The sequence below is a fragment of the Phyllobates terribilis genome, unplaced genomic scaffold (assembly GCF_046119375.1).
Source record: "Phyllobates terribilis strain yellow unplaced genomic scaffold, ASM4611937v1 Scaffold_3__8_contigs__length_932513732, whole genome shotgun sequence".
NCBI lineage: Eukaryota > Metazoa > Chordata > Amphibia > Anura > Dendrobatidae > Phyllobates > Phyllobates terribilis.
The window spans coordinates 383,924,468-385,066,284 of record NW_027362763.1 but is presented as its reverse complement, the minus strand read 5'-3'; the positions used below and the strand labels follow the sequence as shown (position 1 = coordinate 385,066,284).

The window sequence follows — 1,141,817 nt, the reverse complement described above, 5'->3', positions numbered from 1 at the left end:
CTATTAGTCCATCTATACTAACCTCCACCAAGTTGCAAATTCAAAATAATTTTTATCTGCATCTAGCTCTGAAAAAATATTTGGGCTTGGGCTTGTAGCAGTGTGTGGGACTTGTTCTATTAGTCCATCTATACTAACCTCCACCAGGTTGCAAATTCAAAATAAATTTTATCTGCATCTAGCTCTGAAAAAATATTTGGGCTTGGGCTTGTAGCAGTGTGTGGGACTTGTTCTATTAGTCCATCTATACTAACCTCCGCCAGGTTGCAAATTCAAAATAATTTTTATCTGCATCTAGCTCTGAAAAAATATTTGGGCTTGGGCTTGTAGCAGTGTGTGGGACTTGTTCTATTAGTCCATCTATACTAACCTCCGCCAGGTTGCAAATTCAAAATAATTTTTATCTGCATCTAGCTCTGAAAAAATATTTGGGCTTGGGCTTGTAGCAGTGTGTGGGACTTGTTCTATTAGTGCATCTATACTAACCTCCACCAGGTTGCAAATTCAAAATAATTTTTATCTGCATCTAGCTCTGAAAAAATATTAGGGCTTGGGCTTGTAGCAGTGTGTGGGACTTGTTCTATTAGTCCATCTATACTAACCTCCACCAGGTTGCAAATTCAAAATAATTTTCTTATGCATCTAGCTCTGAAAAAATATTTGGGCTTGGGCTTGTAGCAGTGTGTGGGACTTGTTCTATTAGTCCATCTATACTAACCTCCACCAGGTTGCAAATTCAAAATAATTTTTATCTGCATCTAGCTCTGAAAAAATATTTGGGCTTGGGCTTGTGGCAGTGTGTGGGACTTGTTCTATTAGTCCATCTATACTAACCTCCACCACCTGTGTATGTAATAAAATTGTTTTACTGCATCTAACCCAGCCAATACTTTTGGGCTAATACCACAGTTTGGCCACTCAGCTCTGCTCGGTTCCCATCCATTGTTTTTTGGGGGAATAGGCGTGTTGGGAAGGGAAAAAAAGGTTGTGTCCATGGGGTAGGTGTTAAAGCAACAGTAACATCTGCAGAAGAAAGACCATCTTCCAGCCAAACTAAGATGTCTACTTCTTTTAGCGGACAATGTGATAAGATCCCTTTCTTACGGCCACGCCAATCGCTACAAATTCCAGATGAGGCACAAAAACAGCAGGTGCTTCAACGGATATCAAGTGCTCCTTTAAGTGGGCTCTCCTCCACCTCAACTTAAACATCACAAATACTCCAGTCCTCAGAGGTGTCACCCCAATCGCACTTGCTTCCTCACAGCTCACAAGTCTCCAGCTGCCCGTCTGAGTATGGGGTAGAACAGATGGTTGAGTCTGCAGAGCTGTTTACTCATACTATAGCCTGGGAATCAGAGGTCGGCTCCAGAGCTTCTGTGAATCCAGGCGAGGAAATGATCTGCACTGATGCCCAGAATCTTTATGAGTCAGATCCAGGACCAGACGCAGAAGGTTCTGACCATAATGTAGACCCTCGTTCCCAAACTGTAACTCCTGTTGGTGGAGACAATGAGGAAGACGATGATGAGACTCAAATACCTGATTGGAGCGACAACTTTAGTTTTTTGTCAGGGCAGGAAGAGGTTGGCTCTGAGGACGACGGGTGTGATAACACACAGGGTGATGATGACGAGGTTGGAGATCCCACTTACTGTCAACCCACAGTCAGCCAGTCGATGAGGTCAGCAGAGGAGGTGGAGGAGGATGCTAGTGACGACGAGGTCAGGTTGCGCCTTCCTGGACAGAGACGTAGTACTGGAAGCACGTCAACAACTGCATCCTCAAACACAACTCTGCCTCTGACCACAAGTCGTGGTGGCTCTTCAGGTCGCATGGGTGCTAAGCCTTGCATAGCCTGGGCATTTTTTCAGATCGATAAGGATGACCCAACTCGTGTTATCTGTAACATTTGTCAGCAAAAGCTAAGTAGAGGCCAAAAAATACATAGTTTGAGTACTTCATGCATGAACCGGCACATGGATATGAAGCATAAGTTGCAGTGGGAAGCTCACTGTGCTACAATGCGGCCTAGCCGGCCGGGCCAGCCACCGTCTGCCACATCTTGTGCATCCTCGGCCTCTTCATCCTCTGTGACTGGGGGGACAGCAGTCACACCTGTTTTGGGACGCAGACCTGCCACCTCTTTACCCGCAACAGCCAGCGTGATTGGCAGGTCATCATTTTCTTTGAACGTGGAAACACCAGCTGGTGTTCAGCGCTGTCCGACATCGATAGCACCACCTTTGGATCAAGGCAACCTAACATGTCCGCCTGCATCTTCCTCACAGACCGGCAGTTTGCCGGGGACACCCTTCTCAACCCCGTCTAAGCACAACAGCCAGCCCTCGGTCCCTCAGATGTGGACAAGTAAAAGACCATTTCCTCCTAGCCATGAGAAAGCTAAGAGGTTGAATTTCACCATCTGCAAGCTCTTGGCTACAGAAATGCTGCCTTTCCGCCTGGTGTACACAGAGGATTTTCGAGACCTTATGTCCGTCGCAGTGCCCCAGTACCAGATGCCCAGTTGGCACTACTTCTCAAAGAAAGGTGTGCCTGCGCTCCACCAGCATGTCGCACACAACATCACCGCTTCTTTGAGAAACTCTGTGTGAGACAGGGTGCATTTCACCACAGACACTTGGATGAGTAGGCATGGACAGGGGCGTTACATGTCGCTGACTGGGCACTGGGTAACTATGGTGACAGCAGGACAAGGGGCTGCTGTCCAAGTCTTGCCGTCCCCACGAGTTGTGCGTCAATCCTCTTTATCTCGAAGTTCCTCCACTGCTTCTGCCTCTTCAATCTCCTCTCGGTCCTCCACCTGCACCCAAAGCCTGTCTGGTCATGCCACAAGCTTTCTAATTGCACAGAAGGGATCCTGCACACCTCCTTACTATGCTGGCAGCAGGGCTCAAAGTCATCAGGCGGTTTTTACTTTGAAATGTCTGGGAAATGTGAGTCACACAGCTGAGGAGTTGTGGTCAGCTCTGGAGAACCAGTTTCATGAATGGTTGTCTCCACTGGACCTGAAACCAGGGAAGGCCGTGTGCAACAATGCTGCAAACCTGGGTGCGGCCCTTCGCCGGGGCAATGTCACACACATGCCTTGTATGGCTCACGTGTTGAACCTGGTTGTCCAGCAATTTTTAGCCCACTATCCCGGACTAGATGGCCTTCTGCAGAGGGCACGGTCGCTGTGTGCTCACTTCCGCCGTTCGCATCCCGCAGCTCAGCGGCTTACATCTCTACAGAAGTCGTTGGGCCTGCCACTTCACCAGCTAAAATGCGATGTGCCTACCCGGTGGAATTCAACTCTGCACATGTTGCAGCGACTGTGGCAGCACCGACAAGCCCTGGTGCAATACGTTCTGACGTAGCCTGGGCCAACGAGATACAGAGGTGGGGCAAATCACGCTGGAGGAGTGATCTCAGATCAGGGACCTATGTACCCTTCTGCACAGTTTTGAAATGGTGACGAAGATGTTTAGTGCTGACGATGCCATTATCAGCATGACTATTCCGGTGATTTACATGCTGGAGCACATGTTAAACAGAATTCGGAGTCAGGTGGTGGCACAAGAGGAGGTGGAGGAAGTAGAGGAGGAGGAGTTGTATGCGGAAGGGCTAACATCTGCAAGGTCCAGACGGTCGGCAGCACCAAGGCGGCAGGCATGTGAGGGTGGGGGAGATGGTTTTACCAGGGCGCATGGTAGCAGCCAAACTAGTGAGGAAGGTGCAGGAGCCCAGGAAGAAGTGGAGGACTAACTGATGGAAGACTCATCAGATGAGGGAGACCTTGATCACATTTCTGTTGTGCGAGGTTGGGGGGAGAGGGCAGAGGAAGGAAGCATGATTGTTACCTCGCCACCAACACAACAGGGACTTGGTGCTCCTGGATGCGCAAGACACATGAGTGCCTTCTTGCTGCACTACCTGCAACATGACCCTCAAATTATGAGAATTAGAAATAATCCTGACTGCTGGGTTGCCACACTGTTAGATCCCCGGTACAAAAGTAAATTTGCAGAAATTATTCCTGCCATAGAAAGAGATGCACGCATGCAGGAGTATCAGCAGAGACTGTTGCAGAATCTTACATGTGCTTTTCCACAAAACACTAGTGGTGCACGTAGTGAATCTCACAGTTCCAACTTGCCAACCGTGGGACCGTCGAGTGTTCAGCACTCAAAATGTAACAGAAACACAGTATCTGCTGGTAACATCAATTTTTCGGAATCATTTCACCACTTTTTTAGCCCATTCTTTGCAAGGCCACAGGAGACAAGAAGTCTGACACATAGTCAACTCCTAGAGACGATGGTACAGGAGTATCTCCAAGTAAACATTGAAGCCATGACTGTGTCACTGGACCCTTGCTCTTTTTGGGCTTCCAATCTGGATAAATGGCCGGAGCTCGCCACTTACGCCTTGGAGATCTTGTCATGCCCCGCAGCCAGCGTTCTGTCTGAACGTGTGTTCAGCGCTGCTGGTGGTGTGCTGACAGATAAGCGCATGCGGCTCTCCACTGATAATGTAGACAGACTCACGTTCATAAAGATGAACAAATCATGGATCTGAAACGACTTTTCTACCCCTGTGTCATCCTGGGGAGAGTAAAAGCTTGATGATTTGTTAAAATCACCTCACCAACCGTTTTACGCTTTCAAATTTCTATTCATGCTTATCTGTATCTTGGCTGGAAAATAATTTGGGCCTTGTAGCAGTGTGCAGTACTGATTCTATTAGGCCATCTATACTAAACTCCACCAGATTTAAAATTACTAATCATGTTTATCTGTATCTTGGCTGGAAAATAATTTGGGCCTTGTAGCAGTTTGCAGTACTGATTCTATTAGACTATCTATACTAAACGCCACCAGATTTAAAATTACTAATCATGTTTATCTGTATCTTGGCTGGAAAATAATTTGGGTCTTGTAGCAGTGTGCAGTACTGATTCTATTAGGCCATCTATAGTAAACTCCACCAGATTTAAAATTACTAATCATGTTTATCTGTATCTTGGCTGGAAAATAATTTTTTGCCTTGTAGCAGTGTGCAGTACTGATTCTATTAGGCCATCTATACTAAGCTCCACCAGCTTTCAAATTAATAATAATTTGTAGCTGCATCTAGCCCGGAAAATAATTTTGGGGCTCCTAGATGCGCAAGACACATGAGTGCCTTCTTGCTGCACTACCTGCAACATGACCCTCATATTGTCAGAATTCGAAATAATCCTGACTACTGGGTTGCCACTCTCTTAGATCCCCCACACTCGTCGATCAACCTTTTCATTTTAATAAAGAACAAAAAAATGGTCATTTTTGAAATTATAAGCATTAGCAGGTTATTAGAAACTGAAATCAAACAGTTTTCAACTCAAAACTTTATTCTAGGTGATGTTACATTTGCACATAGGACCCCTTGTTCGAAAGGAGCTTCTGAACTCTCTTGTCCATTGAATGTCAGGTTTTGGATGGTTTTTGCTTCAATTGTTTTGCATGAGGACAGAATACCCTCCCAGAGCTGTTGCTTAGATGTGATCTGCCTCCCGCTATCATAGACACTCCTTTTGATGATGCTCCAGAGGTTCTCAATGGGGTTGAGGTCAGGGTAGCATGGGGGTCACACCATAAGTTTGTCCCCTTTTATGCCCATATCAGCCAGAGATGCAGATGTGTTATGTGCAGCATGAGACGGTGCATTATCATGCATGAAAATGATCTTGCTGCGGAATACACGGTTCTTCTTCTTGAACCATGGCAGGAAGTGCTGTTTGAGAAACTCCACATACATTATGGAGTTCATCTTTACCCCTTCAGGGATCCTAAAGGGGCAGAAAATCTCTCTCCCCATGATTCCAGCCCAAAACATTACTCCACCTCCTCCTTGTTGGCGCCATAGCCGTGTTTGCATGGGGTGTCCATCAACCAGCCATCCTCCACTCCATCCATCTCTGGACCATCGAGCGTTGCACCGCACTCTTCGGTGAACAAAACAGTTTTGAAGTCAGTCTTCATGTATTGTTTGGCCCACTGTAGCCATTTCTGCTTGTGTACAGTCGATAGAGGAGGTCGACAGGATGGCTCACGCACAGCTGCAGACCTCTGAAGGACCCTGCATCTTGTTGTTCGGAGGACGTTGGAGGCACCAGCAGCTTCAAAAATTGGCCTGCTGCTATGACAAGGCTTTTTTGCCGCTGCTCTTTTAACCTGACGTAATTGCCTGTAGGAAAGAGTCCTCAATTTTCCCTTATCAGCACGCACACGTGTGTACTGTGAATCAGCTACATACTTCTTGATTGTGCGATGATCAGGATGAAGTGTCTTGGCAATGTTGATTGTAGTCATGCCTTGACCTAAGCACTCCACAATTTGTTGCTTCTAAGCAGCTGACACATCCTTTTTCTTTCCCATTTTGGCAGAAAATGTAGGCTGCTTAATAATGTGGGACAGCCTTCTTAAGTAGTCTTGCATTTCATTGGACACACCTGCCAAACTAATTAGCACAGGAGTCTGCATTTGCTTACAGTGATATAAAGAGCCCTGACACACATCACCATCAATGAGTTTAACTGACAAACAAACAAATTCTTCCCTTATCACTCCTAAACACTTTTTGCATAATAATTTGGAACACAGTGTACATGTGCCTTTCCACAAAACACCAGTGGTTCACGTAGTGAATCTTACAGTTCTAACTTGCCAACCGTGGTCTGTATGGAGTTGTTCAATAAAGGGCCCAAAATTAAGATAACATAGACGGGAGAGGTCTCTATGAATATGAATTCCTAAGTATTTGATACCCTGTGAGGGCCAGGCAAAGGGAAAGTTGGACTGGATGGAATCCTGTATGGATTTGGGGAGGGAGACATCGAGGGCCTCAGACTTCGCTGCATTGATTTTAAAATTTGACCATGTAACAAAGTGATCTATTTCAGCCATAACAGCAGGGATGGATATATGTGATTGAGTGATATATACTAGGACATCATCAGCAAATGCAGAGCACTTGTAATCAGTGCCTCCCACCTCAATCCACGTAATATTGGGGTTATGGCGAATTGATGAGAGCAGGTGCTCCGTCACTAGGATGTATAAGAGAGGGGACAGAGGACATCCCTGCCTTGTCCCATTGGTGATTATGAAAGGTGATGAAAATGTTCCATTTATCTTCAGCCTAGGTGACGTATTGCGATACAGGGCCGTGATTTTGGCTATAAAAGGGTCCCCTAGACCCCTACCCCAAGCTTTTTAAGAGAATAATATATGGCGTGCCAGGAGACTCTATGGAATGCTTTCTCAGCATCCAACGAGAGTATCTAATTACAAATTTTTAACTTCATCTAGCCCAGGAAATACTTTGTGCCTAGTAGCAGTGTCTGCTAGTCAGTGGATTATCCCAGCTGTTAAGCAAGCTACACCACCTGTAGTTTGGACACTTAATTTTTTCAAAGGAAATGGTTCGGGCCCCCGGGACACTGAGTGAAGAGCATCGGGGAGGCACCCCAAGGCACAGGGCCTGTGACTGGCAGTAGGACGCCTTGCGGTGGACCACCAAGCTCGATCCTTATAAAAGATTTTTAACTGCAGCAGCTTTAGTGGACGCTACTGGAGCTGGAATTATCGCGGCTGCTGGCATGAGACTTGCCCTCCAATAGATCCTTGTAAAAGGATTTAAAGTGTACTCATTCAAATTAGAGAGACAATTTAAATTAAAAAGATTAGACCTGCCTCCACCGCAGGGGGGCTCGCTCAACCCACCAGCGGACAGGCACCAGTATTGGGAGAGGAGGGCTGGCCGTCAGGGTCCACCGTGGCTCTGATACAAACCCGGCGACACGGAGGTCGCACAGGCAGGAACGGACTGGCCGTGTCAGCTTCGCACTTTTTTGGTTTTAGAAGGGCATGACATGCCTATATCTGTGTCTCCCCCTCCTTTTACTCCTCCACCTCTTTTCTTTTCGCATGACTATATGTACTTGTCACTTTTCCATGTGTTAGTTGTGTCTTCTGAGCAGTTTGTCAGCTTTTGGACACCTTTGAAGTGTTTTCTATGTGTTTTCTATGTGTTTCTATGTGTTTTTGTTTGCCTGCCATTGGTTTTAACGGTGTTCGAAGGTGTTCGACGAACAGTTCGACGGACATACGGGTGTTCAACGAACCGAACCGAACTCGAACACTACGGGGGTGGCTCAACACTACTCCTGAATTGAAATCTGACAATGAAAATTTTAGTTAACTCTTATATCTATGATATCAAAGAGTTTTCCTTTTATGACTACATATAATTAATGTATTCAAGTTTCAGCACTTTGAAACAATATTATTTTTGCAAATATAAAGATGCAGAATATTTTTTATGCCAATTTTCTGATTATTTTTACAGATATAAAGATGCAGAATATTTTTTATGCCAATTTTCTGATATTAAACTTAGCAATAATTAAAATTATAATAATTCAAACTAAAACACGTCTAAACACTATTGCGATTTATAAACAGTTACAGAAATTGCTTTACAAATCTGGTTCTTATTCAGTGACAATTCTTTTTTGCTTGTCTCTTGTACTCCTGCATTGGATCATCTCTTGTGACAATTGTCAAACAGTAATCTGAGTAATCTGCAAGCATTAATGGATTCCATTTTCCTTGATATCTTTTCTCCATAGCCGCAATATCTTGGTGAAATTTCACACCGTACTCGTTTCTCACTGCTCCACAGTTTGGGGGAAAAAAGTCTAGATGCGAATGTAAGAAATGAATCTTTAAGGACATATTACAGCCAAGATCCTCATATGTTTTGAGTAGTTTTTCCACCAACTCTTCATAGCTATCTGTTCTTGGGTTTCCCAAAAAAATAGTTACCTTACCACTAATGTGAATGGTATTCATGCAGCCTTTTCCTTGCCCTGCAACAAACGGAGAAGCTCCTCATCTTGAAGAAGCTTACAAATCTGAGGTTCAATGAAGACTCCCTCCTTTACCTTTGCTTCACTCATTCTTGGAAATTTATTAATGAGATATTTGAATGTTTTTTTTTGCATTTTTATCCATTGCCTTTACAAAGTTCTTCATTAGGCCCAACCTGATATGCAAAGCTGGTAACAAAATCTTATGTGGGATGCTGGATGCAGGACATTTTTACTCCCTGACTTAAGTGAATGCTGGAGGTTCCAGTCTCTTTTATTGTAGTGATATTCTCTTGCATGACTATCCAATTCACACAGAAAGCAGCAGTACTTTGTGTATCCATCCTGGAGATCAAGTAAGAGGGCAACCACCTCTAAGTCACCATAGAGGGGCCACAAATGTTGCTCATAGTTCAGGTACCTCACCAGCTGTTTCATGTTGTCATAGGTTTATTTCATGTGGACTGCACAACCAACTGGAATTGAAGGTAGCGCATTGCCATTAAGCTGCAAGACGGCTTTTAAGCTTGTTTTGGACGAATTGATGAAGAGCCTCCATTCCTCTGTGTTATGACTTATCTTCAGAGCTTCTATTAAAATGTTGATAGTGTTGCATGATACAACATGGCCCTCCATGAAAAAAATGTTGGATAAGATCTTTATCATCCGCTCAGACTTACTCTTGGGCAGATCCAAATCTATAACAAGATCATTCAGTTCACTTCGTGTTATAAGATGTGGTTCAGTAGAGGTTGCTGACAGAAAGTCAGGGTCATGTGAGGAAGTTGCTTCATGACACCCAGCACCCTCTTCTTCCACACTTGACTCGATAGAAAATGTTTCTGATGCTCTTGGAACCAGTAGTTCTTCTGTATGTGGTACTGGGCATATTGCAGATGGATTTTTTGGATCCTGTAAAGTCCACTTCTTCTTCCTTGAAACTCCTTTCTTAATGGGGGCAGCATGCAGAAATAGCAAATGGTAGTGTGATCTGTTGGCTTTCTCCTGATCTTTGGGACTGCAAAAGGCATAGATTGCCTCTTCCCATGCAACCACTGGGTAAGATGTGACCCACATCTATTGCAGTATATGTGTGGAGTCCAACTCTTGCCCTGATCTCCTATGCTGCAGCCAAAATACAGGTTGTAGGCTCTCCTTATCATGGTAGTCAAGTTTCACCTTTGTGACGTAAAATTGACTTCTACGCATATGTATCAAAAACTAGCAAACTAGCAAACAATTGTTAATGCAAGAATGAGGCATATATAAAAATTTTTATAGAAAAATGACAATATGCTAAGAAACTAAGCTAAGAAATCCCAAAACTGTATAACTTACTCAGAGAGCCTTTATAAAATTAGATGATGAAACTGTAATTAGGATTACATCAACATAGCTGAGTTGGCGTAGTTTGATTGGTCACCCTAAGATGATAGAATACTGAAAGCTCAATAAACTAAATAGATGATGTAATAGACTAGCTACTAACAATGCAATAATCATGATGAAATAATAAAGATGCAATTTTTCTATAAGTCTGCATGAAAGGTGTTAAAAGTAATTAAAACTTCCTCTGGATCTTGAAAATTAGAGCCAACCAGCAAATTTCAGCATCATATTCATTTTCAGCACCACAAAATTAGTTATGTTCAACAGTTTTCGTCTTTGAGCCAATTTGGATGTAGAACAGTGTAATTTGTTCTCTAAGAGTCATATATTGCTCCTTTCCTCCCGAGTCTCGCCGTGCAGCTAAGCAGTACTGTAGAGTCACATATAGGGTATTGCCAAGTTCAGCAGAAGTTGTGACAAATTTGGTACCATTTTACCCATTTCCGTGTGAAAATGTAAAATATGGGGCTAAAGCAAAAGTTTTGTGGTAAAATGTAATTATTTTTTCTTCACTGCCCAATGGTATAAAATTCTGTGCCACACTCGGCGTGTTAATATAATCACTTCACCCTTAGATGAATTCATTGAGAGTTGTAGTTTGTAAAATGGGGTCACTGTTGTTCTGGCACCTCAAGGGCTCTCCCAGTGGGTAATGGCACCCACAAACTATAACAAAATTTACACTATAATATGGTGCTCCTTCCCTTCTGAGCTTTCTACTGTGCCTGAAAAGTGTTTCCCAATTACATGTAGGGTATTGGTGCACTCAGGAGAAATTGCAAAACAAACTGTGAGGTCCATTTTTTCTTATTAGCCCTTAGAAAAAATAAAAACTTGGGGCTAAAACAACATTTTAGTGGTAAAAATGTAATTATTATGTGGGTTCAAGGCACTCACCACATCTCTAGATAAGTTCTTCGAGGGGAGTAGTTTCCAAAATGAGGTCACTTGTGGGGGTTTTCCATTGTTTAGGCACATCCTTGGCTCTGCAAACGTGACATGTCGTCTGCTATCTATTCCACCCAATTTTGCACTCCAAAAGTCATATGGTGCTCCTTCCCTTCCAAGCCCTTCCATGGGCCCAAACAGTAGTTTTCCACCACATACGAAGTATCGGTGGAGAAATTGTATGGTCTATTTTCTCCTGTATTTTTTCATTTTCACGGCTCAACATTATAAATTTCTGTGAAGCACCTGTGGGTTTAAAGTGCTTGCCACACTTCTAGATAAGTTTCTTGAGTGGTGAAGTTTTCAAAATGTGGTCATTTGTGGGGGGTTCCACTGTTTATGCACATCAGGGGTGCTTCAAACACGACATTGCATCCGCTATCGATTCCAACCAATTTTGCTTTCCAAAAGTGAAATGGTGCTTCCTCCCTTCCAAGCCATGCCATGTGCCCAAATACTAGTTTTTCCCCTACATAAGGGGTATCGGCGTGCTCAGGAAAATTTGAACAACACATTATACAGTCCAGTTTCTCCTGTTACCCTTTTGAAAATGCAAAATCAACATTTTTGTGGGAAAAAGTAAAATTATTATTTTTTCCTTCTACATTGCTTTAATTCATGTGAAGCACCTGAAGGGTTAATAAACTTATTGAATGTGGTTTTGAGCACTGTGAGGGGTGCAGTTTTTAAAACAGTGTCACTTTTGGGTATTTCTGTCATATAGGCCCCTCAAAGTCTCTTCAAATGTGATGTGGTCCTAAAAAATTGGTTTTGTAAATTTTGTTGGAACATTGAGAAATTGCTGATAAACTTTTAACTTTCTAACAAAAAAAATATGTTTTCAAAATGATGCTGATGTAAAGTAGACATGTCGTAAATGTTATTTATTAACTATTTTGTGTGATAAAACTATCTGGTTTAAGGGCATAAAGATGAAAATTGCAAAATCTTTTACATTTTTGCCAAAATTCTGATATTTTCAAAAATAAACACAAAAAATTATTGGCCTACATTTATCGCTATCATGAAGTACAATGTGTCTCGAAAAAATATGCTCAGAATCACTGAGATATGTTGAATCGTTCCAGAGTTATTACCACATAAAGTGACACTGGTCAGAATTGAAAAACCTGGCCTGGTCAGGAATGTGAAAACGGGCTCAGGTGTGAAGGGATTAACGTCAGTAACCTGTGACCACTGGACAAGAGCCCTGTGTACTGCCTCCCACCTGCCAGCAGTTGCCGGTCTTCTATTGATTTGCCGGCATGATGTCACTTGTGCGTCACGCTACAATGTCAACTAATTAAAAAAGGAGTCATGAATGCCATCAGGTAAGAGGCAGTTTGCAGGAGTTCCATCAGGCAGCAAACAATTATTGACGTAGCCGCTGGACCTGGTTTTGCAATTCAGTTTGCACATTCTCTACTACCAACCAATAATTGCCCCTCCATTTTCCTTCCTCAGTGTCTATTTTCAAGAGAACCAGCTATTGGACAACAAACATGACCTGAAGTTCTGAGCTCAACGAAGTAAGAGAGCCCTAAAAACAGTTGCAGATTAATGGGTTACTTTATGTAAAATATACAGTCCAGATTAGCTCCCTATTTGGGTAACTTAGAACCTGATCCATAGCATTTAATTATTAATAAGTACAATTTTGTTCACAAGTCCTAATGGACTTATTTCAGCTGAGTATGTGCTAGAAAATATTAGTAAATCAAATGTTAAAACTGGAGAGACAAAAAGCGCAAATAGAGTCTTATCTGATAACCAAGTGATATAAAATATTATAGGTATGCTCACCTGATAGAGCTGTGACAGTCACAACTCCTATAGAAGCATGTAATGGCTGCAGCAGGACCACCAAGGAGATATGTTGCAATAAATGAGGAATACAGTAGAGATGAGCGGTGTTCGACTAGAACTGTTCGCCAATCTCAAATTTGAGCTGTTTTGGGCGGTGTTCGAGTTGTTCGGCGAACCAGAACGATTTGCAAAAAATTCAGCTGTTCGAGGTTATGTTCGATAACTGTTCGTGCACCAAAAGCGTGTCCTGCATGTCTGGCGCTATTTAGAGCACCAATCATGCAGGGATTGTCTGCCACTCACTGTAATGCCACAGCCATGGTGGTTGTGGCATTACAGTGATTGCCCAAATCGATGGGAACAGTGCCAACAGTGAAACATGAAAAGCTGGCAATTCAGCAGCGGCATACACCGGTACCCGACAATTTAGAACCGAAAGAATAGAGCTTCACACATAGATTAGATAGATAGAAACATGTCAGCCACATATATATGAAGTACAGTGACAGTGTTGCTTACTGTACTTGTCATTTAGTGTAAAGGATTTATCAAAAAAAATAATAGTGTTTTCATGCACTGTCTCTTTAAAAAAGCCGGCCGGCAATTCAGCAGTGGTACCCGACAATTTGGAATAGAAAGAATAGAGAATCACACATAGATTAGATAGATAGAAACATGTCAGTCACATATATATGAAGTACAGTGACAGTGTTGCTTACTGTACTTGTCATTTAGTGTAAAGGATTTATTAAAAAAAATAATAGTGTTTTCATGCACTGTCTCTTTAAAAAAGCCGGCCGGCATTTCAGCAGCGGTACCCGACAATTTAGAATAGAAGGAATAGAGCATCACACATAGATTAGATAGAGAGAAACATGTCAGTCACATATATAAGAAGTACAGTGATAGTGTTGATTACTGTACTTGTCATTTAGTGTTAAAATAAAGGATTTATTTAAAAAAAAATTGGCGTGGGGTTCCCCGTAATTTTAGGCTCTAGCGGAGGTTAAGCAGACGGCTGGGGCAGATGTCTGAAGCCTGGGAAGGGGGTAATACCCACGGAGCTTCCCAGGCTACTAATATCAGCCCCCAGCTGAATACCTAGCCTTTACTAGCTATTAAAATGGGGGACCCCCCCAAAAAAATGACGTTGGGTCCCCCCTATTTTAATAGCTAGCAAAGGCTAGGCAGACAGCTGGGGGCTGATATTAATAGCCCAGGAAGGGTGCCATGAATATTGGCCCCCTCCCAGGCTAGAAACACCAGCCGTCAGCCGCCCCAGAAATGGCGCATCCATAGGATACGCCAATTCTGGCACTTAGCCTCGCTCTTCCCACTGCCCTGTAGCGGTGGCAATGGGGTAATAGGGCTGGGGTTGATGTCAGCTTATAATGCCAGCTGACATCAAGCCCAGGTTAGTAATGGAGAGGCGTCTATAAAACACCCCCATTACTAACCCCATAGTCAAAGTTAAAAGAAAACACAAACACCCAGAATAAAGTCCTTTAATTGAAATAAAGACACAATCCTTTATTGTTCTAAATTAAACCATACTTACCACCACGCCCATTCCAGCTGAAGCCAACGATCTCCTGCAATAAAAGTAAAATAATAAAGCAACATCATCCTTACCTTTCCATGGTTCCCACGACAGCTTCAGCTCTGTTACATCGAGATGACAGGCTGGACCGCAGCAGAACGCTGCCATCCAGCCTGTCATCCCGCAGACACTGAGAAGCGCAGGCATGCTTGCGCTCCTCAGTGTCTCGCTGTGACGGCATCCAGATCAGCCGACAATGAACTCGGCTCACCTCATGCACGTCACTGACAGCGTGGGAGAATTCTCCTGCACTCAGCGCTTCAGCGTGAGAATTCTCCCACGCTGTCAGTGACGTACATGAGGTCAGCTGAGTTCAATGGACATGAATGAGCTCACCTCATGCACGTCACTGACAGCGTGGGAAAATTCTCACGCTGAAGCGCTGAGTGCAGGAGAATTTTCCCACGCTGTCAGTGACGTGCATGAGGTGAGCTCATTCATGTCCATTGAACTCAGCTGACCTCATGTACGTCACTGACAGCGTGGGAGAATTCTCACGCTGAAGCGCTGAGTGCAGGAGAATTCTTCCACACTGTCAGAGACGTGCATGAGGTGAGCTGAGTTCATTGGACATGACCTCGGCTCATCTGGATGCCGTGACAGCCAGACACTGAGGAGCGCAAGCATGCCTGCGATTCTCAGTGTCTGCGGGATGACAGGCTGGATGGCAGCGTTCTGCTGCGGTCCAGCCTGTCATCTCGATGTAGCAGAGCTGAAGCTGTCGTGGGAACCATGGAAAGGTAAGGATGAGGTTGCTTTATTATTTTTCTTTTATTGCAGGAGATCGTTGGCTTCAGCTGGAATGGGCGTGACGGTAAGTATGGTTTAATTTAGAACAATAAAGAATTGTGTGTTTATTTCAATTAAAGGACTTTTTTCTGGGTGTTGTGTTTCTTTTAAATACTTTACTAGAAATTCATAGTGGTCATGTCTAATATTGGCGTGACCCCATGAATTTCGGGCTTAGGGCCAGCTGATAATGCCAAGCTGGCCCTAACCCCTTTATTACCCAGTGAGCCACCGCACCAGGGCCCTGGATGAGTTGGGTACAGCGCCAGAAGATGGCGCTTCTATGAATGCGCCATTTTCCGGGGCGGCTGCGGACTGCAATTTGCAGCGGGTGGGGCCCAGAAAGCTTGGGCCTCCCTGCGCTGCAGATTCCAGCCCCCAGCTGCCTAGTTGTACCTGGCTGGACACAAAAATAGGGCGAAGCCCCACGTATTTTTTTTTTTAATTATTTCATGAAATTCATGAAATAATTAAGGAAAAAAGGGCTTCCCTATATTGTTGTGTCCGGCCAGGTACAAATAGGCAGCTGGTGGTTGGGGGCAGCCCGTTCCTGCCTGCTGTACCTGGCTGGACACAAATATAGTGCGAAGCCCCACGTCAATTTTTTTTAAAATTATTTCATGAAACTAGATGGTGGCCCGATTCTAACGCATCGGGTATTCTAGAACAGGGTTACCCAACTCCAGTCCTCAAGGCCCACCAACAGGTCATGTTTTCAGGATTTCCTTAGTATTGCACAGGTGATGGAATTATTGCCTGTGTAATACTAAGGAAATCCTGAAAACATGACCTGTTGGTGGGCCTTGAGGACTGGAGTTGGGGAACCCTGTTCTAGAATATGTATGCGGCAGACCCGGCGCAATCAGCAGAGCAGTGTTTAAATTTGGCGCCAAAATCGCTGACTGGTTGCGGCCAGCAACCGCGACCAATCAGCAAAGCGGTGTTGAAATTTGGCGACTATATCACTGATTGGTCACGGCCGGCGGTCGCGACTAATCAGCAGAGCGGGGTTTAAATTTTGCGCCAATAATGCTGATAGGTTGTGGTCGCGACCAATCAGCAAAGCGGTGTTTAAATTTGGCGCCAATAATGGTGATTAGTCACGACCTCGACCATTCAGCAGAGCGGTGTTTAAATTTGGCGGCAACAATGTTGATTAGTCGCGGCCGGCGGTCGCGACCAATCAGCAGAGCGGGGTTTAACTTTAGCGCCAAGATCACTGATTGGTCGCGTGCGGAGAGCGCGACCAATCAGCTAATCGTATTGGTGAGGACCGGGGAGCGCCGCTGCCTGGTCGGATACTTCCGTTGCGAGAAGGCGGGAGATGAGCGACTGCTCGCAGCAGAAGTATCCCGACCCGCAGCGCCGCTCCCCAGTCCTCCCTTGACACCCTAGCCGCTGATGTCCCCACAGTATCCGCATGGTGTTACAAAGATCCGGACATTTGTGTTAAAAATCGCTGATTGGTCGCTGGCGCTGCCCGCGACCAATCACCGATTTGGGCGCCAAATTTAAATATCGGCCGCAACCAATCATCAATCTTGGCTCCACATTTAAACACCGCTGTGCTGATTGGTCGCCGACGCTGGGCGCGACCAATCACCGATTTTGGCGCCACATTTAAATAGCGTCCGCGACCAATCAGTACAGCGGTGTTTAAATGTGGAGCTAAGATGAGTGATTGGTCGCGGAGGATATTTAAATTTGGCGCCCAAATCGGTGATTGGTCGCGGGCAGCGCCAGCGACCAATCAGCGATTTATAACACAAATGTCCGTACCTTTGTAACACCATGCGGATACTGTGGGGACATCAGCGGCTAGGGTGTGAAGGGAGGACCGGGGAGCGGCGCTGCGGGTCGGGATACTTCTGCTGCGAGCGCCCGCTCATGTCCCGGGTTCTCGCAGCGGAAGTAGCCGCACAGGCAGCGCCGCTGACATTCATGCGGCTAGGGTGTCAAGGGAGGATCGGGGAGCGGCGCTGACATCCAATTGGTCGCGGCCGCTATTTAAATGTGCCGCACAAATCGGTGATTGGTCGCCGTCTTGACCGCGACCAATCACTGATCTTGCCGCCAAAGTTAAACACTACTGTGCTGATTGGTCGCGGACGCTGCCCGCGACCAATCACAGATTTGTGCGCCAAATTTAAATATCGGCCGCGACCAATCACCGATCTTGGATCCACATTTAAACAACGCTGTGCTGATTGGTCGCGGCCGATATTTAAATGTGGCGCCCAAATCGGTGATTGGTCGCGGACGCTGCCCGCGACCAATCACCGATTTGTGCGCCAAATTTAAATATCAGCCTCATGCACGTCACTGACAGCGTGGGAAAATTCTCCTGCACTCAGCGCTTCAGCGTGAGAATTCTCCCACGCTGTCAGTGACGTACATGAGGTGAGCTGAGTTCATTGGACATGACCTCACCTCATGCACGTCATTGACAGCGTGGGAAAATTCTCACGCTGAAGCGCTGAGCGCAGGAGAATTCTCCCACACTGTCAGTGACGTGCATGAGGTGAGCCGAGTTCATTGGACATGACCTCGGCTCATCTGGATGCCGTCACAGAGAGACACTGAGGAGCGCAAGCATGCCTGCGCTTCTCAGTGTCTGCGGGATGACAGGCTGGATGGCAGCGTTCTGCTGCGGTCCAGCCTGTCATCTCGATGTAGCAGAGCTGAAGCTGTCCTGGGAACCATGGAAAGGTAAGGATGAGGTTGCTTTATTATTTTATTTTTATTGCAGGAGATCGTTGGCTTCAGCTGGAATGGGCGTGGTGGTAAGTATGGTTTAATTTAGAACAATAAGGGATTGTGTCTTTATTTCAATTAAAGGACTTTATTCTGGGTGTTTTTGTTTTCTTTTAACTTTGACTATGGGGTTAGTAATGGGGGTGTCTTATAGACGCCTCTCCATTACTAACCTGGGCTTGATGTCAGCTGGCATTATAAGCTGACATCAACCCCAGCCCTATTACCCCATTGCCACCGCTACAGGGCAGTGGGAAGAGCGAGGCTAAGTGCCAGAATTGGCACATCCTACGGATGCGCCATTTCTGGGGCGGCTGACGGCTGGTGTTTCTAGCCTGGGAGGGGGCCAATATTCATGGTACCCTTCCTGGGCTATTAATATCAGCCCCCAGCTGTCTGCCTAGCCTTTGCTAGCTATTAAAATAGGGGGGACCCCACGTCATTTTTTGGGGGGGGTCCCCCATTTTAATAGCCAGTAAAGGCTAGGTATTCCGCTGGGGGCTGATATTAGTAGCCTGGGAAGCTCCGTGGGTATTACCCCCTTCCCAGGCTTCAAACATCTGCCCCAGCTGTCTGCTTAACCTCCGCTAGAGCCTAAAATTACGGGGAACCCCACGCCAATTTTTTTTTCAATAAATCCTTTATTTTAACACTAAATGACAAGTACAGTAACCAACACTGTCACTGTACTTCTTATATATGTGACTGACATGTTTCTATCTATCTAATCTATGTGTGATGCTCTATCTTTCTGTTCTAAATTGTCGGGTACAGATGCTGAATTGCCGCCGGCTTTTTTAAAGAGACGGTGCATGAAAACACTATTATTTTTTTTAATAAATCCTTTACACTAAATGACAAGTACAGTAAGCAACACTGTCACTGTACTTCATATATATGTGACTGACATGTTTCTATCTATCTAATCTATGTGTGATTCTTTATTCTTTCTATTCTAAATTGTCGGGTACCGCTGCTGAATTGCCGGCCGGCTTTTTTAAAGAGATGGTGCATGAAAACACTATTATTTTTTTTAATAAATCCTTTACACTAAATGACAAGTACAGTAACCAACACTATCACTGTACTTATTATATATGTGATTGGCATGTTTATATCTATCTATGTGTGAAGCTCTATTCTTTCTGTTATAAATTGTCGGGTACCGCTGCTGAATTGCCGGCCGGCTTTTTTAAAGAGACGGTGCACGAAAACACTATTATTTTTTTAAATAAATCCTTTACACTAAATGACAAGTACAGTAAGCAACACTGTCACTGTGCTTCTTATATGTGTGACTGACATGTTTCTATCTATCTAATCTATGTGTGATGCTCTATTCCTTCTTGTCTAAATTGTCGGGTACCGGTGTATGCCGCTGCTGAATTGCCGGCTGGCTTTTTTAAAGAGAGCGTCTTCTGAGCAGTTTGTCAGCTTTTGGACACCTTTGAAGGTGTTTTCTATGTGTTTCTATGTGTTTTTGTTTGCCTGCCATTGGTTTTAACGGTGTTCGACGGTGTTCTAAGGTGTTCGACGAACAGTTCGACGAACAGTTCCTCGAACATCCCGGTGTTCGACGAACCGAACCGAACCCGAACACTACGGGGGTGGCTCAACACTAGAATACAGTGGTTTAGAGTCCGCGCTGCCCAAGGTTCAAAGATACGATCACACATGAAGGTGAAGCATGAATGTGGTTTATTTTGTCAACGCGTTTCAAGGTTTTTAAACCTCTTCATTGTGGTTTGGTCCTGATGAAGAGGTTTGAAAACACTGAAACGTGTTGACAAAATAAACCACATTCATGCTGCACCTTCGCGTGTGATGATATCTTTGAACCTTGGCAGCTCGGACTCTGAACCACCGTATTCCTCATTTATTGCTAGAAAATATTAGCTTATTTTTAATAAAGATATGCAATTACTTCGAGGAATAGAGGATGGAGGAAAGTAGCCTGCTCCACATTGCACCAAAACCATTGTCCACATATTCTGGCAAGCTCGTCTGTCTGAGCATGCTTAGTAATAGTTTATCCAGAAGTAAATGTCAAACAGTTGCATGTGTTAACCATAGACTATAAAGGCATCCATTTAACACATACATTCAAAAATAGTTCACATTGTGTTACACATCTGTCCCCACAGGAATGGGTTTTGCATTCTTCTCTGTTGATTGACGCCCTTTGCTGTGCTCCACATCAGGTTTCCCAGCTTGTTCCTGGAATATCATCTCCCTACTCCTTATGAGGCTCATATAGAGACACACCTGTGTCTTGGTATTGAAACTCTAGAGTTCAATTGTTTTTTTTAGGTGCTTCACATTGTATACATTGTGTATTCATCTTGTACAACCTCTGTGATCCTGCATACTCTCAGTCTTGCCGATTAATCCTTTGCAAGCCATCTCCTGAATTAACCCATCGGTTACAATATGCTAGCAAACGGTTATTATAATTATTATAATTTTTATAGCGCCAACATATTCCGCAGCACTTTACAATTTTAGAGTGGACTTGTACAGACAATAAAGACATTACAGAATAAACATAACTTAGATACCCGAAGAAGTGAGGACCCTGTTCGCAAGCTTATAATCTGGATGAATCGGGGATAGTTAGATAGGTGAGGTTGGGCGATAGGCCAGTCTAAAGAAATGTGTTTTTAGGCCACGTTTAAAACTGTAGGTATTGGTAATTAATCAATTTCTCTTGGGTAATGCATTCCAAAGTATTCGCGCAGCACACGAGAAGTCTTGGAGACAGAAATGGGACTATTGAGGATTTTAGTTCTAAGTCATTAGTAGAACGGAGGGCACTGGTAGAGTGGTAGACCGAGACGAGGGAGGAGATGTAGGGTGGTGCTGAATCGGGAAGTGCTTTGTGGGTGAGAGTGATAAGTTTATATTGAACTCTGTATCAGGTGGCAACCAGTGCAATGACTGGCACAGGGTAGAGGCATCGGTGTAGTGGTTGGAAAGGAATATGATCCTGGCTGCTGCATTCAAGATGGTTTGGAAAGGGGAAAGTTTAGTAAGAAGGAGACCGATTAGTAGATTAGTAGAGAGTTGCAATAGTCCGGACAAGAATGAATAAGAGCTACAGTAAGAGTTTTTGCCGAGTCAAAGGTAAAAAAAAGGTTGAATTCTAGAAATGTTTTTGTGGTGTAGGTGACATGAGTCGGCGAGTGATCGGCTGTGGGGAGTGAAGGAAAGATCTGAATCAAATATTGCGCATTCATCCTTGCACATATGTCTGTGGTTCCTCTGCCCTCCTCTGTGTGCTGCTTTAGACTTGCTGTTTGCTCCTTGATCTGCCTTCCTGGTATTGTGATTCCAGAGTGTCCAAATCCTCATATTTCTATCTGCCTCCCAGCAGCTTGCACCAATGCCCCGGGTTCATGTGTCCACTTTGACCTCTGGCTTTTTAGATCCACCTAATTAAGTGAGTCTAATACAACGTAATTCACTCACTACTTTACCCGGAAAAATTGCTGCAACTTCTAAAAGAGACAATCTATCGTACTGAAATTTGAACTGTACAAAGCTTGGTTCATGAGAAAGTCATATTTTAAAGCAGGTGTTGAAAATGTCCACTGTTTGCATCCAAGCATTCCTGCACTTGCCGTTCCATATTGTTTAATGTTTTCCGCAAGACGTCCGGGGTCATACCCTTAACTTTTCACTGTATGTTCGATTGGAGTGCCCGTAATGTTTGTGGCTGGTGTGAGGTTATGAGGGGAATTATATGCGAGGGACGGTGTGTATCCCCCAGAATGCTCATAGAAGCATATTGAACCCGCTGGAGTGCATTGCAATCACAGACATAGCTGTAGTTGCAGTGCAGAATAAAAGTAAGTTTGGACTTGGTCAAGCTATTTGACCAAGGCAGATTTAGTAAAACCCGGCATGGGATTTTATTATTGAGTGGACTACAGGATGGCAGTGGCTCATGTCCACAGATTTCATTTAAAAACCTGCAGCAAAGGTTTGGGTGTGTCAGTTTTGTGTTTGCAAGCTGCAGAGCTGAAGGCTCTGCAATACTGGCCTGTGTAACAGGAACACAGAGCCCAAGAAGGCAAAACTCGACGCACCACAGAGTGATACGGCGGTGCAGTCGCCCATGGCAACAGGTCTGGAAACGGACTGTACTTTGACGGGCCAGCTGCGATCCAGGGGATACCATTTGATTTGAACTTTTCCTGGGTCACTGCCACATTACCGCACAGTGTGAACACCGCCGCACTACAATATGGTGGAGAATGCAGGCAGTGTGAACTGAGGCATACCCCAATGCTAGCTGCATGTCTGTCATTAGGCCTGCCACCCTACAGCCCAGGCCCACTGACAAGATGGAGGAAATCCTGAGACAGTTGGTCCTCACACAGCAACAGCAACAACAGATGAATAACCTGTTACTGCATCAGATTGCGGCTCTACCAGAGACGCCACCATCACCAACCCCGGAACGTCGTGAGACCCAGGACAAGGTCCGTTCCACATTGAAGCTGAGTCCGGGGGAAACCTTCCTCACCGTCTATGAGCGCACAGCGGAGCTGGAGAACTTACCAGCTGACCAGTGGGCTGAAGTGGTGGCTCCCCTCCTGATGGGCGACGCTTAGAAGGCCTACTTTGACCTCAGTCGGGAGGATGCCCAGGACTATGGGAATCTGCAAGGTGAGATCCTTGCCCGACTGGGGGTTAATCTGTATGTGAGAGCCCAACGGATGTTTTCATGGACCTTTGTGGAGGCCCGACCCTCCAGGTCTCAGGCATATGACTTGCTGCAGCTAGTAAAAAGGTGGCTCCTGCCTGAGACCTTGACTCCGGCCCAGATGGTGGAGAGGGTGGTTGTCGACCAACTGGTGAAAACTATGCCAGTCACTATACAGCGTTGGTGGGGCAAGGGGATCCGGGCACTCTAGACCAAGTGGTTGGCCTGATCGAGCGGTACGCGGCCACGCAGGACTTTATACGGGACGCTGCCAAAATGCGGTTGTCACACTGGACCCTGCAAGCCCAGGAGCCTGGGAAAGGATTGTGTACCTCTGCTGGGAATAGTTAGCACCCAGCCCATAATATGGAGCTGGTACACCGGAGTGAGGGTGGCAGGAGACCTGTTTCCCCTAAAACGGTCTCAAGGAATAACAGTTCCTTCACTATTAGGTGCTGGTGATACCAAGGGCCCCGACATGTGGCTGCTAACTGCCCCCTGACTGTAGAATCCATGGACTGCCGGTTTACTCGCCGGATGTCCATGAATGCCCAGACAGTCTGCACCGCAAATGGGTACCCGACGAATGCCCTCTTGGACTCAGGGAGCCAGGTGACACTTGCCCATGCGTCGTTGGTTGCCGAGGACAGCCCCAATGGTCAGAAAGTCGGGGTTGTTTGCATACATGGGGACCGCCGAGAATGCCCGACAGCAGGGGTTACTTTTTCCACCCCGTGTAAAGACCCTTCATTTTGGGACTCTGTTGGGAAGAGACTTGCCCCTGTTCTGGTCCCTGTGGAAGAACAAAATTAACCCTTCCAGGGTAAATGTCATTCCGGGCGCAGAACCCGAAGATCCCGAGTCAGGGATACCTGCCATAGGAGTCGCCAACCTAGGGACAGGGTGTAACCCCGATAGGTTTCCCCTAGAGGTGTTAGCAAGAGAGGTCGAGGAGACACCATTGGAAGTGTCCCCTGGTATGTTTGGGACAGCTCAACTCCAGGATCCCACTCTAGCCCGGGCACGAGAAAGGGTGGTAGAAATAAATGGGGTGACTCAGCAACCGGGTGCAGAGGTGGTTTTCCCCCGCATGGCTGTCAACCAGGATTTGTTATATAGGGTTGATAAAATCCGGGATGAAGTAGTGGAACAGCTGGTAGTGCCCCAGTCGTACCATCGGGCGATGCTTGAGATGGCCCACACACACCTGCTGGGTGGGCACCTAGGGGTTAAAAAAACGCAAGAGCGCATCTTGCAGCAGTTCTTGTGGCCTGGGATTTACGCTGAGGTACAGAGGTATTGTGAGCCTTGCCCGGAATGTCAGCTGACCACACCCACCACAAGCTTCCGTAGCCCATTGGTACCTCTGCCGGTTATAGCGGTACCTTTTGAACAGATTGCGATGGATTTGGTGGGACCCACTGTAAAGTCAGCTCGTGGCCACCAACATATACTGGTGGTCATAGATTATGCCACCCGTTACCCAGAGGCAATACCACTTCGCCACACTTCGGCAAAACTTATCGCCCGTGAGCTGTTTGCCATGTTCTGCTGCCTTTGACTACCTAAGGAGATCCTTACAGATCTGGGGCCTTCTTTTATGTCCAAGGTGACAAGGGAACTATGTAAGCTGCTTTGGATTAACCAGTTTCTCACATTGGTGTACCACCCACAGACCGATGGGTTAGTGGAAAGATTTAACAAGACAATTAAATCTATGTTAAAAAAGGTGGTCTCCAAGGACAGGAGAGATTGGGACATGTTACTGCTCTATCTGATGTTTGCTGTCCGTGAGGTACCACAGACTTCCACAGGCTTCTCACTCTTTGAGCTGTTGTACAGCAGGCATCCTAGGGGGTTCCTGGACGTAGCCAAGGAGACGTGGGAACAGGAGCCGACTCCGCATAAGAGTGTAATTGAGCACATGTATAGTATGCATGATTGGATCACGGCGGTCATGCCTATATTAAAAGAGCGTCTAATGGATGCCCAGGTATCGCAGAGTCGCACGTATAATAAAAGAGCCAAGGTCAGGTCCTTTAAAGTAGGGGATCAGGTGCTAGTGCAAAAACAGAGAGCAAACTCATGGCCAAGTAGTAAGGGCCATATGAAGTAGAGGAAAAGGTAGGGGAAGTGAATTACAGAGTGTACCAGCCCTGAAAGAGAAAACCAGTTCAACTGTTTCATGTGAAGCTGCTAAAAGCCTGGAGGCACCGGGAATGTTTGATTACAGATGCGACTCTGGTCGTACCGTCAGGGAACCCTATGTCACCAGTCAGGGACGCAGCCAGGGGTGAGGTTAAAATAAATGACGCTCTCACGAAACAGCAGCAGCAGGAGGCTCAGAATTTGGTGCAGCAGAATACAGACGTATTCTTAGAGCTGCCCCGCCGGACCTCTGTGATCCAACATAACATTATCACCGAGCCTCAGGTAAGGGTACGAATGAAATCGTACCATGTGCCAGAGGCCCGGAGGCAAGCCATTGCGGCTGAAGTAAAACAAATGCTCCAGTTAGGAGTCATCGAGGAATCTGGGAGTGAGTGGGCTAGCCCCATTGTGCTAATTCCAAAGCCAGACGGGTCATTAGGATTCTGTAATGACTTTCGGAAATTGAATGAGGTGTCAAAATTTGACCTTTATCCAATGCCTCGGGTAGATGAGCTATTTGACAGACTGGAGCAGGCCCAGTACTTCACCACACTCAATCTCACCAAGGGTTACTGCCAGGTGCCGCTGACAGAATCTGCGAACTAGAAGACCGCCTTTGTAACACCAGAGGACCTCTATCACTATGTCGTCTTGCCTTTTGGATTACATGAGGATCCGGCCACATTTCAGAGGTTGATGGACATAGTGTCAGAGCCTCATCAGAACTACGCGTCATCATATTTAGATGATATCATTATCTTTAGTACCGACTGGCATACCCACCTGTGCGAGGTACAAGTGGTGCTGGATTCACTCAGAATCACAGGATTAACAGCGAACTCAAAAAAATCTGCGATAGGACTCAAGGAAGTCCGGTACTTAGGGTACGTGATTTGCCGCGGGGTTATCAAATCCCAAGTAACAAGATTAAGGCCATTCAAAACTGGCCCAGGCCTTTGAGTACAAAACAGGTGAGAGCGTTCCTCTGCATCATTGGGTACTACCGCCGGTTTACACCAAATTTTGCTGGGAGATCAGCACCCCTAACCGATCTGTTAAAGGGTAAGAAATCGGTTACAGTGGAACCCTCAAGCGGAGGAAGCGTTCCAGTCCATGAAGTCGGCGTTGTGTGGGCAGACGGTCCTCATCAGCCCCAACTTCAAGAAAAACGTTGTCGTACAAACGGATGCCTCAGGGGTAGGCCTAGGTGCGGTACTGTCGCAAGAGGTGAATGGAGATGAACATCCAGTCACCTACTTGAGCAGGAAACTTACCCTGGTAGAGAAAAATTATAGCGTAGTGGAGAAGGAGTGCTTGGCTATTAAGTGGGCCTTGGAGTCCCTACGCTATTGTTTGCTTTGGCGACAGTTTCATTTTGTAACGGACCATTCGCCCCTCGTCTGGATGAGAAATGCAAAGGAGAGGAATGCTCGGGTCACCAGATGGTTCCTGTTCCTACAAAATTTTAGTTTTTCGGTGGAACATCGGGCTGGGAAGTCACAGGGAAATGTGGATGCCCTGTCACAGGCACCCTGTATGGTGACACAAGTTTGAACAGAGGGGGGGATATGTGAAGCATTGAAGGGAATTATATGCGAGGGACAGTATGTATCCCCCAGAATGCGCATAGAAGCATATTGAACCCCCTGGAGTGCATTGCAATCACAGACATAGCTGTGGTTGCAGTTTAGAATAAAAGTAAGTTTGGGCTTGGTCAGGCTATTTGACCAAGGCAGATTTAGTAAAACACAGCATGGGCTATTATTCTTGGAGTGGACTACAGGATGGCAGTGGGGCGGTCCACTCCCTCCAGCCCACAGTTTTCATTTAAAAACCTGCAGCAAAAGTTTGGGTGTGTCAGTTTTGTGTTTGCAAGCTGCAGAACTGGAGGCTCTGCAATACTGGCCTGTGTGACAGGAACACAGAGCCCAAGAAGGCAAAACTCTGACGCACCTCAGAGTGATACGACGGAGCAGTCTCCCACGGCATTGGGTCTGGAAACAGACTGTACTTTGACGGTCCGACTGCGATTTGGAGGATACCAATTACCATTACGTTGTGAGTTTTCTGGAGAATAAAGACATTTGATTTGAACTTTTCCTGGGCCTCATTACCGCACAGTGTGAACAACGCCGCACTACACTTGTTACTGTACACTTGACCCTTCAAATGGCCCCAAAGGAAAAAATCCGGCAACAACTAATTCTTTTCTCTTTATCGGGCCCTTTCAATTTCTGAATGACAGTGACTCTGTACGGGCGAACACGACCTTTCTGGGCTGCTCGTTGACATGTGGAATATGACATGCCTATCTGCTGGGAAAGCCTGTACAAAAATTTAGGTGCACATGCCAAAAGTCGCTGTTTCTCATTTTGAATTGTTTCCTCAGACACTTTCCGACGTCCTCCATCATGCCCATCCAGTAATGTTTCTGTACTTACAGCGTGTTCACCAATGACAGAATACACTGTTTGGACGGCGGATTTTGACCTCTAAACTTCCTTAGAAACTCACTTTAAGGAATCAGTTTCTCAATAAGTTTTCACAATTCAAACACGCTCCTCCAAACTGTATCTGTACATTGTTAACAAATGTAGAAGGAATTCGGAGGGAGTGAAATGCAAGCACTAGTGATGAGCGAGCACTAAAATGCTCGGGTACTCGTTGTTCGAGTCGAACAAATTGGAATGCTCGAGTGCTTGGACCGAGTAACGAGGCCAATGTAAGTCTATGGGAAACTCGAGCATTTTTCCAGCGGCTCCCTCCTGCCGTCTGCAGAGGGCCTAAAAATTGCCCAAATCGATGGGAACCGTGCTCAAATGACATGGGAACAGCATGGAGAAGACCCCTGAAAGCACTTCTGACTCCCAGGTCACTGCTGTCAAGTTGTCAGAGGTATTATGCCACTTTTACGGACTCACAATAAATCATACAAAAACGAAACCAAAATGTATTTTCCTGGGAAATATGTGAAGAAACATCCTTTCCAGGGAAATGACTTGTATATGAGGCAAAATAAATATACAAAAACAAAAATGCTCCTCCACACCGTGGGCTATGTTCACACGTAGCATTTTTGATGTGTTTTTGCACTTTTGCAATGCTTTCAGCCAAGACAAATACATTCACCATGAAATGTCATTTTAACATTTTACAACCTTATCTGGCCATATGGTGTGTGACACATCATCAGACACATCCTGTTTCATTTATGATGGAGTGACTCTGAAAGTCACAAAGCCTATTTACTATTACTATTCTTAAAGGGCCAGCAGTCAGCTCTCGCTATTGTTAGAGAGCCATCAGCCAGCTATGCTTTGTTGTTCCCATTATTAATGAGTGGGTCTCCTATACTGTTATTGCCTATGCAGTGTAGCAACGGCTGCCAAAAATTTGGAGGCACTCCAATGCCCCTTGCAAGAGACATAGAGGTCGGAGGGCTTCCTGCAAAAAATGCTCCCATTATTAGGAAGTGTGTCTCCCATACTGTTTGCCTATGCAGTGAAGCAACGGCTGCCAAAAATTTGGAGGAACTCCAATGCCCCTTGCAAGAGAAGTAGAGGTCGGAGGGCCTCATGCAAATATGCTCCCATTATTAGAAAGTGTGTCTCCCATACTGTTTGTCTATGCAGTGAAGCAACAGCTGCCAAAAATTTGGAGGAACTCCAATGCCCCTTGCAAGAGTCGTAGAGGTCGGAGGGCTTCCTGCAAAAAATGCTCCCATTATTAGGAAGTGTGTCTCCCATACTGTTTGCCTATGCAGTGAAGCAACGGCTGCCAAAAATTTGGAGGAACTCCAATGCCCCTTGCAAGAGACGTAGAGGTCGGAGGGCCTCATGCAAAAATGCTCCCATTATTAGAAAGTGTGTCTCCCATACTGTTTGTCTATGCAGTGAAGCAACAGCTGCCAAAAATTTGGAGGAACTCCAATGCCCCTTGCAAGAGACGTAGAGGTCGGAGGGCTTCCTGCAGAAAATGCTCCCATTATTAGGAAGTGTGTCTCCCATACTGTTTGCCTATGCAGTGTAGCAACGGCTGCCAAAAATTTGGAGGCACTCCAATGCCCCTTGCAAGAGACATAGAGGTCGGAGGGCTTCCTGCAAAAAATGCTCCCATTATTAGGAAGTGTGTCTCCCATACTGTTTGCCTATGCAGTGAAGCAACGGCTGCCAAAAATTTGGAGGAACTTCAATGCCCCTTTCAAGAGACGTAGATATGTTGATATGGTACATCTGGTGGTGATATGGTGGAGGAGGATGAGGATGCGGAGAAGGAGGAGGACAAGAGCAAATGGACAAAATCAGGAAGCGTATACCCATGTCTGGGTGTGAAGACAGAGGTGCATGGGAATAGAGTTAGACCTCCCAAAAAAAAGACACTGTGTTTGAGTTTATGTTACGCTGCCATCATTCGATGGTGTTGAGAAGTCTGGCCCAATCCGGCCCTTGTTCATTTTTATAACAGTCAGCCTGTCAGCAGTTGACAGTCCAAAGGTCTGACTGGGTGCCGGCTTCCACTATATTAACTCAGTGTGCCGTCAGCGAGATGTACGGTCCCTGCCCACAAGCACTTGTCCACGTGTCCGTGGTTAGGTGGACTTTCCTGGTAACTGCATTGTTGAGGGCACATCTAATGTTGTGGGACACGTGCTCGTGTAATGTGGGGATTGCACACCGGGAGAAATAGTGGCGGCTGGGGACCAAGTACCGAGGGAATGGCCGCCGCCATAAGGTTTCGGAAAGCTTCCATCTCAACGAGCCTAAAAGGCAACATTTAGGGCGCAATCATTCGAGAAATGTGTCAATTTAGTACTGTGGTCTGTGGGGTGTTGGCTGCGTATTTGAGCTTGCCTTCCAAGGACTGGGATAGGGACAACTGAACGCTGCGCTGGGACAAGGACGTGGATGTGCTTGCTGATGGTGGTAGTTGCGAGTGTGCAATGACAGGTGCAGGGCGGGAGGCATCTTGGCATGCGCCATGGACAGGGGATTGATGTGCACGCACAAAAACGGAACAAGAAGTGGTGTCACCCGCAGACACTGTTGCTGGTCCCTGGGGTTCGGCCCACTTAGTCGGGTGCTTTGCTGCCATGTGCCTGATCATGCTGGTGTTGGTCAAGCTGCTAGTTTTGCTACCCCTTCTGATGCTGGCCTAGCAGGTGGTGCAAATGGCCTTTTGGGGTAGTCTGCAGAGTCTTTAAAAAATAACCAGACTCAGGAAGACCTAACAGTTGTACTGGCAACTTCCGTCGTGTTGGCGTTATGAGGAAAGCTTTCGCGCCTTGTGTCTGCGGCCATCACGCTGCTTCTTCCTGCCTTTTGTGGCTCTTCGCCTCCCTCCCCCTGTGTGCTACTGTCCTTGCTCTGTATGTCCCCCTGCCAGGTTTGGTCAGTTACTATATCATCCACCACCTCGTCTTCCACTTCCGCACCCTGGTCCTCCTCCTGACTTTCTGGCAATTGTGTCTCATCATCATCATCCACCTCTTGTGACAGTAATTGCACTTTCCCATCGTCGCCTTTGTGTGACCGTGGCTGCTCCAATATTTGGGCATCGCTGCACGCTTTCTCCTCTTGACTCTCTTGAAGCTGGCCAGGCGAGAGGACTGAATCTACAAATGGAAAACTGAACAGTCCTTCTGAGTGTCCAAGTGTGGGATCAGTCATCTTCGGGCACTCGGCATGGTGGGAGGAAGGAGGATCAGGGTGAGGAATATGCGGTCCAGACTCACGGCTACTGAGACTTGACCGTGTGGAAGACAGGGTGGTGGTGGTGGCTAAGTGACTAGAAGCATTATCTGCTATAAAATCAATAACCTTTTGACACTGCTCTGTGTTCTGCAGTCCCCTATTATTTGAGACAGGAAGGTCGAGCGACAAGATGTGGGTGTTTGTTGTGGCACAATTTCAGCTTGCCCATGGTAACGTCCTCGGCCTCGACCTCTGCATGCACCATCACCATCACGTCCACTTCCCTGTCCCTTGCCACGCACCTTGCCCATTTTTAATGGAGGACAACATTTTCCACGTTCATGAGAAATTGCTGTTTTTGCAAGGAAGTTATATGTGACATGTCTAACAGAGAACCACAATTTTCAATAGCAGGCCTGTAATTTGCTAATACTATCCTTCACAGACACCTGGTTTGAATAGCTTGACCGACACACTGCAACGGAATGAAAATGGAAGAAATGTCTGATTTTAGAACACTCTTATAGGTGTTATATCTGACAAAGAATCACGGTTTTAAATAGCAGGCTTTAGTTTGCTAATACTATCCTTCACAGACATTTAGTATGAATAGCTTGACCGACACACTGCAACAGAATGAAAATGGAAGAAATGTCAGATTGTGGGACACTCTTATAGGTGTTATGTCTGAGAGAGAACCACGGTTTTAAATAGCAGGCCTGTAATTTGCTAATACTATCCTTCACAGACACCTAGTGTGAATAGCTTGACCGACACACTGCAACAAAATGAAAAAGGAGGCCAATATTTTCCACATTCAGTTTAAATTTCTGGATTTTTGTTGCTGAAATATGGAACAGATTAGGCTTTATTCTGCAATGAGAACAAGCAAATGGAACAGAGAAATGATGTACTCTGCATTGCTTTTTAAGCAAATAACCAGGATTAAGATAAAAAAAAAGTTCCCTGGCCCCTGATATCTGGGGCTATGTCTACAAATATCTGCAAGAACAGCAGCAGCAGGAACGTTCAATGGACCCTCTTGCACTATATGCACTGCAGTCTGCCACATACACTGCCTGACTGTCTAATTCCTGCTATCACCACTGAATATATGCAGCTGGTTTAGTCCTCAGAAGGACTGTTAGTTCAGATGGATATATATATATATATATATATATATATATATATATATATATATACAGTACAGACCAAAAGTTTGGACACACCTTCTCATTTAAAGATTGTTCTGTATTTTCATAACTATGACAATTGTACATTCAAACTGAAGGCATCAAAACTATGAATTAACACATGTGGAATTATATACTTAACAAAAAAGTGTGAAACAACTGAAAATATGTCTTATATTCTAGGTTCTTCAAAGTAGCCACCTTTTGCTTTGATGACTGCTTTGCACACTCTTGGCATTCTCTTGATGAGCTTCAAGAGGTAGTCACCAGAAATGTCTTTCACTTCACAGGTGTGCCCTGTCAGGTTTAATAAGTGGGATTTCTTGCCTTATAAATGGGGTTGGGACCATCAGTTGTGTTGTGCAGAAGTCTGGTGGATACACAGCTGATAATCCTACTGAATAGACTGTTAGAATTTGTATTATGGCAAGAAAAAAGCAGCTAAGTAAAGAAAAACGAGTGGCCATCATTATTTTAAGAAATGAAGGTCAGTCAGTCCGAAAAATTGGGCAAACTTTGAATGTGTCCCCAAGTGCAGTTGCAAAAACCATCAAGCGCTACAAAGAAACTGGCTCACATGAGGACCGCCCCAGGAAAGGAAGACCAAGAGTCACCTCTGCTTCTGAGGATAAGTTTATCCGAGTCACCAGCCTCAGAAATCGCAGGTAACAGCAGCTCAGATTAGAGACCAGGTCAACGCCACACAGAGTTCTAGCAGCAGACACATCTCTTCAACAACTGTTAAGAGGAGACTTTGTGCAGCAGGCCTTCATGGTAAAATAACTGCTAGGAAACCACTGCTAAGGACAGGCAACAAGCAGAAGAGACTTGTTTGGGCTAAAGAACACAAAGAATGGACATTAGACCAGTGGAAATCTGTGCTTTGGTCTGATGAGTTCAAATTTGAGATCTTTGGTTCCAACCACCGTCTTTGTGTGACACAGAAAAGGTGAACGGATGGACTCTACATGCCTGGTTCCCACCGTGAAGCATGGAGGAGGAGGTGTGATGATGTGGGGGTGCTTTGCTGGTGACACTGTTCGGGATTTATTCAAAATTGAAGGCATAATGAACCAGTATGGCTACCACAGCATCTTGCAGCGGCATGCTATTCCATCTGGTTTGAGTTTAGTTGGACCATCATTTATTTTTCAACAGGACAATGACCCCAAACACACCTCCAGGCTGTGTAAGGGCTATTTGACCAAGATGGAGAGTGATGGGGTGATACGCCAGATGACCTGGTCTCCACAGTCACCAGACCTGAACCCAATCGAGATGGTTTGGGGTGAGCTGGACCGCAGAGTGAAGGCAAAAGGGCCAACAAGTGCTAAGCATCTCTGGGAACTCCTTCAAGATTGTTGGAAGACCATTTCCGGTGACTACCTCTTGAAGCTCATCAAGAGAATGCCAAGAGTGTGCAAAGCAGTCATCAAAGCAAAAGGTGGCTACTTTGAAGAACCTAGAATATAAGACATATTTTCAGTTGTTTCACACTTTTTTTTGTTAAGTATATAATTCCACACGTGTTAATTCATAGTTTTGAAGCCTGCAATGTGAATGCACAATTTTCATAGTCATGAAAATACAGAAAATCTTTAAATGAGAAGGTGTGTCCAAACTTTTGGTCTGTACTGTATATGTTGTGGAATACCTATACTAACAGGACATTCAATGGACCCTCTTGTGCTGTATCATGCACTACAGTCTGCCACATACACTGCCTGCCTGCCTAATTCCTGCTATCACCACTGAATATATGCAGCTGGATTAGTCCTCAGAAGGACTGTTAGTTCAGTTGGATTTATATATATATGTTGTGGAATACCTATACTATCTATGAAGAAGCAAATCTCTCCCTGACGCAGCAGCTTTTTCTACTCTGCCTGATTCCGGGATAGACTGTGACGAGTATAGCGGCGCCCAGTCTTATATACACCTGATGATGCTGTGCAGACCACCAATCACTGTAATGCCCACAACCAACATGGCTACGGCATTACAGTGCATGGCAGGCAATCCCTGCATGTTCATTGGCTCTCTAAAGAGCGCCAAACATGCCAAACAGCGCCAAGTTCCTGCCCGAGCAACCCAGAAATACTCGCCGAGCGCCTAGCTCGTTGAGTACAGCGATGCTCGGGCGAGTACTGAGCAGTGGCGAGCACGTTCGCTCATCACTAGCAAGCACCCCACATAAACTACCGATGCGCAGAAAGGCATGCAGCAAGTCTATCTCATAGTGGGGCAACAAGTTGATGAGACCATTTGGCACGAGGAGGTTTCTTGTCCCTGTCACTGAGGTTCATTGCACTCCCACTTCTCATGAACCAACATATGTACAGACCAAATTTCAGTACTGTCAACTTTCTATTTTAGAAGTTACAGCAATTTTTCCGGGTAAAGTAGTGAGTGAATCAACCTGTATAATGTATCTGTAAGGAGATGGGCACAGTGACCCCGTTTCCCCTTGTAGACACTTGTGTTGTTGCAATGTATTTTAATATGTAATGTGCATTGTGACATGCGTTATTGGTGATATTGCTGTGTTCCCAGAGTGGGAGGGACTAAGGTGAAGGAACTGAGACAAAACATCAGATAGGACCCAGCGTGCAGTAAAGGCAGACCTAAGTTCTGGACAGTGAGCAGAGCCGCATGATATGGGTGCCCCTGAAGTGAGAGGAGACAGAGGCAGTGGATAGCATGATCCTGAGTAAAGAGGAAGGTAAACTGACAAAAGGACAGAATGATCAACTGTAGACAGGTCCTGGGACAGGACGCCTAGCAGTATGGCCCTGAGTTTATAACTCAGAGAGGTAACAGGCCCAGAATGGAACAGGGAACGTGAGACAAAGAGAGTGTCCCAGGCTGAATTTCACAGGTGTCAGCAAGCTGAGAAGCTAAGTACCAGCCATATTGGCAAACTAGCTCCCCTAAGAGGAAAAGAGGACATGGAACCACAGGTCCAGAATAGGACTCTCACTAACAAGTACCTCGTCCATGGCTACCACCCAGCACCACATTATATATCTGTCTATTTAACATTTGTTAGGCGTTTCCCCAGTGTACCTGTTAAACAGAGACCGAAAGCAAAAAGTGAACCCAACTTGAGACAAAAGGTGCATCGATGTTCTGCACACAAGAGTGGAGGTGTAGTACTGACAACAGCATAGTGTATGTCAAATCTATATTGTGTTTTCAAAGTGAAGTATATAGCATTTAAAATGTAGCAAATGTGTTGTAGTGAAATGCTCTTATCACTGTCTTATAATCAAGGTAATAATAAAGGTTATATCAGAGAATGAGAAAACATCTAACATATAAGACACGTGTGGTAAGTATTCTGTACAATTTTTGCTATTAATTCTTGATAGAATCTATAGATCTATCTATTATTGACAATTAGACTACTCTTTGGCTTAAATATGTTGCTTTTATGCAGTTTTCAATATGACCACTAGATGGTAGTCTTGTGTAACTAGTTATTATCCTGAAACTTGTTTGAAAATATTGCTGATAACTGATGAAGGTGTCAGTCCAATGCTGTAGTATCTATTCAAGAAATAAAGTATACACTTATGATACTGCTATATCCAGCAGCCCCCTTTCACTCTCCAATTTTATATATTTTTAATATAGCTTTCTATTGCAACATTTATTAAAATTAAATGTTCAAAATCAGTTGATGATTTTTTTAAAGGGGTTGTCAACTACTCGGACAACCCCTTCTCAATCTGTATGTTTCTCCTTGTAAAATATTAAGACTTAGGCCATTTTCACACGTTCAGTACTTGGTCTGTATTTTACATCAGTATTTGTAAGAGTTCGCTCACACTGGTGTATAATATGGAGGAGTGCAATCTGAAAAAATATCGCATTGAACTCTGACCAATGCTATTAAATAAGTCAGTGCTCATTGGCGAGTTTTTTCTAAGATCGTATAGGACTGAGAAAAAAATCGCAGCATGCTGCAATTGACTGCAAGAATCATGTCACCCTAGCCAATGCAATTCACTGGGTGCGAGAAAAAAATCACATGACACATGGACCATGCATGTGCTGTCCGATTTTTTTGCTCACATCTCAAAAGAAACCTGACATTTCATCAGCCAAGCACAGAAATTCATAGCCTGAACCGTCAGAATAGAGAGATAGAGTAGATATATAGATAGATGGGATAGATGTAGTGTTGCAATTTAATGTCACAAGCCCCCTATGTATAATAAACTAACACCCTTTAGTGCATTTCAAGTGGCACTAAAGGATGTTTAGGCTTATTTCACGTATTAAATGAATAATTTCTCAAAAATGGCGTAGGGTTCCCCCTATTTTTCATTACCAGCTAAGGGAAAGCAGACAGCTGAGGGCTGATGTTATTGGACTGGGAAGGGCCAGGTAACCATGGACCTTGCCAGCCTATTCATATCAGCCCACAGCTGTCTGCATTGCCTTTGCTGTTTATCAAAAATAGGGGCAATGCTAATAGGAGTCCCACCCATTTTTGATAACCAGCAAAGGCAACGCAGACAGCTGTGGACTGATATTAATAGGCTGGGAAGGTCCATGTGTAGGTTGCCCTTCCCAGTCTAAAAGAAAACAGCCCACAGCCCCCCAGAATTGGCACATCAATTAGATGCGCCAATTTTGGTGCTTTGCCTCGACTCTTCCTGATTGCCCTGGTGTGTTGGCAATCGGCATAGAGGGTTTGTGGGGTTGATGTCAGCAGCCGTCGCTGAAATTAAGTCCTGGGGTTAGTAATGGAGAAGTGTCTGTCAGACATCTTCATTACTAACCCCTTAGTCAAAAGAAACACACACAGAAAAGTCCTTTATTTGTAAAAATCCCTCCCCAACAATTTACCTCTGTTACATATTTATTAGAAATAAAATCCACACCAGTCTGCCGCAATCCAAAAAATGAAGATCCCACAACGATCCCCGTCTTCTTCGTCCAGTGTATGGAGCCCTGTTCAGAGAACAAAGCTTCATAGACTGGAGCAGCAGCCAATGTCAGTTCTCACGCTGCACTCCATGAGAACCAGCTGCTGTGATGAGTGGTGATGTCAGTAAGGTTACCGCAGTTCACAGCCACCGGGTCTCACATAGGGCAGCACAAGAGCCAGAATGATGAGCGATAACATTACCACTCATCATTCTGGCTCTCGCGCTGCGGAGTATGAGACCTGACAGCTGTGAACTGCGGTAACCTTACTGATGTCATTGCTTGTCATAGATCAGATAGAGGGTCCGCGCTATTTTTCATAACCAGCCAAGGTAAAGCAGACAGCTTCGAGCTTATATTATCAGGCTGGGAACGTCCATGGTTATCTGGCCCTTCCCAGACTGATAATATAAGCCAGTGGCAGTCTGCTTTCCCTTTTCTGGTTATTAAAAATAGGGGGGACCCCAGGTCATTTGTTTTTAATTATTTATTTATTTAATTGGTTTTAATAAGGTTAAACACCCTTTAGTGTCACATGAAATGCACTTAAGGGTGCTAGTTTATTATATGTAAGGGGCTTGTGACATTAAATTTCTATATGTCATCTATCTATCAATCTATCTATTCATCTGCCTATCTATCCTATATTCTCTATTCTATCTATTCTATTTTGACGGTTCTGGCTATGAATTTACCGTATTTGGCTGATGAAATTTCGGGTTTCATTTGAGATATATGTGTAAAAATCAGACGGCACATGCATGGTCTGTGTGTCGTGCGATTTTTAGCTCGCACCGATTAACTTGCATTGGTGAATGTCTTCCGATTCTCGCAGTCCGATTAGAGCTGAGAAAAAACTAACAGATGAGTAGTGACTCATTGAATAACATTGGTCAGAGTGCAATGCAATGTTGTCTCACTGAGTAGGGCAGGAGGACAAGATAAACTTAAAAGGGTGTTCCATATGCTTGCAGGCATATACGATATCAAACCAGAGCTGAAGTGGGTGACTGTGAATATCATTTGACTTTGTTTTTTTGCATGGATGCAAGCATTTGGGTCCACTTTGCTGAAAATAGAAAAGCCCTTTAAGGTATAATGTTGAAAAAATATATATTTTTAACAAATGGATTTTTGGTGAATTTTCATAAAATGTATGCAGTTGTATGATTACTCCACCAGATGCCGCTGCAGTGTTACAGTTGTCTAAAATGACAAGACGAGAAATAGTTTCTGTTATTTTTATCAAATTTTCTAACCAAGAGAAACTTTCTAGGATTTATGGTAGGAACAAGTCATGCAAGTTCATACCAGCTCTTCTTTAAAAAAAATAAGGCCAGCTTCTTACAGCCTTAGCAAAAGAATAAATTTATTACAAAAAAAAATGTACTCTTCTGTCAATATTATTTTTTTGCCACATGCTCCTGGATGTCATCTACTCCTGTTGTTGTTCCGTTCAAATCGCCCATCTTGCTTGGCATCAGCTTGAATGGATCATCATTAGTGTTGAGCGAGCACTAAAATGCTCGGGTGCTCGAAGGGAGACTCGAGCATTTTTGCGGTGGCACCCCCGGCAGTCTTTTAAAAGCCTAACAAGTGCCCAAAACGATAGTGACAGTGCTCAAATGACAAGGGGACAGCATGGGGATCGCCCCAGGAAGCATTTTTGACTCCCAGGTCACTGCTGTCAACAACATGGTCAGAGGTATTAAGCCACTTTTACAGGCTCACAATAAAACGTTCAAAAACGAAAGTGAAACTTTTTTCCTGTGAAATATGTTAAGGAACATCCTTTCCAGGGTAAAGACTTGTGTATAAGTTAAAATAAATGACCAAAAACAAAAATACTCCTCCACACCTTCGGCTATGTTCACAAGTAGCATTTTTTAATGCGTTTTTGCACTTTTGTATTGCTTTCAACTATGACAAATGCATTCATCGTGAAATGTCATTTTAACATTTTACAACCTTATCTGGCCATGTGCTGTGTGACACATGCATAAAGTGCTGAAAAGACAAGGGAACAGCATGGGGAAGACCCCTGTAAGCATCTCTGACTCCCAGGTCACTGTCTAAAAGTGTTCCCATCATAAGTGATCCTTACCGCATCAGAAGATGCAGACTTGCAACTATCCCCATGCAAGTTCTAGTCCCAGGGCAGTGTTCAATTGTACCTCCCCCATTCCTTGCAATACAAGCTCAAGTATGCAGCCTGCCACCCACCCACCCCCAGGCTGCAATACTATACTGCTTGCTTGCTTGAACTTGAAATTGGGCCTTTTTGGCATGTGGAGGCGGAATCTGGCCACCACGTCATGGCTGTGTTGGCGGCCTGGAATCCATACTCAGTCCCCAGCCGCCCGGCGGCCGGGTGTCCATACTCGGTCCCCAGCCGCCACGCTGCCGGGTGTCCACACACGGTCACCAGCTGCCTGGGGGCATCCGGGTGTCCATAAACGGTCCCCAGCCGCCCCTATTTCTCCTTGGAACATCCCCCCACACACTTTTCTTAGCCCGGCCTGCTTTAGGCAGCATTGGACGAGCCCACCAGAGAACCAGACTCCTCCGGTGGGCCCTGACTTCTCCATCGGTGGAGTTGAGAGTGCCAAGGTGAGGAGCATGATGATGATGACAGAAGTTAGCATCTGCTATGTTTTCTTTTAATGCAAGTGTAAGTGTGCAGCCTGCCACCCACCCACCCCCAGACTGCAATTCCATACTGCTAGCTTGCACTTAAAATGGGGCCTTTTAGTTTGGAGGAGGCCGAAGCTGGCCACTACCTCATGGCTGCTTCGGCAGCGAGGTATCCATACTCAGTCCCCAGCCGCCCCTATTTGTCCTGGTGTGCCTTATACATAAGATTAAGCGCGTATACCAAAACATTACCTGTGCCCTCCCCAGTGCATTTAGTGGGAAGGAGAGCCTATTCCACTGTAGTGTGTGCATGCCAAACCCCTGTTCATGGTACATGCGAAGATGCCTCCCACCTTGCACCTGTCGTTGCAGACTTGCAACTATCCCCATTCAAGTCCTTGTCCCAGGGCAGTGTTCAATTGTACCTCTCCCATTCCTTGCAATGCAAGCGCAAGTATGCAGCCTGCCACCCACCCACCCCCAGGCTGCAATACTATACTGCTTGCTTGCACTTTAAATTGGGCCTTTTAGGCATGTGGAGGCGGAATCTGGCCACTACGCCATGGCTGTGTCGGCGGCCTGGTATCCATACTCAGTCCCCAGCCGCCTGGTGGCCGGGTGTCCCCGCTTGCTCCCCAGCCTCCAGGGGGTGGCCAGGTGTCCATACTCGGTCCCCAGCCACCCCTATTTTTCCCGGTAACCTTTCCCACACTTTTCTTAGCCTGGCCTGCTTTAGGGCAGCATTGGCCGAGCCCACCGGACTATCAGACTCCTCCGGTGGGCCCTGGCTTCTCCATCAGGGGAGTTGAGAGTGCCAAGGTGAGGAGCATGATGAGGATGATAGAAGTTAGCATCTGCTTTGTTTTGTTGTAATGCAAGCGCATGTATGTAGTAGCGGCTAGGCCTGAGGTGGTCAGCGTTTTGGCGCATATCCTACCTCCTCCGAGAATTGCTGGATGTTTTCCTGCTACTATCCAAGTTCTATGACTCCCGTTAAAACAAAGCTTCAGGTGATAAATGATGGATGAGGTAGTGGCAAAGGAGAAAGAGCAGGAGGAACAGGGACCATTCACATCAATATCAGGCCAGTCAACCAGATATGTCTTGTAGGATATGTTTCTGTAACAAAAGGAGCGGTTCAGCTACACAGTTATAGGACATACAGTGAGTGCAATGCCTACCAAAAATTTTGAGCCACTCCAATGCCCCTTGGAAATGACATGGAGGTCAGAGGGCGTTAACTAAACCTTTTTTTCCATTCATAGCAACTGGGTCTCCCGTGCACTGTTGGCCTAAGCAGTGAATGGAAGGCTTTCCAAAAATTATAAGGAACTGCAATGCCCCTTACAAGAGCCATGTGTGGCACCCCAGGGGTTTGGTCACCACAGTAATAGAGATATTACGTCGGAGAGCAAGTGGGAGGTTTCATGGTCAGGATCCCTTAAACATGCAACATCCTCCTGCCCTAATCCTGGGAGGGGAGAATTCTGCCCTTATAAACTGGATCTGGGGCGGGGTTGAGTGAGTCAGAGAACAGTCAGAGTCAGAGTGAGAGCAAGGGAAAGTAACAGCAAGGAGCTCTGTAGGAGCTAGGAGCTAAAGACCAGGGGCTGGAAGCTGAGCAGAGCTCGCCCTGGCAGAAGACAATAGGAACCGGACACAGGAGTCCGAAGCTGTGAGGACTTATATATCCAGCAGCAGAAACCAGCCGGCAGGGGATTTCAGGTCCTCTGGCCATAGAAGCCCGGAGGCTCAGTCACAAGCAAGGGACCAGCACCGCCGTCGTGGAGCGGAGGCTAACAGAAGGCCCCAAGTCACCAGCCATACGGGTGAGCACTACACGGTACACTCAGGGACGTGGGCTACTTCTACCCGCTTACAGCAAGGTAGCCAGGAAGAGTGCAGACAGATGGGGAGGCCTACAACTCCACCTGGCCAGGGGAACTCCTGCTTGCTCACAGACTGACCAGGCCTCTTATGCTAGCCAGTACTGCCGGGAGGGTCTACCTTATAATCATCAGTAAAGACCCTGAACTGCACTGCAAAGACTCTGAGTCATTCCTGCTGCGCTCGTGCACCATCACCCCCATCATCCACACTCACTGCCCTGAGGCTATACTCCTCCCGAGGTGAGTTATCACATTCTATGCTGCGCACACAACACCAGCCTCAGCGGTCTGCATCGCAGCGGTGGTATTCCCTGACCGCAATCCACGGGTGGCGCAGTCGGACAATTAACCTCAAAACCTAAGAAAGACTGCCACTGGTTTGACCAGCCTGAGCCACGGGACCGGGTCACCGCCACGGAGACTACAGACCCCAGAGACCCGGCACCGGGTATCCCACACATGTGTACACACGGCCCAGGGGGCACGTCACATGCAGTACAGCATATTACAAACATAAGTCCCATTATTGGGGAGTGGGTGTCCCATGGTATTTGCTTATGCTTTCCAAGCAAAAGCTGCCAAAAATTAGGATGGGGCAACTTGCAATGCCCCTTACAAGAGCCATGCAGTACAGCATATTACAAACATAAGTCCCATTATTGGGGAGTGGGTGTCCCATAGTATTTGCTTATGCTTTCCCAGCAAAAGCTGCCAAAAATTAGGACGGAGCAACTTGCAATGCCCCTTACAAGAGCCATGCAGTACAGCATATTACAAACATAAGTCCCATTATTGGGGAGTGGGTGTCCCATGGTATTTGCTTATGCTTTCCCAGCAAAAGCTGCCAAAAATTAGGACGGAGCAACTTGCAATGCCCCTTACAAGAGCCATGCAGTACAGCATATTACAAACATAAGTCCCATTATTGGGGAGTGGGTGTCCCATAGTATTTGCTTATGCTTTCCCAGCAAAAGCTGCCAAAAATTAGGACAGAGCAACTTGCAATGCCCCTTACAAGAGCCATGCAGTACAGCATATTACAAACATAAGTCCCATTATTGGGGAGTGGGTGTCCCATGGAATTTTTTTATGGTTTCCCAGCAAAAGCTGCCAAAAATTAGGACGGAGCAACTTGCAATGCCCCTTACAAGAGCCATGCAGTACAGCATATTACAAACATAAGTCCCATTATTGGGGAGTGGGTGTCCCATATTATTTGCTTATGCTTTCCCAGCAAAAGCTGCCAAAAATTAGGACGGAGCAACTTGCAATGCCCCTTACAAGAGCCATGCAGTACAGCATATTACAAACATAAGTCCCATTATTGGGGAGCGGGTGTCCCATAGTATTTGCTCATGCTTTCCCAACAAAAGCTGCCAAAAATTAGGACGGAGCAACTTGCAATGCCCCTTACAAGAGCCATGCAGTACAGCATATTACAAACATAAGTCCCATTATTGGGGAGTGGGTGTCCCATAGTATTTGCTTATGCCTCGCAAGCAAAAGCTGCCAAAAATAAGGATGGAGGAACATGCAATGCTGGCACCCTGGTGGTATAGTGGTGGTGGAGGCTGAGGATAAGGAGAAGAAGATTAAACAGCCAAAACCAGGAAGCGTATACCCATGTGTGGGTGTGAAGCGGTGCATGTGAATACACCTCCCGAAATAACACAGTGGATTTGACTTTATGTTACTCTGCTGTCATTTGGTGGTGATGAGAAGTCTGGCCCAATCCAGCCCTTGTTCATTTTGATAAGGGTCAGCTTGTCAGCATTGTCAGTTGACAGGCGAGTGCGCTTATCAGTTATAATTCCCCCAGTGGCACTAAAAACACGCTCCGATAACACGCTAGCGGCAGGGCAGGCCAGGACCTCCAAGGCGTACAGAGCGAGTTCATTCCAAGTGTCCAGCTTGGATACCCAATAATTAAAAGGCACAGAGGAATCACGTAGGACGCTGGTACGATCGGCAAGGTACTCCCTCACCATCTTTTGAAACTTTCCACTCCTTGTGAGAGTACCCTGCGCCTCAGGGCCTGTAAGCTGGGCGGGTGTCAGAAAACTGTCCCAGAACGTTGACAGTGTTCCCCTGCCTCTGCTGGATTGGAGTTGCATCTCTCTCGCCTGTACGCCTTGGTTGGGCAACGAACTGTGACCTCTGCCGCTAGCGTGTTCAGATGGGAATTTTTTTAAGAGTTCTGCAGCAAGGGCCTTCTGGTATTGCCCCATTTTTGTAGACCTCTCCACCTCTGGAATAAGAGAGTGAAAGTTCTCCTTGTAGCGGGGGTCTACAAGTGTCACCAACCAGTAATGACTGTCACCCAACATTTTGACAACGCGAGGGTCACGGTTAAGGCAGCGTAACATAAAGTCAGCCATGCGTGCCAGACTGGTAACGGGCAAGATTTCCGTGTCCTCACCAAGATGACGACTGACCATGCTCTCCTTCTCCTCCTCCTCTTCCTCCTCCCCCCTGTCCTCAGGCCACCCATGCTGAACCGACGATATGACACTTGTACAGGTACTACCATCTACAACGCATGATAGCAGCTCCTGTTCTTCCTCCTCCTCCTCCTCTCCCTCATTGTCCCCAATGCACGTTGGGATGAGATGAGGCTGGGCTGTGTGTAATCGCCCGCTACGGCTTCTTGATCCATCTCATCATACTCTGGCTGCAATGCCTCCTCTTTAATTCTCTGCAGAGAGCGTTGCAAAAGACAGACAAGTGGGATGCTGACACTAATGATGGCGTCATCGCCACTCACCATCTTGGTGGCCTCCTCAAAGTTTGTCAGGATGGTACATATGTCAGACATCCAGGTCCACTCCTGAGGTCTTATGTGTGGAGTCTGACCTGAATATCGACGGCCTTGTTGCAGCTGGTACTCCACAAGTGCTCTCTTCTGCTCACAAATCCTTTGCAACATGTGGAGGGCAGAGTTCCAACGTGTGGGGACATCACACACCAGTCGGTGTGCCGGAAGCTGCAAACGCTGCTGCAACACAGCAAGGGCGGCGGAAGCTGTAGCCGACTTGCGAAAATGAGCTGACAGGCGACGTACTTTCACGAGCAGATCTGGCAACTCAGGGTACGATTTAAGAAACCACTGAACCACGAGGTTAAGCACATGAGCCAGGCATGGTACGTGTGTGATCTCACCTCGCCTCAGAGCCGCCACCAGGTTACGGCCATTGTCACACACGACCATGCCGGGATGTAGGTTCAGCGGTCTCAGCCACAGATCTGCCTGCTCTTTCACAGCTGTCCACAACTCACAAGCAGTGTGAGGTTTATCACCTAAGCTTATGAGTTTCAGCACAGCCTGTTGCCGCTTGGCGGAGGCAGTACTGCAATGCTTCCAGCTTGTAACTGATGTGGTGATATCTGAGATGGAGGCTGAACATGAGGAGGAGGAGGAGGAGGATGCGCAGGAGCTGTACACTGTGGGGGCAACTCTGACTGACATAGGGCCCGCAATCCTCGGTGTGGGGAGGATGTGTTCCGTCCCAAGGTCCGACTGGGTCCCGGCTTCCACTATGTTTACCCAGTGTGCGGTCAGAGAGATGTACCGTCCCTGGCCACAAGCACTTGTCCACGTGTCCGTTGTCAGGTGGACTCTCCCAGTAACTGCGTTGTTGAGGGCACGACAGATGCTTTGGGACACGTGCTTGTGTAGTGCGGGGATGGCACACCGGGCAAAATAGTGTCGGCTGGGGACCGAGTACCGAGGGACGGCCACCGCCATAAGATTGCGGAAGGATTCCGTCTCCACCAGCCTAAAAGGCAGCATTTCCAATGCAAGCAGTCGTGAAATGTGCGAATTTAGGACTGTGGCCTGTGGGGCGTTAGCTGCGAATTTACGCTTTCGTTCAAAGGTCTGGGATATGGACAATTGAACGCTGCGGTGGGACGTGGACGTGGACGTTGATGCTATTTCTTGAGAAACTGCCATAACAAGTGAAGACTGAGAGGAGGGGGCATCTTTACATGCAGTATGGACAGGGGATTGCCTTGCACACACAACAGGGGGTTCTATTGCACGCACAACAGTGGAAGAAGCAGTGGTGACACCCGCTGACACTGGTCGTGGACCCTGGGTTTCGCCCCACAAAGTCGGGTGCTTTGCTGCCATGTGCCTGATCATGCTGGTGGTGGTCAGGCTGGTAGTTTTGTCACCCCTGCTGATGCTGGCATGGCAGGTGGAACATATGGCATTTTTGGGGTTATCAGCAGAGTCTTTAAAAACATTCCAGACTCTGGAAGACCTACCGCTTGTACTGGCAACGTCCCTCGTGTTGGTGTTACTGGGAACGGTTGTCTGCCTTCTGTCTGCGGCCACCACACTGCTTCTTCCTGCCTGTTGGGGTACTCTGCCTCCCTCCCCCTGTGTGCTGCTGGCCTCACTCTGCATGTCCTCCTTCCACGTTGGGTCAGTTACTAGATCATCCACCACCTCCTCCTCTTCCACTTGCGCACCACGATCCTCCTCCTCACTTCCTGGCAATTGTGTCTCGTCATCGTCCACCTCTTGTGACAGATTGCCAACGTCGACTTCCTGTGGCCGTGGCTGTTCAAATATTTGGGCATCGCAACATGGGATGTCCTCTTCCACCACTTCAAGCGTATCAGGCGAGGGGCCCAAATATGGAAATGGACCAGTGAACAGCTCTTCAGAGTGTCCAAGTGTGGGATCACTTGCTGTCTGACGACACTCGGCATGGTGGGAGGAAGGAGCATCAGGGTGAGGAGGAGTATGCGGTCGAGACTCACGGCTACTAAGAGTTGACCGTGTGGAAGACAGACCGGAGGTGGTGGTGCCCAGGTAACTGGAAGTATTATCTGCTATCCAATTAATAACCTGTTCACACTGATCAGTTCTCAATGCTGGTGTTGTTCTGTGCTTCCCTAGTAATTCGGTCAAGAAGTGGGAGCGAGAAGATGTGGCTGTTGGTTGTGGCACATTTTCAACTTGGCTACGGCCCCGTCCTCTTCACGAACCATCACCAGAATGTCCACTTCCACATCCCTTGCCACGCGCCTTGCCCATTGTAAATGAAGTAAAATAGCTTACACTTGCACTATCAATGGAAAAAGGGTAATAAAGAGTAGATTAGAACCGTGGAAGAGGAAAACCACAGTTATTGTTTACTGGGGTATACCACACTTTTTTAAATAGAGATATTTGCGGCTGAACAGTGAGCGACACACTCAAACTGCTTTTTTTTTAGATACCAAAGGCCCAAAACTGGATAGTACAGCGATTTGACCCGTGGAACTGCGAAACCACACTGGGATGTCGGGCCTACACAAGACTATTTTCAACAGATATATTTTTGTGTCACAACAGTCAGGAGACACTACTGTTTTTCTTTACGGAAAAAAATACCAAAAGCTGAATAATAGAGATTTTTTACCGTGGGATGGCAAAACCACAGTTATTGTTTACTGGGGTATACCACACGTTTTTAAATAGAGATATTTGCGGCTGAACAATGAGCGACACACTCAAACTGCTTTTTTTTTAGATACCAAAGGCCCAAAACTGGATAGTACAGCGATTTGACCCTTGGAACTGCGAAACCACACTGGGATGTCGGGCTTACACAAGACTATTTTCAACAGATATATTTTTGTGCCACAACAGTCAGGAGACACTACTGTTTTTCTTTACGGAAAAAACTACCAAAAGCTGAATAATAGAGATTTTTTACCGTGGGATGGCAAAACCACAGTTATTGTTTACTGGGGTATACCACACTTTTTTAAATAGAGATATTTGCGGCTGAACAGTGAGCGACACACTCAAACTGCTTTTTTTTTTAGATACCAAAGGCCCAAAACTGGATAGTACAGCGATTTGACCCGTGGAACTGCGAAACCACACTGGGATGTCGGGCCTACACAAGACTATTTTCAACAGATATATTTTTGTGTCACAACAGTTAGGAGACACTACTGTTTTTCTTTACGGAAAAAACTACCAAAAGCTGAATAATAGAGATTTTTTACCGTGGGATTGCAAAACCACAGTTATTGTTTACTGGGGTATACCACACTTTTTTAAATAGAGATATTTGCGGCTGAACACTGAGCGACACACTCAAACTGCTTTTTTTTTAGATACCAAAGGCCCAAAACTGGATAGTACAGCGATTTGACCCGTGGAACTGCGAAACCACACTGGGATGTCGGGCCTACACAAGACTATTTTCAACAGATATATTTTTGTGTCACAACAGTCAGGAGACACTACTGTTTTTCTTTACGGAAAAAACTACAAAAGCTGAATAATAGAGATTTTTTACCATGGGATGGCAAAACCACAGTTATTGTTTACTGGGGTATACCACACTTTTTTAAATAGAGATATTTGCGGCTGAACAGTGAGCGACACACTCAAACTGTTTTTTTTTTTAGATACAAATGGCCTAAAATGGATAATACAGAGGTTTGAACCGTGGAAGTGCAAAACAACACTTCTGTTTCTCTAGCCTACACCAGACTATTTTCAACAGTTATATTTGTGTCTGAAAAATCAGAGACACGCTTTTTTTTTGGGGGGGGGGGGGGACACACCAAAAGGTTAATAAGACGGGTATTTGTACAGTGTGAAGGAGGAAAAAAAAAGGAGGATTTAGATGAAAAAAAAAGGATTTTTCCTGGCCCCCGACACCTGGTGCTAAGTCCAGCAATTTCAGCAACAGGAGCACACAGGACTGTAAAGAAGCGTTTGCTGGTATAACCACTGTGTCTCCTATACAGCCTGCCTGCCTGGTATCTGGGATGGATATTAGTCCTGAAAAGGACTGTTTGTTTGTTCTGGCAGCCTTTATAGACCCTACACTAACTATTTTGCAGTTTATATCTCTCCCTAAATCAGCAGCGCAGTCCCTACACTCTCTAATCCGGAGCGACTGTGTCCAAGATGGCGGCGCCCGGTTTTAAATACTCGAGGTGACGCTGTGCGGCCAGCCAATCACTGTAATGCCCACAACCAACATGGCTGCAGCATTACAGTGACTGGCTGGCAATCTCTGCATGTTCATTGGCTCTGTAAAGAGCGCCAAACATGCAGGGCGGAGACCCGAGCTCCCGCCCGAGTAACCCGGAAATGCTCGGTGCTCGCTGAACATCCCGAGTAGCGTGATGCTACTCGGGATGTTCGCTCAACACTAATGTTGAGCATGTTCGCTCAACACTAATCATCATCACTAAAGTCACATGACCCGAATTCTAGTTTTAGAAACAGATGGACTGAGCATGTACTGATCGGTGAATGATCAATGCAACTGTAGTTCAGACCAATCCCTAAACAGGACCTCATTTTAATTATCAAGTAAAAAAAAAAAAAAATATATATATATATATATATATATATATATATATATATATATATATATATATATATATATCACTTAGGAAGCAACACTGATTGACAATCAATTTCACATGCTGTTGTGCAAATGGAATAGACAATAGATGGAAATTATTGGCAATTATCAAGACACACTCAATAAAGGAGTGGTTCTGCAGGTGGAACCACAGACCACATCTAAGTACCAATGCTTTCTGGCTGATGTTTTGAATGTTTTGAAACTTTTGAATGTTGGTTGTGCTTTCACACTCGTGGTAGCATGATACGGATTCTACAACCCACAGAAGTTGCTCAGGTGGTGCAGCTCATCCAGGATGGGACATCAATGCGAGCTGTGGCAAGATGGTTTGCTGTGTCTGTCAGCATAGTGTCCAGAGGCTGGAGGCGCTACCAGGAGACAGGCCAGTACACCAGGAGACGTGAAGGGGTCCGTAGGAGGGCAACAACCCACCAGCAGGACCGCTACCTCCGCCTTTGTGCAAGGAGGAACAGGAGGAGCACTGCCAGAGCCCTGCAAAATGACCTCCAGCAGGCCACAAATGTGCATGTGTCTGCACAAACGGTTAGAAACTGACTCCATGAGGGTGGTTTGAGGGCCTGATGTGTACAGATGGGGGTTGTGCTCACAGCCCAACACCGTGCAGGACGCTTGGCATTTGCCACAGAACACCAGGATTGGCAAAGTCGCCACTGGCACCCTGTGCTCTTCACAGATGAAAGCTGGTTCACACTGAGCACATGTGACAGACATGACAGAGTCTGGAGACACCGTGGAGAGCGATCTGCTGCCTGCAACATCCTTCAGCATGACCGGTTTGGCAGTGGGTCAGTAATGGTGTGCGGTGGCATTTCTTTGGAGGGCCACACAGCCCTCCATGTGCTCTCCAGAGGTAGCCTGACTGCCATTAGGTCCCGAGATGAGATCCTCAGACCCCTCATGAGACCATATTCTGGTGCAGTTTGCCCTGGGTTCCTCCTAATGCAGGAAAATGCCAGACCTCATGTGGCTGGAGTGTGTCAGCAGTTCCTGCAAGATGAAGGCATTGAAGCTATGGACTATCTCGCCCGGTCCCCAGATCTGAATCCGATTGAGCACATCTGGGACATCATGTCTCGCTCCATCCACCAACGTCACTTTGCACCACAGACTGTCCAGGAGTTGGCGGATGCTTTAGTCCAGGTCTGGGAGGGGATCCCACAGGATCCCACAGGGGATCCCACAGGAGGTCCTACAATGCCTGCACATTAGGTAAGAGAGATAGCGAATCAACAATACTATACTGCATTTCTAATTGGAGGTATTTGCTAATATTACTATTATTACACCTACTACATATTGGGATAGGATCTTGGAGATGGGAATACCCCTTTAAACAATGGTTGCCGTGGGTAGCGACGGCACCGGGCCGCTCAGAGGCTGACAGGTGCAGAGCCTTCCCAGGCATGAGTTCAGCCACACTCAATCCTGCTGAGCTTTCCTGCTAAGCTCCTAGCAGGTTCCAATACAGAACAACACTAATCCTTAGTAACATAGTAACATAGTAACATAGTTTTTAAGGTTGAAGGAAGACTAAGTCCATCTAGTTCAACCCATAGCCTAACATGTTGATCCAGAGGAAGGCAAAAAAAAAACCATGTGGCAAACACCAAGCTCCACATTGGGGAAAAAAATTCCTTCCTGACTCCATAGTGCAGGGGTTTTAAAGAACCTGTGGCAAGAGCCACTGGAAAACCCGGGTTGGAGGGAGGAGGCCACCACACTGCCTTCCTGTAGCCTCCCCCAAGAAATGAAGGCCCTGCCGGGTTTTACTTAATCTGCCTTAGCCAGATAGCCTGACCAGGTCAATGCTCACCTTCATTCCTGCATTGCAGCTGCAGGTTAGTTTGTGACTGCAATGCACTCCAATGGATTTAATAGGTCTCTGTACACATTCTGGGGGATATATAACATCCCTCGTATACAATCCCGGTCACTGCCTCACAATATATGTATATATACAGTGGGGGAAATAAGTATTTGATCCTTTGCTGTTTTTGTAAATTTGCCCACTGACAAAGACATGTACAGTCTATAATTTTAAGGGTAGGTTAATTTTAGCACTGAGAGATAGAACATCCAGAAAAAAATCAAGAAAATCACATTGTATAAATTAGATACATTTTTTTGCATTTTGCAGTGAGAAATATGTATTTGATCCCTCTGGCAAACAACACTTAACATTTGGTGGCAAAACCCTTGTTGGCAAGCACAACATTCAGATGTTTTTTGTAGTTGACGATGAGGTTTGCGCACATGTCAGGAGGAATTTTGGTCCACTCCTCTTTGCAGATCATCTCTAAATCATTAAGATTTTGAGGCTGTCGCTTGGCAATGCGGAGCTTCAACTCCCTCCATAAGTTTTCTATGGGATTAAAGTCTGGAGACTGGCGAGGCCACACCATGACCTTACTGTGATTCTTTTTGAGCCACTCCTTTGTTGCCTTGGCTGTATGTTTTGGGTCATTGTCTTGCTGGAAGACCCAGCCACAACCCATCTTCAATGCTGTCAATGAGGGAAGGAGGTTGTTGGCCAAAATCTCGCGATACATGACCCCATCCATCTTCCCTTCAGTATGGTGCAGTCGTCATGTCCCCTTTGCAGAAAAGCACCCCCAAAGTATAATGTTTTCCCCACCATGCTTCACGGTTGGGACGATGTTCTTAGAGTTGTACTCATCCTTCTTCTTCCTCCAAACACGGTTAGTTGAGTTAATGCCAAAGAGCTCCATTTTTGTCTCATCTGAGCTGAGCACCTTCTCCCAATAACTCACAGAATCATCCAGGTGTTCATTGGCAAACTTCACACAGGACTGCACATGTGCCTTCATGAGCAGGGGGACCTTGCAGGCACTGCAGGATTTTACACCTTTAAGGCGTAATGTGTTACCAATGGTTTTCTTGGTGACTGTGGTCCCAGCTGCCTTGAGATCATTAACAAGTTCCCCCTGTGTAGTTTTAGGCTGATCTCTCACCTTCCTCATGATCAAGGATACCCCACGAGGTGAGATTTTGCATGGTGCCCCAGATCGATGTCGATTGACAGTCATTTTGTATTTCTTCCATTTTCTTACTATTGCACCAACAGTTGTCTCCTTTTCACCCAGCGTCTTACTTATGGTTTTGCAGCCCATTCCAGATTTGTGCAGGTCTATGATCTTGTCCCTGACATCCATGGAAAGCTCTTTGGTCTTGCCCATGTTGTAGAGGTTAGAGTCTGACTGATTAATTGAGTATGTGGACAGAAGTCTTTTATACAGGTGATTATGTAATACAGCTGTCTAACTGGTCTGTAGGAGCCAGAACCCATAATGGTTTTTAGGGGATCAAATACTTATTTCTCACTGCAAAATTCAAAAAAATTATATAATTTATACACTATGATATTTTTTTTGGATACATTGGCCCTCATCCCCATCCTGGCATACGTGGCCCTGATCCCCATCCTGCTATACATGGCCCTCATCCCCATTCTGGTATGCATGGCACTCCAATCCCCCATCCTGGTATACATGGCACCCCTTGATCCTGGTATACTTGGCACCCCTTGATCCTGGTATGCATGGAACCCCTTGATCCTGGTATGCATGGCACCACTTGATCCTGGTATGCATGGCCCCCTTGATCCTGTTATGCTTGGCACCCCTTGATCCTGGTATGCATGGCACCCTTTGATTCCCCCATCCTGGTATGCATGGTACCCCTCCATCCTAGTATGCATGACACCCCTCTATCCTGGAATGCTTGGCACCCTCTGATCCCCATCACGCTGCCCACAAAAAAATAAACAATCATACTCACCTCCTCTCTCCTCCAGCGCTGCGTCCTGCTCTGCTGCCCTGCCATGCACTCTCACACAGTGAAGTGCTGTGCCAGAATAGTCACTGCTCCCCACGCCAGGACTGTGTGCATGGGGAGCAGTGACCATTCACTCTCTTCAATAGCGCGCACACTGTAGCTGCAGCGCGGCTCCTGCTGCCGCTCGGCTGTCTGTGTGTCCGCTATTAAAGACCATGAATATTCACTACAACCCAGCGCTGTGGCCACAGTGTGTGTGCTATTAAGGAAAATGAATATTCATTGCTTTCCACGTCCATGGGCATGGGGAGCAGGGAATACTAATTTTCTTTAGCAGGGGGCACAGCGTAGCCTGCAGAAGGCGGCTGCCGTCTCCTGTGCTCCGCTCATCCCCCGCTGCCGCTCCCCACCACCCACAGTACATATGTATATATGTTCGGACGATAAGACTCAACCCCCAATTTCCACCGAAAAATACAGTATATGGGCATGTAGCTCATAAGGAGCTGAATAAAATGATACTTTGATATCTGCGATCTTATTCCAGAGAAATCCACATTATACTTAATATGTAAATGAGCTGTTAAAATCTATGTGGCGTTCACTGATATGTATGATAATCTGCCTCCAGAGATTATTTTACATGAAGGGGGCATTATCAGTGTGAGACATATAATGACTGACAGTCTGCTCTCCTGATCTTACTGCAGAGCTGTGTGTGATTATACCTGACATACAGTACAGACCAAAAGTTTGGACACACCTTATCATTTAAAGTTTTTTCTGTATTTTCATGACTATGAAAATTGTACATTCACACTGAAGGCATCAAAACTATGAATTAACACATGTGGAATTGTATACTTAACAAAAAAGTGTGAAACAACTGAAAATATGTCTTATATTCTAGGTTCTTCAAAGTAGACACCTTTTGCTTTGATGACTCCTTTGCACACTCTTGGCATTCTCTTGATGAGCTTCAAGAGGTAGTCACTGGAAATGGTCTTCTATAATCTTGAAGGAGTTCCCAGAGATGCTTAGCACTTGTTGGCCCTTTTGCATTCACTCTGCGGTCCAGCTCACCCCAAACCATCTCGATTGGGATCAGGTCTGGTGACTGTGGAGGCCAGGTCATCTGGCGTAGGACCCCATCACTCTCCTTCTTGGTCAAATAGCCCTTACACAGCCTAGAGGTGTGTTTGGGGTCATTGTCCTGTTGAAAAATAAATGATGGTCCAACTAAACACAAACCAGATGGAATAGCATGCCGCTGCAAGATGCTGTGGTAGCCATGCTGGTTCAGTATGCCTTCAATTTTGAATAAATCCCCAACAGTGTCACCAGCAAAGCACCCCCACACCATCACACCTCCTCCTCCAAGCCTCATGGTGGGAACCAGGCATGTAGAGTCCATCGGTTCACCTTTTCTGCGTCGCACAAAGACACGGTGGTTGGAACCAAAGATCTCAAATTTGGACTCATCAGACCAAAGCACAGATTTCCACTGGTTTAATGTCCATTCCTTGTGTTCTTTAGCCCAAACAAGTCTCTTCTGTTTGTTGCCTGTCCTTAGCAGTGGTTTCCTAGCAGCTATTTTAACATGAAGGCCTGCTGCACAAAGTCTCCTCTTAACAGTTGTTGAAGAGATGTGTCTGCTTCTAGAACTCTGTGTGGCATTGACCTGGTCTCTAAACTGAGCTGCTGTTAACCTGTGATTTCTGAGGCTGGTGACTCGGATAAACTTATCCTCAGAAGCAGAGGTGACTCTTGGTCTTCCTTTCCTGGGGCGGTCCTCATGTGAGCCAGTTTCTTTGTAGCGCTTGATGGTTTTTGCAACTGCACTTGGGTACACTTTCAAAGTTTTCCCAATTTTTCAGACTGACTGACCTTCATTTCTTAAAGTAATGATGGCCACCAATTTTTCTTTACTTAGCTGCTTTTTTCTTGCCATAATACAAATTCTAACAGTCTATTCAGTAGGACTATCAGCTGTGTATCCACCAGACTTCTGCACAACACAACTGATGGTCCCAACCCCATTTATAAGGCAAGAAATCCCACTTATTAAACCTGACAGGGCACACCTGTGAAGTGAAAACCATTTCCGGTGACTACCTCTTGAAGCTCATCAAGAGAATGCCAAGAGTGTGCAAAGCAGTCATCAAAGCAAAAGGTGGCTACTTTGAAGAACCTAGAATATAAGACATATTTTCAGTTGTTTCACACTTGTTTAAGTATATAATTCCACATGTGTTAATTCATAGTTTTGATGCCTTCAGTGTGAATGTACAATTTTCAAAGTCATGAAAATACAGAAAAATCTTTAAATGAGAAGGTGCGTCCAAACTTTTGGTCTGTACTGTATCTGCAGGTTCCTCTCAGCTTCAGCTACCAACTCACAGGCAGTCAGTGTTGGTTGCAATACAGCAGAGCTCAGAGAGCTGCAAAAAATGTGTTTGTAAGGAGACAAAGTTCAGTTCTGCTGTTCTGTGTTAGTTACATGTATCATACTGGTAACTCCACTTCATGTAAAATAAGTTTTGGAGGCAGATTCTCAGGCAGATCAGTGTCCGGCCCTTAGCTTTGAAAAGCTCATTCACATATAAGAAAAGTGTGGCTTTCTTTGGAATAAAACATCAGATCGCAGATATCAAGGTATCATTTTATTCAGCTTCCTATGACCTATATTCCCATATAGATGGCTTAGGAGGGTTGATCATACTGACAGATTGTCTTTAAGTTGACTCATTGACAAGCAGTAGTAGATTGTCTTTAAGTTGGCTCATTGACAAGCAGTAGTTTTGAATAACACCATCCATTTCACCAATTACTCAATACACCATTCTGTTCCATATATAACCATACTCCGCCTCCCCTTATAAAGATTGACAGTGCTCCAAGGAACGCTGCCTGTATTGATTCCTCAGGTCAGCACAAGTTGACATTGAAGGGCCAAGCAACTTACACAATGTCAGTGTGTACGTGTGCCCACTGATCCTTCTGTCTTGTTTCCAGAGGCCGCTCAGTGCACATGGGTTCACACAGCAATGGATGGCCAATGCTCACAGAAGAGAGGGACGAAAGTGCGGCATCAGCCATCCGCTGCTATGCGATCTTGTGTGCAGTGAGCAGCCTTTGTAGCCAGAACACATACTGACATTGTGTAAGCTGTCAAGTGCAGGACTGAGGATTCAATACAGGCAACACTTCTTGGAGCGTTATCAATCATCATATGGAAGGTGGAGGATGGTAATTGAGGTGGTGAAATGGTGCACCGAACACTTGGCCATGCCAAAGGTGAACTGAAGCAGCCCTCACTTACATAATAAAATAATTTTTCAGAAAATAAGTCTGTACCACTGACAAGGACATGAACAGTCTATAATTTTAAGGGTAGGTTAATTTTAACATTGAGAGATGGGGATGATGGGGATGATGCCAGGAAGGAGAGGCCATACATACCACGATTGAGGATATTAACAGAATTGGGGGACATTACCCCAATACCAGTGTCAGCAGCAGACTCCCTCCCCCATAACAGGACATCATGAGCACATTTTTTGCTTAAATTTTTTTTTCTATTTTCTTCCTCTAAAACCTAGGTGCGTCTTATGGTCCGGTGCTTTTTATAGTCCGAAAAATATGGAAGATAGCTCAAGAGGGTTGCAAACATTTAAAGGATGCCTAGTCCAAAGGCAATAACTAAAATACATATTAGTGCAACCTTCTTAAAAACAATTAAATGAGTTGTCCAGCCTTTGCAAATCATAGCCGATTTCTTCCAAAATCACTGCCACACGCGTCCACTAGTTGTGCTTGGTATGAGTGAGAGGGGTTAATGTGTACTACCACGCATGACGTATGGTCATGCCAACATGCTAAACATGTCAACAGTCCAAATTTTGCTGGACGCTAACATTTTTTTTACAATGACAAAATCAAAAAAAGGATGGTCATTCTGTGACATAGCTTAATAATTATATGAAAAATACTGAGTTAAATGTAGCAAAATTGTGTAAATGCGCTGCTGTTGGCCATAGCAATTAATTAAAGCTCAACTATTTCTTAAATTACTGGAAAAGTGAGAGCTTCACTGTTATTGGTTTCTATCGACAGCAAGACCAGTTTCCAAGCCAGTTTTACTAAATCAGGTCAACAAATATTATGGAAAGAGTAATTTTTTTTCAGGAACCTAAATTTAATATTCATGAGTATAATAACATTTGGAGAAATTTACATAGCTTTCATCCGGAGCTTCATTTCATATACATTATGCCAAAAGTCTTAGTGCGAGTCAGACATTTTATGTTTTGCAGTATAAAGGAGCCGTGTAAAACACTGAGTAGATTTCTGAGAGGCGATAATGTATGGCATTGGATTATATTTGTATTTTTACAGGGCAAAGCACAAATCATAATAATTATGCATTGCTCCGTAAGAAACCCAGCGCGTATTTATTGATTCAATTAGTCTGTGTTTAGGGACCCATAAACATATGAAGTTTTAGATCGAGTGACCGTATACATCTCTGTCAGCGATGCTGCCGCAGCATTCCTGTCTTTGCATTCATTGCATATTTAACTCTCTGTTAATTGCTCACAACGTGGCATTATTTATGTCCTAAACTGGACTGTCATAGTCATATGTGTAGGTTTAGGAGGTTGGTGTAGACAGAGCCTAAATGCAAACTGTACTTTTATACACCTTCACCTCATTTAATACATTTTGTGATTAGATAATCTGTAAATCAACTTATTCAAGAAATTTTTGTCTTGGCCCTGAAAAATCACTCCAAAGTGCGGCCACTAAGTAGATGTCTTTTGTCTAAATGTTTTTTTTTTTAAAATGTACAGTGTCATTCACCTAAGAAATGAGGGTGCCTCTTCATCTCTTTGCTTTTAACTTCTTTTCCAATTAGAGACGTAACAGATAGGCGAGCTTTCAGGTTGGGCCAGATGTAAAACTGAACAGTGGCAGGCACATTACATGATGGGAAGTTAGAGAAAGGATCAGGGCCGGCTCCAGGTTTTTGTGGGCCCTGGGCAAAAGAGTCTCAGTGGGCCCCTTTAACTCATACCACGATTCATGATGCACAGATACCGTAGAAAAAAAAAAAATATATATATATAGTACAATGCCAAAAATTTCACTTCTTACATTACATGAGCAATATCTATTGTAAATTCTACAATAGCTGAGAAACCGGCGAATTTCTCAACGCACAGTGCAGACCAGACAGTATAGTCCTCCATACAGTATTATGGGCCCCATATATTGCTCCATGCAGAATACTGGTCCCCATATAACGCTCCATACAAGATACTGGTCCTCATATAACGCTCCTTACAGGATCCTGGTCTCCATATAACGCTCCATACAGGATACTGGTCCCCATATAAAGCTCCATACAGGATACTGGCCCCCTTATAATGCTCCATACAGAATACTTGCCCCAACATGATGCCCCATGCAGGATGTCACCCCCCTCCTTATAATGCCCCATGCAGGATGTCACCTCTCCCCCCCATATAATGCCCCATGCAGGATGTCACCTCTCCCCCCATATAATGCCCCATGCAGGATGTCACATCCCCCATATAATGCCCCATGCAGGATGTCACCTCTCCCCCCATATAATGCCCCATGCAGGATGTTCCCTCTCCCCCCATATAATACCCCATGCAGGATGTCACCTCTCCCCCCATATAATGCCCCATCCAGGATGTCACCTCTCCCCACCATATAATGCCCCAAGCAGGATGTCACCTCTCCCCCCCCATATAATGCCCCATGCAGGATGTCCCCCCCCATATAATGCCCCATGCAGGATGTCACCTCTCTCCCCATATAATGCCCCATGCAGGATGTCACCTCTCCCCACCATATAATGCCCCATGCAGGATGTCACCTCTCCCCCCCATATAATGTACCAGGCAGGATGTCACTCCCCCTCATATAATGCCCCATGCAGGATGTCACCTCTCTCCCCATATAATGCCCCATGCAAGATGTCACCTCTCCCCACCATATAATGCCCCATGCAGGATGTCACCTCTCCCCCCCATATAATGTACCAAGCAGGATGTCACCTCTCCCCTCCATATAATGCCACATGCAGGATGTCACTCCTTCCCCATATAATGCCCCATGCAGGGTGTCACTCCTTCCCCATATAATGTACCAAGCAGGATGTCACCTCTACCCTCCATATAATGCCCCATGCAGGATGTCACCCCCCCCCATATAATGCCCCAATGCAGGATGTCACCTCTCCCCCCCATATAATGCCCCATGCAGGATGTCACCTCTCCCCCCATATAATGCCCCATGCAGGATGTCACCTCTCCCCCCATATAATGCACCATGCAGGATGTCACCTCTCCCCCGCATATAATTCCCCATGCAGGATGTCACCTCTCCCCTCCATATAACACCCCATGCAGGATGTCACCCCCCATAATAATGCCCCATGCAGGATGTCACCTCTTCCCCCATATAATTCCCCATGCCTCCATACATATAAAAAAAAAAATCAAATACTCACCTCACTTCTCACCTGCTGCCGCTGCTCCGGACTCCTCACATGCACCTGCGTCTCCCCGCTCTGTGCTGCCTGTGACGACGTGAAGCGTGGTGTAAAGACGTCACCGCGTCCTCTGACCTGAGACGTCACAGGGCAGCAGCCGCGGAAGAGACCGGAGCTGCTGCAGAGGCACGGGGAGAGGTAAGTATTGTGCCAGGGCCCTGAGCAAGCGGGAGGGGGGGGAGCGGGCGCTGACACCGGCACCACACCGCTCACGGGTCCCATAGCATGCCGGGTTCCCGACGGTGAGTGGGCCTCCCCGCCTGCTCAGTGCTGACGCCGGCCCTGGAAAGGATGTTCCAGCGTCTAAAGCAAATCTGTTCAAGACAAATAAAATGCCACCCAAATTTTTTTTTTTAATTCAGATTCGGCCAAATCAGGTTGAATAGAAAAAAATTATGCTTGTTTATTTACCTAATTGTACTGACCTGGAGAATCCTATTGTCAGGTCAATTTTAGCGTAAAGGGAACATGGTAAATAAAAAACCCAAAGAACAATTGTAGAATTGTAGAATTTTTTTCCTATTTCGCCACACTTGAAATCTTTTTCCATTTTCCAGTACATCACATGATAAAATGAATGGTGTCATTCAAAAGTACAGTTCATCTCACAAAAATCAAGCCCTATAAAGTTATGGCTCTTGGAATAAGGGGAGGAAAAAATGAAAGGCAAAAAGAGAAAATCGCCTGGTCAGGAAGGGGTAAAAATGTTGCGAACAGAGCTTGCTCTAGTCACTGTCGTTATAGGCAAATGTTGGCTAAGTAACACAGTGAACATGTGCTGCGTATAAACCAGGCTCAGCTACTCAGCTGGCTTCATACAGCCCTTAGTGAGCTATGATGAAAATGTATGCTAAAGGACTATGGAGAGTATTGCTATTAGGCTGGAATCACACCAGCGTATGGCATCCGATGCGGAGGAGACGGAGAAATTAATTTTCCCATCTCCTTCATGGCCTGACGTATATTGGACTGCATTGGGATGACATCCGAGTGCAGTCCAATTTTTCACGCACCCACATCCGAAGAATTTGCCAGCATGCAGTTGCTAACTCCCTGCCTGTTCTGGTTTCTGATCTCTCCTGACTCAATTGCCGATTCTCTGGCATCCTTTGTCGTCACGTCAACAGAACAGTTGCTTCTCTTCTGCTCTGTCAACGCCATGCTGATTGACAACTAGCTCCCCGCAGTTAGGCAGCAGGGAGATGGCTGTCAATCATGACATGTGGTGACAGTGTCAGAGTCAATGATGGAGAAAGGGAAGAGGTGGGTGGGCCCAGCCAGTGGTGAGGAAAGGGGAGACATATGTCACCAATGAGCAGATGAGAGTGGAATAACATTACTGAGGAGAGGGGAGAAACATTACAGGCCTTTCCATACATTTTTAATAAACATTTTTAATAAAAAGCAATAAAAAATTTTTATGCATCTCAAAATGGTAGAAATAAAAATTCCGCAAAAAATAAGCCCTCAAGCAGCTATGTTAGCTAGCAAATAAAAAAAATCATAGCCCTCACTGACCTGAAGAATAAGGCTATGTTCATCATGGTCTTTTCAGTGTTGATTTTCTGCAGTACAACCTGATCTCTTGCCAGGAAGTTGTTCAGGATTTTTGTTGCTGTTTTCTTGCTTTTTTTGGTGCAGCGTTGAAAAAACTCTGAAAACTTGATACCTGCGTTTTTGGTGCATTTTTGTGCCTTTTTTTCACCACCCATTACTTCCAATTGGTGAAAAAACACTGAAAAAATGCTGAAAGAAGTGACATGCTCTATTTTGCAAAAAAATATACAAAGCACAAAATCCTGAACAAAAAAAACAAACATGATGTGTGAACATGGTAAAACTGTCTAATTACGTATACTACACAGTGAATGACATAAAAAAATAAAAATAAAAACCATTTGTGAACTGCTGTTTATTTGTTCATTCTGCCTCCCAACTGTCAAAGGAAGACTTGATTCACATTTATCTTGTGTTCTACACCGAGCACTAACCTTGGAGTTTGCGTGTGAATCCCCAAAAAATGTGATTCAGACAAAACCCTCAATGGAACCAGTCACTATAATGTGGCAGGTTGAGTCACTTTGGACTTCATTTGGCCTCTGTTCTGGCAGTGTCCAGTCATTTTAGGCATCTTTTAAGCACACAAAAGTTTGGTCGACCACAGTTGTGCACCTGCAGAGGTGCAGCTAGGGGTTCAGCTCAGGGGGGGGGCGAAACATCTGTGTGGGCCCCTAACTGGTAAAACTGATTATAACTATGGTGATGCACTGATCTTACCGCCATATGGTGAAATATAGTGGTAGATTCCAGTCCTAAGAAGGCAAAAGTAGATAGGATATAAGAATGTCTAACAGAAAAAAAAAACAAGTTAAAATTATTCTTTATTAATAATAATTAAAAGTTCTCTTTTAATCATTATTAATAAAGAATAATTTTAACTTGTTTTTTTTTCTTTGTTAGATACCAGTCCTGCTGAACATATAAGTGATTACAGTACACAGTGGCGTACCGCCAATGGCGGCAGGTCATGCCACTGCTTTGGGGCCCGTCAGCTGAGGGGGATCCCGTGAGCCAAGAGGGCCTGAAGCAACGGGGGAACGGAGGATAGGTGAGTATTGGGGGGAAGGGAGATGGCAGTGGATGAGCGGGGCACACGCAGTAGCGGGGCACACTGCTGCAGCTACCGTGTGTTCCTGCTGCTAAAGGGACATGAATATTCCCTCTTCTCCACTCCCATGAGCGTGGAGAAGAGGGAATATTCATTCTCTTTAGTAGCGGGCACGGAGGAGCGCTGAGCCGCGGCTCCTGCTGTCAGTGCCTGCTACTAAATAGAATGCATATTCATGCTGCTCCACTCCCATAGTCCCGGCATGGAGAGGAGTGAATATGCCGACAGCAGCTCACCTCGGCATCTGAGAGCTCAGATGCTGACATAAGCTGCTGGCAGACAGGACACAACGGCGCTGGAGCAGAGGTGAGGAAGGAAGAAAGGTGAGTATAAGTGTTTATTTGTTTTTATGTGTAAAGTGATTGGGACACACATACCAGGATTGGGGGATGAGGAGGCCATAAATACCAGGATTGGGGGATGAGGGGGCCATGCATACCGGAATTGAGGTATGAGGAGGCCATGCATACCAGGATTGGGGGATGAGGGGGCCCACACATACCAGGATTGTGGGATGAGGGGGCCCACACATACCAGGATGGGGGATGAGGGGGACCACACATACCAGGATTGGGGGATGAGGGGGCCCACACATACCAGGAGGGGGATGAGGGGACCCACACATACCAGGATTGGGCGATGATGGGCCCACACATACCAGAATTGAGGGATCAGAGGGCCATGCATACCAGGATTGGGGGATGAGGGGGCCCACATATACCAGGATTGTGGGATGAGGGAGCCCACACATACCAGGATTGGGGGATGAGGGCGCCCACACATACCAGGATTGGGGGATGAGGAGGCCCACACATACCAGGATTGGAGGATGAGGAGGCCCACACATACCAGGATTAGGGGATGAGGAGGCCCACACATATCAGGATTGGGGGTGAGGAGGCCATACGTACCAGGATTGGGGGATGAGGAGGTCCACACAAACCAGGATTAGGGGATGAGTAGGCCCACACATACCAGGATTGGGGGATGATGAGGCCCACACATACCAGGATTGGGGGATGAGGAGGCCCACATATACCAGGATTGGGGGACAAGGAGGGAATGCGTACCAGGATTGGGGGGATGAGGAGGCCATAAGTACCAGGATTGGGGGATGAGGAGGTCATGCATACCAGGATTGGGGATGAGGTGTGCCATGCATACCAGGATTGGAGGATCAGGAGGCTATGCATACCAGGATTGGGGGATGAGAAGGCCATGCATACCAGGATTGGGGGTGAGGTGTGCCATGCATACCAGGATTGGAGGATGAGGAGGCCATGCGTACCAGGATTGGGGGATGAGGGGTGTCATGCGTACCAGGATTGGGGGATGAGAGGTGCCATGCGTACCAGGATTTGGGGATGAGGGGTGTCATGCGTACCAGGATTGGAGGATGAGAGGTGCCATGCGTACCAGGATTGGGGGATGAGGGGTGCCATGCGTACCACGATTGGGGGATGAGGGGTGTCATACGTACCAGGATTGGGGGATGAAGGGTGCCATACATACCAGGATTGGGGGATGAGGGGTGCCATACGTACCAGGATGGGGAAATTTACCAGTAGCTGCTTCATTTCCCACCCTAGGCTTCTACTCGAGTCAATACTTTTTCCCAGTTTTTTGTGGTAAAACTAGGGGCCTCGGTTTATACTCGGGTTGGCTTATTTAAAATATACAGTATTTTTAAATCAGTGAGTACGTGGTGCCCATAATACTGCAGGACTGTGGGGTGCATTATACTATATGGGGGCTGCATTTTACCCTATGAGGTGTGTAATATACTGTATGGAGGACTATGCATTATATTCTATGGAGGACCATGGGAAGTTCATTATACTATATGGAGGGCGCATTATACTATATGGAGGATTATGGGGGGCATATTATACTATATGGAAGGCTATGTGGGGCCATTATATTTTGAGGGCTATGTGGGGGGCCACTATACTATATGAAAGCAATTATACAGTGTGAAGGTTTTTGCGGGGGCCATTATACTGTTTGGAGGGCTAGTGCGGGCCATTATACTGTATGGAGGGCTGTGTGGGGGTCACAGTTGGGGGATTATACTTTGTTAGGGTCACCATACTTTGCCTTGGGAGTTGAAGTGGAGTACAATAGGATCATTATACTGTGCATGTGGAGGCTAATGTGGAGGAATGCACCATAGGGGTATCATACTGTGTTTGGGGGGCACTTTTATTGGCATCATACTTTATGGGGGCAATGAAAGAGGAATCTAGGACTTCAGCAGGAGGAAAATTGCTATGCAAAGGCTGGAAAGTTCTGAGATCTGTTCTTCTGTGACACAGATAAATATTTGTTTATTTTATTTTGGGGGGGGGCAATTAGAGCTCCTGCTATGGGGCCAAATGATTTCTATGTACGCACCTGACAGTACACCTATATATAGTAACTTAACAGATGATGTTCTTTATGATGGAGTCATTCATTTTTCCATCTGGCCCATACCAACATGACAACTTCTCCAGCCACAACTCATCTGCAGAGATTACAACAAAAACACATTTGACTTCTCACATTTCCAGCACAGTCCCAATCTATCCCCAACCTGCACAAACTCTTTATATTGCTTATACCCCAATGCTAATCTGCTGCTGTTGTATGTGTCCCTAATACTGCACCTGCTGTGTGATATAATAACGTTTGCTCTTACTGTCCCACATAGTAATGTCCACCACTGTGCCCCTTACATAATAATAATGCCTCTTTTGTGCCCTCTAGATAGTAAAATTGCCCTTAGAAAATATTAATGCCCTGTGCAAATGCCATAGAGAACAGTGTCCATCTTTTGCTCCATTGATGGCCACAAAGTGTGCCCCTATAACAATAATTCTTCTTAAGTGCCCACTTAACATTTAATAATGTCCACTGAGTCCCCCAATGTACAGCTCCTCTATACACAGTATGATGGGCCCATAGCTCCCCTATACAAAGTATGATGGGCCCACAGCTCCACTATACACATTATGATTGGCAAACAGCTCTGCTATACACAGTATGATGGGCCAACAGCTCCCTATGCACAGTTTGATGGGCCCACAGCTCCCCTATACACAGTTTGATGGTCCCACAGTTCCCCTATACACAGCATGATGGGCCCACAGCTCCACTATACACAGTATGATGGGCCCACATCTCCTCTATACACAGTATGATGGGCCCACAGCTCCCCTATACACAGTTTGATGGGCCCACAGCTCCACTATACACAGTATTATGGGCCCACAGCTCCCTTATACACAGTTTGATGGGTCCACACCTCCCCTATACACAGTTTGATGGGCCTACAGCTCCACTACACACAGTATGAATAAATATAGAAGTGGGAAACAGAGAGCACAACAGGGTGATACCCTATGGAGGGAGAGTAGGAGAGCTCTGGTCAAGCTCACCTGATGAAATTGTGACAGGCACAACTCCTAAGTCGGCATGAACAAAAACAGCTGCTGCTGCCCCGTGGTTGGTGGATAAATCCTTCAGGAAATATTGGATCCAGTGGAATGAACATGTAGGAAGGATGCGCTGCTGGAGTAAATCAATTCTTCAGAAATGATGAGAATAAGGTTTTTTATTCACAGCGAGTTTCAACGTCGTACCGGCATCTCTATCAAGTGAAAAAAACAAATGTCTATACACAGTATGATACCCCCACAGCTCCTCTATACATAAAAATCCAAGAAAATAGAACTTCTCAATGTATCGAGTGTAAGAACAAAAAATCTTTATTGAATAAATACATACAATGATTAAAAACATAAAAGAGAGATTCTGCAGAGAAAAATAAGTTTTTTTTTTACATGCTCAGCACATATTCAAAATGAAATATTTATGGCGCAATGCTATTAAGTAGTACATACTGTGCAACCACAGAAAACATGTAGCATCTATCATAGGAACAAATGTGACTCAGATGGAGAAATATAAGGATGTCAATTCCTATAATAGGATGAAATCAAATCATACATGGACTGTATATATATATAAACACATGGATGTGTATACACATATATACAGATCTATCTCCAAAAAGCACAATTCTACATCTGTTTTAAATGAAATTAGATATTTCAAAAACAAGGTAAGTGACAGCAATAGTATATGCACACTGTCCACAGAGTAATCTGTAAATAGACATAAACAGCTCCCTTTGCAGGTAAGTATGATACAAATCTGACAGATAAGGAATAATAGTTATATATTTCCTTATCCAAAAGCAAAAAATATAAGGAAATATGTTACGCTATAGTAAAAGGTTCCCCCCTAGTGGTCAATGGAAAAAATACTGATGTAAAAATAAGTAAGGATATACTAGTGCTTCTCACTAAATTAGAATATCATCAAAAAGTTAATTTATTTCAGTTCTTCAATACAAAAAGTGAAACTCGTATATTATATAGAGTCATTACAAACAGAGTGATCTATTTCAAGTGTTTATTTCTGTTAATGTTGATGATTATGGCTTACAGCCAATGGAAACACAAATTTCATTATCTCAGTAAATTAGAATACTTTATAACACCAGCTTGAAAAATTATTTTAAAATCCGAAATGTTGGCCTACTGAAATGTATGTTCAGTAAATGCACTCAATACTTGGTAGGGGCTCCCTTTGCATCAATTACTGCATCAATGTGGCGTGGCATGGAAGCGATCAGCCTGTGGCACTGCTGAGGTGTTATGGAAGCCCAGGTTGCTTTGATAGCAGCCTTCAGCTCGTCTACATTGTTGGGTCTGGTGTCTCTCATCTTCCTCTTGACAATACCTCATAAATTCTCTATGGATTAAGGTCAGGTGAGTTTGCTTCCTAATCAAGCTCAGTGATACTGTTGTTTTTATACCAGGTATTGGTACTTTTGGCTGTGTGGACAGGTGCCAAGTCCTGCTGGAGAATGAAATTTCCATCTCCAGAAAGCTTGTCAGCAGAGGGAAGCATGAAGTGCTCTAAAATTTCCTGGTAGACGACTGCGCTGACTTTGGTCTTGATAAAACACAGTGAACCTACACCAGCAGATGACATGGCTCCCCAAACCATCACTGTTTTTGTAAACTTCACACTAGACCTCAAGCAGCTTGGATTATGTGCCTCTCCATTCTTCCTCCAGACTCTGGGACCTTGATTTCCAAATGAAAATTGGAACTCTGGGACCTTGTGGAGTGTGTCAATGACTGCCTTCTGGACATCTGTCAAGTCAGCAGTCTTCCCCATGATTGTGGAGCCTACTGAAACAGATTAAGAGAGCTTTTTAAAAACTTAGGAAGCCTATGCAGGTGTTTTTTGTTAATTATTTTAATTTACTGAGATAATGACTTTTGTGTTTTCATTGGCTGTAAGCCATAATCATCAGCATTAACAGAAATAAACGCTTGAAATAGATCACTGGTTTGCAATGACTCTAAATAATATATGAGTTTCACTTTTTGCATTGAAGAACTGAAATAAATTAACTTTTTGATGATATTCTAATTTAGTGAGATGCACCTGTATATAAGTATATATACAACATATACAACTGACCTATTTTCTTCTAGGAAATGTCTATTCATGCCAGTGGGCATGGATATATGTATTGAGTGGGTCAGGAAATATAAGACATGAATCGACCTGCAGGGGTCATTAAATCATTGCTACAGAGGATTTAAATAAGTGCAAGTAAACCTGAAGAAAATGAAAAATTAATATACTGTATTTAAATATAGCAATTACCACCAGTTCCCTGTTTGGGATTTTTCTGCTGTGTAGAACTCCTATGACTGTGGCCGTTTTTTGGCTATCTACTCTATACATAGCATGATGTCCCCATTGCTCCCCCAAAACACAGTATAATGACCTCCAGAGAAGCCCACAAACTGTATAATGGCCCCCATGTTCTGCCTTCCTCCATGTATGATGCTGTGGGGGATTTAGCATGCTGCTTAACCCTCATTCATACTCAATTAAATAGACTGTAGCGTTCTGTAATCTTGATTTAATGGTGATGGTATGAACTTGATAATGTGGTAAAAACTATAACACAATACAGAATGATGACAGTCAGTACTGGGTACATTAAAGAAACTAGCACTAACATAGTGATAATACAGGTTACAGTAAACATGAGTAACTGAGGTAGATCACTGCCACAGGCTCTATTCTATACAGAATGCATCAACCTGAGTACAGTGCAAGAGGCATTAACTGAATGGTGTATCTCAGAGCACAATACACTTCACTTTACAGTATTTCACACAAAACATGTAACTGTATTTGCTCTTACCGGAATCATCTGACAAGGGAAAAGTTGTAGAAAGTGTAGAGCCAGACACACTTCTTATCTGCTCCCTGAAAGCCTGGGAAAACTGATTACAGGAACTCTTTCTCCCTAAGGAAAGAGGGGGGCGGTCCCTCTGCACACATTCTTAAAGGGGACAGACTCTTGTGACTATAAGTGTATTACTAGATGATGTGTAGCTTCTAAACAACATAAACAGACAACTGGTGACCTCTACAGGTCGTAACTAGAATAACTCTATGAACATTTCCTTAGTTGCTCATGAGTTGACAGAACACTCCCCGCTTGGCATCAACGGATGCCACCATTTGACTCTTTTGGGGAAAGCAGCAACACAAGTTCGGTAACTGGCCTGAGGAGCAGTTTGTTCTCCCCAAGCTTACCCACTCTAACCTCCACTTTGTGTACTTTGCCATCCTTGCTAGGAAAGGATTTGGTGACTAGGCCGAACAGCCACTTGTTCCGATGCGATTGACTGTCTTTCAAGAGTACAACATCGCCGGGTTTGATGTTAGGATGGTCTTTCTGCCTCTTCGTCCTGGTTTGTAGAGTGGAGAGATACTGTTTTCTCCATCTGTCCCAAAAGGCATTAGACATGCTTTGTACTTGCCTCCATTGTCTTCTGTAGAGGTCTTTGTCATTGAACTCTCCAAGTTGAGCACTTGCGACACAGGTTTTCTGTGTAAGCAATACTGCAGGAGTTAGGACTATCAGGTCTCCGGAATCGCTGGAAAGTGCTGTCAGTGGCCTGGCATTTATGATAGCTGAGACCTCAGCCAAGAATCAAACTCTCATGTGTGAGTCTGGTGTTTGCTTGCAAGAAGATAGAGTCTAGTATTTTGCGTGCTATCCCTTTAATCCTTTCCCAGGCACCTCCCATGTGTGAAGAATGTCGTAGGTTGAAAGTCCAAGTACATCCTTGCTCACCTAAGTACCTTTCTACATTAGCAACGTGTAGATTGGAAGGGATTTGGAGTTCTCTGGCTGCTCCGATGAAGTTCGTGCCTCTGTCAGAGCAAATATGCTTCACAGGGCCTCTGATCGCGATGAAGCGTCAAAGTGCATTTATGCAGCTCGATGTTTCCATAGATTCGATTACTTCAAAATGGACAGCTCTGATGGACAGACATGTGAATAAAACTGCCCAACATTTTGCTTCGGAATGGACTTTCCTAGTGCGCCGTGTAGCCACGGACCAAGGGCTGAGCATGTCTAGTCCGACGTTGGTGAAGGGGGGTTCAGTATTAAGTCTGTCGGGTGGAAGATTGGCCATCTTCTGCTTTTGAAACATGCCACGAAGTTTGCGGCACGTAATGCAGTTAAAGATGAGTTTGCTTACTCTTCTCTTCGCTCCAATTATCCATAGTCCGGCTGTGCGTAGGTTCCCTTCGGTAAACAAACGATTGTGGTGAGTAGACATGTAGTGCCACTGATTAGGGCAAGTGGACCTTCTTATCCTCAGTACCCGATTGCTAACGTAGACGTGTAAGCGTCGCGTCTTGTTGCAGATGTATCCCAGTACCACCTTACTATCCGTGTAGAATTCGGCATTTTTGATCTGCAGATTTAACCCATCCGCGATAACTTCGGCCAACTCAACTGCAAGGATGGCAGCACAGAGTTCCAGTCTGGGCATCGTGTGTTCACGGAGTGGCGCCAGCTTTGTCCGACTCATGACGAACCCGATATGGCTTTGTTCGTTCACGTCTGTGGTCTTGAGATACGCTACTGTTGCGATTGCTTTGACTGATGCGTCACAGAAGATACAAAGACTTTGAGTCTTGACTTCTGTGGACGGCACGAGAGCATAGGGCTGTTTCACACGAAGGTCGGTCAAGGCTTCAAGAGACTTCCTCCACTCTGTCCACAAGTCTGCCTTTTCTGCTGGGAGTGATCATCCCAATCAAACTTCCCTTGGGTGAAGTCTCTCAGCATCATTTTGCCTTGGATGATTACTGGAGTTACGAACCCCAAGAAGTCGTACAGGCTATTCACGAAGGAAAGAACTCCTCTGCACGTGAAGGGTTTCTCGTCTTTGTTGATCTGAAAGGTGAAGGCATCCGTCTTCAAATCCCAAAGCAATCCTAGGCTCCGCTGCATGGGAAGGGAGTCGATGCTTAGGTCTAAGTCCTTCAGATCACTGGAATAGTCTTGAGAAGGAAAGGCTTCCATCATTTCTCTGCTGTTGGAGGCGATCTTATGTAGCCTCAGGTTAGACAGAGCGAACATTTCTTTAGCCCTCTTCAGGAGGCTGATTGCAACCCCATTTGTTGGTGTGGACTTCAGACAGTTGTCAACGTAGAAGTCCTTTTCTACGAAAGATCTGACATCTGATCCGTACCTTTCTTCGCCTGCTTTGGCAGAATTTCGGAGGCCGTAGATAGTGGCTGCTGGGGAGAGACTGTTACCGAAGATGTCGACCCTCATGCGGTACTCTGTGATGTCCTTATCGGGGTCGTTATCGCGGTACCAGAAGAACCTCAAGTAGTTTCTGTGTTCCTCCTTGACGAGGAAACAGTGGAACATCTGTTGTATGTCAGCCATAAATGCCACCGTATCTCTGCGGAAACAGAGTAACACCTCTAGAAGCCTGTTGTTGAGGTCCGGACCTGACAATAGGACATCGTTCAACGAGACGTCTTCATATTTGGCGCTTGAGTCGAATACCACTCTTATCTGACCTGGCTTCTTAGGATGGTACACTCCGAAGATGGATAAGTACCAACACTCCTCTGAATGCCGAAGTGCAGGTGCAATCTCCGTGTGGATGTTCTGGAATATCTTCCCCATGAAGGTAAAGAAATGTTCCTTCGTCTCAGGCGACTTCCGAAGCTTGTGTCCGAGGGAGATGAATCAACTGTAGACCAGTTCCCTATTTGGGTAGACGTCTTCTCTGGGGTCGGAATGGTAGAGGTGTGACCCAACTGTTTGACTTGTCTTTGACTATCTCTCGATCCATGGCGTCCAAGAACATCCTGTCTTCTATGGACATTGCTGTCTTGTTGTCTTCCTTCGTCCTGCGGAAAACTGCACATCCTATGTAGTCTTGTTCACCTTCACAGGCGTGGTCTTCGTTGGAAGGAGATGAGAAAGGGCAAGGCAGGTGAGTGCTGCTCGGTAACTCCTTTACCAGCAGACTATTTGGACATGATTGAAGAGAGATGGACGTCCATTTTCTAGCACGCTGGTGAGCATACTGTTGACTGAGGTCGGCTTGTGTGCTCCTCCTAGACAGACGTCTCCTATTATGACCCAACCAAGGTCGAGCCTCTATGCGTATGGAGCATTCTGGAAGCCATTGATAGACTCTCTAGACTTGTGGACTCTTAGTATATCTCTCCCCAGGAGTAAAGCTATTGGAGCTTCTGGGTCCAACTCAGGTAACAGGTGAGCTATACGGTTCAGATGGGGGTGATGTATCGCCACCTCCGGTGAAGGGATCTCGGACCTGTTATCAGGAATTTGGTTGCACTCCAGGATGGTCGGTAGCGATAGGCAGGTCTGGCCATCTATGGATTCCACTTTGTATCCAGTAGCTTTCCTCCCCGCCGTCTCAATGGTACCTGAGCACGTCTTCAGGGAATAGGGAGAACTGGCGCCTACAACGCTGAAGTTGTCAAAGAAGATGGACTTGGCTAAAGACCTGTTACTTTGGTCATCCAGGATCGCGTATATCTTGATCGCTTTGTCCCTGCGGCCTGCTGGGTAGATTCAGACAAGGCAGATTTTTTAACAGGATCTTCCTCCCACAAGCCCTCCACAGATCTCTGTACATTTAGAGGTGACCTCGGGGGTGCCTTCGTCAGTGTTCTTCTGTCTCCCATCATGCTCCTCTGTCTGCGACAACACTCGAGGGGGTGGTCCAGGGTACAAGGCTGTATTGTGGTCCATGCTGCTGCATTCTGCACATTTCACGCTAGCTTCACAGTTCCTGGCAAGGTGAGAGGTTGTGGCACAACATTTGAAGCAGATGTTATTTTCTTTGAGGAACTCTTTGCGATCCTCTAAAGACTTCTCCCTGAAGGCTCTGCATTTTGGGAGAGGATGCGGTTTCCTGTGTAGAGGATACAGCTTACTGACGTCTTGAGGTTTATTCTCTTCTGGAGGGGACCTATTCGCCTTTTGAGGAGGACCTGTGGAAGTAATGTTAGTTTTGTGGACTGCCACTGGTGTTCTACTAGCTTTGACACCGGGGGTAGTGGGACATGACAAAGTGAAGTCGAAGCTAGGGTCATTTCTGATTTTAGCTTGTTGGGCGACAAAATCTACAAACACTGTAAAAGGGGGGAACGGTAAGTTATGAGTCTGTTTATAACACGAACCATATGTGACCCACTTATCTACTAGGTTGTCAGGAAGTTTTTGAGCGATTGGATTGACACCCCTGGTGGTGTCCAGGAATGCCAATACAGGTAAATCTCCCTCCGCCTGAGCCACCTGTAGCTCCGCTAACAAATCGCTTAGTTCCCTGAGCTTTTCGTAACCCTTAGACACTATTTTGGGAAAATCATCAATTCTCTTATGTAAAGCATTTTCTATTGCTTCTATTGACCCATAACACTCATCAAGTCTTTCCCACACCTTGCGTAGACCTGTGTGTGGATGCTTTATAGTAATGTCTCTGATTCTTTAGGCGTGTTCAACGGACTTTGTAAGAAAGGTCCAAACCTCTGATGGCATTCTGGAATGAGGCTCGCCATGACCTATAGTTCTCAGCTCTATCAGTGAACTTTACAAGTCCCTGTGTGATCAGCTCCCGGCGAGCATGGAGCTTTACAAAGTCCATGGTGGCTTGGTTATCGCTGATACGAGCTGGTGTGTTATAGTCACGTCTAGTGTGTGGTGCATCACCATACCTGTCGGACGTTTCTGGCTTCAGATAGTCTGTATGATACCTCTCTGGAGAGGAAGGTGTCTCTTTGAGGCGGGACAGGGGCTGTACCTTCTGCTCGGCGGAACTGTGGCTGTGGCCGACATCTCCATGCTGGATGTCTTCTCGTATGTAGTAGCGAAGTTCTGGGTTGGATCGTTGATAATCGGCGTAGGCTGGTCGATGTAATGCGTGAGGGCTGTCATCTCTTCCGTGATGTCGGTTGACGTACTCTGAGACGTGCAAACTGGGTCCTGCTGATCTAGATCTGGTCCCAGAACATTGCTGCGTTTCTCATAATCAGGATACTCTATTGCTTCCAAGTACTCTGCCTTTGCTATACCAGCCGCTGCCTCTCTGTCGGTGGCAAGTCTTTCCAGAGACACTCGCAGACACGCACTCACTGCTTCTTGCTCTGCTTGTCTCAACTTTAATTGCATCTCATGCGCGGCGAAGGAGGATCTCGCTTTGGCCGCCTCGACTTTGGCGCGACTGACTGCAGCAAGCTCTGCAATTGATGACTTGCTAGAGCCTGCTCGTGACCTCGTTTTCAGTGAGGATGTAGCGCTTCGAGACATGCCACGCTTAGCTGTAGACTGCTGAATACTTTGGCGGGAAACTGAGTCTATATGCGGATGGACTTCCGCGTGGCGGGAATGGCGTCATGCTTTCTGGGGGGGGGGGCTGGGCTCTTGTTCTCTGTGGCTGTATGGCGACTGCTGTAATGCCCGTATGCGGTGCAGCGTGGGCATTAGCGGTCCCGTACAGTCTGTTCAACCGCCGCCTGCGGCCAGGGTCCGTTTTTACTGTTCTGCCTTCCTCCACGTATGATGCTGTGGGGGATTTAGCATACAGCTTAACCCTCATTCACACGCAATTAAATAGACTAGCGTTCTGTAATCTTGATTTAATGGTGATGGTATGAACTTGATAATGTGGTAAAAACTATAACACAATACAGAATGATGACAGTTAGTACTGGGCACATTAAAGAAACTAGCACTAACATAGTGATAATACAGGTTACAGTAAACATGAGTAACTGAGGTAGATCACTGCCACAGGCTCTATTCTATACAGAATGCATCAACCTGAGTACAGTGCAAGAGGCATTAACTGAATGGTGTATCTCAGAGCACAATACACTTCACTTTACAGTATTTCACACAAGACATGTAACTGTATTTGCTCTTACCGGAATCACCTGACGAGGGAAAAGTTGTCGAAAGTGTAGAGCCAGACACACTTCTTATCTGCTCCCTGAAAGCCTGGGAAAACTGATTACAGGAACTCTTTCTCCCTAAGGAAAGAGGGGGGCGGTCCCTCTGCACACATTCTTAAAGTGGACAGACTCTTGTGACTATAAGAGTATTACTAGATAATGTGTAGCTTCTAAGCAACATAAACAGACAATTGGTGACCTCTACAAGTCATAACTAGAATAACTCTATGAACATTCCCTTAGCTGCTCATGAGTAGACAGAACACCCCACATTAGCTCAATGCTGTACAATAGCTTCCACACTGTGTGAGGGCCATCCACAATGGTCCACACAATGTATGATTACCCCCACTGTCCACCCTTTGCTTCCATGCTGTATAATGGCCCCCCCATTAGCCCCAAACTATATAATGGCCCTCACATAAGCCCACAAACTGTGCAATGGCCCCCACATTAGCCCTCAAACTGTATAATGGGTGTCACACCAGATGTGAATGCAATACAGGGGGGAAAGGTAAAGAGAGCCCAGACACTAGGGAAAGTGGAAGTGGTGACCTCCTAAACTCACCCTGTCTTCCCCTACCATCCCTATACAGCCTCCACAGCTGTCGCCGATCACATACCTCGCCCTACTATCCCTGGCGTAAGGCTACAACAGGGGGTGGAAGGATATGAGCACTAGTCAACCTCCGCTAGCACTCTAAAGACAAAAGGGAAAGACAACACAGGGGAATTACAACTTAGCTTTAGAAGAAACTTCAACAGGGCACACGGCCTCAAAACTCCAAAGAGGACGTGATGCTACTTCAGCCAAGCTCCAAGAAGGAATGAGTATAACCGGCGACACCCACCTAGAGAGACCAGGTATATATACACGCAGGCCAGAGGGAGGTAATCACTGAGTCCTGAAGACAACCTCCTATATAGGAAGCTGTCTGCAATGCCAAACGTGGAGATCTCCTACAGGCCACTGAAGGGCGACTGTCTGTCACCACCGATACACCGTGACATTGGGCCCCACATTAGCCCCTAAACTGTATAATGGGCCCCTTATTAGCCCCAAACTGTAAAATGGCCCCACATTAGCTCCTACACTGTATAATGGCCCCTTCATTAGCCCCCATTCTGTATAATGGCCCCTGCATTAGCCATCATACTGTATAATGGTCCCTGCATTAGGCCCCAAACTGTATAATAAGCCCCACATTAGCTCCTAAACTGTATAATGGACCCCACATTATTCTTCATGCAGTATAATGGCCCCTGCAGTAGCCCCAAACTGTATAATGGCCCTCATAGTTTATAAGGGCCCCTACAGTAGTCCCTATAATGTATGAGGGGCACCCCACAGTTTCAGGGCCCCCATTGTTTATGAAGCCTACACAAATTTTAATCAAATTAAAAAAGATCATATACTCACCTGATTCAGGATCTTTATGACTCCACCAGCAAAGCCTGGGCAGTCCAACGTACTGTGACTGTGACGTCCTTTGCATGCATCGGTGCCTCAGTAGTTCTGTAGACTGCAGGCTTAATGTGACCTATAATCTGCAGAACAAATAGTGGTAGGGCAGGGAGATTGTGTTTCCTACTTCTACCACAGAGCTTAAATGTATCGGTGCTCTGTGCACGCCGATACAGTTAAGGGTAGCTTAGCTCCAAGTGGGCCCCTCTGAGCATGGGGTAGCTATGCTACTCTATGCGTGCCTAAGAAGGTGGATATCACCAAATGGAATTCAAAGTTACTCCATCTGTCTCACTATAGTGAGTGGTTCCTTCAGGGGTTTCATCTGAATCATATTTGTTGGGGATTTAGATGGAAACCCCAACATAGAGCATAGGATAAATCTGAACCAAGCTGTGAAGAAACAGCATCAGGGAGACCCCACAGAATCTCGCTATTGAAACCAATTGTGATGGATCCACACCCCGCCGCCCACCTACTGTCACATTTACATCAGACAGAGCATGTGTTACGGACTGTTACGCGTGAGCGTGATTAGTGATCCCACTGTACCATGAACCGAGGAGTGCCTGGAGGGGCGTAACTAAGTATCAACCCGATCCGACCAAGGTCGAATGGCGGCTTAGTCGACTCCGTGAACCAAGGAGGAACCGAGCAGAGAGACCAGGTGCTACTCCAGGTTAGACCCTGGTCTCAGTTGTTGACCCACACCGGTGAATGCAGGAACAGGCAGGTTAGACTGGCATACAGGCAGGTGGGTATTGGCAGGCACGGCTGATATGCAGACAGGTGGATACTGGAAAGCATGGCCGGTATGCAGACAGGTGGGTACTGGCAAGTACGGCTCGTATGCAGACAGGTGGGTACTGGCAAGTACGGCTGGTATGCAGACAGGTGGACACTGGCAAGCACGGCTGGTATGCAGACAGGTGGGCACTGGCAAGCACGGCTGGTATGCAGACAGGTGGACACTGGCAAGCATGGCTGGAGTGCAGACAGGTGAGCACTGGCAAGCACGGCTGGAGTGCAGACAGGGAGGTACTATCAGGTTGGAGCGCAGGCTGGATAGGGTCCAGTACAGACTGGGAGACAGGTACAGAGCCGCAGATGCAGTAGACAAGCAGAGTAAAGCAAAACCGCCGGAGCGGAGGACAAGGCAGAGCAGAGAGGAACTGCTGGTGCGGTGAGCAAGCAGAGAGGAGCGAAAGCCGCAGGTGCGGTGGGCAAGGCAGAGCAGAGTGGAACCGCCGGAGCGGTGGACAAGGCAGAGCAGAGAGGAACCGCCGGAGCGGTGGACAAGGCAGAGCAGAGCGAAACCGCAGGTGCGGTGGACAAGGCAGAGCAGAGCGATACCGCAGGTGCGGTGGACAAGGCAGAGCAGTGCAGAACCACAGGTGCGGTGGACAAGGCAGAGCAGAACGGAACTGCCGGAGTGGTGGGCAAGGCAGAGCAGAGAGAAGCCGCCGGAGCGGTGGGTAAGGCAGAGCAGAGGGAAGCCGCCGGAGCGGTGGGCAAGTCAGAGCAGAGAGAAACCACTGGCGCGGTGAGCAAACAGAGCCAAACAGGACTGACGGTGCAGGCAGAGAGGACAGGGCTCTGTTCACATGGAACAGACTGGAAAATACAGGAGGATGGCTAGAACACAGGAGAAAGATACGGAGGAAGGGAAAAGGAACCAGCAGAACCAGATACACACAAGGTACTTACTATGAAGTAGCGAGTGGACACAAAACTCACAAACAGAAGTACAGAGACAACGAGTTGGAGTTAGGTGCAGGTTCAGATACTGCAGAAAAAGGGAAGGTACGGACATAGAGACAAACAGGTAACAGGCTAGGATACAGTTCAGACAGGAACTGCTACTGCAAAGAGATACAAGAACGAGCCTGGGTATACAGCCCCCAGAGTGGTGGAAACAGACTAGAAGTCAGAGATAACAGGCCTGGGTATACAGCCCCCAGAGTGGCGGAAACAGACAAGATAACAGGCCTGGGCATGCAGCCCCCAGGGTGGCAGAAACAGACAAGATACAAGACAAGACCTGGCAACTCAGAGGCAAGGAGCACACTGATAGGTAGTGTTGCTCAGGCCCCTTCTTCTGGGTGGAGGGGGTTTAAATATCCAGTGACTCACAGCAATAGGCTGGGGACGCATTAGGAGTGCACCCACAGCAGCTATAAGAATCAGGAAGTAACCGGGCCGCCGCCCTAAGCAATCAGAGAGGAGACATGCACAAAGCATGAACTGGAGCAAGGTTTGCAGGCTGGACTGACAGGTAAAATTACGGTCTTGCATAGTGGGAGGTGTGCACTATGCAATCACGTGCCCAGGGATGTTACAGTACCCCCCCTTTACACCCCCTCTTCTTCAAGCCTGCAAGGGTCTTCTGCAGAGAATTTGCAGGCCAACCCTTCTCTTCAAGAGGATTACCTCTTCTGTCCACTATAGAAAACGAAACTGGTCTCATCATCTTGGTGACTAGGATGCTTCCTCCTATCAAGCCATCCTCAGCAACAGATGAAGTGGGGGAAGTACCAGGAACAGCACACAGAAAAGTTTCTCTCCGTTTGTTATCAGGTAGCACCCTGGTGGATTCAGGAGACAACTGGAGGTCCTCCACCTGGTTGGAGGGGTGCAGAGACTCGGGGGTAAGCACCGCCTTGACGTACACTTTGCCAAGCTTACTGGATGAAGTGGGCGGCGTACCAGGTACCGGGTGTAGGAAAGTCTCTCTCCGTTTATCAGGTAGCACCCCGTGGAATTCAGGAGACAACTGGAGGTCCTCCGCCTGGTTGGAGGGGTGCAGAGACTCAGGGGTAATCACTGCTTTGAAGTACACTTTGCCAGGCTTACTGGATGAAGTGGGCAAAGTACCAGGTACAGGGTCTCTCTCCATTTGTTATCAGGTAGCACCCCGGAGGATTCAGGAGACAACAGGAGGTCCTCCACCTGGTTGGAGGGGTGCAGAGACTCGGGGGTAATCACTGCTTTGAAGTACACTTTGCCAGGCTTATTGGATGAAGTGGGCGAAGTACCAGGTACAGGGTGTAGGAAAGTCTCTCTCCATTTGTTAACAGGTAGCACCCCGGAGGATTCAGGAGACAACAGGAGGTCCTCCACCTGGTTGGAGGGGTGCAGAGACTCGGGGGTAATCACTGCTTTGAAGTACACTTTGCCAGGCTTACTGGATGAAGTGGGCGAAGTACCAGGTACAGGGTGTAGGAAAATATCTCTCCATTTGTTATCAGGTAGCACCCCGGAGGATTCAGGAGACAACAGGAGGTCCTCCGCCTGGTTGGAGGGGTGCAGAGACTCGGGGGTAATCACTGCTTCGAAGTATACTTTGCCAAGCTTACTGGATGAAGTGGGTGAAGTAACAGGTACAGGGTGTAGGAAAATCTCTCTCCCTTTGTTATCAGATAGCACCCCGGAGGATTCAGGAGACAACTGGAGGTCCTCCACCTGGTTGGAGGGGTGCAGAGACTCGGGGGTCCTTGCTTTAGGACCATCTTCAGCCTGGTTTCAGAGATGACATGTCTGTAAAGCGGGACGGTCCCTGAAGCCAGATCATTGGTACAATAGTTGAGACTGTGTGGGAACATCGGCTCCGCTTCTCTTCCTTCGGAGACTTCAGCACACAGCGAGTCAGTGACTAGCAGATCTGGTGAAGAAGAAGAAGAAACTGCTGATTGTCCTGAAGATATGGGGACTGGACACCCCTTGTACCTTAGCAGTCCCCTGAGATACACCATGCAGGATCTCCAGACCTGAGCGGGCACTAGATCTCTCGGCTCTGGATGACCTGTGGGTAAGCCAGTCAACACCTGGAATGTGAACTTCTTCATATGTAATGCTCCAATCTGGAGCTTAATTTGTACAGACATCTTTTGACTGTTTCTGAGTAGGGCTTGTCCTTCTGCTGACAATGCCCAAACCGGCTTCTGGAGTTGTCGGACGGGAATCAGACACTGACTCTTCAAGGCTTTAAGCCCGAAACTTCCGGTTAATCCGAGGCCTTCACTTGCCACGGAGACAGTCATGGTCATCTGTGGAGAGGAATCACTAACGCCAAGGGCAGCCTCTCCTACAGGCCTAATGTCTTGGGATTCTCCAACCTTCACTGGACAAAGACTGTCAGGGGGTCCCAAACCACCGCAGCTTGACCGCAATCTGATTTTGTGACTGAGTTCTGGCTTCTGCTTTGCCTGACCAACATAGTCATCCTTCATGGATTCTGTGCGGAAAGCTGCCTCTACAGGCTGGGGAGCAGGAGGTCTTTGGGAGGACAGAACCTGGCGTGACGGTTTACCTCTACGCCTTGCACGTCTGGACTGCCTCTTGAGGTTGGGAAGAGAAGTATTCTGTGGAGCATAGTCATCCTGTGTGGATTCTGGGTGGGCTGTAGTCTCTTCGGGCTGGAGGACTGGTAGGCTACCTACACACATTACCCTTCAGGGCTGCTCCGGGATATTGGGAAGGGAAGCTTTAGCAGAGGCTTCAGGATTAGGGTTATTGAAGACCATTAGAAAGGCCACCAGGAAGGCCTGCAGGTCAAAGACGATAGGATCCCATGCTTCCCATAGGGGGTGATCCATTTCAAGGCATCACCCGCTAGGTAGGACATCATAAATGCCACTTTAACCCGATCGGTAGGAAAATAGTGAGCATAGAACTTGAAATGCAGCATGCATTGCTCCACAAATGCACAGCTTCATTTTGGATCCCCATAGTACCGTGGTGGATCCACAGGAACGAGTGCTGATAGATCCCTTTGGGCTGGTGCGTAAATCACCTGGGCCATAGCTTGAGAAAAATTTTTTTTCTTGGTGCACGTATTCGCCAGACAAGGATTCAAAATGTCTCTGAGAGCGAAAGGCCGTGGGGCTCAACGGGAACCATGGCCTGAGCAAATTGTTACGCTCGCACCCCGACTGACTGGCGTGAGCATGATTAGTGATCCCACTGTACCATGAACTGAGGAGTGCCTGGAGGGGCGTAACTAAGTATCAACCCGATCCGACCAAGGTCGCACGGTGTCTTAGTCGACTCCGTGAACCAAGGAGGAACCGAGCAGAGGGACCAGGTGCTACTCCAGGTCAGACCCCAGTCACAGTTGTTGACCCACACCGGGGAATGCAGGAACAGGCAGGTTAGACTGGCATACAGGCAGGTGGGTATTGGCAGGCACGGCTGGTATGCAGACAGGTGGATACTGGTAAGCATGGCCGGTATGCAGACAGGTGGGTACTGGCAAGTACAGCTCGTATGCAGACAGGTGGGTACTGGCAAGTACGGATGGTATGCAGACAGGTGGACACTGGCAAGCACGGCTGATATGCAGACAGGTGGGCACTGGCAAGCACGGCTGGTATGCAGACAGGTGGGCACTGGCAAGCACGGCTGGAGTGCAGACAGGTGGGCACTGGCAAGCACGGCTGGAGTGCAGACAGGGAGGTACGAGCAGGTTGGAGCGCAGGCTGGATATGGTCCAGTACAGACTGGGAGACAGGTACAGAGCCGCAGATGCAGTAGACAAGCAGAGTAAAGCAAAACCGCCAGAGCGGAGGACAAGGCAGAGCAGAGAGGAACTGCTGGTGCGGTGAGCAAGCAGAGCGGAGCGAAAACCGCTGGTGTGGTGGGCAAGGCAGAGCAGATCAGAACCGCCAGGGCGATGGACAAGGCAGAGGAGAGAGAAGCCGCCGGAGCGGTGGACAAGGCAGAGCAGAGGGAAGCCGCCGGAGCGGTGGGCAAGTCAGAGCAGAGAGAAACCGCTGGCGCGGTGAGCAAGCAGAGCCGAACAGGGCTGAAGGTGCAGGCAGAGAGGACAGGGCTCTGTTCACATGGAACAGACTGGAAAATACAGGAAGATGACTAGAACACAAGAGGAAGATACGGAGGAAGGGAAAAGGAACAAGCAGAACCAGATACACACAAGGTACTTACTATGAAGTAGCGAGTGGACACAAAACTCAAAAACAGAAGTACAGAGACAACGAGTTGGAGTTAGGTGCAGGTTCAGATACTGCAGAAAAAGGGAAGGTGCGGACATAGAGACAAACAGGTAACAGGCTAGGATACAGTTCAGACAGGAACTGCTACTGCAATGAGATACAAGAACGAGCCTGGGTATACAGCCCCCAGAGTGGCGGAAACAGACTAGAAGTCCTAGATAACTGGCCTAGTTATACAGCCCCCAGGGTGGCAGAAATAGACAAGATAACAGGCCTGGGTATGCAGCCCCCAGGGTGGCAGAAACAGACAAGATACAAGACAAGACCTGGAAACTCAGAGGCAAGGAACACACTGATAGGTAGTGTTGCTCAGGCCCCTCCTTCTGGGTGGTGGGGGTTTAAATATTCAGTGACTCACAGCAATAGGCTGGGGACGCATTAGGAGTGTGCCCACAGCAGCTATAAGAATCAGAAAGTAACCGGGCCGCCGCCCTAAGCAATCAGACAAGAGACATGCACAAAGCATGAACTGGAGCAAGGTTTGCAGGCTGGACTGACAGGTAAGATTGCGGTCTTGCATAGTGGGAGGTGGTGCACTATGCAAGCACGCCGCCAGGGATGTTACACGGACCTGCCCTCTGCACCTACATGACATTCCGCACCCCCAAGAGGACAAGCAAGCTCAGATTGGTACAGTTCTGCACAGACACCCCCTGTCAACACGGGTACAGGAAAGCACCAGGGAGTGAAGAGAGGAAGCCCACTCAGTCACTGACGTGGCACCACATTCATCCACAACCCTGACAGGCTGAGAGACTCTGTTCACTAGCTCCAGTGAAGCAAAGCCTGGTCGGCCTGGGAGAGCTGCCACCAGTTTCTATTTGATATAACAAACTTATGTCGGGCTAGAAACCCACCCGGTAGCATGTTTGTTGGACCAAACAACAGACCTAAGGTTCGTGGATCGAGATAAAAGAACAGCCCAAGGTTAAATTATTTATTTAATCGCCTTAAGGGCACTCTACACAATACACTATATACATACGGGTTACACATACACAGTGGTCAAAGTTACAAACCCAAAAGCATGGGTACAAAATATATAAAGCAGTTGTTACAAGTCAGTTACCGGTTTAGATGGAAAGGCCTGGCTTTCGGGGGATGGGCTGCCACATAGGAGTTGTGCGGGCCCTCTGGTTGTTGCAGGACTTTTCCCACACGACTTGTCGTCCCGACCTCCCCAGGAAAAGATGATAGGCTCTACCTACAGAGACCATTCAACTCTCTGGGTCACTCTCCCTACTGCCCCCTGCTCAAGCCCAAGTCTCCACCCCGGTTCTCTTCCAGCTACAGATTCCCAAACACTAAGATGGGCTATACCTCCTTATTGGACGATCCTAGGGAGCCGGTTCTGGTGTCATCGGATCTAGCCGGGCCACTGCTAAGCGTGGAGACCAAACACAGTGGCCCTAGGGGCTTTTGAAAGGCTGTGCCCATATCTCCCTATCCTTGCTTGCTGGGCAGTGAAGAAAGGAATGGTGAAATTCTCCATTCTTTTAGGTTTCCAAAAATCTATTTTGTGTATCGCTCGGATGTATTGTTTTCCCATAACTCGCTGTTGAATTATAGTTTCTTAAACAAAGGGAGCTCATGGCCGGGGGATGGGCCATCCTGTGCCACTAACAGCTGCTGTGAGGGATCTCACTCCCTGCTTCGCAACTCCCCTCCCTGCTTCGCAGTCCCCCTCCCTTCTGCTTGCTGCAAGAGGTGTCAGATTTACATATGAAGAGCTCTGTAAATCCCGCCTGCCAGTGTACAGTGAACAATAGGGGATTACCTTGAATATCTTCACACCTCCCCCCTTTAGAGGGCGCTTGGGGGCAGCACCACTTGGTGTTCCCCCATGCGCCCATCCACAACTTACCCTTGTCGGATAAGCCATCAGCATTGCCATGTTAGCGGCCCTTTTTGTGGTGAATGGTGAAGTGGTACTGCTAGAGAGCGAGGCTCTAATGAAGCAGCCTCCCATTCATCCCAGATACAGTGTGTAACCAGCTGAGGAGATTGTGGTCTGTTTCCATGGTGAATTGGCGTCTGTACAAATATGGCTGCAGACGCTGCAGGGCCCACACAATTGCCAAACATTCCTTCTCCATCGTGGAATAGGCCACCTCCCTTGGCAGGAGCTTCCGGCTCAGGTACAAAACGAGGTGTTCCTGGCCCGTAGTGTCGACCTGGCTGAGCACAGCACGGAGGCCAAAGTCACTGGGGTCAGTCTGCACTGCAAACGACCACGTGAAGTTGGCTGCCTGTAGTACCGGGGAGTTATAAAGGGCAGTTTTCAGCACCCAGAAGGCCATCTCACAGTCGTTTGTCCAATCAACTGTGGGGGACAGCTTCTTCTTGCTCAGTGGTATGAGCAGAGCAGTATGGGCAGGCAGAGCAGAACGGCATGAGTAGGCAGAACGCGGCAGAGCGCGACATGAGCAGGCAGCATGCGACATGAGTAGGCAGAGTACGGCATGAGCAGGCAGAGCGCGGCATGAGTAGGCAGAGTGCGGCATGAGCAGGCAGAGCGGGGCAGAGCATGGCATGAGCAGGCAGAACGTGGCATGAGCAGGCAGAGCACGGCGTGAGCAGGCAGAGCGCGGCAGAGCATGGCGTGAGCAGGCAGAGTGCGGCAGAGCGCGGCGTGAGCAGGCAGAGCGTGGCAAAGCACAGCAGAGCACGGTATGAGCAGGAAGAGTGCAGCAGCACGGCATGAGCAGGCAGAGTGCAGCAGCACGGCGTGAGCATGCAGAGCGCAGCAGCGCGGCGTGACATTACCGCCCCCCCGATGCGATAGCATCGGGTTTCCATCTAGTGTTTTAATAAGCCAGCTGAAGATTTAAACGAAAAGCATTCTTTTGACTACCTCATTAAGCAGCCAAGTGAGCCGATCTACTACACTGTCAATAGAAATATAGGGGGATTCAATGTTACTGATAGGATATAGGCTTTGGAAAAATGACATGCACCCCAAATCAAATGAAATCTGCAATCCCAAATCTAAATGACCCCTTTCCATTCTGAGCCTCACAATATGCCTAAACTGCAGTACCATTCACATGTATGGCATTGCTTTAATGAGGAGAGCGCACTTAACAATTGAATGGGTGCATGTCTCCAGAAGCACAATGCAGTTTTACAGAAAAAGCATGGAGTGTCTGCTGCAGAGTGAAAACATCTGTTGGGCCAAAATAGGAAGTGTAGCCAAAGATTAATTAAAGGGAATCTGTCACCCCCTGGGAGATTTGAGACCTCTAATATGAGCATGCAGGTTATAGAAAAGTAAATCTATACATACCTGTATGTCCCACAGTAGAGGTCTGCCATAGTCTCACTGCTCTTACAGTAAAGAATCTGCATCTGTGATTATGATTAAAGCTTCTTTCCTCCAGACGTAGAAGATGCCCCCTTGTCTCCGTCTCAGGCCTCAGAGTAAAAAGATCAGTAGAAAGGTCTTTGAACTGTCCCCTCATATATTTGTACATAGTAATAATATCACCCCTAAGCCTTCGTTTTTCCAAGCGAAATAACCTCAAGTGTAATAACCTGTTTTGGTATTGCCGACCCCCCAGTCCTCTAATAACCTTGGTCGCTCTTCTCTGCACCCGCTCTAGTTCAGCTATGTCTTTCTTATAGACCGGAGACCACAACTATACACAGTATTCTAAGTGTGGTCGCACTAGTGACTTGTATAGAGGTAAAATTATGTTCTCCTCATGAGCATCTATGCCTCTTTTAATGTATCCCATCATTTTATTTGCCTTTGCAGCAGCTGCCTGACACTGGCCACCAAACGGGAGCTTGTCGTCCACCATTACACCCAGGTCTTTTTCAGTGACAGTTTTGCCCAGTGTTTTACAATTAAGCATATAATTATACATTTTATTTCCTCTGCCCAAGTGCATTACTTTACATTTATCCCCATTAAAGCTCATTTTCAATTTATCAGCCCAAGCTTCTAGTTTACATAGATCCTCCTGTAATATAAAATTGTCCTCCTCTCTATTGATTACCCTGCAGAGTTTAGTGTCATCTGCAAATATCGAAATACTATTCTGTTTGCCCCCTACATGGTCATTAATAAATATGTTGAAAAGAAGCGGGCCCAATACTGACCCCTGTGGTACCCCACTGCTAACTGAGACCCAGTCTGAGTGTGTTCCATTAATAACCACCCTTTGTTTCCTATCACTGAGCCAGTTCTTAACCCACTTACATATAGTTTCCCCTATCCACATTGTTCTCATTTTATGTATCAACCTTTTGTGTGGAACCGTATCAAAAGCTTTTGAAAAGTCCATATACACAACATCCACTGCATTTCCTTGGTCTAGTCCGGAACTTACATCTTCATAAAAGCTGATCAGATTAGTTTGACAGGAACGGTCCCTCATAAACCCATGTTGATATTGGGTCATGAGGTTATTCTTCTTCAGATACTCTAGTATAGCATCTCTTAGAAAACCCTCCGGGATTTTACCCACAGTAGAGGTTAAGCTTATTGGCCTATAATTTCCAAGTTCGGTTTTTGTCCCCTTTTTGAATATTGGCACCACATTTGTTATACGCCAGTCCTGCGGTACAGATCCTGTTATTATGGAATTTTTAAAGATTAAAAATAATGGTCTATCTATGACTTTACTTAATTCCTGCAGTACTCGCGGGTGTATCCCATCCGGGTCCGGGGATTTGTCAACTTTTGTGATTTTTAGCCACCGCTGTACTTCCTGCTGGGTTAAACAAGTGACATTTAATGGAGAATTTTTGTTATCGCTGATCATGTTTTCTGTCATGCGATTTTCTTGTGTAAATACTGTTGAAAAAAAAATAATTTAGCATATTGGCTTTTTCCTCATCCTCATCTACCATTTCACTCAGACTATTTTTAAGGGGGCCAACACTGTCATTTTTTTAGTTTCTTACTATTTATGTAGTTAAAGAATATTTTGGGATTATTTTTACTTTCTCTGGCAATGAGTCTCTCTGTCTGAATCTTTGCTGCCTTGATTTGGTTTTTACAGAATTTATTTAATTTTCTGTATTTATTTAATGCCTCATCACTACCTACTTGCTTTAGTTCTCTAAATGCTTTCTTTTTGTCACTTATTGCGCCCCTTACAGCTCTATTTAGCCATAGTGGTTTCCTCCTATTTCTAGCATGTTTATTCCCATAGGGTATATATTGTGCACAGGTCCTATTCAGGATGCTAATAAATGTCTCCCATTTGCTTTGTATAGTTTTATGTCTCAGGATATCGTCCCAGTTTATTGCACTAAGATCATCTCTCAGCTGTTGGAAATTTGCCTTCCTGAAGTTTAGTGTCCTTGTAACCCCTCTACTACACATCTTATTAAAGGATACATGAAAACTCATTATTTTGTGATCACTATTACCCAAGTGACCCCCAACTCGTATATTTGATATGCAGTCTGGCTTGTTGGTTAATATTAGGCTAAGCAGTGCCCCCCTTCTTGTTGGGTCATGAACCAGTTGTGAAAGGTAATTGTCTCTCATAGTTGTCAAAAACCTATTACCTTTCCTGGAACTACAGGTTTCGGTTCCCCAATGTATTTCAGGGTAGTTAAAGTCCCCCATAATAATGACTTCTCCTTGAGTCACTGCTTCATCTATTTGCTTTATGAGGATATTCTCCGCTGCTTCCATTATTTTTGGAGACTTACAACAATCCCCTATCAGTAATTTATTATTTTTTCCCCCGCCCCTTATCTCCACCCACAGGGACTCTACATTTTCATTAGATTCACATATATTCTCACGCAAGATGGGTTTTTAGGATAATTTTACATATAAACACCCCCCCCCTCGCTTGTTTGTACGGTCATTTCTGAACAGACTATAGCCCTGTAAATTAACTACCCAGTCATGTCTCTCGTCCAGCCATGTCTCAGATATCTCCACCATGTCATAATTATTTTCCAACAAAATTAATTCTAATTCTTCTATTTTGTTGGTGACGCTTCTGGCATTAGTGTACATGAATTTTATGTATCTGTTTGTACCTCTATTCCTTCTTACTATATTGATTGTTCTAACCCCACTCCCAATTTCTTTATTTGTGCCCAGGTCACTATCTGCACTATCTTCCCCACCTATAAAATGAACACCCTCCCCCCCAATCCCTAGTTTAAACACCCCTCTAACCCTCTGGCCTTTTTCTCCCCCAGCACAGCTGTACCCTCCCCATTGAGGTGCAGCCCATCCCTAGCTAGAACCTGTATCCAACTGAGAAGTCAGCCCAGTTCTCCATGAACCCAAACTCCTCCTTCCTACACCAATTCCTGAGCCACTTATTTATCTCCCTAATCTCCCATTGCCTCTCTGGCGTGGCACGTGTTACAGACAGTATTTCAGAGAATACCACCTTGGAGGTCCTTGCTTTCAGCTTGAAATCATCTTTAAGGACCTTCCACCTACCTCTAACTTTGTCATTTGTGCCAATGTGCACCATGACCGCTGAGTCCTCACCAGCCCCTCCCAGTAATCTGTCAACCCGATCAGCGATATCCTGGACTCAAGCTCCAGGTAGGCAGCACACTGTTCAACGATCCCTGTCTTTGTGACAGATTGCCCTATCTGTTTGCCTAATAATTGAGTCCCCCACTACCAGCACCTGCCTGGCCTGCCCTGCTCTCCTATTTCCCCCCTTACTGGAGCTGACACTCCTCCGGCTTTCAGAGGTCATGCCTTGCTGCAACAGTGCTACCGCTGTACTGACACCCCCCTCATCTGCCAATTAAGGGGTTCATTTTCTCCTATTACCCCTTCTGAAAATTATAAAGTTGGAACTAAAAGGATATTTTTGTGAAAAAAACATTATTTTTAGTTTTCACATGCAAATGCTATAAAGTTCTTTGAAGCCCTTGTGAGTTCAAAATGTTCAACAGACCCCTAAGTGAATTCCTTGAAGGAACAGTTTCCAAAATGCAGGGGGGTTCTGTTGGCATCTTAGGAGCTCTGCAAATATGACATGATGTCCACTATCTATTCCAATTGAAAAAATAAAATTGTGTTTTTTTCTTTCCGAGCCTTGCCATATGTCTAAACATTATTTTGGACAACATATGGGGTATAATTGCTTCAGGAAAAATTACTTAGCAAATTACTGTATCCATTTTTTTCTTTTACCCCTTGTGAAAATTAGAAATTTGGGGTTAAAACATTTCACTGAAAAACACATAATTTTACTTTTTACTTTTTCTTGTCCAAATGTTATAAAGTTCTTTGAAGCACATACGAGTACAAAATGGTGATCATCCACTTAGATTAATTACTTGAGGGGTCCAATTTTCAAAATGGGCTTACTTGTGGATGTTTCCGCTGTTTTGGTACCTCAGGGGCTCTGCAAATGCGAAATGGTGTCTGCAATCCATTCCTGCCAAATTTACACTCCAAAAACCCATTGGAACTTCTTCCCTTCCGAGTCTTGCTAGTTATTGACCACATATAGGATGCGGCCACATTTGGGAGAAATTGCTTAATACATTTTTGGGGTCCATTTATTCCATTACTTCTTGTAAAAATGCAAAATTTGCAGCTGAAGATTTTTTATTTCTGGAAAATTTTAAATTTTAAATTTAGAATAATTCAAAGAGTGCCATTTTTAAAATGGTACCACTTCTGTTTTTTTTTCAATATATAGACTCCTCAAAGTCACATCAAAACTGAATGAAAAATAAGAAAAATTGTTGCTATAGTCTAACCTCGCTAACACCATAACGAAATAAAAAGACATTTGAAAAATGATGCTGAAATATAAGAAATATACATAGAAATATAGGAAATGTTATTTATTAACTATTTTGTAGTATGACTGTCTGGAATCAGGATATAAGCGTTAACATTTTGAGAATCACTAATTTCTCAAAATTTTTATGAAATATCAGATATTTTCATGTCTCTAAACATATCGACCTAAATTTACCACAAACAAAAGGACAATGGTTCACGAAAAACTGTCTCAGAATCTATGGAATATTTTGAAGCATTCCAGAGTTATTAGGACATAAAGTTACACATGTCTGATTTGGAAAATGGGGTTTGGTCAAAATTGGCTTTTCACTAAGAGCTTAAAACTTAGTGGCAGATTTTATTTTTGTTTGTTTCCTGCAGAAATTTGGGCTGATTCATTAAGACTAGTGTTGCTCATGCCTGTCTCAATGAAGGGCTTGCTGGAATACGATTTGCTGAATTTACTAAAAAGCGCATGTTACTTAATAAATTTGGCTCATCTTCTCCGTAGTGTGCACCTCTGTGTGTTTCACCAGAAATGCTACTCCAGTCAGAGTAACATTTCTGACATAAGAAACTTTAGCATTTTTTGCTGAATTTGATTGGTGGGTGTCGCTATCCCAGACTGTTCTGTTTTTGGTGGGGCTGCTTCAAACTGGCATGAAAACTCCAAAAATCTACAAATTTTCAAAGTGTTTTATAACAGTTTTCTGGCAAAAACACTTTTATGAATCACCCCCATTTTGTTTTCTTTGCGTTACAAGAGTCAAAAAAACATGTAAGTTAACAAAGTGTGCTCAAACTTTTGCATAAAACTGTATTTATTATTAACATTCCAGCTACCTATTGTTTCAATGTAGATCCCATTCTGTAATTATGCAGAGGGATTACAAACATTTTGTAATGTACTATAAGGGAGCAAATACAAAATCTACAATGTAGAGTTTTCATTGTTGACTTGAGTTTTAGACATCATTTCAAAAAGCATCACAGTAAAAGATAATACCTTACCAACACGAGGCCAGATTAACAATGCACTGCAGGATGCAGCAAGCCTCCATGATAGAGGCGGGGGCAGCACATGTGCAGGATACTGATGCGAACAGCCACTCACTAACCTACCAATTCATGGAGGGGGTGGCTGTGTAGTATTATAATGCACACAGCCACCCCCTCCATGAATTGGTAGGTTAGTGAGTTGCTGTTTGCATCAGTATCCTGCACATGTGCTGCACCCGCCTTTATCATGGAGGCTTGCTGCATCCTGCAGTGCATTGTTAATCTGACCTGGTGTTGGTGTAATGCAGGTGCCGGAATGCAACGCACAGAGACACAAGGCGAGAACAGTCAGAGATGTTTGTAAACAGATTTATACAACAGGTATACTGAAACAAGGGATTAGCAACAAGGGTAATGAACAGTGGTTTGAAATATCAGAAAAAATACAAAATTTCTCAAAGTAAGGCACAGTCTCTTAAAATAAGGCGCAGTCTCTTAAAGTAAGGTGATGCCCTCAAGCATGAGAGACACCACACAAATTCTTTAACCGTGAATTTGGCCCTAGCGGGGGTCACCGGTTATTCCCGCTAGGCCGTGAGTCTCTTTCCGGATAAATTCAATTAAATCACGTTGTGCTACTTTAGCTCCAACCGTTCCCCTCCCAACCTGAGTACTTAAACCCAATTGTCCCCGGGTACCGTGGGTGAGCAGTGGAAGTGACGGCCCTGCTCACGTATGCAGCTCCTCTCTGCTTGGCCGTTTGAGGCAGTCTCTCGAGCCTTGGATAGGGGGGTCCAGGCCTCGTCTGTCGGCGGCCGACGTCGGGTTCCGCGATCTCACTCAGCACCGCGATCAGGTTCCTAGTATCCTCAGCAGGCACAGCACTCGGGTCACAACTGTGAGGGATCCGGAGCTCTTTTACCGGTGCCCGGCTGGAGCACCTCTCAAGCCTCTGGATTTGGCCTGTCACGCGGGGTTTCTCAGGACGCACGTCTGCTCCTCTCTGCTGCTTGGCGCCAAAGACCCCTCAGGTTTGGCGTGCTGGCCTCTTATCTCTCTGAACTCCTTCCTGGAAGTCACCTGATCGGGTCCAGCATCTGAATCTGCCCTCTCTGCAACTTCCCTTGTATATTTTGGTTCCGCTTGACTGTCTCTGGCCAGTAGATGGCAGTCTCGCTCCATCCTTGAAACGTCATGTTGTAGTTCTTTTACAAGCTTTCTTGCTCGTTCTACATTCCTCCCTCCTTTTTGCTCGCCAGTCCTCGGGCGATTGGAATCCTCGCAGAATTGATGTCTCCTTCCAGGCAGTGCAAGCTCAGACAGGAGTTGGGCACACTCCTGCGTTTTCTGTTGGATTGGAGACCAGATAAACTCTTCCTGAGCATACCAGTTAGGAGGAATTCCGGCATTAGCCCGCTCAGTTCTGCGGGGCTCTTCTTGCGGAGGAGACTCCGGGAGTAGAGATGAGCGTTGTTCTACTCGAACTGTTCGCCAATCTCAAATTCGAGCTGTTTTGGGCGGTGTTCGAGCCGGTCGGCGAACACGAACAATTTGAGAAAAATTCGGCTGTTCGAGGTTATGTTCGATAACTGTTCGTGCACCAAAATCATAACTGGATTTTTTCTCAGTAATGATGAAAATTAATGTTAATACGCAGTTTGAGTGTACAGCGGGGCGGGAGGAGGGGCAGGGGATGGATCTCTGCAGGAACAATGAAGATCTCCATTTTTTTTTCTCTTTCCCGCATTTGCAGTGGGGAGGTGCAATCTGTCAGCCTATCAGCAGCGCACACACGGAGCGAAGTGCTTTTTTTCACACAAGCAAGGGCATGTGTGATTGGCAGTGTATGTCACATGTCCTTGCCCTATAAGACCAAGCCATTTTCCCCGTCGCCACCATTTTCTCACTGCTGCAGCTGCGTGTTAGACGGCACCGCTGTTGCTGTGTGCGCTATACCTTGTTAATTTCAAGCCAATTTTCGCACAAATATACAGATAGCTTGGGAGTAGGGAATAGTTGTGATTGCAGTCCTTTTAAGGACTAGGTTACAGCATTTCCTACAACTTTTATCAGGCAGGTCTGTGCTCTTAAATAGATAGATTGTGGGAGTAAAGACTAATTGTAATTGGAGTCCTTTTCAGGACTAGGTTACATCAGTTCCTATCAGTTTTTGCCAGGCAGGTCTGTGCCAGTGCTGTGCAAGTTTTTTTCACAGCATTTGGCTGAATCTAGCAAAGCTAATCCTTTTTGGCCTATTGCAGAGTGTGTTAGTCAGTGGAGTAGCCTATCTGTGTTGCAAGATATACCACCTGTGTATAGAATACCAATTTTTTTACTGCACCTAGTGAAGTAAAATCTTTTGGGCATAGCATCATTCTATTAGTCCATCTATACTGACCTCCATCAGGTTGCAAACTGAATATAATTTTTTTCTGCATCTAGCTCTGAAAAAATATTTGGGCTTCTAGCGGTGTGTGGGACTTGGTCTATTAGTCCATCTATACTGACCTCCATCAGGTTGCAAATTAAAAATAATTTTTTTCTGCATCTAGCTCTGAAAAAATATTTGGGCTTCTAGCAGTGTGTGGGACTTGGTCTATTAGTCCATCTATACTGACCTCCATCAGGTTGCAAATTAAAAATAATTTTTTTCTGCATCTAGCTCTGAAAAAATATTTGGGCTTCTAGCAGTGTGTGGGACTTGGTCTATTAGTCCATCTATACTGACCTCCATCAGGTTGCAAATTAAAAATAATTTTTTTCTTCATTTATCTCTGAAAAAATATTTGGGCTTCTAGCAGCATGTGGGACTTGTTCTATTAGTCCATCTATACTGACCTCCATCAGGTTGCAAATTAAAAATAATTTTTTTCTGCATCTAGCTCTGAAAAAATATTTGGGCTTCTAGCAGTGTGTGGGACTTGGTCTATTAGTCCATCTATACTGACCTCCATCAGGTTGCAAATTAAAAATAATTTTTTTCTGCATCTAGCTCTGAAAAAATATTTGGGCTTCTAGCAGTGTGTGGGACTTGGTCTATTAGTCCATCTATACTGACCTCCATCAGGTTGCAAATTAAAAATAATTTTTTTCTTCATTTATCTCTGAAAAAATATTTGGGCTTCTAGCAGCGTGTGGGACTTGTTCTATTAGTCCATCTATACTGACCTCCATCAGGTTGCAAATTAAAAATAATTTTTTTCTGCATGTAGCTCTGAAAAAATATTTGGGCTTCTAGCAGTGTGTGGGACTTGGTCTATTAGTCCATCTATACTGACCTCCATCAGGTTGCAAATTAAAAATAATTTTTTTCTGCATCTAGCTCTGAAAAAATATTTGGGCTTCTAGCAGTGTGTGGGACTTGGTCTATTAGTCCATCTATACTGACCTCCATCAGGTTGCAAATTGAATAAAAAAATTTTCTGCATCTAGCTCTGAAAAAATATTTGGGCTTCTAGCAGTGTGTGGGACTTGGTCTATTAGTCCATCTATACTGACCTCCATCAGGTTGCAAATTGAATAAAAAAATTTTCTGCATCTAGCTCTGAAAAAATATTTGGGCTTCTAGCGGTGTGTGGGACTTGGTCTATTAGTCCATCTATACTGACCTCCATCAGGTTGCAAATTAAAAATAATTTTTTTCTGCATCTAGCTCTGAAAAAATATTTGGGCTTCTAGCAGTGTGTGGGACTTGGTCTATTAGTCCATCTATACTGACCTCCATCAGGTTGCAAATTAAAAATAATTTTTTTCTGCATCTAGCTCTGAAAAAATATTTGGGCTTCTAGCAGTGTGTGGGACTTGGTCTATTAGTCCATCTATACTGACCTCCATCAGGTTGCAAATTAAAAATAATTTTTTTCTTCATTTATCTCTGAAAAAATATTTGGGCTTCTAGCAGCGTGTGGGACTTGTTCTATTAGTCCATCTATACTGACCTCCATCAGGTTGCAAATTAAAAATAATTTTTTTCTGCATCTAGCTCTGAAAAAATATTTGGGCTTCTAGCAGTGTGTGGGACTTGGTCTATTAGTCCATCTATACTGACCTCCATCAGGTTGCAAATTAAAAATAATTTTTTTCTGCATCTAGCTCTGAAAAAATATTTGGGCTTCTAGCGGTGTGTGGGACTTGGTCTATTAGTCCATCTATACTGACCTCCATCAGGTTGCAAATTAAAAATAATTTTTTTCTGCATCTAGCTCTGAAAAAATATTTGGGCTTCTAGCAGTGTGTGGGACTTGGTCTATTAGTCCATCTATACTGACCTCCATCAGGTTGCAAATTAAAAATATTTTTTTTCTGCATCTAGCTCTGAAAAAATATTTGGGCTTCTAGCAGTGTGTGGGACTTGGTCTATTAGTCCATCTATACTGACCTCCATCAGGTTGCAAATTAAAAATAATTTTTTTCTGCATCTAGCTCTGAAAAAATATTTGGGCTTCTAGCAGTGTGTGGGACTTGGTCTATTAGTCCATCTATACTGACCTCCATCAGGTTGCAAATTAAAAATAATTTTTTTCTTCATTTATCTCTGAAAAAATATTTGGGCTTCTAGCAGCGTGTGGGACTTGTTCTATTAGTCCATCTATACTGACCTCCATCAGGTTGCAAATTAAAAATAATTTTTTTCTGCATCTAGCCCAGCCAATAGTTTTGGCCTAATACCACAGTTTGGCCACTCAGCTCTGCTCGGTTACCATCCATTGTTTTTTTGTGCAAACAACTCCAGAGTTGTGAATTAGTTAACCACCAAAATGAGTGGAAAGAGGCCTGCTGCTGGTGGAAAGGGGAATAGGCGTGTTGGGAAGGGGAAAAAAGGTTGTGTCCGTGGGGTAGGTGCAGAAGAAAGACCATCTTCCAGCCAAACTAAAATGTCTACTTCTTTTAGCGGACAATGTGATAAGATCCCTTTCTTACGGCCACGCCAATCGCTACAAATTCCAGATGAGGCACAAAAACAGCAGGTGCTTCAACGGATATCAAGTGCTCCTTTAAGTGGGCTCTCCTCCACATCAACTTCAACATCACAAATACTCCAGTCCTCAAAGGTGTCACCCAAATCGCACTTGCTTCCTCACAGCTCCCAAATCTCCAGCTGCCCGTCTGAGTATGAGGTAGAACAGATGGTTGAGTCTGCAGAGCTGTTTACTCATACTATAGCCTGGGAATCAGAGGTCGACTCCAGCGCTTCTGTGAATCCAGACGAGGAAATGATCTGCACTGATGCCCAGAATCTTTATGAGTCGGATCCAGGACCAAACGCAGAAGGTTCTGACCATAATGTAGACCCTCATTCCCAAACTGTAACTCCTGTTGGTGGAGACAATGAGGAAGACGATGATAAGACTCAAATACCTGATTGGAGCGACAACTTTAGTTTTTTGTCAGGGCAGGAACAGGTTGGCTCTGAGGACGACGGGTGTGATAACGCACAGGGTGATGATGATGAGGTCGGAGATCCCACTTAATGTCAACCCACAGTCAGCCAAGAGATGAGGTCAGCAGAGGAGGTGGAGGAAGATGCTAGTGACGACGAGGTCAGGTTGCGCCTTCCTGGACAGAGACGTAGTACTGGAAGCACGTCAACAACTGCATCCTCAAACACAACTCTGCCTCTCACCACAAGTCGTGGTGGCTCTTCAGGTCGCATGGGTGCTAAGCCTTGCATAGCCTGGGCATTTTTTCAGATCGAGAAAGATGACCCAACTCGTGTTATCTGTAACATTTGTCAGCAAAAGCTAAGTAGAGGCCAAAAAATACATAGTTTGAGTACTTCATGCATGAACCGGCACATGGACATGAAGCATAAATTGCAGTGGGAAGCTCAGTGTGCTACAATGCGGCCTAGCCGGCCGGGCCAATCACCGTCTGCCATATCTTGTGCATCCGCGGCCTCTTCATCCTCTGTAACTGGGGGGACAGCAGTCACACCTGTTTTGGGGCGCAGACCTGCCACCTCTTTACCCGCAACAGCCAGCGTGATTGGCAGGTCATCATTTTCTTTGGAGGTGGTAACACCAGCTGGTGTTGAGCGCTGTCCGACATCGATAGCACCACCTTTGGATCAAGGCAACCTAACATGTCCGCCTGCATCTTCCTCACAGACCGGCAGTTTGCCGGGGACACCCTTATCAACCCCGTCTAAGCACAATAGCCAGCCCTCGGTCCCTCAGATGTGGACAAGTAAAAGACCATTTCCTCCTAGCCATGAGAAAGCTAAGAGGTTGAATTTCACCATCTGCAAGCTCTTGGCTACAGAAATGCTGCCTTTCCGCCTGGTGGACACAGAGGATTTTCGAGACCTTATGTCCGTCGCAGTGCCCCAGTACCAGATGCCCAGTCGGCACTACTTCTCAAAGAAATGTGTGCCTGCGCTCCACCAGCATGTCGCACACAACATCACCGCTTCTTTGAGAAACTCTGTGTGTGACAGGGTGCATTTCACCACAGACACTTGGACGAGTAGGCATGGACAGGGGCGTTACATGTCGCTGACTGGGCACTGGGTAACTATGGTGACAGCAGGACAAGGGGCTGCTGTCCAAGTCTTGCCGTCCCCACGAGTTGTGCGTCAATCCTCTTTATGTCAAAGTTCCTCCACTGCTTCTGCCTCCTCAACCTCCTCTCGGTCTTCCACCTGCACCCAAAGCCTGTCTGGTCATGCCACAAGCTTTCTAACTGCGCAGAAGGGATCCTGCACACCTCCTTACTATGCTGGCAGTAGGGCTCAACGTCATCAGGCGGTTTTTACATTGAAATGTCTGGGAAATGTGAGTCACACAGCTGAGGAGTTGTGGTCAGCTCTGGAGAACCAATTTCATGAATGGTTGTCTCCACTGGACCTGAAACCAGGGAAGGCCGTGTGCGACAATGCTGCAAACCTGGGTGCGGCCCTTCGCCGGGGCAATGTCACACACGTGCCTTGTATGGCTCACGTGTTGAACCTGGTTCTCCAGCAATTTTTAGCCCACTATCCCAGACTAGATGGCCTTCTGCAGAGGGCACGGTCGCTGTGTGCTCACTTCCGCCGTTCGCATCCCGCAGCTCAGCGACTTACATCTCTACAGAAGTCGTTGGGCCTGCCACTTCACCGGCTAAAATGCGATGTGCCTACCCGGTGGAATTCAACTCTGCACATGTTGCAGCGACTGTGGCAGCACCGACAAGCCCTGGTGCAATACGTTCTGACGTATAGCCTGGGCCAACGAGATTCAGAGGTGGGGCAAATCACGCTGGAGGAGTGGTCTCAGATCAGGAACCTATGCACCCTTCTGCACAGTTTTGAAATGGCGACGAAGATGTTTAGTGCTGACGATGCCATTATCAGCATGACTATTCCGGTGATTTACATGCTGGAGCACATGTTAAACAGAATTCGGAGTCAGGTGGTGGCACAAGAGGAGGTGGAGTAAGTAGAGGAGGAGTAGTTGTATGCGGAAGGGCTAACATCTGCAAGGTCCAGACGGTCGGCAGCACCAAGGCGGCAGGCATGTGAGGGTGGGGGAGATGGTTTTACCAGGGCGCATGGTAGCAGCCAAACTAGTGAGGAAGGTGCAGGAGCCCAGGAAGAAGTGGAGGACGAACTGATGGAAGACTCATCAGATGAGGGAGACCTTGATCACATTTCTGTTGTGCGAGGTTGGGGGGAGAGGACAGAGGAAGGAAGCATGATTGTTACCTCGCCACCAACACAACAGGGACTTGGTGCTCCTGGATGCGCAACACACATGAGTGCCTTCTTGCTGCACTACCTGCAACATGACCCTCGAATTGTGAGAATTAGAAATAATCCTGACTACTGGGTTGCCACACTGTTAGATCCCCGGTACAAAAGTAAATTTGCAGAAATTATTCCTGCCATAGAAAGGGATGCACGCATGCAGGAGTATCAGCAGAGACTGTTGCAGAATCTTACATGTGCTTTTCCACAAAATACCAGTGGTGCACGTAGTGAATCTCACAGTTCCAACTTGCCAACCGTGGGACCGTCAAGTGTTCAGCACTCAAACCGTAACAGAACCACAGTATCTGCTGGTAACATCAATTTTGCGGAATCATTTCACCACTTTTTTAGCCCATCCTTTGCAAGGCCACAGGAGACAAGAAGTCTGACACATAGTCAACGCCTAGAGACGATGGTACAGGAGTATCTCCAAGTAAACATTGAAGCCACGACTGTGTCACTGGACCCTTGCTCTTTTTGGGCTTCCAATCTGGATAAATGGCCGGAGCTAGCCACTTACGCCTTGGAGATCTTGTCATGCCCCGCAGCCAGCGTTCTGTCTGAACGTGTGTTCAGCGCTGCTGGTGGTGTGCTGACAGATAAGCGCACGCGGCTCTCCACTGATAATGTAGACAGACTCACGTTCATAAAGATGAACAAATCATGGATCCGAAACGACTTTTCTACCCCTGTGTCATCCTGGGGAGAGTAAAAGCTTGATGATTGGTTAAAATCACCCTACCAACCGTTTTAAGCTTTCAAATTACTAATCATGTTTATCTGTATCTTGACTGGAAAATAATTTGGGCTTTGTAGCAGTGTGCAGCACTGATCCTATTAGGCCATCTATAATAAGCTTCACCAGATTTAAAATTAAAAATAATTTTTAGCTGCATCTAGCCCAGAAAATAATTTTGGGGCTCCGAGATGCGCAAGACACATAAGTGCCTTCTTGCTGCACTACCTGCAGCATGACCCTCATATTGTCAGAATTCGAAGTAATCATGACTACTGGGTTGCCACACTCTTAGATCCCCCAAACTTTTCGATCAACCTTTTCATTTTAATAAAGACCAAAAAAATGGTCATTTTTGAAATTATAAGCATTAGCAGGTTGTTAGAAACTGAAATCAAACAGTTTTCAACTCAAAACTTTATTCTAGGTGATGTTACATTTTCACATAGGACCCCTTGTTCGAAAGGAGCTTCTGAACTCTCTCGTCCATTGAATTTGTCAGGTTTTGGATGGTTTCTGCTTCAATTGTTTTGCATGAGGACAGAATACCCTCCCAGAGCTGTTGCTTAGATGTGAACTGCCTCCCGCCATCATAGACACTCCTTTTAATGATGCTCCAAAGGTTCTGAATGGGGTAGAGGTCAGGGGAGCATGGGGGTCACACCATAAGTTTGTCCCCTTTTATGCCCATATCAGCCAGAGATGCAGATGTTTTATGTGCAGCATGAGATGGTGCATTATCATGCAGAAAAATGATCTTGCTGTGAAATACACGGTTCTTCTTCTTGAACCATGGCAGGAAGTGCTGTTTGAGAAAATCCACATACATTATGGAGTTCATCTTTAGCGCCTTCAGGGATCCTAAAGGGGCCGACAATCTCTCTCCCCATGATTCCAGCCCAAAACATTACTCCACCTCCTCCTTGTTGGCGCTGTAGCCGTGTTTGCGTGGGGTGTCCATCAACCAGCCATCCTCCACTCCATTCATCTGGACCATCGAGCGCTGCACGGCACTCATCCGTGAACAAAACAGTTTTGAAATCAGTCTTCATGTAATGTTTGGCCCACTGGAGCCGTTTCTGCTTGTGTGAAGTGGATAGAGGAGGTCGACAGGATGGCATATGCACAGCTGCAAACCTCTGAAGGACCCTGCATCTTGTTGTTCGGGGGACGTTGGAGGCACAAGCAGCTTCAAAAACTTGTCTGCTGCTATGACAAGGCTTTTTTGCCGCTGCTGTTTCAACCTGACGTAATTGCCTGTAGGAAAGAGTCCTCAATTTGCCCTTATCAGCACGCACACGTGTGTACTGTGAATCAGCTACATACTTCTTGATTGCCAAGACACTTCATCCTGATCATCGCACAATGTTGATTGTAGTCATGCCTTGACCTAAACACTCCACAATTTGTTGCTTCTCAGCAGCCGACACATCCTTTTTCTTTCCCATTTTGGCAGAAAATGTAGGCTGCTTAATAATGTGAGAGAGCCTTCTTAAGTAGTCTTGCCTTTCATTGGACACACCTGCCAAACTAATTAGCACAGGTGTCTGCAATTGCTTACAGTGATATAAAGAGCCCTGACACACATCACCATCAATGAGTTTAACTGACAAACAAACAAATTCTTCCCTTATCACTCCTAAACACTTTTTGCATAATAATTTGGAACGCGGTGTACATGTGCTTTTCCACAAAACACCAGTGGTTCACGTAGTGAATCTTACAGTTCTAACTTGCCAACCGTGGTCTGTATGGAATTGTTCAATAAAGGGCCCAAAATTAAGATAACATAGATGGGAGAGGTCTCTATGAATAGGAATTCCTAAGTATTTGATACCCTGTGAGGGCCAGGCAAAGGGAAAGTTGGACTGGATGGAATCCTATATGGATTTAGGGAGGGAGACATCGAGGGCCTCAGACTTCGCTGCATTGATTTTAAAATTTTACCATGTAACAAAGTGATCTATTTCAGCCATAACAGCAGGGATGGATATATGTGATTGAGTGATATATACTAGGACATCATCAGCAAATAGAGAGCACTTGTACTCGGTGCCTCCCACCTCAATCCACCTAATATTGGGGTTATGGCGAATTGATGAGAGCAGGTGCTCCGTCACTAGGATGTATAAGAGAGGGGACAGAGGACATCCCTGCCTTGTCCCATTGGTGATTGTGAAAGGTGATGAAAATGTTCTGACGCACCCCCTGGGCCTTGGGACACCCGGAGCCGGACCCTTTTTGGTGGATGCTGGTGGTTGTAGTCTTCGTGGCGGCGATCCGGTTCCGTGGCTCAGGGCGGTCAAACCAGTGGCGGAACTATTTATGTGGTTTTGATGTTTAAATGTCCGACTACGCCACCCGTGGATTGCGGTCAGAGTGAACCGCCGCTACAGGGCAGACCGCTAAGGCTGGTGTTGTGGGTGCAGCAGAGCGTAGCATAACTCCCCACGGGAGGAGTATAGCCTCAGGGCAGTGTATGCGGAGGATGGGGGTGATGGTGCAGGGCAGCAGCAGTAACGACACGGAGTCAGTGATGCAGTTCAGGGCCTTTACTCACAGTTCTTATTATCCAGACCACGTCTGCAGGTAACGGCTGCCCACGTCGTACTGTGCTCACCAGGTGAGGGGCTCAGACAACTCCCAGATAACTTTGGAGCGCTTCACAGGACCCCCTTTGTGTGTCCTTTGTCTGGCCTTTCTTACCAACACTTCTGTCCGGCTGCCTCGGGCCTCCTCTTGGTAAACTTGGCGCCAGTTTCCCTGACCCTATGTGGTGCCTTCCTAGCGGGTGGAGCAAGGGGCTGCGCCACATAAAATGTCAGAGCCTCCGGTTTCTAGCTGAGGGTCGTTTCCTGCCTCCACTAGTTCGGGGACCGGTCTCCCCCTTTGGCCTGACCCCTCCACGCAGGTGGATTCGGGCGTGCGGTGGCGACTCGCCCGTCCGCACCCCTGGGATCCCTTCATTCCTCGTTCCTGGAGCCTTCTCCGCTCCTCTTCCTTCCTTCTCCCTCTTGCAGGCCTGGGCCTCTGTTACTAGGCCCGCCTCCGGAGCAGAGCTCATGCAGAGCCCCTGCTCCCTGCCACTTCTGCTCAGACTTCTCTGCACTGAACTAAGATGGTGCCCACCTTTTATACTCCCTTCTCAATGCACCCAGGAACTGCTTCCTCCCTGCTCCTGCACTGCAGGGTTCCCCTTCCTCAGTGTTCCCTCCCCCCACTCCAGCCAGGGACAGGGACTGTCGTGCCCATCTCAGGGGCATATTGGTCGCCCTGCCCCACGGCAATGTGGTGTAATGCATGCAGGTGTCGGGTCCTGATCCACACTCCATCCTTATCTGAGAGTGAGATATCACACCTCTGGGTGAGGTGCAATACGTCTGTAGCAACCGAGCCCTCGGTGCTACAGTTCCATTTATCTTCAGCCTAGGTGACGTATTGTGATACAGGGCCGTGATTTTGGCTATAAAAGGGTCCCCTAGACCCCTACCCCAAGCTTTTTAAGAGAATCATATATGGCGTGCCAGGAGACTCTATGGAATGCTTTCTCAGCATCCAACGAGAGTATCTACTTACAAATTTTTAACTGCATCTAGCCCAGGAAATACTTTGTGCCTAGTAGCAGTGTCTGCTAGTCAGCGGATTATCCCGGCTGTTAAGCAAGCTACACCACCTGTAGTTTGGACACTTAATTTTTTCAAAGGAAATGCTTCGGGACCACGGGATACTTAGTGAAGAGCATCAGGAGGCACCCCAAGGCATAGGGGCTGGGACTGGCACTAGGATGCCTTGCGGTGGACAGCCGAGCTCGATCCTTATAAAAGCTTTTTAACTGCAGCAGCTTTAGTGGACGCTACTGGAGCTGGAATTACGCGGCTGCTGGCATGAGACTTGCCCTCCAATAGATCCTTGTAAATGGATTTAAAGTGTATTCATTCAAATTAGAGGGACAATTTAAATTAAAAAGCTTAGAGCTGCCTCCACCACAGGGGGGCTCTCTCGACCCACCAGCGGACAGGCACCAGTATTGGGAGAGGGGGGCTGGCCGTCAGGGTTCACCGCGGCTCTGGCACAAACCCGGCGACACGGAGGTGGCACGGGCAGGAGCGGACTGGCCGTCTCGGCTTCTCACTTTTTGGATTTTAGAAGGGCATGACATGCCTATATCTGTGTCTCCCCCTCCTTTTACTCCTCCACCTCTTTTCTTTTCGCATGACTATATGTACTTGTCATTTTTCCATGTGTTAGTTGTGTCTTCTGAGCAGTTTGTCAGCTTTTGGACACCTTTGAAGGTGTTTTCTATGTGTTTCTATGTGTTTTTGTTTGCCTGCCATTGGTTTTAACGGTGTTCGAAGGTGTTCGACGAACAGTTCGACGAACAGTTCGGCGAACACACGGGTGTTCGACGAACCGAACCGAACTCGAACACTACGGGGGTGGCTCAACACTATCCGGGAGATCCGAGGAATCAACTACTGGGGATTGCAAATCATTTCCTGACTCATTCTGACTTCCACTCGGGAGTGGCACCAACGGTTCTGACGGGCCCAACTGCATTGTGGCCCACCCTTCTTCATCCCCCAAAGTTCCTGTATGTGGCACATCAGCCAACACGTCTGAGGGCCCAGCCCAGTTACAGACTTCTGCTTCAGAGGAGCAAGGTCGCAACATATTACGGTGCAACACCCTGGATGTCACGGCGTCATCCCCTTCGGGCCTAACCTCGTAGATGGGGTTGTCTGGGTGGACCTTCTTCACCACCCGATATGGTATTGCCTCCCAACGATGGTCCAGCTTACTCCCAAATCGTTTAGCCCTCACCAGCACTCGGTCTCCTGGCTGAAGCGATCCACCTGTGGTCGGGGGCCGAACTGCATGCTCTACTTCCTGAAACTTCTGAGCAACCAGTTTTCTCACGGTATGGAGTCGACGCTGGTGTTCTCGAATCCAGGTACTTGGGCTACTGCCCGGACCGGGGTCTTCTGAGTCTAGCTCCAGCTCGGTGATTTCCCGGCCACTTCTTCCAAACAGCAACATGTAGGGGGTGTAGCTGGTGGTTGCATGAACTCGATTATTATACACCCACACCAGCTCGGACACGAATTCGGGCCACTTCATCTTTTTGTCCGCTTCCAGTGTTCGCAACATTTGCAACAGGGTTCGGTTAAAGCGCTCGCATGCACCGTTCCCTTGCGGGTGGTAGGGCGTTGTCCGGGAACGGTCGATCCCATAGATGCGGTATAGCTCATCCATCACTCGTCCTTGGAAGCAGGCCCCCTGGTCAGAATGTATTCGCTTCGGGCACCCATAAATCCAGATGAAATCTTGACAGATGGCCTTGGCTGCGGCTTCTGCCGTCTGATCTTTAGTGGGCGTCACTACTGCAAACTTGGTGAAGTGATCAGTCATGACTAAACAGTGTCCATAACTGTTGTTTGAAGTTCCTACCATCAAGTAGTCAATCATCAAGACTTCCAAGGGGGCAGAAGTTCGGATGGTCTGAATGGGAGCTCTTTGCTCCGGGGGCTTGTTCAACTCACACTGGCGACATGTTCGGCAGACCCCCTCGACTTCTTGTCGCAGTTGAGGCCAATACACCAGCCGTTGCAACCACCGGAAGGTCTTTTCTACTCCGAAGTGAGCACCTCTTCTATGAGCTTCTTGGGCTAGCTGTGTTACTAGCGCTCCTGGAACTACCACTTGCCAGGTAACATCAAACTCTCGAGGCAGCTGGATTCTTCGGCATAGCAAGCCGTCCTTCAGGAGGAGCCTCTCCCACTGGCCTAGGATTTGTAGGGTAGTTGGAAGTGAAGCGGCTCTGGTTTCCTGGTCGGGTCTCTGATTAAGGGCGACCCATTCTCTCAACTTTGCTAGCTCCGGGTCGGATTGCTGCAGATGTATCCATTCGTCTCTTGAACGGCCCAGAATCTGAGTGGGCCTTGGCTCCTCTCTGGTCTCTTGGGCGTCGACCACAGCAGCGGAAAACTGGCTGAAATCCGGGATCTCGTCGCCTTCGAGCTCCTCATCTCTGTCCTTCTTCGGCCCCGCCTGAGTGACCCAGGACAGGGCATCTGCATGTGTGTTCAGGGCCTTGGACCGATAGGCGATTTTATACTGGAATTTGGACATCCTTGCGACCCACCGCTGTTCTAACGCGCCCAGTTTGGCGTTCTCCAAGTGGGCCAAAGGGTTGTTATCTGTCCGCACTTGCACTTCTGACCCTGACAGGTACTCAGCAAATTTCTCGGTCATGGCCCACACCAGTGCCAGTAGCTCCAGCTTAAACGAACTGTAGTTGTCCGGATTCTTCTCCGTATCTCGGAGTGACCTGCTGGCATACGCGATCACTCGCTCTTTCCCTCCTTGTACTTGAGCCAGCACTGCTCCCAGCCCATGCAAGCTTCCATCAGTGTACAACATGAAAGGCTGCGAAAAGTCAGCGTAGGCCAGAATCGGGGCATCTGTTAGCGCCATTTTAAATGCTCGGAATGCCTCTTCTTGTCGTGGGCCCCACTGAATGGGCTGCCGCTTGGCTCCCCCGGCTGTTCCTCTCAGCAATTCATTGAGAGGGATCGCAATCTTAGCAAAGTCTTTAATGAATCTGCGGTAGTATCCAGCAAGCCCCAGGAATGCCCTTAGTTCTCTTAGATTGGCGGGCGTGGGCCACTTCTGCACGGCAGCTACTTTCTCCGCAGTGGGGTGCACCCCTGCACTGGACACAGTGTGCCCCAGATATTCAATTTCTCGTTTGAAGAGACGACACTTACGAGGCTTAATTTTCAGGCCGTGCCTTTGTAGCCATTCTAACACTTGTTCCAATCGGCGGAGATGATCCTCAAACGTTGCGGAATAGATAATTATATCGTCCAGATATATTAAAGTGGCTTCAAAGTTGAGGTCCCCCAAGCATCTCTCCATCAGCCATTGGAAGGTTCCTGGCGCGTTTGTTAGTCCGAACGGCATTCGATTGAACTCAAACAGGCCCATAGGGAGAACAAAAGCTGTCTTCGGACGATCCTTCTCAGCTACTGGGACCTGCCAATAGCCACTGGCCAGGTCAAGGGAGGAGAAGAATTTGGCGCTTCCTAGTGCAGATAGAGACTCTTCGATTCGGGGGAGTCGATAGGAGTCCCGTACTGTACAGGCATTCAGCTTTCGATAGTCTACGCAGAATCTCAGGGTACCGTCCTTCTTTCGGACCAGCACGATCGGAGCTGCCCAGGGGCTCTGGCTTTCACGGATCACACCATTCCGCAACATGTGGGCCAACAGCTCTTTCACCTCCTGGTACATTTGAGGCGGGATCTGCCGATATCTCTCTCGGATGGGAGCAGTATTTCCGGTGGGTATTTCATGCTGAATGTCCCGAGTGCACCCGAAATCATCTTCATGCTGTGCAAACACTCCCTGATATCGCTGTAGAAGTTGTTCGATCTGCCTTACTTGTCCAGCAGAAAACTCAGTCAGGTTAGCTTCCATTTCTTCCAGGAGGTGGCGTCCAGCCAACGGTTCTCTTCCATGTTCCTGGCTATTGAGGGACATCTCTAGGGTCCATGGTTTTCCTTCCACAGGTGCCAGCCCTATAGCGTCAGCTCTAGTAAGGGCCTCCGGCATTACGCACAATCGCGCCACCTCTTGTCGGGGCAACAACTGTAAACTGGTGCCACTTAAATTGATGCAGCGCACGGGTACTCGACCGTGCCGCACGGTGGCCAGAGTTTGAGCAATCAGGAGTCCAGAGGGCGCTTCTTCTCCCTCCATTGGTTCAACTTGAATGTCCACGCCCTCTAAGGACACATGTGCCAGCACCGGCTAAGTGAGTACAGTCTGTCCCACCGGCAGTGTCATTGTGGCTTCGGGCGGTATCGATACCTTACCAAGGTACTGGGAGGTAGTGGGCAACTTTTGAATCTGACTGACCCGCACGAGGTGCTGGAACACTCTCTTGTTAGCTGGGTCTCGAGTGGCACGGGTCCAGTTGTTTTTGCTACAGCCCTCAGCCAGGAAGTGTCTGACATCTTTCAGCACATTCATGCCCAGGGTTACAATGGGCCCATCGCCTCCGGGCCCGGTGGTCAGTACGATCCCTTTTCGACCGAGGTCCTTTCCACATGCCCGCATGGACATCCATACTACTCCCGCTACTGGGATAGGTAGTTGATTAGCCGCCACCAGTTTGACAGTGGGTTCCCGGCAGGAATGAGCGACTTCAGGAAAGAGACTTTGGAAGTACGTCTCAGGCATAGTGGTCACTTGAGACCCGGTGTCCATCAAACAGCGGATCCGCTGCCCATTGAATTCAGCCCAGATAATGGGCCTCTCGGAGACAATGTCTTCAGAGCTCCCTCTTCTACTCTCTGAAGCTCGAGACCCCACGGTATGCTCCACAACCGTGGGCCATTTTAGTTTAATGGCTGTCCCCTCCTCCTCCTTTCTCGGTTGGGACAGTCTTTGGAGATATGCCCCCTACCTCCACAGGTCCAGCACTCCGGGCCTCGTTCTGCAAATAGGTCAGGTACATGTTGTGCTGGGGCCGGATAGGAACGTCTTTCTCGTTCTGGTCTCCGTCCGCGTTGAGCAGTACGGTCCATTGGCAAGGGGGCAGTAGGAGTCTTCCTGATAGAATTCAGCTCACCCCGAATGTTTCGAATTTCCTGACGTATTTCCCATACCCAAACAGGCTCTTGGTTGGTGAATCCAGGAGCAATTGCCTCATGACTTCTAACTGTGGCTTTGAGAACAGGAACTTCTCTCTCCAGGACTCTAGCTTCAGCCCCTACCTCCAGGAAGCCCATATCAGGGCTCAATCGCAGCCACTCCTTCAGGATCGGCCTCAGGGAAGGGTCTTTCAAGCCAGCAATCAGTTGGTCACGCAACACCTCATCCAATGGTCCCAGTCCTCGGTTCCCATCTCGAGTTTTCTTAGTGATATGGGCCGTCACTTCCTGTATGCATTAACATACTGATTTACTGTCTCATTTTTCCCTTGGACCCGCTGAAACAACCGTAAGCGCAAGTGTCCCAAATCTGTAGTGTCACCGTGCATGTCCTCTAGAATTTTTATCACTTTATCCACGGTGTCACGGTCCCCAGGTGGGCGGTACATCACAGTTTGTCGGGCCTCTCCATCAAGGGTTAGGAGGGCTAGCTCCGCCTGGGCTAGAGGGTCAAGGGGATACATACGTAGCATACTTCTCAGCCTTTCTGCCCAGTCCCACAGTGACATACCATCCCCTGTAAACTTGGGAAGATGGCTGAGCATAGCCCCCAGGGGTATATGGCTCCGGCCGGACCCAGCCACAGACTGATCTGCCATCTCTGCGTCTGAATGTTGCATCCTGCCGACTGCGCCAAATGTAATGCAGGTGCCGGAATGCAACGCACAGAGACACAAGGTGAGAACAGTCAGAGATGTTTGTAAACAGTTTTATACAACAGGTATACTGAAACAAGGGATTAGCAACAAGGGTAATGAACAGTGGTTTGAAATATCAGAAAAAATACAAAATTTCTCAAAGTAAGGCGCAGTCTCTTAAAATAAGGCGCAGTCTCTTAAAGTAAGGTGATGCCCTCAAGCATGAGAGACACCACACAAGTTCTTTAACCGTGAATTTGGCCCTAGCGGGGGTCACCGGTTATTCCCGCTAGGCCGTGAGTCTCTTTCCGGATAAATTCAATTAAATCACGTTGTGCTACTTTAGCCCCAACCGTTCCCCTCCCAACCTGAGTACTTAAACCCAATTGTCCCCGGTACCGTGGGTGAGCAGTGGAAGTGACGGCCCTGCTCACGTATGCAGCTCCTCGCTGCTTGGCCGTTGGAGGCAGTCTCTCGAGCCTTGGATAGGGGGGTCCAGGCCTCGTCTGTCGGCGGCCGACGTCGGGTTCCGCGATCTCACTCAGCACTGCGATCAGGTTCCTAGTATCCTCAGCAGGCACAGCACTCGGGTCACAACTGTGAGGGATCCGGAGCTCTTTTACCGGTGCCCGGCTGGAGCACCTCTCAGGCCTCTGGATTTGGCCTGTCACGCGGGGTTTCTCAGGATGCAGGGAGCACGTCTGCTCCTCTCTGCTGCTTGGCGCCAAAGACTCCTCAGGTTTGGCGCGCTGGCCTCTTATCTCTCTGAACTCCTTCCTGGAAGTCACCTGATCGGGTCCAGCATCTGAATCTGCCCTCTGCAACTTCCCTTGTATATTTTGGTTCCGCTTGACTGTCTCTGGCCAGTAGATGGCAGTCTCGCTCCATCCTTGAAACGTCATGTTGTAGTTCTTTTACAAGCTTTCTTGCTCGTTCTACATTGGTAAGGTATTATCTTTTACTGTGATGCTTTTTGACTTGAGTTTTCCCATAGAACTTAACTTTACCAAAGTGTTCAAGAGTGCTTGTTAAATGGTGAAGCTGTTAATTAGTGCTAGGCAGTATTTGCCAAAAAAGAGTGAAATTAGAGTATTTTCTATATTAATGGTCTATAAAGAATTTGAACGAAAAGGTTTCACTTGGTTTGTCACATTTTCAGTGTGGGCTATAAGCGGACACCCACCTTTATATTAACAATTCTTCTGTATTTAAGTCACTGCACCAGCTTGGTTCGGGCCGCATATAAACTTTACAGGCACGTTCACTCCACCATGCAAATGGGTGGTAGGTGATGGGAAGCCACAGGCCGAAGATTAGTTCATACATTGTTTCCCATTCTCTCTGTACAAGGCCATGTGACTTTGGTACATTACTTCTAACAGTAGCAGATATGACACTCTTATGAAAACAGTTATTGGATTGCACCATTTGATAAGGTGCCATCACGGGCATAAGGATCACAGTTGCAAGGGAAGCAACAGCGACTGAGTCTGCAGGAAAAGTGAGCCCGCCCAGAATCCCGGAGAGTCTCTGCTTTTAACTGTATTTATGTTTTCATGACGTAGATACAATTAAACACTGGTGGTGCAGAGAACCTTTGACTCCCTTCACCGCTGCTAGCTCTGATAAATGACATATTGCTCAAGTTCTGAGCCCTACCAGAGCTCAGGAACGCACTGAGGAAGATAGGCAGTGCAATGACATTATCGTGTCCTTTGCACCTGTTTGAGGGATACAGTAAGAAGGAGGATTGTGCTGCTCATCTTGGGAGCAGTGTGAGTGAGATGAGTTAGAAATTTTTTTTTTAATACAGAATTGAAGGATCAGAGGGCACAAAGGAAGACATCATTAGCATGACAAACCAGTCTGTTAAGACAGAAAGGGCATATTACTTTTGAACGGTGCCAAAAGCAGCATGATTATTGTATGTGGTGAAAGAGGGGGACATTATTATTGCATGGGGCTGCAGAGAAGAACAAAATTATTATTTGAGGCCACAAAGAGGAACATAATTATTGTATAGGGGCCCACAGTGGGACATCATTATTGTATGGGAGCACAAAGAAGGACATTATTATTGTATGGAGCACAAAGAAGGATATAATTATTGTGTGGGGGCACAAAAGGCAGAATATTTTTTGTATAGTGGCTGAAAAGAAGGACATAATTATTACATGGGTCACAAAAAAAGGACATACCGCATTTTTCGGATTATAAAATGCACCTTCCCCCCAAAAAGGGAGAAAAATGGGGTGTGGCTTACAATGCTAAGGTATGTTCACACTAGCAAAAAGAAGCAAAACCTACAAAAGACAAAAATATATCTCATACCCTACCATCATTATATATAAATGTAAAGCAAAGTTGCATAATAAATATAGGGTACTTAGTGAACTATTTTTGATCAAAAAAAGTATACAAGCCGTCCCACCAGTGGCAAGGTGACCCTAAATTGGGACGGTACCTATACTGCCTATATTAAAAACCTTACTGTATATCAAAGTTGAAGTAATGCATATAAAAGGGTAGACAAATAGGACCGGGTCCCAACTCCAGACCACCTAGGCCCGTGGTAAGCTACATATATACCAATCAGCTCAACAAAGGGGATGCCACACCCTTAAATTGCACAGAATGCAAACAAGACAAAAAACCAAGCAATGTGAACTGAGCTGATTGGTATATATGTAGCTTACCACGGGCCTAGGTGGTCTGGAGTTGGGACCCGGTCCTATTTGTCTACCCTTTTATATGCATTACTTCAACTTTGATATACAGTAAGGTTTTTAATATAGGCAGTATAGGTACCGTCCCAATTTAGGGTCACCTTGCCGCTGGTGGGACGGCTTGTATACTTTTTTTGATCAAAAATAGTTCACTAAGTACCCTATATTTATTATGCAACTTTGCTTTACATTTATATATAATGATGGTAGGGTATGAGATATATTTTTGTCTTTTGTAGGTTTTGCTTCTTTTTGCTAGTGTGAACATGCTCCTATTTCTTGCATGTCTACCATCTTAGACCTCAGTTCACATTGCTTGTTTTTTTTGTCTTGTTTGCATTCTGTGCAATTTAAGGGTGTGGCATCCCCTTTGTTGAGCTGATTGGTATATATGTAGCTTACCACGGGCCTAGGTGGTCTGGAGTTGGGACCCGGTCCTATTTGTCTACCCTTTTATATGCATTACTTCAACTTTGATATACAGTAAGGTTTTTAATATAGGCAGTATAGGTACCGTCCCAATTTAGGGTCACCTTGCCGCTGGTGGGACGGCTTGTATACTTTTTTTGATCAAAAATAGTTCACTAAGTACCCTATATTTATTATGCAACTTTGCTTTACATTTATATATAATGATGGTAGGGTATGAGATATATTTTTGTCTTTTGTAGGTTTTGCTTCTTTTTGCTAGTGTGAACATGCTCCTATTTCTTGCATGTCTACCATCTTAGACCTCAGTTCACATTGCTTGGTTTTTTTGTCTTGTTTGCATTCTGTGCAATTTAAGGGTGTGGCATCCCCTTTGTTGAGCTGATTGGTATATATGTAGCTTACCACGGGCCTAGGTGGTCTGGAGTTGGGACCCGGTCCTATTTGTCTACCCTTTTATATGCATTACTTCAACTTTGATATACAGTAAGGTTTTTAATATAGGCAGTATAGGTACCGTCCCAATTTAGGGTCACCTTGCCGCTGGTGGGACGGCTTGTATACTTTTTTTGATCAAAAATAGTTCACTAAGTACCCTATATTTATTATGCAACTTTGCTTTACATTTATATATAATGATGGTAGGGTATGAGATATATTTTGGTCTTTTGTAGGTTTTGCTTCTTTTTGCTAGTGTGAACATGCTCCTATTTCTTGCATGTCTACCATCTTAGACCTCAGTTCACATTGCTTGTTTTTTTGTCTTGTTTGCATTCAATGCTAAGGTATGGTATATTACCTGGGAGGGAGGTGTCAGTGGAGCGGAGTCAAAGATACAGGAGGTTGGCGGCGACTGTGGCAGGAGTGGGACGATGCTGCGGGCCTCATCTGTTCAAAACAATTAGGCGGTGAGCAGAGTTACCTCTCCCATACATAGCCCTGCTATGGGCTTCGGGAAAATGACTGCCAGCCAATGCGCAGATTGAGATCTCGGGAGGCGAAATCTCGGGAAATGAGATCTCATCTCTCGAGATCTCGATCTGCGCATGCTCTGATGGCCATTTTCCCCAAGTCCACCGCAGGGCTACTGTATGTATAAGAGAGGGAATGTCCACTCACAACCGACTTCTCCTGAGGACAGGGCCCACATCATCGCCCCACTCCCGCCAATGCCCCAGTCCTCCTGAATCAGTGACTCTTCTGAGAAGATGGGGCAGCCCGAAGCATCCCCCCACTCCTGCTGCAGTCGCCATCAACCTCTTGAAGCATTGAACCTGGCTCCTGTGACACCCGCTCCACTGCCACCGCCCCCCAGGTAAAACGGATTATAAGGTGCACCAATTTATTTAAAATTTTTTTTCCCTATTTTCCACCCCAAATTTTGGGGTGCTGCTTATAATCCGTTGCGTTTTATAATCCACAAAATATGGTGATTATTATTTCGGGACGGAAAAAGGGACATAATTATTTTATGGTGCATAAATGAGGACATACAGTAATTATTGTATGGGTTACAAAGTGCTACATAATCATTGAATGGCGCTGCAAAGTGCTACATAATTATTGAATGGGGCTGCAAAGTGGGACATAATTATTTTATGGGGGAGCAAAGAGGGTCATAACCATTATATGGAGGTAAAAAGGGGAACATAATTATTTAGGCATTATTACTTGTGTAGAGACATGGAAAGGGCACTATAACTTTGTGGAGGTAGAAGGAGTGTAGTGTTAGATGTGGGAGGCACAAAACTGATGCATGGCATTGGAGGATGGAACTATTACTGTATGGGGCACTATTTAGCTTATTTAGAGTTATGTAATAGTGATAAGCCAAAAATGTCTGTGTGTTCTGTTTCGAAGAAATGAGATGTGGATGGTATGAAGTGGTTATGGCATTTGGATAAAGAACAGGGCAAATGAATGGCTTCAATCACAGACAATGTCTTGGTTGAGTTACTGAATTTATCTGTACATAATACACATATATACAGAGAAGCTGTGTACAACTGGTAGCTACCATTTTATGATCACTGTATTGCGGTAATATTGGTTTTAGTACAGTTATTTTAGTTAATGATCAATATGGTGGTATTATTTGGTTCCTATGAGGTAATATAATGTGGTCATTGCTCCTTCTATAGTGTTAATGTTGGTAGTATTGGTGTTAATATAGGGTTGGGGTATATTTACTTTTATAGTGGTAATATTTTCTAAGGTAAGACTATTCTTATATATATATATTCTTTTGTTTGTTTATTTTGTGATTTCTGAGGAAGGGGAAAGGTAAATTCTTATAGATGTTAGCAGACTCAAAAAGGCCTACTTATCAATCCAACAATCTAGCAGTTGTGGGGAGGCCCAGGTCCAAAACTTGCCTCCAGGCTCATAGGACTCTTTTCATGCCCCCGTGTGCCATGACAGTTGTGGCTTGTAAATTAGAGAATACATTGGCTGATATTTTAATTCATGGTCATTATGGCCAACACCAAAATATATTAAACTTTTAAAAGTATAAACATAAATGAGAAACTTTTTATCATTCAGTTATATAAATTTTTGGGGAGACTTCCTACTGATAAATTGCTGTTGAGGTTCGCTAATTTTATGAGACACACTATCCACAGAATAGATAAATGTCTAGTTTGTAGTTGTTTTCCTGTTGTGTTATGGCTTTAGTCCTCTGTTATCTAAAGCAACTCTAGTTTGTTCATTTTTTTATCTCTTGGGTATGTATAGCTAACACATCAAAAGAACTTGTGCAACTTAATGGGGTCAGATTTTTACACCCATGGCTTCCCCCTGGGGTTCATTGCTGTTTTGTTTCTGTTTTTGTCCTCTGCATTGTCATTTTATGATACACATACTGTCAAAAGCAATTTCACTCTCAGGTTCATGTTATTACTAATTATCTTATGAAACCGCACATTCACTGTCAGCTACAGGACCTGACTTGAAATAAAAGTTGAAGCTTTTTGCACAACTGGAAGAGTCTAATTATTCATGTCCCTGGCATTGTTCTGCTAAACTGACATTGTTCAAATCACATACAGAAATACAGTGTTGTAATGTGGAAGCAATCATTGTGACTGCTGAATAAATATGTCAGTTTTCTTTAAATTCAATTTTTATCACACTACTTGTCATGGTCAACTGAGCACAAACTAGACTGGTACAACACATATTGTTATTTATCCATAGCACAGTTCTTTCCTCTGAGTGGATTTTACAACCCTCAATAAAACATGCTTTCTGAAAATATAAAAACCAAAAGCGAGGAGTTATTATTATTGATTGTTTCAGTAATTGTATTTATTAGAATTATATTAATTGCATCACGATTAGTTGCTGATAAATGATACCTGGGGCGAGCTAGTAATGTATTCTACTTTGATAATCTGCGATGTGCTTGTCTGATGCATTATACATTTTTATTGCAGTTCCCTGTGTAGTAAATGACATTCCAAATATATATAACTAGAACCACTGTAGTGAGATAATGATAAAATAAAAACTGGTAAAATATAATAGACAGTCTTTATATGGAGATCTTTTCCTTCTTGTATCTAGGCAATTCATGATTCTTCTGTACCAAGTCATATAGGTTATGTTTCCTACAGGCATGACTGCACTCTTTACCTAACACCAGCCTAAGTCTACCAGTGAAATGATAGAATATATTTAGTATGCTTGTGATAAATTCAAGCATTGCCTGAAAACAAGCTATTATTTTTACAGTAAAATTAAAATCTCTCCAATAGTTTAGTCAGTAAAATGGATGTGACAACAGCTCGTATTCAACTTAATAATGTATAGCGGAATATAAAAATTGCAATTTTGTTGCATTTCACGATCTAAATAGCACTAGGGGCAAGATAACACAATATTCCTCATGTAAAATGTGCCAACTAGCCTAGTATTTCAGATGATGTGTTTAGTATATTTTATATTTAATGTATTTTTTGTATTTGTACAAAATCTATATTATACATTTATAATAAAAGAAAATGAATGGGCAGTAATCCACCTGTAACTTGCTAACTTTTGAAAATATTTGGTGTAAGGATTAGACATGAGCGAACATGTTCGAAAAACGTTTGCCAATTTCAAATTCGACACAAACATTGTGCATTCGGATTCTCAAAATCGGCAAAAGTCGAGCACGAACCCAAAGATCAGTAGTTTCCCTCGCTGTCATCTGCATGACAGTACGGGAGACAGGGGCTTTGATCTGCGGTAACATAGTTAACGCCGGTCACAGTGCTGCGGGATCACGCTATCAAATGTCAGTGTGATTCCGCAGCTGTCACGGTGACCCGCGGTAAAAAGCTTACTTCAATCATCAGCCGGCGCACACTCTCACTGTTAACAGCGAGCACAAGCACCACTGATGAGAAGAGCAATCTCATCAGCCGGCGCTTGTGCAGTGAAAGTAAAAAAAGTTAAAACTAATAAATAATTATTTAAAGAAAAATAAAAAACACATTATACTCACCAACACCTTATCACCAATTGTCTTTTCCCCTGTAAAAAAGAAGAAATAAAAAAACACCATATATTCACCATAACGCCTAATGGCACCTCACCTGTAATAAAGAAAAAATAATAAACCAGCATAATCCTCACCTATCCGCCATAATCCAGATTGTCCCATGCAGATCTGATCATTGATAGAACAGCCACATCTGGAGATGTGACTATGCTATCTGGCAGCTGGCAATACACTGACAGGAGCGTTATCGCTTCTGCCGTGTATTGCGATGAGCTGCCGTGAGAGAGGTTACACGAGATCATCAGCTGATGAACTCCTGTGACCTCACTTACGGGACCAGTGCTGCGTGAGAAAATTCTCACGCAGCGCTGGTGCCGTATGTGAGGTCACAGGAGTTCAACAGCTGATGAACTCTAGTGACTTCTCTCACGGCAGCTCAGCGCTATACACTGCAGGAGCGATGATGCCACTGTCAGTGTATAGCTGGCTGCAGGATATAGCAGTCACATGAGTGACTGCTGATGTGACTGTTTATCCGATCACCGTGGAACAATCTGGATTATTTCATCACGTCGGACAGATGAGTATTATGTTTTTTTATTATTTTCTTTCTTTTAAAGGAGACATGGGCTTCAGTGGATTAGGTGTTAGTTAAGTATGATTGTTTTTGATCAATTAAGAATCTTAAATAAAGGACTGTGTCATTATTTCAAATAAATTACTTTATTCTGGGTGTTTGGTGTTTTTTCTTACAATTTTACTATGGTGTTAGTAACGTGGGGTGTCTTATAAACACCACTCCATTACTAACCTGAGCTTCATGTCAGCTGCCAATACCAGGCTGACATGTACCCCAATCCTATTACCTCACTTGCCACTGCACCAGGGCAAGTGGGAAGAGCAGAGGCCAAGAGCCAGAATTGGCGCATCTTATGGATGCACCATTTCTGGGGAAGCTGAAAGCTGATGTTTGTAGCCTCGGAGGGGGCCAATATCCATGGCCCCTTCCTAGGCTATTAATATCAGTCCGCAGCACAGGACATGCACAGCCAAGAACAATGGATGTTTTTTTTCCGGCAGACCCTACAAGGAGGTCTTGGGGTCAGTGAAAATATTGAAATGGATGGAAATACACATTCTGTTCAAATTGTCATGTAGTGTTACTCCAAGACTCATAAAGGCTATGCACTAAGTGCAAAGCCTGCCAAAAATTACAAAGAGAGCCATCCATACACCCTTAAAGGCACCAACTGGAGTGCCTCATAAAAAAAATTAAGAAAGTGTAGTTGTACCACTTGCACACTCATAAAGGCTTTGCACACAGTGCAAAGCCAGGAAAAATATTATAAGGACGTTCACCCATAAATATTGGAAGTTAATAACTCAGTTAAATATTTTGAAAGTGTAGTTGATGTACTCGTACATTCATAAAGGCTTTGCACAAAGTGCAAAGCCAGGAAAAAATTATAAGTAGGGTCATCCAGTCATCCATAGACCCTTAAAGACAACAACTGGCGGGCCTCATTAAAATATTGAAGATTAAAAACACTTTATGTGCTGCTGTCATCTGGTGGTATGGAAAAGTTGGGGCTAATCCAGGCTTTGTTCATTTTTATCAGAGTGAGCCTGTCAGTATTTTTTGTTGACAGACGAAAGCACCTGTCTGTTATGACTAGTGTTGAGCCACCCCCGTAGTGTTCGGGTTCGGTTCGGTTCGTCGAACACCGGGATGTTCGAGGAACTGTTCGTCGAACTGTTCGTCGAACACCTTAGAACACCGTCGAACACCGTTAAAACCAATGGCAGGCAAACAAAAACACATAGAAACACATAGAAAACACCTGCAAAGGTGTCCAAAAGCTGACAAACTGCTCAGAAGACACTCTCTTTAAAAAAGCCGGCCGGCAAATTCAGCAGCGGCATACACCGGTACCCGACAATTTAGACAAGAAGGAATAGAGCATCACACATAGATTAGATAGATAGAAACATGTCAGTCACACATATAAGAAGCACAGTGACAGTGTTGGTTACTGCACTAGTCATTTAGTGTAAAGGATTTATTAAAAAAAATATTAGTGTTTTCATGCACTGTCTCTTTAAAAAAGCCGGCCGGCAATTCAGCATCTGTACCCGACAATTTAGAACAGAAAGAATAGAGCTTCACACATAGATTAGATAGATAGAAACATGTCAGTCACATATATAATAAGTACAATGATAGTGTTGCTTACTGTACTTGTCATTTAGTGTAAAGGATTTATTTAAAAAAATAATAGTGTTTTCATGCACTGTCTCTTTAAAAAAGCCGGCCGGCAATTCAGCAGCGGTACCCGACAATTTAGAACAGAAAGATAGAGCATCACACATAGATTAGATAGATAGAAACATGTCAGTCACATATATATGAAGTACAGTGATAGTGTTGGTTACTGTACTTGTCATTTAGTATTAAAATAAAGGATTTATTATTAAAAAAATTGGCGTGGGGTTCCCCTTAATTTTAGGCTCTAGCGGAGGTTAAGCAGACGGCTGGGGCAGATGTTTGAAGCCTGGGAAGGGGGTAATACCCACGGAGCTTCCCAGGCTACTAATATCAGCCCCCAGCTGAATACATAGCCTTTACTAGCTATTAAAATGGGGGACCCCCCAAAAAAAATGACGTGGGGTCCCCCCTAATTTAATAGCTAGCAAAGGCTAGGCAGACAGCTGGGGGCTGATATTAATAGCCCAGGAAGGGAGCCATGAATATTGGCCCCCTCCCAGGCTAGAAACACCAGCCGTCAGCCGCCCCAGAAATGGCGCATTCATAGGATGCGCCAATTCTGGCACTTAGCCTCGCTCTTCCACGCTGCCCTGGTGCGGTGGCAGGGGGTAATAGGGTTGGGGTTGATGTCAGCTTATAATGCCAGCTGACATCAAGCCCAGGTTAGTAATGGAGAGGCGTCTATAAGACACCCCCATTACTAACCCCATAGTCAAAGTTAAAAAAAACACAAACACCCAGAATAAAGTCCTTTAATTGAAATAAAGACACAATCCTTTATTGTTCTAAATTAAACCATACTTACCATCACGCCCATTCCAGCTGAAGCCAACGATCTCCTGCAATAAAAGAAAAATAATAAAGCAACCTCATCCTTACCTTTCCATGGTTCCCACGACAGCTTCAGCTCTGCTACATCGAGATGACAGGCTGGACCGCAGCAGAACGCTGCCATCCAGCCTGTCATCCCGCAGACACTGAGAAGCGCAGGCTTGCTTGCGCTGCTCAGCGTCTCTCTGTGACGACATCCAGATGAGCCGAGTTCATGTCCAATGAACTCGGCTCACCTCATGCACGTCACTGACAGCGTGGGAAAATTCTCACGCTGAAGCGCTGATTGCAGGAGAATTTTCCCACGCTGTCAGTGACGTGCAGGAGGTGAGCTGAGTTCATTGGACATGAGCTCACCTCATGCACATCACTGACAGCGTGGGAGAATTCTCCTGCACTCAGCACTTCAGCGTGAGAATTTTCCCACGCTGTCAGTGACGTGCATGAGGTGAGCCGAGTTCATTGGACATGACCTCGGCTCATCTGGATGCCGTCACAGCGAGACAGTGAGGAGCGCAAGCATGCCTGCGCTTCTCAGTGTCTGCGGGATGACAGACTAGATGGCAGCGTTCTGCTGCGGTCCAGCCAGTCATCTCGATGTAGCAGAGCTGAAGCTGTCGTGGGAACCATGGAAAGGTAAGGATGAGGTTGGTTTATTATTTTTCTTTTATTGCAGGAGATCGTTGGCTTCAGCTGGAATGGGTGTGATGGTAAGTATGGTTTAATTTAGAACAATAAAGAATTGTGTCTTTATTTCAATTAAAGGACTTTATTCTGGGTGTTGTGTTTTTTTTAAATACTTTACTAGAAATTCATGGCGGTCATGTCTAATACTGGCGTGACCCCATGAATTTTGGGCTTGGGGCCAGCTGATAATACCAAGCTGGCCCTAACCCCTTTATTACCCAGTGAGCCACCGCACCAGGGCCCTGGATGAGTTGGGTACAGCGCCAGAAGATGGCGCTTCTATGAACGCGCCATTTTCCGGGGTGGCTGCGGACTGCAATTTGTAGCGGGGGGGGGCCCAGAAAGCTTGGGCCTCCCTGCGCTGCAGATTCCAGCCCCCAGCTGCCTAGTTGTACCTGGCTGGACACAAAAATAGGGCGAAGCCCCACGTACTTTTTTTTTAATTATTTCATGAAATTCATGAAATAATTAAGAAAAAAAGGCCTTCCCTATATTGTTGTGTCCGGCCAGGTACAAATAGGCAGCTGGTGGTTGGGGGCAGCCCGTTCCTGCCTGCTGTACCTGGCTGGACACAAATATAGTGCGAAGCCCCACTTCAATTTTTTTTAATTATTTCATGAAATTCATGAAATAATTAAGAAAAAAAGGGCTTCCCTATATTGTTGTGTCCGGCCAGGTACAAATAGGCAGCTGGTGGATGGGGGCAGCCCGTTCCTGCCTGCTGTACCTGGCTGGACACAAATATAGTGCGAAGCCCCACTTCAATTTTTTTAAATTATTTCAGGAAATTCATGAAATAATTAAAAAAAAATTGACGTGGGGCTTCGCACTATATTTGTGTCCAGCCAGGTACAGCAGGCAGGAACGGGCTGCCCCCAACCACCAGCTGCCTATTTGTACCTGGCCGGACACAACAATATAGGGAAGCATTTTTTTTTCTTAATTATTTCATGAAATAATTTAAAGAAAATTGACGTGGGGCTTCGCCCTGTTTTTGTGTCCAGCCAGGTACAACTAGGCAGCTGGGGGCTGGAATCCGCAGCGCAGGGAGGCCCAAGCTTTCTGGGCCACCCCCGCTGCAAATTGCAGTCCGCAGCCACCCCGGAAAATGGCGCGTTCATAGAAGCGCCATCTTCTGGCGCTGTACCCAACTCATCCAGGGCCCTGATGCGGTGGCTCACTGGGTAATAAAAGGGTTAGGGCCAGCTTGGCATTATCAGCTGGCCCTAAGCCCGAAATTCATGGGGTCACGCCAATATTAGACATGACCACCATGAATTTCTAGTAAAGTATTTAAAAAAAACACAACACCCAGAATAAAGTCCTTTAATTGAAATAAACACACAATTCTTTATTGTTCTAAATTAAACCATACTTACCATCACGCCCATTCCAGCTGAAGCCAACGATCTCCTGAAATAAAAGAAAAATAATAAAGCAACATCATCCTTACCTTTCCATGGTTCCCATGACAGCTTCAGCTCTGCTACATCGAGATGACAGGCTGGACCGCAGCAGAACGCTGCCATCCAGCCTCTCATCCCGCAGACACTGAGAAGCGCAGGCTTGCTTGCGCTCCACAGTGTCTCTCTGTGAGGGCATCCAGATGAGCCGAGTTAATGTCCAATGAACTCGGCTCACCTCATGCACGTCACTGACAGCGTGGGAAAATTCTCCTGCACTCAGCGCTTCAGCGTGGGAGAATTCTCACACTGAAGCGCTGAGTGCAGGAGAATTCTCCCACGCTGTCAGTGACGTGCAGGAGGTGAGCTGAGTTCATTGGACATGAGCTCACCTTATGCACGTCACTGACAGCGTGGGAAAATTCTCCTGCACTCAGCGCTTCAGCGTGGGAGAATTCTCACGCTGAAGCGCTGAGTGCAGGAGAATTCTCCCACGCTGTCAGTGACGTGCAGGAGGTGAGCTGAGTTCATTGGACATGAGCTCACCTTATGCACGTCACTGACAGCGTGGGAAAATTCTCCTGCACTCAGCGCTTCAGCGTGGGAGAATTCTCACGCTGAAGCGCTGAGTGCAGGAGAATTCTCCCACGCTGTCAGTGACGTGCAGGAGGTGAGCTGAGTTCATTGGACATGAGCTCACCTTATGCACGTCACTGACAGCGTGGGAGAATTCTCCTGCACTCACCGCTTCAGCGTGAGAATTTTCCCACGCTGTCAGTGACGTGCATGAGGTGAGCCGAGTTCATTGGACATGAACTCGGCTCATCTGGATGTCGTCACAGAGAGACGCTGAGCAGCGCAAGCAAGCCTGCGCTTCTCAGTGTCTGCGGGATGAGAGGCTGGATGGCAGCGTTCTGCTGCGGTCCAGCCTGTCATCTCGATGTAGCAGAGCTGAAGCTGTCGTGGGAACCATGGAAAGGTAAGGATGAGGTTGCTTTATTATTTTTCTTTTATTGCACGAGATCGTTGGCTTCAGCTGGAATGGGCGTGACGGTAAGTATGGTTTAATTTAGAACAATAAAGGATTGTGTCTTTATTTCAATTAAAGGACTTTATTCTGGGTGTTTGTGTTTTTTTTAACTTTGACTATGGGGTTAGTAATGGGGGTGTCTTATAGACGCCTCTCCATTACTAACCTGGGCTTGATGTCAGCTGGCATTATAAGCTGACATCAACCCCAACCCTATTACCCCCTGCCACCGCACCAGGGCAGCGTGGAAGAGCGAGGCTAAGTGCCAGAATTGGCGCATCCTATGAATGCGCCATTTCTGGGGCGGCTGACGGCTGGTGTTTCTAGCCTGGGAGGGGGCCAATATTCATGACTCCCTTCCTGGGCTATTAATATCAGCCCCCAGCTGTCTGCCTAGCCTTTGCTAGCTATTAAATTAGGGGGGACCCCACGTCATTTTTTTTGGGGTGTCCCCCATTTTAATAGCTAGTAAAGGCTATGTATTCAGCTGGGGGCTGATATTAGTAGCCTGGGAAGCTCCGTGGGTATTACCCCCTTCCCAGGCTTCAAACATCTGCCCCAGCCGTCTGCTTAACCTCCGCTAGAGCCTAAAATTAAGGGGAACCCCACGCCAATTTTTTTAATAATAAATCCTTTATTTTAATACTAAATGACAAGTACAGTAACCAACACTATCACTGTACTTCATATATATGTGACTGACATGTTTCTATCTATCTAATCTATGTGTGAAGCTCTATTCTGTCTGTTATAAATTGTCGGGTACCGCTGCTGAATTGCCGGCCGGCTTTTTTAAAGAGACGGTGCATGAAAACACTAATATTTTTTTTGATAAATCCTTTACGCTAAATGACAAGTACAGTAAGCAACACTGTCACTGTACTTCGTATATATGTGGCTGACATGTTTCTATCTATCTAATCTATGTGTGAAGCTCTATTCTGTCTGTTATAAATTGTCGGGTACAGATGCTGAATTGCCGGCCGGCTTTTTTAAAGAGACGGTGCATGAAAACACTATTATTTTTTTTGATAAATCCTTTACGCTAAATGACAAGTACAGTAAGCAGCACTTTCACTGTACTTCGTATATATGTGGCTGACATGTTTATATCTATCTAATCTATGTGTGAAGCTCTATTCTTTCGGTTCTAAATTGTCGGGTACAGGTGTATGCCGCTGCTGAATTGCCGGCTTTTCATGTTTCACTGTTGGCACTGTTCCCATCGATTTGGGCAATCACTGTAATGCCACAACCACCATGGCTGTGGCATTACAGTGAGTGGCAGACAATCCCTGCATGATTCGTGCTCTAAATAGCGCCAGACATGCAGGACACGCTTTTGGTGCACGAACAGTTATCGAACATAACCTCGAACAGCCGAATTTTTTGCAAATCGTTCGGGTTCGTCGAACAACTCGAACACCGCCCAAAACAGCTCGAATTTGAGATTGGCGAACAGTTCTAGTCGAACACCGCTCATCTCTAGTTATGACCCCCTTGGCGGCACTAAAACCCCACTCAGACAAGACGCTAGTGGGAGAGCAGCACAATACTTCTGTGGCATAGAGGGACAGCTCATGCCAGGTATTGCTTGATCATCTTTAAAAACGTTTCCCTCCTTGTCAATAATACCCAGCCATCCGGGCCTGGACACTGGGAGGGTGTTATGAAATTGACCCAGGCCTTTGACAGCATACCCCAGTCTCTCCTGTACCTGATGTGTGTCTCCCACGCCTTTCCTCCTTGGTTGGGAAAGGAAGCTTGCCCCCTGCCACTAGCGTCTGATGGGAATTATTTTCAACATATTTTCTACAATGGCCTTCTGGTATAGCACCATTTTAGTAGACCTCTCCACTTCAGGAAGGAGAGATGCAAGGTTTTCCTTGTAGCGTAGATCTAGCCAGTGGAACAACCTGTACTTTTTTTTGGCCAAGATAAATGTAACGTGAGGGTCATGGGAAAGGCAGCGGTACATAAAGTCGGTCATATGTTCCAAGCTCCCTACAGCCAACACTTCCATCATCTCCACCATGATGACTCATCTCCATCTCCTCCTCCATCTCTTCCTCCTCATTCCCCTCCTCAGCCCATCCATGTAGGAGAGACTGGGCGAAGCTTGTGTGGCTAATAGCCTCTGTTGTGCTAGCAAGCGGCTCCTCTTCCTCCTCCTCAGCCTCCACCTCCTCATTGTAACCCAATCCACACTGAGCAGATAAGATTAGGCTTGGCTGGGTAGTATCTCCCTGTCTCATGTCTTCCACCATCTCCACCTGGAGCTTTAGCTTTAGTTGTGAGCAGCGACTGTTTAAGTAGGCTCAGAAGTGGGATCATTGTGCTGACTATTGCGTCCTCGTCGCTCACCATCTTTGTGGAGTCCTCAAAGTCTTGGATAACCGCATAGATATCAGACAACCATGCCCATTCTTCAGTTATGTGCAGATGCTCACCAGAATACTGATTGGGGTGTTGAAGCTGGTATTCGACAACTGGCCTCTTCTGATCACACAGCCTTACCAGCATGTGCAGTGTGGAGTTCCAGCACATGGTGATGTTGCACACCAGTGGATGACAGAGCAGTGGCAGCTGTAACCGACTTGCAGAAATGGGCACTGATGTGGTGTATCTCGACCTGAAGCTCTGACAAATCTGTGATGGTTTTCAGAAACCGCTGAACCACCAAGTTTATCACTTGTGCCAAGCATGTGTGAGCTTGCCAAGCTTTACAGCCGCCACCATGTTACGGCCATTGTCACACATGACCATACTGGTTGTATGTTCAGCAGTGAGAGCCACAGATCTATCTGGTCTATCATTCCTTTAAATAACTCTGCCGCAGTGTGCAGTTTGTCTCCTATGCAAATTAGCTTCAGCAGAGCCTGTTGCCTCTTCGCTGAGGCAGTGCTGCAGAGCTTCCAGTTTCCGTCTGATATGGACGATGTGCTCTGAGATAACAAATTGGAGCTGGAGGATGAGGAGGAGCAGTAGGGGTACAGGAACTTGTGTAAGACATGGAGGAAGCCCTGATAGAAGTATGGTCAGCAATCCTCAGCGTCAGTAGCACATGTGCCGTGCCAGGGTGGGACTCAACCCCAGCCTCAACAATGTTCGCCCAGTGTGCAGTCAGGGAAATGTAGCGTCCCTGGCCACAAGCTCTTGTCCACAAGTAGGTTGTTAAGTGTACAATACCAGTAACTGCTTTGGTAAGGGCATGGGTGATGTTTCTGGACACGTGCTGGTACAAGGCAAGGACGCCACACCGGGAGAAATAATGGTGGCTGAAGGACGGCTGCCGCCAAGAGTTGGCGGAAATCCTCCTAGTCTATAAGCCTAAATGGCAACATTTCAATGGCAAGCAGCCTGGAAATGTGCCGTTTAGCATTTGGGCCTGTGGATGGGTTTGCGTTTTAAGGCCTGGGGTAGGGACAGCTGAACACTGTGATGGGACAAGTTTTTGAAAGTGCCTGATAATGATGCCTCAGAATGTGCAAGAACAGGTGCAGGGCGGGAGGCATCTGCACCAGTGTCATGGATGGGTGATTGGGAAGCACCTAACATAGAGGAGGAGGCAGTGGTGTCATCCACTAGCACCAATTGTGGACCCAGGCATTCGGTCCACCAAGTAAGATGCTTAGATGACATGTGCATGATCATGCTGGTGGTAGTTAGGCTCTTACTGGTCAGGCCCCTGTTGATCTTGGCATGGCACAGGTTGCAAATGACCATTTTTTTGTCTCAGAACTCTCTTTAAAAAAGTCCCACACTGGGGAACAGCTAACTCTTGGAACATGCAGGGTGAGAGGACACAATCAAGAAATTATGTTGTAAAGAGCTCCTCGGAGTGTCCTGGTGTGGGATCACTGGTCTCCTTGGGCTTAACATGGTGGGAGGAAGGAGAATCAGGGTAAGGATTAAGTGATCCAGACTGTTGGCTGGTGAGACTGGACCGTGTGGAAGACTGAGTGGCAAACATGCTGGAAGCATTGTCTGCAAAGTGGGACAGGTAGCTATGTGTCGTGGATAGGCATGTTTCTTGTGCTCCAGCAGCAGGAGTAGTCGCACCTGCCCCACATCCTCGGCATCTGCGTGCACCATCATCAGCACTTCCCCATCCCGCACAGCATGCCTTACATATTTTCTAATTGCTAGGTCTCTAGAAACCAAGTTTATTTTTTTTAAAAAATAAGTTGGTCAACTGCAGCAGGCAAAGTGTTTTTTTTTTAGTTTAATACCACCGTAACGTAACAAAAAGCATGTAAAATTGTATGGATGTCGATAGTCAATTTTTTCACCCCCAAAAAAATGTTGAACTTTTTTTGGGAGTTTTATATACCACCGTAATGTAACACTAAGCACGTTAAACTGTATGGATGACAATAGTCAATTTTTTTAACCCCCAAAAAAAGAATGTGGTCACGTGCAGCATCTATATATTTAGCAATGGACGGCTAAGCTCTTCCCAGAGGTTGTATTCTGCCACTCTCTGATCCTGCAACTGTCCCTAGGCTAAATGCAGTATGTATTTGATACAAACAGCAAAGCACAGAATTAGCCCTTAGAAGGACGGTTAGTATGATTGTTCAGCATCAGCACCAGTATCAACACTAGAGGACTCTGATAAGTTAAACTATGCACACATGGGCATGGATAACTGCTCTCTCCCTCCAATCACAACTGTTCCTGAGCTGTGCAATGGTGTCATTGTGCCGAGTTTGGCGGCGCCGGTCCTTTATAACCTCTGATGAGGTAATGCGACCAGTTGATCACATTAATGCCACTACCAAGATGGCTATGGTATTACAGTGACTGCCAGGCAATCCCTGCATATTTATTGACTGTGTAACAGGCGCCAAACATGCGGGGCAGTGATTAGAGCTTTAAATCTGAGCACCAGCCAATGCTTCTCGAGTGTTGAGCACATCCGAGCAACCAGATACTCGAGTGATATCCGAGTATCACCGAACACGTTCGCTCATCCCTATTGCCTATGCACATTGAATGATCTACTACAGAACGTTCAATGCACATCATTTAGCGCAGTCTGCCAGTGCAGACAGACCTTCACACAACTGCCGATCTGTAAATATTTACCGATCGGCAGTCATTTAGTGCCGTCAGTCTGTCCATGTGAATAGTCCCTAATGCACGTAACTAATGTAAATAAACAAAATAAATGCCTACCTATAAATGGGAATAAACAGGTTTCATCACCTATACCAAAAGAAAGGTCCTATACTATGGTATACAGTGAGTCAGGCTCGTGTATTCCCAGGACCTCACATTGTTTGCAGACCTTTTATGGCCCTGGAACAAGGTTAGTGGCTTCACCATAAGAATCCAGGCCCAGAAAAGAAGCTAAACAAAAGTTCAATGAACCAGCTTTACTGGACATTTTATTTTTCTGTCTCGCTTATTTTTGGTTGAACTAAATGAACTATTGTACAACATACTAACTCTACAATGATGTAGATGAGATATACTGTGCCTTGAAAAAGTGTTCAAACCCCATTAACTTTTCCACAAGTTTTCACATTGTGACCACAAACTTAAATATATTTTATTGGGATTTTATGTGATATATAAGTGAGTAAAATAAATAAGTGAGTAAGATAATTAAATATACCAACACAAAATATAAAATATTTGTTAAGTGGAAAGGAAATGATACATGGTTTTGTAATTATTTTAAAAATATAAATCTCAAAACTGTGACGTGCATTTGTATTCAGCCCCCTGTAGTTTGGTAATGACATGGGTGTGTCAGATGTAACAGAAAGTCGCTCTGGATCTGGCTGCAGAAGGTAACTGCGTTTGGCATTGCAGACGCCTTCTTGATCCTTCTGACTTTTGGACCCAGCGGCAACCTCCCTGCTGCTCTGATTGACACACCCTGGTCTGGGTGTTTATAAACTCTGCTTCAGGGAGTTGCCGGTGATATTCTCATTTTCCCTTGTGAAGGCTTGGAGCAGTAGCAGTTGGCTTGCTTCCTCTCTGGTGCCCTTGGAGGATGTTTGGTGTTATCTCTCTGGTGTCTGCTCAAGCTAAGTTTTCCCCTCTTTGTTTGTCTCCCTTGTTGTCTTTAGTTTATAGTGGGGACTGACCAGTGCTCGCCCCCTCCCTATCTAGGGCCTAGCTCTAGGGATATACAGGGATTAGGTTTTCTGCTTGGCGATAAGTGCAGAACCTATATAGGGACAGTAGGACAGGTAGGGTAATATTAGATCTGACTAGGGGTCTCCACTCCCCCTTTCCCTATCATTTGGGCTACCTTCCCTTCATCCCTTTGTGTTGCACTTAGTCTTTCCCATGCTCTGCGTGACAGGTAACCCTAAATAAAATCTTGAGTGACCAATTGCCTCCATATTAGGGATAAAACAGGATCATGAAGACCAAGAAACACATCAGACTGGTCAGGGACAAAGTTTGGGAAAAGAGAAAAGCTGGGTTAGGTTATAAAAAAATAGCCCAACTCTGAACATCTCACAGAGCACTGTTCAATCCATCATCCAAAAATAGAAGGAGTATGGCACAGCTGCAAACCTACCAAGACCTAGCTGTCCACCTAAACTGACATCCCAAGGAATGGAAGCACTAATTAGAGATGCAGCCAAGAAGCCCATTGTCACTCAGGAGGAGCTGCAGAGATCTACAGCACCAATTTACTGAAGCCCACCGCAAGATCAATGTGCGCAAGTGCCACCCACGGTTAGGACGGCGCTGGCACAACATTTTAACAGTAATAAGATACAGACACCAGAGGCAGTGGAGAGATCGTGGCAGAGCCGAATACCCTACTCACAGTTCTGCCACACAGTCCCGCCCCAATGCACGAAGAGCTTATTGCAACCATACTTCTAATTAAACAACTACAAGGCTGTGTATTTCTACACTACACTGAAGATACCTATTAAATCAGTGTAACAGTGTCTTTAATCTCATATTTTTAGTTTAACATGTGTGACCCTGTTGACAGGTTCTCTTTAAATTTGTGGATGTAATGTGAAAGAAATTGAAAAAGTTCATGGCTTCTAAATACTTTTTCAAGGAAGTGTAGATGGGTTTACTCACAATCACTCAGCAGGAACTCAATATATAAAAAGGCATATTCATGAGGTCTATTGGTTATAACTAAACATAAGATAAGGTGCTTTGAGTATCATAAAAATATGTGAGGGGTTTAGGGATTTTCATGCAGTAAAGTTACTAGAGTTTATTCACATCTCTGATGCAGCAACCTACAAAAGAAAACTTTTGTAACAAATCAAGAGACCTCCAAGCCCAATCTGACGACATGATGAATATTATTGTAATTGAAATAATGAATAAGGACATTTAACATAATTACTTTGCAGTGGGTGATGGTGCAAAGGTATGGGAAGCCTCAGACAGGTCTTTATAGGAGACATGACAGTACATCACGATGCAGAAGTACTATGTATCACACAAGAGGACTAAAAAAATGAATTAAAATGAAATAAAAAAACGAAAAAAGAAATTCAAAATTGAAATCTCCTATAGGGATGGGCGAACACAAACGGAAAAGTTTGGGGTCCGTACCGGACATTTAGTGTCCGTGCACGGACCCTGAACACGGACTTCTTCAGGAAGAACGTGTTACTGTTCAGATTCGGCAGCCCAAACAAAGCTTGTTGAAAGGCTGCAGCTCAGCCAATCAACAAGCTTTCCAGTGTGGGCACTTCCGGCTTAATCATAGCCATGTCAAGTATTGACATAGCTGTGATTGGCAGGAGCAGTGTGTAAAAAATAAATAAATAAATAAAATAATAATAATAATAATGAAAAAAAAGACAGTCCCCTCTATTCTTGATAACCAGAGCAGGTAAAGCTGATACCTGTGGGCTGCCATCCAGCAGTCAGCTTTATCTTGACTGGTTATCAAAAATATAGAGGGGTCCCACTCCACTTTTTTAAATGAGCTAAAAAAATAATTAAGAAATATGGCATGGGGTCACCCCCATAATTGATAGCCAGCCAAGCTGACGCAGACAGTTAGGGCTGGTATTCTCAGACTGGGAAGGGGCCATGGATATTGGCCCTCCCCAGCCTAAAATTAGCAGCCTGCAGCCGCCCCCCTGGCACTTTGCCTGACTTTCCACTTGTCCTGAAACAGTGGCAAGTGGACTAAGGCTGTGTGCCCACTATGCGTTTTTTAAGCATTTCCGCAGCAGCAATTCCGTTGCAGAAACGCTTAAAAAATGCTTGGTAGAAGGTCTGCCATGTTCCCCAATGATAATCCGCATGTGCTATGCACATGCTGCGGAAATTTCCTCTGCGGATTATCATTGCGGAAAAATCCACAGCACTACCAATTATTTTGCGTAAATGCTGCATTTTTGCCGCCATTGACTTGCATTGGAACGCATGGATTCCGCATCATTGCATCTGCAGATGCGGAATCCAAGCGTTTCAATGTTCGGATGGTACCCGGGTCTGGAGAAGAGGAGACTTTCCTCCGGACCCGGGTACCATAGTACCTGTAAAAAAAAGAATAAAATAAAAAATAAATATTATACTTAGCTTCTGATGGCCCCCGGTCTCCATAGCGATGTGTCCTGGCTTGCTGGCAACTCGCGATGGTCTGAAAAGGACCTGCCGTGACGTCATTTAGTCATGTGATGAATCACACGACCGCTGACGTCTGCAGGTCCTTTAGTCCACAGCAAGCTGCCAGCAAGCCGAGACGCATCGGATAAAGACTCCGGGGGCCATCAGAAGGTGAGTATAGATTTATTTTTTTATTTTTTACCATTCTTTACGGTCACACTATATAAATTCATGCCGTTTGCATGGATTTATATAGTGTGACCAAGTTGTCAAGCACTTTCCAAGTGATGCTAAAATCGCTTGGCAAGCGCTTGACAACCCGCATGCGGAAATGCATGTGAAGAACGCTTCACTTCCGCTTGTCCCTGGCAGGAAAAACGCATGTACAATCCGCATGCGTTTTTTCTGCCAGGGAGATGCGGAAACGCTCAGAAAAAATCTGGAGCATTTCTGCAACATGGGCACATAGCCTAATAGTTTTGGGTTGATGTCAGCTGCTTTATGTCCTCTGATATCAAGCCCAGGGGTTAGTAATGGAGAGGTGTCTATCAGACACCGCCATTACTAACCCCGTAATAAAGATAGACACTAGTGATGAGCGAGCACTAAAATGCTCTGGTACTCGTTGTTCAAGTCGAGCAAATTGGAATGCTCGAGTGCTCAGACCGAGTAATGAGTCAAATGTAAGTCTATGGGAAACTCGAGCATTTTTGCGGCGGCCTGCAGAGGGCTTAAAAATTGCCCAAATTGATGGGAACAGTGCTCAAGTGACATGGGAACAGCATGGGGAAGACCCCTGGAAGCATTTCTGACTCCCAGGTCACTGCTGTCAACAACGTTGTTAGAGGTATTACGCCACTTTTACGGACTCACAATAAAACATACAAAAACGAAACCAAAATGGATTTTCCTGGGAAATATGTTAAGGAACATCCTTTCCAGGTAATGACTTGTATATAAGTCAAAATAAATAACAAAAAACAAAAATGCTCCTCCACACCTTGGGCTATGTTCACACGTAGCATTTTTGATGCGTTTTTGCACTTTTGCGTTGCTTACAACCAAGAGAAATGCATTCACTGGGAAATGTAATTTTAACATTTTACCTTATCTGGCTATGTGGTGTCTGACACATCATCAGACACGTGCTGTTTCATTTATGATGGAGGGACTCTGAAAGTAACGAAGACTATTTTTATAGGGCCATCAGGCGGCCCTTACTATTATTAAAGGGCAAGCTGTCGGCTATGCTTTGTTGTTCCCATTATTAACCAGTGGGTCTCCTATACTGTTATTGCGAATGCAGTGACTGCAAGGGCTGCCAAAAATTTTGACGCAACCCAATACCCCTTTGAAGAGACATAGAGAAGGGTCTCAGTAAAAAAAAATGTTCCCATTATAAAGGTTTCATATAGTGGTAATGCCCATGCTGTGACTGCAAGGGCTGCCAAAATTTGGGAAAAAAAACACTAAAAATTTAAAGAAACATACAGCTGGGCCACAGTAACAACATGCTCCCATTAGAAAGGAAAGGGTCTGTTATTCAGTTATAGGGTATGCAGTGAGTGCAACGGCTGCCAAAGTTTAGGAAAAACCCTACTAACAATTTAAAGACACATAGTGCTGGGCCACAGTAACAACATGTTTCCATTAGAAAGGAGAGGGTCTGCTATACAGGTATAGGGTATGCAGTGAGTCCAATGGCTGACAAAATTTAGGAAAAACCCCGCTAACAATTTAAAGACACATACAACTGGGCCAAAGTAATGAGTACGACATGTTCCCATTAGAAAGGAGAGGGTCTGCTATTTAGATATAGGGTATGAAGTGAGTCTAACGGCTGCCAAAATTTAGGAAAAACCCTACTAACAATCTAAAGACACATAGAGCTGGGCCACAGTAACAAAATGTCCAATGGCTGCCAAACGTTAGGAAAAATCCCACTAACAATTTAAAGACACATAGAGGTGGGCCTCAGTAACGACATATTGCCATAAGAAAGGAGAGGGTCTCCCATACTGTTTGCCTATGCAGTGAAGCAACGGCTGCCAAAAATTTGGAGGAACTCCAATGCCCCTTGCAACAGACGTAGAGGTCGGAGGGCCTCCTGTAAAATTGCTCCCATTATTAGAAAGTGGGTCTCCCATACAGAGAGGTCAGAGGGCCTCCTGAAAACAATGTTCCCATTATTAGGAAGTGTGTTTCCCATACTGTTTGCCTATGCAGTGAAGCAATGGCTTCCAAAAATTTGGAGGAACTCCAATGCCCCTTGCAAGACACGTAGAGGTCGGAGGGCCTCCTGAAAACAATGCTCCCATTATTAGGAAGTGTGTCTCCCATACTGTTTGCCTATGCAGTGAAGCAACGGCTTCCAAAAATTTGGAGGAACTCCAATGCCCCTTGCAAGACACGTAGAGGTCGGAGGGCCTCCTGAAAACAATGTTCCCATTATTAGGAAGTGTGTCTCCCATACTGTTTGCCTATGCAATGAAGCAACGGCTTCCAAAAATTTGGAGGAACTCCAATGCCCATTGCAAGAGACGTAGAGGTCAGAGGGCCTCCTGAAAACAATGTTCCCATTATTAGGAAGTGTGTCTCCCATAGTGTTGCCTATGCAGTGAAGCAACGGCTGCCAAAAATTTGGAGGAACTCCAATGCCCCTTGCAAGAGATGTAGATATGTTGATATGGTGCATATGGTGGTGATCTTGTGGTGGAGGATGAGGATGCGGAGAAGTAGGAGGACAAGAGCAAACAGACAAAATCAGGAAGCATAAACCCATGTCTGGGTGTGAAGACAGAGGTGCATGGGAATAGAGTTAGACCTCCCAAAAGAAAGACACTGTATTTGAGTTTATATTACGCTGCTATCATTCGGTGGTGTTGAGAAGTCTGGCTCAATCCAGCCCTTGTTCATTTTTATAAGAGTCAGCCTGTCAGCATTTTCAGTTGACAGGCGGATGTGCCTATCGGTTATAATTTCACCAGCTGCACTAAAAACTTGCTCTGACAAAACGCTAGCGGCAGGGCAGGCCAGGACCTCCAAGGCATAGAGAGCCAGTTCATGGCACGTGTCCAGCTTGGATACCCAATAATTATAAGGCACAGAGGAATCATGGAGGACATTGGTACGGTCAGCAAGGTACTCCCTCACCATCTTCCAAAACTTTTCCTTCCTTGGGGGAATACCCCTGCGCCTCAGGGCCTGTGCGATGGGAGGGTCTGAGAAAACTGTCCCAGATCTTTGACAGTGTTCCCCTGCCTCTGCTGGATTGCATTTGAGTCTCTCTTGCCTGTACTCCTTGGTTGTCCAACGAACAAAGACCTCTGCCGCCAGCGTTTTCAGATTGGAATTTTTTAAATAATTCAACAAGGGCCTTCTCGTACTGCCCCATTTTATTAGGCCTGTCCTGCAATGGAATAAGAGACAGAAAGTTCTCCTTGTAGTGTGGGTCTAGAAGTGTTACCAACCAGTAATGACTGTCACCCAAAATTTGGACAACGTGAGGGTCACGGGAAAGGCAGCGTAACATAAACTCAGCCATGTGTGCCAGACTGCAAAGAGGCAAGACTTCCATGTCCTCACCAAGAGGATGACTGACCATGCTCTCCTCCTCCTCCTCCTCTTCCTACTCCTCTCTGTCCTCAGTCCATCCACGCTGAACAGACGGTATGACAGTTGTTCAGGTAGTACCATCTATAGCGAAGGAAACTAGCTCCTGTTCTTCCTCCTCCTCCTCCTCCTCTTCCTCATTGTCACCCAATCCACATTGGGATGAGATGAGGCTGGGCTGTGTGTAATCACCCTGTATGGTTCCTTGCTCCATCTTATCGTGCTCTGCCTGCAATGCATCCTCTTTAATTGTGAGCACAGAGTGTTTCAGAAGACAGAGAAGCGGAATGGTGATGCTAATTATGGCATCATCGCCACTCACCATCTTGGTGGAGTCCTCAAAGTTTTGGAGGATGGTACAAATGTCTGACATCCATGTCCACTCCTGAAGTTTTATGTGTGGAGTCTGACCTGAATACCGACGGCCTTGTTGATGCTTGTACTCAACAAATGCCCTCTTCTGCTCACAAATCCTTCCCAACATCTGCAGTGTAGAGTTCGAATGCGTGGGGACATCACACACCAGTCTGCAAACGCTGCTGAAGCACGGAAAGGGTGGCAGAAGCTGTAGCTGACTTTCTAAAATGGGCACACAGGTGGCGTACTTTGACAAGCAGATCTGATAGATCCGGGTAGGTTTTGAGAAACCGCTGAACCATAAGGTTAAGCACATGGGCCAGGTATGGTACGCGTGTGTGAGCTCGCCTCGCCTCAAAGCCGCCACCAGGTTCCAGCCCTTGTCACACATGACTGGTTGTAGGGTCAGCGGTTTCAGCTACAGATCTGCATGCTGTTTCAGAGCTGTCCACAACTCTTCAGCATTGTGCGGTTTGTCTCCTAAGCATATTTGCTTCAGCACAGCCTGTTGCCGCTCGGCCGAGGCAGTGCTCCAGTGCTTCCAGCTTTCGACTGTTGTGGTCATTTCGGAGATGGAGGCTGAAGAGGAGGAGTAGGTGCAGGAACTTTAGAATGTGGGGGCAACCCTGTTTGACCCAGGACCCGCAATCCTCAGCATCAGGAGAATGTGTTCTGTCCCAAGGTCCGACTGGGTCCCGGTTTCCACTATATTAACCCAGTGTACCGTCAGCGAGATGTACCGTCCCTGCCCACAAGCACTTGTCCACGTGTCCGTGGTTAGGTGGACTTTCCCAGTAACTGCATTGTTGAGAGCACGTCTAATGTTGTGGGACACGTGCTCATGTAATGCGGGCGCAGCACACCGGGAGAAATAGTGGCGGCTGGGGACCGAGTACAGAGGGACGGTCGCCACCATCAGGTTGCAAAAAGCTTCCATCTCCGCGAGCCTAAAAGGCAACATTTCTAGCGCAAGCATTCGTGAAATGTGTGAATTTAGTAGCGTGGCCTGTGGGGCATTGGCTGCGTATTTGAACTTGCGTTCCAAGGACTGGGGTAGGGACAACTGAATGCTGCGCTGGGACAAGGACGGTGCTAGTTGAGAGTGTTCAACGGCACGTGCAGGGCAGGAGGCATCTTGGCATGTGCCATGGACAGGGGATTGGCGTGCCCCCACAATAGCAGAACAAACAATGGTGTCACCCGCAGACACTGTTGCTGGACCCTGGGGTTTGGCCCACTTAGTCGGGTGCTTTGCTGCCATGTGCCTGATCTTGCTGGTGGTGGTTAGGCTGCTAGTTTTGCTACCCCTGCTGATGCTGGCCTGGCAGGTGGTGCAAATGGCTTTTTTTGGGTTATCTGCAGAGTCTTTAAAAAATATCCAGACTCGGAAAGACCTAACAGTAGTACTGGCAACTTTCATCGTGTTGGCATTACGAGGAACGCTTTCCCACCTTGTGTCTGCTGCCACCACACTGCTTCTTCCTGCCTGTTGTGGTGCTATGCCTCCCTCCCCCTGTGTGCTGCTGTCTTCGCTCTGTATGTCCTCCTGCAAGGTTGGGTTAGTTACTATATCATCCACCACCTCGTCTCCCACTTCTGCACCCTGGCCCTCCTCCTGACTTTCTGGCAATTGTGTCTCATCATCATCCACCTCTTGTGACAGTAATTGCACATTCCCACTGTCGCCTTCATGTGACCGTGGCTGCTCCAATATTTGCGCATCGCTACACGCGTTCTCCTCTTGACTCACTTGAAGCTGGCTGGTAAGAGGCCCGAATCTACAAATGGGAAAGTGAACAGCTCTTCTGAGTGTCCAAGTGTGGGATCAGTTGTCTCTGGGCACTCGGCATGGTAGGAGGAAGGAGGATCAGGGTGAGGAATATGTGGTCCAGACTCACGGCTACTGAGACCTGACCGTGTGGAAGACATGGTGGTGGTGGCTAAGTGACTGGAAGCATTTTCTGCTATCTAACCAACAACCTTTTGACACTGCTCTGTGTTCAATGGTGGTGTTCTGCATTCCCCTAGTAATTGGGACCGGAAGGTCGAGCGACAAGATGTGGGTGTTTGTTGTGGCACAATTTCAGCTTGCCCATGGCCACGTTCTCGGCTTCTGCATGCACCATTACCATCACGTCCACTTCCCCGTCCCTTGCCATGCACCCTTCCCATTTTTAATGGAAGACAATATTTTCAATGTTCCTGAGAAATGGCTGATTTTGGAACGCAGTTATATGTGATACGTCTGACAGAGAACAAGAATTTTAAATAGCAGGCCTGTAATTTGCTAATACTATTCTTCACAGACACCTAGTGTGAATAGCTTGACTGACACACTGCAACGGAATGAAAATGGAAGAAATGGCTGATTTTGGAACACTCTTATAGGTGTTATGTCTGACAGAGAACCACGGTTTTAATAGCAGGCCTTTAATTTACTAATACTATCCTTCACAGACACCTAGTGTGAATAGCTTGACCGACACACTGCAACGGAATGAAAATGGAAGAAATGGCTGATTTTGGAACACTCTTATAGGTGTTATGTCTGACAGAGAACCACGGTTTTAAATAGCAGGCCTGTAATTTGCTAATACTATCCTTCACAGACGCCTAATGTGAATAGCTTGACCGACACACTGCAACGGAATGAAAATGGAAGAAATGGCTGATTTTGGAACACTCTTATAGGTGTTATGTCTGACAAAGAACCACGGTCTTAAATAGCAGGCCTGTAATTTACTAATACTATTCTTCATAGACACCTAGTGTGAATAGCTTGACCGACACACTGCAACAGAATGGAAAAGGAGGCCAATATTTTCCATGTTCAGTTTAAATTTCTGGATTTTTATCCCTGAAATATGGAAGAGATCTGGCTTTATTCTGCAGTATGAACAAGCAAATGGAGCAAAAAAATGATGCACTCTTGATTTCTTTTTAAACAAATAACCAGGATTAAGATAAAAAAAAAAATTTCCCTGGCCCCTGATACCTGGAGCTATGTCTACAAATATCTGTAATTATTACAGCAGCAGACAGGACGTTCAATGGACCCTCTTGTGCTGTATCATACACTGCAGTTTGCCACATACACTGCCTGCCTAACTCCTGCTATCACCACTGAATATATGCAGCTGGATTAGTCCTCAGAAGGACTGTTAGTTCAGTTGGATATATATATATGTTGTGGAATACCTATACTAACTATGAAGAAACAATTCTCTACCTGACGCAGCAGCACCTCTCCCTACTCTGCCTGATTCCGGGGTACACTGTGACGAGCATCGCATTGCCAGGTCTTATATAGACCTGATGACGCTGTGCGGCCAGCCAATCACTTTAATGCCCACAACCAACATGGCTACGGTATTACAGTGCATGTCAGACAATCCCTGCATGTTCATTGGCTCTCTAAAGAGCGCCAAACATGCAGGAAGGGAACCCAAGTTCCCGCACGAGCAACCCGGAAATTCTCGGCGAGCTCATTGAGCACAGTGATGCTCGGCCGGGTGCCGAGCAGTGGCGAGCAAGTTCACTCATCACTAATAGACACAGGAAAAAAGTATTTTAATTGAAATAAACACAAAGAAAAAAAGTCATTTTATTGAAATAAATACACCCGTCCCTCTTTTACCCATTTACTAATGTAAAAATAAAAATAAAAAATCACAGTATTCCTCGCCTGTCCGCCGATAATCCATATATCCCACAACGTGTTCCAACTCTGCTACATCTGGATGCATTGCTGAGCGGTGGCATGATGTGCAGGACAGCCGGATCACAATGAGTTGAGCGTGAGAGCGCGGCTGCGTGTGACTGGCGGTGACGTCATTAAAGTTACTGCTGGTCACACAGCCGCGTTCTCACGCTAGCCCCAGTGTGATCTGGCTGTCTTGCTGAGCGGTAACATTACTGATGTCATCGCTCAGCAATGCAACCAGATGTAGCAGAGCTGGAGAACATCGTGGGACATATGGATTATTGACAGACAGGTGAGGAATACTGTGATTTTTTTTACTTTTATTTTTACATTAATTAAAGGGCGAAGGTGGATTGGGTAGTGTTTATTTCAATTTAATGACTTTTTTCTGTGTTTTGTTCAATTAAAGGACTTTTTTCTCTGTGTGTCTTTATTACTTTTGACTATGGGGTTAGCAATGGGGGTGTCTTATATATGCCTCTCCATTACTAACCCCTGAGCCTGATGTCAGCTGACATTGCAAAGCTGACATCAACTCCAATACTATTACCCCACTTGCCACTGCACCAGAGCAAGTGGGAATGGCCAAGGCTATGCGCCAGATCTGGCCCATCTATTGGATGCGCCATTTTTGGGGCAGCTGAGGGATGGTGTTTTTAGTTTGGAAGGGGGCCAATATTCATGGTCCCTTCCCAGCCTATTAGTATCAGCCTGCAGCTGTCTGTTTAGCCTTTGAGTAATTTTTTTGGGACGGAAAAGGCTACATAGTAAAGGCTACATAGACAGCTGTGAGATGATGTTAATAGCCTGGGGAGCTTCATAGATATTGGCCCCTTTGCAGAATAATAACACCAGCCCCCAGCTGTCGGCTTTCCCTCAGCTAGTTAGGAAAATTAAAGGGGACCCCACGCCATTTTTTCAATTATTTATTTATTCATTGAAAAAATAAATGTACAGTAAGTTCTGGATATCAAGAAAAAAGGGGACCACACGCCATGTTTTTCTTATTTAATAGCTAAATACATGTACAGTAAAATACACATGCACTGCACTAATTATCTCACTGACATCATTATTACAATGCACAGGTGTCGACTGGTGAATACGCTCATCAGCGTACGCCTGCTCTCGCTGCTATCAGCGAGACCAGGCATATATGATGATGAGAGTAGTACTTTCCTCTTTACCGCCAGTTACAGTAGCTGGCTCACAGGCTGTCATCTGCGTGATAGCGTAGAAACCGCAGTGATCTGATCTAACGAATTTACTGCCGATCAGAGCCGGTATTTCTTGTGCTGTCACACAGATGACGGCGCGGGAAACGCCGGATGTTCAGGCCTCCTATTCATTTAAATGGGGTCTAGATTCTGGTTCGAGTTCGGGTATCGTTCTGGTACCTGAACCAAACTTTTTTTTAAAGTTCACCCGAACCTGACGGACCTGAACATCCACCGGTCTGTCCATCACTAATTACCTACCTTTTCCAATCTAATAAAATATTTATCGCATTCAGTGTTTCTGTGTTTTTTGTTAATATTTCAACATCCAAAAAATGAATAGAATGTGTACAAAAAGTTGCATGTACCCCCAAATGTATCAATAGAAATTACATCTCGTTCTGCAATATAAAAGCCCTCAAATAATTAATTCAACCAAAAAATAAATATCAAAACAATCCATCATTTTTTAATGTCTTTTTTTAAAGTATCACAGAAGCATTTTTTAATTTCACCGCTGGAGTGATGTCACTAATGTAAGTCCTCTCACCCTAGCTATATACTTACCAGCCGCCGTCTTCATCTTTTATCCGTACCGCTCCGGTCTACTTCTGCAGTTTGTGACCAGCCTGATGGCTCTAGTGTTTGCTGGGTGATCGGGAAGTCACTTTCCAATGTAAATCTATTAGAGGCAGAACGAGGGTCTCATAAACTTACATTTGAGAGCTTGTGACAATGAGCTCTGACTTCCGCTGAGTCAGAAGTTGTGGTCTCGAGATGGTGCATTGGGATCGGAGTGGAGCTGGGAAGAGCAAAAGACAGTGGTTCGTGAGTACATTACTAGGGGAAGGGAATGTGCATTATCATTACCATTCCGGAGGTGAAATAAAAAACAAAATGTGGAGGGGAGCTTAAAGCATAGAAAATTATAAAAAGCCCACGATATTTGGTATTGACATGATCATAGGGATTTCTATAACAACGTTATCAGGTTATCTTTCTCTTATTTTTTTAGACATACAGTATGCTAAATTTCTGTAAAACAGAATTCTGTCATTAGATATTCATGAATATGGCTCAGAAATGCAACTATCAAATTATTACCTCTTGTCATCTCATGCAAAGTCCATGAATGTCAAAATTGTAAAAAAAAAAGTGTTTTCTATGTGAGACAAGTGCAAATTCTTAAATATAAAGCAAGTATAGGGGTGCAGGGAGCTGTCAAAATGGCTGCAGGTTTGTCCTTGTAAGCTGCTGCATGGCGAGCTGTCTCCAATAGATTTCAGGGGATGTAGTCTGTGTGTCAGCTTGTAGGGACAAACCTGCACAGGCTGTGACAGCTCCCTGCTCCCCTGTGCTTGCTCTAGCTGCAGAATTGTAATACAATGGATATTAGAATGCCTCTGTATATATCAGAGACAGAATTTTAACACAATATTAGTAGTTGATGTGCTGACATAATGCAAAATATATTTACACGAGTACATAACTCTTTTTAGAATTTCTTAACTTTCTAACTATAAACTTATCAACTTTGGTCATATAATTCCATTATAAAGAACAAACCGACTGCTTATTTTGTTTATAAGTTCAATTATGTGAGCTGATTTACTGTGAATGTACGATATCTATGTATTCTTGTCTTTTCTTGTCCTGTTTGTTATTCCAGCTTATCTTCTAAGTCTCTCTTTTCTATCTAACTCTCTCCAGGGAGAATTTCCTCAGTAAGCTTTGCATTATGAACAGTGACAGCGAGGATGAGAACAACAAACATATCCTTTCCTATTCTCTTCTGAAAAGTTCCATTGGCTAAGTAATTGGTGCGGATACATTTTAAGTGGTTATTACACTAGTTAAGCAGACTATACATACTAGCACATGCAAGTTCATAGGTGCTGCTACATATTGAAAGCTTTGATTTGGAATGGCTGATGCGCTTTAGAATAGTCCTGTAATGACTTATAGCAGGCACCATTTTTAAAGGAAATGTTTTTACTGGTAAAAGTATTAACCTTTTTTTTAATAAAATATTGAATAGAAAGAAAAATAATATTTATTTTGGTCCAAATCTGAAATGGAGCGAAATACAAAAATTACAACTATCAGTTCTCCAGGGCTAACTGAAAGTGTTAATAACAGAGATTTGCGGCTCTAATAAAATTTGAATCCAATAAATTGTGCGGATTATTCTGGAAATTTAATTTGCTGGAAATTTATTATCAGTGAATTTAATTTTTCTTATTAGGTTCTGAGGTCAGGAGAGACCCCAGAGCTTAATAGATATAAATGTGAACAACTGCAAAAAAACTAATACCCCACCACTCGCCTGTCCCAGCACCCGCACATCCTCTACCGCCTGCCATCAGGTTTTCAGTGCATCTTCTTTCCACAGTTGCACGCTGATGTCTTCACTATAGAATAGGACTTACAGCCGTAACCAGGATTTAGAGGTCGCAGCGCACGTCATGATGTTAGGACACTCTGTGACCACCGAGGCCTAGTATCTTCATACTAGAACAGGACTTCTGGGTGTGACCAGGCCTCAGAGGTTACAGAACATCATAGCATCTCAGCACATGTCACAAATAGTCGTGACTTCGGGGCCTGGTCATGTCCAGAAGTCCTGTTCTAGAGTGAAGAAAATGGAACGCAACTTCAGAAAGAAGTGGCCAAGAGGAACTGAGAAGACAGTAGGGTTGCAGAGACAGGTGAGCAGTGAAGTACTTAGTATTAGATTTTTTTTTAACCTTTTGCCAGCCCTCTACAGTTCAACAAAATGACAGCTGCAGCAGGCTGCCATTTTGCCGAAATCACTCTTAGGAAATTACAAAAAAAAATCTGTTTTCTGAAAAGTAAAATTTTTTGTAAAATTCAAGTAGAATTCATTCCCACTGGAATAAATTTACCCATCTTCAGTTAATAAGTTTACACCTCACAATGCATTCCTTTATATGTGCACATCCATAAAATGATGCAAAGCAATTTTTGTCAGACCAATTAATAACCTGGGCAAACTAAGGGCAATATAGGATTACTACTCTGTCTGATAGACAACCATTAGAGCACGTAGCTCCAGAGCACCCTTCATGCTCCAAGCCAAATACTAGACCTAAATAGACTCTCACCAATCCTATTAAAAAAGTCTTTCCTATACTGCAGATAAGTCCAGACATTATAAATTTATATGTATTAAATGCTGACTAGATAGAATAGTGGATAGAGGCAAAAAAGAGTTTGAAACAGTTTACATTCTGCAACAGGTCTAAAGCACTACTTCAGAAATCATCACTTCATTGTAAAGCTTTGTCTAACTATATACCATTAAATCCTGGTAACCCCTGGGCAACATACTGTATAAATTTTTTAACACACACAAAAATATTCTGCTTATCAGGGAACTGGTTGCATTAGTCAGTTATTATTTGCTGCTTTAACTGAGCTCCTCAGACAACCCTTCTGGAAATTCACTTTGTGACTGCCAAGGCAGAAACAAAGAAATGTAATGTTGTATCCTCTTTTCTAATAAAAAACAATTTAGCTTAAAGCCCATTACCAGCAAAGTGTACTCCTGATTACTACACAAATATGCATTCTCCCAGACTTTTCCCATCATTTGTTGGACCAAAGGGTCACATTGCACAACCTTTCAGATGATAGTTCTAAAAAGTCCTACAAATTTGCTGGGGCTTCTCATTTGCCCTAATTTTTCATGCTATTGAGGGATTACACACTTTCATCTTCTGCAGACCTACCAGACTTTACAACACTTGAGACTACCCTCAACGATGCTCCCAGAATGCTTGCTCCTCTATCATATCCCATTAAAAAGCAATAATAGGTATAATATTTGCACTAATGTTCTCACCAGTTTTTGCTTTGTTTTAGGTTTCTGATTTCCCTTTCTCATGTTGAGTATACAGCTGCTCTAAAAAAATTGCTAGGAAGACACATATCCAGGCAATACTGTAAAGACTGTGCTCCAAACAAAAAAACTCACAATTTAACCTTCTCTGAGGTGCCCTTGGCTGTCTGACAGACCTCACTCCACGCCTACTGTAGGTTTCTCTTTGAAGCAAATTCACACGCTGAGGCTGACTTTTTTTAAAAAAAATGAGCGTGTATTTGTCACTAAGTCCACGTAAGGAGGAAGTTTGGGGACCACAGGTTTAAATATAAGATAGATTTATAGTGGAATACCCCTATGTGGATTTTGCCACAAATATACACCAAATTCCACATGTGATGTATGACTATATTTTGTGTCAAGTCCTTGGCAAAAAGTCCTTTGCAAAAATCCCTTAAAGTGCACCACATTCAGAGCATTAAAGCACATGCCCTAATCTAAGCACTGAGGTTTTTTTTCCACTGTATTGGAATGTTTTTTTTAAACATACTGAAAATTTGTAACAATTATATCACATGTGAAACGTACCTAAATGTATAATATGATCTCTACTAATCCTATCTTTCATCAAGCTTAAGATTTTTTACCTTAACTCTAAAAAACTATTGCCCACCACGGGTCAATGATGCTCAGGTTCATGCCCTTCCTAAGCCAGGCAAAGATCATAAAATCTTGGTCAGCTATGAAGCCATTTACATGTTAAATGTGGATCTACAAATCAACAGGGTCACTTGGTCGCACCTTCAAAGAACCTTGAAAGAAATGGCCTTAAAGGCCCCGTCACACTTAGCGACGCTGCAACGATCCCGACAACAATACGACCTGTCAGGGATCATTGCTGCGTCGCTATGTGGTCGCTGGTGAGCTGTCAAACAGGCAGGCTCACCAACGATCAAGGGAGCAGCGACATCGTGGAAAGAATCTGAAGCAGGAGCAGGCTGGTAACTATGGTAAACATCGGGTTACTATGGGCACACGCGCTCCTAGTAACCCGTTGTTTATCATGGTTACCACTCTGCTACAGTGAGCGGGAGGTTACCGCTCACTTTAGCAGGCTCGTAACCATGATAAACAGCGGGTTACTAAGTGCGCGTGTGCCCCTAGTAACCCGATGTTTATCATGGTTACCAGCCTGATCGCTGCTCCCGCTGGTCACACACAGCGATGTGTGCTGACCAGCGGGAGGGCAATAACCAAAAAATGGTCCAGGACACTTTGCAGCAATCAGCGACCTCACAGCAGGGGTCTGATCGCTGCAAAGTGTGACACATAGCGACATCGTTGGTGAGGTCGCTGTTGCGTCACCAAAACCGTGACACAGCAGCGATCTCGCTAGCGTTCTCGCTAGCGATCTCGCTATGTGAGACGGGGGCTTAAGATCTACCTTCGTTGTGAGGATTTTAACCCTTTATCATCTTAGGGAATTACCAACTATACCCTCCTTGAAAGCTTTTATAAAACCAAAGAACCAAATATGTCTTCATATTTTCTCAAATTATAGGCATCCTCCTTCCCTTGCTTTGAAAGAGCTTGACTTATATTTTTTTATTAATTAATGATGTGGCTGCTATATCATATTCCTAGACAAACCCTTTAAGGGGAATCACTCTGCAGGATTTCACAACCCAAAATATTTATATGTTCATGTAGCTCTTTCAAAGACAAGTCCATCAATACCTTTACATGGCCAGCTAGTTCCTCCATTACTGAGAAATCAGTGTTTGAATTGATATGCAATTGAGTCTGTAGATCTGAAGCCTCCATCACTCCAGGTCTATTTCCCGCCCAGCGATGCCTCCTCCTGCTTCACTGACAGCCTCTATGTTTTGTGACTTGAGGCAAAAGAGCCTTCAGACATACAGGAGGAGGCGGAGCTAGGCGGGCAATAGAGCTGAAGTGACAGAGGATTAGGATCAACCATAGTTCTTTAGCCTTATTTGCATACCAATACAAATTCTGATTTCTCAGTAACAGAGGCACAGACTGGCCATGGAAAGGTATTGCTGGACTTGTCTTTGAAAGGGCTATGTGCACATATGAATAGTTTGGGGGGTGAAATTCTGTTGACAGATTCCCTTTAATTAGCGTTTAATAAAAACATGTGCATGTTTCCAATATACATTGTGATTCAATTCTTAACAGTTTTCAGAAAATCTGCTTCATGTCAGTAGACTTATTGAGCCATGCACCTTAGTGAGCAGCACATGATCAAACTAGCTCTTCAGCCACTGAATTTCACAAAGAATCTTTCATTATGTAATGAATGAGGTATAATAACATTTGGAAAGCCCCTTTAAATAAATATAGTATCTTTTTGTTTGTGCTAGTCAAAGATCAATTAGTAATATCACCCATCAAGTCATACCGATCAAAATAATACAGACAAAACCTTGAAATCTGGTGAAAATATAGAAATTTTATATCCTTCAAAGAAAGATATCTTTACTACTCCTGCTACTCTGTGACTTGCGTGTATGCAGAATAATCTTTTATGCTGTTTAATAAAGTGCTTTACAGAATAGATAAGAGTTCATGTCTCTGGAGGGAAAGCTTATCAACTTTAGAAGCTTCTGCATTATGATATCTTTGTATTTTACTAGAGCTGTTCAAATGAGACTTTATTAGAGCAAGATTATATCATTTAGCATACTTGGTTTTCAATGAGTAAATTAAAATGTTACATACAGACAGTTAAGAAGGTTGAAAATAGACACACGTCCGTCATGTACAAGCCTACTCAGACCTGGGGATTTAATCAAGAGAAAATCAAAACTGAATCCCCTGGGGAATGTGGCCAATTTTGTATCACAGGGATAAAAATTACTTTCTGAGAACATACAAGAAGTGGAATGATTTCACTCGGTCAATTTAACACCTTATGTCCCTGTCATAAATTATTGTTCTTAATATTACTAGACATAAGATATATGACTACACTTTTCTGATGATACTTTTCTTGAGTTTTACATTATTATTTTTTGTGGTATGGCATTAAAAGCCATATGCAGTATAACCATGTGTATACCTGCATAGGGGTAACGTAGGCAAAGAAATATTGTTTCATATTGTCTAGCTGATGACATGTAAAAAGCAGTTAAAGGGGTTGTCCACTATTAGGACAACCACTTCACAATCGGAATGTTTTCCCCCGTTAATATAAAACACTGACAAAGTCACTGGCAAAGTATTGGTGGCAAAATATGTTTCACTGAGGATATTAGCTTCAATGTTTTCAAACCTAGAAGTTTGCTCCAGCACACTAAGTGCTAAGAGGGGTTTATCGGACATTTTTAATGGGCTAGGCTTTATGTGAACAGCTGTAGAGCAGGGGGAGGCTGTTCACCATATCTCAACCTCAGGGTGGGGACTAGAGGATCAATAACCATCCTCTTGAGTCATTAGTTGTTCAGTGGGTCTGAAGGCAACACCTCAAGAGAAGTAACATAGTAACACAGTAAGAAAGTTTTTAAGGTTGAAGGAAGACTAAGTCCATCTAGTTCAACCCATAGCCTAAAATGTTGATTCAGAGGAAGCCTAAAAAAAAACATGTGGCAAACACCACATTGGGGAAAAAAATTCCTTCCTGCCTGACTCCACATATGGCAATCAGACTAGTTCCCTGGATCAACGCCTTATCAAGGAATCTAGTATATATGACGTCACGGTTTTGGGATCGCTGGAGAGTCGTTTCGTGATCGCTGGGGAGCTGTCAAACATGCAGAACGATTTCGGCCGCCCCAGCGATCTAACTAATGATCTCGGCGGTCGTTGGGACGCTTTCACACGGCAGCTATTTCAACGATCCACACCTTGATAGGGACTGTACTGTGTCACAAAGGCGTGCATAAAATTACTTTTCCGCGCCCCCTCGTCTCCGATTGGTGGACGCTACTGCGTCAGGAACAAGACCAGATGTACGGTCAGTCACAGCCGGAGAACGCTACAACGATCCTCAAAATCAGGACTCAGTCGAATGAACGGATATCAACAGACTGGAGAATTCTGCTAGGATCTGCAATCCAGCACGAGGTCAGAAACAAAGGATGGAATCGCTATTCTGTTGCCTTCTTTATGCACGGCGGAAAATGAGAATGCTGTAGCGACCACCAATCGGGGACGAGGGGCGCGGAAAAGTCCAATTAATACACGCCTACGTGTCTCAGTTCTGAATCGCTAACGAGGTTGTTGATAAGGTGTCAAATACACCGATGCACACTGCCCAGCAGGAGCGCAATGAACCAGGAATGGTCCAGGAAGCTTTGAAACGATCAGCGATCTCACAGCAGGGGCCTGATCGTTGCTACCTGTCAGACATAGCGAGATCACTAGCAAGATCGCTATTGCGTCACAAAAACCGTGACGTATCAACGATCTCGCTAGCAATCTCATTATGTGTGATGGGGCCTTTACAGTAAAGAATCCGTGTCTGTGATTATGATTAAACCTTCTTTCTTCCAGATGTAGAAGATGCCCCCTTGTCCCCGTCTCAGGCCTCAGAGTAAAAAGATCAGTAGAAAGGTCTTTGTACTGTCCCATCATATACTTGTACATAGTAATAAGATCACCCCAAAGCCTTCATTTTTCCAAACTAAATAACCCCAAGTGTAATAACCTGTCTTGGTACTGCAGACCCCCCAGACCTGATTAAGCACCTTGTGAAAGCCCAACAGCAGCAACAGCTGCCACATAGGAGACAAATAAACTGCTAATGCAACAGATCCAACAACAGCAGCAGCAAGGCCAGTACCGACACTAGCAGCGGCAGATAGAGTTGACAACAGCCCCTTCCCAAAGTCCAGGTGACGACACATATGTTCGGAAGGCGGTAAGACGAGCTAGACAAAAATGACCCCGGGGGATGATGTGGAAGCTTTTTCGACTGTGTTTAAAAGGGTAGCAGAGTGGGAGAAGCTGCCGCCGGAGCAGTGGGCAGAGGTCCTGGCCCCTTATTTAACTGGTGAACCCCAGAAGACTTATTATAATCTGGCCTTACAGGATGTCTGGGAATATACCAAATTAAAAACTGAGATACTTGCACACTCAGGGGTGACTCTGTCTGTCTGAGTTCAAAGAGTCCACCACTGGGTGTATTGTAGTGATAAACCCCCTCGCTCCCAAATGTTCGATCTGCTTCATGTTGTACATAAGTGGTTGCAGCTGGAGTCCTCCACCCCCAGCCCAGTTGGAAGACAGATTTAACCACTCCCTTCCCAGGTGTGTGCAGACCTGGGTTTCCCAAGGGGACCCCATGAAATGCAGACAACCTAGTTGGCCTAGTGGAAAGATACCAGGTTGACGAGAGGGCCCTAAGGCAGCGGGGCATTGTTGCATCCCCTTACTGGCGTACCCAGTAGGAGTCTGACTCTCAAGAGGGGTAGTAGAGCCACAACTGGGGGAGTTTGAGGTCCCAATGGGTTGCTGAGAGGTTGCCAAAAGCCGCTGGTAAAGCTTTGACCTGCTGGAGATGTCACAGTCCTGGACACATAGCCGCCCGTTGTCCTATTTCCTCTGAGCAAATGGACTGCAGCCTAGGGAGACTCTGTTCGCACTATGCCTATCCCGCCTGCAATGTGAACTATCAGCCTGGTGAGGGGCCGCAGGCATGTAAAAGACAATAAATGGGGCACTGGTGTCAGGACTCTTGGACTTAGGGAGTTTGGTGACCTTGGTCAGGGCCACACTAACCCATTTGTTGATCCCTGGAAAACACGTGGGCGTGACTATAAAAACGAACTGTGGCACTGAGTCTCATGTGGTTAGAGTGGTTAAAGAAGTGCTACTCTCAATGATAATAGGGTTGGACTTTAGCTTATTCTGGGACTTATGGCAGAAGGCAGGGGTGCCAGGTGACTCAGACAAGAGCCGATTCAACCATGATGAATCCCCATTGCAGTTGGAGGTGGATGAGTTCCCCCTGCGTGTTGTTGCTGTTGACGAGGATGAGACAGTGACCAATCAGGCCAAGATTCCTGAATTGGGGGATTCTGGGGGGAATTTTGAGTCTGCTCAAATGCGGGATCTTACTTTAAAAGGGGCATTTGACAATGTGACTGTGATAAATGGGGTCGCTCAAAGCCAAGGGCTGACACCAGGCTTCCACATTTCGATTTAAATGAGGAGCTGCTAAATCGGGTCACTAAACTAAGAGAAGTTAGAGAGCAGTTGTTAGTACCGGGTCCCTATATGTGTAGGATACTAGACCTGGCCCATTCTCATGTCTTGGGCGGGCATCTGGGAATAGACAAAAGAGTGGGTCCTTCAGAAGTTCTACTGACCTGGGTGTCATAGAAAGGTTGTTAACTACTGTCCTACCTGTCAGTTAACTGCTCCCGTATCCCACTTCCGGAGTCCACTAGTGCCATAGCAGTCCCATTTGGCCGGATTGCCATGGACCTTGTCGCGCCCATAGTTAAGTCCGCCAGGGGGCACCAATACACCCTAATTGTGATGGACTATGCAACACCGTACCCGGAGGCAGTACTATTGAGAAACTCCTCCACCAGGAGTATAGCCCAAGAGCTAGTTCACATTTTCTCCCGGACGGGCCTGCCAAAGGAGATCCTAACTAGAGATGAGCGTTGTTCGACTCGAACTGTTCGCCAATCTCAAATTCAAGCTGTTTTGGGCGGTGTTCGAGCCGTTCGGCGAACACGAACGATTTGAGAAAAATTCGGCTGTTCGAGGTTATGTTCGATAAGTGTTCGTGCACCAAAATCATAACTGGATTTTTTCTCAGTAATGATGAAAATTAATGTTAATACGCAGTTTGAGTGTACAGCGGGGTGGGGGGAGGGGCAGGGGATGGATCTCTGCAGGAATAATGAAGATCTCCATTTTTTTTTCTCTTTCCCGCATTTACAGTGGGGAGGTGCAATCTGTCAGCCTATCAGCAGCGCACACACGGAGCGAAGTGCTTTTTTTCACACAAGCAAGGGCATGTGTCATTGGCAGTGTATGTCACATGTCCTTGCCCTATAAGACCAAGCCATTTTCCCCATCGCCACCATTTTCTCACTGCTGCAGCTGCGTGTTAGACGGCACCGCTGTTGCTGTGTGCGCTATACCTTGTTAATTTCAAGCCAATTTTCGCACAAATCTACAGATAGCTTGGGAGTAGGGAATAGTTGTGATTGCAGTCCTTTTAAGGACTAGGTTACAGCATTTCCTACGACTCTTATCAGGCAGGTCTGTGCTCTTAAATAGATAGATTGTGGGAGTAAAGACTAATTGTAATTGCAGTCCTTTTCAGGACTAGGTTACATCAGTTCCTATCAGTTTTTGCCAGGCAGGTCTGTGCCAGTGCTGTGCAAGTTTTTTTCACAGCATTTGGCTGAATCTAGCAAAGCTAACCCTTTTTGGCCTATTGCAGAGTGTGTTAGTCAGTGGAGTAGCCTATCTGTGTTGCAAGATCTACCACCTGTGTATAGAATACCAATTTTTTTACTGCACCTAGTGAAGTAAAATCTTTTGGGCATAGCATCATTCTATTAGTCCATCTATACTAACCTCCATCAGGTTGCAAATTGAATATAATTTTTTTCTGCATCTAGCTCTGAAAAAATATTTGGGCTTCTAGCAGTGTGTGGGACTTGTTCTATTAGTCCATCTATACTGACCTCCATCAGGTTGCAAACTGAATATAATTTTTTTCTGCATCTAGCTCTGAAAAAATATTTGGCCTTCTAGCAGTGTGTGGGACTTGTTCTATTAGTCCATCTATACTGACCTCCATCACGCTGCAAATTCAAAATAATTTTTTGTCTGCATCTAGCTCTGAAAAAATATTTGGCCTTCTAGCAGTGTGTGGGACTTTCTCTATTAGTCCATCTATACTGACCTCCATCAGGTTGCAAATTAAAAATAATTTTTATCTGCATCTACCTCTGAAAAAATATTTGGGCTTCTAGCTGTGTGTGGGACTTGTTCTATTAGTCCATCTATACTGACCTCCATCAGGTTGCAAACTGAATATAATTTTTTTCTGCATCTAGCTCTGAAAAAATATTTGGCCTTCTAGCAGTGTGTGGGACTTTCTCTATTAGTCCATCTATACTGACCTCCATCAGGTTGCAAATTAAAAATAATTTTTATCTGTATCTAGCTCTGAAAAAATATTTGGCCTTATAGCAGTGTGTGGGACTTTCTCTATTAGTCCATCTATACTGACCTCCATCAGGTTGCAAATTAAAAATAATTTTTATCTGCATCTACCTCTGAAAAAATATTTGGGCTTCTAGCTGTGTGTGGGACTTGTTCTATTAGTCCATCTATACTGACCTCCATCAGGTTGCAAACTGAATATAATTTTTTTCTGCATCTAGCTCTGAAAAAATATTTGGCCTTCTAGCAGTGTGTGGGACTTTCTCTATTAGTCCATCTATACTGACCTCCATCAGGTTGCAAATTAAAAATAATTTTTATCTGTATCTAGCTCTGAAAAAATATTTGGCCTTCTAGCAGTGTGTGGGACTTTCTCTATTAGTCCATCTATACTGACCTCCATCAGGTTGAAAATTAAAAATAATTTTTTGTCTGCATCTAGCTCTGAAAAAATATTTGGCCTTCTAGCAGTGTGTGGGACTTTCTCTATTAGTCCATCTATACTGACCTCCATCAGGTTGCAAATTCAAAATAATTTTTTGTCTGCATCTAGCTCTGAAAAAATATTTGGCCTTCTAGCAGTGTGTGGGACTTTCTCTATTAGTCCATCTATACTGACCTCCATCAGGTTGCAAATTAAAAATAATTTTTATCTGCATCTACCTCTGAAAAAATATTTGGCCTTCTAGCTATGTGTGGGACTTGTTCTATTAGTCCATCTATACTGACCTCCATCAGGTTGCAAACTGAATATAATTTTTTTCTGCATCTAGCTCTGAAAAAATATTTGGCCTTCTAGCAGTGTGTGGGACTTTCTCTATTAGTCCATCTATACTGACCTCCATCAGGTTGCAAATTAAAAAAAATTTAGATCTGCATATAGCTCTGAAAAAATATTTGGCCTTCTAGCAGTGTGTGGGACTTTTTTCTATTAGTCCATCTATACTGACCTCCATCAGGTTGCAAATTAAAAATAATTTTTTGTCTGCATCTAGCTCTGAAAAAATATTTGGCCTTCTAGCAGTGTGTGGGACTTTCTCTATTAGTCCATCTATACTGACCTCAATCAGGTTGCAAACTGAATATAATTTTTTTCTGCATCTACCTCTGAAAAAAAATTTGGGCTTCTAGCTGTGTGTGGGACTTGTTCTATTAATCCATCTATACAGACCTCCATCAGGTTGCAAACTAAATATAATTTTTTTCTGCATCTACCTCTGAAAAAATATTTGGGCTTCTAGCTGTGTGTGGGACTTGTTCTATTAGTCCATCTATACTGACCTCCATCAGGTTGCAAACTGAATATAATTTTTTTCTGCATCTAGCTCTGAAAAAATATTTGGCCTTCTAGCAGTGTGTGGGACTTTCTCTATTAGTCCATCTATACTGACCTCCATCAGGTTGCAAATTAAAAATAATTTTTATCTGCATCTAGCTCTGAAAAAATATTTGGCCTTCTAGCAGTGTGTGGGACTTTCTCTATTAGTCCATCTATACTGACCTCCATCAGGTTGCAAATTAAAAATAATTTTTATCTGCATCTAGCTCTGAAAAAATATTTGGCCTTCTAGCAGTGTGTGGGACTTTCTCTATTAGTCCATCTATACTGACCTCCATCAGGTTGCAAATTCAAAATAATTTTTTGTCTGCATCTAGCTCTGAAAAAATATTTGGCCTTCTAGCAGTGTGTGGGACTTTCTCTATTAGTCCATCTATACTGACCTCCATCAGGTTGCAAATTCAAAATAATTTTTTGTCTGCATCTAGCTCTGAAAAAATATTTGGCCTTCTAGCAGTGTGTGGGACTTTCTCTATTAGTCCATCTATACTGACCTCCATCAGGCTGCAAATTAAAAATAATTTTTATCGGCATCTACCTCTGAAAAAATATTTGGCCTTCTAGCTATGTGTGGGACTTGTTCTATTAGTCCTTCTATACTGACCTCCATCAGGTTGCAAACTGAATATAATTTTTTTTCTGCATCTAGCTCTGAAAAAATATTTGGCATTCTAGCAGTGTGTGGGACTTTCTCTATTAGTCCATCTATACTGACCTCCATCAGATTGCAAATTAAAAATAATTTATATCTGCATCTAGCTCTGAAAAAATATTTGGCCTTCTAGCAGTGTGTGGGACTTTCTCTATTAGTCCATCTATACTGACCTCCATCAGGTTGCAAATTAAAAATAATTTTTTGTCTGCATCTAGCTCTGAAAAAATATTTGGCCTTCTAGCAGTGTGTGGGACTTTCTCTATTAGTCCATCTATACTGACCTCTATCAGGTTGCAAACTGAATATAATTTTTTTCTGCATCTACCTCTGAAAAAATATTTGGGCTTCTAGCTGTGTGTGGGACTTGTTCTATTAATCCATCTATACAGACCTCCATCAGGTTGCAAACTAAATATAATTTTTTTCTGCATCTACCTCTGAAAAAATATTTGGGTTTCTAGCTGTGTGTGGGACTTGTTCTATTAGTCCATCTATACTGACCTCCATCAGGTTGCAAACTGAATATAATTTTTTTCTGCATCTAGCTCTGAAAAAATATTTGGCCTTCTAGCAGTGTGTGGGACTTTCTCTATTAGTCCATCTATACTGACCTCCATCAGGTTGCAAATTAAAAATAATTTTTATCTGCATCTAGCTCTGAAAAAATATTTGGCCTTCTAGCTATGTGTGGGACTTGTTCTATTAGTCCATCTATACTGACCTCCATCAGGTTGCAAACTGAATATAATTTTTTTCTGCATCTAGCTCTGAAAAAATATTTGGCCTTCTAGCAGTGTGTGGGACTTTCTCTATTAGTCCATCTATACTGACCTCCATCAGGTTGCAAATTAAAAAAAATTTAGATCTGCATATAGCTCTGAAAAAATATTTGGCCTTCTAGCAGTGTGTGGGACTTTTTTCTATTAGTCCATCTATACTGACCTCCATCAGGTTGCAAATTAAAAATAATTTTTTGTCTGCATCTAGCTCTGAAAAAATATTTGGCCTTCTAGCAGTGTGTGGGACTTTCTCTATTAGTCCATCTATACTGACCTCAATCAGGTTGCAAACTGAATATAATTTTTTTCTGCATCTACCTCTGAAAAAAAATTTGGGCTTCTAGCTGTGTGTGGGACTTGTTCTATTAATCCATCTATACAGACCTCCATCAGGTTGCAAACTAAATATAATTTTTTTCTGCATCTACCTCTGAAAAAATATTTGGGCTTCTAGCTGTGTGTGGGACTTGTTCTATTAGTCCATCTATACTGACCTCCATCAGGTTGCAAACTGAATATAATTTTTTTCTGCATCTAGCTCTGAAAAAATATTTGGCCTTCTAGCAGTGTGTGGGACTTTCTCTATTAGTCCATCTATACTGACCTCCATCAGGTTGCAAATTAAAAATAATTTTTATCTGCATCTAGCTCTGAAAAAATATTTGGCCTTCTAGCAGTGTGTGGGACTTTCTCTATTAGTCCATCTATACTGACCTCCATCAGGTTGCAAATTAAAAATAATTTTTATCTGCATCTAGCTCTGAAAAAATATTTGGCCTTCTAGCAGTGTGTGGGACTTTCTCTATTAGTCCATCTATACTGACCTCCATCAGGTTGCAAATTCAAAATAATTTTTTGTCTGCATCTAGCTCTGAAAAAATATTTGGCCTTCTAGCAGTGTGTGGGACTTTCTCTATTAGTCCATCTATACTGACCTCCATCAGGTTGCAAATTCAAAATAATTTTTTGTCTGCATCTAGCTCTGAAAAAATATTTGGCCTTCTAGCAGTGTGTGGGACTTTCTCTATTAGTCCATCTATACTGACCTCCATCAGGCTGCAAATTAAAAATAATTTTTATCGGCATCTACCTCTGAAAAAATATTTGGCCTTCTAGCTATGTGTGGGACTTGTTCTATTAGTCCTTCTATACTGACCTCCATCAGGTTGCAAACTGAATATAATTTTTTTTCTGCATCTAGCTCTGAAAAAATATTTGGCATTCTAGCAGTGTGTGGGACTTTCTCTATTAGTCCATCTATACTGACCTCCATCAGATTGCAAATTAAAAATAATTTATATCTGCATCTAGCTCTGAAAAAATATTTGGCCTTCTAGCAGTGTGTGGGACTTTCTCTATTAGTCCATCTATACTGACCTCCATCAGGTTGCAAATTAAAAATAATTTTTTGTCTGCATCTAGCTCTGAAAAAATATTTGGCCTTCTAGCAGTGTGTGGGACTTTCTCTATTAGTCCATCTATACTGACCTCTATCAGGTTGCAAACTGAATATAATTTTTTTCTGCATCTACCTCTGAAAAAATATTTGGGCTTCTAGCTGTGTGTGGGACTTGTTCTATTAATCCATCTATACAGACCTCCATCAGGTTGCAAACTAAATATAATTTTTTTCTGCATCTACCTCTGAAAAAATATTTGGGTTTCTAGCTGTGTGTGGGACTTGTTCTATTAGTCCATCTATACTGACCTCCATCAGGTTGCAAACTGAATATAATTTTTTTCTGCATCTAGCTCTGAAAAAATATTTGGCCTTCTAGCAGTGTGTGGGACTTTCTCTATTAGTCCATCTATACTGACCTCCATCAGGTTGCAAATTAAAAATAATTTTTATCTGCATCTAGCTCTGAAAAAATATTTGGCCTTCTAGCAGTGTGTGGGACTTTCTCTATTAGTCCATCTATACTGACCTCCATCAGGTTGCAAACTGAATATATTTTTTTTGAAAAAATATTTGGGCTTCTAGCTGTGTGTAGGACTTGTTCTATTAGTCCATCTATACTGACCTCCATCAGGTTGAAAACTGAATACAATTTTTCTCTGCATCTACCTCTGAAAAAATATTTGGGCTTCTAGCTGTGTGTGGGACTTGTTCTATTAGTCCATCTATACTGACCTCCATCAGGTTGCAAATTGAATATAATTTTTTTCTGCATCTAACCCAGCCAATAGTTTTGGCCTAATACCACAGTTTGGCCACTCAGCTCTGCTCGGTTCCCATCCATTGTTTTTTTGTGCAAACAACTCCAGAGTTGTGAATTAGTTAACCACCAAAATGAGTGGAAAAAGGCCTGCTGCTGGTGGAAAGGGGAATAGGCGTGTTGGGAAGGTGAAAAAAGGTTGTGTCCGTGGGGTAGGTGTTAAAGCAACAGTAACATCTGCAGAAGAAAGACCATCTTCCAGCCAAACTAAAATGTCTACTTCTTTTAGCGGACAATGTGATAAGATCCCTTTCTTACAGCCACGCCAATCGCTACAAATTCCAGATGAGGCACAAAAACAGCAGGTGCTTCAATGGATATCAAGTGCTCCTTTAAGTGGGCTCTCCTCCACATCAACTTCAACATCACAAATACTCCAGTCCTCAAAGGTGTCACCCCAATCGCACTTGCTTCCTCACAGCTCCCAAATCTCCAGCTGCCCGTCTGAGTATGAGGTAGAACAGATGGTTGAGTCTGCAGAGCTGTTTACTCATACTATAGCCTGGGAATCAGAGGTCGACTCCAGCGCTTCTGTGAATCCAGACGAGGAAATGATCTGCACTGATGCCCAGAATCTTTATGAGTCGAATCCAGGACCAGACGCAGAAGGTTCTGACCATAATGTAGACCCTCATTCCCAAACTGTAACTCCTGTTGGTGGAGACAATGAGGAAGACGATGATGAGACTCAAATACCTGATTGGAGCGACAACTTTAGTTTTTTGTCAGGGCAGGAACAGGTTGGCTCTGCGGACGATGGGTGTGATAACGCATAGGGTGATGATGATGAGGTTGGAGATCCCACTTACTGTCAACCCACAGTCAGCCAAGAGATGAGGTCAGCAGAGGAGGTGGAGGAAGATGCTAGTGACGACGAGGTCAGGTTGCGCCTTCCTGGACAGAGACGTAGTACTGGAAGCACGTCAACAACTGCATCCTCAAACACAACTCTGCCTCTCACCACAAGTCGTGGTGGCTCTTCAGGTCGCATGGGTGCTAAGCCTTGCATAGCCTGGGCATTTTTCAGATCGATAAAGATGACCCAACTCGTGTTATCTGTAACCTTTGTCAGCAAAAGCTAAGTAGAGGCCAAAAAATACATAGTTTGAGTACTTCATGCATGAACCGGCACATGGACATGAAGCATAAGTTGCAGTGGGAAGCTCAGTGTGCTACAATGCGGCCTAGCCGGCCGGGCCAACCACCGTCTGCCATATCTTGTGCATCCGCGGCCTCTTCATCCTCTGTGACTGGGGGGACAGCAGTCACACCTGTTTTGGGGCGCAGACCTGCCACCTCTTTACCCGCAACAGCCAGCGTGATTGGCAGGTCATCATTTTCTTTGGAGGTGGTAACACCAGCTGGTGTTGAGCGCTGTCCGACATCGATAGCACCACCTTTGGATCAAGGCAACTTAACATGTCCGCCTGCATCTTCCTCACAGACCGGCAGTTTGCCGGGGACACCCTTATCAACCCCGTCTAAGCACAATAGCCAGCCCTCGGTCCCTCAGATGTGGACAAGTAAAAGACCATTTCCTTCTAGCCATGAGAAAGCTAAGAGGTTGTATTTCACCATCTGCAAGCTCTTGGCTACAGAAATGCTGCCTTTCCGCCTGGTGGACACAGAGGATTTTCGAGACCTTATGTCCGTCGCAGTGCCCCAGTACCAGATGCCCAGTCGGCACTACTTCTCAAAGAAAGGTGTGCCTGCGCTCCACCAGCATGTCGCACACAACATCACCGCTTCTTTGAGAAACTCTGTGTGTGACAGGGTGCATTTCACCATAGACACTTGGACGAGTAGGCATGGACAGGGGCGTTACATGTCGCTGACTGGGCACTGGGTAACTATGGTGACAGCAGGACAAGGGGCTGCTGTCCAAGTCTTGCCGTCCCCACGAGTTGTGCGTCAATCCTCTTTATGTCAAAGTTCCTCCACTGCTTCTGCCTCCTCAACCTCCTCTCGGTCTTCCACCTGCACCCAAAGCCTGTCTGGTCATGCCACAAGCTTTCTAACTGCGCAGAAGGGATCCTGCACACCTCCTTACTATGCTGGCAGTAGGGCTCAACGTCATCAGGCGGTTTTTACTTTGAAATGTCTGGGAAATGTGAGTCACACAGCTGAGGAGTTGTGGTCAGCTCTGGAGAACCAATTTCATGAATGGTTGTCTCCACTGGACCTGAAACCAGGGAAGGCCGTGTGCGACAATGCTGCAAACCTGGGTGCGGCCCTTCGCCGGGGCAATGTCACACACGTGCCTTGTATGGCTCACGTGCTGAACCTGGTTGTCCAGCAATTTTTAGCCCACTATCCCAGACTAGATGGCCTTCTGCAGAGGGCACGGTCGCTGTGTGCTCACTTCCGCCGTTCGCATCCCGCAGCTCAGCGACTTACATCTCTACAGAAGTCGTTGAGCCTGCCACTTCACTGGCTAAAATGCAATGTGCCTACCCGGTGGAATTCAACTCTGCACATGTTGCATCGACTGTGGCAGCACCGACAAGCCCTGGTGCAATACGTTCTGACGTATAGCCTGAGCCAACGAGATCCAGAGGTGGGGCAAATCACGCTGGAGGAGTGGTCTCAGATCAGGAACCTATGCACCCTTCTGCACAGTTTTGAAATGACGACGAAGATGTTTAGTGCTGACGATGCCATTATCAGCATGACTATTCCGGTGATTTACATGCTGGAGCACATGTTAAACAGAATTCGGAGTCAGGTGGTGGCACAAGAGGAGGTGGAGGAAGTAGAGGAGGAGGAGTTGTATGCGGAAGGGCTAACATCTGCAAGGTCCAGACGGTCGGCAGCACCAAGGCGGCAGGCATGTGAGGGTGGGGGAGATGGTTTTACCAGGGCGCATGGTAGCAGCCAAACTAGTGAGGAAGGTGCAGGAGCCCAGGAAGAAGTGGAGGACGAACTGATGGAAGACTCATCAGATGAGGGAGACCTTGATCACATTTCTGTTGTGCGAGGTTGGGGGGAGAGGACAGAGGAAGGAAGCATGATTGTTACCTCGCCACCAACACAACAGGGACTTGGTGCTCCTGGATGCGCAACACACATGAGTGCCTTCTTGCTGCACTACCTGCAACATGACCCTCGAATTGTGAGAATTAGAAATAATCCTGACTACTGGGTTTTCACACTGTTAGATCCCCGGTACAAAAGTAAATTTGCAGAAATTATTCCTGCCATAGAAAGGGATGCACGCATGCAGGAGTATCAGCAGAGACTGTTGCAGAATCTTACATGTGATTTTCCACAAAACACCAGTGGTGCACGTAGTGAATCTCACAGTTCCAACTTGCCAACCGTGGGACCGTCAAGTGTTCAGCACTCAAACCGTAACAGAACCACAGTATCTGCTGGTAACATCAATTTTGCGGAATCATTTCACCACTTTTTTAGCCCATCCTTTGCAAGGCCACAGGAGACAAGAAGTCTGACACATAGTCAACGCCTAGAGACGATGGTACAGGAGTATCTCCAAGTAAACATTGAAGCCATGACTGTGTCACTGGACCCTTGCTCTTTTTGGGCTTCCAATCTGGATAAATGGCCGGAGCTAGCCACTTACGCCTTGGAGATCTTGTCATGCCCCGCAGCCAGCGTTCTGTCTGAACGTGTGTTCAGCGCTGCTGGTGGTGTGCTGACAGATAAGCGCACGCGGCTCTCCACTGATAATGTAGACAGACTCACGTTCATAAAGATGAACAAATCATGGATCCGAAACGACTTTTCTACCCCTGTGTCATCCTGGGGAGAGTAAAAGCTTGATGATTGGTTAAAATCACCCTACCAACCGTTTTAAGCTTTCAAATTACTAATCATGTTTATCTGTATCTTGGCTGGAAAATAATTTGGGCTTTGTAGCAGTGTGCAGCACTGATTCTATTAGGCCATCTATAATAAGCTCCACCAGATTTAAAATTACTAATCATGTTTATCTGTATCTTGACTGGAAAATAATTTGGGCTTTGTAGCAGTGTGCAGCACTGATCCTATTAGGCCATCTATACTAAGCTCCACCAGATTTAAAATTAATAATAATTTTTAGCTGCATCTAGCCCGGAAAATAATTTTGGGGCTCCGAGATGCGCAAGACACATAAGTGCCTTCTTGCTGCACTACCTGCAACATGACCCTCATATTGTCAGAATTCGAAGTAATCATGACTACTGGGTTGCCACACTCTTAGATCCCCCAAACTTTTCGATCAACCTTTTCATTTTAATAAAGACCAAAAAAATGGTCATTTTTGAAATTATAAGCATTAGCAGGTTATTAGAAACTGAAATCAAACAGTTTTCAACTCAAAACTTTATTCTAGGTGATGTTACATTTTCACATAGGACCCCTTGTTCGAAAGGAGCTTCTGAACTCTCTCGTCCATTGAATTTGTCAGGTTTTGGATGGTTTCTGCTTCAATTGTTTTGCATGAGGACAGAATACCCTCCCAGAGCTGTTGCTTAGATGTGAACTGCCTCCCGCCATCATAGACACTCCTTTTGATGATGCTCCAGAGGTTCTGAATGGGGTAGAGGTCAAGGGAGCATGGGGGTCACACCATAAGTTTGTCCCCTTTTATGCCCATATCAGCCAGAGATGCAGATGTTTTATGTGCAGCATGAGATGGTGCATTATCATGCAAAAAAATGATCTTGCTGTGAAATACACGGTTCTTCTTCTTGAACCATGGCAGGAAGTGCTGTTTGAGAAAATCCACATACATTATGGAGTTCATCTTTAGTGCCTTCAGGGATCCTAAAGGGGCCGACAATCTCTCTCCCCATGATTCCAGCCCAAAACATTACTCCACCTCCTCCTTGTTGGCGCTGTAGCCGTGTTTGCGTGGGGTGTCCATCAACCAGCCATCCTCCACTCCATCCATCTGGACCATCGAGCGCTGCACGGCACTCATCTGTGAACAAAACTGTTTTGAAATCAGTCTTCATGTAATGTTTGGCCCACTGGAGCCGTTTCTGCTTGTGTGAAGTGGATAGAGGAGGTCGACAGGATGGCGTATGCACAGCTGCAAACCTCTGAAGGACCCTGCATCTTGTTGTTCGGGGGACGTTGGAGGCACCAGCAGCTTCAAAAACTTGTCAGCTGCTATGTCAAGGCTTTTTTGCCGCTGCTCTTTTAACCTGACGTAATTGCCTGTTGGAAAGAGTCCTCAATTTGCCCTTATCAGCACGCACACGTGTGTACTGTGATTCAGCTACATACTTCTTGATTGCCAAGACACTTCATCCTGATCATCGCACAATGTTGATTGTAGTCATGCCTTGACCTAAACACTCCACAATTTGTTGCTTCTCAGCAGCCGACACATCCTTTTTCTTTCCCATTTTGGCAGAAAATGTAGGCTGCTTAATAATGTGAGACAGCCTTCTTAAGTAGTCTTGCCTTTCATTGGACACACCTGCCAAACTAATTAGCACAGGTGTCTGCAATTGCTTACAGTGATATAAAGAGCCCTGACACACATCACCATCAATGAGTTTAACTGACAAACAAACAAATTCTTCCCTTATCACTCCTAAACACTTTTTGCATAATAATTTGGAACACAGTGTACATGTGCTTTTCCACAAAACACCAGTGGTTCACGTAGTGAATCTTACAGTTCTAACTTGCCAACCGTGGTCTGTATGGAGTTGTTCAATAAAGGGCCCAAAATTAAGATAACATAGATGGGAGAGGTCTCTATGAATAGGAATTCCTAAGTATTTGATAACCTGTGAGGGCCAGGCAAAGGGAAAGTTGGACTGGATGGAATCCTATATGGATTTGGGGAGGGAGACATCGAGGGCCTCAGACTTCGCTGCATTGATTTTAAAATTTGACCATGTAACAAAGTCATCTATTTCAGCCATAACAGCATGGATGGATATATGTGATTGAGTGATATATACTAGGACATCATCAGCAAATAGAGAGCACTTGTACTCGGTGCCTCCCACCTCAATCCACCTAATATTGGGGTTATGGCGAATTGATGAGAGCAGGTGCTCCGTCACTAGGATGTATAAGAGAGGGGACAGAGGACATCCCTGCCTTGTCCCATTGGTGATTGTGAAAGGTGATGAAAATGTTCTGATGCACCCCCTGGGCCTTGGGACACCCGGAGCCGGACCCTTTTTGGTGGATGCTGGTGGTTGTAGTCTTCGTGACGGCGACCCGGTTCCGTGGCTCAGGGTGGTCAAACCAGTGGCGGAACTATTTATGTGGTTTTGATGTTTAAATGTCCGATTACGCCACCCGTGGATTGCGGTCAGAGTGAACCGCCGCTGCAGGGCAGACCGCTGAGGCTGGTGTTCTGGGTGCAGCAGAGCGTAGCATAACTCCCCACGGGAGGAGTATAGCCTCAGGGCAGTGTATGCGGTGGATGGGGGTGATGGTGCAGGGCAGCAGCAGTAACGACACGGAGTCAGTGATGCAGTCCAGGGCCTTTACTCACAGTTCTTATTATCCAGACCACGTCTGCAGGTAACGGCTGCCCACGTCGTACTGTGCTCACCAGGTGAGGGGCTCAGACAACTCCCAGATAACTTTGGAGCGCTTCACAGGACCCCCTTTGTGTGTCCTTTGTCTGGCCTTTCTTACCAACCCTTCTGTCCGGCTGCCTCGGGCCTCCTCTTGGTAAACTTGGCGCCAGTTTCCCTGACCCTATAGGGTGCCTTCCTAGCGGGTGTAGCGAGGGGCTGCGCCACATAAAATGTCACAGCCTCCGGTTTCTAGCTGAGGGTCGTTTCCTGCCTCCACTAGTTTCGGGGACCGGTCTCCCCCTTTGGCCTGACCCCTCCACGCAGGTGGATTCGGGCGTGCGGTGGCGACTCGCCCGTCCGCACCCCTGGGATCCCTTCATTCCTCGTTCCTGGAGCCTTCTCCGCTCCTCTTCCTTCCTTCTCCCTCTTCCAGGCCTGGGCCTCTGTTACTAGGCCTGCCTCCGGAGCAGAGCTCATGCAGAGCCCCTGCTCCCTGCCACTTCTGCTCAGACTTCTCTGCACTGAACTAAGATGGTGCCCACCTTTTATACTCCCTTCTCAATGCACCCAGGAACTGCTTCCTCCCTGCTCCTGCACTACAGGGTTCCCCTTCCTCAGTGTTCCCTCCCCCCACTCCAGCCAGGGACAGGGACTGTCGTGCCCATCTCAGAGGCATATTGGTCGCCCTGCCCCATGGCAATGTGGTGTAATGCATGCAGGTGTCGGGTCCTGATCCACACTCCATCCTTACCTGAGAGTGAGATATCACACCTCTGGGTGAGGTGCAATACCTCTGTAGCAACCGAGCCCTCAGGGTGCTACAGTTCCATTTATCTTCAGCCTAGGTGACGTATTGTGATACAGGGCCGTGATTTTGGCTATAAAAGGGTCCCCTAGACCCCTACCCCAAGCTTTTTAAGAGAATCATATATGGCGTGCCAGGAGACTCTATGGAATGCTTTCTCAGCATCCAACGAGAGTATCTAATTACAAATTTTTAACTGCATCTAGCCCAGGAAATACTTTGTGCCTAGTAGCAGTGTCTGCTAGTCAGCGGATTATCCCGGCTGTTAAGCAAGCTACACCACCTGTAGTTTGGACACTTAATTTTTTCAAAGGAAATGCTTCGGGACCACGGGATACTCAGTGAAGAGCATCAGGAGGCACCCCAAGGCATAGGGGCTGGGACTGGCAGTAGGATGCCTTGTGGTGGACAGCCGAGCTCGATCCTTATAAAAGCTTTTTAACTGCAGCAGCTTTAGTGGACGCTACTGGAGCTGGAATTACGCGGCTGCTGGCATGAGACTTGCCCTCCAATAGATCCTTGTAAATGGATTTAAAGTGTATTCATTCAAATTAGAGAGACAATTTAAATTAAAAAGCTTAGAGCTGCCTCCACCACAGGGGGGCTCGCTCGACCCACCAGCAGACAGGCACCAGTATTGGGAGAGGGGGGCTGGCTGTCAGGGTTCACCGCGGCTCTGGCACAAACCCGGCGACACGGAGGTGGCACGGGCAGGAGCGGACTGAACGTGTCGGCTTCTCACTTTTTGGATTTTAGAAGGGCATGACATGCCTATATCTGTGTCTCCCCCTCCTTTTACTCCTCCACCTCTTTTCTTTTCGCATGACTATATGTACTTGTCACTTTTCCATGTGTTAGTTGTGTCTTCTGAGCAGTTTGTCAGCTTTTGGACACCTTTGAAGGTGTTTTCTATGTGTTTCTATGTGTTTTTGTTTGCCTGCCATTGGTTTTAACGGTGTTCGAAGGAGTTCGACGAACAGTTCGACGAACAGTTCGGCGAACACACGGGTGTTCGACGAACCGAACCGAACTCGAACACTACGGGGGTGGCTCAACACTAATCCTGACAGACCAAGGAACTCCTTTTATGTCCAAAGTGATGAGGTATTTGTGTAAGGCTCTCCATATTACACAACTTCAGTCATCTGCGTGTACCAGACAAACGGCCTGGTGGAGAGTTTCAACAAGACCTTTATATCCATGCTTAAAGAGGTAGTGGAGAAGGATGGCTGTGTCTGGGATTGATTACTGCCGTACCTGCTGTTCTCCATTAGGGAAATACCACAGGCCTCTGCAGGGTACTCACCGTTCAAGCTGCTATGCGGACGGCATCCTTGGGAACTTCTGGATATTGTGAAGGAGACTTGGGAAGCAGAGGTTACACCCCACCGGAGCATCATAGAACATGTGGCCCAGATACAGTACCGGATCGCAAAGGTGATGCCAATTGTGAAGGAGAGCCTCCTTCAAGCACAAGAGGCCCAGGCAAGGGTCTACAATCAGGCAACAAGCCTGAGACAGTTCAGCCCTGGAGACCAGGTATTGGTGTTGGTACCCATGGTCGAAAGTAAATTTCTGGCCAAGTGGCAAGGGCCATACGAGGTTGTAGAAAAATTGAGTGACAAACTACAAGATCCACCAGCCAGGGAGAAGAAAGCCGTACTAAGTATTCCACATCAATCTGCTCAAACCATGGCGAGACAGGGAACTGCTGGAAGCTGTGAGCCTGGGGGCTAATCCTGAGGCCAGGGTCAAGGATTTCACAGTGGCAAAGACACTGTGACCGGCCCAGAAGCAACAGTGCTGAGAACTGCTTCATCGGAACCGGGAACTGTTTTCAGAGTTGCCGGGATGTACACAGGTTGTGAAGCATGAAACCCTGACAGAACCGCATGTGCAGGTGAACCAAAAGCTGAAGCCCGCCGTGAGGTGATCTCAAAAGAGGTGAGGAGAATGTTGAGCATGGGTGTCATTGAGGAATTAAAGAGCGGCTGGTCAAGCACCATTGTCCTGGTGCCGAAGCCTGATGGAGAATGGCATTTTTGTAATGATTATAGAAAGCCAAATCAGGTGTCCAAGTTCGACACATATCCGATGCCCCGTGTTGATGAACTTGATACATCACCACCCTGGAGTTAATGAAAGGGTACTGGCAAATTCTCCTGCCGAAAAGGAGAAGACAGCCTTCTCTACACCTGATGGGTGCTTTCAATATACCAGGACGCCATTCGGTCTGCAGGGAGCCCCAGCTACCTTCCAGAGGGCCACGGCATGGATCCTAGTCTCTCACCAAAAGTACTCCGCAGTTTACCTGAACGACATTGTGATCTTCAGCCCGCATTGGGGACGTCACTTGCAAAAGGTGCAGACGGTACTGGATGCACTGAGGAAGGCGGGGTTTACCATAAACCCAAAGAAGTGCTCCATGAGGAAAGAGAGGCAAAATACTTGGCTATATCGTGGGAAGGGGCGAAATAAAACCGCAAGTGAATAAGGAAGAGGCAATCCAAAACAGGTTTGGGCGTTTCTAGGAATTGAGGGTTTCTATAGGTGATTTATCCTGAATTTTGCCAAGATAGCCGCACCCCTAACCGACCTTCTTAAAGGCACAAAGACCTCGATGATCAAATGGTCTTCTGAAGCAGAAATAGCATTCCAGGACTTGAAGCTCAACCTTTGTAAACATCTGGTCTTAATCGCACCTGATTTCAGTAAGGAGTTTGTAGTCCAGATAGATGCCTCAGAGGTTAGGTTGGGACCCGTGTTATCCCAAGAAGTAAACTGGGAGGAACATCTCATCCTGTGTCTAAGCAAAAAGCTCTCTGCCTGTGAGAACAACTCTGCTATTGTGGAAAAAAGTAATTCTCCATCAAATGGGCAATTGGCGCCCTGAGGTACTATCTGTTAGGCCTCAAGTTTAGGCTAGTGTCAGATCATGCACTTCTGAGATGGATGATTGAAAGGAAGGTGAAGAATGCCCGGTTAAGTAATTGGTTTCTAGCCCTCCAGGACTTTAGTTTTCAAGTAGCGTGCAGGCCCGGGAAGTTACACGTTAATGCAGATGCCCTGTCTAGATTTCCCTGATTGATGACTGAGGTGCCAAGAATCCCCTGGCTTTGGGCAGAGGTGGGGGATATGTGACAAAGTCACTGGCAAAGTACTGGAGGGAAGATATGTTTCACTCAGGCTATTAGCTTCAGTGATTTGAAACCTAGAAGTTTGCTCCAGCACACTAAGAGCAGGTGGGAGGCTATTCACCATATCTCAACCCCAGGGTGGGGTCTAGAGGATAACTAACCAGCCTCTTGAGTCATTAGTTGTTCAGTGGGCCTGGATACAACACCTCCAGAGAAGTGTACTGTTATACTGTGCTGAACCCAGTCGTATCATGAACGGGCGGATCCCCGCACACGTATGAGCTGTGCTATACATTTTCTTTTGCTTTCCCGTTATGCCAGAAATGCCGTGTTTGTTTGATTGAATGGTTTATGCCGTACTTTAATAAACCAGTGAGAAGAATTAAAGTGACAGCTTTCCTGAGCCTTCCTCCGTGTGCACACGGAGCTGATCTATCACAACACTTATACTCACCTCCGGTGCCAGCGCCTTTCCAGCAGTGTCGGCACTTCCGTTCCTGAGGTTCATGTGAGGTTATTATGTCATGCGAGCCCTGAACCCATTCAGTGCCGGTTTCACTGGCAACACCTTCGTACGTATCGAATATTAACAGGACGTCAGGGATGTGGCTGCTCTCTGATTTCCTCTTGATGTTTGATTTGTCTAAAAGTGGGCCAGTGAAGCCAGCACTGACTGGGTGCAGGGTTTATGTGACATGAGTCCCGGGAACGCGAGTGCTGACACTGTTGGAATGGCACCCGTACCGGAGGAGAGTATAAGTGTTTTTATTTTGACGGGGGCAAACTTTCAGATTGAGAAGGGGTTGTCCGAGTAGTGGACAACCCCTTTAATTATAGCCGTGGCTTATAATTAGTAGTCGATTGTACTCTTATGAGGGACTTGCTAGAAAGAGCTCCTTGTCTAGCAAACAAGGGGCCACATACTTTTCTTGCTCAAGGAACTTATGTGTTCTAGGCCTAAGTCAACTTTTTTTTAAATTAGATCATTTTTATTCAAATCTTAGATTTTCCATTTTCACAAAACAAATAAAAACAGAACTAAAACCCCACCCACATTTAATATAAATTTATTTTCAGCTTTTATTCCCCCTCCTCCAATAGATTCCATGTCCATCAAAGTAGTACAGGACACATATAGATTATATAAATTAGTCATACATTTCTTAAAGATCTACACGTATAGAGCCTGTGATATGTTATATCAGGGATAAACAATTTCCATCGAATCAAAAATCTTTTCAAATGTAAGTATTCTAGAATTCTAGATGGCATACCAGGGCAGTGAGGCATGGGCCTCATATCATTACGCATTTTTGAAGTGCATTACATTTTTATATACCCCCTTTTTCAATCTAAAAATTATATTAAGTTGTTTGTTTTTTTTCAATTGGAGGATGGTGATGTACAGGTCTGGTCACATGCTCCTCCATCAGAAGCCATTTTGAGAACATGAGCGCTGTGCAGTCTAAGAGTCTGCACTAAAAAGACTGCCATCATGTCCCCAAAACTTTAATAATATTTGTTTGTCAACTTTAGCATGTAATGTACCCTAGCTTGTTTTTCAATTCCATTATTTTTTTCATAGGAATATAGGCATAACATTAATGAAACCAATTTCTATTGCTTTATCAAATATGGAATATGGTAATAAAACAATATAATTTAATGAAATCCTTTATGGTACAATGATACACGTTTAATCATAGAACGATTATAAGTAACTATATCCACGACTAAATTATTCATATATATGACATATCTGTATTTTATCCTAAACCATAAAATAGAGAATTGCTTTCTATATTTTGAATGTATCCTTTCATTTTCATATTTTTGTTTTTATTTCTATCAATTACGTCTCCAATATACAGTCATGACCAAAAGTATTGGCAACCTTGAATTTGGTCCAGAAAATGAAGTATTTCTCGCAGAAAATGATTGCAATTACACATATTTTGTTATACACATGTTTATTTCCTTTGCATTGCATGTCTCTGTGTGTCACACTAAGCTTGGAGAACAGAGAAGAGAACTGTCTGAGGACTTGAAAAACAAAATTGTTTAAAAATATCAATGATCTCAAGGTTACAAGTTTATCTCCAGAGATCTTGATGTTCCTTTATCCACAGTGCGCAACAAGGGTGCCAACACTTTCGGCCATGACTGTAAAATCTCCATTTCCTGTGAGAATACAGACAAACGGCAACAAAATAAGCAAAAAAAACAAACATTTGTCCAGGTTGATGTTAGAAGCAAGTTTAATGGTGTTGGTAGAATACATCTTCTTAACACAAATAAAAGATGCTAGAATATGAAAATTAAACTGATCTAACCTTGTAACTATATTTTGCCATGTAAAGGCAGCATATAATGTTTACACATAAAGTATTTTTTGAGTGTTTTTTTTTGTTATTACATGGTTAGTAATGGGATGTCTGATAGACACCTCTCTATTACTAACACCAGGGCTTCATGCCAGAGGTGATTTTTGACAAATCAAAGCTGACATCAAGCCCAAGCCCCATTAACCCAATTTCCAATGCACCAGGGCAATCGGGCAGGTATTTTTAGGCTAGGAAAAGACCATTAACCAGGGACCTTCCCAGCCTTATAATATCAGCTCTCAGCTGCCTGCTTTACCTTTACTGGTTATCAAAAATGAAGGGGGGGGATCTACGTAATTTTTTTCCATTTATTTATTTACTAGTTCAATCCATTAAACTATACACGCATGGCACTAATTATATATTTCAGGAATATCTATCTATCTGTCTATCCCATATCTATCCATCCCGTATATCTTTGCACATGTTTAACACCTAAATATCTGTAATCTCTTTTCCGCATTCTATTCTGGTACATGTCACACGGACGACACATGGAAAGTCACATATTATGTCATCTGTGTGCACGTGTGAGGTATGTATTGTCATCCGTGCTGCTGGAACAAACGGACATGTCTATGTGTGGGTCACACACACACGTGTGGTTCACATGGTCCATATGAAAACACAGAGGTGTGAGGATTAACATAGATTTTAATGTGTTTGTGTGTGTACGTGTCTTCGGTACTTTTGGAAACAGATGCCACATGTACCGGAAACACGCATATGTGAAAGGGGCCATAAAGAGCTTAAATGGGTTGAATACAGAAACTACAAGGGTCAGTCAATAAGTAATGCCTCCTATTTTTTTTCTCCTTTTAATTGGCAAGAAATTCAAATGCAATTACATAGGTTGAAAAGCACAACATTAACGATTAATTTGTCACTTTTCAATATAATCTCCATCCATTTCCACAGTCTTGGTCCACCGTTTAACAAGGGCATGTATTCCAGCATGGTAAAAAGCATTCTTGGGACCCACCGTGCACAAACTTTTCTGTATCCCAGTTGTCCAATAATTTTCATCACACTGCCTTTACTGAGGCAGATAATGCCACACAATTCATCTGCAGTCACCCGGCGGTCACCACGAATGATGTCATCGACTCGCTGAATGTTGCTTGTAGTCACTGCGGTTACTGGCCTGCCACTCCGCATTTTGTCAGCCAACGGTGATGGCCCTTCAGCTGTGTTACAGCGACGAACCCATCGTCTAACAGTACTGACATCCACTGTTGCATCACCGTACACATTTTTCAGTCTCTCATGAATTTGAATGGGCGTTTCACCTTCTGCATGCAAGAATTCAATCACAGAACGTTGTCTAATATGAATATCGATGTCAGCCATTTTGCAAACGGATACAGTCCTGCCACCTGTTGGTGCAGGAAGTTGCAATTGCTGTGGATTGGAGAAGGTTTGAGGAATTGTGCCAAATTCGAATATTTAACATAACTACCTTATTTAAGGAGAAAAAAAATAGGAGGCATTACTTATTGACTGACCCTCGTATGAATGTTAAATGTATCTTTTCAGGGCAGTTAGAGGCTATGCAATACTTGCGATCAACAGCAAATCACATTTTTAGGATGAATTCAGTGAAATTGGTGAATTGGAATTTCAAAAGATTGGCTCATCTCAACTAAACACAATTCTCGTTGTGCCATTTTGGCAAATAGGATAATGGGAAGACAACAGATCCACTTTAACAAATTTGATTAAAACCATGTTATATTGCTGTAACATTCTATCAACCACTTAACCATTCTGAAAAAGTTTCAGGAGCCTACTATATAGAGAATAAAACAACACAAATGTAATTCAACAATACATTACATATAAAGTTATTAGGACACTTGGAAAGATCACGATCTTTTTGTAACGTACTTGTTACTTAATATGTTTTCAATTTGTATGGTAATAACTGACATGTACTATAAACATTATTAGTAGTAGTAGCATTTTCTCATAACATACTTTTACAGGTGTATGTTTTCTTGGAAATTTTCCCCAGGATTGAGCCCATAGGTTAATATATTGTTTTCAATACTAGCCCATGCCATTCTTTTTGTAGTAAATCTTGCCGCCCATTCCCCTGATTTGCTAACAACGATTAAGCCTCCACCGCCATGTACTTTGTTTTTCATATATTCCAGAGCATGGTCTGCAGCACTCTGTGGAGGCTCTCCTAATTAAAAAAAATACTGCATATTAGATTATTTTTAGTAGATACTGTATATAGACAATTTTTGGCTATATTCGGCATTATTTGAGTAAAGTATTAAATTAACTGTGCTGGGGACCCTGAAAACAATGGAACTTGAAATGCCAAACAAACTACAATTTTATATGAAAACATGATGTCTCACAGAATTTGATCAAACTGCATACATATTAAATAGATCTCGTAGACTTGATGAGGGTATTGAACATACTTTGAAAATATCCTTCAGAATGTAGAATCCTGGCATTAAAATATGTATTTTCTGAGTCCAGTGTGTTTATTCTCTACCCACCCACCCAGCACGTGGACACACAAATATTTAATATCTGCTGCTGGCAGCTCCCTTTGCAATTGCTGACCAATGACGTCCCAGATGTACTTGACAGGACACAAGTCCAGAAATGCTGCAGGCCATGATAGCACATCATTTAGGACATGCAGGCTACTTTCAGTAGCAGGAGCAACATGCAGCCTGGCGTTGCCATGTTGAAAAACGGCTTTTGGTACACTACAGAGAAATAGCCAGACCACTAGTTACATGACCAAATCAATGTAACCCCAAGCTGTTAATGTACCTGAAGTGAAGAGACTAGAGGGGTCCAGCTACTGTACATTATGCCACTCTACATCTTAATCCTAGCAGTAGTACCGGTGTCACATACCCTCATGACGGACTCTTTATGTTGTTGCCCTTGTGTTCTTCAGACCAATCCATCATTGTGTTAAAGACAAATGCTGGACTCATTGGTGAAGAGGATAGACTTGTATTCCATCCTCCATTGACGTCTTGCTCTGCACCATGATAGTCTTTGAGAACGATGGCATGAGACCAATGATGAGACCTTCACAAGGGTACATCCTTAACGAGGGATTATGGTGTGGGGAATAATAGTGAATGGTTGCTGTCCCCTTCTGGCCTTCATTCCAGATACACTAACAGGTCAGCGTTACATTGATTTCGTCATGGAATTAGTGGTACGATCATTTCTCCAAAATATCTCAGAAGCTGTTGTTCAACTCAAGAACACAAAGCCACATGTTGCTTATGCTACTGTGAGCAGCCTGTGTGGCTTAAACGTGCTGCCATGGACTGCAGCGTCACCTTACTTTTCTCCCATCAAGCACATCTGGAACGTCATTGGGCAGCAAATGTAAAGAATGCTGTCAGCAGTGGATCGTGATGATTTGTCCAAGTGCATTCAGAATTTCAGAACATTAGTCAGTCAATTAATAACCTCATTTATAGCATACCAAGGCACGTAAGTGCATGTATTTCTTAACGTCGCACTCGTTATCAATACTGAATAAATCGAGATGTCTTGAAAATTTTGTTTCTATTTTTTCATCATTTGCATGTCATTAACATGTTCATCTGTTCTTTGAATCTCATAATTTCACAACTTTTCCTTCTTGGTGATCTTACTTATTTATTTTTACGTGCACATATGGGTTCTAAAAATGCTAGATAAATGCATAGTGACACACAGTATTTACATAGTATTGCTATGGCCAGACTAGACTTTTTGTAGAGCAGAAAAATTGGCAATAATAGTCAGAACAAAATGATTAGATCAACATACAGGGAAATACATTTATTTTAATATCCCATTTACTGTGTCTATTGTCAGAAATATCAATGTCATCTCATCACAGCAAAAAAGGGCAACAGTATTTACCTGCCCAGGTCACAGAAACTCATGCACTATCAGGATGCAGCAAACTCCCTTAATAAAGATGGAGGTAACACAAGTGCAAAATACTGATGAGATAACCACTCACAACCTACCAATTCATGGAGGGTGTGATTTCTCAGTATTAAAATTGCACACAAAAAAAGGCTTGTATAGGGCTCTGGTCACACACAGATAGTGCACAGTGTCTGGCTTATCGCCTGTGAAGGATGGTGGGATGTAATGGCAACTTACAATCATAGTGTAAGCATGTGTAGTTGTAACGAGACACCTGGCCAGCTTCAAAGAAAGGAGTTACACCCTCACCAGCTAGCTGGTAAGCTACTACAGGAAGACCCCTGAAGACCACCAAAGGATCCAAGCCATAACTAGCGAGTTATGGAAATACTATACATTCTAGCCATACATCACGTATATTTCCAAGATCCCCAGGACATGGCAAATGTCATCCTGAGTCTCGACCCATCCTAGAGCACTGGGTTAGGGAGATGCATAGAACAGCTATTAGGAAATGGATAGCACAGCTGTGTTTAGTCTCCACATGTAGCAGGGGCCCGGCTGTATCCGATGACACTAGAACCGCCTCCCTAGGACCATCCATTAAGGAGTTATGACCCATCTGAAGTTTTGGAGTTATCTGCCGAAGACATGGGGAGGGGACTCAAGTTCAGCCCAGGGGGCAGGAGGGGAATGACTCAGCCTGTCAGGGGTGTGCGCGAGTGTGGTGCCACGTCAGTGACTGAGTGGGTCACCCCTTTTCACTCCAGTACCTTCCTGAACCCATGTGAACAGGGGGTGTCTGTGTTAAACTGTTCCAATCTGACCTTACGTGTCCCTGAGGGGTGCAGAATGTCACGTTGGTGTAAAGTGCGGATCCGTATCACGTGATCCGTCTGGCGTAATAGTGACGTCAGGCGAGTGGCAAAGTATGGATCCTTCACAGAGCCTATTAGTGAAGCCCATACTATTAGATTAGGCAGGCTGCCCAGCACTATATAAGTGCACCCCACCAGGACAGACACACTAGTTTACAAGGCCATTGATGGGCTTGGCTGCACCCTGAATAAAAATATTACGTGCAAAAAAAAAAAATGCTCACAAGTATGAGGACCCTTGATGTGGGTTGCAAACTTGTGTATTTTGACAAAAATATCGACCATCACCATATACAGTACAGACCAAAAGTTTGGACACACCTTCTCATTTAAAGATTTTTCTGTATTTTCATGACTATGAAAATTGTACATTCACACTGAAGGCATCAAAGCTATGAATTAACAAATGTGGAATTATATACTTAACAAAAAAGTGTGAAACAGCTGAAAATATGTCTTATATTCTAGATTCTTCAAAGTAGCCACCTTTTGCTTTGATGACTGCTTTGCACACTCTTGGCATTCTCTTGATGAGCTTCAAGAGGTAGTCACCGAAAATGGTTTTCACTTCACAGGTGTGCCCTGTCAGGTTTAATAAGTGGGATTTCTTGCCTTATAAATGGGGTTGGGACCATCAGTTGTGTTGTGCAGAAGTCTGGTGGATACACAGCTGATAGTCCTAGTGAATAGACTGTTAGAATTTGTATTATGGCAAGAAAAAAGCAGCTAAGTAAAGAAAAACGAGTGGCCATCATTACTTTAAGAAATGAAGGTCAGTCAGTGCGAAAAATTGGGAAAACTTTGAAAGTGTCCCCAAGTGCAGTTGCAAAAACCATCAAGCGCTACAAAGAAACTGGCTCACATGAGGACCGCCCCAGGAAAGGAAGACCAAGAGTCACCTCTGCTTCTGAGGATAAGTTTATCCGAGTCACCAGCCTCAGAAGTCGCAGGTTAACAGCAGCTCAGATTAGAGACCAGGTCAATGCCACACAGAGTTCTAGCAGCAGACACATCTCTTCAACAACTGTTAAGAGGAGACTTTGTGCAGCAGGCCTTCATGGTAAAATAGCTGCTAGGAAACCACTGCTAATGACAGGCAACAAGCAGAAGAGACTTGTTTGGGCTAAAGATCACAAGGAATAGACATTAGACCAGTGGAAATCTGTGCTTTGGTCTGATGAGTCCAAATTTGAGATCTTTGGTTCCAACCACCGTGTCTTTGTGCGACGCAGAAAAGGTGAACGGATGGACTCTACATGCCTGGTTCCCACCGTGAAGCATGGAGGAGGAGGTGTGATGGTGTGGGGGTGCTTTGCTGGTGACACTGTTGGGGATTTATTCAAAATTGAAGGCATACTGAACCAGCATGGCTACGACAGCATCTTGCAGCGGCATGCTATTCCATCCGGTTTTCGTTTAGTTGGACCATAATTTATTTTTCAACAGGACGATGACCCCAAACACACCTCCAGGCTGTGTAAAGGCTATTTGACCAAGACGGAGAGTGATGGGGTGCTACGACCTGGCCTCCACAGTCACCAGACCTGAACCCAATCGAGATGGTTTGGGGTGAGCTGGACCGCAGAGTGAAGGCAAGAGGGCCAACAAGTGCTAAGCATCTCTGGGAACTCCTTCAAGATTGTTGGATGACCATTTCCGGTGACTACCTCTTGAAGCTCATCAAGAGAATGCCAAGAGTGTGCAAAGCAGTCATCAAAGCAAAAGGTGGCTACTTTGAAGAACCTAGAATATAAGACATATTTTAAGTTGTTTCACACTTTTTTGTTAAGTATATAATTCCACATGTGTTAATTCATAGTTTTGATGCCTTCAGTGTGAATGTACAATTTTCATAGTCAAGAAAATACAGAAAAATCTTTAAATGAGAAGGTGTGTCCAAACTTTTGGTCTGTACTGTACATACTGTGTATACATATATATATATACTGTATATATATGTTTATTATGTGTGTGTTTTATTTATTTGCTTGTGAGCATTTTTTTTTTCTGAAATATTTTATGCAGGGTGCAGCCAAGCCTATCAATGTTGGCCTTGTAAACAAGGATGTCTGTCCCTGGTGAGTGCACTTATATAGTGCTGGGCAGCCTGCCTAATCTAATAGTATGCGCATCACTAATATGACACTGTGCACTACCTGTGTGTGACCAGTGCCCTATACAAGCCCTTTTTGTGTGCAATTTTAACACTAAGCAATCACCCCCTCTATAAATTGGTAGGTTGTGAGTGGTTGTCTCATCATATTTTGCACCTGTTACCTAATTCTGCTTTGTTTTTAATTTTTTCAATTTTATCAATGTGTAATATTTGTCTTGGCATATTATCAATATGAAGGAATTTTCTGTTTTTGTACCGGTGAACATGTACTGATTTGGAATAATAATGTTCATTAAAATGCAATGCCTTATTACCTGTGTTCCAAAAAAAGTTACATCAATCCCATGCAAATGGAACAGTATTTTTGGGGGTAAAGAACAAATATTAGACAGCTAATTTACAAATTTTTATGTATGCCTATAGTTCTAGAAAAAAATGGAGGCAGCACACCAACATGTAAAGGTGAAAAAAGTCCTTTTTAATAGCCCATAACAGCGAGGTTTTGGTTAAAAAAAGAACCTTTCTCAAGGAAGATGCTTGGAGAAAGGTTCTTGTTTTTGAACCGAAACGTCACCATTGAGTATTGAATAGCACTTTTTTCACATTTAGAAATTGCTGTGCTGCCTCCAATTTTTTCTACTATATCGAAGGTTTGGTATTTGCCTTAGAGGCACAGCACCCAGATCCATTGCTGGTGCTTTTGTTACTCTTTTGTCCATAGTTCTATACATGAATTACTCTAATAGCAATGGCTTTCATGCCCACTATGGTGTGACCCTAGAGGATATTTGATAATAATAACCTACCTTATAATCCCACCATTATCAAAAGTTGAGTGTATAATTTGTAGCAGAGGATAGAGGGTGTGACTTTAAGCTACTGGGGCCAAAAAAATGTAAAAAAAAATTAAATACCAATAAAAGCTATAAATCTGGGCAGAGGAGTTGCAGTAAATTAAGGCTGTGCGCAAGTTACTTCAAATCACACCTAATATATGGAGTTAGCCTATGGATGTAACACTAATGAATGAATTCCAGCAGCTGTGTTAATAGATTTGTAAGTCTGATCTAATTCATTGAATAACTGTCTCTGTCTCATTCCTGAATCTGTTCCAAAGTCGATGTAATGTAAATAACACCAACAAACCTTTTCTGCCCTTAATTTAACAATTAGGGCAATATGGGGATATGTATGAGCTGCAAAGTACATTACTGGAATTATGCATAATGGATGAGTTTCAAGTGGTGCATGTGTCTGGAATCACCTTCTGAGGAGTATATCATAATTGATTTGTATATTTTATGACAACTCAGATTCAAACAGTCTCTAAAGGCAGGAAAATGGGATTCGTTGAAGACCATTTTAGGGCCAACTTACTGATCTTGTTGACTATCATAAACAACATACATTTGAGGATGTAAAATGCACACACACACCTCATCACAATCAACTTATAATGTCAATACAATTTATTATATCTCTTACATTATGTACACAAACACGCAATAGAGATTTTTATCATTTTTTATGTAGCTTAGTTATTTCATGCAGTACTTTACATTAGTTCCCCTCCCATGGAGCTTACAATATTATTTCAATATGTCCTATGTACCAGGAAAGATAGCACCAATTTTTCCTAACATCAAAATCAAAATTAGAATACATGTATAGATTGAATTATATATGCTCATCACTGGCAAGGGATAGAAAAACAAGGCTAGTATTGTAAATTTCAATACTAACGAAATATATGTGCGAAAAAGTAAAAATAATTTGTAGATTTATTAAAAAAATATGGTGAATTTGACACATAACTAATTGTAGACACGTGCCTGGAAGTAACTAACTAACTAACTAACTAACTACCTTTTTTACTCTTAATTATTACCTTTTTCCATATTAAAAAGTACTTGTCTTGCAAGAGTAACTTTCATAATAGCCTCTCCATGGCCAGTTGAAGACACTGCCCCAATAAAATTGTCTGCATATGCTCCAGATCCTAGAAAATAAAGACATAAATATATACATTTTTTTGTACACCTACCTAAAACCTTTGCACAGCATTGTGTATATACTGTATATTTACTTATTTGTGTTATTTTGTTTTTAGAAACATTTTTGTGTATATACAGAGTATGTATATTTATATTTTAATGTGTGTGTGTGTATATATATGTGTGTGTGTGTGTGTATATATATATATATATATATATATATATATATATATATATATATATACAGTACAGACCAAAAGTTTGGGCACACCTTCTCATTTAAAGATTTTTCTCTATTTTCATGACTATGAAAATTGTACATTCACACTGAAGGCATCAAAACTATGAATTGGCACATGTGGAATTATATACTTAACAAAAAAGTGTGAAACAACTGCAAATATGTCTTATATTCTAGGTTCTTCAAAGTAGCCACCTTTTGCTTTGATGACTGCTTTGCACACTCTTGGCATTCTCTTGATGAGCTTCAAGAGGTAGTCACCGGAAATGGTCTTCCAACAATCTCTTGAAGGAGTTCCCAGAGATGCTTAGCACTTGTTGGCCCTTTTGCCTTCACTCTGTGGTCCATCTCATCCCAAAGCATCTTGATTGAGTTCAGGTCTGGTGACTGTGGAGGCCAGGCCATCTGGCGTAGCACCCCATCACTCTCCTTCTTGGTCAAATAGCCCTCACACAGCCTGGAGGTGTGTTTAGGGTCATTGTCCTGTTGAAAAATAAATGATGGTCCAACTAAATGCAAACCGGATGGAATAGCATGCCGCTGCAAGATGCTGTGGTAGCCATGCTGGTTCAGTATGCCTTCAATTTTGAATAAATCCCCAACAGTGTCACCAGCAAAGCACCCCCACACCATCACACCTCCTCCTCCATGCTTTACGGTGGGAACCAGGCATGTAGAGTCCATCCGTTCACCTTTTCTGCGTCGCACAAAGACATGGTGGTTGGAACCAAAGATCTCAAATTTGGACTCATCAGACCAAAGCACAGATTTCCACTGGTCTAATGTCCATTCCTTGTGTTCTTTAGCCCAAACAAGTCTCTTCTGCTTGTTGCCTGTCCATAGCAGTGGTTTCCTAGCAGCTATTTTACCATGAAGGCCTGCTGCACAAAGTCTCCTCTTAACAGTTGTTGTAGAGTTGTGTCTGCTGCTAGAACTCTGTGTGGCATTGACCTGGTCTCTAATCTGAGCTGCTCTTAACCTGCGATTTCTGAGGCTGATGACTCGGATAAACTTATCCTCAGAAGCAGAGGTGACTCTTGGTCTTCCTTTCCTGGGGCGGTCCTCATGTGAGCCAGTTTCTTTGTTGTGCTTGACGGTTTTTGCAACTGCACTTGGGGACACTTTAAAAGTTTTCCCAATTTTTCGGACTAACTGACCTTCATTTCTTAAAGTAATGATGGCCACTCGTTTTTCTTTACTTAGCAGCTTTTTACTTGCCATAATACAAATTCTAACAGTCTATTCAGTAGGACTATCAGCTGTGTATCCACCTGACTTCTGCACAACACAACTGATGGTCCCAACCCCATTTATAAGGCAAGAAATCCCACTTATTAAACCTGACAGGGCACACCTGTGAAGTGAAAACCATTTGCGGTGACTACCTCTTGAAGCTCATCAAGAGAATGCCAAGAGTGTGCAAAGCAGTCATCAAAGCAAAAGGTGACTACTTTGAAGAACCTAGAATATAAGACATATTTTCAGTTGTTTCACACTTTTTTGCTAAGTATGTAATTCCACATGTGTTAATTCATAGTTTTGACGCCTTCAGTGTGAATGTACAATTTTCAAAGTCATGAAAATACAGAAAAATCTTTAAATGAGAAGGTGTGTCCAAACTTTTGGTCTGTATTTTATATATATATACACACACACATACATATATTTATTCATATATAATGTGGTTGTGTGTATATATGTATATGGTATATATATATATATATACAGTATATATGTATATATATATACATGTATATATACAGTATATGTATATATATATTTATGCACACACACATTACACTACTGTGCAAATGTTTAGGCTTGTGTCCAAAAAAAGTGCTTCAAAGTAAGAATGCTTTTAAAAATAGAAATGTTAATAGTTTACTTTTAGCAATTAACAATATGAAAGAAACTGAACAAAAAGAGAAATCTAAATCAGATCAATATTTGGTGTGACTTCCCTTTGCCTTCAAAGCAGCTTTTGAATATCAATCCTTCTATGGACAGTTAAACAAAGTTTTGATGGAACTTGGCAGAGAAGTTGTTCTAAACATCTTGGAGAACTAACCACAGATCTTCCATGGATGCAGGCTCACTCAAATCCTTTAGTTTCTTTATGTATTCTCACACAGACTCAATTATGTTGAGTTATGAATTATATTGAATTATGCCGTTTGCATGGATTTATATAGTGTGACCAAGTTGACAAGCTCTTTCCAAGTGATGCTAAAATCACTTGGAAAGCGCTTGTCAACCCGCATGCGGAAATAAAAGTGAAGAACGCTTCACATCCGCATGTCCCTGGCAGGAAAAACGCATGTACAATCCGCATGTACAATCCGCATGCGTTTTTTTGTGCCAGGGAGATGCAGAAACGCTCAGGAAAAAATCCTGAGCATTTCTGCATCGTGGGCACATAGCCTTACTCACTGTCTTCACATGTGATATTCCTATTTAAAGCCACATGACTCCTGCTCAGTAAGCAACATGTCCCAGGCACTGATGTGATTATCTCTGGAGCGCCATTAGCATCTGTTTGCTTGCTTGCCTTTACCACATTGTTGAAATATGGTGAGTCATTTAACCTGAATGTTGTTAGTGGAAGGCATGTTTTCCTTTATCACTGCCTTTTCTAGGTATTTGTCCATTTCTATCCCACTTACACTATGTGCCAGGAGATCAGAGTGTGGAACCAGCCTTTGCTGCTATATAGGTTTATAAAGGTCCTCATGCCCAGATATATTGGATATGCCATGATTCCTAAAGTTTCAGGATGTTATATAAGTTATCACCTGTCTACAGTAATATTTCTTTATGATATACTACCCAGAAAAAAATATAGTTCATTTGCTCTCTGGCCTTTAAAGTACTTTTTTTTTTGTCACCGAGGAGGAGGACATTGAACTATTCTAAGATCAAGTTCAAGAAGAAATCGACAAGACATCAAAACAAGATTTACTCATTATCATGGGTGACTTGAATGACAATAAACTAGAGACAGAAGACACCCCTGCAGCCATGGTTAACAGAAGAGACCCTAAAGATCATCGAAGAAAGACTAATAGCAAAACGTAACAAGCAGGACGCAAATAGCATCAGTAAAATACTAAAGAGAGATATTTAAGCAGACTAAGAACTTTATTACCGAAAGATATGTACAGAAATAGAAAGCAAACATATGAAGGGCAAGACCAGGAAGGCATACCTAAATATCAAAGAGATACAACAAAAGTTTCAACCAAGAGTGGGAATGTTGAGAGAAGCCAACAAGAACAAACTAACTGAGCCTGAACAGATCAAGGAAAGATGGAAAGAGTACATGGAGCACCTCTATAAGAAGGACTCAGTGATATGGGAAGAAACTGAGACTGGAAATGATAGAGACCAAACATCCTGCAAGACAAAGTCCTGGATGTGACAATATTTCAATAGAGCTAATAGTCTTCTGAAGCAGCAGTTGATGTCATCACACGTCTGTGTCAACAAAAATGGACAACTGGTAAATGACCCAAGGACTAGACAAGATCATTGTTTATTCCTATTCCAAAGAAGGGAGATGGTACAGACTGTGCAAACTATTGGATTATTGCGCTCATACCTCATGCCAGCAAAATACTACTGAAGATCCTACAAAGACTGTTACAGCCTTACCTTGAAAAAGAGCTGTCAGAGGAACAAGCAAAATTCAGAAAAGGAAGAGGAACAAGAGATGTAATTGCTAACATTAAATGGATAATGGAAAAGGTCAAAGAACACAACGAGTTCTTTTATTGTTTCATTGACTACAGCCAAGCCTTCGACTGTGTTGATCACCAGAAACTTTGCAATAGAATGAAGGATGTGGGTGTGCAGAATCATCTGATCAGTCTCATTAGGAATCTTTATATCGACCAAGAAGCAACAGTCTGAACGGAACATGGCGACACGGCATGGTTCAAAGTAGAGCGAGTAGTCACACAATGCTGAATTCTGTAATCATTTCTCTTCAAATTATGTGCAGAATATATTCTTAGGAAGACCGGACTTGCTGAAAAAGAAGGAATCAAAATTGCTGGACACAGCATCAACAATCCTAATATGCAGATGATACAACATTGATAGCTACAAACGTAAATGGAATGAAGGACTTATTACAGAGTGTCAAGATGGAAAGTTCGAACATGGGACTGCTACTCTATACAAAGAAGACAAAGATCTTGACTACTGCCAGGTACGATCGGGACTCATTTTGCATGGACAGCAACAAACTGGAAGTGCTAAAGGACTTCAACCTACTCAGATCAATGATCACTAAAGAAGCAGAGACGATATTGGAAGTCAATAGAATAGCTAAGGGAAAATCAACATTGAATTACAGGACAAGGTCTCCAAATCAAGGAACAATTCACTGATGAAGAAGACATGGCTCTTACATAGTTTGGTATTTTCTGAAATAACATATGGATGCGAAATCTGGATGATGAAGAAACAAGACAGAAGAAGAATTGACTCCTTCAAAATGTGGTGCTTGAGAAGAATGTTATCAATACTATGGATGGCAAAAAAGAGCAAACAAATCAATCTTGGAACAAATCAAGCAAGACCTATCACTTGAAGCAAGGATCACCAAGCTACGACTTGCCTACTTTGGACACATCATACGAAGAGAGCAATCCCTTGAGAAGGACATCATGGACGGAAGGAACATGGCTTGTTACAATCAAAATATCGGCTGAGAAGACACTGGTGGACCTATCTATGATTGCGCAAGACCGATCTTCCTACAGATCGTTCATCCATCAAGTAGCCATGGCTCAAGATCAAGCCAAAGGGCGTTGAATAATAATAATAATTGATAAAAATGATCTATTAACATAACACCTCTATTTTAGGATATTCTTACTTTACAGCATTTTGCACAGCTATCTAAAAGTATTGCACAGTACTGTATATATAGTTATGTTTTACTTATTCTACAAATTTTTACTATAATATATAATATACATTTTGGCAAACATTTTAATCACCAAGTACAAACTGCTAAAAATTTTGATCCTTCTAATAAGTCGCTAATCAGTTGATTAATGGAACACTAAAAACAGGAGGTTGCCGAGTCCTATTAGTGTAATTTTTTTTCTTTCGTTAATTAGTCTAACATTTGAATAATTGGCTACTAAATATATATATATATTGTGACAGAGTCACTGGTATTATATGCAAGGGGAGGTATGTGTCACTCAGGATGCTCTCCTGTGTGAATTAAGACCTACTGAATTTCTGCCAGCATGTTATGTGCTGGGAGTTTGCTCTTTTAAAGGGTGTGGTTTTATGGGAATGACATAGAGAGGGAGGGAAGTCATTCCCCATACCTCCCCCTCAGGGTGTGGCTGAGAAAACTTTAAATGTTCAGTCTTGTTTTTCTCCTCTGTGTTGTGTTTGGAGAGGCAAGGTCTCCAGACTGGACCGCCATAGCTCAGGATGAAGCTGAAGGCTAGACATAACCGGTGTGGGTGAACCGCACACACACACACACACACATATGGACTGGACTACCATTTACCATTTGTTTTGTTGTTTTGCCAGTAAGGCAGTGTTTATTTTGGCTGGAGTTGCAGAGCTTTATGCCATATAATAAAGCCTGCAGAGAAAACCTAATTCCTGAGTCTACTTCCAGAAGCGGCCGAGCGAGTCGTCCCACCACAATATATATAAAAAACTAGTACAGTAGCATAACAATAAACAGACATAAAAAAATATTACATTCATTTTCCTATACAGTGGCTAGCGGAAGTAATCACCCCCTTGGCTTTTTACTTATTTTGTTACATTACGATCTGTGTTTAAATATTCTTGTAATCTGATTAATGTGTGATGCGTCAGCACTAAATAGTCTAAGCTGGTGAAGTGAGAAAAAAAATAGTCATAAATTAAATTTATGGGATTAAATAAATAAAAATTGGCATGTGCATATGTATTCACTCTTTTGCGATGAAGCCCCTAAAAATTTCTGGTGCAAACAATTACCTTCACAAGTCATATGCTTAGTGAAAATTTGCACTCAGATGGACTTCCTAAGTGTCACATGGTCTGTCAGTATATGCACACCTTTTCTGAAAGGCCACAGAGGCTGCAACACCATTAAATAAGAGGCACCTTTAACCAAACAATACTATGAAGACCAAGGAGATCTCCAAACAAGTCAGGGACAAATATGAGAAGTATAAGTCAGGATGGGGTTATAAAAAAATATCCCAGTCTCTGATGACCCCCGGAGCACCTTCAAATCCATTATCATCAAATGGAAAGAACATGGTACCACAGCAAACCTGCCAAGAGAGGGATTAAGGGAAAATGTGTAAGTGCTTTGGAGTGGCCTAGTCAAAGCCTAGACCTTAATCCAATTGAGAATCTATGATCAGACTTGAAGATTGCTGTTCACCAGAGGAAACCGTCTAATTTGAAAGAGCTGGAGCAGTTTTGCCTTGAGGAATGGGCAAAAATCCCAGTGGCAAGATGTGAAAAACTCAGAAACTTTAGGGGGGTGATAAGTTTAGCAAAAAACAAATAAAACAAAAAACAAATGTTCACAGTTGTAGGCATGTCCTTTACATGAACTGATGCAAACCATCAAAAAAACTGTGAAATTCCAGGTTGTGAGGTAGCAAAACACAAAAATGGCAAGGGGATGAATACTTTCGCAAACCACTGTACATACAATGGAGATGGTGTTTTAATAACCATACTGAAAGCAGTTCATTGTTAACTTCCCAAAACATCCAAATTAGATAAAAGTGTCAACAAATTGCCATGTAAATATATTTTATCATATTGGTATTTTATATCTTTAAAAGATTAAAAATTATGTTTCCCATTTCCTTGCCATGTCATTATTGCTTAAGATTTTTAAGCATAAACTATTTCTTATAGAAATTTTTATAAAATCACCTGTGCAAGAGAATCTACATGTGGGACAGATATACACTGCTCAAAAAAATAAAGGGAACACTTAAACAACAGAATATAACTCCAAGTGGATCAAACTTCTGTGAAATCAAACTGTCCACTTAGGATGCAACACTGATGGACAATCAATTTCACATGCTGCTGTGCAAATGGAATAGACAATAGATGGAAATTATTGTCAATTATCAAGACACACTCAATAAAGGTCAATAAAGGAGTGGTTCTGCAGGTGGGGACCACAGACCACATCTCAGTACCAATGCTTTCTGGCTGATGTTTTTGTCACGTTTGAATGTTGGTTGCGCTTTCACACTTGTGGTAGCATGAGATGGACTCTACAACCCACAGAAGTTGCTCAGGTAGTGCAGCTCATCCAGGATGGCACATCAATGCGAGCTGTGGCAAGAAGGTTTGCTGTGTCTGTCAGTGTAGTGTCCAGAGGCTGGAGGCGCTACGAGGAGACAGGTCAGTACATCAGGAGACGTGGAGGGGGCCGCAGGATGGAAACAACCCAGCTTCAGGACCGCTACCTCTGCCTTTGTGCAAGGAGGAACAGGAGGAGCACTAGCAGTGCCCTGCAAAATGACCTCCAGCAGGCCACAAATGTGCATGTGTCTGCACAAATGGTTAGAAACTGACTCCATGAGGGTGGTATGAGCGCCCGACGTCCACAAATGGGGGTTGTGCTCACAGCCCAACACCATGCAGGACCCTTGGCTTTTGCCACAGAACATCAGGTTTGGCAAAGTCGCCACTGGCGCCCTGTGTTCTTCACAGATGAAAGCAGGTTCACACTGAGCACATGTGACAGATGTGACAGAGTCTGGAGACGTCATGGAGAGCGATCTGCTGTCTGAAACATCCTTCAGCATGACCGGTTTGGCAGTGGGTCAGTAATGGTGTGGGGTGGCATTTCTTTGGAGGGTCGCACAGCCCTCCATGTGCTCACCAGAGGTAGCCTGACTGCCATTAGGTACCGAGATGAGATCCTCAGACCCCTTGTGAGACCATATGCTGGTGCAGTTGGCCCTGGGTTCCTCCTAATGCAGGACAATGCCAGACCTCATGTGGCTGGCGTGTGTCAGCAGTTCCTGCAAGATAAAGGAATTGAAGCTATGGACTGGCCCGCCCATTTCCCAGACCTGAATCCAATTGAGCACATCTGGGATATCATATCTCGCTCCATCCACTAATGTCACGTCACGTTGCACCACAGAGTGTCCAGGAGTTGGCGGATGCTTTAGTCCAGGTCTGGGAGGAGATTCCAAAGGAGACCATCCGCAACCTCATAAGGAGCATGCCCATGCGTTGCAGGGAGGTCATACAGGCACGTGGAGGCCACACACAATACTGAGCCTCATTTTGACTTGTTTTAAGGACATTACATCAAAGTTGTATCAGCCTGTAGTGTGTTTTTCCACTTTACTTTTGGGGGTGACTCCAAATCCAGGCCTCTATTGGTTAATAAATTTGATTTCCATTTATGATTTTTGTGTGATTTTGTTGTCAGCAAATTCAACTTTGTACAGAACAAAGTATTCAACGAGAATATTTCATTCATTCAGATCCAGGATGTGTTATTTGAGTGTTCCCTTTATTTTTTTGAGCAGTGTATTTAGTATGTGTGTCCACCAGCACTGGGCACATAAAGTGATTGTTCTCAGAGTGAAAAAGAAGATTAACTGGGGTGCCATACCATTTTTTTATGATTCCAATTAAAAATTATTATGTTTTGTGTGCTCATGTTATTGTGGGTCAACTGTAGCATAATTTGGCCACACCTTCCATGTGTCAACAATATTAATAGTGGCACATGGAAGGTGGGGGCCAAATTATGCTTCTTAAAGCAACATTATTTTCAATAGTTGTATTGTCTGTAAAAGACACTGTGAGAAATGCAAGCCAAATTATAATAAAAAGATACAAAATGTGTGAACATTTACAAGTAGTTCTCCTCCTGATATACATTGGCATCTGTCAAGAGAACATATTTTGAGGTAGCAGTAAGCAATGAAATTAAAACAAACTACTTGTGGACATTTTTCTTTTGATCCACTTCCAAATCCCTTCTACTCTTGGCAGAGCTGACGCGATAGTCAAATCATTTTGGCAGTTATCAACTTTTTAAATATGGAGATTTAAATGAAGTATTTACAAGGTATTGGTGGTCAGTGCCAAATCCTCACACAAATGGGACATCTCCTTTTAAAGAGAGAACTAAAATGAAGCAATTTACAATCTTGAAATAGCTACAACCTGTCAAATCTTGTACATTCTTTTTAAAAACAACAATAGATAAATACTATGTGTAGTGGCTGGAAAAAGCAATGGCCTCCAATGATGATTTTATATATTTTGTTGTGTAACAACATTGGATTTAATTATGCTTTATTTGACCTCAATCAAAAGATTATTTATTTCTTTATGCTTTCAGTTATTAAAAACAAGATAATTGAATGCACAAACATGTTCTTCTGTTACTCTGACACTCCTAAATTATCAATTACACTGCTAATTGTTTTTGAGTCAGAAAGGGTATGTTTCAAATATTTAATCTCAGCTTCATTAACAAGTTATACACTATATGGATGGGATTCACATCTTCATTATTAAATTTAGGTTTTTCATTCAGTCCCGTCAACAAAGTTATTTTTAATCAAGCCCCTAGCCATACAGTCTGCCTTTACAAACATTTGTGAATGAATGGATCATTCTCTCTTAAAGTGAACCCAACAGTTAATCCATTTTCAGTATGTATCAGATACTGGCTGTATGATTCCTATGATTCCAGCCAGGTATGTTTGCTCTGAAATGCTACGACATTTCAGAGAAAAACATACTTTAAAAGATGCTTAGGACAGAACAGCATGTGAGACTTATCAGAAAACCTGCCCACTGCCCTAAACTGACAGGTTTTTTAGGAACCACAGCAACTGAAGCACAAAATGGAGACTAAATGTAAAGCTACAGAACAGGGTTGCTGACTGCTGAGATATAATATTGCATCTATGTATATACTATACAGTATAATGTTGGTAATATGTATTGTATTGGCCTTTATTTGTACAAAACAGTTGTTATTTAATTTTCCACACATCATGTCTCAGGCTATACAGTAAAGCTTACTAGTGTTTATTGAGTGTCTGTTACTGTTTGTTTATTGAGTGTACTCAGTTAGTCAGAATGTGAAAACTTCAATATTTAAAGATACAAAAAGTTCAAAAAGAATGACTACAAAGTAGTGTTGAGCGAATTTGTTCGACATTTCGAATTCGTGTTCGTGTTCGGGGTTCCGGCTTCTTCGCGCCAAAAAAATCGTCTCCGCCCGTGAATATCTCTGATTTGCCACGCTGTCACGCAGATGTTATCTGTGTGACAACATGTCAAATCAGGGATGTTCATGGGCAGAGCTGATTTTTTGGCGCAAAGAAGCCGGAACCCCGAACACAAACCCGAATTTGAAATGTCAAACAAATTCGCTCAACACTACTACAAAGCCATTATTACACATCATGGTCTCCATTGTAAGGCTGCGTGTAAAGTGGAAGCCATATACAATTTTTCAGCAATATATTGCACTTCAAAGCACTATTTGCATTCTAAAATGTCATTACAATCTGGAGATTTTATTAACTTGCACTAAATAATTCATTTTAATGCACAGTATATACAAAGTGCTGGTGTCTGTATCTTTCACAATTTCACTGAACTCATAGAAAACTCATTGTCTTGTATAGCTTGCAGCTTTAATATTTACAACTATACAAGATTCCTATTTCCAGGAAGTGATGTGAGCAGATTCATCAGGCATTTTCCCTATACAGTGATTCTACTTGCTTAAGGCATAATTTATTCATTAGACAATTAAGTCTATAACATGAACGAGTCCTCTTCCTGATACGAAGTGAACATTAGTGAAGACCGCTGCGGTCATTATTTGTCGCTGTATGTTACCCCCTTAACCCTCGAGGGTGGTTTGCACGTTAATGACAAGGCCAATTTTTACAATTCTGACCACTGTCACTTTATGAGGTAATTACTCTGGAACGCTTCAACAGATCCCCCTGATTCTGAGATTGTTTTTTCGTGACATATTGTACTTCATGATTTTGATTAAATTTCTTCGATATCACTTGTGTTTATTTGTGAAAAAAAATGGAAATTTGGTGAAAATTTTGAAAATTTAGCAATTTTCAAAATTAGAATTTTTATGCCCTTAAATCAGAGAGATAACATTTCCCACATGTGTACTTTACATCAGCACAATTTTGGAACCCAAATTTATTTTTGTTAGGGAGCTATAAGGGTTAAAAGTTGACCAGTGATTTCTCATTTTTCCAACAAAATTTACAAAACCATTTTTTTAGGGACCACATCACATTTGAAGTCACTTTGAGAGGTCTTTATGACAGAAAATACCCCAAAGTGACACCATTCTAAAAACTGCACCCCTCAAGGTGCTCAAAACCACATTCAAGAACTTTATTAACCCTTCAGATGCTTCACAGGAATTTTTCGAATGTGTAAGAAAAAAATGAACATTTAACTTTTTTCACAAAAATGTTACTTTAGACCCAATTTTTTTTATTTTCACAGGGGTAACAAGAAAAAATGGACCCCAAAATTTGTTGTGCAATTTCCCCTGGGCACGCAGATACCCCATATGTGGGGAAAAAACACTGTTTGGGCGCACGGCAGAGCTCAGAAGGGAAGGAGCGCCATTTGACTTTTTTATTGTAAAATTTGCTTGAATAATTAGCGGACGCCAGGTTGCGTTTGGAGAGCCCCTGATGTGCCTAAACATTGGAGCTCCCCCACAAGTGACCCCATTTTGCAAACTAGACCCCCCAAGGCACCTATCTAGATGCATAGTGAGCACTTGGAACCCCCAGGTGCTTCACAAATTGATTCATAAAAATGAAAAAGTATTTTTCTTTTCACTTTTTCATTTTTACGAATCAATTTGAGATGCACCTGGGGGTTCCAAGTGCTCACTATGCATCTAGATAGGTGCCTTGGGGGGTCTAGTTTCCAAAATGGGGTCACTTGTGGGGGAGCTCCAATGTTTAGACACACAGGGGTTCTCCAAATGCAACATGGTGTCCGCTAGCAAATTGAATGGAAAATCGGCTCAAATTGTTAGCGGACGCCATGTTGCATTTGGAGAGCCCTAACCCTAACCCCAAACCCAGCCCTAACCTTAGCCCAACCCTAACCCGAGAGTTCATTTTTTACGCCGTTCCTCGTGCGGTATAAGTGATTAGACGACCTTATTCTTCGGGTCGGTGAGACTACAGCGATACCAGAATCATATGGGGTTTTTATGACTGACAGCTGTCACACACTAAAAGACGCATTTTTTCTAAAATCTAGTTTTTGCATCGCCATATTTTGAGAGCTATAATTTTTCCAGATTCTGGCAGACAGTTATGTGACGGCTTGTTTTTTGCGGATGAGTTAACGTTGTTATTGGTGCCATTTTCAGGCACGTGACATTTTTTGATCGCTTTCTATTCCGATTTTTGGGAGGCAGAATAAACAAAAACCAACAATTCAGGAATTGTTTTCTTTGTTTTTTTTATTCTGTTCCACGTGTGGTAAAATTGATAAGGCAGCATTATTCTTCGGGTCAGTACGTTTACATTGGTACCACATTTATATAGTTTTTCTATGTTTTGCACTTTTACGTAATAAAAGCAATTTTCTAGAAAAAATTATTTTTTAGCATAGCTTTATTCTGAGAGCTATAACTTTTTTATTTTTCAGCTGATGGAGCTGTATGGGGGCTTGTTTTTTGTGGGACGAGATGACGTTTTCAGCGGTACCATTTTCATTTATATTCGTCTTTTTGATTGCGTGTTATTCCATTTTATGTTTGGTGGTATGATGATAAAGCATTGTTTTTTGCTTCGTTTTTTATTTTTATTTTTTACCGTGCTCACTGAAGGGGTTAACTAGTGGGACAGTTTTATAGATCAGGTTGTTCCGGACGCGGCGATACCAAATATGTGTACTTTTATTGTTTTTTTTTTTTTTTTTTTATAATAATATTTATTGATGGGTATATTATATTTTTATTTTTGGTGGATTATTTTTTTTATTTTTTTTTAAAATATTTTTATAATTTTTATTTTTTTTTTCACTTTCTGACAGTTTTTATACTTTTTTACTTTGTCCCACTCTGGGACTTTCACTTTTTTTTCTCTGATCGCCTGCATGGCACAGGAATGCAGCAACATCCCTGTGCCATGCAGGCTGTCAGCGCTGGACAGGGAGAAGATAGTTTGGAGATGCACTGCGCATGTCCAAAAAATCTTCCTGCTGTCTGGTGACCCGGATGTTGTCATGACTACATCAGGTCGTCATGGCAACATCCTGGAAGCCGCGGCAGACAGTGCTGGAGGCCGGAAGAGGAGGTGAGTGTCTGCGATCACCTCACCTTGCCACCGCAATGCTGCGATCGACTTCGATTGCAGCATTGCGGGGTTAACGTGCGGGGAGCGGTGCGGGGAGCGGTGCGGAACCGTTCCCTGCACATAGGCGATCGCGCCCGCACAGCCTGTGTGCGCGCGCGATCGCGATGACGTACTAATACGGGTCTGGCTCTTAAGTCCCAGGGCACAGACGCGTATTAGTACGTCTAATGTTGTTAAGGGGTTAATCACCTGATTATAATAAAGTATTTGATACTTGTATATGATGTACTGACGTTCTAATTGGCTAAAGTGCAAGGCAGATCACATAGAACACAACTCATTCAGTGTAAGTTTTTTTTTTAAATAGATATTTGCTTTTAATAGGATACTGCAAAATGCCACATCCTTAGTAAACAGTTGTGGTCGGTGAAGCTGAAGGTAGACAAATTTGAACCCTTTGCAAGAATTCCAATGTCTGAAAGTTCTTTCAGGCTCTCTAATTTTTTAAGATTTTCCTTCTGAAATGTAAAGTGCTGTGGAATATGTTGACGATATAGAAATTAAAAATGATTAAAAATGATATTATTTAATTTGTGTGCAGCATGCCTAATTTTTTGTCCACTGTGTGCAGAACAAAGTACCATACAGTAGGGTCAGATGAAAGCATTTTATAAAACTTATTTGAAAACTGGGCATATGAAATCTACCAAATCTTACCATAGGCACCTTTCCAACACCTTTAATAACTATCTTTGGAACTGCAAGGTAAGAAATGTCCTGAAATCTTAGCAAAGACCGTGGTAATTCACTATAAGTTATTTACTCATCCCAAATATTCTCTAGTCAATCTATGGTTTTCCACTATGTAGGGAAAAATTCCATAGATTTCAAAAATAGTTCTATAACATACCTATAATTGGGCTATCACCAATCCGTCCAACCATTTTATTTGGTATCCCGCCAGTTGATGTAGCACAGGATAAGTTGCCCTTTGAATCAATTGCTACAGCACCAACAGTGTCATGCATCCTAGGAAAAATGGTAAAATGCAGTATTTAATACAACATATTAAATAATTGTATTTTAAATCATTCGGTGCATACAATATACTTAAAATGCTAAATATTCTGTATAATACAATAATGAAGACTATGATGTCACAGTGTCTTCATATGCATAATTAAAGTGAAATATAGTAGGAACTATCCTACTTTCCTAGCACCCACAGAATCTCTGAAACCACTACTGATAAAGCCTCAATGATTAGAAAACCGTAATGATCCCTGCTTGAGATTGACCTTTTCTAAAAGAAATAAAGATAATGTTTTACGTTTAAATAATGTTAAGTCCTTCTTTAATGTATGTGCAAAAAAAAATTTTTTTCAATTTTTAAATTGTCCCTTAGGGCTATTTTAGGCTATTTTAGGTTTGTATTTCCAATTTTATTTTCAGGAGGAGATTGCAGATGTGTCATTATCATAAGAGCATTATGGGTGAAGTGCTGCTTGAGTCCAATAGTTAGAAAATAATAAGTAGAACACCGCAAATAGATAACATGCTCAAGAATAGTAGCTTAAAATAATACGAGTAATCATATGAGGAGTACAAACAGCTTGGGAAAGAGTTTATAGTAGTTGGAGACTGGAGCTAGGCAGAAGGCTAGACACAATTCTCAAGTAATGCCCTAGAGTTTCATGTGCTCTGAAGTAGACCGAAAGAGGAAACAAAATGGCAACCACAGGAACAAATGGGCCATCTTAGTAAAGGACATATTCAGATGCAATATAGCAGCCTCCAGTGGTAAGGAGTGAACATGCAACACAATTTTCAATGTGTACAATAGCAGCTACTAGAGGTCAATAAGCAGACAGCAGCAGCCTGACACGAAGGATTATAACGATTGATAGCATCTCTATTCACAGCTGATTACACATGATCTACCATTCACAATAGGTGATGTCACAAGGCCCCGTCACACTAAGCGACGCTACAGCGATCCCGACAACGATACGACCTGACAGGGATCGTTGCTGCGTCGCTATGTGGTCGCTGGTGAGATGTCAAACAGTCAGATCTTCCCAACGACGAAGCAACGATCCTGCGACCCGTAACGTTCTGTATAACGATGCAAGCCTATGTGTTTCTGTGTCTGAGTCGTCAACAAGGTCGTTGGTAAAGTGTCAAACATACCGATGCATGCTACCCAGCGGGGCTTCAACGATCAAAGAAATGTCCAGACTATTCCGACACGACCAGCAATCTCACAGCAGGGGCCTGGTCGCTGCTAAGTGTCAAACGTAGTGAGATAGCTACTGAGGTCGCTGTTGCGTCACAAAACTTGTGACTCAGCAGCGATCTCGCTAGCGATCTCGCTTAGTGTGACGGGGGCTTCATCTCACCTCCTCCCATCCCTTCACAATGACCTTTGCACAAGCTCATTAGATGCTTCAATACAAAAGCTGAGTCACTCTATTGCTGTTAATGTTCACTACATACTTATTTCATGAAACAACAAACAGTTTGAGTGTAGAATATCACAAGTGGCCTGTATGAAAACAGAGTTCTAATTTTTTTTTTACAGATTCTGCTAATGGGAACCTGTCATCAGGTTTTTCCCATATAAAGTAGAGCCAGCACTTTCAAGTCCTCTGCTATAGTATTCTAGTAGGCTGTATGTATGTCCCCAGTCCACTCTGCAAGGCACAAAAACGACCTTTTATTATACTCACAGACAGCGAGGTCTGGTCTGATGGGTGTCTCTGGTCTTGATCCACTGATAAGCACTGAAAGCTCTGTAGGGCGCATACACTGGCTTTACCTACAGGTCATGCACACCATACTACTTTGTTTTGCCCTCGGCAGGGCAGAGAGAAGTGCACCTCCGCAGGATGAGGGACACTATGTGGATGACGTAGGATGCGTCATCCACATGAAGCACGGGAGGAAGATAACGGTCTTAAGAAAAGAGGAGGCACTAGATCAAGACCATGGATGCCCATCAGAACAGACCGCGCCATCTATGAGTATAATGAAAGGTCTTTTTTGTGCCTTGCAGAGCGGATTGAGAACATACATGCAGCATACTACAATGCTATAACAGAGGGCTGAAGATGCTTGTCATACGCTACATGGGAAAAATCTAATGACAGGTTCCATTTAAGGAAAAAAAATACCAACATTTTTTGAAAAATACATTTAACAGAAAAATCTGATGTAAACAATAGGTTACTTTCTGATGAAACATTCTCTTTAAAAATGAATTAGTATTAGCTCTCATTCCAAGGACTAAGTAATATTAGATTATTGCCAGTCATCAAGGATTCCAAATTGTTGGTAAGTGGTAGGACCCCTAATACAGTGACAGTCCAGAGATTGAGATGTTTGTGATCCTCTTTGTATTCCAGCATCAAATACTTTCTTTTCCTAGGTTGATTACCTTAAAATAGAGAAATTCTAATTATCATTTTCTTGCTGAATTTTTATTATGTCTCCCCGCTCTTATATTAATTTATGTTTTTTTTTTTTACATTTTTATCTCCAGGTACTACTTTTGTATTTGCAGATCTGAGCCTCATTACTTCACAATATTTCTGACATGGTTGCCAGAACTCACATTACCATTGATTGTAATTTGTGGACCATGTTGAGCAAAGCAGTGATTGGGACCAGCACACTATGATAATCCAACAAACTTTGTAAGTAATTGAAATATTTTAAAGGTAAGTTTCCCACTTCGTCAGAAAAGACCATTCTATTTTGCAGTTTAATAATCTCCAATGTGCTAACAGTAATTGAGCTCTAAATGTTCTGTGATCAGAGGAAGACAGTCCTTATAGAGGGAACATTATTCACACAAGTGTCATCAGTAATAAAATTTAGACATAAGATGAATGGCATCAAATTAGCACATTGCCATTTAGGAGAGATACCTGGCTATTTTTATTGTTACCCGGTAGGAAATCATGTTATTTTATGCTATCAGTTGAGGAGCTGTTCACATGTTTTCTGGCTAGCTCCTATCACGGTAAATTCAAGGTGACAATGAAAGCATACTTCTATAAAACTCTTTTGGCAGGCTTCCCAGAGCACCTGCTGGTCTACTTTAATCCCATTCCATATGTCTGGTGTATGAATGGCATTGCTATGTTCTTATAGAAGGAAAGTGTACTCTACACATGGTGCTGTTTTTCTCTCATCGTATCTGAATTAAATTCACTGGCATACACATTTTGTATATCCATAATAAAAAAATGGGGTATTGCACAAAATGTCTTAAGAAAACAAGTATGAATCATTCTTCATTGTGTCATTAATTAAAAAAAAAGACAACAAATTAGCCTTAAATGAGATTTTCAAAGATTAAAACACTAAAGCGACGAAATACGACTGGTGGTAGACTGACCCTCTGAATCAAAATGAAGAATTTAGAGGCTGCGCACATATCCATTGGATCGAGCTTAGCTGCAGAACTGGTCATTACCCAACAATGCGCTACTCTGTCTGGGTAAACATTGTAGTGTCCGACTGTTGACTGGAAAGTGATATACAATTTATTATATTTTAGTAATATTATGTGCTTCATATCTAAGAGTCAGTTTCAGACAGGAATTTTATTTTATTCTCAATTCTTTTCTCAATTTCATGAGTAACTTAAAGGGGTTTTCCCAAGGAAAAAATGTCACTTTAATCAATAGATCTTGGAATGATAATAAGTTCCCCAATTGGATGTGTTTAAATAAAATGTTCCTGTTCTGAGATAATCTTATAAATGTGCCCCTGCTATGTACTGTGTAATGGCTGTGTCTGACCGTACAGGGACATGGTCTGATCATTCCACATCTCCTGGGCAGGGGAGGGGAGGAGTATACAGACAGGACAGCACGGGATTGCAAATTATTCTTTTCTTGAAGTAAAACATTGTTTAAAAACAGGCAGTGAAATATTTTACCTTACAAAAAGAATCATCTGTGATCCCCTGCTGTAATGTCTGTATACTCTTTTGCGCCCTCCTCTGCCCAGGAGATGTGGTATGATCAGACCATGTTCCTGTATGGTCAGACACAGCTATTACACAGCACACAGCAGGGGCACATTTATAAGATTATCTCAGCACAGGAACATTTTATTTAAACACATCCAATTGTGGAACTTATTATTATTCCAAGATCTATTGATTAAAATGAACTTTTGATCCTTGGAAAACCCCTTCAAGACCCATATAGACAGGCCAAAAATGGAAGTATGAGAGTTCCTAAGAATGCATATTCCCCATTATTGGCCTTTCTAAATAGACCAGCAAATGTTCAAATGAGATGAATTTTTATATGATTTTTTAACCTCTTCCCCACTGAGCAATTTTCCATTTTTGAGCTTTCATTTTTTTCCTCCCCTTCTTCCAAGAGCCATAACTGTTTTATTTTTCCATTGATATAGATGTGTAGGGGCTTGATTTTTATAGGACAAGTTTTACATTTGAATGACACCATCCATTTTATTTTGTGATGTACTGGAAAGCAGGAAAAAAAATTCTAAGTGCAGTAGAAATGCTAAAAAAGTGTAATCATCATGTCATTGTGTTTTGGATTTTGCTTTTACAGTGTTCATTATATGGTGAAAATGACCAGGTAATATGATTATCCAGATCAGTTTGATAACAGTGATGCCAAACGTTTTTATTAATACCATTTTGGGGTAGATATGATGTTTTGATCACCCCTTATTTCATTTGTTTTTGTGGTGTTGCAGCGGCCAAAAAACTTCAATATTGGCTATTATATTTTCTTTCTCATTACACCATTTAATGATTGGGTTAAATAATTTCATATTTTCAGACATCAGACTTTTATGGATGTGGCGATATCATGTATAGTATGTGTATTTTTTTCTTTTTTAAATCATTATTTTTAATGGAGGTTAAAGGGGAGTGATTCAAACGTTTATGTTTTTTATATTTTCAGATTTTTAAAAGCATTTTGTTTACTTTTTATTGTATTTTGTAGTCCCATCAGGGGACTTGCAGTCATCCGGTCACTTATATATAAATACTGCAATGTTGTTGAATATGGGAAAAATCATTGTCTCCTACGCCATCCATAAGCTTGCTTTCATCCGAGCACCATCATGAAGGGTGCGGGGGTCTTCAGCAGTACCTGGCAATCAGGGCAACCCATCGGTGCACCGCAATCGCATCAGTGGGAAACTGATGGGTGGTAAGAACAGTAAGGTACCCAGGATGCGCGATGTAAATGTGTCTTACAGATTAACAGCGGGATTTAGCAGGTTAACGGATGCTGGCTCCGCTCCACTTGCGGCTGTTAAACACTGATGATGGCTGAATAATAGAGCCATTATCTGCTGGCAAAGATGTGGCCTCAGTTCATAAGCCTGGATCAAAGACAAGGAGCAGACATTGGAAGTACAAGTACCTACAACATTGGTAAGGGGTAAAGCAAGTGTAAAAATCATTGTTCTTGGCACCGCATCGCCCAGTAAACAGGACATTTGCTACTGCGAAAATGATGTTCTACATTCACAGAATGATCATATTACAATCACTCTGTGTGCATGGAAGTGCAGTCGGCCTATGCAAACAGGTTATTAAATGACCACTGATCGGCTTATATATAACCAATTGGCAATCGTTTAAAAAAAAAATTGTGATTTTGGTTACAGTAAAACATGCTGGAAGACATGCCTGTAATAGCAGTATATGGCAAAGTCAATCTTTCAGCATACTTCTGACAAAAATAAATAGCAATAGTGTTTTTTGAGCCATATCTGTTTTTTTTAAGTGGGAGGAGAACACAGAGGAGAAGAAGGGAACAAAAGAAAAGTTTTATCTCTCCACCTTTGGAATGTGTTCCAATATTTTTTAACCTATTATTCCATTCTTTTGCAGCATAAATCTAAATCCACTGTTGAACTTTACACAGCAAGAGTTAAATGATAAAATTTAGGCTGCCTACAACGACGAATGGGGTCACCTTATGAATTATGCATGATGCCTCCATATTTGGCTGAGCCTCCTCCCATCAGGCTAAAGCTGTTTTTAATTAGAGCAGGATCCTACCTGCCCTTTAAATTTGTAGGCTTTTAGCCCAGGAGAGGCATGTTTGATAAATGTTAGTTTAGGGTCCCACCAAAGAAAAGGTATGCCTTGTCATGGCTGGTGGGCTCTCATGCGTTGGCCAATATATGCGCTAAGTGCCTTCATTTTTATAAGTATATTCAATATATTGCAGAATTAATGTATTCAATGTTTCCATACATCTTAGTGATTACAACGTGCTGCTGTATTCTCTTGTTTGTATATTATGCATTCATAGCAGCTTGCACCTGTTCACACTTACTTTATGTTGTTCAGTGGTGCTAATTAACATATCAGTTATTATTTATAAGAAAAATAAACTGGAAAAATATAGACAGTTTATCTGCAAAGACAACAGAAACAACATACTGTAAAGTAAATATCTGATGTACAGTAAATAGAGGTATCTATATAAATATGGTTTAGAGTTAACCCCTTAGTGACCACCAATACGTCTTTTTACTGAGCTGAGATATAAGAGCATAGCTTCCCTAAACGGGTGAAAATGCAGCAGCTGTCCACTATAGCTGACATCCTGCTGCATCAGCCACAATCAGCGTTGGCACTGACCAAGGCCGTTTAATCCCTTAGATGCTGCTGTTAATGATGACTACAGCATCTACGTGGTTCACAGCGTGTAAGGGCTCCCTATTTAACCCCATCGGCACACTGAGATAATGATTGTCTGATCCTGATGGTTGCTATCGTAATTCACAGCCAAATAATGGCCTCAGAGTCTGCCAGCTACAGTGGCCTGTTGAGATATGAGCAACATTTACAGTGCTGCTCACCATTATTGGCACACCTTCATTTTTTTATAAACAATATCATCAGAAATAAATGGAAATGTACCAAAGTTATATCCTCAGAATTTTTAATTAGTGGTCCAAAGTAATACAACAATAAAACATTGTTTTTCAACTTCCATGTTGCAATTTCAAAGAAGAAACAGAATAGACAGCATGTGCAGCAGTAAAGGCACCCCTAATTAATACTTGGTTGCACACCCTTTGGCATTGCTGACAGCCCCCACACGTTTCTTGTAGCCATCTATAAGCTTCTTGCTCTTCTCAGCTGGAATTTTCTCCCACTCTTCCTTTGCAGTTTATTTAAGCTCTTGAACGTTTACAGGGTTCTTTTTCCCAATAGCAGATTTCAGCTCAGACCAAAGATTTTCAATGTGATTGAGGTCAGAACTCATTGCTGGCCATTTTAAAACAGTCCATTGTTTCTTTTTCAACCATTCCTTTGTACTTTAAATGTGTGCTTTGGGTCATTGTCTTGCTGGAGGACCCATGATCTTCGACTCAGACCAAGTTTTGTTACACTGGGTAGGACATTTTGCTCTAAAATATATTGATTATTCTCTGATTTCATAATTGCTGTGATACGGTCAAGGTCTCCAGTACCGGATGCAGCAAAGCCACACCACAGCATTATGGATCCTCCACCATACTTAACTGTTGGTAAGGTGTTCTTTTCCTTAGACCTGGCCTTCAGGTCTTTGGATGTTTGACGTGGTGTTTTTTTCACCATTCGCACCAACCTTCGAAGACATCTCTTGTCAATTTTCCTCTTTCCCCCATGTCCAGGGAGGTTCTTGACGGTTCCATGCTTGGCAAACTTCTTAATAACATTGCACACTGTTGAAACTGGGATACCAAGTTCTTTGGAGATGGCCTTATACCCTTTGGAAGTCTTGTGTTTGATAATAATAGGAGTTCTGATGTCCTCAGACAGCTCCTTTGTCTTTACCATTGTGACAAAGGAACAGGACCATGTGGCTTTTTAAAACAGTGAAGTCATCAATCATTGGTTAATTCATGTCACATGGGCACCGACAATTAATCACAGGTGAATCTCTTTTGTGATTTTACCACAGGCGAGTCAAAATGTGTTTTCATACTAAACTAATGCAAAGGGTGCCAATACCAGTGACACAGCAAGCTTTAGGTTTTTCTATTTTTCCCTTTCATTTGTTTTTGGTTTTAAATTATTGTTTATCATTTTCTCTTTTGTATTTAACACGAGTGCTCTATACAAAAAAACTGTTTCACTTGATTCATTTTTTTCAGGAGATATTCCACATTATGTACTTAAACTTCATGGGTTCCAATAACGATGAGCAGGACTGTAGGTGGTAAAAATAACATTTTTCATTCCTGGCATGCATTAATTCCTGAAAAGTATATCTGAAGGGTTAATAAACTACCTAACAGCAGTTTTGAACACGTTGAGCGGTGCGGTTTTTAAAATGGTATCACTTTTGGGGGTTTTCCAATTTATTAAAAACTGAATAGATCCCTAAAAATAAGTTTTGTAAATTTCATCAAAACAAATGAAAAATTGATGCTACATTTTAAAGCCTTTTAACATCCTAACAAAGTAAAAAAAAACATTTTATAAATGGTGCTGATGTAAAGCAAACAATGTTATTTATTTACTTTTTTTGTGTGGTAGACTATCTGTATTAAAGAGATAATTCAAATTTTGAAAATTATGTCAAATGTCTGATATTTTTATACATCAATGCAAAGCATATTGACCTAAATTTACCATTAACATAAAGTATAATGTGTCACAAAGAATCAATGTCAAAATCATTGGGATATGTTGAAAGTTATTGCTACATAAAGTGACACTTGTCAGATTTCAAAAATTTGACCAGGTCACTAAGTCATTAAAAAGAAAATTCTTATAATGGTCTTCTGTCCCTTTTCTGACAATCACAATATTTTCATCAAAGAAGAACAAAGATCAATGCATATACCCCGGCAGAATTTTTCCTTTCTTGGCCTTGTTTCAGAGAATATGAATGATAACAAAAAACTTTTTCTCCACTCATGGTTATTGGTTGGGTGAAGCCATTTATTGTCAAACTACTGTGTTTTCTCTTTTTAAATCTTAATGACAACCAAAAACATCCAAATGACCCTGATCAAAAGTTCACTATGTATTGCCCCCTCTAACATCAATGACAGCTTGAAGTCTTTTGTGATAGCTGTGGATGAGGTTCTTTAATTTATCAGATGGTAAAGCTGCCAATTCTTCTTGGCAAAAAGCCTCCAGTTCCTGTAAATTCCTGGGCTGTATAGCATGAACTGCGCACTTCAGATCTCCCCAGAGTGGCTCAATGATATTGAAGTCAGGAGACTGAGATGGTCACTCCAGAATAATAGAATCATAGAATCATAGAATGGTAGAGTTGGAGGGGACCTCCTGGGTCATCTGGTCCAACCCCCTGCTCAAAGCAGGATTCACTAAATCATCTCAGACAGATATCTGTCCAGCCTCTGTTTGAAGACGTCCATTGAAGGGGAACTCACCACCTCTCGTGGCAGCCTGTTCCACTCATTGATCACCCTAACTGTCAAAAAGTTTTTTCTAATATCTAATCTGTGTCTCCTCCCATTCAGTTTCATCCCATTGCTTCTAGTCTTTCCTTGTGCAAATGAGAATAAAGATGATCCTTCTACAATGTGACAGCCCTTGAGATATATGTAGACAGCTATTAAGTCTCCTCTCAATCTTCTTTTTTGCAAGCTAAACATTCCCAAATCCTGTAACTGTTCCTCATAGGACATGGTTTGCAGACCGGTCACCATTCTGGTCGCTCTTCTCTGAACTTGCTCCAGTTTGTTGATGTCTTTTTTAAAATGTGGTGCCCAAACCTTCAGTTTGTTCTGCTGTAGCCAATGACAGGTCCACTTGGCCTTGTGTTTTGGATCGTTGTCATGTTGGAACGTCCAAGTAAGTCCCATTCACAACTTCCGAGCTGATGAGTGCAAATTTGCCTCCAGTGTTTGCTGATAACATGCTGCATTCATCTTTCCTTCAACTTTTACCAAGTTTCATGTGCCTTTGTAGCTCACACATCCCCAAAACATCAGCGATCCACCTCTGTGCTTTTACTGTAGGAATGGTGTTCCTTTCATCATAGGCCTTGTTGACCTCTTTTCAAATGTAAACGTTTATGGTTGTGGCCAAAAAGTTCAATTTTTTGTCTCATCACTCCAAATTACCTTGTTCCAGAAGTTTTGAGGCTTGTCTCTGTGCTGTTTGGCGTACTGCAGGTGAGATACTTTGCGGCATTTGGGCAGTAACGGCTTTCTTCTGGTGAATCGACCATGCAGCCCATTTTTCTTCAAGTGCCTCCTTATTGTGCATCTTGAAACAGCCACAACGCTAGTTTTCAGAAATCTGAATTTCAGCCAATGTTATTTGTGGGTTTTTCTTTGTATCCCGAACAATTTTCCTAGCAGTTGTGGCCAACATTTTTGTTGTTCTACCTGACCGTGGTTTGTTTTTTACAGAGCTCCTGATTTTCCATTTGTTAATCACAGTTTGAATGCTGCTGACTGGCATTATCAATTCCTTGGATATTTTTTGTGTTATACAGTTCAACTATCTTTTCCTGTAGATCCGTTGACAATTCTTTTGCTTTCCCCATGACTCACAATCCAGAAACGTCAGTGGCTGGATGACAGATGCAAGAGTCTGTCTGGATCCCAGAAATTCACTCAGCTTTTATGCACTGATTACAAACAAACAGGTCACAGGTGAGAGTGTTACCTTTAGTAGTCATTCAAACCCATTTGTGTCAAATTCTGTGCACGTTATCAGGCCAAATCAGGAGGGTAGGTGAACTTTTGATCAGGGTCCTTTGCATGTTTTTGGTTGTCATTAAGATTTGAAAAGAGAAAACACAGTAGTTTGACAATAAATGGCTTCACCCAACCAATAACCATGAGTGGAGAAAAAGTTTTTTTTGTTATTATTCATGTTCTCTGAAACAAGGCCAAGAAAGGAAAGATTCTGCCAGGGTATGTAAACTTTTGAGCACAACTGTATATATGGAAAGATAACGGCATAAGATTACATGTCTTCTGGAGGCAATTGGTCACTTACGATTTTATTCAGGGGTATCAGACTACAGGGGGCTGAATACATGTATATCACATATAATCCCAATAAAAACATAAAAACATTAAAGCTTGTGGAACCAAACCACCTTAAAAGGTTAAAAGGAACCTGTCAGGTCCCCCATGCTCTCCAACTCAGCAGCTTCACGACCTTAGAGGCGCATTGCGCATGACTGAAAGTGCAGAAGATGTACGTGAGCTGTCTTCCGCACTTCCGGTAATGCACAGACCACATCTAAAGCTGGGAAAAAATACACCCGCCTTCAGAAGCTCAATGATGCTGCAGAGTAGAGCCGTGGCCATGTGTGAGATTTGCAGGGAGCTGGTGATGACACTCGCTCTTGCAAATCATGTTATCACACCCACAGGGTTGTGATAACATGCAAAGAAGTCCAACTAGTCTTGGAAAACTAATGCCCCATAGACTTGTCAAAGGCCTAATTAGTATAGGAAAAGCAGAGGTTATAAATTCTTTTTTAGACATGGATGTAAGTGAATAACATTATAAAAGGCTGGTTAGGCAGGGAATTTAGTCATACATGTGTGAATTCTGCTGGGCTGGAGGGCATGGGGGCCTGACAAGTTTCCTTTAAACCACCTTAAATCAAGATAACAGATATTATATGTGGTGGAAGTTTAACATTGAAAGCATGAAGGGTCTTGTGCCGCATCTCAGCTCAGCAGGATCTACTGTCTGGAATAGAACAGTTTTGTGAAATGAAACTAAGAGATAGTTTTCATTTTCATCCATTCATCTTCTATGTTTCTACTCTAGGCAATCAGGTTCTTTAACCCAGCAATAAGACGGCTAAATCTGACCGTACAAAGTAACTGCCTGACATAGTCCACCAAATAATATCAGCATCCTCTATATAACAAATATGCTGAGCGACCTAATTTTCCACCATAACTTTTTTCCCAGTAATACCCATGTAAGTGGACTGTACACTCAGCAGTATAGGGCTAATTTAGTGAAAATAATAATAGCCATAATAGACACTAAATAAATGTTGGTACATTATTGAAAGGCACTACAGAGAGATGTAATGTGCTTCAAGTGATAAAACAGAATAGCGGTTTGAGATAAAGCATTGTATATAGCAAGAGCGCATAGAATGGCCCATTGCAGAGAATGGGAAGCTGCATTATGATTTGATGCCATTATCCGAGTCCTGTACAAATATATTGATTTTTATGGACCCATTACGAAGTTTGTACATCAGAATGGCATCTCATTTTATGCCCACATACAAAAATGACATTTTGTTTTGTCCGATGAAATTGTAGAGAAAATGCAGTTGCTGAGGATATGGGTTTTATTCATCTATTGTCTGTTCTGGTGGAAAAAGGCCTTATTACAGACTTTCCAGACTTCCTTTGTCATAAGATGTTGACTGGGGTGATGCAGACATCCTTAAACTTAGGATCAGTACTGTTGAATTTTATGGTAACTATAGAGGGAATGTGATAAATACATTTAAATATGACAAAGGGATGTATTTATTTATTTATTTAGTACACAGATCCTTTATCTTACTTACATTTCAGGGCTAAAAAGATTTGTTACACTTTGATGATATTTTTGGTTTTTTTCTTTAACAGCATTCGCAGTTACCAGTTCCTCTGTTGGGATTTTTTCAATTTTTAACTTTTCAGCAAATTTATTGGCTCCACTTCCAGTTAACATAATGTGGGGAGTCTACAAAACACAATTAAAATAATAGATCTGTAAAATACCAAAATACAGCGGATACAAAAGGTGTAATGACAAAAATATGCCTTGATGCCCACACAATAAAAACTAATAAAACATATTCCCTTGTATATTATTAAAGATAAGAGGCAAGCCTGTGGCCAGTATCACACGTCTGAGAGTCACGGTCCAAGTACAGACCTCGATGTCCAGAAAGACCACTAGTATCCTGATCCAAACGCAATAGCCTCATAGCTGTTGAGTTTGCGTCAGAAAACCTTGAAACCAGCCTCAGACTATGTGCACACAAAGTGTTTTTACTGCATTTCCACCACGGATGCGCTGCGAAAACGCTTGTTAATAGGTCTGCCAGCTATAGCAATGGTAATCCTGATGTGCTGCACATGATGCGGAAATTTCCGCTCAGGATTACCATTGCGGTAAAAACCACAGCATGACCATTGGGCGGGTGTTTCTGCTGCAAATTTGCGCCCATTGACTTGAATTGAACTGCAGCAAATCTGTAGGTATAATATTTATACCTGCGGATTTTCTGAGTTTCAATTAAAGCCAATAGCTGCAAATTTGCAGCGGAAACGAGGTGTGGGTGGTATCCGGGTCGGGAGAGGAGGACTACTACTCCTCTCATCTGACCCCTGCTCCCACTGATAAAAGCGAGAGCAGCGCGGCTGGGGGGAGCAGTAGTCTGCTCTTCCAAGCTGGCGTGCCCGCGGTAAAAAAAAGAAAAAAAAAGTAAAAATTAAAAAAAAACACTTTACTCAACTGTCCGGTGCCCCCGGTGTCCTCCTGGTCCTCGGTCCCCAGTGATGCTCTCCTCACGGTGGCCGGCGGTACACTGCAGGGAGCGCGCGCGCTCCCAGCAGTGTACTGTGCTGTCATGTGAGCGATCAACAGATTGCTCACATGACCTCACCATGGGAACATTCTGAAGAATGATTCTAAGTAGAAAAGTATTTGGGTGCTTGAATTCTTATAGAGGAATCCTGGGACCATGAAAAAAAACTAACACAATGCTCAGTTAAAAAATCAAAGAATTAAAAGATTTGTTCAATGAAGATTGGTGATAAGAAAGGATAAGTAATAACTTATAGATCGGTGGGGATCCAACCGCTGGGCCGTGCACTGATCGGCAAAATGAGGTACTTTTATCCCTGTAAGAATGGAGCGTTAGTACTTATACCTGACTTTTGCATTTATTTCCTATGGAGCTGTTGAGCGCAGTGCTTATCTTTTCCATGCAGCCCCATAGAGAATGAATGGAGTGGTGGTCCATCATGCTCACTGCCACTTTATTCTGAAAGAAATAAAGGTACTCTTTTCTGCCTTTTGATGCGGATATTAGCAATAATTAGCGGTTAGACTCCATGACCTATAACTTATCACCTACCCTACATAAATGTATATTTAAAATAAGAAATATACTATTGTTTCTTAACTAGGTGAGAATTTTGATGTTTTATCTTAAACATTTGCCTTTTTAAGTGCTAATTCAGTTTTTTATTTCAGGAATCTGCTATCTCCCAAGACTATTCCATAGAATGTAACTTGCCCAGTCCAAGACGATTGTCAAAATTATTCAATCAAAATAATCTACTAAAAATTTGTGAACATATATTTGATTATAATTGATATTCCATAAAAACAGTTTTGTTTATTTGGTAAAAATGTGCACTGCTTAAAGAAGACCTCCCATGACCCCCCCACTAAACCTGTGTAACGTTTAATAGTGTATTGTCTAGAGATGGGCAAACACAAACAGTAAAGTTTGGGGTCCGTACCAAACACCTAGTGTTCGGGCACATATTCATGTTACTGTTTGGGTTTGGCATCCCCAACACTGGCTGTTTCTCACGCTGCGTGACAGCGCGGGAAACAGTGGCTCTGATCGGAGGTAACATTGTTACTGCGGTCAGAGCACTGCGAGATCACGCTATCAGATGTCAGCATGAGTCTGCTGCTGTGACTGTGATAAAAAGCTTACCGTCACAGGTGTCAGCTGATGAGAGTACTACTTCTAAAGCCTACATCTACTGTCACTTATAACACCGAGAGCAGGTGCCGCTGATGGGAGTATTCATCAGCTGGCACCTGTGCGCAAAGTAAAAAAAAAAAGTTAAAATAAATAAATACATATTGAAATAAAAAAAAAACACAGTTATACTGACCTAACACCTAATCCCTGAGGCCCTTGTCCCCTATAAAAATAAAAAAACACCATAATTCTCACATTAACACCTAATCCCTGATGTCTATGTCACCTGTAAAAGAGAAAAAATAACAAACCACCAAAAAACTCACCTATCCGCCATAATCCATGTAATCCATACCGTCCCATGACGATCTCACTTGTAGAACAGTCACATCAGCAGCTACACACTGACAGGAGCATATTACAGTGCTGAGCTGCCGTGAGAGAGGTCACAGGAGTTCATAAGCTGATGATCTCACTTACTGCACTGCCGTATGAGAAAGTTCTCAGCTGATGAACTCCTGTGAACTCTCTCACGGCAGCTCAGCGCTACACACTGCCTGTGTCAGTGTGTAGCCTGCTGTCCTGTATTGAAGTTGCGTGAGTGCTGCTGTACAACTGATCCAGATCATCATGGAACAGTATGGATTATTTCATCACATCGGACAGGTGAGGGATATGTTTGCTTTTTTATTTTTGCCTTTTTACAGAGGACAATGGATCCTGAGATTAGGTGTTAGGTTAGTATAACTGTGCTTTTTATTCTTAAATAAATGTGTAAAACCGTGTGGACTTTTTTTTCAAATAAAGGAATTTATACATGCCATGTCTTTATTTACAACCTTTTGCTATTGGGTTAGTAATGGAGGGTGTCTTATAGACACCCTCCATTACTAACCTGGGCTTCATGTTTGGTGCTAATATGAGGCTGACATGAACCCTAACCCTATTACCCCACTTGCCACTGCACCAGGGCAAATGGGAAGAGCAAGGCTTACCACCAGATTTGGCGCATCTTATTGATGCACCATTTCTGGGACGTCTGAGGGCTGATGTTATTAGCCTTGGAGGGGGGTTATTATCCATTGCCCCTTACCTGGCTGACTACTCCCATCAGCCATGCCTGCTCTCGCTGTTATCATTGACATCAGGCGTTGACTGATTGGAGTAGTAGTACTCTCATCAGCCGATGCCTGTGACCTGTGGTAAGATTTTTACCGTGGGTCACAGTTACAGCTGCGGGCCCACGTTGACATAACAGCATGATCACACAGCACTTGTTTCCCATGCTGTCACGCAGATGACAGCGCAGGAAACCACAGATGTTCGGGCCCTCCCTTCATGTGAATGGGATCCGAGTTCTGGTACCCGATCCCAAATTTTTAATAGATGTTCGACTGAACCCGCCAGACCCGAACATCCAGGGTTCCGCCCATCACTAGTACTGTCTGCTGCTCCCTCCGATGTCCATCACCGTTCTCCGCTTCTCAGTGACGTCACGCTCTCCAGACTCTTTGGGTCACAATGCACTCTGTGTGAACCCAGAAGTGACTTTTACAATGTTAGGTTATGGAGCGTCAGAACAAGGCTTCATGGGCTTAAATTGTAAAAGAGACTTTTGGCTCAAGCATAGAGCATAGAGTAACCCGGAGTCTCTGAAGAACTGTGCAACAGAAAAAATGGAGCAGAATGGCACGTCATACCGAAGAAGATGGCAGTAGATTAATATATTAACATACTCACAATACAGTACCTTGACATACACACAGATTTGGTAAAAAAAAAAGTTCATGGGAAGGCTCCTTTAATGAATGCATTATTTATTTGGGAGTGAAGAAAAAAGAACGTCCTCAGATAAAAAATCTAATTACCAGTGAGAAAGAACACCAAAGTGGATGATACACGGAAAAGCCTCAAGCTGTGCAACTTACCTCAACTCACTTTATAGAGAGAAGGAAAAAGAATGAACTGATTTAGAAATCTAAAAAATGGTCTGTTATATTTGGCCACCCCACAGTTCTGTCGCAAAATAGGAACACCAGCTTCAGTGCTCAGAAAAGAAAATACACTGGATTATAGACTTTTTACAAATCATGCATAATCAAATAATTCTCAGACAGATAAAACAATCTTGGAAAATGCAACAACCCCACCATGGATGCTTTTAGAAATCTTATCCAAAATTGAAAAGGTTAAAGTTATATGTAGTATAAAATGTAATAGAATAGAAAATACTTTAGCACATTTTAACCCCTTCACACCCGGGCCATTTTCCATTTTTCGTTTTTGTTTTTTCCTCCCCATAACTTTTTTATTTTTAAGTCCACACTGTGGGATGAGTTGTAATTTAGAATTACATCATTATTTTATCATGTGAGGCACTGGAACATGAGAAAAAAATTTCAAGGGCGTTGAAATTGCAAAAAAAAAGTGCAATTCCACAATTGTTTTTTTTTATTTACCATGTCCACTATATGGTAAAGCTGAACTGGAAATATGATTCTCTAGGACAATACGAGTATGCACATACCAAACATGTATAGTATTTTTTATTTAAGTGGTGAAAAAAATTTGTAAGAAAAAAAAGTTTACATTGGTCTTCAGATGCTTTTCATTTTTCGGCATCTGAAGCTGGGTGAGGTCTTATTTTTAGCTTCCTGAGCTGATGTTTTTTCTGATACAATTTTGGGGTAGCTAGAATGCTTTGATCGCCTCTTTTTGCATTTTATTGCTATGTTGCGGTGGCCAAAAAAATGTAATTCTGCAGTTTTGATTTTATTTTGTTACACCGTTTACCGGATTACATTACTTTATATTTTGATAGATCAGACTTTTACAAATGCATCAAAATTGTTTTTAATGGGGCAATGATTTGAATTTTTGTGTTTTTTTAATTTTCTTTTTATATTTTTAACAACTTTTTTTCACTTTTTACTGTATTTAATAGTGGGACTTGAAACAGTGAACATCTTATCGCTTGTGCTGTACATAGCAGTGCATAAGCACTGCTATGTATAGACAAAATCACTATCTCCTATGAACGCCAGCGACAGGCTGACATTCACAGGAGGTTCGTAATGGCAGGCACGGGGGTCAACAGCAGACCTCTGGCTATCATGGCAACCTATCGGTGTCCCAAGATCATGTCACAGGCATGCCAGTGGATGGGTGGAATGACGCCCTTCCTGCTGGTGAGTGTTAAATGTCGCTGTCAGAGAATGGGCCATGGGCAGATGCACCCCCTGCATCTATTTAAGGCACATGATAGCTAATTGAATCAGCCATCATGTGTGGGGAAAGGTGTGGACTTGGGGTGCAAGCCCGCATCAAAATCAGGAACACGGCTTTTGACATATAGTGGGTGAAATAAGTATTGAACATGTCAGCTAACCAAAAATAGGGGTCATATACCAAGGATTACAAAAAATACCTGCTAAAATATAACTTTTAATAATCTTATTTAAAATGTATATAGTAAAAAGAAGACCACCTCAATAACGAGGTAATTGATCATTAGAAAAAGTTGGTTTGATATAAAAAAACACATATATAACAATTAAATATTATTATTATTTATTATTATAGCGCCATTTATTCCATGAATTTACATTTGAAAGGGGTATACATAGCAAAAACAATTACAATAATCATGAACAATACAAGTCAGCGACTGGTGCAGGAGGAGAGAGGACCTTGCCCGCGAGGGCTCACAATCTACAAGGGATGGGTGAGGATACAATAGGTGAGGGTAGAGCTGGTCGTGCAGCAGTTTGGTGGAGCAAGGGTTACTGCAGGTTGTACGCTTGTCATAAGAGGTGGGTCTTCAGATTACTTTTGAAGGTTTCCATGGTAGGCAGATTATAATGAGGGCAATCTGGGCTACCGCCCGGGGCTCTGGTGGGCCCTTGGCCAGATTGCCCTCATTATAATATGTGCGGCGTGGCGGCGCCAATGCGGCAGACACCGGCAGGCAGAGGCTGGGGGTCCCCGGACCGCTCCCCCAGAAGCGGCGCAGGGCCGCTGCTTCTTCTTCGGCCGGGCCAGCACTGCACCTGTTAACTTCCTTGTGTCCTGGCCCGGCCGCGTCACAGCTAGGAGACACGGCCCTGTGCATGGCCGTGTCTGCTAGTGTGACGTCACAATATGTACGCCCTGCACTGCTGCACCGGAGAGGAGTTGGACGACATCTGGAGCCGAGCCGGGGGATGGTGAGTGACGTGTGTGTGTGTCACAGTGTGTGTGTGCAGGCAGATATCAGTGTGTGATGTCTGTTTATATGTATTTTTGTGTTTCAAATGTGTTTATGCATATGTCTGTATATGTTTATATGTGCGTGCGTGACTGCGTGTGGCCTCCTCCTGTTGTATCTGGGGGCGCCGTGCGGCCTCCTCCTGCTGTATCTGGGGGGCGCCGTGCGGCCTCCTCCCGCTGTATCTGGGGGGCTCTGTGCAGCCTCCTCCCACTGTATCTGGTGCGCTCCATGCGGCCTTCTCCTGCTGTATCTGCGGGGCTCCGTGCGGCCTCCTCCCGCTGTGTATAGATGGCTACGTGCGGCCTCCTCCTGCTGTGTATAGATGGCTACGTGCAGCCTCCCGCTGTGTATAGATGGCTACATGCGGCCACCCGCTGTGTATAGATTGCTACGTGCGGCCCCCTGCTGTGTATAGATGGCAACGTGTGGCCTCTCGCTGTGTATAGATGGCTACGTGCGACCTCCCGCTGTGCATAAATGGCTACGTGCTGCCTCCCGCTGTGTATACATGGCTACGTGCGGCCTCCCGCTGTGTATAGGAGGATTATGTGGCAGCTCATATTGTGTGTAGGGTCTCATAGTGTTTATAGGGGGTGTCAGCATACTTAATTGTGCTCAATATTAAGTCATACAATTAATGTAAAAAAATGATTATAATATATTAATATTGTGCAAAATTAATTTCATGTGAATTATCTCATGATCTATCACAGGGGATCATGTGACATGTCACATGATACATCAGGTGTGTGTATGTGGGGGGGGGGCACGCCTTCTAAACTGCCCAGAGCCCTTGCTACTGTTAATCCACCCCTGGTCTGATGTGTTGGGGTAGAGAGTTCCAGAGTAGGAGGGGATGCACGGGAGAAATCTTGTATGCGATTGTGGGAAGAGGAGATAAGAGGGGAGTAGAGAAGGAGATCTTGTGAGGATTGGAGGTTGCATGCAGGTAAGTACCGGGAGACTAGGTCACAGATTTATGGAGGAGATAGGTTGTGAATGGTTTTGTATGCCAAGGTTAGGATTTTGAACTGGAGTCTCTAGGCAATGGGGAGCGAGTGAATGGATTGACAGAGAGGAGAGGCCGGGGAATAGTGGGGGGTCTGGTGGATTAGTCTGACAGCAGAGTTTAGTATAGATTGGAGGGGTGCGAGAGTGTTAGAGCGGAGGTCACAGAGTAGAAGGTTGCAGTAGTCGAGGCAGGAGATAGTGAGGGCATACACTAGTGTTTTTGCAGTTTTTTGGTTGAGAAATGTGCGGATCCGGGAGATACTTTTGAGTTGAAGTCGTCAGGAAGTGGATAGGGCTTGGATATGGTTTAAAGGAGAGATCAGAGTCTGGGGTTACTCCAAGGCAACGATCTTGCGGGACTGGGGAGAGTGGGCAGCCATTGACTATGATGGATAGGTCAGTTGGGGGGGCTGAGTGAGATGGGGGAAAGATGATGAATTCTGTTTTATCCATGTTAAGTTTTAGAAATCTATCAGAGAAGAAGGATGAAATAGCCGACAGACATTGTGGGATACTGGTTAGTAAGGAGGTGATACAGTTATATGAAAAAGTTTGGGCACCCCTATTAATCTTAAGCTTAATGTTTTATAAAAATTGGTGTTTTTGCAACAGCTATTTCAGTTTGATATATGTAATAACTGTTGGACACAGTAATGTTTCTGCCTTGAAATGAGGTTTATTATACTAACAGAAAATGTGCAATCTGCATTCAAACAAAATTTGACAGGTGCACAAGTATGGGCACCTCACCAGAAAAGTGACATTAATATTTAGTAGATCCTCCTTTTGCAAAAATAACAGCCTCTAGTCGCTTCCTGTAGCTTTTAATGAGTTCCTTTATCCTGGATGAAGGTATTTTTGACCATTCCTCTTTACAAAACAATTCCAGTTCAGTAAAGTTTGATGGTCGCCGAGCATGGACAGCCCTCTTCAAATGATCCCACAGATGTTCAATGATATTCAGGTCTGGGGACTGGGATGGCCATTTCAGAACATTGTAATTGTTCCTCTGCATGAATGCCTGAGTAAATTTGGATCATTGTCTTGCTGAAAGATCCATCCCCTGCGAAACTTCAACTTTATCACTGATTCTTGAACATTATTGTCAAGAATCTGCTGATACTGAGTGGAATCCATGCGTCCCTCAACTTTAACAAGATTCCCTGTGCCGGCATTGGCCACACAGCCCCAAAGCATGATGGAACCTCCACCAAATTTTACTGTGGGTAGCAAGTGTTTTTCTTGGAATGCTGTGTTTTTTTGCCGCCATGCATAACGCCTTTTTGTATGACCAAACAACTCAATCTTGGTTTCATCAGTCCACATGACCTTCTTCCAAAAAGAAATTGGCTTCTCCAAATGTGCTTTTGCATACCTCAGCCGACTCTGTTTGTGGCGTGCTTGCAGAAACGGCTTCTTTCGCATCACTCTCCCATACAGCTTCTCCTTGTGCAAAGTGCGTTGTATAGTTGACCGATGCACAGTGACACCATCTGCAGCAAGTTGATGCTGCAGCTCTCTGGAGGTGGTCTGAGGATTGTCCTTGACTGATCTCACCATTCTTCTTCTCTGCCTTTCTGATGTTTTTCTTGGCCTGCCACTTCTGACCTTAACAAGAACTGTCCCTGTGTTCTTCCATTTCCTTACTATGTTCCTCACAGTGGAAACTGACAGGTTAAATCTCTGAGACAGCTTTTTGTATCCTTCCCCTGAACAACTATGTTGAATAATCTTTGTTTTCAGATCATTTGACAGTTGTTTTGAGGAGCCCATGATGCCACTCTTCAGAGGAGATTCAAACAGGAGAACAACTTGCAAGTGGCCACTTTAAGTAGCTTTTCTCCTGATTGCATACACCTGGCTATGAAGTTCAAAGCTCAGTGAGGTTACAAAACCAAAAAAAGTGCTTTAGTAAGTCAGTAAAAAGTAGGTAGGAGTATTTAAAGCAAGAAAATGATAAGGGTGCCCATACTTATGCACCTGTCAAATTTTGTTTGAATGCAGATTGCACATTTTCTGTTAATACAATAAACCTCATTTCAAGGCAGAAACATTACTGTGTCCAACAGTTATTACATATATCAAACTGAAATAGCTGTTGCAAAAACACCAATTTTTATAAAACATTAAGCTTAAGATTAATAGGGGTGCCCAAACTTTTTCATATAACTGTATCAGGTCCAGAGAGGTAGATCTGTGTGTCGTCAGCATAGAGATGATACTGAAATCCATGAGACTGTTTGAGCTGTCTGAGGCCGAAGGAGTATATGGAGAAGAGCAGGGACCCTAGAACTGAACCTTGGGGGACACTGACAGATAGGGGGAGAGATGAGGAGGTAGTGTGTGAGTGGGAGACGCTGAATGTCCGGAATGTTAGGTATGAGGCGATTCAAGATAGGGCCAAGTCTGTGATGCCAAGAGATGAGAGAATCTGTAGTAACAGGGAATGGTCCACTGTGTCAAAGGCAGATGACAGGTCCAAGAGGAGGAGGACAGAGTAGTGTTCCTTGGATTTGGCAGTTAGTACAGTAGGTCGTTGGTAACTTTAGTCAGGGCAGTTTCAATAGAGTGATGTGTTCGGAAGCCAGGCCAGATTCAAAGAGGGAGCAGGAGGAGAGGTAGGAGGACAGTTCAGAATGGACGTGTTGTTCCAGTAGTTTTGAGGCATAGGGGAGCAGTAATAAGGGGTGATAGCTAGTCAGAGAGGATGGGTGTCAGGACTTTGAATATTTTTGATTACATTTTGGCCATTTTTGCCCTCTTTCAAGATGGCGTCTTTTGTCTCATGTGCACCTTGTCTTCCTGCTTTATAACTCCACCCCAGCCTCTAGTCTGTGCTAAAGTATTCTGCCTGTGACCTGTTCCTGGTGGTTTCCTAGTTTCCTGCTTTCCCCTGCAAACCTGTGTTGATCTCCTGTCACCTGCTCTCAGAGATTCTGCTGCATTCACTTGTTACCAGCATTCCTCCTTCTCCTGGCTGCTCGTGCTGCTTCCTCTGAGCCTCAGTCCTCACCTGCATTTTGCTAACAAGCAAGCTGGTTTCTGCTCTGACTCACCTTCATTAGATAGTTGCAGAGCCGGGGTCTGTGCTGCACTATCAGGGACTTCCTACCCAGGCCTCCCTGGATTATCTAATATACAGTACAGACCAAAAGTTTGGACACACCTTCTCATTTAAAGATATTTTTGTGACTAGGAAAATTGTACATTCACACTGAAGACATCAAAACTATGAATTAACACATGTGGAATTATATACTTAACAAAAAAGTGTGAAACAACTGAAAATATGTCTTATATTCTAGGTTCTTCAAAGTAGCCACCTTTTGCTTTCATGACTGCTTTGCACACTCTTTGAATTCTCTTGATGAGCTTCAAGAGGTAGTCACCGGAAATGGTCTTCCAACAAGCTTGAAGGAGTTCCCAGAGATGCTTAGCACTTGTTGGCCCTTTTGCCTTCACTTTGCGCTCCAGTTCACCCCAAACCATCTCAATTGGGTTCAGGTCTGGTGACTGTGGAGGCCAGGTCATCTGGCGTAGCACCCCATCACTCTCCTTCTTGGTCAAATAGCCCTTACACAGCCTGGAGGTGTGTTTGAGGTCATTGTCCTGTTGAAAAATAAATGATGGTCCAACTAAACGCAAACTGGATGGAATAGCATGCCGCTGCAAGATGCTGTGGTAGCCATGCTGGTTCAGTATGCCTTTAATTGTGAATAAATCCCCAACAGTGTCACCAGCAAAGCACCCCCACACCATTACACCTCCTCCTCCATGCTTCACGGTGGGAACCAGGCATGTAGAGTCCATCCATTCACCTTTTCTGCATCGCACAAAGACACGGTGGTTGGAACCAAAGATCTCAAATTTGGACTCATCAGAACAAAGCACAGATTTCCACTGGTCTAATGTCCATTCCTTGTGTTCTTTAGCTCAAAAATGTCTCTTCTGCTTGTTGCCTGTCCTTAGCAGTGGTTTCCTAGCAGCTATTTTACCATGAAGGCCTGCTGCACAAAGTCTTCTCTTTACAGTTGTTGAAGAGATGTGTCTGCTGCTAGAACTCTGTGTGGCATTGACCTGGTCTCTAGTCTGAGCTGCTGTTAACCTGCGATTTCTGAGGCTGGTGACTCGGATAAACTTATCCTCAGAAGCAGAGGTGACTCTTGGTCTTCCTTTCCTGGGGCGGTCCTCATGTGAGCCAGTTTCTTTGTAGCGCTTGATGGTTTTTGCAACTGCACTTGAGGACACTTTCAAAGTTTTCCCAATTTTTCGGACTGACTGACCTTCATTTCTTAAAGTAATGATAGCCACTCGTTTTTATTTACTTAGCTGCTTTTTTCTTGCCATAATACAAATTCTAACAGTCTATTCAGTAGGACTATCAGCTGTGTTTCCACCAGACTTCTGCACAACACAACTGATGGTCCCAACGCCATTTATAAGGCAAGAAATCCAACTTATTAAACCTGACAGGGCACACCTGTGAAGTTAAAACCATTTCCAGTGACTACCACTTGAAGCTCATCAAGAGAATGCCAAGAGTGTGCAAAGCAGTCATCAAAGCAAAAGGTGGCTACTTTGAAGAACCTAGAATATAAGACATATTTTCAGTTGTTTCACACTTTTTTGTTAATTATATTATTCCACATGTGTTAATTCATAGTTTTGATGCCTTCAGTGTGAATGTACAATTTTCATAGTCATGAAAATACAGAAAAATCTTTAAATGAGAAGGTGTGTCCAAACTTTTGGTCTGTACTGTATATTGTATGGACTTACTTGCATCTATATATATATTAGTGTATGGACTTGATAAAGACTTACTAGTTTTCTAGCATCCTCTAGTGTGAACTGCGCTTTACGGACTGCTCTGCTGATTGCATTTTCCCCTGAGTGTTTACGGACTTTGAGTTTTCGTCTACACTTGTTTGAAACACCGTGTGTTTATAATATAAACTTTGACACCTGTAAACTGTGTTCTGTACTATCTTGTTCCACGCAAAGAGACTCCTGTGGTATCCATTATAATTATTGCAATGGGTCAAGGGATGGCTTTTTGAGGATGGGTGTGATCGAGGCATGTTTGAAGCATGAGGGGAAGACACCAGTTGTTACTGACAGATTGAAAAGGTGGGTTAGGGTTGGGATGGGGATTGTGGTAAGGTTAGGGATTATTGATGAGAGAACGTGTTCGCCATTGCTCGGTACTCGCCCGATCATCTCGGTGTTCGACAAGCTCTGCGCTCAGGGAGTATTTCCATGTTGCTCAGATGGGAACTCGGGTTCCCGCCCTGCATGTTTAGTGCTCTTTAGAGAGACAATGAACATGCAGGGATTGCTTGCCACGCTCTGTAATGCCATACCCATGTTGGTTGTTTGCATTATAGTGATTGGCTAGCCGCACAGCGTCATCAGGTCTATATAAGACCTGGGGTCGCTATGCTCGTCAAAGTCTACCCTGGAACCAGGCAGAGTAGGGAGAGCTGCTACTGAGGTCAGGGAGAGATTTGCTTGTTTATAGTTACTCTAGGTATTCTACAACATATATACATATATATATATATATATATATATATATTCTATCCATCTGAACTAACAATACTTCTGAGGACTAATCCAGATGCATATATTCAGCGGTGATAGCAGGAGTTAGGCAAGCAGGCAGTGTATGTGGCAGACCGCAGTGCAAGATACAGCACAAGAGGGTCCATTGAACGTTCTGTCTGCTGCTGTTCTTACAGATGTTTGTTTACATAGCCCCAGGTATCAGAGGCCAGAGCAATTTTTTTTTATCTTAATCCTGGTTATTTGCTTAAAAAGCAAACCAGAGTACACAAGTTTTCTGCTCCATTTGCTTGTTAGCACTGCAGAATACAGCCAAATCTTTTCCATATTGCAGTGATAAAAATCCAGAAATTTGAACTGAACGTGGACAAAAATTGGCCTCCTTTTCCATTTTGTTGCAGTGTGTCGGTCAAGCTATTCACACTAGGTCTCTGTGAAGAATAGTATTAGTAAACTACAGGCCTGCTATTTAGAACCGCGGTTCTCTGTCAGACGTATCACATAACACTGCGTTCCAAAATCAACCATTTCTCGTGAACATGGTAAATATTGTCCTCCATTTAAAATGGGCAAGGTGCGTGGCAAGGGACGGGGAAGTGGACATGAAAGTGATGGTGTATGCAGAGGCCGAGGACGTGGCCGTGGGCAAGCTGAAATTGTGCCACAACAAAAACCCACATCTTGTCGCTCGACCTTCCTGTCCCAATTACTAGGGGACCGCAGCACACCACTATTGAACCCAGAGCAGTGTGTAAAGGTGGTTGGTTGGATAGCAGATAATGAGAAAGAAGCAAGTAGATGGTGAGAGAGGTTAAAACGTAACCTTTAATAAATAAATATATTAAAAAGATATAAAAGATCAAATATCACTAGGACCCAATATGCAATAGAATGTCCGCCTAGGATGTATTTAGGTTTCCTAAACCAAATGTGTACCTGTTATAAACAGGAATAAAAGGGCAAATACCTCGGGTATATCCCACCTATCCAGTAAACAAGACAGTGGCAGAACATATAACAGAGCCGTCAAAAAATCATAATGGAGGTATGCAATCAGGCCGATAGCCAGTGATTCTTGGTGAGAGTTCTAATTTACTAAAATACTAGGAACAATCTCACCATGCACGTTGTTGGTTCATGGATGCTCCTCAAGACAGCTCACTATGTGGTGCATCGGCACCTCTTTGTCCACCATCCACATGTAGAAACACCGCTCCCAACGCGTTTCTTTGCTTTATTCCCTCATCAGGGGAGAAGGGGGTGTCTGTTGCCAACCTCACAATATGGGTGGCACGTTTTGCAGATGATCCTGTCATCTTTTTATATCTGAGCGCGCTATGGGCATGCGAGCTCGTCACTTCCGGTTCCGGGTTCCTCACTTCCTGTGTGTGGAACGCAGGTGACACGCAAACAACATCCGGTGCATGCGTCGCCAAATGCGTGCATGCACCAGACATGGAGTGGAGACATCACGTGAGGTAAACAATATTCACGTGATCGCGGGGATGGGAGAACACACACATTCTGCCTACGAAACCCATCCGCACTCCAACATAGGAGGTGTGTCTATGCAAGCGCGCATACCAGGACACAGCCCCAGATATACACCCTATGCAGTGCCATGCTGCACTGCATGGTCCCCAGGGGGTAAATGGCTTAAAGAAAAAAGAGGCAACATTAAATCAGTAGTCACTGGCCAAATAAGGCCCAAAGCGTACACTCAACCCAAAAAGAAGACATCAGATAGGTGGGACATGAGGCCGAGGGAGACAAAAGCAAGGACCACACCAATGACAGAGGGGTAGGGGAGGAATGGGGACCTGCTTCCAGGTCGCTTTGCCACCACCACCCCCACCCTGTCTTCCACACGGTCAAGTCTCAGTAGCCGTGAGTCTGGACTGCATATTCCTCACACTGATCCTCCTTCTTCCCACCATGCCGAATGCCCGGAGACAACTGATCCCACACTTGGACACTCAGAAGAGCTGTTCTCTTTTCCATTTATAGATTTGGGCCTCTCGCCCGGCCATCTTCAAGCGAGTCAAGAGGAGAACGCGTGTAGCGATGCCCAAATATTTGAGCAGTCATGGTCACATGAAGGCAGCGGTGGGAAAATGCAATTACTGTCACAAGAGGTAGATGATGATGATGAGTCACAATTGCCAGAAAGTCAGGAGGAGGACCAGGGTGCAAAAGTGGAAGACGAGGTGATGGATGATATAGTAACTGACCCAACCTGGCAGGGGGACATTCAGAGTGAGGACAGCAGCACACAGGGGGAGGGAGGCGTAGCACCACAAAAGGCAGAAAGAAGCAGTGTGGTGGCCACAGACACAAGGCGCGAAAGCATTCCCCATAACACCAACATGACGGAAGTTTCCAGTACAGCTGTTAGGTCTTCCCGAGTCAGGTTGATTTTTTTAAAGACTCTGCAGATACCCGCAAAAAGGCCATTTGCACCACCTGCCAGGTCAGCATGAGCAGGGGTAGCAAAACTAGCATCCTGACCACCACTAGCATGATCAGGCACATGGCAGCAAAGCACCCAACTAAGTAGGCTGAACCCCAGGGTCTAGAAACAGTGTCTGTGGGTGACACCACTGCTTCTTGCTGTGTGCCCATGCCAGTCCCCTGTACATGGCGCCTGCAAAGTTGCCTCCCGCCCTGCACGTGTAGTTGCACACTCTCAACTAGCACCATCAGCAAGCACGTCCACATCCTTGTCCCAGCAAGGCATTCAGTTGTCCCTACCCCAGTCTTTGGAACGCAAGCGCAAATATGCAGCCAATGCCCCAGACGCCACACTACTAAATTCACACATTTCGCGAATGTTTGCGCTCGAAATGTTGCCTTTTAGGCTCGTGGAGACAGAAGCTTTCCACAACCTGATGGTGGCGGCTGTCCCTCGGTACTCGGTCCACAGCCACCACTATTTCTCCCAGTGTGCCGTCCCCACATTACACGAGCACGTGTCTAACAACATTAGCTGTGTCCTCAACGCAGCTACTGGGAAAGTCCACCTAACCACGGACACGTTGTCAAGTGCTTGTGGGCAGGGACGGTACATCTCGCTGATGGCACACTGGGTTAATATAGTGGAAGCCGGGACCCAGTCAGGTTTTGGGACAGAACACGTCCTCCCGACCTTGAGGATTGCGGGCCCTGAGTCAATCGGGGTTACCCCCACATTCTACAGCTCCTGCACCTCCTACTACTCCTCTTCAGCCTACATCTCTGAAATGACCACATCAGTCACAAGCTGGAAGCACTGCAGCACTGCCTCGGCAAAACTGGAACAGGCGGTGCTGAAGCTAATATGATTAGGTGACAAACCGCACAATGCTGAAGAGTTGTGGACAGCTCTGAAAGAGCAGGCAGATCTGTGGCTGACACCGCTGACCCTACAGCCAGGCATGGTCATGTGTGACAATGGCCGGAACCTGGTGGCGGCTCTGAATTGAGGTGAGCTCACACATGTACCATGCCTGGCCCATGTGCTTAACTTCGTGGTTCAGCAGTTTATTAAAACCTACCAAGATCTGCCTGATCTGCTTGTCAAAGTGCGCCGCGTGTCTGCCCATTTTAGAAAGTCATCTACAGCTTCTGCCGTCCTTGCCGTGCTTCAGCAGCATTTGCAGTTTCCATTTCCCTGACTGGTGTGCGATGTCCTCACTCATTGGAACTCTACATTGCAGATGTTGGGAAGGATTTGTGAGCAGAAGAGGGCAGTTGTTGACTATCAGCATCAACAAGGCCATTGGTATTCAGGTCAGACTCCATATACAGTGTAGACCAAAAGTTTGGACACACCTTCTCATTTAAAGATTTTTCTGTATTTTCATGACTATGAAAATTGTACATTCACACTGAAGGCATCAAAACTATGAATTACCACATGTGGAATTATATACTTAACAAAAAAGTGTGAAACCACTGAAAATATGTCTTATATTCTAGGTTCTTCAAAGGAGCCACCTTTTGCTTTGATGACTGATTTGCACACACTTGGCATTCTCTTGATGAGCTTCAAGAGGTCGTCACCGGAAATGGTTTTCACTTCACAGGTGTGCCCTGTCAGGTTTAATAAGTGGGATTTCTTGCCTTATAAATGGGGTTGGGACCATCAGTTGTGTTGTGCAGAAGTCAGGTGGATACACAGCTGATAGTCCTACTGAATAGACTGTTAGAATATGTATTATGGCAAGAAAAAAACAGCAAAGTAAAGAAAAACAAGTGGCCATCATTACTTTAAGAAATGAAGGTCAGTCAGTGCGAAAAATTGGGAAAACTTTGAAAGTGTCCCCAAGTGCAGTTGCAAAAACCATCAAGCGCTACAAAGAAACTGGCTCACATGAGGACCGCCCCAGGAAAGGAAGACCAAGAGTCACCTCTGCTTCTGAGGATAAGTTTATCCAAGTCATCAGCCTCAGAAATCGCAGGTTAACAGCAGCTCAGATTAGAGACCAGATCAATGCCACACAGAGTTCTAGCAGCAGACACATCTCTACAACAACTGTTAAGAGGAGACTTTGTGCAGCAGGTCTTCATGGTAAAATATCTACTAGGAAACCACTGCTAAGGACAGGCAACAAGCAGAAGAGACTTGTTTGAGCTAAAGAACACAAGGAATGGACATTAGACCAGTGGAAATCTGTGCTTTGGTCTGATGAGTCCAAACTTGAGATCTTTGGTTCCAACGACCGTGTCTTTGTGCGACGCAGAAAAGGTGAACGGATGGACTCTACATGCCAGGTTCCCACCGTGAAGCATGGAGGAGGAAGTGTGATGGTGTGGGGGTGCTTTGCTGGTGACACTGTTGGGGATTTATTCAAAATTGAAGTCATACTGAACCAGCATGGCTACCACAGCATCTTGCAGCGGCATGCTATTCCATCCGGTTTACGTTTAGTTGGACCATCATTTATTTTTCAACAGGACAATGACCCCAAACTAGTGTTGAGCCACCCCCGTAGTGTTCGGGTTCGGTTCGTCGAACACCGGGATGTTCGAGGAACTGTTCGTCGAACTGTTCGTCGAACACCTTAGAACACCATCGAACACCGTTAAAACCAATGGCAGGCAAACAAAAACACATAGAAACACATAGAAAACACCTGCAAAGGTGTCCAAAAGCTGACAAACTGCTCAGAAGACACTCTCTTTAAAAAAGCCGGCCGGCAAATTCAGCAGCGGCATACACCGGTACCCGACAATTTAGACAAGAAGGAATAGAGCATCACACATAGATTAGATAGATAGAAACATGTCAGTCACACATATAAGAAGCACAGTGACAGTGTTGGTTACTGCACTTGTCATTTAGTGTAAAGGATTTATTAAAAAAAATATTAGTGTTTTCATGCACCGTCTCTTTAAAAAAGCCGGCCGGCAATTCAGCATCTGTACCCGACCATTTAGAACAGAAAGAATAGAGCTTCACACATAGATTAGATAGATAGAAACATGTCAGTCACATATATAATAAGTACAGTGATAGTGTTGCTTACTGTACTTGTCATTTAGTGTAAAGGATTTATTTAAAAAAATAATAGTGTTTTCATGCACTGTCTCTTTAAAAAAGCCGGCCGGCAATTCAGCAGCGGTACCCGACAATTTAGAACAGAAAGATAGAGCATCACACATAGATTAGATAGATAGAAACATGTCAGTCACATATATATGAAGTACAGTGATAGTGTTGGTTACTGTACTTGTCATTTAGTATTAAAATAAAGGATTTATTATTAAAAAAATTGGCGTGGGGTTCCCCTTAATTTTAGGCTCTAGCGGAGGTTAAGCAGACGGCTGGGGCAGATGTTTGAAGCCTGGGAAGGGGCTAATACCCACGGAGCTTCCCAGGCTACTAATATCAGCCCCCAGCTGAATACATAGCCTTTACTAGCTATTAAAATGGGGGACCCCCCAAAAAAAATGACGTGGGGTCCCCCCTAATTTAATAGCTAGCAAAGGCTAGGCAGACAGCTGGGGGCTGATATTAATAGCCCAGGAAGGGAGCCATGAATATTGGCCCCCTCCCAGGCTAGAAACACCAGCCGTCAGCCGCCCCAGAAATGGCGCATTCATAGGATGCGCCAATTCTGGCACTTAGCCTCGCTCTTCCACGCTGCCCTGGTGCGGTGGCAGGGGGTAATAGGGTTGGGGTTGATGTCAGCTTATAATGCCAGCTGACATCAAGCCCAGGTTAGTAATGGAGAGGCGTCTATAAGACACCCCCATTACTAACCCCATAGTCAAAGTTAAAAAAAACACAAACACCCAGAATAAAGTCCTTTAATTGAAATAAAGACACAATCCTTTATTGTTCTAAATTAAACCATACTTACCATCACGCCCATTCCAGCTGAAGCCAACGATCTCCTGCAATAAAAGAAAAATAATAAAGCAACCTCATCCTTACCTTTCCATGGTTCCCACGACAGCTTCAGCTCTGCTACATCGAGATGACAGGCTGGACCGCAGCAGAACGCTGCCATCCAGCCTGTCATCCCGCAGACACTGAGAAGCGCAGGATTGCTTGCGCTGCTCAGCGTCTCTCTGTGACGACATCCAGAGGAGCCGAGTTCATGTCCAATGAACTCGGCTCACCTCATGCACGTCACTGACAGCGTGGGAAAATTCTCACGCTGAAGCGCTGATTGCAGGAGAATTTTCCCACGCTGTCAGTGACGTGCAGGAGGTGAGCTGAGTTCATTGGACATGAGCTCACCTCATGCACATCACTGACAGCGTGGGAGAATTCTCCTGCACTCAGCACTTCAGCGTGAGAATTTTCCCACGCTGTCAGTGACGTGCATGAGGTGAGCCGAGTTCATTGGACATGACCTCGGCTCATCTGGATGCCGTCACAGCGAGACAGTGAGGAGCGCAAGCATGCCTGCGCTTCTCAGTGTCTGCGGGATGACAGACTGGATGGCAGCGTTCTGCTGCGGTCCAGCCAGTCATCTCGATGTAGCAGAGCTGAAGCTGTCGTGGGAACCATGGAAAGGTAAGGATGAGGTTGGTTTATTATTTTTCTTTTATTGCAGGAGATCGTTGGCTTCAGCTGGAATGGGTGTGATGGTAAGTATGGTTTAATTTAGAACAATAAAGAATTGTGTCTTTATTTCAATTAAAGGACTTTATTCTGGGTGTTGTGTTTTTTTTAAATACTTTACTAGAAATTCATGGCGGTCATGTCTAATACTGGCGTGACCCCATGAATTTTGGGCTTGGGGCCAGCTGATAATACCAAGCTGACCCTAACCCCTTTATTACCCAGTGAGCCACCGCACCAGGGCCCTGGATGAGTTGGGTACAGCGCCAGAAGATGGCGCTTCTATGAACGCGCCATTTTCCGGGGTGGCTGCGGACTGCAATTTGTAGCGGGGGGGGCCCCAGAAAGCTTGGGCCTCCCTGCGCTGCAGATTCCAGCCCCCAGCTGCCTAGTTGTACCTGGCTGGACACAAAAATTGGGCGAAGCCCCACGTACTTTTTTTTTAATTATTTCATGAAATTCATGAAATAATTAAGAAAAAAAGGCCTTCCCTATATTGTTGTGTCCGGCCAGGTACAAATAGGCAGCTGGTGGATGGGGGCAGCCCGTTCCTGCCTGCTGTACCTGGCTGGACACAAAAACAGGGCGAAGCCCCACGTCAATTTTCTTTAAATTATTTCATGAAATAATTAAGAAAAAAAGGGCTTCCCTATATTGTTGTGTCCGGCCAGGTACAAATAGGCAGCTGGTGGTTGGGGGCAGCCCGTTCCTGCCTGCTGTACCTGGCTGGACACAAATATAGTGCGAAGCCCCACGTCAATTTTTTTTAAATTATTTCATGAATTTCCTGAAATAATTTAAAAAAATTGAAGTGGGGCTTCGCACTATATTTGTGTCCAGCCAGGTACAGCAGGCAGGAACGGGCTGCCCCCATCCACCAGCTGCCTATTTGTACCTGGCTGGACACAACAATATAGGGAAGGCCTTTTTTTCTTAATTATTTCAGGAAATTCATGAAATAATTTAAAAAAAATTGACGTGGGGCTTCGCACTATATTTGTGTCCAGCCAGGTACAGCAGGCAGGAACGGGCTGCCCCCAACCACCAGCTGCCTATTTGTACCTGGCCGGACACAACAATATAGGGAAGCCCTTTTTTTCTTAATTATTTCATGAAATAATTTAAAGAAAATTGACGTGGGGCTTCGCCCTGTTTTTGTGTCCAGCAAGGTACAACTAGGCAGCTGGGGGCTGGAATCCACAGCGCAGGGAGGCCCAAGCTTTCTGGGCCACCCCCGCTGCCAATTGCAGTCCGCAGCCACCCCGGAAAATGGCGCGTTCATAGAAGCGCCATCTTCTGGCGCTGTACCCAACTCATCCAGGGCCCTGATGCGGTGGCTCACTGGGTAATAAAGGGGTTAGGGCCAGCTTGGCATTATCAGCTGGCCCTAAGCCCGAAATTCATGGGGTCACGCCAATATTAGACATGACCACCATGAATTTCTAGTAAAGTATTTAAAAAAAACACAACACCCAGAAAAAAGTCCTTTAATTGAAATAAACACACAATTCTTTATTGTTCTAAATTAAACCATACTTACCATCACGCCCATTCCAGCTGAAGCCAACGATCTCCTGAAATAAAAGAAAAATAATAAAGCAACATCATCCTTACCTTTCCATGGTTCCCATGACAGCTTCAGCTCTGCTACATCGAGATGACAGGCTGGACCGCAGCAGAACGCTGCCATCCAGCCTGTCATCCCGCAGACACTGAGAAGCGCAGGCTTGCTTGCGCTCCACAGTGTCTCTCTGTGAGGGCATCCAGATGAGCCGAGTTAATGTCCAATGAACTCGGCTCACCTCATGCACGTCACTGACAGCGTGGGAAAATTCTCCTGCACTCAGCGCTTCAGCGTGGGAGAATTCTCACGCTGAAGCGCTGAGTGCAGGAGAATTCTCCCACGCTGTCAGTGACGTGCAGGAGGTGAGCTGAGTTCATTGGACATGAGCTCACCTTATGCACGTCACTGACAGCGTGGGAGAATTCTCCTGCACTCACCGCTTCAGCGTGAGAATTTTCCCACGCTGTCAGTGACGTGCATGAGGTGAGCCGAGTTCATTGGACATGAACTCGGCTCATCTGGATGTCGTCACAGAGAGACGCTGAGCAGCGCAAGCAAGCCTGCGCTTCTCAGTGTCTGCGGGATGACAGGCTGGATGGCAGCGTTCTGCTGCGGTCCAGCCTGTCATCTCGATGTAGCAGAGCTGAAGCTGTCGTGGGAACCATGGAAAGGTAAGGATGAGGTTGCTTTATTATTTTTCTTTTATTGCAGGAGATCGTTGGCTTCAGCTGGAATGGGCGTGACGGTAAGTATGGTTTAATTTAGAACAATAAAGGATTGTGTCTTTATTTCAATTAAAGGACTTTATTCTGGGTGTTTGTGTTTTTTTTAACTTTGACTATGGGGTTAGTAATGGGGGTGTCTTATAGACGCCTCTCCATTACTAACCTGGGCTTGATGTGAGCTGGCATTATAAGCTGACATCAACCCCAACCCTATTACCCCCTGCCACCGCACCAGGGCAGCGTGGAAGAGCGAGGCTAAGTGCCAGAATTGGCGCATCCTATGAATGCGCCATTTCTGGGGCGGCTGACGGCTGGTGTTTCTAGCCTGGGAGGGGGCCAATATTCATGGCTCCCTTCCTGGGCCATTAATATCAGCCCCCAGCTGTCTGCCTAGCCTTTGCTAGCTATTAAATTAAGGGGGACCCCACGTCATTTTTTTTGGGGGGTCCCCATTTTAATAGCTAGTAAAGGCTATGTATTCAGCTGGGGGCTGATATTAGTAGCCTGGGAAGCTCCGTGGGTATTACCCCCTTCCCAGGCTTCAAACATCTGCCCCAGCCGTCTGCTTAACCTCCGCTAGAGCCTAAAATTAAGGGGAACCCCACGCCAATTTTTTTAATAATAAATCCTTTATTTTAATACTAAATGACAAGTACAGTAACCAACACTATCACTGTACTTCATATATATGTGACTGACATGTTTCTATCTATCTAATCTATGTGTGAAGCTCTATTCTGTCTGTTATAAATTGTCGGGTACCGCTGCTGAATTGCCGGCCGGCTTTTTTAAAGAGACGGTGCATGAAAACACTATTATTTTTTTTGATAAATCCTTTACGCTAAATGACAAGTACAGTAAGCAGCACTGTCACTGTACTTCATATATATGTGACTGACATGTTTCTATCTATCTAATCTATGTGTGATTCTCTATTCTTTCTATTCTAAATTGTCGGGTACCGCTGCTGAATTGCCGGCCGGCTTTTTTAAAGAGACGGTGCATGAAAACACTATTATTTTTTTTGATAAATCCTTTACGCTAAATGACAAGTACAGTAAGCAGCACTTTCACTGTACTTCGTATATATGTGGCTGACATGTTTATATCTATCTAATCTATGTGTGAAGCTCTATTCTTTCGGTTCTAAATTGTCGGGTACAGGTGTATGCCGCTGCTGAATTGCCGGCTTTTCATGTTTCACTGTTGGCACTGTTCCCATCGATTTGGGCAATCACTGTAATGCCACAACCACCATGGCTGTGGCATTACAGTGAGTGGCAGACAATCCCTGCATGATTGGTGCTCTAAATAGCGCCAGACATGCAGGACACGCTTTTGGTGCACGAACAGTTATCGAACATAACCTCGAACAGTCGAATTTTTTGCAAATCGTTCGGGTTCGTCGAACAACTCGAACACCGCCCAAAACAGCTCGAATTTGAGATTGGCGAACAGTTCTAGTCGAACACCGCTCATCTCTACCCCAAACACACCTCCAGGCTGTGTAAGGGCTATTTGACCAAGAAGGAGAGTGATGGGGTGCTACGCCAGATGACCTGGCCTCCACAGTCACCAGAGCTGAACCCAATCGAGATGGTTTGGGGTGAGCTGGACCACAGAGTGAAGGCAAAAGGGCCAACAAGTGCTAAGCATCTCTGGGAACTCCTTCAAGATTGTTGGAAGACCATTTCCGGTGACTACCTCTTGAAGCTCATCAAGAGAATGCCAAGAGTGTGCAAAGCAGTCATCAAAGCAAAAGGTGGCTACTCTGAAGAACCTAGAACATAAGACATATTTTCAGTTGTTTCACACTTTTTTGTTAAGTATATAATTCCACATGTGTTAATTCATAGTTTTGATGCCTTCAGTGTGAATGTACAATTTTCATAGTCATGAAAATACAGAAAAATCTTTAAATGAGAAGGTGTGTCCAAACTTTTGGTCTGTACTGTATAAGGCCTCAGGAGTGGACATGGATGTCAGACATCTGTACAATCCTCCAAAACTTTGAGAACTCCACCAAGATGGTGAGCGGCGAAGATGTCATAATTAGCGTCACCATCCCACTTCTCTGTCTTCTCAAAGGCTCTCTGATCACAATGAAAGAGGATGAATTGCAGATGGAGCACGATTAGATGGAGCAAGGAAACATACAGGGTGATTCCACACAGCTCAGCCTCATCTCATCCCCTCGTGGATTGGGTGACAATGAGGAAGAGGAGGAGGAAGAACAGGAGCTCGTTTCCTGCGCTATAGACCGTACTACCTGCACAACTGTCATACCATCTGTTCAGCGTAGATGGGCTGAGGACAGGGAGGAGGAGGAGAGCATGGTCAGTCGTCCTCTTGGTGAGGACATGGAAGTCTTGCCTGTTAGCAGTCTGGCACACATGGCTGAGTTTATGTTACGCTGCCTTTCCCGTGACCCTCGCGTTATCCAAATTTTGGGTGACAGTCATTACTGGTTGATGACACTTCTAGACCCATGCTACAAGGAGAACTTTCTGTCTCTTATTCCGACGCAGGACAGGCCTAATAAAATTGGGCAGTACGAGAAGGCCCTTGTTGCGGAATTATTTAAAAAATTCCCACCTGAAAAAGGGGGCGGCAGAGGTCACAGTTCGTTGGACAACCAAGGAGTACAGGCGAGAGAGACACAAATGCAATCCAGCAGAGGCAGGGGAACACTGTCAAAGTTCTGGAACAGTTTTCTCAGACCCTCCCATCACACAGGCTCTGAGGTGCGGGGTACTCTCACAAGGAGGGAAAAGTTTCGGAAGATGGTGAGGGAGTACCTTGCCGACTGTAGCATACCTGACGGCTTTCTTGCATAGGGCACCATCTCCCACTATGCAAGATCGCAAACTTGTTCATCAGTCCAGTCTGCTAGCCTGGCTTCTTTCCATGCTGTCTGTTTGTCTCTGTTTTGACTGCTTACGGCGGTGGCCCGGTCACTTCCTGTTTCTTGTAGCTGCTGTGGGAACACCCCTAATTCGTCCTCAGCCTATTGCTGTCAGTCACTGGATATTTAAACCAGCTTCACCTGGTAGCTGATGCCTGAGCAATGCTATCATTCAGTGTGCTGCCTTACTCTGAATGTGCCAGGTCCTGTTCTGTTCTTGTCTGTTTCCACCACTCTGGGGACTGTATTTCCAGACTGACTCCTGTATCTCTTTCAGTAGCAGTTCCTGTCTAAACTGTATCCTAGCCTGTTCGTCTCGCCTTCTAGGGGCTGCATACCTAAACCTATTGTCTGTGTTTTCTTGCCTGTCTGTCCGCCTTCCTGGAGGCTGTATTTCCAGGCCAGTCTGAACACGCTCCTAGCCTGTTCGTTCTGCCTTTTCTAGGGGCCTCATACCCAGACTCGCTCCTGTATCTCGCTGCAGTGTCAGTTTCTGTCTGAACACTCAGTTCCTGTCTGAACACTCTCCTAGCCTGTTTCCTGTTTTTCTCTATGTCCGTACCTTCCCATTTTCTGCAGAGTCTGAACCTGCACCTAACTCCTACTCGTTGTCGCTGTACTTCTGTTTGTGAGTTTAGAGTCCACTCGCTAATTCATTGCAAGTATCTTGTGTGTTTCTGGTTCTGCCTTTCCCTTCCAGTCTGTTCCGTGTGAACAGAGCCCTGTCCCCTCTGCTCTGCCTTGCTCACCGCTCTGGCGGTTCTTGCCTGCTCTGCCTTGCTCACCGCTCCGGCGGTTCTTGCCTGCTCTGCCTTGCTCACCGCTCCGGCGGTTCTTGCCTGCTCTGCCTTGCTCACCGCTCCAGGCGGTCTCGCTATTCTCTGCCTTTGCTCACCGCTCCAGGCGGTCTCGCTCTGCTCTGCCTTTGCTCACCGCTCCAAGCGGTCTCGCTCTGCTCTGCCTTTGCTCACCGCTCCAGGCGGTCTCGCTCTGCTCTGCCTTTGCTCACCGCTCCAGGCGGTCTCGCTCTGCTCTGCCTTTGCTCACCGCTCCAGGCGGTCTCGCTCTGCTCTGCCTTTGCTTACCGCTCCAGGCGGTCTTGCTCTGCTCTGCCTTTGGTCACCGCTCCAGGCGGTCTTGCTCTGCTCTGCCTTTGCTCATCGCTCCAGGCGGTCTCGATCTGCTCTGCCTTTGCTCACCACTCCAGGCGGTCTCACTCTGCTCTGCCTTTGCTCACCGCTCCAGGCGGTCTCGCTCTGCTCTGCCTTTGCTCACCGCTCCAAGCGGTCTTGCTCTGCCCTGCCTTTGCTCACTGCTCCAGGCGGTCTCACTCTGCCCTGCCTTTGCTCACCGCCCCAGGCGGTCTCGCTCTGCTCGGCCTTTGCTCACCGCTCCAGGCAGTCTCGCTCTGCTCTGCCTTTGCTCACCGCTCCATGCGGTCTTGCTCTGCTCTTGTTCACCGCTCCGGCGGTCTCGCTCTGCTCTGCTTCTCTACCGCATCTGTGATTCTGTTCCTGAGTCCCATTCTATACTGGGCCTTATCCAGCCTGTGCTCCAACCTGATAGTGTCTCCCTGTCGGCACCCCAGCCGTGCATGCCAGTACTCACTGCCTGCATTCCTGTCGTGCTTACTAGTGCCCGCCGGTCTGCATATCTTCCGTGCCTGCCTATACCCACCAGTCAGTGTGCTAGCCTAACCTGCCTGTTCCAGTATTCTCCGATGTGGGTCAACAGCCGTGTCCGGGGTCTGACCTGGAGTAGCACCTGGTCCCTCTTCTCGGTTCCTCCCTGGTGCACTGGCGTCGTTAGCCGTCGTGCGACCTTGGTCGGATCGGGTAGATACTTAGTTACGCCCCTCCAGGCACTCTCCGGTTCATGGTCCAGTGGGATCACTAAACACGCACACGCCTGTCAGTCCGGGCGTGTGCATAACACCGACCATACCAACATCCTCCGTGATTCTTCTGTGCCTTATAATTATTGGGTATCCAAGCTGGACACATGGCATGAACTGGCTCTCTACGCCTTAGAGGTCCTGGCCTGCCCTGCCGCTAGCATTTTGTCAGAGCGGGATTTTAGTGCCGCTGGTGGAATTATAACCAGTAGACAAATCCGCCTGTCAACTGAAAATGCTGACAGGCTGACTCTTATAAAAATGAACAAGGGATGGATTGGGCCAGACATCTCAACACCACCAAATGATAGCAGCTTAACATAAACTCAAATACAGTGTCTTTTTTGGGAGGTCTAACTCTATTCCCATGCACCTTTATCTTCACACCCAGACATGGGTATACGCTTCCTGATTTTGTCTATTTGCTCTTGTCCTCCTCCTTCTCCTCATCCTCATCCTCATCCTCCACCACCATATCACCACCATATCTACCATATTACCATATCTATGTCTCTTGCAAAGGACATTGGAGTTCCTCCAAATTTTTGGCAGCCGTAGCATTCAGTGCATAGGTAAACAGTATGGGAGACCCACTTCCTAATAATGGGAGCATTGTTTTCAGGAGGCCTTCTGACCTATACATCTCTTGCAAGGGATATTGGAGTGCCTCAAAATTTTTGGCAGTCGTTGGACTCACTGCATACCCTATAACTGTATAGCAGACCCTCTGCTTTCTAATAGGAATACGTCATTTCTGTGGCCCAGCTCTATATGTCTTTAAATTGTTATTGAGGTTTTTCCCACATTTTCACAGCCCTTGCAGTCACTGGGCATTACCACAATAGGAGACCCACTCCTTTTTAATAGGAACATTTTTTTTTACTGAGACCCTCCTCTATGTCTCTTCAAAGGGGTATTGACGTGCGTCCAAACTTTTGGCAGCCTTTGCAGTCACTGCATATGCAATAACAGTTTAGGAGACCCACTCTTTAATAATGGGAACAACAAAGCATAGCTGACTGCTGGCCCTTTAAGAATAGTAAGGGCCGCCTGATGGCCCTATAAAAATAGGCTTTGTGACTTTCAGAGTCCTTTTTTTATAAATGAAACAGAATGTGTTTGGTGATGTCTCACACCACATGGCCAGATAAGGTAGTAAAATGTTAAAATGACATTTCCCGGTGAATGCATTTTTCACCGTTAAAAGCAATCCAAAAGTGCAAAAACGCATCAAAAAACACAGCCCAAGGTGTTGAGGAGCATTTTTGTTTTTGTATATTTATTTTGCCTTATATACAAGTCATTACCCTGGAAAGGATGTTCCTTAACATTTTTCCCAGGAAAATCCATTTTGGTTTAGTTTTTGTATGTTTCATTGTGGGTCGGTAAAAGTGGCGCAATACCTCTGACAACATTGTTGATAGCAGTGACCTGGGAGTCAGAGATGCTTCCAGGGGTCTTCCCATGCTGTTCACATGTCATTTGAGCACTGTTCCCATCGATTTGGGCAATTTTTAGGCCCTCTGCAGATCGCCGAGGGGGGGGGGGGAGTGCCGGAAAAATGCTTGAGTTTCCCATAGACCTACATTGGGCTCGTTGCTCGGACCAACCACTCGAGCTTTTTAATTTGCTCGACCCGAGCAACGAGTACCTGAGCATTTTAGTGCTCGGTCATCACTATTAGGGATGAGGAGGGACGGGATTGGGTCAAGTTTGCAGATGGTGAGGTGTGATTTGGAGAGTAAAGAGGAAACTTGTTCGTCCATAATGGTGGAGAAGCTGGTTTTGGAGAAGGAAGATTCAGTAGATATGAGGAGGAGCTGTGGGGACTTTAGGCAAAAGCTTTGTCAGATGGTGTCAATCTTCTGCTTGAAGAATGAGGCAAAGTCTTCGGCTGAGATGAGAAGAGAAGGAGGAGGCGCTGGGGGACAGAGGAGAGAATTGAAAGTGTTGAATAGCTGTTTAGGGTTGTGAGACAGGGAGGATATGAGAGATGAGAAGTAGGTTTGTTTGACCTAGTTGAGAGCTGCAGCTGTTGTGGTGTTATATATAGCGGCAGCAGCATCTGCATCGTGTAATGTACTAATGTCTGTAAGATGGAGAAGGGATTCAGAGAGTGAGTGTAGGCCAAGGTGTTTGAGATTTCTGCAAGGGTGTGCAAGTTTGTGAAGTGGGGATTGTGGACCTGGAGAGGAGAAGGAAGAGAATGTAAGTAGGTTGTGGTCAGAAAGAGGGAGAGGCGAGTTAGAGAGGTTAGATAGGGAACAAAGGTGGGTGAAGATGAGGTCCAGTGTGTGGCCATTTTTGTGAGTTGGGTTGGAAGACCATTGAGTGATGCTGAAGGAGGAAGTGAGAAATAGAAGCTTAGAGGCAGCTGAGAGGGAAGTGTCAATGGGGATGTTGAAGTCACCCATGATGATAGTGGGGATGTCAGCGGAAAGGAAGTGAAGTAGCCAGGTGGTGTAGTGGACAAAGAACGTGGTGACTGGTCCTGGGGGGTGGTAAATGACAGCCAGTTTGAGGTTGGAGGGGGAGTAGATGCGCACACAGTACACCTCAAAAGAGGGGAGTGTAACGGAGGGCAGCAGTGGGATTTGGGTGAATGAACAGTTATCTGACAGGAGAAAACCTACTCCTCCACCATGTTTGCTGAGGGGAGCAGGGTGTGTGGGAAAGGTTAAATCCACTGTATGAAAGTGCAGCTGGAGACGCTGTGTCAGAGGGGATGATGCCGAGGAAGGAAAATTTGTTTGTAATGAAAAGGTCATGGATGTAGGAAAGTTTGTTGCAGACGGAGCGAGCGTTCCATAGAGCTCCTGTTAGTAGGACTAGGGAAGCGGGGACTGGGCAGATGGATATAAGGTTTGAAAGGTTGCAAGAATTTGTGACAGATTGTGGATGGGAGGCGGAAGTGACTGTGGGGATGTGCTGAGGAAGACCAGGATTTGGAGAGATATCGCCTGCTGTCAGAAGGAGCAGAGAAAGTGTTAGTAGGTGGGAGCAGGAGAGGGCATGAGGTGGCTCTCTGTGTTTGGAGAGGAGACACAGGATTGAATGTTGAGGAATAGTTCTGAGGAGGAGGTGAGATGAATGGGGGGGATTGAGGGAGAGATGAAGAGTTCATTGCTAGGTGTAGGGATTAGAGGGGTTAGTAGAAAGTGGAGGACTATAGAGGAAAAAGTGAAAACAAACAGAAACATTGTTTACTTTTCCTGGGTATCCAGTTTTCTTCAGTTCCCTTCAGGTTCAATTCAGGTCTAATTCAATGTCACACTTGTATGATCCACACTTGGTGATACACACTAGCAGACTATGTCATCAGACTTATTCTTCGCAATATATATGCTAGCAAATGAATTCAGGTGTTAAGGAGAGGGGAGAGGCCTCTGACCCATTTTATCAGATAATTACAAATTGGGCCAGATGCAAGATATAACACAAGCAAAGTAAAACAGGCTGGTCTTAAAGAAAAGTGTTGATCAGGGGTTGTGCAGTGGTCAGCTTACAAACATACCGGGTTGTTAGTGAGAGCTGGAGAAGCAAGGTATATCACACACATGGAAAGTTGGGTGCCGTACCGGGTTATTAGTGAGAGCTGGAGAAGCAAGGTATATCGCACACATGGAAAGTTGGTTGCCGCACCGGGTTGTTAGTGAGAGCAGGAGAAGCAAGGTATATCACACATACTGTTATGTGACTGTCTCTCCCTATGTACTGTATCCCCAACAAATTGTACACTGCCTAACAGCGGATGTTGGTACCCTTCTGATGAACGCAATTGGCGCCCCCTGCTCCACGGTGGCTGACCCTGCCTTTTGATCCCTTATCTAATGCGATAACACATACAATCAAAACTGGACCAATCCAAAATTTGTCCTTACAATGCCAGAGTCAACAAAGCAAATAAATCATATAGGAATAAACAAAAAGAGGCACATAAAGATGCAGTCCTCCCCTCAAGCGGTTGGATAAGTGTTGCGTGGCTGCCTCTCCCTGCTAATCCCTTCCAAGCTGAACGCTACCTGACAGCGGAGGTTGGCACCCTACAGATGAACACAACTGGCGCCCCTACTCCTCGGCGGCTAGCCCTATCTGGACTTGTTAATCCTTAGTTCAGTGTGATAATCCAAACACAATCCACAGTCTAAACCAATCCAAGTCTGGGTCTTTCAGTTGTCAGAGGCAACAGGGTCATTCAATAAAGGGAAGAAAATGTACATAAGGTGTGTATGTCTATTTTGGACTAGCAATACTGCTTTACCAATCACCCACTGTTAGTAATACAAAGGGCAAGAAACAAACCTAATCATAGATGAATGTGCACATATTGTACCCAAGATACATTGCTATACCAAATGGTTGGTAAGTACAACAGGTAAATAACTCGCTTCTACTCGATAAAGGCTCAAAAAGAGGAAAAATGGGAGAACAATAAAAATGAATTCCACAATCTCTTCCCTAGTGAAGATGTCACCAATTTTCTAAGTAAATATATTTCTAAAGGTGCTATTGACATGCAATTCTCACCAGATGCCAGTAACAATCCACCCAATTCACACAGGCAAAGAAATCAAACCATATATGTCTATAATTTATGCTGTGAGCAATAATGAGAAATGGCACAGGGAAAAAGTATTAAACACGCTTACTGAAATTTAATTAATACTTTGTTGGTGAAGACAGCGTTAATACACCTGCTGTATAAAAAAAAAACTAGTTGCATGCATTGCTCAGGTGTGATTTTGGCCCATTCTTCACACACAAACACACTTCAAATCCTAAAGGTTCTGTGGGCTCCTTCTATGAATTCTGAGCTTTAGTTCCTTCCATAAATTTTCTGTTGAACTTTTGTCAGATGATTGGCTGGGCCATTCTAGCAGCTTTATTTTCTTTCTCTGAAACTAATTGAGAGTTTCCTTGGCTGTGTGTTTGGGAATCCCAGTGACGCTGGCACTGGTGTCAAGGCGTAATCTTTCATTGCACGCACCTCAGCATTCAGTAGTGAACACTGCGTGCATGTGCTCACAGAGCAAGAAGAAATTAATGGGATGGCGGCCGTCAAAATACAGCTGCCGGCCAATGCACTGTAGTCCCCGGGAATCTGCCTGGGGGCCAGATAAAAGGTCATCAAGGGCCGTAAATGGCCCCCTTGTCTAAGGTTCCCCATTCCTGGCGTAATAGCTCTGTGTGCTATTAGGTTGATTCCCAAGCAAAAGGTCACAAGTTCAAATCGAGGAGCAGCCATAAAGAATATTTCCCAAGAAAAGAGAAACAGCATCATCGATAGCGGTCTCTCAGCCAAGAAAATTGCCAAACTGCTGGATAGTTGCAAGTCAAATTTATGAATGAGATAGCCAAGATGATTATCTATAAAATGATGGTAGTCTCATGTTCTAAGCTGTAGTGGATGGTGAGATATGGAGCCTGAAAGTCAAAAGTTCAAAACATTGTTACTCTTTTGCTCATCATTGTATAAGAGGTAAGCCATCAGTATCAGGGGTCTTACTTGTAGGGGAATTCTTAACCGCCACCTTAAGCTTCGACTCAGATATTGGACACTCCAGGGAAGTGATATCCTCACTCTTCAGTAATGGGAGACCCGAGTTCTTAATATATTATTGAACACTGTTTCAGAAGTCAGTATGAGCAGAATGAGGGTTTGTATTATCAATAGAATACAGAGAGGAATAATATTCCTTAAAGGTGGAGGCTATGTTTCTGGGTACGTCTACCTCCAGTAGAGGCGCAGATCGATAATATGAAACCTGTGGACCTTTGAATTGTCAGTGCTCTTGCCAAGGTTCTGCTACTTTTATTTATAAATTTATAAAAATATATTCTGCATTTGGTCAGGGAACCCTTAGCTTTATGAGATAGAAGGGCTTTCAACTCATCTCTTTTCTGGATGAGAGATATTTTAGTGTTGTAGTCAGGAAGGCCCTTATGACGAGTTTCAAGCAGCCGAATATCAGCCAACAAATCATTAATAACTTAAGCCCGTTCTTGATTTATGCGATATCCATGTTTAAAATGAACTTTAAGGTCCCCGACTACATATTTGTTAGCCTTCTAGATTATATTGGGGGAGATGCCCACTGTGGAGTTAGTGGTGAAATGCTCTGATAAGGTGTTTTGGATCTCTTGGACTACAATCAGATCATTTAGTAGGGACGTGTTTAGTGTCCATTGCCATTGTTTGGGAATGAGGTTGGAGAGAGATAGGGATAAAATCACCAAAGCATGGTCTGAAAAAGAGATATTGTCAGTGGAGACATCTAGAAGTGAGTGTAGGGGTCCCTGTGCCTAATGAAAAAATAGTCTAAGTGGGAATAAGTATCATAGAACAGGGAATAGTATGTATAATCTCTATATTGAGGAATGCAAAAGTCGCAAAATATATATTAATTGCTGCTTATACAGTCCCTGTCTAATGCTCTGTAAGACCACCTGGGACATACATGAGGCCCCCTTAGACATATCAATGGTAAGATCCAGTGACACATTAGTCACAGCTACCACCAGCGTGCCTTCATAAAAATCTTCCAATAACTCAAGGTATCACAGGAAAATGGACCATTTACCAGAGTTAGGCAGATAAAGAGATGCAAATGTGTAAATTTGAGAGGCAAATCGACCCTTAAGTAACAGAACCTGCCCTCTTCATCGGTACGAGACTCCCAGGATTAGTGAACATGGCGCTGATTGGGCGCAGGGCTCAAATGACATAACAACTGCATGAGAGCACCAGTAATGCAAGTGCCGACACCACTGGAACAGTGCCGGCACGGGAGGTGAGCATAAGTGTTTTTATTTTAATTGGGCCAAACATATCGAATGAGAAGGGAATGTCTAAGTAGTGGACAACCCCGTTAAGTTTCTAATGCAGTTTAGAAATTGATAAAAAATATATATTTGTTTGCTTTGTGTAAATGCCTTACTTTTACTCTTATCTTTTACTTTTTTTTGCTGTTGTGAAAGAGGACCTTTCACCAAATTTTACATATCGAGCTGGATACATGATCTAATAGTGTCAGCAGAGTGGAATAAAATCCTTTTTTTTTTTTCAATTTCGCCTCTTGCAATCAAAGTATTGGCACCTAATGAGTTAACTTTTGTTAAGTCGAAGTGAGTGGTATCAGATTGCAAGTCACACAGGGAGAAGTTTTTACTTTTTACTATCAAATAGCACCCACTTGGAGTGACTAAAGTTAACTCATTAGGTTTCTAATACTTTGATTGTAAATATCTCCGTAGCAGAGAGGTAAAATGAAAAAAATAAATAAATAAAACAAAACTGTTATGTAGCTTCTATTACATTTTGCGGCCAATTCAACTTGAAATTTGGAAATTTGGTGAAAGGTCCTCTTTAAATTTGGAAGATAGAGGAAGATGAACAATCCTGATAACAACTTTTTTGCACTTTGGGAACCCAACATTGACTTGAATTACTGTGTTTATGATTCTCTTGCTTAGTGTAGATATGTTAAGAAAGTTTTTTGTGTCATCTTATTGTCAAGGAACCTATGGATATTTGGGGTTTATCTTTGCATCTTAACATTAATTTTTGGTCCAAATTCATCACAGGTCTGGGTTATTGTTTTTTCAGTGCATCAGATATGATATTTGAAGGGCAACAGGGGAGTTTGCAAGCAAATTGTGATGATCGCTGGACATCCGGAAAGATAAACTAAAGGGCTATTTCAGCTCCCCTCACTTCTGCATCTGGAGTTGAGTAGGATCAGTGACATCATGTCTACTGATAGCTGCCGGGATGCATGCATGATCTGCAGTTATCATGCACCTGTGTTATCCTAAAGAATAGGAAAGGTGCTCGATAATTGTTAAAGAGCTTGTCCAGAACTTTTATATGGATGGCTTATCCTTACAATAGATCATCGATATCTGATCAGTGTGGGTGCGACACTCGGCACCCCTACTGTTCAGCTGTTCCTGGTTCCAGCAGAAGTACTCAGTCAGCTCCGTCAACTATATAGTGTCCTCGGCCAGGTGCTACACCTCCACCTTCTACTCAAATCAATAGGGGTTGGATGTGAAGTAATTGGCTGCAACCCAGGGGTGGACATACCATTGGTGCAACCTGTGCAGCATCACAAAGCCACAAGAAGTAAGGGGGCCCATTTACACCTCCGAAACAGGAAGAATTGTGCATTATGATGAGCTTTTGGAATGCAAAGTGCCCATATACTGCTCTGGGGTAGGGCCCCTTTTTTGCCTGTGTCCGCCAGTGCCACGGTCACTATACAGTTGCTGGAGCTGTGCTGTGTAGCTCCGCGACTGAGCACTTGCACCTGCCGATGCAGGAACAGCAGGTTGGCAGGGGTTCCAGGTTTTGCACCTCCATTGACCAGTCATTGATGACCTATCCTAAGGATACGCCATCAATGAAGAAGTCCCAGGCAGCCCCTCTAATTAAAGATATCAGCATAAATACCTTTCTTATTGGGTAGTTGGGGAAGAAAAAAAACCAGAAATATTCAGGAAAGTAAAATTTTGATCTATGAAGTGGGAATAATATTTCTAAGCAGTTGATGGCCATTTTTTTAACTAAAGGCTAGAGCAACAATGCGTTTATTGGTTGCCCATGAGTCTCAGTAAAATCGGGAACTTCAATGTGAGACACAGTAGCAAGCAACCCTCAGATCATCATTAAAAAATAAAATGGACCTGAATACATTCTATGGATTTCCCAATTTTATTTCAACTGTTCTAGCGGAAAATTAAAGTGCAAAGTGTACTTCTAATGTAAACAGGTTCAGAATTATATAGATTATCACTATTTATCCACATTACATCCATGTATTTAGAACCACATTTCAGGTATTGTATGTTGTATTTGGATACTTCTGTTTGCATGCAATTTGCAATCTAAATGAAGAGAAAAAGAAAATTATTTTACCTGTTCCATGATTTTGCGTGCAAACATGACAGGATTCGCAATATTTTTGATGCAAGAGACTGCACCTACAGCAAGATTTTTGCCATCCATAATAATTGCATCAAGTTCCACATCACCATTCGCATTCAACACAGCCCCATGACCTGTAGAATGCAATTCAGTTTCAAACACAGAAAACATTATTGCCCTAAAGCTTTGGAAAAATATTAGAAAAACCATTTCAGAGCTATTTACTACAACTATCCTGGCAGCTATTAGACTTGATTACAGTGAAAAATATTTGCTTTTATTGTCACAAGCTTTTAAGTAAATACTGTGCTGTTGGCAATTTAATAATATCATTGCACTGTTTTAGTCATAAAAATTTCTGTCTTGCTTTTTTTTTAATCATAAAGTCTGCAGGGCACTGGTGTCATTCATTTTGCAGATAAATACTTTGGGTAGTTGGTGCTTTTCTCACCAGATGAGATCACACATAATATTAAAACAGCAGATACATAAAAGCAGGATAGAAAGAGTTTCTAAACATAACACATAATTTAGGACGGACAATAAATATAACTTGTTTTCTTGTACTTAGCAAAATTCATCATTTTTAATTGTTATTATTACCGCATATATTGGAAATTACAGTAAGTTAATCATTTGGGTAACATTTGCTTGGGTTCCTTCACCAGCACCTACACTAGGTCATAACATTACAACAACTGACAGATGAACCAATAACACTGACTATGTCATCACAATGGTATCTTTCAAGGTTGGGGTGTATCAGGTAGTAAGTGAACATTCAGTTCATAAAAATTAATGTTTTTTAAATGGAACTTGTCACCATAAATAATGCTATTAACCTGGAGATATGCAGTTGATCTACAGGTTTACAGTGTTACTGTGCTGCCCGGCGTCTGCATGCAGCCGAACGCAACAGGGAGAAAATAAACATTTTTCTTCCCGGCAGATTCGGTTTCATTTAGGGGGTGCGGGGCAAGCGTGGGTTCTGTCAGCGCTCTAAGAATACAGAGCGGCGGTTGTAACCGCACCCGGGCCCTGACTGGCCGCCAGCCCTAATGAAGAGCTAGTATCAGTCAGGGCTGTGGGGGGCGGTTACAGTGGCTGCTCTGTATACTCAGAATGTTGACTGAACCAGCGCCGGCCCCACCCCCATGACTGAAACAGAATGCTGCTGAGGAGAATAAAGTTAATTTTCTCTGCGCTGTATTCGACTATGTGCAGGCGCCGGGCAGCATAATAACGCTGTGAGCCTGCAGATTAACTGCACATCTGCAAGTTAATTGCATTATTTCTGGTGACAGGATCCCTTTAAGCAGAAAAAATGGGGCAGATTTTTATGGCTAGACACTTGAGGCAGAACATCTCTAAAACAGCAGATCTTTTGGAGTATTCCTGATATGCAGTGGTTAGTACTTAGCCAAATTGGTCCAAGGCAGGGCAACCTTTGAGATCATTAACAAGGAAAGGAAGTCAGCTCACCTGGGGAAAGGGGTCCACATTGCATGGAGACTTATTAGCATATCTAGTCCAGTAATGCAAAAGGAATGTAAAATCCGGCAAAATGGATTCTTATAAAATACAGATTTTTCATGAAAAGCCATAAAAATCCAATCCAACACCATGTAAAACCACAGATGTGTTTCAGATGCAGTCTGAAACATGTCTGCTGTTTTACATGGAGTTAGTTTGAATTTTTAAGGTTTTTCAATAAAATCTCTAGTTTTTATGGATCCATTTTGCTAGCTTTTACAATCCTTTTGAACCTTTATGCTAGTTACAAAGTCATGGATGCCCAAGTTTCAATGATGACCACTCAAAGTGCTACTGTAGAACAAATTGCTGAAAATGCGTATGGGCTGTGAAGTTGCCGACCAATGTTTGTACTGATGATGCCCACTGCCACAATAGTGAATATTAGAACTTGACCATTGAGCAATGGAAGAATGTAGCCAGCTCTGAAAAACTAAGTTTTGTTTTACATCATGTGGATGGCCAGGTGCAGGTATATGTTGCTTACCTGGAAAAGACATGGTACAAGATTGCACTACAGGAAAAAAGGCAAGCAATAAGAGGCAGTGAAGTATGCCTGTCAACCTTCTGCTGGCAAACAATGGCTCCAACAAGATGTGACTGTGACTTCAGTCAACTACCAAAACATTGTTGCCGACCAATAATACCCTTTCCTAACAACATTATTTCTCAATGGCAGTAACCTCTTTCAGCAAGATAATGTGCAGTGCCGCAAAAATAGTTCAGGAATGGTTTGTGAAGCATGAAAAAGAATAAAAGGTGTTGACTTGTCTTCCAAATTCCCCAGATTTGAAAATCTATTGGACATTTGGGATATTCTGGAAGAACAAGTCCAAATCCATGGAAGTTTAACATCGCACCATAGAGGACTTAGAGAAAAATTTGTTGTCATGAGCTCATTGTAATCTGAAGAACTGGTGTATTCAGTTTCATAACATGAAAGAGGCTCACACAAAGTTTACAAAAGATGAATCTATACTTTCAATTAGGACTGCACTATTTTTGTTATTTTTCACTGTTATTTTAAGAGAAATAGTACAAAGGTATGAAATAATTTTCATTGGAAGTATTGATGTCAATGTAAGCAACACAAATAGAATTTAATTCTTAATAAAAAAATTAAATACATAAATAAAACAAATATACATCATAATAATACCTGCATCGAATGCTTTATCATCTTCTAGGCTCTTCACAGCAGCCTCTACAGCTTCCAAAGAACTTCCACCTTTAGCAAGTATGGAAAACCCACAAGTTGCTGCATTTTTAACACCAATTTTGCTGCACTCCGCAAGCTCATCTGGTATTGCCCACGCACCTCCATGGACTACAATTACTGGCTTCATATCCATTTTTTTTCTGTTGGAAAACATAGGGAGTTATAAGCAAGCTTCAGGAACAATTCTCAATGCAGTGTAATACATTATGCAGGTTGTATAGGATTAGTAAAAACACTTGTCCATAGACTGACTCTGTCCTAAATCAAAGCCCCTTTCTTCTGCATGGGCCAGATCCAGCACAATGACAAGACTGGAGCTGGACAGGCTGTAAAATATCACTGTGTATTACAATCTTGCAAATCAATTCTATCAGGCCCTGGCATATAGTCCACAGAACAGTATTCAGGTTTTTTTTTCTTTTTTTCTACATGGGAAAACTAAATTATTTTTCAAATTTTTTTTTACCAACCTGTATTATGAACCAACAAATCTCCCAAGATAAAAAAAACATTAAGGATGTAATTTCAGAGTGTAGACTCATTGCTTTTTTCTGCAGTGAAATTGGTAGAAATGCAATGTTTTTGCCCCAAATTTTGAAAATCCTGTTTAAAGGGTAGTAGAAGATGCTATGTTGGAAGCATACTAGCAGAGCAAATACTAACATAATTGTGCAATAGCATATATGACAAAATTTATCAAAGTGCCATTGTTGCAACCAATCCATTACATATTTAATTTTTCCAGGGCAATTTACAAAATTAATTTCAAAGGATTATTACTATCTGTACCATTCCTACTTTTGTTTTGATCCTCTTATTTAGATTTGGGCAGTTTTACTCCAGTTGAATTGAATTCTACTCAAATTTTACAAAAATCAATATTCCATAGAATGATGATTTTTTTTTTTGTAACTCGCTCCATGCAAATTCAGCAAGAGGAAAACCGTCTGGACGCCATTTCACTTAACCATAGTGGGCCAACAAAAGTTTAAATAAAAAATTCTAATACTCACCTCACCGCTCAACTCCTAGCCACCTCCACTACACACATTCCCGAACGGTCCTTACTGCCTTTTTTTACTGTCACCTCATGCTGAAACTCTGGGTCTCTTCATGCTAAGCTTGGATTTGCACCGCAACTTTACAATACGTACTCTAGACCAGAACTTCCGGCCACGACTATATTCTGTAAATGCATGTCATAAGGTCACAGTGACGTTGTAATGTCAGGATCTGCACCGCAACTTTATGATGCTCACTCAAGGTTGGGAAATCCTGGGCTTTGCTGCAGCTGGAAGTCCTGACCTGGCATGAGTATGCCTGGAGTTTTAGCTTGCAGTGGCGATAAGAAGTAGCACCGAGGACTGAATAAGGGACAGTGAGGTGAGCGGTGAGTATTGGCTTTTTTTTTTCTACATCTTACGTTTATTATGCTCTGAGGTTTCAGTAAACTCAAGAGCATAATAAAGGCCATTCAATTTGTGCAGAATAATTTCTCACTGAATAAACTATCCTGGTAAAATCCAACATATTTAGCGTATTCGATTATCGCTAGATCCATTCATGTTTAGTTGTAATGGAAAACTCCTACAGTACTTGTCTGCTCTAGTTTACATACATCAGTGTTTCCCAAACTCCAGTCCTCACGGCCCCCAACACGTCATGGTGTCAGGATTGCCTTAGTATTACACAGGTGACAGAATTATTATTAAGGCATCAGAAACTGCCACAGATTCTCTCACCTGTGCAATACTAAGGAGATCCTGAAAACATGATGTGTTGGGGGACCGTGAGGACGGGGTTTGGGAAACACTGACATACATGATGCTCATTCCTCATAAAAATTTCATTTGCAATAATAGAAACAAATTACAGGAATTTACTATGCACTTACTGTATTTCATCCATGATATGCCATAAAAAGTAGCAATTTCTATGATTAATTGTATCACTAATATCCTGGATATGGGTTATCATTTAAATGCAAATCTCCATTAGTTTATCAATCATATGCAGCTTTCATGCTTTATCGATTAGTCCCTACAAAGTCTGCTAATTCCTATAAATTCTGACATTTATTGAAGAAATTTGGTTTTAGAGTTCTCAAATTTCTAAGACTAACTCAGTTGTCCGACCATTATATCTTATATGCAAAATGTAAAAGGTGATTTTTTTTTAGTCTTTATTTCTACATTTATCCAAATTACTTGAATGCCCAATGAATGTACAATCTATGACCATATCACATGCATCTGACTAACCTTTTCTTTAAGTAAAAAATTGAGTTATACTTTCTCTGCAATAACTAAATTTACAGAACAGGAAAGGATGTGTTTCAATGGTAATTAAAATAGAGTTATAATTTTGGCATCAGTGCTGCATACCGTAAACCAGCTCAGTCTATCATTATATTAAAGGTGTGAATGTTATATATAGGCCATCAGGCATAAACTCAGCAGCTGGTGAGAACATTTCCCAAAATACTCTTGTTCCAATGAAAGATAGGATGCACAAAAACCACTTGTCTGTTTTAGGTTATGATGAGAATTTAAAGAGCCTTAATAGCTTGCATTGCCAGCATCAGCACTGATCTATAATATATCTTATGGTTTGAAACAAATATTTAAGTTACTGTGTCAGCTGTCTGTTTTTTGCTTTTCCACAATTTTTTATACAGCAACAATCACCTTTTTTAGATCAGGACCTATAAGCTCTTTGCCCATTCATGCGTAGTGTACGGACTAGTTGTTGGCGGGTTTCTCTTTATAGAAAAGATCATTGAATATTACAGTTGAACACAACATGATCGCATACAGTGACTCTTTCTTTTTGTACCTGGGTTCTCTATCAATCCCATACAGGATTGGGTTGCACTCAGGCCACTTTACAGGCCAGTCTACAATGATGCAATCATCTATGGACCACTTACACCCATTTAGATGTAAAGGGCTCACTTGCGTCACACAGGCCTTCTTATAGCTCACAACAAGTTTGAAAGTCTCACATAGTGTCTCACCAACTCAGTTCCTCCCAAGAATGAAGGTATGCAGTCTCCTCTCAGGGCTGGTCTTTAATGAGACTAAAGGCTTCACACCACCCGGCAGTAAACAGGTATTACAAAGACAGGTACCCAGATTTGTAAGTATCTTAAGTCAGCCTCATGCTCCTCCTTCACCTACAATGACACCTCCTCCTGCATGCTTGTAGAAAGGGAAACTACCATCCCTGCTGGCCACGTCCTCTTTTGGGGAATGGTGAAACCACTGCATATTGTAGTCCTGCCCATTACGACTTGCCACACCAGGTACTTAAACAGAGCAGAGGCAAATCATAAAAAAACTTGCATACAACATACACAGCATATGCACAAGATAGCAACATCACAACAAAAACAAACATGTTCCCAAAGTGAGACACAGGCAGCCCTCTCTACTTCATCTAATCAAGACCATACGTCTGTCTCTGAATTTTCAGTATCCTGTCCTTAACATTGTTTCCTGCCACACTATAATTCCCATTCTTCTACCTTTATTTTTCTGTCTTCAGGGGACCTCTCCCTCCATGGTGGCATCAGTCAGCCTCACACTAACTCATTTCCTAGCAGCTTTTTACTATAACCTCTTCTATAACCTTTTCTATAACCTCACCTTCGTGTGGTTACAGTTAATATTTTAGCATAAACGCCATGCAAAGGATTTCATATATATATATATATATATATATATACGTATATATATATATATATATATATATATATATATATATATATATACAGTACAGACCAAATGTTTGGACACACCTTCTCATTTAAAGATGTTTCTGTATTATCATGACTATGAAAATTGTACATTCACACTGAAGGCATCAAAACTATGAATTAACACATGTGGAATTATATACTTAACAAAAAAGTGTGAAACAACTGAAAATATGTCTTATATTCTAGGTTCTTCAAAGTAGCCACCTTTTGCTTTGATGACTGCTTTGCACACTCTTGGCATTCTCTTGATGAGCTTCAAGAGGTAGTCACCGGAAATGGTTTTAACTTCACAGGTGTGCCCTGTCAGGTTTAATAAGTGGGATTTCTTGCCTTATAAATGGGGTTGGGACCATCAGTTGTGTTGTGCAGAAGTCAGGTGGATACACAGCTGCTAGTCCTACTGAATAGACTGTTAGAATTTGTATTATGGCAAGTAAAAAGCTGCTAAGTAAAGAAAAACGAGTGGCCATCATTACTTTAAGAAATGAAGGTCAGTCAGTCCGAAAAACTGGGCAAACTTTGAAAGTGTCCCCAAGTGCAGTTGCAAAAACCATCAAGTGCTACAAAGAAACTGGTTCACACGAGGACCGCCCCAGGAAAGGAAGACCAAGAGTCACCTCTGCTTCTGAGGATAAGTTTATCCGAGTCACCAGCCTCAGAAATCGCAGGTTAACAGCAGCTCAGATTAGAGACCAGGTCAATGTCATACAGAGTTCTAGCAGCAGACACATATCTACAACAACTGTTAAGAGGAGACTTTGTGCAGCAGGCCTTCATGGTAAAATAGCTGCTAGGAAACCACTGCTAAGGACAGGCAACAAGCAGAAGAGACTTGTTTGGGCTAAAGAACTCAAGGAATGGACATTAGACCAGTGGAAATCTGTGCTTTGGTCTGATGAGTCCAAATTTGAAATCTTTAGCTCCAACCATTGTGTCTTTGTGCGACGCAGAAAAGGTGAACGGATGGACTCTACATGCCTGGTTCCCACCGTGAAGTATGGACGAGGAGGTGTGATGGTGTGGGGATGCTTTTCTGGTGACACTGTTGGGGTTTTATTCAAAATTGAAGGCATACTGAACCAGCATGGCTACCACAGCATCTTACAGCGGCATGCTATTCCATCCGGTTTGCGTTTAGTTGGACCATCATTTATTTTTCAACAGGACAATGACCTCCAGGCTGTGTAAGGGCTATTTGACCAAGGAGGAGAGTGATGGGGTGCTACACCAGATGACCTGGCCTCCACAGTCACCAGACCTCAACCCAATCGAGATGGTTTGGGGTGAGCTGGACCACAGAGTGAAGGGAAAAGGGCCAACAAGTGCTAAGCATCTCTGGGAACTCCTTCAAGATTGTTTGAAGACCATTTCCGGTGACTACCTCTTGAAGCTCATCAAGAGAATGCCAAGAGTGTGCAAAGCAGTCATCAAAGCAAAAGGTTGCTACTTTGAAGAACCTAGAATATAAGACATATTTTCAGTTGTTTCACACTTTTTTGTTAAGCATATAATTCCACATGTGTTAATTCATAGTTTTGATGCCTTCAGTGTGAATGTACAATTTTCATGAAAATACAGAAAAATCTTTAAATGAGGTGTGTCCAAACTTTTGGTCTGTACTGTATATTTATTATTTTTTTTCAGTATAGCACAGGACAGTGCAATAAAGTATATACATGACAATAACAGAGGAACACCATCTTCTAAAAGTGATCTAATTGTGGTAATGTACAAGGATTACCCCTAACAAATGCAAGTACTGTAAGGATGCCAGAAATCTTGAGATAAAGATATACATTCACAAGTAAGACAAATCCTATTGTAACAAGTGACATTAGTTGGTGCCACCTCTTATAGTATTAACATTTTTCACACTTAGGGAATTATGGTTACAGGCATTTTATTTAAAGTGGTTGTCCAGGACTTATACATTGATGACCTACCCCCTTCACACAGACCAATCAGCTGTTTGGCGCTCCTGCTGCAGCTGGATTTACACAGTTTACAAAGCCAGAAGAGCACAAATCCGCAGTGGTAGTGGCTATTCTCGGATACTAAGGCTCAACTCCAATTAACTTCAATATGAGCTGAGCTGCAGCACCCATGAACGGCCAAATGATGATGTCTTCTAAGGATAGGTCATCCACATAGAAGTTATGGACAACTTCTTTCAAGATCAGTTGCAAACACTCTAATAAAAGAGGTCCATGTTTCTCAATATGCGCTTTGTCATTGCCAGGATTGTATAACTTTCTGAAATACATAAAAATATAATAATCGCTTGAGGATTTTTCATTCTGTTTGTTTTTCCCTGTGGCAGGGAGTGTCATCTGGTTTCTTTGTCTGTTTCTAACCCATACAAGCTGAAATAGAATCATCAACAACACTTCTTCACTCAAACCCTACCATTGTCCCCTCTCGTTGATACAGTTTTAGAAGTCAGAAATGTATTCTCTATATTTTGGGTGAATAAAGCCCTACCTAGGCAAAACATAACATGGGACCTTTTTATCTTATCCTTGCTTCGCATCAGGAAAAACTGTGTATATGAGAAAGAAGGATTAAAAACGTTCTGCACAGTGCATACAAATGAGGAGCACAACCAAGTATGCATTTAAAGAAAATGGTGTTTCAAAATAGTTATATTTAAGAGCAAATGTATGATTCATGATGTCTAAATTTAATTGCAATATTTTTTTTTACGTGATAAGGAAGAATAAGTCAAATTCTAAAAACTGCTATACATATACAGTCACATCAATGAAAGCTATTCGCAAGGTAGAACAGTGAACTTACTATAATAAATACCTAAAGGATCAGATATTACCTTATGAAATCTAACCTTTGAACTGCTATGCTTTTTATATATGTTCTTAGAAGTCAGTTTGAATAAAGTTGAACCATTTTATTTTACTTTTTGTAAAAAAAAAAAGTGTAGCATAATAACAAAAAAAATTTTCAGCTACATTATAGCACTTTAGACTAAAGTTACAGTTCATGTTTTACAATGAAATCAGTCCATGTATTCCTCCTTTACTACACAATACAGACTGTTGAGTTTTATCACTTGACTAATACGAAGTTACTTACCCAATGTGCACCTTCTCTTCTTTATTTAAAGTGATTAAGAAAACAAATTGTGCAAGCAAAGCAAGCTCTGACACTGTGTGGGCAGCTGACACTTGTACATTGGAGATAGAACAAAATATATCTAAAGCATTGAAATCTGTTAATTATTGACAAAAGGTTCTATATTAATCTGCCACTCTTAAACTGGCTTACTCATTTAGAGGAGAATGAAAAAATAAAAATGCAAGAAAAAATTAAGAAGAAAAATTAACAAATCCAATATTCTAATGGGGTACCAGTGAGTTTCTCTCCTATTAATAAAACAAAGTAAATGGTTGCATACATTTCAAGTAAATGCCATTTATGTCGGCACCGCGATTCAATGTACTTTCATCTGACCCGGTTTAGTTTGTGTTAGCTAGGTCCTACACCAAAATAGAAAGGAATTTGGTGCATGCATAGCTATAGATATATTGCGACGTATATAATACAGTGATGATCAATAGGGTAGCAATGTTTTCTGCTTTTAACTTTTCAGGCTCCATATCTCACCATCCACTACTGCTTCTAATGTAAGACGTCCATAATTTTATAGACAATCGTCTTGGCTATCTCATACATAAGTTTGACTCACAACTATTTAGCATATGATTAGTTATGCAGATTCTTGTCATGTCACTGCATTGTTACTGTTTTGCTTCTGGTGGAGGAAAAATATTTTTCTTCCTGTATACTACAAATTACAACCTATTCTCACATTCTCTAATAGCTCAGAAAGCTATTAGGTTGATTTCCAAGCGAAAGGTCACTGATTTGAATCGATAGCAGCCATAAAAAAGATTTTTCAAGAAAAGATCAACAGAATCACCAAGCTCATCGATAGTGATCTCTCGGCCAAGAAAATGCCAAACTGCATCATGTGAGTTACAGGACAGCTGGAAGAATATGAAATGAAGTCCGTCCATCCATTCAAAAAGCCAAGAGGTGGACATCCAGGCAAACTATCGGAGTCAACAAGTTGGCTCATCTCAAGGTCTATCAGTTCTGGAGCGACAAACATGGCAGTGGAGGTGGCTCGTATGGTTTGTAATAGTGAGATCACAGACATCCATGCAATGACTGCGCAATGCACATTACACAAGTCTGGAATGGTGGTCCGAAAAAAAGTGGAAAAGCCTGGACTTCAATATCGTCATAAGAAGCGTCAGCTCAAGCTTTCAAGAAAGTACAAAAAGTGGACAGTATAAGATTGGAAACAGGTGATTTAAAGCAACGAGACTAGGTTCTAAAGGGTGCAAATGGGTCTGGAAGAAATAGGGGAAAAAGGGGCTAATGGATCGAGAAATTGAAGGAACTGTCAAGATCCGTGGAGGAAGCCTGATGATATGGGGTTGTTTCACAGCCAAAGGCGTTGGATACTTAGCAAGGATCAATGGTGGTCTCAATGTTGAGCTATATCTGAGTATCCTACAAGACGAGTTACTTTGTACACTCGAGTATTATGGGAATGAAAAGGATGACATAGTGTTCCTGCAGGATAACAACCCAAAGCATACGTTGAGATTGGCGAAGAAATTATTTGATGACAATGAAGTAGAGGTGCTGGATTGGCCCCCACAGTCCCCAGACCTTAACCCAATCGACCACTTGTGGGTAGAGTTCAAGAAAAAGCTGTATACATACCTAAGTGAGTCGACCAGTATGCACAAAGTTTAGGAACGTGTAGAAGAGACCTGTGATCAGATTTCGGTCTAGATACAGTATGTTTGAATCTGATCAAGAGCATGTGACGCGCCCCCTGGGCCTGTGCTGTGTAGGGGGATACCCGGAGCCGGATCGCTGGGGGTTGTAGTCCTCTGTGGCGGTGACCCAGTCCGTGCCCAGGGTGGTCAAACCAGTGGCAGTCTATTGGTGTTATAATAAGTGTCCGACTACGCCACCCGTGGATTGCGGTCAGTGGGGACCGCCGCTGCGCTGCAGACCGCTGAGGCTGATGTAGTTTGCGCAGCCGAGTATGGGATAACTCCCCACGGGAGAAGTATTGCCTCAGGGCAGCTAGTGTGGAGGATGGTAGTGATGGTGTGAGCGTCCCAGTACTAATGGTGCTGGTGCGGCGATGAAACACAGAGACGTGTGGTTGCAGTTTCCAATGCTTTACTCACAGTTCTTTACTGGTCCTAGTCACCTCGGTACCGGCGGTGACGGCCCAAGCCGTGCTGCGTCCACCAGGCAAGGGGCTTGACCAACTCCCAGGCAATTCCACAGCGTGGCACAGGACTCCCTTCCTTTCCTTTCTCTGGCCGTCCCCACCAGTGACCCACCTTTGTCCAGCTTCCTCGGGCCTTCTGTTGGCGAAACCTCTCTCCGGTTTCCCTGACCCTATGTGGTATGCTTTCCTGGTGGATGTAGTGAGGGGTCGCACCAAGATGTGGCCACAACCTCCGGTTTTGGCTGAGGATTAGTCGCCTCCACCAATTTGGGTTCCGGTACCCTGCTCTGCCAACCCTTCACCCTGTATCTCCAGGGCATATGGGGTTCCTTCTGTCCTCGTGTCTCTGGGCCTTTCTCTGTGTTCCTGTTCCTTGCTTCCTTTCTTACTGTCCATTCTCCTTTCTCTCTCTCTCAGGCTCCAGCCTCCTGACAAGGCCTGCCTGCGGAGCAGAGCCCATGCAGGGGCTCTGCTTCCTGTCTTCTCCTCTCACTCTTAGCTTCTTCTCTGCACTGCACTGACTACTGTCCTAAGATGGTGCCCACCTTTTATACCTCCTTCTAACACCCAAGCCCAGGTGACTAGCAACCAATGGGCTCCCACCTATGCCCAGAGACCCACCCCTATCTGCTCCTACACCACTGGGTTTTCCTCCCCCTCCCCACTCCAGCCAGGAACAGATGCTGTCATGCCTGCACTTCTGTCTAGTGGGAGCACCGTTGAGCTGTCCCTCGGAAATGGGGTGTGTGTGGTGCATGCAGCTTACTGAGTCCTGGTCCACACTCCATCCTTACCCGGGAGTGGAATATCACACCTCTGGTCTGAGGTGCAATACCCCTGTAGCAGCCGAGCTCTCGGGGTGCTACACATGCCCAGAAGGATTCACACAGGACTGAAAGCCAAAGGTGGATTTACAAAATAATACAAATTAAAATTTATATTTTTAGGAACAAAACAGTAACATTGCAGTGACATGACAAGAATCTGCATAACTAATCATATGTTAAATAGTTACAAGTCAAATATATGTATGAGATAGCCAAAATCATTGTCTATAAAATGATGGTAGTCTCACGTTCAAAGCAGTAGTGGATGGTGAGATATGGAGCCTGAAAGTCAAAAGTTCAAAACATTGTTACTAGTGATGAGCGAGCATACTCGCAAGCACTCGGTACTCGCCCGAGCATCTCAGTACTCGAGATGCTCGGAGCTCGCCGACTACTTCCGAGATGCTCGGGCGGATGCTCGGGTCCCCTCCCTGCATGTTTGGCGCTTTTTAGAGTGTCAATCAACATGCAGGGATTGTCTGCCACAAACTGCAATGCCGCAGCCATGTTGGTTGTGGCATTACAGTGATTGGCTGGCCGCACAGCGTCATCAGGTCAATATCAGACCTGGCTCCGCCATGCTCGTCAGTCTACTCCGCAATCAGGCAGTGTAGGGAGAGGTGCTGCTGAGCTAGAGAGAGATTTGGTTGTTTATTAGTTAGTGTAGGTATTCCACAAGATTCTCTACATATCCATCTCAACTAACAGTTGTTCTGAGGACTAATCCAGCTGTAGAGATGTCAGTGCTAGGCAGGCAGGGTATATAGCAGACTGCAGTGCACATAGCAAGAGGGTCCATTCCAGTTCTGTCTGCTGGTGCTTTTACAGATATTATATTTGTAGAAATAGCCCCAGGTATCAGGGGCCAGGAATATATTTTTTTATTTTAATCCTGATTATTTGCTTAAAAAGCAATCCATAGAACATCGTTTTTCTGTGCCATTTGCTTGTTGGCACTGCAGAATACAGCCAGGTCCTTTCCATATTACAAAGTTAAAAATCCAGCTATTTAAAACTGTGGTTTGTCCGTCACACGGATCACATATAATTGCGCTGAAAATTCTGCCATTTCTTGCCTCCATTGAAATTTTGTTTCAGTGTGTCAGTGAAGTTATTGACACCAGTTTGCTGTTAAAAATAGTTACCTACAGGCCAGCTATTTAAAACTGTGGTTTGTCCATCACACAGATCACATATAAGTTCACTCTAAATTCAGCACTATTCCCATTGATTTGGGCAATTTTTAGGCCCTCTGCAGATTGCCGGGGGGAGCCGCCTGAAAAATGCAAGCGTTTCCCATAGACTTACATTGAGCATTCCAATTTGCCCAACCCGAGCATCGAGCACCCGAACATTTTAGTGCTCACCCATCACTAATTGTTACCCTTTTGCTTGCCACTGTACATATTCTCTGCCTGACAAGGGCAACTTTATAGGGTTATAAACATATCAATGTAAGAAGCAATTATTAATAATGTAGAAAACAAAACTTGCAGCAATTAGGCAATTTAAATATTAAATATTTCCATTTAAGAAATTTACCTTACACATAGATTATTGATTTAAAAATCATTTGCATGTATTAAATATTAATCTTTTAACTAAAAATATATGAATGAAAACAGTGTTATAAATCAATGTTTATACAGTCGGTGAAGGAAGCAGTTTTTACCTCCCAAAAGATGTAACTTCTTTTTTGTTATATTGTACAACTACTACGTGAATAAAGGCTGCTGTTGCCAGAATACAAGTATTACTAGTATATCCTACAAATGGTTCTGAAACTTGTTGCATGGTAGGTCAGTGATTTTCACTTGTATCACTAAACACTTGCAAAAGAGAATTTTCCATTATTATATATATGTTTTCTTATTAATCTGGATCTCTGTGTATGTTTAAGACAGACTCCCTCTAGGCATAAGAATCCATGTGATAGAGTAAGTCAATGGAATATTTTTCTATTTCCAACTGTTAAATTGTACACATAATAAATACCGACTTGATTAAAATGTTCCTGGATTATAATGTTTTTACAATGGATCTATCACAAGAGAAGTGGTAAATACAAATATTTCACCTAATATCTGTGTCAGTGCATAATTGTTCTATTTGTGCTTCTGTTGCTGGTCAAACCTATGCCTTTATTATTGGTGATAAGGGGTGAGAACACAGTGGTCCTGTGTTAGTTTCTGGAATTTGTTGTGCTATCTATTCTGGGAGCTTGAGAGTTGCGGTAACTTCTGGTTTCTATTGTCTCCCTGTTCTTTGTAATGGCCAGGTCTGCTGGCTATTTAAGCTCCTGAATTCCTGACAGTCATAAACTTAGCCTGTCCTCGTTCACATGTCTATTTCCCATGGCCCTGCTAACTGATTCCCATTATTGAATATGGAACATATTTTGACCACTCTTCTGCCTGATGTTTCTGCTCTAGTTCCAGACCCCCTATATTGGTGCAGCAGCCTAACCATTCTCTGCCAGACCATTCCACCAGCCAAATTCCTACTCAACCCAACCCAGGAGCCCCTGTGTAAGGCTGCGTGCCCACTATGCGTTTTTCAAGCGTTTTTGCTGTGGAATTTCCACAGCAAAAACGCTTAAAAAAACACTTGGCAATACGTGCCCCATGGTCCCCAATGATAATCCGCATGTGTTGTGCACATGCTGTGGAAATTTCCACTGCGGATTATCATTGCGGAAAAATACGCAGCATGTCCATTAATTTTGCGGACACGCAGCGTAATTGCCGCCATTGACTTGCATTGAATCGCATAATATCCGCATGAGCACATGTGCACAGGCGGATATTAAGCGATTCAATGTGCGGATGGTACCTGGGTCTGGAGAAGAGGAGACTCTCCTCCAGACTCGAGTACCATAGAACCTGTTAAAAAAAGAATTTAAAATAAAAAATAAAGATTATACTTACCTTCTGATGGCCCCCGGTGTTTTCCCCGCTGCGTCTGGTCTGTTGTACGGCTCGCGATGGTCTAAAAGGACCTTTCATGACGTCATTTAGTCATGTGACAGGTCACTCGACTGCTGACGTCAGCGGTCGCGTGACCTGTCACATGACTAAATGACGTCATGAAAGGTCCTTTCACATCACCGCAAGCCGTACAACAGACCGGGCACAGCAGAGAAAACACTGAGGGCCATCGGAAGGTAAGTATAATCTTTATTTTTTATTTTTTACCATTTTTATTCTTTTTTTTTAACTATTAACTTGGTCACACTATATAAATCCATGCTGGTTGCATGGATTTATACAGTGTGACCAAGTTGTCAAGAACTTTTCCAAGTGATGCTAAAATCGCTTGGAAAAGCGCTTGATAACCCGCATACAGTAATGCATGCAAACACGCTTCTACCTGGCAGGAAAAACGCATGTAAAATCTGCATGCGTTTTTCCTGCCAGGGAGATGTGGAAAAAATTTGCAGCATTTCTGCATTGTGGGCACTTAGCCTGAGCACAGATCCCTGTACATATACTAGAGGGTGAACGCCAGGTCATCACCTGGGATCTGGTAGACAGAGTGGCTAGTGCAAAGACTGCCCATGGAAGCCTTAGTAAGAGCGGCTAGACTACCACAAACAGAGCCCTAGTGACACCTACTGCATAGAGAAGATAATGAAGTACTGATTAATTTCTGTCAATGAAGGTGTACAATAAAATGCAACACCTAATCTAAGAAAAAGTTTTGGTCTGCTGCTCTCTCATTCTGGAAATTTGACTGAATTTACATTTACAGGGTGTGGGCAGCACTTTCAAAGTAGCTAACTATGCGAGGCACTAGGGAGACAGTTTTCCTCCTTCTACAGAGGAGCTAATGTATATATAGACATAAATACAATGAGGGTCCCCAGCCTCAATATTATTTATTGCAGGATTTATATTCTGAGGAGCCCATAGACAAATGTTTACGCATATATTCTCATTTTTTTAAATCATGGACCAAAAGGCCTCCTTCTCAGACACTTTATTGTATTTTTCTATGTGTGTTTTTTATATTTTTCTTTGTTCATTGTCATTTTCTACATACGTTTATTTGGTGATAATAAAGATCTGAACCCAACCAAATACAGTGGCCTGTTGCAGGTGCTTGCTTTTTGTCGCATACATCTGGTAGAGGCCCAGGAGGGTTACTTTATTTTATTTTTTTTTTTTTTATATCTTTAAAAGAAAAGAACACATTAGTTTTTGCATGTCCGCTTTACTAGTTTAATTTGCAACAATATGGAACACAATAATTTAGCTGACTAGCAATGTAGTTTTTGAGTGATATGTAAATTTTGTCAAGGGGGAGAATTAAAAAAAAAATTAAATATATACACTACCGTTCAAAAGTTTGGGGTCACCCAGACAATTTTGTGTTTTCCATGAAAAATCATATTTGCAAAATGAATCGAAAATATAGTCCAGATATTGACAAGGTTAGAAATAATGATTTTTATTAGAAAGAATAATGTTCTCCTTCAAACTTTGCTTTCGTCAAAGAATGCTCCCTTTGCAGCAATTACAGCATTGCAGACCTTTGGCATTCTAGCTGTTAATTTGCTGAGGTAATCTTGAGAAATTTCCCCCCATGCTTCCTGAAGCCCCTCCAACAAGTTGGATTGGCTTGATGGACACTTTTTTGCGTACCATACGGTCAAGCTGCTCCCACAACAGCTCAATGGTGTTCAGATCTGGTGATTGCACTGGCCACTCCATTACAGATAGAATACCAGCTGCCTGCTTCTTCCCTAAATAGTTCATGCATAATTTGGAGGTGTGCTTTGGGTCATTGTCCTGTTGTAGGATGAAATTGGCTCCAATCAAGCGCTGTCCACAGGGTATGGCATGGCGTTGCAAAATGGAGTGATAGCCTTCCTTATTCAAAATCCCATTTACCTTGTACAAATCTCCCACTTTACCAGCACCAAAGCAACCCCATACCATCACATTACCTCCACCATGCTTGACAGATGGCGTCAGGCACTCTTCCAGCATCTTTTCAGCTGTTCTGCGTCTCACAAATGTTCTTCTGTGTGATCCAAATGCCTCAAACTTTGATTCGTCTGTCCATAAAACTTTTTTCCAATCTTCCTCTGTCCAATCTCTGTGTTCTTTTGCCCATATTAATCTTTTCCTTTCAGTAGCCAGTCTCAGATATGGCTTTTCCTTTGCTACTTTGCCCTGAAGGCCAGCATCCCGGAGTTGCCTCTTCACTGTAGACGTTGACACTGGCGTTTTGCGTGTACTATTTAACAAAGCTGCCGGTTGAGGAGCTGTGAGGCGTCGATTTCTCAAACTAGAGACTCTAATTTTCTTGTCTTGTTGCTCAGCTGTGCAGCGGGACCTCCCACTTCTCTTTCTACTCTGGTTAGAGCCTGTTTGTGCTCTCCTCTGAAGGGAGTACTACACACCGTTGTAAGAAATCTTCAGTTTCTTGGCAATTTCTCGCATGGAATAGCCTTCATTTCATAGAACAAGAATAGACTGTCAAGTTTCCCATGAAAGTTCTCTTTTTCTGGCCATTTTGAGAGTTTCATAGAACAAATAAATGTAATGCTCCAGATTCTCAACTAGCTCAAAGGAAGGTCAATTTTATAGCTTCTCAAATCAGCCAAACCGTTTTCAGCTGGGCTAACATACTTGTGCAAGGGTTTTCTAGGGTTTTCTAAACATCCACTAGCCTTCTTTCACAGTTAACAAACACAATGTACCATTAAAACACTTGAGTGGTGGTTGTTGGAAATGGGGCTTTATACACCTATGTAGATATTGCAATAAAAATAAGATGTTTGCAGTTAGAATAGTCATTTACCACATTAACAATGTATAGAGTGCATTTCTGATTCATTTAATGTTAGCTTCATTGAAAAAAAAAGTGCTTTTCTTTAAAAAATAATGACATTTCTAAATGACCCCAAACTTTTGAACGGTAATGTATATATATGTGTACATATATATATATATATATATATAATATTATTATTATAGCGCCATTTATTCCATGGCGCTTTACGTGTGAAAAAGCGGTATACATAGCAAAAACAATTACAATAATCTTGAACAAAATGTGACGGCGACTGGTACAAGAGGAGCGAGGACCGTGCCCGCGAGGGCTCACAATCTGCAAGGCATGGGTGAGGATACAGTAGGTGAGGGTAGGGCTGGTCATGGAGCGGTATGGTGGAGCGATGGTTAATGCAGGTTGTAGGCTTTTAAGGAAGAGGTGAGTCTTCAGGTTACTTTTGAAGGTTTCCACGGTCGGCGAGAGTCTGATATGTTGGGGTAGAGAGTTCCAGAGTAGGGGGGATGCACGGAAGAAATCTTGTTTGCGATTGTGGGAGGAGGAGATAAGAGGGGAGTAGAGAAGGAGATCTTGTGAGGATCGGAGGTTATATGCGGGTATGTACTGGGAGACTAGGTCAGAGATATATGAAGGAGACAGATTGTGAATGGCTTTGTATGCCATGGTTAGGGTTTTGAACTGGAGTCTCTGAGCAATGGGGAGCCAGTGAAGAGATTGACAGAGAAGAGAGGCCGGGGAATAGCGGGGGGGACAGGTGGATTAGTCGGGCAGCAGAGTTTAGGATAGATTGGAGGGAGGCCACAGAGCAGGAGGTTGCAGTAGTCGAGGCAGGAGATGATGAGAGCGTGCATTAGTGTTTTTGCAGATTCATGGTATATACACTGCTCAAAAAAATAAAGGGAACACTTAAACAACACAATGTAACTCCAAGTCAATAATACTTCTGTGAAATCTACCTGTCCACTTATGAAGCAACACTGATTGTGAATCAATTTCTCCTGCTGTTGTGCAAATGGAACAGACAACTGGTAGAAATGATAGGCAATTAGCAAGATACCCCCTATAAAGGAGTAGTTCAACAGGTGGTGACCACAGACCATTTCTCTGTTTTCATCCTTTTTGGCTGTTGTTTTGGTCACTTTTTCATTTTGCCATTGCTCTCACCTCTAGAGGTACAGTAGCATGAGGCGGTGTCTATAGTACAACCCACAGAAGTTGCTCAGGTAGTGCAGTTCATCCAGGATGGCACATCAGTGCGAGCTGTGGCAAGAAGGGTAGCTGTGTCTGTCAGCACAGTGTCCAGAGCATGGAGAAGATACCAGGAGATGTGGAGGGAGCCATAGGAGGGCAACAAGTCAGCAGCAGGACCGTTACCTCCTCCTTTGGGCAAGGAGGAACAGGAGGAGCACTGCCAGAGCCCTGCAAAATGACCTCCATTAGGCCACAAATGTGCATGTGTCTGCACAAACGGTTAGAAACTGACTCCATGAGGGTGGTATGAGGGCCTGACGTCCACAGATGAGGGTTGTGCTCACAGCCCAACACCGTGCAGGACGCTTAGCATTTGCCACAGAACACCAGGATTGGCAAAGTCGCCACTGGCACCCTGTGCTCTTCACAGATGAAAGCAGGTTCACGCTGAGCCCATGTGACAGACGTGACAGAGTCTGGATATGCTGTGGAGAGCAATCTGCTGCCTGCAACATCTTTTAGCATGACTAGTTTGGCAGTGGATCAGTAATGGTGTGGGATGGCATTTCTTTGGAGGGCCGCACAGCCCTCCATGTGCTCGCCAGAGGTAGCCTGACTGCCATTAGGTACCGAGACGAGATCCTCAGACCCCTTGTGAGACCATATGCTGGTGCGGTTGGACCTGGCTTCCTCCTAATGCAGGATAATGCCAGACCTCATGTGGATGGAGTGTGTCAGCAATTCCTGCAAGATGAGGGCATTGAAGCTATGGACTGGCCCACCCGTTCCCCAGACCTGAATCCGATTGAGCTCATCTGGGACATCATGTCTCGCTCCATCCACCAATGTCACGTTGCACCACAGACTGTCCAGGAGTTGGCAGATGCTTTAGTCCAGGTCTGGGAGGAGATCCCACAGGAGACCATCTGCAACCTCATCAGGAGCATGCCCAGGCATTGTAGGGAGGTCATACAGGCATGTGGAGGTCACACATAATAGTGAGTCTCATTTTGACTTGTTTTAAGGACATTACATCAAAGTTGGATAAGCCTGTAGTGTGTTTTTCCACTTTAATTTTGGAGGTGACTCCAAATCCAGGCCTCCATTTGTTAATAAATTTGATTTCCATTGATGATTTTTGTGTGATTTTGTTGTCAGCACATTCAACTTTGTACAGAACAAAGTATTCAATGAGAATATTTCATTCATTCAGATCTAGGATGTGTTGCCACATTTCTGGCTTCAAACATAAAGATATAAAATTCTAATTTTTTGGTGAAGAATCAACAACAAGTGGGACACAATCGTGAAGTGGAACAAAATTTATTGGATATTTTAAACTTTTTTAACAAATTAAAAACTGAAACGTGGGGCTTGCAATATTATTCGGCCCCTTTACTTTCAGTGCAGCAAACTCACTCCAGAAGTTCAGTGAGGATCTCTGAATGATCCAATGTTGTCCTAAATGACTGGAAATGATAAATAGAATCCACCTGTGTGTAATCATGTCTCCATATAGATGTACCTGCTCTGTGATAGTCTCAGGGTTCTGTTTCAAGTGCAGAGAGCATCATGAAGACCAAGGAACACACCAGGCAGGTCCGAGATAGTGTTGTAGCGAAATTTAAAGCTGGATTTGGATACAAAAAGATTTCCCAAGTTTTAAACATCTCAAGGAGCACTGTGCAAGTGATCATATTGAAATGAAAGGAGTATCAGACCACTGCAAATCTACCAAGACCCGGCCGTCCCTCTAAACTTTCATCTCGATCAAGGAGAAGACTGATCAAAGATGCAGCCAAAAGGCCCATGATCACTCTGGATGAACTGCAGAGATCTACAGCTGAGGTGGGAGAGTCTGTCCATAGGACAACAATCAGTCATACACTGCACAAATCTGGCCTTTATGGAAGAGTCGCAAGAAGAAAGCCATTTCTCAAAGATATCCATAAAAAGTCTTGTTTGAAGTTTGCCATAAGCCACCTGGGAGACATACCAAACATGTGCAATAAGGTGCTCTGGTCAGATGAAACCAAAATCGAACTTTTTGGCCACGATGCAAAACAATATGTTTGGCGTAAAAGCAACACAGCTCATCACCCTCAAAACACCATCCCCACTGTCAAACATGGTGGTGGCAGCATCATGGTTTGGGCCTGCTTTTCTTCAGCAGAGACAGGGAAGATGGTTAAAATTGATGGGAAGATGGACGGAGCCAAATACAGGACCATTCTGGAAGAAAACCTGTTGGAGTCTGCAAAAGACCTGAGACTGGGACGGAGATTTTTCTTCCAACAAGACAATGATCCCAAACATAAAGCAAAATCTATAATGGAATGGTTCAAAAATAAACACATCCAGGTGTTAGAATGGCCAAGTCAAAGTCCAGACCTGAATCCAATCGAGAATCTGTGGAAAGAGCTGAAAACTGCTGTTCACAAACTCCCTCCATCCAACATCAATGAGCTCGAGCTGTTTTGCAAGGAAGAATGGGCAAGAATTTCAGCCTCTCAATGTGCAAACTGATAGAGACATACCCCAAGCGTCTTGCAGCTGTAATTGCAGCAAAAGGTGGGGCTACAAAGTATTAACTGAAAGGGGCCGAATAATATTGCACTCCCCACTTTTCAGTTTTTAATTTGTTAAAAAAGTTTAAAATATCCAATAAATTTTGTTTCACTTCATGATTGCATCCCACTTGTTGTTGATTCTTCCCCAAAAAATTAGAATTTTATATCTTTATGTTTGAAGCCAGAAATGTGGCAAAAGGTAGAAAAGTTCAAGGGGGCCCAATACTTTCACAATGCACTGTATATATATATATATATATATATATATATATATATATATATATATATATATATTGCAAAAATATATATTTCAATTTATTTTTTAATAATAAATGGGTAAACCAGGGAATGTGTGAAGGAGTCTTTATTCAAATAAACTTTTTTTTCCTCTATGTGTTTTTTAATTTCTAAATACAGGGTTAGTAATGGTGGTGTCTTATAGACGCCTCTCCATTACTAACCCCTGGGCTTGATGCCAGCTGATATTACACAGCTGACATCAATCCCAAAAACTATTACCCCGATTGCCACCGCACCAGGGCAGGCTAAGCGTCAGAATTGGCACATCTAATGAATGCGCCATTTCTGGGGCAACATTGTATTGGTCTTATTAGGCTGGGAAGGGGGCAATAGCCATGGACCTTCACAGTCTATTACTATCAGCTCCCAGCTGTCTTCTTTGCCTTAGCTGGTTATTAAAAATAGGAGGACCCTAAAAAAATGATGTGGGGTCTGATATGAATAAGTTGGGAAGGTCCATGGATATTGGCTCCTTTCCAGCATAATAGGACCAGCTAACAGCTGTCTGCTTTCCCTTGGCTGGTTATTAAAAATAGGGGGGGGTGGCACATAATTTTTTTAATTATTCATTTATTTTACACTGTTCCAACGCTAGTCAGAGCACCATGGAGGCGCCACCCTTGATCTGGTGGTTATACAGGCCCGGGTCACGGGTGCCACCAGCCAATTACAGTCATGCCAAGTAGCATGGCTGTGATGGCTATGGAAGTGCCCACAGCCTAAAAGCTTGTTGATTTGCTGGGATACAGCCTTTCAACAAACTTTATTTGGCACCAAACCCAAACAGTAAAACAAGCTTCTGGAAAAAAATCAGTGTTCAGAGTTCAACACTGGACATCAGTTCGAGTTCGCTCATCCCTATACCTAGCATAGGATCTAAAGCCTCATTTGCATATCTATTAAAATGCTGATTTCTCAGTAACAGAGGAACCTACTGGTAATGTAAAGGTATTGCTGTACTTGTGTCACGATTCCTCCGCTCAGTGTGTCTTGGACGTGACAGCTCAGTCGTCCAATCTAGTGCAGGGGCGTGCTGAGTTATTGGTATTTTGATAGGACAGCTCAGGCATCCATTCTGAGGCTGGATGGTTCTGAGTAGTGTTGAGCGATACCTTCCGATATCAGGAAATATCGTATCGGATTGGATCGGGCCGATACCCAAAAAGTATCGGATATCGCCGATTCCGATACCGGAAACCAATGCAAGTCTATGGGACACAAATATCGGAATGAAAATAAACCCTTTCTTTCCTTGTAGGTTAATTCTACATGAAGGAAAACAACTAAGAATAATGTAGAATGACATGAAAAGCCGGCAATTCATCAGCGGCATACACCGGTACCCGACAATTTACAACAGAAAGAATAGAGCTTCACACATAGATTAGATAGATAGAAACATGTCAGTCACATATATATGAAGCACAGTGACAGTGTTGCTTACTGTACTTGTCATTTAGTGTAAAGGATTTATTAAAAAAAATATTAGTGTTTTCGTGCACTGTCTCTTTAAAAAAGCCGGCCGGCAATTCAGCAGCGGTACCCGACAATTTATAACAGACAGAATAGAGCTTCACACATAGATTAGATAGATAGAAACATGTCAGCCACATATATAAGAAGTACAGTGACAGTGTTGCTTACTGTACTTGTCATTTAGTGTAAAGGATTTATTTAAAAAAATAATAGTGTTTTCATGCAGCGTCTCTTTAAAAAAGCCGGCCGGCAATTCAGCATCTGTACCCGACAATTTAGAATAGAAGGAATAGAGAATCACACATAGATTAGATAGATAGAAACATGTCAGTCACATATATATGAAGTACAGTGACAGTGTTGCTTACTGTACTTGTCATTTAGTGTAAAGGATTTATTAAAAAAAATATTAGTGTTTTCATGCACCGTCTCTTTAAAAAAGCCGGCCGGCAATTCAGCATCTGTACCCGACAATTTATAACAGACAGAATAGAGCTTCACACATAGATTAGATAGATAGAAACATGTCAGTCACATATATATGAAGTACAGTGACAGTGTTGCTTACTGTACTTGTCATTTAGTGTAAAGGATTTATTTAAAAAAATAATAGTGTTTTCATGCACCGTCTCTTTAAGAAAGCCGGCCGGCAATTCAGCATCTGTACCCGACAATTTATAACAGAAAGAATAGAGGATCACACATAGATTAGATAGATAGAAACATGTCAGTCACATATATATGAAGTACAGTGACAGTGTTGATTACTGTACTTGTCATTTAGTGTTAAAATAAAGGATTTATTTTAAAAAAAATTGGCGTGGGGTTCCCCTTAATTTTAGGCTCTAGCGGAGGTTAAGCAGACAGCTGGGGCAAATGTTTGAAGCCTGGGAAGGGGGTAATACCCACGGAGCTTCCCAGGCTACTAATATCAGCCCCCAGCTGAATACCTAGCCTTTACTAGCTATTAAAATGGGGGACCCCCCCAAAAAAAATAACGTGGGGTCCCCCCTAATTTAATAGCTAGCACAGGCTAGGCAGACAGCTGGGGGCTGATATTAATAGCCCAGGAAGGGTGCCATGAATATTGGCCCCCTCCCAGGCTAGAAACACCAGCCGTCAGCCGCCCCAGAAATGGCGCATCCATAGGATGCGCCAATTCTGGCACTTAGCCTCGCTCTTCCACGCTGCCCTGGTGCGGTGGCAGGGGGTAATAGGGTTGGGGTTGATGTCAGCTTATAATGCCAGCTGACATCAAGCCCAGGTTAGTAATGGAGAGGCGTCTATAAGACACCCCCATTACTAACCCCATAGTCAAAGTTAAAAGAAAACACAAACACCCAGAATAAAGTCCTTTAATTGAAATAAAGACACAATTCTTTATTGTTCTAAATTAAACCATACTTACCATCACGCCCATTCAAGCTGAAGCCAACGATCTCCTGCAATAAAAGTAAAATAATAAAGCAACCTCATCCTTACCTTTCCATGGTTCCCACGACAGCTTCAGCTCTGCTACATCGAGATGACAGGCTGGACCGCAGCAGAACGCTGCCATCCAGCCTGTCATCCCGCAGACACTGAGAAGCGCAGGCATGCTTGCGCTCCTCAGTGTCTCTCTGTGACGTCATCCAGATGAGCCGAGTTCATGTCCAATGAACTCAGCTCACCTCATGCACGTCACTGACAGCGTGGGAAAATTCTCCTGCACTCAGCGCTTCAGCGTGAGAATTCTCCCACGCTGTCAGTGACATACATGAGGTGAGGTCATGTCCAATGAACTCAGCTCACCTCATGCACGTCACTGACAGCGTGGGAAAATTCTCACGCTGAAGCGCTGAGTGCAGGAGAATTTTCCCACGCTGTCAGTGACGTACATGAGGTGAGCTGAGTTCATTGGACATGACCTCGGCTCATCTGGATGCCGTCACAGCCAGACACTGAGGAGTGGAAGTATGCCTGCGCTTCTCAGTGTCTGCGGGATGACAGGATGGATGGCAGCGTTCTGCTGTGGTCCAGCCTGTCATCTCGATGTAGCAGAGCTGAAGCTGTCGTGGGAGCCATGGAAAGGTAAGGATGATGTTGCTTTATTATTTTACTTTTATTGCAGGAGATCGTTGGCTTCAGCTGGAATGGGCGTGATGGTAAGTATGGTTTAATTTAGAACAATAAAGAATTGTGTGTTTATTTCAATTAAAGGACTTTTTTCTGGGTGTTGTGTTTTTTTAAATACTTTACTAGAAATTCATGGTGGTCATGTCTAATATTGGCGTGACCCCATGAATTTCGGGCTTAGGGCCAGCTGATAATGCCAAGCTGGCCTTAACCCCTTTATTAACCAGTGAGCCACCGCACCAGGGCCCTGGATGAGTTGGGTACAGCGCCAGAAGATGGCGCTTCTATGAATGCGCCATTTTCTGGGGCGACTGCGGACTGCAATTTGCAGCGGGGGTGGCCCAGAAAGCTTGGGTCTCCCTGCGCTGCGGATTCCAGCCCCCAGCTGCCTAGTTGTATCTGGCTGGGCACAAAAATAGGGCGAAGCCCCACGCATTTTTTTTTTAAATTATTTCATGAAATTCATGGAATAATTAAGAAAAAAAGGGCTTCCCTATATTGTTGTGTCCAACCAGGTACAAATAGGCAGCTGGTGGTTGGGGGCAGCCCATTCCTGCCTGCTGTACCTGGCTGGACACAAATATAGTGCGAAGCCCCACGTCAATTTTTTTTTAATTATTTCATGAAATAATTTTTTTAAAAAAGGGCTTCCCTATATTGTTGTGTCCGGCCAGGTACAAATAGGCAGCTGGTGGTTGGGGGCAGCCTGTTCCTGCCTGCTGTACCTGGCTGGACACAAATATAGGGCGAAGCCCCACGTCAATTTTTTTTAAAATAAATCCTTTATTTTAACACTAAATGACATTTGAGGAGTTAATAAAGATGCAGTCCCTAAATTATTATTTATTTTTTAATTAATTTTTCCCAAAACTTTTGACGTGGGCTTCGCCATACTTTTGTATGCCAGCCAGGTACAGCATCCAGCTTCTATGAACGCGCCATTTTCCGGGGCGGCTGCGGACTGCAATTTTCAGCGGGGGGGGGGCAGAAAGCTTGGGCCTCCCTGCGCTGCAGATTCCATCCCCCAGCTGCCTAGTTGTACCTGGCTGGACACAAAAATAGGGAGAAGCTTCACGTATTTTTTTTTTTAATTATTTCATGAAATTCATGAAATAATTAAGAAAAAAAGGGCTTCCCTATATTGCCTTTACGGCAGTGCTGTACCGTGGGAATTTCTCACGATACAGCAGTGCCGTAAAGGAGCTAAGCGGAGCAGCGCTGCCTGAACTCCGGTGAACCCTTACGGCCCCGTCATTCTAGCGGCGGCAGCGGTTCAGAGCGGTCACATTCTATGTGGCTGCTCTGAACTGGAGATCTTCGTGGGACACTCGTGGACTGCTACGGAGGGGTAAGGATAAGGTTGTGGTTTATTATTTTATATTTTATTACAGGAGATCGATGGCTTCGGGGAATTAGGTGTCTAGGTGAGTATAGGTGTAGTTTTTTATTTTTTACTTTATTTTAGGTGGCGATCGGCAGGGACAGGTAATGTATGAACTAATTTCTTTTAGGTAACCACTGGCCACCAATGACATGTATTTAACATTTATTGGGGACACAGTAGGGCAATTTAAATAGCAGGATCAGGCTGATGGGAACTACTGCTCCCATCGAGCTGATCCTGCTGGCAGGAGTGGACGGGGGACAGACATAGGCCGATGAGAGTAGTAGTGTCACATCGGCCTATGTCTGCCTGCACGCACACACACCGCACACACCCGCACAGACATCGCGCACACACCCCGCACACACATCCCGCACACACACACACACCCCGCACACACACACACACCCCGCACACACACACACCCCGCACACACACACACCCCGCACACACACACACCCCGCACACACACACACCCCGCACACACACACACCCCGCACACACACACACCCCGCACACACACACCCCGCACACACACACCCCGCACACACACACACCGCACACACACACACCCCGCACACACACCCCGCACACACTAATCATGACGGGTCTGGGAGGTGAGGCTGACCTGTGCGGCCGTGGGAAAGTTGATGTGAGTTCATGCAGTCAAGCATGAACTCACATGAACCCTCTGAGGGCACCGCGGCTACTTCAAATGAACAGCTGATCGGCATCACCTGATACCTCAGCTGTTCATTTGAAATAACCGGCGGGAAAGCGCAGCACAGAACGGGAAAGCCGGCGGTGAAGTCTTTTCACTGCCGGCTTCCCCGCCCGGGTCCTTCGCTCCTTGGTGCTGCGCTCCCCGCCAGGTCCTAATTTACGATTGGGATTGGAGGTGGCGAGGGGAGCGGAGGATCGGGGTGGGAGGCTGCGGGGAAGCAGTATGGGGCTGCGTGATTGTTTAAAAGCCGGCGGCTTTTTACCGCGCGCCGGCTTTTAAACAATCAGGAGAATTCTCCCACGCTGGGATGGCATTCTGATGACAAGCTGGATCGCAGCTGAGCGCTGCCATCCAGCTTGTCATCCTTCACAGACACTGCAGAGCGCAGGCATTATGGGAACTTCCGATTCCGGTATTCGATATTATAAAAGTATCGGAATTAAGTATCGGAATTCCGATACAGTGAATATCGGCCGATACCCGATATTTCAGTATCGGAATGCTCAACACTAGTTCTGAGCTTTCTTCAGGTGTTCCTTGTTCTAAGTGATTATCTAGATACTAGATACTTACCTAAGCTGTCAGCCCCAGATCTCTGCCAATTTAATCACTTGCTCGGTGGATATTTGCCTTGTATTCTTGTGCTCTGTTTGTCGATCTATTGCTGCCTGACCTTGGACCTCATTCTGACTATCCATTTGCCTAGCCCCTTTGCTCTGATCCGCTATCTTCCTGGTATTCTGACCTTGGACCGTGACCCGAATATGTCTTTGTCTTTCCCCTTTACTTTATAACGTGCTCTTTTGGTATCTGACCCCGGAACATTTGACTAAACTGCCTTATGGCTGGTCCGTGAGTAGTGACTAACCTGACACTTGCTTTTTGAAAGAGTTGCATGTACATATAAATATTTTGGGTATGAATTGCTGCTGACAGACTCCCTTTAAACAAAAAATAGCACTGGAAAAACACTTGGCAGTGTGAGAGTTTTGCTGTATGCTATTAAACAGGCTGTTGGTTACTACTGGTTACCAACTCTTCACCCATCGCCAGATATGTTGACTGTGTTTACATTAAAGAGCTAAAAAGAGGTTAAATGCAGTGCTATGTCAGTTCTAAGCCTCAGAGTGTTATAGAAATTTTCTGGGCAATTATAGACTTTGCAGCATAGGAGATTTATGGCAAATCGTCTCTCCGCAAATCAAAATTTTGGGAAATATTAGTTGAAGCTGGCAAATTCTAATTCTAAAAGATTCAATCATCTCTATTATAGACAAAGTATGTTTTAAAAATAATTTGGGGCAAAAAAAATGCATAAAAATATGAACATGAAAAAATGTTTGGAAAACTTGGCCAAGAGTGTGGCGAAGTTACTGATATCACAACTGATAATTCTAGGTGTGAAAAAATTGCTTATTTTCATTCTTGTTTGTAGAAGTGCTTCATTTCTATGCTTTTTTAGCATTTTGTGCAACTGATAAGCTAATTGAATAAAAATTTGTGCCTTAACTGTATGTTTTTTGTGAATATAACCTTAAATGGAACCTGTCATAGGGTGTGGCGCTGGCACTTTTCCAGTCATCGCTCAGTGCATAGAAAGTGGTGACTGTAACTAGCATCAGCATTAGAGCCGACTGTCAATCAGTGCAGGGGGCGCGGTTACAGCAACCGCTTTCTTTCCACTGAGTGGTGACTGAAACCGTGCCAGCGCCACCTCTATGATTAAAGAGCGAATGCAGTGCGGGAGGAAATAAAGTTCCCTTTCTCCCGGCAGTGGGGCTCTCAGTGTGAGCGTTGCACTGTGTCAGAATGCTCTTAACCTGCAGATTAACCCCATATCTGCAGGTTAATAGCGTTATCTTATATGATAGGTTCCCGTTAACACTTCACAATCTGTGCTCTTATTACGGCTATATTACTTATAGCATGAATCTACTTTCAGTAAAATATTTCATATAGTGACAGTTGCTTCTCAGAATCTGACAGCAAACTGTCACCTTAAAGAGGGATTCCCATCTCCAAGATCCTATCCTAATATGCAGTAGGTGTAATAATAATTCTAGCAAATACCTCCAATTAGAAATGTAGTATAGTTCTTCTGATTCACTATGTTACTTACCCCATGTGCAGGGCATTGCAGAAGCTTAGGTATATATTATTCTTATTATTATAACACCTACTACATATTGGGATAGGATCTTAGAGCTGGAAGCACCGCTTTAATCACTTACTGAGAAATCACTTACTGAGAAAATGAAACTATCAGATGTTAAGGGCTTACTGTAAAAATTTAAAATGTATTCTGCTGATGTCAGTAAATTGGAGCTATTCCTTTAATAAAAACATATATTTTGAGTTATAGCCATCAATATATGCTGAAAGCTGTGATTTGGCATTAATTGACTCCCTTCTTTCCAAAGAGAAAGTTGGCTACACAATTTAAAGACAGCATTTAAATGATTCACAGATATTCAATACAATGATTGCTACATTGATTAAGTATCTCACTTGAAAGCATAAAGGTTATCTGTCACTTATATCTGCATATACACAGTAAAAAAGAAATGTAAAGCAATACACAATCAATACATTTCTTAAATATGGCTGATTTCCAACATTGATTTTGGGAAAGGCCAGTATATTCACATGAATAATTGAACACCAAACTCCCAATATACATATAGCGTGTGTCTGATGTGTCTAAGACTACATAGACTGAGAAATAAAAACATTTCTTCCCATCCTTTTTCTACTCTTCCAAGTTCTCCTTTACTTTCTCCTACTCAGAATGTGTGCATTTCTGCACCCCGCGCCCTGCATGTTTGGCGCTCTTTAGACAGCCAATTAACATGCAGGGATTGCTTGCCATGCACTGTAATGCCGTAGCCATGTTGTTTGTGTCATTACAGTGATTGGCTGGCCGCATAGCGTCATCGGGTCTATATAAGACCTGGTGACCCTATGCTCGTGACAGTCTAACCCGGAAATAGGCAGAGTAGGGAGAGGTGTTGCTGAGCTAGGGAGAGAATGGGCGTTTTATTAGTTAGGTATAGGTATTCCACAGCAAGATATATATCCATCTGAACTAACAGTCCTTCTGAGGACTAATCGAGCTGCATATATTGATCCAGATAGCAGGAGTTAGGCAGGCAGGGTTTGTGTCAGTGTATACAGCACAATTGGGTCCATTGCACGTTCTGTCAGCTGCTGCTGTTACAGATATCCATATAGCTCTACATATCCGGGCTATTTTTTTTTTGTTCTTAATCCTGATTATTTGCTTAAAAAAAAGCAATCCAGGGTACACCATATTACTGCTCCATTTGCTTGTCTTTGCTTGCAGAATACAGCCAGATTTTTTTTCATTATATTCGCATTACTGTATTGTGGAAGCAGAGAAACTTTTCCATGATCAGACGTGATCCCATATTACAGCCATAATAATACAGACATTTTGTGGAGCGTGCCAAATATTGCACTCCATTTAAATTATGGCAGTTGTGTGTTCAAACCTATTCCCGGTTCGTCACTGACAAATACCATACTATTAGGCTCCTGCCTGAAACCGTGGCCATCACACGTGATCCCATATTACTGCCGTAATGATACAGAAATTTTTGGGAATGTATCAGTTATTGCACTGCATTTAAAGTTTACCAGGTGTATGTTGTTCCAAACTATTGACACTTGGTCTCTGACAAATACAATACTATTAGGTGACTGACTGAAACCGTGGCCATCAGACGTGATCCCTTATTACTGCCGTAATAATACAAAAATGTGTGGGAACATGTCAAATATTACACTGCATTTAAAGTGTGCCAGGTGTATGTTGTTCCAAACTATTGAAACTTGGTCGCTGACAAATACCATACTATTAGGCGACTGACTGAAACTGTGGCCATCAGAAGTGATCCCATATTATTACTGTAATAATACAGAAATTTTTGGAAACGTGTCAGATATTACACTTCATTTAAAGTATGGCAGCTGTGTGTTAAACCCTATACACAGTTGGTCGCTGACAAATAGCATGTCTGTGAACAATATTATCAGAGTATTACGCCACTTTTATGGACTAACAATAAAACATACAAAAACCAAGCTAAAATGCATTATCCTGGAAAAAATGCTAAGAAACATTCTTTCCAGGGAAATGACTTGTATATAAGGCCAAAGAAATAATAATATAAAAAAGTTATGGAGTGTGGAAGAGATTTATGCGACCAGAATGAATACTTATCTGGAGCTGATGATACCACCTAGCACACGTCCCTATTGTAAATGCATCTAACAGCGTTATGGATAGGGAATACAATAGATTTGTAATATTTTTCGGCAGCATCAGCAGCACGCAGTATAAGGCAATAATACCTGGCTGGATTGGTGTAATACGCTATACATACTGCAGTATCACACCCATAAACGAATTTCAGATAAGACAGGTAATATTCTAGAATATAGAATCTCTTTGAATTGTCCTTCCCATTATTAAGGAGTGGGTCTCCTATACTGTTATTGCATATATGCAGCAATTAGAAAGGCTGATAAAAATTAGGACGCACTCCAATATACATTTGAAGAGACTAGTGATGAGCGAGCATGTTCGCTACTGCTCGGTGCTTGCCCGAGCATCTCACTGCTCTAGATGCTCGGCGCTCGCCGAGAATTTCCAGAGTTGCTCGGAGGGAGCTCGGGTCCCCTCCCTGCATGTTTGGCGCTCTTTAGAGTGCCAATCAACATGCAGGGATTGTCTGCCACACACAATGCCACAGCCATGTTGGTTGTGGCATTACAGTGATTGGCTGGCCGCACAGCGTCATCAGGTCTATATCAGACCTGGCACCGCCGTGCTATTCACAGTCTACTCCACAATCAGGCAGTGTAGGGAGAGGTGCTGCTGAGCTAGGAAGAGATTTGGTTGTTTATTAGTTAGTGTAGGTATTCTACAAGATTCTCTACATATCCATCTCAACTAACAGTCCTTCTGAGGACTAATCCAGCTGCAGAGATATCAGTGATAGGCAGGCAGGCAAGGTATATAGCAGACTGCAGTGCATATAGCAAGAGAGTCCATTCCAGTTCTGTCTGCTGGTGCTTTTACAGATATTTGTAGAAATAGCCCCAGGTATCAGGGACCAGGAATAATTTTTTTTTATCTTAATCCTGATTATTTGCTTAAAAAGCAATCCAGAGAACACTTTTTTTCTGTGCCATTTGCTTGTTGGCACTGCAGAATACAGCCAGGTCCTTTCCATATTACAGCGCTAAAAATCCAGCTATTTAAAACTGTTTTTTCCGTCACACATATCACATATAATTGCGCTGAAAATATTGCCATTTCTGGCCTCCATTGAAATTTTGTTGCAGTGAACTTATTGACATGAGGTCAGCGCTGTTAAAAATAGTTACCTACAGGCCAGCTATTTAAAACTGTGGTTTGTCCATCACACGGATCACATATAATTGCGCTGAAAATATAGCCATTTCTGGATTCCATTGAAATTTTGTTGCAGCGTGTCAGTGAACTTATTGACACGAGGTCGGCGCTGTTAAAATAGTTACTTACAGCCCAGCTATTTAAAACTGTAGTTTGTCCATCACACGGATCACATATAATTGTGCTGAAAATTCTGCCATTTCTGGCCTCCACTTTGTTGCAGTGTGTCAGTGAACTTATTGAAATGAGGTCGGCGCTGTTAAAAATAGTTACCTACAGGCCAGCTATTTAAAACTGTGATTTGTCCGTCATACGGATGACATAAAATAGTGCTGAAAATATTGCCATTTCTGGCCTCCATTGAAATTTTGTTGCACTGTGTTAGTGAACTTATTGACACGAGGTCGGCGCTGTTAAAAATAGTTACTTACAGGCCAGCTATTTAAAACTGTGGTTTGTCCGTCACACGGATCAAATATAAGTTCGTTCCAAATTCAGCCATTGGTAGTGAGCGTGGAAGATATTGTCCTCCATTTAAAATGGGCAATTCACGTGGCAAGGGACAGGAAACTGGACGTGATGGTAATGGTGCATGCAGAGGCCGAGGCCGTGGGCAAGCTGAAATTGTGCCACAACAAACACCCACATCTTCTCGCTCGACCTTCCTGTCCCAATTAATAGGGGACCGCAGAACACCACTATTGAACACAGAGCAGTGTGAAAAGGTTATTGGTAGGATAGCAGATAATGCTTCCAGTCACTTAGCCACCACTACCACCACCACCATATCTTCCACATGGTCAAGTCTCAGTAGCCGTGAGTCTGGACTGCATATTCCTTACCCTGATCCTCCTGTCTCCCACCATGCCGAGTGCCCAGAGACAACTGATCCCACACTTGGACACTCCGAAGAGCTGTTCACTTTTCCATTTATAGATTCGGGCCTCTCGCCTGGTCCACTTGAAGTGGGGCAAGAGGAGATCGAATGTAGCGATGCCCAAATATTTGAGCAGCCACAGTCATACGAAGGCGACGGTCGGAAAGTATCACAAGAGGCGGACGATGATGAGACACAATTGCCAGAAAGTCAGGAGGAGGACCAGGGTGTGCAAGTGGAAGACGAGGTGGTGGATGATATAGTAACTGACCCAGCCTGGCAGGAGGACATGCAGAGCGAGGACAGCAGCACACGGGGGGGGGGTGGCAGAGCACCCCAACATGCAGGAAGAAGCAGTGTGGTGGCCACAGACAGAAGGCGGGCAACCGTTCCCCGTAACACCAACACGACGGAAGTTGCCAGTGCAACTGTTAGGTCTTCCCGAGTCTGGTTGTTTTTTAAAGACTATGCGTGCGGTCCCCGCATTACACAAGCACGTGTCCCACAACATTAGCCATGCCCTCAACAATGCAGTTACTGGAAAAGTCCACCTAACCACGGACATATGGACAAGTGCTTGTGGGCAGGGACGGTACATCTCGCTGACGGCACACTGGGTTAACATTGTGGAAGCTGGGACCCAGTCGGGCCTTGGGACGGAACACATCCTCCCGACGCCGAGGATTGTGGGCCCTAGGTCAATCAGGGTTGGCCCCACAGTCTACAGCTCCTGCACCTCATCCTCCTCTGCCTCCCCCTCCTCTTCAGCCTCCATCTCCGAAATGACCACATCAGTCACAAGCTGGAAGCAGTGCAGCACTGCCAAGCTGCAACAAGCTGTGCTGAAGCTAATATGCTTAGGTGACAAACCGCACAATGCTGAAGAGTGGTGGACAGCTCTGAAAGAGCAGGCAGATCTGTGGCTGACAACGCTGACGTACAAAATGAAGTTAGTGTATCAGCTCACCAGTCCTTGTATAAAGGTTTTTCCGGCCATGCACGGATCATGAAGCTTGGGTCAACGAACAAAGTAGAAATCCCAACAGAAAAAAAAGGATCCAGCATCTTCACTCCGGAAATTTTTTTTTTGTAAAAACAACAACATTTATTGAAAAACTTGATTTAAAAATTCATGATAAAAAGCACTATTTGTCAGGAGCATGCAACTGACGCGTTTCGAACTCTAGGTTCTTAGTCCTAGTAATGTATGATGTTAGCGCCATTAGCGTTGTTTAAATAATGTGTAAGGAAGGAGAGGTGAGGGGGGAAAAAGGGAAGGAGGAAGGAAATGACATAGGGAAGTTTTCTAAGGTGAATATCATAATAGCCATTCATCAAATCTTAATAAATATGCATCAAATCTGTCTTAATATTCATACCACTTGGTCTCCTGCTATTTAATTTTAATATCCATGCAGCTTCCTTAAGTTGCAATTTCCTAAGTCTGTCTCCTCCTCTCTTTGAAGAAAAAACCTGTTCTATTCCATTTACTGTCAGTGAGCTCACATCTCCACCAGGACCATCACCAAAGTGCTGAGAAGCACCTGATAGACTTCGTGTGCTGCTATTTTGTGAATCATATATATGTTCAGAGATTCGCTTCCTAAGTGTTCTTGTAGTACATCCAACACACTGCAATTCACATTTGTCACAAATGATAGAATTTGCAATATAAGTACTGCTGCAGTTTATAATATAAAGCTTTTTATGCAATACTCTTTTTTATCTTTCATTGAGACAAATTGCCAGCATTGTGCATATAAGCACATAGACCGCAATTCTTTTTTCCACACCGATATGAACCTTTGAGGCTGCGTACACACGATGTGTTTTTTATGCGTTTCCGCTGTGAAATTTCCGCAGCGGAAACGCTTCAAAAACGCATAGTAATCCGCACCCCATGGTCCCCAATGGCATTCCGCAATGTCAATGCACATGCTGCGGATTTTTCCGCAGCGTTTCTGCAGCACTCATAAATCCGCAGCATGTTCATTAATTTTGCGGAAGCGCAGCGGAAGCGCCGCCATTGACTTGCATTGAGACGCATAATATCCGCGTCTGTACATTTGTACAAGCGGAAAACATGCGTCTCAATGTGCGGATGGTACCCAGTTCTGGAGGAGAGAAGACTCTCATCCAGACCTGGGTACCATTGTACCTGTAAAAAAAAGAATAAAATAAAAAATAAAGTTTATATTCACCTGTCCAGCGGTTTCTCTCTGCTTGCCGGCAGCGCTTCTCCTTCCAGGACCTGTGATGACGTCGCGGTCATGTGACCGCAGGCTGTCTCGCGATGAGCCGGCAACCCGGAAGAAGCCAGGACGAGCGCTGCAGCACACGCCGGGGCATCGGGGGTGAGTATAGATTTATTTTTTTTATATTTACGGTCACACTGTATAAATCCATGCCATTTGCATGAATTTACACAGTGTGACCTAGTTGTCAAGCACTTTCCAAGTGATGCTATCGCCTGGAAAGTGCTTGTCAGTCCGCATGCGGAAACACATGCGTTAACGCATGTGGATACGCATGTGAATCCGCATCTATTCCGCATGTATTCTGCAGGAAAAACGCATGCACAATCTGCATGCGTTTTTTCTGCCAGGGAGATACAGAAATTTTCTGCTTCATTTCTGCATCGTGGGCACATAGCCTGAATGAAGCCAATTTTGTGTATTGGTATTACTTTCCAAATTTGTGTGGTCGCTTGGGGAAACCCTGTTTCTAATGGTCAATCCTCTCTTAGGTATAAAGCGACAGCCCCATCAAGGATTTTATTTAGAGTGTTATCAGTACACAAGATTGGTAGATTCTTTTTGATGATGTTAATTATCTGACAATAATTTTTGCTACAGTTCGTGGAAAAAGCTATGGGTTGGTTCTCTGAAACCTTCCTAGCATTTTATTTTACCGTGCCAAATACTCTTTTGGAGTCCGCTTTGCTTTTAGCTGACTCTAATATTTTTTTGGAATAACCTCTTTTAGAAAAACGCTGATCAATATTTGCACATTCTTTTTCATATTCTTCACTAAAAGTGCATCACCGTTTGGCACGAACATATTCACTTGTAGGTAGATTGTGAACTATATGTCCTGGGTGACAACTTGTTGCATACAGCAAGGAATTTCCAGCAGTAGGTATTCTGTACAAACTGCAAATTACCGATTCAGTCCAAGTATTTCCACTCATATGTATATCCAAAAAATCAACTTCAGAAGGATTAAAATGAAAAGTGAAATGAACAATACAACTGTTGTTATTAATGTATTCTATAAACTCCGGTATGGACGCTTCATCGCCACACCAGATAATAAGTGTATTGTCTATGAAGCATCCATACCAGAAAATATTAGACAGAAAGGGATTAGAAACATGATGAATATAGTGATCTTCCCACCAGCTCATAAATATATTAGCCAGAGCTGGAGAGAATTTCGCTCCCATCGCACAACCTTGGAAAGGGATTAGAAACATGATGAATATAGCGATCTTCCCACTAGCTCATAAATATATTAGCCAGAGCTGGAGAGAATTTCGCTCCCATCGCACAACTGCAGATGGGAAAGATTTGTGAGCAGAAGAGGGCAATTGTTGAGTAACAGCATTAACAAGGCTGTTAGCATTCAGTTCAGACTCCACACATAAGACCTCAGGAGTAGAGATGAGCGTTGTTCTACTCGAACTGTTCGCCAATCTCAAATTCGAGCTGTTTTGGGCGGTGTTCGAGCCGGTCGGCGAACACGAACAATTTGAGAAAAATTCGGCTGTTCGAGGTTATGTCGATAACTGTTCGTGCACCAAAATCATAACTAGATTTTTTCTCAGTAATGATGAAAATTAATGTTAATACGCAGTTTGAGTGTACAGCGGGGCGGGGGGAGGGGCAGGGGATGGATCTCTGCAGGAACAATGAAGATCTCCATTTTTTTTTCTCTTTCCCGCATTTGCAGTGGGGAGGTGCAATCTGTCAGCCTATCAGCAGCGCACACACGAAGCGAAGTGCTTTTATTCACACAAGCAAGGGCATGTGTGATTGGCAGTGTATGTCACATGTCCTTGCCCTATAAGACCAAGCCATTTTCCCCGTCGCCACCATTTTCTCACTGCTGCAGCTGCGTGTTAGACGGCACTGCTGTTGCTGTGTGCGCTATACCTTGTTAATTTCAAGCCAATTTTCGCACAAATATACAGATAGCTTGGGAGTAGGGAATAGTTGTGATTGCAGTCCTTTTAAGGACTAGGTTACAGCATTTCCTACGACTTTTATCAGGCAGGTCTGTGCTCTTAAATAGATAGATTGTGGGAGTAAAGACTAATTGTAATTGGAGTCCTTTTCAGGACTAGGTTACATCAGTTCCTATCAGTTTTTGCCAGGCAGGTCTGTGCCAGTGCTGTGCAAGTTTTTTTCACAGCATTTGGCTGAATCTAGCAAAGCTAATCCTTTTTGGCCTATTGCAGAGTGTGTTAGTCAGTGGAGTAGCCTATCTGTGTTGCAAGATATACCACCTGTGTATAGAATACCAATTTTTTTACTGCACCTAGTGAAGTAAAATCTTTTGGGCATAGCATCATTCTATTAGTCCATCTATACTGACCTCCATCAGGTTGCAAACTGAATATAATTTTTTTCTGCATCTAGCTCTGAAAAAATATTTGGGCTTCTAGCAGTGTGTGGGACTTGGTCTATTAGTCCATCTATACTGACCTCCATCAGGTTGCAAATTAAAAATAATTTTTTTCTTCATTTAGCTCTGAAAAAATATTTGGGCTTCTAGCAGTGTGTGGGACTTGTTCTATTAGTCCTTCTATACTGACCTCCAGCAAGTTGCAAATTAAATATAATTTTTTTCTGCATCTAGCTCTGAAAAAATATTTGGGCTTCTAGCGGTGTGTGGAACTTGGTCTATTAGTCCATCTATACTGACCTCCATCAGGTTGCAAATTAAAAATAATTTTTTTCTGCATCTAGCTCTGAAAAAATATTTGGGCTTCTAGCAGTGTGTGGGACTTGGTCTATTAGTCCATCTATACTGACCTCCATCAGGTTGCAAATTAAAAATAATTTTTTTCTTCATTTATCTCTGAAAAAATATTTGGGCTTCTAGCAGCGTGTGGGACTTGTTCTATTAGTCCATCTATACTGACCTCCATCAGGTTGCAAATTAAAAATAATTTTTTTCTGCATCTAGCTCTGAAAAAATATTTGGGCTTCTAGCAGTGTGTGGGACTTGGTCTATTAGTCCATCTATACTGACCTCCATCAGGTTGCAAATTAAAAATAATTTTTTTCTGCATCTAGCTCTGAAAAAATATTTGGGCTTCTAGCAGTGTGTGGGACTTGGTCTATTAGTCCATCTATACTGACCTCCATCAGGTTGCAAATTGAATAAAAATATTTTCTGCATCTAGCTCTGAAAAAATATTTGGGCTTCTAGCGGTGTGTGGGACTTGGTCTATTAGTCCATCTATACTGACCTCCATCAGGTTGCAAATTAAAAATAATTTTTTTCTGCATCTAGCTCTGAAAAAATATTTGGGCTTCTAGCAGTGTGTGGGACTTGGTCTATTAGTCCATCTATACTGACCTCCATCAGGTTGCAAATTAAAAATAATTTTTTTCTTCATTTAGCTCTGAAAAAATATTTGGGCTTCTAGCAGTGTGTGGGACTTGTTCTATTAGTCCTTCTATACTGACCTCCAGCAGGTTGCAAATTGAATATAATTTTTTTCTGCATCTAGCTCTGAAAAAATATTTGGGCTTCTAGCGGTGTGTGGGACTTGGTCTATTAGTCCATCTATACTGACCTCCATCAGGTTGCAAATTAAAAATAATTTTTTTCTGCATCTAGCTCTGAAAAAATATTTGGGCTTCTAGCGGTGTGTGGGACTTGGTCTATTAGTCCATCTATACTGACCTCCATCAGGTTGCAAATTAAAAATAATTTTTTTCTGCATCTAGCTCTGAAAAAATATTTGGGCTTCTAGCAGTGTGTGGGACTTGGTCTATTAGTCCATCTATACTGACCTCCATCAGGTTGCAAATTGAATAAAAAAATTTTCTGCATCTAGCTCTGAAAAAATATTTGGGCTTCTAGCGGTGTGTGGGACTTGGTCTATTAGTCCATCTATACTGACCTCCATCAGGTTGCAAATTAAAAATAATTTTTTTCTGCATCTAACCCAGCCAATAGTTTTGGCCTAATACCACAGTTTGGCCACTCAGCTCTGCTCGGTTACCATCCATTGTTTTTTTGTGCAAACAACTCCAGAGTTGTGAATTAGTTAACCACCAAAATGAGTGGAAAAAGGCCTGCTGCTGGTGGAAAGGGGAATAGGCGTGTTGGGAAGGGGAAAAAAGGTTGTGTCCGTGGGGTAGGTGCAGAAGAAAGACCATCTTCCAGCCAAACTAAAATGTCTACTTCTTTTAGCGGACAATGTGATAAGATCCCTTTCTTACGGCCACGCCAATCGCTACAAATTCCAGATGAGGCACAAAAACAGCAGGTGCTTCAACGGATATCAAGTGCTCCTTTAAGTGGGCTCTCCTCCACATCAACTTCAACATCACAAATACTCCAGTCCTCAAAGGTGTCACCCAAATCGCACTTGCTTCCTCACAGCTCCCAAATCTCCAGCTGCCCGTCTGAGTATGAGGTAGAACAGATGGTTGAGTCTGCAGAGCTGTTTACTCATACTATAGCCTGGGAATCAGAGGTCGACTCCAGCGCTTCTGTGAATCCAGACGAGGAAATGATCTGCACTGATGCCCAGAATCTTTATGAGTCGGATCCAGGACCAGACGCAGAAGGTTCTGACCATAATGTAGACCCTCATTCCCAAACTGTAACTCCTGTTGGTGGAGACAATGAGGAAGACGATGATAAGACTCAAATACCTGATTGGAGCGACAACTTTAGTTTTTTGTCAGGGCAGGAACAGGTTGGCTCTGAGGACGACGGGTGTGATAACGCACAGGGTGATGATGATGAGGTCGGAGATCCCACTTACTGTCAACCCACAGTCAGCCAAGAGATGAGGTCAGCAGAGGAGGTGGAGGAAGATGCTAGTGACGACGAGGTCAGGTTGCGCCTTCCTGGACAGAGACGTAGTACTGGAAGCACGTCAACAACTGCATCCTCAAACACAACTCTGCCTCTCACCACAAGTCGTGGTGGCTCTTCAGGTCGCATGGGTGCTAAGCCTTGCATAGCCTGGGCATTTTTTCAGATCGATAAAGATGACCCAACTCGTGTTATCTGTAACATTTGTCAGCAAAAGCTAAGTAGAGGCCAAAAAATACATAGTTTGAGTACTTCATGCATGAACCGGCACATGGACATGAAGCATAAGTTGCAGTGGGAAGCTCAGTGTGCTACAATGCGGTCTAGCCGGCCGGGCCAACCACCGTCTGCCATATCTTGTGCATCCGCGGCCTCTTCATCCTCTGTGACTGGGGGGACAGCAGTCACACCTGTTTTGGGGCGCAGACCTGCCACCTCTTTACCCGCAACAGCCAGCGTGATTGGCAGGTCATCATTTTCTTTGGAGGTGGTAACACCAGCTGGTCTTGAGCGCTGTCCGACATCGATAGCACCACCTTTGGATCAAGGCAACCTAACATGTCCGCCTGCATCTTCCTCACAGACCGGCAGTTTGCCGGGGACACCCTTATCAACCCCGTCTAAGCACAATAGCCAGCCCTCGGTCCCTCAGATGTGGACAAGTAAAAGACCATTTCCTCCTAGCCATGAGAAAGCTAAGAGGTTGAATTTCACCATCTGCAAGCTCTTGGCTACAGAAATGCTGCCTTTCCGCCTGGTGGACACAGAGGATTTTCGAGACCTTATGTCCGTCGCAGTGCCCCAGTACCAGATGCCCAGTCGGCACTACTTCTCAAAGAAAGGTGTGCCTGCGCTCCACCAGCATGTCGCACACAACATCACCGCTTCTTTGAGAAACTCTGTGTGTGACAGGGTGCATTTCACCACAGACACTTGGACGAGTAGGCATGGACAGGGGCGTTACATGTCGCTGACTGGGCACTGGGTAACTATGGTGACAGCAGGACAAGGGGCTGCTGTCCAAGTCTTGCCGTCCCCACGAGTTGTGCGTCAATCCTCTTTATGTCATTTTTCCTCCACTGCTTCTGCCTCCTCAGCCTCCTCTCGGTCTTCCACCTGCACCCAAAGCCTGTCTGGTCATGCCACAAGCTTTCTAACTGCGCAGAAGGGATCCTGCACACCTCCTTACTATGCTGGCAGTAGGGCTCAATGTCATCAGGCGGTTTTTACATTGAAATGTCTGGGAAATGTGAGTCACACAGCTGAGGAGTTGTGGTCAGCTCTGGAGAACCAATTTCATGAATGGTTGTCTCCACTGGACCTGAAACCAGGGAAGGCCGTGTGCGACAATGCTGCAAACCTGGGTGCGGCCCTTCGCCGGGGCAATGTCACACACGTGCCTTGTATGGCTCACGTGTTGAACCTGGTTGTCCAGCAATTTTTAGCCCACTATCCCAGACTAGATGGCCTTCTGCAGAGGGCACGGTCGCTGTGTGCTCACTTCCGCCGTTCGCATCCCGCAGCTCAGCGACTTACATCTCTACAGAAGTCGTTGGGCCTGCCACTTCACCGGCTAAAATGCGATGTGCCTACCCGGTGGAATTCAACTCTGCACATGTTGCAGCAACTGTGGCAGCACCGACAAGCCCTGGTGCAATACGTTCTGACGTATAGCCTGGGCCAACGAGATTCAGAGGTGGGGCAAATCACGCTGGAGGAGTGGTCTCAGATCAGGGACCTATGCACCCTTCTGCACAGTTTTGAAATGGCGACGAAGATGTTTAGTGCTGACGATGCCATTATCAGCATGACTATTCCGGTGATTTACATGCTGGAGCACATGTTAAACAGAATTCGGAGTCAGGTGGTGGCACAAGAGGAGGTGGAGGAAGTAGAGGAGGAGGAGTTGTATGCGGAAGGGCTAACATCTGCAAGGTCCAGACGGTCGGCAGCACCAGGGCGGCAGGCATGTGAGGGTGGGGGAGATGATTTTACCAGGGCGCATGGTAGCAGCCAAACTAGTGAGGAAGGTGCAGGAGCCCAGGAAGAAGTGGAGGACGAACTGATGGAAGACTCATCAGATGAGGGAGACCTTGATCACATTTCTGTTGTGCGAGGTTGGGGGGAGAGGACAGAGGAAGGAAGCATGATTGTTACCTCGCCACCAACACAACAGGGACTTGGTGCTCCTGGATGCGCAACACACATGAGTGCCTTCTTGCTGCACTACCTGCAACATGACCCTCGAATTGTGAGAATTAGAAATAATCCTGACTACTGGGTTGCCACACTGTTAGATCCCCGGTACAAAAGTAAATTTGCAGAAATTATTCCTGCCATAGAAAGGGATGCACGCATGCAGGAGTATCAGCAGAGACTGTTGCAGAATCTTACATGTGCTTTTCCACAAAATACCAGTGGTGCACGTAGTGAATCTCACAGTTCCAACTTGCCAACCGTGGGACCGTCAAGTGTTCAGCACTCAAACCGTAACAGAACCACAGTATCTGCTGGTAACATCAATTTTGCGGAATCATTTCACCACTTTTTTAGCCCATCCTTTGCAAGGCCACAGGAGACAAGAAGTCTGACACATAGTCAACGCCTAGAGACGATGGTACAGGAGTATCTCCAAGTAAACATTGAAGCCACGACTGTGTCACTGGACCCTTGCTCTTTTTGGGCTTCCAATCTGGATAAATGGCCGGAGCTAGCCACTTACTCCTTGGAGATCTTGTCATGCCCCGCAGCCAGCGTTCTGTCTGAACGTGTGTTCAGCGCTGCTGGTGGTGTGCTGACAGATAAGCGCACGCGGCTCTCCACTGATAATGTAGACAGACTCACGTTCATAAAGATGAACAAATCATGGATCCGAAACGACTTTTCTACCCCTGTGTCATCCTGGGGAGAGTAAAAGCTTGATGATTGGTTAAAATCACCCTACCAACCGTTTTAAGCTTTCAAATTACTAATCATGTTTATCTGTATCTTGACTGGAAAATAATTTGGGCTTTGTAGCAGTGTGCAGCACTGATCCTATTAGGCCATCTATAATAAGCTTCACCAGATTTAAAATTAAAAATAATTTTTAGCTGCATCTAGCCCGGAAAATAATTTTGGGGCTCCGAGATGCGCAAGACACATAAGTGCCTTCTTGCTGCACTACCTGCAGCATGACCCTCATATTGTCAGAATTCGAAGTAATCATGACTACTGGGTTGCCACACTCTTAGATCCCCCAAACTTTTCGATCAACCTTTTCATTTTAATAAAGACCAAAAAAATGGTCATTTTTGAAATTATAAGCATTAGCAGGTTGTTAGAAACTGAAATCAAACAGTTTTCAACTCAAAACTTTATTCTAGGTGATGTTACATTTTCACATAGGACCCCTTGTTCGAAAGGAGCTTCTGAACTCTCTCGTCCATTGAATTTGTCAGGTTTTGGATGGTTTCTGCTTCAATTGTTTTGCATGAGGACAGAATACCCTCCCAGAGCTGTTGCTTAGATGTGAACTGCCTCCCGCCATCATAGACACTCCTTTTAATGATGCTCCAAAGGTTCTGAATGGGGTAGAGGTCAGGGGAGCATGGGGGTCACACCATAAGTTTGTTCCCTTTTATGCCCATATCAGCCAGAGATGCAGATGTTTTATGTGCAGCATGAGATGGTGCATTATCATGCAGAAAAATGATCTTGCTGTGAAATACACGGTTCTTCTTCTTGAACCATGGCAGGAAGTGTTGTTTGAGAAAATCCACATACATTATGGAGTTCATCTTTAGCGCCTTCAGGGATCCTAAAGGGGCCGACAATCTCTCTCCCCATGATTCCAGCCCAAAACATTACTCCACCTCCTCCTTGTTGGCGCTGTAGCCGTGTTTGCGTGGGGTGTCCATCAACCAGCCATCCTCCACTCCATTCATCTGGACCATCGAGCGCTGCACGGCACTCATCCGTGAACAAAACAGTTTTGAAATCAGTCTTCATGTAATGTTTGGCCCACTGGAGCCGTTTCTGCTTGTGTGAAGTGGATAGAGGAGGTCGACAGGATGGCGTATGCACAGCTGCAAACCTCTGAAGGACCCTGCATCTTGTTGTTCGGGGGACGTTGGAGGCACAAGCAGCTTCAAAAACTTGTCTGCTGCTATGACAAGGCTTTTTTGCCGCTGCTCTTTCAACCTGACGTAATTGCCTGTAGGAAAGAGTCCTCAATTTGCCCTTATCAGCACGCACACGTGTGTACTGTGAATCAGCTACATACTTCTTGATTGCCAAGACACTTCATCCTGATCATCGCACAATGTTGATTGTAGTCATGCCTTGACCTAAACACTCCACAATTTGTTGCTTCTCAGCAGCCGACACATCCTTTTTCTTTCCCATTTTGGCAGAAAATGTAGGCTGCTTAATAATGTGAGAGAGCCTTCTTAAGTAGTCTTGCCTTTCATTGGACACACCTGCCAAACTAATTAGCACAGGTGTCTGCAATTGCTTACAGTGATATAAAGAGCCCTGACACACATCACCATCAATGAGTTTAACTGACAAACAAACAAATTCTTCCCTTATCACTCCTAAACACTTTTTGCATAATAATTTGGAACGCGGTGTAAATGTGCTTTTCCACAAAACACCAGTGGTTCACGTAGTGAATCTTACAGTTCTAACTTGCCAACCGTGGTCTGTATGGAATTGTTCAATAAAGGGCCCAAAATTAAGATAACATAGATGGGAGAGGTCTCTATGAATAGGAATTCCTAAGTATTTGATACCCTGTGAGGGCCAGGCAAAGGGAAAGTTGGACTGGATGGAATCCTATATGGATTTAGGGAGGGAGACATCGAGGGCCTCAGACTTCGCTGCATTGATTTTAAAATTTTACCATGTAACAAAGTGATCTATTTCAGCCATAACAGCAGGGATGGATATATGTGATTGAGTGATATATACTAGGACATCATCAGCAAATAGAGAGCACTTGTACTCGGTGCCTCCCACCTCAATCCACCTAATATTGGGGTTATGGCGAATTGATGAGAGCAGGTGCTCCGTCACTAGGATGTATAAGAGAGGGGACAGAGGACATCCCTGCCTTGTCCCATTGGTGATTGTGAAAGGTGATGAAAATGTTCTGACGCACCCCCTGGGCCTTGGGACACCCGGAGCCGGACCCTTTTTGGTGGATGCTGGTGGTTGTAGTCTTCGTGGCGGCGATCCGGTTCCGTGGCTCAGGGCGGTCAAACCAGTGGCGGAACTATTTATGTGGTTTTGATGTTTAAATGTCCGACTACGCCACCCGTGGATTGCGGTCAGAGTGAACCGCCGCTACAGGGCAGACCGCTAAGGCTGGTGTTGTGGGTGCAGCAGAGCGTAGCATAACTCCCCACGGGAGGAGTATAGCCTCAGGGCAGTGTATGCGGAGGATGGGGGTGATGGTGCAGGGCAGCAGCAGTAACGACACGGAGTCAGTGATGCAGTTCAGGGCCTTTACTCACAGTTCTTATTATCCAGACCACGTCTGCAGGTAACGGCTGCCCACGTCGTACTGTGCTCACCAGGTGAGGGGCTCAGACAACTCCCAGATAACTTTGGAGCGCTTCACAGGACCCCCTTTGTGTGTCCTTTGTCTGGCCTTTCTTACCAACACTTCTGTCCGGCTGCCTCGGGCCTCCTCTTGGTAAACTTGGCGCCAGTTTCCCTGACCCTATGTGGTGCCTTCCTAGCGGGTGGAGCAAGGGGCTGCGCCACATAAAATGTCAGAGCCTCCGGTTTCTAGCTGAGGGTCGTTTCCTGCCTCCACTAGTTCGGGGACCGGTCTCCCCCTTTGGCCTGACCCCTCCACGCAGGTGGATTCGGGCGTGCGGTGGCGACTCGCCCGTCCGCACCCCTGGGATCCCTTCATTCCTCGTTCCTGGAGCCTTCTCCACTCCTCTTCCTTCCTTCTCCCTCTTGCAGGCCTGGGCCTCTGTTACTAGGCCCGCCTCCGGAGCAGAGCTCATGCAGAGCCCCTGCTCCCTGCCACTTCTGCTCAGACTTCTCTGCACTGAACTAAGATGGTGCCCACCTTTTATACTCCCTTCTCAATGCACCCAGGAACTGCTTCCTCCCTGCTCCTGCACTGCAGGGTTCCCCTTCCTCAGTGTTCCCTCCCCCCACTCCAGCCAGGGACAGGGACTGTCGTGCCCATCTCAGGGGCATATTGGTCGCCCTGCCCCACGGCAATGTGGTGTAATGCATGCAGGTGTCGGGTCCTGATCCACACTCCATCCTTATCTGAGAGTGAGATATCACACCTCTGGGTGAGGTGCAATACGTCTGTAGCAACCGAGCCCTCGGTGCTACAGTTCCATTTATCTTCAGCCTAGGTGACGTATTGTGATACAGGGCCGTGATTTTGGCTATAAAAGGGTCCCCTAGACCCCTACCCCAAGCTTTTTAAGAGAATCATATATGGCGTGCCAGGAGACTCTATGGAATGCTTTCTCAGCATCCAACGAGAGTATCTACTTACAAATTTTTAACTGCATCTAGCCCAGGAAATACTTTGTGCCTAGTAGCAGTGTCTGCTAGTCAGCGGATTATCCCGGCTGTTAAGCAAGCTACACCACCTGTAGTTTGGACACTTAATTTTTTCAAAGGAAATGCTTCGGGACCACGGGATACTTAGTGAAGAGCATCAGGAGGCACCCCAAGGCATAGGGGCTGGGACTGGCACTAGGATGCCTTGCGGTGGACAGCCGAGCTCGATCCTTATAAAAGCTTTTTAACTGCAGCAGCTTTAGTGGACGCTACTGGAGCTGGAATTACGCGGCTGCTGGCATGAGACTTGCCCTCCAATAGATCCTTGTAAATGGATTTAAAGTGTATTCATTCAAATTAGAGGGACAATTTAAATTAAAAAGCTTAGAGCTGCCTCCACCACAGGGGGGCTCTCTCGACCCACCAGCGGACAGGCACCAGTATTGGGAGAGGGGGGCTGGCCGTCAGGGTTCACCGCGGCTCTGGCACAAACCCGGCGACACGGAGGTGGCACGGGCAGGAGCGGACTGGCCGTCTCGGCTTCTCACTTTTTGGATTTTAGAAGGGCATGACATGCCTATATCTGTGTCTCCCCCTCCTTTTACTCCTCCACCTCTTTTCTTTTCGCATGACTATATGTACTTGTCACTTTTCCATGTGTTAGTTGTGTCTTCTGAGCAGTTTGTCAGCTTTTGGACACCTTTGAAGGTGTTTTCTATGTGTTTCTATGTGTTTTTGTTTGCCTGCCATTGGTTTTAACGGTGTTCGAAGGTGTTCGACGAACAGTTCGACGAACAGTTCGGCGAACACACGGGTGTTCGACGAACCGAACCGAACTCGAACACTACGCTGGTGGCTCAACACTACTCAGGAGTGGACATGAATGTCAGACATATGTACCATCCTCCAAAACTTTGAGGATTCCAGCAAGATGGTGAGTGGCGAGGAGGCATAATTAATGTCACCATCCAGCTTCTCTGTCTTCTGAAATTAATTGCAGACGAAGCACGATGAGATGGAGCAAGGAACCATACAGGGTGATTACACACAGCCCAGCCTCATCTCATCCCAACGTGGATTGGGTGACAATGAGGAAGAGGAGGAGGAGGAAGAACAGGAGCTAGTTTCATGTGCTATAGTTGGTACTACCTGCACAACTGTCATACCATCTGTTCAGCATGGATAGCCTGAGGACGGGTAGAAGGAGAGCATAGTCAGTCGTCCTCTTGGTGAGGACACGGAAATCTTGCCTGTTAGCAGTCTGGCATGCTTGGCTGAGTTTATGTTATGCTGCCTTTCCCGTGACCCTCACGTTGTCCAAATTTTGGGTGACAGTCTTTACTGGTTGGTAACACTTCTAGTCCCACGCTACAAGGAGAACTTTATATCTCTTATTCCTGAGCCGGACAGGTCTACAAAAAAGGGGCAGTACCAGAAGGCCCTTGTTGCGGAACTATTAAAAAAAATTCCCTTCTGAAAATTCTGAGGTCACACTTCGTTGGACAACCAAGGAGTACAGGCAAGAGAGACACAACTCCAATTCAGCAGAGGCAGGGGAACACTGTCAAAGTTCTGGGAGAGTTTTCTCAGCCCTCCCATCACACAGGCCCTGAGGCGCAGGATACTCTCACTAGGAGTGCAAAGTTTGGGAAGATGCTGAGGGAGTACCTTGCTGACCATACCAACTTCCTCCGTGATTCCTCTGTGCCTTATAATTATTGGGTATCCAAGCTGGACACATGGAATGAACTGGTTCTCTGCGCCTTGGAGGTCCTGGCCTGCCCAGCCGCTAGCGTTTTATCAGAGCAGGTTTTTAGTGCCACTGGTGGAATTATAACTGATAAGCGCATTCGCCTGTCAACTGAAAATGCTGACAGGCTAAAAATGAAGAAGGACTGGATTGGGCCAGACTTCTCAACACCACCGAATCATAGCAGCGCAACATAAACTCAAATCCAGTGTCTTTTTTTGGGAGGTGCATTCCCATGCACCTTTTCACACCTACACATGGGTATACGCTTCCTGATTTTGGCTATTTTCTCTTGCTCTCCTCCTTCTTCTCATCCTCATGCTCCACCACCATATCACCAGGGTGACCGTGGTCCGTGATACAACACCCACATAATTTTTTTAAAGGGTGTTTATGATGCCCTTAAAAAAAAACCATACAATATGTTCATGTATACCTCCCAGGGGTAAATGTTTGTCAGTTCATACGCTTAGTGCATGGGCATTACAAGTATAGGAGACCCACTCCTTTCTAATAGGAACATTTTTTATGAGGCCCTCCTCCACGTCTTTTCCAAGGTGCATTGGAGTGCCTTCAAATTTTTGGTAACCCTTGCATTCACAGAATAGGCAAACACATGGGAGACCCACTACCTAATAATGGGAACATTGTTTTCAGGAGGCCCTCTGACCTCCACATCTCTTCCAAGGGGTATTGGAGTGCCTCCAAATTGTTGGCAACCCTTGCATTCACTGCATAGGCAAAAACAATGGGAGACCCACTTCCTAACAATGGGAATATTGTTTTCAGGAGGCCCTCTGACCTTCATGTCTCTTCCAAGTGGTATTGGAGTGCCTCCAAATTTTTGGCAACCCTTGCATTGACTGCATAGGCAAACACAATAGGAGACCCACTTCCTAATAATGGGAACATTGTTTGTTTTCAAGGAGGCCCTCTGACCTCCACATCTCTTCCAAGGGGCATTGGAGTGCCTCCAAATTTTTGGCAACCCTTGCATTCACTGCATAGGCAAGCACAATTGAAGACCCTCTTCCTAATAATGGGAACATTGTTTTCAGGAGGCCCTCTGACCTCCACCTCTCTTCCAAGGGGCATTGGAGTACCTCCCAATTTTTGGCTACCATTGAATTCACTGCATAGGTCAACACTATGGGAGACCCATTTCCTAATATTGGGAAAAAAATTTCATGAGGCCCTCCACGTCTCTTCGAAGGGGCATTGGATTGCCTCCAAATTTTTGGCAACCCTTGCATTCACTTCATAGAAAAACACAATGGGAGACCGACTACCTAATAATGGGAACATTGCTTTCAGAAGGCCCTCTGACCTCCAAGTCTCTTCCAAGGGGCATTGGAGAGCCTCCAAATTTTTGGCAACCCTTGCATTCACTGCATAGGCAAACACAATGGGAGACCCACTTCCTAATAATGGGAACATTTTTTCATGAGGTCCTCTACGTCTCTTCCAAGGGGCATTGGAGTGCCTCCAAATTTTTGGCAACCCTGGCATTCATTGCATAGGCAAACACAATGGGAGACCCATTTCCTAATAATGGGAACATTGTTTTCAGGAAGCCCTCTGACCCCCACATCTCTTCCAAGGGGCATTGGAGTGGTCCACATTTTTGGCAGCCCTTGCATTCACTGCATAGGCAAACAGTATGGCAGACCCACTTCCTAATAATGGGAACATTGTTTTCAGGAAACCCTCCTCTAAGTCTCTTCAAAGGGGCATTGGAGTGCATCCAAATTTTGAGCAGACCTGCCACTCACTGCATACGCAATAACAGTATAGGACACCCACTCTTTAGTAATGGGAACAACAAAGCATAGTCGGCTGATGGCTCTCTAAGAATAGCGAGGCCTGACTGCTGGCCTTTTAAGAATATTAAAGGCCGCCTGATGGCCCTAGGTTTTGTGACTTTCAGAGTCCCTCCTTCATAAATGAAACAAGGTGTGTCTGATCATGTCTCACACACTACATTGCCAGATAAGGTTGAAAAATGTTAAAATGACATTTGCCGGTGCATGCATTTGTCACGTTTAAAAGCAATTCAAAAGTGCAAAAACGCATCAAAAACACTACGTGTGAACATAGCCCAAGATGTGGAGGAGTATTTTTGGTTTTGGTTATTTATTTTGCCTTATATACAAGTCATTACCCTGGAAAGGATGTTCCTTAACATATTTCCCAGGAAAATCCATTTTGGTTTCGTTTTTGTATGTTTTATTGTGAGTCCGTAAAAGTGGCGTATAACCTCTGACAACGTTGTTGACAGCAGTGACCTGGCAGTCAGAAATGCTTCCAGGGGTCTTCCCCATGCTGTTCCCATGTCATTTAAGCACTGTTCTCATCGATTTGGGCAATTTTTAGGCCCTCTGCAGACCGCCGGGGGGAGCCCCCTGAAAAATGCTCGAGTTTCCTATATACTTACATTGGGCTCGTTGCTCGGGTCGAGCACCCGAGCATTCCAATTTGCTCGACCGGAGCATAGAGCACCCGAGCAATTTGGTGCTCACTCATCACTAGAAGAGACGTAAAAAACAAAAACAAAAAAATCTAAAAACACATCAGGATCTTTAGTATAAAAATCAGACTCGCCAATGTAACTTCAATGTAATCACATTGTACAGCTCCTGCACCTCATCCTCCTCCTCTTCGGCAAGCTGGAAGCACTGCAGCACTGCCTCTATTAAGCGGCAACAGGCTGTGCTGAAGATAAAATGATTATGCTTAGGTGACAAACCGCACATCGCTGCAGACTTGTTGAATGCGGTAACACAGCAGGCAGATCTGTGGCTCTCACCGCTGAACATACAACCAGGCATGGTCATGTGTGACAATGTCCAGAACCTGGTGGTGGAGAAATGACAGCCAGAGTAAATACGGTTTACCTCTATGCCAGTCCTTTCATCCGACCTAAAGAATATGGCTGTGGTGAAATGTGAAATACAACTCTCACCGAGAAGCAGCCCTGGCTAAGAAAAGTCTGTGTGAAGGTTCCCAGACACTCTATGGCTGCTGTTTTACTGTGGATTGGACATGCTTATGCACGTTATTTCTCAAAACGCTTTGCAGATCAGGCCATTGCCCAACTTTGTAGTCATGAAATTCTAGGCGTAAACATAGATCTTTGTGTGTCGAAGCACCACCGAGAAGTGTGAGCTGATGTTGGAAGGGCTGCCATTGCTTATGCAACAAGCTGCATTAGAGGACTTCCTGGGAGAAATAACAGCCAGAGTAGATACATTTTCCCTCTATGCCTGTCCTTTCACCGAGCTAAAGAATATGGCTGTGATGAAATGCAAATCTCACCGAGAAGCAGTGTCAGACTGAAGAACATTAGACCCACCAGAGGATTTGATTCTGAGTGCCTACCTTTCTCCCCACTCAAGAGTCCCATAGCAGCAGCAAGGTTTGCACTATGAACTCTCTTGAAGGAGAAGCCAGGGCCCACCAGAGGATCCTCCGGTTCTCTGGTGGGCCCGTCCAACCATGCCGAGAAGCAGCCGTGGCTAAGAAAAGTCTTTGTAAGGGTTCATGGACACTATATGGCTGCTTTTTTACTGTGTAGTGGCTCCAGCAATCTATAAGATTGCAATCTATAAGATCCCTTCACTGGCTCCCAATTGCCCATCGTATCCAGTTCAAACTACTAACACTGATCTATAAAGCCATCCATAACCTTTCTCCTCCGTACATCTCTGAACTAATCTCCAAGACCTCCTTCTCTCTTCCACACTTAATCACCTCCAAGACTTCACCCGAATATCCCCCATCCTCTGGAATTCGGTGCCTCAACACGTCCGATTAGCCACCACATTCGGATCCTTTAGACGGAACCTGAAAACCCATCTCTTCAAGACAGCCTACAGCCTGCCATTACCTTGCTGCCACCTCAACACCACCAGAGCTACTGCAACCCCCCCAACCTACTGTCTCTTTCCCCACCATCCTGTAGAATGTAAGACTGCAAGGGCAGGGTCTATAAGACTTAAGATGCAATCTGGCACCTTGGCAAAGCCCAATTCTGTTCTCCCTCTGATGTCTAACAATAACAAACAGGTCATGCTGGAGAAGCTTGCACCTACTGCCACTCAGTGTCTTCAGCTCCTTTGTGATAAACTAATGTTTGGGCAGTCACTCTGTCTACCAAATAAAATTCCTGAGAAGGAAATTGTGGATGGCTTTGCTTCTGGTACTGGGTGCACTGCTGATACCATGGCGTGCCATAATTCACTGGAAATATTTCTTCCTGGTTGGAGACAAGCTCATTCCCAGAGAAAAGTACCAGAAAGCTAAGGAGACGGTGGCCTCTATCATCATGAATAATTTGCTCATTGTCTAGGAGACCGACCACTGCTGCTGTCTACCTTGTGAACATTGTGTTGAAGCTTGCTTGACCCAGGGCCCGCAATCCTCTGCGTCGGGAAGATGTGTTCCATCCCAGGGTCCAACTGGGTCCTGGCTTCCACAATATTAACCCAGTGATGCTTCAGTGGGATGTACCGTCCCTGGTCACAAGCACTTGTCCACCTGTCTGTGGTTAGGCAGTCCTTCCCACTAACAGCGCTAGTGAGGGTACAGGTAATTTTCTGGGACCCATGCTTGTATAAGGTGGGGATAACACCGGAAGAAATAGTGGCAGCTGGAGACCGAGTACCGAGGGCCAGCAGCGGCCATGAGGTTGCAGAAAGCTTCCGTCTCCATGAGCCTAAAAGGCAAAATTTCTAGTGCAAGCAGTTGAGAAATGTGGCAGTTTAGTACTGTGGCCTGTGGGTGGCTGGCAGCTTATTTGCGCTTCCATTCAAAGGACTGGGGTAGGGACAACTGAACGCTGCACTGGGACAAGGACGTGGACGTGGTTGCTGATGGTGATAGTTGCAAGTGTGCAACGACAGGTGCAGGGTGGGAGGCATTTTCGCCTGCATCATGGACGGAGACTTGGTGTGCATGTACAACAGGGGAAGAGGCAGTGGTGTCACCCGAAGACACTGTTTCTGGATCTTGGCGTTCAGCCGATCGACTTCATCGTCCACCACCTCGTCTTACACTTTCACATCCTGGTCTTCCTCCTGCATTTCAGTCCATTGTGTCTCATCACCATCCACCTCTTGCGACAGTAATTGCACTTTCCCACCGTCACCTTCGGGTGACCATGGCTGCTCAAATATTTGGGTATCGCTACATGTGATCTTCTGTTACCCTGCTTGAAGCGGGCCGGGCGAGAGGCCCGAATCTATAAATGGAAAAGTGAACAGCTCTTCGGAGTGTCCAAGTGTGGGATGAGCTGTCTCCAGGCATTCGGCATGGTGGGAGGAAGGAGGATCAGGTACTAACCAAAATCCCACAATGTCTATCCGCTATTTCATCCTCCTTCTCTGCTAGATTTCTAAAACTTGACATGGATAAAACAGAATTCCTCATTAGAGATGAGCGGTGTTCGACTTGAACTGTTCGCCAATCTCAAATTCGAGCTGTTTTGGGCGGTGTTCGAGCCGTTCGGCGAACACGAACGATTTGAAAAAAATTCGGCTGTTCGAGGTTATGTTCGATAACTGTTCGTGCACCAAAATCATAACTGGATTTTTTCTCAGTAATGATGAAAATTAATGTTAATACGCAGTTTGAGTGTACAGCGGGGCGGGGGGAGGGGCAGGGGCTGGATCTCTGCAGGAATAATGAATATCTCCATTTTTTTTTCTCTTTCCCGCATTTACAGTGGGGAGGTGCAATCTGTCAGCCTATCAGCAGCGCACACACGGAGGGCATGTGTCATTGGCAGTGTATGTCACATGTCCTTGCCTTATAAGACCCAGCCATTTTAACCGTCGCCACCATTTTCTCACTGCTGCAGCTGCGTGTTAGACGGCACCGCTGTTGCTGTGTGCGCTATACCTTGTTAATTTCAAGCCAATTTTCGCACAAATCTACAGATAGCTTGGGAGTAGGGAATAGTTGTGATTGCAGTCCTTTTAAGGACTAGGTTACAGCATTTCCTACCACTTTTATCAGGCAGGTCTGTGCTCTTAAATAGATAGGTTGGGAGTAAAGACTAATTGTAATTGCAGTCCTTTTCAGGACTAAGTTAGATCAGTTCCTATCAGTTTTTGCCAGGCAGGTCTGTGCCAGTGCTGTGCAAGTTTTTTTCACAGCATTTGGCGAAATCTAGCAAAGCTAATCCTTTTTGGCCTATTGCAGAGAGTGTTAGTCAGTGGAGTAGCCTATCTGTGTTGCAAGCTACACCGCCTGTGTATAGAATACCAATTTTTTTACTGCACCTAGTGAAGTAAAACCTTTTGGGCATAGCATCATTCTATTAGTCCATCTATACTGACCTCCATAAGGTTGCAAATTGAATATAATTTTTTTCTGCATCTACCTCTGAAAAAATATTTGGGCTTCTAGCTGTGTGTGTGGGACTTGTTCTATTAGTCCATCTATACTGACCTCCATCAGGTTGCAAATTGAATATAATTTTTTTCTGCATCTAGCTCTGAAAAAATATTTGGCCTTCTAGCAGTGTGTGGGACTTGTTCTATTAGTCCATCTATACTGACCTCCATCAGGTTGCAAATTGAATATAATATTTTTCTGCATCTAGCTCTGAAAAAATATTTGGGCTTCTAGCATTGTGTGGGACTTGTTCTATTAGTCCATCTATACTGACCTCCATCACGTTGCAAATTGAATATAATTTTTTTCTGCATCTAGCTCTGAAAAAATATTTGGGCTTCTAGCTGTGTGTGGGACTTGTTCTATTAGTCCATCTATACTGACCTCCATCAGGTTGCAAACTGAATATAATTTTTTTCTGCATCTACCTCTGAAAAAATATTTGGGCTTCTAGCTGTGTGTGGGACTTGTTCTATTAGTCCATCTATACTGACCTCCATCAGGTTGCAAATTGAATATAATATTTTTCTGCACCTAGCTCTGAACAAAAATTTGGCCTTCTAGCAGTGCGTGGGACTTGTTCTATTAGTCCATCTATACTGACCCCCATCAGGTTGCAAATTGAATATAATATTTTTCTGCATCTAGCTCTGAAAAAATATTTGGCCTTCTAGCAGTGTGTGGGATTTGTTCTATTAGTCCATCTATACTGACCTCCATCAGGTTGCAAATTGAATATAATTTTTTTCTGCATCTACCTCTGAAAAAATATTTGGGCGTCTAGCTGTGTGTGGGACTTGTTCTATTAGTCCATCTATACTGACCTCCATCAGGTTGCAAATTGAATATAATATTTTTCTGCATCTAGCTCTGAAAAAATATTTCGCCTTCTAGCAGTGTGTGGGACTTGATCTATTAGTCCATCTATACTGACCTCCATCAGGTTGCAAATTGAATATAATATTTTTCTGCATCTAGCTCTGAAAAAATATTTGGGCTTCTAGCAGTGTGTGGGACTTGTTCTATTAGTCCATCTATACTGACCTCCATCAGGTTGCAAATTGAAAATAATATTTTTCTGCATCTAGCTCTGAAAAAATATTTGGCCTTCTAGCAGTGTGTGGGACTTTTTCAATTAGTCCATCTATACTGACCTCCATCAGGTTGCAAATTGAATATAATATTTTTCTGCATCTAGCTCTGAAAAAATATTTGGGCTTCTAGCAGTGTGTGGGACTAGTTCTATTAGTCCATCTATACTGACCTCCATCAGGTTGCAAATTGAATATAATTTTTTTCTGCATCTAGCTCTGAAAAAATATTTGGCCTTCTAGCAGTGTGTGGGACTTGTTCTATTAGTCCATCCATACTGAGCTCCATCAGGTTGCAAATTGAATATATTTTTTTTCTGCATCTAGCTCTGAAAAAATATTTGGCCTTCTAGCAGTGTGTGGGACTTGCTCTATTAGGCCATCTATACTGATCTCCATCAGGTTGCAAATTGAATATAAATTTTTTCTGCATCTACCTCTGAAAAAATATTTGGGCTTCTAGCTGTCTGTGGGACTTGTTCTATTACTCCATCTATACTGACCTCCATCAGGTGGCAAATTGAATATAATATTTTTCTGCATCTAGCTCTGAAAAAATATTTGGCCTTCTAGCAGTGTGTGGGACTTGTTCTATTAGTCCATCTATACTGACCTCCATCAGGTTGCAAACTGAATATAATTTTTTTCTGCATCTACCTCTGAAAAAATATTTGGGCTTCTAGCTGTGTGTGGGACTTGTTCTATTAGTCCATCTATACTGACCTCCATCAGGTTGCAAATTGAATATAATATTTTTCTGCACCTAGCTCTGAACAAAAATTTGGCCTTCTAGCAGTGCGTGGGACTTGTTCTATTAGTCCATCTATACTGACCCCCATCAGGTTGCAAATTGAATATAATATTTTTCTGCATCTAGCTCTGAAAAAATATTTGGCCTTCTAGCAGTGTGTGGGATTTGTTCTATTAGTCCATCTATACTGACCTCCATCAGGTTGCAAATTGAATATAATTTTTTTCTGCATCTACCTCTGAAAAAATATTTGGGCGTCTAGCTGTGTGTGGGACTTGTTCTATTAGTCCATCTATACTGACCTCCATCAGGTTGCAAATTGAATATAATATTTTTCTGCATCTAGCTCTGAAAAAATATTTGGCCTTCTAGAAGTGTGTGGGACTTGATCGATTAGTCCATCTATACTGACCTCCATCAGGTTGCAAATTGAATATAATATTTTTCTGCATCTAGCTCTGAAAAAATATTTGGGCTTCTAGCAGTGTGTGGGACTTGTTCTATTAGTCCATCTATACTGACCTCCATCAGGTTGCAAATTGAATATAATATTTTTCTGCATCTAGCTCTGAAAAAATATTTGGCCTTCTAGCAGTGTGTGGGACTTGTTCAATTAGTCCATCTATACTGACCTCCATCAGGTTGCAAATTGAATATAATATTTTTCTGCATCTAGCTCTGAAAAAATATTTGGGCTTATAGCAGTGTGTGGGACTAGTTCTATTAGTCCATCTATACTGACCTCCATCAGGTTGCAAATTGAATATAATTTTTTTCTGCATCTAGCTCTGAAAAAATATTTGGCCTTCTAGCAGTGTGTGGGACTTGTTCTATTAGTCCATCCATACTGAGCTCCATCAGATTGCAAATTGAATATAATTTTTTTCTGCATCTAGCTCTGAAAAAATATTTGGCCTTCTAGCAGTGTGTGGGACTTGCTCTATTAGGCCATCTATACTGACCTCCATCAGGTTGCAAATTGAATATAATTTTTTTCTGCATCTACCTCTGAAAAAATATTTGGGCTTCTAGCTGTCTGTGGGACTTGTTCTATTAGTCCATCTATACTGACCTCCATCAGGTGGCAAATTGAATATAATATTTTTCTGCATTTAGCTCTGAAAAAATATTTGGCCTTCTAGCAGTGTGTGGGACTTGTTCTATTAGTCCATCTATACTGACCTCCATCAGGTTGCAAATTGAATATAATTTTATTCCGCATCTAGCACTGAAAAAATATTTGGCCTTCTAGCAGTGTGTGGGACTTGTTCTGTTAGTCCATCTATACTGACCTCCATCAGGTTGCAAATTGAATATAATTTTTTTCCGTATCTAGCTCTGAAAAAATATTTGGGCTTCTAGCTGTGTGTGGGACTTGTTCTATTAGTCCATCTATACTGACCTCCATCAGGTTGCAAATTGAATATAATTTTTTTCTGCATCTAGCTCTGAAAAAATATTTGGCCTTCTAGCAGTGTGTGAGACTTGATCTATTAGTCCATCTATACTGACCTCCATCAGGTTGCAAATTGAATACAATTTTTTTCTGCATCTACCTCTGAAAAAATATTTGGGCTTCTAGCTGTGTGTGTGTGGGACTTGTTCCATTAGTCCATCTATACTGACCTCCATCAGGTTGCAAATTGAATATAATATTTTTCTGTATCTAGCTCTGAAAAAATATTTGGCCTTCTAGCAGTGTGTGGGACTTGTTCTATTAGTCCATCTATACTGACCTCCATCAGGTTGCAAATTGAATATAATATTTTTCTGCATCTAGCTCTGAAAAAATATTTGGGCTTCTAGCAGTGTGTGGGACTTGTTCTATTAGTCCATCTATACTGACATCCATCAGGTTGCAAACTGAATAAAATATTTTTCTGCATCTAGCTCTGAAAAAATATTTGGCCTTCTAGCATTGTGTGGGAATTGTTCTATTAGTCCATCTATGCTGACCTCCATCAGGTTGCAAATTGAATATAATATTTTTCTGCATCTAGCTCTGAAAAAAATATTTGGCCTTCTAGCAGTGTGTGGGACTTGTTATATTAGTCCATCTATACTGACCTCCATCAGGTTGCAAATTGAATATAATATTTTTCTGCATCTAGCTCTGAAAAAATATTTGGCCTTCTAGCAGTGTGTAGGACTTGTTCTATTAGTCCATCTATACATACCTCCATCAGGTTGCAAATTGAATATAATTTTTTTCTGCATCTAGCTCTGAAAAAATATTTGGCCTTCTAGCAGTGTGTGGGACTTGTTCTATTAGTCCATCTTTACTGACCTCCATCAGGTTGCAAATTGAATATAATATTTTTCTGCATCTAGCTCTGAAAAAATATTTGGCCTTCTAGCAGTGCGTGGGACTTGTTCTATTAGTCCATCTTTACTGACTTCCATCAGGTTGCAAATTGAATATAATTTTTTTCTGCATCTAGCTCTGAAAAAATGTTTGGCCTTCTAGCAGTGTGTGGGACTTGTTCTATTAGTCCATCTTTACTGACCTCCATCAGGTTGCAAATTGAATATAATATTTTTCTGCATCTAGCTCTGAAAAAATATTTGGCCTTCTAGCAGTGTGTGGGACTTGATCTATTAGTCCATCTATACTGACCTCCATCAGGTTGCAAATTGAATATAATATTTTTCTGCATCTAGCTCTGAAAAAATATTTGGGCTTCTAGCAGTGTGTGGGACTTGTTCTATTAGTCCATCTATACTGACCTCCATTAGGTTGCAAATTGAATATAATATTTTTCTGCATCTAGCTCTGAAAAAATATTTGGCCTTCTAGCAGTGTGTGGGACTTTTTCAATTAGTCCATCTATACTGACCTCCATCAGGTTGCAAATTGAATATAATATTTTTCTGCATCTAGCACTGAAAAAATATTTGGGCTTCTAGCAGTGTGTGGGACTTGTTCTATTAGTCCATCTATACTGACCTCCATCAGGTTGCAAATTGAATATAATTTTTTTCTGCATCTAGCTCTGAAAAAATATTTGGCCTTCTAGCAGTGTGTGGGACTTGTTATATTAGTCCATCTATACTGACCTCCATCAGGTTGCAAATTGAATATAATTGTTTTCTGCATCTTGCTCTGAAAAAATATTTGGCCTTCTAGCAGTGTGTGGGACTTGTTCCATTAGTCCATCTATACTGACCTCCATCAGGTTGCAAATTGAATATAATTTTTTTCTGCATCTACCTCTAAAAAAATATTTGGGCTTCTAGCTGTGTGTGGGACTTGTTCTATTAGTCCATCTATACTGACCTCCATCAGGTTGCAAATTGAATATAATATTTTTCTGCATCTAGCTCTGAAAAAATATTTGACCTTCTAGCAGTGTGCGCGACTTGTTCTATTAGTCCATCTATACTGACCTCCATCAGGTTGCAAATTGAAAATAATTTTTTTCTGTCTGCATCTACCTCTGAAAAAATATTTGGGCTTCTAGCTGTGTCTGGGACTTGTTCTTTTAGTCCATCTATACTGACCTCCATCAGGTTGCAAATTGAATATAATATTTTTCTGCATCTAGCTCTGAAAAAATATTTGGGCTTCTAGCAGTGTGTGGGACTAGTTCTATTAGTCCATCTATACTGACCTCCATCAGGTTGCAAATTAAATATAATTTTTTTCTGCATCTAGCTCTGAAAAAATATTTGGCCTTCTAGCAGTGTGTGGGACTTGTTCTATTAGTCCATCCATACTGACCTCCATCAGGTTGCAAATTGAATATAATTTTTTTCTGCATCTAGCTCTTAAAAAATATTTGGCCTTCTAGCAGTGTGTGGGACTTGCTCTATTAGGCCATCTATACTGACCTCCATCAGGTTGCAAATTGAATATAATTTTTTTCTGCATCTACCTCTGAAAAAATATTTCGGCTTCTAGCTGTCTGTGGGACTTGTTCTATTAGTCCATCTATACTGACCTCCATCAGGTTGCAAATTGAATATAATTTTATTCCGCATCTAGCACTGAAAAAATATTTGGCCTTCTAGCAGTGTGTGGGACTTGTTCTATTAGTCCATCTATACTGACCTCCATCAGGTTGCAAATTGAATATAATATTTTTCTGCATCTAGCTCTGAAAAAATATTTGGCCTTCTAGCAGTGTGTGGGACTTTTTCAATTAGTCCATCTATACTGACCTCCATCAGGTTGCAAATTGAATATAATATTTTTCTGCATCTAGCACTGAAAAAATATTTGGGCTTCTAGCAGTGTGTGGGACTTGTTCTATTAGTCCATCTATACTGACCTCCATCAGGTTGCAAATTGAATATAATTTTTTTCTGCATCTAGCTCTGAAAAAATATTTGGTCTTCTAGCAGTGTGTGGGACTTGTTATATTAGTCCATCTATACTGACCTCCATCAGGTTGCAAATTGAATATAATTGTTTTCTGCATCTTGCTCTGAAAAAATATTTGGCCTTCTAGCAGTGTGTGGGACTTGTTCCATTAGTCCATCTATACTGACCTCCATCAGGTTGCAAATTGAATATAATTTTTTTCTGCATCTACCTCTAAAAAAATATTTGGGCTTCTAGCTGTGTGTGGGACTTGTTCTATTAGTCCATCTATACTGACCTCCATCAGGTTGCAAATTGAATATAATATTTTTCTGCATCTAGCTCTGAAAAAATATTTGACCTTCTAGCAGTGTGCGCGACTTGTTCTATTAGTCCATCTATACTGACCTCCATCAGGTTGCAAATTGAAAATAATTTTTTTCTGTCTGCATCTACCTCTGAAAAAATATTTGGGCTTCTAGCTGTGTCTGGGACTTGTTCTTTTAGTCCATCTATACTGACCTCCATCAGGTTGCAAATTGAATATAATATTTTTCTGCATCTAGCTCTGAAAAAATATTTGGGCTTCTAGCAGTGTGTGGGACTAGTTCTATTAGTCCATCTATACTGACCTCCATCAGGTTGCAAATTAAATATAATTTTTTTCTGCATCTAGCTCTGAAAAAATATTTGGCCTTCTAGCAGTGTGTGGGACTTGTTCTATTAGTCCATCCATACTGACCTCCATCAGGTTGCAAATTGAATATAATTTTTTTCTGCATCTAGCTCTTAAAAAATATTTGGCCTTCTAGCAGTGTGTGGGACTTGCTCTATTAGGCCATCTATACTGACCTCCATCAGGTTGCAAATTGAATATAATTTTTTTCTGCATCTACCTCTGAAAAAATATTTCGGCTTCTAGCTGTCTGTGGGACTTGTTCTATTAGTCCATCTATACTGACCTCCATCAGGTTGCAAATTGAATATAATTTTATTCCGCATCTAGCACTGAAAAAATATTTGGCCTTCTAGCAGTGTGTGGGACTTGTTCTGTTAGTCCATCTATACTGACCTCCATCAGGTTGCAAATTGAATATAATTTTTTTCTGTATCTAGCTCTGAAAAAATATTTGGGCTTCTAGCTGTGTGTGGGACTTGTTCCATTAGTCCATCTATACTGACCTCCATCAGGTTGCAAATTGAATATAATTTTTTTCTGCATCTAGCTCTGAAAAAATATTTGGCCTTCTAGCAGTGTGTGAGACTTGTTCTATTAGTCCATCTATACTGACCTCCATCAGGTTGCAAATTGAATATAATTGTTTTCTGCATCTACCTCTGAAAAAATATTTGGGCTTCTAGCTGTGTGTGTGTGGGACTTGTTCCATTAGTCCATCTATACTGACCTCCATCAGGTTGCAAATTGATTATAATATTTTTCTGTATCTAGCTCTGAAAAAATATTTGGCCTTCTAGCAGTGTGTGGGACTTGTTCTATTAGTCCATCTATACTGACCTCCATCAGGTTGCAAATTGAATATAATATTTTTCTGCATCTAGCTCTGAAAAAATATTTGGGCTTCTAGCAGTGTGTGGGACTTGTTCTATTAGTCCATCTATACTGACATCCATCAGGTTGCAAATTGAATATAATATTTTTCTGCATCTAGCTCTGAAAAAATATTTGGCCTTCTAGCAGTGTGTGGGAATTGTTCTATTAGTCCATCTATGCTGACCTCCATCAGGTTGCAAATTGAATATAATATTTTTCTGCATCTAGCTCTGAAAAAAATTTTTGGGCTTCTAGCAGTGTGTGGGACTTGTTCTATTAGTCCATCTATACTGACCTCCATCAGGTTGCAAATTGAATATAATTTTTTTCTGCATCTAGCTCTGAAAAAATATTTGGCCTTCTAGCAGTGTGTGGGACTTGTTCTATTAGTCCATCTATACTGACCTCCATCAGGTTGCAAATTGAATATAATATTTTTCTGCATCTAGCTCTGAAAAAATATTTGGCCTTCTAGCAGTGTGTAGGACTTGTTCTATTAGTCCATCTATACTGACCTCCATCAGGTTGCAAATTGAATATAATTGTTTTCTGCTTCTAGCTCTGAAAAAATATTTGGCCTTCTAGCAGTGTGTGGGACTTGTTCTATTAGTCCATCTTTACTGAACTCCATCAGGTTGCAAATTGAATATAATATTTTTCTGCATCTAGCTCTGAAAAAATATTTGGCCTTCTAGCAGTGCGCGGGACTTGTTCTATTAGTCCATCTATACTGACCTCCATCAGGTTGCAAATTGAATATAATTTTTTTCTGCATCTACCTCTGAAAAAATATTTGGGCGTCTAGCTGTGTGTGGGACTTGTTATATTAGTCCATCTATACTGACCTCCATCAGGTTGCAAATTGAATATAATTTTTTTCTGCATCTACCTCTGAAAAAATATTTGGGCGTCTAGCTGTGTGTGGGACTTGTTCTATGAGTCCATCTATACTGACCTCCATCAGGTTGCAAATTGAATATAATATTTTTCTGCATCTAGCTCTGAAAAAATATTTGGCCTTCTAGAAGTGTGTGGGACTTGATCTATTAGTCCATCTATACTGACCTCCATCAGGTTGCAAATTGAATATAATATTTTTCTGCATCTAGCTCTGAAAAAATATTTGGGCTTCTAGCAGTGTGTGGGACTTGTTCTATTAGTCCATCTATACTGACCTCCATCAGGTTGCAAATTGAATATAATATTTTTCTGCATCTAGCTCTGAAAAAATATTTGGCCTTCTAGCAGTGTGTGGGACTTTTTCAATTAGTCCATCTATACTGACCTCCATCAGGTTGCAAATTGAATATAATATTTTTCTGCATCTAGCTCTGAAAAAATATTTGGGCTTCTAGCAGTGTGTGGGACTTGTTCTATTAGTCCATCTATACTGACCTCCATCAGGTTGCAAATTGAATATAATATTTTTCTGCATCTAGCTCTGAAAAAATATTTGGCCTTCTAGCAGTGCGTGGGACTTGTTCTATTAGTCCATCTATACTGACCCCCATCAGGTTGCAAATTGAATATAATATTTTTCTGCATATAGCTCTGAAAAAATATTTGGCCTTCTAGCAGTGTGTGGGACTTGTTCTATTAGTCCATCTATACTGACCTCCATCAGGTTGCAAATTGAATATAATTTTTTTCTGCATCTACCTCTGAAAAAATATTTGGGCGTCTAGCTGTGTGTGGGACTTGTTCTATGAGTCCATCTATACTGACCTCCATCAGGTTGCAAATTGAATATAATATTTTTCTGCATCTAGCTCTGAAAAAATATTTGGCCTTCTAGAAGTGTGTGGGACCTGATCTATTAGTCCATCTATACTGACCTCCATCAGGTTGCAAATTGAATATAATATTTTTCTGCATCTAGCTCTGAAAAAATATTTGGGCTTCTAGCAGTGTGTGGGACTTTTTCAATTAGTCCATCTATACTGACCTCCATCAGGTTGCAAATTGAATATAATATTTTTCTGCATCTAGCTCTGAAAAAATATTTGGGCTTCTAGCAGTGTGTGGGACTTGTTCTATTAGTCCATCTATACTGACCTCCATCAGGTTGCAAATTGAATATAATTTTTTTCTTCATCTAGCTCTGAAAAAATATTTGGCCTTCTAGCAGTGTGTGGGACTTGTTATATTAGTCCATCTATACTGACCTCCATCAGGTTGCAAATTGAATATAATTGTTTTCTGCATCTTGCTCTGAAAAAATATTTGGCCTTCTAGCAGTGTGTGGGACTTGTTCCATTAGTCCATCTATACTGACCTCCATCAGGTTGCAAATTGAATATAGTTTTTTTCTGCATCTACCTCTGAAAAAATATTTGGGCTTCTAGATGTGTGTGGGACTTGTTCTATTAGTCCATCTATACTGACCTCCATCAGGTTGCAAATTGAATATAATATTTTTCTGCATCTAGCTCTGAAAAAATATTTGGCCTTCTAGCAGTGTGTGGGACTTGCTCTATTAGTCCATCTATACTGACCTCCATCAGGTTGCAAATTGAGTATAATATTTTTCTGCATCTAGCTCTGAAAAAATATTTGGCCTTCTAGCAGTGTGTAGGACTTGTTCTATTAGTCCATCTATACTAACCTCCATCAGGTTGCAAATTGAATATAATTTTTTTCTGCATCTAGCTCTGAAAAAATATTTGGCCTTCTAGCAGTGTGTGGGACTTGTTCTATTAGTCCATCTTTACTGACCTCCATCAGGTTGCAAATTGAATATAATATTTTTCTGCATCTAGCTCTGAAAAAATATTTGGCCTTCTAGCAGTGCGTGGGACTTGTTCTATTAGTCCATCTATACTGACCCCCATCAGGTTGCAAATTGAATTTAATATTTTTCTGCATCTAGCTCTGAAAAAATATTTGGCCTTCTAGCAGTGTGTGGGACTTGTTCTATTAGTCCATCTATACTGACCTCCATCAGGTTGCAAATTGAATATAATTTTTTTCTGCATCTACCTCTGAAAAAATATTTGGGCGTCTAGCTGTGTGTGGGACTTGTTCTATGAGTCCATCTATACTGACCTCCATCAGGTTGCAAATTGAATATAATTTTTTTCTGCATCTACCTCTGAAAAAATATTTGGGCGTCTAGCTGTGTGTGGGACTTGTTCTATGAGTCCATCTATACTGACCTCCATCAGGTTGCAAATTGAATATAATATTTTTCGGCATCTAGCTCTGAAAAAATATTTGGCCTTCTAGCAGTGTGTGGGACTTGATCTATTAGTCCATCTATACTGACCTCCATCAGGTTGCAAATTGAATATAATATTTTTCTGCATCTAGCTCTGAAAAAATATTTGGGCTTCTAGCAGTGTGTGGGACTTGTTCTATTAGTCCATCTATACTGACCTCCATCAGGTTGCAAATTGAATATAATTGTTTTCTGCATCTAGCTCTGAAAAAATATATGGCCTCCTAGCAGTGTGTGGGACTTTTTCAATTAGTCCATCTATAATGACCTCCATCAGGTTGCAAATTGAATATAATATTTTTCTGCATCTAGCTATGAAAAAATATTTGGGCTTCTAGCAGTGTGTGGGACTTGTTCTATTAGTCCATCTATACTGACCTCCATCAGGTTGCAAATTGAATATAATTTTTTTCTGCATCTAGCTCTTAAAAAATATTTGGCCTTCTAGCAGTGTGTGGGACTTGTTATATTAGTCCATCTATACTGACCTCCATCAGGTTGCAAATTGAATATAATTGTTTTCTGCATCTTGCTCTGAAAAAATATTTGGCCATCTAGCAGTGTGTGGGACTTGTTCCATTAGTCCATCTATACTGACCTCCATCAGGTTGCAAATTGAATATAATTTTTTTCTGCATCTACCTCTGAAAAAATATTTGGGCTTCTAGCTGTGTGTGGGACTTGTTCTATTAGTCCATCTATACTGACCTCCATCAGGTTGCAAATTGAATATAATATTTTTCTGCATCTAGCTCTGAAAAAATATTTGGCCTTCTAGCAGTGTGTGGGACTTGTTCTATTAGTCCATCTATACTGACCTCCATCAGGTTGCAAATTGAATATAATATTTTTCTGCATCTAGCTCTGAAAAAATATTTGGCCTTCTAGCAGTGTGTAGGACTTGTTCTATTAGTCCATCTATACTGACCTCCATCAGGTTGCAAATTGAATATAATTTTTTTCTGCATCTAGCTCTGAAAAAATATTTGGCCTTCTAGCAGTGTGTGGGTCTTGTTCTATTAGTCCATCTTTACTGACCTCCATCAGGTTGCAAATTGAATATAATATTTTTCTGCATCTAGCTCTGAAAAAATATTTGGCCTTCTAGCAGTGCGTGGGACTTGTTCTATTAGTCCATCTATACTGACCCCCATCAGGTTGCAAATTGAATATAATATTTTTCTGCATCTAGCTGTGAAAAAATATTTGGCCTTCTAGCAGTGTGTGGGACTTGTTCTATTAGTCCATCTATACTGACCTCCATCAGGTTGCAAATTGAATATAATTTTTTTCTGCATCTACCTCTGAAAAAATATTTGGGCGTCTAGCTGTGTGTGGGACTTGTTCTATGAGTCCATCTATACTGACCTCCATCAGGTTGCAAATTGAATATAATATTTTTCTGCATCTAGCTCTGAAAAAATATTTGGCCTTCTAGCAGTGTGTGGGACTTGATCTATTAGTCCATCTATACTGACCTCCATCAGGTTGCAAATTGAATATAATATTTTTCTGCATCTAGCTCTGAAAAAATATTTGGGCTTCTAGCAGTCTGTGGGACTTGTTCTATTAGTCCATCTATACTGACCTCCATCAGGTTGCAAATTGAATATAATATTTTTCTGCTTCTAGCTCTGAAAAAATATTTGGCCTTCTAGCAGTGTGTGGGACTTTTTCAATTAGTCCATCTATACTGACCTGCATCAGGTTGCAAATTGAATATAATATTTTTCTGCATCTAGCTCTGAAAAAATATTTGGGCTTCTAGCAGTGTGTGGGACTTGTTCTATTAGTCCATCTATACTGACCTCCATCAGGTTGCAAATTGAATATAATTTTTTTCTGCATCTAGCTCTGAAAAAATATTTGCCTTCTAGCAGTGTGTGGGACTGGTTCTATTAGTGCATCCATACTGACCTCCATCAGGTTGCAAATTGAATATAATTTTTTTCTGCATCTAGCTCTGAAAAAAATATTTGGCCTTCTAGCAGTGTGTGGGACTTGCTCTATTAGGCCATCTATACTGACCTCCATCAGGTTGCAAATTGAATATAATTTTTTTCTGCATCTACCCCTGAAAAAATATTTGGGCTTCTAGCTGTCTGTGGGACTTGTTCTATTAGTCCATCTATACTGACCTCCATCAGGTTGCAAATTGAATATAATATTTTTCTGCATCTACCCCTGAAAAAATATTTGGCCTTCTAGCAGTGCGTGGGACTTGTTCTATTAGTCCATCTATACTGACCCCCATCAGGTTGCAAATTGAATATAATATTTTTCTGCATCTAGCTCTGAAAAAATATTTGGCCTTCTAGCAGTGTGTGGGACTTGTTCTATTAGTCCATCTATACTGACCTCCATCAGGTTGCAAATTGAATATAATTTTTTTCTGCATCTACCTCTGAAAAAATATTTGGGCGTCTAGCTGTGTGTGGGACTTGTTCTATGAGTCCATCTATACTGACCTCCATCAGGTTGCAAATTGAATATAATTTTTTTCTTCATCTAGCTCTGAAAAAATATTTGGCCTTCTAGCAGTGTGTGGGACTTGTTATATTAGTCCATCTATACTGACCTCCATCAGGTTGCAAATTGAATATAATTGTTTTCTGCATCTTGCTCTGAAAAAATATTTGGCCTTCTAGCAGTGTGTGGGACTTGTTCCATTAGTCCATCTATACTGACCTCCATCAGGTTGCAAATTGAATATAATTTTTTTCTGCATCTACCTCTGAAAAAATATTTGGGCTTCTAGATGTGTGTGGGACTTGTTCTATTAGTCCATCTATACTGACCTCCATCAGGTTGCAAATTGAATATAATATTTTTCTGCATCTAGCTCTGAAAAAATATTTGGCCTTCTAGCAGTGTGTGGGACTTGCTCTATTAGTCCATCTATACTGACCTCCATCAGGTTGCAAATTGAGTATAATATTTTTCTGCATCTAGCTCTGAAAAAATATTTGGCCTTCTAGCAGTGTGTAGGACTTGTTCTATTAGTCCATCTATACTGACCTCCATCAGGTTGCAAATTGAATATAATTTTTTTCTGCATCTAGCTCTGAAAAAATATTTGGCCTTCTAGCAGTGTGTGGGACTTGTTCTATTAGTCCATCTTTACTGACCTCCATCAGGTTGCAAATTGAATATAATATTTTTCTGCATCTAGCTCTGAAAAAATATTTGGCCTTCTAGCAGTGCGTGGGACTTGTTCTATTAGTCCATCTATACTGACCCCCATCAGGTTGCAAATTGAATATAATATTTTTCTGCATCTAGCTCTGAAAAAATATTTGGCCTTCTAGCAGTGTGTGGGACTTGTTCTATTAGTCCATCTATACTGACCTCCATCAGGTTGCAAATTGAATATAATTTTTTTCTGCATCTACCTCTGAAAAAATATTTGGGCGTCTAGCTGTGTGTGGGACTTGTTCTATGAGTCCATCTATACTGATCTCCATCAGGTTGCAAATTGAATATAATATTTTTCTGCATCTAGCTCTGAAAAAATATTTGGCCTTCTAGCAGTGTGTGGGACTTGATCTATTAGTCCATCTATACTGACCTCCATCAGGTTGCAAATTGAATATAATATTTTTCTGCATCTAGCTCTGAAAAAATATTTGGGCTTCTAGCAGTGTGTGGGACTTGTTCTATTAGTCCATCTATACTGACCTCCATCAGGTTGCAAATTGAATATAATTGTTTTCTGCATCTAGCTCTGAAAAAATATTTGGCCTCCTAGCAGTGTGTGGGACTTTTTCAATTAGTCCATCTATACTGACCTCCATCAGGTTGCAAATTGAATATAATATTTTTCTGCATCTAGCTATGAAAAAATATTTGGGCTTCTAGCAGTGTGTGGGACTTGTTCTATTAGTCCATCTATACTGACCTCCATCAGGTTGCAAATTGAATATAATTTTTTTCTGCATCTAGCTCTTAAAAAATATTTGGCCTTCTAGCAGTGTGTGGGACTTGTTATATTAGTCCATCTATACTGACCTCCATCAGGTTGCAAATTGAATATAATTGTTTTCTGCATCTTGCTCTGAAAAAATATTTGGCCATCTAGCAGTGTGTGGGACTTGTTCCATTAGTCCATCTATACTGACCTCCATCAGGTTGCAAATTGAATATAATTTTTTTCTGCATCTACCTCTGAAAAAATATTTGGGCTTCTAGCTGTGTGTGGGACTTGTTCTATTAGTCCATCTATACTGACCTCCATCAGGTTGCAAATTGAATATAATATTTTTCTGCATCTAGCTCTGAAAAAATATTTGGCCTTCTAGCAGTGTGTGGGACTTGTTCTATTAGTCCATCTATACTGACCTCCATCAGGTTGCAAATTGAATATAATTTTTTTCTGCATCTACCTCTGAAAAAATATTTGGGCTTCTAGCTGTCTGTGGGACTTGTTCTATTAGTCCATCTATACTGACCTCCATCAGGTTGCAAATTGAATATAATATTTTTCTGCATCTACCTCTGAAAAAATATTTGGCCTTCTAGCAGTGCGTGGGACTTGTTCTATTAGTCCATCTATACTGACCCCCATCAGGTTGCAAATTGAATATAATATTTTTCTGCATCTAGCTCTGAAAAAATATTTGGCCTTCTAGCAGTGTGTGGGACTTGTTCTATTAGTCCATCTATACTGACCTCCATCAGGTTGCAAATTGAATATAATTTTTTTCTGCATCTACCTCTGAAAAAATATTTGGGCGTCTAGCTGTGTGTGGGACTTGTTCTATGAGTCCATCTATACTGACCTCCATCAGGTTGCAAATTGAATATAATATTTTTCTGCATCTAGCTCTGAAAAAATATTTGGCCTTCTAGAAGTGTGTGGGACTTGATCTATTAGTCCATCTATACTGACCTCCATCAGGTTGCAAATTGAATATAATATTTTTCTGCATCTAGCTCTGAAAAAATATTTGGGCTTCTAGCAGTGTGTGGGACTTTTTCAATTAGTCCATCTATACTGACCTCCATCAGGTTGCAAATTGAATATAATATTTTTCTGCATCTAGCTCTGAAAAAATATTTGGGCTTCTAGCAGTGTGTGGGACTTGTTCTATTAGTCCATCTATACTGACCTCCATCAGGTTGCAAATTGAATATAATTTTTTTCTTCATCTAGCTCTGAAAAAATATTTGGCCTTCTAGCAGTGTGTGGGACTTGTTATATTAGTCCATCTATACTGACCTCCATCAGGTTGCAAATTGAATATAATTGTTTTCTGCATCTTGCTCTGAAAAAATATTTGGCCTTCTAGCAGTGTGTGGGACTTGTTCCATTAGTCCATCTATACTGACCTCCATCAGGTTGCAAATTGAATATAGTTTTTTTCTGCATCTACCTCTGAAAAAATATTTGGGCTTCTAGATGTGTGTGGGACTTGTTCTATTAGTCCATCTATACTGACCTCCATCAGGTTGCAAATTGAATATAATATTTTTCTGCATCTAGCTCTGAAAAAATATTTGGCCTTCTAGCAGTGTGTGGGACTTGCTCTATTAGTCCATCTATACTGACCTCCATCAGGTTGCAAATTGAGTATAATATTTTTCTGCATCTAGCTCTGAAAAAATATTTGGCCTTCTAGCAGTGTGTAGGACTTGTTCTATTAGTCCATCTATACTGACCTCCATCAGGTTGCAAATTGAATATAATTTTTTTCTGCATCTAGCTCTGAAAAAATATTTGGCCTTCTAGCAGTGTGTGGGACTTGTTCTATTAGTCCATCTTTACTGACCTCCATCAGGTTGCAAATTGAATATAATATTTTTCTGCATCTAGCTCTGAAAAAATATTTGGCCTTCTAGCAGTGCGTGGGACTTGTTCTATTAGTCCATCTATACTGACCCCCATCAGGTTGCAAATTGAATATAATATTTTTCTGCATCTAGCTCTGAAAAAATATTTGGCCTTCTAGCAGTGTGTGGGACTTGTTCTATTAGTCCATCTATACTGACCTCCATCAGGTTGCAAATTGAATATAATTTTTTTCTGCATCTACCTCTGAAAAAATATTTGGGCGTCTAGCTGTGTGTGGGACTTGTTCTATGAGTCCATCTATACTGATCTCCATCAGGTTGCAAATTGAATATAATATTTTTCTGCATCTAGCTCTGAAAAAATATTTGGCCTTCTAGCAGTGTGTGGGACTTGATCTATTAGTCCATCTATACTGACCTCCATCAGGTTGCAAATTGAATATAATATTTTTCTGCATCTAGCTCTGAAAAAATATTTGGGCTTCTAGCAGTGTGTGGGACTTGTTCTATTAGTCCATCTATACTGACCTCCATCAGGTTGCAAATTGAATATAATTGTTTTCTGCATCTAGCTCTGAAAAAATATTTGGCCTCCTAGCAGTGTGTGGGACTTTTTCAATTAGTCCATCTATACTGACCTCCATCAGGTTGCAAATTGAATATAATATTTTTCTGCATCTAGCTATGAAAAAATATTTGGGCTTCTAGCAGTGTGTGGGACTTGTTCTATTAGTCCATCTATACTGACCTCCATCAGGTTGCAAATTGAATATAATTTTTTTCTGCATCTAGCTCTTAAAAAATATTTGGCCTTCTAGCAGTGTGTGGGACTTGTTATATTAGTCCATCTATACTGACCTCCATCAGGTTGCAAATTGAATATAATTGTTTTCTGCATCTTCCTCTGAAAAAATATTTGGCCATCTAGCAGTGTGTGGGACTTGTTCCATTAGTCCATCTATACTGACCTCCATCAGGTTGCAAATTGAATATAATTTTTTTCTGCATCTACCTCTGAAAAAATATTTGGGCTTCTAGCTGTGTGTGGGACTTGTTCTATTAGTCCATCTATACTGACCTCCATCAGGTTGCAAATTGAATATAATATTTTTCTGCATCTAGCTCTGAAAAAATATTTGGCCTTCTAGCAGTGTGTGGGACTTGTTCTATTAGTCCATCTATACTGACCTCCATCAGGTTGCAAATTGAATATAATATTTTTCTGCATCTAGCTCTGAAAAAATATTTGGCCTTCTAGCAGTGTGTAGGACTTGTTCTATTAGTCCATCTATACTGACCTCCATCAGGTTGCAAATTGAATATAATTTTTTTCTGCATCTAGCTCTGAAAAAATATTTGGCCTTCTAGCAGTGTGTGGGTCTTGTTCTATTAGTCCATCTTTACTGACCTCCATCAGGTTGCAAATTGAATATAATATTTTTCTGCATCTAGCTCTGAAAAAATATTTGGCCTTCTAGCAGTGCGTGGGACTTGTTCTATTAGTCCATCTATACTGACCCCCATCAGGTTGCAAATTGAATATAATATTTTTCTGCATCTAGCTGTGAAAAAATATTTGGCCTTCTAGCAGTGTGTGGGACTTGTTCTATTAGTCCATCTATACTGACCTCCATCAGATTGCAAATTGAATATAATTTTTTTCTGCATCTACCTCTGAAAAAATATTTGGGCGTCTAGCTGTGTGTGGGACTTGTTCTATGAGTCCATCTATACTGACCTCCATCAGGTTGCAAATTGAATATAATATTTTTCTGCATCTAGCTCTGAAAAAATATTTGGCCTTCTAGCAGTGTGTGGGACTTGATCTATTAGTCCATCTATACTGACCTCCATCAGGTTGCAAATTGAATATAATATTTTTCTGCATCTAGCTATGAAAAAATATTTGGGCTTCTAGCAGTCTGTGGGACTTGTTCTATTAGTCCATCTATACTGACCTCCATCAGGTTGCAAATTGAATATAATATTTTTCTGCTTCTAGCTCTGAAAAAATATTTGGCCTTCTAGCAGTGTGTGGGACTTTTTCAATTAGTCCATCTATACTGACCTGCATCAGGTTGCAAATTGAATATAATATTTTTCTGCATCTAGCTCTGAAAAAATATTTGGGCTTCTAGCAGTGTGTGGGACTTGTTCTATTAGTCCATCTATACTGACCTCCATCAGGTTGCAAATTGAATATAATTTTTTTCTGCATCTAGCTCTGAAAAAATATTTGCCTTCTAGCAGTGTGTGGGACTGGTTCTATTAGTGCATCCATACTGACCTCCATCAGGTTGCAAATTGAATATAATTTTTTTCTGCATCTAGCTCTGAAAAAAATATTTGGCCTTCTAGCAGTGTGTGGGACTTGCTCTATTAGGCCATCTATACTGACCTCCATCAGGTTGCAAATTGAATATAATTTTTTTCTGCATCTACCTCTGAAAAAATATTTGGGCTTCTAGCTGTCTGTGGGACTTGTTCTATTAGTCCATCTATACTGACCTCCATCAGGTTGCAAATTGAATATAATATTTTTCTGCATGTACCTCTGAAAAAATATTTGGCCTTCTAGCAGTGTGTGGGACTTGTTCTATTAGTCCATCTATACTGACCTCCATCAGGTTGCAAATTGAATATAATATTTTTCTGCATCTAGCTCTGAAAAAATATTTGACCTTCTAGCAGTGTGCGGGACTTGTTCTATTAGTCCATCTATACTGACCTCCATCAGGTTGCAAATTGAATATAATTTTTTTCTGTCTGCATCTACCTCTGAAAAAATATTTGGGCTTCTAGCTGTGTCTGGGACTTGTTCTATTAGTCAATCTATACTGACCTCCATCAGGTTGCAAATTGAATATAATATTTTTCTGCATCTAGCTCTGAACAAATATTTGGCCTTCTAGCAGTGTGTGGGACTTGTTTTATTAGTCCATCTATACTGACCTCCACCAGGTTGCAAATTGAATATAATTTTATTCCGCATCTAGCACTGAAAAATATTTGGCCTTCTAGCAGTGTGTGGGACTTGTTCTGTTAGTCCATCTATACTGACCTCCATCAGGTTGCAAATTGAATATAATTTTTTTCTGCATCTAGCTCTGAAAAAATATTTGGCCTTCTAGCAGTGTGTGGGACTTGTTCTATTAGTCCATCTTTACTGACCTCCATCAGGTTGCAAATTGAATATAATATTTTTCTGCATCTAGCTCTGAAAAAATATTTGGCCTTCTAGCAGTGTGTGGGAATTGTTCTATTAGTCCATCTATGCTGACCTCCATCAGGTTGCAAATTGAATATAATATTTTTCTGCATCTAGCTCTGAAAAAAATATTTGGGCTTCTAGCAGTGTGTGGGACTTGTTCTATTAGTCCATCTATACTGGCCTCCATCAGGTTGCAAATTGAATATAATTTTTTTCTGCATCTAGCTCTGAAAAAATATTTGGCCTTCCAGCAGTGTGTGGGACTTGTTATATTAGTCCATCTATACTGACCTCCATCAGGTTGCAAATTGAATATAATATTTTTCTGCATCTAGCTCTGAAAAAATATTTGGCCTTCTAGCAGTGTGTGGGTCTTGACCTATTAGTCCATCTATACTGACCTCCATCAGGTTGCAAATTGAATATAATATTTTTCTGCATCTAGCTCTGAAAAAATATTTGGGCTTCTAGCAGTGTGTGGGACTTGTTCTATTAGTCCATCTATACTGACCTCCATCAGGTTGCAAATTGAATATAATTTTTTTCTGCATCTACCTCTGAAAAAATATTTGGGCGTATAGCTGTGTGTGGGACTTGTTCTATGAGTCCATCTATACTGACCTCCATCAGGTTGCAAATTGAATATAATATTTTTCTGCATCTAGCTCTGAAAAAATATTTGGCCTTCTAGCAGTGTGTGGGACTTGATCTATTAGTCCATCTATACTGACCTCCATCAGGTTGCAAATTGAATATAATATTTTTCTGCATCTAGCTCTGAAAAAATATTTGGGCTTCTAGCAGTCTGTGGGACTTGTTCTATTAGTCCATCTATACTGACCTCCATCAGGTTGCAAATTGAATATAATATTTTTCTGCTTCTAGCTCTGAAAAAATATTTGGCCTTCTAGCAGTGTGTGGGACTTTTTCAATTAGTCCATCTATACTGACCTGCATCAGGTTGCAAATTGAATACAATATTTTTCTGCATCTAGCTCTGAAAAAATATTTGGGCTTCTAGCAGTGTGTGGGACTTGTTCTATTAGTCCATCTATACTGACCTCCATCAGGTTGCAAATTGAATATAATTTTTTTCTGCATCTAGCTCTGAAAAAATATTTGCCTTCTAGCAGTGTGTAGGACTGGTTCTATTAGTGCATCCATACTGACCTCCATTAGGTTGCAAATTGAATATAATTTTTTTCTGCATCTAGCTCTGAAAAAAATATTTGGCCTTCTAGCAGTGTGTGGGACTTGCTCTATTAGGCCATCTATACTGACCTCCATCAGGTTGCAAATTGAATATAATTTTTTTCTGCATCTACCTCTGAAAAAATATTTGGGCTTCTAGCTGTCTGTGGGACTTGTTCTATTAGTCCATCTATACTGACCTCCATCAGGTTGCAAATTGAATATAATATTTTTCTGCATCTACCTCTGAAAAAATATTTGGCCTTCTAGCAGTGTGTGGGACTTGTTCTATTAGTCCATCTATACTGACCTCCATCAGGTTGCAAATTGAATATAATATTTTTCTGCATCTAGCTCTGAAAAAATATTTGACCTTCTAGCAGTGTGCGGGACTTGTTCTATTAGTCCATCTATACTGACCTCCATCAGGTTGCAAATTGAATATAATTTTTTTCTGTCTGCATCTACCTCTGAAAAAATATTTGGGCTTCTAGCTGTGTCTGGGACTTGTTCTATTAGTCAATCTATACTGACCTCCATCAGGTTGCAAATTGAATATAATATTTTTCTGCATCTAGCTCTGAACAAATATTTGGCCTTCTAGCAGTGTGTGGGACTTGTTTTATTAGTCCATCTATACTGACCTCCACCAGGTTGCAAATTGAATATAATTTTATTCCGCATCTAGCACTGAAAAATATTTGGCCTTCTAGCAGTGTGTGGGACTTGTTCTGTTAGTCCATCTATACTGACCTCCATCAGGTTGCAAATTGAATATAATTTTTTTCTGCATCTAGCTCTGAAAAAATATTTGGCCTTCTAGCAGTGTGTGGGACTTGTTCTATTAGTCCATCTTTACTGACCTCCATCAGGTTGCAAATTGAATATAATATTTTTCTGCATCTAGCTCTGAAAAAAATATTTGGGCTTCTAGCAGTGTGTGGGACTTGTTCTATTAGTCCATCTATACTGGCCTCCATCAGGTTGCAAATTGAATATAATTTTTTTCTGCATCTAGCTCTGAAAAAATATTTGGCCTTCCAGCAGTGTGTGGGACTTGTTATATTAGTCCATCTATACTGACCTCCATCAGGTTGCAAATTGAATATAATATTTTTCTGCATCTAGCTCTGAAAAAATATTTGGCCTTCTAGCAGTGTGTGGGACTTGACCTATTAGTCCATCTATACTGACCTCCATCAGGTTGCAAATTGAATGTAATATTTTTCTGCATCTAGCTCTGAAAAAATATTTGGGCTTCTAGCAGTGTGTGGGACTTGTTCTATTAGTCCATCTATACTGACCTCCATCAGGTTGCAAATTGAATATAATATTTTTCTGCATCTAGCTCTGAAAAAATATTTGGCCTTCTAGCAGTGTGTGGGACTTGTTCTATTAGTCCATCTATACTGACCTCCATCAGGTTGCAAATTGAATATAATATTTTTCTGCATCTAGCTCTGAAAAAATATTTGGCCTTCTAGCAGTGTGTGGGACTTGATCTATTAGTCCATCTATACTGACCTCCATCAGGTTGCAAATTGAATATAATATTTTTCTGCATCTAGCTTTGAAAAAATATTTGGGCTTCTAGTAGTGTGTGGGACTTGTTCTACTAGTCCATCTATACTGACCTCCATCAGGTTGCAAATTGAATATAATATTTTTCTGCATCTAGCTCTGAAAAAATATTTGGCCTTCTAGCAGTGTGTGGGACTTTTTCAATTAGTCCATCTATACTGACCTCCATCAGGTTACAAATTGAATATAATTGTTTTCTGCATCTTGCTCTGAAAAAATATTTGGCCTTCTAGCAGTGTGTGGGACTTGTTCCATTAGTCCATCTATACTGACCTCCATCAGGTTGCAAATTGAATATAATTTTTTTCTGCATCTACCTCTGAAAAAATATTTGGGCTTCTAGCTGTGTGTGGGACTTGTTCTATTTGTCCATCTATACTGACCTCCATCAGGTTGCAAATTGAATATAATATTTTTCTGCATCTAGCTCTGAAAAAATATTTGGCCTTCTAGCAGTGTGTAGGACTTGTTCTATTAGTCCATCTATACTGACCTCCATCAGGTTGCAAATTGAATATAATTTTTTTCTGCATCTAGCTCTGAAAAAATATTTGGCCTTCTAGCAGTGTGTGGGACTTGTTCTATTAGTCCATCTTTACTGACCTCCATCAGGTTGCAAATTGAATATAATATTTTTCTGCATCTAGCTCTGAAAAAATATTTGGCCTTCTAGCAGTGCGTGGGACTTGTTCTATTAGTCCATCTAAACTGACCCCCATCAGGTTGCAAATTGAATATAATATTTTTCTGCATCTAGCTCTGAAAAAATATTTGGCCTTCTAGCAGTGTGTGGGACTTGTTCTATTAGTCCATCTATACTGACCTCCATCAGGTTGCAAATTGAATATAATTTTTTTCTGCATCTACCTCTGAAAAAATATTTGGGTGTCTAGCTGTGTGTGGGACTTGTTCTATGAGTCCATATATACTGACCTCCATCAGGTTGCAAATTGAATATAATATTTTTCTGCATCTAGCTCTGAAAAAATATTTGGCCTTCTAGCAGTGTGTGGGACTTGATCTATTAGTCCATCTATACTGACCTCCATCAGGTTGCAAATTGAATATAATATTTTTCTGCATCTAGCTCTGAAAAATTATTTGGGCTTCTAGCAGTGTGTGGGACTTGTTCTATTATTCCATCTATACTGACCTCCATCAGGTTGCAAATTGAATATAATATTTTTTTGCATCTAGCTCTGAAAAAATATTTGGCCTTCTAGCAGTGTGTGGGACTTTTTCAATTAGTCCATCTATACTGACCTCCATCAGGTTGCAAATTGAATATAATATTTTTCTGCATCTAGCTCTGAAAAAATATTTGGGCTGCTAGCAGTGTGTGGGACTTGTTCTATTAGTCCATCTATACTGACCTCCATCAGGTTGCAAATTGAATATAATTTTTTTCTGCATCTAGCTCTGAAAAAATATTTGGCCTTCTAGCAGTGTGTGGGACTTGTTATATTAGTCCATCTATACTGACCTCCATCAGGTTGCAAATTGAATATAATTGTTTTCTGCATCTTGCTCTGAAAAAATATTTGGCCTTCTAGCAGTGTGTGGGACTTGTTCCATTAGTCCATCTATACTGACCTCCATCAGGTTGCAAATTGAATATAATTTTTTTCTGCATCTACCTCTGAAAAAATATTTGGGCTTCTAGCTGTGTGTGGGACTTGTTCTATTAGTCCATCTATACTGACCTCCATCAGGTTGCAAATTGAATATAATTTTTTTCTGCATCTAGCTCTGAAAAAATATTTGGCCTTCTAGCAGTGTGTGGGACTTGATCTATTAGTCCATCTATACTGACCTCCATCAGGTTGCAAATTGAATATAATATTTTTCTGCATCTAGCTCTGAAAAAATATTTGGGCTTCTAGCAGTGTGTGGGACTTGTTCTATTAGTCCATCTATACTGACCTCCATCAGGTTGCAAATTGAATATAATATTTTTCTGCATCTAGCTCTGAAAAAATATTTGGGCTTCTAGCTGTGTGTGTGTGGGACTTGTTCCATTAGTCCATCTATACTGACCTCCATCAGGTTGCAAATTGAATATAATATTTTTCTGTATCTAGCTCTGAAAAAATATTTGGCCTTCTAGCAGTGTGTGGGACTTGTTCTATTAGTCCATCTATACTGACCTCCATCAGGTTGCAAATTGAATATAATATTTTTCTGCATCTAGCTCTGAAAAAATATTTGGGCTTCTAGCAGTGCGTGGGACTTGTTCTATTAGTCCATTTATACTGACATCCATCAGGTTGCAAACTGAATATAATATTTTTCTGCATCTAGCTCTGAAAAAATATTTGGCCTTCTAGCATTGTGTGGGAATTGTTCTATTAGTCCATCTATGCTGACCTCCATCAGGTTGCAAATTGAATATAATATTTTTCTGCATCTAGCTCTGAAAAAAATATTTGGCCTTCTAGCAGTGTGTGGGACATGTTATATTAGTCCATCTATACTGACCTCCATCAGGTTGCAAATTGAATATAATATTTTTCTGCATCTAGCTCTGAAAAAATATTTGGCCTTCTAGCAGTGTGTAGGACTTGTTCTATTAGTCCATCTATACTGACCTCCATCAGGTTGCAAATTGAATATAATTTTTTCTGCATCTAGCTCTGAAAAAATATTTGGCCTTCTAGCAGTGTGTGGGACTTGTTCTATTAGTCCATCTTTACTGACCTCCATCAGGTTGCAAATTGAATATAATATTTTTCTGCATCTAGCTCTGAAAAAATATTTGGCCTTCTAGCAGTGCGTGGGACTTGTTCTATTAGTCCATCTTTACTGACTTCCATCAGGTTGCAAATTGAATATAATTTTTTTCTGCATCTAGCTCTGAAAAAATGTTTGGCCTTCTAGCAGTGTGTGGGACTTGTTCTATTAGTCCATCTTTACTGACCTCCATCAGGTTGCAAATTGAATATAATATTTTTCTGCATCTAGCTCTGAAAAAATATTTGGCCTTCTAGCAGTGTGTGGGACTTGTTCTATTAGTCCATCTATACTGACCCCCATCAGGTTGCAAATTGAATATAATATTTTTCTGCATCTAGCTCTGAAAAAATATTTGGCCTTCTAGCAGTGTGTGGGACTTGTTCTATTAGTCCATCTATACTGACCTCCATCAGGTTGCAAATTGAATATAATTTTTTTCTGCATCTACCTCTGAAAAAATATTTGGGCGTCTAGCTGTGTGTGGGACTTGTTCTATGAGTCCATCTATACTGACCTCCATCAGGTTGCAAATTGAATATAATATTTTTCTGCATCTAGCTCTGAAAAAATATTTGGCCTTCTAGCAGTGTGTGGGACTTGATCTATTAGTCCATCTATACTGACCTCCATCAGGTTGCAAATTGAATATAATATTTTTCTGCATCTAGCTCTGAAAAAATATTTGGGCTTCTAGCAGTGTGTGGGACTTGTTTTATTAGTCCATCTATACTGACCTCCATCAGGTTGCAAATTGAATATAATATTTTTCTGCATCTAGCTCTGAAAAAATATTTGGCCTTCTAGCAGTGTGTGGGACTTTTTCAATTAGTCCATCTATACTGACCTCCATCAGGTTGCAAATTGAATATAATATTTTTCTGCATCTAGCACTGAAAAAATATTTGGGCTTCTAGCAGTGTGTGGGACTTGTTCTATTAGTCCATCTATACTGACCTCCATCAGGTTGCAAATTGAATATAATTTTTTTCTGCATCTAGCTCTGAAAAAATATTTGGCCTTCTAGCAGTGTGTGGGACTTGTTATATTAGTCCATCTATACTGACCTCCATCAGGTTGCAAATTGAATATAATTGTTTTCTGCATCTAGCTCTGAAAAAATATTTGGCCTTCTAGCAGTGTGTGGGACTTGTTCCATTAGTCCATCTATACTGACCTCCATCAGGTTGCAAATTGAATATAATTTTTTTCTGCATCTACCTCTGAAAAAATATTTGGGCTTCTAGCTGTGTGTGGGACTTGTTCTATTAGTCCATCTATACTGACCTCCATCAGGTTGCAAATTGAATATAATATTTTTCTGCATCTAGCTCTGAAAAAATATTTGACCTTCTAGCAGTGTGCGGGACTTGTTCTATTAGTCCATCTATACTGACCTCCATCAGGTTGCAAATTGAATATAATTTTTTTCTGTCTGCATCTACCTCTGAAAAAATATTTGGGCTTCTAGCTGTGTCTGGGACTTGTTCTATTAGTCCATCTATACTGACCTCCATCAGGTTGCAAATTGAATATAATATTTTTCTGCATCTAGCTCTGAAAAAATATTTGGGCTTCTAGCAGTGTGTGGGACTTGTTTTATTAGTCCATCTATACTGACCTCCATCAGGTTGCAAATTGAATATAATATTTTTCTGCATCTAGCTCTGAAAAAATATTTGGCCTTCTAGCAGTGTGTGGGACTTTTTCAATTAGTCCATCTATACTGACCTCCATCAGGTTGCAAATTGAATATAATATTTTTCTGCATCTAGCACTGAAAAAATATTTGGGCTTCTAGCAGTGTGTGGGACTTGTTCTATTAGTCCATTTATACTGACCTCCATCAGGTTGCAAATTGAATATAATTTTTTTCTGCATCTAGCTCTGAAAAAATATTTGGCCTTCTAGCAGTGTGTGGGACTTGTTATATTAGTCCATCTATACTGACCTCCATCAGGTTGCAAATTGAATATAATTGTTTTCTGCATCTAGCTCTGAAAAAATATTTGGCCTTCTAGCAGTGTGTGGGACTTGTTCCATTAGTCCATCTATACTGACCTCCATCAGGTTGCAAATTGAATATAATTTTTTTCTGCATCTACCTCTGAAAAAATATTTGGGCTTCTAGCTGTGTGTGGGACTTGTTCTATTAGTCCATCTATACTGACCTCCATCAGGTTGCAAATTGAATATAATATTTTTCTGCATCTAGCTCTGAAAAAATATTTGACCTTCTAGCAGTGTGCGGGACTTGTTCTATTAGTCCATCTATACTGACCTCCATCAGGTTGCAAATTGAATATAATTTTTTTCTGTCTGCATCTACCTCTGAAAAAATATTTGGGCTTCTAGCTGTGTCTGGGACTTGTTCTATTAGTCCATCTATACTGACCTCCATCAGGTTGCAAATTGAATATAATATTTTTCTGCATCTAGCTCTGAAAAAATATTTGGGCTTCTAGCAGTGTGTGGGACTAGTTCTATTAGTCCATCTATACTGACCTCCATCAGGTTGCAAATTGAATATAATTTTTTTCTGCATCTAGCTCTGAAAAAATATTTGGCCTTCTAGCAGTGTGTGGGACTTGTTCTATTAGTCCATCCATACTGACCTCCATCAGGTTGCAAATTGAATATAATTTTTTTCTGCATCTAGCTCTGAAAAAATATTTGGCCTTCTAGCAGTGTGTGGGACTTGCTCTATTAGGCCATCTATACTGACCTCCATCAGGTTGCAAATTGAATATAATTTTTTTCTGCATCTACCTCTGAAAAAATATTTCGGCTTCTAGCTGTCTGTGGAACTTGTTCTATTAGTCCATGTATACTGACCTCCATCAGGTTGCAAATTGAATATAATTTTATTCCGCATCTAGCACTGAAAAAATATTTGGCCTTCTAGCAGTGTGTGGGACTTGTTCTGTTAGTCCATCTATACTGACCTCCATCAGGTTGCAAATTGAATATAATTTTTTTCTGCATCTAGCTCTGAAAAAATATTTGGCCTTCTAGCAGTGCGTGGGACTTGTTCTATTAGTCCATCTATACTGACCTCCATCAGGTTGCAAATTGAATATAATATTTTTCTGCATCTAGCTCTGAAAAAATATTTGGCCTTCTAGCAGTGTGTGGGACTTGTTCTATTAGTCCATCTATACTGACCTCCATCAGGTTGCAAATTGAATATAATATTTTTCTGCATCTAGCTCTGAAAAAATATTTGGCCTTCTAGCAGTGTGTGGGACTTTTTCAATTAGTCCATCTATACTGACCTCCATCAGGTTGCAAATTGAATATAATATTTTTCTGCATCTAGCACTGAAAAAATATTTGGGCTTCTAGCAGTGTGTGGGACTTGTTCTATTAGTCCATCTATACTGACCTCCATCAGGTTGCAAATTGAATATAATTTTTTTCTGCATCTAGCTCTGAAAAAATATTTGGCCTTCTAGCAGTGTGTTGGACTTGTTATATTAGTCCATCTATACTGACCTCCATCAGGTTGCAAATTGAATATAATTGTTTTCTGCATCTTGCTCTGAAAAAATATTTGGCCTTCTAGCAGTGTGTGGGACTTGTTCCATTAGTCCATCTATACTGACCTCCATCAGGTTGCAAATTGAATATAATTTTTTTCTGCATCTACCTCTGAAAAAATATTTGGGCTTCTAGCTGTGTGTGGGACTTGTTCTATTAGTCCATCTATACTGACCTCCATCAGGTTGCAAATTGAATATAATATTTTTCTGCATCTAGCTCTGAAAAAATATTTGACCTTCTAGCAGTGTGCGGGACTTGTTCTATTAGTCCATCTATACTGACCTCCATCAGGTTGCAAATTGAATATAATTTTTTTCTGTCTGCATCTACCTCTGAAAAAATATTTGGGCTTCTAGCTGTGTCTGGGACTTGTTCTATTAGTCCATCTATACTGACCTCCATCAGGTTGCAAATTGAAGATAATATTTTTCTGCATCTAGCTCTGAAAAAATATTTGGGCTTCTAGCAGTGTGTGGGACTAGTTCTATTAGTCCATCTATACTGACCTCCATCAGGTTGCAAATTGAACATAATTTTTTTCTGCATCTAGCTCTGAAAAAATATTTGGCCTTCTAGCAGTGTGTGGGACTTGTTCTATTAGTTCATCCATACTGACCTCCATCAGGTTGCAAATTGAATATAATTTTTTTCTGCATCTAGCTCTGAAAAAATATTTGGCCTTCTAGCAGTGTGTGGGACTTGCTCTATTAGGCCATCTATACTGACCTCCATCAGGTTGCAAATTGAATATAATTTTTTTCTGCATCTACCTCTGAAAAAATATTTCGGCTTCTAGCTGTCTGTGGGACTTGTTCTATTAGTCCATCTATACTGACCTCCATCAGGTTGCAAATTGAATATAATTTTATTCCGCATCTAGCACTGAAAAAATATTTGGCCTTCTAGCAGTGTGTGGGACTTGTTCTGTTAGTCCATCTATACTGACCTCCATCAGGTTGCAAATTGAATATAATTTTTTTCTGTATCTAGCTCTGAAAAAATATTTGGGCTTCTAGCTGTGTGTGGGACTTGTTCTATTAGTCCATCTATACTGACCTCCATCAGGTTGCAAATTGAATATAATTTTTTTCTGCATCTAGCTCTGAAAAAATATTTGGCCTTCTAGCAGTGTGTGAGACTTGTTCTATTAGTCCATCTATACTGACCTCCATCAGGTTGCAAATTGAATATAATTTTTTTCTGCATCTACCTCTGAAAAAATATTTGGGCTTCTAGCTGTGTGTGTGTGTGGGACTTGTTCCATTAGTCCATCTATACTGACCTCCATCAGGTTGCAAATTGAATATAATATTTTTCTGTATCTAGCTCTGAAAAAATATTTGGCCTTCTAGCAGTGTGTGGGACTTGTTCTATTAGTCCATCTATACTGACCTCCATCAGGTTGAAAATTGAATATAATATTTTTCTGCATCTAGCTCTGAAAAAATATTTGGGCTTCTAGCAGTGTGTGGGACTTGTTCTATTAGTCCATCTATACTGACATCCATCAGGTTGCAAATTGAATATAATATTTTTCTGCATCTAGCTCTGAAAAAATATTTGGCCTTCTAGCAATGTGTGGGAATTGTTCTATTAGTCCATCTATGCTGACCTCCATCAGGTTGCAAATTGAATATAATATTTTTCTGCATCTAGCTCTGAAAAAAATATTTGGGCTTCTAGCAGTGTGTGGGACTTGTTCTATTAGTCCATCTATACTGACCTCCATCAGGTTGCAAATTGAATATAATTTTTTTCTGCATCTAGCTCTGAAAAAATATTTGGCCTTCTAGCAGTGTGTGGGACTTGTTCTATTAGTCCATCTATACTGACCTCCATCAGGTTGCAAATTGAATATAATTTTTTTCTGCATCTAGCTCTGAAAAAATATTTGGCCTTCTAGCAGTGTGTGGGACTTGTTCTCTTAGTCCATCTTTACTGACCTCCATCAGGTTGCAAATTGAATATATTATTTTTCTGCATCTAGCTCTGAAAAAATATTTGGCCTTCTAGCAGTGCGTGGGACTTGTTCTATTAGTCCATCTTTACTGACCTCCATCAGGTTGCAAATTGAATATAATTTTTTTCTGCATCTAGCTCTGAAAAAATATTTGGCCTTCTAGCAGTGTGTGGGACTTTTTCTATTAGTCCATCTTTACTGACCTCCATCAGGTTGCAAATTGAATATAATATTTTTCTGCATCTAGCTCTGAAAAAATATTTGGCCTTCTAGCAGTGCGTGGGACTTGTTCTATTAGTCCATCTATACTGACCCCCATCAGGTTGCAAATTGAATATAATATTTTTCTGCATCTAGCTCTGAAAAAATATTTGGCCTACTAGCAGTGTGTGGGACTTGTTCTATTAGTCCATCTATACTGACCTCCATCAGGTTGCAAATTGAATATAATTTTTTTCTGCATCTACCTCTGAAAAAATATTTGGGCGTCTAGCTGTGTGTGGGACGTGTTCTATGAGTCCATCTATACTGACCTCCATCAGGTTGCAAATTGAATATAATATTTTTCTGCATCTAGCTCTGAAAAAATATTTGGGCTTCTAGCAGTGTGTGGGACTTGTTCTATTAGTCCATCTATACTGACGTCCATCAGGTTGCAAATTGAATATAATTTTTTTCTGCATCTAGCTCTGAAAAAATATTTGGCCTTCTAGCAGTGTGTGGGACTTGTTATATTAGTCCATCTATACTGACCTCCATCAGGTTGCAAATTGAATATAATTGTTTTCTGAATCTTGCTCTGAAAAAATATTTGGCCTTCTAGCAGTGTGTGGGACTTGTTCCATTAGTCCATCTATACTGACCTCCATCAGGTTGCAAATTGAATATAATTTTTTTCTGCATCTACCTCTGAAAAAATATTTGGGCTTCTAGCTGTGTGTGGGACTTGTTCTATTAGTCCATCTATACTGACCTCCATCAGGTTGCAAATTGAATATAATATTTTTCTGCATCTAGCTCTGAAAAAATATTTGGCCTTCTAGCAGTGTGTGGGACTTGTTCTATTAGTCCATCTATACTGACCTCCATCAGGTTGCAAATTGAATATAATATTTTTCTGCATCTAGCTCTGAAAAAATATTTGGCCTTCTAGCAGTGTGTAGGACTTGTTCTATTAGTCCATCTATACTGACCTCCATCAGGTTGCAAATTGAATATAATTTTTTTCTGCATCTAGCTCTGAAAAAATATTTGGCCTTCTAGCAGTGTGTGGGACTTGTTCTATTAGACCATCTTTACTGAACTCCATCAGGTTGCAAATTGAATATAATATTTTTCTGCATCTAGCTCTGAAAAAATATTTGGCCTTCTAGCAGTGCGTGGGACTTGTTCTATTAGTCCATCTATACTGACCCCCATCAGGTTGCAAATTGAATATAATATTTTTCTGCATCTAGCTCTGAAAAAATATTTGGCCTTCTAGCAGTGTGTGGGACTTGTTCTATTAGTCCATCTATACTGACCTCCATCAGGTTGCAAATTGAATATAATTTTTTTCTGCATCTACCTCTGAAAAAATATTTGGGCGTCTAGCTGTGTGTGGGACTTGTTCTATGAGTCCATCTATACTGACCTCCATCAGGTTGCAAATTGAATATAATAATTTTCTGCATCTAGCTCTGAAAAAATATTTGGGCTTCTAGCAGTGTGTGGGACTTGTTTTATTAGTCCATCTATACTGACCTCCATCAGGTTGCAAATTGAATATAATATTTTTCTGCATCTAGCTCTGAAAAAATATTTGGCCTTCTAGCAGTGTGTGGGACTTTTTCAATTAGTCCATCTATACTGACCTCCATCAGGTTGCAAATTGAATATAATATTTTTCTGCATCTAGCACTGAAAAAATATTTGGGCTTCTAGCAGTGTGTGGGACTTGTTCTATTAGTCCATCTATACTGACCTCCATCAGGTTGCAAATTGAATATAATTTTTTTCTGCATCTAGCTCTGAAAAAATATTTGGCCTTCTAGCAGTGTGTGGGACTTGTTATATTAGTCCATCTATACTGACCTCCATCAGGTTGCAAATTGAATATAATTGTTTTCTGCATCTAGCTCTGAAAAAATATTTGGCCTTCTAGCAGTGTGTGGGACTTGTTCCATTAGTCCATCTATACTGACCTCCATCAGGTTGCAAATTGAATATAATTTTTTTCTGCATCTACCTCTGAAAAAATATTTGGGCTTCTAGCTGTGTGTGGGACTTGTTCTATTAGTCCATCTATACTGACCTCCATCAGGTTGCAAATTGAATATAATATTTTTCTGCATCTAGCTCTGAAAAAATATTTGACCTTCTAGCAGTGTGCGGGACTTGTTCTATTAGTCCATCTATACTGACCTCCATCAGGTTGCAAATTGAATATAATTTTTTTCTGTCTGCATCTACCTCTGAAAAAATATTTGGGCTTCTAGCTGTGTCTGGGACTTGTTCTATTAGTCCATCTATACTGACCTCCATCAGGTTGCAAATTGAATATAATATTTTTCTGCATCTAGCTCTGAAAAAATATTTGGGCTTCTAGCAGTGTGTGGGACTAGTTCTATTAGTCCATCTATACTGACCTCCATCAGGTTGCAAATTGAATATAATTTTTTTCTGCATCTAGCTCTGAAAAAATATTTGGCCTTCTAGCAGTGTGTGGGACTTGTTCTATTAGTCCATCCATACTGACCTCCATCAGGTTGCAAATTGAATATAATTTTTTTCTGCATCTAGCTCTGAAAAAATATTTGGCCTTCTAGCAGTGTGTGGGACTTGCTCTATTAGGCCATCTATACTGACCTCCATCAGGTTGCAAATTGAATATAATTTTTTTCTGCATCTACCTCTGAAAAAATATTTCGGCTTCTAGCTGTCTGTGGAACTTGTTCTATTAGTCCATGTATACTGACCTCCATCAGGTTGCAAATTGAATATAATTTTATTCCGCATCTAGCACTGAAAAAATATTTGGCCTTCTAGCAGTGTGTGGGACTTGTTCTGTTAGTCCATCTATACTGACCTCCATCAGGTTGCAAATTGAATATAATTTTTTTCTGCATCTAGCTCTGAAAAAATATTTGGCCTTCTAGCAGTGCGTGGGACTTGTTCTATTAGTCCATCTATACTGACCTCCATCAGGTTGCAAATTGAATATAATATTTTTCTGCATCTAGCTCTGAAAAAATATTTGGCCTTCTAGCAGTGTGTGGGACTTGTTCTATTAGTCCATCTATACTGACCTCCATCAGGTTGCAAATTGAATATAATATTTTTCTGCATCTAGCTCTGAAAAAATATTTGGCCTTCTAGCAGTGTGTGGGACTTTTTCAATTAGTCCATCTATACTGACCTCCATCAGGTTGCAAATTGAATATAATATTTTTCTGCATCTAGCACTGAAAAAATATTTGGGCTTCTAGCAGTGTGTGGGACTTGTTCTATTAGTCCATCTATACTGACCTCCATCAGGTTGCAAATTGAATATAATTTTTTTCTGCATCTAGCTCTGAAAAAATATTTGGCCTTCTAGCAGTGTGTTGGACTTGTTATATTAGTCCATCTATACTGACCTCCATCAGGTTGCAAATTGAATATAATTGTTTTCTGCATCTTGCTCTGAAAAAATATTTGGCCTTCTAGCAGTGTGTGGGACTTGTTCCATTAGTCCATCTATACTGACCTCCATCAGGTTGCAAATTGAATATAATTTTTTTCTGCATCTACCTCTGAAAAAATATTTGGGCTTCTAGCTGTGTGTGGGACTTGTTCTATTAGTCCATCTATACTGACCTCCATCAGGTTGCAAATTGAATATAATATTTTTCTGCATCTAGCTCTGAAAAAATATTTGACCTTCTAGCAGTGTGCGGGACTTGTTCTATTAGTCCATCTATACTGACCTCCATCAGGTTGCAAATTGAATATAATTTTTTTCTGTCTGCATCTACCTCTGAAAAAATATTTGGGCTTCTAGCTGTGTCTGGGACTTGTTCTATTAGTCCATCTATACTGACCTCCATCAGGTTGCAAATTGAATATAATATTTTTCTGCATCTAGCTCTGAAAAAATATTTGGGCTTCTAGCAGTGTGTGGGACTAGTTCTATTAGTCCATCTATACTGACCTCCATCAGGTTGCAAATTGAATATAATTTTTTTCTGCATCTAGCTCTGAAAAAATATTTGGCCTTCTAGCAGTGTGTGGGACTTGTTCTATTAGTCCATCCATACTGACCTCCATCAGGTTGCAAATTGAATATAATTTTTTTCTGCATCTAGCTCTGAAAAAATATTTGGCCTTCTAGCAGTGTGTGGGACTTGCTCTATTAGGCCATCTATACTGACCTCCATCAGGTTGCAAATTGAATATAATTTTTTTCTGCATCTACCTCTGAAAAAATATTTCGGCTTCTAGCTGTCTGTGGGACTTGTTCTATTAGTCCATCTATACTGACCTCCATCAGGTTGCAAATTGAATATAATTTTATTCCGCATCTAGCACTGAAAAAATATTTGGCCTTCTAGCAGTGTGTGGGACTTGTTCTGTTAGTCCATCTATACTGACCTCCATCAGGTTGCAAATTGAATATAATTTTTTTCTGTATCTAGCTCTGAAAAAATATTTGGGCTTCTAGCTGTGTGTGGGACTTGTTCTATTAGTCCATCTATACTGACCTCCATCAGGTTGCAAATTGAATATAATTTTTTTCTGCATCTAGCTCTGAAAAAATATTTGGCCTTCTAGCAGTGTGTGAGACTTGTTCTATTAGTCCATCTATACTGACCTCCATCAGGTTGCAAATTGAATATAATTTTTTTCTGCATCTACCTCTGAAAAAATATTTGGGCTTCTAGCTGTGTGTGTGTGTGGGACTTGTTCCATTAGTCCATCTATACTGACCTCCATCAGGTTGCAAATTGAATATAATATTTTTCTGTATCTAGCTCTGAAAAAATATTTGGCCTTCTAGCAGTGTGTGGGACTTGTTCTATTAGTCCATCTATACTGACCTCCATCAGGTTGAAAATTGAATATAATATTTTTCTGCATCTAGCTCTGAAAAAATATTTGGGCTTCTAGCAGTGTGTGGGACTTGTTCTATTAGTCCATCTATACTGACATCCATCAGGTTGCAAACTGAATATAATATTTTTCTGCATCTAGCTCTGAAAAAATATTTGGCCTTCTAGCAATGTGTGGGAATTGTTCTATTAGTCCATCTATGCTGACCTCCATCAGGTTGCAAATTGAATATAATATTTTTCTGCATCTAGCTCTGAAAAAAATATTTGGGCTTCTAGCAGTGTGTGGGACTTGTTCTATTAGTCCATCTATACTGACCTCCATCAGGTTGCAAATTGAATATAATTTTTTTCTGCATCTAGCTCTGAAAAAATATTTGGCCTTCTAGCAGTGTGTGGGACTTGTTCTATTAGTCCATCTATACTGACCTCCATCAGGTTGCAAATTGAATATAATTTTTTTCTGCATCTAGCTCTGAAAAAATATTTGGCCTTCTAGCAGTGTGTGGGACTTGTTCTCTTAGTCCATCTTTACTGACCTCCATCAGGTTGCAAATTGAATATATTATTTTTCTGCATCTAGCTCTGAAAAAATATTTGGCCTTCTAGCAGTGCGTGGGACTTGTTCTATTAGTCCATCTTTACTGACCTCCATCAGGTTGCAAATTGAATATAATTTTTTTCTGCATCTAGCTCTGAAAAAATATTTGGCCTTCTAGCAGTGTGTGGGACTTTTTCTATTAGTCCATCTTTACTGACCTCCATCAGGTTGCAAATTGAATATAATATTTTTCTGCATCTAGCTCTGAAAAAATATTTGGCCTTCTAGCAGTGCGTGGGACTTGTTCTATTAGTCCATCTATACTGACCCCCATCAGGTTGCAAATTGAATATAATATTTTTCTGCATCTAGCTCTGAAAAAATATTTGGCCTACTAGCAGTGTGTGGGACTTGTTCTATTAGTCCATCTATACTGACCTCCATCAGGTTGCAAATTGAATATAATTTTTTTCTGCATCTACCTCTGAAAAAATATTTGGGCGTCTAGCTGTGTGTGGGACTTGTTCTATGAGTCCATCTATACTGACCTCCATCAGGTTGCAAATTGAATATAATATTTTTCTGCATCTAGCTCTGAAAAAATATTTGGGCTTCTAGCAGTGTGTGGGACTTGTTCTATTAGTCCATCTATACTGACGTCCATCAGGTTGCAAATTGAATATAATTTTTTTCTGCATCTAGCTCTGAAAAAATATTTGGCCTTCTAGCAGTGTGTGGGACTTGTTATATTAGTCCATCTATACTGACCTCCATCAGGTTGCAAATTGAATATAATTGTTTTCTGAATCTTGCTCTGAAAAAATATTTGGCCTTCTAGCAGTGTGTGGGACTTGTTCCATTAGTCCATCTATACTGACCTCCATCAGGTTGCAAATTGAATATAATTTTTTTCTGCATCTAGCTCTGAAAAAATATTTGGCCTTCTAGCAGTGTGTGGGACTTGTTCTATTAGACCATCTTTACTGAACTCCATCAGGTTGCAAATTGAATATAATATTTTTCTGCATCTAGCTCTGAAAAAATATTTGGCCTTCTAGCAGTGCGTGGGACTTGTTCTATTAGTCCATCTATACTGACCCCCATCAGGTTGCAAATTGAATATAATATTTTTCTGCATCTAGCTCTGAAAAAATATTTGGCCTTCTAGCAGTGTGTGGGACTTGTTCTATTAGTCCATCTATACTGACCTCCATCAGGTTGCAAATTGAATATAATTTTTTTCTGCATCTACCTCTGAAAAAATATTTGGGCGTCTAGCTGTGTGTGGGACTTGTTCTATTAGTCCATCTATACTGACCTCCATCAGGTTGCAAATTGAATATAATATTTTTCTGCATCTAGCTCTGAAAAAATATTTGGCCTTTTAGAAGTGTGTGGGACTTGATCTATTAGTCCATCTATACTGACCTCCATCAGGTTGCAAATTGAATATAATATTTTTCTGCATCTAGCTCTGAAAAAATATTTGGGCTTCTAGCAGTGTGTGGGACTTGTTCTATTAGTCCATCTATACTGACCTCCATCAGGTTGCAAATTGAATATAATATTTTTCTGCATCTAGCTCTGAAAAAATATTTGGCCTTCTAGCAGTGTGTGGGACTTGTTCTATTAGTCCATCTATACTGACCTCCATCAGGTTGCAAATTGAATATAATTTTTTTCTGCATCTAGCTCTGAAAAAATATTTGGCCTTCTAGCAGTGTGTGGGACTTGTTATATTAGTCCATCTATACTGACCTCCATCAGGTTGCAAATTGAATATAATATTTTTCTGCATCTAGCTCTGGAAAAATATTTGGCCTTCTAGCAGTGCGTGGGACTTGTTCTATTAGTCCATCTATACTGACCCCCATCAGGTTGCAAATTGAATATAATATTTTTCTGCATCTAGCTCTGAAAAAATATTTGGCCTTCTAGCAGTGTGTGGGACTTGTTCTATTAGTCCATCTATACTGACCTCCATCAGGTTGCAAATTGAATATAATTTTTTTCTGCATCTACCTCTGAAAAAATATTTGGGCGTCTAGCTGTGTGTGGGACTTGTTCTATGAGTCCATCTATACTGACCTCCATCAGGTTGCAAATTGAATATAATATTTTTCTGCATCTAGCTCTGAAAAAATATTTGGCCTTCTAGAAGTGTGTGGGACTTGATCTATTAGTCCATCTATACTGACCTCCATCAGGTTGCAAATTGAATATAATATTTTTCTGCATCTAGCTCTGAAAAAATATTTGGGCTTCTAGCAGTGTGTGGGACTTTTTCAATTAGTCCATCTATACTGACCTCCATCAGGTTGCAAATTGAATACAATATTTTTCTGCATCTAGCTCTGAAAAAATATTTGGGCTTCTAGCAGTGTGTGGGACTTGTTCTATTAGTCCATCTATACTGACCTCCATCAGGTTGCAAATTGAATATAATTTTTTTCTGCATCTAGCTCTGAAAAAATATTTGGGCTTCTAGCAGTGTGTGGGACTTGTTCTATTAGTCCATCTATACTGACCTCCATCAGGTTGCAAATTGAATATAATATTTTTCTGCATCTAGCTCTGAAAAAATATTTGGCCTTCTAGCAGTGTGTGGGACTTTTTCAATTAGTCCATCTATACTGACCTCCATCAGGTTGCAAATTGAATATAATATTTTTCTGCATCTAGCTCTGAAAAAATATTTGGCCTTCTAGCAGTGTGTGGGACTTGTTCTATTAGTCCATCTATACTGACCTCCATCAGGTTGCAAATTGAATATAATATTTTTCTGCATCTAGCTCTGGAAAAATATTTGGCCTTCTAGCAGTGCGTGGGACTTGTTCTATTAGTCCATCTATACTGACCCCCATCAGGTTGCAAATTGAATATAATATTTTTCTGCATCTAGCTCTGAAAAAATATTTGGCCTTCTAGCAGTGTGTGGGACTTGTTCTATTAGTCCATCTATACTGACCTCCATCAGGTTGCAAATTGAATATAATTTTTTTCTGCATCTACCTCTGAAAAAATATTTGGGCGTCTAGCTGTGTGTGGGACTTGTTCTATGAGTCCATCTATACTGACCTCCATCAGGTTGCAAATTGAATATAATATTTTTCTGCATCTAGCTCTGAAAAAATATTTGGCCTTCTAGAAGTGTGTGGGACTTGATCTATTAGTCCATCTATACTGACCTCCATCAGGTTGCAAATTGAATATAATATTTTTCTGCATCTAGCTCTGAAAAAATATTTGGGCTTCTAGCAGTGTGTGGGACTTTTTCAATTAGTCCATCTATACTGACCTCCATCAGGTTGCAAATTGAATACAATATTTTTCTGCATCTAGCTCTGAAAAAATATTTGGGCTTCTAGCAGTGTGTGGGACTTGTTCTATTAGTCCATCTATACTGACCTCCATCAGGTTGCAAATTGAATATAATTTTTTTCTTCATCTAGCTCTGAAAAAATATTTGGCCTTCTAGCAGTGTGTGGGACTTGTTATATTAGTCCATCTATACTGACCTCCATCAGGTTGCAAATTGAATATAATTGTTTTCTGCATCTTGCTCTGAAAAAATATTTGGCCTTCTAGCAGTGTGTGGGACTTGTTCCATTAGTTCATCTATACTGACCTCCATCAGGTTGCAAATTGAATATAATTTTTTTCTGCATCTACCTCTGAAAAAATATTTGGGCTTCTAGATGTGTGTGGGACTTGTTCTATTAGTCCATCTATACTGACCTCCATCAGGTTGCAAATTGAATATAATATTTTTCTGCATCTAGCGCTGAAAAAATATTTGGCCTTCTACCAGTGTGTGGGACTTGCTCTATTAGTCCATCTATACTGACCTCCATCAGGTTGCAAATTGAATATAATATTTTTCTGCATCTAGCTCTGAAAAAATATTTGGCCTTCTAGCAGTGTGTAGGACTTGTTCTATTAGTCCATCTATACTGACCTCCATCAGGTTGCAAATTGAATATAATTTTTTTCTGCATCTAGCTCTGAAAAAATATTTGGCCTTCTAGCAGTGTGTGGGACTTGTTCTATTAGTCCATCTTTACTGACCTCCATCAGGTTGCAAATTGAATATAATATTTTTCTGCATCTAGCTCTGAAAAAATATTTGGCCTTCTAGCAGTGCGTGGGACTTGTTCTATTAGTCCATCTATACTGACCCCCATCAGGTTGCAAATTGAATATAATATTTTTCTGCATCTAGCTCTGAAAAAATATTTGGCCTTCTAGCAGTGTGTGGGACTTGTTCTATTAGTCCATCTATACTGACCTCCATCAGGTTGCAAATTGAATATAATTTTTTTCTGCATCTACCTCTGAAAAATTATTTGGGCGTCTAGCTGTGTGTGGGACTTGTTCTATGAGTCCATCTATACTGACCTCCATCAGGTTGCAAATTGAATATAATATTTTTCTGCATCTAGCTCTGAAAAAATATTTGGCCTTCTAGCAGTGTGTGGGACTTGATCTATTAGTCCATCTATACTGACCTCCATCAGGTTGCAAATTGAATATAATATTTTTCTGCATCTAGCTCTGAAAAAATATTTGGGCTTCTAGCAGTGTGTGGGACTTGTTCTATTAGTCCATCTATACTGACCTCCATCAGGTTGCAAATTGAATATAATTGTTTTCTGCATCTAGCTCTGAAAAAATATTTGGCCTCCTAGCAGTGTGTGGGACTTTTTCAATTAGTCCATCTATACTGACCTCCATCAGGTTGCAAATTGAATATAATATGTTTCTGCATCTAGCTCTGAAAAAATATTTGGGCTTCTAGCAGTGTGTGGGACTTGTTCTATTAGTCCATCTATACTGACCTCCATCAGGTTGCAAATTGAATATAATTTTTTTCTGCATCTAGCTCTTAAAAAATATTTGGCCTTCTAGCAGTGTGTGGGACTTGTTATATTAGTCCATCTATACTGACCTCCATCAGGTTGCAAATTGAATATAATTGTTTTCTGCATCTTGCTCTGAAAAAATATTTGGCCATCTAGCAGTGTGTGGGACTTGTTCCATTAGTCCATCTATAATAACCTCCATCAGGTTGAAAATTGAATATAATATTTTTCTGCATCTAGCTCTGAAAAAATATTTGGCCTTCTAGCAGTGTGTGGGACTTGTTCTATTAGTCCATCTATACTGACCTCCATCAGGTTGCAAATTGAATATAATATTTTTCTGCATCTAGCTCTGAAAAAATATTTGGCCTTCTAGCAGTGTGTAGGACTTGTTCTATTAGTCCATCTATACTGACCTCCATCAGGTTGCAAATTGAATATAATTTTTTTCTGCATCTAGCTCTGAAAAAATATTTGGCCTTCTAGCAGTGTGTGGGTCTTGTTCTATTAGTCCATCTTTACTGACCTCCATCAGGTTGCAAATTGAATATAATATTTTTCTGCATCTAGCTCTGAAAAAATATTTGGCCTTCTAGCAGTGCGTGGGACTTGTTCTACTAGTCCATCTATACTGACCCCCATCAGGTTGCAAATTGAATATAATATTTTTCTGCATCTAGCTGTGAAAAAATATTTGGCCTTCTAGCAGTGTGTGGGACTTGTTCTATTAGTCCATCTATACTGACCTCCATCAGGTTGCAAATTGAATATAATTTTTTTCTGCGTCTACCTCTGAAAAAATATTTGGGCGTCTAGCTGTGTGTGGGACTTGTTCTATGAGTCCTTCTATACTGACCTCCATCAGGTTGCAAATTGAATATAATATTTTTCTGCATCTAGCTCTGAAAAAATATTTGGCCTTCTAGCAGTGTGTGGGACTTGATCTATTAGTCCATCTATACTGACCTCCTTCAGGTTGCAAATTGAATATAATATTTTTCTGCATCTAGCTCTGAAAAAATATTTGGGCTTCTAGCAGTGTGTGGGACTTGTTCTATTAGTCCATCTATACTGACCTCCATCAGGTTGCAAATTGAATATAATATTTTTCTGCTTCTAGCTCTGAAAAAATATTTGGCCTTCTAGCAGTGTTTGGGACTTTTTCAATTAGTCCATCTATACTGACCTGCATCAGGTTGCAAATTGAATATAATATTTTTCTGCATCTAGCTCTGAAAAAATATTTGGGCTTCTAGCAATGTGTGGGACTTGTTCTATTAGTCCATCTATACTGACCTCCATCAGGTTGCAAATTGAATATAATTTTTTTCTGCATCTAGCTCTGAAAAAATATTTGCCTTCTAGCAGTGTGTGGGACTGGTTCTATTAGTCCATCCATACTGACCTACATCAGGTTGCAAATTGAATATAATTTTTTTCTGCATCTAGCTCTGAAAAAAATATTTGGCCTTCTAGCAGTGTGTGGGACTTGCTCTATTAGGCCATCTATACTGACCTCCATCAGGTTGCAAATTGAATATAATTTTTTTCTGCATCTACCTCTGAAAAAATATTTGGGCTTCTAGCTGTCTGTGGGACTTGTTCTATTAGTCCATCTATACTGACCTCCATCAGGTTGCAAATTGAATATAATATTTTTCTGCATCTACCTCTGAAAAAATATTTGGCCTTCTAGCAGTGTGTGGGACTTGTTCTATTAGTCCATCTATACTGACCTCCATCAGGTTGCAAATTGAATATAATATTTTTCTGCATCTAGCTCTGAACAAATATTTGGCCTTCTAGCAGTGTGTGGGACTTGTTTTATTAGTCCATCTATACTGACCTCCACCAGGTTGCAAATTGAATATAATTTTATTCCGCATCTAGCACTGAAAAATATTTGGCCTTCTAGCAGTGTGTGGGACTTGTTCTGTTAGTCCATCTATACTGACCTCCATCAGGTTGCAAATTGAATATAATTTTTTTCTGCATCTAGCTCTGAAAAAATATTTGGCCTTCTAGCAGTGTGTGGGACTTGTTCTATTAGTCCATCTTTACTGACCTCCATCAGGTTGCAAATTGAATATAATATTTTTCTGCATCTAGCTCTGAAAAAATATTTGGCCTTCCAGCAGTGTGTGGGAATTGTTCTATTAGTCCATCTATGCTGACCTCCATCAGGTTGCAAATTGAATATAATATTTTTCTGCATCTAGCTCTGAAAAAAATATTTGGGCTTCTAGCAGTGTGTGGGACTTGTTCTATTAGTCCATCTATACTGGCCTCCATCAGGTTGCAAATTGAATATAATTTTTTTCTGCATCTAGCTCTGAAAAAATATTTGGCCTTCCAGCAGTGTGTGGGACTTGTTATATTAGTCCATCTATACTGACCTCCATCAGGTTGCAAATTGAATATAATATTTTTCTGCATCTAGCTCTGAAAAAATATTTGGCCTTCTAGCAGTGTGTGGGACTTGATCTATTAGTCCATCTATACTGACCTCCATCAGGTTGCAAATTGAATATAATATTTTTCTGCATCTAGCTCTGAAAAAATATTTGGCCTTCTAGCAGTGTGTGGGACTTGTTCTATTAGTCCATCTATACTGACCTCCATCAGGTTGCAAATTGAATATAATATTTTTCTGCATCTAGCTCTGAAAAAATATTTGGCCTTCTAGCAGTGTGTGGGACTTGATCTATTAGTCCATCTATACTGACCTCCATCAGGTTGCAAATTGAATATAATATTTTTCTGCATCTAGCTTTGAAAAAATATTTGGGCTTCTAGTAGTGTGTGGGACTTGTTCTATTAGTCCATCTATACTGACCTCCATCAGGTTGCAAATTGAATATAATATTTTTCTGCATCTAGCTCTGAAAAAATATTTGGCCTTCTAGCAGTGTGTGGGACTTTTTCAATTAGTCCATCTATACTGACCTCCATCAGGTTGCAAATTGAATATAATATTTTTCTGCATCTATCTCTGAAAAAATATTTGGGCTTCTAGCAGTGTGTGGAACTTGTTCTATTAGTCCATCTATACTGACCTCCATCAGGTTGCAAATTGAATATAATTTTTTCTGCATCTAGCTCTGAAAAAATATTTGGCCTTCTAGCAGTGTGTGGGACTTGTTATATTAGTCCATCTATACTGACCTCCATCAGGTTGCAAATTGAATATAATTGTTTTCTGCATCTTGCTCTGAAAAAATATTTGGCATTCTAGCAGTGTGTGGGACTTGTTCCATTAGTCCATCTATACTGACCTCCATCAGGTTGCAAATTGAATATAATTTTTTTCTGCATCTACCTCTGAAAAAATATTTGGGCTTCTAGCTGTGTGTGGGACTTGTTCTATTAGTCCATCTATACTGACCTCCATCAGGTTGCAAATTGAATATAATATTTTTCTGCATCTAGCTCTGAAAAAATATTTGGCCTTCTAGCAGTGTGTAGGACTTGTTCTATTAGTCCATCTATACTGATCTCCATCAGGTTGCAAATTTAATATAATATTTTTCTGCATCTAGCTCTGAAAAAATATTTGGCCTTCTAGCAGTGTGTGGGACTTGTTCTATTAGTCCATCTTTACTGACCTCCATCAGGTTGCAAATTGAATATAATATTTTTCTGCATCTAGCTCTGAAAAAATATTTGGCCTTCTAGCAGTGCGTGGGACTTGTTCTATTAGTCCATCTATACTGACCCCCATCAGGTTGCAAATTGAATATAAAATTTTTCTGCATCTAGCTCTGAAAAAATATTTGGCCTTCTAGCAGTGTGTGGGACTTGTTCTATTAGTCCATCTATACTGACCTCCATTAAGGTTGCAAATTGAATATAATTTTTTTCTGCATCTACCTCTGAAAAAATATTTGGGCGTCTAGCTGTGTGTGGGACTTGTTCTATGAGTCCATATATACTGACCTCCATCAGGTTGCAAATTGAATATAATATTTTTCTGCATCTAGCTCTGAAAAAATATTTGGCCTTCTAGCAGTGTGTGGGACTTGATCTATTAGTCCATCTATACTGACCTCCATCAGGTTGCAAATTGAATATAATATTTTTCTGCATCTAGCTCTGAAAAATTATTTGGGCTTCTAGCAGTGTGTGGGACTTGTTCTATTATTCCATCTATACTGACCTCCATCAGGTTGCAAATTGAATATAATATTTTTTTGCATCTAGCTCTGAAAAAATATTTGGCCTTCTAGCAGTGTGTGGGACTTTTTCAATTAGTCCATCTATACTGACCTCCATTAGGTTGCAAATTGAATATAATATTTTTCTGCATCTAGCTCTGAAAAAATATTTGGGCTTCTAGCAGTGTGTGGGACTTGTTCTATTAGTCCATCTATACTGACCTCCATCAGGTTGCAAATTGAATATAACTTTTTTTCTGCATCTAGCTCTGAAAAAATATTTGGCCTTCTAGCAGTGTGTGGGACTTGTTATATTAGTCCATCTATACTGACCTCCATCAGGTTGCAAATTGAATATAATTGTTTTCTGCATCTTGCTCTGAAAAAATATTTGGCCTTCTAGCAGTGTGTGGGACTTGTTCCATTAGTCCATCTATACTGACCTCCATCAGGTTGCAAATTGAATATAATTTTTTTCTGCATCTACCTCTGAAAAAATATTTGGGCTTCTAGCTGTGTGTGGGACTTGTTCTATTAGTCCATCTATACTGACCTCCATCAGGTTGCAAATTGAATATAATTTTTTTCTGCATCTAGCTCTGAAAAAATATTTGGCCTTCTAGCAGTGTGTGGGACTTGATCTATTAGTCCATCTATACTGACCTCCATCAGGTTGCAAATTGAATATAATATTTTTCTGCATCTAGCTCTGAAAAAATATTTGGGCTTCTAGCAGTGTGTGGGACTTGTTCTATTAGTCCATCTATACTGACCTCCATCAGGTTGCAAATTGAATATAATATTTTTCTGCATCTAGCTCTGAAAAAATATTTGGCCTTCTAGCAGTGTGTGGGCCTTTTTCAATTAGTCCATCTATACTGACCTCCATCAGGTTGCAAATTAAATATAATATTTTTCTGCATCTAGCTCTGAAAAAATATTTGGGCTTCTAGCAGTGTGTGGAACTTTTTCTATTAGTCCATCTATACTGACCTCCATCAGGTTGCAAATTGAATATAATTTTTTTCTGCATCTAGCTCTGAAAAAATATTTAGCCTTCTAGCAGTGTGTGGGACTTGTTCTATTAGTCCATCTTTACTGACCTCCATCAGGTTGCAAATTGAATATAATATTTTTCTGCATCTAGCTCTGAAAAAATATTTGGCCTTCTAGCAGTGCGTGGGACTTGTTCTATTAGTCCATCTATACTGACCCCCATCAGGTTGCAAATTGAATATAATATTTTTCTGCATCTAGCTCTGAAAAAATATTTGGCCTTCTAGCAGTGTGTGGGACTTGTTCTATTAGTCCATCTATACTGACCTCCATCAGGTTGCAAATTGAATATAATTTTTTTCTGCATCTACCTCTGAAAAAATATTTGGGCGTCTAGCTGTGTGTGGGACTTGTTCTATGAGTCCATCTATACTGAACTCCATCAGGTTGCAAATTGAATATAATATTTTTCTGCATCTAGCTCTGAAAAAATATTTGGCCTTCTAGCAGTGTGTGGGACTTGATCTATTAGTCCATCTATACTGACCTCCATCAGGTTGCAAATTGAATATAATATTTTTCTGCATCTAGCTCTGAAAAATTATTTGGGCTTCTAGCAGTGTGTGGGACTTGTTCTATTAGTCCATCTATACTGACCTCCATCAGGTTGCAAATTGAATATAATATTTTTTTGCATCTAGCTCTGAAAAAATATTTGGCCTTCTAGCAGTGTGTGGGACTTTTTCAATTAGTCCATCTATACTGACCTCCATCAGGTTGCAAATTGAATATAATATTTTTCTGCATCTAGCTCTGAAAAAATATTTGGGCTTCTAGCAGTGTGTGGGACTTGTTCTATTAGTCCATCTATACTGACCTCCATCAGGTTGCAAATTGAAAATAATTTTTTTCTGCATCTAGCTCTGAAAAAATATTTGGCCTTCTAGCAGTGTGTGGGACTTTTTATATTAGTCCATCTATACTGACCTCCATCAGGTTGCAAATTGAATATAATTGTTTTCTGCATCTTGCTCTGAAAAAATATTTGGCCTTCTAGCAGTGTGTGGGACTTGTTCCATTAGTCCATCTATACTGACCTCCATCAGGTTGCAAATTGAATATAATTTTTTTCTGCATCTACCTCTGAAAAAATATTTGGGCTTCTAGCTGTGTGTGGGACTTGTTCTATTAGTCCATCTATACTGACCTCCATCAGGTTGCAAATTGAATATAATTTTTTTCTGCATCTAGCTCTGAAAAAATATTTGGCCTTCTAGCAGTGTGTGGGACTTGTTCTATTAGTCCATCCATACTGACCTCCATCAGGTTGCAAATTGAATATAATTTTTTTCTGCATCTAGCTCTGAAAAAAATATTTGGCCTTCTAGCAGTGTGTGGGACTTGCTCTATTAGGCCATCTATACTGACCTCCATCAGGTTGCAAATTGAATATAATTTTTTTCTGCATCTACCTCTGAAAAAATATTTGGGCTTCTAGCTGTCTGTGGGACTTGTTCTATTAGTCCATCTATACTGACCTCCATCAGGTTGCAAATTGAATATAATATTTTTCTGCATCTAGCTATGAAAAAATATTTGGCCTTCTAGCAGTGTGCGGGACTTGTTCTATTAGTCCATCTATACTGACCTCCATCAGGTTGCAAATTGAATATAATTTTTTTCTGTCTGCATCTACCTCTGAAAAAATATTTGGGCTTCTAGCTGTGTCTGGGACTTGTTCTATTAGTCCATCTATACTGACCTCCATCAGGTTGCAAATTGAATATAATATTTTTCTGCATCTAGCTCTGAAAAAATATTTGGCCTTCTAGCAGTGTGTGGGACTTGTTATATTAGTCCATCTATACTGACCTCCATCAGGTTGCAAATTGAATATAATTGTTTTCTGCATCTTGCTCTGAAAAAATATTTGGCCTTCTACCAGTGTGTGGGACTTGTTCCATTAGTCCATCTATACTGACCTCCATCAGGTTGCAAATTGAATTTAATTTTTTTCTGCATCTACCTCTGAAAAAATATTTGGGCTTCTAGCTGTGTCTGGGACTTGTTCTATTAGTCCATCTATACTGACCTCCATCAGGTTGCAAATTGAATATAATATTTTTCTGCATCTAGCTCTGAAAAAATATTTGGCCTTCTAGCAGTGTGTGGGACTTGTTATATTAGTCCATCTATACTGACCTCCATCAGGTTGCAAATTGAATATAATTGTTTTCTGCATCTTGCTCTGAAAAAATATTTGGCCTTCTACCAGTGTGTGGGACTTGTTCCATTAGTCCATCTATACTGACCTCCATCAGGTTGCAAATTGAATTTAATTTTTTTCTGCATCTACCTCTGAAAAAATATTTGGCCTTCTAGCAGTGTGTGGGACTTGTTCTATTAGTCCATCTATACTGACCTCCATCAGGTTGCAAATTGAATATAATATTTTTCTGCATCTAGCTCTGAAAAAATATTTGACCTTCTAGCAGTGTGCGGGACTTGTTCTATTAGTCCATCTATACTGACCTCCATCAGGTTGCAAATTGAATATAATTTTTTTCTGCATCTACCTCTGAAAAAATATTTGGGCTTCTAGCTGTGTGTGGGACTTGTTCTATTAGTCCATCTATACTGACCTCCATCAGGTTGCAAATTGAATATAATATTTTTCTGCATCTAGCTCTGAAAAAATATTTGGCCTTCTAGCAGTGTGTGGGACTTGTTCTATTAGTCCATCTATACTGACCTCCATCAGGTTGCAAATTGAATATAATATTTTTCTGCATCTAGCTCTGAAAAAATATTTGGCCTTCTAGCAGTGTGTAGGACTTGTTCTATTAGTCCATCTATACTGACCTCCATCAGGTTGCAAATTGAATATAATTTTTTTCTGCATCTAGCTCTGAAAAAATATTTGGCCTTCTAGCAGTGCGTGGGACTTGTTCTATTAGTCCATCTATACTGACCTCCATCAGGTTGCAAATTGAATATAATTTTTTTCTGCATCTACCTCTGAAAAAATATTTGGCCTTCTAGCAGTGTGTAGGACTTGTTCTATTAGTCCATCTATACTGACCTCCATCAGGTTGCAAATTGAATATAATTTTTTTCTGCATCTAGCTCTGAAAAAATATTTGGCCTTCTAGCAGTGTGTGGGACTTGTTCTATTAGTCCATCTATACTGACCTCCATCAGGTTGCAAATTGAATATAATTTTTTTCTGCATCTAGCTCTGAAAAAATATTTGGCCTTCTAGCAGTGTGTGGGACTTGTTCTATTAGTCCATCTTTACTGACCCCCATCAGGTTGCAAATTGAAAATAAAATTTTTCTGCATCTAGCTCTGAAAAAATATTTGGCCTTCTAGCAGTGCGTGGGACTTGTTCTATTAGTCCATCTATACTGACCCCCATCAGGTTGAAAATTGAATATAATATTTTTCTGCATCTAGCTCTGAAAAAATATTTGGCCTTCTAGCAGTGTGTGGGACTTGTTCTATTAGTCCATCTATACTGACCTCCATCAGGTTGCAAATTGAATATAATTTTTTTCTGCATCTAGCGCTGAAAAAATATTTGGCCTTCTAGCAGTGTGTGGGACTTGTTCTATTAGTCCATCTATACTGACCTCCATCAGGTTGCAAATTGAATATAATATTTTTCTGCATCTAGCTCTGAAAAAATATTTGGCCTTCTAGCAGTGTGTAGGACTTGTTCTATTAGTCCATCTATACTGACCTCCATCAGGTTGCAAATTGAATATAATTTTTTTCTGCATCTAGCTCTGAAAAAATATTTGGCCTTCTAGCAGTGTGTGGGACTTGTTCTCTTAGTCCATCTTTACTGACCTCCATCAGGTTGCAAATTGAATATAATATTTTTCTGCATCTAGCTCTGAAAAAATATTTGGCCTTCTAGCAGTGCGTGGGACTTGTTCTATTAGTCCATCTTTACTGACCTCCATCAGGTTGCAAATTGAATATAATTTTTTTCTGCATCTAGCTCTGAAAAAATATTTGGCCTTCTAGCAGTGTGTGGGACTTGTTCTATTAGACCATCTTTACTGAACTCCATCAGGTTGCAAATTGAATATAATATTTTTCTGCATCTAGCTCTGAAAAAATATTTGGCCTTCTAGCAGTGCGTGGGACTTGTTCTATTAGTCCATCTATACTGACCCCCATCAGGTTGCAAATTGAATATAATATTTTTCTGCATCCAGCTCTGAAAAAATATTTGGCCTTCTAGCAGTGTGTGGGACTTGTTCTATTAGTCCATCTATACTGACCTCCATCAGGTTGCAAATTGAATATAATTTTTTTCTGCATCTACCTCTGAAAAAATATTTGGGCGTCTATCTGTGTGTGGGACTTGTTCTATGAGTCCATCTATACTGACCTCCATCAGGTTGCAAATTGAATATAATATTTTTCTGCATCTAGCTCTGAAAAAATATTTGGCCTTTTAGAAGTGTGTGGGACTTGATCTATTAGTCCATCTATACTGACCTCCATCAGGTTGCAAATTGAATATAATATTTTTCTGCATCTAGCTCTGAAAAAATATTTGGGCTTCTAGCAGTGTGTGGGACTTGTTCTATTAGTCCATCTATACTGACCTCCATCAGGTTGCAAATTGAATATAATATTTTTCTGCATCTAGCTCTGAAAAAATATTTGGCCTTCTAGCAGTGTGTGGGACTTGTTCTATTAGTCCATCTATACTGACCTCCATCAGGTTGCAATTTGAATATAATTTTTTTCTGCATCTAGCTCTGAAAAAATATTTGGCCTTCTAGCAGTGTGTGGGACTTGTTATATTAGTCCATCTATACTGAACTCCATCAGGTTGCAAATTGAATATAATTTTTTTCTGCATCTACCTCTGAAAAAATATTTGGGCGTCTAGCTTTGTGTGGGACTTGTTCTATGAGTCCATCTATACTGACCTCCATCAGGTTGCAAATTGAATATAATATTTTTCTGCATCTAGCTCTGAAAAAATATTTGGCCTTCTAGAAGTGTGTGGGACTTGATCTATTAGTCCATCTATACTGACCTCCATCAGGTTGCAAATTGAATATAATATTTTTCTGCATCTAGCTCTGAAAAAATATTTGGGCTTCTAGCAGTGTGTGGGACTTGTTCTATTAGTCCATCTATACTGACCTCCATCAGGTTGCAAATTGAATATAATATTTTTCTGCATCTAGCTCTGAAAAAATATTTGGCCTTCTAGCAGTGTGTGGGACTTTTTCAATTAGTCCATCTATACTGACCTCCATCAGGTTGCAAATTGAATATAATATTTTTCTGCATCTAGCTCTGAAAAAATATTTGGGCTTCTAGCAGTGTGTGGGACTTGTTCTATTAGTCCATCTATACTGACCTCCATCAGGTTGCAAATTGAATATAATATTTTTCTGCATCTAGCTCTGAAAAAATATTTGGCCTTCTAGCAGTGCGTGGGACTTGTTCTATTAGTCCATCTATACTGACCCCCATCAGGTTGCAAATTCAATATAATATTTTTCTGCATCTAGCTCTGAAAAAATATTTGGCCTTCTAGCAGTGTGTGGGACTTGTTCTATTAGTCCATCTATACTGACCTCCATCAGGTTGCAAATTGAATATAATTTTTTTCTGCATCTACCTCTGAAAAAATATTTGGGCGTCTAGCTGTGTGTGGGACTTGTTCTATGAGTCCATCTATACTGACCTCCATCAGGTTGCAAATTGAATATAATATTTTTCTGCATCTAGCTCTGAAAAAATATTTGGCCTGCTAGAAGTGTGTGGGACTTGATCTATTAGTCCATCTATACTGACCTCCACCAGGTTGCAAATTGAATATAATATTTTTCTGCATCTAGCTCTGAAAAAATATTTGGGCTTCTAGCAGTGTGTGGGACTTTTTCAATTAGTCCATCTATACTGACCTCCATCAGGTTGCAAATTGAATATAATATTTTTCTGCATCTAGCTCTGAAAAAATATTTGGGCTTCTAGCAGTGTGTGGGACTTGTTCTATTAGTCCATCTATACTGACCTCCATCAGGTTGCAAATTGAATATAATTTTTTTCTTCATCTAGCTCTGAAAAAATATTTGGCCTTCTAGCAGTGTGTGGGACTTGTTATATTAGTCCATCTATACTGACCTCCATCAGGTTGCAAATTGAATATAATTGTTTTCTGCATCTTGCTCTGAAAAAATATTTGGCCTTCTAGCAGTGTGTGGGACTTGTTCTATTAGTCCATCTATACTGACCTCCATCAGGTTGCAAATTGAATATAATTTTTTTCTGCATCTACCTCTGAAAAAATATTTGGGCTTCTAGCTGTGTGTGGGACTTGTTCTATTAGTCCATCTATACTGACCTCCATCAGGTTGCAAATTGAATATAATATTTTTGCTGCATCTAGCTCTGAAAAAATATTTGGCCTTCTAGCAGTGTGTGGGACTTGTTCTATTAGTCCATCTATACTGACCTCCATCAGGTTGCAAATTGAATATAATATTTTTCTGCATCTAGCTCTGAAAAAATATTTGGCCTTCTAGCAGTGTGTAGGACTTGTTCTATTAGTCCATCTATACTGACCTCCATCAGGTTGCAAATTGAATATAATTTTTTTCTGCATCTAGCTCTGAAAAAATATTTGGCCTTCTAGCAGTGTGTGGGTCTTGTTCTATTAGTCCATCTTTACTGACCTCCATCAGGTTGCAAATTGAATATAATATTTTTCTGCATCTAGCTCTGAAAAAATATTTGGCCTTCTAGCAGTGCGTGGGACTTGTTCTATTAGTCCATCTATACTGACCCCCATCAGGTTGCAAATTGAATATAATATTTTTCTGCATCTAGCTGTGAAAAAATATTTGGCCTTCTAGCAGTGTGTGGGACTTGTTCTATTAGTCCATCTATACTGACCTCCATCAGGTTGCAAATTGAATATAATTTTTTTCTGCATCTACCTCTGAAAAAATATTTGGGCGTCTATCTGTGTGTGGGACTTGTTCTATGAGTCCATCTATACTGACCTCCATCAGGTTGCAAATTGAATATAATATTTTTCTGCATCTAGCTCTGAAAAAATATTTGGCCTTCTAGCAGTGTGTGGGACTTGATCTATTAGTCCATCTATACTGACCTCCTTCAGGTTGCAAATTGAATATAATATTTTTCTGCATCTAGCTCTGAAAAAATATTTGGGCTTCTAGCAGTGTGTGGGACTTGTTCTATTAGTCCATCTATACTGACCTCCATCAGGTTGCAAATTGAATATAATATTTTTCTGCTTCTAGCTCTGAAAAAATATTTGGCCTTCTAGCAGTGTGTGGGACTTTTTCAATTAGTCCATCTATACTGACCTGCATCAGGTTGCAAATTGAATATAATATTTTTCTGCATCTAGCTCTCAAAAAATATTTGGGCTTCTAGCAGTGTGTGGGACTTGTTCTATTATTCCATCTATACTGACCTCCATCAGGTTGCAAATTGAATATAATTTTTTTCTGCATCTAGCTCTGAAAAAATATTTGCCTTCTAGCAGTGTGTGGGACTGGTTCTATTAGTCCATCCATACTGACCTCCATCAGGTTGCAAATTGAATATAATTTTTTTCTGCATCTAGCTCTGAAAAAAATATTTGGCCTTCTAGCAGTGTGTGGGACTTGCTCTATTAGGCCATCTATACTGACCTCCATCAGGTTGCAAATTGAATATAATTTTTTTCTGCATCTACCTCTGAAAAAATATTTGGGCTTCTAGCTGTCTGTGGGACTTGTTCTATTAGTCCATCTATACTGACCTCCATCAGGTTGCAAATTGAATATAATATTTTTCTGCATCTACCTCTGAAAAAATATTTGGCCTTCTAGCAGTGTGTGGGACTTGTTCTATTAGTCCATCTATACTGACCTCCATCAGGTTGCAAATTGAATATAATATTTTTCTGCATCTAGCTCTGAAAAAATATTTGACCTTCTAGCAGTGTGCGGGACTTGTTCTATTAGTCCATCTATACTGACCTCCATCAGGTTGCAAATTGAATATAATTTTTTTCTGCATCTACCTCTGAAAAAATATTTGGGCTTCTAGCTGTGTGTGGGACTTGTTCTATTAGTCCATCTATACTGACCTCCATCAGGTTGCAAATTGAATATAATATTTTTCTGCATCTAGCTCTGAAAAAATATTTGGCCTTCTAGCAGTGTGTGGGACTTGTTCTATTAGTCCATCTATACTGACCTCCATCAGGTTGCAAATTGAATATAATATTTTTCTGCATCTAGCTCTGAAAAAATATTTGGCCTTCTAGCAGTGTGTAGGACTTGTTCTATTAGTCCATCTATACTGACCTCCATCAGGTTGCAAATTGAATATAATTTTTTTCTGCATCTAGCTCTGAAAAAATATTTGGCCTTCTAGCAGTGTGTGGGTCTTGTTCTATTAGTCCATCTTTACTGACCTCCATCAGGTTGCAAATTGAATATAATATTTTTCTGCATCTAGCTCTGAAAAAATATTTGGCCTTCTAGCAGTGTGTGGGACTTGTTCTATTAGTCCATCTATACTGACCTCCATCAGGTTGAAAATTGAATATAATATTTTTCTGCATCTAGCTCTGAAAAAATATTTGGCCTTCTAGCAGTGTGTAGGACTTGTTCTATTAGTCCGTCTATACTGACCTCCATCAGGTTGCAAATTGAATATAATTTTTTTCTGCATCTAGCTCTGAAAAAATATTTGGCCTTCTAGCAGTGTGTGGGACTTGTTCTATTAGTCCATCTTTACTGACCCCCATCAGGTTGCAAATTGAATATAATATTTTTCTGCATCTAGCTCTGAAAAAATATTTGGCCTTCTAGCAGTGCGTGGGACTTGTTCTATTAGTCCATCTATACTGACCTCCATCAGGTTGCAAATTGAATATAATATTTTCCTGCATCTAGCTCTGAAAAAATATTTGGCCTTCTAGCAGTGTGTGGGACTTGTTCTATTAGTCCATCTATACTGACCTCCATCAGGTTGCAAATTGAATATAATATTTTTCTGCATCTAGCTCTGAAAAAATATTTGGCCTTCTAGCAGTGTGTGGGACTTGATCTATTAGTCCATCTATACTGACCTCCATCAGGTTGCAAATTGAATATAATATTTTTCTGCATCTAGCTCTGAAAAAATATTTGGGCTTCTAGCAGTGTGTGGGACTTGTTCTATTATTCCATCTATACTGACCTCCATCAGGTTGCAAATTGAATATAATTTTTTTCTGCATCTACCTCTGAAAAAATATTTGGGCTTCTAGCTGTGTGTGTGTGGGACTTGTTCTATTAGTCCATCTATACTGACCACCATCAGTTTGCAAATTGAATATAATATTTTTCTGTATCTAGCTCTGAAAAAATATTTGGCCTTCTAGCAGTGCGTGGGACTTGTTCTATTAGTCCATCTTTACTGACCTCCATCAGGTTGCAAATTGAATATAATTTTTTTCTGCATCTAGCTCTGAAAAAATATTTGGCCTTCTAGCAGTGTGTGGGACTTGTTCTATTAGTCCATCTTTACTGACCCCCATCAGGTTGCAAATTGAATATAATATTTTTCTGCATCTAGCTCTGAAAAAATATTTGGCCTTCTAGCAGTGCGTGGGACTTGTTCTATTAGTCCATCTATACTGACCCCCATCAGGTTGCAAATTGAATATAATATTTTTCTGCATCTAGCTCTGAAAAAATATTTGGCCTTCTAGCAGTGTGTGGGACTTGTTCTATTAGTCCATCTATACTGACCTCCATCAGGTTGCAAATTGAATATAATTTTTTTCTGCATCTACCTCTGAAAAAATATTTGGGCATCTAGCTGTGTGTGGGACTTGTTCTATGAGTCCATCTATACTGACCTCCATCAGGTTGCAAATTGAATATAATATTTTTCTGCATCTAGCTCTGAAAAAATATTTGGCCTTCTAGCAGTGTGTGGGACTTGATCTATTAGTCCATCTATACTGACCTCCATCAGGTTGCAAATTGAATATAATATTTTTCTGCATCTAGCTCTGAAAAAATATTTGGGCTTCTAGCAGTGTGTGGGACTTGTTCTATTAATCCATCTATACTGACCTCCATCAGGTTGCAAATTGAATATAATATTTTTCTGCATCTAGCTCTGAAAAAATATTTGGCCTTCTAGCAGTGTGTGGGACTTTTTCAATTAGTCCATCTATACTGACCTCCATCAGGTTGCAAATTGAATATAATATTTTTCTGCATCTAGCTCTGAAAAAATATTTGGGCTTCTAGCAGTGTGTGGGACTTGTTCTATTAGTCCATCTATACTGACCTCCATCAGGTTGCAAATTGAATATAATTTTTTTCTGCATCTAGCTCTGAAAAAATATTTGGCCTTCTAGCAGTGTGTGGGACTTGTTATATTAGTCCATCTATACTGACCTCCATCAGGTTGCAAATTGAATATAATTGTTTTCTGCATCTTGCTCTGAAAAAATATTTGGCCTTCTAGCAGTGTGTGGGACTTGTTCCATTAGTCCATCTATACTGACCTCCATCAGGTTGCAAATTGAATATAATTTTTTTCTGCATCTACCTCTGAAAAAATATTTGGGCTTCTAGCTGTGTGTGGGAATTGTTCTATTAGTCCATCTATACTGACCTCCATCAGGTTGCAAATTGAATATAATATTTTTCTGCATCTAGCTCTGAAAAAATATTTGGCCTTCTAGCAGTGTGTGGGACTTGTTCTATTAGTCCATCTATACTGACCTCCATCAGGTTGCAAATTGAATATAATATTTTTCTGCATCTAGCTCTGAAAAAATATTTGGCCTTCTAGCAGTGTGAAGGACTTGTTCTATTAGTCCATCTATACTGACCTCCATCAGGTTGCAAATTGAATATAATTTTTTTCTGCATCTAGCTCTGAAAAAAATATTTGGCCTTCTAGCAGTGTGTGGGACTTGCTCTATTAGGCCATCTATACTGACCTCCATCAGGTTGCAAATTGAATATAATTTTTTTCTGCATCTACCTCTGAAAAAATATTTGGGCTTCTAGCTGTCTGTGGGACTTGTTCTATTAGTCCATCTATACTGACCTCCATCAGGTTGCAAATTGAATATAATATTTTTCTGCATCTACCTCTGAAAAAATATTTGGCCTTCTAGCAGTGTGTGGGACTTGTTCTATTAGTCCATCTATACTGACCTCCATCAGGTTGCAAATTGAATATAATATTTTTCTGCATCTAGCTCTGAAAAAATATTTGACCTTCTAGCAGTGTGCGGGACTTGTTCTATTAGTCCATCTATACTGACCTCCATCAGGTTGCAAATTGAATATAATTTTTTTCTGCATCTACCTCTGAAAAAATATTTGGGCTTCTAGCTGTGTGTGGGACTTGTTCTATTAGTCCATCTATACTGACCTCCATCAGGTTGCAAATTGAATATAATATTTTTCTGCATCTAGCTCTGAAAAAATATTTGGCCTTCTAGCAGTGTGTGGGACTTGTTCTATTAGTCCATCTATACTGACCTCCATCAGGTTGCAAATTGAATATAATATTTTTCTGCATCTAGCTCTGAAAAAATATTTGGCCTTCTAGCAGTGTGTAGGACTTGTTCTATTAGTCCATCTATACTGACCTCCATCAGGTTGCAAATTGAATATAATTTTTTTCTGCATCTAGCTCTGAAAAAATATTTGGCCTTCTAGCAGTGTGTGGGTCTTGTTCTATTAGTCCATCTTTACTGACCTCCATCAGGTTGCAAATTGAATATAATATTTTTCTGCATCTAGCTCTGAAAAAATATTTGGCCTTCTAGCAGTGTGTGGGACTTGTTCTATTAGTCCATCTATACTGACCTCCATCAGGTTGAAAATTGAATATAATATTTTTCTGCATCTAGCTCTGAAAAAATATTTGGCCTTCTAGCAGTGTGTAGGACTTGTTCTATTAGTCCGTCTATACTGACCTCCATCAGGTTGCAAATTGAATATAATTTTTTTCTGCATCTAGCTCTGAAAAAATATTTGGCCTTCTAGCAGTGTGTGGGACTTGTTCTATTAGTCCATCTTTACTGACCCCCATCAGGTTGCAAATTGAATATAATATTTTTCTGCATCTAGCTCTGAAAAAATATTTGGCCTTCTAGCAGTGCGTGGGACTTGTTCTATTAGTCCATCTATACTGACCTCCATCAGGTTGCAAATTGAATATAATATTTTCCTGCATCTAGCTCTGAAAAAATATTTGGCCTTCTAGCAGTGTGTGGGACTTGTTCTATTAGTCCATCTATACTGACCTCCATCAGGTTGCAAATTGAATATAATATTTTTCTGCATCTAGCTCTGAAAAAATATTTGGCCTTCTAGCAGTGTGTGGGACTTGATCTATTAGTCCATCTATACTGACCTCCATCAGGTTGCAAATTGAATATAATATTTTTCTGCATCTAGCTCTGAAAAAATATTTGGGCTTCTAGCAGTGTGTGGGACTTGTTCTATTAGTCCATCTATACTGACCTCCATCAGGTTGCAAATTGAATATAATTTTTTTCTGCATCTACCTCTGAAAAAATATTTGGGCTTCTAGCTGTGTGTGTGTGGGACTTGTTCTATTAGTCCATCTATACTGACCACCATCAGTTTGCAAATTGAATATAATATTTTTCTGTATCTAGCTCTGAAAAAATATTTGGCCTTCTAGCAGTGCGTGGGACTTGTTCTATTAGTCCATCTTTACTGACCTCCATCAGGTTGCAAATTGAATATAATTTTTTTCTGCATCTAGCTCTGAAAAAATATTTGGCCTTCTAGCAGTGTGTGGGACTTGTTCTATTAGTCCATCTTTACTGACCCCCATCAGGTTGCAAATTGAATATAATATTTTTCTGCATCTAGCTCTGAAAAAATATTTGGCCTTCTAGCAGTGCGTGGGACTTGTTCTATTAGTCCATCTATACTGACCCCCATCAGGTTGCAAATTGAATATAATATTTTTCTGCATCTAGCTCTGAAAAAATATTTGGCCTTCTAGCAGTGTGTGGGACTTGTTCTATTAGTCCATCTATACTGACCTCCATCAGGTTGCAAATTGAATATAATTTTTTTCTGCATCTACCTCTGAAAAAATATTTGGGCGTCTAGCTGTGTGTGGGACTTGTTTTATGAGTCCATCTATACTGACCTCCATCAGGTTGCAAATTGAATATAATATTTTTCTGCATCTAGCTCTGAAAAAATATTTGGCCTTCTAGCAGTGTGTGGGACTTGATCTATTAGTCCATCGATACTGACCTCCATCAGGTTGCAAATTGAATATAATATTTTTCTGCATCTAGCTCTGAAAAAATATTTGGGCTTCTAGCAGTGTGTGGGACTTGTTCTATTAGTCCATCTATACTGACCTCCATCAGGTTGCAAATTGAATATAATATTTTTCTGCATCTAGCTCTGAAAAAATATTTGGCCTTCTAGCAGTGTGTGGGACTTTTTCAATTAGTCCATCTATACTGACCTCCATCAGGTTGCAAATTGAATATAATATTTTTCTGCATCTAGCTCTGAAAAAATATTTGGGATTCTAGCAGTGTGTGGGACTTGTTCTATTAGTCCATCTATACTGACCTCCATCAGGTTGCAAATTGAATATAATTTTTTTCTGCATCTTGCTCTGAAAAAATATTTGGCCTTCTAGCAGTGTGTGGGACTTGTTATATTAGTCCATCTATACTGACCTCCATCAGGTTGCAAATTGAATATAATTGTTTTCTGCATCTTGCTCTGAAAAAATATTTGGCCTTCTAGCAGTGTGTGGGACTTGTTCTATTAGTCCATCTATACTGACCTCCATCAGGTTGCAAATTGAATATAAATTTTTTCTGCATCTACGTCTGAAAAAATATTTGGGCTTCTAGCTGTGTGTGGGACTTGTTCTATTAGTCCATCTATACTGACCTCCATCAGGTTGCAAATTGAATATAATATTTTTCTGCATCTAGCTCTGAAAAAATATTTGGCCTTCTAGCAGTGTGTGGGACTTGTTCTATTAGTCCATCTATACTGACCTCCATCAGGTTGCAAATTGAATATAATATTTTTCTGCATCTAGCTCTGAAAAAATATTTGGCCTTCTAGCAGTGTGTAGGACTTGTTCTATTAGTCCATCTATACTGACCTCCATCAGGTTGAAAATTGAATATAATATTTTTCTGCATCTAGCTCTGAAAAAATATTTGGCCTTCTAGCAGTGCGTGGGACTTGTTCTATTAGTCCATCTATACTGACACCCATCAGATTGCAAATTGAATATAATATTTTTCTGCATCTAGCTCTGAAAAAATATTTGGCCTTCTAGCAGTGTGTGGGACTTGTTCTATTAGTCCATCTATACTGACCTCCATCAGGTTGCAAATTGAATACAATTTTTTTCTGCATCTACCTCTGAAAAAATATTTGGGCGTCCAGCTGTGTGTGGGACTTGTTCTCTGAGTCCATCTATACTGACCTCCATCAGATTGCAAATTGAATATAATATTTTTCTACATCTAGCTCTGAAAAAATATTTGGCCTTCTAGCAGTGTGTGGGACTTGATCTATTAGTCCATCTATACTGACCTCCATCAGGTTGCAAATTGAATATAATATTTTTCTGCATCTAGCTCTGAAAAAATATTCGGCCTTCTAGCAGTGTGTGGGACTTTTTCAATTAGTCCATCTATACTGACCTCCATCAGATTGCAAATTGAATATAATATTTTTCTGCATCTAGCTCCGAAAAAATATTTGGGCTTCTAGCAGTGTGTGGGACTTGTTCTATTAGTCCATCTATACTGACCTCCATCAGGTTGCAAATTGAATATAATTTTTTTCTCCATCTAGCTCTGAAAAAATATTTGGCCTTCTAGCAGTGTGTGGGACTTGTTATATTAGTCCATCTATACTGACCTCCATCAGGTTGCAAATTGAATATAATTGTTTTCTGCATCTTGCTCTGAAAAAATATTTGGCCTTCTACCAGTGTGTGGGACTTGTTCCATTACTCCATCTATACTGACCTCCATCAGGTTGCAAATTGAATATAATTTTTTTCTGCATCTACCTCTGAAAAAATATTTGGGCTTCTAGCTGTGTGTGGGACTTGTTCTATTAGTCCATCTATACTGACCTCCATCAGGTTGCAAATTGAATATAATATTTTTCTGCATCTAGCTCTGAAAAAATATTTGGCCTTCTAGCAGTGTGTGGGACTTGTTCTATTAGTCCATCTATACTGACCTCCATCAGGTTGCAAATTGAATATAATATTTTTCTGCATCTAGCTCTGAAAAAATATTTGGCCTTCTAGCAGTTTGTAGGACTTGTTCTATTAGTCCATCTATACTGACCTCCATCAGGTTGCAAATTGAATATAATTTTTATCTGCATCTAGCTCTGAAAAAATATTTGGCCTTCTAACAGTGTGTGGGACTTGTTCTATTAGTCCATCTTTACTGACCCCCATCAGGTTGCAAATTGAATATAATATTTTTCTGCATCTAGCTCTGAAAAAATATTTGGGATTCTAGCAGTGTGTGGGACTTGTTCTATTAGTCCATCTATACTGACCTCCATCAGGTTGCAAATTGAATATAATTTTTTTCTGCATCTGGCTCTGAAAAAATATTTGGCCTTCTAGCAGTGTGTGGGACTTGTTATATTAGTCCATCTATACTGACCTCCATCAGGTTGCAAATTGAATATAATTGTTTTCTGCATCTTGCTCTGAAAAAATATTTGGCCTTCTAGCAGTGTGTGGGACTTGTTCTATTAGTCCATCTATACTGACCTCCATCAGGTTGCAAATTGAATATAAATTTTTTCTGCATCTACCTCTGAAAAAATATTTGGGCTTCTAGCTGTGTGTGGGACTTGTTCTATTAGTCCATCTATACTGACCTCCATCAGGTTGCAAATTGAATATAATATTTTTCTGCATCTAGCTCTGAAAAAATATTTGGCCTTCTAGCAGTGTGTGGGACTTGTTCTATTAGTCCAGCTATACTGACCTCCATCCGGTTGCAAATTGAATATAATATTTTTCTGCATCTAGCTCTGAAAAAATATTTGGCCTTCTAGCAGTGTGTAGGACTTGTTCTATTAGTCCATCTATACTGACCTCCATCAGGTTGCAAATTGAATATAATATTTTTCTGCATCTAGCTCTGAAAAAATATTTGGCCTTCTAGCAGTGCGTGGGACTTGTTCTATTAGTCCATCTATACTGACCCCCATCAGATTGCAAATTGAATATAATATTTTTCTGCATCTAGCTCTGAAAAAATATTTGGCCTTCTAGCAGTGTGTGGGACTTGTTCTATTAGTCCATCTATACTGACCTCCATCAGGTTGCAAATTGAATATAATTTTTTTCTGCATCTACCTCTGAAAAAATATTTGGGCGTCCAGCTGTGTGTGGGACTTGTTCTCTGAGTCCATCTATACTGACCTCCATCAGGTTGCAAATTGAATATAATATTTTTCTACATCTAGCTCTGAAAAAATATTTGGCCTTCTAGCAGTGTGTGGGACTTGATCTATTAGTCCATCTATACTGACCTCCATCAGGTTGCAAATTGAATATAATATTTTTCTGCATCTAGCTCTGAAAAAATATTCGGCCTTCTAGCAGTGTGTGGGACTTTTTCAATTAGTCCATCTATACTGACCTCCATCAGGTTGCAAATTGAATATAATATTTTTCTGCATCTAGCTCCGAAAAAATATTTGGGCTTCTAGCAGTGTGTGGGACTTGTTCTATTAGTCCATCTATACTGACCTCCATCAGGTTGCAAATTGAATATAATTTTTTTCTGCATCTAGCTCTGAAAAAATATTTGGCCTTCTAGCAGTGTGTGGGACTTGTTATATTAGTCCATCTATACTGACCTCCATCAGGTTGCAAATTGAATATAATTGTTTTCTGCATCTTGCTCTGAAAAAATATTTGGCCTTCTAGCAGTGTGTGGGACTTGTTCCATTACTCCATCTATACTGACCTCCATCAGGTTGCAAATTGAATATAATTTTTTTCTGCATCTACCTCTGAAAAAATATTTGGGCTTCTAGCTGTGTGTGGGACTTGTTCTATTAGTCCATCTATACTGACCTCCATCAGGTTGCAAATTGAATATAATATTTTTCTGCATCTAGCTCTGAAAAAATATTTGGCCTTCTAGCAGTGTGTGGGACTAGTTCTATTAGTCCATCTATACTGACCTCCATCAGGTTGCAAATTGAATATAATATTTTTCTGCATCTAGCTCTGAAAAAATATTTGGCCTTCTAGCAGTGTGTAGGACTTGTTCTATTAGTCCATCTATACTGACCTCCATCAGGTTGCAAATTGAATATAATTTTTATCTGCATCTAGCTCTGAAAAAATATTTGGCCTTCTAACAGTGTGTGGGACTTGTTCTATTAGTCCATCTTTACTGACCCCCATCAGGTTGCAAATTGAATATAATATTTTTCTGCATCTAGCTCTGAAAAAATATTTGGCCTTCTAGCAGTGCGTGGGACTTGTTCTATTAGTCCATCTATACTGACCCCCATCAGGTTGCAAATTGAATATAATATTTTTCTGCATCTAGCTCTGAAAAAATATTTGGCCTTCTAGCAGTGTGGGACTTGTTCTATTAGTCCATCTATACTGACCTCCATCAGGTTGCAAATTGAATATAATTTTTTTCTGCATCTACCTCTGAAAAAATATTTGGGCGTCTAGCTGTGTGTGGGACTTGTTCTATGAGTCCATCTATACTGACCTCCATCAGGTTGCAAATTGAATATAATATTTTTCTGCATCTAGCTCTGAAAAAATATTTGGCCTTCTAGCAGTGTGTGGGACTTGATCTATTAGTCCATCTATACTGACCTCCATCAGGTTGCAAATTGAATATAATATTTTTCTGCATCTAGCTCTGAAAAAATATTTGGGCTTCTAGCAGTGTGTGGGACTTGTTATATTAGTCCATCTATACTGACCTCCATCAGGTTGCAAATTGAATATAATATTTTTCTGCATCTAGCTCTGAAAAAATATTTGGCCTTCTAGCAGTGAGTGGGACTTTTTCAATTAGTCCATCTATACTGACCTCCATCAGGTTGCAAATTGAATATAATATTTTTCTGCATCTAGCTCTGAAAAAATATTTGGGATTCTAGCAGTGTGTGGGACTTGTTCTATTAGTCCATCTATACTGACCTCCATCAGGTTGCAAATTGAATATAATTTTTTTCTGCATCTGGCTCTGAAAAAATATTTGGCCTTCTAGCAGTGTGTGGGACTTGTTATATTAGTCCATCTATACTGACCTCCATCAGGTTGCAAATTGAATATAATTGTTTTCTGCATCTTGCTCTGAAAAAATATTTGGCCTTCTAGCAGTGTGTGGGACTTGTTCTATTAGTCCATCTATACTGACCTCCATCAGGTTGCAAATTGAATATAAATTTTTTCTGCATCTACCTCTGAAAAAATATTTGGGCTTCTAGCTGTGTGTGGGACTTGTTCTATTAGTCCATCTATACTGACCTCCATCAGGTTGCAAATTGAATATAATATTTTTCTGCATCTAGCTCTGAAAAAATATTTGGCCTTCTAGCAGTGTGTGGGACTTGTTCTATTAGTCCATCTATACTGACCTCCATCAGGTTGCAAATTGAATATAATATTTTTCTGCATCTAGCTCTGAAAAAATATTTGGCCTTCTAGCAGTGTGTAGGACTTGTTCTATTAGTCCATCTATACTGACCTCCATCAGGTTGCAAATTGAATATAATATTTTTCTGCATCTAGCTCTGAAAAAATATTTGGCCTTCTAGCAGTGCGTGGGACTTGTTCTATTAGTCCATCTATACTGACCCCCATCAGATTGCAAATTGAATATAATATTTTTCTGCATCTAGCTCTGAAAAAATATTTGGCCTTCTAGCAGTGTGTGGGACTTGTTCTATTAGTCCATCTATACTGACCTCCATCAGGTTGCAAATTGAATATAATTTTTTTCTGCATCTACCTCTGAAAAAATATTTGGGCGTCCAGCTGTGTGTGGGACTTGTTCTCTGAGTCCATCTATACTGACCTCCATCAGGTTGCAAATTGAATATAATATTTTTCTACATCTAGCTCTGAAAAAATATTTGGCCTTCTAGCAGTGTGTGGGACTTGATCTATTAGTCCATCTATACTGACCTCCATCAGGTTGCAAATTGAATATAATATTTTTCTGCATCTAGCTCTGAAAAAATATTCGGCCTTCTAGCAGTGTGTGGGACTTTTTCAATTAGTCCATCTATACTGACCTCCATCAGGTTGCAAATTGAATATAATATTTTTCTGCATCTAGCTCCGAAAAAATATTTGGGCTTCTAGCAGTGTGTGGGACTTGTTCTATTAGTCCATCTATACTGACCTCCATCAGGTTGCAAATTGAATATAATTTTTTTCTCCATCTAGCTCTGAAAAAATATTTGGCCTTCTAGCAGTGTGTGGGACTTGTTATATTAGTCCATCTATACTGACCTCCATCAGGTTGCAAATTGAATATAATTGTTTTCTGCATCTTGCTCTGAAAAAATATTTGGCCTTCTACCAGTGTGTGGGACTTGTTCCATTACTCCATCTATACTGACCTCCATCAGGTTGCAAATTGAATATAATTTTTTTCTGCATCTACCTCTGAAAAAATATTTGGTCTTCTAGCTGTGTGTGGGACTTGTTCTATTAGTCCATCTATACTGACCTCCATCAGGTTGCAAATTGAATATAATATTTTTCTGCATCTAGCTCTGAAAAAATATTTGGCCTTCTAGCAGTGTGTGGGACTTGTTCTATTAGTCCATCTATACTGACCTCCATCAGGTTGCAAATTGAATATAATATTTTTCTGCATCTAGCTCTGAAAAAATATTTGGCCTTCTAGCAGTTTGTAGGACTTGTTCTATTAGTCCATCTATACTGACCTCCATCAGGTTGCAAATTGAATATAATTTTTATCTGCATCTAGCTCTGAAAAAATATTTGGCCTTCTAACAGTGTGTGGGACTTGTTCTATTAGTCCATCTTTACTGACCCCCATCAGGTTGCAAATTGAATATAATATTTTTCTGCATCTAGCTCTGAAAAAATATTTGGGATTCTAGCAGTGTGTGGGACTTGTTCTATTAGTCCATCTATACTGACCTCCATCAGGTTGCAAATTGAATATAATTTTTTTCTGCATCTGGCTCTGAAAAAATATTTGGCCTTCTAGCAGTGTGTGGGACTTGTTATATTAGTCCATCTATACTGACCTCCATCAGGTTGCAAATTGAATATAATTGTTTTCTGCATCTTGCTCTGAAAAAATATTTGGCCTTCTAGCAGTGTGTGGGACTTGTTCTATTAGTCCATCTATACTGACCTCCATCAGGTTGCAAATTGAATATAAATTTTTTCTGCATCTACCTCTGAAAAAAAATTTGGGCTTCTAGCTGTGTGTGGGACTTGTTCTATTAGTCCATCTATACTGACCTCCATCAGGTTGCAAATTGAATATAATATTTTTCTGCATCTAGCTCTGAAAAAATATTTGGCCTTCTAGCAGTGTGTGGGACTTGTTCTATTAGTCCATCTATACTGACCTCCATCAGGTTGCAAATTGAATATAATATTTTTCTGCATCTAGCTCTGAAAAAATATTTGGCCTTCTAGCAGTGTGTAGGACTTGTTCTATTAGTCCATCTATACTGACCTCCATCAGGTTGCAAATTGAATATAATATTTTTCTGCATCTAGCTCTGAAAAAATATTTGGCCTTCTAGCAGTGCGTGGGACTTGTTCTATTAGTCCATCTATACTGACCCCCATCAGATTGCAAATTGAATATAATATTTTTCTGCATCTAGCTCTGAAAAAATATTTGGCCTTCTAGCAGTGTGTGGGACTTGTTCTATTAGTCCATCTATACTGACCTCCATCAGGTTGCAAATTGAATATAATTTTTTTCTGCATCTACCTCTGAAAAAATATTTGGGCGTCCAGCTGTGTGTGGGACTTGTTCTCTGAGTCCATCTATACTGACCTCCATCAGGTTGCAAATTGAATATAATATTTTTCTACATCTAGCTCTGAAAAAATATTTGGCCTTCTAGCAGTGTGTGGGACTTGATCTATTAGTCCATCTATACTGACCTCCATCAGGTTGCAAATTGAATATAATATTTTTATGCATCTAGCTCTGAAAAAATATTCGGCCTTCTAGCAGTGTGTGGGACTTTTTCAATTAGTCCATCTATACTGACCTCCATCAGGTTGCAAATTGAATATAATATTTTTCTGCATCTAGCTCCGAAAAAATATTTGGGCTTCTAGCAGTGTGTGGGACTTGTTCTATTAGTCCATCTATACTGACCTCCATCAGGTTGCAAATTGAATATAATTTTTTTCTGCATCTAGCTCTGAAAAAATATTTGGCCTTCTAGCAGTGTGTGGGACTTGTTATATTAGTCCATCTATACTGACCTCCATCAGGTTGCAAATTGAATATAATTGTTTTCTGCATCTTGCTCTGAAAAAATATTTGGCCTTCTAGCAGTGTGTGGGACTTGTTCCATTACTCCATCTATACTGACCTCCATCAGGTTGCAAATTGAATATAATTTTTTTCTGCATCTACCTCTGAAAAAATATTTGGGCTTCTAGCTGTGTGTGGGACTTGTTCTATTAGTCCATCTATACTGACCTCCATCAGGTTGCAAATTGAATATAATATTTTTCTGCATCTAGCTCTGAAAAAATATTTGGCCTTCTAGCAGTGTGTGGGACTTGTTCTATTAGTCCATCTATACTGACCTCCATCAGGTTGCAAATTGAATATAATATTTTTCTGCATCTAGCTCTGAAAAAATATTTGGCCTTCTAGCAGTGTGTAGGACTTGTTCTATTAGTCCATCTATACTGACCTCCATCAGGTTGCAAATTGAATATAATTTTTATCTGCATCTAGCTCTGAAAAAATATTTGGCCTTCTAACAGTGTGTGGGACTTGTTCTATTAGTCCATCTTTACTGACCCCCATCAGGTTGCAAATTGAATATAATATTTTTCTGCATCTAGCTCTGAAAAAATATTTGGCCTTCTAGCAGTGCGTGGGACTTGTTCTATTAGTCCATCTATACTGACCCCCATCAGGTTGCAAATTGAATATAATATTTTTCTGCATCTAGCTCTGAAAAAATATTTGGCCTTCTAGCAGTGTGGGACTTGTTCTATTAGTCCATCTATACTGACCTCCATCAGGTTGCAAATTGAATATAATTTTTTTCTGCATCTACCTCTGAAAAAATATTTGGGCGTCTAGCTGTGTGTGGGACTTGTTCTATGAGTCCATCTATACTGACCTCCATCAGGTTGCAAATTGAATATAATATTTTTCTGCATCTAGCTCTGAAAAAATATTTGGCCTTCTAGCAGTGTGTGGGACTTGATCTATTAGTCCATCTATACTGACCTCCATCAGGTTGCAAATTGAATATAATATTTTTCTGCATCTAGCTCTGAAAAAATATTTGGGCTTCTAGCAGTTTGTGGGACTTGTTATATTAGTCCATCTATACTGACCTCCATCAGGTTGCAAATTGAATATAATATTTTTCTGCATCTAGCTCTGAAAAAATATTTGGCCTTCTAGCAGTGTGTGGGACTTTTTCAATTAGTCCATCTATACTGACCTCCATCAGGTTGCAAATTGAATATAATATTTTTCTGCATCTAGCTCTGAAAAAATATTTGGGATTCTAGCAGTGTGTGGGACTTGTTCTATTAGTCCATCTATACTGACCTCCATCAGGTTGCAAATTGAATATAATTTTTTTCTGCATCTGGCTCTGAAAAAATATTTGGCCTTCTAGCAGTGTGTGGGACTTGTTATATTAGTCCATCTATACTGACCTCCATCAGGTTGCAAATTGAATATAATTGTTTTCTGCATCTTGCTCTGAAAAAATATTTGGCCTTCTAGCAGTGTGTGGGACTTGTTCCATTAGTCCATCTATACTGACCTCCATCAGGTTGCAAATTGAATATAATTTTTTTCTGCATCTACCTCTGAAAAAATATTTGGGCTTCTAGCTGTGTGTGGGACTTGTTCTATTAGTCCATCTATACTGACCTCCATCAGGTTGCAAATTGAATATAATATTTTTCTGCATCTAGCTCTGAAAAAATATTTGGCCTTCTAGCAGTGTGTGGGACTTGTTCTATTAGTCCATCTATACTGACCTCCATCAGGTTGCAAATTGAATATAATATTTTTCTGCATCTAGCTCTGAAAAAATATTTGGCCTTCTAGCAGTGTGTAGGACTTGTTCTATTAGTCCATCTATACTGACCTCCATCAGGTTGCAAATTGAATATAATTTTTTTCTGCATCTAGCTCTGAAAAATTATTTGGCCTTCTAGCAGTGTGTGGGTCTTGTTCTATTAGTCCATCTTTCCTGACCTCCATCAGGTTGCAAATTGAATATAATATTTTTCTGCATCTAGCTCTGAAAAAATATTTGGCCTTCTAGCAGTGCGTGGGACTTGTTCTATTAGTCCATCTATACTGACCCCCATCAGGTTGCAAATTGAATATAATATTTTTCTGCATCTAGCTGTGAAAAAATATTTGGCCTTCTAGCAGTGTGTGGGACTTGTTCTATTAGTCCATCTATACTGACCTCCATCAGGTTGCAAATTGAATATAATTTTTTTCTGCATCTACCCCTGAAAAAATATTTGGGCGTCTAGCTGTGTGTGGGACTTGTTCTATGAGTTCATCTATACTGACCTCCATCAGGTTGCAAATTGAATATAATATTCTTCTGCATCTAGCTCTGAAAAAATATTTGGCCTTCTAGCAGTGTGTGGGACTTGATCTATTAGTGCATCTATACTGACCTCCATCAGGTTGCAAATTGAATATAATATTTTTCTGCATCTAGCTCTGAAAAAATATTTGGGCTTCTAGCAGTTTGTGGGACTTGTTCTATTCGTCCATCTATACTGACCTCCATCAGGTTGCAAATTGAATATAATATTTTTCTGCATCTAGCTCTGAAAAAATATTTGGCCTTCTAGCAGTGTGTGGGACTTTTTCAATTAGTCCATCTATACTGACCTCCATCAGGTTGCAAATTGAATATAATATTTTTCTGCATCTAGCTCTGAAAAAATATTTGGGCTTCTAGCAGTGTGTGGGACTTGTTCTATTAGTCCATCTATACTGACCTCCATCAGGTTGCAAATTGAATATAATTTTTTTCTGCATCTAGCTCTGAAAAAATATTTGGCCTTCTAGCAGTGTGTGGGACTTGTTCTATTAGTCCATCCATACTGACCTCCATCAGGTTGCAAATTGAATATAATTTTTTTCTGCATCTAGCTCTGAAAAAAATATTTGGCCTTCTAGCAGTGTGTGGGACTTGCTCTATTAGGCCATCTATACTGACCTCCATCAGGTTGCAAATTGAATATAATTTTTTTCTGCATATACCTCTGAAAAAATATTTGGGCTTCTAGCTGTCTGTGGGACTTGTTCTATTAGTCCATCTATACTGACCTCCATCAGGTTGCAAATTGAATATAATATTTTTCTGCATCTAGCTCTGAAAAAATTTTTGGCCTTCTAGCAGTGTGTGGGACTTGTTCTATTAGTCCATCTATACTGACCTCCATCAGGTTGCAAATTGAATATAATATTTTTCTGCATCTAGCTCTGAAAAAATATTTGACCTTCTAGCAGTGTGCGGGACTTGTTCTATTAGTCCATCTATACTGACCTCCATCAGGTTGCAAATTGAATATAATTTTTTTCTATCTGCATCTACCTCTGAAAAAATATTTGGGCTTCTAGCTGTGTGTGTGTGGGACTTGTTCTATTAGTCCATATATACTGACCTCCATCAGGTTGCAAATTGAATACAATATTTTTCTGCATCTAGCTCTGAAAAAATATTTGGGCTTCTAGCTGTGTGTGGGACTTGTTCTATTAGTCCATCTATACTGACCTCCATCAGGTTGCAATCTGAATATAATTTTTTTCTGCATCTAACCCAGACAATAGTTTTGGCCTAATACCACAGTTGGGCCACTCAGCTCTGCTCGGTTCCCATCCATTGCTTTTTTGTGCAAACAACTCCAGAGTTGTGAATTAGTTAACCACCAAAATGAGTGGAAAAAGGCCTGCTGCTGGTGGAAAGGGGAATAGGCGTGTTGGGAAGGGGAAAAATGGTTGTGTCCGTGGAGTAGGTGTTAAAGCAACAGTAACATCTGCAGAATGTCTCCTTCTTTTAGCGGACAATGTGATAAGATCCCTTTCTTACTGCCACGCCAATCGCTACAAATTCCAGATGAGGCACAAAAACAGCAGGTGCTTCAACTTATATCAAGTGCTCTAAGTGGGCTCTCCTCCACATCAACTTCAACATCAGTCCTCAGAGGTGTCACCCCAATCGCACTTGCTTCCTCACAGCTCCCAAATCTCCAGCTGCCTGTCTGAGTATGAGGTAGAACAGATGGTTGAGTCTGCAGAGCTGTTTACTCATACTATAGCCTGGGAATCAGAGGTCGGCTCCAGCGCTTCTGTGAATCCAGACAAGGAAATGATCTGCACTGATGCCCAGAATCTTTATGAGTCAGATCCAGGACCAGACGCAGAAGGTTCTGACCATAATGTAGACCCTCATTCCCAAACTGTAACTCCTGTTGGTGGAGACAATGAGGAAGACGATGATGAGACTCAAATACCTGATTGGAGCGACAACTTTAGTTTTTTGTCAGGGCAGGAACAGGTTGGCTCTGAGGACGACGGGTGTGATAACACACAGGGTGATGATGATGAGGTTGGAGATCCCACTTACTGTCAACCCACAGTCAGCCAAGAGATGAGGTAAGCAGAGGAGGTGGAGGAGGATGCTAGTGATGACGAGGTCAGGTTGCGCCTTACTGGACAGAGACGTACTACTGGAAGCACGTCAACAACTGCATCCTCAAAGACAACTCTGCCTCTGACCACAAGTCGTGATGTCTCTTCAGGTCGCATGGGTGCTAAGCCTTGCATAGCCTGGGCATTTTTTCAGATCGATAAAGATGACCCAACTCGTGTTATCTGTAACATTTGTCAACAAAAGCTAAGTAGAGGCCAAAAAATACATAGTTTGAGTACTTCATGCATGAACCGGCACATGGACATGAAGCATAAGTTGCAGTGGGAAGCTCACTGTGCTACAATGCGGCCTAGCCGGCCGGGCCAACCACCGTCTGCCCCATCTTGTGCATCTGCAGCCTCTTCATCCTCTGTGACTGGGGGGACAGCAGTCACACCTGTTTTGGGACGCAGACCTGACACCTCTTTACCCGCAACAGCCAGCGTGATTAGGGGGTCATCATTTTCTTTGGAGGTGGTAACACCAGCTGGTGTTGAGCGCTGTCCGACATCGATAGCACCACCTTTGGATCAAGGCAACCTAACATGTCCGCCTGCATCTTCCTCACAGACCGGCAGTTTGCCGGGGACACCCTTATCAACCCCATCTAAGTACAACAGCCAGCCCTCAGTCCCTCAGATGTGGACAAGTAAAAGACCATTTCCTCCTAGCCATGAGAAAGCTAAGAGGTTGAATTTCACCATCTGCAAGCTCTTGGCTACAGAAATGCTGCCTTTCCGCCTGGTGAACACAGAGGATTTTCGAGACCTTATGTCCGTCGCATTGCCCCAGTACCAGATGCCCAGTCGGCACTACTTCTCAAAGAAAGGTGTGCCTGCGCTCCACCAGCATGTCGCACACAATATCACCGCTTCTTTGAGAAACTCTGTGTGTGACAGGGTGCATTTCACCACAGACACTTGGACGAGTAGGCATGGACAGGGGCGTTACATGTTGCTGACTGGGCACTGGGTAACTATGGTGACAGCAGGACAAGGGGCTGCAGTCCAAGTCTTGCCGTTCCCACGAGTTGTGCGTCAATCCTCTTTATGTCAAAGTTCCTCCACTGCTTCTGCCTCCTCAACCTCCTCTCGGTCCTCCACCTGCACCCAAAGCCTGTCTGGTCATGCCACAAGCTTTCGAACTGCGCAGAAGGGATCCTGCACACCTCCTTACTATGCTGGCAGTAGGGCTCAACGTCATCAGGCGGTTTTTACTTTGAAATGTCTGGGAAATGTTAGTCACACAGATGAGGAGTTGTGGTCAGCTCTGGAGAACCAATTTCATGAATGGTTGTCTCCACTGGACCTGAAACCAGGGAAGGCCGTGTGCGACAATGCTGCAAACCTGGGTGCGGCCCTTCGCCGGTGCAATGTCACACACGTGCCTTGTATGGCTCACGTGTTGAACCTGGTTGTCCAGCAATTTTTAGCCCACTATCCCGGACTAGATGGCCTTCTGCAGAGGGCATGGTTGCTGTGTGCTCACTTCCGCCGTTCGCATCCCGCAGCTCAGCGACTTACATCTCTACAGAAATCGTTGGGCCTGCCACTTCACCGGCTAAAATGCGATGTGCCTACCCGGTGGAATTCAACTCTGCACATGTTGCAGCGACTGTGGCAGCACCGACAAGCCCTGGTGCAATACGTTCTGACGTATAGCCTGGGCCAACGGGATCCAGAGGTGGGGCAAATCACACTGGAGGAGTGGTCTCAGATCAGGGACCTATGCACCCTTCAGCACAGTTTTGAAATGGCGACGAAGATGTTTAGTGGTGACCATGCCATTATCAGCATGACTATTCCGGTGATTTACATGCTGGAGCACATGTTAAACAGAATTCGGAGTCAGGTGGTGGCACAAGAGGAGGTGGAGGAAGTAGAGGAGGAGGAGTTGTATGCGGAAGGGCTAACATCTGCAAGGTCCAGACGGTCGGCAGCACCAAGGCGGCAGGCATGTGAGGGTGGGGGAGATGGTTTTACCAGGGCGCATGGTAGCAGCCAAACTAGTGAGGAAGGTGCAGGAGCCCAGGAAGAAGTGGAGGACGAACTAATGGAAGACTCATCAGATGAGGGAGACCTTGATCACATTTCTGTTGTGCGAGGTTGGGGGGAGAGGACAGAGGAAGAAAGCATGATTGTTACCTCGCCACCAACACAATAGGGACTTGGTGCTCCTGGATGCGCAAGACACATGAGTGCCTTCTTGCTGCACTACCTGCAACATGACCCTCGAATTGTGAGAATTAGAAATAATCCTGACTACTGGGTTGCCACACTGTTAGATCCCCGGTACAAAAGTAAATTTGCAGAAATAATTCCTGCCATAGAAAGGGATGCACGCATGCAGGAGTATCAGAAGAGACTGTTGCAGAATCTTACATGTGCTTTTCCACAAAACACCAGTGGTGCAAGTGGTGAATCTCACAGTTCCAACTTGCCAACCGTGAGACCGTCGAGTGTTCAGCACTCAAACCGTAGCAGAAACACAGTATCTGCTGGTAACATCAATTTTGCGGAATCATTTCACCACTTTTTTAGCTCATCCTTTGCAAGGCCACAGGAGACAAGAAGTCTGACACATAGTCAACGCCTAGAGACGATGGTACAGGAGTATCTCCAAGTAAACATTGAAGCCATGACTGTGTCACTGGACCCTTGCTCTTTTTCGGCTTCGAATCTGGATAAATGGCCGGAGCTAGCCACTTACGCCTTGGAGATCTTGTCATGCCCCGCAGCCAGCGTTCTGTCTGAACGTGTGTTCAGCGCTGCTTGTGGTGTGCTGACAGATAAGCGCACGCATCTCTCCACTGATAATGTAGACAGACTCACGTTCATAAAGATGAACAAATCATGGATCCGAAACAACTTTTCTACCCCTGTGTCATCCTGGGGAGAGTAAAAGCTTGATGATTGGTTAAAATCACCTCACCAACCGTTTTAAGCTTTCAAATTACTAATCATGTTTATCTGTATCTTGGCTGGAAAATAATTTGGGCTTTGTAGCAGTGTGCAGTACTGATTCTATTAGGCCATCTATACTAAGCTCCACCAGATTTAAAATTAATAATAATTTTTAGCTGCATCTAGCCCGGAAAATAATTTTGGGGCTCCGAGATGCGCAAGACACATAAGTGCCTTCTTGCTGCACTACCTGCAACATGACCCTCAGATTGTCAGAATTCGAAGTAATCCTGACTACTGGGTTGCCACACTCTTAGATCCCCCACACTCTTCGATCAACCTTTTCATTTTAATAAAGACCAAAAAAATGGTCATTTTTGAAATTCTAAGCATTAGCAGGTTATTAGAAACTGAAATCAAACAGTTTTCAACTCAAAACTTTATTATAGGTGATGTTACATTTTCACATAGGACCCCTTGTTCGAAAGGAGCTTCTGAACTCTCTCGTCCATTGAATTTGTCAGGTTTTGGATGGTTTCTGCTTCAATTGTTTTGCATGAGGACAGAATACCCCCCCAGAGCTGTTGCTTAGATGTGAACTGCCTCCCGCCATCATAGACACTCCTTTTGATGATGCTCCAGAGGTTCTGAATGGGGTAGAGGTCAGGGGAGCATGGGGGTCACACCATAAGTTTGTCCCCTTTTATGCCCATATCAGCCAGAGATGCAGATGTGTTATGTGCAGCATGAGACGGTGCATTATCATGCATGAAAATGATCTTGCTGTGGAATACACGGTTCTTCTTCTTGAACCATGGCAGGAAGTGCTGTTTGAGAAACTCCACATACATTATGGAGTTCATCTTTACCCCTTCAGGGATCCTAAAGGGGCTGACAATCTCTCTCCCCATGATTCCAGCCCAAAACATTACTCCACCTCCTCCTTGTTGGCACTGTAGCCGTGTTTGCGTGGGGTGTCCATCAACCAGCCATCCTCCACTCCATCCATCTGGACCATCGAGCGTTGCACGGCACTCATCCGTGAACAAAACAGTTTTGAAATCAGTCTTCATGTAATGTTTGGCCCACTGGAGCCGTTTCTGCTTGTGTGCAGTGGATAGAGGAGGTCGACAGGATGGCGTACGCACAGCTGCAAACCTCTGAAGGACCCTTCATCTTGTTGTTCGGGGGACGTTGGAGGCACCAGCAGCTTCAAAAACTTGTCTGCTGCTATGACAAGGCTTTTTTGCCGCTGCTCTTTTAACCTGACATAATTGCCTGTAGGAAAGAGTCTTCAATTTGCCCTTATCAGCACGCACACGTGTGTACTGTGAGTCAGCTACATACTTCTTGATTGCCAAGACACTTCATCCTGATCATCGCACAATGTTGATTGTAGTCATGCCTTGACCTAAACACTCCACAATTTGTTGCTTCTCAGCAGCCGACACATCGTTTTTCTTTCCCATTTTGGCAGAAAATGTAGGCTGCTTAATAATGTGGGACAGCCTTCTTAAGTAGTCTTGCCGTTCATTGGACACACCTGCGAAACTAATTAGCACAGGTGTCTGCAATTGCTTACAGTGATATAAAGAGCCCTGACACACATCACCATCAATGAGTTTAACTGACAAACAAACAAATTCTTCCCTTATCACTCCTAAACACTTTTTGCATAATAATTTGGAACACAGTGTACATGTGCTTTTCCACAAAACACCAGTGGTTCACGTAGTGAATCTTACAGTTCTAACTTGCCAAACGTGGTCTGTATGGAGTTGTTCAATAAAGGGCCCAAAATTAAGATAACATAGACGGGAGAGGTCTCTATGAATAGGAATTCCTAAGAATTTTATACCCTGTGAGGGCCAGGCAAAGGGAAAGTTGGACTGGATGGAATCCTGTATGGATTTGGGGAGGGAGACATCGAGGGCCTCAGACTTCGCTGTATTGATTTTAAAATTTGACCATGTAACAAAGTGATCTATTTCAGCCATAACAGCAGGGATGGATATATGTGATTGAGTGATATATACTAGGACATCATCAGCAAATAGAGAGCACTTGTACTCGGTGCCTCCCACCTCAATCCACCTAATATTGGGGTTATGGCGAATTGATGAGAGCAGGTGCTCCGTCACTAGGATGTATAAGAGAGGGGACAGAGGACATCCCTGCCTTGTCCCATTGGTGATTATGAAAGGTGATGAAAATGTTCTGACGTGCCCCCTGGGCCTTGGGACATCTGGAGCCGGACCCTTTTTGGTGGATGCTGGTGGTTGTAGTCTCCGTGGCGGCGACCCGGTTCCGTGGCTCAGGGACGGTCAAACCAGTGGCGGAACTATTTATGTGGTTTTGATGTTTAAATGTCCGACTACGCCACCCGTGGATTGCGGTCAGAGTGAACCGCCGCTGCAGGACAGACCGCTGAGGCTGGTGTTGTGGGTGCAGCAAAGCATAGCATAACTCCCCACGGTAGAAGTATAGCCTCAGGGCAGTGTATGCGGAGGATGGGGGTGATGGTGCAGGGCAGCAGCAGTAACGACATGGAGTCAGTGATGCAGTCCAGGGCCTTTACTCACAGTTCTTATTATCCAGACCACTTCTGCAGGTAACGGCTGCCCACGTTGTACTGTGCTCACCAGGTGAGGGGCTCAGACAACTCCCAGATAACTTTGGAGCACTTCACAGGACCCCCTTTGTGTGTCCTTTGTCTGGCCTTTCTTACCAACCCTTCTGTCTGGCTGCCTCGGGCCTCCTCTTGGTAAACTTGGCGCCAGTTTCCCTGACCCTATGTGCTGCCCTCCTAGCGGGTGTAGCGAGGGGCTGCGCCACATAAAATGTCACAACCTCCGGTTTCAACTGAGGGTCGTTTCCCGCCTCCACTAGTTTCGGGGACCGGTCTCCCCCTTTGGCCTGACCCCTCCACGCTGCTGGCATGAGACTTGCCCTTCAATAGATCCATGTAAAAGGATTTAAAGTGTATTCATTCAAATTAGAGAGACAATTTAAATTAAAAAGCTTAGAGCTGCCTCCACCACAGGGGGGCTCGCTCGACCCACCAGCGGACAGGCACCAGTATTGGGAGAGGGAGGCTGGCCGTCAGGGTCCACCGCGGCTCTGGCACAAATGGAGGTGGCACGGGCAGGAGCGGACTGGCCGTGTCGGCTTCTCACTTTTTGGATTTTAGAAGGGCATGACATGCCTATATCTGTGTCTCCCCCTCCTTTTACTCCTCCACCTCTTTCTTTTCGCATGACTATATGTACTTGTCACTTTTCCATGTGTTAGTTATGTCTTCTGAGCAGTTTGTCAGCTTTTGGACACCTTTGAAGGTGTTTTCTATGTGTTTCTATGTGTTTTTGTTTGCCTGCCATTGGTTTTAACGGTGTTCGAAGGTGTTCGACGAACAGTTCGACGAACAGTTCGGCGAACACAGGGGTGTTCGACGATTCCTCATCTTTCCACCTTCTCATTCAACCCCACAATAAGACCTATCGGTCAATGGCTGTCCACTCTCCCCTGTCCCGCAAGCTCGCTGCTTTGGGGTAACCCTGGACTCTAATCTCTCCTGCAAACCACATATCCAAGCCCTTTCCACTTCCTGCTGACTCCAACTCAAAAATATCTCCCCAATCCGCACATTCCTCAACCACGAATCTGAAAAAACACTAGTGTACGCCCTCATCATCTCCTGCCTCGATTACTGTAACCTCCTGCTCTGTGGCCTCCCTTCTAAGACTCTTGCACCCCTCCAGTATATCCTAAACTCTGCCATCTGACTAATCCACCTGTCCCCCCACTATCCCCCCGCCTCTCCTCCCTGTCAATCCCTTCACTGGCTCACCATTGCCCAGACTCCGGTTCAAAACCCTAATCTTGGCATGCAAAGCGATCCACAACCTGTCTCTTCTATATATCTGTGACCTAGTCTCTTACCTGCACGCAACCTCCGATCCTAACAATATCTCCTTCTCTACTCCCCTCTTATACCCTTCTCCCACTATCGCATAAAAGATTTCTCCCGTGCATCCCCCCTACTCTGGAACTCTGTACCCCAACACATCAGACTATCGCCTACTGTTGAAACCTTCAAAAAGAAGCTGAAGACCCACCTCTTCCAACAAGCATACAACCTGCAGTAACCCTCGCTCCATTATACCGCTGCACGACCAGCTCTACCCTCCCCTACTGTATCTTCACCCATCCCTTGTAGACTGTGAGCCCTCGCAGACAGGGTCCTCCTCTCGCTGTCACATTTTTGTTCAAGATTATCGTAATTGGTTTTGCAATGTATACCCCTTTCTCACATGTAAAGCTCCATGGAATAAATATCGCTATAGTAATAATAATAATGTGGTCCAGACTCACAGCTGCTGAGACTGGACCGTTTGAAAGTAAGGGTGGTGGTGGTGGTGGCAAACTGACTGGAAGCATTATCTGCTATCCAACCAACAACTTTTCACACTGCTCTGACTTCAAGAGTGGTGTTCTGCGGCCCCCTAGAAAACAGGAAGGTAATTCGACATGATGTGGGTGTTTGTTGTACTCCCTCAGGAGGCACAGTTTCATCTTGACCACGGCCTTGGCCTCTGCATGCGCTATCACCATTACTTCCACTTCCCCATACATTGCCACCAGCCTTGCTCATTTTAAATGGAGTTTAATATTTGTGACGTTGCCAAAATATCAGTATTATTACTGCAGTAATATAGGATCATGTCTGATGACCATGGTTTTAGGCAGTGACCTGGGAGTCAGAGATGCTTTCAGGGGTCTTCCTATGGATGTGTCTGATCATGTCTCCCACATCATATGGCTACGTAAGGTAGTAAAATGTTAAAATTACATTTACCAGTGAATGTATTTTTCACCGTTGAAAGCAATGCAAAAGTGCAAAAACCCATCAAAAACACTACTCCTGAACATAGCCCAAGGTGTGGAGGAGCTTTTTTTTTGGGTGGGGGGGGGGCATTTATTTTGCCTTATATGCATGTCATTACCCTGAAAAAAATGTTAATTAACGTTTTCCCCAGGAAAATCCTTTAGTTTTTGTATGTTTTATTGTGAGCCCATAAAAACGGTGTAATATTGTGACAACATTGTTTATAGCAGTGACCTGGGAGTCAGAGATGCTTACAGGGGTCTTCCCCATGCTGTTCCCATGCCATTTGAGCACTGTTCCCATCGATTAGGGTAATTTTTAGGCCCCCTGCAGGGGGGCTGCCGGAAAAATGCTCGAGTTTCCCATAGATTTACATTGGGCTAATTGCTCTGGTTGAGCACCCGAGCTTTCCAATTTGCTCGACCGGAGCAGCGAGCACCCGAGCATTTTAGTGCTCGCTCATCACTAATTAGGACTCCCAATGATCATAAAATCATCTCTGGAACCCTGAAAGCAAGGATCTGCATGTCCATCTTGAATGAATCAGAGGTGTGTATGCTCTTCCTTCGAGTGTTATACTCAGCTATATCCGCCAGTCCTGTTGACAATTAATGGAACAGAACTCAAGCATGCCCACCTAAGCTCCATTTAAGACATGGAATTCCATATCCCTAATCTCGGGATTGCTGGGGATCCCAGCTAAGTCAGCCCCTTGTGCGAAGAGAGCTAAATTTCTTCCCCCTCCCATCTCTTTGAGTTTTTTAGCAGCCTATAAATTATCAATACTGCCCTGCTCAGTATTGCACTTTACTTTACAGTAAAGTGCAATCCAATCCAAGGTTGCATCGTGCGGGGTCCTTGCTGTTTGGGACTCTTACCCATTAACTGCAATCTGTTGCAGAACTGGATAATTCTAAATCCCATGCAATGCAACAACCAAAGGCAAAAAAAGGAAAGCATAATAAAAAAAAAGATGTGATAGATCCTTTAGGTCAATAAATGCTCTTCACGACCTCTTGCGCTCAGGTTAAAAGATGAGGTTCCCTAAAGTCAGTTCCTACCTATTATCTCAGAGTTCCTTAGTATGGAATTAAGAGATGAACGTTTTTAAACTAGTCAACTGATTAAATAATAGAAATACAAAAAAATTCAACTGTTCTAATCTGTAAAGATTGTGTTTTTCTTTCTGTAAAATATTTATGATTTAATTTGCGTACTTTGTACAAATGTATTTATTATTTATTAGTGTACTATATATTTTCATTCTTGTGTGTATGTGTTTTTATGCAAACCATATCTTTAATCATGAAAAATATCTTCACTTATTTGCAGTGTAAGATGTTCTTTCTTTTTGTTAAATTATTTGTAATCCACCATGTACTACAATAGACTTCGATTCCATTATTTCCCGTGCTTCGCTATGTTTGTATAGTACAACTAAACAGAATGGAAAGCATTTTCCAGATTACATTAACAAAAGCAGTCAGCCTTGAAACCTAAAATATTTTTCAAAAGTAGCCAATTACTCAATTAAATATTCAGCAATGCTTAAGAACTGCATGTATTTCTAAAGTTTTATTAAACAATGATCAAGTCAATTATTATTATAAAGTGTTTGCATTACATCTTTGGCAAAAGGGATAGATTCGCAGTAACTCATATGTGAAATATTCAGTCTTTAATCATAATTAATAAAAGCCAAAGGCAAGAAATATTCATCAGCAATGTCATAATACAGATGAAAACTAAAAGCTTCCTTTGGGGTCTTACTAAATAGAAATTGTAGCAACGCTATAGAAAGATATCACTTGGCCACCATGGGAGGAAGGAACAGTGTAACATTTTTAATAGAGAAAATTTTACAGATATTTTCATTTTTGCACTTTGAAAAAAATCCTTAACTAAGTGAAGGGCATTGCAAAGTGTACATTACACAATTTTCCATGAATAACTCCAATTTGACCATTTCATTATAGAATCCCTATAACAATAATTACCAAATTGTGCACATATAATATAGCCATCTTCTTAAGGAAAAGTCTACCTCTGTATACTATCTCAGAAAGCCTTAAATAAATAAAATAATAATCTAATCAATAAAATCATAAAATACATTACTCTAGTAAAACCCATGTATCTGTTATCTAATAACATTGCATACACTATTCAATGTTTGAGTGTTTTCAATGCATATTCTGATTGCCCTATTTATTACAGCTATCAGTGACTCCCTCTATCGGTGATCACACTGTACATGAAAAACACTATATCTGTGTTCACAAGTAGAAATGAGCAGATCATTTGACATTTGTTTTTGACGACTTTACCGAATTTTGTCAAAAATACATTTGCAGCGAGGATTTTGTTTTAGTTACAAAAATAGCACTGAGGAGTTTAATACTGTCCTCCTTGTTTACAGCTTGTGAAGAATAAAAAATGCTGACGATATATGTACTAAACTTAACTTTATATCACTTGAATCTTTGGATTAGTATTCACAGACTGAGAATAACACTCCCATTTTCAATTTGCTTGAGCACTGAGAGTAGTATATTACAATCAGATTAGGCTTTTTTCTATCCCTAGGAAACATAAGCTGTGCACTTTGACCTCCTACCCCTACACTGTATAAGCATAAAATGGCTCCCATCTTTATCTTTCATACTGCCTGTGATAGCCCCCCCGACTGGCTGCACTAGACAGTGTGGTGTGATAGCTGCAGGGCATTATGTGAAAGCATGCACGGCAAAATCAATTGCAGAGTGTTCGAATTCACAATGACCTGCAAATTATAAGAAATTCGACTTGATGTCAATCCTCTGTAAATCACTTCTCACCAGTAGTTGCTATTTAAAATATTTTCCATATAAACCATACTTGCAATTCTACTGGAATGTCCAGGAAGTTCCTGGACAAAGATGAGAAATCCCAAATAATTGACAAGTTTCCTTAGTAAGGATACAGCTTTATTAAGCAATTGTGAGCAAGAATTGCCTTTTAAATGAAAAATGAACTTTTTCCAAGTGAATTTCCCGATATTTTGGGGACCTTTTGAAGACTAAATTTGTTATGTACATTTTTGTTACTTGGGAAAAAAATGTTTGATTCAATTCAAAGTAGTCATATTTAACAAACCTTGCAAAAAGTTCTGTGTTCTTGGCAGGTCAAGCTGTAAAACCATTATTATATAGCAATGAATTATTTTATAGATATAGATGACTCGCCCCCTGGGCCGTGGGGCACTCGGATCCGGGCAATTAGGGAAACGGTGGGAGTAGTAGTGGCAACCCGGTTCCGTGGCTCAGCGTGGTCAGGCCAGTGGTAGTCCGTTATGTACTGATGTTTATGTCCGACTACGCCACCCGTGGATTGCGGTTATTAGGAACCGCCGCTGCATGCAGACCGCTGGGGCTGATGAGGTGTGCAGCTAGGGTAGTGTGACTCCCCACGGGAAGAGTGCGGCCCCAGGGCAGTATAGTGGATGGTGGGAGTGATGGTAGTGAGAGTCCCAGTGCGGGTAGTGCTCGAGGAGCAAGGAGCACACAGACAACAGGTTGCAGTCCAAGGTGTTTACTAAAACAGGTAAATTGACCCACAAACAGTCCCGGCTAGGAGGCGACCTGGATGTCTGAGAGCAACGGGGAAATTGGCCCTGGTCAGGGTGAGGGTGTAGGCCTACCGTGCTTTCTGCGCTCCTTCTGGCTATCTCCTCCTGATAGGATAACAGCCCACGTTTCCGAGCTCTCCGTGTATTCTCGCCTGTATGGCCTGCGACGTGGGTTCCTTTCTGCTCCCAGCCTTGTACGGCTTTACTGGTCCCTTCGGTTGTGGCAGGGCCTCCGGGCTTCTTAGGCCAAGGAATGTACCGTCCCTTGCGAACTGGTTCTCTGCTGGGGGATGTGGAATCCTTCCAGCCTCAGACACCAAAGTCTGGTAAAGTAAAGTCTTTTCTCTGCCAAGACAGGCTCTCTTCGCCTCTTGTCTCTGGCTTGTGGCTCTTCTCCTGCCACACTTCCTCTTAGGTTACAATGCAACTTTCTGTCCCTGCTCCACTCTGGGACACGTCTCAGTGCTGAGACAGGCTTTCCAGTTCTCTCTAACCCTGCCCTCAGTACCAGCTTTTATAGGGGCAGCCAGCTCCCCCTACTGGCCTGAGACAGGAGGCATTGCATGCTAATGTTCCCCTGACTAGAGAACCTCCCCCTTGCTTTCAGACACAGCTTTATTACACTTGTGGCATCCAGGTCAGGGTGACACATTCCCCCCTAGTGAAATTTAGTACTCCGGGACTAAACGATAAACAAAGACAATATGCATGACAATAAAACATTAATGGACAAACGACGCACAAATTGAGTTCTTAAGGTCACAGTGTGGCCTGTGACCGGGTGTCCATATCACCAACACAACGGAAGCCTTAACCAGGTGGGGGTCTGTCCTACCCCAAGTCCTTTACAGTCTTAGTTCATTCCTGGGTTAGGCTCCGAAAGCAGTCCATACCATGTCCCGGTTATAAAAGTCCATAACCTTTGAGTCCTTACGGTGGCTGCAAGAAACTGAAACACGCTGTTAGAACCTTGCTCTTAGTTTTTTTTCCTTTGCTGGTCACATGACCTTGTTGGCCTATTTAATCCTGCTCCGCCCTTCTGGCTTTGCTGGACTTCATTGTATATCTACTTTCTAGCTAGCCTGTGCTCTGTGTCTTGCTCTGTTAGTTTGCTTGGTCTACTGACCTCTATGTTCTATATATTTTGTTTGTTTGTCTGTCTGCTACTATTTCTGTTAGGAGGTGTCCCATATTCCTCCCAGTCCTTAGTACTTGTAGGGATTCCTTCCTCACATCTATAGGTCTCCATACAGACTAGCTTAGGACTTTAGCAGGTCTGATCGCAGGATCAGGTTCCCTGTTACATCGTAGGGATTAAGCTGAGTTCTATTGTAGGGACAGATCTCCTCTCTTTCCTTAGCTCTGGTAGCAGAACATAACAGTAAGTCCAGCCAGCAAATTCTCTAAGGAAAGATTTTTCTGTTCCATCATGGTGTCGGTTCAGGATTTGGTTCATCGCCTGCAGGGACTCTCTCTGGAGGTGGCCGAGCTCCGTCAGCACGTGAGTAACTGTCCTGGAGCACATTTCTTGGAGCCTAAGGTATGTTTGCCGGATTTATTTTTTGGTGAACACCGAGAATTTTTTTCATTCAAAAATGCTTGCTTATTGTATTTTCGTTTGAGACCTAAGTCCTCTGGGGATGAATCCCAGCGCGTAGGGTTCATAATGTCACTTTTGCGCAAAGAGCCTCAGGAGTGGGCCTTTTCTTTGCAACCTAGTGATACATGCTTCAGATCAGTGGATAGTTTTTTTTCTGCTTTGGGACTATTATATGATGATCCTGACCGTGTCGCATCAGCTGAGACTGAGTTGAGACGTTTAAAACAAGGATCAGGTAATGTGGAAAAATATTGTACTCATTTCCGTCGTTGGTCTACTCAAACAGGGTGGAACGATTCTGCTCTGAAAAGTCTATTTCTTGCTGGGCTCAGTGAAAGGGTTAAAGACCTGCTAATTGCTTATCCTACACCTGAAGATTTGCAACAGGCTATGCAATTAGCTATACGGGTGGATAGAAGACTGTGTGCAAGGGTTAATGAGAGCAAATCCTCTGCTATGTCAGTTTCTGGTTATGAGAATGTGTGTACTAACAGTGGTGAACCGATGGAGATTGGATCGGTGGCACCTCGCTCTCAAGAAAAAGACCGTCGATTTTTTGAAGGCTTGTGTTTCTATTGCGGAAAATCTGGTCATTTGATTAAAGGCTGTGAGCTTCGTATGAAGAAAGAAAAAAAAATGGTCAGTCATGCCCGTATTGCCTGTTTAACCCCTTAAGCCCCGCGGGTGGTTTGCACGTTAATGACCGGGCCAATTTTTACAATTCTGACCACTGTCACTTTATGAGGTAATTACTCTCGAACGCTTCAACGGATCCCCCTGATTCTGAGATTGTTTTTTCGTGACATATTGTACTTCATGATTGTGGAAAAATTTCTTCGATATCACTTGCGTTTATTTGTGAAAAAAACGGAAATTTGGCGAAAATTTTGAAAATTTTGCAATTTTCAAAATTTGAATTTTTAAGCCCTGAAATCAGAGCGATATGTCACACAAAAGAGTTAATAAATAACATTTCCCACATGTCTACTTTACATCAGCACAATTTTGGAACCAAAATTTTTTTTTGTTAGGGAGCTATAAGGGTTAAAAGTTGACCAGCGATTTCTCATTTTTCCAACAAAATTTACAAAACCATTTTTTTAGGGACCACATCACATTTGAAGTCACTTTGAGAGGTCTTTATGACAGAAAATACCCAAAAGTGACACCATTCTAAAAACTGCACCCCTCAAGGTGCTCAAAACCACATTCAAGAACTTTATTAACCCTTCAGGTGCTTCACAGGAATTTTTTGAATGTGGAAGAAAAAAATGAACATTTAACTTTTATCACAAAAATGTTAATTTAGACCCAATTTTTTTTATTTTCACAGGGGTAACAAGAAAAAATGGACCCCAAAATTTGTTGTGCAATTTCCCCTGGGCACGCAGATACCCAATATTTGGGGAAAAAATACTGTTTGGGCGCACGGCAGGGCTCGGAAGGGAAGGAGCGCTATTTGACTTTTTGATTGTAAAATTTGCTTGAATAATTAGCGGACGCCATGTTGTGTTTGGAGAGCCCATGTGTGCCCAAACTTTGGAGCTCCCCCACAAGTGACCCCATTTTGGAAACTAGACCCCCCAAGGCACCTTTCTAGATGCATAGTGAGCACTTGGAACCCCCAGGTGCTTCACAAATTGATTCGTAACAATGAAAAAGTGAAAAAAAAAACACTTTCATTTTTATAAATCAATTTGTGAAGCACCTGAGTGTTCCAAGTGCTCACAATGCATCTAGATAGGTGCCTTGGGGGGTCTAGTTTCCAAAATGGGGTCACTTGTGGGGGAGCTCCAATGTTTGGGCACACAGCGGCTCTCCAAACGCAACATGGTGTCGCTAACAATTTGAGCCGATTTTCCGTTAAATTTGTTAGAGGACACCATGTTGCATTTAGAGAGTCCCTGTGTGCCCAAACATTGGAGCTCCCCCACAAGTGACCCCATTTTGGAAACTAGACCCCCCAAGGCACCTATCTAGATGCATAGTGAGCACTTGGAACCCCCAGGTGCTTCACAAATTGATTCGTAACAATGAAAAAGTGAAAAAAAAAACACTTTTTCATTTGTATGAATCAATTTGTGAAGCACCTGAGGGTTCCAAGTGCTCACTATGCATCTAGATAGGTGCCTTGGGTGGTCTAGTTTCCAAAATGGGGTCACTTGTGGGGGAGCTCCAATATTTGGGCACACAGCGGCTCTCTAAATGCAACATGGTGTCCGCTAACAAATTTAACGCAAAATTGGCTCAAATTGTTAGCGACACCATGTTGCGTTTGGAGAGCTGCTGTGTGCCCAAACATTGGAGCTCCCCCACAAGTGACCCCATTTTGGAAACTAGACCCCCCAAGGCACCTATCTAGATGCATAGTGAGCACTTGGAACCCCCAGGTGCTTCACAAATTGATTCGTAACAATGAAAAAGTGAAAAAAAAAACACTTTTTCATTTGTATGAATCAATTTGTGAAGCACCTGAGGGTTCCAAGTGCTCACTATGCATCTAGATAGGTGCCTTGGGTGGTCTAGTTTCCAAAATGGGGTCACTTGTGGGGGAGCTCCAATATTTGGGCACACAGCGGCTCTCTAAATGCAACATGGTGTCCGCTAACAAATTTAACGCAAAATTGGCTCAAATTGTTAGCGACACCATGTTGCGTTTGGAGAGCTGCTGTGTGCCCAAACATTGGAGCTCCCCCACAAGTGACCCCATTTTGGAAACTAGACCCCCCAAGGCACCTATCTAGATGCATAGTGAGCACTTGGAACCCCCAGGTGCTTCACAAATTGATTCGTAACAATGAAAAAGTGAAAAAAAAAACACTTTTTCATTTGTATGAATCAATTTGTGAAGCACCTGAGGGTTCCAAGTGCTCACTATGCATCTAGATAGGTGCCTTGGGTGGTCTAGTTTCCAAAATGGGGTCACTTGTGGGGGAGCTCCAATATTTGGGCACACAGCGGCTCTCTAAATGCAACATGGTGTCCGCTAACAAATTTAACGCAAAATTGGCTCAAATTGTTAGCGACACCATGTTGCGTTTGGAGAGCTGCTGTGTGCCCAAACATTGGAGCTCCCCCACAAGTGACCCCATTTTGGAAACTAGACCCCCCAAGGCACCTATCTAGATGCATAGTGAACACTTGGAACCCCCAGGTGCTTCACAAATTGATTCGTAACAATGAAAAAGTGAAAAAAAAAACACTTTTTCATTTTTATGAATCAATTTGTGAAGCACCTGGGGGTTCCAACTGCTCACTATGCATCTAGATAGGTGCCTTGGCGGGTCTAGTTTCCAAAATGGGGTCACTTGTGGGAGAGCTCCAATGTTTGGGCACACAGGGACTCTCTAAATGCAACATGGTATCCGCTAACAAATTGAATGGAAAATCGGCTCAAATTGTTAGCGGACACCACATTGCGTTTGGAGATCTTCTCTGTGCCCAAACTTTGGAGCTCCCCCACAAGTGACCCCATTTTGGAAACTAGACCCCCCAAGGCACCTTTCTAGATGCATAGTGAGCACTTGGAACCCCCAGGTGCTTCACAAATTGATTCGTAATAATGAAAAAGTGAAAAAAAAAAACACTTTTTCATTTTTACGAATTAATTTGTGAAGCACCTAGGGGTTCCAAGTGCTCACTATGCATCTAGATAGGTGCCTTGGGGGGTCTAGTTTCCAAAATGGGGTCACTTGTGGAGGAGCTCCAATGTTTGGGCACACAGGGACTCTCCAAATGCAACATGATATCCGCTAACAATTTGAGCCGACAATTTGTTAGCGGATATCATGTTGCATTTGGAGAGTCCCTGTGTGCCCAAACATTGGAGCTCCCCCACAAGTGACCCCATTTTGGAAACTAGACCCCCCAAGGCACCTATCTAGATTCATAGTGAGCACTTGGAACCCCAGGTTCTTCACAAATTGATTCATAAAAATGAAAAAGTGTTTTTTTTTTCACTTTTTCATTTTTACGAATCAATTTGTGAAGCACCTGGGGGTTCCAAGTGCTCACTATGCATCTAGAAAGGTGCCTTGGGGGGTCTAGTTTCCAAAATGGGGTCACTTGTGGGGGAGCTCCAAAGTTTGGGCACAGAGGGGCTCTCCAAACGCAATGTGGTGTCCGCTAACAATTTGAGCCGATTTTCCATTCAATTTGTTAGCGGATACCATGTTGCATTTAGAGAGTCCCTGTGTGCCCAAACATTGGAGCTCCCCCACAAGTGACCCCATTTTGGAAACTAGACCCCCCAAGGCACCTATCTAGATTCATAGTGAGCACTTGGAACCCCAGGTGCTTCACAAATTGATTCATAAAAATGAAAAAGTGTTTTTTTTTTCACTTTTTCATTTTTACGAATCAATTTGTGAAGCACCTGGGGGTTCCAAGTGCTCACTATGCATGTAGAAAGGTGCCTTGGGGGGTCTAGTTTCCAAAATGGGGTCACTTGTGGGGGAGCTCCAAAGTTTGGGCACAGAGGGGCTCTCCAAACGCAATGTGGTGTCCGCTAACAATTTGAGCCGATTTTCCATTCAATTTGTTAGCGGATACCATGTTGCATTTAGAGAGTCCCTGTGTGCCCAAACATTGGAGCTCCCCCACAAGTGACCCCATTTTGGAAACTAGACCCCCCAAGGCACCTATCTAGATTCATAGTGAGCACTTGGAACCCCAGGTGCTTCACAAATTGATTCATAAAAATGAAAAAGTGTTTTATTTTCACTTTTTCATTTTTACGAATCAATTTGTGAAGCACCTGGGGGTTCTAAGTGCTCACTATGCATCTAGATAGGTGCCTTGGGGGGTCTAGTTTCCAAAATGGGGTCACTTGTGGGGGAGCTCCAATGTTTGGACACACAGGGGCTCTCCAAACGCAACATGGCGTCCGCTAACAATTTGAGCCGATTTTCCATTCAATTTGTTAGCGGACACCATGTCGCGTTTGGAGAGCCCGTGATGTGCCTAAACAGTGGAGCTCCCCCACAAGTGTCCCCATTTTGGAAACTATACCCCTCAAAGATTTTATTAAGGTGTATAGTGAACATTTTGAACCCAGAGGTACGGCACATTATTTGTTTACATTAGGTCATCATATTGAATAAGTTTTCATTATTCTTGAGCGCAAGTGCTCGCTACTTGAGTTTGCATCGGGTACTCAGGTATGCACCATGTACAGCGTGTGCTCGAGTGACATGCTCGAGTCCCTGCTCCGCATGTTTCACGGTTATTAGACACCCAAAAAAAAACATGCGGGGATCGCTCGTGCATGGCAGGCAATCCCCATAAAGTTTTTTGGCCGCGAAGCATATGGGGCAGAGACTCGAGCATGTCACTCAAATACCCACGATACTAAATGCATACCAGAGCACCCGATGCAAACTCAAGTAGCGAGCACTTGCTCTCAACACTAGTCGCCATATCGTCATCTTTTTTTCTTACTTTTGAAAAAAATCCCAACCCCAGCCCTAGCCCCAGCACAACCCTAGCCCCAGCACAACCCTAGCCCCAGCACAACCCTAGCCCCAGCACAACCCTAGCCCCAGCACAGCCCTAGCCCCAACCCAATCCTAACTCAAGAGTTTATTTTTGACGCCGTTCCTTGTGCGGTATAAGTGATTAGACGACTTTATTCTTCGGGTCGGTGTGATTACAGCAATGCCAGAATCATATGGGGTTTTTATGACTGACAGCTGTCACACACTAAAAGACGCATTTTTTGTAAAATCTAGTTTTTGCATCGCCATATTTTGAGAGCTATAATTTTTCCAGATTTTGGCAGACAGTCATGTGACGGCTCGTTTTTTGCGGGATGACTTGACGTTGTTATTGGTGCCATTTTCAGGCACGTGACATTTTTTGATCGCTTTCTATTCCGATTTTTGGGAGGCAGAATAAACAAAAACCAACAATTCAGGAATTGTTTTTTTTTTTTTTTTTTTATTCTGTTCCGCGTGTGGTAAAATTGATGAGGCAGCTTTACTCTTCGGGTCAGTACGTTTACAGCGGTACCACATTTGTATCATTTTTCTATGTTTTGGCGCTTATACACAATAAAAGCTATTTTATAGAAAAAAATATTTTTTAGTATCGCTTTATTCTGAGAGCTATAACTTTTTTACTTTTCGGCTGATGGAGCTATATGGCGGCTTGTTTTTTGCGGGACGAGATGACGTTTTCAGCGGTATCATTTTTATTTATATGCGTCTTTTTGATCGCGTGTTATTCCACTTTTTGTTTGGCGGTATGGTGATAAAGCATTGTTTTTTGCTTGTTTTTTTTTTTTTTTTTTTTACCGTGTTCACTGAAGGGGTTAACTAGTGGGACAGTTTTATAGGTCAGGTTGTTCCGGACGCGGCGATACCAAATATGTGTACTTTTATTGTTTTTTTTTTATTTTTTTTATAATAATATTTATTGATGGGTACATTATATTTTTATTTTTGGTGTATTATTTTTTTTATTTTTTTATAATATTTTTGCACATTTTTTTTTTTTTTTTTTTCCACTTTCACACAGTTTATACACTTTATTACTTTGTCCCACTCTGGGACTTTCACTTTTTTTTTCTGATCGCCTGCATGGCACAGGAATGGAGCACCATCCCTATGCCATGCAAGCTGTCAGAAATGCACAGTGTGAAGATTGCTTGGAGATGCACTGCGCATGTCCAAGCAATCTTCCTGCTCTCTGGTGACCCGGATGTTGTCATGACGACATCGGGTCGTCATGGCAACACCCGGGAAGCCTTTGCAGACTACGCTGGAAGCCGGAAGAGGAGGTGAGTATCGCCGATCACCTCCCCTTGCCCCCGCAATGCCGCGATCGACTTCGATCGACTTCGATCGCAGCATCGCGGGGGTTAATGTGCTGGGAGCGGTGCGTGACCGCTCCCTGCACATAGTACCGGGTGTCAGCTGTGACAATCAGCTGACACCCGGCGGCGATCGCGCCCGCACAGCCTGTGTGCAGGCGCGATCGCGATGACGTACTAATACGGGTCTGGCTCTTAAGTCCCAGGGCACAGACGCGTATTAGTACGTCAGATGTTATTAAGGGGTTAAATTCCAAGGGTGTATTTTTAGCTGCTTCCACGATTGCTCAGGAAAAATTAATGGAATTTCGGGTGTTTGTCGATTGTGGGTCTACTCTGAATGTTATTGATGGGGGATTCGTGGAAAGACTCAATTTAAAACCTGAACCTTTATCATCCCCCATTGCTGTGGTTTCTGTGGATGGTTCCCCTTTGAAGAATATTACTCTCAAGGTCTGTGAATTTCCTCTCACTATTAATGGTGTTCACCATGAGAAATTGGATTTGGTAGTGTTGAATAACTTGCCTTCTCCAGTAATATTGGGATTGCCCTGGTTAAAATTTCACAATCCTGTACTGGATTGGTCTACCAGTGAAATTAAATCCTGGAGCCCTAAATGTTATGACAAGTGTTGTAACGGACGTATTGCAGCTTTGGATAGGGGAGAATTGCCTGTTCCTATTCAGGATTTTTGGAGAGTTTTTTCTGAGAAGGAATCGCAGGTTTTGCCTCCCCATAGAGACTATGATTGTTCTATTGAATTTGTCCCTGGAGCGACTCTTCCTAAAAGTCGTTTATTTAACCTTACTATTCCTGAGAGGAAGGCTTTGGAGGAATACATACAGACAAGTTTGGCCGCCGGTCACATTAGGCCCTCTAAGTCTCCTGTGGCGGTTGGATTTTTTTTTGTAAAAAAAAAGGACGGCGGTTTACGTCCTTGTCTGGATTTTCGTGAGATTAACAAAATTACTGTACGCAATCCTTACCCACTGCCATTGATTCCTGATCTGTTTAACCAGTTAATGGGGGCCAAGTGGTTCCCTAAAATTGACCTTAAGGGGGCATACAATCTGTTGCGCATGAAGGAGGGTGACGAATGGAAGACTGCTTTTAACACTCCTGTGGGTCATTTTGAGAATCTGGTTATGCCTTTTGGTCTTACTAATGCTCCTGCATTTTTTCAGAATCTGATTAATGACATCCTTAGACCTTTGATCGGTAAAAATGTGGTTGTGTATTTGGATGACATTTTGATTTATTCGCCGGATCTGGAGTCTCATTGGCGGAGCGTGCGTGAGGTATTACAGTTATTAATGGACAATTCGCTTTTTGCTAAGCTGGAGAAATGTGAGTTCGCTGTACAGAGAATTAGTTTTTTGGGCTACATTATCTCCAGCAAAGGTTTTGAGATGGATCCGGTTAAGGTTCAGGCTGTGCAGGAATGGCCTAGGCCTATTGGTTTGAAATCGATACAGAGGTTTTTGGGTTTCGCCAATTACTATAGAAAATTCATAAAAAATTTTTCTAGTATTGTCAAACCTCTGACTGATCTCACCAGGAAAGGTGCTGATGCGGTTCAGTGGTCTTCTGAGGCCATTGAAGCTTTTGTGTATCTCAAGGAGAGGTTCACCTCTGCTCCCATCCTTATGCAGCCTGATGTTACTAGGCCGTTTTTGGTTGAGGTTGATGCTTCCTCTGTGGGGGTTGGCGCAGTATTGTCTCAGGATAACGGGGATGGATTACATCCCTGTGCCTTTTTTTCAAAAAAATTTTCGGAGACTGAACTGAATTATGATATTGGTAATCGGGAATTATTGGCTATTAAACTCGCATTTGAACACTGGCGCCACTTCTTGGAAGGTGCGGAATTTCCCGTTCAGGTTCTTACGGATCATAAAAATCTGATATATCTTGATGCTGCCAAGCGCCTGAATGCCCGTCAGGCTAGGTGGGCACTGTTTTTCTCGCGGTTTAATTTCTCCGTTACTTACATCCCTGGTACTAAGAATGTTAAGGCGGATGCCTTGTCTCGCAGTTTTTCTCCCATAGTCGGTGCTGAGAAAGAGGAGAACATTTTACAAGAAGGTGTTGTGATAGCTGCTTTGGACTCCGTTTTGGAAAATGAGATTCTTAAAGCACAGGAGAATGCCCCTTCTAACACTCCTCATGGGAGGTTGTTTGTGCCTGGGACCTTTAGGAGAGATTTGTTTTTGAGTGTCACGAATCTCGGTTGGCAGGTCATCCCGGAATCTCTGAGACCAAGAGACTGGTGGGTCGCAGTTTTTGGTGGCCTGGATGGCAGAAGGAAGTCATTAAGTGGGTGCGTCAATGTACTATATGTGCTAGATCTAAGTCCTCACATACTCCTGCTTCGGGGTTGCTTTGTCCTTTGGAGGTTCCCAGTGCTCCTTGGACACATTTGGCTATGGACTTTATAACTGACCTTCCCCCCTCTGAGGGTTTTACTGTCTTCTGGGTGGTCGTGGACCGTTTTAGCAAGATGTGTCACTTGGTTCCTTTCGTCAAACTGCCCTGCGCTAAAACTCTCGCTAAGGCCTTTGTCAAGGAAATTGTCAGACTTCATGGCGTTCCTACTGACATTGTTTCTGATAGGGGTCCTCAGTTCGTGGCTCGTTTTTGGCGTGCCTTTTGTGATAGGTTGGGAGTTCATTTGTCGTTCTCGTCCGGATATCATCCTGAATCTAATGGCCAGACAGAAAGGAAAAACCAGGATGTTGAGCAGTTCTTGCGTTGTTTTGTGGCAGACAATCAAGAGGGGTGGTCTGAGTTTCTGCCACTTGCTGAATTTGCTCTGAACAATCATACATCTTCTTCTGCTGGTTGTTCACCTTTTTTTTGTTGTTCTGGGAGACATCCGTCGTTTGGGTCGTTCTCCAAGTTGGGATCTGCCGTGCCTGAGGAGGAGAATTTTTCCGGTGATTTGGAGAGAGTTTGGACGGATGTGCGTGGTAATCTTCAGGAGGCCAACAGAAAATCTAAAGACTACTTTGATAGGAAACGACAGGAGGTTTTGTTCGCTGTTGGTGACATGGTTTGGTTGTCCTCTAGGAATCTGCGATTGAGGATTCCTTCAAAGAAATTGGGTCCCAAGTTTGTAGGGCCCTTTAAGGTGCTTCAGATTGTCAACCAATCTGCTGTTAGGTTGGAGGTTCCTACCTCCTGGAGAATTAATCCGGTATTTCATGTCTCTCTGTTGAAAAAAGCTGTTGTATCAGATTGTGACGCCTCTGCCTCTGTTCCTCCGGTGGTGGAGGACGGGGAATATGAAATTTCTCGCATCCTTAACTCTAGACGGTATAGAGGTAGTTTGCAGTATCTTGTGGCCTGGAAAGGTTTCGGTCCCGAGGATAGCTCTTGGGTGAGGTCGGATGATGTTTCCGCGTCCAGACTTATCAGAGCGTTTCACAGGAGATTTCCTGATAAGCCTGGTCCTAGGGGATCCGGAGGATCCTCTTAGAAGGGGGGTACTGTTAGAACCTTGCTCTTAGTTTTTTTTCCTTTGCTGGTCACATGACCTTGTTGGCCTATTTAATCCTGCTCCGCCCTTCTGGCTTTGCTGGACTTCATTGTATATCTACTTTCTAGCTAGCCTGTGCTCTGTGTCTTGCTCTGTTAGTTTGCTTGGTCTACTGACCTCTATGTTCTATATATTTTGTTTGTTCGTCTGTCTGCTACTATTTCTGTTAGGAGGTGTCCCATATTCCTCCCAGTCCTTAGTACTTGTAGGGATTCCTTCCTCACATCTATAGGTCTCCGTACAGACTAGCTTAGGACTTTAGCAGGTCTGATCGCAGGATCAGGTTCCCTGTTACATCGTAGGGATTAAGCTGAGTTCTATCGTAGGGACAGATCTCCTCTCTTTCCTTAGCTCTGGTAGCAGAACATAACACACGCTATTAATAATCACGCAGGTAACTTGGCAAACGATTCAACATTTGGCAACAGGGTTATTTACAATTTTAGTACACTCTATATTCTCCAGCGAGCGGGTATCTGCCCTTTTGTGCTCCTGGTTGATCTACGTAGCCCACTGTCTGGTGGTGGACTGACTTGGCTTTCCCCACTAGCATTAGGGGTACAGCTACCAGCTGGGTGTACAGGTAGGGCAGGCAGCTGTCTGCGGGTCCTTTGGCTTACCGCAGGCATGGCAGGCTCACTGTCAGCAGAGGGTTGACTCTCCTGGGCTGCTGATACAGGCTCTTCTGCATCTGGGACCGCTTGCTCCTCTTCACCTTCCGGCTCTGGTGTTGGTTGTTGCTGTGCCGGTTGCAGGAAATGCAGGACAGGTACCACTATGGCATCATTTATGCGAGTCCAGGACTGAGGGAACTCTCCGAGAACGGTGCTGATCATTTCTTCCTTGTCCTCTGTGGGTTCAAGGTCACTTTGATCCTCTTCTGCACTACGGAGTTGCTCGGGGCATCTTTTGAGGTGGTCTCTGGAGACGACACTAGTGGTTTCTCCTCCATCCTTGGTGATTACGCACACCTTTGGGTTGTCGTGGTCAGACTGCAGTACGGTGTAGGGTTCCCTTTCCCACTGGTCGTCCACCTTATGTAGCCTTCTTTTTCGCTTTAGGACTTGCTCACCAGGTTCTATTGGACCAGCAGGGGCGTGTTGATTGAAGAGTCTTTCTTGCTTCTCTCTCACCTGGGCCAGGCTCTTCTCCACACTCTCCTGTACCTTCTTGTACTGCAGTTGCCTTTCCGTATCCCAGTCCGCATCCGGGGAGGTGTCCTCAGGTATTAGGACTCCCATCTCCAGGTCTACGGGCAGCTTACCTGGTCTAGCTCGCATCAGGTAAGCCGGGGTGCAGTTTGTAGCATTCACCGGTATGTTGTTGTACATGTCTACCAGGTCCGGCAATTTTTCTGGCCACAGGCTGCGTTCCTCCAGGGGCAACGTCTTCAGGAGATCAATGACTATATTGTTCATCTTCTCACACATCCCGTTGGTTTGGGGGTGGTAAGGCGTTGTCCGTATTTTCTTACAGCCATAGAGGTTGCAGAACTCCTGGAAGATTTCAGCCTCGAACGCTGGACCCTGGTCTGTCAGGACCTGTTCCGGATACCCGTGTGGACGGCAGAAGTATTGCTGGAAGGCTCTGGCCGCTGTTTGGGCTGTCAAGTCCTTTACCGGGACCACCACTAGAAAACGGGAATAGTGGTCCACGATTGTCAGGGCATAGATGTATCCAGACCGGCTTGGAGCCAATTTGACGTGGTCCAGAGCTACCAGCTCAAGAGGCTGTGTGGTGACGATGGGCCTCAAGGGTGTCTTCTGGCTGGTGCGGTCCTTCCTCCTCAGGTGACAAGGGCCACAGTCTCTGCACCACTTTTCTACTGCTCCTCTCATGCCGACCCATATGAACCTTCCTGTTAGTAGGAACTCCAGTTTCTTCCAACCGAAGTGTCCCGCTCTGTCATGGTAAGCCCCCAGGACCATAGCTGCATCTCGCCTTGGGACCACGACTTGCCAGGTCAGCTCGTGCGTCCGGTGGTTAACAATCCTTCTGCACAACTTGCCTTCGTAGAGGAACAGCTTGCTCTTCTCCTTCCATAGCTGCTTGGCTTCCTCTGGGGCATCTGGATCTAGGCGGGCGTCTTCCCGGGTCAGCAGATCTTTCACCAGGCGGATTGCAGGGTCACTATCTTGGGTCTCGGCCCAGCTGTGGTGAGGTGGGGGATTCATCATCACAGTTGTTAGATCCTCCTCCTTCACGCGGTGAGAGTGTTGAGCGGCTCCATACCGGTGAAACGCGGGGAGTTCTACCTCCTCCAGCTCTTCTGGGTCTTCGTCACCTTCAGGTAAGTGAGGCATCCTTGATAGGGCGTCCGCGTTGGCGTTGGTTTTGCCTGCCCGGTACTTGATCACAAAGTCATAGTTGGAGAGACGGGCCATCCACCGCTGTTCCAGGGCACCCAGTCTTGCATTGTCCAGGTGTGTCAACGGGTTGTTGTCCGTGTACACGGTGAACTTTGCTCTGAACAAGGCCAGGTAATGCTTGAAGTGTTCCGTCACGGCCCACACCACCGCCAAGAATTCTAGCTTGAAGGAGCTGTAATTCTCCGGGTTCCTCTCGGTGGGCCTCAGCTTCCGGCTGGCGTATGCGATCACCCGTTCTCTGCCCTGTTGGTTTTGGGACAGTACGGCTCCCAGTCCCACATTACTGGCATCTGTGTGGAGAATGAAAGGCTGGCCGTAATCAGGGTAGGCCAGGATCTCATCCCCCGTGAGGGCCATCTTTAGCTGGCGGAAGGACTCCTCTTCCGGTTTATCCCACTTGAAAGGTGGCTTTTGACTCCTGGACTTAGACTGTCCGATCAGGAGGTCCTGCATAGGAGCTGCCATCTTAGTGAACCCGGGGATGAACCTTCGGTAGTAGCCTACCAACCCGAGAAACTGTCTCACCTCTTTGATGTTCGAGGGGCTTGGCCAGCCCTTGATTGCCGTGACCTTGTCAGGGTCGGGGGCCACTCCTTCCGCGCTTACCACGTGCCCTAGGTACTGGACCTTTGGTTTCAGCAGGTGACACTTCCATGGTTTCACCTTCAGGCCGTAGCCTGCCAGGGCTTCGAACACCTCGGCCAGGTGCTTTAGATGGTCCTCGTAGGTCTTCGAATAGACGATCACGTCGTCCAGGTAAAGGAGGACCGTCTCGAAGTTTCGGTGCCCTAGACAGCATTCCATCAGCCGCTGGAAGGTCCCTGGTGCGTTGCAGAGCCCGAAGGGCATACAGTTGAATTCACTCAGTCCCATCGGGGTGGTGAAGGCGGTCTTCTCCTTGTCAGCCTCTGCCACAGGAACCTGCCAGTACCCGCTAGTAAGGTCCAAAGTAGAAAAGAAGTTAGCTGATTTTAGTGCGGCTAAAGACTCCTCTATTCTAGGCAGCGGATATGCGTCTTTGTGGGTGATACGGTTGATTTGTCTATAGTCCACGCACATTCTCATGGTGCCGTCTTTCTTTTTGACCAGAACCAAAGGGGCTGCCCAGGGGCTACAGCTGTCTCTAATGACCCCAGCTTCTTTCATCTCTCTTAGCATGCCCTTTGCGTTCTGATAATGTGCTAGGGGTACAGGCCTGTGTCTCTCTTTTATTGGTGGGTGGCTCCCTGTGGGGATGTGGTGTTCTATCCCCTTTACTCTGCCGAAGTCTAGCGGGTGCTTACTAAAGACTCTCTCGTACTCCTGTACCACCCGGTAGACTCCTTGTTTTTGGTGCAGGGGAGTGGAGTCAGCACCCACGTGGAGTTTCTGGCACCAGTCCTCCTTTTGTTTCTGGGAGCCATTACCCTCCGCCTGAGGAGATGGAGGCAAGGGTTCCACGGCCCTGATAGCTTTGTGTTCGACGACAAACAGTTTGGCGAGTGTAGCGTACCTGGGTAAGTGTACTTCCCTCTCCCCAATGTTGAGGATGCGGACGGGCACCCTCCCATGACGGACATCAACCACCCCCCGAGCTGTCAAAATGGTGGGCCTGCTGTCTGAGTACACAGGTTCTACCATGGCTTGGTAGTCTCTACCTCTCAACCCGATTGCAGTCCGACACCAGATCATCATTTCACTTTTAGGAGGCATGGAAATGGGGAATGGGTCACTCAGTCTTACGCTACCGATCTCACCACCAGACAGTTCTACCTGCTGCCGTCTCATCAGGGCTTTTATCTCCTTGTTGAGGACTCTCTGTTGGCTGGAACTAGCATTCACCGCCACCTGTTGTAGAATTACAATTACCTCTGAAAGACAATTTTCAATTATGTTAGTACCCACAGTTATTTTAGGGTGACTTTCATGACGGTCAATGTCCACAATAATCACTCCCTGTGCCGGCAGTTCAACTTTACCAATTTTAATGGTCATCTCCTTGAACCCCATCTGCGGCACGGGTAAGCCATTACTGGCGATGATGCTCAAGTTACTGTCTGGATACCGTGTGATATCAGCATCAGTCCAATACTGCTTAAAAAGTACATAAGGGATAGTTGTTACTTGCGACCCAGTATCCAGCAAGGCGCTCATGGGGATACCGTCCAGCACCACAGGTAAAACCGGTCGCCCCCCGACGTACTTATTACGCCAATTGTAAGGGCCTGGTGATCTTATGCCTGGGGGTTGGCCCTCTGCCCCAGGTTGGACCCGTTTAAATTACAGTACCTGGAAATGTGTCCGGGCTGGTTGCATCGACGACAAATGGGCTGTCCATCCTCTGCGTAGCGGTCTGTGGGCCTCCCTCGGAACGACGGAATCCTCCTCTGTCGATGCCACGGGACATCCTCCGGACTTGAAGCCAGCTCGATGGGTCTTGACGGGTCCACTTGCAACGCCTGGACGGTCCTGGTCAACGCCGCAACGCTCCTGGTCAGCTCCTGGACTTGGTGGTGCAGGTCTTTCGACGGGGCTTGGTTCAGGGCCTGTGCATCAGCCCCCACGGGATCCATAGAGGAGGGCGCCGCCTCCTGGTGGTAGGTGATAGCAGGGCGCCAGGGGTTTATAGCGCCACTGGTTGCGGATTCACGGAGCACCCTTATGGCCCTGTCCTTAAATTGGGCAAAGGTCAGGTCGAGGTTCTGAAAGAACATGAGGCGCAGCTGGGCCCTGTGGGCGCTGGACAGCAGACCTTCTATGAATTGTTCTGTTAGCAGTTTGTCCGTTTCCTGCACACTGCCAGGGTCAGTTTGTTGGATAGCCCTCAAGGCTTCCTGCAGATTTAGGGCATAGTCTCTGATGCTGTCCTGTGCCCGCTGCTTACATCCATAGAACCTCATTTTAATTTCAGCGGAGGTACGTGTGTCAAAGGCACCCCGCAGCCGGGCCAGAATACCCTTTACAGTTCTTTTCTCCTCAGTGGGCCATGATTTTACCTCCCTTTGGGCTGCGCCAGTTAACTGCCCTGTTAATATGCTGACCTTCTGTTCCTCTGTCAGGGGGTAAACGTGGAACAAACTGTATAGCCTTTCCTTGAAGTCAGTTAGGGCATGGGGCTCCCCTGAGTATTTGGGCAGCCAGGCCGCTCCAGGGATGTAGGGCAGGGAAAAGGGCATCACTGCTGCTGCAGCTGCGTTGGTGGTAGTGGGCGCCTCCGTGTCCGACATCTTCCTTCCCCCCTAGTCAAGCGTGGCCTACCTTCCGACGATCCTCTTCTGTAGGCCGCGGCTCCGCTGCTGCTGCTATGGACGAGGACCTGGCGTCGCGTCCTGATGACGTCAGCGTCGCTGTCTCTCCCTTCCAGGACCTTGTGCAGCGTCGGTGCGTGAGGCGGAGCATCGGATCTCACGCGGTTTTGACGTCCACGCCCCTCTTCTTCCCGCGTCCTGAAGATGGCGTCCGATGGCGGGAAACAGCTGCGGATGGCGGGAAGACGGCAGAAGACGGCGGGAAACGGTCCAAGATGGCGTCTGATGGCGGGAATCGGCTCCGGACGGCGGGAAACTTTGCCACAGGTAAGTTACGAAAGTCTTTTTCAGGCACGCAGTACCCGGTGGTTGCGGGCACGAAATCCTGCCGACTACGCCAAAGCTGACTCGCCCCCTGGGCCGTGGGGCACTCGGATCCGGGCAATTAGGGAAACGGTGGGAGTAGTAGTGGCAACCCGGTTCCATGGCTCAGGGTGGTCAGGCCAGTGGTAGTCCGTTATGTACTGATGTTTATGTCCGACTACGCCACCCGTGGATTGCGGTTATTAGGAACCACCGCTGCATGCAGACCGCTGGGGCTGATGAGGTGTGCAGCTAGGGTAGTGTGACTCCCCACGGGAAGAGTGCGGCCCCAGGGCAGTATAGTGGATGGTGGGAGTGATGGTAGTGAGAGTCCCAGTGCGGGTAGTGCTGGAGGAGCAAGGAGCACACAGACAACAGGTTGCAGTCCAGGGTCTTTACTAAAACAGGTAAATTGACCCACAAACAGTCCCGGCTAGGAGGCGACCTGGATGTCTGAGAGCAACGGGGAAATTGGCCCTGGTCAGGGTGAGGGTGTAGGCCTACCGTGCTTTCTGCGCTCCTTCTGGCTATCTCCTCCTGATAGGATAACAGCCCACGTTTCCGAGCTCTCCGTGTATTCTCGCCTGTATGGCCTGCGACGTGGGTTCCTTTCTGCTCCCAGCCTTGTACGGCTTTACTGGTCCCTTCGGTTGTGGCAGGGCCTCCGGGCTTCTTAGGCCAAGGAATGTACCGTCCCTTGCGAACTGGTTCTCTGCTGGGGGATGTGGAATCCTTCCAGCCTCAGACACCAAAGTCTGGTAAAGTAAAGTCTTTTCAAGACAGGCTCTCTTCGCCTCTTGTCTCTGGCTTGTGGCTCTTCTCCTGCCACACTTCCTCTTAGGTTACAATGCAACTTTCTGTCCCTGCTCCACTCTGGGACACGTCTCAGTGCTGAGACAGGCTTTCCAGTTCTCTCTAACCCTGCCCTCAGTACCAGCTTTTATAGGGGCAGCCAGCTCCCCCTACTGGCCTGAGACAGGAGGCATTGCATGCTAATGTTCCCCTGACTAGAGAACCTCCCCCTTGCTCTCAGACACAGCTTTATTACACTTGTGGCATCCAGGTCAGGGTGACACATAGACATTTTAGTAAAGATGGTCATTTCACTCAACCTTGGTGAACAGATCAAGTTATTGCTCTGTGGCCATGGACAGCAGCTGCGTGAATTTTCTTACCCTCTGGGAAACTAGGGTCAGATTATGACTTACTGGGCTGGCGTGTCGTCACTTATGCGCCGCATGCTACAGAGATGACGTCATGTCAAGTTGTCGAATCATATGCTATGCCAGGACGCCTGGAAGCTCAGGGAATTTGCGTAGCTTATGTCCATGGCCAGAGACCATTGACCTGAACCATGGACCAGGGTTGAGCGAAGTAATCTGCTCATCTCTACATTTTAGGCAAAGCATTATCATTAATAAAGGTATATTCTCGACCTGCCATAAAAATGAGTAGACCTTTATGTAGCGCTGTCTGAATCAATCTTTCATATTCCCTCTCCTATTTAAAAACAAAATGAGAAATAAGAAAATGCCTTGAGTTATTGTTTGGTGTATGGAATAAACTGCAAACATCCAGTGAAGACTTGCGCACCACAGGGCAGATTAATCAATCACTTTTTTAATCATACTGGCAAGAGTGCAAGTCTATAAAAATAAAGCAACTTGCTTTTGGCTGTGGGTGATTCATTCTGCCATTAAAACGAGAGTTGCTCTTTCTGTGGCCTTTTTATTGTCTGTATTAATTTCCTCAGAAGAGCAACTCAGGTAATCTGGGAAGGCGACATTTATTCATTAGTGACTTTAGGTTCCACATTCATTTCAACTGAGTCAGTATAAACTCATTTTAGAATCTCAACTTTTTTGTTAAGTGACTACTTTTCAATAAAAATTGGTGTATCTAAAGCATATTTATATTTTTTTTTTTTCCAATTCCCTAGACTACACCGACTTAAATGAAAATACTAATCATTTATCTACTCTAAACATTTTTTATACATTTTTGCTGCCTCCCTCATTCTAGTGAAAGGGGTTTAGAGGGTGTTAGACAACTACAGTTTAATAAGTTCAAGACCCTATGTAAAATAAAAACAACGCCATAACAATGTCGCAGGAAGTATACACTGTTTTTATTTTATTTGGGCTCCTAAATTAATTAAACTGGGGTTTTCCAGCAATGAACAACCCCTTTAACTGTCAAACATTTACAGATAACTATAGCAAACAGCGCCAAAGTAGACATCTTACAGATACTCAAATAGTATGCCCATAATATTGGCTAAATTACAGTGCAATATACACTGTGTTCAGAATTATTAGGCAAATGAGTATTTTCTGATCACATGATACTTTTTATACATGTTGTCCTACTCCAAGCTGCATAGACTTGAGAGCCAACTGCCAATTAAGTAAATCTGGTCATGTGCATCTCTGTAATGAGGAGGGGTGTTGACTAATGACATCAACACCCTATATAAGGTGTGCCTAATTATTAGGCAACTTCCTTTCCTTTGGCAAAATGGGTCATAAGAGAGATTTGACGGGCTCTGAAAAGTCCAAAATTGTGAGATGTCTTGCAGAGGGATGCAACAGTCTTGAAATTTCCAAACTTTTGAAGCGTGATCACCGAACAATCAAGCGTTTCATGGCAAATAGCCAACAGGTTCGCAAGAAGCGTGTTGGCCAAAAATGGTGCAAAATAACTGCCCATGAATTGAGGAAAATCAAGCGTGAAGCTGCCAAGATGCCATTCGCCACCAGTTTTGCCATATTTCAGAGCTGCAACGTTACTGGAGTATCAAAAAGCACAAGGTGTGCGATACTCAGGGACATGGCCAAGGTAAGGAAGGCTGAAAAACGACCACCTTTGAACAAGAAACATAAGATAAAACGTCAAGAATGGGCCAAGAAATATCTTAAGACTGATTTTTCAAAGGTTTTATGGACTGATGAAATGAGAGTGACTCTTGATGGGCCTGAGGCTGGATCTGTAAAGGGCAGAGAGCTCCACTCCGACTCAGATGCCTGCAAGGTGGAGGTGGGTACTGGTATGTGCTGGTATCATCAAAGATGCACTTGTGAACTTGTGGGACCTTTTCGGGTTGAGGATGGAGTGAGGCTCAACTCCCAGACCTACTGCCAGTTTCTGGAAGACAACTTCTTCAAGCAGTGGTACAGGAAGAAGTCAGTATCGTTCAAGAAAAACATGATTTTCATGCAGGACAATGCTCCATCACATGCAACCAACTACTCCACAGCGTGGCAGGCCAGTAAAGGTCTAAAAGAAGAAAAAATAATGACATGGCCCCCTTTTTTGCCTGATCTGAACCCCATAGAGAACCTGTGTTCCATCATAAAATGTGAGATCTACAGGGAGGGAAAACAGTACACCTCTCGGAACAGTGTCTGGGAGGCTGTGGTGGCTGCTGCACGCAATGTTGATCGAAAATAGATCAAGCAACTGACAGAATCTATGGATGGAAGGCTGTTGAATGTCATCATAAAGAAAGGTGTCTATATTGATCACTAATTTTTTGGGTTTTTGTTTTTGCATGTCAGAAATGTTTATTTCTAAATTTTGTGCACTGATATTGGTTTACCTGGTGAAATTAAACAAGTGAGATGGGATTATATTTTGTTTTTATTAAGTTGCCTAATAATTCGGGACAGTAATAGTTACCTGCACAAACAGATATCCTCCTAAGATGGCCAAATCTAAAAACAACCCACTCCAACTTCCAAAAATATTAACCTTGGATATTTATGAGTCTTTTGGGTTGATTGAGAACATAGTTGTTGATCAATAATAAAAATAATCCTCTAAAATACAACTTGCCTAATAATTCTGCACACAGTGTAGTGTTATAATCACGATATCACTAAGTAATAACATACAGTACATTGCCTACATAATTAGAGCCCCACAAATCATTCGACTACAGTTGTTATGTCTCACCTGCTGAGGTGCATTCTTGAAGCCCTTGATCCAGATAAGCAGTTGTTATGCAGCACGGACACATGATGTTGGTGCAGCAAGGATATGCAGATGGAGCACAGGAAATTGTTGTGACAGAACAGCAACAGGATGAGCAAGCGGGAATTGTGAGAACTGATGAAGCATAGTTTGGATAATGAACCAGACATCACAAAGTAGTAATTCATAAGGAAGAGAAAGTCACTCAGTGATCAGTGGAACAGAGCTTGGTTGACTCAGTAATATAGCAGAGCTGAGTTTGTCACAGAGTCTGATGCAGAATTTGCAGCTGTATCAATGAAAATATAAAACATTGACTCAGCAATAGAATAGAGCTAAGTTTGTCATAGAGTCCATGTCACTACTGACCCTCAATATAGCAGAGTTACTATTGTGTACTGGAGCTTAGGTTATCAAAGGGTCTATGGCATTGAAGAAGTCCTTAGTAGGTAGTGGCAAGGATGCTAACTACCTAAATACTTAGGTCTTATAGATCGTCCTGAGTCAACTTATCAGGACTGAGACCATGACCTCACAGGAACATGCCGGGTTATCATGGTGACCCGATGCACAATAGATAAGGGAGAGCCCGAAAAGACAGGAGGTACTGGAGCCAGGAAAAAGTAAGTTACAACAGTGGTCATATATAATCCACATATAATAATCAAGTAATAGCTATACAGATATCTATTAACAATATATACAATTAACAATGACATGACCCTCATAACAAAATTAACCAGAAGTAATGATGAAGCCAAAGATCAAATGAAGCCCCTGTGATCTGGTGAGCCATGCCAGGAAAAAAGTGCCACTCAGCTGTCACAGCACACATATAACCTTCCTACTGAAGTCAATTCTCTACGCTCCTCAAGCAATTTTCGACTAACATCTGCACTAATCCGTACCTCCCACTTCCAGCTCTAAGACTTCTCCCGAGTTGTACCCATTCTTTGTAATGCTCTACCCCAAGTAATTACGACTAATCACAACTTACACCGTTTAGGCGCTCCCTAAAAACACATCTATTTAGGACGGCCTATCATGTTCCCTAATCAATGTCCCTTTATATACAGCCCATTCACTAATTCGCTAAACATAATTTTCCATCAAACTCCACGAACTCAATAGCACTACAAATATTGGCTGGTGACTAGCTCACGCAGCTTTTGTTTATCCCCCATTCCTTCAAGAATAAGCACCTGTACTTTGTGTTTTAATTATTGTATTATCTTTAACTGTTACTTATGACTGTTGTATATGAACCTCTGAATTGTAAAGCGCTGCGGAATATGTTGACGCTATATAAATAAAGACTATTATTATTATTAATAATAAATTATACTCCTGGGAGACAGACATTACGATCAAATAGGGATAATTGGTACTTCCCAGCTATTTAGCTGTTTTTTTGATATCTGAGATACCTGGATGTATTCTCCTTACATTTTTTGATTCCCCCTTCGTTGCTCCAATCTGTTAATATGTGGTGTTTTCCTGATGGAGCATCTTCTCAGTTATAATTTCTACAGTATTATGTGATTATGGCCCTTTTGCTCATTATATGTTTTTTTTATCTGATGGGGCGTTCTTGGTATTAGTTGTTGGTAATTAAACTAGCACTAATGAGGACGTACTAGGGAAATAATGGATAGTCGCCTAGTCGCCATTATCACATTCTAAGGGTGCCAACCTCCACTGGTAGGCAGGCAATCAGGAAAGGATATCAATTAGGGTCAATCTAGGATTATATATTTTTATTGTGTTTGTCTTACATGTTGTTAGTCCTTTTTTACATATTAATAATAAAAGTTATATTTTAATTAGGGGTCTTTTTATGTGAGCCAATACGACTAGACCTTCTCCCAATTTTTGGCTATATAATACTTTTAATAGTATGATTTCAACAACTCGTCCTTTCATAAACTCTCTTCTGCATTGTCTTTAGGTGTACACTTAAAAAAATTGCACTATTTTATGCATTACTTTTTTTTATACTACCAAGTCCCAACATTATCTTGGCTTTTACCTTCATTACTCACCTTATAGTTTGGATCTGCTAGCACTTAATGATCCCCACAATCATTAAATAATGGCACTTTTTAGTCATATGCCATCACTTACTGAAATGGGAATATCTCTTTAAGCAAAATTAATTCTTTTGAATGCAAAATTTACAGATGTCACACAAATGTGAATGTGATTTATTGTACAATAAATACAGTAAGGCCTTTTAACATAATATCTGGAGGTCATTGTTGGAGCACAGAATACAACATAAATATTGTAATTATTCTACACGAGCTGTAATGAGACCTATACTTCAAAGCATCAAAAACAGTATAGTGCAACAAAAGGCATGCTGGTTTGGCACCCACTTGACAGGTGTGATATAGGAATATAACTATTGCTCACAGCATCAGCTTGCAACTATCAGAAATCACCATAGCAACTACTAAAAATTTTGAAGTGAATGCTAGCGTCTTATATCAAATTGATATTTATTGTTTTCAGATATACATTTCAGAAAATGTTACATGGTGGTAAGGGATGTGTTTGCAGTTAACATTTTATTTTTTGAAGCTATTGTGGTATGGAACAAAACTACAGCAAAGTTTTGATTAAGTAAGGACTTATTAAAGTATCGAGTTTGATAACAAGACCAACTCCCAACTTTATTTTCACAAGCTTTTTTCAAGTTATGTCATGTTTTTGTTTCTACTCATTAGTGTAGAACCTTCTTTTGTTCTCGTTGCTGTCCGTGTAAGGACTATTGCATACTACCAGATTCCGGCTCTATTTCTTACAGTGCAGTATTAAACTTATCATAAAGGTCAATGAGCTATTTTCAGTACTTCAGAATGCATCTGATTTCATACAGAGGTGTATTCTGTTGGATTCCATACAAATCAGCTGGAGCTTGTATGGTGGTGCACAGAAGCTGTACAGGAAATATTCCCTTTAATGGGTTCCTTTTACCCATGTCCTACAGGAACATACAATACCTTCTGACATTGGGTATTGTCTTTAGCAGGACACTTTTTCCATGGAGCTGTTTATCCTGCATGTGTAATTACTATTTTATATTTTTATATATTAATATTATATACAGTATTTTCATGGCAATTGGAATACTTGCGTTTTGCGGCAAAATTATTTGCTGCAAATCAGTTTTTTTAACAAATTCTTCTAAGCTGGCAACTTTGAATTTCAAAAATGTGATCTTTAGCTTTAGCCATCATAAGGTGCAGAGAGACTGCTATCACGTCAGGATGCTGATTTAACGCTTCAGCAGATGCTCAGGATGAAGTCACTGTGATGGAAGAGCGGTATGCAGCGTAATACTGCCCCTTCTTGTTTTTTTTTTTTAAAGTGTGAATGGGCTTTGCGATCCTCCATCTCTTCCAGTGCTTAAAACATAGAGCACATGCCTTCCACCAAGCCCAGTCACACCCCTTCCACAAAGTTAAGCCACTATAGAAATAATTCTTCAAGGATTTGAAATCTCAGAAAGTGGCATTTGTAGGATTAGTAGAGAAAAAAAATCATTCTATTCTGTATGATTTGCAGGATGGTCTGATAGACTTCTGCAAGTGATGTGTTATGGCTCCAAACAACTCAGAGTTTGTAACAATACTGGCATAAACTTTCCATTAAATAATCTAGCTAGAGATTTGAAGCAGAACTTAAATTTTTATAATTGCACATTTTTATCAAATGAACACGCAACAGCTTTTCTTGATAGTATCTCAAGATACGCTGAAATGAAGTGAAATGACCTGAGGTATCCTTAAAGGGGTTTTCTCACGAACGAAAGTTGATTTTAATCAATAGATCTTGGAATAATAATAACTTCCACAATTGGATGTGTTTAAATAAAATGTTCCTGTGAAGAGATAATCTTATAATTGTTCCCCTCTGTAATTGCTGTGTCTGACCGTGCAGGAACATGGTCTGATCATACCACAGCTCCTGGGCAGGGGGGGGGAGCAAAAGACAATATAGACATTACAGCATGGGATCACAGCTGATTCTTTCTTTGAAGTAAAACATTGTTTGAGGCTATGTGCTCACGATGCAGAAATGCTGCTGATTTTTCCTGAGCGTTTCTGCATCTCCCTGGCAGAAAAAACGCATGCGGATTGTACATGCGGATTGTACATGCGGATTGTACATGCATTTTTTTCTGCCAGGGACAAGCGTTTGTCAAGCGCTTTTCCAAGCGATTTTAGCATCATTTGAAAAAGTACTTGAAAGTCGGTCACACAATATAAATCCATGCAACCGGCATGGATTCATATTGTGTGACCAACATAATGTTAAAAAATAAAAAAATAACCTTATGCTCAACGTGACCGCTGACGTCATGGAAGGTCCTTTTACATTCCCGGACCCGCCACGGAGCCAGCAGCGACGCCAGGAGCAGAGCGGGGGCCATCATAAGGTGAGTATAAGGTTATTTTTTATTTTAATTCTTTTTTTACTTACAGGTACTATGGTACCCGGGTCTGGAGGAGAGTCTCCTCTTCTCCAGACCCGGGTACCATCCGCGCATTAATCGCATAAGATACGCTTGACTACATGTAGTCATGCGGATCTTATGTGATCCAATGCAAGTCAATGGCGGTGATTTCACAGTGAAATCGCAGTAGAATTGGTCTTGCTGCGGGTTTTACCGCAATGAGAATTCGCAGCAGAAATTTCCGCATGATGTGCACAGCACATGCGGATTTGTATTGCAGTAAATAGCAGACCTATTACAAGCGATTTTAATGCGTTTTCGCAGCGAAAATATGTCGCAAAAACGCATTAAAATCGCTTCATGTGCACATAGCCTAAAAACAGGCAGTGAAATGTTTTACCTCACAAAAAGAATCAGCTGCGATCCCGTGCTGTAATGTCTGTATAATCTTTTGCTTTCTCCCTGCCCAGGAGATGTGGAATGATCAGACCATGTTCCTGTACAGTCAGACACAGCCATTACACAGTACATAGCAGGGGCACATTTATAAGATTATCTCAGCACAGGAACATTTTATTTAAGCACATCCAATTGTGAAAGTTATTTTTCTTCCAAGATCTATTGATGAAATTAACTTTCATTTGTGGGAAAACCCCTTCAAGGCCTTATTCAGATGTCTGTGAGTCCCGTTTGTGTAGTATCCATGTTTTCCATGGATAGAACAGCACTGATTTTCAACATTAAAGAAGCACTCCCATCAAACCATCAAAATTTTTATCCTCCTAATATATCACAATCATCATATTAAGTAGCACTGTGTACTTATAATTGCTCATTTTGCCTTTCTACCCAGATAATTCTTCTCTTTTCTCTGCTCTATGTACAAACAGGAAGTCTTTTGTTCCTGCATTTATCATTTCCCTCTTCAACTCCTGACCCAGCTGCTCCTTCTCCCCCTGCCAGAGACTTTTGCAGTGACTTATGACTCATACAGGAAAAAGTGACCTCCTGTTTCTACTTAGAGCTTAGAAGGATTCGACTAGTCAGCTTTTAGTCATGTGATGTCATAGGCCAAATGGAAACCAGAATATGATAACTGCAATATACTAAGAGGATGAAAATGTTTATGGGACTGCTTCTTTAATGAAAATCTGATCCAAAACTCTGATGAACAACAGTCCGTGTTTTATGACAAAAATCACTGATGTCTGAATTAGGCTTTACTCTTAGTAACCTCAGTGGAAGAGCATAGCGCCAGGTTTTTGGCCTGCTAACAATAAGGCAACTATACTTTGGTTATAATATGTATCATCTTATTACCGTATTTTTAACTATCTACTGTACATAAAACAAATTAATAATTCTTGTTCAAAAAGTTAAGTCTAATCACATAATTGAAACTTATAATAAAGTGTTGTTTCTAGAAGTTTAGCTTTGATTGATTACATTTGTTGTCTGTGTTGCACAGGAAGCGATGATGAACTGTCATATTTCTTCCTTAGAATAGTGTCTTAGTTAATTGCAGATCATCAATTTAAAAATCCTATCTTTCCCTCTGCTAAGGTAGTCTAATTTCATGATAAATTAGTTCTTTTTCATGGCCTACCCATACTCATGGCTGAGTCTGAACCCAGCGATGTGTGTGTTTAGCAACCTATATATATATCCTTATAGAAGTAAGGATTGTTTTAATACAGTATGACAAGATTAAAACATATTCACCAGTCAAAACAAACAGGTAAAAATGAAATGTCACATCTTGACACAAATTACTGGGAGCCATTTTCTAGCACATTTCTTAACGGAAGCATTATGGCAATAGAGGCAATCAAAAGAGAAGAATGCAAAATTAATGAGAAAGACAAGCGAAAAAGGTGAACTGAGAAAGGTCAAGCAAATGGCAATATCATGCAGTTGAAATGATAGGAAAGGAAGCTTGAAACTCAGACATTCAATATTCTTGACACATATTGGAGCTGATTCATCTAGAAGTTTTTGATAGAATTCTCATGTAAAACAATTTGAAATATTGCAAAATTTTCGCATAACTTTTATTTGCGCTAAAATGTTCCAACTTCTGGCTTTTTTACGCCAGTTACGGCCAGCTCCCCCAACTTTTTGGAAAGTGGGTTGAACTTAGCTGGTAACTTCATCATAATTTACGCCACAAAAGTGTTGTTAATTGCGACAGAAATATACTACCATTCATGTCTTCAATCTTAAGAAATTTGATGCATCTTTCTTCAGCGCAGTTTTTAGCATGACTGGTGTTTTGTACGCCAGTCATGATGAATTGGACCATTCTCTTTTTTCATGAAGTCCATTGCTTGTGGTTTTCATGTTAATGCTTGTGTAATCAATATCATGCTATTTATAATTATATGCAATGTATTGAATTCTTTGGTGTGTTGGAGCATATGGAAAATAATAATTCACAAGTTGCAAAATTGTCATTTTTGTTATTGATAACAAATTGCAAGCTTTTGAGACTACCTTGGTCTCTTCATTAGGCTAGTATACCACAAAATCTGAAGAGTCACATATTTATACACAATAATACACAATAAGACACAAAAATAATACAATAGATAAGACAGGTGATGAAAAGTAGAGTTATTATGGAAGAGATAAACAGTTCTGGCTATATTGCTGATTCTGTCGTCAAACTTACAGAATTCATCCTCACCTACAATTACTTTGAATTTGATAACAACATATATCTAAAGGAGACTGGTACAGCAATGGGAAGTAAAATGGCTCCACAGTATGCAAATCTTTTTAAGGCCAAGCTTGAAAGTGACTTTTTGTCCTCATGTCCCATCAGGTCTCTGGCCTACTATCTTTTCATTGACGATATTTTAATCATCTGGACGGGGTCTGAGCAACAGCTGAAGACGTTCCATGAACACTTTAATCGATTTCATCCCACCATCAACCTAACACTCAACTACTCCTGTACTGAAATTAACTTTTTGGACACCATCATCAAGCTACAGAACAATGAAATAGAGACATCCTTGTACAGGAAACCAATCGACCGTCCTACATACCTTAAATGGGACAGTTTCCATCCAAAACACATAAAAAACTCTATTGTTTACAGCCAAGCCATCAGATACAATCAGATATGTTCCAACCAGATGGATAGAGACAAATACCTTGATGGTCTCAGAAAGACCTTTTTGAATCAGGGCTACCATCCAAGAACAATTGAGAACCATATTACAAGAGCCACCAGAATATCAAGGAATCATCTCCTACATTAAAAAACCAAACAAGAAAGCAACCGGGTGCCTCTAGTAGTCACCTACTTTATAATGACCACAGACAAGATAAAGATCCCCAATTCACATCAGGACTATAAGATCCCAGGTACTTTCAGCTGTATCACATCTAATGTAGTGTACTTAATTATATCTACCAAATGTCCAGCTGGGGGTCTGTATGTAGGGGAGACAGGGCAAAAACTTAGGACAAGGATGAATCATCATCGCCAGATAATTAGGCTATGTGCCCATGATGCAGAAATGCTCCGGATTTTTCCTGAGCGTTTCTGCATCTCCCTGGCAGAAAAAAACGCATGCGGATTGTATATGCGTTTTTCCTGCCAGGGACAAGCGGATGTGAAGCGTTCTTCACATGCATTTCCGCATGCGGGTTTGACAAGCGCTTTCCAAGCGATTTTAGCATCACTTGGAAAGTGCTTGTCAACTTGGTCACACTATATAAATCCATGCAAACTGCATGGATTTATATAGTGTGACCTTAAAGAATGGTTAAAAATAAAAAAAAAAATCTATACTCACCTTCCTCATGGCCCCCGCAGTCTTGCTTCACTCCATTCTCCCTTGTCAGCAGCTCGTGGTACACTGCACTTAAGGACCTGCCGTCAGCGCAGGCCCTTCAGTCCACCGCTATCTGCCGGCAAGGGAGGACGAGCGCAGCGGAGGCCATCAGAAGGTAAATATAACATTTATTTTTTATTTTATTCTTTTTTCACAGGTTCTATGGTACCCGGGTCCGGAGGAGAGTCTCCTGTCCTCTAGACCCGGGTTCCATCCACACATTGAAATGCGTGGAATGCGCATCTACATATGCAGTGATGCGTAATCCATGCGTTTCAATGCAAGTCAATGGCGATGAAAACGCAGCACTTCCGCAAAATAATTGGTAGTGCTGCATTTTTTTCCGCAATGATAATCCGAAGTGGAAATTTCCACAGCATGTGAACAGCACATGTGGATTATCATTGGGGACCATGGCAGGCCTTCTACCAAGCATTTTTTAAGCGCTTCTGCAGCGTTTTTGCCGCTGCGGAAACGCTTAAAAACGCATCGTGGGCACACAGCCTTAAAGAAAAAAGAATAGATCTACCTGTAGCCAAGCATTTTTGTTCCCCTGATCACAGCATAAAAGTCATGAAATTACTGGTATTAAAAGGTAACTTCAAATCTCAAAGAGAAAGAAGAATCTCAGAATATAAACTGATGGAGACCTTTAGCACTTTCAGAGCAGGAATGAATGTGTCGCATGGATTTATGACATTCTACATCAACTAAGGAATGTGCCCCTCAGACTTGTGAGGCCATCACAACACTGGACCTAGTCACAGGACAGTAAAACCTCCACACTCCTTATCTATTAACTGCTAAAATATTTATAGCCAGAACTGTTTATCTCTTCCATAATAACTCTGCTTTTCATCACCTGTCTTATCTATTGCATTATTTTTGTGTCTTATTGTGTATAAATATGTGACTCTTCAGATTTTGTGGTATACTAGCCTGATGAAGAGACCAAGGTAATCTCGAAAGCTTGCAATTTGTTGCCATCTTTTGGGAACCTTGAGCAATTTTACGATGTCCCCCCCCCGGAGGTCTGGAGCGGTCTGCAAATTGCTCAAAACGATGGAAATAGTGCTGAAATGGCATGGGAAGAGCACGGGAAAGACCCTTGGAAGCATCTCTGAATCCCAGGTCGCTGCTGGGAACAATGTTGTCAGAGTATTATGCCACTTTTACAGACTGTCAATAAAAACATACAAAACCGAAGATAAAATGGATTTTTCTGGAAAGAATGTTGACTTGTATATAAGGCAAAATAAATAAGAGAAAAAAATGCTCCTCCACACCTTAGGCTATGTACACAAGTAGTGTTTTTGCTGCGTTTTTGTAAGTTCGCATTGCTTTCAACACAGAAAAAAACATTCACCAGTAAATGTAATTTTAACATTTTAATACCTTATCTGGCCATGTGGTGTGTGAGACATGATCAGCCACATCCTGTTTAATTTATGAAGAAGGGACTCTGAAAGTCCAATTTTTTCTCAGGGCCATCAGGCGGCCCTCACTATTGTTGGAGGGCCAGCCGTTCGGCCCTCACTATTGTTAGAGGGCCAGCAGGTGGCCCTCCCTATTGTCAGAGGGCCATTTGGTGGCCCTCACTCAAATTTTAGAGGGCCAGCAGCTGGCTATGCTTTGCATAGCCATATATTGCTACTGCAATACAATGTATCAATTTGAGGTGATCAAATTTTCTTTTTCATATATATTCTGTGAAGTTTGAAACTTGAAGTGCCAGCAGGCAGTCGTCACAATTTATAGAGTGCCAGCACACGGCCTCCACTATTTTTAGATGGCCAGCAGGCGTCTTGTGGACAGATGAGATCAAGATAGAGCTTTTTATTAAAGCAAATTATTCAACTGTTTTCTGTAAATGGAATGAGGCCTACAAATAAAGGTACTGGGTGCCTTAACTGTGTACAAGGTATAATGAAATGTGAAGATTCCCAAAAGATTTTGGGTCGGAGTGTAGTGCCCAGTGTTAGAAAGCTGGGTTTGCATCCTAGGTCATGGGTCTGCCAGAAGGACAATGACACCAAACAGACTTCAAGAAGCACCCAGAAATGAATAGAAACAAAGCACTGGAGCGTTCTGAAGTGGTAATTCCAGCCCAAGTAGCGTAAAGTCTCCCACCACTACCTCTAACATACAGAAGCTACAGAGAAACTGCAAATGGACACATTAAATCAGTTAATTTTGCCTGCTTTGATGAATTTCTGAGTACAGATCACTGTAAAAATCATGAATCTGTCACTGAGTTTTTTTGAAAAAAGCAATCAAGTTATAGACAGTGGAAGATATGTACAGATGCTTCTCACAAAATTAGAATATCATCAAAAAGCTAATTTATTTCAGTTCTTCAATATAAAAAAGTGAAATTAATATATTATATAGAGTCATTACAAACAGAGTGATCTATTTCAAGTGTTTATTTCTCTTAATGTTGATGATTATGGCTTACAGCCAATGAAAACAGCTCTTCGCAGTGTCCAAATGTGGGATCACTTGTCTCCGGGCACTCGTCATGGTGGGTGGAAGGTGGATCAGGGTGAGGATTATGTGGTCCAGAATCATGGCTACTGAGACTGGACCATGTGGAAGGCAGGGTGGTGCTGGCAAACTGACTGGATGCATTATCTGCTATCCAAGAAACAGCCTTTTCACACTGGTCTGGCTCCAAGAGTGGTATTCCGCACCCCACCAAAAAGTATGACAGGAAGCTAGGTCGACATAATGTATGTGTTTGTTGTGCTCCAACAGCAGGCACAGTTTCACCTTGCGCACGGCCTCAGCCTCTGCGCTCACCATCAGCATCACGTCCACTTCCCCGTCCCTTACCATGTGGCTGTGCAGTATTTTTATCACATTAAAATGTGCCCACCTCAGAACGACTTGTTACAGTGCAATAACAATATAGCGATGCTAGTGGTTACTGGTCAAGTCTGGATTTATGTTTTGAACGCACAACTGGCACAGTTTAAATAGTGTAGAATTTTTTATGCTGAGAAAACTTTTTAGTATTTATATCACAGAAAATTTAGCACACCTCAGGGGGACTCTTTTCACTTATTGCACTATACAGCGATGCTATTGCAACCAAACAAGTCTGCCTGTATGCATTTAACGCACAAATGGAGCAGTATTTTTGGCATAGAAGATTTTGGTGCTGAGAAAACTTTTCAACATTTGTATCACAGAAAATTTAGCACACCTCAGATGGACAATTTTTACTTATTGCACTATATAGCGATGCTATTCCAATCTACCAAGTCTGGCTGTTTGCTTTTAAGGCACAACTTCAGCAGTGTTAATGGCGTATAATATGTCCTTTCACATCAATTTTCAGGATTAAGAGCAAAAAGAAGGGCTGTTAAATATTAAATATGAGTTCCAGCAGCAGATACGACATGCAATGAACCCTATTCTGTCCTATACTATCCCTCCACAGTATCTCCCTAACTCCCTAACTACTGCTAATAGCAGTATTAATATTCATTGTCCCTAAAAGGGCTGTTGTTGCAGATTTCAGATATAAAAGTGGTGTGGAATCTCTGCCTAAATGCAGCTAAAATTCTCTTCCTCGCAGAGCAGCAGCTCTCCCTACTATGCCTGTTTCCGGGGTAGACTGGGACGATCATACGGTCCTGGGTCTTATATAGACCCGATGACATTACGCGGCCAGCCAATCACAGTAATGCCACCACCAACACGGCTGTGGCATTACAGTGACTGGCAGGCACTGGCAGGGACTCGAGCTTTTGCTCAAGCTTTAAAAAAATACTCGCCGAGTAACGAGCATATCGAGCACAGTTATATACAAAATATAACACTATATACAGATAACCAAAAAGTACAAGAAGTTATAGAAAGTAAGTATGCAAAAAGTGACTGCAAATACAAAGGAAGTGCTACATTTAATATGCTGCATACTATGGCATAAGTGACTATGTCTCCCTCATAAGTATTTAATGGGTGAGCCAAAATTATGAAACAGTAGACATAGTAAGACTGGATCAAACAAACCACATCACCTCATGTATTTGCGCCCAATGCGTGTTTCGCTGTTGCTTCATCAGGGATCAGATACAAAAGAAAGGTGCCTGAAGACGATATATATATTTTTATATATTGTACAAAAGTAATAAAACATAAATAAACCTATATAAATTTGGTATCACTATAATCGCACTGACCTATAGAATAAAGATAACATTTTATTTGCACAGTTTGTCAGTAAAATTTAGTTACTTTTAATTAAAGTTTGTCAGTAGGTTTGCTGTTTTTTTATATTCCTCCCCATGAATAGTTAATATATGTTAGGTAATATATTATATGTACCCCAAAATAGTGCCATTGGCAAATACAACTCATTCTGCAAAAAATGCCGTAATGCTACAGCGATGAAAAAAATGTAAACATTATAGCTTCTAGAATGCAATAATTAAAAGACAAAAAAAAGTGCTTTCTTATAAAGGACCAAGAAGAGGCAATCCTTAAGTGGCTAAAGTGTCATTTTAGGTGAACTAGAAACAGAATGTCTGTTTCTTCCTCTAACTAGTCCCTCCTCCTTCCCCCTTCCTTTGTCATATCTTATCTATCTAAGGTAAAATACTTTATTCACTGAAGACAGATTTAACCCATGAATTGAAAGAGAATGATCAGTTCAGCTGGAGAAGGAAGCAAATTTCTATGATAGGATACACAGTGGGGAAAATAAGAATTTGTTACAGTGCCAAAGTTTTCCCATCTACAAAGAATGGAGAAGTCTGTAATTTTTATTGTAGATACACTTCAACTGTGAGAGACAAAATCTAAAATAAAATCCAGAAAATCACATTGTATGATTTTTATATAATTAATTTGCATTTTATTGCATGAAATAAGTATTTGATTCAATAGAAAAACAGAACTTAATATTTGGTACAGAAACCTTTGTTTGCAATTACAGAGATCAGACATTTCCTGTAGTTCTTGACCAAGTTTGCACACACTGCAGCAGGGATTTTGGCCCACTCCTCCATACAGATCTTCTCCACATCTTTCAGTTTTGAGGCTGTCGCTGGACAACATTGAGTTTCAGCTCCCTATAAAGTTTTCTATTGGGTTCAGGTCTGGAGACTGACGAGGTTATTCCAGGATCTTGAAATGCTTCTTATGGAGCTGCTCCTTAGTTTCCCTGGCTGTGTGTTTCGGATCATTGTCATGCTGGAAGGCTCAGCTACAACCCATCTTTAATGCTCTTATTGAGAGAAGGAGGTTGTTGGCTAAAATCTCGCGATCCATGACCCCATTCTCCCTTAAATACTGTGCAGTCATCCTGTCCCCTTTGCAGAAAAGCACCCCAAAGTATGGTGTTTCCCCCACCATGCTTCACGGTTGTAATGGTGTTCTTGGGATTGTACTCATCCTTCTTCTTCCTCCAAACATGGCGAGTGGAGTTGACACCAAAAAGTTCTATTTTGGTCTCATCTGACCACATGACCTTCTTTCATGCCTCCTCTGGACCATCAATATGATCATTGGCAAACTTCAAATGGGCCTGAACATGTGTTGACATGAGCAAGGGGCCCTGCAGGATTATAATCAATGACGGTGTAGTGTGTTACTAACAGTAATTTTTGAGACTGTGGTCCCAGCTCTGTTCAGGTCATTGACAAGGTCCTCTCATGTAGTTCTTGGCTGATTCCTGAGCTTTCTTAGAATCATCCTTACCCCACGAGGCGGGATCTTGCATGTAGCCCCAGACCGTGGAAGATTGACAGTCATCTTGTGTTTCTTCCATTTTCTAATAATTGTGCCAACAGTTGTTGCCTTCTCGCCAAGCTGCTTGCCTATTGCCCTATAGTCAATCCCAGCCTTGTGCAGGTCTACAATTTTGTTGCTAGTGTCCTTAGACAGCTCTTTGGTCTTGGACATGGTGGAGAGATTGGAGTGTGATTGACTGTGTGGACAGGTGTCTTTTATACAGGTAACAAGTTCAGACAGGTGCAATGACAGTTAATGAGTCAGAGTAGGAGGGCTTCTTAAAGAAAAACAAACAGGTCTGTGAGAGCCAGAATTCTTGTGGGTTAGTAGGTGATCAAATACTTATTTAATGCAATAAAATGCAATTTAATTATTTAAAAATCATGCAATGTCATTTTCTGTTTTTTATTTTTAGATTTTTGTCTCTCACAGTTGAAGTATACCTATGATAAAAAATTACAGACCTCTCCATTCTTTGTAGGTGGGAAAACTTGCAAAATTGGAAGTATATCAAAAGCTTATTTTTTCCACTGTATTACAAAGTTTCTTATTTTCATTAATGCTATTGATATATGAAATAAAAAAATAAATAAATAAAGTGATGGTGAAGGATTCTCATATGAGTAAGTAACCATTCTTCAATGTGATTTAAAGGGAAAAAAATATAATGTTAGTCTGCGTAGGAATGTTTAGATTACTTTAGAACCTTATACCACATATATAAATATAGCATTACTACAATAGCTTTTGAACATTTAGATTTTGCATATTTTGATTCCCTACTATTCTCTAGTACCATATAATGAGCTAGGATAATTACAAATGTGTAAACCCAATTGAGAAATGGAATGTCAGGTATACCAAAAATTCGGTTTAAAATATAGCTTTTAATTAGAATATAAAAAAGAATAAGAATAATTAGAGTATTAAAAAGAAGATCCCATGAACAGAGCGGGCACATTGTAAAATGTACCCACTCTGTTCAGCAGACTCAGTGTATTGCGGGCAAATGAAGTCAGCGCATACGCAGTGAGTATTTTCCCACACTTGCCAATGAGTTGAACACAAGTTGAGTCAGAGTATTGCCGGCTGCTGAACAGAACGGGCACATTTTACAATGTGCCCGCTCTGTTCATGGGATCTTCGTGGGACCCTCGCTATTTAGACTGCGGCGGAAAGGTAAGGATGAGGTTGGTTTATTATTTTATTTTTATTTCAGGGGACATTGGCTTCAGCTGGAATGGGCGTGACAGTAAGTATGGTTTAATTTAGAATATTAAAGGGTGTCTTTTATTTCAAATAAAATATTTTATTCTGGGTGTGGGTGTTTTTATTTTACATTTGCCTTACACTATGGGGTTAGTAATGGGGGCGTCTTATAGACACCTCTCCATTAATAACCTGGGCTTGATGTCAGCTGACATTATAAGCTGACATCAACCCCAACCCTATAACCCCAATGCCACCGCTGCAGGGCAGTGGGCAGAACGAGGCGAAATGCCAGAATTGGCACATCCTATGGATGCACCATTTCGGGAGCGGCTGAGGGCTCCTGTTTCTAGCCTCAGAGGGGGCCAATATTCATGGCCCCTTCCTAGGCTATTAATATCAGCCCCCAGGTGTCTGCATAGCCTTTGCTAGCTGTTAAAATAGGGGGACCTCACATCATTTTTTGGGGGTTCCCCCATTTTAATAGCCAGTAAAGGCTAAGTATACAGCTGGAGGTTGATATTAGTAGCCTGGGAAGCTCTATGGGTATTACCTCCTTCCCAGGCTAAAAACATCCACCCCAGCTGTCCGCTGTCCCTCTGTTGGCTAATAAAATTATTGGAGACCCCAAGCCATTTTTTTCTATAAATGTAATCATTTATTAATAAATGACATGAACAGTAAGGTACACACGCAAAGTATGGATTATATAGTACAGACCAAAAGTTTGGACACATCTTCTCATTTAAAGATTTTTCTGTATTTTCATGACTATGAAAATTGTACATTCACACTGAAGGCATCAAAACTATGAATTACCACATGTGGAATTATATACTTAACAAAAAAGTGTGAAACAACTGAAAATATGTCTTATATTCTATGTTCTTCAAAGTAGCCACCTCGATTGGGTTCAGGTCTGGTGACTGTGTAGGCCAGGTCATCTGGCGTAGCACCCCATCACTCTCCCACTTGGTCAAATAGCCCTTACACAGCCTGGAGGTGTGTTTGGGGTCATTGTCCTGTTGAAAAATAAATGATGGTCCAACTAAACGCAAACCGGATGGAATAGCATGCCGCTGCAAGATGCTGTGGTAGCCATGCTGGTTCAGTATGCCTTCAATTTTGAATAAATCCCCAACAGTGTCACCAGCAAAGCACCCCCACACCATCACACCTCCTCCTCCATGCTTCACGGTGGGAACCAGGCATGCAGAGTCCATCCGTTCACCTTTTCTGCATCGCACAAAGACACGGTGGTTGGAACCAAAGATCTCAAATTTGTACTCATCAGACCAAAGCACAGATTTCCACTGGTCTAATGTCCATTCCTTGTGTTCTTTAGCCCAAACAAGTCTCTTCTGCTTGTTGCCTGTCCTTAGCAGTGGTTTCCTAGCAGCTATTTTACCATGAAGGCCTGCTGCACAAAGTCTCCTCTTAACAGTTCTTGTAGAGATGTGTCTGCTGCTAGAACTCTGTGTGGCATTGACCTGGTCTCTAATCTGAGCTGCTGTTAACCTGCGATTTCTGAGGCTGGTGACTCAGATAAACTTATCCTCAGAAGCACAGGTGACTCTCGGTCTTCCTTTCCTGGGGCGGTCCTCCTGTGAGCCAGTTTCTTTGTAGCGCTAGATGGTTTTTGCAACTGCACTTGGGGACACTTTCAAAGTTTTCCCAAGTTTTCGGACTGACTGACCTTCATTTCTTAAAGTAATGATGGCCACTCGTTTTTCTTTACTTAGCTGCTTTTTTCTTGCCATAATACAAATTCTAACAGTCTATTCAGTAGGACTATCAGCTGTGTATCCACCAGACTTCTGCACAACACAACTGATGGTCCCAACCCCATTTATAAGGCAAGAAATCCGACTTATTAAACCTGATAGGGCACACCTGTGAAGTGAAGACCATTTCCGGTGACTACCTCTTGAAGCTCATCAAGAGAATGCCAAGAGTGTGCAAAGCAGTTATCAAAGCAAAAGGTGGCTACTATGAAGAACATAGAATATAAGACATATTTTCAGTTGTTTCACACTTTTTTTGTTAAGCATATAATTCCACATGTGTTAATTCATAGTTTTGATGCCTTCAGTGTGAATGTACAATTTTCATAGTCAAGAAAATACAGAAAACTCTTTAAATGAGAAGGTGTGTCCAAACTTTTGGTCTGTAATGTATATATTATATATATCACATATTTATATCTATCTGTATATCTATTATCTATCTATTGATCTATTATCTATTTATCTATCTATCCATATTTCTATCTATCCATCCAAGGTCAGAAAGCTCTCAGCCGCCCCAGAAATGGCGCATCCATTTTACAATGTGCCCTCTCTGTTCATGTGATCTTCGTGGGACCCTCGCTATTTGGACTGCGGCGGACAGGTGAGGATGAGGTTGCTTTTTTATTTTACTTTTATTACAGGTGATCGGGGACTTCGGGGACTAGGTGTAAGGTGAGTATATGGTGTTTTTTATTTTTTGCAGGGGCGGCAAACAACGGGGACAAGGTGTAGGTGAGTATAATGTGTTTTATTTTTATTTGAACATTTTGTTATTAATTTTAACTTTTTTTTACTTTCTGCAGAGCACAGGCGCTGGCGGATGGGAGACTACTGCTCTCATCCAGCGGTGCCTGTGCTTGCTGTTTCCTCTGGCAGATGGCGCTGGCTGATGGTGGTAGTAGTACCATCATCCGGCGCCTATGACCCGCGGTAAGCTTTTTACAGCGGGTCACTGTCACAGTTGTGGCATCATGATGCCACAGCTCTCTGACCGCGGTAATGCTATTACCACTGATCAGAGCCTGTGTTTCCTGCGCTGTCACGCAAGTGGCAGCATGGGAAACCAGGGATATTCGGCTCCCCCATTCATTTGGTCTGTGTTCGGGTTCGGGGTTCGGGTACTGTTCTGGTACCCGAACCTGGACTTTTAAAAAAACTGTTCAGCGTTCGGCTCAATTAGTCAAACTCGAACAGTCACGGGTTCGCCCATCACTAGTTATCACTGTACAAAAATACCTACACTCATCCCCTATGGTGTGGTCAAATGGGGATAGGGTAGGTTAACCTGGTCAGAGGGATAATGAGATCATGATCAAATGGATGCAGACAGAGGATTATCCATTCACCCCAACAATCTCACCCTTTGAGGTTAATACGATACCACACGTGGACGGTAGGACATGCACTATAACTAGGTCCTCTCATATCCAAGTGGTATTGACAAAAGCCTGGGATGGGCTGAAATATCTCTGATTGTTTGGATTTCACTGGATTAAATAAGCAGTTTTTCTACACGTGAGTGCTGGGATTTATTTCCATTTTACATTGTCTACATAATCTCTTAGAACGGCAAAAAAGCTTATTTTAACATGCCCCATTTTCTCCTTACATTATTATTTTAACACTATATTATACTGCATGTGAGCATATTAATTTAAGATTTCTCATGTCATAAAGTGATGATATATAACTTGGATATGCTATCATTTCATGACTGGTGGGATTTGAACTAGTAGTAACCCCACTGATCCATAAGAAAAAAGTGCATTGCTTTAGTGTTTCCTTTAACAGTTTTTCCTTGTATAGTAGTGATGTTGCCATGAAAATGGGGAAACTTTGAGCTTTAGCTTTTCTTTACATAAGACAGCATTGAAGTGTTGTTGCCATATTTATAGGATGAGCCTAAAGGTCTTTTATACTGTACATGAACATAAATTAATGAAAACATTCATCAATGATGTAGCGAGTTTTAACAATTGAAAGACATTCATTTATATGTAATTTTATATTTATATATTTATATATATATATATATACATATATATATATATATATATATATATATATATATATATATATATATATATATATAGATAATAGGGATTAAAGCTTTTAGGTAGTGGTTTGGGTACACGACAACACTTGGTTGATGTGCAAACAGTCTTAGATTTATTTATCATCATAATTCATCAACAGAACTCACATGAAAGCAAAATAGCCTTTCATCAGCTTAAACGAATAGCAACACAGGAAGAAAACAGTCCCTTCTCTGAGTAGGAAAAGATGCACAGTGGTCTCACCTGCGCAGCAGTCCTGGCACTGTATTGCTCTCAGTTTGGTCAGGAATAATGAACACACTGCAGCTTCCACATATCAGACACACCCGAGCCACTTCAGCTGCTTTTTGTAGTATCTGCAAAGCCCAGACTGAAGCTATGGGAGCGACCTTACCCACTCAGTCTCTTTTGGACGCTCCTAAATCCCAGACCCAAAATCCAGTTCCAATAAACCCCTCTCAGTAACCTACCGTTGCTGGAGTTATTCACCATCCACTCTGAAAAACAGCTTAAAGGGGATGCTCAGGTTTTTTACAAAATTCTGAAGTCACTCTGTGTGATTACAGAGTTGTGAATCCTCACATCGTACACAGCACACACTGTGAGGATTATCCTGTGCCATCGGCGAGACCAAGCGGTCATGTGAATGTCAGTGTACGATATGCATACTCCCAGCCACATTCTGACTAGGTGTGCGCAGCCTCACTCATCAACACCACTTTGTCTTGCCACTGGCACTGAAAAATTCTCAGAGTGCACGATGTTTATGATGTGAGAATTGACAAGTCTGCCATCACATAGAGTGACTGCACTTTGGTGAAAAACCTGGATGACCCCTTTAATTCCATCTTGGTCAAAGCAAGAAAGACTTACAGCACAATGAGGTGTCAGGTTATGCAGCCTATTAAAATCTATAGAGAGGGCAGTTGGAGGAGAAGTGAGCAGCAAATAGTACAGTGAGAGACAAGCAGACATGGCAGAATCAGACAGATGGATCTACATCTTCAAGCGAGTGTTTTACTTCCTCCACAGCTGCATTCACAGCAACACAGCTCAGTACTAGTGTATAATGTCCTACATGCAGCTGTTGCTTTTATCTTATGTGCAGAGAAAGAAAAGCAATAATCTCTGTTTCTGTGTGCTGTGTATGGAAGACATCATAGCAGCTAGTCTCCTCCCACTAGTCCAGAGAGCGCTGAAAGTTAGAGATAGCGGTTGAAGACTGGAGTAAAATGTAAAATACAAGTCATATAATGACTAGATATAGTGTTATTTCTGTTATACACACATGACATCTTTATTCTGAAAAAATGAAAAGAAATCTACCGGAAGCGACGGGTACTCTTTAAGTTCATGTATTTTGGACCCAAAGACATCTCAGATTTAAATCTGGCGTTGTGTTAGATCCCTTTATCTAAAACAAAATGTTATTACACTTACTATTTCTGTATCTATTTTCCTTCACAAAGCACAGATAAAAAGATTTTTTAAGTTTGTCTCCTTTAACCTATTTTCAATTAAAGAAGAGTGATTCATTAGTTTTGTTTTGCCTAGACTGTATGTCACCAAGTTCTAATCAATCTTAGCAACTGAAAGCATGACAGCAAAGCTATTGATCTTCTCTATTAGATAAAATCTGTAAAAGTTTTCTTTCTTATCAGTTAATTTAGCATGCATGAATTCTTGAAATTGGCAAAGAAAAAGAGCTGTGGTAGTGATTAAGAAGTGAATACATATTTTCTAGCACCAATAGTGAATGTAACAAATGATTATATATTGTTGATTAATATAAGAAAATAATTCTAAATTAATATTCTATTTATTAGCGGTATGCTGTATTTACTGTATGTCTATGTGGTATATATAGTATCGAACCCATATTCAGCACGATTTCCCAAATATCACAGCCCTTTGCTGCTAACAAAATATCAACAACTACAAAAAACACTGTGCAGGCCAAATATAAATCCGTAAAAAAACATATCCTTTATTATACGCAAATAAAAGTATTCTTAAATATTAAAAAAACGCATGCAAAGATACAGATAACAAATGGTGGGTAGAACAGAACAATTGAGAAGGAAGAATGAATATATACAGTCATGGCCAAAAGTTTTGAGAATGACAACAAAATTATATTTTCACATGATCTGCTGGCCTCTGGTTTTTATTAGTGTTTGTCTGATGTTTATATCACATACAGAAATATAATTGCAATCATATTATGAGTACCAATAGGTTATATTGACAGTTAGAATGAGTTAATGCAGCAAGTCAATATTTGCAGTTTTGCCCCTTCTTCTTCAAGACCTCTGTAATTCTCCCTGGCATGCTCTCAATCAACTTTTGGACCAAATCCTGACTGATAACAGTCCATTCTTGCATAATCAATGCTTGCATTTTGCCAGAATTTGTTGGTTTTTGTTTGTCCACCCGTCTCTTGATGATTGACCACAAGTTCTCAATGGGATTAAGATCTGGGGAGTTTCCAGGCCATGGACCCAAAATCTCTATGCTTTGTTCCATGAGCCATTTTGTTATCACCTTTGCTTTATGGCAAGGTGCTCCATCATGCTGGAAAAGGCATTTTTGGGCGCCAAACTGCTCTTGGACGGTTGGGAGAAGTTGCTCTTGGAGGACATTCTGGTACCATTCTTTATTCATGGCTGTGTTTTTAGGCAAGACTGTGAGTGAGCCGATTCCCTTGGCTGAGAAGCAACCCCACCCATGAATGGTTTCAGGATGCTTTACAGTTGGCATGAGACAAGACGGGTGGTAGCGCTCACCTCTTCTTCTCTGAATAAGCTGTTTTCCAGATGTCCCAAACAATCGAAAAGGGGATTCATCAGAGAAAATGACTTTGCCCCAGTCCTCAGCAGTCCACTCCCTGTACCTTTTGCAGAATATCAGTCGGTCCCGGATGTTTTTTCTGGAGAGAAGTGGCTTCTTTGCTGCCCTCCTTGAAACCAGCCCTTGCTCAAAGAGTCTCCGCTTCACAGTGCGTGCAGAAGCACTCACACCAGCCTGCTGCCATTCCTGAGCAAGCTCGGCACTGCTGGTAGTCCGATCCCGCAGCTGAAACAGTTTTAAGATACAGTCCTGGCGCTTGCTGGTCTTTCTTGGGCGCCCTGGAGCCTTTTTGACAACAATGGAAGCTCTCTCCTTGAAGTTCTTGATGATGCAATAGATTGTTGACTGAGGTGCAATCTTTGTAGCTGCGATACTCTTCCCTGTTAGGCCATTTTTGTGCAGTGCAATGATGGCTGCACGTGTTTCTTTAGAGATAACCATGGTTAAATGAAGAGAAACAATGATACCAAGAACCAGCCTCCTTTTAAAGTGTCCAGTGATGTCATTCTTACTTAATCATGACTGATTGATCGTCAGCCCTGTCCTCATTAACACCCACACCCGTGTTAATGGATCAATCACTAAAACGATGTTAGCTGCTCCTTTTAAGGCAGGACTGCAGTGATGTTGAAATGTGTTTTGGGGGTTAAAGTTCATTTTCTGGGCAAATATTGACTTTGCAAGTACAGTAATTGCTGTTAAGCTGATCACTCTTTGACATTCAGGAGTATATGCAAATTGCCATTACAAAAAATGAAGCAATAAACTTTGGAAAAATTACTATTTGTCTCATTCTCAATACTTTTGGCCATGACTGTACACAGGTCCAGATTAATCAAAGCAATTATGGCTGAATCAGTGCAAAGTGCTTTAAAAAGTCGCAAAATTTTTGCGAAATTTAGAATTTCACAACATTTCTGCAACTCTTGGTGACTTTTCAATACAGTTTCACCCAGCTTTGCCAAAATAGGCAGAGCTGGGGCAGGAACTGGGCGTGACGCCATAGCTTGTTTAATCTTAGAGCAGTGACATTCCTTATGGCAGAAATTTTACTTTAGTCCCTGACTGGAGTAAGATTAGTCATGAAGCACACGGAGGTGGATGCCACTTGTCAGGCGCTCCCAATTTATTAAACGGTACATGCGTCTGACTCCAACATGCCTTCTCATCAAGTCCGGCATGAAAAGCTTTAGTCTTTATGTATCAGGGCCACAGAGTTTACTTTGTAGCAATCAAATGCAAAACTCAAGTAAAATGATAAATTACATAATATATTCCAAATATTTGAAAAATCATGATCAACAAGGACACAGTGTAACAGCGTCAAATGCACAATAGGAAAGATACTTAAGGAACATAAAAACAGAGGTTAAACAGAGATTAATATAATGGTATCAAAGTAGTTGTCTTTTCACGCACCGATCACACATGTGATTTAACATTTGAGTTCAGTTTTGCATTTGATTGTTTCATAGTAGATTGCATTGTGCATTTACTCATTCTTACTTCTCAGTTGTTTTTTTATGCACACCATTTTTATTACTGTCTTTGTGGTTTTTTATATGTAAGGCTATGTGCCCACGATGCAGAAATGCTGCATATTTTTTACGCTTTTCCCTGGCAGGAAAAACGCATGCGGTTTTTACATGCGGTGTTCCCGCCAGGTAGAAGTGTTTGTGAAGCGTTCTTCACTTGCATTTCTGCATGCGGGTTGACAAGCGCTTTTCCAAGCGATTTTAGCATCACTTGGAAAGTGCTTGACAACTTGTTCACACTATATAAATCCGTGCAACCGGCATGGATTTATAGTAGTGTGACCAAGTTAGTTAAAAAAAAGAATAAGAATGGTGAAAAATAAAAAAAATAAAGTTTATACTCACCTTCCGATGTCCTCCCGGTGTTTTGTCTGCTCCGTCTGGTGTCTTGCACTGCTCGCGGTGGTGTGAAGGACCTGCGGTGACGTCATTGAGCCATGTGATGGGTCACATGACTCAGTGACGTCATGGCAGGTCCTTCACAACAACGCGAACATTGCAAGACACTGGGCGTCGTGGACAAAACAACGGGAAGACATCGGAAGGTGAGTATAAACTTTATTTTTTATTTTAAATTATTTTTTTTTACAGTTTCTATGGTACCCAGGTCTGCATGAGAGTCTTCTCTCCTCCAGACTTGGGTACCATCCGCACATTGAAACGCATATAATCTGTGAGTACAAATGTACTGACACGGATTATATGCGTCTCAATGCAAGTCAATGGCGGCGATTACGCCGCACTTCCGCAAAATTAATGGACATGCTGAGGATTTCTGAGCGCAGCATAAACGCTGCGGGAAAAACCGCAGCATGGGCATTGAAAGTGCGGCTTGTCATTGGGGACCATGGGGGGTGGATTACCAAGCGTTTTTGAAGCGTTTATGCTGCGGAAATTCCGCAGCATAAACGCTTGAAAAACGCATCGTGGGCACACAGACTTAGAATGTGTAGCGCTGGCGTCCCTGCCCTCTGCTAGGCAGGGACGCTGCTCCCCTCACCGCTCTGCTCCGTGCCCGGCGTCCTCTCCCCGCTCTGCTGTCAGCGCGCGCTCCGTCCCGGCGTCCTCCTCCTGCTCTGCTGTCAGCGCGCGCTCCTTCCCGGCGTCCTCCTCCCGCTCTGCTCTCAGCGCGCGCTCCTTCCCGGCCCCTGTGCTTAGGGCGCGCGCGCGCGCGCTCCCCTCCTCTTAAAGGGACCGCGCGCGTCGTCCTAGGAGTCCCCGGCCAATGGCCGGAGGACTTCATCATATATAAGGCACCTCCTCCAATATGGAGGTGCCCGAGCAATGTTGTTTGCACCTGTGTCTCACCTGTGCTTCAGCCCTCAGGTCCCGTTGCCAGTTACCTGCCAGTTACCTGCCAGTTTCCTGCCAGTTTCCTGCTAGTTACCTGCCTGATTCCTTCCTGAATACTTGTTACCTGTCTGCCAGTCTGAGGTCCGACGGTCTGCCTTACAACTCCGGTCAGTCTGTCTAAGGACCAACTTGTCCGCTCACCTGGGAGCGCACATCAGCTACCTGCCTGCTTGCCTGAGGTCCGACGGTCTGCCTTACTACTCCGGTCAGTCTGTCTATGGACCAGCTTGCCCGCTCACCTGGGAGCGCTTCTCCGCTACCTGCCTGCTTGCCAGCCCGGAGGCTCCGTTGTCACGTGCTGTGACCACCAGCTATCTCAGAGACTCTTGCCCGCTCACCTGGGAGCGCATCTCCGTTACCTGCCTGCTTACCAGCCCGGAGGTCCCGTTGTCACGTGCGGTGACCACCAGCTATTCCAGAGACTCTTGCCCGCTCACCTGGGAGCGCTTCTCCGTTACCTACCTGCCTGCCAGTCCGGAGGTTCCGCCGTCACGTGCCGTGACCACCTGCTATTCCAGAGACTCTCGCTTGCTCACCTGGGAGCACACATCTACCATCTGCCTGCTAGCCTACCCGGAGGCTCTGCCATCACAGGTCGTACCTACCCCTTACCCAGAGACTGCCCTGATCACTTGCCGTAACTCCCTGTCCGTTCACCCAGAGACTGCCACCCGCTCCCTTACAAGGGCCGCCCCCTTGTATAGTAGCTCAGAGGTTCCGCCTCCCGGACCCGTTATAGTTTGCTCGGGCCATGGAACCCGGTGGCACCCAAGCTCCCTCGCTCTCGGACCTCTGTCTTGAACTGTCCCGTCAGAAGTCCCAACAGGAGGCCATCCTGGGTCATCTGCGGAATGTTAATACTCACCTGAACACCCTGTCTGATCCACCAACAACCTCCGCCAGTGCCATATCTTGCAATCCGGCAGCTCCGCTGCCCACTAATACTATGGTATCCTACCCCGGACCCCGGCTTTCTGCACCTCCTCGCTTCGGAGGCGACCCCGTCCAGGCTCGGGGCTTCATAAATCAGTGCACCCTGCACTTTGAACTTTTGTCCCATCAGTTTAATTCCGACCGGGCCAAAATTGCCTTTATCATGTCCCATCTCACCGGGGAGGCCCTGGCCTGGCTAAATCCTCTATGGGAGAGAGGAGACCCCCTGGTGTCCAACTTGCCTGCTTTTCTCTCGGCTTTCCGGAAAGTCTTCGACGAACCCGGACGGAAGACCTCATCCGCATCCTCTCTGCTACGCCTCCGTCAGGAGGGTCTCACCGTGGGCCAATATGCCATACGGTTCCGCACCCTTGCCTCGGAGCTGGCCTGGGATAACGACGCTCTGGTATCCGTCTTCTGGGAGGGTCTGTCCGGTCGTATTAAAGATGAACTTGCTGGTCGGGACATTCCTACCTCTCTCGATGATCTAATAACCCTTGCCACCCGGATTGACCTACGGTTCCAGGAGCGTGCCAAAGAGGTCACCCGTGAGAGAAGGATTCCACGTTTAGCTCCTACTTTCCAGAAACCCGTCATTCCCTCCATCTCTCCCCAGGTACACTCTCCTGAGCCTATGCAGGTCGACCAGACCAAGATGGTCAAAACCCGTCAGGACTCACGCCGTGCCGAGGGGAGCTGCTTCTACTGTGGCAGTAAGGAGCACCGGATCCGTGCCTGCCCGGAGAGGTCGGGAAACGCCTGTGTCTAGGTTCGCTCAGAGAGGTCCACCTAGACAAGAATAAATCCTCTCCATCCCTGCTGTTGTCAGTTTCGATCATCTACGGGGAGAACCGTTATTTCGAACTAGCCCAACTTGACTCTGGAGCAGCCGGGAACCTTATTTCACAGTCCCTGGTTGAGAAATACCGCATCCCTACCAAACCTCTGGCTGTACCCTTGTCTGTCGCTGCCGTGGATGGGGGCCTCTTACCTCGCCCCATTCAACTCATCACCGAATCCATTACCCTGCAGGTGGGAATGCTGCATTCTGAAAGTATCTCCTTTCATGTTCTGCCTGGACTCTCTCACGCCCTCTTGCTAGGTCTGCCCTGGCTCCAGAGACATGCACCCGTGCTAGACTGGCAAACCGGAGAGGTCCTTCGCTGGGGACAAGACTGTCATAAAACCTGCCTGGTTCCCGTCCATCCCGTCCGTCCCTCTCCTACCCCAGCTAATCTACCTGGACTTCCGATTCCTTATTGGTCTTATGCAGATGTCTTTAATAAAAAGGAGGCAGAGACATTACCACCACATAGACCATACGACTGTCCCATCGATCTGCTACCCGGTACTACTCCTCCCCGTGGGCGTATCTATCCTTTATCCGCTGCTGAGACCCGGTCAATGTCCGAATATATTGAGGAGAATCTGGCCAGAGGATTCATCCGGAAATCTACCTCCCCGGCGGGAGCAGGCTTCTTTTTCGTCAAAAAGAAGGACGGCTCTCTCCGTCCCTGTATAGACTATAGAGGCCTAAACCTGATCACGGTGAAGAATAAGTACCCCCTTCCGCTCATTCCAGAATTATTTGATCGCCTGAGGGGGGCTAGGATCTTCACCAAACTGGACCTTCGTGGGGCGTACAACCTGGTTCGTATTCGTCAGGGGGATGAATGGAAGACGGCATTCAACACCCGGGACGGCCACTATGAATACCTGGTAATGCCCTTTGGTCTCTGTAACGCTCCTGCCGTCTTTCAAGAGTTGGTCAATGACATCTTCCGGGACCTTCTCTACTCCTGCGTAGTGGTGTACCTGGACGACATCTTGGTCTTCTCTCCGGATCTCCAGACTCACCGGAGGGACGTTCGTCAGGTCCTGCTCAGGCTAAGGCAGAACCATCTCTACGCTAAATTTGAGAAGTGCCTCTTTGAGCAGACCTCGCTTCCGTTTCTGGGCTACATTATCTCTCAGACCGGCCTACAAATGGATCCTGAGAAACTGTCTGCCATCGAGAAATGGCCCCGACCGGAGGGGTTGAAGGCCATTCAGCGATTCCTGGGCTTCGCCAACTACTACCGCCTCTTCATACCACACTTCTCTTCCCGGACGGCCCCAATTTCTGCGCTCACCCGTAAAGGTACTAATCCCAAAGAGTGGCCACCCGAAGCAGAGGAGGCCTTTCTTTCCCTTAAACAGGCCTTCTCTTCCGCCCCGGTGCTGCATCGCCCAGATGGCAACAAACAGTTCTTCCTGGAAGTTGACGCCTCCTCCTCTGGAGCCGGAGCGGTACTTACTCAAAAATCATCTTCCGGGAGGATGGTAACTTGTGGCTTCTTCTCTAAACTCTTCTCCTCCTCTGAGCGCAACTATTCCATAGGAGACCGCGAGTTATTGGCCATCAAACTGGCATTGGAGGAGTGGCGTTACCTGCTCGAGGGGGCTCTTCACCCGGTAATAATTTACACTGACCACAAGAACTTGGCTTACCTCCAGCATGCCCAGAGACTTAACCCGCGCCAAGCCCGGTGGTCCTTGTTTTTTGCTCGTTTTGATTTTGTCCTTCATTTTCGCCCGGCTGATAAAAACGTCAAGGCGGACGCCTTGTCTCGGTCCTTTCTGGTGTCTGATCTCGAGGAGGATCCGAAACATATCATCGATCCCGCCAGAGTAATGCAGGTGGCTCCCGTGAGTCTAAATCGTCTTCCTCCTGGTAAGACGTTCGTACCAGTACCTGATCGGGAGAAGATCCTACACTGGGGTCATTCGTCTAAACTAGCTGGCCACGCCGGTCAGAAAAAGACCCTCCAGCTTATTACCCGGCACTACTGGTGGCCTAACCTGCACAAGGATGTAATAGACTTTGTTTCTGCCTGTGTGTCCTGCGCCCGCAACAAAGTTCCGAGACACCTGCCGGCCGGCCGCCTCCTACCTCTGCCAGTACCTGCTGCCCCCTGGCAGCATATAGCGATGGACTTCATTACTGATCTACCCGTCTCTGCCGGTTGTACGGTCATTTGGGTGGTCGCTGACCGCTTCTCCAAGATGGCTCACTTCATTCCACTGCCAGGTCTTCCGTCTGCACCCGAGCTGGCTAAAGACTTTATCCACCACATCTTCCGTCTTCATGGCCTGCCCCGTCACATCGTGTCGGATCGTGGGGTACAGTTCACTTCCCGTTTCTGGAGAGCCACTTGTAAATTGCTGGACGTCACCCTGGACTTCTCCTCCGCTTACCACCCACAGTCTAATGGTCAAGTGGAGCGGATCAATCAGAACCTGACCAGTTACCTTCGGCACTTCGTTAATGCCCACCATTCTGACTGGGTGGATCTCCTGCCATGGGCCGAATTCTCGTACAACAATCACGAGAGCGAGTCTTCCTCCAAATCCCCATTTTTTATAGTCTACGGTCAGCATCCTCGGATCCCGTTTCCCGTCTCCACCTCGGCGGACAATCCGGCTGCGGAATCTCTTGTTAACAAATTTTCCTCCATATGGGAGAGTACCCGGTCCGCACTCCTTCTGTCATCCGAGCGTATGAAAAGACACGCTGACAAAAAACGTCTGGACCCTCCTCAATTCCGCCCTGGGGATAAAGTCTGGCTCTCGTCCAAATATGTCCGGCTCAAGATCCCTTCCTATAAGTTAGGGCCTCGGTTCATCGGCCCACTGGAGGTCATCAGTCAGATCAACCCGGTGGCCTATAAATTGAAACTCCCGGCCAACTTACGGATCCCTAACTCCTTCCATGTGTCTCTCCTCAAACCTGTAGTGCTTAACTCTTTTTCCAAGTCTACAGGTACGCCTCCTGCTCCGGTTTCTGCTGAGGACGAGTTTGAGGTAGAGAACATTCTTGCCACCAAAAGGGTAAGAGGAAAGACCTTTTTTCTGGTAGATTGGAAGGGGTTTGGTCCTGAGGAGAGAACGTGGGAGCCCCGGGAGAACATCCATGCCCCTCTCATCCTAGCTAAATTTCTGTCTGGCCTAAAAAAGGGGGGGCCTAAAGGGGGGGGTACTGTAGCGCTGGCGTCCCTGCCCTCTGCTAGGCAGGGACGCTGCTCCCCTCACCGCTCTGCTCCGTGCCCGGCGTCCTCTCCCCGCTCTGCTGTCAGCGCGCGCTCCGTCCCGGCGTCCTCCTCCTGCTCTGCTGTCAGCGCGCGCTCCTTCCCGGCGTCCTCCTCCCGCTCTGCTCTCAGCGCGCGCTCCTTCCCGGCCCCTGTGCTTAGGGCGCGCGCGCGCGCGCTCCCCTCCTCTTAAAGGGACCGCGCGCGTCGTCCTAGGAGTCCCCGGCCAATGGCCGGAGGACTTCATCATATATAAGGCACCTCCTCCAATATGGAGGTGCCCGAGCAATGTTGTTTGCACCTGTGTCTCACCTGTGCTTCAGCCCTCAGGTCCCGTTGCCAGTTACCTGCCAGTTACCTGCCAGTTTCCTGCCAGTTTCCTGCTAGTTACCTGCCTGATTCCTTCCTGAATACTTGTTACCTGTCTGCCAGTCTGAGGTCCGACGGTCTGCCTTACAACTCCGGTCAGTCTGTCTAAGGACCAACTTGTCCGCTCACCTGGGAGCGCACATCAGCTACCTGCCTGCTTGCCTGAGGTCCGACGGTCTGCCTTACTACTCCGGTCAGTCTGTCTATGGACCAGCTTGCCCGCTCACCTGGGAGCGCTTCTCCGCTACCTGCCTGCTTGCCAGCCCGGAGGCTCCGTTGTCACGTGCTGTGACCACCAGCTATCTCAGAGACTCTTGCCCGCTCACCTGGGAGCGCATCTCCGTTACCTGCCTGCTTACCAGCCCGGAGGTCCCGTTGTCACGTGCGGTGACCACCAGCTATTCCAGAGACTCTTGCCCGCTCACCTGGGAGCGCTTCTCCGTTACCTACCTGCCTGCCAGTCCGGAGGTTCCGCCGTCACGTGCCGTGACCACCTGCTATTCCAGAGACTCTCGCTTGCTCACCTGGGAGCACACATCTACCATCTGCCTGCTAGCCTACCCGGAGGCTCTGCCATCACAGGTCGTACCTACCCCTTACCCAGAGACTGCCCTGATCACTTGCCGTAACTCCCTGTCCGTTCACCCAGAGACTGCCACCCGCTCCCTTACAAGGGCCGCCCCCTTGTATAGTAGCTCAGAGGTTCCGCCTCCCGGACCCGTTACAGAATGTTTTTATTGGTCTATAATAAAGGATATGTTTTTACAGCCTTGTACTTGGCCTACACTGTGTTTTTTTGTAGGTATTATAAGTATATATAGCAGTCAAAATCTTTGTCTAGGACCTAAAAATGGATGACCTATACACTAGATAGGTCATCAATATGAGATCGGTGTAGGTCCAACACCTGACTCACCCACTGATCAGCTAAAAACTGATCTGACTGTGGCCAGAATTTAGCAATATTAGGGATGGAACACAGCAGCCCCATACATTGCTTAGTGACTGCTGCTAACTCCTGCTGATTCAAGTGAAGGGTGAGTCAAGTATGAAAGCATGGTGAGGGAAGGTGTACTGCATCAATAATATGGCTGAGGAGCTTTGGTTTGGTGCCTAATCCTCATTCCTTAGAGTAGAGACAGTGTTGCTTCTTTTGACACGTTGTAATGTGTAGGTGTCTGGTGCAGCATACACTTTACCTCATATAAAGAACAATCAATGTGCTTGGATTGAACAAAACTCTGGATCAGTTTAGATTAAATACAGTATAATGAAATATTAGGCACACTTTTTTTAACCTAAAACACCACTACTTGTGGCACTGAGTCACTTCTTACAGACAAGCTATGAGTCAGGGTAGTCAAGAGCCAGAAGGGTACATCATAAACAGAGGGAAGAGACAAAGGCATAGTCAGATAACGGTTCGAGGTCAGAATAGCAATAGGATAACGGATCATAGCAAAGGGGCTAGGCAAAATGGATGTTCAGCACGAGGTCCAAGGTCAGGCAACAAAAAGATCCACAAACAACACATAAGGCACAGAGAAACAAACCGCAGAGCTGAATCTACGTCTGGCAGAGATCTGGGACTAACAGCCCAACTAAGTAGCTGAGCAGTCACCTGGGACAGGAAGCACCTAAAGGCAGCCCAGCACCTTCCAAGCTTATATTGGACGGCCGAGCTGTCAATCAAAACACCAACAGCCCAGCACGCCCCTGCACCAGACTGGACGACTAAGCTGTCAATCAAAGTACTGACAGCTTCAGCACGCTCCTGCATCAGATTGGACGGCCGAGCTGTCAGTAGCTGCATCCTAGACACATTGAGTGGTAGAATTGTGACACTACCATTATCCTTTTGCTAAGCTAAACCATAAAATAATAAACTGTACAATTATATGATATCAAAGACTTGCCAGTAGGCCACCCAGGACCACCAAGTATGTTAGATATGAACCCATAAATCATCCTTGGATAATGCCTATTAATATTAATATAATAATTTGTTTAAAAATGCTTCACAAAAATGTTTTCACAAATCCTGAACCAACCCTTTGCAATAATGAGTGGCAAGGTGTAGTGTCCCGGAAGAGAGTCCGGTTGTTTGTCCCTGCTTTCCTTAAGTAAGTGTTGCAGAGCCATTCTAAGCATTTTCCATTGGTTCCCCATAAAAAGATGAAAAATATTGAAGCTTTCAAATCCTTGCAAAGCACCACTTGTGCATGATTGTCATTATCCTGCTTTGCAGCTATTCATTTCTACTTTTTTAATGTGATTTAATTATTCTATTACTTTTTTATTACTTTGAATTCACTTTTTTGTTAGGTTTATATAGTATTTATTTAATATAAATGTAACATGTTTTTTTGTTTTCTGAGCTGTTATTCACCCAGGGGTATTTAGTGAAGCTATATTTTTATTTACTATTATATATTTATTTTTCACTGACCTTTTTACTTTACTGTTTAGTTACATTCCCTGAGGCTTTACATGTTTTTATGGCTGAAATATATTTTGTGCCACCCTTTGCTTGCACCTTTCCTTCAATTTATTCAGTGGTTCTATCTCCTTTTTTTTATCTTACATACTATTCTTAATAATAATGCAGAATAATTAGCAGCCTTGCCAGTTTTAGCAGAAAAATATCAACAGTAAATTTTAATGTTAATTTTAGTACCAAGTGTTCCTATTTTAATGATAGCTCCACATTATAATCAAATAAACAAATTTCCTAATAATAAGCATTCTCCATTAAATCCAATCATGCTGTGTCATCACTGTGTTTTGCAGATCAAACCCGTTAAATGAACATAAATGTTTACTGGTGGGACATATGCTATCTACATCAGCAGATACATGCTGTTAAATGTTTTTACTGTATATTCAAAGGCCACTAAACTGATTCTATAGTGTACAAATTTGTGATATAAAAAGATAGAATTAAGAAAATTCTTATATTTATAGTTTTCTATAAGACAGGATAAATGGACAATATAACATACAGTATATGATAATATAAGAATATTATAGTAATATTAAGGCAAAAGTCCTAGGATGACGCATTACCAATTTTTGGGCTATATCACTTATAAATGCGGTATATCCCTTCTGTCATCAAGCAATAATTATGTGAACCATTGTTCTTTTAAAGAAAGGCTATAGTTAGGACCTACTGTCACCAGGGTTTATCTCTTGTGAAAAATGCTCACTATGCAGATAGAAAAAATATGTAAGTTGATGGGCCGCATTCCTTGTGGGATGTGAGGATTGTAATGTCCATGGCCGGTGCCCCAGCATGGTTCCCCTCCTCCCTCTATGCGGGGATGCCGGCATACTATTAGCAGTGTCCTTGGGCTCTTCCTTCCCTCTCTGTGCACGCTACACTGTCTTCCGGCGGTGCGCACTCCCCTGCTCTTAAAGGGGCAGCACGCACATAATAAATGCCCCCAGCCAACAGCGGGGAGTCATTTAGTAAATGAGTCCACCTGCAAGATAGCTCCCAGCCAATGGCTGAGAGGCATCTTGTATAAAATGCATCCTCTCCAATAGGGAGGTGGCTGAGCAACCCCTATAGTTTAGTGTTAATGGTGTTGGTGTGTGCAACTGTATGTTGCCAGGTCCCCTGTCCTTAGTCTGTTATATTTGATCCCCTTCCTGTGTCATTCCTTTAGTATAGTTTAGTGTGTATCTGAACCTGTGGCCACTCCGGCAGTATCCATATTTTGTGTGTTCCTGTGTCTGCTTCGGCTATATCCCACGTGTTCCTGTGGCTGCTTCAGCAGTAACCTAATCCCAGTCCACATGCTACCTGTCCTGAGCCTAAAGTCCTTGGTCCTAGTGTGGTCAGTGCCTGAACTTCATCCTCCGGTCTGTGTGTGGCCAGTGCCAGTACCAGTATCCAAGACCTGTGTGTCTGTATATGTGCCTCTGAATATTCCGTGTATCCAGACTGCTAAAACCAGTCTCATTAACAGCTCAGTCTGAACATAGCCCCAGTCCGTATCAGCAAACCTGACCCCTGGGGTCAGCAGCTGCAGTATCGGCAACTGCCAAGGAGTGATACCTGGTGGCTACCTGAAGCCCAGCCTGACTCCACCATCAGGAGCTCCAGTGAACACCAGGTAGTAGCTTAGCTACACCCCTATCTAGACAGGCCTGGTCCTGTGGCATAGTAGGTCCACAAGCCTCTTGCATCGCCTGTGGCAGTGACAATGATGTTTTCAAGTGATACCATTTTTTTTCTATACAACTTTTTGATCACTTTTTTATCCATTTTTTGTGTCAGTATAATAAAACAGATACATTTTTTGTGTTATTTTCATTCATTTTTTATGGTGTTCTTTGTATGGGTTAGGGATCAGTTTTATAGCCTGTATTGTTTTGGATACCAAACATGTACTTTTGTTTACATTTGTTTTTACATAATACAGTGCTTTTAGTGGCAAAATTTTCTTCTGTTATTTTTTCAGATTTTATTTCACTTTTTTTTCTTAATCTTTTTTTTTGTTATTTTTCCTCTATACGGGACTTTGACTTTTATATGCCTGATCACTGATGATCTCACATCCTGCAATACTTGTGTACTGTAGGATATTGATCTGTCAGTCGCATACTGACACCTCGTATTTGGCGCTTATTGCAAGCCCTTACAGGTCACCATAGCTAGTATTCCTGAAGGCCATTACTTTACCTGACAACTAACGACCCCCTGCAACTGCATGATCTCGATAGGCTTAATGAAGCCACCATCCTCAGATAATCATCTAAATGCTACTGTCACTAATACTTATACTGATTGTGGCCTTCGCAGCAGTGTGTCATGTATGATATACAGCTGACACCTGCTGATGATGGTGCCAGCTCTGATTATGAGCCAGGTTTGCAGGAAGTCACCTCCTACTGAGCAGCGCAATTGGACAGAAGGCACACCGAAGAAGGTCTAATGTAGATCGAAATTTTTGTGAACCTTTACTGTTGGATTGCATATTAAATCATTTATTTAATTTCACCTACTCTAAGTGGTAAGTTTTCTTATGGACCAAGACCAACGATGCCCATTGGACCGGACCGCCCCGCAGGTGAGTATAATAAAAGGTATTTTTCTTTTGTTGCAGGACGGACTGGGGGCATATATACAGCATATTAGAATGCTGTATATGAGGGCTGAAAGATGGTGGTCTTATCTCATATGGGACAAGCCTGGTGACAGGTTCCATTTAATGAAGTTAAAGAGGCTGGTGCTGGACAGAGAAACAACCTAGGAAGCAGAGGCTTATTAATTGCTCTGTCATGTCCAGGGCGCTTAACACTTCATTTGTGTATGAATAAAAAATAATAATTCCTTAGGAATGCAGAAATTGTTAATTGATGTAAAGGTGTTGATTGATTTACATTTAAAAGACCTGCATGCCCATATATGCGGCTTTGGTGGAGGGGTTGATCTATAAGTAATTCCCTTGATGTAATTGAATGAGTTTATCTTATTATAATACAATCAGTTTTTGCTGTTGTTGATTCATTCTTTCATTTTTGCCATGTCATTGTACTTCAATATCATGCTCATACTGTAAATTGCAAACATCTGCTTAATATCCATAGTTGCACTCAAATTTTGTTTTGCATTGCAATGTATTTCATGCCTTTATATACTTGACATAGTGAATACTTGTAGTAAAGAGTAGAGATGAGCGTTGTTCTACTCGAACTGTTCGCCAATCTCAAATTCGAGCTGTTTTGGGCGGTGTTCGACCCGTTCGGCGAACACGAACAATTTGAGAAAAATTCGGCTGTTCGAGGTTATGTTCGATAACTGTTCGTGCACCAAAATCATAACTGGATTTTTTCTCAGTAATGATGAAAATTAATGTTAATACGCAGTTTGAGTGTACAGCGGGGTGGGGGAGGGGCAGGGGATGGATCTCTGCAGGAACAATGAAGATCTCCATTTTTTTTCCTCTTTCCCGCATTTACAGTGGGGAGGTGCAATCTGTCAGCCTATCAGCAGCGCACACACGGAGCGAAGTGCTTTTTTTCACACAAGCAAGGGCATGTGCCATTGGCAGTGTATGTCACATGTCCTTGCCCTATAAGACCAAGCCATTTTCCCCGTCGCCACCATTTTCTCACTGCTGCAGCTGCGTGTTAGACGGCACCGCTGTTGCTGTGTGCGCTATACCTTGTTAATTTCAAGCCAATTTTCGCACAAATCTACAGATAGCTTGGGAGTAGGGAATAGTTGTGATTGCAGTCCTTTTCAGGACTAGGTTACAGCATTTCCTACGACTTTTATCAGGCAGGTCTGTGCTCTTAAGTAGATAGATTGTGGGAGTAAAGACTAATTGTAATTGGAGTCCTTTTCAGGACTAGGTTACATCAGTTCCTATCAGTTTTTGCCAGGCAGGTCTGTGCCAGTGCTGTGCAAGTTTTTTTCACAGCATTTGGCTGAATCTAGCAAAGCTAATCCTTTTTGGCCTATTGCAGAGTGTGTTAGTCAGTGGAGTAGCCTATCTGTGTTGCAAGATATACCACCTGTGTATAGAATACCAATTTTTTTACTGCACCTAGTGAAGTAAAATCTTTTGGACATAGCATCATTCTATTAGTCCATCTATACTGACCTCCATCAGGTTGCAAATTGAATATAATTTTTTTCTGCATCTAGCTCTGAAAAAATATTGGGCTTCTAGCTGTGTGTGGGACTTGTTGTATTAGTCCATCTATACTGACCTCCATCAGGTTGCAAACTGCATATATTTTTTTCTTCATCTACCTCTGAAAAAATATTGGGCTTCTAGCTGTGTGTGGGACTTGTTCTATTAATCCATCTATACAGACCTCCATCAGGTTGCAAACTGAATATATTTTTTTCTGCATCTACCTCTGAAAAAATATTGGGCTTCTAGCTGTGTGTGGGACTTGTTCTATTAATCCATCTATACAGACCTCCATCAGGTTGCAAACTGAATATATTTTTTTCTGCATCTACCTCTGAAAAAATATTGGGCTTCTAGCTGTGTGTGGGACTTGTTGTATAGTCCATCTATACTGACCTCCATCAGGTTGCAAACTGAATATATTTTTTTCTGCATCTACCTCTGAAAAAATATTGGGCTTCTAGCTGTGTGTGGGACTTGTTCTATTAATCCATCTATACAGACCTCCATCAGGTTGCAAACTGAATATATTTTTTTCTGCATCTACCTCTGAAAAAATATTGGGCTTCTAGCTGTGTGTGGGACTTGTTGTATTAGTCCATCTATACAGACCTCCATCAGGTTGCAAACTGAATATATTTTTTTCTGCATCTACCTCTGAAAAAATATTGGGCTTCTAGCTGTGTGTGGGACTTGTTGTATTAGTCCATCTATACTGACCTGCATCAGGTTGCAAATTGAATATATTTTTTTCTACATCTACCTCTGAAAAAATATTGGGCTTCTAGCTGTGTGTGGGACTTGTTCTATTAATCCATCTATACAGACCTCCATCAGGTTGCAAACTGAATATATTTTTTTCTGCATCTACCTCTGAAAAAATATTGGGCTTCTAGCTGTGTGTGGGACTTGTTCTATTAATCCATCTATACAGACCTCCATCAGGTTTCAAACTGAATACATTTTTTTCTGCATCTACCTCTGAAAAAATATTGGGCTTCTAGCTGTGTGTGGGACTTGTTCTATTAATCCATCTATACAGACCTCCATCAGGTTGCAAACTGAATATATTTTTTTCTGCATCTACCTCTGAAAAAATATTGGGCTTCTAGCTGTGTGTGGGACTTGTTGTATTAGTCCATCTATACTGACCTCCATCAGGTTGCAAACTGAATATATTTTTTTCTGCATCTACCTCTGAAAAAATATTGGGCTTCTAGCTGTGTGTGGGACTTGTTCTATTAATCCATCTATACAGACCTCCATCAGGTTGCAAACTGAATATATTTTTTTCTGCATCTACCTCTGAAAAAATATTGGGCTTCTAGCTGTGTGTGGGACTTGTTCTATTAATCCATCTATACAGACCTCCATCAGGTTGCAAACTGAATATATTTTTTTCTGCATCTACCTCTGAAAAAATATTGGGCTTCTAGCTCTGTGTGGGACTTGTTCTATTAATCCATCTATACAGACCTCCATCAGGTTGCAAACTGAATATATTTTTTTCTGCATCTACCTCTGAAAAAATATTGGGCTTCTAGCTGTGTGTGGGACTTGTTGTATTAGTCCATCTATACTGACCTCCATCAGGTTGCAAACTGAATATATTTTTTTCTGCATCTACCTCTGAAAAAATATTGGGCTTCTAGCCGTGTGCGGGACTTGTTCTATTAATCCATCTATACAGACCTCCATCAGGCTGCAAACTGAATATATTTTTTTCTGCATCTACCTCTGAAAAAATATTGGGCTTCTAGCTGTGTGTGGGACTTGTTGTATTAGTCCATCTATACTGACCTCCATCAGGTTGCAAACTGAATATATTTTTTTCTGCATCTACCTCTGAAAAAATATTGGGCTTCTAGCTGTGTGTGGGACTTGTTGTATTAGTCCATCTATACAGACCTCCATCAGGTTGCAAACTGAATATATTTTTTTCTGCATCTACCTCTGAAAAAATATTGGGCTTCTAGCTGTGTGTGGGACTTGTTGTATTAGTCCATCTATACTGACCTCCATCAGGTTGCAAACTGAATATATTTTTTTCTGCATCTACCTCTGAAAAAATATTGGGCTTCTAGCTGTGTGTGGGACTTGTTCTATTAATCCATCTATACAGACCTCCATCAGGTTGCAAACTGAATATATTTTTTTCTGCATCTACCTCTGAAAAAATATTGGGCTTCTAGCTGTGTGTGGGACTTGTTGTATTAGTCCATCTATACTGACCTCCATCAGGTTGCAAACTGAATATATTTTTTTCTGCATCTACCTCTGAAAAAATATTGGGCTTCTAGCTGTGTGTGGGACTTGTTCTATTAATCCATCTATACAGACCTCCATCAGGTTGCAAACTGAATATATTTTTTTCTGCATCTAGCTCTGAAAAAATATTTGGCCTTCTAGCAGTGTGTGGGACTTTCTCTATTAGTCCATCTATACTGACCTCCATCAGGTTGCAAATTGAATATAATTTTTTTCTACATCTAACCCAGCCAATAGTTTTGGCCTAATACCACAGTTTGGCCACTCAGCTCTGCTCGGTTCCCATCCATTGTTTTTTTGTGCAAACAACTCCAGAGTTGTTAATTAGTTAACCACCAAAATGAGTGGAAAAAGGCCTGCTGCTGGTGGAAAGGGGAATAGGCGTGTTGGGAAGGGGAAAAAAGGTTGTGTCCGTGGGGTAGGTGTTAAAGCAACAGTAACATCTGCAGAAGAAAGACCATCTTCCAGCCAAACTAAAATGTCTACTTCTTTTAGCGGACAATGTGATAAGAACCCTTTCTTACGGCCACGCCAATCGCTACAAATTCCAGATGAGGCACAAAAACAGCAGGTGCTTCAACGGATATCAAGTGCTCCTTTAAGTGGGCTCTCCTCCACATCAACTTCAACATCACAAATACTCCAGTCCTCAAAGGTGTCACCCCAATCGCACTTGCTTCCTCACAGCTCCCAAATCTCCAGCTGCCCGTCTGAGTATGAGGTAGAACAGATGGTTGAGTCTGCAGAGCTGTTTACTCATACTATAGCCTGGGAATCAGAGGTCGACTCCAGCGCTTCTGTGAATCCAGACGAGGAAATGATCTGCACTGATGCCCAGAATCTTTATGAGTCGGATCCAGGACCAGACGCAGAAGGTTCTGACCATAATGTAGACCCTCATTCCCAAACTGTAACTCCTGTTGGTGGAGACAATGAGGAAGACGATGATAAGACTCAAATACCTGGTTGGAGCAACAACTTTAGTTTTTTGTCAGGGCAGGAACAGGTTGGCTCTGAGGACGACGGGTGTGATAACTAGTGTTGAGCCACCCCCGTAGTGTTCGAGTTCGGTTCGGTTCGTCGAACACCCGTGTGTTCGCCGAACTGTTCGTCGAACTGTTCGTCGAACACCTTCGAACACCGTTAAAACCAATGGCAGGCAAACAAAAACACATAGAAACACATAGAAAACACCTTCAAAGGTGTCCAAAAGCTGACAAACTGCTCAGAAGACACAACTAACACATGGAAAAGTGACAAGTACATATAGTCATGCGAAAAGAAAAGAGGTGGAGGAGTAAAAGGAGGGGGAGACACAGATATAGGCATGTCATGCCCTTCTAAAATCCAAAAAGTGAGAAGCCGAGACGGCCAGTCCGCTCCTGCCCGTGCCACCTCCGTGTCGCCGGGTTTGTGCCAGAGCCGCGGTGAACCCTGACGGCCAGCCCCCCTCTCCCAATACTGGTGCCTGTCCGCTGGTGGGTCGAGAGAGCCCCCCTGTGGTGGAGGCAGCTCTAAGCTTTTTAATTTAAATTGTCCCTCTAATTTGAATGAATACACTTTAAATCCATTTACAAGGATCTATTGGAGGGCAAGTCTCATGCCAGCAGCCGCGTAATTCCAGCTCCAGTAGCGTCCACTAAAGCTGCTGCAGTTAAAAAGCTTTTATAAGGATCGAGCTCGGCTGTCCACCGCAAGGCATCCTAGTGCCAGTCCCAGCCCCTATGCCTTGGGGTGCCTCCTGATGCTCTTCACTAAGTATCCCGTGGTCCCGAAGCATTTCCTTTGAAAAAATTAAGTGTCCAAACTACAGGTGGTGTAGCTTGCTTAACAGCCGGGATAATCCGCTGACTAGCAGACACTGCTACTAGGCACAAAGTATTTCCTGGGCTAGATGCAGTTAAAAATTTGTAAGTAGATACTCTCGTTGGATGCTGAGAAAGCATTCCATAGAGTCTCCTGGTACGCCATATATGATTCTCTTAAAAAGCTTGGGGTAGGGGTCTAGGGGACCCTTTTATAGCCAAAATCACGGCCCTGTATCACAATACGTCACCTAGGCTGAAGATAAATGGAACTGTAGCACCGAGGGCTCGGTTGCTACAGACGTATTGCACCTCACCCAGAGGTGTGATATCTCACTCTCAGATAAGGATGGAGTGTGGATCAGGACCCGACACCTGCATGCATTACACCACATTGCCGTGGGGCAGGGCGACCAATATGCCCCTGAGATGGGCACGACAGTCCCTGTCCCTGGCTGGAGTGGGGGGAGGGAACACTGAGGAAGGGGAACCATGCAGTGCAGGAGCAGGGAGGAAGCAGTTCCTGGGTGCATTGAGAAGGGAGTATAAAAGGTGGGCACCATCTTAGTTCAGTGCAGAGAAGTCTGAGCAGAAGTGGCAGGGAGCAGGGGCTCTGCATGAGCTCTGCTCCGGAGGCGGGCCTAGTAACAGAGGCCCAGGCCTGCAAGAGGGAGAAGGAAGGAAGAGGAGCGGAGAAGGCTCCAGGAACGAGGAATGAAGGGATCCCAGGGGTGCGGACGGGCGAGTCGCCACCGCACGCCCGAATCCACCTGCGTGGAGGGGTCAGGCCAAAGGGGGAGACCGGTCCCCGAACTAGTGGAGGCAGGAAACGACCCTCAGCTAGAAACCGGAGGCTCTGACATTTTATGTGGCGCAGCCCCTTGCTCCACCCGCTAGGAAGGCACCACATAGGGTCAGGGAAACTGGCGCCAAGTTTACCAAGAGGAGGCCCGAGGCAGCCGGACAGAAGTGTTGGTAAGAAAGGCCAGACAAAGGACACACAAAGGGGGTCCTGTGAAGCGCTCCAAAGTTATCTGGGAGTTGTCTGAGCCCCTCACCTGGTGAGCACAGTACGACTTGGGCAGCCGTTACCTGCAGACGTGGTCTGGATAATAAGAACTGTGAGTAAAGGCCCTGAACTGCATCACTGACTCCGTGTCGTTACTGCTGCTGCCCTGCACCATCACCCCCATCCTCCGCATACACTGCCCTGAGGCTATACTCCTCCCATGGGGAGTTATGCTACGCTCTGCTGCACCCACAACACCAGCCTTAGCGGTCTGCCCTGTAGCGGCGGTTCACTCTGACCGCAATCCACGGGTGGCGTAGTCGGACATTTAAACATCAAAACCACATAAATAGTTCCGCCACTGGTTTGACCGCCCTGAGCCACGGAACCGGATCGCCGCCACGAAGACTACAACCACCAGCATCCACCAAAAAGGGTCCGGCTCCGGGTGTCCCAAGGCCCAGGGGGTGCGTCAGAACATTTTCATCACCTTTCACAATCACCAATGGGACAAGGCAGGGATGTCCTCTGTCCCCTCTCTTATACATCCTAGTGACGGAGCACCTGCTCTCATCAATTCGCCATAACCCCAATATTAGGTGGATTGAGGTGGGAGGCACCGAGTACAAGTGCTCTCTATTTGCTGATGATGTCCTAGTATATATCACTCAATCACATATATCCATCCCTGCTGTTATGGCTGAAATAGATCACTTTGTTACATGGTAAAATTTTAAAATCAATGCAGCGAAGTCTGAGGCCCTCGATGTCTCCCTCCCTAAATCCATATAGGATTCCATCCAGTCCAACTTTCCCTTTGCCTGGCCCTCACAGGGTATCAAATACTTAGGAATTCCTATTCATAGAGACCTCTCCCATCTATGTTATCTTAATTTTGGGCCCTTTATTGAACAATTCCATACAGACCACGGTTGGCAAGTTAGAACTGTAAGATTCACTACGTGAACCACTGGTGTTTTGTGGAAAAGCACATGTACACCGCGTTCCAAATTATTATGCAAAAAGTGTTTAGGAGTGATAAGGGAAGAATTTGTTTGTTTGTCAGTTAAACTCATTGATGGTGATGTGTGTCAGGGCTCTTTATATCACTGTAAGCAATTGCAGACACCTGTGCTAATTAGTTTGGCAGGTGTGTCCAATGAAAGGCAAGACTACTTAAGAAGGCTCTCTCACATTATTAAGCAGCCTACATTTTCTGCCAAAATGGGAAAGAAAAAGGATGTGTCGGCTGCTGAGAAGCAACAAATTGTGGAGTGTTTAGGTCAAGGCATGACTACAATCAACATTGTGCGATGATCAGGATGAAGTGTCTTGGCAATCAAGAAGTATGTAGCTGATTCACAGTACACACGTGTGCGTGCTGATAAGGGCAAATTGAGGACTCTTTCCTACAGGCAATTACGTCAGGTTGAAAGAGCAGCGGCAAAAAAGCCTTGTCATAGCAGCAGACAAGTTTTTGAAGCTGCTTGTGCCTCCAACGTCCCCCGAACAACAAGATGCAGGGTCCTTCAGAAGTTTGCAGCTGTGCATACGCCATCCTGTCGACCTCCTCTATCCACTTCACACAAGCAGAAACGGCTCCAGTGGGCCAAACATTACATGAAGACTGATTTCAAAACTGTTTTGTTCACGGATGAGTGCCGTGCAGCGCTCGATGGTCCAGATGAATGGAGTGGAGGATGGCTGGTTGATGGACACCCCACGCAAACACGGCTACAGCGCCAACAAGGAGGAGGTGGAGTAATGTTTTGGGCTGGAATCATGGGGAGAGAGATTGTCGGCCCCTTTAGGATCCCTGAAGGCGCTAAAGATGAACTCCATAATGTATGTGGATTTTCTCAAACAGCACTTCCTGCCATGGTTCAAGAGAAGAACCGTGTATTTCACAGCAAGATCATTTTTCTGCATGATAATGCACCATCTCATGCTGCACATAAAACATCTGCATCTCTGGCTGATATGGGCATAAAAGGGGACAAACTTATGGTGTGACCCCCATGCTTCCCTGACCTCTACCCCATTCAGAACCTTTGGAGCATCATTAAAAGGAGTGTCTATGATGGCGGGAGGCAGTTCACATCTAAGCAACAGCTCTGGGAGGGTATTCTGTCCTCATGCAAAACAATTGAAGCAGAAACCATCCAAAACCTGACAAATTCAATGGACGAGAGAGTTCAGAAGCTCCTTTCGAACAAGGGGTCCTATGTGAAAATGTAACATCACCTAGAATAAAGTTTTGAGTTGAAAACTGTTTGATTTCAGTTTCTAACAACCTGCTAATGCTTATAATTTCAAAAATGACCATTTTTTTGGTCTTTATTAAAATGAAAAGGTTGATCGAAAAGTTTGGGGGATCTAAGAGTGTGGCAACCCAGTAGTCATGATTACTTCGAATTCTGACAATATGAGGGTCATGCTGCAGGTAGTGCAGCAAGAAGGCACTTATGTGTCTTGCGCATCTCGGAGCCCCAAAATTATTTTCCGGGCTAGATGCAGCTAAAAATTATTTTTAATTTGCAACCTGATGGAGGTCAGTATAGATGGACTAATAGACCAAGTCCCACACACTGCTAGAAGCCCAAATATTTTTTCAGAGCTAGATGCAGAAAAAAATTATTTTTAATTTGCAACCTGATGGAGGTCAGTATAGATGGACTAATAGACCAAGTCCCACACACCGCTAGAAGCCCAAATATTTTTTCAGAGCTAGATGCAGAAAAAAATTATATTCAATTTGCAACCTGCTGGAGGTCAGTATAGAAGGACTAATAGAACAAGTCCCACACACTGCTAGAAGCCCAAATATTTTTTCAGAGCTAAATGAAGAAAAAAATTATTTTTAATTTGCAACCTGATGGAGGTCAGTATAGATGGACTAATAGACCAAGTCCCACACACTGCTAGAAGCCCAAATATTTTTTCAGAGCTAGATGCAGAAAAAAATTATTTTTAATTTGCAACCTGATGGAGGTCAGTATAGATGGACTAATAGACCAATTCCCACACACTGCTAGAAGCCCAAATATTTTTTCAGAGCTAGATGCAGAAAAAAATTATATTCAATTTGCAACCTGCTGGACGTCAGTATAGAAGGACTAATAGAACAAGTCCCACACACTGCTAGAAGCCCAAATATTTTTTCAGAGCTAAATGAAGAAAAAAATTATTTTTAATTTGCAACCTGATGGAGGTCAGTATAGATGGACTAATAGACCAAGTCCCACACACTGCTAGAAGCCCAAATATTTTTTCAGAGCTAGATGCAGAAAAAAATTATTTTTAATTTGCAACCTGATGGAGGTCAGTATAGATGGACTAATAGACCAAGTCCCACACACCGCTAGAAGCCCAAATATTTTTTCAGAGCTAGATGCAGAAAATTTTTTTATTCAATTTGCAACCTGATGGAGGTCAGTATAGATGGACTAATAGACCAAGTCCCACACACTGCTAGAAGCCCAAATATTTTTTCAGAGCTAGATGAAGAAAAAAATTATTTTTAATTTGCAACCTGATGGAGGTCAGTATAGATGGACTAATAGACCAAGTCCCACACACTGCTAGAAGCCCAAATATTTTTTCAGAGCTAGATGCAGAAAAAAATTATTTTTAATTTGCAACCTGATGGAGGTCAGTATAGATGGACTAATAGAACAAGTCCCACACGCTGCTAGAAGACCAAATATTTTTTCAGAGATAAATGAAGAAAAAAATTATTTTTAATTTGCAACCTGATGGAGGTCAGTATAGATGGACTAATAGACCAAGTCCCACACACTGCTAGAAGCCCAAATATTTTTTCAGAGCTAGATGCAGAAAAAAAATATTTTTAATTTGCAACTTGATGGAGGTCAGTATAGATGGACTAATAGACCAAGTCCCACACACCGCTAGAAGCCCAAATATTTTTTCAGAGCTAGATGCAGAAAAAAATTATATTCAATTTGCAACCTGCTGGAGGTCAGTATAGAAGGACTAATAGAACAAGTCCCACACACTGCTAGAAGCCCAAATATTTTTTCAGAGCTAAATGAAGAAAAAAATTATTTTTAATTTGCAACCTGATGGAGGTCAGTATAAATGGACTAATAGACCAAGTCCCACACACTGCTAGAAGCCCAAATATTTTTTCAGAGCTAGATGCAGAAAAAAATTATTTTTAATTTGCAACCTGATGGAGGTCAGTATAGATGGACTAATAGAACAAGTCCCACACGCTGCTAGAAGCCCAAATATTTTTTCAGAGATAAATGAAGAAAAAAATTATTTTTAATTTGCAACCTGATGGAGGTCAGTATAGATGGACTAATAGACCAAGTCCCACACACTGCTAGAAGCCCAAATATTTTTTCAGAGCTAGATGCAGAAAAAAATTATTTTTAATTTGCAACCTGATGGAGGTCAGTATAGATGGACTAATAGACCAAGTCCCACACACCGCTAGAAGCCCAAATATTTTTTCAGAGCTAGATGCAGAAAAAAATTATATTCAATTTGCAACCTGCTGGAGGTCAGTATAGAAGGACTAATAGAACAAGTCCCACACACTGCTAGAAGCCCAAATATTTTTTCAGAGCTAAATGAAGAAAAAAATTATTTTTAATTTGCAACCTGATGGAGGTCAGTATAGATGGACTAATAGACCAAGTCCCACAAACTGCTAGAAGCCCAAATATTTTTTCAGAGCTAGATGCAGAAAAAAATTATATTCAGTTTGCAACCTGATGGAGGTCAGTATAGATGGACTAATAGAATGATGCTATGCCCAAAAGATTTTACTTCACTAGGTGCAGTAAAAAAATTGTTATTCTATACACAGGTGGTATATCTTGCAACACAGATAGGCTACTCCACTGACTAACACACTCTGCAATAGGCCAAAAAGGATTAGCTTTGCTAGATTCAGCCAAATGCTGTGAAAAAAACTTGCACAGCACTGGCACAGACCTGCCTGGCAAAAACTGATAGGAACTGATGTAACCTAGTCCTGAAAAGGACTCCAATTACAATTAGTCTTTACTCCCACAATCTATCTATTTAAGAGCACAGACCTGCCTGATAAAAGTCGTAGGAAATGCTGTAACCTAGTCCTTAAAAGGACTGCAATCACAACTATTCCCTACTCCCAAGCTATCTGTAGATTTGTGCGAAAATTGGCTTGAAATTAACAAGGTATAGCGCACACAGCAACAGCGGTGCCGTCTAACACGCAGCTGCAGCAGTGAGAAAATGGTGGCGACGGGGAAAATGGCTTGGTCTTATAGGGCAAGGACATGTGACATACACTGCCAATCACACATGCCCTTGCTTGTGTGAAAAAAAGCACTTCGCTCCGTGTGTGCGCTGCTGATAGGCTGACAGATTGCACCTCCCCACTGCAAATGCGGGAAAGAGAAAAAAAAATGGAGATCTTCATTGTTCCTGCAGAGATCCATCCCCTGCCCCTCCCCCCGCCCCGCTGTACACTCAAACTGCGTATTAACATTAATTTTCATCATTACTGAGAAAAAATCCAGTTATGATTTTGGTGCACGAACAGTTATCGAACATAACCTCGAACAGCCGAATTTTTCTCAAATTGTTCGTGTTCGCCGACCGGCTCGAACACCGCCCAAAACAGCTCGAATTTGAGATTGGCGAACAGTTCGAGTAGAACAACGCTCATCTCTAGTGATAACGCACAGGGTGATGATGATGAGGTTGGAGATCCCACTTACTGTCAACCCACAGTCAGCCAAGAGATGAGGTCAGCAGAGGAGGTGGAGGAAGATGCTAGTGACGACGAGGTCAGGTTGCGCCTTCCTGGACAGAGACGTAGTACTGGAAGTACGTCAACAACTGCATCCTCAAACACAACTCTGCCTCTCACCACAAGTCGTGGTGGCTCTTCAGGTCGCATGGGTGCTAAGCCTTGCATAGCCTGGGCATTTTTTCAGATCGATAAAGATGACCCAACTCGTGTTATCTGTAACATTTGTCAGCAAAAGCTAAGTAGACGCCAAAAAATACATAGTTTGAGTACTTCATGCATGAACCGGCACATGGACATGAAGCATAAGTTGCAGTGGGAAGCTCAGTGTGCTACAATGCGGCCTAGCCGGCCGGGCCAACCACCGTCTGCCATATCTTGTGCATCCGCGGCCTCTTCATCCTCTGTGACTGGGGGGACAGCAGTCACACCTGTTTTGGGGCGCAGACCTGCCACCTCTTTACCCGCAACAGCCAGCGTGATTAGCAGGTCATCATTTTCTTTGGAGGTGGTAACACCAGCTGGTGTTGAGCGCTGTTCGACATCGATAGCACCACCTTTGGATCAAGGTAACCTAACATGTCCGCCTGCATCTTCCTCACAGACCGGCAGTTTGCCGGGGACACCCTTATCAACCCCGTCTAAGCACAATAGCCAGCCCTCGGTCCCTCAGATGTGGACAAGTAAAAGACTATTTCCTCCTAGCCATGAGAAAGCTAAGAGGTTGAATTTCACCATCTGCAAGTTCTTGGCTACAGAAATGCTGCCTTTCCACCTGGTGGACACAGAGGATTTTCGAGACCTTATGTCCGTCGCAGTGCCCCAGTACCAGATGCCCAGTCGGCACTACTTCTCAAAGAAAGGTGTGCCTGCGCTCCACCAGCATGTCGCACACAACATCACCGCTTCTTTGAGAAACTCTGTGTGTGACAGGGTGCATTTCACCACAGACACTTGGACGAGTAGGCATGGACAGGGGCGTTACATGTCGCTGACTGGGCACTGGGTAACTATGGTGACAGCAGGACAAGGGGCTGCTGTCCAAGTCTTGCCGTCCCCACGAGTTGTGCATCAATCCTCTTTATGTCAAAGTTCCTCCACTGCTTCTGCCTCCTCAACCTCCTCTCGGTCTTCCACCTGCACCCAAAGCCTGTCTGGTCATGCCACAAGCTTTCTAACTGCGCAGAAGGGATCCTGCACACCTCCTTACTATGCTGGCAGTAGGGCTCAACGTCATCAGGCGGTTTTTACATTGAAATGTCTGGGAAATGTGAGTCACACAGCTGAGGAGTTGTGGTCAGCTCTGGAGAACCAATTTCATGAATCGTTGTCTCCACTGGACCTGAAACCAGGGAAGGCCGTGTGCGACAATGCTGCAAACCTGGGTGCGGCCCTTCGCCGGGGCAATGTCACACACGTGCCTTGTATGGCTCACGTGTTGAACCTGGTTGTCCAGCAATTTTTAGCCCACTATCCCAGACTAGATGGCCTTCTGCAGAGGGCACGGTCGCTGTGTGCTCACTTTCGCCGTTCGCATCCCGCAGCTCAGCGACTTACATCTCTACAGAAGTCGTTGGGCCTGCCACTTCACCGGCTAAAATGCGATGTGCCTACCCGGTGGAATTCAACTCTGCACATGTTGCAGCGACTGTGGCAGCACCGACAAGCCCTGGTGCAATACGTTCTGACGTATAGCCTGGGCCAACGAGATCCAGAGGTGGGGCAAATCACGCTGGAGGAGTGGTCTCAGATCAGGGACCTATGCACCCTTCTGCACAGTTTTGAAATGGCGACGAAGATGTTTAGTGCTGACGATGCCATTATCAGCATGACTATTCCGGTGATTTACATGCTGGATCACATGTTAAACAGAATTCGGAGTCAGGTGGTGGCACAAGAGGAGGTGGAGGAAGTAGAGGAGGAGGAGTTGTATGCGGAAGGGCTAACATCTGCAAGGTCCAGACGGTCGGCAGCACCAAGGCGGCAGGCATGTGAGGGTGGGGGAGATGGTTTTACCAGGGCGCATGGTAGCAGCCAAACTAGTGAGGAAGGTGCAGGAGCCCAGGAAGAAGTGGAGGACGAACTGATGGAAGACTCATCAGATGGGGGAGACCTTGATCACATTTCTGTTGTGCGAGGTTGGGGGGAGAGGACAGAGGAAGGAAGCATGATTGTTACCTCGCCACCAACACAACAGGGACTTGGTGCTCCTGGATGCGCAACACACATGAGTGCCTTCTTGCTGCACTACCTGCAACATGACCCTCGAATTGTGAGAATTAGAAATAATCCTGACTACTGGGTTGCCACACTGTTAGATCCCCGGTACAAAAGTAAATTTGCAGAAATTATTCCTGCCATAGAAAGGGATGCACGCATGCAGGAGTATCAGCAGAGACTGTTGCAGAATCTTACATGTGCTTTTCCACAAAATACCAGTGGTGTACGTAGTGAATCTCACAGTTCCAACTTGCCAACCGTGGGACCGTCAAGTGTTCAGCACTCAAACCGTAACAGAACCACAGTATCTGCTGGTAACATCAATTTTGCGGAATCATTTCACCACTTTTTTAGCCCATCCTTTGCAAGGCCACAGGAGACAAGAAGTCTGACACATAGTCAACGCCTAGAGACGATGGTACAGGAGTATCTCCAAGTAAACATTGAAGCCATGACTGTGTCACTGGACCCTTGCTCTTTTTGGGCTTCCAATCTGGATAAATGGCCGGAGCTAGCCACTTACGCCTTGGAGATCTTGTCATGCCCCGCAGCCAGCGTTCTGTCTGAACGTGTGTTCAGCGCTGCTGGTGGTGTGCTGACAGATAAGCGCACGCGGCTCTCCACTGATAATGTAGACAGACTCACGTTCATAAAGATGAACAAATCATGGATCCGAAACGACTTTTCTACCCCTGTGTCATCCTGGGGAGAGTAAAAGCTTGATGATTGGTTAAAATCACCCTACTAACCGTTTTAAGCTTTCAAATTACTAATCATGTTTATCTGTATCTTGGCTGGAAAATAATTTGGGCTTTGTAGCAGTGTGCAGCACTGATTCTATTAGGCCATCTATAATAAGCTCCACCAGATTTAAAATTACTAATCATGTTTATCTGTATCTTGACTGGAAAATAATTTGGGCTTTGTAGCAGTGTGCAGCACTGATCCTATTAGGCCATCTATACTAAAGCTTCACCAGATTTAAAATTAATAATAATTTTTAGCTGCATCTAGCCCGGAAAATAATTTTGGGGCTCCGAGATGCGCAAGACACATAAGTGCCTTCTTGCTGCACTACCTGCAGCATGACCCTCATATTGTCAGAATTCGAAGTAATCATGACTACTGGGTTGCCACACTCTTAGATCCCCCAAACTTTTCAATCAACCTTTTCATTTTAATAAAGACCAAAAAAATGGTCATTTTTGAAATTATAAGCATTAGCAGGTTGTTAGAAACTGAAATCAAACAGTTTTCAACTCAAAACTTTATTCTAGGTGATGTTACATTTTCACATAGGACCCCTTGTTCGAAAGGAGCTTCTGAACTCTCTCGTCCATTGAATTTGTCAGGTTTTGGATGGTTTCTGCTTCAATTGTTTTGCATGAGGACAGAATACCCTCCCAGAGCTGTTGCTTAGATGTGAACTGCCTCCCGCCATCATAGACACTCCTTTTAATGATGCTCCAAAGGTTCTGAATGGGGTAGAGGTCAGGGGAGCATGGGGGTCACACCATAAGTTTGTCCCCTTTTATGCCCATATCAGCCAGAGATGCAGATGTTTTATGTGCAGCATGAGATGGTGCATTATCATGCAGAAAAATGATCTTGCTGTGAAATACACGGTTCTTCTTCTTGAACCATGGCAGGAAGTGCTGTTTGAGAAAATCCACATACATTATGGAGTTCATCTTTAGCACCTTCAGGGATCCTAAAGGGGCCGACAATCTCTCTCCCCATGATTCCAGCCCAAAACATTACTCCACCTCCTCCTTGTTGGCGCTGTAGCTGTGTTTGCGTGGGGTGTCCATCAACCAGCCATCCTCCACTCCATCCATCTGGACCATCGAGCGCTGCACGGCACTCATCCGTGAACAAAACAGTTTTGAAATCAGTCTTCATGTAATGTTTGGCCCACTGGAGCCGTTTCTGCTTGTGTGAAGTGGATAGAGGAGGTCGACAGGATGGCGTATGCACAGCTGCAAACCTCTGAAGGACCCTGCATCTTGTTGTTCGGGGGACGTTGGAGGCACAAGCAGCTTCAAAAACTTGTCTGCTGCTATGACAAGGCTTTTTTGCCGCTGCTCTTTCAACCTGACGTAATTGCCTGTAGGAAAGAGTCCTCAATTTGCCCTTATCAGCACGCACACGTGTGTACTGTGAATCAGCTACATACTTCTTGATTGCCAAGACACTTCATCCTGATCATCGCACAATGTTGATTGTAGTCATGCCTTGACCTAAACACTCCACAATTTGTTGCTTCTCAGCAGCCGACACATCCTTTTTCTTTCCCATTTTGGCAGAAAATGTAGGCTGCATAATAATGTGAGACAGCCTTCTTAAGTAGTCTTGCCTTTCATTGGACACACCTGCCAAACTAATTAGCACAGGTGTCTGCAATTGCTTACAGTGATATAAAGAGCCCTGACACACATCACCATCAATGAGTTTAACTGACAAACAAACAAATTCTTCCCTTATCACTCGTAAACACTTTTTGCATAATAATTTGGAACACAGTGTACATGTGCTTTTCCACAAAACACCAGTGGTTCACGTAGTGAATCTTACAGTTCTAACTTGCCAAACGTGGTCTGTATGGAGTTGTTCAATAAAGGGCCCAAAATTAAGATAACATAGACGGGAGAGGTCTCTATGAATAGGAATTCCTAAGAATTTTATACCCTGTGAGGGCCAGGCAAAGGGAAAGTTGGACTGGATGGAATCCTGTATGGATTTGGGGAGGGAGACATCGAGGGCCTCAGACTTTGCTGCGTTGATTTTAAAATTTGACCATGTAACAAAGTGATCTATTTCAGCCATAACAGCATGGATGGATATATGTGATTGAGTGATATATAGTAGGACATCATCAGCAAATAGAGAGCACTTGTACTCGGTGCCTCCCACCTCAATCCACCTAATATTGGGGTTATGGCGAATTGATGAGAGCAGGTGCTCCGTCACTAGGATGTATAAGAGAGGGGACAGAGAACATCCCTGCCTTGTCCCATTGGTGATTGTGAAAGGTGATGAAAATGTTCTGACGCGCCCCCTGGGCCTTGGGACACCCGGAGCCGGACCCTTTTTGGTGGATGCTGGTGGTTGTAGTCTCCGTGGCGGCAACCCGGTTCCGTGGCTCAGGGCGGTCAAACCAGTGGCGGAACTATTTATGTGGTTTTGATGTTTAAATGTCCGACTACGCCACCCGTGGTTTGCGGTCAGAGTGAACCGCCGCTCCAGGGCAGACCGCTGAGGCTGGTGTTGTGGGTGCAGCAGAGTGTAGCATAACTCCCCACGGGAGGAGTATAGCCTCAGGGCAGTGTATGCGGAGGATGGGGGTGATGGTGCAGGGCAGCAGCAGTAATGACACGGAGTCAGTGATGCAGTCCAGGGCCTTTACTCACAGTTCTTATTATCCAGACCACGTCTGCAGGTAACGGCTGCCCACGTCGTACTGTGCTCACCAGGTGAGGGGCTCAGACAACTCCCAGATAACTTTGGAGTGCTTCACAGGACCCCCTTTGTGTGTCCTTTGTCTGGCCTTTCTTACCAACCCTTCTGTCCGGCTGCCTCGGGCCTCCTCTTGGTAAACTTGGCGCCAGTTTCCCTGACCCTATGTGGTGCCTTCCTAGCGGGTGTAGCGAGGGGCTGCGCCACATAAAATGTCACAGCCTCCTGTTTCTAGCTGAGGGTCGTTTCCTGCCTCCACTAGTTTCGGGGACCGGTCTCCCCCTTTGGCCTGACCCCTCCACGCAGGTGGATTCGGGCGTGCGGTGGCGACTCGCCCATCCGCACCCCTGGGATCCCTTCATTCCTCGTTCCTGGAGCCTTCTCCGCTCCTCTTCCTTCCTTGTCCTTCTTCCAGGCCTGGGCCTCTGTTACTAGGCCCGCCTCCGGAGCAGAGCTCATGCAGAGCCCCTGCTCCCTGCCACTTCTGCTCAGACTTCTCTGCACTGAACTAAGATGGTGCCCACCTTTTATACTCCCTTCTCAATGCACCCAGGAACTGCTTCCTCCCTGCTCCTGCACTACAGGGTTCCCCTTCCTCAGTGTTCCCTCCCCCCACTCCAGACAGGGACAGGGACTGTCGTGCCCATCTCAGAGGCATATTGGTCGCCCTGCCCCACGGCAATGTGGTGTAATGCATGCAGGTGTCGGGTCCTGATCCACACTCCATCCTTACCTGAGAGTGAGATATCACACCTCTGGGTGAGGTGCAATACCTTTGTAGCAACGGAGCCCTCAGGGTGCTACAGTTCCATTCATCTTCAGCCTAGGTGACGTATTGTGATACAGGGCCGAGATTTTGGCTATAAAAGGGTCCCCTAGACCCCTACCCCAAGCTTTTTAAGAGAATCATATATGGCGTGCCAGGAGACTCTATGGAATGCTTTCTCAGCATCCAACGAGAGTATCTAATTACAAATTTTTAACTGCATCTAGCCCAGGAAATACTTTGTGCCTAGTAGCAGTGTCTGCTAGTCAGCGGATTATCCCGGCTGTTAAGCAAGCTACACCACCTGTAGTTTGGACACTTATTTTTTTCAAAGGAAATGCTTCGGGACCACGGGATACTCAGTGAAGAGCATCAGGAGGCACCCCAAGGCATAGGGGCTGGGACTGGCAGTAGGATGACTTGCGGTGGACAGCCGAGCTCGATCCTTATAAAAGCTTTTTAACTGCAGCAGCTTTAGTGGACGCTACTGGAGCTGGAATTACGCGGCTGCTGGCATGAGACTTGCCCTCCAATAGATCCTTGTAAATGGATTTAAAGTGTATTCATTCAAATTAGAGAGACAATTTAAATTAAAAAGCTTAGAGCTGCCTCCACCACAGGGGGGCTCGCTCGACCCACCAGCGGACAGGCACCAGTATTGGGAGAGGGCGGCTGGCCGTCAGGGTTCACCGCGGCTCTGGCACAAACCCGGCGACACGGAGGTGGCACGGGCAGGAGCGGACTGAACGTGTCGGCTTCTCACTTTTTGGATTTTAGAAGGGCATGACATGCCTATATCTGTGTCTCCCCCTCCTTTTACTCCTCCACCTCTTTTCTTTTGGCATGACTATATGTACTTGTCACTTTTCCATGTGTTAGTTGTGTCTTCTGAGCAGTTTGTCAGCTTTTGGACACCTTTGAAGGTGTTTTCTATGTGTTTCTATGTGTTTTTGTTTGCCTGCCATTGGTTTTAACGGTGTTCGAAGGTGTTCGACGAACAGTTCGACGAACAGTTCGGCGAACACACGGGTGTTCGACGAACCGAACCGAACTCGAACACTACGGGGGTGGCTCAACACTAGTAAAGAGAATTTTAAAATAAATAGTCTTGACAGATATTCTTTAAAAGCAGACTGGTAAACTATCATTTTATGTTACGCAGCCTGCTGACAAAGTACTAGGAAGTCCCCTGTTCTTACCGGATTTAATGTATAATGCAAAGTCTCCGCAGCTGCATTGAGCTTTTTATAAAGCACTAAAGTAAGAATAAAAAACAAAACACCAAAATGCTAGAGGCACCAACATGATACTCCTCTATTATTCCTCTGCATGATTTGAGTGCTAAGTTTGAGACTAAGATATGTGGATGTGAAATACAGAACAGAAGCTCGGCAGCACGGCTTGCAATTTTGTGATTTGTGGCTGTAACTCCAGCAATGTCTGAAATTACAGCCACGAACAAATGATAAATATTAAAGAAGCACTCCAATCAAAGTTTTTATCCTCTTAATTTATTTCAGCCATCATATTATGAGTACTTACAATTGCTCATTTTGCCTTTCTACCCAGATAATTCTCTTTTCTCTGCTCTATGTAGAAACGAGAATTCTCTTTTCCCTGCATTTATCATTTCCCTCTTCAACTCCTGACCCAGCTGCTCCCTTCTCCCCCTGTCAGAGACTTTTGCATTGACTTATGACTCATACAGGAAAAATTGACCTCCTGTTTTTACTTAGAGCTTAGAAGGAATCAGCTAGTCATGTGATGTCATAGGCCAAATGGAAACCAGAATATGATGACTGTAATAAAAATAATGAATAGATACCTTGCAGTAAATGAATAAGTAGTAGTAATACAAGTAAATAATATCGGTACTTAGTTGACATCATTTTGAGCAAAAGCCAGCGTGTAAAAGCCATCCCACCATGACATGGTGTACCCAGTGAGGATGGTCCCTAACGCTACATTTTTTGGACAAACTAGAAGAAGTAGCAACATTTGGCTAGTGAGGCTTTTTACATTGGACTGTACTAGCAGTTGCGTGAACTAATTATTTTTGCGCCTGTGGAACTTGAGCTTAGGGAAAGCATTTGTAGCATTGCTCTAGGGTTTGCATTTCATAAGTCAGGTTTGTGAGAATAGAGGCACATTGTTTTTTTACATGTGGGCCAATACAGGTTAAGGAAACTGTGAGTTATTTTATGACTTGAGGATTTTGTATCAATATCTCATTTAGATGCCACTGCCATGTTCGAGGATGTAGGAAAGAAAAAACAATGAAAGTGTGATCATTTCATGGTCAGAAAATGAGATGAAATCAATGCTAATGAGAGAGTCAGGAGTTGAGAGTAAAGGAGGATGATTAAGTCAGTGGAGCAGTATGTATTGTGGGGCTGTTAAAAGAAAAAGAATCCTGTTCAGCTGAGTTTATAGGCGTGTAAGTCTTAAAGGGATTCCCAGAATTGAGACAAAAGTCTGCAGTCACTCTCTATGACAGCAAACTTCTGAATCATGACAGTGTGCTTTGCAAATCGCATAAACACGGTTGCATGACCACCCACTCGCATCAGGAATATTATTGGTGAATTGTGACAGTGTACTCACCATCACAATTCTGCAGAATGCAGTCACATAGAGTGGCAGCAGACTTTTGCCCCAAGCCATGACAACCCCTTTAAATATGACATAAATGATGGGCCATTGTTGGGGGTATGTTTAGTTGTGTCCTTGAGGTATCAAGAGTCAGCTCCAAGGGTGTATTAAAATTTCCCAACTCACCCACTTGTTGAAAAGTTAGGTGGCAACTATTAGGAAGATACAAGATTTCAAAAATAAGCAGGGTATCTGTGGGGGTCTCAAAGAACAACCATAGAATGGGAGAAATGTATGAAAATGCCGAGTCTCCGAGTCGGATACAGGACAGCTGCAAAGATATTTTAGGTGTGATGTGCTGTAGAATAATATGGCAAACTACAACATATTAGAAGTGTATGAATACTGTTGCTTTGCATTTTATTCCTGAAACAGCACCACCGTTATCCTTGGGATCTGTCCAGTATTGATATTATCTTGCTTTTTTATGCAATTTTATTTTATTTTCATCATTTAAATTAGATTTCTTCGGCAATTTAAGCTTATTTTTTTTTGTACATGCATTTTTTATATTAAGTCTTACAAGATAGTATTTTTTCTTATTAAATTGAACAGAGGGAAAATGGAATTAAAAATGTAATTGAAGAGCAGCAATCCCTGATATAACCCGAGCTTACAAGACTCTCAGTTATGTAAATTGTAATGTTCCTTTAACCAGGATTAATTTGAAAAGAACGAGCCCATTTTGGAATGGAGGGCATAGAGTTTGATCATGTGGATAGCCTGAAACTATTTGACTTGTGGTGTTTAGCAATTGGCATTATCCTAACCTTCAGTAGTAGCTGATGTGTGGGTCCTGTCCTTATTGTCAGACAGCTATCTGCGACTCAGCCACTTAGCGTTCCTCTCAGCACCTCGGACAGCTCCTGGCTCATCCATTTCTGTCACTCTGTGGACGTGACGAGACAGCACAACCAATGTACTTGCATTAATGAAACTAACATAATTTGCAGTGAAGTCTGTATAAGATTGCCTATTTTCAGATCTGTGCATTAATAAAGGTTTTGATTTTGGCACCTGAGCTCAGCTCAATCTACAACTTGTTCACACTAGAACTAGGTTCACACTGAGTGTCTTTAACACTGTTTGAACTGGAAGGGAATAAATTCCATTATCTTTTCTGCAGTGATTTCATAGATTATTATACTTGTCATTTTTCCAGAAATAGTGTCTATATAAATCAATACATCCCAAGTTTTCTGGCCACAGAGGAGCTCTTCCGGCTTTAATGTCTCATCCCAGATACCCCTTTCCTAATTTCGATGAATTTAAACTGGTCCTGCTGGCAGGGAAGACCTCAGAAACCCTAAATGTAGTACAACTAGTAATGCAACTGAGACATTACTAGCTTTACCAGCTGAAAGTAGAAGGCAGCATAATTGATTACAGTATACGGCTTGTTCACACGAATAAAAAATCGCAGCATGCGCTAGTGTCTTCCATAAATTGGATGAGACTCACCCTCTCAAGTCTATGAGTGCATAAAAAAAATTTGATGCCACAGTATAGCATCCGATTTTTACAGATACATTGCAATTCTGTAACAGGAAACTGTAAATTGTCTTGTAAATGATTAATAGCTGCTGTTGTAAAAAAACGGATTGTATACGGATGACAAGTGAGAAAAAAATCTCCCAATTTTTCTGGATGAAACCCTGAATGATTTTTTATACACTCGTGTGAACTTATCCTAAACGGGGGAAAAAGGAAAAAGTCATTCGTTGTAGTTATTGATAGATGGATTGTTGTCTCTATAAAGCAATATTTACCTAGAAACATATCTAAAAATGCTTTCATCTAATTGGCTTTGTGTAAGCATCATGAGTCACAGCGTGGGTACTGTAGATAGTGATATCAAAGCATGGCACTCTGCAATTTTTGGAACTATGTAAGCAAACTATGACTCTACAGTTGTGGCCAATACGCTTGAGACTGACACAAATCTGCAGTGTGTTTAGACCTTTTAGTGAGATGTTTCTATGGTTACTGAAGTACAATTATAAGTATTTCATAATTGTAAAACACTTTAAGTAATACACCTCATAATTTACACTTTATGGACAAATACATCAAACTTATGCAAAGATTCAATATTTACAGTGTTGACCCTTATTTTCAAAGAATTCTTTTGAGATCTGGGAAGTTTATTGGCCTTGGACCCTAAATTTCAATGTTTGGTTCACTGAGTGTTATGTTCTGCTACCAGAGCTAAGGAAAGAGAGGAGATCTGTCCCTACGATAGAACTCAGCTGAATCCCTACGATGTAACAGGGAACCTGATCCTGCGATCAGACCTGCTCAAGTCCTAAGCTAGTCTGTACGGAGACCTATAGATGTGGGGAAGGAATCCCTACAAGTACTAAGGACTGGGAGGAAAATGGGACACCTCCTAACAGAAATAGTAGCAGACAGACGAACAAACAAAATATATAGAACATAGAGGTCCGTAGACCAAGCAAACTAACAGAGTTAGATACAGAGCACAGGCTAGCTAGAAAGTAGTTATACAATGAAGTCCAGCAAAGCCAGAAGGGCGGAGCAGGATTAAATAGGCCAACAAGGTCATGTGACCAGCAAAGGAAAAAACCTAAGAGCAAGGTTCTAACAGTACCCCCCCTTCTAAGAGGATCCTCCGGATCCCCTAGGACCAGGCTTATCAGGAAATCTCCTGTGAAACGCTCTGATAAGTCTGGACGCGGAAACATCATCTGACCTCACCCAAGAGTTATCCTCGGGTCCGAAACCTTTCCAGGCCACAAGATACTGCAAACTACCTCTATACCGTCTAGAGTTAAGGATGCGAGAAATTTCATATTCCCTGTCCTCCACCACCGGAGGAACAGAGGCAGAGGCGTCACCATCCGACACAACAGCTTTTTTTAACAGAGAGACATGAAATACCGGATTAATTCTCCAGGAGGTAGGAACCTCCAACCTAACAGCAGATTGGTTGACAACCTGAAGCACCTTAAAGGGCCCTACAAACTTGGGACCCAATTTCTTAGAAGGAATCCTCAACCGCAGATTCCTAGAGGACAACCAAACCATGTCACCAACAGCGAACAAAACCTCCTGTCGTTTCCTATCAAAGTAGTCTTTAGATTTTCTGTTGGCCTCCTGAAGATTACCACGCACATCCGTCCAAACTCTCTCCAAATCACCGGAAAAATTCTCCTCCTCAGGCACGGCAGATCCCAACTTGGAGAACGACCCAAACGACGGATGTCTCCCAGAACAACAAAAAAAAGGCGAACAACCAGCAGAAGAAGATGTATGATTGTTCAGAGCAAATTCAGCAAGTGGCAGAAACTCAGACCACCCCTCTTGATTGTCTGCCACAAAACAACGCAAGAACTGCTCAACATCCTGGTTTTTCCTTTCTGTCTGGCCATTAGATTCAGGATGATATCCGGACGAGAACGACAAATGAACTCCCAACCTGTCACAAAAGGCACGCCAAAAACGAGCCACGAACTGAGGACCCCTATCAGAAACAATGTCAGTAGGAACGCCATGAAGTCTGACAATTTCCTTGACAAAGGCCTTAGCGAGAGTTTTAGCGCAGGGCAGTTTGACGAAGGGAACCAAGTGACACATCTTGCTAAAACAGTCCACGACCACCCAGATGACAGTAAAACCCTCAGAGGGGGGAAGGTCAGTTATAAAGTCCATAGCCAAATGTGTCCAAGGAGCACTGGGAACCTCCAAAGGACAAAGCAACCCCGCAGCAGGAGTATGTGAGGACTTAGATCTAGCATATATAGTACATTGACGCACCCACTTAATGACTTCCTTCTGCCATCCAGGCCACCAAAAACTGCGACCCACCAGTCTCTTGGTCTCAGAGATTCCGGGATGACCTGCCAACCGAGATTCGTGACACTCAACAAACAAATCTCTCCTAAAGGTCCCAGGCACAAACAACCTCCCATGAGGAGTGTTAGATGGGGCATTCTCCTGTGCTTTAAGAATCTCATCTTCCAAAACGGAGTCCAAAGCAGCTATCACAACACCTTCTTGTAAAATGTTCTCCTCTTTCTCAGCACCGACTATGGGAGAAAAACTGCGAGACAAGGCATCCGCCTTAACATTCTTAGTACCAGGGATGTAAGTAACGGAGAAATTAAACCGCGAGAAAAACAGTGCCCACCTAGCCTGACGGGCATTCAGGCACTTGGCAGCATCAAGATATATCAGATTTTTATGATCCGTAAGAACTGAACGGGAAATTCCGCACCTTCCAAGAAGTGGCGCCAGTGTTCAAATGCGAGTTTAATAGCCAATAATTCCCGATTACCAATATCGTAATTCAGTTCAGTCTCCGAAAATTTTTTTGAAAAAAAGGCACAGGGATGTAATCCATCCCCATTATCCTGAGACAATACTGCGCCAACCCCCACAGAGGAAGCATCTACCTCAACCAAAAACGGCTTAGTCACATCAGGCTGCATAAGGATGGGAGCAGAGGTGAACCTCTCCTTGAGATACACAAAAGCTTCAATGGCCTCAGAAGACCACTGAACCGCATCAGCACCTTTCCTGGTGAGATCGGTCAGAGGTTTGACAATACTAGAAAAATTTTTTATGAATTTTCTGTAATAATTGGCGAAACCTAAAAACCTCTGTATCGATTTCAAACCAATAGGCCTAGGCCATTCCTGTACAGCTTGAACTTTAACCGGGTCCATCTCAAAACCTTCGCTGGAGATAATGTAACCCAAAAAACTAATTCTCTGTACAGCGAACTCACATTTCTCCAGCTTAGCAAAAAGCGAATTGTCCATTAATAACTGTAATACCTCACGTACGCTCCGCCAATGAGACTCCAGATCCGGCGAATAAATCAAAATGTCATCCAAATACACAACCACATTTTTGCCGATCAAAGGTCTAAGGATGTCATTAATAAGATTCTGGAAAAATTCAGGAGCATTAGTAAGACCAAAAGGCATAACCAGATTCTCAAAATGACCCACAGGAGTGTTAAAAGCAGTCTTCCATTCGTCACCCTCCTTCATGCGCAACAGATTGTATGCCCCCTTAAGGTCAATTTTAGAGAACCACTTGGCCCCCATTAACTGGTTAAACAGATCAGGAATCAATGGCAGTGGGTAAGGATTGCGTACAGTAATTTTGTTAATCTCACGAAAATCCAGACAAGGACGTAAACCGCCGTCCTTTTTTTTTACAAAAAAAAAATCCAACCGCCACAGGAGACTTAGAGGGCCTAATGTGACCGGCGGCCAAACTTGTCTGTATTAGAGATGAGCGTTGTTCTACTCGAACTGTTCGCCAATCTCAAATTCGAGCTGTTTTGGGCGGTGTTCGAGCCGTTCGGCGAACACGAACAATTTGAGAAAAATTCGGCTGTTCGAGGTTATGTTCGATAACTGTTCGTGCACCAAAATCATAACTGGATTTTTTCTCAGTAATGATGAAAATTAATGTTAATACGCAGTTTGAGTGTACAGCGGGGTGGGGGGAGGGGCAGGGGATGGATCTCTGCAGGAACAATGAAGATCTCCATTTTTTTTTTCTCTTTCCCGCATTTACAGTGGGGAGGTGCAATCTGTCAGCCTATCAGCAGCGCACACACGGAGCAAAGTGCTTTTTTTCACACAAGCAAGGGCATGTGTCATTGGCAGTGTATGTCACATGTCCTTGCCCTATAAGACCAAGCCATTTTCCCCGTCGCCACCATTTTCTCACTGCTGCAGCTGCGTGTTAGACGGCACCGCTGTTGCTGTGTGCGCTATACCTTGTTAATTTCAAGCAAATTTTCGCACAAATCTACAGAAAGCTTGGGAGTAGGGAATAGTTGTGATTGCAGTCCTTTTAAGGACTAGGTTACAGCATTTCCTACGACTTTTATCAGGCAGGTCTGTGCACTTAAATAGATAGATTGTGGGAGTAAAGACTAATTGTAATTGGAGTCCTTTTCAGGACTAGGTTACATCAGTTCCTATCAGTTTTTGCCAGGCAGGTCTGTGCCAGTGCTGTGCAAGTTTTTTTCACAGCATTTGGCTGAATCTAGCAAAGCTAATCCTTTTTGGCCTATTGCAGAGTGTGTTAGTCAGTGGAGTAGCCTATCTGTGTTGCAAGATATACCACCTGTGTATAGAATACCAATTTTTTTACTGCACCTAGTGAAGTAAAATGTTTTGGGCATAGCATCATTCTATTAGTCCATCTATACTGACCTCCATCAGGTTGCAAATTGAATATAATTTTTTTCTGCATCTAGCTCTGAAAAAATATTGGGCTTCTAGCTGTGTGTGGGACTTGTTGTATTAGTCCATCTATACTGACCTCCATCAGGTTGCAAACTGCATATATTTTTTTCTTCATCTACCTCTGAAAAAATATTGGGCTTCTAGCTGTGTGTGGGACTTGTTCTATTAATCCATCTATACAGACCTCCATCAGGTTGCAAACTGAATATATTTTTTTCTGCATCTACCTCTGAAAAAATATTGGGCTTCTAGCTGTGTGTGGGACTTGTTGTATTAGTCCATCTATACTGACCTCCATCAGGTTGCAAACTGAATATATTTTTTTCTGCATCTACCTCTGAAAAAATATTGGGCTTCTAGCTGTGTGTGGGACTTGTTGTATTAGTCCATCTATACAGACCTCCATCAGGTTGCAAACTGAATATATTTTTTTCTGCATCTACCTCTGAAAAAATATTGGGCTTCTAGCTGTGTGTGGGACTTGTTGTATTAGTCCATCTATACTGACCTCCATCAGGTTGCAAACTGAATATATTTTTTTCTGCATCTACCTCTGAAAAAATATTGGGCTTCTAGCTGTGTGTGGGACTTGTTCTATTAATCCATCTTTACAGACCTCCATCAGGTTGCAAACTGAATATATTTTTTTCTGCATCTACCTCTGAAAAAATATTGGGCTTCTAGCTGTGTGTGGGACTTTTTGTATTAGTCCATCTATACTGACCTCCATCAGGTTGCAAACTGAATATATTTTTTCTGCATCTACCTCTGAAAAAATATTGGGCTTCTAGCTGTGTGTGGGACTTGTTCTATTAATCCATCTATACAGACCTCCATCAGGTTGCAAACTGAATATATTTTTTTCTGCATCTACCTCTGAAAAAATATTTGGCCTTCTAGCAGTGTGTAGGACTTTCTCTATTAGTCCATCTATACTGACCTCCATCAGGTTGCAAATTAAAAATAATTTTTATCTGCATCTAGCTCTGAAAAAATATTTGGCCTTCTAGCAGTGTGTGGGACTTTCTCTATTAGTCCATCTATACTGACCTCCATCAGGTTGCAAATTGAATATAATTTTTTTCTGCATCTAACCCAGCCAATAGTTTTGGCCTAATACCACAGTTTGGCCACTCAGCTCTGCTCGGTTCCCATCCATTGTTTTTTTGTGCAAACAACTCCAGAGTTGTTAATTAGTTAACCACCAAAATGAGTGGAAAAAGGCCTGCTGCTGGTGGAAAGGGGAATAGGCGTGTTGGGAAGGGGAAAAAAGGTTGTGTCCGTGGGGTAGGTGTTAAAGCAACAGTAACATCTGCAGAAGAAAGACCATCTTCCAGCCAAACTAAAATGTCTACTTCTTTTAGCGGACAATGTGATAAGATCCCTTTCTTACGGCCACGCCAATCGCTACAAATTCCAGATGAGGCACAAAAACAGCAGGTGCTTCAACGGATATCAAGTGCTCCTTTAAGTGGGCTCTCCTCCACATCAACTTCAACATCACAAATACTCCAGTCCTCAAAGGTGTCACCCCAATCGCACTTGCTTCCTCACAGCTCCCAAATCTCCAGCTGCCCGTCTGAGTATGAGGTAGAACAGATGGTTGAGTCTGCAGAGCTGTTTACTCATACTATATCCTGGGAATCAGAGGTCGACTCCAGCGCTTCTGTGAATCCAGACGAGGAAATGATCTGCACTGATGCCCAGAATCTTTATGAGTCGGATCCAGGACCAGACGCAGAAGGTTTTGACCATAATGTAGACCCTCATTCCCAAACTGTAACTCCTGTTGGTGGAGACAATGAGGAAGACGATGATAAGACTCAAATACCTGATTGGAGCGACAACTTTAGTTTTTTGTCAGGGCAGGAACAGGTTGGCTCTGAGGACGACGGGTGTGATAACGCACAGGGTGATGATGATGAGGTTGGAGATCCCACTTACTGTCAACCCACAGTCAGTCAAGAGATGAGGTCAGCAGAGGAGGTGGAGGAAGATGCTAGTGACGACGAGGTCAGGTTGCGCCTTCCTGGACAGAGACGTAGTACTGGAAGTACGTCAACAACTGCATCCTCAAACACAACTCTGCCTCTCACCACAAGTCGTGGTGGCTCTTCAGGTCGCATGGGTGCTAAGCCTTGCATAGCCTGGGCATTTTTTCAGATCGATAAAGATGACCCAACTCGTGTTATCTGTAACATTTGTCAGCAAAAGCTAAGTAGAGGCCAAAAAATACATAGTTTGAGTACTTCATGCATGAACCGGCACATGGACATGAAGCATAAGTTGCAGTGGGAAGCTCAGTGTGCTACAATGCGGCCTAGCCGGCCGGGCCAACCACCGTCTGCCATATCTTGTGCATCCGCGGCCTCTTCATCCTCTGTGACTGGGGGGACAGCAGTCACACCTGTTTTGGGGCGCAGACCTGCCACCTCTTTACCCGCAACAGCCAGCGTGATTGGCAGGTCATCATTTTCTTTGGAGGTGGTAACACCAGCTGGTGTTGAGCGCTGTCCGACATCGATAGCACCACCTTTGGATCAAGGCAACCTAACATGTCCGCCTGCATCTTCCTCACAGACCGGCAGTTTGCCGGGGACACCCTTATCAACCCCGTCTAAGCACAATAGCCAGCCCTCGGTCCCTCAGATGTGGACAAGTAAAAGACCATTTCCTCCTAGCCATGAGAAAGCTAAGAGGTTGAATTTCACCATCTGCAAGTTCTTGGCTACAGAAATGCTGCCTTTCCGCCTGGTGGACACAGAGGATTTTCGAGACCTTATGTCCGTCGCAGTGCCCCAGTACCAGATGCCCAGTCGGCACTACTTCTCAAAGAAAGGTGTGCCTGCGCTCCACCAGCATGTCGCACACAACATCACCGCTTCTTTGAGAAACTCTGTGTGTGACAGGGTGCATTTCACCACAGACACTTGGACGAGTAGGCATGGACAGGGGCGTTACATGTCGCTGACTGGGCACTGGGTAACTATGGTGACAGCAGGACAAGGGGCTGCTGTCCAAGTCTTGCCGTCCCCACGAGTTGTGCGTCAATCCTCTTTATGTCAAAGTTCCTCCACTGCTTCTGCCTCCTCAACCTCCTCTCGGTCTTCCACCTGCACCCAAAGCCTGTCTGGTCATGCCACAAGCTTTCTAACTGCGCAGAAGGGATCCTGCACACCTCCTTACTATGCTGGCAGTAGGGCTCAACGTCATCAGGCGGTTTTTACATTGAAATGTCTGGGAAATGTGAGTCACACAGCTGAGGAGTTGTGGTCAGCTCTGGAGAACCAATTTCATGAATGGTTGTCTCCACTGGACCTGAAACCAGGGAAGGCCGTGTGCGACAATGCTGCAAACCTGGGTGCGGCCCTTCGCCGGGGCAATGTCACACACGTGCCTTGTATGGCTCACGTGTTTAACCTGGTTGTCCAGCAATTTTTAGCCCACTATCCCAGACTAGATGGCCTTCTGCAGAGGGCACGGTCGCTGTGTGCTCACTTTCGCCGTTCGCATCCCGCAGCTCAGCGACTTACATCTCTACAGAAGTCGTTGGGCCTGCCACTTCACCGGCTAAAATGCGATGTGCCTACCCGGTGGAATTCAGCTCTGCACATGTTGCAGCGACTGTGGCAGCACCGACAAGCCCTGGTGCAATACGTTCTGACGTATAGCCTGGGCCAACGAGATCCAGAGGTGGGGCAAATCACGCTGGAGGAGTGGTCTCAGATCAGGGACCTATGCACCCTTCTGCACAGTTTTGAAATGACGACGAAGATGTTTAGTGCTGACGATGCCATTATCAGCATGACTATTCCGGTGATTTACATGCTGGAGCACATGTTAAACAGAATTCGGAGTCAGGTGGTGGCACAAGAGGAGGTGGAGGAAGTAGAGGAGGAGGAGTTGTATGCGGAAGGGCTAACATCTGCAAGGTCCAGACGGTCGGCAGCACCAAGGCGGCAGGCATGTGAGGGTGGGGGAGATGGTTTTACCAGGGCGCATGGTAGAAGCCAAACTAGTGAGGAAGGTGCAGGAGCCCAGGAAGAAGTGGAGGACGAACTGATGGAAGACTCATCAGATGAGGGAGACCTTGATCACATTTCTGTTGTGCGAGGTTGGGGGGAGAGGACAGAGGAAGGAAGCATGATTGTTACCTCGCCACCAACACAACAGGGACTTGGTGCTCCTGGATGCGCAACACACATGAGTGCCTTCTTGCTGCACTACCTGCAACATGACCCTCGAATTGTGAGAATTAGAAATAATCCTGACTACTGGGTTGCCACACTGTTAGATCCCCGGTACAAAAGTAAATTTGCAGAAATTATTCCTGCCATAGAAAGGGATGCACGCATGCAGGAGTATCAGCAGAGACTGTTGCAGAATCTTACATGTGCTTTTCCACAAAATACCAGTGGTGCACGTAGTGAATCTCACAGTTCCAACTTGCCAACCGTGGGGCCGTCAAGTGTTCAGCACTCAAACCGTAACAGAACCACAGTATCTGCTGGTAACATCAATTTTGCGGAATCATTTCACCACTTTTTTAGCCCATCCTTTGCAAGTCCACAGGAGACAAGAAGTCTGACACATAGTCAATGCCTAGAGACGATGGTACAGGAGTATCTCCAAGTAAACATTGAAGCCACGACTGTGTCACTGGACCCTTGCTCTTTTTGGGCTTCCAATCTGGATAAATGGCCGGAGCTAGCCACTTACGCCTTGGAGATCTTGTCATGCCCCGCAGACAGCGTTCTGTCTGAACGTGTGTTCAGCGCTGCTGGTGGTGTGCTGACAGATAAGCGCACGCGGCTCTCCACTGATAATGTAGACAGACTCACGTTCATAAAGATGAACAAATCATGGATCCGAAATGACTTTTCTACCCCTGTGTCATCCTGGGGAGAGTAAAAGCTTGATGATTGGTTAAAATCACCCTACCAACCGTTTTAAGCTTTCAAATTACTAATCATGTTTATCTGTATCTTGGCTGGAAAATAATTTGGGCTTTGTAGCAGTGTGCAGCACTGATTCTATTAGGCCATCTATAATAAGCTCCACCAGATTTAAAATTACTAATCATGTTTATCTGTATCTTGACTGGAAAATAATTTGGGCTTTGTAGCAGTGTGCAGCACTGATCCTATTAGGCCATTTATACTAAAGCTTCACCAGATTTAAAATTAATAATAATTTTTAGCTGCATCTAGCCCGGAAAATAATTTTGGGGCTCCGAGATGCGCAAGACACATAAGTGCCTTCTTGCTGCACTACCTGCAGCATGACCCTCATATTGTCAGAATTCGAAGTAATCATGACTACTGGGTTGCCACACTCTTAGATCCCCCAAACTTTTCGATCAACCTTTTCATTTTAATAAAGACCAAAAAAATGGTCATTTTTGAAATTATAAGCATTAGCAGGTTGTTAGAAACTGAAATCAAACAGTTTTCAACTCAAAACTTTATTCTAGGTGATGTTACATTTTCACATAGGACCCCTTGTTCGAAAGGAGCTTCTGAACTCTCTCATCCATTGAATTTGTCAGGTTTTGGATGGTTTCTGCTTCAATTGTTTTGCATGAGGACAGAATACCCTCCCAGAGCTGTTGCTTAGATGTGAACTGCCTCCCGCCATCATAGACACTCCTTTTAATGATGCTCCAAAGGTTCTGAATGGGGTAGAGGTCAGGGGAGCATGGGGGTCACACCATAAGTTTGTCCCCTTTTATGCCCATATCAGTCAGAGATGCAGATGTTTTATGTGCAGCATGAGATGGTGCATTATCATGCAGAAAAATGATCTTGCTGTGAAATACACGGTTCTTCTTCTTGAACCATGGCAGGAAGTGCTGTTTGAGAAAATCCACATACATTACGGAGTTCATCTTTAGCGCCTTCAGGGATCCTAAAGGGGCCGACAATCTCTCTCCCCATGATTCCAGCCCAAAACATTACTCCACCTCCTCCTTGTTGGCGCTGTAGCCGTGTTTGCGTCGGGTGTCCATCAACCAGCCATCCTCCACTCCATCCATCTGGACCATCGAGCGCTGCACGGCACTCATCCGTGAACAAAACAGTTTTGATATCAGTCTTCATGTAATGTTTCTGCTTGTGTGAAGTGGATAGAGGAGGTCGACAGGATGGCGTATGCACAGCTGCAAACCTCTGAAGGACCCTGCATCTTGTTGTTCGGGGGACATTGGAGGCACAAGCAGCTTCAAAAACTTGTCTGCTGCTATGACAAGGCTTTTTTGCCGCTGCTCTTTCAACCTGACGTAATTGCCTGTAGGAAAGAGTCCTCAATTTGCCCTTATCAGCACGCACACGTGTGTACTGTGAATCAGCTACATACTTCTTGATTGCCAAGACACTTCATCCTGATCATCGCACAATGTTGATTGTAGTCATGCCTTGACCTAAACACTCCACAATTTGTTGCTTCTCAGCAGCCGACACATCCTTTTTCTTTCCCATTTTGGCAGAAAATGTAGGCTGCTTAATAATGTGAGACAGCCTTCTTAAGTAGTCTTGCCTTTCATTGGACACACCTGCCAAACTAATTAGCACAGGTGTCTGCAATTGCTTACAGTGATATAAAGAGCCCTGACACACATCACCATCAATGAGTTTAACTGACAAACAAACAAATTCTTCCCTTATCACTCCTAAACACTTTTTGCATAATAATTTGGAACACAGTGTACATGTGCTTTTCCACAAAACACCAGTGGTTCACGTAGTGAATCTTACAGTTCTAACTTGCCAACCGTGGTCTGTATGGAGTTGTTCAATAAAGGGCCCAAAATTAAGATAACATAGATGGGAGAGGTCTCTATGAATAGGAATTCCTAAGTATTTGATACCCTGTGAGGGCCAGGCAAAGGGAAAGTTGGACTGGATGGAATCCTATATGGATTTGGGGAGGGAGACATCGAGGGCCTCAGACTTCGCTGCACTGATTTTAAAATTTGACCATGTAACAAAGTGATCTATTTCAGCCATAACAGCATGGATGGATATATGTGATTGAGTGATATATACTAGGACATCATCAGCAAATAGAGAGCACTTGTACTCGGTGCCTCCCACCTCAATCCACCTAATATTGGGGTTATGGCGAATTGATGAGAGCAGGTGCTCCGTCACTAGGATGTATAAGAGAGGGGACAGAGAACATCCCTGCCTTGTCCCATTGGTGATTGTGAAAGGTGATGAAAATGTTCTGACGCGCCCCCTGGGCCTTGGGACACCCGGAGCCGGACCCTTTTTGGTGGATGCTGGTGGTTGTTTTCTCCATGGCGGCAACCCGGTTCCGTGGCTCAGGGCGGTCAAACCAGTGGCGGAACTATTTATGTGGTTTTGATGTTTAAATGTCCGACTACGCCACCCGTGGATTGCGGTCAGAGTGAACCGCCGCTCCACGGCAGACCGCTGAGGCAGAGCGTAGCAAAACTCCCCACGGGAGGAGTATAGCCTCAGGGCAGTGTATGCGGAGGATGGGGGTGATGGTGCAGGGCAGCAGCAGTAATGACACGGAGTCAGTGATGCAGTCCAGGGCCTTTACTCACAGTTCTTATTATCCAGACCACGTCTGCAGGTAACGGCTGCCCACGTCGTACTGTGCTCACCAGGTGAGGGGCTCAGACAACTCCCAGATAACTTTGGAGTGCTTCACAGGACCCCCTTTGTGTGTCCTTTGTCTGGCCTTTCTTACCAACCCTTCTGTCCGGCTGCCTCGGGCCTCCTCTTGGTAAACTTGGCGCCAGTTTCCCTGACCCTATGTGGTGCCTTCCTAGCGGGTGTAGCGAGGGGCTGCGCCACATAAAATGTCACAGCCTCCTGTTTCTAGCTGAGGGTCGTTTCCTGCCTCCACTAGTTTCGGGGACCGGTCTCCCCCTTTGGCCTGACCCCTCCACGCAGGTGGATTCGGGCGTGCGGTGGCGACTCGCCCGTCCGCACCCCTGAGATCCCTTCGTTCCTCGTTCCTGGAGCCTTCTCCGCTCCTCTTCCTTCCTTCTCCCTCTTCCAGGCCTGGGCCTCTGTTACTAGGCCTGCCTCCGGAGCAGAGCTCATGCAGAGCCCCTGCTCCCTGCCACTTCTGCTCAGACTTCTCTGCACTGAACTAAGATGGTGCCCACCTTTTATACTCCCTTCTCATTGCACCCAGGAACTGCTTCCTCCCTGCTCCTGCACTACAGGGTTCCCCTTCCTCAGTGTTCCCTCCCCCCACTCCAGCCAGGGACAGGGACTGTCGTGCCCATCTCAGGGGCATATTGGTCGCCCTGCCCCACGGCAATGTGGTGTAATGCATGCAGGTGTCGGGTCCTGATCCACACTACATCCTTACCTGAGAGTGAGATATCACACCTCTGGGTGAGGTGCAATACCTCTGTAGCAATCGAGCCCTCAGGGTGCTACAGTTCCATTTATCTTCAGCCTAGGTGACGTATTGCGATACAGGGCCGTGATTTTGGCTATAAAAGGGTCCCCTAGACCCCTACCCCAAGCTTTTTAAGAGAATCATATATGGCGTGCCAGGAGACTCTATGGAATGCTTTCTCAGCATCCAACGAGAGTATCTAATTACAAATTTTTAACTGCATCTAGCCCAGGAAATACTTTGTGCCTAGTAGCAGGGTCTGCTAGTCAGCGGATTATCCCGGCTGTTAAGCAAGCTACACCACCTGTAGTTTGGACACTTCATTTTTTCAAAGGAAATGCTTCGGGACCACGGGATACTCAGTGAAGAGCATCAGGAGGCACCCCAAGGCATAGGGGCTCGGACTGGCAGTAGGATGCCTTGCGGTGGACAGCCGAGCTCGATCCTTATAAAAGCTTTTTAACTGCAGCAGCTTTAGTGGACGCTACTGGAGCTGGAATTACGCGGCTGCTGGCATGAGACTTGCCCTCCAATAGATCCTTGTAAATGGATTTAAAGTGTATTTATTCAAATTAGAGAGACAATTTAAATTAAAAAGCTTAGAGCTGCCTCCACCACAGGGGGGCTCGCTCGACCCACCAGTGGACAGGCACCAGTATTGGGAGAGGGGGGCTGGCCGTCAGGGTTCACCGCGGCTCTGGCACAAACCCGGCGACACGGAGGTGGCACGGGCAGGAGCGGACTGAGCGTGTCGGCTTCTCACTTTTTGGATTTTAGAAGGGCATGACATGCCTATATCTGTGTCTCCCCCTCCTTTTACTCCTCCACCTCTTTTCTTTTGGCATGACTATATGTACTTGTCACTTTTCCATGTGTTAGTTGTGTCTTCTGAGCAGTTTGTCAGCTTTTGGACACCTTTGAAGGTGTTTTCTATGTGTTTCTATGTGTTTTTGTTTGCCTGCCATTGGTTTTAACGGTGTTCGAAGGTGTTCGACGAACAGTTCGACGAACAGTTCGGCGAACACACGGGTGTTCGACGAACCGAACAGAACTCGAACACTACGGGGGTGGCTCAACACTAGTCTGTATGTATTCCTCCAAAGCCTTCCTCTCAGGAATAGTAAGGTTAAATAAACGACTTTTAGGAAGAGTCGCTCCAGGGACAAATTCAATAGAACAATCATAGTCTCTATGGGGAGGCAAAACCTGCGATTCCTTCTCAGAAAAAACTCTCCAAAAATCCTGAATAGGAACAGGCAATTCTCCCCTATCCAAAGCTGCAATACGCCCGTTACAACACTTGTCATAACATTTATGGCTCCAGGATTTAATTTCACTGGTAGACCAATCCAGTACAGGATTGTGAAATTTTAACCAGGGCAATCCCAATATTACTGGAGAAGGCAAGTTATTCAAAACTACCAAATCCAATTTCTCATGGTGAACTCCATTAATAGTGAGAGGAAATTCACAGACCTTGAGAGTAATATTCTTCAAAGGGGAACCATCCACAGAAACCACAGCAATGGGGGATGATAAAGGTTCGGGTTTTAAATTGAGTCTTTCCAAGAATCCCCCATCAATTACATTCAGAGTAGACCCACAATCAACAAACACCCGAAATTCCATTAATTTTTCCTGAGCAATCGTGGAAGCAGCTAAAAATACACCCTTGGAATTTAAACAGGCAATACGGGCATGACTGACCATTTTTTTTTTTTCTTTCTTCATACGAAGCTCACAGCCTTTAATCAAATGACCAGATTTTCCGCAATAGAAACACAAGCCTTCAGAAAATCTACGGTCTTTTTCTTGAGAGCGAGGTGCCACCGATCCAATCTCCATCGGTTCACCACTGTTAGTACACAGATTCTCATAACCAGAAACTGACATAGCAGAGGATTTGCTCTCATTAACCCTTGCACGCAGTCTCCTATCCACCCGTATAGCTAATTGCATAGCCTGTTGCAAATCTTCAGGTGTAGGATAAGCAATTAGCAGGTCTTTAACCCTTTCATTGAGCCCAGCAAGAAATAGACTTTTCAGAGCAGAATCGTTCCACCCTGTTTGAGTAGACCAACGACGGAAATGAGTACAATATTTTTCCACATTACCTGATCCCTGTTTCAAACGTCTCAACTCAGTCTCAGCTGATGCGACACGGTCAGGATCATCATATAATAGTCCCAAAGCAGAAAAAAAACTATCCACTGATCTGAAGCATGTATCACTAGGTTGCAAAGAAAAGGCCCACTCCTGAGGCTCTTTGCGCAAAAGTGACATTATGAACCCTATGCGCTGGGATTCATCCCCAGAGGACTTGGGTCTCAAACGAAAATACAATAAGCAAGCATTGTTATGCACACGCCCGGACTGACTGGCGTGTGCGGGTGTTGTGGTTCCACTGGACCATGGACCGGAGGGTGCCTGGAGGGGCGTGACTAAGTATCTGGCCGATCCGACCAAGGTGGCACGACGGCATACGACGCCAGTGCACCAGGGAGAAACCGGGCAGAGGGACCAGGTGCTACTCCAGGTCAAACTCCGGACACGGGGGTTGACCCACACTGGGATTACTGGAACAGGCAGGTTAGGCTGGCACAGACTGGTGGATGTAAGCAAACACGGCAGGTATGCAGATGGGTGGATACAGGCGAGTATGCAGGCAGGGAGGTACTGGCTGAAAGGACGGGCTGGAGCACAGAAAGGTTAAGACCCAGTACAGACTGGGTCACAGAACCGCAGATGCGGTAGACAACCACAGCAGAGAGGGAACGCCCAAAGCGGTGGGCAAGAACAGAGCAGGACGGGGCTGCAGGAGCAGCGAGCACAAGCAGGGCAGGACAGGACTGCCGGAGCAGCGGGCAGAAGCAGGGCAGGACAGGACTGCCGGAGCAGCGGGCAGAAGCAGGGCAGGACAGGACTGCCGGAGCAGCGGGCAGAAGCAGGGCAGGACAGGACTGCCGGAGCAGCGGGCAGAAGCAGGGCAGGACAGGACTGCCGGAGCAGCGGGCAGAAGCAGGGCAGGACAGGACTGCCGGAGCAGCGGGCAGAAGCAGGGCAGGACAGGACTGCCGGAGCAGCGGGCAGAAGCAGGGCAGGACAGGACTGCCGGAGCAGCGGGCAGAAGCAGGGCAGGACAGGACTGCCGGAGCAGTAGGCAGAAGCAGGGCAGGACAGGACTGCCGGAGCAGTGAACAAAAGGGTCAGAGCGGAGCAAGGCTGCCGGAGCAGTGAGCAAAAGGGTCAGAGCAGAGCAAGGCTGCCGGAGCAGTGAGCAAGGAGTCAGAGCAGGACGGACAGGGCTCTGTTCACACGGAACAGACAGGAAGGGAAAGGCAGAGCCAGATACCCACAGGGTATTTGCAGTGAAGTAGCAAGTGGACCACAAACGGGAGTACAGAGACAACAAGCAGGAGTTAGGTACGAGTTCAGACTCTGCAAAAAAAGGAAAGGAACGGACATAGAGGCAAAACAGGTAAAGGATAGGAGAGAGTTCAGACTGGAACTGAGTGTACGAAAGAGACCGACACTGCAGCGGGATACAGGAGCGGGTCTGGGAATACGGCCCCCAGAGAGGCGGGACGAACAGGCAAGGAGCGTGTTCAGACAGGACAGACAAGATACAGGAACGGATCTAGGTAATCGGCCCCTAGAAGGCGGGAGGAACAGGCTAGGAGCGTGTTCAGACAGGCCTGGAAATACAGCCTCCAGGAAAGGCAGCAGGCAAGAGTACACAGACAGGACTCAGTTCAGACACGGGAACTGACACCGCAAGGCAGGAGACATAGACAGGACTCAGTTCAGACAGGAACAGATACCGCAAGGCAGGGACACAAACAGGACTCTGTTCAGACGGGAACAGATACCGCAAGGCAGAGACACAAACAGGACTCTGTTCAGACGGGAACAGATACCGCAAGGCACAGACAGGCAGATCTAGGAATACGGCCCTTAGAAGGCGAAAGAACAGGCAAGAAGCGTGTTCACAAGAACAGACCACAGTTCAGACACAGAACTGGAAACAGGCAGGAAAACAGGATAGGACCTGGCATGTCAGAGACAAAAAGCCGACTGGCAGGACACAATGCTCAGGCGCCATCTTGAGGAAGAAGGTGGTATAAATACCCAAAGATGGACAGCAATAGGCTGAAGGTGCAACAGGGGCGTGTCCGCAGCAGGTACAAGAAACAGGAAGTTCAGCGGGCGTCGCCCTATGCAGCCAAAACAGACAAACAGACAGCAAGGAGGGAAGCCAGAGAGACATTCTGGACTGGAGATCAAGTGCGCGCTCTTGCACAGTGGGAGATGGACCACCATGCAAGGACGCCGCCAGGTATGTTACAGTACCCCCCCCTTACGCCCCCTCTTCTTCAGGCCTGCCAGAATCTTCCGCAGGGAATTCGAGGACCAGTCGTTCACTTCAAGGAGATCACTTCCACTGTCCACAGGAAAAATTGATCTCATCTGGTTAGCTAGGATGCTACCTCCTATCCAGCCATCCTTAGCAACAGACGAAATGGGTGGAGTACCAGGAACAGCACACAAGGAAGTCTCTCTCCACATATTTTCAGGTGGCACCCCAGAGGGTACAGGAGACAACTGGAAGTCCCTCACCGGGTTGGAGGGGGACAGAGACTTGGGGGTAATCTCTGCTTCGAGGTACATCTTGTCAAGCTCACAGGAAGAAATAGACGGGTTATCAGGTACATAATGAGGAAAAGTCACTGTCTCTTTATTATCTGGTGGTACCCCGGAGAATTTAGGAAACAACTGGAGGTCCTCCGCCGGGTCAGAAGAGTGCAGAGGCTCAGAGAAAACATCTGCTTCAGAGTACACTAGGTCGGACTCACTGGAGGAAGCAGGCGAGGTATCGGGTACCGAGTATAGGAACGTCTCTGTCCATTCACCACCAGGTGGCACCCCGAAGGGTTCTGGAGACAACTGGAGGTCCTCCGCCTGGTCAGAGGGGTGTAGAGACTCAAGGGTAACCTCTGCTTCAGAGTACACAAGGTCGGACTCACTGGACGAAGCAAGCGAGGTATCAGATCCAGGATATAGGAAAGTCTCTGTCCATTCACCACCAGGTGGCACCCAGAAGGGTTCTGGAGACAACTGGAGGTCCTCCGCCTGGTCGGAGGGGTGTAGAGACTCGGGAGTAACCTCTGCTTCGGAGTACACTAGGTTGGACTCACTGGACGAAGCGAGCGAGGTATCAGGTACAGAGTAAAGGAGAGTCTCTGTCCTTTCGCTACCAGGTAGCACCCCGAAGGGTTCTGGAGACAACTGGAGGTCCTCCGCCTGGTCGGAGGGGTGTAGAGACTCGGGAGTAACCTCTGCTTCGGAGTACACTAGGTTGGACTCACTGGACGAAGCGAGCGAGGTATCAGGTACAGAGTATAGGAGAGTCTCTGTCCTTTCGCTACCAGGTAGCACCCCGAAGGGTTCTGGAGACAACTGGAGGTCCTCCGCCTGGTCGGAGGGGTGTAGAGACTCAGGGGTAACTACCACTTTGGGGTACCCATTGTCAGGCTCACAGGACGAAGCGGACAAAGTATCGAGTACCGAGTGTAGAGAAGTCTCTCTCCATTTGTCATCGAGTGGTATCCCGGAGGATTCAGGAGGCAACAGGGGGTCCTCCGCCAGGTAGTAGAGGTGCACAGACTCAGAGGTAACCACAGCTTTAGAGCATCCTTGGACATGCACACCGGTTAAAGTGGGTGAAGCATCTGATGCCGGGTGCAGGAAGTTCTCCTGTGTGGAGTCTGGATGGGCAGAAGTCTCTTCGGGCAGGAGAACCGGAGCACTACCCACGCACATTACCCGTTGGGGCTTCTCCGGGATACAGGGAGATGAAGCTTCAGTAGGGACTTCAAGGTTGGGGTCAGGAGGTCTCAGGGAGGACAGACCCTGGCGTGACGGCTTGCCTCTACGTCTAGCACGTCTGGACTGCCTCTTAAGGTTGGGAGAAGTATTCCGGAAAGCGTAGTCACCCTGTGAGGATTCTGGGTGGGCAGTAGTCTCATTGGGCTGGAGGACTATTGCGCTACCCACACACATTACCCATCGGGGCTGCTCCGGGATATTGGGAGGTGAAGCTTCAGCAGGAGCCTCCGGGTTAGGATCATCGAAGACCATTAGAAAGGCCACCAGGAAGGCCATTAGGTCCAGGAGGATCGGATCCTGTGTTTCATATAGGGGGTTGATCCATTCCAAGGCATCACCCGCCAGGTAAGACATAATGAATGCCACCTTAACCCGATCGGTGGGAAAACATAGAGGGTAGAACTTGAAGTGTAGCATGCATTGCTCCACAAATGCACGACTTTGTCTTGGATCCCCATAGTAACGTGGCGGATCCGCAGGAACGAGAGCAGATAGATCCATCTGGACGGGTGCGTAATTCGCCTGGAACTCAGCTGAGAAAAAAAAAAAAAATTTTATTTATTTATTTTTAATGCATGTATTCGCTGGAAAACTTCTCAGAGAGCGAAGGCCGTGGGGCTCAACGGGAACCATGGCCTGAGCATGCTGTTATGCACACGCCCGGACTGACTGGCGTGTGCGGGTGTTGTGGTTCCACTGGACCATGGACCGGAGAGTGCCTGGAGGGGCGTGACTAAGTATCTGGCCGATCCGACCAAGGTGGCACGACGGCATACGACGCCAGTGCACCAGGGAGAAACCGGGCAGAGGGACCAGGTGCTACTCCAGGTCAAACTCCGGACACGGGGGTTGACCCACACTGGGATTACTGGAACAGGCAGGTTAGGCTGGCACAGACTGGTGGATGTAAGCAAACACGGCAGGTATGCAGATGGGTGGATACAGGCGAGTATGCAGGCAGGGAGGTACTGGCCGAAAGGACGGGCTGGAGCACAGAAAGGTTAAGACCCAGTACAGACTGGGTCACAGAACCGCAGATGCGGTAGACAACCACAGCAGAGAGGGAACGCCCAAAGCGGTGGGCAAGAACAGAGCAGGACGGGGCTGCAGGAGCAGCGAGCACAAGCAGGGCAGGACAGGACTGCCGGAGCAGCGGGCAGAAGCAGGGCAGGACAGGACTGCCGGAGCAGCGGGCAGAAGCAGGGCAGGACAGGACTGCCGGAGCAGCGGGCAGAAGCAGGGCAGGACAGGACTGCCGGAGCAGCGGGCAGAAGTAGGGCAGGACAGGACTGCCGGAGCAGCGGGCAGAAGCAGGGCAGGACAGGACTGCCGGAGCAGCGGGCAGAAGCAGGGCAGGACAGGACTGCCGGAGCAGCGGGCAGAAGCAGGGCAGGACAGGACTGCCGGAGCAGCGGGCAGAAGCAGGGCAGGACAGGACTGCCGGAGCAGTGGGCAGAAGCAGGGCAGGACAGGACTGCCGGAGCAGTGAACAAAAGGGTCAGAGCGGAGCAAGGCTGCCGGAGCAGTGAGCAAAAGGGTCAGAGCGGAGCAAGGCTGCCGGAGCAGTGAGCAAGGAGTCAGAGCAGGACGGACAGGGCTCTGTTCACACGGAACAGACAGGAAGGGAAAGGCAGAGCCAGATACCCACAGGCTATTTGCAGTGAAGTAGCAAGTGGACCACAAACTCACAAACGGGAGTACAGAGACAACAAGCAGGAGTTAGGTACGAGTTCAGACTCTGCAAAAATGGAAAGAAATGGACATAGAGGCAAAACAGGTAAAGGATAGGAGAGAGTTCAGACTGGAACTGAGTGTATGAAAGAGACCGACACTGCAGCGGGATACAGGAGCGGGTCTGGGAATACGGCCCCCAGAGAGGCGGGACGAACAGGCAAGGAGCGTGTTCAGACAGGACAGACAAGATACAGGAACGGATCTAGGTAATCGGCCCCTAGAAGGCGGGAGGAACAGGCTAGGAGCGTGTTCAGACAGGCCTGGAAATACAGCCTCCAGGAAAGGCAGCAGGCAAGAGTACACAGACAGGACTCAGTTCAGACACGGGAACTGACACCGCAAGGCAGGAGACATAGACAGGACTCAGTTCAGACAGGAACAGATACCGCAAGGCAGGGACACAAACAGGACTCTGTTCAGACGGGAACAGATACCGCAAGGCAGAGACACAAACAGGACTCTGTTCAGACGGGAACAGATACCGCAAGGCACAGACAGGCAGATCTAGGAATACGGCCCTTAGAAGGCGAAAGAACAGGCAAGAAGCGTGTTCACAAGAACAGACCACAGTTCAGACACAGAACTGGAAAACAGGCAGGAAAACAGGATAGGACCTGGCATGTCAGAGACAAAAAGCCGACTGACAGGACACAATGCTCAGGCGCCATCTTGAGGAAGAAGGTGGTATAAATACCCAAAGATGGACAGCAATAGGCTGAAGGTGCAACAGGGGCGTGTCCGCAGCAGGTACAAGAAACAGGAAGTTCAGCGGGCGTCGCCCTATGCAGCCAAAACAGACAAACAGACAGCAAGGAGGGAAGCCAGAGAGACATTCTGGACTGGAGATCAAGTGCGCGCTCTTGCACAGTGGGAGATGGACCACCATGCAAGGACGCCGCCAGGTATGTTACAAGCATTTTTAAATGAAAAAAAATCTCGGTGTTCACCAAAAAATAAATCCGGCAAACATACCTTAGGCTCCAAGAAATGTGCTCCAGGACAGTTACTCACGTGCTGACGGAGCTCGGCCACCTCCAGAGAGAGTCCCTGCAGGCGATGAGCCAAATCCTGAACCGACACCATGATGGAACAGAAAAATCTTTCCTTAGAGAATTTGCAGGCTGGACTTACTGTTATGTTCTGCTACCAGAGCTAAGGAAAGAGAGGAGATCTGTCCCTACGATAGAACTCAGCTGAATCCCTACGATGTAACAGGGAACCTGATCCTGCGATCAAACCTGCTCAAGTCCTAAGCTAGTCTGTACGGAGACCTATAGATGTGGGGAAGGAATCCCTACAAGTACTAAGGACTGGGAGGAAAATGGGACACCTCCTAACAGAAATAGTAGCAGACAGACGAACAAACAAAATATATAGAACATAGAGGTCCGTAGACCAAGCAAACTAACAGAGTTAGATACAGAGCACAGGCTAGCTAGAAAGTAGTTATACAATGAAGTCCAGCAAAGCCAGAAGGGCGGAGCAGGATTAAATAGGCCAACAAGGTCATGTGACCAGCAAAGGAAAAAAACTAAGAGCAAGGTTCTAACACTGAGGACTTAGTTATCACTTTTACCTTTTGACATGGTGCTCCAGAATGGTGGAAAAAGCATTGTTCATCATTACCAAATTGAAGACTAGAAGCAATGGGATGAAACTAAATGGGAGGAGACACAGATTAGATATTAGAAAAAACTTTTTGACAGTTAGGGTGATTAATGAGTGGAACAGGCAGCCACGAGAGGTGGTGAGTTCCCCTTCAATGGACGTCTTCAAACAGAGGCCAAGACATCTGTCTGAGATGATCTAGTGAATCCTGCTTTGAGCAGGGGGTTGGACCAGATGACCCAGGAGGTCCCTTCCAACTCTACCATTCTATGATTCTATGATTCTATGATCCTGTATTGTTGATCTTTAGATTCCATTCTTTGTTCATGGAAGTTCTTAGGCAAAATGTTGAGTGAGTTGGCTCCCTTGAATGAAGAGCATCCCCACACATGAATGGTCTCAGGATGCTTCACTGTTGACAAGACACAGGACATGACACAGGACTTATGGTAGCACTCACTTTTTGTTCTCTGGACTATAATTCATCCAGATTTCCAAAACTGTCTGAAGGGGACTTCATCAGAGAAAATAACTTTACCCCAACCCTCTGATGTCCAATCCCTGTACATCCTGCAAAATATTTTTTTCTAATGAAGCACTCTTCAGACTGTCTTGAAAAATAAAGATCAACACTGTAAATATGGGATCTTTGCAAAAACTTGATGTATTTGTTAATAAAAGGTTAAAAACTTATGAAATGCTTATAATTGTACTTAATTTGCCGCACTAAGTTTCTTTGACCAATCTGTGTGTCTATGGTGCTCAATGTTGTCCATTTATTGGTGCTTCTTTAAAAGAGCTTGAATAACATATTTTGAAACCCCAGTCTGCTTTAAAATCTTTGCCTGGGAGAGACCTTGCTGTTGCAGTATAGCTACCTTGTGGCTTGTTGCTGTCACACCGTCTTGCAATGGTGGATCACCTGTAGCATAAAACTGTCTTCCATAACTTCACCTTTGTAGCAGAGTTTGGCTGTTCCTCATCCAGTTTTAAGTCTTCTACACAGCTGTTTTTGTTTAATTAAAGTTGCGTTTCAGCCTACATAGAAAATGAAGATCATAATCACCTGTTTGGTATAATTAGTTACTCATACACCTGAAAATAATCCAAGAACATATCGGACTTTGTGCAAGTGAACCTGGAAGAAATGATGTATTAAAAGCAAAATGTGATCACATCAAATATTGATTCAAATTAGACATCTCTTTTGTTCATTCACTTTGCATTTTGTTAATTGATAAAATTAGTAACACTTTTTTTTTATGCATTTTCACTTTGCAACATATCCCCCCTTCCTAAAATGTTTGCACAGTAATATATTTATATATATATATATATATATATATATATATATATATATATATATATATATATATATATATATATATATATATATATATATATATATATATACAGTGGCATGTAAAAGTTTGGCACCCCTGGTCAAAATTACTGTTATTGTGAACTGTTAAATTAAGCAAGTTGAAGATGAAATGATCTCTAAAGGGCCTCAAGTTAAAGATGACACATTTCCTTTACATTTTAAGCAAAACAAATAAATATATTTTAATTTTTAAAAAATTATATAAACAGTGGGTGAAATAGGTATTGAACATGTCATCAGTTAATTAAGTAAATATATTTCTAAAGGCGCTATGGACATGAAATTCTCACCAGATGTTGGTAACAAACCCACTCAATCCATACAGGCAAAGAAATCAAACCATAGATGTCTATGTTATGTGCAATAATGAGAAATGACACAGGGGAAAAGTATTGGACACGCTTACTGAAATTTAATTAATGTTTTGTACAAAATCCTTTGTTGGTGATGACAGGTTCAAGATGCCTCCTGTTTGGAGAAACAAGTTGCATGCATTGCTCAGGTGTAATTTTGGCCCATTCTTCCACACAAACACTCTTCAAATCCTGAAGGTTCTGTGGGCTTCTTCTATGAACTCCAAGCTTTAGCTCCTTCCATAAACTGTCTATGGGATTCAGGTTAGGTGATTGGCTGGGCCATTCTGGCAGCTTTAATTTCTTTCTCTGAAACCAATTGAGAGAGAGTTTCCTTGGCTGTGTGTTTTGGATCACTGTCTTGCTGAAATGTTCAATCTAATTTCATCTTCATCATCCTGGTAGAGGGCAGCAGATTTTTATCAAGAATGTCTTAGTACATTTGTTCATTTGTCCGTCGTTCAATTATATGATGTTTGCCAGTGCCGTATGCTGAAAAACAGACCTACACCATGATGTTCCCACCTTCAAACTTCACTGTTGGTATGGTGTTTTTGGGGTGATATGCAGTGCCTTTTGGCCTCCAAACACGGTGTGTATTGTGGCATCCAAATAGTTCAATTTTGGTCTCATCTGGTCAAACTATATTCTCCAAGTATTTCACAAGCTTGTATTAATGCTGTTCAGCAAACTTTAAACGTGATTGAACATGTTTTGTTTAGCAATGGATTCCTGTGTGGTGAGCGTGCATACAGGCCAAGGAGGCGGAGTACATTACTTATAGTTTTCTTTTAAACAATTGTACTTGCTGATTCCAGGTCTCTCAGTAGCTCTCCACAGGTGGTCCTTGGCTCTTTGACATCTCTTCTGATAATTATTTTCACTCCTCTGTCTGAAATCTTGTGTAGAGCACCTGGTCGACACCAGTTTATGGTGAAATTATGTTTAACCCACTTCCAGATTATGGCCCCAACAGTGCTCACTGGAACCTTCAGTAGTTTAGAAATTCTTCTGTAACCAATGCCATGAGTATGATTTGTAACAATAAAGTTGTGAAGGTCTTGAGACAGCTCACTGGTTTTATCCATCATGAGATGTTTCTTCTGTTTCACCTTGATAATGATATTCCTTTTAATAAGCCATCAGTTGAACCAGCTGATACTATTTTTCGCTAAGTGTCAGGATTCCTTTCTAATTGCTGATAGATTTCAGATGGTGACATGACTTTCCATAGCTTTTTGCACCTGTCTTACTTGATGTGTTAAATGTACTTTCTCTGTCATTTCTCATTATTACACAAAACTAGAGATGAGAGAATCTGAACATTCAAATTTGGCGTTCGTAGCAGACAAGTAACTGTCCGGTGCTAATGTCATACAGGGACTTTCCCTGAAAGTCCGTTGCAGAGAGAGAGAGAGAATTTTTTTCCAGCTCAAAAGTTCTGGTCTCCATTGTTTTCAATGGGGTTCGGATTCAAGTTTGGGTATTGTTCTGGTAACCGAACTTTGGACTAAAGTTCGAGTAGGGTACCAGAACCCAAACTTCCACGGGTCCACTCATCCTTACACATAACTTAATTTATGGACATCTATAGTTTGATTTCTTAGCTTGTGTATATTGGATGGATTGTTACTGTCATCTGGTGAGATTTTCCTGTCAATAGCACCTTTAGAAATATATTTACTTAGAAAATTGGTGACGTCTTCAATATTTATTTCGCCCGACGTATATACAGTGGGTACGGAAAGTATTCAGACCCCTTTAATTTTTCACTCTTTGTTTCATTGCAGCCATTTGGTAAATTCTAAAAAGTTCATTTCTTTTCTCATTAAAGTACACTCTGTACCCCATCTTGACTGAAAAAAACAGAAATGTAGAAATTTTTCCCAATTTATTAAAAAAGAAAAACTGAAATATCACATGGTCATAAGTATTCAGATGCTTTGCTCAGTATTGAATAGAAGCACCCTTTTGAGCTAGTACAGCCATGAGTCTTCTTGGGAATGATGCAACAAGTTTTTCACACCTGGATATGGGGATCCTCTGCCATTCTTCCTTGCAGATCATCTCCAGTTCCGTCAGGTTGGGGTGAATGTTTTTGGACAGCCATTTTCATGTCTTTCCAGAGATGCTCAATTGGGTTTAGGTCAGGGCTCTGGCTGGGACAGTCAAGAATGGTCACAGAGTTGTTCTGAAGCCACTCCTTTGTTATTTCAGCTGTGTGCTTAGGGTCATTGTTTTGCTGGAAGGTGAACCTTCGGCCAAGTCTGAGGTCCAGAGCACTCTGGAAGAGGTTTTCATCCAGGATATCTCTGTACTTTGCCGCATTCATATTTCCTTCAATTGCAACCAGTCGTCCTGTCCCTGCAGCTGAAAAACACCCCCATAGCATGATGCTGCCACCACCATGTTTCACTGTTGGGATTGTATTGGGCAGGTGATGAGCAGTGCCTGGTTCTCTCCACGCATACCGCTTAGAATTATCACCAAAAAGTTCTATCTTTGTCTCATCAGACCAGAGAATCTTATTTCTCATAGTCTGGGAGTTCTTCATGTGTTTTTGAGAAAACTCTATGAGGGCTTTCATATGTCTTGCACTGAGGAGAGGCTTCCGTCGGGCCACTCAGCCATAAAGGCCTGGCTGGTGGAGGGCTGCAGTGATAGTTGACCTTGTGGAACTTTCTCCCATCTCCCTACTGCATCTCTGGAGCTCAGCCACAGTGATGTTGGGGTTCTTCTTTACCTCTCTCACCAAGGCTCTTCTCCCACGATTGCTCAGTTTGGCTGGACGGCCAGATCTAGGAAGACTTCTGGTGGTCCCAAACTTCTTCCATTTAAGGATTATGGAGGCCACTGTACTCTTAGGAACCTTGACTAATGCAGAAATTCTTTTGTAACCTTGGCCAGATCTGTGCCTTGCCACAATTCTGTACCTGAGCTCCTTGGGGCAGTTCCTTTGAGCTCATGATTCTCATTTGGTCTGACATGCACAGTGAGTTATGAGGTCTTATATAGACAGGTGTGTGCCTTTCCAAATCAAGTCCTATCAGTTTAATTAAACACAGCTGGACTCCAATGAAGGAGTAGAACCATATCAAGGAGGATCACAATGAAATGGACAGCATGTGACTTAAATATGAGTGTCTGAGCAAAGGGTCAGAATACTTATGACCATGTGATATTTCAGTTTTTCTTTTTTAATAAATTTGCAAAAAATTTTACATTTCTGTTTTTTTTCAGGCAAGATTGCAGATTCAGGCAGAGTGTACTTTAATGAGAAAAAAAAATTAACATTTTAGAATTTACCAAATGGCTGCAATGAAACAAAGAGTGAAAAATTTAAAGGGGTCTGAATACTTTCCGTACCCACTGTATATATATATATATATATATATATATATATATATATATATACACAGTACAGACCAAAAGTTTGGACACATCTTCTCATTTAAAGATTTTTCTATATTTTCATGACTTTGAAAATTGTACGTTCACACTGAAGGCATCAAAACTATGAATTAACACATGTGGAATTATATATTTAGCAAAAAAGTGTGAAACAACTGAAAATATGTCTTATATTCTAGGTTCTTCAAAGTAGACACCTTCTGCTTTGATGACTACTTTGCACACTCTTGGCATTCTCTTGATGAGCTTCAAGAGGTAGTCACTGGAAATGGTTTTCACTGCACAGGTGTGCCCTGTCAGGTTTAATAAGTGGGATTTCTTGCCTTATAAATGGGGTTGGGACCATCAGTTGTGTTGTGCAGAAGTCAGGTGGATACACAGCTGATAGTCCTACTGAATAGACTGTTAGAATTTGTATTATGGCAAGAAAAAAGCAGCTAAGTAAAGAAAAACGAGTGGTCATCATTACTTTAAGAAATGAAGGTAAGTCAGTCCAAAAAATTGGGCAAACTTTGATAGTGTCCCCAAGTGCAGTTGCAAAAAACATTAAGCGCTACAAAGAAACTGGCTCATATGAGGACTGCCCCAGGAAAGGAAGACCAAGAGTCACCTCTGCTTCTGAAGATAATTTTATCTGAGTCACCAGCCTCAGAAATCGCAGGTTAACAGCAGCTCAGATTAGAGACCAGGTCAATGCCACACAGAGTTCTAGCAGCAGACACATCTCTTCAACAACTTTTAAGAGGAGACTTTGTGCAGCAGGCCTTCATGGTAAAATAGCTGCTAAGAAACCACTACTAAGGACAGGTAACAAGCAGAAGAGACAAGTTTGGGCTAAAGAACACAAGGAATGGACATTAGACCAGTGGAAATCTGTGCTTTGGTCTGATGAGTCCAAATTTGAGATCTTTGGTTCCAACCACATTGTCTTTGTGCGACACAGAAAAGGTGAACGGATGGACTCTACATGCCTGGTTCCCACCGTGAAGCATGGAGGAGGAGGTGTGATGGTGTGGGGGTGCTTTGCTGGTGACACTGTTGGGGATTTATTCAAAATTGAAAGCATACTGAACCAGCATGGCTACCACAGCATCTTGCAGCGGCATGCTATTCCATCCGGTTTGCGTTTAGTTGGACCATCATTTATTTTTCAACAGGACAATGACCCCAAACACACCTCCAGGCTGTGTAAGTGCTATTTGACCAAGAAGGAGAGTGATGGGGTGCTACGCCAGATGACCTGGCCTCCACAGTCACCAGACCTGAACCCAATCGAGATGGTTTGGGGTTAGCTTGACCGCAGAGTGAAGGCAAAAGGGCCAACAAGTGCTAAGCATCTCTGGGAACTCCTTCAAGATTGTTGGAAGACCATTTCCGGTGACTACCTCTTGAAGCTCATCAAGAGAATGCCAATAGTGTGCAAAGCAGTCATCAAAGCAAAAGGTGCTACTTTGAAGAACCTAGAATATAAGACATATTTTCAGTTGTTTCACACTTTTTTGTTAAGTATATAATTCCACATGTGTTAATTCTTAGTTTTGATGCCTTCAGTGTGAATGTACAATTTTCATAGTCATTAAAAAACAGAAAAATCTTTAAATGAGAAGGTGTGTCCAAACTTTTGGTCTGTACTGTATATATTTATACATATATATACAGTTGAAACCAGAAGTTTACATACTCTATATAAAAAGACACATATGCATGTTTTCTCAATATCTGACATAAAATCAGAATAAACCTTTCCAGTTTTAGGTCAGTTAGGATTACCATAATTTTTAATATTTGCCAAATGCCAGAATAATGAGAGAATGTTTTAAGGCATTTTTATTACTTACTGCAAAGTGAAAAGTTTATATACATTTCATTAGTATTTGGTACCATTGTCCTTAAACTGAATGACTTGGGTCAAACATCTGAGATATCCTTCCATAAGCTTCTCACAATAGTTGGTCGGAATTTGGGCCCATTCCTCCTGACAAAACTGGTGTAACTGATCCAGGTTTGTAGGTCGCCTTGCTCGCACCTGCCTTTTCAGCTTTGCCCATAAATTTTCAATAGGATTGAGATCAGGGCTTTGTGATGGCCTCTCCAAAACATTGACTTTGTTATCGTTAAGCCACTTTGTTACCATTTTGGCAGTATACTTCGGGTCATTGTCCATTTGGAAGACCCATTTCCACCCAAGCTTTAACTTCTTGAGATGTTGCTACAGTATTGCCACATAATCTTCTTTTCTCATGATGTCCCTGCTGCAGCAAAACAACCCCACAACATGATGCTGCCACCTCCGTGTTTCACAGTTGGTGTTCTTGGGCTTCCAAGCTTCTCCCTTTTTCCTCCAAACCTAACAATGGTCATTATGCCACAGGACATGGCTCCAAAAATTAAGGTCTTTGTTCCTGTATTCATTTGAAAACATGAATCTGTTTTTTTATGTTTCTTTTGGAGTAATGACTTCTTCCTTGCAGAGTGGCCTTTAAGCCCATGTTAATACAGTTCTCATTTCACTGTGGTTATTGACACAATCTTACCAGCTTTCACCATCATCTTCACAAGGTCTTTTGCTTTTGTCCTTGGGTTGATATGAACATGTCGGACCAAAGCACGTTCATCTCTGGGACACAGAACCCGTCTCCTTCCTGAGCGATATGATGGCTGGACATTCCCACCCAAAGGTAAAGTAGTCAGTGTACAGCTTGTATAACAGTGTCAATTTGGTTTGCCCTCTAAATAACTCAACACACAACCATTAAAATCTAAACCGCTGTCAACAAAAGTGAGTACACCCCTCAGTGAAAATGGGCCCAATTAGCCATTTTTGCTCTCCGGTGTCATGTGACTCATTAGTGTTATGGTTGTTAAGAGTGAATTGGGAGCAGGTATGTTAAATTTGGTGTTATCACTCTCACACTCATACTGGTCACTGGAAGTTCAACATGGCACCTCATGGCAAAGAACTCTCTGGAGATCTGAGAAAAATAATTTTTGCTCTACATAAAGATGGCCTAGGCTATAAGAAGATTGCCAACACCCTGGAACTGAGCTAAAGCACGGTGGCCAAGACCATACAGGGGTTTAACAAAACAGGTTCCTCTCCGAACTGGTCAACCAAAGAAGCTGAGTGCATGTGCTCAGTGTCCTATCCAGAGGTTGTCTTTTCAAAACAGACGTATGAGTGCTGCCAGCATTGCTGCAGAGTTTACAGGGGTGGGTCAGCCTGTCAGTGCTCATAGCACACTGCATCAAATTGGTCTGCATGGCTGTCGTCCCAGAAGGAAGCCTCTTCTAAAGATGATGCACAAGAAAGCCCACAAACTGTTTGCTGAAGGCAAGCTGACTAAGGACATGGATTTCTGGAACCATGTCTTGCGGCCTGATGAGACCAAAATAAACTTATTTGGTTCAGATGGTGTTAAGCGTGTGTGGCGGCAACCAGGTGAGGAGTACAAAGACAAGTGTGTCTTGCCTACAGTCAAGCATGATGGTGGGAGACATGGTTTGAGGCTGCATGAGTGCTGCTGGCAGTGGGGAGCTACAGTTCATTGAGGGAACCATGAATGTCAACATGTGCTGTGACAGACTGAAGCAGAGCATAATCCTCTCCCTTTGAAAACTGGGCCGCAGGGCAGTATTCCAACATGATAATGACCCCAAACACACCTCCAAGACGACCACTGCTTTGTTAAAGAAACTGAGGGTAAAGGTGCTGGACTGGCCAAGCATGTCTCCAGATCTAAACACTATTGAGCTGTGGGGCATCATCAAATAGAAGGTGGAGGAGACCAAGGTCTCCGACATCCACCAGCTCCGTGATGTCATCATGGAAGAGTAGTAGAGGATTCCAGTGGCAATCTGTGAAGCTCTAGTGAACTCTATGCCCAAGAGAGTTAAGGCAGTGCTTGAAAATAATAGTGGCCACACAAAATGTTGACACTTTGAGCACAATTTGGCTTTTTTCACTTAGGGGTGTACTCACTTTTTTTGCCAGCGGTTTAGACATTAATGGCTGTGTGTTGCGATACAGTGCCTTGTGAAAGTATTTGGCCCCCTTGAACTTTTCTACCTTTTGCCACATTTCTGGCTTCAAACATAAAAATATAAAATTCTATTTTTTTTGGGAAGAATCAACAACAAGTGGGACACAATCGTGAAGTGGAACGAAATTTATTGGATATTTTGAACTTTTAAAAAAAATTAAAACTGAAAAGTGGGGAGTGCAATATTATTCGGCCCCCTTGAGTTAATACTTTGTAGCGCCACCTTTTGCTGCGATTACAGCTGCAAGTCGCTTGGGGTATGTCTCTATCAGTTTTGCACATTGAGAGGCTGAACTTCTTGCCCATTCTTCCTTGCAAAACAGCTCGAGCTCAGTGAGGTTGGATGGAGGGCGTTTGTGAACAGCAGTTTTCAGCTCTTTCCACAGATTCTAGATTAGATTAGAAAAGTTCAAGGGGGACAAATACTTTCACAAGGCACTGTATCTAGAGGGCACACTAAATTTACACTGTTATACAAGCTGTACACTGACCACTGTACATTGTATCAAAGTGTCATATCTTCAGTGTTGTCCCATGAAAAGATATAATAAAATATTTACAAAAATGTGAGGGGTGTACTCACTTTTGTGAGATACTGTGAAACTATATTTTCGGTCTGAGTGAAATCCGACAAAACATCGGATCGCACTTAGACCAATGTAATGGTATGGGATTGTGTACATGTTAGATTTTTTCCTTGGACCAGGTCAGTCCGAGGAAAAAATCACTGTATGCCTGAGTTTGATCTGATATTCGGATCACACTCAGTCATGCAAGTCAAAGAGTCGGTGGAAACCATCGAACTGCACGTGGATGACAACTGAGTGCAGTCTGATTTCCACAGACTGACAGAATGGAGAAGATGGAAAAATTTTCTTCTCCATCTTCTCCTCATCCGAGAGTATCTGATCGCATAATGCTCACACTCTAATCATACTTTAATCAGAGATTGATCAGAGTATGATTAGCATAATTGACCCGATTCTCTCGTATGAGAAAACATACGGTTATCTGCACCTGCCCTAACACTGCTATATGTATAGAAATCATGAGAAAAACACAATACAAATGTTTATTTGTTTGTTGCAGATAAATACATTATCTAGTTTAACATCATTATAGATTTGAAGTTGATTTTTAGCTAGTTGATAGATGGATAGATATATGAATGGATAGATAAATGATAGATAGATAATGATAGATAATAGATAGATATATGAATAGATAGATAATAGATAGATATATGGATAGATATATGGATAGATAGATAAATGATAGATAGATAGATAGATATATGAATAAATAGATAATAGATAGATATATGAATAGATAGATAATATATAGATATATGGATAGATATATGGATAGATAGATAAATGATAGATAGATAGATAGATATATGAATAAATAGATTGGAGATAGATAGATGGATAGATAGATAGATAGATAGATAGATATATGGATAGATAGATATATGGATAGATAGATAAATGATAGTTAGATAGATAGATAGATAAATGAATAGATAAATGATAGACATATGGATATATATATGGATAGATAGATATATGGATAGATAGATAGATATATGGATAGATAGATAGATATATGGATAGATAGATAAATCATAGTTAGATAGATAGATAGATAGATAGATAAATGATAGATAGATAGATAAATGATAGATATATGGATAGATAGATATATGGATAGATAGATAGATAAATGATAGTTAGATAGATAGATAGATAAATGAATAGATAAATGATAGATATATGGATATATATATATGGATAGATAGATATATGGATAGATAGATAAATGATAGTTAGATAGATAGATAGATAGATAAATGATAGATAGATAAATGATAGATTTATGGATAGATAGATAAATGATAGATAGATAATGATAGATAGATATATGGATAGATAGATAAATGATAGATAGATAGATAGATAGATAGATATATAGGAGATAGATATGCAGAAGATAGATATATAGATTTACAGATATGGAAGTGAATTTACAGATATGAATAGATATAAGAGAGCTAACTATTCATCCATCTCATATTTATAAATCTAGATTTTCAGATCTAACTAGATGACATACTGTACTTTCACATGCTTATCTATCCTTATTCCCTATATCTGACATGGATGCAGAAAACAAAAGGTGACTTGCAGTGCCTGTTATTACAGTTAGCAGGGCCGCCAGCAGGGGGAGCGCTTATGTTCTGGCGGCCACAATGGTTCCCGTTGTGCTTCTCACTCACTCCCGAGGAGACGCACAGTGAAGGCAGAGGAGAAGGCGCTGTGCTCCCGGCTGCTGTGCTCCGGGCTGCTGTGTCCAGGGCTGCTGTGTCCAGGGCTGCTGTGCTCCCGGCTGTTGTGCTCCCGGCTGCTGTGCTCCCCTGCTCCGGAGCGCTGGCTGCACCTCTCCCCTCATTCCTAGGACTTCTCGGACCAGTGACGGCGTTAGGTGGAAGCAGCTGTGTGATGGAAGAGGAGCAGTATCTGCCAGAGCTGATGGCAGAGAAGGACAGCCTGGACCCCTCCTTTGTGCATGCGATGCGCCTCCTGGCTGAAGGTAAGGGCTGCCCTGTGTACCTGTGGGGCAGGGGGCAGTGCCCAGGGCTGCAGCGGGGGGCTGTATGTATACAGATTGTATATACCTATATACTGCTGGCTGTCTGCTGAGGACTGTCACCGGGCACAGATTGGGAGCCTTTACTTGGCACACAGCAGGTCTCACTTTAACTATGTCCTTGCCACATTTCTTCCTTGCACGATTCCCTCCCATCTGTTTGGCTGCAGAGTGACACATACAGTAACCCTATGTATGCCAGGTGCCCCTTGTTATCCTGGGGAGGGGGCAGTAGAAGGTTTGGAAGTGGTCCTCACAGTTCCCATAATTTGCCATGAATGACAGCTGTCTATCAATGTGCACACATTGCCCCCAGAATGGGCAGAGCAGGCTGCTGGCATTGAAGCTGGTAAATCAGATTTCAGAATGATTTTGTCCAAGTGTTGTAATATCCACAGGTCTGACGATACATTGCGAAGCTGCAAAGAGTGAAGTTAGGGAATTTTTCTAGTTAGAAGAAGACATGTTCTGTGTGATGGGGATCGGGGGAGGGGGATATTCCAGTCCCCTTTATACCATCTATATATATATATATATATATATATATATATATATATATATATATATATATATATATATATTTATATGGCTTGCATGGAACTAATGCCTGCCTGCCAATTTCATATTAATGTATGTTGAAGGCATGTATGTGCATCTTTATGGAAAACTGGTTCTTAACAGTTTGGACTACAAAAATCCATAAGGTCTACCCACACATTGCCATTGCTGAAATGACCAAGAAAAGGATGCATGGATGGGATGTAATGCCCACCGGGACCCCTCCACCGACCTCTACAGTACAGTTTACCAACTTAGTACAGCCCCCTTATCCACCATCCAATCCCCTGTTTTAAATTATACCAGCTTTTGGTTCATTTTTTATGGACATCTTATAGCTGTCCTAGTTGAGGAGCTTATATCTTATATGTCAGTGTTGCATATATGAATTTAAAATTATTGCATTTCTTACCACAAAGTTGTACACTGGTTTCCATGTCTGGACTTTACATAATGCGTTTTTCTTGAAACGTGCTTTGGATTTCTTGCAAGTTTGCAAAGTTCATAACTAGGTATGAGCTGTCTTGTTATTATTTAGTTGATGTATTATTTATTTATTTTTACTTTTTACCTATAGAGTAAAATAACTTTACATCTTCCTTGCGCCTGGTTTTAAAATTGACATGGCTATCTGTATGTCTATGATAGATACAGCAATATTAAAATATAACCTTTATTAAATAAATATATAAAAAAATATCCAAAGTGCATACAAGTGTATAAATTATACCCAATAGATTAAGCATGGTATATACAGCCAGATGCCATAAACTTGTGTACCAGCATCTCCTTACTACTTTTTTTAGTAGGGAGATGCTGGTACACAAGTTTATGGTATTTGGCTGTATATACCATGCTTAATCTATTGGGTATAAGTTATACACTTGTATGCACATAGCACTTTGGATATTTTTTATATATATTTATTTAATAAAGGTTATATTTTAATATTGCTGTATCTATGCTGGATTTAAATACGTACTGGCCTATGCTGTATTATATATACTGTCTGTCTATGAATCTCTTTATGAAAGAAAATGCTCACAACCAATAGCGTCCAACACATATTTATACACATCCAATATTGTATTTGTATAAAATGACCTTAAGATTGTATTTATAATTAATTCTCCATGTGCTTGTATTTAGTGGTAGACTTGTGTGTTTAGACTGCTATTTTTCCAGCAGGGGGAGCATGTGTTTTCCAATAATTATTCTTTCCTTGTTTGTCATGTTAAACATAGTGCTCAGGTGAACATTCAGAATCTACGGTATATGTCATTATAAGATTTTTCTTTATTATGTACTGATGAAGAACGCAATATTTAAAGCTCAATATGCAGAACCTGCAGGGTCACAGTAATCTAATGTTGACACGATGAACCTACAGAGACAATATATAGGCAGCTGTTATAAGAACATTTGGGTGACATCTATTCATCCCGAATCTGGAGCGTAAAAATTCACTGTAAGATCAGCTGAGCCTGCACGTTCATTCAGTGAGGAGACAAGTCATTGTCAGATGCATCTGACATCAGCTTCTTCTCTGGAGAAACAAAAAATCCTGCATGATGGAGATTCCACAAGTTTTAGATAGCTGGCAGATAACACCGAAATTAGGACAATTTAGTGTGTATGACTATCTTTGCTAATAAAAATAAATTACCTGCTATCAAAGAAATATTCTCAAGTTTGGAAGTTATCCTCTTTCCATTGGATAGGAGATGACTTTTTGAGTGCAGGGTTCCCACCGCTGGGACCCTCACCAACCTCGAGGCTTTGTAGTGTCAATGTAGCTGAGATGGATCATTTTCACTGCCTCTATTCACTCTTAATGGGACTTCTGGAGATAGCTGATTCAGAGCTTGGCTGGTCTTCAACACTCCAATACGAATGTATGGAGCACCAGTGCACATGATCAACCTCTGCTCGATTCAGACAGGGCTCTTTATAGCCTCTGTTCTTGGGGACGGTGGGGTTACAGCAGTTTAACCCCCAGTAATTGGAAATTTATCCCTATCCCTTGGAGAGGGTATAACTTCCAAAGTTTTGAAGTTTCCCCCTATCATAATAATATCTCATCTTCATAAACCCTGGAGAGTGTCATGTACAGTGGTTATAAAAAGTCTACACATCCCTGTTAAAATGCCAGGTTTTTGTCATCTGTTAGATTGCGCAGTCATCTCCTATGTACAGCGCCCTCTTCAGGTTAGCCCACAGATTTTCAATTGGATTCAAGTGTCTTGCCACCCTACCCCACAGTCCAGACATATGAAGAAAACAGGAGATTGTTGTCACATGCAGTCAGGCTCGGACTAGCTCACAGAGGAGCAGATGAATTCCCCGGTGGGCCCCTGTAAATACGTGATAATACATTTGATTCAGTATTTACAGATAAAGGCATCATCTAATCATTTCTTCTACAAACTCTTCAGGTTAAGATCATTTAAAAGCGTTATTAGATGTGTGTGCTAGGGTCAGATTATTTTTACATGTAGCTGAAAGTTGGGCATTCAATGTTACTGCTGGGCCTTTGTCATCTCAGTCCGACACTGCATGCAGTACACAACCAGTACATGCCATAAATTCCTGCATCTTTAATGTCACTGAAGGTCTCTTGGATTCCTCCCGGACTATTTCCTTCTTTTTCATACGTTTTTGAGGAACTTCCAATTCTAGGTAATGTCAATGTTGTGGCAAATTTTAAGTCATATTTTGATGACCATATTAAATGGATCCTGTCACATGAGAAAGCGCTATTAACCTGCAGATGTAGGGTTAGTCTGCAGGTTAATATCATTCTGAACTTGCCCGGCACCGGCACTTAGATCCGCACTTTTTTTCCTCCTGGCATGGCAGAGTTCAATTTTCAGTCACAGGGGTGGCGCCAACAGGGGTTCAGTCACCGTTCAGTGCATAGAGAGCGGCGACTGTTACCATGCCCTTGGCTCTGACTGACAGCAGCTCAGCATTAGGGCCAGCTGTCAGTCTGTGTTAGGGGCACGGTTACAGGAGCTGCTCTCTTTACACAGAGTGGTGACTGAACCTGTGCCGACACCACCCTTATGACTGAAATTGGAATGCTACCGGGAGGAATAAAGTTCATTCCTCCCAGCAGCAGGGGTCTAAGTGCCAGTGCCCGGCAGGTTCAGAAATCTATTAACCTGCAGATTAACGCCATATGTGCAGGTTAATTGCATTTTTTTCACGTGACATGTTCCCTTTAACAGTGTTCCATGGTATATCCAATGTCTTGGAAATTCTTTTATACCCTTCTCCTGACTGATAACTTTCAACAATGAGATCCCTTTGCTGTGTTGTAAGCCATTTATGGACCATGGCTTTTACTGTGAAATGCAACTAAGAAAATGTCAGGAAAATCCTATTAAAAGAGCTAAATTTTATGTGGTCTAATCAGATTCACTGTAAATGATGACAGCTGTGTACTGACTATTATTTAACATGAGTTTAAATGTGATTGACTAATTCTGAACAAAACCACATCCCCAATTATAAGGGGGTGTTCACACTTTTGTAACCATGTTATTTTAATTTTGTTATTTTTATTTTCCCCCTCAAAATGAGTTCAGTTTGTTTCTTAATGGACTTGTACAGATTATCGGTGACATTGAGAGTGAAAAAAGTTCTGAAATGATTCTTCTCGGTATGATTTTTTTTACATGCCGAAAACCTAACATTCTAACAAGCCCATGTAGACTTTTTAAATCGACTGTAGTGCCAGTAGAATACTTAGACTTTACACGGAGTTATGCTTCACTTTAATATACTCGAATGGAGTAAGGCTTCGAATATTAGTACCTTTAACAGATAAAAGTAATAATATTTATTTCATGATTTTCAAATATAAAAATATAGAAAGTTTCCCTCAATATGGAAATTTATTCCACAACTTCAGTAATTATGAATGCTTCCCATATTTATTGGAGTTCCCATGAAACATGGTCGTCCCTGGAAATGAAGTAGTAATCATGAGCTGTTTGATCTTCACTATTGTTCACTTGCACAGCTGCACATCGCAATCTATACAATTAGAATAGTGTTGATTATCACTATAAATCTCTGAGATTCCACATAAGAAACTTGATGTGTATTTCAAATCTGTTCCAGAAATATACTCCAAGGGCACAGAAAACACATCAGGGGAGATAACAAAAATTAATGAAATAAAAACTGCATATGTTCAGCAGGAATATGTGCTCGTATAATCAGTGGTAGATGAAAGCAAACAGGAACCGTAGCATTCCACAGAAGTTCACTGGCTAATACCGAAATCCATGTATCCTGCATGTGGCCGAAGCAGGAGACCCAGCGCGAGAATGCTGAAATATATTCACTTATTACACAAATCCGGCTTCACAGCTTAGTAATGGCAAAATCCAGAATTTATTTATCAATACATTAAAACTTTCACGAGGTGCATAGGATACAAAATGACCTCACAGATCCAACCAAGGTGTTTAGAACTTACTAGTCCTTGATTACGATGATTAATGTATCATCAGTTTGAAACATATTGGTTGGATCTCTGTAGACACTTTGTATCCAATGTGTCTTGTGAAGATTTTAATGTATTGATAAATAAATTCTGGATTTTACACTTGTTAAGTTGAGAAGCCGGACATGTGCAATTAATGGAACTGTATGTTTCAGTGTCTAGAAATACAACTATTACACTAAATTAAATTCTGTATATATAAAAATATATATATATATATATACAGTACAGACCAAAAGTTTGGACACACCTTCTCATTTAAAGATTTTTCTGTATTTTCATGACTATGAAAATTGGACATTCACACTGAAGGCATCAAAACTAGAAAGAAAGACTAGAAGCAATGGGATGAAACTGAATGGGAGGAGACACAGATTAGATATTAGAAAAAACTTTTTGACAGTTAGGGTGATCAATGAGTGGAACAGGCTGCCACGAGAGGTGGTGAGTTCCCCTTCAATGGACGTCTTCAAACAGAGGCTGGACAGATAGCTGTCTGAGATGATTTAGTGAATCCTGCTTTGAGCAGGGAGTTGGACCAGATGACCCAGGAGGTCCCCTCCAACTTTACCATTCTATGATTCTATGATTCTATGAATTAACACATGTGGAATTATATACTTAACAAAAAAGTGTGAAACAACTGAAAATATGTCTTATATTCTAGGTTCTTCCAAGTAGCTACCTTTTGCTTTAAAGACTGCTTTGCACACTCTTGGCATTCTCTTGATGAGCTTCAAGAGGTAGTCACCGGAAATTGTTTTCACTTCACAGGTGTGCCCTGTCAGGTTTAATAAGTAGGATTTCTTGCCTTATAAATTGTGTTGGGACCATCAGTTGTGTTGTGCAGAAGTCTGGTGGATACACAGCTGATAGTCCTACTGAATAGACTGTTAGAATTTGTATTATGGCAAGAAAAAAGCAGCTAAGTAAAGAAAAACGAGAAGGTCCAGGTAGAGATGTAACAATAATGCTTAACACATATAAGATGCAACCAACGTTACATTGTAATAAACACTGGCAAGGAGGGTCTTTAGTTTTTCGTCTAATGCCACCCAAAATAGCCATATTTTCTACATTTTTCATAGTTTTGCAGAACAATTCAGAATTTTTATTTTAAAACTTCCTGAAGTGGACCTATGGTATGGTTCATTGACGTCGTATTGGTGTAAATAACTGGTAAAATAATAATCACAGAACTGATACTGCCGATCAGCTCCCCTCAGAAAAATAATATACATAATAATGATAGTGAAAGACAAAACTAATGCAACTTGTGCATCAGTTCTGCCTTAGGCCATGTTCACACGTTCAGTATTTGGTCAGTATTTTACATCAGTATCTATAAGCCAAAACCAGGAGTGGGTGATAAATACAGAAGTGGTGACGTGTTTCTATTATACTTTTCCTCTGATTGTTCCACTCCTGATTTTGGTTTACAAATACTGATGTATAATACTGACCAAATACTGAACATGTGAACGTGGGCTTATGTCCTCATTTCTGGATAAGCAATACAATGCAGAAACCACTGCTAGCTGCAAAATCCTTGCATTTTATGTATTACATATTATATAGAGCAATGATTCTTTGGGCACATTGATATCATTATATACTCATGTGATTCAATATCAAAGCATACCACCTGCCAAAAAAGATGAAATCTTGTCCAGGGATCATTATCTGGAGAAAATAAGTGCAGTCTTTTGTTGTAAGCTCGGGTGTTTGTTTTCCAGATTTTTCTTCTTTTTTCATAGGTAGCAGCTTTTTTTTACTGCTATTTTCTGCTGACTATATTAAATGTAGCGAGGTCGATTTCCTTGATAATTGTTCCCCCCAGGATCCCCAACACAGTCATAGGAACCATGGGGATTCACAAGTATTACAAAAATGTGTGAAAAAATTTGTTAGCAATAAAAAAATATTTGGAAGTGTAATCCAATGGTGGAATAGTGAGAAAAAAAGCCGCTAGCTTCTTCGCTTGCTCATAACAGCCAGACCTAACTGCAAAAGAATAAGGATTGTTCAAAATTTAACATTAAAATCTACCCTTAACAGATTATATCATTTTACTAATTATCTCATTTTGATATGATTATTCTTCCTTCTTTGCTGCCCAGTAAAACCTAAATGATTTCTTTTAGTGGTGAGATGTAACCATGTAAGCTCAAGATATTAGTCATATGATTCAGCATTATGACATGTGTACATACAATGGAAACCAGAAGTTTACATACACTATATAAAAAGACACATATGCATGTTTTTCTCAATATCTGACATGAAATCAGAATAAATCTTTCACGTTTTAGGTCAATTAGGATTACTATAATTTTTATATTTGCCAAATGCCAGAATAATGAGAGAGAGAGAATGTTTAAGGCATTTTTATTACTTACTACAAAGTCAAAAGTTTACATACATTTCATTAGTATTTGGTACCATTGCCTTTAAACTGAATGACTTGGGTCAAACGTTTGGGATATCCTTCTACAAGCTTCTCACAATAGTTGGTCGGAATTTGGGCCCATTCCTCCTGACAAAACTTTGTGATGGCCACTCCAAAACATTGACTCTGTTATCTTTAAGCCACTTTGTTACTATTTTGGCTGTATGCTTCGGGTCATTGTCCATTTGGAAGACCCATTTCCGCCCAAACTTTAACTTCATGGCTGATGTCTTGAGATGTTGCTTCAGTATTGCCACATAATCTTCTTTTCTCACAATGCCATCTATTTTGTGAAGTGCACCAGTTCCTCCTGCAACAAAACAACCCCACAACATGATGCCACCCCCGTGTTTCACAGTTGGGATGGTGTTCTTAGGCTTCCAAGCTTCTCCCTTTTTCCTCCAAACGTAAAGATGATCATTATGCCCAAAAAGTTACATTTTAGTTTCATTAGAGCACAGGACATGTCTCCAAAAATTAAAGTCTTTGTTCCTGTGTGCATTTGCAAACATTAATCTGGCTTTTTTTATGTTTCTTTTGGAGTGATGGCTTCTTCCTGGCAGAGTGGCCTTTCAGCCCATTTTGATACAGTACTCGTTTCACTGTGGATATTGACATAATCTTACCAGGTTCCACCATCATCTTCACAAGATCTTTTGCTTTTGTCCTTGGGTTGATATGCACATGTCGGACCAAAGCACGTTCATCTCTGGGACACAGAACCGGTCTCCTTCCTGAGCAGTATGATGGCTGAACATTCCCATCTTGTTTGTACTTGCGTATAATTGTCGGTACAGATGAACGAGGCACCTTCAGGTATCTTGAAATTGTACCCAAGGATGAGCCAGACTTGTGCAAGTCCACAATTCTCTTCCTGATATCTTGGCTGATTTCTTTAGACTTTCCCATGATGCTACACAAAGAAGCAGTGTGTTTCAGGTGTGCATTAAAATACATCCACAGGTGTGTCTCTAATTAACTTAGATGTTGCCAAAAAAACTATGAGAAGCTTCCAAACACATGACATCATCATATGGGCAGTCCAGAATTGTTTAAAGGCATAGTAATCTTAGTGTATGTAAACTTTTGACTTTGCAGTAAGTAATAAAAATGCCTTAAACATTCTCTCTCATTATTCTGGCATTAGCAAATATTAAAAATTAGGGTAATCCTAATTGACCTAAAATGGAAAGGTTTATTCTGATTTCATGTCAGATATTGAGAAAAACATGCATATGTGTCTTTTTATATAATGTATGTAAACTTCTGGTTTCAACTGTACATTTCTCATTGTACATGTATCTAAAATAACAAGGCACTAAGGCCCAGATTCATCAAGGCTAGCCTTTTATAAGAGTCTTGATGAAGAGTACGCTACAGTAAGATAAATTTAGGCTTGTGCCTCTTAATGAATTTGGCACATCGTTTAGCTCCTGTGAGTCACGGCAACATATGGTACGTATTCTACTTTTATGGAGTAAATGATGATGAATTTGTTGGGCATGTGGGGCTTGCTCTTTCCTCTTTTCAGAAATTTGTCAAAAATGTCTTCAAAATGTTGAAACATCTATACATGAATTCTGAAAATTAGATGAAGTCATGCCACTTGTTATGGAAATTTTGAGCTTGACGGGACTCAAAGGTGGCGCCCGGAGGCAGGACATCTGATGCCTATTTCTGATATTTATAGTACATAATACAAACAGTGGTATGATTCTTGTTCTGCACAGATAGCACAGTAAAATAACCTGTAAGACTGGCTCACATACATCCGTTGCATCAGACTTAGCTTTTTGAGCCTGGTGAAACTCAACAAATCAGAACTGATGGCAAAGCTACAACACTAAGGGTTCAGACAGACGGCCATATTTCTCGTGCGAGGATCGCATTTCAGTGCACGGACTGGCCCGACAACTCTCTTGACCTGAGCGTGACAGCGTGATGTATTTCTGTGCAGCTGTCACGTTCAGGTCACGAGAGCCAACCGTCAGTCCGAGGATTGCGATGCGATCCTTGCACGAGAAATACTGCTATCTGCCTGTGTCTTAATGCAAAAACACATCGGTTGCCACCTAGCTTTTTTAGCTATATACTTCCAGGTGCTGGTTTGGGAACGGATCCCAACATCACATGATAGGTTGTGATCAGACAACCTGACTGACACTTGCACCTGTCCAGTGCAATAACTGATTCGTCCGGACAGGTGGGAATGATCTCATTGGAAACAATGGAAACAGTTCCTCCATTAGTTTCTTTCCTGATGCTTTTGTTGAACGCTGGATGGATATTATGACAGAGTCAAATGTGAACCTAGCCTAATGATAAGGGTACACTTGGCAGACTTGTTGCTAAAATGTCTGCAATTCTCCCATTCATCTGAATAAGGCTTGCAGAAATCCATGCTCTTGTTGCAGAAATAACCCTATTAAGATGTATGGAACAGCTTTTCGGAAATTTGTGCAACTTATATGCCCTGTAGGAATATGCCATAATAAGATACAATAATATTGTCTGTAAACATAATAAGTTACTTCTTTATAAGATGCAATTTGTGCTTCCTGTGAAATGTTCATCGGTATCTAAAATATATTTAGGGTTCTTTCACCCACAGTTTTTTTGGGGGAAATATACCACTGCAGTTTTTTTTTGCTCTTTTTTTGAGCCAAAGCCAGGAGTGGATCCAAGAGAAAAACACATAAGGCCTTCCTATATTTCTTATTCCTTTTGAAACCACACCTGGTTTTAGCTAAAATAATGCTTCTAAAACTGCTGTGATGTTTTTTTTTAATTAAACACAGTTTATGAAACCACCAGCTTGGTATATGTCAGTTGAAAATGTATCAGTTTTGTGCATAGAATTTTTTTTACTTCCTTTTGGTGCCTATACACACTGTTTTGAGAAAAGCAACGCTACTTCCTTTTGGTGCTTATACACACTGTTTTGAGAAAAGCAACACTATTTGGCAGCATTTTTTCATTTGTGATGCTGTTATTTTTTTAGGTTGGATTTTAGTTGTAAGACAATAAAAGAATAAAACATGCTCTACAGTGTCTTTTGTAATGGTTTTTAACATTTTTTATGTTTTTTATTATTATCATTGTAATTTTTTTTTAAAAAACAGTGTACTCTTTGGAACGATTTCACCCCTCAGTGCTGAGCTGTCTGTGCAGTAAATGACAGCTCAATTGTCCAGTCTGGTATAGGGGCGTGCTGAGCTGTCTGTGCAGTGATTGACAGCTCGACCATCCAGTCTGATGTACAGACGTGCTGAGCTGTCTGTGTTTTTATTAACAGCTTTGTCGTGCAATCTGAGACTGGAAGGTGCTGAGCTCTTGCCTCATGTTCCCCATTCCCTTGATTATTCAACTATTTAACTGAGCTTGCAGTCCGAGATAGCTGTCATCCGTAGCTTCAGCTATGTGTGTTTAGTTTACTCTGTTCCTTGTATGCTGCTTGTTGATGTATCTCTGCCTGTCCTTAGACTTCGTTCGAACCATCCGTCTGTTTAACCTGTTTGCTCTGTTCCGCTATCCTCAGGTATTTTGACCTCGGACTGTTACTTGACTATGACTTTATCTCTTCCCTCTGTTTATGATGTACCCTCCTGGCTATTGACCTCAGACTCCTCGACTATCCTGACTCACGGGTTGTATGTGAGAAGTGACTCAGTGTCACACTCTGGAAGATGTGTGTTTTTATAGGCATTTCCCCTGAAAATAAAAAAATGCTTGAAAAAAAAAATTAATAAACAAAACCTTTAATTAAATATGCTTAGAAAAATGCATAACATATGTGAGATTGTTTACAAGACTAAAAAAAATTGTGCCTCCCAAAAATTACGCTTGCATGCTAGCAAATGAGAGAAGGGAAAATGTTTCATGAAAATTGTTCTATTGCTTCTAATGCTCTTACTTTTATGCATTAAACCTTTTAGGGCTTCATACTGAGCATTTTTAGCCACAACTATACCATTTTTTACAATATGTTTCCTGGCGTATCTCCCCATCCTTTTTTGTTTTGTTTTGTTTTTCTCCAAGAAAAACTCTGCAGTTAGATGTTGGATGAAAGCCAATAGTGAAATATAAAAAGCATTACTATATTTGTTGTACTTTTCTTATTTTTCTTTCTTTTTTAAAATGCCAAGTGCTCTTAATATACCTTCGTTTCTGGTATTTTATTATAGGCTGTGTAGAAGTTGAAAACTGGCAGAAAAAAAATGCATGTTAAGTTGCATGAATACAAAAGATACAAAAGCAGTATTTTTGGCCATTTAAAAAACAATTAAAAAAAGGTGAAAAAAAACCTGAACAAAACCTAAGGGCTTGTTCACATGTTGCATATTTGCCACATTTTTATCATGCGTTTTTGCCGTTGAAAAAAAAGGCAGCATTTTACAGTACCATCAAATTGAATGAGATTTCTGAAATCTCATGCACATGCTGCTTATTTTTCCTTGCAGATACCTTCAAAGTGTTTTCTCAAGTCTGCAGGATGTCAATTCTTTCAGCGTTTTACAGTGTTTTTCACTTATTCAAATGCAGAAGAAGCTGCTGCAAATATTTAACGTATGCACATATCCTAAAAGAACACTTATTCTCAATAATCTTAAACTCAATAAATATGTTATTGAATACTCTATTTTAGGCCACGTTCAGACGTTCAGTATTTGGTCAGTATTTTAGATCTGTAATTGTAAGCCAAAATTAGGAGCGGATGAAAAATGCAGTGGTGCACATGTTTCTATTATATCTTTCTTCTGATTTTTCACCCTTGATTTTGGCTTACAAATACTGATGTAAAATACTGACCACATATTGAGCATGTAAACGTGGCCTTAATTAAAGAATTTGGCCATTTCTTAACAATGGGTTTAAAAGAAAACCTGAGTGACAGCTATATGACTGCCATTGTAATTCCCACTCAGAATATTATCTAGCTTTCCTTTTGTCCTCAATGGCAAATCTGCCTAGTTATGCATAAATATAGGGCCAGGATTTTTCTTTTAAAATAACCATCATTTTTATTAAACGTCCGTGTACTAGAAGAGTGCAATAGTGCAAGTGAGATTATTGTTAACTGCTTCTGGACTGCCCACGAACTTTAATCATCCGGGCAGTCCACTTATGTTCCTGCTCTGATGTTCTACAACATCAGTGTAGTCTAATCAGCTTGCACCAGATCCTTCAGCTGTGAGGGAGCGGAGCTGCTGTTACAGCCAGAATTCCCAGAAAGAAGGTAAGCATGGTTATTATCATGTTTACCCTCACTAGCTCTGTATACACAGTTCTGAAGCAGCGCTGTGTATACAGTTTAGGAAGCACTTACCCTGCTTTCATCTCCAACCCCAGTGAATATGTAGTCATTGGGGGTAGGGAGGAAGCAGGAGCTGGTGGGTCCTGAGAAACCCAGACAGCTCTGATGCGCAGCCAGATGGCTGAAATTCCACTCTACCTATGGCTAAAATACAAGCCCCAGTTACAGGGAGAAATCAGAAAAAAATCTATGAATATATTAAAATGACCTCCAAAAGTCTTTTAAAAAGGTATCTGTCACCCCCCTGGGCGTAACTCTATGGCCCATAGCAGAGGTCTGATTGCAGAGAAAATCGCTTTAATCAACTCTTTTTTTCCACAGGCTTGGCGTCCGGGGGATGCCAAGCAATCCCCGCCTATGTGCTTATTATTCCCCTAAATCCCCGCCTCTCTGCTTAATTAGCATATCCCGCCCTCCCCTGCACTAGAAATAGAGAGCGCTTTGCTTCATTCCGGCCCCTTCTACCTGTGCTCTGCGCCACAGGTTTCTATTGCGCAGGCGCTGGAAAGTGACAGTGACCCCCCGGCGCCTGTGCAATAGAAACCTATGGCGCAGAGCACAGGTAGACGGGGCCGGGATGAAGCGAAGCGCGCTCTATGTGAGCGGCGCTTTTCGCATGCCCGGAAGTCAGGGAGCACAGTGCACATCACAGGGTCTGTTACAGGGTCCTGTTTTGTGCAGGGGAGGGGGGGATATGATAATTGAGCAGAGAGGCGGGGATTTAGGGGAATAATAAGCACATAGGCGGGGATTGCTTGGCTTCCCCCGGACACCAAGCCTGTGGAAAAAAGAATTGATTAAAGTGCTTTTCTCTGCAATCAAACCTCTACTATGGGCCATACAGGTAAGTATAGATTTACTTTTCTATACCCTGTATGTCCATAGTAGAGGTCTGATATTGCCCAGGGGGTGACAGATTCCCTTTAGAACCTTATGAGAGACACAGTATACAAAATAATTGAAAAAAATAAATAAATAAAAATAGCGAAAAAAAAAAAAAAAAGCATTAATAAAAAAACAACTAATAAAAGAGACACTGCCTTTCTAAATTAAATCGTTGTTTCTAGCCTTGCCCCCACTGAAAAAATATGTCCAATATATAAAAATAATTTAAAGGAAAAGAGGAACACAATTTAAAATGTTTTAGCAGTCCATTGTAGTCATAAGAAAAAATTAAAACTGTAATATAGTGTAACCAGGGCTTACTGTGAGTGCTATTGCAGGGGATCTTTTACCTCTTCAACTGAGGTGTATCTGTTGATATGGCTGGTTATTTATTGCGTTAGAACCCTGTGTTACTCAGGGACTGGTCTTATTGTTATTCTGTGTTGTTATAATATTCCAGATCTCTGTAATCTATAATTATTAATATGGCCTCATATACCCCCATTATTTTGATATACTGATGGATTTCTAATTTATTTGAATGCTATTTATATCCAACTGCCTGCTCTTTTTATTTGGGTTTTATGGTTTATTTATTTGTAATGTTTTTGCTTTAGTATTTGTGTAAAATTATTTGATATCAATAACATTTTAAAATATTTTGATATTGTTGTTTTTTGGCACTTTACTCTTTTTGGTGAGGTAGTTATAGGATTTTGGATTATTTTATACCTGCATATTCTGCAAAAGTAGCAAGACATAAAAACATATGAGGAAATACATATGTAAATTAAGAACATTTTACAGATATGACATTCTGTTTTTTTAAGGACTCGGAAGAGATAATTAAAAATCAAACTGTCAGCAGCCAAGTCTGATAATTTACTGAGAAATCCCAAATTGGAAGATTGCTGCTCTGATGGATAGACGTGCACTGTGCGCTGCAACCTTTTGATTTACTCTGAGTTTCTAGAGATCTTTATAAAATGATTGCTGGTACAGTAGGTCAGACAAACGCTCCTGGAGTTGCGTCCACCCACATAAACACTTGCCCACGGAGAATTGGAGGCATTCATTAAGCTTTTTATTTCCCTGAACTGACATTTCATTCTTATGTGGTTTCCCAATAATTGATTTCCACATTCCCTACCTACAATATATTGGATAATGTGTTATGCAAAATATGTGTTTTGTGTAGAATCAATGCCTACTTCATTTTTTCCCTCATAACTCAGTGAAGATTTTTTTAAAGTAATGCTGTTTTATAAATTAAAAGAAAACACATTTTTAGCACACATTAATAATGGTATACTTAATTTCCCTAGATGGAGGATGCGAGTAAATGAGATCCAATATGTCAAATGCAAAGTGCATTTGCTCAGATATAATATAAATACATTTAGAATGGTATTAATAGAATGTTGTGTAAGACTTATTACATTTTCTAATTAGGTGCCTTAATACAATAATGGTCAATAATGAAGAGCATAACTATACTAACACCTGGGCACCTCAACATGCTCCCAAGTCATATAAGAAGACTCCAGTGTTATACATTGCAAACATTGGGTGAGTGTGGTGGGAGCGGGCATAATACAAATTTCGCAACAGATTATGCCTGTGTTGGAATGATGCATATATATGAAAAAATGAAAGGTGTTTGTAAGTGTGACAGGAAAACCATCTATAGGGTCACTGTTATATCTTTTTCATTGGATTTGAAGTGAATTACAGCGGAAAAACTTTTTGGAACATGTAAATATATGATATGATTATGCCTCAGATTATGCCTCTGTTGTATCATGATGTGCATATATAATGAAGGGTGTTTGTAGGTGTGATAATTCCTAGCCCCCACATTTTAAGAGTGCTTTAAAAATACATCTCTTTAGATAGGCCTATCACCTCACTTCACTAATCTAACTCTTCCCTGTTCCCTCTTTCTAAATTTTCTCAGAATCTGGTCCTTCCTTTGTCTCAACATCCTCCATGCACCCAATAGCACTTGTCAACTGTATTTAACAGATAATGCTGCATGAACCAGTCATCAGCCAGTATTTGAAATGCCCTATTTATTATAATGATGGCTGGACCGTATATGACATGCGCTTTTTACCTATTGGGTACCCCTATTTCCTTATAGATTGTAAGCTTGTGAGCTGGGCCCTCACTTATCATGTAACTGTTGAACTGTGTGTTACTTTTTAATGTTGTTATTGTTTGCATGTCCCTCTATAATTGTAAAGTGCTGCGGAATATGTTGGCCTTATTTAAATAAAATTATTATTATTAACTTTTGAACATTTACTTAAACCCTTATTTTTGTTGTATTCCATTGATTAACTAATATATAACCTTGTAAACTCATATGCTTGTTGCTCTCTTCTTACTGCTTGCAATCATTTTCTGTCTTCATTGTAAGTAAACATACATTATTATCCCCCCTTCCCATCATACACTACCTTGTAGAGTATGATCACAGTAAAAATAATGACATTGCAAAATATAGTGAATTATTTATGTCACCCATCTGGTATTTTAACAATTAAGTATTTGTCTAAATATGGTTATACAGCCTTGGCCGAAAGTTTTGGCATCATTGAAATTGTTCCAGAAAATAAAGTATTTCTCCCAAAAAAATATTGCAATTACACATGTTTTGTTATACACATGATTATTTCCTTTGTGTGTATTAATACAACACAAAAAAACAGAAAAAAAGGCAAATTGGACATCATTTCACACAAAACCCCCAAAATGGGCCAGACAAAGTTGTTGACACCTTGCAAAATTGGGGAGTAAACAATTTTGTTTCCAACATTTCATGCTCATTCAAACTCACCTGTGGGAAGTAGCATGTGTGGGCAATATAAAAATCACTCCTGAAACCACATAAAAAGAGGAGAATTTGACTCAATCTTCACATTGTGTGTACCACACTAAGCATGGAGAACAGAAACAAAAGATAACTGTCTGAGGACTTGAGAATAAAAATTGTTGAACAATATCAATAATCTCAAGGTTACAAGTCCATCTCCAGAGATCTGGATGTTCCTTTTGCCATGATGCGCAACATTGCAACCCATGACACTGTAGCTAATCTCCCCTGAGAAAAATTGATGAAAGGTTGTAATGCAGGATAGTCTGGATGGTGGATAAGCAGTTCCAATCAAGTTTCAAGGAAATTCAAGCTGTCCTGCAGGCTCAGGGTGCATCAGTGTTAGCGCGAACTATTCATCGACATTTGAATGAAATGAAAGGCTATGGCAGGAGACCCTGGAAGACCCACTGCTGACACAGCAACATAAAAAATCTAGATGTTTGCCAAAATGTACATGAATAATTCAAAATCCTTTTGGGAAAGCGTCTTGTGAACAGATGAGACCAGGATAAAGCTTTTTGGTAAAGCACATCATTCTACTGTTTACTGAAAATGGAATGAGGCCTACAAAGAAAAGAAACAGTAGCTACAGTCAAATATAGTGGAAGTTCAAAGATGTTTAGGGTTGTTTTGCTGCCTCTGGCACTGGGTGGCTTGACTTTGTGCTAGGCATCATGAAATCTGAAAATTACCAACGGATTTTGGGTCACAATGTATTGCCCAGTGTCAGAAAGCTATTTGCTTCCTAGGTCATTGGTCTTCCAGCAGGACAATGACACCAAACATACTTCAAGAAGCACCAAGAAATGGATGAAAACGAAGCACTGAGGTTCTGAAGTAGCCAGCAATGAGACCGGATCTAAATCCCATTGAATACCTGTAAAGAATTCTTAAAATTGCTGTTGGAAGAAGGCACCCTTCAAATATGAGAGTCCTTGAGCAGTGTGCAAAAGAAGAGTGGTCCAAAATTCAAGTTGTGAGTTGTAAGAAGCTTGTTGATGGTTATAGAATGCGATTGATTGCAGTTATTTATTCCAAAGGGTGTGCAACCAAATATTATGTTGAGGGTGACAACAAGTTTGTCCGGCCCATTTTAGGGGCTTTGTGTGAAATTATGTCCAATTTGTCTTTTTTTCTGTTTCTTTGTGTTGCTCCAATACACACAAAGGAAATAAACATGTGTATTTCCAAACTTGTGTAATTGCAATAAATTTCAGAGAGAATTACTTCACTTTCTGGAACAATTTCAAGGGTGCCAACTAGTGATGAGCGAGCGTGCTCATATAACCCCTTAAACGAACAGGCTCTGGTACTCGCCGAGTGTTAGACAGCTGGGACACATGCAGAGATTGCCTGCTTGTTAGCTGGGACACATGCATGGATTGCCTGTTTGTTAGCTGGTAGAGACATGCAGGGATTGCCTGTTTGTTAGGTAATCCCTGCATGCGTCCCAGCTATCTAACAGCTGTGGCGGATCAAGCTTATATGCGGAGCACGCCGAAAATACTCGGCGAGTACCTGAGCATGCTCGTTTAAAGCGTTAAACGAGCACGCTCGCTCATCACTAGTGCCAACACTTTCGATCATGACTGTATGTGTACTGATATTATTTGCAAATTAGACATGCTACAAATAATTTAATTAAAGTGAATTTTTAGATTTAAACGTAAAATTAAATATAATATACCTTAGAAATACTATAAATACCTGACATTCGTGTAAATAAGAAAATACACAAAAACATTTATCTATATAATTCAAATTACATGGTCACTGTTCTGTTGAATAATGTCTTCCATTCTGCTGCTGTTGCTTCTAAGCATATGCTATATATAGACAGAAGTACAGGAATCCCTCATATCTGTGTGTGCTGTGTATGAGAGACATCATAGTAATTAGTTTCTGACCTCTGGATCAAAAATGTTTGAAAATTAAAGAAAGAGTCTGCAGAGAGTGCAGATGGTGAAAAATGCAGGATACAAGTCATTGAATAGTCAGAAATTGTGTTTTTCGTCATATATACTCACACAAAACCGCTTATTCTGAAACTACAGGTACACTTTAAACCTCAGTAGCAATTAATACAATTTGCTTTTATGTTACGTTGCATGTATGATGTAAATGATTGGTTTTGCTATGTATGAGCTACCATATTAGGCTTTAATTTATTTTCCTCTTTTTTTTATTGTTGGAGCGTGGAAAGAGTCTCATCTACATTTTATTTGCATCAAAAACTACTATCTTTGTATGTGGGTTGTTACAACACTTACATGTACTGTTAATAGCCTGTTAATTTGGTTAATTTAAACTTAATTGGCTGTGAAGTGTAGTGAGCCCAAACAAATTTGATGAGTACACATAGGTTATAATGACAATGAAAGTAGGTGCCAATGTACAGTTGTGTAAACAGACTACGTATAACTAATAGTATTTGCCGTGCAGTACGAGCTGCAGATATATTTTCTGGTTAGAAATTCAACACTAGAGGATGATTTTTAATGTGTATTTGAGAATTAGGAAACAACTAGTTCTAAATTAGCCTTCATTTAAAGTATAAAGTATAAAACGATTTGTATTTTGAGCTTTTTCTGAAAACTCACAAAAGCTCTTCCAACAAATATCTAACCTCCGAGGTACACAGTGTCGGACCGGTGTGCCAAGAGCCCACCAGTAACATTGACTCCATGGGCCCATTGTTCATTTACATGCAAATATTACATTATTTGCCTATGTTTCTTTGTAATAATACACTGGGAAGTTTGTTAATTGAATGATGAGATGCTGCCTTTGTCTGTAAATAGTGAACCAAGTGTATTGTGTCAACTACTACACATATAGAGGGGTGGGGAGCCGACTTCGGCACAGAGGCCCGCCGGAGGATTCTCCTCTTGCCCTGTGGCCCAGTCCAGCCTGGAATTACCACTGTTAGATCTCCCTAATGCGCAGTGAATGTTGCTGGAAAAAGCACCAGATATGATGCAATTTTACTGCAGCACTGTTGTAAGTTAGGATGCAGTACACACTACCAATTAAAAGCAGTTAATTCTTGTTGATTCACATTCTTGTTGAACTAGTGGTCTCTCATATCAGAGTGCTAACCCCTCTGGTGCACTTAGAAGAGTTTCCTAATGCTCAGTGTGGTGATCTGTAAGAGAATGTAGAATTACATGATGCCCCTCTAAATGAAAAAGCATCCATGCTCTGCTGTACCTTTCCTGTAACTGATGACATTGATATACCAATATACAGTTGTGCTCAAAAGTTTACATACCCCGGCAGAATTTTTCCTTTCTTGGCCTTGTTTCAGAGAATATGAATGATAACAAAAAATGGTTATTGGTTGGGTGAAGCCTTTTATTGTCAAACTACTGTGTTTTCTCTTTTTAAATCTTAATGACAACCCAAAACATCCAAATGACCCTGATCAAAAGTTCACATACCCCTGTTCTTAATACCGTGTATTGCCCCCTCTAACATCAATGACAGCTTGAAGTCTTTTGTGGTAGTTGTGGATGCGGTTCTTTATTTTCTCATATGGTAAAGCTGCCTATTCTTCTTGGCAAAAAGCATCCAGTTCATGTAAATTCCTAGGCTGTCTAGCATGAACTGCATGCTTGAGATCTCCCCAGAGTGGCTCAATGATATTGAGATTAGGAGACTGAGATGGCCACTGCAGGACCTTCACTTTGTTCTGCTGTAGCCAATGACAGGTCGACTTGGCCTTGTGTTTTGGATCGTTGTCATGTTGGAACGTCCAAGTACATCCTATGTGCTGCCTCCGGGCTGATGAGTGCAAATTTGCCTCCAGTATTTGCTGATTACTTCTGCATTCATCTTTTCTTCAACTTTTACCAAGTTTCCTGTGCCTTTGTAGCTCACACATCCCCAAAACATCAACGATTCACCTCCGTGCTTTACTGTATGAATGGTGTTCCTTTCATAATAGGCTTTGTTGACCGCTCTCCAAATATAACATTTATGATTGTGGCCAAAAAGTTAAATTTTGGTCTCATCACTCCAAACTACCTTGTTGCAGATGTTTTGAGGCTTGTCTCTGTGCTGTTTGGCGTATTGTAGGCAAAATAGTTTGTGGCATTTGCGCAGTAATGGCTTTTTTCTGGCAACTTGACCATGAAGCCCATTTTTCTTCAAGTGCCTCCTGATTGTGCATCTTGAAACAGCCACACCGCTAGTTTTCAGAGAGTCCTGAATTTCAGCTGATGTTATTTGTGAGTTTTTCTTTGCATCCCGAACAGTTTTCCTGGCAGTTGTGGCTGAAATTTTTGTTGGTCTACCTGACCGTCGTTTGTTTTTACAGAGCCCCTGATTTTCCATTTGTTAATCACAGTTTGAACACTGTTGACTGGCATTATCAATTCCTTGGATATTTTTTTGTATCCCTTTTCTGTGTTATACAGTTCAACTACCTTTTCCCCGTAGATCCGTTGACAGTTCTTTTGCTTTCCCCATGACTCACAATCCAGAAACGTCAGTGGCTGGATGAAAGATGCAAGAGTCTGTCTGGAACCCAGAAACTCACTCAGCTTTTATGCTCACACACTGATTACAAGCAAACAGGTCACAGGTGAGGATGTTACCTTTAGTAACCATTCAAACCCATTTGTGTCAAATTCTGTGCATGTTATCAGGCCAAAATCATCAGGGTATGTGAACTTTTGATCAGGGTCATTTGGATGTTTTTGGTTGTCATTAAGATTTAAAAAGAGAAAACACAGTAGTTTGACAATAAATGGCTTCACCCAACCAATAACCATGAGTGGAGACAAAGTTTTTTTGTTATCATTCATATTCTCTGAAACAAGGCCAAGAAAGGAAAAATTCTGCCAGGGTATGTAAACTTTTGAGCACAACTGTACATCATGTGGATTAGACTGTCCATATACGACAATCATTTAAACCCATTTACCATACAAGGTATTGAAAAATTCACTGTTACTCTAAATTACTGTAGGCCATAGGAGGTGCTACCAGTAATACTAGTCTACTATTAGGATAACCCCTTCTTGATCTAACTGTTTGGTCTCAATAAAATAAAAAAGCTTATACTCACCTCCCGTACCGGCGCCGTTTCAGAGGCTCTCATGTGGATGCTATGACACGTGAGTCTGGCGCCCAATCTCAGCACTGGGGTCACTGCCTCCGCCTTCGGAAAAATCAAACATCAAGAGGAAATGAGACAGCAGTGGCAGCCCTGACTTCCTTTTGATGTTCGATTTGTCCAAAGGCGGGGCCAGTGACACCAGCGCTGATTGGGTGACATGCTCACGTGGCATAACAACCGCACGTTAGCCCTGGGAACGTGAGTGCCAACACCGCCGGAATGGCGCCGGCATGGGAGGTGAGTATAAGCTTTTTTATTTTATTGGGGCCAAACATTGGGTATAAAAAGGGGTTGTCGTAGTATTGTACAACTTCTTTAACTCCTAAACCATACAAAGTATAATTATATGATCGAGTGCCTGCAGTTATTTGGCAATATGAGTACACAAATTTGTAATAATTACTACACCACAATGATGAAAAATCTTCTTTCTATCAATGCAGAAAATGAAAGTTTTTAAGAACAGTTAAAGTGAATCTGTCAGTCTAACATGCTACAAGGGCAACGTATTACAGCAAATCCAAACTTCAACTTTGGCTGCTATGAGCAGTGAAAAATATAGCAGGCTTTTTCAGCGTTTTTATTTTTAAAAAATCTATTTAGAAACCAGATGGGAAAGTCTTTTTTCATTAACCTATTTATTTTTCACCCTACTAGTATAATAAATTCATTTTTTTTGAGCAGTGACATTTGAATCTGATAAATTACTCTATTGAAATGCATGTCACTACTCATATATTTTGATAACTGGAGACACGTAGGAGGGAATACTACAACATTGGATTTTTTATGGGTTTTCAGAAACAAGAATTCCCACAATACACCATGAAAGGGCAATATTTTATGAAAGGGAAAAGTAGAATGTGAAACATGCTTTGTTTTGCTTTGGTTAAGGTTTTTCTGCTTTCTTACATTCTTTAATATGAATATGGCATATTGCAACTTTCACATGTAAGATGGAAGGAATTAGAAAAATTAGTTTATATTTTGAATATATTTCTACAGTACAGATCAAAAGTTTGGACACACCTTCTCATTTAAAGATTTTTTCACACTCTTGGCATTCTCTTGATGATCTTCAAGAGGTAGTCACCATAAAAGGTTTTCACTTCACAGGTGTGCCCTGTCAGGTTTAAAAAGTGGGATTTCTTGCCTTATAAATGGGGTTGGGACCATCAGTTGTGTTGTGCAGAAGTCTGGTGGATACACAGCTGATAGTCCTACTGAATAGACTGTTAGAATTTGTATTATGGCAAAAAAAAAGCAGCTAAGTAAAGAAAAACGAGTTGCGATCATTACTTTAAGAAATGAAGGTCAGTCAGTCCAAAAAATTGGGAAAACTTTGAAAGTGTCCCCAAGTGCAGTTGCAAAAACCATCAAGCGCTACAAAGAAACTGGCTCACATGAGGACCGCCCCAGGAAAGGAAGACCAAGAGTCACCTCTGCTTGTGAGAATAAGTTTATCCGAGTCACCAGCCTCAGAAATCGCAGGTTAACAGCAGCTCAGATTAGAGACCAGGTCAATGCCACACAGAGTTCTAGCAGCAGACACATCTCTACAACAACTGTTAAGAGGAGACTTTGTGCAGCAGGCCTTCATGGTAAAATAGCTGCTAGGAAACCACTACTAAGGACAGGCAACAAGCAGAAGAGACTTGTTTGGGCTAAAGAACACAAGGAACTGACATTAGACCAGTGGAAATCTGTGCTTTGGTCTGATGAGTCCAAATTTGAGATCTTTGGTTCCAACCACCATGTCTCTGTGCGACGCAGAAAAGGTGAACGGATGGACTCTACATGCCTGGTTCCCACCGTGAAGCATGGAGGAGGAGGTGTGATGGTGTGGGGGTGCTTTGCTGGTGACACTGTTGGGGATTTATTCAAAATTGAAGGCATACTGAACCAGCATGGCTACCACAGCATCTTGCAGCGGCATGCTATTCCATCCGGTTTGCGTTTAGTTGGACCATCATTTATTTTTCAACAGGACAATGACCCCAAACACACCTCCAGGCTGTGTAAGGGCTATTTGACCAAGAAGGAGAGTGATGGGGTGCTACGCCAGATGACCTGGTCTCCACAGTCACCAGACCTAAACCCAATCGAGATGGTTTGGGGTGAGCTGGACCGCAGAGTGAAGGCTAAAGGGCCAACAAGTGCTATGCATCTCTGGGAACTCCTTCAAGATTGTTGGAAGACCATTTCCATTGACTACCTCTTGAAGCTCATCAAGAGAATGCCAAGAGTGTGCAAAGCAGTCATCAAAGCAAAAGGTGGCTACTTTGAAGAACCTAGAATATAAGACATATTTTCAGTTGTTTCACACTTTTTTGCTAAGTATATAATTCCACATGTGTTAATTCATAGTTTTGATGCCTTCAGTGTGAATGTACAATTTTCAAAGTCATGAAAATACAGAAAAATCTTTAAATGAGAAGGTGTGTCCAAACGTTTGGTCTGTACTGTATATAACTATAAAAAGTAGAATTTTCTAGTGTAGTAAATTGCAGGGTTCTGTAGCGAGATCTAAGTTAGTAACGCTTCTCCTTGTGGAGAGTGACATACCAGCTCTGGCATGTCAATGTAAGGAGGCTTATTCGCCGTGCAATGCTGGGAAATTTAATATGCAAAATGCCTCTTCACAAAGGAAGAGGGCTATAAGTCTATGGCGCCACCTGTTGGAAGCAGCGATCCTTCAAATCACTATCGACCCTTTAACGAGCCTTGCAATATCAGTAAGGCTAAAAGCCAAATCAGAAACTCAATTTGCAGACACAGTGTTTAGGGGTGTTGCCCCTCATCAGTGCAAAGTATGAGATCTAATTTGGCTAGGTGAGAGGCTCTGGGCTGAGGTTTACTTTTCTCCTTGTGGAGAGTGACATACTGGCCGTGGCATGCCAATGTAAGGAGGCTTATATGCCATGCAGTGCTCCTCTAGGAAGAGGACTAGAACTCTATAGCGCCACCTATTGGAAGCAGCGACCCTACAAGTCACTATTGACTCTTTAAAGAGCCTTGCAATATGACTTATGGCTCTGTAGCAACATTTATATGTGAGATTGGAACTTGGAACATGACAAAATAATCATAGAAAATCGTGAGCATACACAATTAATATAAACATCTGAATTAGATATATATTCTTTTTTTTACTTACTGTGTGTCACTGGGGCTTTTTAGCTCTTTCATATTGTAAAAATACAATCAGATGAACTTGTTAATTCACTGGTCAGTCATGTCCACAAATTGCCCATGTGACTTCGCCCATGTGCAACTCCATGTATTCATGGGCTGGAATATGTTGAAACTAGCACTGTATCTTCCAGAAAAGTTATTTTTCACACATGAACCTTTGGTGGACTGTACATGTATTTTCAATAGACACAGAAAAGAAAGTCACTGCCCGACACGTTTGGCTGCAGGTTAACTGTGAAAAAAAAGATGATCGGGTATTTAAATTTCAATTGCCTAATTTCTATATCTTCTGACACTACGGTTACATTCACACATTCGATAAGACCCGATTTTTTTTTCTAACGTGTCATTCTAACTTCTTCGTTTTTTTTTGTTTCTTATCTGTTCTTTTTTTTCTTTTTTTTTCACTGAAGCAGTTAAGGCCCCGTCACACTTAGCGACGCTGCAACGATCCCGACAACGATACGACCTGTCAGGGATCGTTGCTGCGTCGCTATGTGGTCGCTGGTGAGCTGTCAAACAGGCAGGCTCACCAACGATCAGGGGAGCAGCGACATCGTGGAAAGAATCTTTCCACGATGTCCTGCTCCTGGTTACGAGCCTGCTGAAGCAGGAGCAGGCTGGTAACCATGGTAAACATCGGGTTACTAGGGGCACACGCGCACCTAGTAACCCGTTGTTTATCATGGTTACCACTCTGCTACAGTGAGTGGGAGGTTACCGCTCACTTTAGCAGGCTCGTAACCATGATAAACAACGGGTTACTAGGTGCGCATGTGCCCCTAGTAACCCGATGTTTATCATGGTTACGAGCCTGCTAAAGTGAGCGGTAACCTCCCGCTCACCATAGCAGAGTGGTAACCATGATAAACAACGGGTTACTAGGTGCTCGTGTGCCCCTAGTAACCCGATGTTTATCATGGTTACCAGCCTGATCGCTGCTCCCGCTGGTCACACACAGCGATGTGTGCTGACCAGCGGTAGGGCAACGACCAAAAAATGGTTCAGGACATTCTGCAGCGATCAGCGACCTCACAGCAGGGGCCTGATCGCTACAAAGTGTCACACATAGCGACATCGCTGGTGAGGTCGCTGTTGCATCACCAAAACCGTGACACAGCAGCGATCTCGCTAGCGATCTCGCTATGTGAGACGGGGGCTTTAGACTGAACTTTTTTCTATCCATATACTGTCAGGGCCATTTAAATGAATGTATTATATGGACAAGTGAAAATCGGATCTCATTGATAACCCAACTTGAATTTTGGTACATATGTGGCTAGGAGCATAGGAGGCACATGTGATTTTTTTGCAAATTTAATATCATATTGATTTTTCGAAAATGTTTTTTGAAATTTTGCGTTTTATTCCGCATGGGTAAAATATTAACAAAGATACCCTTGTGACATATCTATTGAAAACATGTACTGTTCTGAGTTGAATGGTGTTTTTCCCATTTCTCTATCTTGTTTCTTGCCTGAGTTATGAGGAGAAACGTAAAGGCATGCAACACAGAAATTCACATTTTTTCACAACTTTGAAAATTAATTAAAAAAATACTAAAATTTAATAGAATTTTTTTTTTCTTCCCATTTTGCATCCTATAATACAGTATTACCAAAGAACTAATTCTCAAAAGAATTAAAAATATAGCGTTAATATTTATTGGTTCACTTGACACGGAATGACCCGACAGCAGACTGACCAATATAGTTCAGTAAGGCTATTCAGATCAAATTTTTATCACTTGGACCGAGTTTGTGAAAAAAATTGCAGCATGCACTAGTCTCTTAAGTATCTCAGATAAGTCTCGCCTATACAAGTAAATGAGTGCGCAAAAAAAAAAAATGGATCCCATACATATCATCCATATAGTACCCAATTTTTACAGATACATTGTCATAATTAAACATAGAAAACTATTTGATCAGGTTCATTTTAAAATGTTTATCAATTTAGTACGCATGCCACATCGACGTAAAAAAATGGTTGCACGGAGATAAAATACCAAGATATGAATGGAACAAGAATAACATGGCAGAAAATTGTTCAAGTTTTCTGGATGAAAATCGAGTGATTTTGCATACGCTGGTCTGATTTTACCCTTAGTAGAGTTTCATTTAAATACCTGGGCAACTAACATTGAACTCTGAAGTACAAAGTATGTCTACCTAGTTTCATCCATGTCTCACAGATCCTGATAGACTTTAATTGCAGAGTTTGATCCACAAAACAGATGAGAAAAGAACATGATCTTAGTATCATAAACTGGAGACATGGATCCCTTTTTAAAACTGATGTGTATATGGATCAATGAAGCTCTATGGATTCTTGTGCTGAGAAAAAAACAGACAGCACTAGTAAGTGTCACATGGATGTGTGAATATAGCCTGTCGGTGGGAGAGTTGGGAGGCCCCCATACACACGAGTTGGTCAGCAGACTTCCATCTAATGTGTATGAAAAATATTTAGATTTGAGAGTCCTCAGTGGTTGATACCTTTTAATGACTAATGGAAAAGATGGTAACAAATTGCAAGCTTTCAAGATTACTCAGGTCTTTTCATCAGGCATAGTAAGTACTATGCCTGATGAAGAGACCTGAGTAGTGCTATGCCTAATGAAGAGACCTGAGTAGTCTCGAAAGCTTGCAATTTGTTACCATCTTTTCCGTTAGCCATTAAAAGGTATCAACCACTGAATACTCTCAAATTGAAATATTTTTCTATCTACTGGCTAACACGGTACAAAGATATATATTTTTCCTGTATCTAATGTGTATGGGAGCCTTTAGACCTGTCTACAGCTTCCTCTCTGTACGTTATGGCCAGGGTCGATGCATAGTAGACATACTCAACAGCAAGACTAGATATTCCAAAAAAGTACTAATTAATAAAACCTTTTAATTATTATAATTATATTGGCACACTTCATGTTACAGAAGTTATTTTTTATTAATAGTTTTCTCAGTTAATAATTGGGGAAGGTAACCCCCCCCCACTGAAGTACACATCTGAAGTCTAGAAAATACATATGGATAAATTGGCTACACCAATTTTCTTCACTTTATGCTAGCTGAATGGGTTGATCTCTTAAAGCTGATATGTGGTAGTGTGATCTTCCTCTAAGTTATAAATAGAGTAGCTGGAAGAAAAGGGCATGCCTAGTACAGTGATAATTGAGGCACGGTAGGAAATGACTGTAAGATGGAGAAAGCTGCTTTAAATAAGGTTATTACTGCAAGCACTTTCAACGTTTTAACAAAATGTGGTCCAGAATCTGTCAGGAACATTTTAATAATTTAAATAATTCCTCAGTCGGAGGAGGAAGATTGTAAAAAGAAATATGCTTTGTGTTCTTTATGTTGTACATTTATCCAAAGCATATGTCAGAATGCAGAAATAATGGCATCCAGCCTTTCACATGTCTAACCTCCCACCCCACTTCCTATTGCAATGCAAATAGTGCATAATCTCTATAAATCACCTGAATTTTGAGGCTTACTTTGGCAGATTATGCATAGCATTTAAGAGCACTGTTTTTTTCTATTTTTGAACAATTTGATCTGTAATTCGTAGTACAATGGCTGTGTGGCGCTTTGTCAAAGAACAGTATGTTTTTTCTCAATGGAAGATTAATTAAGAATTACTATATGACTATAAATGACTTTCTCAATAGCCCTTATGCGTTCATGGGAATTTTCTACAAATGTGAACCTTGAAATACTGACAGATAGCTGTAGCAATTTCAAGATATTGCCATTCTTCATTTCTGCACTTGCCTGGTTAAAAATGTTAACTGGATGTAACATACTACAGTCAGGCTGTCCATCAAATCGCCATGGCTCGAGATCGAGCTGAAGGCCATTGAATAAAATAAAAATTGTTTTGTAGAAATAATAAGTGCAAGAAAAAGAGTTGGTGTTTGTAACTCTAAGATATTTATTGTCATTGCTAATGAGTTAAGAAAACAAAAACATTTTTTACAATAAGTCCTTAGATTAAAATGGCACAAAATAAGTAACAGTATACTGTTGCCTTATTGTAACACGATAGTATAATCAAAATAACATATAACTAGATGTAATCTGTTACGATCACAGCAGCATAGTAGATTGCATAAACCCCAAACCAAATGAGAACATATTACACAAAAATAAAATAATCACATTTCAAAATATACATGAATACTGAGCCCAGACACTGGCCGTGCCCAACGCTCGTTTTGTCAATGCTTTATCAAGTATGCACCGCTATTTCACTACAAATATTTTCTCTATTAAACTTCCCTTTTAAAGTTGTGATTATTCTGTTACAATAAAATATATATATATATTTTTTAAAAAATATGGATTTGGTCTGTACCATTTTCTGTATAGGTTTAGTTCTTTTTATGGGTAGAATGCCATGTGATATAATTGGTCTCTAGGGTTTAAATGTACTCTTGACTATAGTGCAAATTGTGCAAAATTGCACCTCAATTGACTTGTCCGCAAACCACTGAGAGAACTTAGCTGTTTTCCTATATGCTATTTAGTATGGTAGTTCTCATGGTCACAATGGAAAGCCCAGTGAGGCAGATGGAGGAACCATAGTAGTCCCAGCAGTTGAGTTCATAACAATTTCAAATGAAATCCTGCAGTGGTATTTTGTATGAAGACATTTTAGCTTAAATTTTGCAACTGTTTGCTTTAAAAGGCACAAGAAAAAAATTAAAGAAGCACTCCTCCCATCAAAGTTTTTATCCTCTTAATATATTGCAATCATCATATTATATAGTACTGTATATTTACAATTACTCATGTTGCCCTTCTACCCAGTTAATTATTTTCTTTTCTATTAGGTCTATGACATCACATGATTAAAAACTGAATAGCTGAATCCTTCTAAGCTCAGTGTAGAAACTGGTGGTCAGTTTTCCCTGTATGAGTCATAAGTCACTGCAAAAGTTCCTGGAAGGGGGGGAGAGGTGGAGCAGCTGGATCAGGAGTTGAAGAGGGGAATGATTTTTGCAGGTACAAGAAACTTCTTGTTTCTTCATAGAACAGAGAAAAGAGAAGAATTAGCTGGGTAGAAATGAGCAATTGTAAGTACACAGTGCCATATAATATGATGACTGCAATATAGCAAGAGGATAAAAAGTTTGATGGGAGTGCTTTTCTAAAGACTAGAATAAAGACCAATTTTGACTGAGAAGAATTTGGCACAAAGAATGTCATTGAATATCATAACACAAAAAAAGAAAAGTGATTTAAGAATAAACATAATTCATGAATGGAACCTTATTGTTTATGTCTCTTATTCAAGAGTTCATGTGTTTAGTAATGTGTATGATAATTATATGTTAAAATGCGGACAGGACTATGCTCTGTGGTTTCCCAGCCCTGGTCTGTACAGTGAAACCTTAGTGTACAGCTGTCAATCACACAGCACCAGTCCCACCCACACACAGGTCATTTCCAATGCAAACACCATAGAAGAGACTAGTACAAAATTCTTGGTTCACATTTTATTAATTCAAATACACGGCTGTCTTATTTTATTATAATGTGTCATAATACAACGATTTTCAGGACCATTTAAATACAGCCCTTTTTGCTGTAATTTTAGTGAGATTGATGGAAGACCAACTGCTGTGACCCCCATGATCTCCGGAAAAAAAGATGCGGCATTGCTAATTAAGCGCTGCTTCTCCTTCACTGACATTCCCTGAGCATTAACCATTCTGAGAACGACAATGCAGCCCATTCACAGTGTTGTGCAGCAATAAAGGAGAAAATCAAGCCGTATGTCCCTGCCGTAGCATCAAACAACTGACATACCCCTTTAAAAATCTAGTAATTAGGCCAGTATATTTTTAACCTAAGGTTTACTTTACTATCCTCCTGGGCACCGAGGAATGCTTAAATATTCATTAGTGTTAAAAAACATATTTTCCCAATTACTAAAAACTGACTCTATAAAAAGCAAGCGGGCAAAGTAGTAACCAATAATTGATTTGTCAATTTAGCGTTTACAGAGCTGTTTACACAACATTTTATTACTAATCCTTCACAATACATTAGATTTTTATAGTAACATATATCTGTATGTATAAAATATTACTTGTTTGAAAATAGAACAGTGAATTATTTGTATTTAACAACCAAAAAAATGTTATAAATAGTACAGTAAATTGTGTGTTAGTACTGTATAGTGTGGTGTTTGTTTGAAATTTAGCACTTGATGTGATAGCAGTTAACCTCTATATTCAGTTTCCTCTCATTATTTTACACTCAGAGTGGTTGGGTGGGTACAGAAAGTATTCAGACCCCTTTAAATTTTTCACTCTTTGTTTCATTGCAGCTATTTGGTAAATTCTAAAACATTCATTTTTTTCTCATTAAAGTACACTCTGCACCCCATCTTGATTTAAAAAAACAGAAATGTAGAAATTTTTGCAAATTTATTAAAAAAGAAAAACTGAAATATCACATGGTCATAAGTATTCAGACCCTTTGCTCAGACACTCATATTTAAGTCACATGCTGTCCATTTCCTTCTGATCCTCCTTGAGATGGTTCTACTCCTTCATTGGTGTCCAGCTGTGTTTAATTAAACTGATAGGACTTGACTTGGAAAAGCACACACCTGTCTATAGAAGACCTCACAGCTCACAGTGCATGTCAGACCAAATGAGAATCATGAGCTCAAAGGAACTGCCCAAGGAGCTCAGAGACAGAATTGTGGCAAGGCACAGATCTGGCCAAGGTTACAAAAGAATTTTTGCATTACTCAAGGTTCCTAAGAGCACAGTGGCCTCCATAATCCTTAAATGGAAGAAGTTTGGGACCACCAGAAGTCTTTCTAGACCTGGCCGTCCAGCTAAACTGAGCAATCATGGGAGAAGAGCCTTGGTGAGAGAGGTAAAAAAGAACCCCAAAATCACTGTGCCTGAGCTCCAGAGATGCAGTAGGGAAATGGGAGAAAGTTCCACAAAGTCAACTATCACTGTAGCCCTCTACCATTCGATCCTTTATGGCAGAGTGACCCGACAGAAGCCTCTCCATTTCTGTTTTTTTCAGTCAAGATGGGGTGCAGAGTGTACTTTAATTAGAAAAAAAATTAACTTTTTAGAATTTTACCAAATGTCTGCAATGAAACAAAGAGTGAAAAATGTAACGGGGTCTGAATACTTTCCATACCCACTGTACCTTAATGCACACTTATTTTCGTAAACGCTATCCCACATGTTTTCCGCTCTGCTTTTCTCTTATTTTTACTCATTTGAATAGAGGAATGATGTGCCTGCTCACTCACTGTATGTGGGACTGACAGAAAAAGTCGAGAATTATACTCGGCTATCCCCATTTGTCACAAAGACACTGAAAGGATCATAGAGCCGAAGAGGAAGAAAGGATTTTCCAATACTTCCATTCATAAAATTCATCTTTTTATTAGAAATTCATTTAAACAGAGGATGATCCATCATGAAGATAAAACCTTATGCGTTTCTGGCGTATGACTAAGGGCATAGTGTACCCCAGAAACGAGTAAGGTTTTACCTTCATGATGGACCCTCTTGTTTCTAAATTATTTTCTAATAAAAAGATGAATTTTATGGATGTAAGTGCCAGAAAATCCTTCTTTCTTCTTCTGTTCTACAATAATTGAGCTTCAACAGCCGGAATTGGCACCCATTCATCAACTTTCTGGTGTATCCCGAACAATATTGGCGTGGTGAGCTTCTTTATTTATTTTTTCTGAATGGATCAAAGTATAAAAATACTTGGCCATTGCTTGTTCCACTCAAACTTGGGACTTCGGATCCCATTTTTATGATTGATGGAGAACTCTGCATTTATCACCTCTCCTGTGGAGGTATCAGTTTTTGTTCATCTAACCTCCCCTGGCCCATTAATTATGGGTTGCCCAGTAGAGGCTTCTATAAACATATATGGTAGTAAACTGGGGTAGATCTCTCAAGTCATTGGTGGTTTATCAGTAACCTGGCTCCTATGACAAAGATTAAGATAGCAATCAGGTTCAGCATCTCTAGCACTGTGTTAGACATTCCTGCAGGTAATAAAAAAAATGAAGAAAAGCTCCATACAATACCTATGCTGCTTATAATTAACACTCTTAAGCAACTTCTGAGAGACTCTGCCTCTCTAACATGTTCGTTTTATATATAGTTATTCGATTTAGTTGAAAATGAACCCTGCAAGTTTTTCATCAGTATCACTTTTCCAGCCCTTTTGTTAACCCTGTCCCCACTTTTTTGAGATTTGTTTCTGCCATCAATTTCTAAAAGAGCAATTTTTTTTGCACATGAAATGGAAAAAAATGTATGACTTTCAACTTCTGGTATGTGATCTATGTTCTGTTATGAATAAAATATGGCTATAAGAGATTTTCAAACTGGAGTTGCATATGTTTTAGATATTAGTCCCTAAGTCGATCAGTGAGTCAATAATTCTGAAAAACCAGAGTGTTACTAATGGTGTGAATTCCGAAGGTAGACTGCCGGAGAGTGATGATCACAAGGTTGTGTTGCGGGCTTTATTCTTTTTCATATGTTTGTAAGTCACATGTTGGGAGGTTTGCTAGGTAAGTCTTGCCTGTTGGCTGATCATACAAAATGTTTTAATAGGGATAATATTAATGGCGATGGCGGTAACAAATTAATTTGCTTTAGTGGAAAAGTGGTCAAAACTATGTAAACTGCATTTGAATGTTCTCCAATGTAAAATAATAGTAATGTAAAATAATATTTGTTTCCATATTTTCAGTTACCCGTTAAAAGGCATCAACCACTGAGAACTCTAAATTTTTAATATTTTTCTATCTATTGTATAACATGGTACAAAAATATATTTTTCCTTTAATTATATTGGTAGTTCTGTCTTAGCTGTCGCTTTAGAAGAGAAAGCTTTAGGGTTACTGTGTGGGCAGGTAGTGAAAGCAAGTACAATGCTGGCTGCATGATGAGAGGTATAACCAGTAAAAAAGAAGGAGAATGTGATCTGACTGCATCGAGTTCTTATGAGGCTAAATCTGGAATATTATTCCGTTCATGAAACCTTACCTTCAAGAATACAAAGACAAAATGGAAAGAACCTTGAAAAATGTCAAGGATTTAAATAAGATACATGGGAAAGTCTTTTACTAAAAACTAAACACAATACCATAGAGAGCAAAAAATTGCATTACTGTAAAACAAAAATCACAGATAATATGCACTTTCCTCTAGTGCTGCGGTCTTTGTGTTTTGGCTGCAGCAGTGACATTACAAATACAGTGCACATCATCACTGCAGCCAATGACTGAGCTCATGATTTGCTGTAGTAGTGTTGTGCGCTGTAGTCATGATGTCACCGATGTATCCAAAACTCATTGATCTGGAGCACTGGTGGAGAGCTAGTGCTGGATTCAAGGAAGTTGAAGGCTATCTGTGTTTGATAATCTCCAATTATAAAATCATTTTGACACGTGTTTTTTTTTTTAAGTGTAATAACCTTTAAACATAAATGTGATAAACATTCTTCAGTCAGATAAATTCCTAAGATGAAAATTGGAAAGAAATAATATAAGAAAGGACCAGACGGACCATGAGAAATTTTCTGACGTTCGTTTGTATGAGGATGGTAAGACATGAAAAAGAAAACTAGGCAACTAGAACTAGAAAACTAGATTTACATTTTCAAACTTTTTCCATTATTTGAAAGTTTTTAAATGTAGCTGTACTAAAAGATCAGTAAATGCTTGAAATCTCCTGTACTCTTGAGCTCTGGAAGTTAATGTGGTTAAAGCCCGCAGCAGTTTCCAAGTGTCTTGCAGTTTATCATAGTTTTCTGACATTATTGATGCTGAGGAATAGAACGTTTAATATTTATTTTGACAAACTGATGTGTTAGAAAGATTGTCTTGTCCAACTGGTGAATACTTAACTATTCTGTTACCAAAGATGTTATACACGGATATCTATCACTTCCTGTAATACATTTAACAAACTGTAATAATTAGTTTATCGTTGCCAGATCCACTGATTGATGTTGTTTGACACATGGTAAGGTTTTAATGATAGAGACAGGTTAGGGCCATCCCGATTGGTGTACCTTGTCGTGGTGGGGTGGCTTTTATGCTTTTTATTTATTAACATAGCATTAACTAAGCACCCTGTTATTTGCATGTACTATTTACTTATTTACTTGCTGTAGGGTATATGCTCATTTTGGTTTTTTGTTTTGTTGTTGGGTTTTGTTTAGATCCACTAATTAGGTCATGTGTTAGAAAGAGATCTTGACAGAAATTCTGTCTTCCTTTTTCCTTATCGTTACCATTCACATCTGAATAGGTTTAGTCTATAAGAGGATATTAGTAATTCCATATCACCCAAAGGATCCCATTGATCATGGTTCTATAATGTTTTTATGTTGTGTATATTTATAATAAGGAAGCCTAATGGGTTGTTCAGTTTTTTTTATAAAGAAATACACCGCTGAACATTGAAATAAGGAAAAGTCATGGGCTTATGGAAATCACATTATCGATAGACATGTTAATAATATGCAAATGATGAAAAAAATGGAAATACATTTTTCAAAACATCCCGATTTATTCAGTATTGATCATGAACGCCACACGCAGAATTACATGCACTCATGTAACTTGGCATGCTATCAAAGAGGTTATTGGATGCTTGAGGAATGTTGATAAAAACAGCTCTTGGAAAACTTTGGAGAAATGGCCGTGCTACTGGTTCTACAAACAAATTAATGTAAAGTCGAACTGTTTGTGTACCTGGAATGAAGACTAGGGAGGTCTGGCTACTGTGATTCATACCGCTCAACACTATAATCGCACTATAATCTTGAGAGAAGGAGTGGTGTGACATTCCCTCTTGATGTCCCTTTCATGGCATTTCCCACTTAGTCTCCAGACAAATCTTTGGCCATCATTGTATTCAAGACAAAAGCAGGATTCATTGCTGAAGAGGATAGATTTCCATTCCAGTCTCCACTTATGTCTTACTCTGCACTAGTGTTGAGCCACACCCGTAGTGTTCGGGTTCGGTTCGGTTCGTCGAACACCGGGATGTTCGAGGAACTGTTCGTCGAACTGTTCGTCGAACACCTTAGAACACCGTCGAACACCGTTAAAGCCAATGGCAGGCAAACAAAAACACATAGGAACACATAGAAAACACCTTCAAAGGTGTCCAAAAGCTGACAAACTGCTCAGAAGACGCTTTCTTTAAAAAAGCCGGCCGGCAATTCAGCAGCTGCATACACCGGTACCCGACAATTTAGACATGAAGGAATAGAGCATCACACATAGATTAGATAGATAGAAACATGTCAGTCACATATATATGAAGTACAGTGACAGTGTTGCTTACTGTACTTGTCATTTAGTGTAAAGGATTTATTAAAAAATATAATAGTGTTTTCGTGCACCGTCTCTTTAAAAAAGCCGGCCGGCAATTCAGCAGCGGTACCCGACAATTTATAACAGACAGAATAGAGCTTCACACATAGATTAGATAGATAGAAACATGTCAGTCACATATATATGAAGTACTGTGACAGTGTTGCTTACTGTACTTGTCATTTACTGCAAAGGATTTATTAAAAAAAATAATAGTGTTTTCATGCACCGTCTCTTTAAAAAAGCCGGCCGGCAATTCAGCATCTGTACCCGACAATTTATAACAGACAGAATAGAGCTTCACACATAGATTAGATAGATAGAAACATGTCAGTCACATATATAATAAGTACAGTGACAGTGTTGGTTACTGTACTTGTCATTTAGTATTAAAATAAAGGATTTATTATTAAAAAAAATTGGCGTGGGGTTCCCCGTAATTTTAGTCTCTAGCGGAGGTTAAGCAGACAGCTGGGGCAGATGTTTGAAGCCTGGGAAGGGGGTAATACCCACGGAGCTTCCCAGGCTACTAATATCAGCCCCCAGCTGAATACCTAGCCTTTACTAGCTATTAAAATGGAGGACCCCCCCAAAAAAAATGACGTGGGGTCCCCCCTAATTTAATAGCTAGCAAAGGCTAGGCAGACAGCTGGGGGCTGATATTAATAGCCCAGGAAGGGAGCCATGAATATTGGCCCCCTCCCAGGCTAGAAACACCAGCCGTCAGCCGCCCCAGAAATGGCGCATCCATAGGATGCGCCAATTCTGGCACTTAGCCTCGCTCTTCCACGCTGCCCTGGTGCGGTGGCAGGGGGTAATAGGGTTGGGGTTGATGTCAGCTTCTAATGCCAGCTGACATCAAGCCCAGGTTAGTAATGGAGAGGCGTCTATAAGACACCCCCATTACTAACCCCATAGTCAAAGTTAAAAAAAAACCACAAACACCCAGAATAAAGTCCTTTAATTGAAATAAAGACACAATTCTTTATTGTTCTAAATTAAACCATACTTACCATCACGCCCATTCCAGCTGAAGCCAACGGTCTCCTGCAATAAAAGAAAAATAATAAAGCAACCTCATCCTTACCTTTCCATGGTTCCCAGGACAGCTTCAGCTCTGCTACATCGAGATGACAGGCTGGACCGCAGCAGAACGCTGCCATCCAGCCTGTCATCCCGCAGACACTGAGAAGCGCAGGCATGCTTGCGCTCCTCAGTGTCTCTCTGTGACGGCATCCAGATGAGCCGACAATGAACTCGGCTCACCTCATGTACGTAACTGACAGCGTGGGAAAATTCTCCTGCACTCAGCGCTTCAGCGTGAGAATTTTCCCACGCTGTCAGTGACGTGCATGAGGTGAGCCGAGTTCATTGGACATGACCTCGGCTCATCTGGATGCCGTCACAGCCAGACACTGAGTAGCGCAAGCAAGCCTGCGCTTCTCAGTGTCTGCGGGATGACAGGCTGGATGGCAGCGATCTGCTGCGGTCCAGCCTGTCATCTCGATGTAGCAGAGCTGAAGCTGTCGTGGGAGCCATGGAAAGGTAAGGATGATGTTGCTTTATTATTTTACTTTTATTGCAGGAGATCATTGGCTTCAGCTGGAATGGGCGTGGCGGTAAGTATGGTTTAATTTAGAACAATAAAGAATTGTGTGTTTATTTCAATTAAAGGACTTTTTTCTGGGTGTTTGTGTTTTTTTTAAATACTTTACTAGAAATTCATGGTGGTCATGTCTAATATTGGCGTGACCCCATGAATTTCGGGCTTAGGGCCAGCTGATAATGCCAAGCTGGTCTTAACCCCTTTATTACCCAGTGAGCCACCGCACCAGGGCCCTGGATGAGTTGGGTACAGCGCCAGAAGATGGCGCTTCTATGAACGCGCCATTTTCCGGGGCGGCTGCGGACTGCAATTTGCAGCGGGTGGGGCCCAGAAAGCTTGGGCCTCCCTGCGCTGCAGATTCCAGCCACCAGCTGCCTAGTTGTACCTGGCTGGACACAAAAATAGGGCGAAGCTCCACGTATTTTTTTTTTAAATTCATGAAATTCATGGAATAATTAAGAAAAAAAGGGCTTCCCTATATTGTTGTGTCCAGCTAGGTACAAATAGGCAGCTGGTGGTTGGGAGCAGCCCGTTCCTGCTTGCTGTACCTGACTGGACACAAATATAGGGCGAAGCCCCACATCAATTTTTTTTTCATTATTTCATGAATTTCCTGAAATAATTTAAAAAAAATTGACGTGGGGCTTCGCCCTATATTTGTGTCCAGTCAGGTACAGCAGGCAGGAACGGGCTGCCCCCAACCACCAGCTGCCTATTTGTACCTGGCCAGACACAACAATATAGGGAAGCCCTTTTTTAAAAAAATTATTTCATGAAATAATTAAAAAAAAATTGACGTGGGGCTTCGCACTATATTTGTGTCCAGCCAGGTACAGCAGGCAGGGACGGGCTGCCCCCAACCACCAGCTGCCTATTTGTACCTGGTTGGACACAACAATATAGGGAAGCCCTTTTTTTCTTAATTATTCCATGAATTTCATGAAATAATTAAAAAAAAAAATGCGTGGGGCTTCGTCCTATTTTTGTGCCCAGCCAGGTACAACTAGGCAGCTGGGAGCTGGAATCCGCAGCGCAGGGAGGCCCAAGCTTTCTGGGCCCCACCCGCTGCAAATTGCAGTCCGCAGCCGCCCCAGAAAATGGCGCGTTCATAGAAGCGCCATCTTCTGGTGCTGTACCCAACTCATCCAGGGCCCTGGTGCGGTGGCTCACTGGGTAATAAAGGGGTTAAGGCCAGCTTGGCATTATCAGCTGGCCCTAAGCCCGAAATTCATGGGGTCACGCCAATATTAGACATGACCACCATGAATTTCTAGTAAAGTATTTAAAAAAACACAACACCCAGAATAAAGTCCTTTAATTGAAATAAACACACAATTCTTTATTGTTCTAAATTAAACCATACTTACCATCACGCCCATTCCAGCTGAAGCCAATGTCTTCTGCAATAAAAGTAAAATAATTAAGCAACCTCATCCTTACCTTTCCATGGTTCCCACGACAGCTTCAGCTCTGCTACATCGAGATGACAGGCTGGACCGCAGCAGAACGCTGCCATCCAGCCTGTCATCCCGCGGACAATCAGAAGCGCAGGCATGCTTGCGCTCCTCAGTGTCTCGCTGTGACGGCATAAAGATGAGACAAGCTCATGTCCAATGAACTCGGCGCACCTCATGCACGTCACTGACAGCGTGGGAGAATTCTCCTGCACTCAGCACTTCAGCGTGAAAATTCTCCCACGCTGTCAGTGATGTACATGAGGTCAGCTGAGTTCATTGGACATGAATGAGCTCACCTCATGCACGTCACTGACAGCGTGGGAAAATTCTCACGCTGAAGCGCTGAGTGCAGGAGAATTTTCCCACGCTGTCAGTGACGTGCATGAGGTGAGCTCATTCATGTCCAATGATCTCAGCTCACCTCATGCACGTCACTGACAGCGTGGGAAAATTCTCCTGCACTCAGCGCTACAGCGTGAGAATTCTCCCACGCTGTCAGTGACGTGCATGAGGTGAGCTCATTCATGTCCAATGAACTCAGCTGACCTCATGCACGTCACTGACAGTGTGGGAGAATTCTCACGCTGAAGTGCTGAGTGCAGGAGAATTCTCCCACGCTGTCAGTGACGTGCATGAGGTGCGCCGAGTTCATTGGACATGAACTCGTCTCATCTTTATGCCGTCACAGCCAGACACTGCAGAGCGCAAGCATGCCTGCGCTTCTCAGTGTCTGCGGGATGACAGGCTGGATGGCAGCGTTCTGCTGCGGTCCAGCCTGTTATCTCGATGTAGCAGAGCTGAAGCTGTCGTGGGAACCATGGAAAGGTAAGGATGAGGTTGCTTTATTATTTTTCTTTTATTGCAGGAGATCGTTGGCTTCAGCTGGAATGGGCGTGACGGTAAGTATGGTTTAATTTAGAACAATAAAGGAATGTGTCTTTATTTCAATTAAAGGACTTTATTCTGGGTGTTTGTGTTTTCTTTTAACTTTGACTATGGGGTTAGTAATGGGGGTGTCTTATAGACGCCTCTCCATTACTAACCTGGGCTTGATGTCAGCTGGCATTATAAGCTGACATCAACCCCAACCCTATTACCCCCTGCCACCGCACCAGGGCAGCGTGGAAGAGCGAGGCTAAGTGCCAGAATTGGCGCATCCTATGGATGCGCCATTTCTGGGGCGGCTGACGGCTGGTGTTTCTAGCCTGGGAGGGGGCCAATATTCATGACTCCCTTCCTGTGCTATTAATATCAGCCCCCAGCTGTCTGCCTAGCCTTTGCTAGCTATTAAATTAGGGGGGACCCCACGTCATTTTTTTGGGGGGGGTCCTCCATTTTAATAGCTAGTAAAGGCTAGGTATTCAGCTGGGGGCTGATATTAGTAGCCTGGGAAGCTCCGTGGGTATTACCCCCTTCCCAGGCTTCAAACATCTGCCCCAGCTGTCTGCTTAACCTCCGCTAGAGACTAAAATTACGGGGAACCCCACACCAATTTTTTTTAATAATAAATCCTTTATTTTAATACTAAATGACAAGTACAGTAACCAACACTGTCACTGTACTTATTATATATGTGACTGACATGTTTCTATCTATCTAATCTATGTGTGATTCTCTATTCCTTCTATTCTAAATTGTCGGGTACAGATGCTGAATTGCCGGCCGGCTTTTTTAAAGAGACGGTGCATGAAAACACTATTATTTTTTTTAATAAATCCTTTGCAGTAAATGACAAGTACAGTAAGCAACACTGTCACAGTACTTCATATATATGTGACTGACATGTTTCTATCTACCTAATCTATGTGTGATTCTCTATTCTTTCTGTTATAAATTGTCGGGTACAGATGCTGAATTGCCGGCCGGCTTTTTTAAAGAGACGGTGCATGAAAACACTATTATTTTTTTTAATAAATCCTTTGCAGTAAATGACAAGTACAGTAAGCAACACTGTCACAGTACTTCATATATATGTGACTGACATGTTTCTATCTATCTAATCTATGTGTGAAGCTCTATTCTGTCTGTTATAAATTGTTGGGTACAGATGCTGAATTGCCGGCCGGCTTTTTTAAAGAGACGGTGCACGAAAACACTATTATATTTTTTAATAAATCCTTTACACTAAATGACAAGTACAGTAAGCAACACTGTCACTGTACTTCGTATATATGTGGCTGACATGTTTCTATCTATCTAATCTATGTGTGATTCTCTATTCCTTCTATTCTAAATTGTCGGGTACAGATGCTGAATTGCCGGCCGGCTTTTTTAAAGAGACGGTGCATGAAAACACTATTATTTTTTTTGATAAATCCTTTACACTAAATTACAAGTACAGTAAGCAACACTGTCACTGTGCTTCTTATATGTGTGACTGACATGTTTCTATCTATCTAATCTATGTGTGATGCTCTATTCTTTCTGTTCTAATTTGTCGGGTACCGGTGTATGCCGCTGATGAATTGCCGGCTTTTCATGTTTCACTGTTGGCACTGTTCCCATCGATTTGGGCAATCACTGTAATGCCACAACCACCATGGCTGTGGCATTACAGTGAGTGGCAGACAATCCCTGCATGATTGGTGCTCTAAATAGCGCCAGACATGCAGGACACGCTTTTGGTGCACGAACAGTTATCGAACATAACCTCGAACAGCCGAATTTTTTGCAAATCGTTCGGGTTCGTCGAACAACTCGAATACCACCCAAAACAGCTCGAATTTGAGATTGGCGAACAGTTCTAGTCGAACACCGCTCATCTCTACTCTGCACTATGATAGTTTTTGAGAGCAGGAATGTGAAGTCAATGGAACACCTTTAGCTGGATGTCTAGATTATGGCCCAGTGTCATGTAAAAGCATTCTGAAGGTTTGACAATTTTTACGCCTTAGCCTTAATATGTGACGTCCAGTGTCACTTGCAGTAAAAAACTGATTAATCATGGTACCAATGGTACAACCATTTCTTCAATATGACAATGCAAGGCCGCATATTGCTCATGCTATTATAAGAAGCCTGCATGTCCTAAATTTGTTACCAGGGCAAGCAGCATCTCTGGACTTGACTCCCTTCTCTGCATCTCTGGGGCACCATTTGATCAGCAGTTTGAAAGAGTTGTCAGCAGCAGATCTTGATGATTTGCAAGCCGAAGTGCATTCAGCACAGCAGAATATTCCTCAGACAACCATTAATAACCTCACAGCATAACAAGGCATGTAAGTGCATGTAATTTTTGTTTGTGGAGCTCATACTCAATACTGAATACATCAAGATGCTCTAAAAATTTTGTTTCCATTTTTATCATCATTTGCATATTATTCACGTTTATCGATCCAGTGATTTCCATAAGTGCACACATTTTCCTTCTGCTCTTGCAATTTCAATATTGAAGAGTGTGTATGTATATACTATACATATATAAACTGTATATTTATATGCGTGTTTGTATATACAGTATTTTCCCTTTATTACATTCTAACCATAAAGCTTTAAAGCATTGGTAATAATAGTATAATAATTCTAGAGAAAAGTCAAGCTCATGTTAGTCTAAGTGGCACAGAAAATATTTGCCTAGTAGGAGCGATGAAATAATAATACAGAATCATTATTATGTATCTGTAATTTTCTGAGAAGAGACCCCCTCCACAATGTAGATACACTGCAGCCCATCAATATTCTCTGAGAGGGAGGAAGACACTTCTCTCCTGAATACAATGAGCCCAATGTATTCCTTGATCAATTGTATTGGTCAGATTGTAAGGAACTTCCATGGCTGAGGTTTACTTTGGAAGCCCTAAACACCAAACAGGGTGTGTGCACTAAAGTTCTTTACCGCAAATGTCACTCTCAGAGTGGACTCTGCCTTGTCATAGAGGAGCTGGGGACCCTTCATATTCTTGGAGAATAAGCCAAACAGTTTTTGAAAAATAAACTCTTCTTTGCAATGTGTTGGAACTAAATTAAAACAGCAGCAGATACAATTCTTGAATACATTTTCTTCTGTCTCACAGGACTTGTCACTCACTTGTGGTGAACATTGCTGGTTTACAGCAGGGATCTCCATCTTCCTGGTACAGGGCCACACGGGTCAATGTGTTTCGCTGTGGCAGTTGCACCGTAGCTGCACTCTGGGTGAATGGTGGAAGGGAGCTCTCTCTAGCTACCTCCTTACTGACGTGCTCCTGCCTGGCTGACCCCATATTCCTTCATTGCAGACCTCCAGGTCTGGCTAACACTTCACCTGCACTCTGAGACTCTTCTTTTAGGTTCGTCAACTTGCCTTCCTGAGATGTGATCCTGCCGTCCCTGTTGCTTGTTTGTTGAAAGGCTTGCTACTTCTTTTCAAAACTGCCTGTCTTCAGCACACACCCACATACAGTTCTGAGGGTCCTTCTCTAGTTCACTTCCAACTTAGACTAACTTCTTATATATAACCAGGAACTGCACTCTCAACCCGCACTCACTCCTCCCCAACTATGGGCTAGCCCTACAGTTAACCCTGTCCTCCATGACTGACAGCACACTGCAGCCCACAAGAGGGTAACACGCATACAGTAAAATACATTTCACATAAAATACAATAACAGTGTCTTCAGAGAGGGTGCGTTAGATTGTTTCTGTATGATTGTGTCTCTCTCTTAGAGATGTATAAAGTAGACTTAGCTTTAAAGCTTTTTTACTTTGCAAACTATGGATATGTTTCAATTTTTGCTGATGTGTCTAGCAGCGTTTTAATTATACATTATGGTTACATATTCTATTTGCTGACCTGTATTTCAACTTTCATTTATACCATAACTGCTGACTTGGAAAACACAAGACTTTAAGTGGGTCTTAATCACTGACTTGATTCAATGCATTGCAATGACTGAAACCAGCAGCATATTTCAGTGAGGATTATTGGTCATATTTAACAGCACAATTTTCTGCAATGTGTGAGCCTGGCCTAATTCAAGTATGTGCCACTGTTATAATCTGTAGTTTGTTTAATCTTAGATTAAATTTGTTTCTTACGTGTATTCCATGTGTTTATTGTCCTGGATTGTTGTTCTCCTCTCTTACTTTTCCTATTATATTACTGCAGTAGCCTTTACATGTTACTCTATCTAAGCTGCCATAAACTATCATAAAGAGACAGAACTTTATATGCAATGGTAACCTTACAGTAACAAATCAATTAAGAATTAATATAGTTCCAGGATAAGAATGTTTAGATCTGTGAATTCTGTTTAAACTTCTTGTCAGCATCCAATGTGTAATATAAGGTTTGATGCAGTTCCTATACGTGTGCTCAGCTGCTGAGCCTCTGCCATCTGCGCAGGTGTTATCATTCTATTGCTCCTGATAATCTGTTCCAATTACCAGGATTGGAGCTGGCTCAGATTCCAGATATGTAACTTTTTAGATCCAACATTATTTTTTTCAGTTATTATTAAAAATGATATATTATAACATTAAGCTCTTAACACAGTATTACGTACATACAGTGGGGAAAATAAGTATTTGATACACTGCCGATTTTGCAAGTTTTCCCACCTACAAAAGAATGGAGGTCTGTAATTTTTATCCTAGGTACACTTAAACTGTAAGAGACAGAATCTAAAAATAAAAAACTGGAAATCACCTTGTAAGATTTTTAAATAAGTAAATTGCATTTTATTGCATGAAATAAGTATTTGATCACCTACCAACCGGACAGAATTCTGGCTCTCACAGAGCTGTTAATTTTTCTTTAAGAAGCCCTCCTACTCTGCACTCATTACCTGTATTAATTTCCCCTGTTTGAACTTTTTACCTGTATAAAAGACACCTGTCCACACAATCAGTAACACTCTAACCTCTCCACCATGGCCAACACCAAACAGCTGTCTAAGGACACCAGGGACAATATTGTAGACCTGCACAAAGCTGGGATGGGCTACAGGACAATAGGCAAGCATCTTAGTGAAAAGGCAACAACTGATGGCACAATTATAAAATGGAAGAAACACAAGATGACTATCAATCTTCCTAGGTCTGGGGCTCCATGCAAGATCTTGCCTCGTGGGGTAAGGATGATTCTGAGAAAGGTCAGGAATCAGCCCAGAACTACATGGGAGGACCTGGTCAATGACCTGGAGCGAACTGGGACCACAGTCTCAAAAATTACCATTAATAACACACTACAACGTCATGGATTAAAATCCTGCAGGGCACGCAAGGTCCCCCTGCTCACGCCAGCACATGTCCAGGTCCGTTTGATGTTTACCAATGACCATCTGGATGATCCAGAGGAGGCATGGGAAAAGGCCATGTGGTCAAAGACCAAAATAGAACTTTTTAGTATCAACTCCATTCTTCGTGTTTTGAAGAAGAAGAAGGATGAGTACAACCCCAAGAACACCATCCCAAAGGTGAAGCATGGTGGGGGAAACATCATACTTTGGGTGGGGGTGCTTTTCTGCAAAGGGCACAGGATAACTGCATTGTATTGAAGGGAGGATGGATGGGGTCATGTATCGTGAGATTTTGTCCAACAACCTCCTTCCCTCAGTAAGAGCATTGAAGATGGGTCGCGGCTGGGTCTTTCAGCATGACAAAGGAGTGGCTCTGTAAGAAGCATTTCAAGGTCCTGGAGTAGCCTAGCCAGTCTCCAGACCTGAATTCAATAGAAAATCTTTTGAAGGACCTGAAACTCAATGTTGCCCAGCGACAGCCCCGAAACCTGAAAGATCTGAAGAAGATCTTTATGAAGGAGTTGGCCAAAATCCCTGCTGCAGTGTGTGCAAACTTGGTCAAAAACTACAGGAAGCGTTTGATCTCTGTAATTGCAAACAAAGGTTTCTGTACCAAATATTAAGTTCTGCTTTTCTATTATATTAAATACTTATTTCATGCAATAAAATGCAAATTAATTATGTAAAAATCATACAATGTGATTTTCTGTTTTTATTTTTAGATTGTGTCTCTCACAGTTGAAGTATACTCACGATAAAAATTACAGACCTCTCCATTGTTTGTAGGTGGGAAAACTTGAAAAATTGTCAGTGTATCAAATACTTATTTTCCCCACTATATATGTGATTGCATGGGTATTCAAATGTGGAGGGTACAGAGTAATATATTACTATGTTATATTATATATATTACACAAATATATACAGTACAGACCAAAAGTTTGGACACACCTTCTCATTTAAAGATTTTTCTGTATTTTCATGATTATGAAAATTGTACATTCACACTGAAGGCATCAAAACTATGAATTAACACATGTGGAATTATATACTTAACAAAAAAAGTGTAAAACAACTGAAAATATATCTTATATTCTAGGTTCTACAAAGTAGCCACCTTTTGCTTTGATAACTGCTTTGCACACCCTTGGCATTCTCTTGAGCTTTAAGAGGTAGTCACCGGAAAAGGTTTTCACTTCACAGGTGTGCCCTGTCAGGTTTAACAAGTGGGATTTCTTGCCTTATAAATTGGGTTGGGACCATCAGTTGTGTTGTGCAGAAGTCTGGTGGATACACAGTTGATAGTCCTACTGAATAGACTGTTAGAATTTGTATTATGGCAAGAAAAAAACAGCTAAGTTAAGAAAAATGAGTGGCCATCATTACTTTAAGAAATGAAGGTCAGTCAGTCCAAAAAATTGGGAAAACTTTGAAAGTGTCCTAAGTGCAGTTGCAAAAACCATCAAGCGCTACAAAGAAACTGGCTCACATGAGGACCGCCCCAGGAAAGGAAGACCAAGAGTCACCTCTGCTTCTGAGGATAAGTTTATCCGAGTCACCAGCCTCAGAAATCGCAGGTTAACAGCAGCTCAGATGAGAGACCAGGTCAATGCCACACAGAGTTCTAGCAGCAGACACATCTCTTCAACAACTGTTAAGAGGAGACTTTTTGCAGCAGGCCTTCATGGTAAAATAGCTGCTAGGAAACCACTGCTAAGGACAGGCAACAAGCAAAAGAGACTTGTTTGGGCTAAAGAACACAAGGAATGGACATTAGACCAGTGGAAATCTGTGTTTTGGTCTGATGAGTCCAAATTTGAGATCTTTGGTTCCAACCACCGTGTCTTTGTGCGACGCAGAAAAGGTGAACGGATGAACTCTACATGCCTGGTTCCCACCGTGAAGCATGGAGGAGGAGGTGTGATGGTGTGGGGGTGCTTTGCTGGTGACACTATTGGGGATTTATTAAAAATTGAAGGCATACTGAACCAGCATGGCTACCACAGCATCTTGCAGCGGCATGCTATTCCATCCGGTTTGCGTTTAGTTGGACCATCATTTATTTTTCAACAGGACAATGACCCCAAACACACCTCCAGGCTGTGTAAGGGCTATTTGACCAAGAAGGAGAGTAATGGGGTGCTACGCCAGATGACCTGGCCTTCACAGTCACCAGACCTGAACCCAATCGAGATGGTTTGGGGTGAGCTGGACCGCAGAGTGAAGGCAAAAGGGCCAACAAGTGCTAAGCATCTCTAGGAACTCCTTCAAGATTGTTGGAAGACCTTTTCCGGTGACTACCTCTTGAAGCTCATCAAGAGAATGTCAAGAGTGTGCAAAGCAGTCATCAAAGCAAAAGGTGGCTACTTTGAAGAACCTAGAATATAAGACATATTTTCAGTTGTTTCACACTTTTTTGTTAAGTATATAATTCCACATGTGTTAATTCATAGTTTTGATGCCTTCAGTGTGAATGTACAATTTTCATAGTCATGAAAATACAGAAAAATCTTTAAATGAGAAGGTGTGTCCAAACTTTTGGTCTGTACTGTATATTATATATAATATTGAACACCTACAGTTCTGTCGGTCAGTCCAAATGGTTAATAAACCCGAATATTTAAGAAAGTAAAAGTGAGGTTTTGTCTTTGTAAGAGCTTATGCAGAGGAATGTAATTTCAGTCCAGCTGGTATCCAGCAAAACATCGGATCGCACTCGGACCAATGTTATTCTGTGAGGCCGTGCACATATCCGATTTTTCCTCAGACAGAGCTGGTCCGAGGAAAAAAATCACAGCATACACGAGTTTGATCTGATATTCGGATCACATTCAGCCATTAATGTCAATGAGTCCATGGAAACCGTCAGACTGCACCCAGATAATATCTGAGTGCAGCCCGATTTTCACAAACTGACAGAATTGAGAAGATGGAGAAATTTTTCTTCTCCATCTTCACCTCATCCGAGAAAATCATACCACACTAAGATTACACTCTGATCAAACTCTCATCAGAGTTTGACCAGAGTGTGATTTGTATAATCGACCCAATTCTTTTGGATGAGACAATATATGCTTGTGTGACAATAGCCTTTGAGAATATCTATGTGTGCAGAATTATTATGCAACTAAATGAAAAATGTAAATTTAAATTTTCCAAACTCAATTGTTTATTTTCATCTGTTAAACTGAGAATAATAAGCAAGCAACTCAAAATGTACAAAAATACATTTCTGACAATTAAAAAAAAATATGAGTGACCAATATAGCCCTCCTTCTTTTCAATAACAGAAGCCTTCCTTTATCCATGGAGTCTGTCGGTTTCTTAATCTATTCATGATCAACTTTTTGGGCAGCACCAACCAGAGCCTCCCAGTAGCTATTCAGAGAGGTGTACTTTTTCCTTCACCATAAATCTCCAACAATTTCTCAATAGGGTTTAGATCATATGAGAAAGGAGCCATGTCATTATTCTTTCATCTTTAACACCTTTCCTGGCTAGCCAAGCAGTGGAGTATTTGGATGCATGAGCTGGAGCATTGTCCTGTATAAAAATCATGGTTTTCTTAAAAGATTCAGACTTTTCCTGCTTGGAGACAGTGTCTCCTAAAAAGTGGCATTAAGATTAACAGTTGATTTAGAGTCTAGATTCAACCCAAAAAAGTCTAACTAGCTCATCTTTAATAATACCAGCCCACAGCAGTACCCCACCTCCACCTTGCTGACGTCTGAGTCAAAGTTGATTTCTGTGCCGCAACTGATCTAGCCAGGGCCGGGACAAGGTATTTTGGTGCCCTAGGCAGATGAAGCTGATGACTAAGGAGACAGGACCCTTAATGCAGCCTCCTCTGATAGGCATGGTAGCAACCTCTGACAATCACTTCCACTAGAATTTATATCTTTTTCACCAAAAAATACCAGGAAAAGTAAAAATGTGGTGTAGTTTAGGAGTGAGGCTCAAGAGGGACTGCAATTTCAAATTGAGATATATAATCATTATTTGCTGACCATTTACACAATATCAGGGCAAATAGCAATATTCGTCCCTGACATTCTATATTTTAAATGTCAGACCTGAGGATAGTCATGAAAACTAATATTGCTTAACTATAATGGGGGCTGTTTGGTTTCAATTAAGATGTCCAGCATTTGGCAGATAGCCTAATGAAAACTAAATAGATGCCTTTATAGATAAAATGACTTGTCTGAAGGTTTTTGAGCCTGTCATGCAACAAATACAGCTTGCAACAAAACTTATGGTGGTTCTGGTGCCATATTGCTGTTCTGATGGTGGTTCTGTTGACAAATTCATATAGTGATGGTTGTTCAAGCACTGTATTCATGTACTACTGATGGTTGTTATGATGTATTCATGTAGTGATGATGGTCCTGGTGATGTATTCATGTAGTCATGGTTGTTGTGTATTTATCACCAAAATCATCAGTATATGAATACAAACCCAAACTCATCATCAGTACATAAATAGAACACCAGAGCCATCAATACTACATAAATACAGCACCAGAGCCATCAATAGTACATAAATACAGCACCAGAATCATCATCAGAAAATAAATAGGTCACTAGAACCACCATCAGTCTTGATATCCTTAGGCCATTTCCTCCCTCACTACACAAATACACATCACTTGTCAGGACGGGAACCCAGCAGCTCTTGTGCATCAGGCGGCAGCTCTTCCCTCTGAGCTATTCAGCTTGCTAGACAGTTCCTGGCTAACCTAGATTCTAGTACCCGTGTTGTTCCTGATTGGCTTCATCCTGTGAGTTCCTGATTGAACACCCTATATAAACCTGGCCTGGCACTTCCTTCCTTGCGAGATTATTGAGCTCCCAGCCTTAAGTCAAGCTCTCTCTTCACCTGCTGCCTCATTCAAGACTATATTGCTGTTCTTGTTTACTGATTCCTGGCTTTTCCTGACTACGCAATCTGATAAATCTTTCAAGACTATACAGCTGTTCCTGTGTACCGATTCCTGTCTTTTCCTGACTAGTCAACCTGCTAAATTCTTCCAGACTATACTGCTGTTTCTGTGTACCAATTCCTGGCTTTTCCTGCCAGTGCTGCCCCTAGTGGTTGCAATACCACTACTCCAACCCAGGTCAGTTCCTAACATCACCTGATATACCTGAAACCAATACGCATTTAAGTTTATACAGCTTGAAGTTGGAAAATATGCATAAAATTAATGATTTGGTCAAAATACTTACTTGCCTAATAATTGTGAACAAAGTGTACAGTGACATGGCAATACATGTTATAAGCGATCAAATGATTGTAAGCTCAAGTCCCCAAATGGGACTAAATAAATAAGGAAAAAAGTTGGAAAAAATATTTACTTATGACCTATTTTTTTCTATTCCAAATAAAGAAAAAAAATTAAATAAACATATTTGGGATCACTGCATACATACTGTACATATTTTTTTTTACTAATTTCAGAGTTTTTTTTCTCCACTTAAATGAAAAAAGATACATGTTTAGTTTCGCTGTAATCGAACTGACCTGGAGAATAGCGATTCAGAGTAACCTTTACCCCAGAATGTATGCCATAAAAACAAAATACAAAAAAGCATGGCATTATTTTTTCCCATTTTACCACACTTGGAATTATTTTCCTTTTTTTTAATTGAATGGCAATATGAATCGCTTCATTCAAAGCTACAACTCATCCTTCGAAAAACAATCCATAATACAGCTATTTAGATAGAAATATATTATGAAAAGTTATGGATTTGGGAAGAAAAGGAGGAAAAAAACAAAGTGCAAAAAGAAAACCCCTTCACCACCTTGCGATTTACCGTTTTTGTGTTTTCGTTTTGTGCTCCCCTTCTTCCCAGAGCCATAATTTTTTATTTTCCATCATTATAGCACATGAGGGCTTGTTTTTTGTGGGACGAGTTGTATTTTTAAATGACACCATTGATTCAATCTCATAGTGTACTGGAAAAAATTCAAAGGCCGGTAAAATTGCAAAAAAGTGCAATTCCACAATTGTTTTTTGTTACCATGTTCACTGAATTCTAAAACTGATCTGCCAAAGTGATCGTCCAGGTCAGTACGAGTATACAGATACCAAACATGTATAGGTTCTTTTTTATTTAAGTAGTGAAAAAAAAATCCAAAATTTGAAAGAAAAAAAAAAGTGGCCATTTTCCGAGACCCGTAGCGTTTCCATTTTTTGGAATCTGTGGCTAAGTGAGAGCTTAGTTTTTGCGCCCTGAGCTGACATTTTTATTGATACCATTTTGGGGTAGATAAGATTTTATTGCATTTTATTGAATTGTGTTGCAATGTTGAGGCAGCCAAAAAACGTAATTATGGCTTTTCAATCTTTTTTTCTCGTTATGCCATTTACCAATCAGATTAATTTACTTTATATTTTGATAGATCAGTCAGTTCTGAAAGCAGCAATACCAAACTTGTATTTTTTATTGTTTTATTTTGACTGGGACAAAAACAGGGATGATCTGAACTTTTGTGTTTTTGTTTTTTTTTAAAAACTATGTTTTTTTACTTTTTACTGGTTTCAATAGTCCCCCTTGAAGCTGTGAACGTCCGATTGCCTGTGCCACACATAGCAGGGCTTCAGCTCTGCTATGTCTGGCATAAATCATAATCCACACACCAGCGTTCACAGGAGATTTACAGTGACCGGCACAGGGGTTTTCTGCCGATCCCCAGCTGTCATGACAACCCATCGGCACGTTAAGGGGGCACCGATGGTGGGACTTAGTGATGCGCTTCTGGTTAGCGCGTGTTGAATGCCACTGTCAGAGATTGACTTTGGCATTTAACTCAACAGGCGTGTGTGGATCCGAGATTCTGTCAGAGGCACATGACAGCTGATCAGATCAGCTGTCATGTGCAGGGAAAGAAGCGAGCTCAGCGCCGGAGCATGCATCAAAAGCAGGTAGACGACCTTGGACGTACCTATACATCCAAGGTCATTAAGGGGTTAAATAAAATACACATAATTGGTATTGGCAAAGCAGTAGTGGACACAATTATAACATTAGCAGGTCATTTAGATTGCACAGTGAACTGTGTGTAAAAAAATAAAAGCTATACCGAAATTGCTGTTTTTTTTCATCTTGCCTCCCTAAAAAAGGAATAAAAATTGATCAAACAGTTGTACATGCATAATATGTAAAGTTAATTATTCTTAAAAGATGGAAGCTCTTCCACAACAACATCACCATTTTTTTCTGCATGTTCTTATTGTGCAAAACTAGTAAAACATAAACATACTGTATATACACAGTGTTCAGTTTTGATGCAGTTTCTGAATAATTTTTCCCCATGTTTTTGAAGCCTTTGTGACTTAAATGGAGTTCATTGTGGAATCTACAAGGAATTAGCATCAAAGAAGTAACATGTCGCCAATGTTTTTAAAACGTCATCAGATAAAAAAGTTCACTGCATAAGCAGAAATGTTTTTTTTCTATTGCAATCAATAGGAAGCTTATGAAAGGCTTTATTTTTTATGCGGCTTTTGGCACAAATTACACTAAAAAATCATCTCTACAAATTTCAAAAACAACAATAAATCTCTAGAGCGCTTTTATTGTCTTTTAAAGGTTTCAGTGATTTGTTTTCTTTTGTATTAGACTATTAATATTTTAGTACTTTATGTCTCGTTCAGCAGCTGATATTTAAGAGTGTATATTGTTGAAAATTTGTTCAGTTTGTAGTCTACTTTCCAATTAAATTTATCACTTGTACAAAGTATGTGACTACTAAGACTGTAAAGTATTAATGCTTTAGGGCGCAGACGGACGGCCGTATAACTCGTGCGATGATCGCATCGCACTGTATGGACTGGCCTAGCACCGTGATGTATTTCTATGCAGCTGTCAAGCTCAGGTCAGGAGAGCAGACAGCCAGTACAAGGATTGCGATGCGATCCTCGCACGAGGTATATGGCTGTCTGTCTTCGCCCCTTTTAGTCATTTTACCTCCCATTTATTTTAGCTACTTACTTTAAAAATAAAGTGTGCAAACTACTGTGTTACATTGTGTGTCACCTTAGTATCAAACTAATTGACAAAATATCATTATCTAAATTATGCTGGGGTGTATTAAAGGGGATGTACGGCCTAGGGGTACAAGTCTGCAGTCACTCTATCCTCACATCGTGTGCACTGCGCTCTGTTAGAATTTCCAGTTACGGCGCTGGGAGCAGCAGGCGCATGACCGCAAGTATGAGATTTGCATGTGAAAATAAAGGGGACGGGGAAAGACGATATTCATCTCACCAAGTGCAGCAAAAATGAAGCCTCAATCGAAGAACTGCGGTGCACGGACTCCAGACCGGTAGCTGGGCAACTGTCACGCAAGGTGTGGGAAAGACTAAGTGCAACACAAAGGGAAGAGGGGGAGGAAGCCCAAACACTAGGGAAAGGGGGAGTGGAGACCCCCTAGGCAGATCTAATATCACCCTGCCTACCCTACCGTCCCTATATAGGTTCCACACCTATTGCTGAGCAGAACCCCAAACCCTGGATGACCCTAGAGCTTGGCCCTAGATAGGGAGGGGGAGGGGTTAACTCTGGTCAGGCCCCACTACAAACTAAAGACAACAAGAAAGACAAACAAATGGGATTAACTAGCTTGAGCAGACAACAACAGTCCTCCAAGGGCACCAGAGAAGACGCTAGCCGATTGCTAGTGCTCCAAGCCTGTACATAGAAGTATCACCGGCGATTGCCTGGAGCAAACTCAGGGTTTTTAACTCCCATGCAAGGATGGGTCAATCAGTAGCAGGAGGGAGGACGCCGCTGGATCTTAAAGGAAGAAGGATTAAGAAGGTGTCTGCAATGCCAAGCGCAATGACCTTCTACAGCCAGATCCAGAGCGACTGTCTATTACACCTGACACACCTGTGACAGCAACAACAGAAGAAAAAAAAAAGGGTGGGGGGGTCCCAGCATCCGCTTAATGTGTTGAGTTAAAATATGACTTTTAATAGAAAGGTTAAAAATATGAAAAAAAATACCAAAAAGGTGGGAGAGAAGTGGGGGGTAGACAAGGGGAGGGAGAAAATTAAAAGGGTCTATGCATTTCAAGCTGTGAAGCTCTTAGTACTGATGATGAGTGTGTCCAAATGGTTTACATTTATAGCAAACAGGAAAAGGAAAGGCCACTTGAAGCACATGATTTAATTAGGTGTGAGTTATTCTTTGATTGCGTTTTGGTGGACATGAATGTGGAGCAGTATTTCAAGAAAAAATGGAACACATTGCCAGTGCATCAAATTTGTCAAATGTGTATAGTATATTAAATTATGTACCAGACAGAGACAATATTGTAAAAAGTCTAGGTTTGAACATAATGTTCATAGATAAGATGGTAAGAATGTAGCTCTTATATACATACACTTGGAAAAACAAATTAGCACAGAAAACCAATGTTACAATATTCGGAGGTAAAACATCAACATTTGGGTTGTATTTGAATGTATATGAGTAAGTCATGGATGAAAATTATTGATTCAACATTAAAAATATGAAATCAAAGGGTCCGAAAGAAATATGACATAAGGAACAGGGCATTCGTCTTTCACAATCCGGTACGCCAGTGTGTAAAGTAGTATTCATAAAGAAACCTTGAGATTTTCATACATGTGGGCACATGCCAACTAGATGGGCGTGGTCTCGATCATACAGGTGTATTGAATGAGGTCAGACACCTGTATGTAGACCACACGTGCCAAACTCCAGCCCGTGGGCCAAATCTGGCCCGCCAGGGTGGTTTTATTTTGCCCTCGACGCCAGAACCACCACCCCTATGTGGGGCCATTATTCAGTATGATGGACTATGTTGGGCCCATTATTCTTAATGGAGGACTATGTTGGGCCCATTATTCTGTATGGAGGACTATGTGGGGCCCATTATTCTATATTGAGGACTATGTGGGACCCATTATTCTGTATTGAGGACATTGTGGGGCCCATTATTCTGTATACTGGTTGGCCCCTGACTTTTTCCAAGTTTTTAATTTTGGCCTTCTGTGAGTTTGAGTTTGACGTCCCTGGTCTAGACGGAATGTAACTGAAAGTAGGCAAATCGCGTACTTGCGGTCACATGACTGATCACTCATTGCGCCGGTATCGGTGAATCTTGACAGCACGCAATGCGCAGGATGTGAGGATTCACAAGTCTCGAATCACATAGAGTGACTGCAAACTTGTAACCTAAGGCCGGACAATGCCTTTAACTGAACAATGCTAATTTCCCACGATGAGTAGTTGGCGACTTTTTGATGGTGCAGATTTTCTACAGCCTTTCTCCACCTACTAGGTAAATTACGTTATTTGCCATTTTTTTATTGCATTTTTGGGTGCAGTCTTTTTACATATGTTTTTATTGTGCTTTTGAGTTATTGTGTCAAAAACATATCAAAAACTTAACCTAAGGGAACATTTTGGTGCAATAAGTTTTTTTGCAGTCACAATAGATTTTTCTAGAAAACACAGCAGGGTTGCTTCACAATGGCAGCATTGTAACCATTTATATTACTGTATTTCTAAAGCACAACTCTTCGTAAAATTCTTTGTAGAATTCCTAAAACTGTGATTTCTCTTCTATAAGCTCACGCTCATTCCCACCACTGACCCCATTCACTTACTACCCAATTGTCTTATCAGTACCAGTATCATCCTCCACTGTCCCGCTGTCCTCTTGGTGTTTCTGCTATAAGTAGTTTTCTTCTACTGTAAAAAAGTACAAACAGTAAGGAGTTGTCTTATTAGTTGCTCTGGATACCTCCTAAATGAAGCCCTTTATGACATAACTATTTCCACTGTATAGCTTTATTATCACACTGTATGGCACTAGTTGCACATTATATGACATTATTATTTAAAAATATTTTAGCACTCTTTTACACTGTGATGTATAATGCACACTATTTTGTTAAATATTTGATGAATATTTGCAATAACTACTAATTTGGCGGCACAAATGGTGTTGTTTAGCTGGCCAAAAAAGTGAATATCTATGGGAATAAATGTACATTGATGATCTATTGACTGCATGTATAATGGGTGTTCAACAGATTTAGAAAACGGAGGAGGGTCGTGCGTAGCAATATGCTTTAAAAGAAAAAAAAGAATAGATTATCTAGAAGAGCAGTGGGAATAAAACATGAGCAAAAACCTGGCCTCTGTTGACCTCGTGACAGTTTAAGTTTCATTAGTAAGCTCTATTTTTGCTTACAATACATAAAGGTTACCTTCATGCACACTTTTGGTATCTATTTTGTAGCCATTTTTTTACATTTATTTTCATGGATTTTTTAAATTAATGCATTTATTACATGTATGTGTTTTTTTAATTGTATTTTTAACATTACAAGCTTATCCCGAGGAGCATTGCATGACCTATAAGTCTCCTTATGTCGCATTGACACTCTCCACAAAAAGAAACCTTCCCTCTTAGACCCACTGTCAGAGACCTCTCAGCTAGCCAAATCAGATCTCCTGTTTTGCACTGATGAGGAGCAAACCCCCTGAAATGTGTCTGCAAATGGAGTTTCTGGTTTGGCTTCTTATCCCAAGTCATCTATTAAGGCTTGTTAAAGGGTCGAAATTGACTTTTAGGATTGCTATATCCAATCGGTAGCCTAGATTTCAAGTACTCTTCCACTCTAAAACAAGCTATTTGCAAATTGTGACCAATCCAAGTCATATGATTCATAAATCCATTAATCCCTCTTAGAATCATGATTTGCAAGTCAAAATTGTAGCAAAAGACAAGGAAAAAACAGCCACAAGCACTAAAAATACAGAATTTCTTCAAAAACACTGTGAAGGCGCCCTAAAACAATTTTTTTTCTGTTGAAACAAAAGTCAAAGAGAAATCTCAAACATACATTTCTCTCATCAAACAATCCAGGAGTGTTCTTTTCCTTTTTAAAGTAAATCCTTAGAATGTGGTAGATCAAAGACAAATCAACATGACTGTGAAAAGGAAATTAAGAAAAGATCAAAGATAGTAATTCAGAAGGATGGAGCCGGTAGCTGAGTGTTTATTAAGAACTTCTGTTTTGTAACTGCTGCATTACATTTCAGACACTTGCAGGGTATGGATAATTTATGAATGTAGATGAGCTAGTTTTTACTAAAGGTAAATGTAATGACTCCTCTCGCGGTTCCTTGAATGCTTGTTTTAGATATTTCTTTCACACAGCCTCACTAGGTATGAAAATAATTGGCCTATCTCACTTTCTGGATTTGCTGTGAAAAGCACAGCTGGGTGCCCTGGCCTAGGGACATACAGAGAGTAGCTGCAAAATAAAAGGAAACTGATTTTAGAGTTTTTCAAATAATTTAAAGGATGAATGTTGTCAGGATATTTTTAATAATATAGAATACAGAAAGCTGTGGTAGCATATTTCAACTTTTAGTTTAACTCATTACTAATTCTGATCATTATGGTGTTTCAGATGTCACAAACGTGATTTGTTTCCTCCATCATTTTTCACTTGTAAATAAATACACAATTTGAAGATATGTTAGATTTAACTAGGGGTGGTAGTTGCATGCTTTATTAATATAGAGGCAGTGAATAACCTTACAAGAGGTCAACGTGGTATATTTTGCATGCGCCTATGTCCCATATTCTAACGTCTTATGTGTCTCCTCACCAGCATGGTCACTAATTCCCATTTTTGGCTACCACTACAAACCCAACTCATGCTCACACCATTTGTGCTGGAGAGATAAAAGTTTAAAAATCACAGCCTAACTTTCAAAAATCAAACATACAGGGTGCATCATTTCCATTTACCAGAAAGCTCTATTTGTTAGGTCATCTAGGAGAGTTTGTTGGTCTCCTTGCATCCATTAGAAAGCTGTATGACAGCTACGTAAAAGAAGATGAATTTAGGATCCAATAATGATCAACTTGGTTTCTTATGGCGTCACAGATACGTTTCGACCCCTAATACAGTCATGGGTTTTTGTCAACGTTTCGACTACTAGTATAAACCTGTGTCTGTATCTGTAAGGCCATAATAAAGCAAGTTGATCATTATTGGATGTAGAAGTTCTTTTACTTGGTTTTTGCTTGGGAAAAGAGATCGTCCCACCTTTGACGTTCTTTCATCTACACGTTATTGAAGCTTTATGCTGTCTCAACACCATTATTGTTAGCTGTGTATCCTTTAGGCTACGGCTACATGGCGACTTTGGCCGTGACACCTGTTGCGCGGCTAAAGCAGAGCAATACAAGTCAGTGGAGGTGCATTGTTACCCCGAGGGTACTACTCACAAGCTTACAATTTAAAAGGAAACTGAAGTGTATAAAAGGTAAAAAGTGTTTGTATTGTATAGTCCAGGACCCTCAGTCTTCTAGCAGAATTATGTGTTACGCTATAAAGTCTGATATTGATTTCACAAGTCCCATAAAGCGGTGTGGAATTAATGGCGCTATATAAGTGAGTAAAACTAAATAAATAAATAATTTGCAGCATATGAAAATAAATGGGTGGCCATATGGACCAACTTGTAAAAGCATCTTATATATCTCTTAACAAGTATGCTGTTTGGTGGCAGATGCCCTTTATTGAGGTTTACAAAATTCTAATTTAAGCTATTTTCATACATCAAGGATTTTTCAGCATTTTTTTTCTGCAGCAAAACCTTATCGCTTGCAAAGAGGTTGTTCAGGATTTTTCTTGCGTTTTTGCTTATTTTTTGGTGCATTTTTTCAACGTTTTTTTTTCACTGTCCTTTTGTCTCTCATATGCATGTACATAAAGTTCAGTGAAAAAAAAAATCTCATTCTGATTTTGGCACAAAAAACTCTGAAAAACTGCATTTTTGGTGTGTATTTTTCAGCATTTTTTTTCACCACCCATTACTTCCAATGAGTGAAAAAACGTTGAAAAAGCACTAAAAAAACGCTGAAAGAAGTGACATGCATAGACATATTGCGAAAAAAGCATGCATAGAACAAAGTCCTGAACAAAAAATATCATGACGTGTGCATGAGATTTCTGGATTTTCAGACTTTGCTGGTACTGCAAAACACAGCTGAAAATTTGCATAAAAAATGCATCAAAAAACGCTGTAAAAAACATGATGTGTGAACATAGCCTTATGCATGTGGAAGCATAGCTCAATGCTGTCAAGCTTCTTACCTCTATTGTGATGTCAGAGAAATATCTTTGAGGTATGAAGTTGAGTCGTTTGACAGATTAGTGGCTAGGATTGCGCTGCCTGACAGATGCTGCCTTTTAAACTTGGTTGTTAAGTAGTATGTTCCAAGAAATCAGACTGTCTTAGGTTACTTATGTCTTCAACTTAAGAAGTCATTGGCAAAGAGAAGAGGCAAAAGCCATCTCCGGTGACCAGCATCCCAGATACGGAAATCCAAGTATTTAATGTGAACCAGTCTGTAGCTGCCCTTTTTATTTAAGAAAGCAGTGGGCAGTCACGTAATGGTGATTTTCTTAAATAAAACTTATTGGAAAAAATTCTGAGAAGCATCCCTAGTAGCAAAAAAAAAGCAAAACCAAAAGACTAAGCCGGGCTATAAACTGATATACATGCAAAGTATAAGAGCACAGACTAAACCCCCCTCCCAAAAAATGAGCATATACCCTACAGCAAGTAAATAAGTAAGTATTAATAGGACATGTAAATAAACTAGGGTACTTAGGTAATGCTATTTTGATCAAAAAAGCATGAAAGCCATCCCACCACGACAAGGTGTACCCATCGGGATGGTCCTTACCTCTCTTTAGTTTTAAAATCTAACCATATATCAAACGACATCAATGCGAATAAGAGCAGAGCATGACAGGGCCTGACTGAGACACTCAACTATGGGTGTTATCAGCATTACGGTGTCATCTATGAAGTGGTTACCCATCCATACCAGTACTGCTTAGGAAAGGATGCAACAGTGCTGGTGTAGTTGAAAATGAAGGGGAATTGTAGGATCCCACTCTGAATGCCTGGATCCCACAGGGTTGACGTTTGTACCCAACTTCTACAATGGACTCATTAGGTAATAGGGATACTTGTTAGTGTTGTGAACAGGCTAAAAATGCTAACAGCAAAGCCACACTAAGAAGAATTAAAATTCCCCCAAAAATTCAAGAAAAAACAGCAAAAAAGGGCAGCAATGTTTTCCTGCCCAGGTCTTCAAAGCCAAATGCACTACCAGGAAGCAGCATACCCACATAAAGATGGCGGCTACACAGGTGCAAAATACTGATGAGACAATCACTCACAACCTTCCATTTCATGGAGGAGGTGACTGCTTAGTATTAGAATTGCACAAAAAAAGGCTTGTATAGGGTGCTGTTCACACTAGGGTAGTGCACAGTATCCGGCTTACAGCCTATTAGTTACGCCCATACTATTAGACTAGGCGGGCTGCCCGGTACTATCCAATTGCACCCCCTGGGAACAGACACCCCAGTTTACAATGCCCGTACTGATGGGCCTGGCTGCACCCTGGAATAAAAGTGTGCAAAAATACATATTTATAATATATGAGGTATTAGTTGATATTTTGGCCAAAATACGTAAGCTCGTAACCCACGTCAAGGGTCCTCATGCTTGCGAGTCCTACTCTAAAACATTGCTGCATTTTTAGCCTGTTCAAAACTATTATTTTTTGGCCTTATTCAAATGTTGTGGTTTTTCTCGCACGTAAAAACATGAATCATTGTTTATAAGTGCTCTGGATCTGAGTTTTGGCAGTATTAGTTTTTACCATCAGTGTTCCATCAGTGATACTCACGCATGAAAAAATCAGAAAGCTTCAACTATTCATTACAATGTTAATAACGGACAGCACACGGATTGTTCATAGATTCCGTCCTTGTCCATAATTTTCATAGATCCATAGATTTTTTGGTGTAATGTTAATCAAAAACAGCCCTTTCTCTGTTTTTGTGGGAACCCCTTGGCCTGTAAAAAAAATACAAACATGTGAACAGACCCATAGACTATAATGGGTATGGGTTCTGTCTGTGAAAAACATATACGTGACTCACGGACATCTGAATGAGACCTATGTCAATGTGATCTGTTTGGATCCGTTACAAATGAGATAGTATTAGCTATTATATGAATAGTCCTAAACAAATAAACCCAATGACATCAGTGTGAAAAGAGTTTTAAATTGGGGAGAAGTGGGAACAATTAAAAAAAGTAATGTATTTACCCCTTTATTTTGTAGAAAAATAGTAATTGCCAATATTAGTTAATAAAAGCATTGGGGCTATGCCACTCCTTGATATAATAAGCAATAGTATGTCTATATACAGTGCTGGCCAAAAGTATTGGCACCCCTGCAATTCTGTCAGATAATACTCAGTTTCTTCCTGAAAATGATTGCAATCACAAATTCTTTGGTCTTATTATCTTCATTTAATTTGCTTGCAAGGAAAAAACACAAAAGAGAATGAAGCAAAAATCAAATCATTGATCATTTCACACAAAACTCCAAAAAAGGGTCGGACAAAAGTATTGGCACCCTCAGCCTAATACTTGGTTGCACAACCTTTAGCCAAAATAACTGCGAATAACTGCTTCCGGTAACCATCAACGAGTTTCTTACAATGCTCTGCTGGAATTGTAGACTATTCTTCTTTGGCAAACTGCTCCAGGTCCCTGATATTTGAAGGGTGCCTTCTCCAAACTGCCATTTTGAGATCTCTCCACAGGTGTTCTATGGGATTCAGGTCTGGACTCATTGCTGGCCACCTTAGACGTCTCCAGTGCTTTCTCTCAAACCATTTTATAGTGCTTTTGGAAGTGTGTTTTGGGTCATTGTCCTGCTGGAAGACCCATGACCTCTGAGGGAGATCCAGCTTTCTCACACTGGGCCCTACATTATGCTGCAAAATTTGTTGGTAGTCTTCAGACTTCATAATGCCATGCACACGGTCAAGCAGTCCAGTGCCAGAGGCAGCAAAGCAACCCCAAAACATCAGGGAACCTCCGCCATGTTTGACTGTAGGGACCGTGTTCTTTTCTTTGAATGCCTCTTTTTTTGTCCTGTACACTCTATGTTGATGCTTTTTCCCAAAAAGCTCTTCTTTTGTCTCATCTGACCAGAGAACATTCTTCCAAAACGTTTTAGGCTTTCTCAGGTAAGTTTTGGCAAACTCTAGCCTGCCTTTTTTATGTCTCGGGGTAAGAAGTGGGGTCTTCCTGAGTATCCTACCATACAGTCCCTTTTCATTCAGACGCCGACGGATAGTACGGGTTGACACTGTTGTACCCTCGGACTGCAGGGCAGCTTGAACTTGTTTGGATGTTAGTCGAGGTTCTTTATCCACCATCCGCACAATCTTGCGTTGAAATCTCTCGTCAATTTTTCTTTTCCGTCCACATCTAGGGAGGTTAGCCACAGTGCCATGGGATTGAAACTTCTTGATGACACTGCGCACGGAAGACACAGGAACATTCAGGTCTTTGGAGATGGACTTGTAGCCTTGAGATTGCTCATGCTTCCTCACAATTTGGTTTCTCAAGTCCTCAGACAGTTCTTTGGTCTTCTTTATTTTCTCCATGCTCAATGTGGTACACACCAGGACACAGGACAGAGGTTGAGTCAACTTTAATCCATGTTAACTGGCTGCAAGTGTGATTTAGTTATTGCCAACACCTGTTAGGTGCCACAGGTAAGTTACAGGTGCTGTTAATTACACGAATTAGAGAAGCATCACATGATTTTTCAAAGGGTGCCAATACTTTTGTCGACCCCCTTTTTTAGGTTTGGTGTGGAATTATGTCCAATTTGGCTTTAGGACAATTCTTTTTGTGTTTTTTTCATTGAAGACAAAATAAATGAAGAGAATAATACCAAAGAATTTGTGATTGCAATCATTTTCAGGAAGAAACTGAGTATTATCTGACAGAATTGCAGGGGTGCCAATACTTTTGGCCAGCACTGTATCTTACAATTCCTCATTTTTGTTATGGTGGTATTTCAGAGATCCTATAGGGATTATAAATTCTTCAGCAATTATTTTCTACAGGCTATTTATTGGTTACAGCTGAGAAAAATATAATTGCGCATCTATCATTCCCCACGACATTGCACATTGCTGCTTACATTGTATTTGCTCCCATGCCAGTAATTGTTATCATTCTAAAAAGTGAACCGATTATTGGAGACTAATGGATGTTGATGCAGTACAAATGAGTGTATGCAGCTGACCAGACAAGGCTGACAGAATAGGCAATTTTATACAAAAGTGCACAATGATTTGAAGCCAAATTTATATGCCAACTAAACTATATCATTATGATAGCAGATTGTATTCTCCATCTTGTTTGCCCCCATATATTGCAGAGCACCTGTTAAGGTTAAGAAGACCAAATACAGTGCATTTAAAGTGAATTCAAATAATAGGTTTAAAAGGGGAACATGGAATTCTCTGCTTTCTACTAGAGAATATATAATAATAATAATAATTTTTATTTATATAGCGCCAACATATTCCGCAGCACTTTACAATTAAGCGGGGACATGTACAGACATTAAATTCAATACAAGGTAAGACAGTTTAAACAGTTACATTAGGATTGAGGTACCTGCTCGCAAGCTTACAATCTACAATACAGTATATAAATATATATACAGTACAGACCAAGATAGTTGGAAGACCATTTCCGGTGACTACCTCTTGAAGCTCATCAAGAGAATGCCAAGAGTGTGCAAAGCAGTCATCAAAGCAAAAGGTGGCTACTTTGAAGAACCTAGAATATAAGACATATTTTCAGTTGTTTCACACTTTTTTGTTAAGTATATAATTCCACATGTGTTAATTCATAGTTTTGATGCCTTCAGTGTGAATGTACAATTTTCATAGTCATGAAAATACAGAAAAATTTTTAAATGAGAAGGTGTGTCCAAACTTTTGGTCTGTACTGTATATATATATATATATATACATATATATATTTATATTTACATATATATATAAATATATGTAAACAGTGCTCAGCATAAATGAGTACTCCCTATTTAAAATCAAAATTATAATCACTAGCTCATTGAACACAAGAACAATTTCAAACATTTTGACAAAACTGAGTGTTTTTGGACATTCTTTAACCCATAACATGAACTGACTTTCATTATAAAATCTTCAGTTTTATGCCACATTCACACGTTCAGTATTTGGTCAGTATTTCTCGTCAGTATTTGTAAGCCAAAACCAGGTGAGGAACAAACAGAGGAAAAGTTTAATAGAAACACGTCACCACTTCTGTATTTATCACCCACTTCTGGTTTTGACTTACAAATACTGATGGAAAATACTGACCAAATACTGAAGGTGGGAACGTGGCCTTACTCAAATTAATTGATGCAAAAATGAATGCACCTCCCATAAAAATCATTACATCTAGTATTGCACTTTTGCTGGATATTAGGTGAACTCGCCCATTTTGGCGGTGATAGCTATACTACAGCTAAGGTACTTAAAGGAGTTTTTTGGTCTATGGAGAAAAGTCTGCAGGCACTGTATGTGACTGCAGACTGCAAAATAATGGCAGTGTGTGATGTGCACACTGTTATGATTCCCCTGCATTCCCTGTTCGAGTGGGCGATCACGTGAGATTTGCATACTTAACATCATATGACAACTAGTCTTATGTTATCTCAGTAGGAAAATTAAGAGAAGTTGGATGAGATCAGTCCGTAAGAGATTGCAAGTACTCAAATCACAAACATGCAGTCATGTGGTCACTCACTAACACTGGGAATTTTGGTAGAATCAATAGATTGCCCATCACACACTACATTTTGAGGAAATTGCATGTTACATTACAGATAATAACAGGTTGCTTCTCTCTTTCTATTGAAATTACATGCATACTCAAGCCAAGCATGCATGTGTATCTGGGAGTTGGGAAAAGTAAATGTCAGGTTAACAAGTCCAAGCTCTATTTCAAATGTATGATCAGTTTAAGGCCGGGGTCACACAAGCGTAGATTCTCTCATTCGACAGAATCAGATCGATTATGCAAATGACACTGTGATCAAACTCAACACTCATCCGAGTTTGAGCCGAGTGTCAGCTTAATGTGATCCATAGCACAAGTGATAAGAAGACCTAAAACAAAATTTCTCCATCTTCTCCATTGTGTGAGTCTACGGAAATCGGACTGCACTCGGATGTCATCCGATTGCAGTCCGATGTTTGCCATGCACCCATAGACTTGAATGGGTGAGTGTGATCTGATTGGCGCAGCAACGCGCAGCATGCTGCAATATTTTTTCTCATACTGATTCGGCATGAGAAAAAAAAACTCTGATCAGCACTGCCTCATAGAATAACATTGGTTCGAGTATTATCAGATAAAACATCCAATAAAACAATAGCACTCATCTGATGTATACACTCATGTGAGCAAGCACTTAGCTAGACTACAGGTTGACTATATGTCTTAAAATGAGCATAAATGCTAGGCTACAGCCATCAGCATGCACAAAAGAGCTAGGTTGTTTTGTGCCATAGTGGATAAACCGCAGAGAGGTCAGTGCGAGTGTAATCAGAGAACCCGCGTTGTCAGATTAAGGCCATGGCCCCACTATCAGTATTTGGTCAGTATTCGGTCAGTATTTTTTCTCAGGAGTGGGAGCCAAAACCAGGTGAGGAACAATCAGAGAAAAGGTATAATAGAAACCAGTCACCAATTCTGCATTTATCACCCACTCCTGGTTTTGTCTCCCACTCCTGAGAAAAAATACTGATCGAATACTGATAGTGGGGCCGTGGCCTAAGGCTCAATTCAGATGTCAGTGTTTCATGGACTGTTATGGTCAGTCATAAGGAATTCGCACATTATACAGAAACTGATGGTATTGGAAGGAGAACAATTATTACAATCAACCTATGTCATGGAAGGGAATATATGAGGTCATAAACTTATCCCCTTTAAGGATGATTTTATTAGGAGATGATCATTCAAATCTTTGACTTCACCAGTACCAAAGGTTTGCCTTCTTAGATATCATTATACTGTGGTGGCCAAAAGTATTGGCACCCCTGCAATTCTGTCAGATAATACTCAGTTTCTTCCTGAAAATGATTGCTATCACAAATTCTTTGTTATTATTATCTTCATTTAATTTGTCTTCAATGAAAAAACACAAAAATAATTGTCCTAAAGCCAAATTGGATATAATTCCACACCAAACCTAAAAAAGAGGGTGGACAAAAGTATTGGCACTGTTTGAAAAATCATGTGATACTTCTCTAATTCGTGTAATTAACAGCACCTGTAACTTACCTGTGGCACCTAACAGGTGTTGGCAATAACTAAATCACACTTGCAGCCAGTTAACATGGATTAAAGTTGACTCAACCTCTGTCCTGTGTCCTTGTGTGTACCACATTGAGCATGGAGAAAAGAAAGAAGACCAAAGAACTGTCTGAGCACTTGAGAAACCAAATTGTGAGGAAGCATGAGCAATCTCAAGGCTACAAGTCCATCTCCAAAGACCTGAATGTTCCTGTGTCTTCCGTGCGCAGTGTCATCAAGAAGTTTAAAGCCCATGGCACTGTGGCTAACCTCCCTAGATGAGGACGGAAAAGAAAAATTGACGAGAGATTTCAACGCAAGATTGTGCGAATGGTGGATAAAGAACCTTGACTAACATCCAAACAAGTTCAAGCTGCCCTGCAGTCCGAGGGTACAACAGTGTCAACCCGTACTATCCGTCGGCGTTGGAATAAAAAGGGACTGTATGGTAGGATACCCAGGAAGACCCCACTTCTTACCCCGAGACATTAAAAAGCCAGGCTGGAGTTTGCAAAAAACTTACCTGAGAAAGCCTAAAACGTTTTGGAAGAATGTTCTCTGGTCAGATGAGACAAAAGAAGAGCTTTTTGGGAAAAAGCATCAACATAGAGTGTACAGGAAAAAAAAGAGGCATTCAAAGAAAAGAACATGGTCCCTACAGTCAAACATGGTGGAGGTTCCCTGATGTTTTGGGGTTGCTTTGCTGCCTCTGGCACTGGACTGCTTGACCGTGTGCATGGCATTATGAAGTCTGAAGACTACCAACAAATTTTGCAGCATAATGTAGGGCCCAGTGTGAGAAAGCTGGGTCTCCCTCAGAGGTCATGGGTCTTCCAGCAGGACAATGACCCAAAACACACTTCCAAAAGCACGATATAATGGTTTGAGAGAAAGCAATGGAGACTTCTAAAGTGGCCAGCAATGAGTCCAGACCTGAATCCCATATAACACCTGTGGAGAGATCTCAAAATGGCAGTTTGGAGAAGGCACCCTTCAAATATCAGGGACCTGGAGCAGTTTGTCAAAGAAGAATGGTCTACAATTCCAGCAGAGCATTGTAAGAAACTCATTGATGGTTACCGGAAGCGGTTGTTCGCAGTTATTTTGGATAAAGGTTGTGCAACCAAGTATTAGGCTGAGGGTGCCAATACTTTTGTCTGGCCCATTTTTGGAGTTTTGTGTGAAATAATCAATGATTTGATTTTTGCTTCATTCTCTTTTGTGTTTTTTCCTTGCAAGCAAATTAAATGAAGAGAATAATACCAAAGAATTTGTGATTGCAATCATTTTCAGGAAGAAACTGAGTATTATCTGACAGAATTGCAGGGGTGCCAATACTTTTGGCCACCACTGTATGTGTGGAATATAGCAATGTTCTGTTGATAAATCGAGTATCATGGACACACAGTAACTCATCTAGATATTATTTGTACATGCTAAGATAAGTTTTCTTTATTGTAAAAATATTAGGGATACAGTCTCAAATCAAATATTGGCTCTTTTTATTCCATAAAAATGTTTACAATTTTTTTTCATTATGTTACAAATATAATTCAGAATTTCCAATACACAAAACTGGGCAGAATTCCTAGGCATACAGATGGACCAGAATGTGTAGACAACAACATAGACAGTTCCGCCAAATGCTCGTAAAACACTGAATTACTCAAACATACTTTGAAAACATTTCACTATATATAAATCAAGCTGTTGCTCAAATGGCTTTTGTGTCTACCAGGCTCAAATCCATCCTGTTCTCAAGCCTGAAACCGTATGTGCTCATTTAACCACTTGCTGGTAAAATGTCACCTTATTGGTAAAGAAAACAGAGTTAAACAGAATGTGCTCCCGGGAAACCTAACAAAAAAACATTTCAAGGAATCAGAATAAACTAATTGTTGAAAATTCAAGTCAAGCAGAATGTGAATAGGAGTCAAGGGATATGTAACAGTATATTATCATGCTCAGAAAGAGGATTGCTGGAGACGTTAGTAGAAAAACATGCACATTTGTAGTAGTTGGAAGATGCTAAAGCAGATGCTGTAAAGCACATGAAGAGACATAAAGGAAAACAGCTGAAAAGCTCTTCCAAGTTTGATATAATGTGCTTTTACATGGTAAGATTTATCATATAACTACATTAAGGCCGCAATCCCATAACCCCTACTGTTCTACTCAACCAAACATGGATCACTATAGACTCGTATAACAATCTAAATTGATTTTAGTAAAACTGGTGTTTTTACCTTAATATGGATGTTAAAATTGGGACTGTATTTCAGCCATGCTATGCTAGACTGATCGAGGTAAAAATGTGCAACCTTCTCTTTGCTGAAGATCCAAGATCCTGTTTCTTTAAGAGACCAAAGTACATAAAGCACACTGAGCAATCTGTAATAGATCGCTCAGTGCGTATAGGCTGCAGTGGTTATCGGCAGTGCAGGTCCTGTTTACTCTGAGAACAATGATCTTTTGCACGGCACGAAAGATCATTTCTACCAATGAATGATAGTTTTGCTCGTTCATCGGGTGATTGGCTGCTTGTTTGCATGACAAGATTATCGTGAAAGAATGTTCATGATTATCTTTTAGTGTACATTTAACTTTATGAAAATCACAGGATTGATAAACATGTTAATGATATGCAAATAATGAAAAACTGGAAACAAAATTTTCAAAACATCCAGATTTATTCAGTATCGAGTATGACCTCCATGTGCAGAAATACCCATACTTACACATCTTGTCGTACTATCAGTGGGGTTATTAATGGTTGTCTGAGGAATATTCTGCCATGCTTAATGCACTGAGGAGCACAAATCATCAAGATCCATTGCTGGAAGCTCCGTTTGCAATTGCCGATCAATGACATCTCCAGTGTGCTAGATGGGAGACAAGTTTGGAGACACTGCATGTCTGGAGTTGTCATGTTGAAAAATGACTCTTGGGACACTTTGGAGAAATTGGTTCCAATTTGGTTCCAAGACCAAATCAATGTAAAACTAAGCTGTTAGTATACCTGAAATGAAGACTAGAAGGGTTCAGCTACCAAACATTATCCTATCCTACACCATAATCCTTCATGTAGGACCTGTGTGTGATGTTTGCTCGTGAAGGCCTCTTCATGGCATTGTCACGTGGTCTCCATACCAATCTTCGGCAATGACTGCATCCAAGACAAAGCGTGACTCATTGCTAAAAAGGGTAGACCTCTATTCCAGCCTCCACTGCCGTCTAGCCTTTCAGAGCCATGGGTTGAGGTCAGCAGAACTTCTGTAGCTAGACATCTGCCTTGAAGCCCAATGTCATGCAAACACCTTCTGATGGATTGTGTAGAAAGTTTGACACCTTAGGAACCAGTAGTAGGGCTATTTCTACAAAGTGTCCGAGTAGCTATTTTTCATCAGGACAATGCCAGGATGCATGATGCTCTCACTACTGTAAGCAGCCTGCATGGCTTAAGCATCCTACAAGGGCCTGCAGCCTCTCTGGATTTGTCTTCCTTCAAGCACATCTTGGATATGATTGGTCAGCCGTTACAAAGGGAGCTGCCAGCATGCCAAGGTGTGTAAGTGCATATATTTGTGCACATGGCACTCATACTTGATACTGAGTAAATTGAGATGTTTTGGAAATTTCGTTTCCATTTTTTCAGAATTTTCACATCATTAACATGTATATCCATCATGTGATTTCCATAATTCCAAGTCTTTTCCTTTTTGATATTGAAATTTCCATGTTGAGCAGTCTTTTTCTCTCTTAAAAATGGTAGTGGTCCAATAATAATTCTGCAGTGCTGCCTCTTAGGCTCCATATACAGTAGCCTATGCTTTCTATTGGACTACTTAAACAGGTTGTCACTATGTGCTGACAAAGGACATAACAGGAGTGAAGTTACTGACCACATGTTTTTTTAGGTGTTGTTTGGCTGAAAAAAGAGATCATAAGACAATGGCACCAAGTGGGTTGCTCTGTTTTTTTTACCTATTATTAAGTCAAATTGTTCTAAATATCTGATAGATAATTATCCCTTCAATCCACTGTTTAGTTATATCAGAGAAAGTAACATAGGACCACATATTTTTCCTGTTGTGCATGGCTGTGAATGCCATGTAATGTATTTATAGACTGGGTCCAACAGTGCAGAAAATTCTGTTACATCGTAGTGTTCTTGAGTAGGATATATGAGCTAAAGTTACAGTTAACCACTTTAAGGGACAGTATTGTCAATAATGATTTATTTTGTTTAGTTGTACGGTTCTTGTGGAGGCAAACCAAAGTCTAATGGCTCATGACAGCTCAGCACTTTTATCATATTGTGATGATTGTGATACATTTTTAGAATGGCACAGTGCAGGTAACTTAAAACTTGGGGGCAGGTAACAATTAAAACATAAAGATTCATAAGTATGAAATATTCATAAGTACGAACTTAAAATGAATTTCCAGTTATTGGATGGAGCTAAGCCTAAAAAAACACAGAGAACAAGATAAAAAAAAAACGCAAGAAAGCACACTTAGAATACTTTTAGGCCAGTTTCACACACCTCACAATGGTCCAAATATGAACCGAGATGTCCGATCTGGCCTCGGGTCGCCTCTTAAATGTCTATGAGACTGTTGAATTTGGGTCAGCTGACCCGTGGCTGGTCCAGACATTGCAGTTAGTACTCAAACCATGAAAGTTGGATGTGTGAATCAGGCTTTAAATGGAAAAAAACAGGTAAGTATAAATGCTTTGATTTACCAAACTTTGTTTTCAACATTAAAGGGAATCTGTCAGCAGGATTTTGGTATGTAATCTGAGAGCAACAATATGTAGGAACAGAGAGTCTGATTCCGAGAACATGTCACTTGCTCAGCATTTTGCTGTAGTTTCAATATAATCAGTGTTTTATCAGCAGGAGATTATCACTGCCTGACTAGGTCTCACTTGCACAGCAGTCAGGCTATTCTGTATAACCCAGCCCCTGCCACTAATTAGCATCTTGCTGACAGTGTACACTGTGCATAGGAAGCTGCTGGTTAGTGTTGTGGCTGGGGTTATATACAGCTCAGTATCAGTAAGTGATACAGTCCTGCTCATCTTTATTGGCACCCATGAAGTTTAAGTGCATGATGTGGAATATCTCCAGAAAAAAAATGAATCAAGTGAAACAGGGTTTTTGTATAGAGCACTCGAGGTAAATACAAAACAGCAAATGATAAACAATAATGTAAAACAAAAAACAATGGGAGGGAAAAATAGAAAAACCTATAGCTTGCTGAGACACTGGTATTGGCACCCTTTACATTAATTTAGCATGAAAACACATTTTGACTCGCCTGTGGTAAATCACAAAAAAGATTTACCTGTGATTAATTGTTTGTGCCCATGTGATATGAATTAGCCAATGAATGATGACTTCTGTGTTTTAAAAAGCCACATGATAGGCCCTGTTCCTTTGTCACAATGGTGAAGACAAAGGAGCTGTCTGAGGACATCAGAAATGCTATTATTAGCAAACACAAGACTTCTAAATGGTATAAGGCCATCTCCAAAGACCTTGGTATCCCAGTTTCAACAGTGCGCAATGTTATCAAGAAGTTTGCCAAGCAAGGAACCATCAAGAACCTCCCTGGACATGGGAGAAAGAGGAAAATTGACAAGAGATGTCTTCGAAGGTTGTTGCGAATGGTGGAAAAAACACCATGTTAAACATCTGAAGGCTAGCCTGGAACAGTCTGGGGTCATGGTTTTAATAGGTACCATACGCCGCACACAAAACCAAGCAGAGCTTTATGGGCGAAGGCCAAGGAAGAAACCATTGCTGAAGAATACACATAAAAAGGAAAGACTGATATTTGCCAAAGAGTATATTGACAAACCACAATCCTTCTGGCAAAAAAATGTTCTGTGGACAAATTAAACAAAAATAGAGCTTTTTGGCAATGCAAAGCAGCAGTTTGTATACAGACGGCGCAATGAAGCTTATAAAGAAAGAACACCTTACCAACAGTTAAGCATGGTGGCGGATCCATCATATGGGGTTGCTTTGATGCGTCTGGTACTGGTTGCCTTGACTATATCACAAGAATCATGAAATCAGAGAATTATCAAGAGATTTTAGAGCGAAATGTCCTACCCAGTGTAAGATAACTTGGTTTGAGTCGAATATCATGGGTCCTCCAGCAAGACAATGACCCAAAGCACACATCCAAAATTACACAGGAATTGTCGAAAAAGAAAAATTGGACTGTTTTAAAATGGCCAGCAATGAGTTCTGACCTCAATCCCATTGAAAATCTTTGGGTTGAACTGAAATCTGCCATTGGGAAAAAGAACCCTGCAAACATTTAAGAGCTTGAACAATCTGCAAAGGAAGAGTGGGTGCAAGAGAAGTGCAAGAAGCTTATAGATGGCTTCAAGAAACGTTTGGGTGCTGTCATCAATGCCAAAGTGTGTGCAACCAAGTATTAATTAGGGGTGCCTTTATTGCTGCACATGCTGTTTATTCTGTTTTTCCTCTGAAATTACAACATGGAAGTTGAAAAACAATGTTTAATTGTTTTATTACTTTGAACCACTACTTAAAAAATGAGGATATAACTTTGGTACATTTCCATTTATTTCTGAAGATTTTGTACAGTCTATGAAAAAAAATGAAGGGGTGCCAATAATGGGGAGCAGCACGTTAGGTCACTGGAATCAGGATCTCTGCCCCTACATCATGCAGCTCTCAGATTACATAGCAAAACATGCTGACAAATTCCCTTTCATAGATGAAAAGAGTAATGTGTTTATTGCCTTTGATCCTGGGCTGAGAATCCCCTCTATTGCAGCAGAGGAAGGGCTTTGTTGTTGATTCGGTGGAGTCTGGAACTTACGATACACAGAGGCGGATATGTTCCCATCCAGAAACTATTGGACATATAAAAAACAAATGAAAGATTATGAAGAGACTGCAGAGATCGGAATGTGGAGTAAGCATATGTATCGAGCAATATCACTTATATACCCATAGATGTGTTTGGTCACAATTCAGATTACGGATAAATAAAACAACAATGCCATAGTCTAGTAATTATGGCACATCATATTCCGAATAGATCTGACCTTTTAGGAGCTTATATGAACTCCACTGAGCAGTTTAATTAAATAAAAGAGAATATAATGATCAATATTGTTTTATGATAAAGTAAGGAAAAAATTCTGAATAGGCAGTCTATGTGTTCTACATCTTCTCTTTTGTGCATTCATTATGCTCAGCGTTAGTGTCACCTCTTCCAGCTTTTTATTGCAGATCTGGTGATAAATCAGAGAAATTAATTGGCTGTTCAGGTCACAACAAAAAGGTGTTATGGGTCACAGCTTCTCTTATAACTCCGGAACATAGAGTAATATAACAAATAGCTTTCTCATTACTTAGGCAAGAAGAATGAGGACTGCAGCATGGCCGAATATCAGATAATAAAAGGTTCTGTCTGTGAGCTATGAGTTACTAGTTTCTGGGGCACGCTTCAGTTCAGTGTTTAACCTTTTCACAAGTACATGGGGTTCTACTAACTTGCCCAAAGTCATTACAATATTATTTAGGGAATTTATGTTTCTTTAATTTCCTTCCCTTTTGCAAATCATACTAAACTCTCACAAGTGTGAAAAGGTGTTTAGAAATAGCATTAATGGTATGTTCACATGTTGTGTTTTTACAGCGTTTTTTTTTTTTCCGCATTAAAAACCAGAGTGGTGGCACAAAAAAATGCTGCATACAATACAGGTGTTTTTTTTGCGGTTTTATATGTGTTTTTTACCCATTCATTTTAACGCGTGAAAAGTGCTGCAAGATCTGACATGCTGACTTTTGGCAAAAACGCAACAGCACTCAAAATATGCGCAGAAGAAAAAAAGCATGTGCTTGAGACTTGATAAATCTCATTGATTACACTGCGTATTTTACACATCACATATGCTGTGTAAAATACAAAGCAAAAATGCTGCAAAAATGCCAGGTGTGAACCCTAAGACCTCTAGTGCATTGTGGATACCAGGGGGGCTGATGATCTGCACAGCCTTTTTGCTGAAACATTTTCCAATAGTAACTCTCCACTACAGCTGCTGTCCAAAGCGACACATTTTGTTGCATGCAACTTGTCGCAATCCTGTAATGTGTAACTGTCACTTGGTAGTAAAAATGAGAACATCTTGGCACAAAAGTCTGTGTATTGTCCTAGACAAAGACCAAATGAAAAATATAAATCGTCCATAAATAACTGAAAATTATATAAATTAGTCAACATTAACCAGCTCATAATCAAGACATTTTCCCCTGTTCTTAACATTTTCAGGTTTTTACATACCGTATTTTTCGGACTATAAGACGCATCGAACCATAAGACGCACCTAGGATTTAGAGGAAAAAAAAAAAAAAAAGTAAGCTAAAAATGTGTTCATGATGCACTTTTAAGGGGGAATGGGTCTTCTGCTGACACTGGTATAGGGATAATGTGCCCCAATTCTGACAATACCCCCCATCCTGGTGTATATGCCCCCCTTCCTTTTATACGTGGTCCCCATCCCCACCCTGCTATGCCTGGCATCCCTCCATCCTGGTATGCATGGAACCCCTCCATCCTGGTATGCATGGCACCCTTCCATCCTTATCCTGGTATGCATGGCACCCCTCATCCCTATCCTGGTATGCATGGCAACCTTCATCCCTGTCCTGGTATGCATGACACCCCTCATCCCTGTCCTGGTATGCATGGCACCCTTCATCCCTATCCTGGTATGCATGGCACCCCTAATCCTTATCCTGGTACGCATGGCACCCCTCATCCCTGTCCTGGTACGCATGGCACCCCTCATCCCTGTCCTGGTATGCATGGCACTCCTCATCCCTATCCTGGTATGCATGGCACCCCTAATCCCTATCCTGGTATGCATGGCAAACCTAATCCCTATCCTGGTATGCATGGCACCCCTAATCCCTATCCTGGTATGCATGGCACCCCTAATCCCCATCCTGGTATGCATGGCACAGCAACCCCCATTCTGGTATGCATGGCACACCAATCCCCATCCTGGTATGCATGGCACAGCAATCCCCATCCTGATATGCATGGCACAGCAATCCCCATCCTGATATGCATGGCACCCCTCATCCCTATCCTGATATGCATGGCACCCCTCATCCCTGTCCTAGTATGCATGACACCCCTAATCCCTTCCCTGGTATGCATGGCACCCCTAATCCCTATCCTGGTATGCATGGCACCCCTAATCCCTATCCTGGTATGCATGGCACCCTTAATCCCTATCCTGGTATGCATGGCACCCCTAATCCCTATCCTGGTATGCATGGCACCCCTCATCCTTATCCTGGTATGTATGGCCCCTCATCCTAATCCTGGTATGTATGGCCCCCTCATCTTTATCCTGTTATGTATGCCCCCCTCAGCGTTATCCTGGTATGTATGGCCCCCTCATCTTTATCTTGTTATGTATGGCCCCCTCATCCTTATCCTAGTATGCATGGTCCCCCTAATCCTGATCAGGCTGCACATAAAAAAAAAATAAACACTCCTACTCACTTTTCTTCTCTCCTCCAGCGCTGCGTCCGGTCTGCCCGCACTGATCTCTCCATGTGAGCCGCGCATGGCGTCACTGCCATGCGCGGCTCACAAGGAGAGATCAGCTGCCGGAAGTCACTGCTCCCCATGCCGGGACTGTGTGCGCGGGGAGCAGTGACTTCATGCTCCTTCATAGCCGGCACACAACGTAGCCGCGCTGCGGCTCCTGCTGCTGCCGGGCGATCGCGTGTGCCCGCTTATTAAAGGATATGAATATTCACCCCCTCCCCACTCCCATGGGCGTGGAGAGAGGTTGAATATTTATGCCCTTTAACAGCGGGTACAGGAGATTCCGGCAGCAGCAGGAGCCGTGCTGCGACTACACTGTGTGCTGCTATTAAGGAGCATGAATATTCATTTTCTTTAGCAGCGGGGACAGTGTAGGCTGCAGCGGGCAGCTGCTACCTCTTGTACCCCGCTCCTCCACCGCTACCGCTCCCCCCACACCCCACATATATATACACCCCCCCCAACATTCGGACTATAAGACGCACCCCTCATTTTCCTCCAAAATTTTGGAGTAAAAAAGTGCGTCTTATAGTCCGAAAAATACGGTATATGCATTTTTAACAACTATAAATAAAAATTCTCATTTAGATATTAAAATAGTTTTTGCTTCTTTTTTTCATGAAACATGGGGCTTAATCTTTGTCAGTTTTATATTCCTTTTCTGTTTTTGTTGGTGATATCAGGGGGAAATATAAAAAAAATGAAATAGCTGTCTATTTCTCAAATTTTTTTCACGACTGCAAAGGACCGCCAATAGATTATATAATGTGTTCCCCTTTCCATAGAAATTATTTTTAGATATTTGACATACTTTTTGTTCAATTGGGGTGGTGCTGAAAAAAACGATTCCGAGTGCCATTTTTTATTTTTAGTTTTGGTTTATTTTTTTTCTTGCTTTTTTATTTATTTATGTTTTCATACACTTTACATACTTTGACCACCATAAGGTTTTATGAGTCTTTTAGGGGGCTTTTGAAAACATTAATATATCCAACTCGAGCCTACATTAATACAATTGTCCATTTAATAAATGAGATGCCTTCTATGATCTGCTAAACTTGGGTTCATCACCTTTTATCAATCAAAAAAGCTTCTATCCACATGTACATCCCATAGGATATTCTTATAGGAACTGACTTTCAGATGCAACCAGAATACATTATTAGAACAGAAGAAATCATAATCAAAACTTCCATGGTGGTATGAAGTGGTGGGTGGTGAAAACATTGATGACGTTGTAAACTACTTAGATATTGATGGCTTATCTTAGAAAAGGTCATCAATATCAAATTGTTAAAGGTCCAGTACCCTCCATCCCCACGATCATCAACGGCTGGATGTAAACAGTGTACGGAGCTGGAACAATATTGTTTTGCTCCCTGTAACGTGGCTGTTGTCTTTGCTGCAGCTCAGCTCCTATTGAAGTAAATAGGAGATAAGCTGCACACTTTTTTTTTAAATACTTTGTCTTGTTAAAAGAGTTATGGTCCAAAAAATGTATAGTACAAATTTACACTGGAAAATTATTACGATTCGTAATGTTTTCGATTACATGACAATTTGCATATATTTTTAATTGTTATATTTTTTCCTTAGTCTAAGCATGCGTAGATGTTAACTCAATGAACTAGATAAACTTAACTCACTTAACTAGATGTTAAACTCAATCAGGAACTAGTTGCTCCTTGTTGTCAGATACTTTGATAAGAGTCAGCCTTTTTTCTTATCAATTATAATCGTCCACTGCTGTATTTTTGTATACAAGTAATTGGTTCCTCCACATATCTTTGCTTCTGAAACGTTATTGTTTCTTACTATTTCATATAACTTGGCAGAACTGCAATTTTTAATTATGTTTGAATCCAAAGAACAAGTGCACTAATTGATTTAACTGTGTGCCACATCCACAAATTACATTGTGGTCAGCACAGATTAACATTAAGAGGGATAGTGAGAAATGGCATGGTCTTGGCAGCGTCTGCTCTTTTCTGATGTGAAAGGAGTTTACAACTTACCGGTGAGGAAATGAGAACTGCAATATGTGAGGCAATGCAGTCTGTAAGTCCTCTTCCTTGTAGATCATAATTTACATTGATTGAATTGAATTTAGGAACACTTAAATATATGGGATTGTCCAATGTGTATAATTGACAGTGCTGAATATCTATGATATCAGAGGACACAAGGGCAGTCTGGTATTATTTTATTTTACTCATATAGCGCCATCATATTCCACAGCGCTTTACAGACAATATCATCACTGTCCCCATTGGGGCTCACAATCTAAATTCCTATCAGTTTGTCTTTGCAGTGTAGGTGGAATCCGGAGAACCCAGAGGAAACCCACGCAAACACGGGGAGAACATACAATCTCCTTGCAGAAGTTGTCCTTGGTGGGATTTGAACCCAGAACCCTAGCGCTGCAAAGCAGCAGTGCCAATCACTTAGCCACCGTGCTGCCTATAAACTTGATAAAACTTGGTGCATCTACCAAATTCCATAAATTAAAACAAGAAAGTGGGTACTTGTTAAGTTGCTGAGCAGCTCATCAAAGTATGTTTGAGTGTTCTGCTTTGCTAATTGACCATGTGACATTATTTATGAATTATTTCCGAGAAAGTGGCATACAAATGACACAAAAAGGTGTAATATATCTTGAATTGTTAAGGGTACACATATAATAATAATAATGTCATACTAACGATATCTGTAAAAACATACAAAAGAGTCAGGTGATGGAACATTTAGCCATATTCAAGTAGAAAGTGACCATACCAGCTTTTGCATCTATGTAGCGCCTTGTTTGTTGTTTTAAGGAAAAGAAAGGTATTAGCTAAAGCCTCAAGCCAATTATATAAATAGGAAGTGAGAAATAGTGAAACCATCAAAGCTGATCGCATTAATTAAATCATTATTTATTGATAGAATTTGCCTTGGTTTAGTCATCATCAAGAATCTTAAGGTCCATTTACACTGAAAGATTATCATGAAGAAGTGTTTCTAGGAATGCTTTTTTCATGGTAATCTTGTAGTTTGAACAGGTTGCCAATCAACCGGCAAACAAGCAGAATGATCGTTCAATGGAGGAAATTACCTTTTGTGCTCCACAAAAGATCATGCTTCTCAGCAGTGCATCATCAGGTGTAAACAGGAATCACTCTGCGGAGAACTATGGAAGCCAATGTGCACTGAATGATTTATTACAGATTTCTCAATGCACTTCTGAAGTGCGGTCTACCCGTAAAACCAGGCTATTAAATGACTGTCGATCAATAAATATTTACCAATCAGCGGTTATTGCCTCAACATCGGGAGGTCTAAAGGCACCCTTAGACTTTTATTTGTGATGCTTGTTCATCTCAGTTTATCAAGAGCAATGTCAAAAATGGCAAAATAATGAAAAAACCTTGGGTAAAATATTGCACTGTTGAAGGCAGGAGTCTAAAATATCTTCAAACACTTTAATTAGGACATGAAAAGTGTGTATAGGGAAACACGAATTCAGCACCAATATAATGTCTTTCTCAGGCCATAGTACAGCTAAATTTTCAAAGAAGCATTTAAGAGGTTGTCCACTACTTTTACATTGATGACCTATCCTTAGGAAAGGACATCAATGTCTGATCGGCCGGGGTCCGACACTTGGCACCCCAGCTAATCAGCTGTTATCGGTGTCAGCAGCGGCGGACGGAAGTACTCACTTGCCAAGCTGCTCTGTCTTCTGGTAGTAGCCGAGGCGTAGTACTGCACATCCGCCTTCTATTCAAATCATCAACACCAATGACTCCTGTTCGGCGGGAGTGTGGGACCCGGACGATCAGACGTTGATGACCTACCTAAGGATAAGTCATCAGTGTAAAAGTAGTGGGCAACCTCCTTAAATACACCCAAAAATGGGGAGCACAGGAAGTTGCAATGACATCATAAGACAAAAGTCACTGAAAGGAAATTGTAATGATATTAAAGGTCAAAGGTCATTGAGAAGGAAAATTAAATTGTAATGACGTCATAGGTCGAAGGTTATGGAGATAATTAAGGAAAACTTGTAATAAAACATAAAACAAAATTAATATACATCCTAAAACATATAAAAAAGTATCTATAAAATATTAATATGTCAATAATAATACTGTGAATACCATAGAAAGGAGGAGAAATGCGAGGAATATATGTATTTGTCTGCTGGTGATGATAAGACTGATAGATGAGTTGTTTTCATAGTCCAGAAGATTCATCCTGGTATGCCCGGCATCCCTCCATCCTGGTATGCATGGCACCCCTCATCCTTATCCTGGTATGCATGGCACCCCTCATCCCTATCCTGGTATACATGGCACCCCTCATCCCTATCCTGGTATGCATGGCACCCCTCATCCCTATCCTGGTATGCATGGCACCCCTAATTTCTATCCTGGTATGCATGGCACAGCAATCCCCATCCTGGTATGCATGGCACCCCTCATCCCTATCCTGATATGCATGGCACCCCTCATCCCTGTCCTGGTATGCATGGCACCCCTCATCCCCGTCCTGGTATGCATGGCACCCCTAATCCCTATCCTGGTATGCATGGCACCCCTAATCCCTATCCTGGTATGCATGGCACCCCTAATCCCTATCCTGGTATGCATGGCACCCCTAATCCCTATCCTGGTATGCATGGCACCCCTCATCCTTACCCTAGTATGTATGGCCCCCTCATCCTTACCCTGGTATGTATGGGGTACCTTTTCTTCCTATGGAGGATAAAAGAGGTGGCAGCGAAAGCATTTGTAGAGGGACTTAATAGGGGCGATTTTTGCCTGACATTAACACATCATTATTCTACATATACCATTGAGTTTCTAGATCTGTTAATTTCCATTAGCTCAAAGAAGCAGCTACAGATGTGCTCCTTCTTCAAGAAGGTGGACCTAAGCAGCTGTTTAGACTACGACACTGTCCACTTTCAAGCCAGGTTACATAGATTCATATATTTTTTTAAATTGCTAAGTATTATTACAAGTATGTTTTGTTTTGTCTATATAACCTTTGCCTAATTATGTCATTGCAGTTTCCTTTTATTTCTCAATAACTTTTGACAAATGATGTAATTGAAATTTCTTTTTTCTTTTCAATGACTTTTGACCTATGATGTCATTGCAACTTTCTGATCCCGCCATTTTTGTGTCTATTAAATGCTGGTTTGGTAACCTAGTGATTGTTGGAAGGCATCAGACTGCTGCTGAAACGCATTGCCCTGTATGCACTTTTTATGTTGCTTTAATATATTTTGGACTTCTGCGTTACTGCAGCTGCGCTATTATTTTCCCTTTGATTTTTTTTTTTTATTTTGGAATTTCATACAACAGAGGTACCTATTAGAGTTAAGCTGATTGATTTGTGGGACTTCAGTACATTAGCCCAGTCAGTAGTCTATCGCTGCTGGATGAAAGGCTCGCACATTTCTTACCGGTCGGGATCCCCGGCCCTGCTTTTGATTTGCTGGGCTGCACACATGACATTGCCCGGCTAGTCAAAAGCCCAGCATAGATTCTGGTAGGTAAGAGAATCACAGAGCTCCCATCCAGCGGTCACAGAGCACTGACCTGGCCAATTGATAGCGCCTATGCCCAACCCGTTTAATGGGAGCATCTGCAGTTGATAATCTATTGACAAAGCCTTGAAACAGAGTTGTGCTTGGCAGTAACACATTTTCAATAAGTGAAAATAGTAGAAACTAAGAGCAAAGAAAAGCGCAAATAGGGTCTTATCCAAAAATTAACAATAATGCAATAATGGATATGCTAATCTGAGAGGATTGTGTGACACACAACCATGTATACCTATGATAAGCTGCTGCAGATCCACGGGTCTTCTGACCAGAGTTAGAGAAGAAAAGGAGCCTGATTTATCCACGCTTCAGATCGTAGGATATTAAAAACGGGATATTTTATTTTTGATTCTTTAGTCAACTCATTTTAATATTAAAAACTGGATATTTTATTTTTGGTTCTTTAGACAACGCGTCTCAATATTAAAAACTGGATATTTTATGAAGATCCAGAAGAAGTCGGGAATGACTTTGAAATGCGTTAACTAAAGAACCAAAAATAAAATGTCCAGTTTTTAATATCCCATGATCTGGATCTTCATTACCTGTCAGCAGCTCCTTTTTTTCTATCTCCAATAAGTGAGCATTCTACCTTGGCCCCACTTTCTAACAAAGGAAGGATTCTGTACCATGGTATGCCCTGTATGTTTTCTCTTTTGTATTTAGATATTTCCATTATGAAAAACTGACACTCTAGATGAAAGATAGTTATTAAAACATGATTGAGTCCTCCTCTATTTTTGGAACGACTTTATGTTACATTTTCAGAAGCAAGCCAATAAACATTCGGAAAGTGATACAATGTTTATTGTTTGGGGAAATATATTGGTAATGTGTGGATCTGAGTGGTTTAGGTAATTGATGTGGATATATCACATATGGTGCAGTAGTATTGTTACCTGATTCTGATGCGTCTTCACGCCAACTCCTGCTCCACGATGTCTCCATGAAATTGCTGGTTCTGCATGAAGCTGTGTTGTTCCACGGATTCCAGACTATTTCACCCTGAATGATTTGAAGGATTTATTCATGAAATTGCCTTAAAGAAGATATATAGCAAGTATTTGACTTGATACTGATGGATTAGTCTGTGAACTGGAGTTGTTTATGTGTGTGTCATTTTCTTTGAAGAAAAAGTAAAAATAATATCAGCGTTTCAAAACCTTTTTATGGGTTTGTGTCCCTTTATTACACAGATTGTATGATGGACATACCACATACCAGCAGCAGAGTAACAGGCACCTAACTTGCTAAAATATTTAATACATTTCAAAATGTGCAGTTCAGAGGAAAAGAACATCTCAAAACACAAACTTTCTCGAAAGCAAAAATGTACTCAAATCCCTGGGGCCTGAAGGTTTGTTTTTCTGTCTCTTGGATGCTTCAGCACATGTTGTTGCTCCTGACATATACCGCTTACTTACAAGCATCTGTCCTTACAATTAAATTTCCTGGAACACGTTTAATTTAAGACCAGAGTTTCTATGCTGGTCTTAATAACAATGAGACTGGAGTACAGAAATACAAAATTTATTGAAAGGCAAAGGCATATTTGCCTTTTTAGGCTGGCGTAAGTTTGTAGTAGAGTTTGCCCCATTTTCTGTCCTAAATTATGGTAAATGTTTTGGGGTACTGGAGGCTGTAATTCTCAGACCAAACCCACCAATTTTAAAAAAGTCACAATTTTTGGGGTAAAACAGATGTGACTTTTTTTTCAATAGAATTCTGAAGCAGTTGCATAATAGTCCCCATGTGCTACACAGCTAAGATGTATGCTATGCTAACAGGCACAAAGGCTGACAGTCATTCTTTCTTTGTCTACACTGAATACATGGTGATGAATTTTATATATTCAACTACTAAGTTGTGATTTTCTTTTTTTGTTGTTTCAGAAATAGAAAAGTTTCAAGAGTCTGAGGCAAAGAAAGAAGATGAAGAAAAGAAATACCTAGACATTATCAGCAACAAAAACATAAAGCTATCAGAAAGAGTACTGATACCAGTTAAACAATATCCAAAGGTAATGCTTCTTTTCTTATATGCAGTCATTGAATGCATTAATGCAGTTATCGTAGGCGTTTTCTGCTATTGACCTAATAGCCATGGTGTGATTAGGCTCAGGTATACTGGCAGTAGTAGGACCTTGTGTGGCAGCGCGTGGAGTCCATATGGGTAGGGTTCCATGCTTCACGTCCTGACACGACTGCTGATAAAGTACAATAGATGTGCTGCAATGTGCAGCAAATGTGGATATGATGCAGTTAACTACTCCATAAATAATGGCTACAGTTCACTTCAGCATCGGCTCTACTTATTACTGGGTGATTGACAAAAAAGATACAGCACTTGACGCATGATGATTTATGATTATAATTTGATATTTCAAATGAATATTTATGGATGTATATTTCTTGAGAAAAAGGCTGAATTTAATAAGGATAGATGAGATGCTTGGTTTTAATTTGGCCTTGAGTTGCATGGAATTGTTTTTGTTTTTTTTTCACCATTTAATCAACTTTTTAACACCTTTGTAATGTCAAAAATTCTGCACCAATTAGTTTTACACTATTGCCCAGATTCATCAAAGTCAGAATACTGGCATAAATTGCTTTGGAAGTTGCAAAATGTTGGCACAATTTGGAGTTATGTCAAAATTTTGCGACTTTTGGCACTTCACGCCTGTTATTGGCATGAGCAGGGGCGCGGTGGGGGCATGATGCCACAGATCATCTAATTTATAAATATGGTGTTCCTTGCGCCAGACATCTTACCCCAGTCAAAGACTTGAGTAAGATTTTTGGCGTGTCGCACGGAGTTGCACGCCACTCATTAGACACTCCTGATTCTTCATGAATCAGGAGCGTCTGACTCCAGCGCATCTCCTCATCAAGACCGATGAAACAATAGCCAGTCTTGGTGAATTATGGACAATTTTTTTATAGCCATTGGCTCTCTTCATTCATATGATGCAGAGCTGTAAATCACCTACCTCCAATCACACAGCCATGATAAAATGGTATAATTATGGCTACCGGTGGCCACCTCTAGAAAGAAGCTCATTGTAAATTGGTATATTATGGAGTGTACAGTGATCAGGCTATAATATTATATAGTTCAGTTTATCATTGAAAGTTGACATCATAAGTCTGAAAATCTATAATTTATCCAGATTATGCATTAGTTACAGCCAATAACAAGAAGGAACCACTGTACAAGTCATATTCAGTAAGCTGCTATGCTCCCCCTAATGCCAGTTGCTGGTGTCCATAATTAAAGGGGTTGTCCGTTCTAAAGTGATAAGTCTGCAGTCACTCTGTGTGACTACAGACTTATGAATCCCCCCAGTGCAGGCACTGTACGCTGCGGGGATTCGCCGGTATGAGACCCGGTAACGGTGGGTAGGTATGTGTTATACATACCCCCAGCCAGTGGGAGTGGCCTCGCTCTCCATACACTTGTATTGAGTGAGGCCACTAGATGGGGCATGGCCTCACTCCATACAAGAGAATGGAGAGAGGCGGCGCTGAATGGCAGGGGGTATGTATAACGTATACATAGCCTCCGGTCCTGGGTCTCATTCCGGCGAATCCCTGCAGCACACAGTGCCTGCTCTGGGGAATTCATAAGCCTGCAGTCACACAGAGTGACTGCAGACTTATCACTTTTGACCGGACAACCGCTTTAAAGGGAATCTGTCACCAGATGTTTGCCTTCTAATCTGAGAGCAGCATAATGTAGTGGCAGGGACCCAAATTCCAGTGATTTATCACTTACTGGGCTTCTTAGAGTGATTTCGATAAAATCACTGTTTATCATCAGGAGATTATCAGTAGAGGACTAGTAAACCTGCTGCCAGGTAGTCATGAGCTCTGTATAACCACTGCCCTCCCGACTGGTTGGCAGCTTTCTGTCTACACTGCATATGGACAGAAAGTAGCCAATTAGTTGTGTGGGCGGGGTCAGGTTTGCCAACCATCCTAAAATTCCAGGACAGTCCATGAAAATAGGGCAGTGTTTGCCCTGTATATAAAAAAAATCATTTTTTTTTACACTGAAGAAGTTTATACAGATTATTATGACTATCATCATTTTACAGTGAATATAGCTGATGTCTTCATATCAGAATATCAGGATTATGGGCTGTAGACACGTATTACCTATAATCATAAAGATTTATAATGGTTTTCCAATGTGTCATTAAAAAATACCGATTGTCCATGATTTTTTGATAAGCTGTCCAGAAGAAATAAAAGTCAAGGTGTCAACCTTGGGTGGGGTATACAGAGCTCTACAGTCAGAGCACCGCTGGATGTGCAGCGATAAAATGTTATTTTATCAAAATACCAGCAAGCAGCCCAGTAAGTGATACATTCCTGGAATCAGGTTCTATTCCCCTACATTATGCTGTTCTCAGATTGGGTAGCGAAAACCTGGTGACAGATAACCTTTAACCCTCTCAGAGATTCAAGCAAAATTGTCGCCTTGTACAAGGGAGGAGGGTGTAGAACTATGCAGATAACCTAGAACCTCACTAAAAAACAAGTGCTGTCTGTTCTAAAAGTCTATATTTTCACGCGGAGACAAACAAATGCAAAATGAAATACAAAATAAATACGTAACTACAAATGTATGCAGTCACTCTACGTTATGATGGCTACATATATATTTACATACTTATATGTATATGTACATATTTACAGTGTATATATACCGTATTTTTCGAACTTTAAGACGCGCCGGACCATAAGACGCACCTAGGTTTTAGAGGAGGAAAATAGAAAAAAAATGTAAGTGTAGCACCCTGAGGATTCGGCTGCTACAGGGGTATTGCACCTCAAGCCAGAGGTGTGATATTCCACTCCCGGGTAAGGATGGAGTGTGGAACTGAGCTCAGTTAGCTGCATACACTACATACATCCCATTTCCGAGGGACAGACCGATGGTACTCCCACTAGGTATATGTGCAGGTACGACAGTGTCTGTCCCTGGCTGGAGTGGGAGGGGGGTGGAACATCCCAGTAGTGTAGGGGCAGATAGGGGGAGCAGTCTGGGTAATGCTAGGAGCTCATTGGGTGCTGGTCACCTGAGCTCACACATAGAGGGAGTATATAAGGTGGGAACCATCTTAGATCAGGGTCAGTCTTCTGTAGAGGGTTAGTGAGTCCTGAGAGAGGTCCAGGAGCGCCTGCAGAGAGAAGAGAGAGAGGAGAAGAGAAGGACCCAGAGGGGGAGAAGAAGGAACCCCAAGAACCTAGTATACAACCAGAAGGGTGAAGGGTTGGCACGCAAGGGAACCGGATCCCAAATTAGTGGAGGAGCGAAACAACCCTCAGCTAAGAACCGGAGGCTGCGACATTTCATGTGGAGCAGCCCCTCACTAAGTCCACTAAGAAGGCACACCAGGCATAGGGTCAGGGAACCCCGGAGAGGTGCACCCACCAAGAGGCCCGAGGGAGCCGGATATAAGTGGACCCCTGGTGAGAAAGGCCAGTAGAAAGGACAGTCAGAAAGGGAGCTCAGGACCACGCTCCAGAATTGCTTGGGGGTTGGCCGAGTCCAGGACCTGGTGGACGCAGCACGGCTCGGGCGGTCACTCAAGGCCAGAGTGACCAACAGAACAGCAGTAAGTAAAAACCCTGAACTGCACAGCCCGACTCTGAGTCTTCTTACCATCCACACTGCACCACCACTACCACCATCCTCTACACCTGACCCCCTGAGGCTATACCCCTCCCGTTGGGGGTTATACTACCCGAAGCTGCACACATACCACCAGCCTCAGCGGACCCTGCTGCAGCGGCGGCCGTATTGACCGCAAATCAACGGGTGGCGTAGTCGACACAAAGAACAACTAATAACATCTGTAAAGACTGCCACACACTGAGCTTGACACCATGGGCACGGACCGGGTCACCGCCACTCGGAGACTACAACCCCCATCTGATCCGGCTCCGGGTATCCCCCAAACAACACTGGCCCAGGGGGCGCGTCATAAGCAAAAAATGTGGTCATGATGCCCTGTTAAAGGGGAGGGGGTCTGCTGCTGACACTGTTATAGGGGTAATGTCCCCCAATTCTGTTAATATCCCCCATCCTGATATATATGGTCCCCTCCTTCCTGTTATACGTGCCCCTCATCCCCATCCCTATATGCGTGGCACCCCAATCCACCATCCTGGTATGCATGGCACCCCAATCCCCCATCCTGGTATGCATGGCCCCCTTATCCCTCTTCCTGGTATGTATGGCACCCTTCATCCTGTTATGTATGGCCCCCCTCACACCCATCCTGGTATGCATGGCATCTTCATCCCTCTTCCTGGTATGTATGACACTCTTCATCCCTGTATGTATGGCCCCCTCAAACTGGTTTGCATGGTCCCCTTCATCCCTTTATGTATAGCCCCCCACATCCTTCATCCCTGTATGTATGGCCCCCCTCATCCTGGTATGTATGGCCCCCTTCATCCCTGTATGTATGGCCCCCTTCATCCCTGTATGTATGGCTCCCTTCATGCCTCATCCCTGTATGTATGGCCCCCCTCATGCCTCATCCCTGTATGTATGGCCCCCCTCATCCCAGTATGTATGGCCCCCCTCATCCTTGTATGCATGCCCCCCTTCATGCCTCTATGTATGGCCCCCTTATCCTGGTATGCTTGGCACCCCCTGATCCCCGTCACGCTGCACAGAAAAAAAATAAACTTTCATACTCACCTCTTCTCTCTTCCAGTGCTGTGTCCAGCTCTGTGCCGGAATAGTCACTGCTCCCCACGCCTGGACTGTGTACGTGGGGAGCAGTGACCATTCATTCTCCCTAATAGCATGTACACTGTAGCCGAAGCACGGCTCCTGCTGCACTCGGCTGTCAGCGTGCCCGCTTTTAAAGACCATGAATATTCACCACACTTCACGGTTTGGACGATGTTCTTGGGGTTGTACTTATCCTTCTACTTCCTCCAAGCACGGTGTGACGACTAAGCTTCTAATCTTAATTAGCCAAAAGCGGGGGGCCACTGGTTGAGGTAGTTGGCCCTGGATGTCCCAAAATCTCAGCTGCTCTTTTCCCAGCGGGCCAGCTGAAACGTGAGACTGTGTAATTTTGCACCATCTTAGGTATTTGTTGAGACTGTTCTATGTGTTTGTCTGTTTGGTGGTTCAATGAAATATTGCCAAACTGTTTTACCCTCACCCTGTGTTGTCTGAGTAGTATTATGCCAATGGAAGACCCGAGTATTCACACACGACGAGTGTAGTTGATATCAAAAAGCTATATTTTGGTCTCATCTGCCCACATGACCTTCTCCCACGCCCCCTCTGGCTCATCCAGATGGTCATTGGTGAAATTCAAACAGTCCTGAATATGTGCTGGCATGAGCAAGGGGACCTTACGTGCCCTGTAGAATTTGAATCCATTACGGTGTAGTATTTTACTAACGGTAATGTTTGAGACTGTGGTCCCAGCTCTTTTCAGGTCATTGACCAGGTTCTCCCATGTATTTCTGGTCTGGTTCCTGACCTTTCTCAGAATCATCCTTACCCCACGAGGCGAGCTTGTACATGGAGCCCCAGACCGAGGAAGATTGACAGTCATCTTGTGTTTCTTCCATTTTCTAATAATTGCAGCAACAGCTGTTGTCTTTTCAACAAGCTGCTTGCCTATTGTCCTGTAGCTCATCCCAGCCTTGTGCAGGTCTACAATTTTGTCCCTGGTGTCCTTAGACAGCTCTTTGGTTTTGACCATGGTGGAGAAGTTGGAGTGTGATTGATTGTGTGGACAGGTGTTGTGAAGAATATTGGAGATATAATTCCATGTCAATCATTGTATCCTATTTGGCACAGGATTATGAAGCCCCCTTCAGTGTGCAGTTGTAACAGGACACCAAGCAGCTGCAGGGGGGGTTAAGAGACTGTGAGTGACAAATATTACACCTCTAGGCAGCTCAACTCAGAACAAAGAGCATGCTGCCATGTGGTCAAAAGCCATGTGGTTTTACTTTATTTAGATAGGAATTCCATATCGAGTTATGGAAATACTATACGTCTTTGCCATACATCAAATAGATTTCTGAAATCCCAAGATGTGGTTAACGTCCTCCTGGGTCTCGACCCAGTCTAGCACATAGGGATAGGGAGATACACAGCATAGCCATTCAGAAATCCATAGGGCTGCTGTTTTTAGTCTCCTTGCGTAGCAAGGGCCCATCTGGATCCGATTATACCAGAACCGGCTCCCTAGGATCACCCATTAAAGAGTTATGACTAGTGTTGAGCATTCCGATACTGAAATATCGGGTATCGGCCAATATTCGCAGTATCGGAATTCCGATACTTAATTCCGATACTTTTACAATATCGAATAGCGGAATCGGAAGTTCCCATAATGCCTGCGCTCTGCAGTGTCTCTGAAGGATGACAAGCTGGATGGCAGCGCTCAGCTGAGATCCAGCCTGTCATCAGAATGCCATCCCAGCGTGGGAGAATTCTCCTGATCGTTTAAACGCCGGCGGGCGGTAAAAAGCCGCCGGCTTTTAAACAATCGCACAGCCCCATACTGCTTCCCCGCAGCCTCCCACCCCGATCCTCTGCTCCCCTCGCCACCTCCCATCCCGATCGTAAGTTAGGACCGGGCGGGGAGCGCAGCACCAAGGAGCGGGAAGCGAAGGACCCGGGCGGGGAAGCCGGCAGTGAAAAGACTTCACCGCCGGCTTTCCCGTTCTGTGCTGCGCTTTCCCGCCGGTTATTTCAAATGAACAGCTGAGGTATCAGGTGATGCCGATCAGCTGTTCATTTGAAGTAGCCGCGGTGCCCTCAGAGGGTTCATGTGAGTTCATGCTTGACTGCATTGCATGAACTCACATGAACTTTCCTACGGCCGCACAGGTCAGCCTCACCTCCCAGACGATCAGACCCATCATGATTGGTGTGTGCGGGGTGTCTGTGCGTGTGTCTGCGAGTGTGTGCGGGGTGTCTGTGCGATGTCTGCGGGTGTGTGCGGTGTCTGTGCGATGTGTGCGGGTGTGTGCGTGCAGGCAGACATAGGCCGATGTGACACTACTACTCCCATCGGCCTATGTCTGTCCCCCGTCCACTCGTGCCAGCAGGATCAGCTCAATGGGAGCAGTAGTTCCCATCAGCCTGATCCTGCTATTTAAATTGCCCTACTGTGTCCCCAATAAATTTTAAATACATGTCATTGGTGGCCAGTGGTTACCTACAATAAATTAGTTTATACATTACCTGTCCCCGCTGATCGCCACCTAAAATAAAGTAAAAAATAAAAAACTACACCTATACTCACCTAGACACCTAATTCCCTGAAGCCATCGATCTCCTGTAATAAAATATAAAATAATAAACCACAACCTTATCCTTACCCCTCCGTAGTAGTCCACGAGTGTCCCACGATGATCTCCAGTTTAGAGCAGCCACATAGAATGTGACCGCTCTGAACCACTGCCGCCGCTAGAATGATGGGGCCGTAAAGCAGCCCCGTCATTGCATAAGCGGGTTCGCCGGAGTTCAGGCAGCGCTGCTCCGGTTAGTTCCTTTACGGCCCTGCTGTATCGTGAGAAATTCCCACGGTACAGCAGTGCCGTAAAGGAGGTCTCCGGAGCTGCCCTGCCTGAATGCACTCCGGTGACCTCAGTCAGTGGCTCCTGCTGCCGGGAGCGGACGTGTTCCCGGCAGCGTGAGCTTACAGCAGCCATGCACAGCTGTCACCATCTCCAGATGTGACAGCTGTGCATGGGAGATCAGCGCAGGAACGTGGACAGGTAACTATTTTTTTTAAGTAAACTAAGAATTAAATAAAATTGTGTGTTTTATTTCAAATAAATTATTTTTTTCTGGGTGTAGTGTGTTTTTTCTTTTTAACACTTTGTAGGTTAGTAATGGGGGTGTCTTATAGACGCCCATCATTACTAACCTGGGCTTCATGGCAGCTGGCGCTGAGATGAACCCCAACCATATTACCCCCTGCCACCGCACCAGGGCAGCGTGGAAGAGCGAGGCTAAGTGCCAAAATTGGCGCATCCTATGGATGCGCCATTTCTGGGGCGGCTGACGGCTGGTGTTTCTAGCCTGGGAGGGGGCCAATATTCATGGCACCCTTCCTGGGCTATTAATATCAGCCCCCAGCTGTCTGCCTAGATTTTGCTAGCTATTAAATAGAGGGTACCCCACGTCATTATTTTGGGGGGGTCCCCCATTTTAATAGCTAGTAAAGGCTAGGTATTCAGCTGGGGGCTGATATTAGTAGTCTGGGAAGCTCCGTGGGTATTACCCACTTCCCAGGCTTCAAACATCTGCCCCAGCCGTCTGCTTAACCTCCGCTAGAGACTAAAATTAAGGGGAATCCCACGCCAATTTTTTTTTTAAATAAATCCTTTATTTTAACACTAAATGACATTTGAGGAGTTAATAAAGATGCAGTCCCTAAATTATTATTTATTTTTTAATTAATTTTTCCCCAAAACTTTGACGTGGGCTTTGCCATATTTTTGTATGCCAGCCTGGTACAGCATCCAGCTTCTATGAACGCGCCATTTTCCGGGGTGGCTGCGGACTGCAATTTGCTCCGGGGTGGGGCAGAAAGCTTGGGCCTCCCTGCGCTGCAGATTCCATCCCCCAGCTGCCTAGTTGTACCTGGCTGGACACACAAATAGGGAGAAGCCCCACGTATTTTTTTTTTAAATTATTTCATGAAATTCATGACATAATAAAGAAAAAAAGGGCTTCCCTATATTGTTGTGTCCGGCCAGGTACAAATAGGCAGCTGGTGGTTGGGCACAGCCCGTTCCTGCCTGCTGTACCTGGCTGGACACAAATATAGTGCAAAGCCCCACATCAATTTTTTTTTAATTATTTCATGAAATTCATGACATAATAAAGAAAAAAAGGGCTTCTCTATATTGTTGTGTCCAGCCAGGTACAAATAGGCAGCTGGTGGTTGGGCGCAGCCCGTTCCTGCCTGCTGTACCTGGCTGGACACAAATATAGTGCAAAGCCCCACATCAATTTTTTTAAAATTATTTCAGGAAATTCATGAAATAATTTAAAAAAAATTGACGTGGGGCTTCGCACTATATTTGTGTCCAGCCAGGTACAGCAGGCAGGAACGGGCTGCCCCCAACCACCAGCTGCCTATTTGTACCTAGTTGGACACAACAATATAGGGAAGCCCTTTTTTTCTTAATTATTTCATGAATTTCATGAAATAATTAAAAAAAAAATACGTGGGGCTTCGCCCTATTTTTGTGTCCAGCCAGGTACAACTAGGCAGCTGGGGGCTGGAATCCGCAGCGCAGGGAGGCCCAAGCTTTCTGGGCCCCACCCGCTGCAAATTGCAGTCCGCAGCCACCCCGGAAAATGGCGCGTTCATAGAAGCGCTATCTTCTGGCGCTGTACCCAACTCATCCAGGGCCCTGGTGCGGTGGCTCACTGGGTAATAAAGGGGTTAACGCCAGCTTGGCATTATCAGCTGGCCCTAAGCCCGAAATTCATGGGGTCACGCCAATATTAGACATGACCACCATGAATTTCTTGTAAAGTATTTAAAAAAAACACAACACCCAGAAAAAAGTCCTTTAATTGAAATAAAGACACAATTCTTTATTGTTCTAAATTAAACTATACTTACCGTCACGCCCATTCCAGCTGAAGCCAACGATCTCCTGCAATAAAAGAAAAATAATAAAGCAACATCATCCTTACCTTTCCATGGTTCCCAGGACAGCTTCAGTTCTGCTACATCGAGATGACAGGCTGGACCGCAGCAGAACGCTGCCATCCAGCCTGTCATCCCGCAGACACTGAGAAGTGCAGGCATGCTTGCGCTCCTCAGTGTCTCTCTGTGACGGCATCCAGATGAGCCGAGTTCATGTCCAATGAACTCAGCTCACCTCATGCACGTCACTGACAGCGTGGGAGAATTCTCCTGCACTCAGCGCTTCAGCGTGAGAATTCTACCACGGTGTCAGTGACGTGAATGAGGTGAGATCATGTCCAATGAACTCAGCTCACCTCATGCACGTCACTGACAGCGTGGGAAAATTCTCATGCTGAAGCACTGAGTGCAGGAGAATTTTCCCACGCTGTCAGTGACGTACATGAGGTGAGCCGAGTTCATTGGACATGAGCTCACCTCATGCACGTCACTGACACCGTGGGAGAATTCTCACGCTGAAGCGCTGAGTGCAGGAGAATTCTCCCACGCTGTCAGTGACGTGCATGAGGTGAGCTGAGTTCATTGGACATGAACTCGGCTCATCTGGATGCCGTCACAGAGAGACACTGAGGAGTGCAAGCATGCCTGCGCTTCTCAGTGTCTGCGGGATGACAGGCTGGATGGCAGCGTTCTGCTGCGGTCCAGCCTGTCATCTCGATGTAGCAGAACTGAAGCTGTCCTGGGAACCATGGAAAGGTAAGGATGATGTTGCTTTATTATTTTTCTTTTATTGCAGGAGATCGTTGGCTTCAGCTGGAATGGGCGTGATGGTAAGTATGGTTTAATTTAGAACAATAAAGAATTGTGTGATTATTTCAATTAAAGGACTTTATTCTGGGTATTTGTGTTTTTTTTTTTTAACTTTGACTATGGGGTTAGTAATGGGGGTGTCTTATAGACGCCTCTCCATTACTAACCTGGGCTTGATGTCAGCTGGCATTATAAGCTGACATCAACCCCAACCCTATTACCCCACTGCCACCGCTACAGGGCAGTGGGAAGAGCGAGGCTAAGTGCCAGAATTGGCGCATCCTGTGGATGTGCCATTTCTGGGGTGGCTGACGGCTGGTGTTTCTAGCCTGGGAGGGGGCCAATATTCATGGCACCCTTCCTGGGCTATTAATATCAGCCCCCAGCTGTCTGCCTAGCCTTTGCTAGCTATTAAATTAGGGGGGACCCCACGTCATTTTTTTGAGGGGGTCCCCCATTTTAATAGCTAGTAAAGGCTAGGTATTCAGCTGGGGGCTGATATTAGTAGCCTGGGAAGCTCCGTGGGTATTACCCCCTTCCCAGGCTTCAAACATCTGCCCCAGCCGTCTGCTTAACCTCCGCTAGAGACTAAAATTACGGGGAACCCCACGCCAATTTTTTTTTAAATAAATCCTTTATTTTAACACTAAATGACAAGTACAGTAATCAACACTGTCACTGTACTTCATATATATGTGACTGACATGTTTCTATCTATCTAATCTATGTATGATTCTCTATTCCTTCTATTCTAAATTGTCGGGTACAGATGCCGAATTGCCGGCCAGCTTTTTTAAAGAGACGGTGCATGAAAACACTATTATATTTTTAAATAAATCCTTTACACTAAATGACAAGTACAGTAAGCAACACTGTCACTGTACTTCTTATATATGTGACTGACATGTTTCTTTCTATCTAATCTATGTGTGAAGCTCTATTCTGTCTGTTATAAATTGTCGGGTACCGCTGCTGAATTGCCGGCCGGCTTTTTTAAAGAGACGGTGCATGAAAACACAATTATTTTTTTAAATAAATCCTTTACACTAAATGACAAGTACAGTAATCAACACTGTCACTGTACTTCTTATATATGTGACTGACATGTTTCTATGTATCTAATCTATGTGTGATGTTCTATTCTTTCTGTTGTAAATTGTCGGGTACCGGTGTATGCCGCTGATGAATTGCCGGCTTTTCGCTTAATACATTCTACATTATTTTTAGTTGTTTTACTTCATGTAGAATTAACCTACAAGGAAAGAAAGGGTTTATTTTCATTCCAATATTTGTGTCCCATTGACTTGCATTGGTTTCCGGTATCGGAATCGGCGATATCCGATACTTTTTGGGTATCGGTCCGATCCAATCCGATACGATATTTCCTGATATAAGAAGGTATCGCTCAACACTAGTTATGACCCATCTTAGTTTCTGGAGTTTCTAGCTGCTAGGTTTAGGTCCAGCCCAGGGGGCAGAAGGGGGTGAACAAGAGGGGTTAAAAGCTCCTGCAGCTCTTGGCCTAGTGCTTTTGTGGCACCCCAGGGGTCTGGTTTTCCACAGTAATGTAATGTTATGTCTGAGAGCAGGTGGGAGGTCCTTTGGTCAGGGATCCTGTGCATGCCACACCTCCTGCCCAGTCTTGGGAGGGGAAGAACTTCCCCTGTATAAACCCGGGGCTGAGGCAGGGTGAGTGAGACAAGTGGAGTAGAGACAAGAAGCAGCATAGGAAACAGCAGAGTTACAAGGAGTCAGGGGCTGGCAGCCGCAGAGCTCGCCCTGACTAAGAAGACTTCTTTCCGGACCCGGAGTCCGAGGCTGTGGGGACTAACTCCTACCCAGCAGCAGAATCCGTCAGGCAGGGGATTTCAGGTCCTCTGGCCCAGAAGCCCGAAGGCACGGTCACACGCGTGGGACCAGCACCGCCATCGTGGAGCGGAAGCCATTAGAAGGCCCCGAGTCACCGGCCATACGGGTGAGCACCACACGGTACACTCAGGGACGTGGGCTACTTACATCAGCTTCTAGCAAGGTAGCCAGAAGAGTACAGTCAGTTTGGGAGGCCTACAACTACGCCTGGCCAGGGGAGATCCCATCTGCTCAAGGACTGACCAGGCCCCGTTCGCTAGCAAGTACTCCGGGAGGGTCTATCATTGTCACCAGTAAAGACCCTGAACTACACCGTACCGTCTCTGAGTGGTCCCTGCTACCCCCATCATCCACGTCGGCTGCCCTGAGACCATACCCCTCCCGTTGGGGGTTATACTATCACGCTGCATAATCCTACCATCGGCCTCAGCGGTCTGCCCCGCAGCAGCAGCTCCCTGGCTGCACTCAACGGGTGGCGTAGTCATCAACTATTTACTACTAGTAGACTGCCGTCCAGTTTGACTCCCTGGGCACGGACCGGGTCACCGCCACGAGACTACAACCCTCCACGGATCCGGCTCCGGGTAAGCTCCCGCGTGCGCACCGCAGCGCGACACAGGCCCAGGGGCGCGTCAACCTTGGCGTAGTCGGCAGGATTTCGTGCCCGCAACCACCGGGTACTGCGTGCCTGAAAAGCAAAGACTGTTCAAACTTACCAGTGGTGAAGATTCCCGCTATCCGTGGAGGTTTCCCGCCATCCGGCGCCATCTTCTACCTTCTTCCCGCCATCCGCGAAGTTTTCCCGCCATCCGGCGCCATCTTCGACCTTCTTCCCGCCATCCGTGGAGTTTTCCCGCCATTGGACGCCATCTTGAGGACGCCGCGCGGGAAGAAGAGGGGCGTGGACTCCGAAAGCGCGCGAGAACTGAAGCCCCGCCTCACGTCCGGACGTTGCGTAAGGTCCTGGAAGGAGCCCAGCAGACGTCACAGGAGCGCGACGGAAGGTCCTCAACCCTGACGATCCACTGCGGAGCCGCGGCCTACGGAAGAGGATCATCGCAAGGTAGGCCACGGTCCACTAGGGGGGAGGAAGATGTCGGATACGGAGGAGAGCTTCACTGCCTCAACCCCCGCCAGCGCTACCGCTGCTGCAGTTATGCCCTTCACCATGCCCTATATCCCGGGAGCAGCTTGGCTACCCCAGTACTCAGGGGAGTCACATACCCTGCATGACTTTAGAGAAAAGCTGGATAGCCTCTTCCAGGTGTACCCCCTCACAGAAGAGCAAAAAGTGAGCATCCTGGTGGCCCAACTAACAGGGGCAGCCAAAAGGGAAGTAAAATCCTGGCCACCTGGGAGGAAGACTGTCGCAGGGATACTAACCCGGCTGAAGGACACCTTTGATACCCGCACCTCAGCCGAGATTAAGCTTAGATTCTACGGGTGCAAGCAGCGAGCGCATGAGAGTATAAGGGACTATGCACTAAACCTACAAGAGGCCCTGAGGGCCATAAAGCAGACCGACCCTGATGGGGTGGGAAACGAGGACAGGCTGTTGACTGAACAATTTATAGAGGGTTTATATTGCAATGCCCACCGAACCCAGTTGCGGGCAATGGCCTTACAGGATCCCCATCTGGACTTTGCACAGTTCAAGGACAGAGCCATCCGGGTGCTCCAAGAACCGGCACCAGGTGGCGTTGTGACCCACAGACGCCCCACTACCACTTACTACCAGGAGGCGGCGCCCTTGTCAGCAGGGCCTGTGGGAGCTGATGCGCAGGCTTTGGACAATGACCCGGCTCCAGACCTACACCATCAGGTCCAAGAGCTAGCTAAGAGCGTTGCTGCGCTAACCCGAACTGTGCAGTCTTTACAGGTTTCCACCCCAGGGAAGATCCAGCTGGCATCCGGACCGGAGGACATCCCGTGGCGTCGACCAAGGAGGACCCCACCGGCCAGAGGAAGACCCAGTGACCGATACAGTGAGGACGGACGACCCATCTGCCGCCGCTGCAATCAACCCGGACATATGGCAAGGTACTGTTCTTTAAACGGGCACAACCTGGGGTAGAGGGCCAACCCCCAGGAAAAAGATCACCAGGCCCATCGAACTGGCGCGACAGATATGTGGGAGGACGTCCAGTCTTGCCTGTGGTACTGGATGGCATTCCCATGAGTGCCCTACTGGACACCGGGTCACAGGTCACCACCATCCCGTACGTGCTCTTCAAGCAGTACTGGAATGACTCGGATATTACCCGCTACCCCGACGACGACTTGAGTATCATCGCCAGCAATGGCCAGCCCGTGCCACAGATCGGATTTAAAGAGGTGACCATCAAAATTGGTAGAGTCGAACTGGCCGCACAGGGACTGATCATTGTAGATATTGATAAACATGAGAGTCACCCAAAAATAACTCTAGGAACTAATGTCATTGAAAATTGTCTTGCAGAGGTGATTTTCCTTTTACAGCAGGTTGCCAAGAATGCCAGCTCCGGCGAGCAGCGGGTGCTCCAGAAAGAGATCCGGGCACTGATGCAACGGCAACAAGTGGAACTCTCCGGCGGTGAGATTGGTAGCGTAAGAATGTGTGACCCTTTTCCTATTGCCATGCCCCCAAAAAGTGAAATGATGATTTGGTGCCGGGCAGCTATTGGTCTGAGAGGTAGAGATTACCAGGCAATGGTAGAACCAGTTTACTCAGACAGTAGGCCCACCATTTTGACAGCACGGGGGGTCGTCAATGTACGCCATGGGAGGGTGCCCGTTCGCATAATAAATATCGGGGAGAGGGAAGTGTACCTGCCCCGGTATGCCACGCTAGCCAAATTATATATCACTAATCAAAATTCTATACAATCTGTGGAACCCTTGCCTCCATCTCACCCGGAGGAAGGTAACGGCTCTAAGAAAGACATGGAGGACTGGTGTCAGCAACTACATCTGGGTACTGACTCCACTCCCTCACATCAGAAACAAGGAGTCTATCGGGTGGTTCAAGAGTATGAGAGAGTGTTTAGTAAACACCCGTTAGACTTCGGGCGAGTCAAGGGGGTAGAACATCGCATCCCCACGGGAGATCATCCTCCCATAAAAGAGAGGTATCGACCCGTACCCCCTGCACATTACCAACACGCCAAGGGGATGCTTAGAGACATGAAGGAGGCTGGGGTAATCCGGGATAGTTGTAGCCCCTGGGCAGCCCCATTAGTTTTAGTCAAAAAGAAAGACAACACCATGAGGATGTGTGTAGATTACCGGAAAATCAACCGTATCACACACAAGGATGCGTACCCCTTACCAAGGATAGAGGAGTCATTGGCTGCTTTAAGATCTGCTAACTTCTTCTCTACCTTGGATCTCACTAGCGGGTACTGGCAGGTTCCTGTAGCAGAGGCGGACCGGGAGAAGACCGCATTCACCACCCCGATGGGACTTAGCGAGTTCACCTGCATGCCGTTCGGACTCTGCAACGCACCAGGAACCTTCCAACGCCTAATGGAGTGTTGTCTGGGCCACAGAAACTTCGAGACGGTCCTGTTGTACCTGGACAATGTCATCGTATATTCCAAGACGTATGAGGACCACCTGAAACACCTGGCGGAAGTGTTCGAGGCTCTGGCGAGTTACGGCCTAAAGGTGAAACCCTCCAAGTGTCACCTCCTGAAACCAAAGGTGCAGTACCTGGGACACGTAGTGAGCGCTGACGGAGTGGCTCCCGACCCTGATAAAATCACCGCAATTAAGGAATGGCCAAGCCCCTCCAGCGTAAAAGAAGTGCGGCAGTTCCTCGGGTTGGTAGGCTACTACCGAAGGTTTATTCCCGGTTTCACCAAAAAGGCAGCACCTATGCAGGACCTCCTGATAGGCCAGTCCTGGAAGGCCAAGAACCAGAAGCCGCCCTTCAAATGGGAAGAGCTGGAAGAAGAGTCCTTCCGCCAGCTGAAGATGGCCCTCACGGGGGACGAAATCCTGGCGTACCCGGATTATAGCCAGCCCTTTATCCTCTACACCGACGCCAGTAACATCGGGCTAGGAGCCGTACTGTCCCAGATCCAGCAGGGGAAGGAACGAGTAATCGCCTACGCCAGCCGAAAACTGCGACCCACCGAAAGGAACCCCGAGAATTACAGCTCATTTAAGTTAGAGTTCCTGGCCGTAGTATGGGCAATCACTGAGCGCTTTAAGCATTACCTCGCTTCTTCCCGGTTCACCGTGTACACGGATAACAACCCGCTGATACACCTGGACACGGCAAGACTCGGTGCCCTGGAGCAGAGGTGGATGGCCCGTCTGTCCAACTACGAGTTCACAATTAAATACCGGGCAGGACGCTCCAATACCAACGCGGACGCCCTGTCCAGGATGCCCAACCTGCCGGACGGAGGAGAAGATCCGGAGGGACTGGAAGAAGTTGAACTCCCTGCGTTCCACCGTCATGGGACTATTCAGTATTCCCACCGGGTAAGGAGTAAGCAGGCTGCTACGTTGAACCCCTTACCCCACTACAACTGGGCGGAAACGCAAGACAGCGACCCTGCCGTCCGACTGGTGAAGGAGATGCTGACTCGGCCGGAGGCTCGCCTTGAACCAGACGCTCCGGAGGAAGCCAAACAACTATGGGCAGAGAAGAGTCGACTGTTCCTTTACAAAGGGAAGTTGTGCCGCAGAATGGTTAACTCCCGGACGCATGAATTACTCTGGCAAGTAGTGGTGCCACGAAGAGACGCAGCCATGGTGATGGAGGCATACCACGACGGAGCTGGACACTTTGGGTGGAAAAAGCTGGAGTTCCTGCTGCGCGAGCGGTTCCACTGGGTAGGCATGAGGGGAACCATCGAGAAGTGGTGCAGAGATTGTGGCCCGTGCAACCTGAGAAGGAAGGACCGAGCCAGCCAGAAGACTCCCCTGCAGTCCATCGTCACCCGGCAACCGTTGGAACTGGTAGCCTTGGATCATGTAAAACTGACCCCAAGCAGAAGTGGCTACGTCTACGCGTTAACCATCGTGGATCATTACTCCCGGTTCTTAGTTGTCGTCCCCGTCAAGGACTTAACGGCTCAAACAGCAGCTAGAGCCTTCCAGCAGCACTTCTGCCGTCCACACGGGTACCCGGACCAAGTGCTGACGGACCAGGGACCTGCCTTTGAAGCGGAGGTGTGATGAACCTGTAGCCGCCATCTTGGTAATGATAAATCATATCCAGGGATGGCCACACTTCAGCAGCCCCCACCCTTGGGACCTTCTGTTAAAACATCAACTAGATAGTTTCCCCCCATCCAGGCTCCTGTAAGATAAGAAGCCTACTTAACACTTGAATGCTAGGAGCTTCAAAGACTTCGAGAGGAAACACAGCCAGCAGGGGGGGGTGCTTCGTCTATCTGTACCTGACCATTTGTCCCATAGGACTAGTTTCTTTGTCTGTCACAAGCATGGAGGCATAAGATATAGAAACATGAATAGTACACGCATGTTGCGTGGGATGGGCCAATAAAAAAATATCACGGCGTCCCGGAGCCATTGCGCACACAAGCCTCCGCGGTAGACGTTTGTACGTGCTCTGGAAGCCAAGATATAGCGCGGAGCCATTCCTGAGGACCGTATGGTATCATAATTGATATCAAAAGGTCGGTTACGGCGGCCCGAATCCATGGGAACCCCTGGGGGTATCATGAGACCATCCCAGAAGAAGTTATTGGGTTCCATAGAATTTGGGCTTCTGATCGAAGTTAGACCTGAGGGTGGAGACTGAGCCAGCTGACCTCACCAGCAGTGGGCGGGACGGGGCAGGTAAGATAGCAGGACAGACAAGAGACAAGTCAGTCTTGACCCAAGAGTGGTGTGCTGAACATCTGAGCACCAGCTGAGGCCACCAAGGGGAGGAGCAGTTTGACCATGCGGTGGTAGGCCTCAGCCTGTAACAAAGAACCGTGCCTGCGATCGCAGAATCCTCTCCCTGCGTCACAAGGAAATCAAGAAACCGGTAACTGATATGCTGTGGTGATTCTGTGTGTTGTATTCCATTGTTGTATAGTTTAGCCTGACCTTATACCTGTGTATATTTAGTTGTATATCGTGTATCTAGTGTATTATTATAATCAATTACCTCAAGTAATTGTGGGCCTGCCTTTTATTCTGCATAACGAACGCACGTCCGTGTGAGCTCGGCTCAAGCCAAAACGCTACCCAGGGTTGGTTCCTGACCCGATATAGGCCCATTCACGGACTGGGCGTATATCTAAAATAGGGACTGGTGGCAGCATACCAACTGGGGATTGGGGAAGGCTGGTAGTGACGGTCGGAGGTTCAGATATATATATTCCTGGCGCGGCCAAGGAAGATATATATACCGCCCTCACTACAGAGGGCCCCGATACCCAGTAGGTTACAGGACAGTCTCCCTGGCGACCGCTTATCCTAGGTGCAGTTCCTTGACTGACCTGAGGCTAAGAGGGCGCTAGCGAGTTGTGCTGTGTAGTGACGTTACGGTTTAGTGACGTTGAAGGGATAACACACTACCGTGTTCCCTGCGCTGGTTGCAGCTACCTGGCACTACTTTCTCTAGGTGCAGTACCTTGACTGACCTGAGAGGTAAGGGGGCGCCAGAGAGCTGCACCCACCGGCCGGCTTTCATCACATTGGTGGCAGAGCGGTGGGATTGCAGAATAATAGTGTTGTGGGACCCCTACTCCCAGGCACTAAAGACTGCCAGTGGTAACTTCCACTGCTGGAGTCTTAAGGTCAGCCCAACATTAGACGGTCAGGCTAAAAGTATAACAAGGTGTGTGCAAACTCAGGGTTGCAGCGGTGTCGGTTACCAAGATGGCAGACGGCACCAGGAGCAAGACCCTGCAAGAGGCTAATGCTACGGTCCGTGTGGCAGGAGGGGAGGACATTGTTACTCATGGCGAGGAGGAGTCCAGCCCGGGCACCTCAGGGAGCCAGTCCCCAGTATACGGTCCCGCAGTGGGCTGCCCACCACCTACCCAGCCCAGCCTGTCCAGATCACAAGCCCTTTTACAAGCGGCTATGGCAAGTCTCCAGTCTCATGGCGATGCCGTCTACAAAACCCTCCTGGCAGCATCAGAGAAGGCAGCGGAGGAGGAGCGCGAAGCTGCGGAGCGCCGGGAGGCTGCGGAGCGTGCAGAGCGGGCTGCAGAGCGCCGGGAGGCTGCGGAGCGTGAAGCTGCAGAGCGTGCAGAGCGAGCTGCGGAGCGCCAGCACCAACTGGACCTGGCCCAGCGGGGGCTTCCGCTAGAGCAACCAACCCATCAGGAGACCAAGTCGTCCAAAGTCCGAGCTGAGGACTTCCCTCTACTGGAGAAGGATGGGGACCTGGACTCCTTTCTGGTGGCATTTGAACGGACCTGTCTTCAGCACCATCTGGCCCGGGATCAGTGGGCCAGATACCTGACCCCCCGTTTGAGGGGTAAGTCCCTGGATGCCTTGGGGGACTTACCTGCCGGGGAGGTACAGAACTACGACTGCATCAAGCGGGCCCTGATCCGGCAGTACAACCTCACTCCCGAGTCGTACCGCCAGAAGTTCCGGAGCCTGCTGCGTGGCCCCAAGGACACCTGGACCGATCATATGCGGGCGCTGTTGAGAGCCGCAGAGCACTGGACCTCGGGTCTAGCGCTTACTACCCGCCAGGAGGTCCAGGAACTGTTCGTCACGGAGCAGTTCTTGTGGAACTGCCCAGAGGACCTCCGACAGTTCCTCCGTGACCGAAAACCAACAGGGGCTTCTGCTACAGCCGCCCTGGCAGACGAGTATGCCAATAACAGGGCGCCTGAGCTGAAGAAGTCTGCCAGCAGCACCTGGAGAGGGGGTAAGCCCAGTCATGCCCCTGTTTCCCCGGCCCCTAGAACACAAGGGGTGTACCCCCCTGTTGCCCTCTCCAGGCAAGGACCAGACGTAAGACGTTGTCATCTATGCAACAAACCAGGACACTTTAGGGCTGAGTGTCCCCAGCGCCAAAAGACCCCATCCCAGTCCCAGAGAGCGCCCAATGTTTTGTGTGTGGGAGGGGGTGGTGGTAGGTCCCTGGACAACATCCAACCCGTCACCATAGGCCGTTCTGCGGTCATGGGACTGCGGGACACGGGCGCTGAACGAACACTGGTACGGCCTGAGGTGGTGTCCCCCCAGGACTTGGTACCAGGAAAGACTCTTTCCGTCTCCGGGGTTGGAGGCGTGGAGCCGGCACTTCCCGTTGCCATGGTGTATTTGGACTGGGGTGCCGGGAGGGGGATGCGGGAGGTGGGAGTAACGCCAAATATTCCCGCAAATGTTTTATTAGGGACCGACTTGGGGCGTCTAGTATCGCAGTATGTACCCTCTGAACCCCCAAGTTCGGCCCCCCAAGAGTGTATTGATTTGTCTGCTGCTAATGCCAACCATGTTGTATGTAGTGTGCGTCCTGCTGAGGAGGAGGGAGTGAAACCTGAGGGTAACACCTGCACAGACACAACACAAACAGGGTTAGTGAAAGCAGGTGGGGAGTGTGGGGATGCCCGCAGAGGTGCTCAGCCGGCGTGCCGTGACCTCTTGTCCTCCGGTGAGGGAGGGGGCGGGCAGGATTCTGTAGAGGGAAGCTCAGGGATGGAGAGGGGGGCAGCTACCGGCAGTGTAGGGCTCCCAGGGGTATCCAGGCTGCTGAGTATAGGCCCACTGCAGGGGGGGGAACAGGCCATGGGAGGTGGGGGTGTCCCAAGAGAGGAGCCGCCAGGTAAGACCCCAGGGCAGGAGTTCCCCACATCCGAGATGTCCAAAGGCCTAGGAAGCCTGCCTGATCGGGCGGCTTGGTCAGAAACAGAGGGGAAGCAGGCACTACCCACGGTCACAGCGGTCATAGCCGCTGTCACCAGGAGTGGGAGCGCCGGAGCCCAAGGAGCCTTGCAGAGGTCCGACGGCTTCCCCACTTCTGACCAAGTGTCTGCCGGGTCAGACAGCGGCCAGGTGACATGCCCGGAGGGGCTGACAGAGGATGTGGCAGTTTCGTCGATTCTGGCCACATCAAGTCAGGAATTTCAGGCTGCGTTGGAAGCAGACGACAGCCTGAAAGCTCTCAAGGAACAGGCGGCACAGCCTCCCATGGAGTCAGACTGCGAGCGGGTGGTCTGGGACCAGGGACGGCTGTACCGGGTAACGGTCCAGCAGGGTTCACCGGAGGCGTGGCCCAGGGACCGACAGTTAGTGGTACCCTATCCGTTCAGGGCGGAATTGTTGCGGATCGCACACGAGATTCCGATGGCCGGACACCTAGGGATCGCTAAAACCAAGGCCAGGATAGCTCAGCATTTCTACTGGCCTGGGATGGGAGCCGCGGTGGGTGCCTACTGCCGTTCGTGTGACACCTGTCAGAGGGTGGGGAAGGCGGGGCCGCGCCCCAAAGCCCCACTGGTAACTCTGCCAATCATCGAAGAGCCTTTCTCGAGGGTTGCTGTGGATCTTATTGGACCTCTGTCCACTCCCAGCCACTCCGGGAAATGCTTCATACTCACGGTAGTGGACTATGCCACCCGGTACCCGGAAGCGGTAGCTTTGTCGTCCATTCGGGCCGACAAGGTGGCTACCGCCTTACTGGAGATCTTCTCCAGAGTGGGTTTCCCCCAAGAAATGCTCACCGACCGAGGGACCCAGTTCATGTCGCGGCTGATGGAGTCCCTCTGTAAGCAAATGCAGGTGCAACATCTGGTGGCCAGCCCGTATCACCCACAGACTAATGGCCTGTGTGAGCGGTTCAATGGCACCTTAAAGCAGATGCTTAAGATGTTGGTCGACTCCCACGGGAGAGACTGGGAGCGTTACCTCCCACACCTCCTATTTGCTTACCGGGAGGTTCCGCAGGCCTCAACGGGGTTCTCCCCCTTTGAGCTCCTGTACGGGCGACGGGTACGGGGCCCCCTGGCTCTGGTGAAGGAAGCATGGGAAGGGGATTTGGCCACCCCCGAGGTGTCGGTCATCGAGTATGTCGTGCGCCACCGGGACAGGATGATGGCCTTGGCAAAGCTGGTGCAGGACAATATGGCCCAGGCCCAGGCCGACCAGAAGCGGTGGTACGACCAGAATGCTTGTGAGAGGACCTACCAGGTGGGTCAAAAGGTGTGGGTACTGGTCCCCGTACCACAGAACAAGCTTCAGGCAGCCTGGGAAGGTCCCTACTTCGTGCACCAGAAACTCAATGCCGTCACCTATCTGGTCACCCTGGATCACGCCCGTGGAAGGAGGAAGGCCTTCCACGTGAACATGATGAAGGCTCATCATGAGCGGGAAGCGACTGCCCACCCAGTGTGCAACCTTCCCGAGGAAGGAGAGGTAGAAACCCTCCTGGATCTGCTCACCCAAGCCAAGGCGGGTGGGTCCATCGAGGATGTGGGGGTTGGCCACCAGCTCACGGAGGACCAACGGTCCCAGCTGGGGACCACCCTGCACCCCTTCCGGGGGCTGTTCAGCAGCCTGCCCGGAAGGACTGAGATGGCTGTCCACGACGTGGACACTGGCGATCACCCGCCGATCCGGCGTTCAGCATATCGGGTCTCTTTCGAGGTGCAGGGAAACATGCGCCAAGAGATAGACGAGATGCTGAAGCTGGGGGTGATCCAGGCATCCAGCAGCGCGTGGGCCTCGCCTGTAGTCCTCGTACCAAAGAAGGACCGAACTACACGGTTCTGCGTGGACTACCGGGGGCTCAACGCTGTAACGGCCACCGATGCGTTCCCCATACCACGCATCGATGACCTGCTCGATCGGATGGCCGGGGCTAAGTACCTGACCATCATGGATCTGAGCCGGGGGTACTGGCAGATTCCTCTGACCCCCGCGGCAAGGGAACGCTCTGCCTTTATCACCCCTTTTGGACTGTACGAGTCCACAGTGATGCCATTCGGCATGAAGAATGCCCCTGCCACTTTTCAGCGGATGGTCAATACGCTGCTTGAGGGACTTGAAGGGTACGCGGCTGCGTACTTGGACGATATTGCAGTCTTCAGTCCCACTTGGGAGGATCACCTAGAGCACCTGCGGCAGGTGCTCGGTCGGATCCACCGGGCAGGCTTGACCATCAAGCCGGAAAAGTGCCAGCTGGGCATGAGTGAGGTCCTCTACCTGGGTCACCGGGTAGGCGGGGGGGTTCTGAAGCCAGAACCGGGGAAAGTGGATGCCATCGCATCCTGGCCCACTCCTAGGACCAAAAAGCAGGTGATGTCCTTCTTGGGGACCGCCGGGTACTATAGGAGGTTCGTCCCACACTATAGCACCCTGGCCAAGCCCCTGACGGACCTCACCAAGAAGAAGCTGCCCGTCGCAGTCGACTGGACAGTCGCCTGCGAGACAGCTTTCGGGGCACTCAAGGCCGCCCTAAGTAGCTCCCCTGTACTGCAAGCTGCCGACTTCGACCGGCCGTTTGTGGTACAGACCGACGCCAGTGACTTTGGCCTCGGTGCTGTGCTAAGTCAGGTCAACACGACAGGCCAGGAACATCCTGTCTTGTACCTGAGCAGGAAGCTACTGCCCCGGGAGGTGGCTTACTCCACGGTGGAAAAAGAATGCCTGGCAATTGTATGGGCCCTGCAGCGTCTGCAGCCCTACTTGTACGGGAGCCATTTCACCGTGGAGACGGACCACAACCCCCTCAGCTGGTTACACACGGTCTCGGGGTCGAATGGCAGGTTGCTACGCTGGAGCCTCGCTCTCCAGCAGTACCACTTCTCCATTCGCCACAGAAGAGGCCGTGACCACGGTAACGCTGACGGGTTATCCCGGCAAGGGGAGGGTGCAGAAGGACGCACGGGGGAACACAGGAATGTGCTACCCCCTCGCGCCCTCGTATAGGGGGAGGTGTGATGAACCTGTAGCCGCCATCTTGGTAATGATAAATCATATCCAGGGATGGCCACACTTCAGCAGCCCCCACCCTTGGGACCTTCTGTTAAAACGTCAACTAGATAGTTTCCCCCCATCCAGGCTCCTGTAAGATAAGAAGCCTACTTAACACTTGAATGCTAGGAGCTTCAAAGACTTCGAGAGGAAACACAGCCAGCAGGGGGGGGTGCTTCGTCTATCTGTACCTGACCATTTGTCCCATAGGACTAGTTTCTTTGTCTGTCACAAGCATGGAGGCATAAGATATAGAAACATGAATAGTACACGCATGTTGCGTGGGATGGGCCAATAAAAAAATATCACGGCGTCCCGGAGCCATTGCGCACACAAGCCTCCGCGGTAGACGTTTGTACGTGCTCTGGAAGCCAAGATATAGCGCGGAGCCATTCCTGAGGACCGTATGGTATCATAATTGATATCAAAAGGTCGGTTACGGCGGCCCGAATCCATGGGAACCCCTGGGGGTATCATGAGACCATCCCAGAAGAAGTTATTGGGTTCCATAGAATTTGGGCTTCTGATCGAAGTTAGACCTGAGGGTGGAGACTGAGCCAGCTGACCTCACCAGCAGTGGGCGGGACGGGGCAGGTAAGATAGCAGGACAGACAAGAGACAAGTCAGTCTTGACCCAAGAGTGGTGTGCTGAACATCTGAGCACCAGCTGAGGCCACCAAGGGGAGGAGCAGTTTGACCATGCGGTGGTAGGCCTCAGCCTGTAACAAAGAACCGTGCCTGCGATCGCAGAATCCTCTCCCTGCGTCACAAGGAAATCAAGAAACCGGTAACTGATATGCTGTGGTGATTCTGTGTGTTGTATTCCATTGTTGTATAGTTTAGCCTGACCTTATACCTGTGTATATTTAGTTGTATATCGTGTATCTAGTGTATTATTATAATCAATTACCTCAAGTAATTGTGGGCCTGCCTTTTATTCTGCATAACGAACGCACGTCCGTGTGAGCTCGGCTCAAGCCAAAACGCTACCCAGGGTTGGTTCCTGACCCGATATAGGCCCATTCACGGACTGGGCGTATATCTAAAATAGGGACTGGTGGCAGCATACCAACTGGGGATTGGGGAAGGCTGGTAGTGACGGTCGGAGGTTCAGATATATATATTCCTGGCGCGGCCAAGGAAGATATATATACCGCCCTCACTACAGAGGGCCCCGATACCCAGTAGGTTACAGGACAGTCTCCCTGGCGACCGCTTATCCTAGGTGCAGTTCCTTGACTGACCTGAGGCTAAGAGGGCGCTAGCGAGTTGTGCTGTGTAGTGACGTTACGGTTTAGTGACGTTGAAGGGATAACACACTACCGTGTTCCCTGCGCTGGTTGCAGCTACCTGGCACTACTTTCTCTAGGTGCAGTACCTTGACTGACCTGAGAGGTAAGGGGGCGCCAGAGAGCTGCACCCACCGGCCGGCTTTCATCACAGGAGGTCTTTCAGGAATTCTGCAATCTGTATGGCTGCCGGAAGATAAGGACGACACCCTACCATCCGCAGACTAATGGACTTTGTGAAAAAATGAACCAGGTGGTAATGGATCTTCTAAAAACGTTGCCCCTGGAAGAACGCAGTCTGTGGCCTGAAAAGTTGCCCGATCTGGTGGACCTATACAACCACATCCCGGTAGGTTCCACCAACTGTACCCCGGCTTACCTAATGAGGGCAAGACCTGGTAAGTTACCTGTTGACCTGGAAATGGGAGTCCTGACCCCCGAGGACACTTCACCAGAAACAGACTGGGACACAGAGAGGCAGCAGCAGTACCGGAGAGTACAGGAGAGCGTGGAGCGAAGTCTCTGTCAGGCTAGGGAAAGACAAGAGAAAACTTACAACCAGTATGCTCCCGCTGTTCCCCTGGTACCCGGAGAGCAGGTCTTGAAGAGGAAGAGACGGCTCCACAAGTTGGACGACCAGTGGGAGAAGGACCCGTACACCGTACTGCCCTCAAGCCACGAGAACCCGAAGGTCTGTACCATCAGTAAAGACGGAGGGGAAACCACAGCCATTGTATCCCGGGACCACCTGAAGAAGTGTCCCGAACAACTGAGGAACCCTGAAGAGGAACAAGAAGACCATCGACCCGTGGAAGAAAGGGAAGATATGGTTAGTACCGTGCTCGGGGACTTCCCTCAGTCTTGGACTCAAGTCAATGGTGCAGTTGTGGTACCCGTACTCACCTTCCTCCAACCATCATCCCAAGAACCTACGGAGCAACGGGTAGAGCTGGAAGAACAGCCGGTCCAGGAGGCAGAAGACTCCACACAAGCAGAACAGGAGAATCAACCCTCTGCTTATAGTGAGCCTGCCGTACCCCTAGTGAGACAAAGAGCCGGTAGACAGCTGCCCAGTTTACCCTTGACAGCTCCTACACCCTGTAGTTCAGGGCCAGACAGTCAGCTCCGTAGGTCCACTCGGGCCACTAGAGGCCAGTTACCCGCACGCTGGAGAATTTAAAGTGTATAAATTGTTTTATTTATGTTTTTCTGTGTCTTGTTGCTTGTGTATAATTTTGTGTTTCTAGTTATTTTTAGGAATCCTTGGTGGATTTACCGGGAATGCTTGTACATAGTTGGAGCGTAACCCAGGATGGACTAGAGACTGTTAAGGACTCGGGGTAGGACAGACCCCTACCTGGTTACGTCTCCCTGTGTTGGTGAAATGGACACCTTGCTCTCTTCAGAGACTGCACCCGGTTGCGGACACGCCGTAACCATCTTTATATGTTTTCTTATGGTATTATTAATGTTTTTGCCTTGTTATGTTTTTCTAAATGTGTTTAGTCCCGGAGTACTAAATTTCACTAGGGGGGAATGTGGCACCCCAGGGGTCTGGTTTTCCACAGTAATGTAATGTTATGTCTGAGAGCAGGTGGGAGGTCCTTTGGTCAGGGATCCTGTGCATGCCACACCTCCTGCCCAGTCTTGGGAGGGGAAGAACTTCCCCTGTATAAACCCGGGGCTGAGGCAGGGTGAGTGAGACAAGTGGAGTAGAGACAAGAAGCAGCATAGGAAACAGCAGAGTTACAAGGAGTCAGGGGCTGGCAGCCGCAGAGCTCGCCCTGACTAAGAAGACTTCTTTCCGGACCCGGAGTCCGAGGCTGTGGGGACTAACTCCTACCCAGCAGCAGAATCCGTCAGGCAGGGGATTTCAGGTCCTCTGGCCCAGAAGCCCGAAGGCACGGTCACACGCGTGGGACCAGCACCGCCATCGTGGAGCGGAAGCCATTAGAAGGCCCCGAGTCACCGGCCATACGGGTGAGCACCACACGGTACACTCAGGGACGTGGGCTACTTACATCAGCTTCTAGCAAGGTAGCCAGAAGAGTACAGTCAGTTTGGGAGGCCTACAACTACGCCTGGCCAGGGGAGATCCCATCTGCTCAAGGACTGACCAGGCCCCGTTCGCTAGCAAGTACTCCGGGAGGGTCTATCATTGTCACCAGTAAAGACCCTGAACTACACCGTACCGTCTCTGAGTGGTCCCTGCTACCCCCATCATCCACGTCGGCTGCCCTGAGACCATACCCCTCCCGTTGGGGGTTATACTATCACGCTGCATAATCCTACCATCGGCCTCAGCGGTCTGCCCCGCAGCAGCAGCTCCCTGGCTGCACTCAACGGGTGGCGTAGTCATCAACTATTTACTACTAGTAGACTGCCGTCCAGTTTGACTCCCTGGGCACGGACCGGGTCACCGCCACGAGACTACAACCCTCCACGGATCCGGCTCCGGGTAAGCTCCCGCGTGCGCACCGCAGCGCGACACAGGCCCAGGGGCGCGTCACTTTTTTCTCTGGGAGGTCTCGGCGCCACATCATGTGGGAGAAGTCTTGCAACAGAGGGAACCACAAGCCTCCCATGTGGCAGCCCTCCCCTGCAAGCCAGACCTTTCATCTGACTGGTAACTGACTCTTAATATCTGCATACTTTTGTACCACTACTATTGTGTTTGCATCTCTGACCATTATATATGTATAACCCTTATGTATATAGTGTATTGTCTAGTGTGCCCTTATGGCGATTATATAATTTAACCTTGAGCTTCTCTTTTGTCTCCATCCATGAATACACACATCCGTTGTTCGGTTCAACTTACATGCTACAGGGGCTGGTTTCTGGCCCGTTATCATTCCCGTTACAGACCAGGGCTTATGTCTAATAGGAACTGGTGGCATCTCTACCGGGCTGATAAGGTTCTGTTTCACTGGTGTTATTGAGAAGGGCCTCTCAGCCTGTCAGGGGTGTGAGTGAGTGTGGTGCCACGTCAGTGACTGAGTGGGCCACCTCTTCTCACTACCGGTACCTTCCTGAACCCTTGAGGACAGGGGGTGGCTGTGTAGAACCGTACCAATCTGACCTTACGTGTTCCTGAGGGGTTGAGGAACGTCACGTTGTGAATCCGTATCACGTGATCCGCCTGACGTAATAGCGGCGTCAGGTGGGAGGCGCGGTGGAGATCCTTCACAGGTGTCTTTTATACAGGTAAAGAGTTCCAACTGGTGCAATTAATACAGGTAATGAGTGCAGAGTAGGAGGGCATCTTAAAGAAAAACTAAAAGGTCTGTGAGAGCCAGAATTCTTGCTGGTTGGTAGGTGATCAAATACTTATTTCATGCAATAAAATGCAATTTAATTATTTAAAAATCATACAATGTGATTTTCTGTTTTTTAATTTTAGATTCTGTCTCTCACAGGTGAAGTGTACCTACGATAAAAATTACTACCCTCTCCTTTCTTTGTAGGTGGGAAAACTTGCAAAATTGGCAGTGTATCAATACTTATTTTCCCCATTGTACATAAAACCTTCATAACGTACAATGAAAATGTATACACTTGTTTTAGGTCAACAATGAGCAGCATAAAAATATTAGGGAAAAAAGTTGTGGAATAGCATTTTACTTTTGCTTGCTATAGCCAATTTCAATTGAAAAAATATCTACCCCAAAATGGTATGTGGGAATGACAACTTGTCCCTCCCCCAAAGAAATATTAGTGGCCTGTTCCTAAAGTCATTAATATTACTAAAGGAAGGATGTTATCATAATTTTTTTGTTTTCATTAATGAAATACTCCTCAATACTATTATGAATCTATTAGAGACTATGTGACTGTAGAAGAGTAACTTTCAGAATATCATATTCAGGGAACTTGATGAATTGTGTAAATGAGAAGGTGGAGGTGAGGAGCAGAAATCACTAGGATTTATGTTTTTAATGATAAATCTCAGTTGACTTTTCCAGTGAACGTTTTTATTGAACTATGTCATAAATCTAAAGGATAAACCTCCTTCAGAGAACAGAGCAAGATACAGGCATGTGAAGCTGCTTGATACAGGCGAGCAGAATTATGCAGAGCTGCTGACAGAAAATATTAGGCGAAAGACTGATTGCTGAGATTTGCTCATCTTCTATTTTTTTAATGTAAAATCATTTTAGAGGTTTGGCTTACAAATGCTTCATTAAACAAGTACATTCTCTGGAGGATTCTTTATTGCTGCACACAGTTTAGAGCATTTCTGCAAATAGGAGGTGCTGGCATTTGGGTGTCAAGGATGCAGGCTTTATCTTACCAATGATTACAGAGACTAAAATGTAAATTGTATCGCAATTAACTTAAAGATCACACAAACCTGTGAATGTATCAGTAACTGTAGAGAGAAAACTATCAATGTATCCAATACCTGCATTAAGGTTGGACAGCTTGATACTGTAGTTATACCTAACCTACCCTAACCCCTCTTTACTGAAGGGTAGCTCCATGTGAGCATATAAAAAATTGTTCAGAGTTTCATCCAGAAAAGTTGAATGATTTTTTTCTCACTTGTCATCCATATACAATCCATTTTTTTTTACAGCAGAAGCTATTAATCATGTACAAGACCATTTACAGTTTCCCGCTGCAGAAGTGTAATGTATCCGTAAAAATCCGGATGTTATACTGTGGCTTCGCATGGAATCTGATTTTTTTTTACGCACTTGGATGGGTGAGTCTCATGCGATTAACGGAAAAAACCAGTGCATGCTGCAATTTTTTTTTCACACAAAAATTCGGTCAGTGAGTAAAATCACTCATCTGCATTGCCCTATTGTATAAGATTGGTCCAAGTGGGTCCGTTATTTACACAGACTGTACGCGGACTGAAAATACGGTCGTGTGAATAAGCCGTTAATCTGTACATCATTCTGTTGAATGACTTGTTGTTTACAGATTACTTTGCTGTTTAGCTTCAAGTCTGCATGAGAATACTAATTAATTACTACACTCTATGAGCTACAGTACAGACCAAAAGTTTGGACACACCTCATTTAAAGATTTTTCTGTATTTTCATGACTTTGAAAATTGTACATTCACACTGAAGGCATCAAAACTATGAATTAACACATGTGGAATTATATACTTAACAAAAAAGTGTGAAACAACTGAAAATATGTCTTATATTCTAGGTTCTTCAAAGTAGCCACCTTTTGCTTTGATGACTGCTTTGCACACTCTTGGCATTCTCTTGATGAGCTTCAAGAAGTGATCACCGGAAATGGTCTTCCAACAATCTTGAAGGAGTTCCCAGAGATGCTTAGCACTTGTTGGCCCTTTTGCCTTCACTCTGCGGTCCAGCTCACCCCAAACCATCTTGATTGGGTTCAGGTCTGGTGACTGTGGAGGCCAGGTCATCTAGCGTAGCACCCCATCACTCTCCTCCTTGGTCAAATAGCCCTTACACAGCTTGGAGGTGTATTTGGGGTCATTGTCCTGTTGAAAAATGAACGATGGTCCAACTAAACGCAAACCGGATGGAATAGCATGCTGCTGCAAGATGCTGTGGTAGCCATGCTGGTTCAGTATGCCTTCAATTTTGAATAAATGCCCAACAGTGTCACCAGCAAAGCACCCCCACACCATCACACCTCCTCCTCCATGCTTCACGGTGGGAACCAGGCATGTAGAGTCCATCCGTTCACCTTTTCTGCGTCGCACAAAGACATGGTGGTTTGAACCGAAGATCTCAAATTTGGACTCATCAGACCAAAGCACAGATTTCCACTGGTCTAATGTCCATTCCTTGTGTTCTTAAGTCCAAACTTCTGCTTGTTGCCTGTCCTTAGCAGTGATTTCCTAGCAGCTATTTTACCATGAAGGCCTGCTGCACAAAGTCTCCTCTTAACAGTTGTTGTAGAGTTGTGTCTGCTGCTAGAACTCTGTGTGACATTGACCTGGTCTCTAATCTGAGCTGCTGTTAACCTGCGATTTCTGAGGCTGGTGACTCAGATAAACTTATCCTCAGAAGCAGAGGTGACTCTTGGTCTTCCTTTCCTGGGGCGGTCCTCATGTAAGTCAGTGTCTTTGTAGCGCTTGATGGTTTTTGCAACTGCACTTGGGGACATTTTCAAAGTTTGGCCAATTTTTCACACTGACTGACCTTCATTTCTTAAAGTAATGATGGCCACTATGTGTTCTAGGGTTAAAGACTAAACTTCAGACAGAAAGGCCCACAAACAAACAGCAACTGAAAACCACCGCAGTGAAGGCCTGGCAGAGCATCAAAAAGGAGGAAACACAGCGTCTGGTGATGTCCATGAGTTCAAGACTTTAGGCAGTCATTGCCAACAAAGGGATTTCAACCAAGTACTAGAAATGAGCATTTTATTTACAACTATTTAATCTGTCCAATTAGTTTTGGTCCCTTTAAAAACAGGGTGGCACATGTTAAGGAGCTGAAACTCCTAAACCCTTCATCCAATTTTAATGTGGATACCCTCAAATGAAAGCTGAAAGTCTGAACTTCAACTGCATCTGAATTGTTTTGTTTAAAATTCATTGTGGTAATGTCTAGAACCAAAATTAGAAAAATGTTGTCTCTGTCCAAATATATATGGACCTAACTGTACATCGAATTGTGGAAGTTATTATCATTCCAATATCTACTGATTAAAAAGAACTTTTGTTCATGGGAAAACCCCTTTAATAAAGATTTTATATTTTTCTATCTTTCTACATTGGTACTCTATGCACGATTCTGTGTAGGATCTATAGCTGATCTTTGATGCAGAACCATATTTACATTATATGCTTTTGTGACATGTGATGATGTACTTTGGGTATTCATTTGATACTCCCTCTAATTTACACATATGCAATATAGATATATTATGTATATTGTCTCTCATTGCAAAATGTTCTCACACCATAGTGTAACAAATATGTATAATCCAATTATTTAAAAAAACAATGTACCTAACTGACCCCCAAAATTTGTTTTCTCCTCTCCCCTCCCCAAATATGAAGAGTCCTTTACAGTTTTTTTGCGTTTCTTATTAAGACAACTTGTCAGATTTTTTTTATTGTAACTAAGATGTGGTTTCCACAGAAGACACAATGCTGCTTTAGGCTATGTGCTCACGATGCAGAAATGCTCCGGACTTTTTCCTGAGCGTTTCTGCATCTCCCTGGCAGAAAAAACGCATGCGGATTGTACATGTGGATTGTACATGCGGATTGTACATGCGTTTTTTCTGCCAGGGACATTCGGATGTGAAGCGTTCTTTACATGCATTTCCGCATGCGGATTGACAAGCGCTTTCCAAGCGATTTTAGCATCACTTGGAAAGTGCTTGACAACTTGGTCACACTATACAAATACATGCAAGCAGCATGGATTTATATAGTGTGACCATAAAGAATGGTAAAAAATAAAAAAATAAATCTATACTTACCTTCTGATGGCCCCCGCAGTCTATACTTACCTTCTGATGGCCCCCGCAGTCTTGCTTCACTCCATCCTGGCTGCCGGCAGCTCGCGGTACACTACACTGAAGGACCTGTCGTCACATGTCTATGACGTCAGCGCAGGTCCTTCAGTCCACCGCGAGCTGCCGCCAAGGGAGGACAAGCGCAGCGGGGGCCGTCAGAAGGTAAATATAATATTTATTTTTTATTTTATTCTTTTTTTCACAGGTTCTATGGTACATGGGTCCGGAGGAGAGTCTCCTCTCCCCCACACCCGGGTACCATCCGCACATTGAAACGCTTGGATTCAGCATGTACAGATGCAGTGATGCGGATTCCATGCGTTCCAATGCAAGTCAATGGTGGCGAAAACGCAGCGCTTCCGCAAAATAATTGGTAGTGCTGCGTTTTTTTCCGCAATAATAATCCGTAGCGGAAATTTCCGCAGCATGTGCACAGCACATGCGGATTATCATTGGGGAACATGGCAGGCCTTCTACCATGCGTTTTTAAGCGTTTCTGCAGCGTTTTTGCCGCTGCCGAAACGCTTAAAAAACGCATCGTGGGCACACAGCCTTATTAAGTCAGATTATAGAGCTTTGCACTTGGCGTAACACTACATGCTATAATGTATATTTTTTCATTATTTGTGAAGAAACACAGTTAATTGTTTCAGGAGAACTTGCAGCAAAATGTCTGTGTCTGCTTCTAACTTCTCCCTCCATAGAATCTTATAAGCACCAACTGTCATCTCCTATCTCAGTAGTGCCAAAAACTGTCTTAGCTAAATACAGATTTTAACCGTAAATTGAGAATTTTGAGAATGAATGATCAGTCCAGGAAAAGAAGAATATTTCTCTATTAAAATATATTAAATAATGAAGTTACTTATTTTATAATTCTTATTTAATAATAAGTATAATAAAGTTTAATATTTTCATGAATTATGAAATATATAAATAAAATGACAGCTACTCTTTAATGATTTAAGAATTTAAGAAAAATGACATTTGCATTACTGTTTCATGTTATTTGTAGAGCATTTGAGTCATTTTACTCTGTAATTAGATAAAAGTGGATAAAAAACGCTGAACTGCTTTAGAAAAAGGCAATTACTGTTTTGAAGATGCTACACAAGATGGTATAGTTTATCATTACCCATAATAGTTCCACTTTATGTGGTACTAAAATCAATGCTCATTTTGAATATCTAAATTAACCGGACTTCATTCTCATTATGGTAACTATCTTCTAAAGTTTTAATTCAAGATATTGGGAAAAAAATGAAATTGCTTATAGAATGTAATGTATAGAATGTAATTGAAATAGTAATCTTATATCCCTAGTCACATGAACAGAACAAAACTAAGGAAAAAAAAATTCTATGCTTGGATATTAGGAAATTTCATACACAGCAATTCTCTGTAATTGGAATCATTCCCTTTCTTATTACGTTTTCACATTGCTGTATTGCAGTCATAGAAAACTGGTTGAACCCCTTGTCTACACAGCCAATTTTCATTTTTAAGTTCTCATTTTTCCTTTCCCTTTCTCCAAGAGCTATACTTTTTTTTATTTGCCATCGACATTGCTGTATGAGAGCTTGTTTTTTGCAGTTTTGATTGACACCATTCATTTTACCATTCAAAGTACTGAAAAACAGGAGCACATTCACATGGGGATGAAATGCAGAAATAAAAATGCCACTGTCATTGTTTTTTGGCTTTTGCCTTTATAGTGATCATTGTATGGTAAAAATAACTTAATAGCATGATTTTCCAGGTCATTACAATGGTGATTCAAAATTTGCATAAATGTTTATTTTAGTGGAAAAAAAATCTAAATTTGCAAAAAAAAAAAAATTTGGTTTGTGTAATTTTCTGAGATCCATAATTTTTCCATTGATAGAGCTGTGGGTGAGCTTGTTTTTTTGTGTAGTAATCTGATGGATTTTTTTATACCAATTTGGGGTGTATACAATGTTTTGATTGATTTTTAAAGCACGTTTTTAGGGAGGGGTGACCCAAAATAGCATAATTCTGGCACTTTTCATTCTCTTTTTTCTACGTTCCAACAATGAGCTTTTGGTCAGTTTTTGATGTGGCAGATTTTCTGCACTTATTAAGTAAATTAGGTTACTTGCTTTTTTCGTTGCGTTTTTGAGTGCATATTTTTTACATGCGTTTTTATCACGTTTTTGACATTGTGTTTTTTTATCTTTTTTTGGTATGGCATGTTTTAAATAAAGCTGCTTGTGTTTGACACTTCCTGGTATTTAGCTTTGACAAAACTTGATATAGTCATTGATATAGTCATGGATTATATGCGTTTTTTATGTGTTTCTGCCGTGGAAAGCATTAAAAACGCATCTGTGTTTTTTACTTTAGTTTTTGAATACCTGTTTTTATTGTCCAATTTTATACTTCACGACCATACTACATGCTGTTGCCGCATGTTCATTTCTAGTTGTGAACCTACTTGTAGCTACTTTGCAACTTAGTATTTAAGGATTATGGAATTTATGTCCCATTTTTGTTTCAGAAGGATAGCTTAAATAATAATAATAATAATAATAATAATAATAATAAAAGTTATAAAAAAAAAAGTTAACTTTTTGCAACTCTTACTAGTTGCAGTTAACACTTGTAGGCACAACAATATGATATTGCTGTCTATTGCCGCAAATTACTTTCCGTACCTATGTAGCGATCTAGATTTCTAGGAATTTTTGTTATGGCAGGAGAATTTAAAATAAGAAATATTCCCCCCCCCCCCCAAAAAAAAAATTGAAATGTGAAAAAAAATATTCTCTGATACACACTTTTAACTTTTTGCATTCTTATTTTAATATTGCAGTTTAGCAATGGCATACCAAACTATACTGTGGTTTGTTGCAGAATTTTTAGGGGATATTTCTAACTACTGGCATTTGTTTTACCGTGGTCCTTTTTGGCAACTATGTTATATGGTGCTAGAACATCCTGCTTCTGCCAGGGCTGCTGTTTCTGACCCTACACTGCCCCACATCTCCTTACTTGTCCCATTCTAAATCTCTCCCAAGCATGTTATGCCGTTACTACTGCCACTGCAGAGCCACACCAGCCACACATCTCTTGGCAGCCCACTGTGTTTTATAGTGCCAGACTGTACTGATGCTGGGCAACATACTCTCTTGAGAGTACACAAAGATGAAATGGTTCCCAAAAGAGCGTACATTTTTGGAAAGGCTTGGTGACAACCTATTGCTTCTTCACCTTGAAAACAGCTAGGCTTTGTCTCCTCTAAACAAGGGATAATTTTTGGATGACTTGATAAAAAGCCTTTGTAATTCTAAATCATTTTATGACTAGTAAATCTATTGTGGATCTATAGATAATCAAGAGGAAGCAAGAGCTGCGGCTGGCCGCTCACTTCCTGTTAATTACTCATACGTCTGAAGGTGGGGACAATGACTCCAGCGCTGATTGGGTGCAGGGCTCACGTGTTATAACAATCTCACGTGAGCCCCGGGAATGCGAGCGCCGACACCGCTGGAACGGCGCCGGAGGGGAGGCAACTATAAGTGTTTTTATTTTCACGTGGGCAAATATTCAGAACGAGAAGGGGTTGTCCTAGTAGTGGACAACTCCTTTAAAAAAAATACTTAGATTTGGTATCGCTGCATTCATAAAAGTCTGATCAATCAAAATATAAAATAAATTAATCCGATCGGTAAACGGCGTAACGAGAAGAAAAGTCGAAACTCCAGAATTACGTTTTTTTGGCCACTACAACATTGCAATAGAATGTAAAATCAAAACATCGTATCTACCCCAAGATGGTATCAACAAAAATGTCAATTTAAGGTGCAACAAATAAGCCCTCACCCAGCTCCATATTCCAAAATATGAAAGCGTTACGGGTCTCGGAAAATGGTGACAAAAGTAATTTTTTTTTTTTTACAAATTTCCCATTTTTTTTTCCGCCACTTAAATAATAAAAAAAAAACGATACATGTTTGGTATCTGCTTACTCATACCGACTTGGTGAATCATATTGTTAGGTCAGTTTTACAGTATAGTGAATATGGTAACTAAAAAAAAACAAAAAAAAACAATTGTGGAATTGCATTTTTTTTGGCATTTCAACTCACTTGGAATTTTTTTCTCGCTTCCGCTTTGCAGTGTATCACATGATAAAATGAATGGTGTTATTCAAAAGTACAGCTCATCCCGCAAAAAACAAGCCCTCATACGGCTATGTGGACAGAAAAATAAAAAACGTTATAGCTCTTGGAAAAAGGGGTGGAAAAACTGAAAACAAAAAAACGGAAATACTCACAGGGTAATAATGCAGAGTAGCTAAAAGATCCTCTCCCAAAGAATCTTGGTAAAGATTATAAACATTCACACTACTTAAAAAGGCTCATATGTCTGGGACCGTATAGCAAATTAAAAAAGCAAAAAAAAAATCTAACACTCAGAGAGCAGCAGGATTACAATAAGAGCATAAACTGGGCACTTATGACCTGGTGACAGGTCCTCTCTAAGTGTGACAAATGTCTCCGAGATGTCCCTGATCATAAAGCAGGGGGTGACATGTCCTTTCTTTTCTGAAGAGGAGGATGAGCGTTCTTTATTTTCTATAAAATGTTGAAATAGCTGTGTGATACTTAATATACATACTTTTTTTTTCATTTTGAAACCTCTAGAAGTGAAAATAATATACTACACAGACTTAAGTAAATATTCTGCAAGAATATCCAACAAAAGATAATTATTCATGTCTGAAAGGGTAAACAAATTCCATTTTATAAAATAAATAAAATGATACATGCTGGCTTGTGTAGAAGTATAATCCATCAAAGTGTTATGCACATAACAAAGACAAAGTTGATCAACTGACCGATCTACTGATGCATATGAGCAATTTTTAGCGCTTCTAACAAATACAATTTTTATATACTCCACAGTTTTTGTGCTGTTGCACCAGATAAGATTTCATGAATAGAAAACACCCTATTAATCATGACCGGATAGCACTACATATAACGTATTGATCATATACAAAAGACAATAAACTTCACCCATGTATGAAACCACTAGGAGAACAGTAAAGAGACACTATTATTACAAGCTCTTATAGACATGGTATAGCCATTTCACCTCTTCATTGTGCCTCTAAATGACACTGTAATATGCTGAAAACATCTGAAGTACAGCAACTGGGGGAGATTTGTATGATGGCATACTATGTTGTAGATCCCCCTTGTGCCACCAAAACATCTCTAAGCCATTAGGTCATTGACTTCACAAAATAACTGAGAGTCACCTGTCTTATCTGTCTGTCACTAGGTCTATAGCAGCAAATCTTATAATCATGGGACCTCCATGGATCAGTCTTGTTTTTCAGCACATCCCATAGACACTCAGTTGGATTTAGATCCAGGGAATTTGGAGGCAAAGTCATCACTATTTGTTGTATGCCACTCCTAATTAATGTGTGCAGTGTTTTGATGAAAGAGCCCATTGTCAATTATCCCTAAGTGACATCCGCCATACTTGTATTGTTAATGTGTGTATGAATTGTATGGTGTCTACTGAGGAGCTGAGCCTGATCAAGGGGTTTACTGAAGGCCCCTTTGACTGCCATGTTAGTACTCTGAAGAAGATTCATACAGAAGTATTGTGGTGTATTCTATAAGTGATCTTGTGATTGCAGGTTCAAGTCCCATAGAGGGACTAAAAAAAAGAAGATATAAAAAAAACAGCAAAAACATAAATAATAAAAGCTGAAATCATCTCCATTTTCCTATTCTGTACATAAAAATATATAAGACAAACATAGTTGGAATTTTTGTGTCTATAAAGTCCAAACAAATAAAATATTACAATATTTTATACAGTAAGCATAAAAAATGTCAGAATAACTGTTTTTTAGTCACCTTGCCTCCGCTCCTCCCAAAAAAGCAATAAAAAGTTGTATATACTCGAAAATGGTACCAATAAAAACTACGATTCATTCAACAAAAATAACAAGCAACTCCATTGGCTGATAAATTATGACTTTCTAAACATGGAGAAACAAACTCATTTATTTTTCTTTTGTTTTCTTTTGATAGAATTCTTTCAAATTAAAAACTACATGTATTTGATAGCTAAAGGATATTATTTTCATGAAGGGGTATGTTTTGGTCTACAACAAAGTAACCTTCACATAAATCCCCAGACTCAGGGTTTCCCACCAGAATATTACTGTTTCTACTTCATTGGTTGTCCTTCCTTGGACCACTGTTAGCAAGGACCAACTAGAGTTGAGCGCAAAGATTTCACAGGACCCTGATCTAGCAGCCACATTTATAGTCCATGGCAATTGATCCAAAACAGTGCAAATTTTCTACCCACATGATTGCAGTTTTTCATTCATCACACCTCCCCCCAAAAAATGAAATAAAAAAAGATCAAAGCATCGTATGTAACCTCAATTAGTATTAATACTGTCATCAGGTCGCCACTCAAAAAAACAAACCTTCACACTGCTCTATTGATGGAAAAATAAAAAAGTTATGGGTCTCAGAAAACAGAAACAGAAATTTACACTGTTTCTTTTTACAATCTTCTGATTTTTTGTTACCACCTAATAAAAAAAATCTGTGTAAGTTTGGTATTGCAATTATTGCACTTATCTGGAGAATCATGTTTCCAGGTCATCGATACCATACAATGAATACATTACAAAACCCCAAAAACAATTGAGTAATTGCATCTTTTTTTCATCATTTTTATTCTACTTACAATTTTCTCCCATTTTTGTGGGCATTACAATATGTTCAGAATTATTAGGCAAGTTGTATTTTAGAGGATTATTTTTATTATTGATCAACAACTATGTTCTCAATCAACCCAAAAGACTCATAAATATCCAAACTTAATATTTTTGGAAGTTGGAGTGGGTTTTTTTTAGATTTGACTATCTTAGGAGGATATCTGTTTGTGCAGGTAACTATTACTGTGCAGAATTATTAGGCAACTTAATAAAAAACAAATATAATCCCATCTCACTTGTTTATTTTCACCAGGTAAACCAATATCAGTGCACAAAATTTAGAAATAAACAAAAACCCAAAAAATTAGTGATCAATATAGCCACCTTTCTTTATGATGACACTCAACAGCCTTCCATCCATAGTATCTGTCAGTTGCTTGATTTGTTTTCGATCAACATTGCGTGCAGCAGCCACCACAGCCTCCCAGACACTGTTCCGAGAGGTGTACTGTTTTCCCTCCCTGTAGATCTCACATTTTATGATAGACCACAGGTTCTCTATGGGGTTCAGATCAGGTGAACAAGGGGGCCATGTCATTATTTTTTCTTCTTTTAGACCTTTACTGGCCAGCCACGCTGTGAAGTAGTTGGATGCATGTGATGGAGCATTGTCCTGCATGAAAATCATGTTTTTCTTGAACGATACCGACTTTTTCCTGTACCACTGCTTGAAGAAGTTGTCTTCCAGAAACTGGCAGTAGGTCTGGGAGTTGAGCTTCACTCCATCCTCAACTCGAAAAGGTCCCACAAGTTCATCTTTGACGATACCAGCCCATACCAGTACCCCACATGCACCTTGCTGGCGTCTGAGTCGGAGTGGATCTCTCTGCCCTTTACTGATCCAGCCTCTGGCCCATCCATCTGGCCCATCAAGAGTCACTCTCATTTCATCAGTCCATAAAACCTTTGAAAAATCAGTCTTAAGATATTTCTTGGCCCATTCTTGATGTTTTATCGCATGTTTCTTCTTCAAAGGTGGTCATTTTTCAGCCTTCCTTACCTTGGTCATGTCCCTGAGTATCGCACACCTTGTGCTTTTTGATACTCCAGTAACATTGCAGCTCTGAAATATGGCAAAACAGGTGGCGAATGGCATCTTGGCAGCTTCACGCTTGATTTTGCTCAATTCATGGGCAGTTATTTTGCGCCTTTTTTGGCCAACACGCTTCTTGCGACCCTGTTGGCTATTTGCCATGAAACGCTTGATTGTTCAGTGATCACGCTTAAAAAGTTTCGAAATTTTAAGACTGCTGCATTCCTCTGCAAGACATCTCACAATTTTGGACTTTTCAGAGCCCGTAAAATCTCTCTTCTGACCCACTTTGCCAAAGGAAAGGAAGTTGCCTAATAATTAAGCACACCTTATATTGGGTGTTGATGTCATTAGTCAACACCCCTCCTCATTACAGAGATGCACATCACCAGATTTACTTAATTGGTAGTTGGCTCTCAAGCCTATGCAGCTTGGAGTAGGACAACATGTATAAAAAGTATCATGTGATCAAAATACTCATTTGCCTAATAATTCTGCACACAGTGTATACTGTAAAATAGATGGTGCTTGCACAAGATCTCCGACAGAGGACAGCAGTGGGTGGGGAAAGAGGAAGACAGGCCAAAATCTGTAAGTACAGGGCCAAACCCCCTGCCATTACGGCATATTTATATAAAAATTGGAAAAGCTATTACTCTGGAATAGACTAACAGACTGAAAAGGTATAGAATGAATCTGTATTACAGCAATTTAACACAGATTAGATCAATTGGGTCTACTAAAACCTGCTGACAGGTTCCCTTTAAATACCATCGGAGGTTAGTCTGTATTTTTCTGTATTCTCCTTTTTTTAAAACTATTGGAAAAATCTAAGCACACAGCCTGGAACTTAGATTTAGCCTTGTATTTTATCTTTTCTATTATATCTAGAATAAAAGTGTGTTTCATTTTTTCTCCCATCCTTACTGATAAGAAATAGGTAATTAGTAAATGACAGCAAGTAGTGCGGTTAGTCTAAGATTACTGCAAACGCTGCATGTTTAACAGCACTCCATTTGTACTTTGCATTGGTGCAATGAATATAAAATAATTTTTAATGTTTTACTGTTTTGGCGTCATCTGATTTTACTGTCTCAGTGAGTTGTTATTAGCATAGTTTTTGCAGCTAAAATCTCCCAAATATCTCCTTCCAGATACAGATACACACCTTGAAAGAAAGACAGCTGATTGCAGCAGGTTCATCTTATTTACACCTTGCAATCAGCTGTTATACTTGAGACCACATGTTATCTGGTGAGGTAGATTTTCTGTCTGGATGAGAAGAAATGCAGGACGAGGTGACATTACTACATCAGGGCAGGCTGGTTGAAACAGCAGAGGCAGCTCTGAATACCAACCTATAGATAGCAGCAAAGCAGTGTACTCTTGGGGCTGAAAAAAGTATATCAGAGAGTCCTATGTGATATAACAGAGCCCAAAGATGTAGCAGAGCAGGCTATTTCAGGAGGATCAATTTAGAGCTGAGCAGCAGAGTTTATCGATGTAGAAGGGCTGAGCAATGTAGCATAGCTGGGTATGTCAAGAGGCTTTATGTGGAACCAAGCAGTAGAGCTGAGTGATGTAGCAGAGCCTAGTCCTGCAGTAGGTGAGATTCTAGCTGGAGGATATACCTTGCAATTTATCTTGACCAGCTACTCATTAGGTTTTATTTATCCTGAGCCTTAATTTAGCATCTATTCTTTGTTACTTACCGTATTTTTTGGACTATAAGGCGCACCGGACCATAAGACGCAGCTAGGTTTTAGAGGAGGAAAATATAAAAAAAAAAATTAAGCAAAAATTGTGGTCATGATGCCCTGTTAAGGGGGAGGGGGTCTGCTGCTGACACTGTTGTAGGGGTAATGTCCCCCTATTCTGTTAATATCCCCGATCCTGGTATATATGGCCCCCTCCTTCCTGTTATACGTGGCCCTCATCCCCATCCTGATATGCATGGCATCCCAATCCACCATCCTGGTATGCATGCCCCCCTCATCCCTCTTCCTGGTATGTATGGCACCCTTCATCCTGTTATGTATGGCCCCCCTCACACCCATCCTGGTATGTATGGCACCCCCATCCCTCTTCCTGGTATGTATGGCACCCTTCATCCTGTTATGTATGGCCCCCCTCACACCCATCCTGTTATGTATGGCACCCTCACCCCTCTTCCTGGTATGTATGGTACCTTCATTCCTCTTCCTGGTATGTATGACACTCTTCATCCCTGTATGTATGAGCCCCCTCATCCTGGTATGTATGGCCCCCTTCATCCCTGTATGTATTGCCCCCCTCATCCTTCATCCATGTATGTATGGCCCCCCTCATCCTGGTATGTATGGTCCCCTTCATCCCTGTATGTATGGCCCCCTTCATCCCGGTATGTATGGCCCCCTTCATTCCTGTATGTATGGCCCCCCTCATGCCTCATCCCTGTATGTATGGACCCCCTCATGCCTCATCCCTGTATGTATGGTCCCCCTCATCCTTGTATGCATGGCCCCCTCATCCTAATATGTATGGCCCCCTCATCCTTGTATGCATGGCCCCCTTCATCCCTGTATGTATGGCCCCTTATCCTGGTATGCTTTGCACCCCCTGATCCCCTTCACGCTGCACAGAAAAAAAATAAACAATCATACTCACCTCCTCTCTCCTCCAGCGCTGTGTTCCGCTCTGTGCCTGAATAGTCACTGCTCCCCACTCCGGGACTGCATGCGTGGGGAGCAGTAACCATTCATTCTCCCTAATAGCACGCACACTTTAGCTGCAGCGCGGCTCCTGCTGCTGCTCGTGCCCACTATTAAAGGCCATAAATATTCACCACACCCATGGGAGTGGTGAATATTCATGGCCTTTAATAGCGGGCACACTGACAGCCAAGCGCAGCAGGAGAGAATGAATGGCCACTGCTCCCCACGCACGCAGTCCCGGCATGGGGACAGTGACTATTCTGGCACAGAGCGCAATTCAGTGCTGGAGGAGAGAGGAGGTGAGTAGGAAAGTTTATTTTTTCTCTGTGCAGCGTGACAGGGATGAGGGGGGGCCAAGCATACCTGGATGAGGGGGCCATACATACAGGGATGAAGGGTTCCATACATACTGGGATGAGGGAGGCCATACATACAGGGATAAAGGGTGCCATACATACCAGGAGCCGCGCTGCGGGCACAGTGTGCCAGTTATTAAGGAAAATTAATATTCACTGCACCCCACGCCCATGGGCGTGGGGAGCAGTGAATATTCATTTTCTTTAGTAGCCGGCACAGTGTAGGCTGGGGCAGGCGACTGCTGCCTCCTGTGCACAGCTACTCCACCACTGTTCCTTCCCCCACCATCCCCTACCACCCACAGCCACAGTATTTATGTATACCGGATTATAAGACGCACCCCCCCACCTTCCTCAAAAATTTTGTAGGAAAAAAGTGCACCTTATAGTCCGATAAATACAGTATATTTCCATCTGTACAATTCTGCCCACATTAAGATAATCTATTGATCATACTAGTCTGTCTTGATCAGTCATCTTGTTGTACTTAGATATTTTTAGCTTATTTTTACATAATTCTGCTTATTACTACTTTGGAATATGTGTGCCACATGAAATGTTAATGTGTCATGGCAATAACTCACATGCCTCTTCAGCACCACCATATTCATCGTAATCACCTCATGTCAGGCCGTCTCACTGAGTTTGCCTCTTACAGCACTCCTGAGCACTGCTGCATCTGCATGTTGATTCCATTTGGATTTAGGGGTGTGTGGCCAGTCTCTGCAGGAATTCGACCCTGCTGTGTCCTACAGAGATTAGGTTCCCTGGCCTATCACAGGCCAGCAGGGTCTATATTAGGCAACTCCTCCCACCACTCCTTGCCCAAACATTGGTTCCTAATCTGCTTGCACCTGTTTATGGACAGCTCCGTAATCTGTCTCCTGTTCGACCTGGCCTGTTTACCCGCTCAGTTTAACTTTTCCATCCCTGACTTTGTTTTGTGAACCCGTGTTGCCGGCCCAGACCTCAGATTGCCTGACTACGCTTCAGTCTCACCTTCTTGTACCTCGTCCCCACGCCTTTGACACTCCCATCAGCTGCAGTCCCGGGAACTTCCCTGGAGTGGTACCTGATGTCTACTTTCTGCCCAGCCTATCTTCACCATCAGAGGCCCTATTGAAGACCTGGTAGACACTTACTTAGTCACGCCCCTCCAGGACAAGCACGGCACGTGGCGTTACATAATGATATCCATATGAGGAAAAAAGGGAAACAAACTTTTTAAAACTTTTTGATTTATGCAGCATTGAGCATGTCTTATATTCTAGGTTCTTCAAAGTAGCCACCTTTTGCTTTGATGACTGCTTTGCACACTCTTGGCATTCTCTTGATGAGCTTCAAGAGGTAGTCACCGGAAATGGTTTTCACTTCACAGGTGTGCACTGTCAGGTTTAATAAGTGGGATTTCTTGCCTTATAAATGGGGTTGGGACCATCAGTTGTGTTGTGCAGAAGTCTGATGGATACACAGCTGATAGTCCTACTGAATAGACTGTTAGAATTTGTATTATGGCAAGAAAAAAGCAGCTAAGTAAAGAAAAACGAGTGGCCATCATTACTTTAAGAAATGAAGGTCAGTCAGTGCGAAAAATTGGGAAAACTTTGAAAGTGTCCCCAAGTGCAGTTGCAAAAACCATCAAGCGCTACAAAGAAACTGGCTCACATGAGGACCGCCCCAGGAAAGGAAGACCAAGAGTCACCTCTGCTTCTGAGAATAAGTTTATCCGAGTCACCAGCCTCAGAAATTGCAGGTTAACAGCAGCTCAGATTAGAGACCAGGTCAATGCCACACAGAGTTCTAGCAGCAGACACATCTTTTCAACAACTGTTAAGAGGAGACTTTGTGCTGCAGGCCTTCATGGTAAAATAGCTGCTAGGAAACCACTGCTAAGGACAGGCAACAAGCAGAAGAGACTTGTTTGGGCTTAACAACACAAGGAATGGACATTAAGACCAGTGGAAATCTGTGCTTTGGTCTGATGAGTCCAAATTTGAGATCTTTGGTTCCAACCACAGTGTCTTTGTGCGACGCAGAAAAGGTGAACGGATGGACTCTGCATGCCTGGTTCCCACCGTGAAGTATAGAGGAGGAGGTGTGATGGTGTGGGGTTGCTTTGCTGGTGACACTGTTGGGGATTTATTCAAAATTGAAGGCATACTGAACCAGCATGGCTACCACAGCATCTTGCAGCGGCATGCTATTCCATCCGATTTGCGTTTAGTTGGACCATCATTTATTTTTCAACAGGACAATGACCCCAAACACACCTCCAGGCTGTGTAAGGGCTATTTGACCAAGAAGGAGAGTGATGGGGTGCTACGCCAGATGACCTGGCCTCCACAGTCACCAGACCTGAACCCAATCGAGATGGTTTGGGTTGAGCTGGACCGCAGAGTGAAGGCAAAAGGGCCAACAAGTGCTAAGCATCTCTTTGAACTCCTTCAAGATGGTTGGAAGACCATTTCCGGTGAGTACTGTAGCATCGGGGTCTCTGCCCCCTGCCAGGCAGAGACGCCGTCCCTCTCATCTCCCCACTTCCCGCACGGCGTCCTCCTGCGCTCCTCTTCCTGCTGCTGCCGGCGCGCGCAGCTTCCCGGGCACTGTGCTTAGGGCGCGCGCGCTCCCTCTCAAGGGGGCCACGCGCGCCGTCCTAAGGAGTCCCCGGCCAATTGCCGGAGGACCTCCCATATATAAGGCACCTCCTCCAAAATGGAGGTGCCCGAGCAAAAGTTTTTGCAGAGTATATTACCTCTGCTTCAGCCCTCAGGTCCCGTTGCTAGCCTGACTACTGTTCCAGTCCGCCAGCCTGACTACTCTCCAGCCCGACAGTCTGCCTTCTGCTCAACCCACCAGTCTGTCTATGGGCAAGCCCGCCTGCTTACCAGTAAGCACCTGCCAGTTACCTGCATGTTACCTGCCGTGCCTGCTAGCCTGCTCACCTGGGAGCACTCGCCTTTTACCTGCCTGTTACCTGCTAGCCTACCTGGAGGCTACTGCCGTCACTTGCCGTGACCACCTGATAGCCTACCTGGAGGCTCTGCCGTCACTTGCCGTGACCACCTGCCTGCTAACCAAGAGACTTCAGCCTGCTTGGCCGTCACTTGTCGTGACCACCTGATAGCCTACCTGGAGGCTCTGCCGTCACTTGCCGTGACCACCTGCCTGCTAACCAAGAGACTTCAGCCTGCTTGGCCGTCACTTGCCGTGACCACCTGTTAGCCTACCTGGAGGCTCCTGCCGTCACTTGCTGTGACCACCTGTCTGCTAACCTAGAGACTTCAGCCCGCTCTGCCATCACGTGCCGTGACCACCCATCAGCTAACCCAGAGACTTTTGCCTGCCTGTTGTGTCCATCCGCTATACCGGTCAGTCCCAGTCTGCTGACCCGTGAGAGCCACCTGCTCTCTTACAAGGTCATTTCCAGAGTAGCACCTGGTCTCTCTGCTCGGTCCCTCCCTGGTCACGGAGTCGTTAGCCGCCGTACGACCAGGGTCGGTCTGAGTTGATACCTAGTTACGCCCCTCTGGGTCCCTCCTTGCACCGCGGATCAGAGGTTCCACCTCCCTGACCCGTAACAACTACCTCTTGACGCTCATCAAGAGAATGCTAAGAGTGTGCAAAGCAGTCATCAAAGCAAAAGGTGGCTACTTTGAAGAACCTGGAATATAAGACATATTTTCAGTTGTTTCACACTTTTTTGTTAAGTATATAATTCCACATGTGTTAATTCATAGTTTTGATGCCTTCAGTGTGAATGTACAATTTTCATAGTCAAGAAAATACAGAAAAATCTTTAAATGAGGTGTGTCCAAACTTTTGGTCTGTACTGTATATAAGCAAAATCAAAGAAATGAGCTGGATCATAAGTTGGTATGCGTGCAATGTGTAAGAGCATGTTCACATTGTGGCCATTTCATAGACAAGACCCATGAAAATTAAAATGAACATATACACTGTAGAAAGTAAAATAGTAATAGTTCATATAAATAATATAATACGTAGTTAAAACTATTTTGATAAAAACGTGTAATAGCTATTCCACCACGACAAGGTGTACTCAATTGGGATGGTCCTTCTCTCTAGTATAATCACTAGTGTTGAGCGAGTATGTTCTATTAACCCTTTCGCCGAGTATGCTCGGGCCGAGCTCCGAGTATTTACAGCTGCTCGGTGATATGTTTTAATCGCTCCCGTGTGCTGATTTGCGACTGTTTGACAGTTTTAATACATGTGAGGAATGTCTATTTCTTACACATTCCTCACATGTAATAAAGCTGTCAAACAGTTGCAAATCATGCACACGGGAGCGATTCAAGCATATCACCGAGCAGCTGTAAATACTCGGAGCTCGCCCGAGCATACTCGGAGCAGAACATACTCGCTCAACACTAATAATCACCTTACCTTGTGTCAGACAACCTTAATATAAATAAGGGCAGAGTAGGACAGGAGACTGACTGTAAAGACACCTACCCATGGGAAGCTACTTGGATGAAATGCCCAGATCAAGAAAGGGGGCCATGCCCCTGTTTGTAGAAAGTTCAAGAAACTACAGCAATACCAAAGAAATGAGCCGAATTGTAAGTTGAAATATGTCATATGTATATGTTGGTATATGGCAATCTGCATATGTAAGGCTGGACTAGAGACAGTGATATACACAACAACGATGTGATCAGCAAATATATAAATATGTTTGCTGACCACACAGGTGTTATGTATATGGCTATTTCTAATCCTGCATTATGCCTATAGGCCACTATAACATCTACTCCTGCTGCACACTCTTCCATTGTGTGACTCATTTGGTTTTAACCTTACCCTGTCAAATAAATGTCAACAAAGTTTATACTGTATATTTTTATACATTTTTTGGCCATCTACTTTTTGTTTGTAGCACATCCAGAGCCCAGTAATATAGTAGAGCTGTAGCAGAGCTGGCTATTTCAGGAACCAGAATGAAGAACCAAACATTAGACTTGATGAGCCAAAAAATCAGCATCTTACAGTTCCAGCAAAGGGAATGAGATTTATAGAAATCTCATGCCCTTTGTGCTTTTTGTTATGCTGTGTCAACTTGCCTGATGTGCGTTTGAAATTCGCAGCATGTCAATTTCTCCTGCGTGCACTCTTGAGTTTTTATGTGCAGATTTTCCCCATAGAATTGCATTAGATACAAAAAATCCATAGTTAAAAAATGCATATGCATTTTTAGTCCTTTTCCTCTACAGATATGCAAATTGCTTCTTCAGAAAGGAAGAGGACTTGAACTCTAGTGCCACATATTGGAAATAGCAATCTTAAAAGTCAATATCAACTTTTAAAACGAAACTTACTATATGACTTAGGATAAAAGCTTAACCAGAATCTCAATTTGAAGACATGGTGTTTTCAGGGTGTTGCCTCTCATCAGCGCAAAGTATGAAATCTGAGACTGGTATCTAAGGGGTAAAGTTTCTCTTTGTGGAAATTGACAAGCCAGGCCTGCCATGTCAGAATGAGGAGACTTATACGCCATGCATGCTCCGCTGGGAAATTAAATATGCAGATTGCCTCACATGACAATATCAATAAGGATTAGTGATGGGTGAGCACTAAAATGCTCGAGTGCTCTATGCTCGGGTCGAGCAAATTGGAATGCTCGGGTGCTCGACCCGAACAACGAGCCCAATGTAGGTCTATGGGAAACTCGAGCATTTTTCAGGCGGTTGCCCCCGGCGGTCTTGAGAGGGCCTAAAAATTGCCCAAATCGAAGGGAATGACGCGCCCCCTGGGCCTGTGCTGTGCAGGGGATACCCAGAGCCGGATCGCTGGGGGTTGTAGTCCTCCGTGGCTGTGACCCGGTCCGTGCCCAGGGCGGTCAAACCAGTGGCAGTCTGAGTGTGATAACAAATGTCCGACTATGCCACCCATGGATTGCGGTCAGTGGGGACCGCCGCTGCGCTGCAGACCGCTGAGGCTGATGTTGTAAGCGCAGCCAAGTATGGGATAACTCCCCACGGGAGAAGTATTGCCTCAGGGCAGCTAGTGTGGATGATGAGAGTAATGGTGTGAGCGTCCCAGTACTGATGGTGCTGGTGCGGCGATGAAACACAGAGACGTGTGGTGCAGTTCAGGGTCTTTACTGATGGAATAACGCAGACCCTCCCGGGAGTACTGGTTAGCAGTAGGGGCCTGGTCAGTCTGTAAGCAAGTAGGATCTCCCCTGGCCAGGTGGAGTTGTAGGCCTCCCCGACTATCTGCACTCTTTCCTGGCTACCTTGCTCTATGCGGGTAGAAGTAGCCCACGTCCCTGAGTATACCGTGTGGTGCTCACCCATATGGCCGGTGACTTGGGGCCTTCCGTTAGCCTCCGCTTCACGATGGCGGTGCTGGTCCCTTGCTTGTGACCGTGCCTCTGGGCTTCTATGGCCAGAGGACATGGAATCCCCTGCCGGTTGGATTCTGCTGCTGGACCTGGATGTCCCCACAGCCTCGGACTCCGTGTCCGGGTTTAGTGTCTTCAGTCAAGGCGAGCTTTCTAGCTTCCAGCCTCTGGCATTCGCTCCTGCTCCTACAGAGCTCCTAGTTCTTGCTTTCCCTGTCCAGACTCTGACTCTCAGACTCTGTCTGCTCTGCTTGTTCTGCAGGCTCTGTCTCACCTAACCCCGCCCCAGACCCAGTTTATAAGGGCAGATTCCTCCCCTCCCAGGTCTGGGCGGGCAGTGTTGCATGCTTAGGGCTCCTGACCAGAGAAACCTCCCACTTGCTCTCAGACATAATATTTCTATTACTGTGGCAACCAGACCCCTGGGGTGCCACAGGAACAGTGCTCAAATGACATGGGAACAGCATGGGGAAGACCCCTGGAAGCATTTCTGACTCCCAGGTCACTGCTGTGAACAACGTTGTCAGAGGTATTACGTCACTTTTACGGACTCACAATAAAACAAAAACGAAACCAAAATGTTTTCCTGGGAAATATGTTAAGGAACATCCTTTCCAGGGTAATGACTTGTATATAAGGCAAAATAAATAACCAAAACCAAAAATACTACTCCACACCTTGGGCTATGTTCACATGTAGCGTTTTTGATGCACTTTTGCACTGCTTTCATCCGTGACAAATGCATTCACCGGGAGATGTCATTTTTACATTTTACAACGTTATCTGGCCATGTGGTGTGTGAGTCATGATCAGACTCATCCTGTTTCATTTATGAAGGAGGGACTCTGAAAGTCACAAAGCCTATTTTTATAGGGCCATCAGACGGCCTTTACTATTCTTAAAGGGCCAGCAGTCGGACCTCACTATTGTTAGAGAGCCATCAGCCGTCTATGCTTTGTTGTTCCCATTACTAAAACGTGGGTCTCCTATACTGTTATTGCGTATGCAGTGAGTGGCAGGGCTGCCCAAAATTTGGACGCACCCCAATAACCCTTTGAAAATTTGGACGCACCCCAATACCCCTTTGAAGAGACTTAGAGGAGGGCCTCCTGAAAACAATGTTCCCATTATTTAGGAAGTGGGTCTCATAGTGTTGGCCTATGCAGTGAATGCAAGGGCTGAAAAAAAAACATTTGGAGGTACTCCAATGCCCCTTGGAAGAGAGGTAGAGGACCTCATAAAAAATGTTCCCATTATTAGGAAGTGGGTCTCCAAATAGTGTTGGCCTATGCAGTGAATGCAAGGGCTGCCAAAAATTGGGAGGCACTCCATCGCACCTTGGAAAAGATGTGGAGGAGGGCCTCATAAAAAAATGTTCCCATTAGAAAGGAGCGGGTCTCCTATACTTGTGATGCCGATGCACTAAGTGTATGGGCTGGCAAACCTTTACCCCTGGGGGTATACATGAACATACTGTATAAAAAATTTTTTTTACGGGCATCATAAACACCCTTTAAAAAAATTATGTGGGTGTTGCATCATGGACCACGGTCACCCTGGTGATATGGTGGAGGATGAGGATGAGGAGAAGGAGGAGGACAAGAGCAAATAGCCAAAATCACGAAGCATATACCCATGTGTGGGTGTAAAAAGGTGCATGGGAATACACCTCCCAAAAAAAGACACTGGATTTGAGTTTATGTTACGCTGCTATCATTCGGTGGTCTTGAGAAGTCAGGCCCAATCCAGCTGTTGTTCATTTTTATAACAGTCAGCCTGTCAGCATTTTCAGTTGACAGGCGGATGCGCTTATCAGTTATAATTTCACCAGCGGCTCTAAAAACCCGCTCTGATAAAACGCTAGCAGCAGGGCAGGCCAGGACCTCCAAGGCATAGAGAGCCAGTTCATTCCACGTATCCAGCTTGGATAGCAAGTAATTAAAAGGCATAGAGGAATCACAGAAGAAGTTGGTACGGTCGGCAAGATACTCCCTCAGCATCTTCCCAAACTTTGCACTCCTTGTGAGAGTACCCCGCGCCTCAGGGTCTGTGCGATGGGAGGGGCTGAGAAAATTCTCCCAGAACTTTGTCAGTGTTCCCCTGCCTCTGCTGGATTGAAGTTATGTGTCTCCTGCCTGTACTCCTTGGTTGTCCAACAAACTGTGACCTCTGCCGCTAGTGTTTTCAGATGGGAATTTTTTTAATAGTTCCGCAACAAGGGCCTTCTGGTACAGCCCCATTTTTGTAGACCTGTCCGCCTCAGGAATAAGAGATATAAAGTTCTCCTTGTAGTGTTGGTCTAGAAGTGTCAACAACCAGTAATGACTGTCACCCAAAATTTTGTGAACGCGAGGGTCACAGGAAAGTCAGCGTTACATAAACTCAGCCATACGTGCCAGACTGCTAACAAGCAAGACTTCCGTGTCCTCACCAAGAGGACGATTGACCATGCTCTCCTCCTCCCTGTCCTCAAGCCATCCACACTGAACAGACGGTATGACAGTTGTGCAGGTAGTACCGTCTATAGCGCATGAAACTAGCTCCTGTTCTTCCTCCTCCTCCTCTTCCTCATTGTCACCCAATCCACGTTGGGATGAGATCAGGCTCCTCCTGCAATGCATCCTCTTTGATTGTGAGCAGAGAGCATTTCAGAAGACAGAGAAGCGGGATGGTGACGCTAATTATGGCGTCATCACCGCTCACCATCTTGGTGGAGTCCTCAAACTTTTGGAGGATGTTACAGATGTCTGACGAACATGTCCACTGCTGAGTTCTTATGTGTGGAGTCTGAACTGAATACCGACAGCCTTGTTGATGCTGGTAGTCAACAACTGCCCCCTTCTGCTCACAAATCCTTCCCAACATCTGCAGTGTAGAGTTCCAACGCGTGGGGACATCACACACCAGTCAGTGAGCTGGAAGCTGCTAACGCTGCTGAAGCACGGCAAGGGCGGTGGAAGCTGTAGCTGACTTTCTAAAATGGTCACACAAGCGGCGTACTTTGACAAGCAGATCCAGCAGCTCCTGGTAGGTTTTGAGAAACCACTGAACCACGAGGTTAAGCACATAGGCCAGGCATGGTACATGTGTGAGTTCGCCTTGCCTCAGAGCCGCCACCAGGTTCTGGCCGTTGTCACACATGACCATGCCTGGCTGTAGGTTTAGCGGTGTGAGCCACAGAACTGCCTGCTCTTTCAGAGCTGTCCACAAACCTTCAGAATTGTAAAGTTTGTCACCTAAGCATATTAGCTTCAGCACAGCCTGTTGGCGCTTAGCTGAGGCAGTGCTGCAGTGCTTCCAGCTTCTGACTGATGTGGTCATTTCAGAGATGGAGGCTGAAGAGGAGGAGGAGGATGAGGTGCAGGAGCTGTAGACTGTGGGGGCAACCCTGATTGACCTAGGGCCCGCAATCCTCGGCGTCAGGAGGATGTATTCTGTCCCAAGGTCTGACTGGGTCCCGGCTTCCACTTTGTTAACCCAGTGTGCCGTCAGCGAGAGGTAACGTCCCTGCCCACAAGCACTTGTCCACATGTTTGTGGTTAGGTGAACTTTCCCTGTAACTGCATTGGTGAGGGCACGGCTAATGTGGGATACATGCTTGTGTAATGCTTGGACGGCACACCGGGAGAAATAGTGGCGGCTGGGGATCGAGTACCGAGGGACGTCCGTCGCCATCAGGTTGCGGAAAGCTTCCGTCTCCATGAGCTTAAAAGTCATTGCTTCGAGCGCAAGCCGTCGCCAAATGTGGGAATTTAGTAGTGTGGCCTGTGGGGCGTTGGCTTCGTATTTGCGCTTGCGTTCCAAGGACTGGAGTATGGAAAACTGGAAGCTGCACTGGGACAAGGGCGTGCTTGCTGATGGTGCTAGTTGAGAGTATGCAACAACAGGTGCAGGGCAGGAGGCATCTTCGCATGCAGTATGGACAGGGGATTGGCTTGCCTGCTCAACAGCGGAAGAAGCAGTGGTGTCATCCACAGACACTGTTGCTGGACCCTGGGGTTCAGCCCACAAAGTCGAGTGCTGTGATGCTATGTGCCTGATCATGCTGATGGTGGTCAGGAAGGTAGTTTTGCTACCCCTGCTAATGCTGGCCTGGCAGGTGGTGCAAATTGCCTTTTTGGGGTTATCATCAGAGTCTTTAAAAAGCAACCAGACTCGGGAAGATCTAGCAGTTCTACTGGCAACTTCCGTCGAGTTGGTGTCAAGGGGAACGGTTGCCCGCCTTCTGTCTGTGGCCACCACACTGCTTCTTCCTGCCTTTTGGTGTGATCTGCCTCCCTCGCCCTGTGTGCTGCTGTCCTCGCTCTGCATGTCCTCTTGCCAGGTTGGGTCAGTTATTCTATCATCCACCACCTCGTCTTCCACTTCCGCACCCTGGTCCTCCTCCTGACTTTCTGGCAATTGTGTCTCATCATTGTCCACCTCTTGTGAGACTTTCCTACCATTGCCTTCATATGACCGTGGCTGCTCAAATATTTGGGCATCGCTACATGCGATCTCCTCTTTCCCCGCTTCAAGTGGACCAGGCGAGAGGCCCGAATTTATAAATGGAAAAGTGAACAGCTCTTTGGAGTGTCCAAGTGTGGGATCAGTTGTCTCTGGGCACTCGGCATGGTGGGAGAAAGGAGGATCAGGGTGAGGAATATGCGGTCCAGACTCACGGCTACTGATACATGACCGTGTGGAAGACAGGGTGGTGGTAGTGGTGGCTAAGTGACTGGAAGCATTATCTGCTATCCAACCAATAACCTTTTCACACTGCTCTGTGTTCAATAGTGGTGTTCTGCGGTCCCCTATTAATTGGGACAGGAAGGTTGGGCGAGAAGATGTTTGTTGTGGCACAATTTCAGCTTGCCCACGGCCTCGGCCTCTGCATGCACCATCATCATCACCATCATGTCCAGTTCCCCGTCCCTTGCCACGTGCCTTGCCCATTTTAAATGGAGGACAATATCTTCCACGCTCACTACAAATGGCTGAATTTGAAGCAAAGTTATATGTGATCCGTGTGACGGACAAACCACAGTTTGAAATAGCTGGCCTGTAGGTAATTATTTTTAACAGCAAACTGGTGTCAATAAGTTCACTGACACACTGCAACAAAATTTCAATGGAGGCCAGAAATGGCAATATTTTCAGCGCAATTATATGTGATTCATGTGACGGACAAACCACAGTTTTAAATAGCTGGCCTGTAGGTAACTATTTTTAACAGCACCAACCTCATGTCAATAAGTTCGCTGACACACTGCAACAAAATTTAAATGGAGTCCAGAAATGGCAATATTTTCTGCGTAATTATATGTGATCTGTGTGACGGATAAACCACAGTTTTAAATAGCTGGCCTGTAAGTAACTATTTTTAACACCGCCGACCTCGTGTCAATAAGTTCACTGACACACTGCAACAAAATTTCAATGGAGGCCAGAAATGGCAATATTTTCAGCGCAATTATATGCGATCCGTGTGACGGACAAACCACAATTTTAAATAGCTTGCCTATAGGTAACAATTTTTAACAGCATCCTAATACCCAAGGAGGAAAACGGTAGAGAAGTGTGACCAATTCACCAAGATATATGTGGAGGACACCACTTTCCACCAAAAAACAGCCAAGATATAGCTATTGATGCAAAAGTCAATTAAATTTTATTGTACAGAATATTACATATAATATACAAAAGAGACAGTACATGAGTGACTAGGATGAGGGGCAGAGTAGAAGGTAAGATCAAAAATACCTAAGAAAGAAAAGGAAACCCTTAACCTGACTGCAGGAATGTCCACACTGAGTATGCCACAATGTGTATTGAAGCATGCCACAAAATCTATGTTTAGCTGATTAGAAAGACACATATGTTATGGGTCTAAGATTCAATATGGGTAATAATAACCACAGGTAAACATGATCTCCATAGGATATGTAAATAGCATCAATGTACATAGATATAAGGGTATCCAACGTTACCTTGAGACATTGTGGTTACAGAGTGAGAAGGGTCTGCAGCAGAGGCAAAGAAAGCGCGCCTTGACGCGCGTTTCACCTGCGTGGCTTCGTCAGGAGGCGTCAGCGCCGACCTCGTGTCAATAAGTTCGCTGACACACTGCAACAAAATTTCAATGGAGGCCAGAAATGGCAATATTTTCAGCGCAATTATATGTGATCCGTGTGACGGACAAACTGCTGTTTTAAATAGCTGGCCTGTAGGTAACTATTTTTAACAGCGCCGACCTCATGTCAATAAGTTCACTGACACACTGCAACAAAATTTCAATGGAGGCCAGAAATGGCAATATTTTCAGTGCAATTATATGTGATCAGCGTGACGGAGAAAGCACAGTTTTAAATATCTGGATTTTTAGCGCTGTAATATGGAAAGGACCTGGCTGAATTCTGCAGTGCCAACAAGCAAATGGTGCAGAAAAACAGTGTTCTCTGGATTGCTTTATAAGCAAATAATCAGGATTAAGATAAAAAATAAAATTATTCCTGGCCCCTGATACCTGGGTTTTTTTCTACAAATATCTGTAAAAGCACCAGCAGACCGAACTCGAATGGACCCTCTTGCTATGTGCGCTGCAGTCTACTATATACCCTGCCTGCCTGCCTAGCAGCGATATGTCTGCAGCTGGATTAGTCCTCAGAAGGACTGTCAGTTGAGATGGATATATCTCTCTAATATAGTTAGGTGTACCTACACTAACTAGAAACAAGCAAATCTCTCCATAGCTCAGCAGCAGCTCTCCCTACACTGTCTGATTCCGGAGTGACTGTGACGAGTATGGCGGCGCCAGGTCTGATATAGACCTGATGACGCTGTGCGGCCAGCCAATCACTGTAATGCCACAACCAACATGGCTGCGGCATTACAGTGTGTGGCAGACATTCCCTGCATGTTGATTGGTGCTCTAAAGAGCACCAAACAGGCAAGGAGGGGACCCGAGCTCCCGCCGAGCAACCAAGGAAATACTCGGCAAGCTCTGAGCATCTCGAGCAGTGAGATGCTCGGGCGAGCACCGAGCAGTAGCGAGCATGGTCGCTCATCACTAATAAGGATAAGGCAAACCCAAATACCAAGAAATATAAAAACAAAGTAGCTTTATGTAAAACATGACATACCAAAAGGAGAAAATAACCACAGCATCAAAAATGTAATATAGCACTTATAAAAGACGCAATCGAAATCGCAATGAAAAAATTCACGTAACCAAATTTATATAAAAGGTGCAGAAATGGTGCAGAAAATCTGCAACAGAAAAAACTCACCAAATACTCATAATGGGAATGTAGCGTTAAAGATCAGCACTGCATTGCACCTATCGAGAATCAACACTAAATACACTGCTGAAAAAAATAAAGAGAAAACTCAAATGACACATCCTAGATCTGAATGAATGAAATATTCTCATTGAATTCTTTGTTCTGTACAAAGTTGAATCTGCTGACAACAAAATCACACAAAAATCATCAATAGAAATCAAATTTATTAACCAATGGAGACCTGGATTTGGAGTCACCCCCAAAATTAAAGTGGAAAAACACACTACAGGCTGATCCAACTTTAATGTAATGTCCTTAAAACAAGTCAAAATGAGGCTCAGTATTGTGTGTGGCCTCCACGTGCCTGTATGACCTCCCTACAATGCCTGGGCATTCTCCTGATGAGGTTGCGGATGGTCTCCTGTGGGATCTCCTCCCAGACCTGTACTAAAGCATCCGCCAACTCGTGGACAGTCTGTGGTGCAACGTGACGTTGGTGGATGGAGCGAGTCATGATGTCCCAGATGTGCTCAATCGGATTCATGTCTGGGGAACAGGCAGGCCAGTCCATAGCTTCAATGTCTTCATCTTGCAGGAACTGCTGACACACTCCAGCCACATGAGGTGTGGCATTGTCCTGCATTAGGAGGAACCCAGGGCCAACCGCACCAGCATGTGATCTCACAAGGGGTCTAAGGATCTCATCTCGGTACCTAATGGCAGTCAGGCTACCTCTGGCGAGCACATGGAGTGCTGTGCGGCCCTCCAAAGAAATGCCACCCCACACCATTGCTGGCCCACTGCCAAACCGGTCATGCTGAAGGATGTTGCAGGCAGCAGATCGCTCTCCATGGCGTCTCCAGACTCTGTCACGTCTGTCACATGTGCTCAGTGTGACCCTGCTTTCATCTGTGAAGAGCACAGGGCGCTAGTTGCGACTTTGCCAATCCTGGTGTTCTGTGGCAAATGCCAAACGTCCTGCACGTTGTTGGTGTTAGAACCCTCCTGTTAGTTTTTTCTATCTTGTGTTTTGCGGTCATGTGACCATCTGCCTATATATTCCAGCTCCGCCCTTCTGGCTTTGCTGGACTTCAGTGTTGTTTGACTGTTTTGCTAGCCTGGTGCTTCGGTGCCTATCTCTGTCAGTTTGCTTGGTCCTCTGCGACCTCTAGTACTTTTTGTCAGTTTGTCTTTTGTGTTCTACAACAATTTCTGATTAGGAGGTGTCCCATTTTTGTCCCAGTCCTTAGTTCTTTTAGGGACCCCTCCCTTAATTCTATAGGTCTTCGTTCAGTCTAGCCGAGGACGAAGGCGGGTCTGTTCACTAGGAACAGGCAGCCCGCTGCATCGTAGGGATTCAGCTTAGTCTTACTGTAGGGACAGCTTTCCCCTATCATTCCTTAGTTCTTGTTGCAGATCATAACAGTTGGGCTGTGAGCACAACCCCCATCTGTGGACATTGGGCCCTCATACCACCCTCATGGAGTCAGTTTCTAACCGTTTGTGCAGACAAATGCACATTTGTGGCCTGCTGGAGGTCATTTTGCAGGGCTCTGGCAGTGCACCTCCTGTTCCTCCTTGCACAAAGGCAGAGGTAGCAGTCCTGCTGCTGGGTTGTTGTCCTCCTACGGCCCCCTCCACGTCTCCTGGTGTACTGGCCTGTCTCCTGGTAGTGCCTCCAGCCTCTGGATACTACACTGACAGACACAGCAAACCTTCTTGCCACAGCTCGCATTGATGTGCCATCCTGGATGAGCTGCACTACCTGAGCAACTTCTGTGGCTTGTAGAGTCCGTCTCATGCTACCACGAGTGCGAAAGCACAACCAACATTCAAAAGTGACCAAAACATCAGCCAGAAAGCATTGGTACAGAAATGTGGTCTGTGGTCCCCACCTGCAGAACCACTCCTTTATTGAGTGTGTCTTGATACTTGCCAATAATTTCCATCTATTGTCTATTCCATTTGCACAACAGCATGTGAAATTGATTGTCAATCAGTGTTGCTTCCTCAGTCGACAGTTTGATTTCACAGAAGTTTGATTTACTTGGAGTTATATTCTGTTGTTTAAGTGTTCCCTTTATTTTTTTGAGCAGTGTATATATGCACACAAACTGTGGATCTCAAACATGCCTTCTTAAAGTTACATTTAGTTTTGCAAGTAAGTTAAAAATGTTTGTCTTAAATTGGTTGCCCTCCAAGAAACTTCCTTGTCTGATGACATAAAACTTGTATCTGACAATATACAGATGTTTAAAATGCTCTCTACCTCCAGGGTAACTGTGGAAAATTTTCTGCACATATGGACGATTTGGCTCAGTGCCTCTATGCATTTTCATTAGCCGCACATTATCAAGTGTGTATCATTGTGTATCATGTCCATATATATTTTATGGACTGATTCTTTCAATTAAAAATTCACTAATATGTCCTCAGCTAGGTTTTTTTTAAGAGTATTTTCATACTAATTTGGTGTGTACAAATGTGTGCCCATGTTACAGGAATAAACGTATCTATATTTATACAGTAAATCATGGCAAAGTCAATGTCAAATCTCAAGATAAGGATTAATGGCTAAATATAACAGTTCTCACTGTCTGTCACTTTTTACTATCATGACTTTAAAATGAAATATTATACTATAAGGTTTAATACAGAGTTCGGCCAATACATCTAACATATATATTCAAGGGTGGACACTGACAGCATGGGGCCCCTGTGCAAGAAATATGTCTGGTTCCCCCTCCCTGCTCGGTCTGCTGCTTATGATGAGGGCAATCTGGCTATGGGACCCCTGAAGCCTCGGACTCTGAGCAACAGGCTACATCTCCGTTAGGATTCGGTTCTGCTAAGCCCAACCGTGTATATATATATTGAATCATGTGTCTGGTATCTATACCGTCTGGTATCTGATAGTATACTATAAATAAAAGTATGGAATATTGTAGTAGACTGCACTATTCCATACAATGGTATATACTGAACAGAGGCTATTTGGTCTTAAAGGGTTATTCCCCAAATAAATCAAGTTATTCCCAATCCTGATAACACCCAACAATCCTGAAAACAGGACTCTGCAGCTCAGCCATGAATGGATTGGAGGGGTGCATGCTTGACTTCTGCTCTATTCATTGTTAATGGAACTGATGGAAATAGCTGAGTGCAGCGCTCAGCAGCTCTATAGTTAATAAATAGAGCAGAGGCCAAGCATACACAACTCTGCTCCATTCAGGATGGGACAGCAGAGCCCTGTTCTGAGAATCTCTGGGGTGCCCAGTGGTTGGATCCTATGGATCGGAGATAACTTGATTATTTAGTGAATAACCCTTTATAGAGCCAGGTTGATTTTCCTATCCTTTACAATTGCAGTATCATACATGAACCAAAAACAAATATGTTCACACTAATACATACACACATAGATACACACAGATATACACACCCACACATATATACACTCATATACATATGTGGCACCCCAGGGGTCTGGTTGCCACAGTAATAGAAATATTATGTCTGAGAGCAAGTGGGAGGTTTCTCTGGTCAGGAGCCCTAAGCATGCAACACTGCCCGCCCAGACCTGGGAGGGGAGGAATCTGCCCTTATAAACTGGGTCTGGGGCGGGATTAGGTCAGTCAGAGCCAAGTGAGTGAAGTCCCAGACAGAGACGCAGTCAGGTCTGGAGGACAGCAGACACAGGGAAAGCAAGAACTAGGAGCTCTGTAGGAGCAGGAGCGAGTGCCAGAGGCTGGAAGCTAGAAAGCTCGCCTTGGCTGAAGACACTAAACCCGGACACGGAGTCCGAGGCTGTGGGGACATCCAGGTCCAGCAGCAGAATCCAACCGGCAGGGGATTCCATGTCCTCTGGCCATAGAAGCCCGGAGGCACGGTCACAAGCAAGGGACCAGCACCACCATCGTGAAGCGGAGGCTAACGAAAGGCCCCAAGTCACCGGCCATACGGGTGAGCACCACACGGTATACTCAGGGACGTGGGCTACTTCTACCCGCATAGAGCAAGGTAGCCAGGAAAGAGTGCAGATAGTCGGGGAGGCCTACAACTCCACCTGGCCAGGGGAGATCCTACTTGCTTACAGACTGACCAGGCCCCTACTGCTAACCAGTACTCCTGGGAGGGTCTGCGTTATTCCATCAGTAAAGACCCTGAACTGCACCACACGTCTCTGTGTTTCATCGCCGCACCAGCACCATCAGTACTGGGACGCTCACACCATCACTCCCATCATCTACACTAGCTGCCCTGAGGCAATACTTCTCCCGTGGGGAGTCATCCCATACTTGGCTGCGCATATAACATCAGCCTCAGTGGTCTGCATCGCAGCGGCGGTCCCCACTGACCGCAATCCACGGGTGGCGTAGTCGGACATTTGTCACATTACTAAGACTGCCACTGGTTTGACCGCCCTGGGCACGGACCGGGTCACAGCCACGGAGGACTACAACCCCCAGCGATCCGGCTCCGGGTATCCCCTACACAGCACAGGCCCAGGGGGCGAGTCAACTTTGGCGTAGTCGGCAGGATTCAAACCAACCCGCCCCAACGGGTATTGCGTGCCTGAAAAAAGACTTTTGCTCTTACCTGAGAGAAGTTTCCCGCCGTCCGGAGTCGTTTCCCGCCATCAGACGCCATCTTGGGTCGTTTCCCGCCGTCTTCTGCCGTCTTCCCGCCATCCGCAGCAACTTCTCACCTTCGGACACCATCTTCGGGACGCCGCACGGGAAGAAGAGGGGCGTGGACGCCGAAAGCGCGCAAGATCCGAAGCTCCGCCCCACACACTGACGCTGCGCAAGGTCCTGGAAGGGAGGAAGAGCGACGCTGACGTCATCGGAGCGCGACGCCAGGTCCTCTACCCTGACGATTGACTGCGGAGCCGCGGCCTACGGAAGAAGAGCATCGCAAGGTAGGCCACGGTCCACTAGGGGGGTAGAAGGATGCCAAATACCGAGGGGAGCTCCACCGCCACACCGGCCGCCAGCGCAACCGCTGCAGCGGTCATGCCATTCACCATGCACTATATCCCGGGGGCAACCTGGCTACCCCAGTACTCAGGGGAGTCACATACCCTGAGTGACTTTAGGGAAAGACTTGATAGCCTCTTCCAGGTATACCTCCTCACAGAAGAGCAAAAAGTGAGCATTCTGGTGGCCCAGTTAATCGGGGCAGCCCAAAGGGAGGTAAAGTCCTGGTCACCTGGGAAGAAGAGGACTGTCAGAGAAATACTAGCCCGGCTGAAAGACACATTTGATACCCGAACCTCAGCCGAAATAAAGCTCAGATTTTACGGGTGCAAACAGCGGGCACATGAAAGTATAAGAGACTATGCTCTAAACCTACAAGAGGCCCTGAGAGCCATTAAGCAGGTAGACCCTGACAGCGTGGGGAATGAAGACAAGCTGTTGACCGAACAATTTATTGAGGGTCTACTGTGCAATGCCCACCGAACCCAGTTGCGGGCAATGGCCTTACAGGACCCTGACCTGGACTTTGCACAGTTCAAGGACAGAGCCATCCGGGTGCTCCGAGAACCGGCACCAGGTGGCGCTGTGACCCACAGGCGCCCTGCTATCACTTATCACCAGGACGCGGCGCCCTTGTCTTCAGGGCCTGTGGGAGCTGATGCGCAGGCTTTGAACAATGACCCGGCTACAGACCTGCACCATCAGGTCCAAGATCTGACTAAGAGCGTTGCCGCGCTAACCAGAACTGTGCAGTCTTTACAGGTCTCTTCTCCAGGAAAGATCCAGCTGGCATCCGGACCGGAGGACATCCCGTGGCGCCGAATGAGGAGGACCCCACCGGCCAGAGGAAGACCCAGCGACAGATACAACGAGGACGGACGACCCATCTGCCGCCGCTGCAATCAACCCGGACATATGGCAAGGTACTGTCATTTAAACGGGCACAACCTGGGGTAGAGGGCCAACCCCCAGGCATAAGATCATCAGGCCCATCGAACTGGCATTATAAATACGTAGGGGGACGTCCGGTCTTGCCTGTGGTACTGGATGGCATTCCTATGAGTGCCCTACTAGACACCGGGTCACAGGTGACTACCATCCCGTACGTGCTCTTTAAGCGGTACTGGAATGACTCGGACATAACCCGCTACCCAGATGACGACCTGAGCATTATCGCCAGCAATGGTCAGCCCGTGCCACAGATAGGATTTAAGGAGGTGACCATCAAGGTCGGTAAAGTTGAACTGCCGGCACAAGGGCTGATCATTGTGGACATTGACCGTCGCGAGAGTCACCCAAAAATAACCCTAGGTACTAATGTAATTGAAAACTGTCTTGCAGAGGTGATTCTTATTTTGCAGCAGGTTGCCAAGAACGCCAGTTCCAGCCAGCAGCGTGTGCTCCAAAAAGAGATCCGGGCACTGATGAAGCGGCAACAAGTGGAACTATCTGGTGGTGAGATAGGTAGCGTGAGAATGTGTGACCCGTTCCCTATTGCCATGCCCCCAAAAAGTGAGATGATGATTTGGTGTCGGGCAGCTATTGGTCTGAGAGGTAGAGACTACCAAGCAATGGTAGAACCCGTCTACTCAGACAGTAGGCCCACCATTTTGACAGCCAGGGGGGTGGTCGATGTACGCCATGGGAGGGTGCCCGTCCGCATCATAAATATCGGGTAGAGAGAAGTATACCTGCCCCGGTATGCCATTCTAGCCAAATTGTTCACCATCAACCAGAACTCTGTACAGGCCGTGGAACCCTTGCCTCCATCTCAACCAGAGGAAGGTAACTTCTCTAAGAAACCAATGGAGGACTGGTGTCAGCAACTGCATTTGGGTACTGACTCCACTCCCTCACACCAAAAACAGGGAGTCTACCGGGTGGTTCAAGAGTACGAGAGAGTGTTTAGTAAACACCCGCTAGACTTCGGGCGAGTAAAGGGGGTAGAACATCACATCCCCACGGGAGACCATCCTCCCATAAAGGAGAGATACCGACTCGTACCCCCTGCACACTATCAACACGCCAAGGGGATGCTAAAAGACATGAAGGAGGCTGGGGTAATTAGGGACAACTGTAGCCCCTGGGCAGCTCCACTAGTCTTAGTGAAAAAGAAAGACAACACCATGAGGATGTGTGTAGACTACAGGAAGGTCAACCGTATCACACACAAAGATGCGTACCCGTTACCAAGGATAGAAGAGTCCTTAGCTGCATTAAAATCTGCTAACTTCTTCTCTACTTTGGATCTCACTAGCGGGTACTGGCAGGTTCCTGTAGCAGAGGCGGACCGGGAGATGACCGCATTCACCACCCCGATGGGACTCAGCGAATTTAACTGTATGCCGTTCGGACTCTGCAACGCACCAGGAACCTTCCAACCGTTGATGGAATGCTGTCTGGGACACCGGAACTTCGAGATGGTCCTATTATACCTGGACGACGTCATCGTCTATTCCAAGACCTATGAGGACCATCTGGAACACCTGGCAGAAGTGTTTGAAGCCCTGGCAAACTATGGCCTAAAGGTAAAACCCTCAAAGTGTCATCTACTGAAGCCAAAGGTACAGTACCTGGGACACGTGGTGAGTGCTGACGGAGTAGCCCCCGACCCTGACAAGATCACCGTGATTAAGGATTGGCCAAGACCATCCAGCATAAAGGAAGTGCGGCAGTTCCTCGGGTTGGTAGGCTACTACCGAAGATTCATTCCCGGTTTTACCAAGAAGGCAGCTCCTATGTAGGACCTCCTGATAGGCCAGTCCAGGAAGGCCAAAAACCAGAAGCCACCCTTCAAATGGGAAAAGCTGGAAGAGGAGTCATTCCGCCAGCTGAAGATGGCCCTCACGGGGGATGAAATCCTGGCGTACCCTGATTACAGCCAGCCCTTTATCCTCCACACGGACGCCAGCCGAAAACTGCGACCCACGGAAAGAAACCCTGAGAATTACAGCTTGTTCAAGCTAGAGTTCCTGGCAGTGGTGTGGGCAGTAACCGAACGTTTCAAGCATTACCTTGCCTCTTCCAGGTTCACCGTGTACACGGACAACAACCCGTTGACACACCTGGACACTGCAAGACTGGGTGCCCTGGAGCAGAGATGGATGGCCCGCCTGTCCAATTATGAGTTCACAATCAAATACCGGGCAGGACGCTCCAATACCAACGCGGATGCCCTGTCCAGGATGCCAAACCTACCGGACGAAGGGGAGGATCCAGAAGAATTGGAAGAGATCGAACTCCCTGCGTTTTACCGTCATGGGATTACCCTGTATTCCCACCGTGTGAGGGGCCAGCGATCCGCTACGTTCAACCCCTTACCCCACTACAACTGGGCGGAGATGCAAGACAGTGACCCCGCAGTCCGTCTGGTGAAGGAGATGCTGACCCAGGCTGACGCCCGCCTGGACCCAGATGCTCCGGAGGAGACCAAGCAACTGTGGACGGAGAAGAGCAGACTGTTCCTCTACAAGGAGAAGTTATGCCGCAGAATGGTCAATTCCCGGAAAAATGAACTGATCTGGCAGGTTGTGGTACCGAGACGGGACGCAGATATGGTGCTGGAGGCCTACCACAATGGGGCAGGGCCCTTCGGATGGAAGAAGCTGGAGTTCCTGCTGCGTGAACGGTTCTACTGGATAAGCATGAGAGGAGCCATTGAGAGGTGGTGTAGAGACTGTGGCCCGTGCAATCTAAGAAGAAGGGACCGTGCCTGCCAGAGGACTCCCCTGCAGCCCATCATCACCAGGCAGCCGCTGGAACGGGTCGCTCTGGACCATGTTAAACTGACTCCAAGCAGAAGGGTATGTCTATGCCCTAACCATCGTGGATCACTACTCCCGGTTCCTGGTGGTGGTCCCTGTCAAAGACCTGACAGCTTAGACAGCAGCCAGAGCCTTCCAGCTGCACTTCTGCCGCCCACACGGGTACCCGGACCAAGTGCTGACGGACCAAGGACCAGCCTTCGAAGCGGAGGTCTTCCAGGAGTTGTGCAACCTGTATGGCTGCAAGAAGATAAGAACAACGCCCTATCACCCCCAAACCAATGGACTCTGTGAGAAGATGAACCAGGTGGTGATAGATCTGCTAAAAACATTGCCCCTGGAAGAACGCAGTTTGTGGCCTGAGAAACTGCCCGATCTGGTGGACCTGTATAACCACATCCTGGTAGGTTCCACCAACTGTACCCCAGCTTACCTAATGCGAGCAAGACCTGGTAAGCTGCCTGTTGACCTGGATATGGGAGTCCTGATACCCGAGGACACCTCGCCAGAGACAGACTGGGATACAGAACGGCAGCAGCAGTACCGGAAAGTACAGGAGAGCGTCGAGCGAAGTCTCTGTCAATCAAGAGAAAGGCAGGAGAGGACTTATAACCAACATGCTCCCGCTGTTCCCCTGGTACCTGGAGAGCAGGTCGTGAAAAGAAAAAGGCGGCTCCATAAGTTGGACGACCAGTGGGAAAAGGACCCGTACACCGTACTGCCCTCAAGCCACAATAATCCAAAGGTGTACGTCATCAGCAAGGATGGAGGAGAGACCACAGCCACTGTCTCCAGAGACCACCTGAAAAAGTTCCCCCGAGAAGTTGCAAAGCACCGATGAAGATCAGGAAGACCCTCAACCCGTAGAGGAAAAGGAGGAAATGATCAGCACCATACTCGGAGACTTTCCCCGATCCTGGACACAAGTAAACAACGCTATCGTGGTGCCCGTCCTCACCTTTCTCCAGCCAGCCCCTCAAGTGCCTACAGAAGACCAGGTAGAGCTGGAAGAGCAGCCGGCCCAGGAGGCAGAAGAGTCCACACCAGCAGCGCAGGAGGATCAACCCTCTGCTAGTAGTGAGCCTGCCGTGCCTCTAGTGAGCCAAAGAGTGCGCAGACAGCTGCCCAGCTTACCCATAACACCTCCTACACCCTGTAGTGCAGGACCAGTTAGTGAGCTCCGTAGGTCCACTAGAGTCACTAGAGGTCAGATGCCCGCTCGCTGGAAAATCTAAACTAATGCACTGTAAATTTACCTGTTTCTTGAAAATGTTTTTGGTTTTTCTTGTTGCCTGTTATTAATTATGTTTCTCAGTTACCCTGCAGATTTTTATGGACTAACAGGTTATGGACACTGGATAACCGGAACAGTTTTGTAGATAGTTGCACATTGTGCCTCTTGCGAAGACGGCCGCGGAAGAGAAAACCTGTCTGGCGTGGCCTCCTTGCGGTCCAAAGTAGCTAGCTTCAGCCTTGCAGCCACGCCCAGGGCCAACGCAAGGGGTTTGCTTTGGACAGGTCCCCTACTTCGCTTAAAGCTTCACCTTGGGTGACATGGATACCCTCTTGTTTCACAAACTTCACCTTGGGTGATATGGACACCCGGTTGCGGACACGCCGTGACCTTTAAAGAACTGAAGCTTCTTGTAAATATGTTATTGTGTTATTGTTATACCCTTGTATTTATGTTTCTTTAAAAAAATGTGTTTAGTCCCGGAGTACTAAAATTTACTAGGGGGGAATGTGGCACCCCAGGGGTCTGGTTGCCACAGCAATAGAAATATTTTGTCTGAGAGCAAGTGGGAGGTTTCTCTGGTCAGGAGCCCTAAGCATGCAACACTGCCCGCCCAGACCTGGGAGGGGAGGAATCTGCCCTTATAAACTGGGTCTGGGGCGGGATTAGGTCAGTCAGAGCCTAGTGAGTGAAGTCCCAGACAGAGACGCAGTCAGGTCTGGAGGACAGCAGACACAGGGAAAGCAAGAACTAGGAGCTCTGTAGGAGCAGGAGCGAGTGCCAGAGGCTGGAAGCTAGAAAGCTCGCCTTGGCTGAAGACACTAAACCCGGACACGGAGTCCGAGGCTGTGGGGACATCCTGGTCCAGCAGCAGAATCCAACCGGCAGGGGATTCCATGTCCTCTGGCCATAGAAGCCCGGAGGCACGGTCACAAGCAAGGGACCAGCACCACCATCGTGAAGCGGAGGCTAACGGAAGGCCCCATGTCACCGGCCATACGGGTGAGCACCACACGGTATACTCAGGGACGTGGGCTACTTCTACCCGCATAGAGCAAGGTAGCCAGGAAAGAGTGCAGATAGTCGGGGAGGCCTACAACTCCACCTGGCCAGGGGAGATCCTACTTGCTTACAGACTGACCAGGCCCCTACTGCTAACCAGTACTCCCGGGAGGGTCTGCGTCATTCCATCAGTAAAGACCCTGAATTGCACCACACGTCTCTGTGTTTCATCGCCGCACCAGCACCATCAGTACTGGGACGCTCACACCATCACTCCCATCATCTACACTAGCTGCCCTGAGGCAATACTTCTCCCGTGGGGAGTCATCCCATACTTGGCTGCGCATATAACATCAGCCTCAGTGGTCTGCATCGCAGCGGCGGTCCCCACTGACCGCAATCCACGGGTGGCGTAGTCGGACATTTGTCACATTACTAAGACTGCCACTGGTTTGACCGCCCTGGGCACGGACCGGGTCACAGCCACGGAGGACTACAACCCCCAGCGATCCGGCTCCGGGTATCCCCTACACAGCACAGGCCCAGGGGGCGAGTTACATACATATATACACTCATTTACACACATAGATACACTTACACACTCATTTACACACATAGATACACATACACACACACATAGATACACATGCACACACATAGATACAAAGATACAGATACACAGACACATAGATACACACACATACTAATTGTCTATATCAGGTGTGCAGCTGTGGAGTAGCTCTGCCACATAGTTCATAGATCAGCTGAAAAGTGCTGCTTAACCCTCTGTGGGGGATGGGGGCACAGCAGAGAGGACTGATATCAGCTCCCTGCTGCCTCGTGCTGTGAGCTCTCCTCCCCGACCTCTACTCTGTGATAGGATGCTTCTGCTGAGAACATATCAGTGGAGGGAGCAGAAGACGCACAGTAAGTCCTGCTCTTCCTCCACTATTATGGCCAGTGTGCTGTGCGGCCTGGGCCCCCTGACTACAGGTGAATACTCACCATTGAGATACGCCATGCAGGGGACAGAGGGTGCAGCCAGTGAGTGCTCTCACCAGTCTGGCTGGGAAAGTGTTCATTGGCGGCCTCTCTCTCCATTTTTCAGTGGAAGCACTCCGCGCACCGCGCTCTCCCTCGCTCTTGCTATCAGAATGATTGTGTGCTGGAGAGAGAGGGGCCCGGTGTCAAGCAGCACTGGACCCCTTCACTGAGTGGACAGTATAGCGGCTGCCTGGGCTGCTGCTATGGGCAGTACGCCTTTGCCCTCAAAGGCCCCACTGCAACTGCAGCGTCTGCACCGGCGGTATGTCCGGCCCTGTATATACTGTATACTGCTGAAAAATGTACACACACAATATTAGAGTTGAGCAAATAAATTCAAGTGAAATTGAATTTTGCTCAAATTTTACAAAATTCCGCATTTGCCAAAATGCTGATTTTTTGTAATTTTCTTCCACGCGGATTCAATAACATGGTGGCTGCTTGCCACCATTTTTCTTACCCATAATGAGGCATCAAAAGGTTATATAAATTAAAAAATGTATAGTTTAAGCTGCTCACCTTTTCAGCCCCTCAGCTAGCCACTGCCACCCGACCAATCTTCCCTGCATATTTGGACCCCTGCCTCTCAAAATGGAATCTTTAGGCCTTTTGCACTGTGCCAAACTTCAAGGTATCATGGTGCCCAGGAGGGTTTTGCACAGCGACGTGGGAAGTCAGTGGTGTCATATGACCTCCTGCACTCCTGCTCAGGATCTGGACGGTTGGCTATGAGTAGTGGAGGGACTGGAGAGATGAGCATAGAGGGTGCGTATAATGATTTCTTTCATTTTTTACATATCAAGTTTATTATGCTTTGGGGGCTGGAGAGACCCCAGAGCATAAAAAGGAACATTAAATCTCCACAGAATAACTTGTCCGCAAATCAAATTTCCCTGGAAAAAAAATTCTTGAACAGGCGAATTCCAGTTTTGCCAGATCCACTCATGTCTACAGTGATATGAAAAAGTTTGGGCACCCCTATTAATCTTAAGCTTATTGTTTTAGAAAAATTGGTGTTTTTGCAACAGCTATTTCAGTTTGATATATGTAATAACTGTTGGACACAGTAATGTTGCTGCCTTGAAATGAGGTTTATTGTACTTACTGAAAATGTACAATCTGCATTCAAACAAAATTTGACAGGTGCATAAGTATGGGCACCTCACCAGAAAAGTGACATTAATATTTAGTAGATCCTCCTTTTGCAAAAATAACAGCCTCTAGTCGCTTCCTGTAGCTTTTAATGAGTTCCTGGATCCTGGATGAAGGTGTTTTTGACCATTCCTCTTTACAAAACAATTCCAGTTCAGTTAAGTTTGATGGTCGCCAAGCATGGACAGCCCTCTTCAAATGATCCCACAGATGTTCAGGTCTGGGGACTGGGATGGCCATTCCAGAACATTGTAATTGTTCCTCTGCATGAATGCCTGAGTAGATTTGGAGCGGTGTTTTGGATCATTGTCTTGCTGAAAGATCCATGCCCTGCGTAACTTCAACTTTATCACTGATTCTTGAACATTATTGTCAAGAATCTGCTGATACTGAGTGGAATCCATGCGTCCCTCAACTTTAACAAGATTCCCGGTGCCGGCATTGGCCACACAGCCCTAAAGCATGATGGAACCTCCACCAAATTTTACTGTGGGTAGCAAGTGTTTTTCTTGGAATGCTGTGATTTTTGCCACCATGCATAACGCCTTTTTGTATGACCAAACAACTCAATCTTGGTTTCATCAGTCCACAGGACCTTCTTCCAAAAAGAAATTGACTTCTCCAAATGTGCTTTTGCATACCTCAGCCGACTCTGTTTGTGGCGTGCTTGCAGAAATGGCTTCTTTCGCATCACTCTCCCATACAGCTTCTCCTTGTGCAAAGTGCATTGTGTAGTTGACCGATGCACAGTGACACCATCTGCAGCAAGTTGATGCTGCAGCTCTCTGGAGGTGGTCTGAGGATTGTCCTTGACTGATCTCACCATTCTTCTTCTCTGCCTTTCTGATGTTTTTCTTGGCCTGCCACTTCTGGCCTTAACAAGAACTGTCCCTGTGTTCTTCCATTTCCTTACTATGTTCCTCACAGTGGAAACTGACAGGTTAAATCTCTGAGACAGCTTTTTGTATCCTTCCCCTGAACAACTATGTTGAATAATCTTTGTTTTCAGATCATTTGACAGTTGTTTTGAGGAGCCCATGATGCCACTCTTCAGAGGAGATTCAAACAGGAGAACAACTTGCAAGTGGCCACTTTAAGTAGCTTTTCTCATGATTGCATACACCTGGCTATGAAGTTCAAAGCTCAATGAGGTTACAAAACCAAAAAAAGTGCTTTAGTAAGTAAGTAAAAAGTAGGTAGGAGTATTTAAAACAAGAAAATGATAAGGGTGCCCATACTTATGCACCTGTCAAATTTTGTTTGAATGCAGATTGCACATTTTCTGTTAGTACAATAAACCTCATTTCAAGGCAGGAACATTACTGTGTCCAACAGTTATTACATATATCAAACTGAAATAGCTGTTGCAAAAACACCAATTTTTATAAAACATTAAGCTTAAGATTAATAGGGGTGCCCAAACTTTTTCATATAACTGTATATTGTATAAATAAGAAGCCGTGTATTTCCTTCTCCTTTTTGCTGTGATTTTAATTATTGCACACTTTAAAGAGGACTTCTCAGAACATGCCATTTTAATGTGATTATTATTTTATTTAGAATAAAATAATTGTATTTTTGCTACTAAATATATATATACAGTATATATATATATATATATATTTATATATATATATAAAAATATTCTAGTTTTTACAGTGGCTGCTAGAGCCGACACAACTGGCCACCTAATGTTTTCTGTAGATGACTTTTCAGCTTTGCTTTATAAACTAGGAGTGAAAGAGCAGAACCATCTTATCATTAGAAGGAGGGACAAATTTTGATATCTAGATCATTTTTAGTACAATTGAGCTAAGATAAAATAGCAAAGCCCCTTATGCACATTAAAATAATGTTGCCGAAACCCACCTATTTCTAAAGTGCATTTAGACCTTCCAACTTTCACCCAACAGGTGAATTCAAAGGAGTAGATTTATCAAGTATGTTAGTTTCACCACTAGAGATGTCTATTGAAAACATATGGTTGTCCGAATTGAGTGTGCAGGTGTATGGGAGGTGGGGGAGTCAGGTAAAATTGCTGTAGGCCGAAATAAATTTTTTTTGACCACTTCCAAAGAAGTATTTACCCACCCTGTATGGTCGATGCAAATTATACATGAATGTACAGTACAGACCAAAAGTTTGGACACACTTTCTCATTTAAAGATTTTTCTGTATTTTCATGACTATGAAAATTGTAGATTCACACTGAAGGCATCAAAACTATGAATTAACGCATGTGGAATATTATAGTTAACAAAAAAGTGTGAAACAACTAAAAATATGTCTTATATTCTAGGTTCTTCAAAGTAGCCACCTTTTGCTTTGATGACTGCTTTGCACTCTCTTGGCATTCTCTTGATGAGCTTCAAGAGGTAGTCACCGGAAATGGTTTTCACTTCACAGGTGTTCCCTGTCAGGTTTAATAAGTGGGATTTCTTGCCTTATACATGGGGTTGGGACCATTAGTTGTGTTGTGCAGAAGTCTGGTGGATACACAGCTGATAGTCCTACTGAATAGACTGTTAGAATTTGTATTATGGCAAGAAAAAAGCAGCTAAGTAAAGAAAAACGAGTGGCCATCATTACTTTAAGAAATGAAGGTCAGTCAGTACGAAAAATTGGGAAAACTTTGAAACTGTCCCCAAGTGCAGTTGCAAAAATTATCAAGCGCTACAAAGAAACTGGCTCACATGAGGACCGCCCCAGGAAAGGAAGACCAAGAGTCATCCCTGCTTCTGAGGATAAGTTTATCCGAGTCACCAGCCTCAGAAATCGCAGGTTAACAGCAGCTCAGATTAGAGACCAGGTCAATGCCACACAGAGTTCTAGCAGCAGACACATCTCTTCAACAACTGTTAAGAGGAGACTTTGTGCAGCAGGCCTTCATGGTAAAATAGCTGCTAGGAAACCACTGCTAAGGACAGGCAACAAGCAGAAGAGACTTGTTTGGGCTGAAGAACACAAGGAATGGACATTAGACCAGTGGAAATCTGTACTTTGGTCTGATGAGTCCAAATTTGAGATCTTTGGTTCCAACCACCGTACCTTTGTGCGAAAAGGTGAATGGATGGACTCTACATGCCTGGTTCCCACCGTGAAGCATGGAGGAGGAGGTGTGATGGTGTGGGGGTGCTTTGCTGGTGACACTGTTAGGGATTTATTCAAAATTGAAGGCATACTGAACCAGCATGTCTACCACAGCATCGTGCAGCGGCATGCTATTCCATCCGGTTTGCGTTTAATTGGACCATCATTTATTTTTCAACAGGACAGTGACCCCAAACACACCTCCAGGCTGTGTAAGGGCTATTTGACTAAGAGGGAGAGTGATGGGGTGCTACGCTAGATGACCTGGCCTCCACAGTCACAAGACCTGAACCCAATCGAGATGGTTTGGGGTGAGCTGGACCGCAGAGTGAAGGCAAAAGAACCAACAAGTGCTAAGCAGCTCTGGGAACTCCTTCAAGATTGTTGGAAGACCATTTCCGGTGACTACCTCTTGAAGCTCATCAAGAGAATGCCAAGAGTGTGCAGAGCAGTCATCAAAGCAAAAGGTGTCTACTTTGAAGAACCTAGAATATAAGACATATTTTCAGTTGTTTCACACTTTTTTTGTTAAGTATATAATTCCACATGTTGTTAATTCATAGTTTTGATGCCTTCAGTGTAAATGTAAAATTTTCATGGTCATGAAAATACAGAAAAATCTTTAAATGAGAAGGTGTGTCCAAACTTTTGGTCTGTACTGTATGTGTCCCCAATATTGTCATGCAAAGTGAAGTTTTAAAAAAATAACTTACATTAAAGGCTATGTTAACATTTGCTTTCTCAACGTCATTAGGAGGCGTTGTTCTAAGTTCAGTCATTTTCACTTGAAGAAAAAGCACAGATTGCTTGATGGACACCCTAATAGAAAGCAAACACTTCCCAATATAGTAAGGCTATGTGCCCACGATGCAGAATTGAAGCAGACAATTTCCGCAGCATTTCTGCATGTCCTTGCCAGTAAAAACGCATGCGGATTTTAACACACGTTTTTGAAGCGTTTTTGAAGCGTTTTTACTTGCGGATTTGCCTTGCGTTTTTCAAATGCATTGAGTAGGCAAATCCTCTTGCGGAAACGCACAAATAATGGACATGAAAATCCGCTGTAGAAAATTCCGCAGCATGTGCACAGAACATGCGGATTGTCATTGGGGACCATGGGGCACGTATTACCAAGCGTTTTAAAAGCGTTTCTGCTGCGGAAATTCAGCATCAAAAACACTTGAAAAACACATCGTGGGCACGCAGCCTAGGTGGCATCTGGCTCCGCTTTTGTATGATGTGTGATGAATCCATTATCTGCATGGTTCTGTTTATCGGAAGAGAAAAATAAGTGTAAAAGCTAGTTTGAACACAGACTAAGTAATAAAACTAAGACCTAATACATAAGGCTTTCCATTTAAGAAATCCAACTTTTTACTTAGGAATGTAAAGTATTTCTCTTTCGTAGGTGGACTATGTTTTCCTTTTAGTTATATGTATTTATACTTCATATTCTCTTGTATCTTTATTATATAACATTAGTCATTTTATCTGTGCATTCTCTGCTTTATGTACAACTTTTAATATTTCTCTGTTTTTGACCTTGGTGACTTGACGCAACAAGAAGAATTGACTACAAACATCTTTACTGTATATACTTTGCTAATGACTCATCTCAACAAGACAAGCTTGCTAACTTTCTTATCATAGATTATGAAAGATGTATAAGATGCTAATTTCTGCCATGTGTAATATGGGTGTATTATATCAAGAATACAGAGCTCTTTACTAGGGTTCTATTGTTTCCCCTGTACTATGTTCAAGTGAAGGAAAAGAGTAATCTGATTAAAGAAAACTAAGTTGCAGTGATGTAATGTGGGTTGCCAATGCCCAGGGCAAGGTGAGAATTTTTTGCCAGAGTTACTGTCTAAGCAAAGTGTAGCAGGTGAGATGAGCCACTTCACCAGGCACTGTGTGGGCATTCATTGAGCCCATGCACCATTGATTTCTCAGTAATGGAGGAATGGACTGGCCATTAGTGATGGGCGAGCACTAAAATGCTCGGGTGCTCGATGCTCTAGTCGAGCACATTGGAATACTCGGGTGCTCAACCTGAGCAACGAGCCCAATGTAAGTCTATGGGAAACGCAAGCATTTTTCTGACGTCTGCAGAGGGCCTAAAAATTGCCCAAATCGATGGGAACAGCGCTCAAATGACATGGGGACAGCATGGGGAAGACCCCTGGAAGCATTTCTGACTCCCAGGTCACTTCTGTCAACAACGTTGTCAGAGGTATTACGCCACTTTTACGGACTCACAATAAAACGTACAAAAACGAAACTAAAATGGATTTTCCTGGGAAATATGTTAAGGAACATCCTTTCCTGTGACAAATTCATTCACCAGGAAATGTCATTTTAACATTTTACAACCTTATCTGGCCATGTGGTGTGTGAGATTTCATCAGACACATCGTGTTTCATTTATGAAGGAGGGACTCAAAGTCACAAAGCCTATTTTTATAGGGCCATCCGGCGGCCTTTACTATTCTTAAAGGGCCAGCAGTCGGCCCTCACTATTATTAGAGAGCCATCAGCCGGCTATGTTTTATTCTTCCCATTACTAAAGAGTGGGTTTCCTATACTGTTATTGCGTATGCAGTGAGTGGCTGGGCTGCCCAAAATTTAGACGCACCCCAATACCACTTTGAAAATTTGGATGCACCCTAATACCCCTTTGAAGAGACTTAGAGGAGGGCCTCCTGAAAACAATGTTCCCATTATTAGGAAGTAGGTCTCCCATTGTGTTTGCTTATGCAGTGAATTCATGAGTTGCCAAAAATTTGGAGGCACTCCAATGCCCCATGGAAGAGACGTGGAGATCAGAGGGCCTCCATAAAGCAATGTTCCCAATTATTAGGAAGTGGGACTACCATTGTCTTTGCCTATGCAGTGAATGCAAGGGTTGCCAAAAATTTGGAGGCACTCCAATGCCCCCTGGAAGAGACGTGGAGGTCAGAGGGCGTCCTGAAAACAATGTTGCCATTAATAGGAAGTGGGTCTCCCAATGTCCCTTGGAAGAGATGTGGAGGAGGAACTCAATGTTCCCATTAGAAAGGAGCTGGTCTCCTATACTTGTAATGCTCAAACACTAAGTGTATGAGCTGACAAACATTTACCCCTGGGGGGTATACATGAACATACTGTATAAAAAATGTTTTTATGGACATCATAAACACCCTTTAAAAAAATTATGTGGGTGTTGCATCACGGACCACGGTCACCCTGGTGATATGGGGAAGGATGAGGATGAGGAGAAGGAGGACAAGAGCAAATAGCCAAAATCAGGAAGCACTTACCCATGTGTGGGTGTGAAGAGGTGTATGGGAATACACCTTCCAAAAAAAGACAGTGGATTTGAGTTTATGTTACGCTGCTATCATTCGGTGGTGTTGAGAAGTCTGGCCCAATCCAGCTCAATTCATTTTAATAAGAGTCAGCCTGTCAGCATTTTCAGTTGACAGGCGGATGCTGTTATCAGTTATAATTCCACCAGCGGCACTAAAAACCCGCTCTGATAAAATGCTAGCAGCAGGGCAGGCCAGGACCTCCAAGGCATAGAGAGCCAGTTCATTCCACATATCCAGCTTTGATACCCAATAATTATAAGGCACAGAGGAATCACGGTACTGTCGGCATGGTACTCCCTCAGCATCTTCCCAAACTTTGCACTCATTGTGAGAGTACCCTGCGCCTCAGGGCTTGTGCGATGGGAGGGGCTGAGAAAATTCTCCCAGAACTTTGACAGTGTTCCCCTGCCTCTGCTGGATTGAAGTTGTGTCTCTATCGCCTGTACTCCTTTGTTGTCCAACGAACTGTGACCTCTGCCTCCAGCATTTTCAGATGGGAATTTTTTTAATAGTTCCGCAACAAGGGCCTTCTGGTACAGCCCCATTTTTGTAGACCTGTCCACCTCAGGAATAAGAGATATAAAGTTCTCCTTGTAGCGTGGGTCTAGAAGTGTCACCAACCAGTAATGACTGTCACCCAAAATTTTGAGAACGCGAAGGTCATGGGAAAGGCTGCGTAACATAAACTTAGCCATGCATGCCAGACTACTAACAGGCAAGACTTCCGTGTCCTCACCAAGAGGATGACTGACCATGCTCTCCTCCTCCTCCTCTCTGTCCTCTGGCCATCCACGCTGAACAGACGGTATGACAGCTGTGCAGGTAGTACCGTCTATAGCGCATGAAACTAGCTCCTGTTCTTCCTCCTCCTCCTCTTCCTCATCGTCACCCAATTCACATTGGGATGAGATGAGGCTGGGCTGTGTGTAATTACCCTGTATGGTTCCTTGCTCCATTTCATCGTGCTCCGCCTGCAATGCATGCTATTTGATTGTGAGCAGAGAGTGTTTCAGAAGACAGAGAAGCGGGATGGTGACACTAATTATAGTGTCATCGCCGCTCAATATCTTGGTGGAGTCCTCAAAGTTTTGGAGGATGGTACATATGTCTGACATCCATGTCCACTCCTCAGGTCTTATGTGTGGAGTCTGAACTGAAAACTGACTGCCTTGTTGATGCTGGTACTCAACAACTGCCCTCTTCTGCTCACAAATCCGTCCCAACATCTGCAGTGTAGAATTCCAATGTGTGGAGACATCATACACCAGTCGGAAGCTGCAAACACTGCTGAAACACGGCAAGGGCGGCGGAAGCTGTAGGTGACTTTCTAAAAAGGGCACACAGGCGGCGTACTTTAACAAGCAGATCCGGCAGCTCCGGGTATGATTTGAGAAACCACTGAACCATGAGGTTAAGCACATGGGCCAGGCATAGTAAGTGTGTGAACTTGACTCGCCTTAAAGCCGCCACCAGGTTCCGGCCATTGTCACACAAGACCATGCCTGGCTGTAGGTTTAGCTGTGTGAGCCACAGATCTGCCTGCTCTTTCAGAGCTGTCTACACCTCTTCAGAATTGTGTGGTTTGTCACCTAAGCATATTAGCTTCAACACAGCCTGTTGCCGCTTGGCCGAGGCAGTGCAGCAGTGCTTCCAGCTTCTGACTGATGTGGTCATTTCAGAGATGGAGGCTGAAGATGAGGAGGAGGCTGAGGAGGATGAGGTGCAGGAGCTGTAGACTGTGGGGGCAACCCTGATTGACCTAGGGCCCGCAATCCTTGTTGTCGGGAGGACGTGTTCCGTCCCAAGGTCTGACTGGGTCCCGTCTTCCACTTTGTTAACCCAGTGTGCTGTCAGCGTGATGTATCGTCCCTGCCCACAAGCACTTGTCCACGTGTCTGTGATTAGGTGGACTTTCCCTGCAACTGCGTTGTTGAGGGCACGGCTAATGTTTTGGGACACGTGCTTGTGTAATGCGGGGACGGCACACCGGGAGAAATAGTGGCGGCTGGGGACCGAGTACCGAGGGTCAGCCGCCACCATCAGGTTGCAGAATGCTTCCATCTCTACAAGCATAAAAGGCAACATTTTGAGTGCAAGCAGTCGTGAAATATGGGAATTTAGTAGTGTGGTGTGGGCCGTTGGCTTCGTATTTGCGCTTGCGTTCCAAGGACTGGGGTAAGGACAACTGAACACTGCGCTGGGACAAGGACGTGGACGTGCTTCCTGATGCTGCTACTTGAGAGTGTGCAATGACAGGTGCAGGGCAGGAGGCATCTTTGCATGCGCCATGGACAGGGGATTGGCTTGCATGCACAACAGCTGAAGAAGCAATGGTGGCACCCGCAGATACTGTTCCTGGACCCTGGGTTTCGGATTCAGTGTTGTTTGCTGCCATGTACCTGATCATGCTGGTGGTGGTCAGGCTAGTCGTTTTGCCACCCCTGCTGATGCTGGCCTGGCTGGTGGTGCAAATGGCTTTTTTGGGGTTATCGGCAGAGTCTTTAAAAAACAACCAGACCTAACAGTTGTACTAGCGATTTCCTTCGTGTTGGTGCTACAGGAATGGTTGCCTGCCTTCTGTCTGTGGCCACGACACTGCTTCTTCCTGCCTGTTGGTGTGCTCTGCCTCCCTCCCCCTGTGTGCTGCTATCCTCGCTCTGCATGTCCTCCTGCCAGGTTGGGTCAGTTACTATATCATCCACCACCTCGTCTTCCACTTTCTCACCCTGGTCCTCCTCCTGACTTTCTGCCATTTGAGTCTCATCATCGTCCACCTCTTGTGACACTTTCCCATCGTCACCTTCGTGTGACCGTGGCTGCTCAAATATTTTGGCATCGCTGCATGCAATCTCCTCTTGCCCCGCTTCAAGTGGACCAGGTGATGGGCTCGAATCTATAAATGGAAAAGTGAACAGCTCTTCAGAGTGTCCAAGTGTGGGATCAGTTGTCTCCGGGCACTCAGCTACTGAGACTTGACCGTATGGTGGTGGTGGCTAAGTGACTATAAGCATTATCCGCTATTCAACCAACAACCTTTTCACACTGCTTTGGGTTCAATAGTGGTGTGCTGCGGTCTCCTAGGAATTTGGACTGGAAGAGAAGATGTGGGTGTTTGTTGTGGCACAATTTCAGCTTGCCCACGGCCTCGGCCTCTGCATGCACCATCACCATCACGTCCAGTACCCCGTTCCTTGCCGCGTGCCTTGCCCATTTTAAATGGAGGACAATATCTTTCACGCTCACTACAAATGGCTGAATTTGGAGCTAAGTTATATGTAATCCATGTGATGGAGAAACCACAGTTTTAAATACCTGGCCTGTAGGTAACTATTTTGAACAGCAAACCGGTGCCAAAAACTTTGCTGACACACTAAAACAAATTTGAATGGAGGCCAAAAATGGCAGTATTTTCAGCGCAATCATATGTGAATGTGATCCGTGTGACGGAGAAACCACAGTTTTACATACCTGGCCTGTAGGTAACTATTTTGAACAGCAAACCGGTGCCAAAAACTTTGCTGACACACTAAAACAAATTTGAATGGAGGCCAAAAATGGCAGTATTTTCAGCTCAATTATATGTGAATATGATCCGTGTGATGGATAAACCACAGTTTTTAATACGTGGCATGTAGGTAACTGTTTTGAACTGAAAACCGGTGTCAAAAACTTTGCTGACACACTCAAAAAAAATTTGAATGGAGGCCAAAAATGGCAGTATTGTCAGCGCAATTATATGTGATCTGTGTGACAGACATACCACAGTATTAAATAGCTGGATTTTACCGCTGTAATATGGAAAGGACCTGGCTGTATTCTTCAGTGTCAACAAGTAAATGGCGCAGAAAAACGTTGTTCTCTGGATTGCTTTTTAAGCAAATAATGAGGATTAAGATCCAAAAAAAATTATTCATGGCCTCTGAGACCTAGGCCTTTGTCTAGAAATATCTAACAGCTGCAGAAGGCAGAACTGGAATGGAGCCTCTTGTGCTATATGCACTGCAGTCTGCTATATACACTGCCTGCCTGCCTGCCTATATACAATGCCTGCCTGATATCTCTGCAGATGGATTAGTCGTCAGAAGGACTGTTTGTTGAGATGGATATGTGTAATGTACTTGTTTTCTCCCTACACTACCTAATGCACAAGCAAATCTCTCCCTAGCTCATCAGCACCTCTCCATACACTGCCTGATTGTGGAGTAGACTGACGAGCACAGCGGCGCCAGGTCTGATCTAGACCTGATGATGCTGTGCGGCCAGCCAATCACTGTAATGCAACAACCAACATGGCTGCGGCATTACAGTGAGTGGCAGGCAATCCCTGAATGTTTATTGACGCTCTAAATGGCGCCAAACATGCAGAAAGGGGACCCGAGCATACACCCGAGCATCTCGCAAGCACTCGGCGAGCTCCGAGCATCTCGAGTACTGAGATGCTCGGCCGAGTACCAAGTACTTGCGAGTATGCTCGCTCATCACTACTGGTCATGTAAAGATATTGCTGGACTCGACTTTTGAAAGAACTACATGCCCATAACTTTTTATGGTTCTGTTGACATAGGTGTAGTTTTTTTGTAGGATAGGAAAATGTACTGGAATACGGAAAGAAATTAATGTGAGATGAAATGGTGATGAAAACTTAATTCTGCCATAGTTTTTTCAGGTTTTTTTTTATGACATTCGTAAAAAAAAAATTGGTTACTGTCGCCATTCTGTGATATTCTGAGATTTTTTTGCATGCAATCTGTATTTTTCTCACTACCATTTTGGAATACATGCAATGTTGGATCACTTTGCATTACATTTTGTGGGGGGAGTAGTGATGACTGAAAAATAGCAATTCTGATCTTTCTCAATTTTTATCTTTATCACATTTACCTCTATGGGTTATATTTTCATGTTTTGATAGATCAGACTTTAATGCACCTGGAGAAACTAAATATGCTTTTTTTTTATTATTTTCAAATACGTAAAAGTTGTACATCAAATGTCTGTTTTTATTTTATTTTTTTTAGATGTGTAAAATCTTTTTTTTTTATTACTTTAATTTCATTCTATTTTTTTAGTCCTCTCTAGGAGACTTGAACCTGTGATCATTTGTACTATGTGACACAATATACTAGTAGCAGTATGTGGTATAAATAGTTATCCCCTATGAAGTCCAGCCCATGGCTTAGCTTCACAGGAGCCCTAAGATGTCTGTGAATGTCCCTAGTTGCTATGGCAATACATCATAACTGATCGCATTGTAAGGGAGAGATGGGGTGATAGTCATTGGAAATGATGGTCCATTGGGATTACACCAATTAAATGTCATTGTCAGAGATTGACAGCACCATTTAAGTGGTTAAACAGAAGCAATTAGAGCCAGGGCTTATGATTATTAGAAGCAGATGTTGAGTGAATAATACAGCTGATTCCTGTTATAACCCACCTGAGCACACTCTATAAACCCACTCCTATCCTATGAGTCCTTGGGGAGTTTAAAATAATTGTTGTCACATAGTGACTAGGGACTGTGGGCACCTACCCAATCCCTCAAACTATGGGCGCCCTAGTTTATCCCTGTCCCTGGATTACTCCTGAAGGTGGAGATGCCAGGGTCACGTACCTTGCTATGCTCCTTTCTTAACCCTTATCTATTCTGGATTACACTAACCAGACAGACAAGGGAAAACAGACAGGAATAAATGAAAACAATCATACAAAAAATACACTCACCAAACAACAGAGTGGAACACAGTGGAGATATAGGAAGGTGAAACCAAATAGGAGAAGATGAGGATGAACACACAAACTCCACGCAGAAATCTCCAGAACAACTCTCCAACCGCCAACTCCAAACACTAACCTTCACCTCAAACTCCTAACCAGGCAATAATTAACTATCACTGGCAATTTCCCAGTGCCAGTGGCGAGCATATATAGCACAGTGGCCAACACTGAACAGCTGAGACAATCCAGGATGGAAAGCTCCAGAAGATCAACTGAACTGATTAACCCTTGCATTGCCAGCAAGGAAAAAGCCTGCACTGTTTAATAAGATGGTGAAGCAGTTCTAATCAGTGCAGAAGTTTGTGAAACCAGATGCCGCGATCTTCTGGCCCCTCTTTGTCATGGTGTCTCCTTGACAGTTGTTTTAGGAGACAATGAAGGATATTGATGATCACTATAGCAAAGTTGCAATGCTCTTTGAAATCATAGACGTGATAATCATATCCATTACTGAATACTTGTTTATTTTTTATTAAAAGATTTGGTTACGTCACTGAATACTTCCATAAAGCATTGAACTTTTCTGTTCTCTATAATTTGTAAAATAGCTGCATCCTAACATTAAAAATACAATAGGCTTGTTTTGCAATTAAGATGATAATAGTATTCGAAAGATCATTAAAGCTTTTATAGACTCATTAAAAAAATAGGGCACTAATTTAAATGTCATGCTTTGTATTACTCGCTTGAATCAGAAGAAAAATGTAGCGCCATATTAATTCCATTTCCTTAGTTTCTAAATGATTTTGGTCAGAAGCACCGCTGGCAAAGTATAAGGATCATATAATAATCACAAATGTAATTTGGTGCTTTGATTTTATTATTCTATGGCCTTGTATTCATGTTCCTATTCTGACACAGAGCCATGTAATTAGGACGCTGTAAATGAATTGCATTATAATATGTCCATTATCACAGTTACCGTTTGTAGCTATATGTGATATTTGTACTGTGAAAACAAAAAAAATTACATTTCAAAACAAGTGAAAAATATTATCAGCTAACACGGTGATCCATTATTAGGAACCTAATGGGTTTTCATTAAAGGATAATTCTCTATAAGTGGATTCGTAAATTCTTAAGTTATCAACATCTTGATCTGAGCTGTGCATTTAAATGTAGAGATATTCTGTTAGAATGGAAAAATGTTTTTCACTTCTCATAAAACAAGAGTTCTCCTGGCAATGTTGTCCCCAAAATTCTAATATTTTGCCTTAAAAAACCCTGTTTTTACATATGTGAAGAATTTTATAATGAACATTGTATTCTTCTTATGGATTGTGCAATTTTAGAATATACTTTGTGTTTCAGTTCCTCAACATTTTCAAGATATGTGTTGGTTGCCAATTTGAAGTGGGGACAATTTGATTCAAATATTGAAGCTGAAAACCCAAACAGATCTAATAACTTATAAATCTGAGTCTTTGTTACAATTGCATCCAAATTGGCCAATCTGTTGTGAGCTGGATACATCAGCAGCACAAATCTCCCTACTTCTCAGTACAAGATCATGATATAAGTTTTTTCAAGAAGGTATAATTAGGAATAAAGACTATTATTACTGAAGAAGCCAGTAATACAATAAACAAGAGAAAGAAGGAACCCCTGCAGCCTTGGTTACCAGAAGAGATCATAGAAGAAAAACGTATTGCAAAAGCAAAACGTAACAAGCAGAATGCAGACATCAGTAAAAGGCTAGAGAGAGCCATTAAGAGTCAGACAAAGAACTTTACTACCAAAAGATATGTACAGAGATAGAAAGCAAACATCTGGGGGGAACAAGACCAGGAAGGCATACCTAAAGAGATGTGATGAAAGTTCCAACCAAGAGTGGACATGTTGAAAGATGTCAAAAATAATAAAATAACTGAGCCAGAATAGATCAAGGAAATATGGAAAGAGTATACAAAGCACATCAACAAGAACAACTTAGTGATATGGGAAGAAATTGAGACTGGAGATGGTAGACAGCCAAACATCTTGAATGACAAAGTCGTTGCTGCAGTAAAGCTTCTGTCAAACAACAAAGCGCCTGGATGTGACAATATTCCAATAGAGCTAATAAAGTCTTCTGAAGCAGCAGTTGATTTCATCACATGCCTGTGTCAACCAGTATGGACAACTGATAAATGGCCCAAAGATTGGACAAGATCTTTGTTTATTCCTATTCCAAAGAAGGGAGATGCTACCCATTGTGGAAATGATCGGACTATTATGCCAACAAAATACTAATGAAAATCTTAAAAAGACAGTTACAGCATTACTTAGACCAGAGGAACAAGCATAATTCAGAAAAGGCAGAGGAACACTAGATGAATAATAGAAAAGGCCAAAGAATACAAGGAGATCTATTTTTCCTTCATTAACTACAACAAAGCCTTCGACTGTGTTGGTCACCAGAAACTTTGGAATACCATTAATGATATGGGTGTGGTGAACCATCCTATCAGCCTCTTTAAGGACCTTTACATTGACCAAGAAACAACAGTCTGAATGGAACACGGCAACATGGCATGGTTCAAAGTAGAGCGCTTCAGACTAAGCTGCATCCTGCTACCATTTTTCTTCAATTCATATGCAGAAGGCTGGACTTGCACAAAAAGTGACTATGTGCTGTAAAGTGCCAAGTGACTTAAAAACATAACCTAATGGACCTTACAGTGGTGGGTGTCCATCTTTGTTGTCAGGGTGCTGTTACCACCTTCAAAATTGAAAAAATGCAACAAAAGTGCAAAAAGAAAGTCATTTTTTGTGCTTTTTTTGTAGTGCTCCCCAAAATACCAGTTACGCTCCCCTGATGAATCCTCTATGAGTAAGAAACGCGTCAGGAAGGACTTCTTTTCTTTTTTGTGGGGTATTAGAGACACTTGGGTACTGCCCTTGTTAGAGCGGGAGCAAATAGCAGGGGCACAACAGGGTAGATTTTTATTCTCAGAAAAACAAACTAACTGAGTTGGAGAAAAAAAAACATGGAGGATGTCCATAGGCAAAAGAATGGGTGAGATCCACACATTTTGTTAGTGTTTTACATCACTTTGTTTAAGTTATATAAGATCAGGACTGGATGATTAAAACTGTTGGCTTCTACCAACATGCTATGTAAGGGGTCATTTGTTGTGTCCTGATTTCATTTGTTGTGTCCTGATTTCAACAAAGGGTGCTACATTTATATACTTATCAGGACCGAATTAGCATTGTTGGCCCTTCCCAATTTGCTATATAAGGGTCTTTTGTGGTGTTCTGACTTTGATAGGGGTTATTGAGTAGTTTATTTTAGACATTGGAGGTACAAATCATTTTAGAGATGTAATAAAAGTTATATTTTAAGAGATTCCTCTTGGCTGTTATATATAATTTGATAAGTTAACATATTTATAAATATAAGTATTATTTAATACTTTTATGCAAATACTTTGCAATCGATAACTGCTGGAAGTCTCGAATGTAAAGGCATCAACAAAAACTGGGTTTCTTCCCTTGAAATTCTCTGCCAAACCCATTCTTCGGCTCTTTTCAGACACTAAATGTTTGGGACACTTTTTGCCTTTATTTTTGCATTTGGTAAGAGAAAAGCATTCTCAATTGGGGTGAAGTCAGGTAATTGACTCGGCAATTGAAAAATATCCCATTATTTTATCATAAGACGTTTTTGGGTTAGTTTTGCAGTATTTTTTAGCATTATCTGTATTGTGGAGAACCATTCTATCAATTTTGCACCGTTAGGTCGAATCTGAGTAAAATAGTTCCATACACTTTAAAATTTATTCTACTACTTCTATCCACAGTCACATCATTAGTAAACACCAGTTAATGAGTTCAGTTGGTATGAAAGAGAAGATTGGAGCTCTCCAAGGATTATTTTAAGCAGAATTAGTGTCTTTATTCTCTAGAACCACATTCTACGTTTCGACTTTACAAAAGTCTTGTAAAATCAAAATGTCTGTCTTTCCCTTTATTCGGTTTATGAGTCTTTTGGCTCCCGGAGTGATCGGTTTTGAATTCCCTATTTATTACTGGCTGACCAATGTGCTGCTATATCTCTGATGTTCAGTTCTATTGACCTTGACCTTGCCACAGATGATGTGTTATGTTTCAAATCATGAGTTTTTCCTTCTGTTCTTCATATTTTTTTCTTCCCATTATTTTGAGACAAGTTAATCTTGGTTTCATCTGTTCATAAAATCTTGTATGTGAACTGGGTGGCTTCTTTTAGATATTTTGAGGTACAGTTTAATCCTGTCTTTCTTGTTTGTTTTTTGAGATAAACCTTCTATATTTATATTCATGTAAATACTTTTATGCCCAAAATTGACAAAAGTATTCTCAGAGTAATACCTTTATTGGCTAACCAGAAAATAAATAAATAAATAAAAAAAAATATATACATATATATATATGTGCAAGCTTTCAGAGCACAGAGGCTCCTTCTTCAGGCAGGATTACAAATGAATTGATAAGACAAAAGGCACAACATTTAAGAGATGTTACAGCAAGACATTTGTTCATGAGGTATAAGGGGTGATGCCTCCTAATGATAAGTCAAAGAGATCACATTTAGGGTTTTTAGTTGCAAATTGCAAGTCTGTGGGAATGTTTAATTATCTGGAGACCATCTGGTGGAGGTGGGTGAATTAAACATTCCCACAGACTTGCAATTTGCAACTAAAAACCCTAAATGTGATCTCTTTGACTTATCATTAGGAGGCATCACCCCTTACACCTCATGAACAAATGTCTTGCTGTAACATCTCTTAAATGTTGTGCCTTTTGTCTTATCAATTCATTTGTAATAATGCCTGAAGAAGGAGCCTCTGTGCTCTAAAAGCTTGCATATACAGTACAGACCAAAAGTTTGGACACACCTTCTCTTAAAGATTTTTCTGTATTTTCATGACTATGAAAATTGTACATTCACACTGAAGGCATCAAAACTATGAATTAACACATGTGGAATTATATACTTAACAAAAAAGTGTGAAACAACTGAAAATATGTCTTATATTCTAGGTTCTTCAAAGTAGCCACCTTTTGCTTTGATGACTGCTTTGCACACTCTTGGCATGCTCTTGATGAGCTTCAAGAGGTAGTCACTTGAAATGGTTTTCACTTCACAGGTGTGCCCTGTCAGGTTTAATAAGTGGGATTTCTTGCCTTATAAATGGGGTTGGGTCCATCAGTTGTGTTGTGCAGAAGTCAGGTGGATACACAGCTGATAGTCCTACTGAATAGACTATTAGAATTTGTATTATGGCAAGAAAAAAGCAGCTAAGTAAAGAAAAACGAGTGGCCATCATTACTTTAAGAAATGAAGGTCAGTCAGTCCGAAAAATTGGGAAAACTTTGAAAGTGTCCCCAAGTGCAGTTGCAAAAACCATCAAGTGCTACAAAGAAACTGGCTCACATGAGGACCGCCCCAGGAAAGGAAGACCAAGAGTCACCTCTGCTTCTGAGGATAAGTTTATCCGATTCACCAGCCTCAGAAATCTCAGGTTAACAACAGCTCAGATTAGAGACCAGGTCAATGCCACACAGAGTTCTAGCAGCAGACACATCTCTACAACTGTTAAGAGGAGACTTTGTGCAGCAGGCCTTCATGGTAAAATAGCTGCTAGGAAACCACTGCTAAGGACAGATAACAAGCAGAAGAGACTTGTTTGGGCTAAAGAACACAAGGAATGGACATTAGACCAGTGGAAATCTGTGCTTTGGTCTGATGAGTGTAAATTTGAGATCTTTGGTTCCAACCACCGTGTCTTTGTGCGACGCAGAAAAGGTGAACGGATGGACTCTACATGCCTGGATGCCACCGTGAAGCATGGAGGAGGAGGTGTTATGGTGTGGGGGTGCTTTGCTAGTGACACTGTTGGGGATTTATTCAAAATTGAAGGCATACTGAATCAGCATGGCTACCACAGCATCTTGCAGCGGCATACTATTCCATCCGCTTTGCGTTTAGTTGGACCATCATTTATTTTTCAACAGGTCAATGACCCCAAACACACCTCCAGGCTGTGTAAGGGCTATTTGACAAGGTGGAGAGTGATGTGGTGCTACGCCAGATGACCTGGCCTCCACAGTCACCAGACCTGAATCCAATCGAGATGGTTTGGGGTGAGCTGGACCGCAGAGTGAAGGCAAAAGGGCCAACAAGTGCTAAACATCTCTGGGAACTACTTCAAGATTGTTGGAAGACCATTTCCAGTGACTTCCTCTTGAAGCTCATCAAGAGAATGCCAAGAGTGTGCAAAGCAGTCATCAAAGCAAAAGGTGGCTACTTTGAAGAACCTAGAATATAAGACTTATTTTCAGTTGTTTCACACTTTTTTGTTAAGTATATAATTCCACATGTGTTAATTCATAGTTTTGATGCCTTCAGTGTGAATGTACAATTTTCATAGTCAAGAAAATACAGAAAAATCTTTAAATGAGAAGGTGTGTCCAAACTTTTGGTCTGTACTGTATATATATATATATATATATATATATATATATATATATATATATATATTTTTTTTTTTTTCTGGTTAGCCAATAAAGATATCACTCCGAGAATACTTTTGCCATTTTTGGGTATAAAAGTGTTTACATCGATTTTTCTGGCTAACACGATTATAGACTTTAAATAAAATGTGTGTTAAAAAATTCCTTTTGTTTAAATCAGGGTTTTGTTTAGAATGTACTTTTGCTAATTTTTGACAGTTTTTTTTACATGTTAAAACATGTATTAAAAAAAAAATCTTTCAATTTTCACACTGGCCACTAGGACTTTTTTAGACTTTAAAGAATAGTCTGTTAGCGGATTTTTAATCTAAGAGCAGCATGATACAAGGCAAGGGAGCCTGATTCCATGGCTGTGTCACTTATTTGGCTGTGTACTGTAGTTTCAATACAATACAGTGTTTTATCAGCATGAGATATTTCACTGCCTGACTAGGTCTCACTTGCTGCCAGTGCAGTTAATCTGTGTAACTCCACCCTGAGCACTGATTGACAGTGTACAGTGTGCACAGGAAACTGCCGATCGGGTGCGGGCGAGGTTGCACAAGGCTCAACATTTTGACAACTGTTACTTCTACAACAGAGAAAACATGAATTTTATCAGAACTATGCCAAGCAGTCCAGTAAGTGATAAATACCTGGAGTCAGGCTCTCTGCCCCTACATCATGCTACTCTCATATTACACAGCAAAAACTTGCTGGCAGATTTCTTTCAACTTCCATCTTTTTCAGGAAATAACAAATGTATGTAGTCAGATCCTGACCCTATTTTTTGTCTTGAAGTGTCAAATCTGCCTGTGCAAAGATCATTGAGAAGAGAGTGGGAGCAGAGTCAGGGGTTAAATCACCTTTTGTGAATAGTGAATCCTATGTATCAGTGGTCATTGTAATTCTGCTTCTTATTATATGAGCCTTGCTGTAAACTCTTCCTGGAAGAACAGGAAGTATGTGTCTAAAAAAGCCCCAGTAGCTAGTGTGAAAATTGCAAAATTACGAAATTTGATTTTAAATGCATATACATACATATATAAAGAATGTAATATGAAAAAAGTATCAAAGATATAAAAAAATACATGTAACACAAAAACTTAATTTAAACGATAGTTAGTCTTAAATTGAATGCACTATAAGAAAACTATGTGCACATATAGTCATTTTCTCTTTTGTATACATTTGTTCCATTTTACTGCAATCCAGTTGCAATCCTTTTTTTAGCTGGATCAAAAAACAGTCTGCACAACTTTTTTGTCCAGCCAAATTGATAACATCTAGATCCATTTTTTTTTACATTTAAAGCCTTTGGGAAATAAATCATAATGATTAGTCACCTGTTACTTCAAATGTTAATGGATCTGCTTTTTAGCCCTACGCATGCCAAAAACACTACAGGTGCTCAGACACCTCTAGTAAAAATTGATCTATTACAAAATGAACAAAAATAGATACAAAGTGGAAACCAAAGTGTTCATTTAAAAAAAAAATATGGATCATTGCATAAAAAAATGGAAACTTACTCTAATTTTGCTTCATTGTTGCTCTGTTAGTGACAGATTACATTTTTTAAAATTGAGAATCCATTTCAATTGGATGGCAATTGGACATGTGAATAGAGTCTTACAATGATAAACGTACAATAGAGATGAGCAAATTTTGCTAAAGGGCTGACAATTGCTTAAAAGTGATTAATACTCACCTCACTAATCACCTGTCCCGCTGCACTCACAGCCCACGTCCAGTCCTTGGCGCTTTATCTTTTCACCTTACCCCATTACAAGCATCTTCTTTTTTTTAATACCTACGTTTATTAGGCTCAGGGGTTTGAAGAGACCCCAGAGAATAATGTGGAACATTCAATTTGCATCAGACTTCAGTGCAAATCATATTTCATTGATAAATTCAAGAAATTTGGCAAATTTGACAGATTTGATAATCTATAAAAAACACCATTGAGAGTGTTAATGACTTGGCTAGATGTTATGAGTTTTTCTTTACCAATGAAAGAAGTCTGCATGATCCACTTTTGCTGTTGCAAAGCTTGCCAGTGCATTCATTTTTTTAAGAACGTACCAAATTCTTAATCTGGCCAATATTAAAGTATCTTATGTCTATCTAATAGGTTTGCTTTGTTTTTCTGTGCCTAATAATAATCATTTTTATTTAATCAACTCCAAACTTTTTATCTTTTTAACTTGTCATGAAATATTGGCCACAGCAGACCATGAAGGAACTTATCAGCGAATCACCCATTTTTTAAGCCTGGGAATCTATATAAAAAAATGTAATTCCTAAATCGTTAATGCAATATATTTGTAAAACACCTTGAATAAAGTCTTTGCTTCAACAGTATCTTGGTGGTTTTGTTTCTAAAGTCCTAACTGTGTAGACATCTAACATACAGTTTTTGAGTTTATATTCAAGTAAACTCATAATACTTCAAGATATAAAGATAAAGGGTCTGGCATTGACTGCAAGTGTTAAATTAGCATTTGTTCGTGAGAACTACCAAATTGGTCGGTGACACTTTTTTAGGCCATGTAAAGGAAAAAACACAAAGAAGAGCGCTGCATGTGTGAATCGGCGACACCAGAAAAGAGGAGGAAAGTTAATCACGCTCACCTTCGATGGTTGTGCTGGACATGCAGAACACTGAAGATAGCACAGGTGGCTCCCACAAATCTCTGCTGCAGCCGTGACATGGACAGGAATAGGAAAGAAAATGTCAGTTGTCGTACAGGCGCTGCGAGAAAGGAGTCCAACCAGACCAGGTGGAGAGTATAGTTTTAATTGCACTATGCATTTTACGGACGGTCCATCCCCTTCATCAGGTGAATGGGCCGCAAATTGATAGCTCTCACGAACAACAAATGCTAATTTTAAAACTTGGAATCAACAGATCATGAAAGGGCTTATCAGTCAGGAACTAGGTAAAATATGCAATTCCTAAATGATTCATGTAAAGTATTGGTAAAACATCTTGAACAAAGTCTACACTTTAACAATATCTTGATGGTTTTGTTTTTAAACACCCAACTGTATAGACATTAGTGTTGAGCCACCCCCGTAGTGTTCGGGTTCGGCTCGGTTCGGCGAACACCAGGATGTTCGTGGAACTGTTCATCAAACACCGTCGAACACCGTTAAAACCAATGGCAGGCAAACAAAAACACATAGAAAACACCTTCAAAGGTGTCCAAAAGCTGACAAACTGCTCAGAAGACACTCTCTTTAAAAAAGCCGGCCGGCAATTCAGCATCGGTACCCGACAATTTAGAAAAGAAAGAATAGAGCATCACACATAGATTAGATAGATAGAAACATGTCAGTCACATATATAAGAAGTACAGTGACAGTGTTGGTTACTGTACTTGTCATTTAGTGTTAAAGGATTTATTAAAAAAAAATAATAGTGTTTTCATGCACCCATCTCTTTAAAAAAGCCGGCCGGCAATTCAGCATCGGTACCCGACAATTTATGTCAGTCACATATATAATAAGTACAGTGATAGTGTTGATTACTGTACTTGTCATTTAGTGTTAAAATAAAGGATTTATTAAAAAAACAATTGGCGTGGGGTTCCCCATAATTTTAGTCTCTAGCGGAGGTTAAGCAGATGGCTGGGGCAGATGTTTGAAGCCTGGCAAGGGGGTAATACCCACGGAGCTTCCCAGGCTACTAATGTCAGCCCCCAGCTGAATACCTAGCCTTTACTAGCTATTAAACTGGGGGACCCCAAAAAAAAAAATGACGTTGGGACCCCCCTATTTTAATAGCTAGCAAAGGCTAGGCAGACAGCTGGGGGCTGATATTAGTAGCCCAGGAAGGGTGCCATGAATATTGGCCCCCTCCCAGGCTGGAAACACCAGCTGTCAGCCACCCCAGAAATGGCGCATCCATAGGATGCGCCAAGTCTGGCACTTAGCCTAGCTCTTCCCACTGCCCTGTAGCGGTGGCAGTGGGGTAATAGGGCTGGGGTTGATGTCAGCTTATAATGCCAGCTGACATCAAGCCCAGGTTAGTAATGGAGAGGCGTCTATAAGACACCCCCATTACTAACCGCATAGTCAAAGTTAAAAAAAACACAAACACCCAGAATAAAGTCCTTTAATTGAAATAAAGACACATTCCTTTAATGTTCTAAATTAAACCATACTTACCGTCACGCCCATTCCATCTGAAGCCAATGTCTTCTGCAATAAAAGTAAAATAATAAACCAACCTCATCCTTACCTTTCCATGGTTCCCAGGATGGCTTCAGCTCTGCTACATTGACATGACAGGCTGGATCGCAGCCGAAAACTGCCATCCAGCTTGCCATGCCGCGGACACTGAGAAGCGCAGGCATGCTTGCGCTCAGTGTCTTGCTGTGACGGCATCCAGATGAGCCGAGTTCATATCCAATGAACTCAGCTCACCTCATGCACATCACTGACAGCGTGGGAGAATTCTCCTGCGCATGCGGTGAGCGTGAGAGATTTGGGCAACCACTGTAATGCCACAACCACCATGGCTGTGGCATTACAGTGAGTGTCAGACAATCCCTGCATGATGTGAAAAAATCCAGTTACGCTTTTGGTGCATGACCAGTTATCGTACATAACCTTGAACAGCCGAATTTTTTGAAAATCGTTCGTGTTCGTGGAAAGACTCGAACACCGCCCAAAACAGCTCGAATTTGAGATTGGCAAACAGTTCTAGTCGAACACCGCTCATCTCTAATAGACATCATATAATTTTTCAGTTTACATTCAAGTCAATCTTATTGCTCAGCAAGCAGATTTATAAGGATCTCTGCACTTTGCAGCAAAATGTTAATATAATAAATGTGTTTCTATCATTTTCTACTTAGCAAAGACAAGGACGACATTTTAGTGATCTCGCAAGCAGCAGATTGTTAGGTCTACTACTTACAATTTGTTCTGCTGACAAATAAACAGAATTACATTTCTGTATTACACACTTGAGAATATGTAACAATTACATTTTATGTGCTAGTTTGGTGCCTAAGCTGGATGTAAAAGCAGTTCTTTCATGCTTTATGTCTTTTTGATTTACAAAATTTAAATGTGCATTTCATACAGGACTCTGTCCAAATTGCATCTAGGAAGCTGGAGGGTTGAAAGAGTGGAAGTACTGAACTTTTCAATTATTGAATTAGATTATGCAGTGTGCCTGAACAGAGACATCAGGAAAGTTTAACCAAAGAGTTTCTACATTTATTATGAAATATCCCAAGGCTGTATTTTATTTTAGTACACTATCTATTCCATATCATGTTTAATAAAGATTTTTATCTATAAAAGTAATATATAGGCTTTGGAGTAACTACTACGACACATAAGTTAATTGTTCTTTTTTACACAGCAGTTGGGTAGGGTCTATCATTGTTCACTCATTAATGTCAATATCCAATCTGAGTTAAAAAAATGTATCTGCCTGTTATGCCACTTCTAGAGAAAGGTTACCCAGGGCTCCCTCTGTCCTGTGATAAAATTTGGTTTAGATTTGATCATTTTTAACTTTGACCAAAACAAAAGTCTTCTTTGTTCTTCATTATGAAATGTTGTGTCTCTTCATGGTAATTACATGGGAACAGTCTACATCCGGCTTTTGTGACACACTTTTTAAGTTGAATCCTAGGCAGTACATTGGATTGCTGGAAGTGAGTACAAATTACATAAAATGAGCTGAGGAATTTTTTGACAATCAGGGAACTAGGATGGAAGTTTGTGTTTCTGTTAGAGGTCTTCTTTAAAGTGAATTTGTAAGAAGGAACAACCCTACTATGCCGTCAATATGGGCATGCATCTCATAAAATTGAATAAAATGATACCTTGATATTTGTGATGCAAAGTCTTATTCCAGATAAATGCACATTATTCTTAAGATGTAAATGAGCTGTTAAGATCTATGTTTCAGGACATAGATGTCCCCAAGAATCTGCCTCCAGAGCATATTTTAAATGAAAGGGGGCTCTATCGGTTTGAGACATGTAATGATTGACAGTCTGCTCTCCTGATCGACATGTCTCACACTGGTAACTTTCTCCTTTCATGTAAATATAAGCTCTGGAGTCAGATTTACAGGGAGATCTCTGTCCGGCCCTGAGATCTTATCAGCTCATTTACATATTAGGAAAAACGTGGATTTCTCTGGAATAAGATATTGGATTGCAGATGCCAAGGTATCATTTTATTAAACTTTCTTTGACCTACATGCCCATATAGACGGCTTGGGAGGGTTGAGCCTAATGACAGATTCTTTTTAACAGTGGAAAGGATAAATTCCAGCAGTACAAAAAAAAAAGTATAAGAGCTGATTTGGCTAGATGAGAGGCTCTGGACTGAGGTCTAAGGAGTAATATTTCTCCTTGTGGAGAGTGACATACCAGCTCTGGCATGCCAAGGTAAGGAGGCTTATGTCACTCTCCACAAGGAGTAACGTTACCCCTTAGAACTCTATCCAGAGCCTCTCACCTAGCCAAATTAGTTCTCATACATTGCACTGACGAGGGCCAACAGCCCGAAACACCGTGTCTGCAAATTGAGATTCTGATTTGCCTATTATCCTAAGTCATGTTGCAAGACTTTTAGGATTGCTGCTTCCAATAGGTGGCGCTATAGAGTTCAAGTCCTCTCTTTAGCTGAAGAGGCAATTTGCATATTAAATTTGCCAGAGGAGCATGGCACGGCGAATAAGCCTCCTTAACTTGGCATGCCAGAGCTGGTATGTCACTCTCCACAAGAAGAAACGTCACCCCTTAGATAACAAAACATGTGTAACTGCAATCATTTTCTGGGACAAATGCTTCATTTTCTGGAACAATTTCAAGGGCACCAACACTTTTGCCATGACTGTGTATATATATATATATATATATATATATATATATATATATATATATGTATATATATAAAATAGAGTTTCCTTGTAGACTGAATGGAAAGTGTGCAGGTGGCTTATTATATATTCTGTGTAAATCTTCATCTTAAAACTTCAACACTATGATGGTATATGTCAAAAAGAAATCCTATCTCTTTATTAGTAATTAATTCCATACTCAAACCCAGGGATGCCAACTGTCCATAAATTCCAGGGCAGTCCATACTTTGAAAGTGATTTTTTGAAAGTTGAAGAAACTTTTACAAATTATGTTAACTATAATTGTCATTATTTTACAGCTTACAGAGAATGCAGCTGATGCCTCCATATCAAAATTGTGAACTGTAGCCATGTATAACTTATAAACATAATGATTTATTATGGTTTTCCAATGTATCCGTAAAACATTTTGTCCATCCATGACTTTTTGGTAAGCTGTCCGGAATAAATAAAATGTCAAGTTGGCAACCCTGCTCAGATGGCAACACACAGATGTGTTAATCTGGCCTTAAGGATGTTCTATTGAAACGTGACCATTCTCGCTCTTTTTCTTAGAATTATCTTCCTTTAGTACCTAATATTCATCCTGTTAAATGATCTTTTTAGCATTTTAAGAAAAGCAGATACGTGGAGGAAGTTCTATTAAACAAGTAATTTCACTGAACATTTTAATCACCTGTCAGCTCCAGTGCTGTTCTCATGGTTCTACCATCTTCTCATGGTTCTGCCATCTTCTCCCTACTTTGAGTTTTGCAGCTTATTACAGACCTTAGCTATAACTAGCCTCACAAGACAGTATCACCACCAAAGTCAGTAATGGGCTGTAGCTGTCATGTGCACTTGGATGTCATATAATGACTGCAAGAAACACGCAGAAGCAAAAAAGGACCATAAAGAGGCTGTAATTGTGCTAGCTTGGGAAAAAAGTTGTTGGCAGGTTACTTCTTCATTTAACAGTTTTTCCACATCATCAGTGATTTTTATTAAAGGGAATTTGCCAGGATCAGCCATTCTAAATCATCTACATGTGCATACAGGTCATAGGAAGATGAATAAAATGATGCATTGATATTTGCGATCCAATGTTTTATTTCAGAGCATATTTTAAATAAAAGGGTGTGTTACTAGTGTGAGACATGTAATGACTGACAGTCTGCTCTCCTGCTCTACATGTCTCACACTGGTAATGCCCGCTTTCATTTATAATAAGCTCTGGAGTCAGATTCTCATGCAGATCTGTGTGCGGCCCATAGATCTTAGCAGCTCATTTACATATATGAAAAAACATGGCTTTCTCGTCAATAAGACATCGAATCGCAGATATTAAAGTATCATTTTATTCAGCTTCCTATGATCTACACGCCCATATAGATGGCTTAGGGGGTTTGAACCTACTGACAGATGCCCTTTAAACACTGGAAAATGTCTATTGTAAAACTGAATGCAAATAGCACAGGAAACTGCTGTTCCAGAATTTATTTTTAATGTTGGAAACATACATAAGTGCTACTTTTCCTTTAAGAGTAAATTATCATAGAATATTTTATGTTAGTTGTGGATAACATGGTTAAATATAATGTTGTGTTTATTAACCCTATTTAGTTATCAGGGGAGCACACATTTTACATAATTGAAATAATTTCACTGTGCGAACAAGAAGCTATTTTAAGATGAGTGATTGGTTTCTAATCTGTTAATATACAGGGTACGGTGATATGAAATTGGTTTTGCAGAATGATATAAATTGATGCTACATTTAGTGCTGTAATGGTAAATATGCATTTTATACCAATTCCATTTGTCAGGAATCAAATGTATTTTCTTCATGATTTAGCAAACTGGCGTCTCATAGGAAATTGTCCTAAACTTGATTTGATTACTTACAGCTAGTGAACAGAAGGAATCATATTACATGCAGAGTGAGTAATAGTAATTTAGTGAATCGAGTCTTTCACCAAATTGTTTGAAATGAAATTTGACCAAAATTGCAATAAAATAATATAAAGTTCAATATTGGGTTTATAGGTAATATATAGCTATACCATAAACTATGCTTTAGTCTTATGTTTTAGTTTGATGGATTTAATAAAAATAATGTCATTCTATGTATGTCTTTCAGCAGTTTGGCTTCTGACAACTTATAAATTTGGTAAAAGTCCAACAGTCTAGCGCTATATTAAGTTAAAAGGTACTAAAATCCCAATAAACTAGTAAATCACGGTAGCAGTAGTCATTGGTGGGAAATATAGGTATGGCTTAGAATGCCAAATATTTGTGGGATAGTATGAAATAAGGTTATTTGATTCTGCCCTTAAAAGGAATCTGTCAGGATTTAGACTTTTATTACTAAAACTAGTGGTATGGCTGTATAGGTCCTAGTACAACAATAAAAAGGATGGCCATTTTGTAGCAATGCGATGTGTCAGCACTGAGAAATTAAGCTTTCAAACCTCATGCAAATTAACCTGGAAGTATATTGTGGCTATTTCAATGCACTTATGGGCTAATTTGCATGTGGCTTTATAGCTTGATTTCTCAGTGCTGACACACTGGTATTATATTCATTGTTGATCTAGGATCTAGGCAGCCATATCACTGGTTTCAGTAATAAAATCATCCCAACAGACCCCCTTTAATATACCAACTAGGGATTTTATAAAAATCCTAGCTATTTTATAGAATGGCCAGCATTTATTTTGGCAAAGTATAAAATATTACAAAACAAGGGGGGAAACTTTATTAATGTTCTGAAATCTGTGAAACCTAAACTAATTAAAGATATAATAGACAACAGAGATGAGAAAATGTTATTAATGAACTGTTATCTGAAAGCTAGCATTGCATCATTTTAGTCTTAAAACTCTGAAACCCAAGCTAATTAAAAATCTAATAGACCAACAGAGATGAGAATATATGTTATTAAGAAACAAAGTCATTTTCATCTTTTATTTATTAGAAGTTATGGTTAGAAAATACATCAGATTAGGGTTAGGGCTAGTAAATTTATACAGATTAGGGATAGTGTTAGGAAATGTATACAGATTAGGCATAGGGTTAGGAAATGTGTAGAGATTAGGCATAGGGTTAGAAATACAGTGATGGCTGAAAGTGTTGGCACAATGCAAAAATTGAGTCAGCTTCTCCCCTTTTTATCTGGTTTCAGGTGTGATTTTCATATTGCCCACACCTATTACTTTCCACAGGTGAGTTTGAATGAGCATCACATGCTTGAAACAAAGTTGTCTGGCCAATTTTCGGGGTTTAGTGTGCAATTATGTCCAATTTGCCCTTTTTCTTTTTTGTGTACTAAAACGCACAAAGGAAATAAACGTGTATAACAAAACATGTGTAATTGCAATAATTTTCTGAGAAAAATACTTCAGTTTCTGAAACAATTTCAAGGGTGCCAAGACTTTCAGCCATTATTGTATGTACAGATTAGGGTTAGGAAATGCATCAGATTAATTTAATTTCTACAATTCCTTCATTTCACACAATACATGTTTCATATACATGACATACTCCACTATAGCAAATTGAAAGATAGAAGGAGATAGATCTCTAATATTATTTGACCTCATATACATTACAAAGCCATTCTGCATGGGTTGTACTGGAACACAACCCAGCAAAAGTAATTTGATAATAAGTCAGTTATATAGCATCCATTTTATGGCATCATATTTTTTTTCTGACTGTTTAATAAAGGATAAAATTGAGATACAGATGACATAAACCCCTTCACGACCTTGCGATTTTCCGTTTTTGCTCTTTCGTTTTTTTGCTCCCCTTCTTCCCAGAACCATAACTGTTTTTATTTTCCATCACTATAGAGCTTGCTTTATTGGTGCGTAATTTTGAATGACACCATTGATTTTACCATATCATGTACTGGAAAATCAGATAATAAATTCCAAGTGCTGTGAAATTGCAAAAAAGTGCAATTAACCCCTTTACCCCCTAGGGTGGTTTGCACGTTAATGACCAGGCCAATTTTTTCAATTCTGACCACTGTCACTTTATGAGGTAATTACTCTGGAACGCTTCAATGGATCCCCCTGATTCTGAGATTGTTTTTTCGTGACATATTGTACTTCATGATTGTGGTAAAATTTCTTCAATATCACTTGAGTTTATTTGTGAAAAAAAAACAGAAATTTGGCGAAAATTTTTTAAATTTTGCAATTTTTAAAATTTACATTTTTATGCCCTTAAATCAGAGTGATATGTCACACAAAATAGTTAATAAATAACATTTCCCACATGTCTACTTTAATCAGCACAATTTTGGAACCACATTTTTTTTATTAGGGAGCTATAAGGGTTAAAAGTTGACCAGTGATTTCTCATTTTTCCAACAAAAGTTACAAAACCATTTTTTTAGGGACCACATCTCATTTGAAGTCACTTTGAGGGGTCTTTATGACAGAAAATACCCAAAAGTGACACCATTATAAAAACAGCACCCCTCAAGGTGCTCAAAATCACATTCAAGAACTTTATTAACCCTTCAGGTGCTTCACAGGAATTTTTGGAATGTGGAAGCAAAAAATTAACATTTTACTTTTTTCACAAAAATGTTAATTTAGACCCAATTTTTTTTATTTTCGCAGGGGTAACAGGAAAAAATGGACCCCAAAATGTGTTGTGCAATTTCCTCTGAGCACGCAAATTCCCCTTATGTGGGGAAAAAACACTGTTTCGGCGCACGGCAGGGTTCGGAAGGGAATAAGCGCCATTTGACTTTTTGAATGTAAAATTTGCTTGAATAATTACCGGACGCCATGTTCCGTTTGGGGAGCCCCTGATGTGCCTAAACAGTGGAAACCCTCCACAAGTGACACAATTTTGGAACTAGACCCCTCAGGGAACTTATCTAGATGTGTGTTGAGCACCTTGAACCCCCAGGTGCTTCACAGAAGTTTATAACATTGAGCCGTAAAAATAAAATTTTCACATTTTTCTAACAAAAATGTTTTTCAGCCCCCAATTTTGCATTTTCATAAGGGTAACAGGAGACATTGCACCATGAAGTTTGTTGAGCAATTTCTCCTGAGTAAGCATATACCCCATATGTGGGGGAAACCATTGTTTAGGTTCACGGCAGGGTTCGGAAGGGAAGTAGCGCCATTTGACTTTTTGATTGTAAAATTTGCTTGAATAATTAGCTGACGCCATGTTGCGTTTGGAGAGCCCCTGATGTGCCTAAACAGTGGAAACCCCCCACAAGTGACACCATTTTAGAAAATAGACCCCTCAAGGAACTTATCTAGATGTGTGGTGAGAACCTTGAACACCCAGGTGCTTCACAGAAGTTTATAACATGGAGCCGTGAAAATAAAAAAATCAAACTTTTTCCACAAAAATGATGTTTTAGCCCCAATTTTTTTATTTTCACAAGGGTAAGAGGCAAAAATGGACCCCAAAATCTTTTGTGCAATTTCTCCTGAGTACGCCAATACCCCATATGTGGGGAATATACAGTGTTTGGGCGCACGGCAGAGTTCAGAAGGGAAGGAGCACTGTGTGACTTTTTGAACGCAAAATTGGCTGGAATCGAGAGCGGACGCCATGTCGCGTTTGGAGGGCCCCTGATGTGCCTAAATAGTGGAAACCCCGCACAAGTGACACCATTTTGGAAAATAGGCCCCTCAGGGAACTTATCTAGATGTATGGTGAGCACCTTGAACCCCCAGGTGCTTCACAGAAGTTTATAACATGGAGCCGTGAAAATAAAATTTTCACATTTTTGCCACAAAAATGTTTTTCAGCCCCCAGTTTTGCATTTTCATAAGGGTAACAGGAGAAATTGCACCAGGCAACTTGTTGTGAAATCTCTCCTAAGTAAGCCGATACCCCATATGTTGGGGAAAACCACTGCTTGGGCGTACGGCAGGGTTTGGAAGGGAAGGAGCGCCATTTGACTTTTGAATGTAAAATTAGCTTGAATAATTAGCGGATGCCATGTTGGGTTTGGAGAGCCCCTGATGTGCCTAAACAGTGGAAACCCCCCACAAGTGACACCATTTTGGAAACTTGACCCCTCAGGGAACTTATCTAGATGTATGGTGAGCACCTTGAACCCCCCAGTGCTTCACAAAAGTTTATGACATGGAGCCATGAAAATAAAATTTTCACATTTTTCCCACAAAAATGATTTTTAGCCCCCAGTTTTGCAATTTCATAAGGGTCACAGGAGAAATTGCGCCATGCAACTTGTTGTGCAATCTCTCCTGAGTAAGCCGATACCCCTTATGGGGGGGAAACCACTGCTTGGGCATACGGCAGGGTTCGGAAGGGAAGGAGCGCCATTTGACTTTTTGAATGTAAAATTTGCTTGAATAATTAGCGGATGTGCCTAAACAGTGGAAAACCCCCAGAAGTTACACCATTTTGGAAACGAGACCCCAGATGGAACTTATCTAGATGTGTGGTGAGCACCCTTAACCCCCAGGTGCTTCATGGAAGTTTAGAACATGAAGCCGTGAAAATAAAAAAATCTAACTTTTTCCACAAAAATGATCTTTTAGCTTCACATGGGTAAGAGGAGAAAATGGAACCTAAAAACTGTTGTGCAATTTCTCCTGAGTACGCCAATACCCCATATGTGGGGAAAATACACTGGGTGCACGTCAGGGTTCAGAAGGGAAGGAGCACTGTGTGACTTTTTGAACGCAAAATTGGCTGGAATCAAGAGCGGACACCATGTCGCGTTTGGAGAGCCCCTGATGTGCCTAAATAGTGGAAATTCCCCCACAATTGACTCCATTTTGGAAACTAGACCCCTCAAGGATTTTATCAATGGGTATAGTGTACATTTTGAACCCATAGGTATGACAGAATTTGATAACATTAGGTCATCATATTGAATAAGTTGTCATTAGTCTTGAGCGCAAGTGCTCGCTACTATTTATCACGGGTACTCAAGTGACATGCTCTAGTCCCTGCCCCACATGTTTCACAGTTGTTAGACACCCAAAAAAAAATGCCGGGATCGCTCGTGCATGGCAGGCAATCCCAGCAAAGTTTTTTTGGCCGCGAAGCATATGGGGCAGGGACTCGAGCATGTCACTCGAACACCCGCGATACTCAGTGCATACGCGAGCACCCGATGCAAACTCAAGTAGTGAGCACTTGTGCTCAACACTGGTTGCCATATTGTCATCATTTTTTTTTCTTTATTTTTGAAAAAATCCCAACTTTAACCCCAACTCTAATACAACCTCAACCCTAACCCCAACGCTAGCCCAACCCTAACCCTAGCGTTAGCCCAACCCTAACCCTAGCCCTAGCCCCAAACCTAACCCCAACCCTAACCCCACCCCTAACCCTAGCCCTAACTCAACCCTAGCCCAACCCTAACCCTAGCCCAACCCCAACCCTAACCCTAGCACAACCTTGACCCTAGAGTTTATTTTTTTACACCATTCCTCATGTGGTATAATTGATTAGACGACTTTATTCTTCGGGTCTGTGCGATTACAGCAATACCAGATTCACATCGAGTTTTTATGATTGACAGCTGTCACACACTAAAAGACGCTTTTTTTGCAAAGACTAGTTTTTGCATCACCATAATTTGAAAGCTATAATTTTTCCATATTTTGTCCGACAGAGTCATGTGATGGCTTGTTTTTTACAAGACAAGTTGACGTTTTTATTGGTACCATTTTCGGGCATGTGACATTTTTTGATTGCTTTCTATTCTGATTTTTGGGAGGCAGAATAAAAAAAAGCCAGCACTTCAGGAAATGTTTTTTTATGCCGTTCTGCGTGTGGTAAAATTGATAATGCAGCGTTATCCTTCGGGTCAGTACGTTTACAGCTGTCCGCATTTATATGTTTTTTTTATGTTTTGTCGCTTTTACACAAAACTGCTTTCTAGAAAAAATAATTTTTTTGTATCGCTTTATTCTGAGAGCTATAACTTTTTTATTTTTCGGATGATTGAGCTATTTGGCGGCTTGTTTTTTGCGGGACAAAATGACGTTTTCAGCTCTACCATTTTTATTTATATTCGTCTTTTTGATCGCGTGATTCCATTTTTTATTTGGCGGTATGATGATAAAGCATTGTTTTTTTCTTCGTTTTTTTTTTTTTTCCACCGTGTTCGCTAAAAGGGTTAACTAGTGGGCCAATTTTATAGGTCAGGTCGTTCCGGATGCGGCGATAGCAAATATGTGTACTTTTATTGGTTTCTTTTTTTTTTCATAATAAATAAATATTATGGGTCCAATATATTTTTATTTTTGGGGGATTATGTTTTTTCATTTTTTTTAATTTATTTATTTTTTTTTATTTTATTTTCACTTTTCTACTTTTTCTTCTACTCTTACACATTGTCCCACTATTGGACTTTCACTTTTTGCAGCCTGATTGGCTGCATGGCATAGAGAGCAGCAGCTCTCTTTGTCATGCAGCCTGTCAGCGCTGCACACAGGGAGACATTACTTTGGTCATGCACTGCGCATGACCAAAGTAACGTCCTGCCTCCTGGTGACCCTGATGTTGTCATGACGACATTGGGTCATCATAGCAGCATCTGAAAGCCGCCGCAGACATCGCTGGACGCCAGCAGGAGAGGTGAGTATAACGATTACCTCCCCCCTTGCCACCTCAATGCTCCAATTGACTTCGATCACACCATTGCGGGGGATAATGTGCAGGCAGCGGTGCAGGACCGCTCCCTGCCCATAGCACCGGGTGTCATCTGTGACAATCAGCTGACTCCCGGCGGCGATCGCCCCGCACCGCTTGTGTGCGGGCACGATTGCAGCGTGCGTAATAGTACGTAGCTGGTCCATAAGTCCCAGGGCACAGCTATGTACTATTACTGGTTCGGTCGGAAAGGGGTTAGAGGGAATCTGTCACCCCCTGGGAGATATGAGACCTCTAATATGGGCATACAGGTTATAGAAAAGTAAATCTATACATCCTTGTATGGCCCATAGTAGAGGTCTGCTTACAGAGAAATGTGTTTTTCTACATTCGGAATTCACATGCTTGGCGCCCGGGGGACGTCAAGAACTCCCCGCCTATCAGATTAAGAAGCCCATAAATCCCCCCCTATCAGTTTATTTTGCATATTACCCCCCTCCCCTGCACATCACAGGGCCCTGTGACATGCACTCGTCTCACTCGCTTCCTGCGCATGCGCAAATCGCCGCTATTATCAGGAGCCCTTTTTTTTCCTCCCAGCCCCTTTTGTCTCCGCAGTGTTTTAGTGCGCAAGCGTCCAGACGTCACAGTGACTCCCCGGCGCCTGTGCACAAAAACACTGCAGAGACAAATGGGGCCGGGAGGAAAAAAAAGTGCTCCTGATGATAGCGCAATTTGCTCATGGGCGGGAAGTGAGTGAGACGAGTAACTGCTACAATTAAAGCGATCGATCCCTATAAGTAATTCCTGAGAGCCAGAAGGATATGCTTCAATAATTTTACCTTCCTGAACAAGTCAAGGATCTGACTCATAGATTCCAGAGGAGAGGACATAATAATTGGGATATCAGAATGGATTTCCTGAGTGCGAATACCCATAGACAATGTCTCTTGGCTAGTCATAAAATTCCACGTGTTAATTTATAGTTTTGATGCCTTCAGTGTGAATGTACAATTTTCATAGTCATGAAAATACAGAAAAATCTTTAAATGAGAAGGTGTGTCCAAACTTTTGGTCTGTACTGTATATTATCAAATATTCTCATTCACGTATATCCATTCTTTATTTTATTTATTATTTTGCACTAATATTTTTTTGTTTCATTTATTCATTTTTACGGCCTCACAATTAAGCATACAAAGACGAAACCAAAATGGATTTTCCTGGCAAAAATGTTAAGGGACATTTGGTGGAGCGAGGGTTACTTCAGGTTGACTGCTTGTCGGAAGAGGTGGGTCTTCAGGTGCCTTTTGAAGGTTTCAACAGTAGGCGAGAGTCAGAAATGTTGGGGTAGAGAGTTCCTGAGTAGGGGGGATGTACGGGAGAAATTTTGGATGCGATTGTGGGAACAGAAGATAAGAGGGGAGTAGAGAAGGAGATCTTGTGAGGATCGGAGGTTGCGTGCAGGCAAGTACTGGGAGACTAGGTCACAGATGTATGGAGGAGACAGGTTGTGGATGGCTTTGCATGCGAAGGTTAGGGTTTTGAACTGGAGTCTTTGGGCAATGGGAAGTCAGTGAAGGGATTGACAGAGAGGAGAGGCCAGGGAATAGCTGGGGGACGGGTGGATTAGTCGGGCAATAGAGTTTAGGATAGATTGCAGGGATGCGAGAGTGGTAGAAGGGAGTCCACAGAGCAGGAGGTTGCAGTAGTCGAGGCGGGAGATGATGAGGACATGCACTAGTGTTTTTGCAGATTCATGGTTCAGGAATGTACAGATCCGGGAAATATTTTTGAGTTGGAGTCGGCATGAAGTGGAAAGGGCTTGGATAAGAGGTTTGAAGGAGAGATCAGAGTCAAGGGTTACCCCGAGGCAGCGAGCTTGCGGGACTGGGGAGAGTGGACAGCCATTGACTTTGATAGATAGGTCAGGTTGGGGGGTTGAGTGAGATAGTGGAAAGATGATGAATTCGGTTTTATCCATATTAAGTTTTAGGAATCTAGCAGAAAAGAAAGATGAAATAGTGCACAGAAATTTGGGATTCTGGTCAGTGAGGAGGTGATATCAGGTCCAGAGAGGTAGATCTATGTGTCATCAGCATAGAGGTGATGCTGGAAGCCGTGAGACTCTATGAGCTGTCCCAGGATGAAAGTGTAAATGGAGAAGAGCAGGGGTCCCAGAACTGAACCTTGGGGAACACTGACATATAGGGGGCGAGATGAGGAGGTGGTGGGTAAGTGGGAGACGCTGAATGTCCAGTCTGTTAGGTGTGAGGAGATCCAAGATAGGGCCAAGTCTGTGATGCTGAGAGATGAGAGAGTCTGTTGTAAGAGGGAATGGTCCACTGTGTCAAATGCAGAGGACAGGTCCAGGAGGAGGAGGACAGAGAGGTGTCGCTTGGGTTTGGCGGTCAATAGGTCATTAATGACTTTAGTCAGGGCGGTTTCAGTGGAGTGATGTGGTCGGAAGTCAGATTGTAAGCGGTCAAAGAGGGAGCAGGAGGAGAGGTGAGAGGACAGTTCAAAATGGACGTGTTGTTCTAGTAGTTTTGAGGCCTAGGGGAGAAGTGATATGGGGCGATAGATATACAGAGAGGATGGATCAAGAGAGGGCTTTTTGAGGATGGGTGTGATCAAGGCATGTTTGAAGCATGAGGAGAAGACGCCAATTGTTAGTGACAAGTCAAGTTCACAGGTGGTGAGATGTAACTTGGAGAGTAAAGAGGAAAGTTGATCTTCCGTGAGGGTGGAGAAGCTGGTTTTGGAGGAGGAGATTTGAGTAGTTATGAGAAGGGGCTGTGGGGACTTATGGGCAAAGCTTTGCCTTATGTTGTCAATCTTCTGCTTGAAGAATGAGGCAAAGTCTTCAGCTGAGATGAGTGGGGAGGGAGGAGGAGCTGGGGGACGGAGGAGAAAATTGAAAGTACTGAATAGCTGTTTAGGTTTGTGAGACAGGGGGGATATGAGCAATGAGAAGTAGGTTTGGTTTGTTGCAGTTAGTGTGGACTTGAAAGTAGTGAGGGACTGTTTGAATGCGATGAAGTGCTCGTTGGAGTGGGACCTTTTCCATCTTCCTTCAGCCACCCTGGAAGGCCGTCTCAGTTCTTTAGTGTGTGCCAGGGTTGCCTGTTGATTGTGCGAGCTTTGGTATGTGTGAGGTGGGCAACCAAATTGAGAGCTGCAGCTGTTATGGTGTTATATAAAGCAACAGCATCTGCATCATGTAATGAATTTATGTCTGTAAGAGGGAGAAGGGATACAGAGAGGGAGTGTAGATCAAGGTGTTTGAGATTTCAGCGAGGGAGTGCAAGTTTCTGGATAGGGGATTGTGGACCTGGAGAGGAGAGGGAAGAGAATGTAAGTTGTGGTCAGAAAGAGGAAGAGGTGAGTTAGAGAGGTTGGACAGGGAACAGAGGCGGGTGAAGATGAGGTCCAGTGTGTGTCCATCTTTGTGATTGGCTGCGGAAGACCATTGAGCGAAGCTGAAGGAGGAAGTGAGGGATAGAAGCTTAGAGACAGATGAGTGGGAAGTGTCATCGGGGATGTTGAAGTCACCCATAATGATAGTGGGGATGTCAGCAGAAAAGAAATGGAGTAGCCAGGTTGTGAAGTGGTCTAAGAAGGTGGTAGCTGGCCCTGAGGGGCAGTAAATGACAGCCAGTTGGAGAATGGAGGGAGAGTAGATGCGCACACAGTACACCTCAAAAGAGGAGAGGGTAACAGAGGGTGGTAATGGGATATGTGAGAAGGATTAGATATCTGCAGGAGAAAGCCAACTCCTCCACCATGCTTGCTGCTTGGGCGGGGTGTGTGGGAGAGGTGGAATCCGCCATACGAGAGTGCAGCTGGAGAGGCTGTGTTAGAGGGGGTGAGCCAGGTTTCGGTGATGGCGAGGAAGGAAAGTTTGTTAGTAATGAAAAGATTATGGATGTAGAAATAGTATGGTATTTGTCAGCGACCAAGTGTCACTTGGTTCAACAAAACACAGCTGGATGACTTCTTTTTTTTTTTTAAAATCAGATACATGTTTATTAAACATATTCTGATCATACAATATTTCTCCAGTCATTAAATTGTGAAAGAAGGCATAAAATATACAAACATTCCTGCAAACCCCCCCCCCACCCATTCCGAAAGCATTCCCTTCCCCTAAGTTATATCATAAGATACAAAGACACGAAAACCTCTTATCAACCAATTATGGTAGAAAACCAGAAGTGTATTACACAAATATTAGTTTATACTATATAATACGTGTTTGAAATCAATACTCTCAAATTCCCTTATGTTAAATTCAAGGTTCCCAAATCTTTCCAAATACAGCTGGATGACTTTAAATGGAGTGTAATATTTGGCACACTCCACAAAATTTATGTATTATTACGGCAGTCATATGGGATCACGTCATTGAAAAAAGTTTCTCTGCTTCCACAATGCAGTAATGCGAATAAAATAAAAAAAATCTGTCTGTATTCTGCTAACAAGTAAATGGAGCAGTAAAATGATGTACTCTGTATTGCTTTTTAAGCAAATAATCAGGATTAAGAGCAGAAAAAAAAAATTAGCCCGGATATATAGGGCTATATGGATATCTGTAACAGCAGCAGCAGTAGCAGCAGTCAGAATGTGCAATGAACCCGCTTGTGCTGTATACATGGCCACAAACACTGCCTGCTTAACTTCTGCTATCACCACTGAATATATGCAGCTGAATTAGTCCTCAGAAGGACTGTTAGTTCAGATGAATATGTATCTTGGTGTGGAATACCTATATCTAACCATTACACTGCCAATTCTTTCCCTACCTCAGCAGCATCTCTCCCTTCTCTACCTGTTTCCGGGTTAGACTGTGAAGAGCATACGGCCACCAGGTCTTATATAGACCCGATGACACTATGCGGCCAGCCAATCACTGTAATGCCACAACCAACATGGGTACGGCATTACAGTGTGTGGCAAGCAATCCCTGCTTGTTCATTGGCTCTCTAAAGAGCGCTAAACATGCAGGGCGGGGACCCAAGCTCCCACCCGAGCAATCCGGAAATACTCGCCGAGCATCTCGAGCAGTGAGATGTTCGGGCATTTACTGAGCAGTGTTGAGCACGCTCGCTCATCACTAGTATTTACCTTTCTTTTCATTCATTAAATTTTTTTCTTTTTATTATTTAGATTATTCTTCGTTGTCTTATTGAAATCACTATTTTGCAACTATTCCCATATTTTTTGTTTCATTTCATGTATACAGATGTTTATGTCCACAATAAAACTGCTTATTTGAGCCATTGTTTTCCTATGTATTCCCTTCATGCCCATTCATTCACATAGTTACCCGCCCTGTGGTATGGAACTAGTCTCTCCCATCAGCACAGATGTGCCGCGTGCATGCGATGTCCAGCCCCACTTGGTGTCAAAGTTTGTTTATGCATTGCCATGGTGATAAGTGTGATGACATCATCCTCTCTCTCATCATGCCCAGTGCACGCCGGCCGCTTCACGAGGACGTGGCATCATAACGTGTAGTGCGCCTATTTGCTGCACAATTCCCTTACATCATATAAATAGCACCCATGTTTTTTTTTTTTTTTTGTAAATCAGAATTTTATTATTTAAATAGGATACAAGAAAGGTGAACAATATTGACTAATGAAAAAATGAATTTTACAACATCACTTTCTCACATTAACACAATACAACTTTAAGCTGATATTGTTTAATAGATTTATGTATAATTGGTTAAATGATGTTTAAATGTGTTTTGATTTAACTGGTATTGGTATATAGCAGACAGTAATATAATAAAAAACAAAATGAAGGAAAGAAAAGTAAGAAAGTCAGAGGAAGAAAAAGGAGTGAGAATAAGAGGGGTAAAAGGGGGAGGGAAATAGGTCACTCTTCCTATGTTGCTCAGATCCTGACAAACCTTATAGGTAGGTTGAAACTGTGTATTTAGATGGAATGACCAGGCGAAGATGTTTATTATGGTAAGACGTACAGGTGCATCTCACTAAATTAGAATATCATCAAAAAGTTAATTTATTCAGTTCTTCAATGCAAAAAGTGCAACTCATATATTATATAGAGTCATTACAAACAGAGTGATTTATTTCAAGTGTTTATTTCTGTTAATGTTGGTGATTATGGCTTACAGCCAATGAAAGCACAAAAGTCATCATCTCAGTAAATTAGAATACTTTTAACAACAGCTTGAAAATGTTTTTAAAATCCAAAATGTTGGACTATTGAAATGTATGTTCAGTAAATGCACTCAATGCTTGGTCGGAACTCCTTTAGCATCAATTGCTGCATCAATGCGGCGTGGCATGGAGGTGATCAGCCTGTGGCACTGCTGAGATGTTATGGAAGCCCAAGTTGCTTTGATAGCAGCCTTCAGCTCGTCTGCATTGTTGGGTCTGGTGTCTCTCATCTTCCTCTTGACAATACTTATGGGGTTAAGGTCAGGCAAGTTTGCTGGCCAATCAAGCACAGTGATAATGTTGTTTTTAAACCAGGTATTGGTACTTTTGGTAGTGTGGACAGGTGCCAAGTCCTGCTGGAGAATGAAATTTCCATCTCCAAAAAGCTTGTCGGGAGAGGGAAGCATGAAGTGCTCTAAAATTTCCTGGTAAACGGCTTCTCTGACTTTGGTCTTGATAAAACACAGTGGACCTACACCAGCAGCTGACATGGCTCCCCAAACCATCACTGATTGTGGAAACTTCACACTAGACCTAAAGCAGCTTGGATTGTGTGCCTCTCCACTCTTCCTCCAGACTCTGGGACCTTGATTTCCAAATGAAAATTGGAACTCTGGGACCTTATGGAGTGTGTCAATGACTGCCTTCTGGATATCTATCAAGTCAGCCGTCTTCCAATGATTTGGAGCCTACTGAAACAGACTAAGGGACGTTTTTTTAAACGCGTAGGAAGCCTTTGCAGGTGTTTTTTGTTAATTATTCTAATTTAATGAGATAATGACTTTTGTGCTTTCATTGGCTGTAAGCCATAATCATCAACATTAACAGAAATAAACACTTGAAATAGATCACTCTGTTTGTAATAACTCTATATAATATATGAATTTCACTTTTTGTATTGAAGAACTGAAATAAATTAACTTTTTGATAATATTCTAATTTAGTGAGATGCATCTGTATCTTAAATACTTATGAAACATGAAATAAATAAAACTGGGGCTCAGTATAACCAAGAGGCCAAATCTGGGGTTTCTCTGAACGCGATCCAAGGAGCCCATGTTTTGTGTATCTTGTCTGAGTTTCCTATAATCTGGCCTATTAATTCTTTCATTATAAATATGTTGTTGAGCTCAGACACAAATTCAGAGCGTGATGGTGATTTTTCTTGTTTCCAGTATTTAGGAATTAGATTCCTAATGGTTGTGAGGAAATGTCTCAACAAACCCTTTTTAAACCTAGAAATTGAGATGTCGCTTAATGATAATAATAATAATAGTTCCAGAAAGGGTTGAATCTTGTATAGGGAGAGTTTGTTAAATAGTTCAAATATTGCAAACCAGAAACTCTTGATGCGTGAACACGATCACCAAATATGAGTGTAAGAGCCCTTCTCCTCCAAACATGTCCAACCAGTATGTGGAGTATTAGGGAACATAGAATGGATGATAGAAGAGCATCTATACCACCGTGTTAAGACCTTGTAACTCCTCTCCTGTGACACTGAGCAAAGCGAAGACCTGAAGTAAATAAGAGAATTCTAGCATGGTCCTCTGATGAAAGAGATCTACCCAAGAACAAAGGAAGATCCTGGGAGACCTTTTGGCCTTCTTGGTATAGTTTGTATAGCAAGGAGACCGTATGGTCGGGAGGGCTCTTTGTCAGACAGGCTTTCAAAAGGGGTAAGTGGTCTAAAAATGTCAGTTTGTTTGGATATTGTGTTGATAAAGCTCTTTAATTGTTCATAAAAAAGCCATGCGCCTGTAGGAGAGTCATTACCAGGGAAAATATCTAGTATTGGTTTCACTCCTACCTGATCTATGTAGTCATACAAGATAGGTTGTTTATCCCTATGTTTGTTCAAGAGTGTTGAGTTATTGATACCTGCAGGAAAAGCTGGATTATTGTAAACTGGTGTTAAAGGACCAGGTGTGGATGAAATGTGAAGTGATCTATTTCCATGTTTGGTGAACCGGATAAGGTTCCTCGATAGAAATGGAAGAGGATCGCTGCCCCCATCAGCTGCCTTTGCTGACCATAAAGCTGCCAATGGGTTATATTGAGAAAGAGCCATTTCCATATTAGCCCATTTCTTATCACTTTTATGATGGAATAAGTCTAGGATACATGTCCCTAGCGAGGCACGATTATAAAGAGCAAAGTTTGGTAAACCTACTCCTCCTGCCTGTTTAGATCTACTTAGTAAGACGTAAGATATACGTGAATGCTTATAAGACCATTAAAATTTAGTGATCACCTTCTTGAGTCTAGAAAAAAAAGAAGCACGGAGATAAAGAGGATTTGTTTGAAAGAAACATAGGAGGCGCGGTAGAAGATCCATTCTTATTGCATTGATTCTGCCAAACCATAACAATTGTAACTTATTCCAATTTTCAAGATCAAGTTCAGCTTTGCGCAGGGTGTCTTTAAAGTTTGCTTCATATAATTGTGAAGTTTTGGCAGTTAATTTTATTCATAAATAGGTGAGTGAGTCTGATTGCCATTTAAAGGGGAAAGATGAACAAAATTGTGTAACTAGAGTTGGTTGTAGAGATACATTCATTACCTCGTTCTTATGGGAGTTTATTTTGAAGTTGCTCAAAGAGTCAACTTTATGCAGTTCAGATAGAATATTTAGTAGACTGGTAATAGGGGAAGTGATGTATAGGAGGATGTCGTCTGCAAAGAGGGTTAACTTATGTTCTTCAGAGTGGAGTGTCACTCCTTTGATTGAGGGGTTATTGCGTATTGCGACAGCTAAGTGTTCCATAGTACATACAATAGAGGCGATAAGGGGCATCCCTGCCTTGTACCATTCCGGATTTGAAATGGGGATGACAGGGATCCGTTAACTTTAACTTGAGCAGTGGGAAAGGTATAAAGCGCAGCTGTTCTGTGTAACATATTTTCTCGCAATTTGATTCCTTTCAAGGTTTGAAATATAAATTCCCAGTGTACCCTGTCGAACGCTTTTTCTGCGTCAGTTGACAGAATAAAGATGGGACTTCCCTCTCTTTCTGCCCTATTAATGAGATAGATCTTATAGTATTATCCCTTGCTTCGTGTTCGGGAATAAATCCCACCTGGTCTTGGTCTATCAACTTGGAAGAAGGGAACCTAGTCTCCTCGAGATCATTTCCGAGAGTACAGTGATGTGTGCGGTGAGGGACTGGGGAGGGAAGGCGCCTCCCGATGATATAAAATTGCACATTGACAGAAATATGGGCCTTAACAAATTAATGAACTGTTTATAAAAGCCTGCAATATAACCATCAGGACCAGGACTTTTCCCTTGTTTCAGCTCCCTCACAACTGAAGTAACTTCCTCTAAGGTGAAATCTATTTCCAGATCTAGTAATGTCTCTTCAAGAACTATGGGTAATTTATTTAAATATAGGTATGTTTTAATTTTGTTTTGAATCTGCGGTGCAGGGAGGTCTTTAAAATGGCCTGCTATATTATATAGGGATTGGTAGTAATCACTAAAGCCAGTAAGTAAGTCTTTGGCACTATGTACCTTTTTCCTGCTAGCGTTTTTTATGAATGGAACATATGTATTTGGAAGACGTGGATGTAAAGCTCTTGCTATCAATTTACCACTTTTATTGCCCAAATGATAAAAGCGACTTCTAATGCGCTCCCTAAAACAGTGTGTTTTCTGGTCTATTATGGCGAATAGTTTTTGCCTAGCTGTGGAAAGTTGTGCAAATATATGTGAGGACAAGTCCTGTTTATGTTGAGTCTCGAGTTTGAGAATCTGGGAGGAGAAATTGACTATTTCGTTGGCACGCTCTTTTTTGAGACGTGTTCCATGAGATATGAATATACGTCTCAGAACGCTCTTTAAAGCTTCCCATTTAATTTATGGTGAAGTGGGATCCCGATTATGGTCAGAAATAAAGTTATTTCTGGCTTGCTCTACTTCTGATATAGAGAATCTTGAAGTGAGTTTTCATTTAGGCGCCATGAGAAGCTAGATCTCGAGCATGAATCTAGCAGCATTGAGAAGTAGATGGGCGCATGATCTGACCACAATATATCAACCCCACCTCAGCTTCTACTTGGAGGTCTAGTAGAAATAGTCAATTCTACTGTAAGTGGAGTGTACCTGTGAGAAAAAGCTGTGATCTTTAGTATGAGGATGAAGAGCCCTCTAGACATCCACCAGCCTCATATTTTGCATGTTTTTTTTAGCTGTTGTATAGAGGATGAGGGGTAGGAGGACCTGCTGGAAGAAACATCGATTGTAGGATTCATGGGAAGGTTAAAGGGCATGACCAAAGTATCTTCTGCATCTGCAGCGCTGACAGCCTGTATAGCACAGGGATGGTGTTCCATCCCTATGCTATACAGCGATCAGAATAAAAAAAAAGTGAAAGTCCCATAGTGAGACAAAGAATAAAAGTAAAAAAGTGTTAAAAAATGAAAAAAAAAATTGTAAAAATATAAAAAAAAAATAAAAAAAAGAATCCTCCAAAAATATAATGTACCCATCAATAAATGTTATTATGAAAAAAAACAATAAAAGTACGCATATTTGGTATCGCCGCGTCCGGAACGACCTGACCTATAAAACTGTCCCATTAGCTAACCCTTTTAGTGAACACGGTAAAAAAAATAAAAAAAACAAAGAAAAAACAATGCTTTATCATCATACCACCAAACAAAAAATGTAATAACACGCGATCAAAAATAACGAATATAAATAAAAATGGTACCGCTGAAAACGTCATCTTGTCCCGCAAAAAGCATTACAGCTCCATCAGCCGAAAAATAAAAAAGTTATAGCTCTCAGAATAAAGCGATACAAAAAAATAATTTTTTCTATAAAATAGCTTTTATTGTATAGAAGTGCCAAAACATAGAAAAACTATAATAATGTGGATCCCGCTGTAAATGTACTTAAAGCTGTCTTATCAATTTTACCACACGCGGAACAGAGTAAAAAAAAAAAAAAACAATTCCTGAATTGCTGGTTTTTGTTTATTCTGCCTCCCAAAAATCGGAATAGAAAGGGATCAAAAAAGTCACGTGCCTGAAAATAGCACCAATAAAAACGTCAACTCATCCCACAAAAAACAAGCTGTCACAAGACTCTGTCGGCCAAAATATGGAAAAATTATAGCTCTCAAAATATGGCGATGCAAAAACTAGATTTTACAAAAAAAAATGCGTCTTTTCTTGTGTGACAGCTATCAATCATAAAAACCCGATATGAATCTGGTATCGCTGTAATCGCACCAACCCGAAGAATAAAGTCATCTAATCACTTATACCGCATGAGAAACGGCGTAAAAAATAAACTCTAGGGTTAGGGTTGTGCTAGGGTTAGGGTTATGGTTGGGGTTAGGGTTGGGCTAGGGTTGGGGTTAGGGTTGGGATAGGGTTGGGATAGGGTTAGAGTTGGGGTTAGGGTTGGGCTAGGGGTAGGGTTGAAGTTAGGATTAGGGTTGGGCTAGGGTTAGGGTTGGGCTAGGGTTAGGGTTGGGGTTAGGTTTAGGGTTAGGTTTAGGGTTAGGTTTAGGGTTGGGCTAGGGATAGGGTTGGGCTAGGGTTAAGGTTGGGGTTAGGGTTGGGCTAGGGTTAGGGTTGGAATTTTTTTCAAAAGTAAAAAAAAAACTGATGACGATATGGCGACTAGTGTTGAGCGCAAGTGCTCGCTACTTGAGTTTGCATTGGGTGCTCGGGTATGTACTGAGTATCGCGGGTGCTCAAGTGACATGCTCGAGTTTCCGCCCCATATGCTTCGCGGCCAAAAAACCTCGCGGGGATTGCCTGCCGTGCACGAGCGATCCCCGCATGGTTTTTTTTGAGTGTCTAATAACCATGAAACATGCGGGTGGGGAATCGAGCATGTCACTCGAGCATACGCGATACATGGTGCATACCTGAGTACCTGATGCAAACTCAAGTAGCGAGCACTTGCGCTCAAGACTAATGACAACTTATTCAATATGTTGACCTAATGTATCAAATTCTGTGTCGTACCTCTTGGTTCAAAATGTTCACTATACCCCTTGATAAAATCCTTGAGGGGTGTAGTTTCCAAAATGGGGTCACTTGTGGGGGTTTCCACTATTTAGGCACATCAGGGGCTCTCCAAACGCGACATGGTGTCCGCTCTCGATTCCAGCCAATTTTGTGTTCAAAAAGTCACACAGTGCTCCTTGCCTTCTGAACTCTGCCGTGCGCCCAAACACTGTATTTTCCCCACATATGGGGTATTGGCATACTAAGGAGAAATTGCACAAAAGTTTTTGGGGTCCATTTTCTCCTCTTACCCTTGTGAAAATAAAAAAATTGGGGCTGAAACATCATTTTTGTGGAAAAAGTTTGATTTTTTAATTTTCACAGCTCCATGTTATAAACTTTGGTAAAGCACTTGGGGGTTCAGAGTGCTCACCACACATCTAGATAAGTTCCATGAGGGGTCTAGTTTCCAAAATGGTGTCACTTGTGGGAGGTTTCCACTGTTTAGGCACATCAGGGGCTCTCCAAACGCAACATGGCGTCCGCTAATTATTTAAGCAAATTTTACAATCAAAAAGTCAAATGGCACTCCTTCCCTTCTGAATCCTGCCGTGCACCCAAACAGTGGTTTTCCCCCACATATGGGGTATCTGATTACTCAGGAGAAATTGCACAACAAACTGCATGGTGCAATTTCTCCTGTTTCCCTTATGAAAATGCAAAGTTGGAGGCTGAAAAACATTTTTGTGGGAAAAATGTGAAAATTTTATTTTTACGGCTCAATATTCTAAACTTTTGTGAAGCACATGGGGGGTTCAACTTGCTCACCACACATCTAGATAAGTTTCCTGAGGGGTGTGGTTTCCAAAATGGTGTCACTTGTGGGGGTTTCCACTGTTTAGGCACATCAGGGGCTCTCCAAACGCAACATGGCGTCCTCTAATTATTCAAGCAAATTTTACAATCAAAAAGTCAAATGGCACTCTTTCCCTTCTGAACCCTGCCATACGCCCAAACTGTGGTTTTCCCCCACATATGGGGTATCTGCTTACTCAAGAGAAATTGCACAACAAACTGCATGGTGTAATTTCTCCTGTTACCCTTATGAAAATGCAAAATTGGCTGAAAAACTTTTGTTGTTGGAAAAATGTAAACATTTTATTTTTACAGCTCAATGTTATTCACTTCTGTGAAGCACCTGGGGGTTCAAGGTGCTCACCACACATCTAGATAAGTTCACTGGGGGGTCTAGTTTCCAAAATGGTGTCACTTGGGGGTTTCCACTACTTAGGCATATCAGGGGTACCCCAAATGCAAGATGGCGTCTGTTAATTATTCAAGCAGATTTTACATTCAAAAAGTCAAATGGCGCTCCTTCCCTTCCGAACCCTGTCGTGCGTCCAAACAGTGTTTTTTCCCCACATATGGGGTATCTACGTGCTCAGGAGAAATTGCACAACAAATTTTGAGGTCCATTTTTTCCTTTTACCCCTGCGGAAATAAAAAAAAATTGGGTCTAAAGTAACATTTTTGTGAAAAAAGTTAAATGTTAATTTTCCAAAAATTCCTGTGAAGCACCTGAAGGGTTAATAAAGTTCTTGAATGTGGTTTTGAGCACCTTGAGGGGTGCAGTTTTTAGAATGGTGTAAATTTTTGGTATTTTCTGTCATAACGACCCCTCAAAGTGACTTCAAATGTGATGTGGTCCCTAAAAAAATGTTTTTGTAAATTTTGTTGGAAAAATGAGAAATCACTGGTCAACTTTTAACGCTTATAGCTACCTAATAAAAAAAATGTTGGTTCCAAATTTGTGCTGATGTAAAGTAGACATGGTGGAAATGTTATTTATTAACTATTTTGTGTGACATATCTCTCTGATTTAAGAGCATAAAAATTCAAATTTTGAAAATTGCAAAATTTTCAAAATTTTTGCCAAATTTCCGTTTTTTTTTCACAAATAAACGCAAGTGATATTGAAGAAATTTTACCACAATCATGAAGTACAATATGTCACGAAAAAACAGTCTCAGAAACAGGGGGATCTGTTGAAGCATTCCAGAGTAATTACCTCATAAAGTGACAGTGGTCAGAACTGTAAAAATTGGCCTGGTCATTAACGTGAAACCACCTTGGGGGGTAAAAGGGTTAAGGACTCTCACGCTGGTGAGCTGTCCCGGGGTGCTGTGGAAGCCTGAGTGCATGAACTCAAATAACGGTCCATCTCGTCCGATCTGTTCTTTGAGCTTGCCTTCTGCCCATATATGCTCCAATGAGGGTATTTACTTAAAGGTGGTCATAGGTGGTCATGGGGTGCGGAGCTGCCGTCACCTTTGTCTCACTCCTCTATCAGCAAGCGCTCCACCTAAGACAAGTGAAAATCTCTGTTAGGGACGTGATCAGAACACTCCTTTGTGCCCCTTATTTTAATGGTTTGTTAGTAGAATCTTAGGATATTGTAATCTTCTCTCTTCTCCAGGGTTGCGTTTTGGCACACAAAAGAAAAATAGTCTATGAGTAACCCCTGTATAGGCCCAAATAATTACTCTGGATCCCTCCAAAGCTCCAGGCCAGGAGAAGATGAGGCTTCAGGGGGGAGGGGGAAAGATATGGGAGAGCGGGAGATGTAGTAGGGGCTCCCTGCTCTTTTATCTGGAATATTTTCCTTGTTAAAGTTCTTTCAATAAAGTCAAATATTTCTTGAGATTGAGAGAGCACACTTGAGTCTTTGTTGTTTTTAGAGGCCATAGCACTCATGTTTTAACACTAGCCACACTTCCTGACAAAGCCCAGTTCAATGAAACGCGCGTCGAGGTGCCTGTGTACCCCCTTCTTTCCTCTCTTTTGTTCATCTCATGCACAATATCTCAAGGTATTATTATTATTATGTGACATTCATACCTTAAATATCACTTGGGGCATATTTCTCACTATTCATCTATGCCTGTCTTAATGAGTCATTTTATTTTTTTCCATCTTTGTATGCTAGTCTCATTAATTCAGTTACAATTATATATTCTTGTATGTATACTGTTTTTCATTATCTTTCTACGTACTAGTTTGAGATTTAGTGCAATTCGTGCTGTAGATGATTGATTATTTTAATTACTTATTAACTGTATACGGTTATTATTACCCTCTGGAAGCACAGCTTTAGTGGTCTCTTCCTTGCCTCCTATTATAGAGAGTATATGATCCCTATACGGATCTATACTTACTCTACTCCCTATTTATGTTTTTAGTCATACTTTTCCACACCAAAGTTTGTATATTTGCTATTTCTTATTTGTGCTAATAAACGTTATATAATTATGTTGTTACTTTGGTTGCCTTTTGTAATTTTGCCCTTTGTAATTTTATACCCTCCTTTCCCAGCGCTTTATTTACTGCAATGTTATTACTTGCCTTAAGGGAAAACAGAGTGGAAAACTTCTTTGTTGGTTTTTCACATGTTGATCTTTGAGGGGGCCACTTCTATTTATTTGCAGACCGCAGCATGTCAATTTTTCCGGCGCGTCCGCATTCATGCTTTCCCCATAGACCTAACCTCCTATGAGGAAAGTCAACAGGTGGAAAAAAAATGGCGAAGCCGCAGGTGTCTCCGGACAGTGTGTACATACCCTTATTATTATTATTCCAAGATCTGTTGAGTAAAGTGTACTTTATTTGTGGGAAAACCCCATTAGTGGAATTGACTGTGAATTATTTTAAAATATTTATATACTTTTTTTTTAGCTCCTTTCCAACATGACATACATGCATCTCTTATTTTTGGTGCAGTTGTACAGTGAGGAAAAAAGATAGTCAGCCACCAATTGTGCACGTTTTCCCACTTAAAAAGATGAGAGAGGCCTGTAATTGACATCATAGGTAGACCTCAACTATGAGAGACAAAATGAGAAAACAAATCCTGAAAATCACATTGTCTGATTTGGAAAGAAATGTTTTTCAAATTTTTGTGGAAAATAAGTATTTGGTCAATTACAAAAGTTCATCTCAACTTGAGATCTTTTGTGGAGCCCCAGATCGAGGGAGATTATCAGTGGTCTTGTATGTCTTCCATTTTCTAATTATTGCTCCCACAGTTGATTTCTTCACACCAAGCTGCTTGCCTATTGCAGATTCAGTCTTCCCAGCCTGGTGCAGGGCTACAATTTTGTTTCTGGTGTCCTTCGACAGCTCTTTGGTCTTCACCATAGTGGAGTTTGGAGTGTGACTGTTTGAGGTTGCGGACAGGTGTGTTTTATACTGATAACAAGTTCAAACAGGTGCCAGTACTGCAAAAAGCAAACCCTTACATAAATCTATGGTCGGAAAAATAAAACTTTTATGAGGCGAACACAAACAGCAGTAAAAAAAGTGCATTCAAATATTCGAATGTTCCCCCAAGATCTTTTATAATGTATGAAATAAATTTGAAAAAAAAACAATAAATATAAACAAAGCTAGAGAAAAATTGAATAAAGCAAAATGTAACAAGAAGAAAGCCACTGCCAGTCTAAATGTTGGTTCTAGTATCATCCCTGATGAAAAAAACAACACTTATGACTAATATATAGTGTAATTGTACCAAAAACGGAATACAATTTATTTTAGTGTTAATATGTCATGTTAAAAGAAAAAAATAGAAAAAAAATGTGAAAACAGAAACATAGTTTCTTTTTTTTTGCTTTATATTTTTATATCAATAATGATAATAAATTTAAATTACAAACATGAAAATGACTTAAAAATTATGCTCCTTATGTCATAAAAAAAGAAAAAAATGATTTGAAATAACAAACGAGAACATTTTTTAAGAGTCTTAAAATAAACTATGCCTGGTCATAAACGAGGAAAAATGTTCCTGGTTGGAACTGAGGTTCTTATTATTTAATAATACTTCTCTTCTAAACCATGTGTGGTGTCTTCTCTCGCCACCCAAAGTTTTCAGCTGCTGCTATCCTGTCTTGTGTCTGTCATTGAAACCACACTCACACTCCTCGTGCGTTATGGATCTTGTTCTTAGAACGAAAAGAGCAGCATCTCTAAACGTAAAACTGTCCATCATACGACACAAACCTCACCCCACTGTTTCAGACACTATGGGTGTGATTATAGCAAGAGGATTTCTAGTAAGATGGCACAAAGAAATAAGACTGGGTTGCATACACATACAAATTAGATAATTCTTCACATTTATTATTAACACTCACAGAATAAAATTATGAAATCAACATACCTATAATGATGATTCTACTACAAAGGGTAGGTTGGGGGTAGATGGGACAACCAAAGGAAAACCTCTTTCTGACAGCATACATGTTACTATTGTCAGTGACTATTACAACAGAGTGTTATCTGTGATGTGCCAATAATATGCTATTGATACAATATGTAATATGCTCACACCCACTGTGCATATTGCTGGCTCAGATCCTGAGCCTGCTCCATAAACCTTAGCACTATCTGCATTAAATATGCAGCAGATGGCACCAAGAAATTAAAGTAAGCAACTAAAATTCCAATGGAAGCAGGTCATCTAGAGAACTGTGCAGTGTGCATAGTATTTGGTGAATTTGAAAATTCAGCAAAGTTTGGATTACAGTAGATAAGGTAACTGTCTTCTTCAAGGCGTTGGTATTTTGAAGAGAATTTGCTGTATCACCTATCACCTTCTACAACCTAATTCCTCCCTAAGTGTTGACCTTTCACTCATACAGCTCCATGAGGGCTTAATAAATATACACATTGGGGCCATTTGCCAAGCAAAATGGGGCAGAATGTGCACAAATAAAATCAGCTTACATGCCTTGCATTCGATTTTCACGAGTTGGCAGTAGAGGAAACAGGCAGAAGAGGGCCCCTGTGCAAGAGTAATATACGAGCCCTTTGCAGTCCAATAGCTCATCACAATGCATAATTCCAACTATTTTGGAGAAGGAAGTGGCCCCCCTTACTTCTAGCACCAACTGTATGTCCATCCCTGAGAGTTGGTATGTGTGTTACATACATTTTGTGTCTGACTAGTTTTGACCGGGTCTAGGAAAGAGAGTATGTATTCATATAAGTGTTAGTGTGCCTATATGGCGCAAAAATGTCTAAATAAGACAATCAAGAAGTGGTAAATCGAAGATAAATGTTCATGTATCCAGCAAAATATGCCATATATTTCACACAGCATGTTCCACTGACCTGAACTAAAAGACTCATTTTAAAACACCGTAAACAATTTATATGCTTGCATTCACCGCATATGAGTAAAGACATTTTTGTACATGCCTTCACGGCCAAAGTTCCAGTTACTCCATTGACTACTGCTGTGCCCTATTTTCCTGCACTTCTTCTCTCTGTAATTTCTATTCCTGCTGGTCAGTGGTTTTAAACATTGGCACATTATTCATTTACTAGTTCATTCATTCCTTGCTGCTATCTCAACATGAAACCCACTGTAGTGGATAAATTGAAAAGTGAGTGTCTGACTACTAAACAGTCTTGTTTCTTGCACACATTTGAAATATTTTTTTCTGACGACCATAATGAAAAAAAATAAAAATCTAAAACAAATTAATGATTGCACGCGTCATGTCTATTTTGGTATTTTAATATGCTTTTTGTTATTTTTTTTAACTTTTTTAACTGGCTATTTATACAGTACGTTGTCTGGTTTTACGCATAACTGTGCAAAATCACATTTTAAGCAAAAACCCAAAATAAATTATTCTTCAAGATAAAAAAGAAGCGGGAAGAAAAACTGTTTCTGCCAAAATTTCAGCATATACAGTTTATTAAGAATGTAAAAGATGGTATACAACTTACAAAACAAGATAGGAGTTATAAAGTAAAATCCACAGAAGATGATCATTTATGGATTACTGGATTAATAATTAATCTGCTTTATTATCCTTGTGGAGCTGATAGGTAGGTATACATTTACAGTTATACGCCTCAATATTGAAATTGCAATATCATGAAGGAAAATTAGTGAAATTACTGAAATCACAGGATCTATATACAAATGATATGCAAATGATGAAAAAATGGAAACAAAATTTCAAAACATCTCAATTTGTTCAGTTTTGAGTTTGAGCACCATGTACTGAAATAGATGCACTTACATACCTTGGCATTATATCAATGAGGTTATTAATGGCTGTCTGAAGAATGTTCTGCAACGTTGAAGGCACTTGAGCATGCAAATCATGAAGATCTGCTGCTGGCAGCTTCTTTGCAATTGCAAAGTGGGAGTCCGGAGACACTGCAGGCCATGGTAACATATTTAGAGCACTAGGCTGCTCATAGTAGCACAAGCAACATGCAAACTGGCTTTGCCGTGTTGAAAAACAGCTTTTGGAAAACTTTGGTGAAATGGCTGTATGACAGGTTCCACAATTAATCTGTTCATTACTGCAAGTGGAATTGAACGTCACATACCAAGACTAAAGCAACAGATAGTGGCTACACAAACCATCAGAAGGCATTTACACGCCATTGGGCTATGAGCTACAAGTATTCCATCGACCTGACGCCACTGTTCTCAAAAGCTATCATGGTGCAGAGCAAACAGGCAATGGAGGCTAGAATGAAGGTCTATCCTCTTCAGTGATGCGTTGTGCTTTTGTTTTGGATGCAATAATAGCTGGAGATTGATTTGGAGAGTGGGCAATGTCATGAAGAGGCTTTCACGATGGAATGTCCTGCTTCCTGGATTATGGTGTGGGGTGACATAATGCATGGTAGCTAGATCCCTCTAGCTCAGCGTTACATTTATTTGGCCAGGGAGCCACTAGTATGGCCATTTCTCAAAAGCATTCCAAGAGCCTTTTTTCAACACAAAAAACACCAGGCCACATGTCGCTCATAATTCTGCGAGCAGCCTTCGTGACCTAAAACTGCTGCTTTTGTCTGCATTGTTTCCAGACTCCCATCGAGCAAATCTAGGACCTTATTGTTTGCAATTTTAAAGTTAGTTGCCAGCAGCGAATCTTGATGATTTGTGTGCACAAGTGTATTCAGCATGGCTGAAAATTCCTCAGACAGCCATTGATAATCTCATTAATTGCCTGAGCTTGTGGCGCTCATACTCAACACTGAATAAATCGAGATGTTTTTAAAATTTTCTTTCCATTTTTTTATCATTTTTGTATCAGTAAAATGTCTGCTAATCTTGTGATTTACATAATTCCACAACTTTTACTTCTTGTTACAATATCGATGTTGAGGAGTGTGGGTGTGTATGTAAACTGTATATACAGTGCCTTGAAAACTATACAGTCACAAACTTAAGTGTATTTTATTGGGATTTTTTGTGATATACCAACACAAAGTAGCAAGTATTTTTGAAGTGTAAGGGTAATGTTAAATGTTTTTCTAATTATTTAAAAAATATAAATTTTAAAATTGTGATATGCATTTGCATACAGCCTCCAGTAGTCTGATACCTCTAAATAAAACCCTGAGCGACCAATTGTCTCCAGTAGTCCCATAATTAGTAAATTGAGTCCACCTGTGTGTAATTTATTCTCAGTATAACTACAGCTGTTCTGTGAAGGCCTCAGAGGTTTGTATGAGAACATTAGGGATCAAACAGCATCATGAAAACCAAGGAATACATCAGACAGGTCAGGGATAAAGTTGTGGAGAAGAGTAAAGTGAGGTTAGGTTATAAAAAATATAGCACAAGCTCTTAAAGCGCACCTGTAAGCAGGTTAGATTGGCGCCGTTACACTGATATTCTCGTGCTTCGGGGTGGGCCTTTGGGGAGGGGCTTTATCTGGTGTTCTGCTTATGTATTCAACTGTACTGTATGGCTTCTGACAGGTCACTGTGCCTTCAGTGACCTGCCTCTTATTTTAAATACTGCATATGTAATTCTGATACAAATCCAGAAATTTTCATGCAGCAAAATGGCCCCGCCACCCGCACATGTGTAGTAGCATCTCTCGGTTACCGAGAGATGCTACTGCACAAGCACGGCCAGCGGCGCCATATTGATGCAGCCAATTTTTTTTTCCTTCAGCAAATTAGCACCCGCGCATGTGTAGTAGCATCTATCGCTTGCCGATACATGGTACTGTGCTAGTGGTGCCATTTTCTTGGAGGAGAAAATTTTTCCTGCAGCAATATGGGGCCGCCGCCGGCCGCGATTGCACAGTAGCATCTATGGGCAAACGATAGATGGTACTGCGCACGTGCGGGTGCCATTTTGCTGGAGGAAAAAAAATTGGGCTGCCGCAATATGGTGCTGCCGGCCACACTTGCGCAGTAGCGTCTCTCGGCAACTGAGAGATGCTACTGTGCGGGCGGTGGGGCTATTTTGCTGCATGTAAATTTTCTGGATTTGTACCACAGAATTACACATGCAGTATTTAAAATAAGAGGCATGTCACTGAAGGCACAGTGACTAGTCAGAATGCATACAGTTGAAGACATAAGCAGAGCACCAGATAAAGCCCCTCCCCAAAGGCCTGCTCCGAAGCTTGAGAATATCATTACCTCAAAACTGAAAAGAAAGATTAAGAAAGAACCACATGACGGATTTCATCATTCAAGGTATCATTTTAATCAGTGTAATGGCACCCAACTAACAGTGTATGTGTTTTACTGATCACAATCCTGCTGACAAGTGCGCTTTAACATCTTGCACTACTGTTCAATCTATCATCCAAAAATGGAAGGAGGGCACAATTGCGCACCTACCAAGGCATGGCCATCCACCTGTCACGCAACGTGTAGGAAAGACTAAGTGCAACACAAAGGGACGAGGGAAAAGGGGGCCCAGACTCTAGGGAAAGGGGGTAGTGGAGACCTTCTAGGCTGACCTTATATCACCCTGTCTCCCCTAATGTCCCTATATTGGTTCCGCTCCAATCGCCACACAGGAACCTCACCCTGTTTGACCGTGGCTAGGGAAAGGATGGGATGAGCGCTAGTCGATCCCCACTGACAACTAAAGACAACAAGGGGAACAAACAAGGGAAGATAGCTTAGCTTTAGTCAACTTCAGAGAGATGAACACATGTCCTCTTAGCTCCAGAGAGGAAGAAGGACTGCTCTTGCTCAAGCCTTCACAAGGGGTAATGTGAATATTGCCGGTACCTCCCTCTAGCAAACAGCAGGTATTTATACACCCAGGCCAGGGTGGTAATTAGAAAAAGGAAGGTAGCCACTGGGTCCTAGAGAGACAGCTTCTAAGAAGGTGTCTGTAATGCGAAACGAAGAGATCTCCTGCAACCCACTGCAGGGCGACTGTCTGTCACTTCTGACACATTCCTGACACCACCTAAACTGACAACCCAAGCAAGGAGAGCAATAATTATTAGAGAAGCAGCCAAGAAGTCCATGGTCACTCTGGAGGAGCTACAGAGATCCACAGCTCAAGTGGGAGTATCTGTCAACAGAACAACTATTAGGCCATGGCCCCACCAGGTGAGGAACAATCAGAGAAAAGGTATAATAGAAACAAGTGCATAAATTCTGCATTTATCACCCACTCCTGGTTTTTATCTCCCACTCCTGAAAAAAAATACTGACCGAATACTGACCAAATACTGATAGTGGGGCCGTGGCCTTAGTTGTATACTGCACAAATCTGGCCTTTATCAAAGAGTAGCAAGAGAAAAATATTTTTGAAAACAAGTCATAAGAAGTCCTGTTTGCAATTTGCAAAAAGTCATGTAGGGGACACAGCTAGCATGTGGAAGAAGGTGCTCTGGTCACATGAGACCAAAGTAAAACTTTTTGGGATAAATGCAAAACACTATGTGTGGCGGAAAACACACACATCACCCTGAAACCATCATCTCTACATGGATATGACATCATTATGCTGTGGGGATGCTTTTCTTCAGCAGAGACAGGAAATCTGGTCAGAGTTGATGGGAAGATAGATGCAGCTAAATACAAGGCAATCCTGGAGGAAAACCCGCTAGCATCTGCAGAAGACTGTTGGAACCCCAAATACCATGTGACTAGATAATCCCTGTAAAGATTTAAATGTATGCTATATTTTGTGGACTAAAAGACGCATGGGAAATTTTGAGGAGGAAAATAGTAAAAAAAAAATTTTAATGTGTCAAATGGGGATCTGTCTTACAGTCCAAATTTAGCTTACTGGGGGGAAGCGGCGGTGCAGCAGGATCCCAGGAGACAGAGTCACGACTGCAGTAAGCCGGTGGCGGCAGGAGTGGGGCTCCGCTGACATTTTCTTGAAGAAGACTGCCAGGACACCCCCTCTTTCCAGCCCAGGGCCCACAGCATCACCCCACTCCTGCCTTTGCTAGCTTCCTGCAGCGGAGTCCCTGCCTCCTGTGATCCCACTCCGCCGCCCCAAGGTAAGCTAAATTCTGACTATAAGAAGCACTCCCATTTTCCGCCCCAATTTGAGGGAAAAAAGTGCGTCTTATAGTCTGAAAAATACGGCATAGATATATATATATATGTGTGTACATATATATATAAACAGAATAAAAAAGGTGTTTATATATACAAATTTGCATTCTGACAGCAAAGTAAAGCATCAGTTAATTATAACTGTAATGAAATATGTTTTGCTATCCTTAGTTGCTGTGAAATGTTTCGGGTAGATGTATATTTATCAGTGGTAGTGATACTGATTGGCTAATATAAGCTTATCAGAGCTAAATACATGACAGTCCCTGTCCATGATTGCTGTCAAGATATAATGGGGTCATCTGTTCGATATATGATGCTTTATTTTCTCTGTAGTAAAGTGTAATGTCAGTTATATCTTCCACATTCTATAACAGCTGCTAGTACAGGGTAAGAATGGCACAAGAGCTTCTGCTTGTGTCTGTCTGTCCAGGATGCTATGCCCTTCAATAGGTCTGTCCAGGATGCTGTGCCCTTCAATAGGTCTGTCCAGGATGCTATGCCCTTCAATAGGTCTGTCCAGGATGCTATGCCCTTCAATAGGTCTGTCCAGGATGCTATGCCCTTCAATAGGTTGTGTGTGTATAGCAAAGCTTCCTTCCTTTTCTTGCTTTTTCTACAGCCCATGGGGAGCTTTTCTCCTCTTTACCAAGAATAGTCTTATTTTCTGCTCCCTTTCTGGGTCCCCTCTGCCATCTGTTCATTGGAACACAGCATGTGTCATTGCTATCTTCACTTGTCCTGCCATGTGTGTCAGGAACAAAGGGAAGGGTGTATGACTGTTTGCAGTCTGTAACCATGGAGACACATAAATCTGCATAGGAGCTGTAGACAGTAGGACATTTACAATTCTGACAATTTGTCAAGTTGGTTCTTACTTTCTTGTAAATGCATTGGAGCTTTAAACACATGGTAATATAGGTGGACACATCACAATTATGGGGAAACGTTGATAATAGGAGGCTATTTTGATGTAGTATGTTAAGTCTCAGTACTTTTTGTGCATTTAGTGAATCCAATCATACCTATATTTTATAACTTGGTGATTGGGTAAACAGATATAGCAAGTATTCAGCCAATATTGGAACTGATTTTTTTAGAGATTATTTTGTTAGCTTCATGGATAAAAATGTCTTTTGTAATAAGTCATTTTTAATGTGATTATGCAAAACATTATTACAATTTCAATTATTTAACAGAATTCTGGTTATGAATTTACTTTACATGCATGGTAACCTACTATTATGGTAATTTCTTGATGAGTGCAGCAGAAAAGTTTTCGCACAATATTGGATTTTTTTTTAATAGGAATTAAAAATGATTGAAATCAACTGTTTTGTATTAGTTTCTGACTATTACTTTAAGCATATTTTTCTGCACAGGAAGCAGTTTCCTAAAGGCTAAGTGTGGGGCTAATAAGTAGGAACAATTTTATTTACAACTTGCAAGTATGTTAGAATTGGATAAAGACAAAAAATAAAGAAATATTACATTTCATGATAATAATGTACTAAAATCATCCATGCAATCTTGCAGTTTTTTTAATGCAAAAATTTAATTTTAGAAAATTGGACTCCTTTTCTTATAATCGTTCAATTTCTTGCATCTTTCATAAATGTGCTAGATTATGTTCTCCACTAGGACAGTTTAATGAACATATTCATTCTGTAAAGTAAGCATTTTCCTCAAGGCCAGTCTGGGGCTAATAAGCCGTAGTAATTATAGTTATGTATACATTTTGTCATACGTGTTAGATTTAGATGAATAAAGCAATTACAAGTACTTGTAAAGTTTCTGAAATAATAACTTTGTATTTTACAAATATATTAGTATGTATGTACATGCATACATACAGTACAGACCAAAAGTTTGGACACACCTTCTCATTTAAAGATTTTTCTGTATTTTCATGACTTTGAAAATTGCTCATTCACACTGAAGGCATCAAAACTATGAATTAACACATGTGGAATTATATACTTAACAAAAAAGTGTGAAACAACTGAAAATATGTCTTATATTCTAGGTTCTTCAAAGTAGCCACCTTTTACTTTGATGACTGCTTTGCACACTCTTGGCATTCTCTTGATGAGCTTCAAGAGGTAGTCACCGGAAATGGTCTTCCAACATTCTTGAAGGAGTTCCCAGAGATGCTTAGCACTTGTTGGCCCTTTTGCCATCACTCTGCAGTCCAGCTCACCCCAAACCATCTTGATTGGGTTCAGGTCTGGTGACTGTGGAGGCCAGGTCATCTGGCGTAGCACCCCATCACTCTCCTTCTTCGTCAAATAGCCCTTACACAGCCTGGAGGTGTGTTTGGGGTCATTGTCCTGTTGAAAAATAAATGATGGTCCAACAAAACGCAAACCGGATGGAATAGCATGCCCCTGCAAGATGCTGTGGTAGCCATGCTGGTTCAGTGTGCCTTTCATTTTTAATAAATCCCCAACAGTGTCACCAGCAAAGCACCCCCACACCATCACACCTCCTCCTCCATGCTTCACGGTGGGAACCAGGCATGTAGAGTCCATCCGTTCACCTTTTCTGCGTCGCACAAAGACACGGTGGTTGGAACCAAAGATCTCAAATTTGGACTCATCAGACCAAAGCACAGATTTCCACTGGTCTAATGTCCATTCCTTGTGTTCTTTAGCCCAAACAAGTCTCTTCTGCTTGTTGCCTGTCCTTAGCAGTGGTTTCCTAGCAGCTACTTTACCATGAAGGCCTGCTGCACAAAGTCTCCTCTTAACAGTTGTTGAAGAGATGTGTCTGCTGCTAGAACGCTGTGTGGCATTGACCTGGTCTCTAATCTGAGCTGCTGTTAACTAGTGTTGAGCCACCCCCGTAGTGTTCGAGTTCGGTTCGGTTCGTCGAACACCCGTGTGTTCGCCGAACTGTTCGTCGAACTGTTCGTCGAACACCTTCGAACACCGTTAAAACCAATGGCAGGCAAACAAAAACACATAGAAACACATAGAAAACACCTTCAAAGGTGTCCAAAAGCTGACAAACTGCTCAGAAGACATAACTAACACATGGAAAAGTGACAAGTACATATAGTCATGCGAAAATAAAAGAGGTGGAGGAGTAAAAGGAGGGGGAGACACAGATATAGGCATGTCATGCCCTTCTAAAATCCAAAAAGTGAGAAGCCGACACGGCCAGGCCGCTCCTGCCCGTGCCACCTCCGTGTCGCCGGGTTTGTGCCAGAGCCGCGGTGAACCCTGACGGCCAGCCCCCCTCTCCCAATACTGGTGCCTGTCCGCTGCTGGGTCGAGCGAGCCCCCCTGTGGTGGAGGCAGCTCTAAGCTTTTTAATTTAAATTGTCTCTCTAATTTGAATGAATACACTTTAAATCCATTTACAAGGATCTATTGGAGGGCAAGTCTCATGCCAGCAGCCGTGGTAATTCCAGCTCCAGTAGCGTCCACTAAAGCTGCTGCAGTTAAAAAGCTTTTATAAGGATCGAGCTCGGCTGTCCACCGCAAGGCATCCTACTGCCAGTCCCAGCCCCTATGCCTTGGGGTGCCTCCTGATGCTCTTCACTAAGTATCCCATGGTCCCAAAGCATTTCCTTTGAAAAAATTAAGTATCTAAACTACAGCTGGTGCAGCTTGCTTAACAGCCGGGATAATCCGCTGACTAGCAGACACTGCTAATAGGCACAAAGTATTTCTTGGGCTAGATGCAGTTAAAAATTTGTAATTAGATACTCTCGTTGGATGCTGAGAAAGCATTCCATAGAGTCTCCTGGCACGCCATATATGATTCTCTTAAAAAGCTTGGGGTAGGGGTCTAGGGGACCCTTTTATAGCCAAAATCATGGCCCTGTATCGCAATACATCACCTAGGCTGAAGATAAATGGAACTGTAGCACCCTGAGGGCTCGGTTGCTACAGACGTATTGCACCTCACCCAGAGGTGTGATATCTCACTCTCAGGTAAGGATGGAGTGTGGATCAGGACCCGACACCTGCATGCATTACACCACATTGCCGTGGGGCAGGGCGACCAATATGCCCCTGAGATGGGCACGACAGTCCCTGTCCCTGGCTGGAGTGGGGGGAGGGAACACTGAGGAAGGGGAACCCTGTAGTGCAGGAGCAGGGAGGAAGCAGTTCCTGGGTGCATTGAGAAGGGAGTATAAAAGGTGGGCACCATCTTAGTTCAGTGCAGAGAAGTCTGAGCAGAAGTGGCAGGGAGCAGGGGCTCTGCATGACCTCTGCTCCGGAGGCGGGCCTAGTAACAGAGGCCCAGGCCTGGAAGAGGGAGAAGGAAGGAAGAGGAGCGGAGAAGGCTCCAGGAACGAGGAATGAAGGGATCCCAGGGGTGCGGACAGGCGAGTCGCCACCGCACGCCCGAATCCACCTGCGTGGAGGGGTCAGGCCAAAGGGGGAGACCGGTCCCCGAACTAGTGGAGGCAGGAAACGACCCTCAGCTAGAAACCGGAGGCTCTGACATTTTATGTGGCGCAGCACCTCGCTACACCCGCTAGGAAGGCACCACATAGGGTCAGGGAAACTGGCGCCAACTTTACCAAGAGGAGGCCCGAGGCAGCCGGACAGAAGTGTTGGTAAGAAAGGCCAGACAAAGGACACACAAAGGGGGTCCTGTGAAGTGCTCCAAAGTTATCTGGGAGTTGTCTGAGCCCCTCACCTGGTGAGCACAGTACGACGTGGGCAGCCGTTACCTGCAGACGTGGTCTGGATAATAAGAACTGTGAGTAAAGGCCCTGAACTGCATCACTGACTCCGTGTCGTTACTGCTGCTGCCCTGCACCATCACCCCCATCCTCCGCATACACTGCCCTGAGGCTATACTCCTCCAGTGGGGAGTTATGCTACGCTCTGCTGCACCCACAACACCAGCCTCAGCGGTCTGCCCTGTAGCGGCGGTTCACTCTGACCGCAATCCACGGGTGGCGTAGTCGGACATTTAAACATCAAAACCACATAAATAGTTCCGCCACTGGTTTGACCGCCCTGAGCCACGGAACCGGGTCGCCGCCACGAAGACTACAACCACCAGCATCCACCAAAAAGGGTCCGGCTCCGGGTGTCCCAAGGCCCAGGGGGTGCGTCAGAACATTTTCATCACCTTTCACAATCACCAATGGGACAAGGCAGGGATGTCCTCTGTCCCCTCTCTTATACATCCTAGTGACGGAGCACCTGCTCTCATCAATTCGCCATAACCCCAATATTAGGTGGATTGAGGTGGGAGGCACCGAGTACAAGTGCTCTCTATTTGCTGATGATGTCCTAGTATATATCACTCAATCACATATATCCATCCATGCTGTTATGGCTGAAATAGATCACTTTGTTACATGGTAAAATTTTAAAATCAATGCAGCGAAGTCTGAGGCCCTCGATGTCTCCCTCCCCAAATCCATATAGGATTCCATCCAGTCCAACTTTCCCTTTGCCTGGCCCTCACAGGGTATCAAATACTTAGGAATTCCTATTCATAGAGACCTCTCCCATCTATATTATCTTAATTTTGAGCCCTTTATTGAACAACTCCATACAGACCACGGTTGGCAAGTTAGAACTGTAAGATTCACTACGTGAACCACTGGTGTTTTGTGGAAAAGCACATGTACACTGCGTTCCAAATTATTATGCAAAAAGTGTTTAGGAGTGATAAGGGAAGAATTTGTTTGTTTGTCAGTTAAACTCATTGATGGTGATGTGTGTCAGGGCTCTTTATATCACTGTAAGCAATTGCAGACACCTGTGCTAATTAGTTTGGCAGGTGTGTCCAATGAAAGGCAAGACTACTTAAGAAGGCTCTCTCACATTATTAAGCAGCCTACATTTTCTGCCAAAATGGGAAAGAAAAAGGATGTGTCGGCTGCTGAGAAGCAACAAATTGTGGAGTGTTTAGGTCAAGGCATGACTACAATCAACATTATGCGATGATCAGGATGAAGTGTCTTGGCAATCAAGAAGTATGTAGCTGATTCACAGTACACACGTGTGCGTGCTGATAAGGGCAAATTGAGGACTCTTTCCTACAGGCAATTACGTCAGGTTGAAAGAGCAGCGGCAAAAAAGCCTTGTCATAGCAGCAGACAAGTTTTTGAAGCTGCTTGTGCCTCCAACGTCCCCCGAACAACAAGATGCAGGGTCCTTCAGAGGTTTGCAGCTGTGCATGCGCCATCCTGTCGACCTCCTCTATCCACTTCACACAAGCAGAAACGGCTCCAGTGGGCCAAACATTACATGAAGACTGATTTCAAAACTGTTTTGTTCACGGATGAGTGCCGTGCAGCGCTCGATGGTCCAGATGGATGGAGTGGAGGATGGCTGGTTGATGGACACCCCACGCAAACACGGCTACAGCGCCAACAAGGAGGAGGTGGAGTAATGTTTTGGGCTGGAATCATGGGGAGAGAGATTGTCGGCCCCTTTAGGATCCCTGAAGGCGCTAAAGATGAACTCCATAATGTATGTGGATTTTCTCAAACAGCACTTCCTGCCATGGTTCAAGAAGAAGAACCGTGTATTTCACAGCAAGATCATTTTTCTGCATGATAATGCACCATCTCATGCTGCACATAAAACATCTGCATCTCTGGCTGATATGGGCATAAAAGGGGACAAACTTATGGTGTGACCCCCATGCTCCCCTGACCTCTACCCCATTCAGAACCTTTGGAGCATCATTAAAAGGAGTGTCTATGATGGCGGGAGGCAGTTCACATCTAAGCAACAGCTCTGGGAGGGTATTCTGTCCTCATGCAAAACAATTGAAGCAGAAACCATCCAAAACCTGACAAATTCAATGGACGAGAGAGTTCAGAAGCTCCTTTCGAACAAGGGGTCCTATGTGAAAATGTAACATCACCTAGAATAAAGTTTTGAGTTGAAAACTGTTTGATTTCAGTTTCTAACAACCTGCTAATGCTTATAATTTCAAAAATGACCATTTTTTTGGTCTTTATTAAAATGAAAAGGTTGATCGAAAAGTTTGGGGGATCTAAGAGTGTGGCAACCCAGTAGTCATGATTACTTCGAATTCTGACAATATGAGGGTCATGCTGCAGGTAGTGCAGCAAGAAGGCACTTATGTGCCTTGCGCTTCTCGGAGCCACAAAATTATTTTCCGGGCTAGATGCAGCTAAAAATTATTTTTAATTTTAAATCTGGTGAAGCTTTAGTATAGATGGCCTAATAGGATCAGTGCTGCACACTGCTACAAAGCCCAAATTATTTTCCAGTCAAGATACAGATAAACATGATTAGTAATTTGAAAGCTTAAAACGGTTGGTAGGGTGATTTTAACCAATCATCAAGCTTTTACTCTCCCCAGGATGACACAGGGGTAGAAAAGTCGTTTCGGATCCATGATTTGTTCATCTTTATGAACGTGAGTCTGTCTACATTATCAGTGGAGAGCCGCGTGCGCTTATCTGTCAGCACACCACCAGCAGCGCTGAACACACGTTCAGACAGAACGCTGGCTGCTGGGCATGACAAGATCTCCAAGGCGTAAGTGGCTAGCTCCGGCCATTTATCCAGATTGGAAGCCCAAAAAGAGCAAGGGTCCAGTGACACAGTCGTGGCTTCAATGTTTACTTGGAGATACTCCTGTACCATCGTCTCTAGGCGTTGACTATGTGTCAGACTTCTTGTCTCCTGTGGCCTTGCAAAGGATGGGCTAAAAAAGTGGTGAAATGATTCCGCAAAATTGATGTTACCAGCAGATACTGTGGTTCTGTTACGGTTTGAGTGCTGAACACTTGACGGTCCCACGGTTGGCAAGTTGGAACTGTGAGATTCACTACGTGCACCACTGGTATTTTGTGGAAAAGCACATGTAAGATTCTGCAACAGTCTCTGCTGATACTCCTGCATGCGTGCATCCCTTTCTATGGCAGGAATAATTTCTGCAAATTTACTTTTGTACCGGGGATCTAACAGTGTGGCAACCCAGTAATCAGGATTATTTCTAATTCTCACAATTCGAGGGTCATGTTGCAGGTAGTGCAGCAAGAAGGCACTCATGTGTGTTGCGCATCCAGGAGCACCAAGTCCCTGTTGTGTTGGTGGCGAGGTAACAATCATGCTTCCTTCCTCTGTCCTCTCCCCCCAACCTCGCACAACAGAAATGTGATCAAGGTCTCCCTCATCTGATGAGTCTTCCATCAGTTCGTCCTCCACTTCTTCCTGGGCTCCTGCACCTTCCTCACTAGTTTGGCTGCTACCATGCGCCCTGGTAAAACCATCTCCCCCACCCTCACATGCCTGCCGCCTTGGTGCTGCCGACCGTCTGGACCTTGCAGATGTTAGCCCTTCCGCATACAACTCCTCCTCCTCTACTTCCTCCACCTCCTCTTGTGCCACCACCTGACTCCGAATTCTGTTTAACATGTGCTCCAGCATGTAAATCACCAGAATAGTCATGCTGATAATGGCATCGTCAGCACTAAACATCTTCGTCGCCATTTCAAAACTGTGCAGAAGGGTGCATAGGTCCCTGATCTGAGACCACTCCTCCAGCGTGATTTGCCCCACCTCTGAATCTCGTTGGCCCAGGCTATACGTCAGGACGTATTGCACCAGGGCTTGTCGGTGCTGCCACAGTCGCTGCAACATGTGCAGAGTTGAATTCCACCGGGTAGGCACATCGCATTTTAGCCGGTGAAGTGGCAGGCCCAACGACTTCTGTAGAGATGTAAGTCGCTGAGCTGCGGGATGCGAACGGCGGAAGTGAGCACACAGCGACCGTGCCCTCTGCAGAAGGCCATCTAGTCTGGGATAGTGGGCTAAAAATTGCTGGACAACCAGGTTCAACACATGAGCCATACAAGGCACGTGTGTGACATTGCCCCGGCGAAGGGCCGCACCCAGGTTTGCAACATTGTCGCACACGGTCTTCCCTGGTTTCAGGTCCAGTGGAGACAACCATTCATGAAATTGGTTCTCCAGAGCTGACCACAACTCCTCAGCTGTGTGACTCACATTTCCCAGACATTTCAATGTAAAAACCGCCTGATGACGTTGAGCCCTACTGCCAGCATAGTAAGGAGGTGTGCAGGATCCCTTCTGCGCAGTTAGAAAGCTTGTGGCATGACCAGACAGGCTTTGGGTGCAGGTGGAAGACCGAGAGGAGGTTGAGGAGGCAGAAGCAGTGGAGGAACTTTAACATAAAGAGGATTGACGCACAACTCGTGGGGACGGCAAGACTTGGACAGCAGCCCCTTGTCCTGCTGTCACCATAGTTACCCAGTGCCCAGTCAGCGACATGTAACGCCCCTGTCCATGCCTACTCGTCCAAGTGTCTGTGGTGAAATGCACCCTGTCACACACAGAGTTTCTCAAAGAAGCGGTGATGTTATGTGCGACATGCTGGTGGAGCGCAGGCACACCTTTCTTTGAGAAGTAGTGCCGACTGGGCATCTGGTACTGGGGCACTGCGACGGACATAAGGTCTCGAAAATCCTCTGTGTCCACCAGGCGGAAAGGCAGCATTTCTGTAGCCAAGAGCTTGCAGATGGTGAAATTCAACCTCTTAGCTTTCTCATGGCTAGGAGGAAATGGTCTTTTACTTGTCCACATCTGAGTGACCGAGGGCTGGCTATTGTGCTTAGACGGGGTTGATAAGGGTGTCCCCGGCAAACTGCCGGTCTGTGAGGAAGATGCAGGCGGACATGTTAGGTTGCCTTGATCCAAAGGTGGTGCTATCGATGTCGGACAGCGCTCAACACCAGCTGGTGTTACCACCTCCAAAGAAAATGATGACCTGCCAATCACGCTGGCTGTTGCGGGTAAAGAGGTGGCAGGTCTGCGCCCCAAAACAGGTGTGACTGCTGTCCCCCCAGTCACAGAGGATGAAGAGGCCGCGGATGCACAAGATATGGCAGACGGTGGTTGGCCCGGCCGGCTAGGCCGCATTGTAGCACACTGAGCTTCCCACTGCAACTTATGCTTCATGTCCATGTGCCGGTTCATGCATGAAGTACTCAAACTATGTATTTTTTGGCCTCTACTTAGCTTTTGCTGACAAATGTTACAGATAACACGAGTTGGGTCATCTTTATCGATCTGAAAAAATGCCCAGGCTATGCAAGGCTTAGCACCCATGCGACCTGAAGAGCCACCACGACTTGTGGTGAGAGGCAGAGTTGTGTTTGAGGATGCAGTTGTTGACGTGCTTCCAGTACTACGTCTCTGTCCAGGAAGGCGCAACCTGACCTCGTCGTCACTAGCATCTTCCTCCACCTCCTCTGCTGACCTCATCTCTTGGCTGACTGTGGGTTGACAGTAAGTGGGATCTCCGACCTCATCATCATCACCCTGTGCGTTATCACACCCGTCGTCCTCAGAGCCAACCTGTTCCTGCCCTGACAAAAAACTAAAGTTGTCGCTCCAATCAGGTATTTGAGTCTTATCATCGTCTTCCTCATTGTCTCCACCAACAGGAGTTACAGTTTGGGAATGAGGGTCTACATTATGGTCAGAACCTTCTGCGTCTGGTCCTGGATCCGACTCATAAAGATTCTGGGCATCAGTGCAGATCATTTCCTCGTCTGGATTCACAGAAGCGCTGGAGTCGACCTCTGATTCCCAGGCTATAGTATGAGTAAACAGCTCTGCAGACTCAACCATCTGTTCTACCTCATACTCAGACGGGCAGCTGGAGATTTGGGAGCTGTGAGGAAGCAAGTGCGATTTGGGTGACACCTTTGAGGACTGGAGTATTTGTGATGTTGAAGTTGATGTGGAGGAGAGCCCACTTAAAGGAGCACTTGATATCCGTTGAAGCACCTGCTGTTTTTGTGCCTCATCTGGAATTTGTAGCGATTGGCGTGGCCGTAAGAAAGGGATCTTATCACATTGTCCGCTAAAAGAAGTAGACATTTTAGTTTGGCTGGAAGATGGTCTTTCTTCTGCAGATGTTACTGTTGCTTTAACACCTACCCCACGGACACAACCTTTTTTCCCCTTCCCAACACGCCTATTCCCCTTTCCACCAGCAGCAGGCCTTTTTCCACTCATTTTGGTGGTTAACTAATTCACAACTCTGGAGTTGTTTGCACAAAAAAACAATGGATGGTAACCGAGCAGAGCTGAGTGGCCAAACTGTGGTATTAGGCCAAAACTATTGGCTGGGTTAGATGCAGAAAAAAATTATTTTGAATTTGCAACCTGATGGAGGTCAGTATAGATGGATTAATAGAACAAGACCCACACACAGCTAGAAGCCCAATATTTTTTCAGAGGTAGATGCAGAAAAAAATATATTCAGTTTGCAACCTGATGGAGGTCAGTATAGATGGACTAATACAACAAGTCCCACACACAGCTAGAAGCCCAAATATTTTTTCAGAGGTACTGTAGATGCAGATAAAAATTAGTTTTAATTTGCAACCTGATGGAGGTCAGTATAGATGGACTAATAGAGAAAGTCCGACACACTACTAGAAGGCCAAATATTTTTTCAGAGCTAGATGCAGAAAAAAATTATATTCAGTTTGCAACCTGATGGAGGTCAGTATTGATGGATTAATAGAACAAGACCCACACACAGCTAGAAGCCCAATATTTTTTCAGAGGTAGATGCAGAAAAAAATATATTCAGTTTGCAACCTGATGGAGGTCAGTATAGATGGACTAATACAACAAGTCCCACACACACAGCTAGAAGCCCAATATTTTTTCAGAGGTAGATGCAGAAAAAAATATATTCAGTTTGCAACCTGATGGAGGTCAGTATAGATGGACTAATACAACAAGTCCCACACACAGCTAGAAGCCCAAATATTTTTTCAGAGGTACTGTAGATGCAGATAAAAATTAGTTTTAATTTGCAACCTGATGGAGGTCAGTATAGATGGACTAATAGAGAAAGTCCGACACACTACTAGAAGGCCAAATATTTTTTCAGAGCTAGATGCAGAAAAAAATTATATTCAGTTTGCAACCTGATGGAGGTCAGTATAGATGGATTAATAGAACAAGACCCACACACAGCTAGAAGCCCAATATTTTTTCAGAGGTAGATGCAGAAAAAAATATATTCAGTTTGCAACCTGATGGAGGTCAGTATAGATGGACTAATACAACAAGTCCCACACACAGCTAGAAGCCCAATATTTTTTCAGAGGTAGATGCAGAAAAAAATATATTCAGTTTGCAACCTGATGGAGGTCAGTATAGATGGACTAATACAACAAGTCCCACACACAGCTAGAAGCCCAAATATTTTTTCAGAGGTACTGTAGATGCAGATAAAAATTAGTTTTAATTTGCAACCTGATGGAGGTCAGTATAGATGGACTAATAGAGAAAGTCCGACACACTACTAGAAGGCCAAATATTTTTTCAGAGCTAGATGGAGAAAAAAATTATATTCAGTTTGCAACCTGATGGAGGTCAGTATAGATGGATTAATAGAACAAAACCCACACACAGCTAGAAGCCCAATATTTTTTCAGAGGTAGATGCAGAAAAAAATATATTCAGTTTGCAACCTGATGGAGGTCAGTATAGATGGACTAATACAACAAGTCCCACACACAGCTAGAAGCCCAATATTTTTTCAGAGGTAGATGCAGAAAAAAATATATTCAGTTTGCAACCTGATGGAGGTCAGTATAGATGGACTAATACAACAAGTCCCACACACAGCTAGAAGCCCAAATATTTTTTCAGAGGTACTGTAGATGCAGATAAAAATTAGTTTTAATTTGCAACCTGATGGAGGTCAGTATAGATGGACTAATAGAGAAAGTCCGACACACTACTAGAAGGCCAAATATTTTTTCAGAGCTAGATGCAGAAAAAATATTATATTCAGTTTGCAACCTGATGGAGGTCAGTATAGATGGACTAATAGAGAAAGTCCGACACACTACTAGAAGGCCAAATATTTTTTCAGAGCTAGATGCAGAAAAAAATTATATTCAGTTTGCAACCTGATGGAGGTCAGTATAGATGGATTAATAGAACAAGACCCACACACAGCTAGAAGCCCAATATTTTTTCAGAGGTAGATGCAGGAAAAAAATATATTCAGTTTGCAACCTGATGGAGGTCAGTATAGATGGACTAATACAACAAGTCCCACACACAGGTAGAAGCCCAAATATTTTTTCAGAGGTACTGTAGATGCAGATAAAAATTAGTTTTAATTTGCAACCTGATGGAGGTCAGTATAGATGGACTAATAGAATGATGCTATGCCCAAAAGATTTTACTGCACTAGGTGCAGTAAAAAAAATGGTATTCTATACACAGGTGGTATATCTTGCAACACAGATAGGCTACTCCACTGACTAACACACTCTGCAATAGGCCAAAAAGGATTAGCTTTGCTAGATTCAGCCAAATGCTGTGAAAAAAACTTGCACAGCACTGGCACAGACCTGCCTGGCAAAAACTGATAGGAACTGATGTAACCTAGTCCTGAAAAGGACTCCAATTACAATTAGTCTTTACTCCCACAACCTATCTATTTAAGAGCACAGAACTGCCTGATAAAAGTCGTAGGAAATGCTGTAACCTAGTCCTTAAAAGGACTGCAATCACAACTATTCCCTACTCCCAAGCTATCTGTATATTTGTGCGAAAATTGGCTTGAAATTAACAAGGTATAGCGCACACAGCAACAGCGGTGCCGTCTAACACGCAGCTGCAGCAGTGAGAAAATGGTGGCGACGGGGAAAATGGCTTGGTCTTATAGGGCAAGGACATGTGACATACACTGCCAATGACACATGCCCTTGCTTGTGTGAAAAAAAGCACTTCGCTCTGTGTGTGCGCTGCTGATAGGCTGACAGATTGCACCTCCCCACTGCAAATGCGGGAAAGAGAAAAAAAAATGGAGATCTTCATTGTTCCTGCAGAGATCCATCCCCTGCCCCTCCCCCCACCCCGCTGTACACTCAAACTGCGTATTAACATTAATTTTCATCATTACTGAGAAAAAATCCAGTTATGATTTTGGTGCACGAACAGTTATCGAACATAACCTCGAACAGCCGAATTTTTCTCAAATTGTTCGTGTTCGCCGAACGGCTCGAACACCGCCCATAACAGCTCGAATTTGAGATTGGCGAACAGTTCGAGTAGAACAACGCTCATCTCTACTGTTAACCTGCAATTTCTGAGGCTGGTGACTCGGATAAACTTTTCCTCAGAAGCAGAGGTGACTCTTGGTCTTCCTTTCCTGGGGCGGTCCTCATGTGACCCAGTTTCTTTGTAGCGCTTGGGGACACATTCAAAGTTTGCCCAATTTTTCGGACTGACTGACCTTCATTTCTTAAAATAATAATGGCCACTTTTTTTTTCTTTACTTAGCTGCTTTTTTCTTGCCATAATACAAATTCTAACAGTCTACTCAGTAGGACTATCAGCTGTGTATCCACCAGACTTCACACAACACAACTGATAGTCCCAACCCCATTTATAAGGCAAGAAATCCCACTTATTAACCCTGACAGGGCACACCTGTGAAGTGAAAAGCATTTCCGGTGACTACCTCTTGAAGCTCATCAAGAGAATGCCAAGAGTGTGCAAAGCAGTCATCAAAGCAAAAGGTGGCTACTTTGAAGAACCTAGAATATAAGACATATTTTCAGTTGTTTCACACTTTTTTGTTAAGTATATAATTCCACGTGTGTTAATTCATAGTTTTGATGCCTTCAGTGTGAATGTACAATTTTCAAAGTCATGAAAATACAGAAAAATCTTTAAATGAGAAAGTGTGTCCAAACTTTTGGTCTGTACTGTATGTATTATATTTCTAACTAAAATTTTGCCATTCTGCTTTCACATATCACTGTGATTTCCTTGTTTAACATAAAGCCATAATGCAACGGTGTGTATGAGGCTTTCAAGTGGTTGGGTTACATTTTTTATATAATTGTTTGGTATTTTAACACTATTAATATTGTAAAATATAAGACCCAAACATATTAGTTAAAAAATCACCTGCATCCCCCCTATCTCCAAATGTATTAAGTACTAATAAACGGAAATGATATGTAAGCTTGTGGCTCAATTACTACATAGTAGTACCCAATTACATTTTTTATGGTATGTGTGGTATGGTTTTCAAAAGAAGCGGCCCTGAGTATTTTATTGTATAGTGCCGAGATATTTCACATTGTACCCCCGTCCCTCTAGATTGTATAGAGCATAGCTACAGTAATAGGTCACAGGTCAAATAGCCTGATCTTAAAATGCTAACAGCCATGTAACGATGTCAAGAAAGTTGAGGTCATGTTTAGATGAACTGTAAAGTTATTTATTTTTTTTAACATTGCCACTTATGGCCAAAGGAAAGAAAAATGTTTTCACAGCGACTGTCTTGAAGGGAAGCTATCATGATAAAAATTACCAATTGTTTACATCACGTTTTTGTGTTATATGTATTTTTTTTTTTTTTTAAATGACAATTATTTTTTTCATAAAAGAAAAAGATTAGTAATCTTGCAATTTTCACACACTGGTTCCTGGGCTTTTTTAAACTCATACTCTCTGCCCTAGGGAGAGTTTTCAGCAGGCTCCTTATCAGATACAGATTTATGATAGGTAACGCCTCTATACACAGCTGATAATACTAAAGATAGGGTCAGGGTCTAACCATTGGGGTTATGTACGTGTGTTATTTTCCTGCAATATCAGGAAGCTATAACCTAAAAAAGCCCCATTGCAAGAGTTCTATTTTCATCTTTGGTACAGATTGTGATATGTAAAAAATGTTTGAATTTTCTCAATGGCGTGTTCCTCCGTACACCTCCCCAGAAATGCTACTACAGTCAGTAACATTTTTGGTGTAAGTTACACGACTAAAGTGGCATGACTTTTGATGAATTTGATGGGCAGGCTTTGCCATGCCTTATCCTGCCCATGCTCTGTCAACTTTGGTGGAGCTGATTGCGACAGTTGTGAAAACGCGAAAAGTCAAATGTCCCGGATTCATCAAGACTGGCGATTTTCTCACCGGTGTTGATGTAGGAGTCAGGCGACCGTCATTCATTAATAGCCTCGGTGCGCCATACCAGAAGTTTTATTGTCACTGACTGGAGTACAATTTTAGATGTAGGGTACGCCACGGCTCATCATGAAATAGGCGAGCTGTGGCGTCACGTTACCAATCCAAATCGAGTTCCAGCTCACACATAAACCCCAGTGTGATCCAACAAGTCGGAATAGCAGTCACCTGAGTAAGAATAGGACCAGAACAGCGCTGGAAAATGGGGAAGACAACAATGGATGAGTATAATATCATGCCTGCATTACAGTACAAACAGATGTACATAGGTTTAGCATATAAACATTTTCATTGGAGTGCTTCTTTAATAAACTCACATTTATTATTATTATTTATTTTTAGAGCACCATTGATTCCATGATTCTGTATATGAGAAATTTAAATGGGTTACAACTCTTTATTTTGGTGCTTCGAGCTCTAGAAAACATACATTAGTAAATCACTGCTATTGTTAAATCCATATATTTTGACTATTCAGTATAGCTCTTCATTCCAGGAAATGATTGTTGTGTGTTACTCTAGACTTTACTTACAACATCTCTTTTCATGTTTGGTGAGAAGCGACTATTTTAGAAGCAGGCACTCTCACATTGATTGCTTGTACTTTCCAAGTCATTTGGGACTGCAATCTGCCTACAGTGTAATGCAAGATATTGCTCCGTGCAGGTCTAAAAGATGAAGATCATTTTAAAAGCACATACACAACTTACATATCAACCAGCTAGAGATGACAGATTGGCATGTTTCTTTCTTAGTAGCAAATGGAAAAAATATTGATTGCTTTTAAAGTATGTCATTTGGCATTTCAAGCCACAGCACTTTCAAACCTTTTACAGGTGCAAAGGGAAATATGTTTTATAGCTTATAGCATAATATGACACACAACATTTAGCTGTAAAATATATGAAATACACTCAACGCTGAGACTTTGTTATTGTTTTGAAAATAGTTCACACCTTGTTACCGAGTAACTGAGTGTGTTTTCTTATCTATTAGAAATCATGATGCAATTATGTTTTCATATTATGTGAACATTAACAATATTGTTAAAGTAAAATAGAAAAAACATTCAATGTTCCTGTAAGGTTGCTATATTTTAGGATTTTGTGGCTGCGTCTAATGTGAAATTACTTTTTGACATAAATGGGTTGACTCATGAAATCAGACACAGACCATATGTCCTATTGGAGCACATGGACAACAGAGGTGGGGGGTCCTCAACTAGGGATCCCCTTTATGAGTTAGAGTGGAAAGCTGCTTTGCACAAGTATCTCCTGGGCTAGCAAACTGAAGCCATTTTTTTTATTACATGGACAACTTGTAATAGGGATTTTGTTACTTAATTTTAATGTTTGTTTACTAGAATCTTGTAAAGCATTATTTTTAGAGGGTTATTCTCATCTTGGTTTTTCAGGAGCATACCGCTCCCCAGCCTCCTCCTACTTCGTGTGCTCCTGATAATTGACAGTTTCGACCAGTGGCATGGATGAGACACTGTCGTTGCTATCAAAGGAACCTTTGCCTCTGCAACATAGAAGGATCACAACGGCATTGAAGATGGCGAATAAAGCAATTTGGTCATCTTTGGAGCATTGCATGAAAGCTCTATAGCAGAGCGCTTTCAAGCGCGCGCTCCTTGCCTACAGGACCGACCATCCTTGATAGACAGTGGCCAGTAATCTAGCTAACGAGCAGTACACAATAGAATTAAAAATCCTAAAATTCTTGAGAAGAAAGAGGATTTTTAGTAAGAGGTAAATTGCAAAATTGTTTGCACGTAGCAGTTTTACCCATTTATGATGATGAGAAGATCCATTTAAGTGGCACTCCTGTTCATGGGCTTTACATGGTATTGCATCTCAGCCCCATTCACGTCTATGGTCAGAGTTTACATTTTAAGAGCTTATATGCACAAAATATTTTTGCTTTTGTTATCAGCAAATATGAAGCCCAGTGCACACGAGGCAGTGTCAAGTTTTTTCTTTAGTTTTATTTTTTTTGTGCAAACATAGTGCTAAAGTCTAAATTGGGTAGAAGTACACTTCTCAACATTGAAATTCCAAAACCATAAAGGAAAAGTCAAGGAATTATGGAAATCACAGGATCAATAGACATGTTAATAATATGCAAATAATGAAAAAGTGGAAACATCTCCATTTATTCAGTATCTGAGCCTCATGCGCATAAATACACACACACATCTTGGCATGTTATCAATGAGGTTATTAATTGTTGTCTGAGGAATGTTCTGCTCGCTGAATGCACTTGGGCAAGTAAATCATTACCATCTGCTGCTGGCAAAGATGGGTTTGACAAATAGAAAATAGACATAATTTCCACATAACTTCCACATTTATTATTAAAACTGAACCATAGTTCTTGCTTAAGGTGCCATAGATTACATTTATTAAGCATTTTAGACATTTTTTTTTGCTTACCGGACAGGTGACATGGCTTGGTGGATAGGAGCTGTAATATAAGATGTGCCGTACCAATATTGTGGTCAAAAAAACTGGTCAAAAGTAAATCAGTAAGTATTGTATAGACAGACTAAATAATCTTAAAATGAGCCAAATTTATCACCAAGCAAGAGCCGCTGTGATATGCTTGCTCACATCTAGTGTGATTATAGGCTGACTATTTGTGTCTTCTCTGACATTGACATAATGAGCCACTACCATTGCACAACTGTTATTTGTGATCCGCATATGGGGATAAAATAGTAATAATTACAATAAATAATTTTCGCAAATAGTAAAAAAAAAAAAATAAATGGAGAAAAATTAATGGAAGAACTAATGAAACCAAATAAAAAATCTAGGTAATAATGTGGTCAAACTGTTGAGCAGCTTCTTGATGTATTTTCTTATATATATTTTGTACATCTACTGAAAGAACTCCAGTAACAATTCTGCAGATTTTGTTACTAACAATTTCCAGAATCCTTGGCCGACTGAATGTCTGTATAAAGCATGCTTTGGTGATTTGTTTTTTCTTGTGGCGCAGTCAGACGGTTGTATAAATCGGACCAAGATCGAAAGGCAGTGCACGGACTGGCCGGCGGCTCTCCTGACCCGAGCATGACAGCCTCAAATATTTCTATGCAGCTGTCGGGAGACCCGCCAGCCAGTCCGTGCACTGCGCCCTTACTTTTCCTCATTTTATATAATCTCTGGGAGCAACATGGTGACAAAAAAAATAGCTAAAATGAGTACAGGATATTTCTGCATTTTTTATTTCACTTCTTTACTTGTGGCCATATAGAGCCATTAACAAGTTATAGACTTGACTTCCTTATTATGTATCTTGTTTTTATATCTTGAATAACCATTTCCTCATCTATATAATAGTTTATTAGAATCTTTCTTTTTTTTTTTTTTCATAGGCTTTGTTTTATTGTAGAGATTTTCTTTTTTTTTAAGTTTGACCTTTTCTTCCTAATATTTTCATTATTCTTTTGTCATTAAATCTTGCTTTAATGCTGCTTTGTGAGAGGAGTTACCCCCTTTAGCTTTGAACATCTATTCTTTCGTGCCATTGTTGCTGGCAGGTGTATAAATAATTAACTGTATGCGTGCTGTGCATAGATCTCCCCTGCTTAGTCTTACTTTCATCTTGTTCACCTTTATATGTTCAGCTAACATCTCACCAGAATTGCTTTTGTTTAAAGCCTCTCTAGACAGTAGTATGGCTCTTATTCTGGCTGCCACCCGCTATTTTTAATGCACAAGCCATATATAATTAGATCATTTCATGCCATGAACCACAGACCTTGCATTTGTGCATTGTTTTTTTATCTGATTTCATAAAATACATAATCCTTTGAAATTGTAATCATTTTACTTTTTATATGTCGAGCAAGGACATTGACTTTATTTTCTGCTTTTATTTCATATTCGGAACATTTTCTGTGCTGAGTAACAGTCAAGGTATCTGAAAGGTGTTAGGGAGTTTACTGATTTATTACTTTAATTTGTTTCTTTTCAGTAGGAGAATAATAAAACACATTTTTTAAGAAAAGTTTAAGAAGAATATTGTACAAACTCTAGAATAATAATTTACCATTTGAACATCAGGATTTTATATTAACACTAATGCCAAAGATAGTAGTGATGCTCACATTATCTATCGTAAAAAAAAATCTTCTAGGCCATAAATCAACACAAGTCCATCTAGTTTAGCCTAATATATTGAAGTACTATGTAATATTGTTACAAATGAACATAGAAATCCCCAAAAGACAATTTTTCTCATCTTTCTTTCTACCTTTTTCACTTCAAATTTGTCAATTCAAATGTATACCTGAATAAATTACCCACCGTCACCTATTAATCTATTACCCTAAACTTGCTATTGCACTTGAAGTCGTTATGTCATCTTCCTAAATGGCTAAAATTGCAAGGTGTTTCTAAATATAATAAATTGCACAATTTACCTCTTATTAAAAATCCTTTTCTAAAGAATAGAAGTCTACGACTTGTTGACTATTCGCAACCTCTCCAGTGTACTAGAGGTGGCCTGGCTTGTAGGCTCACACTTGCAAGCTCTTTGCTTTACAGCTTAAAAGCATTGCTCTAAAGTTGGCAGGATTGCTGTATCCAACTTTCCTCATTTTCTCTGAGCTACTCCAATCTTGCCGAGACACAGGTGCATCTGCTAGCAACATGGGAGAGTGAACAGTATGGACCAGCAGTGCTCAATTTTCCGGAATGCACTGCCCCATGAGGCAGGGAAGCAGTCTGCTCCAGAGGAAAGAAGATGAGAAAATCCCTTTAAGAAATGCACCCTGCCCAGTTCTTAACCTTCATCTTTGCAGAGCACTCTATAGACTTTCTGCTCTTACAGTAAGGAATCGTTTTCTGTAATGGTGTAAACATTCTCTCCACTAAATGTAGTGGATGTCTGTGTTATAGTTAAAATTTAACAGCGATGGGTTTTGTCATTCTGTGTGCCCATTGACTTAGTAGTTTCTATGAAAGATAAGGGTCTGTTGCAGACCCCCATGCATGCAATCACAACTCTCCATTGAAACCCATCATGTGGCTCGACTTTGAAGGAAATCATGATTTTTACTAATATACGGCAATACGGAAGTCTGACAGTTGCAGGTTCCAGTCCATACATACATTGAATTACCAAAAAGTAGGAAAAAAAAGTTTAAAAATATGTGATAAAAATTAAAAAGACATAAAAATTTGAATCATCCCTTTTGTGCCCCATTTAAAATAAAGATATTGAAAAAATATGCATGTGGAATAACCACATCCATAAAAGTCCGTTCTAACAAAATATAAAATTAATTAACTAGGTCGGTAAACACAGTAATCAGAAAAGAATTAAAAAAACAAAACTTGCAAAAAAATGCAGTAGGAAGCAATCAAAACGTCATATCCATACCAAAATGGTATCAATAAAAACAATGGCTCACCCTGCAAAAAATAAGCCCTCACACAGGTCTATTGACCGAAAAATTAAAATGTTATGGGTCTCGGAAAATGGTGACACAACAAAAAAATATGTATTTTTTTTTTACAAATTTCGAAAAAAATTTAAATGAAAAAACATAAAAAACCTTCCAGGCATTCCACAATTCTTTTAATGAATGTCTATTGTACAAGTATTACAGAAATAGGTTATCTCTCTGTGTAGGATATTTCTGTAGCACATTGGGTATCATAGGGCCCTTGTTATCCTGAAAAAGACCTGGGTGTATTGGTGGATGACAAGCTCACATTTAGTGGCCAGTGTCAGGCAGCTGCTGCAAAGGTAAATAAAATAATGGGATGCATTAAAAGAGGCATAGATGCTCATGAGGAGAACATAATTTTACCTCTATACAAGTCATTAGTGCGACCACACTTAGAACAGTGTGTACAGTTTTGTATCCGGTGTATAAGAAAGACATAGCTGAACTATAGAGGGTGCAGAGAAGAGCGACCAAGGTTATTAGAGGACTGGGGGGTCTGCAATACCAAGACAGGTTATTACACTTGGGGTTATTTAGTGTGGAAAAAAGAAGGCTTAGGGGTGATCTTATTACTATGTACAAGTATATGAGGGGACAGTACAAAGACCTTTCTACTGATCTTTTTACTCTGAGGCCAGAGACGGGGACAAGGGGGCATCTTCTACGTCTGGAGGAAAGAAGGTTTAATAATAATCACAGACGGGGATTCTTTACTGTAAGAGCATGATGTTGTAATGAGTGATTCACTATTAAAATTTAAGAAGGGCATGGATGCCTTTCTTGAAAAGTATAATATTACAGGTTATATATACTAGATTCCTTGATAGGGCGTTGATCCAGGGAACTAGTCTGATTGTTGTATGGAGTCGGGAAGGAATTTTTTTCCTCAATGTGGAGCTTAGTGTTTGCCACATGGGGTTTTTTTTGCCTTCCTGTGGATCAACATGTTAGGCTATGGGTTGAAATAGATGGACTTAGTCTTCCTTCAACCTTAAAAACTATGTTACTATTTTATCCTGATTGTTGGGGGCTCACCTATCAACCACACATGTAATTACGCTCACTTCCCGTTTAAAGTTTTAGATGTTTGAAGAATATCTCATATATAACAGGACAACCTGAGCAAACAAAAACTGATTTCAACTTAGATATCATTTATCGAAGGTAACAATTTTTCTGACCCTGCATGGAAAAAGGAATCTCACCTTCAACTGAATACCTGGTTATACAACCATTGGATGCACCAACTGAAACAAAACAATGAAATGTACATTGCTGATTGTGCAAAAGCATCTACATAAAGGTTCAAAGCACGACGAGCCACAACACAACATTAATTTTGGTTCTTTTAAGCCATTCCTCTGGTCCTTGGGCCATTACAAAAAAATTCTACATTTTGGCAAATGTGGATTTTTGTAAAGTTTGAGTAGAACTCAGTTCTTCTCTAATATATTCGCTCATCTACTAAGTCACATCTTTTTTTTTAAATGCTGTCTTGGTACTAAAAGACAAACATTATTTTCTTTATTTTTGCTTCCACCAGTGGTAAACTATGATATTTTTATAAAAAAAGAGAGCTAATTAGATGAGGAGGCCAGAAGTAGAAACTTATTTTGAGATATTATATTTTTTATTGTTCTTTACATTATTGTTACTGCTAGTTGTTATGTATTTTTGTTGTACAGTATTCTGAGAATGTGATTTTGTTTGGCAGAGGTGAATGTAACTTTCAGTGAATGCTGGGAGTTATAGTTTTACAGGAGATCCACATGTTGGAGGACCACTGATAAATATAGAAGTGAGGTAGGATTAGTTAAGAAGCTCATGAAGAAAGGGGAGTAAAGTGTGGAAAGGCATGAGTGAATTATGGAATCCGCGCTTACTGTGTCTTATTTTTTTCAATCAGTTCAATGGAGGGCAAAGCCTGAGAGAATACAGCAAAAAAGATGGTAGACATGTAATTTCTAAATTGCTGGTCTTGTAACAAGGGAACGAGGGAAACACTCCGCGGACTAAAAGAAGAACATTCATACATGAACCTCTGAAATAACCTATTTTCTATTCTTTTTTTTTCTCAGTTTAATTTCGTGGGGAAGTTACTTGGACCGAGAGGAAATTCTTTAAAAAGATTACAAGAAGAAACTGGTGCAAAAATGTCAATCCTTGGGAAGGGGTCAATGAGGGATAAGGCAAAGGTAAGTATTCTTTGTTAGTATTTCCATTAAGTTATTTTCAATATATGAAATATCTAAGCAATGTCAAATATCTAAAAAATGGTGTATTCATTTTTTATTGCTATCCTTAGTAAAAATGGACCTATATGGAGCTGCATCAATATCCGCCTCTCCACAAACGGTTTTAAACATACTTAATAAAGATGAGGGGATTGCTTCGTGCAACCTTAGTCAACGGCCCAGGTCAAAGCTCTCTGGCCATGGGCAGGAACTGTGCCAATTTCTTGAGCTTCTGGGTTCCCCAGCACTGCATTGATTTGCCGGCCTGGCGTAATGCCATATGTGCAACATGCAGTGCATAGATGACGTCTCACCAGCCTGGCTAATTATAAACCGAGCCTGGGATACCGGCAGGTAATGAAATGGGACCAGTCCCTGTCCATGGCCAGAGAGCACTGGATAGGAACTGGGTGCAAAGCAATCTGCTCATCTCTAATGTAAAACTAACCATCGTTTCATGCGTAGGTATATACACACTATTCACCCATGCGCTTCTTTGTGTTCACAGTGCTCAGCAGAGGCCACTACATGCTATCTAGCTCCATTCTGTGATAACATCTGACCATCCCTGGAGCAAATAACAGCTCTGAGGTGTTGGACCTCTACTGATCCAATATTGTATGCCAAGACAACAACTTCTTTAACTGTAATTCCTATTGACGTTTATTAGACCTCTTACTGTCCAGTCACTGAAGAAATTACTTTGGCTGCTACACTGTGCAGAATTATTAATCATATCAGTATTTTTTCAGAAATTAGTTTTTATGCATATTTTCCTACTCTAACCTGTATAAATGTGAATGCTTATTGGATGAAGCAGATCAGGTGATGTGTATTTGTGTAATGAGGGAGGGTTTTGCCTGTCGATATCATCACCGTTTATCAAGGTGTGCAAAAATACTAAGCAGCTTATTTTGCTCAGGTAAAATGGGCCAAAAAATAGATTTAGCTGACTCTGAAAAGTCAAAATTTTTTTCAATTCTTACAAAAGGATGAAACACTCTTGAAATTGCTATGATATTTGGGTATGATCACAGAACCATTAAAATTTTTGTTGCAGATAGTCAACAGGATCTCAAAAAATGTGTTGAGAAAAAAAGGCGCACATTAGCTGCCAAAAATTTGAGAAAAATCAAACGTGAAGCAACCAGGAACCCATTATCCTCCAGTGCTCTTGATATTCCAGAACTGCAACCTACTTGGACTGCCCAGAAATATAAGCTGTTCAGTGCTCAGAGACATGGCCAAGGTAAGGAAGGCTGAAACATGACAACCACTGAACAAGATACAGATGTTGTAATGTCAAGATTAGGCCAAAAAATATCTGAAGCCAGATTTTTCAAAGGTTTTATGGACTGAAGAGATGAGAGTGACTCTATATGGACCAGATAGATGGGTCCGTTAGTGGATCAGTAATGGGCACAAACCTCCACTTCGACTCAGGCGCCAGCAAGGTGGAGGTGGGATACTATTATGGGCTGGTATTGCTAAAGATGATCTAATTGAACCTTTTCAGGTTGAAGATGAACTGAAAATCAACTACCAAACCTACTGACAGTTTTGAGGAGACACTTTCTTCAAGCAGTGGTGCAGGAAAACGTCTGCATATTAAAAAAATATATATGATTTTCATGCAGAACAAGTCCATCACATGCATCGGAGTAATTCATTCCTTGGCTAACCATTTCTTGGTCCTGTCTTAGTATTTCAACTTATATGTCTTGTGCAGTGGTGATTGGGTTTCAGCCCTCCTTACCTTGGCCATGTCGGTGAGCACTGAACACCTTGTACTTCTGGGCACTCCAGGGATGTTGCAGTTCTGGAATATGAAAGCACTGGAGGATAATGGGATCCTGGTCAACGTTTAGTTCTTAAATCTTTGACAGTTAATGTGCATCTTTTCTTCTTAACATGTTTTTTTGCAACTGACGCACCCCCCTGGGCCTGTGTTGCTTCTGCTGCGCAGGGGGATACCCGGAGCCGGATCTGCTGGGGATAGTAGTCCTCGTGGCGGTGACCCGGTCCATGCCCAGGGTGTCAAACTAAGCGGCGGAGTTTAGTATAAGATGTTATAGTGTTCGACTACGCCACCCGTTGAATGCGGTTATGAAACCGCCGCTGCAGGGCAGACCGCTGAGGCCGGTGGTACGGTTGTGCAGCGTGGATAGTATAACCCCCAACGGGAGGGGTATGGCCTCAGGGCAGCGGACGTGGATGATGGGGATAGTAGAATTGCTCGCAGGCACCAGGAACCACTCAGAGACGGTGCGGTGTAGTTCAGGGTCTTTACTGGTGGCAAAGGTAGACCCTCCCGGGAGTACTGGCTAGCGATCGGGGCCTGGTCAGTCCGTGAGCAGATGGGATCTCCCCTGGCCAGGGGGAGTTGTAGGCCTCCCCACTAATTTTACTCTTCCTGGCTACCTTGCTAGAAGCGGGTAAAAGTAGCCCACGTCCCTGAGTGTACCGTGTGGTGCTCACCCGTATGGCCGGTGACTCGGGGCCTTCTGGTAGCCTCCGCTCCACGACAGCGGTGCTGGTCCCTTGCGTGTGACTGTGCCTTCGGGTTTCTTGGCCAGAGGACCTGAAATCCCCTGCCGGTCGGTTTCTGCTGCTGGGTATGGCTCAGTCCCCACAGCCTCGGACTCCGTGTCCGGTGAGATCTCTTCAGTCAGGACGAGCTCTACAGCTTCCAGTCTCTGACCCCTTTTATCACTGCTCCCACAGAGCTCCTGATCTTGCTCTCCCTGTATCAGCTCCACTCCAGACCAGACTGTGTCTCTGTCTGGGACTCCTCTTCTTCTCCCTAGCCCCGCCTCAGCCCCAGTTTATATAGGGGAAGTTCTTCCCCTCCCAGGACTGGGCAGGAGATGTTGCATGCTTAGGATTCCTGACCAGGAGACCTCCCACCTGCTCACAGACGTAATATTGCTATTACTGTGGTAACCAGACCCCTGGGGTTCCACATTCCCCCCTAGTAAAATTTAGTACTCCGGGACTAAACATATTTTTGAAAACATAACAGGGTATAAACAGGAGCAATACAATAAGGAAAAACACATTAGGGTGGTCACGGCGTGTCCGCAACCGGGTGCAATTTTTGAAGCAAAAAGGGTGTCCATTTCACCAAAGAACAGGGAGCCGTAACCAGGTAGGGGTCTGTTCTGCCCCGAGTCTTTAACAGTCTTTAGTCCGTTCCTGGGTTACGCTCCAAACATATATACAACAGAGTTCCGGTTAATCCACAAAAGATACCTATAAAATAACTAGAAAAAACATAATTATTTACAAGCAACAGTAAACAGATAAATACCAATAAAACAGTCTGAACACTTTAGATCCTCCAACGTACGGGCAACTGGCCTCTAGTGGCCCTAGTAGACCTACGGAGCTTACTGACCGGTCCTGAGCTACAGGGTGTAGGAGCTGTCAAAGGTAAGCTGGGCAGCTGTCTATGGACTCTTTGGCTCACTAGGGGCACGGCAGGCTCACTGTAAGCAGAGGGTCGATTCTCCTGGTCTGCTTGTGTGGGGTCTTCTGCCTCCTGGACCGGCTGCTCTTCCAGCTCTACCTGTTTTTCCGTAGGCACTTGGGATGCTGGCTGGAGGAAGGTGAGGACGGGTACCACAACAGCGCCATTTACTTGTGTCCAAGACCGAGGGAAGTCTCCGAGTACAGTACTGACCATCTCTTCCCTTTCCTCTGCGGGTCGAGGGTTTTCGTGATCTTCAGGGTTTCGTAGTTGCTCGGGACACTTCTTCAGGTGATCTCGGGAGACAATGGCTGTGGTTTCTCCTCCATCCTTACTGATTGTGCAGATTTTTGGGTTTTCATGGCTTGATGGCAGTACGGGGTACGGGTCCTTCTCCCACTGGTTGTCCAACTTGTGGAGCCGTCTTTTCCTCTTCAAGACCTGCTCTCCAGGTACCAGGGGAACAGCGGGAGCATGCTGGTTGTAAGTCTTCTCCTGTCTTTCTCTTGCTTGACAGAGACTTTGCTCAACGCTCTCCTGTACTTTCCGGTACTGCTGCTGCCTCTCTGTGTCCCAGTCTGCTTCTGGTGAAGTGTCCTCGGGTGTCAGGACTCCCATATCCAGATCAACAGGCAGCTTACCAGGTCTTGCTCTCATTAGGTAAGCCGGGGTACAGTTGGTAGAACCTACAGGGATGTGGTTGTATAGGTCCACCAGATCAGGCAGTTTCTCAGGCCACAGACTGCGTTCTTCCAGGGGCAATGTTTTCAGAAGGTCTATCACCACCTGGTTCATCTTCTCGCAGAGTCCATTGGTTTGCGGATGATAGGGTGTTGTTCTTATCTTCCGGCAGCCATACAGAGTGCAGAACTCCTGGAAGACTTCCGCTTCAAAGGCAGGTCCTTGGTCCGTCAGCACCTGCTCTGGGTATCCGTGTGGACGGCAGAAGTGCTGCTGTAAGGCTCTAGCTGCTGTTTGAGCCGTTAAGTCCTTGACGGGGACTACAACCAAGAACCGGGAGTAGTGATCCACGATGGTTAACGCATAGACGTAGCCACTTCTGCTGGGGGTCAGTTTTACATGGTCCAAGGCTACCAGTTCCAACGGCTGCCTGGTGACGATGGACTGCAGGGGAGTCTTCTGGCTGGCACGGTCCATCCTTCTTAGGTTGCATGGGCCACAGTCTCTGCACCACCTCTCGATGGTTCCTCTCATGCCTACCCAGTGGAACCGCCCGCGCAGCAGGAACTCCAGCTTCTTCCATCCGAAGTGCCCAGCTCCGTCGTGGTATGCCTCCAGTACCATTGCCGCGTCTCTTCTTGGCACCACTACTTGCCAGACCAGTTCATGCGTCCGGGAGTTAACCATTCTGCGGCACAACTTCCCCTTGTAAAGGAACAGTCGACTCTTCTCAGCCCACAGTTGCTTGGTCTCCTCCGGAGCGTCTGGGTCAAGGCGGGCATCTGGCTGAGTCAGCATCTCCTTCACCAGTCGGACGGCGGGGTCACTGTCTTGCGTTTCTGCCCAGTTGTAATGAGGTAAGGGGTTGAACGTAGCGGATTGCTTACCCCTTACACGGTGGGAATACTGGGTAGTCCCATGACGGTGAAACGCGGGGAGTTCAACTTCTTCCAGTTCCCCTGGATCTTCCCCTACGTCCGGTAGGTTTGGCATTCTGGACAAGGCATCCGCGTTGGTATTGGAGCGTCCTGCCCGGTATTTGATCGTGAACTCATAGTTGGACAGGCGGGCCATCCATCTCTGCTCCAGGGCACCGAGTCTTGCAGTGTCCAGGTGTGTCAACGGGTTGTTATCCGTGTACACGGTGAACTGGGAAGAGGCGAGGTAGTGCTTAAAGCGTTCGGTGACTGCCCACACCACTGCCAGGAACTCTAGCTTGAATGAACTGTAATTCTCAGGGTTTCTTTCGGTGGGTCGCAGTTTTCGGCTGGCGTAAGCAATTACCCGTTCTCTCCCCTGCTGGATCTGGGACAGTACGGCTCCCAGCCCGATGTTACTTGCGTCGGTGTAGAGGATAAAGGGCTGGCTGTAATCAGGGTACGCCAGGATTTCATCCCCCGTGAGGGCCATCTTCAGCTGGCGGAAGGACTCTTCTTCCAGCTTCTCCCATCTGAAGGGCGGCTTCTGGTTCTTGGCCTTCCTGGACTGGCCTATCAGGAGGTCCTGCATAGGAGCTGCCTTTTTGGTGAAACCGGGAATGAATCTTCGGTAGTAGCCTACCAACCCGAGGAACTGCCGCACTTCCTTTACGCTGGAGGGTCTTGGCCATTCCTTAATCGTGGTGATCTTATCAGGGTCGGGGGCCACTCCGTCAGCACTCACCACGTGTCCCAGGTACTGCACTTTTGGTTTTAGCAGGTGACACTTCGACGGTTTCACCTTCAGACCGTAGTTTGCCAGGGCTTCAAACACCTCCGCCAGGTGTTTCAGGTGGTCCTCGTAGGTTTTGGAATAAACTATAACATCGTCCAGGTACAGCAGGACCGTCTCAAAGTTCCGGTGTCCCAGACAGCATTCCATCAATCGTTGGAAGGTTCCTGGTGCGTTGCAGAGTCCGATCGGCATGCAGGTAAACTCGCTAAGTCCCATCGGGGTGGTGAATGCGGTCTTCTCCCGGTCCGCCTCTGCTACAGGAACCTGCCAGTACCTGCTAGTGAGATCCAAAGTGGAGAAGAAGTTAGCAGATTTTAAAGCAGCCAAAGACTCCTCTATCCTTGGTAAGGGGTACGCATCTTTGTGTGTGATACGGTTGATTTTCCGGTAATCTACACACATTCTCATAGTGTTGTCTTTCTTTTTAACCAAGACTAGTGGAGCTGCCCAGGGGCTACAGCTATCCCTGATTACCCCAGCCTCCTTCATGTCTCTAAGCATCCCCTTGGCGTGTTGGTAGTGTGCAGGGGGTACGGGTCGGTATCTCTCCTTTATGGGAGGATGGTCTCCGGTGGGGATGTGGTGTTCTACCCCCTTTACTCGCCAGAAGTCTAGCGGGTGTTTACTAAACACTCTCTCGTACTCTCGAACCACCCGATAGACTCCCTGTTTCTGGTGTGAGGGAGTGGAGTCAGTACCCAAATGCAGTTGCTGACACCAGTCCTCCATTTGTTGCTTAGAGCCGTTACCTTCCTCTGGATGAGATGGAGGCAAGGGTTCCACGGACTGTACAGAATTTTGGTTGATGGTATACAATTTGGCTAGCGTAGCATACCGGGGCAGGTACACTTCCCTCTTCCCGTTATTTATTATGCGAACGGGCACCCTCCCATGGCGTACATCAACCACCCCCCGTGCTGTCAAAATGGTGGGCCTACTGTCTGAGTAGACGGGTTCTACCATTGCTTGGTAGTCTCTACCTCTGAGACCAATAGCTGCCCGGCACCAAATCATCATCTCACTTTTTGGGGGCATGGCAATAGGGAACGGGTCACACATTCTCACGCTACCTATCTCACCACCGGAGAGTTCCACTTGTTGCCGTCGCATCAGTGCCCGGATCTCTTTTTGGAGCACTCGCTGCTGGCCGGAGCTGGCGTTCTTGGCAACCTGCTGTAAAATGAGAATCACCTCTGCAAGACAATTTTCAATCACATTAGTTCCTAGAGTTATCTTTGGGTGACTCTCGCGCTTGTCAATGTCTACAATGATCAGTCCCTGTGCTGCCAGTTCGACTTTACCGATTTTAATGGTCATCTCTTTAAATCCGATCTGTGGCACGGGCTGACCATTGCTGGCGATGATACTCAAGTCGTCGTCTGGGTAGCGGGTTATATCCGAGTCATTCCAGTACTGCTTGAAGAGCACGTACGGGATGGTGGTGACCTGTGACCCGGTGTCAAGTAGGGCACTCATAGGAATGCCATCCAGTACTACAGGCAAGACTGGACGTCCTCCCACGTATTTGTCACGCCAGTTCGATGGGCCTGGTGATCTTATTCCTAGGGGTTGGCCCTCTACCCCAGGTTGTGCCAGTTTAAAGGACAGTACCTTGCCATATGTCCGGGTTGATTGCAGCGGCGGCAGATGGGTTGTCCGTCCTCGTTGTATCGGTCGCTGGGTCTTCCTCTGGCCGGTGGGGTCCTCCTTGGTCGGCGCCACGGGATATCCTCCGGTCCGGATGCCAGCTGGATCTTCCCTGGAGTAGAAACCTGTAAGGACTGCACAGTTCGGGTTAGCGCGGCAACGCTTTTAGTTAGCTCTTGGACCTGATGGTGCAGGTCTGTAGCCGGGTCATTGTTTAAAGCCTGCGCATCAGCTCCCACAGGCCCTGCCGACAAGGGCGCCGTCTCCTGGTGGTAAGTGGTAGCAGGGCGTTTGTGGGTCACAGCGCCACCTGGTGCCGGTTCTCGGAGCACCCGGATGGCTCTGTCCTTGAACTGTGCAAAGTCCAGATGAGGGTCCTGTAAGGCCATGGCTCGCAACTGGGTTCGGTGGGCATTACAATGTAGACCCTCTATAAATTGTTCAGTCAACAGTTTGTCTTCGTTTCCCACGCCGTCAGGGTCGGCCTGCTTAATGGCTCTCAGGGCCTCTTGTAGGTTTAGCGCATAGTCCGTTATATTCTCATGTGCTCGCTGCTTGCACCCGTAGAATCTATGCTTGATCTCGGCTGAGGTACGGGTATCAAAGGTGTCCTTCAGCCGGGCTAGTATCTCTGCGACAGTCCTCCTCCTCCCAAGTGGCCAGGACTTTACCTCCCTTTGGGCTGGCCCTGTTAATTGAGCCACCAGGATGCTCACTTTTTGCTCTTCTGTGAGGGGGGTACACCTGGAAGAGGCTATCCAGCCTTTCTCTGAAGTCATTTAGGGTATGTGACTCCCCTGAGTACTGGGGTAGCCAGGCTGCCCCCGGGATGTAGGGCATGGTGAAAGGCATGACCGCAGCAGCGGTGGTGCTGGCGGTGGCTGTGGCAGTGAAGCTCTCCTCCGTATCCGACATCCTCCTCCCCCCTAGTGGACCGTGGCCTACCTTGCGATGATCCTCTTCCGTAGGCCGCGGCTCCGCAGTGGATCGTCAGGGTTGAGGACCTTCCGTCGCGCTCCTGTGACGTCGGCGTCTGCTGGGTTCCTTCCAGGACCTTACGCAACGTCCGGACGTGAGGCGGGGCTTCAGTTCTCGCGCGCTTTCGGAGTCCACGCCCCTCTTCTTCCCGCGCGGCGTCCTCGAGATGGCGTCCAACGGCGGGAAAACTCCACGGATGGCGGGAAGAAGGCAAAAGATGGCGTCAGATGGCGGGAAAACTCCACGGATGGCGGGAAGAAGGCAAAAGATGGTGTCGGATGGCGGGAATCTTCACCACAGGTAAGTTTAACAGTCTTTTTCAGGCACGCAGTACCCGGTGGTTGCGGGCACGAAATCCTGCCGACTACGCCAAAAGTTGACGCACCCCCTGGGCCTGTGCTGCTTCTGCTGCGCAGGGGGATACCCGGAGCCGGATCTGCTGGGGATAGTAGTCCTCGTGGCGGTGACCCGGTCCGTGCCCAGGGTGTCAAACTAAGCGGCGGAGTTTAGTATAAGATGTTATAGTGTTCGACTACGCCACCCGTTGAATGCGGTTATGAAACCGCCGCTGCAGGGCAGACCGCTGAGGCCGGTGGTACGGTTGTGCAGCGTGGATAGTATAACCCCCAACGGGAGGGGTATGGCCTCAGGGCAGCGGACGTGGATGATGGGGATAGTAGAATTGCTCGCAGGCACCAGGAACCACTCAGAGACGGTGCGGTGTAGTTCAGGGTCTTTACTGGTGGCAAAGGTAGACCCTCCCGGGAGTACTGGCTAGCGATCGGGGCCTGGTCAGTCCGTGAGCAGATAGGATCTCCCCTGGCCAGGCGGAGTTGTAGGCCTCCCCACTAATTGTACTCTTCCTGGCTACCTTGCTAGAAGCGGGTAAAAGTAGCCCACGTCCCTGAGTGTACCGTGTGGTGCTCACCCGTATGGCCGGTGACTCGGGGCCTTCTGGTAGCCTCCGCTCCACGACAGCGGTGCTGGTCCCTTGCGTGTGACCGTGCCTTCGGGTTTCTTGGCCAGAGGACCTGAAATCCCCTGCCGGTCGGTTTCTGCTGCTGGGTATGGCTCAGTCCCCACAGCCTCGGACTCCGTGTCCGGTGAGATCTCTTCAGTCAGGACGAGCTCTACAGCTTCCAGTCTCTGACCCCTTTTATCACTGCTCCCACAGAGCTCCTGATCTTGCTCTCCCTGTATCAGCTCCACTCCAGACCAGACTGTGTCTCTGTCTGGGACTCCTCTTCTTCTCCCTAACCCCGCCTCAGCCCCAGTTTATATAGGGGAAGTTCTTCCCCTCCCAGGACTGGGCAGGAGATGTTGCATGCTTAGGATTCCTGACCAGGAGACCTCCCACCTGCTCACAGACGTAATATTGCTATTACTGTGGTAACCAGACCCCTGGGGTTCCACACAACCCTTTTGACTATTTGAAACAAAACCTTTGGATCTGTGATCTCTCCACAATAAATTAGCAATTTTAAGAGTCATGCATCCTGCTGTAATTGACTTTTCAAAGTCAAGTAAATCTCTTTTTGGCCCATTTTACCTGAGGATAACAAGCTGCCTAATAATTCTTGATAAAGGGTCACAGTCTCCCTCATTACACAAATATACGTCACCTGATCTGCTTCATCCAATAAGCATTCAAGTTTATACAGCTTGGAGTTGGAAAATCTGCATAAAAATGATGATATGGTCAAAATACCTACTTGCCTAGGTATTCTGCACACAGTGTATAACACTTCTACACTTTTACCTTTTGTAATGCCAGTAGATATACTTATCCTATTGAAAACAATCTTTGATACTTCTCTGTTCTTTTATACTCCTGTTTAGTAGTCCAGAATAAAAAAATACTGTAATAAACTTTTGGCTGTACATTGAAGGTTTGGATGAGTTTACTGTCACTATCTTACTTTCCGCTTCTGTAGTTCCACATACACCCTCTAACAACTCTTGACTCAGAATGGGTCAAATTAATCCACTAGCTGATATTTCTACCGGCTATGCTTCCCTGAGCAGATGTGTGAAGAATCAGCCAGCAAACAAGAAAAGCACTGCATTTTTTCAGCTTGCTTTGTATGATTGGATTAGAAAATCTTTGATAAAGGTTTTCAATTTTTTTTCTTTAGAAACCTCTGTAGGATCAATCCGCTAAAAAAAAATTTAAAGGGGTAATACACTGTTAAACATTTTCCCATCTAGTTCTATGACACAGTGTTCCTTGTTAGCTGTACACAAGAGACTTACATCTAAAAAAAAACATATGAATATATCAACTAAGCTATGCTTATTCAGCTATTAAAAGCTTACCATATGTTGAGAACCTATGCTTTAACGGAATGTGTATGAATATAACCTTGGCTGCTGTGATGCTTTTTGTTTATTAATTTTCTGCTTCTTTTTTTTTTTTATTTTAATTTTCAGCCAAAGCTACCATTAAGTAAAAATTATTAATTTTGTGCCAGAAAAAAGTAGGAAATATTTATCAGAAAATTATACAAAATCCTAAAATTGTATGTAACAGGCACACACATCCACCAGAAAAAAATGTGTTGTGCGTCATCATATGCCTTATTGTGCATATATTACACCTTAGAAGAAAATACTTGGGAACCCTGCTGAAGTTTACTAAATGAAAAATTATATATAGCAGCACTCACTGTGCTGGAAGTGTTTAATATTGTATTTTATTGTGTCATTTTCCTGTTTTCCCCTCATATTGCAGAGAAGTCTGCCCAGTATACATGCTGCATACTTTGATAGTGAGCTAAGAAGGATTTGCAGAATGGACACTGGGGAATCCTTCATGCTGTTTCTGGAGAAGACAGGAAAATAATATAATAAAATATCATGAGTATATTAAGAAACTGTCAAGCATGTGAAGTTCTGCTATATTTTTATGTATAATTGTATATGTTTTCCAATTTATATAGTCCATAAAGGTTCATCAGGGGCTTTGTGGATAAATAGCAGCAGGCTAGGTAGGTTCAAACTTTCCCACTGCAGCTATGTGTCTGTGGCACCGGATGATGATAGCTTACCAGTAGGCCGATGATGGTATACTGTCACCATCTGGTGCCAATGACACATGTCTGCAGCAGAACAGTAGGAACCTATCTGCACTTATCTACAGTGTTCCTGATGAAGCTTTATGGACTAATAGGAATAGGCATATAAAATAGGTTGTGTCTTTTTCATGATCTATAGGGATATGAAAACGGAAAGTGAATGAAGGAAAAAGCTGGGACAGTGATGTTCCGATCAGGTTAAATGTATGGTGATATTGAACCATACCTGCATTAACATACATCTGGAGTGTGACATAAAAGTGATCTGTACTTTGTGGTATTTAACACCTTAAGGGTGCATTCACATTGCACTTTTTTCCATGCCTGTGGGTCCCATCGGGGCTTGCATCTGGACCTCCCCCAAAACAAGATTCTGACGTATGCGACGACAGGGTTTAATGGTGCCGGCACAGTGAATGTGCGCTCTGCCGAGTATAAGCAAGTACCAGAATGCAACAGCGGAGACACAGCCGGAACAACAGTATATTTCTTGTACTTAACAACTAATATTAAATATGAAACATATATTATATGGTAACAATTTCTTTACAATGTTTGACAGTAAAATAAGCAGGAAATCACATAACAGAATAAATTATCAGAATAAACTAAAATTCAGGGGCTGATAGTTTAAAATGATCTAGTGGAGGGATGGGGAACTAGATTGTCATTAACTATTATGGGTATGGGGCAGTCTTTAAAAGCCTTGGCAATACTCTGTTCCTATCACAACTCACTGCCTGTTTCCCCCGTCACTCTCTATCCACTTTCGCGATGCCACTCTGGCGTCTGCTGGTCCCTGTCTGACTACTGTCTTTCCCTCTATACGTTCTTGGTACCAAATGTCCCTGTCAGAGGTAATGGCCGGTCTCTTGCGTCCTTCCTGGTCGCCGGCCTGACCGTGAATCTCTCATCTGACACCTCCGGAGCTTCTGCTACTTCCTGTCGCTGGTGCACACGTCTGAGAACCATGCCGCCGCAACCTGCTCCCGTCCTGTTGACCGACGTCACCCGGGTGAGGAACTTTGACTGGTGTCGCTCGGGTCTTCGGGGCTTGACCGTTGACATCTGGGCTGAGAACCTTGACTGGCATCGCTCGGATCTTGGGGGCTTGAAACATCGACATCTGGGCTGGGCGGATATGCGACACTTTTCTTCCAGACCGGAGTTCCGGACGCTGCTGTTACTTCTGTCTTGCTTCTCGGTGCCAGAATCCCCTCAGAACTTGCACACGCGATGTTTTTCTAATGAGCTCTTTTCCCTGACAACATTGTCCCCAGAGTCCTGATCAAACTCCTACCCTCTGCCTCGCATCCTCGCTGTTCTGGTTCCACAGTGTGTTGTCTCTTTACACATGCATAATTTTTAAACTTATACACCACCTGGAGGTGGACACTCGGGGGTAGTAGACTGCGTCTGGGTGTCTGCCTCGAGTAGGTGTATACGCCCAAAAATGATCCACTGCAGAGTACACATTCACTCTGCCGGAACCATTATAGTCTATAGCCCAGTCGGCGCATACGTCCGAATCCAGTTTTGTGGGGAGGTTCAGATGCAGCACCCGGTGGGACCCATGAACCTGGAGAAATGTACAATGTGAAAGCACCCTTATATAGTGTATGTAATACTATTTTTTTTCTGATCTAGTTGTTGTTTGAGTGTCATTTTTGCATTGGTGGCAAATAATATAAATTAAAGATCTTTTTTGATATTGACTAATTTTTGTAAATATTAATTAAATATTTTAATATTTTATATAATTAATATAATATTAATTAAGTTTTAGCCTCATGTATATGGACTGTTTTTATAACTTGCTAATTGTAAACCCCCACAATGTCAGAATGGGGCTTTGAACAGTGGCATAACTAGAGTTCTTTGGGCCCTGGTGCAGAATTTGGATCTGGGCCCCCATCAGAATGATGGTCAGGTGTACAGGCCTCTGTAGCGTTCTAGATCCTATAAAGATATATGTGTTTAATCCCACATTAAAGAAAAATAGAAATCTCATAGAAAACACAGCAATAAGATAATTTTCTAAATAATGCTTCTAAATAGTAGTCATACAGTTAACAAATATCACCATATTGTAAGTGAACTATACCAAAACTAACATACCAATAATAAACCACATAAAGTGGATAAATGCTGCAGTACAATGGCCATATATGATCAATACATAGTGTCTGAGTATTGGCATTACCCTGTTACTGAATAAAATGCACTATACCAAGACCAATATAACAATAGCATTATATACAAGAGATAAATATGACCACACTATGACTGAACCACATATTACCACCACATAGTAGCCAAATAATGCCACCAAAAATCACAGTGCTAACAGTAATATTATCAGCAGTGACAATATACACATGAGTGCTGTAGATAGTATAGTGCACATAGTACAAGTAAGTAGTACATAGTTCTCTGTCACAGACCGCTATGACTTCTTCCATACATTTATGACTGACCCTTCTACAGATTCTTCTATTTTTTCCCCTCACTTCAACACTGAAACAGATGAATATGAAAAGTGCATTAGCACGACCCTGGTGCCTACATGGTAACAATACCTCCCTTTTGTTCCCTCCATGGTAACGGTATCCGCAAAAGTAACATTTATTAAAGTGGTATCCCTCTTTGTGGCACCCTCACAGTAGAAAGGTCACCCTCTGTGGCATCCATACAGTATTGTATATGTCCCCTTTTCTGGACTGTATGCAATAGTACAATTCCTCTTTATGCTTCCATACAGTAGTAATTCCTGTCTTTGTAATCAAATATAACAGTAATGTCCCCTCCCCAGAGGCAACACAGTAGCAATGTACACCATTTCTGCCCTAATTCAGTAAGAGCGTTTAACTTTTGTGCCTCAATATCCCATATTTCAGCTCCACAAATCAATATAATTAGTAATGTATGGGCTACATGAGAAAATATTATTAATGTCTCCCATTGTGCCTCCATTCTGGTCCCGTAATATTGTCTCCCAATGGGCCTTTTACAGTAATTATGTTGTTACCATAAAGTAATAATGTATATTCCTCATTTTGGACCCCATATAAGAGTTATGTAACCTATCCTGCAATAATGTCCACCACGCTGTCCTCTATCTGTTAATAATGTTCCTCATCCTGACCCCCATCCTGTATTACTACTCCCATCGTGAAAACAATGTCCCCCATCCTGGCTCCTTTATTATTGCTCTTCACCTGACCACCATCCTTTAATAATATCCTGGCCCATTTTTTTAATAAAGTCCTCCATACTGGCCTCTTTTTTATTATATTGTCCCCTATCTGATAATAATATCCGTCATCCTGGCCCCCATCCTATAATAATGTCCCCCATTTTGTAATAATAATAATGTACTCCCTTTTGGCCACCATCCTGGAATAATTTCCTTCATCCTGTAATAATGTCCCCCATCTTATCCCCATTTTTTACTAATGCCCCATCCTGTAATAATAATGTCCCATCTCCTGTAATAATGTCCCTTATCCTGTAATAATGTCCCCCATTCTGGCCCCTTTCTTTAATAATGTCTGCCCCAGCGTGTATGGCTATTTCTATACAAGGACTTTGTGGCTTTTTGCACTGCAATGTATTTCCACTGAAAGTGTGTCTGATGACAAACAGCAAGCTGAAATAGGCATCTTTGGGCCCCACTTCTCTATTGGTCCGGTCACAGTTGTCACAGAGGGAGCAACCATTGTTACGGCCCTGGCTATGAACGACCCCATTAATAGAGCAGTATTCCCACATGCATTCCACCGCTTCATTTATAGAGATTTACTTATCTCCAATAACGTTGAGTGAACATGCTCAGATAACATGTTATCCGAGCACGCTCGAGTGTTATTCGAGTATCTTCGGCGTGCTCTGCTAATATGTTTGACTCCCTGCGGCTGCATGTTTTGCGGCGGTAGACAGACACAACACATGTGGGGATTGGCTAACAAACAGGCAATTCCTGCATGTGTAGCGTCTGTCTATATGCAGCTGTAAGAACTCGAGCATATTAGCAGAGCACGACGAAAATACTTGAATAACACTCGAGCGTGCTCGGATAACATGTTATCTGAGCACGTTCGCGCAACACTAATCTCCATCACTCTGAAAGATAATGAAGCATTTGAAAGCCCTTCCTTGGGTTCCAGTGGTCAGTTCCCAGAGATCAATTAGTAGGTGGTAGCTTACTGAAGATCATTTCTTTAAACTTCGGCCATGTTGCTATAAACCCTTTGAATACCTTTATTAAATGTACAGTATTTTATATAACTGGTTTTACTATGATGGAGGAATTGAAGTTATGAAACAAGGCACAGCTCTCAATAGTCAATTGGGCAGTTCTGCAATGGTGTTGAGTCAAGTTCTCTTTGGGGTTCGTACTTGTGTGTCCTGTCCAGAATGAAAAGTCATCACCAGCTGTGATGAGCAGGACACAACATGTGGCATTGTTATAACTTCTGTTTCTCTAGCCTAGTGAAAGCAACAATTTGAACCGGGTCTACAATTGTATATAGATATACATAAAAAAAATGTAATTTTAAAAAGCTTTCTAAATTTGTCTTGAACTTGCCCCACTACCCTCTCATACAGATATATATGCATTTAATACATTTATAGATAAAGAGAAGCAATCTTTGTATCAAAGAAAAATAGTTGTGAACTCTATTACAGTGTATTAGTAAAGAGTTATATCAATCTTCAGTTACGGGTATTGTTGGATTGTACTTTTCAATACAAGCTATTTTCAGATTATTAAAATATTCAGATGTTTTTGAAATACTAACAGTTTTCTTTAGTTTTGTTTACAACTTATTGCCTTGGAGACCGACCACCGCTCCTAGACAGCAGAAAGTGCACAGTGCTTACAAGCTCTTCTATTGGTCGCTACATTGGGCTCTGCTCTCACCCCTTCTGAGCAGCTGCCCAATTAGCGTCTTTGGGAGGCCTTTCTGATTTTTGCGGACAGTATCCCAAGCTGCGGTATGTCGCGCAGAGAGGGACTTGAAGAGCGGGATACGTGTATAAAAGTTATCCACGTACAGGTGATAACTAGAGATGAGCGGTGTTCGACTAGAACTGTTCGCCAATCTCAAATTCGAGCTGTTTTGGGCGGTGTTCGAGTTGTTCGACGAACCCGAACGATTTGCAAAAAATTCGGTTGTTCGAGGTTATGTTCGATAACTGTTCGTGCACCAAAAGCGTGTCCTGCATGTCTGGCGCTATTTACAGCACCAATCATGCAGGGATTGTCTGCCACTCACTGTAATGCCACAGCCATGGTGGTTGTGGCATTACAGTGATTGCCCAAATCGATGGGAACAGTGTCAACAGTGAAACATGAAAAGCCGGCAATTCAGCAGCGGCATACACCGGTACCCGACAATTTAGAACCGAAAGAATAGAGCATCACACATAGATTAGATAGATATAAACATGTCAGCCACATATATACGAAGTACAGTGACAGTGCTGCTTACTGTACTTGTCATTTAGTGTAAAGGATTTATCAAAAAAAATAATAGTGTTTTCATGCACCGTCTCTTTAAAAAAGCCGGCCGGCAATTCAGCATCTGTACCCGACAATTTAGAATAGAAAGAATAGAGAATCACACATAGATTAGATAGATAGAAACATGTCAGTCACATATATATGAAGTACAGTGATAGTGTTGCTTACTGTACTTGTCATTTAGTGTAAAGGATTTATTTAAAAAAATAATAGTGTTTTCATGCACTGTCTCTTTAAAAAAGCCGGCCGGCAATTCAGCAGCGGTACCCGACAATTTATAACAGACAGAATAGAGCTTCACACATAGATTAGATAGATAGAAACATGTCAGTCACATATATATGAAGTACAGTGATAGTGTTGGTTACTGTACTTGTCATTTAGTATTAAAATAAAGGATTTATTATTAAAAAAAATGGCGTGGGGTTCCCCTTAATTTTAGGCTCTAGCGGAGGTTAAGCAGACGGCTGGGGCAGATGTTTGAAGCCTGGGAAGGGGGTAATACCCACGGAGCTTCCCAGGCTACTAATATCAGCCCCCAGCTGAATACCTAGCCTTTACTAGCTATTAAAATGGAGGACCCCCCCCAAAAAAATGACGTGGGGTCCCCCCTAATTTAATAGCTAGCAAAGGCTAGGCAGACAGCTGGGGGCTGATATTAGTAGCCCAGGAAGGGAGCCATGAATATTGGCCCCCTCCCAGGCTAGAAACACCAGCCGTCAGCCGCCCCAGAAATGGCGCATCCATAGGATGCGCCAATTCTGGCACTTAGCCTCGCTCTTCCACGCTGCCCTGGTGCGGTGGCAGGGGGTAATAGGGTTGGGGTTGATGTCAGCTTATAATGCCAGCTGACATCAAGCCCAGGTTAGTAATGGAGAGGCGTCTATAAGACACCCCCATTACTAACCCCATAGTCAAAGTTAAAAAAAACACAAACACCCAGAATAAAGTCCTTTAATTGAAATAAAGACACAATCCTTTATTGTTCTAAATTAAACCATACTTACCATCACGCCCATTCCAGCTGAAGCCAACGATCTCCTGCAATAAAAGAAAAATAATAAACCAACCTCATCCTTACCTTTCCATGGTTCCCACGACAGCTTCAGCTGCTACATCGAGATGACAGGCTGGACCGCAGCAGAACGCTGCCATCCAGTCTGTCATCCCGCAGACACTGAGAAGCGCAGGCATGCTTGCGCTCCTCACTGTCTCGCTGTGACGGCATCCAGATGAGCCGAGGTCATGTCCAATGAACTCGGCTCACCTCATGCACGTCACTGACAGCGTGGGAAAATTCTCACGCTGAAGCGGTGAGTGCAGGAGAATTCTCCCACGCTGTCAGTGACGTGCATAAGGTGAGCTCATGTCCAATGAACTCAGCTCACCTCCTGCACGTCACTGACAGCGTGGGAGAATTCTCCTGCACTCAGCGCTTCAGTGTGAGAATTCTCCCACGCTGAAGCGGTGAGTGCAGGAGAATTTTCCCACGCTGTCAGTGACGTGCATGAGGTGAGCCGAGTTCATTGGACATTAACTCGGCTCATCTGGATGCCCTCACAGAGAGACACTGTGGAGCGCAAGCAAGCCTGCGCTTCTCAGTGTCTGCGGGATGACAGGCAGGATGGCAGCGTTCTGCTGCGGTCCAGCCTGTCATCTCGATGTAGCAGAGCTGAAGCTGTCATGGGAACCATGGAAAGGTAAGGATGATGTTGCTTTATTATTTTTCTTTTATTTCAGGAGATCGTTGGCTTCAGCTGGAATGGGCGTGATGGTAAGTATGGTTTAATTTAGAACAATAAAGAATTGTGTGTTTATTTCAATTAAAGGACTTTTTTCTGGGTGTTGTGTTTTTTTTAAATACTTTACTAGAAATTCATGGTGGTCATATCTAATATTGGCGTGACCCCATGAATTTCGGGCTTAGGGCCAGCTGATAATGCCAAGCTGGCCCTAACCCCTTTATTACCCAGTGAGCCACCGCATCAGGGCCCTGGATGAGTTGGGTACAGCGCCAGAAGATGGCGCTTCTATGAACGCGCCATTTTCCGGGGTGGCTGCGGACTGCAATTTGCAGCGGGGGTGGCCCAGAAAGCTTGGGCCTCCCTGCGCTGCGGATTCCAGCCCCCAGCTGCCTAGTTGTACCTGGCTGGACACAAAAACAGGGCGAAGCCCCACGTCAATTTTCTTTAAATTATTTCATGAAATAATTAAGAAAAAAGGGCTTCCCTATATTGTTGTGTCCGGCCAGGTACAAATAGGCAGCTGGTGGATGGGGGCAGCCCGTTCCTGCCTGCTGTACCTGGCTGGACACAAATATAGTGCGAAGCCCCACGTCAATTTTTTTTAAATTATTTCATGAATTTCCTGAAATAATTTAAAAAAATTGACGTGGGGCTTCGCACTATATTTGTGTCCAGCCAGGTACAGCAGGCAGGAACGGGCTGCCCCCATCCACCAGCTGCCTATTTGCACCTGGCCGGACACAACAATATAGGGAAGCCCTTTTTTTCTTAATTATTTCATGAATTTCATGAAATAATTAAAAAAAATTGAAGTGGGGCTTCGCACTATATTTGTGTCCAGCCAGGTACAGCAGGCAGGAACGGGCTGCCCCCAACCACCAGCTGCCTATTTGTACCTGGCCGGACACAACAATATAGGGAAGGCCTTTTTTTCTTAATTATTTCATGAATTTCATGAAATAATTAAAAAAAAAGTACGTGGGGCTTCGCCCTATTTTTGTGTCCAGCCAGGTACAACTAGGCAGCTGGGGGCTGGAATCTGCAGCGCAGGGAGGCCCAAGCTTTCTGGGCCCCCCCCCCGCTACAAATTGCAGTCCGCAGCCACCCCGGAAAATGGCGCGTTCATAGAAGCGCCATCTTCTGGCGCTGTACCCAACTCATCCAGGGCCCTGGTGCGGTGGCTCACTGGGTAATAAAGGGGTTAGGGCCAGCTTGGTATTATCAGCTGGCCCCAAGCCCAAAATTCATGGGGTCACGCCAGTATTAGACATGACCGCCATGAATTTCTAGTAAAGTATTTAAAAAAAACACAACACCCAGAATAAAGTCCTTTAATTGAAATAAAGAGACAATTCTTTATTGTTCTAAATTAAACCATACTTACCATCACACCCATTCCAGCTGAAGCCAACGATCTCCTGCAATAAAAGAAAAATAATAAACCAACCTCATCCTTACCTTTCCATGGTTCCCACGACAGCTTCAGCTCTGCTACATCGAGATGACTGGCTGGACCGCAGCAGAACGCTGCCATCCAGTCTGTCATCCCGCAGACACTGAGAAGCGCAGGCATGCTTGCGCTCCTCACTGTCTCGCTGTGACGGCATCCAGATGAGCCGAGGTCATGTCCAATGAACTCGGCTCACCTCATGCACGTCACTGACAGCGTGGGAAAATTCTCACGCTGAAGTGCTGAGTGCAGGAGAATACTCCCACGCTGTCAGTGATGTGCATGAGGTGAGCTCATGTCCAATGAACTCAGCTCACCTCCTGCACGTCACTGACAGCGTGGGAAAATTCTCCTGCAATCAGCGCTTCAGCGTGAGAATTTTCCCACGCTGTCAGTGACGTGCATGAGGTGAGCCGAGTTCATTGGACATGAACTCGGCTCATCTGGATGTCGTCACAGAGAGACGCTGAGCAGCGCAAGCAAGCCTGCGCTTCTCAGTGTCTGCGGGATGACAGGCTGGATGGCAGCATTCTGCTGCGGTCCAGCCTGTCATCTCGATGTAGCAGAGCTGAAGCTGTCGTGGGAACCATGGAAAGGTAAGGATGAGGTTGCTTTATTATTTTTCTTTTATTGCAGGAGATCGTTGGCTTCAGCTGGAATGGGCGTGATGGTAAGTATGGTTTAATTTAGAACAATAAAGGATTGTGTCTTTATTTCAATTAAAGGACTTTATTCTGGGTGTTTGTGTTTTTTTTAACTTTGACTATGGGGTTAGTAATGGGGGTGTCTTATAGACGCCTCTCCATTACTAACCTGGGCTTGATGTCAGCTGGCATTATAAGCTGACATCAACCCCAACCCTATTACCCCCTGCCACCGCACCAGGGCAGCGTGGAAGAGCGAGGCTAAGTGCCAGAATTGGCGCATCCTATGAATGCGCCATTTCTGGGGCGGCTGACGGCTGGTGTTTCTAGCCTGGGAGGGGGCCAATATTCATGGCTCCCTTCCTGGGCTATTAATATCAGCCCCCAGCTGTCTGCCTAGCCTTTGCTAGCTATTAAATTAGGGGGGACCCCACGTCATTTTTTTGGGGGGGTCCCCCAATTTAATAGCTAGTAAAGGCTATGTATTCAGCTGGAGGCTGATATTAGTAGCCTGGGAAGCTCCGTGGGTATTACCCCCTTCCCAGGCTTCAAACATCTGCCCCAGCCGTCTGCTTAACCTCCGCTAGAGCCTAAAATTAAGGGGAACCCCACGCCAATTTTTTTAATAATAAATCCTTTATTTTAATACTAAATGACAAGTACAGTAACCAACACTATCACTGTACTTCATATATATGTGACTGACATGTTTCTATCTATCTAATCTATGTGTGATGCTCTATCTTTCTGTTCTAAATTGTCGGGTACCGCTGCTGAATTGCCGGCCGGCTTTTTTAAAGAGACAGTGCATGAAAACACTATTATTTTTTTAAATAAATCCTTTACACTAAATGACAAGTACAGTAAGCAACACTATCACTGTACTTATTATATATGTGACTGACATGTTTCTATCTATCTAATCTATGTGTGAAGCTCTATTCTTTCTGTTCTAAATTGTCGGGTACCGCTGCTGAATTGCCGGCCGGCTTTTTTAAAGAGACGGTGCATGAAAACACTAATATTTTTTTTAATAAATCCTTTACACTAAATGACAAGTGCAGTAACCAACACTGTCACTGTGCTTCTTATATGTGTGACTGACATGTTTCTATCTATCTAATCTATGTGTGATGCTCTATTCCTTCTTGTCTAAATTGTCGGGTACCGGTGTATGCCGCTGCTGAATTTGCCGGCCGGCTTTTTTAAAGAGAGTGTCTTCTGAGCAGTTTGTCAGCTTTTGGACACCTTTGCAGGTGTTTTCTATGTGTTTCTATGTGTTTTTGTTTGCCTGCCATTGGTTTTAACGGTGTTCGACGGTGTTCTAAGGTGTTCGACGAACAGTTCGACGAACAGTTCCTCGAACATCCCGGTGTTCGACGAACCGAACCGAACCCGAACACTACGGGGGTGGCTCAACACTAGTGATAACCTTTATCCAGCAGTGGGTGCACCAAGTCCCACACAATTTTCCCACTCACTCCCAGAACAGGGGGGCATTCAGGGGGTTCAATCCTGGAGTCCTTCCCTTCATAAACTCTAAACTTGTGAGTGTACCCTGAGGTACTCTCACAAAGTTTATACAGCTTGATCCCATACCTGGACCTTTTACTGGGCAGGTACTGCCGGAATCCAAGCCGCCCCTTAAAAGAAATTAAGGACTCATCCACGCAGATGTCCCTTTGGGACACGTACACTTCACCAAACTTGTTGTTGAAGTGCTCGATGACCGGCTGAACTTTGAAAAGACGATCAAAGTTCGGGTCATTGCATGCAGGACACCTTGCATTATCTTGGTAATGCGGATGGCCTCAAAACCGTGTCCGGGTCATGACCATTCGGAACACTGGTTTTGTGTTATACAAAACGTCAACACTCCAGTATTGTCGAACCTCTGTTTTTTTCAGGATCCCCATATGAAGGACCAGGCCCCAAAACTTCATCAGATATATCTGTTGGTGCCCTGATGAAGGGGTGTGGAACACCCGGAAACGCGTAGGCATTTACCAATAAACAAGGATATTATTACATGTTCCTGACTTGAGGATCTTTCAGCGGCGCGGACGTATATCTCTACTTTCACCGCCTTTGACTTTTTCATGGTCACATGGTCCGTTAAAAATCGCAGACATGTGAGTAGCACCGTAGAGTATCATGGGTACATGTAGTGAATGGAGTATATACTACCGCGCTCAAAGACGTCAAAAATAAATGTCTGAAAGAATCTAGAAGACCAGGGTAAACATATGTCAGGAGTAATCTGGCTAATGCCGTAATAGACCTACCTACAATAGTGTCAATAATAAAATGGAAAAAAATAAATAAATTCCTGCACATGCAATCCCCTATTGTGCTGCTATAGGGATCACAGAGACAACTGATAAAACCATCCAATTAGACACTACATATGAACCAATGCAGTAGATAGCAGAATGGTTAAAGTACCTGTGTAGTTTGCTTTGTCCTCCTATATTGTGCTAGGTCCTGGAATCCCCATATAATGTCTGGCGGTGAAAAACTCTGTAATGGGAGCGTCCTCCCAGAGATGCTCCTTGTCGTGAATCTTCAGCTGGCGCTCGATCCGCGGCGTGCACCGGCCGGAAGCTACGCCGCTAGCTGATGCCGCACACGGGGTGGGGAGTAGTTAGGGTGACATCACTGCTCAGAGAGCCTCAAAGCGGCCACAAAATCCAATGCATATCGAAGGAATCACATTTATTCCCACAGGCAGGTGGTCACACGAAACTTGCTCTACTACCAGCAGCTGCATTTCTTCGAGTGGGTGGTGATTTTTAATTTTTTGATATCATGGGTACATGTTCTATACATGAAAAACATGGATAGAAGATGTACAGTTAGGTCCATATATATTTGGACAGAGACAACATTTTTCTAATTTTGTTTCTAGACATTACCACATTGAATTTTAAGCAAAACAATTCAGATGCAGTTGAAGTTCAGACTTTTAGCTTTCATTTGAGGGTATCCACATTAAAACTGGATGAAGGGTTTAGGAGTTTCAGCTCCTTAACATGTGCCACCCTGTTTTTAAAGGGACCAAAAGTAATTGGACAATTGACTCCAAGGCTATTTCATGGACACGTGTGGGCAATCCCTTCGTTATGTCATTCTCAATTAAGCAGATAAAAGTCCTGGAGTTGATTTGAGGTGTGGTGCTTGCATTTGGAAGGTTTTGCTGTGAAGTAAACATGCGGTCAAAGGAGCTCTCCATGCAGGTGAAACAAGCCATCCTTAAGCTGCAAAAGCAGAAAAAACCCATCCGAGAAATTGCTACAATATTAGGAGTGGCAAAATCTACAGTTTGGTACATCCTGAGAAAGAAAGAAAGCACTGGTGAACTCATCAATGCAAAAAGACCTGGGCTCCCATGGAAGACAACAGTGGTGGATGATCGCAGAATAATCTCCACGGTGAAGAGAAACCCCTTCACAACAGCCAACCAAGTGACCAACACACTCCAGGAGGTAGGCGTATCAATATCCAAATCTACCATAAAGAGAAGACTGCATGAAAGTAAATACAGAGGGTTCACTGCACGGTGCAAGCCACTCATAAGCATCAAGAATAAAAAGGCTAGACTGGACTTTGCTAAAAAACATCTGAAAAAGCCAGCACAGTTCTGGAAGAACATTCTTTGGACAGATGAAACCAAGATCAACCTCTACCAGAATGATGGAAAGAGAAAAGTATGGCGAAGGCGTGGTACAGCTCATTATCCAAAGCATACCACATCATCTGTAAGACACGGCGGAGGCAGTGAGATGGCACTTGGAAAGAGAAAAGTATGGCGAAGGCGTGGTACAGCTCATGATCAAAGCATACCACATCATCTGTAAAACACGGAGGCAGTGTGATGGCGCGGGCATGCATGGCTGCCAGTGGCACTGGGTCAATAGTGTTTATTGATGATGTGACACAGGACAGAAGCAGCCGAATGAATTCTGATGTATTCAGAGCCATACTGTGTGCTCAGATCCAGCCAAATGCAGCCAAACTGATTGGTCGTCGTTTCATACTACAGATGGACAATGACCCAAAACATAAAGCCAAAGCAACCCAGGAGTTTATTAAAGCAAAGAAGTGGAATATTCTTGAATGGCCAAGTCAGTCACCTGATCTCAACCCAATTGAGCATGCATTTCACTTGTTAAAGACTAAACTTCAGACAGAAAGGCCCACAAACAAACAGAAACAGAAAACCACCACAGTGAAGGCCTGGCAGAGCATCAAAAAGGAGGAAACACAGCGTTTGGTGATGTCCATGAGTTCAAGACTTCAGGCAGTCATTGCCAACAAAGGGTTCTCAACCAAGTACTAGAAATGAACATTTTATTTACAATTATTTAATCTGTCCAATTACTTTTGGTCCCTTTAAAAACAGGGTGGCACATGTTATGAACCTAAACCCTTCATCCAATTTTAATGTGGATACCCTCAAATGAAAGCTGAAAGTCTGAACTTCAACTGCATCTGAATTGTTTTGTTTAAAATTCATTGTGGTAATGTCTAGAACCAAAATTAGAAAAATGGTGTCTCTGTCCAAATATACAGTACAGACCAAAAGTTTGGACACACCTTCTCATTTAAAGATTTTTCTGTATTTTCATGACTATGAAAATTGTACATTCACACTGAAGGCATCAAAACTATGAATTAACACATGTGGAATTATATACTTAAAAAAAAAGTGTGAAACAACTGAAAATATGTCTTATATTCTAGGTTCTTCAAAGTAGCCACCTTTTGCTTTGATGACTGCGTTACACACTCTTGGCATTCTCTTGATGAGCTTCAAGAGGTAGTCACCGGAAATGGTCTTCCAACAATCTTGAAGGAGTTCCCAGAGATGCTTAGCACTTGTTGGCCCTTTTGCCTACACTCTGCGGTCCAGCTCACCCCAAACCATCTCGATTGGGTTCAGGTCTGGTGACTGTGGAGGCCAAGTCATCTGGCGTAGCACCCCATCACTCTCCTTCTTGGTCAAATAGCCCTTACACAGCCTGGAGGTGTGTTTGGGGTCATTGTCCTGTTAAAAAATAAATTATGGTCCAACTAAACGCAAACCGCATGGAATAGCATGCCCCTGCAAGATGCTGTGGTAGCCATGCTGGTTCAGTATGCATTAAATTTTGAATAAATCCCCAACAGTGTCACCAGCAAAGCATCCCCACACCATCACACCTCCTCCTCCATGCTTCACGGTGGGAACCAGGCATGTAGAGTCCATCTGTTCACCTTTTCTACATCGCACAAAGACACGGTGGTTGGAACCAAAGATCTCAAATTTGGACTCATCAGACCAAAGCACAGATTTCCACTGGTCTAATGTCCATTCCTTGTGTTCTTTAGCCCAAACAAGTCTCTTCTGCTTGTTGCCTGTCCTTAGCAGTGGTTTCCTAGCAGCTATTTTACCATGAAGGCCTGCTGCACAAAGTCTCCATTTAACAGTTGTTGTAGAGATGTGTCTGCTGCTAGAACTCTGTGTGGCATTGACCTGGTCTCTAATCTGAGCTGCTGTTAACCTGCAATTTCTGAGGCTGGTGACTCGGATAAACTTATCCTCAGAAGCAGAGGTGACTCTTGGTCTTCCTTTCCTGGGGCGGTCCTCATGTGACCCAGTTTCTTTGTAGCGCTTGATGGTTTTTGCAACTGCACTTGGGGACACTTTCAAAGTTTTCCCAATTTTTCGCACTGACTGACCTTCATTTCTTAAAGTAATGATGGCCACTCATTTTTCTTTACTTAGCTGCTTTTTTCTTGCCATAATACAAATTCTAACAGTCTATTCAGTAGGACTATCAGCTGTGTAGCCACCAGACTTCTGCACAACACAACTGATGGTCCCAACCCCATTTATAAGGCAAGAAATCCCACTTATTAAACCTGACAGGGCACACCTGTGAAGTGAAAACCATTTCCGGTGACTACCTCTTGAAGCTCATCAAGAGAATGCCAAGAGTGTGCAAAGCAGTCATCAAAGCAAAAGGTGGCTACTTTGAAGAACATAGAATATAAGACATATTTTCAGTTGTTTCACACTTTTTTGTTAAGTATATAATTCCACATGTGTTGATTCATAGTTTTGATGCCTTCAGTGTGAATGTACAATTTTCATAGTCAAGAAAATGCAGAAAAATCTTTAAATGAGAAGGTGTGTCCAAACTTTTGGTCTGTACTGTATATGGACCTAACTGTATGTGCAACATGGACATCTGAATGAGGCCTTACGCTGTATAGTTGTTTTTCTGATATAAAAACATCCTGTGTTCTGAGAAGACAATGAGTTTGGGAGCAACGAAGAACATTGAGGCCACCCATGAATGTGATCATCAAATCCATATACTTGATTATTTAACCCCATTAAAAACAGAGTTCTGTTGTAGATTCGTTTTGTGTTAGTAGGTTTCTGTAACTCAGCTCTAAGATTTCAAGTGAATGGTTGGGAAATACTCTAATGACAATGATAATTAAGTCTATTTGTAACATTGTAGGAGTATAATGCCTTACATGTGATTGTTTCCTTGCTTCAGCACTTTCTTAACACATGGGGCATGTGAAATGATAAAAATTGTCTTTAGTTTCTGCTGATCTGCGGATTCTGGCCGAGCTCAGCTAGCCACTGTGGAACAATGATCCTCTAATTTAGATGTCATAGGCTACAGATTTCTCCCAAGATGTTTCTGTTCTGCCTCAGCATCCTCATTTGGAGCATTTATTACGTTACGAGCAAAGCAATTGTTGTGCTAAAACTGAAATATCTGTTCTGAAATAATTGTCACTTGTTATACGCTTTAATGAATCTGTCAATTCCATTACTACGTTATTCCATAAGTCATGACGCTTTAATATTTGTACAAGAAAGAGGGCACATAATGCCCTGAATAGGATGATATCCTATGCACAGTTTACCAGCTACACTATTACTCTAGATGACATTTACAATATAGGGTCAATATATAGTATTTTCTCTTATGGATTGGTTGCTACCAATCAAATAAAGTAACTGTAGTCATAAACAAATATCAGTTATTTTTATGTTTTTCATTGTTATTTAAATAAAAACCATATCTAATTTCTTCCAAAAACAGTGCCACCCATGTCCAAAGGTTGTGCGTGGAATTGCAGCTCAGCTTTGATTTCATCAACAGAAACAGCTGTAATTCCAGAAACAACTTTTGAACAGGTGTGACGCTATATTTTGGAAGAAAGCATTCGTGTTTTTTTTTTTTTTTTTAGTCTAGGCAATTTTTTTAACATTGACAATGAAGATTTAATTTTGTTTTTCCAAAACTTTTCCTGACACCTATCATACATTTAAGAATATGAAGCGTGCGTGTATGGAGTGGACTCCGGAGCTTAGCCTGCTCTCTAGAAAGCTTGTGCCGTCTATATTACACAGCTGACATGCTTCTAAGGCCTCCTTCTGTCTATATAAAACATGTACATGAAAAAACGGTACCGGTGTCATCAGTGTTTTCCATCAGTGTTATCCATCAGTGTGTCCGTTTTTACTATCAGTGTTTCATCAATGTTTTTCCGGTGCATATAAAGAAAGAAAGAAATTACAATGCTTCTCCTATACTTTGCAACATTAAACATGAACAGTACACAGATGGCACATGGATGCCATTCGTGTGCCGTATGTGTTTTCACAGACCCATAGACTTGTACTGACCCTTGTCATCCATGCTGCTGGTAAAAAATGGACATGTCTCCATGTGGTTTGCACGGACACACGGTCAGTGTAAAGACACGGACATGTGCATAGCACCATAGGTTATAATGGTTACCTGTTGGATATGTGAAGAAAACAGTTACCACACATACTAGAAACACAGACGTGTGGAGGAGGTTTAACTGGCTTCAATGGTGGCAGCCTAACCCTCTTAGACCTGCTTCACACATCCGTATAAAACACGTACTTGAAAAACCTGTGCGGGTGTCATCAGTGTTTTCCGTCAGTGTGTCCATTTTTACCTTCAATGTCATCAGTGTTTTTCTGTTATGGATAAAGAAAGAAAGAAATTACAGTTTTTCCTAAACTTTGCATTGTTGAACACCTACAGCACACGTAAAAACATGGATGTGCATATCACTATAGGTTATAATGGTCACGTGTGGTATCCGTGAAAAAAGCGGATGCCACATGTACTGGAAACACGGTTGTGTGAAGGATCCTTTGGATGCATCTCCATAATCAACCACAGTATCTAAGGGTTCAGACAAAAGTACCCTCCTTCTATTACCCCATCGCCCCTTGTGTTGGCAACAGTCGGCCTTCTGATAACTCTAATGCCTGTTATTTTTGCATTCCTATGAAACCCCCCCTGTAATCGTATTAACCTGCCCAATAAAAGATAACATTTTTTTCACAACTCCAATTTGGCATAAAAAAACAAGCCCTTGCATGGCTATGTTTGTGGTAAAATAAAAAGTTATGCTTCTGAGAAGACGAGGTTAAAAAAACAAAGCAAAAAAAGTTAAATTAGCCTTATCACCTTGGGTTTAAATATGGTTTTAGAGAACAGAAAAAGAACGCAGAGGAATCAGAAATTAGAAAGTTGCAGTAGACAGTTAGGCCCCATTCAGACGACAGTGATTTTTTTCTTCTACGCAAAAAAAAAACTATTTGATTTTCATCAGTGTTTTGGATCTAATTTTCAGCAATATTTGCTCAGTTTCAGATTTTACCATCAGTAAAATAAATCACGAAGCTTCTCCTATCCTAAAACATGAATGACAGTGTGTGCTATTAGTGATTTTTTTTTTGTCTGAAAAAAAAATCAGGACACATGAACAGCCCTATATATTAAAATGAGTACGTGCTTTATCCATGAAAAACCCGGATACAACTCGTACATGAAAAATGGACTTCCAAACGAGGCTCTGTATATGGGGTGTGCACGATGGACACTAGTGGCGACTGACTTATGATGGGGTTTGTCAGGCTCTGTAGTAGTGTCCATAGTCCTGATTGGAATATAGCACTGAATGCAATGGTATTCTTTCCATCAAAAGTGATGGAATCTGAGCCACAGCCTGTTATCTGAGTGCTAGGGAGTTAAAGCCGAATCTGTATTATTTAATTAAATCCTTAAAATATAGAAAGGAATTACGTCAGGTCGTTAGGTTGAGAATAGGTTATAGTTCAGCAAAATAAGATAACTAGATGTCTGTGTTTTATTGGATTTGTTTCTGGGAGACCCAAATGTTTATTTACTTTGTGTATCAGCTCATTATAGTCTGACTTTTCCATTACCAGAGGGGGCATAGACATCAGAAATGTTCTTGTTATTTTTTTTGTTGTTGTTTTATTTTCTGCAAGTTAAACACCATAAAATGAGACTAAAGGTGCCCATGTCCACTAGATGACTGTTTGATGAACAGTAAGGGATGATGAGAGACAAGGAAAAGCTTATGTATGCTCTTCAAGGGTAAATTCACAAATGGAAGATTTGTTGTAGAAATTTCTACAACTGAAAATCAGTGGATTTGTTTCGGTAGCATGTGCATGGATTTCTGCGTACCCCATACATTTATAAATTCTTTGTAACACAGACCCGTCATAATGAGTGCCTATGGACCATAAAGCAGGTTAGTCCGTACTAGCTTGCTTTCATTTACCTGGAGCTATCATATTCATTCCATGGTGATGATTGTGTTTTTAGTTTTACAATTTAGATCAAATTTTCATAGAAATCATCGTTTAGCCAATTTTATCTTTCATATATATGGGCCTCAATAGTTGCAAACTATTTAAACTATATGCTGTTCCATGTTCTCTGCACATTTTTAATCCTCTGGTGTCCCTCACATAATTACTGTATAAACTAATTTATAAACACAAAAAATTTATGAACCTTTGACACACATTTAGGCCTCATTCATACATCCGTGTTGCACATACGTGTTGTATCTGATTTTTTCACGGATTCAACATTTATCCATTATAATTCATGTTGCTATTCATCACACAAGCCCCAGGAGACCAGGCTCTGTCACCAGAGGTGACTATAAGCTGGTTTTATTTTATATGGGAATATATAGAAATTGAGAAGGTGTTATCTGAGTAGTGGACAATCCCTCAAAGGGGTGCCCACTACTAGGATAACCCCGCCTCAATCTGAATGTTTGCCCCCGTTAAAATAAAAACATCTCTACTCTCCTCTGGTGCCGGCGCCATTCCAGCGGTGTCGTCACTTGCATTCCTGGGGCTTGCACCTTGCACCCAATTAGCTCTGTCATCACTGTCTCCGCTCTGGCTGTTCACCTCCTCTTGATTTCTTATACGTCCAAAAGTGGGGACAGTGACGTCGGTGCTGATTGGGTGCAGGGCTCAAGTGACATAACAACCTCACGTGAACCCCGGGAATTGCACCGGCATCGGAGATGAGTATAAATGTTTTTATTTTAATGGGGCAAACATTCAGATTGAGAAGGATTAGTAGTGGACAACCCCTTTAAGTCATTATGTGTGTGTACTTGAATCATAGTATTTCTGACTACAATATCACCCATATGCTGCCTTTTTTAGTAGCTTCCTCTCTGGACATTTCATCTCTACTTGTCATGTGTACCTGAATGCAGTACCAGACGGGATGGGAACTACCTGCAATGATGTTCTCCAAATTCAGTATCCCTACACCCTGTCCTCAAGTCCACAACTCTAAAGATCTAAGTGACAGTTATAATCAGTGCCTTACATACTCTCCCCATGTTCTTTCAGCTTCAATACTGTGATTAATCACCTGCATCTTCTGGCCACATTTAGACCGTCTGCATAACAGTAACAGTCATAAACCTTCCACCCATGGAGTCTCTCAGTGTCTTAATCTGTTCTCGATTTGTTTTCCTTTACCGTAAATCTCCCGTTCAAGAAGGGTCCACAAGTACTCAATAGAGCTTAAGTCAGGTGATGAAGGGGGCCATGTCATTATTCTTTCATCTTTAAGGCCTTTACTGGCTAGCCAAGCAGTGGAGACTTTGATGCTGTGATGGAGCATTGTCCTGCAGAAAAATCATAGTTTTCTTGAAAGATGCAGACTTTTTCCTGTACCATTGCTTGAAGAAAGCGTCTTCTAAAAGCTTGCAGTAGGTTTGGGAGTTGATTTTAAATCAATCTTCAACCTGAAAAGGTCCAACTACCTCATCTTTAATAATACCAGCCCATAGCAATACGCCAACTTCACCTTACTGTCGTCTGAGTCAAAGTGGAGGTCTGTGCCCGTTAACTGATCCAACCACGGGCCCATCCATGTGTTTCGTTAAGAGTCACTCTCATCTTATCAGTCCATAAAACCTTAAAAAAAATCTGTCTTCAGATATTTCTTTGCACAGTCTTGATGTTTCAACTTCTGTGTTTTATTCACAGGTTTCAGCCCTACTTACCTTGACCATGTCTCTGAGCACAGAACTCCTTGAACTAGGCAGTCCAGTGAGATAGCAGTTCTTGAATATGACAGCACTGAAGGATGATGGGTTCTTGGTCGCTTCATGTTTGATTCTTCTCAAATCTTTGGCAGTTAATGTGCATCTTTTTTATCAACATGCTTTTTGCGACCCTATTGACTATTTGCAACAAAACTTTTGATCGTTCTGTGATCACGCTCCAAGCGATTTCAAGAGTGCTGCATCACTCTGAAAGATTTTTAATAATTTTTGACTTTTCAGAGTCAGTTAAATTTATTTTTTGGCCCATTTATAGCTTGAGGAAAACAAACTACCTATTAATTCTGAATAAATAGAAAGAATCCAGCACTCAAATGGGGATTTGTTGAAATCAGACGAAAAATGTATTAGGTATTCCAAACTGTGTGTACAATACTTGACGTTTCGGTCTTACATAGACCTTTTTCAAACATTCACACTGATGATCCTGTTCAGGGTAAATTGTATGGTATTCCTTCAGATAGTGTGCTGAAGAGAGCAAGGCAGTGCAATTAGGTAATGCGACCTCCATCGCCTGTGGTGCAGTTTGTATGTTTGAAAAAGGTCAATATAAGACCGAAACGTCACGTATTATACACACAGTTTGGAACACGTAATTCATTTTTCTTCTGATTTCAACACAACTCCCATTTGAGTGCCGGATTCTCTCTATTTATAGATCTGGATTTGGACCCCATCCGAGCAGGAGTGTCGTATTCCTACTGCCTAATAATTCTGCACACCTTGATGAAGGGTGTTGGTATCCTTAGGACACACCCTCCCTCATTACAAAAATATACATCACCTGATCTGCTTCACTCAATAAGCATCCAAGTTTATACAGCCTGGAGTTGGACTATATGTGAATAAAAGTGATTATATAGTCAAAATACTCCTTTGCCTTTTAATTTGGAAATTTGGTCACATTTTATCTGTTGTAATGCACGAGCCCCAGTGATCACATTGCATATTTAATTAATCCTAACTTCTGATGTTTGTGTCTGCTTTTTAGTTTTTAACCAGTTCAAGACTGGGCCATTTTCAGGCACATTTTTCGAACATATGGTTTTATGAGCTCTGCCAATATTGGTGGTAAATGTAAAGAAAAAAGGAAATATGTGTTTTTTTTTTTAGTTTTTTTTCTACAAACACAATAGACCACAAAAATACATTTTAAATTATGTTCCCCTTTCTATAGCAATTAATTTTGTATATTAGATACTTGTTTTTTTTCCATTAGGGGTGGGGATTTAAACAGAGATTCAAACTGGCAATGGCTTTCTTTTTATGTGATTTTATTTCTCCTGCCTTTTTATGAATTTATATTTTCATTTATCACACACATTGTCTCCACCATACGGTCTTAAAAGACATAGGAAGCTCATTGCAAAATTTCATTAATTATTTTTATATTTGATTTCCACTGTAACTGGGACTAACATATTAACAATAGTTGCAGGGCAAAATTCAGCCTTTTGCTTTAACTGCTGAGCTGACGAGGGTCTATTAGGATGCAGCAGATCTTACTCATTTATGACACATGGTAATTGGATTGGGAGGATAAAGCACTCTCCCAGTTTCCTAAATTGTAAATCCAAAACTAGTTCAGGAATGTGTAAACAGTGATCAGGAAGGCAGAGATGGTAATAAACGTTCTCTGTGGGGAGTCTGGTCATTTTTAACAGTCGTCTCCCCACTCTGTATTCATCTGCTTACTCAGCAATGATGTTCTAAAATGTCATTGAAGAGTAATATATGGACCAATTTTTACGTTGCTGGGTCCACAAATAATTTATAAAAGTTGTTTAAATCTGATTGTGCTGTAGTGGTTGTAGAAAGACAGAATGCATAAGGGATCTAACAACCTGCATTGGCACATGTATAGTTGTGAAACTTGTCTATCTCTTTTTTTCCCAAACACCATGGCAACTGCAGATGGCTATACAGAAATTCAATTCTGATGAACGAAGAAATCATCAAGACCATATTCCTTGTAAATTGCAACATACTGTGGGAACAATTATAGTGAAATGATATTAGAATTGTTGGAGGGCTTTCTAAAAGGTTTCAGCTTTATTGCTGATAAACTAAAATGCTTATATTGAAAGGCTTAATCATCACTGGCACAAATCCTGTTGTTTATTAACTATTTTATTGTAACTGTATCCTAAAGATTCCTTTTTCCTTTACAACAATTTTCTTCAAAACTTAAACTATACAAAAACAATTGTATTTATTTTTATATGTTTACTTTCTGGTCTTGAATGGATTTTGAGGGGAAAAATATACCCCATCCTTATTGTCATGTTTATATTCATTGGCTGGGTATCCTGGCAAAATTGCTCTGCAAAATGTAAGCCAATCTCATAATGCTCACTATTATTATAGCACCCTTCTGCCAAGTACATTTTTCTAGCTGCCCAGTCAGTACTGATGAATATACCATAGCTGTAAAGAAAGACATGGACCACACTTCCAAAAATCATACATTGATCTAATGCTACTAGGCAAAAATTTTCAAAACTGAACATGAGGTTCTTAGTTTAACCTTTTGATTAGTCTGTATGAAGCCTGCTACCATGACACGGTGAACCTCTTAGTGGGTCCCTAACCTAAAATGTGAGGCACCAAATGCCATGCACCACCAAAGCGACAGCGCACCAGTAGGGAGAGTGACCTGGTGCCCCAGAGCACCCATACTGCAAGGCAAAGCCCCAGTGGCTCCTGGCCACACCACACCACAGGCACATCTCCTCAGCAGCAATGGCCACCACAAAGCACCAACACCAAGTGACTAGATCTAAAAAAATAGTCAGTCCTGATGATTGCTGTGGATGAAAGTTTCTCTGCTGTTTAAATTTCTAATTGTACTACATAACATGCCAAATCTCAAATAAAGTAAAATCGCAATAAGATCCTTCAGTTCTGAATATTTCTTTCGGCACTGCAGGCATATACATGAACACCTATAGAGGGCAGAGGCTGAAGGAAAGATGTCTCTGTATGTCAGACTTATTAAATTGTGTTTGAGAGAGAAAAATCAACAAATTTAAAGGGATATTTCCATTATGTTCCCATATGTTGTATAACTAATGGATAATGATCTGTCAGGTCCTAAATTTGAGACCTTGCAGATGTTGATAATAATAGGGCAGAGGTCCATTCACCATTTCTTCTACATGGTGTCTTTCTGTGTAACCTCTAGTGCAAAACAGTACAGCACTGCTCTACTCGAGTGAGTGAGGCAGTGCTGTCTTTTCTTTTTGGTCCAGTTGGTCTCGCGTATGTAGTGATTAAGCTCAACTCTAACTTATTGTTAACGATCTTGGCTAGAATAATGGTATGTCCCTTGCAACTGGCAATTCCTTTTAGGTGTGAGCTTTTCTACCTCTATCCACTCTATGTTTAAGGGGTTTATCTGGGCTTAGGCTATGAGTCCTCAGTCACACTATGTGACTGCAAACTTGTGAATCCTTACCTTGTGCACTGTGTGGATGCTCCGGTTCCAGCATCTGGAGCGGCGGTTGCGTGACCACAAGTATGGGATCTGTATACATGCGGCTACTTGGCAACTAGATAGGTGCGGCCTCGCTTGATGCATGTGTATTGTGTGAGGCTTGACACAGTCTAATCGGATTAAGGCCAGAAATAAGCAAATCGCATACTTATGATCATATGACCGCCCGCTCCATGCGCCAGCATAGAAAAATCCTCACAGTGTGCAGTGCTTGCGCACTGTGAGGATTCACAGGTCTGCAGTCACATAGAGTGACTGCAGACTTGTAGCTTAAGCCCGGACAACTGCTTTAGCCTGGGAGTAAACCCCCAGAAAAGCATATATTACCAATGTCCCAGAACCATCAGTGTACCAAAACCAAAGCTTACATTACAGAAAGTTTGGTTCTTTTCTTGGTTCAATCAGTGACTCAAAACATTTGTATTTTGCAAGTTGACATTTCTTAAATCTTCCTATAGTGTCAGAAAGGTAGTGCATATATGGAAATTTAATGGTTCTATTTAGTGTTGAGCGAACATGCTCGACACTGCTCGGTACTCGCCTGAGCATCACGCTACTCGGGATGTTCGGCGAGCACCGAGCATTTCCGGGTTACTCGGGCGGGAGCTCGGGTCTCTGCCCTGCATGTTTGGCGCTCTTTACAGAGCCAATGAACATGCAGGGATTGCCAGCCAGTCACTGTAATGCCGCAGCCATGTTGTTTGTGGGCATTACAGTGATTGGCTGGCCGCACAGCGTCACCTCGAGTATTTAAAACCGGGCGCCGCCATCTTGGACACAGTCGCTCCGGATCAGACAGTGTAGGGACAGCGCTGCTGATTTAGGGAGAGATATATCCTGCAAAATAGTTAGTGTAGGGTCTGTAAAGGCTGCCAGATCAAACAAACAGTCCTTCTCAGGACTAATATCCATCCCAGGTATATCAGGCAGGCAGGCAGGCAGGCTGTATAGGAGACGCAGTGGTTATACCAGCAAACGCTGCATTTAAGTCCTGTGTGCTGCTCCTGTTGCTGAAATTGCTGGACTTAGCTCCAGGTCCCGGGGGCCAGGAAAAATCCTTTTTTTTTTATCTAAATCCTCTTTTTTTTTTCCTCCTTCACAATGTACAAATACCCATCTTATTAACCTTTTGGTGTCCCCCCCCCCCCCAAAAAAAAAAAAGTGTGCCTCTGATTTTTCAGACACAAATATATCTGTTGAAAATAGTCTGGTGTAGGCCAGAGAAATAGAAGTGTAGTTTTGCAGTTCTATGGGCCATTTGTATCTAAAAAAAACAGTTTGAGTGTGTCGCTCACTGTTCAGCCGCAAATATATATATATTTTAAAAAGCCTGGTATACACCAGTAAGTTATTACTGTGGTTTTGATGTTCCACGGTAAAACATCTCTATTATCCTGTTTTTGGCATTTTTTGCTGTATAAAAATAATAAGTGTCTCCCTGATCTTTCAGACACAAATATATCTGTTGAAAATAGTCTGGTGTAGGCCAGAGAGACAAAAGTGTGCTTTTGCTGTTCCACGGTATAAAATCTCTATTATCCTGCTTTTTGCATTTTTTGCTGTAAAAAAAAAAAAAATAGTGTCTCCCTGATTTTTCAGACACAAATATATCTGTTGAAAATAGTCTGGTGTAGGCTCGAGAAATACAAGTGTGGTTTTGCAGTTCCACGGTACAAATCTCTGTATTATCCACTTTTGGGCCATTTGTATCTAAAAAAAACAGTTTGAGTGTGTCGCTCACTGTTCAGCCGCAAATATATATATATTTTAAAAAGCCTGGTATACACCAGTAAATTATTACTGTGGTTTTGATGTTCCACAGTAAAACATCTCTATTATCCTGTTTTTGGCATTTTTTGCTGTATAAAAATAATAATAGTGTCTCCCTGATTTTTCAGACACAAATATATCTGTTGAAAATAGTCTGGTGTTGGCCAGAGAGACAGAAGTGTGCTTTTGCTGTTCCACGGTAAAAAATCTCTATTATCCTGCTTTTTGCATTTTTTGCTGTAAAAAAAAAAAAAAAATAGTGTCTCCCTGATTTTTCAGACACAAATATATCTGTTGAAAATAGTCTGGTGTAGGCCCGAGAAATACAAGTGTGGTTTTGCAGTTCCATGGTACAAACCTCTGTATTATCCACTTTTGGGCCATTTGTATCTAAAAAAAAACAGTTTGAGTGTGTCGCTCACTGTTCAGCCGCAAATATATATATATTTTAAAAAGCCTGGTATACACCAGTAAATTATAACTGTGGTTTTGCTGTTCCACGGTAAAAAATCTCTATTATTCAGGTTTTGGTAGTTTTTTTCCATAAAGAAAAACAGTAGTGTCTCCTGACTGTTGTGATACAAAAATATATCTGTTGAAAATAGCCTTGTGTAGGCCCGACATCCCAGTGTGGTTTCGCAGTTCCACGGGTCAAATCGCTGTACTATCCAGTTTTGGGCCTTTGGTATCTAAAAAAAAAGCAGTTTGAGTGTGTCACTCACTGTTCAGCCGCAAATATCTCTATTTAAAAAAGTGTGGTGTACCCCAGTAAACAATAACTGTGGTTTTCCTCTTCCACGGTTCTAAACTCCTCTTTATTACCCTTTTTCCATTGTTAGTGCAAGTGTAAGCTATTTTACTTCATTTATAATGGGCAAGGCGCGTGGCAAGGGACGTGGAAGTGGACGTTCTGGTGATGGTTCGTGCAGAGGACGGGGCCGTGGCCAAGGTGAATATGTGCCACAACCTACAGCCACATCTTCTCGCTCCCACTTCTTGACCGAATTACTAGGGAAGCACAGAACAACACCAGTATTGAGAACTGATCAGTGTGAACAGGTTATTAATTGGATAGCAGACAATACTTCCAGTTACCTGGGCACCACCACCTCCGGTCTGTCTTCCACACGGTCAACTCTTAGTAGCCGTGAGTCTCGACCGCATACTCCTCCTCACCCTGATGCTCCTTCCTCCCACTATGCCGAGTGTCGTCAGACAGCAAGTGATTCCACACTTGGACACTCTGAAGAGCTATTCACTGGTCCATTTCCATATTTGGGCCCCTCGCCTGATACGCTTGAAGTGGTGGAAGAGGAGATCCCATGTTGCGATGCCCAAATATTTGAACAGCCACGGCCACAGGAAATCGACGTTGGCAATCTGTCACAAGAGGTGGACGATGACGAGACACAATTGCCAGGAAGTGAGGAGGAGGATCGTGGTGCGCAAGTGGAAGAGGAGGAGGTGGTGGATGATCTAGTAACTGACCCAACGTGGAAGGAGGACATGCAGAGTGAGGCCAGCAGCACACAGGGGGAGGGAGGCAGAGTACCCCAACAGGCAGGAAGAAGCAGTGTTGTGGCCGCAGACAGAAGGCAGGCAACCGTTCCCCATAAAACCAACACGAGGGACGTTGCCAGTAGAGATGAGCGTTGTTCTACTCGAACTGTTCGCCAATCTCAAATTCGAGCTGTTTTGGGCGGTGTTCGAGCCGGTCGGCGAACACGAACAATTTGAGAAAAATTCGGCTGTTCGAGGTTATGTTCGATAACTGTTCGTGCACCAAAATCATAACTGGATTTTTTCTCAGTAATGATGAAAATTAATGTTAATACGCAGTTTGAGTGTACAGCGGGGCGGGGGGAGGGGCAGGGGATGGATCTCTGCAGGAACAATGAAGATCTCCATTTTTTTTTCTCTTTCCCGCATTTGCAGTGGGGAGGTGCAATCTGTCAGCCTATCAGCAGCGCACACACGGAGCGAACTGCTGTTTTTCACACAAGCAAGGGCATGTGTGATTGGCAGTGTATGTCACATGTCCTTGCCCTATAAGACCAAGCCATTTTCCCCGTCGCCACCATTTTCTCACTGCTGCAGCTGCGTGTTAGACGGCACCGCTGTTGCTGTGTGCGCTATACCTTGTTAATTTCAAGCCAATTTTCGCACAAATATACAGATAGCTTGGGAGTAGGGAATAGTTGTGATTGCAGTCCTTTTAAGGACTAGGTTACAGCATTTCCTACGACTTTTATCAGGCAGGTCTGTGCTCTTAAATAGATAGATTGTGGGAGTAAAGACTAATTGTAATTGGAGTCCTTTTCAGGACTAGGTTACATCAGTTCCTATCAGTTTTTGCCAGGCAGGTCTGTGCCAGTGCTGTGCAAGTTTTTTTCACAGCATTTGGCTGAATCTAGCAAAGCTAATCCTTTTTGGCCTATTGCAGAGTGTGTTAGTCAGTGGAGTAGCCTATCTGTGTTGCAAGATATACCACCTGTGTATAGAATACCAATTTTTTTACTGCACCTAGTGAAGTAAAATCTTTTGGGCATAGCATCATTCTATTAGTCCATCTATACTGACCTCCATCAGGTTGCAAACTGAATATAATTTTTTTCTGCATCTAGCTCTGAAAAAATATTTGGGCTTCTAGCAGTGTGTGGGACTTGGTCTATTAGTCCATCTATACTGACCTCCATCAGGTTGCAAATTAAAAATAATTTTTTTCTTCATTTAGCTCTGAAAAAATATTTGGGCTTCTAGCAGTGTGTGGGACTTGTTCTATTAGTCCTTCTATACTGACCTCCAGCAGGTTGCAAATTGAATATAATTTTTTTCTGCATCTAGCTCTGAAAAAATATTTGGGCTTCTAGCGGTGTGTGGGACTTGGTCTATTAGTCCATCTATGCTGACCTCCATCAGGTTGCAAATTAAAAATAATTTTTTTCTGCATCTAGCTCTGAAAAAATATTTGGGCTTCTAGCAGTGTGTGGGACTTGGTCTATTAGTCCATCTATACTGACCTCCATCAGGTTGCAAATTAAAAATAATTTTTTTCTTCATTTATCTCTGAAAAAATATTTGGGCTTCTAGCAGCGTGTGGGACTTGTTCTATTAGTCCATCTATACTGACCTCCATCAGGTTGCAAATTAAAAATAATTTTTTTCTGCATCTAGCTCTGAAAAAATATTTGGGCTTCTAGCAGTGTGTGGGACTTGGTCTATTAGTCCATCTATACTGACCTCCATCAGGTTGCAAATTAAAAATAATTTTTTTCTGCATCTAGCTCTGAAAAAATATTTGGGCTTCTAGCAGTGTGTGGGACTTGGTCTATTAGTCCATCTATACTGACCTCCATCAGGTTGCAAATTGAATAAAAAAAATTTCTGCATCTAGCTCTGAAAAAATATTTGGGCTTCTAGCGGTGTGTGGGACTTGGTCTATTAGTCCTTCTATACTGACCTCCAGCAGGTTGCAAATTGAATATAATTTTTTTCTGCATCTAGCTCTGAAAAAATATTTGGGCTTCTAGCGGTGTGTGGGACTTGGTCTATTAGTCCATCTATACTGACCTCCATCAGGTTGCAAATTAAAAATAATTTTTTTCTGCATCTAGCTCTGAAAAAATATTTGGGCTTCTAGCAGTGTGTGGGACTTGGTCTATTAGTCCATCTATACTGACCTCCATCAGGTTGCAAATTAAAAATAATTTTTTTCTGCATCTAACCCAGCCAATAGTTTTGGCCTAATACCACAGTTTGGCCACTCAGCTCTGCTCGGTTACCATCCATTGTTTTTTTGTGCAAACAACTCCAGAGTTGTGAATTAGTTAACCACCAAAATGAGTGGAAAAAGGCCTGCTGCTGGTGGAAAGGGGAATAGGCGTGTTGGGAAGGGGAAAAAAGGTTGTGTCCGTGGGGTAGGTGCAGAAGAAAGACCATCTTCCAGCCAAACTAAAATGTCTACTTCTTTTAGCAGACAATGTGATAAGATCCCTTTCTTACGGCCACGCCAATCGCTACAAATTCCAGATGAGGCACAAAAACAGCAGGTGCTTCAACGGATATCAAGTGCTCCTTTAAGTGGGCTCTCCTCCACATCAACTTCAACATCACAAATACTCCAGTCCTCAAAGGTGTCACCCAAATCGCACTTGCTTCCTCACAGCTCCCAAATCTCCAGCTGCCCGTCTGAGTATGAGGTAGAACAGATGGTTGAGTCTGCAGAGCTGTTTACTCATACTATAGCCTGGGAATCAGAGGTCGACTCCAGCGCTTCTGTGAATCCAGACGAGGAAATGATCTGCACTGATGCCCAGAATCTTTATGAGTCGGATCCAGGACCAGACGCAGAAGGTTCTGACCATAATGTAGACCCTCATTCCCAAACTGTAACTCCTGTTGGTGGAGACAATGAGGAAGACGATGATGAGACTCAAATACCTGATTGGAGCGACAACTTTAGTTTTTTGTCAGGGCAGGAACAGGTTGGCTCTGAGGACGACGGGTGTGATAACGCACAGGGTGATGATGATGAGGTCGGAGATCCCACTTACTGTCAACCCACAGTCAGCCAAGAGATGAGGTCAGCAGAGGAGGTGGAGGAAGATGCTAGTGACGACGAGGTCAGGTTGCGCCTTCCTGGACAGAGACGTAGTACTGGAAGCACGTCAACAACTGCATCCTCAAACACAACTCTGCCTCTCACCACAAGTCGTGGTGGCTCTTCAGGTCGCATGGGTGCTAAGCCTTGCATAGCCTGGGCATTTTTTCAGATCGATAAAGATGACCCAACTCGTGTTATCTGTAACATTTGTCAGCAAAAGCTAAGTAGAGGCCAAAAAATACATAGTTTGAGTACTTCATGCATGAACCGGCACATGGACATGAAGCATAAGTTGCAGTGGGAAGCTCAGTGTGCTACAATGCGGTCTAGCCGGCCGGGCCAACCACCGTCTGCCATATCTTGTGCATCCGCGGCCTCTTCATCCTCTGTGACTGGGGGGACAGCAGTCACACCTGTTTTGGGGCGCAGACCTGCCACCTCTTTACCCGCAACAGCCAGCGTGATTGGCAGGTCATCATTTTCTTTGGAGGTGGTAACACCAGCTGGTCTTGAGCGCTGTACGACATCGATAGCACCACCTTTGGATCAAGGCAACCTAACATGTCCGCCTGCATCTTCCTCACAGACCGGCAGTTTGCCGGGGACACCCTTATCAACCCCGTCTAAGCACAATAGCCAGCCCTCGGTCCCTCAGATGTGGACAAGTAAAAGACCATTTCCTCCTAGCCATGAGAAAGCTAAGAGGTTGAATTTCACCATCTGCAAGCTCTTGGCTACAGAAATGCTGCCTTTCCGCCTGGTGGACACAGAGGATTTTCGAGACCTTATGTCCGTAGCAGTGCCCCAGTACCAGATGCCCAGTCGGCACTACTTCTCAAAGAAAGGTGTGCCTGCGCTCCACCAGCATGTCGCACACAACATCACCGCTTCTTTGAGAAACTCTGTGTGTGACAGGGTGCATTTCACCACAGACACTTGGACGAGTAGGCATGGACAGGGGCGTTACATGTCGCTGACTGGGCACTGGGTAACTATGGTGACAGCAGGACAAGGGGCTGCTGTCCAAGTCTTGCCGTCCCCACGAGTTGTGCGTCAATCCTCTTTATGTCATTTTTCCTCCACTGCTTCTGCCTCCTCAACCTCCTCTCGGTCTTCCACCTGCACCCAAAGCCTGTCTGGTCATGCCACAAGCTTTCTAACTGCGCAGAAGGGATCCTGCACACCTCCTTACTATGCTGGCAGTAGGGCTCAACGTCATCAGGCGGTTTTTACATTGAAATGTCTGGGAAATGTGAGTCACACAGCTGAGGAGTTGTGGTCAGCTCTGGAGAACCAATTTCATGAATGGTTGTCTACACTGGACCTGAAACCAGGGAAGGCCGTGTGCGACAATGCTGCAAACCTGGGTGCGGCCCTTCGCCGGGGCAATGTCACACACGTGCCTTGTATGGCTCACGTGTTGAACCTGGTTGTCCAGCAATTTTTAGCCCACTATCCCAGACTAGATGGCCTTCTGCAGAGGGCACGGTCGCTGTGTGCTCACTTCCGCCGTTCGCATCCCGCAGCTCAGCGACTTACATCTCTACAGAAGTCGTTGGGCCTGCCACTTCACCGGCTAAAATGCGATGTGCCTACCCGGTGGAATTCAACTCTGCACATGTTGCAGCGACTGTGGCAGCACCGACAAGCCCTGGTGCAATACGTTCTGACGTATAGCCTGGGCCAACGAGATTCAGAGGTGGGGCAAATCACGCTGGAGGAGTGGTCTCAGATCAGGGACCTATGCACCCTTCTGCACAGTTTTGAAATGGCGACGAAGATGTTTAGTGCTGACGATGCCATTATCAGTATGACTATTCCGGTGATTTACATGCTGGAGCACATGTTAAACAGAATTCGGAGTCAGGTGGTGGCACAAGAGGAGGTGGAGGAAGTAGAGGAGGAGGAGTTGTATGCGGAAGGGCTAACATCTGCAAGGTCCAGACGGTCGGCAGCACCAAGGCGGCAGGCATGTGAGGGTGGGGGAGATGGTTTTACCAGGGCGCATGGTAGCAGCCAAACTAGTGAGGAAGGTGCAGGAGCCCAGGAAGAAGTGGAGGACGAACTGATGGAAGACTCATCAGATGAGGGAGACCTTGATCACATTTCTGTTGTGCGAGGTTGGGGGGAGAGGACAGAGGAAGGAAGCATGATTGTTACCTCGCCACCAACACAACAGGGACTTGGTGCTCCTGGATGCGCAACACACATGAGTGCCTTCTTGCTGCACTACCTGCAACATGACCCTCGAATTGTGAGAATTAGAAATAATCCTGACTACTGGGTTGCCACACTGTTAGATCCCCGGTACAAAAGTAAATTTGCAGAAATTATTCCTGCCATAGAAAGGGATGCACGCATGCAGGAGTATCAGCAGAGACTGTTGCAGAATCTTACATGTGCTTTTCCACAAAATACCAGTGGTGCACGTAGTGAATCTCACAGTTCCAACTTGCCAACCGTGGGACCGTCAAGTGTTCAGCACTCAAACCGTAACAGAACTACAGTATCTGGTGGTAACATCAATTTTGCGGAATCATTTCACCACTTTTTTAGCCCATCCTTTGCAAGGCCACAGGAGACAAGAAGTCTGACACATAGTCAACGCCTAGAGACGATGGTACAGGAGTATCTCCAAGTAAACATTGAAGCCACGACTGTGTCACTGGACCCTTGCTCTTTTTGGGCTTCCAATCTGGATAAATGGCCGGAGCTAGCCACTTACGCCTTGGAGATCTTGTCATGCCCCGCAGCCAGCGTTCTGTCTGAACGTGTGTTCAGCGCTGCTGGTGGTGTGCTGACAGATAAGCGCACGCGGCTCTCCACTGATAATGTAGACAGACTCACGTTCATAAAGATGAACAAATCATGGATCCGAAACGACTTTTCTACCCCTGTGTCATCCTGGGGAGAGTAAAAGCTTGATGATTGTTTAAAATCACCCTACCAACCGTTTTAAGCTTTCAAATTACTAATCATGTTTATCTGTATCTTGACTGGAAAATAATTTGGGCTTTGTAGCAGTGTGCAGCACTGATCCTATTAGGCCATCTATAATAAGCTCCACCAGATTTAAAATTAAAAATAATTTTTAGCTGCATCTAGCCCGGAAAATAGTTTTGGGGCTCCGAGATGCGCAAGACACATAAGTGCCTTCTTGCTGCACTACCTGCAGCATGACCCTCATATTGTCAGAATTCGAAGTAATCATGACTACTGGGTTGCCACACTCTTAGATCCCCCAAACTTTTCGATCAACCTTTTCATTTTAATAAAGACCAAAAAAATGGTCATTTTTGAAATTATAAGCATTAGCAGGTTGTTAGAAACCGAAATCAAACAGTTTTCAACTCAAAACTTTATTCTAGGTGATGTTACATTTTCACATAGGACCCCTTGTTCGAAAGGAGCTTCTGAACTCTCTCGTCCATTGAATTTGTCAGGTTTTGGATGGTTTCTGCTTCAATTGTTTTGCATGAGGACAGAATACCCTCCCAGAGCTGTTGCTTAGATGTGAACTGCCTCCCGCCATCATAGACACTCCTTTTAATGATGCTCCAAAGGTTCTGAATGGGGTAGAGGTCAGGGGAGCATGGGGGTCACACCATAAGTTTGTCCCCTTTTATGCCCATATCAGCCAGAGATGCAGATGTTTTATGTGCAGCATGAGATGGTGCATTATCATGCAGAAAAATGATCTTGCTGTGAAATACACGGTTCTTCTTCTTGAACCATGGCAGGAAGTGCTGTTTGAGAAAATCCACATACATTATGGAGTTCATCTTTAGCGCCTTCAGGGATCCTAAAGGGGCCGACAATCTCTCTCCCCATGGTTCCAGCCCAAAACATTACTCCACCTCCTCCTTGTTGGCGCTGTAGCCGTGTTTGCGTGGGGTGTCCATCAACCAGCCATCCTCCACTCCATCCATCTGGACCATCGAGCGCTGCACGGCACTCATCCGTGAACAAAACAGTTTTGAAATCAGTCTTCATGTAATGTTTGGCCCACTGGAGCCGTTTCTGCTTGTGTGAAGTGGATAGAGGAGGTCGACAGGATGGCGTATGCACAGCTGCAAACCTCTGAAGGACCCTGCATCTTGTTGTTCGGGGGACGTTGGAGGCACAAGCAGCTTCAAAAACTTGTCTGCTGCTATGACAAGGCTTTTTTGCCGCTGCTCTTTCAACCTGACGTAATTGCCTGTAGGAAAGAGTCCTCAATTTGCCCTTATCAGCACGCACACGTGTGTACTGTGAATCAGCTACATACTTCTTGATTGCCAAGACACTTCATCCTGATCATCGCACAATGTTGATTGTAGTCATGCCTTGACCTAAACACTCCACAATTTGTTGCTTCTCAGCAGCTGACACATCCTTTTTCTTTCCCATTTTGGCAGAAAATGTAGGCTGCTGAATAATGTGAGAGAGCCTTCTTAAGTAGTCTTGCCTTTCATTGGACACACCTGACAAACTAATTAGCACTGGTGTCTGCAATTGCTTACAGTGATATAAAGAGCCCTGACACACATCACCATCAATGAGTTTAACTGACAAACAAACAAATTCTTCCCTTATCACTCCTAAACACTTTTTGCATAATAATTTGGAACACAGTGTACATGTGCTTTTCCACAAAACACCAGTGGTTCACGTAGTGAATCTTACAGTTCTAACTTGCCAACCGTGGTCTGTATGGAGTTGTTCAATAAAGGGCCCAAAATTAAGATAACATAGATGGGAGAGGTCTCTATGAATAGGAATTCCTAAGTATTTGATACCCTGTGAGGGCCAGGCAAAGGGAAAGTTGGACTGGATGGAATCCTATATGGATTTGGGGAGGGAGACATCGAGGGCCTCAGACTTCGCTGCATTGATTTTAAAATTTGACCATGTAACAAAGTGATCTATTTCAGCCATAACAGCATGGATGGATATATGTGATTCAGTGATATATACTAGGACATCATCAGCAAATAGAGAGCACTTGTACTCGGTGCCTCCCACCTCAATCCACCTAATATTGGGGTTATGGCGAATTGATGAGAGCAGGTGCTCCGTCACTAGGATGTATAAGAGAGGGGACAGAGAACATCCCTGCCTTGTCCCATTGGTGATTGTGAAAGGTGATGAAAATGTTCTGACGCGCCCCCTGGGCCTTGGGACACCCGGAGCGGGACCCTTTTTGGTGGATGCTGGTGGTTGTAGTCTTCGTGGCGGCAATCCGGTTCCGTGGCTCAGGGCGGTCAAACCAGTGGCGGAACTATTTATGTGGTTTTGATGTTTAAATGTCCGACTACGCCACCCGTGGATTGCGGTCAGAGTGAACCGCCGCTACAGGGCAGACCGCTAAGGCTGGTGTTGTGGGTGCAGCAGAGCGTAGCATAACTCCCCACGGGAGGAGTATAGCCTCAGGGCAGTGTATGCGGAGGATGGGGGTGATGGTGCAGGGCAGCAGCAGTAACGACACGGAGTCAGTGATGCAGTTCAGGGCCTTTACTCACAGTTCTTATTATCCAGACCACGTCTGCAGGTAACGGCTGCCCACGTCGTACTGTGCTCACCAGGTGAGGGGCTCAGACAACTCCCAGATAACTTTGGAGCGCTTCACAGGACCCCCTTTGTGTGTCCTTTGTCTGGCCTTTCTTACCAACACTTCTGTCCGGCTGCCTCGGGCCTCCTCTTGGTAAACTTGGCGCCAGTTTCCCTGACCCTATGTGGTGCCTTCCTAGCGGGTGGAGCAAGGGGCTGCGCCACATAAAATGTCAGAGCCTCCGGTTTCTAGCTGAGGGTCGTTTCCTGCCTCCACTAGTTCGGGGACCGGTCTCCCCCTTTGGCCTGACCCCTCCACGCAGGTGGATTCGGGCGTGCGGTGGCGACTCGCCCGTCCGCACCCCTGGGATCCCTTCATTCCTCGTTCCTGGAGCCTTCTCCGCTCCTCTTCCTTCCTTCTCCCTCTTGCAGGCCTGGGCCTCTGTTACTAGGCCCGCCTCCGGAGCAGAGCTCATGCAGAGCCCCTGCTCCCTGCCACTTCTGCTCAGACTTCTCTGCACTGAACTAAGATGGTGCCCACCTTTTATACTCCCTTCTCAATGCACCCAGGAACTGCTTCCTCCCTGCTCCTGCACTGCAGGGTTCCCCTTCCTCAGTGTTCCCTCCCCCCACTCCAGCCAGGGACAGGGACTGTCGTGCCCATCTCAGGGGCATATTGGTCGCCCTGCCCCACGGCAATGTGGTGTAATGCATGCAGGTGTCGGGTCCTGATCCACACTCCATCCTTATCTGAGAGTGAGATATCACACCTCTGGGTGAGGTGCAATACGTCTGTAGCAACCGAGCCCTCGGTGCTACAGTTCCATTTATCTTCAGCCTAGGTGACGTATTGTGATACAGGGCCGTGATTTTGGCTATAAAAGGGTCCCCTAGACCCCTACCCCAAGCTTTTTAAGAGAATTATATATGGCGTGCCAGGAGACTCTATGGAATGCTTTCTCAGCATCCAACGAGAGTATCTACTTACAAATTTTTAACTGCATCTAGCCCAGGAAATACTTTGTGCCTAGTAGCAGTGTCTGCTAGTCAGCGGATTATCCCGGCTGTTAAGCAAGCTACACCACCTGTAGTTTGGACACTTAATTTTTTCAAAGGAAATGCTTCGGGACCACGGGATACTTAGTGAAGAGCATCAGGAGGCACCCCAAGGCATAGGGGCTGGGACTGGCACTAGGATGCCTTGCGGTGGACAGCCGAGCTCGATCCTTATAAAAGCTTTTTAACTGCAGCAGCTTTAGTGGACGCTACTGGAGCTGGAATTACGCGGCTGCTGGCATGAGACTTGCCCTCCAATAGATCCTTGTAAATGGATTTAAAGTGTATTCATTCAAATTAGAGGGACAATTTAAATTAAAAAGCTTAGAGCTGCCTCCACCACAGGGGGGCTCTCTCGACCCACCAGCGGACAGGCACCAGTATTGGGAGAGGGGGGCTGGCCGTCAGGGTTCACCGCGGCTCTGGCACAAACCCGGCGACACGGAGGTGGCACGGGCAGGAGCGGACTGGCCGTCTCGGCTTCTCACTTTTTGGATTTTAGAAGGGCATGACATGCCTATATCTGTGTCTCCCCCTCCTTTTACTCCTCCACCTCTTTTCTTTTCGCATGACTATATGTACTTGTCACTTTTCCATGTGTTAGTTGTGTCTTCTGAGCAGTTTGTCAGCTTTTGGACACCTTTGAAGGTGTTTTCTATGTGTTTCTATGTATTTTTGTTCGCCTGCCATTGGTTTTAACGGTGTTCGAAGGTGTTCGACGAACAGTTCGACGAACAGTTCGGCGAACACACGGGTGTTCGACGAACCGAACCGAACTCGAACACTACGGGGGTGGCTCAACACTAGTTGCCAGTACAAGCGGTAGGTCTTCCAGAGTCTGGAATTTTTTTAAAGACTCTGCTGATAACTAGTGTTGAGCCACCCCCCTAGTGTTCGGGTTCGGTTCGGTTCGTCGAACACCGGGATGTTCGAGGAACTGTTCGTCGAACTGTTCGTCGAACACCTTAGAACACCGTTGAACACCATTAAAACCAATGGCAGGCAAACAAAAACACATAGAAACACATAGAAAACACCTGCAAAGGTGTCCAAAAGCAGACAAACTGCTCAGAAGACACTCTCTTTAAAAAAGCCGGCCGGCAAATTCAGCAGCGGCATACACCAGTACCCGACAATTTAGACAAGAAGGAATAGAGCATCACACATAGATTAGATAGATAGAAACATGTCAGTCACACATATAAGAAGCACAGTGACAGTGTTGGTTACTGCACTTGTCATTTAGTGTAAAGGATTTATAAAAAAAAATATTAGTGTTTTCATGCACCGTCTCTTTAAAAAAGCCGGCCGGCAATTCAGCATCTGTACCCGACAATTTAGAACAGAAAGAATAGAGCTTCACACATAGATTAGATAGATAGAAACATGTCAGTCACATATCTAATAAGTATAGTGATAGTGTTGCTTACTGTACTTGTCATTTAGTGTAAAGGATTTATTTAAAAAAATAATAGTGTTTTCATGCACTGTCTCTTTAAAAAAGCCGGCCGGCAATTCAGCATCTGTACCCGACAATTTAGAACAGAAAGAATAGAGCTTCACACATAGATTAGATAGATAGAAACATGTCAGTCACATATATAATAAGCACAGTGATAGTGTTGCTTACTGTACTTGTCATTTAGTGTAAAGGATTTATTAAAAAATATAATAGTGTTTTCATGCACTGTCTCTTTAAAAAAGCCGGCCGGCAATTCAGCAGCGGTACCCGACAATTTAGAACAGAAAGATAGAGCATCACACATAGATTAGATAGATAGAAACATGTCAGTCACATATATATGAAGTACAGTGATAGTGTTGGTTACTGTACTTGTCATTTAGTATTAAAATAAAGGATTTATTATTAAAAAAATTGGCGTGGGGTTCCCCTGAAATTTAGGCTCTAGCGGAGGTTAAGCAGACGGCTGGGGCAGATGTTTGAAGCCTGGGAAAGGGGTAATACCCACGGAGCTTCCCAGGCTACTAATATCAGCCCCCAGCTGAATACATAGCCTTTACTAGCTATTAAAATGGGGGACCCCCCCAAAAAAATGACGTGGGGTCCCCCCTAATTTAATAGCTAGCAAAGGCTAGGCAGACAGCTGGGGGCTGATATTAATAGCCCAGGAAGGGAGCCATGAATATTGGCCCCCTCCCAGGCTAGAAACACCAGCCGTCAGCCGCCCCAGAAATGGCGCATTCATAGGATGCGCCAATTCTGGCACTTAGCCTCGCTCTTCCACGCTGCCCTGGTGCGGTGGCAGGGGGTAATAGGGTTGGGGTTGATGTCAGCTTATAATGCCAGCTGACATCAAGCCCAGGTTAGTAATGGAGAGGCGTCTATAAGACACCCCCATTACTAACCCCATAGTCAAAGTTAAAAAAAACACAAACACCCAGAATAAAGTCCTTTAATTGAAATAAAGACACAATTCTTTATTGTTCTAAATTAAACCATACTTACCATCACGCCCATTCCAGCTGAAGCCAACGATCTCCTGCAATAAAAGAAAAATAATAAAGCAACCTCATCCTTACCTTTCCATGGTTCCCACGACAGCTTCAGCTCTGCTACATCGAGATGACAGGCTGGACCGCAGCAGAACGCTGCCATCCAGCCTGTCATCCCGCAGACACTGAGAAGCGCAGGCTTGCTTGCGCTGCTCAGCGTCTCTCTGTGACGACATCCAGATGAGCCGAGTTCATGTCCAATGAACTCGGCTCACCTCATGCACGTCACTGACAGCGTGGGAAAATTCTCACGCTGAAGCGCTGATTGCAGGAGAATTTTCCCACGCTGTCAGTGACGTGCAGGAGGTGAGCTGAGTTCATTGGACATGAGCTCACCTCATGCACATCACTGACAGCGTGGGAGAATTCTCCTGCACTCAGCACTTCAGCGTGAGAATTTTCCCACGCTGTCATTGACGTGCATGAGGTGAGCCGAGTTCATTGGACATGACCTCGGCTCATCTGGATGCCGTCACAGCGAGACAGTGAGGAGCGCAAGCATGCCTGCGCTTCTCAGTGTCTGCGGGATGACAGACTGGATGGCAGCGTTCTGCTGCGGTCCAGCCAGTCATCTCGATGTAGCAGAGCTGAAGCTGTCGTGGGAACCATGGAAAGGTAAGGATGAGGTTGGTTTATTATTTTTCTTTTATTGCAGGAGATCGTTGGCTTCAGCTGGAATGGGTGTGATGGTAAGTATGGTTTAATTTAGAACAATAAAGAATTGTGTCTTTATTTCAATTAAAGGACTTTATTCTGGGTGTTGTGTTTTTTTTAAATACTTTACTAGAAATTCATGGCGGTCATGTCTAATACTGGCGTGACCCCATGAATTTTGGGCTTGGGGCCAGCTGATAATACCAAGCTGGCCCTAACCCCTTTATTACCCAGTGAGCCACCGCACCAGGGCCCTGGATGAGATGGGTACAGCGCCAGAAGATGGCGCTTCTATGAACGCGCCATTTTCCGGGGTGGCTGCGGACTGCAATTTGTAGCGGGGGGGGGGGGCCCAGAAAGCTTGGGCCTCCCTGCGCTGCAGATTCCAGCCCCCAGCTGCCTAGTTGTACCTGGCTGGACACAAAAATAGGGCGAAGCCCCACGTACTTTTTTTTTAATTATTTCATGAAATTCATGAAATAATTAAGAAAAAAAGGCCTTCCCTATATTGTTGTGTCCCGCCAGGTACAAATAGGCAGCTGGTGGTTGGGGGCAGCCCGTTGCTGCCTGCTGTACCTGGCTGGACACAAATATAGTGCGAAGCCCCACTTCAATTTTTTTTAATTATTTCATGAAATTCATGAAATAATTAAGAAAAAAAGGGCTTCCCTATATTGTTGTGTCCGGCCAGGTACAAATAGGCAGCTGGTGGATGGGGGCAGCCCGTTCCTGCCTGCTGTACCTGGCTGGACACAAATATAGTGCGAAGCCCCACTTCAATTTTTTTAAATTATTTCAGGAAATTCATGAAATAATTTAAAAAAAATTGACGTGGGGCTTCGCACTATATTTGTGTCCAGCCAGGTACAGCAGGCAGGAACGGGCTGCCCCCAACCACCAGCTGCCTATTTGTACCTGGCCGGACACAACAATATAGGGAAGCCCTTTTTTTCTTAATTATTTCATGAAATAATTTAAAGAAAATTGACGTGGGGCTTCGCCCTGTTTTTGTGTCCAGCCAGGTACAACTAGGCAGCTGGGGGCTGGAATCCGCAGCGCAGGGAGGCCCAAGCTTTCTGGGCCACCCCCGCTGCAAATTGCAGTCCGCAGCCACCCCGGAAAATGGCGCGTTCATAGAAGCGCCATCTTCTGGCGCTGTACCCAACTCATCCAGGGCCCTGATGCGGTGGCTCACTGGGTAATAAAGGGGTTAGGGCCAGCTTGGCATTATCAGCTGGCCCTAAGCCCGAAATTAATGGGGTCACGCCAATATTAGACATGACCACCATGAATTTCTAGTAAAGTATTTAAAAAAAACACAACACCCAGAAAAAAGTCCTTTAATTGAAATAAACACACAATTCTTTATTGTTCTAAATTAAACCATACTTACCATCACGCCCATTCCAGCTGAAGCCAACGATCTCCTGAAATAAAAGAAAAATAATAAAGCAACATCATCCTTACCTTTCCATGGTTCCCATGACAGCTTCAGCTCTGCTACATCGAGATGACAGGCTGGACCGCAGCAGAACGCTGCCATCCAGCCTGTCATCCCGCAGACACTGAGAAGCGCAGGCTTGCTTGCGCTCCACAGTGTCTCTCTGTGAGGGCATCCAGATGAGCCGAGTTAATGTCCAATGAACTCGGCTCACCTCATGCACGTCACTGACAGCGTGGGAAAATTCTCCTGCACTCAGCGCTTCAGCGTGGGAGAATTCTCACACTGAAGCGCTGAGTGCAGGAGAATTCTCCCACGCTGTCAGTGACGTGCAGGAGGTGAGCTGAGTTCATTGGACATGAGCTCACCTTATGCACGTCACTGACAGCGTGGGAAAATTCTCCTGCACTCAGCTCTTCAGCGTGGGAGAATTCTCACGCTGAAGCGCTGAGTGCAGGAGAATTTTCCCACGCTGTCAGTGACGTGCATGAGGTCAGTGACGTGCATGAGGTGAGCCGAGTTCATTGGACATGAACTCGGCTCATCTGGATGTCGTCACAGAGAGACGCTGAGCAGCGCAAGCAAGCCTGCGCTTCTCAGTGTCTGCGGGATGAGAGGCTGGATGGCAGCGTTCTGCTGCGGTCCAGCCTGTCATCTCGATGTAGCAGAGCTGAAGCTGTCGTGGGAACCATGGAAAGGTAAGGATGAGGTTGCTTTATTATTTTTCTTTTATTGCAGGAGATCGTTGGCTTCAGCTGGAATGGGCGTGACGGTAAGTATGGTTTAATTTAGAACAATAAAGGATTGTGTCTTTATTTCAATTAAAGGACTTTATTCTGGGTGTTTGTGTTTTTTTTAACTTTGACTATGGGGTTAGTAATGGGGGTGTCTTATAGACGCCTCTCCATTACTAACCTGGGCTTGATGTCAGCTGGCATTATAAGCTGACATCAACCCCAACCCTATTACCCCCTGCCACCGCACCAGGGCAGCGTGGAAGAGCGAGGCTAAGTGCCAGAATTGGCGCATCCTATGAATGCGCCATTTCTGGGGCGGCTGACGGCTGGTGTTTCTAGCCTGGGAGGGGGCCAATATTCATGGCTCCCTTCCTGGGCTATTAATATCAGCCCCCAGCTGTCTGCCTAGCCTTTGCTAGCTATTAAATTAGGGGGGACCCCACGTCATTTTTTTGGGGGGGTCCCCCATTTTAATAGCTAGTAAAGGCTATGTATTCAGCTGGGGGCTGATATTAGTAGCCTGGGAAGCTCCGTGGGTATTACCCCCTTCCCAGGCTTCAAACATCTGCCCCAGCCGTCTGCTTAACCTCCGCTAGAGCCTAAAATTAAGGGGAACCCCACGCCAATTTTTTTAATAATAAATCCTTTATTTTAATACTAAATGACAAGTACAGTAACCAACACTGTCACTGTACTTCGTATATATGTGGCTGACATGTTTCTATCTATCTAATCTATGTGTGAAGCTCTATTCTTTCTGTTATAAATTGTCGGGTACCGCTGCTGAATTGCCGGCCGGCTTTTTTAAAGAGACGGTGCACGAAAACACTAATATTTTTTTTGATAAATCCTTTACGCTAAATGACAAGTACAGTAAGCAGCACTTTCACTGTACTTCGTATATATGTGGCTGACATGTTTATATCTATCTAATCTATGTGTGAAGCTCTATTCTGTCTGTTATAAATTGTCGGGTACCGCTGCTGAATTGCCGGCCGGCTTTTTTAAAGAGACGGTGCATGAAAACACTATTATTTTTTTTGATAAATCCTTTACGCTAAATGACAAGTACAGTAAGCAACACTGTCACTGTACTTCGTATATATGTGGCTGACATGTTTCTATCTATCTAATCTATGTGTGAAGTTCTATTCTTTCTGTTATAAATTGTCGGGTACCGGTGTATGCCGCTGCTGAATTGCCGGCTTTTCATGTTTCACTGTTGGCACTGTTCCCATCGATTTGGGCAATCACTGTAATGCCACAACCACCATGGCTGTGGCATTACAGTGAGTGGCAGACAATCCCTGCATGATTGGTGCTCTAAATAGCGCCAGACATGCAGGACACGCTTTTGGTGCACGAACAGTTATCGAACATAACCTCGAACAGCCGAATTTTTTGCAAATCGTTCGGGTTCGTCGAACAACTCGAACACCGCCCAAAACAGCTCGAAATTGAGATTGGCGAACAGTTCTAGTCGAACACCGCTCATCTCTACTGATAACCCCAAAAAGGCCATATGTTCCACCTGCCATGCCAGCATCAGCAGGGGTGACAAAACTACCAGCCTGACCACCACCAGCATGATCAGGCACATGGCAGCAAAGCACCCGACTTTGTGGGGCGAAACCCAGGGTCCACGACCAGTGTCAGCGGGTGTCACCACTGCTTCTTCCACTGTTGTGCGTGCAATAGAACCCCCTGTTGTGTGTGCAAGGCAATCCCCTGTCCATACTGCATGTAAAGATGCCCCCTCCTCTCAGTCTTCACTTGTTATGGCAGTTTCTCAAGAAACAGCATCAACGTCCACGTCCACGTCCCACCGCAGCGTTCAATTTTCTATATCCCAGACCTTTGAACGAAAGCGGAAATTCGCAGCTAACGCCCCACAGGCCACAGTCCTAAATTCGCACATTTCACGACTGCTTGCATTGGAATTGCTGCCTTTTAGGCTGGTGGAGACGGAATCCTTCCGCAATCTTATGGCGGTGGCCGTCCCTCGGTACTCGGTCCCCAGCCGACACTATTTTGCCCGGTGTGCCATCCCTGCACTACACAAGCACGTGTCCCAAAGCATCTGCCGTGCCCTCAACAACGCAGTTACTGGGAGAGTCCACCTGACAACGGACACGTGGACAAGTGCTTGTGGCCAGGGACGGTACATCTCTCTGACGGCACACTGGGTAAACATAGTGGAAGCCGGGACCCAGTCGGACCTTGGGACGGAACACATCCTCCCCACACCGAGGATTGCGGGCCCTATGTCAGTCAGATTTGCCCCCACAGTGTACAGCTCCTGCGCATCCTCCTCCTCCTCCTCATGTTCAGCCTCCATCTCAGATATCACCACATCAGTTACAAGCTGGAAGCATTGCAGTACTGCCTCCGCCAAGCGGCAACAGGCTGTGCTGAAAATCATAAGCTTAGGTGATAAACCTCACACTGCTTGTGAGTTGTGGACAGCTGTGAAAGAGCAGGCAAATCTGTGGCTGAGACCGCTGAACCTACATCCCGGCATGGTCGTGTGTGACAATGGCCGTAACCAGGTGGCGGCTCTGAGGCGAGGTGAGATCACACACGTTCCATGCCTGGTTCATGTGCTTAACCTCGTGGTTCAGCGGTTTCTTAAATCGTACCCTGAGTTGCCAGATCTGCTCGTGAAAGTACGCCGCCTGTCAGCTCATTTTCGCAAGTCGGCTACAGCTTCCGCCGCCCTTGCTGTGTTGCAGCAGCGTTTGCAGCTTCCGGCACACCGACTGGTGTGTGATGTCCCCACACGTTGGAACTCTACCCTCCACATGTTGCAAAGGATTTGTGAGCAGAAGAGAGCAGTTGTGGAGTACCAGCTGCAACAAGGCCATCGATATTCAGGTCAGACTCCACACATAAGACCTCAGGAGTGGACCTGGATGTCTACCATCCTGACAAACTTTGAGGAGGCCACCAAGATGGTGAGTGGCGATGACGCCATCATTAGTGTCAGCATCCCACTTGTCTGTCTTTTGCAACGCTCTCTGCAGAGAATTAAAGAGGAGGCATTGCAGCCAGAGTATGATGAGATGGATCAAGAAGCCGTAGCGGGCGATTACACACAGCCCAGCCTCATCTCATCCCAACGTGCATTGGGGGACAATGAGGGAGAGAAGGAAGAACAGGAGCTGCTATCATGCGTTGTAGACGGTAGTACCTGTACAAGTGTCATACCGTCGGTTCAGCGTGGGTGGCCTGAGGACAGGGGGGAGGAGGAAGAGGTGGAGGAGGAGGAGAGCATGGTCAGTTGTCATCTTGGTGAGGACACGGAAATCTTGCCCGTTAGCAGTCTGGCACGCATGGCTGACTTTATGTTACGCTGCCTTAACCGTGACCCTCGCGTTGTCAAAATGTTGGGTGACAGTCATTACTGGTTGGTGACACTTGTAGACCCCCGCTACAAGGAGAACTTTCACTCTCTTATTCCTGAGGTGGAGAGGTCTACAAAAATGAGGCAATACCAGAAGGCCCTTGCTGCAGAACTCTTAAAAAAATTCCCATCTCAACACGCTAGCGGCAGAGTCACAGTTCGTTGCCCAACCAAGGCGTACAGGCGAGAGAGATGCAACTCCAATCCAGCAGAGGCAGGGGAACACTGTCAACGTTCTGAGACAGTTTTCTGACACCCGCTCAGCTTACAGGCCCTGAAGCGCGGGGTACTCTCACAAGGAGTGGAAAGTTTCAAAAGATGGTGAGGGAGTACCTTGCCGATCGTACCAGCATCCTCCGTGATTCCTCTGTGCCTTTTAATTATTGGGTATCCAAGCTGGACACTTGGAATGAACTCGCTCTGTATGCCTTGGAGGTCCTGGCCTGCCCTGCCGCTAGCGTGTTATCGGAGCGTGTTTTTAGTGCCGCTGGGGGAATTATAACTGATAAGCGCACCCGCCTGTCAACTGACAATGCTGACAAGCTGACCCTTATCAAAATGAACAAGGGCTGGATTGGGCCAGACTTCTCATCACCACCAAATGACAGCAGAGTAACATAAAGTCAAATCCACTGTGTTATTTCGGGAGGTGTATTCACATGCACCGCTTCACACCCACACATGGGTATACGCTTCCTTGTTTCGGCTGTTTAATCTTCTACTCCTTATCCTCAGCCTCCACCACCACTATACCACCAGGGTACCAGCATTGCAAGTTCCTCCGTCCTTATTTTTGGCAGCTTTTGCTTGCAAGGCATAAGCAAATACTATGGGACACCCACTCCCCAATAATGGGACTTATGTTTGTAATATACTGTACTGCATGGCTCTTGTAAGGGGCATTGCAAGTTGCTCCGTCCTAATTTTTGGCAGCTTTTGCTTGGAAAGCATAAGCAAATACCATGGGACACCCACTCCCCAATAATGGGACTTATGTTTGTAATATGCTGTACTGCATGGCTCTTGTAAGGGGCATTGCAAGTTGCTCCGTCCTAATTTTTGACAGCTTTTGCTTGGAAAGCATAAGCAAATACCATGGGACACCCACTCCCCAATAATAGGACTTATGTTTGTAATATGCTGTACTGCATGGCTCTTGTAAGGGGCATTGCAAGTTGCTCCGTCCTAATTTTTGGCAGCTTTTGCTGGGAAAGCATAAGCAAATACTATGGGACACCCACTCCCCAATAATGGGACTTATGTTTGTAATATGCTGTACTGCATGGCTCTTGTAAGGGGCATTGCAAGTTGCTCCGTCCTAATTTTTGGCAGCTTTTGCTGGGAAAGCATAAGCAAATACTATGGGACACCCACTCCCCAATAATGGGACTTATGTTTGTAATATGCTGTACTGCATGACTCTTGTAAGGGGCATTGCAAGTTGCTCCGTCCTAATTTTTGGCAACTTTTGCTTGGAAAGCATAAGCAAATACCATGGGACACCCACTCCACAATAATGGGACTTATGTTTGTAATATGCTGTACTGCATGTGACGCGCCCCCTGGGCCGTGTGTACACGTGTGTGGGATACCCGGTGCTGGGTCTCTGGGGTCTGTAGTCTCCGTGGCGGTGACCCGGTCCCGTGGCTCAGGCTGGTCAAACCAGTGGCAGTCTTTCTTAGGTTTTGAGGTTAATTGTCCGACTGCGCCACCCGTGGATTGTGGTCAGGGAGTACCACCGCTGCGAGGCAGACCGCTGAGGCTGGTGTTGTGTGCGCAGCATAGAATGGGATTACTCCCCTCGGGAGGAGTATAGCCTCAGGGCAGTGAGTGTGGATGATGGGGGTGATGGTGCACGAGCGCAGCAGGAATGACTCAGAGTCTTTGTAGTGCAGTTCAGGGTCTTTACTAATGAATATAAGGTAGACCCTCCCGGGAGTACTGGCTAGCATAAGAGGCCTGGTCAGTCTGTGAGCAAGCAGGAGTTCCCCTGGCCAGGTGGAGTTGTAGGCCTCCCCGTCTGTCTGCACTCTTCCTGGCTACCTTGCTGTAAGCGGGTAGAAGTAGCCCATGTCCCTGAGTGTACCGTGTAGTGCTCACCCGTATGGCTGGTGACTTGGGGCCTTCTGTTAGCCTCCGCTCCACGACGGCGGTGCTGGTCCCTTGCTTGTGACTGAGCCTCCGGGCTTCTATGGCCAGAGGACCTGAAATCCCCTGCCGGCTGGTTTCTGCTGCTGGATATATAAGTCCTCACAGCTTCGGACTCCTGTGTCCGGTTCCTATTGTCTTCTGCCAGGGCGAGCTCTCCTCAGCTTCCAGCCCCTGGCTCCTACAGAGCTCCTTGCTGTTACTTTCCCTTGCTCTCACTCTGTCTCTGACTGTTCTCTGACTCACTCAACCCCGCCCCAGATCCAGTTTATAAGGGCAGAATTCTCCCCTCCCAGGATTGGGGCAGGAGGATGTTGCATGTTTAAGGGATCCTGACCGGGAAACCTCCCACTTGCTCTCCGACGTAATATCTCTATTACTGTGGTGACCAGACCCCTGGGGTGCCACACATGGCTCTTGTAAGGGGCATTGCAGTTCCTCATAATTTTTGGAAAGCCTTCCATTCACTGCTTAGGCCAACAGTGTATGGGAGACCCAGTTGCTATAAATGGAAAAAAAGGTTTAGTTAACGCCCTCTGACCTCCATGTCATTTCCAAGGGGCATTGGAGTGGCTCGAAATTTTTGGTAGGCATTGCACTCACTGTATGCCCTATAACTGTGTAGCCGAACCTCTCCTTTTGTTACAGAAACATATCCTACAAGACATATCTGGTTGACTGGCCTGATATTGATGTGAATGGTCCCTGTTCCTCCTGCTCTTTCTCCTTTGCCACTACCTCATCCATCATTTATCACCTGAAGCTTTGTTTTAACGGGAGTCATAGAACTTGGATAGTAGCAGGAAAACATCCAGCAATCCTCGGAGGAGGTAGGATATGCGCCAAAACGCTGACCACCTCAGGCCTAGCCGCTACTACATACATGCGCTTGCATTACAACAAAACAAAGCAGATGCTAATTTCTATCATCCTCATCATGCTCCTCACCTTGGCACTCTCAACTCCCCTGATGGAGAAGCCAGGGCCCACCGGAGGAGTCTGATAGTCCGGTGGGCTCGGCCAATGCTGCCCTAAAACAGGCCAGGCTAAGAAAAGTGTGGGAAAGGTTACCGGAACAAATAGTGGTGGCTGGGGACCGAGTATGGACACCCGGCCACCCCCTGGAGGCTGGGGAGCAAGCGGGGACACCCGGCCACCAGGCGGCTGGGGACTGAGTATGGATACCAGGCCGCCGACACAGCCATGGCGTGGTGGCCAGATTCCGCCTCCACATGCCTAAAAGGCCCAATTTAAAGTGCAAGCAAGCAAGCAGTATGGTATTGCAGCCTGGGGGTGGGTGGGTGGCAGGCAGCATACTTGAGCTTGTATTGCAAGGAATGGGGTAGGTACAATTGAACACTGCCCTGGGACTAGAACTTGCATGGGGATAGTTTCAAGTCTGCATCTTCTGATGCGGTAAGGATCACTTATGATGTGCACACTTTTAGACAGTGACCTGGGAGTCAGAGATGCTTCCAGGGGTCTTCCCCATGCTGTTCCCTTGTCTTTTCAGCACTTTATGCATGTGTCACACAGCACATGGCCAGATAAGGTTGTAAAATGTTAAAATGACATTTCACGGTGAATGCATTTGTCATAGTAGAAAGCAATACAAAAGTGCAAAAACGCATAAAAAATGCTACTTGTGAACATAGCCGAAGGTGTGGAGGAGTATTTTTGTTTTTGGTCATTTATTTTAACTTATACACAAGTCTTTTCCCTGGAAAGGATGTTCCTTAACTAGTGTTGAGCATTCCGATACTGAAATATCGGGTATCGGCCGATATTCGCGGTATCGGAATTCCGATACTTAATTTCGATACTTTTACAATATCGAATACCGGAATCGGAAGTTCCCATAATGCCTGCGCTCTGCAGTGTCTCTGAAGTATGACAAGCTGGATGGCAGCGCTCAGCTGAGATCCAGCCTGTCATCAGAATGCCATCCCAGCGTGGGAGTATTCTCCTGATCGTTTAAAAGCCGGCGGGCGGTAAAAAGCCGCCGGCTTTTAAACAATCACACAGCCCCATACTGCTTCCCCGCAGCCTCCCACCCCGATCCTCCGCTCCCCTCGCCACCTCCCATCCCGATCGTAAGTTAGGACCGGGCGGGGAGCGCAGCACCAAGGAGCGGGGAGCGAAGGACCCGGGCGGGGAAGCCGGCAGTGAAAAGACTTCACCGCCGGCTTTCCCGTTCTGTGCTGCGCTTTCCCGCCGGTTATTTCAAATGAACAGCTGAGGTATCAGGTGATGCTGATCAGCTGTTCATTTGAACTAGCCGCGGTGCCCTCAGAGGGTTCACGTGAGTTCATGCTTGACTGCATTGCATGAACTCACATGAACTTTCCCACGGCCGCACAGGTCAACCTCACCTCCCAGACGATCAGCCCGTCATAATTGGTGTGTGTGGGTGTCTGTGCGTGTGTCTGCGAGTGTGTGCGGGGTGTCTGTGCGTGTGTCTGCGAGTGTGTGCGAGGTGTCTGTGCGATGTCTGCGGGTGTGTGCGATGTCTGCGGGTGTGTGCGGTGTCTGTGCGATGTGTGCGGGTGTGTGAGGGTGTGCGCGATGTCTGCGGTGTCTGTGCGATGTCTGCGAGTGTGTGCGGTGTCTGTGCGATGCCTGCGGGTGTGAGCGGTGTCTGTGCGATGTCTGCGAGTGTGTGCGGTGTCTGTGCGATGTCTGCGGGTGTGTGCGTGCAGGCAGACATAGGCCGATGTGACACTACTACTCCCATCGGCCTATGTCTGTCCCCCGTCCACTCGTGCCAGCAGGATCAGCTCGATGGGAGCAGTAGTTCCCATCAGCCTGATCCTGCTATTTAAATTGCCCTACTGTGTCCACAATAAATTTGAAATACATGTCATTGGTGGCCAGTGGTTGCCTACAATAAATTAGTTCATACATTACCTGTCCCCGCCGATCGCCACCTAAAATAAAGTAAAAAATAAAAAACTACACCTATACTCACCTAGACACCTAATTCCCCGAAGCCATCCATCTCCTGTAATAAAATATAAAATAATAAACCACAACCTTATCCTTACCCCTCCGTAGTAGTCCACGAGTGTCCCACGATGATCTCCAGTTTAGAGCAGCCACATAGAATGTGACCGCTCTGAACCGCTGCTGCCGCTAGAATGATGGGGCCGTAAAGCTGCCCCGTCATTGCATAAGCGGGTTCGCCGGAGTTCAGGCAGCGCTGCTCCGGTTAGCTCCTTTACGGCCCTGCTGTATCGTGAGAAATTCCCACGGTACAGCAGTGCCGTAAAGGAGGTCTCCGGAGCTGCGCTGCCTGAATGCACTCCGGTGACCTCAGTCAGTGGCTCCCGCTGCCGGGAGCGGACGTGTTCCCGGCAGTGTGAGCTTACAGCAGCCATGCACAGCTGTCACCATCTCCAGATGTGACAGCTGTGCATGGGAGATCAGCGCAGGAACGTGGACAGGTAACTATTTTTTTTTAGTAAACTAAGAATTAAATAAAATGGTGTGTTTTATTTCAAATAAATTATTTTTTTCTGGGTGTAGTGTGTTTTTTCTTTTTAACACTTTGTAGGTTAGTAATGGGGGTGTCTTATAGACGCCCATCATTACTAACCTGGGCTTCATGGCAGCTGGCGCTGACATGAACCCCAACCCTATTACCCCCTGCCACCGCACCAGGGCAGCGTGGAAGAGCGAGGCTAAGTACCAGAGTTGGCGCATCCTATGCATGCGCCATTTCTGGGGCGGCTGACGGCTGGTGTTTCTAGCCTGGGAGGGGGCCAATATTCATGGCACCCTTCCTGGGCTATTAATATCAGCCCCCAGCTGTCTGCCTAGCCTTTGCTAGCTTTTAAATAGGGGGTACCCCACGTCATTTTTTGGTGGGGTCCCCCATTTTAATAGCTAGTAAAGGCAAGGTATTCAGCTGGGGGCTGATATTAGTAGTCTGGGAAGCTCCGTGGGTATTACCCACTTCCCAGGCTTCAAACATCTGCCCCAGCCGTCTGCTTAACCTCCGCTAGAGCCTAAAATTATGGGGGATCCCACGCCAATTTTTTTTTAAATAAATCCTTTATTTTAACACTAAATGACATTTGAGGAGTTAATAAAGATGCAGTCCCTAAATTATTATTTATTTTTTAATTAATTTTTCCCAAAAATTTTGACGTGGGCTTTGCCATATTTTTGTATGCCAGCCAGGTACAGCATCCAGCTTCTATGAACGCGCCATTTTCCGGGGTGGCTGCGGACTGCAATTTGCACCGGGGGGGCAGAAAGCTTGGGCCTCCCTGCGCTGCAGATTCCATCCCCCAACTGCCTAGTTGTACCTGGCTGGACACACAAATAGGGAGAAGCCCCACGTATTTTTTTTTTTTAATTATTTCATGAAATTCATGAAATAATAAAGAAAAAAAGGGCTTCCCTATATTGTTGTGTCCGGCCAGGTACAAATAGGCAGCTGGTGGTTGGGCGCAGCCCGTTCCTGCCTGCTGTACCTGGCTGGACACAAATATAGTGCAAAGCCCCACATCAATTTTTTTTTAATTATTTCAGGAAATTCATGATATTTGTGTCCAGCCAGGTACAGCAGGCAGGAACGGGCTGCGCCCAACCACCAGCTGCCTATTTGTACCTGGCCGGACACAACAATATAGGGAAACCCTTTTTTAAAAAAATTATTTCATGAAATAATTTAAAAAAAATTGACGTGGGGCTTCACACTATATTTGTGTCCAGCCAGGTACAGCAGGCAGGAACGGGCTGCCCCCAACCACCAGCTGCCTATTTGTACCTGGTTGGACACAACAATATAGGGAAGCCCTTTTTTTCTTAATTATTTCATGAATTTCATGAAATAATTAAAAAAAAAAATACGTGGGGCTTCGCCTTATTTTTGTGTCCAGCCAGGTACAACTAGGCAGCTGGGGGCTGGAATCTGCAGCGCAGGGAGGCCCAAGCTTTCTGGGCCCCACCCGCTGCAAATTGCAGTCCGCAGCCACCCCGGAAAATGGCGCGTTCATAGAAGCGCCATCTTCTGGCGCTGTACCCAACTCATCCAGGGCCCTGGTGCGGTGGCTCACTGGGTAATAGAGGGGTAAAGGCCAGCTTGGCATTATCAGCTGGCCCTAAGCCCGAAATTCATGGGGTCACGCCAATATTAGACATGACCACCATGAATTTCTAGTAAAGTATTTAAAAAAACACAACACCCAGAATAAAGTCCTTTAATTGAAATAAACACACAATTCTTTATTGTTCTAAATTAAACTATACTTGCCATCACGCCCATTCCAGCTGAAGCCAACGATCTCCTGCAATGAAAGAAAAATAATAAAGCAACCTCATCCTTACCTTTCCATGGTTCCCACGACAGCTTCAGCTCTGCTACATCGAGATGACAGGCTGGACCGCAGCAGAACGCTGCCATCCAGCCTGTCATCCCGCAGACACTGAGAAGTGCAGGCATGCTTGCGCTCCTCAGTGTCTCTCTGTGACGGCATAAAGATGAGCCGAGGTCATGTCCAATGAACTCGGCTCACCTCATGCACGTCACTGACAGCGTGGGAAAATTCTCCTGCACTCAGCGCTTCAGCGTGAGAATTTTCCCACGCTGTCAGTGACGTGAATAAGGTGAGGTCATGTCCAATGAACTCAGCTCACCTCATGCACGTCACTGACAGCGTGGGAAAATTCTCACGCTGAAGCGCTGAGTGCAGGAGAATTCTCCCACGCTGTCAGTGACGTGCATGAGGTGAGCTGAGTTCATTGGACATGAACTCGGCTCATCTGGATGCTGTCACAGAGAGACACTGAGGAGCGCAAGCATGCCTGCGCTTCTCAGTGTCTGCGGGATGACAGGCTGGATGGCAGCGTTCTGCTGCGGTCCAGCCTGTCATCTCGATGTAGCAGAGCTGAAGCTGTCCTGGGAACCATGGAAAGGTAAGGATGAGGTTGCTTTATTATTTTTCTTTTATTGCAGGGGATCGTTGGCTTCAGCTGGAATGGGCGTGATGGTAAGTAGAGTTTAATTTAGAACAATAAAGAATTGTGTGTTTATTTCAATTAAAGGACTTTATTCTGGGTGTTTGTGTTTTTTTTTTTAACTTTGACTATGGGGTTAGTAATGAGGGTGTCTTATAGACGCCTCTCCATTACTAACCTGGGCTTGATGTCAGCTGGCATTATAAGCTGACATCAACCCCAGCCCTATTACCCCACTGCCACCGCTACAGGGCAGTGGGAAGAGCGAGGCTAAGTGCCAGAATTGGCGCATCCTATGGATGCGCCATTTCTGGGGCGGCTGACGGCTGGTGTTTCTAGCCTGGGAGGGGGCCAATATTCATGGCACCCTTCCTGGGCTATTAATATCAGCCCCCAGCTGTCTGCCTAGCCTTTGCTAGCTATTAAATTAGGGGGGACCCCACGTCATTTTTTTGAGGGGGTCCCCCATTTTAATAGTAAAGGCTAGGTATTCAGCTGGGGGCTCATATTAGTAGCCTGGGAAGCTCCGTGGGTATTACCCCCTTCCCAGGCTTCAAACATCTGCCCCAGCCGTCTGCTTAACCTCCGCTAGAGACTAAAATTAATGGGAACCCCACGCCAATTTTTTTTTAAATAAATCTATATTTTAACACTAAATGACAAGTACAGTAATCAACACTGTCACTGTACTTCATATATATGTGACTGACATGTTTCTATCTATCTAATCTATGTATGATTCTCTATTCCTTCTGTTCTAAATTGTCGGGTACAGATGCTGAATTGCCGGCCGGCTTTTTTAAAGAGACGGTGCATGAAAACACTATTATATTTTTAAATAAATCCTTTACACTAAGTGACAAGTACAGTAAGCAACACTGTCACTGTACTTCATATATATGTGACTGACATGTTTCTATCTATCTAATCTATGTGTGAAGCTCTATTCTGTCTGTTATAAATTGTCGGGTACCGCTGCTGAATTGCCGGCCGGCTTTTTTAAAGAGACAGTGCATGAAAACACAATTATTTATTTAAATAAATCCTTTACACTAAATGAAAAGTACAGTAAGCAACACTGTCACTGTACTTCATATATATGTGACTGACATGTTTCTATCTATCTAATCTATGGGTGAAGCTCTATTCTATCTGTTGTAAATTGTCGGGTACCGGTGTATGCCGCTGATGAATTGCCGGCTTTTCGCGAAATACATTCTACATTATTCTTAGTTGTTTTACTTCATGTAGAATTAACCTACAAGGAAAGAAAGGGTTTATTTTCATTCCGATGTTTGTGTCCCATTGACTTGCATTGGTTTCCGGTATCGGAATAGGCGATATCCGATACTTTTTGGGTATCGGTCCGATCCAATCCGATACAATATTTCCTGATATCGGAAGGTATCGCTCAACACTATCCTTAACATATTTCACAGGAAAAAAGTTTCACTTTTGTTTTTGAACGTTTTATTGTGAGCCCATAAAAGTGGCTTAATACCTCTGACCACGTTGTTGACAGCAGTGACCTGTGGGTCAGAAATGCTTCCTGGGGCGATCCCCATGCTGTCCCCATGTAATTTGAGCACTGTCACTATCGTTTTGGGCACTTGTTAGGCTTTTAAAAGACTGCCGGGGGTGCTACCGCAAAAATGCTCGAGTCTCCCATAGACTAACATTGGGCTCGTTGCTCGGGTCGAGCACCCGAGTATCACGGCGAGCTCAGCCTGAGCTTCGAGCACCCGAGCATTTTAGTGCTCGCTCAACACTAGTTCTATTGCATACTTGCCAGAGCCAATTTTACCAACTGGGATGTTGTAAGTATGCCATTGTCATTTTCAAATTTCAGATCAAAATATTTGAAAAATTATGTTGGTAATCTAATAATATATCTATAAATCTATATTTTGTTTGTTAAATAATAAAATTGTACAGCTGTCACTGATACCAGTAGTTTATACTGGATAACTACCTAGGAAATTTATATCCCTGAAATACTCTTCAGTTTCTGGTTTTCTTCTTTATTCTTAATTATTTATAGCATGTATTTACATTTCTGCATATTTTTTAATTATAAACTGATTAAGACTCATGGGGGAAGTGATAAATTATTTTAATTGTCTTTAATGAGAAGGTGCTGTGAATTTTTTCTTGACAGAAAGAAAGCAACATTTGCATTGCGTTAATTTCCTGTTTACGATATAAAACAGGAAAGAAATAGGTTACACTAGAGACAGGACATAAGATTTCTTAAATGGAATAATATGAGTATGAACTCTCAGTTTGTACTTAGGAAATGATTACAGCTGTCTTTAATGTCTTATTTAATGTGCAACATGTCATGCATTTGCTTCTGGTCTACTATTGTAGACTTGTGCAAATTATGGTCTCAATGTAGATATCCATTCAAATAAAATGGAATTTATTGGTCTTAGACCAAGGAATAAAATAAAAAAATGATGCCCTTCTATATAAGCAGATGGCATATTCAATACAAACTTTGCCAAGTATTATTTGGCAATAGATTGAGATCTAAGAAAGCATACCAATAGTTCTTCTGTTGTGTAAAAAGCAAATTTGTACAACATGAAATTTGAGTTATGTCAGCAAGTTTTCCTAATTAAAAGGTTCCGTCCAGCATATAAAGAAATCCTAAACATGTAAAAGTAAAGATAATTCACATTTCTCACTCGTTTCCACCCTCACTACTCCAGCGTTGCTGTTCTGGTGGTCCTCACTGGCTTTGGTGACACAGTTCAACAAATTTTCTTGAATTCTTTGTAAATGCATACAAACGAGGTTATTCACATTTCTATGGCCATAAGGGAGCAGAATATTAGCATATTGCTAAATCATTAGCTCTAATTTTTAAAATAGGAGATGTGGGGCAATGAAATTAATGAAATACACAATTTACGGTTACAAGATGAAATTTGCAAAAAGCTTCCACACATTTATTGGGACTTTTTATGACAAACTATTATTACATGGGCCAAAGTACATAATAAATAACTAAATAACTACATTTATTGCAATTTCAAGTTGGGCGCTTTCTCTTGGCCTGTCGTTTGTAGGGTAACTCTGGAGCGTTTATCTTGATTCCCAGCAGTGGTCTCCTAATATTGCCGGGCTCCATTTCCCTTCATACCTTTTCTCAATGGCAGCAATGTCCTGATAGAATCTCTCACAGTATTCATCATTGATGGCTCCCCAGTTCTCTGGGAAGAAGTCGAATTGGGAATGGAGAAAGTCAATCTTCAGAGACATATGTACCTCAAGTTTGTGGAAGCAGATGAGCATCTCATCCACCAGTCCTTTGTAATTAAACGCATTCTTGTTTCCCAAAAACCCTGAACAAACGCTCTTTACCCCTTCACAACCATATACATATAGGTATGTCCAAGGTCATGTCTCTGCATTTGATGCAGGCACTGACGCTGAGCCCGCATCTTTTCCCACACATAACAGCTGATCTGATCAGCAGTCATGTGCCTCTAACAGCGACTGTTAACAAGTTAATTCGGCGCCCCGTCACGTGATCGCTGGTGGGTTGTCATGATAGCCGGGTATATGCTCGTGGCCAGCGTTCATAGGATATTGCGATTTCTGCTGCACATAGCAGTGCTAATGCTCAACTATGTGTAGCACAGACAAACGGACGATTGCAGCTTAAAGTCTCCTAAGCGGACTATTGAAGTGGGTAAAAAGTAAAAGAAACAAGTTTTAAAAAAATATAAAAATGTAAGTTCAAATCACCCCCTTTCCCCATTGAAAATAAAGCAATTAAAAATAAATACACATATTTGGTATCGCTGCATTCAGAAATGTCCGATCTATCAAAATACGAAATAAATTATTCCGATAAATAAAAAAGCCAAAAGACAATAGTAAAATTGCACTTTTTTGCAATTTCTCGGCGCTTGGAATTTTCTTCCAGTTTTCCAGTACACAATATGGTAAAATCAATGGTGTCATTCAAAAGAACAGCTCCTCTCGCAAAAAAAACAGGCGTCATACAGCTATTTTGACAGAAAAATAAAAAAGTTATGGCTCTGGGAAGAAGGAGAAGAAAAATCGAAAGCGCAAAAATGGAAAATCGCGAAGTGGTGCAGGGTTAAATCAATTCCATGCTGCCTTTTCGGTAGCCTGAAGTACATCATCGAACTGAATGTTCTTTGTTGGCTCCCTAACCTTTGGGCCAAAAAAGATGCCCTCTTTCAACTTTGCATGACTTAATCGAGGAAATTTTGATGTCATATTCTTAAAACCATCACTATCTTGTTGCATGCTGGTCACAAAGTTTTTCATTAGTTGTAGTTTGATCTAGCGGAGGGAGTAAAATTTTCTTAAAAACAAACCAACGGTTCATTTTGTACATTTTTTGTTCCAGGCTAAAGTGTTTCTCTTCCCGGATATTGGCAACCTAGTACAACCTCATATGAAAAAATGTATTCGCTTCCATACATTCACTGCATTACAATTCTCCACAATCTACTCTTGTAAAATAAAAAATAGAGCTAATTCTCAATTATTTTTGTCATTTTCGATTTTAGCAGCAAGAAATCAATTCGAATTAGCTGCTTTTGTTCAATTTACAATTTTGTTGTTGAACAGTGTTATCTACCATTGTGACCATTGCAGTCAGTCGCTGATTTAAAGGGAACCTATCACCAGGTTTGTCCCGTGTGAGATAAGGCCACCACCTTTCAGCCCTGATATACAGCATATTGTGTATATGCCTCCAATCCGGCCTGCAAGACAAGAAAAACACCTTTTATCATACTCATCTACGGGACGGTCAAGTTCAATTGGCGTCGCTGTCTTGGTCAGGCGCCTCCTCTCTTCTTGCGATGCCGTCCTCCTTCTGTACTTCCTGTAGATGATGCCTCCTACATCATCCACAGTGTCCCCAGCATTGCGCTCCTGCGCAGGCGTACTTTTCTCTTCCTGTCGAAGGCAGAGCAAAGTACTGCAGTGCTCAGGCCCCTGGAAAGGTCAAAGAGACTCGGCGAATATACAGTGCAGAACTTTACTCTGCCCTGTTCAGGCAGAGAAGTACGCCTGCGCAGGAGCGCAATGCCAGGGACACTGTGTGGATGACGTAGGAAGCGTCATCCACACGAAGCACAGAAGGAGGATGGCATCACAAGAAGAAGGGAGGCATCGGACCAAGACAATGACATCTGTCGGACCCGACCGCCCCATATATGAGTACTATGAAAGGTCTTTTTCTTGTTTTGCAGGCCAGTTGGGGCATATACTGTATACAGTATATTAGAATGCTGTATATCAGACACTTATTCTGCAGCCTCCCTTCTCTTTGGAATTCAGTTAGAAAATCTTTATTGCTAACAATGGGAGGCAAAATATTGAAACGTACCTTTACTGTACTTTGCAATATGTATTCATTGGTGCCACCTTCTCAGCAGGGTTATTATTTTAGCATTCTTACTATATGGGACAAGCTTCATCTGGGACTACCAACATATCTGTCATGTAATATGTCACACATGGTGTGTAATTTATTGCAATAAAAATATGCTTAGTCTGACAGCGTGGTAAAGTAAATGGACTGCTTTTCATTGGTACTCATTGTGACATAAAATGAGCAGAAGTTGATAGGGTTATTGATTTTCTTTCAAGCTGCAGGGCATACTGCTTAAATGATTGTGAACAAACGTATGATACTGGACTTTATCAGTTAAAGCCCTGTAGCAAACACGATGCAATTAATTATACCAAATTAGTTAGTATGCTTTAGATTTACTGGTCCAATTTCACCTGCTAAGAATGCAAGATCAATATGATACATATGTTTTAACCTACAGTTGGTTTTATCTCCACTATGAATTGGATCAGTCTCTTCATACCAACCATTTTCTTCCATAGTCAAAAAGCAGGTTATTTATTTATTTTAGTCGCTTATATAGTGCCATTAATTCCACAGCGCTTGTACAGACATCAACAAGACTGTCCCCATTGGGGCTCACAATCTAAATTCCCTATCATTATGTCTTTGGAGTGTGGGAGGAAACCAAAGAACTCGGAGGAAACCCACGCAAGCTCTTTGCTGAAGTTGCCTTTGGTGCAATTTGAACAATGGTCCCCAAGGCTGCAAAGCATCAGCACTAACCACTGAGCATTTTAAGTCATAAAAAATATTTTAATTCAAGAGCCCACATATTCATGCTATGTAGCTTTCATAAAAGTTTAGGGGAATTTTTTGTGTTAAATTCTATTATTTTTGTGGCTTCTTTTTTGATATGTACTGAGAGGTTTCATTAGAGCCTGTTCGGGCATCAGATCCCTGCATTTTTATAAAAAAAAAAATTACATCAACTGCCAGACATACAAATCAAACATGAAATAAAATGTGTTCTTTTTTCTCTTTTTTTTCTAAATACTTAATTAAAAAATAATAATCTGCTTACAAGTTATATTCTCTCTGATTTTTCGTGAAGGGCAGTGACTGGTAATGAGCGGATTATTTGAAATTTGAATTCGCCTAATTTTTCCATTAACATGTCTACCAATTCTGTGATTTCCTTGATTCTATAACTTTTCCTTCTTGGTGTCGCAATTTCAGTGTTAAGAAGTTTTTTTTGTTTAGAGATGATGAAATCTTTTGAAATTGGAATTTGCAGGCTTTGTCGAATTTTCCTGAAAAATTTAATTGTAATGCTCCAAAGTCTCTAATTGCCTGAAAAAGATGTGCATGTGCAACACTCAGAGATCTCCTAGGACCATATAGAACCTTTTAACACAAACATAGCCTTTTTAATGTACAAGTGACCTGTCACCTGAACCTACTGTATCTGGCTAGAGGAAAATAGATATTAACCGATTACAACCAACAGATGTATTTGAGTGTATGGGTGTAATATTGGACTATTATAATAAGGAAGTCCGCAAAAAAAAAAATTACAACACGCACACTTTGAAAGCTAGACGGTTGTGTTTAAATTTATTAGTTATGGAGATTTTTCTGTTGTCTTAAAGAAAAAAATATTTATATAGTTCACCTGTCTTATAAGCCAAGAAGCACACTTCCTGTGACACACAAGCCTTGGTATCAGGATTTTGGCTTAGTAGCAAAATTTGGACAGCGTATTACTAAAATACCAATATCAGATGAGGCATTTTTCCATCCATATATGGAATGAGCTATGAGCACTAACCTCCTGTCCCCACTCTGGAAAAACCTAAAAAGGCCAGGCCCCATCTCTTGTACTGGCTGTTATAGTCTTTCCAGATTACCTGGACCATGTAATATGATAGCTGCAAGCCATTTTGCGAAACCCGTGCTTGACGTCATCAGCCCCCTCTTTGAGTCTTCAGTAGTGTGTGAAATGGTGCCAGGCATTTTTTTGATCCTAAAATGAAATCACAAACTGTGGGAACCTGCAAATTTGAGGAAATTCGTCTCAAAGATGATCCTCACTGTGCCTTCACTGACCTGCCTCCTATGTTACCTAGCCCCGCACTACTAGATGCATTATGTAAAATAGGAGGCAGGTCAGTGAAGGATCAGTGAGCTGTCATAAGAGCATACAGATGAATATGCAAGCAGAGCACCAGATAGAGCGCCCCCCACAGGCTGCCCCGAAGCACGAGCATATCATTATCTCCAAACTGAAAGTAAAGCTCACACAAGAACCACAGGACGGATTTCATCAAACAAGGTATCGTATTAATCAGTGCAATGTAGCCTACCTGACAGTGTATGTGGTTTACTGAGCACAATCCTGCTGACAGGTGCGTTTTAAGCACCAGGCGGGTCTCTATTAGAGTATTCAAAATTCTATTGATGTCGTAGAGATTTCTACCTCCTGTGATCTTGCTAAAATCTCCGATGTACTCTTTTCCTATTCATTAAACAATTTACACATTCTTCTGCGATTGAGCTGTGGCCATAGAAATACCGTTATGCCAAGCTGATGTCCTATTATGTAATATTTTATGGTGCTTTTTAAAAAAAAATGTGTATATCTTCTTCCTTCGTATATCCAGTTTAACTTCAAGACCCTCATCATTTTCTGATTACTAAATAGAAGTGAAAAATCCAACCTAAAAGTGCTATTATGTTACTTTTACCAACTTAGTCCTACTAGATTTGGGTTCTACATTTTCACTTCTTTCTTAAAAGCACCGTATTCATGCGTGGATTTATGTATGGTAACACATACAGTGCCTACAAGTAGTATTCAACCCCCTGCAGATTTAGCTGGTTGACACATGCGGAATTAACTTGGCATTGTGACATTTGTACTGTAGATCAGCCTGGAAGTGGGAAATGCACTGCAGCAAATTTTGTTTTTGTTTTTGTTTTTTTTAAAACGTAAAAAGTTAATTCAGAGTGTCATTTATTATTCAACCCCTCAAACCACAAGAATTCTGTTTGGTCCCCCTAAAGTATTAAGAAGTAGTTCAGGCACCAAGAATAATGAGCTTCACATGTGTGGATTAAAGATCTCTTTTGCCAGCCTTTTCTGACTATTTAAGACCCTCCCTAAACTTGTGAACAGCACTCAGACATGGTCAACATGGGAAAGACAAAGGAGCATTCCAAGGCTATCAGAGACAAGATCGTGGAGGGTCACAAGGCTGGCAAGGGGTACAAAACCCTTTCCAATGGGATGGGCCTACCTGTCTCCACTGTTGGAAGCATCATCCGTAAGTGGAAGGCTTATGGAACTACTGTTAGCCTTCCATGGCCAGGACAGCCTTTGAAAGTATCCTCCCATGCCGAGGCCAGGCTTGTCCGAAGAGTCAAGGCTAACCCAAGGACAACAAGGAAGGAGCTCCGGGAAGATCTCATGGCAGTGGGGACATTGGTTTCAGTCAATACCATAAGTAACGTACTCCACCGCAATGGTCTCCGTTCCAGACGAGCCCGTAAGGTACCTTTACTTTCAAAGCATCATGTCAAGGCTCGTCTACAGTTTGCTCATGATCACTTGGAGGACTCTGAGACAGACTGGTTCAAGGCTCTATGGTCTGATGAGACCAAGATCGAGATCTTTGGTGCCAACCACACACGTGACGTTTGGAGACTGGATGGCACTGCATACGACCCCAAGAATACCATCCCTACAGTCAAGCATGGTGGTGGCAGCATCATGCTGTGGGGCTGTTTCTCTGCCAAGGGGCCTGGCCATCTGGTCCGCATCCATGGGAAGATGGATAGCACGGCCTACCTGGAGATTTTGGCCAAGAACCTACGCTCCTCCATCAAGGATCTTAAGATGGGTCGTAATTTCATCTTCCAACAAGACAACGACCCAAAGCACACAGCCAAGAAAACCAAGGCCTGGTTCAGTAGGGAAAAAGTCAAGGTGTTGGAGTGGCCTAGTCAGTCTCCTGACCTTAACCCAATTGAAAACTTGTGGAAGGAGCTCAAGAATAAAGTCCACATGAGACACCCAAAGAACCTAGATAACTTGGAGAAGATCTGCATGGAGGAGTGGGCCAAGATAACTCCACAGACCTGTGCCGGCCTGATCAGGTCTTATAAAAGACGATTATTAGCTGTAATTGCAAACAAGGGTTATTCCACAAAATATTAAACATAGGGGTTGTATAATAATTGACCCACACTTTTATGTTTAAAATTTAATAAAATTCAACTGAGCAACATAACTTTTTGGTTTGTAAAATTTATGCTTCTGTTCATAAAACCTACTCTCGTTTGCAGTTTGAAGGCTCTAACTTATTTGCATCTTATCAAACCAGCTAAATCTGCAGGGGGTTGAATACTACTTGTAGGCACTGTATATGCAGGCTGAAAATTGCGTTTACTCCAGGGCTATGTGTATAATTTCTTCTATTCTGCGTGGACTCCTTTATTATGAATTATGTGACAGTCTTTATATGGTAAAACAGAAAAGTAAAATTGGAGGTATCAGGGTCCATTACAGTGCTGGGTTAACATTCAGACAAATATAAACCATTTTAAAACCAATATTGGTGGACATAAAAACAAGATAAAGAGGGTCATTATTGCTTCGACAATACTGAGTACCTACTATGCAAATAGCTTCTCCAGAAAGGAACAACGCTTCAAAGGGTTTTTTACATCTATTTGACCCCTTTTCATTTGTCCTAAATAATCATCTTACCAATATATTCCAATATATTATCTGTGCTGCTTCTATGAGAGTGTTTTGGCGTAGGTCATGTTAACCTTTGTTGTCATTCAGGCACTGTTTCTTATCTGTTCAAATGAGAGTGAAGACTGTGATGTGAGCATGTATGCTCGGACACCCAATCAATCATTGAAGGGCAGCCCTACCCCCATTGATGTGAACTTCTCATTCTGTCTGATTCTGGTACCCAGATCAGAAGTAACGGACAAAAAGTAGTGCCTACTTGACAATACAGTGAAGGAAATAATTATTTGATCCCTGCTGTTTTTGTAAGTTTGCCCACTGACAAAAACATGAACAGTCTATAATTTTAAGGGTAGGTTAATTTCAACATTGAGAGATAGAATATCCCCAAAAAAAATCAAGAAAATCACATTGTATAAATTACATAAATTTATTTGCATTTTGCAGTGAGAGATAAGTATTTGATTCCTCTGGCAAATAAAACTTAATACTTGGTGGCAAAACCCTTGTTGGCAGTCAGACGTTTTTTGTAGTTGATGATGAGCTTTGCGCACATGTCAGGAGGAATTTTGATCCACTGCTCTTTGCAGATCATCTCTAAATCATTCAGATTTTGAGGCTGTCGCTTGGCAATTCGGAGCTTCAACTCCCTTCATAAGTTTTCTATGGGATTAAGGTCTGGAGACTGGCTAGGCCACTCCATGACCTTACTGTGCTTCTTTTTGAGACACTCCTTTGTTGCCTTGGCTGAATGTTTTGGGTCATTGTCTTGCTGGAAGACCCAGCCACGGCCCATTTTTAATGTCCTGGCGGAGGGAAGGAGGTTGTCACTCAGGATTTTACGGTACATGGCTCCATCCATTCTCTCATTGATGTGGTGAAGTAGTCCTGTGCGTTTAGCAGAGAAACACCCCCAAAACATAATGTTTCCACCTCAATGCTTGACAGTGGGGAAGGTGTTCTTTGGGTCATAGGCAGCATTTCTCTTCCTCCAAACAGGGTGAGTTGAGTTAATGCCAAAGAGCTCAATTTTTGTCTCATCTGACCACAGTACCTTCTCCCAATAACTCATAGAATCATCCAGGCGTTCATTGACAAACTTCAGACGGGCCTGCTCATGTGCCTTCTTGAGCAGGGGGACCTTGCGGGCACTGCAGGATTTTAAACCTTTAAGGCGTAATGTGTTACCAATGGTTTTCTTGGTGACTGTGGTCCCAGCTGCCTTGAAAACATTTACAAGTTCCCCCCGTGTAGTTTTAGGCTGATCTCTCACCTTTCCCATGATCAAGGATACCCCACGAGGTGAGATTTTGCATGGTGCTCCAGATCGATGTCGATTGACAGTCATTTTGTATTTCTTCCATTTTCTTACTATTGCACCAACAGTTGTCTCTTTCTCACCCAGCATCTTACTTATGGTTTTGTAGCCCATTCCAGCTTTGTGCTGGTCTATGATCTTGTCCCTGATATCCTTAGAAAGCTCTTTTGTCTTGCCCATGTTGTAGAGGTTAGAGTCTGACTGATTAATTGAGTCTGTGGAGAGGAGTCTTTTATACAGATGACTATGTAAGACAGCTGTCTTTAATGCAGGTAACGAGCTGATTAAGAGCGTCTAACTGGTCTGTAGGAGCCAGAACTCATAATGGTTTGTAGGGGATCAAATACTTATTTCTCACTGCAAAATGCAAATAAATGTATTTAATTTTTACAATGTAATTTTCTTGATTTTTTTTGGATATTCTATCTCTCAATGTTAAAATTAACCTACCCTTAAAATTATAGACTGTTCATGTCTTTGTCAGTGGGCAAACTTACAAAAACAGCAAGGGATCAAATAATTATTTCCTTCACTGTAAATGGTTAGCACATTCTGAGATGTCCCCATTGAATCAGTGCAGGTAACACAATTATTTTAGAAAAGTGATTGACTCAGTTTTGCATCTCCTATCTTTTCTTAACAAATAGTGGTGGAAAAAACCTTTAAAGGGTCTTTGAACATCACTTAGGATAAGAAACCAAACCAGAAACTCCATATTCAAACCAAAATTTAAAAAAATGGAATCAAAATCCTCTCCTACCTGCTGATATCACCACTTCTTAAAAGCTGTTGTTGGCATTTACTATTGCCTGGCTACACTATTTGCTAATTTCACGATACAAACAACAATTAAGCCTTTAATGTTCTTTTAGGTTTTCTGTCATAAATCATCCAAACTGCTATTGACAATCCAGTAAAACGTTTAAGTTGTTTGCCGTTCTTGTGGTTCATCAAAATTCCTATAATAATGCAATTGACTTTTCTACAACTATATCTTTTATGCGGCTTAAAATATTTTTAAGCAAAAAAAAAAGCTTATTCTGATATGAGATCCACATGAAATGTACCCACAGTCCTTGTCTCATTAATTTTATTGCAAAATTTTCTTAGTAGTTCATATGGCATGCATATGAAATTTGCAATGTGGAAAAATAAGTGAAATATCACTTATTGATGTGCATTCTTGTGTGTAGAAACTGCATCAAGTAGCAACACATGAATTAGCCCCATTAAATGAGGCATTTAACGTATAGATCCACAGCACGTCAAGCTGCAAATCCATGATAGAAGTCCAAGGGTCTTCCTCAGATTTCTGCTGTGGATTTTCTAGCAAATACAAAAAGTCCACACACCCCTGTTAAAATGCAGGTTTTTGTCATGTAAAAATCCTATTAAGAAGAATAATTTCAGAACTTTTTCCACCTTTAAAGTTATCCATAATTTGTACAGAGAAACAATTTGAAATCATTTTGAGGAGGAACATAAAATTAACCAATCTAAAATATAGAGTGAAACCCTTACTGTAATTGGGGATGTGCTTGTGTTCAGAATTAGCCAATAATATTTAAACTGTAGCTGTTCTAGTAGAATTTTCCTGACATTTTCTTAGTTGCATTTTACAGCAAAAGCCATGGTCCGTAAACAGCTTCCAACACAGCAAAGGGATCTCATTGTTGAAAGTTATCAGTCAGGTGAGGAGTACAAAAAAAATTCCAAAGCATTAGATATATCATAGAACATCGTGAAGATGGGCGGTCATCAAAAAGTGGTCTAAATATGGCACAACAGAGACAGTACCTAGAACTGGATGTCCCTCAAAAATTAATGAGAAGAAAATTGGTCCAGGAGGCTGCAGCAACATTAAAGAAGCTGCAGGAAGTTCTGCCAAGGACAGGTTGTGTAGTGCATTTGACAATCTCCCGTATTCTCTATATGTGTGACTTTTGGGTTAGAATGGTCAGACGAAAACTTTTTTTTTCAAAATTTAGCATAATAGCGATCCTAAGTGCATTTACAAATCAACAAAAGAATGTTTTCTCCAGCATACAATCAAAGTTTTGCAATAAAACAGTCAGAGGCTAGACCTGAATCCAATTAACAATCTGTGAGTTGACTTGAAAAGGGCTGTACACAGGAGAGGCCCCCAAATATGACAGATTTGGAGCGCTACTGCAAGAAAGAGAGTGCAAAGATTGCTAATTCTAAATGTACCATGCTGACAGATTTCTACAAAGTATTTTAAGAGTGTGCATATTTATGCAATCACATTATTTTGGTTTTTAACTTTTGTTTCTCTGCCCAAAAAGATTTTGGTCTATTTTTCAACTGAATTGTAAAGGTTATCGGTGAAAAAGATGGAAAAAGTTCTGAACTGATTCTTCCTGGTATAATTTTTTACATGTCAAAGTCCTGGCATTTTAACAGTGGAGTGTAGACTTTTTATATTCACTGTGCAAATCACATTATTCAACATGACAGTCAGAGATGGCAACATAATCGTACGGTTATCTATAGCTATAAAGGAGATTGAAGTTCCCTTCTAAAGCCAGTTTTACATGTTCACCATTCACCATGTGAGTATGGACCACAATGTCTGTAGTGGCCTTGGATATCCTGATCCTTAGTCAATATACTTATATATGCCTATGATTAAGAGTAGTCAGGGTCCCGGGCAGTTTAGAAGGCATGGGCCCCCACCGTTACTTGATGCATCACGTGACATGTCACATGACACCCCTTTGATAAATCATTTGATAGTTCATGTGAGTAACGTACAGGCGCTCTGGTGAAGATCTGTAGGCGGAAAAAGAGATTGCAGCGTGCTATACGAGCCACGCAAATTTTTCCCTTGTGTACAGCGCTATACATAACATAGCGCTATACAAAATAGAGCAGGGGTGGGAGATTAATTTTCCCAAGGGGCCACATGAGAGACCGTGACTGTTGTGGAAGCCGAATCAATAGGCTGAAATTAATTCTGCTCAATATTAATATATTAATTGTAATTATTTTTTTTACATTAATTGTATGACTTAATATTGAGTACAATTAAAGGGAACCTGTCATGTCACTTTTATAACTTACACTGTCCCCAAGTCCATGTTAGTGATGCAGTGTTCATCACTAAGTCATGCTCTCACAGCGCATTGAAGCTGTGTTGAGCTCACAGCTTCACTGACTGAGAGCATGCGCAGGAGCCGCAATTCACGGCGCATGCGCGGGGACCCCATTCACAATGTGCAAGTGGATTACACATTACCTGCGCTTTCGCAATGGGGGAAAAAGAATGCTGGTAAACACATTGAATCTGCGCAAGCATGGAATAAACATTCAAATTCAATGGGCGGCGACCAGGCTGACTGAATACAGAAAGGAACACCCCTATGACTGAACGAGCAAGTAAGATTATAAGGCTATGTGTCCACAATGCAGAAATGCTGCATATTTTTTCCGCTTCTCCCTGGCAGGAAAAACGCAAGCGGATTTTAAATGCTTTTTTCCCGCCAGGTAGAAGCGTTTGTCAAGCGTTTTTGCATGCATTTCTGCATGCGGATTATCAAGCGCTTTTCCAAGCGATTTTAGCATCACTTGTAAAAGTGCTTGACAACTTGTTCACACTATATAATTCCATGCAACCGGCATGGATTTATATAGTGTGACCAAGTTAGTTAAAAAAAAAAGAATAACAATGGTAAAAAATAAAGATTATACTTACCTTCCGATGTCATCCCGGAGTTTTCTTTGCTGCGTCCGGTGTCTTGGGCGGCTCGCGGTGGTGTGAAGGACCTGCGGTGACGTCATTGAGTCATGTGACAGGTCACATGACTCAATGACATCATGGCAGGTCCTTAACAACAGCGCGACACATACAACAGACCAGACGGAGGGGAGAAAACACCGGGAGGACATCGGACGGTAAGTATAATCTTTATTTTTTATTTTAAATTCTTTTTTTACAGTTTCTATGGTACCCTGGTCTGGATGAGAGTCTCATCTTCTCCAAACCCGGGTACCATCCACACATTGAACCGTGTGATATCCGCTTGTGCAGATGCAGTGATGCGGATGTCACGCGGTCCAATGCAAGTCAATGGCGGCGATTACGCTGCGTGTCCGCAAAATTAATGGACATGCTACGTATTTTTCCGCAATGATAATCCGCAGTGGAAATTTCCACATGCGGATTATCATTGGGGACCATGGGGCACGTATTACCAAGCGTTTTTTAAGCATTTTCGCTGCAGAAATTCCGCGGCAAAAATGCTTGAAAAATGCATAGTGGGCACGCAGCCTAAGTGTATAAAGTGATTTTAGTAAGTCACTATAGCAGTGATTTGCATGGGAAAAGCATGTTAGTGATGCACATTGCATCACTAACATGGACCTGGGGACAGTGTAAGTTATAGAAGTGACATGACAGGTTACCTTTAAGTATGCTGATATCCCCCTATTTACAGTATGAGCCCCAACATACAGCATAAGCCCCCACATAGCCCTCTACAAACAGTATGAGCTTCCACATAATCCACCTAGATACAGCATGAGGCCGCGCACAGCCTCCTAGATACAGCAGGAGGCCACATGTAGCCTCCTAGATACAGCAGGAAGCCACGCGTAGCCATCTATATACAGCAGGAGGCCGCGCATAGCCATCTATATACATCAGGAGGCCACGCGTAGCCTCCTAGATACAGCAAGAGGCTGTGTGTAGCCATCTATATACAGCAGGAGGCCGCGCATAGCCATCTATATACAGCAGGAGGCCACGCGTAGCCATCTATATACAGCAGGAGGCCGCACATAGCCATCTTTATACAGCAGGAGGCCTCGCGTAGCCATCTATATACAGCATGAGGCCACGCATAGCCATCTATATACATCAGGAGGCCGCGCGTAGCCTCCTAGATACAGCAGGAGGCCGCGCGTAGCCATCTATATACAGCAGGAGGCCGCACGTAGCCTTCTATATACATCAGGAGGCCGCGCGTAGCCATCTATATGCAGCAGGAGGCCGCGCGTAGCCATCTATATAAGCAGGAGGCCGCACGTAGCCATCTATATACATCAGGAGGCCGCGCGTAGCCATCTATATGCAGCAGGAGGCCGCGCGTAGCCATCTATATAAGCAGGAGGCCGCACGTAGCCATCTATATACAGCATGAGGCCGCGCATAGCCTTCTAGATACAGCATGAGGCCGCGCATAGCCTCCTAGATACAGCTGGAGGCCGATCATAGCCATCTATATACAGCAGGAGGCCGCACGTAGCCATCTATATACAGGAGGAGGCCGCGCGTAGCCATCTATATACAGCAGGAGGCCGCGCGTAGCCATCTATATACAGCAGGAGGCCGCGCGTAGCCATCTATATACAGCAGGAGGCCGCGCGTAGCCATCTATATACAGCAGGAGGCCGCGCGTAGCCTCCTAGATACAGCATGAGGCTGCGCGTAGCCATCTATATACAGCAGGAAGCCGTACATAGCCATCTATATACAGCAGGATGCCGCATGGCGCTCCACAGATCCAGCGGGGGCCGCGCGCCGCCCCCATACACAGCAGGAGGCCGCACAGCGCTCCCAATACATAGCGGAAGGCCGCACGGCATCCCCCATACACAGCGGAAGGCCGTATGGTGCCCCCATACACAGCGGGAGGCCGCAGGGTGCCCCCCAGATACAGCGGGAGGCCACACGCACACATATACAGACATATACATACACGCATAAACACATTTGAAACACAAAAATACATATAAACAGATATCACACAATGATATCTGCACACACAGACACACTGTGACACACCCAGACACACTGTAACACACACACACAGACACACACGTAACTCACCATCCCTCTGCTCGGCTCTCGTCGTCCAGCTCCTCTCCGGTGGTAAGTAGCAGTGCAGGGCGCACTGCGTGACGTCACGTTAGCAGACATGGCCGCGCACAGGGCCATGTCTCTTAGCTGTCACGCGGCCGGGCCAGCACACAAGCAAGTTTATAGGCGCAGTGCTGGCCCGGCCGAAGAAGCAGGGGCCCTGCGCAGCTGATGGAGGAGAGCCCTGGCTCCCCCCTCGCCGTCCAGCCCACCCCTGCCAGCCGGCATATGTGCGCAACATCGGCGGCGCACACATTTTAATGAGGGCTATCTGGCCAAGGGCCCCCTGGAGCCTTGGGCCCTGGGCGGTAGCCCAGATTGCCCTCATTATAATCCGCCTATGGTTAGGAGTCCATTGACAAACAATGGGACTTTCAGAAATCTATGTGTTTGAAAACAAAACAACACCATTTAGAGAAATTGTACTGATTTTCGGTTGGAGAAATTTTTGCAAATTTTCTGCAAAATGTCTGCCATTTTTGAATATACTCCATCATTTACAGATTAATCTATAACTTGCCAGTATGTATATCATACATACATAGATGATCCACACATACAATTTTTAACCAATATATCTATAGCAAAAGTTGATTTAATTTAATCAGTACTGTATCAACCAGAGCCAAAAATCTTACTAAGGCCAAAGAATGATAAATTACTTGAATGAAACATTATTTCTCTGCTCTTGATTTTGGCCATTATGTACTTAAAATATCAGCAACAATTCTGAAAGAGTAATGCATGTAATACTTGGAAAATGTGAAAAAAATGCCAATATGTCAAAATACCAATCATTATCTGTTTATTTTATTGTTTTTTTAGATGATTTTACAGTACACATGCCCCCCGTGCATCATAGCTTGACATTTTTAGACATTTTTTTTATAAACTTAAGTTCCCATGCACAGCCCTCAATAGACAACCATACGGTTCCCAAATAATACACAGTATGAAAATAATTCAACTACCCCACATAATACTGTTATATAATTTCAATTATACCCCATTGAACAATAGCACCATATGCATCCAAATAATACTGTCTGTTCTTAGTTTCACACTTTGCACCTCCTAAAACTAACCCTGCACAAATGCTGATGTTGGCTATCAACTCTATAGCTGGATAAGGGAAACCCATGACAATGCTATCATCAAGAATAGAGACAGACACCTTTTATAGGAAAACAGATAGAAACCTTGACAAATATATTGTGAAATAATGATTACTATAAAGCTAATATATATTCTTTACAAAAGTTCATTGCAGATCATTGCTACTGTCATTTTTATTTGCTGGTTACATTTATCTTAAGACTATTGGTTTTCATTAAGCACATATTACTTTGAGGCTTTCTACTCACTGCCCACAACATTCTACTCTCAACTTGTTTTTATGTCTATGCCCTTTTGTTGTAAATCAATGAAAATAAGAGATCTCATTTATTTAAATGCCAGGAAGAAGAATTAAGGAAGAGTGGAGAGGCAAAATATGCACACTTGAGTGATGAACTCCACGTATTAATTGAAGTATTTGCTCCACCGGGAGAAGCCTATTCACGTATGAGTCATGCCCTGGAAGAGATTAAAAAATTTCTTGTTCCGGTAAGTGTCAGCTATTTGTCAGGTTAATCATTTTAGAAATTCATGGCACTATAACTTATCTGAGGCAGTACAGTAATAAAACTGCTACATTTTTACTATATCAAAAATCATTCTACCACTTTAATATGAAATTATCAAGAATCTTCTGAAGAATCTTCCACTGTGTGATATAATTTTTTTTTTCACATATAGCAAAGCAAACACATAGCATAGATTATAATATATATGTATATAAATAGATATACATATAAAATATATACAGATAGAATTATATATACTGTACATATATAAAACATATGTTTCAATAAAAAAGAGATTTCTTTTTTATTTCTTATTTCTTTCCCCTTTCAATTCCATTGGCAATGTAAAGAGAGAAAATGGGATAAAAAGCAAGCAAACAAAAGCTTTTTTTTAATAATAAATAACTAATTTGACACTCCACTCTCTACCTTTATTTTGCTTTTTATCTTCACTATGTGGACAAACGTATTGAGACACCTGTTAATTAACATATTCTGGTTTTTCATTCAGTCTCATTGGCACAGATGTATACAATCCAGCCCCTCACCATACAGTCTGTCTTACAGACATTTGTGAAAGATTGGATTGTTCTAATGAGCTCACTGAATTTGAGTGTGGTACTCTAATAGGATGCCACCATTGTAAAAAGTCAGTTTGTGAAATTTCTGTCTTCCTAAATATTCAGAGATCAACTATGAGTGGCATTATTGAGAAGTAGAAGTATTACAGAACCACAGACACTCAGCCAATAAATGGTAGACCGCTTAAAGTTAGAGAGCAGGGTCACCAAGTGCTGAGGTGTATATTGTATAAAGTCGCCAATGATTTGTAGACTCAATAACTGCAAAGTTCCAATCCTCCACTTATATTAATATCAGCTCACAAACTATGCTTCAGGAGCTTCATGTGACAGTTTTTTTTAGCCGAGTAGCTGCATGCAAGGCTTATAGCACCAAGCACAGTGACAAGGGTCTGTAGAGTGCTGTAAAGCCCTCTCCCACTGAACTCCAAAGCAGTGGAGACATGTCCTATTGATTGACGAGCTGTATTTCTCTATCAATCTGATGGACTAGTGTGGGTTTGGCATGCCAGGGAGGATGGTAAGTTCTTAAACGTTCAGGGGCCCATGCCCCAAACTAATTTTCTTCCCTTACGCCCTCCACCACTTAAAATAAAATCTATACATGCAGTGGGAAAAATAAGTATTTGATACACTTCCGATTTTAGAAGTTTTCCCACCTACTAAGAATCAAGAGGTCTGTAATTTTTATCGTAGGTACACTTCAACTGTGAGAGACAGAATCTAAAAACAAAATCCAGAAAATTACATTTTTAAATAATTAAATTGCATTTCATTGTATGAAATAAGTATTTGATACATAAGAAAAACAGAACTAGATATTTGAAATGCTTCTTTCTTACAGAGCCACTCCTTAGATGCCCTGGCTGTGTGTTTCGGGTCATTGTCATGCTGGAAGACCCAGCCATTACCCATCTTCAATGCTCTTACTGAGGGAAGGAGGTTGTTGGACAATATCTTGTGAAACATAACAATACCATCCTCCCTTCAATATGGTGCAGTCATCCTGTCCCCTTTGCAGAAAACCACCCCTAAAGTATGATGTCCCCCCCCACCATGCTTCATGGTTGGAACGGTGTTCTTGGGGTTGTACTCATCCTTTTTCTTCCTCCATACACTGCGAGTGAAGTTGATACCAAATAATTCTATTTTGGTCTCATCTGGCCACATGACCTTCTCACATGCCTCTTCTGGATCATCCAGATGATCATTGGCAAACTTCAAACAAGCCTGGACGTGTCCTGGTGTGAGCAGGGGGACCTTGCCTGTCCTGCAGGATTTTAATCCATTACGGTATAGTGTGTTTCTAACAGTAATGTTTGAGACTGTGGTCCCAGATTTCTTCAGGTCATTGACCAGGTCCTCCCGTGTAATTCTGGGCTGATTCCTGACCTTTCTCGGAATCATTCTTACCCCACGAGGCGAGATCTTGCATGGAGCTCCAGACTGAAGAAGATTGACAGTCATCTTGTGTTTCTTCCATTTTCTAATAATTGTGCCAACAGCTGTTACCTTCTCACCAAGCTGCTTGCCTATTGTCCTGTAGCCCATCCCAACCTTGTGCAGGTCTACAATTTTGTCCCTGGTGTCCTTAGACAGCTCTTTGGTCTTGATCATGGTGGAGAGGTTGGAGTGTGATTGATTGAGTGTGTGGACAGGTGTCTTTTATACAGGTAATGAGTTCAAACAGGTGCAAAGTAGGAGGGCTTCTTAAAGAAAAACTAACAGGTCTGTGAGAGTCAGAATTCTTGCTGGTCGGTAGGTGAAAACCACAAGGAGGGAAAACTTTCAAAATAGGCAGTGTATCAAATACTTATTTTTCCCACTGTATATAATCATATACCACTGTAGCTGCTCTACTAAGACTTAATATTATCTACATACTAAAACAGACTATACAAAAAACAATATTACAAAAATGAATAGTATTTATAGCCCAAATAATACTGCTACACGATAACCTCTACCATTGCCACTACATAGTCAATACAAAATATTACTATACCTCTACAGAACAACACACAATGTACTAAGACTAGTGTTGAGCGAGCACTAAAATGCTCGGGTGCTCGAAGCTCGGGCCGAGCTCACTGTGATACTCGGGTGCTCGACCCGAGCAACGAGCCCAATGTTAGTCTATGGGAGACCCGAACATTTTTGCGGCGACTCCCCCGGCAGTCTGTAGAAAGCCTAAAAAGTGCCCAAAACGATAGTGACAGTGCTCAAATGACATGGGGACAGCATGGGGATCGCCCCTGGAAGCATTTCTGACCCCCAGGTCACTGCTGTCAACAACGTGGTCAGAGGTATTAAGCCACTTTTACAGGCTCACAATAAAACGTTCAAAAACGAAAGTGAAAGTGCTTTCCTGTGAAATATGTTAACCCCTTAACGACCATGGGTCTTTCTGTTTTTGTGTTTTCCTTTTTTGCTCCCCTTCTTCCCAGAGCCAGAACTTTTTTAGTTTTCGTTCAATATGGCCATGTGAGGGCTTATTTTTTGCGAGACGAGTTGTACTTTTAAACACCATCACTGGTTTTACCATATCGTGTGCTGGAAAATGGGAAAAAAATTCCAAGTGCAGTGAAACTGCAAAAAAAATGCAATTCCACAGTTGTTTTTTGGGTCCTTTTATTACCAAGTTCACAGATTGCTAAAACTGACCTGCCATCATTATTTTCCAGGTCGTTACGAGTTCATAGACACAAAACATGTATAGGTTCTTTTTTATTTAAGTGGTGAAAAAAAAATCCAAAGCTTGCTAAAAAAAAAAAAAAAAATTACGCCATTTTCCGAGACCCTTAGCGTCTCCATTTTTCGGGATCTGGGGCCAGGTGAGGGCTTATTTTTTGCATGCCGGGCTGACGTTTTTATTGATACCATTTTGGGGTAGATCCGATGTTTTGATCGCCCGTTATTGCATTTTATTGCAAAGTTGTAGCGACCAAAAAAACTTAATTCTGGCGTTTAAATTTTTTTTCTCGTTACGCCGTTTACTGATTGTATTAATTCTTCTTTTATATTGATAGATCGGGTGATTCTGAACGCGGCGATACCAAATATGTGTATGTGTTTTTTTTTTATATATATATATATATATATATTATTTTGAATGGGGTGAAAGGGGGGTGACTTAAACTTTTATATATTTTTTATTTTTTTAAAAACTTTTTTTTTACACTTTCTGCTTGCTTCTATAGTCTCCAGAGGAGACTAGAAACAGCAGTTGTCTGATTGCTTCTACTGCATACAAGCGATGAGCAGATCGCTTGTATGCAGGAGAAATGCTCACTTGCTATGAGCGCTGACCACTAGGTGGCGCTCATAGCAATTGAGACATGACAACCACAGGCGTCTGCTGCAGACCCTGAGTTGTCATGCCCACCCATTGGTGACCCGCGATCACGTGACGGGGTCACTGATGGGCGGGGCTTAGGACTCCCGGAAGCGCGAGTTAAATGCCACTGTCAGAGATTTAACATGTTAACAGCCGCGGGTGGATTGCGATTCCAATAATCAGCTGACATGTGCTCGCTTCAGTGCGGGCTCACTGCCGGAGCCCCCGCTGAACCGGCCTTCCCGAACTGGTGCGTACTATTACTGACCAGGTCGGAAAGGGGTTAAGGAACATCCTTTCCAAGGTAAAGACTTGTGTATAAGGTAAAATAAATAACCAAAAGCAAAAATACTCCTCCACACCTTGGGCTATGTTCACAAGTAGCATTTTTTATGCGTTTTTGCACGTTTGTATTGCTTTCAACCGTGACAAATGCATTCACCGGGAAATGTCATTTTAACATTTTACAACCTTATCTGGCCATGTGCTGTGTGACACATGCATACAGTGCTAAAAAGACATGGGAACAGCATGGGTAAGACCCCTGGAAGCATCTCTGACACCCAGGTCACTGCCTAAAAGTGTGCCCATCAGAAGTGATCCTTGCCGCATCAGAAGATGCAGACTTGCAACTATCCCCGTGCAAGTCCTTGTCCCAGGGCAGTGTTCAATTGTACCTCCCCCATAACTTGCAATACAAGTGCAAGTATGCAGCCTGCCACCCACCCACCCCAGGCTGCAATACCATACTGCTAGCTTGCTTGCACTTGAAATGGGGCCTTTTAGGCATGTGGAGGTGGAATCTGGCCACCACGTCATGGCTGCGTCGGTAGCCTGGTATTCATACTCAGTCCCCAGCCGCCCGGCGGCCGGGTGTCCATGCTTGGTCCCCAGCCGCCTGGGGGCGGCCGGGTGTCCATACTCAGTCCCCAGCCGCCCCGCGGCCGGGTGCCCACACACAGTCCCCAGCCGCGTGGGGGTGGCCGGGTGTCCATAAACGGTCCCCAGCCGCCCCTATTTGTCCCAGTGCGCCTTATACACAAGCGCGCATACCAAAACATTACCTGTGCCCTCCCGAGTGCATTTAGTGGGAAGGACAGCCTAACCACAAACACGTGGACAAGTGAATGTGGCCAGGAATAGTCCATCTCACTGACTCCTTCACACTGGGTTAATATTGTGGAAGCCGGGACACAGTTGGACACTGGGATGCAACACGTCCTCCAGACATAGAGTATTGCGGGTCCTGGGTCAATCAGGCTTCAACACAAAGTTCAGAAGGTAGACAGCAGCAGTGGTCGGCCTCCTACACAACGAGTAAATTATTCATGATCATGAGGCCATCCACCACCGTAGCTTTCTGTTCCTTGGAATGCAAGCGCATGTATGTAGTAGCAGCTAGGCCTGAGGTGGTCAGCGTTTTGGCACATATTCTACCTCCTTCGAGGATTGCTGGATGTTTTCCTGCTACTATCCCAGTTCTATGACTCCCGTTAAAACAAAGCTTCAGGTGATGAATAATGGATGAGGTGGTGGCAAAGGAGAAAGAGCAGGAGGAACAGGGACCATTCACATCAATATCAGGCCAGCCAACCACACATGTCTTGTAGGATATGTTTCTGTACCAAAAGGAGCGGTTCAGCTACACAGTTATAAGGCATACAGTGAATGCAATGCCTACCAAAAATTTCGAGGCACTCCAATGCCCCGTGGAAGTGACATGGAGGTCAGAGGGCCTTAACTAAACCGTTTTTCCCATTTATAGCAACTGGGTCTCCTGTACACTGTTGGCCTAAGCAGGGAATGGAAGGCTTTCCAAAAATTATTAGGCACTGCAATGCCCCTTGAAACAGACGTGGATTACAGCGTATTAAAAACCTTCTACCCATTATTGGGGAGTGGGTCTCCCTTAGTGTTCGCCTATGCATTGAAAAGCAAAAGCTGACAAAAATTAGGAGGAAATGCAATGCCCGTTGCAAGAGTCGTGGAAGTTAGAGGTAATTAAAAACAACATGTCAATGCCCCTTGGAAGAGCTGTGGAGTTCAGAGTGGTTTAACAAGACGGTTTTAATGCCCCTTAGAAGAGACGTGGAGTTCAGAGTGGTTTAACAAGACAGTTTTAATGCCCCTTGGAAGAGATGTGGAGGTCACATTAGCTTAACAAGATGGTTTTAATGCCCCTTGGAAGAGACGTGGAGTTCAGAGTGGTTTAACAAGACAGTTTTAATGCCCCTTGGAAGAGTGGTGGAGGTCGCAGTGGAATAAAAAGACAATATCAATGCCCCTTGGAAGAGTGGTGGAGGTTACAGTGGAATAAAAAGACAATATCAACGCCCTGTGGAAGAGACGTGGAGGTCACAGTAGCTTAACAAGACGCTTTTAATTCCCCTTGGAAGAGTTATGGAGGTCACAGTGGAATAAAAAGACAATATTAACGACCCTTGGAAGAGACGTGGAGGTCACAGTAGCTTAACAAAATGATTTTAATGCCCCTTACAAGAGCCATGCAGTACAGCATATTAAAAACATTATTCCCATTATTGGGGAGTGGGTCTCCCCTAGTCTTTGCCTATGCCTTCCAAGCAAAAGCTGCCAAAAATTAGGAAGGGGGAACTTGCAATGTCCCTTACAAGAGCCATGCAGTACAGCATATTAAAAACATTATTCCCATTATTGGGGAGTGGGTCTCCCATAGTCTTTGCCTATGCCTTCCAAGCAAAAGCTGCCAAAAATTAGGACAGAGGAACTTGCAATGCTGGCAACATGGACCACGGTCACCCTGGTGGTATAGTGGTCGTGGAGGCTGAGGATAAGGAGAAGAGCAAAAAACAGCCGAAATGAGGAAGCGTATACCCATGTGTGGGTGTGAAGCGATGCATGGGAATACACCTCCCGAAATAACACAGTGGATTTGACTTTATGTTACTCTGCTGTCATTTGGTGGTGATGAGAAGTCTGGCCCAATCCAGCCCTTGTTCATTTTGATAAGGGTCAGCTTGTAAGCATTGTCAGTTGACAGGCGAGTGCGCTTATCAGTTATAATTCCCCCAGCGGCACTAAAAACACGCTCCGATAACACGCTAGCGGCAGGGCAGGCCAGGACCTCCAAGGCATACAGAGTGAGTTCATTCCAAGTGTCCAGCTTGGATACCCAATAATTAAAAGGCACAGAGGAATCACGGAGGACGCTGGTACTCCCTCACCATCTTTTGAAAATTTCCACTCCTTGTGAGAGTACCCTGCGCCTCAGGGCCTGTAAGCTGGGCAGGTCTCAGAAAACTGTCCTAGAACATTGACAGTGTTCCCCTGCCTCTGCTGGATTGGAGTTGCGTCTCTCTCGCCTGTATGCCTTAGTTGGGCAGCGAACTGTGACCTCTGCCGCTACCGTGTTCAGATGGGAATTTTTTTAATAGTTCTGCAGCAAGGGCCTTCTGGTACTGCCCCATTTTTGTAGACCTCTCCAACTCAGGAATAAGAGAGTGAAAGTTCTCCTTGTAGAGGGGGTCTAAAAGTGTCATCAACCAGTAATGACTGTCACCCAACATTTTGACAATGCGAGGGTCACGGTTAAGGCAGCGTAACATAAAGTCAGCCATGGGTGTCAGACTGGTAATGGGCAAGACTTCCGTGTCCTCACCAAGATGACGACTGATAGTGTTGAGCGATCACTAAAATGCTCGGGTGCTCGAAGCTCGGGCCGAGCTTACCGTGATACTCGGGTGCTCGACCCGAGCAACGAGCCCAATGTTAGTCTATGAGAGACCCGAGCATTTTTGCGGCAGCACCCCCGGCAGTCTGTAGAAAGCCTAAAAAGTGCCCAAAACGATAGTGACAGTGCTCAAAAGACATGGGGGCAGCATGGGGATCGCCCCTGGAAGCATTTCTGACCCCCAGGTCACTGCTGTCAACAGCGTGGTCAGAGGTATTAAGCCACTTTTGCGGGCTCACAATAAAACGTTCAAAAACGAAACTGAAACGGTTTTCCTGTGAAATATGTTAAGGAATTTGCTTTCCAGGGTAAAAACTTGTGTATAAGGTAAAATAAATAACCAAAAACAAAAATACTCCTCCACACCTTGGGCTATGTTCACAAGTAGCATTTTTCATGCGTTTTTGCACTTTTGTATTGCTTTCAACCGTGACAAATGCGTTCACCGGGAAATGTCATTTTAACATTTTACAACCTTAGCTGGCCATGTGCTGTGTGACACATGCATACAGTGCTGAAAAGACAAGGGATCAGCATGGGGAAGACCCCTGGAAGCATCTCTGACCCCCAGGTCACTGTCTAAAAGTGTGCCCATCAGAAGTGATCCTTGCTGCATCAGAAGATGCAGACTTGCAACTATCCCCGTGCAAGTCCTTGTCCCAGGGCAGTGTTCAATTGTACCTCCCCCATTCCTTGCAATGCAAGCGGAAATATGCAGCCAACCACCCACCCACCCGCAGGCTGCAATACCATACTGCTAGCTTTCACTTGAAATGGGGCCTTTTATTTTGGAGGAGGCCGAAGCTGGCCACTACCTCATGGCCGCTTCGGCAGCGAGGTATCCATACTCTGTCCCCAGGCGCCCGGCGGTCGGGTGTCCATACTCGGTCCCCAGCCGCCCTGATTTCTCCTGTCACCTTCCCCCACACTTTTCTTAGCCTGGCCTGCTTTAGGGCAGCATTAGACGAGCCCACCAGAGAACCAGACTCCTCCGGTGGGCCCTGGCTTCTCCATCAGGGGAGTTGAGAGTGCCTAGTTGAGGAGCATGATGATGATGATAGAAGTTAGCATCTGCTTTGTTTTCTTGGAATGCAAGCGCATGTATGTAGTAGCGGCTAGGCCTGAGGTGGTCCGCGTTTTGGCGCATATCCTACCTCCTCCGAGGATTGCTGGATGTTTTCCTGCTACTATCCCAGTTCTATGACTCCCGTTAAAACAAAGCTTCAGGTGATAAATGATGGATGAGTTGGTGGCAAAGGAGAAAGAGCAGGAGGAACAGGGACCATTCACTTCAATATCAGGCCAGTCAACCAGATATGTCTTGTAGGATATGTTTCTGTAACAAAAGGAGCGGTCCGGCTACACAGTTATAGGGCATACAGTGAGTGCAATGCCTACCAAAAATTTCGAGCCACTCCAATGCCCCTTGGAAATGACATGGAGGTCAGAGGGCGTTAACTAAACCTTTTTTTTCGATTTATAGCAACTGGGTCTCCCGTGCACTGTTGGCCTAAGCAGTGAATGGAAGGCTTTCCAAAAATTATGAGGAACTGCAATGCCCCTTACAAGAGCCATGTGTGGCACCCCAGGGGTCTGGTCACCACAGTAATAGAGATATTACGTCGGAGAGCAAGTGGGAGGTTTCCTGGTCAGGATCCCTTAAACATGCAACATCCTCCTGCCCCAGTCCTGGAAGGAGAGAATTCTGCCCTTATAAACTGGATCTGGGGCGGGGTTGAGTGAGTCAGAGAACAGTCAGAGTCAGAGTGAGAGCAAGGGAAAGTAACAGCAAGGAGTTCTGTAGGAGCTAGGAGCTAAAGACCAGGGGCTGGAAGCTGAGCAGAGCTCGCCGTGGCAGAAGACAATAGGAACCGGACACAGGAGTCCGAAGCTGTGAGGACTTATATATCCAGCAGCAGAAACCAGCCGGCATGGGATTTCAGGTCCTCTGGCCATAGAAGCCCGGAGACTCAGTCACAAGCAAGGGACCAGCACCGCCGTCGTGGAGCGGAGGCTAACAGAAGGCCCCAAGTCACCAGCCATATGGGTGAGCACTACACGGTACACTCATGGACGTGGGCTACTTCTACCCGCTTACAGCAAGGTAGCCAGGAAGAGTGCAGACAGACGGGGAGGCTTACAACTCCACCTGGCTAGGGGAACTCCTGCTTGCTCACAGACTGACCAGGCCTCTTATGCTAGCCAGTACTCCCGGGAGGGTCTACCTTATAATCATCAGTAAAGACCCTGAACTGCACTGCAAAGACTCTGAGTCGTTCCTGCTGCGCTCGTGCACCATCACCCCCATCATCCACACTCACTGCCCTGAGGCTATACTCCTCCCGAGGGGAGTTATCCCATTCTATGCTGCGCACACAACACCAGCCTCAGCGGTCTACCTCGCAGCGGTGGTACTCCCTGACCGCAATCCACAGGTGGCACAGTCGGACAATTAACCTCAAAACCTAAGAAAGACTGCCACTGGTTTGACCAGCCTGAGCCATGGAGACTAGAGACCCCAGAGACCCGGCACCGGGTATCCCACGCACATGTACACACGGCCCAGGGGGCGCATCACATGCAGTACAGCATATTACAAACACAAGCCCCATTATTGGGGAGTGAGTGTCCCATAGTATTTGCTTATGCCTTGCAAGCAAAAGCTGCCAAAAATTAGGACGGAGCAACTTGCAATGCCCCTTACAAGAGCCATGCAGTACAGCATATTACAAACATAAGTCCCATTATTGGGGAGTGGGTGTCCCATAGTATTTGCTTATGCCTTGCAAGCAAAAGCTGCCAAAAATTAGGACGGAGCAACTTGCAATGCCCCTTACAAGAGCCATGCAGTACAGCATATTACAAACATAAGTCCCATTATTGAGGAGTGGGTATCCCATGGTATTTGCTTATGCTTTCCCAGCAAAAGCTGCCAAAAATTAGGACGGAGCAACTTGCAATGCCCCTTACAAGAGCCATGCAGTACAGCATATTACAAACATAAGTCCCATTATTGGGGAGTGGGTGTGCCATGGTATTTGCTTATGCTTTCCCAGAAAAAGCTGCCAAAAATTAGGACGGAGGAACTTGCAATGCTGGCACCCTGGTGGTATAGTGGTGGTGGAGGCTGAGGATAAGGAGAAGAAGATTAAATAGCCGAAACGAGGATGCCTATACCCATGTGTGGGTGTGAAGCGGTGCATGTGAATACACCTCCCGAAAAAACACAGTGGATTTGACTTTATGTTACTCTGCTGTCATTTGGTGGTGATGAGAAGTCTGGCCCAATCTAGCCCTTGTTCATTTTGATAAGGGTCAGCTTGTCAGCATTGTCAGTTGACAAGCGAGTGCGCTTATCAGTTATAATTCCCCCAGCTGCACTAAAAACACGCTCCGACAACACGCTAGCGGCAGGGCAGGCCAGGACTTCCAAGGCGTACAGAGCGAGTTCATTCCAAGTGTCCAACTTGGATACCCAATAATTAAAAGGCACAGAGGAATCACGGAGGACGCTGGTACGATCGGCAAGGTACTCCCTCACCATCTTTTGAAACTTTCCACTCCTTGTGAGAGTACCCCGCGCCTCAGGTCCTGTAAGCTGGGCGGGTGTCAGAAAACTGTCCCAGAACATTGACAGTTGCATCTCTCCAATCTGCTGGATTGGAGTTGCATCTCTCTCGCCTGTACGCCTTGGTTGGGCAACGAACTGTGACCTCTGCCGCTAGCGTGTTCAGATGGGAATTTTTTTAAGAGTTCTGCAGCAAGGGCCTTCTGGTATTGCCCCATTTTTGTAGACCTCTCCACCTCAGGAATAAGAGAGTGAAAGTTCTCCTTGTAGCGGGGGTCTGCAAGTGTCATCAACCAGTAATGACTGTCACCCAACATTTTGACAACGCGAGGGTCACGGTTAAGGCAGCGTAACATAAAGTCAGCCATGCGTGCCAGACTGGTAACGAGCAAGATTTCCGTGTCCTCACCAAGATGACGACTGACCATGCTCTCCTCCTCCTCCTCCTCTTCCTCCTCCCCCCTGTCCTCAGGCCACCCACGCTGAACCGACGGTATGACACTTGTACAGGTAATACTGTCTTCAACGCATGATAGCAGCTCCTGTTCTTCCTCCTCTTCCTCTCCCTCATTGTCCCCCAATGCACGTTGGGATGAGATGAGGCTGGGCTGTGTGTAATCGCCCACTACGGCGTCTTGATCCATCTCATCATACTCTGGCTGCAATGCCTCCTCTTTAATTCTCTGCAGAGAGCGTTGCGAAAGACAGACAAGTGGGATGCTGACACTAATGATGGCGTCATCGCCACTCACCATCTTGGTGGCCTCCTCAAAGTTTGTCAGGATGGTATATATGTCAGACATCCAGGTCCACTCCTGAGGTCTTATGTGTGGAGTCTGACCTGAATATCGATGGCCTTGTTGCAGCTGGTACTCCAAAACTGCTCTCTTCTGCTCACAAATCCTTTGCAACATGTGGAGGGTAGAGTTCCAACGTGTGGGGACATCACACACCAGTCGGTGTGCCGGAAGCTGCAAACGCTGCTGCAACATAGCAAGGGCGGCGGAAGCTATAGCCGACTTGCGAAAATGAGCTGACAGGCGGCGTACTTTCACGAGCAGATCTGGCAACTCGGGGTACGATTTAAGAAACCGCTGAACCACGAGGTTAAGCACATGAGCCAGGCATGGTACGTGTGTGATCTCACCTCGCCTCAGAGCCGCCACCAGGTTACGGCCATTGTCACACACGACCATGCCGGGATGTAGGTTCAGCTGTCTCAGCCACAGATCTGCCTGCTCTTTCACAGCTGTCCACAACTCACAAGCAGTGTGAGGTTTATCATCTAAGCTTATGAGTTTCAGCACAGCCTGTTGCCGCTTGGCGGAAGCAGTACTGCAATGCTTCCAGCTTGTAACTGATGTGGTGATATCTGAGATGGAGGCTGAACATGAGGAGGAGGAGGAGGAGGAGGATGCGCAGGAGCTGTACACTGTGGGGGCAACTCTGACTGACATAGGGCCCGCAATCCTCGGTGTGGGGAGGATGTGTTCCGTCCCAAGGTCCGACTGGGTCCCGGCTTCCACTATGTTTACCCAGTGTGCCGTCAGAGAGATGTACCGTCCCTGGCCACAAGCACTTGTCCACGTGTCCGTTGTCAGGTGGACTCTCCCAGTAACTGCGTTGTTGAGGGCACGGCAGATGCTTTGGGACACGTGCTTGTGTAGTGCAGGGATGGCACACCGGGCAAAATAGTGTCGGCTGGGGACTGAGTACCGAGGGACGGCCACCGCCATAAGATTGCGAAAGGATTCCGTCTCCACCAGCCTAAAAGGCAGCAATTCCAATGCAAGCAGTCGTGAAATGTGCGAATTTAGGACTGTGGCCTGTGGGGCGTTAGCTGTGAATTTCCGCTTTCGTTCAAAGGTCTGGGATATGGACAATTGAACACTGCGGTAGGACGTGGACGTGGACGTTGATGCTGTTTCTTGAGAAACTGCCATAACAAGTGAAGACTGAGAGGAGGGGGCATCTTTACATGCAGTATGGACAGGGGATTGCCTTGCACACACAACAGGGGGTTCTACTGCACGCACAACAGTGGAAGAAGCAGTGGTGACACCCGCTGACACTGGTCGTGGACCCTGGGTTTCGCCCCACAAAGTCGGGTGCTTTGCTGCCATGTGCCTGATCATGCTGGTGGTGGTCAGGCTGGTAGTTTTGTCACCCCTGCTGATGCTGGCATGGCAGGTGGAACATATGGCCTTTTTGGGGTTATCAGCAGAGTCTTTAAAAAAATTCCAGACTCTGGAAGACCTACCGCTTGTACTGGCAACGTCCCTCGTGTTGGTGTTACGGGGAATGGTTGCCTGCCTTCTTTCTGCGGCCACCACACTGCTTCTTCCTGCCTGTTGGGGTACTCTGCCTCCCTCCCCCTGTGTGCTGCTGGCCTCACTCTGCATGTCCTCCTTCCACGTTGGGTCAGTTACTAGATCATCCACCACCTCCTCCTCTTCCACTTGCGCACCACGATCCTCCTCCTCACTTCCTGGCAATTGTGTCTCGTCATCGTCCACCTCTTGTGACAGATTGCCAACGTCGACTTCCTGTGGCTGTGGCTGTTCAAATATTTGGGCATCGCAACATGGAATCTCCTCTTCCACCACTTCAAGCATATCAGGCGAGGGGCTCAAATATGGAAATGGACCAGTGAACAGCTCTTCAGAGTGTCCAAGTGTGGGATCACTTGCTGTCTGACGACACTCGGCATGGTGGGAGGAAGGAGCATCAGGGTGAGGAGCAGTATGCGGTCGAGACTCACGGCTACTAAGAGTTGACCGTGTGGAAGACAGACCGGAGGTGGTGGTGCCCAGGTAACTGGAAGTATTGTCTGCTATCCAATTAATAACCTGTTCACACTGATCAGTTCTCAATACTGGTGTTGTTCTGTGCTTCCCTAGTAATTCGGTCAAGAAGTGGGAGCGAGAAGATGTGGCTGTTGGTTGTGGCACATTTTCACCTTGGCCACGGCCCCGTCCTCTGCACGAACCATCACCAGAACGTCCACTTCCACGTCCCTTGCCACGCGCCTTGCCCATTGTAAATGAAGTAAAATAGCTTACACTTGCACTATGAATGGAAAAAGGGTAATAAAGAGTAGATTAGAACCGTGGAAGAGGAAAACCACAGTTATTGTTTTCAGCAGATATATTTGTGTCTGAAAAATCAGGGAGACACTATTTTTTTTTTTTTTTTAGAGCAAAAAATGCAAAAAGCAGGATAATAGAGATTTTTTACTGTGGAACAGCAAAAGCACACTTCTGTCTCTCTGGCCTACATCAGACTATTTTCAACAGATATATTTGTGTCTGAAAAATCAGGGAGACACTATTATTATTTTTATACAGCAAAAAATGCCAAAAACAGGATAATAGAGATGTTTTACCGTGGAACATCAAAACCACAGTAATAATTTACTGGTGTATACCAGGCTTTTTAAAATATATATATGTTTGCGACTGAACAGTGAGCGACACACTCAAACTGTTTTTTTTAGATACAAATGGCCCAAAAGTGGATAATACAGAGGTTGGTACCGTGGAACTGCAAAACCACACTTGAATATCTCGGGCCTACACCAGACTATTTTCAACAGATATATTTGTGTCTGAAAAATCAGGGAGACACTATATATTTTTTTTTTTACAGCAAAAAATGCAAAAAGCAGGATAATAGAGATTTTTTACTGTGGAAGAGCAAAAGCACACTTCTGTCTCTCTGGCCTATGTAACGGGTCTGGGAGGCGGAACCTCTGGGCTACTATACAAGGGAGCGGTCCTTGTAAGGGAGCGGGTGGCGACCAGGCAGGCAGTCACAGCAGGTGACCGGGACAGTCTCTGGGTGTACGGGCAGGAGGTCACGGCAAGTGATCAGGGCAGTCTCTGGAAGAACGGGCTGGAGGTCACGGCAAGTGACCGGGGCAGTCTCTGGAAGAACGGGCTGGAGGTCACGGCAAGTGACCGGGGCAGTCTCTAGGTAAAGGGTAGGTACGACCTGTGATGGCTGAACCTCCAGGTAGGCTAGCAAGGCAGATGGAGAATGTGTGCTCCCAGGTGAGCAAGCGAGAGTCTCTGGAATAGCAGGTGGTCACAGCACGTGACGGCGGAGCCTCCAGGTAGGCAAGCAGGCAGGTAGCGGAGAAGCGCTCCCAGGTGAGCGGGCAAGAGTCTCTGGAATAGCTGGTGGTCCCAGTACGTGACAGCGGAACCCCCGGGCAGGCAAGCAGGCAGGTAGCGGAGAAGCGCTCCCAGGTGAGCGGGCAAGCTGGTCCATAGACAGACTGACCGGAGTTGTAAGGCAGACCGTCGGACCTCAGGCAAGCAGGCAGGTAGCTGATGTGCGCTCCCAGGTGAGCGGGCAAGTTGGTCCTTAGACAGACTGACCGGAGTTGTAAGGCAGACCGTCGGACCTCAGGCAGGCAGGCAGGTAACAGGAAATCAGGCAGGATTAGGACAGCAAGCTGGCAGGAATCTGGCAGGTAACTGGCAGGTAACTGGCAACGGGACCTGAGGGCTGAAGCAGAGTAGAACGGTGCAACAACATTGCTCGGGCACCTCCATTTTGGAGGAGGTGCCTTATATATGGTAAAGTCCTCCGGCCATTGGCCGGGGACTCCTTAGGACGGCGCGCGCGGCCCCTTTAAGAGGGAGGGAGGGCGCGCGCGCGCGCCCTAAGCACAGTGGCCGGGAAGGAGCGCGCGCTGCCAGCAGAGCGGGAGAGGGACGCCGGGCACGGAGCAGAGCGGTGAGGGGAACAGCGTCCCTGCCTAGCAGAGGGCAGGGACGCCGGCACTACAGTACCCCCCCTTTAGGCCCCCCCTTTTTTAGGCCAGATAGAAATTTAGCTAGGATGAGAGGGGCATGGATGTTCTCCCGGGGCTCCCACGTTCTCTCCTCAGGACCAAACCCCTTCCAATCTACCAGAAAAAAGGTCTTTCCTCTTACCCTTTTGGTGGCAAGAATGTTCTCTACCTCAAACTCGTCCTCAGCAGAAACCGGAGCAGGAGGCGTACCTGTAGACTTGGAAAAATAGTTAAGCACCACGGGTTTGAGGAGAGATACATGGAAGGAGTTAGGGATGCGTAAGTTGGCCGGGAGTTTCAATTTATAGGCCACCGTCTTGATCTGACTGATGACCTCCAGAGGACCAATGAACCGAGGCCCTAACTTGTAAGAAGGTATCTTGAGTCGAACATATTTAGATGAGAGCCAGACTTTATCTCCTGGACGAAATTGTGGAGGATCCAGGCGTTTTTTGTCAGCGTGTCTTTTCATACGCTCGGATGACAGAAGGAGTGCGGACCGGGTACTCTCCCATATGGAGGAAAATTTGCTAACGAGAGATTCCGCAGCCGGGTTGTCCACAGAGGTGGAGACAGGAAAAGGAATCCGAGGATGCTGACCAAAGACTACAAAAAACGGGGATTTGGAGGAGGATTCGCTCTCGTGATTATTATAAGAGAACTCGGCCCATGGTAGGAGATCCACCCAGTCAGAATGGTGGGCATTAACGAAGTGCCGGAGGTAACTGGTCAGGTTCTGATTGATCCGCTCCACTTGACCATTGGACTGTGGGTGGTAAGCGGAAGAGAAGTCCAGGGTGACGTCTAGTAGTTTACAAGTGGCTCTCCAGAAACGTGAGGTGAACTGTACCCCACGATCCGACACGATGTGGAGGGGCAGGCCATGAAGACGGAAGATGTGGCGGATAAAGTCTTTAGCCAGCTCGGGTGCAGACGGAAGGCCTGGCAGGGGAATAAAGTGAGCCATCTTGGAAAAGCGGTCAGCGACCACCCAAATGACCGTACAACCGGCAGAGACGGGGAGATCAGTTATAAAGTCCATTGCTATATGCTGCCAGGGGGCAGCAGGTACAGGAAGCGGAAGGAGGCGTCCGGCTGGCAGATGTCTCGGGACTTTGTTGCGGGCGCAGGACACACAGGCAGAAACAAAGTCTATTATGTCCTTGTGCAGGGTAGGCCACCAATAGTGCCGGGCAATAAGCTGGAGGGTCTTTTTCTGACCGGCGTGGCCAGCTAGTTTAGACGAATGGCCCCAGTGTAGGATCTTCTCCCGATCAGGTACTGAAACAAACGTCTTACCGGGAGGGAGACGATTTAGACTCACGGGAGCCACCTGCATTACTCTGGCGGGATCGATGATATGTTTAGGTTCTTCCTCGAGATCGGACACCAGAAAGGATCGGGACAAGGCGTCTGCTTTGACGTTTTTGTCAGCCGGGCGAAAATGAAGAACAAAATCAAAGCGAGCAAAAAACAAGGACCACCGGGCTTGGCGCGGGTTAAGTCTCTGGGCATGCTGGAGGTAAGCCAAGTTCTTGTGGTCAGTGTAAATTATTACCGGATGAAGAGCCCCCTCGAGTAGGTAACGCCACTCCTCCAACGCCAGCTTGATGGCCAATAACTCTCGGTCTCCTATGGAATAGTTGCGCTCAGAAGAGGAGAAGAGTTTGGAGAAGAAGCCACAAGTTACCATTCTCCCGGAAGATGATTTTTGAGTAAGTACCGCTCCGGCTCCAGAGGAGGAGGCGTCAACTTCCAGGAAGAACTGCTTGTTGCCGTCCGGGCGATGCAGCACCGGGGCGGAAGAGAAGGCCTGTTTTAGGGAAAGAAAGGCCTCCTCTGCTTCGGGCGGCCACTCTTTGGGATTAGTACCCTTACGGGTGAGCGCGGAAATTGGGGCAGTCCGGGAAGAGAAGTGCGGGATGAAGAGGCGGTAATAGTTGGCGAAGCCCAGGAACCGTTGAATAGCCTTCAACCCCTCTGGTCGGGGCCATTTCTCGATGGCAGACAGTTTCTCAGGATCCATTTGTAGGCCGGTCTGAGAGATAATGTAGCCCAGAAACGGAAGCGAGGTCTGCTCAAAGAGGCACTTCTCATATTTAGCGTAGAGATGGTTCTGCCTGAGCCTGAGCAGGACCTGACGAACATCCCTCCGGTGAGTCTGGAGATCCGGAGAGAAGACCAAGATGTCGTCCAGGTACACCACTACGCAGGAGTAGAGAAGGTCCCGGAAGATGTCATTGACCAACTCTTGAAAGACGGCAGGAGCGTTACAGAGGCCAAAGGGCATTACCAGATATTCATAGTGGCCGTCCCGGGTGTTGAATGCCGTCTTCCATTCATCCCCCTGACGGATACGAACCAGGTTGTACGCCCCACGGAGGTCCAGTTTGGTGAAGATTCTAGCCCCCCTCAGACGATCAAATAACTCCGGAATGAGCGGAAGGGGGTACTTATTCTTCACGGTGATCTGGTTAAGGCCTCTATAGTCTATACAGGGACGGAGAGAGCCGTCCTTCTTTTTGACGAAAAAGAAGCCTGCTCCCGCCGGGGAGGTAGATTTCCGGATGAATCCCCTGGCCAGATTCTCCTCAATATATTCGGACATCGACCGGGTCTCAGCAGCGGATAATGGATAAATACGCCCACGGGGAGGAGAAGTACCAGGTAACAGGTCGATAGGGCAGTCGTATGGTCTATGAGGGGGTAGTGTCTCTGCCTCCTTTTTATTAAAGACATCAGCATAAGACCAATAAGGAATCGGAAGTCCAGGTAGATTAGCTGGGGTAGGAGAAGGACGGATGGGATGAACGGGAACCAGACAGGTCTTATGGCAGCCCTGTCCCCAGCGAAGGACTTCTCCGGTCTGCCAGTCAAGAACGGGTGCATGTTTCTGGAGCCAAGGTAGGCCTAGCAAGAGGGCGTGAGAGAGTCCAGGCAGAACATGGAAGGAGATACTTTCAGAATGCAGCATTCCCACCTGCAGAGCAGTGGATTCGGTGATGAGTTGGATGGGGCGTGGTAAGAGCCCCCCATCCACGGCAGCAACAGACAAGGGTACAGCCAGAGGTTTGGTGGGGATGCGGTATTTCTCTACCAGGGACTGTGAAATAAGATTCCCGGCTGCTCCAGAGTCAAGTTGGGCTAGTTCGAAATAACGGTTCTCCCCGTAGACGATTGAAACTGACAACAGCAGGGATGGAGAGGATTTATTCTTGTCTAGGTGGACCTCTCTGAGCGAACCTAGACACAGGCGTTTCCCGACCTCTCCGGGCAGGCACGGATCCGGTGCTCCTTACTGCCACAGTAGAAGCAGGTCCCCTCGTCACGGCGTAAGTCCCGACGGGTCTTGACCATCTTGGTCTGGTCGACCTGCATAGGCTCAGGAGGGTGTACCAGGTTAGAGACAGAAGGAGTGACGGGTTTCTGAAAAGTAGGAGCTAGACGTGGTAACCTCCTCTCACGGGTGACCTCTCTGGCACGCTCCTGGAACCGTAGGTCAATCCGGGTGGCAAGAGTTATTAAGTCATCGAGAGTGGTAGGAATGTCCCGACCGGCAAGTTCATCTTTAATACGGCCGGACAGACCCTCCCAGAAGACGGAAACCAGAGCGTTGTTATCCCAGGCCAGCTCCGAGGCAAGGGTACGGAACCGTATGGCATATTGGCCCACGGTGAGACTTTCCTGACGGAGGCGTAGCAACGATGATGCGGATGAGGTCTTCCGTCCGGGTTCGTCGAAGACTTTCCGGAAAGCCGTGAGAAAAGCAGGCAAGTTGGACACCAGGGGGTCTCCTCTCTCCCATAGAGGATTTAGCCAGGCCAGGGCCTCCCCGGTGAGATGGGACATGATGAATGCAATTTTGGCTCGGTCGGAGTTAAACTGGTGGGACAATAGTTCAAAGTGCAGGGTGCACTGATTTATGAAGCCCCGAGCCTGGGCTGAGTCGCCTCCGAAGCGAGGAGGTGCAGAAAGCCGAGGTCCGGGGTAGGATATCATGGTGTTAGTGGACAGCGGAGCTGCCGGATTGCGAGACATGGCACTGGCGGAGGTTGTTGGTGGAACAGTCAGAGTGTCCAGGCGAGTATTGACATTCCGCAGCTGACCCAGGATGGACTCCTGTTGGGACCTTTGACGGGACAGTTCATGACACAGGTCCGAGAGCGAGGGAGCTTGGGTGCCACCGGGTTCCATGGCCCGAGCAAACTGTAACGGGTCTGGGAGGCGGAACCTCTGGGCTACTATACAAGGGAGCGGTCCTTGTAAGGGAGCGGGTGGCGACCAGGCAGGCAGTCACAGCAGGTGACCGGGACAGTCTCTGGGTGTACGGGCAGGAGGTCACGGCAAGTGATCAGGGCAGTCTCTGGAAGAACGGGCTGGAGGTCACGGCAAGTGACCGGGGCAGTCTCTGGAAGAACGGGCTGGAGGTCACGGCAAGTGACCGGGGCAGTCTCTAGGTAAAGGGTAGGTACGACCTGTGATGGCTGAACCTCCAGGTAGGCTAGCAAGGCAGATGGAGAATGTGTGCTCCCAGGTGAGCAAGCGAGAGTCTCTGGAATAGCAGGTGGTCACAGTACGTGACGGCGGAGCCTCCAGGTAGGCAAGCAGGCAGGTAGCGGAGAAGCGCTCCCAGGTGAGCGGGCAAGAGTCTCTGGAATAGCTGGTGGTCCCAGTACGTGACAGCGGAACCCCCGGGCAGGCAAGCAGGCAGGTAGCGGAGAAGCGCTCCCAGGTGAGCGGGCAAGAGTCTGGAATAGCTGGTGGTCACAGCACGTGACAGCGGAGCCTCCGGGCAGGCAAGCAGGCAGGTAGCGGAGAAGCGCTCCCAGGTGAGCGGGCAAGCTGGTCCATAGACAGACTGACCGGAGTTGTAAGGCAGACCGTCGGACCTCAGGCAAGCAGGCAGGTAGCTGATGTGCGCTCCCAGGTGAGCGGCAAGTTGGTCCTTAGACAGACTGACCGGAGTTGTAAGGCAGACCGTCGGACCTCAGGCAGGCAGGCAGGTAACAGGAAATCAGGCAGGATTAGGACAGCAAGCTGGCAGGAATCTGGCAGGTAACTGGCAGGTAACTGGCAACGGCACCTGAGGGCTGAAGCAGAGTAGAACGGTGCAACAACATTGCTCGGGCACCTCCATTTTGGAGGAGGTGCCTTATATATGGTAAAGTCCTCCGGCCATTGGCCGGGGACTCCTTAGGACGGCGCGCGCGGCCCCTTTAAGAGGGAGGGAGGGCGCGCGCGCGCGCCCTAAGCACAGTGGCCGGGAAGGAGCGCGCGCTGCCAGCAGAGCGGGAGAGGGACGCCGGGCACGGAGCAGAGCGGTGAGGGGAACAGCGTCCCTGCCTAGCAGAGGGCAGGGACGCCGGCACTACAGCCTACACCAGACTATTTTCAACAGATATATTTGTGTCTGAAAAATCAGGGAGACACTATTATTATTTTTATACAGCAAAAAATGCCAAAAACAGGATAATAGAGATGTTTTACCGTGGAACATCAAAACCACAGTAATAATTTACTGGTGTATACCAGGCTTTTTAAAATATATATATATTTGCGGCTGAACAGTGAGCGACACACTGAAACTGTTTTTTTTAGATACAAATGGCCCTAGAACTGCAAAACCACACTTCTATTTCTCTGGCCTACACCAGACTATTTTCAACAGATATATTTGTGTCTGAAAAATCAGAGGCACACTTTTTTTTTTTTTGGGGGGGGGGGGACACCAAAAGGTTAATAAGATGGGTATTTGTACATTGTGAAGGAGGAAAAAAAAAAGAGGATTTAGATAAAAAAAAAAAGGATTTTTCCTGGCCCCCGGGACCTGGAGCTAAGTCCAGCAATTTCAGCAACAGGAGCAGCACACAGGACTGTAATGCAGCGTTTGCTGGTATAACCACTGCGTCTCCTATACAGCCTGCCTGCCTGCCTGCCTGATATACCTGGGATGGATATTAGTCCTGAGAAGGACTGTTTGTTTGATCTGGCAGCCTTTACAGACCCTACACTAACTATTTTGCAGGATATATCTCTCCCTAAATCAGCAGCGCTGTCCCTACACTGTCTGATAAGGAGCGACTGTGTCCAAGAAGGCGGCGCCCGGTTTTAAATACTCGAGGTGACGCTGTGCGGCCAGCCAATCACTGTAATGCCCACAAACAACATGGCTGCGGCATTACAGTGACTGGCTGGCAATCCCTGCATGTTCATTGGCTCTGTAAAGAGCGCCAAACATGCAGGGCGGAGACCCGAGCTCCCGCCCGAGTAACCCGGAAATGCTCGGTGCTCGCCGAACATCCCGAGTAGCGTGATGCTCGGGCGAGTACCGAGCAGTGTCGAGCATGTTCGCTCAACACTAACTAAGACCAATGTTATTAAGAATACCAACATAAACATACCATTACATAATGGCTTAATTGCACCACCAGCATTTTACTAACTAAAAAACCCAATGAAATTGAATTCTCCTCAGATTAAGCAAAAATTCATATTCTCTAAAATACTGTTTTTATTTCATAGTTTACTGCTTGCGAATTCAGCAGCAAAATGGCGCCCAGCTGTGGTTGCCTTTTTTCTGAACCATAGAGGGACAAACAAACGGTTAAAAATCAATAATAATCCTTACCACCACTTACCTGTTCTACAAAGTAGTGCCCTGTCCTCCACGCCTCTTCTTTTCCCCCTTCCACATTACATGCATCTTTTCTGCCTCTTCTGCACACCTAGGTCTCTGACGTATCTGCACACAGTGCCGTTGTGATGTCACGACGCTATGACATGTCTCACCCCAAATGACAGCAAGGTGTGCAGAGACATTTTAGGCCTAAATGTGCCGGAAACCAAGGCCTGGAGTGAAGTAACAGAAGAGAATGTGTGCAATGGAGGAAAAGAAGAGATGTAGAGAACTGGCAGACTGTGGAGACTGCCAGACAGGTAAATGGTGAGGTATGGTTTTTTTTTTACCTCCTTTGTATATTATGCTCTGGGGTCTGGAGAGACAGAAACAATCAATTTACAATAAATAACTTTTTGGCAAAAAAATGTTTTCCTGTAAAATCAACCTGATTTGCAAAATTTGAATCTTGGCAGATCCCCTCATCTTTAGCAACTGAAACTACTTATGAATGTCTAACATTCAAGCTCTGCTTCTATATGATTTCTTTTTCTGTTCTGTTTTAATAATAATTATACATAAAGAAATCAGAAGTTCTGCACACTTAGGTTTATTATGTCTTCCTTTTATAGCTTGAAGCAGTGATTAGAAATACAACATTCATTTCGTTGATGTCTTTTTCTACTGTGATTGCACCATTTGCTTTTAGCATTCTGAACAAATTTCTTTGTAACACGAAACTAAGTGAGGAACATTATTCACTTCTCTGTTGGAATGACTCCAAAAAATGGCTTGCTGAAAAATAATCTTCCTTGCCCTTCAGTCTTTTATTCAGGGCAGTAAGATCACCCATGTCCTGACATTTTACAGTGAATAATTGTTGCTTGTAGAATTTATTGTTTCTACCCTCTATTATTTTGGTCAACTGCTAGCAGGGGTACATTCAGAAGTGGCTTTTTGCATGATTTACGTGTAGTTCACATTTTAACTCTGGAGACTGGGGTTAAGAAGTTAAATTTCAGTAGATGACTCTAGAGAAAACACACTACAACATATAATAAAAAAGGACGCATCAGAGAAGCGTGACCAACACAATCTGTAGTACAGGGAATAAAGCATACAGCTGTATAAAATCAATGTTATTAAGCCTAGAACTGTTTTCCAACCTGTTATCTGCATCAATAACAGTAACTAAGAGGTTATTTCTTCCAAAAGAATCTGTTTCTGCTTGTTAGATTATATATTGAAAGTACATACTCCTAGATTCTCACCCTCATATATTGCTGGGATTAAAATATTTAATTTACCTATGTGATTAGATACAATTGCAAGTTTTTAAAACATAATCTGGCCATTAGATTAGCAAATATAACCTCTACTGTGGGTTATATCCTTGAGGGTTTCCTAACAGATGCTATCCTTGAGTATCTCAATAGGAATAACCTCATAATCCAGCATCAACACATCTTTATTAGGGATTGCCCTGACAAACTAATCTGATTCTATGAGGAGGTAAGTTCCAGACTGGAACAGGGAAATTCAGTGGATGTTGTCTATATGGACTTTTCAAAAGCATTTGATATAGTGCCACACAAAAGGTTGGTATATAAAATGAGAATAATGGGATCTCAGTTATGTTCTGAGAAAGAAGTCCTGAGTGACTTCGAAATGCGTTGACTTTTAACCTGTTAAAATAAAATTTATTTAAGAACACATCGAGATCCGCATCGAGATTCAAACAAACATGCTTATTGGTCAGTTGTACTGCATTATGTATTGGTCATATCACTCTGCTTCTTATATGTTTTAACTTCTACTTTCTCACAACTCTTCTGCCCTTTAACACATTCTGTGCACTCTCTCCATATCAACCCCTCTCTTCTCCCCTCTACCATGAATAACTGAGGCTCTACTGACATTTCTCACCCACTCCAAAGCATCCACTACCATCATACAGCACTCAAAATGTTCATACAAATCGTTGTACCACCTGATCTTTCTCTTTCTTCTCCTTCTTCTAGTCGCTGGCGATATCTCCCACAACCCTGGGCCTCTCCCCACTAGTATACATAACTGTCTTCCAGCTGCATATAGAAACCCTTCTAATTTTCTTAACATTCAGTGCATGCCTTCTCCTATCGTTTTTCATTGTGCCCTTTGGAACGCATGGTCAGTGTGTAACAAACTAACTTACATTCACGATTTTTCCTCTCTAATTCCCTTAACCTTCTGACTCTTACAGAAACCTGGATCCAGCAGTCAGACACCACCGCCGCTGCTGTTCTCTCGTTTGGTGGACTAAAATTTTCACATACCTGAGAACAGACAAGGTGGAGGTGTTGGTATGCTTCAATGTGCTTTCCATGTCATCCCCCCAGTTCCCTCACTTATGTTTCCTTCCTTTGAAGTCCACACCATCAGACTCTTAAAACCCTACTCCCTGTGAGTGGCGGTTGTGTATCACCCTCCAGGCTCTTCCCACCAGTTCTTGGATCACTTTGCCACCTGGCTTCCTTACTTTCTATCCTGTGACATCCCCATCCTCATCATGGGAAACTTTAATATCCCCATCGATGATCGCTTCTCCCAATCTGCCTCTCATCTAATTTCTCTACCCTCTTCATTCGGCTTCTCACACTTTACTAACTCTCCTGCGCATGAAGATGGGAATACTTCTCCCATCTTCTCCCGTCCCTGCTCGCTGCATGAACTTACTAACACCCCACTCTCGAACCACAACCTTCTTTCCTTCTCTGTCAAGAACTGTCTCCTCACCCGGGACACCCCCACTTACCATACTTATAGGAATACAAGTACCATTAATACCCAGCAGCTTATGGACAATCTGCACACATCTTTAGATCCCATCTCCTCCCTCTCCTGTCCAGACTTAGCATTGTCACACTACAATAATACACTGCAGACTGCTCTAGATGAAGACACACCTTCTACATGAAAACATTCGACACAGACAATGGCAGACATGGCACATGCTGCAATCACGTTTTCTTCAGCATTGCTCAAGGTGCGCTGAGTGTCAGTGGAGAAAGTCACTTTTAGCAGAGTATTTCATCCACTATAAGTTCATGTTCAAAACCTATAACTCTGCCCTTCATATGGCCAAACAATCCTACTTCACCACCCTCATCACTTCACTAGTTAACGATCCAAAACGACTTTTTGAAACTTCACACTCCCTCCTGAGCCCTAAAGCACAGGCCCCCATCACCAACCTCAGCAGTGAGGATGTGGCCACTTATTTCCTAGAAAAAATCAACCACATCCATCAGGACATTTCAGTCCAATCTCCTGAGTGCCTGGATCCCCTTCCCTGCCGCACTTCAAGCTTACTTGCCATCTTTGAGCCTGTTACAGAAGAAGTTACCCAGCTCCTCTCTTCTTCTCGGCCTACAACCTGCAACAGTGACCCTATTCCCTCACATCTCCTGCAGTCTCTCTCACCGGTGGTCACCACTCACCTTACTAAAATATTTAACCTCTCTCTTTCTTCAGGTATCTTTCCCTCCTCATTTAAACACGCCATCATAACCCCGTTACCTAAAAAACCATCCTTCGATAAGAACTGCACTGCTAACTACAGACCTATCTGTAATCTTCCATTCATCTCTAATCTCCTGGAAGGCTTGGTCCACTCCCATCTAATCCGCTATCTCTCAGATAACTCTCTTCTTGACCCTTTACAATCTGGTTTCCGCTCTTTACACTCTATTGAAACTGCCCTTACTAAACTCTCTAATGATCTATTAACAGCTAAATCCAAAGGTCACCTCTCCCTGCTTATTCTTCTGGATCTCTCTGCTGCATTTGAAACCGTGGATCACCAGGTCCTCCTCACTATTCTCCGCTCTATCAGCCTCAAGGACACCGTTCTCTTCTAGTTCTCCTCCTACCTCTCTGACCACTCCTTCACTGTATCTTTTGCCGGTTCGTACTCCTCTCCTCGTCCCCTTATTATCAGGGTTCCTCAGGGCTCAGTCCTAGGCCCCCTCCTCTTCTCTCTATACACCGCCCCTATTGGACAAATAATCAGCAGATTTGGGTTCCAGTATCATCTCTATGCTGTTGACACCCATTTATACACTCCTTCCCCTGACATTACCCCTACCCTAATACAAAATAGCAAGGATTGTTTGCCTGCTATCTCTAACATCATGTCCTCCCTCTATCTTAAACTGAATCTCTCCAAAACTGAACTTCTTTTGTTTCTCCCCTCTACTAACCTAACTCTACCTGACATTGAAATTACTTTGGAGAGTTGAACCATAACTCCCAAGCAGCACGCCCGCTACCTTGGGGCCATAGTCAACACTAAACTTTCCTTTATTCCCTATATCCGATCACTCACCCTCTATTGCCACTGGCATCTTAAAAACATCTCCAGGATCCGACCGTTTCTCACCTTTGAAACTGCTAAAACTCTTACTGTCGCTCTTACTCACTCGCAACTGGACTACAGCAACTCTATTCTGATCAGTCTCCCTCTTACTGAACTTTATCCTCCCCAATCTGTCCTGAATGCAGCAGTCAGATTTGTATTTCTGTCCAGCCGCTTCACCGATGCCTTCATCTTGTGCCAGTCATTACACTGGTTACCCATTCTCTATAAACTCATCGCTCTCACCCACAATGCTCTCCACAGTTTTGCACCACCTTATATCTCCTCTCTCATCTCTGTCTATTGCCCTACATGTGCCCTCCATTCTACAAATGACCTAAGACTCACATCGCCCATAATCCGAACCTCTTACCTCTGTCTCCAAGACTTCTCTCATGCTGCGCCAGTTCTCTGGAATGCACGACCCCAGACAATCCGACTGATACCTAGCTCCCACGTCTTCAAGCGTGCTTTAAAAACCGATCTCTTTATACAAGCCTACCACTTCAACTCAGTAAACTAACTTTCCCCTGTTCCTTCCTTATAAATATTATTCAGAATCTGCTCCCTCCTATTCTTCTGTCTCCACACCCTCCATGCACACAATAACTGCACTGGATACTGGATAATTGCATTTAAACATACTGGCTGATGACCGGATTATGCAGCTTTATATGAAAATACCTATTTATTATAATTGCTGGACCTGAAATAACAAGCACTTTACACCTATTGTGTCCCCCTATTCCCTTGTAGATTGTAAGCTTGCGAGCAGGACCCTCACTCCTAATGTAACTGTTTAAACTGTCTTACCTTGCATTGAATTTACTGTCTGTATATGTCCCCGCTTAATTGAATAGTGCTGCGGAATATGTTGGCACTATATAAATGAAAATTATTAGTATCATCCTGCAATCTTCATCAGCAGTGCAGGTATACACACATTGTGCCTGGAACAACAATTTATTGGGTAAACACCTGGCTCAGTGATAGGAAACACAGGGTGGTTATTAATGGAACACACTCAGATTGTGTCACAGTTAACAGTGGGGAGGGGTACCACAGGGGTCTGTACTAGGCCCTCTTTTTAACATATTTATTAATGACCTTGTAGGGGGTATAAACAAGTATAATTACAATATTTACAGATGATACTAAACTCTGCAGAGTAATCAATAGAGAGGAGAATAATTTAATATTACAGAAGGATTTATGTAACTGGAGGCTTGGGCTTAGAAAAGGCAATTGAAGTTTAATGTAGATAAGTCTAAGGTTATGCACTTGGCAGAGGAAATATAATGTATAATTATGAAGTAAATTGTAAAACACTGGGAAAAAACTGTCAATGAAAAAGACTTGGGTGTATAGGTGGATGGCAAACTCCACTTTAGTGACCAGTGTCAGGCAGCTGCTGCCAAGGCACATAAAATAGTGGGATGCACTAAAAGAGACATAAATGTTCATGACGAGAATATAATTTTGCTTCTATACAAGTCATTAGTGCTGCCACACTTAAAATACTCATACAATCTTGGTTCTCCGGTGAATAAGAAGGACATAGCGGAACTAAATCAAGTACAGAGAAGAGCAACTAAGATTGTTAAGGGAATGGGTGGACTACTATACCAAAAGAGGTTATTACACTTGGGGTTATTCAGTTTGGAAAAAGCGAAGTCTTAGGGGTGATCTTATTACAATGTACAAATATATGAGGGGACAGTACAGAGATCTTTCTAATGATGTTTTTACACTTAGGCCTGCAACGGGGACAAGGGGGAATCCTCTACATCTAGAGGAAAGAAGGTTTCATCATAATCACAGATGCAGATTCTTTTCTGTAAGAGCAGTGAGACTTACACATGATGCTGTAATGGCTGATTCACTACTAAAATTCAAGAAAGGTCTCGATGTCTTTCTTGAAAAATTGAATATTAGATGTTATGGGCATTAGATTCTGTGATGGTGCATTTATCCAGGGAACTGGTCTGATTGCCGTATGTGGAGTCAGGAAGGAATTTTTCCCCTAATATGGAGCTATTAGTGACTGCCTTCCTCTGGAACAACATGTTAGGCTATATGTTGAACTCCATGGATTAAGTCTACCTTCAACCTTAAAAACTATGAAACTTTATTTGCTAAATCCACAGACCATCTAATACCTTTGTGGGCCTCCAACTTCTCCACCTTAGGCAGTTATCAGGGGAGATAAGGATCAATCCTTTTTTTTTTGTCCTCGGGGAAGTAAGCTGTGGCCATGCTTGCTTTGCTCTTCTCACGCTGTACACATGCACTCTCAGTGATGCAGAGTGATGCTATTAAATTGAAAGCTATCTAATGTGTATGGCGAGGCTTTGTCAACACTATCAACTATCTATTTATCTAACTATCTGTCTATCTAACTATCTGTCTCTCTATTTAATAATGTGGGGAGAAATAAAAATTGGGCATGTGGAATTCAATAACTGGTCTTTTCTGTTCAGGTGAAAATAAGCTACCATCAGACAGGGCTGCCACCATTAAATTCAGGACCCCATACTGGCAAAATTTTGTTTGCCCCCTTGAGACGCCACCCAGGCTCCATCCCAGCTCCGCCTCCACCCCTCAAACCATTCACAGAGATGAATGGGAGGCATGAAGAAAGCGGCCGCCATGGATATTCAGCAGAATGTCGGAGTGGCTGTCTGCGCCGAACTTCTGCTTGAAGATCTGCCATGTGAACTGGCCCTAATCATTATCCCATATGCTGTGTATAGGGGCTAAGTATTACTTTACTAGAATATCCCCTTTAAGACAGGCAACTGTACATTATTGAAGGCAGGCTGACAGGCAACAGTCAGTAGTCATAGGGTCGAACTTAGTAGTACTTAGTAGGCAGCAGACAGAGACAGCCTCCAACTTCACACTGCACGAGCAGGGAGGGTGGCACAAAAAGAGTAGTGAGTGGGTGGGCCAGCGGGGTGTGGTGAATGGAAGGTCAGATGGGGAAATGGAGCTTGGACAGGCGAGTGGGCGGGGAGGCAAGAGCACCTCATCATTTCAGGCCCCTCAACTCCTGCATATAATGTGTTGTAAGACCCCGGGCATGCCGGCAGCTTAGGAACAGAGGGCAGTATCTAATGTCACTGATATTAGACGCGGTCTGCTGCAGCCATACAATGTAAGTAGCTGCAGCTGTGTGTGCCATGCAGTCTGCCAGGCCGTTTATACTGTGGCTCAGCTGTGTTGCCTGAGGGCAGGCTACACAGCGTGTCTCACTCTGTCCGGGCCTCCCCTCTTTGCTTCTGCTCACCGGGCCCCATGCACTAGTAATGGCAGTAATGCCCTGATGGCGGTCCTGCCACCATGCATGCTTGGGCTAAGCCAAGAGTGCGTTTGTGCGAGTACTGGTCGGAAGAGATAGCTGTTAGATAATTATCAGCTGTACTTTTGTTTGGATAAGGTGTATGGGTACCTTGGGTCCTGTTCTTGATTGTAATTTCTTGCTTTAAAACGAGCTACTACTTGAGATGAGCGAATCGATTCAATGCAAAATTAATTTGTGGCAACTATTTAGGAATTCACTGGATCCGACAAAATAAACAATTTGCACGTGAGTCACCAAAAATACAACCTCCATTTCACGAATTACAGAAGATTGCATCAGCCAGGGAAAGCTCACATTACCATGGGCGGGAGGGCTGGTAGAAAAATTATCAACATCTATAAACTGGAGACACCAGGAACTTAAGATACATTCACAGTACTTGGATGAACAAAAATAATTATTTATTATATTTACCTATATAGAACCATCAGCACTTTACAGACATTGTCATCATTGTCTCCATTGCGGCTCACAATCTAAATTCCCCCATCAGTATGTGTTTGTAGTGTGGAAGGAAATTCATGCTAGCACAAGGAGAACATACAGAATTCTTGCAGATATTGTCCTTGGTGGGATTTGAACTCAGGACCCCAACACTGCAAATCAGCAGTGCTGACAACTGGAAATAATGCTATTTACTCTTATTTCACAAAATTATTTAAACATTTTTTAATTGTATATAAAATTTGAAGCAGTATTGTAAAAATGGGACAATGAGAGCTGAAATTACTGAATCTCTATAGTTACTGAAAAACATGATTTTTTTTTTCATTTCACCATAGAAAAGCAAGTATTTTCCATGATCAGGGTTTTTTTTAGCTGATTTCAGCTGGAAAATCACCCATCTTACACCAGTCTATCAATCAAGTAAATTAAGTTTCAAGGATTTACAGTTAGTAGTTTGTTATATGGCAACCATTAAAAACACATTGCTTGATTCTCGTGTGGATGTAAAATAGAGTATGTGAATACATTTTAGGCTAATCAGGGTTGATTTATGACTCAAGTAGCAAACTGAAATCAAATCATCAAGATCTACTCAACAATATTGTACCCCCATTAGGAGCACATCATCAGTGTTAAAGCTGTAAAAATTTTTGTGTAAATAAGATATGAAAGCGTTATTTCAATATAGACATGTGAGATATTCATGTTATATGTTATTAATGTCTTATAATTATGAGTTTGAATACTGGAAGCAAGCATACTTGCCTATTTATGGGGGGACTACTTGTTCTGTAGAATGGTGTAGGCCATTGGTAGATATGACATCCACACGTGGACAAAATTGTTGATACCCTTTTGTTAAAGTAAGATAAACCCACAATGATCACTGAAATAACTTGAAACTGACAACAGTAATTTTCAATTTAAATTTACTGAATATCAACTAATGGAAATCAGACATTGCTTTTCAATTGTGGCTCACAGAACATTTTTAAAAAAAACAAAGTCCGAAGATGATGTTAATGATGTCAAGGTGGCAGAGACTCTGCCTTGGGCCTAGAAGCAGCAGTGATGAGAATTGCTTAATCGGAACAGAGATCGGTTTTCAGCATTATCGGGTTGTACTCAGGTCGTGGAACATGAAGTCCTCACAGAGCCTCATATCCGGGTGAATTTGAAGCCATATAGGATTCCCAAAGCTTGCCGAGAGGTAATCTTTGAAGGAGGTTAATCTGATATTAAACGTAGGAGTTAATGAAGAGTCCAAGAGTGGCTGGTCCAGTACCATAACCTTGGTGCCTAAACCAGATGGAGAATATTGGTTCTCCAATGACCACTGTAAGCTGAATGAAGTCATGGAGTTTGACACTTATCTGAGTTCATTGAAAGGCTAGAGCCAGCCAGGAATATTACCACTCTGGACCTCACGAAAGAGTGTTGGGAGATTCCTCTATCCAAAGATGCCAAGGAGAAGACTGCCTTTTCAATGCCAGATGGTAGTTTCCAGTATGCCAGGATGTCATTTGGGTTGCAGGGAGCTCCATCCAACTTCCAGAGAGCCAAGGACTGAATTCTAGCTCCTAACGAAGCAGCCTACCCGGATGACAATGTGATCTTAAGCCAGGATCGGAGAAGCCATTTAGGCAAAAGTCCAGGCAATATTTGATTCTTTAAGGGAGGCGGAGTTTTCCATCAACCCAACTAAATGTCCAATGGAGATGGAAGAAGCCAAATACCTTGGCTATGTCGTAGACAGAAGCGAGATCAAACTTTGAATAACACCCCATGATTTCCAGAAACTATCTTCCTGTGAGAAAAACTACTCCATTGTGGAGAAGGAGTGTTTACCTATCAAGTGGGCATTGGACACTTTAACTATTACCTATTAGGAAGGAAATTTAGGTTAGTATCAAACCATGCCCTGCTGAGGTGGATTCGGGAGAAGAAGGGGAAAAATGTCCGAGTGACCAGGTGGTTCCTAACATGTCAGGATTTTAGATTCAATGTAGAGCATAGGCCAGAGAAACTACATGGCAATGCTGATGCTCTGTCTAGGGTCTACTGTTTGATGGTGCAAGGTTCCCAGCCCCCCGGCTTTGTGCAGATGGGGGTATGTGAGATGGCTGCAGGATAGGTCTTCGAGGAGAGATATGTATCATCAAGGTTGGTAGCCTCAGTGATGTAAGTCCGTAAAAAGCAAGCTCCAGCATGTATTGTGCTGAGAGAGTTAATAGGGCGTGTCCAGGGCCAGGTTCACCAGCAATAAGAGAGATGGGTGTGACTGGCTGCTCACATATCTTCACCCCAGGGCATGATATGGTAGATATAAGGAAGTCCACCTGTACCATTAGTGATATGTGTACAAGGTGAAAAGACCTTGCTTGTGTGGCTGTGTCTGCTAGAGGCTGACTGAAGGTCTGACATTTAAACGGGTGAGGCTCTGCTGGACTATTTATTTTCCATTTTGGTGCTGTTATACCTTTTGTACCCAGAAGTTGTTTTTATTTGTTACGCTGGATGGTTTATTGACATTTAATAAACCGCACGTTTGTTTTGAACCAACTACTTAGACCCCTGTGTGTGCACCAGTGTCTATCTGAAAGTTGATCCCTTACAATTTATAAAGATGTCTATCTACTGTATCTATCTATCTAACTATCTATATACACAAGTATATACACATATATGTATAATCGACTTCCCCATGAGGGTTAGAACCGAACTTCCGGGTTACATAATTCCTGGCATGCTCAATGACTTCTCAAAACCTGGCGGCATATGGTGTCATCACAACAGGCTACTAGGTAATTAAAAAATTTTGCAGCTTATAACAAATGAATGTCATTTCCAGTGCTGTGTTCATGCTACAGACAGCACTTGTCTAGTCACAATTGCAAGATTTGAGGACTTTTACAAACATTTTTTCTCACATTTTTAATAGCATGTACTTAAAAAATATTTGTACTTTATGTGAACAATATTTTTTATATTAGTTATTTTAGGACTAATTATTTTTCAACCAAAAAACACATTCTGTACTTGGTGGTAGGTAGTGTTGAGCGATACCTTCCGATATCGAGAAATATCGGATCGGATTGGATCGGACCGATACCCAAAAAATATCAGATATCGCCGATTCCGATACCGGAAACCAATGCTAGTCAATGGGACACAAACATCGGAATGAAAATAAACCCTTTCTTTCCTTGTAGGTTAATTCTACATGAAGGAAAACAACTAAGAATAATGTAGAATGTATTGGGGGAGGTGGGGGAGACAATAAAGGCATAGAGGTTTAGCCCAATCAAATGGAATAGCAGGATTTAATATTTTTTTTAAGACTTTCTGAGTTACCGAAATATTGACTATGTTAAGTTTTTTTTATATTTTGTCAGATATTTATGTTTCACTACTTCCATGCTCTTCACCTTCTTTTTTACTTCTCCCACACTTTCTCCTTCATCATCCTCAGCATCAGCATCTTTTTCATCAACTTCTTCTTCAACTTCTTCATCTTCTTCTTCTTCACCTTCTTCGTATTATTCTTTTTTTTTATATTCTTCATATTCTTCTTATTCAACTATTATTCTTCTTCATATTCTACTTCTTCATCTTCTTCACATTCTTCTTCTTCATCATATTCTTATTTGTGACAGGCATTCCTGTAGTTTTTATCTATAGAAGTTTGAACATTACACCTTTCGTTCTGCCCGTCACAAAAGATTTACAACAGGATTTGGCCTGCAGCAGCAGGTCTTTTCCAGGGGCACCACGAGGAGGAACGGACTCACCCCATACACTGCTTAGTCTTCTTCTGCTTATAATTTAGATAATATCTTTTGCTCTGATTTTTAGTCTTATGCTTAATGTTCTTCCACTTTTTGTTCTGCAGCTTCTTGTTCTTCTGCTTCTTGGTTTTCAGTCTCTTGTTCTTCTGTATCTTGGTGGTTGTCTTCTTGTTCTTTGTCCTCTTGGTCATCTTCTTCAGGGTCATCTTCTTGATCTTAGGGGTGGTCTTCAGGGTCGTCGTCTTCAGGGTCGTCATCTTCAGGGTCGTCGTCTTCAGGGTCCTCGTCTTCTTCGGGGTGGTCTTCAGGGTCCTCGTCTTCAGGGTCGTCATCTTCAGGGTCCTCGTATTCTTCGGGGTGGTCTTCAGGGTCCTCGTCTTCAGGGTCGTCGTCTTCGGGGTCCTTGTCTTCTTCGGGGTGGTCTTCAGGGTCCTCGTCTTCAGGGTCCTCGTCTTCGGGGTTGTTGTCTTCGGGGTCCTCGTCTTCGGGGTGGTCTTCAGGGTCCTCGTCTTCAGGGTTGTTGTCTTCGGGGTCCTTGTCTTCTTCGGGGTGGTCTTCAGGGTCCTTCTCTTCAGGGTCGTCGTCAGGGAGATCCAGAGTGATTACCAAGAACCATTTCAAAAAGCTTGAACTTGGAAATGTAGCAGAAGGTACAAGAAGGCTGAGGAACTGCCGAGAACCAGCTGACGGTACTGGAACCCGGATGGGTAGCAGAAGGTACAAGAGCCAATGGAACTACCGAGGACCAGCTGACTGTACTGGAACTCGGTTACTAAGCAGGAGGTACCTGTCCCAGAAAGCACTACCAAGGACCAGCAGACGTTGGTGGAACTTGGATACCGAGAAGGAGGCACCTAAGCCAAAGGCACTGCCGAGAACCAGCTGACGGTACTGGAACCCGGATGGGTAGCAGAAAGTACAAGAGCCAATGGAACTACCGAGGACCAGCTAACGGTACTGGAACTCGGTTACTAAGCAGGAGGTACCTGTGCCAGAAAGCACTACCAAGGACCAGCAGACATTGGTGGAACTTGGATACCGAGAAGGAGGCACCAAAGCTAAAGGCACTGCCGAGAAACAGCTGACGGTACTGGAACTCGGATGGGTAACAGAAGGTACCCATGAAAAAAAAAGTTGCAAGGCCGCAAGCCGGCCGCAGTTACCGAAACCCACAGTCCTACAGGGGGTGCTTGTACTATTAGCACTATGGAACCAACCTTCATTGCCAGATCCCGCAGCCCACATAGGAGTCACCTAAACTGCAGGCACCATAGAGTCGGATAACCCGACCGCAACACGACAGGACAACGTATTGGAGGCAAAGTGACGTTGACACTACCCGGAAACAGCTGGTGTGCTGGAACCAGGCTGGGAAGGAGGGAGTACCCGTGCCAAAGACACTGCCGAGAACCAGCTGACAGTACTGGAACCCGGATGGGTAGCAGAAGGTACAAGAGCCAATGGAACTACCGAGGACCAGCTGACGGTACTGGAACCTGGTTACTAAGCAGGAGGTACCTGTACCAGAAAGAACTACCAAGGACCAGCAGACGTTGGTGGAACTTGGATACCGATAAGGAAGCACCTAAGCCAAAAGCACTGTCGAGAACCAGCTGACGGTACTGGAACTCGGATGGGTAGCAGAAGGTACCCATGGAAAAAAAAGTTGCAAGGCCACGAGCCGGCCGCAGTTACCGAAACCCACAGTCCTACAGGGGGTGCTTGTCCTATTGGCACTATGGAACCAGCCTTCATTGCCAGATCCAGCAGCCCACATAAGAGTCACCTAAACTGCAGGCACCATAGAGTCGGCTAACCCGACCGCAACACGACAGGACAACGTATTGGAGGCAAAGTGACGTTGACACTACCCGGAAACAGCTGGCATGCTGGAACCAGGCTGGTCAGGAGGGAGTACCCGTGCCAAAGACACTGCCGAGAACCAGCTGACGGTACTGGAACCCGGATGGGTAGCAGAAGGTACTAGAGCCAATGGAACTAACGAGGACCAGCTGACGGTACTGGAACCCGGTTACTAAGCAGGAGGTACCTGTGCCAGAAAGCACTACCAAGGACCAGCAGACGTTGGTGGAACTTGGATACCGATAAGGAAGCACCTAAGCTAAAAGCACTGCCGAGTAGTGTTGAGCCACCCCCGTAGTGTTCGAGTTCGGTTCGGTTCGTCGAACACCCGTGTGTTCGCCGAACTGTTCGTCGAACACCTTCGAACACCGTTAAAACCAATGGCAGGCAAACAAAAACACATAGAAACACATAGAAAACACCTTCAAAGGTGTCCAAAAGCTGACAAACTGCTCAGAAGACACAACTAACACATGGAAAAGTGACAAGTACATATAGTCATGCGAAAAGAAAAGAGGTGGAGGAGTAAAAGGAGGGGGAGACACAGATATAGGCATGTCATGCCCTTCTAAAATCCAAAAAGTGAGAAGCCGAGACGGCCAGTCTGCTCCTGCCCGTGCCACCTCCGTGTCGCCGGGTTTGTGCCAGAGCCGCGGTGAACCCTGACGGCCAGCCCCCCTCTCCCAATACTGGTGCCTGTCCGCTGGTGGGTCGAGAGAGCCACCCTGTGGTGGAGGCAGCTCTAAGCTTTTTAATTTAAATTGTCCCTCTAATTTGAATGAATACACTTTAAATCCATTTACAAGGATCTATTGGAGGGCAAGTCTCATGCCAGCAGCCGCGTAATTCCAGCTCCAGTAGCGTCCACTAAAGCTGCTGCAGTTAAAAAGCTTTTATAAGGATCGAGCTCGGCTGTCCACCGCAAGGCATCCTAGTGCCAGTCCCAGCCCCTATGCCTTGGGGTGCCTCCTGATGCTCTTCACTAAGTATCCCGTGGTCCCGAAGCATTTCCTTTGAAAAAATTAAGTGTCCAAACTACAGGTGGTGTAGCTTGCTTAACAGCCGGGATAATCCGCTGACTAGCAGACACTGCTACTAGGCACAAAGTATTTCCTGGGCTAGATGCAGTTAAAAATTTGTAAGTAGATACTCTCGTTGGATGCTGAGAAAGCATTCCATAGAGTCTCCTGGCACGCCATATATGATTCTCTTAAAAAGCTTGGGGTAGGGGTCTAGGGGACCCTTTTATAGCCAAAACCACGGCCCTGTATCACAATACGTCACCTAGGCTGAAGATAAATGGAACTGTAGCACCGAGGGCTCGGTTGCTACAGACGTATTGCACCTCACCCAGAGGTGTGATATCTCACTCTCAGATAAGGATGGAGTGTGGATCAGGACCCGACACCTGCATGCATTACACCACATTGCCGTGTGGCAGGGCGACCAATATGCCCCTGAGATGGGCACGACAGTCCCTGTCCCTGGCTGGAGTGGGGGGAGGGAACACTGAGGAAGGGGAACCCTGCAGTGCAGGAGCAGGGAGGAAGCAGTTCCTGGGTGCATTGAGAAGGGAGTATAAAAGGTGGGCACCATCTTAGTTCAGTGCAGAGAAGTCTGAGCAGAAGTGGCAGGGAGCAGGGGCTCTGCATGAGCTCTGCTCCGGAGGCGGGCCTAGTAACAGAGGCCCAGGCCTGCAAGAAGGAGAAGGAAGGAAGAGGAGCGGAGAAGGCTCCAGGAACGAGGAATGAAGGGATCCTAGGGGTGCGGACGGGCGAGTCGCCACCGCACGCCCGAATCCACCTGCATGGAGGGGTCAGGCCAAAGGGGGAGACCGGTCCCCGAACTAGTGGAGGCAGGAAACGACCCTCAGCTAGAAACCGGAGGCTCTGACATTTTATGTGGCGCAGCCCCTTGCTCCACCCGCTAGGAAGGCACCACATAGGGTCAGGGAAACTGGCGCCAAGTTTACCAAGAGGAGGCCCGAGGCAGCCGGACAGAAGTGTTGGTAAGAAAGGCCAGACAAAGGACACACAAAGGGGGTCCTGTGAAGCGCTCCAAAGTTATCTGGGAGTTGTCTGAGCCCCTCACCTGGTGAGCACAGTACGACGTGGGCAGCCATTACCTGCAGACGTGGTCTGGACAATAAGAACTGTGAGTAAAGGCCCTGAACTGCATCACTGACTCCGTGTCGTTACTGCTGCTGCCCTGCACCATCACCCCCATCCTCCGCATACACTGCCCTGAGGCTATACTCCTCCCGTGGGGAGTTATGCTACGCTCTGCTGCACCCACAACACCAGCCTTAGCGGTCTGCCCTGTAGCGGCGGTTCACTCTGACCGCAATCCACGGGTGGCGTAGTCGGACATTTAAACATCAAAACCACATAAATAGTTCCGCCACTGGTTTGACCGCCCTGAGCCACGGAACCGGATCGCCGCCACGAAGACTACAACCACCAGCATCCACCAAAAAGGGTCCGGCTCCGGGTGTCCCAAGGCCCAGGGGGTGCGTCAGAACATTTTCATCACCTTTCACAATCACCAATGGGACAAGGCAGGGATGTCCTCTGTCCCCTCTCTTATACATCCTAGTGACGGAGCACCTGCTCTCATCAATTCGCCATAACCCCAATATTAGGTGGATTGAGGTGGGAGGCACCGAGTACAAGTGCTCTCTATTTGCTGATGATGTCCTAGTATATATCACTCAATCACATATATCCATCCCTGCTGTTATGGCTGAAATAGATCACTTTGTTACATGGTAAAATTTTAAAATCAATGCAGCGAAGTCTGAGGCCCTCGATGTCTCCCTCCCTAAATCCATATAGGATTCCATCCAGTCCAACTTTCCCTTTGCCTGGCCCTCACAGGGTATCAAATACTTAGGAATTCCTATTCATAGAGACCTCTCCCATCTATGTTATCTTAATTTTGGGCCCTTTATTGAACAATTCCATACAGACCACGGTTGGCAAGTTAGAACTGTAAGATTCACTACGTGAACCACTGGTGTTTTGTGGAAAAGCACATGTACACCGCGTTCCAAATTATTATGCAAAAAGTGTTTAGGAGTGATAAGGGAAGAATTTGTTTGTCAGTTAAACTCATTGATGGTGATGTGTGTCAGGGCTCTTTATATCACTGTAAGCAATTGCAGACACCTGTGCTAATTAGTTTGGCAGGTGTGTCCAATGAAAGGCAAGACTACTTAAGAAGGCTCTCTCACATTATTAAGCAGCCTACATTTTCTGCCAAAATGGGAAAGAAAAAGGATGTGTCGGCTGCTGAGAAGCAACAAATTGTGGAGTGTTTAGGTCAAGGCATGACTACAATCAACATTGTGCGATGATCAGGATGAAGTGTCTTGGCAATCAAGAAGTATGTAGCTGATTCACAGTACACACGTGTGCGTGCTGATAAGGGCAAATTGAGGACTCTTTCCTACAGGCAATTACGTCAGGTTGAAACAGCAGCGGCAAAAAAGCCTTGTCATAGCAGCAGACAAGTTTTTGAAGCTGCTTGTGCCTCCAACGTCCCCCGAACAACAAGATGCAGGGTCCTGCAGAGGTTTGCAGCTGTGCATATGCCATCCTGTCGACCTCCTCTATCCACTTCACACAAGCAGAAACGGCTCCAGTGGGCCAAACATTACATGAAGACTGATTTCAAAACTGTTTTGTTCACGGATGAGTGCCGTGCAGCGCTCGATGGTCCAGATGAATGGAGTGGAGGATGGCTGGTTGATGGACACCCCACGCAAACACGGCTACAGCGCCAACAAGGAGGAGGTGGAGTAATGTTTTGGGCTGGAATCATGGGGAGAGAGATTGTCGGCCCCTTTAGGATCCCTGAAGGCGCTAAAGATGAACTCCATAATGTATGTGGATTTTCTCAAACAGCACTTCCTGCCATGGTTCAAGAAGAAGAACCGTGTATTTCACAGCAAGATCATTTTTCTGCATGATAATGCACCATCTCATGCTGCACATAAAACATCTGCATCTCTGGCTGATATGGGCATAAAAGGGGACAAACTTATGGTGTGACCCCCATGCTCCCCTGACCTCTACCCCATTCAGAACCTTTGGAGCATCATTAAAAGGAGTGTCTATGATGGCGGGAGGCAGTTCACATCTAAGCAACAGCTCTGGGAGGGTATTCTGTCCTCATGCAAAACAATTGAAGCAGAAACCATCCAAAACCTGACAAATTCAATGGACGAGAGAGTTCAGAAGCTCCTTTCGAACAAGGGGTCCTATGTGAAAATGTAACATCACCTAGAATAAAGTTTTGAGTTGAAAACTGTTTGATTTCAGTTTCTAACAACCTGCTAATGCTTATAATTTCAAAAATGACCATTTTTTTGGTCTTTATTAAAATGAAAAGGTTGATCGAAAAGTTTGGGGGATCTAAGAGTGTGGCAACCCAGTAGTCATGATTACTTCGAATTCTGACAATATGAGGGTCATGCTGCAGGTAGTGCAGCAAGAAGGCACTTATGTGTCTTGCGCATCTCGGAGCCCCAAAATTATTTTCCGGGCTAGATGCAGCTAAACATTATTTTTAATTTTAAATCTGGTGAAGCTTATTATAGATGGCCTAATAGGATCAGTGCTGCACACTGCTACAAAGCCCAAATTATTTTCCAGTCAAGATACAGATAAACATGATTAGTAATTTGAAAGCTTAAAACGGTTGGTAGGGTGATTTTAACCAATCATCAAGCTTTTACTCTCCCCAGGATGACACAGGGGTAGAAAAGTCGTTTCGGATCCATGATTTGTTCATCTTTATGAACGTGAGTCTGTCTACATTATCAGTGGAGAGCCGCGTACGCTTATCTGTCAGCACACCACCAGCAGCGCTGAACACACGTTCAGACAGAACGCTGGCTGCGGGGCATGACAAGATCTCCAAGGCGTAAGTGGCTAGCTCCGGCCATTTATCCAGATTGGAAGCCCAAAAAGAGCAAGGGTCCAGTGACACAGTCGTGGCTTCAATGTTTACTTGGAGATACTCCTGTACCATCGTCTCTAGGCGTTGACTATGTGTCAGACTTCTTGTCTCCTGTGGCCTTGCAAAGGATGGGCTAAAAAAGTGGTGAAATGATTCCGCAAAATTGATGTTACCAGCAGATACTGTGGTTCTGTTACGGTTTGAGTGCTGAACACTTGACGGTCCCACGGTTGGCAAGTTGGAACTGTGAGATTCACTACGTGCACCACTGGTATTTTGTGGAAAAGCACATGTAAGATTCTGCAACAGTCTCTGCTGATACTCCTGCATGCGTGCATCCCTTTCTATGGCAGGAATAATTTCTGCAAATTTACTTTTGTACCGGGGATCTAACAGTGTGGCAACCCAGTAGTCAGGATTATTTCTAATTCTCACAATTCGAGGGTCATGTTGCAGGTAGTGCAGCAAGAAGGCACTCATGTGTGTTGCGCATCCAGGAGCACCAAGTCCCTGTTGTGTTGGTGGCGAGGTAGCAATCATGCTTCCTTCCTCTGTCCTCTCCCCCCAACCTCGCACAACAGAAATGTGATCAAGGTCTCCCTCATCTGATGAGTCTTCCATCAGTTCGTCCTCCACTGCTTCCTGGGCTCCTGCACCTTCCTCACTAGTTTGGCTGCTACCATGCGCCCTGGTAAAATCATCTCCCCCACCCTCACATGCCTGCCGCCTTGGTGCTGCCGACCGTCTGGACCTTGCAGATGTTAGCCCTTCCGCATACAACTCCTCCTCCTCTACTTCCTCCACCTCCTCTTGTGCCACCACCTGACTCCGAATTCTGTTTAACATGTGCTCCAGCATGTAAATCACCGGAATAGTCATGCTGATAATGGCATCGTCAGCACTAAACATCTTCGTCGCCATTTCAAAACTGTGCAGAAGGGTGCATAGGTCCCTGATCTGAGACCACTCCTCCAGCGTGATTTGCCCCACCTCTGAATCTCGTTGGCCCAGGCTATACGTCAGAACGTATTGCACCAGGGCTTGTCGGTGCTGCCACAGTCGCTGCAACATGTGCAGAGTTGAATTCCACCGGGTAGGCACATCGCATTTTAGCCGGTGAAGTGGCAGGCCCAACGACTTCTGTAGAGATGTAAGTCACTGAGCTGCGGGATGCGAACGGCGGAAGTGAGCACACAGCGACCGTGCCCTCTGCAGAAGGCCATCGAGTCTGGGATAGTGGGCTAAAAATTGCTGGACAACCAGGTTCAACACGTGAGCCATACAAGGCACGTGTGTGACATTGCCCCGGCGAAGGGCCGCACCCAGGTTTGCAGCATTGTCGCACACGGCCTTCCCTGGTTTCAGGTCCAGTGGAGACAACCATTCATGAAATTGGTTCTCCAGAGCTGACCACAACTCCTCAGCTGTGTGACTCACATTTCCCAGACATTTCAATGTAAAAACCGCCTGATGACGTTGAGCCCTACTGCCAGCATAGTAAGGAGGTGTGCAGGATCCCTTCTGCGCAGTTAGAAAGCTTGTGGCATGACCAGACAGGCTTTGGGTGCAGGTGGAAGACCGAGAGGAGGTTGAGGAGGCAGAAGCAGTGGAGGAAAAATGACATAAAGAGGATTGACGCACAACTCGTGGGGACGGCAAGACTTGGACAGCAGCCCCTTGTCCTGCTGTCACCATAGTTACCCAGTGCCCAGTCAGCGACATGTAACGCCCCTGTCCATGCCTACTCGTCCAAGTGTCTGTGGTGAAATGCACCCTGTCACACACAGAGTTTCTCAAAGAAGCGGTGATGTTGTGTGTGACATGCTGGTGGAGCGCAGGCACACCTTTCTTTGAGAAGTAGTGCCGACTGGGCATCTGGTACTGGGGCACTGCGACGGACATAAGGTCTCGAAAATCCTCTGTGTCCACCAGGCGGAAAGGCAGCATTTCTGTAGCCAAGAGCTTGCAGATGGTGAAATTCAACCTCTTAGCTTTCTCATGGCTAGGAGGAAATGGTCTTTTACTTGTCCACATCTGAGGGACCGAGGGCTGGCTATTGTGCTTAGACGGGGTTGATAAGGGTGTCCCCGGCAAACTGCCGGTCTGTGAGGAAGATGCAGGCGGACATGTTAGGTTGCCTTGATCCAAAGGTGGTGCTATCGATGTCGGACAGCGCTCAAGACCAGCTGGTGTTACCACCTCCAAAGAAAATGATGACCTGCCAATCACGCTGGCTGTTGCGGGTAAAGAGGTGGCAGGTCTGCGCCCCAAAACAGGTGTGACTGCTGTCCCCCCAGTCACAGAGGATGAAGAGGCCGCGGATGCACAAGATATGGCAGACGGTGGTTGGCCCGGCCGGCTAGACCGCATTGTAGCACACTGAGCTTCCCACTGCAACTTATGCTTCATGTCCATGTGCCGGTTCATGCATGAAGTACTCAAACTATGTATTTTTTGGCCTCTACTTAGCTTTTGCTGACAAATGTTACAGATAACACGAGTTGGGTCATCTTTATCGATCTGAAAAAATGCCCAGGCTATGCAAGGCTTAGCACCCATGCGACCTGAAGAGCCACCACGACTTGTGGTGAGAGGCAGAGTTGTGTTTGAGGATGCAGTTGTTGACGTGCTTCCAGTACTACGTCTCTGTCCAGGAAGACGCAACCTGACCTCGTCGTCACTAGCATCTTCCTCCACCTCCTCTGCTGACCTCATCTCTTGGCTGACTGTGGGTTGACAGTAAGTGGGATCTCCGACCTCATCATCATCACCCTGTGCGTTATCACACCCGTCGTCCTCAGAGCCAACCTGTTCCTGCCCTGACAAAAAACTAAAGTTGTCGCTCCAATCAGGTATTTGAGTCTTATCATCGTCTTCCTCATTGTCTCCACCAACAGGAGTTACAGTTTGGGAATGAGGGTCTACATTATGGTCAGAACCTTCTGCGTCTGGTCCTGGATCCGACTCATAAAGATTCTGGGCATCAGTGCAGATCATTTCCTCGTCTGGATTCACAGAAGCGCTGGAGTCGACCTCTGATTCCCAGGCTATAGTATGAGTAAACAGGTCTGCAGACTCAACCATCTGTTCTACCTCATACTCAGACGGGCAGCTGGAGATTTGGGAGCTGTGAGGAAGCAAGTGCGATTTGGGTGACACCTTTGAGGACTGGAGTATTTGTGATGTTGAAGTTGATGTGGAGGAGAGCCCACTTAAAGGAGCACTTGATATCCGTTGAAGCACCTGCTGTTTTTGTGCCTCATCTGGAATTTGTAGCGATTGGCGTGGCCGTAAGAAAGGGATCTTATCACATTGTCCGCTAAAAGAAGTAGACATTTTAGTTTGGCTGGAAGATGGTCTTTCTTCTGCACCTACCCCACGGACACAACCTTTTTTCCCCTTCCCAACACGCCTATTCCCCTTTCCACCAGCAGCAGGCCTTTTTCCACTCATTTTGGTGGTTAACTAATTCACAACTCTGGAGTTGTTTGCACAATAAAACAATGGATGGTAACCGAGCAGAGCTGAGTGGCCAAACTGTGGTATTAGGCCAAAACTATTGGCTGGGTTAGATGCAGAAAAAAATTATTTTTAATTTGCAACCTGATGGAGGTCAGTATAGATGGACTAATAGACCAAGTCCCACACACCGCTAGAAGCCCAAATATTTTTTCAGAGCTAGATGCAGAAAAAAATTATATTCAATTTGCAACCTGCTGCACGTCAGTATAGAAGGACTAATAGAACAAGTCCCACACACTGCTAGAAGCCCAAATATTTTTTCAGAGCTAAATGAAGAAAAAAATTATTTTTAATTTGCAACCTGATGGAGGTCAGTATAGATGGACTAATAGACCAAGTCCCACACACTGCTAGAAGCCCAAATATTTTTTCAGAGCTAGATGCAGAAAAAAATTATTTTTAATTTGCAACCTGATGGAGGTCAGTATAGATGGACTAATAGACCAAGTCCCACACACCGCTAGAAGCCCAAATATTTTTTCAGAGCTAGATGCAGAAAATTTTTTTATTCAATTTGCAACCTGATGGAGGTCAGTATAGATGGACTAATAGACCAAGTCCCACACACTGCTAGAAGCCCAAATATTTTTTCAGAGCTAGATGCAGAAAAAAATTATTTTTAATTTGCAACCTGATGGAGGTCAGTATAGATGGACTAATAGACCAAGTCCCACACACTGCTAGAAGCCCAAATATTTTTTCAGAGCTAGATGCAGAAAAAAATTATTTTTAATTTGCAACCTGATGGAGGTCAGTATAGATGGACTAATAGAACAAGTCCCACACGCTGCTAGAAGCCCAAATATTTTTTCAGAGATAAATGAAGAAAAAAATTATTTTTAATTTGCAACCTGATGGAGGTCAGTATAGATGGACTAATAGACCAAGTCCCACACACTGCTAGAAGCCCAAATATTTTTTCAGAGCTAAATGAAGAAAAAAATTATTTTTAATTTGCAACCTGATGGAGGTCAGTATAGATGGACTAATAGACCAAGTCCCACACACTGCTAGAAGCCCAAATATTTTTTCAGAGCTAGATGCAGAAAAAAATTATATTCAGTTTGCAACCTGATGGAGGTCAGTATAGATGGACTAATAGAATGATGCTATGCCCAAAAGATTTTACTTCACTAGGTGCAGTAAAAAAATTGGTATTCTATACACAGGTGGTATATCTTGCAACACAGATAGGCTACTCCACTGACTAACACACTCTGCAATAGGCCAAAAAGGATTAGCTTTGCTAGATTCAGCCAAATGCTGTGAAAAAAACTTGCACAGCACTGGCACAGACCTGCCTGGCAAAAACTGATAAGAACTGATGTAACCTAGTCCTGAAAAGGACTCCAATTACAATTAGTCTTTACTCCCACAATCTATCTATTTAAGAGCACAGACCTGCCTGATAAAAGTCGTAGGAAATGCTGTAACCTAGTCCTTAAAAGGACTGCAATCACAACTATTCCCTACTCCCAAGCTATCTGTATATTTGTGCGAAAATTGGCTTGAAATTAACAAGGTATAGCGCACACAGCAACAGCGGTGCCGTCTAACATGCAGCTGCAGCAGTGAGAAAATGGTGGCGACGGGGAAAATGGCTTGGTCTTATAGGGCAAGGACATGTGACATACACTGCCAATCACACATGCCCTTGCTTGTGTGAAAAAAAGCACTTCGCTCCGTGTGTGCGCTGCTGATAGGCTGACAGATTGCACCTCCCCACTGCAAATGCGGGAAAGAGAAAAAAAAATGGAGATCTTCATTGTTCCTGCAGAGATCCATCCCTGCCCCTCCCCCCGCCCCGCTGTACACTCAAACTGCGTATTAACATTAATTTTCATCATTACTGAGAAAAAATCCAGTTATGATTTTGGTGCACGAACAGTTATCGAACATAACCTCGAACAGCCGAATTTTTCTCAAATTGTTCGTGTTCGCCGACCGGCTCGAACACCGCCCAAAACAGCTCGAATTTGAGATTGGCGAACAGTTCAAGTAGAACAACGCTCATCTCTACTGCCGAGAACCAGCCGACGGTACTGGAACTCGGATGGGTAGCAGAAGGTACCTATGGGAAAAAAAGTTGCAAGGCCACGAGCCGGCCGCAGTTACCGAAACCCACAGTCCTACAGGGGGTGCTTGTCCTATTGGCACTGTGGAACCAGCCTTCATTGCCAGATCCAGCAGCCCGCATAAGAGTCACCTAAACTGCAGGCACCATAGAGTCGGCTAACCCGACCGCAACACGACAGGACAACGTATTGGAGGCAAAGTGACGTTGACACTACTCGGAAACAGCTGGCATGCTGGAACCAGGCTGGTCAGGAGGGAGTACCCGTGCCAAAGACACTGCCGAGAACCAGCTGACGGTACTGGAACCCGGATGGGTAGCAGAAGGTACTAGAGCCAATGGAACTAACGAGGACCAGCTGACGGTACTGGAACCCGGTTACTAAGCAGGAGGTACCTGTGCCAGAAAGCACTACCAAGGACCAGCAGACGTTGGTGGAACTTGGATACCGAGAAGGAGGCACCTAAGCCAAAGGCACTGCCGAGAACCAGCTGACGGTACTGGAACTCGGATGTGTAGCAGAAGGTACCCATGAAAAAAAAAGTTGCAAGGCTGCGAGCCGGCCGTAGTTGCCGAAATCCACAGTCCTACAGGGGGTGCTTGCCCTATTGGCACTATGGAACCAGCCTTCATTGCCAGATCCAGCAGCCCACATAGGAGTCAACTAAACTGCAGGCACCATAGAGTCGGCTAACCCGACCGCAACACGACAGGACAACGTATTGGAGGCAAAGTGACGTTGACACTACCCGGAAACAGCTGGCATGCTGGAACCAGGCTGGGCAGGAGGGAGTACCCGTGCCAAAGACACTGCTGGGAAACAGCTGGCGGTGCTGGAACCCAGGGTAAATACTAAAAACAGAGTGGAGCCAGAGGCCTAATTGGAGCAAGTTTAAAATCAGTAGTAGACTAGTAGTGTGAATGTGGACAGAGCAGGAGAAATTGCCGGACACACAGCAGGGGAACAGCTGACGTTACTGAACCCGAATAACACGGCAGCAAGTGTTGACTGTGCAGACGGCACTTCTGTGCGGCAACTGGCGGTGTTGGAGCTCAGGGATAATGCTGAAAACAGAGGAGCCAGAGGCCTAATTGGAGCAAGTTTTAAATTAGTAGTAGAGTGGATGTGGACAGAGCAGGAGAATTTGCCGGACACACAGCTGGGGATCAGCTGACGTTACTGAACCTCAATAATGTTATGTTCTGCTACCAGAGCTAAGGAAAGAGAGGAGATCTGTCCCTACGATAGAACTCAGCTTAATCCCTACGATGTAACAGGGAACCTGATCGTGCGATCAGACCTGCTAAAGTCCTAAGCTAGTCTGTACGGAGACCTATAGATGTGGGGAAGGAATCCCTACAAGTACTAAGGACTGGGAGGAATATGGGACACCTCCTAACAGAAATAGTAGCAGACAGACGAACAAACAAAATATATAGAACATAGAGGTCAGTAGACCAAGCAAACTAACAGAGCAAGACACAGAGCACAGGCTAGCTAGAAAGTAGATATACAATGAAGTCCAGCAAAGCCAGAAGGGCGAAGCAGGATTAAATAGGCCAACAAGGTCATGTGACCAGCAAAGGAAAAAAAACCTAAGAGCAAGGTTCTAACAAATAACACTGGAGCAAGCGTTGACTGTGCAGATGGCACTTCTGAGCGGCAACTAGCGGTGTTGGAGCCCAGGGTAATTACTGAAAACAGAGGACTCAGAGGTCTAATTGGAGCAACTTTAAAATCTGTAGTAGTGAGAATGTGGACAGAGCAGGAGAATTTGCCGGACACACAGCTGGGGATCAGCTGACGTTACTGAACGCCAATAACACCGGAGCAAGCGTTGACTGTGCAGACGGCACTTCTGAATGGCAACTAGCGGTGTTGGAGCCCAGGGTAAATACTGAAAACAGAGGAGCCAGAGGTCTAATTGGAGCAACTTTAAAATCTGTAGTAGTGAGAATGTGGACAGAGCAGGAGAATTTGCTGGAAATACAGCTGGGGAACAGCTGACGTTACTGAACCCCAATAACACTGGAGCAAGCGTTGACTGTGCAGACGGCACTTCTGAGCGGCAACTAGCGGTGTTGGAGCCCAGGGTAATTACTGAAAACAGAGGACCCAGAGGTCTAATTGGAGCAACTTTAAAATCTGTAGTAGTGAGAATGTGGACAGAGCAGGAAAATTTGCCGGACACACAGCTGGGGATCAGCTGACGCTACTGAACCCCAATAACATTGGAGCAAGCGTTGACTGTGCAGACGGCACTTCTGAGCGGCAACTAGCGGTGTTGGAGCCCAGGGTAAATACTAAAAACAGAGGAGCCAGAGGCCTAATTGGAGCAAGTTTTAAATTAGTAGTAGAGTGGATGTGGACAAAGCAGGAGAATTTGCCGGACACACAGCAGGGGAACAGCTGACGTTACTGAACCCCAATAGCACGGCAGCAAGTGTTGATTGTGCAGACGGCACTTCTGAGCGCCAACTGGCAGTGTTGGAGCTCAGGGATAATACTGAAAACAGAGGAGCCAGAGGCCTAATTGGAGCAACTTTAAAATCTGTAGTAGTGTGAATGTGGACAGAGCAGGAGAAATTGCCGTACACACAGCTGGGGAACAGCTGACGTTACTGAACCCCAATAACACTGGAGCAAGCGTTGACTGTGCAGACGGCACTTCTGAGCAGCAACTAGCGGTGTTGGAGCCCAGGGTAAATACTAAAAACAGAGGAGCCAGAGGTGTAATTGGAGCAAGTTTTAAATCTGTGGTACAGTGGATGTGGACAGAGCAGGAGAATTTGCCGGACACACAGCAGGGGAACAGCTGACGTTACTGAACCCCAATAACACGGCAGCTAGTGTTGACTGTGCAGACGGCACTTCTGAGCAGCAACTAGAGGTGTTGGAGCCCAGGGTAAATACTAAAAACAGAGGAGCCAGAGGTGTAATTGGAGCAAGTTTTAAATTAGTAGTAGAGTGGATGTGGACAGAGCAGGAGAATTTGCCGGACACACAGCAAGGGATCAGCTGACGTTACTGAACCCCAATAACACGGCAGCAAGCATTGACTGTGCAGACGGCACTTCTGAGCAGCAACTGGCAGTGTTGGAGCTCAGGGATTACAGTTCAGGTGGTAGAATCATGAACACAACAGGAGACCTGGATACTGTTGCCAACCAATTATTTATTCTGGAAGAGGACTGGCAAATTCATGCGAGATCCAGGCCTTGTTCATTTTCAGAAAAGTTAGCCGGTCAATGCTATCGGAGGATAGGCGCATGCGACGGTCTGTTAGTACACCACCTGCGGCACTAAAGACGCGTTCCGATAATACACTAGCAGCAGGGCAAGCCAGCACCTCCAATGCATACTGGCTAAGCTCTGGCCATGTATCCAGCTTAGAGACCCAAAACTTGAAGGGCGAAGAGCCGTCTGGGAGTACACTGAGAGTGCAAGACATGTAGTCTGTCACCATCTGACGGAAACGTTGCCTCCTGCTGACTGGAGCCGTCTGTGATGGTGTAGACATTTGTGGCGGTGGGGACACAAAACTTTGCCACATTTGGGCCATACTGGTCTTGCCTTGTGCTGAGGCGCTGCTTCTGCTCCCTCTTTGTGCAGAGCTTCCTCCACTGCCTCGACGCACTGAGCTGCTTTGTAAAGCACTAGCAGCACTGCTCTCGGTTGGAATGGAGAACATGATGGAATGCACCAGTGCGTCTTGGTACTCCCGCATTTTACGCTTCCAGTTCAACAGTGTTATGAGGCTTTGTAAGTTGTCCTGGTAGCGAGGATATAGGAGGGTGGACACCGAATAATCAGCCGTGTTGAGAATGTGGGCGATGTGGCGGTCGTTTCTCAGGCTCTGCAGCATGAAATCAACCATGTGCTGCAGACTGCCAACTGGCCAAGAAACGCTGTCCCCTGCTTGAGGCGTGATCTCTGCCTGCTCTGCATCACCCCACCCTCGCTCTAGATACTGACTACTAGAGCATTGTGTACCTCCCTCCTCTGGACAGATGTCTTCCTCCTCCATTGACTCCTCCTCATCCTCCTCACAAAGTGTACCCTGCCTAGGCCTTTGTGAGGACCCACGTTGCGCAGACTGTACAGAAGCTGATGGCATTTGTGACTCCTCATCCTCCACCTCTTCCAAAACCTCCTCCCTTAGTGCTTGCAGTGTTTTTTCAAGCAGGCAGATAAGGGGGATAGTCATGCTGACTAGTGCATCATCTGCACTCGCCATCCGCGTGGAATAATCGAAGGCACGCAAAACGTGGCAAATGTCCTTCATAGAGGCCCACTCAGTGGTGGTGAATTCCACCTGGTGGGTAGGTCACATATGATGCGATGTTCCGGAAGACGTAATTGGCGCTGCAGAGCTGCAATGCGCGATCTTGCGTTGCTGGAACGCCGCAAGTGAGCGCACTCTATGCGGACCTTGTGCAGCAGTGCATCAAGATCCGGATAGTCCCTCAAAAAACTCTGCACGACCAAGTTGAGCACATGTGCCAGACATGGGATGTGAGTGAGGTTTCCTAGGCCCAGAGCTGCCACCAGATTTCGGCATTGTCACACACTACCATGGCTGGTTGGAGATTCGCTGGCACAAACCACACGTCGCTCTGCTGCTTGATGGCATTCCAGAGCTCCTGCGCTGTGTGGCTTCGATTCCCCAAAGAAATTAATTTTAATACGGCCTGTTGACGTTTGGCCACGGCTGTGCTCATATCGGTCATCATAACAGGTAATCGTTCACGGGTCGATGTGGAGGTAGACCGTGATGGCTCCTGCAGCGCTGATTCAGAAAAACTGGAGTATGAGATGGAGTCAATGTGTACATACTGGATTCCTGCAATCCTTGGAGTTGGCAGAACACGTACAGCGCCACTCTCAAGATATGTACCCGGCTCCACAATATTTACCCAATGGGCAGTGAGGGAAAGGTATCGTCCCTGTCCATGCTTACTGGTCCACGCATCGGTGGTCAGGAGGACCTTGCTACTGACGGCGTTTTGTAGCGCATGTTTAATTTTTCCCTTCACATGCTCTTGCAGGGCAGGGACGGCTTGCCTGCTGAAATAAAAGCGGCTGGGCACATTGTATTGTGGGACTGCCAATGCCATAAAGTTACGGAAGGTGTCAGTCTCCACCAGCCTGAATGATAGCATTTCAAGGGCCAGTAGTTTTTCAATGCCAGCATTCAGAGCCTGTGCTCGAGGGTGGTTTGCCGAGTATGGGCGCCTGTGCTAATGATGGCTGTAGACTGGCCTGGGAGTGTGAGGATGACAGGGAACGTGGTGCTGTGGGTGGAATTAGTGGAATTACACTGTGTCTCTGTACAACAGTGTCAGAGGTTCTTCCATGGCGATCCTGTGAGGAAGCTGAAACATCTGTGTGTGAACTGGAGGAAGAGGCTACAACACGAGCTGAAGAGGTGGTAGGTGGCGCTGTAGGTTGGCCTAGGTCTTCAGTGTGTTTTTGTAACTCCACCACGTGCTTGGTCCGCACATGTTTCCACATATTTGTGGTATTGAGATTGCTGACACTTTTCCCTCTTTTCACCTTCTGATTACACAGCTTGCATTTGACAAAGAAAATGTCATCTGCAACTGTGTCAAAAAACGACCAGGCACTGCAAGTCTTGGGAGCACCCGCTTTGGATTTTGGAAGAGCCATGCTCCTAATGGGTGCCGAAGTGGAGGCTACAGGCAACCAAGTCTGCCCCCTCCCTCTCCCTCCTTTTTGGGCCGTTTGGGGAATCTCTACCTCAGAGCTGCTCCCACCACCTTCCTGTCCCTCACGCCATGATGGGTCAAGGACCTCATCATCTACACCACCCTCTTCAAACAACTGCTTCTCCTGGGTAGTCTCGACAGCACAGTATGCACCAGAAAGTGGCACCTGAGTCTCATCATCAGATGCGTACTGAGGTGTTCTGCTGACCATAGGCACTGGCCCATCCGCCTCTTTAGATTCAGAGAGACAAAACGGTTGCGCATCACTGCATACTACCTCTTCTTCAAATTCTCAAATTCTGCTTGGCTGACCCCCTCTTTCCAAGCCAAGAGATTCAGAGAACAGAAGTAGAGATGGCTCCTGTCCAGGGCTCTCTGACTGCCTGGGCAATTTGGCAGGTGGTGAAGAGACAGATGGGTGCTCTTCAGTGCTCAGGACCTGAGAGGATCTGGAACTAATTGAAGTCGATGCGTTAGCTGCCATCCATCCGACAACGGCTTCAATTTGGTCCTCCCGCAGCAGTGGGGTACGGCTAGCTCCTACAAAGCTGCGCATAAAGGACTGTTCCCTGGTAAAACTGGGGGATGCTGAGTCACTGGTGCCCACAGCAGGCACAGAATCCCCACGTCCTCTCCCTGCAGGCACAGAATCCTCACGTCCTCTCCCTGCAGAAACTCCACGACCACATGCCTTACTCTCTGCCTTCTTCACCTTGGTAGACTGATAAAGATAGGCAGAAAAGTACTAAGGGCTTAGTGTGCTTATTCCTGAACAGCTGCTAACAGGTATAAGAAACACTAATTTTATAAAGTGTGGACTAGACTTTAATATGAGCTAATGTGGCCTACACAACTGTAAAGTGGAGTGTTTGGTGAACTTTATTTACGTTTTTTTTTGTCACAAAAAGACACTGGATGTGCCCAAAGATGTAATACCAATAGTATCACAAACTTTTGGTAGCTATTACAATGCAGGAAGGTAACCTACAATGCATTAGATGAGGCTACAAAAAATAGGCTAATACTAATCTGGCTGGGGCTGCAGGGCACAATGCTGCAGAAAGGCTCCTCTATCTACTCCTATATAGTGTGTTTGGAACCAATGTAGCTGAATACGGATGGAACCACCACACTAATAGGAGAAATCAGGAAAAATGATCAATTAGCAAAAAAGGACAATGTATGAAGCAGTGACGCAAGCTGAGCGCACTACAACCAGACTTGGCTGAAGCACACACTACAGCATGAGCTGCACTCACACACACAGACCTTGCAGACAGCGGTGAACAGCACAGAGAACTGTGGACTAGCGCTGCAAGGCACAGCAATTTATAAAGTAGCTTGGGTAAAGCAGAATAGAGCAAATAGGTAGCTAAAACTGTCCCTCAGAACAACAGCGTCCTATCCCTAACTGAATTCACAGCAGAGTGAGCTCAAAATGGCGGTGGCGGCTTTTATAGTGCATCATGACATCATTTCAGCAGCCAATCACAGCCATGCCGTTAGTTAACATGCCTATATGCCTAACAGGATGTGCCCACACTTCTTAGGATCCTCATTGGCTGAATAAAATTAAACTGGCTCATTGCATTATGGGAACTTCCAATTCCGGTATCCGATATTCTAAAAGTATCAGAATTACGTATCGGAATTCCGATACCGCGAATATCGGCCGATACCCGATATTTCAGTATCGGAATGCTCAACACTAGTGGTAGGTGCTCTTTAAATTAAATAAATAAATACATGAAATGTAAATGTAAATTCCTAACTACTATTTTTAGGAAATCACCTTTTTGTCTAGGAAGGTAATCAGTATACTTAAGTACATTAAAAAAGTTCTTATTACACTTATAGGAATCTTTCCCAAAATGTTAATAGGATAAGTGCCTGCGAGTATATGCTGTAGGAGGCTCAATTGCTGTGACACAGAGATACCTTGACAGTACATGGTACAGGTTAAAGGGGTTTTCTCATGAACAAAGTACATTTTAATTAATAGATCTTGGGATAAAAATTAGTTTCATAATTGGATGTGTTAAAAAATATGTTCCTGTGCTGAGATAATCTTATAAATGTGCCTCTGCTATGTACTGTGTAATGGTTGTGTCTGACCGTACAGGGACATGGTCTGATCATACCACATCTCCTGGGCAGGGGGGGAAGCAAAATAAAGTATACAGACATTACAGCATGGGATCACAGCTGATTCTTTTTGTGAGGCAAAACATTTCACTGCCTGTTTTTAAGCAATGTTTTACCTCAAAGAAATAATAGTTTGCGATCCCCTGCTTGTAATGTCTGTATAGTCTTTTGCTTCCTCCTCTGCCCAGGAGCTGTGGTATGATCAGACCATGTTTCTGCATGGTAAGACAAAACAAGTGTGATTTGATAATTACAGGTAATTAGGAATTTATTTTAAAATAAATTTTTTTAGTTATGTCTTTTATTTTTCTAATTCCATAGAATCCCTTTAAGTCAATACAAATTAGAAATGTAATGCGAGTTCAAGATACAAAATAACTAACCTAACTTGAAAATCAACTTAAGCTTTGAACACCCCTGGCATCTCTAATCAAGTCAAATCAGAAAGGACGTTAGAAATAGACTGACACAGAAGTCAACTTCTACCAAGAGGAAACATGATTGCACTGTCCAATTTCTCGACAAAGAATAAGAAAAAGTTAAACATTGTTTTTTGACAACAGAATAATAATAATCTTTTTATTTATATAGTGCCAACGTATTCTGCAGCGCTTTACAATTCAGACAGTTTACAGACATTATCGGCACTGTCCCCAATTTTGAACATACTCCAATATTACAATGGTTTGTCACTCACCCATGTGAAAAATTAAGTGCTGTATTAACGAGGACTCTCCAGATTAGTAGATGGCAGATTTTGCTCCTTTTGTATCTACACTACAGTGATGGCCAAAAGTTTTGAGAATGACAGCTAAATTATATTTTCACATGATCTGCTGGCCTCTGGTTTTTATTAGTGTTTGTCTGATGTTTACATCACACACAGAAATATAATTGGAATCATATTATGAGTACCAATAGGTTATATTGACAGTTAGAATGAGTTAATGCAACAAGTCAATATTTGCAGTGTTGCCCCTTCTTCTTCAAGACCTCTGTAATTCTCCCTGGCATGCTCTCAATCAACTTTTGGACCAAATCCTGACTGATAGCAGTCCATTCTTGCATAATCAATGCTTGCATTTTGCCAGAATTTGTTGGTTTTTGTTTGTCCACCCGTCTCTTGATGATTGACCACAAGTTCTCAATGGGATTAAGATCTGGGGAGTTTCCAGGCCATGGACCCAAAATCTCTATGTTTTGTTCCATGAGCCATTTAGTTATCACCTTTGCTTTATGGCAAGGTGCTCCATCATGCTGGAAAAGGCATTGTTGGGCATCAAACTGCTCTTGGACGGTTGGGAGAAGTTGCTCTTGGAGGACATTCTGGTACCATTCTTTATTCATGGCTGTGTTTTTAGGCAAGACTGTGAGTGAGCCGATTCCCTTGGCTGAGAAGCAACCCCACACATGAATGGTTTCAGGATGCTTTACAGTTGGCATGAGACAAGACTGGTGGTAGCGCTCACCTCTTCTTCTCCGAATAAGCTGTTTTCCAGATGTCCCAAACAATCGAAAAGGGGATTCATCAGAGAAAATGACTTTGCCCCAGTCCTCAGCAGTCCACTCCCTGTACCTTTTGCAGAATATCAGTCGGTCCCTGATGTTTTTTCTGGAGAGAAGTGGCTTCTTTGCTGCCCTCCTTGAAACCAGCCCTTGCTCAAAGAGTCTCCGCCTCACAGTGCATGCAGAAGCACTCACACCAGCCTGCTGCCATTCCTGAGCAAGCTCGGCACTGCTGGTAGTCCGATCCCGCAGCTAAAACAGTTTTAAGATACGGTCCTGGCGCTTGCTGGTCTTTCTTGGGCGCCCTGGAGCCTTTTTGACAACAATGGAAGCTCTCTCCTTGAAGATCTTGATGATGCGATAGATTGTTGACTGAGGTGCAATCTTTGTAGCTGCGATACTCTTCCCTGTTAGGCCATTTTTGTGCAGTGCAATGATGGCTGCACGTGTTTCTTTAGAGATAACCATGGTTAACTGAAGAGAAACAATGATACCAAGAACCAGCCTCCTTTTAAAGTGTCCAGTGATGTCATTCTTACTTAATCATGACTGATTGATCGCCAGCCCTGTCCTCATCAACACCCACACCTGTGTTAATGGATCAATCACTAAAACGATGTTAGCTGCTCCTTTTAAGGCAGGACTGCAATGATGCTGAAATGTGTTTTGGGGGTTAAAGTTTATTTTCTGGGCAAATATTGACTTTGCAAGTACAGTAATTGCTGTTAAGCTGATCACTCTTTCACATTCAGGAGTATATGCAAATTGCCATTACAAAAAATGAAGCAGTAAACTTTGGAAAAATTACTATTTGTCTCATTCTCAATACTTTTGGCCATGACTGTAGTGTTGAGTGAGCACTAAAATGCTCGGGTGCTCGAAGCTCGGGCCGAGCTCGCCGTGATACTCGGGTGCTCGACCCGAGCAACGAGCCCAATGTTAGTCTATGGGAGACTCGAGCATTTTTGCGGTGGCACCCCCGGCAGTCTTTTAAAAGCCTAACAACTGCCCAAAATGATAGTGACAGTGCTCAAATGACTTGGGGACAGCATGGGGATCGCCCCAGGAAGCATTTCTGACCCCCAGGTCACTGCTGTCAACAACGTGGTCAGAGGTATTTAGCCACTTTTACAGGCTCACAATAAAACGTTCAAAAACGAAAGTGAAACTTTTTTCCTGTGAAATATGTTAAGGAACATCCTTTCCAGGGTAAAGACTTGTGTATAAGTTAAAATAAATGACCAAAAACAAAAATACTCCTCCACACCTTCGGCTATGTTCACAAGTAGCATTTTTTATGCGTTTTTGCACTTTTGTATTGCTTTCAACTATGACAAATGCATTCACCGTGAAATGTCATTTTAACATTTTACAACCTTATCTGGCCATGTGCTGTGTGACACATGCATAAAGTGCTGAAAAGACAAGGGAACAGCATGGGGAAGACCCCTGGAAGCATCTCTGACTCCCAGGTCACTGTCTAAAAGTGTGCCCATCATAAGTGATCCTTCCGCATCAGAAGATGCAGACTTGCAACTATCCCCATGCAAGTTCTAGTCCCAGGGCAGTGTTCAATTGTACCTCCCCATTCCTTGAAATACAAGCTCAAGTATGCAGCCTGCCACCCACCCACCCCCAGGCTGCAATACCATACTGCTTGCTTGCTTGAACTTGAAATTGGGCCTTTTAGGCATGTGGAGGCGGAATCTGGCCACCACGTCATGGCTGTGTTGGCGGCCTGGAATCCATACTCAGTCCCCAGCCACCCGGCGACCTGGTGTCCATACTCGGTCCCCAGCCGCCCCGCGGCCGAGTGTCCACACACGGTCCCCAGCCGCCTGGGGGCAGCCGGGTGTCCATAAACGGTCCCCAGCCGCCCCTATTTCTCCTTGGAACATCCCCCCACACACTTTTCTTAGCCCGGCCTGCTTTAGGCAGCATTGGATGAGCCCACCAGAGAACCAGACTCCTCCGGTGGGCCCTGACTTCTCCATCGGTGGAGTTGAGAGTGCCAAGGTGAGGAGCATGATGATGATGACAGAAGTTAGCATCTGCTATGTTTTCTTTTAATGCAAGTGTAAGTGTGCAGCCTGCCACCCACCCACCCCCAGACTGCAATTCCGTACTGCTAGCTTGCACTTGAAATGGTGCCTTTTAGTTTAGAGGAGGCTGAAGCTGGCCACTACCTCATGGCTGCTTCGGCAGCGAGGTATCCATACTCAGTCTCCAGCCGCCCATATTTGTCCTGGTGTGCCTTATAGATAAGATTAAGCGCGTATACCAAAACATTACCTGTGCCCTCCCCAGTGCATTTAGTGGGAAGGAGAGCCAATTCCGCTGTAGTGTGTGCATGCCAAACCCCTGTTCATGGTACATGCGAAGATGCCTCCCACCTTGCACTTGTCGTTGCAGACTTGCAACTATCCCCATTCAAGTCCTTGTCCCAGGGCAGTGTTCAATTGTACCTCTCCCATTCCTTGCAATGCAAGCGCAAGTATGCAGCCTGCCACCCACCCACCCACAGGCTGCAATACCATACTGCTTGCTTGCTTGCACTTTAAATTGGGCCTTTTAGGCATGTGGAGGCGGAATCTGGCCACCACGCCATGGCTGTGTCGGCGGCCTCGTATCCATACTCAGTCCCCAGCCGCCTGGTGACTGGGTGTCCCCGCTTGCTCCCCAGCCTCCAGGGGGTGGCCGGTTGTGCATACTCGGTCCCCAGCCACCCCTATTTGTCCAGGTAACCTTTCCCACACTTTTCTTAGCCTGGCCTGTTTTAGGGCAGCATTGGCCGAGCCCACCGGACTATCAGACTCCTCCGGTGGGCCCTGGCTTCTCCATCAGGGGAGTTGAGAGTGCCAAGGTGAGGAGCATGATGAGGATGATAGAAGTTAGCATCTGCTATGTTTTGTTGTAATGCAAGCGCATGTATGTAATAGCGGCTAGGCCTGAGGTGGTCAGCGTTTTGGCGCATATCCTACCTCCTCCGAGGATTGCTGGATGTTTTCCTGCTACTATCCAAGTTCTATGACTCCCGTTAAAACAAAACTTCAGGTGATAAATGATGGATGAGGTAGTGGCAAAGGAGAAAGAGCAGGAGGAACAGGGACCATTCACATCAATATCAGGCCAGTCAACCAGATATGTCTTGTAGGATATGTTTCTGTAACAAAAGGAGCGGTTCGACTACACAGTTATAGGGCATACAGTGAGTGCAATGCCTACCAAAAATTTCGAGCCACTCCAATGCCCCTTGGAAATGACGTGGAGGTCAGAGGGCGTTAACTAAACCTTTTTTTCCATTTATAGCAACTGGGTCTCCCGTGCACTGTTGGCCTAAGCAGTGAATGGAAGGCTTTCCAATAATTATGAGGAACTGCAATGCCCCTTACAAGAGCCATGTGTGGCACCCCAGGGGTCTGGTTACCACAGTAATAGAGATATTACGTCGGAGAGCAAGTGGGAGGTTTCCTGGTCAGGATCCCTTAAACATGCAACATCCTCCTGCCCCAATCCTGGGAGGGGAGAATTCTGCCCTTATAAACTGGATCTTGGGCGGGGTTGAGTGAGTCAGAGAACAGTCAGAGTCAGAGTGAGAGCAAGGGAAAGTAACAGCAAGGAGCTCTGTAGGAGCTAGGAGCTAAAGACCAGGGGCTGGAAGCTGAGCAGAGCTCGCCCTGGCAGAAGACAATAGGAACCGGACACAGGAGTCCGAAGCTGTGAGGACTTATATATCCAGCAGCAGAAACCAGCCGGCAGGGGATTTCAGGTCCTCTGGCCATAGAAGCCCGGAGGTTCAGTCACAAGCAAGGGACCAGCACCGCCGTCGTGGAGCGGAGGCTAACAGAAGGCCCCAAATCACCAGCCATACGGGTGAGCACTACACGGTACACTCAGGGACGTGGGCTACTTCTACCCGCTTACAGCAAGGTAGCCAGGAAGAGTGCAGACAGACGGGGAGGCCTACAACTCCACCTGGCCAGGGGAACTCCTGCTTGCTCACAGACTGACCAGGCATCTTATGCTAGCCAGTACTCCAGGGAGGGTCTACCTTATAATCATCAGTAAAGACCCTGAACTGCACTGCAAAGACTCTGAGTCATTCCTGCTGCGCTCGTGCACCATCACCCCCATCATCCACACTCACTGCCCTGAGGCTATACTCCTCCCGAGGGGAGTTATCCCATTCTATGCTGCACACACAACACCAGCCTCAGCGGTCTGCCTCGCCGCGGTGGTACTCCCTGACCGCAATCCACGGGTGGCGCAGTCGGACAATTAAACTCAAAACCTAAGAAAGACTGCCACTGGTTTGACCAGCCTGAGCCACGGGACCGGGTCACCGCCACGGAGACTACAGACCCCAGAGACCCGGCATCGGGTATCCCACACACGTGTACACACGGCTCAGGGGGCGCATCACATGCAGTACAGCATATTACAAACATAAGTCCCATTATTGGGGAGTGGGTGTCCCATGGTATTTGCTTATGCTTTCCAAGCAAAAGTTGCCAAAAATTAGGACAGAGCAACTTGCAATGCCCCTTACAAGAGCCATGCAGTACAGCATATTACAAACATAAGTCCCATTATTGGGGAGTGGGTGTCCCATAGTATTTGCTTATGCTTTCCCAGCAAAAGCTGCCAAAAATTAGGACGGAGCTACTTGCAATGCCCCTTACAAGAGCCATGCAGTACAGCATATTACAAACATAAGTCCCATTATTGGGGAGTGGGTGTCCCATAGTATTTGCTTATGCTTTCTTAGCAAAAGCTGCCAAAAATTAGGACGGAGCAACTTGCAATGCCCCTTACAAGAGCCATGCAGTACAGCATATTACAAACATAAGTCCCATTATTGGGGAGTGGGTGTCCCATAGTATTTGCTTATGCCTTGCAAGCAAAAGCTGCCAAAAATAAGGATGGAGGAACTTGCAATGCTGGCACCCTGGTGGTATAGTGGTGGTGGAGGCTGAGGATAAGGAGAAGATTAAACAGCCGAAACGAGGAAGCGTATACCCATGTGTGGGTGTGAAGCGGTGAATGTGAATACACCTCCCGAAATAACACAGTGGATTTGACTTTATGTTACTCTGCTGTCATTTGGTGGTGATGAGAAGTCTGGCCCAATCCAGCCCTTGTTCATTTTGATAAGGGTCAGCATGTCAGCATTGTCAGTTGACAGGCGAGTGCGCTTATCAGTTATAATTCCCCCAGCGGCACTAAAAACACGCTCCGATAACACGCTAGCGGCAGGGCAGGCCAGTACCTCCAAGGCATACAGAGCGAGTTCATTCCAAGTGTCCAGCTTGGATACCCAATAATTAAAAGGCACAGAGGAATCACGGAGGACGCTGGTACGATCGGCAAGGTACTCCCTCACCATCTTTTGAAACTTTCCACTCCTTGTGAGAGTACCCCGCGCCTCAGGGCCTGTAAGCTGGGCGGGTGTCAGAAAACTGTCCCAGAACGTTGACAGTGTTCCCCTGCCTCTGCTGGATTGGAGTTGCATCTCTCTCGCCTGTACGCCTTGGTTGGGCAACGAACTGTGACCTCTGCCGCTAGCGTGTTCAGATGGGAATTTTTTTAAGAGTTCTGCAGCAAGGGCCTTCTGGTATTGCCCCATTTTTGTAGACCTCTCCACCTCAGGAAAAAGAGAGTGAAAGTTCTCCTTGTAGCGGGGGTCTACAAGTGTCACCAACCAGTAATGACTGTCACCCAACATTTTGACAACGCGAGGGTCACGGTTAAGGCAGCGTAACATAAAGTCAGCCATGCGTGCCAGACTGGTCACGGGCAAGATTTCCGTGTCCTCACCAAGATGACGCCTGACCATGCTCTCCTCCTCCTCCTCTTCCTCCTCCCCCCTGTCCTCAGGCCACCCACGCTGAACCGACGGTATGACACTTGTACAGGTACTACCGTCTACAACGCATGATAGCAGCTCCTGTTCTTCCTCCTCCTCCTCCTCCTCTCCCTCATTGTCCCCCAATGCACGTTGGGATGAGATGAGGCTGGGCTGTGTGTAATCGCCCGCTATGGCTTCTTGATCCATCTTATCATACTCTGGCTGCAATGCCTCCTCTTTAATTCTCTGCAGAGAGCGTTGCAAAAGACAGACAAGTGGGATGCTGACACTAATGATGGCGTCATCGCCACTCACCATCTTGGTGGCCTCCTCAAAGTTTGTCAGGATGGTACATATGTCAGACATCCAGGTCCACTCCTGAGGTCTTATGTGTGGAGTCTGACCTGAATATCGACGGCCTTGTTGCAGCTGGTACTCCACAACTGCTCTCTTCTGCTCACAAATCCTTTGCAACATGTGGAGGGTAGAGTTCCAATGTGTGGGGACATCACACACCAGTCGGTGTGTCGGAAGCTGCAAACGCTGCTGCAACACAGCAAGGGCGGCGGAAGCTGTAGCCGATTTGCGAAAATGAGCTGACAGGCGGCGTACTTTCACGAGCAGATCTGGGAACTCAGGGTACAATTTAAGAAACCACTGAACCACGAGGTTAAGCACATGAGCCAGGCATGGTACGTGTGTGATCTCACCTCGCCTCAGAGCCGCCACCAGGTTACGGCCATTGTCACACACGACCATGCCGGGATGTAGGTTCAGGGGTCTCAGCCACAGATCTGCCTGCTCTTTCACAGCTGTCCACAACTCACAAGCAGTGTGAGGTTTATCACCTAAGCTTATGAGTTTCAGCACAGCCTGTTGCCGCTTGGCGGAGGCAGTACTGCAATGCTTCCAGCTTGTAACTGATGTGGTGATATCTGAGATGGAGGCTGAACATGAGGAGAAGGAGGAGGAGGATGTGCAGGAGCTGTACACTATCCTCGGTGTGGGGAGGATGTGTTCCGTCCCAAGGTCCGACTGGGTCCCGGCTTCCACTATGTTTACCCAATGTGCCGTCAGAGAGATGTACCGTCCCTGGCCACAAGCACTTGTCCACGTGTCCGTTGTCAGGTGGACTCTCCCAGTAACTGCGTTGTTGAGGGCACGGCAGATGCTTTGGGACACGTACTTGTGTAGTGCAGGGATGGCACACCGGGCAAAATAGTGTCGGCTGGGGACCGAGTACCGAGGGACGGCCACCGCCATAAGATTGCGGAAGGATTCCGTCTCCACCAGCCTAAAAGGCAGCATTTCCAATGCATGCAGTCATGAAATGTGCGAATTTAGGACTGTGGCCTGTGGGGCGTTAGCTGCGAATTTCCGCTTTCATTCAAAGGTCTGAGATATGGACAATTGAACGCTGCAGTGGGACGTTGACGTGGACGTTGATGCTGTTTCTTGAGAAACTGCCATAACAAGTGAAGACTGAGAGGAGGGGGCATCTTTACATGCAGTATGGACAGGGGATAGCCTTGCACACACAACAGGGGGTTCTATTGCACGCACAACAGTGGAAGAAGCAGTGGTGACACCCGCTGACACTGGTCGTGGACCCTGGGTTTCGCCCCACAAATTCGGGTGCTTTGCTGCCATGTGCCTGATCATGCTGGTGGTGGTCAGGCTGGTAGTTTTGTCACCCCTGCTGATGCTGGCATGGCAGGTGGAACATATGTTCTTTTTGGGGTTATCAGCAGAGTCTTTAAAAAAATTCCAGACTCTGGAAGACCTACCGCTTGTACTGGCAACGTCCCTCGTGTTGGTGTTACGGGGAACGGTTGCCTGCCTTCTGTCTGCGGCCACCACACTGCTTCTTCCTGCCTGTTGGGGTACTCTGCCTCCCTCCCCCTGTGTGCTGCTGGCCTCACTCTGCATGTCCTCCTTCCACGTTGGGTCAGTTACTAGATCATCCACCACCTCCTCCTCTTCCACTTGCGCACCACGATCCTCCTCCTCACTTCCTGGCAATTGTGTCTCGTCATCGTCCACCTCTTGTGACAGATTGCCAACGTCGACTTCCTGTGGCCGTGGCTGTTCAAATATTTGGGCATCGCAACAATGGATCTCCTCTTCCACCACTTCAAGCGTATCAGGCCAGGGGTCCAAATATGGAAATGGACCAGTGAACAGCTCTTCAGTGTGTCCAAGTGTGGGATCACTTGCTGTCTGACGACACTCGGCATGGTGGGAGGAAGGAGCATCAGGGTGAGGAGGAGTATGCGGTCGAGACTCATGGCTACTAAGAGTTGACCGTGTGGAAGACAGACCGGAGGTGGTGGTGCCCAGGTAACTGGAAGTATTGTCTGCTATCCAATTAATAACCTGTTCACACTGATCAGTTCTCAATACTGGTGTTGTTCTGTGCTTCCCTAGTAATTCGGTCAAGAAGTGGGAGCGAGAAGATGTGGCTGTTGGTTGTGGCACATTTTCACCTTTGGCCACGGCCCCATCCTCTGCACGAACCATCACCAGAACGTCCACTTCCACGTCCCTTGCCACGCGCCTTGCCCATTGTAAATGAAGTAAAATAGCTTACACTTGCACTATCAATGGAAAAAGGGTAATAAAGAGTAGATTAGAACCGTGGAAGAGGAAAACCACAGTTATTGTTTACTAGGGTATACCACACTTTTTTAAATAGAGATATTTGCGGCTGAACAGTGAGCGACACACTCAACCTGCTTTTTTTTTAGATACCAAAGGCCCAAAACTGGATAGTACAGCGATTTGACCCGTGGAACTGCGAAACCACACTAGGATGTCGGGCCTACACAAGACTATTTTCAACAGATATATTTTTGTGTCACAACAGTCAGGAGACACTACTGTTTTTCTTTACGGAAAAAAATACCAAAAGCTGAATAATAGAGATTTTTTACCGTGGGATGGCAAAACCACAGTTATTGTTTACTGGGGTATACCACACTTTTTTAAATAGAGATATTTGCGGCTGAACAGTGAGCGACACACTCAAACTGCTTTTTTTTTAGATACCAAAGGCCCAAAACTGGATAGTACAGCGATTTGACCCGTGGAACTGCGAAACCACACTGGGATGTCGGGCCTACACAAGACTATTTTCAACAGATATATTTTTGTGTCACAACAGTCAGGAGACACTACTGTTTTTCTTTACGGAAAAAACTATCAAAAGCTGAATAATAGAGATTTTTTACCGTGGGATGGCAAAACCACAGTTATTGTTTACTGGGGTATACCACACTTTTTTAAATAGAGATATTTGCGGCTGAACAGTAAGCGACACACTCAAACTGCTTTTTTTTAGATACCAAAGGCCCAAAACTGGATAGTACAGCGATTTGACCCGTGGAACAGCGAAACCACACTGGGATGTCGGGCCTACACAAGACTATTTTCAACAGATATATTTTTGTGTCACAACAGTCAGGAGGCACTACTCTTTTTCTTTATGGAAAAAACTACCAAAAGCTGAATAATAGAGATTTTTTACCGTGGGATGGAAAAACCACAGTTATTGTTTACTGGGGTATACCACACTTTTTTAAATAGAGATATTTGCGGCTGAACAGTGAGCGACCAACTCAAACTGCTTTTTTTTTAGATGCCAAAGGCCCAAAACTGGATAGTACAGCGATTTGACCCATGGAACTGTGAAACCACACTGGGATGTCGGGCCTACACAAGACTATTTTCAACAGATATATTTTTGTGTCACAACAGTCAGGAGACACTACTGTTTTTCTTTAGGGAAAAAAATACCAAAACCTGAATAATAGAGATTTTTTACCGTGGGAAGGTAAAACCACAGTTATTGTTTACTGGGGTATACCACACTTTTTTAAATAGAGATATTTGCGGCTGAACAGTGAGCGACACACTCAAACTGTTTTTTTTTTTACATACAAATGGCCCAAAATGGATAATACAGAGGTTTGAACCGTGGAAGTGCAAAACAACACTTCTGTTTCTCTAGCCTACACCAGACTATTTTCAATGGTTATATTTGTGTCTGAAAAATCAGAGACACGGGGGGAGGGGGGACACACCAAAAGGTTAATAAGATGGGTATTTGTACAGTGTGAAGGAGGAAAAAAAAAGGAGGATTTAGATGGAAAAAAAGGGTTTTTCCTGGCCCCCGACACCTGGTGCTAAGTCCAGCAATTTCAGCAACAGGAGCACACAGGACTGTAATGCAGCGTTTGCTGGTATAACCACTGTGTCTCCTATACAGCCTGCCTGGTATCTGGGATGGATATTAGTCCTGAAAAGGACTGTTTGTTTGTTCTGGCAGCTTTTACAGACCCTACACTAACTATTTTGCAGTTTATATCTCTCCCTAAATCTGCAGCGCTGTCCCTACACTGTCTAATCCAGAGCGACTGTGTCCAAGATGGCGGCACCCCGTTTTAAATACTCGAGGTGACGCTGTGCGGCCAGCCAATCACTGTAATGCCCACAACCAACATGGCTGCAGCATTACAGTGACTGGCTGGCAATCCCTGCATGTTCATTGGCTCTGTAAAGAGCGCCAAACATGCAGGGCGGAGACCCGAGCTCCCGCCCGAGTAAGCCGGAAATGCTCGGTGCTCGTCGAACATCCCGAGTAGCGTGATGCTCGGGAGCGAGTACCGAGCAGTGTCGAGCATGTTCGCTCAACACTAATCTACACTGCTCCTCTGAATGTTACATTTTTTTTAATCCATCATACAGTTACAGGAATGTGGGTCTTATTTAATGCTAATTTTTGTTGTCTTTGACAAGACCAGGAAATCCTGTGAGCAATGCCTCCTTGGTAACGACCATAAAAGATGTCAGTAAATAAGAAGTCCCATATCTCAAGAACCCTATGGCAGGTTTTAAAAATAAAATATTCAGTGAAGCAGCTGGAATAAAATAAAATAAAAAAAATTGATCACTTCAGACTTGGTGACAAATCCTCTTTAAATTGAAATTATTTTTACTGTATAAGATAATTAGAGCATAACCTCAGGATGGGCCATTTATATCTGGAATATGACAATCCCAAATACGTCATATTTCCAAAACTATAGATTTAAAAGAGTGAGATTGTGGCAACCTCCTCATTTGCTCTTTATCTGGAAATGCTTGGCAGAACAAGACAAGAAGTCTCTTAAATGTGGAACCCTCAGGTATCTAACAATTAAGTCATATTCTGTGGAAATACCATAAAGGTCTTTTTGTTTGCATACCTGGTTATATTATATCCAGCAGCCTTTATTGGAAATACAGTATCTTTTAATTGTTATATTACTTTATATAACCAGATTTGCAATATAAGGAAAAGTATTGAAAGGAGCAAATATTTATTCTAAGTACTGGACAAAAGCTTTTAGACTGAAACTAATTTTACTTTTCTCAGTTTGCTGCTTCCGTGTTTGTAGATCTTTTAGTCAGATGTTTCTTTAGTTACTGAAGTACCATTAGAACATTTCATAATTGTTAATCTTTTATTAACAAATACATCTTGTTTATGTAAAGACTCAATATTCACTGTGATGACCCTCATTTTTTTTTAAAGAAAAAACTTCTGCAATTCGCTCTGGCTTGATGGATATTAGCTTCTGAGCAAATCTTGATTGACGACAACTTATTTTTTCCTAATCAGTGTCTGAAGTTTCTTACAATTTCTGTGTTTTTGTTTGTGTACCCACTTTTTGAGGATTGACCACAGCTTTGCAATGGGATTGAGATTTGTAGAGTTTTCTGTCCATAGATCCAAAATTTAAATGTTTTGTTCACTGAGTCACTTATTTATCACTTTTGCCTTGTGACATGGTGCTCCATCATGCTAGAAAAAAGCATTTCTCCTGAATCATTGGGGAAAATTGCTCTTGGAGGATGTTTACTTATCATTCTTTATTCATTGCATTGTTTTTGCAGCAATGTCCTTGCCTGTAAAACCCTTTTGATGCAAAGCAATGTTAATCGCACATGTTTCCATGGTTAACGAACATAGACAATGATTTCAAGCACCATTTCTCTTTTAAAGCAACCTGTCTGCTCTAATAATTCAATCAGGATGACAGAATCATATCAGCTGCCTTGTCGTCTTTAACACTTTCTCTGGAAATAACAAGTATGATGAAATAATGTAAGCAGGTCATTTTGTGGCAGGGCTGAAATTCAATTAAAATGTGGGGTTTTTTTGTGATTAAAGAGACTTTCCACTACTAATTTCTTCCCCTTTCATTTGTCCTAACTCTTCCTAACTAACACTTTTTTAATATACTCCTATTTCCTGCCCTGCTCCTGTAAACTCATCTCTCTGTGGGTCATATATTCTTCTGTGTAGATTTTGCTTCTGCTACTTCCGATCTGGGGACCGGAAACAGATGAACAGAGCAATGCTTATCACTGGTCACTGGAGGGGGCAGGACTACGTCTCAGTGAGTGACAGCAGTCTGAGCATGCATGCTCAGATCTCCTGTTTTGCTTGGATGCTGCTTTGAAGTGCTGTCCGTTCAGCTGACAAGAGCTATGATGTGCTGATCATTAGAAAGTATACCACAGGGCTTGTCAGCTGAAGGCACAGCACTTCAAAGCATCAACATGACCGAGCTCACATCAGGCTTCACTCTCCTGACTTTGAAAAAGAACACCAGATTGCGTTCAAAATGCGTTGCCTTGTTCCTGTCTGCTGCACCTTTTTTTATATGGATTTTTTAACCTAATAAAGTTGGACTATAATATTTTTACCAGAAGCTGGAACCCATTGCTCCTTTTCTGTATTTGGAACACTTGGTCAGAACTTTGTTCCTTGCACAAAAGACTGTCTAGAAAATGGTGAGCTGGCATTTCCCTTCAGATTTTTTTGCTTCACTCTCCTCTGCCTGAATGCTGCTTTGAAGTGCCGGAGCCCTGACCCCACCAGTGACGTGCCCTGCTCTGTTTTTCCGATTCCAGTCTTTAGATTGGAAGTAGCCAGAATCAAAACAGAAGGGTATATGACCTACAGAGTGATCAGCTTACAGGACCAGGGTAGGTAATAAATTTTTATTAGAAAAGTGTTAATTAGAAAGAGTTAAGACAAATGACAGTGGGTTAAATTAGTAGTGGAAAACTTCTTTAAGTTAATTTTCATGGTAAGGAATGACTTTGCATTCCTTGAGTTAATGCAAATTTCCACTATAAAAATGAAAGCAGCAAACTTTGTGAAAACCAAAATTTAGTCATAAAACTTTTGGCCACAACAATATAAGCAGGTATGATGGGTTATCAGATGAACTTTTGACATCATGGCCCATTGAGATCATTAATACAAAAAAAATGTATTGGTTCAGTACATGATTTATGGAGTTGGACATAATGTATCCATTATGAGAAAATATTCATGACTCGGAATACTACACAAACTGCTGACATTGCTTGTATACTTGCTGAAACCCATTCATTGTTAAATTGATTTAGTTAAAATGCAATGCCTTACAAACTATTGGCATACGCAAAGTATCTACTAGACCTCAATAATGGATAGACTTCACTATTTATAGTCATGCTAAAATGCTTACATAATGACTTGTAAGTTGTAACCTTGAACTATCACATATAACATAGTCAAGACCTATACTCTCCTAGAATTTCATAAGATTCACTTGACGTATCCTTTCTCTCTTTGCACCATATATTAACCACCTATAATGACATATATTTAATATGAGTATAAATATTTTTTCCTTTACTTTGTATAACTAGTTCCCAACCACCAATGAAAATGTACATTGTGGCTCAGTGGCCAATTCCCGCTGTGCGATGTACATTTTTGTCAGGCTAATCAGTTCTTATTGCTAACACATTATAAATAGTATGAGAGGGGCTAGCAATAATGCACATGGCTGCCATCTTGCTACTCCTATTAAACCTTGCCTTGGGCCTCATTTACACGTACGTGTTGAATGTACATGTTGTATCTATTTTTTTCACAAATACAACATGTACCCATTATAATCTATGCTGCTGTTCACATATCCAATTTTTTTCACGGACCGTGTGTCTCTGCAAAACACACAGAGACATGTCCATTTTTTTCTGCCAACATGGATGAAAATAGCCAAGTCTATGGGGGTCCGTGAAAAACACATACGGCACACGGATGGCAGCGGTGCAGTGTCCATGTTTAACATTGTAACTGCACTCAGACCGATCCTGGCTAATGACCGGATCATGCAGCTTAATTTGAAAACCCTCATTTATTATAATGATGGCTGGATCATACATAACAAGCACGTTCTACCTATTGTGTCCAGCTATTTCCTTGTAGATTGTAAGCTTACGAGCAGGGCCGTCACTCCTCCTGTAACTGTTGAAATGTGTTACATTGTATTGTTTTTATCATCTGTATACGTCCCTATTTAATTGTAAAGTGCTGTGGAATATGTTGGCGCTATAGAAATAAAAATCATTATTATTATAGGACCTGCTGAGCTCCTTCAAAAACTGTGTGCAAGTGTGCCGAGAAGAATTGCAGTTTTGGAAGGAAAGGGTAGTCACACCAAATATTGCTTTAATTTACTTTGCATCATTCTTTTCACACCTACCTAAAAAATTTGTACTGTACAATACAAAAGCCGGGTATTGTTAATCACCCCATCCAAAAAAGCACAATAAGACAGATGATGAATGGCCCTTGCACTTACAATTATCTTCAGTGTATCAGTGTACAGCAAGCTGTCAATTAAAGTGCCAGGACATTCCTGCAGCCAACAGTCACATTGTAGTGAGTGGTGCTGTGAGAAATAACTCTAATTGGCAGGTCTCAGGAGGAAATACATTCATTTTCTTCCACTAGCCAAATTTTCAGTAAAGTGGCCGGAAAGCCCCAATCAGACATTTTCTGACATCTGGAAGAATGATTGTTCGGAGAAGAAAAGGTGAGCACTACAAGCAACTTTAAAGCATCTTGAGACCATTCCTGTGTGGGGATGCTTTTCATTACAATTTTGCCTAAATACACTGTCGTGAATAAAGAATGTATCTAAACATCCTCCAAGAGTAATTTCTGTCAACGATCCAGGAGCAATTTTCTGATGAACAATGATCTTTTCAGCATGATGGAGCTTTTTGTCACAAGACAAAAGAAATAGCTAAGTGGCTCAGTAAACTTAACATTTAAATTTTCCATGGCCTGGAAACTCCTCAAATGTCAATCCTTTTGAAAGCCTGTAGTTAATCCTCAAAAAGTGAGTGGACAATCAAAAAAAGTAGAAATTGTGATAAACTCCAAGCTGTGATTAGGAGGCAAAAATGTGTAGTCATCAGTCAGGATGATGTCCAGCATGTCAGGGCAAATTGCAGAAGTCTTGATATATAAGGGTCGACTTTGTAAATATCGAGTATTTGCCAAAATTTGGTGTAATTGTCAATACAAGATTAAAATGTTTTAGATGCTTATAATTGTACTTTAATAAGCATAGAAACATCTGACTAAAACACCTAAAAATACTTAAGAAGCAAACTTTGTGAAAAAACAAATTTGTGTCAGTCTCAAAACTTTTGTCCATGAATGTACAGTATATGTGCAGGTAAATATAACTTTTCAAGGTGACAAGTTCCCAATAAGGCTTTCACATTGTTGTCTCTTAAATCACTTTTTTAAAAATTTTGACCATCAAAACTGTGACAGTTATATTTTACACAATTGTTTGTTTATTTTTTGCCAAAATACTGTTGTGTTGAATTATGCCTTAGTATCAAACATTTAGTGGTCTATTTTGTTTTTCTGTAGGATTATAATGATGAAATAAGACAAGAACAGTTAAGAGAGCTGTCTTATTTAAATGGCTCTGAAGAGTCCAGTCGTGGAAAAGTAGCAAGAGGTAGAGGAATAAGATTGGTTGCAACCACCGTTGGCAGGTGAGGAATTCAGTCAGCACCATAACATTAGCTGGGAGCGTGGGCACATTGTATGGGTCATATAGGCACATTGGATGTGCATCATTTGGATGCTATAGAAAACTAAATCAAATTCCATTTGTATACAGCCCCTGTACCAAGTTGCTACACTAGGCTACTATTGTTAATGATTTTTTTCAAGTCATTGACTGGTTTATTGCACTGAGGATATGGCTTTATTGCCCCACATTGAATTTGTAAACTTTAACAATCATCAATGGGTTCATACAAGCACTTACACAATCTGCAGAATCTAAAGTTAAGTCATAATGTGAAAAGGTTTATTAAATACTAAATATAAATAGTGATACAATGTTCAAAAATATAGTGGTGTGTACAACATTGATTCTTTAATCGATTATGATGGTCTATAAGGGCTCATGCAGACGTCCGTGGTCAGAGGCTGGACCACAATGCACAGACTGGCCGCAGGTCTTGTGACCTTAGAATAATATGAGGTTGGGATCCCGTGGCCAGGGTTTGCATTGCGATCCTTGCTCGGACCATGTTGAACAGACGTCTGCATGAGCCCTAAGTACAAGCTATTCATCCCTTATCTTCAGGTTGAAAAGCAACTTATCCTTAAGAGAAAATTGCAGAAAAATCTCCATGACTAAGTAGATTTGTATTTGTCCACTTGTTTCTTGTAATATAGCTTCTCAGGTTCAGTGAGAAGTCCATGAGAAAAAAAAATGCATAATTGTATGCCATATATTCTACACTATATTTTAGGAGAGGTTTATTGACTATCAAATTTCCAAACCTTGACACCCTCTGTGTCTACAGTCCCAAATATATGTGCTGTATTTTGTACACTCTTATTTTTATGTCTATGTAATTCTCCGTCTATATAATTCTCCACCACACAACACTTTCCACAAATGTAAGCTTACTCTCAGAACTCTTTTTTTCACCTGTTTCAGTCATTGCCCCTTCAGCCACAGCACAAAATAACATAGTGTATAATTCTGCCTGGAGTGTTTCCCTAGTCAGAAATGATTCTAATACCTTTATTTATGTTTTTTTTGCAGCATTCAAATTTTTATTTTATATAAACTCTGGTACGAAATAATAGTGAAGTTTACAGATAGTATACTACGGTTAAAATCTAATAAAGGCAAATAAATGGAACACTTTGTTTATATTGCTGGTATAGGAAAACATATTACTAGAATACTATGTATATCTAATTATCTATCTTTTTTTATTCCTCAAAAAAATACAAAATTTGCCATTGAGTACTATGTAGCCTTGAGTATCCAGATGATGTGCATCTGTTCAAAGTGGGGGGAAGGGAAACAAGAAAGGGAAACCATATTTGAATAGGGGGTAGTCATCAATATGAACTTCATTCTTGTGTTCTGCTTTAGGAATCGGGGAGGAGCCATTCCACATCCTCTGCCCGGACGTGGCACACCAGTACCCAGAAGTTCCCCAGTATCACGAGGAGCATTGCCACTACCACCAGTAGCTCGTGGTGTTGCTGTAGCACGGGCAAGGGGAGTTCCAGCTGCACCTGGCTTTAGAGCACCACCACCTACCATTGAGACCTATGATGATTATGTAAGTTATACCAATCTTTTTCATAACATGTCAACTATTTTAAAATATACCAATAGTGGAGTTCCCTTAAGTAAAAAAGGAGAGAATATGGCGCTTTCTGAGTGTAGTAAGTTTAAAAAAGAGAGATTAAAATCAAAAGCTGGGAATTTGCTCATCTGATGGAGTTGTGCATATTTGGGCACAATTCCTAAGAATTCCTAAGAATGCATGAAATAAATCCAATAGATGCAGCCGACATGGTGTGCTGATGGAAATTTGTCAGAGGGAGTTCTGGCAGTGCGTAATGAGGGTGGAAATACCAGGTGAAGGGCGCTCACACGATGGCAGATGTAATCAAATGTAAACATTACCTCACAAAAATGCCAGCAGAATAAAATAAAGGAAAATTTTATTTAAAAACACAACATTGTTTCGGATGTATCCAGACACCTGAAGAAGGCAGGATACAGGCGAAACACATTGTGTTTTTAAATAAGATTTTATTTTATTCTTCTGGAAATTTTCTGGTAATTTTTCCATTCGATTACATCTGCTCTTGTGGGTGCGTCCTTCATCCGATATCTCCACCCTCAAATATTTTACAATGCAACACTTCCAGTTTTAATGTTTTACAATATTATCAACTAACTTTTTTTTGATACAGTCATATGTATAACAGTTTGGTAAAAAAAAAAAATTAGCTTGACAATTATTTTAATTAAGCTTTTGCTATTATGTAACAAAATAAATCAATACATTCTTATTTCCCACCAAAAATGCTTTTGTGTAAAGCAATTTATGAAATTAAAGCAATTGAGAAGTTAAAGAATAAGACGTGGAAATATAAGTCTTGCATTATTTGATTAAATCCTAAATTATATTTAGTGGAATCGGAACAGCTGGATGGCATATTGATTAAATAAAACTGATTAGATATTGTGCCAGAAGCACTTACATGAAGAGCTAAGGCTCAGCTGACAAGCATCTGGTGATACTTGAAAAATCCAATTGTATTTCTGTAATAGCAGTAAAGTGTGAAGATTTTATTATGGGAAAGTGTAAGTGGTTTAGCTAAGCATCATATAGCTGGAAAGGCTGGTAACCAAAACTGCTTTTACGTTGTTATATGCATCACTGGCATTTTCTGCCAGGGTCCAACTCTGAATAAAAATAAAACATCATAGATAATAATTATTCAGAATTTTTTTAATTAAAGTTTCTTGACAATGTATTAAGTTGATTGTACTACCGGAGACGGTTTTATGGAAAGAACAGTAATACAGTTCTGCACATTTGCGCAGCTTCTTTTTTCATACATTTAATCATTAAGCTGCTGCTGGCGTACTTTCCTTTTGGTCATTAAATGAAACCTTGGTCATTTAATTGCCAGTGATCTTATACAACTTGTATGAAAGAAATGGATTCTTAACTTAAAGTGTGTGATGTAATAAAATCAGCTAAATCTATGCAAATTAAAATTATGCCAGGAATATTAGATTTCTGATTACTCTATTCTCATTAGTATTTGCTGAACATTCATCACAAACCACTAAATGTAATTATTTCAATTGGAATTTGTGACTATAATAAACTCAAGTTGTTGACTGTACAAGTCTTCAATTGCTCAGTGCCATGTATTGGAACACATATCAAAGAAACGCTCTCCCCTGGTGGAGTCTTTTACCCCACCAGGTATGGTTGAATTTTTATGGCACCCATGAGAATGTAATTGAATAATAAACTAGTCCAATATGCAGGGAAGATTTGAAAAATTGTTAAGAAACGGTGATAAAGGTTACAGAGATTTTCCGGTTTTAGAAAACCTCTTTTCCTCGGCTGCAGTTTACTTTGGAGAAGCAAACTGTGCTTTATTCACCCTTTCTAAGCTCCAGCACTGTGTCCCTGCAGCTGCTCACAATGTCGGGTATTGTTTGCAGCCTTGTCGTAACGTCGACAACACTGCAGCCAATAAGTGAGCTTTGCAGCTCTGCCTGAATCAATGGCATAAGTACCAATGAGGTCGCTGATTGGCTGCAGTGCCGTTGACATAACATCAGCTCCACATAACAGACATTGGAAGCAATGACGAAGACTCAGCGATGGTTCAGGGGAAAGTGAGTAAAGCACAGTTTATATTTGTTAAAATAAACTGCAGTCAGGGAAAGCCCTTGTAAGTAATGTAGAATTTTTATGACCATAGAGTTAAAATTTTATTACTGAAAAAGTTTGTCCCATCTAATCAACCTTCTTTATCTGAAGGATTGGCTGCTGGGACCACAATTATTCAACTATTACTTCCATAATAGGCTGCAAATGCCCTCATATTTCTCCTTCAATGACTTAGCATTAAAGTGTATGCAAATTGCCTCTTCAGAGAGGAAGAGGACTTGAACTCTATAGCGACACCTGTTGGAAGCAGCAATCCTACAAGTTACTATAGACCCTTTAACGAGTCGTGCAATATGACTTAGGATAAAAGCCAAATTAGGATCTCAATTTGTAAACACGGCGTTTCAGGCTATTGGCCCTAGTCAGTGCAAAGTATGAGAACTGATTTGGCTAGGTGAGAGGCACTGGACTCTGGTCATATTGCAAGACTTGTTAAAGGGTCAATAGTAACTTGTAGGATTGCTGCTTCCAACAGGTGGCACTCTATAGCTAAGTCCTCTCTGAAGAGGCAATTTGCATATTAAATTTCCCAGAGGAGCATTGCATGGCGAATAAGCCTCCTTACCCTTGGTATGCCAGAGCCGGTATGTTACTCTCCACAAGGAGAAGTGTTACTCCTTAGACCTCCCTAAAATGTAATAATACACAATAACCATTCCAATGATTAAAGGGAATCTGACAGCAGGTTTTTGCTACATCATATGAGAGCAGCCTGATGTAGGCAAAAAGAGGCTGAATCCAACATTGTATCACTTAGATCAAGGGGTGCAGCTGTTCTGACACAAGAGCTTTTAGATTTAGCAATGCAGCAGAGCTGAGAAAGCTAGCCCCACCTACACTAGGTACATTGTGTATAGACAGTGAGGTGCTTATCACAGAAAGGGACGGAGTTGGACCAAGGCTCAAGCACTTTTGTAGTCTGGACAATGATAATCACAAGGTGATAAAACCTTCAGTTTAAGTACATTACAGCACACAGTTTGACATGTGACATATCATTGAATTCTGTGTTTTAACCCCTACCTAATGCTGACCTCAGATAAAATAAATCTGTCAACAGGTTTTGCTATGTTAATAGATAGAGAAATCCATTTCTATAATGTGTCTTAAAAGGGTACAAAGGATCTCTTTCCATAGATGGCATACTATTCTGCATCACTGTAAAGAGTTTAGATGAATTTTCCTAGCACAGTCATTGATAGGATATCGATAAAATATATGATTAATCTCTAAACATTTGTTCCCCTTCTTTTTTGTATTGACACATTACCACCCCTAATCAGACACTAGAGTTTTACAATATCTGACAATGTGAAGGACATAATAAAGCTAAATTTGAACTGCAATTTGGCTAATTGAATTTAACAGAGAAAACACTGAATACATAGTTTAGCGTTCCCTTGATAAATACTCCAGACTATAGAGGAAATCTATCATCTCCTGTATGACAGAAAACTTTCAACACAAAAGTTGCAAAATTCATTGTGAGTCGTATTTGCATTTTGAAATGGCCTACCAGCTCTCAGCATGTCTGTTTTAGTAAATGAATTCCCTGTGAAACAACAATGCTCTGTATTGTGCCATTTCTCTGATAAGGTATATACACATGCGGCAGCTTTATTGTAGAAATTGTTTTCACGGAAAGCATTTGGATTTCTGCAAGCCTCAATCAGATGAATAGAGATGGTGCAGGCATCTATTAAAGGGAACCTGTCATCAAGAAATTAGACCCCTAAGTCCCCCTAATTAGGCCTTTAATGCTTATTAAATATAAACCTTTCTTGTAGTATTTAGTCTGGAAATTAGAATTGGAGAATTAGTTTGGAGAAATCCATCTCTGATGTTTTAATCAGAAGTACAGCTGGACACTGCACTTCCCTCTCTCATACTTGTCTCCCTTTCTCCCCACCCACCATGGGCATTCAGTCTTTGACTGACAGGTCACATTTCTCTATTCACCTGCCCGAGATTCTGTGCAAGCACTGAATCATTGCCTGGGTTTGTCTCATCATATGGGGTGGCGCAAGTGCAGTAAGCACCTGATGACGTTGCCGGAGCCAGTCTAGTGATCTACAAATGCTCCACCATCTCTCTTGAGATGACCCAGGGTGATGATTTTGCACCTGCGCAGAATCATTGCCTGGAGTCTTCTCTTCAGAGGAGGTGGCTCATGTCCAGATTGAAAGACCAGCTCCCTTTAACAATCTGCTTGTGCACCACACTCTCCGATGAGACAGCACTTGTGCTGAATCTTGGACAGTGGTAAAGAGATGACTGACCTATTAGTCAAAGACTGTATGCCGGTGGCAGGCGAAAAATTAAACAGTAGAAACAGGAGAAACCGGAGTATAATGGTACAAACAAATAATATTTTATTATTAAAACAGTACACTACATATAACATTTTAAATATGTAAACAGTACACAAACAACAGGTATGGCAGCCATGGGTCGAGTAAAGTTAATGATACATCCCAAGGAAAAAATATATATATAAAGTGATGAACAAAATATAATGCTTAGGGGAAAGTAGAAAGCCAAAATCCTGGGCAGTATTTTGGGGTATCAAGTGGTACAGAGATAATTACATGTCAATGGCTATCCCAAAGAAATTGATGCAGTACCATACCTTACATCCACTATCAGTAAAATATATATAAATGGGTACAGAATATCTCACCCAGGTATGCAGGTGGCTCAGGTTGACTGTAACCGAAACAAATCTATCCCCGATGTGCGTTTCACATTGTTACATTCACTGTTTTCTCAAGGGGAAGTTGTATAAAGGGTGCCTAACAGGACCTTTTATACTCATGGTAACGCACATGCACGGCTTGAACTTGAAGACCAGGGGGTGAACGAGTGAGGTGGCTGGTGTGGGCGCATGCACCGTTTCAGCAGTTCCATTGGATAGCCAGAGGTCACATGGAATACCGTGAGACCAGTTACAATGAGTACAAAACGTCTTGTTAGGCATCCTTTACACTACTTCCCCTTGAGAAAACAGTTGGGGGTAACTTTACTGTCAGCCTGAGCCACCAACCATACCCAGGGAAGATTTGCTGCACCCATTTATATACAGTGGTGGGAAAAAGTATTTAGTCAGCCACCAATTGTGCAAGTTCTCCCACTTAAAAAGATGAGAGAGGCCTGTAATTGACATCATACGTAGACCTCAACTATGAGAGACAAAATGAGAAAACAAATCCTGAAAATCACATTGTCTGATTTGGAAAGAATTTTTTTTTTAAATTTTGGTGGAAAATAAGTGTTTGATCAATTACAAACAAGCAAGATTTCTGGCTCTCACAGACCTGTAACTTCTTCTTTAAGAGTCTCCTCTGTCCTCCACACATTACCTGTAGTACTGACACCTGTTTGAACTTATCAGTATAAAAGACATCTGTCTGCAACCTCAAACAGTCACACTCCAAACTCCACTATGGTGAAGACCAAAGAGCTGTCGAAGGACACCAGAAACAAAATTGTAGCCTCGCCCCAGGCTGGGAAGACTGAATCTGCAATAGGCTAGCAGCTTGGTGTGAATAAATCTACTGTGGGAGCAATAATTAGAAAATGGAAGACATACAAGACCACTGCTAATCTCCCTCGATCTGGGGCTCCACACAAGATCTCACCCCGTGGGGTCAAAATGATCTCAAGAACGGTGAGCAAAAATCCCAGAACCACACCGGGGGATCTAGTGAATGTCCTGCAGAGAGCTGGGACCAACGTTACACAGGCTACCATCAGTAACACACTACACCGCCAGTGACTCAGATCCTGCAGTGCCAGACGTGTCCCGCTGCTTAAGCCATTACATGTCCTGGCCCATCTGAAGTTTGCTAGGGAGCATTTGGATGATCCAGAAGAGTATTGGGAGAATGTCATATGGTCAGATGAAACCAAAGTAGAACTGTTTGGTAGAAACACAACTCGGTGTGTTTGGAAGCGTAAGAACACCATACCTACTGTGAAGCATGGGGGTGGCAACATCATGCTTTGGGGCTGTTTCTCTGTCAAGGGACCAGGACGACTGATCCGTGTACATGAAAAAATAAATGGAGCCATGTATCATGAGATTTTGAGTGCAAACCTCCTTCCATCAGCAAGGGCATTGAAGATGAAACGTGGCTGGGTCTTTCAGCATGACAATGTTCCCAAGCACACCGCCAGGGCAACGAAGGAGTGGCTTCGTAAGAAGCATTTCAAGGTCCTGGAGTGGCCTAGCCAGTCTCTAGATCTAAACGCTATAGAAAACCTTTGGAGGGAGTTGAAAGTCCGTGTTGCCCAGCGACAGCCCCAAAACATTACTGCTCTAGAGGAGATCTGCATTGAGGAATAGGCCAACATACCAGCAACAGTGTGTGCCAACCTTGTGAAGACTTACAGAAAATGTTTGACCTCTGTCATTGCCAACAAAGGATATACAACAAGTATTGAGATGAACTTTTGTAATTGACCAAATACATATTTTCAACCAAAATTTGAAAAAAAAATTCTTTCCAAACCAGACAGTGTGATTTTCAGGATTTGTTTTCTCATTTTGTCTCTCATAGTTGAGGTCTACCTATGATGTCAATTACAGTGCACAGTTACAACTTGCACAATTGGTGGCTGACTAAATATTTTTTTCCCTACTGTATGTTTTGCTGATAGTGGGAGTAGTGGGTGTAAGGTATGGTACTGCATCAATTTCTTTGGGCTAGCCACTGACATGTAATTATCTCTGTACCACTTGATACCCCAAAATACTGCCCAGGATTTTGGCTTTCTATTTTCCCCTAGGGATTATATTTTGTTCTTCACTTTGTATATTTTTTTTTCCTTGGGAGGTATCATTAACTGTTTTTGACCCATGGTTGCCATACCTGTTGTTTGTATCCTGTTCACATATTTTAAATGTTATATGTAGTGTACTATTTTAATAATAAAATATTACTTGTTTGTACCATTATATTCCGGTTTCTCCTGTTTCTATAGTTAGTTTGGAGTGGTCTCTCATTGGTGACTTTTCAAATGTACCTTTGTGCCTCAAGTCCCCAATTAATATGTTACTGGGTCATCTGTTATTGAAAAATGAAACAGGCATGAGAGCGGGCTGTGCAGTCTCCACCCACTGCACTTTCCACTAAAACTTCAGAAATGAATTTCTCAACAATTTCCAAACTAAATACTACAAGAAATGTATGCATGTAAAAAACCTTAAACAAACATGCCTTTAGATAGGGATCTAATTTCCTGATGACTAGTTTCCTTTAAAAGAAATGTGCCATGTGTGAATATTCAATAATCTCTCCTGAATAATTTGGTTTTACCACCCCCTTGTCAGTAATAAAGTATGCGTTCAGTTCCTATTGCTGCATCTCTAACTGCAATATATAGATTTCACTTCCTTGCATAGCCTCTTAGAATCATTATTGAGCCACAAGCTGAAAATGGAATTTTAGTAATAAGCAAAAAATTCACCTTCTCCCTTCCATTTTCATTTTTCAGCTGTCGTTTTGAGGAACTCTATTCCTGCAATATATTTTTTGTGAGTTATTCTGAACAGAATTTCCTTTCCAGACACTGTATTCACCCAGTTCTTCAGCTGCACTTCTCGCACTCCACAGAAGTACAGTGCTCTACCGTCTTCTGAGATGGCTTTTCAGAGAAAATTAGAAGTTGAGAGAGAATAAAGGTGGAGAGAGAAAGGACCTATGGGGCCAATAACTCCCATCTCTCCAGTATTAAATTCACAGAATTGAGAAACACAACTCTATACTAATACAGAAAATAACAATGATACATAGTGTCTGTATTTTATAATATCATGGAACTTTACTGGGAAAACATTTCATGACTCAGAGCAAGCTTTACCCTGAGGCAACCATTGCCCCATGCAGTTCATTCAAAAGGACAGAAAAAGGTTGATGTGTCTGATCAATTTATGTTCTTCAAACATTAATTCAGAGCACAGTAACGGCTAATTATCCCACTGTTTAAATCACATGATCGTGTCTGGGTTCAATTAACATTATAGTATCAATTAGTTTACTAAATGTTCCTCTATTGAGTAGAAATGTCAAAAATTATGGTTGGCTTTAATGATACTACATGAATTCTAAGTATCCTGAATGAAAACTTTAAAGCTCAGATTTATAATATATTTTTACTGTGAGTCAGCAATTTCTGGATGTAGAAAAGAGAGAAGAAATGTTTATCTAATCAAATACTGAAAAGTGACACATTTCTCATGTATAATGAACTTAACTGGTGCCAACCATTCGCCTACCTTTACCTCCTCTGCTCAGATCGGCGATCCTTTCCTCCTGCATCAAAGATGGCACGAGGAGAGCAGTGGTAAGTCTTAACTACGCCTCTTCTGCTTTTATTATCCCACAGTACAGGAAAGGTAAATGTAGGGCACCATATAGGGCGATTGCACTCAGGGTGAGGATTGCTTTAATAAATACAGATTGTATTTAAAATAGCTATGAGAGATCATGCACAATAAAATAATGCTCCTTCTTGAAGAAAATGAAACAGTAGACCTAGGAAAATGGAGGCAATGTAAGACTTTTATCACAATATTTATTTTAGAGAACAAAATGATTTCTCACACATATCACAATTGTGAAAGATTAACTGTGCCCCCTAACAAGTTGCACTATATTTTAGCAGTAACTGCAACCAAAAGATTTATGTAATGTATTCAGTACAGTGAATGCATTACTTGAGCTTCAACCCCAATTCCCAAAAAGTTGGGACGCTGTGTGAAAATGTAAAGACAACAAGAATGCGATGAATTGAAATCTCTTATAGCCTTATTTTATTCACAACAGAACATAGAACACAGATCAGAAGTTGAAAGTTAGACATTTTTCCATTTAATTTAAAAAAAATGAACACATTTTGAAATTGATGGCAGCACATCTCAAAAGAGGCGGAACAGGATCATGTCTACTATTGGGTAACATCCATCTTTTTACAACAGTCTGTAAATGACTAGAAAGTGAGGAGATGAATTGCTGGAGTTTTGGGAAAGGAAAGTTGTCCCATTCTTGTCTGTTGTTGGATTTTTCATTTCATAATGTGCCAAATGTTTTCTTTGGTGAAAGGTCTGGACTGTATACAGGCCAGTTCATCACTCGAACTACTCTTTTGTGAAGCCATGTTGTAGTGATGGATGCTGTATATGGTATAGCATTGTCTTGCTGTAATATGCAAGGCTTTTTCTGAAATAGATGTCTGAATGGGCGCATTTGTTGTTCTAAAACTTCTATATAATGCTCAACAATGATAGTGCCTTTCAAGATTTCAAGATGTGTAAGGTGTCCATGCCATAGGCGCTAATTAAACCCCCATACCTTCACAGATGCAGGCTTTTCAACTGTACACTGAACAGTTTTCCATTGTTCCTAAGTCAATTTTAAAATGAGCTTTGGTCCAGAAGAGATGGCAATGTTTCTGGATTGTGTTAATATATGGCTTCTTCTTTACATGATAGAGCTTCAACTAATTTGTGGATTGCACAGCAAACTGTGTTCACCATGATTTCTGGAAGTATTCCTGAGCCCGTGCAGTGATTTGCATGACTGAATCATGCCTATTTTTAATGCAGTACCGCCTGAAGGCTGATAGATCACAAGCATTCAATATTGACTGTTGACCTTGTCACTTGTGCACATGAATTTCTACAGAATCTCTGAATATTTTGATGATATTTTGTACTGTACTGTACTAGGATATTAAAGATCTCTGTACTTTTATATAAAGGAACATTTTCTAAAATTGTTCCACAATTTTTAGACATAGTTGTTCACACTAGTGGTGAACCTCTAACCATCTTTGTTTCTGAGAGACTCTGCCTCTCTAAGCATGCTCTTTTTATACACGTGACTTAGTTCAAAATTGACTCTCTAGCTGTTTTTCATAGGTATCATTTACTTTTCCACCCTCTTGTTAAGTTTTGTCAAATCTTTTTTGAGATATGTTGCTGCCATCAATTTTTAAACTGTTTTTTTTTCAAATAAAATGGAAAAATGTCTAACTTTCAACTTTTGATATATGTTCTATAGTCTTTTGTGAAAAAATACAGCTATAAAAGAGAATTCCAAATAATTACATTCTTGATTTCTTTACATTTTAAAGAGCGTCCCAACTTTTTTGGAAATGGCGTTGCATTATTTTAGGTATAAATGGTGAATATATTGGCATATGTACTCAGGCATTACATTACACTGCCACAGGTAAATATAACAACATATACAGAGGCAATATTATTATTATATATGACATACTCTAAGTCAGTGTTTACCAAGCTTCGATCTTCACGGACCCCAACAGTTCATGTTTTCAGGATTTTCTTAGTATTGCACAAGTGAGAGAGTCATTTCTCATGTGTTGATACTAATTCCAAGGAAATCCTGAACACATGATCTGTTGGGGGCCGTGAGGACTGGAGTTTGGGAAACACTGCTCTAAATGGGCAAAAGTGTTGGGAAACCTACACATTAAACTTACAAGTACTTTTTGTGATATTTTTGAAGTCTGTCTGTGGGAAATTTTGACACTGATGTTGGATGAGAAGACTTAGCTTGTGATCTCAATTCAAGTGCATCCCAAATATGTTCAATGGAGTTGAGGTCAGGACACTGAGCAGGCTGTCACCTTCTTCCATATCAAATTCACCTAACCATGCCATTATGGACCTTGGTCTATGCACTTGGGCACTGACAAACTGGAACATGAAAGGGCCTACCCCAAATTGTTCACACAAAGTGGGAAGCATTTAAGGCTATGTGTCCACGATGCAGAAATGCTCCAGATTTTTCCTGAGCGTTTCTGCATCTCCCTGGCAGAAAAAACCCATGTGCATTTTACATGTGGATTGTACATGTGGATTTTACATGCGTTTTTCCTGCCAGGGACAAGCGTTTGTCAAGCGTTTTTAGCATGCGATTTCGCATGCTTTTGTCAAGCGTTTTTCCAAACGATTTTAGCATCACTTGGAAAAGTGCTTGAAGTTGATCACACAACATAAACCCATGCAACCGGATCTTATGCGATTCCAATGCAAGTCAATGGCGGCGATTTCGCAGCGAAATTGCACTAGAATGGGTCTTGCTGCGAATTTTATCGCAATGCGAATTCGCAGAGGAAATTTCCTAATGATGTGCACAGCTCATGCGCATTTGCATTGCAGTAAATGGCAGACCTATTACAAGCGATTTTAATCTGTTTTCATGGCGTTTTCGCAGCGAAAATACGCCGCAAAAATGCATTAAAATCGCTTTGTGTGCACATAGCCTAATTGTTCAAAATGTCTTGGCATACTGAAGAATTAAACTATCCCTTCCCTGGAACTAAAAGGCTTGGCTGAACACCTGAAAAACAACCCCTAGCATTATCCCTCCTGCACCAAACTTTACAGCAATCACAGTGCCGTCAGGCAAGTAACATTCTCTTGACAATTGCCAATCCCAGATTTGTTCATTAGACTACCAGATAGAGAAACTTGGCTCGATACTACGGAAAAATGTTTCCACTGATTTAGAGTCCAGCGGCAGTGAGCTGTACACTTAGCATGGTGCTTGGTGATGCAAAGCTTTCATGCAGCTGCTCAGCCATGGAAATCCATGCCATGAAGCTAATGTTCGTGCCAGAGAATTTTTGGAACACTGCACTTAATAAGTTAATAGAGCGCTGGTGAATTTTATGTACTGTGCACCTCGGTTCTCGGCAACATCACTCTGTAAATATATATGGTCTGCTACTTCGTGGCTTAGTTGCTGTAGTTCCTAAATGCTTTAGATTTGTTACAATAGTGGCATCCTATTACAGTACCTTACTAGAATTCAGTTAACTGTTTTTTTTGAACGACCCATTCTTTAACAAATGTCTGTAAAGGCAGACTGTATGGCTAGGGGCTGGATTTTATACACATGTCCAATGGGACTGGAAATGAAAATGATTAAGAGGAGTTTTCCATTATCTCCATATAGTGTATATCTCAATGATAAATTACTATGATAAGTGTTTTATTTTTCAAGCAGATATTATTTTCTCAAGGTTTTTTTTGCACAGGATTTGCATTAACCATTCCCAAATCTAGTCAGTGTGTTAGGAATGAATGCGGGTTTTTGAGGTGAAAATAGTATATTCTAATATACCAAGTTTTCCCCGATGAATATAGTGTCCTACTTTCTCCTGGTATAAAGAACAAGCTGTTATTATTTTTAGGCTTCTTTATAGTGCATGGTGTTTTAGCACGTAAATAACCTGAATGATTTATTGTAAAATGCCTATTGTATTGATTTGTCCATAGACCCACTTGTGGGTACCATACATTAGAAGTCAGAAGTGAACATTAATACATTATTTTTGTGAATATTGCTAGCGTCAACAATGTTGTTTTCCAAAAATTGCATTTACAGCGTACGCACTGGCCTAGTTATGAGTATTAACCTTATTTACTTTATTTACTTAATTTATAATTTGCATTGTCTAACTCCTACTATTAAAAAGGACCTGTCACCATTTCAGACATGTCCAGTTTTTTATTTTAATATATATGCTGCTCACTTAAGTATTTAATTTTTTTTATTTCACCATACAGTTCCATAAATATGGGCATTTTTAATTAGTGCTAGTTTTTGTGTTTATTCCAAGGGGCATGGCTCACAGGATACTCTGGGGCGTGTCCTTAGGTTACTCTGCATTATTACCTTTGAGCAATATGTACCTTGGTAAAGACCATAACAATTATCTCTAAATAAAAAAGTCCAGAATAAAATAAAACAGCAAAAAACAAAAACTGAATACTCAGGGGAATAGTGGTAATAAATTAAGAACAAATACTAATCTCTTTTGACCTGTTAGCAGGTCCACTTTCATCATTCATTTTTTTTCTTGTTCAAATAGATATGAAACTTGTAAACATTGTATTCTGTAGCTATTACCAGGTAGGCTAATGCAAGAGCTAGATGACATTTATGGATGGTATCTGAAATCAAGCAACTGGAATTCACATTTAGAATTATGCATTGTGCAATATGTACAGCACCATGCCGCCACATTTCACTGTTGAATTCGTCTAAGATTTTTTAAATGTTGACTTAAAGCATGGCTATAAAATAACAAATTGCTTATCTGGTAAAGTCCGCTACTCCGGTGATGCAGCTCTGGGGCCCCTGATCATCTCTGTTTACCAGTCCTGTAGTAAGGAAGTAGCACTTGCACTTGAATGTAATAGGCAATCACTGCCTTCAGTGGTTATGTGTCAGGAGTGACGCCATGGTCATCTTAATCCCTGCAGGAAAGTAAGATGGTGGTGTCAGAGGGTTAAACCTAATGTTCATGAGTCTCTTATCATGGAGAAAAACGGCCTCCCATTGAAATTAATTGTTTGATGCAACAGATTATGCAAAGGAATAATGCATGTTGGTGCCTTGTCAAGCTAGTTGTAAATGTAAATTATATATTTTTTCCTGATACTATGCAAACTATACGTCTACAGCATGCTAATACACTAGTAACTTTATATGGTATAACAATACCAGCTGTTGTTTTCTGGAGTTGGCTGTATTCCCAATAGTTGCGAACTGTATTTGAGTATACAGTACAGAAAGCTCCCTCAGACTAGTTAACTACTCAGCTAATACTCCTAACTGTATCTGATTCCTCCTGCATACTGATGCATTTTGCAAAAGAAAACATGGTTATTCAAAAAGAGCCTTGCATACATTTTTCATGCTATGATATTATTCAATAATTCTTCAAAAATGCTGAAAGGAGAATTTCATTAAAGGGAACCTGTCATGTTGAAAATGTATCTGGTCTGCAGGCAGGATGATATAGAGCAGGAGGAGCTGATCACATTGATATACATTTTTGTATGAAAATTTTCAGTAAATCTTGTGTTTTATTTATTAAATAGTTAGTATTGTATGCATGAGTCCAGTGGGTGATCCTATTCAGTGATTGACAGTCTTTCTTGGATGACTGTACATACAAACACCATGGAATTGAATGAACAAAATACAATTTATACTGAATCTTTCCCACAAACCTATAAATCATTCTTCTCGGCTTCTCCTTCTCTATACCATACTGTCCACAGATTAAACTTCATATACAATGGTACAGGTTTTCTTTAATTTTACTCACTATGGACCACATTTTGTGACTTCCCTTTCTCCCAGTGTGTTAAAATTTAAAGCACCACTCCAGCGTTTATTTTTTTTTATTGCATTGCTGGAGTGGTGCAACTAATCTAAGTTCCGTGACCCTAGTATTATACTTAGTACCTGCCATCTTAAGCTCTTCCCAGCGCCGCTCTGGTTCCGTGCCACCATCTTGTGACAGCAACTTCTGACTAACAAATAAAGTAGCACTCTGCAACGCTAAGTATGCAAACATGAAATGTATGAAATTTGAATAGCATTACTACTCTAGGAAATAGAAATAACTGAGAAATCTTAGCTCATAAATTGGCCAATTCATGTATATCCAGCAGCCACGGTAAGGCGTTTCTCGTTGCCAGGAACCTACCAAATGTGAATCCTCTTCTAGAGGCTAAAGTCTACATATGGGAAGGTAAGATCCTGCTGTAATTAAAACCGACTGAGGCTTAGGGGTGGAGTGCTCAGTCAGAAGGCCTATGTATACAAATATCAAAAGACTAACCGTCACTTCCAAATCAGAAAACTGGTGTGTACAGGTGCTTACTAAGAGCAGCCATCTCCATATATAACTAACAAATAAAGTAACACTCTGTAATGCTAAGTATGCAAACATGAAATATATGAAATCTGAATTGCATTACTGCTCTAGAAAATAGAAATAACTGAGAAATCTTAGCACATAAATTGATAAAGATAAAAAAACATAATTAAAAAGAGGAAGCAGAACAGCATAAACAGCACTACTGGTTTGTAGTAGCTGAAAGAAGTATATTTATAAAGTGCAAGTGCACAATAGAATTTTACTCAAACACCTATAACAAGTATTTATAAATAAAATGCAGTCAGGGAGCAACGTGTGAAACGCGCGTTTGAGTGAGAGGTGAGTGGCGGCATTCACAGCATGAATTTAGGTCGGTAATTTGACTCATATAATGCCTTAGAATCTCACAACTATAACATGCTTTAATTTACTCGCTACTTTCTTGCATGTACAATACTTATTATAATTCTCTTATGCTCACTTGAGATTTTCTTGATCTATTCTGATCTTTTTTGATATCTATAAGTGATTAACTTTATAGTGCACCGCACTTTATATTATATTTAGGTAATGAACTCTATTGTGCACTTGCACTTTATAAAAATACTTCTTTCGGCTACTACAAAACAGTAGTGCTGTTTATGCTGTTCTGCTTCCTCTTTTTAATTATATGGTTTATATCTTGTATCATTTTTGTAGTCTCGTGTTTTATTAATCAGTCTTGTCTAATTTTGGTGTCTCAAAAATATCATGTTATTGATTAAAATATTATATTGTTTATATATTTTTTTCAAGTAGTTTTCTTTCTTGCATCTTATTTTTTGTCTGCTTGAATAGTGCTTTATGTTGCACATATTTATATGGTTATGTTTTGGGAATATTTTCCTTCTTATCTAGGTTAAAACTTAAGCTCTCAATGTAAGTCTGTGAGATCCTCGTTCTGGCTTTCATAGACTTGCATTTAATAGCGACTTTCAGTTCAACCAGCAAACACTCGAGCAATCCGGCAGGGCACAAACTGCACAAGACTAACTGGAGCATCGCTGAAAACAGAAGAACATGGAGGCTGTTAAGCATAATACTGGGGGCAGGAAACTTAGATTAATTGCACCACTCAGGCTCTGCAATAAAAGCAGAGATCAGCCCCGCCCGTAAAAGTGATGTCACTTGTGGGGGTTGGGCTGGTCTCTGCTTGGCGGGATTCCTCCTTACATTATGCACTGACAGTGCACTCTCTTGCCAGCTCGTCACTTCGCATCAGAGCCAGTGAGAGAGTGCATTGTCACTGTACATTCAAAAGAATATTGTACAGTGACAAGTTCCTACTGAGCATACTTCAAAATTGATAACTGACACATGCTCAGTATAGCAGGAACTAGACCAGCCCCTGAAATGTATTTCACTGATGACACTTCATTTCAGGGTGGTGGCAGAGGCTACAGTAGTTCCTTAGTCGGCTGTCACCTGCCTTTAACAGGCGCGGGTTGATCGAAACTCCACCAGTGGCTCTTAACCAGTTAAATCCCATTGTCAATCTCTGATAGCTGGATTTAACATGCTCCAGTCGGAAGCGCATCATTCCGGCAGCCCATCGGTGCTTCTGTCACGTGATCGCGGCGATGGGTTGTCATGACTTCAAGTCACTTATAGGGACTATCAAATTCATTTAAAAGGGAAAAAAAAGTTTCTAAAAATATGAAAAAAAAAAAAGTTCAAATCACCTCCCTTTTGCCCCATTGAAAAAAAGCAATAAAAAAATACATGTTTGGTATCTCTGCATTCAGGAATGTCCATTCTAAAAAAATTAAAAATAAATTAATCAGATCGGTAAACAGCATAACGAGTAAAAAAAATCAAAATGCCAGAATTATGTTTTTTTAGCCAGTGCAACATTGCAATAAAATGCAATAAGAGGAAATTAAAACATCGTATATACCCCAAAATGATATCAATAAAAACATTAGCTCGGGGTGCAAGAAAATAGGCCTTCACCCAGTCCCAGATCCTGAAAAATGGAAACGCTACAGGTCTTGGAAAATGGTGACAGACTCAAAAAATGTTTTTCTTACAAATTTCGAAATTTTTGTTCATCACTTAAATAAAAAATAATCTATACATGTTTGGTACCTGCATACTTGTACTGAACTGGGGAATCATATTGCCAGGTCAGTTTTACCATATAGTGAAAATGTAAATAAAAAAAAACAAAAAACAATTGTGGAATTACACTTTTTTTTACCAATTCACAGCACTTGGATTTTTTCCTGCTTTCCAGTACACGGTATGGTAAAAACAATGGTACCATTCAAAAGTACAACTTGTCCCGCAAACAAAAAGCTCTCAAAAGGCTAAATTGACAAAAATATATAAAAGCTATGGCTCTTGGAAGAAGTGGAGGAAAAAACTAAAATGAAAAAAACGGAAACTGGCTATTGCGTGAATGGGTTAAGGTAGTTGTTCAATAACTGTATACAATTTCTTTCTTGAAGTACCGTAATTAACTTTACGCATCCAGAAAACCAAAAAGCAATATTTTTGTGTGACAAACCAGTAGACACTTGACCAAGATTTAGCTTTGTTCTTCAATAAATGAGGCTTTGGATTCACTCTTACTTGTACTTCGAGCCATTGAGCAAGATTAAATCCAATCTTGAAGCACACTTTTCAGAAAAATAATTTGCAATGATAACCTGGAAAGAACTCAAGGTAATTTATTTCTCGACCCATATTTTGGTATCATGGTAATACTATATGTTACAGTACATCAGACTACTGGTATTGTAACTAGTTTGTTAATTGTCTCTAGAGTGCTGTACTGCACTATACATCAAACCTTCCCTAACTCTGCACAATTCACTGGATCTTTTTACACCTGATGCAGCTTTAGTATCTTCTCAATTTAGCTACTGATACTGCTTGTGCAATGTAGTGTGACGTTTAAGAGTCAAAATTAAGAATGTATCTGAAATATGTCACAGTAAAAGGCCAGAAAAATTGTAAGGTAATTGTATTGTGTTTTCACTGTTCAGCTTTCACCAGTGAGTGCGGGGAAATAAATTCTAATTGCTTTAGACAGTCGAAGCTGTCACTCTACATGAGCATGTTGAAGGCAGCTTTGGCTACATCAGTAACCTAATTATAGAAAGCCTGGCTCTTCACCAATATTTTAACACTTGATTTATTTCCTGTTCAAGTTGCTCAATAGAGCTAGAGTTAATTGGTTTTCTGAATGAGTGTTAAAATATAAGGATCTTGCTTCATTAAAGGAAAGCTCCAGTTATTAAGCTTCACTGACTTTAGAGTCCGTTAACAGGTTAGCAAAATTAGCTGCGTAGGCATCATGTACAAATCATCAAAGGTGAAAAGTATGCTTGTAGTAATTTGATATTCTGAGGTGCATATTGCTTAAATAGTAGTATATCAAGATTTTAGGGACATAGGACACAAGTTTATCTGTAGCAAACTATATGAAAGACTAGGATAAAAGCAATATTCTAAAATTTGCATTCTTTATACAATATAATTGTGCCCCATGATGATGCTAGCTACATTTGTATCTATTGAAACCTCAAAAATGAAGCTAATGCATTCATATCCTCCACCACTATTATCACCATTAACCTACAGTTCCAAGCATTCATTGGAAAAATACTACTAATAGTAGACTACTGCTACTACTACGAATAATGATAATACTTCATATGTCAACATGTGTGCCATAGATGTAATGGTAAAATGGGACCAATATCTAAATCGTCTCTTGAGAGGGGACATGTCACCCTCATATTGAGGATTGAAGAATGGCTTTATCATAAGTTGGAAAGCGAATAAGAACTAGCATTCTAAACATTTGACACCTATTCAGTTATGACCTCCTGCTGTGAATTGGTAATTAAAGTAGGTTATATCCTGGAGAATAGACACAAGTTAAACCCAGTGAATACCAGAGACTAGGTGGTAGCAAGTTTATCACCTCCAGAGATAACTCTTCAAAGGAGATATGTCAGGCACTCTGGTACCGAAGTCTAGTTATAAATATTGGGGGTTTTGTGATGGCATAGGTCCTATAGTTATGGGACATATATTTTCAGCGTCATGATGAAGTGGCTAACATAACGCACTTACTTACATCACTGTGCGGTCTGCGCTTTAGATCCAAATTAATATTGGCCCAATGGATAACCTCATATATACTATATTTCCTATTTATAGAGAGCTAAAATAATAATAGGAAATAAGACATTAACATCTCCCACCTGGAACCTCCAAGGGGGAGATATCCTGAAGATCGGGAATCCCATAATTTTTGGGAGCTAGCCACATCCCATTGACCAGCCCCAATCTGAGCTCACGAAAGGGGAGGTTGTGGGCATGACTTTTATGTAATAAAGCAAATTCTGAATTGTAATCATTGGTCAATGCTCAATGATACAGCTTGCTATAGGATTGTTCCATTTTCCTAATCGAAGTGCTTCCCTCCATAAAACCCACAGATTTAGTACTTTTCTTTTTTTATCCCTTTTTATTTTATGTAATTGTATATACTGTATCATGTTGTCCCTTTTGTAATATATTTTGTATACTTTTATAAACACTGCCTACTATTCGGATTAAATACCGTATTTTGCGGATTATAAAATGTTTTTTAATAAAATGGTAGGGTGTCTTAAAATCCACTTTTACGGTAGCTTACCGGGAGGTGGTGGCTGTGGTAGAGCGGGGTCCTAGAAGGCAGGATCACTGCTGCATGGTGCTGGCGGCAGCAGAAGCGGATGCTGCGAGCCCCAAGCTGTGAGGAGGAGGTGTTTGAAGGTGCAAAGCTGTGGGTCCCAAGTTGGTAGGAGGGGGTGTTCAACGGTACGGGGGCTCCCCCTACATGATGTGAAAGCAGGGAGCCACCACACTTTCCATGATTTTAAATGCGTTGGACTTTGGGAAAATGGCTGCCAGAGCTGGCGCATGTGCAGATTGAGATCTCGGCACCGAGATCTCATCTGACAGGTTATTGTGGGTAGCGCACAATAGCCTGCCTAGTAGCGAAAGCAGCCGACGCCTCGTCGATCAATCATCAGGCAATTGCATAATTGTCCTGAGGATTGGAGGCGGAGGCGTTCTGGTTCCTGACAATGTAATAACTTTATAGACTGTAAGTTATGGTGATGGCTCTTGACTGCCTTAAAGACAAGTTAATATTTATTTAAACCATGCTTCAGAGAATCTTTACTGTCTTTAATTTCACTCAAGGCAGTAGCAAAATAGTAAGAAGAATGGGAGGTTGACTTTTTTCCATTGTGATTGACAGTCAGATTGATCTTGGGGATGAACCATTCTGGTGCAGTTTTGACACAAACAGGAGTCCTGTGAGAGTAAATATGGAAAATATTAGTAGTTGTCCGAAGCTACTTCCTGTCTCAGAGTTGAAATAGAGTCGAAAGTGTAAATCCCTGAGCTCGTCTGATACAGACTTAGACATGGAAATTTAGAAGCTGTTATTTTTTGGTTTTGATTGTGCCTAAAATATCTTGTAAGCACAAAAACATTTAATCCTTCTAAATAAATGGTAAATAATTTTGTGAAATAGTCTAATGAATAGAATAAATAATGCACTTAATGAAACCTATTCTGTAGTGGCGACCCCTCTCCAATAAACATTCTAACCAAACTGACTAGTCAGTGTAAACTGAAATCATCTGCAATCTCCCTGATGTTCTCCTTCTGATTGACTACCAGTATGTTGATAGAATACAGTTCTCCAAAGTGCGTTCTTGAACTTAAAGGGATTATCCCGGACTCTTATTGTTTTTCTGTATGAGGCTAATAACTAACAGGCAGGTAGTTGCTAACTGCCTGCATTTTCTGCATGGGGATGATATCTGCCAGCTCAGCCAGTGATTCCCCTGCTTCATTTCACCTCTCTTCGACAAAGCAGCACCTACTGTTCAAGTGTGATCTTTTGATGGGGCATTACTACCGACCTCATGCTGATTGACAGCTGGCTCCCCACAGTCATTTTCTGCAACAGATCAGAGTGTAATCAAAGACGCTGGTCTGTTGATGTGATGTCAGCGGAAGCGAGAATTTCAATCAGAAGGAGGTTGTGACTACTGTGTGCCAGCAGAAATCGTTGCCAGGCAGAAAAGGAAGCTATTTAGCAGCTACCTGACTGTTAGATTTTAGCCACTTGTGCAAAAATAATAAAATTCCTGGATAATCCATTTAAGTCTTTCAAGTATAATAGCGCTGTTAACCATATATCTATGCTTGATGCTCTATGACTCAGGGATGTCAAACTCAAATACACAGTGGGACAAAATTAAAGTCGCGGTTCAACTTTGATATTTATTAAAAAAAATGTCTACAATTGAGGAAGTTTTTCCTTATCCTCAAATATATTGATGAACCAAAGCTTTTATTGTACTAAATTAAAATAGTTATTTGATGGGGTAAAGAGTTAAAATGACAATCCTAATTTGCCATAAATTTCTTCGATTATTCGCTATATTTGTGTATAATCTAATCTACTTATGGCAAATTAGGATTGTCATTTTAAATCACTACCCCATAAAATAACTATTTTAATGTGCTATAATAAAAGCTAAATTTTATTGACCTGCTAGAGGGGAGCCATTTATAGTGGGGCTTTGCCCCTTTCAGCCTTTTTGGATTAGACATCATACCCTTCCTAAGTCATTTATCTGTCAGTAGGTTTTTGCTACCTCATCTGATAGCAGCATGATGTAGGCAATGAGAAGCTGAATCCAAGGATGTATCACTTAGATTACTGGGTGCAGCCGTTCTCACACAGAGTTTTTAGATTTAGCAATGCAGAGCTGAGAAATCTTCCCCTGCCCACACCAGTCTCTCCATATATAATGTCTATAGACAGTGATCTGCCTATCACAGGAGGGGGAGTGTCGAACTAGGGCTCACAAGATCAGCTAGTCACAGCAATGATAAGCCACTGGTGCTGAACAATCATTGTAAGCAAACAAAAGCACGGAGCTTGATAAGAGAGGCATTGCTGAAATCTATGATTCTTGATTCTTATGTGTAGAATTCCCCCTAGTAAGTACACTCCCCTAATGACATCTCAAGACTGAGAAAAGAAACTCGTCATGAGGATTTTGTTTGGGTTGCATACTTTGAGGGCCATACTTGGGTACTGCCCTTGTCAGGACGGGAGCACCTGCAGAGGGCATGACAGAGAAGATAGGTTCCAATAGCGGCTCCTGGGTATCCAGATGAATCTGTCCAATATGGTTACCCTCTACGGATGAAGTGGGTGAGATCGACACTTTTTTGCACTCTTCTATGCACTATGACACTTTCTATTTTTCTCTGTCCTATTTGGCTGTGGTAGTTTTTGCTAAGGTGACCTCATTATAAGCGAGTCTGGTTACTATTTGCACTAGGAGTGTCTATACCTAGTAAAATTAGTACTTCTAGGTCTAATTAATTATTAGTGTGGGTCCCAAAAATACCCACTTGTGGACCTAGAATTTATTCCTAAATTATTCCAAATATAATTACACCGCGGGCCTGATTTGACCCGTTGGCCTGAGTTTGACATTTATGCTCCATGTCAAAGATGCCACAATGTCCCAGGTGATAGTGAACTAGCTTAACAGGAGTGGCTGATCCACATTTAATAATGGAAAAACTTATCATTGAGTTATGTAGAATATAACACCCTTTGGGTAACTCATAGTCATCTTGAGAAGAAACAACTATAATGTGAACATATTTGGGAAAGATGGGTCATAATTTATCAGATTATCTGATAAAGCCATCTCAGCTAGGAACAGAACAACAGCCATTCATTTGACAGCAGGCATTAGAAACAAGTGTATGCTTTATTTATTGTGTTTCATTAGTCAAATTCTGTTCAGTGCCCAACATTTTAATTGTCAGTAATTTTCTCTTTCATTGATATGAGAATTATTTCTAGCTCCTAAATGAATAGTAATTGAATGAAGCATAATAATACAGAGTTGGAAATGCAGACTGGGGAGACAAAATGATTAAGAACTAAGAAATAAAACACCAGGAAGGGCAAAGATTTAATGTAATATAATGCATTGAAATGACAGGAATATTTAATACTTGTTTATGCAATTATATGGCAATTACAAAAGGAAGGTAGAGATTTCAAAGCAAGGTAAGATGCACAATGCACCAAAATATAACACATGGGTAATGAAATGAGAAGCCAGTTCATCCATAATGTTTGCTTCGAGATGATGCAAGGGAATGAGAATGTAAAATGTAGGAAGAATATCAATGTAAATGTTTGTTTTATTTCACGTTTAAAGTCATAACTGGGAAAACTTTCATGAACAATAGAATATAATGTAACTACTTAAACGTGCATCAGTAGTATATGTAAACATATGAATATTTCTCATTAGCATTCTTAAAGTGTACCTCCATTATACATATCTATAAAGATAGCAGGAGCAGAAAAGATCATAAAGCTTTGCAATATACTTATGCCGTCTCCTTAGTAAGAGCACAGATACACCCATTCTCCCTTGTATGTGGATCAGATCTTCTGATGTATTTATACATGGCTTCTACTGACCATAAAGAGCAGACCAATAATAATGGAATTGAGAGACTTGCTCATTTCCTGTATTTTAATATTCTCCCATTCACGATGTATTCGGAGCTCCAGATATCACATTCTTAACTTGGCAAATGTGTATGCTGCAGGTATGTCATATAACTGGTAGAAAGAAATGCCCTCTGTAAATTGGAATCATTTAAATAATAATGGCTGTACAGTTAGCAGTTATGTCGCACAATATACTTGATTTAAATGTTGTGATCATATGTCACTGACTGGTTGCATCTTTTATTTCTTAGCTGATATATGATCAATATTCACAAATTAGGAGTCAGCTGCATTGCCACGTTTGAGCGACTCCAAGGCTATTAAGTTCTATGGTGAGAATGCAGTACTAGGAATTAATGAATAGCTATGTCATACAGGTTTTGTAGCTGATGTTTAAAATGGTTGTCCACTACTTGGACAAACCTTCTCAGTCACTATGTTTCCACCCAAAAAATAATAACACCTATACTTACCTCTGGTGCCGCTCCAGCAGTGTGAGCACTGGAATGTGATCTCTGTGGCCTATCAGCACTGGCTTCACTCTCCTCTTGACATCGGGAGAAAGTAAGAAAGCAGCCAAAGCTTTCACTTTCTCCGGATGCCTGTTGTCCGAAGGAGAGTGAAGCCAGGGTTGATCGTGTGACTTAACAATGTCACGCAAGCCCTAGGAGAGTCAGTGGAGGTGAGGATAAATGTTATTATTTTACTGGGGGGAAACATAGTGAGTAGGAAGTGGTGGTCCAAGTAGTGGACAACCCCTTTAGCATTACCCCCTGTATGACACTGCTGTCATCCAACTGCCTAGTCAGCACTGCCACTCAATTTAAACTAGATGTATGCCACATAGTATTATCCTGCCACAAAATTGGATATATGTCTTGGTCAAGCAGCAATCATCTTGCTATGGTTATATACCAGGAATTGGCCACTTTATTACTTTTTATTTCAACAAATGTGATGACATGATTTTGAAATATTTACTATTTTATAGGAACAGGTTATACACTGTGTTCCAAATTATTATGCAAATAATATTTTCTCAGATTTTCCCAAATTACCTATATGAATTGCAGTCATTGTAATTTTCCAGTCAAATAACTATTAGAGTACAATTGAAAGGTTTTTGTACAAACTGCCTATGATAACAGTATATTTAAAAAAAAATAAAACACTCAAACTGCACTCAAAATACATGTTCCAAATTATTATGCACAGCAGAGTTTTCAACCTTTTCATTTTAATAAAGAACAAAACAATTGTCATTTTTGAAATTATAAGCATTAGCAGGTTATTACAAACTGAAATCAAACAGTTTTCAACTCAAAACTTTATTCTAGGTGATGTAACATATGCACATAGGACCCCTTGTTCGAAAGGAGCTTCTGAACTCTCTCATTCATTGAATTTGTCAGGTTTTGGATGGTTTCTGCTTCAATTGTTTTGCATGAGGACAGAATACCCTCCCAGAGCTGTTGCTTAGATGTGAACTGCCTCCCGCCATCATAGACACTCCTTTTGATGATGCTCCAGAGGTTCTCAATGGGGTTGAGGTCAGGGGAGCATGGGGGCCACATCATAAGTTTGTCCCCTTTTATGCCCACAGCAGCCAGAGATGCAGATGTGTTATGTGCAGCATGAGACGGGGCATTATCATGCATGAAAATGATCTTGCTGCGAAATGCACGGTTCTTCTTCTTGAACCATGGCAGGAAGTGCTGTTTGAGAAACTCAACATACATTATGGAGTTCATCTTTACCCCTTCAGGGATCCTAAAAGGGCCGACAATCTCTCTCCCCATGATTCCAGCCCAAAACATTACTCCACCTCCTCCTTGTTAGCGCCGTAGCCGTGTTTGCATGGGGTGTCCATCAACCAGCCATCCTCCACTCTATCCATCTGGACCATCGAGATCATTTCATGACTGCAATTCATATAGGTAATTTGGGAAAATCTGAGAAAATATTATTTGCATAATAATTTGGAACACAGTGTAGGTACAGGTTATAAGTACAGGTTTAGCTCTGAACTCATTCTTTGTAAAATGTCGCCTGTTAGTGTAGTCTTCTTCACAAACAGCTCAGCACCCATGTTCTCAAAATGGCACTTGATTAGTGTTGAGCGAATTTGTTTGGCATTTCAAATTCGGGTTCGTGTTCGGGGTTCCGGCTTGTTCATGCCAAAAAATCGGCTCCGCCCATGAACATCCCTGATTTGCCACGCTGTCACGCAGATGTTATGTTATCTGTGTGACAGCGTGGAAAATCAGGGATGTTCATGGGCGAACAAGCCGGAACCCCGAACACGAACCCGAATTTGAAATGCCGAACAAATTCGCTCAACACTACACTTGATGAAGGAATATGTGATCAATCTTGTCCTTTGGACTCAGGCAAATATGTTGAATCTAAATCTGTTTACTTTGTTAATAACTTTTACAGATGTGTTGGAAATGCAATTTTTTGGCACTTGATGGAGGAGCATATGGTTACTCTAGTCCATCTGCCTTCTTCTGAAAAACATTGTGCGTGGGAAAACTGTTTCCAGTTAGAGCAGGCTAATGGACCAGTTTGGACACATGGCCTTCTTATCAGAATTTGGGAATAGTGAATTGTTTTACCATTTCCATCAGTTATATAGCTTTCTTTTGTGATGTGATCAAGCTGATTGAAAACTTGTTACGGAGAAGCCGTTTCTAAAGACCAGTGTTTTTTTAAATATATTGGAAAAGTTTACTTCATTTCTTATAGGAGCCCATGAATATTACAGTTACAATTACATTTTAACTTAATCACCCTTCCCCTATTGACTATCCCAAGCACTGTTTGGGCAGAAGGAGGAGGCAATACAATTTTCAGGCAACAGTATGAATGCAAAGACAGCTTCATTAGCATAGCTTGGAGATAGCTACAGTGTGCTTAAAGATCAGCCAAACATGCATCTCTACCAATTACCTTTTTCCATTTAACTAGGTTATAGCAACTTTATGACTACCAGAAAACTCTGTTTCCTCTAACTAATGTATTTTTAAACACCTCTAAGCCATGTCTATTCATTTAGTTAAAGTACGATATTTTATTTTTATTCCGTATTTTCTTTTTGCATAAATCCATTTTAATTACTAATTTACGTACTGAGAAGAAATAACTCTTCTTATTCAAATGCGCTGTATTTTAATGCTGCTGTCTAGAAATACATTTCCTCTGAAACTTAACACCAATATATACATGAGCTGCCACCTAATTTTTATTTATATAATCGTAACCTAATTAAAAATTTCATTTATAAATGTGTGAATATGTTCCTTCCATAACTGCATGCAAAATGAAGAAAATATCTGGAGTCAATAATAGTTTTAGTTACAGTCCTATCATTAGTATAATATGTCATAAAATATTGACATGGCTGTTTTGTATTAATGAAATAACAAATTTTTTAGAACTCTTTAGGGCCAATACATGTAATTGTTTATTGCAGAAAACTGAGGTAAAACACTTTGAATAGTTGTAAAATTTTTGCTCAACACAAAAGTTTGTGACTTTTGCATCTTCACACCAGTTTCAAGCAGCTCTTCCAAAAGGATGAAGCTGGAGAGGACCAGGGCAAGGATAGGGATACGTGCACCCATCAAATTCATGTAAATTGCTATAATTTCTTACTGCAGAAATGTTACTCCAGTACTCGACTGGAGTTACATTTCTGGTGAGATGCACTCCACTCATAAGATGTACCAAACTCATTATGTGGCATGCGCCTCATAATGAATTTGGTTCTTCTTGTTCCTGCATGCTGCTTATTATTGTCCGGCATTAGTCTACAAGTCTGCAATTACTCTGTATGACCACAGACTTGGGAATCCTCACAACACACGCACTGCATGCTGTCAGGATTCTCCGGTGCCAGCGCCTGGAGCATCGGCCGCGTGACCACATCTATTTTAAAATTTGTTTTAACTACACAAATCACATATTTGCGGTCACATCACCACCCGATCACTTGCAGTGCTGTGAGGACTCACAACTCTGCAGTCATGTAGAGTGACTGCAGACTTGTACCCTATGGCCAGAAAAACTCTTTAAGAAAACGCAGGTCTTACTGAATTGGTGCCTTTGTGTTTTCTGTTGTTCCTACTTGAAATTTATCAATAAATAGACAACTGTATGTCACCCATTTAATGGGTGTGTTCTTACATACTCTGCCATCATCCAGGCGGAGATGACAAGCAATCTAGATGTTCCAGAAATGTAATTTCATGGAAAATAAAAATATTTACTAAAACAGACAAATCTGCATAAAATTATATTGTTTTTTTTCTTTTTCCAACAAAAGTTCTGGTATTTTTATGTGGAGACTATCATGGTCTGTAGTAGTATAATGCTAAAAAATACGGTAACCATAACAAAGGTCCAATGGGCTCCATTATAGGTGAAAGAATCCATATGAATTCTTGAGATTACTTGAGAAGCGTGATGGCACTGAAGCTGGAAGGGATCTGAAGCTAAATTCAATCTCCAGCAATCCTGGCCAGGTCATTGCTTGTTTTTACAGGCATTTTGCAATTTTAGAAATAAAAGAAGATGAAAATAACCTGTTTATAGAGATATCTCATGTTCAAAGGTGCAGCATCTCCACAGTAATCATCTCTTTTCAAATAGAAGTCAAAATGATATTATCCCTTATAACTCGGGTTCTTTAAAATACAGTATGAAGGTAGTACGATATCAAAAAACTAGTAGACTATGGGTAAGTTCAAGGACATAATGAAATATATAGTAATAAAGATTTTTTTTATTTATATTATTATAACATTCAAAGTTCATTATGTGTAGGACTTATATCTTAAGAATATATTGAGATTCTATTTTAGCAGTCCATGTTTTGGAAAGGAAAACATTCAATATCAAACTTAAATGTTGAAAGCCAAGTCTTGAAAATCCAGAGACATTTGAACACCTAGAAATTGAATTTCTTTGGATTGTGTTTTTTTTGTTCTTGCAATTATGTAAGAAATAACTAAGCATTTTGGTGCTGATAGTCTGCCAACAGATTACATAAAAAGAGCATGGCATAGTTACTGCATGTAATTGTAAAACAGCTTGCCTCTTGATAGGAAGTTCATTGTGAATAATTTTGTGTATGGTGGCTGTCCCAGTTAATGTATGCTAATTATAGTTGTATTCTCTTGGGACATATAAATGTAATGGTCAAATACAATACGAGCAGCTTTGGTATTGTATATTATTATTAGATCTAGTACAGCATGACTGAGTCTAGGAGATGTTGTGACAACCTTAGATGGGTTATAACTGAGAATGTAGTTTACTACTCAGTATATAAAGTAATCACCCAGCAGTATGCATTTTTTGCATTTATTTACTAATATTCTATAAACATAATAAAATCAAATAATTGATTTCATATCACTTCGTTATACATTTATATGTTCCACTCGGTGGTATAACATTTCTTGTTACATTTCTATTTTATATGCGGCTGTAAGTTAGCCTAGAAGAGAAATGTCAATCTCCAAAATTGCAGACTGGTTGCTATCTGGAATATTTATGTATCTATCTATCGATCAATCGATCTACAGTGCTGGCCAAAAGTATTGGCACCCCTGCAATTCTGTCAGATAATACTCAGTTTCTTCCTGAAAATGATTGCAATCACAAATTCTTTGGTATTATTATCTTCATTTAATTTGCTTGCAAGAAAAAAACACAAAAGAGAATGAAGCAAAAATCAAATCATTGATCATTTCACACAAAACGCCAAAAAAGGGCCGGTCAAAAGTATTGGCACCCTCAGCCTAATACTTGGTTGCACAACCTTTAGCCAAAATAACTGCGAACAACCGCTTCTGGTAACCATCAATGAGTTTCTTACAATGCTCTGCTGGAATTGTAGACCATTCTTCTTTGGCAAACTGCTCCAGGTCCCTGATATTTGAAGGGTGCCTTCTCCAAACTGCCATTTTGAGATCTCTCCACAGGTGTTCTATGGGATTTAGGTCTGGACTCATTGCTGGCCACCTTAGAAGTCTCCAGTGCTTTCTCTAAAACCATTTTATAGTGCTTTTGGAAGTGTGTTTTGGGTCATTGTTCTGCAGGAAGACCCATGACCTCTGAGGGAGACCCATCTTTCTCACACTGGGCCCTACATTATGCTGCAAAATTTGTTGGTAGTCTTCAGATTTCATAATGCCATGCACACGGTCAAGCAGTCCAGTGCCAGAGGCAGCAAAGCAACCCCAAAACATCAGGGAACCGCCGCCATGTTTGACTGTAGGGACCGTGTTCTTTTCCTTGAATGTCTCTTTTTTTTCCTGTACACTCTATGTTGATGCTTTTTCCCAAAAAGCTCTACTTTTGTCTCATCTGACCAGAGAACAATCTTCCAAAACATTTTAGGCTTTCTCAGGTAAGTTTTGGCAAACTCCAGCCTGGCGTTTTTATGTCTCGGGGTAAGAAGTGGGGTCTTCCTGGGTATCCTACCATACAGTCCCTTTTCATTCAGATGTCGACGGATAGTACCGGTTGACACTGTTGTACCCTCGGACTGCAGGGCAGCTTGAACTTGTTTGGATGTTAGTCGAGGTTCTTTATCCACCATCCGCACAATCTTGCGTTGAAATCTCTCGTCAATGTTTCTTTTCCGTCCACATCTAGGGAGGTTAGCCACAGTGCCATGGGCTTTAAACTTCTTGATGACACTGCGCACGGAAGACACAGGGACATTCAGGTCTTTGGAGTTGGACTTGTAGCCTTGAGATTGCTCATGCTTCCTCACAATTTGGTTTCTCAAGTCCTCAGACAGTTCTTTGGTCTTCTTTATTTTCTCCATGCTCAATGTGGTACACACAAGGACACAGGACAGAGGTTGAGTCAACTTTGATCCATGTTAACTGGCTGCAAGTGTGATTTAGTTATTGCCAACACCTGTTTGGTGCCACAGGTAAGTTACAGGTGCTGTTAATTATACGAATTAGAGAAGCATCACATGATTTTTCAAAGGGTGCCAATACTTTTGTCCACCCCCTTTTTTAGGTTTGGTGTGGAATTATATCCAATTTGGCTTTAGGACAATTCTTTTTGTGTTTTTTTCATTGAAGATAAATTAAATGAAGAGAATAATACCAAAGAATTTGTGATTGCAATCATTTTCAGGAAGAAACTGAGTATTATCTGACAGAATTGCAGGGGTGCCAATACTTTTGGCCAGCACTGTATCTATCTATCTCAAATTGTTAAATTCCATAAGGCTTCATATTTTTCAATGTAAACTTCCACATTCAGTGTTCAATACGAGTACACTCCCTGACAGAAGTTATGTCGCTTATCCATGTTATGTAAATGAAAGCTTATAACCTGACGTTAAATTCATCCATTGGTTTTATAAATTACTCTTTTGAAAGCTGAAACCCTCCCAAATTTGGTTTAGGTTAAGAAAATAAATTGGCATCAATGCTGAAATATTGATCATTTAATGAACACAGAATGGTCCGATTTTGGCAAGACAAAAGTTTTGTCGCTCACAGAAAGTAATGTGATATTCAAACAAATAATTATCTTAAACAAATATATGTGGCATAACATTGGTGAATGGAGTTGTGGTGCTATTAGAATCATATTTAATATTTTGTATGACTTCCATGAGCTTGAAGGACTGCATCCATGCGGTTCAACAATGATTCTTGCAATTTACTAATGAAGTCATCAGGAATAGCAAAGAATGCAGTCTTACATACCTCCCAGAGGTCATCTAGATTCTTTGGTTTTGTCTTCCAAGTTTCCTCTTTAATCCTACCCCAAACCTGCTCAATGATGTTCATGTCTGGAGACTGGGCTGGCCAGTCCTTGAGCACCTTGATCTTTTTTGCCTGGAGGAACTTTGTTGTAGAGATGGATGTATGAGATGGAGCACCATCCTGCTGCAGAATTTGACCCCTTTTATGATTTGGAATGTAAGAGGTAGCTAATACTTCTTGATATTTTAGGCTATTGATATTGCCTTTCACCTTTCAAATGTTTCGCACACCCCATACTGAATGTAACCCCAGACCATGATCTTTCCACCACCAAATGTAACTGTTTTCTGGGTGTATTTTGGATCCATACGGGCTCCAGTAGGTCTCCTGCAGTATTTGCGGTGGCTGTGGTGTAATTCTACTGAAGATTCATCAGAGAAATTCACCTTCTGCCACTTTTCCAGCGTCCATCTGTTTAGCAGGCTGTGGGACTTGCAAATGCCACACAGTTTTTTTATTTGCCTTTTGTTTAGTGCTGGCTTCTGGGCACTGATTCGACCATGGAGGCCATTTCGAGACAGAATCCTACAAACTGTTCTAGTTGACACAGGGACTTGAGGTGACCAGGTCTGTTGGAGCTCTGCTGCAGTGGAAGAGGGGCTTGCTTTGGATTTTCTAACCAACAAACGTTCCTCTTGAGCAGTTATCTTGCGGGGTCTGCCGGACCTGGGCATATCAAACACATCTCCACTCTCTTCAAATCTGTGGCTCTGAGACACATTAAAGGTGTCAGCCACCTCTGCAGTGGATCTGGTCTTCAGCCTCTTGATAATGAAGGCTTTGGTCGCAGGGTGGATGTTTGGCATGTTGTCAGAGCTCAAGTTGCAGTTCAAATGAAGGTCTGCGGTGCTGGGTTTCTTTTTATACACACCCACTAATTAACCAATCATTTACTGAGCCCTGTGAGGACGTAAACTAGGATTGGGTGCATTATATGACCAGGTGACAAAACTTTTGTCTTGCCAAAATCTGACCATTCTGCGTTCATTAAATGATCAATATGTCAGCATTGATGCCAATTTATTTTCTTTACCTGAACCAAATTTGGGAGGGTTTCAGCTTTCAAAAGAGTAATTTTTAAAACCAATGGATGAATTTAACGTCCGGTTATAAGCTTTTATTTACATAACATGGATATGCGACATAACTTCTGTCAGGGAGTGTACAATATAAACTTAGTACAATTCTATATAAATTTCAAGAAGTGTTTTTCAGGCTGATTATTATTTATTTATTTTTTACGAGCCATGGCGACATCATGGATGACCGATCTGTAAGAAGTTCAATCTTGTGCCAACCTAGTTAGTCCACCATGGTGTTTTCCGTCGTTATCTTGACAACATAAACGCATCTGGTCTTCCTCTTTGTCTTGTTCTTTCTATTCCTCTACCATGATGTCCTTCTCCAGTGATTGTTTTCTTTTATGATGTGTCCAAATTAGGCAAGTCGTAGCTTGGTGATCCTTGCTTCGAGTGACATGCCTGGCTTGATTTGTTCCAAAATTGATTTGTTTGTTCTTTTTGCCATCCATGGTATTGATAACATCCTTTGAAATAACACATTTTAAATTAGTCGATTCTTCTTCTGTCTTGTTTCTTTATCGCCCATCCATATGTTACCATAGAAAAACCAAACTATATACGAGCCGTGTCTTCATTGCCAGTGAAATGTCCCTCAATTTGAAGACCTTGTCCAGTGGCTTCATTGTTTATTTGCCCATAGCTATTCTACTGACTTGCAGTGTCATCGTTGCATCATCGATCCGAGAATGTTGAAGTCCTTTACAGCTTCCAGTTCGTCGCCGTCCATCTCTAATGTGTTCCGATCATACCTGGCAGTAGTCAATATTTTTGTCTTTTTTGTGTTTAGTAGCAATCACATGTTCGAGCTTTCCATCTTGATATTCTATGATAATAATTCCTTCATTCCATCTACGCTTTTTGCTATCAAAGTTGTATCATCTGTGTATTTAAGATTGTTGATGATTCATTCAGAAATTTTGATTCCTTCTTCTTTTTTCAGCAAGTCCAACCTTCCTGAAAATAGCTTCTGCATATAAATTGAAGAGAAATGGTGACAAGATGTAGCTTTGTCTGATGCCTATCTCCATTTTGATCTATGTCGTATCGCATGTTCCGTTCAGATTTGGTCGAAGTAAAGGTTCCTAATAAGGCTAATCAGATGGTTCTGCACACCCATATCTTTCATGGTATTCCAAAGTTTCTGGTGATCAACACAGTCGAAGGCTTTTCTGTAGTCGATGAAGCAAAAATAGATCTCCTTGTTGTATTCTTTGGCCTTTTCCATTATTCATCTAATGTTAGCTATCACATCTCTTGCTCCTCTGCCTTTTCTGAATTCTGCTTGTTACTTTTTGCCAAAGTAAGGCAGTTACCGTCTTTGTAGGATCTTCAGTAACATTTTCCTAGCATGAGGTATGAGCACAATAGTCCGATGGTTTCCACAGTCGGTAGCATCTCCCTTCTTCGGAAAAGGAATAAACATTGATCTTGTCCAGTCATTAGGGCACTTACCAGTTGTTCACATCTGTTAAAACAGGCATGTGATGATATCATATCAACTGCTGCTTCAGAGACTTTATTAGCTCTGTTGGAATATTGTCACATCCAGGCACTTTGTTGTTTGACAGAAGTTTTATCGCAGCAACAACTTCGTCATTTAGGATGTTCTTTTCTGTATCATCTCCAGTCTCAGTTTCTTGCCGTATCACTAAGTCTTTCTTGTAGAGGTGTTCCATGTACTCTTTCCATCTTCCCTTAATCTGTTGTAGCTCGTCAGTTTGTTCCTGGTATTATAGAACATAATTTTTATGCATGTATCTATGTGCACAGTTGTGCTATTTGAGTTTTCATTTACTTCTGTGGTGAAAGTTGGTCCTAATAAAGTATTTGCTATCTATATCCCCATCCTCAGTTATTTTTTGGCGACTAAACATTTTCAGAAAGACGGTAGTCAAATAAAGGTGAAGAAGAGGACAATTTTCCAATGATATGTATTCCAAAGGCTCATGCATGTACATTTACTATTGATTTATACAAAAACTACATGCAACTGCAGATATACTTTATATAGAGAAAAAATATTCTGATATTCAGAACTTTTTATATTGCCATTGTGCTGTATTATTAATGTTGATCATTATAATTTCAAAGTACAAATCACATTATGACAGTTTTATGAGTTGAATCATAAGTTCTTATTACCTTTAAAATGAGTATGAAAGTTAATGTCAATTGTATCCTTCATTGCCACCTACAAGTGAGCATTGTTCTTGGTTTTCAAGTGACACTTCAATACATATGCATTTTTCATTTTATGCTCAAAATTGCAGACCTGTTGACTTTAAAATGTTTCCCCTCAGCAAACTCAGAGATCCTTTCATTCTTTTAAAATAAAAATCTAATTTATAACTTAAAAGGAAATGGGAAATATGATAGATTCAAATTGGATTTCACATCTAGACTCGCAGAAGGAACAAAGGCACAAATATCACTGGAAGTAGTGGTACTTAGACATAGTTATTACGAGTGATGTATAATTTAAAAATATTCTTCATCTTTAAAGATCTTTAGGGTATTCTGTAGTATTTCAGAGAAAAAAAACGTTTTGCGCTTTAGCCATTTCCACCTTCATAATATTACATATTACATTAAAGCAGATCTGTTAGAAGATTTCACTATACAAACTGCATACATTACTGTATAGATCTGTTTGACCTGATGAGGCCAATGTACTTATTTAAAATCTATGTCAGAATGATTTCATAATCCTGAAATTATCAGCATTTCATGAGTCCATCTAAAGAATAAGATAGATCATTGGTCCACGTATATTCAGTGTCTGTTCACCCAGCCTGACTGACAGGTGCAGCTTGTACTCAGAAGTGTGAGATCTCAAAAGCAACAGGCGGGAGAGACATTGAGAAGTTATTAATCAGGTTAAAGAAGAACCTCCAACAAGGTTTTTATAATTGTAGTATATTGCAATCATCATATTGCATAGCACTGTGCACTTACAATTTCTCATTTTACATTTCTACCCAGTCAATTTGTCTCCTTTCCCTGCTCTATGTAGAAACATTAAGTCTCTTTTCCCTGCATGAGTCATCCCCCTCTTCAACTCCTGACGCAGCTGCCCCGCTCCTCCCCCACTACCAGGGATTTTTGCAGTGATGACTCATGTAGGGAAAGGAGACTTCCTTATTCTACACAGAGCTTAGAAGAATTCAGCAAGTTTGTTGTTAATCACGTGATGTCATAGACCTAATGGAAAAGAGAAGAATTAGCCGGGTAGAAAGGCAAAATGAGCAATTGTAAGTACACAGTGCTATATAATATGATGACTGCAATATATTAAGGGGATAAACAAGGAGCTCTGGAAGTGCTGATGGGAGTGCTTCTTTAAGTGGTTGGATATTCATTTTAAAACTTTAATAAACTATTATACAGTGTAGAAGATTAGCTGTGCAACAGTAAGCAAAAATTGAATTAATGCAGTCAGAGACAGTGACACAGAAGTTTGGTTAAAACTGGACTTTATTGTTGGTGTACAAAATCAATGGAAAGCCTTTACATCCAGACACAGAACATAAATTAACTCCTGCTCAGCTGAGTACTAGACATTAGCTTTTCTCATTATTTAAATTGCTTATTACCAACTACCCGAAAAAAAAGAAAGAAAAAAGATGTGTTTCCTTGCACCGATTGCACCAACTTGAGCCCAGCAGTATAGAGATGACTGAATTAATTCTAAATGAATTAAATTTGCTACAAATTTCCCCCAAAATTCATATTCTAATGAATTTGAACTTTTGGATACTAGATTTGCACGAATCTATAAGAATAGCAGTTGACCAACCCCATTTTTCTAAAATCTGAGGCGGTAAGGAGTTAGAAACACAATAAACATTAATACTCACCTCTCTTCCGACTCCCCATACCGATGCTTCTCTTTCTACGAGGGTCAGTCAATAAGTAATGCCTCCTATTTTTTTTCTCCTTAAATAAGGTAGTTATGTTAAATATTCGAATTTGGCACAATTCCTCAAACCTTCTTCTCCAATCCACATCAATTGCAACTTCCTGCACCAACAGGTGGCAGGACTGTATCCGTTTGCAAAATGGCTGACATCGATGTTCGTATTAGACAACGTTCTGTGATTGAATTCTTGCATGCAGAACGTGAAACGCCCATTCATACTGTTAGACGATGGGTTCGTCGTTGTAACACAGCTGAAGGGCCATCACCGTTGGCTGACAAAATGCGGAGTGGCAGGCCAGTAACCGCAGTGACTCCAAGCAACATTCAGCGAGTCGATGACATAATTCGTGGTGACCGCTGGATGACTGCAGATGAATTGTGTGGCATTATCTGCCTCAGTAAAGGCAGTGTGATGAAAATTATAGGACAACTGGGATACAGAAAAGTTTGTGCATGGTGGGTCCCAAGAATGCTTTTTACCATGCTGGAATACATGCCCTTGTTAAACGGTGGACCAAGACTGTGGAAATGAATGGAGATTATATTGAAAAGTGACAAATTAATTGTTAATGTTGTGGTTTTGAACCTATGTAATTGCATTTCAATTTCTTGCCAATTAAAAGGAGAAAAAAAATAGGAGGCATTACTTATTGACTGACCCTCGTACTTCCGTTAAGCTCCTCTTCATTATTCTCCAATCATGTCTTCCTTTGCTCTGGGTTTTGGGCAGGTTCTGCCACCACTGAGTATGCCCCATTTGTCAAATGGGGCATGATGCACATCAATTATTGAGAACTAGTCAGCTACGGCACCAGCAAAGGAAAACCAGAAGTTAGAAGAGGAGCCTATCAGAAGGAAGAGGAGTGATGGTATGCGGAAGCTAATGAGAGGTGAGTATAAGAGTTTATTATTTTGTTAACACTTTCCTAGTAGGTTTGATTTGCAGCACATTTATTGATGTAAGTCTTCCCACTGTTTTGAGTAAATGTGCCTAATCGAATTTCGTGAAATTTGCTCAACTCTAATAACTTACTAAGATATAAAAAAAGTGTTATTTTTTGGTTCAAGCAACATGGAACATTTTTGCATTTTATATGTATTATGAGTGTGACATTTTCTTTCTATGTATGTATTAATAAACAACAGGACTAAAAAAAACAGAACAGTATTGAACAAAGAGTATGTGTGTAATGTTAAAAAAAATCAATTTTAACAATGCTCTGCTTCTGTATTTGCATAAGGGCTATGACGATGGCTTTGGAGAGGATTATGATGAGCAGAGCTATGAGGATTATGAGAACAGTTACTCAACACAACCACAGAGGTAAGTAAATGATATGTTTATGTGAGTCACTGCTATTCATGATAACCTTGAGAAATGGATATTTACAGAGGTTGTCCACTACTTTTTCATTGATGACCTATCCTTAGGTAAGCTTATCAATGTTTGATCTCTTGGGGTCCGACACCCGGCACCCCCACCGAGCAGCTGTTCTCTGTGTCGGCAGCAGTGTCGGCCGCCGGCCAGAACTGCTCAATTGTGGAGCTGCTCCATCTTCTGATAGTGGCTGCTTCCTATTGATTTGATCATTCATTAAAAAAATTTTTTAAATTAATTCAGATATTATTGTTTTATAATAAAACAAAAGATGATTATGCCGCTCTTCGTTACTTTCTTTATTATAGATTGTTTTTTTCCATTCAGTGTGTTAAAAATTAAAAATGATTGTAGTAAATATAAATACCTAATTTTCAGGGTTACCGGTTTTAGATTCAACATGTCTACAATCAGTTTAATGTACTAGTCAGATAATTTTGGAAATTGTGACAAAGGCAGCGCTCTATTTTCACATGACAACAGTGGATCTAAAGTAAATTCAGAAATAATGCAAAAAACTATCACAATTTACATAGGGGAATCTAGATGTATTTTATAAAAAAATAGTATATGCTTTTCTGCTTCAAAAAACTGTGAAACTATTTTTGGCCAAACTGTTTTTCCCTTTAATCTAAAAATCTGCTAAAAAATGCAAGACATTAGTAATTTTGCTTTAAAAAATGGAACCTGCAAGTCTGTTCTTACATTTTTTTTTTAATTATTACATAATGACAATTACATTTTTAAAGCTCCCATTTACTACAGTAACACTCCAAAAATCGGCTTTCTAAAAATAAATATTTTACAAGTTATCAAACTAGCAGCCAAAGTGTGGTGGAAATGCATTTCTAATCTTATGCTGTCGTAGCCACTTATAAAGGTGAAACATGGCACTCATAATAAGGATATTGCAGACAAATTACTTGAAAAACCCTCACTGTTTGTATTCCTAGCTTCTAAGCCTTACAAGATGTTGGCGCTCCTTGCTGTAATATAGTTAAGTACCAGTTATCATGCTTTCAACACACAAAGGCAGTAATTGATTAAAGGCTTAATAGTATGATTTATAAATGTTAATTACGGTGCCGAATTGAAAGCCCATGTTTTTCACCTCTTATCTATGTTGAACATCTGAGCACAGTTACCTAACACAAAATAAGTTAAATTGTACAAGTAAGTGAAATACATCCACTAGCTTTTCTGTTCTGCCATTCAGCAAAATCTTAAAACATTGCTTTAATAACAATCTCCACATCACCGGGGAATAAATATATTGAATGCTTTGCTTTTGTGATAGAATCACTATAATACAAAGTGAACCACTGTTTTCAGGTTTTAGAAGTTGATGCCATAACACAAAGGAACAATCAATGGTTAAGCATTCCGTATAGGGGACATAAATAGTGCTGACACTGCTACACTATTTTATGGCCATGTCATATTATTTTAGCAGGTTGTTTAAGCCTAAGTCGCTTATAATTTAGGTTATTTAAAAACGTAAGGTCCAGTCTCAATCTGTTCATCCTAAAAAAAGTAGGTTAAGAATATTCATGAGTGCCTTACAATATCATCCTCAATTTAAAAAAAATAACACAATGATGTGTTGAAATAAGATGTGGTGAAGATCAGAGGGAAAACAAAATAGGTACACTTGTTTTGTTACCTATGTGTGCATTTTGTTATTGATGTACAGTGTATATTGGCAGATTAGGAAGTTATCAAGAGCAATAATATTTTTTCTCCCTCTGCCGTTAAAAATTATCAGATCTTCGCTAATGGTCATATATTAATTAGGCATGAGGAGCAAATCTGCGGAAATTAGATTTGCCACATTTGCTTCAGTTTGATTTACGTCATATTTATTCAACATTAATGGAATTACTGGTTTATTAACCCTTCATTAGAGCATAACAAATGAAGGATTAAAAGTTTGATACCCCCCTCAACTTCTCCCTTCGGCTCCAGACTTCTCTTCCACCTTCAATCTTTCGCACTGCTTATCGCCTCCTGTGTGGACTAGGCATAATAAGTGATGGGGTTAAAAATATGACACTCACCTGTCCTGGCCTGGAACCTTCCTGCTTGATTCTTCCCTGACACACTTCTTGCACTTGCACTTTTTGGCATCTCCACCATGGACTAAGCCTCCTCTGATATCATGAGGTGCATCAATCTACAATATCATGGCGTCACGTGAGGCCTTGTCAGCATCAGAGGCACCGAAGAGCAAACATGTAAGAGAAAACCATAACCTAATGGAGTAAGCCAGAGGAGGACCAGTCAGGAAGTTGCATCTCCAGGACAGGAGAAGGGCAAGGTGAGTATAATTTTTTTAAAATTTTTTAACCCCTTCCCAGCTCTAAAACGAAGCAAAATTATTTTGAACAAATCGCATCTCAATATATTCAGATATTGGCGAATCTGAATCTTTTGTTACATTCAAAACAAATTTGATTCATTTCTATTATCAATTCATTCAACCAGCAATCAGGCTTCAAAATGGTCAGCAAAGTACACTGCTCAAAAAAATAAAGGGAATACTCAAATAATACATCCTAGATCTGAATGAATGAAATATTCTCACTGAATACTTTGTTCTGTACAAAGTTGAATGTGCTGACAACAAAATCACACAAAAATCATCAATGGAAATCAAATTTATTAACCAATGGAGGCCTGGATTTGGAGTTACCCTCCAAATTAAAGTGGAAAAACACACTACTGGCTGATCCACTTTGATGTAGTGTCCTTAAAACAAGTAAAAATGAGGCTCAGTATTGTGTGTGGCCTCCACATGCCTGTATGACCTCCCTACAATGCCTGGGCATGCTCCTGATGAGGTTGCAGCTGGTCTCCTGTGGGATCTCCTCCAAGACTTGGACTAAAGCATCCGCCAACTCCTGGACAGTCTGTGGTGCAACGGGACGTTGATAGATGGAGCGAGACATGATGTCCCAGATGTGCTCAATCGGATTCAAGTCTGGGGAATGGTCGGACCAGTCCATAGCTTTAATGCCTTCATCTTGCAGGAACTGCTGACACACTCCAGCCACATGAGGTCTGTCATTGTCCTGCATTAGGAGGAACCCAGGGCCAACCGCACCAGCAAATGGTCTCACAAGGGGTCTGAGGATCTCATCTCGGTACCTAATGGAAGTCAGGCTACCTCTGGCGAGCACATGGAGGTCTGTGCAGCCCTCCAAAGAAATGCCACCCCACACCATTACTGACCCGCTGCCAAACCAGTCATGCTGAAGGATGTTGCAGGCAGCAGATCGCTCTCCATGGCGTCTCCAGACTCTGTCACGTCTGTCACATGTGCTCAGTGTGAACCTGCTTTCATCTGTGAAGAGCACAGGGCTTCAGTGGCAACTTTGCCAATCCTGGTGTTCTGTGGCAAATGGCAAGCATCCTGCATGGTGTTGGGCTGTGAGCACAACAACCCCCATCTGTGGACGTCGGGCCCTCATACCACCCTCATAGAGTCGGTTTCCATCCGTTTGTGCAGACACATGCACATTTGTGGCCTGCTGGAGGTCATTTTTCAGGGTCTGGCAGTGCTCCTCCTGTTCCTCCTTGCACAAAGGCGGAGGTAGCGGTCCTGCTGCTGGGTTGTTGCTCTCCTATGGCCCCCTCCATGTCTCCTGGTGTACTGGCCTGTCTCCTGGTAGCTCCTCCAGCCTTTGGACACTACGCTGACAGACAAAGCAAACCTTCATGCCACAGCTCGCATTGATGTGCCATCCTGGATGAGCTGCACTACCTGATCAACTTCTGTGGGTTGTAGAGTCCGTCTCATGTTACCACGAGTGTGAAAGCACAACCAACATTCAAAAGTGACCAAAACATCAGCCAGAAAGCATTGGTACTGACATTTGGTCTGTGGTCCCCACCTGCAGAACCACTCCTTTATTGAGGGTGTCTTGATAATTGGCAATAATTTTCATCTATTGTCTATTCCATTTGCACAACAGCATGTGAAATTGATTGTCAATCAGTGTTGCTTCCTAAGTGGACAGTTTGATTTAACAGAAGTTTGATTCACTTGGAGTTATATTCTGTTGTTTAAGTGTTCCCTTTATTTTTTTGATCACTGTATATACATGACCTATGTTTTTGATGATAAGATAGCTAACTACAGACTGTCTCTCTTCTAACAATAGTGTGCCACAGAGCAATCAGCTAATTGGAAGTGCAAACAAGAACCCCCTCTCCCAAACGTGTTGGCAGCTTCAAGGGTACATGAGGCTTTATGTTGTTAATGCCAATTTCATACAGAGAATCTGCGAAAAAAAATTGTTGCATGTTTCTTCTCATCAGTATTGCCATTTGGAAGAGCCTGAGAGCAGCACACAATACTTAGGCCTACATAGGATATAAACATCTGTATCTATGATGCAAACAGATACACTGACGAGCAAAAGGGTAAGAATGTTTTGAACTTTTGACTTTCAGGCTCATTATCTCACCATCCACTGCTGCTTTGAATGTGAGACTACCATCATTTTATAGACAATCATCTTTGCTATCTCATACAAAAATTTGACTTGCAACTATTAGCATATGATTAATTATGCAGATTCTTGTCATGCCACTGCATTGTTACTGTTTTACTCCAAAAAATGTAAATTTTCTAAATTTTAATTTTTATTATTTTGTTAATATTTTGTAAATCCACCTTAGGCTTTCAACACTGCTTGAATCCTTCTGGGCATGCTATCGATCAGATTCAAAAACTGATCCCAGGTGTATTCTACATGTTCCCATAATTGGTGCATACTGGTTGACTCACAAACTATACAGCTTTTTTTTCAACTCTCCCAACAAATGTTTGGTTGGGTTGAGGTCTGGGGACAGTGGGGGCCAGTCCAGCACCTCTACTTCATTGTCATTGAACCATTCCTTCATCAATCTCGACATATGCATCTGGTCTATGACCTGCTGGAACGCTATGTCATCCTTTTAATACCCATAGTACTCGAGTGTACGAAGTAACTCATCTTGTAGGATACTCACATATAGCTCAGCATTGAGACCATCATCGATCCTGGTCAAGTATCCATTGCCTTTGGCTGTGAAACAACACCATATCATCAGGCTTCCTCCACCGAACTTGACAGTTCCTTTAATTTCTCGATCCGTTATCCCCTTTTTCCCTTTTTCAGACCCTATCAGAGCCTAGTCTATTTACTTTTGTCTCATCTCTACAAGTTACCCCTTTTCAATCTTCTATTCTCCACCTTTCGTGTGATTTTTTGCAAATTCAACCCGACGCTTCGTATGACAATATTAAATTTGAGTCTTCTTCACCTTTTTTCTAGCCACCATTCCAGACTTGTGTAATGTGTGTCACACGGTGTTTGCATGGATGTCTGTGATTTCACTATTACAAAGCATACGAGCCGCATCCACTGTCGTGTTTGTCGCATCAGAACCGATAGCCCTTGTGATGAGCTAACTTGTTGATTTTGATATTTTGCCTGGATGTCCACCTCTTGGCTTTTGAATGAATGGATGGACTTCATTTCGTATTCTTCCAACTGTCATTGCACTCACATGAAGCAGTTTGGCAATTTTCTTGGGAGAAACCCCTATCGATGACCTGGATGATGCTATTTCTCTTTTCTTGGGAAATCTTCATGGCTGTTCCTAGATTCGAACCAGTGACCTTTCACTTGGGAAGCAACCTAATAATACACTGAGCTATTAGGGAATGTGAGAACAGGTTGTAATTTGTAGTATACAGGAAAAAAAAGATTTTTTCACCACAAGGAGCAAAACAGTAACAATGCAGTGACATGACAAGAATCTCCATAACTAATCATATGCTAAATAGTTGCAAGTCAAATTTATGTAGAGATAGCCAAGACAAGTGCATATAAATTATGGTAGTCTTACATTCGAAGCAGTAGTGGATGGTGAGATATGGAGCCTGAAAGTCAGAAGTTCAAAACATTGTTACCCTTTTGCTTGTCAGTACTTTCAGATGCATTTGGGCCATAAATTTGAATAACATTAGGTAAACAGGATACACATTCATGTATTTTTTTTAGTAATTCACCTTAATTTTTGTAAACCTGTACAGAGCAACAACCTGTGCTCAAGACTATGTGCAACTTCATTTTTTTTGTATTAAATGTTCTTTAGTGATGGTTGTACCTAGCAGAGACAAGGTAAGTAAATCCAGTTTCCAGAAACATCCAATAAGATCCAAAAAGTTTTATTGAAAAATGTTAAAACGAATCACAGCTACACACCGTCATTGTAAAAGCAAACTTGTTTCAGACGCTAACGTCATTAGTCATTGCAGTGACTAAGGACGTTAGTGTCTGAAACTCGTTTGATTTTACATTGATGGTGTGTAGCTGCGACTGTTTTTAATATTTTTCAATAAAACATTTTTGGATCTTAATGCACGTTCCTGGTAGATTGATTTACTGACCTTGTTCCTCTGCACCTGTTGTAGCACCAATTGTTCCGTGCCTCTGGAGTCTCCAGTGAGTGCGCTGACTCTCTTCTCCTGCTTATGTTATATCTAGCAGAGGCATCCTTATTTATTAGTACAGCCAAAGCTCATGCACATCTACATTCTAGTTTGTATTTGCTCCCTTTTCATTGCAGTAATCTAGGTGAACTCTTTTGCTCCAGGCACACATCAGATTCTCTACCACATTGCTCCCCTTGGGCTGCCTTGAGACATGCTTTATTGCAAGCAATTAACCTATTTTATTTCTCAGCACAGGTTTTAGACCCTTTTATTAACAGGTTCAATACACTTGTTACTTTTTATAGATCAAATTAAGTAAAGGTTAGATAAAATGCAACCACAGTTCACATTTTTCATCCAGAATCTCGTCTCAGCAAGAAATGCGGCTGTCAGACAAAGTCAAAGGCTGGATACCGTGGCACACAACAGATAATAAGTGCCACAAACAAAATGTTCTTCACATAACCTTGGTCATTCATTATAAGAGATGACAGTTTTACATGGGCTTGTACATGTGAAGTCTGAATCGTGTTTATTTCTCTTTTTTTTTGCGTTATTTTCCCTGTAAGGTGTAATGTAATGTGTGAATGTGTCTGTTAATGAAATAGAGGAAGGCACATTGGGAAGGCCTGTTACGTATAATTGATTACAGCAGAAAGCAATACTTGATAACCTTAAAGCATTGAACGGTGTGCTGATCTTGTCAGTTACCGGCAAAGACATGAAAGCACTCACACGTGTCTAATTACAACGTGACAGATGTCAGTTCGCGCTACATGAGAGGTTTACTAAAGATCCAGGTTAGTCACCAACATAAATAAAGTATTTAATGGGACGCTTTTTGCATAGTAGTCGCATCACTGTTAGTCACTTTGGGCGTATACCAATATGAGGATGAAAATAGGAATCTCCCACCAATGTCATTAGGAGTTAAGCAGATAAAATTAGCCAATCTGCCTGTCTTTTTTCACATACACCGAACCACGTCCCTATTCAAGAATTAAATGCATTGCTGCCATGTGGTGTAATGCTAATTTACCCTATATAAAGAACATAATTCTCTTGTAAATGGCCCTTACTTATATAGATTCAAAGCATTGAGCAGCTAAGAATAGAGTTGGCTAACAGTATTCATGTAATACTTTACATAAAGTCTTATAAAATAAAAAATGACAGAGTCCATTATAATTCCATCTTGTGAGCATAACAGAATATACACTTTATAAAGAGCCTTCTAGAACTATTTAAAGATTGGCAAATATGTGGAATATACTCAACCATTGTTAATTATAATTGTTAAACACATTGACAGACCTTTCAGTTTAGCATTTTATACAATGAGAACTACTTTTTGATTTCATATGTTGTAGTGTTCCAGAATATTATGACTATGGACATGGGACAAATGACGAAGACTACAACAATTACGGTAAGACCGACTCTTCTTTTTTGTGCATAAATATAATTATTTGTAAGCACATACAACATTTGCCTAGAATGAGTCGTCTCCTAGAGCCTTCATCTATTAGCTGCTGTTCCCAGTGGCTGCAGCATAAATGTAGGTAATACTTAGTGCCTATTTAAGTGAGTTGACAACCATATAATAGATGTCCCGGGCAATAATTTTATAGCAGGAGACATTCTTGCTCGGTTGATCTCCATTCTGACTAATAGAGGTGATGCCCAAGTGGGCAAAACTGACTCTATAATGTCCATGTGCCATAACAGGCCATGACAAGGCACAGGACCTGATATTTTGCAGTACATAATTTATTCCCGTCCTGGTAACATTTTGCATTCTTGTCATTCAGTCATAGGATGGGTTTGCATATAGCTGTGCCATCTGGATTAGTTTGGAAAGGTTTGGTGCAATTGCTGGTGCTTGCTGGTGCACAGGATCAATGTGAGCAAACTCACAACAAAAGTGGGAAAAGGCCTGATGACATCATATGGTTTTTGCAAGCCGTACTGAGAAAATTAACTAGTTTAAATCTATTATGTATAGCTAAAGTTAGCACTGAACACTCAAGTAATTGTCAATTGTGATTAGCTTTAGGAACTTAATCTTTTTTGGTTTTCTTTTTGTAGTTTTAATTGCCCCTTAAAAATCTTGTATTCTTCATCATTTTCACTCATTTATCATTCCCTTTTTAAATGTTTACCTTTAATTTCACCCAAAGTCAGAATGAAAGTATACTCTTGCTGCCTTCATCATCAACAAGTTAAACTTGTTTTTGGGGCACATGCCAGTCTAATATATTGAGAATCTGTTCAGATTCTCATACTCTATATGTTGCCATCTACTGTACATTTTTACAGTAGGTGTGTCCACTTCAACAGCACTCTGTAAGCACCATAGGTAATAAACCATTCTTTCCCTCACTTCCCAGCAGGCATTGCACCTGCTATTACCCAGTGACCGCCTACCTAATTGCTATGCCTGTATGCAGTTTAAGACACAAGAAAGCAATATTGGAGTGAAAAAGACGCACCCCTACTTCTTGTAATATGTATTGGTATTTCTACTTCTAAAGCCAGATCATACTTGGCAACAGGCAGCAGGCAGTAAGATAGCCGGAAGGTAGACAACTAGTGCCCTTCACTTTGGGGTAACTTGTTGAGTTCAAAAGTTATTTTGGGGTTAATAAAATACTTTATAAATGTGTTAGTCATTGTGCTAGCTTTAAAGATAGTTTAAGGGGAATCTATCACCGTGTTTATGTTTCACAATCTGAAAGCAACATAAAGTAGGAACTCAGACCTAGATTCTAGCAGCACGTCACTTACTGGCCTTTTTTCTGTTGATTTTGTAAAATTACTTTTTTATCTACTACTACTGTTTCCTGTCACTGATGAGTTCTGTCCAATCTCACCCGTGTCACTGATTGACAGTTTTTTTGCCTACATTGAGTAAAGACAGAAATCTTCTCATCGATGGGAGTTTTTCAGTTCTGCAGCAAGGAGCTCAGTAAGTGACCCAACTCTGCATTCAGGAACTCTGCCTTTATTTTATGCTGATCTCAGATTAGAAAGCACAAACCTGGTGATGGATTCTCCTTATGTTTATTGAAATGACTGAAACCATTTATGCATTTAGATTTAATGTATTGAAAATATTAGAAATTCCCAAATGACATTATCTCAAAACCACTATCCAGGTTATGTAATATCAATCACTGGTGATTTACTGGTGTATAAATTATGCCTATTCTTATTATCCAGCCATAGTATACATTCTAATTTCAACATATGATAATGGGCAATGCCACTGTTCCCACTCAGTGGCTTGCTTTACTTGAAGATCTCTTCATCTGTCACTCAATTCCTGATGCCCGAACCATGGGCAGCATAAATTAGAGCCTGGTTGCACAAATGCCGCCATGTATGTTTTTTCTGAAATGCATCGGCATTTCAGACAAACATAGTTTGAAGATCAAGTCTCTCCCCATACCACTCCTGGTGATTTAAACATGGGAAAGACCTGTCAATCAACTAGAGTAGGAGAGGCCGGCCAGGGACCTCCCATGACTAGTCAATCATGCAGACAGTCTCTGATTCATGCTGTGCTGCTCTTGTTTTTGGCAACAAGTGACAGTTTCCCTTTAATGGAATAGCTGGTTTCATAGCTGTTTTTTTGAGTGAATATAGGTTGCTTGTCCTCTCTTTCAATTTCATGAGTCGTAGCATTTTCCAATTTTGCACTAATTCTGCTGCACCAATTAAACCAATGCATCTCAGTAGCTGTGTTCTTTTTAAATGTAGTGATATTTAATTATATAAAAATGTAGTAATGATGTAAAAAAAGAGCAGGCATCTTAGCAGTCTTTGAAGCTTAAATTTATACTTGGTAAACATTTCCATCATTAGTTTGGCACAGTAGTTACTTATCAGTTGCTGGAAAAAACAGAAGTCTGATTGCTAAGGAGCATGGGATCATGATCCCCATTAATCTTCATATCAATAGAACTGACAATAAATAATCTTGCAAATGTCAGATATTTGCTGAACAATGTCACTTCAAATTAGTATCAGTAATGGGAAGCAAGGAGCATGCGTTCAAATCCCATTTGTGCACTGAAAGAGGATATACTATCTTTAGCATAGTTTGGTAGCGCACAAAATCCCTTTACATTCATTCCCTTTCATTAAATCTTTTAAGTAAAAGTTGCATGAATGTAGTAATCAGCTATGTGTTATTTATGATATTGTCGTATAGAAATTATTTGTACATTACAAGAACAGAAGTGCTGCAGTTATCAAACCCCAAATAATATCAGTAAAATATGGTTTAAAATTACTCTGCCGATTCTCCAAAGGATCAAAATGCCTTCCATTGAAAATGGAAGGAAATTTAAGAAAGATAATCAGGAAAAAAATTCTTTACGAGCAGAAAAAAGTGTTGTTATTATTACTATTCCTGTCTTTAGATAATAAAATTATGCATTTCTTAATACATCACATTGAAGGTAAGTTTTCAGCAAGTGTCATTTTGGATTCACAGTACAAAAATATATATGCCAGTTGGCTACCAAGAGCAATTCAAGAATACACCAGCTTCATAGTTATGAGTCTCGTGTATTCATGAGGAGAGGTTTCTTCCAATCTCTTCCTGAGAATGAGGTATTAAATGAGCCTCTGTCTCCCAATTTTGCTTCCCTGTCTGGTACCAGCCTCTTTAGCTTGATTTCTCACTGTCTGATTTCCTTGTCTGGTGCCTGATGTCACACAGATATTAAGCTATCTCTCAAGTTAAAGAGCCTGGAGCAGGGTGTGGAAACAAGCTGGGGAGGCAGAGGCTCATTAAGTGCTCTATCATGCCCAGGACACTCAACACCTCATTTGCATAAGAATTAACATGCTAATTTCCTTTAGAACACAGCAACTGATAGAAGATAAAAAGATGTAAATGGATTACAATTCAAAGACAAGAATGCCCATATATGTGGTTAAGGGGGAGATAATCTTATTGACAGATCCCCTTTTACAAGACCTTCATCCTTTAACTAATTCTTACTAGTCTAATGATACAATATTTTGTGCCTTTTGGGCTAATATAAGAGTTGAACTATTCCCACATTATGCTACAATTAAGCTGCCCATACATATGAAATAGCTGTCAGTCCAATGTTAATTCCACCAATACCTATCTCTCCCAACTTTTGCATACGGACACTCAGCTTGGCTTTGCACTTATGTTTTCTACTGGGAGAAAATAAATAGCCACTGCTCGATACCTCTATATAGATTGTCAGGAGGTAAATCAGAAGGGCCCAATACAAATCAGATGGATGGCCAGACCTGCCAACATCAGAGGTTTCAGATTATTTTCATCAGTTTTGTATGGAGGCCTTAAAGGGAACCTGTCATGTCCCCAAACGCTGGTAACCTGCAGTTATGGGTTTCATTTGCTAGTTAATAGCGTTCTAAAGCTGTGTGGCTGCCGCACTTAAGGCCCAGCTGCCGGGAGGAAATGAGCTTTATTCCTCTGAACAATGTTGGACTTTCAGTCATAGCGGCACGCCCACGCACGGCTTCAGTCACTTCTCAGTATACAGTGAGCAACGGCTGTAACCACGCCTCCGGCACTGACTGACTGCCAATTTGGCACTGATCCACTGCTGAGCTGCCTGTCAGTCAGTGGCGGAGCGTGGTTTCAGCTGCTGCTCACTATGTATTGAGCGGTGACTAAAGCCACGCTGGCAGCGTCTCATGACTGAAAGCCCAAAACTGCTTGAAGGAATAAAGTTGCTTTCCTCCCGCCATGCTCTCAGTGCAGCGGCTGCATGGCTTTAGAACACTATATACCTGCAGATAAAACTCATATCTGCAGGTTAATAGCATTTTTAGACATGAGAGGTTCCATTTAAGTGTGATGTCAGATTTAGTTTAACATGTGATCTGCTAGTTATATGGTAAAACCTTATCTCTTGCTTAGCATAAAGATTTTTCACTATGTACTGCTTCTGATTGGGTAATCTACTAATATGGTATGTATTAAATCTAAGCATGGAGAATAACGGTTTGAGAATCTGATATGAAGGTAGGTAGTTCAGAGCTTACAAAAATTTGTAAAACAGATTTTTGCATCAGCATTCCTTATATTTTTTTGTGGGATGTTACATTTTCAAAATATAGTGTTGAGACCCAGTAGCACATAAAATTTATATAATGCAAGCTATAATTTGTCTACTTATTTTTATTCTCAAGCAAATGAGCAGGAACTAGGATCGTGAAGTGTTAACATGCTGGCCTGATTTTAGCTACATTAGCAAAGTTATTGAGACTTGAAATATTCATATTAGACTCTAGGGTGCAGCTAGCAAATTAAAATACTAACGAATTTGTAACAAATCAGACACTACACAATAAAATCCTCTAATTCATGCTAGTTGCAATCTTCAGTAATCCAGAGGCAGACATCCTTATTGGCTTTGACCAAGCAGCCCATGCATATTTGTTACAAGACTCTGATCTGACTTATTAAAGTCCCAAGAAGTGTTTAAGAAGCCTATCTGAGAATTAAGGAGAAATGTGAAAATAAAGCACGTGAAAAAAGAAAGAAAGGGATTACATATCTCAAAAGAAACATAAATATACAAAATAAATTGAAGTAATTCAGAACAGCCTACTGGAAAGTTTCTCTTTTACAATAATAAGATTTCGTGGTAGGACAGAAATTATTTTCTAACGCCAGAAAATTAAACCTACATGAAATTACGGGAATTATTATTCATATAATAATAACTATTATTACACTCCTATTCGTGATTTTTGTATACCATCTGAAAATGTGTTTTTCCTATGTAATCCTGAAATGTAGATATTTATATTTAGTAATAACGTTGGTTTACAAGAGTATGCATACTATAAAGACAGCTTATGCAGCTGCTACGGGGCCCTTAGAGAAAATTGGCTTAGTTCCGGTTGGTACAAATGTTATTTCTATAAAGTAGGAAGAGTCTAAGCTAGACTTTCCTCTGCAGAGTAACTGCATTGTTAGCCAATAGGACAGGGAAAGAAGCCAAAGGATCTTGATTGTGACAGATATGGAGAAATGAACAGCAGTGTCTTCTCCTACAACCTGGTACAATTACAAAAGACCCAGTTTATGCTATTTTTATGAAACTTCCAATCTTCCATGTACGCCATTGCTAGTTTAGCCTTTGTAAAGAAAGTAAAGTGAAAAGTTTTATAATATAAAAATTACCAAAATACCAAAGGATATATATTTCTCTATTTCCATTGGTTTTAGGGCAGGAAGAATGGTCCTCACCGCGATCCAGTTTAAAGGCACCACTACAAAGAACAACTAGAGGAGGTTACAGAGAACATCCGTATGGCAGATACTGAAGGCCTTCAGAATTTATGCCCTCCTTTTAGAGACAATTAATTGCCTTATGGCTCTGCATAAAACAGCAACATGACAAGTAATAGTCCATTTTTATCTTGGGGATTACTGCTTGTGGTTTCCCAATGTACTTCTGTATTTGCGATAAATATGTGGTGTAGCGTTGGCTTTAATATTTTTTTAAACATGGACTGAAAAAATGCAGGATCATTTTGTCTAAAACCATGAAATGGGAAAATGTTCTGTTGGATGTTGTTCATTGTGATGTATTAACTTTTTAAAAGCATGAATGTTTGACAGCATTGGTAAAGTCTAGACAAAAACACAACATGTTAGGCCTTGAATTCCATTTGTGTAGGGATGCTAAACTATTGGAATATGATTTCTGAACATAACATAATTAAAGTGTAGAGAGGATGTTTTAAACTGGCTTTTTAATACGTGTAAGAGACAAAATGTTCAGTATTAAGTTTGTAAATTTAATTTAAAATGCTGTTTTAATGGGGTTGAAAACTAATCAGCTACTGTAATGTATGTAGCTAACTGAATCTGTCAGTGTTTTAATCTGTATTTGTTTAAAACAATCACTTAAAGAGCAATGTGTAATATTCTCTAAATAGGAAATTATAATTTGTCAAATATGTCTGCTAGAATTTGTCAATAAAGCTGACATTTTGTAAGAAACTAAACTTGCAATCACTTGCTGTCGACTGTAGCCTTAAATGCCTGATGTATTTCCTTTTCTAGGGATGCCTAAAAATGTTTTCCGTTAAAAATTGCAAAATGATCCCAATTTTGTTTTAAGTATCTTGTGTAATATTTTAAAAGTTTTAATAACTCTTGCTTGTTAAATAATTTAAAAGCTAACCTTCTAAACTGTTATTTCATACGCGGTTAGAAAACACTAATGTACAAGATGTTAATGGGAGATAAATGGCTTCTAAACGACTTTCTAAGCTTCGTCTTATTAAACAAAAACTTTGACTTGTTTGCACCACTAGCATGTCTCTCGTGAGAATGTAATGGAGTTAAATGAGGTAAGATTACCACTTACCACCATTAGACTGTCCTAATGCCTAGATCTTCAAACGCTGGCTCACCCTAAACATTAAATATCTTATTTAACTTGTAATCATTGTCTAGATTTTGATTGTCACTCCTAGGAGTGTTTTGACTGCATCATCTTAATAACTATTTATCTTTACTACCAATAATCATCAGTGTCACTGCCCAGATGTCGCTCTTTACCTTCAACTTCAAAAACTTTATTTGTAATTTCCAGTGCTAAATATCACGATCCTTGAAAGCAGTTTAATGGGGCTGATATTTCTTTTGAGACTATCAGACTTGATGGCTGATGATTATTAAGGAAAAGTGTCGCAGGAGTCAAAGGATGACTAAACCCTAAACAGGTAACACTAATAGTAACTCTGTAATTTTCAGTATGCGAGTAAATGTTAAATATTCTCAACTATTAAGCTACTTATAGTTAAAAAAGTAAACCTATGAGAACATAACAACTAGGATATTAGGCTCTTAAACCAATAATTAAGATTAACTAGTGACATCAAAATTTTAAATCTCAATTAACTAAACAGAAATAAAATTAACCATAACAGTAATGCTACTCTTGCTAACATCAACTATTTAACTTAATATATTGTGGAAATGAAAACTATGAAATAGGGCCACCAAAATGATTTCTATTCCAGATATTTATTTTTGTTGAATCTTAAGTGCTGGCTTTTTGTCACTGTGATTGGTTTACTTTTTTGATGAAAATAAAGTATAAGCTTGTATATAATATTGCATAACTTGTTGGACAATACATTCCAGCTGGAGTTGCATGCTAGTATATTACATTTTAGAAATTAAGCTGTTCTTGTTGTAGTTCAATGTCAAAACGGAGATGAAAAAATAATGTCGTGTTTAGTAAATTGCTGTCATTTCATTTCAGATATTCTGCTTAGCCAAGAGCCGAGGAGATGAAGTAGAGAATAGCAAAGCTTTATATAAAAGTAAGTAACAAATAAGTTAAAAAAAAAATTGAACTTTTGATTTTGCCACAGTTCAGTACTTTGATCGATTGTGGCCTGAGTACTGACATGCTCTTGAAGCAAACAGCTTATCCTTAAGTTCAGAAAAGCTGTGTGCTGGTTAAATAAAAAGAATGGAAGACCATTTCCGGTGACTACCACTTGAAGCTCATCAAGAGAATGCCAAGAGTGTGCAAAGCAGTCATCAAAGCAAAAGGTGGCTACTTTGAAGAACCTAGAATATAAGACATATTTTCAGTTGTTTCACACTTTTTTGTTAAGTATATAATTCCACATGTGTTAATTCATAGTTTTGATGCCTTCAGTGTGTATGTACAATTTTCACAGTCATGAAAATACAGAAAAATCTTTAAATGAGAAGGTGTGTCCAAACTTTTGGTCTGTACTGTATGCTAGGTCAATGTGCGGAAAAGGGGATGAAGTGAGCTGTGAACTGTGGATTCTGTGTTATCTAAGTATAGGTTATCTTTCAAAGTTATCCTGTCTATAGAGATAGCTACCAAAAAGTGATCTGTGCAGAGCAGGAAATATGTGATGAGCAAAAGGGTAACAAAGAACTTTTGACTTTCACTGCATTGTTACTGCTTTGCTCCTAAAAATCGAAATTTTAATTTTTATTATTTTGTTAGTATTTTGTAAATCCACCTTTGGCTATCAACACTGCCTGAATCCTTCTGGTCATGCTTTCGATCAGATTCAAACATCTCTTTACCAAAACCTGATCCCAGGTCTCTTCTACACGTTCCCAAAGTTGGTGCATACTGGTCAACTCAATTGGGTATGTATACAACTTTTTCTTCAACTGTACCCCAAGTGTTCTATTGGGTGGAGGTCTGGGGACTGTGGGGGCCAATACAGCACCTCTACTTCATTGTCATTGAGCCATTTCTTTGCCAATCTCGACATATGCTTCGGGTCGTTTGTCCTGCTGGAACATTATGTCGTCCACTTCATACCCATAGTACTCAAGTGTATGAAGTAACTCATCTTGTAGGATACTCACATATAGCTCAGCATTGAGACCACCATCGAACCTGGTCAAGTAACCAATGCCTTTGGCTGTGAAACAGCCCCATATCATCAGGCTTCCTCCACTGAACTTGACAGTTCCTTCAATTTTTCGATCCATTATCCCCTTATTGCCTTGTTTCTCCCTGGCCCATTTACAAGCATCAGAGCGTAATCTATTGACTTTTGTTTCGTCACCCAAATCACCCATTTCCAATCTTCTACTGTGCACTTTTTGTACTTCATTGCAAACTCGAGCTGATGATTCTTATGATGATATTTAAGTCAAGGCTTCTTCACTTTTTTGAAGCTACCATTCCAGACTTGTGTAACGTGCATCGCACAGTGTTTGTATAGACGTCTGTAATCTTAGTATTATGAAGCATACGAGCCACCTCCACTGCCGTGTTTGTCGCGCCAGAACTGATATACCTTGTGATGAGCCAACTTGTTGACTCCGATATTTAGCCTGGACGTCCACCTTTTGGTTTTTGAATGGATAGATTTAATTTCATATTCTTCCAACTATCATGGCACTCACATGATGCAGTTTGGCAATCTATTTGGCCGAGAGACTGCTATCAATGAGCTGGGTGATGTTGTTTCTCTTTTCATGGGAAATCTTGTTCATGGCTGCTCCTCAATTCGAATCAGTGATCTTTCACTTGGGAATCAGCGTAATAACACACTGAGCTATTAGGGAATGTGAGAACAGGTTGTATTTTGTAGTATACAGGAAGAAAAAGATTTTTCCACCACCATGAGCAAAACTGTAACAATGCACTGATGTGACAAGAATCTGCATTACTAGTCATATTAAATTTATGTATGTGACAGCCAAGATGATTGTCTATAAAATGATGGGATTCTCACGTTCGAAGCAGTAGTGGATGGTGAGATATGGAGCCTGAAAGTGAAAAGTTCAAAACATTGTTACCCTTTTGCTCATCACTGTATGAGTCCAATATAAGGCTTAATGGCCAGTATAAAAATTACAAGAATTCTTCCTTTTTTTTGCCTTTTTTTCTAAAAGTTATAATATGGAAAAAAAGAAAAATTTCAATATAAAAACTTGACTGAAATAATAGGTCATTCTTAGTGATGAGTGAACGTGCTTGCCACTGCTCGGTACTCGACAAATATTTCTGGGTTGCTCGGGCGGGAACTCGGGTCCCCGTCCTGCATGTTTGGCGCTCTTTAGAGAGCCAATGAACAAGCAGGGATTGCTTGCCACACACTCTAATGCCGTAGCCATGTTGGCTGCGGGCATTACAGTGATTGGCTGGCCGCACAGAGTCATCAGGTCTATATAAGACCTGGCACTGCTATGCTCGTCACAGTCTATCCCGGAATCAGGCCGAGTAGGGAGAGCTGCTGCTGAATCAGGGATAGATTTGCTTGTTTAGAGTTAGTATAGGTATTCCAAAACATATCTCTATATATTCATCTGAACTAACAGTCCTTCTGAGGACTAATCCAGGTGCATATTTTCAGTGGTGAAGGTGATAGCAGGAGATAGGCAGGCAGGCAGTGTATGTGGCAGACTGCAGTGCATATAGTGCAAGAGGGTCCATAGCATGTTCCTGCTGCTGCTGTTCTTACAGATATTTGTAGACAAAGCCCCAGGTATCAGGGGCCAGGGAAATTTTTTTTTATCTTAATCCTAGTTATAACAGTGTTCCAAAATCAGCCATTTCTTTCTTTCATTTCGTTGCAGTGTGTCGGTCAAGCTATTCACACTAGGTCTCTGTGAAGAATAATATTAGTAAATTACTGTCCTGCTACTTAAAACTGTGGTTCTCTATCAGACGTACCACACATAACTGCGTTCCAAAATCAGCCATTTCCTGTCAAAATTGATAGGGGATTGCAGCACACCACTATTGAACCCAGAACAATGTCAAAAGGTTGTTGGTTTGATAGCAGATAATGCCTACAGTCACTTTGCCACCACCACTACCACCCTGTCTTCCACACGGTCAAGTCTCAGTAGCCGTGAGTCTGGACCGCATATTCCTCACCCTGTTCCTCCTTCCTCCCACCATGCTGAGTGCCCGGAGACAACTGATCCCACACTTGGACACTCAGAAGAGCTGTTCACTTTTCCATTTGTAGATTCGGGCCTCTCGCCCAGCCAGCTTCAAGCGAGTCAAGAGAAGAACGCGTGTAGCGATACCCAAATATTTGAGCAGCCGCAGTCACACAAAGGCAATGGTGGGAAAGTGCAATTGCTGTCGCAAGAGGTGGATGATGATGATGAGACACAATTGCCAGAAAGTCAGGAAGAGGACCAGGGAGCGGAAGTGGAAGATGAGGTGGTGGATGATATAGTAACTGACCCAACCTGGGAGGGGGACATGCAGAGTGAGGACAGCAGCACACAGGGGGAAGGAGGCATAGCACCACAACAGGCAGGAAGAAGCAGTGTGATGGCTGCACACACAAGGCTGGAGAGTGTTCCCCGTAACACCAACACGACGGAAGTTGCCAGTACAACTGTTAGGTCTTCCCGAGTCTGGTTCTTTATTAAAGACTCTGCAGATAACCCCAAAATGGCCATTTGCACCACCTGCCAGGTCAGCATCAGCAGGGGTAGCAAAACTAGCAGCCTGACCACCACCAGCATGATCAGGCACATGACAGAAAAGCACCCTACTAACTGGGCCGAACTCCAGGGTCCAGAAACAGTGTCTGTGGGTGACACCACTGCTTCTTCCGCTGTTGTGCGTGCATGCCAATCCCCTGTCCATGGCGCATTTGAAGATGCTTCCTGCCCTGCTCATGTTGGTGCACACTCTCAACTAGCACCATCAGCAAGCACGTACACTTCCTTGTGCTAGCGCAGCGTTAAGTTGTCCCTACCCCAGTCCTTAGAACACAAGCGCAAATACGCAGCCAACGCTCCACAGGCCACACAACTAAATTTCCACATTTTCCGATTGCTTGCGCCCAAAATGTTGCATTTTAGGCTCATGGAGACGGAAGTTTTCCGCAACCTGATGGTGGCGGCTGTCCCTTGGTACTTTGTCCCCAGCCACCACTATTTCTCCCGGTGTGCCATCCCCGCATTACATGAGCACGTGTCCCACAACATTAGCCGTGCCCTCAACAGTGCAGTTACTGGGAAAGTCCACCTAACTACGGACTAGAGATGAGCGTTGTTCGACTTGAACTGTTCGCCAATCTCAAATTCGAGCTGTTTTGGGCGGTGTTCGAGCCGTTCGGCGAACACGAACGATTTGAGAAAAATTCGGCTGTTCGAGGTTATGTTCGATAACTGTTCGTGCACCAAAATCATAACTGGATTTTTTCTCAGTAATGATGAAAATTAATGTTAATACGCAGTTTGAGTGTACAGCGGGGTGGGGGGAGGGGCAGGGGATGGATCTCTGCAGGAATAATGAAGATCTCCATTTTTTTTTCTCTTTCCCGCATTTACAGTGGGGAGGTGCAATCTGTCAGCCTATCAGCAGTGCACACACGGAGCGAAGTGCTTTTTTTCACACAAGCAAGGACATGTGTCATTGGCAGTGTATGTCACATGTCCTTGCCCTATAAGACCAAGCCATTTTCCCCGTCACCACCATTTTCTCACTGCTGCAGCTGCGTGTTAGACGGCACCGCTGTTGCTGTGTGTGCTATACCTTGTTAATTTCAAGCCAATTTTCGCACAAATCTACAGATAGCTTGGGAGTAGGGAATAGTTGTGATTGCAGTCCTTTTAAGGACTAGGTTACAGCATTTCCTACGACTTTTATCAGGCAGGTCTGTGCTCTTAAATAGATAGATTATGGGAGTAAAGACTAATTGTAATTGCAGTCCTTTTCAGGACTAGGTTACATCAGTTTCTATCAGTTTTTGCCAGGCAGGTCTGTGCCAGTGCTGTGCAAGTTTTTTTCACAGCATTTGGCTGAATCTAGCAAAGCTAATCCTTTTTGGCCTATTGCAGAGTGTGTTAGTCAGTGGAGTAGCCTATCTGTGTTGCAAGATATACCACCTGTGTATAGAATACCAATTTTTTTACTGCACCTAGTGAAGTAAAATCTTTTGGGCATAGCATCATTCTATTAGTCCATCTATACTGACCTCCATCAGGTTGCAAATTGAATATAATTTTTTTCTGCATCTAGCTCTGAAAAAATATTTGGCCTTCTAGCTGTGTGTGGGACTTGTTCTATTAGTCCATCTATACTGACCTCCATCAGGTTGCAAACTGAATATAATTTTTTTCTGCATCTAGCTCTGAAAAAAATATTTGGGCTTCTAGCTGTGTGTGGGACTTTCTCTATTAGTCCATCTATACTGACCTCCATCAGGTTGCAAATTAAAAATAATTTTTTGTCTGCATCTAGCTCTGAAAAAATATTTGGCCTTCTAGCAGTGTGTTGGACTTTCTCTATTAGTCCATCTATACTGACCTCCATCAGGTTGCAAACTGAATATATATTTTTTCTGCATCTACCTCTGAAAAAATATTGGGCTTCTAGCTGTGTGTGGGACTTGTTCTATTAATCCATCTATACAGACCTCCATCAGGTTGCAAACTGAATATAATTTTTTACTGCATCTACCTCTGAAAAAATATTTGGGCTTCTAGCTGTGTGTGGGACTTGTTCTATTAGTCCATCTATACTGACCTCCATCAGGTTGCAAACTGAATATAATTTTTTTCTGCATCTAGCTCTGAAAAAATATTTGGGCTTCTAGCTGTGTGTGGGACTTGTTCTATTAGTCCATTTATACTGACCTCCATCAGGTTGCAAACTGAATATAATTTTTTTCTGCATCTAGCTCTGAAAAAATATTTGGCCTTCTAGCAGTGTGTGGGACTTTCTCTTTTAGTCCATCTATACTGACCTCCATCAGGTTGCAAATTAAAAATAATTTTTATCTGCATCTAGCTCTGAAAAAATATTTGGCCTTCTAGCAGTGTGTGGGACTTTCTCTATTAGTCCATCTATACTGACCTCCATCAGGTTGCAAATTCAAAATAATTTTTTGTCTGCATCTAGCTCTGAAAAAATATTTGGCCTTCTAGCAGTGTGTGGGACTTTCTCTATTAGTCCATCTATACTGACCTCCATCAGGTTGCAAATTAAAAATAATTTATATCTGCATCTAGCTCTGAAAAAATATTTGGCCTTCTAGCAGTGTGTGGGACTTTCTCTATTAGTCCATCTATACTGACCTCCATCAGGTTGCAAACTGAATATATTTTTTGTCTGCATCTAGCTCTGAAAAAATATTGGGCCTCTAGCTGTGTGTGGGACTTGTTCTATTAATCCATCTATACAGACCTCCATCAGGTTGCACACTGAATATAATTTTTTTCTGCATCTACCTCTGAAAAAATAATTGGGCTTCAAGCTGTGTGTGGGACTTGTTCTATTAATCCATCTATACAGACCTCCATCAGGTTGCAAACTGAATATAATTTTTTTCTGCATCTAGCTCTGAAAAAATATTTGGCCTTCGAGCTGTGTGTGGGACTTTCTCTATTAGTCCATCTATACTGACCTCCATCAGGTTGCAATCTAAAAATAATTTTTATCTGCATCTAGCTCTGAAAAAATATTTGGCCTTCTAGCAGTGTGTGGGACTTTCTCTATTAGTCCATCTATACTGACCTCCATCAGGTTGCAAATTCAAAATAATTTTTTGTCTGCATCTAGCTCTGAAAAAATATTTGGCCTTCTAGCAGTGTGTGGGACTTTCTCTATTAGTCCATCTATACTGACCTCCATCAGGTTGCAAACTGAATATAATTTTTTTCTGCATCTAGCTCTGAAAAAATATTTGGCCTTCTAGCAGTGTGTGAGACTTTCTCTATTAGTCCATCTATACTGACCTCCATCAGGTTGCAAATTCAAAATAATTTATATCTGCATCTAGCTCTGAAAAAATATTTGGCCTTCTAGCAGTGTGTGGGACTTTCTCTATTAGTCCATCTATACTGACCTCCATCAGGTTGCAAACTGAATATATATTTTTTCTGCATCTACCTCTGAAAAAATATTTGGGCTTCTAGCTGTGTGTAGGTCTTGTTCTATTAGTCCATCTATACTGACCTCCATCAGGTTGCAAACTGAATACAATTTTTTTCTGCATCTACCTCTGAAAAAATATTTGGGCTTCTAGCTGTGTGTGGGACTTGTTCTATTAGTCCATCTATACTGACCTCCATCAAGTTGCAAATTGAATATAATTTTTTTCTGCATCTAACCCAGCCAATAGTTTTGGCCTAATACCACAGTTTGGCCACTCAGCTCTGCTCGGTTCCCATCCATTGTTTTTTTGTGCAAACAACTCCAGAGTTGTGAATTAGTTAACCACCAAAATGAGTGGAAAAAGGCCTGCTGCTGGTGGAAAGGGGAATAGGCGTGTTGGGAAGGGGAAAAAAGGTTGTGTCCGTGGGGTAGGTGTTAAAGCAACAGTAACATCTGCAGAAGAAAGACCATCTTCCAGCCAAACTAAAATGTCTACTTCTTTTAGCGGACAATGTGATAAGATCCCTTTCTTACGGCCACGCCAATCGCTACAAATTCCAGATGAGGCACAAAAACAGCAGGTGCTTCAATGGATATCAAGTGCTCCTTTAAGTGGGCTCTCCTCCACATCAACTTCAACATCACAAATACTCCAGTCCTCAAAGGTGTCACCCCAATCGCACTTGCCTCCTCACAGCTCCCAAATCTCCAGCTGCCCGTCTGAGTATGAGGTAGAACAGATGGTTGAGTCTGCAGAGCTGTTTACTCATACTATAGCCTGGGAATCAGAGGTCGACTCCAGCGCTTCTGTGAATCCAGATGAGGAAATGATCTGCACTGATGCCCAGAATCTTTATGAGTCGGATCCAGGACCAGACGCAGAAGGTTCTGACCATAATGTAGACCCTCATTCCCAAACTGTAACTCCTGTTGGTGGAGACAATGAGGAAGATGATGATGAGACTCAAATACCTGATTGGAGCGACAACTTTAGTTTTTTGTCAGGGCAGGAACAGGTTGGCTCTGAGGACGACGGGTGTGATAACGCACAGGGTGATGATGATGAGGTTGGAGATCCCACTTACTGTCAAACCACAGTCAGCCAAGAGATGAGGTCAGCAGAGGAGGTGGAGGAAGATGCTAGTGATGACGAGGTCAGGTTGCACCTTCCTGGACAGAGACGTAGTACTGGAAGCACGTCAACAACTGCATCCTCAAACACAACTCTGCTCTCACCACAAGTCGTGGTGGCTCTTCAGGTCGCATGGGTGCTAAGCCTTGCATAGCCTGGGCATTTTTTCAGATCGATAAAGATGACCCAACCCGTGTTATCTGTAACATTTGTCAGCAAAAGCTAAGTAGAGGCCAAAAAATACATAGTTTGAGCACTTCATGCATGAACCGGCACATGGACATGAAGCATAAGTTGCAGTGGGAAGCTCAGTGTGCTACAATGTGGCCTAGCCGGCCGGGCCAACCACCGTCTGCCATATCTTGTGCATCCGCGGCCTCTTCATCCTCTGTGACTGGGGGGACAGCAGTCACACCTGTTTTGGGGCGCAGACCTGCCACCTCTTTACCCGCAACAGCCAGCGTGATTGGCAGGTCATCATTTTCTTTGGAGGTGGTAACACCAGCTGATGTTGAGCGCTGTCCGACATCGATAGCACCACCTTTGGATCAAGGCAACCTAACATGTCCGCCTGCATCTTCCTCACAGACCGGCAGTTTGCCGGGGACACCCTTATCAACCCCGTCTAAGCACAATAGCCAGCCCTCGGTCCCTCAGATGTGGAGAAGTAAAAGACCATTTCCTCCTAGCCATGAGAAAGCTAAGAGGTTGAATTTCACCATCTGCAAGCTCTTGGCTACAGAAATGCTGCCTTTCCGCCTGGTGGACACAGAGGATTTTCGAGACCTTATGTCCGTCGCAGTGCCCCAGTACCAGATGCCCAGTCGGCACTACTTCTGAAAGAAAGGTGTGCCTGCGCTCCACCAGCATGTCGCACACAACATCACCGCTTCTTTGAGAAACTCTGTGTGTGACAGGGTGCATTTCACCACAGACACTTGGACGAGTAGGCATGGACAGGGGCGTTACATGTCGCTGACTGGGCACTGGGTAACTATGGTGACAGCAGGACAAGGGGCTGCTGTCCAAGTCTTGCCGTCCCCACGAGTTGTGCGTCATTCCTCTTTATGTCAAAGTTCCTCCACTGCTTCTGCCTCCTCAACCTCCTCTCGGTCTTCCACCTGCACCCAAAGCCTGTCTGGTCATGCCACAAGCTTTGTAACTGCGCAGAAGGGATCCTGCACACCTCCTTACTATGCTGGCAGTAGGGCTCAACGTCATCAGGCGGTTTTTACTTTGAAATGTCTGGGAAATGTGAGTCACACAGCTGAGGAGTTGTGGTCAGCTCTGGAGAACCAATTTCATGAATGGTTGTCTCCACTGGACCTGAAACCAGGGAAGGCCGTGTGCGACAATGCTGCAAACCTGGGTGCGGCCCTTCGCCGGGGCAATGTCACACACGTGCCTTGTATGGCTCACGTGTTGAACCTGGTTGTCCAGCAATTTTTAGCCCACTATCCCAGACTAGATGGCCTTCTGCAGAGGGCACGGTCGCTGTGTGCTCACTTCCGCCGTTCGCATCCCGCAGCTCAGCGACTTACATCTCTACAGAAGTCGTTGGGCCTGCCACTTCACCGGCTAAAATGCAATGTGCCTACCCGGTGGAATTCAACTCTGCACATGTTGCAGCGACTGTGGCAGCACCGACAAGCCCTGGTGCAATATGTTCTGACGTATAGCCTGGGCCAACGAGATCCAGAGGTGGGGCAAATCACGCTGGAGGAGTGGTCTCAGATCAGGGACCTATGCACCCTTCTGCACAGTTTTGAAATGGAGACGAAGATGTTTAGTGCTGACGATGCCATTATCAGCATGACTATTCCGGTGATTTACATGCTGGAGCACATGTTAAACAGAATTCGTAGTCAGGTGGTGGCACAAGAGGAGGTGGAGGAAGTAGAGGAGGAGGAGTCGTATGCGGAAGGGCTAACATCTGCAAGGTCCAGACGGTCGGCAGCACCAAGGCGGCAGGCATGTGAGGGTGGGGGAGATGGTTTTACCAGGGCGCATGGTAGCAGCCAAACTACTGAGGAAGGTGCAGGAGCCCAGGAAGAAGTGGAGGACGAACTGATGGAAGACTCATCAGATGAGGGAGACCTTGATCACATTTCTGTTGTGCGAGGTTGGGGGGAGAGGACAGAGGAAGGAAGCATGATTGTTACCTCGCCACCAACACAACAGGGACTTGGTGCTCCTGGATGCACAACACACATGAGTGCCTTCTTGCTGCACTACCTGCAACATGACCCTCGAATTGTGAGAATTAGAAATAATCCTGACTACTGGGTTGCCACACTGTTAGATCCCCGGTACAAAAGTAAATTTGCAGAAAGTATTCCTGCCATAGAAAGGGATGCACGCATGCAGGAGTATCAGCAGAGACTGTTGCAGAATCTTACATGTGCTTTTCCACAAAACACCAGTGGTGCACGTAGTGAATCTCACAGTTCCAACTTGCCAACCGTGGGACCGTCAAGTGTTCAGCACTCAAACCGTAACAGAACCACAGTATCTGCTGGTAACATCAATTTTGCGGAATCATTTCACCACTTTTTTAGCCCATCCTTTGCAAGGCCACAGGAGACAAGAAGTCTGACACATAGTCAACGCCTAGAGACGATGGTACAAAAGTATCTCCAAGTAAACATTGAAGCCATGACTGTGTCACTGGACCCTTGCTCTTTTTGGGCTTCCAATCTGGATAAATGGCCGGAGCTAGCCACTTACGCCTTGGAGATCTTGTCATGCCCCGCAGCCAGCGTTCTGTCTGAATGTGTGTTCAGCGCTGCTGGTGGTGTGCTGACAGATAAGCGCACGCGGCTCTCCACTGATAATGTAGACAGACTCACGTTCATAAAGATGAACAAATCATGGATCCGAAATGACTTTTCTACCCCTGTGTCATCCTGGGGAGAGTAAAAGCTTGATGATTGGTTAAAATCACCCTACCAACCGTTTTAAGCTTTCAAATTACTAATCATGTTTATCTGTATCTTGGCTGGAAAATAATTTGGGCTTTGTAGCAGTGTGCAGCACTGATTCTATTAGGCCATCTATAATAAGCTCCACCAGATTTAAAATTACTAATCATGTTTATCTGTATCTTGACTGGAAAATAATTTGGGCTTTGTAGCAGTGTGCAGCACTGATCCTATTAGGCCATCTATACTAAGCTCCACCAGATTTAAAATTAATAATAATTTTTAGCTGCATCTAGCACGGAAAATAATTTTGGGGCTCCGAGATGCGCAAGACACATAAGTGCCTTCTTGCTGCACTACCTGCAACATGACCCTCATGTTGTCAGAATTCGAAGTAATCATGACTACTGGGTTGCCACACTCTTAGATCCCCCAAACTTTTATATCAACCATTTCATTTTAATAAAGACCAAAAAAATGGTCAATTTTGAAATTATAAGCATTAGCAGGTTATTAGAAACTGAAATCAAACAGTTTTCAACTCAAAACTTTATTCTAGGTGATGTTACATTTTCACATAGGACCCCTTGTTCGAAAGGAGCTTCTGAACTCTCTCGTTCATTGAGTTTGTCAGGTTTTGGATGGTTTCTGCTTCAATTGTTTTGCATGAGGACAGAATACCCTCCCAGAGCTGTTGCTTAGATGTGAACTGCCTCCCGCCATCATAGACACTCCTTTTGATGATACTCCAGAGGTTCTGAATGGGGTAGAGGTCAGGGGAGCATGGGGGTCACACCATAAGTTTGTCCCCTTTTATGCCCATATCAGCCAGAGATGCAGATGTTTTATGTGCAGCATGAGTTGGTGCATTATCATGCAAAAAAATGATCTTGCTGTGAAATACACGGTTCTTCTTCTTGAACCATGGCAGGAAGTGCTGTTTGAGAAAATCCACATACATTATAGAGTTCATCTTTAGCACCTTCAGGGATCCTAAAGGGGCCGACAATCTCTCTCCCCATGATTCCAGCCCAAAACATTACTCCACCTCCTCCTTGTTGGCGCTGTAGCCGTGTTTGCGTGGTGTGTCCATCAACCAGCCATCCTCCACTCCATCCATCTGGACCATCGAGCGCTGCATGGCACTCATCCGTGAACAAAACAGTTTTGAAATCAGTCTTCATGTAATGTTTGGCCCACTGGAGCCGTTTCTGCTTGTGTGAAGTGGATAGAGGAGGTCGACAGGATGGCGTATGCACAGCTGCAAACCTCTGAAGGACCCTGCATCTTGTTGTTCGGGGGACGTTGGAGGCACCAGCAGCTTCAAAAACTTGTCTGCTGCTATGACAAGGCTTTTTTGCCGCTGCTCTTTTAACCTCACGTAATTGCCTGTAGGAAAGATTCCTCAATTTGCCCTTATCAGCACGCACACGTGTGTACTGTGAATCAGCTACATACTTCTTGATTGCCAAGACACTTCATCCTGATCATCGCACAATGTTGATTGTAGTCATGCCTTGACCTAAACACTCCACAATTTGTTGCTTCTCAGCAGCCGACACATCCTTTTTCTTTCCCATTTTGGCAGAAAATGTAGGCTGCTTAATAATGTGAGCCAGCCTTCTTAAGTAGTCTTGCCTTTCATTGGACACACCTGCCAAACTAATTAGCACAGGTGTCTGCAATTGCTTACAGTGATATAAAGAGCCCTGACACACATCACCATCAGAGTTTAACTGACAAACAAACAAATTCTTCCCTTATCACTCCTAAACACTTTTTGCATAATAATTTGGAACACAGTGTACATGTGCTTTTCCACAAAACACCAGTGGTTCACGTAGTGAATCTTACAGTTCTAACTTGCCAACCGTGGTCTGTATGGAGTTGTTCAATAAAGGGCCCAAAATTAAGATAACATAGATGGGAGAGGTCTCTATGAATAGGAATTCCTAAGTATTTGATACCCTGTGAGGGCCAGGCAAAGGGAAAGTTGGACTGGATGGAATCCTATATGGATTTGGGGAGGGAGACATCGAGGGCCTCAGACTTCGCTGCATTGATTTTAAAATTTGACCATGTAACAAAGTGATCTATTTCAGCCATAACAGCATGGATGGATATATGTGATTGAGTGATATATACTAGGACATCATCAGCAAATAGAGAGCACTTGTACTCGGTGCCTCCCACCTCAATCCACCTAATATTGGGGTTATGGCGAATTGATGAGAGCAGGTGCTCTGTCACTAGGATGTATAAGAGAGGGGACAGAGGACATCCCTGCCTTGTCCCATTGGTGATTGTGAAAGGTGATGAAAATGTTCTCATGCACCCCCTGGGCCTTGGGACACCCGGAGCCGGAACCTTTTTGGTGGATGCTGGTGGTTGTAGTCTTCGTGGCGGCGACCCGGTTCCGTGGCTCAGGGTGGTCAAACCAGTGGCGGAACTATTTATGTGGTTTTGATGTTTAAATGTCCGACTACGCCACCCGTGGATTGCGGTCAGAGTGAACCGCCGCTGCAGGGCAGACCGCTGAGGCTGGTGTTGTGGGTGCAGCAGAGCGTAGCATAACTCCCCACGGGAGGAGTATAGCCTCAGGGCAGTGTATGCGGAGGATGGAGGTGATGGTGCAGGGCAGCAGCAGTAACGACACGGAGTCAGTGATGCAGTCCAGGGCCTTTACTCACAGTTCTTATTATCCAGACCATGTCTGCAGGTAACGGCTGCCCACGTCGTACTGTGCTCACCAGGTGAGGGGCTCAGACAACTCCCAGATAACTTTGGAGCGCTTCACAGGACCCCCTTTGTGTGTCCTTTGTCTGGCCTTTCTTACCAATGCTTCTATCCGGCTGCCTCGGGCCTCCTCTTGGTAAACTTGGCACCAGTTTCCCTGACCCTATTGTGGTGCCTTCCTAGCGGGTGTAGCGAGGGGCTGCGCCACATAAAATGTCACAGCCTCCGGTTTCAAGCTGAGGGTCGTTTCCCGCCTCCACTAGTTTCAGGGACCGGTCTCCCCCTTTGGCCTGACCCCTCTACGCAGGTGGATTCGGGCGTGCGGTGGCGACTCACCCGTCCGCAACGGTGGGATCCCTTCGTTCCTCGTTCCTGGAGCCTTCTCCGCTCCTCTTCCTTCCTTCTCCCTCTCCCAGGCCTGGGCCTGTGTTACTAGGCCCGCCTCCGGAGCAGAGCTCATGCAGAGCCCCTGCTCCCTGTCACTTCTGCTCAGACTTCTCTGCACTGAACTAATATGGTGCCCACCTTTTATACTCCCTTATCAATGCACCCAGGAACTGCTTCCTCCCTGCTCCTGCACTACAGGGTTCCCCTTCCTCAGTGTTCCCTCCCCCCACTCCAGCCAGGGTCAGTGACTGTCGTGCCCATCTTAGGGGCATATTGGTCGCCCTGCCCCACGGCAATGTGGTGTAATGCATGCAGGTGTCGGGGTCCTGATCCACACTCCATCCTTACCTGAGAGTGAGATATCACACCTCTGGGTGAGGTGCAATACCTCTGTAGCAACCGAGCCCTCAGGGTGCTACAGTTCCATTTATCTTCAGCCTAGGTGACGTATTGTGATACAGGGCCGTGATTTTGGCTATAAAAGGGTCCCCTAGACCCCTACCCCAAGCTTTTTAAGAGAATCATATATGGCGTGCCAGGAGACTCTATGGAATGCTTTCTCAGCATCCAACGAGAGTATCTAATTACTAATTTTTAACTGCATCTAGCCCAGGAAATACTTTGTGCCTAGTAGCAGTGTCTGCTAGTCAGCGGATTATCCCGGCTGTTAAGCAAGCTACACCACCTGTAGTTTGGACACTTAATTTTATCAAAGGAAATGCTTCGGGACCACGGGATACTCAGTGAAGAGCATCAGGAGGCACCCCAAGGCATAGGGGCTGGGACTGGCACTAGGATGCCTTGCGGTGGACAGCCGAGCTCGATCCTTATAAAAGCTTTTTAACTGCAGCAGCTTTAGTGGACGCTACTGGAGCTGGAATTACGCGGCTGCTGGCATGAGACTTGCCCTCCAATAGATCCTTGTAAATGGATTTAAAGTGTATTCATTCAAATTAGAGAGACAATTTAAATTAAAAAGCTTAGAGCTGCCTCCACCACAGGGGGGCTCACTCGACCCACCAGCGGACAGGCACCAGTATTTGTAGATGGGGGCTGGCCGTCAGGGTTCACCGCGGCTCTGGCACAAACCCGGCAACACGGAGGTGGCACGGGCAGGAGCGGACTGAACGTGTCGGCTTCTCACTTTTTGGATTTTAGAAGGGCATGACATGCCTATATCTGTGTCTCCCCCTCCTTTTACTCCTCCACCTCTTTTCTTTTCGCATGACTATATGTACTTGTCACTTTTCCATGTGTTAGTTGTGTCTTCTGAGCAGTTTGTCAGCTTTTGGACACCTTTGAAGGTGTTTTCTATGTGTTTCTATGTGTTTTTGTTTGCCTGCCATTGGTTTTAACGGTGTTCGAAGGTGTTCGACGAACAGTTCGACGAACAGTTCGGCGAACACACGGGTGTTCGACCAACCGAACCGAACTCGAACACTACGGGGGTGGCTCAACACTACTACGGACACGTGGACAAGTGGAAGCCGGGACCCAGTTGGACATTGGGACGGAATACATCCTCACGATGCTGAGGATTTCGGGCCGTGGGTCAATCAGGGTTGCCACCACATTCAACAGCTCCTGCACCTCCTTCTCCTCCTCTTCAGCCTCCATCTCCGAAATGACCACATCAGTCAGAATCTGGAAGCACTGCAGCACTGCCTCAGCCAAGCAGCAACAGGCTGTGCTGAGGTTAATATGCTTAGGTGACAAACCGCACACTGCTGAAGAGTTGTGGACAGCTCTGAAAGAGCAGGCAGATCTGTGGCTGACCACGCTGAACATGGCCGTGTGTGACAATGGCCGGAACCTGGTGGCGGCTTTGAAGCAAGGCGAGCTCACACACATACCATGCCTGGCCCATGTGCTTAACCTCGTGATTCAGCGGTTTCTCAAAACCTACCCAGATCTGTTGCATTTGCTTGTCAAAGTACGCCGCGTGCGTGCCCATTTTAGAAAGTCAGCTACAGCTTCCTCCGGCCTTGCCGTCCTTCAGCAGCGTTTGCAGCTTCTAGCTCACCGACTGGTGTGCGACGTCCTCACACATTGGAACTCTACATTGCAGATGTTGAGAAGGATTTGTGAGCAGAAGAGGGCAGTTGTTGACTACCAGCATCAACACGGCCATCGATATTCTGGTTAGACTCCACACATAAGACCTCAGGAGTGGACATGGATGTCAGACATATGTACTATACTCCAAAACTTTGAGGAGTCCACCAAGATGGTGAGCGGCAATGATGCCATAATTAGTGTCACCATCCAGTTTCTCTGTCTTCTGAAATGCTTTCTGCTCCCAATTAAAGAGGATGCATTGCAGGTGGAGCACAATGAGATGGAGCAAGGAACCATACAGGGTAATTGCACACAGCCCAGCTTCATCTCATCCCAATGTGGATTGGGTGACAATGAGGAGGAGAAGGAGAACAGGAGCTAGTTTCCTGCACTATAGCCGGTACTACCTGCATAACTGTCATTCCGTCTGTTCAGCGTGGATGGCCTGAGGACAGGGAGGAGGAGGAACAGGAGGAGGATGAAGAGGAGAGCATGGTCAGTCGTCCTCTTGCTGGGGACATGGAAGTCTTGCTTCTTTGCAGTTTGGCACACATGGCTGAGTTTATATTACGCTGACTTTCCTGTGACCTCGCGTTGTCCAAATTTTGGGTGACAGTTATTACTGGTTGGGACACTTCTAGACCCAACTTACAATGAGAACTTTCTGTCTCTTATTCCCTTGCCGGACAGGCCTAATAAAATGGGGCAGTACCAGAATGCCCTTGTTGGGGAATTATAAAAAAAATTCCCATCTGAAAACGCTACTGGCAGAGGTCACAGTTCGTTGGACAACCATGGACTAAAGGCGAGAGAGACAAATGCAATCCAGCAGAGGCAGGGGGACACTGTCAAAGTTCTGGGACAGTTTTCTCAGACCCTTCCATCGCACAGGCCTACAAATTTTTGGCAGCTGTTGCATTCACTGCATAGGCAAACAGTATGGGAGACCCACTTCCTAATAATGGGAACTTGTTGTTACTGTGGCCCAGCTCTATGTGTCTTTAAATTGTTATTGAGGTATTTCCTAAATTTTGGCATCCGTTGGACTCACTGCATACCCTATAACTGTATAGCAGACCCGCTCCTATCTAATGGGAACATGTCGTTACTGTGGCACAGCTCTATGAGTCTTTAAATTGGTATTGGGGTTTTTCCCAAATTTTGGCAGCCCTGGCAGTCACTACATGGGCATTACCACTTAAGGAGACCCACTCATTTATAATGGGAACATTTTTTTTACCGAGACCCTCCTCTATGTCTCTTCAAAGGGGTATTGGGGTGCGTCCAAATTTTTGGCAGCCCTTGCCGTCACTGCATGCACAATAAGAGTATAGGAGACCCACTCTTTAATAATGGGAACAACAAAGCATACCCGACTGCTTTCCCTTTAAGAATAGTAAGGGCCACCTGATGGCAATATAAAAATAGTGTTTGTGACTTTCAGAGTCCCTCCTTCATAATTGAAACAGGATGTGTCTGATGATGTCTCACACACCACATGGCCAGATAAGGTAGTAAAATGTTAAAATGACATTTCCTGGTGAATGCATTTTTCACCTTTGAAAGCAATGCAAAAGTGCAAAAACGCATCAAAACCTTGGAAATGATGTTCCTTAACCTTTTTTGTATGTTTTATTGTGAATTCGTAAAAGTGGCGTAATACCTCTGACAACGTTGTTGACAGCAGTGACCTGGGAGTCAGAGATGCTTCCAGGGGTCTTCCCCATGCTGTTCCCATGTCATTTGAGCACTGTTCCCATCGATTTAGGCAATTTTTAGGCCCTCTGCAGACGGCTGGGGGGGCCACCAGAAAAATACTCAAGTTTCCCATAGACTTACATTGTGCTCGTTACTCAGACCGAGCACCCGAGCAACGAGTCCCCAAGCATTTTAGTTCTCACTCATCACTAGGCATTCTCTAATGACTTACTCCTTTTCATTCGGTTGTATAGTTTCAAATGCCATTTTCATGCAGCCTATTGGTGAATTCTGAGTTTGTAGAGGATGATCATCTGTTCAGGATCCTCGTTTTTTGGCAAGAGTGGAGAGCAGTTACAAAAACAGTCTCTTGCTTCTGATAACAGCCTTGCAAGGAAATAATATATTACATGGTTAATCCATTAACGCCCCATGACAGATATATCCGCCATGGAGTGTGTCACTGACTTTGGAGCGGGATCAGAGGCATATATTATATAGCTGACATCTGCCTCCAACAGCAGCAATCGGTGCTTCTGCTGATCGCTGCTGGTAACTAGTGTTGAGCGAATTTGTTCTGCATTTCAAGTTCGGTTTCGTGTTTGGGGTTCCGGCTTGTTCGCGACAAAAAATCGTCTCCACCCATGAACATCCCTGATTTGTCACGCTGTCACGCAGATGTTATCAATTACTGACAGCGGCATTTAACCGCCGCAATCTGGCCCAGACATTAGATCGGCAACCTTCAACTTCCCTGCAACGTGACTGCATGGAGATGATGGGTTGCTGTAACAGCCGGGAACCAGCTGAATGCCCCTCGTGCCTGTCATGTGATCCCTCCTGTGACATTATATAGTAGAAGCAATCAGATGATTGCAGATTCAAGTCGCCTAAGGGGACTGACAAATAAAGTAAAAAGTAAAGAAAAAAGTTTTTAAAAATGTAATAAAAAATAAAAAAGATCTGGAAATTCAAATAACCTCCCTCTTCCCCAGTTAACAAAAAACAAATGTAAAAAAAGAAGAAACATACATATTTGATATCAATGTGTCCAGAAAAGTCTAATCTATCAAAATATTAAATGAATTTACCTGACCTGTAAAAAGAAAAAGAATCAAAATGCCCGAATTGCAGAGTTTTGGTTGCCGCAACTCCACAAAGAAAAATGCAATAAGCAATCAAAGTGTTGTATCTACCCCAAAATAGTATCAATAGAAACATCAGGTCACCACACAAAAAACAAGCCCTCGTACAGCTTCCTCAACCGAAAGCTGTTACAGTTTTCAAATAATTTGTTTTTCGTTTTTTGCACCACTTAAAAAAAGAAATATATGCAAGTTTGGTATCGTTGTAAATATACTGACTTGGACGGTCATATTTACAGGTTATTCTTACTGCAGAATGAATGCAAAAAAAAAAATCCAAAAAAAAACCAATTGTGGAAATGCGTTTTGCATTTGGATTTTTTTCCCAATTTTGAGTAAATAGTATTCTTAAATACAGTGCCTACAAGTAGTATTCAACCCCATGCAGATTTAGCTGGTTTGATAAGATGCAAATAAGTTAGAGCCTTCAAACTGCAAACGAGAGTAGGTTTTATGAACAGAAGCATAAATCTTACAAACCAAAAAGTTATGTTGCTCAGTTGAATTTTATTAAATTTTAAACATAAAAGTGTGGGTCAATTATTATACAACCCCTATGTTTAATATTTTGTGGAATAACCCTTGTTTGCAATTACAGCTAATAATCGTCTTTTCTAAGACCTGATCAGGCCGGCACAGGTCTGTGGAGTTATCTTGGCCCACTCCTCCATGCAGATCTTCTCCAAGTTATCTAGGTTCTTTGGGTGTCTCATGTGGACTTTATTCTTGAGCTCCTTCCACAAGTTTTCAATTGGGTTAAGGTCAGGAGACTGACTAGGCCACTCCAACACCTTGACTTTTTCCCTATTGAACCAGGCCTTGGTTTTCTTGGCTGTGTGCTTTGGGTCGTTGTCTTGTTGGAAGATGAAATTACGACCCATCTTAAGATCCTTGATGGAGGAGCGGAGGTTCTTGCTCAAAATCTCCAGGTAGGCCGTGCTATCCATCTTCCCATGGATGCGGACCAGATGGCCAGGCCCCTTGGCAGAGAAACAGCCCCACAGCATGATGCTGCCACCACCATGCTTGACTGTAGGGATGGTATTCTTGGGGGGTCGTATGCTGTGCCATCCAGTCTCCAAACGTCACGTGTGTGGTTGGCACCAAAGATCTCGATCTTGGTCTCATCAGACCATAGAACCTTGAACCAGTCTGTCTCGGAGTCCTCCAAGTGATCATGAGCAAACTGTAGACGAGCCTTGACATGACGCTTTGAAAGTAAAGGTACCTTACGGGCTCGTCTGGAACGGAGACCATTGCGGTGGAGTACGTTACTTATGGTATTGACTGAAACCAATGTCCCCACTGCCATGAGATCTTCCCGGAGCTCCTTCCTTGTTGTCCTTGGGTTAGCCTTGACTCTTCGGACAAGCCTGGCCTCGGCACGGGAGGACACTTTCAAAGGCTGTCCTGGCCGTGGAAGGCTAACAGTAGTTCCATAAGCCTTCCACTTATGGATGATGCTCCCAACAGTGGAGACAGGTAGGCCCAACTCCTTGGAAAGGGTTTTGTACCCCTTGCCAGCCTTGTGACCCTCCACGATCTTGTCTCTGATGGCCTTGGAATGCTCCTTTGTCTTTCCCATGTTGACCATGTCTGAGTGCTGTTCACAAGTTTGGGGAGGGTCTTAAATAGTCAGAAAAGGCTGGCAAAAGAGATCTTTAATCCACACATGTGAAGCTCATTATTCTTGGTGCCTGAACTACTTCTTAATACTTTAGGGGGACCAAACAGAATTCTTGTGGTTTGAGGGGTTGAATAATAAATGACACTCTGAATTAACTTTTTACGTTTAAAAAAAAAAACAAAAAAAAAAACAAAAACAAAATTTGCTGCAGTGCATTTCCCACTTCCAGGCTGATCTACAGTACAAATGTCACAATGCCAAGTTAACTCCGCATGTGTCAACCAGCTAAATCTGCAGGGGGTTGAATACTACTTGTAGGCACTGTAGATATTGTCATTCAAAATTCCAGCTGGTCCCACAATAAACAAGCCTCTTGGAAAAGCGGTAGGGAAAAATTAAAGCACAAAAACAAAAAATTGCTTGGTTCTTAAGGGATCAAAGAGAATCTGTCATCAAGCTTTTGCTATACTATCTGAGAGTAGCATGATGTAGTGGCAGAGACAATGATTCCAGCGATATATCACTTGTTGGGCTGCTTATTGTATTTTTTTATAAAATACCTTTTTATCTGCTGCAAATCTATCGGTACTGTCAATTCTGAGTTATGTATAAACTCACCTCCCCACCACTGATTGACAGCTTTCTGTGCGCACTGTACATAGGCAGAAAGCTGTTATTCAATGGTGGAGGTGAGGTTATAAAGAGCACATGAATATGGAGAGCTACAGGGCAGCAGGTTCACTAGTCCCCTAGTGATAATCTCTTGCTGATATAACTGATTTTATCAAAAACTATAGCAAGGAGCCAAGTAAGCGACACATCATTGAAATCAGGATCTCTTTCTCTAAATTATGCTACTCTCGCATTAGGTGGCAAATTCATTGTGACAGATTCCCTTTAAATTTACCAGAATTACGAAATAATCCTATTTTCTACTCCTAGCAGTATAATTTTGTGATGTATATTTACACACACAGTAACTTTAATGCATCCTGAACTGAACTGAAAAGATGATGTCTTATCATAGAACAATAAATAAGAGCTAACTCAAAGGGTGGCGAGGGTCCAAGAATGCTGCCTGAAATAAAATGTTAACATAAAATATATCACTTCGTTTTTTTAATCAGAGGAGCTATAATTGGTTATCCCTGCTTAGTTTTCTGCTTCTGGTCCTTTGGGATTTTAAATTAACTTGCACATCTGTGCTAGAACCATCTCATAATTTCTTATGTATAAAATGATGGGATTTAACTTTTTTACATTTTCACTTTACATATTGTAGGTAATTTATTTTTTGTAGAAATAATCATTACATATCAGCCCAATTCTCTGAATAATAAAGATATTTTTATGTCAATAATGATACTTTATAGCCTATTCATATACTATAATTGTCATTGTAAAGATAGATAGATAGATAGATAGATAGATCTGTAACTTATGAACAGTTTGTTACTATAAAACAAAACTTGAAAAATATACTTTAGAGACAAATGCCTTTTTTCTTAGCATTTTATGTATATTTTTCAAGTTCTATAAGTGACAAAGTGTCACAATTTTAAATGATTCATATAAACAGCGTCACTGTCTGTGCTTTGGAGGCTTGAAATGCGTAGGCATCTGCTGTTATTTGTTTTGTTATCATAATTTTAAGGTTTGCATTTGTTGGACTCAAGTGAATGAGTATCCTTGCAAAGTGATTTCTTGTATGATAGAACAGAAAATGTTGTGCTTGATATCCCATAAAGCATCTAGAATATTAAACATAGTCAGTTTATATGTGATAGCAAATGCTCAGCCTTAATGTCAGACAGAGTTGACCTTTATTCCTTTCCTTCTTGTTTCAGATATTCCCAGTTTCCAGTAATGCAGAAGATGTTGTTCTGCTTATGCATTCAATACATCAGTGATTCGGACTTCATTAGGTAGGTCCTATGCCTACATCCTGGCCTATGCATACCAAAATGTGCCCTTTACAGGGAAATACTAATGATTATTTGTGAGGTCAAATGTGCAAAAAAAATGGCTGAGAATGACTTCTTCATGACAAGTGCTGTAGTATGAACATAGAATGACATTTGCAAAACCTTCGACCTCAATGTCACTTCTACCTTGCACTGTCCCATATAATGAGAAATCAGCCATGATTAATATAGAGTGTGCATTAAAGTACACGGTGGTCCAAAAGTAGGTGGACAGAAAATAATAACATTTATTTTGATTTATATATAAAATTATATTTACTAACACAAGCATAAGATTGACAATTAAATTTTATTCTGAACAATAATAGAAAAAAAGCCCTTAAATTTTATCAACGCAGGTGCTCAAACTGTTTTCCATTACAATTTGCACAGCTTTGAAGTCTGCCTCTTAGGCTTCGACAAACTTTTTTGCACAAGTCTCTTTGGGTATTAATTTATTGAAATGCATCTGTTATGTAATTTTTCAAATCACTGACACTTTTTGGTTTTCGACTATAAACTTTGTCCTTGAGTACTCCCCAAAAGAAAAAATCCATTGGGGTTAAGTCTGGTGAACATGCCGGCCAATCAAGTGGGCCTCTTTGGCCAATCCATTTATTAGGAAATGTTTCAAGATACTCGCTTACTACTCTTGAATAATGTGGAGGGGCCCATCTTGTTGGAAATAAAGGTCATTTGAATTAGGCTGTTGCTGTAACTGGGGAACAACTTGATTCATTAAAATTTCAAGATACTTATCTCCTGTGACTGTTCCATCAAAAAATATTGGTCCTAAAACACCAAAACTTGAAATACCACCCCAAACATTGACACCAGGCTCATTTAGTTGTTGCTCTAATGTTAACCGGTTCCCGACCGCCCACTGTACATAAACGTCGGCGCTGCCTGGGCTCTGTGCAGCGCCGACGTTTAAAAACGGTGGGTGGTCCCGCAGCGCTCAGGACCCCCAGGGTCCTGCAAGCGCGGCGATTCCGGTGCAGAGCGATAGCTCTGATAGGGGACATCATCGGGACCTGATTGGATCAGGTCCCAATGATGTTAACCCTTTGCTATCTTCTATATGCCGCGATCTATAGTGATCGCGGCATATAGAAGATAGTGAGAGGAGAGGGGGTCGTCAACTTACCTCTCCAACGGCCCCCTGATAGCTTCCAGGACCTTCCGTTGTTATGGCAGCTGGAGGTCACATGACCGCCTCCAGATCTGCCATATATGGTGTCCTGCTGAGCTCAGCCCTGCAGCTGAGTCCAACAGGAGACACTGACTGTGAAACAGTCAGAAAAGATGTCATGCAATGTAATATATGTCTATTACAATGCATGACATCAGTGATTAGAAAAATAAAAATTAATGTCCCATACAGGGACTAAGTAAAAAGGTAAAAAAAAGTAAAAAAAAATGTTTTCAAACTGTTAAAAAAAATCACAAAATAATTAAAAATAAATAAATAAAATATTAAACCAATAAATCCGTATATTTATGCAAAAACAAAAAAAGTACACATATTTGGTATCGCCGCATCTGAAACAACCCAATCTATAAAACTGTCACACTAACTAACTCCTTCTGTGCACACCATAATAAAAATAAATTAAAAACGGAGCAAAAAAACTATGCTTTTTCATCATATCGCCAAACAAAAAGTGGAAAAAATTGCGATCAAAAAAGCAAAATGGAAATAAAAATGGTACCGCTGAAAACTTCATCTTGTTGTGCAAAAAAAAAGCCGCCATACAGCTCTATCAGCCGAAAAATAAAAAGTTATAGCACTCAGAATAAAGCGATGCAAAAAAAATATTTTTTCTATAAAATTGTTTTATTGTGTAAAAGCGCCAAAACATAAAAAAAAATATAGTAAGTGTAGTATCTCTGTAAACGTACTGACCCGAAGAATAACGCTGCCTTATCACTTTTACCACACGCAGAACGGCATAAAAAAAACCCTCAAAAAACAATTCCTGAATTGTTTGTTTTTGTTAATTTTTCCTCCCAAAAAACGGAACAGAAAGCGATCAAAAAACGTCACGTACTCAAAAATGGTACCAATAAAAATTTCAACTCGTCCCGCAAAAAACAAGCCATCACATGACTCTGTCAGCCGAAATATGGAAAAATTATAGCTCTCAAAATATGGCGATGCAAAAACTAGATTTTGCAAAAAAAGCGTCTCTTAGTGCGTGACAGCTGTCAATCATAAAAAAACTATATAAATCTGGTATTTCTGTAATCGCACCGACCCGAAGAATAAAGTAATCTCATCACTTATACTGCACGAGGAACGGCGTAAAAAATAAATAAAACCAATTCTTCACCTGCTACTGATTTGTTTATTATGTCTCCCAAAGATCGCAGTAAGGCTCTGCTCACATTTATCCTGTGCACTGCGCTGAGCACTTACACCGGAGTTTCCGTGTAAATCTCTGAAATACATGATTCAGACGGAACCCATGACGGAAGATTCCCTGTAATGAGGCAGATATAGGCCACTATGGATGCCATCTGGCCTGTGATCCCACAGTGTCAGTTTTTTAGGCGTGCATAAAAGTGCGGTTGGCCACAGTTTTGTGCCCTTCTGAAAAAAAGGACACCGCTAAACAGAGGCCAGACAGAGTCCAGAGTAACTCTGCTGCCTCATTACAGGGGTTTCATCTGAATTACATCACTTGGAAATTTAGATGGAAACCCCGATGTAAGTGCTCAGCCTCGAGCGCCGGATACATGTTACGTAAAATGTTCCCAATAAAAGCTTCAACTCAGTCCTCAAAAAAAGCTAGTCCCCACTCAGGTCCATCAACTGTAAAAAATATTCCAAGTTACTGGTAGCAGAAAGGCTCTGGAAAAGCGAAATGGCCCTTGCCCCCCAAAAGAAATTTAGAAAATTTTGTGCTCCCAAATCCAAATGTCTAACCTACAATAATTTGTTCTCCAATTGTCAAATAGCGCTCCGTCCCTCCCAGATCTCGCCGTATGGCTAAGCGGTATGATACAGCCACATATGGGGTATTGCCACTTTTAGAAGAAATTGTGTGACACATTTCGGCACCATTTTTACCCATTGCCCTGTGTGAAAATGTAAAATCTGAGGGTAAAACATTTTTTTGCGGTAAAAATATAATTATGCTTTTTTCACTGCCCAATGGTATAAATTTACAAATTAAAAAATACTCACTACTTCCCTAGATGAATTCGTTGTGAGGTGTAGTTTACAAAATGGGGTCACTTGTGGGGGTTTCTGCTGTTTCGGCATGTCAGCGACTCTTCAAATGTGACATGGTGTCTGCAACCTATCCCAGCCAACATAGCGCTCCTTTCTCTTCCGAACCCTGCCGTACACCAAAGCAGTGGTTTTCCCCCACATATGGGGTATCGGCGTACTCAGGAGAAATTGCACAACAAATTTCATGGTGCAATTTATCCTATTACCCTTATGATAATGCAAAATTAAGGGATGAAAAACGTTTTTGTGGGAAAAATGTGAACATTTTATTTTTACAGCTCAATATTATAAACTTCTGTGAAGCACCTTAGGGTTCAAGGTGCTCACCACACATCTAGATAAGTTCCCTAAGGGGTCTAGTTTCCAAAATCGTGTCACTTGTCACCTGCGATCATGTGACGGGGTCACCGATGGGCGGGGCTAATGCCGCGCTTCCGGCACGGTGATGTTAAATGCCGCTGTCAGAGATTGACAGCGGCATTTAACTGGTTAACAGCCGCAGGTGGATTGCGATTCCATCCACGGCTGTTGCAGGCACATGTCTGCTGTATAAATCAGCTGCCATGTGCCCGGTTCAGTGCGGGCTCAGCACCAGAGCTCGCGCTGAACTGTTGGTGATGACCTGGGGCATACTAGTACACCCCAGGTCAGAAAGGGGTTAAAATTATTTCCAGATTTCAGATTCTTGGTCACTTCACTTCTTCAGTTGCAAATATTTATGGAATAAGTCTAATTTGAAATACACAAAGCGTTCTTATTAGAGATGAGCGGATCTTTTGAAATTCAAATTTGCAGACTTCAAAGAATTCTGCCCAAAAATTTGATTTATGGCGAATTTATTTGCTGCAATCTCAATATTGGAAAGCTTGTAATTCCTTGCAAAATACATTGGGGCAGGGGGAGGAGAGAGAACACCGCTCACCCATAAGAGCTTTCACTCTACAGGAGGGAGAGAGGACCCAGTTGATCATAAGAGCTTACACACTGCAGAAGAGAGAGACAGGACCCCGCTGAAGAGAAAGGACTTATCCAGTGACTCTGGAGATGGAAAACGCCTCTGTGGTACAAACTGTGCTCCATTGGGAACCGCTGATCTGTGATGGCCAAAGTACTGACCCCCTATACAAGGTATGATAATTTATAAGATGACATAGCCGTAGAGTGTTGTGAGGAGGCTGCATGGCAAAGCAAAATGACATTAGCTCACTCTCTGATGCTTCAGCAGGGTGGAAAATGGTGACGAGCAAGTTTTTTTTGCGAACCACGAATCAAATCTCAAAATGTTTGAAATTGTGTGAAACCATGAATTTCAGGAAATTTTATGTGAACTTGATCCTCCACAAATCGATTCGATCATCTCTTCTTCTTATCATTTTAGGTAATTATTCAGAATAGGTTGTCATATGTCTACATGAGGAGTAATACTATATTTTGCCATAAGTTTTGTAAATTATATTTTTTACCAGTCATTAAATTTGCTGACTCTACCTCTAAATTGTACATTTTCCCTGAGCACAACTCCACATTAGGTAGAGACTGGCTGCTAAGAAGTCTCCCTTATATATTAAGAGAAGAGGAGATCTTACTCCCCTCTGTCTGTATAGGATACCCTCAGCACCATGGGGGAAATTTTATTGGTATAGTAAGAAATGTAGGCACGAATCCAACAATTGAGTAAGATTGAAAACTTACTAAAAGCTGCAAATCCAGTCCTGGCTTTCAAAATATTAAAATATAACATCACTATACTGTCCTCACACATTAGCACGGTGTGCAGTGAGACATGTAGCTAAACCCCCTGTCTTCTTTAAGAAAAAGAGGTTGTGAAGTTGTAACCTTCTTTTATTGATTGGAGATTTGACAGGAAAGGGTGAAACTATGGGATGTAATAACGGGTATTTCAGAACATATACTGTATCTGTACAATACATAGATATAGGTAATCTGCAATACAGCATAACATGAGGTAATATACAAGCTGATGTTTACCTATCTAACACATCAATACTTGCAGCAACACTGCATTAAATACATAGACAATAACTTACCAACTATGCTTAGAGCAGGCTATTTTGTAAGAAACAAGACAGAGCAATGAGTGATGTGGTTTCTCTTCACAGTGTCATACCAAGACCAGAATGCACCAGGAAAACAATCCCACAATACATTGCAAACTGAAACAAAAATGCATACATTAAATCACCAGCAGATGGTGTTGTTACCAAACAACAAACAGAGTTCAATGCACAAGAACTTATAATGAACATAAAAACATGACTTAACTTTCCAGACAGCAGATTCACTGTGTCAGGACAGAACAATCACAATGCCAGAAAGGAAGATGTGCCATTCTTACATTTGTGTACAATTGTGCCTTTTTGACAAGCTTGCAAAAATAGTCTAATATACATGCTTGTTAACGCAGCAGTATTTTTTTTTAATTTGAGTATAAGGACATTTCTCTCATTTCAGTTACTTATGCACTGCCAATGTATATCACTGTTCTGTACAAAGATTGTGAACAAAATTCCTATAATTTTACACTTGGTTGCTGTCAAGTAGGTGTGTTACTAATTAGAACCTATAGGTTTACTAAATCTCATGAACTGGAAATTCATAATACTATTGTCTGGGGGCCCGGTTCAAAGTATCTGTAGACCATCCCAGAATATTTGGCTAAAGAATAGTTCTCTTGCAATATGATGCCAAGAAGTTAGCAGCAGGTCCTTCAAGTCCTGGAAATAGATAAATAGGGCCTCTAGTTCAGACCTGGTTTTCCAGGACACTTACAGAGACTTGATCGGAATAATATATAGGGATTTTCAAGTCCAGGTCAACAAATTGAACTGTATGTCATGTTCCTCATACCATTCCTGACCTTGTGGTAGATTAAAGTATTCTGCACCACTAGTCAATAGTGAATATTGTTACAAGGAAGGATCTGCAACAATGTTTAAAGGGAATCTGTCACCCCCTGGGACTTATCTGACCTACTAATATGGGCATACCTGTGATAGAAATGTAAATCCATTCCTACCTGTATGCCTCGTAGAGATCTAGTGGCTGTGAAATTTATTTTTACTCATTCTTTTTCTGATTCATTCCAATCCCGGGGCCTGGATGAAATCCCTGCCTCGTGTTTAATTATAATGTTTCCCCCCTCTCCTGCACGTCACAGTGACGTGCAGTTGCGACAGCCAAATCCCACGCCTATGCACTTCAAAAGACTTCCAAAGGGTATAAGGCCATCTCCAACGACCTTGGTATCCCAGTTTCACTAGTGCGCAATATTATTAAGAAGTTTGCCAAGTATGGAACCATCAAGAACCTCCCTGGACGTGGGGGAAAGAGGAGAATTGACAAGAGGTGTCTTCGAAGAGTGGTGAGAATGGTGTAAAAAACACCACGTCAAACATCCAAAGACCTGAAGGATGACCTGGAACAGTCTGGGGTCATTGTTTCAACAAGTACCATACGCCGCACACTAAACCAAGCAGAGCTTTATGGGCGAAGGCTAAGGAAGAAACCATTGCTGAAGAAAAGACATAAAAAGGAACGACTGATCTTTGCCAAACAGTACCTTGACAAACCACAATCCTTCTGGGAAAATGTTCTGTGGACAGATGAAACAAAAATAGAGCTTTATGGCAATGCGAAGCAACAGTTTGTTTACAGATGGCGCAATGAAGCTTTTAAGGAAAAGAACATCTTACCAACAGTTAAGCATGGTGGAGGATCCATAATGCTGTGGGGATTTTTTGCTTTGTCTGGTACTGGAGGCCTTGACGGTATCGCAGGAATCATGAAAGCAGAGAATTATCAAGAGATTTTAGAGCGAAATGTCTTACCCAGTGTAAGAAAACTTGGTTTGAATCGAAGATCATGGGTCCTCCAGCAAGACAATGACCAAAAGCACACACTCAAAAGTATACAAGAATGGTTGAAAAAGCAATGAGTCCTGACCTCAATTCCATTGAAAATCTTTGGAGTGAGCTGAAATTTGCCATTGGGAAAAAGAGCCCTGCAAACATTCAAGATTAGAACAAATTGCAAAGGAAGAGTGGGGGAAAATTTATCAAGAATCTTATAGATGGCTACAAGAAATATTTGGAGGCTGTCATCAGTGCCAAAGGGCGTGCAACCAAGTATTAATTAGGGGTATCTTTATTGCTGCACATGCTGTTTATTCTGTTTTTTTGTTTGAAATTGCAACATGGAAGTTTAAAAACAATGTTTTATTGTTGTATTACTTTGGACCACTAATTAAAAAATCCTGAGTATATAACTTTGGTACATTTCCATTTATTCCTGAAGATATTGTACAGTCTATGAAAAAAATGAAGGGGTGCCAATAAGGGTGAGCAGCACTGCATTTGGAACAGAAACCTTTGTTGCCATTACAGAGGTCAGCTGTTTCATGAAGTTCTTGACCAAGTTTGCACACACTACAGCAGGGAATTTTGCCCACTCCGCCATACAGATCTTATCTAGATCTTTTAGGTTTCAGGGCTGTTGCTTGACAACTTTAAGTTTTAGCTCCCTCCAAAGATTTTCTATTGGGTTCAAGTCTGGAGACTGGCTAGGCCACTCCAGGACCTTGAAATGCTTCTTACAGAGCCACTCCTTAATTGCCCTGGCTGTGTGTTTTGGGTCATTGTCATGCTGGAAGACGCAGCCACCACCCATATTCAATGCTCTTACTATGGGAAGGAGGCTGTTGGCCAAAATCTTGCGATACATGACCCCATTCATCCTTCCTTTAATACGGTGCAGTCGTCATGTCCCCTTTGCAGAAAAGAACCCCCAAAGTATGATATTTTCCCCACCATCTCCACATTTGGGACAGTGTTCTTGGGGTTGTACTTATACTTCATCTTCCTCCAAACACGGCGAGTGGAGTTGATGCCAAAAAGTTCTATTTTGGTTTCATCTGACCACGTGACCTTCTCCCATGCCTCCTCTGGATCATCCAGACGGTCATTGGCGAACTTCAAACATGCATGGAAATGTGCTGGCGTGATCAGCGGGACCATGCTTGCACTGCAGTATATTCATAATCCATGATGGTGAAGTGTGTTACTAACAGTAATGTTTGAGACTGTGGTCCCAGCTCTCTTCAGGTCATTGACCAGGTCCTCCCATGTAGTTCTGGGCTGATTCCTGACCTTTCTCAGAATCATCCTTACCCCAAGAGGCGAGATCTTGCATAGAGCCCCAGACCAAGAAAGATTGACAGTCATCTTGTGTTTCTTCCATTTTCTTCCTGTGGTTCATCCCAGCCTTGTGCAGGTCTACAATTTTGTCCCTCATGTCCTTAGACAGCTCTTTGGTCTTGGCCATGGTGGAAAGTTTGGAGTGTGATTGATTGAGTTTGTGTACAGGTGTCTTTTATACAGGTAATAAGTTCAAACAAGTGCAATTAATACAGGCAATGAGTGCAGAGTAGGAGGGCTTCTTAAAGAAAAACTAACAGGTCTGTGAGAGCCAGAATTCCTGCTGGTTGGTAAGTGATCAAATGCTTATTTCATGCAATAAAATGCAATTTAAGTATTCAAAAATCATACAATGTGATTTTCTGGTTTTTATTTTTAGATTCTGTCTCTCACAGTTAAAGTGTACCTTTGTAGATGGGAAAACTTGCAAAATCGGCAGTGTATGAAATACTTATTTTCCCCACTGTATACATATATATATCTTCACGACCCACATTTTCTTGGTATTCAGCTTTTGGACAGTTGTCCTGATATTTTCTTTTAGAATTTGTTGGGATATCTCAGGATTCATGGTTCCATCAATCCTGGCCCAGATGCAGTAAAAAAGTCCAAAACCATGATAATACCACCACCATTTTTCACAGCCGGTGAAGATTTTTATAAAGTGCATAACACTGTTATGCAGTGTTTTTCTTTCTCCAAACATAACACTTTTCAGTTAACTCAAAAAGCTTTATTTTCGTCTCATCTATCCACAAAACATTTTGAACAGATTGCTGGGTCATTCCAGGAGGTCGCTGGGCACTGGAGACTAAACTCTAATCAGTAGTCCACAGCTCTACGGCCTCCCTGAACCAACTTATGGATCTTGGACTCAGCTGCAGCTGAGTCATCATAAATGAGGCCACGAGCCGAGAAAATGCCTCACAAGAAGACAATACTAGGGAATCCTCAGGTAAAGAAAATGCCCAAGCCTGTGGCTCTCCACAGAGCAAAGACAAAACTGCCACACCCACACCCAACCTGGTCCCTGTACAGACTAGAAACCCCTTACTGCACATGTGCAGGAAGATACGAAAATCCAAGGTGAGGAAATTAAAACACGTTCATATGAGGTAGAGAGTGAAAGGTAAGGAGAGATGAAAATAAATGGAACAAGAATTTACTCCCAGAAACCTAAATAAGTGAAAGAAAGAGGACTGGGAAGGAAAACAAACATACTCACTGCAGGAATTCAATTGGAGTTTACCATGCAAGGTACACCCCTTAGCTGAAGGGCTAGAACTCCTAAACAAAGTCCACCTAAAGGTGTAGCAGGCGCAGCAAGGAAGTACAGTGAAGGGTGAACATACAAATCCCCTCCCAGAATGTGATAGGGCAGACCAAAACGGGAAAATGGAAAAGACCTGGAGAGGAGCAAACCAAGATGGGGGAACAAAAGACAATTGAAACTGTCAACATTTGGACAGGGAAGAAAAGGCAATAGCTTAGCAGACAGAGGAACTGACCATAGAGAAACAGATCACTGGATCGAATCCCCAAATCGAACCCTGACAGTACCCACCTTCTACAAGGGGCCACCGGACCCTCAAAAGTGCCTACCGTTTGACCTCACTGATGGAACTCCCTCACCAGGCAATCCACATGAAGATCCTCCTAATCAACCCAGTGGTTATCTTCAGGACCATAACCTTTCCAATTAATGAGATACTGCAGACGAAGCATGACCCATCTGAAACCAAAAACTCTACCTCATACTCCATATCCCCTTCCAAATCCACCTTGGTTATATCTTAAAGACCAAGTGTCCCCTTAATTTTAAAAGGGAAGAATGGAAAGAATTATTGATCCTCCAGTCAAAAGAAAGTTGCAACTTAACATTCACATGATTTAAAATTTTAATAATTTTATTAGAGCCTACAAATTTATTTGCGAACTTACTAGATGTGATCTTTAAGCGTAGATTTTGAGGGCAACCATACAATATCTCCCACACCAAAGACAGGAGTCTTCCTATGTGTGCGGTTAGCATCTTTTTTGGCCTGATCACAAGCTACCAAAAGGGCCCTTTCGACCTCCTCCCAGACCTTAATTAATCGGGAAGAAAATCTCTCCTCCTCTGGCACGGAGGACTGTAACACTGAAAAGTTCCCAAACAATGGATGAAAACCCCCGCAGCAAAAAAAAGCGAAATCCCAGTAGCCATAGAGGTATGGTTATTTAGAGCAAACTCAGCAAGGGACAGAATCCACCCAGTCTTCCTTGATTAGAGGCAACAAAACATCTCCAATACTACTTGGGATAACCTGAGGAAAAAGGCAGCTCGAAACCCAGTGTGGAGCAAAAACTACGCTAAAAGCTAGACAGAAATTGAGCCCCTCTATCAGAAATGTTTTTGATAACAACAAGCAATTTAACGATATGAGAAATGAACAAAGTTGCTAAGCTTAACAGTTAACAACTTTTGAAGTGGGACCAAATGAACCATTCACACCACCAGAGTTAGGCATATCCGTGACAAAGTCCATGGATAACTAGGTTTAGGGAACATCATTAGGCAAGATATAATCCACTGGAGCTTGACGAGAAGCTTTAAGCCCTGGCTCAGACTCTGCATCTATGGACATACTCTTCAATATCCCTACAAGCATTCTGCCACCAAAAGGGCCTAGAAAGAAATCTCTAAGTGGCAAAAGAACCCAGATGACCAGCTAAAATGGAATCCTGCACTTTATAAAGTAGATCTACTCGTAAAGAGGGTGGCATATAAAGTTTGTTTAAAGGTAAACCTTCCAGCTGTCCTTAGTATCCTGAATGTGCTTCCTGAGATCTACCCCCAGAGCACCAACCACCATTCCCCTCACTAATAATCTTGACTGGATTTTCGTCACTAAACTCTACGGGATAAGGCATCAGCCTTGACATTCTTAGATTGGGGAGATAAGTGACGACAAAGTTAATCCGGGCCAAAAAAGGGCCCACCGAGCCTGTCTGGTGTTTAAGCACTTAGCAGAGTCCATATATACAGTAGCTTGCAAAAGTTTTCACCCCACCCCTATTTTTCTTGTTTGGTACCTCACAACCTGGAATTTCACTGTTTTTGTGAGGGTTTTCACCAGTTCATGTAAAGAACAACTACAACTGTGAACATTTGGTTTTCTTTTTATTGTGAAGCAAACAGCAAATTGGACAAAATAACTGAAAACTTCAATGTGCATAACTATTCATCCCCTTAAAGTCAGCTCTTTGTGGAGCCTACTTTTGCGGCAATTACAGCTGTACAGTTGCAAGTTGCTTTGGATAAGTCTTTGAGCTTTCCACATCTTGCCACTGGGATTTTTACCCATTCCTCAAGGTTAAACTGCTCCAGCTCCTTCAAATTAGATGGTTTCCTCTGGTGAACAGCAATCTTCAAGTCTGATCACAGATTCTCAATTGGATTAAGGTCTGGGCTCTGATTAGGCCACTCTAAAACATTTACACGTTTCACCTTAAACCACTTGAGTGTTGGTTTAGCATTATGCTTTGGTTCATTGTCTTGTTAGAAGGTGAACCTCTGTCCCTGCTGCCGAAAAACATCCTCTCAGCATAATTCTGCCACCACCATGTTTCACTGTGGGGATTGTGTCCTTAGGGTGATGAGCTGTGTTTGGTTGGCACCAGACATTGCGTTTACCTTGGTGGACAGAAAGTTCAATTTTAGTCTCATTTGACCACAGTAACTTCCTCCAAGACTTTTTTTTGCCCAATCTTCCATAAAGGCCACCTCTTTGGTTTTGGTAAGTGGCCCTCTCTTGGCAGTTTTGTTGTGGTACCATGTTCTTTCCATTTGATGATAATGGATTTGATGGTGCTCCGGGGAATCATCAGAGATTGGGACATTTTTGTATAACCCAACCCTGACGTGGACATCTCAACAACTTTGTCCCTGACTTGTCTGGAGATCTCTTTTGTCTTCATTGTGTTGTTTGGTTAGTGGTGCTTCATGCTTTAATGGTGTTGCAGCCTCTGTGACCTTTCAGAAAAGATGTGTGTATACTGACAGACCATGTGACACTTAGATTGGACACAGATGGACTTCCTTTCACTAAGCATGTGACTTATGAAGGTAATTGATTGCACCAGAAATTTTTAGAGGCTTCATAGCAAGAGGGATGAATACATATGCACATGACAATTGTTAGTTATTTTATCCCATTAATTTTATTTTTGCCTACATTTTTCATACTTTACTTCACCAACTTAGACTATTTAGTGCAGATGCATCACACACAAATCGGATTACAAAAATATTGAAACACAGGTTGCAATGTAACAAAATAGGTAAAAAGCCAAGGGGGTAAATATTTTTACAAGCCACTGTAACAGGTTGTTATGATCGGTAAAGACAGTCACCTTATGTCTTGCCCCCTCCAACCAATGTCTCCATTCGTCAAAGGCTCTTTTAACAGCCAGAAGTTCTCGGTCACCTTTATCATAATTAGATTACGCTTAAGTGAACTTCTGGGAGTAACAAGCACAAGGATGTAGATACCCACTCTTTTGTTATGAAAGAACAGCTCCAGTGATGGGCGAACCCAAGCGGTAAAGTTCGGTATCCGTACCGGACAACTAGTGTCCATGCACCCTGAACATGGATTTCTCCCGGAAGCCCATGTCACTGTTCAGGGTTCAGCAGCCTGAGCAAACCTTGTTGAAAGGCTGCATGCAGCCAATCAGTAAGCTTTTCCGGTGTGGCCACTTCCGACTGAATCACAGCCATGTCAAGTATGGAAGGGGGCCAATATTCATGGCCTCATCCCAGCCTATTAAAATCAACCTGCAGCTGTCTGCATCGCCTTTGCTTATTATTAAATATAGGAGGGACCCCACATCATTTTTTTTGGGTCCCCCTATTTTAACAACCTGTAAAGGCTACACAGACATCTGTGAGCTGATAATAGCCTGGGAACCTTTATAGATATTGGTCCCTTCCCAGGATTAATAACACCAGCCACTAGCTGTCTGCTTTCCCTCATCTGGTTATTAAAAATAGGGGGAGCCCCATGTCATTTTTTTGGGACTCCCCTTTTAATAACCAGTAAAGGCTAAGCTGACAGCGGTGAGCTGATATTAATAGGCTGGGAAGATCCATGGATAGTGGCCACTTCCCAGAATAATAACACCAGCTCACATCTGTCTGCTTTTCTTACTAATGTAATTTAAATCTGGGTGGGTTTCAATGAATAGATGGATATTATTTACACATGACATTGATAAGAATAGTCTAAATTGACTTACATTGTTTTTGGACTGTGTGTTGTCTAGCCTCACACCATTCTATTGATTCTATCCAGCCTGTTGGGTAAACTAATTAACTCAATGTTAACTGACTAATTTAAGGGATTTAAGTCATTTTTCTATCCACACTTGTTTGCAGGGCAATTGTCCTGCTCTTACCCTCATTTTTCTTCTCATTTTGCAGCCCCCTAGCCCTTACTACGACCATTTTACAGCCATTTTACATCCCCAAAGTTTGGGTCCCCATTGACTTGTGTTGGGCTCTGGTTCGGGCTCAAGTTTGGACCCGAAGCAAACTTTTAACTGTATGTTCATCGAACCTGCCAAACCCGAACATTCACGGGTCTGCTCATTTTGCATCTGTGTTCTCTAAGAAAGCAATTGTAACATCAACTGATCTTCACTGTGCTGTCAAAGGAATAAAAGAATCTACACTATCTATAAACAGAGAGATGGTGAGGGAACACTTAGCTAATTTAAATTAATTTAAATCTCCTGGTACAGAAGAATTATATCTTAGGGTACTGAAAGAGATAGCAGAGAAAATTGCAGAACCACTAGCCAAAATGTTTGAAAAATCCTAGGGAACAGAAGATGTCCCAGAAGATTGAAGAAGGGCAAATGTTGTCCCTATCTTCATAAAAGGAAAGAAGATGTAGCCAGGAAATTACAGGCCAGTGAGCCTTATTTCTATACCAGGAAAGATCTTTGAACAAATTATAAAACAGCATTCATGTAAGTACTTGGATAAGAATACAGTGATTAACCAGAGCCAGCATGGGTTTGTAGCAAACAAATCAGACTAACAGACTAATCTAATTTCCTTCTATGATGGAATCAATGACTGGGTGAATCAGGGAAATGCAGTAGATATAGTATATCTCAACTTCAGCAAAGCATTTGATAAAGTATCTCATACTATCCTTATTGAAAAAATGACCAAGTATGGAATTGACAATGCTACGGTTAGGTAGATTCATAACTGGCTCAGTGATCATACTCAAAGAATGGTAATAAATGGTTGCACATCCAATTGGAAAAGTTAATAATAATCTAATAATCTTTTTATTTGTATAGCGCAAACATATTCCGCAGCGCTTTAAAATTCACGCAATTTACAGACATTATCGGCACTGTCCCCATTGGAACTCACAATCTACATTCCCTATCAGTATGTCTTTGGAGTGTGGGAGGAAACTGGAGAACCCAGAGGAAACCCACGCACGGGGAGAACATACAAACTCATTGCAGATGTTGTCCTTGGTGGGATTTTAACCCAGGACCTCTGAGCTGCAAGGCTGCAGTGCAAACCACTGAGCCACCGTGATGCCCACAGTTTTTCAAGTGAGGTACCACAAGGTTCTGTCCTGTCCCCAGTGTTGTTCAACATTTTTATACATGATCTAGATAAGGGAACTGAAGGGAAGCTAACCAAATTTGCAGACAATGCAAAGCTAGCAGGGATAGCTAACACTAGAGAAGACAGAGAAGGGATTGAGAAGGATCTAGATAAGCTTGAACAATGGGTTGCAACTAATAGAAGGTAATTAACAGGGAGAAATGCTAGATTCTACATCTGGGCAAAAAAAATGAAATTTACATTTACAGAATGGGAGGAATAGAACTAAGCAACAGCACGTGTGAAAAAGACTTGGGTAGAATAATAGATCATAGACTGCACATGAGTCAACAGTGTGATGCAGCATCAAAAAAAGGCAATCACAGTTCTGGGATGTATTAAGAGAAGCATAGAGTCTAGATCACGTGAAGTAATTATCCTCCTCTACTCCTCCTTGGTCAGGCACCATCTGGAATACTGTGTCCAGTTCTGGCCACCACATTTTAAAAAATACATTGAAAAACTGGAGCAAGTTCAGAGAAGAGCTACCAGGATGGTGAGCAGACTGCAAAATATGTCCTGCGAGGAATGGTTAAAGGATCTGGGAATGTTTAGCTTGCAAAAAAGAAGACTAAAAGGAGACTTAAGAGCTGTCTACAAATATCTGAAGGGATATCACAGTGTAGAGGGATCAGTCTTATTCTCATATGCACATGGAAGCACGAGAAGCAATGAGATGAAACTGAAAGGGAGGAAATACAGATTAGATATTAGAAAAAACTTTTTGACAGTGAGGGTGATCAATGAGTGGAACAGGCTTCCATGAGAGGTGGTGAGTTCTCCTTCAATGGAACTTTTCAAACAAAGGCTGGACAGACATGTGTCTAAGATGGTTTAGTGAATCCTGCATTGAGCACAGGGTTGGATACGATGACCATGGAGGTCCCTTCCAACTCTTCAATTCTATGATTCATCCCTAAACAGCTCCCATCCCAATAGAGGAAGCATCTGCTTTGACAAAGAAAGGCAGATCAACCTTGGGTTAACTGAGAACAGGCCGCCTTAGAGAAAGCTGTCTTGAGAGACGAAAAAGTATTTACTGCCTCTGCTGACCAACAAGAAAAATCTGTTCCTTTCTTAATCATGTCAGTTAAAGGCTTGGCTATGACTGAAAAGTTCTTAATGAGCTTCCGATAAAACTTTGCAAAACCAAGAAATCCCTGCGAGGCTTTCAGGTTACTCGGTTGAACCCAATCAAGAACTGCTTGCACCGTAACAGAATCTATCTGAAACCCCATTGCAGAAACCAAAAGTCCTAAGAACTGGACCTGCTGTACTTCAAATTGACATTTCTCCAGTTTTTTTTTTAATCAAGTACATTTTTATTGATTTTAAAACATTTACAGAAAGGAAAAACAGAATATCCAAACCAAAATATTTGAACCCCAACTCTTCCTTCCCCACCCAATCAAACCCACCCTTTCAAATATCAGTGATACTGAACCAGAACCCAGATCTCAGTACCAGGGGTGGATTAAGAGTAGCAAGGGCCCCGGGCAGTTTAGAAGGCGCCCCCCCCCCCCCACACACACACCTGATGTATCACATGTCACATGATCCCCTGTGATAGATCATGTGATAGTTCACGTGAAATTAATTTGGCATAATATTAATTATAATAATTTTTTTTAGGCTTTGTGCCCACTATGCGTTTTTTAAGCAATTCCGCTGCAGAAACGCTTAAAAAACGCTTGGTAGAAGGTCTGCCATGTTCCCCAATGATAATCCGCATGTGCTATGCACATGCTGCGGAAATTTCCGTTGCGGATTATCATTGTGGAAAAATCCACAGCACTACCAATTATTTTGTGGAAGCTCGGCATTTTCGCCGCCATTGACTTGCATTCGAACACATGTAATCCGCATCACTGCATCTGTACATGCAGAATCCATGCGTTTCAATGTGCGGATGGTACCCGGTTTTGGAGAAGAGGAGACTCTCCTCCAGACCCGGGTACCATAGTACCTGTAAAAAAAAAGAATAAAATGAAAAATAAATATCATACTTACCTTCTGATGGCCCCCGGTGACTTTATCTGATGCGTCCTGGCTTGCCGGCAGCTCACGATGGTCTGAAAAGGATCTGCTGTGACGTCATTTAGTCATGTGACGGGTCACGCGACCGCTGACGTCGGCAGGCCATCAGAAGGTAATTATATATTTATTTTTTATTTTTTACCACTCTTTTACGGTCACACTATATAAATCCATGTCGGTTGCATGGTTTTACAGTGCTGGCCAAAAGTATTGGCACCCCTGCAATTCTGTCAGATAATACTCAGTTTCTTCCTGAAAATGATTGCAATCACAAATTCTTTGGTATTATTCTCTTCATTTATTTTGTCTTCAATGAAAAAAACACAAAATGAATTGTCCTAAAGCCAAATTGGACATAATTCCACACCAAACCTAAAAAAGGGGGTCGACAAAAGTATTGGCACCCTTTGAAAAATCATGTGATGCTTCTCTAATTCGTGTAATAAACAGCACCTGTAACTTACCTGTGGCACCAAACAGGTGTTGGCAATAACTAAAATACACTTGCAGCCAGTTAACATGGATTAAAGTTGACACAACCTCTGTCCTGTGTCCTGGTGTGTACCACATTGAGCATGGAGAAAATAAAGAAGACCAAAGAACTGTCTGAGGACTTGAGAAACCAAATTGTGAGGAAGCATGAGCAATCTCAAGGCTACAAGTCCATCTCCAAAGACCTGAATGTTCCTGTGTCTTCCGTGCACAGTGTCATCAAGAAGTTTCAATCCCATGGCACTGTGGCTAACCTCCCTAGATGTGGACGGAAAAGAAAAATTGACGAGAGATTTCAACGCAAGATTGTGCGGATGGTGGATAAAGAACCTCGACTAACATCCAAACAAGTTCAAGCTGCCCTGCAGTCCGAGGGTACAACAGTGTCAACCCGTACTATCCGTCGGCGTCTGAATGAAAAGGGACTGTATGGTAGGATACTCAGGAAGACCCCACTTCTTACCCCGAGACATAAAAAAAGCAGGCTAGAGTTTGCCAAAACTTACCTGAGAAAGCCTAAAACGTTTTGGAAGAATGTTCTCTGGTCAGATGAGACAAAAGAAGAGCTTTTTGGGAAAAAGCATCAACATAGAGTGTACAGGACAAAAAAAGAGGCATTCAAATAAAAGAACATGGTCCCTACAGTCAAACATGGTGGAGGTTCCCTGATGTTTTGGGGTTGCTTTGCTGCCTCTGGCACTGGACTGCTTGACCGTGTGCATGGCATTATGAAGTCTGAAGACTACCAACAAATTTTGCAGCATAATGTAGGGCCCAGTGTGAGAAAGCTGGATCTCCCTCAGAGGTCATGGGTCTTCCAGCAGGACAATGACCCAAAACACACTTCCAAAAGCACTATAAAATGGTTTGAGAGAAAGCACTGGAGACTTCTAAGGTGGCCAGCAATGAGTCCAGACCTGAATCCCATAGAACACCTGTGGAGAGATCTCAAAATGGCAGTTTGGAGAAGGCACCCTTCAAATATCAGGGACCTGGAGCAGTTTGCCAAAGAAGAATGGTCTACAATTCCAGCAGAGCATTGTAAGAAACTCGTTGATGGTTACCGGAAGCGGTTATTCGCAGTTATTTTGGCTAAAGGTTGTGCAACCAAGTATTAGGCTGAGGGTGCCAATACTTTTGTCCGACCCTTTTTTGGAGTTTTGTGTGAAATGATCAATGATTTGATTTTTGCTTCATTCTCTTTTGTGTTTTTTCCTTGCAAGCAAATTAAATGAAGATAATAAGACCAAAGAATTTGTGATTGCAGTCATTTTCAGGAAGAAACTGAGTATTATCTGACAGAATTGCAGGGGTGCCAATACTTTTGGCCAGCACTGTATATAGTATGACCAAGTTGACCAAGAACGCTTCACATCCGCATGTCCCTAGCAGGAAAAACGCATGTAAAATCCGCATGTGTTTTTTCTGCCAGGGAGATGCAGAAACGCTAAAAAAAAAATCCAAAGCATTTCTGCATCGTGGGCACATAGCCTTACATTAATTGTATGACTCAATATTGAGCACATGTAGCCATCTATACACGGCGGAAGGCCGCACGGCACCATCTATACACGGCGGAAAGCCGCACGGCGCCATCTTTACACAGCAGGAGGCCACATGTAGCCATCTATACACAGCAGGAGGCCGCACGGCACCATCTATACACAGCGGAAGGCCACACGTAGCCATCTATACACAGCAGGAGATCGCACAGCACCATCTATACACAGCAGGAGGCTGCACAGTGCCATCTATACACAGCAGGAGGCCGCACGTAGCCATCTATATACAGCAGGAGGCCGCATGTAGCCATCTATACACAGTGGGAGGCCGCAAGGCGCCATCTATACACAGCGGGAGGCCACATGGCGCCATCTATGCACAGCGGGAGGCCACACTGCGCCATATATACACAGAGGGAGGCCGCACGTAGCCACCTATGCACAGCAGGAGGCCGCACAGCGGCCTCCCGCCTGTGTATACAGGCCGCACAGCGCCATGTATACACAGCGGGAGGCCGCACATAGCCATGTATACACAGCGGGAGGCCGCACGTAGCCATCTATACACAGCGGGAGGCCCCACAGCGCCATCTATACACAGCAGGAGGCCGCACGGCACCATCTATACACAGCAGGAGGCCGCACAGCGCCATCTATACACAGCAGGAGGCCGCACGCAGCCATCTATACACAGCAGGAGGCCGCACGTAGCCATCTATACACAGCAGGAGGCCGCACGTAGCCATCTATATACAGCAGGAGGCCGCACGTAGCCATCTATACACAGCGGGAGGCCCCACGTAGCCATCTATACACAGCAGGAAGCCGCATGTAGCCATCTATACACAGCAGGAGGCCGCACGTAGCCATCCATGCACAGCAGGAGGCCGCACGGCGCCATCTATACACAGCGGGAGGCCACACGTAGCCATCTATACACAGCAGGAGGTGCACAGCACCATCTATACACAGCAAGAGGCCGCACGTAGCCATCCATACACAGCAGGAGGCCGCACGTAGCCATCTATATACAGCAGGAGGCCGCATGTAGCCATCTATACACAGTGGGAGGCCGCACGGCGCCATCTATACACAGTGGGAGGCCACACGGCGCCATCTATGCACAGCGGGAGGCCAAACTGCGCCATCTATACACAGAGGGAGGCCGCACGTAGCCATCTATGCACAGCAGGAGGCCGCACAGCGCTATCTATACACAGCAGGAGGCCGCACAGCGCCATCTATACACAGCAGGAGGCCGCACGCAGCCATCTATACACAGCAGGAGGCCGCACGTAGCCATCTATACACAGCAGGAGGCCGCACGTAGCCATCTGTATACAGCAGGAGGCCGCACGTAGCCATCTATACATATCGGGAGGCCACACGTAGCCATCTATACACAGCAGGAGGCCCCACGTAGCCATCTATACACAGCAGGAGGCCGCACGTAGCCATCCATGCACAGCAGGAAGCCGCACGGCGCCATCTATACACAGCGGGAGGCCACACATAGCCATCTATACACAGCAGGAGGTCGCACAGCACCATCTATACACAGCAGGAGGCCGCACAGCGCCATCTATATACAGCAGGAGGCTGCATGTAGCCATCTATACACAGTGGGAGGCCGCACAGCGCCATCTATACACAGCGGGAGGCCACACGGCGCCATCTATGCACAGCGGGAGGCCACACTGCGCCATCTATACACAGAGGGAGGCCGCACGTAGCCATCTATGCACAGCAGGAGGCCGCACAGCGCTATCTATACACAGCAGGAGGCCGCACAGCGCCATCTGTACACAGCAGGAGGCCACACGTAGCCATCTATACACAGCAGAGGCCGCAGGTAACCATCTATACACAGCAGGAGGCCGCACGTAGCCATCTATATACAGCAGGAGGCCGCACGTTGCCATCTATACACAGCGGGAGGCCGCATGTAGCCATCTATACACAGCAGGAGGCCTCACGTAGCCATCTATACACAGCAGGAGGCCGCACGTAGCCATATATACACAGCGGGAGGCCGCACGTAGCTATCTATACACAGCAGGAGGCCGCACGTAGCCATCTATACACAGCAGGAGGCCGCACGTAGCCATCCATGCACAGCAGGAGGCCGCATGTAGCCATCTATTCACAGCGGGAGGCCGCACGTAGCCATCTATACACAGCGGGAGGCCGCACAGCGCCATCTATACACAGCAGGAGGCCGCACGACGGCATCTATACACAGCAGGAGGCCGCACAGCGCCATCTATACACAGCAGGAGGCCGCACAGCGCCATGTATACACAGCGGGAGGCCGCACATAGCCATGTATGCACAGCGGGAGGCCGCACGTAGCCATCTATACACAGCGGGAGGCCCCACAGCGCCATCTATACACAGCAGGAGGCCGCACGGCACCATCTATACACAGCGGGAGGCCACACGTAGCCATCTATACACAGCAGGAGGTCGCACAGCACCATCTATACACAGCAGGAGGCCGCACGTAGCCATCTATATACAGCAGGAGGCCGCATGTAGCCATCTATAGACAGTGGGAGGCCGCACGGCACCATCTATACAAAGCGGGAGGCCACACGGCACCATCTATACACAGCGGGAGGCCACACTGCGCCATCTATACACAGAGGGAGGCCGCACGTAGCCATCTATGCTGAGCAGGTGGCCGCACAGCGCTATCTGTACACAGCAGGAGGCCGCACAGCGCTATCTATGCACAGACGGAGGCCGCACAGCGCCATCTATGCACAGCAGGAGGCCGCACGTAGCCATCTATACACAGCAGGAGGACGCACATAGCCATCTACATACAGCAGGAGGCCGCACGTAGCCATCTATACACAGTGGGAGGCGGCACGTAGCCGTCTATACACAGCGGGAGGCCGCACGTAGCCATCTATACACAGCGGGAGTCCGCACGTAGCCATCCATGCACAGCAGGAGGCCGCACGTAGCCATCCATGCACAGCAGAAGGCCTCACGTAGCCATCTATACACAGCAGGAGGCCGCACGTAGTCTTCTCTACACAGCAGGAGGCCGCACGCAGCCATCCATGCACAGCAGGAGGCCACACGTAGCCATCTATACACAGCAGAAGGCCGCACAGCACCATCTATACACAGCAGGAGGCCGCACAGCGCCATGTATACAAAGCGGGAGGCCGCACGTAGCATTGTATACACAGCGGGAGGCCGCACGTAGCCATCTATACACAGCAGGAGGCCGCACAGCGCCATCTATACACAGCAGGAGGCCGCACAGCGCCATCTATACACAGCAGGAGGCCGCACAGCGCCATCTATGCACAGCGGGAGGCCGCACAGCACCATCTATACACAGCAGGAGGCTGCACGTAGCCATCTATACACAGCAGGAGGCCGCACGTAGCCATCTATATACAGCAGGAGGCCGCACGTAGCCATCTATACACAGCGGGAGGCCACACCTAGCCATCTATACACAGCAGGAGGCCGCAAGTAGCCATCTATACACAGCAGGAGGCCGCACGTAGCCATCTATATACAGCAGGAGGCCACACCTAGCCATCTATACACAGCAGGAGGACGCAAGTAGCCATCTATACACAGAGGGAGGCCGCACGTAGCCATCTATACACAGCGGGAGGCCGCACAGCGCCATCTATACACAGCAGGAGGCCGCACAGCGCCATCTATACACAGCAGAAGGCCGCACAGCGCCATGTATACACAGCGGGAGGCCGCACATAGCATTGTATACACAGTGGGAGGCCGCACGTAGCCATCTATACACAGCGGGAGGACGCACGTAGCCATCTATACACAGCGGAAGGCCGCACAGCGCCATCTATACACAGCGGGAGGCCACACAGTGCCATCTATACACAGAGGGAGGCCGCACGTAGCCATCTATGCTGAGCAGGAGGCCGCACAGCGCTATCTATACACAGCGGGAGGCCGCACAGCGCCATATATGCACAGCAGGAGGCCGCACGTAGCCATCTATACACAGCAGGAGGCCGCACGTAGCCATCTATACAATGCAGGAGGTCGCACATAGCCATCTACATACAGCAGGTGGCCGCACGTAGCCATCTATACACAGCGGGAGGCGGCACGTAGCCGTCTATACACAGCAGGAGGCCGCACATAGCCATCTATACACAGCAGGAGGCCGCACTTAGCCATCCATGCACAGCAGGAGGCCGCACGTAGCCATCTATACACAGCAGGAGGCCGCATCTAGCCATCTATACACAGCAGGAGGCCGCACGTAGCCATCTATACACAGCAGGAGGCCGCACGTGGCCATCTATATACAGCAGAAGGCCGCACAGCGCCATCTATACACAGCAGGAGGCCGCACAGCGCCATGTATACACAGCGGGAGGCCGCATGTAGCATTGTATAAACAGCGGGAGGCCGCAAGTAGCCATCTATACACAGCGGGAGGCCGCACGTAGCCATCTATACACAGCGGGAGTCCGCACGTAGCCATCCATGCACAGCAGGAGGCCGCACGTAGCCATCTATACACAGCGGGAGGTCGCACAGCGCCATCTATACACAGCAGGAGGCCGCACAGCGCCATCCATGCACAGCAGGAGGCCTCACAGCTCCATCTATACACAGCAGGAGGCCGCATAGCGCCATCTATGCACAGCGGGAGGCCGCACAGCGCCATCCATGCACAGCAGGAGGCCGCACAGCGCCATCTATACACAGCAGGAGCCGCACAGCGCCATCTATACACAGCAGGAGGCCACACAGCGCCATCTATACACAGAAGGAGGCCGCACAGCGCCATCTATACACAGCAGGAGGCCGCACAGCGCCATCTATGCACAGCTGGAGGCCGCACAGCGCCATCTATACACAGCAGGAGGCTGCACGTAGCCATCTATACACAGCAGGAGGCCGCACGTAGCCATCTATATACAGCAGGAGGCCGCACGTAGCCATCTATACACAGCGGGAGGCCACACCTAGCCATCTATACACAGCAGGATGCCGCACGTAGCCATCTATACACAGCAGGAGGCCGCACGTAGCCATCTATATACAGCAGGAGGCCGCACCTAGCCATCTATACACAGCAGGAGGCCGCAAGTAGCCATCTATACACAGAGGGAGGCAGTACGTAGCCATCTATACACAGCGGGAGGCCGCACAGCGCCATCTATACACAGCAGGAGGCCGCACAGCACCATCTATACACAGCAGGAGGCCGCACAGCGCCATCTATACACAGCAGAAGGCCGCACAGCGCCATGTATACACAGCGGGAGTCCACACGTAGCATTGTATACACAGTGGGAGGCCGCACGTAGCCATCTATACACAGCGGGAGACCGCACGTAGCCATCTCTACACAGCGGGAGGGCGCACAGCGCTATCTATACACAGCGGGAGGCCGCACAGCGCCATCTATACACAGCGGGAGGCCGCACAGCACCATCTATACACAGCAGGAGGCCACACAGCACCATCTATACACAGCAGGAGGCCGCACAGTGCCATCTATACACAGCAGGGGGCCGCACAGCACCATCTATATACAGCAGGAGGCCGCACAGCGCCATCTATGCACAGCGGGAGGCCGCACAGCGCCATCTATACACAGCAGGAGGCTGCACGAAGCCATCTATACACAGCAAGAGGCCGCACGTAGCCATCTATATACAGCAGGAGGCCGCACGTAGCCATCTATACACAGCGGGAGGCCACACCTAGCCATCTATACACAGCAGGAGGCCACAAGTAGCCATCTATACACAGGAGGAGGCCGCACGTAGCCATCCATGCACAGCAAGAGGCCGCACGTAGCCAACTATACACAGCGGGAGGCTGCACAGCGCCATCTATACACAGCAGGAGGCAGCACAGCGCCATCTATACACAGCAGGAGGCCGCACAGTGCCATCTATAGACAGCAGGAGGCCACACAGCGCCTTCTATACACAGCAGGAGGCCGCACAGCATCATGTATACAAAGCGGGAGGCCGCACGTAGCCATGTATTCACAGCGGGAGGCTGCACAGCGCCATCTATACACAGCAGGAGGCTGCACAACGCCATGTATACACAGCAGGAGGCCGCACGTAGCCATCTATACACAGAGGGAGGCCGCACGTAGCCATCTATACACAGCGGGAGGCCGCACGTAGCAATCTATACACAGCGAGAGTCCACTCGGCACCATCTATGCACAGCGGGAGGCCACACTGCGCCATCTGTACACAGAGGGAGGCTGCATGTAGCCATCTATGCACAGCAGGAGGCCGCACAGCGCTATCTATACACAGCAGGAGGCCGCACGTAGCTATCTATACACAGCAGGAGGCCGCACGTAGCCATCTATATACAGCAGGAGGCCGCACGTAGCCATCTATACACAGCGGGTGGTCGCACGTAGCCATCTATACACAGCAGGAGGCCTCACGTAGCCATCTATACACAGCAGGAGTCCGCACATAGCCATCCATGCACAGCAGGAGGCCGCACGTAGCCATCTATACACAGCGGGAGGCCGCACTTAGCCATCTATACACAGCGGGAGGCCGCACGTAGCCATCTATACACAGCAGGAGGCTGCACGTAGCCATCCATGCACAGCAGGAGGCCGCACGTAGCCATCTATACACAGCAGGAGGCCGCACGTAGCCATCTATACACAGCGGGAGGCCGCACGTAGCCATCTATACACAGCGGGAGGCCGCACAGCTCCATCTATACACAGCGGGAGGCCGCACAGCGCCATCTATACACAGCAGGAGGCCGCACAGAGCCATCTATACACAGCGGGAGGCCGCACGTAGCCATCTATACACAGCAGGAGGCCGCACGTAGCCATCTATATACAGCAGGAGGCCGCACGTACTCATCTATACACAGCGGGAGGCCACACGTAGCCATCTATACACAGCGGGAGGCCTCACGTAGCCATCTATACACAGCAGGAGGCCGCACGTAGCCATCCATGCACAGCAGGAGGCCGCACGTAGCCATCTATACACAGCGGGAGGCCGCACATAGCCATCTATACACAGCGGGAGGCCGCACGTAGCCATCTATACACAGCGGGAGGCCGCACGTAGCCATCCATGCACAGCAGGAGGCCGCATGAAGCCATCTATACACAGCGGGAGGCCGCACGTAGCCATCTATACACAGCGGGAGGCCGCACAGCGCCATCTATACACAGCAGGAGGCCGCACAGTGCCATCTATACACAGCAGGAGGCCGCACAGCGCCATGTATACAAAGCGGGAGGCCACACATAGCCATGTATACACAGCGGGAGGCCGCACATAGCCATCTATACACAGCGGGAGGCCGCACGTAGCCATCTATGCACAGCGGGAGGCGGCACATCGCCATCTATACACAGCAGGAGGCTGCACGGCGCCATCTATACACAGCGGAAGGCCACACGTAGCCATCTATACACAGCAGGAGTTCACACAGCACCATCTATACACCGCAGGAGACCGCACAGCGCAATCTATACACAGCAGGAGGCCGCACGTGGCCACCTATATACAGCAGGAGGCCGCATGTAGCCATCTATACACAGCGGGAGGCCGCACGTAGCCATCCATGCACAGCAGGAGGCCGCATGTAGCCATCTATACACAGCGGGAGGCCGCACGTAGCCATCTATACACAGCGGGAGGCCGCACAGTGCCATCTATACACAGCAGGAGGCCACACAGCCCCATCTATACACAGCAGGAGGCCGCACAGTGCCATCTATACACAGCAGGGTGCCGCACAGCACCATCTATACACAGCAGGAGGCCACACAGCGCCACCTATGCACAGCGGGAGGCCGCACAGCGCCATCTATACACAGCAGGAGGCTGCATGAAGCCATCTATACCCAGCAAGAGGCCGCACGTAGCCATCTATATACAGCAGGAGGCCGCACGTAGCCATCTATACACAGCGAGAGGCCACACCTAGCCATCTATACACAGCAGGAGGCCGCAAGTAGCCATCTATACACAGCAGGAGGCCGCACGTAGCCATCCATGCACAGCAAGAGGCCGCACGTAGCCAACTATACACAGCGGGAGGCCGCACAGCGCCATCTATACAAAGCAGGAGGCCGCACAGCGCCATCTATACACAGCAGGAGGCCGCACAGCGCCATCTATACACAGCAGGAGGCCGCACAGCGCCATCTATACACAGCAGGAGGCTGCACAACGCCATGTATACACATCGGGAGGCCGCACGTAGCCATCTATACACAGCGGGAGGCCGCACGTAGCCATCTATACACAGCGGGAGGCCGCACGTAGCAATCTATACACAGCGGGAGGCCACACGGCACCATCTATGCACAGCGGGAGGCCACACTGCGCCATCTATACACAGAGGGAGGCTGCTCGTAGCCATCTATGCACAGCAGGAGGCCGCACAGCGCTATCTATACACAGTAGGAGGCCGCACGTAGCCATCTATACACAGCAGGAGGCCGCACGTAGCCATCTATACACAGCAGAGGTCGCACGTAGCCATCTATACACAGTAGGAGGCCGCACGTAGCCATCTATACACAGCAGGAGGCCGCACGTAGCCATCTATACACAGCAGAGGTCGCACATAGCCATCTATACACAGAAGGAGGCCGCACGTAGCCATCTATATACAGCAGGAGGCAGCACGTAGCCATCTATACACAGCGGTAGGCCGCACGTAGCCATCTATACACAGCAGGAGGCCTCACGTAGCCATCTATACACAGCAGGAGACCGCACGTAGCCATCTATACACAGCGGGAGGCCGCACGTAGCCATCTATACACAGCAGGAGGCCACACGTAGCCATCTATACACAGCAGGAGGCCACACGTAGCCATCCATGAACAGCAGGAGGCCGCACGTAGCCATCTATACACAGCAGGAGGCCGCACGTAGCCATCTATACACAGCGGGAGGCCGCACATAGCCATCTATACACAGCGGGAGGCCGCACAGCGCCATCTATACACAGCGGGAGGCCGTACAGCGCCATCTATACACAGCAGGAGGCAGCACAGCGCCATCTATACACAGCGGGAGGCCGCACAGCGCCATCTATACACAGCAGGAGGCCGCACAGCGCCATCTATACACAGCGGGAGGCCGCACGTAGCCATCTATACACAGCAGGAGGCCGCACGTAGCCATCTATATACAGCCCGAGGTCGCACGTAGCCATCTATACACAGCGGGAGGTCGCACGTAGCCATCTATACACAGCGGGAGGCCTCACGTAGCCATCTATACACAGCAGGAGGCCGCACGTAGCCATCCATTCCCAGCAGGAGGCCGCACGTAGCCATCTATACACAGTGGGAGGCCGCACGTAGCCATCTATACACAGCGGGAGGCCGCACGTAGCCATCTATACACAGCGGGAGGCCGCACGTAGCCATCCATGCACAGCAGGAAGCCGCATGTAGCCATCTATATACAGCGGGAGGCCGCACGTAGCCATCATTACACAGCGGGAGGCCGCACAGCGCCATCTATACACAGCAGGAGGCCGCACAGTGCCATCTATACACAGCAGGAGGCCGCACAGCGCCATGTATACACAGCGGGAGGCCGCACATAGCCATGTATACACAGCGGGAGGCCGCACGTAGCCATCTATACCCAGCGGGAGGCCGCACGTAGCCATCTATACACAGCGGGAGGCCGCACAGCGCCATCTATACACAGCAGGAGGCCGCACGTCGCCATCTATACACACTGGAAGGCCACACGTAGCCATCTATACACAGCAGGAGGTCACACAGCACCATCTATACACAGCAGGAGACCGCACAGCGCAATCTATACACAGCAGGAGGCCGCACGTGGCCACCTATATACAGCAGGAGGCCGCATGTAGCCATTTATACACAGCGGGAGGCCACACGGCACCATCTATACACAGCAGGAGGCCACACTGCACCATCTATACACAGAGGGAGGCCGCACGTAGCCATCTATGCACAGCAGGAGGCCGCACAGCGCTATCTTTACACAGCAGGAGGCCGCACAGCGCTATCTATGCACAGCCGGAGGCCGCACAGCGCCATCTATGCACAGCAGGAGGCCGCACGTAGCCATCTATACACAGCAGGAGGCCGCACGTAGCCATCTATACACAGCAGGAGGCCGCACGTAGCCATCTATATACAGCAGGAGTCCGCACGTAGCCATCTATACACAGCGGGAGGCGGCACGTTGCCATCTATACACAGCAGGAGGCCGCACGTAGCCATCTATACACAGCAGGAGGCCGTATGTAGCCATCCATGCACAGCAGGAGGCCGCACGTAGCCATCTATACACAGCAGGAGGCCGCACGTAGCCATCTATTCACAGCAGGAGGCCGCACGTAGCCATCCATGCACAGCAGGAAGCCGCACGTAGCCATCTATACACAGCGGGAGGCCGCACATAGCCATCTATACACAGCGGGAGGCCGCACAGCACCATCTATACACAGCAGGAGGCCGCACAGCGCCATCTATACACAGCAGAAGGCCGCACAGCGCCATCTATACACAGCGGGAGGCGGCACGTTGCCATCTATACACAGCAGGAGGCCGCACATAGCCATCTATACACAGCAGGAGGCCGTATGTAGCCATCCATGCACAGCAGGAGGCCGCACGTAGCCATCTATACACAGCAGGAGGCCGCACGTAGCCATCTATTCACAGCAGGAAGCCGCACGTAGCCATCCATGCACAGCAGGAAGCCGCACGTAGCCATCTATACACAGCGGGAGGCCGCACATAGCCATCTATACACAGCGGGAGGCCGCACAGCACCATCTATACACAGCAGGAGGCCGCACAGCGCCATCTATACACAGCAGAAGGCCGCACAGCGCCATCTATACACAGCAGGAGGCCGCACAGCGCCATGTATACACAGCGGGAGGCCGCACGTAGCATTGTATACACAGCGGGAGGCCGCAGGTAGCCATCTTTACACAGCGGGAGGCCACACGAAGCCATCTATACACAGCGGGAGGCCGCACAGCACCATCTATACACAGCAGGAGGCCGCACAGTGCCATCTATGCACAACAGGAGGCCGCACAGCGCCATCTATACACAGCAGGAGGCCGCACAGCGCCATCTATACACAGCAGAAGGCCGCACAGCGCCATCTATACACAGCAGGAGGCCGCACAGCGCCATGTATACACAGCGGGAGGCCGCACGTAGCATTGTATACACAGCGGGAGGCCCCACGTAGCCATCTATACACAGCGGGAGGCCGCACAGCGCCATCTATATACAGCAGGAGGCCGCACAGCGCCATCTATACACAGCAGGAGGCCGCACAGCGCCATCTATACACAGCAGGAGGCCACACAGCGCCATCTATACACAGCAGGAGGCCGCACAGCGCCATCTATACACAGCAGGAGGCCGCACAGCACCATCTATACACAGCAGGAGGCCGCACAGCGCCATCTATGCACAGCGGGAGGCCGCACAGCGCCATCTATACACAGCAGGAGGTCGCACAGCGCCATCTATGCACAGCGGTAGGCCGCACAGCACCATCTATACACAGCAGGAGGCTGCACGTAGCCATCTATACACAGCGGGGGGCCGCACATAGCCATCTATATACAGCAGGAGGCCGCACGTAGCCATATATACACAGCGGGAGGCCACACCTAGCCATCTATACACAGCAGGAGGCCACAAGTAGCCATCTATACACAGCAGGAGGCCGCACGTAGCCATCCATGCACAGCAGGAGGCCGCACGTAGCCAACTATACACAGCGGGAGGCCGCACAGCGCCATCTATACACAGCAGGAGGCTGCACAGCGCCATGTATACCCAGCGGGAGGCCGCACGTAGCCATCTATACACAGCGGGAGGCCGCACGTAGCCATCTATACACAGCGGGAGGCCGCACAGCGCCATCTATACACAGGAGGCCGCACAGCGCCATCTATACACAGCAGGAGGCCGCACAGCGCCATCTATACACAGCAGGAGGCCGCACAGCGCCATCTATACACAGCAGGAGGCCGCACAGCGCCATCTATGCACAGCGGGAGGCTGCACAGTGCCATCTATACACAGCGGGAGGCCGCACGCATACATACATTTGAAACACAAAAATACATATAAACAGACATCACACAATGATATCTGCCTACACACTCAATCACACATACACACACTCACTCTCACACATACATACTCTCTCACACACATACTCTCTCATACACACACACACTCTCACACACACAGACTCACCATCCCCCGGCTTGTCTCCAGTCCTCTCCCGTGCAGCACTGCAGGCCGGGCACGCACTGTGTGACGTCAAAGCTAGGAGACACGGCCACGCACAGGGCTGTGTCTCCTAGCAGTGATGCGGCCCGGATTGCCCTCATTATAATCCGCCTATGCTCAGTACACATAGGAGTGTATAAGTCCAAACACATACAACATGTCTTTTCACACTTTTGTCAGGACCAGCTAACCAGCGTGCAGTCCAGATGTATAAAGTATCTTTTAAGGGTTTTTGAAACAAAATTAAACAGCAATAATTAATAGTTACGGCCCTCCCAAGGAGACCATCATTTGTCAAAGTATGCACTTCTTTTCCCTTTGAAATAAACCCCCTTTTAAGCCAAGATAAGAGATTTCACATGTTTGATGTATTCCCTGTGGGATCCCTAAGATACAGTTTTTAGCAATTAATTTCCTGGAGACAAAAAACAGTGCAATGGCAATTTTCACCATCTCTTCCACAGGCAGCTCATCAAGGTACCCAGAATACAGATCCGGGGGTCTTTAGGAACTGTACATTCATATGCCAATTATATAAGGTTAAGAACCACAATCAAAATTGTATATAATTGCGGGCAAGACCATAACATGTGAAATTTTCCTGCTTCCTCTCCAGAACAGCCCGGGCAGTTAGAATTGGGTCTGACGCCCATTTTGAACTACACTTCTGGGGATCTGTATACTCCATAGATGACATACAACTGTGAAAGTCTCCCAGGTTTACTTAGTGAGAGACTGGGGACATTCTCTAAGATAGAGGACCAATTGTCCTCAGAAATGACCCCCAACTCTAATTCCCACTTTTTTTTAACCAACAAAGGGAATTTTTTTCATAAAAGTCAAAAGCAAATCATCATATATGCAGGAAATTACAGAACATCGTTACTGATTAACTGTTTAACATATAAAATACCCATGGACCTCCAATTTCCAAATTCAGATTATTTCACAAATTCTGAGAAATATTCGCTATTCCATATGGGTGAATATATCATAAAGAATTCTATTTCTCTAATTTGTTTAACCTTAGACCAAACTTTACTAATAAGGTCCAACGTAGGGATTTCCGGTATGCCATTACATTTCCCCGCCTCCAAACAGCTCACCAGAGGTCCCCCACCTACCAAATTTTGAATAATGTTGCTTATTGAGTCCTTTGGTAATATCTCTTTCCACCCCCTTAGGTGCTGGCACTAGGTTGCAAAAAATATAACCATGAATTAGGTAACTCCAGGCCTCCTTCATCTTTCAGTCTATGTATAGTCTATAACTTGATTCTGGAGTACCCTTTGAGCCAAATTAGGTCTCCAAAAAGTATGTTTATCTTGTAAAATTGACTCAGGGGTAGCTAGACAGGTGCATTGTAAAGTATGTACAGAATCTGAGGCATCAGTACCATTTTAATAAGATTCAATCTTCCTACCACTGAGAGTTGCAATTTGCACCATTCCACTATTTTCATTTTGATTCTTTCCATTAAGGGGAGTTAGTTATTTTTTTCATAATCTGTAAGAGAGGGGGATATTATAATTCCCAAATATTGGAATTGGGAAACCGCCTCCACCTGCATTTGTTGTATTTTGGAAAGAGGAACCGGGCCATCCAGTGGACATAGCACCGATTTTCCCCAATTGATGGTAAGTCCCTATAGACGCCCAATGTTTTTGATGATTTCCATAACATTAAGTAGTGAGCTATCACAGACCCCGGATATCACCTGCATATAATGTGATTTTTCCTTCTATCTGCCCGTGTCTGAACCGCACTACTTTTGAAGAATTCCTTATCACTGCTGTCAAAGGTTCAATGGCAATGGCAAATAATAGCTGTGACAGAAGACACCCCTCCCTTGTAACTCTATGCAGCTTAAAGCTTTGACATAGCACACCATTCGCTTTAATTTTAGCTATAGGAGAAGAATATAACAATTGTACCCATGATATAAAGATAGGCCAAACCCTATTTTTTGAAAGAAAACAACCCATAGGAACCTCCACTCAACACTATCGAACGCTTTAGCAGCATCTAAAGATAACACCGCCCTGTGTCCCATATTATCAGCTGAAAGTTGCATATTTTGGATTAAGCGAAGGAGGTTAATTGCAGTGTATTTATTAGCCAAGAAACCGGTCTGGTCCAAGTTAACTATTTTTGATATAATTCCAGAGAGTCTGTTAGATAAAACTTAACTAAGATTTTGATGTCTACTATGAAATAGGCCTCCGATAGTTGAGGGGCTTTGCCTTTTTTGTGAAGTACAGTAATTATCGCCTCTTGCATAGATGGCGGTAGGGAACCTTCTAATATGGAATGGTTCTAGACTTTTAGTAGATTAGGAAGTAATATGTTACTGTGGCATTTGTAGACCTCAGCTGGGATTGCATCTACTCCAGGAGCTTTATCTCCTGGCATATCTGAAAAGGCCTTTTCTAATTCCTCCAAAAGTAAAGGTCTATCCAGCGAACATTTATCTTTTTCAGTCAACGAGGGCAATTTGGCTATGTCCAAAAAAATTTTGATATCTTCTTCTGTAGATTGAGTCTTTGAGGAGTATAAAGATTCATAGAATGAGAATGAAACTTCTAAAATCTTACCTGTAGAGTTTACCACCCGTACCCGAACACAGACTGTAAATATGAGAGAAATCCCTTTGAGCAGATGTGATAAGTAGTGATGAGCGAGCACTAAAATGCTCGGGTACTCATTGCTCGGGTCAAGCAAATCGTAATGCTCGGGTGCTTTACCTGAGCAACGAGCCCAATGTAAGTCAAAGGGGAAACTCGAGCATTTTTCCGGTGGCCTCCTCAGAGGTCTGCATGGGGCCTAAAAATTTCCCAAATTGATGGGAACAGTGCTCAAATGACATGGGAACAGCATGGGGAAGACCCCTGGAAGCGTCTCTGACTCACAGGTCACTGCTGTGAACAATAATGTCAGAGTATTACGCCACTCTTACAGACTCACAATAAAAAATACAAAAACTAAACCAAAATGGATTTTCCTGGAAAAATGTTAAGGAACATTCTTTCCAGAGTAATGATTTGAATATAAGGCAAAATAAATAACCCCCCAAAAAATGCTCCTCCACACCTTGGGCTGTGTTCACATGTAGCATTTTTGATGCATTTTTGCACTTTTGCAGTGCTTTCAACGGTGAAAAATACATTCACCAGTAAATGTCATTTTAACATTTTACTACCTTATCTGTCTAAGTGGTGTGTGAGGCATGATCAGACACATCCTGTTTCATTTATGAAGGACGGACTCTGAAAGTCACAAAGCCTATGTTTACAGGACCATCAGGCAGCCCTTACTATTGTTAAAAGGTCAGCAGTTGGCCCTCACTATTGTTAGAGGGTCATCTATGCTTTGTTGTTCCCATTATTAAGGAGCGGGTCTCCTATACTGTTATTGCATATGCAGTGACTGCAAGGGCTGCCAAAAGTTTGAACGCACCCCAATACCCCTTTGAAGAGACATAGAAGAGGGTCTCAGATTAAAAAATGTTCCCATTAAAAAGGAACGGGTCCCCTATACTGTTATTGCATATGTAGTGACTGCAAGACCTGCCCAAAATTTGAAAAAAAAAAACAATACACCTTTGAAGAGACATAGAGGAGGGCCTCAGTTAAAAAAAAAATGTTCTCATTATTAAGGAGTGGGTTTCCTAAACTGTTATTGCATATGCAGTGACTGCAAGGCCTGCCAAAAATTTTGACGCACCTCAATACCCCTTTGAAGAGACATAGAGGAGGGCTTCAGTAAAAAAAAATGTTCCCATTATAAAGGAGTGGGTCTCCTATAGTGGTAATGCCCATGCAGTGACTGCAAGGGCAGGCCAAAAATTGGACGCACTCCAGTATCTCTTTGAAGAGACGTAGAGGAGGTCCTCATTAAAAAAATTGTTACCTGTTAGGTGGACAGTTGCAAACAACTTTATTATAATGGAACGCAACCGAACTCGGGGTCCGCGGTGCAGCCTGGTGGACTGCGGCCGAACACCTTCCGGAGAGAAGGAAACAACCAACTTAAATAGCAATCCCCTCCATGTTAAAGCACACCAGAAAGGGAATAGGGATTCGCACTATCTCCGTTAACTGCACGGGAGATGTGAGATAAATAATATATCTGTAGTCCTGTTGAGGCACAGGGACTACAATGTTGGCACTAGGATGCGTGTGTGACTCACGCCGGCGAATACGTGCCCTCAACCGGCGTGCTACCGGACTGAGAAGTATCACTCCACGTGGCCTACAGGAGGTAGCGGGAATAGGGTGTCTGCAGACTGCTCGGGGTGTAAGGCGACCCCTATGTCAGAGCCAGGCTGTCAGATGAAGCTACCTGCCTATTTCATCTAGCCTGCCTATTTCCATTAAACCTGCCTGCAGAAACTAAAGCACACGTGGAGCCCAAGAGACCAAGCGTCCACACAACACCATCACTGCTCAATGATCAAAGCGCGCCGCCATGTTTGTCACCGGGCTTTTTAAAGATTAAGCCCTGCCCACCGTTGCACCATTGATGACATCACCCGTGACCAATCAGGCGGTGCCAGGTCACCGGATCAGCTGACTCCCAAACCACCAATCACAGTTCGCCATGTCACGGGCATGCTCAGTACAGAGAATCCTGGACTTAGGCTTCAGTAGCCCTGTCTCCCTACGCAACCTATGCTTCATGTTGCTAGGCACAAATACCCGAGAGACAACCTGTACATCTCGTGGACAAGCTAGGCATTGAGACTAGAGATGAGCGGTGTTCGACTCGAACTGTTCGCCAATCTCAAATTCGAGCTGTTTTGGACGGTGTTCGAGCCGTTCGGTGAACACGAACGATTTGAAAAAATTTCGGCTGTTTGAGGTTATGTTCGATAACTGTTCGTGCACCAAAATCATAACTGGATTTTTTCTCAGTAATGCTGAAAATTAATGTTAATACGCAGTTTGAGTGTACAGCGGGGCGGGGGGAGGGGCAGGGGATGGATCTCTGCAGGAATAATGAAGATCTCCATTTTTTTTTCTCTTTCCTGCATTTACAGTGGGGAGGTGCAGTCTGTCAGCCTATCAGCAGCACACACACGGAGCGAACTGCTTTTTTTCACACAAGCAAGGGCATGTGTCATTGGCAGTGTATGACACATGTCCTTGCCCTATAAGACCCAGCCATTTTCCCCGTCGCCACCATTTTCTCACTGCTGCAGCTGCGTGTTAGACGGCACCGCTGTTGCTGTGTGCGCTATACTTTGTTAATTTCAAGCCAATTTTCGCACAAATCAACAGATGGCTTGGGAGTAGGGAAGAGTTGTGATTGCAGTCCTTTTAAGGACTAGGTTACATCATTTCCTAAGACTTTTATCAGGCAGGTCTGTGCTCTTAAATAGATAGGTTGTGGGAGTAAAGACTAATTGTAATTGCAGTCCTTTTCAGGGCTAGGTTACATCAGTTCCTATCACTTTTTGCCAGGCAAGTCTCTACCAGTGCTGTGCAAATTTTTTTCACAGCATTTGGCTAAATCTTGCAAAGCAAATCCTTTTTGGCCTATTGCAGAGTGTGTTAGTCAGTGGAGTAGCCTATCTGTGTTGCAAGCTACACCACGTGTGTATAGAATACAATTTTTTTTACTGCATCTAGTGAAGTAAAACCTTTTGGGCATAGCATCATTCTATTAGTCCATCTATACTAACATCCACCAGGTTGCAAATTCAATATAATATTTTTCTGCATCGAGCTCTGAAAAAATATTTAGGCTTCTAGCAGTGTGTGGGACTTGTTCTATTAGTTCATCTATACTAACCTCCATCAGGTTGCAAATTCAATCTAATTTTTTTTCTGCATTAAGCTCTGAAAAAATCTTTCAGCTTGTAGCAGTGTGTGGGACTTGTTCTATTAGTCCATCTATACTGACCTCCATCAGGTTGCGAATTCAATATAATTTTTTTCTGCATCTAGCTCTGAAAAAATATTTAGGCTTCTAGCCGTGTGTGGGACTTGGTCTATTAGTCCATCTATACTGACCTCCATCTGGTTGCAAATTCAATCTAATTTTTTTCTGCATCTAGCTCTGAAAAAATATTTCAGATTTTAGCAGTGTGTGGGACTTGCTCTATTAGTCCATCTATACTGACCTCCATCAGGTTGCAAATTCAATATAATTTTTTTCTATATCTAGCTCTAAAAAAATATTTCAGCTTCTAGCAGTGTGTGGGACTTGGTGTATTAGTCCATCTGTACTAACCTCCACCAGGTTGCAAATTAAAAATAATTTTTATCTGCATCTAGCTCTGAAAAAATATTTAGGCTTCTAGCAGTGTGTGGGACTTGGTCTATTAGTCAATCTATACTGACCTCCATCAGGTTGCAAATTCAATCAAATTTTGTTCTGCATCTAGCTCTGAAAAAATATTTAGGCTTCTAGCAGTGTGTGGGACTTGGTCTATTAGTCCATCTATACTAACCTCCACCAGGTTGCAAATTAAAAATAATTTTTATCTGCATCTAGCTCTGAAAAAATATTTAGGCTTCTAGCAGTGTGTGGGACTTGGTCTATTAGTTCATCTATACTGACCTCTATCAGGTTGCAAATTCAATCAAATATTTTTCTGCATCTAGCTCTGAAAAAGTATTTAGGCTTCTAGCAGTGTGTGGGACTTGGTCTATTAGTCCATCTATACTAACCTCCACCAGGTTGCAAATTCAATCAAATTTTTATCTGCATCTAGCTCTGAAAAAATATTTCGGCTTCTAGCAGTGTGTGGGACTTGGTCTATTAGTCCATCTATACTAACCTCCACCAGGTTGCAAATTAAAAATAATTTTTATCTGCATCTAGCTCTGAAAAAAATATTTAGGCTTCAAGCAGTGTGTGGGACTTGGTCTATTAGTCCATCTATACTGACCTCCATCAGGTTGCAAATTCAATCTAATTTTTTTCTGCATCTAGCTCTGAAAAAATATTTCAGCTTGTAGCAGTGTGTGGAACGTGCTCTATTAGTCCATCTATACTGACCTCCATCAGGTTGCAAATTCAATATAATTTTTTTCTGCATCTAGCTCTAAAATAATATTTCAGCTTCTAGCAGTGTGTGGGACTTGGGCTATTAGTCCATCTATACTGACCTTCACCAGGTTGCAAATTCAATCTAATTTTTTTCTGCATCTAGCTCTGAAAAAATATTTCAGATTTTAGCAGTGTGTGGGACTTGGTCTATTAGTCCATCTGTACTGACCTCCATCAGGTTGCAAATTCAATCTAATTTTTTTCTGCATCAAGCTCTGAAAAAATATTTCAGCTTGTAGCAGTGTGTGGGACTTTGTCTATTAGTCCATCTATACTGACCTCCATCAGGTTGCAAATTCAATCAAATTTTTTTCTGCATCTAGCTCTGAAAAAATATTTAGGCTTCTAGCAGTGTGTGGGACTTGGTCTATTAGTCCATCTATACTAACCTCCACCAGGTTGCAAATTAAAATAATTTTTATCTGCATCTAGCTCTGAAAAAATATTTCGGCTTCTAGCAGTGTGTGGGACTTGGTCTATTAGTCCATCTATACTGACCTCCATCTGGTTGCAAATTCAATCTAATTTTTTTCTGCATCTAGCTCTGAAAAAATATTTCAGATTTTAGCAGTGTGTGGGACTTGCTCTATTAGTCCATCTATACTGACCTCCATCAGGTTGCAAATTCAATATAATTTTTTTCTGTATCTAGCTCTAAAAAAATATTTCAGCTTGTAGCAGTGTGTGGGACTTGGTCTATTAGTCCATCTGTACTGACCTCCATCAGGTTGCAAATTCAATCTAATTTTTTTCTGCATCAAGCTCTGAAAAAATATTTCAGCTTGTAGCAGTGTGTGGGACTTGTTCTATTAGTCCATCTATACTGACCTCCATCAGGTTGCAAATTCAATCAATTTTTTTTCTGCATCTAGCTCTGAAAAAATATTTAGGCTTCTAGCAGTGTGTGGGACTTGGTCTATTAGTCCATCTATACTAACCTCCACCAGGTTGCAAATTAAAAATAATTTTTATCTGCATCTAGCTCTGAAAAAATATTTAGGCTTCTAGCAGTGTGTGGGACTTTGTCTATTAGTCCATCTATACTGACCTCCATCAGGTTGCAAATTCAATCAAATTTTTTTGTGCATCTAGCTCTGAAAAAATATTTAGGCTTCTAGCAGTGTGTGGGACTTGGTCTATTAGTCCATCTATACTAACCTCCACCAGGTTGCAAATTAAAATAATTTTTATCTGCATCTAGCTCTGAAAAAATATTTAGGCTTCTAGCAGTGTGTGGGACTTGGTCTATTATTCCATCTATACTGACCTCCATCAGGTTGCAAATTCAATCTAATGTTTTTCTGTATCTAGCTCTGAAAAAATATTTCAGCTTGTAGCAGTGTGTGGGACTTGTTCTATTAGTCCATCTATACTGACCTCCATCAGGTTGCAAATTCAATATAATTTTTTTCTGCATCTAGCTCTGAAAAAATATTTCAGCTTCTAGCAGTGTGTGGGACTTGTTCTATTAGTCCATCTATACTGACCTCCATCAGGTTGCAAATTCAATCTAATTTTTTTCTGCATCTAGCTCTGAAAAAATATTTCAGGTTGTAGCAGTGTGTGGGACTTGTTCTATTAGTCCATCTATACTGACCTCCATCAGGTTGCAAATTCAATCTAATTTTTTTCTGCATCTAGCTCTGAAAAAATATTTAGGCTTCTAGCAGTGTGTGGGACTTGGTCTATTAGTCCATCTATACTAATCTCCACCAGGTTGCAAATTAAAAATAATTTTTATCTGCATCTAGCTCTGAAAAAATATTTAGGCTTCTAGCAGTGTGTGGGACTTGGTCTATTAGTCCATCTATACTGACCTCCATCAGGTTGCAAATTCAATATAATTTTTTTCTGCATCTAGCTCTGAAAAAATATTTCAGCTTGTAGCAGTGTGTGGGACTTGTTCTATTAGTCCGTCTATACTGACCTCCATCAGGTTGCAAATTCAATCTAATTTTTATCTGCATCTAGCTCTGAAAAAATATTTAGGCTTCTAGCAGTGTGTGGGATTTGGTATATTAGTCCATCTATACTGACCTCCATCAGGTTGCAAATTCAATATACATTTTATCTGCATCTAACCCAGCCAATACTTTTGGCCTAATACCACAGTTTGGCCACTCAGCTCTGCTCGGTTCCCAACCATTGTTTTTTTGTGCTAACAACTCCAGAGTTGTGAATTAATTAACCACCAAAATGAGTGGAAAAAGGCCTGCTGCTGGTGGAAAGGGGAATAGGCGTGTTGGGAAGGGGAAAAAAGGTTGTGTCCATGGGGTAGGTGTTAAAGCAACAGTAACATCTGCAGAAGAAAGACCATCTTCCAGCCAAACTAAAATGTCTACTTCTTTTAGCGGACAATGTGATAAGATCCCTTTCTTACGGCCACGCCAATCGCAACAAATTCCAGATGAGGCACAAAAACAGGTGCTTCAACGGATATCAAGTGCTCCTTTAAGTGGGCTCTCCTCCACCTCACCTTCAACATCACAAATACTCCAGTCCTCAGAGGTGTCACCCCAATCGCACTTGCTTCCTCACAGCTCCCAAGTCTCCAGCTGCCCGACTGAGTATGGGGTAGAACAGATGGTTGAGTCTGCACAGCTGTTTACTCATACTACAGCCTGGGAATCAGAGGTCGGCTCCAGAGCTTCTGTGAATCCAGACGAGGAAATGATGTGCACTGATGCCCAGAATCTTTATGAGTCGGATCCAGGACCAGACGCAGAAGGTTCTGACCATAATGTAGACCCTCGTTCCCAAACTGTAACTCCTGTTGGTGGAGACAATGAGGAAGACGATGATGAGAATCAAATACCTGATTGGAGCGACATCTTTAGTTTTTTGTCATGGCAGGAACAGGTTGGCTCTGAGGACGACGGGTGTGATAACACACAGGGTGATGATGATGAGGTTGGAGATCCCACTTACTGTCAACCCACAGTCAGCCAAGAGATGAGGTCAGCAGAGGAGGTGGAGGAGGATGCTAGTGATGACGAGGTCAGGTTGCGCCTTCCTGGACAGAGACGTAGTACTGGAAGCACGTCAACAACTGCATCCTCAAACACAACTCTGCCTCTGACCACAAGTCGTGGTGGCTCTTCAGGTCGCATGGGTGCTAAGCCTTGCATAGCCTGGGCATTTTTTCAGATCGATAAAGATCACCCAACTCGTGTTATCTGTAACATTTGTCAGCAAAAGCTAAATAGAAGCCAAAAATACATAGTTTGAGTACTTCATGCATGAACCGGCACATGGACATGAAGCATAAGTTGCAGTGGGAAGCTCACTGTGCTACAATGCGGTCTATCCGGCCGGGCCAACTACCGTCTGCCCCATCTTGTGCATCTGCGGCCTCTTCATCCTCTGTGACTGGGGGGACAGCAGTCACACCTGTTTTGGAACGCAGACCTGCCACCTTTTTACCCGCAGCAGCCAGCGTGATTGGCAGGTCAGCATTTTCTTTGGAGGTGGTAACACCAGCTGGTGTTGAGCGCTGTCCGACATCGATAGCACCACCTTTGGATCAAGGCAACCTAACATGTCCGCCTGCATCTTCGTCACAGACCGGCAGTTTACCGGGGACACCCTTCTCAACCCCGTCTAAGCACAACAGCCAGCCCTCGGTCCCTCAGATGTGAACAAGTAAAAGACCATTTCCTCCTAGCCATGAGAAAGCTAAGAGGTTGAATTTCACCATCTGCAAGCTCTTGGCTACAGAAATGCTTCCTTTCCGCCTGGTGGACACAGAGGATTTTCGAGACCTTATGTCCGTCGCAGTGCCCCAGTACCAGATGCCCAGTCGGCACTACTTCTCAAAGAAAGGTGTGCCTGCGCTCCACCAGCATGTCGCACACAACATCACCGCTTCTTTGAGAAACTCTGTGTGTGACAGGGTGCATTTCACCACAGACACTTGGACGAGTAGGCATGGACAGGGGCGTTACATGTCGCTGACTGGACACTGAGTAACTATGGTGACAGCAGGACAAGGGGCTGCTGTCCAAGTTTTGCCGTCCCCACGAGTTGTGCGTCAATCCTCTTTATCTCAAAGTTCCTCCACTGCTTCTGCCTCCTCAACCTGCTCTCGGTCCTCCACCTGCACCCAAAGTCTGTCTGGTCATGCCACAAGCTTTCTAACTGCGCAGAAGCGATCCTGCACACCTCCTTACTATGCTGGCAGCAGGGCTCAACGTCATCAGGCGGTTTTTACTTTGAAATGTCTAGGAAATGTGAGTCACACAGCTGAGGAGTTGTGGTCAGCTCTGGAGAACCAGTTTCATGAATGGTTGTCTCCACTGGACCCGAAACCAGGGAAGGCCGTGTGCGACAATGCTGCAAACCTGGGTGCGGCCCTTCGCCGGGGCAATGTCACACACGTGCCTTGTATGTCTCACATGTTGAACCTGGTTGTCCAGCAATTTTTAGCCCACTATCCCAGACTAGATGGCCTTCTGCAGAGGGCACGGTCGCTGTGTACTTACTTCCGCCATTCGCATCCCACAGCTCAGCGACTTACATTTCTACAGAAGTCGTTGGGCCTGCCACTTCACCGGTTAAAATGCGATGTGCCTACCCGGTGGAATTCAACTCTGCACATGTTGCAGCGACTGTGGCAGCACCGACAAGCCCTGGTGCAATACGTTCTGACGTATAGCCTGGGCCAACGAGATCCAGAGGTGGGGCAAATCATGCTGGAGGAGTGGTCTCAGATCAGGGACCTATGCACCCTTATGCACAGTTTTGAAATGGCGACGAAGATGTTTAGTGCTGACGATGCCATTATCAGCATGACTATTCCGGTGATTTACACGCTGGAGCACATGTTAAACAGAATTCGGAGTCAGGTGGTGGCACAAGAGGAGGTGGAGGAAGTAGAGGAGGAGGAGTTGTATGCGGAAGGACTAACATCTGCAAGGTCCAGACGGTCGGCAGCACCAAGGCGGCAGGCATGTGAGGGTGGGGGAGATGGTTTTACCAGGGCGCATGGTAGCAGCCAAACTAGTGAGGAAGGTGCAGGAGCCCAGGAAGAAGTGGAGGACGAACTGATGGAAGACTCATCAGATGAAGGAGACCTTGATCACATTTCTGTTGTGCGAGGTTGGGGGGAGAGGACAGAGGAAGGAAGCATGATTGTTACCTCGCCACCAACACAACAGGGACTTGGTGTTCCTGGATGCGCAAGACACATGAGTGCCTTCTTGCTGCACTACCTGCAACATGACCCTCGAATTGTGAGAATTAGAAATAATCCTGACTACTGGTTTGCCACACTGTTAGATCCCCGGTACAAAAGTAAATTTGTAGAAATTATTCCTGCCATAGAAAGGGATACACGCATGCAGGAGTATCAGCAGAGACTGTTGCAGAATCTTACATGTGCTTTTCCACAAAACACCTGTGGTGCACGTAGTGAATCTCACAGTTCCAACTTGCCAACCGTGGGACCGTCGAGTGTTCAGCACTCAAACCGTAACAGAAACACAGTATCTGCTGGTAACATCAATTTTGCGGAATCATTTCACCACTTTTTTAGCCCATCCTTTGCAAGGCCACAGGAGACAAGAAGTCTGACACATAGTCAACGCCTAGAGACGATGGTACAGGAGTATCTCCAAGTAAACATTGAAGCCATGACTGTGTCACTAGACCCTTGCTCTTTTTGGGCTTCCAATCTGGATAAATGGCCGGAGCTCGCCACTTACGCCTTGGAGATCTTGTCATGCCCCGCAGCCAGCCTTCTGTCTGAACGTGTGTTCAGCGCTGCTGGTGGTGTGCTGACAGATAAGCACACGCGGCTCTCCACTGATAATGTAGACAGATTCACGTTCATAAAGATGAACAAATCATGGATCCGAAACGACTTTTCTACCCCTGTGTCATCCTGGGGATAGTAAAAGCTTGATGATTTGTTAAAATCACCTCACCAACCGTTTTAAGCTTTAAAATGACTAATCATGTTTATCTGTATCTTGGCTGGAAAATAATTTGGGCTTTGTAGCAGTGTGCAGTACTGATTCTATTAGGCCATATATACTAAGCTCCACCAGATTTAAAATTACTAATCATGTTTTTCTGTATCATGGCTGGAAAATAATTTGGGCTTTGTAGCAGTGTGCAGTACTGATTCTATTAGGCCATCTATACTAAGCTCCACCAGATTTAAAATTACTAATCATGTTTATCTGTATCTTGGCTGGAAAATAATTTGGGCTTTGTAGCAGTGTGCAGTACTGATTCTATTAGGCCATCTATACTAAGCTCCACCAGCTTTCAAATTAATAATAATTTTTAGCTGCATCTAGCCCGGAAAATAATTTTGGGTCTCCTAGATGCGCAAGACACATGAGTGCCTTCTTGCTGCACTACCTGCAACATGACCCTCAGATTGTCAGAATTCGAAGTAATCCTGACTACTGGGTTGCCACACTCTTAAATCCCCCACACTCTTCGATCAACCTTTTCATTTTAATAAAGAACAAAAAAATGGTCATTTTTGAAATTATAAGCATTAGCAGGTTATTAGAAACTGAAATCAAACAGTTTTCAACTCAAAACTTTATTCTAGGTGATGTTACATTTGCACATAGGACCCCTTGTTCGAAAGGAGCTTCTGAACTGTCTCGTCCATTGAATTTGTCAGGTTTTGGATGGTTTCTGCTTCAATTGTTTTGCATGAGGACAGAATACCCTCCCAGAGCTGTTGCTCAGATGTGAACTGCCTCCCGCCATCATATACACTCCTTTTGATGATGCTCCAGAGGTTCTGAATGGGGTTGAGGTCAGGGGAGCATGGGGGTCACACCATAAGTTTGTCCCCTTTTATGCCCATATCAGCCAGAGATGCAGATGTGTTATGTGCAGCATGAGACGGTGCATTATCATGCATGAAAATGATCTTGCTGTGGAATACACGGTTCTTCTTCTTGAACCATGGCAGGAAGTGCTGTTTGAGAAACTCCACATACATTATGGAGTTCATCTTTACCCCTTCAGGGATCCTAAAGGGGCCGACAATCTCTCTCCCCATGATTCCAGCCCAAAACATTACTCCACCTCCTCCTTGTTGGCGCTGTAGCCGTGTTTGCGTGGGGTGTCCATCAACCAGCCATCCTCCACTCCATCCATCTGGACCATCGAGCGTTGCACGGCACTCATCGGTGAACAAAACAGTTTTGAAGTCTGTCTTCATGTATTGTTTTGCCCATTGGAGCCATTTCTGCTTGTGTGCAGTGGATAGAGGAGGTCGACAGGATGGCTTACGCACAGCTTCAAACCTCTGAAGGACTCTGCATCTTGTTGTTCGGGGGACGTTGGAGGCACCAGCAGCTTCAAAAACTTGTCTGCTGCTATGACAAGGCTTTTTTGCCGCTGTTCTTTTAACCTGACGTAATTGCCTGTAGGAAAGAGTCCTCAATTTTCCCTTATCAGCACGCACACGTGTGTACTGTGAATCAGCTACATACTTCTTGATTGTGCAATGATCAGGATGAAGTGTCTTGGCAATGTTGATTGTAGTCATGCCTTGACCTAAACACTCCACAATTTGTTGCTTCTCAGCAGCCGACACATCCTTTTTCTTTCCCATTTTGGAAGAAAATGTAGGCTGCTTAATAATGTGGGACAGCCTTCTTAAGTAGTCTTGCCTTTCATTGTACACATATGCCAAACTAATTAGCACAGGTGTCTGCAATTGCTTACAGTGATATAAAGAGCCCTGACACACATCACCATCAATGAGTTTAACTGACAAACAAACAAATTCTTCCCTTATCACTCCTAAACACTTTTTGCATAATAATTTGGAACACAGTGTACATGTGCTTTTCCACAAAACACCAGTGGTTCACGTAGTGAATTTTACAGTTCTAACTTGCCAACCGTGGTCTGTATGGAGTTGTTCAATAAAGGGCCCAAAATTAAGATAACATAGATGGGAGAGGTCTCTATGAATAGGAATTCCTAAGTATTTGATACCCTGTGAGGGCCAGGCAAAGGGAAAGTTGGACTGGATGGAATCCTGTATGGATTTGGGGAGGGAGACATCGAGGGCCTCAGACTTCGCTGCATTGATTTTAAATTTGACCATGTAACAAAGTGATCTATTTCAGCCATAACAGCAGGGATGGATATATGTGATTGCATGATATATACTAGGACATCATTAGCAAATGTAGAGCACTTGTACTCGGTGCCTCCCACCTCAATCCACCTAATATTGGGGTTATGGCGAATTGATGAGAGCAGGTGCTCCGTCACTAGGATGTATAAGAGAGGGGACAGAGGACATCCCTGCCTTGTCCCATTGGTGATTGTGAAAGGTGATGAAAATGTTCTGACGCGCCCCCTGGGCCTTGGGAGACCCGGAGTCGGACCCTTTTTGGTGGATGCTGGTGGTTGCAGTCTCCGTGGCGGCGACCCGGTTCCGTGGCTCAGGGCAGTCAAACCAGTGGCGGAAGTATTTATGTGGTTTTGATGTTTAAATGTCCGACTACGCCACCCGTGGATTGCGGTCAGAGTGAACCGCCGCTGCAGGGCAGACCGCTGAGGCTGGTGTTGTGGGTGCAGTAGAGTGTAGTATAACTCCCCACGGGAGGAGTACAGCCTCAGGGCAGTGTATGCGGAGGATGGGGGTGATGGTGCAGGGCAGCAGCAGTAACTACACGGAGTCAGTGATGCAGTCCAGGGCCTTTACTCACAGTTCTAATTATCCAGACCACTTCTGCAGGTAACGGCTGCCCACGTCGTACAGTGCACACCAGGTGAGGGGCTCAGACATCTCCCAGATAACTTTGGAGTACTTCACAGGACCCCCTTTGTGTGTCCTTTGTCTGGCCTTTCTTACCAACGCTTCTGTCCGGCTGCCTCGGGCCTCCTCTTAGTAAACTTGGCGCCAGTTTCCCTGACCCTATGTGGTGCCTTCCTAGCAGGTGTAGCGAGGGGCTGCGCCACATAAAATGTCACAGCCTCCGGTTTCTAGCTGAGGGTCGTTTCCCGCCTCCACTAGTTTCAGGGACCGGTCTCCCCCTTTGGCCTGACCCCTCCACGCAGGTGGATTTGGGCGTGCAGTGGCGACTCGCCCATCCGCACCCCTGGGATCCCTTCGTTCCTCGTTCCTGGAGCCTTCTCCGCTCCTCTTCCTTCCTTCTTCCTCTTCCAGGCCTGGGCCTCTGTTACTAGGCCCACATCCGGAGCAGAGCTCATGCAGAGCCCCTGCTCCCTGTCACTTCTGCTCAGACTTCTCTGCACTGAACTAAAATGGTGCCCACCTTTTATACTCCCTTCTCAATGCACCCAGGAACTGCTTCCTCCCTGCTCCTGCACTACAGGGTTCCCCTTCCTCGGTGTTCCCTCCCCCCACTCCAGCCAGGGACAGGGACTGTCGTGCCCATCTCAGGGGCATATTGGTCGCCCTGCCCCACGGCAATGTGGTGTAATGCATGCAGGTCTCGGGGTCCTGATCCACACTCCATCCTTACCTGAGAGTGAGATATCACACCTCTGGGTGAGGTGCAATACTTCTGTAGCAACCGAGCCCTCGGGGTGCTACAATTCCATTTATCTTCAGCCTAGGTGACGTATTGCGATACAGGGCCGTGATTTTGGCTATAAAAGGGTCCCCTAGATCCCTACCCCAAGCTTTTTAAGAGAATAATATATGGCGTGCCAGGAGACTTTATGGAATGCTTTCTCAGCATCCAACGAGAGTATCTAATTACAAATTTTTAACTGCATCTAGCCCAGGAAATACTTTGTGCCTAGTAGCAGTGTCTGCTAGTCAGCGGATTATCCCGGCTGTTAAGCAAGCTACACCACCTGTAGTTTGGACACTTAATTTTTTCAAAGGAAATGCTTCGGGACCCCGGGATATTCAGTGAAGAGCATCAGGAGGCACCCCAAGGCATAGAGGCTGGGACTGGCGGTAGGACGCCTTGCTTTTTAACTGCAGCAGCTTTAGTGGACGCTACTGGAGCTGGAATTACACGGCTGCTGGCATGAGACTTCTCCTCCAATAGATCCTTGTAAAAGGATTTGAAGTGTATTCATTCAAATTAGAGAGACAAATTAAATTAAAAAGCTTAGACCTGCCTCCACCACAGGGGGGTTCGTTCGACCCACCAGCGGACAGGCACCAGTATTAGGAGAGGGGGGCTGGCTGTCAGGCTCCACCGCAGCTCTGGCACAAACCCGGCGACACGGAGGTCGCACGGGCAGGAACGGACTGGCCGTGTCGGCTTCACACTTTTTTGGTTTTAGAAGGGCATGACATGCCTATATCTGTGTCTCCCCCTCCTTTTACTCCTCCACCTCTTTTCTTTTCGCATGACTATATGTACTTGTCACTTTTCCATGTGTTAGTTGTGTCTTCTGAGCAGTTTGTCAGCTTTTGGACACCTTTGAAGGTGTTTTCTGTGTGTTTCTATGTGGTTTTGTTTGCCTGCCATTGGTTTTAACGGTGTTCAAAGGTGTTCGACGAACCAAACCGAACTCAAACACTATGGGGGTGGCTCAACACTAGTTGAGACTGACAACGATGCTGAGCAGCATCCACCCCGGGTGGACTGGAATGGGAGACCACAGAAGGCTCTGGACCCATTTTGAATCCAGCAAACGCCCGACGCCTAACATTATCCCCCCTCCACTTGACACTCATTTTCCTCAACGAGCAGGGGAGCATGAATGTGGTCCACCGGTTCACAGGGATGATCCTCAGATCCATGGACCCTCCAGTGTACTGGGTAACCATTTTTCTCACGAACTATCTTAGACCCCATAATAGCCTGCGCCTCGAGATTATCACCCCTGGTGTCTGTAGCAGGTTGGGGTTCAGCGAGTTTTGTCAGGTGAACGGGTCTAAGGAGCGACACATGGAAAATGTCGTGACCCCTCAGGTGTCGTGGTAACTGTAACCAGTGCATTACAGAGTTTACTTGGGTCAAAATTTTGAAAGGACCAATAAAGAGGGTGGCAAACTTAGCAGATTCCCGCATACTTTAGTATTGCGAGTCGTGAGCCACACTTTGTCGCCCGGATAGAATACGGGAGCAGGACGACGAAGAGTGTCAGCCGACTCTCTATATGTGGAGTTCGCCACGGGTAACGGGTGGAGAAGGCCAGCCGGACTTTGACGGGATGATTTATCTCTCGCACAGAAGGCACACGCAAGAACATATTCCTTAACGTCCTGGCGCCACCGGGGCCACCAATAGGACCGTTGAAGGGACTTTGTGGTACGTTTGACCCCAAGATGGGCTCCAATCTTAGGGGCATGAGCCCAGGAGAGCACCTCATCTTGTAGATTAGGGGGAACGAACGTCCTCCCTGAAGGAACCTGGTTTAAGGGTACTGGAGCCACCCTCCACATACCCTGGGCTCATCATCGTCCTCAGCCGTATCCATGGACTGGGACAAAAGGTCTACCCGAGGGTTATTTTTGACCTAATCTGACACGACCTAGGTCTTGGGGACAGACAGGGGATCTGTGCCGGAGGTCACATCGGTAGAAGGGTCAGAGACTACCCTCCGGGTGACTGTAACCATACACTGAGACACACAATTCTAACTCCAGGAAGAAATTCTCCCCATATTCCAGTCAATGTGTGGTGTGTGACAACGTAACCATAGAAGACCCAATAACACCTCATCTAATCCCCCGGGAATAATAAGAAAGTAGATAACCTCCCAGTGACCCTGAGGAAATGACATGGTGAGGGGAATCGACTGGTGGGTGATTTGTGTGTCCAGGAGTGAACCTTTGACTAGCCTAATGTTCATTGGTCTTGGCAGTAACTCTATAGGGATGGCATGCCTCTGGGCAAATGTAGATGACAAAAAATTGCCATCAGCGCCAGAATCCATCCACGCCTTGGCAGTAACTGCGGATGCGCCGAAGGACAATGTCACCTTATACAATAATTTGGAGGAAGAAGCCCCAGAATCTAACACACCTCCTCCAACGGTGGTTAGACACACTCGTTTTCCCGACTGCTTGGAACCTTTATTAACGGGGAACTCCAAGAGATTTGCAGGTCGGGAACGAGAGGGGTTAGACTCAGTCCGGGATATATCCATAGCCTCAGGCTCCGGGTCGGGAGTCGCAGGTTTGGAAATGGGTCTAGAGAAGGATGGTGCCAACCGACACTGAGGTCTGGGGACCTCCAGCTCTGACTTGTGTTCTGCATGTCGCAAATCTATTCGGTTAGCGAGAGAGATTAACTCCTCCAGGGAGGTTGGGATCTCTCTGGTGGATAGAGCATTTTTAATATGTCCAGCCAGACCCTTCCAGAACACCGGGATTAAAGACCGCTCAGACCAATCCAATTCAGCCGCTAAGGTTCTGAACTGGATGGCATAGTGGCTGGCGGTGACCGAACCCTGGACCAACCCAAGAAGCTTAAGGGCCGTATCATGCGTGACCTGAGGACCTAGGAAAACACTCTTTAGGGCATTAAGAAAGAGACCCGCATTAGCCACTACCGGGTCATTGCGCTCCCACAGAGGTGTAGCCCACTCCAAGGCCCTGTGAGAAAGTAATGAAATAACAAAACCCACTTTGGCCCTTTCGGAGGGGAACCGTTCCTCCATCATCTCCAACTGAATGGAGCACAGATTAATAAAACCTCTGCAGGATTTGCTGTCAAAACGAGGTAATGGGGCGGTTGCAGCTGCCGCAGCATTTACTGCAGCCGAGTTAACCAGATTGGCTCCTTGAGAAGCCGCCTGGGTAGCTACTGCAGTGATATCAGCTACCGGGTCAGCTTGTTCCAGAGTCCTAAGTCTGGCCTCAAGTTGCTGTATATAGCGCTGCAGTTGCTGGTTGTCAGCCATGTTCGGCAAGACCCTGGCGCTCTGATACTGTTAGGGGGACGGTTGCAAATAACTTCATTATAATGGAACAGAACCGAACCCGGGGTCCGCGGTGCAGCCTGGTGGACTGCGGCCGAACACCTTCCGGGAGAGAAGGAAACAACCAACTTAAATAGCAATCCCCTCCATGTTAAAGCACACCGGAATGGGAATAGGGATTCACACTATCTCTGTTAACTGCACGGGAGATGTGCAATAAATAATATATCTGTAGTCCTGTTGCGGCACAGGGACTACACTGTTGGCGCTAGGATGCGTGTGTGACTCACGCCGGCGAATACGTGCCCTCAGCCGGCATGCTACCGGACTGAGAAGTATCACTCCACGTGGCCTACAGGAGGTACTGGGAATAGGGTGTCTGTAGACTGCTCGGGGTGTAAGGCGACCCCTATGTCAGAGCCAGGCTGTCAGATGAAGCTACCTGCCTATTTCATCTAGCCTGCCTATTTCCACTAAACCTGCCTGCAGAAACTAAAGCACACGTGGAGCCCAAGAGACCAAGCGTCCACACAACACCATCACTGCTCAATGAACAGAGGGCGCCGCCATGTTTGTGGGTGGGCTTTTTAAAGATTAAGCCCTGCCCACCGTCGCACCATTGGTGACGTCACCCGCGACCAATCAGGCGGTGCCAGGTCACCGGATCAGCTGACTCCCAAACCACCAATCATGGTCTGCCATGTCACGGGCATGCTCAGTACAGAGAATCCTGGACTTAGGCTTCAGTAGCCCTATCTCCCTCCGCAACCTATGCTTCATTTTGCTAGGCACAAATACCCAAGAGACCACTTGTATATCTCGTGGACCAGATAGGTGTTGGGACTGATGACAATGCTGAGCAGCATCAGCCCTGGCTGAACAGGAATGGGAGACCACAGAAGGTTCTGGACCCATTTCAAATCCAGCAAACACCTAACAGTTACCATTGTTAAGGAGTGGGTCTGCTATAGTGGTAATGCCCATGCATGGGCTGAAAAAACTTTACCACTGGGGGGTACACATGAACATTCTGTGTAACATTCAGAATGTTAGAGGTAGGCCTTTAAAAAAATTCCTAGGGGCACCATAAACAAACACTCTTAAAAAAATCATGTGGGTGTTGCATCATGGTCACCCTGGTTATATGGTGGCAAAGGAGGAGGACAACAGAAAATAGACAAAATCAGGAAGCGTATACCCATGTCTGGATGTGAAGAGGTGCATGGGAATAGACGCCCCCCCAAAAAAGACACTGAATTTAACTTTATGTTCCGCTGCTCTCATCCAGGGGTGTTGCGAAGTCTGGCCCAATCCAACCGTTATTCATTTTTATAAGAATCAGCCTGTCAGCATTTTCAATTGACAGGTGGATGCGCCTATCAGTTATAATGCCCCGACACTAAAAACCCGCTCTGACTGACAAAATGCTAGAGGCAGGGCAGGCCAGGACCTCCAAGGTATAGAGAGTCAGTTCCTGCCACGTCTACAGCTTGGATACCCATTAATTATAAAGCACAGAGGAATCATGGAGGATGTTGGTACAGTCTGCAAGGTACTACTTCAGCGTCTTCCAAAACTTTTCCCTCCTTGTCAGGGCCTGGGCGCTGGGAGGGTCTGAGAAAACTTTCTCACAACTTTGACAGTGTTTCCCTGCCTCTGCTTCATCGTATTTGTGTCTCCCTCACCTGTACTCCTTGTTGTCCAACGAACTGTGACCTCTGCCACCAGCATTTTCAGATGGGAATTTTTTTAATAATTCCACAACAAGGGTGTTCTGGTAATACAAAATTTTATTAGACCTCTCCACCACGGGAAGGAGAGACTTGTGTCTGTGGCCACCCCACTGCTTGTTCCTGCCAGTTGTGGTGCTACCCCTCCCTGACCCTGTGTGCTGCTGTCCTTGCTATTCATGTCACCTTGCCAAGTTGGGTCTGTGACTTCATCGTACACCACCTCTTCTTCCACGTATGCATCCTGGGCCTCCTCCTGACTTTTTGGCAATTGTGTCTCATCATCATCATCCACCTCTTGCGACAGTTTCCCATCGTCGCCTTCGTGTGACCGTGGCTGCTCAAAATTTGGGCATCGCTACATGCAATCTCCTCTTGTCCCTCTTGAAGTGGACTGGGCGAGAGGCCTGAATCTATAAATGGAAAAGTGAACAGCTCTTCAGCGTGTGCAAGTGTGGGATCAGTTGTCTCCGGGCACTCGGCATGGTGGTAGGAAGGAGGATCAGGGTGAGTAATATGTGGTCCAGACTCACGGCTACTGAGACTTGACCGTGTGGAAGACAGAGTGGTGGTGGTGTCAAACTGACTGGAAGCATTATCTGCTATCCAACCAACAACATTTTCACACTACTGTGGCTTCAAGAGTGGTGTTCACAGCCCCTAGTAATTGGGACAGGAAGGTAGTTAGACATGATATGGGTGTTTGTTGTGCTTCCTCAGCAGGCACAGTTTCATCTTGCCCACAGCCTCGGCATCTGCGTGAACCATCACAATCACGTCCACTTCCCCGTCCTTTGCCACAAGCCTTGCCCATTTAAAATGGAGTGTAATATTTAGCCCGCTCCAAAAAATGTCACAATTATTACCGCAGTAATATGGGATCACGTCTGATGACCACGATTTTAGGAAGTGGCCTTATAGAGGTAGTATTGGTCAGCAACCAAGTGTGAATAGGTTCAACAACACAAAGCTGGCTGACTTTAATTGGAGTATATTTAGCACACTCCACAAAATGTCTGTATTATTACCCAGTAATATCGGATCACGTGTGACGACCACGGTTTTAGCCAGTGGCATGTAGTATAGTATTGGTCAGCGACCAAGTGTGAGGAAGTTCAACAAAACAAAGCTGGCTAACTTTAAATGGTGGGTAATATTGGAGCGGAAGTCACAGTGACTCCCAGCGCCTGCGCACTGGAGCAGACAAGTAAATTAGTGCAGGTTGAAAAAAAAAGCACCTCCAGCTATAAGCGCATTACGCATGCACGGGATGTTTAGCTCTAGACTGAACGTCACAGGGCCCTGTGATGTGCAGGGGAGGGCAAGGGATGGGAGGAATATTTAAATTAAGCATATAGGTGGGCATTTCTTGGCGTCCCACGGACGCCAAGCCTGGAAAAACTAATTGAATAAAAGAAGATTTCTCTGCAATCAAACTTGTAATATGGGCCATACAGGTAAGTATAGATTTACATTTCTATAACCTGTATGCCCATATTAGAGATCTGATAACTCCAAAGGGGTGACAGATTCCCTTTAAGCAAATAATCAGGATTAAGGGAAAAAAAAAAGCCCTGATATGTAGGACTATGAATATCTGTAACAGCAGCAGACAGAATGTGCAATAGACCCTATTGTGCTGTGTACACTGTCCACAAACCCTGCCTGCCTAACTCCTGCTATCACCAGTAATATATGCAGCTGGATTAGTCCTCAGAAAGTCTGTTAGTTCAGATGGATGTATATCTTGTTGTGGAATACCTATACCTAACTATTAAAGTGCCAATTCTGTCCCTCACTCAGCAGCACCTCTCCCTAGTCTGCCTGTTTCCGGGATAGACTATGATGAGCATGGGGTCACCAGGTCTTATATAGACCTGATGACGCGGTGCGGACAGCCAATCACTGTAATGCTACAACCAACATGACTACTTCATTACAGTGAGTGGCAGGCAATCCCTGCATGTTAATTGGCTATCTAAAGAGCGTCAAACATGCGGGGCGCGGACATGAGCTCCCGCCCGAGCACCCCGGAAATACACGCCAAGCGCCGAGCATCTTGAGCAGTAAGATGCTCGGGCGAGTATCGAGCAGTGGCGAGCACTCTCGCTCATCTCTAGTGATAAGCGATAATAGATGCCTCACTCTTTCCCCTTCTACAGAACAAGATTACTTTCTGAAAAACCCTCTTCCTTTCCATTTTTGTAAAAGTGTTTGATTGTTAAGTGTTTGGGCTTCTTTTAACCGGTTTTGAGCAGAGGATGAAGGATTTTCTACCAAATGAAGTTGGTAAAAAACCGCCTGATATGCTTTTTTGGTTTTCATTTTACTCCCAGCTATCTCTTTAATGAATAGACCCCTTAAATAAGCTTTCATGTACTCCCATACTACCAAAGTAGATGCTGTCCCATCATTAAATTGGAAAAACGCTTTCAAATATGAAGATACCTTATCTACATTTATAATTTGCCGCCAGAAAGCATTTAGCTTCCACATTTTGGGGGAGCTCCTGCCCAGTAAAAGTGATACACAAAATAGACTGTGATCTTAGATGACCCTTGGCCAATTTTGAACGTCCTGGACCAAAGAGTCCATTAAGGAGTTACCTAGAGCAAGGTCAATACGTGAAAGGGAGTTATGAGTTGTAATGTAGCCGGAAATTGGTAAACCTTAGGAAACCTACTTTTCCACAAATCTATCAATGTCAGCTCTTTTATATATGACCCAAAGGGGGTAATATTACCTTTTACTTTGCTGATGACATGTTTTCCCTCATCCCAGCGTCCATCTATAATATTGTTAACATCGCCTATAATCAGCAGCGGTACACCTTGATGCTGTGATATTATTTTTTTGCAATGCCTATCCACTGTATTGAGGCGGGATGTAAACCGAAGCAACAGGAATCACTGTATCAAATACCCTACATGTTAGAAATACAAATTGCCCATCAATATCTGTATTAACATATTGTATATTAGCTTAAATGGGACAGCCGAGTGAATCAATATAGAACCTCCTCTAGAATATGATGACAATTTAGAGTGCTAACTTGCCTGCATCCATCTCTTTTTTATCAAAGGTGTTCTCTCTTTTGTAAAATATGTTTCCTGAAGACATATAGAAGATTTATAGGATTGAATATACTGAGAAATTGCAGCTCTGTTTAACCCATCCAGGAGACCTTTAATATTTGAACTTAGAATTTCAATGGTTCCTGACATTTTGGCTATCGTCAAACAATTTACTCAGGTCCCTACTGTCTATTAAACCTTTTGGTATATTTTCTGGATTTAAACTATTAAATATTTTTCAGTAAAATATGACAACAAAGGGTGGGACAAAACAAATTCCCCATAACTCACTCCCTCCTCCCATCTTCCTCCCCTACCCAACATAAAAGTGCAAGGAGTATAATTTCCTTTTCCCGCTGAGAGAGCACGCGAATCTACTTCCAGTGCAGATGAAAAATCTCCTAAAAGAAGTGTGATTTATCCAAAGCTACAACTCTCAATCGTGACGGATGCAACATACAATAACATAGCTTTAGGATACTCAATCGTTTCTTCATTTCTGTGAATTTCATCCTCTGTTTTTGAACTTCCGTGGAGAAATACGGGAAGATGGATACTTTGCGTTTATACACAGGTCTTGTATGTCTCTCGCACGTCTTAATATGATATGATGTCACAATCTCTGTAGTGCAGAATCCTTGTTAACATTGGACGAGGGAGGTGTCCAGAGGGTAAGGGTCTTGAAAGAAACCGGTGAATAGCAAATGAAGGTGTAAGAGCATCAGTCCCAAACTTATTTTTAAGCCAGTTTTGCATAAATTCAGTAGGAGCATTCCATTCTGTTTTTCCTGGGATTCCTATTAGTTTTAGGTTATTCCTTCTCATGCGGCTTTCTAGGTAATCTGTTTTAGCAACCAGTTCATATATACAGTATGTTGGTCTGACCTAGTTTGGACCCTTTCTACATTCAGGATATCATCTTCTTTAGTGCTCACTCTCTCCTCCAGTTCCCTCAATAACCCCCTTCAGCTCAGACTTAATATTAGACATGTTTTCTTTTAAACTACACATTTGTTGGGTCAGTGTAGTTAATGTGGTTAATCTTTGATTGCTGGCTCATGTGAATCCTCCCCCAGTGCAGCCTATTGATTAAAGTCTCTATTAGCCTAATGACCACAAATCTACCCATCAGAGAGCAAAAAATGTCATTTATGAAATTTTGAAACACCACCGGAGCATTGGTTAAGCCGAACGGCAACACAAAATTTTCAAAAAGACCTTCAGGCGTATTGAATGCGTTCTACCATTTGTCAACCTGGCGAATGGGTATAAAGTTACATGCCCATCGCAATTCAAGTTTTGAAAACCATTTAGCTCCATATAATTGGTTAAAAATGTCAGATATAAGGGGCAAAGGGTGAGGATTGCGAACCGTGATTTTATTAATCTCTCTAAAATCCAGGCACGGACACAACCCTCCATCTTTTTGTTTAACAAAAAAAAAAAAAGCACGGCAACTGGAGAAGTGGAAGGCCGTATATGATCCTTAGCCAGACTCTTTTGAATATATTCTTTCAAGGCCTCCCTCTCTGGAAGAGAAAGGTAAAACAAACGAGTTCAGCATTTTATCTCCTGGTATAAAATCGATAACACAATCATATGATCAATGGAGCAGAAGAACTTCACACTCAGTTTTAGAAAAAACTTCACTGAAGTCATGAAAAAGCAACAGTCACCCCATGACCTAACCTCTTGAGTGTCCCAAATTGAAGCATGACAGTAGCCCCCCCTTTAAGAAACGACTACTAGACCCACCGAGATCCCCAACTGCTGACCCCGTAGATAGAACTCCCTCACTAGGCAATCGTCATGTAGGTCTTTAGTATCCACCCTGGAGCTATCTTCCAGTCTGAAACCCTTCCACTTAACAAGAAAGTGAAGTCTCTGTCTGACACGTTTGGAGTTCTGACACGTTGGAGCTCAACCGTAACTGGATTAATTATCTTGATTATCTTATACTGTCCAACAAATGTAGGAGCAAATTTTCTAAACTGAACTTTAAGACGGAGATTTTTAGTGGATAACCAGACAAAATCTCCCACCCTAAAGACAGGAGCCCTCCTACTTCTGCGGTTGGCAGTTCTCTTGCTACGATCACAAGTTATCAAAAGACCTCTTTTAACATCCAAACCTTGACCAAAGTAGAAGAATATCTTTCCTCCTCTGGAACCACAGACTGCAAACCAAAAAAATCTTCAAAAACCGGATGGAAACTGCACAAAAAAAAAAAGCGAGGTACCAGTAACAGTAGAGGTGCGGTTATTGAATGCAAGCTCAGCCAGGGGTAAGAAAATCCATCCAATCCTCCTGATTAAATGAGACAAAACATCTTAAATATTGTTCCAATTCCTTCTTCATTCTCTCTGTCTGACCATTAGTCTCAGGATGATAACCTGAGGAGTATGATAACTTAATTCTCAATCTAGAGTAAAAGCTACGCCAAAAACTAGCCAGAAACTGAACCTCTGTATCGGAAATAATGTTTTTAGGAACACCATGTAGTTTAACGATGTGGAAGATAAACTAAGCTAAACCTTTAACCGTAGGCAATTTTGGTAGAGGAACCAATTGAACCATCTTGCTAAAATGGTCACCCACCACCGACACCATAGTATTACCATCAGAATTAGGCAAATCCATTACAAAATCCATAGGCAAGTGGGTCCAAGGTTGAGACAGAACCTTGTTAGGCAAAAGAAACCCTGCCGGGGCCTAGCGAGAAGCCTTAGACCTGGCACAAATCCTGCACTTACAGACACACTCATCCACATCTTTTTGAGTACTCTGCCACCAAAAGGACCTGGATCAGCTCTCCAGGTGGCGGAAGAACCAGGATGTCCAGCCAACATCGAGTCATGAACTTCTTAAAGAAGATCAGTGCAAAGCGTGGAACGCACAAAAACTTGACGGTTGCCAAGCCCTCCGGTGCTCCATCTTATGCTGAGATTGATACCCAAAGCACCCACCACCACCCCTTTACTAAGAATTTTGACTTAACATTCTTAGTACCAGGGAGATGTGTCACAGAGAAGTGAAACCGAGTGAAAAAGAGAGCCCACTGGGCCTGTCTAATATTCAGGCACTTAGCAGCATCAACATACAGTAAATATTTGTGATCAGTTAAGACTGTTATTCTATGCTTAGCCCCTTCCCACCAATGTCTCCATTCCTCGAAAGCTCTCTTAACCACCAAGAGTTCCCGATCTACTATATTACAGTTGGACTTTGCTTGCAAGAATTTTCGTGAGAAAAAAGAACAAGGATGAAAGTAACCATCCTTCTTCTGTGAAAGAACAGCACCCATCCCTACATAAAAAGGAATTTACCTCAACCACAAAAGTCAAATCAACATTGGGGTGACTGAGAACAGGAGCCTTTGAAAAGGCTAACTTGAAAGCAAGCAAAAGCATCAACAGCCTCAGAAGACCAAGGGTGTGGATGCTACCCACCAAAGAGGAAAAAGTATAATTAATGAAGTTCTGAAATACAGCAGAAACATTGATTAACCCCTTAATGACCAGAGCAATTTCCGTTTTTGCGTTTTCATTTTTTGGTTCCCTTCTTCCCAGAGCCATAGCCTTTTTATTTTTAGTTCAATATGGCCATGTGAGGGCTTATTTTTTGTAGGACAAGTTGTAATTTTAAACGCCATCACTGGTTTTACCATATTATGTACTGGAAAACTGGAAAAAAATTCCAAGTGAGGTAAAATTGCAAAAAAAATGCAATTCCACGGTTGTTTTTTTTTTTTTTTTACCACGTTCACTGAATGCTAAAACTGACATGCCATTATTATTCTCCAGCTCATTACGAGTTCGTAGACACCAAACATGAATAGGTTCTTTTTTATTTAAGTGGTGAAAAAAAAATCCAAAGTTTGCTAAAAATAAAAAAGGCGCCATTTTCCAAGACCCGTAGCGTCTCAATTTTTCTAGATCTGGGGCCAAGTTACATCTTATTTTTTGTGTGTCGAGCTAACGTTTTTATTGATACTATTTTAGGGCAGATGTGATGTTTTGATCGACCATTATTGCATTTTATTTCAATGTTGCGATGACCAAAAACGTAATTCTCGCATTTAGAATTTTTTTCTCGTTACGCCGTTTACCGATTGGATTAATTATTTTTTTATATTGATAGATCGGGCGATTCTGAACACGGCTATACCAAATATGTGTATGTGTTTTTTTTTTTAAATTATTTTATTTTGAATGGGGCGAAAGGGGGGTGACCTAAACTTTTATTTTTTTTTAATTTTTTCATATTTTTAAAACATTTTTTTCCACTTTCTGTATGCTTCAGTAGCCTCCATAGGAGACTAGAAGCACCAGTTGTCCGATCGCCTCTGCTACATAGAGGCGATGAGCAAATCGCCTCATTGTAGCAGAAATGCTCATGTGCTATGAGCGCCGACCACTATGTGGCACTCATAGCTAGCGACACATGACAACCACAGGGGTCTGCTGCAGACCCCGGGTTGTCATGCCAACCCATCGGTGACCCACGATCATGTGACTGGGTCACCGATGGGCGGGGCTAATGCCGCGCTTCCAGCACGGCGATGTTAAATGCTGCTGTCAGAGATTGACAGCGGCTTTTAACTGGTTAACAGCCGCAGGTGGATCACAATACCAACCGTGACTGTTGCGGGCACATGTGAGCTGTAAGAATCAGCTGACATGTGCCTGATTCAGTGCGGGCTCAGCGCCGGAGCCCTCACTGAACCGGGGGTGATGGTAAGGGGTTAAAGCGAATGGCATTACCAAATTCTCAGAGTGACCCTTGAGAGTATTGAAGGCAGTCTTACACTCATCACCTTGGCAAACACATATAAGGTTATATGCCTATGCCCCTCTCAGATTCAGTTTAGAAAACCATTTGGCCCCCGCTAGTTGATCAAAAAGATCAGGAATAAGAGGTAACAGGTATGGGTTACATACAGTAATCGTATTAATCTCTCTAAAATCCAAACAAGGACGCAAACCACCATCTTTTTTCTTTACAAAGAAAAATCCCACGGTGACTTGTGAGGTGGAAGACCTTATGTGACCCTTGGAGAGACTCTTTTGAGTGTACTCTTTCAAGGCATATTGTACTGGAGGAGGGAGATTAAACAGATGGGATTTAGGCAATTTGGGATAAATTGGGATAAATTCTATAGCACAATCATATGACCTATGCGGGGGAAGCACTTCACTTTCAGTCTCAGAAAAAACATCTTCAAAATCCTGAATAAAATCTAGAAGAGATTTCATGGATGTCACAGATATAGACAAAGAATTGTAAAAACAAAAATTCCCTCAAGACTCAGCTTCACAACACCTCCCAATTGTGTTTCACCAACCAGGGCATACCCAACACAACTTTAGCTGGTAATGAAGGAATGACCATGAAAGACATAGATTCTGTATGTAACACTCCCACTCTCATGCACACATTCTCCACCTTAGAAGTAACATGACTTTGGGTAAGGGGAGAATTATCAGTTGCTGATACTTGAAGAGGATGACCGAGAGCTGACACTGAGTATCCACACTTGATAGCAAAATCACTGTTAATGAGTCTAAGGCAGAACCTAAGTCAACAAATGCAGAGGTAACAATAACTCCAGATCTGGTAACCAAAGATATCTTTTAAAAAACAACCATTAGTATGCATGGGAGATAACTTCAAACTGTTAGGATCAGTTAGGATTTGAACTGATGCAAACCCTCAAAAAAAAAGTGAAATTCCAGCTTGTGAGGTAGCAAAACACGAAAAAAGTCAAGGGGGGGTGAATACTTCCACAAGTCACTGTATTTTGGCCTACTCATCCAAACTGACCAAACTGCTCCAGCTATTTCAGGATTGAAGGGTGCCTTCTCCAGACTGCATGTTTCAGCTCCTTCCACTGATGTTCACTGGGAATTAGATCAGGACTTGTAGAAGGCAACTTTAGAATAGTCCAATAGACATTCTTGGATGTTTTTAGCTGTGTGTGCTGGGTCTTTATCTAGTTGAAGCAGATATGACCTGCGACTCAGACCAAGCTTTCTGACACTGGGCAGACAAATCTCACTCCGAAATGCCTTGATAGTCTTAAGATTTCATTGTAGCTTTCACAGATTCAAGATACCCTGTGCCAGATGCAGAAAAGCAATCCCAAAATATCACTGAGCCTTTTTCACAGTAGGTAAAATGTTCTTTTCTTTGTATGCTTCATTTTTGCATCTGTGAACATAGAGCTGATGTGACTTGCGAAAAAGCTCCAGTTTTGTCTCATCTGTCCAAAGGACATTCTCCCAGAATCATTGTGGCTTGTTAGTATACATTTTGGCAAATTCCATTCTCTATTTTTTACAAAGAAATAAGAACGGGGGTGCAATAATGCTGTTACCCAGGCAAACAAAATTATTAAATGAGGATGTGCTTACCTTGCGGGGTTGTGACATGCACAACTCATGTATTAAACTTGAGAGAGGGCTGCTGGAGACACCAAAACTAGGTGGTTAGCAATGTAGAAGAATGATGAAAGGTGTTAGTAATTCCGCGCTCCTCCGTTAAATTAGATTATACAGGATCCAGTCCATTTGTGATAGATTTATTCCTTTGACAAGCTAAAAACAGTCCCGTCCACTTCATCAAGTGTATAGCTTTGAGAACATTCTCTATTTTTTGTAATTTGCTTTCAACAGTGGTTTCTCCCTCAGTTGTCTTCCACAAAATCTACTTTGGCCAAGACAGCCATGGGTAGTGCAATCTGACACTAATGTACCTTGACCATGGAGGTCAACTATAATCTCTTTGGAAGTTGTTCTGGGCTATTTGGTTACTATTCATATTATCCATCTCTTCAAATTTGTCATCAATTTTCCTCTTGTGTCCACATCCGTGAAGATTAGCTACAATCCCATATACCTTAACCCCTGTACGACTTTGGGATTTTCCGTTTTTGCGTATTCGTTTTTTGCTCCCCTTTTTCCCAGAGCCATAACTTTTTTATTTTTTGGACAATATAGCCATGTGAGGGATTGTTTTTTGCGGGACGAGTTGAACTTTTGAACGACATTATTGGTTTTAGCATATTTTGAACTGGAAAACAGGGAAAAAAATCAAAGTGTGGTGAAATTGCAAAAAATGTGCAATTCCACAATTGTTTTTTTTTTTTTCACCATGTTCACTAAATGCTAAAACTGACCAGCTATTATGATTCTCCAGGTCATTATGAGTTTGCAGATACCAAACATGTATAAGTTCTTTTTTACTTAGGTGGTGAAAAAAAAATCAGTTTGTAAAAAAAAAAAAAAAAATGGCGCCATATTCCGAGATTTGTAGCTTCTCCATTTTTCAGGATCTTGGGCTGTGTGAGGGCTTATTTTTTTGCGAGCTGACATTTTTATTGATACCATTTATGGGTAGATGCAATGTTTTGATCACCTGTTATTGCATTTTATTGCAATGTTGTGATGAACAAAAAAACTTAATTCTGGCGTTTTGATTTTTTTTCTTTGTTAACCAATCAAATTAATTATTTTTATATTTTGATCGGGCGTTTTTGAATGCCGTGATACCAAATATGTGAATTTTTAATTTTTTTATTGTTTTATTTTGAGTGGGGTAAAACGGGGGTGATTTGAACTTTTATATTTTTTCATTTTTTTAAAATATTTTTTAAAACTTTTTTTTCTACTTTTTACATGCTTCGATAGTCTCCATAGGAGACTTGGGGTTTTCTTGTTTTAACATAAGGGAACCAACAATTGTATCCATGTGTGTATATATGTTTACATATGCTTACTTGGAAAGATAGATTGACATGTACACACATGGGTTAATCATCGTGACAAAACAGAGAATGAACTCGAGCATGATGTGAACAGAGCCAATGTACTTTCCCCGCCATTCCCTGCTTCTACAGGACCTGTACTTCAAATCTTTTTGGAGACTTCAATCTACAGGCTGTGCCATTTATATGGATACACCTAAATAAAATGGGAATGGTTGGTGATATCAACTTCCTGTTTGTGGCACATTAGTATATGGGAGGGGGAAAACGTTTCCAGATGGGTGGTGACCATGGTGGCCATTTTGAAGTTGGCCATTTTGGATCCAACTTTATTTTTTTCAATGGGAAGAGGGTCATGTGACACATCAAACTTATTGAGAATTTCATAAGAAAACAATAGTGTGTTTGGTTTTAACGTAAATTTATTCTTTCATGAGTTATTTATAAGTTTATCATTGTTTACAGCCATTGACATGTCGCAGAGGTTAGAAGACCCCATTAATGTCCAAAACAGATCTTTTGCCAAAATGTTGAAAGAGGGATCCCATTGAATATTATGGGGCTTGTTTTTAATCCATTATGTGTCAGTTTTTAGAACAAAAATAATGCTGTATTTGATTCGCTTTTTCTTATGGTACAAAGGAACCCAGACCCTATTATAATCAACAAGATCCCGATGCAACAGTTGTGCAAAGGATCTATTTTGGACATTAATTCCCTTTGTCTGTTCTTCAAAACTGGTCAGACAAATACAATATCTGAACAGAAGTGTGAACAAAGCTTTATTCATTAGTCCGCTTTTAGAAAAGTAAAAATTCCTTGATTGTTAAGGTATTGGGCTTTAAATCAAAAGATAATCATTGAGAGAGATCTCATTGCTGTATTCATGCACCCTACTGTTGATCAGGTTAAATTTTGAGTATGAATATTTTGTGGCATTACAAGGTCACGTCAGGTTTTTAGAAAAATGTTGATAGTAAATGATCAGGCACTAAATGTAAAACCAGTCTCTTAGGCATGATGATGAGCGAAGTTTTCTACTAGAATGTAGTGTATCAAAAGTAACCAATACCATTTATATTGCAATGGTAAATCACCTTTATATTCTTTCAACACTGATTAGTAATTTTAGAATGAAGCTGCAAAAAACTAAGTGGTTGTTTAATGAATATAATAGATATTTATATGAAGTAGAAAGTTGTAGCAATCAGCGTAAAAGCTTGTAAAACTATTATTCTAAACGCAAAGCTATTAGATATAAATATATTAAAATATTTAGGGGCATATTTCAAGTTGAAGAAATTTATTATTCAGTAGATGGACTGAAGAAGTCAGATTATTTGGTGGTAGTAAAATTGATCTCATAGTAGTCTATATACAGTCTACATTATGGTTAATTAGTGTATCTTTTTTTTATGAACGTGCTATGTGCAAAGCTTTGTAGTAGTTTAAACATGTGGATAAAATAGCATGAATTAATGTTAGTTTAGTGCCTGCAGGGATTAGACATTTAAATCTAGAGAAATTATTTATGTGGATAATGAAGCCTTGATTATAGCTTGTACATAAAAAGATTATATGAATTTTCATAACTATTTCCGCAGTTAGTAGGTTGGTCCTGATAATTTCTGTTTATACAAAATAGTATTGGGACACCTACAGATTTCACATTTTATTACATCTCATTCTATATGCGTTATATATTATATTAATATAAAGTTCATCCCCTCTTTGCAGCTATAACTGTGTTCACTCTTCTGGGAAGGCTTTCTACAAGATTTTGGACTGAGTCTGTGGAACTTTTTACCTGTTCATCCAATTTTGGAGGTTAAACAATGATGGTTGTATAAAAATATACTATAAGCATTTATACAGTGCTACTCCAGCATAAATGAGTACTCCCTCTTTGAAAAGTAAGATTTTAATCAATATCTCACTAAACCAAGAACAATTTCTAAAATTTTTACATGTCTGAGTTTTATGAACATTTTCCCATAACAAGAAAGTTAGGTTAATAATATAACTTTCATTACAAAATCCTCAGTTTTACTCAAAATCTTGATGCTAAAATGAATACACCCCACATAAAAAACAACTACATTTAGTATTTTGTATGACCTCCATGATTTTTAAGGACAGCACCCAGTCATCTATGTATATAATGAATAAGTGGAAGACATTGCAACATTTTTTTCCATTTTTTTAAGAACAACCTCTTTTAGAGCCTGAATGCTGGATGGAGAGTGATGCTCAACTTGTCTCTTCAGAATTCCCCATTGGTGATTGGGTTCAGATCAGGAGATATTCTTGGCCACTGAATCACTTTCACCCTGTTCTTCTTCAGAAATGCAACAGTGGCTTTAGATGTGGGTTTTGAATCACTGTCATATTGGAAAAGTGCATGTCTACCCAAAGGCATGGAGTGATAGTACCATCTTCTCTTTCAAGGTAGAACAGTATATCTGTGAATTCTTGATACCATCAATGAAATGTAGCTCCCAAACACCATCAAACCCACATAAGGACACTGTCACCAACATGTTTCTTTGTAGGCACCATGGATTTTTCTTTATACTCCTCACCTTAGCGATGCTATACAGTTTTTAAGTCATTATTTCTTAAAACATCTATTGTGATTTTATCACTACAGCGCATAGAGTCCCAGTAGTCTTCATATTTTTCAGCATCGGTCCATGCAAATTGTAGGTGGACTTTTTTGTGCATGGGCTTTAGGTGAGGCGTCCTATGTGGATGACACCCATGCATCCCATGCCTCTACAGTATACGCTGTTTTGTGTCATGGGAAACACACCAATTTGGTTTTCTACTGCTCTAGCTAACTGCAGTGAACTTGCATGTTGATTTTCTTCAACCCTTCTCTTCAGAAGACACTCCTGTTCAGGTGCTAACCTCTGGAGGCAGCCTAAACGTTTCTGTGAGATGGTTAAATGTTGTATCACTTTGCTACAGTATTCTGACTGATCAGTAAAGCTTTGCTGATTTACTTGTAGTCTTCAACTTTGTATAAATATATTGTTTTCTTTCTCAGGTCTTGTGACATTCTCTTCCATGTGTTGACATTGCTGACAGCATGAAAGGGTTTTCTTTATTAAGTAACACCCTTTATAGTCAACTGTCTGCTGGACACCTGTTTAATGAATAACTAGACTTACCTGTGGTTGAATTTTAATTACAATTTTGTATTCTAAGCTTTAGCTTTGCTCCTAAGATTTTCATTGGGGAGTACTCATTTTTGCAACCTGGTCTTGAATAAATTTGTAAGAAAAAATACTTTTTGGGTGTGCAAAACAACAATTGTTATTTGCAATCAGTGACCCACATTTGTTTGAGTGTTTTGTAGTATGATATCCCATAGAAAATGTTGATTGTGAAAGGTTTTATGACAAATCTCATGGGTTGTACTCATTTATGCCGAGGACTGTTAATTCCAAATAACAAAGCTGTTTACTGATAAAGCTTCCAGTTGCCCTGGAAAGAGGTGTATAACAGTGTGTAACAGTATCCTAGGACTTTATAAACCCCCTTTCAAGCTCTTAAACACAAACACAGACATAGTAATTTCAAAGTGACTTCACTAGAGAAACAGATGGTAACTGGTAGTAATCAACAGCACATTAATAATAATAATAACATAATGCACTGAAAGACTTCTCTTTTATTAAAAACAATCCAAAAAGTATAAATCTTTGTAATTAGGGATCAGGCAGATGACTTTATGCAGACCATTTACTGGAACTATCACTGTCAGAAGTTACATCATCTTTCTGTGACTGAGACATGTGCTGTACCATATTTTCCATAACACCCTCCAGTTCCTCCATACTAATACGCAAAGAAGTCTAATTGTGGCCTGTATTTGATAGCACTAATGTCCAACCTGCTCGTGCCAGTGGTAATAATGATGCCTTTGCTGCTAGCGACCCCACACTCAGCTGTGGCATGGTTTTTATTTCTCTTACACAATCACAAGCTTTTCAAAAGCTTTTGATACGGTTCCACACAAAAGGTTGATACATAAAATGAGAACAATGGGGATAGGGGAAAATATATGTATGTGGGTTAAGAATTGGCTCAGTGATAGGAAACAAAGGGTGGTTATTAATGGAAAACACTCAGACTGGGTCTCAATTAACCATGGGGTACCACAGGGGTCAGTATTGGGCCCTCTTCTTTTTAACATATTTATTAATGACCTTGTAGGGGGCATACTGAGTAATATTTCAATATTTGCAGATGACACTAAGCTCTGCAGGGTAATCAATACAGAGGAGGACAATTTTATATTACAGGAGGATCTATGTAAACTAGAAGCTTGGGCTGATAAATGGCAAATGAGCTTTAATGGGGAAAATGTAAGGTAATGCACTTGGGCAGAGGAAATAAAATGTATAATTATATGCTTAATTGTAAAACACTGGGCAAAACCGTAACTGAAAAAGACCTGGGTGTATTGGTGGACGACAAGCTCACGTTTAGTGGACAGTGTCAGGCAGCTGCTGCAAAGGCAAATAAAATAATGAGATGCATTAAAAGAGGCATAGATGCTCATGAGGAGAACATAATTTTACCTCAATACAAATCATTAGTGCGACCACGCTTAGAATACTGTGTACAGTTTTGGTCTCCGGTGTATAAGAAAGACATAGCTGAACTAGAGAGGGTGCAGAGAAGAGCGACCAAGGTTATTAGAGGACTGGGGGGTCTGCAATACCAAGACAGGTTATTACACTTGGGGTTATTTACTGTGGAAAAAGAAGGCTTAGGGGTGATCTTATTACTATGTACAAGTATATGAGGGGACAGTACAAAGACCTTTCTACTGATCTTTTTACTCTCAGGCCAGAGACGGGGACAAGGGGGCATCTTCTACGTCTGGAGGAAAGAAGGTTTAATCATAATCACAGACGGGGATTCTTTACTGTAAGAGCAGTGAGACTATGGAACTCTCTGCCGCATGATGTTGTAATGAGTGATTCACTCTTAAAATTTAAGAAGGGCATGGATGCCTTTCTTGAAAAGTATAATATTACAGGTTATATATACTAGATTCCTTGATAGGGCGTTGATCCAGGGAACTAGTCTGATTGTCGTATGGAGTCAGGAAGGAATTTTTTCCCCAATGTGGAGCTTAGTGTTTGCCACATGAAGTTTTTTGCCTTCCTCTGGATCAACATGTTAGACTATGGGTTGAACTAGATGGACTTAGTCTTCCTTCAACCTTAAAAACTATGTTACTATGTAATCACATCCATTTACCATTGCTATATTTTGTTTTACCACGCACTATGCTATAATAAACTTTTGCAGGTCTTTTCGAAAACATAGGTATACAGTTAGGTCCAGAAATGTTTGGACAGTGACCTAATCTTCGTGATTTGAGCTCTGCTTGCCACTAATTTGAATTTAAAATGAAACAACTGAGATGCAATTGAAGTGTAGACTTTCAGGTTTAACTCCTTAATAACATCTGACGTACTAATACGCGTCTGTGCCCTGGGACTTAAGAGCCAGACCCGTATTAGCACGTCATCGCGATCGCACGCGCACACAGGCTGTGCGGGAGCGATCGCCGCCGGGTGTCAGCTGATTGTCACAGCTGACACCCGATACTATGTGCAGGGAGTGGTCCTGCACCGCTCCCAGCACATTAACCCCTGCAATGCTGCGATCGAAGTCGATCGCAGCCGATTGCAGCATTGCGGGGGCAAGGGGAGGTGATCGCAGATACTCACCTCCTCTTCCGGCTTCCAGCGCTGTCTGCAAAGGCTTCCCGGGTGTTGCCATGATGACCCGATGTCGTCATGACAAAATCCGGGTCACCAGACAGCAGGAAGATTGTTTGGACATGCGCAGTGCATCTCCAAACAATCTTCTCACTGTGCAGCGCTGATAGCCTGTATGACACACGGATGGTGCAGCATTCCTGTGCCATGCAGGCGATCAGAGAAAAAAAAGTGAAAGTCCCAGAGTGGGACAAAGTAATAAAGTATAAAAACTGTCAGTAAGTGAAAAAAAAAAAAAAAATTGCAAAAATATAAAAAAAAAATAAATAAAATAATCCACCAAAAATAAAAATATAATGTACCCATCAATAAATATTATTATAAAAAAAAACAAAAAAAAACAATAAAAGTACACATATTTGGTATCGCCTCGTCCGGAACAACCTGACCTATAAAACTGTCCCACTAGTTAACCCCTTCAGTGAACACGGTAAAAAAAAAAAAAAAAAAACGAAGCAAAAAACAATGCTTTATCACCATACCGCCAAATAAAAAATGGAATAACACGCGATCAAAAAGACAAATATAAACAAAAATGGTACCGCTGAAAACGTCATCTCGTCCCGCAAAAAACAAGCTGACATACAGCTCCATCAGCCGAAAAATAAAAAAGTTATAGCTCTCAGAATAAAGCTATGCTAAAAAATATTTTTTTCTATAAAATTGCTTTTATTATGTAAAAGTGCAAAACATAGAAAAATGATATAAATGTGGTACCGCTGTAAACGTACTGACCCGAAGAATAAAGCTGCCTTATCACTTTTACCACACGTGGAACAGAATAAAAAAAAAAAAAACAATTCCTGAATTGTTGGTTTTTGTTTATTCTGCCTCCCAAAAATCGGAATAGAAAGCGATCAAAAAATGTCACGTGCCTGAAAATGGCACCAATAACAACGTCAACTCATCCCGCAAAAAACGAGCCGTCACATGACTGTCTGCCAAAATCTGGAAAAATTATAGCTCTCAAAATATGGCAATGCAAAAGCTAGATTTTACAAAAAATGCGTCTTTTTGTGTGTGACAGCTGTCAGTCATAAAAACCCCATATGATTCTGGTATTGCTGTAATCACACCGACCCGAAGAATAAAGTCGTCTAATCGCACGAGGAACGGCGTCAAAAATAAACTCTTGGGTTAGGATTGGGCTAGGGTTAGGGCTGGGTTTGGGGTTAGGGTTGTGCTAGGGTTAGGGTTGTGCTAGGGTTAGGGTTGTGCTAGGGTTAGGGTTGTGCTACAGTTAGGGCTGGGGTTGGGGTTAGGGTTGGGGTTAGGGTTGTGATGGGGTTGGGATTTTTTTCAAAAGTAAGAAAAAAGATGACGATATGGCGACTAGTGTTGAGCGCAAGTGCTCGCTACTTGAGTTTGCATCGGGTGCTCTGGTATGCATTGAGTATCGTGGGTATTTGAGTGACATGCTCGAGTCTCTGCCCCATATGCTTCGCGGCCAAAAAAACTTTACGGGGATTGCCTGCCATGCACGAGCGATCCCCGCATGTTTTTTTTTGGGTGTCTAATAACCGTGAAACATGCGGAGCAGGGACTGGAGCATGTCACTCGAGCACACGCTGTACATGGTGCATACCTGAGTACCCGATGCAAACTCAAGTAGCGAGCACTTGCGCTCAAGACTAATGACAACTTATTCAATATGATGACCTAATGTAAACAAATTCTGTGTCGTACCTCTGGGTTCAAAATGTTCACTATACACCTTAATAAAATCCTTGAGGGGTATAGTTTCCAAAATAGGGTCACTTGTGGGGGAGCTCCACTGTTTAGGCACATCACGGGCTCTCCAAACGCGGCATGGTGTGTAACAAATTGTCGGCTCAAATTGTTAGCGGACATCATGTTGCGTTTGGAGAGCCCCTGTGTGCCCAAACATTGGAGCTCCCCCACAAGTGACCCCATTTTGGAAACTAGACCCCCCAAGGCACCTATCTGGATGCATAGTGAGCACTTGGAACCCCCAGGTGCTTCACAAATTGATTCATAAAAATTAAAAAGTGTTTTTTTTTTCACTTTTTCATTTTTACGAATAAATTTGTGAAGCACCTGGGGGTTCCAAGTGCTTACTATGCATTTAGATAGGTGCCTTGGGGGGTCTAGTTTCCAAAATGCGGTCACTTGTGGGGGAGCTCCAAAGTTTGGGCACACAGGGGCTCTCCAAACGCAACTTGGTGTCCGCTAACAATTTGAGCCGATTTTCCATTCAATTTGTTAGCGGATACCATGTTGCATTTGGAAAGTCCCTGTGTGCCCAAACATTGGAGCTCCCCCACAAGTGACCCCATTTTGGAAACTAGACCCCCCAAGGCACCTATCTAGATGCATAGTGAGCACTTGGAACCCCCAGGTGCTTCACAAATTGATTCATAAAAATTAAAAAGTGTTTTTTTTTTCACTTTTTCATTTTTACGAATCAATTTGTGAAGCACCTGGGGGTTCCAAGTGCTTACTATGCATCTAGATAGGTGCCTTGGGGGGTCTAGTTTCCAAAATGGGGTCACTTGTGGGGGAGCTCCAATGTTTGGGCACACAGGGGCTCTCCAAACACAACATGGCGTCCGCTAATTATTCAAGCAAATTTTACAATCAAAAAGTCAAATGGTGCTCCTTCCCTTCCGAGCCCTGCCGTGCGCCCAAACAGTGTTTTTTCAACACATATTGGGTATCTGCGTGCCCAGGGGAAATTTCACAACAAATTTTGGGGTCCATTTTTTCTTGTTACCTCTGTGAAAATAAAAAAAATTGGGTCTAAAGTAACATTTTTGTGAAAAAAGTTAAATGTTCATTTTTTTCTTCCATATTCAAAAAATTCCTGTGAAGTACCTGAAGGGTTAATAAAGTTCTTGAATGTGGTTTTGAGCACCTTGAGGGGTGCAGTTTTTAGAATGGTGTCACTTTTGGGTATTTTATGTCATAAAGACCTCTCAAAGTGACTTCAAATGTGATGTGGTCCCTAAAAAAATGGTTTTGTAAATTTTGTTGGAAAAATGAGAAATCGCTGGTCAACTTTTAACCCTGATAGCTCCCTAACAAAAAAAAAATTTGGTTCCAAAATTGTGCTGATGTAAAGTAGACATGTGGGAAATGTTATTTATTAACTCTTTTGTGTGACATATCTCTCTGATTTAAGGGCATAAAAATTCAAATTTTGAAAATTGCAAAATTTTCGCCAAATTTCCGTTTTTTTCACAAATAAACGCAAGTGATATCGAAGAAATTTTACCACAATCATGAAGTACAATATGTCACGAAAAAACATTCTCAGAATCAGGGGGATCCGTTGAAGTGTTCCAGAGTAATTACCTCATAAAGTGACAGTGGTCAGAATTGTAAAAATTGGCCTGATCATTAATGTGCAAACCACCCTTGGGGCTTAAGGGGTTAATTAAGAGGGTTGAACAAAAATATCCTGTGAAAAATTTAGGAATTACAACCATTTTTCAACAAAGCCTCCTCATTTCAGGGGCTCAAAAGTAATCGGACAAAGTAACTTTACCATATATGAAATGTTCATTTTAATACTTTGTAGAGAATTCTTTGCAAGCAAGGACTGCCTGAAGTCTGGAGGACATGGACGTCACCAATCGCTAGTTTTATTCCTTTGTGATGCTTTGCTAGGCCTTTACTACAGCTGACTTCCGTTTTTGCTTGTTTGTTGGTCTTTCTGCCTTAAATTTTGTCTTAAGCATGTGAAATGCATGCTTGATGGGGTTGAGATCTGTTGATTGACTTGGCCATGGTAGAATATTCCACTTTGCCTTAAAAACTCCTAGGTTTTCCTTCTGTACACTGAAGCGCCATCCAATCAATCCTGCTGCATTTGGTTGAATCTGAGCAGAAAGTATAGCACTGTACAACTTCAGAATTCATCCGGCTGTTTCTGTCTTTAAGTCACATCATCAATAAACACTAGTTGACCCAGTGCCATTGGAAGCCATGCATGCCCATGCCATCACTCTGCCTCCACCATGTTTTAGGATGTGGTGTGCTTTGGATCATTAGACATTCCAAACTTCCTCCATACTTTTGTCTTTCCATCATTCTGGTACAGGTTGATCTTAGTTTAATCTGTCCAAAGAATGCTTTTACAGAACTGGGCTGGTTTCTTTAGATGTTTTTTGGCACAGTCTAATCTGGCCTTTCTATTTTTAAGGCTGATTAATGGTTTTCACCTTGTGGTAACCGTCTGTATTTGATCTCATGAAGTCATGTTTTTATGGTAGACTTAGATACTGAAACTCCTACTTCTTGGAGAGTGTTTTTCATTTGGGTGGATGTTGTGAAGTGGTTTTTATTCACCATGGAAAGGATTCTGGAATCATCCACCACTGTTGTCATCCATGGACATCCAGGCCTTTTTGAGTTCACAAACTCACCAATGCTCTCATTTTTTTGCAGAATGTAATAACAAACTTTTCATTTGGTCCCTGCTGAGAATTCTAATATCTCTCTGATGAATTTCTTCTTTTTTTTAGCCTAATGATTTTCTGTTCCTCTTCTATTGAGAGCTTCTTTGCCCGCATTTTGTGGGTTCACAGCAACAGCTCCTAATGCAAATGCCACACCTGGAATCATCTGCAGACCTTTTACCTGCTTAATTGATTATGGATTAACAAGGCAATAGCCCATGCATGCCATTAAAGAGCTTTTCAGATAATTGTCCAGTACTTTCGGTCCCTTTAAAAAGAGGTTGTTACATATTAAAGAGTTGTAATTCCTAAACCTTTATTCCAATTAAGATGTGAATACCCTCAAATTAAAGCTGAGCGTCTTCACTTTAACCCTATATTGATTATATAACTGTATCTTGACTATGTTTTGGTAAACAGCTAAAATGCCAAAACTTGTGTCACTGTCCAAATATTTCAGCCCTTAACTGTATATCCAAAAATGCAGAACCTGCAACAGGGTATTCTATTGGTTTGACATGTACAGATATTAAATTTGACTAATAGAACTAGTAAAAAAAATTGCTAGTAACTTGCTTAGTTTGTGTGGTACACAACCATAGTTAAATGTCTGGATTTTTGAGAATTTTCTTTTGTATTTTTGAAAAACAATTATTCCCCCCTTAACAAAAAGGATTGTAAAATGTAAGAACTCACTACACTCATTTATGGTAAGCAAGGACATCTTTTGTAGCTGACGCTGATTTCAGAATTGTTTTTCTGTAAAAAAATACTATGTTTCCTTGATTCTGCATTCAAGTGCATTATGAATGAAGATAAACATTGTAATTATAATATAAATGAAGCAGGACAAATGCCAGTTACAATATATCACAAATCAATCACGCTGAGTCTGACACTTTCCATATGTCTTTTGCCCCCTATCAATTGAATCTCTGTATTATATGCAGAATGCTATGCTCAGCTTCTTCACTGCTGCAACTGAACAACACATTACTGCCTGGAGTTTTTGTCTAATACTTTAAGGCTTTCTCTCCCTATCTCTATTGTTGAGATGTGAGGTCTGATCTCCTCTAACTATCCTAAAATCACCATAAAATTGCTGCTGCATTCCCAGTGTAGGCTATTATACAAGTTATGATCTGACTGCCTGTACTATACTTTGTGATGTGATGGGCATCATGGGGAAGCCCACAGACTCTTGTGTGTGGGTATGCCAGCCTTCCTTGGCTGATGTAATCTTCTGCAATATGTACAAATTTTGTGGGTATATTTTTTTGTTATTTGCACGAATCAAATCACACAATTTTGAAATTCGCCAGGACCTGCAAATTTCATAAAATTCGACTAGAATTGATTCATCCATCTCTACTGGCTATTCACTGTCCAGACCATACAGTTCAAAATACTAACAGTGAAAAACTAATGATGACTTATAAGGATGTCCATAATCTTGTCTCCTCCATACATCTCTAATCTATTCCCCAGATTTTGCCCACATATAATATACATCTCTGATCTATTCCCCAGATTTTGCCCACATATAATCTACAATCCTAACAAAAACTTTTTCTTTGTTCTCTTTTACTTGCTTCTCACACAACTATCTCCTGGATTCCTTGTTTGCATTTCCCTTAGTCTGAAACTATGTACTCAAACTGATGTACAGCAACCTGAATACTCCAACTAAGTACAGCAACTTGAATACCATCCTTTTTACAAAACCTTATGACCTACATTAATCCTGCTACCTTCACCTTCTACCTTTACTATATAGATTGTAAGCTTCTGCAAGCAGTATTCTCTATACCAGTATGTCACCTGTTTAGCCATGTTTATTGTACTTGTTTTTATACTATGTTATATACTTATGTTAAATATTATGTTTTTACATTTTCATATGCTCCTCACCATTAGTTATGGAGTGCTTTATATAAAGAAAAATACTATTGTAATAAACCACAATACTATTGTAATAATCTATAAAACAGTGGTGATTAAACCTGTCAAACTGTCGCCTTCTCACAGTAGCACAACTTTCAATGAACCTGTCAGATCTCAGGTTACCATTAGATTATATTTTAATTGGGCAACAAATTCCTAATGTTCACAGGCAGCTATTGTATAGATGTAGCAATTATGAACTGGAACTCGATAGCATGCTCAACTATTGGCCTATAATATTTCATTATCATGTCTGCTCATACACTTTCTAGTAGAACGGTTTGACTACATAAATGGCAAAGGACCTCAAGGCACACAATGTTAATAAGTTAGTGTGCCGGTTGTTAAATTCAACTAATTGCTACACTAACGACCAGTATGCACCAACTTTTGGAACGTGTAGAAGAGACCTGGGATCAGATTTCAGTCGAGACATGCTTGAATCTGATCGAGAGCATGCCCAGAAGGATTCAGGCAGTGTTGAAATCCAAAGGTGGATTTACAAAATGATATAAAATTAAAATTTAGATTTTTAGTAGAAAAACAGTAACAATGCAGTGACATGACAAGAATCTGCATAACTAATCATATGCAAAATAGTTGTAAGGCATTTGTGAATGATTGATCAGTTTAAACTTCAACCCAATTATTGATTAAATTGAGAAGGAGTTAAAGGGGTTGTCCGTCCAAATCGATAAGTCTCTAGTCACTCTGAGTGACTGCAGACTTATGAATTCCCCCAGCCCACGCACTGTGCTCTGCGGGGATTCACCAGTTTCAGACTCGGGACCAGAGGGTATATATGCGTCCACTTGTATTGAGTGAGTGCCTCACTCCATACAAGTGTTTGGAAGCGAGGCCGCAGCCACTGGCCGGGAATATGTATAACTTATACATACCCTCAGGTCCCGGGTCTGAAACCGGCAACTCCCCGCAAGCCAGAGCAGTGCGTGCGCTGGGGGAAGTGACTGCAAACTTATCGATTTGGACTGGACAATCCCTTTAACCCCTTTCGGACCTTGTCAGTAATAGTACGTAGCTGTGCCCTGGGACTTATGGACCAGCTACATATTATTACGCGCGCTGCGATCGCGCCCGCACACAAGCAGTGCGGGGCGATCGCCGCCGGGTGTCAGCTGATTGTCACAGCTGACACCCGGTGCTATGTGCTGGGAGCGGTCCCACACTGCTCCCGGCACATTAACCCCCGCAATGCTGCGATCGAAGTCGATCGCAGCATTGCGGTGGCAAAGGGGGAGGTGATCGGTATGCTCATCTCTCCTGCCGGCGTCCTGCGATGTCTGCGGCGGCTTCCGGATGTTGCCATGATGACCCGATGTCTTCATGACAACATCCGGGTCACTAGGAGGCAGGACGTTCCTTTGGTCATGCGCAGTGCGCAACCAAAGTAATGTTTCCCCTGTGTGCAGCGCTGACAGACTGCATGACAAAGAGAGCTGCTGCTCTCTATGCCATGCAGCCGATCAGGCTGCAAAAAGTGAAAGTCCCATAGTGGGACAATGTGTAAAAGTAAAAAAAAAAAGTAGAAAAGTGAAAAAAAAAAAAAAAAAAATTGTAAAAATATATAAAAAAAAGAAAAAAATAATCCCCAAAAAATAAAAATATATTGAACCCATAATATTTATTTATTATGAAAAAAAACAAAACAATAAAAGTACACATATTCGGTATCGCCACGTCCGGAACGACCTGACCTATAAAACTGTCCCACTAGTTAACCCCTTTAGTGAAAACGGTAAAAAAAATAAATAAAAAACGAAGCAAAAAACAATGCTTTATCATCATACCGCAAAACAAAAAATGGAATAACACGCGATCAAAAAGACGAATGTAAATAAAAATGGTACCGCTAAAAACGTCATCTTGTCCCGCAAAAAACAAGCCACCACACAGCTCCATTGTCCGGAAAAAAAAAAGTTACAGCTCTCAGAATAAAGCGATACAAAAAAATTATTTTTTCTAGAAAATCGTTTTTATTGTGTAAAAGCGGCAAAACATAAAAAAAACTATATAAATGCGATACCACTGTAAATGCACTGACCTGAAGAATAACACTGCATTATCAATTTTACCACACGCAGAACGGCATAAAAAAACCCGCAAAAAAACAATTCCTGAATTGTTGGTTTTTGTTTATTCTGCCTCCCAAAAATCAGAATAGAAAGCGATCAAAAAATGTCATGTACCCGAAAATGGTACCAATAAAAACGAAAACTTGTCCCGCAAAAAATAAGCCATCACATGACTCTGTCGGCCAAAATATGGAAAAATTATAGCTCTCAAAATATGGTGATGCAAACACTAGTCTTTGCAAAAAAAAGCGTCTTTTAGTGTGTGACAGCTGTCAGTCATAAAAACCCGATATGAATCTGGTATTACTGTAATCACACCGACCCGAAGAATAAAGTTGTCTAATCACTTACACCACACGAGGAATGGCGTAAAAAAATGAACTCTAGGGTTACGGTTGTGCTAGGGTTAGGGTTGGGGTTGTATTAGGGTTAGGGCTAGGGTTGGGGTTTTTTCAAAAGTAAAGAAAAAAAAATGATGACAATATGGTGACCAGTGTTGAGCGCAAGTGCTCGCTACTTGAGTTTGCATCGGGTACTCGGGTATGCACTGAGTATCGCAGGTGCTCGAGTGACATGCTCGAGTCTCTGCCCCATATGCTTCGCGGCCCAAAAAAACGTTGCTGGGATCGACTGCCATGCACGAGCGATCCCCGCATGTTTTTTTTTTGGTGTCTAACAACCGTGAAACATGCAGGGCGGGGACTCGAGCATGTCATTCGAACACCCACGATACTTGGTGCATACCCGAGTACCCGATGCAAACTCAAGTAGCGAGCACTTGCGCTCAAGACTAATGACAATTTATTCAATATGTTGACCTAATGTTATCAAATTCTGTCGTACCTTTGGGTTCAAAATGTACACTATACCCAATGATAAAATTCTTGACGGGTCTAGTTTCCAAAATGGGGTCAATTGTGGGGGGTTTCCACTATTTCGGCACATCAGGGGCTTCCAAAATGCAACATGGTGTCCGCTCTTGATTCCAGGCAATTTTGCGTTCAAAAAGTCACACAGTGCTCCTTCCCTTCTGAACCCTGACTTGCGCCCAAACAGTGTTTCTTCCCCACATATGGGGTATTGGCGTACTCAGGAGAAATTGCACAACAGTTTTTAGGTTCCATTTTCTCCTCTTACCCTTGTGAAACTAAAAAAAATGGGGCAAAAAGATCATTTTTGTGGAAAAAGTTAGATTTTTTTATTTTCACGGCTTCATGTTCTAAACTTCTGTGAAGCACCTGGGGGTTAAGGGTGCTCACCACACTTCTAGATAAGTTCCCTCAAGGATCTAGTTTCCAAAATGGTGTCACTTGGGGATTTCCACTGTGTAAACGCAATATGGCATCCGCTAATTATTCAAGCAAATTTTACATTCAAAAAGTAAAATGGCGCTCCTTCCCTTCCGAACCCTGCCGTGCGCCCAAACAGTGGCTTTCCCCCACATATGGGGTATCGGCTTACTCAGGAGAGATTGCACAAAAAGTTGCATGGTGCAATTTCTCCTGTTACCCTTATGAAAATGCAAAACTGGGGGCTGAAAAACATTTTCATGGGAAAAATGTGAAAATTTTATTTTCACGGCTCCATGTTATAAACTTCTGTGAAGCACCTGGGGGTTCAAGCTGCTCACCACATAAGTTCCCTGAGGGGTCTAGTTTCCAAAATAGTGTCACTTGTGGGGGGTTTCCACTGTTTAGGCCCATCAGGGGCTCTCCAAACGCAATATGGCGTCCGCTAATTATTCAAGCAAATTTTACATTAAAAAAAAAAAGTCAAATAGCGCTCCTTCCCTTCTGAGCCTGGCTGTGCGCCCAAACAGTGTTTTGTCCCCACGTATGGGGTATCTGCATACTCAGGGGAAATTGCACAACAAATTTTGGGGTCCATCTTTTCCTGATACAACCTGCAAAAATAAAAAAATTGGGGTCTAAAGTAACATTTTTGTGAAAAAAGTTAAATGTTCATTTTTTTCTTCCCCATACCAAAAATTCCTTTGAAGCACGTGAAGGGTTAATAAACTTCTTTAATGTGGTTTTGAGTACCTTGAGGGGTGCAGTTTTTAGAATGGTGTCATTTTGGGGTATTTTCTGTCATAAAGGCCCCTCAAAGTCACTTCAAATGTGATGTGGTCCCTAAAAAATTTTTGTAAATTTTGTTGGAAAAATGAGAAATCGCTGATCAACTTTTAACCCTTATAGCGCACTAATAAAAAAAATTTTTGGTTCCAAAATTGTGCTGCTGTAAAGTAGACATGTGGGAAATGTTATTTATTAACTATTTTGTGTAACATATCTCTCTAATTTAACGGAATAAAAATTCAAATTTTGAAAATTGTGAAATTTTCAAAATTTTCGCCAAATTTCCAATTTTTTCACAAATAAACGCAAGTGATATCGAAGAAATTTTACCACTATCATGAAGTACAGTATGTCACGAAAAAACAATATCAGAATCAGCAGGATCCGTTGAAGCTTTTCAGAATAATTATCTCATAAAGTGACAGTGGTCAGAATTGTAAAAATTGGCCTGGTCATTAACGTGCAAACCACCCTGGGGGGTAAAGGGGTTAAGAGAATAAGAGGTGGTTACTTGTTTGGCTCATGCTATAATAATAATATTAGAATAATATGTTTTCAAGACTTTTGTAGCAACTACAAATGCTCCTGAAGCATGTTGGAAGAGAAAATCTCTTTACTGATGATAATCATTTCTTTATTTTTACTATTATTATGGGGATTATGTGTTGCCGGACATGAGGAAAGATAATTTATTCTCTGAATAAAGGATAACAAAAAGGATAAGTATGTTAATCAAGAGGTAAAACAACTTCTTGTGTTATTAGAAGCTTAGTTGCAGGATTAACACTTGCATATTCGTTAAATATATCAATTCTAGCTGCAAATTAAAAAAAAAAAATAGATTTTACCTCCTGAATTATATCTCTAAATAATAATATATTATGAAAAATGTGGCCTTGAAGGGGCAGCTGTCCATTAAGGAGACATTATTGTATTAGATTGATACAAAAAAAGAGAACATTGTATACATTTGATGTACTTTGACTTTTTTTTCTGCTCGCTAAATATAAGCCATAAGATACTGATAATATAAAGATTTAATTCCCTCCATCGTTCTATATATTCATAACATCCATGAGACTCTTTTGGGAACCAATGAGCTTCTTGTAGACCATCATATACTCAATAAATGGTAAAGGGATCTATAAGTCACTCTGGAGATTTATGAAATGAACAAAAGGATAATGGTGCGTTAGGAGGGAGTAAACTGAGGAAACTGGTAATGAAATCAAAGGTCTGGGGATATGTCCAATGGAAATTGATTCATTGATCAGTAGGAGCATTTAACTTGGAGAGTTATATACAAACATGAAACATGCATTGTCTAAAAATGCATATCAAAATGCATTTTTTGGCATGCTAGCTATGGGTAATAATGTACAAAGGTAAATAATGTACAAAGTAAAGTGGTGGTCCAAAACTAAACTATATTTTGTTCCTAAATTTCTATCTATTTAATGTCATAATCAAATCTTTTTTTAAATTTACTTTAATTTAAAAGTCCCTATCGTTAACTTACTTGTGGGAGAGCTGTTGGTCTCTGCTCGCTTGCTCTCCTTACAATGTGCACTAATTGTGCGCTCTCTTGCATTGTCACTATGCACTGAGATGAATAGTGGATAGGGACAAGATCTTCCTGAGAATAAATCGGAATTAACATTTGACGCATGCTCATTAGAGCAGGGACTATACCAGCCCCTGAAATGGATGTCACTTATGACGCTTCATTTCAATATGGAGTAGAAGGTGCTGCAGTGACCACAGCCTCTGCCCTCTGATGATGACTCATTTGAGTATCCCAGCATGTACTGGGGTTTATCAAACGAAGCATCATAACACAGGAAGTAGTAAAGAAAAAAAGAAAGCAGTTAGATAGAGTAGTGAGGGAATTATAGGGACTTTTTAATTAAGGTATATTATAAAAAAGATTAGATTATGACATTAAACAGAGATTTAGGATTAAAATTAATTTTACTTTCGGACCATCCCTTTAAGATACAAACAGTATTACTGAAGAGACAAAGAAGGAAGACAGATAACAATTTTTTGTTTGTAACATTTAAAGGGGTTTTCCCATGAATAAAAGTTAATTTTAGTCAATAGATCTTGGAATAATAATAATAAGTTCCACAATTGGATGTGTTTAAATAAAATGTTCCTGTGCTGAGATAATCTTATAAATGTGCCCCTGCTATGTACTGTGTAATATTTGTGTCTGACCATTCAGGAACATGGTCTGATTATACCACAGCTCCTGGGCTGGGGGGGACGCAAAAGAGTATACAGACAGGACAGCAGGGGTTCACAGCTGATTCTTTCTGTGAGGTAAAACATTTCACTACCTGTTGTTAAGCAATGTTTTATTGCAAAGAAAGAATCATTTGTGATCTCCTGCTGAAATGTCTGTATACTCTTTTGCTTCATCACCTGGCCAGGAGATGTGGTATCATCAGACCATTTCCTGTGTGGTCAGATACAGCCATTACACAGTACATAGCAGGGGCACATTTATAAGATTATCTCAGCACAGGAACATTTTATTTAAACACATCCAATTATGGAAATTATTATTATTCCAAGATCTATTGATTACAGTGATTTTTTGTTCGTGGAAAAACCCCTAAGTGGTTAACCTTGAAACGTGTCTTAATGTAAATGATTTACCACAATCTTACCAAAATTGTACTCTTATCCAATATTACCTAATGTCCTCATCCATTAGGAGCCATTAATATCCAATAATATGATTAGATATGACATTTAGATAACCCTATCAAATAAACTATAAAATCCACATTCTCTACCTGGGGTTTCTATTGGAACAAACCCCGATAACACTTTTAACATCATATAATAGATATAAAGGAGAATAAAGAGAATGATAGATTATAAGAAAACTATAATACTCTCTTTGTATCTCATCCTATTTTCTGTTCTAAATTAACACAGATAGAGAGTATTTAACTACTGTACGGAACAATCCATAATACAAACTATTCTAGTTAATATAATATGTTTATGATGGCATAAACCAGTGAACAACAGATAGACGCTAGCATGGTCTATGGAGCATCTTCTCCTCTTCAGACTCGAAACCTGTCGTTTCTTCTTCTATGCTCCCTTTGTCTAAGTGGAGGGAGTTGGGTAAGACCTTCATCACCTGCTCCTGTAGAAAGAGTAGGCCAGTCTAGAATGTCCACATTAGGGATATGTAGAGCCTCAGTAAACGCTAAAATGCCATTTGGATGACTTTAGCATGTGGACTCTACCAGCTTGACGGATCCTTAAACGGAACAAAAATCTCCAAGTATAAGGAATGTTGTGACTTTGCAGTACTTCAAGGAGGGGTTTCAAAGCTCTTCTTTTTTGCAAAGTCCATCTAGAGAGATCTGGCAAAATCTGAATCGTCTTCCCGGAGTGTTATATATTGCTTTTCAGCCGAGCCTGAGACATTATGGCATCTTTAATTTGCTACCTATTGACTCTACAAATAACGTCCCTCGGATAGTCAGGGTCCACAGGTTTGGGACCTAGAGCTCTATGAGCCCTGTCCAGTTCTACAGGGGAATCCATAGGACCATTTAAAATGGAATTGAATATATGGCGAAGTGTTATATTCAGGTCTTTTGGTTCAATTGTTTCAGGTAAGCCTCTGATCCTTATGTTATTTCTTCTGCCCTTATTGTCTGCATCATCTAGCATGTCAGTAAGCATCTGGATTTGATATAAATGAGCCAGTAAGGCAGAGTCTTGAGAGTCCACCTAGTGGACAGTGCCGCTGTAGCAGTCTCAGAGGGACTCAATTTGGAATATAATCTTCTGAATAGCCTACCGTGAGTACGTATCTTCTCCTTTTGGTGTCCCATCGATATTTTATCTTGATTTAAATCTTTTCTTTTTTTCTTAAATCTTAGGTAGAGCCTACTCTTGGTGGATGTGAATTTCTTTGATTGTGGCATTTGAATAAATGAACATGGGAATGATGCACAGAGGGGCACTTGGGACACAGGGGCATGGTGGCTACCCTGTGGAGGAATCTGGATGATAGAAACATGTTTTTTTTTTCTATGAACATATATGTACATTGATAGGAGTGTGTTCCCCATGCCTCTGTTTCCCTTAGTCTGTTCTTTCTGTTCATTTTCTTTTTTGGTGTTTTATCCCCTATTTTTTGATATGTATTGGGCATTTGGATGAATAAAGTGGTGTGGCATGTGTGCATTGGACACATGGATGCATACATATTGTGCATTAAATGCCTCACTCTTTGCTCACATGTATGCCTGTATGATTCCCCCCTATGTTTAAATCTGAGCTGTGGCTGAGATTGGTGATCGCAGTTACAGCGATGTGCTGGCGGTTGCCTTGTTATGGGCACCGCCTATCCGCGGATCATTGTTTCTGGGTTGCAGTGGTGGTGCCTGGATGCAGGCGCCCCCCTTCCCACTTGTCTCTGCCTTCCGGTCAGCAGGGATCATGTGATTGTCATGGGATCTCCTGAGTGACTCAGGACGTGATGTTTTGCCGGCATAGACCGGAAACAGTGAGCGCCATGGTGGGGACGTATGAAGCAGGTGTTTGTGAATAGGTGGGAGACTTGCTTTAAAAATGAATTATGGCGGAGTGACCTGCTTCAATAAAGGCTTCCTTTTATGGTGTGTTCACCATCGCTATTGGTGGAATTCACCGATATGGAGTAATTAACTGGTCTGGAGTGAATGGTGGGTGGGTTCCATAGTGACGGAAGTGCCGTCTGCACAGTCAACACTTGCTGCCGTGTTATTGGGGTTCAGTAACGTCAGCTGTTCCCCTGCTGTGCGGACGGCAATTTCTCCTGCTCTGTCCACATCCACTGTACTACTGATTTAAAACCTCCTCCAAATACACCTCTGGCTCCTCTGTTTTCAGTATTATCCCTGAGCTCCAACACCGCCAGTTGGCGCTCGGAAGTTCCGTCTGCACAGTCAACACTTGCTGCCATGTTATTGGGGTTCAGTAACGTCAGCTGTTCCCCTGCTGTGCGGATGGCAATTTCTCCTGCTCTGTCCTCATTCTCACTACTACAGATTTTAAAGTTGCTCCAATTACACCTCCGGCTCCTCTGTTTTCAGTATTATCCCTGAGCTCCAACACCGCCAGTTGGCGCTCGGAAGTGCCGTCTGCACAGTCAACACTTGCTGCCGTGTTATTGGGGTTCAGTAACGTCAGCTGTTCCCCTGCTGTGCGGACGGCAATTTCTCCTGCTCTGTCCACATCCACTGTACTACTGATTTAAAACCTCCTCCAAATACACCTCTGGCTCGTCTGTTTTCAGTATTATCCCTGAGCTCCAACACCGCCAGTTGGCGCTCGGAAGTGCTGTCTGCACAGTCAACACTTGCTGCCCTGTTATTGGGGTTCAGTAACGTCAGCTGTTCCCCTGCTGTGCGGACGGCAATTTCTCCTGCTCTGTCCACATCCACTGTACTACTGATTTAAAACCTCCTCCAAATACACCTCTGGCTCCTCTGTTTTCAGTATTATCCCTGAGCTCCAACACCGCCAGTTGGCGCTCGGAAGTGCCGTCTGCACAGTCAACACTTGCTGCCATGTTATTGGGGTTCAGTAACGTCAGCTGTTCCCCTGCTGTGCGGACGGCAATTTCTCCTGCTCTGTCCACATTCTCACTACTACAGATTTTAAAGTTGCTCCAATTACACCTCTGGCTCCTCTGTTTTCAGTATTATCCCTGAGCTCCAACACCGCCAGTTGGCGCTCGGAAGTGCCGTCTGCACAGTCAACACTTCCTGCCGTGTTATTGGGGTTCAGTAACGTCAGCTGTTCCCCTGCTGTGCGGACGGCAATTTCTCCTGCTCTGTCCACATCCACTGTACTACTGATTTAAAACCTCCTCCAAATACACCTCTGGCTCGTCTGTTTTCAGTATTATCCCTGAGCTCCAACACCGCCAGTTGGCGCTCGGAAGTGCCGTCTGCACAGTCAACACTTGCTGCCGTGTTATTGGGGTTCAGTAACGTCAGCTGTTCCCCTGCTGTGCGGACGGCAATTTCTCCTGCTCTGTCCACATCCACTGTACTACTGATTTAAAACCTCCTCCAAATACACCTCTGGCTCGTCTGTTTTCAGTATTATCCCTGAGCTCCAACACCGCCAGTTGGCGCTCGGAAGTGCCGTCTGCACAGTCAACACTTGCTGCCATGTTATTGGGGTTCAGTAACGTCAGCTGTTCCCCTGCTGTGCGGACGGCAATTTCTCCTGCTCTGTCCACATCCACTGTACTACTGATTTAAAACCTCCTCCAAATACAGCTCTGGCTCCTCTGTTTTCAGTATTATCCCTGAGCTCCAACACCGCCAGTTGGCGCTCGGAAGTGCCGTCTGCACAGTCAACACTTGCTGCCATGTTATTGGGGTTCAGTAACGTCAGCTGTTCCCCTGCTGTGCGGACGGCAATTTCTCCTGCTCTGTCCACATTCTCACTACTACAGATTTTAAAGTTGCTCCAATTACACCTCTGGCTCCTCTGTTTTCAGTATTATCCCTGAGCTCCAACACCGCCAGTTGGCGCTCGGAAGTGCCGTCTGCACAGTCAACACTTGCTGCCATGTCATTGGGGTTCAGTAACGTCAGCTGTTCCCCTGCTGTGCGGACGGCTATTTCTCCTGCTCTGTCCACATTCTCACTACTACAGATTTTAAAGTTGCTCCAATTACACATCTGGCTCCTCTGTTTTCAGTATTATCCGTGAGCTCCAACACCGCCAGTTGGCGCTCGGAAGTGCCGTCTGCACAGTCAACACTTGCTGCCGTGTTATTGGGGTTCAGTAACGTCAGCTGTTCCCCGGCTGTGCGGACGGCAATTTCTCCTGCTCTGTCCACATCCACTGTACTACTGATTTAAAACTTGCTCCAATTACACCTCTGGCTCCACTCTGTTTTTAGTATTTACCCTGGGTTCCAGCACCGCCAGCTGGTTCTCGGTAGTTCCATTTGCTCTTGTACCTTCTACTACCCATCCGGGTTCCAGTACCGTCAGCTGGTTCTCGGCAGTGCCTTTGGATTAGGTGCCTCCTTCTCAGTATCCAAGTTCCACCAACATCTGCTGGTTCTTGGTAGTGCTTTCTGGCACAGGTACCTCCTGCTTAGTAACCGAGTTCCAGTACCGTCAGCTGGTCTTCGGCAGTTCCATTGGCTCTTGTACCTTCTGCTACCCATCCGGGTTCCAGTACCGTCAGCTGGTCCTCGGTAGTTCCTCAGCTTTCTTGTACCTTCTGCTACATTTCCAAGTTCAAGCTTTTTGAAATGGTTCTTGGTAATCACTCTGGATCTCCCTGACGAGGACCCTGAAGACGAGGACCCTGAAGACCAACCCTAAGAAGACGAGGACTCCGAAGACGACGACCCTGAAGACGAGGACCCTGAAGACCACCCCGAAGAAGACGAGGACCCTGAGACCACCCCGAAGAAGACGAGGACCACGAAGACGATGACCCAGAAGACCAACCCGAAGAAGACGAGGACCCCGAAGACGAGGACCCCCGAAGACGACGACCCTGAAGACCACCCCGAAGAAGACCAAGAAGATGACCCTGAAGAAGTTGCCCAAGAGGACAAAGAAGAGAAGACAAGCACCAAGATACAGAAGAACAAGAGACAAAAAACTTAGAAGCAGAAATACAAGAAGCTGCAGAACAAAAAGCGGAAGAACATTAAGCATACGACTAAAAATCAGAGCAAAAGATAATATCTAAATTATAAGCAGAAGATGACTAAGCAGTGTATGGGGGTGAGTCCGTTCCTCCTCGTGGTGCCTCTGGAAAAGACCTGCTGCTGCAGGCCAAACTGAACGCGGACAAATCCTGTTGTAAATCTTTTGTGACGGGCAGAACGAAAGGTGTAATGTCCAACCTTTTATAGATAACAACTACAGGAATGCCTGTCACAAATAAGAATATGATGAAGAAGAAGAATATGAAGAAGATGAAGAAGTAGAATATGAAGAATGAAAAAAAAAGAATAATACGAAGAAGGTGAAGAAGAAGAAGATGAAGAAGGTGAAGAAGAAGTGGATGAAAAAGATGCAGAGGATGATGAAGGAGAAAGTGTGGGAGAAGTAAAAAAGAAGGTGAAGAGCATGGAAGTAGTGAAACATAAATATCTGACAAAATATAAAAATACTCAACATAGTCAATATTTCCGTAACTCAGAACGTGTTAAAAAATATATTAATTCCTGCTATTCCATTTGATTGGGTGTAATGCACACGCCCGGACTGAGCGGCGTGTGCGTGTGATTGTAGTGATTCCACTGGACCGTGCCGGAGAGTGAATGCCTGGAGGGGCGTAACTAGGTATTCACCCAGGGTCGCACGACGGCATACGACGCCAGTGCACCAAGGAGGAACCGAGCAGAGGGACCAGGTGCTACTCCAGGACAGACCCCGGACACGGCTGTTGACCCACACAGGGGAATACAGGAACAGACTGGTAGGCTGGCACACAGACTGGTGGGTATAGGCAGGCACGACTGGTATGCAGGCAGGCGGGAAAGCAGGCAGGGGGGTACAGGCAAGCACAGCTAGAGTGCAGACAGGGAGGCACTAGCAGGTAGGGACACTAGCGGGATAGGACCCAGTACACACTGGGACTCAGGAACAGAACCACAGATGTGGCGGACAAACACAGCAGAGTGAGGCCGCCAAAAGAAGTGAGCGAGAACAGGGCAGGACAAGACCGCCTGGAGCGGTGAGCAAGAGTAGAGCAGGACAAGGCCGCCAGGAGCGGTGAGCAAAGGGTCAGAGCTGAGCGAGACTGCAGGAGCAGTGAGCAAGAGTAAAGCAGGACGAGACCGCCTGGAGCGGTGAGCAAGAGTGGAGCAAGACTGCCGGAGCAGTGAGCAAAAGGATAAGAGTGGAGCGAGACTGCCGGAGCAGTGAGCAAAAGGATAAGAGCGGAGCAAGGCTGCCGGAGCAGCGAGCAAAGGAGTCAGAGCAGGCTAGAACCACCGAAGCGGTAAGCAAAGGAGTCAGAGCAGGCTAGAACCGCCGGAGCGGTGAGCAAAGGAGTCAGAGCAGGCTAGAACCGCCGGAGCGGTGAGCAAAGGAGTCAGAGCAGGCTAGAACCGCTGGAGCGGTGAGCAAAGGAGTCAGAGCAGGCTAGGCTGAGCAGGGGGGACAGGGCTCTGTTCACACGGAACAGACAGGAAGGGAAAGGCAGAGCCAGATACCCACAGACTGACACTGCAGCGGAATACAGGAGTGGGTCTGGGAATACGGCCCCCAGAGAGGCAGGACGAACAGGCAAGGAGCGAGTTCAGACAGGACAGACAAAATACAGGAGCGGGTCTAGGTAATCAGCCCCTAGAAGGCGGGAGGAACAGGCTAGGAGCGTGTTCAGACAGGACAGACAAGATACAGGAGCGGGTCTAGGTAAACGGCCCCTAGAAGGCAGGAGGAACAGGCTAGGAGCGTGTTCAGACAGGCCTGGAAATACAGCCTCCAGGATAGGCAGACAAGAGAACACAGACAGGACTCAGTTCAGACTCGGGAACTGATACCGCAAAGCAGGAGACATAGACAGGACTCAGTTCAGACACGGGAACTGATACCGCAAGGCAGGAGACAAAGACAGGACTCAGTTCAGACACGGGAACTGATACCGCAAGGCAGGAGACAAAGAACGGGACCTGGCACCTTCAGAGTGCAAGCACACACTGAATGAAACACTATGCTCAGGCAGGGATAGATGGGAGCAGCTGAGCTATATACCAGGTGACAGACAGCAATAGGCTGAGGACGCACAAGGGGTGTGACCCACAGCAGGTACAAAAAGCAGGAAGTAATCGGGCGCCGCCCTTAAGCAGCAGAAACAGACACAAACAGACAGCATGGAGGGAAGCCAGAGAGACATTCTGGACTGGAGATCAAGTGCGCGCTCTTGCACAGTGGGAGATGGACCACCATGCAAGGACGTCGCCAGGTATGTTACAGTACCCCCCCCTTACGCCCCCTCTTCTTCAGGCCTGCCAGAATCTTCCGCAGGGATTTCGAGGACCAGTCGTTCACTTCAAGGAGATCACTTCCACTGTCCACAGGAAAAACTGATCTCATCTGGTTAGCTAGGATGCTACCTCCTATCCAGCCATCCTCAGCAACAGACGAAACGGGTGGAGTACCAGGAACAGCACACAAGGAAGTCTCTCTCCACATATTTTCAGGTGGCACCCCAGAGGGTACAGGAGACAACTGGAAGTCCTTCACCGGGTTGGAGGGGGACAGAGACTTGGGGGTAATCTCTGCTTCGAGGTACATCTTGTCAAGCTCACAGGAAGAAATAGACGGGTTATCAGGTACATAATGAGGAAAAGTCACTGTCTCTTTGTTATCTGGTGGTACCCCGGAGAATTCAGGAAACAACTGGAGGTCCTCCGCCGGGTCAGAAGAGTGCAGAGGCTCAGAGAAAACATCTGCTTCAGAGTACACTAGGTCGGACTCACTGGAGGAAGCAGGCGAGGTATCGGGTACCGAGTATAGGAAAGTCTCTGTCCATTCACCACCAGGTGGCACCCCAAAGGGTTCTGGAGACAACTGGAGGTCCTCCGCCTGGTCAGAGGAGTGTAGAGACTCATGGGTAACCTCTGCTTCAGAGTACACTGGGTCGAACTCACTGGATGAAGCAAGCGAGGTGTCAGATCCAGGATATAGGAAAGTCTCTGTCCATTCACCACCAGGTGGCACCCCGAAGGATTCTGAAGACAACTGGAGGTCCTCCGCCTGGTCGGAGGGGTGTAGAGACTCGGGAGTAACCTCTGCTTCGGAGTACACTAGGTTGAACTCACTGGATGAAGCGAGCGGGGTATCTGGTACAGAGTATAGGAGAGTCTCTGTCCTTTCGCTACCAGGTAGCACCCCGAAGGGTTCTGGAGACAACTGGAGGTCCTCCGCCTGGTCGAAGGGGTGTAGAGACTCGGGAGTAACCTCTGCTTCGGAGTACACTAGGTTGGACTCACTGGAGGAAGCGAGCGAGGTATCAGGTACAGAGTATAGGAGAGTCTCTGTCCTTTCGCTACCAGGTAGCACCCCGAAGGGTTCTGGAGACAACTGGAGGTCCTCCGCCTGGTCGGAGGGGTGTAGAGACTCGGGGGTAACTACCACTTTGGGGTACCCATTGTCAGGCTCACAGGACGAAGCGGACAAAGTATCGAGTACCGGGTGTAGACAAGTCTCTCTCCATTTGTCATCGAGTGGTATCCCGGAGGATTCAGGAGGCAACAGGGGGTCCTCCGCCAGGTAGTAGAGGTGCACAGGCTCTGAGGTAACCACAGCTTTGGAGCATCCTTGGACATGCACACCGGTAAAAGTGGGTGAAGTATCTGATGCCGGGTGCAGGAAGTTCTCCTGTGTGGAGTCTGGATGGGCAGAAGTCTCTTCGGGCAGGAGAACTGGTACACTACCCACGCACATTACCCGTTGGGGCTTCTCCGGGATACAGGGAGATGAAGCTTCAGTAGGGACTTCAAGGTTGGGGTCAGGAGGTCTCAGGGAGGACAGACCGTGGCGTGACGGCTTGCCTCTACGTCTAGCACGTCTGGACTGCCTCTTGAGGTTGGGAGAAGTATTCCAGTAAGCATAGTCACCCTGTGAGGATTCTGGGTGGGCAGTAGTCTCATTGCGCTGGAGGACTATTGCGCTACCCACACACATTACCCATCGGGGCTGCTCCGGGATATTGGGAAGTGAAGCTTCAGCAGGAGCCTCCGGGTTAGGATCATCGAAGACCATTAGAAAGGACACCAGGAAGGCCATTAGGTCCAGGAGGATCGGATCCTGTGTTTCATATAGGGGGTTGATCCATTCCAAGGCATCACCCGCCAGGTAAGACATAATGAATGCCACCTTAACCCGATCGGTGGGAAAACATAGAGGGTAGAACTTGAAGTGTAGCATGCATTGCTCCACAAATGCACGACTTTGTCTTGGATCCCCATAGTAACGTAGCGGATCCGCAGGAACGAGAGCAGATAGATCCATCTGGACGGGTGCGTAATTCGCCTGGAACTCAGCTAAGAAAAAAAAAAATTATTTATTTATTTTAATGCATGTCTTCGCTGGAAAACTTCTCAGAGAGCGAAGGCCGTGGGGCTCAACGGGAACAATGGCCTGAGCATGCTGTAATGCACACGCCCGGACTGAGCGGCGTGTGCGTGTGATTGTAGTGATTCCACTGGACCGTGCCGGAGAGTGAATGCCTGGAGGGGCGTAACTAGGTATTCACCCGATCCGACCAGGGTCGCACGATGGCATACGACGCCAGTGCACCAAGGAGGAACCGAGCAGAGGGACCAGGTGCTACTCCAGGACAGACCCCGGACACGGCTGTTGACCCACACAGGGGAATACAGGAACAGACTGGTAGGCTGGCACACAGACTGGTGGGTATAGGCAGGCACGACTGGTATGCAGGCAGGCGGGAAAGCAGGCAGGGGGGTACAGGCAAGCACAGCTAGAGTGCAGACAGGGAGGCACTAGCAGGTAGGGACACTAGCGGGATAGGACCCAGTACACACTGGGACTCAGGAACAGAACCACAGATGTGGCGGACAAACACAGCAGAGTGAGGCCGCCCAAAGAAGTGAGCGAGAACAGGGCAGGACAAGACCGCCTGGAGCGGTGAGCAAGAGTAGAGCAGGACAAGGCCGCCAGGAGCGGTGAGCAAAGGGTCAGAGCTGAGCGAGACTGCAGGAGCAGTGAGCAAGAGTAAAGCAGGACGAGACCGCCTGGAGCGGTGAGCAAGAGTGGAGCAAGACTGCCGGAGCAGTGAGCAAAAGGATAAGAGCGGAGCGAGACTGCCGGAGCAGTGAGCAAAAGGATAAGAGCGGAGCAAGGCTGCCGGAGCAGCGAGCAAAGGAGACAGAGCAGGCTAGAACCACCGTAGCAGTAAGCAAAGGAGTCAGAGCAGGCTAGAACCGCCGGAGCGGTGAGCAAAGGAGTCAGAGCAGGCTAGAACCGCCGGAGCGGTGAGCAAAGGAGTCAGAGCAGGCTAGAACCGCCGGAACGGTGAGCAAAGGAGTCAGAGCAGGCTAGGCTGAGCATGGGGAACAGGGCTCTGTTCACACGGAACAGACAGGAAGGGAAAGGCAGAGCCAGATACCCACAGGGTACTTGCAGTGAAGTAGCGAGTGGACCACAAACTCACAAACGGGAGTACAGAGACAACAAGCAGGAGTTAGGTACGAGTTCAGACTCTGCAGAAAAAGGAAGGGAACGGACATAGAGGCAAAACAGGTAAAGGATAGGAGAGAGTTCAGTCTGGAACTGAGTGTACGGAGGAGACCGACACTGCAGCGGAATACAGGAGTGGGTCTGGGAATACGGCCCCCAGGGAGGCAGGACGAACAGGCAAGGAGCGAGTTCAGACAGGACAGACAAGATACAGGAGCGGGTCTAGGTAATCAGCCCCTAGAAGGCAGGAGGAACAGGCTAGGAGCGTGTTCAGACAGGACAGACAAGATACAGGAGCGGGTCTAGGTAAACGGCCCCTAGAAGGCAGAAGGAACAGGCTAGGAGCGTGTTCAGACAGGCCTGGAAATACAGCCTCCAGGATAGGCAGACAAGAGAACACAGACAGGACTCAGTTCAGACACGGGAACTGATACCGCAAAGCAGGAGACATAGACAGGACTCAGTTCAGACACGGGAACTGATACCGCAAGGCAGGAGACAAAGACAGGACTCAGTTCAGACACGGGAACTGATACCGCAAGGCAGGAGACATAGACAGGACTCAGTTCAGACACGGGAACTGATACCGCAAGGCAGGAGACAAAGAACGGGACCTGGCACCTTCAGAGTGCAAGCACACACTAAATGAAACACTATGCTCAGGCAGGGATAGATGGGAGCAGCTGAGCTATATACCAGGTGACAGACAGCAATAGGCTGAGGACGCACAAGGGGTGTGACCCACAGCAGGTACAAAAAGCAGGAAGTGATCGGGCGCCGCCCTTAAGCAGCAGAAACAGACACAAACAGACAGCATGGAGGGAAGCCAGAGAGACATTCTGGACTGGAGATCAAGTGCGCGCTCTTGCACAGTGGGAGATGGACCACCATGCAAGGACGCCGCCAGGTATGTTACATTGGGCTAAACCTCTATGCCTTTATTGTCTCCCCCACCTCCCCCAATACATTCTATTTTTCTGTATTTTCATGACTATGAAAATTGTACATTCACACAGAAATCATCAAAACTATGAATTAACACAAAAAAAGTGTGAAACAACTGAAAATATGTCTTATATTCTAGGTTCTTCAAAATAGTCACCTTTTGCTTTGATGACTGCTTTGCACACTCTTGACATTATCTTGATGAGCTTCTAGAGGTAGTCACCGGAAATGGTTTTCACTTCACAGGTGTGCCCTGTCAGGTTTAATAAGTTGGATTTCTTGCCTTATAAATGGGGTTGGGACCATCAGTTGTGTTGTGCAGGAGTCTGGTGGATACACAGCTGATAGTCCTACTGAATAGACTGTTAGAATTTGTATTATGGCAAGAAAAAAGCAGCTAAGTAAAGAAAAACGAGTGGCCATCATTACTTTAAGAAATGAAGGTCAGTCAGTCCGAAAAATTGGGCAAACTTTGAAAGTGTCCCCAGGTGCAGTTGCAAAAACCATCAAGCGCTTCAAAGAAACTGGCTCACATGAGGACCGCCCCAGGAAAGGAAGACCAAGAGTCACCTCTGCTTCTGAGGATAAGTTTATCCGAGTCACCAGCCTCAGAAATGGCAGGTTAACAGCAGCTCAGATTAGAGACCAGGTCAATGCCATACAGAGTTCTAGCAGCAGACACATCTCTTCAACAACTGTTAAAAGGAGACTTTGTGCAGCAGGACTTCATGGTAAAATAGCTGCTAGGAAACCACTGCTAAGGACAGACAACAAGCAGAAGAGACTTGTTTGGGCTAAAGAACGCAAGGAATGGACATTAGACCAGTGGAAATCTGTGCTTTGGTCTGATGAGTCCAAATTTGAGATCTTTGGTTCCAACCACTGTGTCTTTGTGCGATGCAGAAAAGGTGAACGGATGGCCTCTACATGCCTGGTTCCCACAGTGAAGCATGGAGGAGGAGGTGTGATGGTGTGTGTGTGCTTTGCTGGTAACATTGTTGGGGATTTATTCCAAATTGAAGGCATACTGAACCAGCATGGCTGCCACAGCATCCTGCAGCGGCATGCTATTCCATCCAGTTTGCATTTAGTTGGACCATCATTTACTTCTCAACAGGACAATGACCCCAAACACAACTCCAGGCTGTGTAAGGGCTGTTTGACAAAGAAGGAGAGTGATGGGGTGCTATGCCAAATGACCTGCCCTCTACAGTCACCAGACCTGAACCCAATCGAGATGGTTTGGGGTGAGCTGGACCACAGAGTGAAGGCAAAAGGGCCAACAAGTGCTAAGCATCTCTGGGAACTCCTTCAAGATTGTTGGAAGACCATTTCCGTTGACTACCTTTTGAAGCTCCTCAAGAGAATGCCAAGAGTGTGCAAAGCAGTCATCAAAGCAAAAGGTGGCTACTTTGAAGAACCTAGAATATAAGACATAATTTTAGTTGTTTCACACTATTTTGTTAAGTATATAATTCCATGTGTGTTAATTCATAGTTTTGATGACTTCAGTATGAATGTACAATTTTCATAGTCATGAAAATACAGAAAAATCTTTAAATGAGAAGGTGTGTCCAAACTTTTGGTCTGTACTGTAGATATGGGTATACTTGACAAAAAACAGGAAATGGTCGAAATGTTGTATGTATTTGATGGCAAAATAAATACAAGCATTTGATTCAACTCCGTGGATTGGACCCTGTTCCTTCTCTTGTGCAGTGCCGCTGTAGCAGTCTCAGAGGCTGTAACCCTTTCACTCCATTGTTGTACTTCATCCCTTAGGGTAGATAATTCTGCTCTGTATGAATTTTCCAGTCTTGAACATACTGTTCCATATCTTTCCTGGTCGGAATGTCTTTAATCCTAGCATTTAAATCTCCAAAGTCTATCATTAATGGGTTTATATTGGATATCTGTAACTGTTGAGGAATGGTTTCCTGAGAAGGTAAGGAAGGCATTTGTCCTGTATGAGAGTTAACTGTAGACTCTGAGTACCAAGCACTTGTGGCTATATGAGGAAAATCAACATCTGCCATATCAATAGTCTCTGATGTTGTGAGGAATTGGCATTGCGGGGAAAAGCCACATTCCCCTCTCTTTCTAGTGTCTCTGGCAGCCCCTGTATAGTTAGATTCACTTTCTCTTTCTGTAATTGTGCTGTGATGGCAGAACAGCTTTAGGGTTCCTGCACCTCCGTGCCATCTTGCCTCTGCATCAAGGACGCATCCCTGGGTACATTCACTGGCCCCTGGGAACTCCCTAAAGGGCTCCACGATCTCCCCACAATACTTTTGTCACTGGAGCACCGGTACATTCCAGAAGCAGGTAAGTGCTGTCGGCCATGCTTCCTGCACGCTCCTCCTGGGGAAGTCCTGATAGGAAATGCCTCAATAGTGAGGAGAGGCGACTCCTGAGCTGTGGGTACGGTGCTCTGTGGTACCTTTTTATTTTTGGCTCCCATCTGTGAAGTATTGTTAGACTTAGCTGGATGGTGGTTTCTTTGGCCCGGGTCAGAAGCTAAGCACACACATGTCTCTATCTCCCCATGGCCAGGCCATGCCCCCCCTTTGGATACTTTTATTTTTAATGGGGAAAAGGGGATGATTCAATTTTTTTTTTTTCCTTTTTTTAAATAATTTTTACTTTTTAATTTGTTTTTCTCCTCAGGTACTTCATATAATTCAAATCACGGTCTCCTTTGAGGTCGAGGCACAGGCTGAGTTTGGAAGAAGCAATGTCATGGCAGGCAAGGGGTTCTTCAGCAGACCCCCCTGCTGCTATAGCAACTTATTGGTGCCCTGCAATCACATTCCCGGGGCGCCAATGGTTTCCACCTGCGGCAGTTAGAGGCAGATCCTGGTTGAGTGTCACAGCAATTATCTGGTAAGGGACAGGTTCAGTCTCTGAGCCCGCTCTATACACCTGCTCCTGAATTGAGTCATATATACACAGCGGATGTTGAGAAGAGGTTTTAAACTTCAATCAAACTGATGACCTATTGATAAGATAGATCATCAATATTAGATCATTGGGGGTTCTATAGTCGACACCCCCACAGATCAGCAGTTAGCTAGAAAGAATAAACACCGTATGGATTAGAACACCACCGCTCCTTCAAACTGTTTAGTGGCTGATACCAGGTGTTGCACATCAGCCCCTATTCAAACAATTATGGGATATCCATTGCATAAAAGACAAATTTCTGACAGGGGTTACACTTCAAACTAAATAGTTAACTCCAAATTAAAACACAAAAATATACGGTACTTTGCTTTTTAATGTTATGTAATTAAATGCATCATTTTACTTTTACATAAACCAATTAGGACAAAAAATATCAGCTACTTGACCTGTGAAAACTATAGCTAGAGTGGTGGCCAAAAGTATTGGCACCCCTGCAATTCTGTCAGATAATACTCAGTTTCTTCCTGAAAATGATTGCAATCACAAATTCTTTGGTATTATTATCTTCATTTAATTTGCTTGCAAGGAAAAAACACAAAAGAGAATGAAGCAAAAATCAAATCATTGATCATTTCACACAAAACTCCAAAAATGGGCCAGACAAAAGTATTTGCACCCTCAGCCTAATACTTGGTTGCACAACCTTTAGCCAAAATAACTGCGAACAACCTCTTCCGGTAACCATCAATGAGTTTCTTACAATGCTCTGTTGGAATTGTAGACCATTCTTCTTTGGCAAACTGCCCCAGGTCCCTGATATTTGAAGGGTGCCTTCTCCAAACTGCCATTTTGAGATCTCTCCACAGGTGTTCTATGGGATTCAGGTCTGGACTCATTGCTGGCCACCTTAGAAGTCTCCAGTGCTTTCTCTCAAACCATTTTATAGTGCTTTTGGAAGTGTGTTTTGGGTCATTGTCCCGCTGGAAGACCCATGACCTCTGAGGGAGACCCAGCTTTCTCACACTGGGCCCTACATTATGCTGCACAATTTGTTGGTAGTCTTCAGACTTCATAATGCCATGCACACGGTCAAGCAGTCCAGTACCAGAGGCAGCAAAGCAACCCCAAAACATCAGGGAACCTCCGCCATGTTTGACTGTAGGGACTGTGTTCTTTTCTTTGAATGCCTCTTTTTTTTTCCTGTACACTCTATGTTGATGCTTTTTCCCAAAAAGCTCTACTTTTGTCTCATCTGACCAGAGAACATTCTTCCAAACTGTTTTAGGCTTTCTCAGGTAAGTTTTGGCAAACTCCAGCCTGGCTTTTTTATGTCTCGGGGTAAGAAGTGGGGTCTTCCTGGGTATCCTACCATACAGTCCCTTTTAATTCAGACGCCGACAGATTGTACAGGTTGACACTGTTGTACCCTCGGACTGCAGGCAGCTTGAACTTGTTTGGATGTTAGTCGAGGATCTTTATCCACCATCCGCACAATCTTGCGTTGAAATCTCTCGTCAATTTTTCTTTTCCGTCCACATCTAGGGAGGTTAGCCACAGTGCCATGGGCTTTAAACTTCTTGATGACACTGCGCACGGAAGAGACAGGAACATTCAGATCTTTGGAGATGGACTTGTAGCCTTGAGATTGCTCATGCTTCCTCACAATTTGGTTTCTCAAGTCCTCAGACAGTTCTTTGGTCTTCTTTCTTTTCTCCATGCTCAATGTGGTACACACAAGGACACAGGACAGAGGTTGAGTCAACTTTAATCCATGCTAACTGGCTGCAAGTGTGATTTAGTTATTGCCAACACCTGTTAGGTGCCACAGGTAAGTTACAGGTGCGGTTAATTACACGAATTAGAGAAGCATCACATGATTTTTCAAACAGTGCGAATACTTTTGTCCACCCCCTTTTTTAGGTTTGGTGTGGAATTATATCCAATTTGGCTTTAGGACAATCCTTTTTGTGTTTTTCCATTGAAGACAAATTAAATGAAGATAATAATACCAAAGAATTTGTGATTTTAATCATTTTCAGGAAGAAACTGAGTATTATCTTACAGAATTGCAGGGGTGCCAATACTTTTGGCCACCAGTGTATATAAACCAATAAAAACATTCCCAAATTATTACAATGGCTAAAACTGTGACATATAGTAAGCGTAAGCCTCATATATAACATTCTCACTAAATTAAATATTTGATTACACTTCTCAATATTTAATAGGCATGCATAAATATATAAATATGATACACAATTAACAAATCACTGTAATTGTTTTTCTTTTTCTTATTTTCTTCATCTTAGATCTGTTTGTTTAACATTTGGGAACATAGGAAACAATTTTATTTTTAATCTCTGTAGAGTCATATTTATTGATGTGGAAATTAAAGTATGGAGGACTCCAGATAATTTATGACACTAATTAAACATAAACTACTATTATAAAATTATATGATCAACTGGAAAATGCTTATAAAATGATATTGTACGAATGTTATGTTAACATAAAACTAGAGAAAAGTTAAATTTACATAAAAAATAAACCTTTTTACATTTCAAAAAGTTTCTATTGTATTTTCAATAAAAACCTTAGATAAAGTTTTCTTTAACAATAAAATTCTCACAAAACTTAATTTCCAGTTGACAGCAGATAAGTTCTATTGAATATAGCATCTGAAAAGATACATTTTATGAAACTTAACTTAATTCGTAAAAAATTATGGAGAAGCCATAAATAGCCTGAGGCAAAGTCTGTATGTGTACAATAAAAACTACAATAATCTGAACAAAGGTTGGACAATTCACCATAGTTACAATTTAACATCTGTGATCGGTAATCACAACAGAAACTAAAAGTTCAGTAAGCCTTTTTTCCTTTCTTTTTTCACCTTATTGTGTTGTAGTTTTCATAGTACTGAGTACAACAATACTTTTACATTTCATACATTTCTCTTATGTAAAATTTAAATGTATCACTTAAAGGGCTTTCTTTTCTAAAATTTGGTGGTTTTTAGATATTTTTGATAGTTTTTATATCAATTAATAGTGCAACAAAAGGTGTATTGGTGGCCCGGAGGGGAGAGTCTCCTCGTGGAAAGTCCATTATCCAGATGGAGGAGCTATACTTCGCTGGTCGCAGAATAGTTACCATTAAGACTTTAGGCCTACGACATATGGGTTACAACCTGCTCACTCCCTAGTGAGTATAAGACTTAAAATATCTTTGTTCTTTTTCTTCTCTTCCTTTTTGCTCTCCCATTTTATTTTTCTCCCACCTTCTAATCCCTCCCCCTCCTCCTCCCTCCTTCCTTTTGATTTTTTCTGTTGTCATAATATTTGATTGGGTAATTATGTAACTTTTAACATTTGATTCTCTGAACACGAAAGGTTTTAATGTTCCCCAAAAAAGATCTAAGATATTATATGGAATGCATGGACAACGGGTACATATATTACTCCTTCAAGAGCCACATTTTAAGAAGGATCATGTTCCCCCCAATATTAGAGACCGGTGCTATACCAAATGGTTCCACAGCGTCAATCCAGAGTCTCGATCGAGGGGTGTCTCTATAGCTATCCATAAGAATTGTAGACACACAACTTGATACAGAGGGATAGTACATCATTCTAAAAATGAAAATATATTCAACTTTATATACTATTGCGGGCTGGTATGCACTAAATCAAGGTCAAGTTATTGAATGCCGCTGTTTCCTAAAAGTTTTATCTGATTTTGCAGATGGTGTTGTAGTAGTGGGTGGAGATTTTAATCTCACACTGAATCCCTCAGTAGACACCACCATGGGGCTGGGGGCCGTTTCCTCTCAGGCAATTAGCATTGTTGAAGAAGGATCTGCAACTCCTCTGGCTGTCTGAAGTTTGGTGGATTTTGAACATCAAAGGTAGAGACTACACCTTTTACTCTTCACACGATTCTTACAGCAGGATTGACTTTTTTTTTTTATTAGCCACCATGCACTATCATGGCAGCCTCAACCCTCCATAGGTATCTTCTCCTATCTTCTTAAACATTACTCCTCCCGATAGTTCAAATCGTCCTTGGGCGTAGAGATTAAATGATAATTTGCTTAAAGATAATATCTGCTTAAATTATATTAAAGACACAATTGATCTCTTTCTGTCCACTCATTCAGGAGACACTACTACTTTACCATTGCAGTGGGAGGCCTAAGACCATTAGGCCCATCAAACTGGCATGATAAATACGTAGGGGGACGTCCAATCTTGCCTGTGGTACTGGATGGCATTCCTATGAGTGCCCTACTAGACATTGGGTCACAGGTCACCACCATCCCGTACGTGCTCTTCAAGCAGTACTGGAATGATTCGGAAATAACCCGCTACCCAGACGACGACCTGAGTATCATCGCCAGCAATGGTCAGCCCGTGCCGCAGGTGGGATTCAAGGAGGTGACCATTAAAATCGGTAAAGTCGAACTAGCGGCACAAGGACTGATTATAGTGGACATCGACCGTCATGAGAGTCACCCTAGAATCACCCTGGGAACCAAAGTAATTGAAAATTGTCTTGCAGAGGTGATTCTCATTTTACAGCAGGTTGCCAAGAACGCCAGTTCCGGCCAGCAGCGTGTGCTCCAAAAAGAGATCCGGGCACTGATGAAGCGGCAACAGGTGGAACTATCTGGTGGTGAGATAGGTAGCATGAGAATGTGTGACCCGTTCCCTATTGCCATGCCCCCAAAAAGTGAGATGATGATTTGGTGCCGGGCAGCTCTTGGTCTAAGAGGTAGAGACTACCAAGCAATGGTAGAACCCGTCTACTCAGACAGTAGGCCCACCATTTTGACAGCACGGGGGGTGGTCGATGTACGCCATGGGAGGGTGCCCGTTCGCATCATAAATATCGGTGAGAGAGAAGTACACCTGCCCCGGTATGCCACGCTAGCTAAATTGTTCACCATAAACCAGAATTCTGTACAGGCCGTGGAACCCTTGCCTCCATCTCAACCAGAGGAAGGTAACGGCTCTAAGAAACCAATGGAGGACTGGTGTCAGCAACTACATCTGGGTACTGACTCCACTCCCTCACACCAGAAACAAGGAGTCTATCGGGTGGTTCAAGAGTACGAGAGAGTGTTTAGTAAACACCCGTTAGACTTCGGGCGAGTAAAGGGGGTAGAACACCACATCCCCACGGGAGACCATCCTCCCATAAAGGAGAGATACCGACCCGTACCCCCTGCACACTACCAACACGCCAAGGGGATGCTTAGAGACATGAAGGAGGCTGGGGTAATCAGGGACAGCTGTAGCCCCTGGGCAGCTCCACTAGTCTTAGTGAAAAAGAAGGACAACACTATGAGAATGTGTGTAGACTACAGGAAGGTCAACCGTATCACACACAAAGATGCGTACCCGTTACCAAGGATAGAAGAGTCCTTAGCTGCATTAAAATCTGCTAACTTCTTCTCTACTTTGGATCTCACTAGCGGGTACTGGCAGGTTCCTGTAGCAGAGGCAGACCGGGAGAAGACCGCATTCACCACCCCGATGGGTCTCAGCGAATTTAACTGTATGCCGTTCGGGCTCTGCAATGCACCAGGAACCTTCCAACGGTTGATGGAATGCTGTCTGGGACACCGGAACTTCGAGACGGTCCTGTTATACCTGGACGATGTCATCGTCTATTCCAAGACCTACGAGGACCACCTGAAACACCTGGCAGAAGTGTTCGAAGCTCTGGCAAACTACGGCCTAAAGGTGAAACCCTCCAAGTGTCACCTCCTGAAACCAAAGGTGCAATACCTGGGACACGTGGTGAGTGCTGACGGAGTGGCTCCTGACCCTGATAAGATCACCGTGATTAAGGACTGGCCAAGACCCTCCAGCATAAAGGAAGTGCGGCAGTTCCTCGGGTTGGTAGGCTACTACCGAAGATTCATTCCCAGTTTCACCAAAATGGCAGCCCCTATGCAGGACCTCCTGATAGGTCAATCTCGAAAAGCCAAAAACCAGAAGCCGCCCTTCAGGTGGGAAAAGCTGGAAGAGGAGTCCTTTTGCCAGCTGAAGATGGCCCTCACGGGGGATGAAATCCTGGCATATCCAGACTACAGCCAGCCCTTTATCCTCCACACGGACGCAAGCAACATCGGGCTAGGAGCCGTGCTGTCCCAGATCCAGCAAGGAAAAGAACGGGTAATCGCTTACGCTAGCCGAAAGCTACGACCCACCGAGAGGAACCCTGAGAATTATAGCTCATTCAAGCTGGAGTTCCTGGCAGTAGTGTGGGCAGTGACCGAATGTTTCAAGCATTACCTTGCCTCCTCCAAATTCATCGTGTACACGGATAACAACCCGTTGACACACCTGGACACTGCAAGGCTCGGTGCTCTGGAACAGAGATGGATGGCTCGCCTGTCAAACTTTGAATTCACCATCAAATACCGGGCAGGACGCTCCAATGCCAACGCGGATGCCCTGTCTAGAATGCCGAACTTACCGGACGTAGGGGAAGATCCAGAAGATCTGGAAGAAGTTGAGCTCCCTGCGTTCCACCATCATGGGATCACCCTGTATTCCCACCGGGTGAAGGACAGGCGCTCCGCGACGTTCAATCCCTTGCCCCACTACAACTGGGCGGAGACGCAAGACAGTGATCCCGCAGTCCGTCTGGTGAAGGAAATGCTGACCCAAGCCGATGCCAGTCTGGACCCAGACGCCCCAGAGGAGACTAAGCAACTGTGGAAGGAGAAAAGTAGGCTGTTCCTCTACAGGGAGAAGTTGTGCCGGAGAATGGTTAACTCTCGAACACATGAGTTGACCTGGCAGGTAGTGGTCCCCAGACGAGACGCGGCTATGATTCTGGAGGCGTACCACAACGGAGCAGGACATTTCGGGTGGAAGAAGCTGGAGTTCTTGTTGCGTGAACGGTTCTACTGGGTAGGCATGAGAGGAGCCATCGAGAGGTGGTGCAGAGACTGTGGACCGTGTCACCTAAGAAGGAAGGACTGTGCCAGCCAGAAGACTCCCTTGCAGCCCATCATCACCCGACAGCCACTGGAACTGGTAGCCCTGGACCATGTGAAACTGGCTCCAAGCAGATCTGGGTATGTCTACGCCCTCACAATCGTAGATCATTACTCCCGGTTCCTGGTGGTGGTCCCGGTCAAGGACTTAACGGCTCAAACAGCAGCTAGAGCCTTCCAGCAGCACTTCTGCCGTCCACACGGGTACCCGGACCAAGTGCTGACAGACCAAGGGCCAGCCTTCGAAGCGGAAGTCTTCCAGGAGTTCTGCAACCTGTATGGCTGCACGAAGATAAGAACAACGCCCTATCACCCTCAAACCAATGGACTCTGCGAGAAGATGAACCAGGTGGTGATAGACCTCCTGAAAACATTGCCCCTGGAAGAACGCAGTATGTGGCCTGAGAAGCTGCCTGATCTGGTGGACCTATACAACCACATCCCTGTAGGTTCTACCAACTGTACCCCGGCTTACCTAATGAGAGCGAGACCTGGTAAGCTGCCTATCGACCTGGATATGGGAGTCCTGACGCCCGTGGACACCTCGCCAGAGGCAGACTGGGATACAGAACGGCAGCAGCAGTATCGGAAAGTACAGGAGAGCGTAGAGCGAAGTCTGTCTCAAGCTAGAGAAAGGCAAGAGAGGGCTTATAATCAGTATGCTCCCGCTGTTCCCCTGGTACCTGGAGAGCAGGTCTTGAAGAGGAAAAGATGGCTCCACAAGTTGGATGACCAGTGGGAGAAGGACCCGTACACCGTACTGCCATCAAGCCATGAGAACCCAAGGATTTGCGTGATCAGTAAGGATGGAGGAGAAACCACAGCCGTTGTCTCCAGAGACCACCTGAAGAAGTGTCCCGAGCAGCTGCAAAACCCTGAAGAAGAAGATCAAGAAAACCCTCGACCCGTAGAGGAAAGGGAAGAAATGATCAGGACTGTACTCGGAGACTTCCCCCGGTCTTGGACACAGGTAAACGGTGCTGTCGTGGTACCCGTCCTCACCTTTCTCCAGCCAGCCCCGCAAGTGCCTACAGAGGAACCGGAAGAGCTGGAAGAGCGGCCGGCCCAAGAGGCAGAAGAGTCCACACCAGCAGTACAGGAGGATCAACCCTCTGCTAGTAGTGAGCCTGCCGTGCCCCTAGTGAGCCAAAGAGTGCGTAGAAAGCTGCCCAGCTTGCCCATAACACCTCCTACACCCTGTAGTGCAGGACCAGTGAGTGAGCTCCGTAGGTCCACTAGGGTTACCAGAGGCCAGATGCCCGTACGTTGGAGAATCTAAGTTGGCTAATTGCTTTAACTATTTTATGTTTACCTGTTTTGTTGTAGCCGTTGCTAATTATGTTTTTCAGTTACAGATTTCTTTATATGGACTGACAGGTTATGGACAGTGAGTAACCGGAACTCTGTTGTAAATATGTTTGGAGCGTAACCCAGGAATGGACTAAAGACTGTTAAAGACTCGGGGCAGGACAGACCCCTACCTGGTTACGGCTCCCTGTTCTTTGGTGAAATGGACACCCTTATTGCTTCCCGGTTACGGACACGCCGTGACCATCTCATGTATTTAATTGTTCCTGTTTATACCCTGTTATGTTTTTGAAAAAAAAAAAAAATATATGTTTAGTCCGGGAGTACTAAATTTCACTAGGGGGGAATGTGGCACCCCAGGGGTCTGGTTTCCACAGTAATAGCAATATTACGTCTGTGAGCAGGTGGGAGGTCTCCTGGGCAGGAATCCTAAGCATGCCACACCTCCTGCCCAGTCCTGGGAGGGGAAGAACTTCCCCTACATAAACTGGGGCTGAGGCAGGGTTAGGAGAGAGGAGTTCCAGACAGAGACGGAGTCTGGTCTGGACACGCAGAAACAGGGACAGATAGACATCAGGAGCTCTGTAGGAGCCAAGGAGAAGCGCCAGGGGCTGGATCTGTGCAGAGCTCGCCCTGGGAGAAGGTACTAAAACCGGACACAGGAGTCCGAGGCTGTGGGGACTAAGATATACCCAGCAGCAGAATCCATCCGGCAGGGGATTCCAGGTCCTCTGGCCATAAAAGCCCGGAGGGTCAGTCACAACGAAGGGACCAGCACCGCCATCCCGGAGCGGAGGCTAACAGGAGGCCCCAGGTCACCAGCCATACGGGTGAGCACCACACGGTATACCCAGGGACGTGGGCTACTTGTAACCGCCGAAAGCAGGGTAGCCAGGAAGGGTACAGACTAACGGGAAGGCCTACAACTCCACCTGGCCAGGGGAACTCCGGCTTACTCGCAGACTAACCAGGCCCCAACTACTAGCCAGTACTCCCGGGGGAATTTGCCTTGTACCATCAGTAAAGACCCTGAACTGTACCCTCGCGTCTCCGTGCTTCCTTGTCGCACCATTAGTGCTGGGACATCCACACCATCACTCCCAACATCAACCTCATCCTCTGCCCTGAGGCCATACCCCTCCCGTTGGGGGTTATACCATCCACGCTGCACATCCGTACCACCGGCCTCAGCGGACTGCCCTGCAGCGGCGGCTTCATAGCCGCATTCAACGGGTGGCGTAGTCGGACACTAATACCATCATACCAATAACTGCCACTTAGTTTGACCACCCTGGGCACAGACCGGGTCACCGCCACACGAAGACTACTACCCCCATCGGATCCGGCTCCGGGTATTCCCTGCGCGCACGCACGCCGCACTACAGCACTGGCCCAGGGGGCGCGTCATAATTGTTATGGAGCATTTGGCAAATGCAGTGAGGAATAACCCCAGTGTGCACTGTGTATATCACGACACCAGTACAAAGCTTCTCTATACAGAGATGACCTCCTTCTGTATATATCTCAACCCCACATTATCCTACCCACATTGGTAAATGAGTTTGATCGTTTTGGGGATTTAAGTAACTTTTAGATTAACAGCACTAAGACAGAGGCTTTAAATGTTACATTGGACCCCGGAGAGGTTGAGTTGGCCAAAAATAATTTTCCATTTAAGTGGCAAATGAGCGCAATTAAATATTTAGGTATTTTCATATCGGCCCAGGTGAATAATCTCTATACATTAAATTACCTCCCACTGTTCAAAAAAACTCTTACAGACCTTGTGAAATATGACAAGAAACCTCGTGGTTCTGACAAATCAATACATTTAAAATGAACATTCTCCCTAGATTTTTATTTGTTTTTCAAACACTCCCCATTATACCCGCATCCAGTTTCTTTAAAACCCTTAAGTCGACGTTGATTAAATTTGTATGGAAACAGTATAGACCCAGACTTAAATATCAAACATTGACTAGACCTTGGACTCTAGGAGGCACAGGTTTCCCTGATTTGCAAATATATCACCAATCAGCTTTGTTGGCTAGACTTATTGATTGGCATTTTTATGCGTCATCCAAACAGTGGGTCACAATAGAAAAGGAGTGCTGTAACATACCCCTTAAATGCCTACCATGTATCATGAATGGAGAGAAAACTCCTATAGTAGCTCAGGCACTTTTAATTAAAGCCACTTTGAAAATTTGGGATAAGATGAAATGGAAAAAAGATTTGTTGAGTTCTTATAATCCTTTAATCCCCATATTTTTAAACCCGGACTTTCCTCCAGGCTTTGGTAAAGTCAGATTCCTTGGGTGGAACATAGAGTCGGATCTTCGGTTACATCACATTACAAAGGGAACAGAGATACTTTCCTATGAGGAAATTCAGAATCAGAACCGCACACAGACATTGGTTTGGTTAGAATATGCACAGTTGAGATCCTATGCTTATAAACGGAGGAGAGGGGACATTGCGATGTGCTGCAGTCAGAAAACGCCCTTTGAGAGAATGTTCATGAGGTGGCACCCCCAGTCCCATGTGATCTCTCTTCTGTATGGCATGCTCAACCAGACATCAATAGAGATGACTCTTGGCTTTATGAGTGCCTGGGAAACAGAGATGGGATGCACCTTTTTGGAAGAGGACATAAGGAAGGCATACTTGTTTTCCCATAAACTATCCTCCGCTGTATATGCACAGGAAAAAAACAATAAGATGGTACCGATGTCCTGATAAATTACATGCGATTTTTCCATCAGTATTGGATAGGTGTTGACGCTTTGGAACTGAAATGGGTTCAATGCTGCATATTTGGTGAGAATGTGTAAAAATAAAACCATTGTGGCAAAAGGTTTTTTCAATATACAATAAAATTACAGGGGATAATATTGCACTAACCCCGCAGTTAGCTCTCCTCTCTATGCTACTAGGTTCTATTGCAACTCAAAAATGTAACCTTCTACGTTTCTGTTTGATCGCAACTCGGGCGGTGATCCCTAGACACTGGCGCACAACTGATATGCTGTCAATAGTAGAATGGCAGGAAGAGTTTTCATATATTTATCAAATGGAAGAATTAAAAGCAGAAGCCTCTGGAGATAACACCTAATTTATACGGATTTGACAGCCTTGGATTCTCTTTAAAGAATCCGCTGAATTTCAGAGTCTGTTCATGGTATAGAGACTACTTGCATGAGAATGGGATATCAGAGAGGCTATAAGTGTTATTTTGTTATTACGTTAATGTGATTAATAATTATGCCTAATCATACATTTCTCACCCCTTTTCCCTTTCCCCTTTTCATACCTTTTTCAACTTCCTGAGTTGAATACTCTTGTTTTGATATAAATGGTTAAAGGTAATATTACATGACAACGTTTAGAACATAACAGGAATTATTGGAAATAAGAAATGTTTATTGTCCGTTTTGATATTATACCAGTGAATTATTAAGAAACAGTAATGTAGCCGTGGAATTATTATTGACATTCTGTTATATGATTTTGCCCTGCATGACAATATTCTTGTAGGTGTTCTTTTTGACCCCTCTTTTCTGTTATTATGAAACAAAATCTTTTTCTCTTTATAAAATCTGATCGAACATAAAAATAAAAATATCCAAAAACTAAAAAATGATATATCACTGCACCCATAAATGTCCGATCTATCAAAATATAAAAATAATTAAACAGTAAAACACCAAAAATCAAAATGCCAAAATTGTGAGTTTTATGCCGCACAAAAATTAAATAAGAAATCAAAATGTTATAACTCACCCCGCAAAAAAGAAAGCCCTCACAAAGCTCTATTGCCCAAAAAATGAAACTGTTACAGATCTTTGAAAATGGTGACACACCAAAAAATGTATTTTTAACAAATATCCAAATTTTTCTTCACCATTAAAATAATTTAAAAAACTGGACAAGTATGGTATTTCCATAAATGTATTGACCTGCTAGATCAATTTCACCGCACTACGAACACAATAAATGCTGGAATTGCGTCTTTTATTTTCTCGCAATTTCACCGTACTTAGAATTTTTTTCCCCACTTTCCAGTACATTTTTTTGTAAAATTGTGTCATTCAAAAGAACAACTCATCCTGCAAAAAACAAGCTATACAGCTTTGTGGACAGAAAAATGAAAAAGTAATGGCTCTCGTAAGAATAGGAAAAAATTAAGCACAAAAATGAAAATTCACTGTGGCTGGATAAGGTTAAAACTTATCTTTTTAGAATAAACAGTAATGTGTATGTACATGAAGAATAGAACTATTTATTTCCATTATATGACTTGTATCATGAATTTTTCACCAGTTATTCAACCTGCAGAATCGATCTCTAATTTTCAGTTCTCTCTGAGCTACTGGGTGAAGAGTAGCTGCTAAGATATCTCCTTTACACCGCAAACACAGAGAGATGAATATCTGCTCCTGCTTTTCTGTAACTCAGACAGCCAGCAGCAATGCGGAAAACATTACAGTATATAGCAGTACTGAGCTGTGTGGTTGTAAATCTATTGCACAGTGGGCGCTGACAGGATTCTCTGGTGCCAGCGCCAGGACAAGGCAGGCGTGTGACCCCAAGTATGCAATTTGCATACGTGGAGTTTACTGCTGACTAGACATGTGTGGCCTAGTCAATATAAGTGAATTGAGCAAGGCCAGCCACGTCTCAAGATGTGTTCGGAAGTATTCAAATGGCATACTTGTGGTCACATTACCGCCTGCTCCTGGTACCTGGCAATCCTAACTGAGTACCATGTGTGCGCTGTGAGGATTCACAAGTCTGCAGTCACATAGAGTGACTGCAGACTGGAGCCCCAATGCTGGACAACCCCTTTAATGCAATCATAAGATCGCATGTTCAAGTTCCCTTAGGGACTAATAAATATTGGAAAAAATGCAAAAAAATTTGTTTGTAAGTGTTAAACCCCACCAATCCAAGTTTACCCAATGAAAAATGGGAAAAAAATAAACATAGATTAAAAACATCACATATTTAGTATCATAATGACATGTATTATATATGTACACTGTTTCATCATGTAGCCCACAAAGTAAACACTGTAAAAGAAAAATAGAAAAAACAATGCCAGACTTGGCATTTTAATCACCCTCCTCACAAAAAACAACTAAATAAAAGTGATGAAAAAGTTGTACATATCCCCAAATGGTGTCAATAAATTCTACAAATCCCCATAAAAAAATGATTTAAAAGAATAAAACATATTATAGAGAAGGAGGAATGTGGATTCTCTAGCATTGTCCATAAAGTTAAAACGTCAAGTTTATTTGTAAATTCGTAAACACTAATCACATGACATACCACCAAGTGGCCAGATTACAAACCAAGGTGTTTACGGACCATGCTTCAGAATCCACATTCTTTCTTCTCTACGATTAAAGCGCCTCTGACCAGGGCAACTCCATGTGGTGTTCCACATCCAGACATTGTGCAATCAACTCTGGTGATCTGACTTTCCTCTCCCTCTCCCCTTTTTCAGTAATAAAACATATTGACTCTACCCACTTTATATAGTTTTTTTATCATATCAACCTGCAGAATAAATTTAATATGTCAACTAAACTGAATAGTGAACATTGTTTAAAAATAAAAAAAAATCATGAAATATGATTTCCTTTGTACATTCCAACTCTAGGAAAGTGTAATAAATATGTGCTCTGCAAGTAACAAGAGTAACAGGACCATAATGACAGCCTTCCTTTTTACATTCTTTACTCACGGAAAACAATGTGTGTCACAGAGTGCATAGTGACAAGGGCAAGTAATTATTTTTTTTGAAGACAGAAGAAAAATCTCCCTAATCCATAAATTTAAACACAACTGTCTACCTCACAAAGTGTGTGCTCTAAAATTTCTATTTTCTTTTTTTGCACACTTTGTTGTTATAATAATACAATAATTAGACCCGTAAATGTGACATGAATACAACGGCCTGTTGCAGGTGCTGGCTTTTGGGACATTAACCTTCCAAGCTTTCCTTGTCCCATCCTGTTTTGTTAAGGTCTGGGGATATTATTTATTGTTTTAATATTTTAAAGCAACGGCATATTCAAATTTTTTGATACATGTTTTAATTGTCCAGTTTAGCAAGGGCAACATGTTCATTTCTCGTTGTGATCTTACGTGCACTTCGCAGTTTAGCATCATTGTCCAAGCAGGGATAATTAAAAAAAATTCTAATAAATACAAAAAAATAAAGCAGCTGTTTTACTAGTCGAATTTAACAATCGTAAGTGCTCCATCAATACTGCTGTCTGTTGGCGCAAATTACATTTTGTGGGTACCTACCTAACTACATGATTGTAAACAAAAAATCTATATAAAAAATTAAAAAAAAGGTTATGTTTTTGCACAACTAGTCATATTTCGTGCATGAAAACTAAGTACCTATGTAGCGTAGCTAAGAAAATAAGTACCAACGTAGACATATAGTTTTTTAACATTAAGGGGGAGAATTTAAAACAAGTAGTTATAAAATGAAAACCCCCAAATAACTCAGTATTTTTCACATAACTGTTTTACTAGTTATCTCTTCCCCTATTTCCTTATAGAGTGTAAGCTTGCGAGCAGGTTCCTCACTCCTCTTGGTATGTGTTGAACTGTTATAATGTCTTATCTTTTTTGTACAAGTACCCTTTTAAGTATAAAGTGCTGCGGAATATGTTGGCACTATAGAAATAAAAATCATTATTATTATTATTTGCAATTTGGCAGCTGTAGAGTTGTGGGCTGTTGCAGCATTTTAAGGCCATTTTCCTACATCCTGGCACTTGTTACGTGGTCTCTTTTTGGGGCAATGGGGAATAATCTGTTTTAATCAAGAAAACTGAAAACAAATTATTACAGTAAAGAGAAGCATTTAACTGTGCAGGTCAGGTTTTGGCGCACTTGTTTAAATTGTCCAACTAGATACACATACACACCGCAGTGATATTATGGACATGCTGTTGTTGCATTAGCCTTTTTGTCCATTATAGGAATAATCTAGTTCTTTAAGATTGATGGACTATCTATAGGGTAGTGATATCAAACCTAAACCTCCGGCACTAATTTATGAGAAAACAATGATATATCGTTTCAAAAATATTTGTTTTAATTCCAAGAAGTGACCATAGTAAGATAATAACCAACGGAACGTTTCGTTTCGGCTAATTGCCTTTATCAAGGTTTATCTGTGTCAATGAAAAATATTACATTTAATAAGGTCACACAAATAATAAAGCCACACATATTACATACGTATATAATTTTGACATACATAAAGCTCATATGCACGGTTGTCAAGTAGTAGGTCACTTGTTTCTAATATAGGTGATCATATTCAAGTGCAAATTATACCTATAATATAAAAAATAACAATTATCATCATAATAATGATGTTGCTCAGTAAGAAAAGCATCCAATGCCTTGTAGAAAGAGGAAGTAGGGAAAGGCAAACCCAGAGTTCCAAAGGTATTTGTTTCAGAACAGCCATGAAGTAGGATATTTAGAAACATAGTGCAATACATAGTAGGTCATGTGTATGCCCCAAAGATAAAGGGAAAAGAGAGACAAAGATGTTCAAAGTATATATCAGATTGGATATAAAGCTATGCAACTTACCTATTAGCATATAGAAGTCCCTCTCGAGTATGTCCATTTAATGTAGCAGTCAAAAGATGCGCCAGTGTGAGCACATGGGAGATAAGTCCCATTTTATATGCGTCAGAGCAGGAAGAGGTATCGCCGTGAATGAGAGATGCGGTGCAGTATATATCTATATATACTATCTATAGGGTAGTTTATGAATACTGGATCAGTGGGGTGTAACAACCGGCACACCCGCCAATCAGCTGCTCCCAAAGCCGGCAGTGGTTGGAAGTGATTAGTTATGAAGCTGCACAGCTCTATCAGCTACATAGTAGCCATGGATGGCTACTGCATATCTGCCCCTAGTCAAAAAATAGGGGTGGATCTGCAGTACACCGCTGCAACCAGAATGCAGCTGACATAGCTGTGCTTTTTCTCCCGGCAACCAAGCACATCTGGCCAGCGGCGGCACTGGGAACAGTTGATTGGCAGAGTTGCTAGATGTTGCACCCCTACACAATCTGGTATTGATGATCTATCCTAAAAATATGCCATCAGTATTAAAATGTCTGACAACCCTTTTAAGTAAATGCTGCCTAGTATTTATGATTTCTGGTTGATTCCTTATTTTTCCAGGGTTGGCATTATACTTGTGTCCAAAATGTATGTTAAAAAGAACCCGTCATGTAAAATAACGCTATTAACCTGCAGATATAGGTTTAATCTGCAGGATAATAGTGTTCTGACACCGTGCTGACGTCGCACCTAGAGCCCCTCTGCCAGGAGGAAATGAACTTTATTCCTCCCAGCAGCCATTCTCTTTCAGTCACAGGGGTGACCGCTCAGTCACAGTCAGAATCACCGCTCAGTGCATAGAAAGCGGCAGCTGTAACCACACCCTCGGCCCTGACTGGCAACTGGCTCTACATTATAGTAGACTGTTAGTGCTGGAGACATGGTTACAGCCGCCTCTCACTATGCAAAGAGCAGTAACTGAAACCATTCTGGAGACACCCCTTTGAATGAAAGAGCGAGACTGCTGGGAGGAATAAAGTTCATTTCCTCCCGTCAGCTTGGCTCTCAGTGCGGTGGTCACACTCTTAACCTGCAGATTAACTTCATATCTGCACATTAATAGCATTATTTTACATGACCAAAATGTGACACTGGCAATGGATGTGGCAGCATGTGAGAGAAAAAAACCCATGCTATGGTAAAAATTGTGGGAGTCATTAGTAGGAGCAGCACCACTGGAACTAATGGAAGCAATTGTCCGGGTAGTAGTAGTACTAAACACTGGTCAGACTTAGCCTCCTTTGCCTCTGGCAGATGTATCAGTGATAAGGAAATGAAGGGCATCATGGAATACAGGTCACATCACTCGGCTCAGTCACAGCAGGATGAGGTAGCCTCTGACAATGACACCATCGGCTCTATTCAGTTTCCTGCCTAGCTCACCTCCTCTACTGTCATAATGCAATAATGTTGTGCATAGGAAATATGACACTCCATCAGCACATGACGTGACATCACCTGCTCATTGCTTTACATGAAGCCGGATAGCAATCATGCTCGTCTTTCTGTCAACCAGGTGGCACCCTCAAGTGGTACCTGGTTGGTATCATCATCACCATGATCATTGTCATCCACGACTATTGCTTGTCATACTCCGAGTAAATAGCAAATATCAATCCCTGATTGTGTTGAGAATACAATCATACACTCCGAGTCACCCACTGTTTGCAGACTAAGCTGTCAATTGTTCAAGTTACTGGTGGTGCAGTCGCTGTTATACCACCATGTGGAGTTGTCTGTTTTTCCAGATGTGATGACATGTTCTCAGCCTCACTGAAAGATACCAATTTAGCAGTATTTTTCATATAAATGTGAACACACACTCTGCTCTCAGTTTTGTGCAAGGACAATACAGGAGTTTGATTGTGCAGTAGTTGTATGTTTTGAATTTCATCAATGCATACCACCACAGCTGAGACAGGTGCTGCGCCTACCTGACTGGGAGCTATGTCTGTTTCCACTGCTAGGCAGCAGTTATCTACATATATACATCTTCTGGTTGGATACTGCTCAACAGACATGACCCATCTCCAACAGCCAAAGGTCACAGTAACAGTGTTGATTTCACATGCTGACTTCATTCTTTTTGCTCATGCATGGAAAAGCCCTGTCAAGTGGTTTTACAGCTTGAAAGCATGGGTGAAAAAAGCCACACTTCAGAGGAGTTGCTGCTGTCCTTTAAGTGACAAATTTCACACTTGCTGTCTCCCTGTGAACTGCAGCTGGGAATTGTCATGAGCTATAATGACTAGAAGTGATGGCTATAACCAGGAAAGCTCATTTCAATCGTTCTTATGTGACTTAGCATGTCCTCTCGGTTTTAAAAAAACACAACGCTCTGCCAGGGCAATGCCTGATTTGCAACATCGCATCACAGGAATTTCACGCTGCATATGTTGAAGTATCTGTAAGAGCAGCGTAAAGTGGTGACTATATCATGCTGCAGCTGGTAAGGGAACCCTACTTCAAAGAGGCAAGAAAATTTGTCAGGAGTCCCAGTGGAAGTGTGGAATCAATATCAGTGTCATTACCCTCATAATTACTGTGAAAAAAAACACTCATCAGAATCCAAGAGGTCATGGAGGAAGAATAGCAACTTGCTGTCCTGTGTCTTTTGGGGACCCTCAAGTTTCATGTTACATGCTGCAGGATTTGGAGTAGGGGGAAGAGGAAAAAGAGCAGCAGTAGGTGGATGTAGAGATGGACTTAAAGTTGGCACAGGCAGGGGACGAGGCTAACAGTCAAAGGGACAATATTGATGATGATGATGATGCTGGCCATGACCATAACCTTCGCATCTGGGAGATGAAATTGAACCATCGAGGTCTCCGGTTATGTTGTGCAGCATGACAAGCTGTATTCTGTAATAATATAATTGGATGAAAGGCGTATAGTTGTCATCAAGCACATGTGTAACTATTGAATAACCATGTTTTAAGGCCTTTGTGATAAAAACAACATGTGAGAATTTTTTCTGGCTTTTGAAAGGGAGTCCAAATTGGTACATAGCCCGCGTGACTGATTCACAGACCTCTGTGTTATCCCTGCATACCCAATGCCCCATGTCTGTGCTAGCGTTAGGGCTAAAACAAGTAACCAAGACAACAGCAGCAACAACAGCTGCCATATATTTGACATCATGGACCAGATGTTTTATTTGTCATTGCATCAACCTGATTCAGTGCAGCAAACAGTGATGCACTGACTGAATAGCCAGGTTTAGTTGTACCTAGACTGTGTTTTTTCACAGGCCGATACCCTGATCCCCAATCCTATAGAGTTGTGGGTCAGCAGGGTGGACCAGGAGTTAGAACTGGCTCAGTTATGCCATGGGCATACTATCATGTCCAGCCTCCAGTGTTTATGTCTGAAAGGGTATTCAGAGCAGCCTGTAGCTTTGTCACACCCAGGCAAACCAAGTTATTTGACACAAGTGTGGAATACTTTACATTTGTCAAAATGCATCAGGTATGGGTCAGTGCCAACTTTCATTCATTTATAAATTATGCTAAAGATTAAATTGGACATACCATCTTCCTGCTTGGCTGCCCACTGTGTTTCCCACATTGTTCTGCTACCACTATTGCTGATGGCCCGCTTAGCTAAGAATCACAACCATGCCAGCTAAACATCTCTTTACTACCCACTGTGCTTTATAGTGGTAGATATTACTGATGCTCACATTTATACTCTCTTGAGGTTACACAAACATGAAACAGATTTCAAAATATGACTACTTTTTGGAAAGGCTTGTAGTAAACCCATTGCTTCTTCACTTTGAAAACAGTCTGCCTGTTTATGCTCTATAAAAAAGGAAACATTTTGGACAACTTTGTAATTGCAAAATAATTTTGAGAATAGTATATCTGTTGCAGATCACAAAAAAGGAATAATCTTTACTCTTAGTTGAGAAGCCATTATTTATTCACATTCAAAACAGAACACCTGTTTTTGCTTCCTATATAAATGGATATTTTTTAACCAGCTTGAGAAAAAAAAATATTATTTCTTTATTTAGAAAATTACAAAACTCTTCATACTCAACAAACAGGGATCATTCATGCACCCCCCCACCCCATTATAAAAAGCCATGACTTATTCCCTTTGCACTGCATGTGTATAAACATCAGCAAGAAAGGGATCTATCACCCCTCCAAGGGATAACTTTTAAACTAATTTTACAATTAAGGTAGCCTTAAAAATCTGATTCTACAGTGTGTTAAATCGGCTATTGGTTACTAATATCCATTTTCCTCCTAGCTAGAAAAATTAAGGTTACTTAGAGTTTAATAAAGCTGTGTTGCAATAAAGAGCTCAAAACAGGTTCACTACATTCAATGTAGAACTTAAAGTGCTACACATGTAGTTCCCAGGAAATTAGAGTCTTTGTATTATTTCGATTTGCAGTGAATTTATTTTGAGACAAATCAGCAAAGCTGGAGAATTTGGGCAGCATGGTGGCTCAGTGGTTAGCCAAGTACAACATCTTCAAGGAGTTTGTATGTTCTCCCCATGTTTGTGTGGGTTTTACTCTGGGTATTTAGGTTTATTCCCACATTCCAAAAGACATACTGATAGAGAATCTAAATTGTGGGCCCCCACATGGGCATAGTGCCCATAATGTCTGTAAAGCACTGTGGAATTAATCGCACTATATAAGTGAGTAAAATAAATAATAATTTCAATTTTATGCAACACGTAAATAACAATTTAAAACAACAAAAAAACTGAAAATCAACTGCTGTTTTTTTCTATTTATCCCATAAAGAGTTAATAAAAGTTTATTAATAAGTTATGTGTACCTCAGCATACTGCCCTCATACCACTTTGCTGTTGAAAAAATAAAAATACTATGGCTGCATTGTCCAAAGGCCCAAAATAGGAAAGGGAATGTGTCATCATTATTTTATATTATGAAAATGAAAACTATTTATTTTTATTTTTCTAAACAATTATTAATATTTTTCTAAGTTAGATAATATAGAAAACTGAAAATATAATTTACATATTTTCCAATTTTAGACAGTAGGGGAAACTGCTGCACGCATTTGTCAAAAAAAGCTATAATGATGCTAACTAGCATTAAAGGGGTTTTTCCACGAACGAAAGTTGATTTTAATCAATCGATCTTGGAATAATAATAATTTTCATAATTGAATGTATTTAAATAAAATGTTCCTGTGCTGAGATAATCTTATCAATGTCCCCCTGTGTAATGGCTGTGTTTGACCATGTATGGAACACGGTCTGATCATACCACTTCTCCTGGGCAGGGGAGAAAGCAAAAGAGAGGATACAGACATTACAACTAGTGTTGAGCCACCCCCGTAGTGTTCGAGTTCGGTTCGGTTTGCCGAACACCCTTGTGTTCGCCGAACTGTTCGTTGAACTGTTCGTCGAACACCTTCAAACACCGTTAAAACCAATGGCAGGCTGATAAGGGCAAATTGAGGACTCTTTCCTACAGGCAATTACGGCAGGTTAAAAGAGCAGCGGCAAAAAAGCCTTGTCATAGCAGCAGACAAATTTTTGAAGCTGCTGGTGCCTCCAACGTCCCCCGAACAACAAGATGCAGGGTCCTTCAGAGGTTTGCAGCTGTGCGTACGCCATCCTGTCGACCTCCTCTATCCACTGCACACAAGCAGAAATGGCTCCAGTGGGCCAAACATTACATGAAGACTGATTTCAAAACTGTTTTGTTCACAGATGAGTGCCGTGCAGTGCTCGATGGTCCAGATAGATGGAGTGGAGGATGGCTGGTTGATGGACACCCCACACAAACACGGCTACAGCGCCAACAAGGAGGAGGTGGAGTAATGTTTTGGGCTGGAATCATGGGGAGAGAGATTGTCAGCCCCTTTAGGATCCCTGAAGGGGTAAAGATGAACTCCATAATGTATGTGGAGTTTCTCAAACAGCACTTCCTGCCATGGTTCAAGAAGAAGAACCGTGTATTCCACAGCAAGATCATTTTCATGCATGATAATGCACCGTCTCATGCTGCACATAACACATCTGCATCTCTGGCTGATATGGGTATAAAAGGGGACAAACTTATGGTGTGACCCCCATGCTCCCCTGACCTCTACCCCATTCAGAACCTCTGGAGCATCATCAAAAGGAGTGTCTATGATGGCGGGAGGCAGTTCACATCTAAACAACAGCTCTGGGAGGGTATTCTGTCCTCATGCAAAACAATTGAAGCAGAAACCATCCAAAACCTGACAAATTCAATGGACGAGAGAGTTCAGAAGCTCCTTTCGAACAAGGGGTCCTATGTGCAAATGTAACATCACCAAGAATAAAGTTTTGAGTTGAAAACTGTTTGATTTCAGTTTCTAATAACCTGCTAATGCTTATAATTTCAAAAATGACCATTTTTTTGGTCTTTATTAAAATGAAAAGGTTGATCGAAGAGTGTGGGGGATCTAAGAGTGTGGCAACCCAGTAGTCAGGATTACTTCGAATTCTGACAATCTGAGGGTCATGCTGCAGGTAGTGCAGCAAGAAGGCACTTATGTGTCTTGCGCATCTCGGAGCACCAAAATTATTTTCCGGGCTAGATGCAGCTAAAAATTATTATTAATTTTAAATCTGGTGGAGCTTAGTATAGATGGCCTAATAGAATCAGTACTGCACACTGCTACAAAGCCCAAATTATTTTCCAGCCAAGATACAGATAAACATGATTAGTAATTTTAAATCTGGTGGAGCTTAGTATAGATGGCCTAATAGAATCAGTACTGTACACTGCTACAAAGCCCAAATTATTTTCCAGCCAAGATACAGATAAACATGATTAGTAATTTGAAAGCTTAAAACGGTTGGTGAGGTGATTTTAACCAATCATCAAGCTTTTACTCTCCCCAGGGGTAGAAAAGTCGTTTCGGATCCATGATTTGTTCATCTTTATGAACGTGAGTCTGTCTACATTATCAGTGGAGAGCCGCGTGCGCTTATCTGTCAGCACACCACCAGCAGCGCTGAACACACGTTCTGACAGAACGCTGGCTGCGGGGCATGACAAGATCTCCAAGGCGTAAGTGGCGAGCTCCGGCCATTTATCCAGATTGGAAGCCCAAAAAGAGCAAGGGTCCAGTGACACAGTCATGGCTTCAATGTTTACTTGGAGATACTCCTGTACCATCGTCTCTAGGCGTTGACTATGTGTCAGACTTCTTGTCTCCTGTGGCCTTGCAAAGGATGAGCTAAAAAAGTGGTGAAATGATTCCGCAAAATTGATGTTACCAGCAGATACTGTGTTTCTGTTACGGTTTGAGTGCTGAACACTCGACGGTCCCACGGTTGGCAAGTTGGAACTGTGAGATTCACTACGTGCACCACAGGTGTTTTGTGGAAAAGCACATGTAAGATTCTGCAACAGTCTCTGCTGATACTCCTGCATGCATGCATCCCTTTCTATGGCAGGAATTATTTCTGCAAATTTACTTTTATACCGGGGATCTTACAGTGTGGCAACCCAGTAGTCAGGATGATTTCTAATTCTCCCAATTCGAGGGTCATGTTGCAGGTAGTACAGCAAGAAGGCACTCATGTGTCTTGCGCATCCAGGAGCACCAAGTCCCTGTTGTGTTGGTGGCGAGGTAACAATCATGCTTCCTTCCTCTGTTCTCTCCCCCCAACCTCGCACAACAGAAATGTGATCAAGGTCTCCCTCATCTGATGAGTCTTCCTTCAGTTCGTCCTCCACTTCTTCCTGGGCTCCTGCACCTTCCTCACTAGTTTGGCTGCTACCATGCGCCCTGGTAAAACCATCTCCCCCAACCTCACATGCCTGCCGCCTTGGTGGTGCCGACCGTCTGGACCTTGCAGATGTTAGCCCTTCCGCATACAACTCCTCCTCCTCTACTTCCTCCTCCTCCTCTTGTGTCACCACCTGACTCCGAATTCTGTTTAACATGTGCTCCAGCATGTAAGTCACCGGAATAGTCATGCTGATAATGGCATCATCAGCACTAAACATCTTCGTCGCCATTTCAAAACTGTGCAGAAGGGTGCATAGGTCCCTGATCTGAGACCACTCCTCCAGCGTGATTTGCCCCACCTCTGGATCTCGTTGGCCCAGGCTATACATCAGAATGTATTGCACCAGGGCTTGTCGGTGCTGCCACAGTCGCTGCAACATGTGCAGAGTTGAATTCCACCGGGTAGGCACATCGCATTTTAGCCGGTGAAGTGACAGGCCCAACGACTTCTGTAGAGATGTAAATCGCTGAGCTGCGGGATGCGAATGGCGGAAGTGAGCACACAGCGACCGTGCCCTCTGCAGAAGGCCATCTAGTCCGGGATAGTGGGCTAAAAATTGCTGGACAACCAGGTTCAACACGTGAGCCATACAAGGCACGTGTGTGACATTGCCCCGGCGAAGGGCCGCACCCAGGTTTGCAGCATTGTCGCACACGGCCTTCCCTGGTTTCAGGTCCAGTGGAGACAACCATTCATGAAATTGGTTCTCCAGAGCTGACCACAACTCCTCAGCTGTGTGACTCACATTTCCCAGACATTTCAAAGTAAAAACCGCCTGATGACGTTGAGCCCTGCTGCCAGCATAGTAACGAGGTGGGCAAGATCCCTTCTGCGCAGTTAGAAAGCTTGTGGCATGACCAGACAGGCTTTGGGTGCAGGTGGAGGACCGAGAGGAGGTTGAGGAGGCAGAAGCAGTGGAGGAACTTTGACATAAAGAGGATTGACGCACAACTCGTGGGGACGGCAAGACTTGAACAGCAGTCCCTTGTCCTGCTGTCACCATAGTCACCCAGTGCCCAGTCAGCGACATGTAACGCCCCTGTCCATGCCTACTCGTCCAAGTGTCTGTGGTGAAATGCACCCTGTCACACACAGAGTTTCTCAAAGAAGCGGTGATGTTGTGTGCGACATGCTGGTGGAGCGCAGGCACACCGTTCTTTGAGAAGTAGTGCCGACTGGGCATCTGGTACTGGGGCACTGCGACGGACATAAGGTCTCGAAAATCCTCTGTGTCCACCAGGCGGAAAGGCATCATTTCTGTAGCCAAGAGCTTGCAGATGGTGAAATTCAACCTCTTAGCTTTCTCATGGCTAGGAGGAAATGGTCTTTTACTTGTCCACATCTGAGGGACTGAGGGCTGGCTGTTGTGCATAGACGGGGTTGAGAAGGGTGTCCCCAGCAAACTGCCGGTCTGTGAGGAAGATGCAGGCGGACATGTTAGGTTGCCTTGATCCAAATGTGGTGCTATCGATGTCGGACAGCGCTGAACACCAGCTGGTGTTACCACCTCCAAAGAAAATGATGACCTGCCAATCACGCTGGCTGTTGCGGGTAAAGAGGTGGCAGGTCTGCGTCCCAAAACAGGTGTGACTGCTGTCCCCCCAGTCACAGAGGATGAAGAGGCTGCGGATGCACAAGATGTGGCAGACGTCGGTTGGCCCGGCCGGCTAGGCCGCATTGTAGCACAGTGAGCTTCCCACTGCAACTTATGCTTCATGTCCATGTGCCGGTTCATGCATGAAGTACTCAAACTATGTATTTTTTGGCCTCTACTTAGCTTTTTCTGACAAATGTTACAGATAACACGATTTGAGTCATCTTTATCGATCTGAAAAAATGCCCAGGCTATGCAAGGCTTAGCACCCATGCGACCTGAAGAGCCACCACGACTTGTGGTCAGAGGCAGAGTTGTGTTTGAGGATGCAGTTGTTGAGGTGCTTCGAGTACTACATCTCTGTCCGGGAAGGCGCAACCTGACCTGGTCGTCACTAGCATCCTCCTCCACCTCCTCTGCTGACCTCATCTCTTGGCTGACTGTGGGTTGACAGTAAGTGGGATCTCCAACCTCATCATCATCACCCTGTGTGTTATCACACCCGTCGTCCTCAGAGCCAACCTGTTCCTGCCCTGACAAAAAACTAAAGTTGTCGCTCCAATCAGGTATTTGAGTCTCATCATCGTCTTCCTCATTGTCTCCACCAACAGGAGTAACTGTTTTGGAATGAGGGTCTACATTATGGTCAGAACATTCTGCGTCTGGTCCTGGATCTGTCTCATAAAGATTCTGGGCATCAGTGTAGATCATTTCCTCGTCTGGATTCACAGAAGCGCTGGAGCCGACCTCTGATTCCCAGGCTATAGTATGAGTAAACAGGTCTGCAGACTCAACCATCTGTTCTACCTCATACTCAGACGGGCAGCTGGAGATTTGGGAGCTGTGAGGAAGCAAGTGCGATTGGGGTGACACCTCTGAGGACTGGAGTATTTGTGATGTTGAAGTTGATGTGGAGGAGAGCCCACTTAAAGGAGCACTTGATATCTGTTGAAGCACCTGCTGTTTTTGTGCCTCATCTGGAATTTGTAGCGATTGGCGTGGCTGTAATAAAGGGATCTTATCACATTGTCCGCTAAAAGAAGTAGACATTTTAGTTTTGCTGGAAGATGGTCTTTCTTCTGCAGATGTTACTGTTGCTTTAACACCTACTCCACGGACACAACCTTTTTTCCCCTTCGCAACACGCCTATTCTCCTTTCCACCAGCAGCAGGCCTTTTTCCACTCATTTTGGTGGTTACTAATTCACAACTCTGGAGCTGTTTGCACAAAAAAACAATGGATGGGAACCGAGCAGAGCTGAGTGGCCAAACTGTGGTATTAGGCCAAAACTATTGTCTGGGTTAGATGCAGAAAAAAATTATATTCAGTTTGCAACCTGATGGAGGTCAGTATAGATGGACTAATAGAACAAGTCCCATACACAGCTAGAAGCCCAAATATTTTTTCAGAGCTAGATGCAGAAAAAAATTATATTCAATTTGCAACCTGATGGAGGTCAGTATAGATGGACTAATAGAACAATTTGCAATTTTTCAGAGGTAGATGCAGAAAATAATTATATTCAGTTTGCAACCTGATGGAGGTCAGTATAGATGGACTAATAGAACAAGTCCCACACACTGTTTGCAAGGCCAAATATTTTTTCAGAGCTAGATGCAGAAAAATATTATATTCAATTTGCAACCTGATGGAGGTCAGTATAGATGGACTAATAGAACAAGTCCCACACACAGCTAAAAGCCCAAATATGTTTTCAGAGGTAGATGCAGAAAAAAATTATATTCAGTTTGCAACCTGATGGAGGTCAGTATAGATGGACTAATAGAACAAGTCCCACACACTGCTAGAAGCCCAAATATTTTTTCAGAGCTAGATGCAGAAAAAAATTATATTCAATTTGCAACCTGATGGAGGTCAGTATAGATGGACTAATAGAATAAGTCCCACACACTGCTAGAAGGCCAAATATTTTTTCAGAGCTAGATGCAGAAAAAAATTATATTCAGTTTGCAACATGATGGAGGTCAGTATAGATGGACTAATAGAACAAGTCCCACACACTGCTAGAAGCCCAAATATTTTTTCAGAGCTAGATGTAGAAAAAAATTATATTCAATTTGCAACCTGATGGAGGTCAGTATAGATGGACTAATAGAACAAGTCCCACACACTGCTAGAAGGCCAAATATTTTTTCAGAGCTAGATGCAGAAAAAAATTATATTCAATTTGCAACCTGATGGAGGTCAGTATAGATGGACTAATAGAATGATGCTATGCCGAAAAGGTTTTACTTCACAAGGTGCAGTAAAAAAATTGGTATTCTATACACAGGTGGTGTAGCTTGCAACACAGATAGGCTACTCCACTGACTAACACACTCTGCAATAGGCCTAAAAGGATTAGCTTTGCTAGATTTAACCAAATGCTGTGAAAAAAACTTGCACAGCACTGGCACAGACCTGCCTGGCAAAAACTGATAGGAACTGATGTAACTTAGTCCTGAAAAGGACTGCAATTACAATTAGTCTTTACTCCCAACCTATCTATTTAGGAGCACAGACCTGCCTGATAAAAGTCATAGGAAATGCTGTAACCTAGTCCTTAAAAGGACTGCAATCACAACTATTCCCTACTCCCAAGCTATCTGTAGATTTGTGCGAAAATTGGCTTGAAATTAAGAAGGTATAGCGCACACAGCAACAGCGGTGCCGTCTAACACGCAGCTGCAGCAGTGAGAAAATGGTGGCGACGGGGAAAATGGCTGGGTCTTATAGGGCAAGGATATGTGACATCCACTGCAAATGACACATGCCCTTGCTTGTGTGAAAAAAAGCACTTCGCTCCGTGTGTGCGCTGCTGATAGGCTGACAGATTGCACCTCCCCACTGTAAATGCGGGAAAGAGCAAAAAAAATGGAGATCTTCATTATTCCTGCAGAGATCCATCCCCTGCCCCTCCCCCCGCCCCGCTGTACACTCAAACTGCGTATTAACATTAATTTTCATCATTACTGAGAAAAAATCCAGTTATGATTTTGGTGCACGAACAGTTATTGAACATAACCTCGAACTGCCGAATTTTTTTCAAATCGTTCGTGTTCGCCGAACGGCTCGAACACTGCCCAAAACAGCTCGAATTTGAGATTGGCGAACAGTTCGAGTCGAACAACGCTCATCTCTAATTACAACATGAGATCACAGCTGATTCTTTGTGTGAGGTATAACATTTCTCTGCCTGTTTTTAAACAATCTTTTACTTCAAAGAAAGAATCAGCTGTGATCCCTTGCTGTAATGTCTGTATAGTCTTTTGCTTCCTCCCCTGCCCAGGAGATGTAGTATGATCAGACCATGTTCCTGTACGGTCAGACACAGCCATTACAGAGGGGAACATTTATAGGATTATCTCAGCACAGGAACATTTTATTTAAATACATTCAATTGTGGAACTTCTTATTATTCAAATAACTATTGATTAAAATGAACTTTTGTTTGTGGGAAAACCCCTTTAAGATATCTGAAAATGTTTGCAGTAACTGCCAATATCACTCTTCCTCTCCTCTTTTGAGGGAAAATAATGTTGGAATTATAGTTCAGCGTCATTTTGTCAGTGACGTCACTCTTACTCAAACATGTACATGTCACATTGACCTTCCCAGGAGCAGAACGAAGCAGCAAGGAGCGGCGTGTGTGGAGAAGCAGCAAGGACTAACACAGCATTGAGGACCTGCAGAGCAGCGAGGGTGGATCAGTGAGGTGAGGGGTCCTGCTGGCAGAGGATCAGTGGAACTTAGCTCGCATCGCTGGACTCCAAAAATATGATACTTGGCTCCCCCACAGTCTGTACATTTTGCACATTAGTGAGTTAATACAGTCGCTGATAAAGAATCATATACAGCATAGTGACTTACTGCTGACTTTCTTTCTGATGCAGTCGCTCACTTTTCTCGTATTTTTCAACTGGTCCAGACCGACGTGACAGCTTCTTTCAGCCAGGACACATCTGAAGAGTCAACAATAAAGACACATTTGACTTTTCACATTTCCAGCACCGTCACCATCTTTTCCTAACCTGCACAACCTCCCCATCCTGCCTGCTCTTTCGGCATGGATCAGTAACCCCAATACTTCAAATATCATGTCATTACTATCAAAGAAAGACACTGTGCCAGATAGAGGGGGCCTCTAAAAATAATAGTGTGCAATAGAAAGTAGATTGAAAACCAAGAGAAGCCTCTACATATCCTAATCTAGGGGAGTAGATAGGCAATGTAACAACCAAAGTACTCTTAGAAAATAAATTTTATTGATCACAAATATCAGTAAGAATATAACACACAATTAAAAATTAGGTGCCTCTCATGTGAGGGACCAGCCCGACTGACAAATATCTCAATTATTTATAAATATACGTAGATTCCTAGTGTATAAAGTACACAGTTCAACCACGAATAGCTACAAGCACCACAACCCAGAACAGCAATGATAATATTAAATCTCCAGAAACTAGAAAATACAAACTTGGTGTTGCATTAATAGGTCGCTAACTATAACAGCAAAAGAACAAAAAATTATATACCATGGATAAAGTGTCAGTGCATACTAGCAGCAAGTTCAGCTGTAAGGTGCCAGAACAGGAGTATATAAATAAACATTAAAATCTCCATGTAATACAAGGGCCCTCCTAGTAGCAGCAGATGAAATTAAGCATAGTACAAAAAAAGTGTCCGTGCATGGTAGCAGCAAATAGAATTGAAAGAATGCCAATACCCAATGTGAGATAATTATGTATTCAGGAATAGGAACAAGACATTGGCCATATTTCTACCTGTGTGGAGCTGAGGATGGATTCACGAAACGTGCATTGGGGTAGAGGGATGCCTGACTGACACAGTTCACGCTTCCACTGATTTCCAGCCCCACACAGGTAGCAATATAGCCAAGGTCTTGTTCCTATTCTTATAGCCTCTTATACACTATATTATGACCCCCACAGCCCCTTATATGTAAAATGATGGCTCCCCCAGTTCCAGGTATAAAGTATGATGACCCCCACAGCTCCCCATCTCCTGTATTATGGACCCCACAGCTACTTATATATCTTTGACGCTAGTTATGCCCCTGGACCTGGCTATATAAAATTAAGAAAGAATTCATGTTTTAAGTATTTTAAATATAATATTATTAAACATACTATTTGTTAAAAAAAAAAAAAGGGACACATTACCTTTAAAGGGTAAAGGATCAGCGCTACTAAAATGGTTTTACCTTTTAGAATAGGTGTGTGATCTAGTAACAGTAAAATAAGACAGATATTTAAGAAGTTATGGAAATTATATACTACAACTGGGGTGACGTGCCTCTACTGACTGTGTCTAATACAAACATGCTCTGTTGTACTGACCTATCTGAATAATTCTTCTTTTAAGTCGTGTATTTAGTTTACTTCTGGTTTAACATTTGCAAATTAATTTAAAGGGAACCTGTTAGCAGAAAAAACACTATTAACCTGCAGATATGGCGTTAATCTTCAGGTTAATAGTGATATTAACTTGCCTGGCACCTGCACTGCTGTATGCTGCGAGGAGAAAATTTATTTTATTCCCCTGAGCAGCGTTCCAGTTTCAGGGGGGCAATGTCAGAGTGGGTTCAGTCACCGCTTTAAGTATACAAAGGCGGCTATAACCACACCCCGGCACTGACTGACAGCCGGCCCCAATACAGAGCCAGTGTCAGTGTGTGCTCAGAGCGGTGACTGAACCCACGGCGGTACCGCCCCCTGTGACTGAAAACCGGAACGCTGTCGTGGGGGAATAAAGTTCATTTTCTCCCTGCAGCCTTCAGCTAAGTGCAGGCACCGAGCAGGTTAATAACGCTATTAACCTGCAGAGTAATCCCATATCTGCAGGTTAATAGCGTTTTTTTCTGGTGACAGGTTCCCTTTAACAATTTTAATATAAATCTGAAAAAGTGTTTACCCTATCTGAGGTTTTTTCAGTGTTGTGAAAGTTTACATTTATTGAAAATACATCAGTGCTTGATAATTTACCTAAGAAATGTCCTGATGGTCTTTTTAATTACACGTAGAAAAATAATTAACTTACATTGGTGTGAGCAGTGTCAATAAATCCTGTGCTGATTTGTATCATCCTTACATCTAGAACAGACTTTAATCTAGGCACAAACTAATCCGTTTTCTATTTCATGGCTTGCAGGCATAGCTTACATCTATTGGCTAAATAATGAGTACTCTTTACAAAGGCAGATACTGTATCTAACTGAGCACAACTTTAAAATTGAGGAAATAAGGTACTTTATTTTTCTAGAATTTGAAGCTAATTTGCAACTTACATTATCTGTTAGGAATGCTATGATAAAACATATATACATCTACACTGCAATGCAATATGCTACATTCTTGTGCACCCATTGAATGGCTGTGATTTGCTTGAAAAGAGTGCTAACATAACAATAGGTATTGTACTCACTACAAATAAATCAGTCGTGTCTCCTATTGTCTAATTTAAGGCCTAAATACTCTTTAGGCTAATTTCTGCCAAACCCATCAAAATCGATAGGTTCGGTTGACAGTCTAATGTGCATTAGTGGACTGGCCACCCGATCATCAGCAAGGATGTCTATCGGGCATGTCTAATTTTGTTCTTCCAAATGCATTGTTCTCCCAGAGATAAGCCACCCACTGAAGGGGTGCTTCTGTGTACAGGAGAGTCGGCTGAGATGGCTCTCGGACAACAATCGGCAGAAACATTGTTCGGCCTACAGCCATCTAATGTGTATGGCCGGCTTTATTGATTTTGCTAATAAGCCTCTAGTTTTAATATTCTTGTAAATGTTTTATAATAGTGGCAATATTAGCAAGAGTTCACATTCTGATCATTTACACCCTCAGTGCACAGTTGCTCCAACTACAAAGCACCATCCTGAGACTTGTATATAGTCTCAAAATAATAAATCACTGCCCAAAATTTATAGTTTATATTATTTTCTATGAAGCTTGCATTCGACTTCTGTTGCTTCTTATCTCCCGCCATACCTGTATACGTTCCCAGTCATGCACAACAGTCTGAGGATCATTGTTTGTGTCTTCCATAACACCTTTGTTCAGAGCACACTTCTCTGAGAGGTGTTTGCTCTTGAATGCAGGCCTGTGCTTATAGAGTAACAGTCGTTTTAATTTTTCCTTCATAAATCAATAGTACAAATGAAAAAAAGAATCTTTGTAATATATCTCATCAGAGAAATCTGTTCTTTCTCCTCTTGGATGGATTACTCATATTCAAAATTCTCAATTCATGGGTAAAATCTGTATTCAGCGAAGACAGATTTTTACATTACTGAGATAGGAGATTACAGTTGCCACTCATAAGATTCTATGTAGACAGGAGGGTGGCAGGGGAGGGAAGAGTTCTGTCTCTATCTCCTCCCCCTCCCCTCTAAATAGAATCTTATGCGTAGCTAATGTTTTTCCTATCTCAGTAATGGGAAAATATGTCTTGACTGAATACAGATTTGACCAATGAATGGAGAATTTTGAGTATGACTGATCAGTCTCGGTGGAGAATGAAGCAGATCTCTGTGATAAGATATATTACAAAGTTGCTTATTTTCATGTGTATTATTGATTTATTAAATAAAAATTAAAATGATGGTTACTCTTTATCTGACAGGCTATTTTCCATTCAAAGTACAAACAGGAAACCTCTGCTCTATGTGCTTTGAATTGACAGTAGAAAGAAGGAGCAGGATGTCACATGATCATACATGACAGCTCAGAAACAGAGCAGAATTTTAAAAGCAAATCAATTCTGAAGTTTCTTCATTTCTTCATTTCTCATAGGCTTCACTATAATTGTTTGTGCTGGAAAAATATATTTGCTTTAAGGAAATAGAAGTAGGAGAATTGGCACTGTGTGACAGTGTAGCGGAGGTTGCACTATAGATAAAGTATAGATAGACTTATGTGACTACTAGAAAATGTGTTCTGTTCTGCTTTTCTCTGCTGTACTGCAGCAGACGTTCTAGTGGTTTTAACATATAAGTTAAAAACAGCTATAGATTTACTTTGTGGAGCTGGTATTACTTTGCAAGTCTTTCACTCATCATTGGAAATATTAAAATGTTGATACATTATACATATAGAACAATGAATGTTAACTTTTTTAATATTTGTCCAATTTTCAGCATTTCTTACTTTTGGATGATGTCTACCAGTCATTTGTGGCCTGTAGCGCTACTGCTTTTCAAAAATGTAAGTAGAATAAGTATTTAACTATATCATTTCTTTCTATCATTTATTTTGAATTTTTGTAACATATTGTGGCATGCCATACATTTTACAAAATGGAAAAAAAAAAAACATTTCCCAATGTTGTTCCTTAAGACAACTACAAAGTACAAAACTGAAAAGAGAGTACAAAATAACAGTAGGGGATACAATAAGACTGGCGGTAATGCAAATGAGGCTAGGTTCACAGCACATTTGGGATCAACATTTACCGTATTTGCCAGGAAATTCTCCCAAAATATACATCTCATGTGCCCATAGACACAAAACAAAACATAAAAGACTTGGCACTACCTTTTATCCCATTGACTTCTATTATCCAATGAAGATTATGTTCTCTGAGATCAGGTTGCGCTACTTTATTCCATGAGGAGGTGCTCAGCCGTTGTGAAAGCATTTCACACATTCGTATTGAGGGTAAAAAATTTACTGAGATGCTCCAAATATGGTAAAAACTCTTCCATATTATGTCATATTAAAAGCGCAAGCACATGTATTTCATTTTTTGTCTTTGCCTGTAACCTCACTTTTAATATGAAGTAACAACAAAGAGTTTTTAAAGTACCCATAGACTTATATCAGCAAAGGCTTTACCAAAACAGTGTCCTTTTTAATGTGTTTGGTCAGTATACAAACTATGCATTTTCCTCAACTGTACTGAAAAGTGATTTTTAATGCAACTGTATATAAAAAAACCTTATACTGCACATTTTAAAGGGAACCTGCTAGACTTGAGTGGATCAATCCGCAAAGAATTGAACCGAAGTCGAACTTCTTGAAATCCACTGTTCCACCTGAATTGGAATACTCTGCAATTTAATTCAGGATAATTGGCAAAAAGGCAATTCACTCTTAGTTAGCGGGTTAATGGTGTCAAGCATGGCACAGTCCTCCCCATACCTCTAGTTACCATCCAGCTATACCAAGCAGATAGGTTGCAGCCATTAAAAAAGCTGTATTTATAATACAGAGCTCGAAACATATTCAATTGACTCCAAGTCACAGTGTTCTGCAAATATTTTCCAGGCAATTGGAAGGTTTTTAATTATGCAATTAGCATGAATATAATTGCGGGAAAATTTGGCAAATTTCAATCTCAAACAATCCACTCATCTTTAGAACCTCCCAGGTTCTACAGACACACAAACTCCACTAAATGATTTAGAGCCATAATCTGCATGTGTGAGTGATGACAATAAAAGTTTAAAAGTTCTTTTTGCGGACATATTACTGTATAGTACATGAAGTGCATGATTTTATTGCTGGATTTTGGCTCTAAATCATCCTGGAGGCAATTTGATAGGGCAAGAGGTCCAGACAGGATCCCTAAATTGAACTGTAGAATCCTAAACGATGGGTATTAATCTGACAACATCCAAGAACTTTCAATTCAAATGCTAATAATCTATACTACTCATTAGGACATTCAGCAGACAAAACTTACTTTAAATATTACTTTATGATTTTACTAGAAAACGGAAATAATTCACTCCAAACTGCAAAGTGTTCAAACTCAGCTTTAGCTGAAACATGTCTTGATTCATATTTACTCTTTTTTTAACATGTATTCTCATTTTTAATTACTTATTCATGATTTCATTCATTTTTGTGTAGGGTAGAAGACAATGCTGTAGTGGAGCTTGGAGGAAAAGCTACAAGGACACTATTCAGCCATCTTTATAGTGTTTAAATGAAGAGTTGATTACCCGCTGTCTGCTGTTATGTATATATGTTATACATAAAAAACTACATAGAGTTAATCATTCATACTGGTTTGCCATACAATTGAGGCAAAATATGTATATATTATAAATAAACATTACAAATGTATGTATCCAAGTGATTTTTGAATTATATTGCCCAGTTTATATATTTCGGCATATTGAAAATACAAAGGGAATGATATAAAAAAGAACCATGAAACAGGAAATTTAAAATGAAATATATAAGGCATAAAAATTACAGAAATGACTGACTCAGTGGCCCCACTGCCCATTTCGCAAACCTTTCTGACAAAATAAACTGTCTGTTCTGACTTGGATTTTTGCTGTTTCACACTCTGCATTAATTTAGAATTAAACTCTGTTCAAATTGTGTAAATTATAGACGTTTAAAAGGATATTCCACTATAGTCTATTTAGTCGGGGGCAGATGAATGATTTGGGAATACATAAAAAATATTACAGTATGTGACTCAACTATCCCAGCTCCAAATTTCCATTAATTTACTCTAGTTTAAAACTAGTATCTTGAACTACCATCACATGAAGAGGTAGGTGTGGATCGGAAATATATTTGACTTGATGGTCTAAATCTCCCAGAATGTTAAGGCTCCCATATGTTCTCCCCTTATTATATAGTGTGCTATTATGGAATGATATGGTGCTTAATAGTGTTGAGCGAGTATGTTCTATTAACCCTTTCGCCGACTATGCTCGGGCTGAGCTCCGAGTATTTATAGCTGCTCGGTGATATGGTTGAATCGCTCCCGTGTGCATGATTTGCAACTGTTTGACAGTTTTATTACATGTGAGGAATGTCTATTTCTTACACATTCCTCACATGTAATAAAGCTGTCAAACAGTTGCAAATCATGCACATGGGAGTGATTTAACCATATCACCGAGCAGCTATAAATACTCGGAGCTCGGCCCGAGCATACTCGGACAGAACATACTCGCTCAACACTAGTGCTTAATAATTAAGTAATCCCTTTTTTTCATTAGGTGCCTAAACTAAGAATTTACTTAGGGACTTGCCGAGGTTTGTGATATTGTATATAACGTATTTTTCAAACTACAAGAAGCACTTTTTCCCCCAAATTTGGGAGGAAAATGGGGGTGCGTCTTATAGTCCAAATGTAGCTTACCGGGGGTGGAGGGCAGTAGTGGAGCGGGGTTACAGGACAAGCCGAGATCTCAATCTGCACATGCGCCTCCTCCGGCGGCCATTTTCCTGAAGCCCACTGCCAGGAGATCAATATGCGGAGCTGGGACTCTGCTCCTGCCTCAGACATTTTCCTGAAGTACACCTTTGGGAGATCAATGGCTCCTGCCTCGCACCGCCAGGACACCCCCTTCTCCCAGCCTAGGGCCCGCAGCATCACCCTACTCCTAGCGCTGCTGGCTTCCTGCATCGATGACCCTGACTATTGTAACCCCGCTCCACTGCCGCCACACCCCCGTTAAGCTACATTCGGACCATACGATGGACCCCCATTTTCACATTGAAATTTTATTTTCCTCTTCTAAATTTGTGGTGCATCTTATGGTCCAGTGCTTCTTATAGTCCAAAAAATATGGTAGATCAGAGTTTTCTACCTTGATTACTGAAAGGTAGCTCAATGGTGACTCAAAACCATTTTTAGTTCAATTAACTTTTACTCTTTTGGGGGCTCTATATAAAGAAAATGGTAATCTGGAATTGATTATTACATCTTAAACTGTGCTTCAAGAAGCCATGGTAATATTTTACAGCAATATTCTCACCTCTTCAATCTTTAATTACTTCCCTGTGGAAGTTGGAAGATGGTCTTGAATGCAAAATAGATGTGCAAGATTCTCAGAATGTGTCAAGTCATATGTGCAATAATCAGTCAAAACTGCACTCATAAAGGCTGTGGACTGGATCGGAACCCACATCTTTTTGAAGCTTCAATCAAATGTTTAATTGGGAGGCAGCATGCCGATCCATTCTTCTATATCTATATTGTCAAGCATTATATGGTTTTATACTTTTATTTGGTTGGATTACAAAATTGCTACCATGAAGTCAACAAAAACATTAGTTAAAGCAAATGACAAGTAGGCACACATTTCAATCAACTGGCAAAGATAAGTATGAACGCTATCACAGTAGCTTCTAGAAACATTGTGCATGTGATAAGACCATTCAATATCGTTTCATGATTTTCACTTTTGGTTCCCTACAATTAGAATTGTAGGGTTTTATGGACTATGGGTAATTGCACACTTTCACAAATACAAGAATTATATATAATTATATGTACTTTTGTTTGATTTCCACATGCTGAATCCCTTGTCCTTGTAGGCAATTATAGTGGGGTCATTAATACTAGAATGGTGGGGTAAATGTTATAACCCTCCTGTTAGTTTTTTTCTATTTTGTGGTCACGTGACCTGCTGCCTATTTATTCCAGCTCTGTCCTTCTGGCTTTGCTGGACTTCAGTGTTACTTTGACTCTTATTCTAGCCAGGTGCTTTGTACCTATCTCTATAGTTTGCTTGGTCATTGGACCTCTAAGTATTTTGTCTGTTTGTCTTTTTGCTCCGCTACAACTTCTGCTAGGAGGTGTCCAATTTTGTCCCAGTCCTTAGTACTTTTAGGGACCCCTCCCTTATATCTATAGGTCTGCGTTCAGACTAGCTGAGGACGAAGGCGGGTCTGTTCACAAGGAACAGGTTGCCCGCTGCATCGTAGAGAATCAGCTTAGTCCTATTGTAGGGACAGTTTTCCTATCTTTCCTTAGTTCTTGTAGCAGATCATAACAGGAAATGTACCAAGTCTTTCTTCAAATAAGATATTTTTGTATGTTCTTAAAATTTGCCTGCCATTTATTTGTATGGGAAATTTTATTATATGATGTAAAATGTGCAATGTATGACTCTAAAGACTGCTCTTACAATTCTTAAATAAAGCTTTATGTTTAATTCAAAAAAATATTAGAACAGTGGGGGGTCCAACTATCATCACCCCCTTCGATTACCTTTTTGAAAAAAACTCTGACTCCTATGTAAGTGCCACAAATGTTTTAGTGCTTTTACAAAATGCTGGTATTAAGGGTTTAATTTGCAGCTTAATTGGTTTTAAAACAGCAAAGGCTTTAACCCCACCCTGGCACTGACTGACAGACAACTTTGCAGTGCATCAGTACTGAGCTGGCTGTCAGTCATTGCCGATGTGTGGTTACAGCCTGAGTAGTGACTGAAGCTGCACCTCTATGACTAAAACCACAAGGCTGCTGGGAGGAATAAAGTTAATTTCTTGCAGCAGCCAGGCTTTCAGTGTAGTGACCGCACAGTTTTAAAACACTATCAATCTGCACATTAACCCTATATCTGCAGGTTAATAGCGTTTGAGGACATGACAGGTTCCCTTTAAACTTGCCTCCTTACTTTTTTTTTTGCAGACATTGTTCCATGCGATAGTCAATCTCCCATTCAATCTAATATTAATGACCTATTCTATGGAAAATGTATTTGTTTTAAAAGACTGAATGACAAGAGATGAGCAGATCACTTCTCAGCCCAGCTTATAATTAGCCAGGGAGATGTTATCTGTGCAAGGTACGCTGCACAGATGATGTCACGTAAGGCCGGTGAATAAATTGCAAGACTGGGGAACCAAGAAGCCCAGGAAATTCACAATGCTCTTGTCCACGGCCAATACAATAGAAAAACTTGGCACTCAGGAAGTTGCAGTGAAAGAAAACAAATTTTATTTGGCAATCCTTATGGTTGTTGTTTAGCGTTTCGTTCCTACAATGGACCTTCAGCAAAACGTATTGCCTTTTGAGATGTGGGTATATGACCACATTGAGATTATTGTCATTTTTGTTGTTTGTTAAGTGACCTCAACCCATCTGGCAAGGGGAAAACATGATAAACGTTGGTAACCAACAGTTGTATTTGGGTGGCATGCATGGGTCTAATATAGGAAGGACTATTATTACAAGAAAGTGTGCAAAATAGAAAACACGAACATTTTGTGAGGTGAGCAGTTCTGTTTACATTTCTGGATTATGGAGATGAATTTTTTACTCTTTAAAAAAATATATTTTGGTTTGCCCATCTTATAATGCAGGCAGCGCACACACAAGACTTGGTTTCAGAACTTTTGTTTAGCAACAAAATTGTGTGTGAAGAATAATACAAATACTGTTATTAATCTGCTGTTACTGCAGTATATCACTGATCAATCAATTCACAATCACACTAACTATGCAGGTACAGCACCTCTATATATCACTTAAATCTTTGGATTAGTATATACAAACAGAGACTATCACTCCTATTTTCAATCTGCTTAACCATTGTAGTAGTACACCACAAGCAGATTAAGCCTTTTTCTAACTCTGTGTGGAATGAGCTGTGCTAACCTGTATCCAGGGTTGGATGTGCCCACCTTAGAACCGGAGAATCCTCCGGTGGGCTCTGGCTTCTCCTTCAGGAAAGTTCATAGCGCAAAACTTGCAGCTGCTATGGGGCGCTTGAGTGGGGGAGAAAGGTGGGCCCTTAGAATCAAATCCTCTGGTGGGCCCAATGTTCTTCAGTCTGACACTGCCTCTATCTCTACTCTGTAAAATCCTAAAATGGCAGTCCTTGGCAGGACCTCATCTTTTATACTTTTATAATTATGATATTATTATCCCCATCACTGTGCCTTCAACAGTGTGTGAAATAGCACTTTTTTTTTTCAACCCATGTAAACAGAAGTACCCAAATTCACAGTTTTTCAGGAAATTCAAATTTTGATAAAATTCAGTTTAAAATTGTTCCCCTGTGGATCAATCTGCTCATCTCCAATCAGTCTGTTCGGCTCCTCATTCTCTATACCATGATACCTAGAGAATGGAATGCATTTTCAATGTGACAGGTTCGCTTTATCATTAGTGTTGTATATGAAGAGGCAACAAATCGTGATCAACTGGTTAAAATAGAAAAGTCTATATTATTTTTTTCCAAATAGTACTTATAACATTAGCAATCACTGAATGGCTGCAAATTCCAAAATATATATCATATGCAATAAAATAATCTGTTTTCACATTTCTTCTATAGTCTGATGTGTATTTATATTGTTTATTCTTCTATACTTCTAGATATTAGTTATTGGTTATGTTAAACTTTATTAACAAATGTATGTTTTAGCTATGAATAATATATCTTTGTTTATCTGCACATCAGCTGTTTTTACTGCAATAGTAGTGAAATTACTTATTGTTTTCATTGGAATCCAAAAAATCTGTCTGATGTAAGTGGCTCTGAATAACTGTGTTCATTATGTGTTGGCCTGATATCCAGGATCTGTTTAGAAGATAAATCACAACCCAGTGGTGATAAATAACCATGGATATTCCGCATTTCCTTTGAATCAAATATTGATGCACAACTTGTAAGGGAGAGGTTTAAGGTATACATGTTGCATATGCACAATAGCTTCATCACTCAGTTTATAATGTAAACACATCAACTATGCTGGTATTTTTGACAGCAGGTATTGGGCTGCAGACTCTGCTATTCTTGCTGTCAAAATTACAGAGAATGCAGACGGAGGCTCTCCACACAACTGTCACCAGAGCCTAATAGTTCATTGGATTGAATGTGTCGCCTTTTAAATGACATCTGGTTCCATTACATCTTTAAAATGTCTTTCAAGCTGAAATTGGCCTTAAAGCTTGTCAGAGACAGAGAAAATACAGTAGATTGTAAGCCTCATTGAGGAGAGTCATGGATATGAATGGTGACAACCTATGTACACTGCTGTGGATTATGTTTCCACTATACACGCAACAATAAATATATAAATAAAGCATCAGTATGATATACAGTGGTGACAAAAAGTTTTGCTTTTTTTTTTTAAAGTGTGATTTCTTCTATCTGGTTGTTGTGATGCCATTCTCCTGGTGATTTTAGTAAACCGGAAGCAACTGGTTGTCTGCTATCCCTTTGTGTTAGTTTTCAATATTTGCTGGGCCAAATGTTTTGCATATTTTGTCATGGGTAGTCGATTTTTGCCTATTTTTTTTTTTATGTCTGTGTTTTAGGTTAAAATATGGCAAACACAAAGCCAAATGTTTTACCAGATGTCAGGAAGCTTATTATTCTGAGAGTGAAGTCAAAAGCCAAAAAGAGGCAGCTATGGAATTCAACTGTTCTCAGTGTCACATACATTAAAGAAAGAAAAAGAAGGTTATCGAAGAGATGACAAACCTAAAAGTCGATGACCACGGAAAACTTCCTCCAGAGTTGGTCACTTTATTAAGGAAAAGTCAGCATCTGATGTCCATAAAAGTGCTGTACAGATTTCACACGAAATGAAAGAAGAATATTGAGGCAAAGTGAGTCGCCAAACTGTGGTGTGACGGCTAAGAGCAGTAGGGTTGAATGCACGAGTTCCAATCAAGAAGCCTTTCATCTCTGCAAAGAACCGGAGGGTCCAACTTAAGTTTGCCAAAGAACACAACCAATGGAAAGAGACAGATTGGTCTAAGGTGTTGTGGTCGGATGAATCCAAGTTCAATCTGTTTGGTAGTGATGGCAAGCACTATATATACCGCCCAACTGGAAAACGTAATGATGTAAGGTACCAAACACCTACAGTGAAACATGGTGGTGTTAATGTCAAGGTTTGCACCTGCCTTTGGCCCTCTGCATAGAATTGATGGAAATATGAATGCTAACATATGGCTATAGCTATACTGGAGAATGTAATGCTGCCACATGGTAAAACCAAAGTAGGCAGGGGATTTAAATTCCAGGAAGACAATGATCCACTAAGCACACATACAATTTAGTTAAAAATTGGTTAGCAAAAAAAAATAGAAAAATGTTCACCTGTTGCAAAGGCCAAGCCACTCACCTGATTTAAACCCTACAGAGCATCTTTGGAATGAGTTAGGGCGATGAGTTTTGGTCCGTATCCATAGCAATAAAGATGAATTGTTTGCAGATTTACAAATGGAATGGAGCCAGATTCCTCAAGATGTCTTGAATACCCTAATGGCTTCAATGCCCCATCGGTGTGGTGCAGTAATTAAAGCAAGAGGTTATGCTTTAAAATACTAAGTTATGACGTTGTAAACAATGAATTACTCTCTGTGTTGTGATCAATAAATAGTATATGCAAAACTTTTGGCAGTCAGTTTTCTTTAATTAAATGACCATACCTATATTTAAAAGCATTTTGGTTAAAATTAAGGTCTTGCATGATGACAACTTTATGCACTTTCAATTCATCACCAGTGAAATGGCATCACAACCAAAAGACACTAGTAATCACACTATAAAAAAATTCAAAACTTTTGGCAGTCACTGTATATGATTTGCAAGTTAAGATTGGAAAGATTGCAATAAAAGTGACATTTCTTATCAGAAAGAACATATTTTTCACCATTTATATACAGTTATTTCATATAGTATCACCTTGCATAGTGCACTTTTAGGTTTACACTAGTATGCTACTCTTTAAGACCTTCTCTGCCAGAGGTACAGTTCCATGTGACACCGTGCAAATAAATCAGAGAGGCCTCCTTAAGCCGCTAACAGGGCAACTGCTGAGAAAGGACGACAGCAGAGCCCAATGCAGCGACAACATTTTGGTGGAAAAATATAAGGACAAGAGGGTGTCCTTATCTTTACCACCATACACCGTGATAGTAGCTCCTTTGTCACTGTCCAATGTACCACAACAGAAGTCCAAAAGCCAAATTGTATATTGGATTATAATAAGTTCATGGGGGGTGTAGATCTCTCAGATCAGGTTCTCAAACCATACAGAGCTATGCGAAAAGCAAAAGTATGGTTCAAAAAGTTGGCCGTGCACATTGAACACTGTACAATGCTTTTGTGCTGTTGTGATGTGCAGGCACCTTCCTTCAGTTTCAAAAGGTAGTCATCAAGGTCCCAAAGTTTGGAAATCAGGAAGGTAAGGGTCCAAGTACTTCTGAAATTGATGGTGCTCGTATTTTACCAGGCCAACATTTTCCCAGTGAGGTTCCCCAAACTGCAAGGAAGGGAAGAACACCAAAAAGGTGCAGAGTATGCTCCAAGAGGGGAATACCAAATGCCACAGTTTAACATTGTGAAACCTGCCCTGAGAAATTTGGCCTTTGTGAAACATGGACGAGGGATGACCACAGGATGAGGGGTACAGCAGCAATCAGCAGACAGGCACAAAGATTAGAAAATATAATATGGATATTTACTAACCGGTTTATAAAACAAAACAAAAGATGGTAGATAAACAGTGTATAAATAACAAATACAATGACAGCAGTTACTCTCAATAATACCAATTAAGAGTATACACAGGTACAGTTAACAGAATTAACAGTTATATGCAAGCAAAAATACATGCAATTATCCCTTTCTATGCATATATCCATAAAACGACAGTGTTGTGTCAGTACTTTAATAATTACCTACTCGGAGCAGTTTTTTTTAAGTGTCTCGTACAGAAGAGGACTTTTCTCCTAACTAACTCGACCTCCATAAAGTTATTTACATATGCGCATATATATTCAGTTGTAAATGGTACTGATACGCCCTGAGACTGAAGTGTCCTCGCTGGTCTGGGTCCCGAATAAGCAGAAACGCTAAGTTGAAGCTCTTAGAGAATGCCAATCTCTTAAATGCAGGGCTTTTTTAAGTCCTTAGAAATAAGGCCTCATGTGGCCTAGCCCAAGATGCTGTGTCCTTGGTTGTTATCACCGAGTCGGCTCATGTCAAGCTGAACAATGCGTCCCTGAGTCACTAAAAACAGATCAGAGTCACACCGCTCTATCCAAACCTTTTTCAACGATGCATAGCATCACTGTCTCCTTGAACTCTCCTAGCAACAGTCACCAACTGCTAAACCCCTGCGCTGCAACTCCGGCCTCTCTGCTGCACTCTACTGGTCATATCATATATCATATCACAAATCTCCAACAATACAGTAAACTGTGATTAACCCTTACATTTGCATTAAGGATTGCTTCAAAGCATATCACATATCCATAAGTTAATAAAATTTGGTTTTACCTTGTTAACACAACACTAGTGTTGAGCGAGCACTAAAATGCTCGGGTGCTCGAAGCTCGGGCCGAGCTCACCGTGATACTCGAGTGCTCAACCCGAGCAACGAGCCCAATGTTAGTCTATGGGAGACCGGAGCATTTTTGCGGCGGCACCCCCGGCAGTCTGTAGAAAGTCTAAAAAGTGCCCAAAACGATAGTGACAGTGTTCAAATGACATGGGGACAGCATGGGGATCACCCCAGGAAGCATTTCTGATCCCCAGGTCACTGCTGTCAACAACGTGGTCAGAGGTATTAAACCACTTTTACGGGCTCACAATAAAACGTTCAAAAACGAAACTGAAGTGGTTTTCCTGTGAAATATGTTAAGGAGCTTCCTTTCCAGGGTAAAGACTTGTGTATAAGGTAAAATAAATAACCCCAAAAAAAATACTACTCCACACCTTGGGCTATGTTCACAAGTAGGATTTTTTTATGCGTTTCTGCACTTTTGTATTGCTTTCAACCGTGACAAATGCATTCACCGTGAAATGTCATTTTAACATTTTACAATCTTATCTGGTCATGTGCTGTGTGACACATGCATACAGTGCTGAAAAGACATGGGAACAGCATGGGGAACACCCCTGGAAGCATCTCTTGTCACTGCCTAAAAGTGTGCCCATCAGAAGTGATCCTTGCCGCATCAGAAGATGCAGACTTGCAACTATCCCCGTGCAAGTCCTTGTCCCAGGGCAGTGGTCAATTGTACCTCCCCCATTCCTTGCAATGCAAGCGCAAGTATGCAGCCTGCCACCCACCCACCCCCAGGCTGCAATACCATACTACTAGTTTGCACTTGAAATGGGGCCTTTTAGTCTGGAGGAGGCCGAAGCTGGCCAATACCTCATGGCTGCTTCGGCAGCGAGGTATCCATACTCAGTCCCCAGCCGCCCGGCGGCTGGGTGTCCACGCTCGGTCCCCAGCCGCCTGGGGGCGGCCAGGTGTCCATAAACGGTCCCCAGCCGCCCCTATTTCTCCTGTCAACATCCCCCACACTTTTCTTAGCCTGGCCTGCTTTAGGGCAGCATTGGACGAGCCCACCAGGGTACCAGACTCCTCCGGTGGGCCCTGGCTTCTCCATCAGGGGAGTTGAGAGTGCCAAGGTGAGGAGCATGATGATGATGATAGAAGTTAGTATCTGCTTTGTTTTCTTGGAATGCAAGCGTATGTGTGCAACCTGCCACCCACCCACCCCCAGGCTGCAATACCATACTGCTAGCTTGCTTGCATTTGAAATTGGACCTTTTAGGCATGTGGAGGCAGACGCCGGCCACCATGTCATGGCTGCATTGGCGGCCTGGTATCCATACTCAGTCCCCAGCTGCCCGGCGGCCGGGTGTCCATGCTCGGTCCCCAGCCGCCAGGGGGCGGCCGGGTGTCCATACTCGGTCCCCAGCCGCCCCGCGGCCAGGTGTCCACACACAGTCCCCAGCCGCCTGGGGGCGGCCGGGTGTCCATAAATGGTCCCCAGCCGCCCCTATTTCTCCTGTCAACTTCCCCCACACTTTTCTTAGCCTGGCCTGCTTTAGGGCAGCATTGGACGAGCCCACCAGAGAACCAGACTCCTCCGGTGGGCTCTGGCTTCTCCATCAGGGGAGTTGAGAGTGCCAAGGTGAGGAGCAAGATGATGATGATAGAAGTTAGCATCTGCTTTGTTCTCTTGGAATGCAAGCGTATTGCTGGATTCTTTCCTGCTACTATCCCAGTTCTATGACTCCCGTTAAAACAAAGCTTCAGGTGATGAATAATGGATGAGGTGGTGGCAAAGGAGAAAGAGCAGGAGGAACAGGGACCATTCACATCAATATCAGGCCAGTCAACCACACATGTCTTGTAGGATATGTTTCTGTACAAAAAGGAGCAATTCGGCTACACAGTTATAGGGCATACAGTGAGTGCAATGCCTACCAAAAATTTCGAGGCACTCCAATGCCCCTTGGAAGTGACATGGAGGTCAGAGGGCCTTAACTAAACCATTTTTTTCATTTATAGCAACTGGGTCTCCTGTGCACTGATGGCCTAAGCAGTGAATGGAAGGCTTTCCAAAAATTATGAGGAACTGCAATGCCCCTTGAAACAGACGTGGATTACAGCATACTAAAAACCTTCTACCCATTATTGGGGAGTGGGTCTCCCTTAGTGTTCGCCTATGCATTGAAAAGCAAAAGCTGACTAAAATTAGGAGGAAATGCAATGCCCGTTGGAAGAGTCGTAGAGGTTAGAGTTAATTAAAAACAACATTTCAATGCCCCTTGGAAGAGCTGTGGAGTTCAGAGTGGTTTAACAAGACGGTTTTAATGCCCCTTGAAAGAGACGTGGAGGTCGCAGTAGCTTAACTAGACGGTTTTAATGCCTCTTGGAAGAATGGTGGAGGTCGCAGTAGCTTAACAATATGGTTTTAATGCCCCTTGGAAGAGACGTGGAGGTCGCAGTAGCTTAACAAGACAGTTTGAATGCTCCTTGGAAGAACGGTGGAGGTCGCAGTGGAATAAAAAGACCATATCAATGCCCCTTAGAAAAGTGGTGGAGGTCGCAGTAGCTTAACAAGACAGTTTTAATGCCCCTTGGAAAAGTGGTGGAGGTCGCAGTAGCTTATCAAGACCGTTTTAATGCTCCTTGGAAGAGACATGGAGGTCGCAGTAGCTTAACAAGACGGTTTTAATGCCCCTTGGAAGAGACGTGGAGGTCGCAGTAGCTTAACAAGACGGTTTTAATGCCCCTTGGAAAAGTGGTGGAGGTCGCTGTAGCTTAACAAGATGGTTCTAATGCCCCTTGGAAGAGACGTGGAGGTTGCAGTAGCTTAACAAGACAGTTTTAATCCCCCTTGGAAGAGACGTGGAGGTTGCAGTAGCTTAACAAGATGATTTCAATGCCCTTGGAAGAATGATGGAGGTCGCAGTAGCTTAACAAGACGGTTTTATTACCCCTTGGAAAAGTGGTGGAGGTCGCAGTAGCTTAACAAGACGGTTTTAATGCCCCTTGGAAAAGTGGTGGAGGTCGCAGTAGCTTAACAAGATGGTTTTAATGCTCCTTGGAAGAGACGTGGAGGTCGCAGTAGCTTAACAAGACGGTTTTAATGCCCCTTGGAAGAATGGTGGAGGTCGCAGTGGAATAAAAAGACAACATCAATGCCCCTTGGAAAAGTGGTAGAGGTCGCAGTAGCTTAACAAGATGGTTTTAATGCCCCTTGGAAGAATGGTGGAGGTCGCAGTGGAATAAAAGACAATATCAATGCCCCTTAGAAAAGTGGTGGAGGTCGCAGTAGCTTAACAAGACGGTTTTAATGCCCCTTGGAAGAGTCGTGGAGGTTGCAGTAGCTTACAAGTCGTTTTTAATGCCCCTTGGAAGAGACATGGAGGTCGCAGTAGCTTAACAAGACGGTTTTAATGCCCCTTGGAAGAGGCGTGGAGGTTGCAGTAGCTTAACAAGACGGTTTTAATGCCCCTTGGAAGAGACGTGGAGGTCGCAGTAGCTTAACAAGATGGTTTTAATGCCCCTTGGAAAAGTGGTGGAGGTCGTAGTAGCTTAACAAGATGGTTTTAATGCCCCTTGGAAAAGTGGTGGAGGTCGCAGTAGCTTAATAAGACTGTTTTAATGCCACTTGGAAGAGACGAGTAGGTCGCAGTAGCTTAACAAGATGGTTTTAATGCCCCATGGAAGAATGGTGGAGGTCGCAGTGGAATAAAAAGACAATATCAATGCCCCTTGGAAAAGTGGTAGAGGTCGCAGTAACTTAGCAAGACGGTTTTAATGCCCCTTGGAAGAGACGTGGAGTTCAGAGTAGCTTAACAAGATGGTTTTCATGCCCCTTACAAGAGCCATGCAGTACAGCATATTAAAAACATTATTCCCATTATTGGGGAGTGAGTCTCCCATAGTCTTTGCCTATTCCTTCCAATCAAAAGTTGACAAAAATTAGAATGGAGGAACTTGCTGGCAACACGGACCACTGTCACCCTGGTGGTATAGTGGTGGTGGAGGCTGAGGATAAGGAGAAGAGCAAAATACAACCAAAATGAGGAAGCATATACCCTTGTGTGGGTGTTAAGCGGTGCATGGGAATACACCTCCCAAAATAACACAGTGGATTTGACTTTATGTTACTCTGCTGTCATTTGGTGGTGATGAGAAGTCTGGCCCAATCTAGCCCTTGTTCATTTTGATAAGGCACAGCTTGCCAGCATTGTCAGTTGACAGGCGAGTGCGCTTATCAGTTATAATCCCCCCAGCGGCACAAAAAACACGCTCCGATAACACGCTAGCAGCAGGGCAGGCCAGGACCTCCAAGGTGTACAGAGCGAGTTCATTCCAAGTGTCCAGCTTGGATACCCAATAATTAAAAGGCACAGAGGAATCATGGAGGACGCTGGTACAGTCAGCAAGGTACTCCCTCACCATCTTCTGAAACTTTCCACTCCTTGTGAGAGTACCCCGCGCCTCAGGGCCTGTAAGCTGGGCGGGTCTCAGAAAACTCCCAGAATTCTGACAGTGTTCCCCTGCCTCTGCTGGATTGGAGTTGCGTCTCTCTCGCCTGTTCGCCTTGGTTGGTCAACGAACTGTGACCTCTGCCGCTAGCGTGTTCAGATGGGAATTTTTTTAACAGTTCTGCTGCAAGGGCCTTCTGATACTGCCACATTTTTGTAGACCTCTCCACAGATCTGCCTGCTCTTTCACTGCTGTCCACAACTCACAAGCAGTGTGAGGTTTATCACCTAAGCTTATGAGTTTCAGCACAGCCTGTTGCCGCTTGGCTGAGGCAGTACTGCAGTGCTTCCAGCTTGTAACTGATGTGGTGATATCTGAGATGGAGGCTGAACATGAGGAGGAGGAGGAGGATGATGCGCAGGAGCTGTACACTGTGGGGGCAACACTGACTGACATAGGGCCCACAGTCCTCAGTGTGGGGAGGATGTGTTCCGTCCCAAGGTCCGACTGGGTCACGGCTTCCACTATGTTTACCCAGTGTGCCGTCAGGGAGATGTACCACACCTGGCCACAAGCACTTGTCCACGTGTCCGTTGTCATGTGGACTCTCCCAGTAACTGCATTGTTGAGGGCACGGCCAATGTTTTGGGACACGTGCTTTTGTAGTGCGGGGATGGCATACCGGGCAAAATAGCGTCGGCTGGGGACCGAGTACCGAGGGACGGCCACCGCCATAAGGTTGCGGAAGGATTACGTCTCCACCAACCTAAAAGGCAGCATTTCCAACGCAAGCAGTCGTGAAATGTGCGAATTTAGGACTGTGGCCTGTGGTGCGTTGGCTGCGAATTTGCGCTTTTGTTCAAAGCTCTGGGATATGGACAATTGAACCCTGCGGTGGGTTGTGGACGTGGACATTGATGCTGTTTCTTGAGAAACTGCCATAACAAGTGAAGACTGAGAGGAGGGGGCATCTTTGCATGCAGTATGGACAGGGGATTGCCTTGCACGCACAACAGGGGGTTCTATTACACGCACAACAGCGGAAGAAGCAGTGGTGACACCGGCTGACACTGGTTGTGGACCCTGGCGTTCCCCCCACAAAGTCGGGTGCTTTGCTGACATGTGCCTGATCATGCTGGTGGTGGTCAGGCTGGTAGTTTTGTCACCCCTGCTGATGCTGGCATGGCAGATGATACAAATGGCCTTTTTGGGGTTATCAGCAGAGTCTTTAAAAAAATTCCAGTCTCTGGTAGACATACCGGTTGTACTGGCAATGTCCCTTGTGTTGGTGTTACGGGGAACTGTTGCCCGCCTTCTGTGTGCGGCCACCACACTGCTTCTTCGTGCCTGTTGGGGTACTCTGCCTCCCTCCCCCTGTGTGCTGCTGGCCTCGCTCTGCGTGTCCTCCTGCCACGTTGGGTCAGTTACTAGATCATCCACCACCTCCTCCTCTTCCACTTGCACACCACGATCCTCCTCCTTACTTTGTGGCAATTGTGTCTCGTCATTGTCCACCTCTTGTGACAAATTGCCAGCGTTGACTTCCTCTGTCCGTGGCTGTTCAAATATTTTGGCATCACTAAATGGGATCTCCTCTTCCACCACTTCAAGCTGAGCAGGCGAGGGGCACAAATATTGAAATGGACCAGTGAGCAGCTCTTCAGAGTGTCCAAGCGTGGGATCAGTTGCTGTCTGATGACACCCGGCATGGTGGGAGGAAGGAGCATCAGGGTGAGGAGGAGTATGCGGTCGAGACTCACGGCTACTAAAACTTGACCATGTGGAAGACAGAGCGGAGGTGGTGGTGCCCAGGTAACTGGAAGTATTATCTGCTATCCAATTAATAACCTGTTCACACTGATAAGTTCGCAATACTGGTGTTGTAGTGTGCTTCCCTAGTAATTCGTTCAAGATGTGGGAGCGAGAAGATGTGGCTGTTGGTTGTGGCACATTTTCACCTTGGCCACGGCCCCGTCCTCTACACGCACCATCACCAGAATGTCCAGTTCCACGTCCCTTGCAATGCGCCTTGCCCATTGTAAATGAAGTAAAATAGCTTACACTCGCCCTATCAATGGAAAAAGGGTAATAAAAAGGAGATTAGAACCGTGGAAGAGGAAAACCACAGTTTTATTTCTCTGGCCTACACCAGACTCTTTTAAACAGATATATTTGCGTCTGAACAGTCAGGGAAACACTATTACTGTTTTTTTTTTACAGCAAAAAATGCCAAAAGCAGGATAATAGAGAGATTTGACCCGTGGAACTGCAAAACCACAGTTCTATTTCTCTGGCCTACACCAGACTCTTTTAAACAGATATATTGGTGTCTGAACAGTCAGGGAGACACTATTACAGTTTTTTTTTACGGAAAAAATGCCAAAAGCAGGATAATACAGAGATTTGACCCGTGCAACTGCAAAACCACAGTTCTATTTCTCTGGCATACACCAGACTCTTTTAAACAGATATATTGGTGTCTGAACAGTCAGGGAGACACTATTACTTTTTTTTTTTTACGGAAAAAAATTCAAAAGCAGGATGATGCAGAGATTTGTCCCGAGGAACTGCAAAACCACAGTTTTATTTCTCTGGCCTACACCAGACTCTTTTAAACAGATATATTGGTGTCTGAACAGTCAGGGAGACACTATTACTGTTTTTTTTACGGCAAAAAATGCCAAAAGCAGGATAATACAGAGATTTGACCCATGAAACTGCAAAACCACAGTTCTATTTCTCTGGCCTACACCAGACTCTTTTAAACAGATATATTGGTGTCTGAACAGTCAGGGAGACACTATTACAGCTTTCTTTTATGGCAAAAATGCCAAAAGCAGGATAATAAAGAGATTTGACATGTGGAACTGCAAAACCACAGTTCTATTTCTCTGGCCTACACCAGACTCTTTTAAACAGATATATTGGTGTCTGAACAGTCAGGGAGACACTATTACAGTTTTTTTTACGGCAAAAAATGGCAAAAGCAGGATAATAGAGAGATTTGACCCGTGGAAATGCAAAACCACAGTTCTATTTCTCTGGCCTACACCAGACTCTTTTAAACAGATATATTGGTGTCTGAACAGTCAGGGAGACACTATTACAGTTTTTTTTTACGGCAAAAAATGCCAAAAGCAGGATAATACAGAGATTTGACCCGTGGAACTGCAAAACCACAGTTCTATTTCTCTGGCCTACACCAGACTCTTTTAAACAGATATATTGGTGTCTGAACAGTCAGGGAGACACTATTACAGTTTTTTTTACGGCAAAAAATGCCAAAAGCAGGATAATACAGAGGTTTGACCCGTGGAACTGCAAAACCACAGTTCTATTTCTCTGGCCTACACCAGACTCTTTTAAACAGATATATTGGTGTCTGAACAGTCACAGACACACTCAATTTTTTTGGGGGGGGCGAAATACCAAAAGGCTAATAAGACGCGTATTTGTACAGTCTGACTGAGGAAAAAAAAAATACAGGATTTAGATGAAAAAAAAAAAGGATTTTTCCTGGCCCCTGAGACCGGGGGATAAGTCTAGCAATTTGACCAACAGGAGCACACAGGACTGTAATGCAGCGTTTGCTGGTATAACCACTGCGTCTCCTCTACAGCCTGCCTGCCTGATATCTGGGATGGATATTAGTCCTGAGAAGGACTGTTTGTTTGATTTGGCAGGCTTTAGAGACCCTACACTACCTATTTCGCACTATATATCTCTCCCTAACTCAGCAGCACTGACCCTACACTGTCTGATCCCGGGTGACTGAGTCCAAGATGGCGGTGCCCGGTTTTAAATACTCGAGGTGACGCTGTGCAGCCAGCCAATCACTGTAATGCCCACAAACAACATGGCTGCGGCATTCTAGTGACTGGCTAGCAATACCTGCATGTTCATTGGCTATGTAAAGAGCGCCAAACGTGCAGGGCGGAGACCCGAGCTCCCGCCCGAGTAACCCGGAAATGCTCGGTGCTCGCCGAACATCCCGAGTAGTGAGATGGTCGGGCGAGTACCGAGCAGTGTCGAGCATGCTCGCTCAGCACTACACAACACACTTTTATAATCTGATGTACTCCACACAACTTACACATACCACCACATTATAAATTCATACACCAGTAAAACCAAAAACATTATTATCATTACTGTAACTATGCCACGAGATAATTCTTTGAGGCGTGTAGTTTCCAAAAAATAGGGTCAATTGTGGGGGTTTCCACTGTTTAGGCACATCAGCGGCTCTCCAAACATGACAAGACGCCTGCAGACCATTGCATCAAAGTCTGAGCTCCAAAACATCACTCATTCCTTTTGGAGCTCGGCAGTGTGTCCAAACAGTAGTTTCCCCCCACATATGGGGTATCGACACACTCTGGAGCAATTGCACAACAAATTTTTGGGACAATTTTTTTCCTGCTACCCTTATGAAAATAAAAAAATTGGGACTAAAAGAACATTTTTGTGGGAAAAATGTGATTTTTATTTTCACAGTTCAACGTTATAAAATTCTGTAAAGCACCTGGGGGTTCAAGGTGCTCACCACACATCTAGATAAATTTCTTGAGGGGTCTAGGTTCCAAAATTGGGTCACTTGTTGAGGTTTCTACTGATTAGGCACATTACGGGTCCTCCAAATGCCACATGGAAGTCAGGTATTGATTCCAGATGATTTTGAGTTCCAAAAGTCAAATGGTGCTCCTTCCCTTCCAAACCCTGCCGTGTGCCCAAACAGTAGTTTACCACCGCATATGGAGTATCGGCATACTCAAGAGAAATTGCACAACAAATTTTCTGAAGCATTTTCTACTGTTACTCTTATGAAAAATGCTAAATTTGGGGCTAGATTAAAATTTTGTGGGAAAAAGTTAAATTTTTATTTTTTCCTTCCACATTGCTTTAACTCCTATGAAGCACCTGAAAGGTTAATAAACTTCTTAAATGGGGTTTTAAGCACTTTGAGGGGTGCAGTTTTTAGAATGGCTTCACATTTTCTGTCTCATAGGCCCTTCAAAGTCACATCAAATGATGGTTTTGTAAATTTTGTTGGAAAAATTAGAAATTGCTTATCAACTTTTAGCCCTTTTAACTTCCTAAGAAAAATTAAATATGTTTGAAAATTATGCTGATGTAATGTTGACATGTGGGAAATGTTATTTATTAACTATTTTGTGTGACATAAGTCTGGTTTAAGAGCATGAAAATGAAAAGTTTGAAAATTACGAAATTTTTAACATTTTTGCCAAATTTCCGATATTTTCACAAATAAATACAAGTCATATGAAACAAATTTTACCACTAACATGAAGTACAATATGTCACAAAAAAGAATTTCAGAATCACTTGGATCTATTGAAGCGTTGCAGAGTTATTACCTCATAAAGTGACACTGGTCAGAATTGAAAAATATGGCCTGGTCAGGAAAGTGAAAACAGGCTTTGGGGTGAGGGGGTTAAACGATTACTGTCCAATCAAACTCATTCAAACGCAATAAATGTTAGAAAAGATCTTAAAGGGGTTATTTTTACAAAAAGATTTACTAAAACATGGGAGTATTCAAAACCTGTTTATGAAATGAAAGCTCAGTTTTGATTGCTTCCAAAGGGAAATGATAGATTTTCTTTTTGACAGTTTTCATATATGACACTCATTTTGACATACAGTGGGTAAAATAAGTATTTGATACATTGCCGATTTTGCAAGTTTTGTCACCTACAAATAATGGAGAGGTCTGTAATTTTTATCGTAGGTACACTTCAATCTAAAAATCAAAATTAGAAAATCACATATGTATGATTTTTAAATAATTAAATTGCATTTTATTGCATGAAAACAGTATTTGATCACCTACCAACCAGCAAGAATTTTGGCTCTCACAGACCTGTGCAGCCCTCCAAGACTGCACTCATTACCTGTATTAATTGCACCTGTTTGATCTCGTTACCTGTATAAAAGACATCTGTCCACACACTCAATCAATCACACTCCAACCTCTCCACCATGGCTAAGATCAAAGAGCTGTCTAAGGACACCAGGGACAAAATTGTAGACCTGCACAAGACTGGGATGGGCTACAGGACAATAGGCAAGCAACTTGGTGAGAAGGCAACAACTGTTGTCACAATTATTAGAAAATGAAAGAAACACAACATGACTGTCAATCTTCCTCATTCTGGGGCTCCATGCAAGGTCTCACTTTGTGGGGTAAGGATGATTCTGAGAACGGTCAGGAATCAGCCCAGAACTATATGGGAGGACCTGGTCAGTGACCTGAAGAGAGCTGGGACCACAGTCTCAAACATTTCCATTAGTAACACACTATGCCGTCCTGGATTAAAATCCTGCAGGGCACGCAAGGTCCCCCTGCTCACACCAGCAAATGTCCAGGCCCATTTCAAGTTCACCAATGACCATCTGGATGATCCAGAGGAGGCATGGGAGAAGGTCATATGGTCAGATGAGACCAAAATAAAACGTTTTGGTATCAAATCCACTCGCTGTGCTTGGAGAAAAAAGGATGAGTGCAACCCCAAGAACACTATCCCAACTGTGAAGCATGGTGGGGAAACATATTACTTTGGGGGTGCTTTTCTGTAAAGGGGACAGGACGACTGCACCATATTGAAGGGAAAATGGATGTGGTCATGTATCGTGAGATTTTGGCCATCAACATCCTTCCCTCAGTAAGAGCATTGAAGATGGGTCATGGCTGGGACTTCCAGCATGACAATGACCCGAAACACACAGCCAGGGCAACTAAGGAGTGGCTCCGTAAGCAGCATTTCAAGGTCCTTGAGTAGCCTAGCCATTCTCCAGAGCTGAAACTCAATGTTGCCCAGCGACAGCCCCAAAACCTGAAAGATCTGGAGAATATGTGCATGGAGGAGTGAGCCAAAATCCCTGCTGCAGTGTGTGCAAAGTAAATTGGGAGTTTGCAGCCAGTACTTGGGTGGATGGAAATAAAAATTTACTATAAAGACATTTTATCATTAGACCCCTTTAAGAAATTATGCAAATATAAAGTCACTTGGAAATAGATATGTAGTAAATTAGTGCCCCCAATTTACTTTGGCTATGTAATTTACCATGCAAATAGACAGCATGTCTGAAACTCTTAACACATCAGGATGACAGATATTAAAAGTAAAACACCCCTGTAGTTTGTGAGCTAAATAGGCATAATTAAAATATATACATATATTATTTCTATCAGGATTTGAACTCTGACACTGTAATTTCAGAGGCTGATGCCTTACCATTGCACTATCCAGTCAAGTGATAATATCTGGCAGCTTTTCTTGTCTTATGACATCAACCATGAAAATACTCAGGGTGACTAAAAGTCATTGTGATTCTGATTCTGATGTTTGAAGAAAGTCACACATCAGACTCACACATCAAAATCAAACATCAATTGAATTTGGCTTGCTTGCAGTCTGTGCATAAGTCCCAATCAGATATAGACAAGTTTGCACTGAAAATCATATAACCAAATAGAACTCCCAAGTATTAAAAACTGAGTTTATAGCTCAATGGTTAGTGCACTGTCTTTGAGACACAGAATTTTGGGTTCAAGTCCCATCAGCAAACAGTTACTTTTTTTTTTTTTTATTATTATTATTATAGTTGTAAAAGTCACTTGTAAAAGTCATTTGTCAAAGTCACTTGTCAAAGTCACTCGTCAGAATCACTCATCAAAATCACTCGTCAAAATCACTCGTCAAAATCACTCGTCAAAATCATTTGTCAAAATCACTTGGCAGAATCACTTGTCAAAATCACTTGTCAAAATCATTCGTCAGAATCACTCGTCAGAATCACTCGTCAAATCACTCGTTAGAATCACTCGTCAAAATCACTCGTCAAAATCACATGTCAGAATCACTCATCAGAATCACTCGTCAAAATCACTCTTCAAAATTACTCGTCAAAATCACTCGTCAGAATCACTTGTCAGAATCACTTGTCAAAATCACTCATCAAAATCACTCATCAAAATTGCTCATCAGAATCACTCATCAAAATCACTTGTCAGAATCACTTATCAAAATCAATTCTCAGACAGGGTATTTAGCCTCAAACTAACATCATTCTGTTGTTTGATTTTGATATTTGATCATGTCCTAAAATGGACACTGTAGGAGGGAATGGAAATAGATAGGAAGATTGGGGCATGGTCAGACCACAATATGTCACCTATTGTAGCAGATGGGTTCCAAGAGAGAGCGTGATGACTCAACAGGAAGAAATCAATGCGACTATGTGAGCCACGGGTAGGAGAAAAATATGAATAATCCTTACCCTGAGGATTTAAAATGCAGCAAACATCTGTCAATCTGAGGGCATGGATGACCCATTTCAATGAACGAAGCTGTCTCAGAGGAACGACACCCCTTCCTGAGGAGGAGTCTAACACGGGATTCCATGTGAAGTTGAAGTCTCCACCTGCAATCAGAACTCCTTCTGCAAAATCAGAGAGGGACGTTAAAAAGGACATACATGTGCATCTCCACCTGCAATCAGAACTCCTTCTGCAAAATCAGAGAGGGACGTTAAAAAGGACATACATGTGCAGATCTGATCTTTGTTAGGGAGGTATCAGTTTGCTATTGTATATGTTGATTCTGCTATTTTGAGTTTGAGGAACACATATCTGCCTTGATCATCAATGAGAGAATCTATGAGAGTATAGGCCAACGACTTGTGTATGGCTATGTATACACCCTTAGAGCGTGAATCCAGATTAGTGCTGTGGAACCACCGAGAGTAATACCTATCTCCAAAAAAAGGCATATGCCCAGTTTTAAAGTGCATTTCCTGTAACATAAGAACCTGGACTCTTTGTTTGTGCATAGAGTACAAAATTTGTGAACGTTTCTGTGGGACATTAAAGCATCTTACATTCAGTGAGCCTACTTTTACAGAGGACATGATTACCAAGGGGGACGAAAGGAGTGGGGCAAGATGGGAAACGGAAATACACAGAAAACTAAGAAGAAATTACAGGATATATAAACTAAAAACCAAAACAAAGTTATATAACAAAATGAAAGAAAAACAATCTGGTGAGGGGAAATAGGTATATTTTACACCTGCACAGCAGAGTGTAAACCCCCCTGGGAGGATGGGTTTTCTACTGGGGAGGCCCCCCCAAACCAGACATCAGGCCATACCATTTTGTCTTAAAACCTATGATAGAAAAGCAGCCAAAAGCTGTCAAAGATTAGTATCTACTTATCATTATATTAAACGTTGAATCAGTATATCACATATCCTTATGGAATAATATCCATACTGTCCAAGAACGGAATATTATTGACATAATATAATCAAATCTTATTATTGAGAGCCAGTCATATAAATGAAATATTCGTAATATACTCATTGCTGAAAACATTTTAGAGGAATATAACACTCTAATATCTTTCACAAGATTGACTAGCGCTGAAGGCTAGCGTATTGACCACAGGATCCATTTGTAATAGACAATTCAATCTGGGGAGTGAGGGATATGTTTTCCATTGTTCCCTCTCCTGAATTCTTCTCTGGATTTGTTTCTTGTCGTACTTTATGGTCGTGGATTGAGATCCGACTTGGGGCCTCGCGGGAGACTCGGCCAATCCTCTGTTGGTATAGATATCCCCAAACCTGTAACAAAAGCCGGAATGTCTTCAGGGCAACGTATCACATGTAAAGCCCCTGAATGGCGGACCTGTAGACAGAAAGGGAAACCCCAAGAGTATAGAATGCTCTGCTGTCTCAGAACCTCTAATAGAGTCTTTAATGCCTTCCTCTTCTGTAGTGTGTGGCGCAATAGATCAGACATGAGTTGTATAGGATATTCTTGATATAAAATAGAGTCACATCATGAGGTTTTGTCGCATCAGAGAATCTGGGGCCCAAGGATCTATAAGCCCTATCTAGCTCCAACTCATTCTCTAAGGGCAGACCCAAGATAGAGTTAAACAAATGACGTATTGTCTCATCCAGTTCATGGTGTTCAGTTGTCTCTGGAAGTCCTCTAATCCTAATATTGTTGCGCCTTCCTCTGCTTTCAATATCATCTATCAAATCTGTTAGGTATTCCAGTTGCTATGAGTGAGAAGACAAAGTTTGTTCATGAGAATTTACTTGTTGAGCGATGGATGCTCTATGTGATTCAGCAGCAGACACTTTTTCTGTTAACTCTTGCATGTCCCCTCTAATGGAGGCTGCTTCAGCCCTTTAAGAGGGCTCCAGTCTAGACATATAATTCTCCATGTCCCTCTGGTTGGAATAGCTCGTATTCGATCTCTGAGGTCTCTCACTGCCTCATATTGTAATGAGTCATCCTGTTGGCTCTCCTCTGAGCAGACAGGGGAAGAAGAATGTAATAATGCAGGGAAGGAGCCTCTCTCAGGGGAACTCCGGGCATCAGTGTGTGACTGGGGCCTCTGCAGGTCTGGACCCGCAGCAGAGATAAGTACTGCCCAATCTGGTTTGTCCAGGGGCACCAAGTGATCCTCTACCACGCACCTGAGCTCCGAAGATTCAAAGCCGGGATCTGCCATCTTGGACTGAGGGAGATCCCCCGCAGCAGCAACGAGGCCTCCCGCATCTCCCCAAGTCCGGGAAGCCAGATCCGCGTCCTCCGCCGATGAAGGTATCGTCCGCTCTGCTAATGTTGATGTGGGGGAGCATTTACCCCAGGAGCTTTGGACCTCTGATGCAGGAGATGAGGAGCGCCGGGCAGGGACAGCCGATGCCATCTTTGATCCCACTCTTGCAGGAGAGGCAGATGCTGCAATTTCTTAGGTATCAGGTAATAATTGTTGGAGGGGCCCGCTGAGTACTCACACTGGTCTGCATTATATTCTTCTTTTTTGCCGGCATTGGCAGTGTTTTGGCCTGATTTGAAGTGATAGACATGCCCTGAAGCTGGTCTAGGGACGGGAGCAGACAACCATGCGACTTCACTCCTCCATAGCCAGGCCACGCCCCTCCATTCAAAGAAATTTCAACAAATTCTTGATGTAAACATTAAGATTTGAGAGTCCTCAGTCGCTGATACCTTTTAATGGTTAACTGAAAAGATGGTAACAAGTTGCAAGCTTTCCAGACTACTCAGGTCTCTTCATCAGGCATTGTATGACACAAAATCTGAAGAGTCACATATTCATACACAATAGGACACAGAAATAATGCAATAGACGAGACAGGTAATGTAAAGCAGAGCTATTACTGTGGGAGAAAGGTAAACAGTTCTGGCTGTAAATATTGGTTTAGTTCATAAATAAGGACTGTGAAAGTTTTATTGTCTAATGATTGAGATTTCCAGGGTTATGATGACCCCAAAGCTCTGAGGAGCTCATTCCTTAGTCGATGTAAGTAAAGAAAGCAAAGAAAGGAGCGCAAATAGCGCCGTTATCCAATAGACAGCAGTAAAGATAAAAGGGAAATTGCTCACCTCTGTGGGAATTCCAGCAAACCCTTAAACCGCAGGGGTTAAACGAAATCACAGAAGTTTTTCTTTGAGAATTCCAGCAGTCACTTTTTACACCTCCCCAGTTCTTTTTCAATACCCAACATATAGCCACCTATCCCCAAACCCAACACTCCTGCTGGCACCACCCACATTATAGCCTTCCAGTTACCTCTCACCACTCTTACAGCTCCTTTTTTCAGCTGATAAAACAAATCAAGAGCCCTAGCGTAGCGGCCTATGTGCCTAGCATGACTGCACATAGCAACTTGAGCAAGTATTTAAGCTCTAGCCCTCCATGGTTCATCATGATTAATATTAGACCTATATTTTATTATGTTTAAAAGAAAAGATTTTTTAATTATTCTCTAAATATTTTAAATTACTTTGTACTTCTTTTCTCCTTTTGAGCAAATGTTCATGTGCATTATGATTTTAGATGTGTTTCCAAGATTTCCTTCCCCTTTTTTTTCTCTCTCTCTCGCCCCTTTTTTTTTTCCCTCTTTTTGGCGCCAAGGGGTGCTTTGGCAGTTTGTTTTTTCACTCCATGTGCTAGCATGTGTATATATACCTTCCATGTTGTAACAAGTAGCAGCTATGTACCTGAAGAAGTGGACGGGATGTCAACGAAGCACGAAGTCTTTTATAGCTTTTACAGTCTCCAATAAATGCTGGGAACATTATCCATCTCTGGCATATATATACATTTTTTCATGGAGGAGCGCGGTGATTAATAGCACCTTTATCATTTGTATACTAGACTACTCGAAGATCCCAAGGGACCTGTGCCTGCTGCAGCACCTCAGCATATACTTTCTCATGAGTTGTGCATTTCACAACCCACAAAGGTGAGCAATTTCCCTTTTATCTTTACTGTTGTCTATTGGATAACAGCGCTACTTGCGCTCCTTTCTTTACTTATTTGAGTTATTGCCAACTGAGCTGGGGACAGCAGCGCACTTTGGTTAATTTGGGAGCAGCATTAGCGAATCCATACCGTTAACATGGAATATTTTAACAGACGCATGTCAACCAGAGAACGGCTTATTAAACAAGCCATAGGAATCACTATCCCATACTCTGATGAATCTTTCACCTTAAATTCAATGGACTTCAATGAAGAGGACACCAACATTATGAAGAATTTATTTAATGAATTTGAGGAATCACTTAAAGATGAGCTACGTCTCGACCTGGACATTCGTTTTCTAAGGATTTATATGGAGGAGAAACTATGTCCTCGGAGTTTGAGAATAACAATTCCCTCACCATTCCCTGAGGACAAACCATTTAATAAGGAATGGACTACTATTTTGGACACGTGCATGCACAATCTGCTAAAAAGCATACATACAAAAAGGTCAGAAATATGTCTAACAATTACTAATAGAATATTTGATATCGCTAAAAATCTATTACCATTTGAAACCCATCCTGTGTTTGGAAAGATTGATAGCAATATTGCAACAAGTATTTTACAGAATGTGCATGAAATTATCATCAAAAAGGCAAAAAAACTACAGAGAGATAGGTATGATTACAAAAGACTAACTAGTACTACCTCACATACTAAAACGTCGGTCATATCCAGTGATCAGTCATCTGATCCTTTGAGAACAGTGGGTTCCTATCCTCCTCCCCACAAAGGAAGGATGTTCTCTAATAGTTATTGTCATAAGAATAAGAACAATTACAATAAGACTTACAACTGCACACCTGCATTCACACATAGCAAAAAACAACTCACGTTGTCAAATACTAACAATAGAACGAAAGATGGACAGAAGGATGTAATTAATATGCGCATATCTACTACTGTTAACTCTCCACAGAGCAATAGCAGTAATAAGAGTCTGGTCTCTATCATGTCTCCCACCTGCAATACTATAGGTAGTGCAGTTCCTAAAAGGCTGGTAATGCCTACACAGGCTAGTTCACCCTCCCGTGCAATACCTATTGGGGAAATGTGTTTCCCTAAGGTAATAAACCCCGTTCCTGTCTCTTTATTAACCTTAATACCACCTATCACTGACAAGAGTCCACTTAAATCCCTAAATTCTCTCATAGCTTATCAAACGCTGGCCAAAGCTAAAAAGAATTTAGAGGATATAAAACAACAGATCAATCAGATACTTGAGGAGAGGAGAAGATCTCTCACGCTGGTTAATAATGATATATTCCAAAATCATATGCCCTCAGATATTCCGGATTTATTGAATCTCTCACTTCATTGCACCCCTGTGTCCGTTACATTGTCTCCATCAGAAAACATGGAGATGGTAATGAATTTTGCTATGGATTTTGTCAGCCCTAGAATCAATCAGAGGGTAGTAGTTGATAACACGGGGATCTGTGTCACTGATTTTTTACCCCAGGCTATTTCCCTGGGACAAGAGACAATAGATTGGTTCTTTCACAGACTAGGAAAAAGAAAAAATCCTTCAGAGGTACTAGAGGAGGAATCAAAAACAAAAAGAGCAACAAAAGAGAAAAAACAATAGGTTACAAGAGTGAGAAATACAATATATACAATCTATCTTCCTATAATTTGAGTAAAGATGAGCAAAACCTATTATCCAAGGGCTTATCTTTCTGTCCCACATACAAGCCAAAGGAATTTGATATTTTTTTGGATTTGCAATCTTTTATTAGGAAATTAACCATTAAAAGGCACTTCATGGTTAAACCGGATAAACATCAGGAGGAGATGAATAATGATAGTATAGCAGTCAATCCGTATGACACAACATTACACACTTAATTAAGAAAAAAATCCTACTTCTATCCTGTGGAGAGTAAAAGCCACCAGATAGATACTTTTTGCGACATCACTGTCCAAGATTTCAAGGAGGTTATGAGTAGAGATGAGCGTTGTTCTACTCGAACTGTTCGCCAATCTCAAATTCGAGCTGTTTTGGGCGGTGTTCGAGCCGGTCGGCGAACACGATCAATTTGAGAAAAATTCGGCTGTTCGAGGTTATGTTCGATAACTGTTCGTGCACCAAAATCATAACTGGATTTTTTCTCAGTAATGATGAAAATTAATGTTAATACGCAGTTTGAGTGTTCAGCGGGGCGGGGGGAGGGGCAGGGGATGGATCTCTGCAGGAACAATGAAGATCTCCATTTTTTTTTCTCTTTCCCGCATTTGCAGTGGGGAGGTGCAATCTGTCAGCCTATCAGCAGCGCACACACGGAGCGAAGTGCTTTTTTTCACACAAGCAAGGGCATGTGTGATTGGCAGTGTATGTCACATGTCCTTGCCCTATAAGACCAAGCCATTTTCCCCGTCGCCACCATTTTCTCACTGCTGCAGCTGCGTGTTAGACGGCACCGCTGTTGCTGTGTGCGCTATACCTTGTTAATTTCAAGCCAATTTTCGCAGAAATATACAGATAGCTTGGGAGTAGGGAATAGTTGTGATTGCAGTCCTTTTAAGGACTAGGTTACAGCATTTCCTACGACTTTTATCAAGCAGGTCTGTGCTCTTAAATAGATAGATTGTGGGAGTAAAGACTAATTGTAATTGGAGTCCTTTTCAGGACTAGGTTACATCAGTTCCTATCAGTTTTTGCCAGGCAGGTCTGTGCCAGTGCTGTGCAAGTTTTTTTCACAGCATTTGGCTGAATCTAGCAAAGCTAATCCTTTTTGGCCTATTGCAGAGTGTGTTAGTCAGTGGAGTAGCCTATCTGTGTTGCAAGATATACCACCTGTGTATAGAATACCAATTTTTTTACTGCACCTAGTGAAGTAAAATCTTTTGGGCATAGCATCATTCTATTAGTCCATCTATACTGACCTCCATCAGGTTGCAAACTGAATATAATTTTTTTCTGCATCTAGCTCTGAAAAAATATTTGGGCTTCTAGCAGTGTGTGGGACTTGGTCTATTAGTCCATCTATACTGACCTCCATCAGGTTGCAAATTAAAAATAATTTTTTTCTTCATTTAGCTCTGAAAAAATATTTGGGCTTCTAGCAGTGTGTGGGACTTGTTCTATTAGTCCTTCTATACTGACCTCCAGCAGGTTGCAAATTGAATATAATTTTTTTCTGCATCTAGCTCTGAAAAAATATTTGGGCTTCTAGCGGTGTGTGGGACTTGGTCTATTAGTCCATCTATACTGACCTCCATCAGGTTGCAAATTAAAAATAATTTTTTTCTGCATCTAGCTCTGAAAAAATATTTGGGCTTGTAGCAGTGTGTGGGACTTGGTCTATTAGTCCATCTATACTGACCTCCATCAGGTTGCAAATTAAAAATAATTTTTTTCTGCATCTAGCTCTGAAAAAATATTTGGGCTTCTAGCAGTGTGTGGGACTTGGTCTATTAGTCCATCTATACTGACCTCCATCAGGTTGCAAATTGAATAAAAAAATTTTCTGCATCTAGCTCTGAAAAAATATTTGGGCTTCTAGCGGTGTGTGGGACTTGGTCTATTAGTCCATCTATACTGACCTCCATCAGGTTGCAAATTAAAAATAATTTTTTTCTGCATCTAGCTCTGAAAAAATATTTGGGCTTCTAGCAGTGTGTGGGACTTGGTCTATTAGTCCATCTATACTGACCTCCATCAGGTTGCAAATTAAAAATAATTTTTTTCTTCATTTAGCTCTGAAAAAATATTTGGGCTTCTAGCAGTGTGTGGGACTTGTTCTATTAGTCCTTCTATACTGACCTCCAGCAGGTTGCAAATTGAATATAATTTTTTTCTGCATCTAGCACTGAAAAAATATTTGGGCTTCTAGCGGTGTGTGGGACTTGGTCTATTAGTCCATCTATACTGACCTCCATCAGGTTGCAAATTAAAAATATTTTTTTTCTGCATCTAGCTCTGAAAAAATATTTGGGCTTCTAGCAGTGTGTGGGACTTGGTCTATTAGTCCATCTATACTGACCTCCATCAGGTTGCAAATTAAAAATAATTTTTTTCTGCATCTAGCTCTGAAAAAATATTTGGGCTTCTAGCAGTGTGTGGGACTTGGTCTATTAGTCCATCTATACTGACCTCCATCAGGTTGCAAATTGAATAAAAAAATTTTCTGCATCTAGCTCTGAAAAAATATTTGGGCTTCTAGCGGTGTGTGTGACTTGGTCTATTAGTCCATCTATACTGACCTCCATCAGGTTGCAAATTAAAAATATTTTTTTTCTGCATCTAGCTCTGAAAAATATTTGGGCTTCTAGCAGTGTGTGGGACTTGGTCTATTAGTCCATCTATACTGACCTCCATCAGGTTGCAAATTAAAAATAATTTTTTTCTTCATTTAGCTCTGAAAAAATATTTGGGCTTCTAGCGGTGTGTGGGACTTGTTCTATTAGTCCTTCTATACTGACCTCCAGCAGGTTGCAAATTGAATATAATTTTTTTCTGCATCTAGCTCTGAAAAAATATTTGGGCTTCTAGCGGTGTGTGGGACTTGGTCTATTAGTCCATCTATACTGACCTCCATCAGGTTGCAAATTAAAAATAATTTTTTTCTGCATCTAGCTCTGAAAAAATATTTGGGCTTCTAGCAGTGTGTGGGACTTGGTCTATTAGTCCATCTATACTGACCTCCATCAGGTTGCAAATTAAAAATAATTTTTTTCTGCATCTAGCTCTTAAAAAATATTTGGGCTTCTAGCAGTGTGTGGGACTTGGTCTATTAGTCCATCTATACTGACCTCCATCAGGTTGCAAATTGAATAAAAAAATTTTCTACATCTAGCTCTGAAAAAATATTTGAGCTTCTAGCGGTGTGTGGGACTTCGTCTATTAGTCCATCTATACTGACCTCCATCAGGTTGCAAATTAAAAATAATTTTTTTCTGCATCTAGCTCTGAAAAAATATTTGGGCTTCTAGCAGTGTGTGGGACTTGGTCTATTAGTCCATCTATACTGACCTCCATCAGGTTGCAAATTAAAAATAATTTTTTTCTTCATTTAGCTCTGAAAAAATATTTGGGCTTCTAGCAGTGTGTGGGACTTGTTCTATTAGTCCTTCTATACTGACCTCCAGCAGGTTGCAAATTGAATATAATTTTTTTCTGCATCTAGCTCTGAAAAAATATTTGGGCTTCTAGCGGTGTGTGGGACTTGGTCTATTAGTCCATCTATACTGACCTCCATCAGGTTGCAAATTAAAAATAATTTTTTTCTGCATCTAGCTCTGAAAAAATATTTGGGCTTCTAGCAGTGTGTGGGACTTGGTCTATTAGTCCATCTATACTGACCTCCATCAGGTTGAAAATGGAATAAAAAATTTTCTGCATCTAGCTCTGAAAAAATATTTGGGCTTCTAGCGGTGTGTGGGACTTGGTCTATTAGTCCATCTATACTGACCTCCATCAGGTTGCAAATTAAAAATAATTTTTTTCTGCATCTAACCCAGCCAATAGTTTTGGCCTAATACCACAGTTTGGCCACTCAGCTCTGCTCGGTTACCATCCATTGTTTTTTTGTGCAAACAACTCCAGAGTTGTGAATTAGTTAACCACCAAAATGAGTGGAAAAAGGCTTGCTGCTGGTGGAAAGGGGAATAGGCGTGTTGGGAAGGGGAAAAAAGGTTGTGTCCGTGGGGTAGGTGCAGAAGAAAGACCATCTTCCAGCCAAACTAAAATGTCTACTTCTTTTAGCGGACAATGTGATAAGATCCCTTTCTTACGGCCACGCCAATCGCTACAAATTCCAGATGAGGCACAAAAACAGCAGGTGCTTCAACGGATATCAAGTGCTCCTTTAAGTGGGCTCTCCTCCACATCAACTTCAACATCACAAATACTCCAGTCCTCAAAGGTGTCACCCAAATCGCACTTGCTTCCTCACAGCTCCCAAATCTCCAGCTGCCCGTCTGAGTATGAGGTAGAACAGATGGTTGAGTCTGCAGAGCTGTTTACTCATACTATAGCCTGGGAATCAGAGGTCGACTCCAGCGCTTCTGTGAATCCAGACGAGGAAATGATCTGCACTGATGCCCAGAATCTTTATGAGTCGGATCCAGGACCAGACGCAGAAGGTTCTGACCATAATGTAGACCCTCATTCCCAAACTGTAACTCCTGTTGGTGGAGACAATGAGGAAGACGATGATAAGACTCAAATACCTGATTGGAGCGACAACTTTAGTTTTTTGTCAGGGCAGGAACAGGTTGGCTCTGAGGACGACGGGTGTGATAACGCACAGGGTGATGATGATGAGGTCGGAGATCCCACTTACTGTCAACCCACAGTCAGCCAAGAGATGAGGTCAGCAGAGGAGGTGGAGGAAGATGCTAGTGACGACGAGGTCAGGTTGCGCCTTCCTGGACAGAGACGTAGTACTGGAAGCACGTCAACAACTGCATCCTCAAACACAACTCTGCCTCTCACCACAAGTCGTGGTGGCTCTTCAGGTCGCATGGGTGCTAAGCCTTGCATAGCCTGGGCATTTTTTCAGATCGATAAAGATGACCCAACTCGTGTTATCTGTAACATTTGTCAGCAAAAGCTAAGTAGAGGCCAAAAAATACATAGTTTGAGTACTTCATGCATGAACCGGCACATGGACATGAATCATAAGTTGCAGTGGGAAGCTCAGTGTGCTACAATGCGGCCTAGCCGGCCGGGCCAACCACCGTCTGCCATATCTTGTGCATCCGCGGCCTCTTCATCCTCTGTGACTGGGGGGACAGCAGTCACACCTGTTTTGGGGCGCAGACCTGCCACCTCTTTACCCGCAACAGCCAGCGTGATTGGCAGGTCATCATTTTCTTTGGAGGTGGTAACACCAGCTGGTCTTGAGCGCTGTCCGACATTGATAGCACCACCTTTGGATCAAGGCAACCTAACATGTCCGCCTGCATCTTCCTCACAGACCGGCAGTTTGCCGGGGACACCCTTATCAACCCCGTCTAAGCACAATAGCCAGCCCTCGGTCCCTCAGATGTGGACAAGTAAAAGACCATTTCCTCCTAGCCATGAGAAAGCTAAGAGGTTGAATTTCACCATCTGCAAGCTCTTGGCTACAGAAATGCTGCCTTTCCGCCTGGTGGACACAGAGGATTTTCGAGACCTTATGTCCGTCGCAGTGCCCCAGTACCAGATGCCCAGTCGGCACTACTTCTCAAAGAAAGGTGTGCCTGCGCTCCACCAGCATGTCGCACACAACATCACCGCTTCTTTGAGAAACTCTGTGTGTGACAGGGTGCATTTCACCACAGACACTTGGACGAGTAGGCATGGACAGGGGCGTTACATGTCGCTGACTGGGCACTGGGTAACTATGGTGACAGCAGGACAAGGGGCTGCTGTCCAAGTCTTGCCGTCCCCACGAGTTGTGCGTCAATCCTCTTTATGTCATTTTTCCTCCACTGCTTCTGCCTCCTCAACCTCCTCTCGGTCTTCCACCTGCACCCAAAGCCTGTCTGGTCATGCCACAAGCTTTCTAACTGCGCAGAAGGGATCCTGCACACCTCCTTACTATGCTGGCAGTAGGGCTCAACGTCATCAGGCGGTTTTTACATTGAAATGTCTGGGAAATGTGAGTCACACAGCTGAGGAGTTGTGGTCAGCTCTGGAGAACCAATTTCATGAATGGTTGTCTCCACTGGACCTGAAACCAGGGAAGGCCGTGTGCGACAATGCTGCAAACCTGGGTGCGGCCCTTCGCCGGGGCAATGTCACACACGTGCCTTGTATGGCTCACGTGTTGAACCTGGTTGTCCAGCAATTTTTAGCCCACTATCCCAGACTAGATGGCCTTCTGCAGAGGGCACGGTCGCTGTGTGCTCACTTCCGCCGTTCGCATCCCGCAGCTCAGCGACTTACATCTCTACAGAAGTCGTTGGGCCTGCCACTTCACCGGCTAAAATGCGATGTGCCTACCCGGTGGAATTCAACTCTGCACATGTTGCAGCGACTGTGGCAGCACCGACAAGCCCTGGTGCAATACGTTCTGACGTATAGCCTGGGCCAACGAGATTCAGAGGTGGGGCAAATCACGCTGGAGGAGTGGTCTCAGATCAGGGACCTATGCACCCTTCTGCACAGTTTTGAAATGGCGACGAAGATGTTTAGTGCTGACGATGCCATTATCAGCATGACTATTCCGGTGATTTACATGCTGGAGCACATGTTAAACAGAATTCGGAGTCAGGTGGTGGCACAAGAGGAGGTGGAGGAAGTAGAGGAGGAGGAGTTGTATGCGGAAGGGCTAACATGTACAAGGTCCAGACGGTCGGCAGCACCAGGGCGGCAGGCATGTGAGGGTGGGGGAGATGATTTTACCAGGGCGCATGGTAGCAGCCAAACTAGTGAGGAAGGTGCAGGAGCCCAGGAAGAAGTGGAGGACAAACTGATGGAAGACTCATCAGATGAGGGAGACCTTGATCACATTTCTGTTGTGCGAGGTTGGGGGGAGAGGACAGAGGAAGGAAGCATGATTGTTACCTCGCCACCAACACAACAGGGACTTGGTGCTCCTGGATGCGCAACACACATGAGTGCCTTCTTGCTGCACTACCTGCAACATGACCCTCGAATTGTGAGAATTAGAAATAATCCTGACTACTGGGTTGCCACACTGTTAGATCCCCGGTACAAAAGTAAATTTGCAGAAATTATTCCTGCCATAGAAAGGGATGCACGCATGCAGGAGTATCAGCAGAGACTGTTGCAGAATCTTACATGTGCTTTTCCACAAAATACCAGTGGTGCACGTAGTGAATCTCACAGTTCCAACTTGCCAACCGTGGGACCGTCAAGTGTTCAGCACTCAAACCGTAACAGAACCACAGTATCTGCTGGTAACATCAATTTTGCGGAATCATTTCACCACTTTTTTAGCCCATCCTTTGCAAGGCCACAGGAGACAAGAAGTCTGACACATAGTCAACGCCTAGAGACGATGGTACAGGAGTATCTCCAAGTAAACATTGAAGCCACGACTGTGTCACTGGACCCTTGCTCTTTTTGGGCTTCCAATCTGGATAAATGGCCGGAGCTAGCCACTTACGCCTTGGAGATCTTGTCATGCCCCGCAGCCAGCGTTCTGTCTGAACGTGTGTTCAGCGCTGCTGGTGGTGTGCTGACAGATAAGCGCACGCGGCTCTCCACTGATAATGTAGACAGACTCACGTTCATAAAGATGAACAAATCATGGATCCGAAACGACTTTTCTACCCCTGTGTCATCCTGGGGAGAGTAAAAGCTTGATGATTGGTTAAAATCACCCTACCAACCGTTTTAAGCTTTCAAATTACTAATCATGTTTATCTGTATCTTGACTGGAAAATAATTTGGGCTTTGTAGCAGTGTGCAGCACTGATCCTATTAGGCCATCTATAATAAGCTTCACCAGATTTAAAATTAAAAATAATTTTTAGCTGCATCTAGCCCGGAAAATAATTTTGGGGCTCCGAGATGCGCAAGACACATAAGTGCCTTCTTGCTGCACTACCTGCAGCATGACCCTCATATTGTCAGAATTCGAAGTAATCATGACTACTGGGTTGCCACACTCTTAGATCCCCCAAACTTTTCGATCAACCTTTTCATTTTAATAAAGACCAAAAAAATGGTCATTTTTGAAATTATAAGCATTAGCAGGTTGTTAGAAACTGAAATCAAACAGTTTTCAACTCAAAACTTTATTCTAGGTGATGTTACATTTTCACATAGGACCCCTTGTTCGAAAGGAGCTTCTGAACTCTCTCGTCCATTGAATTTGTCAGGTTTTGGATGGTTTCTGCTTCAATTGTTTTGCATGAGGACAGAATACCCTCCCAGAGCTGTTGCTTAGATGTGAACTGCCTCCCGCCATCATAGACACTCCTTTTAATGATGCTCCAAAGGTTCTGAATGGGGTAGAGGTCAGGGGAGCATGGGGGTCACACCATAAGTTTGTCCCCTTTTTTGCCCATATCAGCCAGAGATGCAGATGTTTTATGTGCAGCATGAGATGGTGCATTATCATGCAGAAAAATGATCTTGCTGTGAAATACACGGTTCTTCTTCTTGAACCATGGCAGGAAGTGCTGTTTGAGAAAATCCACATACATTATGGAGTTCATCTTTAGCGCCTTCAGGGATCCTAAAGGGGCCGACAATCTCTCTCCCCATGATTCCAGCCCAAAACATTACTCCACCTCCTCCTTGTTGGCGCTGTAGCCGTGTTTGCGTGGGGTGTCCATCAACCAGCCATCCTCCACTCCATTCATCTGGACCATCGAGCGCTGCACGGCACTCATCCGTGAACAAAACAGTTTTGAAATCAGTCTTCATGTAATGTTTGGCCCACTGGAGCCGTTTCTGCTTGTGTGAAGTGGATAGAGGAGGTCGACAGGATGGCGTATGCACAGCTGCAAACCTCTGAAGGACCCTGCATCTTGTTGTTCGGGGGACGTTGGAGGCACAAGCAGCTTCAAAAACTTGTCTGCTGCTATGACAAGGCTTTTTTGCCGCTGCTCTTTCAACCTGACGTAATTGCCTGTAGGAAAGAGTCCTCAATTTGCCCTTATCAGCACGCACACGTGTGTACTGTGAATCAGCTACATACTTCTTGATTGCCAAGACACTTCATCCTGATCATCGCACAATGTTGATTGTAGTCATGCCTTGACCTAAACACTCCACAATTTGTTGCTTCTCTGCAGCCGACACATCCTTTTTCTTTCCCATTTTGGCAGAAAATGTAGGCTGCTTAATAATGTGAGAGAGCCTTCTTAAGTAGTCTTGCCTTTCATTGGACACACTTGCCAAACTAATTAGCACAGGTGTCTGCAATTGCTTACAGTGATATAAAGAGCCCTGACACACATCACCATCAATGAGTTTAACTGACAAACAAACAAATTCTTCCCTTATCACTCCTAAACACTTTTTGCATAATAATTTGGAACGCGGTGTACATGTGCTTTTCCACAAAACACCAGTGGTTCACGTAGTGAATCTTACAGTTCTAACTTGCCAACCGTGGTCTGTATGGAATTGTTCAATAAAGGGCCCAAAATTAAGATAACATAGATGGGAGAGGTCTCTATGAATAGGAATTCCTAAGTATTTGATACCCTGTGAGGGCCAGGCAAAGGGAAAGTTGGACTGGATGGAATCCTATATGGATTTAGGGAGGGAGACATCGAGGGCCTCAGACTTCGCTGCATTGATTTTAAAATTTTACCATGTAACAAAGTGATCTATTTCAGCCATAACAGCAGGGATGGATATATGTGATTGAGTGATATATACTAGGACATCATCAGCAAATAGAGAGCACTTGTACTCGGTGCCTCCCACCTCAATCCACCTAATATTGGGGTTATGGCGAATTGATGAGAGCAGGTGCTCCGTCACTAGGATGTATAAGAGAGGGGACAGAGGACATCCCTGCCTTGTCCCATTGGTGATTGTGAAAGGTGATGAAAATGTTCTGACGCACCCCCTGGGCCTTGGGACACCCGGAGCCGGACCCTTTTTGGTGGATGCTGGTGGTTGTAGTCTTCGTGGCGGCGATCCGGTTCCGTGGCTCAGGGCGGTCAAACCAGTGGCGGAACTATTTATGTGGTTTTGATGTTTAAATGTCCGACTACGCCACCCGTGGATTGCGGTCAGAGTGAACCGCCGCTACAGGGCAGACCGCTAAGGCTGGTGTTGTGGGTGCAGCAGAGCGTAGCATAACTCCCCACGGGAGGAGTATAGCCTCAGGGCAGTGTATGCGGAGGATGGGGGTGATGGTGCAGGGCAGCAGCAGTAACGACACGGAGTCAGTGATGCAGTTCAGGGCCTTTACTCACAGTTCTTATTATCCAGACCACGTCTGCAGGTAACGGCTGCCCACGTCGTACTGTGCTCACCAGGTGAGGGGCTCAGACAACTCCCAGATAACTTTGGAGCGCTTCACAGGACCCCCTTTGTGTGTCCTTTGTCTGGCCTGTCTTACCAACACTTCTGTCCGGCTGCCTCGGGCCTCCTCTTGGTAAACTTGGCGCCAGTTTCCCTGACCCTATGTGGTGCCTTCCTAGCGGGTGGAGCAAGGGGCTGCGCCACATAAAATGTCAGAGCCTCCGGTTTCTAGCTGAGGGTCGTTTCCTGCCTCCACTAGTTCGGGGACCGGTCTCCCCCTTTGGCCTGACCCCTCCACGCAGGTGGATTCGGGCGTGCGGTGGCGACTCGCCCGTCCGCACCCCTGGGATCCCTTCATTCCTCGTTCCTGGAGCCTTCTCCGCTCCTCTTCCTTCCTTCTCCCTCTTGCAGGCCTGGGCCTCTGTTACTAGGCCCGCCTCCGGAGCAGAGCTCATGCAGAGTCCCTGCTCCCTGCCACTTCTGCTCAGACTTCTCTGCACTGAACTAAGATGGTGCCCACCTTTTATACTCCCTTCTCAATGCACCCAGGAACTGCTTCCTCCCTGCTCCTGCACTGCAGGGTTCCCCTTCCTCAGTGTTCCCTCCCCCCACTCCAGCCAGGGACAGGGACTGTCGTGCCCATCTCAGGGGCATATTGGTCGCCCTGCCCCACGGCAATGTGGTGTAATGCATGCAGGTGTCGGGTCCTGATCCACACTCCATCCTTATCTGAGAGTGAGATATCACACCTCTGGGTGAGGTGCAATACGTCTGTAGCAACCGAGCCCTCGGTGCTACAGTTCCATTTATCTTCAGCCTAGGTGACGTATTGTGATACAGGGCCGTGATTTTGGCTATAAAAGGGTCCCCTAGACCCCTACCCCAAGCTTTTTAAGAGAATCATATATGGCGTGCCAGGAGACTCTATGGAATGCTTTCTCAGCATCCAACGAGAGTATCTACTTACAAATGTTTAACTGCATCTAGCCCAGGAAATACTTTGTGCCTAGTAGCAGTGTCTGCTAGTCAGCGGATTATCCCGGCTGTTAAGCAAGCTACACCACCTGTAGTTTGGACACTTAATTTTTTCAAAGGAAATGCTTCGGGACCACGGGATACTCAGTGAAGAGCATCAGGAGGCACCCCAAGGCATAGGGGCTGGGACTGGCACTAGGATGCCTTGCGGTGGACAGCCGAGCTCGATCCTTATAAAAGCTTTTTAACTGCAGCAGCTTTAGTGGACGCTACTGGAGCTGGAATTACGCGGCTGCTGGCATGAGACTTGCCCTCCAATAGATCCTTGTAAATGGATTTAAAGTGTATTCATTCAAATTAGAGGGACAATTTAAATTAAAAAGCTTAGAGCTGCCTCCACCACAGAGGGGCTCTCTCGACCCACCAGCGGACAGGCACCAGTATTGGGATAGGGGGGCTGGCCGTCAGGGTTCACCGCGGCTCTGGCACAAACCCGGCGACACGGAGGTGGCACGGGCAGGAGCGGACTGGCCGTCTCGGCTTCTCACTTTTTGGATTTTAGAAGGGCATGACATGCCTATATCTGTGTCTCCCCCTCCTTTTACTCCTCCACCTCTTTTCTTTTCGCATGACTATATGTACTTGTCACTTTTCCATGTGTTAGTTGTGTCTTCTGAGCAGTTTGTCAGCTTTTGGACACCTTTGAAGGTGTTTTCTATGTGCTTCTATGTGTTTTTGTTTGCCTGCCATTGGTTTTAACGGTGTTCGAAGGTGTTCGACGAACAGTTCGACGAACAGTTCGGCGAACACACGGGTGTTCGACGAACCGAACCGAACTCGAACACTACGGGGGTGGCTCAACACTAGTTATGAGGACTCCAATCTCATACAGAGATAATAATCTAAACCGACAAGAGAAGTTAGCACTTAACCACTTCGCACCAGAGCCTGTTTTTGCCTTCCTGACCGGGCCAATTTTTTCAATTCTGACCACTGTCACTTTATGAAGTAATTACTCTGGAACGCTTCAACGGATCCCCCTAATTCTGAGATTGTTTTTTCATGACATATTGTACTTCATGATAGTGGTAAAATTTCTTCGATATCACTTGCGTTTATTTGTGAAAAAATCGGAAATTTGGCGAAAATTTAGAAAATTTTGCAATTTTCAAACTTTGAATTTTCATGCCCTTAAATCAGAGAGATATGTCACACAAAATAGTTAATAAATAACATTTCCCACATGTCTACTTTACATCAGCACAATTTTGGAACCAAATTTTTTTTTTTTAGGGAACTATAAGGGTTAAAAGTTGACCAGTGATTTCCCATTTTTCCAACAAAATTTACAAAAACATTTTTTTAGGGACCACATCATATTTTAAGTCACTTTGAGGGGTCTTTTTGACAGAAAATACCAAAAAGTGACACCATTCTAAAAACTGAACCCCTCAAGGTGCTCAAAACCACATTCAAGAATTTTATTAACCCTTCAGGTGCTTCACAAGAATTTTTGGAATGTGGAAGAAAAAAATTAACATTTAACTTTTTTCACAAAAATTTTATTTTAGACCCAATTTTTTTTATTTTCACAGGGGTAACAGGAAAAAATGGACCCCAAATTTTTTTCTGCAATTTCTCTTGAGCGCGCAGATACCCCATATGTGAGGGAAAACCACTGTTTGGGCGCACTGCAGGGTTCAGAAGGGAAGGAGCACCATTAGACTTTTTGAATGTAAAATTTGTTTAAATAATTAGCAGACGCCATGTTGCATTTGGAGAGCCCCTGATGTGCCTAAGCAGTGGAAACCAACCACAAGTGACACCATTTTGGAAACTAGACCCCTTAGGGAACTTATCTAGATGTGTGGTGAGCACCTTGAACCCCAAGGTGCTTCACAGAAGTTTATAATATTGAGCTGTAGAAATAAAATTTTCACATTTTTCCCACAAAAACGTTTTTCATCCCTTAACTTTGCATTATCATAAGGGTAATAGGATAAATTGCACCATGAAATTTGTTGTACAATTTCTCCTGAACATGCTGATACCCCATATGTGGAGGAAAACCATGTTTGGGCGCACGGCAGGGTTTAAAAGGGAAGGAGCGCCATTTGACTTTTTGAATGTAAAATTTGTTTGAATAATTAGCAGACGCCATGTTGCATTTGGGGAGCCCCTGATGTGCCTAAACAGTGGAAACCCCCCACAAGTGACACCATTTTGGAAACTAGACCCCTTAGGGAACTTATCTAGATGTGTGGTGAGCACCTTGAACCCCAAGGTGCTTCACAGAAGTTTATAATATTGAGCTGTAGAAATAAAATTTTCACATTTTTCCCACAAAAACGTTTTTCATCCCTTAACTTTGCATTATCATAAGGGTAATAGGATAAATTGCACCATGAAATTTGTTGTACAATTTCTCCTGAACATGCTGATACCCCATATGTGGAGGCAAACCACTGTTTGGGCGCACGGCAGGGTTTAAAAGGGAAGGAGCACCATTTGACTTTTTGAATGTAAAATTTGTTTGAATAATTAGCGGATGCCATGTTGCATTTGGGGAGCCCCTGATGTGCCTAATCAGTGGAAACCCCCCACAAGTGACACCATTTTGGAAACTAGATCCCTTAGGGAACTTATCTAGATGTGTGGTGAGCACCTTGAACCCCAAGGTGCTTCACAGAAGTTTATAATATTGAGCTGTAGAAATAAAATTTTCACATTTTTCCCACAAAAACGTTTTTCATCCCTTAACTTTGCATTATCATAAGGGTAATAGGATAAATTGCACCATGATATTTGTTGTGCAATTTCTCCTGAACACACCTATACCCCATATGTGGAGGCAAACCACTGTTTGGGCGCAGGGCATGGTTTGAAAGGGAAGGAGCGCCATTTTACTTTTTGAATGTAAAATTTGTTTGAATAATTAGCGGACGCCATGTTGCATTTGGGGAGCCCCTGATGTGCCTAAACAGTAGAAACACCCCACAAGTGACACCATTTTGGAAACTAGACCCCTTAGGGAACTTATCTAGATGTGTGGTGAGCACCTTGAACCCCAAGGTGCTTCACAGAAGTTTATAATATTGAGCTGTAAAAATAAAATTTTCACATTTTTCCCACAAAAACGTTTTTCATCCCTTAATTTTGCATTATCATAAGGGTAATAGGATAAATTGCACCATGAAATTTGTTTTGCAATTTCTCCTGAACACGCCGATACCCCATATGTGGATGCAAACCACTGTTTGGGCGCACGGCAGTGTTTGAAAGGGAAGGAGCGCCATTTGACTTTTTGAATGTAAAATTTGTTTGAATAATTAGCAGATGCCATGTCGCATTTTGGGAGCCCCTAATGTGCCTAAACAGTGGAAACCCCCCACAAGTGCTACCATTTTGGAAACTAGACCCCTTAGGGAACTTATCTAGATGTGTGGTGAGCACCTTGCACCCCCAGCTGCTTCACAGAAGTTTATAATATTGAGCGA

At 43.2% G+C, this 1,141,817-nt stretch overlaps 2 protein-coding genes across 8 annotated transcripts; one reads left to right on the top strand and one right to left on the bottom strand.

Annotated features, from left to right (window-relative positions):
• Positions 1-168,133: 168,133 nt before the first annotated feature.
• LOC141259460 (isoaspartyl peptidase/L-asparaginase-like) lies at positions 168,134-251,235 on the bottom strand. 5 transcript variants are annotated; one of them, XM_073675485.1, is made up of 8 exons: positions 247,277-247,427; positions 244,201-244,400; positions 241,500-241,642; positions 205,471-205,628; positions 192,831-192,949; positions 178,216-178,326; positions 171,399-171,609; positions 168,134-169,218 (listed from the first exon to the last, which is right to left on the bottom strand). In XM_073675485.1, the coding sequence occupies exons 2-7, from the start codon at positions 244,391-244,393 to the stop codon at positions 171,401-171,403; spliced, it is 933 nt and encodes a 310-aa protein (XP_073531586.1). In that variant the 5' UTR covers positions 244,394-244,400; positions 247,277-247,427; the 3' UTR covers positions 168,134-169,218; positions 171,399-171,400. The 5 variants fall into 5 exon arrangements, with proteins under 5 accessions (XP_073531586.1, XP_073531590.1, XP_073531589.1 ...); XM_073675489.1 differs by lacking the exons at positions 168,134-169,218; positions 247,277-247,427 and adding an exon at positions 251,111-251,235 and having other exon boundaries at positions 169,278-171,609; XM_073675488.1 differs by lacking the exons at positions 168,134-169,218; positions 247,277-247,427 and adding an exon at positions 249,964-250,273 and having other exon boundaries at positions 169,278-171,609.
• Positions 251,236-495,619: 244,384 nt separating this feature from the next.
• KHDRBS2 (KH RNA binding domain containing, signal transduction associated 2) lies at positions 495,620-1,095,815 on the top strand. Of its 3 annotated transcripts, XM_073675481.1 has the most exons (15): positions 495,620-495,998; positions 580,069-580,196; positions 732,114-732,230; positions 816,748-816,894; positions 888,950-889,077; positions 890,487-890,679; positions 928,200-928,282; positions 932,500-932,574; positions 936,194-936,252; positions 942,076-942,250; positions 944,129-944,189; positions 966,775-966,852; positions 971,075-971,257; positions 1,093,211-1,093,307; positions 1,095,767-1,095,815. In XM_073675481.1, exons 1-10 carry the CDS (start codon positions 495,641-495,643, stop codon positions 942,171-942,173), a joined length of 1,386 nt encoding a protein of 461 aa, XP_073531582.1. In that variant the 5' UTR covers positions 495,620-495,640; the 3' UTR covers positions 942,174-942,250; positions 944,129-944,189; positions 966,775-966,852; positions 971,075-971,257; positions 1,093,211-1,093,307; positions 1,095,767-1,095,815. The 3 variants fall into 3 exon arrangements, with proteins under 3 accessions (XP_073531582.1, XP_073531583.1, XP_073531584.1); XM_073675483.1 differs by lacking the exons at positions 932,500-932,574; positions 1,093,211-1,093,307; positions 1,095,767-1,095,815 and having other exon boundaries at positions 495,621-495,998; positions 971,075-971,254; XM_073675482.1 differs by lacking the exons at positions 944,129-944,189; positions 966,775-966,852; positions 971,075-971,257; positions 1,093,211-1,093,307; positions 1,095,767-1,095,815 and having other exon boundaries at positions 942,076-942,811.
• The last annotated feature ends 46,002 nt before the right edge of the window (positions 1,095,816-1,141,817 follow it).

What these genes read in the sequence shown, in the direction of transcription:
- KHDRBS2 (XM_073675481.1), top strand. Translation starts at nt 495,641, where the DNA reads ATGTTCTGGCGGCCACAATGGTTCCCGTTGTGCTTCTCACTCACTCCC. An exon ending in GTTGCAACCACCGTTGGCAG is followed by an intron (nt 889,078 to 890,486) that starts GTGAGGAATTCA and finishes GTTCTGCTTTAG; the next exon opens with GAATCGGGGAGGAGCCATTC. An exon ending in ACGTGTTGGCAGCTTCAAGG is followed by an intron (nt 932,575 to 936,193) that starts GTACATGAGGCT and finishes CATATGTTGTAG; the next exon opens with TGTTCCAGAATATTATGACT.
- LOC141259460 (XM_073675489.1), bottom strand. Translation starts at nt 244,393, where the DNA reads ATGGATATGAAGCCAGTAATTGTAGTCCATGGAGGTGCGTGGGCAATA. An exon ending in TGATAAAGCATTCGATGCAG is followed by an intron (nt 241,643 to 244,200) that starts GTATTATTATGA and finishes TGCATTCTACAG; the next exon opens with GTCATGGGGCTGTGTTGAAT. An exon ending in ACTTTTTAATATGGAAAAAG is followed by an intron (nt 171,610 to 178,215) that starts GTAATAATTAAG and finishes TTTTTTAATTAG; the next exon opens with GAGAGCCTCCACAGAGTGCT.